At 36.8% G+C, this 1153433-nt stretch overlaps 4 protein-coding genes, 4 long non-coding RNA genes and 2 pseudogenes across 13 annotated transcripts; 7 read left to right on the top strand and 3 right to left on the bottom strand.

The window, feature by feature from the left end:
• Nucleotides 1-28461: 28461 nt before the first annotated feature.
• On the top strand, nucleotides 28462-39482 carry LOC149375522 (uncharacterized). Its single transcript, XR_016293701.1, has 4 exons — nucleotides 28462-28537; nucleotides 38228-38644; nucleotides 38732-38834; nucleotides 38925-39482. It is a non-coding gene; the product is annotated as an uncharacterized LOC149375522 (long non-coding RNA).
• An 83322-nt stretch (nucleotides 39483-122804) lies between these two features.
• Nucleotides 122805-124783, top strand: LOC106642607 (uncharacterized). The gene is made up of 6 exons (XM_089598710.1): nucleotides 122805-122824; nucleotides 123653-123795; nucleotides 124259-124402; nucleotides 124467-124544; nucleotides 124616-124662; nucleotides 124775-124783. Exons 1-6 carry the CDS (start codon nucleotides 122805-122807, stop codon nucleotides 124781-124783), a joined length of 441 nt encoding a protein of 146 aa, XP_089454836.1.
• A 31149-nt stretch (nucleotides 124784-155932) lies between these two features.
• Nucleotides 155933-156537, bottom strand: LOC149375521 (uncharacterized). Its single transcript, XR_016293717.1, has 3 exons — nucleotides 156370-156537; nucleotides 156058-156217; nucleotides 155933-155991 (listed from the first exon to the last, which is right to left on the bottom strand). It is a non-coding gene; the product is annotated as an uncharacterized LOC149375521 (long non-coding RNA).
• Nucleotides 156538-203380: 46843 nt separating this feature from the next.
• Nucleotides 203381-205164, top strand: LOC111643024 (uncharacterized; annotated as a pseudogene).
• Nucleotides 205165-221666: 16502 nt separating this feature from the next.
• LOC106644351 (roundabout homolog 2) lies at nucleotides 221667-756979 on the top strand. Its single transcript, XM_089598313.1, has 11 exons — nucleotides 221667-221913; nucleotides 592178-592480; nucleotides 639055-639208; nucleotides 675207-675337; nucleotides 675412-675678; nucleotides 675829-676109; nucleotides 692890-693402; nucleotides 710665-710895; nucleotides 717130-717471; nucleotides 754355-755987; nucleotides 756664-756979. Exons 1-11 carry the CDS (start codon nucleotides 221841-221843, stop codon nucleotides 756840-756842), a joined length of 4107 nt encoding a protein of 1368 aa, XP_089454439.1. The 5' UTR covers nucleotides 221667-221840; the 3' UTR covers nucleotides 756843-756979.
• On the top strand, nucleotides 499150-501173 carry LOC106642608 (uncharacterized; annotated as a pseudogene). Its single transcript, XR_016293687.1, has 3 exons — nucleotides 499150-499182; nucleotides 500224-500407; nucleotides 500486-501173. The product of XR_016293687.1 is annotated as an uncharacterized LOC106642608 (transcript).
• A 134193-nt stretch (nucleotides 756980-891172) lies between the features above and the next one.
• LOC149375520 (uncharacterized) lies at nucleotides 891173-892171 on the bottom strand. Its single transcript, XM_089598709.1, has one exon. The coding sequence runs from the start codon at nucleotides 892169-892171 to the stop codon at nucleotides 891173-891175; it is 999 nt and encodes a 332-aa protein (XP_089454835.1).
• A 103421-nt stretch (nucleotides 892172-995592) lies between these two features.
• LOC149375519 (uncharacterized) lies at nucleotides 995593-998277 on the top strand. 2 transcript variants are annotated; one of them, XR_016293686.1, is made up of 4 exons: nucleotides 995593-996017; nucleotides 996097-997207; nucleotides 997275-997673; nucleotides 997754-998277. It is a non-coding gene; the product is annotated as an uncharacterized LOC149375519 (long non-coding RNA). The 2 variants fall into 2 exon arrangements; XR_016293685.1 differs by having other exon boundaries at nucleotides 996094-997207.
• Nucleotides 998278-1006260: 7983 nt separating this feature from the next.
• LOC149375518 (uncharacterized) lies at nucleotides 1006261-1008811 on the bottom strand. Of its 2 annotated transcripts, none has more exons than XR_016293688.1 (4): nucleotides 1008521-1008811; nucleotides 1007331-1008444; nucleotides 1006865-1007263; nucleotides 1006261-1006784 (listed from the first exon to the last, which is right to left on the bottom strand). It is a non-coding gene; the product is annotated as an uncharacterized LOC149375518 (long non-coding RNA). The 2 variants fall into 2 exon arrangements; XR_016293689.1 differs by having other exon boundaries at nucleotides 1007331-1008441.
• A 9839-nt stretch (nucleotides 1008812-1018650) lies between these two features.
• Nucleotides 1018651-1152299, top strand: msk (importin-7 msk). 3 transcript variants are annotated; one of them, XM_089598333.1, is made up of 16 exons: nucleotides 1018651-1018712; nucleotides 1024243-1024520; nucleotides 1024702-1024783; nucleotides 1024961-1025111; nucleotides 1025212-1025370; nucleotides 1025750-1026097; nucleotides 1026216-1026389; nucleotides 1026490-1026635; nucleotides 1027302-1027465; nucleotides 1027543-1027662; nucleotides 1027968-1028481; nucleotides 1028620-1029163; nucleotides 1065588-1065793; nucleotides 1065871-1066128; nucleotides 1151453-1151596; nucleotides 1151679-1152299. In XM_089598333.1, exons 2-16 carry the CDS (start codon nucleotides 1024437-1024439, stop codon nucleotides 1151744-1151746), a joined length of 3162 nt encoding a protein of 1053 aa, XP_089454459.1. In that variant the 5' UTR covers nucleotides 1018651-1018712; nucleotides 1024243-1024436; the 3' UTR covers nucleotides 1151747-1152299. The 3 variants fall into 3 exon arrangements, with proteins under 3 accessions (XP_089454459.1, XP_089454458.1, XP_089454457.1); XM_089598332.1 differs by lacking the exon at nucleotides 1018651-1018712 and adding an exon at nucleotides 1024040-1024096; XM_089598331.1 differs by lacking the exon at nucleotides 1018651-1018712 and having other exon boundaries at nucleotides 1024079-1024520.
• Nucleotides 1152300-1153433: the final 1134 nt, after the last annotated feature.

Below are 1153433 nucleotides of genomic sequence, written 5' to 3'. Positions count from 1 at the left end.
TTTTCTCCCAATCAGTCTGGGTCTTTAACAGCAAGCCAGAGAAGATCACCCTGAGGTATCCAGGCAGTCACAATTGCTGTTAACTGAAGTCAAGAAAGAGTATACTTAAGTAGCTCACCGGTCTTTTTTAGGGCCATCGGACGTCGAACTACCTTGCCAACAAATATATTAGAACTTAACAAAGTTGACAGAAAACAGCCTTTAGGGGTCACAAAAATTTTAAGCATGCCAAAAGTCGCAAGAGGGTGAATTTTAAAAATCGACTACCAAAGAGTCCATTTTTTCGTAGCAGATAAGTCAAAAGCATTAAGGCTTTCAGGGATTCTATAATTGGAACATTTCCCTTAGTGAAAAATCTGGAAAAATCCATGTGCACTCCTAAAATGCTCAAATATAACATACATTTTTTTTAGCACGTTTCTCCATTTTGAACTTTTCTCCCAAGCCTCCTCAACATCCTGAACATAATTGATTTTCTTTAATATATTGCGTTGATGTTGTTTTTTACAACCAATTATTTTTTTGATATAGTTAGAAAGAAACTTTTTAATGAAGTCATCTGACTCTTGAGGACACATAAGACTGAACTCCACAATAATCTGTTTAATGACAATCGTCTGATTATTATCTTTAGTTTATTATAACCGATACTATTTAACTAGTTCTTATTTTTTCTACATTTACTATTTACTTATTGAACTAGATTTGCTTATGTTGATAAAAATTCTTATCGGTGAAACTTTGTGGGGTAACTCGCTCGTAAAATTTGCTCCAAGATCCCAGTGTTCAAATCAACAACGCCTCCACTTGGACTAGCTAGCCGAGATTCTTCAGACCATAACATATTAAGTATGCACCACTACAATTAAATTATACGATAAATACTTGTGAGATAAAAAAAAATGACAGAGAATAAGGTATTTTAGTTGAAAGCAAGTCCAGTGCTCGCAATATTGTACGAGAATTCTTCGGCTGCCATCACGTAGGCTTGCTTCATCGGTGATTCAGTTTAACACGAAATAATTCAAACGAGCCATATTATCGAATGCACAAAATTTTAGCTTCTGTATGGCCTGCAACACATCTGTAAATTAATGTGTTCAAGGGTGGGTAAAACTCTGCAACAAAGGCTGTGCAAACAAAAAATTAAAAATTCATGAGTAATTCAAACCATTTTTTTAAATGGTTGGATGAAATATTCGGGACTGATGTTGGTAAACATTTCAAACGGTCTTTGTTGCAGAATTAAACCACATATTTAAGCTGCTATTCTATTGAATGTAATAATTTTGCCAAACGAAATGAATTTCTTAATGAGTATACTTTTTTTTTTGCAAAAACTCAGTTTGTGGCAACTTGACTTACTGATGAGGCATATACCTTGATTTCCGACATTTATTGTCTCGATATAAATTTGTGAGATAAAAAAAAGGCAGAAAATAAGGTATTTTCGTTAAAAGCAAGTCTGGTGCTCGTATTATTATGCCTGAATTTTTCATCTGCTACTATAAAAGCCTCATCCGTAGTTTAAGCCAGCTTTATTTGCTTTTACCAAGAGTATATCCATATGACGCAAACATATTGTCGAAGGCAGTAATAGATTTAATTTCTTTTCTAAAAGATAATGTTTGAAAAAATCACTTGCTAACCACAGAAGTAAACCAGCTTAGGCTGTCCACTGCAAGTCATACGGAGGCACAAACCACAGCACAAGGAGTAACGAAAATTTCAAAAAGACCATAACTTAAAAGCAGCAACTTGCGAGGAAGAAAAACAAAATTTATTCACACAGAGTTATCAAATGTGGCTTTGCGCATTTATGTACCTTGACTGCGGTATACAAAATTAAAAAAAAAGATGTTCTAGTAATGTTAAGAGTTGCTGTGGAGTATTCCTACTCTATCGAATTTGCATTTAATCAACCAGATGGATTCTTAAGGCAACATTGAAGCAATAAAGCCAAGAAACCAGATACCAGACCATTTTAGTTACTATTTTTTGGAAAAAACATGGGTTAGCCTACCAGTTTTTATTGCGCCAATTTTCAAAAAATACATAGATTTAAGAGGGCATGAAACATCGTACAGCAATAGATATAGGAGTGGATTGGCAAATACGCTCGCTGACCAATAAAAAACAAACATGAAAACAAACTTGACAACACACATAAAACATCTCTTAGCACTCTTTTTAAAATTTTGTGATGATGAAGATTGCGGCAAGGATAAAATCAGCATCAAAAGTAGACTGAATAAGTTGATCATGGACAATTACTGTAGTCGTCGCAAGCTCACAGCCCTGATAAAACATAAAGATTTTGATTTTCAACTTTTTTGAGCAGCACTAAGTAGTAGGGCGTAGTCTGAAGATGATGTAAAATACTCTTAAAAAAAAAAAAAAATGAATTGGCATGGCGGAAATACCTAACCTTTTTTATATGACGTTAGAGTAGCTATATTAAAAAAAAATCTCCAAACAGACTTTCGGAATAATTCCCATTTGTAGCAATGGCTTAAAACGAGTAATGTAGACGGTAAAAGGTATTTCTACACTTGATAAGAAATTGGTTCCCGAGGAAACTGATTCGAAAATCAAGAAGGCAAAAGATCCACCCAAAAAAGTCATTATTCTTTGGCAGAGAATGTTTAAAGTTCCCAATGTACTTAAAAGTGGTACGAAATGAAATCCTCCTCCTAAAAACCAGTATAGAGGAGGTGCTTCCATTGTTGCAAGAAAAATTTCAGAAATCCTATCGCCGACACTAGTCGGTCTGGATGAGTCAACTTAACCTTTATTTCCAATTTATTAACCACGTTTCAACATCCCATTGTCAATAATCATTACTTTTACGATTCACAGATCCTGGAATTAAAGCTGCGTTGGGATTAACAGAGTCGAATGACATTGACTGCAACCCTCTGCGCATGCAACAAAAATTGTGGTCATTGCGGACACTGAGATATGACGCTTGCCAATTACAGAAATTTAGGTTGGACCGGAGTAAACAGTTAAAATTAAACACAAAAAATAGTAATTTACAGAATTCAAGAAAATTCGATTGTATTAATGTTAACGGTCTCCAAAATTGTGTGAGCTTGACAAAGTTTCGTCTAGAATTGTTTTCAAGTTGAATGGAAGAAAGTTCAAGTAGAACGTCTGCTTGCTGAAACTTCAACTACTACATAAAGCCGAATGAAGGGATTGCTGCTAAAGTGAATAAGATGGTTTTTGGAAGCTCACCTGTGGTATGGACCAAAACCACAAAACCAGCTATGAAAAACTTGAAGGTACGCGCAAAAAATGAAGAAGAACCGAAATAAAAGAAAAAAAGCACGAGACAGAAATGATCACATAAAACAGTGGCAAATAAATGAATATGAAAAGAAAATTGTTAAGATTCAGGAAAAAAAAGACCGTCAGAATTTGAAGTTAAAGGATATCAAGCGTTCCACATCGGTCTTTGTTGCTTTTGGCCAAACAAGAGTGGCACTGTTCATCGGAGGATACGTTTGCTTTTCTTTGAGAATATTTAAGCATAAATTATAAATTATATCAAGAAAATTAGAAAGTACAATGTTATACACATGTCATGAGCTGTATAATGTTATACATTGCCACCAACTGCAATTCGTTTCACCATTGCCTCGTCGTTTTGTTCAGTGTCTCAAGTGGAGCAAGACGACCCATAAATATAAAGATGCTAGCGGGAATATTCTAATAAAATCCAGAATAGAATTGGGATGAGAGTGTAAAGAAAATCATCCCAATTTTGACAAGTTTTGAGTTAAATCTATTTCAACTAGCAACAAAACTAACAAGGGGAAGGCAAAGGTATGCTATATGTTTCCTTTCAAGTATCGGATGAAAATTTCAAAAATTGGAGAAAAACTGTACTAGAGTAATACGAATTCCTTTTTCCGTGTTTTCAATGCTGGCATGTATACGAAGGAAAAAGGAATCTAGATTATTTTGGAATACGATGTTTTCTAATTTTTTTCCTTATAGGTACCAATTATTGCTACATAAACAATCTACCAACTATACATTTTATACTTTCAGTTATTTTTTCAAAATATTGCTAAACATTTTTATCTTTGACAGATCAAGTTATCTCTCATTGATTCGAAAAATAAGGGCTTTTCAAGCTCTGAAGTAATTTTCATTCTATATTTTATTGATTCTTCCAATTGTATTTAAACAGTTCATCTTTGTTTCTGACAATACAGTATCAACGTCGTTTAAACACTCGTAGCAATACGTATGTTCTAATGGTATCGCTGCAACTACTTTTTTATTAACTTTTTGGCTTCAAACACTTAGCAATTTGTACTAAAAGAAGTCAGCTTAAAAGTTTACAAAATTACTATACCTGTCTGAAGCACCAACTTGCAACCTGTTGCTACTATGACTGATTTAGGAACTGCTTCTCAAGTTAATCACAACCCTGTTGATCTTTCATTAGTTAAGATGGCTATTGCTCTGACATTGGTGGATTTACACAAAAATACTGAAAATCCGAATGACATGCCAACAAACAATGATGAAGGCAAGTTTAATAAATATTTAAAAGTTCTATTTTTTTTAACTTTATTTTTTTCATGTTGACAGTAAATAACAAACAAAGAGTTTTTTTAGAAGTTTTCTATGTCTACCGAGTACTAGCCTATAAAGAAAAAAACTGAAGTACAGGCAACGGTTATAAAATTCCCAGCTGTTGGAACTTCTGATAAGTAGTAAAAAATGAAATTTGAAATTTTTAAAACTGAGCATCCAATAGTTTTGTTTTATTTACCGGATGTGTACTTTAATTAATATTCTTGAAGTTTGTTTTTTTAAATAAAAGATCTAAGCAGTTGACGAATAACTCTGTTTTTTTTTTTTTTTTTTTTTTTGAGTTTTCCATTTCCAGACTCAGTCTCAGTGAAAAAAACAGGCATGTTTAGGTTCATAGGACTCATTCTTGAACTTAAGTCAGTTCTAATTATACCTGCAGCCAAAAAAAGTCTTTCTGTTGGAACTGACCTACACAAAATACTCATGTATTTCATAGCAAGAAAGTTAACCTTAGGAAAAATAGTCGTACTATTTTCTTTCAAAAATTGAAACGGATTTGGGTAGCTGGAAATCTTTTTTATTCTCATGGAACTTTTTAATTCTTGATAGTTTGTGTAAGTATTATCGCTTAAGTTAGTTTAACTTCTATTTCTTAGCTTTTATAGTGTTTTTTTAATGATTTTTTTCTTTATCACGTAACTTTTTTTTAACTAAATCTTCTGTATTGTCATTACTTCCATCCCTAAAATTTCAATTCTCTTTTAATTTAGTATTTAGGAGCCTGTAAGCATTTGATATAGCTAAAGAATAGGGAAAAGTTTGCTTTTAAATCTTCGATCGAATAAAGTCGCAACAGATGATAGCAGATCATACTCACAATTTATAAATCGTATAGTAATAAACAAAAGTATTTTGGTTTTTTTTTATTTTTTGATACAAACATTCGTGGAATTCAATTCGTCGATTCATTTCTTTAATCTGTTGATTACTAAAATAAGTCAACTACATTTAGAGTAGTTTTTCCCTCTTAGTTATGTGATAACCTTATTTATTGGTTCTGTAATAAGAAGAAATTTCTCAATTACTTAGACTTTATCTCTATTCAAAACGTCAATGTATGCGCAAAAGATTTTAACTCTAAATATCTTGATACCATTTTTACGGTACTCGTCAAGCTGGTTGCCACATATATAGCTCAAGTTTTAAGGTTCTACACCTTCAGCTTGGACATAATTTACTTGTAAATCTTTCAGTGTTTTGTCCGCAGGAGTAAATCTTCTGATAGTCGTAACTATTTTTCTGAGCTTATCTACAACATCAATAAGGCCAAAAGTCTCATTTATTTCACTTATGGCATCTTATTTTTAAAGCATCGGATAATACGTGAGATAACGAATGAACTGCAAATTGAATGTGCTTATTTTTGCCAAACATATTTTGGCAAGATTTTTTCATCAACTAATATTATACATGTAACTTTACAAGCATCAGTATCGAATTGATTTAGAGTATTATGAATTACAGATACTAAATAATTGAATGTATATCTGTGCTCAAGGGAGATGCATTCTAAAACTCTACTTTTCAAATCAAATTTCTTAGTAAGATAATGGACCGTTATTTCCATGTTACTATTCATTGAATTGTCTGTCCAACTATCACAACTCGTACAGTAAGCTAGAGCACTTGAGATATCTCTGACAAATAATTTTTCAGTACATCACATTTTAATTCAAGTTTGTTTATGAGCGTCATGGTGTGAGGAACTTTGTAAAGAGGAGAAATTTGATTCATTAAATGTATAAGTTCCTCTTTTCCACAATGGACAAAGGTAAGTTGTCAAGACAAATCATGAAAATAATAGAATTAGTCAAATCATTCAAAAGTTATCCACCTAAACCAAATAATTTTTGTTTGTTTGTAATAATGATGGAATAATAAATATGTACCTTACAAAAAAATTTTGAATAGATGTGATTTTGTAAAAAACATCGGTAATACTTAGTTGATTGTTTGACTCCATAAAATCTGTGGATTTCTAAAAAAATAAATTGCAAATAAATTTCATATAAGACATCGAATCTAATAACTAAATTGAACAGACATCTTCATTGTCAATAAGAAACTCAATTTATAATTTACTTACTGATTGACTTTTCCATTTTTTCGATTCTATTACTGGATTTCTTCTAATTAACATTTTTAGTAGAAACAAAAAAGTTGCTATTAGTTCATAATAAAATTTCTTAAAAATTTTGAGTAAGCCATTGGTAAACTAAAAAACATATTTTAATTTAAATATATAATTAGGTCGCATCTCGCATTCAGACGTATCGTCTTATCTGTAGACTGTAAACTTTGTATAGTCTGTTCTTTATATCAAAATGTAGTGTCAACCTTCTTGGGTTGGATCCTAAAAGATAAGAGTGGAGAATCAATAAGTGTCATTTCTGTATTCATACAAAAAAAAATGATCCCATGAATTCGTAATTTCTATTATTCCTACCACCATGATCTTTAACGACTTCTTCAAAATTGACGTCATTAAGCCCATTCCTTTAATTAATCTTTTAATCACAAATATAAATAGTACATTACGCACCTAGTGAGCGACGTTAAGAACGTCACAGGTTACACATGAATAAACGTTAATATGATATATAGGGCATTTCTTAACCTCCGATCGTGGTGCGTGTACGATTTTACGTCTCCTGGTGCTCGATAAGTAAAAAATCCCACCCAAAATAAAAAACTTATTTTTTCGTTTTATTATAATAACAGATCATAGTATACCCATATGTATATGGCAAATACAATGACCCTTTCTTTATATTGTATACATTAAATACTTCTACTTCTAACATAAAGGTGAGAAAATATTTGCAACAAAATTTTTGTACGAACGAAAATATAAGCTGATTGGGCACAACAGCACTTGACCAGCTGATCCTCAAGTGAGTAAGCCACTTTTTTGATGTCACTACGTCCAACCGTTAATTGGACAGGCTACAGCATGCGCATAGGCAACGTCAAGCTCTTTCGCTGAAAATGTTAATACATAAATTAGCCTTTTGTCAGTTTGTTTCGCACCGTGGTTTGCGCGTGAAAGTGACTATGGACGTCAGTGTTTAACATGCCCGTTTTCGTGACGTGTTTTAAACATCATACTCTATATTATTATCATTTACACGTTATTAATAACACTAGTTACGTCAGACGCACGTTGCACGATCTAAATCAGTGTGACTACTTTGATAGCTGTTTATAGATATTTTTAAATGTGTATATTCCGTAATCTAAAAGTGTATACGAATTTTCTACTTATCTCTTTCAAAAAGACAAACAAGTAAAATATGATAATTTAATATCGTTGACACAGTGAGAACTTATTTCATTTTATATGTCATTACCATTTAAACAGATTAATTTTTTTTTTGTTCCAGCCAAATAAACCACGTGATCAGACATAACCGATCACACAATGAATAAAAAGGTTACAGTTACGTGACAATCCATCTTTTGAGATAAAATAGTTACAATCTGTCAGAAAAAAATATACTTCGCTAATTGTATAATTTAAATTTCATGTCTAAGCTACGAAAAGAATTTTATTATTAATTCTTTGGTTTTAAAATCTGTTTTAGTCACTAACACTAAAAAAGGTTTGGATACAGATTTAAAACAAAATTACTTTTTAAGCTTGAAATAAAATAAAATAAGTGCCATAAATTGTTTTTAGACATGTATCAACGGTAAGTCATGAAAAAATTCGAAATACGAATATTGTCTTTCAGTCTCAAATTATTTCTGTTAAGAGCGTTTGAATCTTTAAGATATTTTAAGTTATGCTTACCGGACGAAATTTTTTACTAAGCTTTTGGGGCACCACGAATTTTCTCATATTTCTTTTAACAATTAGTACAATTAATTCACCATGTAGTATTTTCATGGTGATTAAATAGTCTATCACACGCTACCTAAATACGCTCAACTTGATGTGGTTGAAGTTTGTTTATATAAGTGCTATGAAAATAAATTCATTGCGATTTACTTTAATTCATGTTTCTTTAACATGACCAGTAAAATTATAAGAATCTAAAATCGATACTTTAAAAATAATTATGATTATAACTGAAAAAAACTATCACATCCAAACAACACAAAATGCAATTATTATTAATTCAAGTGTATTGCAACTGTTACGAAGCGCTTTGTAAACGCGTAATGGAAAAACGGTAGAGGTATAACGATGGGGCCTTAGAGAATATATTCTCTAAGCGATGGGGCTGTATCATACTATGTTAAAGTTACATGAAACGCAGTATAAAATCCTATCGACAAGTGGCACTGCGACATACTAAGGGTGTGGTTTATCCGTATACATTGACATCTACGTGTCGTGTCCTCGGGCCTGCACCTGCAAAGCAGAGGCACGTAAAATGGGCTCGTGCATGTCTGCGGTCAGATGTTGCTGCTTTTGCCGTGGTCCATTTCGTCATTACATGCTCGTGTGTGTATCGACAATCGTGCACTTATACATAACTATACACCCGTATGTATGTGCAAGCCCGGATGTCACACTCCCACTAATATTATGGACTCTGTATCGTACTACTCGATTTCACCCTATACGCACTGGAGTGCTGATGTATGTCTGGTAGAGTCCAGTTGATTGCGTCAAATTGGGTACGTAGGTTTACGTGCGGATTCTGGGAATCGTGTATGTACAAGCTTCGTGTACGTACATAACACAGGTCAGACTCTAGTTTAATATAGGGAGCAAGTAGAGAGAGCTGCCCGTTAACAACGACTAGCTTTTCTCACTGTACTGACTCGATCTCTCTCTCTCTCTCTCTCTCTCTCTCTCTCTCTCTCTCTTTACCAGACCACATTTATTTCAAAATTTTTTTAGTGCTTGACTTGTACTAAGCGGTTGGTACAGCTCTTCGTCAAGTGCCTGTTGAGGCTGCACTATAGTCCTAACAAGTACGATTGGACTTGTGCCCACTTGCTTTCAGATTTATTGACAGGCCACTCGAACTCTAGTCTCCCAGATTAAACTCTTGACCGTCTTTCTATCAACTAATTTTGTGGATTGTTATATTACGAGTAGATTTTTTTGGCTCTTTTTTATGTAGTTGGTGCGAAAATAAACTTTTTTATACGGTTATGAATTAATAAGAATCACCTATTTACAACTTTTTCATACACATACTACCAAAATTTTTTCAAGCTGTTATGTATAGAAATCAAAATATTTCACTTCTAATAGAATATAATAAATAAATAGTTGAATACTTTAAACGCTGTTAATCTATACTAAGCATGCAAAAAGGAGACTGTTTGTTAAGTTGAGCATTAAGTTTTTTTTTTTTTTTTCACAAATGTAGTTAAAATCAAAATTTTTGTTTCGACTGTGTTTTGTAACACTTTATTAAACATTTTTGTTGATTTTAAAAAACAAACTATCTGTTTGTATTTTTTTTCTTAATAATAGCAATCAAAAACGATCATCTACAGTCAAAGTGTGATCTGTATACTTCATAATTTAAAGTTTAATTCTGATTAAATCAGTTAATCTCTATACATTGTAGACCAGATTGTATACCAAATAAAATTGTATCCATAGACTAAATAATATAATAGATGTTACTTGATAGTACAACACACGTTAACCAACGTTGTAATGTGCTTTTATTAATATCATTCTAGCTTTTTTAAACCTTCTGTTTCACTATCTATAGATTAAATTTTCTCTTTTTTTGAAATTTTTACTAATTTAATACCCCTTATCCTAACAACTTTTCCCATCAATACATCGAGGTGGTAGAGATGGCCATACGATAAAATAAAGAAATACTGGCACGTTAAAAAAAAACATATATTTTTGTTTTTAGAAAAATTTTTTTTATTAAAACTGTGCTACGCAGTGAAGTTGAGAGATTTAAAGGCTATGTACGTCAAAAAGTAACCTGAAAATTGTCGGAACAAACTTATCTACTTTAATAGAAAAATCAATTCATTTGCACAACCCTTTTTTTCATAAGGACAGTTGTTTGTTTGATCTTAAGATTTCTTCGCAGAAACATCCTCTACGAAAGCTTTTACTTTTACTACTTTGAGTGCGTTAAAAAATAGGAGTAAATTACGATACAAATCAGGTAGTTGAAAAAAGTTTATACATGATTAATTTAACATATTTATTTTTTTAAATACTGATTTTCAAGAATACAAAAATTACTATTCATACAACTTCTAAGAAAATCACCTCAACCCGAATCACTGATTTCAAGAATCTTGCGAAATTCTTTAGCACATAAAAATAAGGAGATATTTATTCTATTTATCTACCAATATGCACTTTTAAAGGGTAAAAACGACTGAAAAAATTTTTTTTCTCTTTTCATATTTCTAGTTCCAGTACATATCTCGAAGTAAAATAAATGTGAAAATATATGTAGTTAAACAGATAAGCATAACTCATCTGTCCTGTACACAAAAATATTTTTTTAACAACAATTTTCACACTTTTGTTTAAATTTTTGCAATAAAAAATTACAAACAACAAAAGCATTTTATCTGTTTGGATGTAAGAGTTGAAACTAAAGATGAATATGGTAGATAAAACTGATTGTATTATAAGTAACAAATATTATGACGTATAATGTACAATATAATGTACTGAAACTTGAAAATTATGAAAAAAAATCGGAAGTCAGTGGGTGCTTGGGTACCTATGTAAAAAGTCTCTAATAATACATAAACGTAGATATACCTTTTATGAAACGTTATTTTAAATAACCTAAGCCTATTGTGATGTATCAAATATGGTTGAATTACCCGTAGAACCAAAATATGCCAATGATGCTGCCAATGATTTGAACATAAGAAAACTGTCTAAGTTAAATTTAATGTTTGGTTTTTATTATTCTCCGATCATGTAATGTTATAAGACTGATTTAATAATGACAAGTGTTTATAAATACTGTGTTCCCAACTGTATTAAAAAAAAAATCTCTAAGTAGGAATAGTCTTACATAAATTTCCAAAATCTGTTGATCGTTGAATAGAGTGGATACGAAGGTGTAATATAATGAAGCAGATTGGATCCAAGTCTACTGTAGACAGTGCAAACTTTCCGGCATCAAATTACTTACCAAGACGATTCGCTTTATATTTAAATAATTGGCGGCTGGACCCAACTCGAGTTCAGATAAAATATGCTAGAGGCGCTAGGAGTCGGTTTACACCTCGAATAAGGTACATGTGGAAAAGAATCATGGGCATTTTTACCGTAAAAGCATTGGTAATTCTGTAATTTTTTGTTGTAATGTGAATTTTTACCACAATAGTAAATGAATTTTTAACCTAGTTTATGGTAATTTTTATGCTCACTGTAAAATTTATCCCAAATTCAATATAATTTTTATAATACGGCAACGGTGAAATTTCTCCCTGAAAGAGTACACAGCTATATGTTGAACGTGGGCCAGAATAAAATGCCGACCACCTGACTAGTTGTCTGCTGCAGCACAGGCTAACCTACACATTACAATATCACACCCTATTATTTATTACCTATAGACATAGCAACGTGTCAATCATGAGCGGATATTTCCATTACCAGAATGTATACTCAAAGTATTGTTGGAAACATGATGCAGTTCTCTTTTAGGAGAAATTTTACCATACAGTAAAAATTATAGTAAATTTATAGTAAATTTACAGTTAGTATGAAAATTACCGTAAACTACGGTAAAAATTTATGTACCATTGTGGTAAAAATCTACGCAGTGATAGAATATCACAGGATTACCGTTGCTTTTACGGTGAAGATTCCGGTGATTCTTTTCCGCGTGTATGATTTTCAGTGAGTATTTTAATATTAAATGAATTGTTAAAAGAACATATCATGCAGGAAAGAAACGTACAGAGTACTGCCATGGCGAGCTAGTCAGCAAGTACGCTTTCGTCGAATAATTTATTTTACCGATTATTTCAAAACAACTTTCAACGCTGATTAAATATGTAATGTCATACTCTCACCTGTCACATACACTCACACATACTCATTCATAGTTGCGTTGCTTAACTAAAAAAATTACCGTTTTTGCAGGTGAAAAATTTTTGAAAGACTAAGTCACAATGAAAATCATGTAATTTATTCATAGAACCTCGTAGGGATGAATCTGTTATAGACATTTTAAGACTTTCAAGCTTTTGTGTTATGTAGCCAGCGTTTGCGATTGCATCTTCAATTATACGTGTATTTGCATGATCTTTTGCCGTTCAATAGCGTCACATGTTTATTTTTTTGTATATCTGTGGCTTTCTGGACAAACCGATTAGCTCTGTTTTTGTGATTTCCGAGAATAACAGCTTTAAATATTAAAAAGCTACTTTTTGACTGTGCGTTCCTTGTTGCGTCTAACCTTAGATATTAAGAGAAGACCTTATAATTTTACGTGGCTGATCAAAAACTGCCATGGACTTACTTGCTATGAGTCAATTTTGGAATTATTTCACTAAACTAGGAACATAGAACTTATTCGATTATTCAAAATAAATAATCAACAAAAGAACGTTTTTAACCACCATGATATACGCCACGCCTGCTTATCAATTAGCTGTTATCAAGTAGTAAATTTTTATTACTCAAACATAACATGACAGTACTTCACGCAGTTCTACCGACAAAACGATCATCCTAAAGTCACACAGTTCGTTTTTTCTTGGTTAAAATAACATTGAAAAATTTGAATTGGATTACTTGTCATCGAAAACAAGGCCTAGACTGCAATTGCAGGGATTTTAACTGATCTGGAGTGCCAATCGCCTAAATAAACTCAGGTTAGGAGATTAATTTTGGCCCCTGCGAGAGGAGTACATTTTTCTATGGCATGGTTCTGACATTAGTGCCCATTTATACGTCTATATTAAAATTTTATAAATATGTTGCTATTGCGCTATTGGAATCCAATAACGAATTATCCTTATATATTGCAGTGAAAATTTGAAGTCTTGCTACTAAAAGTTTCTCTTTCTTATGACAGCCCGTAAAAGTGTTGCGCAAGTCGCATATACCGTATATGCATAATATACGAGAACATTGAAAAATTATTTGTAAAAGCCACATATTTACATCGAATTTCTTCTAGAAGAGTGAAAATGGCTAAATACAATATCCTTCCATGATTTCTGCACCTTAAAGTCATCATTTTTGGTTCCAGCAACGATTTTTTCTATCACTTCTTCGGTTGGGCTGGGGAAATGACAGTTAATTGCTTCGGTATTGTGCCGATTACGGGAAAGTGGTCACTTGAATCATTTCAAAAGTTATTTTGGACGAAAGTACACCGCTAAAGGATATGTTTACCGGTTATAACTCAATTTTGAAAAAAGAGAGTTAGTCAGTTTGTCCGAGAAGCCACAGATATAGGTATTTTGAAAAATACCAAAGAAGGTTTTTACATAGCAACGAATTTGTTTACGCTACGATATACATAAAAGCTTCAGTTACGTATCTTTCACCGTCACACAAAATAGTGTTTTCTTCTTTAAAATTTTTCCTTTTATTAAACATTGGCTAAATTGTTTAAATAAATTATTAATCTAAAAATGCTTTGCTTCTAACAATTTTTTTATTTTTTTGTTAACAAAACCAACAATGAAAAAAAAAAAAAAAAAATAGTGTAAAACTTAGCTTGAAAATATATTGGAAAAAAATGGTAAAATTAAGTAAATATTCAAATTAAAAATAAGTTCCAAGTATAAACACAAATTCAGAAAAAGATAGATTACTATCAAATATCGCTTGTGGCTAAGTGAATACGGTGCTGGGCTCGTATGCATGACAGCGTGAGTTCAAATCTGATTAAGTGTTTTTACAGTCCTCAAACTTGATGTGAAAGTCAAAACTCACTTTCACCACATGTTTTTGGAGAGTGAAAATTTTTTAATCATTGATTTACTCCCGTGCATAACACGCCCATAGAAATATAACTTGTAAAAACAGAAAGGTCTTTGCTTTAGGTATATAGTTTTCAATCCTTAAAAAAGCATATCCGTACACTTTGAAAAATTGTGTTAAACATTGTACCGGTACATCAGATGGACTACTACAAACTTCCTAAATTTAAAATTATTGTAACAACAAAAATAGTCTTATAAAGTTATGTACCTTGGTAAGGAAGTCGGAAAAAATTTGTTGGTAAAACGTTGCATAGGGGTAAAGAGTACAGTTGTTGACCCCCCGATAGTGATTGACCACCACATGCATTTTTAAATGGAGCCTTTGTATATAGATATACAAATTATACAGGGGTCAATCACTACCTTAAGGTGTCAATAACTGTACCGTTTACCCCTATTCTATGCTTATAGCATTGTAATAATGTCATCCAATCTCGCTAGGGCGCGTCTATTTTGCATTAATAATTTGTTTCGATTTACACCCTTAAAGCATGACTTATTTTACTCGCAATATCATGTACTAATAAGGGAAAAATCTTGAACATGGGAGGTGGTGGTGACACCGTTTTTCCACAATTTCTATGCTATTGTAAACACACACACACACACGCATATATATATATATATATATATATATATATATATATATATATATATATATATATATATATATATATACTAGCAGCCCCTCGTCTCGGCTTCGCCCGAGACTTACTAAATAAAACACCGTAGTGTGTTGACATGTAATGTGAAACGTTTGCAGTTAGAAATTTTACACAAATTCCTGACACATCTTAGAACAAAAATCTTCTTATTAAAAACATATTTTTTCGGAATCTATATAGTTTATTTAGTCAAATTATAAGGTGTAAAAATTCAAAACAATAATTATGCTAAAAAGTACCGTGCGTTCTTTATGCCATTTGATAATTGGTGGCCATAAGGAGCCATTGATTTACAGTTTTGTCCGTGTAATTTACGAAAAGGGCTGGTTTTTAAAACTGTTAAGATTTTAAACTCCCAAAAAATTTACATTAAAAAAAATTTTTTTTTTCTCTTATCTCACAACTTTATTACCAGAGCAACACAGTCCAGGACCTTAAACCCTACATTTTTATTGCCACAAAAACACAAATACATTTTCTACTCATTAAAAAATCTGAAGTAGGATCTTTAAAGATTTCAGGGATTGCTGTGAGGGTACAATGAAAAGCTGATATCTCACGTAATGGACTCTTTAGTTGTCGATTTTGACGCTGCTGTTCCAATCTCGATAAATTTTCTGCGTCAGTTTCTTGACGCCTAAGTAAAATTGTATTTATTAAATACACTTGAAGTTTTTCTTCCAATTCACCCTCTTGCGACTTTTGGCATGCTTAAAATTTTTGTGACCCCTAAAAGCTGTTTTCTGTCAACTTTGTTAAGTTCTAATATATTTGTTGGCAAGGTAGTTCGACGTCCGATAGCCCTTAAAAAGACCGGTGAGCTTTTTAAGTTAACTCTTTCTTGACTGCAGTTAACAGCAATTGTGACTGCCTGGATACCTCAGGGTAATCTTCTCTGGCTTGCTGTTAAAGACCCAGACTGATTGGGAGAAAAATTATGAAGTCCGAAGCTTTGGGGCTAGTTGTAGTGCTCTTTCCCAACGTCTCCCGGTATAACGTCGAAGACGTTGGTTTTTAAAGCACCTTTTTTAGTTGCAGATTCAGTTGTTTTGGTGATCTTAGATAGGGAGATTGGTTAGTGATACTTGTCCAGTGGAGGCTATCCCGTTGGCTCAAGTTTTTTTTCCTACATAGCTGTTATAGGTTTTCCCAACGCAGACATTGGAGAGGATCAGTGATTCCTGGTTAAATGCTTAGAGTCGAGAGGGTAGTATAGGGTCGTTGGGCACCGGGTTTTCCAGCCTTGCAAAGAACAACTTTGCAGGTGACGTCTGCTAGTGAATGGCTGACTTTGTTTAATAGTGCCCGTCTTTAGTTAATATAGTCTTTTAGTCGACGAATCACTTCCGGAAATGGTAATAAAAATGTTTTTGTTGGCAAGGTAGTTTACACTTAGGTGGATCTTAAAAAGAACCGATGAAATTGATGGTTAAGTAGGGAACGTAAATACTTATAATGGCGCTAAAAAGCGCCAGTGGTGAAACTTCCAGGCTATTTTTATTCCTGATGATGAAGAGCTGGCTACGGTTGCTTGATTCTTACCCTGGGAGTCTCGATGTACGGAGACTGTGATGGAGGAAGGTACGCTGCTGACCAAAGAATACCCCGTCTCGGGTCGTTCCCCGGATAACCAACCGCTCATCGTTAGACGGGAACATGTGGGTAAGCGCATTGGGAACGCGACGACCAAGATGGTAGCCGTTGTGGCTGCCCATGCCCTTTAGGGCTCAGAGCTGTTTTCCCTTGCTTACATTTGTAGCCACAAATTCTCTAACTGCACCAGGTTCCCGGGATGGTGAGACTCCCTCACAACTCCGATGAGTTGAACCAGATTGTGGTCTGGTTACATAAGGGAGACCGGGGTAGTCTGGCCACCCTAACTTTATCACGTTATTATGAACGACCACTTGATTGTAGAATAATGTAAAAAACACAAATAAAAGGGGCCGGATGTGTAGAAATAGTATCCAATTTGTTGAGTTATTTATTTATAATAAATGTAGTTTAAATATGAAAAAGTGAATGCGTCTCAAACTGGCCATTTTACCCAGGGCCAGAGTAGAGGTGGCCATACCCCGGGGTACAGTGGCCATCGACTTAAAATGTTATTTTAAATGTTGCTACTAAACTTACGTCTAAAAATTGAAAATTTATGTAAATTAATAATTACTTACATAACAGATCGATACATAAATATGTATATCGACATAAATATTTTTCTGTCAGTATACACAAAGAATAAAGAGAAATGTATATTTTTCGGTATATCGTTGTAGAAATTGAATGAAAAATAATTACGATGTTTTTTAAACTTTCTTATTAATTTATTGCACCTTTGATATCGAATTGACTTAAGATAAGACTAATTACTTGAGTACTACATAACTTTCACATGACACAGTTTGTTTTGTTTTGGCTAAAAGTACGATTAAAAAGTTTAGGTAAGGATCCGCAGATTAGCAGACTGACTCAGTATTGACGTAAACAACAAACTCGATGGCCACTGTACCCCGGAGAGATGGCCACCACACCCCAAAATAGGACTTTTTTAAATTACTTATAATTATATTTCTAAATAATATTTGGTAAAATAAAAAAAAGCAGATTGTCGATTGAGGTTCGAACTTTCAATTTGTGTCAATTTTGAATCGATTTGATGTATTTTCCGCTTCAGGCAAGTTTAATAATGTAGCTGTTCCTCCAAATTTTTTAACTATCAAATTTAATTATTTAAAAATTTAACAAAAAGTCATTCTATGATTTTATTTTATTGACGGCATGTAAGTAGAGATATATTTCAATCAAAAAAAAAATATATTACATTTTTATCTCAATTAAATGGTTGAATATATCCAGTGGCCTGTTTACCCAGGTGGCCACGATTACCCCGGTCTCCCTTGTGTCTTCTGGAATTGTGGCAGAGATGGCATCGGTTGGAATTAGTTTTTTTTTTTTTTATCGTACTCATCGAGTTTCAGGGTACATGGACACCTAGGTCCCTTCCCCCTCAGAGAAGAGTGTCGTCCGTAACCGGGATACCCAGCTGCAAGACTATCATAAGCATTCTCTATGCAGCTCGTTGAGTAGCCGAAACTCGACTACATCACTATGGAGACGCTCCAGCCTATTATAACCACACTTATTTAATTATGTTGCAGGTAGCTTCGATTTTATATCGACGCCACCTAGCGGATTGTACCGAACTAAAGAGAAAAGCTGGCATATTTTTGCAAAACTTTGAGCTCATTTATTGCTATTGTTATTAAATTTTTTAAGATAAAAACTATGCTAAAACCATCTAGGAAGTATCATGAATCAGTGTGCAAAATTTCAACGAAATCGGTTCAGTAGTTTTCGTGGTTAGCGATTACAACGGTTTTAGCGCTTCTGCTTTATATATTAGTAAGATACTCGTATACTTGCTCAAATAGAGACTTGTTGATATCTTATGTTTTGTAGTGAAATTTCTATATTTCTGTGGCACAATCATTTCTCTGTTGTATACACCTCAGTATATACTTATAACTTGTAGAAAAAGTGGATTCTCTCTACAACATGATTAGAAACCATTAGTTCTACTTTTTACAGTTTCGAGAGAAGACAAATTGTTTCGAATTTTGCTTCTTTAATAATTATTGACTTGATTTGCATTAAATTCATTAAAAAAAAATAGTTTAAGTAAAGAAAGAGCTGCTGGCATCGATAAGTACATAAATAAAGCTACCAAAAATTCTGTTTCGTTTAAGAAGAGAAAATAACTCAACGTAAATTAAACATGTGAAAAATGTCACTCACCATAAAAATTAGTCTGCCCTGAATTTGAATAATGTAAAAAAAAGAGATTGCTTCCCGTGCAAGTGCACAACTGCCGCTACCCGATGTACACGCATGCGTACATGCGTACAAAAACCATGTAGTAATATTTCTACCAGTAATACTGCTGTACCTACAGCGTAGCTCTCAACTTTTTGCTACGTCTCCCAACACAGATTCTGCCGTTGACGTTCTAGCCTGGGGTCGCGACGACGAAGGGGTGGAGGGCCCACCCGTCGCTCACTTTTTAACCACGCTCATCTGGACCTGGCTCGACAAAACTGTACGGTACTCCTACACGCTACACATGCCCCTGCCAGCACTAGACGTTCGGACTCGGGACGAGCGAGCGTAGATGATCACACCAAAGAACCTGAGAAGCTTAACATGCGTACTGTCGTGTCTATATCTTGCTATCTCTATTCGCTTGTTATCTTCCTCGGTCTGTTCGCGATGGCCAACTGCTTATGACGTATACACATGCAATTCTTTTTTCTCATGCATACTTTGCTAAGTATCTTATGAACCAGAATGTTTTTTTTTTTTTTTCTTTTTTTTTGCGTATGTAAATACACGTGGCCAGAGCACTGTCTGTATTTTTGTTTTTAATTTTAATTGAGGAAAAAATTCAGTTAAGTCTAAAACCAAATTGTTAATTAATCAAAGCATGGAATTTTAATTTCTTAATAGAACACTTGTCGATGAAAAATACAGCTTGCATTCAAAATACCACCAATATTTATCTGTTCTTGAAGTTTAATTAAGGTTTTCTTTAAACAAAATTTTCGTAAATCCATTAAAAATTTCTTATAAATAAAATTTTCTTGAAAGTACAATTAAAAATGTTGGTTAGCCATGAAATTACTTTAGTATCAATTTTAAGATACACGAAGTCACTGTTTACCATATCAAAATTTGATGTGTAAGTTATATTTAAAGCTGTATATATGAACTGAAGTAAAATAACTCTTCCGAATAAAACTATTAGTTATTAGTTTTCATCGTTCTTACAGAAAATTTTACAGTGCATAGCCAGTAAGCTTATTTTGTTGCATAACATTTACTTAAAAAATAATTAAAAAGTAGCAAGTACATTTTATTATTGATCAAAGGGCAAAGTAAAAAAAGTTTTAGTCAAACAGTTAACATTTTAAAATGTTTAGAACTGCAGTTCTAATAAGGATACTTTTTAACGTTATTCTTGAGATTTTAAAGTGAAAGTGTTATTTCTTAAAATTTTGATTATATTTATGTATTTGGCTCTACAAATAGAGTACTGTAAATCTTGAGAAAATATTAGACATATCATTCAAAGTCTTATGCATATTTTATTTTACACTATTTATTTTGATGTACAGATCATATTTATGTGTATTACTTTTTTTGTTAACTGCAGTATCACCCATGTAGATATTAATTAGTTGTATATCAGTACTTGATTAATTTTAGGCATGCTCTTATTTAAACCAAGACTAAGCATTTTAATCGAAAAAAAATGCGTCAATCCCCTCTAATATATCACTTGTCGTTTTACCATTGATCCAAAAAGTAAGTAGTACGATGGGCTTTTGTGCCATGCAGAGTTTCCCTCCCCATCCCTAATTTCTAGAAGCCCCGCACGTCAATCGTCGGGACTCATCGGTCGTGGTTATCCTTACGACACTTATCCCAGCTATCCTTTCAATCAAGCCAAAAAGACCCTTGTGCAGAAAACAATATCAAGATAGGTACACGTGGGTGCTACCCTCGTACACATTCTGTGTATGGACAAAGCAGCGTGCTATACCCTACCGATACGGCTTGGCCCTTCCTTTTTCCTACATCCTACACCTATCGCTACATGTCGATTTGTACATGAACATCCAGCATACCCTCGTGAACACAGGGGTCTTAGACACGGAGAACCAGCCGTTTCGTGTTAAGGCTGGGCTTGCTAGTGGCAATAGCTCTAATTAAATCTCCAATTGCAGCGAGTGCGTACACATGCACACATATTCCATGTCTTCCTCTCTCGCCCAGCTTACCAGTGACAGCCACATGAGCTCAGCCCTACTAACGTTCTCCCTGAATAATGCTCGTGCCAGATCCTCAGATATCAAAGAATACACGAAAGCTGCAAGGCTTAAGCTGTTTGACACATGAACTCTGCCTCTGTCGACAGCCTTACCCAATCGAATTACATTAAAACGTATGATGTTTATGTTGCCCGCCACAGCTACTCTGACGCAAATATTTTTCACTTGCTAATAGCTTTGGTCCTTGTAAAGAGCTTCTTCACTGGAGAAGAGTAAGATCAAGTATTAGGTATATCATTCGAAACGGGTAGGGTGGCTAAAGTTATATGAATCATTCTGTATTATCATGTGACAAATATCTACTTTTTAGTACAAGCAAAACATTTTCCATGATAAATAAAACCAATAGGGGAAGATTTTTTCTTAACGATTCTTATACTTTATATAATAAGTGCTATACTAAACTTCTACGCAAATGGTAAAAATAACGTTCACGAGCAGTGAAAAACGAGTACTGCGTCCTCGTAACACGATCATGAATAGTGACCACTACAAACTATACTATTTCTATGGATATCGATTTATTATTATGGATACCTATGAGTTCATAGGTTATTATTAAATTATTTCTTGGAACTAGAGAGCGTAGACCGTATTCACTCATTCGTCATGGATAGACTGTGACTTGAGTAAATTAATTATAACGAAAAGTGCATACAGTGATTTCCGTCACTTCGATTAAACGTCCTAGATTAAATTGAATAAATTATTGATTTAAATTAAAGATACCGAAGGGAATAAGTTTTATAAGGTTAGTTCCAAAACATATCAATAACTTATTAGTCAGATAAAATTTAATATAACTAACAAGTGTCTTGAGTTATCTGGTGATAGGTGCTTATTTTAAAATTTCATTTCATTTTATTAATTCATAAAGTGGCCAGTAAGCGCCCCGGATCAGCTGGTGATAAGCGCTTTTGTTTTCAATCTATGGTTCATTAATCAATAAAATGTCTAGTAGTCACCTAGAGTTACCTGGTGATAGGCGCTTTTATTATTAGTCAATGGTTTATTAATTTATTAAGTGTCTAGTTAGTATCTTGAGTTACCTGGTGATAAGTGCTTCTATTATTATTTTTTTTTTTTTTTATTAATTCACAAAGTGGACAGTAAGCGCCACTGGTCACCTAGTGATAATCGCTTTTGTTATCAATCGATGATTTATTAAATTACAAAGTAGCCAGTAAGTGCCTGGAGTTACCTGGTGATTATGTGGATCAATCTACCCTTCCTCAGATAATAAATACATTTAAATAGAGCCACGCAAACTTTAATACGACTCATTAATTTCAACAGTGGTAACTGTAACTGATGTATTATTAAACATTTTCAGTGAAAATAACAAAAGTAAGTAAAAAGAAAAAAGTGATAGTAAGAAAGTGAATATTTCTTTACTTCAAAAATGCTTAAAAATAATGTATGTATACAATCGTATAATATAAAATTTACTAATAATTAGCAAGGGGCTTGCCATAATTATTGTTGGACTTTAAGTTCATTAAAGAGAAGTTCAATTTCATTCTGGTTTTCTATGGCTTCTGGCAACGGCTAGTAAGTTTATTATTATTTTATTATGATGTTAAATGTTGAAGATTACTTATGCGTAAAAATTCCCCAACTTAGGACAAGTCAGTCCAAGGCTACGATTGTCCCAAGCTATGCCAAACTTGGGCAATGAAACTGTGCCAAACTTTGCATTTCGTAAGTATGTGTTTGGCGCACCTTAGGCAAGCCTTGCCCAAGCTTGCAAGTTTGGAGAATTGAATTGGACCAAGCTTAGGATTTTTTGACATACTCTTGGCAAAGCCTTGCTGAAGCTTGCAAGCTCGTCAGATTAAATGGGCAAAGCATGGCAGTTTCGTATTGTTAAGCATACTCATAACTAAGTCTTGTTTAGTTTTGCAAGCTCTGCTGATTTTAACAACAAGCTTTAAGAGTGAAAACTAGTGAATTCACGTGACTTATCAATGAATAGGATGTTATAAATAAAAGAGTTAAAATTTTTTGAAATTTATTTTATCATTTTCATTGTCGTTAGAAGGAATACTTTTTTTTCTATGATAATGACATAATTTTTATCGTCAACAGTGACATTTTAACAAATATTTATAATATCAGTAGTTTCAATTAATAGTAGTTCATCTGTTTTATCACATAAATAGATATTTTTTAGAAAATTGTTTATGATATCACACTGAAAATCATCGCTTTTCATACATTTTGAGATATCTACATAGTTCTTACAGTTTTCATTACACTCTGTATATATTTGTAAACACTGACAAAATCATAGTCTTGGAATTCTATAAATAAAACCTATGTGCTCACAAATGTTATTTAAATATAAAATACATAAAGGAATAGTTTTTTTACTTTGCGCATACGTTACTGTTTCAAAGTATGTACTATTCTTCAAAAAATCATTTTAAAAATGGCACTTATTTTCATTAAAATTAATATTGTTAGAAATAAAAATATTATTAACATCGAACGGAAACATTGTAAGCTTTCTATCATTACCTACAATGGAACAATTTTGACTTATTCTTTTTAACTTTCACCCATGAGTACCAGATTTTTCTAAATTTTTACAAAATTCGTATTCTTCATGTTCTTCTCTTATAAGTTTCAATTTTATCTGCTCATAACACATAAATATTTTTATAGAAGATACAATTTGTAATTGGGGATGATTTGATCCATGTACATAAATCTTTAACCAGCAATTAAATTTTTCGAAAACTGCACACAACATTGCCCAAAGAGGTCCACATTTTTTTACTTCATTGGATAAAAGTGATAACAAGTGTATACTACAAGTCATAAGTTTTTTTTCCCCACATAACTACAAACTCTGTAATATATGCAGAGAGTAGACAACGAGATTTTTTTTACTATTTCGTTGCATTACACTATTTGAATTCAACAACGATATTCCACATACTAACAGCATATAATGTTGAAAATACCTTTAATTCATAATGTTTTCTAAAATTGGTAAGCTACAAACCAATAAAACGTCCTGTACTTCATGAGCTTTTCAGTAAGAATAATTATCTCCTTTTCTTGGTAAACGGTTGATGAATGATGGTGGACTTAAATTTTTTATTCTATTATTTATAAGATTTGTAAATTGAAATAGTGATGCTGGATGTGTTCTATAATCTCAGTCAAACCAAAAACCCGTTAGCTTTTTCATAATTCCGAGATAAATACAATGCATTGCATCATTAGCTGTTGATTCAACGGACTTGTAAGTAATAGCATCTAACGCAGATGGACCTTTAACACCAAAAACTGGGGATTTAGTTTCCATAGCTTGCGCTGGTTATATCTTTGTTTGCTTAGTAGTTTTTATATTAGCTTTCTGCTCTAGAGGATATACTTGAACCGTATCAATTCTTTGAGTCTTAATCTCACAGTTTGGACAACCATATTTGCCATTGTACTGCTGCAGATTTAAAAATAGTGCTCTAGCTGGAAGATCTAAAGTGCCCCAATGATTGCCCCTCTAACTTTTATAGGATTTTAACAACGAGGAATATTGAAACTTACTCCATTGTATAATTGTAATAAGTTATTTTCGATAGCAGTTAAAAATAAATTAATTTGTGGTTTTGTTTGACCGAACCATAGACCTGCGAGGATAACATTTTTTTTTACACGTTCAGTTGGAGATAATTCGTTAATTTTTAAGTACAAAGGCCAGACACTTATTTTCGACGACTTAAACAATGGTACTCTATCAAAGTTTGACGTAAATGTTTTATTATTTTCGTTATTTATAAACTATTCAGGTAAAGATTTATATATCGATCCATCATAAATATCTTCTTAATTCGACTCTTTTTATTTTTCTCTTGTTTAGCGATAATTTAATAGTTCTTGAAAGCCTTCTCGTTTGTACATTGACGACAATAATATATTTATTTAGGATTGGAATTTCTATACAGTAGTTTAATTTTTTACCTTGCTCACAACCAAAGCAGTAATCATTAACTTTCGAATAGCATAAAGTGCAATAATGATGTTTAATTAAAGGAGCTTCTATCTTTGAAAAGAATTTTTTTAATTTGTAAAGTGTCTTTACACAATTATTAGGACGGATACAATGCAATTCAATGAGCGATAAAATGCTTGACAAAAGCACACCTGTTATCGAAAATCGGTTGACCAACGTAAAAATAACTATAATACTTTCAGCTTTAGCAAGAAAAGCTCTTTCATACAGGGATTGATTTGTCTCGTCGTCATATACCTCATTATCAGTACTTGAATCGTCGCTAACACTCTCGTTGTCATCTGAAGTTTCTGAAAAGTCTGAATCCTCATTTGATGAATCCAAGTCAGTAGAAGAATCGCTTTGTATTAATCTATGTTGGCAATCTATTGTTTTTCAGAATTTATAAAGATAAATAAAAATAAATAAAAAAGGGCAAACGTATTGTACTGATGTGTAAACGATAGTATTATCAGAGTATAGAGGATTAAAAATCAAAAAAACTTAAAAAAAAAAAAATATACATTTACATATATATATATATATATATATATTATAGTGCTCTACGTCCGGCTCCTTTAATAAGGGCACTACTATTATATGGGCACTTAGCACTTGGGAAAGGGACAAGGAAAGGGATGGGAGGCCTCCCATTACTGGGAGGGGGGTAGGGGGAAATTAGGCAATTTTGCTGCGAGAAGGTCGCCTAAATCCTCCTCGAGGAGCATTGCGTGGTGAAAAAGCACATGTGAAAAATCAGAGGTACTTGCCCGAAAGTCGCACTGGCCGGGAATCGAACCACGGTCTCCCGCGTGCCAATCCACGACCTAGCCAACCGAGCCACCGCGCGCTCTATATATATATATATATATATATATATATATATATATATATATATAATCATATGTACACCCATTTGCAGGATTTTTACGTATCCCATATCTCTACTATCTACAGGACGCAGCGAAATACATTTTCACCTGCAAACTCAGTGATGATAAGCTACATAGTTACCAGTTGTATATCAGAGATACCAATAAACACCCGTAAACACCCATACATTGTAGGGTACATACTTTTTTTATTTTATTTATTTATTTATTTTTTTTTTTGATGAATGTATGGGCACGTATGGGAGTAAACTAGATGGATCTAAATACATTAAAATTATGAATGTAAAAAGTAAACTCATGTCTATTATATACAAAACAAGAAAGAAAGCAGTAGCTAAGAGCCAACTGACCATGCAGCTTTTTCGCCTCTTATATAATGATGAAAGGTGAAATGAACATTGGTAGGTTGCAGAGCCAAGTACACGAGAACTTTTTTCCTACGCTATACTGTTTACTAAGTAATGATTTTTTTTTACCTCCTCCAGGAACATTTATTGTTTTACACATTTTATAAAATAATTAATAGTTTTGATCTATTAGTTTACTTAAGCTATTATTTGCATCCAAATAAACTACAGATTAAAAATATACATCAGAGAATTTCTCTTATGTTGCTGGATTTTTTAATATTAAGCGGAACAATTTTTAATATTTTGTCTCTTTTTTTGGTATCGTTTATTTTTGTCGCAAAAATGATAACAGAAAAGTTTCATAGCAAATACAGATTAAATGTTGACAAAGTCAAAAACTAATTTTGTAACGATTCCTTGATGTTGACATGACTTAAGTTCTTAGATTATTCAGGAGCCCAATAACGATGGCGAAAATTTACTAAATACGTACAAAATATTACTATTTTATTATATACTACTTATACTAATATTTTATTTTATGCTACTTATACCAAGAGCACAACAATGTCTTAAACATATCAAACACTCTCGTCAATACGTATACAAATTTGATGAATGGTACTGTAATAACAGGTACGAAACGATGTTTAACATATTATTAAAGAATATTAAGTATTTAGAAATAAACAACTTTTAATTTGCAGTCTAGTCATGCTATTGTTTACTTTGCAAATTATATTATACAAGGAATATACTAAGTAAATGGAACTGATGTAGCTGGATTTCTCAAATTTTGAGAAATAAGAATTTTCAAAAAATTTGCATCAGTCTAGATATGGTTCATAATTATAGTAAAAATAAAATAAGTATTTTTTACAAAGCGTTAAGTTTAAATGTGATAAAAAATAAAAACTAATTCTGAAATGGTTCCATAATTTTTGAAAGACTCAAATTTTTGGATTGCTTCAAACCCCCTTATAATATGGCCACATTATACTTAACATGCACAAAACGTAACTAAGTAAGGTGATAGCACATAAGCTATACGCAGTAGCTTTGTTATTAGAAATCGCATAATAATGGTCACTTGATGACTTAGTCGTTATTGGCCAGGTGCATATCATGCAGCGCCACTCTTGGCGTCAAAATCATGCAACCGCGGGTACCCACATTATACGTCAACAGCATACACCGATGCACACTTTTAGTAATAATCAATTAATTAGCAAAAAATTTGTATATTTATTCATCTGATAATGGATGTTATCATAAAAACAGGCTTTAAGAATATCACACACTCGATTTGTTTTAACTCTGAAGCCTTAAAGGTAAATAGTAGGTTGAAAGTAGTCATGCGTGGGATGTTACAGAATTTCAAAGTGGTGGAGTTAGCAATTTGACAAGTGCCATCGTAATAAGGCAGACCTCGGTAACTTCAGCTCCGTACAAAGTTAATCTGCATGTACGTTTTATTCAGATTATTTTGAAAATGGTCTAAGTTGCAATGCACATGAAAATTACCTTTATTTACAGTTGGATAATCATCGAAATTTATGTAATTTTACTCCATCTGTCTTTGCGCTACTGTTACACTGAACAACACAGCACTTTCTTACACCCATATTTCATAAACGTTTAAATAATAGGAATCACAATCGATCATGTCTTATTTCGCGTGTTTATCTTTCTTTTAACCGTCTGCTTTTGACGGTATGCTCTGGATGGAAAACTAACGAGCTTCATTAATATATTGTTACATTCAAACATTTTACAACCGTTTTTGGCACCACATAGCTCATTTTTTTACATTTGTGTAACTGCAATTTAATAATATTGATACTATTTTTGCATACGTGATGATAACATCTGTAAATTTGACGAAATGCTGTAATTCTTTTCTTCATTAAGCAAAAATGACAGTAATTTGGTACTTCAGGTTTCCTGTTTTTGCCACTACGTACGCTGGTGTCGACTCATCTATCCCCTCCCATCACTTGCACCTTCAATAGCCCGCCTGGTCAATAGCTCTATCGTACGAACACTGTACGGCGCAGTTCTTTTTGTGGATCCGATCGTCATAGGTTGTGTCTTTTACAATAAACGCTCTTGATACACGTAATTTTAAAATATGAAATAAAAAAGATGGCCGAAATAAGTAATTGTTCCTACAGTGCATCTAAAAAAGTGGAAAATCTGGAGAGCTGTGACAAAGGTAAAATGATGTTTGTGACTCTTATATACAATAAGGATGATAATGATGTGGGGGTTTTGAAAGTTTTAATAATCATTGACAAATGTAAGTTAATTAAAAAGTAAGAGTTTCAATTTTTTTAGTACCGTCAAATCTTTCATTATTCTTATCCTGGTTTTTTAATACTAAATATTAAAATCGTCAAACCTTCCCTACTGATTTCTAATGAGTGTATCACTGTATGCGTGTATTTTAGGCTCCTACGTGTTACTCGCTGAACACGTGCAAGCAACAGCGTGGTTTCAATTCTTTACTGTAACTATACGTGTCAAGTATACTTGTGAGACAAAAAGCCACATCACAACTTTTTCACATGTATATACCTAATTTAGAATTGCTGTATGTATAAAAAGTTGCGCCAATAACGGTGATGATTTTGAAAATCTGTACATATATTAATATTGACAAAAAAGAAAATAACGGAATCTCACAATTGTTATATAGCGTAAGATTTTGTACTCCTTTTTCAGGCCTTTAAGGCATTTACTTGCTTAAATATAAAAGCTTATTCTCCAATTACTCTTCTGTTCGTGCTTTTTGAGTTTTAACGATGTATGGATGTTCATTTTTGAGTGTAGTAGTTAAAAAAGTAAAGTGCAACAAACAATAAGCATTTTTTAGTTTTCAAAAATAACTTATTCTTAGCAATGTTGAAAGAGGCTTACAACAGCTAGCATTATCACTTTTACCATGATAAGAAGAAAAATTTGGTTTACTTGCAACATATTTTTGTATGCTTAAGTATTTGAGACAGTTGGCGGTCGTCATTATAAAAAGTGATTACTATAAAATGTATGAGTTAAGCAATAACGGAACGAATGTGAAGCCTCGATGTCGTTTAACTCCAAAGCCGAGCTGAAGAGATAAGCAAATTAACTGAGCTTAGCTCTCGTCTCGTCCTCTTTGTTTGGTAAAAAAAAAAAAAAATTATTTCATATTCTGAAATTCCTTATTCATTCGAGCTTCCACATGTGCCTCTAAATAAGAAAAAAAAATACTTCTTGAGTTATTATTTGACTTAGTGGTGTCGCCATTTATGGGACCTCGAGCTAATGAAAGGGCTTTTTGAAGCTTTAACGGGTCAAGTGCGTTAAACGCGTGTAATGTATTACTCTGCAGGAATACTTAATCAGCGTAGGTACGTTCAACCCATAAAAAAAAACTTACCAAAATCTATCAAACATTAACATCAGTCCCTTAATATGTCTTTGGCTCCGTTTCTGCTCATCGAAAAAAAAATACTTACAGGCCCACTATCAGTACCTATACCTATACTTTCATAGATATTAATGATTTCATGCTGTAGGCGTACAGTTTAACTCTAGTGCCCGAACGTTACGGTTGTTGTACGCTTATTCTCGATTTCTAAAGGTTATTTTTAATGTCGAGGACACAAAAAAAGCAGCTTCAGCATTACATGTAAAGCCTGACGTAAGTTGTATCGTGTGTTTTTTGCCTTTGCCGTTTTTATCCGAAGGTGGATTAGTCATAGAAAAGCAATATGGTACATTACGTCACTAGGGCACCAAGTACAAACATGAGCGCCCGAAGGGGGCGCTTGTTGTAGATTGGTGCCCTAGTCGCGAATGTTTTTGTTACCGAGGGCACAAAGCGCAATTTTGCGCCCGTGGTCACACTTTGCGCCCAGTAAATCACTTTGAGCCCTAGGGCAGAATAGTACTTTGGGCCGGAGGGTTATTGGCAAAAACTTTTCTACTCATGGGCCCAAAGTAATTACAAGGGCGCAAAGTGTGACCCGAGGGCGCAAAGCGGCAATTGCACTTTGTGCCCATGGTAAGAAATGGTAGTTTTCCTACGAGTTTGAAAAGTCTCTGTTTGCGAACCAAGACGTTTGCGGCCCGAGCCGAAGGCGAGGGACGTAACGAGGGTTCGTAAAGGAGACTTTTCGAACGAGTTCCGAAAAACTGCTTTTTCGCCCGAGGAAGTACCAGCCTCCCAAAACCACCCGAGGGCGGAAATAGTAGTTTTCCTACCTCGGGCGTTTTTGAGAGGCTGGTGTGCCCTCGGTAGAAAAAATAGCATTCGTCACATAAGCTTTCTACTATTTCGTCGGATACGTATCGTCTTCTCCACGGCTATTTTGCGGCCCGAAGGACCTGCGAAGACGACACTTATCCGACGAAAACTACTGTTTCCCTTTTTTCTATACTTCTTTGTTTCTTGTCTCGTGTTGATTTTAGTCTTAACACATATTCCACTTATAAAATGCATAGTTTTACATCTATTTTACTTACTGACTTTCAAACTTTCGGTCTTCAATAGTGTCCATGATATAGTTTACAGAGTTTGATCATTAACATTCGATCCAGAAACGTTTGCTAAGTCGTGCGCTGTTTTTGGTAACATTTTTTTTTACAAAGTTATTTTTATTGAATATTTTTAAAACTTTATGAAACTACCGTACACTCGTAGAACAAGCTGGAAAAATTTCGTTATCTATTTATGCTTTAAAAGGAATGAGAGATAAGAGTTCTACTAAAAAAAATTTCGTAATTTTTTTAACGTATTTATCATTTATGCTTTATCTACATCAGTATAATGACTTTTCATGTACGAGGTTTTTTGTTTGCGTAGTTTCGTTCGATACTGCGTCTATGAATATTAAAAAAATTTTTTTCGTACAGCTTTGTGTTACTGACTTTATAACCAATTAAAAACAATAGAAAAAATAGTAGTTTTCCTACGAGTTCGAAAAGTCTTTGTTTGCGAACCGAGAGGTTTGCGACCCGAGCCAAAGGCGAGGTCCGTAACGAGGTTCGTAAAGGAGACTTTTCGAACGAGTATCGGAAAACTGCTTTTTTGCCCGAGGAAGTACCAGCCTTCTAAAACCACCCGAGGGCGGAAAAATTATTTTTTTTCTCTCTCTTCGCTTGCAACCAACAAATGTGAAAAACCCAAGATTTGTACAGGTACCGTCATCAAATGCTCTGCGTTGAACTGGCAGCTACTATTATTTGACAGACCCGGCTAACAGTCCTGGACCAATACCAATACAGTTAGAGAATTCGGTCCCATATGATCATTTCGACATTGGCGTGAGTATTGACCAACGCCTGGCATACAATTATTAGTTTGTCAATACTTCACCGTAATTCGGCTGTATTGTCGGTCTTGGCAATTCTTTCATGGGACATCCTCATCTTCAGATATTCTTAAGGGCACGATAATTAATAAAAAATTAAATTTTTTTTCTCTGTATATTTTAATACAGTTTTTTTCTCGATATAAGCATGGGCTTTTATTCACACACTCATCTTTGCCAAAATTTGTCTGATGCTAAGGCTTTTTTCCAACAGCCACTGTCGTTTCAAATATATTAAACTCCCGTTTATATTTTAAATTCTTAACTCTCCTAAAAATATGCTGATTAAAAAGTAGTTTGCAAGAAAAGTTGTTTCATTTTCTGGGTCTACTGATGCATTCGTAAGAGGCCCAGAATTTACAAGATGCTCTGTGTGAGTAAAAACCGTGAGTAAGAATTCATCGCATGAGACTTTTTCTTTTAATTATGAACGTAATGTTTTTTAGAGTGCTCAGATCATGAGGCACATCAGATGGATGATAAATCTAACGCATTTCCTTCTTGATATCAAATTTATGTAATTTGTCATTTTTTTGTCACCAATACTTTCATTTAACTTGGTATAAGTATCCTGAACGTTTGTGCTAATATCACTGTACATGAATTTGGGAAAGCCACGGTAACTGGACGTACGCTGCAAAACCATAATAGTTAAGATAGCAGATAAGCTATGTACTACTTCTAATAGGACTTTCCATGTCGTTAAACGTGTAAATAAAACACTCCAACCCTTTACTTGTTGTCACTTTTCTCTAATATATTATAATGGCTCAAAATAACCTGCCTGAAAGCAACACGTCTTTACAGAGTAGGAGCTATAACTAGAGCTTGAGGTTTAGCGTGTGAAAACTTACTAATAAGGCTCTTAGTAATTAAATTTTTTTAAGTATTTTGTTGTCTAGTTTAATAAAACTTGTGTTTACCTTTATTTATAAGTGTTTCGTTGCTTACATATGAATATCACCAATCATATTCAATAATTAAAAATTTGACCACTTCATAAGTTCCACACTAGATAATCAGCGTATTTTTCAAGCTTGTTTCTTCTGAATTTGTAACGCATTCATACGCTCTGAGTAAATCAATTTATTGTAGAAAAGGGCTTAACATTTACAATTTTTCTATAACTTTAAATTTTTATTCTGTCCTCGCAGGCTTTAATTTCGCCTTTAAAACATTCATTCTCTATGATTCAGATTGTGAAATTTTCAGCTTTCGATAAGTTAATTATCTCATGATTATTTCTTGTGATTCTTGTTAAATTTTTACATGTTTTAAAATTTTTTTTACTCCTTCGTTTTATTTTATTAAGCTAAATAATAAAAATATTTTGTCTTACGCGTAACGTGACTAGAATCCTCGCCATCCACAAGAACGAGCTGTTACTTTCACGCGTTCTTTTTGCAATTTTATTTTTATGTTATTTAATCAATACATCACTTGTTGAAACAAAAAATGCATCTTATATTTTAATCAATGGGCATAAACTATATTCAGGCAGACTTTGATAACTTTTTATCCAATGGTAATCTATAGCGTTTATGACTTTATAAGCATGATAATGCTTATTAAAACAATGTTTTGGGCCATTGGAATAACAATAGTTATTTACGTAACAAGTGCGGAGAAGACGATTTCCCGCACGAGTAGTGATTGACTCACACGAGTGGCCGGAGTTGACGGGAACGAGTACCAGTTGAGCACACGAGTGTGATCGCAAGGTACGAGTTACCGTCACCGGCCACGAGTGCGAGTCTATCACATGAGTGCGGGAAATCGTCCCGCACGAGTTGCGTACAAGTTTTTTCGCAATGTGTGAGGAAAAAAGGTACAAAATAGGTATGAATTTTGATTTCCAGTATGTAGCAAAATTTTTTCCGGTGTGTGGAAAAACCTTTGCCGCACACCTTTGTCGCACACTATGTCGGTAAATCGATTTTCCATACTAATACCAGTGCGGAAAACACCCATTTTCCGCACACTATTGCGAAATAGTAGTTTTCCTACGAGTTCGAAAAGTCTTTGTTTGCGAACCGAGAGGTTTGCGACCCGAGCCAAAGGCGAGGTCCGTAACGAGGTTCGTAAAGGAGACTTTTCGAACGAGTATCGGAAAACTGCTTTTTTGCCCGAGGAAGTACCAGCCTTCTAAAACCACCCGAGGGCGGAAAAATATATTTCTTTAGTTGTATGAAATATTTACAAATTCTACAAGAAAATGAAAAAATCTTTAAGTGACATTTTAACAAGAAAACTGAGGTTAATGTTACATTATGTGTTGTACATATTTGTATGAGTTATTCTAGGATCACAAGGCTTACTTACTTCACACTCAATTATATCTTGAGATCCACCTGTACTGGAGGCCACATCTTTAAAAATCTTACGTTTCGCCAAGTGTCTCATAGGCCAGAAATTGATTAGTGGCCCATTTTCTTTCAGTACTTGGGGATGATGCTCCACATTAAGGTTTTTTTATTTTAAGCTGCCATTATGTTTTATGGAAATTTTATGATGTTTAAAAATACTTTCCCTTAAAACATGATTAAGTCGTTTTGTTAAGTCATAGACTCGTACTTATATCCATATTAAATCGCAGTTTTAAATAAAGAGGCTAAAATCATTATTTTCAGGCACTAAATTACAAATCAAGAGGCCAAAACTTTTTTGCATAATAGGCATGTCAGTAGTATATTTTTTTTTTTTTTACTTAAAGACAAAATGAGTATTTTATTTATATTTAACAGATAACATATATGTTAAAAAGAATGGCTTGCATTTTTAGAATTTTTGGATTACAGCGTGGCATTAAGGGAAGAGAAAAAACATTAGTGCCTCCAATTTTATTAGTACCAATATAAATTTTTGAAGGATTTTTACATTTAAAGTCATAATGATAAAGAAATTATGGGGTAAGAAATTAACATAATTGTGTTTCTATTGAACCAAATGTATAGGTTGAATTCATTTTAAATCACGGTTTTTTCACTATTTAAATAATTAATAAGCTGACATAATTTTTCAAACACTCTAGGTAACTGAAAGAAAGTCTCAAAAGTCACACCCAACCCTCAAGCCCGAGATTGATAAAGATACTTATCCGAAAGTATCAACTGCATTGAAATAAATAAAAAATTTACAAGTAAACAATTAAAAATTTAAGAAAAAAAGCAGAAATCAGTGGGTGTTTAGAGACAATATATGAACAACGTGCATGGATATACCTTTTATAAAACAATATTTTCAAAAACCTACTGCAATATAAGACGTCTTATCAAAGACGGTGCAATTACCCTTGGAATTACGACATTCAGTGATTAGCCATGATTTCAATACGTATTTTTATAATTAATAAATAAACAATGAAAAGCATATACTATGTGGGTGAAAGTACAACATACAAGTATGTGGAGTATAGCTACAGCACGTCATGCTTACCAGGCTGTAGGAAAAAAAAAATTTGGTCGATCTAACCGAATTCGGGTTGTACAATGCACCACCAAATTTATTAGTTAACTTGACAAAAAAAATAGTTGCTATTACTAAATTATATTACCTGTAACTAACTTATGTCTAACGTATTTTATTAATTAAGTTATCAACACATAATATAAAATATACTTCTGTGTATATCTTATTTCTTTCAATCACCGAAAATCAAAGGGTATGACTGATTTTGTAGTTGATACTACTTGTAATTTGACTATCTCTTTTCTTGATAAGAAGTACAGACTTGATAAGTTTGCAAATTTAGAATAAACCAGTATTAAACTACAATTGTTTGTTTTGAGTTAAATAGAAGTCTAAATAAAAACTACCAAAATTTGTAGTAAAAATCCATTGGCGACTTCAGTTTCAATGGGTCTCTAAAGACCTTTGCATTTCGTTGATTTTACTGGTATGCTTCCTTATAAAAGAAGAAGTAAAAAAATGACTTACGAGACTTTTTGAAAATCTGAAAACATTTTTTCGTTTTAAATTCAGTTAATTTTCACGTACACACTGAATGTAACTGAAAGGAGGAACCTCACCTAAGCTTTAAAAATGTCACAAGAATAAAAGTACGCTAATCAGACGGAGCCAATCCTGCTAAAACTAAGTTAGTTTGCATCAGCTGACCTACCTTCAATTATAAGACTTTCATTATAAATTTTAAAAAATTTTTGACTTAACTCTGTTTTCTTCGTTTTTCGCAATGTCGAGCAATATTTCAGCAATTGCAGGCCAATTTTCAGAAAATTTATGTGATGTGACATCATATGTCCGATTGAAATATGATTTTTACTTTAAAATTTCAAATGGCCAAGATTATTGTTATAAGAAATATTTTTTATTTTTTTTATTTTTTGTTCATTACGAGAATACTAAATAAAAAGCTGTTTGTTTCTTTTGGCACGGAAATTGATCGTTGAACTCGTTGTAAGAACACAAATCAAGTAACGCACGTAAGCTAGACATGGATTTCCATTTCATAAACTCAACTTCTAGACTATCACCATTTTCTTCTAACCATAACAGTTCATCACAAGGATTCACAGGGGTGGTCTGACTTGTCTATTCTATAAAAAAAATTTATTTTTATGTAAATGTAATTTTATAGGAGCCCAGCCAAGTTTTTCGCTGAATACTTTGATTAACAATGCTCTAACATAATCCCATGATATTCTTTTACATTAGAAATGAAAACTCGTGAACTTCGTATAACACAGAGGCCCTCTTTCTAAGCTGAATGTCAAGTACCTTATGATTTATCAGTTTTTTTAAGGCATTCATAGCGAGAGTGAAGTGGTCCAGATATTAAGGTTTTCTTTTCTTCAGTAAGAACCGCGCAATAATACGATGGTGTCATTTCTCTAATCTTGCTAAAATATACCCTTACGTTACTATGTGATTACCTGCTCTAGTCCAGTAAATGGTAGTTAAACATTTATTAACTTACAATTTAAGGAACACAAAAGTTTTATTTTGGACAATTTTTTTTAACGGTATGGTATGAGTGACTTAAAAATTTATAATAAATAGAAAGTCATTTTTTTGTAATACATTTTAGTAATAAATTTTCTCACGTCATGCATGACTAATGAAATTCATTTTCACGAAACTTATCATTAGTTTTTAAATATGGTTTTACTGATGCAAAAAATAAGATTGAAATTAGAATACAGTAACAGAGCTTTTTTTGTCAACTTAATGTTTCTCCTAACGACTGATGAAATATTAAAGTTAATAAATTAAACTTATAAAATAAGCAGTGGAGTTAAACTACCGACATTTTACCTGATTATTATTTTAAAATTTTTATTTTTTCATAATACACTGAGCACGCATGTGTACTAGACCTTATCTGGCATTGAAAAGTTGAAAAAAGAGAGGAAATAAAGAAAAGGAATCTTCCTAACACATTGTATCAATCTTGCAGACACACAAAAGTATGCGTGTGAAGAGCAAGTTGTCAGTCATGTTGGTCTACGGCTAATATCACTACCGCACCGTACTAATGAGTTCAGCTATTAATTGATAACAAAATGAGTTTAAATTCTTTTTTATTTTCTCTCTTTTCCCTAATTTTCCAATACACAGACACGACAAAGTGTAATACACATGCGTGCACAATTTATTATAAAAATTAAAAAAATTTCAAATGACAATTAGGGAAAGTTTAGGTATAGTTTTACTCTACTGCTCATATTGTATTACTGATTATCATTAAAAAACGCTAAAATTAGTGTTTTCATTAATTCAACTTAGTTAATTAAGTAGATACAATTGTAATTATAGTTGTAATACATACTCAAAATTTTTTTGATCAAAGAAAAATTAATAACCAATTCGTGCTTGTATAGAGTCATTTAATAGAGACTTTTTTTATTTTATGACGAGATAAAACAACCATCTCTGAATAAGATAACTTTAAAAAAAATTTAAACCTATATCTGCGAAGTATGTGTATAAAATCATGAGAATATAAGATTTATCTGTGCAATGTAAATCACATAATATGTGGTTGTGGGAACAAATTTCTTTTTTGATCACGAAAAATTTAATAACAATGAAAACAAACTGTATGATAAAAAAGAATCAATTCACCATCATCGTAAAGAGACCCAAAAGACGCAAATTTATCGTTTGGAGGCTGAGGTACCTTAATCTTGCATCAATGATCTTGTACCTTAAGATTCGTGTGAAACCATCACTTTTACGGTCGGTGGAATATCTAAAATTACAGTCTGAGTTTAGTACATGAAAAATTACATGATTGAACTGTGTCATCTCATCAACCAAAGTCTAAAACCTAGTCCCAGTCTTTACAGACTCCAATAATTCATTTAGAGCACCAGAGTGCTTCTTATTCTAAACGTTAAACTACGCTTTCACTAAATTCCACCTAATCACTCTTGATTTTCAAAAAGGGTTTAAGCGGCTCATATGAAAAATTAAAATTATTCTCTCACATTGTTAGTCTTTTAGTCTTGATTATACAAAGAAAAAAAACTGATTTGTAGTGTACCAAAATCATCTTGATCTCATGTTTGTGCATTACCCTAAAACAGGCAGTCAACTGGTGGGACATTGGTGTTCTGACCTTCGAGTTAGCGACAGGTGCCTCACCATTCTCACCGGATCAGAGAGCAGAACATGACAGCATAGTAATATCACAGCGTATCCTTCATTCTGAGCTTCCATACCCCGTCACAGTGAACTGAAGCCTCCGTAGCTTTATTATTCAACTGCTTAAGAAAAATCCAAGCGTGCGACTGGGCCAGGGCTCCAGAGATGGTACGGTGCTGAAAAGGCACATATTTTTTAAGGAGGTTGACTTGGATTGGAAGAAGCTCGTGAGACATGAGGTTCAACCTTCTAAAGTGCTTTTTATTAGCCATGAGTTGGACACCAGAAATTTTTCTAGCGACTCTAGGAATGTAAGCGTCGTCGAGGATGACTGCGAGACTTACAGGAACACAGTGTGTGTGAGTTTCGTCACTTTATTTATTAGGCTGTAAATATTGAAGAGTGTTAAAGATATGAAATAAAAAATAATAAATAATTTTCTACAGGGCTACACATACATCTTATCACAGATGTGCCAAGACAAGACAAATGATTTAACAGAGGAAAAAAAATTCCACGATCACAGCTATAGTCAGGAGCAACACGACAGTAAGTATTTTGAGAAATTTTTTTTTTTTATGATTATTATTGCCAAATCAAGTGCGTGTATGATTTGCATACTATCATTTATCGTTGCAGCTAGAGAAGTAGAGCCAAGCAGAAAAAAAATGTAAACGCTTTGACTTGCCATCACCAAGACGCCGTAAAATTGCAGCCCAAGATAGAAGTGTTTGCAACAAACCTCGTTACAAACGGAAAAGATAAGACTGGGTTGAGTTTATAGAAATAATATCTCCTAGATCCTTAATCGTTCCTACAAATAAAAAAGTTAAATACTCTACCTCAAACTTTGTGGTAGAAAAGTCACCGATTGTACCCATAGTAGCCAAAAAGCAGGATGGTAAAAAAATAGGAAAAGGGTCAAACTCGGTCGAGTAAGCACAGAAAATAGTGTATAGTGACTTGTCCATGCCCAGCGATTCCTTAACTATAATTATCAATCCTGATGTCACCATGACAGTCAGGTCACCTATAATAAATAGGTGCGTGAAAAATCCTCGGTGGTACTAGAATGCAGAAAGATAAATACCAGATGCGGCAAAGTAAAGAAATATAACTTATTGACTATAAATTTTGAACTACATTGTAATACACATGGTTTAATTTTAACTGCACACTTTTCAGTAGAAAAAATATTCGATCATTCCTTGACAGAATTTTTCCGCAAATTAACAAATAAAAAAGTTATGATAAAACGAATGCAAAATTTAAAAAAGTTAAAAATTGTATAACCAAGAAAGTAGCATTATTGATTGTACAAAGTTTCGAGCTTGTACGTGATTAACTACTGTCAACTATGTACAGTAATAAGTAATCCTGTCTTCTAGTGCATGCGATTTTTGAGTATTTTAGTTTTGCATTTGTTGTTAAATAAACAATAAAATTATACATAGATATCGACAGTTAAAATCTTTCTCTTAATGCAACTAAAAGTGATGTTGTAGAATATTTTTTGAGACATCTACTATTTTTAATCCATCAATTATTATTCGTTGCTCATTATAGGGACTTATACTGTGACTTGATGTTTGATTAATTTATATTAATGGCTTTCTTATCTCTTTTTAACTATTCCAGATAAGTTGCTTGACAATAAGAAGACGTAAGACATCACTCAATTTCTTACTTTAATTTAAAAATTCCTTTATAAAATGATACATGTAGAGTTCAAACTATAAACTTTCAACTTTTTCTTGGTCTTACTATAATCTCAAAATCGTTTGAGGAATCTCTCAACACCTATTTATTAGAAAGCTTTGTAACTAAATCCATTATTTTATAGTTTCAAAATGTAACACAGCGATACGAACGGCACTATGTATTGTAATTGTTATTGAGTTAATTATTTATTTCGTTTGAATTTAATTTATGGACGGAAATCGATTCTTTAACACTTTTATTGAAAAATCCGTAGCCGATAGTTAGTGTTGTATGTAAATTATTTCGAGATCTAATATTGTGTTTAATTATGACATTGTGTGATATTGACAAAAATTGGTAGGTTGGCGTTTAATTACTCCTTCCTTATTTTCGATACAATATTATAGATTAGAAGAAGTAGATGGTTAGAGGTGGCTTAGGAGATACTTTTTTTCATAAACTCCTGAAGATTTATGTCGCTTTTAAATAGTTTACTCTAAAATATTCTAAAAGTAACAACTTTGTCGTCAAGTGTTATTTAATGGTAAAAATATGTGGAAACTTGATTTCATACGAAGTTTTCATAAGTTATAGGATGAACTGTAAGTCATGCTACAAAAATATTTAAAGTAAAAGTTGTAATTAACCATGAGCACACCCAGGACTTGATCCTATCCACTAATCTTAGATTTTATGATATTTTGCAGATTCAGAATTTTTTCCCAAAGTTTGGGTGTAAATTGTACGAAACCTTGGTAACTAGAAGTATTAGCTGGTGGAGTCGAAAGTAAGGGTCTCGAAGAAAGTGGTTCCACCCATGTTGGTAAGACCCTGTACTCTCCTCTAAAATTACTCCTCTCATAAGTTTCGCCGAGCATTGAATCTGGTGTGAACTCGTTACTTCTATTAATTAAAATAAGGTATTGTTGATAAATTTCAAAACTAATTTTTGTTTTGAAATCACTTTACTGCTAGATATTTTTTTTACTAAAGACCTGCCACGCTTTTTTCCGTATGTGAACATTTTTCTTGTACCGCTGAAGGGTTAACTTTGGCCATGGATGACGACCTAGTTATTCTTCTGTATACGGTGCTCATGCACACATTAGTGACATCTGCTTTTGATGAAGCTTGCTTCTTCGTAGGCTGTTTTTTTCTGTAGTTTTCTGTGGTTTTTGTTTATCATGAGATACAGATCCTCCTCTCTTTCGCCTTATTGTTTACTTTTTGGAGCTTGTTCTTCAGTCATTTCATCGTCCACTTTTTTTTAAGCAAGCTTTGCTGTAAGCGCCTTAATCCTGGCAGGTGCTTTCGTCGTACGCGTTGTTGTTATTACAGCTTTTTTTTAGGTTGATCTTGAGTTGACTAAACTGATTTGCTCCCCTGCTTTTCATTGTTATCACCCCCTGTTGGCTCAAAAATCGAGTTATTTAGAAATGATCGATCCTTTGTGCCATAATAACTTTCACTCTATGACGATAAAACGGGAATTAGGATCTCTGATTCTGGAAGGAAATTTAAAAAATCTTGAACATTATCTTGATCTTTTTGAACTACTTTATCTCCTGGTGTCAATTCTGCACATAACTGGGGCACATTATCTTCTCCATCTTTGGACTCATCATCAGTAACAATACACTCATCATCCAAAAAACCAACGATACCCTGAACTATTTTCATGAATGCTTATTTAGATAAATTATTACTGATGCTGTCGTCTCCTGTAACTGACATTAGATTATCAATAAAGTGATTTTCATCAGTCGAATCATGGCTTTCATGTTCTTCGGTTAAAGTATTTTTAAATGATACATCTATATTTTCTTGACTATCTTGCTTTTCTTCCACTAGCGGTGTACTGCACACCTCACTCACAATCAGATGGAGGCTCTGGAAATTACTGCTTTCAACTGACTTTGACTGATCCAAATCTACAAAAAAAATTGAACGAAATGATTTACAATTGTTGTAACAAAAAGGGTTAAACTATACGTCTGTAAGTTGAGTATGAAACCATTTAATTTTGTGGCTCTAGATTCATCGTTGAGTCTTCACTGCTTCTTGGTAATCTCATCGTCAATATTTCCCTTAGATCCAATCACCGTTCTCACAGTTCTCTTGCATATTAATCACTTCCGTTCCATAGGATCATCCGTGGTAATATCTCGGAGAACCTCCGACTGCACTCCTTGGAAGAGCCAAAATAATAAATTTCTTTCAGTTAACTCCACTCACTTCAGTTTCAGGGAGTTTAAAAAACATAACTTCTCTTGCAAGTGTAGAACTTTCTTAACGAACTCTCTCAATGTTCTGGGTTTGTACAAGCAAGATAGTATTTCTTCTCGCGAAGTTTTTTTTTTCGCGTTTTATAGCATACCAAGATGTTGTTTAGATTGCGACATTCAGCTATTGTACGCGACATCTGTTCGGTATACCAACTAATTAATTTTTAAATGATACATCTATATTTTCTTGACTATCTTGCTTTTCTTCCACTAGCGGTGTACTGCACACCTCACTCACAATCAGATGGAGGCTCTGGAAATTACTGCTTTCAACTGACTTTGACTGATCCAAATCTACAAAAAAAATTGAACGAAATGATTTACAATTGTTGTAACAAAAAGGGTTAAACTATACGTCTGTAAGTTGAGTATAAAACCATTTAATTTTGTGGCTCTAGATTCATCGTTGAGTCTTCACTGCTTCTTGGTAATCTCATCGTCAATATTTCCCTTAGATCCAATCACCGTTCTCACAGTTCTCTTGCCTATTAATCACTTCCGTTCCATAGGATCATCCGTGGTAATATCTCGGAGAACCTCCGACTGCACTCCTTGGAAGAGCCAAAATAATAAATTTCTTTCAGTTAACTCCACTCACTTCAGTTTCAGGGAGTTTAAAAAACATAACTTCTCTTGCAAGTGTAGAACTTTCTTAACGAACTCTCTCAATGTTCTGGGTTTGTACAAGCAAGATAGTATTTCTTCTCGCGAAGTTTTTTTTTTCGCGTTTTATAGCATACCAAGATGTTGTTTGGATTGCGACATTCAGCTATTGTACGCGACATCTGTTCGGTATACCAACTAATTAATTTTTAAATGATACATCTATATTTTCTTGACTATCTTGCTTTTCTTCCACTAGCGGTGTACTGCACACCTCACTCACAATTAGATGGAGGCTCTGGAAATTACTGCTTTCAACTGACTTTGACTGATCCAAATCTACAAAAAAAATTGAACGAAATGATTTACAATTGTTGTAACAAAAAGGGTTAAACTATACGTCTGTAAGTTGAGTATAAAACCATTTAATTTTGTGGCTCTAGATTCATCGTTGAGTCTTCACTGCTTCTTGGTAATCTCATCGTCAATATTTCCCTTAGATCCAATCACCGTTCTCACAGTTCTCTTGCCTATTAATCACTTCCGTTCCATAGGATCATCCGTGGTAATATCTCGGAGAACCTCCGACTGCACTCCTTGGGAGAGCCAAAATAGTAAATTTCTTTCAGTTAACTCCACTCACTTCAGTTTCAGGGAGTTTAAAAAACATAACTTCTCTTGCAAGTGTAGAACTTTCTTAACGAACTCTCTCAATGTTCTGGGTTTGTACAAGCAAGATAGTATTTCTTCTCGCGAAGTTTTTTTTTTCGCGTTTTATAGCATACCAAGATGTTGTTTGGATTGCGACATTCAGCTATTGTACGCGACATCTGTTCGGTATACCAACTAATTAATTTTTAAATGATACATCTATATTTTCTTGACTATCTTGCTTTTCTTCCACTAGCGGTGTACTGCACACCTCACTCACAATTAGATGGAGGCTCTGGAAATTACTGCTTTCAACTGACTTTGACTGATCCAAATCTACAAAAAAAATTGAACGAAATGATTTACAATTGTTGTAACATAAAGGGTTAAACTATACGTCTGTAAGTTGAGTATAAAACCATTTAATTTTGTGGCTCTAGATTCATCGTTGAGTCTTCACTGCTTCTTGGTAATCTCATCGTCAATATTTCCCTTAGATCCAATCACCGTTCTCACAGTTCTCTTGCCTATTAATCACTTTCGTTCCATAGGATCATCCGTGGTAATATCTCGGAGAACCTCCGACTGCACTCCTTGGGAGAGCCAAAATAGTAAATTTCTTTCAGTTAACTCCACTCACTTCAGTTTCAGGGAGTTTGGAAAACATACTTTCTCTTGCAAGTGTAGAACTGTCTTAACGAACTCTCGTAATGTTCTGGGTTTGTACAAGCACGATATTATTTCTTCTCGCGAAGTGTCTTTTTTTCGCGTTTTATATCATACCAAGATGCTGTTTGGATTGCGACATTCAGCTATTGTACGCGACATCTGTTCGGTATACCAACTAATCAAATAATAGTACACACTCTTGAGTACCGATTAAGAGCAGGCTGTCCTTCCCCCGGCGTGAATCTGCATCCGACGCGTCACGTGAATTATTTCGCTTGATCGTATTGAGACTGTGCACGTGTTCGTTCTATTTTATTTCAAGCTTAAACTTCAGAACTGGCTCTGACTCCAAGTTAAAATGTAAGCTCGAGTTTTCACTCGAATTATTAGTTGCCTTGTTTTTGAACACTAACATGCTTACGGTTATCCGAAAATTCGAAAAAAGCAGCGTGAGTAGCATACGCATTTTCGGGAAGAGTAGAGCTTACCCAGATAATACTACCGTCAAGCTACCAAATTGTGACTTAATCCAAACAACAAATTACGAGACAACCAATTTTTTCGGAACTTAGTAGAACTGTACAGGGACTTTTATCATACAGCGGAGTAGTCTCTAAGTATTGTTGGTCAAAATCTATGACCTGTCCAATTTCTGAAATCTACATCATTCAATTTCGTAAATCACTGATACGGTTGTTTGTAAAAAAAAAGTTTCAAACTTACCTTTACTTAATAAATCATGGACCAAATATATCAAATCTCCTTCGTTGCTCTTTGAGTGTTGCATTGCGGCCGAAGAAATTTTATCAACGAATTTTAAGGAGGCTGTAATAGTTATTGGAGTCGTACGTAGTTAACCCTTGTAGAGAAATTTTGTTACAAAGACAATTATTTGTTCGATTGGTTTTCTATACATTCATATATTTGTAATCATGCAATACTTGGACTTGAGCTAAATATATTTTAAGACAAATTATCACATTACAAATAATTATGAAAAAACACAACGACTTATGCTACAATATCGAAAGTTAGTGTTTAATGAGGGAATGGCATAATTAGACATGTATGGAGCACTGTACTTAGTATTTTTTTTTTTTTTTTTTAATAAACAAGTTGTTAATCGTTTAAAGAACAAACAATACTCACCTAAAATGTAAAAAAATATTTGAAGTGCAGCAATGCAAAATACACAAATGTCGGGTTTAATCTTCGATTCTTATGGCGTTGTTGGCAAGTCCAACAAGAAGTAAAGGTACACTTCCTTGCTCAGTAGCGAAGGCTGCCACGGTAATTATCTTGTCAGAAAAGGTCCCGGGTGGCACGCATTCACCCAATGTGACGTTCAATACACTCAAATTTTTTCCGAAGTTTAGCCACCTATAGCTGCAGGCATTCAAAAATCCGCCAAAGGTATGTTTGGAGCTTGGCACCTCAGAGGTACTGTCCTTCAGTTCCTGAAAGTTTATCAAAAAACTCAAAAACTTTACAAACAACTCAAAAGCCGCACTGAGTGCTCCTAAAGTATAACAAAAAACTCAACAATTACACAACAACACAAATATTTTCTCAAATTATATTAAAGATTGAAGGCGTATTTGAAAAAAAACAATCTAATCGTGATAGTTGCACGAATGTTAACTTAGATAGCTGACGTGTGCTATCCGTCAATAAAAACGGTAATTAATTTTTTCTTCAACTGTACACATAATTTATTAGTTTTTTATATGTGTTATGTGTGATTCGTGATACTTAATGACTTAACAACAAGTAATGTGACTACACACTTACGCGTAACAATGATATCGCTGTCTTGCTTGCATTTAAAGATAAATACTTAAAGGCACGTACTCGTCAGAGCCACCGATACTATCAACTCATCAGAGGATGCTCTCGATCTGTCACCTACCGTGTTATATTTCTTACCAATCATCGCAAAGAATGTTTTATTTAATTGTGGCTAGTGGTAACCGTAGATTACAATAAAAATAAACGGCTAAATTCATGCAAAAACACGTGCTGCATCTGAGGTACTACCATTTATGAGGTGCCAATGAAAAAAGTGATATTCAAATAAGAATGTTCAATTTTGATATAATTCAGTAGTCATATCCAACTGAGTTTTGATTTTATATTCTCACTTGGAATTTTAATGCAACCAACGTACATGCTACAAAACGCTTTTTCAACCCTTTTAAAACGTTTTTCGTTATCGACTATACCATACCAATACTATAGATGAAATTGTTCTATACAAGAAAATGTATTTTCAGAAGATCTACAATGTTTTTACACATTTTGTCTAAAAATGTAACTTGTGTAAATTCGATGATGTACAATAATGTTTTTCCATTTTTAAACGATTTTTGCTAATTGAATCGTTAAGACAGTAGTTTACAAAAAAGTTTGCTTTACAAAAAAATTTCATTTTAATGAGGTCTAGAAATTTTTTTCTTAATACTTTGTTCTAGAGTTTTTATTTATTTTTGTAACAGGCAAAAAATGTTTTTCGCTGTTGTCATACCCTTTCTGCATTCTAGATTATCTATTAACGATTATTACGATGTAAAGAAAAAAAATGATAACTTGTAAAATTGTAACTCTGCATTTAAATGTGGACTTAAAATGTACATGAAATAAGTTATTGCAAATAAATTGGCATTTGTAACTAACACTACAAACGATGTATTATTTTTTCCTTCAATGAAATTTATCCAAATTTGATCTATCAGCTTAAATATCCAACTGGTAGCTACTAACTAAATTACAATTAATTTAGATTACAATTACTTAAGTAAGTTGATAAACTTGATAACGTATATACGTACATCCATACATACATCATGTGGCCAACTCTGACTACCCTCATACTAGGTTAAAAATTTGTTTTATATTTTAAATAGCCGTTTTGAAAGTGGTAACACTTTTTACCGATAAAATTATAACGCACTTTTACGGATTGGTAGTGCCTAAAAAGTGTAATCAAATATTTGACTTTACAAAATAGATCTTTTCCTTTTCGGGGTGCCTGATTTTTGGAACACACTTATGTAGAATAAATCATTGAATTTTCTAGTCTTTTTTCAATGCAAGAATTTATAGTAGAAAGTGATGAACCTCTAGTTAACGTTAATGTCAATCAAATGAACTAAATTCATCGTTACTAGGCTAATAAGTGTACATTTATTGTAAGAGTCTGTACTTTTTTTTCAAATAAAATGTTAATCAAAAGTATAAAACTATTGTGATCATAAATAATTTAATAATGTTCGTAAGATTGCTCAAATAATATATCTGCGACTTATTATTAAAAACTATATATTAAAACTTCACTATAATTTGACACTACTTATCAATAAAAAATCATATTTCTTTCTCTTAAGTGATATGATTTAATTTTAGTTAGTCCACCTACAAGTAATTACTTACTAGCATGAATTTGGCTGGGCTACAACCGTGCTACGTCTGCCCTCCTGAGTGCTGTACCCTGCCCTGGAGTGAGGAACGCATGGCACTTTAAAGTTCATTACTTACGGTATTTTTTTTATTAATATTGTAATGTTATATGATACTTTTATTCCCTAGTTCAGTTTTTGTAAGGACACATCTATTTGTTGTCATTTTTTTACTGCTGTAACGTACTGCATTTAGATATAACGGCTAATTAAAGTTAGGGTGCCACACAAATCCCCCTTTACCTTATAATGTTTGTGAAAGTGTAGGGTAATAACAACAAAATTGCTGTGACAACAATAGTTAAGAACTGAAGAAGAAAATCCTGAGTTTACTAGTGACTGGTGCACTGAGCTGGCAAGTTTAACTGGATTTTTTTTATTGTTAGAAGTTTTAATATCAATTGTAACGCAACGTTCCTTTGCGATCACAATCGTCGATAGTTAATTTGCTTTAATGTTTTTTAACTTTTTCTAGAAGCTTGATGAATTTATTAATGCTGCACAAATGTTGATAGATCTTTATGTTGATAATTGGCAGTTCTGTAGTGTTATAGAGTTCGTTTTGGTTACTTGTGATTGGATATTTTATCCCAAGTGGAAATAATTTCATTTAATAATTTGATGATTATTTTTAAAAATTATTAGAAAATAATAAAAAAATAAGAACAGTTTTTAGTACCTAGATTTGGAACACGCAATAAGACTTATTATTAACAATAGTCTATCATAAGTTTTGTACTTAAACTTTTGAATTGTTATTGTTATTTTTTTTTTGCAAGATCAAAAGGAGGAACTAATAACGCAAGTTTAAAACGCGAGTACAACTGTGTCTATAAAGATTATTGTTTCTTATTGTTTATTATTTTTTTTCATCTGATAAAAAATATAAAACAATAAAAATGTTCTATTATCAACAATTATTAAAAACTATAAGTTTTTGATGAATCTGAAAAGTCAAGTACTAGAGAATGATAACTAACCTTAGAGTTTTTTCTAGTAACTACTTCTTTTTATGTTTCTATAATGACATTTATGATGAAAAAAAAGTAAAAAAAAAAAAAAAAAAACTAAAAAATAACACCTAATAAACTGTATAATAGTCTTAAATCTAGGCTTTTTATAAAATTATTATTAGTTTTTTTTTTTTTTCATTACTCAATCACAAAAAAAATTTCCGCTTGAGATGGATTAAGTAGTACCAGTTTTTCCAGAATGTAGAATGGGATAGATTTTACTATTCATGAGAGGTTGTCCGTTGATCTTAACGATTGATTTATTGGTTCTCTGAGTTTTTTGTTTTTGAATTTTCTTAATTAATGCCTAATAGGCAGGATAGAGTTTGTTACTAGCTCTGTGCTCACCTCTGCAATATATGCAATCGGATTTGATGTCCGATTGCTTAGTACAGTTGCTAGTGTGATATGCCTTGTTTCATTTAATACAACCATTTGAATTATTTTAACCCAGTGAGCCGTGCCCGAAGGACTGGCAGCAATGACATTGAGCCTCACCTTTGCCGAGTTTAGTCTCTATGTCGTTGAATGTAACCATGTATAAAGGGTTACTATATGGAGGATGCCCGCGTAAAAAAAATCAAGTTTAAAAAACTTTTAAAAAAGTTTTTTTGTTCATGTTCAGAAAAAGTTTTTTTTTAATTCTTTCTTGAGACAGAGCGAAACTTGGTCAGAACTTTAAACGCAAGTTTTAGAAAAGTTTCTCCAAACTTGGTAAAAAGTTTTTTTCTAAATTTAATAAATTAAATTAAAAAAAATAATAATAATAATTAAAATAAAATAAATTTAATTAATTCAATTAAAATAATCTAAAAAGAAAAATGCAGATAATGTTGGAAGGAATTAAAAAAAATAATAATTTCAAGCAACACGATGGGAAGAATTTAATAATTTGAGATGATAATCGTTTACGTTTTTGTTCTTTTCATGAGCTGCTTGTACGTAACGAATGTTTGTTGCTATTATTAGCATTAGGCACATAAGAATACGCGCTGTTAAATTCGTTGAATATATGCAATTTATAATTCTTAGAGTGAAAATTCACATTTTGCACAATAATTATTGTATACTGTATTAATGAAATATACCACATGCAATAAATATATTGTTTATTTCATAAGTTTGAGTATAAACTTTGAATAAACTTATAAATAAATTTTTTTTAACTTTTTTTTCAAGTAACGTTATAGTATGAGCTTTAATATGTTCCATTTAAACTTTTATAAAAAATTTGTTTAACTTTTTTTTAGATACATTTACTTATAATTTAGACAAAGTTAATTGACGAAAAGCCAAAAAGAATTTATTAAATTGAGTAAAAAACTTTTTAAAAAGTACAGAGAAACTTTTTTTAAACTTGCGTTTAAAGTTCTGACCAAGTTTTGCTCTGTCTCAAGAAAAAACTTTTAAAAAACTTTATCTGAACAAGAACAAAAAACTTTTTTTAAAGTTTTTTAAACTTAATTTTTTTTACGCGGGTGTCCTTTTCATCTAAGATGTACCACACTCGTTACTTTGAATCCCCGGTTAGCTAGATCTCATAGGATATTTTCGTCTGGTTGTCCTATAAGAACTAGATATTTGGGCTTTTTTGCGGAAATGGTGTACATGTAGTAGGACCAGTCTTTTGTTTTAAATAGGCGTATTGCTGCTTTACAGACTTATTTTTAATCGAAGAATAGGTTATATACATTTTTGATGTAGTGGATAGTATGTTTGGTGCGTATTTGTTAACTTCTGCAATAAGTTGTTTATATGGGCAGCCTGGATCTTTTATTAGCACTGTAGGTGAAATTTTGACCTTCTTGACACTGCTTGTATTTTTATCACTTATAGGTCTAGTGCTTTTAACGCTTTCCATTTCGTCGTCTTCAGAGTTATCTAAGGTGCGGTAGCTTTGATCCATGTCAGTTTCCTCATCGGTCAAAGCCTCAAATTTGTTGTGTGTAATCTCTTTGTTCTGTGTTTCATCTGCCTTGATTTTTTTTGGCAGATGATTCTTCAAGTTTCTTTCGCGCTGACCACTTATTCTTTAGTTTAGTTTTATAGGTTATTTTCGTGTTTGACTCATGAGTAGCAGTATTGTTGTGTCAGAAATTACTCATCTCGAGTAAATCATCGCAATTATACGGTTGTTTATGAATCTGCCTTTATAAGGGCTTTAGTACTTCAAAGGTAATCAAACGACTCGCTCTCAGTTTACACGACTCAGTTTACTCGAACGAACGATTTTCCCGCTCCACAATGTTATCTGTTCGATGAATGAAACCAGACTCCTTTATTGTGTGCTTTGAATTTGGGGGAGCCTATATAGTCAATGACGGCGGCAGGACTGCTAGTAAAGAGTAATCAAGTGGGCTTTTGTGTGCGTCCTTTTGCATTCGAAGTGACGAAAAATTTTTCATATCTCAGCCTCTGTTGGTCCTAGACTTTATATGATTCTGTTCTATATTTAAATTCTTCAGACCCTCTAACGGATATATGTTTAACGTAATTGTTTAGAAATCAACGAGTTACCCAAAATTAAAAAAAAAGAGTGTCAGAGTAGTCGATTTCGAGTTATCAAATGTTTTTGTCTTCCTTACATTTAAAGAGACGTGCACTAAAAATATGCTTTACAACTTCGGTTAGCTGCTGAGCTACTGCGAATAAGTATGTTCTTCATCACTTTCTGACGTCAGGAATATTTACAGATGATAAAAAACAAGTAACTGCCTAATAGGATTCAATTTAATCACATTTCATTGCAGCAACCTTATGGTTAGTTGTACGCAATATAACAAAGGATCATCTTAAATACAAATTCTTACGCTATGCTATGTTATAATTTCGCGTCTTCACTTAAATATATTAATTAACAGCTATTCGTATAAAAAAATCCTTATTCGCCCCTAATAGTCATACATATTTTTTTTTTTTTTTTTAGAAAAATTGTGGCAATATGATAAAATCAAAGTTATACTAAGATTCGTAAGATCAATAAGCAATATAATAGGTGATGTAGCTAAAAATGATTTTTAGTGAAAAATAGTTATTTATGTAGAAACATCGCAATCTCTATTATTAAATGTTGAAATGTATGGTTGCTAAACTATGTAAAGTTCAAGGATGGTAATGTACATATAATCGCTCAAGAAATTTGTACAACATATAAGAATTAGCCAATTTTTTTAGTTGCTAATCACATTTTTTAGTATTTTTCCGGTAAATTATATTTTTTTTTAACACGACTTTCAAAGGATTTATTCTACATTCTGATTGGTTTTGAGTATTACATTATAATCGCAATTTCCACTTTCTTAATTTGTTGACAATTTGAAACTTGATAGACAGAACGTAAGTTACATTTTTGATAATATTTACTATCCTAAGCTCAAACTTTTACTTAAATATTTTCCAGCATAGCAAGTACCACAAAGTTGTCACACAAGTCATGTTTAAGTGTCATTTTATCATACCATAAAATATAGGTTAACATTGTTGAAATGTTCTACATTATACTTTTTTATGATTTGTTATTAAACTTGTTATGATAGTGTATTTAGCTAATTAATATTAATGTAACCATTTATTAACTTCGAAGCTATGAATCCAATGAGTTTTTATGAGAACAAACTGTTTAGTATTATTCTGCATCTTAACAGCGATCTCCAAAAGTCCTAGTTCTTCTTAATTACTTTGTCAACTCATTTTTTTTAACCAAAAGTGAAGAGTTGCTTTGGTGTTAATAAAAAAACTTGCAACATGTTATCTAATTTTTTTTAAATACATTAAAGAAAAAGCAGGACCTTTTGCTGTAATCATGATCTCGGCCGCCTATGTCCTGCTAAAGAACTTAAACAATTATATTTTACATAATTATATTATTACATTGAACACTCACTTATTTTAGCTAAAAAACTAAGGACCATTTACATGTTATTATTGTGGTTGCTTGAGTTGTTACATGAAGACAATAGACACGTTCATTCATACCATTTAAGCAAAGAAAAATGTTTAACCAACGAATTTTAATAATAATGTTTATCATTTCTTAACACTTAGTTTTTTAATAGAACACTCTAGGGAATTATTTTTTAAAGAACGTAGTATTCCAAAGGCTTAAGTAGACAGAGATTTAAAAAGGGGTTTCGAAATTTTGTAATATTCTTCTTGTTTTATTAGTGACCTCAAAAGTATTTTAATACTAACATAATTAATAGCGTTACGGGCTCATTTTTAAAAAAAGGGCCTCACTGTCTCTTATGAAACTGCCGTATGCTTGAGATCGTAACTCACCAAATAAAAGTTTAACTGTACCCTCGCAGTTATATCACGTTCATTTTATCTATGTTTTTACCATCCGAGTCGACAACTAAACGCGTCGCGAAGTTATAATTCTATAATTCAAAACGTTAGGTGTTGCTCTGAAGGCATGGAAAATTCACGGTTTACCATAGCAAAAAGCACATTTTAGTGATAACATTTTAATAAAAAATTATTCTAGTAGTTTAGTATAATATCTACCTTCCCAAGTGTCAGTCACCGATTTTGATGAAACTTTGCATAGTGGTAGAGAATCAAAAAATAAATAACACATGTTTTTTTTATCGGTAGAGAACGGTTTCTAAGGGGTGAGATCTACCCTTAAGTTATTACCCTTAAAACACATATTCTGTAATATTTTCTTTTAAACTTAATATTTTTCAAAGAAATTATATGAAAATTGTTCCCATCCAAAAGTACTTATAATTCAAGAAAAATTTTACAGTCAGGGTTGTATCCCCTATATTTTAAGAGTTCAAACTATGTTTTTTATAGTAAGTTTTTTTTCTGAAAATTCTGAAATTCGTTGAAAATTAATCCAAAAAAATGTTTTTGCATGTTACATAACATGTGCAGTTAACCAATATTTGCATTTTTCTGAAAACAACCCCCTTTAGGGGTGAACAACCCCTATTCAAAATAAATTATTAGAGCCGTTGAAGACAACAAGTTAAGCATAAAAATTGATATAGGGGGGTTTTTCGGTCGCTGATTGCGTATTCATTGTCAGATTTTGGAAATTGAAAATGATAAATCCAATATGGCGGAACACAGATAAAAATTCAACACATCAAGAACAGCGAGGGATTAGAAATTAGAATTTTTAACTGATGATTTCAACTTTAACTAACGATAAGTAAGGGGTTGGAAAGAAAAAATGTACGTATTTTATAACAATAGAAAAATATCATTTCTTTGGTTACCAATCATGACTCTTTAGTATTCCTTATGCTGATTACAATAATAAGGTAGATTTTTATTCAATTCTACTGCAAAGAAGTATTGTATGCACAATGATACAGTACACCACGTGCATTTCATGATTACGATTTTGTCACACAACATACAGTTTGTACCAGTGTTTTTGAAACAAAAATCATCGGGTGTTTCAAAAGGACCAGGCTTATCTGAAATGTAATCACTCTTCCACCATGCATATTTAAACATGTTTATGAATCGAGAAGAAGAGAGCTGATTGTGGATAAGCGACTGAGATTTCAGAACATTGTTCCTCAAGTGCAAGTCAATATTGTGATCATACAAAAGGATGAGATCTGAAAAAAACTTTATAAAGTTTTTCCAGGGTCTGAAAGTGCTTACATCAAGTGGTTGTATAAGACCAATTGTTCCAGCCGGTATAGTAAGAACTTACATTTCTTTATCGTTTTTTTCAATGTTCATAAATATCTTCTCTTTTTGACCCGTCCAAGAGTCTAGACACAAAATCGATCTCCTCCTGGCTGTCGGTATGAATACATTTTTGAACTATTCAGTGACTAGATCAGAGGTTAATTTTCCTGACTTGAAGGGGACAACGACAATATTTTCAGATCGATGTATGTTTTTCTCGGCTATTGGTCCGAACTTACCATTTGTCTCTTGCAGAACAATGAGTAAAGGTGATTTCAACTCACCATCTGCATTTATTAAAGGTTGGATTGTATAACTGTGTGTTAAAGACGTTAACGATTCCGCAACACATTCAATCTTTAATGAACCCTTTACTGAAAGTGTACGACCTGCATGTATTCCTAAATTAAAATCTGATTGATCGGTGTTGCATGGTTACTTACCATTTTGACAGAAAACTGGTACTAATGTTAAAATAATTAGCATTTTACATGAAAAATTCTATTTTGTACGTCTTGTTGAATTAAAAAAAATTATTGACACGTATTTTTTCTTTTTTCTAAAAAATAAAAATATCAAAAATTATAGTACCTTAAAGTTTCTCTATTATTCATAGCTACAGATATACTCCCTGTATATGTGACGTTACAATTACACGATAACTTGAGTAAAAATAAAAATTTTTTTTTTAACTTTCAAGAATACTTGGATTTGATATGATGTTGATATAGTTCAATTTTGAACAAATTTTATTTAACCGTTTCCGTGTTATTTGAGGTTAGGTGAACGTTTGTTACTTTTTTTCAATCGCTGTATCTTGGAAAGTTTTAAATCCATTTTGATGTGACGTATCTTATTTTTTTCGTAATTGATCGTAAAAGATACATGTGTAATTTATGCTTTACAACGTCACATATATATGGCATTTTTTGTAACTATTAAAAAATCATAACATTAAGTTACTATATCTGTTAGCAGTATGGATGTGTGGGTATGTGATCGGGCAATAAATGTACAACACTGTAGTTTTTATTATAAAACACGGACACGTTTATTCTCACTATCTTCAGTGTATGCTATCTTTAGTCTTTACAATCAAGGATACATTCTTAAGCTGAACTGAAATAAAGCAAGATCAAATCAAAAGGAAAACACGAAAAGCAGGGAGTGCGTATTGACTGACTGACTGACCGCGCGAGAGTGAGTAAACTATAGGTATTAGACGCTGAAGTGCAGCGTCACGGCGTCTCGTCTTCTTGCTATTGCGCATGCGTTAGAATTTAGTTACGAGCGCCAAATATACATCTAACACTCCCTCCCGTTCGTATCTGAATTTAACAAAACAATATAAAATGAAAAAAGGAAAGACATATTGGAATATTAACACTGAGTAATCATATTTAAATGAATAAGTAATCAGCTGAAGATGTGGAACACGTCGGCTTCTTGATCACTCATTGGGGTTGGTTGTGACGAGCTAAAACATACACAGAGAGATACATTAATTGGCATGTCTACTATCATTATCTATCTATTATCAATTTATTAATTTTACTATTTCAAATTCAAGTTTAATTATCATGCAACTTACACTGATTAACATTCAAAATTTCTTTCATTAGTCTTTCATACAGTTCAAATGGCAGGGGTTTTGTAAAAATGTCTGCTAATTATTCCTTGAATAGAATCCATTTAACGATTATTTTTCCTCTGGATACACATTCCTTAACGTAGTGAGCCTTGATCTCGGTTATGTGTCTCAGTCTTTTGCCACCATCTATATTAGCACTTGCTCCGGTGGCTATGTTGTCACACCAAAGATCCGCAGGCAACAGAATGTATGACAGTATTAAGCTGATCGAGTGTTCCAATCCTATCAGCTCCTGCCTTGCATCACACATCGCCACGTATTCTGCCTCGCAGGTTAAGATTGCAACGTAACTCGGTTTTCTCGTCTTCCAAGCAACTGTATCGCAATAGAATCTTATGAGGTATCCACCTGTCGTAATTGAGCCTTTACAGTCTGCCAAACTCGCATCTGAAAAGACTTCCAGCTTATTTTTCCGGCCTCTGTAGATTAATCCCAGAGTTCTGGTGTGTAACAGATATCGAAGGACTCGTTTTACCATTCTCTAGTCATCAGTTGGGCAGATTTATTGTCTGCTTAATACATTCACAGAGTGCGAGATGTCTGGTCTGACTGTGTTAGCCAGATACAGCAGGCTTCCAACTGCTTTTCTGTGAGGTTCATTTTCTTCAGTTTTAGTTTTGTTCAGTTCTCCAGTTTCTTCCGATTCTTATCTGTCTTTTCTTTGCCGATTCAGGGCTTGATTTGTCACCATTGGTGTTCTTTGTGGTTTTGAGTCGGTAAATCCAAACCTTTCCAGAACTTTGTCAAAGTATGGTGTTTGCGCAAGTGAAATTGAATTATGTTTTCTATCTCTTGTTCCCATGATAACTACGAAAGTGCCAACCTCACCAAGATCTGATATCTCAAAGTCAGACTGCAGACCAATCTTAATTTCTTTTGGTTTACTTACCAATTTCTTGCTATCATGATATCATCTTCATATGGAATCAAGATTAAAAGGCTAACTTTTTCTTTCCATGCGTAAAAGCAAGTTTCACTGGTGTGCGTTTGTGATACTAGTTTCAGTGCAGCCACACGAAAACACTCGATCCATTTCTTCAAGCTGATCTTTAGTCTATGAAGGGCTTTTTCTAGATTACATACTTTATTTTTCTTAAGTTAATCTTCGTCAAGCAGACCTTCAAGAAACACTATATTTATTTCTTTCTTGATTGAAGCATTCATGAATACTGTCTTGACATCCAGCAGACAAGTTTCTAGATTAAATTTATTAAAAGTTGATATTACCGATCTCACAAGAGCCAACCTAGATACAGGGGCATAAGTCTCTTGCAAGTCGTACTTATTCCTATCTTTAAACCCACGAATCACCAACCTTACTTTAAATGTCGTGGTTCCCATCTTCGTCTATCTTCTTCTTTAGGACTCGTCTGGAATCTATGATGTTTGGCTTGCTTCTTTTAACATTCATAGTTGGTCTATCTACAATTTTCCATACTTGATTTTATGTATCGACTCCAATTCTTCGTAAATTGCTTTGAAGTTTTCTTGAACAAGCTCTTTATTCTTCCTCGGTTGTCCTCATTTTATCTTGACTCATTGTTCTCACTCCGTTTTTAATAATACTTCAAGACTATCTTTACCAAACTTAATGAACCATTCATCTTATTTAATGTCTGTCTTATGATTATTTCAGTTTGCTATTTTATCACTTCCCCAGACATTTCTAAATACAAGTCTTTCATGAAATCTTACATCCGGAACCTCATAAAATTTGCATCCTCTGGTCTTAGAAAAATGTAGCCGGTAGTAGTATAGCCAACCAGTACTACTTGTATACCTTGTGGGCTGTATTTGGTTCCAGTGTTCCTGTGTATCTTAATAAAGGCCACACGACCAAATCTTATTTGATTTATTTCTATCTTTAGATTGGGGGTAAAATTTCCTAAGGGAGCTGTTATTTTGTTGGACAGGTGTGGTGTGCGATTGATTCGTTCTGAAACGCCATTGTATTGAAGATTGTCTGGAGAAACCAGTTGAGACTCAGCTCCCAATCTCTGGAGAATTTCCACTGTTCGACCTCCTGCAAACTCTGTGCCTTGGTCAGTTCTGTAATAGCACATCTTACTTATTAAAATCTTTATTGTCCAAAAACTTTCTCTGCAATCCTTAAGATATTCCAACGATAAATGCCTGAATCTTGCGTTTTAGGGCATGGCTCTGCTATTTCTTTTAAGTATTTTATACCTTTATATAAAGGGACTTTAAGCCTCTGAAATCTCACCGATCATTAGTTCTTTACTATCATTAATTTTTCTATCTTTAATGGTTTTCTCAGACTCATTTTGTTGAGCGATATCTAAACAATCGTTTTCAGATCTATTGTTTGGGATTATAGGTAAGCTCTTACTATAATTGGTACTTACTTCCTAAATCTTCTCAGCCATTGCCGCAGAGGAACATTCTATCATTAAGCAATCTATAATTTCTTTACACTTCTTGTTGTTGCTTGTACTCTGATCATCTTGCACTAGTTTCACTATCCAATGGAGACTCTGTAGGCATCGGAAATTAACGTCTCGTTAGAGCGTGGGTCAAATATATCTATCTTAAGGTTATCTAAATAGATACATATGCACCTATTAACAAGCTGACGAAGCGACAGCAAGTTTCCAGCGAGCATATTGGCGCATATCACTATATCTAGGACTATTTTGTTTTTGTTATGACTACCCGAAACCCACCTTTCTCCCTCCGCTCTCAAGTTCACGGAGGAATTTTTTATTCATGCATTTAACCAATTTTCTTTCATAAATTTTTGGTTTCCTCCGTGCGCGTAGAGAGCAAAGTTTTGGGTCCAACAACAAACATACTACTCGATGCATTAGATCTAAGCAATTCTATATTACTTTTACCTTCTTTACACTTCACTTAAATATTTATAGGACAAGCCATTCTCGCTTTTAAACAGTCTATTAGAATCTGCAATTTTCACATCTAGTACTTTATTGACAATCTTATGGTACAAGTCATCTCTTTTCTCTGAGTTTTACTAACAAGTTTGAAATCTATCAAAATCCATTTAAAATCCATCTTAATCTATCGAGGAATTCGCAAAATTTAATATCACTTTGCTTTGCGGGATTAAATCTAACAGTGTGAATTTTGTTGTATATTTGATACGCCTTCATCTGTATATCACTTCTTTTCATATCATTAATTTTTGCACTATTACCGTAGGATAATTTAAAAAAATACTCTGTTTTAATAATCTAAGGATAATCTGTCTAGTGTTAAATTTAAAGTCTGCTCTCTATCTTCAGTCAACTTTTGAATCCCCTAAATATCTTTCTTGTGGGCTCCTGGCTCCTTTAGTCAATTCTATCTTAAGATCATTATTTCTGCCTGCCATTTCCTTGTGCAAATTATCTATCTGTTTCTTTAAATTATCTTTTATATAGTTCAGATCTTTCACATGCTATCTATAGTTTATGTATTAATCAAATCTTTTTATTTATTTTTTTTTTTATTTTTATTATTTTCTATCACTTATTCAGGCTTATTAATCAAAATTAAATCTATCTTTTTTTTTTCAAATATTTAATGTGCTATCTTGTTAGAATAGTCTTGTATTAATTAAATATATCTTTCTATTTTGTAAAGCTTTAATTTGCTTTCTTAATAAAATAATCTTGTGTCAATCAAGTCTATCTTTCTATTTTTCAAAGCTTTAATTTGCTTTCCTATTAAAATAATCTTGTATCAATCAAGTCTATCTTTCTATTTTCAAATCTTTGCTATTTTTAGTTGAGGTATCATCAAAACTATCTTTCCATTTTTATATCATTAATTTGCTATCTTGATAAGGTATGGATCAAATTTATTTTTCTATCTCTCAAATCTTCATTCTTGTCTTTAGATGAGGTAACAATCAAATTTATTTCTCTATCTCTCAAATCTTTATTCTTGTCTTTAGATGAAGCATCAATCAAATTTATTTTTCTATCTCTCAAATCTTTAGTTTGCTATCTTGTTAAAGGTTCCCTTTGCTTATGTCTATCTTAAATTTTGTTTGCACGTGACTTATTGTATTCAAATCTTATATCTTTAATCAATCTAAAGAACCTTTAACTGGAATGTGCTGCTTGTGTTAAGGAATAGTATAAATTATACCTCCACGTTTTTCCATTAAGTTAAACTGATCTCCTGTATCGTAATCGTCACTTATATCTCCTATAATAACTCAGATCAAGTTATATATATATTACTTTCCAGTGACCATTTTAAACCCATTTGTGTCACTGGGAAACATGAGCAAGCACGCACACACGAACTCAATGCATGCGCACTACTCATGGGACGAGATACATCAGATGACTTAAACATGCAAACGTAACATGTCTATAGTCATACACAATAGCAGCACAATTCCAATGCAATCGAGCACAATCGTATGCCTGTTATTACGATGTGCTGACGCGTATTACACCAAAATTGGAAATTTTAGATTTCTGCATTTTGGTTTGAGTCGGCATTTACCTCTAGTCTGAGCGTGAAAATCCACGGAGAGGATCGAGGCCGTACTGTACTCGACTGTACGGGACTTGAAAAAGTAAACAAGTCCATCTAAGATGGCCGCTCCGCGCGCGCCATCAGCTACCAAGCCTACTGAAAGAAACATATACGCCCGGTCTGACTGAACGCAAGTCATGGCCGAAACGAAAATCCCTCTCCCCGCTTTGAGGCGTCCCCCTCAGCGGTAGCAGCCAAATAAAAATCCTCGTACCCCAACGCAAGCCTGCCTCACGCGAGAAAAAACACGTGCCGACTCTTGACCCTTAAGAATTACAGAGTACTAGCTTTATAAAACGCTTCACAAATCCCATCCACTGTCATACCCATCATATCTATAACATATATTATTACCACTCTTATGCAATTTCGGTTTCGAACCATCGAAAAATAAAACACATTATGTCAACATAATGACTGACAAAAACATCATAAGCATCATTATCAGCTATTTACTTTCTTTCTTCCGTATATCCCTCACAATCCCTCTCACCCCGCCAGCTGTCACCTCCCCGATCTGCTGTGTCTCTCCAGTGGCTGATGTCAATCTCTACGCCGCCTCGTCGATGGCCTGTAAGAAAAGGGACGCAAAAAAACGCGGAGGGCAAAAAAAAAGCGAGTAAACGCGAGATGGGCTCGATCACAGAGAAAAAAATGGCGGCTAGCGGAGGTCTTGAATACACAACCACACTACACTTTTAAGGCCCATAACCTGTTAGCAGTATGGATGTGTGGGTAAGTGATCGGGCAATAAATGTACAACACTGTCGTTTTTATTATAAAACACGGACACGTTTATTCTCATTATCTTCAGTGTATGCTATCTTTAGTCTTTACAATCAAGGATACAATCGTTAGCTGAACTGAAATAAAGCAAGATCAAATCAAAAGGAAAATATAAAAAGCAGGGAGTGCGTATCGACAGATTGACTGACCATGCGAGAATGAGTAAACTATAGGTATTAGATGCTGAAGTGCAGCGTCACGGCGCGATATGGCTCAAATCGGTTTTTTTTTGTTTAAAACCTAATAACTTGAGAAGGAAAAAAGAGTAATCAAATTTTTTTTTTGGAGCTTCAAGCTATGATAATAGAGAATAGAGGAAAACTATAGAGAATGTCTCGTCGTTGAAACCTAACCTCAAAATTAATGAGAAAACTCGAAAAAACAGTATTTTTAGCCGAAAAATCACTCAAATCACTATATAACAATACTGTCACTCTTATTCTTTAAACAATTCTAACTTTCATTACTAGAGTTTTAGTTTTATACTTTCAACATAAACTTAAAATTCGAAATTCAGGTAACAGTGTCAGAAACCTGATATTATGTTAAGAATAAGGAATACTTTGAAAATTCTATTTAGAGCTTTTAAATAAAGTAATAGAGAATAGAGAAGGAGTATGAAAAAATATCATATTGTTAAACCCTAAACTCTTATTTGATTAAAATACAAGAAAAAAATATTCTGAGCCAAAAAATCGTAAAAATGACTTAATTTTTACTTCATAACATTATTACTTTTATAGATAGTAAATACTATTACTAGAATTATATTTTTGTACTCCTAACATAACCTCAAAAGTCGAGATTACAGTTTACAGTGTAAGAAACTTAATATTATAATAAGAATAAGGAATAATTCGAGAATCCTATTTAGAGCTTCAAACTAAATTAATAGAGAATAGAGGGATAGTATAAAAAATATCATACTGTTAAACCCTAACCACTGAATTGATTAGAAAACATAAATAGTATATTACGTACCTAGGCCAGAAAGTGGGGCTATTACTGACCGCGCTATATTATCGGCCGAGCCGAAGGCGAGGCCGGTAATGCGCGGTCAGATGTAGCCCCACTTTTTGGCCGTGGTACGTATACTTTTTTTCCTTACACCTCCGCCGAAAGTTCGTCACCACGGTTTTAGTTTTGTTAAAAATGATGGTTTAAAGATCCAGTCAAAGATTTAGTGCATTATGCATTATTATTGATCGATCGGTCGCTCGAACAATACCACTTAAATGCACGTAGATGAGTGTACATGTGTATAGGTATATCTATATATAATATACGCTCGCCGAGACTGTAGTATACTATATAGAATCAGATTGGGCCGAGGATTTGTGCAGGTTGGTCGTGCTGGCAAAACGAGAGGAAGAGAAATCCGTTTAAATTCGAATCATGGATCCTATAAAGATCATTTTATAAATCCTAATGTTTATATCCGTAAGTGCAAAATAAATCAGGTTATTATCAATAACTATTATAATTGTGATAAGCATAATTCGATTAAATAAAAAATTTCATAGTTTATTTTTGTAATATGACATGTATATACTACATTTATATACTAAATAAATCATTAAAGTGAAAGTAACTGATCAAAAAACATTAATTTGGTAGTTTTAATTTTGTGTTGTGTACTCTGTTCATGTGAAATTAATAAATTTATATATACATGTAAATTGTGCAAAAAAAATATATATATATACATCCAATAATTTATGTAAATAAATATCCAATGATTTTCTGTGTTGTATAAACTATAAAGGTTATAACTCCGTTAGCCGTATATATATATATGTATTGTATAACTACTGCTGCTTCTCGGTGCTGAATATATAACTATATATATCTGCGCACTTCGTTCTGCGCATATATGGCAGGACTGATATGAGGCTTTTTCTAGCTCAAAATCGGGTCAGATGGAAAGAACTTTCGGCGGAGGTGTAAGGAAAAAAAATTTTCTGAGCCAAAAAAACATTGAAATGACTTCATTTCCACTCTATAACATTTCTATTTCACGTGATCCTAACTACTATTACTAGAATTTAATTTTTGTACTTCTAACGTAACTTTAAAATTGGAGATTATAGGCGTGTAGTGTCAGAAATCTGATGTAATGGATTTGATGGTGCCTCTGGTTACGCTAACCCTCAACAAAAATTCGACAACGATGATAATAATGATCGAAGCCCACAACAATCACTCTTTGTATCTGGTGCCCTAATTATACAATTTTTGAGTCAGTCTAATCCTAGATATTTTTGGAATAATCCATTGCCTCAGAGTTATAGATATTTTAGACCTCTGAGGATTTCACATGAAAAAGAGGATGAAGAAGTTTCTCTTAGAGAATACAACCGCTTGAGTGCCGAGGTAAATCATCTCAAGTCGTTTAACTTCACCATACACAATGGAAATGAGGTCAGCGTCAAATTTTCAGTTGCAAAAACTCTTTTTGACGGAAAAAGTGTTAATGCTATTTTAGGCAACAGAGCAACCCAAAGGTGCCCTGTATGTTTAGTAACAGCCCTTAATTTCAACAACGAAAACTTAAGCTTCACTCCTATCGAAGGCTCGTTATCTCATGGATTGGGTCTCTTACACTGCGAGATAAAAACATTTGATCATTTACTACATATAGGTTACAAAATTGATGAAAGAAGATGGGATGTAACTAAAGATATAAAAGGTATCTTTCTATATTCATTACTTTTTTTCTCTTATTTCGTATATTTATTATATAATGAACATATTTGGCTACTAATAATTTGGACTGTTTGGCTACTGTTTGAAGGGTTAACTTATTCAGCTAGAAGGTTATTTAGTCCTTTGTTTACTGAGGTTTCAGGTTATGGAGGTATAAAACTATGTACCTTAAGTACTCATATCCGTATTACAAATTTCAGAATCGGTTGATTTACACACCAAGCACGTACAAAATCGAATATATGAAACGTTTAAAGTAAGACCAGATCAAGTTATTCAGGGAAAAGGAACATCTAATACTGGTAATCTTGCTTGAAAATGTCTTCGGGAACCTGAGAAGTTTGCGAGGGCCTTAGGAATTAATGAAAATTTAGTTATCAATCTCGCAACTATTTTGAAAGTTTACAGATCCGGATTACATCTTCAATTAGACTAACTTGAGCAGTTAAGTGAAAAAACGTACAAGCTCCATTATTAAAAGTACCCATGGGTACGTATGAATCCTTCAATGCACAAGCTTTTGAAGCACGGTCCTGCTATTGTACGACAATTCCCCCTTCCTATCGCTTACTATGCTGAAGACGCTCTAGAAAGCATGCACAAAATTCACAGAGAGACTGTTAGAGAGCATTCAAGGAGGAGCAGTCGTGAAAACACTATTCTAGATACTTTCAATAGTGCGGTCTATCTGTCAGATCCAGTACTGTCAACTGTTTATTTAGATAGAAGAATGGCGATGCACAAAAAAAGAGAAATTGCTCCAGAAATTAAACGCTTTTTAAAGTCCGGGTTAGAAAAGAGCATTAGTTTTTTTTAATTTATGTGTGATTCAACAATTAAAATTATTGTATATACTTTCAGAGAGTTAACAAAAACTGAAATTGGGGGTAGTGATAAAGAATAGTGGCAAAATAAATGTTCAGAAAAATTCAACCATTTTTCATTAATTCATCGAACAAGAGTCATCTGTGATTACGTTGGTGTACCTATAAAATGTTTATCCTGCTTTTCAAACATTTTCATTAAGTTTTAGTATTAAACACACTCACTATAAGTTATTTTAATAACGTAAATTCAGAGACATCAGTTACTTGTAATGAACATTATGTAAATGTAAATATATCTACATAAGCTCATAATTTATTGCACAACAAAGCCATAGGCAATCATGACGTAGTTTGCTAATTATTTATTTGTTGTTTAACAGAAGTAAAACAAGCGAAGTTGAACCATAGACTATTGATAAAGCTTATTTGTTTCATTCTTAGTTTTCAGTGAAATTTTATACGATTTATTTTTTTAAATATTATTTGTGTTCCTTATTATATCCCCCCCAGGTCAATACCTTGTTTAAATAATAATAACAATGTTTATTTATTAATTTTTGTCTTCTTTCAACCTTCTTCATCCAGTCTGAGAGTAACATTTCCAACTTGAATTTTCGACACAGTTTTCCTCTATTTTCCATCATCTTAGCTTAATACTTTTTACGTATTTTGGAATTATTTCTTTTCCTTCTAAAGATATTAGGTTTCTGAACCATCAAACCCAAAATCTTATAATGTAAGATAATGTTAGGGGAATTCAATTGAACATTCCGTGGAAATAGCTATTAATGTTTGAGAAACAAAAAAAAAGAGTTGATCAAGTCATTCTGAAAATTTTTTAGTACACGGAGAGAACTCTGACACTACGTTAGTATAGGACTCTGCGTACCGCGTTTGTATACAGCAGCGCATACTGTAGTAGGCTCATACTGTACTCATGTTGCATCTTGCCGTGCTATGTTTGCTCGGGAGTCATACCACATTGGTATGACTCCCGAGCAAACGCAGCACGGCAAGATACTATAGTAGTACAGTACGAGTCTACTACAGTGCGCGCTGCTGCATACTCACGTAGTACACAGAGTTCTATACTATCGTAGTGTCAGAGTTCTCTCCGTGTAAGAACGTTATTTAGATTTTTTTTTTAAGGTTAGTACTTAACGATCTGAGATTCTCAATATTTCTTCTCTATTCTTTATCGTCTCATCTCAGAGCTCAAAAAATAATTCTCCAATTATTCTTTTTCCTCCTCATAACGTCAGATTTCTGACACTACAAGCCTGTAATCTCCAATATTAAAGTTATATTAAAAGTACAAAAATTAAAATCTCATGATAGTAGTTACGATCATTCAAAATAATAATGTTATAAAGTTAAAATTAAGTCATTTTTAAGATTTATTGGCTCAGAATATTTTTTTCTTGTATTTTAATCAAATAAGAGGTTAGGGTTTAACAATATGATATTTTTTCATACTGCTTCTCTATTCTCTATTACTTTATTTAAAAGCTTTAAATAGAATTTTCGAAGTATTCCTTATTCTTAACATAATATCAGGTTTCTGACACTGTTGCCTGCAATCTCGAATTTTAAGGTTATGTTGGAAGTATAAAACTCAAACTCTAGTGATGAAAGTTAGAATTGTTTGAAGAATAAAAGTGACAGTATTGTTATAAAGTGATTTGAGTGATTTTTCGGCTAAAAATACTGTTTTTTCGAGTTTTCTCATTAATTTTAAGGTTAGGTTTCAACGACGAGACATTCTGTATAGTTTTCCTCTATTTTATATTATCTCAGCTTAAAGCTGAAAAAAAAATTTTTGATTAATCTTTTTTCCTTCTCAAGTTATTAGGTTTTAAACAAAAAAAAACCATTTGACCCATAGTGCGGCGTCTCGTCTTCTTGCTATTGCGCATGCGTTAGAATTCAGTTACGAGCGCCAAATATACATCTAACAGTATCTTTTACAATTTTTATTTTGTACAAAAAAGAAAAATTACGTGTTGGCTATTTTTTAAAACTCTACAAGACGGACCAAATAAAAAAAACTTTTTTTTTCATGCATAATCCCAATTGTCGAACCTTGTTATTAAACAATACGTCAACGATGACCCGCTAAATATATTTATTTTGAGACCAGTAAACTTCGAACCTACGGAGTTTTTACGTGCATAGAATGCGTATAATCTATACCTTTATATATAATGAACCTAAGCACCTGGGAATACACGTGTTAAATACATATAAAACCCCGTACGTTTGAGGCTTACTGGATACAAATCAGATACAAAAACTAGAAACTAAAAAGAACAAGGTTCAATGAATATTTTTAGCACTGGTTGGCTGTCATAACGTTAAATAATAATTGTTCAATATGCAGCAAGAATCTGCAAAAACGCATTTTTCAAAATTTTGTGAATTTTTACGGAGAACCTAGACGATTTATGTGTAGGGCTTCACAAGAGTCAAGAGTAATCTTGTTATTGTCTTGTATTGTCTTGAATTTCAAGACAATATTCAATACAAAATGCGAGTCAAATTTTCAAGACAACGTCAATATAACTCTCTCAAGAATATTGTCTTGACAAAAATTATTAACTTTTTATGCGTAAATTTGGATGAACAAAAAACAAAAAAAATAACAATATTTCAAACTTGATCTTTATTGTTACTTTATAATTTGACAACCATTAATTAAAAAAAACAAATGAATTCTTTGTATATGTATAACGTAAAAGTACTAATGCTGGGACGATTTTTTAGTGAAATTTCGTTTTCAAAACCTACTTATTAAATACATTTTTTGATGAATTTTATCTTAACGAGAAATAATTTTAATTTAATAAAAACTTACTATGTCATGTTGTACCTAAAGTGAAACACCATTGAGAATGCATGTCCCAATAGTGGTACGCGATGTCCTAATGGTGAAACGTACATGTTATTTCAATGGAATCTATGTGTTTCACTAATGGGACGTCAGAAATTTGAGGTTATGTTGAATTTTTTCAGATAAAGTTCTCAAACGTTTATTAGTTATTAACTATTCCGCCATTGAGGCAGAATTAAAAAGTATGTTCCTGCATTAGTACTTTTACCTTGAATTTACCGAATTCAAGGATTTCGTAATTTTACTCTTGATATTTTTGTAATTGTCATAATAGTGCTGATTCAGAAAATAAACGCTCTATGAAAATTAATAAAGCTAGTCTTACTGATATACAAAGCAAATTCGCTAAAACCGTTGTAATCGCTAACCGCGAAAACTACTGAACCGATTTTGCTGAAATTTTGCACACTGATTCATGATACTTCCTAGATGGTTTTAGTATAGTTTTTATCTTAAAAAATTAAATAACAATAGCAATAAATAAGCTCAAATTTTTGCAAAAATACGCCAGCTCTTCACTTTAGTTAAGTAAAATCCGCTAGGTGGCATCGACATAAAATCAGGGCTACCTGCAACAGAATTAAATAAGTGTGGTTAAAATAGGCTGGAGCTTCTCGGTAACTGATGCAGTCGTGCTTTAGCAGTTAAACGAGCTGTATAGACAATGGAGATTATAATCCTGCAGCTGGATATCCTGGTTACGGACGACACTCTTCTCTAAGGGGAAAGGGACCTACGTTTCCATTTACCCTGAATCTCGACGAGTGTGATCGAATAAAAAATCATTCCAACCGATGACATCTCCGGCCTAATACCAGGAGACGTATCTAGTCAGAGCACAATCTGCACCAACTTTTCAAAGTTGTGTGGCAGTCCCACCATCCCCCCTGGTACAGCCAGAGAATGTTTGGCTACAAATGTAAGCCAGGGAAAATAGCTCTGATGGGCACGGGAAGCCACAACGGCTACCTTCTTGGTAGTCGCGTCCCCAACGCGCTTACCCACATGTTCCCGTCTAAAGATGAGCAATTGAGCAGTTGGTTATCCGGGGAACGACCCGAGACGAGATATTCTTTGGTCAGCGGCGTACCTCCCTCCATCACAGTCTCCGTACATAGAGACTCCAAGGGTAAGAATCAAGCTACCCGTAGCCAGCTCTTCATTATCAGGAACAATAATAAAGAATAGCCTGGAAGTTTCACCACTGGCGCTTTTTAGGGCCATTATAAGTATTTACGTTCCCTACTTAACCATCAATTACATCGGTTCTTTTTAGGGGCCACCTAAGTGTAAACTACCTTGCCAACAAATACATTTTTACTACCATTTCCGGAAGCGATTCGTCGACTAAAAGACTATATTAACTAAAGACAGGCACTATTAAACCAAGTCAGCCATTCACTGGCAGACGTCACCTGCGGAGTTGTTCTTCGCAAGGCTGGAAAACCCGGTGACAGACTACTCTATATTACCCTCTCGACTCTAAGCATTCAACCAGAAATCACTGATACTCTCCAAGGTTTGCGCTGGGCAAACCTATAACAGCTATGAAGGAAAAAAAACTTGAGCCAACGGGACAGCCTCCACTGGACAAGTATCACTAACCAATCTCTCCATCTAAGATCACCAAAACAACTGAATCTGCAAAATAAAAAAGGTGCTTTAAAAACCAACGTCTTCGACGTTATACCGGGAGACGTTGGGAAAGAGCACTACAACTAGCCCCAAAGCTTCGGACTTCGTAATTTTTCTCCCAATCAGTCTGGGTCTTCAACAGCAAGCCAGAGAAGATCACCCTGAGGCATCCAGGCAGTCACAATTGCTGTTAACTGCAGTCAAGAAAGAGTTGACTTAAGAAGCTGACCGGTCTTTTTTAGGGCCATCGGACGTCGAACTAACTTGCCAACAAACATATGAGAACTTAACAAAGTTGACAGAAAATAGCCATATGGGGTCACAAAAGTCGCAAGAGGGTGGATTGGAAAAAAAACTTCAAATGTATCTACTAAATACAATTTTACTTAGGCGTCAAAAAACTGACGCAGAAAATTTATGTAGATTGGAACAGCAGCGTCAAAATCGACAAGTAAAGAATCCATTACGTGAGAGATCAGCTTTTCATTGTACCCTAACAGCAATCTCTGAAATCTTCAAAGATCCTACTGCAGATTTTTAAATGAGTAGAAAATGTATTTGTGTTTTTGTGGCAATAAAAAATGTAGGGTTTAAGGTCCAGGACTTTGTTGCTCTGGTAATAAAGTTGTGAGATAAGAGAAAAAAAAAAATTTTTTTAATGTAAATTTTTTGGGAGTTTAAAATCTTAACAGTTTTAAAAACCAGCCCTTTCCGTAAATTACACGGACAAAACTGTAAATCAACGGCTCCTTATGGCCACCAATTATCAAATGGCATAAAGAACGCACGGTACTTTTTAGCATAATTATTGTTTTGAATTTTTACACCTTATAATTTGACCAAATAAACTATATAGATTCCGAAAAAATATGTTTTTAATAAGAAGATTTTTGTTCTGAGATGTGTCAGGAATATGTGTAAAATTTCTTACTGCAAACGTTTCACATTACATGTCAACACACTACGGTGTTTTATTTAGTAAGTCTCGGGCGAAGCCGAGACGAGGGGCTGCTAGTAGTCTTAATACATCGTGAGCCGTTTTTGATAAATTGGGATGTACTCGTTGATGATTCTTCTACCAATGTAAAACATAAATATAAGATTTTGTCCTTGTAGTTTGATAGTAATCATGTGATTCTTTCTTCCAAGAGCAAAGTGCTTCATCTTCTCAACATAAATTGAATCGCAATAGGCAAAGTATTATTAGAAAAGGAAGTATCAGTATAATGAAAAACTGATAGTGTCTGTATTACATGAAACATTACATAAAAATTGCGAAATTTTCACGCTATAATTAAGATTGTGTAAATTCAATGTTCAGAATTTTATTATTATTTTCCCAATTTATGAGAGGTCATAACTACTTCAAAACTTTTGGAACCGTCTCTACAGTAATTTCAAGATTACGATAATCGTACTTGTGCGATTGCGGAGTCCTAAATCAAAATTTTTCAAGGAAATTTTGTTTACCACATCTGCTCCTCAGACCCCTTTGTACACTATATTCACGTCATCAATGATTTAAAATCTCTCCGAGATGAGGGGAGTTACAATAATAACCACTGATTTGACCGAAAAAAGTGTTCTGTCTCTGCAACGACACTACAAATAGATACCTTCATATTTGGATCTGAAAAAAAAATTGACAGTACTCTCGTTCTCTCTTAAATATAAAATGATGAATTGTAAGTATCTGAAAATTAGTCACTTTGCCAAATTAAATAAATTGTGGCACGTAATTCAAAAGTGTCAAAAGTAGGCTTAACTGATAAAACGTCCCGTATTTAAAAAAAAAAAAAAAAAAAAAAAACATTTTTTTTATTCTTAACTATCAGAAAAAGTGCTCTATATCTCAAAGTTTCAGATGGTTCAAAGTCAAAGAAAGAAAAAAAAAATCAACATCTAGGCACCAGAAACTCCAAAAATCAAAATTTTTTAATGCTTCGTATTACGATAATGACATTTTGGCCTGTTTTTTCAATCTTGCGACCTCGCAAAAAAATTATTGACTTGATCTTAAAAACGTAATTAGGGAAAATCGATTAATACCGTTTACAAGAAGTTCTGACTCAAAATAATTCAATTCATCGTTTTAAACAAAGGCTTAATATCGCAGTTCTTGTGAAATTACCTATATGCGAGAGTTTTTTTTAAATTTTATGTGTAAGTACAAAGGTGTTATAGAACGTAAAAAAACAAGCGTTTTATTTAAAATGTAAGAAGCAAATTTAAATACAGCAGTTGTATAAGCAAAAGTAATCTTAGTAAACGAATGCCCATCGTATTGCGAGATAAATATTATAACACAGTACCAAGACAATACAAAACCAATACAAGATACTTTGACTCAATAACAAGACAAGATTCATTTTTTAAATATTTTTCAAGAGCAATACAATATATTCTTTAATACTGGTTTGTCTTGCTCTTGTGAAGCCCTATTTATGTGCCAATGCTTTTCTCAGTGTACACTAGTATCGTCAATAAAATAATACATTAAAATTTTATATGTGGTTATTTTCAGTTAGGAGTAATTTTATAGGATATCAGTTCACACTTAAGTGACAGTATATAAATTTGAGTCGCTTCTGACAATGAATATCTCTTTTTCAAAACGAATTTTGGAAATTCTAGTTTGATTGACTCATTAAACATTTATGTAAAGTTATCCATTATATAGTTGTACAGCAAAAAAAGAGCTTCCGTACGTTTTAAAATAAAAGTAAAGTAAAAAAAATGTAAAAAAAAGAGTACGGAAGATATTTTGAAGAAAGATATAGTTTAGTAAACCACGAAGAAACAAATAAGATTTTTAATAAAAAACATTTCTTATGTATTTTGTATTTACCAAGAGAATTCATGAATAAATTATTGAAAAGTATAAAAATCAGTTGAAAATTTTAATTTCTAAGCTCTCGCTGTCCTTGATGTGTTAAATTCTTATCTGTGTTCCGCCATATTGGATTTATTATTTTTAATTTCCAAAATCTGACAACAAATACGCAATCAGCGACCTGAAAGACCCCCGTATATCAATTTTGATGCTTAACTTGTTATCTTCAACGGCTCTAGTAATTTATTTGGAATAGGGGTTGTTTACCCCTAAAGGGGGTTGTTTTAAGAAAAATACAAATACTGGTTAACTACACGTGTTATGTAACATGCAAAAACATTTTTTTGATTAATTTTTAACAAATTTCAGAATTTTCGGGAAAAAAACTTACTATAGAAAACATAGTTTCAACCCTTAAAATATAGGGGATTCAACCCTGACTGTAAAATATTTCCTTAGCTATAAGTACTTTTTGATGGGAACAATTTTCATATAATTTAAAAATATAAAAAAACACGTGTTATTTATTTTTTGATTCTCTACCACTATGCAAAGTTTCATCAAAATCGGTGACTGACGCTTGGGTAGGTTTAGTTGTAAGTTAGTTTTAAAGTTTTTTTAACTAAATTTTTTTTTAAATTACTTGCTTAAAGTGTCAAGACTACAATATTAACTGAATCGATTGATACAAAATAAGTGTATTTTTTAAGGATCTACAACTTTTGGGTTCAATTTTGTATTGCATCATACAAAAAAAAAAAAAAAAAAAAAACTTGAGTTGATCATTTTCGTATCAATACTATTTTTATATAACTCTTCGATGAGGTTACGCATTAAATTCAAAATTTTTTAACATTTACTATCTGAAAACGGTGTAGTGAAACGGTCTCAAACTTCATATGTAACTTTTTAACACTATAACAAATATCCTATTAAAATTTTAGGAAGACCCAAAACAGAAAAAGCTGTGTGTGTGTGTTTGTCAGAGTTTTTTCATAGCAAAGATTTCGTATTAGAAAATAAAAGATGTTTATAAGTTTAAAATTCTCAAACATAGTGATTTACAGTGTGATGAAATAAGGAGTGTAAACTTTGCATGTATTATTTTATTAAGAGTTTGTTTAAATGCAGTCAACTGTTCTGATTTCTAGCAACAGTCGTTGTTTACAATGGTTAAAATAAGACCAGAATTAACTGACGAATTAGGAAGTCGTGATGTAGTTAAGTACTATTAACGTGCAACCAACCATAAAAAATGGATTTAAAAAAATGTTTGTATTGAAGAATATTTCATAGCGAAAAATTTAGTTGTCTTTTTTAACATTTAAATAAGAAGCATCAGAACAAAGATACAAGAATGCAACTAAATTTAAAATTCATACTATTTTATAAATTGTAAAATAAAAAAATGAAGCTTACTTCTGGTTTAGTAAATAGTACATTACGCCACTAGAGCGCAAAGTGTCACTTTGCGCCCGCCGACTACTTTGCGCCGTAGAGCCCAAAGTAGTCGAAGGGCGCAAAGTTCGCCCAAGGGTGCAAAGGCTTGCGCTCGAGTAGCGTATATTATTTTTCTCCTTAAGAGTGAAAAGTGTGGTTATCAACTCTACATGTATAATAAAAAAATTAATTAAAGTTTATAAACCTCAAATTATAATTTAATTGATTTTTTTCCTTTTTAAAATATAAAAAAAGTAATTTTTTATAAAAATTTTATTTATTACAAAATGTTCGCTTCTTAGACATTGAATTAATTTTTTAATTAATTATTTACAATTTACAATTACATCAGGTACAAAATGTTTTTTTAATTTTTAAATTAGTTTTTAAATTAATTATTTACAATTAAATCAGGTAAATAACATCAAATATAATTTTTAAGTAGATCAACATTTGATAATTACTATTATAATAACAAATTTAAAAAAACATCAACCCCTTTAACAGTATTAACATTAAAATGTTATGTTTAAATGAAAAGGTTTAGAGGTAGCTGTATTTGAGCTAGAATTGGAGGAATTTATATTTATTGTTACGTTTTTGATGGCTGCTGCAGTAAAAGAGTCACAAGATGTCTCATCCATATTAACATTTTTAGGCGTGTCTTTTGATGACGTTTCAGATGAGTCAGTGATGTTGACTATTTGAGGAACTGTACTGGAATCACTTAGTTTCACTTGTTTTAATGATGTAGGCTGATTGTTGTCTTATATTTCAACAATATCGGATACAATTTTGTCACACAGTTTTCATTTGTTGTTTATAGAATCAGCTATGTAGCCTTCAGCTACTTTTGTTGATTTCCATCCTCCATGGCGTTTAATTTCTACCTCATTTGCTCCAGCATCCGCTAACAGAGTCGTTGAAGTTCTTCGAAGGCTATGAGAAGTGTACAATTCAGATTGAGGTAAATCTAACCATTTAGCAATTTTGACAGTAAAGTCACCGAGTCCATTTTTACCGACAACCTGTCTGGTGCATTTTCGTTTCAGATATTTTAAAAACAGATTGTCAGGAACAAACTTATCGTTTTATCTTCAGTCTCGACGGTAACAGAGTTACTAATATTCGATATCGAGTTGATATATGTGCATACCTTTTTTTTCAAATATAAGTGTGCTGACTTCAAAGATGGTAACATCGAATTGCTTTTAACTAAGGGGAATAAAGGTATGTTTCGTGAGACAGGTTGTGCGGGGTCAAGGGGCAGTAGCCCCTGGTGGGGGTCCAGGGGGCGAAGCCCCCGTTTGGGGGGGGGGGTACAGGAGGGCGAAGCCCTACAAAACATAAATTGTGCGTTCTTAAAAAAAAAAATCCATTTTCATTCTTCAAAAATTGTATATCAATAAGATTTCATCCAAATTTTACAATTTAATTTCGAAAACTTATAGAATTTCGCCCCCCGACTACAAAACATAAATTATTCGTTCTTAAAAAAAAAAAATCCATTTTCATTCTTCAAAAATTGTATATAAATATGATTTCATCCAAATTTTACAATTTAATTTCGAAAACTTATAGAACTTCGCCCCCCGACTACAAAACATAAATTGTTCGTTCTTAAAAAAAAAATCCATTTTTATTCTTCAAAAATTGTATATAAATATGATTTCATCCAAATTTTACAATTTAATTTCGAAAACTTATAGAATTTCGCCCCGTGACTACAAAACATAAATTGTTCGTTCTTAAAAAAAAAAAATCCATTTTTATTCTTCAAAAATTGTATATAAATGTGATTTCATTCAAATTTGATAATTTAATTTCAAAAACTTACTATAGAAATAAAATAATTCAAAATTATACTATTTCACATTGTTATACAACTTTGAAAAACTGATACTTATATGTTTTGCACACTATTTTCATGTACAGTGTAGGAAATTTGAGTTTTGGCACTTCAAATAATGTGAAAAAAGCCCATTTTATGAACACTAGTACTGAAAAAGTATGAATTATGGTGTGCAAAGAATTGTGATAACTTTGCGCCCAGCGGGCACAAAAGTACTTTGCGCCCTAGGGCAGAAAAGTTCCACTTTGGGCCCATGACGCATGCACGAAAAGTACTTTGGGCCCTCACTTTGCGCCCGATAGGGAGAAATGGTAGTTTTCCATAGATGGACAGAAAATCCTTCTGATTCAAGATCAAATATGACATAAACTTATTCTAGACTCTCGTCTATATCAATTACATGAACAGGTTCGCTTGAGTGAAAAAGCTCTACGTCAGACTGATAAGTTACGCCCTCGGAAACTTCATGTTTGTTTCTTAGCTCTATTTTTTTTTCTCTTTAAATACAGCGTCTTTTCTTAAAGCCTCGAGTTAACGATCTTTAGTACCTTTTTGAGAAGTATTGTTAGTAGTTTCATTGAATTTCTTCGTGTTATTGCCAGAAGATGGCTGTAATTTTTTCATGACACTGTCAATGTACTTTTCTCCAACGTTTTTTTTTGTTGATTGTGCGAGAAATTTGAATATCTGCTGCAGAAAAAGTACACCCGTATGATAAATCCCGTCACACGGGTATTATCGTGAGGCAAACTCATGAAATCGCGCAGCCAGCGTACGAAAGCGGAAGTACTCGCGGAGAAAAAGGTCATTATAAAAAAAGGGATAACGTTCAAAAAGAAAAGCGTAACGAATGAAACAAGTGAAGGCCGAAACTAACAGATGCCGAATACTCTACAATCAAAAAGAAGCAGGGAGCACTGAAGAGAACTCAACACGACAAAATCAGGGTGAGTAGTGACGAAAAAAAAAGAAACCAAATATCCAACAATTTTTGAATTCCACTTCCACCAGGAAAATGTGAAAGAGAAAGTTAGCATGGGAAGTAAAACTTAGAGGGGTTGAAGGGTAGGACGGCCAAAAATCCACAACACCACACGCGTCTTTCTGTCATAAACGATGCACAATGTTAAACGATACAACTAAGCGAAGGGGACACAACAATCTGCTTGCGTTAACTATAAATGGTAATATAAGCATACACTGCCTTCAAACACATTTTATACTAATGTTGTACCGTTCACATAAGGAAATGACAACTAGTTTAGTATTTTAAGTATTTACTACAACAAACTGTAGCTATTTAATACAAACTTTTTGTAATAATGTTGAATGTGAACAGATTTGTACGATTTAAATTAACGAGTACTTATTCGTGCTTTATTTTCAGCCGTACAATAACGTGACAAATATTTCATTATATACTTAGCATACAGTTTTTAAATAGTGCACTAGCACCGCGATATGTAAGGGTAGAGCTATACTCTCGACTTGACTTGCAATATACAACCCTTCTCGAGTAGTAAAGTTATTGCATCGGCTATTGTCATTGCCTGTATGTTTTTTTAGGCTTCAGAAGATTAATTAGGAGCCGCCCATGGGTCACGCTCACAGTTGAATTTTTTTCTCTCTCTCTCTCCCTCTCTAACAGAAGTAATTTGCAAAGAGGGGGGAACGTAAGAAAAGTATTCATTCTTTTTTGTTTTAGGGCAGAATCTGCACAGGAAAGAAACACATGGGGGAGGTAGAGTTAATCGAGAAAAATCCAGGGATAGTAGTAGAAACCCTGGGCCCAATTCAGTCAGCCAAATCAATGTGGAAAGTTATATGGTATGTAGATTGCAGTCAGCTAATCGAGGAGTCGAAATAGTTTTTACGGGCACAGAGGCAAGCCAGCTGGAAGTGTGCAGTAACAAAGAAAAGAAAAGAATGTATGGAGCAAATAAATCTGACCATGGACGAAGTTCTACAAACAAAAGAAAGGGTACAAGAGGCATGCAGAGTAGTAGTGAGCCAAATGATTCTTAGTCAAACTGCAGCCGTGCAAGTGACTCAAGGACAAATAATGGTAGCCGAAAAGGAGAAAATATAAGAATTGATGGTTTTAAAACCAACTACTACAATTGACACAAATGCGTATCTAATGGAACAAATAACTGTAACAATATTTGGGAATCTTAAAAAAAAACTACAAAATATGAAAAAATTTGAAGAATAAAGTATGAAAAACAATGGAAAAAGGATTAAAAATATTTGCGGACTTGATAACAGGAAAGGACAAGGTGTCAAATATGGTAGGAGAATTTGAACAAATAGCCAAAGAACTTGTGATAAAATTTAGGAAAACAATTCAAGGGGTGACACACCTACCAAAGGAAGCATAAATAGTCATGTTGGAAGCCAGAATCTTAGCAGGACAACTAAGATCGGATCTCATGTTCCAAGGGGAGGAAAGTGCAACAACAGAAAAAGAAAGCGAAAAAACTTCAGAGATAGCGACCGTAGCATTCAATGGTAAAATCATATACTGTATAGAGATACCCTTGGTTACACGAGAGGATTTCGATCTCCTTAGAATATAGAGCATTACCATTACTGGTGAAAGAAGGGTTTAATACAACAGACATTGTGGCATAGTTACAGCCAACATACGGATACGTGGCAGTCAGTACTAGTGCGAAGATTTTTGCACCAATATCGCAGAAAACGGTTAAAAAATGTTTAAAAAATGGGATAAAAGCACATTTGCACACCAATGGAACCGGCATGTAAGGTGATGACTATTCTTGTGAAATAAATTCATCCTGGGTTATACAATAAAAAATGCAGAGGAATGCCCGATAATATAAGCCAGCTTAAAAGGCACTTAGTGGACGCGCCTACATGCAAGGAACCAGCATGCTCTCAGCACCACGGGGGAGGAGAAAATTCACGTTCAATGCGAGCATACACAGCATAGAACATTATTTAAGTTATAGACACAGGAGTAATAAATTTATCAGAAGATTGCACGGCCCAAGCGTCAGAAACAAGATTGAGCCCTTTTGTGGTAAAAGAGAGGACTTGAAAGCGCTCAAAGTGCGCCAAAACGTGATCAGCTGCATGATTAACTATTGTTTACATGTGCGAACACACGGTCGGTTAGTTAAGCCAGGGTGGGAGTAGGTGCCAACCAAAAACTTAACTAACGTATCATTTCCGATCAGAGCCCCAGTGAGCCACAAATCGGGGCACTCAAGCGTGATCTGGGCAAGAGACCAAGTGATAACTAGGGGAGTACACGACGAGCGTTAAAAGGGAATACATGCTTAACTTTGCCTTATGAACATGGTATCTTGATTAAAGGTCTTTAACGTAATAAGTGTTGATCATTCTCGCGACGTGCCTCCTTACCAATCTCTTTTTCACGTAACACTACTAAACATACACTGAGCAACACAATTCTTTGAATCAAAAAAAATTTCTTTACCCTCATTCCGTTAAATATTTTCTTATAAGTAAAAAAATATGTGTTAATTGAAAATAAGATTTAATTAAATTAAAATTTTCTTTTTTTAATTACGAATTTCTCATTTAGTTGTATGAAATGTTTTTTTGGATCGACTAAATTTGTTTCAATTAAAAGAAAATATTTAACGGAATGAGGGTAAAGAAATTTTCTTTGATTCAAAGAATTGGATTGCTCAGTGATAAAATCGTTTCAAATACTTGCCACTCATTTTTTTTTTTTATTAAATATCTTATCACAATAACCACTTTTTTGATGTAGCATACATCTGGTATTCCATCCATAACAATGCTGTACTAATGAGCTTCTTTAATGTATTGCTTGATAAAATTCAACACTTTCTTCGCACAAACTTCTAAAAACTCATTTTTACTTTTTAACGTTGATTCTTCTCCTATGGTATGGTATTTCGATTTCTAGGACTCTTTTTGAGCTTTTGCCATATCATAGACCTTTTTTGCTCTCAATTTTTTTGCCCTAACTGCACGGTGTGCGAATCTTTCTTGCAGGCCCCTTGCAAAGTTTCCCTCAGATGCCTCGTTCATCCATCCTACTAGGTACTATTTATAGAGCACAGCGATTATCTCAAGCCCACCCCAGCTATTATCAAGTTTAATGAAAATATGTTTTTCAATAAATTATCCAAACTCGCTGTACTGACACCTTTTTTACGGCTGACAGTGACTATTACCCGATCAGCTGGCCAGGTGCTGGCTGTCCTTCGAAAAGGAATTCCCTCGAGGTCCAGAGATCTCGAGAAATATCGATTAGTAGTTTTTCGGTATCCTGGATACTTATTCCATGGAAAAAACCTGAGAAAAATGTCTCGATAATTTCCAACAAGATTCGAACCTATGACCTCTCGAGTATCTTCGGCTATAGGAGGCTAGCATGCTAACCATTTAGCTATCGAAGCTCTTGATTCTTCTCCTATTCAAGGCAATTTATTTTTAACTAATTATAGTATAATACTAACATAACAACATACATTTTTTGTCATTTCTCTTTTTCTCCACGGATTCGCAATTCAAGAGAATTTTCAATGCCAGCAGTGCTGATAATATTATTCTTACGATCATTCCATTGAACATAGTTGGTTGTATGGGCCGAATTATTTTCATGACTTTTAACTTTTTCATGTAACTTTCTGCAATTATCTTCTAATAATGTAAAACTTCCAGGTTATGTCGATTTATTTATATCACAAAAATTAATTTAAAAAAAAAATCGGAGTCAAAATTCTTCCCATTAACATTAAAGTTTTTAGTATCCTTAATAAAATCCATTTCTAAAATTAAATTTACCTATACTGTAAGTTTTTAGGCTGACAAATAAATTTTTAATTCAATAATCGTTTTACAACCTCATTTTCAATGTTAAACAAAAATCGTTGTGCGTGGTTAAAAATCTCCATAAAAAGTATTTAAAATTTTGGGGTCGAAAGAAATTTTTGTTAAAAAATGTAAAAGTCAATAATTTTGCATTATGCACAATTAAAAATGGCAATTTTCGCTTTTTTGCTCTACAACTTTGCGAAGTATAGGTTCCAGATAATCTTTCTAGCACTGATAAATAATCAAATTATAAAAATTACTTTAAACATTTTTTGCAATACGATGCCCCAAAAAACCTTATAAGCGAAATTCGAAGAAAAATTCCGTTCAGTTTTGACTACTTGTCTAAAATTTAAAAAAACGGCACAATTATGCCCCAAAACTATTTTTCCATGTATTCCAATTATACTACGGTGCAATTCTAAGAGTGTTCGTTGAAATCGCGAATAGCTTTTTGTCGACCATTTGCTAAGGCTTTATCTACCTACCTATTGATAAGACCATCAGATATTGACAAAAAAATTTTCCTGCACTGGACTTGGACATTCGAGCTTCTGCATTCAAATTTTGATATTCTATTATGAATTCAACGAAACTTTTTAATTAATGTGGAAAGATTTAATTTACAAAATAACTTGGATAAACAATACGAAATTTTTTCCATCCTTCAGTGTATTAAAACATCCTTAATTTTAAAGCCTCTTAATGACAAAATTTAACTTAAAATTTCAAAGAAAATATTTACTTACTCATTTCCAAATTATATTATGGCTTGGAAGTAGATAATTTGCAAAAGATATTTTATTTCTTTTTACCAAATACATATTAAGCGCTCACTGATCTGGTTAATTATACATTTTAGTGCAGACGCTTATTGGCTTATTTATCTGAGTAACCTTACAAACAAGGTGAATAATTTTTTTGATAAAAAGTATAATCACGCTACGAGAGAAAAACGAGTGTAATATACCAACGACCTTATTCTTATACTCGTGAATAACTTCTTGAATGCATTAATACAGTGTAAAAATGCACGTGAACGCAAGCATGATAAATACCTACCTGTCTCCATCCATCCCTTTTTACTCTGTATCTTGAAAAACCTCGAAGAGAAAAAGCTTGACGAACCGAGAGCTTACGGTAACGTCGCATACGTGTGCTTCTAAATTTAGGTTTTCCACAACGTCTACCAGGAGACGTCTGCTCATAGCTACCGATGTTATGTTGTAGCATGCTGTAGATCCAAGAGCCCCCCTGATGTACGGTATAGCAATTGAACGACACTGTGCTTTCGAGTAATGAAATACGAGGAGCAAAGATCCAAAGAGCCATGAGAAGAAGAGAGAGAGAGAGAAGAGCTTGTCCGCGTTTAAAAGCCCGTTGTAGTAGTCATCGTCATCTTGGCTATAGTGAGGAACGTTTTCTTTCTTCTCGACTTTCTTCTTGTCTCTTTCTTTTACTCTAAAACCTCGAATTTGTCCACGTTCCATTCAGAGAAAGAAAAAGCGGTACGTTGCTTTGAGGGACTTGCGAAGAAAGTGAGAAATAAGCTAACGCATGCCTATGATTCTCTTCCTTTTTTTTACCTCTGCCTTTTTACGTCCCTTACAATCTTTCATTTTGTTTTTAACTCACTCCCCGCCTGCTTCTGTACCACGCAAGCATGAAAAGCTTTTAGCGCCTCAAACTCACAAAGTTTGTTTCTTATATTTTTAATTCTATACGAAGAAGAGAGGAGTGGAGAGTCAGGGGTCTGCAGCTTTTTGAAGCACAATGTGCTTTACGACGGACATGACCGACAAGCCTGCTTTCAAGGACAACCTTTAATCTACCGCTTCCGTTTTACAAAGAGCTTTTATTTTGTTCATGCGCTTGTCAAGCTCAAGTAAATAAAGAAAATTTTCGAGCAGTCCAGTAAAATTGGTTTCATACGTAGCACCAAGAGAGTAAAGAGTACTCGAGTTATGCACTACAGAATTGTTAAAAAAAACTATTACTAATAATAACATTTATCCGAATTAACATAGAAAATAGTATTAATAAAATAAATAAGTAAACAAAAAATAATAATAGCGTTAAATCAAAAAAGTATTGCCATGTAATCGGCTAAATTTATGCAAAAACGCAGCAAGGCACGACTGATAAGAGGAAATATGTTACAGTTATTACCATACTTAGTCGAAAGTCGATACTTTTTGATGCAGGGTTGGCAAAATAATTTATACATCCCACGGGACGAAAAGAATCAATTCTCAGAACACAATGAATAACGCCCTTGGCTTTGCCTCAAGCGTCAATCGTATGAATTCTGAACAAGCTATTATTTTGTTATTTTTTGAGATTCATAGCGTTAATTTTATCTTACAGACAAAAGTTATGGGTATGAAAAAGTTATTTTTTTTAAGACCTATGAGTTTAACATTAACTTTGTGATCTAAAATGTAAAACGAGTAAGTTAAATAGGGGGAAATGATAACTTTTGGATTTTTCGGCATTTTTTAGAGCGCTAATTTGATATCATAACTCAAAGTGTTCGATACAAAAAACGTATATTTCGACGAGATCTGTAACTCTTGCGATTTATTTCTCATGTAAAATGCAAAACAAAAATGTTGGAAAGGTGGAAATGACTTTTTATTCATTTTACAAACACTTTTTGGTTTATAAAACGTGTGAGTTGCATCCTACATCAAAATGTTTTATACCAAAAAGTTATATTTCAATGAAATCTACAACTTTTATATTCAATTTTAAAATCTTAAGTATAAAAAAAATAAGTTAGATAGGGAAAAACTACATTTTTGCGATTTTTGAGCACTTTTAGACTCACAGAACGTTTGGAGTACATCCTGGACGATATTACAGATCTCAGCTAGCTTTGTTAGCAAATGTTAAGCACGAAAAAATTTTATTTTAATTATATCTACAACTTTGTATACAAAGATCTCCGACAGCAAACGTTAAAAATATCACGTAACAAAGTTGTAGCCGAAAAACTGAATTTTTTTATTTTTTTTCCAGTAAAAGCACTACCTTAAAATGACTGCCTTTTTTTTATAAATTAGGAAACCTTGCTAATTTCAAACCATCACATCAGACATAATAGACAAAGCTCTCTGTTAAATTTCAGCGGAATCCGACAAAAACTGCATGAGTTAGTCAAAAACACTTGACTACGCCCATACATACATATATACATGCATCCCTGACTCCGAGATCTGCGATCGCGATTTTTTTTAACAAAATTTTTTTACACAAAAACAATAAGTTTAAGTGGTACTCACACTTTTTACTCTTGCGAAACTATAAGGCACTCCTGAGTATTGGTTGTGCTAAAAAATTATACAAAAAAGAGATACCATAAAAAGTTAACAAAATTTTTGTCAGTTTATTGGCTTCTACCCTGTAAAAAATTTTTTAGAGCTCAAAATACATATTTCTGTTGCGAAAAAAGTCAAAAATGTTTGACAGAATAGCAACTGTTGAAATGTTTGAATTTATGTCTCATTGGAAAAAACCTTATCAAGATAAATGTTAGTAATAGACGTACCTATTTCGTGTATAGACCGGTTGCTTGTAATCTTTGAGCCATACGGCCTCTGCAGCTGATAGTTGACAAAAATTTTTGCATGTTTGACATAAAAAAGGATTGCAGAAAAAGATCGTAGTTCTCTTTCTAGCCTGCCAATCACAAGCAGCTGCATGGTACGAGGCCTTTGTTTACATGCAAGAATTTTTGTCAAACATCTGCTACAAACGGCGGAGCCTCTGCATCGGCTCGAAGCGAATAGACAAGCTAATATTTTTTACATATAAATTACGGAAAACGGTATTACTTCGACTGAAACTCATGTTAAGGATTTTTTCACATAGTAAATCATATTGCTATCAAAATCAACATCTTGAGGGTGTACACTAAAAAAAAAATTTTTATAAAAAAAATAGGGGACGATTTCAGAATACTTTTTATGGATTTACTAGTGTATAACTACTTGGTTATATACAGCACATAAATATAAATATATCGTCTGCTCATCGCAAGAAATAAATTTTTCGAAGCGGGTTGCACAAAAGTTGCTGTCAAGATTGAAGTGTTAAAATTAATAAAATTACTTTGCTTAACTTGGGTGTTATTTTTTAATTTTGGACATTTTCTGCAACCTCGGTAGAAAAAGTATAGTGCTTATTTGCTACTGAAGCTTTCCTTTCTACTTTTCTAGAGGTATCACAAAGGTCCCTTAGACGTTGTTTCACAACAGCTCTTGGGCCTAGTTGTCCTGAAATACATGCGAATCAATATAAAAATCTACTATTGTAGTATCTCATGTTAACAACTTCAATTAAAAACCAATACCTCAAAAAATTTTAAAATAAAGTCTAAGGATTGGTAAATTTCAGTGTAAAATGATCTGACACATAAAATATTAATAATAAAGCCATAAGGTAAATGAATAAAAGAAAAATTATTATGATTAATCTCAATTTCCCGTATACTTTTGAAAAATACAAAAAAGTTCTTGGAATGAACGAGTGATGCCTTAAACCCATGCTATGATTGCAACCAGTACAGTACATGCGACCGCTTACATATTGGATATACAAGATTTTAGCAGCGGGTGGTATGCAGGAACTTACGAGTTTGTAGACAGTTAAATAACGCATGGCTGCAATATACTCGTATTTTCTTGGATATCTGTTATGGGCGATGAAAATTATTATTCAATTAAGTCCTGCTGTAGGAATCTTCTTCACGCAAAGTGAATATATGCCTAAAATACGCTTCTACAAAAGGATATCAAATTTCAATTTTTCAATTTCAATAAAATTTTTTTTAATATACAGGATGGTAATAAATCACCGCGATCAAACCAATAAACTTATGTGTTTTATTCAAAATAAAATGTGATGATAATACTTAATGCTGAGTTTTAATTATTCTCCTGTCATACTTGTTTTAAATTAATAATAAAATAAGTAAAGTAATCACTAAAAAAAGTATTCCTGCCTTAAACTATCACTTTATTTAAGTTGATACAAAGGAAGCAACCTCACTGAATTGCTTTATTTTGCTAGCTTATTTTAAATATCAAATAACTATAGTTACTGATTAAAGGTCCTTCATATGCTACGTATCGACTTATGGATTACTTGGCTATGCTTATTAATAGTACATCTTTTACTATTCATTCGTTAAATCAAGTTAGTGAAATGCAAATAATTTTTCTAAGAGTTATTAGGTCTTCATACTAATTTCTGTTGTGAATATTTATCTTACCTATCCATGGCAAGTAATCATTGTAGGTCATTACATTTTACTTGTAAGATACAATTAACAGTGATGATTATTGATGAACATGACACAAAAACTTTCCAAGACATGAAATTTCACTTATAAAGTAAAATTTTTCAAATGCTTTTAATGACAATACTTACATGCATATAAAAAAGATACAAAATACGAAATACATATTGTTATTAAAAATTATATAATTACAGAAATAGTAACGAAAAACTTACAGTTAATAATGCGATAGCCATACACAAGCACTATGTAAATGATTAATATTGTATATCCCTAGATAGCGCAAAAAAATTAACAATTACATCAATTTGGAAACTCAGCGCATTTTGTAAAATACAAAAAAAATTTACTTGGAAAACGAAGTTAACAATAAGATTAAAAAATAGGTACTGGAATTCTAAAAGGTCACGTGACTCTCGCGATGTATATATTCACTTAGGGGGAAAATAACACAGGCCTTATGAGTGCAACTCTATTTTTTTTTTCCCAGTTCAACGATTATAGGAAAACAAGCAGGATTTTGGCAAGGTTAAGTGTGCGTTTTTGCACTTTTAAAGGAAAGTTTTAAGCTGCAAAAGACTAACTGAGTTGAGAAAAAATAGCTAAGATATCGTCATCTCCTCGAAAACATGTTATCGAAAAGTATTTATCTTTTTCTATAAAAGATTACTTTCAGGTAAACCTATTAAATTTTCAAATAGATCCACAAGTTTTTTTTTTTTTTCATAACACAAGAAAGGAGTCAACTATGCGTTAAAACGTGTATGTAAGTACATCCATATGAGAAAAATAATTGCCAGTGTTGCTGCATTCATTTTCACTCCTCTCACCTCTCTGAATTTTGAACTGAACTTTTCCCCCACTAACTATGTGATGAAGTCCTTCAGTCAAAAAAGCATCTAAGTCACAAATGTAAAAACTGTAAAAAAATAAAACGCAATAAAAATCAATTTTTTCAAACTATTGAAAATCTTACTTCTATAGTTGAACCATGCACAATTGTATCAGTTGGTCATAAAGTTCTTAGGTAAATCATTATAATATGTATTTATTCACTAGCTGTTTTATTACATTAGTTGTATTAAATATAGTTTTAATGCTGAAAAAATACAAAATCTTGCAATGGAATTGGGATTTTACGAAAGGTTTAAAAACCTCGTGTACGGAAACATATGAGCAGATACTTTAAGACTATTTAAAAAAAAATTTCCTCGAAAAATTCCCAAACAAAAGAATGAAGAATTTTCATACCCTCTAAAAAACTAAGTAACTGAATATTTGCCATAAGAAAATGTTCTATTACTTCATGATAATATTCAGGCCATTAAAATACTGAAAAAATTAGTTAAAACACTAGGTATATCCAATGAAGATTTTAAAAGTAAGTGTATCAAAGTATAAGAGAACTGGATACTGACAAAATGAAACAGTATTTTAGAAAATAATAAAGCATCTTTGAAGCTTAAAGAAAATATAATAAAACAAAGAAAAATAACAAAAATTACAATAGAAAGATTTAATCTACGAATTTTAATGGATACTTATAAAAAAAATCTCACTAAGGGTATGTATATTATTATCGGTCACAGTAAATAATAAAATATGAGTAAAATCTTCGAAGACTATAATAAATACCAACATTGAAGAAATAAAGAAAATATGTAATTAAAAAATGCCTTAAAATTAAAAACTAGATATCCATTCAAAGTATTTACTTTCCCACATTAATAATAAAATAATTCATAAAAAAGTTTCCAAATTTCGTTTGGCGTCGTCAATTCAAACGCATACAAATCAGGCAATGACTTTGCACGTACGCACAAATAATAAAATTATTTTATGGTGATTGCTGACTCTGTTTTCACTTGACACTATATATTATCTTATAACCATTAACCTGTTATTAGTCCGTTATAGATCAACGTTTTCCAATGTAGAAGGACGTTATGAAATGAATTAGATATATTTGTATTGTAACTGAATCCATCATGTATTATGAGCGATTTAGTTTGAGTGGTTTAGCTTTCATCGTCAGTTCAAAATGATAACTTTTGTTTTTAATAAAATGAAAAATAATTTTCATTAATAAATGAGTTTTTTTTTTTTGGATGGGATTTGAGCTTCAATAAACCTACCGATTTCCCTACCGTTTCACCTATACCGTTAATCAACCAACGTCTGGCTAAATACACTATATAGTGTCAAAATAGCCATGCCTGAGCCCCTTATGGCGACGATGAATTTACTTAAGAAAAAAAAAAAAAAAAAAAAAAAGGGAGATGTAAAACTACACAATAGAGGCCTTCTCCGAGCTAAAGCTTTGACCAAATACATTTATTGTGCAGTCCCATTAAGAATCAACAATACTGGGTAAAGTTAAAGTATCATCAATTAAAATGTCTCAACAAATATACATACATCGATAAAATATTGAGACATTTTCACTGCCTCAGCATTTAAAAATGTTATAAATGTAAATGCTACAACTTCTAGTTTAAACACATCCAACCCAAAGCCTTTTATTAGCATTTTAATTATCAATTTGTTATGTTAGTAATATTATTAGAAAATACAAACATATTTTGTCACAATAACGTATCAATTATGTAAAAACTGAAATAATTCACACATTATTTGCAGGGGAGCTGTGGGTGATGCGGAGAACCAAAAAGATAAGTTGGAGTTTTTTTTTACGGCTGCATATATGAAGATAAATATCTGATATATACTTTTTTATACCTATCTATGGACTTAAGCATGGACATTTTTATAATTGTTTTGCTAAAAATGCTAAAAAAATTTTAAATCGTAGATTAAGTCACTAGGGTACATAGTACAAATATGAGCGCCCAAAGGGCGCGGTTGTTGTATGTTTTTGTCCGAGTCGCTTAAATATTTTTTCTGACTGAGGTCACAAAGTGCAGTTTGGCGCCCGTGGGCACACGTTGCTCCCAGTAAATCATTTTCGGCCCAATAGGGCAGAAAGGTAACTTTCGTCGAGTAAGTGCCATCATCTCCGGGGCTATTTTGCGACCCGAGGGAACAGCGAAGCACACCGCACAGAGGGCACACCAGCCTCTTCATAACGCCCGAGGTAGAAAAATTACTGTTTATAATACAGAACTCAAAAAAATAGTTTTGTGCCAAATTAATACTAAAGGTGAAAATTTTTGAAAATAAAATAAATCAAGTTTTTAAAAAATTATTTAAATATTTTGTTCCAAATGCATTACGATCTACTTTAACATCTAAGATGTATTTCACTTATCTGCTAGAAAATACTTTTTTCTTACCTCAGGCGTTTTTGACGGTCAGGTGTGTCCTAACTAGGAAAAACAGGGTTCGCACCTGGTGCCCATCCAATCAGGGCAAGCTTACGGGGTCTCTCGGGCTTGGTACTTGCTTTGGAGACATGCACCACCAAGTACAAAAACTACCATCACAGAGTATTATATTAAAAATAGTAAAAAATAAAATTTTTTTTCAGAAAAAAGAATAATTTTTATTAAGAAAAATAATTTTATTTTAATGTATGTAAAAATTCTCAAAATAATTGAACTCCAGTTTTCCTGTATAAAATTTCATATGCTGTATTATTTAATACAATGGAAGTACACACAACATAAGTGCATAAGAAAATAATGTCAGTAGTATTCTTCTAAAGCTAACTGTTGTACTGAACTATCGAGTTGAGCAAGTGATTAAGATCAAAACGATGCTGAATCATTTTCTTGTTTTTTTTCATTGATCTTCTATACCTCTATATTACGTACTCTAAGTTTTCTAAGTTTCTATCATCAAGACATCCAGCAAATTTATTTCAACACACTATGCAAACTCATTTTGGTATAGAATTGCATGTATCTGTGTAAATGCTGTGTAAATGTAATGCAGATGAAGATGTAGTACAAATAACAAAATTTATTTTTTGGTCATGCATATTTCGCTTAAACTAAGGCGATTGTGAGAGAACGTCGTTGGTATATGAAGAGTCACTGAAAGTACGTACAGATAAATAAAAGTCAATAGACCCAAGTGAATGGAAAAAATTAGTTGTTAAACGATTATCTCGCAAAGAAACTTAGAAGTTTGAATTTGTAGGCTACTTAAAATAAAATAATGATATGATTAGTCACAATAAACATCGTCCACACATTTTTGAAAATTTTGTGAATTACAAATTATTGTGAACAACAAAAAACAGTGTTTTGATCGAAAAGGCTTATAACAGTTGGATTTCTTACCTGAAATTCCACTTTTCTATCAGTAATTAAGAAACTCTTATTTAATTTTCATGGTCTAAGACAGTCATCTTATTACTACAAGAATTAAAAGAGCGTTTAAAAATCTATAACGTATAATCTCACAGAAATTCATGATAGAATTTTTATTAATAGCTACACACCTTTCAAGGCCCAAAGCAACGAGATTGCTCAAGTGATCGTTTAAAGAATTCGCTTGGCGTATATACTTTATTGATGATGCACAGACGATACGAGCACTTGATCAGTTTGTGTTCGTCATTCCTTACTTGAAGTGCATAACTGCGCCGATGTACACGTAATATTAGAGATCAATTGTTAATATATTTAGTTGTAATGATTTAGTTGAAATTGTGATTTGTTATTACAAAAGTTATAATAAAGGTTATAAGAATCATTTATAGTATCACAGCTCAACTTTTACGTATCAAGAGGTTAGTATTTCGTATAAAAATAAGTTACCAAAACTTAATTCTCTTGTATTCATGCTTGCACTTTCTTACAAAGTACTGTTGATACTTATTGCACAGCGTACAAAATGAAAAAGTGACAAAATTAATTTAATATGCAATCTGTATTTTTTATCATTTGCTGAAAGATATGTAAATAAAGATAAAATTTTTTTAATTTAAAGTATTACTATTTATTATTATTCGTGAATCTTTTTTTTAATTTCATGGAATCGAGATCCAGCATGAAATTAAATGATCAATAAAAATATTTTATGAATTTACTACTTACTCCGTTTTTTTATCAGGTTTCCGATTATTTTTATAATTCACTCACACTTTGCTGTAGATCAAACAATTTTTTTTTAATTTAAAAATTTAAATTAAGTATTTATACTATCGTGTTCACATCATAAGTTTATATTTATCTCATAATTTTATAATCTTAGTACTTTAAAACATGATTAATATATGTCAATATTGACATTAGAGTGACTATGTGTCATTAAAATCTAAAAACAATCAGCTTGCTCAATAGTTACCGTGAAGTTAACATTCATGAAAGAGATAAGTCATACTGCTTTTTAAAAAAACACTTACACTAGGTTTTTCAGTTTTTTATTAACAAAAGATTTCGTGCTTTAGTTTTTTGAAATGATTAGAACTATTGTGATTATTACTCAACGCAAATTTAAAAAATGAATAAACAGTCTACTGTCGTTGAAGATCAATGATTCCACGTGTAGGTAGTACTTATTAGATATGATAAACTCGCAAATGTTCCTTGGTAAATTCTGAAATTTTTATGATGGTTTTTATACACGTAACTAACTCTATACGCAAGTACACTAATTCAAAATTGTTTATTTTGCTCCTACGGCGATGAAAAAAGAATCACATTACATCGCATGAGCATGCATGGCATCACTGTTTATTCTTACAATCTTTTGTGTAATTTTAACCACTGGCAGTTCTTCTGACTGTCCTGAAAAAATCTAGCACGAGATTTTTGGGTCACTTTAACATAACCAAATTCAAATTTTGTTTGCACTTTTAATTGTAAAGATAATACAATGCTATTAATAATAATAATGGACTCAGAATATTAAAATAAATTTTTCTTTAAAATTCCTCCTTACAGATACGAAATAAAATATCATAGAACAAGTAAAATTTAGTAAGTTGTTTATAATACATTCATACAACAAGTGCTTGAAGTTGGTGATTCTTGCATGACAAAAAAAAATTTCGTTCTAACAAAAAAACTTTCTTTGAATCGAATAAATTATTTTGAAGAATACAAACAAAAAAATATTTTTTTTGGAATTAATAAACAGATTTATCTAAATCATATAAATTTATATTTTGCCCTAATAAATATTTAATTGCAGAAACTATCACTCATTTTTGAAAGTACTAAATATTTAACTGATACCATAATGTATTATTTGCTTCAACTATATCTAATAATGATTTGAGCAAGAATGTATTAAAATTTAAGAAATATTTATTTTTTTTGAAAACACATCAAATATTGTTACATAAATATTTATTTAATACAAAAAAAAGAGTTATTCAATACTAATAAATATTTATTAATTCTGCATTAATATTTTTTAAATTAACATGTCAATTTACTTGGAATTAAAAAAAGATTTATTTTAATCAATAAACACATATTGAAGTCTAAAACGCTTGTACTTAAAATTAACAAATATTTGTTATCACGGAATAAATATTTCTTCAACTACAGTGAATATTTATTTGTTTCAAATAAACATACCATATAAGTAAATACATATTTATAAAGTGTGAAGAAATAGTTATGAAGCATTAATAACTATTTATCAACTTCGCGTGAGTATTTATTACATTGACAAGTGCATTTATTTTAATTGAAAAAAAAATTGTTTGTGACAAATGAGTAAATACTCAAATCTAAAAAATGTTTATTTGGTTATAACGATATTTTATTTGTATCGAATAAATAAGTAATTAAATTTAAAACTTTTATTTAAAAAAGCTTACAGCAGACTAAATATTTTTTTCTTTGTACTAAATATTAATCAGTGTGTAATACATATTTCTTAATGTTTAAAAAATATTTATTTGATCCAAACCCAACACATTATTATAGAAGAAAGTTTATTAAAAATAATAGAAAATTATACCTGGAAACATACATTATTTATTTGATATTATTCGATCATTCCTCATGTATATAGTATTCCATTTATTAGGGATTAGCATTTATATATTCGATTAGCGGTTTCATATTTGATATAGCCACTTAGATATATGTATGATATTATACAGGGCGTTCTGATTTTGAGCCCGGAAAACTATACCACGAGATAAAGCTCATCAAAAGCTCTCGAAAAGCTTTTTACAAAATTTGGATTCGATGGATAATTAACGAGATATTGTTGATTTAATAATCGATCAATTCCTCCAATCACAGAGCACTTAGCCTCAGGAGGCGGGGCCTAAGCATTGTGGAGGGGCGACTACGCACAGCTAAACTCTTTTACGGAGAAGGTGGTAATAGGTATGCCAGGAGACAAGGTTACCGACTGCAGAGATTTGATCAGTTACCGTACCAGCGCAAAATTCAAATAGCAAGGCCGAAGTATTTTAACCGGAGATCTGATTTTTGAGAAATGATTACGCACGTCCACTACGCTTATTCAGTGCATATTTTTTTCTCAGTAAATTTCACAGAGGAACAATTCAATTCAAATTTTTTTGAACATGCATCGCCTGATAAAAAAACCAGAATGTGAGAGGGTCTCATGCGTTGAGCTCGAATACTCAGTAAAACTCTTAATCTTTTAACGTTGAACTGCTTGGAGATAAAATTTTAATTTTTTGTATACTGTAGAAGAAGCTCATTTCACGCATTAACTTGGTCAAATTTTTCTATTTCATCAAACTTTTTAGTCTGATTTGCGAAAATAAAAAAAATAAAAAAATAATAAATGAAATTACGATTAAGCAAGACATGTGCGTTCATGGGGCACACCTCTCTAACGTGTAAGATGTTACTAAAAAAGGATCAGTATTTAATCCATACGAAGCTTTATCGTCTGAGAAATAACAGCTACATCTAGAAACTAGAGAAAATCTCACGCTTTCAGCGCAATGGCTCAGCGCGAATCAGAATGCTTATTTTTTCATCTACGTGTCGATAGGTCTTGAACCTTTTGGTCCCTGGAATACAACATGACTATTAGAAAAAAGGCAAGAAAATTCCGCACATCGAGCTAGTTCATTTATCAAAAATCTTCTAAATCTAGAGCTTACATTATCTAATTTCAAAACATAACTATTCTTATGCCCTCCAACATCATAAGCACTAAAAGTTCAAGTAGGCGGAAAGGTCCAACATGGTGAGAGTAATTGACTAGTAGAAGCCACAATTTTTATTTTTGTTTCCTTTTTTTTTTTTTTTTTGTCTATGGAAAAAAATTTACAAAATTTTGAAACTACTTTAAGATAAAAAAAGTGTAAAAAAAGAAGAAGCCCATTTCACACTTTTAGTTGGTCAAATTTTATGCATTTTGTCAAACTTTATCGTCTAAAAAAGGATTAGTATTTATTCCATACAAAGCTCTATCGATAAAATATCTCTTTCTGCCAGTAAGTATTGGCGACTAAAAATCCAACTGTTTATTAGTAGATTCATCAATAAAATAATCTTACAAGCAAGTAAGCATTGGCATTAAAAAATCAAATAGGTATTCAGTAGATTTATCAATAATATATGCCTTTAGGCAGATAAGCATCGACGATAAGAAAAAACCCAACAGATTTTGAATGATTTTTTTAATAAAATAATCTCTGTGACGAGTAACCATCGGCGATTAGAATCCTAACAGTTCTTGAGTACATTTATCAATAAAATAATGTCTTAGGCAAGTAAGCATCGGTAAATAGAAACTCAACAATTTACTAGTGAATTTATTATTTAAATAACTTTTTAAGCAAATAAGCATTGGTGAATAGAATACCAACTATTTTTTACTGGATTTATTAAAAAAATAATCTCTTGGGCGAGTAAGCACGTTTGATTATTGGAACCCAACAGGTTTTCAGTAGATTTGTCAGTAATATCTGCCTTCAGGCGAGTAAGCATCAGTGATGGAAACCCAACAGATTTTGGGTGATTTTATTGATAAAATAATCTCTTTGACGAGTAACCATCGGCGATTAGAATCCTCAGAGATTTTTAGTGGATTTATCAATAAAATAATGCCTTAGGCAAGTAAGCATCGGTAAATAGAAACTCAACAATTGATTAGTGAATTTATTATTACAATAATTTTTTAGCGAGTAAGCATCGGTGATACGAAACCCAACAGATTTTGAGTGATTATATTAATAAAATAATCTCTTTGGCGAGTGAGCATCGGCGATTAAAATCCTAGTAGTTTTTAGTGGATTTATCAATAAAATAATCTTTTAAGCAATTGAGCATCAGGGATAAGAAACTTAATGGGTTTCCAGTGGATTTATTAACAATATCTGCCTTTGGGCGAGTAAGCGGTAGTGATACGGAGCCCAACATATTTTTTATGAATTTATTAGTAAAATAAGCTTTTACGCTAGTGAGCATCGGTGAAAAGAAATCATACAGTTGTTTAGTATATTTATTCATAAATCTTCAAAGAGATTAATTATGTAAATAAATTTCCTAAAAACCAGTTAGGTTTCTAATCCCCAAAGCCTACTCACCTCAAAGATTATTTTTTAATTTAATTCCCAAATAAACAGTTGACGTTCTAATTGCTGATGCCTACTCGCCTGAAAGATTAAAAAAAAAAAAAATTACCAAATAAACAGTTGGGTTTCTAATCGCCGATGCTTACTCGGTTAAATAATTAATTTAATAATAAAACCTGCAGTGAAAAACAGTCAATGTTCTAATCGGCGATGCTAAACTCTTTTAAAAGATTATTTTATTAATAAATCCAGTGAAAAAAAGTTGGGTTTTTAATCGCCCATACTTACTCGGTTAAAAAATTATTTTATTAAAAAGTCCAGTGAAAAATATTTGGGTTTCTAATCACCAATTCCTACTCGCCTCAAGAATTATATTTTAATTTAATTCCCAAATAAACAGTTGACGTTCTAATCGCCAATGCCTACTCGCCTGAAAGATTAAAAAAAAAGTAAATTCCCAAATAAACAGTTGGGTTTCTAATCGCCGATGCTTACTCGTTTAAAAGATTATTTCATTAATAAATCCAGTGAAAAAAAGTTGGGTTTTTAATCGCCAATACTTACTTGGTTAAAAGATTATTTTATTAATAAATCCAGTGAAAAATGGTTGGGTTTCCAATCACCGATGCCTACTAGCCTCAAAAATTATTTTTTTATTTAATTCTCAAATAAACAGTTGGGCTTCTAATCGCGGATGCTTACTCACCTTAAAGATTATTTTAATATCTCATTTCCAAAAAAACAGTTGGGGTTGAATCACCGCTGCTTACTCACCAAGGCAGACATTGTTATTAAATATACTGATAAACTATTGGGTTTCTCATCGCCGATGCTTGATTGCTTAAAAAATTATTTAATTAAATTAATTTTTTTTTGTGATTTAAGATTTGAATCCTAATTTATTGAATCTAAATAATTAAATCCAAATGAAATTTTTCAATTAGTCATGTTGTACTCCAGGGACCAAAAGGTTCAAGACCTATCGACACGTAGATGAAAAAATAAGCATTCTGATTCGCGCTGAGCCATCGCGCTGAAAGCGTGAGATTTTCTCTAGTTTCTAGATGTAGCTGTTATTTCTCAGACGATAAAGCTTCGTATGGATTAAATACTGATCCTTTTTTAGTAACATCTTACACGTTAGAGAGGTGTGCCCCATGAACGCACATGTCTTGCTTAATCGTAATTTCATTTATTATTTTTTTATTTTTTTTATTTTCGCAAATCAGACTAAAAAGTTTGATGAAATAGAAAAATTTGACCAAGTTAATGCGTGAAATGAGCTTCTTCTACAGTATACAAAAAATTAAAATTTTATCTCCAAGCAGTTCAACGTTAAAAGATTAAGAGTTTTACTGAGTATTCGAGCTCAACGCATGAGACCCTCTCACATTCTGGTTTTTTTATCAGGCGATGCATGTTCAAAAAAATTTGCACTGAATAAGCGTAGTGGACGTGCGTAATCATTTCTCAAAAATCAGATCTCCGGTTAAAATACTTCGGCCTTGCTATTTGAATTTTGCGCTGGTACGGTAACTGATCAAATCTCTGCAGTCGGTAACCTTGTCTCCTGGCATACCTATTACCACCTTCTCCGTAAAAGAGTTTAGCTGTGCGTAGTCGCCCCTCCACAATGCTTAGGCCCCGCCTCCTGAGGCTAAGTGCTCTGTGATTGGAGGAATTGATCGATTATTAAATCAACAATATCTCGTTAATTATCCATCGAATCCAAATTTTGTAAAAAGCTTTTCGAGAGCTTTTGATGAGCTTTATCTCGTGGTATAGTTTTCCGGGCTCAAAATCAGAACGCCCTGTATATATTGTAAGTTGATGTATTATTATTATCATTATTATTATCATTATTATTATCATTATTATTATTATTATCATTATTGCTATTATTATTATTATTATTATTATTATTTACACTATAACATTATCTATTTATAAGTGGACAAAGATATTAAATTATTAAAGAGCTGAAATATTTGAGAAAAAATCCTAAGTTGACTGGGATCGAACCCGAATATTCCGCGTGGAACGCTGACACGTAGACCGCTGACCTAAAACCTGTTATACCTCTAGAAAAAAAAAAACTTATACAATAGCTTTAAGGTATTCGAGTTTGACACCAGGAAATATTTATGAAGAATGAAGCATTAGTTTATTCGAATGGAATAAATATTTATTTATACACAGTATCGCATATTTTTTTAATGCTTACAGAACATTTTTTTACTTCAACTAAGTGTGTTTTTAAACTGATAAAATGTTTATTTGTATAAATCGAAAAACAATTATTTTAAGGAATACAAACAAAGAAGTTATTTAGTTCGATCGTAAGAGTATCGATATTGAGACTTGCGACGCTCACTATTTTCTCCGACCATCTTTTGACCAGCGACCCATTGATCGTGTAGGTATGCTTTTTAGCTAGAATGATGGTGAGTTAATGGTCAGAAAGATGGCCATTCGTCATCATTTTCACCATAAACTGGTGTGTTTATGGTCGAAATTTCTATCGGTGTAAAATATTTAGTATTTATTGCACCTTTACCTTAAAAGTTTTAATACGCGGGTTATCACCACTGTATAATCAAACTTAATGTTCAACAAATACATTATTTTTATAATTTTAAAATCAGCTAAACTACTCACAAATACTTATTCATATGAAAACCAAGTTCACTAATATTTCGTCTAAGAAAATAAATATCTATTTGGACCAACTAAATATTCAAATCTTCTAAAGACCAGTACTAACTCAATCTAAATAAATCATTTTATATGAATAAATATTTCATCAGTTCAAATACACCCTTAGTTGACTAAATAAAGTGAATATTTAGGATAACAACAAACAGGGGTGATACTTACAAAAAAAATATTTAATCAAATCAAGTAATAAAATTTTTGGTGTTTAGTCGATGTAAATGAATATTTATTTTGACCAACTAAATATGGGGACCTTCTCAATACCAGTACTTATTTGATCGAACTAAAGAGTTTCTTTGTTTGTATTCTTAAAAATGATGTGTTTGAATCAAATAATTATTTATTTGGATCTATACAAATAAATATTTCATCAGTTTGAGTACACCATTAGTTGACCAAAAAAAGTGTATATTTAGGATAGCAACAAACAGAGATAATACTTACAAAAAAAATATTTAATCGAATCAAGTAATAAGTTTTTTGGTGTTTAGTCGATGTAAATAAATATTTATTTTGACCAACTAAATATGCGGATCTTCTCAATACCAGTACTTATTTGATCGAACTAAAGAGTTTCTTTGTTTGTATTCTTAAAAATGATGTGTTTTAATCAAATAATTATTTATTTGGATCTATACAAATAAATATTTCATCAGTTTAAGTACACCATTAGTTGACCAAAAAAAGTGTATATTGAGGATAGCACCAAACAGAGATAATACTTACAAAAAAAATATTTAATCGAATCAAGTAATAAGTTTTTTGGTGTTTAGTCGATGTAAATGAATATTTATTTTGACCAACTAAATATGCGGATCTTCTCAATACCAGTACTTATTTGATCGAACTAAAGAGTTTCTTTGTTTGTATTCTTAAAAATGATGTGTTTTAATCAAATAATTATTTATTTGGATCTATACAAATAAATATTTCATCAGTTTGAGTACACCATTAGTTGACCAAAAAAAGTGTATATTTAGGATAGCAACAAACAGAGATAATACTTACAAAAAAAATATTTAATCGAATCAAGTAATAAGTTTTTTGGTGTTTAGTCGATGTAAATGAATATTTATTTTGACCAACTAAATATGCGGATCTTCTCAATACCAGTACTTATTTGATCGAACTAAAGAGTTTCTTTGTTTGTATTCTTAAAAATGATGTGTTTTAATCAAATAATTATTTATTTGGATCTATACAAATAAATATTTCATCAGTTTGAGTACACCATTAGTTGACCAAAAAAAGTGTATATTTAGGATAGCAACAAACAGGGGTAATACTTACAAAAAAAATATTTAATCGAATCAAGTAATAAGTTTTTTGGTGTTTAGTCGATGTAAATGAATATTTATTTTGACCAACTAAGTATGCGGATCTTCTCAATACCAGTACTTATTTGATCGAACTAAAGAGTTTCTTTGTTTGTATTCTTAAAAATGATGTGTTTTAATCAAATAATTATTTATTTGGATCTATACAAATAAATATTTCATCAGTTTGAGTACACCATTAGTTGACCAAAAAAAGTGTATATTTAGGATAGCAACAAACAGGGGTAATACTTACAAAAAAAATATTTAATCGAATCAAGTAATAAGTTTTTTGGTGTTTAGTCGATGTAAATGAATATTTATTTTGACCAACTAAATATGCGGATCTTCTCAATACCAGTACTTATTTGATCGAACTAAAGAGTTTCTTTGTTTGTATTCTTAAAAATGATGTGTTTTAATCAAATAATTATTTATTTGGATCTATACAAATAAATATTTCATCAGTTTAAGTACACCATTAGTTGACCAAAAAAAGTGTATATTGAGGATAGCATTAAACAGAGATAATACTTACAAAAAAAATATTTAATCGAATCAAGTAATAAGTTTTTTGGTGTTTAGTCGATGTAAATGAATATTTATTTTGACCAACTAAATATGCGGATCTTCTCAATACCAGTACTTATTTGATCGAACTAAAGAGTTTCTTTGTTTGTATTCTTAAAAATGATGTGTTTTAATCAAATAATTATTTATTTGGATCTATACAAATAAATATTTCATCAGTTTGAGTACACCATTAGTTGACCAAAAAAAGTGTATATTTAGGATAGCAACAAACAGAGATAATACTTACAAAAAAAATATTTAATCGAATCAAGTAATAAGTTTTTTGGTGTTTAGTCGATGTAAATGAATATTTATTTTGACCAACTAAATATGCGGATCTTCTCAATACCAGTACTTATTTGATCGAACTAAAGAGTTTCTTTGTTTGTATTCTTAAAAATGATGTGTTTTAATCAAATAATTACTTATTTGGATCTATACAAATAAATATTTCATCAGTTTGAGTACACCATTAGTTGACCAAAAAAAGTGTATATTTAGGATAGCAACAAACAGGGGTAATACTTACAAAAAAAATATTTAATCGAATCAAGTAATAAGTTTTTTGGTGTTTAGTCGATGTAAATGAATATTTATTTTGACCAACTAAATATGCGGATCTTCTCAATACCAGTACTTATTTGATCGAACTAAAGAGTTTCTTTGTTTGTATTCTTAAAAATGATGTGTTTTAATCAAATAATTATTTATTTGGATCTATACAAATAAATATTTCATCAGTTTGAGTACACCATTAGTTGACCAAAAAAAGTGTATATTTAGGATAGCAACAAACAGAGATAATACTTACAAAAAAATTATTTAATCGAATCAAGTAATAAGTTTTTTGGTGTTTAGTCGATGTAAATGAATATTTATTTTGACCAACTAAATATGCGGATCTTCTCAATACCAGTACTTATTTGATCGAACTAAAGAGTTTCTTTGTTTGTATTCTTAAAAATGATGTGTTTTAATTAAATAATTATTTATTTGGATCTATACAAATAAATATTTCATCAGTTTGAGTACACCATTAGTTGACCAAAAAAAGTGTATATTTAGGATAGCAACAAACAGGGGTAATACTTACAAAAAAAATATTTAATCGAATCAAGTAATAAGTTTTTTGGTGTTTAGTCGATGTAAATGAATATTTATTTTGACCAACTAAATATGCGGATCTTCTCAATACCAGTACTTATTTGATCGAACTAAATAGTTTCTTTGTTTGTATTCTTAAAAATGATGTGTTTTAATCAAATAATTATTTATTTGGATCTATACAAATAAATATTTCATCAGTTTGAGTACACCATTAGTTGACCAAAAAAAGTGTATATTTAGGATAGCAACAAACAGAGATAATACTTACAAAAAAAATATTTAATCGAATCAAGTAATAAGTTTTTTGGTGTTTAGTCGATGTAAATGAATATTTATTTTGACCAACTAAATATGCGGATCTTCTCAATACCAGTACTTATTTGATCGAACTAAAGAGTTTCTTTGTTTGTATTCTTAAAAATGATGTGTTTTAATCAAATAATTATTTATTTGGATCTATACAAATAAATATTTCATCAGTTTGAGTACACCATTAGTTGACCAAAAAAAGTGTATATTTAGGATAGCAACAAACAGGGGTAATACTTACAAAAAAAATATTTAATCGAATCAAGTAATAAGTTTTTTGGTGTTTAGTCGATGTAAATGAATATTTATTTTGACCAACTAAATATGCGGATCTTCTCAATACCAGTACTTATTTGATCGAACTAAAGATTTTCTTCGTTTGTATTCTTAAAAATGATGTGTTTTAATCAAATAATTATTTATTTGGATCTATACAAATAAATATTTCATCAGTTTGAGTACACCATTAGTTGACCAAAAAAAGTGTATATTTAGGATAGCAACAAACAGGGGTAATACTTAAAAAAAAAATATTTAATCGAATCAAGTAATAAGTTTTTTGGTGTTTAGTCGATGTAAATGAATATTTATTTTGACCAACTAAATATGCGGATCTTCTCAATACCAGTACTTATTTGATCGAACTAAAGAGTTTCTTTGTTTGTATTCTTAAAAATGATGTGTTGTAATCAAATAATTATTTCTTTGGATTTATACAAATAAATATTTCGTCAGTTTGAATACACCATTAGTTGACTAAAAAAAGTGTATATTTAGGATAGCAACAAACAGGGATAATACTTACAAAAAAAATATTTAATTGAATCAAGTAATAAGTTTTTTAGTGTTTAGTCGAAGTAAGTAAATATTTATTTTGACCAACTTAATATGCGGATCTTCTCAATACCAGTACTTATTTGATCGAACTAATAAGTTTTTTTGTTTGTATTCTTCAAAATGATGTGTTTGAATCAAACAATTATTTATTTTGATCTATACAAATAAATATTTCATCAGTTCAAATACACCCTAGTTGACCAAAAAAAAGTGTATATTCAGGATAACAACAAACAGGGGTGATACTTACAAAAAAAATATTTAATCGAATCAAGTAATAAGTTTTTTAGTGTTTAGTCGAAGTTAATAAATATTCTCTTATCTTAAATATGAAATTATTTCACTTAAATATTTGACTATGTAGTAAATCGTATTGTCTCACCAATTATTTATTTAATCAATGCTAATAAATAAAATGTAATTCAAATAAACATTTATTCGGTTCAAATAACTTGAATTCAAATAAATACATTTATTTCAATTGACGAAATTTTTTTTTCAGTGCAGTTTATTTGGACAAAATACGTAACGCGACAACACGAGTGTCAAAATTACCAAGTGCAATCATTGTGTAACATAAAATATTGATTATAATCACTGAAAATAAATATTCTGTGTGCAAAGTAAGTACTTTTTAGACTCTTGTACGAAATACAATATGCCTTGTATTCACTCCTCATGCTGGTGCATGCAAAATTACTTTGCCCTCTAGTGTGGAGATCAAGCAGATCACATAATCGATGCAAGCACGAGAAAAATTGTATTTTGGTAACAGAGTATTAAAAAATTTAAATTTTACTCGCTTTGTTTAAGTCATTAAATCAACACCAGTGATAGAACCGCCAGCCTCGTTACGTAATATACTATTTTCTACCTTTTAATTTAAGAACTCAAAGTTTTTGTTTTCAAAATCCTTTGAATCTTTTTATTTCAAATAACGTAATCACTTATTTTGAAGATGAAATGAAAGCGCATACTTCACAATTAGTTTTTAAATCGTTGATACCATTTTCTCAGTACGGCAGTCTTTGTCTTTGTTTAGCTGTATTGGGTCTGATTACCAAAATATATTATATCAGAGATTATTGTACAGATTTATAGGTGGTGGCAAAGTTGTCAGGCACATCTGCACCAGTGCCATGTGGTTAACCTCGACCTCTAGTCTTATTCCCAACCTCTTCTCTCTAATCCATGTACACCGATGTACCTAACCCTCCTTGCACTGATCAGCAAGTGTTAGACCATGTTCGCACTAATACTCCTCATTTGAGCCAACGACGAAGCGAAGGTTCAGCTAGTCGTGCTGTACACGCGAGCACAAGAAAGCTCCTGATTATGCCAACGACGACGACGCTTCGTTACGCATCCGCGACTCCTATTTGCCGTAAAACCGCGACAAGCTACAGAAGATAATGCTGATGGCCGCACTGCATTTAGAGTTCTCGTACTCCTTCGTGTATCCCTATTACGCTGGAGACAAGGAGCGAAGGTTAAAGGTTGGCAGAGGCCATAATTTTGGAATTCATTTGGGTACTGTACTGGCTGATGAGATTTCAACCCCAAGTGGATCCATCTCGCAAACGACTACTACTTAGTACCTGCTTGATTATCAGACTGAAGTTGCACCCTTTCCGCTGTAACTTTTGGTCATGCTTAATAAATGTAAAGAATGTGACTTTGTCTACTTTTAACACAAGCTCCTTGATTTTCTTTAATCATACGGAAATAGTAAAAGTATTTCTCATAAGACTAAATTATCATTTATGTGATAAGTCGATTCAAAAACATATTATAAGAATACAGATCATACAATATGGTTGAACCCAAAACAGTTCGTAACAGACAGAATTATCAACTTTGATAACGTTTTCATGACACTTACGGTGATCTCGGTGAGCCTCTAGAAATAAAAGTGTCTGCAAGGCCTCTTAAATTATCGTGAGACCCTAATTCATAGAAAATACCCTCATCCAAATAAAAAAGATAAGGAGAAAAACGCGCGAGGGGAGTCGAATTTAAAATAGCGTGACAAGCTCCAGCAGAATCGGGTGATAACGAAAGTAGCCAGCGGAGAAAAAGCGGCATCGGGTAGACGTCGGGATGTGACGAGATTTATTCCAAAGCTTATCAGATCGCAGCTCGGAGCGTCGGGTTCGTTTAGTCGGTCGATTTCTCAAACCAGCTCCTTTGGCTTGAAACAAACACAGTAAGCTCCGGAACGGCAAGTCAGACATGAGCGCGTGCATATATCTCAAGCGCACACACGCGCGCACACACAAACCCACATGGTATATTTTTCCTCCCTCGCACATCTTTTACTTCCGTGCCTCCAGCACCTCATTCTTCGCTGGGCTAGCTAGCTCGCTCGTGCAATGGATCTCCGACCTGGCCCTTGGGCTACTGCTGTTGCTGGTGCTGCACACGTGCGCTCGTTTAACATCGGGATGAGCGCCGGGGCGGGACACGGAGCGAGAAATTGAGCCCCACTCCTTTTCCCCGTCTTGCTCTCTCGTTCCGCAGCTCTCTTGCCCTCCGATCTCCGATCGCTATATGTATGTATGCGTGCTCCTTCGGGGTAGATGGAACTAGAAAAGAGATAACCGATGATAAAGCGAGTCTTCGTAGGTGAAAATATGTATTATAACCGTATGCATGAACAAGTGCCGCGAAAAAGTTTTTCGTGAAAGGTCACGAGCGAGAAAGAGCCAAATACATTATCCATTCTTCCGTGCGGTGCCCAGTGAGCGTTTAATAAGGACATTTCTCTCTGCCTCTATTCATCACTTTTTTTCTTTCTCGCCATTCCTTCTTGAATATACGTTGCACTTGTGTGCCTTCTTCTTTTAAATTACGACCACTGAACCCATCAGCTCAATGTTAACTGCATACTATACGATTACACCTATTATATTAGAAATCTTTCATTTTTTGGCCTTTTCTAGCTACGTTTCCAAAAAATTATTTGTCATCACTAAGTTTATCATATCGATGATGTTTAAAAAAGAAGTGAATGTGTCGTTACACTGATACACAAGTACAACGTGCAAGTTTAAAAGATGAAAATGATATTGGTTTCGTACAATGAGACTAAGGAAACTTTAACTGCAAGCAGCATTAGTTTTTTATAGTCACAAAATGTCAATTCTTGCGAAACAAGTATTTTCCGAATAAATTTGCATGAAATCTTATTTACAGCAAAATATTACCTACAAGTAAAGCACTTGTCATTATCTTTAAATTCGATTGTTCAAAGACGTAAGTCCCTCCTCCCATCTAAGACAACATCTGGTCTAAAGCAAAGGTATACAAATAATCCCAGCCATATTGCGAGACTTCCACCACCCAAAAAATTCCGAGATTCCGCGAATGTGCACCAACTCTAAAATTAATCCCGACGCGTCAAGATCGAAGGGGCGCGATAGAGTGCGAAATATTCAAAAGACCACCTTGTTCCTTCACACACGCGTTAGCCAGATAGGGAGAAGTGCGATGACTTTTTGCCGTATGAATAGCGGCAGGCCTTTCTCGCCTCAGGTCCAGAGATCTCTAACAGTAACGGAAACGATCCCTTTTCTTGCAGATGAAATATGAAACTGGCGTTTCTAAACTGGGTGCAAATAACAGTACATAGGATTGTTTGTGCAACTAACAGAGACAGAGAGCTACCACCTACATTTCTTTTTTTTCAACTAAAAAAGTTTTGCTTTTTAAAATAATGAATTCCTCGTGCTGCCCAGAGTCTTCTAGCTTCATATATTCATATTCTGTCACTTATGCCCTTTTTTCACTACCAGGTCAAAATTTTTACTAACTTTAGTAAAATTTAATTAATTACAACAAACAATTGAACAATTGTCCATAATTTTTATTAGTACAGTTAGGTTGGTCATCACCTTACGAATCGATTGACATAAAAAAACGCATTTTCGACTAAAATATCACTTAAGCCCCTTTTTCCCTGGTACGACAGTAATGACCTCAGTTGAAAATCCTTCCCGAGCTCTATGAGTTACAAACATGTTTAGTAAGGCATAAGGATTTAAATCAATTGTAGGATCAAAGTGAGCCAATTATGTGGGGTTTCAGAGTCCACAACTTATGATCATTGCGAATATTTTCTGAGAAACTCACAAGAGCTCAGATTGTCAGTACAAATTACTTATTACTTGGAATATGTTTTTTTAAGGGAAAAGAAAACCTATTAGAGAGTTTTCTTTTAATATCATAAATGCCTCCATAACGCACCAACAATAAGTTTGAAGCAATTTTTATTAAGATTTCCTCCATAATTCGAAAAACAAATTATCGACGTCAATATTATCGTCCAACAACTCTGCTTTCTTTTGATAACAATACTTACTAAAGTGACGAGTGCTTCAGTGTTGAATCTTAGAGTGATGAAATTTAGCATTAAAAATCCTCTAGCAAAGTCACACATTGGGTGGGCCGAAATACGCACGTGCTTCCGTCTGTTCACTCAGCAGCGAAGGGAGGACTTGTTGACTTAGGCCTTGGATCATAGGATGGGCACACGGTGTCAGCTTTTTTTTTCTCGTGCTCCGTTTTTTCACTCGAGATGACGGCCAATTGTCAGTCACGGCTCACCCCTCTCCCCACGTCTACATTTACACCCAGCGTTAAAACCTGACCCAAGCCCTGCCACGCGCGGTGTTGACGTTGGAAACCGACACTTTCTGGTTTTAACCATGCTGCGAGCAGTCTTTAATTAACCTTATGTTTTAAAGCGCGTTCAAAAAAAGCCTGCTCTGTGCGTTTGTCGCTCGAAAAAGGATCAATGGTAACGAAAGAAAAGACGATAACATTTCAGCTCATACGTTTAGGTACTAACAGCAACAGCAGGCACATCAATTATTACTTAACTTTTACGCAAATGTTGATAAAATTCTTTAACAAACGATTTTGTCATTCTTAAATTCCAGGAAGAAGAATGAATATATAAGAAAATTGTAAAAAAAAAAAATATTTTTATAGACCAACTAGAAAATGGAGTAGCTGGAAAGTTTTTAAACTATTTCAGTATAAAAACATGCAGTGATTTCAAATTTCATCGGTCATTCATATAAAACATTGTATATTTAAATTGCTTAAAGAAATCATTAAATATCCTTTAAGGGGGTTAGAGCAAATTTTTGACGACAGTCTCCAAAAAATTATAATGTGTTTGCTTTCATGATGTTAAAATTTCAAGAATCATAGCATCACAGTTTTTGATAAAAAAATTGCAAACTTAGGATTTTGTACACATGCTCTTATGCAAACGTCGTCGGGAAACTTACATTTTCACCAATAACTTGGGAAATATTTTTACAAATCTTTCAAAAAACTAGTATGTTATTGTGAATAACAATTAGAATAACATACCCAAACTTCAAGAAGCAAGCCGTTACGGTTTAAAAAATACTTTAATTAAAAGTTTGAACAAAATGCTATTGGTACATCTATATATACAGCAGGCCAGAAATAAAATATTATGCATACATTTAACTTTAAAGTATCAATTTTTAATTAATCTTATACTGTACGATATCAAATGGCTCGTACGATTCATCAAGAATAATGTTAAAATTCACTAACTTTCAATCGAAACTAACTTTTCAGGTTGACTGTACCGCTCTAACCCCCTTAATCGCATACCTGTGCATTTATAGTACACACATACCCATTTGCACTCGATTTCTTTTCTTATTCCTAAAATTCTCGGGCCGATATTTGTTTGGGTCATTTTAGGTATCGGTTATTAAATTATACTGCCTAGTTGGGTCTCGCGAGCTAATATAGTACATTGTCTAGTTATATTCTGATTTTTTGACAGTTACCAAGACAAGAAAGTGCCAAGTACATTAAAGTAGCAATGTATTTGACAGATAAAGATTTCATGAAAACATCCTGAATAAATTGGGTATCGAACCCTATGAGGCTCTTTTACCGTCAAGCTTGAATCAGATGGCGCCAGGGCACGTCGCGGCTGTCATACGTACACACCGTCAAATTTACAGTTGTGTATTGTGTTCGTGAGCCTATCTGTGTAATGAGCAAAGCAGAAGACATAATTCCTTTGTAAATGATTGCTGTTGTTTGCAGACAATTTTTGTTTGCATTTACGTTTAAAGATAGTAGGAAAAATGAAGTGCAGTGTAATATCCTGCGATAAGAAAGTGAAATTTAAATTTCCTTCTGATAGTGTGATAAAAAAAAAGTGGCTCGAAGCAATTGGGAGACCAACATTTTTGCCGCTCCCAAGTCATGGCTTACCTGTCCACGAGTTTTGCTTTTCTTTCACTGACTCTTGCTCCTTTCTCTCTTAAAAGCTTTTTCAATTCTGAAACTTTGAAGCTTCCATAATATTCTTTCTTGTCTTCCTTATTCATTTCAAAATTTCAAATATTGCGCTTTACCACTACACTTTAATTTCCTGTATACATACAATACTGAAAAGTAATGTTGTGTGAGTGAGACGGCCATGACAGCCGCGACGTGCCCTGGCGCCATCTGATTCAAGCTTGACGGTAAAAGAGCCTCATACACTTAGCTCTTGAACCTGCGTAGCTATCATGTTAACCACTCGGCCATCGAACCTCTACTTGTCATATGTATACAGAGTTAAAAATTAACTATCCATCGACATAAGTTACAGCTACCTTGATTTATTTTATTTTTTTCTACAAGATAAAACTCTTACGTAATTTTAAAGACTATTAAGTATATTATTGATAGAACGAGATTAAATAAATCCTTTTGAAATTAATGATCTTTTCATCAACTGCAATTTACCAAAAAGACTGCAACAAAAACTTTTCCTTTTTTAACTTTTTTCAAACTTAATTATTTATATTTCTCAGAATTACAAAAATAAATTCATATAGTTTAAACTACTTCCGTAGAATTTCAATGGTTATTTTACACATGCTTATTACGATGTTGATTTGTAATTTAGTCCAAGTACTGACTATGATTCCGATATTAAAATTCTAACATGAATTATTTAGATATGAATTTAATGTTTTGATTCAAATTGAGTTGCAAAACAAATATATTAAAAAATAAGACAATTCTCAATTTCTAATTTTAGTAGGCAAATAATACTATTTAAGACATAAAACTTGGTATAATGGTAATCGGTTGAGATTTAAAATACTTATTTTCCTTTTTTCTTTACGTTATATTGTATGTATACCAAAAGTATTTATATACGAATATAAAATCCAATATTCATGTGAACAAAAATATGGCGGGGGGGGGGGGGCAACTAGCTCACTATGATATACTTTTAAACGGGAAAGTTGCCGTATTCATTCCTAAATTTTTTGCACGTGACAAAAATTATACCTTTCAACTCGGATACTCTAATTACACACTTTATATATAAACATACATTTATGTACCTGACGCAAATGTGTCGAATGCTCTACTAACAACTCATGTTATGCCAATTCATCATTTGAAGCATAAAATAAATATTTCGGTACCGAGAGTAAGTATTACCTCTTACCGTTTGGGTTCGAAATCGAACTTTGTGCCCTTGTCATACCTATTATTACATATCTATTTAACTGTAATGATATCAATAGACATTATGGCTTTTTCTGCAGACACTTATTTATGTAACAAATGTCATCTCAAACTAATTTATGTTTAGTTATAATGACATTCAAATTTTACTAACTGGACTATGTTTTGATATTTTTGCTAAAAACGTTATCTTTTTAAAATAGATCAAGATCAAATTGAATATACATTGTACATTTTTACATGCTTGTTTTAATCAAACCTAGATAATAATTTATTAAATTAAAATTTCCTTGCCAGCATAACCTCCCGTCTTGTAAGTATTAAAAATGTAAGGTCTCCATGTCGCGATAAAATTTTTCGGTTTGATGCTACTCACATCACAGTTGGCTAGCCTCGACCCGTGCTTGACTGTTTTTTCGTTGTTCACGAAAATTTCTACTCCTTGTCGACTTGGTTGGCTGATCCGAGATGCAGAGAGCTTTCCTCCCCAGATGACATAGCACTGCGACAGCCGCATGACACGAGATACAACTTACACGACTCTCTGGCGGGAGCGCGCCAACCGCACGCTCCCCAACGACATTCACACCTGCTTACTAATGCACGATATGTCCCGAGGACTCGTCTGACAAAGCTGGTTGATTCTGTTTGTACTGCCTAACTGAACTGTGTGGCGATATTTGTCATAAAAACGGACAATTTTATATACTCCACAAGATTCATTGTTGATTACTGCACCACTATTTTACAGAAAAAAATAAGAATTAAATTTATCGCTTTATTAAACTCAACTACAGTGTATTTAATGTTATTTGAAATACTATATTTACAAAGTGCAATAGCGTAATGATAAGTCAATATATTTTTATACTTCTCCTTATGTTTCTAACATAGTAAAAATTTCTCTCACGGAAAATTTCAAGATATCAGATGTGAAAAATCTCAACCAAAAGTTATGTTATAAAATTAGTTATGTTAGGTAGAAGCTAAGTGACTCATTTTTGTTACCTATGTAATAAAATTACCTATATAATATAATTATTTAATAGTATTACTTTTTATTATGAATGTACCAGTAAGGAATTTCAGTTTCAGGTTAAAACCTGACGTTTTTTCAACTGTTTAATCTCACAGAAAAAAGTATACTTTACAATTTGAAGGGTTAAAATCCAAAATATTTAGAAATAAAAATTATTTATTCGTTTTAATAGTATTTCATTTGGTCCATATAATTTTAGCGTGTTTTTCATTTACTAAAAAAATATTCCAAGTTTTATTTATTATTGTCATTTTATAAGTAACTATACAATACGTTTAAATATGCTTACAGCTTATAAATATTAAATTTATCAAATAAAATATTGAAGGTTTTTCTATTATATTGGAACTTAGGTGATTTGTTTCAGTGTTTATTGACAATCATTCAAAATCACTAGATGTATTTAAATAAACGTTGGCTTTTTATAACTAAACTAATTATATATCTCTTAATTTGAATCTTCAGCAACCAAAACTTACTCGTATAGCTACTAATGCTGTTTCAGAAAAAAGTTTTGTACCTGTACATCACATCAAATAAAATTTTTTTTAAAGTCTTTTTTTTTTTAAATAATTGTTCAGTTTTTTAAGTTTATTTACATTAATAGTATGAAAATTCTAAATTTATTGACAAGAAACTTATGATGAATGTCGTTCAAAACACACTTGCACTGGAGTTTTGTATTAAAGTTTTGGATCTTGTGACTCTTTGGAAGCAACAAATTTTCTTCAAAAGTTATTTAAAGCCGTCTAAAAAAATGTTAGCTTTCTTCCGAAAATCTTTGCAAGTCACATTTTATTTTAAATGATTAAAACCTTTCGTAAATCCTTAGAAGTCTTTGTAAATCTTTAAAATATTATTAAACTTCTTTGGCTTACGTTCTAAAAAACAAAATTGGCAATAACTGCTAAGTAGCTTATCTAATTATGATTATTAAACTCTTTCATTTCACTTTTATGCCAAGGTTTCTCTTCTACGAAGCCATTTAATACTTATTCTCAGAGGGTTAAGAAAACCAATATTATTAATTACGTGTGTGCAAAACTTCAGCACAATCGTTCAAGTGAAAATCGTCCAAAAAATTTTCCAATACTCTAACGATACCCTACCACAGAAAAATACATAGTTAAGAAGATGAAGTAAATTAAATAAACGCTTATGAAAATAAATGAAGGTTTTTTTATATTTTCCTAACCAATTCATACAAAACATTAAGGAACAAAAAAAACAGCATTTAACAAAAGTAAGGAAACTAAATTAGGGTAGGCACACACATTAACATCTGCACATAAACGATATCCGTGTACTGCGGTAGGTCGTGCAACGCAATATCCCCGCAGACAAATATTGTCTTTGCTTTATGGGCGAATTAACTAGCTTTCTAATTCGTACACGCATGTCACGTGGATCACGTATACACATAGTAAAGGTGGGTGTCAACATGAGGCTGGAAGGCCTCCAATTATGTGTGCATTTACGAGCCACATATACCTATGTTGATCGTTAAAGGAGTTTAGGTGCTGTACGGATGCTTTCATTTGTACGGGTCGATCAATACGATTTCACGCCTCGCAACTATATTATACATCAAAGTACTTACACCGTTTCCTATTGGCACTGCAATCACTTATACGTAGGGTATAAGATGAAATAAACAGGTCGGATGAATAAAAATTTGTTGATGAGACTTTTATTTTTCGGGCGCGTCGACCGGGATTTACTTTGCGACTGATAAGTCTGTCATTGAATTTCGAAGCACGTCCAAAGAAAACTGAGAGGCAGCTCACGTCACAGCTTGGAATCAACGGAGATTCGGCAGGCGAAGCTTACCCGAACTTCTCCGACCCCACTATCCCCAAACGAGTAAACCACACCTCGCGTGCGACAAAGTAGTTACGTCCACAGTCTGTATTATTATTGCGAGGACATACACTCTTTGTTTTTATTTTTAACGTGTTCTGATTGTAAAAAGGAACCCTTCACGATTTTGTCTGCTGAGTTGTTTTAAAATGTTAACTGAAAGAGAAAAACTACAGCCAATTGATTGGTACGTACATTACCTCCTTGCGATTTAATTAAATGCCATACATTTTTCAATTTTAGATGTAAACTATTTACAGAAAAATGTATGTTTCTATTTATTTTGAAACTAAACCACTATATTTACTATTATTAAATCCTTTTGAATGTTATTCATCGATTGCATTCCATAACTTAAAGTTTCATTACTTTCAATTGACTTTCAACTTTGTAACCTTATGGTTACTTTTTACGGTTATTTTAAGTAATAAATGATTTTGTTTACATTTTTTAATTGAAAATAAATCTACATTATGTCGAAGAAAACATGAGGGGCTGTGCACTCTAAGGTCTTGATAAGACTTCAAAAGACTTTACGAGACTTGCAATGAATTAAAAAGACTTCAAAAGACTTTAAAAAATTTAGACAAATTTCATATGACTTAGAAAAACTTCAAAGGACTTGAAAAGATTTCAGAGAGATTTTAAAAGTCCTTTAAAGACATTGAATAACTTCAGAAGTCATTTAATAAGTTTTTTGATAAAAAACAATTAAATAATTTTCATTAGCAAGTAACATTAACTGTAACTAAGCTTGCTATAATCATAAGCTTGCCATGATCTTATATGGCTACTGCACCAGCTACAGTACGATAATCTAACTACGACGCACTACACTGGCACTGGCACTCCCATTGTTGGGAAAGCCAGTTTTCCAAAAAGTAGAGCATAAGTGCCAGTATGTGAGAAGATGGTTACACTATCGATGACGGAGCGCACTTCGTCTGCTCTTCGGATGAGGAAAAGTGTACCTTAGACTTATATGGCTGCATACTTGAACTATGGGAGCTTGAACAATATCTTCCTATATTATATAGTTATTTTGGTGGGTCTGTCCATACATCCTCTCCACACCCCCATGGTCTCCCCACATCACCCTCACAAAATAAGGAAATATTCTCTATATTTCTCTGTGAATTTAACTCAAAGAATGAGTGAAATTCCTCCCACGTCCCCAACTACCCCCATAGCCTCCCTCGTGAATAGCCCTCCACTACATCCCACAGAAACTTAGAATATTTCCAGAAAATATGGTCCCCTCACCCCCACAAAATAAGGGGAAATTCTCTATTACGAACTCCCTTTCCTTGAGTGTAAATCCAGTTAGTTGGCTGTAGTAAAAAGAATGGCTAAAAATTATATCTGTACTAGGGAACTCTAAGATTAGAAACCAACACACATGCAGTTAATTCCTGTGGCTATATGTTGGAGGGTGTGTTCATTATCCAGTATAAAAGAGCAAAGCCGCTCGGGTAGCCAATTCTAGGAATAAAATATTTCAAAGTAGCTTTTATCAAAGTTTAATTTAACTTATTGAATAATTTATTAATCCCTGCAATATCTATAGCGAATATTTTGATGATTACTTTATTGATTTCTCCTTTTTTTTTGAAAAGTTAATTATATTAATTCCTTTATGTTTTTTTTTTTTTTTTATGATTTGTTTTGATTATTCTTTCTTATTCTAAACAAACTTATTTACGTCTCTTTGGGCAAAGATAAAATGCTTATGAATTAAAACTTAATTTTTTATATAAATCAATTACTAAGCTGATTGTAAACTAAAACTAGATCGAATCAGATGAAAATTTTAAAGTAAATGAAATTGTCAGGCTTAAAATAAATGACGACTTAATAAAATGTCTTATGAAGTAAGATTCTAACTTTTAAACAGATTTTAGGAATATTAGGACTCGCAATCAGCTGCGGAGGGATAGGTTTTAATAAATTAGTACATTTAATTCTTTTATTTTTGAAATTTATTCAATTTTATTTTAATAAAGAAATTGTGTTTTCAATCGCAGTGTACATTACTTATATTTATTTGGGTTCGTTGCTAAATTCTAACTAATACAATAATTTGATTTGATTGTATAAAAAAAATGTAACAGATGTTTTAAAATTCGCGCACAGACATAAACTATAGTTTTAATGTTGAATTAAATTTTCTTGCTCTTATTGTAAATGATTTTTGTGTATACAATAATTATAATTTCAAAATTTTTCCGCACTGCTTCTCTCCTACATACATTTGGTTAGACTAGGGCGAATTATTAGCTCAGCCACGAAGTATTAGTACTGGGCTCTCTATGCTGAAAAAGTCACGTAGGGTTAGGTCATCCTTGAGACCCTTGAATGTCTTTAACACGGCTCTAGTAATCGATCTAGGTACTTTGCCCAAGGAGCATCGTCACTATCCCTTGAGCCTCGACTACTTGGAGGTACGTCGCCACCTCGCTTTAAGCGGTGGGGCACCAAAATTCCTAGTAGACACCAGTTAGTATTAGTTATACTCACAAGTGACATTCACACTTACTTTCTGGTCCTGTGGAAAAAACGTGGGTTTTCCTTGGGTACGTGGACCCAACTACCCATTGTTGTACTCATGTTTGCTGGGATGGACCTAGGCCATTTTTCCAAATTTTTCTTTTTCTCTATCCATTCCAGCCGAGGCAAATGTATCCTTGTTGGTCTCATGGCCCATGATAAAGTGCCTGTAGTCTCTCTGTCCACTCTATATTTTGTTCTCTTTCTAATCTTCCTTTCTGCATTTGTTTCCCATCTATAAAGGTTTTCTTAATTATAAATTTGTACATTTGAGGGAAAAAATTTGTTTTAAACTACTGACGATATAGACTGTACGTTTTCCTTCACCTCATACTGCTTCTATTGTATTGTGAGGCGTTCGAGATTCTCAGTCTTGATATCGTTATCGATGTCGATATATAATAATCGTTGTTTGTTTCGACGCTCTTTACTCATGGGGAGGGGTCAGTTAGTTGGTTTGACGTATTAATTGGGTCTTGTATTGAGACAGGGTCCATTTGTGATTCATGTAGCTCTCGTAGTAACGCCTTTAAGCGTTGTTTAGTCCATTTTGTCTTTTGGTTGAGCCATTGTCGTTGCCTCCGTGACTTCATTTTGCGCAAAATAAGGACATAATTAATTACTGTGAAATATTCCCCTAACTTGATTTTTATCATTCACTCATACGAAGGTGGCATTATTTATAGTTTTAGTAATGACGTAAGGGCCTTCATACAATTCCAATAATTTTGCAGTGATCCCGCTTTCTGAGTGACACTGCACACTGGATTTATTTTTATCAGCACCATGTTCCCTTACTCATAGTTTGTGTATGTTTTATAAATATTATGTTTATCAGCCCTTTTTCTTCTTTTCATTCCACTCCAGTTGGATGCCAAAGTAATTTTATCAGTGTAAGAGGTTTGTACTTTATCAAAAGCCTCGATACACTTATGCTAGAATCGTGTGCGTAAGGTGTCTAACTGCAGTTCTGTAGGGATGTATTTTGTTGTGTTGTAATGGCTTTTATTTGTGCATTTTTTTAACAATTCTACCCAATTTTCTCAATTTTTGTGTTTGTTTATGACTAATACCTGAAAGAATCGTCCAAATTCTCTATTTACTTTTTTAATAATGTAACTTTGTGTTGGTTGCACAAAGGAAAAACAAATTTTAATTCCAGCTTCTTCAAGTGTTTTTCGCCACTTATTCGCGGTGAATTGAGTTCCATGGTCTAACGGTATTCGAATTGGTTTATCGTACGCTGAAATATAGTGGTTAAATAACTTTCTAATTGTCGTTGCCGTATTGGCTCGCTTAATCAGATACAATACCACAAATTTCGTAAAAACATCGATTACTGCCAAAATGGGTCATACCTCTTCCCGTAAAATGGGCAGTGGGCCATAGAAATCAATTGAGATCAAATTTCTAGGTTTTTTGGGTATTAAAGGTCGCATTCCAAAACGTGATCCAGTAGTGCATGTACTAAAAATTAACAAACAAAAAGAGGCGCATCAGTTACTAAAATCTGAGCTACATATATATTCAGTATACTGGATACCTTATTGTTATTGAAACATTCTTCTATCGTCTTGGCTAATTTTGCGATAAAAAATGTACTGGCAATTAATTTTTGTTCAAAGGTAACACAAACCCTACGATTTTATTAGTTACTAAATCATATTTAACTCTATTATTGAGTCTTGTCCAATCTTCACTAATGCATATCTTTGCTGGTGGATTACGATCTTTCAAAAATTTATGAAGTTCATTGACTCGACAACAACCCTCGATCACTTTTCCTTAATCAATGTATAAACTATCTAATGCAACTTATTGAAGGCACAAATAAATTATCTGATAAAGTTTTATATAATATTCGACCTTGCGTTATTAGAATGAATGTGGCTATAATTTTTAAGTGATCGAGTGGCAGAAAGCTTTTTTTTTTTTTTTTTCAAATTTTATTTAGCAGCTTGCAGCAGAATCACTTATACCTAATTACTGTGTGCCTAGCTGTGTACAAGAACTATGATATGGAGGTCCGTAGAAATAATTATGTAAAATTTGCACTTAACCTCAAAATACCAGTAGTTGATGCTTGCCTATGCTTTCACTATAGTTATCTATTAAAAAAAAAAAAGTTATCTATTAAATTTTCAGCTAGTTGTCAATAAAATTTATAAAAAAAAATCAATAAAAAAACTGACATGTTTTGCAGTCTATGACTCGCATGGTTGGAAAAAAAAAGACAGAAATTGGGGAAAAAAGGATGGGGTGATTGGTAGAGTTAGGGCTTACGTTACGCAAAAGTCCAGCAATCGGTATAAATGGAATCAAACACAAAAAATACGTAAATTACTTATAGAATATCTAAATATTTGTGTACCCAAAATTTTGAGCCCAGACTATCATAAATCAGCTTATGAAATCTCGAAAATATCGAGATACAAAAATACACACATATGCACGTAGATTGGATGTTTTGGAAAATCCGACAATTTGAACTTCAATACCATAAAAAAGATATATAAACCGAATTATTAAGAAACTTCTTTCGGTTAATACAATTTTGTTTTTTAAATTCTTAAAGTAAAAATCTGCACTTTTAGTTTTAATAATGAATAGTAACCAATCAAATATTTTTTCTTTAAGTTTTAATAGTGAATAGTAACTAATTGAATTTTTTTGTACAAACTTTATTTTATGCAATAAAACAAAAAAGAGTTTTTTTGCATTCTGTGCTTTTCACAAAAAATAGTCATATTCACATCGCATCAGCTGCATTGAATTATTTAAACTCTATGAGAGCTCCAAAAGCTTTTAAAAGTTGGGCTTCAAGAGTTACTTGAAAAAAAAAAATTTCAAGTAACAGAATTTCATAATTATAGTGATACCAAAATAAAATCAATGAAAGTATATGTATACAGTAAGCGATCGGCTTTCCTGCAGTGGTACGTAAAAAGTGCATGTTATCATTGTCACACGTGGAATCTTAACGAAATGACGCAATGATTTGCACGAGTTTGAGAAATCTCTTAGTGAAGCCTTCATCGAACGAGAGAGAATCTCTAATACGAGCATCAGTGGTATGAATTGCATATTTAATACGATAATCTTGCATGAAGCATATGGAAACCAACGTAATGCGATTCATTCGACTCTCTTGCGAAACTGCGGTAACGAATTTCATTATACGAGGGCGCGCGACAACTTCTTAATCGAATTCTGGTTGTGTTAACGAGATACATATACAAGTGCATGTATAATTTGTCTCTCACCTCTCCCGCACAATAACAGTAACAGACTGCAATGGGAGTCGTAAGTTCAACTAATTTCAAGGAGAGAGGGGGAGGAAGTTGGTGACAGAGAGGGTGGAAGGACAGAGACAGAACGGGGGCGAGGAAATGCCGGGCCGGGCGAATAAAATACAACGTCCTGAGTGAAAGAGACGCGAGGGCACGGGATGAGGACCAATGGACCGGGGCTGCATCAATTCGCCGTAATTTTGGCAGCAGATGCGCCGGACTCGTCGCCGTCGTCCAAGTTCTCGGCCCGCCGGTCTACAGTGGTGGTGGCAACGTGCCCCACCGACCCTATATATTTCGGTGCCTGACCACTCGAAGTTTCCGCAGCTTGGACCGTTGCCCGCTCACTCGTCCGGCGTCCGTCGTCTAAAAGCTTGCGTGCGTGCGCGCACGTCTGTCAGTGGCTTGGCGTGGCTCCCCTGTGCTGTACTGCCTATCATTTTTAAACCTGCCCTTTTTTTTCGACTTCCATGTGTGGCGATCTCTTGGCATCGTTAGCCCCTCGACTCATCCTCGTAATACATTCGCGAGCCAAAGCACTGCATCCAATCTTAAGTTTTTATGTATCCACGAATTGCGGTCGTTTTGAAACTCGCTTCAAATGTTATGTTAATTAAAATCACATGCGTTTTTTAATTTTTCGCTCACAATCTGAATGGCTAAGGCTCGAAGTGTATTTGTCTACTTTTTTTTGACTTTGAAAATTGTACGCATGAGATATTGATAAAATTATACGTCCAAACTTATAGAATTATCTAATAATTTAGTTTAAATAAAGGACAGATTTCATTTACAGTTTATAAACGAACACGGAAGATTTCTTTTTTTAACAGTTTTTTTCATTTTACCTACTTTCTGAGCATACATGGATATTTTAAAGTATTATATTAGAAGCTTTTTGGAAAGATTAAAAGCATTTCGACTAAGGATTTCATTTTTTGTATCTAATACGAAGCTTCCTGTTCAAGAAATACTGAAACTACAGTCTGAGTAGCTTTTTCAGATATATTTATGCAATGAATACTGAATTATTCGTTTCTCAAAGAAACCAAATGATTTAATGAAACAAGAAACATGATGAAGAACTAACATTATTTGGAACTAGTACCGAAACATACTTAAGTAATGAGTTATCTCTGATTTTTCGTGGTACAAAAGTTGCATTGTGATCCAAGCTTAAAATTTATGTGCAGTTCCAAGTAGAAGTACAGCATCGCATTCGCAGATATCGTACAGATTTATGTGTCCTTGATAAACGCCTAATGTGCGTATGGTATGTTATTACATTGGCAACAAAGCAACGGAAGGATGAGTTATTCGTACGATTTCTTCACGAATGCCTTGCCTAAGCTTTATACCTATGGAAACATGTGTATGCGCTTGTACGTGCAGTCGCAGAAAAGCAAACTAATAAGAAAGAAAGCTGGTTCACGTGCCAGCCTCTCCCACTCGCTTATCTAACGTCCTTACAGTGTGCACTATGCGTTACCCTTTCCACCCTGGTATTCCATTCTTCATCCTTCTATTTACTCCATGTTCCCTCTGCCTACGCACAATTGTCTCATCCCTTTCCTCAATCCTTTTGTCTCTGCGATCGCCGACTCTATATTGCCATGGCAATGACATCCCCCCCCACCACCACTTCACCAACCCAATTCTTTCCGTGTACTATCGCTCGACTTCATCCATCTTTTTTTATCGACTATCAAAACAAGGACTCTGAAAAAGAAATCTCTTCTTTTGAATTTCGCTGACACCGAGCTTGCAAGTTTGTCGTCGTGCTGGCGTCAACTATAGTTTCGAGTATTATTTTCTCTTTCCTCAATACAGTTCATTCAAACCCCATGTTTTTTGCTTATTTAAACCTATTTTTTACAGTTTATTGAATTTCTGACATTTGTTGACAAAGCACTTTGATACGTTGCTACTGTAACACCATGATTGACAATGTTGTTAAAAGCTAATATTTACTTATATCTTCATGAATTGATTATGGCAAATTTGTACTTAAGTATTTACTAGTAAATAAAAATTTTACAAGCTGGCTTCAGAAGGTACAATTAACATTGAAGTGTGGTGGTATACGTTTTATAATGTAAAAATAATCTGAAATAACACTACTCCATTTTTTTATCCTGTTACAAAAATAACTTGATAAATAATTTTATTTTATTACAGTTGATATGGAATTAAATTATACGTCGTACATAATCATATCTTTTAATTTTACAATGAACGCATACATGATGCATACGTATTTTTTTGAAGAAACTTTTTTTTTAGGGCTTGCACTGAAATTTTCAATTAATTTTTTTTAACTGAAAACTTGACTACATAGCAAAAATAATATCTCCTCAGCGTTATTGAAAACTTTTGTATCAGAAGTACTTCGTAAAACATCACTTTTGTAATATCGAACATCAACTTCTTACACTTTGTCACAAAAGATATAAGTAACTTGTAAGGTAATATACTTGATTTGCATATCAACAGCACTTTAATTTACTCAAATTCAAGGATCTGACAAATCGGAAGATGGCAAAGTTAATTATGTACACAACCAACTAGCGAACTCTATTGTAGTCTAAAACAAGTACAAAACAAGAGTGTTAACATAAGTGAATTAATAATTCAATACTTTTTCAAATGAGAATTGACAAAAACTGAGCTTTAATAACTTTAAAATTAATAAAATATGTCAGGGAACATTTCTCCTTTTTTTTTTACAGGACAACGTAGCAGCCTATTTAGCGAAAAAGAATCTTGGCACTACATGCGTATCTGCCCAAGGATTTGTTGGTATTCCTATACAAAAGGTAATTTACACATAATTTACTCACGATTTCTAGTGACTATCCAACATTTTTAAGAAATTATATTGTTAAGTCTACTTGATTTTGTGTGAGCGTATTATAACCGTATTAACAATTATACATGAATATTAGTGCAATTATAAAAATACATAGCAGTTGAGTATTTAAATTTGCCATGAGTTACAAGATAATTGAATTATAAAACACAATGCAATGATGTTTTTATTCAGAAATTAATGGTCAGAAAACTAATTGTCAATGTATAGTTGTTTATGTATGGATGAATAAGAATTGATGCACACACTAATACCAAAAGTACTTATAAATAAATATGTTAGTTTATAAACACTAAAGTAATGATCGTCTATAACAATTACATGAATATTAATTAAACTTTTGTAAATAGTTTGCTTTATAGTACAAAAATAACATCTTATGAGTATCCTTATAAATAAACTTTTTTTTAATGTATGAATATATAGTATGATAGAATTAGCAAAAGATGTCGACAATTTTTAGATAATTCTGATTTTAAAGAAAAAATTTGCCTTAAACAGGTAATTATGATACAATTAAAAAGAAACTAAAATCAAACACTTTCTGATCACAGCAAGTGATCCAAAATAAATAGCATTAATGGCCAAGACCAGTTTTTTACGTTGGAAATCGTGAATTTAGGTTAAAAAAAAAGTTTTAAACAAGCTTTTGCGCCATAATAAAGAAGAAAAAAGTGAGCTGTAGATGAACCTAATTAGTCCAGCGGTAATTGCAGTACCACCCACAAATTGCAAAAAACCATCGAAATTGATCTAAATTTCAAAAACTCATAACTTACGTATATTTAAAAATTAAGAGCTAAAATTTTTTATAAGATAAGGTTTTTGTGTGCACCAATTACTACGCGAAATTTCCGCAAGATCGCATGTGTACTTTTTTGCAAACTGCAAATAAGCAAAGTGAGGTGCGGTAATGTGCTATTCTTACAACTTATACCAAAGTTCTTTTACAATAACAGAAGATACCAAACTTTCACGTTAAAGAAAAGGTTAGAACTTTAGTAAGTTGTTCAGGAACTATTTAAGGAAATGATACCGTAAAACAATAGTGCGTTACCATACCACAATTTTTTTAGGGGAATTTTACACAGGTGCTTTTTGACATTAAGCTGCAGTTTGTAAAAAGTATACCTCTAATCTTGCTTCAATTTTGTGTGGTAGTTGGTGGTTACAAAAGCTATAACCTATTATCATTTCAGCTTTTAATCTTTAAAAGAACACGAGTTATGAATTTTTTAAGTTTCAAGCGAAATCGATAGTTTTTGGGGGGTCACCGCTGGACCAATCGAGTTGATCCACAGCTCATTTTTTTCTTTTTTTTTATGGCGTACAAGCTTATTCAAAGCTATTTTCATCTCAATCTGGCGATTTCTGGCAAGATAAACAGGTTTTGGACATTTCAAATATTTTTTATTATTATTTGCTAAGATCAAAAAGTATTCGATTTCATTTTTTTTCAATCTGAAAGATGAATATTTTATGCTTCCATGAAAACTAAACATGAATAATTTTGAAGAAAATTAAATTTGTTAGAAGCAAATTTTAAGCTTGAAAAATATAATTTACAATACATTTTATTAGTTGTTTAATATTTCTCTATTACATATTACACATTAAAACCATAAATAATTCATTATGTTAGAATTAATTCTATAATTATCAGTGCAAGGAGAGACATCAAGAGGTTTAGAATTAAGTATAATTTACTTTTCCATGGAAAAAAATGTAGTTAATTTCCATACTGATATTTTATCTATACTTAGTGATGCAGTTTTATGACAAGGCAATAATGACAGCTTTTCTTCTCCTGTAAGTATTTGTTTATCAATGTGATTAGTACATTAGTATACTACATTGTTTTTCATAAAATTCAAGATTTTATCACTTTCGAAGGTCGGAAATAATCATTTCTAACGTAACTACCTTATATGCGCATTATAAGGGTGCATCATCAATATATGCTTTTTTATCGTAGAGCCTTATTATTTATCATATTAATCTAACAGTAGTACTTCTACCGCATAAAAGTAAAACCTAAAACTCACTTACTGCAATCATAATGGACATTTCAATAAAAAGAAAAGAATAATATTAATTTTAGCTACATCTTGATACAAATAAAAAAATTACTATTACTTATAAGATATCAATTACAATACTTGAAAATAGGAACTGTAAGATCAAAAATAGCGAAAAACATAGGTATACTATTATAGTAAAAAAATTATGTATTGCCATGTCCTATTACAAAGAAGAGATAATGAATAAATATTCGATACACTGATTTCAGTCTGAAATATAAATATCACCTTTAGACGGTTGAACAAAAAGGTAAGACAATGTACAAATCCTTTCTTATAAGTCTCATGAGTAAAAACAAAAGTTTTGGAATCATTAGTTTATTCACCCATGTAGTTTATGTATTTCTAAATCATTAGTCGTAATCTCAGTACTATATTTAGTTATAAATATAACTAAATGAGCTGAATTTTTCATTGTCATTCACGAAAGCAATACTCTCATTAATGGATAAAATAAACCTTAAGCTTGAATAAGTTTTAGATTAATACATAAAAAATAATTTTCTTGATACAATCTCAAAAATTTATGGCAAAAGTCCTTTTTTCTCAGTTTCAGTTATTTCCTGATAAATATAGTTCCCCAGAATGTTATTCTTGTCAATGCCAATGATCTTACTGAAGTTAAAGCTGAGAACGACGCATTTAGTTGGAGTGATATCAATAATGCAACCAAAAAATTCGATGTTAATAAAATTAGCAGTAAGTTTATACGAGAAATCATATTCGTTGATCAAGCTATATTTTATTCTTAAAAGAGTGATAGGTTACGTCATAAAGTCTGTGTATTCGAGACTCAATTTGTCTAAACTGATCATGAGATTTGTTTATGGTGGAAAAATTGAAAATTATATGATAAAAAAAATTTGAATTGTTAGGTACAATAAAGATAAAAATAATATATTTTAACAAGTTATTTTATCACTCTGAAAAAATTCGTAAATGTAAACTTTTAATTAAATTAAATAATAATAGGGGTCAGTATGCATATCGTGCATAGGTTGGAACTCCAAACATACAAAAATGTGTTTTATAATTTAAAAAAAAATTTTTTTAAGTCTGTTATCAGTTTTTTTACATTCTTTTTCAATGTGCTCGGAAATACGTTTTCCGAATCTTGAAGGAAACTTAACAATCAAAAACTATCATTCATTTTTTTTTTCAGAAAAATTGGAAATTGAGAATAATGAAGCTTGCTCTGACTTTTACTGGTATTTTTGCAAAAAAAATCAATCAGAAGTAAGGAACAGCCACAATTTCAAACATTCTATTGAGCACTCCTACTCTAAGCTAATGGCAATGTTTACAAGTAATTGAACAAAATTTAATTGTGACTGCTAGAATTTTTTTGCTAAATATACATAACGATTCAGGTATCATCAATAATTCTCATCAAAAGTCTAAGTCAGCTTACGTTGAACAAGAGTTATACAAAAGTTGTATGAAACTTGGTGAGAATAATCTATTAAATGTATTAGAGAGTAATGCGTTCATTTTATAACAGCAAATTTTTACATTTAAGATGAGAATATTCACGATGATGACAGAAATGTGAATGACAAAGATCACGTAAATAATATACTGGATTTGTTTTCAGTAAAGAAATTTTTTAATGACATGTTAAAGAAATTAAGCGAAAGAATTTATGAAAATGATTGGAAAATACTTGATGGTAAATTAGCTTCACTAGGTTTTGGACATACTTTTTTCGATATCAGTGTTGTAAATGACTTTTCTGAGCCAAAAAAAAAAGTAATTCTGGTGAGTTTATAATTTCGAAATAATATGAATCAAATATTTAGAGAAAATAATATTTCTCTAGGTAAAAATATTATTTCATTGTAGTCGTATAATTTTTTTGTTTTAATTATTACAATTGATTTCAGCTAGAACCACCGTCACTAAAAAAATGGAATGCCAAAAAATTTCCTGACTTGTCAGCAAATATGCTTATCCAAATGCAAACAAAAACATTTGAGTATTGCAAGAACATATCAAAAGTATTGAACGAAAAAAGAAAAAGTCAGACAGAGGAAAAAATTGAAATACTACAGTATGAAAACAACTCAAAAAAAAAAAATAATACATGGTTCAACGAATTTAGTTATCACGGAAATATGGAAAAATTTGTATCGCTGTGTAAACCTTTTCAAAATGTAACGCTGCCATTGCGAAGTGTTGTAAAAGATGAAAACTTGTTGGATATATACAGTTTATTGGTAAAAGTAAGTAAATATGTAAAACTGTCTTTGGATTGAATTTTTTCACTTAAAATTCTTATAAACAAATATATTAAAAAAAATTTTTAAATAATATTTTTTAGTTTATTTTAGAAATTCAAAATTTTAAAATTACTGATCCAGAATATCAAGACTTCACCATTGAGTCATGGATCAACTTATATAATCACAATGTTAGAAATAATATCAGCAGGGTACACACAAATTTTATAACACTAACTCACTCCCATGCTATGAAAAGTATACTCAATCATATTTATTTCAGCTTGATTGGTTACAAATATTTAAAAATACATTCACCCCCTTCGGTATTACTATAAACAATAATACTATCATAACTGTAAGAAATAAAGTATACTTTTTCAAACTTGCTAAAATAGTACTGAACTATTATCCAAACGAATCAATCAGTAAGATCAAGTAATTTAAGAAAATTTTTTTGCCCTATACTTAATTTTTATTAAACTACTTTATAGTTCGTGCTATTCAACTGAAATTTGTATCTGACTACATCAGATATTACGATTGGAATTGGGCGCAGTCAATCGATTTTGTTGAAACGTTTGTATGCTTTGAATAATTAATAAGAACAATAAGTTTTTTGTAATAGTGTACGGAAAATTGATGTTTTCCACACAGGTATTAGTGTGGAAAATCGATTTTCCCACATAGTGTGCGACAAAGGTGTGCGGCAAAGGTTTTTCCGCACAGTGTGCGGAGAAGGTGTGTGGCAAAGGTTTTTGTCGCACATTGTGTGGAAAAAGTGTGCGGCAAAGGTTTTTGCCGCACAGTGTGCGGAAAAGGTGTGTGGAAAAGGTTTTGCCACACACCGGAAAAAAATTTGCTACACACTGAAAATCAAAATTCAAACCTATTTTGTACCTATTTTCCTTACACATTGCGAAAAAACTTGTACGCAACTCGTGCGGGACGATTTCCCGCACTCGTGTGATAGACTCGCACTCGTGGCCGGTGACGGTAACTCGTACCTTGCGATCACACTCGTGCTACGCACTTGTGTGCTCAACTGGTACAGCTCGTTCCCGTCAACTCCGGCACTCGTGTGAGTCAATCACTACTCGTGCGGGAAATCGTATTTTCCGCACTTGTTACGTAAATAACTATTAATATAAATATTATTTATAATGAATTGGAAAAATTGCAGATCAGTTTTTTGTTTTCAAGAAACAAAACTTTATGGAATTTCTAATATTGTCTTAGAATTGTTTCAAACAGAGTACATGGTAATCACTAATATCTAAAATTTGCTGATAAAAACTTTTGATTGTTGTATTTTTTAAATAAATTATTAATTACTCACGGATAACTGTAGGTATCAAATATAAAAAGGTTAAATACAGTTAAAATTAATGTTGTTAATGTTTTACACAATAAGATCCTCAAATCAAAAACATTGTCTCAAAAACAAAAGAATCATCTTGAATTGCAATTATTTAAAATTACTAAAAATATCGACAATGACTATTGGAATAAAACATTGACGTCGGAATTTTATGAAGGGGTACGTATATTCTTCTGAATACTTCAAACTAAGAATATAACGATTACTTTTTGTTTCTTATATTTTATAGCTTAACATAACTGGGAATTTTTTTAATGATATTATCAATTACCGGAGTCTATTGCGAAATAAGAATATCCTTCTTTTAGAAAATAAGTGAGTATCAAAATTAAATGGCCAGCTTATATGGTGTAGAGGGATTGACTTTAGGTGTAACAATATCGTACTTAAGGTAGTTTATCACTAACAGGCCTATTTTCAATGCATCATCTGTTAGTGAATTCAAAATACGTATAACGCTTAAATGTAGAAAAGGCTTATTATTACATTCTGCTGAGATATGGCAACAGTATCGATCAGGTTGTCATAGTCGCCATACGTTTGCTATACGCACATACTCGCATATGGCTGTATATATGCGGCTGCTCTGTTGCTAAATATTTGAAACATTCACGTATGCAACAGACAAGTTACATGACAATTGTTAAATGATTCACTACTTTTTATTTCTACTGGTGAACCAACAGTTATGAAATTGTAAAAAATAGTACGAATTGTAAATTTTTTAACGGTATATTTCTCAGAATTTTTTTAGTTACTTAAATAGCTCTTTTTGCGTGTATTCGAAAAGTCCCATTGTAACCTGTGTTAAAATTTTAAACTTTCAATTTTATTATCTCAAAAACCAATATGATAGAAATATTTTTTCACAGTTCATTCCGAGAAAGAAAAATTTAATCTATAACATACATTTTTTTCAAGGAAACCAAAATTAAAAAATAGTGGGTGAAAGACTACCTTAAGTTTTAGTCTTAATCTTATCAATATGTGTAAGAATGGATGATAAATATTTTAAACCTTTGTATACGTATATAAATTAATAGTCATTAGAACTAGCTTTGATAATTAGTAAAAAAGTAAAAAACAACTGCATTTTTTAGACAGCGTAAATTGTCAAGTACGGTATTTGTCTTTCTAGGCTTTCAGATGAATATTGGCCATTCAGTATTAATGAACTTGAAAAACCTAGAAATCGCTTTAGTAAGTATCAATGTCTCATAAACTATTCAAGTCAAGTAACTAAGTGTATCCTACATAGAGAATTTATGATTGACTATCCTTTATTCTAAATTCGAGAGTACACTTTTATTATAAAAACATATGCTACATTAAATGTAAGAAAAATATAATAAGTCTTGTTAGAGGACGTTATAAAGTCTAAAGAAATACTAATATCTTTAGATTCATTTGTAAAGTTTTCTTTGAACATCAGCAAGCTCAGGTAATTGTCTGAATATTAACTTTTTCAAAACCTGAAAAAACATTTTCTGATATCAAAGCCAAAGTTTTCTCTATCTTACTAACTATTGCTATAATATTATTACGAAAGAAATTTATTTGATTTATTACAATAAAAAAACGGTATGACAACATGGATCCTTCGAATTTTGTACACACATTTATTAAAGTATATTCCATCAAAGATTATTTATTCGTATGAAAAGAGTTTATTACATTATATTGTAAGTCTCTTTAATATTAGCATAAACATGTCTCAACCAGAGTCTTTTCCTGTTTTTTCCTATAATTAAATATTCAAACTTTAGACGGAATTGTTTTAAAAATGATATAATTGGACTTATTAAAATATATAAAAGCTTAATTAATAACAAAGTTTTCTACTCTGTTCTATTCAAGCAGTTATTTAAACATTTATAGTTTTTACAAAACGCATAAAAGATAACACATTATTTTTTCACCCATTCGTGATAGAAAATTTTTTATTATGAATTTAGGTGTACGATTTAAAAAAAATTGTCCTACATACTAAGTATACATGTCAAATAAATAACTTTGAAAGTTTATGTCTGGAAAACTAGACAAGCGATCATTCTAAGACCTTGACAGATTATTAACCATAATTCAACCAAGTCTCGGACCAAATTTGAAGAAAATTTTTTTTTTACAGTCTTACATACGATGTTCAACACTATTGCTACTCAACATATACTTTCACGGCCTTTAATACATGAGTAAGTCCATAAAATTTAAGCAATTCAAATACTCTTACTTAAAATTAACTTTTATTTAATCTACTTTTTATATATTTTGTGTTGTATGATGTATTAAATAATTATCAAGAGAGACCTATTATGCAACTTACGGAGTAAACATGGGAGCTTTTTTATACTCCTTATTAAGAGAAAACAAGTTCAAAAACGTTATAAATGGTAAATTTTTTTCCTTGTATTTAGTAAAAATAGTTTACCAACTATAATTGATGAATACAAGTTATTAATCACTAATAATTGAATAAAAAATTTTAGAACAATTATTTCATCGATTGGGAAGTGAATGGTTTATTCCATATGGAACTTATCCACCGTTAGCAATAAATTGTTTTATTCCCAAAAATGCTTTCAAATATGAGGTAACTATCTTTTCATTTATAACTTAAAATACAAGTATAATAAAATTCGACGAAACGTCTTAGTTTCTTGATTAGAATGTTTCAAACATCACATACCTTAATAGATGGTTTTTTTATCTGTTTTTGAATTACTTATACTTGTGACAAGTAATGTAATGTGTTTTCAAGATCACACAAATGAAAATTAAAATTTTTGTTTTGATTTACTGTAATTTGAAAGAAATTAATAGTAAAAAAATTCTTTTAAAATTCTTTCAAACAATTGAGAAATTTATTTTCTAGCCTAAACTAGCATTCGAGACCATAACAGAAATTTTTGGGGTACAAGTGGCTTATGAAGCTATGTTAGAAGACCTTGGAAATAATGTGACAAAACATTTTTTTAAAGCTTACACACAGGTACGTTCGTTATTATCTTAAGTAATAAATGAAATTTTGATATATTTTCTTTAGATGTTAAGTAATTATATTCCAGGCACAATGTACAGCACGTAAAAAAAAAATGATGAACAAAGTACTATCAAATTTTAAGGAGATCTACACCACGTTTCATTGCAGTGACACTGAAGATGAGCGCCAACAATGTAGCATCACACCTTTCGACGTTTAAGAACATTTCTAGTACCTTGTTATTAGCAATACAGAAATTAAATTAAAAAATATTTATAAAAATATTATTAATTTGCAGAGCCTAAAAATGCGCATGCTTGTATTTTCTTTGACATAAAATATATAAACATTTAATTTGTCTTTAATAGTATATTGTATTCGCATTTCTAACTAACATTTTCATTTAAAATCATTTGGCTGATTCATTTTCGATTATGAAGAATGAAAGATGTAATGTACGAGGATAAGAAGCGAAAAAATACAATTGGTTTGAAAAGGTCGGAAAGCAGTGCAACACAGAGTTCAAGCGCTGAATGATCTTTTTGGCATTATTAGACGTAACATATGGCGACCCGTCAAGACCTGCTGCTAGCTACATATTAAAGTATCCCCTACTCGAACTATCAAACTGCCAAACCTTGGAAACACATGACCTGCAATTCGACGAAAGGAAATGAAATATTCGACATTATTTGGCTTCTGTTATGCCACCCTCCTTACGCTTTTGAAATATGATGATCATCATGCATCTTTTTTTTTTTTTTCTGCAATTTTTATTTTAAGATTAAGTCTGGGTCTCATGAGCCATTCAAGTGAGCGAGTCTGATAATTCCCATATGTTATTATTAAAAAAGTTCGTTTTTAACTATGAAAGATAGACCTTAAAATTCCGTTAATTATTTCTTGTAAAAATTGCCTAGTTTGCGCACTTGTTACGTAATATATCTACTGTTTTATTATAAGCAATTCCAGCCCTTATTTGTATTGATCTCGGAGGACTCACATTTGTATCTACAATATGTAAATACATTGCCACTAAAACTTAAATACCTCAGGAATTTCTGAAAAAAGTCAAATAAACTAAATTAAAAAAAAACATTTACGCGAAAATGTAGTCAGTTCTTTACGATTATTAGTATAAATTAATCATTTACAAAGAAAATAAATTTTAGTTTCATTAGATGGATCAAGGGTATTTGTTACAAAATCATGAATTAATTCGTAGAAATATGCCGTTTTACATGTGAAATCTCTCAGTCTTTAGGAGCAAACGAAAATAACGCTTTAATCACCATACTGTTGAAAAACTGTTGATTTGTGAATGGTGCAGCACAAACAAAAACCAAATAGCCCGTAATCTAATAAGCCCAACAAAATGCCAGGAGCAATCAACTTTATTTCTATCCATCAGTCCACCATCGGATAAAGTAGTCGATGTTCGTGCAACATCAGGTGGCTCCATTTTTATTTAAGCGAGGGTTCGTAAAGTCTGTTGCGACGTTTGCCAGGGTGAGCACGTACGGATACGTGTCGAATTTAACGGCAGCGGCCTCCGAGAGTGACGTGGTATTGAAGCGCGCCTGGAGCCACATTCTCGCGCGGATGCTTAAAATTGACCGAATTTGCTAGGAAATCTTTTCTCCTAAAGGAGAAACATGCGCTCAATCGGCTTGTGTGTACATGTATGTTATGAGAAGAGGTGGGCTTTGATCGGTAGATAGCTGACGGATCACACAACTGACCTATATTTCCTGTAAGATTTTATATAAAAAAGTTTGACGCGGCAAAGGCTGCAGGAATCGTAAACCATCGAATTTACGATTACGAGCGCATAAAAAATTTTGTGTTACTAGGATACTTTGTCGGTAAAATTGAAGTCGGTAAATATCAAAAAAGTATGCCAAGTCTATGTAAGTCAGGTAAGTAAAGTTTAAAAAGTAGCGTTAAAGTTGTTCCATACCTAAAGTAAATAAGAAATGTAGTTATGCGTGCGCGTCATTTTGACTTTTTTTAAATGTTACATCAAATATCAGCTACTACTATAAACTGTACGGCTTCGATAATAAAAGTACATAACATATTTCTGATTTCTATTAGATTGGTCAGTTAAATCATCGAAAAACATAAGACACGTATTTTATAATTTTTTTACATAATCAATAATTGATGAAGATAGAATGCATTAAAGTTTAAAGTTACGTCACTTCGTAGAAAACAATTGTTTACAATTACAATGTATGCATTATATCCTATTGACGTTCCTTTATCAAATGAGAACTTTTGAAATACTCTACCTCTGTCAGTTTTTATTATTAAAAAAAAAAACGTACTTTACATTATTTCATAATCCACCTGACTGACTTTATATCTACCTGACGGACTATCATATTCTCTAATAAATCCCAGTAGAAAACGTGTTTTATGGATATAATACTTTTTTACTTTTCTAACATATATATATTTTCCTCTAGTTTTTCCATATTGTTCAAATTATTTTATTATAAGGTTTCAATGTTAATTTATTTCGTAATAAAGGGCTGAAACTCATCGTGAAAGTATAAACGGCATTAATGTTTTAGTTTTCCACTGTAATTTTCTTTCTACTTTATTACTTAAAACAGCCATGAATACTTATATCAAAGTATTATCTTTTTAGGAAATTCAAAGTTCAAATCATGTAGCTGACAAAATCAGCTTCACACAAAGAATTCTATCGTTGGGAAATTATCGAATTTGAAGGATATTTATTTCTGCCAAACAAAATGTGACTTATAGTCATTGAAATTAGTGGCAAAACTGAACGTTTCTAACTAAAATCAACAACATCTTTTTTACATGACAACGCTCGTCATTTTCATTCGAACACACATTTTTCTTACTTCATAATACATACATGACAGACAAACTTTCACATATTTCAAGTATTTTTTTTATCAGTGGATTCAAATTAATAAGTAAATTGCATGGAATGGAAAAAAAATTTTTTTCAAATGTTTGAAACCGCTACGATAAAAATAGATAAAACTTATGAAAAATAAAGAAACTGATGATGAAAAGTAAAGGATACGAAGGAACAGTCCAAGAATGGGGTCAATCGTCTAGTCGACTGGGGATCCAAACGTACAAAAGGATGATATCCGAAATGGAATTGGAAGAGTGGTATTATTTGGCTTCGTTCCTTCCACCGTTGTGCCGATAGATAAGTTCGATTCCTAGGTAAATGAAATCTTCCTGATGGAAGGAAACGTTGCAGTCGCATAATACGATGCGGAAATGGGAAATAAATGCGACTCAAAGGAAACGCGAATTAGGTCGGCGATCGAGAGTAAAAAAAAGAGGTTCAATCTTCTCCCATACCCCTTACTTATACGGTAAAGGAAACTCGAGAAAGCTATCTCTTATCCCCTTTTATCAGTCCTCGTGGATTTGATAGAAATTTTACGACTTGGTAAACGAGTTGAACGTTCCAACTTATACGTTTGAATCATTCAAGTTTGTGTTACAAAATGTTTACCTTCTTACCGCATAACAATTAAAGTATAATTAATGATAGTGGGATTTTTATTCCATACAAACTTTAAAGGTGATTTCATTAAAATAAATCTAACATTTACATGACGTTTTATAATGTACGACATTACACACCGACTTTTTTTCTTTAGTAACAGTTATTAATGCAACATAAGTCTCCTTTGGAAAAGTTTACGTGTAGTGACAAAGCATTTTAATACGTAAAAACCGAGTACACTGAAAGAAAAAGAAATAAAAATTATGGAGAAATTGCAGCTAAAATTTCCATTCTGTACAGTAAATACAATGCAAGCTGGAAAAAAAGAAAGAAGTTATTATTTTTAACAGTAAAAATCATTGTTTTAGCAGTTAAAATTTTGATGCGGATAAGTGAAATTTATTAACTAATCCTTTTAAGGTGTACTGTTCCAGCAAAGTAATTTTTTCTGTTTTAACTCTAATTTTTACTATTAAAACAATGACTTTAACTGTTAAAAATAATACTTTCTTCTTTTTTTGACAGCTTGAATCCGATTTATTGTGCAGGATGGTAATTTTTGCTCGAATTTCTCGGTAATTTTTATTACTTTTTTTTCTCAGTGCATGAACATTTTCCTCAAAAATTTTGTCCCAATACATCAATAACGTGCGCGTGAACGAGTACTCACTGAGATTTATACTTGGATTATTACGTATTTATAAGAGTCTTATTTAGCCTCCGTATTCAACAGCAATCCTTAAAAATATCGGACTCCCGAACAACCAATGGAATCGTCATTCTCGTAAAGCGCCGTAACGCATCATTTAGCTCAGTGGTACACAACAGTGCGTAACAATAAGATGAGTATCTATACCCACCAATATTTTCATCAGAATTCAAAGTCCGAAACGAGCGTGGGTGTGCGCTGAGCTACCTGTGCTTCCGGTCTGGGAGCGCCGCTCGGTCTCTTGTAATAATAAGCTTGTTATATTCGGAAAAGGGGGATGAGGCTGATACAGAGAAGAGAAATGGGGAAGAGGAAGGGGGAGGCAATAATCCGCGCCGGGTGCACTTAACTCTACCGCCGTGGAGTCGAGTGGTGTGTGTTGAATTTAAATATGAATGGCGGGTCTCTTCTATTTGGCTGCGTGCACCTTGGCTTCCCTGCGTCGTTCGTAGGGTACCTATACATCTCTCCGAGTACGAGCGCGGAGTTCGCGTCTATGGCTCATTCTTACGAACGCCATTAGTTCAGATTATCCAGTAAATAGCTACGAATTCATGCTCTCGACGCGCATAAACTCGGAGCTCACGTGCGCCCGCTGCACCGGTGGTGCACCTTACTTACCGAGTCGCTCTTCGTATAAGTGGTATAAATATGTGCATCTGATCCGGGAAGTTGCCCTGACCTTACTTCGCTGATGCAGCGGCATTGAGCTCGCCTTAATTTTCTTTTATCGTCACATTAAATCCGCTTATTCATGGTACCGCTGCGCAGGCCAAGGGTATGAAACTTATTATTTGGCGAGCGCGCGTGTGTGTATAGGAGGTGACAGCAATCATGATAAGTCCATCCAAATTTATACAGTTGATTTCAACACCATTTTCTTAATTGGCTGATAAACATGTTAAAGGTTACGTTGGTGGAATGAAAACAATTTTCACTAAATTTTACGATCATTTGAAAATAAACTTGCTTGCCAGAGAGTCAGTCAATCCAGTAGTATATAAACGTTGATATGATTTAATAAAATTTTTTTTAAAACACTAACTTTTCATGACTTTAAGCTATGCCCAAATATTACTTAGCTGTCGGCTTGTTCATTTTGAAACTATATAAAAAAACTATGAAAGAAAAAGTTTTATATTGTAATGGCACACTAACTTTAAGCAGTAAGTATGATGTATCATCCCATCGATGAATCGTTAAATGTTCAAATTTACAATACCACTGCTCAACGAATTCCCATGAATAAAAATATTATTTCAAGACAGACCTCCAGAACTTATAATAATTCTTATTTCATAATAACTTAAGATACTTTATAAGACTGAACAATTCATGTTAAAGCGATTTTTCCACATAATTTTCAAAATAATTTTATTTGGCACAACATTGAAGTTTTTTGAACAATTCAAAAAAAAGCACAAAAAAAGGAAATGAGAACATAAAATGTAATGCATCTTAACAGTATATTACACTGCAGCTTCCTGGCGTCAGTTGTTTTGAAAATAAATTATTAAATTAAGTAGATTTAATGAAATCATCATATAGAGATTAGTTCAACGTAAATTTGAATCACGTACTTTGGAAGTGTTATTTAAACATACCTAGAATTATGGTATATGATTTTTTCTGAATACCTAATACAATTGACTGTAAACAAATTAACAAGGTCCAGCCAAGATAAATTTTGTTTGATCATAGCAAATAAAATAATTTAAAAAAAATTGAATTTGAAACATGTCTTTTTAAAATTCGATCCAGTTGAAAATTCAAAGGTTGAATGCAATTTCAACAGTCTTATAAAATATAAACTTTATCAATAATTGATTAGTGTGGAATAAATGAACTCAGTAGTTCGGGTAATAGATAATAGTGTTGTGTACAATATTTTTCATGCATGTATAGATTTTATTTACCTATACAGCGTATAGGAAAAACTTTCCTAATATTTTTTCGCATAGTGTGGAAAATTAATTTTTCTACTCGTAAAAAAAAAGCAGAAAATGTCTGTTTTTCACACACTATTGCAAAAATTGAAAATACATTACGTATCCCCCAAATAGATTGTCAACTATCGTTATAAACGTTATAAATAAATATTTGAGTCTTCAGAGTTTCAGTATGCTCACACTAATCGAACTGCGTGTAACCTGTTTCTGTAAGCCGAAAAATTGCATTCCCCGAGGGCTTTGGGAACAAAACCTCTGCCGTATTATGGAAGGTAGTCCCGGGAGAGTTTTACAGAAAACTGTACGATTCAACAAATGAAAAATCTCTAACGCAAAGTTACGAGTAATTTTCCAGCTAAAACTTCTGTGAAGTAAAGTTATAGATACTCTTGAGAAGGGGGGGGGTATTTAATGACATTCGCGCCAACAACTTTCGTGTTCAAATTCCCCGGCCATTTTTCAGGTAACATCAGAGTGTAAGTTTATGTACATCTAGAGGGAGACTTTTCAGGCACTGTACCCGCAAAGCCGTTCGGTTAATAACAAGAGCACCTTGCGAAGACAGGGCTGGAAGAAACGATGCGAATTTTTCGAATCGAGCTCAAAACTTTTCCCTCATAATTTTCCGCACGACGGCTCAGATGAAGCGGGTGGCCGGCGCTCCGCACGGACTTTTCTGGCTCTAAAACATGCAGTAACAGGCACGGCGCCTGGCGGGCTTCCTCTGCCTCCTATGGCCTCGCAGGGGCGCGTCAGCGCAGTTTAATAATACGCGCCATAATTCACGATGCGTGACAGTGCCTGCTGCCCGACTCAGCGGGCACTGTGGGTCGCAACGCGGAACCAGAAAACGCCGCCACGAACATATCCAGCTGGAGTCCCTGCTCGTAGGTAGCCCTCTGTGTATGTAACACGTTTGCGTACGCATCAGGTGATCCCATGGCGCTTAAGCCAACTCAAGCTTTTCCCATTACTTCAGCGACACACTGCGCGGGGTTCTTAATTGTGGTAGAGAATCGCTCTCCGGGGACTTTTTTCTTCTTATCATGGTATAAGGTCGCTTTTTCTCTCTGGTTTTTTTTTTAGTCCTAAGATGCGATGATCGTAAGTCTCTGCTGCGTATTCACGTATTGGATTACACTTGCACCTGAGATGCTACGAGGAACTAGTCCTACTCGTCGAAGAAGGGGTCGAACATATATTATGATTATCGGTGCAGATGCTATTTCTCGATATCGATAGACCGTTCGTTGGGTTTACTTCTCAGAGAATTTTTATTTCAACAACTGAGTCTTCAACAAATTGTATTTCCAATATTATTACGTTGTAGAGCCAAACATTAACAGAAAATCTAGTACGGTCAATTATCAATGCCTTTAATTTTTATAATATCGCATAATTTTAAAAGTTTTTCTTTACAATTATCTGTGTGGAACATGGGTGCTCTGCTATAATATTTTAAACCAAAGTATAAGACCATTTAATTTCAATGACAGATTCATGATTATTTTCAACTCAGGAAAATACTTATGGTAGCAAATACTATTTAATGCTACATAGGCTCGAAGTATTCACCGAAGCGCCGGAGAGGCTTTTGACCTTGACGCGATTTGATGCAATTCAGTGGTAAACTATTTTTTTACTATAAGGAAGGTGCTCAAATCTTTGAAGTTGAAAAAAAATACGCCTCCCAAAAAAAAAAAATCCATGGAGATCGATTTGCACTTGTTCCAAAATGCCACATCCATGTAAAATTATATATATCTATGTATATCGTACATCTGTGTATGTGATTATACATAGATGTAGCGTTTTGGAACAATATTTATATTGTTTCATACGGTTATTTTTTAGTAAGCTAAGGGAGGAATGATAGTTCTCGTCTTATAAGCACAATCGCTGTTCGGATGTGCCTGGGCTTGAGGGACAGTTATCACTGAGGAGAGCACCTTAGTATGTTAACACGTAATGTAAGATATTTGCAGTTTATCAATACTTCAAAATTTTTCATCCATTCTTGCCTATTAAAGACTATCTTGTTTGATCCAGTTTGTTTCTCTTTTATAGCGTCGCTATGAGATTCGCCTAGCACAGATCATGGAGAGGATCGGTGATTCCTGATTAAATGGGACGTTTATCGGTGGCTGAAGTTCTCCGCCTTACGAACAGCTTCGCTCGTGACGTCTGCCAGTAAATTACTGACTTGGTTTAAAAATGTCCGGCTTAATACAATCTGTTGGTGGACCAATCATTGTTGGAACTATCTTAAGAAAAAAACTGTGCAAAAACCATCTAGGTAGTGACAAGAATCAGTGTGAAAAATCTTAGCAAAATCAATTGAGTACCTTGCCCTGCTAGTAGATACCAATTGAAGTAGATTCAAGTAGATTCAAAATGAATCGGCTTTTATTGGTTTAAATAGATCCAATGGCTTCGGCAATTTGGTTGATTGAAAATAATTTGACCTTAACTGTACTTTCAATTAATTAATTAATTATGTTTTTAATGAATTTGGATAGTAAAAAGTGACTTTGAAGCCTATCGACTCGAATATGAATTTTATTTTATGTTTAACCAATCAGCTTAAATAGTAGTGTTATTTGTATTAATTTTAATTGACTTCAATGCAACTTATGTCGTACTCTATTTTAATCGAGGTTAGCAGCCGTGGCGACTTTTTTAATACATGAAAATTTTTATTTTATGCATAAGTTGCGTTTTTTTTATCATCCCATCTCTGACAAGCGTATTTAAAAAGGATTTATATGTATATACAGTTACGTATACAATCTTGCGAGACCGACAAAAACTTTAACCAGTTTAATCATGTATATAACAATCAGTCATAGCCTGCTCCTCGCGTGGTCAAAATCGAGAGGTGAAGTGTAAGCTATTGTTATGACCCGGCTCACGGTCACAAACAATGAGGATGTAGATGGCACTCTCCGTCCTCTATTTTAGTTCTGGGCAGTGGGTCTGTCACCTGGTTAGGCTCTGAAATTCCAGGACGATTGGATACTTCGAGGTCAGTCCCTGGATGCATTGATCTTCGGTAATTTGATGAGACGGAACGTCCTGGAAAGTTTTCCTGGAAATGTTATCCAGGTATCTTGAACACACTCAGAAACGCGATTACTTACTTGAAACTACCCTAGTCGATCGCGAAACAACTACAGATTTGAATGCTCACCGTAGGTTCTTAGAGGGGGCGCCAAAATAGAGCGTTGCAAGCTCTGCCTACAACAGAATCTAAATTCCAACTGAACTACTCTGCGAAAATCCAGAGTCCTTTTATAGTTTGTGAGTTATGCCAAAAGTCACGTAGGATACTTGTTTGTTCTAATTTATCCTTGAATTTCCTTGAACAAAGCTGTTGTTTTAGAAGTCCCTTCAAAGGTGTGAGTGGCCAAACTTGTTTCGTTTGAAATGAGTAATGCCACAGGCCACTTGTTTACGTAAAAGGCCCGTTATTTTGAAGGTCAAGCTTATTTTCGTATGGGATGAGTCATGCTAGTAGTCACGCAAGTTACTTGTTTACGTTAAGAGCCTAGTATTTTGCAGGCCAAGCTTGCTGATGTCTGAAACAAAAGAAAATCGACTCCCGAACTCTCGGAAAGCTTTTGCATAGCTGGGAATAAAATCTTCCTTATTGTTGTCAATATTTTGATCTAAATTATTGCAAACTTTATCCCTTGGTTCGCGCTTTTTAAATTATCACACTTCAGTAGCTTAAGTCATTCTCCTTAATTTGCCGGGATTTAACGCCATCTATTATCGTAATAGTACGGACTAGAAAGTATTGGTTCATCTAGGTCTATGTTACCATAGATCCAGCATATATAGCGGACGACATTAGTGCGGTGTCTGAGGTGTGTTGCTAAACATTAATTACATATTTTCTTATTAAACCTGATTGTTAAAGCCATTTTTTGTCCCTTTAATAACATTTACAACTTATATTACGTATAAATTGTGAGAGAGGGGGGAGGGAGAATAATAATCCTGTACATGGTGTATACATGCAGCTTTTCCTAATAATGATAGTGTCAAAGCTTGGTGATAGCAATGGTAACGGAAATAATTATTTTTGTAAGAATGTGGGTAACGGTGATGATGTCGTTATGATGATGATGTTGATGCTGGTGGTGATAGTGCTGGTGATGCCTGCTACATTGCACAATTCTGTGTCAATGAGGCATTGGCGAGGGAATTGGATACCAGCATCATTGCTTGTACACTATGCCAGCGATGTATACGCACTTATACAATACATATTTTCTGATTAACCTACATACCCTATGTTTCTTCTCCCTTTCATAGGGTATTAAAAACCAACCCCTTCAGAATCAGTGCCCAGTTGCATAAGTATTAACAGGATCTCCAATGTTGAAATAACCTTTGTTCACCGTTTTCCTGAAAAAATTAATATAGAAGTCACCCATGTGCTGCCTATATTGACGCCAGTAGGACTCAATACGTTGACTTTGGGTACTCTTTTCTCGAATAAAGCTATTTACTTCAGCTAACTCATGACTGTGCACATAACGTAAAGCTTTTGGGAAGTCTTTTATAAAAATGGCTTCTGTACCATTATCTGTTCGAATCAAAGTTTGTAGAAATTTGTATTTTTTAATATATTCTAGAAAATAAAATCCGATGACTTCAGGCTCACTGTTAGTTATATCAACATTTAATCACATTATCTGAAAAGCAATCATATACTCTTAAAACTGCATGGATACATAAGTCTTATGTTTAATTTATGCACAGTTATATATTATATTTTTTTGGTTGTACATATTAACATGATTAAAGCTTATTAAATACAGTTTGGCACTTAACAAATATTTTTATATATAAAAAAGTATAGACAGGATGTCTCATTCTCATATACTAGCTTGCATATCTCCTCAAAAGAGCCTATACCATTATTTGGTTTGAAGGGGGACGACTGACTGTGGTTTGAAAAAGTAACTTTTACTCAAAAAATTTTTAGATCAGAGGCTTTCCTATGGAGATATTATAACCCCTCTGTGTATATCCAAGTGGGATTTGTAATTTACTAAAAATTGTGTGTACTATTTATTAAATGCAATTTTATCCGATTAAACAACAAGTAATTACCTTTCTTGAAAATCCATCGATGCACCTATAAATTGCAAACCCAAATTTTTTAAATTTATCATGGCCATCAGCGTTCCAAACGAAAATTCGGGCCCGGTACTTTGCTCACTCTTCTTTTTAAATGATACCTACCTGCATCTAGCGTTCACTCCTTCAGGATCTATTTCTCTTAAAATTTTTAACACTGTTTTTGAAGTTATACTTTTACAGGCGCGTTATGCGTGGGGGTACATCAACGATTCAGATTTTGACCTTGAGAAAAAGTGTGACGGAAGTGGATTTTGCTTGATTCTCCCCTTTCGACCCACTCCTCGTGACGTACTTCCGTTTTCCTCACTACTTAATGCCACACCACATCACCACGCCACACATTTTTAATTTGATGAATTTTATTTCTTTTTCTTTTAACCAATTCTAAAGAAAAAAAAAACAGTTTCCAAAATGATTCGAATTCCCGATCTCATACTTTCTGGCCGCTGCCCTTACCTACTCTACCATGAGCAGGCCCTACAGTAGAAAATCAGTTACTTAATCTTATCTTACAGTTTGTAACTTATTTTTCACAGATATTGTTATTTAATGTACATTAATTTATTTGGTTTGATTATAAATTAAATAAATAAACAATATACTTGGTAAAACATTTTTTTTTTAATAATATCAAAGGTGAAACTTCCAAACACTTGCTCCACAGTCAAAAATCAATAATAACACAGTAAAAAAAATTGGTTATTGGAGCATGACTTTATTTACACAATTAACATAAAAGCCAATATTTTGACGTCATGCTGACGTCATCCTCAGGGCAACAATGTAAGTGTTAAAATAACACGTGGCATTGCAAACGGAGCAAAAATTATTAGTACATAATGATCAATGTGAAGAAATTATATTTAATACAAAGATTTTTGCTTTCACGAGGAACATAGTCAGAAACATTAAAATGCATTTTATATTTAGTTTATGGCCTTGCATTTTAATGTGCACCCTTCCAATTCATTGATAAATATTTATTCGTACGTATTCAATTTGTTACTTTTACAATAAATAATTAATTTTTTATACGATTCTTTCATATATTTCAAAATTTTCAAAAATTGTAAACAATTTTTTTGTACTGTACAAACACAATAATTAATTTTTATTGTATTTTATTCTTTTAAAAATTTTTCATTCGTGATTCAAGTGGTTTTTTGATTTTAGGACGTTCTTCACATACTTTGTGGGGGAAAGCTCAGAGAAATGACAGGAACGCTAATGTGTAGAGTAAAGCTAGTAATTCTTTTTCTTATGTGGATGTACTCATATACATGCTTTCACGCAAACCTTATCCCCTCTTTCTAAATTTATTTAAAATTTAATTTGTGGGTCTATTTGAAAATTCGATAGGTTTTTCTAAAAGCAATCTTTTGTACCCAAAAATTAGGAGATTCCTACAAATCATATAAATGACATTTGATGCAATTTTTTCATATGTTTATATGTTAAATATACTTTTTTTCTAATGTATCACGTATAAAATAATGGTACAGTCAAACGAGCTGCAATGTTCGTGGGTATTTTTTATGCTATTTTAATATACGTTTGACGTTTGAATAATATCTGTTCAAAAAACCTATGTGTTATGAACGTCTTGAAGGGACATTCACTGGCGTGTAATGCTACCCTATCGAAGAATACTATATTACAGGATAATTTTTCTCAAAATAACCTCTATTGTAGTACTATACAATAGATACATGATATTACACATATAATTATTTAAGCCTGCCGATGCCCTGGCGCTGATGAAAGGCTTGTTTGGCCAGACCCTAGTCTTAGCTTTTTGATAAGGTATGGGAAGAGTGATAATCTCTTTCACAAAAAAAAATTTTTCAAATTTTTTTTTTTTTTTTTTTTTAAATAAAACATTAACAAATAAATTAAAATATCGAGACACACTTTCGTAAGTTAAACTGTAAAAGATAAAAGGAAAAACTTACAACACATTCCCCCGTTTTCCACGATGGCTTACATGATACCTTCGACCATTGTAAAATCTTTGAGAGGCACTTAATTTTTCATGGGTCTTTCTCCGATGATTTGGAGCCATGTTTAGTACATGGGATAATCAAATTTTTACTTTACACAACCACTTTTTTTCAGATGAGAAAGAATAACTTTATAGTGCACTACAGATTAATGCTCTGAAAATTTTCAGAGTCCTCTATCAACTTTTGACAGATGTACACTTACATGCACTGAAACTGACGTTTTAGTTTTTTATATCTCGCTTTTATTTTAAATCGTTCTATGAAACATATACATGTACATGTAGATATTTTCAAAATTTAAAATATAATAATTAATTTTATAAGAAAAAAATTTTTTAAATACCGGATTCAAGAATAAATTAATTTCTCGAGCCACTTTTGCTGTTATGATCCTTCAAAGTTGATCAGAACTTATTTAGCTATTGTCCAGTCACTCTAAGTAAATTTAAAAAAAAAGCAAGGGTCACTCACAAGAACGTACAATTAAATGTGTGTTTAAAGCGATGGATAAAATATTCACAGCTGGAGATAGTGAGACGAAGCAATCCTGCAGTGGCAATTCATTGTCAGGTATATGTTCAACTAGAATGAAAAAATTTCTTTAGATTACATAGAAGTAAAAACAACTACTCGTTGATTAGTGGGTGGATGAAGAAAAACAATAAAAAAAAAACTTGAGACAATGTGCACGTAGATTTGTTGAACAACGTTGCCCAGAAGACGAGCCCTGACGTTGCTGGGATTCCCGAGGTTCGCGAGCCCTTTAGCTCTTGTATACAATGGAATTAAATCACGGTATATGAATGTTGCCGACACAGGAAATTCGAAGGGTGTACATAAACACAAAACTGTCAAAGCGCAGAGCTGTCTTCCACCAACATAATAGATATTATGGTCGTACCAATAATTCTATCTTATCTTTTGTCTGAGATGAGTACTATAGATAATATCATCGTCAGGCTGCAGTCATATGGAGCGCAATAGAGCGTGCAGGCCCGTAAGCGACTGTGTTGCGTCAATTGCGCTGCGCAATAGGGCTATCCTGCAGCGCAATAGACTCAACACAGCCGCTTATGGGGACAATTCTATCCTGCACGCTCTATTGCGCTCCATGTGACTGCAGCCTCAGATAAACGTTAGATGATCGGTATGGAAAAGTCATTTCTTACCTTTATTAAATCCAAAAATTGCCGGAACTTTAATTTTGAAATAAATTATTGTAAAAAAAAATAACTGGGAAAAGTTGTGGCTTAGTTTTAATTTTTTTGTATTTTTTTGATCGATTTTTTGATATAAGATGCGTTTTAATCTTGCCGCAAATGGCATTTAGGGTCAACAACTTTTTATATTCTATCCATTGTACTAAGTTGCGGCTGGTTTTTAAAAAAGAATATATTGCACTTTTGAAATACCAACAAAACTGTTCACTAAAATGAAATATGACAACAACAAATCTCGATAATTTACAATGTTCCTTAATTCTGGTGAGAGTGGCAGCTGGTTTAGATTTTGACCACTCTCGAAAAGGTATTTTCACTTCTGACGTCATCATGCACAATAGCGAGGGCTGTGGGACAAAGTTTGAATTCACGCAATAAGTTTAATCGCGACTATAAAATTTATTGAGATATTCCAGTTACTCTATTTAAAAACATTTTTTTTTAAGTCTTTTAAAAGCATCTGATAACACCTATTTTGAAATAAAACTACAAATAATATTTAATTATTAATTATAAATTTTTACTAAATTACATAAAACTCAGCTAAACAGAATAGTGCGGATTGTTTGGTTAAAGTGCGAATTACTCCTATACCTATATATACAGTGAATCGCATCGGCTGCAGGGCTGATGGGTAGAGCTTTTCATGAAACTATCATGTCCTGGAAGTAACAATGATAAACGTAGGGCTGAAAGTACTCAAAAGCTAGGCAATACTTAGAATATTTAAGGACCAATAAAGACATTGTAAAAAATGAGAGTAATTTTTACGTTCTATGTAAATACTAAACAATGTTTATTTTGGCTGAGCAATGAGATGCTGAAAAAAAAGTACAAGTTGCATTTTATTTTGCTTTTTCTCTAGTGTTGCTAACACTTATTTTCAATTTAGCTCATGAAACTGCACAGTACAATTACACCAATCAATTGATAGATTCGTTAAGAGTCACTCGACGTGTTACAATATTTTAGCACGCAAATTTTCCAGTCTGTTTTTTTTTTTTTTTTCAATTACCGTCGAGTGAACAGTAAATAATGCCTGCGCAGTAGTTAGGTTATTAACACCTATACCTTGCCCTGTGCTCAACTGCTCACACCACCTGTGTCGCCCGCCTTGCCAGACGAGACAGATAAGCTGATAACATGCAGTGAATTATTCTAGAATTTTTTAATCAGCTATTCTTTACAAATAAATGGCTTTAAGCATTGAAAACATCGAATTTTCGGACCCTTTTAAATCAACTTCCAAAATCGTATACAAGCAACGGGAGAAAGATAAGTAAGGTATAATATTTCAAAGAAAAATAGCCATGAACTGTATGAAAAAAACTACTATTTCATAAAATGAATTATTTTATATACCTATCAGAAATGAATAAAATAAAATAATTTAAAAAAATGTATACATATACCTAGCAGCAATGAGTGCTTAAAAAATTAGCAAATAATGATTCATATAAATAGTGTGTGCAACCCTACGTTGTATGTTATCCATTTGAATAATTCGGAATGTTGACCTTTCGTATTTTTTAAATTCTTTATTATGATATGTTCTGAATCATCACTTTTTTTAATATTCTGAATTGTGAACCATTCTTTATAATTAATTTACTTAAAAGTAAGTTCGTGTAATTAAATTTTTATAACTTATAACTATAAGATTTAAAATTCCTTTTCTTTTTTCGAAAAAAAAACGGAATTTCTTTGATTGCACTTACCGTAAAAATTTTTTTCTTAAATATAAACCTTCTAAGAATAAGTATTGTGAATGAAAAATTTCAAAATTATAGCATTTCTATCAAAATAGTTGTTTAAATAATAATTTTTTTGACTTCAACAATTCATTAAATATATATTATGAGAATATGTTGTTTTAAATATTCATATAAAAATAAAGATTATCTTATGTAAAGTGTTCTGACACTTGACATTTCTATAAAATTTTCATCTTTATTAAACAATTCTAAAAAATTACCGGTTCGGAGTTATAACTTTTCGGAAAAAAGACACCCACCCGATTTATCGCTTCCATCATGCTACATGTTATATTTCTTCTTTCAAGTATCACCGCTGATTTTAATTGTTCTCCTTTAAGCTTAATGCTTCTTCCACGAGCCCTTTAAAATTATTTTGTAGTCAATAAACTTCTTTATTTTCCTACTATCATTTTTTTCTGATAGTGTAATCTATCGCTACTTTCGTGAATCTTTAGTGCTTTTAGTAGTGCTGATTTTATATTTAAGGGGCTCTCAGAATGCGTGAGGTGTATTTAAGAAAATGGGAGTTGCTACCGCAATTCTAACATTGTATAAGACTAGGTAAAGATGGCTGCGCGTGTTGCACAACATGTAAGACATCTTTAAAAAATCGCAAATCTGTACTACAGCAGCATGTTGATTCAAAAATACATAAGGAGGAAGAAGCAAAGAAAGTAGCCAAAAAATTACTATTTGTAGACATATATTTAATGTACCATATATTTATTATGATCTAGTTTTCTTGATTGCAGTGCATTATAAAGTGCGAAAATTTAAAACCTTTAATTTACAACACAACCACCTAATACCAGGTAACCCAGGGCACTTACTGGACAATTTAAAAATTATTACAAAATTAATAAATAACCCAAGCGCCTATTACCGGTTGAACCGGGGCGCTTACTGGCCACTTTATTGATTAATAGAAACTTGATTAATAACCCAAGCTTATCACCATTACCCTATCACCAGGTGACCCGGGGCGTTTAATGTGCACTTTAGTTACTAATAAGTATTTAAATAGTGTTGTAATAAACGGGTTTGATACACTTAAAATTTTCTTTTTCTTTTCTACGTAGAGCTACATACGTATTAGTTTAAAATTGAAATAATAAATATACGCTTTAGAATAATATTAACAATTTTGTATAAAGATGCATGTAAATAAATAATTTTAAAATAATAGTAGCAAAAGTAACTGGTTTCTTTAACTTCGTAATAAATACGCATTTTAAATTTAATCAAAAAACACCTAATCCCTACAAAAAATATCATAGATGCATATAAGTCAAGTATTACTTATTTTACAAGAGTATTAATAAAAAAATATTGTACTCTGTTAGTTGGGTAGTTTCGAACATCTATCAATCCTATTAATTAATAATTAACAACAAGGCGACCAGAACGGACTATCTTATATATATATATATATATATATATATATATATATATATATATATATATATATATAACTTACACACAAATACCTTATAGTATATATGTATTTGAATTTGTTGATTGAATGATTCAATTATAATGATTGTCAGAAATAGAAGACCTTTGGTTATATAGGCGCTTGTAATATTAATCAAAGGTCGGCACTTGTGTAATTACTTAATACTTTAATAATTAATAAGGCTGCCAGAATAGTAAACCTACTGTGGCAGCTAAGAAATGAGAATAAACTATCATCGCGTATTAAAAATTACACATCGATGCATTGTTGACACATGGAGTTTGCGGCAGAAGAAGACCCCATGAAAATTTTATCATAGATGGCGCTGCTGATAAGAGAAAAATGACTGAAGTCTTAGAGTCGATAGGCGTAATGTAGTCAGACACTACATAGAAACCAGGATACTTTTGTCATTGGATCTGAGCTAGGAATTGATTTGTAAAAGGCAAACAGATACAAGAGCTAGAGGGCGCTGAAGGTAAACATTCTCATCTAAAGTGCCGTGATATACTCGATTTAAATAATTATTACCAGTCACTTTATATACTTTTACAAAATAGGTGACGTAGTAGCTCAATCGTAGCATAACAAGGGACAGCACATCCACGGCACTCTGAGCCACTCTAGCATGGTTTAATGAGAAATAAAATATTTTAGATAAGTACTTTTCCTTTTTTTATTTGAAACTTCGTCGTTTGATTGTGATGTAGTGTTACTAAATTATCAAATGTTTGTTTCTTTAATATTTAATTTGTCACAATATATGCGTGTTTTATTAGTGGAATGAAATGGTGAAATGTCCATGTTATTTTAAATGAGTTTGTGTACACCACCACAATGGTACGAATTTAAGCCTATTTTCTCAGTGTACGCATAATGCAACAGCGATATTAAAAACACTTTTTTTACGGATCCACTCAACTAGACAGTAGTAATTATTTTCATTGTTACATAAATATACTACCTTATTCAGCTAAAATAACATTTTTCATGAAGAAAAACTAAAGAGTACATCAGTTATTTATGGCTCTACTAATGGGATGAAGGTCAAAAGTGTTTTCCGTCATAGATACTTTTACTTTAAGTAATATGACCGTTATATGATGTCGATATAAAATATCATGATTTAATGATGACTTGGGAACATCTTAATCATTCATAGTAAAGTCTGAAAATAACAATAGGTTTTAAGATACGTACTCTCAAAGTTGTGTAATTCGTTGAGTGCAAGATTTGAATTCTTTAGCTTTTTTACAAGATGTAACTGTTGTAGCCCAAAAATGAAGTGTTACTACTTTTCACATTAATTAATTGCTCAAAAAATTTAACGACCTCAAGTTTGCATGTATCTTTCAGCTGGTTCATTCATAGAATTATTTTCAAAATAATAGTGGTCTTCATGTTAATACTTAAATAAATTTTGATTTAAATTATTTTTTGCAGACAGTATTGTAGCAGCCTTATATTTTTCTGAACTATTATTCAGCTGAAAAAACTTTTCGGAATAATCTTGGAAACAAGATTGATTTTCTTAACTTAATTTTTCGGAAAAATTTGTCTTTGCAACAATTTGAGTCGTGAAAAGATTGTTTAGGATTATCTTATTTCTGTTTTCCACTTTTTCGGAAATTATTTTTCTACATTTTTTGCTTTCGTTGCCCATACATTCGCCATTGTAAACATTCTTTATGACTTTTGTCGCAATTTTTACTTTCGACATTATAACTTTCTTCACTCACTGTTTCTGAATTTATCATTTTCTTAACTTTGATCTACCCCCACAACATTCATAATAACGAGCTCGGGCAAAATCAACAGGAGCTTGCATTGAAAACTAGTTCCAACGTTGAAGTTGTAGGTATAACGACTAATATTAATTCTGAAACAAGACTACCACTTACTGTTGGAGATGTTGGAGTTTCTCGTGTAAATACATCAAATACTGAAATAACAAACGCAATTGCAATCATCACTGAAAGATCAGAGCTCTCTAGTACAATGAATGATTATGACGTTCATGGAAATACATCTTTCTGTAGATTAAAAATTTCCGAGAATCTCCGAACATTAAGTAATGGTAATGATACCATCAATTGCGAAAACATGATAGAAATACAAAATATCATAAATAGTAGAAGTGTCGGCCAAAAAAAATATAATTCACAATTCTTAGCACATTGGAAACTTTTGCCAGAATTCTGTGACTGGATTGAATCTGATGAAAATGATCCTAGCATCGCTATTTGCTCGTGCTGCACTGTCAGTCTTAGAGCAGAAAGAAATGTCTTGATGAAGCACAAAAACAGTATGACTCATATAAATAATTTTAATAATTTTCATAACACAGATTACCTTCGCACTCAGTTGAAAATTGCTGCGTTTTTTGTTGAACATAATTTGGCGTTCCATTTGTGCGATGAGTTGATTCCGTTTATGAAACAAATAGCTCCAGACCCTAAAGTGATTCAAAATGTTTACATAGATAGAAAAAAAATGCGTGACATTATTGTCCACATAATCGCACCAGCACAACAAACTCGATTATTTAAATTTCTAAAAAATCAGAACTTCAGTATTCTTATCGATGAGTCGACCGATATAAGTATGCATCACTCATTGTGCATATTGGTTCGATATTTTGATTTTGAAACCGGTGAGATCCGTAAATCTTTATGGGATTTGATAGAATTTTACGACGGTGATGAAGGAAGTACTGCTAACGCTGATAAAATAGTAGAATGTTTGAAATTGTCCTTTGACAAGCACAACGTACCTTTACATAATATTATAGCGTACTGTGCAGATAATTGCAACTTAATGCAGGGTACTGTTAATGCAGTGGCCGCACAGTTAAAAGAGTTAGTACCTGCGATTCACATCATAGAATGCAGTTGTCACATACAACACTCCTGTGCTAAATACGCATTGAAAGTAATACCATGTGATGATTTTGTAAGTATGCTGTACAACTACATGTCTGGAAGTGCCAAAAGATTACACATGTGGTCAGTGTGTGAAGACAAATTATGTATTGATTCATTAGCTATACTAAAGGCAATATATACTCGCTGGTTGTCTTACTATGAATGTATTCAGAGAATTTTACGAAGACTTCCAGCTTTGAGAATATTCTTCGAAAATGAAGTTCTACAAGGCTCCCGGAATAATGAAAGTGCTGAGAAAATATTAGAGTATTTAAATGATAGAATGATGATTTGTTATTTAACGTTTTTAGAAATGGTATTAGGTAAATTGACAAAAGCCAATAAAATATTACAAAATATCAAATCAATAGTACCGGAAAATGATGATATCAGGAGGGCGTTATACAAAGACATCTTAAACATGTACATGAAATCAGAATACATTGCCATCAGCGGTCTGGAAAGTGTAGATCCAACTGATGCTACTTTTTTCAAAGATTTAAGTGATATTTCTATTGGTTCTCAAACTGAAAAGCTATTAAATACTAACGAAGATGATAAAATCGATGATGAGGACAAAAAAGAATTTCTTTTGGTTTGTCAAAGATTCCTGAAGGAGATATGTGTCCAATTGAAAAGTCGGTTTGATTTAAAAAATCAAACTTTAATTCATTTGAGATGTTTTAATCCAAGTAATGCATTAAGTTTATCTTTTCATGAGGATCATCCTGATCTAAATGACACCATATCTTTCTTTCAAGTATTGGGAGTGGAGTCGGAAAGCATAAAAAATGCGATTAATGCAGAATGGAAACTTTTACAAGAGTATAATTTTTCCGATGATGAAAAAGCTATGAAAGATGCTGGCAAATTTTGGGCAATGCTTAAGGATAAACAGGACGATAATAAACTGCTTTTTAAAAATATTTCAACTTTTGCTCTTAGCGTATTGTGTATACCGAACTCTAATGTGACACCTGAAAGAGTTTGGAGTAAATATGGATTGGAAAAAACAAAACCTCGAAATCGCTTGAACTTTGAAAGTATGAAGGGTATATTGCTATCTGCACAATATGTCAAAGATGAAGGAGGTTGTTTGACATTCGAGCCTTCAGAAGAAATGATTAGTGATCTAAAAAAGTTAAATAAAATAAAAAAACAAATTATCAAGAGAAAAATAGAAAACGTTTCAGCCACTGACCCCGAGCAGTACGGTTCGATTTCTATATTACAACACTTGATACGTATGTGTCGGGAGCAAGACAAACAATTTCAAAGTAAATATAATTCCTGTGTAAATGATGAAGTTAACCATATGGAATCCAGTATTGATGACGAATATTATAGTCCACGAAAAAAATTGGCTACACGAGAAGATTCAGCTTGTTCTTTAAGTGTAAGCGATTTAGAAAATTTTACAAATACTAGCGTTTGCAGACCACCCAAAGCAAAAATTGTTAGTAATATTGAAACACAATCTTTAAAGAAAGTCGTTTCGATGCATACATCGATGGAAAATAATGCCGAATCAACAATTGAGTTTTTCTCTGAAATAGGTATGAATATAGCACCAAATATTGGAGAGATTCAAGATGATTCTAATGAATTACTTTGCGTAAAACATAATAGCAAAAAAATTGTTGAAAAAATCATCCCTACGCCTGAAATTGAAAAAATAGTCCAGGATGCTGTTCATGATGATGATATCGCTTTTGACCCGACACATTATTTACATCGTTCTTCAAAGACTGCAACTGTCAGAAGATATAGGGGTAAAAGACCCAACCCTATGTGGGATAAAAAATTTTAATAGTAGTACAAATTCCGATATATTATTATTTTCAAAAGAGTACCAGACATTATTTGGCCGTGAATACATCAATGGTGACGTCGTTGATGCCTGGGCGGAACTGCGGCGAGATAACTGGGAAAAAACAGTTTACATCCCGTCAAGACAATCAGGTATCATATTGAATTCGATAGAAAGTAATATTCCTCCACCTCTATGGAGCATGTTTCATATTAAAGAGAAAATTAACGATAATGTTATAATGCCATGGTGTCTCAACAATCACTGGACTCTCGTTATACTTGATGTACACTATAAAGTTTTTTATCATCTTAACCCTAATTTTATCGAGACGAATGAGAACAATATCGAAGAACGTTCAAAAAAAGCTTTCAAAAACTTTAATTTATACTTAAGTGAATTATCAACAATAAATATCAACTCACTGAATACTACAACGTGGAAACACATTCACTGTAGTAGATTACGACCTCAACAAAGTGATAGCTACGATTGCGGCGTTTTTGTTATGTATTATATGGATGTACTAGGACGCCAAAGTAATTATGATTTACAATTTAATCCTACAGAATATAGAGATTATGTTGCTAAAGAGTTGTTGAAAGTTAATATAAGAGATGAATGTTTACTTTGTTTTAGGAATAAAACGGATAGACGTTTTACTTGTGTTTTGTGCCAAAGATTTTGTCACGAAAGTTGTTTACAGCATGAGGATAAAACGATAATGGACGTACGTACATTGTGTTTTTTATGTCGTGAAAAATACATATCATAGTATAACTTATATATTTCATGCGTGCTACGCAGGTCGATGAAGTTTTAATTTGTTTATAAAACCTCGAACACCATTCTGGATTTTTGATAGATTTCAGTTACATGTGGAAATATCCTTAATTTTCAATCGTTTCCTTTGAAATTTTTTTCTACTCTGGAAATGTAATTTATAAATACCATTCTCCTCCGAATGTACATTTAATTTGAGTAGTCACATTTTATCAAAGCCGCGCGTCACTTTGTGCATTGTTCTGATCAAATTTCTTTAAAAATGTTGAGTATCTTATTATTCAGTCATATAATATTGTCAACCATAGTATCCTGTATATATAGTTTGAAAAATTATACGAACGTAATTCCAAAGTAAAAAATGAATAGTAACTTGGTATTTTAGTAGTATTAAATTACCGTTGAATTTGCGTCTTTCAATTACACATTGCATGAAACTTACCTTTAAATGCATTTTATTTTATTCTACAACTTGACGTGAGCTTTGTCTGAAGTATGTAAATACTTGAAAGGCGAGCTCTTCGTTCGTTGAAATGTTACCGGAGATAACTAATTCGTCTTGATTCCGGTCGGTTGATACTGGGAAGTGGGAAGCGGGAACAAATTTAAGGTGATGAGCACATTGTACGTCAATCAGTCCTAACTAAAAAATCGACAGAAGTCGATCCAATCCAAATCGAATGTAAGTAACAATATGTTGACTCAATTTAACGTTTAAAATTGAAGTATTCAAATAAGGAATATATATTTTACAAACGTCTTACGTACTACTAATTCATTTTTAATACGCTACTAAGTTCAATCATGAAAGTACAAACATTGCACGATATTGTTGAAAACAAAATAATTTATTCAAAAAACTGAGGTAATTGTAAACAATCATGTAAACATTTCATCAATTAATGAATAACACGAACTCATCTGAAAATATGTAGCACTACTTGTTTTATTACCTGTTTCCTCAGAAGTGTTTGAAAAATTTTAAAACTTTTTAAAATAGTTTTATAATATACGAAGCAACCATTTTTCTAAGCAATAATTTTATAATCAGTATTAGCGTCAAAAAAATTTTTTACTCCCATCTTATATACGTATTGCAACCATCACATGAAGAAAAAAAATAAAATAAAAAATACAACAAAATGCAATAACGTATGAATAAGGATGATTGAAGAGAAAAATGAAGACATACATGAAAAGAAATAGACAAATCTATAAGATTGAAAGCCTTAATTATTTTTTTCTATTCAGAACGGAAGTAATCTCCAATTATGTATACATTACATAGAATTGTATAAATTATAACGTATAACAGAAAAATAATATAAGGTTTTATAGAATTTAAATAACAATACTTTTAATTATTTGCAAAACTCATGAAAAAATTACATCAGTTTACAAGAGCAAAACTTGTGAAACAAAAAAATTTTTCTTGTAATAACATCTAAAAGCATGAAATGATGAAATTGAAAATCTTGCTAGTTATGAGAGAAGATGACGTAGTATACGAACAGCACAAATGTTCTTAAACTGCTTGGTGATATTCTCGCTGCCCATTTTCTTGAATGTTTTAATAACTTTTCTTGTCCAAGCAGCCAAATAATTTGTGCCATTTGTAGCCACGATGATTAATTTCAGCTCACCACCTCTGTAAACAACAATATATAGGATTTAGAATAATATGAAATATGCAGTCTTGTTACGTAACACCAAAAAGTTACATGGATGTATGCGTCCAATGTTGACTTATTAACAGCAGCTATTACACGATGGTAGTATGAACAAGAATTATTTTTAAAACATCCGAAAATTTCAATTTGGTCACGAAGAGAATAATTATTTTTCTCAAGAATTTCTGCCTTATTTAAGCCCTGGTATTAAAAAAATAAATAATCACCGTTACTCTTAAGTGCATTGAAATAAATTACAATTTACCTATAAATAAATACTTACGTCAGGTATTTTCTCCCAACCATGAGACAGATCTACTTTCAACCTTTTTAAAAAATGTATTACTTAATATGAAGATTAAAGATTTTCTTAAGTCCCTCAAATAAAATTATGACTTTGCAATTGTTTTTCATCTCCTGAATCGGTAAAATATTTCAAAATTAAATTTTCGACATATCAAGATAGAAATATGATTAAACTACCTGAATTCAGTTGTTCATACAAGCAAAAAATCTTTTGCCAAATTTAGTTTTACAAATATTGGTAACTGTATGTTGAATTAGAAATTTTACATCTGAAATCTAAAGTTCTGATACAATTTGATGGATGTTAATAACTACAAAATACAATCCAGAGAAATATCCATACCAAATTTCTTTGATTGCTATGAGTAATATTTTTAAATGTTTTTGTTTATTTTGGATGCTTAATGTTAACGTATCCTTTGATTTATCTTTAATTGTTATTATTTCCATGTCTTCGTGCACCAACATTGATTTTATACGGCGATGAAAGATAGTTATTGAATTTGATAGCTTCTTCGCTGTTAACGCAAAATACTATTGTCTCATTTAACGAGTAATTTATAAGAACATCTTGAAAGAAGGAGAAATATGTAGAACATTAAAAAAAAAATTTTAATTCAAATTAGTTCAATTCAATTACAGAAAATAACTTGCCTAAAAAGTTAATCATTTTGTCTTTAAAATAAAAAATTAGCATTCTCCTTGTAGCTATGCAGTATGTAGCTGCTTTCACAAATGAGCCAATACGTATATAGGGCTGTGGAATAAACACTTCTATGAATGATATTGGAGACATTGGAGTATTTTAGTCCAGCTGTCTGATACAGCAACAACTTGCATTTTTCCTTAATGAAGGAGATTTTGTCGACCCGAGCCGATGATATTAAGGCGTTTAATTATTTTCCAATGCCTAAAAAAAAAAAAATCATTTATGTTATATTAGTTACTTGTACAGCCGAGAAAAATTTTATGCTCACTTCTTGTCGTTACCTTTCTAGTATTAGATTAGCTAAATCCTCGATTAAGCGTGTACGTGAATCGAGTACATGTTTTATTGGTATAATTGCTGAAAATTATTTGTATTTCATAACCAGATAAAGTTAATTTGTACAGTTATAAATCAATGATATACCTTTTTACGATTTGTCACACAACTTAACATTAGAACCAAATATCCAAGTTTTTCCAGATTCGATTGTGTCAACAGCAGCAGTGTCAACATCTTTCCTGATAGCAGGCCACATTTATATTTGTATGTATGCGGGTGTATGAACACCATTCATAGTGAGAGCCTGTTAATATTAAAAAAAAAAAATTAAAGTTATTTAACATGTTACTGTTATCGTTATTACTTACTGCTGGTGATAATCAACTAAAAAGTTACTTAATACACGCTTAACCTCCTCTTGCCTATCGTATCACCTCAGTTCATGAATGATAGTACCTGAAGGCTGGGCAACATCTTTCATCATAGGGAAACAGGTAGTGCTACTCCAGCATGCTGAGACGAACAAGCTAATTGGACGTCGAACCCAGGCCAAAATCCTGGTCCAGTTGGTGTGGGCCCTACAGTTCCTTAGCAACGTTGAGAAACACGAAGGAGAATAGAGTCCTCAACTTTTATCTTCTTGAATCAAGTTTTCATGGAAAATGTAATTAACAACTAGATTTTGAGGACCCATTAAGTATGCAGGTAAATACAAAAAGTTATTGGAATAGCCAAGCAGTCATAGTAGTTGTAGAATACTAAATATTTAGCTTCAGGAAATGTCCGAAACTCTGTTGGTACTCCCATTCAATTGTTACAATTATATTTTAGCTATTAAAAATAAAACAAAGCATAAATAACGTATAAGGCATGTACCTGTACTTAAATACTATGGCAACTAAGCAAGGAATAAGTCAAATTTATAAAAATCTGCATGATTTTTATTACTTAATCACAACTGTAGAATATAAGGAATGAAATACAACTTGAATAGTTTAATGAATAATCACTTGAGGTTAATTGAAAATGTCAACTACTATCACATATTGTGTAAAATATGACGCATCAAGTGCAGTTACCTGAGTTTACAAATTTCTTCTTGCAATAGCGCAAAAACCATATCGTTTACTTGAAATTACTGTAATTTATGAAAATCACAACAGAATAAGGAAATTAACTTATACCTGCAACTGTACGGCAATCAGCTGTCAAATGCTAGATGGCTGTATTTGCTATATACAATGCATTAAGGAGAACGGAAACGAGAACCACTGGCCTTCCTCCGGTCCTCCCGCCCCCTACTCGTCTTTTGCATAATATTTATCACTAGGATCTGTAGCTATATATAGGTCCTAGTGACAAAAATGCAAAATCATTTCCGCCTAACCCAACGCTGTTTGCTCACACCCAATTCATAAATAATGTACGAAAGAGAGAAGTAAATGAGTGTGTGCGATGACGGGACTCTCACGTTATAGTAACAACTTATGCGCTTAATCACCTAGGTATAGCTCTAATTGTCATGTGTATCTATACTTGTGTGTATATGTATTAACAGTTAGCCCATTATTTTGTTAAAACCTAAAAAGTCGATTTTTAAGTGCAGGTGTAGCTGTCATTGAAAATTATTGCAAGTCTCGACTGCGAGTGAAGTGGAATAAGGTTGAATTGAAGTTTTTAATATAATGTAACGTCTCTTAGGTGTATGTTGAAAAATTACTTATTGTGTCCCATGTTCTAAGGTATACTTTATGGATTTAAAGTCCCTACTTATGATTCTTTGATAAAAGTGTGAAAAAAATTAAACATAGTACATTAGGATTTGTAGATTATAGGCATAGTTCAGCGTGTTTAAGGGTTATTCTTAAAAAAGAGAATAAAATTTATTGTTAATAAAATTATTGTGGAAAATTACTAAAAGTAAATTTCATAGGCTTGGAGGTGCAAGCATACTTACGTCAGGTATAAAGCTAGCAGAGCAAGGAAGAAAAACAGGATAGGAAAATTTCATTTATGGTCGTTAATTACGCGGAAAACACGTCCGCGCGATGCAAAGCAGAAATCGTCGAGCAAGTTGTTCGTGCAAACTACTGAAAAGTCCCAGCCAGAGAAGTGCAGGAGGACTCGGGGAGCACGCGCAGCCGGCAGCTTCTCATTCTCCCGTCCTCGTCTTTCTCGCGCTCCTGTGTTCTAGCATAATATACATAGGGTATAATTCACACGCTCCGTAATGTTATCTTCGGATTATTTATGGCACGAATATCCTGGTCTTGCGCGCACCACGTGCACTGACACATACATAATCCACACACATTCAAATTCTCTAGCTTTGCGCCCCCGGCTTTCTTCTCTCTTACTAGATACCTACGAGCATCTACTCTCTTCCCAAGAAAACACAAGTTGAAGAGTCAGAGCCCAAGAAAAGCAGAGAGACAGAGGGACGCTGGAGAATGGATATTACGCGCGAAATTTTATGTTCCGGTTTCTAGAACCACGCACGCGACAATCATCCACGTCTCCTGGCGATTGCGATAAGTGTGCCTTCTTCCGAAGCGGAAAAAAGACGCAATTACGAGATGAAGGTGGAAAATAAAATGACGTGGAGCCAGAAAGCCCGCTCGCATAACTGGTTTCGATTTACTTTTTTCCCTCTTCTCTCGTGAAATCCGTAACTTACACGCTCACGTGGTGTCACATTATGCATGCATTTGAGCTCATAAGGATATCTCGTGCGTACATAAAAATACAAATATTCGTTTTTCCCTTTTACGAAGAAAATGCAGTGTATTATGTAAATCATGGAGTTTGGATAAGCATGAGGCCTGGTTTAGTTCATTTTAAGGGTAGACTAATGTTTGACTAAATAATTGATGATCGACGTCACAACGTTCCACTTGTCTGCGAGCGCAACGCTCACTTGGAAATTCGTTTACGTGATAGCAGTATTTCACACTGTCGAGCTTACGAACTGCACGTACTAGCGTGCCTGTATGTACAGTACGTGCGGATGCTGTGATACAAGTATTATTTATGCTTATGCGATGCACGTTGTTGAATAATGCAATTTATTGCTCTACTATAATTTTCAATCACGCTTATCATCTTTGAGTACGTGCATTATTTTGAAATTTTGCCCACTATGAAATTAGTATACTATGAGCTTAGGCCAGAAAAGTGAAGAAAGTTTCAGACTTAGAATCGAATAACACTTTGGAGCTCGAAGGTCAATCATTGATTTTTAAAGTTATAAACGAAAATATAAACAAAAAAGTACTTGGCGGTGCGAGACCGTTGTACGAAAATGCTTCCAAACTTTTTTCTGTTTAATATTTCAACCTAAAATTTTGTACAGGTTTTTTCAATAGGTAGTGAAAGAATCTTCTTAGAAAAACATAAAACGTGAAACTTGTTTTACCACAATTTCCGTATTTAATGTCTTTATAATATCAAAAGTACAAAACGTTGTGCCCATGTTAAGAACTTTTTTTGCAGCTATTATTTGTATTCAGTTTTTGATGCCACTGGTTGATTAAGCACTTATTTTCATTTTACGTTATCGTAGCCAGCAAATTTTAAAGTTTTAATCTTCAGATTGAGTAATTCTTAGCTAAAATACTTTTTTTTAAAATCTATGTGTAAGATGACTAAATCGTCAGCACAAACTCCTTTGAACCAACAGTACAGCATATCAATGCAAACATTATTTATAATGTAAAAGTGATTACTATCATTTAAATATCGATTAAACATACATTTTTTGGTCAGTGTTAGATTTGGATTGAAGAATTATCTCCTTTTTTAAGTAGTGTCGAACTGGAGCCAGGCTATTATCGTATTTTTTAATGAGTGATGAATTGGAACCCGGGTCTATATATTTTTGTCAATGTTAGACTTTTTTACGTCACACTTCACCCAGGCTTCGGAATGGCAGTTTCATAAAATAACTGATGTGTTTTAATAGATCCGTTTTATTGTAAAACGTGTTCTTGTCATTCAGTATAATAGATCTTCGTCAGTGAATTGTATACTAAAAAATAGTAAAATATGTTTGTAAACTATTAATAAACAGGTAAAAATTTTTTTGAAAAATTTCGAATAAAATTAAATTGAGAGATCGTTCTTTGTTGATATTCCAGCATTTGTTCTCTTAAGAATTCTTCTTTTTCTTGCGTTTCTTTGGATTGTGTACCTCTACGGCGCATTTTAATACATACTTCTGTTTATACATTTTGAAGAACTCCTACGAAAGTAAATACACTTGGACTCGACAATTATAGTTTACTATTTATACATTATGCATTGTAAACAAGTGATTAAAAAATTTCAGGCAACTGTAAAAAGTTCCATCGACAAAAATTATTAGATATTTTTATAAGTACCATAGACTTGTGACGGTAATAAACAATATCGTTTTAGTTGCTTTATCGTTTGCCAAAACACATATTTCACTAGTATGCATCATAAATTAAAGTTGATCCAGAGCATCGTGAAATTCTGAAACCAGTTTTGGTAAATTTCGTTAAGTCTTACAACTATAGCAATACCAGCGTTTCGCCTCACTCTATCAATGTCTTGCTCTCTAAAAGTTAAGTTTTGATGCTTCAATATTGATTTCACTGCGTATCAATTTTGATGAACGAATCCAAATGTCTTCAACTACTTTTCGTTACTTAATTCAAGCTTATAGCAGTTGTGTGCCTCGATTACTCGTACGGACCTTTATTGCCACAACGTATGTTTGCTCTCGTTATTACTGAAGGACAAAAAAGTACTGTTGCTATTTAGGCAAGGTAATATGCAATAGGGCTTTCTTATTTTCGTTTTAATGAATATAATTCATAATTTTCTTGGGTCTTAAGTGAGATTTGTTATTCTTCTTTTAAACTTTGTATTTTTTCTGGATCAGCTTTACAAATTTGACAGCAGTGAGAAGTACCTATTAAACGATTAAACAAAATCAATCACAGAATTTAATCCATATTCATCACTGAGCACCAGTATGTTATAAAATACTGTGTTGTATGATGACTCTAAAATGATATTCTAATTTCCTAAACATTTTTTAAACAAGCTACGACTAGCAAAATCAAAGAGTTAAAAGTATAACCGTGAATAATTTGTTGTAAACTGAGTTCTATATTCGAATTCCACGAGCAAACCGTAGAAATCATTTCTCCTACCTTGGGGCATTATCGTGATGTCTGGACATTTACTGCATCCCCAGTAGGAACAATAGTATATAAGCATCATCTAACCAGAGCTACCTTTCTGTATAGCTTTGCAGGTTTTCCTACGAAATAATAGCCTCGGTTTCAATGGTTCTTCGCATATTCTATAATTAATATGTTAAATTTAGGCATCATCTGTATTTTGTAGTAATCCTAAGTGTAATATGCTTATTAGGAAAATTATATCTGTTTAATACTTATCGAGTCCTTTTGATAATTTTTAGTTAGGGTTTTGCCCCCTGCATCCTATATCCATATGCATATAATGTATGTAACCGACAAAGGCGTCAAATAATTAAATCGATTACTTCATAAATATTTGTACATATAGTTGTACAACTCATGAGAAGTTTAGAACATTAAATAACGTCAATTTACGTGACGTAGCGTAAGAGATAAGTTGGAGTCATTACATGTAATCAACGGACACTTGTTCCCAGCAACATCAGCCACTCAAGTGAGCATCATTTTGAATCGGTTTCAATCGAATTTAATCCGTATTTTATAGCAGGGCAGAAGTTACAAATGTCAGAATAGTGTCATAGCGATATCATGGGCTTGACCCTCTGCCTGGCCAATAAATCCCGTATGATTATAATAATAAACAGTTCCTTTTACATAAATCGATTCTTATTTAAAAATAAAAAATTTTACTAACAGAAATACTCATTATACATAAAATCAAATAATTATCTTTATTCGTTATAATATCACAAATATCTTTTAATTCAAAATTTCAGCCAACTTAACAAATAATTTCAATTATTTACTTTCAAATAAATGAACAAATTTGGTAACAATATTTTCGTTAGTATAAATGGAAAAATTAATTGAATCAAAACATATGTTGATTGACTTTAGCGAGCTTTGAAGGAGTGAGCAGACATACCGATAAATAATAGTTATTGTAGTCGATTTAATATATTTGATAAGAATATAAGCTTGATAGCATTATCTGCTCACCCTCTCGAAGTTCACAAATTGGAATCCATTTTCATACTCCTAAAACTATTCTCACTGATGAGGTTTCCGATTCGAAGTGAATCAGAGTCAACTGTGAAGTACTCTATATTGATATCTTCAGCAGTACATTCGATTTCTACATTATTAACTTTATTCATAAAAATATCATATCATGAACACTGAATCATTTTTCCCGTAGAGATATCAACCACTCCGCATGATGATTCTTTATCTTGGACATTTGCCATTAAATCCTGACTAATATTGTCTTTACGACTCTTGTTTGCAATATTATAGTGTAAGACTTGAAGCTTTCTATATAAAAATTGAAAGAAACCAACAGTATTTAGATTATTTTGAATAAAAATAACGAAATTTGTTATTAACTGATTTTTTTACCTTCTTTCTTTGCTCCCTTTTTGAATATTAAATTTTTGTCATCACGTAAGTATTTAACATGGTGATTTTGCTTAAAAAAACGGTCCTTTGATTTTACTACGAGAAGTATATTCAAACTGTGATTAGAGGCTGAAAATTTGTGGAAAAATATTTTATTCATAACAATGTTTTTAATATTACTAAAATTAACATGGTACATAAAAATTGTAATCTATAGATATACACTATACATAAAAGTTATGTAAATAAAATATATTTGATTTACCTTGAAGCGCTAGTATTTTTATACTATCTAGTTTTTTCATATCAGTAGTGTCAAAAATCAATCCACCTTTTTTGCTTTTACCCAGACTTTTATCGCTGACTTTACCTCTCATGATAGTTTTCATCAATGTCTCAGTTCCCAACAAACTGAGACTGTATTTTTTATGAAATTACAATGCTGTTGCATGTTGTTAAGGACAACCATTGATTCCTGCAAATCTGAAATCATAATTTTTTATGGTACATGTATTAAATAATTTATTTAAAAGTTTCAGAAAAAGAAATTACTTAAAAAATACGTACCGTATTGTAAGACTTTTGGATTTTACCGACTGGTAAGAAATTATTTTCTACGGGCAAACTTAAAAATGTACCTTGTGTAGTTTGTGCCTTGATTCCTGAAATAATTATTTTGTTATGTAATGAATGCATATAATTGGATTTAATTTTTTAACGTTTGATTACATTTTATCGTGGCTTATTGAAAAGCAAAACTGATTCATGTGGATTAACAGTACTGTCAATCAAAAAGAAAATGAATAATGACATCAATTATGAATGACTTAATTAAACTTTTAACAAGTTTCTTGTTTACGTATTATATAAATAAAGGAACTAATTTACTTAATTACGTAGTACTTAAAAAAAAAAACCTATTGAGAATGAAATTTGGAATTGAATTTTCCAAAATTTCTTTACGAATACTAGATAATTTTACTTAAGCATATCAATAAAGCAGGCATCAACAGCCATTTAGTAAGCTGCTGTGCGAGATGAGAATGCTGCATATATATATGGATACCCTCTACCCGTTAACGACTTAGAGAGAGAATAATAGATACATATATCTTTATCTCATTTATGGAATGAGATCCTCCAAGGAATAACCTTTATTCTTGCACCAATGGTCATCATACAGCATCCAAGGCATGATCTATTCTAAGGCTCTATTTCATGCTTCAATGAACTTTATAGTACTTTTCACGTAGACATAATTAATTAATATGAATAGTATTTTAATACATTACTTTCTTCTTCTTGGAACTTCTCATACAGTATTGTCTTCAATGTTTTATTACAAAACTCGTGTTCTTGATTTTTTTCCTCTTGCAGTTTATTTTTGTATTCCTTGTATTTTTTTTTCTATTTTTGTCAACTCCTGTTTAACTAATTAAAGCATTTGTCTTGCAAATATATGTAGTTATTTAAACTTCAGTTTGACCTGATTTGATACCTTTCTTGTTAATATGTATCAAGTATGACTTGTGAGATGCTAGATTGAGACCTCTTGTATTGAGATTTGAATTTAGGACATTATAAGAGTTTTCCACTAAATCTATACCATCATTAAGTGGGTCAGATTTAATAAAGATTGCGAAGTCGTCAGCAAATTGAGATATGTGGACATTTTTAAATAGTTCAGAAGTAATAGAGGAGGTGCCGAGGGCGTATAAAATCGAGCTGAGCACTAATCCTTCAGGGACATCTCTGTGTGAAAGATAAAACGTACTTGTGGATTGTCGAATGCGAATACGCTTGGCCTGTGAGATGTGACCTATAAATCTTAGAATTTAGGGTGAAAAACCCATGTCAGCTAATTCCTGCAGCAATATATCTATATTGGCCTGGTCAAAGGCTAACTGTATGTCTAAAAGGCTGCATACATATCTTTGTTTTTTACAGCTTCCTGAGCACTTAAAAAGAAATGTGCCAAATTTTCGATGCAAGAGCATTTTCTAAAACTATGTTGGTCTTTGAAGAAAAGGTTTGAGCTTTTGGCTCACCATTGCATGCGATTTTTTAGAAGAGTTTTCGAGAGCTTGATTAAGCAAATAGTGAAGAAAATAGGCCTCAGCCGAGCACTGTACGATTTTTTGATTAAATGGACGTAAACCTTCCAAGCATAAGGGTTATTGTCTGGATTCGAATATTTCGTTGAATTCATCAAGCAGGAAAAGCTTGTATTTAATTGGTCAACTCTTGACATTGTAGTCCATTCCATTCATTCAAGAAACCGAGTCAGTGTTTCTATCATTTAGTGCAAGATTTAATTCTTGAAAGGAAAAAGGAAAGTCTAAAAATTTGTCAAGAGAAGCCGCAAGGAACATTTTTGAGTTTGTTTTTACCCATTGGGTTATTGGGGGCATAGTTTGCTTATCGCTACGGAAGCGCCTTTGCACCACCTTCCGACAACCCTGCGCGAGTGCCGAGTAACTGGGCAGGAAAAGGGAACCCAGTTGCCTTTCCTCATGAAAATAATAGGTATAGGTGTAGACTATAATAGATACATACACATAGTGTTATTTATACGAAACTGGAAAGTATTAAAACTATAAAGTGCCCTAAATGGTCTCAAATGACTGAAGCCCATTCTTTTAAAAAGTTAGTAAATTTTTTTTAAACATACGTTTGATGCTCACTCTTTTTATTTTAAGGATAACTTTTTAATTTTGACCAATTGAATGTAATACTCGAGTATAATAAAAAAAACGTTAATGATTTTTTATGTCTAGATGAACGTTGAAACTTGGCAAATTAACACTTGAAAAAAAATATAAAAACTATTTTAAAAAGACTACAGTTTCAAAAGTATTCTACTTATTCTAAAAATAAGTAAAATGTAAATATATCATTCATGAAGCTGTCAAGGATATTAAGCAAGTATTGGTTAAGAACGTAGAATGTTTACAAAACGATTATAGAGAGATTATTTTTGCTATTCTACTGGAATTCGAGGAAAGTGGATACAAATTAGGATATGGTTCATGTAGAAACGATTGAAATTTGTTTATAATTTAACAGTTAAACAAACCAGTGGACAGTGGGTGCTTGGATACCCAAGTATGAAGTTATTCTTCTGACAAATTGTATGGCAAACAATGTAATTTTGAGTATAAAAATACCTTCTATGAAACAATATTGTGTACAAAAATGGTGTAATTATCATGAGAATGAGTATACCGACGTTGATTAAGTGTAATTTTAACTGATATGTAATAATTTAATGATTATAAACAATATATAACGGCACAGTACAATAAAAATAATATATAGGCTGGCCAGTCCAAGACTGTGCACTTTCGTCGAATCTTCCGGTGATTTCAGAACAACTTCCTACTGCCTACGCTGATTACATTTGTAACGTCACGCTCATATCTATCACACACGATCCCACACTTATTTTTCGTTTATATTTAATACCCAAAATACAATTGTTCATAGAAAATTGAGAAAAATCATCCTGTAATATAGTATTCTTCTAGGACCACGTTTTATTTGCGGATATTGAGAACAATGATAGAGTTCGTTGGGCTTGCCACTCACAGCATTAGGATTTTTCTGTTTTCTAATAGTATGCTCATTCCACTCTCTTTTAGTCAATCACATGTTTCTTTTTATGACATTACCAAAACAAAAGCGTAGGCTTTCAACATGTATAGGATTGGTGATGTCTAGCACTTGAGCATTGTCCATTAATTTGAACAATCTGATGTAAAAATCTGCCATTTGTTGTCTAAATAATCTCCAATACGATTCAATCCACTGATTATGTACACTCTTTCCTTTGATAAAACTAGCTTTTCCAGCATTATCATCTGTATGATGATACCGTAGAGCTACATGAATATTCTCCATTACCACAACTTCTGTTTCATGATCTGTCCTTATAATGAAAGGTAAGTATTTCAATTTTTCTATTAATTTGCAATAATAATATCCGATAATTTTAGGGTTGTTATCTCAAAACAAGATGTAGTTAGGCCCAGGCACTTTGTATGTCCGTCTTATCAATCAATATCTACGTCGATTTTCAACACCCTCTGGATCAATAATCTTTAATAATTTTAGAACTGTTTTCTGTTTTACATCTAAATTGTACATTTTTTTTAGTCTTTGACACATTGCTCTATACCCTAGGATACTTCTACTGCCTTTCAACTCAATAATTATTGCTGTTGCTATTTTTTCTACACTACTTTCTTCCACGTTCTTTCTTCTTAAATTGTTATTCTTAAGTATTCTTGACAAATTTCTAAGGGAAATAATAATCCCATGCTTTTCTTTTATCCGTTTCAAAATCTATTTGTAGGAATACTCTTTCAAATAATATTTCCTAATTTTAGACAAGTAATACTTGTTTAATGTCATCTAATAAAAAATAATTTAAAAACACGGATGAGAGTTAGATATTATTTATGAATTTAGCCAAAATAGGTATATTTACCTGCTTTGTGAAGCAATGTGCAGAAGGTGCTTTTAAAAAAGTCCTCCAGTCCACCAAGGCAATGTAAAATCGAACCCTACTTACTTAGTATTTATAAATAAAGCTTTAGTTACAAAGTTGCATCATTGAAATAGATACGCACTACTGTAGAAAGATTACCAAAGAAAAAACAAATTATTTTAACGTCAGATTTGTCAAGGCATTCGGACAAAATTTTGAGGAAATATTATTCACTCACTCACGGGTGGCTGGGAGATTTTTGTTTAGTAAGCCACCACCTCACGAGAGGTCGTGTGTGGCGCATAGGCGCTTCCGTAGTTGATGCGAACAGTGTCCCCTGCTTTTAACAGGTATGTTTCGTCGGCTGCGTGTACTAACTTTTGCGAGATTCTCTATAGTGAACCCTCGAGCTGTAGGGCTACTGGTGCTTCTCGTTTTCTCTTGCTTGATGCATCGGTCAGAAAAGTGAAACGAATATTTGCTGTTTTATACAAAGTTGTGATTTCGTCAATAAATCTGATGAAAAATAATGAAGAACTTAATAAACACATTTTTTTACAGCAAACTCTGTTAAACTTGCCTTGAAAAAAGTCTTTCCTTTCTAAGAAAACACTTAATATTAATGACTTCCAAGGTCTTCTGTAGTACTTGAGGTTTTTCTTAAAGAATACGAGTCTTTTGTAAAGTTTGCCATATCTATTTATTAACTTTTAAGAACAAGGTATAAATAAACTCTTTAATAACATATTTCATGATTCTTGATCAACGGAAATACAACTTACTCTACACATTATTAATTTTTGAAGTGTACATATTTCTTACAATAAAACTGCCCGCACGTGATCGTAGACACTAATATACTTCAGTTAGAAGAAAAGAAATGACGCAAAAATGAGCAGAATCGTCTCGTTTACAAATAAAGAGAGTCGAGTTTTGGAGGAATAGAGTAGCTAAAGTACTGCTAGTAAGATTAAGGTAACGCGTAGTTTGATTACGTGTGACAGTATATTAGTACATTTCAACTAGTTTCTCGAATATATCAAAGTTCACGTTGACATTTAAGTCTTATAGCACACACATTTTACAAGAATATTGGCAAGATAAAAATCACATATTGGTATGTATCCCAAATAAAATAAAAATCATTTAGTTTCTATAAAAAAAAATCTTTTTCAACGTTGCAAAGCATCTTGTTAAGGATAAATTATTCCGGTGGGTGGCAGTTACACTATTTTAATTATTGTAGCTGGTATACTTGTAGATGTCCAACTTTTATTTGCTGCTTCTGATGCTTCTGGGACTATTGCATTAGCTGTACTTGTAAATACAGTTATTGTTTGAGCTGTTGCAGATGCATTAGTTGCTCTTATTCAAGCACGTTTAATTTAAATCTGCAATTACTAAAATAGTGTACAGAATTTTTTTTAATGCTGCTATGTAAGAAATCTAATTAGATAATAAATAATAATTAACTGCTATAATCTTGGCAATTGCAAAAATTTATTATCAGAATAAACAGAACTTAGTTTGCCCATTTTGAAGTTGAATCAAATTTTTAACGTTAACCTTTGTTGTGTAATGAGCATAAAGATAATATAATAGAGGAAGCGAACAAGCCGTGACCACATACAGATGGTAGACAGAGAAAGAAGATTGTGTTGGTCTTGCATCTCTCTCTGCTCTTATCCTGATTGGCTATTTTAAATGCCCTTCTGCCTCTAATTACCTACTGTTCAACTACAACTACTACTATATACGCTGTCAAGCAGCAGCCAATCAATGCAGAGAGCAGAGAGAGATGCAAGACCTAAACAGTCGTCTTCCTCTATCTACTAACCGTACGCTTCCACTTACACAAGAATATACAGTTCACTTCCTCTATTATATTATCTCTATGGTAATGAGACCATAGCACTTCATAAAAGACTTTCTCCTGTAAATAACTTTTTCTGAAGTTATATACTTCTACTAGCAGCCCCCCGTCTCGGCTTCGCCCGAGAATTACTAAATAAAACACCGTAGTGTGTTAACATGTAATGTGAAACGTTTTCAGTTAGAAATTTTACACATATTCCTGACACATCTCAGAACAAAAATCATCTTATTAAAAACATATTTTTTCGGAATCCATATAGTTTATTTGGTCAAATAATAAGGTGTGAAAATTCAAAAAAAAAAAAATCATGCTTAAAAGTACCGTGCATTCTTTATGCCATAAAATAATCGGTGGCCATAAGAAGCCGTTGATTTACAGTTTCTCCCGTATAATTCACGAAAAGGGCCATTTTTTAAAGCTGTTAAGATTTTTAACCCCCAAAAATTTTATATTAAAAAAATTTTTTTTTCTCATATCTCACAACTTTATTACCAGAGCAACAAAATCCTGGACCTTAAACCCTACATTTTTATTGCCACAAAAACACAAATACATTTTCTACTCATTAAAAAATCTGAAGTAGGATCTTTAAAGATTTCAGAGATTGCTGTGAGGGTTAAAAAAAGCTTATCTCTCACGTAATAGACTCTTTATTTGTCGATTTTGACGCTGCTGTTTCAATCTCGATAAATTTTCTGCGTCAGTTTCTTGACGCCTAAGCAAAATTGTATTTATTAGATACACTGGAAGTTTTTCTAATTCACCCTCTTGCGACTTTTGGCATGCTTAAAGTTTTTGTGACCCCTAAAAGCTGTTTTCTGTCAACTTTGTTAAGTTCTAATATATTTGTTGGCAAGGTAGTTCGACGTCCGATGGCCCTAAAAAAGACCGGTGAGCTTATTAAGTAAACTCTTTCAGTCTTCAGTTAACAGCAATTGTGACTGCCTGGATACCTCAAGGTGATCTTCTCTGGCCTGATGTTGAAAACCCAGACTACTCGGGAGAAAAATAAAAAAGTCTGAAGCTTTGGGGCTAGTTGTAGTGCTCTTTCCCAACGTCTCCCGGTATAACGTCGAAAACGTTGGTGTCTAAAGCACCTTTTTTATTTTGCAGATTCAGTTTTTTGGTGATCTTAGATGGGGAGATTGGTTAGTGATACTTGTGCACCTTTTTTATTTTGCAGATTCAGTTGTTTTGGTGATCTTAGATGGAAAGATTGGTTAGAGATACTTGTCCAGTGGAGGCTGTCCCGTTGGCTCAAGTTTTTTTTTCCTTCATAGCTGTTATAGGTTTGCCCAGCGCAGACCTTGGAGAGGATCAGTAATTCCTGGTTGAATTCTTAGAGTCGAGAGGGTAATATAGGGTCGTCGGTTACCGGGTTTTCCAGCCTTGCAAAGAAAAACTCTGCAGGTGACGTCTGCTAGTGAATGGCTGACTTGGTTTAATAGTGCCCGTCTTTAGTTAATATAGTCTTTTAGTTGACGAATCGCTTCCGGAAATGGTAATAAAAATTTATTTGTTGGCAAGGTAGTTTACACTAAGGTGGCCCCTAAAAAGAACCGATGAAATTGATGGTTAAGTAGGGAACGTAAATACTTATAATGGCCCTAAAAAGCGCCAGTGGTGAAACTTTCAGGCTATTCTTTATTATTATTCCTGATGATGAAGAGCTGGCTACGGGTTGCTTGATTCTTACCCTGGGAGTCTCGATGTACAGAGACTGTGATAGAGGGAGATCCGCCGCTGACCAAAGAATATCTCGTCTCGGGTCGTTCCCCGGATAACCAACTGCTCAATTGCTCATCTTTAGACGGGAACATGTGGGTAAGCGCGTTGGGGACGCGACGACCAAGAAGAAAGCCGTTGTGGTTCCCGTGACCCTCAGAGCTGTTTTTCCTTGCTTACATTTGTAGCCACAAATTCTCTAACTACAACAGGTGGGATGGTGGGACTGCCACACAACTCTGGAGAGTTGGTGCAAATTGTGCTCTGGCTAAATATGTCTCCTGGTATTCTGGCAGAGACGGCATCGGTTGGAAGTAATTTATTATTCTTTGATCACACTCGTCGAGATTCAGGGTGAAGGAACACTCAGGTCCCTTCCCCCTTGGAGAAGAGTGTCGTCCGTAACCGGGATACCCAGCTGCAGGACTATCACCAGCATCCTCTGAACGGCTTGATGAGCTGCCGAAGCTCGACTTTACAGCTATCGATACGCTCCAGCCTATTATAACCACACTTATTTAATTATGTTGCAGGTAGCTTCGATTTTATGTCGACGCCACCTAGCGGATTTTACTGAACTAAAGTGAAAAGCTGGCGTATTTTTGCAAAACTTTGAGCTCATTTATTGCTATTGTTATTAAATTTTTTAAGATAAAAACTATACTAAAACCATCTAGGAAGTATCATGAATCAGTGTGCAAAATTTCAGCAAAATCGGTTCAGTAGTTTTCGCGGTTAGCGATTACAACGGTTTTAGCGACTTTGCTTTATATATTAGTAAGATAGTAAGATAAGATGGGCGCGTTCGGCCCTACAAAGAAAATCTACGATTTCAGATTGGTGACCTTGAAAAAAGTGTAACAAAAGTGGATTCTGCTTGATTCTCCCCCTTCATCCCACCCCTCTTGACGTACTTCCGGTCCTCCTACACCACCCAACATCATCCCACCACACCACACATTTTGAATTTTAATTATTTTTTTCTTTTAACCAATTTCTAAAAAAAAAAAAAAAAATAGTTCCCAGTGAAATTTGAACCTCCGCCCTGTGACAAGCTGGTCGAGCCCTTTACCCACTCTGCTGTGAGCAGGCTCATCAACGGAGCCCCGATTACTTCGTTGTATAATACAGCTCGTAACTTATTTTTAATATTAATTTTTATTTATTGTGTATTCATTTATTTGGTTTTATTTTACATTAAATAAATAAGTTATTTAATAAAATGTATTTTTTTGGTACAAGTTTTTTTCAAAAATTTGGAACATTCATTTACTTATCATTAATTTGATACTTTTAGAATAAATAAATTATTGTTTATTATGCAATTTTTTCACATGTTGTCAGAATTTTCATAAATAAATAAAAAAATTCCATACTGTAGAAACACAATAATTGATTTTTATAGCGTATCCTTCTTTAAAAATTTTTCCTTTGTGATTGAGAACAAAATTCAGAGGTGTGAAGAGTGCAAATATATGCTGCGACGATAGAAATTATTTTTCTTTTAAGGATGAACTTACATACAAGCTTTTACGCATACTTGACCCCTTTTTTTTGTGTTATTAAAAAAAAAAAAAAAAAAAATGTATAGATCTATTTAAAAATGAAACAGGTTTATCTAATAGTAATCTTTTATACAAACAAAAAATGGGAGTATTATGTAGATCTTATAAGTCTAATTTAAAGTGATTTTTCCATAAGGTTATATGTAAAATTGCAAATTGTTTAAATTAAACATGTAAAAAAGGGTACAGTTGAACGATCTGCTATTTCATATGAGTATTTCTTATTTTCTTAGAAAGTTTTTTTAAAACCATCGAAAGATTTGATGAAAGAGCACAGTCTTGTACTGGCCAGCCGCCGTATTGTTTATATTGTATTGTGCCATAAAATATTGTTTATAATTGTTCTGTTATTAGATATTAAAATATTTATTGAAACCACACCCAACTAACATAGGTATACTCATTCCAAAGATAATTGCACCACCTTTGTACATAATATCGTTTTATACAGGGTTTACTTATATTTATAATTGTATTATTTGCTATAAATATATATATATGTGTATATATATATATATATATATATATATATATATAGTATAACTTCTCACTTGGATATCCAAGCACCCACTGTCCACTGGTTTTTAATTTGCAAGAACTTTAGGTTGCATTCAATTTTTACATATCAGCACTCGTTTAACGTAAGTTAAGATCTCAAACTAAGTAATATTTAAAGTTAATTTGGTATAGGATATCTGTGTAAAATTAATTCAATTCTTTGTAGTACAGTAGTAAACTAAAGACAGAAGAGATTTTTCAAGCTGACATTTACTTTGATTTTTATTTTCATGTAATAGTTATCGACATTACTTTGTTGACACAGATAATTTAACATTCTTGTACTTTTAAAATAATTTTTAAATTTCTTATTCCAATTACACTTCTAACATAATTTCTAACAATAATATTTTAAGAGAACGTCCTAACATGTATGGAACGAAAATAATTGTACGACATTGAAGTTTTATTTCAATGCTAGTTGCTTTGTAAAAATTTGAATGATAAATGTCATATACAGAACGATTTAGGAATATTTGATGAACTCGATCACCAATGTTACCACCATTTTTATTGTGATTATATTAGGAATGACTTGTACTCTCTCTCTTTCTCTATATTGTGGAGACATAGATTTTTATAAGCAACAAGATGTTAACACAAAATCAGATTTTTATAAACTGAATGGCTAAGGAGGAGAGCTCACAAAGGATAAAGCCACTTAATATTTAAGACTTATGAATACTAAAATAAAGGGACTCGCGAAATATACAGAACAGATAGCGTAAAAACAAAAATAACGACATAAAGTTAATAGGAAATTAGCGTGATGAAAAAAATTACTGTTAAACTCTCTGTGATAATGGACAAATCATAGAATTAGGATAACCATATAAAATTTTCATGAAAATAGAAATCACGTGCATATTACCACCGATCCCTCAGGTATAAAAAATTTTGTATTCATCATCAGTTATAGTTCGCAGACCTGTATGAAAATACAAAAAGTTATGATCGAATTTCACAATACCCATATACACGATTAAAGCTTTGTTTTTTCTGTATGTATAATAACAGAGGCATTGATTTTTATCACTATGTACGCTCTCTCTCCCTGTGTATACTATCAACCAAGCCGTAAGATAATTCGCGTGACCAAGGCGAACAAACGTTGAAAATGCCGTGGAACTTATCAGCTGCTCGACATGGCATGGCAGCGTGTAGGGTGCAGGGGGTCGGAGAAAAGATGGAAAGTTTGTAAATTGCTGGCTGAGTATAAGCTCCAGTAGCTACTACCTGTAAGCCAGCGTGTTATCAGCTATACGTGTGGCACGCGATAATTGAAATAATACTAAATAACCCCTTAATTATAGGCTTCAAGAAGGTGGGTTCGTATACAGAAATAGTAGTTACAGAGAGCTGCTTGCGAGAAAAAAAAAACTTCGAAAACAGTAGCAAGTATCGTAAGTTCACTGTTTTTACTTTCACGGTTTTTTTTATCTTGTTTTGGAAAACTTATTTTTTTTCAGTATTTCCTGTCAAACATTTGCCAGAAATAGTTGTAAAATATGTATTTGTTGGCGAGATAATTTAACGTTAGATGTACCTAAAAAGGATCGATAAGATTGATGGTGGTTTGGTGAACGTGAAGATTGAAGGTGGCCCTAAAAGGGCCAGTGGTAATACTTCCAGTCAGAGGCTGATATTATTTTCAGCAGACGTGACTGCCCGAACTTCTTAAGGTTATTCTCCTCAGTTTGTAGTTGTTGCAAAAGGTGCTTTAGCGTCAGCCTTAAGTTGGTCGGAAGAAATGGCACAATGCCCTTGGCCACTGAAACTTGTTATGCTCCAGCCAGACGTCTCCTGGTGTTATGCCAGAAACGTTAGCGTTTACAACGACTTTCTTTTCATGGCACATGGTCATCTTCACGATCCAAGTTGGAAGTCAGCGTAGGTCGCCAGTCTATTGCTGCATGGCTGTCAGAGTGTCGTCTGTAGCCAGAATATCCAGCTGCAGGACTATAAGCTCTGGTCTTGATATATCTACTGCAGTGAGCAACTATGGTAATCGACATTGAACTTGAGCGCAAAGCTAAAGTTTTATTACAAAATTTTTAGCTTAGTTATTGCTATTTTTAATATCTCTAATTTCTTTATTCATTGTTAGCATAAGATAACGAGCCGTATTTTAAACAAAATGTACTCATTCATTGAATGAGAGTTTAAAAACTCATTTTTGAAAAGAGTTCCATTATCTAATGTTTTGCAAAATTACTTGTACTTACTGAATACCTTAAGCAAAAGGCACAATTAATTATGAATGCAGTAATATCTTATTATTCACCAAAAAAAATGTTTTTTTTATTTCATATCAACAAGCTATATTCACTTCACGTACTGTTTGAAGGTAGTTGCCGTGCTTGGACTTGTAAGTTATCTAGTGAAATCTTAAGATAATTTAATATTATATATGCTATCTTAAAAGAATAATTATCACGTAATAGAAGCCTTTTTATTCGTTTTAAGATTTTTTAAAACTAATCACATGGTTTGTGGGGTAGGGTTTTCAAAAAGTTAAATCCAGGAAATTGTTGCAATGTAATATCAAATAATATAGAGTGATAAAGTTTGACATAATGTTTTGTTTCAGATAGTTTGAAATTATTATTATTTATTTACATGAAAATTATTGAAAAAAAAAGAAATGTGTTATTGATGGCAAAATGAAAATTGTATAGGTAAGATGTATGACGGTCGTTTGCTAAGATGAAAAATAATGTAAGCGTTGTTTTGTACTTTTTTCATAAATGTACTACATGCAACTAACTAATTTAACTGTAAAATATCCGAATCTTTATATGTTATTACGAAAGAAGTGTCAATAATAAAGAACACGCCAAGCGCGCTTAAGATAACCAGTAACTTTAAATTATCGCTGAGCGTAAATTTTGATACTTAAAAGGCATAATAAGATCAAAGTTATTCTTATGTGTACATTTTTTTCATAAATTAATGATGTTTGATGATATGTATAGTTAACAATGTTACGTTTATATTTGTTGGACAAAAATATACTTATATAAAATTCCGTAAACATATACCAGTATACTAATCTTAATGTTGTTTACTTACGTTTTTTCATGTTTTCATGAGTAAATAATAGATATACTTTAAGTATTCATTTTATCACATACTATCTCTTTGCTGACATTTAATCATAAAATTCTATACTACGTACAAAAAGCAAGTAAAGTAATGAGATTGTGTACCACACAGAAAGTTATCCGATAAAATTTTTGTCGCATAACATGGGTGATTGATCATTGGAGTTTTTATTTGTAGAGTGAACAATAAAATTGTAACAAAAATAAAATAGTCCTTCACAACAAAAAAACGTAAGGAAAAGACGATTCCACAAAAAATAATTATGCTAATGGTGCTATACAACTATTAAGAAAAAAAAGTCCCTCCATTGCTGCTAAAAAATACCTGCCAAAGAAAAGATGAATGAAAGAAAAGAAAAATTCTCTTCAGTACGGAAGCGCCTATACGCCATCTGTATGCGATGTCGAAAGCACGCATCTTTTTACATAAAAGTTGCGTGGTTGCGAGCAAGCAAGCTAGCATGCATGCACTGCAAGGTACTGTACTGCATAAGCTGTAAAATCCAAAAACTGTAATTGTTAGTCATGGCAAGTTAAAAAATAATAAACTTAGACGTACTATAAACGTTAAATAATACTTAGTCTATTCTAATAATTTAATACGAATACAAACATTAATGAAGTAACTTTAAGGTTTGTAAAAGTCATCATAATTGACTAAGAGGTTATGTTTACAATCAAAATATCAGGTTTTTCTGCCTTTGCTGTCGTGTAATGAATAATTTAAAATTATTAAACTACAAAAAAAGACAAACTTTTTACTCTGGTAAAATATGTACAAATAATAAACTTGGCGTTAAAAAAATAGAAAACATTTGAGAACATAAAATTAGAAATACATATTAATGTCAAGTACTAAAATAAGTTTATACATAAAATGTTGCATTTGCTTTTTTCAATAGTCTTTACTTACTTTTCATTAAAAATTACGTATAAAGTCAGTATCACTACGTGTACTTACCTTACATTTACTTTGATAAAGTTCATATTGGTACTTAATTCAATACTTAACCCAGTATGCTTAATGTTTGTAGTAATACCAAGTACATTGTTTTCAAGTTTTATAGTACAACATGCATGCATGGCAAGGTACTGCACTGCACCAACTGTAAAATTTAAAAATATTTTTGTTTTGTTTTGTTTTTAATAATTTTAAATTATTCATTACACGACAGCAAAGGCAGAAAAACCTGATATTTTGATTGTAAATGTAACCTCTTAGTCAATTATGATGACTTTTACAAACCTTAAAGTTACTTCATTAATGTTTGTATTCGTATTAAATTATTAGAATAGACTAAGTATTATTTAACGCTTATAGTACGTCCAAGTTTATTATTTTTTAACTTGCCATGACTAACAATTACAGTTTTTGGATTTTACAGCTTATGCAGTGCAGTACCTTGCAGTGCATGCATGCTAGTTTGCTTGCTCGCAACCACGCAACTTTTATGTGAAAAGATGCGTGCTTTCGACATCGCATACAGATGGCGTATAGGCGCTTCCGTACTTCAGATATTAAGAGGCACTCGTACAGCTGTGAATAAGTAGATACCGATAAGAAAAGCATTTAGATGTCTACGACATACCAATATCAATCCTAACTTCTAAGATAAGTATAGCTAAAAAATTTTGAATACGAGAGTATTTCTAGCAACAGTTTTACATGGAGAAGAAGAAAACAAGATTGCAGAAACAGTTACTTTTAAAGCAAGAATGAGATACCCTCAGACCAAGTTAAATTTACTAGATTCCTATCAAAAAAACCATTAAAGGATTTTTTACATAACTATGAATAACTATTTTGTCTTACTTCTAAAAAAAAGATCTATTAGTTACCTAATAAAAGAAGAATTTATCAAGTATAGTATGTTCTTGCACTACACATTTAAGTAAGTTAAAATAACGCACTTATAGTGCATAAACACTATCCCAATTTTTATCCAATTTAACGAATTTTTCATCTTTAACCGTTTAACTATGAGAAGTCACGCATCGAAATTTCATACACTTATAAAATTTAACATAGTACACAAGCTTCAAATTTAAACTGTATACTTCTATACGCTTTAGATACGGAGAATTAAATAACTGTAATGTCATTCAATTGTTCAGTATAGACTATGACATGAAATTTTATGATTTTGGCATAATTTTCACATAGCGTAGTAAAATTGTGTGAAACCACATTAAAATTTTTTGCATGGTTAGTAAATTTATTTTCTCACGTTTGACTGCGTGATGCATATTATCTGTTATGAATATTTTACAGATACCAGCAATAAAAAAGATGAAAGAGACCTAATATAATCTTTGAGGGAGAAGAAAAATAAAGTCAAAGAGCAGATGAAAGCTGACAGAAAACTAAAGAAAGGGTTAGACAAAGAAAAATAGACAATGATATTTTTGAAATCAAAGTGAAAGAGGAATGGAGTGAAATAAAGAGGAAGGGAAAAATAAAAGAGCAGAGCAGAAAGATAAAAATAGTAAAACAGGAAGAAAAGAAGAAGAGCTATTGAGCCCGTCATAAGCGCAGTGCCGTAAAGCACAGTGTAATAATGAGATCACAAAACAAAGCTGCTTGAACACCCGCTGTGCGCCCTGCATTTAATTATGGGTGCGCTTTTAGCAAGCCCGCCCACCAAGGAAACTAAAAAAAGGATTAATTTTTTAATTAACTCCATCGTTGTTTTTTGCACCCGCAGAGAGCTCGTTCTCCCTCTTTTATGTTTCTTTTGTGCGTATTCATACTGCCATATTATACTGACCTTTTTAAAAATGATTTGTTGTAAGAGTGTAACTTATAATTTTACCTTTTGTTCTATAATCCTTATATGTCCTAATCAAAAGCTGTATTTAAATATATTTCGAAAAACCCCAGGCAAATATTTTGAAATAATACAGAGTTTCTAAGTGATTCCCTATTAAGTCTCTTATAAAAAATTATAAAGAAATAAACATTTATTTTAAATTTTTCTATACATTAATCATAGGAAGACTTTGACTAAGCAAATCAGAGTTATACTAATTTTTGATATTTCATTTTAAATCGTATAACCAAAAAAAAATTCTCTGGGACACATTTTGAAAATTGTTTCGAATAGAACGATAGTATTCTGCCATAAAAAAACTGAGTAAAATTTAGTGTTGATTTAAACAATTTTACGGCTAGATGAGCAGCAGTGATTATCTTAAATTAGTTAGATTAAGATTGGCACCACAATAAAGAAAATTAACTATATAAATTTGAAATTTCTCTGAACTTGTTTTATTTAACATTCTATCCCTAAAGATGATAGGTTTTATGAGTTTTAATTTTTGAATTTTAAAATAAAAGTATCCTTCACCATGAATTTAAAAAGTTCTTAATATTAAGCATTAAAATCATCTGAGCATATAAATATTCTAAAAAATGATTAAAAACAACAGAAAAAAAAATTTAAGGCACATAAAAAAATAACCTTCGTGTATCTCTTTCAAGTATTTTGAGAAGAAAATAAATAGTCAAACATATTTTTCTCATTTAGGCTGCTATTTTTATAGCCAGATTCACTGCGATTGAGCATTTTCTCAGGAAAACAATAATATTCCTTCAATGTTTACACAAAGAACCAGTAAAAATTTATATCTAAGTATATAGTGCAATATAACACTCGTTTGGTGAAGTAACGTCATGCTTAGAAGTTGACGGAAACTTAAACTCGTAAAGAATGTCCAATAAAACCAAAAACCATGTACAGAAAATAAAAACCGATGTAGTTGTTGGAAGCACAAAAAAAAGTTATAGAAACTTTTATGGTCAAAGCAATATTAACTTAGACCGAAATATTTTCCAAATGATTTTCAATTATCTTTGAGGTGATTTTTATGTTACATGAATACCTCACTTAATTATATTTTATACTAAGAAGTTTTGATGATTTTTGTGTGAGTAATGAGAAAGACGACTTCAAAAGATAATGTGTCGATAAAGGAGACTTAATGTTATTTAATTTAGGTTATTGATAATATACATATTTCTATCATCGAAAAATCTCACTCTTGAGATGCCTATGAAAATTAAAATCGATTATTTTTTTAGTCATTTATCTTCTTAAACATCTTCGTTATACTCCAACATGAAAATCCATACCATAAAACTCCAAACATTCTTTTTTAACTTTGTTTAGTTTTTTTACCACGTAAAATAATTTTTCTGGATTTTTTGAATATCAAACTTTGTTACATGTAGCTCGAACTTGATGCACATTTTTTTCAGCTCATATGGACTGTGTTCAAATTCAATTTAGGTCTCCAAAGCCTTTGAAGGAGACAAAATTAAAAAAAATCCAGAAAATCAAATTTTTTTCAACTTTATTGTTTCAAGCAGAAAAAAAGTGTTACAAGTTCGGATAGTATATAACAAATTTTTATAGCTTTACGATCCAGAAAAAATACTTTAAATGGTAAAAAAAATTAAACAAAGTTAAGAAACTCAAATCTCTTGCTATCTAAACAAGAAATTAATTTTGTTTGGGGGCACGTGTTAACTCAAGAATTTTTGAAATTTCATAGTACGGATTTTTAGTTTGGGATATAACGAAGAGATTCAAGGGGGTACATGACGAAAAAATAAAAATTTTTAATAACAGACACCGTACTGCATAAGTACACAACGAAATTATGTAGAACGTTATGCGCTTAGGACGGAAAAGTAAAAAATGTCCCAGAGCTTAAGTTTGATTGAAAAAAAAAGATTTTACAGATTGCGTGGTGTGAATACCATTTTTCGTATCCCAAATAATGATAATGGTACCTCTTGACCGCTATAAATAAAAAACTCAAAATCTTTAAATAATCTTCCATCAGATCCGTATAAAGCCACTTAATAGTCTTGATAACTCAATTTATATTTCTGCGTGCCATGAACGTATATTTGCTAAGCAGCAGTTTGAAAAGCAATAGACAACGTGGCAACTCAGCTAACCCAAACTAGTGACAATGCAAGCAGTACATAACTACTGTTACTGTTATAGCTGGGACCACTTGGGAAACCACTAACGATCGACTGTGTATAAGATCAAAGACGTAAGATACGATTAAAGTTCGGAACTCCAAACAAAACTCCACAGGTGTCGGGCAGAAGTTAAGTTTTCAAAAGGAAGAGTCAGAACACCGCTGCTGTTATTGTACCCTCTCAGTTCCATTGACCCTCGTTTTAAAGTCTTCGCTCAAGGGTTCCACTGGCTGTTGAGGCCGTTTCTATTCAATATTGATAATTAAAACTTTAAGACTTCATCCAGTAGTTTAAAACTAAAAGTGCTCGCTTATTTTTTTGCTGGCACACATCCAAACATGGTACTTCTTAGACTTTTGGAGATATTCATATGTAAAAATGTATGCAAAAATGTCGCTTATGAGCGAATTTACGGTGACTTCTTATCATTGAAGTTTACTTACTATGTCAGTTTATTTCATTCCAAGTATGTTATTAACTTAGAATCTAAAGGACTATTTATTTTTCAAGACAATCACTGTTTTTTTGTGGTCAACCATACGTTGAATCATTAAGATGTAAAAATCACGATCATACTTATGTCTAAAGTAAATTAAAAGACAATTCTGAAATCGACATCATTCAAAAGGAAGAGATTTTTGATAGTTTAAGAGTAACTTAAAACATCATTAAAAAATAGTCTATAAAAATGTATTATACATATAAGTCATCCTATCAAAAGCCGTTTATTTCATATCCTAGTCGATCACAACGAATAAGGAAACATCGATTTGAAAAATAATCTAAATAATCATGGGACATTTTATTCCGAAGGTACAACAGATTTCAGTCTTGTATTTAAGGCACAACTAATCCACGTTTTGCCAGAGCAGAAAGTGTGATTTTAACTATAGGATATTCGTAAAAGATCATTCTTATAACCTAATATCATATCCATGTGAATTTTGAGTTTTGTCGCTAAATATCAAGTAATCTTATCTTATCTTATCTTATCTTACTAATATATAAAGCAAAGTCGCTAAAACCGTTGTAATTGCTAACCGCAAAAACTACTCAACCGATCTTGCTGAAATTTTTCCTATTAATTCTTGACACTTCCTAGATGGTTTTAGTGTAGTTTTTATCTTGAAAAGGTTAATAATAATAGAAATAAATAAGCTTAAAGTTTTGCAAAAATACGCCAGCTTTTCATGTTAGTTCAGTAGGATCCGCTAGGTGGCGTCGACATAAAATCGAAGCTACCTGCAACAATTAAATAAGTGTGGTTGTAATATGCCGGAGCGTCACGGAAACCTTCACAGTCGACCACAGGCAGTACATCAAGCTGCATCAAGAAGGTTGATGTTAGTTGTACAGCTGGATATCCCGGTTACCGATAATACGCTTCTCTAATGGGCAAGTGGCATAAGTCTACTTCCATCCTGAACTTACAGGATTGGTGAGTGCCACTAATAAAAAAACATTCTAACCGATACCGTCCACGGTGAAATACCAGCAGACGTGTCTAGCCAGAGTACAACATGTTCCAACACTTCAGAATGATGTGACTGTTCCACCATCTGGCCTGGTACGTCAGAGAATTTCATACTACAAATGCAAGCCAGAAAAGGAGGGAAGACAGCCCTGAGGAGCACGGGTAGCCACAACGGCTTCCTTCCCAGTAGTCGTCCCAATGGCATACCCACAGAGAAGATATTCTCTAGGCCCACTTTCCCGACTAATGATGAGCGGTTGGTTATCCGGGAAACGATTTGAAGACGAGATATTCTTTGGTAAGCGGCGTTTTTCCCTCCATCACGGTCTCCGTACACAGAGACTTCGAGGGTAGGAGTCAAGCTACCTGCAGCCAGCTCTTCATCATCAAGATTAACAATAAGGAATAGCTGGAAGTTTCACCACTGGCCCTTTTCAGGGCCATTATAAGAACTTACATTCCCTACTTAACCATCAATCTCATTGATTTTTTTAAGGGCCACCTAAATGTAAATTACCTTGCCAACAAATACATTTTTACTACCATTTCCGGAAGCGATTCGTCGACTAAAAGACTATGTTAACTATGATCTTCCGATCAGTCTGAGGCTTCAACAGCAGACCAGAGAAGATCACCCTGAGGTATCCAGGCGATCACGTTTGCTGGAAACTTCAGTCAAAAAAGAGTTTACTTAAGAAACTTACCGGTCCTTTTTAGGGCCATCGGACGTCGAACTACCTTGCCAAAAAATATATTAGAACTTAACAAAGTTAACAAAAAACCGCCTTTAGAGCTCACAAAAGTCTGAACCATACCAAAAGTCGCAAGAGGGCGAATTAAAAGAAAAACGTTATGTGCACCTACTACATATAATTTTAGGACGAGCGGCGTTGGCTCAGTGGTAAGTGTGCTTGTAACTGATACAACGCAGTTCTAGGTGTCGTGGGTTCGATTTCCGGTAAATGCAGATTTTTTTCAAAAACTGTTTTCATCGGAAAAAGTTCCTATGTAACCCCGGCTGTTTCGGGGCGGGTTTTTCCGTGGAATTTTCCTTCAGAGTAATTCCAGGGTTTTTTCCTTGCCCCACAGGTTTCCGGGCCTGGGTGAATGCGAAACAGTGTTAGGGCTATAGGTAGGGATTAGCGGACCTGATGCCAGGCGTCGGGCAGGGATCGCCGGCCTTACCGGCGAGGAGTGGCCCCTGAAACACGGGGCTTCTCCGGGGATGCTAATTAGCTTGGATCCGATGCTTCGGCAGAGAGTGCCGGCTTAACCGGCGAGGAGTGGACATCCTGGAATAATGGAGTCTTTTCCAGGGAAAGGCTACACAGTGGTGAGTGGACCCGATGCACCCTCGGTGCAGAGAGTGTCAGCTGAACTGGCAAGGTTTTCCACCGGAGATACTCACACTGTGCCCATGGATTCAGGATTCAGGTAGGGGGCGAGGAAAAAAGGTTTAGAGATGAGTGTGGCAATACACCCCCACACATAGGTGGTGAGTGGGTGGCCCCCGCGACTAGGCCAAGTAGGCTGTCGTGGTAACCCGGTAAAAAAAAAAAAAAAACATACAATTTTAGGCGTCAAGTAACTGATGCAGAAAATTTAATCAGTACCCTCACAGTAATCTCTTAAATCTTCCAGATTTTTAAATAGGTAGAATATGTATTTGTGTTTTTGTGGTGATCAAAAATGTAGAGACGAAGCTCCAGGACTTTGTTGCTCTTATAATAAAGTTGTGAGATAAGAGAAAAAAAAATTTTTTTACATACATTCTTTTTGAGAGTTTTAAATCTTAAACAGCTTTCCAAAATAGCCCTTTTCGTAGATTATACGGGAAAAACTGCAAATCAACAATCCTTTAGGGCCAACGATTATTTCATGGCATAAGGAATGCACAGTACTTTTCAGCATAATTATATTTTCTTTATTTTATACAGCTTATTATTTGACCAAATAAACTGTATGGATTTCGAACAAATATGTTCTTAATAAGAAGATTTTTGTTCTGAGAAGTGTCAGGAATAGATGTAAAATTTCTAACTGAAAACGTTTTACATTACATGTTAACACACGACGGTGTTCCATTTAGCAAGTCTCGGGCGAAGTCGAGACGGGGGGCCGCTAGTTAAATAATATAGCATTTTACGAATCAATTTGTCAGCCATTTTAAATGCTTTTTATTGTATCTTATGTTAGAATGGCATGGAAAATAGAAAGTTCAAATATTAATGAGTCTATTTTAATAAGATCTATAAGTTTTGTATGAAAAATCGGTCTGCAAATGACAAGTAAAAAAGTTACATGCTATAAAACAATTTTTTGGGTACTTTAAAACGATTTCTTTGGTTGAAGTGTTCGAACAACAATAATGATAAAAATCATCAATACAAAAAGAAAATTTTTATAAACTCGACAACTTCTATGTTTGAAACTTTACCTACAAATGTAATATAGAAAAAGTAGATATTGTAAAACAGTTTTTAGCCGTTTCCAAACGTTTTTTAAGCTAGCACTGTGAAGAAAAACTTACTGCACAAAAAAGAATCATTTTAATAAGCTTTACAACTTTTGTGTTAACACTTTATTTTAAAATTCGAATTTCTTCTATTTCTTATACAAAAAAGCTTTTTCACTGTCTTCACATCTATTTTCGATTACAGAGCATCAGCATTACATGACAGAGTAAAATATGTGATACAAAAAATGTGTTATTGTGAACTTCAACTTTGTCATTGAACACAAACGTGTATAATTTATGGTTTAAAACTTGGAGCCGCACCTGTTTTTCATTCTTAGAGTGCTCTAGTAAAAATCCTGACAAAATCATATTCTCCGATGAAAGCTGTCCGAGTGCAATGCATAAGCTTTGACATCAAACTTGAAGTTACTTTTAAAATGTAAGCTCATTTAAATAACAATTACTTGAGTTAGTCAAAAAATTTGATTACGTACATACATACTTTTTGATGTTGCTGTTATGTAATTTATAAAACGTTGATTATATTTTAACTACTTATTTCTTTTTTTTTATAATTTACATTTCTCATGAACATTAAACAACTACAAAGATCATAAAAAATACATTAGTAACTTACACTGTTATTAAACCATTATTTAACTTGTTACTAATAATAAATTTAATTATTTAAATTTTATTTTAATACCGAAATAAGGTGCTTACGTTCATATCATACGTATATCAAGTTTTAGCTAAGATAACATGAATTTCATTGGAAATATTTAATTTTTATGCATATAAAAATTTTTCACCGAATAGATATCTATTTTAGCAACACTACGTTTTTGTGCATTTTTGTTTAATAGCTGTGGGTTACATACGAGGAAATCCAATCCAAATTTGCCTTTACGCGTCCCAAAAAAAATTAAATTTTTTTTCAAGGCACACCTTTAAAATAAATTTTTTCTTGTTCTATGTACCCTCAATAACAAGGGAAAAATCGTGTATATGAACTTTACGCTTTGTGACACGGTTTTTCATGGCACAGAAGATTATAATATTCGTTTTTTGAAAAATTCTGTGTGAGCAAGGACTTGTACTGCCTTATTAAACCAGCTTCTCGTTTTAATTCTGTACAACATCAAGTGTCTTTTTTGTAAGAAATCTGTCTTGATAATTAAACTAGACCTTATACCACAACAGAACCCAATTATTAAGAAAGTGATGCTAATAATATAGTTTTCAACTGAAAAATATGCAAATAACTTCCATTATATTCAAGTTAAAAAAAACATTACTATGAAATTTTATGTTGATAGTTTATTATCTTACATTAAATATTATACATAACATTAACAATACCATAATAAATAACTACAGATTATAAATAATTCATTAATCAGACATCACAGTCATTTCCTTGTAGTCCGGTAGTTAAAGCACGAACAAATGGTGAATAAGAAAATTTCTGCCACCTGGAAGGAAGTCGTTCTAATCGCTTACAAATACAGTCTAATTATTAGAAAAAAATATTTGTGTCCAACAAAAGCGCTGATTTCAATTGTTATTTAACAAATTGTGAAAATTAATCAAATTTTTTAAACATTTTGGCTTATAACTTCTTTTCTGTTGGTCTGATTGAAAAAAGTATTGAAGCAAAATTGTTCGTGATAAAATTTTATATCAATTATTTCAAAATTTATTTTTTGCAATGTCAAGTTGCAAAAAGCGTGAAATTTCCTGTTTTGAAAATTAATTTTTATAAATTTATAGTCTTTTTATTTATTGATAAAAATGATTGAAAATGTGGTGTTAAATACCTATTATAAGCATATTTAACCATGCACAAGCTTTTTGTTTATTTTAAAAAATGACATCACAATTAAATTGTTAATTCAAAAATCTATTAGCTCGTTCAAAGCGTAAAAATAAGTTAGACCCAAAATTCCTACGGCATTTTATCAAGAATATAAAGAACGTCAATGTTATAGAAAAAAAATTTTTTTTTTAATTATCACTCTTTTTTTTAACAATGATTTTTGCAAGTTAAATAAATGCTTACAACTTCGTTAATTTTAGGTGTAGTAAAACGCAATTAATTTCTTACAAAAATAAATAGTTTTTTACGTATTTAGAAAAAAAATTGATTTTGACACAATGCTCTTAGCAAATGTTATAAACAAATCAGCGTTTTTTACGACTGTTCAATAATTTTTGAATTCATCAATTGAAAAAAAATTCAATTTTTTTATGGGATGCGTAAAGGCAAATTTGGATTTGATTTCCTCATATACGATATTTTTTTTGCACAACTAATAATATTATTATACTACTTGCCTCTAGATACTGTCGCATTTAAAAGGCAATTTAAAAAACACTTTATATGTAGGCTGTGTACAAGCAGAAAAGAATCACAGGAATTTTTACCGTAAAAGCAACGGTAATCCTGTGATAATTTGTCATTACGTAGATTTTTACCACAGTGGTATATGAATTTTTACTGTAGTTTACGATAATTTTTATGGTTACTGTAAAATTCATCCAAAACTCACTATAATTTTTACTGAGCGGCAATGGTGAAATTTCCCCTGAACGAACATATAGCTATGAGCTGCAGGGTCACGTGGGCTGGAGGAAAGGGCCGACCAGTTGTCGACTGTAGTCGGCTATATAACCTTTATGAGAGAACGGGATGGACGTAACATCAGTATCACAGAAATCAACGTATACATGATCTAAGTAAGAGTATTTTTTATGAATGGCCTTAAGCGAAAGAGGACTGCAACATTCTTCCTACAATATGTTGAGTATGAATTCTATTAATACAAATACCCGCACAGGTTTAAAATTTGTAGGTTAGTCCACGCTGTTGCACATATCATATAAATTAGATATAGAAAAAGGCAAGCTCAAAAAGCTGAAGACAAAATCTTTTCTACACGCGAGCCAAGTACCCGATCCTGGTAGTAGAAGTAAACCCTATGCTTCTTGTTATACTGTGGTTCGTCTCTTACTTTTAATGTAAATTTTTATATACTGTTCGTTAATTAAATTAGTTTAATTATAAGTTATATTCATTACTAAATTATTCATTTATTTATATACATTTTTTTTTAACTTAACAAACATTTTTCTTAGTACCCAACAGTGATTTTATATATCAATAAATCTTTATTTTATATTTTAGAAGTAAACATTATTTAAATATATAACTGTTTATTAAACTTTTTCAAAAATTTTTCAAAGTTTTCATCTTTTTTTATTATTGGTTGGTTCGTACATAATTTTATGGATAAATTACTATATTTTCATTGCGTCTTCTTCTTTCAAAATTTTTTCATTTATAACAATATTGATTTTTAAGCTCTACTCTGGCATGTGGCTTAAAACGTAGAATACTATCCTTTTCAAGAGAAAGTGGTACAACAGGATGTTAATTATTCTAGGTCACGTTTAAAGATTTATATTTATTTGGTTAACAGAAGCTAATCGTGTCATTTTTACAATATAATTTAAATAAAGGTCATGACGAGGTTGAAAACCGTGCAGAATTAACGTTAATTGTTTTCATGTACCTTTATATTTCAATTTACAATTATTAATTATGTAAACATTATCATTATGTTTATAACATATCCTCTTGGCAAAACATTATTTATCTATTTTGTGTATTATAAAACAAAATAAACATTAATAATGGTTTTACAATATTTTCTAAGTCTTCTTATATATAACTATTTTGCTATTTTAGAGATGTATTCAAAATAGGTAGTTGTATTGAAGTAATGGGAAAATTCGATGAAAGCGAGTACTCTCATCCAAACCAGTCTGGTACCACGTCGTGACATGTCTATACTCTGTACCTTTCTTATGTACGTAACACATTCTTTATTATAGTTAATTTATTGAATATAAAAATATTCATTAATCCAAATTACCGTACATATACTCATTCCAACGATAATTGCACCACCTATGTATAAATATCATTTTATAGAAGATATATTTATACTCATAAGTTTTTTGCTACAAGACGTCTTAGAAGTATAACTCCATACTCGGATATCCTAGCCTTTAAAAGAATTTCGTCCTTATGCAGTCTGCCCCTACCTAGGTTTGCCTGCACAATTATAACCTTTTCTTCACTACTGGCCATTGCCTGTACTTATACAAATTCGGTCCGCCAGTGCCTTACCTATACGTTGGATAGTGCTTACCGGGCTCGGGTTCACATACTCTGCCCGCCCTTTCACAAGGGAGAATTTTTGCACTTCTTTATTAGCTTTGTACTCTGCTGCCTTATGCCTTTACTTTGCACATTTCAGGCACGTTTCTTTTTCCTACCTACAATATTTATGCCAGTATCCCTGGTACTTAAAGCACCATGTCAAGGCAATATAATCTGCAACTCTACAGCTCCTCGTGCCAATGTATAATTTTACTTTGACCCTTAAGTTATTCCTTACTTCTGGGCTTACCTACAATACCCTTTAATAGAGACACGTGAATGTAGTGCTCGCTTGATGGACTGTGGCAGCGGTTCCTACAAGTGTCCCCCCATACCCGCTATCGTGCGATTCGGTGAAAGCAGTACAAGATCAGAATGAGCTTGTCAAAATTCCCTGACGAGAAGAGATGTTGATGTTGAATTTCAATCGGAGTAGGCTCTCCCTGATGATAATAGGGAACTGACTACTTAGCCGCCTCGACATCACCCGACGGGCCGACGGGATGGCACCAAGTCGTTGCCTACGAGGAACCACGTGGAGGCGAGTAAGCGGCTGCAAGCAGCTCAAGCCTTATTAGTCTCTTACCTCTTCAGTCTTTACTCTCTACATCTAGTATATGTGGGACAGCACAATTTTATATCAGACAACACAATTACCACCCATAAATAAATTAACACTTATTACAACATAACTTACATTCTCATAGCACTGTTTTTTCTCTATTATCTAAGGCATATGGTACCACACGATTGTACATCGAACAACACAATTGACACCTATAAATAAATTAATACTTATTACAACACAACTTACACACTAATAATACTGCTTACTCTAAGATTTTCTTTTAATATTTAATGTATACTGAACAACACAATTGTATGGAGGACGACACAATTTCTACTTACAATAAATTAACGTTGTTGGTACAACACAGCTTATGCTTCCTGCTCCACATTTTGTCTTTATATTTCGGATGTTGCTGCAGAATTTCTCGAAACTTATAAAGAACTCGGCAGACTCAACACAGATCTCTTCGAATACCATGTCAATATTGGCTAAGCTTCTAACGTTCTGATATACTTCGTTATAGTGCTGGCAGTATCGTAGTAGGTGCGTGCTTGTTTCTTTACACCCAAATATACATTTTGGGTAATTTTCTCATCTGAGGTCATAGAGATTTTCTGCAAAGTCATCGTGGCCTGTTAGACACTGCGAGGTAGTGTTGTATGACCGCAGCTACTTCATTCTGGCTCTATCCTCAACGTCAGGGAAACAGATAATTGTAACCGGACCAACCGCTAATGTGGACCACCGTTCCTGCCATTCAAGCATGCTTTTTCTCTACAGCCTGCGCTGCACAGACCCTGGATATTCTTGGGCATTATATTTAAGGTCATTGGGGATAAAGGGGATCTTTTTTTCTGACCTTATACACGTAGTACAGCTCCCTTGCCTCAATGTCAAGAGGCTTGAATTCGGCTAGTACTTGTAGGGCTGCTGTCAAGACCGTTCTGTATGCCTTCGTGACAACCACCAATGCGTGTCTTTGTGCACTAGTCTATCCGCCAAGGCCCTGTTTTTGGCGAAGTCACCCGATGCTCCTACAGCATACAACATCATTGACACAAAGACCATCTTATACAACTTTACGAGGGTGGCGTTTTCGAGTTCCCAATTCTGCTTTGCTACTCTTCTTAGCTTTTCAAAGGTCCTTTTTACCCTATCTCCGACTACTGTTTTTCTCAGCCAGTAGCATGATGTCATCAGCATATTCCACCACCTTGGCACTAGCCCTTTTAAGGCGGGGCAGCAGTACATCTATGCATACGGTCTAGAAGGCAGGCCTAAGGATGGACCCTTAAGGACATCACCTGTATATTGCTCTCGCTACGGCTTTGTAGTTATCCATGAAAGTTACATGTCTTTCGGAGAGTAATTTATATAAATTCTTGGGGCATCTACGATCTCGAAATTGCTTAAGGACTTCTCTCCACTTCAGGATATCGAAGGCTCCCGTGATGTCAAACAAAAGCCCGAATACCGTTTTCTTCTGGCTTTCGTTGACTAATTGATGCAACTCGGTAATGGCATCTCGGCTTCTAATCCACCTTTGAAGCTAAACTGTCGTGTTGACGTATATAAGGAATACTATCTTCTTTGCTGTTGACTTTATTGCAGCCGAATACGTTTTCTGCGAAACTCTAGTATTTTTGCTTTTAACTCCTTTTATGACAGGTAGTACAGTTTTACACTCCTTGAGAGCTAAAAAGTGGCTATAGGCAATCCTCTCAACAAGTTGGGCCCTCAGGGCTGAATTTTTCATCGCCATGGCAATAGTTTTTTTCTTAATTTTAGTTAGTTGCGCCTACACAAATTCTTCAGCAGCAATTCCCGAAGTTGTTCCGTGTGCGCAAGTCTTTTCACTTTTTGTGTCGTGTTTATGTCGCACGTGGTAACGTCTATGTCTCTATTTTCTCTTATGTATATGCATGGCTCGTTTTTTTCATTAACTGTGGCTAAGTTAAATGCAATCAGGTGTTCTTTAATTTGCAAGCCTCTGTCATCTCGCACTAGTGTTCTCCCTAACCATACCGATGATATTCCATTTATGCCATCACAGATCATAATACTTTTGTGTCTCAACGCCTTGTCGATATTTTTCAACTGGTTCAAATATAGTTCAAGATCGTGTAAGTACTAGCAGTAAACCGAAACCAGATAAAAGCTCTCCGTAGGCCAATTGACCTGAGCACAAACACAGTGCAATGTACTGAACTGCCGCAGCTCCGTTAACGTATATTTACCATTCAGCAACACTATGCAAGCCCATGGCATTTTACTTTTATTATTTCCCTTTATTACGACGTTTCTGAGGACATTTATTCCAACTACTTTGCCCTTGTACGCATATGGCTTTTGAATAGCCAACACCGTGGCTCCAATTTGTCTAACTTTGACGAGTATCTCATCCGTGTGTTATCTACCTCTTTCTAGGTTTGCTTGCACAACTATAACCTTACCTTGACTATTGGCCTTAGTCTGTACTTATTCGTATTCGATCCGTTAGCGCCTTGTACGTTGAGCAGTGCTTGCCAGGTTCATGTTCGCATACCCTGTCCGCCCTCTTCACGGGGCACATTTTTGTATCTCCTCTTGAACTCTGCCAACTTGTGTCCATCCTTTGCACATTTCAGGCACGTTTCTTTTTCCTGCCTATATGACTTGGCTATATACCCATAACCCTGGCACTTGAAGCACCGTGTCAAGGCAATAAAGTCTGCTACTTTACAGCTTCTCGATCCAATACATAGTCTCTTTTTAACCCTTAGTCTATTTCTTACTTCCGGGCTGACCTCCAGTACTCAATTGCACTAACTCTGTCCTTTTCTCCCAGTCTTAAATGCTAATTTTGTTCGGCTCTTTAATCTTCAAAGCTAGCTTCACTGAATATCTCGGCGTTCTGCCCATAGGCCGCCCTCAAGCCCTCTTCCTTATTCATGTCTCTTGGCATATAATTACTCTTGGCCATCTCCTCTGCGGCTCTCGGATTGAAAGCTCTTTCGCTTCATCCTGGATACCTTTAATTACTTTATGAAGGTCTTCTTGCGTAGCAGTATCTATAAGTATTTCTCCACTACTTGTTTCTCTCATGTTATTTATTCTTACTCTATTCTCAACTGGTTTCACAGCTTTTACAATTATTTCTTTTGCTTTTTCAGGTGCCAATTCCATACAAGCTCTAACCAGGGCCATGTGCTTTTTGACCAGTACTGTCTTTTCTGCTGTTCCCACCTTGATCGGCAAGGTTTTTTTTTTGCACTTCCGTGACTTTTCTACTCTTTCACGATATTACTTAATGAGCAAGCCATGTTCTCCTTCATAGTGTTTTTCAATCTCTTATCTGCCCATTTAAAGCTGCATTTGACACCAAGATCTCATTAACGTTTCCCATTATTATTTTTTTCAAGGCCTTAAGTTGAACTGTGTCCCACTCATTACCTGTTCCCTTTGACTTGTCTCCTTTATTCTTAAAAAGAGTCGTAATTTTTTCCATTGCTTCAGAAATGTTCACATAGGAGTGCACTTCCTCGATTAGATTCTCCTGCTTTTCTTGCAACTCTGATTCCTCTCTTATGCACTTCGGATTTTTACCAAAAACTTCGCTTCCAGCGCTATCCCTGCCACCCTTCTTTATCTTGTTTTTACTTTTCTCCACTTCCATAGTCTCCACGCTACTTTTCTCTTCATTCTCCTTGCCCGAATCCTGGACAACATCCACATCTTCTTTATCCTTTTGTGCTTCTAGGTCTTTTCCTCTTTTTTTCTTTTTCTTTCTTTATTCGTTTCTTTGTCCTCTTTTTCTTTCTCGTGTTTGCTTCTTCAAAGCCTATGTCACTGGCCTCCTCTATTAACTCCTAAGGTTTATCCTAGAGGAAATCCTCTCTGCAATAAACTTTCTTTTCAGTTTTGTGCTTACTTTCATCATTCGAAGATGTTCAGTCGATTCGATAGAATCTTGTAATATTATTGTTTTGTAAAGGGGACTTCATCATTTTCTTACGTCTCCCAAGTATAAGAATACTTGTGGAAAACTATTATTCTAATTCACAGATCAACATATAAAACCTACAGACTAGGAACTCGTGTCCATAGCCTACTCACAAGCTATCCATCCTTTCACCGAATGTCAGAACACTAGGATTCGAGATGCATGTATACACGGAGAGAAAAATCATGGAGCAAACGCATAGTGGCTTCTAAAAAAATAGCCCTATTCTCATGAACCTATGCAATTGACTCATGACATTTATGCCTTGAACGCTAGAGATAAGTGTGTTCATTCCGTGACTAGTAACTCTGAAAATAGCGCATACAAAGTCATGCGACATCTGCATGCAGTCTGTGGCTTGAACGTAAGTACTTCAATAAAGTAAAGGTGTACCTGCTAGCCACGGAGCAAACGCATAAGGGCCACTGGCTTTTTCCATTGGACTACGAAAGCGCCTATGCACAACACACGAACTCTCGTGAGTTGGTGGCTTACTAAACAAAAATCTCCCAGCCACCAGTGAGTAAATAATATTTTCTCAAAATTTTGTCCGAACGCCTTGGCAAATCCCACGTTAAAATAACTTGTTTTTCCTTTGGTACTCTTCCTACAGTAGTGCGTATCTATTTCAATGATGCAACTTTATAACTAAAGCTTTATTTATAAAATACTAAGTAAGTAGGGTTAGATTTTATATTGCCTTGGTGGACTGGAGGACTTTTTAAAAGCACCTTCTGCACATTGCTTCACAAAACAGGTATATATATATTTTGGCTAAATTCATAAATAATATCAAACTCTCATCCGTGTTTTTAAATTATTTTTTATTAGATGACAATAAACGAGTATTACTTGTCTAAAATTAGGAAATGTTTTTCGTATAGAGCAATGTGTCAAAGACTAAAAAAAATGTACAATTTAGATGTAAAACAGAAAACAGTTCTAAAATTATTAAAGATTATTGATCCAGAGGGTGATGAAAATCGACGTAGATATTGATTGATAAGACGGACATATGAAGTGCCTGGGCCTAACTACATCTTATATTGTGATAACAACCCTAAAATTATCGTATATTATTATTGCAAATTAATAGAAAAATTGAAATACTTACCTTCCATTATAAGGACAGATCATGGAACAGAAGTTGTGGTAATAGAAAATATTCATGTAGCTCTACGGTATCATCATACAGATGATAATGCTGGAAAAGCTAGTTTCATCAAAGGAAAGAGTGTACATAATCAGCGGATTGAATCGTATTGGAGATTATTTAGACAACGTATGGCAGATTTTTACATCACATTGTTCAAATTAATGGACAATGCTCAAGTGCTAGACATCACCAATCCTATACATATTGAAAGCCTACGCTTTTGTTTTGGTAATGTCATAAAAAGAGACATGTTATTGACTAAAAGAGAGTGGAATGAGCATACTATAAGAAAACAGAACAATCCTAATGCTGTGAGTGGCAAGCCCAACGAACTCTATCTTTGTTCTCAACATCCGCAAATAAAAAACTGTAAGAAACCAGTGAATTTGAGGGATATAAAAATTTTGCAAGAAAAATATACGGAGGAACCACAACTATACTCACATGAGTTTTCAGACTATGTTACATCTGTATTAGGCAATGTACCCAAAGCAATAACTTGTGAACAAGCTTTTAATCTGTACATGGAGATTTTTAATTATATTAAAAATTAAATGTATACATTAAATAGTATAGATAAATAGCACTGTAGAGTTACACCAAAGGTACGTCTCAGCCCAACCACTGCTGCCACCCTCGGGCTTGTCCAGCGAAACTTCTGCTTGAGAGACTACCTGCAGAGTATCTTAAAGAGCAGCAAACGAAACAACCTCAGTCAACTCACTCCTGTCAAACCCGAGGCTATAAATATGTATCATAGTTGATAACTGTATCAGGTACTTATATTTTTTCCTTGTTTATATTTTTTCCCCTTATTAATTTTTTTTTTTTTAATTCAAGATCGTACTGCTGTTTCACAGGAATGAGCCTGGGTACTGAACAAAAAGATTTTCGTAAATTGATCAAGCAGAAGTGGAAGAAAATTTATTGCTGTACCTGAAGCTTTCGGTATCCTTGACCAATTCAAATGCCCCAGTTGATCCGCTCAGGCAGCTGTTGAACCCTTTGGGCAATCTTAATAAGATTCATCAGACAATTATTTTTGTATGGCATGTTGGTTTTTTTATCTTATCAAGCATCCCGTAGCTTACCTTGTCTGTGTTACGTATATAATCCAGCTCTAAATTAATGATTTTTTTACTTAAGAGGTATTAGCAGTGAATATGTATTTTGAAAAATAAGTATGAGTGTATTCTTTGATTTAAGCACTTTGTAAATAAACTACCAAGATTTACAAAGTTATGTTTCATATTATTTTCATAAATAGTATTGTAAAAAATATAAACTTTTTATCAGTTAACGTACATTATATCCTCGCAAAGACATTTTAATTCAAACATTACATCTATCATCACAACGAAATGTTCTTTATAGTAATACAAAAGTAAATTATAGTCTATAAAAATAGATCAATTAATACATTTTATGACATGCCATGATTGTTTATACAATTAATTACCCGTTTCCATGAACTCATACATCTCAGGTAAGTTAAAACTCCCTCAGGATACATATCTTTCAAGGTACTTTTAAAAATTCTGTTGTCCTTGACTTCAAGTGCAAGAGATTCACCTTTAGTAACTATTTTTATTTTTCTTTTGGATGACAATTTAACCTGCGGAATACTTTAAAAACTATAACATTAAATACTACTCTATTTATGAATTTAGCCAAAATAGGTATATTTACCTGCTTACCTGCTTTGTGAAGCAATGTGCAGAAGGTGCTTTTAAAAAAGTCCTCCAGTCCACCAAGGCAATATAAAATCTAACCCTACTTACTTAGTATTTTATAAATAAAGCTTTAGTTATAAAGTTGCATCATTGAAATAGATACGCACTACTAGGAAGATTACCAAAGGAAAAACAAATTATTTTAACGTCGGATTTGCCAAGGCACTTGGACAAAATTTTGAGGAAATATTATTCACTCACTCACGGGTGGCTGGGAGATTTTTGTTTAGTAAGCCACCAACTCACGAGAGGTCGTGTGTGGCGCACAGGCGCTTCCGTAATCGGACTCTTGCGTTTTCTAACGCAGCGTGAAGAGTTTGTGTCTAGGTACACATATATATATATACAGTATAGAGACAGACATCTGTGTGAGTATATACACTGTGTGATGGTGGTACATGGTTAATATATTTATGAATGTATGAGTGAGGAGATGAAGCCAAAGGAAAAGTCATGAGAAATTTAAAATAAATTATGTTAAGGATCAATTGTCATTAAATAAATAAATAATTTCCCAGGATTTACTTGTGTATGCAATAACTGGGAAACGTGACTGCATTGTTTAAGACAGTTATGGTAGGGTACAGAAAATAAATTCATACATTATTTATGTTGTTGTTTATTAAACTTATTTCGAATCTTACACATCATATCAAGTTGCCACGAACCTCGTACTATTTTTAAAAATACTGAGACATGGAGCAGTTTTTATAATTTGCGTAACATTAATCAGTAAATATGGTTCATTTCCATTCAAATTTACTCTATATGTATAATAATGATTATTAAAATACAACGTATGCAATTCTTTAGCTTAAAAATACACATCTTGCCCACAACGAAATATGTCATAAATTAAACCAAACCTTGGACTTTCTTCTGATATGGCGAATATAAATATACTTCTAACCGCAAAAAGTTTCCCAAGAACTATTGCGCGTTTTGAGAGATCTGGTAAAAGATATTGTAACATAAAAAAGGCATTCTCTTTATATACTGGTCCGGGTTCAACATCGACATTACAATTAGCGACGCAAAGGAACTGTATAACATTAAATGATGCCTAATAGCAATTGTGATCGATAAATTAACCTTAGTGGTCGTTCCAACAATAATTTGCTTCAACAATCTATTTTTCCTTTCGAATTTTTCTGCTAAAAAATGGATAGGCGGTCCGTTAGCCAACAATATTCGTTCGTAATGCAGAAGCAAATGCATCTTAGGCTTTAATTTGTTTGTAAATTGAAAATACATTTTATTGTGCTCCATGATATGTTCTTTCAAATTCGAAATTTGTTCTCTTGTCACAATAGGAGATGTCAGTACACCAATTATCTTTCTCAAATGCAGATATAATTTTCAATATTCATTACCAATTGGAACTTAATCTCCAATCATCAATCCCAAATAAGGACTCTGACACAACATTTCGGCTGCGGATTGCTTAATCTTCAATTTCTCCTCTCCTTTTATACTTTTAATAAAAGCAAGAGGTTGCGGATTATAATTTTTTTCAGCGTTGCTGTATTGAAAAGTATTTATACGATGTTTAATTTCTTTCAAGGTCGAGCCCTCTAATACTTTACTTATGGTATAACTCGCCACACCCTTACACACATTATGCATCAAATCTACTATAACGTTTTCTGTAATATTAAATTTCTTGATGCGATCGAAGACACAAACTTCTTTTATCCCGATACTTTCCAAATTGTTATCTTTAATAGCTTTTTCGTATAATTCTATGGTTCTTAAGTAATTTTCATTTTCTGTTATCATCGCTATACATTAATTATTTGGAGCAGTGCATATTCTACAATATTGGTTAGCTGAAAAACTCCCTGAAAACCCGCACAAGGTATTGAGGCCTAAATTGTCCCCCAAAATCAAGATACATTCAAAATAAATTTTAAATTCCTTCCCGTTCAATAATATGGTAATACCACATTTAGATAAATAATTGATTTCATCAATATTATGTTTGAAAGTAGCTTGATTGCCAAATTCTTTTAAATGCTTGGAATAAAATACATTTGCAGTAAATACATTATTCAAGTTGGCACTCAACTCAGGAGGTAAACAAGCGAGGGCTGCATACAACCCACATAATTTTTGATGGCCTGCTCGACTTCCTAAAGGATTTCTGCACTCAAATTCACCTTCGTACAAAAAAAAGGGTAAACTATTTTATCGATGCTACGATATTTTTTTATCCACAGATCTCCCTGAGTAATGTTCGATATTTCCACTTTTTCTTGTGATAGTTGGTTCATACACTCGTTAATGCGGTTAAACACGTGTGGCATCTGGAAAAATGATTTAAAGCTAAGACGCAATGGTACGTAAGCAGCAGAAACAGATTTTACTTCAATTTTTACTTCATCATCTATTGTAACGTGTACTAGCTCTTTTCCTATCTCTATCTGTATGGGAGGTATGTACAAATTTTTTTTTTCGTAAGTCATAAGTCTTAGATGTTCCATTGAATAATTATGAAACATATTTTTGCAGTTATCAAGCACAAATCTAATTTTATCGAATGAGTCCGATTTTATTAGTGACTTTACTTGATTTTGCATCTCTTGCTCAATAAATGGAATAAAAAATAAATTATGAAAATGATTTAAAAAACTCATTATTTTTTCGACAGCTTTTCTGGAAATGTACGGATCCTTATATAAATCTAAGGAAAAAGTTAATACTTCTTTTTGCAAAATATTATAGCTTAAGTTATTAAATGAATTTGTATCCATCGTAGTGACTTTTCTCTAGGTAAACTGGATGCAGTGAATTACTAAAACATAAAGTTATACGACATACCAATAATTACAGTTGACATTTTTATCACATTAAAAAAGATTCAGTAATCCTCGAAGATTTCATTTTACAGAATAAATCTAAAAATAATGGTTCCATTTATAGCTGAAAGTTATTTATAAAAGCTACCGTAATGAATGATTTATAGATTAAAAATTATAAATTAGTCGACTGGCATTTCATTATAACGCTGGTATTTAGTTTTTTAAAACATTAATGAATATTATACGAAAGTGTTTTATTCTTGCGAGTAGCTTATTTTATAATTTTAAGCATACCACTAATCATATTTTCTCGGTTTTTATTAGAAACAATATTATATAAATTTGTTATTAACACCAAATCGTATTATTTTTTATAAAAGGCAAAAATTGTACAGCTTATTAGAGCGGTTTCAGTTGTACTCAAAACTAACGTTTTTTAATTCGGGAAATCGTCGTGACAGCACTGAATAAACAGTGATAAAAAAATTTAATTAATTTTTTATTAAATTTTTGTGTAAATAGAATGCAATATAGTAAGTTTTTGATTGTTTATAATTTTAACTGATGGTACACAAACATTACTGTTATTTATCCATATACTATAATTTATACATTATAATACACTAATTTTCTTTTGCTTAAATAGTGTACATAAAAAAAATCACGTAAAAAAGTACAGGTATTTTTATACGTTTTTATATCTTGAAAGCTCTTCTCTTAGTTTTGTCACGGCGTTTCCCCCATTTACGCCAACACATTCGTACACTTCCGATTCAAGTAACGACCACAGGTGGTTGGTAATAAGTGGGAGTTTATTACGAAAATGTTTACTTATTTTATAAGTAACATCCACAGCTTCTAAACTGGATGGCAATTGATAAATATATTTTTTTAGTACAACAAACGAACTTGTTATTTTGTTTAAGTTTTCTCCATTAATAACAATATGTGGATAACTAAACAGCAAATAATGCTCAGTATGAGCACTTTCAATTTGCTGTCGAATCTCAACTAATTTTTCTTTTATTTTATCGGAGTCCTAAAAGAGAGAACAGAAAAGGGTTGAACAAAAAAATTAATATTTCTTTTAAAACTGTTAAACTGAAGTACTTTATCGTTCCAAATTATCAGCAAGATTTCAAATAACTAATCAAATACGAAATCGCGGTGCATTATGCCACGCGTCAATTGAACAGGTTAAATCAATGTGTGATACGAAGACTCGTAGTGGAATTCAAATTTTTTCACTTGGAATTATACGAGAAACTTAAACTGTACAAGCTTTCGTACCAGACGTTATTATATGTAAGGCACGACTTAAGAACCGTTGTTGAACGATATTTATTTAGTCTTATAATTACTTTTAATCTCTCAAATTACATTTAATAACACAAGGTAAAGAGTATCCTAATTTTAAAAATGAGAAGTATATTTACAAAAAATACTTAAGATGCCGTACCTGAAGATGATATACGAAAGCTTGAGATATCAATGATTTTTCTGGACCGCAATTTTTTCCAAATTTACTTCTTGTTGTTAGCTAGTTAATTTTTTTAAATAAAAATGGCAAAAGAAGGAGAGCAAGTACCACAGGATTTTCTATAAAAAAAAAAAAATCATTGTTATTTAAATAAAACGATAGGAACTTAAAACAGTACATTACCATAAACAGTATTTCCTAACTCTTTCTTTACGATCTCATTCTTTTCGTTTTTCAAAGAGTATTGAAATAAAATTTTTTTTATCACAGAATCCTTACGATTACACGCTGCTTGAATAATTAGATTACTAATTTTTGGCCAGTTTGTGGCAAATAGATCATCATTTTTATACTCTAATTTGTAATCATGTACTAGCTGAAAACAAAAATTCTCTATACTATCTTTAATGACTATTGCACGAGCTATTGCATATATTAGCAGCATTGCAAAACAATAATTACCAAGGAATATCTCAAAGGATGTTGTAAGGTGGAGAAAAATGCTAATATTTCATCAATTTCTCGGGCTGAAAAGAATTCCAACTTTTCTTTTCGTGCTGTAGATACCCAAACTTTTTTGTACTTTACATCAATGAGATCGACACTTTTCGTCAATTCCTTAAAAGTGTCTCCGGATGGTGCTAATAAAAGTAATATTGAATAAAAAATTATAATACATCAATAAAAAAAAAAATTTCTTGGAATGGACCAAAATTATTGGACATTATTTACCATCATCCGTATGAGACCTCTTGAGGTTTGTACATTCTATGTCTCCAATTAGTTTTAAGCGCTATCTGAGAGCACAGTGTTTATTTTGCAATGCCCCAGAAGCAGATTTATTTTTTGTGGCACGCGTATAAAAAGACTCTTTTAAGATTCGAGGGAATTCCAAATGGGCTTGTTCTGCTAACCAATCCAATCTATCAGGGCTAATACTGTTTTGAAAACATGAAATTCTTATAAATAAGACATGTAATGATAAAAAGAAGGGTCATTTTAACGCAGTTAGTATTACAAATAATTTCTACTTACTGAAATAATTCACTCTTAAATATTTCGTGATAGATGACATAAAATGCTATTTTCGGAGCCTTAGCACACTCTAACTTATTTTTTTGTTGCAATGTAAGCCAATAACAAAGATCATTTTCACGTTCGTAATTTTTTAATAAAAAAAGTCTTCCAATGCTTGAAGAAATTACTTCCCGAACATAATTGTATGGACTCGACTCTTAAAAATATAAAAAAAGTCCATAAGGTTAATAAAAAAAATGTAGTTCGCTGCATTTTCAAATATTATAAAAAAATTAAATTTTTTCAATCATACGTATCGCTAATGAGTCAGTAATGGAATATTTTATTATCATCACACTAAAGCTAATGTTTATTACAGCTGCATGTATTTACTATACCACCTGAGTTTTCACTGATCTTGTCAAAGTCATTTACATTAGATGTTACTTTAAGAGACGAGTTCAAAGAATCAATGACTATAACTTGTGGTGTATAATTCGATTTTCTTCAGTGTCATTTGATACTGGATATTTAAAGCTGGTGATTTCAAAAATATCTTTTCGAATTCCTTTAGCTTCTGCTTGAAATAAAAAAAACAAATATAATATTTATATACGTAAATTAACATACTCATACCCGTTATATTAGCTGCATTAAAAAAGTTTTGAAGCGTACTATCAATTATGAAAGTTGGTGAAATAGCTTCTGACTGTAGATTTTCTTGATCTCGATTTACAGGTTGAAGATTAATAGGTTGAAAATAAGTTGGGTTGACAGCAGTGCTCGAAGCGTGTACTGAAAAAAATGAGTAAACAAAGTACAATAGAGTAAAATTTTGTTGGAATGATATACGTTATTGAGCATGCTATTAATATCGGCGTGTATTATAAAAAAAAGTTCTAAGATGTACTTTCTTTGAAAAGAATCGTGAATAGCTAACCCCGTTGTGGATCAGATGAAATTTTCAAGGATCCGAAATTAACCGGATTTTTACCAAGTACTGGGTAATATTTGATTTTTGAGTTGGAACGATAAAAAGTAAAGCATTCAGGAACTTCTCTGTTACATCTTGTGAATAGCGTCTTATATCTTTACTGCAAATGTTTCAAAAGGCGTTCTCATGACGGATACGCGACAAAGTAATTATAGGTTAGATGTATTTTTTGAAGAAATCAGTTTAGTATAACGTTAGTAGAAAAGATATCGAATGTGTTTGTGCTAAAAGTACTATATAATAATAATTACCTGCTATGCATCACATGAACTAGTAGAATTTTAGTGCAATCATAATCATAAGCGACAAACTGATGGTCTGACATAAATTAGCTGTTGCACATATGTATACGGTAGCGGTTATGTCTATTACTTATGCAAGTGTAATGCATATACTCCTTTCTCCTTTGGCTCCGCCTCTTCGCTCATATATTCATAAATATATATATTAACCATGTACTGGGTCCCATTTCTGAAATCTGTGCTTCGATGATTTCCTAGTAAAGATCGAGCACGCTTGGGGCAAAGCCGTGGGATACGCTAACCATCTCGCGGTAATAATAGAAGGAGACTCCTGGAGGTAGATTGAAAGAGAAGGTCAGAGATGGACCAACTTTAAAAAGGAGTGGTGTGAAAAGCAGGGGTTGACACTGAGTGAAAAGAAGACAGAAATGATTGCACTCAAGGAAGCACTTGTTGGTAATTCATTTATTCATTTAACATATTAGTTGTTGGAATATACGTAAATTTAGTTCGAATACAAGTAGTTGATCATTGATACAATACTCAAATTGGTATATTTTGCAATATCAATAAAGATTAAACAAGATTACAAGTTCTCCTCTTATAATACCGAGAGACTCTACGAGAGGATGTTCTATCTTACCCATACGGAAGCCCGGTAACGACATCGTGCGTGCAGGCTTGAAAGCTAGCAAGTTGCACGTTTGCATGCATGAAAGGTGTCGAGTTGCAAGTTTGCATGCGTGAAAGGTAGCAAGTTTGTTGTCATACACGAGAATCTCTATGTATTGGTACATCTCCGGCCATCGGGCCATATATATGTATAACTATAGTTTTTGATTCTGTCAAAAATGCCCAGAGCTATGTGACAGGCCTAATAGTCGTTTTGATTGAAGAAAAATTTTGTGTTTAACATAAAACAAAACATGTGTGTATTACCTGTTTGTAATTGTAATTCGATTCCTGTGAGTTTGCAAATTTTTATTCTGTATTCAAAGCTTTTTTTACAGTTGTTATGGAATCCAGGGAAGACATCAAAAAAAAATATTTTGCTGAAAATTAAAAATATAAAGAAATTCAGAAAATTTTGGAGCAAAGTGGGTATGAAATTAGTATCCGTCAGTTACAAAGAGTAATTAAAGATTTAGGACTTATAAGAAGAAAGATAAGTGAAAATTTACCAGCCATCATTGCTGCTATCATGTTGGAATTACAAGGTAGCGGAAGTTGTCTGGGGTACAAAGCTATGTGGTTGAGACTAAAACTGCAGTATGGTTTGAATGTTTATCGACAGACAGTTTTAGATTTGTTGCGCTTACTGGAACCTAATAGTATCGAATTCCGAGCTCGATATAAATTACACAGACGTGTTTACAAAGTACCTGGTCCAAACTTCGCCTGGCATTTGGACGGGTATGATAAGTTAAAACCATTTGGCTTCGCTGTACATGGTTGTGTGGATGGTTACTCCAGAAAAGTATTATGGTTTGAAGTGGGCACAACAAACAACAAACCACAGGTAATTACTTACCACTACTTGAAGGCTGTACAAAAATTTGGCTGTGTTCCTTCTATAGTAAGGTCTGACCATGGAACTGAGAACTCTATCGTAGACAACTTGCAACAAGCTTTCAGATTGGAACATGATGATAAATTGGCTGGAGTACACTCATTCATCAAGGGAAAAAGTACTGCAAATCAAAGGACAGAAAGCACTTGGGGAAGAATGAGAAGACACTGAGTAGAATTTTGGATAAAATTTTTTAAAGACTTGAGGGATGAAAATTATTTCAAAAAATCAGATAAAATGCAAGTGGAAGCGCTTAGGTACTGCTTTGGTCCCTTAATAAGTTTGGATCTACAATTAACGAAAAAAGAATGGAACAGGCATAACATAAAAAGGCAGAACAATGAAGTTGTGCCTGGCAAGCCAAATTTTTTATTCTATGTTCCAGAGGCTTCAGGTGCTAGTGACTGTGGTCACAAAGTCAGCGAACAACACATTTTGAATGCTTTCGAAGCTTTTGCTACGAAGCCAACCTACTGCAATTAAGCTTTTAGTGATTTAATAAATAATTTATTCCCTGCAGTCGTACCTCCTACATCTATTAAAGAAGCGACATTGTTTTACATTCAAATCATTAATGAATTTAAAAAAATATCCAGAAAATTAAAATTGATCCTCTCTAGGAACATTTTCTTGTTTCTTTGACAAATGGACAATAAAATTTCCACGACGTGTACTAGCTTTTAAATTAATTTTTTTAATATTACTAATAAGTATTTTCTAATTTGAATAGATGAAATAAAGTAAAAATTTTCTGTGACACTGTTATTTTGACAATATTTGTTTGAAATTTCTCAACTACAAATGTACGGAGATGTACCAATACATAGAGATTCTCGTGTATGACAACAAACTTGCTACCTTTCACGCATGCAAACTTGCAACTCGACACCTTTCATGCATGCAAACGTGCAACTTGCTAGCTTTCAAGCCTGCACGCACGATGTCGTTACCGGGCTTTCGTATAATGGCGATCAAGTGATGCCATGATAAAAGAGAAAAGATTATTTGATGTTTCGTCCCGGGAGCACGCCAGGACTCATTAGTAAGGCTGATGACGTGCTCCCTGCCTTAGACACCTATATCGGTGGGGGTACCCTAGCTCAATCTTAAACGCCCTTATATATAAACCAACATAAAAATCCGGGCACTTGCGAGTAGGTTAACTTCAATGGTTGGACACCTAGTGGATGGTTGGAGAGAGACGGAGAGCAGTAGTGACCATGTGGTAGTGAGGGTCCCCACACGTATACCCAATTTCATCACTGTAAAAACTTAAAAGCGTGCGCGCGCGCACACACACACACACACACATATATACTAGCAGCCCCCCGTCACGGCTTCGCCCGAGACTTGCTAAATAAAACACTGTAGTGTGTTGACATGTAATGTGAAACATTTTCAGTTAGAAATTTTACATATATTCGTGATACATCTCAGAACAAAAATCTTCTTATAAAAACATAATTTTTGGGAATCCATATAGTTTATTTGGTCAAACAATAAGGTGTAAAAATTCAAAAAAATAATTATGCTGAAAAGTACCGTGCGTTCTTTATGCCATAAAATAATCGGTGGCCATAAGAAGCCGTTGATTTACAGTTTCTCCCGTGTAATTCACGAAAAGGGCTATTTTTTAAAGCTGTTAAGATTTTGAACCCCCAAAAAATATATATTAAAAAAATTTTTTTTTCTCATTTCTCACAACTTTATTACCAGAGCAACAAAGTCCTGGACCTTAAACCATACATTTTTATTGCCACAAAAACACAAATACATTTCCTACTCATTAAAAAATCTGAAGTAGGATCTTTGAAGATTTCAGAGATTGCTGTGAGGGTACAATGAAAAGCTGATCTCTCACGTAATGGACTCTTTAGTTGTCGATTTTGACGCTGCTGTTTTAATCTCGATAAAATTTCTGCGTCAGTTTCTTGACGCCTAAGTAAAATTGTACTTATTAGATACACTTGAAGTTTTTCTTTCAATTCACCCTCTTGCGACTTTTGGCATGCTTAAAATTTTTGTGACCCCTAAAAGCTGTTTTCTGTCAACTTTGTTAAGTTCTAATATATTTGTTGGCAAGGTAGTTCAACGTCCGATGGCCCTAAAAAAGACTGGTGAGCTTCTTAAGTTAACTCTTTCTTCGGGAGAAAAATTACAAAGTCCGAAGCTTTGGGGCTAGTTGTAGTGCTCTTTCCCAACGTCTCCCGGTATAACGTCGAAGACGTTGGTGTCTAAAGCACCTTTTTTATTTGCAGATTCAGTTGTTTTGGTGATCTTAGACGGGGAGATTGGTTAGTGATACTCGTCTAGTGGAGGCTGTCCCGTTGGCTCAAGTTTTTTTTCCTTGATAGCTGTTGTAGGTTTTCCCAGCGCAGACCTTGGAGAGGATCTGGATCGCTTGTGACGTCTGACAGTGAATGACTGACTTTGTTCAATAGTGCCCGTCTTTAGTTAATATGGTCTTTTAGTTGACGAATCACTTCCGGAAATGGTAGTAAAAATGTATTTGTTGGCAAGGTAGTTTACACTTAGGTGGATCCTAAAAAGAACCGATGAAATTGATGGTTAAGGAGGGAACGTAAATACTTATAATGGCCCTAAAAAGCGCCAGTGGTAAAACTTCCAGGCTATTCTTTATTATTATTTCTGATGATAAAGAGCTGGCTACGGGTTGCTTGATTCTTACCCAGGAGTCTCGATGTACGGAGACTGTGATAGAGGGAGGTACGCCGCTGACCAAAGAATATCTCGTCTTCGGGTCGTTCCCCGCATAACCAACCGCTCATCGTTAGACGGGAACATGTGGGTAAGCGCGTTGGGGACGCGACGACCAAGAAGGTAGCCGTTGTGGCTGCCCATGCCCCTTAGAGCTGTTTTTCCCTGGCTTACATTTGTAGTCAAAAATGCTCTTACTGCATCAGGTGGGATGGTGGGACTGCCACACAACTCTGAAGAGTTGGTGCTTGGTGCAGATCGTGCTCTGGCTAGTTAGGTCTCCTGGTATTATGCCAGAGACGTCGTCGGTTGGAATTAATTTTTTTTTTGATCGCCCTCGTCGAGATTCGGGGTGAATGGACACCCAGGTCCCTTCCCCCTTACAGAAGAGTGTCGTCCGTAACCGGGTTACCCAGCTGCAAGACTTTCATCAGCATGCCCTGTACAGTTTGTTGAACTGCCTGAGTACATCTGCATGGATATCGAGACGCTCCGGCTTATTATAACCACACTTTTTTAATTCTGTTGCAGGTAGCCTCGATTTTATGTCGACGCCACCTAGCGTATTTCACTGAACTAAAGTGAAAAGCTGGCGTATTTTTGCAAAACTTTGAGCTCATTTATTGCTATTGTTATTAAATTTTTTATGATAAAATGATATAAACCATCTAGGGAGTATCATGAATCAGTGTGAAAAATTTCAGCAAAATCGGTTCAGTAGTTTTCGCGGTTAGCGATTACAACGGTTTTAGCGACTTTGCTTTATATATTAGTAAGATAAGATAAGATATATATATATATATATATATATATATATATATATATAATATGTATCTTACGCATCTAATATAAAATTACTTACTCTCCAACTACTGATATGTTAAATGAATGAATGAATTACCAACAAGTATATAGCAAATCATTTAAATTTGCTCATAACATACTGAACATACTAGCTTTCTCACTCTTGAGGAAAAATTTATTTTCATAAAGTGATACTATTTGTAAAGAACATTTAAATTGTGAAAGCTTATGGTAATGTTATTTAATTAATTAAAAACTATAACACTACGACGTGGAAAGAAAAATTTTATTGTTAAATGGCATTATTATTACTTTGAATGTATTCTAAGTCCCTACCAACAGAAGCGTAAGAAACAGTGACAAGACGATATTCTTGAAAATTTTGTATTGGTGAAAGCCTAACCATTAATTACTTTCTTATTTTATACTAATTATTCTTTTGTATTACCAGTAGATTTAGTATTATTCCCAATAGAATATTTGACAAGCATAAGAGCTATTTCCTTATGGAAGCAGTTTTTAACATGTTTTTAATATTTGAAGTGTATTAAAAAAGTGAAAACTTTCTTAAAAGCCTTACAAACTAAATTTTCTTAAGAACTTAATGATATATTTTTAGTTTAAAATAATTGTAGTGAGACGATTAATTAGTAATTCGCAATGTGGATTACAGCTAGTTTCAAAAAAGGTAAAAACGGTATTTTCGTCACAAACGTGTCATCGACTCCGGGGCTGTTTTGCGGTCTGAGGATCCTGTGAAGTAGGCTTAAGGAACCGTAAGGTAGCCCCTAATGGATAGTACTTGTGTGTTGAATACTGTTTCGCTCACTTTGATGGCGCGTAATATAGCGTGAATCCTATTTATTCTACCAAGGGCACACCTGATCCTCAAAAACGCCCAAGGAAGGAAAAGCTTATTTATTTCTTATCAAAACCAAAATCATCTCATTTTCCACCGTTAAAGTTATTCAATTAATTATAATATTAGACAAACTAACAAAACTTTTTTTTAAATATTACTAACATACGGTGTATTAACAATTGAGCTGACAAAAATCAGTTCCATCTTATGGCTGGTCAACGGAATCTAAGTCCATTTCAAAATTTGAAATGGTTAAAAAATTTTTCAATGTTATTAAATAAATTATTTTTTCAAAAGAGGAAAAACGTCCAAAAAAAAAAATCCTAATCACGAGTTTTAATAGAGAATGTTTTAATTACAAGCTCAATTATACTCTTGTTGATGCAGAAAAATGAGGAGAAAAATCAGCTTGCGGTTTTGGTAGAACAAGAAAAAAAAGCTACTATAGCAATGGAAGAGAAAGAGAAGCTCTGAGCATAATGAAAATAAGAACCTTCGCTATCCTTCGAAAGGCTTGCGTCGTGGATCGGATTAAAGTTTCGTGAGCTGCGCGGGCGCGCGCGTGCGAGATTTCCAGCTGAAACTGGGCCGTTTTCTTCTCCATTGTGTGGCAAAGATTATGTTTCCAATTAAAGAGGACCACTTCTCTTCTCCCTTCTTCCCAGGCCTTGTTTCAAGTCAGCAATTTCCATAGCTCGCGCTACTCTTTGCTGCTTTTTACCGGCGCTACCACGGAAAAAGTTTCTAATTAAACGTTAACTTCGATGTATATAAGGGAAAGAGCAGATAAAACGTGCAATGGCCAAGTAACAAAGAAACAAAGCTTCGCTTTGGGTATACCCTTTCTATGTGGTTGAGTTTCCAGAAAGCAGTTCTTTGTCACTTAGTCCAAGGTAGCAGGTATATGACATGATAAATAAAAAAAAATTAGGCTAAGGGGGTACCTTGGAGGGTGGAATTTTTAATGCAAAAAAAAATAAATGACAAATGCTAGAAGGCTGTATTTATGATTTTCAAGTAGTTCCCCAATATCTCTCACTTATTTTTCATGTATTAGCAAAGTACTTTCTACATAAGACTTCGTACAAAACAATTTTATTGTTAAGGTCTAGCTACGATTTTTGGGTCTTCAGAGAAAGGTATAAGCAGCTCTATGGAAAAAAAGTATTTGTGCATCTGACAGGGCTCCGATAGTTTTCATTTTTGTCTCCATGTAGATTTATTTTTACTCTTTATAACATAAGACTCATCCATTGCTATTCAATAAAAGTGATTAGTAACTTCTTATCTTATATATTTTTTTGCCAAACCAATAATTAATGTTATTTACTTTACCTAATACTGGAAAACTAAACTTTTTTGAAATTTATTTAACATCAAAAAGCGTAACATCTTAGATATTATTTTAAGAAAAATAAATAACATAAAAAACAATAGATCAAACTTTTCTGCGACGGATTTATGTAGCAAAATTCTTGTGTTAGTCGAAGCTTCTACTACCTCCTGCGTGTTTTTTTAACAAACCCTAAATTGTGATCAAATTCATTTATCAACTTTTTTTGCACAGCCATGTGACAATCTTACATTGAACATTAGGTTAACATGCATGTATGCATACGTTATTTATTGCACACGTACCAAATTTATTGAATACAGTTACAGCCAGAGTTTACCAGGAAATTTATCTAAAACCCGGAAGAGTAATAGTAGATAGTGTTATAATAATAATTACTATTATTATTATTTGTACTATCATTTTTATTTTTGTTACAGTTATCATCTTTTTTTGTTATTATTGTTATTACTATTATTATTATTATTATCATTATTATTATTATTATTATTATTATTATTATTGTTATTATAGTAGTTGTTTTTTTTTCTTGTTTATGTTTTTTTTTTTGTTGTTGTAAAAAGTGCATTCATTATAATTAACGGTCAAATATTTCAAATGCTGTGTTACAAAACTTATGGTTTTAATCAACCTTACTTTTTCTAGTTTACCTATATTTCCAAAATTTTATGTACCAAAGATTTATATATGAGGAGCCACATGATGGCTCTGTCGGTAGCGTGTCTGCCTACAGATCTTGATGGCCGGGGTTCAAATCCCACTCTGGACAAAAATTTCATCAATGAATGAGGTTTTTTTCTGGATGGGATTTGAACTTCAATAAACCTACTGATCTATCTACCGTTTCCACCTACTGTTATTAAACCCAACGTATGGCTAAATACACTTTATGAGGCTCTTTTACCGTCAAGCTTGAATCAGATGGCGCCAGGGCACGTCGCGGCTGTCATGGCCGTCTCACTCACACAACATTACTTTTCAGTATTGTATGTACATAGGAAATTAAAGTGTAGTGGTAAAGCGCAATATTTGAAATTTTGAAATGAATAAGGAAGACAAGAAAGAATATTATGGGAGCTTAAAAGTTTCAGAATTGAAAAAGCTTTTAAAAGGGAAAGGAGCAAGAGTCAGTGAAAGAAAAGCAGAACTCGTGGACAGGTAAGCCATGACTTGGGAGCGACAAAAATGTTGGTCTCCCAATTGCTTCGAGCCACTTTTTTTTTATCACACTATCAGAAGGAAATTTAAATTTCACTTTCTTATCGCAGGATATTACACTGCACTTCATTTTTCCTACTATCTTTAAACATAAATGCAAACAAAAATTGTCTGCAAACAACAGCAATCATTTACAAAGGTTATGTCTTCTGCTTTGCTCATTCCACAGATAGGCTCACGAACGCAATACACAACTGTAAATTTGACGGTGTGTAAGTATGACAGCCGCGACGTGCCCTGGCGCCATCTGATTCAAGCTTGACGGTAAAAGAGCCTCATAGTATCAAAATAGCCATGTGTGAGCCCTTAAGGGGCGATGATAAATATAAAAAAAAAAAAATTTATATAGTATACTGATCAGCTACTAAACAGTAATATACTATGAAAATGAGCAAATGTCTTTTTACAAACTTTTCTTCATTAGTGGTGATCTAGTGTTTAAATTAATTGCTGAATCATTAGCTTTAATAGTATACTTAGGAAGATATACATTTAGTGAAGCTATTTATAATTTTTTTTTTAATTTTAGCTAAGTTTCTAATACGTATCAAGGAGCTTTACTATATAATTCGACGCTATATAATCTGACTTAGTCATTATTTAGATGCATAGTCTATGTATAGATATGTGCGATTATACTCTAGTTAAATAGACACTGTACTCATGAGTCATTAAAAAGTACAAACGATTGTTTTTGACTAGTATAAAACCGATTCAGCTTAATAGAGTATGTTAGCATATTAGTAATCGTACGTCAAGCATCGCGAAAATAATTTATCACTGTTTTTGTTATTTGTTCCATTGGTAATTGATATTAATATAATTCAAACTTGATGCTCGTCCAGTAATCAAAGCTAAAGTATGTCTAATTTTAAAATTTTTTTACAATATTGGCTACTTTACTTTAATAGTTATGACACCTATTGGATAAGACTGATATTTGTCTTTGTAGTAACTTGGCTTCAAATTGTATTTAAAATACTGACTTGGGCAAAACTAAATTTTTGTATGAATTCATGTTCATATATATGGGTCATTTTACAAAAACTGCGATACTTTATGGTTTTTATTTTGATCAATTTTATAAGAGCGTCTTGATACTTTTTTGGCGATTGTGAAGCCCCAAGTCCGAATTTTTCATCGCAATTTTGTTCATCACATCTGCACTCCAGACCCCTTCATGTCCTACAGTCATCTTATCATTACCTTAAGGTGGCTCCTCACTAAATCAAAACACTGGAGTATTAAATGATATTTTAAAGAATGATTCTTGAAGGTGCAAGGAGTCTTTTCCCAAAATTTTAGACCTCGTCACCACCAAAATTGTTGAAAAAAACTAACTGGAAAATAGACTCTATAACATAGCCTCTTATGGAGGGTCGTCAAATTGGTGGCGCAGGTTGTATGATATCTCAGCAAAGATACTGTAGTTCTTAATAGAAAACTATGTAGCAGATAGAAGAAATCAGAATCTTTCCAACGACATTCAGGTACTTGGACATTACCATGGGTTTTATAGGATATTTTGTGAAAATAGTAGATAACTGTGCAAGTCCTGGAACAGATGAAAAGTGTGGGGCGTCTGCTACACCGAAGAGCGGTAGCCCGCGTAGTTTGAATTGGTCAGAAAGTTGTACGTAAAATGAATAGAAGTTGTGGGGAATCGTAATTATAATAAAAATAAATGAGACGCTGAACTAAGAAAATTATTTAATGCGGGGCTGACTTATGTACTTTTTTGACTAATAGATAAAATTAATAGAATATATCACGATAAAGTTAGGACACGGTTGTATTTACTCGTCACTAATAAATAACTTGTAGATTTTTTCTAAAGTTTTTTTGTCTTTGGTCACCCGTGGCTTATTATAAGGTACTTATCGTCAGCTTATTATTATTTACATACAAGGGTTATGTTGTCAGATTTGTATATATACGTCTGCTCGAGTCACTGTATTGTACGATATAGGTCAACGGTGTAGATGTGACTAAACTTTTTTTGAAGGGACTATAGGTACCTATCCATTTTTAGTCAAGAACCTCCACAGCCAATGAAAAGCTGTGTTGCAGTATGCTTACTCTTCTTGTGGGATTTATAGTGAGGAGCCACCTTAAATTCCTCCAATGTTAGGGGCGTTACGTTAATGACCACTTCTTTTACCAGGACAAACGCTTTATATTCACGACAACACTGCAAATAGCCATCTTTAAATTGGGGGCTGAAAAAAATTGACAGAGTTTTTGTACACTTTGAAATATACAACAAATAATTTTCAGGGTCAAAAAATTAATTGCTTCGTTTAATAAAATCATTTATGGTGCTTAGTTCAAAAGCGTCAAAAGTAGGCTTCATAAATAAAACATCCCGTACTCTAAAAAAAAGCATTTTCGTATTGTTTTGACTATTAGAAAATATTCTCGACACCTCAAACTTTTAAATAGTACATAGTAGAAAAATTAAGAAATCAATGTTTGGGCGCCAGAAGCCGCAGAAAAAAAATTTTTTTAATGCTTTGCGCGAACGGTAATGACATTTAGGCCTGTTATTTTAACCTTACGGCCACGCAAAAAACTTTTTCGACTTGATCTCGAAAATATATTGAGGAAAAATTGGATTATATTAGTAAAAAAAATGTCAACTTGACACAATTCAATCTTTTGTTTTGTAACATAGGCATCGTGGAATATCGCCGTTTTTGGGAAATGACGCATGTATTATGTTGATACCTACATACATTACTAATTTCAACATAACGAATGCAGATAGTAAGTAAGTATGGTGAGCAATATAGAATCTGGTGATGCATATCTTTTTGGGCAAGCCCAAACGGCCCTTGGGCCCAATATACTTGCCCTCTGGTAGACATGTGCCATCATCAAGTATGAAATCTATTTTTTTATTGATTCATTATAATCTTACGATTTTCATCACGATTGATCGGTGTTACCATATCAAGCACCAAAGCGAATGAATCTTTTTTCAAACAGTTACATTTTTTTTAGTAGTAGAATTTTTAATATAATTTTTGTAAAAAAAAAAAAAATCAAAAGCTATAAGTTTTTATAATGAATACCAGTATAAATAATTACGAAAACTGAAATATATACTATAAATGTGTGTGGGGTGGTGTGCATGTGTTGTTACGTGGGGTTCTATGGCCTCGATGTGCTCACGAAATAACTACAAGAAGTTTGGATCAAGTAGTTGATTAATATGAACAACGAGAGAAGAGGCGCGTTGTGCTCAACCGCTCGAAGCCAAGGACCTGCTCCTTACTATCGACCGACTCTCTTGCTTGGTATTCTCCGACTGCCCCCAGCTCTTAGCTCCTATCTTCTTATCTTCCCTGCTCTTCTATCCTTTAGGGCCCAAAGAAGGAGGGGCATACGGACGCATAGCTATATGCTATCGTATGTAACAGTGTGTGCGTGGATATAAGAAAATCCATAAAAATATCCCGTTTTTGTCCCGCATTTAAATAAAATAAATTTTTTAGAGGCACACCCTTGAAACCGGGCTCATGTTACTCGTAATGTCAAATAGATACCACAAGGAAAAAAATTTGGAACACGGGTTTTAGTGAGGGTGACCCCTATTTTTTGTGATTTACATGCTGCTATTGTATCTATTTACACACACATATACATACATAATTTTAACATAGAAATCGCGAAAAAAAAGTGTCACCCTCACTGAAACCCGTGTTCCAAATTTTTTTCCTCGTAGTATCTACATGACATTACGAGTAAAATGAGCTTGGTTTCAAGGGTGTGCCTCTAAAAAATTTTTTTAATTTAAACGAGGGACAAAAACGACATATTTTTTGTGGATTTCTTCATACATACCTGTTTGTTGAAGTACCCCTCACAATAGGGTTCATTTCGCTCGTAGTATCATGTACTAGAAGAAAAAAAATTTCAAAACAGGTTTCAAGAGAAGTGATGCTTTATTTTCGGATTTTTTTTTTTTTTTAATTTATGTATGAATTTTGAAGAGAAAAATATGTCTCGACGTTTTACTTACAACTTTGTTTCTAAATAAGCTATTGGAATTCGTCAAGGCCCAAAGAGCTCAAAATAAGTTTTAATTTGAGGTTTATTGGATTAAAACCGGTTGTCTTCTTCAAAAGGCACTAGGGATTAAAGTGAGATCATAATTTTAAGCTTGAATTACCACTTTATAAGTCATTGATTTTCCCTACATAACTTTCTTTAACAAAATCGTAGAGAACTTATGGAAGCTCAAATTAAAGTGCTTGAGAAAATCTTGATTTTCAACTTTATTGCACTTGATTTAATATACTTCAACAGTTCTTACGAGAAATCGAAGAGTAGCATATAGTTTTACACGTGATTGATGTAAGAAGATTTTCGATATCAGATATTTTAAACAACTTTAAAAAATGTAAAAATATTTTTTTAAGAGAACATTAAATGTATTTCATGGTAAAAAATAACATAGACAGCTTCTTTTGTCGTTTACAAGTATTGTAAATGCTTTGAATACTCATAAGGGTCGTGTTGCATCATTCATTGAAAAATGGTAAAATTTGGAGGTTGAAAATCATTTTTCTTCAATTACTCGTAAGTCTTTTTGTTGAAAAGACCTACTTGAACGCATCAAAGCTAAAATTACAGATAATTTTTCATACTTTCATTTTAAACTTTACAGAACTTTTTTTTTTTTGTATGCCTTTTTAATTGAAACAGTTCCACCAACATTGTTTTCAAATATTTTGAGTTGATAAACACGATTTTTGATGGTGTATTTCCGTTAGATTCAGTCATAAATAGTTATTATCAATTTCTACAGTTAAATTAAACAATGATACCGTTTTGGTAAAAAAATCTTCCACATATTTACGCAAATTCTTAGCAAAAAGTATCTCTTCCAACTTTTCTCGAAATGCCACCTTTTTTTAGTAAAAAATTCGCAAAATTTTGAAAAATTGAAATTTTGACATTTTTCAACGTTAGTATATCAACTGTTAAAAAACTTTGTGCGACTTTTTAGAGCTTTAGTTTATGCTACCCAAATTCAACATACGTGTACAATACGATGTTAATCTTTGATTTGAGGAAAGTTTACTCAAATTTGCCTGAGGTATTTTCATTAGTTTTAGGAAATTATTAATAGTGGGTTTGGGTTGCTGCATGACTTTGCAGAGCAAGTTAATATATTTTTTAACAAGTGTAATGGATTTGTTTTTTTTTTTTTTTATTGAAAAACTTGAAAATTTTTTTTCAGTCATACCTATATACTCTTTCTTAGGCATTGAGAAGATAGGAAAAATGGCTGGCCACGATTATAGCTACAACGTGGTACGTGGCACAAGTGAGAAAACACTTATTAATAATTTCGTAAAACTTTTCAACAAAAGATCACCATTAAAATAATGTGATTGAAAAGGATACCAAAAATTTTCTACGGCAAATAGAAAAAAATTCTAAAGGTAAGCCTTTGCCGTTTGAGCGCAAAGATAACAAAAAGAACTTTCATGCGATTCATGATAAACAGTCGGTAGGAATATCATAACTGTAAAAGCTAATCCATTAGTACGTGCCCATTTTTCCGGGAGAACTTGCATGAGTGTTTCGAAAGTACAAAAGCCTCGGTACTTATACTTGTACTGAAAAAAGCTGCGATTCACGTAAAAAAAGGAATGAAAGGAAAAAAAAAAAAAAAAAAACTTGAAATCACATCCATCATTCATCGGATGGATCGACAAAAGGCTCCCCAGTGCGGTCAAGCTTCGTCTGCACAATGATAACCATTTCCACGTTGTCTGTTGAGCTACGCGCAATTTTTTTGGTCAGCCCACGAAAATACAACGGAAATAAAGGGAAAACCCGATCACCACAACCATGCCCACGTCGCTTTTTTTTATTTATGGACGCGAGCACCCACCAACGCATACTTATACTGCACATAGTGCAGATGCGGGAACGAGAAATAAGGACGAGAAGAGACAAAAATGTCCCCTTTTTCCCGGAGTGGGCACACAAGGATCACTCGGAGGAGAGAACGACAATGATACGAGAACTTGTTCGCTGCAGCTCGGAGCCGTTGCGTGGGCGGCCGACGCGCCAAACAAATTTATTCACCCCCTCGGTTAAACTATTAATAAACGAGCCGCTTTGCGAGCGAATCGCTGTACTTTGCTGATGCCCCCGCCATCGCTCCCTGGGTACATATACATATATACACACACGCCGGCACCATTATGCCGTGCCATTACCACTCATATGTATACACCTTCGATCCTGTCTCCTTTCGCGTTGTCTTCTCCTTTTCTCCCTCCTCGTTTTGGTACATCCAGCGATTGTTTGCGCGAGCGCGTGCGTGTAAAATACGAGTATACGCTGAATGCACGTATACATATACATCGACGCGCAGCCCGACGCCCAATGTCGTCAATTAATTTGAGTCAATGGACGGTGACCTCAACTCTCCTTTCAGGCGAGGCGTGTTCCTCGAGGAGATTATATACGATACGCCACCAGAGAAGAGAAGATGTGAGACTCGGGGACGGCGGACACGCGGCCACCGAAAGGGAGAGCAGGACGGGAACGAAAAGGGAGGAAACAACGATTCACGCGATAAAAGAAAAGTAAATGGATCGTAATGGGGCGTCATTATCGGGAGATGTTCTCGGCGATTGCCTTCGAAATTCTCAAAAATACGGATAATGACGAGTTATCGTAGCGGTGCAGTGATTTTCAAAAATTACATTCGTGCAGATAACGAAATTACGTGTTAAGCGAAAAAAATTATGAGAGTGAATTTTAATAAATCTGCGCACTATCTAACTCGGTTCATTAAAATAATGTGCTGCGTTGCCGATCCACGCAGCGCCTACACTCCAACGCGGACAGAGGGAGAGAGGGGTAAAAATAAACGATAGGCATAGCTGTGCCGAGTATAATATTATATTCGCTCTCGGCTTCGAAATTTTTCTTTCTCTGCGCGTATACGTGTATATATGTATATATCTCTGTCCGTATCGGCCATTAAAAGCAGATGGGCCCAGATTGCTGTCGCTCCAAGAGGGTGAGATGATTAATGGTCTGATAATTGATTCTATGATTAGCATAATTAAAGCTGTGAATAAACTTCTTTGGGCTCGGGAATCAAGAAGCATCACACCGATTTCACGGGCAATCTGTCAAATTAATAGAGACGTATTATGTGGAGGTTCGGCGGGCATTATTTTCAGACGCCCCGTAATTTTTTGCCCGAAACACGGACCTTTTTATTATTTCCATGTGTTTCGCAACCCTTGCGAGCCACGGTTGTGATGGAGAAACAAGCGTTTAGGCCGAATTTGTCAAAATATGAATTGCCCGACAAGTTTGTCCTCGCCACCAAAAAACAGTTAAATGGTAAAAAATTGCCCCTTAAAGAAGTATTTTTTGTCGTAAAACACCGTAGGCCTGCTCGGGGGATCGATTGAATTTCCAAGAACCAGGGGGGAGGGTATCGGTAATCGCCGCGCAAGTCTGTTTCGACACAAGGAGAAACTATTAGGTGTATAATGTGAGAAGGAGCGAGTGAAAAAGAGCTGCTTGCCAGAGAGTCCTTCGTGCAGTCACTGCATATTACAGGCTATTATTCGAGACGGAAATCAATATTGTATATGTACGTATGTATGTATGTATGTATGTATGTACGGATGATTTATCGACATTAATTACCGTCGAGGCTGGCATGCGTTGAAGATAATAGTTTTCCAGTGTTGGTAGAGATGAGATCGGAGGCGCGGCTGTGTTATTTCCTACACGGGCGAAGCGCGGCAGCGGGGATCGATGAAGCGTAGGTTGACCCCTTCCTCGTGTCGTGGCAAACGGGACTCGCTTTTTGTTCCACGTACATTTATACCCACCTACCTACCTACCTTGTCAAAAGTCCCTACGCCTGCAGGCTCGTGTTCGTCCCGTCTCTCCCTGAAATCGAGGATATTTTGCCGCACCCGTGTACCGCGTATAGGTATCAACTGACTTTGCAAGTACGTCCAATAAACGCCAACTCATTATTCATACAAATGAGACATTGTGGACATTATTACACGTATTTTGTCGACATACTCTGTTACAGAAGACTTCATTTGTTATTTGTGCAGAAATATATATACACTTTCCTACACTTACTCCTGGATGCATCAACAAGAAAACCATTTGTTTCCATGGCTAAATGATTTATCGGAGTTTTGAATTTTGCAGCCTATATTTACTCGAACCGAACCCTTTTGTTTCATCTTTATTTCATCATGATGTAGAAAAGTTTGAGGCTCTGTGATACACTTGATAAAAGGAAAGTCAACAGTGAAAGAGTGGCTGTAATACAACACTCATGAAGTCACCCATATCGCCTACTAAATGAGTCTCCTTTTGTGTACTTGTAGACACTGCACGGATCGGCACGGATAGTTTGCGTTATCAATCTACGTTCTCAAATTGGTTGACACGAATCATCAACGTGCAAGAATAGTCAGTTTTAGTTCATGCTCGGCACAATGAATGTACCTATATGTATACCCTCATTTAGTAACTATAATAGTCAGTGTAAATAAACGTCAAATGGGCGTAATTTCTCTATACTCGTTTTACTGCTGTTGAATCGCTAACGGTCCAATTCATTGCACGTACACAATAGAGCCGTGAACTGACTCTGCCAGTGCACGCACAACGATTTGACGTTCATTTACACTGACTAGGTATATATTCGCGTTTCCAAGATAACGATGTTTTAACATGCAAACTTTTTTCCGTGATGCTAGACAGCCCAGTTCAACGTATAAATGTAACCGTTACGAAGAGCTTTAGAAAATACAGTTTTTTTGGAACCACTTTTTTGTTTGACGCCTCTTTTGAAATCATCAACTGTTGCGTGTACGTATGAAATTGAAAAAAAAAAAAATTTACTACAAACATTTGTAAAAAAAACCTCAAAACAAATCTTGAATCGCTTTTTTTTTCCCCCGTCAATGTCGTTCGTCAACGCGTGGCTCAATGTTACGCGCGTATTAATTGTAAAAGCGGCTTTCGTCAGGTTTTAATGCCTCTGCTAAATTATTTGAAACGGAAGTGTATACGAGCGTCTCCCTTGCACCGCAACGAATGCGAGACAGGTACAAATATCCCCTGATACACCCCCCCCCCCGAAAATGCTGTGTCGAACACACCTGGGCATTTCTCTGCGCATGCCACCGAGGGCAGAGCACGTAACACATGAACACTAGCAGTTCCGCCAGTTCCGTGTGGGATTGAAAAAAGGGCAGCCAATCAAGCACACGTATAGGTGAGCCTTGCACACATTTACCTACAATGGGATGTACGCCGACTTTTGTATATCCATACAATACACGGGGGTGCTGTGTAACTGCCGCCGGCACGATTGTTTGGTCTATGGTGTGTGTACCCCTACAGGGCAGCGGAAGAGCGGTGCGCGCGCCGAGCTATCGCGGAGCAAACCGAGCCGAGCCGAACCGGCGCGTGGCGCTAGCACGAGAACGACAGTGTCCGCTCCGGCAGTCGCGAGTTGGCCGCCGCGTTGTATGTTTTCTAGGGGGTGTTGTGCGTTCCATAGCGGCTTTTTTTACTTGTTTTGCGCTCTAATCGGTTAAGTGTTGTGGATGATCGAGAAACCATATGAATCGTTCAAACGTGAGGTGACTCGAAAGTCGTTAAAAACAAACGTATGTACCTAGTGTCGATTTTTAAGTGCTGGAAATCACAGTGATAAAGTGAGTGCAACTTGCACATTGCGCTTGTGAATTTTTTAATCTGTGCTGTTAACTGCCCGATATTTAGGCGGCAGACGTGAAAACAGTGATATCCCATAACTCGAGTGAAAACTCACGCTGGGAGAGTGTCCAAGCATTGATATAGTCATTGTGGAATCGTTTATTTTTTTTTTTTATTTATTTTTTTTTTCACAATTGTTTTTCTCAGTAAAGTATTTGCGTGAAAGCAGTGCTCTTTTGGTACCTCGAAAGAGTAAAAAAAGAAGCGCGACTTTGATAATCCATTGGCGAGCGATCGCCGCCGGCATGGTAAAGCTGGACCACCACTGCGTGCTGTCACTCTGCGCCGGCCGATCAAAACAACAAGCGCTGATTGCACACTCGTTGCACTAGTGCACTTTCTAGACCCAGCCACGCGAGATTATTTACAAAAACATCATCAGAGTGTCGTACAAACGGAGAAAAAAAGCATGCACAACCCAAAAAGTGCTAAACCTCCGAGCCACGAATGATGATGATGATAATAATGTGTGTTGTGTGCCGTGACTAAAAGTGCGATAAATGTGTTTTTACTGGTAGTGATAAGAATACGTTCCTCTTCAGGGATAATCCAAGGATAATGTCTGCGAAAATGGCCTGGCGTCGTCAGTTCGTGATCCTCCTGTTGGCAGTTTTCGCGTCCATCGTTCAAGGTAAGCCTCTCTTACCTTAGTGTTGTTTGTACTTTTTTTTTTTTCTTGCGTGCAATGTGCCGTGCTTATTTGAATTACGTCTCCCCACATCGACTGCAACAGGTCAGGTCGGCGTTGAATCAGCCATTGGTAATACGATTTGAGCAGCTGCCAGTGAATGTGTTCGGCATGCACACAACATTACGTGTGAAAGTTGGCGCTTCGTGTTTACGTTCCCGACGATACTCCGCGCGTATTGGTTATCCGGTAGATAGGCACCGTCACCATCTAAATGCTTTTCACACATGGATAAGAACATTTTTTGTTTTTGACTGTCACTTTTGGTTTGGGAGTACTCCGAATCATCAAAAATGTGGGAGTAAAGTAAATGGCGCGTAAATTCCCAAACCATTTGAAAGGGGAAAAAAAATAACAATAAAAAACGAATATTCAGCACCATAATCGTCATAACACACTTCAACATCAATAAAACTTTGAAAGTGAAGCGAAATAACAAAAGTATATTGATCTCCATCTGTAGTAAATTGACCGATCAGTCAATGTCTCCCACGTCTCTCCCCATCTTCCGTTAGCGATTGAAAACAACTCCGACAGTTGAATGCACCGAGAAGTGAAACAATATAGTACGCCGCGAATGTCGAAGGTGCACGTGACGAGTCCAACGGACGGACAAAAGAGTCCAAAGCTCACGGACGAGTGCATGAGTAGGCACGTGTATATTAGGATAAGCTCGAAAAGAAGGGCGCTCGAGTATAGTATAATGTGCCCATAAGTACTTACGATCGCGCCAACGAGCGCGCGCTTGCATGTAGATTCCGCGAAATTTCATCGCGCGGCTGCACCACATCGAGATCGCAGTCACGACAACGCCGGGACGACAACGAGTCTCGAGGGCCCGTGTAATGCGCGCTCTATGATCCGGGCCCGCTCTGTGAGAAATTTCCGGGAAGAACCGAGGGAACGGACCGAGACAGCCCGCCTGCGGAAAGGTGTTCGCTGCCCGCAAAGAGTCCCCCCACCCCCTTGGGGGAGACTCCAACGGGACGGGACTGCAGCGGGTAAAGAGGCTAGGGAGGACGGGAGAATTGTTTTTCCGGGCTCGCCGAGCAGAGCGCATATATATATTATCTTGTACTCTCTGCTCCGTTCTTCTCCGACGGGCACTTTCTCTCCTCCGGTCGCTCCGGTGGTGGCTCCGTATAGGTGTATACGCCCGCGCGGCCGTCGGCGTCGGCTCTATACACAGACTCGCGGTCGTTGAAGGGAGCCCCGGAGAAAATGGGACCTCCGAGATGTTAATTTCACGTCGACGAGCTTATTCGATTAGTGCACTACTTACGGTGGAAGAAATGAGAGGCTTTCGGGGTATTCTCGACGTCGAACGTCTTTTGCCTGCTGCGAAATTCCGTAGACAAACGATTCCAACTTTCAAACTCATATTATTTTTGTCCCTTATTGTAACAAAAGGCTTTCAAGTTGTCGGTCTCGACTCGCATATATGGTATAAAGAGGTATTTACCGCGAGCGTAGTTATACTTCGACGGTATAATTATACAAGTGATTGCCGGCACATAGAGCGCGCTTGACTCGAGAATTGAAAGAAATCAGCTGTACTATATTGTACTTATAGGGTATGGCTGTATGTTTTTGCAGTGGAAAAAATATTAATCGATGGACTGATTTTTATTTCGTGTTGGCCCACCATCATTTGAAATAACTAAAATAAAGAACAAATTTCGATTAGTACCGTACTTTTTATAAAAATAGTTTGATTTGTAACGTGTGTCTTTAAAACTGCTGTTGCTGCACCTTATTACAGCCCATGTTGAAAGATATATATTTTAAAAATGGAATGTATAACATATATTATAGCAATAGAAGTTGTATTTGTCAGTGGCGATGGATTTTCTACCTTAACTCGCGTGCCCCTTACAGATGAGTAGCGAGAAGCAAATGAGTTTGCGAGAACGGCAAGAAATCAAAGTTTAAACGGGGACGTGAACGTAGACGGTTTTTTTTTCTATTTTCATTCACAGTTCGGCCCACAATATACCCTGCTATTGTAAGAAGAGTTTTGGCGAGTACAGCTACAGCTTCGCATGGTTTAATTACCCAGAAAGGATCACGTGCGACGCGTCAGTTTCCTCCTCCGCTTTTATACCGAGTTAATTTCTTTCGCTGCGGCGAACAGACGGAGGTGAAAGCCCTTGCTAAAAGAGGGACGGGGGGGGGGTGGAGAGGTCCGAGCTAGGAAAGGAGAATCCGAGCCGGACGCAAAGGGATTAAGAGATTGCTTTTCCGGCGGGTCGGTAGTCCCGGGCTCGGGTGCACGCGGCGCGGCCGGGAGATTCGGTGCACCGCCGATCGAGACGTCACGCTAGATTAGCGTCGTTTGGTATCGAACTCGTCTAAAATTTATACACTCACTCTCCCGAGAAGGCAGACCAGTGGACGGATCCTCGGTCGTGCCCCGGAAAAGAAGGCCGATGGTGCTTAACTTCGTAGCTACTCGCCCGTCGAACCAGCCTTCGCCTCCTAACTCACTCTGATCCAAAGCTCCGCTTACTTCCTTCTTTTTTCCTCCCGTACTTATCTCTCCTTTTTCTTCCGCGTTGTGCGGCAAAACGAAGAAATTTCTGCTTCCGCAAGACGCCGGCCGTGTCCGTTCTCGTTAGCCGCGTCCTGCTTTTAATTGCGATTGAAGAGCTCTTTTTTATCGGGTCACTTTGTGCAACCGCGATTCATCTATATTCGGCACTATAGTTTGAGTTTTTTTTTTCTTCTTATTTTAATGCCCAGTAAAACAAAATTCCGATTCGAGACCACAAATTGTTGCTGGCACATATTCCAAGATTGCAGTGATTGTTCTGTTCTGCGGTACGGCAACAATTAGCGTCGATTGCTACCAGCGCCTACAGTGTTTACGGTAACTAATCATTAAATCGCCACCATTTCCCCGGTAATGACAGCCTTTCGCTCGACAAAGAGGAAACTAGTGATTTCCAACGCAATGCCCATTTGTGTGCAAAGTACGTCTTGCGACACCTACATCTGCCGGAGAGAGCGCGCACACTTGCTCATACCTGGGCTATACTCGCTGCAAACGTGTAACGAGACGGATCTCCCTCGGCAACCCCGATCGATCGCGGATCCGTTCAATAGTGCAGCCGTGCACATTCCGGTCTATAGCCCCCATAGTTCCAACGCGATGGAGTTAAATTTAGCAGTCGGCGCGAGTAAAAATAAGTGCAGAGGCGGGCAGGCATATACACAACGAGGACGGATAGTCGCGATGAAACGTAGGTGCAGGAGAGTTCATTTCCGCCACGAGAATAGAGGGCCGATCGATGCGAGGTGCCAGTAATACTAATACCAGCAGGGCGCCAGGAGGGGTTGGTTGGTGTTACACGATAACGCGTGTAACCCCACTCAAGTACACGGTCATCGAGTTCGGAGTTTACTTTCTGTCTCGATGTCCGTGTTTATAACGCAATGAGCGTCGCGTTGGAACGAGAGCGCGTTTAGCGTATTACTGCGGCGCTCCGCGTCCACCGAGCCTGCATGTATTTCTATTGCGTATTGCGTACGCATTGTGTATTGTAGGTGTACGAGGGGGCGGAGATGGAAGAGCCGAGCAGCACCGGCGGCACAGGTCAGCGGTATACATATGCTTATTACTTACACTCGAGGAATTATTAATTGAAATCTATAGCGGGTGACCCGGGCACGACCGCCCGCGCGCCGTTTTCATTCACAGGTGTGGGTGTGCTCGTCCGAGCGCCAGTCCCGCTAAAGATAGACTCTTTTTCCCGTGGACGGCGTGCTCGCCGACGGCAAACCGGCGTCCAGTGTGCGCATACACAATAATTCATGGGTGTAGGTACGCGTTTGCCATCACGTATATATGCCCGACCGGTGCTCCGCGGCCACCCTCGGCTCTGCACAGCGGAGGGACAGCCGATCCACTTTGCGCGAAAAAAACGACTACGCCCCCACCTTACCTTGCCCCCCCCTCTCTCTCTCTTCCTCTGCATAATCGATGTATGATACATTTGTGTCTACACTGCTCGCACATTGCACGCACGCGAGTGCCACATTTCCCCGTCAAACTCCGCTTCGAACTTTATCTCTGTTGTATTTTCTCCTCCGATGACTGTACGCAGGTGAGCACACTACCTTTAGGAATATGCTTTTTTTTTTTTTAACTGATATTCAAGTGCTTACTCGCAGTACCCGTACGCCTACGTGGCACTGGTTAACAATTCAAACATTCCAAGTGGCACATTTAGTTTAAACTTTTTATGGCTCAGGAACAATGTTCAACACGGGCTAAATTAATTTCCACCGTAAAGCATCATTTGAAGTGTGCGAGGGCGTTGAATAAGATCTTTGATGTGGAAACGATTTTTAGGTTCGATCGATTGCACCCTCATGAAAGTTAATTGGTACGTCGTCGTGGCCAATGCAATGTCGGTAATTACGTCGATTGTGTTTTTTTCATTGTATCGAGCTGGCCCTCCAAATGAAATCTTTTCTTCCTCGTGTGCTTCCTCGAGTGCCCCACTCGTCGTGCTATGCGGTCGATGAATTCAATTCAACCCTTTGAGGGGTTCAAGGGAACGGAAAACTGCTTCTAAAAGTAACTTTTCGTTCGATAAATTTGTTTACAAATTAATGCACCGCCGAGAAACCCCGACATTTCGTTTGATTGTGGAGCTGTCCCGACTCGGTTGGACCGGCACACCGGCTGTTTCCAAATTAAACACCGGGAGGGGTTCGAGTGGAATTTTCATAAAATCGCCCGGCGCTCGATAAAACTTTGTCTAGGCTTAATTGACCTACACAAATGTTTAGTCAATTCAGTACCAACTTTTACTTTGCGATGAAAAAAAAAGAAAAAAAAGAACCTCCCGGAAGCAATTTTCTCCAAAGGAGGAGGGCGCCGCGCGCACAGTCGCGGTCTTCGTATTTGCCGCGGTTCAAAAACTTGGGGGAAATAAGCAAAACGCCGATCCTAGACGGGAGGGAGGATGCGAGGAAACTTTGGCCGCGAGAAAAAGTTTCACGGCAAATCATACGTCTCCACGCGCACGCCGAGCGGAAAAGAGAGAGCGCAACGCATAGCCGGGACCGAGTAATTCCAGGCTCTCTATCGGACTCACGGGCTCGAAGAAAGAGGAGGAGCAGGGCGTCCCACAAGCAACGGAGCCCCGATCGCCGGGGATTCCGCGAAAATCGCCGATATCTCGACACGATCGCGCAAATATTATTGCCCCCTGAGTAAACAAGCTCGTGCTCGCAACCACCGGTGCCCATAAAAAGCGGAAGCGCTCGCGCGCCCCGCACGAGAAGACGCAACTCTGCCGTTGCGGTAGCAGCTTCTTCTTCTTCCCGGCCACAGCAACGGCTCCGGCGCGATAACAGTATAATTGATAGGTGCCGAGCAGCGCTGTACTTTTATCGCACAGCTCTCCGGCTGATGTATACGCCCAGCCACTCCTACTCCCGCGCGCGAGAGCAAAGTGCCTCTCGATCGAATCGTTAATTATTATCGAGCCTATTTTTGCCGGGCAGCTCCGTGCAGCTCGATTGCCTCTGCCCTCGCTTTCCCGTGTTTTTTTTTTTTTTTTTTTTTCGCCTCGGCGTCAGCCTCTCCTTCACCCCCGACCTCGCCCCCGACCGCGCGTTTACGGGCTCGTTAAGACCGTATCTTAATGGCTGTATCGACAAGTGCGAGAAACGGGAAATTATTTTCGCGGTGATTGACGGCAATTGTTCATTGTTTGCCGCGTTTTGAATTATGTATGCCGCGCGCAGTCCATCCACACCAGCACGCACAGTTGAAACAATGACGGACGCGCTCATCGGCTACTGTCCGCGTGATTTTTCAACGCCGAGCTCGGATAAAGCGTGTTATTCAATTAGACAGCTCCCCGCGTTGCGTCAGCGTCGCTTTCGTCGCCGTCATTCGTCATTGCGATTTCAGAATTAACAGCCCCGTATCTCCCCGGGGAGGAAAGTAGCGCTCGTCTGAATTGTTTCGCACCGCGTGGCTCCGCGCTTTGCGTTTTTCTCCCCTCATCAAAAACAGGCCCGACGTATACCTCGCGCGGTCAACCAGCTGCGTTCCATCAATAAAGCCCACCTATCGTGGAGAACAGTTGTGGTATCTCCCACGATTTCCAGGCTTTTTTTTTTTTTTTCAAGTCTAGACTCTGCTCCTCTGTTTCCAAGAGGAATGAATTTCTTATTCCTCTCGGGTGTCCCTAAAACGATCCTCGTGTCGCTCTGACAAAATGTACATTGCCGCGCTATTAGCGCAAGCGCCCGATTCGGAAAGGAACGGCAGAGCTGGAGATTGATTGCTCTTCAGCCGGAGCTTTCCTCGGAGCGATTCGTGTACTCCGTGAACCTCCCCACCTCGTGTGCGTCGAGGCCCCGGTTCCGAGAAACAAGCGTCTCGTGTGCACAGTGTCGTTCTCGGCTGCTTCGCGCAAGTGCGCTGTATATAGGTAAGTGCGCCGACAGTTTTTGCGCAAAACAAACTCGGCCCCGACGAGGCCGTTTTCGGTAGGGCCATCATAGCGCACAGCTCGGCCTCCCACGATGGACCGGCAACTCATTCGCCCCCCTGTTTACCCCTCCCCCGTAAGCGTGAGAGCAGCCTCGATGACCCACGGGAAGGAGTCGACCTCCGATAAATAAACACCGGAAAGGGAGGGAGGGAGAGAAACTCGAAAAATCCAAAGCTCGGGGCTCCTCGCGTGCCTCTCCCTCTTGCACCGGCCAACAACTTCTTCAAAGTCTGACAGCGGCGAGGAGCTCTCGGGGTTGACTTTTACGCGCTGGGCGATTTCACGGCACACACGTCCGCGTACGTGGCCGCGCATTCCGGAGCAGTTGGAAACTACTACTCGGAGAAAGGATTTCGTCTTTGTCATCGTCGGCCACGCTGGTGTATACACGTATACGTCTCTGCTTCACGTCAATCCGCGAACGAGGGGAATCGACACTTCCAATTTAAATATGTAAAATACAGCCGTATAACCTGCAACTCGCGCCTACATATGCACGTTGCACCTTGGCAGCGGGCGTCACACGCTTCACTCGTCAATTTCGCCTAGAGACGAAGCGAGACGTAAAATCTTGGCGGGCCCTCTCGAGACACCGATTGACCCCACATATACACTCACGATGTAGTTGTATGTCTTTGAAACGAATGGAGATTAACAGCGTACACCCACCAATCAATTGATGCCCCGTGATTATATGCGCCCATCCTCAACAAGTCGGGTATCGCGTTACGTTCCTGTGAAACGCGTAAGTGGTTAATTTTTAGCTGCTCGAGGAACCAGCGAGGAATACCGTGATTGTGTATATATAGGTACGCCGCGTAGCCGGTACTAATTATAGGGTTCGAGGAAATGTTGCTTCTGGGTGGATCGTATATATATATATATATATGCTAAAATCACATTGTTAGTTACCAAATTCTACTTTGGGACCCGAACGATAAGGAGATGAGCAACCAAAGTTCAAGAAAGACAGAGGAGTTGTGAAATAACAATATCTTCGTGAGATGAAATTCCTCGGTTTTACACGTGCCTTGTACTCGCATTGCGACGCATTCGTTGTCCGCACCGAGCGCACTATCAATTTAACTTATTTGTCTCGTTTTCCGGCCGCTTCCGATGCCGTGTACACAAGTATTATTAAACATGTATACCTATCGCGCCAACCCGCCTATGCCAAACACTCGGGCGGCCGATCGATGGGTTTTCCATCAACCAGAACACCACTGTATTTATACGCGCTTGATTACTGGATATTGATAGCAAAAGCCCGGCTCGCTTCACGCGAGTCTGCCGAAAAGTCAATCGTCCCTGTCATTCTTTCGCTTTTTTTTAATTATTATTATTATTATTTTTTTTTTTTTCATTCAGTGTGCACTCATAAGCTTAATTAAAAACGCCAATGCATACAACGCGTGACCGGAAAGATCGGCCAAAAAGTTGCCCGAAAATAAACAGACACCATCACCGTCCGCTACGCGGAAACTGCACGCGTTGTACATACATGTAGGTACTTGCATTATACGAATCTCGACGGATGAATAAACATGAGCACAACGATCGTCTACCCGCCACCAACGCCCCACCCGGTGTTAATTAATCGCACGCGACCGAGCGCGAGAGGATAAATATCTAAGCTGCGAGTATTATTAATATATATATATATATATATATATATATATATATATATATATATATATATATATATAATAACGTCGGTGTACCCACACGCACGCGTGGATGCATCTACGAGTTAATTAGAGGAGAGAAGCGGAGCGCTGCCTGCGTGCGGGTCTCGGAAAAATGCGCATTAATCCAATTTAAGAGCCGAGTTTATAGTTTCCGATCGGAGCCCCCACCCCCTGCCTTCTCTCGACTGCGTTAAATGAACTGCAAGACCACAAACACGGCGGTACATATTACCTACCTACTTAACGAGCAATGTATACACGTAAGTGCCAGTTGGCTCGGCGCACTCGAGTGCAACTGTTAATAACGTGCTAGGTCGGGGATAACAAGATCTACGTGGTACAGAAAGAAAGTAACGACTCTATAAGCACGCGAGGAGATGCCAAGTACCTATGGTGCCGGCGTTCAGTTCAGCTGCCAGACGGCTCGTCCATAGTCGGTGACCGTCAGCACCCCGTACATCGCTCTCTTCCTCGTGCTCGACTGATCGCGTGGTTTTTAACTACGCCGCTAAACAAAGTTGGGGTTCGGGAGGTCATTGTCCAATACCCTTTTTCGATTGAGAAAAATTAATTTTTCAAGTTGAATGAAATAAAACTGCTGAAATGTCTCCTGTGATGCGGCACACGGGGTGCGTCGACCATGTACGTCCGTGTAGGTCTGCATAAGCATACGTGGCGTGCAAGTAGGTACTACAGGCGTATATATACACGTAATGGGTTTTACAAAGATCGACTCGCACGAGTTGGCATTAATTAGCGAACGGAGCAATTAAGTCTTTGTTGGAGGGACCCCACGCCATACCCCACGTGAGCCCTCCCCCTCGCATGCACATCATGCATCTCTCGCGAGGTAGGGGATGAACTTTTTCGCGAATCAGAGATGAAGGGGGTGGGATGAATTTTCTCTCTCTCTCTCTCTCTCTCTCTCCGGGCCGCACGAGTATCTACGAGTTGTAAGTGCACCGTCGTCGTTGTAGCACGCGACTTTATTTGGCCCGCTGTATAGGACTGTATACCTGTCAGAGGTGCGCTTGACTAATGGTAATGGCTTGTGCCATTGAGTATAAGTCGCTGGAACTTTGCAGCGAAGAGCAATTTCTATTTGCTGGCCGCCCGCTCGAATGATACTTGGATCTCGGACTCAGCAACACGTAGCTCTGTGGCACCGGCGAGAAACTTTCCCGTCAACTCTGATGAGCTTTCTTTCTTCCGCGCGGGGCAAAAATTGTATCACCACAACCAAGAATCCCGCAATTCGGTTTGCGAAGGAAATTCCGATCCCAAAATAAATGTGCTAAGGAGGATGTTCTTACAATTTTTTTTTTCTCTACACAACTCCTCGTCAATTTTTACTTTCAACCGATGGATGCACTTTTTTCATCAATAATTACTCGTTATCCTTTGAAACAAGCACCAAAAGACTCTCGTGTGATTCATAGATTAGGTTCTAGTACGTGACTGGAAAAAAAAAAAAAAAAAAAAAAAAAAAAAAAAAAAAAAAAAAGAAAAGAAACCCAACAGGGTGTCATTCTTATACATGCTTACAGCTCGAGCTCATTCGAAACGTGAAATGATCAAACATTGTGATTCAAATGAGGAGTCTCTGTTTATGCTCATAAACAGCCGAGGAAGAGCGAGTCCCGCCTCGCGAGCCTTATATAATTTTTATCGAAATGATCGCGGGGCGACGAAAAGCACTTGTTGTAAACGAGGTGTCGCGCTGAGCGCATCCACTCTCGGAGTGCACGTATCGCTTGGCGGGGTGCTTAGGAGGGTCGCGCGCACGTATATCCAACACCCCCAAACATATACATAGAACGCAGTGTGTGCGTGCATGGATTAGGTGGGTATCGTGTACGTATATACATATATATATATATAGTTGCCGCACAGCCACAGAAACATGCACCAGGACACACCACTGCAGCTGTACGTGTGCACGTACAGCGGAGCAGCTGTTGTGGGCTCGCGCGAGCCTCCGCGACGTCTGGATATTGTCGCTCCTCTCCTCCTATAGCATCGACGCGTTGACAGCCAGCCTCGTTACGAGATTCCGTGAATGCTATATATATGCCTCTCTCGCCTTGCTGTGTATATACGGGTATACAGCCATGTTTAAATGCCTGTGTGCATATACACAACATACCGAAGCTTGGCTCTCGATCTGCTCGCGTAGACTGCAGAGTCTGTAGTCTGCTCCCTTCGATTCCGTCGTTTTTTAGCGCCTCCTGTCTATCTCCTTGTCTCTTCCGAAGCTCGTCACTCGCGATTCGTCAAGGGCCCGGGCGCAATCTCGGAGATGTCGAGCAACTTTTTCTAGACGCAACGATGCACACAACGAATTTTGGGAAATACCTATACTGTACGTATCACCGAAGGATTTCGTTTGCCAATTTTTTCGTTGCCTTTCTTGTGCCAGAAGTAAAAAAAAAAGGAGGAAAAAAACGACTACCGCTCATTACGCTGCTATCCGTTATGTATATCTATCAGAGCGTAACTACGTGATATAGGTACGCGTGTGTATATATATGCGATATGTATGCTTCTCATTTCCAGACCAGTTGTATTTCACTCCTTCCAGCGTGATTTACTTCGTCCATTACTTTTCTCCTTCGGCTCGATGTATCCATCGACTAAGTAACAAATCACCCTGAAAAGTGGAAATGGATTACATCCACGCAATCATTACGTTTTTCCCTCGCAATGTATAATTCAAACAAAATTGAGCAATAAGACATTACGAGGCCAAGAAGTATAATTTAATATGTAGTATTCATTCGAGGAAAAGGTGTATATGTATATACATGTAATATTATAAAGATATCCACACGGTTATTGAGCAGCAGAGCCGCAACGCAGCAGTATGTATGACAATCGATAGTCCCCCTCCGTAGTGGGAAGAGAGTCATTTCTTTGAAAATTGATTTTGAAATTGTAAATATGCAAGTAGGCGCGAGTAGGCGCATATAGATGTATACACCTATACATGCTATACGAGCCAAGCGCCCCGCACTTATCGCCGCCCGTTTCATCATACTCGGCGCGAGGGCGCGTTTGTTACAACCAACCTCCTTTATATATATATCTACTCACACGTGTAGCAGCAGCGCCAATGAGTCAGAGCTACATGTGTACATATACAGGGGAAAAAGGGTACCTCCAAGAGGTTCGACGGGATATAAAATTTTTCGGCTCCCGATCGCAAAGGACGATTATAGTTACCCGTAGGAGGTGTACTACGCGATATTTGTACATGTTATACAGTATACAATTCGGTGCCTCGCTGCCCCCCGTGACCACGAACCTATACACGAACGCCGCGCGCCGACCTCTCGAGGGGCCGCACCGTGGAGATATCTCACTTTGATTTAGCCGGGCGACAAAATATTCCCCGAAACCAACAACGTGCCCACACGTAACGCGCGCATAAATCCACCGCACGCCGGACAAGTTGAAACTCAACCGATCGCTCCCCCCCGCTAGCCGTTTCTGCGCCGCATGTATAGATATCGCGCCTGGATAGCCGTAGAAAAATCAGGAAGTCGAAGGATGGAAAAAAAAAACCCCCTCAATCGCGGAGTGCTGCAGCGAAAATAGATGTATAATATAAGGTATACATATCGTACGTTTAGAACCGTCGATAGAGATCAGGGAAAATTGGGCCGCAGGGATGTGCTGCACGTGCAACAAAACGTATATACATACAAGTGCACATGATACATCGTAATACGACGCTCGAGCATGGTATAGAGCGCAGGTACCTGTACACAATACATACCGCCGTGGAATGCATAACCATATCGTATAACCATTATATACGAAAGGGACGCGTGGAGTCGCGTGCCGTTACGTAACGACGAATAGAATAACTGAGCGAGTGCACGGCGCCTCGAGGGCGTTCTCCTCCCTGCTTATCGTCGTCCCTCTCGGGGAAAAACATTTACCGCGGCGTCCCATATATACGTATCATGCCCAAGCCATCGCGTCGTCGTTTCCGCGTCCCCCTCGCAGGTAGGTGCCCACGGTAAGTGCCCATCATACAAGTACTGGATGTAATGTACCTACACGTGCGTGTATATAATATATGCAGTAGGTATATATAAGGGGACACGAAGAAGCAGTGCACGCCGTGGGGGAGGGGGTCGGCGATCGGGGCCAGAGGACGAGGCTGTACGTGCAGCATAGTGGTGAGAGAGCGCGGGGCACACAATGTAATGTACCTACACGTGGGGCCTCCTTGGAAAAGTGGATGTGTATTATATCGAGGGGAGGCCGCTGGTCACGAGTCGACGGCCGCGGTGGCGGTGCGCTGGACCCGCGGGATTTATCGTACCGATCGATCCATCGGGACCGCTTCGCTCGCCATTAACCCCGTAATCGTCGAAGCGCCGTCCTCCCTCCCGCGCTCTTTTTTGCATACGGTATACATATATAGGTGGGCATGCCCTCTTTCTCCCTTCCGTGTGTGGCTCTCGCGTCCCTCACGTGTGCTTCGCTCCAGTGGACAGCTCCAACGGCCTCTGTGGCTCTCCCATTCCCTGTTTTTTTTTTCTTTTTGTCCATCATATGCACTGCTCACACACGTACACACAGGGAAATTGCGCGAGCCGACTCTTTTGGGACCTCGAGCGCATGGCTCTTTTCCTCTCCCTCCCTCCCTCCCTGCCTCGAAATGAATATGTACGCCCGCGCGTGAGTGCGCCTCGAGTGCGCGGTCGAGCCGCACAGGCGGTGGTGGTGCACTCGAAAAGCGACCTCGTTATTGCGCCCCCCTCTCCCCCTGCTCCCCCTATTTGCATCTCCCACTCGGTCGCTCCATTCGCTTTTTTTTCCAGTTTTCAGTTTTCAATTTTTTTTTTCCCTCCTCCTTCTTCTCCCCTGCGAATCGATTGGCCACAATGGACTGCAACTATTGGGTTATTTATGCCTCGTCACGCAGCCCGATCCCTCGATCGCTCGATGCATTAAAGTCGCACGCAACCGCTCACTGTGCGGCTGCACGCAAAAAAGTTTGGCGATTATTAATCGATAAGTATACGTCGTATCGGTGGTGCCTGCTCTCTCGTAATACATACGCATATAGACACCAGCCATGGACGGGCAGACGGTGCGCGATAAATTTTCAAGTAGGTCTACAGGGTATACATTACGTACACGCCAGAATGAGCATCCCTAATATTCAATTCACTCCACATATAGCTTCTCCTCGTCGTCGTCGTCGTCGCCGTCATCTATTTTTACCGCTGAACTTTCCCAGCGCACGTATCTGTATAATACATAAGTACATCCACACACGCGGACGTTGCACCAACTTTGTGCATGACAGTTCCATAAATATAATAAATTGAATGCGTGACGAGGCCACGGAGCGTATTTTTGCGGCTGTGAAAAATTCATACCTGTGCATATACTTGGCAAACTCATGATTAATGATTCAACGTTTTCCCAATGCGACTGATCAGTTTTGCGGAAATCGCGTATAATTGGCACACGATTCATCACCGCACGGGCTCTTACTTTACGAGTGCGTATATAGTAAGAAAAAACGTCGGCTTGTATGAAATGTACGTGTGTGTCGTGGGTGAGCATAAAACGCAGATCCGACGCAGACCCGCACGGGAAGGAGCGAAAACAAGAGACGCCGCCAAGGGTCGACAAATCCGTCGAGCACCCATTAAACAAACATCATTAGGCGCGAGCAAGAGGGGAGAGGAGGAGGGGGGGTCGCAAAGTAACATCGGCAGCCGACCGGGGACCCTCTCTATTTGTGCCCCGGGATTGACCCCGTCTGCGTCGCCTCTTTTTGGCCCTCGATCGGCCCTTTGCTCCTCGTGGCGGTGTTTAGCTGCAGATGCCGCACTTTTTTTGCCCAAGCACATTCTCGCCTTGCCGAGGGTTGTATACAGCTTCTCTTCCTCCTCTCTCGCCTTCTTCTTCTTTTTCTTCTTCGTCTTTGTTCCCGTCATCGTCGTCGTCTCAATCTTTACGTCTTAGGCGCGAAAAGCCCTTGACTCATTGAGCTCACGACGCCTCATCCATACAGATATTTTAAGGCTGTGTATACACCCTTGCAGTTTTAAAAACTGACGCACGACGAGATTCCTCTCTTACAGCTACTGCCGCACAGTGCGGCCAATTCCGAAAAAGCTGGCAAAAAGTAGAAAAAAAAAAAAAAAGTATCTAGTTAGGAGTTTTTTTCTGTTGAGTTGGCTTTAGTATACCCGTAATGTTTACCCGTAAGGGTCGTGAAATACTCATAAATTCATCGATTTCTGTTTACCTGCGTTTAAAGTTGTATAGAAACTGTAATTTGAAAATAATTTTAATCTGATAAAATAGAATCAACTTCTGAATATCAGTAGAATAAGAAAAAAAATTTATCAAATAATATTTTTACAAGTGCAGTAAAATAGTGAAACGGCAATTATTATTAATTTTTATTATCTGAAATTGTTCGGTTACGACATATTACTATGAAAAAAATTTATTTCACCACGTTGTTCCACCATAAAACTTTTTTTTTAGTTGTACGTAAATGTGGAATACACATACATTTATACGAACACAAACACACATATTTTCTCAAGTACTGTTGTGTATAAATATATCGATAAAGATGGGAAGGTAGTTACTTAATTGTTAAATCTGTTGCTGATCAATTCTTATATATTGGTATGTCATCGTTACATGCATGGATTCGATTACAAAATTGATGTACAAAAATGGCAAGCTCGAAGTAGCGAAAAAAAACCCAATAAAAAAAAAAAAAGTATCCAAGACGATTTTAAAAGTGAATTAGGATTGATTGTTGACATGACTAAGCCTGAGTATGGCACGTTTAATGACTGTAACACTACTCGGCAATTTTTTGAAAAACGTAGTTGCTGCAATCACAACTTGACTTGACATAAATTTGATTCACCGATTTTATGTGACATTACGAGGTATATCATCAGGGTATAATATTAATACTAAAAACTTTCAGCAGTATAATTTATATATACTGCTAAAAAATTCGTAGAGCTATGCAAGTGATTCTGTATGCGCACGACAGGTCATAAGCTCTTAATACATGGAACTGATATAATTTTTCACTCGCTATTACCGATAAGACACATGTCTGAAGATGCCCAGGAATCGTGCAAGAATTATTTTAAAAAATTTAGAGAGGATTGTGCACGAAAATGTTCACGGACCAAAACAATGCAGAAAATTGTTTTATGATTTTTGGTTTCATCAGATTCAGATACATCAAGTTGTCGACAATTACCTGCTAAAAAGCTGAGATCGCTATCAAGCGAGGTTGAGGATTTGTAGTTACCCCGAGATGTGACAGTGAAAAATAATCTAATGGACTTACAGAGCGATATATTTCCAGTTCAGACTTTTCATCAGAAGACATTGATGCGTCATTGAATTTGTCGTCTGACGAGGAAACAAATTAACAGTTATTCACTTATACTCGTAATCAGCAACCCCAAAAATCCCCTGGTCATGATTTGGAATACATTACTTGAATTTTCGACATTTGAGCAGCTTTTTCGGAATCAGTCGCACCGAGTGTCGCGCGAGCTTGACTTTTGCGCGCGTGTGCGTATATGTGACCAGTAGTATACATAGATGTGGGAGTTTTGAAACTCGGGAGATGGTGTCGCAGGCAGCAGCTCCACAGCGAGACGTCAAAGGGATCGACAGACGGGTCAAGCCCGGAGAGACAAAGTTCCGCGAGAGAATACGATGAAACATTGGCGAGGACGGTTATAGTTGTTGTTGTTGTTGTCGTCGGTTCGTGCACCTCGGTCGTCGTCGCTGTATGTCCCCGCGCTCCCTGTGCTCCGATGCTACCGTTGCTCCCGATGATCACGGTGCCAAGATTTTACGAACAATCCCAGTGCTGCTGACAATCGCGGATCTCCGGCTGAGCTATACTTTTTTTGTTTCCTTTTCCCAGATGTTTTAAACTTCCCGTACCCCTCCGGGCTCGCTTGTTTTCTCGTTTTTTCACACAGAACTTCGATACTTTTTCCAGTCCGCGCTTGGGATATGAAAAATTTAATCAATCCCGATGTTGATATTTCAGGGATACCACTATAAATAGTGATTAATTCCCGGTGTGACTTTTGTAGGTGATTTTATTTTCGTCGTCACTTTACGATCGACTCGTACATCGATCGGTGTTACACTTACATGGCACATCGTCGGGAACGATAAATTTGGGTGATGACATGATCAATGGCGTTATCGTTCATAATAACATGACAGCAAACATTACATTACCATCAATTCCGAGCGGTGATTTTATCCGTGCAGTTGGGTATGGGTTTAATAATTCAATGAAAGGCTATACGTCCATTCATCAATTCGTGTGATCAATCATCGTTTTGCTTGCATTTTTCGAATCACGATATTGTCCGCTCTAGAATTTCCTCGACCAACGTCACCGGAGGAGTCCAAAAATACATGCCCACACGCGCCACATCAATTTTATTATAGCTGCGTCGGAATCGAAATAATTCATACTACGTTTCCAACATTTTTATACATCATTTTGTTGTTTGAAACCCTATGTATTTTTTTCGTTGCCATAAACTATTTCACTACAGAGTACCTCGTGATTTTACATTAATCGTCCTCTTTCGATAAATAAAACAAACTTTAAATCCAAAAACCTATACACTATGTGCATTTATGTACGTATGTATATACGTATGAATGTAGATGTGTTTTCATGCAATCCGCAGACTGGGTCAAGAAAGTGGTACCTCTGAAAATGAGCCCACATCCAATGGGTGTAAAGTCACTCTTACGCTTGCACTGCTTTATGGTTTTAAATCCAGCACGTTTGATCAAAGGAAAAAATTTTCAGAGCTATATTTACAGCCGGGAAAAGAATTTTAGATGTCATTAAAACGCAAGCTCATGCCATTCGTGGTCTAACTGGCAAAAAAACGAATTAGAAATAGTCAAAGGGACTTTTTGTAGTTTTTTATGTTGATTCGTACGTCTAAGACTACCATATGTTGTGTATCATCAAAAAATAGTTTTTTTTTTGCGAATTAATCGTTTGCCTCGTTAAATGGACACACCTCGAAATTCACGATACCCAATGTGGCAATAACCCTCTGCGAAGTCCAAACGGAGAAGCTCACAAGTGGCCAAGTCAAAACATCAGAAGCCTCGAACGGAGGAGGAGAGCACGTGAGCTTTACTGTCACACGTACCGACACAGGTATACCTGTAAGGTCTGCCGTCCACCCATGCAAGTATTATATGCTCCATCCATCCGTGTAGGCACAGAGAGACGGACACCAACCTGCGCTACCATGAACCTAAAAAATGGTCATAAAAATTATGATAGCCATAGTTTCTCGTGCGCTGAGAGCTTGCAAGTTGAAAATTGAAATCCAAATACAAGCTTGCACTCGCAGCAAACAGTCAAACAAACAGCCGGGGCAACGAGCGACTGCTTTGAGCAAAGACTACTCCACCTACGTAGCCGAGGTACGACTTTGGTACCTGCTCACCACCCTCCCCCCCCGGAGGGAGCGGAGAGAGAGAGAGGTACCAGGAGCACCTATGTAGATGGCTGCACGCTGGTTTGACGGCAAATATTTGCCAAAGACCGCGGACTGGTGGTCGGAGCGCGCCGATCCGCCCCGGAGACTCGGTTGCTGGCTTGCTCCTGCGTGCGCTCCCACATCGGCCGCACAGCAGCTCTCTATCTCTCTCTCTCTGTGCGCGCGTGTGTGTACTCTTTTCGTGACACACCGCGCTTCGGCATGCGTGGCCAGACGTCGTCGTCGTGGTCTTTTCTTTTTTCTCTCCTTTTTCTTCCTCCGCTCGCACCCTCCACTCCACTCGGCTTGGTTATACGTGTACCTCTTGGTACCGAATAATATCCCACCACTGCCCATACCCCGCTGTATATACCAACTACCTACTCTTCTTGCGCCCATCACCTATACCAGCGCCAGGCTGTTTGCTTTGATAATACACAAGATCCGCCTGGCCGGAATTATTAATGCGTCAGCGCGCCCGACCGCTCATGAGCCTCGTCGCCGTCTCCCTCCTCTCGAGTCTCATATTGTGTGTACACACTCTCTCTCTAGTCTAGCTGCGGCAGACGAGAGCATCACCAGCAGCTATATACCTCATATACCATACGCACCACCACTCACTTTTTCCTTCTTTTCTCTTTCGCCTCGTCCTCTCTTTCTGTACCCCCCTACCACCCCACCCCCCCCCAGTTTTGTGTTGGCGTTGGACTTAACTCTGAGCGCGTCGCGCGCAACAGCCACTCGCGTATATATATGTACGCACGGGAGGATGAGGCCCGCGAGCTGGCTTTTAACGCCACTGGAATATTTATTGGCTCGCGTCTGGAGAGAGCCCGCGGTGTAAAAATAGAAGAAAATCTTATTCTTCTTCTTGAATTTTATAAATTATCGTAGCTGCTTACTCGCGCGACGTCTCCACTGGGAAAAATCACTCAGCATCAGTGGCAGACTAAGAGGTAGCGGGGGGGATTTTTTTTTTTTTTTTTTTTTTTTTTCATCCCCGCGCTAACCATCTCCGTGAGGTGAATAAATCCTAGGTACTTGTGTGTATAGTACACCGTGCAAACTTGGAAATCAAATTTACGCGCATTTGGGCATCCAAATCAAGCGGTTGCGAGTAAATTAAGGTGTTATGTATGGACAAATCAAACGTGACGAAAGATAAATAAATGAAAACATTGATCTACGCATCGTGTGTACTTATACGATTGAATGTACATGTACAAGAGACACGTCGGAAATTGCACACGTTTGACGGAACGCGAGAAATTGCAAGGAAATTTCATTGGCGGATAAATCGTGCATAAAAGCTGCAAGTACAGCGGAGCGGGGTAGTGTGTGCTCGCCGGGGTTGGAGGGGGGACGGGGGGGGTGGCTCGAGTATACGCGAGCTCGAGTTCAAACATCGCTCGCTCGTGACTCGTTTTCTCCAAGTTTACAGCCAACGCTCGAGCCCTACCCCCCCCCCTTTGCTCTCCTGTACTCGCTTGCTCTCCACCCTTGCACCGATTCAAGCGGCAGTCGAATCGTCCGCGACTCCGATGGAGAGGCTCCTCTCCCAGCTTTGCAAACTCTCTTTTTCGGTTTTGCATCGAAGGCGAGTGAGCAAACAAGCGCTACTGCAGGTCTTTGCTCCCCACCTGTCGCGCTTGTGTGTGTGTTGGTGTGTGTGTGTGTGTGTGTGTGTACGTCGCAAAACTCGCGGGGAAACTGCGTGCGTGCATCAGCAGCAGCACGACAAACTTTTGCTCCGACGCCGCGCGTTTTCTGAGCCGATTATTGCTCCCTTGCTCGCTACGTACACCTACGGGGCACAAAACCGCGCTAACGTATATGCATGTATACCCTCCTCCACCGCCCACTCACTCGCGCTTTTTCGATTTTTTTCTGCTTCATTTTTTTTTTTTTTTTTTTTTTTTTTTTTTCTTTTTTTTTTTTTTTGTTGGAACTTTGTTAATTTACCCCTACGGTCGTTCCTCACCTAAAGGGAGCCACGGGATCCAACCTTCAAAGCAGTTCTCTCCTTTACTACCCACTTCCATTGCTAATGCTCCAGGTACGGCGGCAATTACTTTTACAGCTGCTGCTTTTCTTTTTCCACAAGCGCGCACGACTTATCTTACAAATTGATATTTAATTTCTTTGCTGCTGCACGCTCTGGTTTTCCAGATATGAACTATTTCGGAGGAAGAGAGAAAGATCACAGTGCACTGTAATTATTACGCCCACTGGTATTAAACGCACATTTGTATCGAGATACCCGCAACGTAATGTTACATCGGTATGCTTGGTCCTGGGGAAGGACAACGGTGTACACGCGAGAACTTCTTTTGAAAAGAGAGGCTTGCGTGCACCACGAGGAAACTTTTGTTCGGCGATGCGAATCACTTTTGCCTCAACGGACCGGGCTACAGGGGGTGCAATGAGTGCGATACTCGCACAAATGGGAAGAAGAACAAAAGTTCCGGAGAAAATGGGCTCTCGCTTCCACTCGTTTTTTTTTTTTATTTCCTCGGCGAAAAAGAGATCTCTCTTTTCCGCACGGCTTAGGAACGCCAGGAGTGAGGGGCGGGGGAAGTAGTGCATCAAGAGGGAGGCGAAGGCAAGGGAAAAAAATGGAAAGACGAAAGAAAGAGGTGCCTGCGAGCAGATAGCGCTCGCTGCATCGCGTGGCACGCGGTACTTACTCTCGCGCCGAGAGAGTTACTCTTAGTTGGCCTACTTTGGGGGCCCAGAGAGAGAGAGAAAAAGAAGAAGATAGCCCATTAAGTTACTTGGCAAGGCTGCACCAGGCGAGAAAAATCGCTACCGCGCACCTCGAAATTCTAATTTTCTACCTTCCTTTTGTACACCTCGATACAGATATAACGCTGGGGTGTATGTATAAACACCTAAGCTGGAGGCACTACCACCAGCAACTGCAAGGATTTGCACAAATTAAGCAAAAGTCAGATTTTCTCTTGTTTTCGTCTGATTCTCCTACCTCAAGAATTTTCACATTTGGACGTTCACTGCGTGGGAGAAAAATAGCGTCCGCCACCGATGCGCATCCAGCCAGGGCCATCACAAAGGTCCCTCGGGCTCTGTTGTTCCGCGAGCGCCCTGCTCGGGAGCGGTGATTGCCCCCGAGGAGATGCGCACCAGTGACGAAAAAAACCGTTTCGGCACAGTTGGCCTTTGCACAAGGTAATTCCAGTTGAACTTTGCCCAGAGCGTGCCGGCAAACACGAAAATTTGATCAAACAAAATTTACATGACGGGCCTTCGCTTCGGGAGGCAACGATTTGAAGGGTCCAAAAGGTATAGGTTGGTACACGTCTACACAACACGCACATGGCGTTGCGTAACGCAGACAGACAAATTTCTCATGTTTTCGAATAAACAAACACTATTAGGGAGATGGTGTATATACTTGCAGCGTCCAAGTGTTACTTTGATGTACAGCCGACGGAAAACAGAAAATCGTTTGAGCGCATCTTATTAAATTTCAGAAACAAAACAGTAAAAAAACACGTTTTGCCGACCGAAACGTCCCGGTACGGGCGAAAGGCGATGTAAGCATGCGGAGGGTATAATATAATAACAACGCGGACTGTTGCCATACATAATAATATGTATACACACACGCGTCAAACGGTCAAAGTATAAGCAGCAACGCCCGCAGCTGTGCAGCCTCTCCGCGTGAAATGGCTCGGAGCGCAGTTTTCGGCCTTTCGTAAGCAACAGATGGGTAATACCCATACGCACGGAGCTCGGGAAGAGGAAAACGAGGGGTCCCAACTTCGGAGGGTCCAGTGCTCAATTTGGCGCTATTATAAAGATACGCGCACGTCGTCATCGACGTTACCTATACATGTGTATGTGCACGCACTAGGTGTACGTTTCAAAGAGCCACGAGCCGGCCTCTCACCTCGGACGGCACGCGGCGGGGCCTGTGATTAGCAGCACCGCGAGGGCCCCGATAAACGCGCCTCGACTCTTTAATAACGCGATAATTACAAGGCCCGAGAGAGGGGGCCTCCGAGTTATTTATTCACGTTCATAGTACGAGCCGCTCGCGCTACACCCTGCCACCTCCCCCCCCCTCGCGCTTTTTAATGTAGCATTTCTCTCAACGTGTCCGTCCTCTGCGTATGTGCACGTAACATTTCGGTGCTTCCCTTCGCACACACTCTCGTTTCCCCCGCTGGGCTATATGGGCTCGTTGTTACGCTTTGGCCATCCGATAAGTAGCCGCGTGCATGCGCGCCGAAAGAATCTCTTCGTCCCGAGGTTGCGCACAAGGGGGGACTCGTCACGTATGGGTTCGCGAATTTCCACGTGTTAAAAGAATGAAGCGAATGGATTTTCGAGCACAGGTACGACGTTTCTTCGGCTCGAGTTGATCTCCCCTCCTATTGGTACGTGCGTTTTTTTGCGACTTTATTCAGATGCTGCTTGATTGTACAAAATTGAAACAAAACGTTGCGACTATTTTTAGTAGTGGGCGTGGGTAATACAATATACACCCACGCGTATAGGCGAACGTGATCCGTTGGATGCTGATACACTGCACGCAATGAGTATACACTTGATGACGAGGTGCTTGAAAGAGACAACAAAACGCTTGGGTTGAATCAATGGGACACGCGATACCCACGCAACTTGAAACTGAAGCTTAGAAAGTGGTAATGTAAGTGTATACACCATCGCTATAAGAATAATCAGAGCAGTAATGCTTTGGTGCATGTTATTATATAATGTATCAAGTTAAACTTACGACTTTGCTCGTGCAGGTTTGGATGATTTTGTCAAATGTCGATGTACGATGCTCGCACGTCATCGACAAAAAGTGTGTTTGCAACGAAGCATAGCACCAATAAATCGAGTGACATATTGTTTGTACGCGTAGTTGCTTTTCGGGACATCTATTAACAAAGAGAAATTCGCAAGTAAAAAGAAAATGCGTAGGTTCTTTCAAAAAGACTTGGGGGAAAAAAAAGAAAAACTCTTTGTCCGCATAGTCTCTCTGGTCTCTCTTTATGGCCATTGCTCGCAGCTGCCGGGGAAAAAGTGCTGCGTGAAAAAAAAAAAAAAAAAATTAGGCGGCTTGGAGTTCCTCGTAAAAGGAGGGGACCTTTTTCTCGTAGAGAATAATCGACGGAAAGTTGGAGCTCTCTCGACTTCAAAGGCCCAAAAACCAAATCTGCTGTCCTTCTTCCTCTTCCGAGGCGGGAGCAGTTGTAAGAGCGCGTATACGAGCTACTTTAGAAAGAAATATTAGTTAGGAGTCTCCCATAATTAAAAAAAAAAAAAAAAAAAAAAAACTTCCAAGGTAATTTTCGAGACAAAGATTTTTATCTCTCTTACACGGTTCCACGAACCTGGAAGAATTCGTAATGTAAACACGAATACATCGACAAACTTTAAAGGACAAACAAAGAGTATATCTGACACTTGACTGATTCACTACGAATTGTCCCATGTATACATATACGACAGTACTACACGCAGGGAGACGGAAGAAATATTAGTGTCCCGGATCAAGGATGTGCTGAAAAATTTTTTAAAATATTTAAGGACCCCTAACTAGAGCGTTTTTCTTAGAATGAGTCACACACGTGCTTGCGTCTGGGACAATAAGATCCCTCTGTGCCATACAGAGCAAAGTGATTCGGACAACTGGACCCTCCCGAGCAGCTCGCAACCCTATGGCCCTTTTCACTTGCGCGACCTCGGCCTGCCTGCTGGGTAGATACTTACATTATACATGCAGCGCAGATACCCCGTAAGATATAACGGCTCGAATCTCCTTGCCAGCTCTGCCCCCTCCCCCTCCCCCAACCATTAAAAACCATAACCTCCCATTCTCTATTCGGACTATCGTGTCGTCTCGTGCCATTTCTTCTCCTTCTTCCTCACTCGTCCCTCCCGTCACGTCCCATTTTCCATTTTAGAGGAGGTACTTGCACGTACGTACACCTGCGTGAATATTGCACTGGCTCGCGAGCGTGTACAGGTACGCGTGTACGAGTAGATAATATGCACACACAGAGACCCCTCAGGGGTAAAAGTGGAGGTAGGAAGGGATTACCCCCTCGTCGCTGGCTGTACGGACAGTACCATGGGGGTGATGGGCTCATTGCACGTACGGACATATACATATATGTATTATACACACAAAGGGTCACGGTATATAAATGGTATATACCTCGGAGCCGTAGCCGGACGTGCACACATCTATATACATTATATGCACGGCGCAGAGTGTACACATTATATACCCGGTACTTACACCCCCTCCCCCGCCTCGCGCGCACGGGCACTCCAGCTAAATAGTCTATTTACATAATGCCGGCGTAATTAAGACGAAAGCGAGACCCATTGCGCTATGGACAGTCCCCGACAACCCAGGTACATGTATAACACATTTAAATGTTATATGTATATGTATGGTACACACGGTCCAGCCGAGTCCTGGTATGTATATGTATATTATATAACGTTGAGTCTCGAGAGCCAGAAAGGGAGCCGATTCTCTGGCGCGGCCCGTGTCTGCCCTTCCGTTTCTCCGCGCAGCTTGCATCAGTGGGAAAATTACTCTAATTAGAAGCGCATCTTCATCCCATGGCGTCCCTGGCTATCAAGTTTGACGGGAACATGAGAGAGGGAGAGTCGTTTCTTTGCGACGGTCGCAGATAACTGTTGCTGCTCCCGCTGCTGCGTGCGACGGTACGGAATGAACTCGGGAAAGAGGGAAGGGAGCAGTCCTCGAAATGGCTAATGAAATACGTGGCGGCAGCCGAGCACGGCCGAGTCTTGAAATTAATTAGATATTTCAGTCCCGTCCTAGGCCATGCCCTGGATGGTATAGGTACTACAAGTATATAGGTATGCATATACATATAATGTGTGTATATATATATTATGTGCTGCACTTATTTTGTGCTCGCTGATGCTGCCTCGAGTTCATGCGTAGGTGTACATAGTGTACGTGCCGTACCTACCCGCGTCTGAATAATAATTTAAGGGCTCGTGTAAAAGTCTCCCTGTGTACGTAATAACTTGTACATGTGTACAAAAAGTGTTGTTTGAGCATCAATTTTTCGTGCAAGAGCGCGCGGAAGGGCAAAGCTGCAATATGTTAATTGCAACAAAAAACGGAAGATCTGGTACATCTAAGGATCCCCTCGTTACTTATTGGTGCAAAAATTACTATTCTAATTTGAAGACTATTGATTTTGGCTCGTTAATTTGATGGGTACTTACTGCCCGAGATACTCAGTTTTATAATCATGTCAACTATTTGTTATTTCACAGTTGTTAATAAAAACGTGCAAGTCGATTGAAAAGATGTGGATATATTTTTTACTTGCTTCATAATACAATATGATTCGTTTGCAAACGAGCCTTTGGAACAAAAAAAAATCACCATCATTAATCATCAGCAGCAGCAGCAACAGCAGCTACAATGGTCAGTCGTAAAAAATCACTTTTGCCTCACGGCCAGAGCTATAGGGGTGCGAAAAAACCATTTTTCAGGACGCTGCACGTAACTAACAAATGGAAGAACCGATGTATCACGGCCGTTCGCATAGGGTGCAATCGCGAATCCCGGCGAATCCTACACTTACAAGCATACTTTGCAAAGCCACGTGATGGCTCTGTCGGTAGCGTGCCTGCCTACAGATCTTGATTGCCGGTGTTCAAATCCCACTCTAGAAAAAAATTTTCATTAAAAAATGAGACTTTTTTTCTAGATGGGATTTGAACTTCAAAAACCTACTGATTTATACCCCCCCCCCCCCCCCCCCACGGTCCTACCGTTTCTCCTACTGTTATCTAACCAACGTATGGCTAAAGTTTAGCTTATGGTAAAAATGTGCCCTAAAATTTGTTGTTTTTCTAATTGCTATGCAAAATTGCTGGGATACTTAAATGACTGTTACTTATTCGAATTTTCTTGCTTATCTTTCATACATTACGTTACTTGGATTAAAACAATACTCCAGATACTGTGATACACAGATTCATTTGTACTTCAAAGGAGATTTATACTTTACAATCTATTCAAAGGTTGTCATTTGCAGGGACTAAATGTACTCTTATCTAAGTTCATATTACTTAAAACTAAGTCTTCTCGATCATTTACATAACAGTTTGTATACATATACCGTGCTCTGCGTAGCACAGTCAGTCCGAGCAAGCACCGCTCCTGAGCTGAGTCAGCAAATGTACATATAACAAGTGATTGTAAATAAATGTCGCTTTCAATCATCTCGTTTATCCTTTTGCAAAATCTGCTTTCGGGAAACGGCCCTTCCATGGACGTACACTATATGGTGTCAAAATACCCATGTCGGATGATGGATAGGGGACGATGATAAATACTAATATATACATACTTTGCACATTTCTGGAGTACATTATCACAAGTGAATCTGTATACAAAGGGTGCGTGTAGGTATTCCGATGATGTGCACACCGAGCAATCGAGAGCACATTGATGTCGATGAAGAAATCTTCTAGGTTGGAACGATGGTGGATTTTCTCTTAAAAGTATAGAAGTCATCTGAACTTATTTCCCTTCATTACGTGTTTCAGCTGAAAGTTCACACGGGCATCCCAATCGAAATAATAATCATCAATGGCCTTTGGTTATTGAACACAGTCGGTCGGTCTCGCTAAACCATAATTTCAATTTGCCAGAGGTGTGCTGGCAGTCGTCGAGGAACGGGCCATGCGACCCAAAAGGGGGGGGGGGAGGCAGGGGCCGAGAGATGGTCTCGTTAGGGCTTCGAAAGAGCCGGTGATTTACGACCGGGGCCCAGTCCTTCTCACCAGCCCGGAATCCCCCTCCCCAGATATTTGCCCCAACCGTGGCACATGCACGTGTGGTATACATACTTTTACGACAGCCCCGGAGCAGATATATAGCAGCGGCAAAGTCGCGATTTCGGGCTACGATGCGCTATACCTAGGCTATGCCATATAGCCCACTGCATCGGATATCTGCACGCGAGCTCGCAACATTTTCGGTCTCACGTACCTATACTTGGACTGTATATACATATACATACACCTACAACCGAGCACGGTACACCTTATACGAGTGCATATACACAGTACAATTATTATACCTACGAGCGTACACCTAGATACACACGAAGCGTGCGGAGCGAGAAAAGCGAGAAAAGCGTAGCGATTTCTGCATACGTACTCTGTGTAAGTACCGCGTGTAAGGGGATTGCGACTCGACAGCAGCGAGTATTATCCCACGCCCGTCGTCTTTTGCCCGCGGGCTGCAACTATGCCGTGCCCGTAAGGGCCTCCGTATACCCGCAACACGCAAGCCCCCGACACGCACGGCACATCGGTCCGCGAGCACACCGGGCGCTAGAGATATTATACTGGTAGAGTCGAGGGTGCACAATTGCCATCGTATAAGTGATGCACACAACACGCAGTGAGGGGTTGGAGGTGCACCGTAACCAAGCGTATACCGATCCTTCGTTAAGTTTTACTTCTAATCAAACTCAACGGAGCTTGGCCAACTGCTAACTACGTGCGCCGCAACTCGAATGCAGGGGATACATTCAGCCCCCGTTTGGTCTTCGAATCGTGGGATTTTGGTCCCAACGATCCGTCACAGAGATACCGATGCGTGCGCTATTTGACGTTTCACTTTTGTTAGCGAGTACTCATTTCCCGCGTGCGCCTACCGTGATGGATGTACATGCAAGTCCAATAATTTCCAGAATCTACGATTGGTGGTGGTTGCTTTTTGGCTCAACTTTGCAGACCCAGTGCGCCTGTATGGATTAAATCTATCTTTGCATAACGAATTGCCTCGGTATAATTAAATAGAGCACATACGCAAGAGATGCAAGGGGGGGGGGGGCTTCACGGAAAGGAGGAAGAGCGAGGGGCAGGAGATGTAGATAAAAGGTGGCAAGCGGGGGAGAAAGAGGCATGTGCGCGATATGAGCTTGCATGGCTTGGTTATTACATGTACATACAGCCCCGGCGTGGGAGTGTGGCGTGTGTCCGTGTTGGTCTGCTGTACACAGGTAGTGTCTCGCGGGTAGAGCGGCGAGGCATCTGAGAAGAAAAAGGGACGAAAGGATATTAATGGCGCGCGCCACTCTGGCTCGACCGCTTGCACCGGGCACGACATTTTAATCTCTGTCAGTCGCGAGGCGTAGGTATCTATATACATGTACCCCGTACTACCTGATGCAACGCAAGGCACAGGTATAACATTATGTGTGCGTACGCCTATCTGTGCAACTGCAAGCCCTGCTCCTGCTGTTGGCTACGCGCTGTTCTCGCCGTGGATAAGAGCGACCGACCGCACTCTGCTCCTCCCTCTGGCGCCCACAATCTGTTGGTTGACACGTGTTTTTTTTTTTGCTACTTTTTTTTTTTTTTTTTTTTTTATCGTCGCACGCTCCTACAAGCCATCACGAAAACGTGCCGCGGGTGCGAAATCAGTCGTGCGCGCGTACGGTATACATACATTATGAATATCGTTAGCGAGTATAATTAATTACAGTAGCCCCGCATATTGCGCCGCGGACTCTCGTCTCGTTATTGTTTGCACGGCCGGCCGCGGTGTTCCACGTTCACGTGTACCCGGGCACATATACATAATGTATAGCGCCGTGTACCGCTCGCGCACGCGATTATCGTTATTGGAAAGCGTAATTTGTGTGCGCGGGGTCAGGAGGAGCGCGTGCACGACGCTATGGCGTGCGCGATATCGCCATTTTCAATTTGTTCTTTGACCAGCGCGCGTCGACGCTCTCCGCGTATATACACGCACCTCGTACTGATATGCCTGCGAAATTCGCCCCCCCTCCCCGCTCTTTCGGGAAACGCGGCGGGCGTTTTCAATAAAATCTGAAAACTAAAATCTAAAAAGGGCCTTTGAAGGGTATGTACATAGCGCCCGTATGCGGCTGTTTTTGTTTTAACAGCGTGTGTACGATTCTTTTTTTTTTTTTTCCCCCTCTTTTTTGCACCCATATCGCGGAATTCATTTCAAAGGGTGCAATTTTACGTGGTGCGGATAAAGTAAACGTGGGCCCGGTTGGATTTCTGGATTTCGAAAAAACTCGCCGAGGCGCCCGTAGCTGTTTTTTCTCTGATGTGTAAATTTACTTGATTATTTCGAGGAAAAAAGCAATTTCGGGAAATTCATACATTTTTTTCTGAAGCTCTTTCTCCGGAATCAAAAGTATACCTTTTGAAGAAAAAAAAAGGAAAAACGCATTGAAAAATTGTGCTGTTTTTGCATTTTTCGGAATAATCCGTAATCGCGGGTCACTTGACGCGAGGAATGCCCCACCGAAAAAAAAGCCCTTCTTCCTCTTCTTGTTCTTCCGTCGAGCAGCCAAGAGCCAAACGCGTTCGCGCGCGCGTGTGTTCTCCCATTTGCCCCTCTTTGCGCTATTATACCGTGACAAAGACCCTCTCGCCATACCATAGAGTTAATTACAGCGGAGCGCGCACAAGTGATAATTGGGCGCATGCCGATGTCGTTCAAAAATAACACACGGGGCACACGAACTGGCTCTCTGTCCGCGCGCCCACCCTCTCTTTTTTCCTTTTCCTCTTTCAGCGCCTCTCTCTTTCTCTCTCGGGGCGCGCTGTGTGTATTTTTCTCTCTGCTCCCCTTCTTTGCCTCCGACTGTTTACCGCGTGTGTTTTGCACGGGCATAGCCGGCGCGTTGGTATTGCCAAACACGAGATGCAAAGTTGCAAATATACATATGCATGTGCGTATGCATATTGTACATCCATACAAGCAAAATCTCCACGCAAAAACGACTTGGCGATTACATAACTACTACACCTCGAGCTACACGCGTACGGTACATATTATACGCAATATCGCAAGAGTACGTGTAAACGCATGAATGCTTTATTTGCGGCCCGTAAATATTTATGCGCCAGCCTAAACGTATTAAACTCACGCGAAATTTCAGCTGCGCGATGAAAAACATATGATACACGCCACCTATGCGCACCCATGTGCTTGTGTAGAGATGGAATGGTTTCGTAACACTGATGGCCTGCTCTATTCGAGCGATCTACATATTTATTTTACCTAAAAGTGTGACCAAGCACGATCAGGGCAGATTGTAATCCGTACCCTCCTTTTTTTACACTACGTTATTGCAATGGATTCACTTCTTCACTCGTGATGAATCGTCGATTGATATTCCAAGTAATACTTACACATGTTTCTCAAGGAAGTTGAAGATTTCCTTACAAGCAGGAATGTTAATCGATGCAATTATGTTTTCTTCGTTGAGGAGTGACAGTAATGAGCTCATTTTTTCCAGTTTACCACGATATTATACATCTACTCATCGCCCCTTACTAACACCTCTACCATGTATATATGTTCGCTGCTACATGGAGGAAAAAACGCGATGCAATTTATGATCCTTGCGTGATGCACTTACATATTGCAAGGGGTAACGCTGGGCAATGTACATTAGCACGAGGATGAGCCGCTCCTCAGTCACGATGAGCTTTTAGGCTTTGTGTGTATCGTTAACAATATTAAGGTGTTGGAAAGTAAAACCACAGCCATAAATATTGTACATAATATGACTGTATCTCGTTGTAAGAGCGGCAAAGACACGTTGAAAAATGGGGTCCACCAATGTTATAATTTTGTCATAATCCACATTTAGCCATCACTCAAGTTTACATCGTCGTTGTCTATTGATCCACACAATCAGCAAACATAATCGATACATGCTCTGTTACCATGATTACTGTAAGGGTACAAAAGAAAAAAAAAAAAGGAATCGAAATCGGCTGTTTGAGCTTATAATTAGTAAATACATCTGCACCGTAAATGCAGTGCCCCTCGATGGATTCATCTATACTCGCTGCGTGGACAACACAATCACTCAAGCGGAAGTCAACGAAAAAAAAGGTGCAACAATACAGTAGTATGCGACACGCCCTCTCTTTCACTATAGCTATACTACTTTTACCGAGACTTTTGCCGCACAAAGGGACAAGTATGTACGGCCCATCGATTCGCTCTTCGATGCACTGCCAAGATACCCGCTGGAGCTGCTCTCTACAGGGTCATTGTGCACAGGTACTCTTGTACTCTGCAATTTTCAGCTTCTGTACACATAGACACGCGTGTGTACGTGTAACATAAGTATAACGTTATACGCGCTCAACTTGTTATCATCGCATCACTGTGCACGCACGCGCATCACAAGGTATAGCCAACCCTACGACCTTTTTCTCGCCTTCTCCTATATAGGAGCTCGAACTGCTACTGGTACAGTGTAGAGGTACAGCTCCCTCCGTGATACCGTCCGCGATTTCATCCCCCGTTATACCTACAGCTGTGTCACTCGTACAACTCTGCAATCCTTTTTTTTTGTTTCGCCCTCGTCCTTCTCCTCCTCTTTTGCTGCCGGGACCTTGCGACCCGACCATCCATCTCTCGTTAGTCACGGAGGCTGGCTCGCCTAGCTCGCTGAGTTTAATCGAGCTTAGCCAGCAATGCAGCAGCTGCCATGGGGCATCACATAGATATATACGAGTAATTATGGATACACGTATAAACGCTACGTGCCACGTTGTGCTGCGATACGCTGGTACACACGCACATTTTCACGGTACGGAAAGCCGCGCGATCGATCATACGGGTGTAACGAGTCGTAGAAAGTTTTTGACCAAAGTGAAAATTATACGCGCCGCTTGCGGTTTATTGCGCTGTCCGCCGAGCATGTGAGAGCCGAGTTGGCTCATGCATGTCGTATACCGTATAATACACACGTGGTATCAAAACAGGTACCGATCGCGAGATGTAAGTTTTGCGGTATCCCACATCCGTGTACGCGTATACCCACATCTACATATTTATAATGCACATTTAATCTCGTATTTAATTACTAATCGCTGACAGATCTCTGCCCTCGCGCAGGGATGTATCTATTACATTATTCTTGTTTATGGGTGTTGGCTCGAGTGTTGGCACGTTAGCAGTCGCTTCATTAGAGTGGCACGATGAAAAAATGTACTCGCTAGTGGCAGTGTCTGCACACCTGCTCGAGCTACACCCTGTATAAGAATTAATCAAGCAGAGCTCCCAAGCGACTCGCAATATATATATATATATATATATATATATATATATATATATATATATATATATATGTTTACGTGGGATAGCCTTTACTGCTCACATATAATTATTAAATAGTGTACTTTTCACTCACGCGATCGACTCGAGTGAGACGTTTCTAAATGATGATCATCCATTCAAGGTATGAAATAGTACTTTGTTACCCATACATATAGTACCACGACGTTGTAATTTTTACATTTGCAGCGAGCCTGAGAAACTTACTTAAAGCCTCCATGTATGTACCTTCACATATAACTTTAATACAGCCCATTCCCTTGCATCCAACCAAAAACAATATGACAGGTAAAACGTGTAATATATATCGGCTATCTATAATAAGTGTAGACTGATGTAGACGAGTCCAATCTTAACGTGTTATAAAGAAGTTTTTTTTATTTTTTCCTAATAAAATCGTTTTTTTACATGGGGGCTGCCTTGTATACTTCATGCCTATAGGTAGAAAAAATAATAATAACTCTAATCTCATGTTGATTGTTTTTCGAGGCTGCTTTATATGTGCTCCCATCGTGTGTATATAATATTTTTACCAACTCACTCCAGAAACACTACTTTTGGTCGGGGTTGAACAAAAATATTTCCTTTCCCGGGAACAGTCGTTGAACAGAAAGGGTCCTGATTATGGAAAACACCCTTCGACCCTCAATCCTCAACCCCTTAAGATTACTTTTAACCTGTACTAGCAGTCTAATCATACCAAGTTTCAGTATAAAACTTTACTTTGTATTTTTTCTCTCAGAATATAATTTCATGTAAACGGCAGATCAAGCCTGTATTTTTTTCTTTTCTACAATAAATGATACTAGTAAACAAAGTACTAGTCAAATATCCATATTGCAGCAGGGATATGAGAAAGCCATCTAGTAAGTACATGAAGGCATCTGCGAAGCCGCGTGAAAATTTCCATGTTTTGAAAATAAACATATTACCCAAGTACTTACCTCACATTAACTTTGATGCTCGCGCCTTTGCAACGTCAGTGGTGTATATCCGTACTCCGGCTGCCTACCTCATGCACTTTACAAAATGTAGATATAACCTACACGTCATCAGGAAAATAATTCGCTCGCACTTCCCGCAGCAGAACCATGTACCTTGTACCCACCTGTATGCGTGTGCAGTGTACGATCGATTCATTCGAGCGAGTAGCGTTGCCGAGGACCCGGGAAATTATTGCCCGTTCGCCGAGCTCTTCCATTGTTTCGTAATCCACGAATAGTGTACTTACCCTACGGCACTTTTGCGTGCGCACGGATTTATAAAGTGGCATGACTGTCTACATGTTGTTACTCATTTTGTTTGTTGGTGTATGTTTTATGTGGTACATTAGTACAAATGCACGGCGCAGTAGTGCTCAATCTGGTAGTGGAAGCAAGTAGTCAAATTATCCATGATTGTGGTGATCTTTGGATGTTTTTATGAAAATATACATTGGCTGTGAAGAAAAGCTATCCATAAGAGGGAAACATTCGAGTTTCATTGTACTGTTTGTCCCATGAACGCGAGCTATTCAAAAGAGTCTGGAAAAAATTACCTGCTGGTTGATGAAAACGTTTATTCTCAACTATACCTCCGAATGAATTTCCCGTACCGTGTATAATATGAAGGATACAAAGGTATGGTTGTAAAGAAAGATCCAGATGGATTTCGGAACAGTCGAGTTTCGTGTAATGTACCACATTCACGTAACAATGGAACCAACGGCCGCCCATGTGGTTTTCAACCAAGTATTCCATGTACTTAAAATATCACTGGGGCGACAATCATCCGTTATATTATTGTATTATACGATAAATCAACCAGTCGCCTTGGAGCGAGTCGTATTTTACGTGGTAAGATGACAGAAATTAGCACTGATAATCCTCCCTCCCCTCCTATGTCGGCCAAACCATAAGTCAGCCGCCACCACCACGGAATTGACGATACGTACACTCGTACTGGCTCGAAATGGTGTAGGTAAGTTTATTATAATACAGTCCCCCAAATCCAGTACTGGCAAATAAGATTTTTATTACGCGAAAACGATCCGCAGTGGGACGCTTGTGGAGGGGGGTGGGGGTCGAGCATGTGGCCCAATGTCGATGTATATACGAAAATCAGTTACATCCCTAACCGTGTCCCCGTATACATACATGCAAGAACTGGGGGTTGGGGGTGCCCGTATCCAAGCGCGTAAGTATGTATACCCAGTATAGCTTTGACGCTGCATCGAGAGTCCCCATGAATAAACGAGGCAGCAGCGGCACACTGCAAACGAAAACCCACGCCACCGACGATTTACGGGAAATCCGAGATTTCCAGGGCCCCTTTCCTCCGCCCCTCCACAGTCGTATACTGGCTGGACCACCACCGTGTACACGAGGGGGTGTCGCGTGCACGCGCCCAAGCGCGCGGGGGGAGAGAGACAATGCGACACAGCCGCCGTGTTCTCACAGAGATAGCGTTGGTGGCACAAGAGTCGATATAAATTAGCGGGGTCACACCCTACCCCCGGCCCATCCCTGATGGATGTGCGTGTGTGTATGTACGAAAAAGGGAGACACGGGCGCAAAGTATATAATACATGCGTCTCGTGCATAGCGACGGAGAGGAGGCAAGAGAAAGAGAGACCGGGGACGGATGAAAGCGCGGCGCCACCCCTAATTCAATCTTTGCAGGACCCCCGTCCGGGAGACAGTGCACGGAGCTCTCGGCGGTTCACTTTCCTTTTCTCCCGACGGGCTCGTCCCATACGCGGCGCATTATCGGCTCGGCTCAATTTGATCGGCACCCCCGTATATAATACCAATAACCTACCCACGGACTTTATTTCTCCTTCTTTTTTTTTTTTTTTTTTTCATTTATTTGCTTGCACCGAGACATCGTTATTCTTTCTTGGTGATGGTGCCGCTGAGTTTAAGCCGTTACTGTGCCGTTTTGCATTTCAATGTGCCCATCCTCAATATATTTATGTAGGGGGATGGTTTTTGAGATTTGCAATGCATACTTTCTTCCCTCGTTTGTGTAGTGACCCACGGACACGCACAGGTAAGGGCATCGATAACGCCGCCACAAGCGCGTGATGATCATTCCATCTCGGCTTATTCATCCATCCATGTATCTAGACATTTTGAACGATGGACCTCCAACTATACGATCGTAGGTGAAGTATAACGAGTAAACTGGCTAGCGCCTCGGCTTGTAAACACGTCCACGAGGAAAAGAGGCAACCAGAACAAATAGGAAACGGTGAGTGCGGTAGTGGTCCCTATCTCGCGCGCGTACAAGCTGGTGGGTGGGTTGAACACGAACGTTCAAAAGCTCCTGCACGCGTGCATGCGTCATCCGCGGTGAACCGGCCATACATCTCCACACGCGTTTGGCTCGTGGCCGTGCCGTTTGAATCGTATACGTAAAGGGGCTCTTTCTCTCCTCGTGATGGAGCCTCCATATGTCGGCGCAGCGGGGCCATATGCCGCGCTGACCACCCCCGTTGATGCCGGCGCGAACTCAACCTATACTCGTGTGTAATATATATACTTATGTATTTACGGGCACCGAGCATCGCGCTAATTGAATGGGTAGCCTGCCCGTCTGCCCAGGACGTGCTCTACTCCACAGGTACGCTTACATCGTGCACTAGCCTGTAATTAAAGTTTCGGATATCCTCGAACCGCTTCGTTACCGTTGGCTGTCCATTACATCGACGCTACCGCTGTTGCTATACGTTTCATCGAGACGTCATCGTCCGACGGAGATGTGTCCATCCCTACTTGCTTGCACTTTCGTAACCTTACTACGATGGTGTGGTAATTGATTGTACCTTATATATGTATATGTTTCCTTCTCTCATCGCATTGTGCTCTCATCACGGACATTTATATCACAATGCCGACTTGATAGCTTTCAATTTAACTCGATGAGTGGTAACTTTCGAGCGTGGCTGTAACATCAGCTGCCTCGGCTCTATAACTTTGCCACACTCTGTCTGTTTCCTTTTTTTTAATGCCCCTCACGCCCTCCGGAGATGTACCTAATGATTTGCTTTCACTCGTAACCTACACTTTTTACCAATGTATAATACATATATACGTATATGTTTCACCAAAAACAAACAAAAAATCAATCAACCCCACCCAATGTGTAGTTTGATTCGAAATACTTGGCACGTGTATATATGTGCCGTCCCGATATAGAATAAGCCTACATGACTCGGCTCAACATATAATATTATATGGTCGGACACGGCTCGTTGGGTACGCCGAAATAAATGCGCCCGGACAGGTAACTCGCCAACACGAGTAAAACCCGCGCCGCGGAACGATAAGTGCGCGTGACAGTTATAGAGTATCGCTTCATTCGGCGTTGATACCGCGAGTAACGAGGGACAGGCGCAGCTGATGGCTCAGATATAATATTATAATATATACATGTACCCAAAGGAAGAGAAGAAGCAAGAGTCCCTCCAACCACCAACTAACACTTAATGCACGTATCCAAGGAGATGATATATTATATGATTATCCAGTGACGCGGCTGTGCGATATCTGCAGCCTCTGCTCGAGTGTAAAAAGTACGCGAAATGCGCGTCGGAGCGGCCGATGAGCCCGATGTCGGTGTGTATACAGTATACAGCGGCGCGCGTCTGCACGCAGATGCACACTCGATACAGTGGAGTACGCGGTCTAAATATAACGCGGCTATCTCGCCTTCCACTCACCCCATTCGGAGTAAAAACGCGCTGTCGACGCGCCCAAAGATAGAATAAGCCCGGAGGGGCCGAAAAACACGCAAAGCAGAGGAACGGAGAGTGCATCGGGGAACACGGGGAAAAAAAAAAAAAAAAAAAAAAAAAAAAAGGAGCGCCAAAAGTTCGTGAATGAATCCGAGCTTGTAGAGCACGGAGAGAAAAATCGACGAGCTCTCCGGGTTACAGGGGACAGGAAGAGCAGGGGGAGGGCGAATAACACGGGCGAGGACAACAGGGCCTGTTATGTGCTGCACGGCTATACACGTGTGTGTGTATTCGAGGTGGCTCGCACACGCGAAACCGATCGACAAAAGATCTCCTCGCCGGGAGAGGAGTCATTTGTGCGTCTCCATGCGCCTGCAACGGTAGTACGAGGCGCGATACAGACTATACAATACTGCCTACGTCGTACGAGTCTGGTGCACCTATAGATGCACGACACATCACAAAGGAGACTACCATGTACGGCTCCTCGCTCTGTGATATCAAGGCGAGTCAAGGTCCCCGTCCGATACTTTGCCCCCCCCCCCTCAACCCCGCAGCAGCATCTTCTTGCTCCGGTCGTGCCTCGCTATACAGGGCTAAAGTACGTAAAAAGAAGCACTTGTATTTATCGTTGGTTTTAAGGAATCGAGCTTGCCATCGGCAGTTACATCCCAAAGCCCGAGTCTCTCTATGTGCCTGCACGCGTGAGATATCGCCTCGGCGACAACTTCATTATATACGCGGATGCTCTCCTTCAGCCTCGTGTGTGGTACCAGCACATGCATATACACGCATATACATACATACAATATACAATCTATGTTATAACAATAGGTATACGTACGCGCGCGTGTGCAAGAGGTTCGACGGAGAATGGAAGCTTTTAGGCTGCTGCTGCGTTGTACCATGTATACTTTGGGGCTCGGTGCGCCGGGATTTTTGTGTCATCCACTCGTGATTTTCCACGCGGGCACGGGGAAAATAAGATCCGCTTTAATCCCCCCTGCATGGGGGGTGAGGGGGGGGGGTGGTAGAGCAACCACCGCACGCTGATCCAGTATATACCTAGCCGGCTTTGCGCCAGTGTGTCCCATTAGTGCACGCAAATTGCCAGCTGCCTCTCTTCGAGCTCTCTCTCCCTCTCCCCCTGGCTTTGCGACACAATGGCGACCAGAGTTTTTTTACCCCCCCCCCCGTCTTCTCCTACACCGCCCCGAGAACAATTGTTCCCGAATTGAGCGAAGATGAGTATCGTTAGTCCCCGCGCCATGGTTTTTTCCGAGGTTTTTTCATCCTCCTCCTTTCTCTTCTTCCCATGCTCCCTTTGTTTCTCCCTCCATCTTTTTTTTTTTTTTTTTTCCTTTCTTTTCGGTGGCCTTCTCTTATACGATCAGGCGCCATCGGGACTCAAAGCCGCGCATGCATGGGTTAAAAGTGATTTAATTCTCGGGTTTATGTTTACCTCGAGCAGCCGGTCTGTCGCAACGGCCGGCCTCTGCACTATAGGCGGAACCGAAAAGATGTTGGCTATCTGGTTTAATATATACCCTCTCGGTATCACCACTATCGGCATAATTAATTTATGATACGCGCCTGATTGACTTTATCAATATCTTTTTTTAGCACTTTTTTTGCAACAAGAGTCCCCTGCTCTGATGCCCTCCATGAATACAGTCTCTTTTCGCAGCGCGTATCGTCAATTTTCCAAATTGGCCGATAATCCACTTAGGAGATTATTTCAGCGAGCATCGCTTAATCAGGGAGGAAAATAAAAAAATGATGCAGCGAGACGAGGGAAGGGAAAAAAGGTATTAAGAGTCCGGCGGGTGGGTAGGGGGCAGTTCGGAAAGCCGCTTCTTCTTCCCGAGTCTCGATAAGCGTCTTATCGGAGCCGGTATATTAAGGGAATTGCCTTGAAATTTAGCAAAGGGTCCACGTCCACGGCTCCACGAGAGAGAAACGAGGAGCGTCCCGACCCTTCCCGTGAACGAGCGCGGCCCTGTTTGTTCTTCCACCGAGAGGAGGAAAAAAGGAGGAGCGCGAAATAGGAGAAGGAGGGGGGGCCGAGGCGTTTGCCGCTTGCAAATTTATTGCCCCTTAAGATTATCCAAACGCGTAAATTCAATGAACATTCAATGAACGATTCGTTAATCTAAATGTATTTTCTTATCCCCCCCCCACTCGCCTCTCTCTCTCTCTCTCTGGTTCCCTGTACCACATATTATGGGTCGGTTTTTTTCTCTCTCCTTTATTTCGGAGTCACGGTTCGAGTTTTAAAAGCAATTGCATGTTTCACTCTCTCGTCGATACGCGTGAGTACACCTATACGTACATACGTATTCCCGATACATTTTTTACTCAAACGCGAGCCGAAGGAGGATCATTACTCAGGGCGGCCGTGAATTCTTTAAAAAGTCGCTACTTTGGAGTCCCTTGGCTTCTTGTATATATGTATATAATATATAATGCAAGTGCTCTTTCTCACTCTCAAAGTATAAGTAAAACGGTATTATGTGTCACTCTCTCGCACACGTCCACTTGCACTTACTCCACTTGGCTGTACATTTTAACGTTATTGTTACTTTACGTAAATGCTAATAAATACTTCAACCCGTACATCAAATGATAATTTTAGCGATCAATCCTCGCGTACTTGATTACATTGTATACGTATAACGTTGTTGTCGTGATTGTTATGTCGACCCTCATTCAATTTCTAGCTTCTCGAGCTAGCGTCGATCATCGTTATCGAGATCGTTATAATACAGCGATATACACATTACGGCTCATAGTGGCGTTGCTGTGCGGCCAGCAGTCAGCACCGATGCAACAGAGAAAAAGCTCGCAAAGTGTAACAGCTGCCACTGTCCGTATACGCGATAACGTTGACGTCTCCAGCTTATCTCTCTCTCTCTCGGTCTGTTTGGAAACGCTTCCTCGTAGAAGCTCGTATATAATAGCTCATCTCCTCGCTACTCCCATCGCCGACGTCGCAATGGGACAGTGGCGCGGTTGTTGTAGCCCCAACTAAATCACGACTATATATGTATATATATATATATATGTATACATCGTACATGCTTTTTTTTTCTCATCAACATACTTTCGGAAATTCCGGGCTTTCTATATATGTTATAAAAAAAGGTTGTGTATCTATATACTAGTACAGAACCACAAGGGTTATCGATCATTCCAACTTCCACATCGTCGGGAGAGTAATTATGAAAAAGGCAAATATTTACGCCTAATCTGTATTCGCATCGGAGCTATGAAAATTTATGGCTACGGCATCCTGTTGTGGGGTGTACAGGTATATATATGCATAGCTAGATATAGGCCTAATGACACCCGTAGGTGTGTGCGCGTTGAGAAAGAGAGGCTCGGGGATAGGTGGTATATATAGTATATATATATGTATATACTTGCAGTGCACCGCACGCGAAGCACACATAGTCCGCTCTCTCTCTTGTTATCGCGAGTACTCCTTCACCCGATCGACGTGTTCCGATAGAGCGCCAACCCGTATGCCCGCGCTCGGCAGTGCTATTAATTGCTCCGCGGCGACAAGTATACGCGTGTACACGCACGCGGACGAGATGTGTTGTGCGCGCATGTAAACGCACCACCGTCGTCGAGTCTTTCTCGGAGCGAGCGTGGCCTTTTATTTTCAACCATCATCGCCCATCTCGCGCCGCAAACACGAGCCCTCGCGCGCGCACTTATACACGCGTGCACGATAAGTACGCGCGCTTTCGAAAATAGATGTGTACCCGCGATGGCGTGAAAGTATCGCGCTCGCGGGTCCCCCCCCTCCCTCCCGTCCCGTATAATGTGCTCGCCGCCGCGAAATCTTTTCTCTACTCCTCCTCATACCCCTTCGCGCCGCGCACTGTTTTACTTATATATAAGCGTTACTCGGCGACGACCTCGAACCTTCGATTTATCGCTATGGATCCCACGTGATGCTGTGTTTGCTCGCGAAGCTCATTGAGCTGTTGAAAATATCTCAAACATTCTTGGGCTACAAATTTTTTTTTTTTTTTTTTTTTTTTCACTCCTTCCATTCTTTCGCATTACGAACGATGGGTACATTGTATCTATTTTTGTTCCCTCGCGCCCGTGCTCCGGAATTTCAATGATGCTCCTCCGATGTTGGGCCAAGCTCGAGACCTCATTAAAAATACTCGACGCCGAGAAAAATAGTTGCTGTTTTACCCGCCTTTTTTTTCTTTTTGGTTCTTACTCTCGCCATGTCGGACTCACGGGGTAATCCATACGCCCGGTGTATGAAAAACTATAGTCATACCTTCACGACTTTTTCCCCATTTTTCCGATTAAAAAGCCTCCTCTTACTGCACGCGAGCAGTGGCTTTTCATCTGGCTCGTCTCTATAACCACTCGTTTTGAGGTAGACTTGTATAGTGGATCTCTGAGAAACCCTGGACACCAAGCGATGGTTCCTTTAAATGCGTATACCGTAAACTTTGTTTGCCCCGTCATTGCAACTGCATACATTATATTCATTCGATCCCTTTGAACTACAGTCACGATTAAGTGGCCGTATGGATACAGGTATGCAAAACACGTCGTTCAATCACGATCAGCCAGAGCGACAGGTATAAAAAAAAACCAAAACAGGGGGGCAGGGGGGGGGAAAGGAGCGCAGAACGTACATCTTGCGATTTTCGCGGCACTTCTTAATTAAAGCGATAAATCGAGTCTTACGACGCGGGCGCGTTTTTTATACGCCTGTACATGTGTGTACTATATAATATATAAGATGCAGTTTTTTTTTGTTTTTTCGAACGAGCGTTTCAACTCGCTTTACATTAACTCACACTCTTGACGCTTTGGACGAGTACCCGTACGCATGCATATTGTAACGTGCACGGATGCATAGGGTTGTACGCACGACAGTATAAAATCGGAGGGATAAACGCCGCTCTCGATCGGCTCGTCGCGCAAGCGATTCTGGTAAGTATGCAAATATGCGCCGCAAGTCGATTCGAGTTGACGTCGGGCCGCCGAGGCTTCCGTTCTTGGGATCGACATCCCTTGCACTCATACATATTACAACTCTTGGCTTCGCTCTCCGACCGCGCTCGGTTTTTCTCTCCCTACCTCCCTCTGTTACCGCGTACACTCTAATTTACAACGCTTCTTTTTATGCTCCATTACAAGTTTCTTCTTTTACTTTTTATTTTCGTTGATTCCGTTTTTTTTATGGCGGCCTCGTATCTCGTCAAATGTACTGTAGGTGGTGTATACATTTCAGTAAAAATCGGTCGGCATCGGGTGTACACTGAAAAAAAATCTTTGCTGTAGTTGCATATGTAGCTGATACCCCTTTATCCGCGCTACTGTCTCCCAGGATGGTGTATCACGCGATACCATGAGACGAAAGGCTTCTGTATGGCAATACCTTACAAATCAGGTATTGTTACTATACAGGTCCGAATGAAGCTAAAACTAGCAGACAAATGCCAGCAGCGATACCGTCAAAGAAAAAATTCCACTTGGGGTAGGGGAGAGTCGGGTGATTGCGACCGAAGGCGTTTAGGTAGTGATAGAGACGTCGGAGCTTCCATCGCAGTTGCTCTCGCCAACACTCGACTCGCATACATTACCTGCTATTTCAATCTTGTTTATATACGCTACAGTTGTAAATTATGGGTACATAAAAAAAGGGCATTTAAAGGCTACGTTTGTAATTTCTGTAAAAGGTTTGAAAATTTCAATTTCAATTTGTATTTTTTGTAGTACACCAATTTATGTATCAAATAAAAATAAATAATAACAATCTTAACTTTAGTATTCCTTGAATCGTTTTATTTCTCACTAAGGTGTTTGTAAGTACCCCACTCTTCCCTACCCTTAAAACTAGACGAGGTAAGTATATACCTTCCTAACTTAGTAAAATAAAGGCTTACCTGAGTCGTAGGGATACTCGGCTCGATACTCGGGGTTCAATTTTTAATTTGACGGCCTGATTTGTCTGGTAGTGTCAACTTTGTCAGGTGCCATATATACTCCTTCTACTCCGCTGTTGAGCAGGTTCAGCAATCACACCAATACATCATAAGTATTATCCCCTATTTGTCGATGAGAAAGGGCTATTCGATCCGTGTATATACCTACGATTTCATCGTCAATTTGCTGATCTGCATGATGTTCAATTAATTTGACCGTTCTTGGTACGTATAATCATGTTTTTTTCATAGTCATTGATCCACCATTTACATTTTACTCGCTGCAGTATCCATATTATATATATTAATGGTTATCGATAGTACAGATTATTTTAACATACGTATGGGTAATTTTGAAAATCGTGTGAAAGCGCAACGGTCTTCCTCTCCAATAGAATGTCTGCTTAAAGCGTGTAATATATGTATCCGGAGATGGACGGAGGAGCCATCGCATCAGTGCCTATATTATGTTTATTATGATACCTCTGCTGGAACATCCAAGTGAGAAATATCTCCAAGTGGCTGCGGTCTTTTTATACAATACCGTGCAATACATGTATGCGTGATGTGCGAAAGAAGAAGAGAAAAAAAAGGGCAAAAAGAGAGAGAGAAAGATCCAGACCAGCGAGCGGTGTTGCAGACTCGTAAATGGCGTTGATGAGTCTGCGATTCCCTCGCCCCCCGACCAGACAGTAGTTTTACCAAGACTATGTTCCAAGGCCTCTCGCGTCGGCCTGATCCTATCTCTCTCTCTCTCTCTCTCTCTCTGTTTGGATCGCGTGATTTATGGGCTTTTGTATTTCTCTCGCTACCTTTATTATTTTTTCACGTGACATGCACCACACACACGTTCATCATATTATGTTGTGTGCGCTTAGGGGCTACTCCCACTCGTTACGAGCTGTTTTGAGATATTCTAATAGATGTTGTGAAATCTATCGTGGGGCTGAGTTCTTGGAAACAGAAAATTATTTCACATCACAAGTAGGCATACTTTTTCATAATCGAGGCCAAGTATTTCCCTGCACGGACGGCAATTTTCTGCTTACGATATACTTCCTATTTGTCAGTTTTTGAAAGGACGAGCCGACCAAAAAAAAAAAAAAAAAAAAAAAAAGATAACGTGGCTTGCATTTTAAAACGTGCCGTGTAAAAGCGATGGAGAAGGTATTGGCCCGAGGGAGGAGACGGGGGTACAAATTATATGCAGGATAATCCAAAAGAGGGGAAAAGAACGAGGGAAGGAGCAAACAAAACGCCAGTGACAACGCTTCCGGTGCTCGCGGCAGATGTAATCCCGATAAATGTCGAGACACAAGTATCTATATATGTGTGAATATATTTAATAAATGTCTTGAAAACGCATGCCATCATCAGGAGACACGAGCCGTTGTGGTATCACCCGGCACATCATATTTTGGTATCATGATACGCTACGTGTAGATAATTTGCCACGCTCAGCTCTCGCTTGAACCTACGTACACACTGTTGCATCGAGTGTACCTATTATGTCTACCACAAATAGATATACCTATACAATAATAACTGACAAGCGAGAGATGGACAGCCAGATAAAGACGTGGGCGGTTGAGGCTTCTACCCGTAATGTACTCCCAGCGACCCAAGCTCCTGATGGGCTCGGGAGCCACGCGTCTCTCGAGCTATATCGTATTTCTCGCTCTACAGCCGTTGGCCAAGACAGCGATATGCACAAAACTGGAAATGCGCACCGAGCGCGTGTAGAAAAGCTGCCCGCGCACAAGAACTCGTTACGCTCGCGTCTCGGATTGCTCCTGCGTTGGTGTAAGGTACGGATACTTACACTCAGGTGAGTAAGTATACCCTTCCTTTTAGCTTTCGCTTTCCATCTCTTTCTCGGCTTTTGGTCTCGTGTTCGCGCGCGCCCTCATCGATAGCGCTTATCGCTATGTCGTGATTTACGCGACGCGTCCCATTGCCCTCACCCCCCACTGCGCATTTATTGTTCTTTACTCATTTGATACTACTACTTACTATTATATGTGGGATTATGTAAGACCTACCTCGAGATAAGTCGAGACGGTCTGAGCTTACCCGTTGCTTTTTCTAGAAATTAAAAAAAAAAAAAAAATGTCGAAACTTTTTGCGTTACTGTGGTATCGAAAGGAACACTGTAGTCTTTCGAGACTCTTGTCACCACGAAAATCACGAAAAACTATGTGTACACTTAAATATCAATTAAACGACACTATCGACCAAACAGTATCGAATATATTGTTTTTGGTGTCGCCATGCATTATGGTTGTTACCTTATTGTCGTGGAGGTACAAGTGTTCTGCGTTGAAAAATTATTTAAAAACTTACCCGGAGTATCGAAACATTTGTAAGGTAAATCTTAAAATAATTGGAGCGTATGGAATCTGTGCTTAATGGTGACATGGACATCATCATTTTGGTAAAATGAAAAACATCTGCAATTCCGTGAGGCTTTATAGTGTGATTGTAATTGTTGCTGCGTGAAGTAAACCTGTCATTGTAAAACATAATATGCATAGGGGCCATTCTACCGAAGACGGCATATTTCATATCGCATCGATTACAACGTCGTTTAAGGAGATATCGGTCTGGGAACTTCTTTAAATATTTTAAAATTATTAACGAAAAAAATACTTTCACGTATTTTTGAGAGGCCAAAAAAAATTGTATCCAAGATTTGGACGCCATTAAAAATATATCCAGTCCTTGAAACATACTGATTTTCGTAGAATGACCCATTGTATGAAATCTAAAATAAAACTTGAGGCTTTACGCTATCAAGTTTTATACAAACAGTAAAAGATCTCGTGAAATTTTTCTGCAAATTAATACTCGAGCCACAATTCATGTTCATCCACTGTACATGACTTTTCCATAGAAAATTCAAATATCCCACCAAACTTTGGTGAATGAAATACTGGCAGTTTATCGGTTTATAAGGGCTCACTTTTCCGGTGACCAAGCACGCAATATACGCAGGGACGTCGCTCATTTAGCTCGTACACGTGGCAGCTCGAAAAATAGACAATCATCGGCAGCTCCTGTGATACGCGTCGTGATGGCCACCATAAACGAGCGTAAAGCACGACAAGTGGGTGATGTAGCCTTCGAAAAATGACCAACTACGCTCTGCCACCTGGCACTCGTATGTTATTTTCCCATCGAGTCGAGAGCCTCTTACGTATGTATACGTATATATATATATGCAGCTATGATGGATATTGTACATTAGGTGTGCCCGACGTGAGATTGACGAGCCAGTCGGGTAGTATAACATGGCATAAGGAGCAACAGGAGCGACGCGAGAGCGGTACTTCTATCTTCATTTGTCTCGAGCCTCGGGACCGTTGCTCGGCTCCAGCCGCACGTGCAGACGCCGTGGAAGCCTTTGCCGAGCTCGTACGCGCTGTACCTAGGTATGTACACGCCTATCTACATTTAGGGACCTATACCTACCTCCACTCGCTCCGAGCACTCGACATAGGTACTCCTGTCCATCCCCGGCTCCTCGTTACACGCACCTACTCCCCATCAGTTATAATTATTACACGCTCTACCCCATCCCCCTCCGGTGCAGCCTTTATTCCACTGAAGTCGCGTTGTAGCGCGGCGTCCTTATGTACACCTATACATACGCATATAATGGACGAGACGAGCGGGCGCGCGTGGTGATGCGGATTCCTCCTTCGCGACTTGCCAAACTCGCGCGAGCACATGCCTACGTGCAAGCTCCCCTCCTCCTCGTTGGTCTGGCTGTGCGCTGTACGCACACGTATGTATTATCTATACGCACACGTACACACGTAGGTAGGCAGAACTGCTGCTGCATTCCCTCTCGCTGCATGGCAGGCTCCGTCTCTTCGTCTTCGTTAGCCTCCATTAGGGGGAAAGCCGCGTGCCTAAATATTTCACGAGATGCGCCACGCGGGACCAGGAATGCCTGTTTTCACGGCCGCGCCCCCACCCCCCTCCCCACGATCCGTACAGGTACTCTTTGCTGCTACTTACACCACCTATCACCTATACCGGTATGGCGTACAATGCATGCAAGTAGGGGTGTGCATGTATACACGGTCTTTGGGATGCTTTGAATTTTTCACGCGCGAAACTCCTTCCTCGTGCAAGTGGTACAACGCGCTCAATTTCAACTCGAGCTGCAGCTGTTATGAGTTACTCCTCCGGAGATGCGGTGATCGGCATTGGTCGAGCAAACAAACTATACCGAGGAATCACGTACGCGAGTTTCATCCCGTCAGAACAAAGATGGAACGAAAGGCTACATAGGGATGGCATACGTTGGTTACGTTGTAACGATAAATAATAGACACGGTTCGAACGCCCATTTAGCCGTCACGCGTACGATAGCACGTAGGGCAAAAAGTGCGTGTTTGGGCAGACTTGGAGTGCGGGTTCGCACGGCGGGGTAGTTTTCATGAAAATTCGATAAATCTTGTTTATCGCGCGAAATTTCGGAGGGAGTATAGTGACTGTATGAATAAAGCACAGCCAGCCAACCACTCGGCCCCACTACTTTCTCATAACAAGTGCAACTTTGGGCGCTAACGGCATTATTGCTTACTTTTGTGCCCCCCCTGCCGTTATATATTCAGTGCCACCTCCTCCACTGTAGATGGGCCTACGTTACTGTCAACATTATAATAAACAGGTACACCCCGTACTTGGCTCAAGCGCACATTATTATTGTTGTCATTGTGGGAAAAACCATCGAAGGTATGCGATATTCGGGAGGCTTGCGTCTCGCGCCCGAAAGTTCACCTTCCGCCGGCGCATTTAATAATAAACGCGCGTTGCACGTGAAACCGTGAAGAAAGTTTGCCTGAAGGATCTACGTAGGTGTGGAGTGCGTATACCTACCCCTTCTTTTGTCTCACCTTTTTTTTCCCGGTGCCTCGCTGCCATTTCCAGACTAATTGGGCGCGAGACTTTAACGCGAGTGAGCACCACCCCGGCGCAAGTGAGTATTATAGTAAACCACGCACCCCTCGCTCGCACGGCGCAACTGCACAGACACAGACGGTAGATTACGCGTGTATCTAGTCCCGCAGATATCGTAAGGTGTGCGCGTGATAACATCGTCTCGGGCGGCGTAGAGCCAAGTTTGGGGAATATACCCTCGCAAGCCTCGAATTTAATCAACGCAATTTTCCAGCCTCGCCTTCCCTTCGATGACTGCGCGTACCTGGGCACAAGCCCCTCCTTTCCCTGTCGTGAGTCTCTTCATCCCCGAGAGAACACGAGCATCCGCGCTGTATACGTAGATATATGCCGAGGGTGAGAGGGTGGAAATGAGCCGACGATATCGCGAGCCGTTGCTCTTTCCTCGCGAAAGCTAATATACGCGGGGGGCCGGGAAAGTGTATGTGGGGGGCGAGGGGGGTGGCTAGCCTGAGCAGATTGAGGTAGATTAGAAGAGGGAAAGCCAGAGGGAGATGCGAAAAGTTGCGAAGGGGGGAGGCTGCCGGAGGAGTTGTAAAAATGAATTGAGAGTAATGGGCTGGATCTCTCTTTCTCGCCCCCCCGGACTCCCCTTAAAGTGGCGCACCGGCGATACTGACCCCCTCTTTCTCCTTTTTTTTTTTTATCGCTAGCAGATATTGCTGCTGATTTCCATCTCATTAACTGCGCACTGCGTTGTGATTAACTTTTTTATGCGACTTATTCTTTCTTGCATCTTTTCCTCGTTGCTCGTGAAATACAGGTACCCACTCGCTGGTAATGTTCTTCTTCCGTTGCATCGTACGACCCACCCCCCGTGTCCTGGGATTGAAACTTTCTCGATTTGTTTTTTCAATTCAAAACGCAGCAAACTCTACACCTACTTTGCATGACATACATATATACACGTGTAAGTTAAATAAATTCTGTCGCCAGTTTCACATGAATGGGAAAATACCCCGTTTATACTGAAAAGAAAAAAGAAAAAAACAACATCAAATTAAGCGAAACCTTCCGCGAAGCGAGATTTAATTTCGAGTTGCAAGAGATGAGAGAGGGAGAGAGAGAGAGAGAGAGAGGGAGAAGAAATAATTTGTAGCTAGCTGGTATTCAAAGCGCGACGCCGGGAGCTGCAGCGGCGGTGGCAGGATGAAATCCTCCCTGGCGCTGGATGCTCTTAAAACAAATTAATTATCCTCGTTTGCAAGCCTCGGGATGCTCCTGCGTCTTCATTGCCGAGCTTCCTTCCGAATCTTGTTTTCGGTATCTTTTGCACTCCTAATCACCTTGTTCTCCTCGCGCCGCTTGCTTTTTTTTTTTCTTCTTCCTCCTGCAACCTCGCCCTAATTAATTGAGCGTCTACCTGCACTTTACTTGCAAAATTATACCTTATTTGCCAACTTGTAGCGGTTTTCATCTCGGACAATACCACATTGTACCCACTCTGGATTTGCTGGGGCGAAAAGCCTTTTTTACGCTTACACGGTGCGTATGGGTATACTCAGTGAGTCATCACGACGTACGAATCTTTCGATCGAGAGATCGTCAGGCATTCTGGTGACAATGTACTTTGTCACAGATCTTGTACAGGTATAAGTATACATTAATGTGACCCGATGAAACATGTGTACACTATATAACGAGTCTTTTACTCGCTAAAAAAAGAGTCGCGCTGACTCGATGCGATTTGATTGACGATTCCTTGGACGTGCAATCAAAGTTTCTCCCAAAAACTTGTCCATTCCAATGAAAACAAAAGAAAGGAAAAAAAGACGAATTGATTTATGGTTTCCCGGTGCAACGATGAGATGAATTATTCATTTGGCGCGTCCCATCCACCTTCCCCAAGTATCAAACAAGTGTGACGATTTGGCGTTATACCTTTCGCCTTCGGTCTCTCTTTCTTTCTCTCGCCCACTCGAGTCACACTCGATTCGCATGCCCTCGATTCGAGTGGCCTCTTGGCACATTCGCACACCCCCTTTCTCCTCGTAGAGAGAGAAAAAAAAAACTAGAACTCGGCGTGCACTCTCTGGAAGTCACAAATACTCGGCTCAGGGGATAGAGAGAGACCGATGGATAAATAGAAGGAGAAAAACGGCTGGAAGCGCGTGGCTAGAACGACAACTACTACAAGCCAAGATCGTCGACGACCACGACGCCTGCAGGGACTGAAGAGGGAGAAGAAGAAGAGGCACGTCGCGCTGCTACATAGCGGTCCGTCCGTCTCTGTCGACTCACTTCCGGCTCTCTTCTTACGCGTCCTTTTTCACGGGCTCTCTAGCTGTTATTCCAAACACAAACACGCTCACCCGCAAACTCCCCTGTACGTATATATATATATATATATATATATATATATATATATATATATGTATGGTCGTTGGGTATAATATATATACTTACCTACGGAGTACCGGCGACGAGGTTTCGCGAGTATATTGCAGTCGCCCCCAACATGCACCTCGAGAGATCGATTTGCATAACGAGAGTCAGCGTTCGTCAAAAAAATCCCCTAGAACCCGACTTTGCAGCAACATTAGCACGCCACTACACGATGCTTATTTAGATTGCGTCCCGCCACGAAATTGGCCCGGTCTTTCGCTCCTCCCCCTGCCCGGGACCCCTGCTATATTGAGATGGATGGTCTTAGTCATCAAAATTATTGTCATAGAGTATGATTATATGTATTAAATGTATACGTGTACCATTGACGTTGGTGATTCAACAGTCATAGGAAACACTCTCTATAATCTACGCACCTGACCATACAAACGATTTTGTAGTGCAGAACCATTTACACGTAAAGTGCGCATTAAGTTGAAAGCTCAGTTACACGGTTATTGACTCTCCTCTTTTTTTGTATCGACGCAGTATATTTTCAACGCGCAACAAAGTCACGTGTAGGAAATTATTAGTCATTCCTCGTCACGACTCGAGCTGCCCTGTCAGCGAGCCCATCGGGAGCTTCGCCGTGTACGGCAGTACTTCTTCAAAAGATTCGAGCGAGCTTTTTTTTATTCTTTAATTTATAGTTTGAGCACAAGTCACGGGAAAAAGAAATGTAGTAGTATAGGGCGGGAGGGGGAGCAAGCGCCGGCTTATTTCATTTGCGTGCAATGTCACGTCGCGCCATCTCAGCCCTTGTTATTATTGTTAAATATCAAAGTCCTTTATTGCTCGCGCCCGGGTGATGCTTCATTGCATATATACTGTCGTGCCCGGGCGGTCCCCATTGTAAGCACCGCTGGCTTTCCTGCCCTCCCTTCTTATTATATTTTTTTCGTCTTTGAGCAAGACCCGGTTGTGCTCCGCAGTATCTATATGTATGCGGGCGCTCTCGTCGGGCCGAGCCCCGAAGATGAGACGCGATTTCACTTCGCTGAATATATTTTTCATTGTTGAAACGGCACGCAAGCCCTCACGAAGGTCCCGTAGTCATGTGCTCTGACGCGTACTATTATTCGTTGCCACTGTCGCCCGGCGAATCTTAATAACTTTCTCCTTCGACTACCCGGGGTACTGCAGTCGCGTATTTAATAAGAAAATTCTAATTCCGATGGATGGAATATTAAAGCTCTCCCTGGAGCGGATGTGAACAAACAATGCACGTATACTTGTAAAGTATACATATTATATTCTTGTTGCCGGTTTCAATCTTACAATTGTTGTTTTTCTTTTTTGTTCCAGGTAAGCCACTGCAATAACCTGCACGGAGACGTACATTGTTGCGTGAGTAAATAAATCAGCTTTTATATTGCACATATATTGCATATTAAAAAAAAGCTCGTGGATTTGTGTTTGCTTGTCGGTAAATAAGCCCGTTTCGTGCAAATGAAAGACAAATAAGCGAGGATGGAATTGAACATCAGCGCTTGGTGTTTTTGATTAATCCGCGCGAAGCGAGAACGAGGCAATCTCGATGATGAACCAGCAGCGGGAGATGCTTGCAAGCGGATGAGCTTTCGATCGACTGCAGCCGACGAAGGAAGCCGTCGCGACGAGCGTCTGCAGGCGCATACAGTACGACCGCGCGGTACCTTAATTCAAAGTAAATACATGTGTATATATATATACATATCCGTATGTATACACGGCACGCAGCGCAAGCACGAGCCGTAGACTGGTTCACAGCTCGGTCCAATAAATGCCGGCAAATTCTCCATCCCTAAGTAGTATTAAGGCGCGGGTAACGAGCCGACACTCTCTATGGGCCCTTGGATTTTGACGCAAGCGCCCCCCCTCCCCCCAAAGCCAAACAGCACCGGCAACTCGAAACACTTTGGCGTAGCTAACCCGGGCTCTCTGCTCTCTGTGGCTTAGCTGCCTCAAGATCCCGTCCCCCCTTTGATACGTATTACACGTACATTATACATGCAGCTGCTCAGATGAGCTGCAGCCTCTTTCTCTCTCTCTCTCGCCTATGTGTACCTACTCGCGATACATTTAACGCCGCGGTTAGCGCGCCAGCGAGCTGCGCTCGTTTGGATCCACCCGAGAGAGAGGACGCGCGGCTCCTGTGTATAGCCGATGTCGGCCGAGCGGTGAATGCTAATTGGATTTACTTTATTACCGCGTGTCGTCAGTTGAGTAAAAGAACGTCGTATCTCGAAAATGTTTTTCAAAAACGTCCTATCTCAAATTGTTATTGAAGAACGTCTTATCTCGAATTAATAGTGAGTAACGTCGTATCTCAAAAATGTTTTTGGAAAATGTCCTATCTCGAATATATTTTTTAAAAACGTCCTATCTCAAAATTATATTTAAGAACGTCCTATCTCGAAATTATATTGAAAAACGTCCTATCTCAAAATTACATTGAAAAACGTCCTATCTCAAAATTACATTGAAAAACGTCCTATCTCAAAATTACATTGAAAAACGTCCTATCTCAAAATTACATTGAAAAACGTCCTATCTCTAAATTATATTGATATAACGCCTCATCTGAAAATAATAAACTATCAAAAGAGTAGTTTCTCAAATTAGATTATAATACAAAACTTATCTCAATAAATTTCTATTTTTTTTTTTTTCAAACTGACTTTGTCTAGTTTAAAATAATATTTTCTCACTACTCTACATTGAGATAGTAAAGTTTAAATTATATGCTTTGGCATCATTAAATATTTAATTTACGTAATTAGAACTGTTTAAAATAATGTAAGTAATAGTGGACTCTTAAAACATTATTAAAAGGCGCCTGATATAATTTATACTTTTAATTATTAAAAGTATTAATCTTTAATTATATATAATTACATTTTATTTATTTTCAACAAAAATGGTAGTAAAGTAATTTTCCTACTATGTGCGTTTTTTTTTTACATTTGGACGTTAAGTGCGCCCTCAGTAGAAAAAATAGGGTTCGCACCTGGTGCGCATCCCACCAGGGCAAGCACAAGGAGTCCCTGGGGCCTGGTGCTCGCCCTGGCGACATGCGCCACCAGGTACGAAAACTACCATTACGTACTCTCATTTACAGTGTATAATTTTTTTATCCTTAGCGCGTATTAAAATATTACTATAAAAAATGCGTAATATTACAAAGGAATTCCCGCCAAGTCAGTCTAAGATAGCACTCTCTCAAATAGGAATACAAAAATATATTGTCTTGAAAGTGATTTTCTCAAAGTTAAGATAAGAAATAGCTTTTTAAAATTTTTTAACAAGGACAAAACTTTATTTAGTAAATGACAACAAATTAATGAAGTCTTTTTAAATTTCAGAGAAAGAAAGTCTTTACAAGCTAAAAGGCTAGAAATAAGCTCGTGGTAGCTTAGCTGACTAAATTGTGGGTCAGTATGTGGGAAATCGCGGTTTGATTCCCGACTAGTGAAACTTTGTGAATTGTCACGCGTGCTTTTTTACTGCACAATGCTCCTCGTAAAGGGGATGGGTGACCTTCTCGCAGCAAAATTTCCCAGCTAGTTTTTACCCCCTACTTTTTCTCCCTGTAATGGGAGGGAGCCTCCCCCATCCCCTCTTTCTTTTCTTCTCTCCCAAGTGCTTAGTGCTCAGACCGAGAGTAGTGCTGCAGTGCCCTTAGTAAGAGCCGGACGTAATATAAGCACTGTAAAAAAAAAAAAATTAAAAAAAAAAAAAAAAGACGAGAAAAATTATTTTTTATACTGGAGCTACTAAGGCCCATTTTGGACTTAATACAAAAAATGCCTCTACAAGAATTTTTTGTTCCTTTTTTTTAGTTGTTCATACGTACTATATTATTTCGGATGGTAAAAGTTTTTCTTGAAGTGTGAGTTGTTTTCTAATAAGCCATTGTATTTTTCATTATTTTACTTATTTCTTTCTTCCAAAATATACGCTTTGAAAAATAGTCTGCCATCAACTTGTCATGTTTCATGAAAACTTTTTACATAATCGTTATAAAAGCTGTTCCGGTTAAAAATAATAATCTAAAGCTTGACGTGTTATTACTAACAAGATTGACTATTTTGACGTTTTGATGATTGGATATGGAATTTGTATCGCGTATAACGAAGTGCTCGACCAAACCCTTCGGACTTGGCTGAACATGAAATTAATAGACTAATACACCCGATTTTCATACTATTCTAACATATGTAAGATTGATTTTTAAGAGTCATTTAATGTTTGAATTTGTTACATTCGATATGTACGAATGATTTCAATGCAATTAGACAATCTTTATTATTTCATCTTTTTTTATTCTAGCTACTAAAGAGAACTTTAATTTTGAGGTATTTTATTTTTTTTTTATTTAAAAATTTTCGATTTCAAAAGATTAATGACAAATGGATTCCAAGAAATTACTAATACTTATACACCTCTAAACATGCACATATAATTTTTTTTTATTGACTTGTTTTTTTACTAATTCTATCATTTTTTAAGCAACAAGCGATATCACTACAATATACAGGTAAGATGAAGCGTGGAAAAAATATGGGGAAGCTTGATACTAATAAATTGACATTTTTTTATTTTTCTCATGCGTTAAGCTTGTTTAATATTTGAATTCTTAGAGACACACGGTATTCTTACATACAAATATCACTATAAAAATTATGAAATTCTGAAGGAATCAAGTTTTTATTACATAGTGTTAACAGGTCTTTTTTCTTATTTGCATCTAATGAAATTTTTGATTTGTAACAACAAACTAAGTCACCGATTGGATAATTAACTTTACATTTCTTTATCTCCTCTTCATAGTCATATTTATATAATACTTCCCCAGTAGGATTCATTGTTATTTCAGATAACTGGGATATCTTAATTGTTTTCCAGAAAAAACTATCAGATAATTGTGCAAAATCAAAAAATTCATTCTGAATTATTTCGTTGACCTTATACGTTGGTTCTTTCTTTTTAGCACTTCTCATTATAGTACACCACTGTTCTTGCGTGTACACTGATTTATTTCTCGCCGCTCTTTCTATAACTGAGTGAATCGAATCGACTTCAGACTGTGTATGTCCTTTGACCAAGTACCTATAAATATTTTTATATCTTACATACTCGATGATTTGATATTATTTAATGTAAATTTTGTTTTAATATGAGGAAATATTATTAGTTAATTAACAAAACAATTTTTCTAAAATTTCACTATCTTTTCAATTTCAATTAGAGATAAATATACATTTTATAATAAAATTGGTGTGGCTTGTTATTTGTAATGTTTATATGAAAAAAGATTCGACATAATTTAATAAATTTAATGAACAATATGTTAAAACAAGAAAGTTTAGGAAAAATAAAAAAAAAAATTATATATTATATTTTACGACTCGGAAGAAAATAAGTCCAGTTGAGGTTCCAACAAAAATAAATCCAGTTCAGAGTCTTGGAAGAAAATAAGTCCAGTTCATCGAGCTCGGAAGAAAAAAAGTTCAGTTTGCCGAGATCGGACAAAAATAAGTACAGTTCACCGAGTTCAAAAGAAAGTTTTTCACAGAGCTTTGGGCTCTTATGTTGTTAAATAGAATAGTTTAATAGTATTTTTTAGGATTCTTGATAAATTAAAAATGCTCTTAGGCAAGTAAGCATCGACGATAAGAAACCTAACAGATTTTAGTATTACCAGTAAATAAAATGTGCCCTCAGGCAAGTAAGTATAGGCGACTAGAAAACCAACAGATTTTATTATTATTAATGAATAAAAGACGATCTTAGGCAAGTAAGCATCAACGATTAGAAACACAACAGATTTTGGTATTAATAATAAATAAAATAAGAACTTAGACGCGTAAGTATCAGCGATTAGAAACCCAACAGATATTAGTATTATCAGTAAATAAAATATGCTCTCAGGCCAGTAAGTATCGGCGATAAAAAACCCAACAGATTTTAGTATTGATAGTAAATAAAATAAGAACTTAGACACGTAATTATCAGCGTTAGAAACCCAACAGATTTTAGTATTATTAATGAATAAAAGGCGATCTTAGGCAAGTAAGCATCAGTGATTAGAAACCCAACAGATTTTATTACTATAAATGAATAAAAGACGATTTTAGGCAAGTATGCATCGGCGATTAGAAACCCAACAGATTTGAGTATTGATAATAAATAAAATGAGAACTTAGGCGCGTAAGTATCGGCGATTAGAAACCTAACAGATTTCAGTGTTATCAGTGAATAAAATATGCTCTTAGGTGAGTCAGCATTGGTAATTGGTAACCGAACAGATTTGAGTATTAATGATTAAAAAAATATGCTTTCAGGCAAGTAAGCATCAGTGATTAGAGACTCAATAGTTTTTCTTTTCGCCTAAGAGCTTATATTGTTTAACAGAAAATTTTTAAAAACTGTAGGGTTTCTAATCACCGATGCATGCTCGTCTAACAGTATTAGTATTATATTTATTATTAATGCTAAAAAACTGTTGGGTGTCTAATCGCCGATTCAAGCTCGCCTAGGAGCTTATATTGTTTAATAATAATATCAAAAAACTGTAGGGTTTCTAATCTCCTATGCTTGCTCGCCTAAAAGCGTATTAATAATAAAATCGACATTAATAGTAAAAGCGTATTTTATTTATCATGAATACTTAAAAACTGTGGGGTTTCTAATCGCCGATTCATGCTCGCCCTAAGACATATTTTATTTATTTATAATATCAAAAATCTAAATTGCCGACGCTAACTCGCCTAAGAGCGTATTTTATTTATCAAGAGTCCTAAAAAATACTATTGAACTATCCTATTTAATAACATAAAAATCCAAAGCTCTGTGAAAAGCTTTCTCCTAAACTCGGCGAACTGGACTTATTTCCTTCTGAGACAGTAAAGTGAACTTATTTTCTTCCGAGCTCGGCGCACTGGACTTATTTCATTCCGAGATAGTGAACTGGATTTATTTTCTTCCGAGGCGTTGATTATAATGTATTGAAAATAATTAAAAGATCTGATTTTTTCTGAAAAACCTTCAAGGGAAATAAAATAGATACTGTAAAAAACGTAAAGATATGCTTCTTTTCTTATTTGATAGATACCCCGTATGCATGTGTTTTGAAACATACGCTTACAAGGAAGAAAAAATTAAGCACTCACACTATACTTTCACAACGAATGCTTTTTTCACTTATGTACGATACTACAATACAGTTTCCGTAATACTCAGATCTTTACAACACATTTCTTTCATAAATTGAAAAATTTTTACTTCCTCGAGTATTAAAAATAAAACAAAAAATCTTCAAGTTTCAAAATTTAATTACTCAACATACATTTAATACAGCCAAAATCTTACTGTGTAATGAGATTGATATTTGATAACGTGTGCGAAGTTGACTTCTTGGGCCGGGGTAACTACTTAACTTACGCTTGAGACTTCACACCTGGTTGTGAAAATTAGTCTTGTGGCAATAAAGTTTTCAATCTTTGCCCAATAAGAATAAAATAATTTATATAACGCGCGTGTAATTTGTGTGCAATAGTGTAATCATTGCAATTTTATATGTTTTAAAATGCAATAATTACGTTCTTTGCACCTCTGTAGTATCATATACGATTTTACCGTGCTTTACACCTTTGCATTATAATATGTAATTTTGTTTTCATGATAAAAACATAAATATTACACTTAAATTTGCGATATTTCTCTTACCTATGAGTGATTGTGATGTTAAAATCAATAACAGCTTTAGAATACATCGTATAGAGAAATTGGTTTCGATTCTGTCCACCACAATTGTCGGAATAAAAAATAAAAGTGGTTATTCCAATTTTTACTTTTTCAGAAATATATTTCCAAATACAGCTACTAATTTCATTTGCACCTCTTTTAGCAATGGTTTCGTTCCAAACATTGCAAATGCCTTCTTTCTTTGCTAAATCATAAGTTGTAAGATTGTAAATGGATAGCTTTCTTTTATAATACATCGATGATGCTTCAGACCGTGGTGTAAGAAGTACTTTTTGCAAATCAAAACAAGTTGTACTAGTTGTAGGATTTCCCATTGAAAAAAATTTATCTTTTACCATCAGGTCTCTTGCTAAATTTTTATTCTTTAAATGTTTTTCTTGTTTCGTTTTTACTTCAAGCTTTTTTTCATCTGATAAGGAAGCGTAACTACAAAGGATATAAATATTTTAACAAAGTTAATTCAATAAAAATAATAATTAAGTATTGCTTTAAGCCATTTACAATTATATTCTAATTTAATAATCTTCTACTAGAAATTGTTTTATCTATACGCATAGCTAGTGTGTGTACAATAGATAATGTACTCATATTAGTTCACAAAGAAAAAAATTATACAACTGTAAAACTTGCCTCGTAAAAGAGTGACGTTTTAATACGTTGTGAAAAGAAATGATACCTTTCGAAGCTACAATTTAATTTTGTTTAACAAGAGCATGCAAATCTTTATAATAAATAGCTATCGACAGTATACGTACTGCATAGTAATTGTATCGTGCAATGTGTTTAAGATAATTTGTATGGATACATTTTTCCTACATCGGGCGTTTTTGAGAGGATAGTGTGCCCTCGGTAGGAAAAATGCTTGCTTAGCAGGTCTCTTGGGCCGCAAAATAGCCCCAGAGACGATAGCACTTATTCAACAAAAACTACCATTTCGCACTCTTACAACTGATTGGCAAACAAAATTTTTTATCCAGGTCACCTCAACGTTTTCCGATCTACCGATGAGTCCAAGTTGGCGATCGAATACAAAACAAATCGTATCCTTCCCTACGATTCTTCTCCGTTTTTTTTTGCTCCGAGCTTTGAAAGTGAAGCCCCTGAGTATGAAACTCAACAATGTTGAACTTGCTTGGTATGAAATAACGTGTATGCACGTGTGGGTGCAATTTAAAATTGCACATGCACACGCACACGCATGCCAATAAAAAATAATATTCACGTAGATCCAAACGCGTTGCGATGACTCGGATAGATAATTAAATAATGCGTGTACGAGTAACATATTGCTGAAGGAGTCGTTCATTTATTTAAATATAAAATTCCTTTTGTCGCTTACCCTGTACAGTCATCACATTGATCCTTCTTCGGTTTATGAAAACTGATGTTATACTTATAGTTAAAAACATCTCTGTAGTAAGATTCACTAGCTATTTTACTATTATTATTCTCTTTCATCCATGATTGATAAAGAGTGTACATTTTTTTCAGATTTAAGGTTTCTTCCAAATATTCTCGTGTCGTGTTGTTTCTGCAGTAGTGTGACTCTACGCGTGGAAACAAAGATATGTGTTTATGAACGCTATCTTTTACACTATCATCTAATTTCTTAGGCCTGTTTTGATGTTTTCCACGCATATCTTGTCCAATAAAATGACCTACAGCTGCCTCACGTTCTTTTTTAGCAATAGTCTTAATCCATGATTCAGATATACCTGTTTGAAGAAAAAAAAAAAATCAATTAATTTAATTTAGAAGTTCTATGTTCTTTTTAAAACAAAAGGACAAAAGCGACTGTCATGCACTGTTTTTTTTTTTTTTTTTTTACTGCAGGCGTTTCTATTAAACAGGTTTTTTTTTCTATGAGGTGTAAAAAAATACATAATTTATTTAATGTAGAGAAACTTTCACAATAAACGATAAAAATATCACCACACACAAGAAATTTATGTACCAAAGGTGTTCAAAAACATATCACGACAAACTAGTACATGCTGATCACGAACTATAAGATGATACAAGCGGGTTATTTTTCGTTTGATTTCTTCATCATTTTCATAATGGATAGTTCTTTCTGCAGGTTCTTTTGTTGTTATAAGCCGAGAAAGGTAATCCCATTGCCGGTTGTGATCACTTATTTTCCAATAATTATCAAATATCTCTTGCCTATCTTCGTGAGTGATGGATAATTGACAAGAATATCGGCAAAAGCATTCAGGTCCTAATATTCTTTCAGGGATCTTTTTTCCGGTCTCAGAAATGCCACCTACACCGGAATCCCGAGACTTTTTAGCGAGTGTCACTTTCCAATGCGTTGGATCTGATTTTCTTTTTCGGGTATTTTTTTTTTGATGAATATTCGTGTGGGCGCTAGTATTTGTTGGTACTGTGACCGATGTTTCAGAAGAATATTCATCAAAAGTGTTATTCAAGGCATGTGTACCTAAAAATTTCATTCATTTTATTTAAAGTTTTAAAATTTTTGTCAGTATCATCATTTCACAATACGATGTCAATTAAACATTTATTTATTTTAAAATTATTTTGTGTTTTTTTGCAGTTAGTTTACAGTCTAAATTAAAACAAAACACTAATAAATTACCCTGTACTGCACATGCTTTTAATAATAATAAGTCTGTATCTCACTTCATACAGTTTTGAAAAAATGTTTAATTGTCTGAAGGACGGCAGAGGAAAAATAAAAATTTTTTCAGAAATAAATTGCTTTAAAAAAGGAGAGCGTCTATCAAGCTGGTTTTTGACCAATTTTATTTTTCATATCATAAAGTTTTTTTTTAAATATTTAGTTACACTTAAAAGTCAATTTTGCAGTTAATAAAAAAGATTTATTTCAGATTTTTGGTGCGACTATCTTACCTTTTACATGCACAGTGCACGTATTAACAGTAAAATTGCCCCCCACAACTTTTCTTAGGGGAACTAAGGATATATGAGGTTAATCCATTTAAGGTAAAATTAATTTCTTCTTAGTATAATATACTGTAGGAATTTTTCAATCCAATTTTGGTCGTAAACCAGGTTCAACGTCCCTCCCCCTTTTTAACAAGTATTGTGTTAGTTTACATTAATTTGATGTATACAGTTTTTTCGGGATGTTCACATAAAAAAGAAACACAAATAAAGGAACAAAATATTAAGAAAGTTATTATATTTAGATTTAGAATGCTATTTACCACGATTTTTTTCGTTTCCATTTAAAATACTGTCATTAGTATGCGAGTGGGCTGAAATCTGCGAGTCTTCCTCAAGGAGTTCTGCATTAGATATTCTTAGACCTGTATCTTGGATTGAATGACTTGAAGCTTTGAAGTATAAAAAGTTAATTTTTTTAGTAGTAATTTTATATATATTCAAGTAGTTTTAAGTATCCCACTACAACCATACGGCTGACAGAGGATTTATCAAAATGTTAACGGATAAAATATTATACCTGCTGTACATTGATTCCATTGAGACATACCGTTTTGGCTGATATCAGTCTCATCATTGTAAAAAGAGTCATATCTCGGCAATTCTAGATAGCTAGTTTGTCCTTGAGAATAATAGTAATCTGCTATAATAATAATTACCATAGTATAAAATACTACTGGGAAATCGTTTTTTTATTTTTTTGCTCATAAAGGTGAATTAGACGCACCTAACGGTGAACTACTTAAAGAAATATCTACGCTACTTTCAAAGCTTATCTCAATAGGTAATTATATATACTCCTTGGGTTACAAAATAAAAAAAAAAAAACAATTATTAGCAGTCTTGTGATTTTTATAATAAATATGTATAAGTGTACTCCACCGAAAAGAAAGATACATGTACTTTGATAATTAAATAATCTAAGACCTGACACACTCTATCATTAATACATGAGACATAACCACCCAATTTTTTGCAATTTAAAGCAGACTCCTTAAATTTAACAAATTTCATATCTGAGAACATGAAATTATACGTTTTAAGTGTGTGAAATAAATATTTTGATGTATTTTAGATATTGAATAACCTACGACCAGTGTTCCCAAAAGTAGCTATGAACGAACGATATAATAATATCGAAAGTCAAATTCTGACCGGTCACAGTAACGACACTGAATTTGAATAGTGAGAAGACATTGTACAAAACCTTTACTGTCCAATAAGTGTAATTCAATAACCGCTTTTCTTTTAATCACAAATAATAATGATAAGAACAGTTGGGTTTTTAATCACTGATGCTTACTTGCCTATAAGCACATTTTGTTGATAAATTATCTAAAAATCAGTTTAGTTTAAATCGCCGAAGCTAACTCGCCTTCAGACATGTCATCATAATAAACAATCTAACACTAGTTGGATTTTTAATCGCCGATGCTGACTTACCTATGAGCACATATTATTATTAGGTAATTAAAAAAACAATCGTGTATCTAATCACTGCTACTTATTGGCCTACGGGACCCTTCTTTTAATAAATAATATATAAAACAGATGATTTTTTTATCGCCGATGTTTACTTATCAAAGTGAATATTTTATAATTAAATAATCAAAACAACAGTTGGATTTCCTAATCATTGAGGCTTACTTGCATATGAGCACATTTTATTATTAACTAATCTAAAAAACAGTCAATTTTCTAATTGCCGATGCTTGCTTTTCTGAGGGATAGTTGCTTATTAACCATATCGAAAAAACCAGTTAACATTATTGATATGAAATGTAATTTTAATGATTCTTTTATAATAATAACTATTATTATTATCATAAGTATCGTCATGATTATTAATAATACTATTTTTGTTATTATTTTTATTTCATTTTCTTTTTATTTTTATTATTATTGTTATTTATCTAATTGTATTTTATGGTACATTACGTCACTAGGGCACAAAGTACAACATGAGCGCCCGAGGGGCGCAGTTGTTATAATTATGTTGGTGCCCGAGTCGCGTATAATGTTTTTCTTACCGAGGGAAGTGCAACTTTGTGCCCATGGGTACACTTTGCGCCGGGTGAATCACTTTGGGCCCGGAGGGCACAAAGCGGCAGTTGCACTTTGGGCCCATGGTATGACAATTTTCTTTTACTACTATTACAATTATTATCATTTTTACCAGTATTTTTTTCATTATTGTTATTATTATTATCGTTTTTATTATTAATAATACTACTATTTTTATTATTATTAATAGTCATGAAAATGAGACTGGTTATTAAATTACACTAATTCAACAGTAAAGGTTTCGTATAATACCCTCTCACTATTCGAAGTCAGTGTCGGTACTGTAACAGAATAATTTAACTTTCCAAATATGTCGTTCGTTCATAGCCGCTTTCAGGAGTGCTAAGTGCTGCCTACAACCTGACACACTATTACTAATACATCAGAGATAAGTAAGTTATAATATTTTTTGGTACAATGTAAGCTGACGAGTGCGCTTACAGGCCGACCAATTGCTACCCAATTTTATTATGTTTATAAACACAAAGATTTGTAATTATTCTTGAGTCATTAAAGCAGAAACTAGCCTCACGCCAAGTAATCTTACCAGGGACGAATGATTTTGTGTTTACTTACTTTGCACATGGAATGATTTAACAACCACACCAAGTAGTATAAAACAGTTAATCTAAATCACCTTCCACTTACCGTTACTCAATTGCGTACATTCTGATAGATCACTATAATTAGGGCTCTCAGGTTGCCACAGAATGGACGTTTCATCGACTTTAGTTAGACGCAGATCATCATAAAGCTCATTACTGGATAATAAATGTAAATCTACGCTTAAAAAAAAAGACCTTTTTTAAAATCACGTTGCGAACCATAAAAATTATTTGTAATACATGACAGTAGTCTAAAGCTTATTGAGGAGGCTAAACACATGTATAATAGTACTTGATAAATAAATGCAATTGAATATAATGTTAAGCCTCCTTAATTTATTCATGAATTACTTGTTGTAATTGATACTAACACTCCATGGTGAAACGATGGTTACTTAAAATACAAGCCTAAATACATTAGACTTCACAAGAGTATAACGATGCAAATCTTACGCTTCTTCGAAAACAGTCTGTATAGGGTAGTTGAACGGCCCACTAGTTGCGAGTTTTACCTTATACTTGAAAAGTCCGTAATCAGGCGATCACTGCTGCATTGTACAATAAATTAATGGCGCCAGTTATAATATTACTATGAGAAGAACTGTTTCCTAGTTGTCACTCTGTTACTTTTCGCAATAAAGCCAAAGTTTTCTCCTCCTCGCTGTCAAGATACTCAAGACGGATGTAGGTTTTTTGAGGTTACTTTCCATATGAAGTTTTGAAGCAGGCCCTTAAGGTAGGTTTCCAAATAAAGCCGTGTGGATTCTGACAGCGCGTAATTCAAAAACTATAGAAGTGTACGCTTCAACTTTTCTGACCGTGTTGAATAAATAAAATAATGAAAAATACAATGGCTTATTAGAAAACAACTCACACTTGAAGAAAAACTTTTACCATCCGAAATAATATAGTACGTATGAACAACTAAAAAAAAGGAACAAAAATTCTTGTAGAGGCATTTTTTGTATTAAGTCCAAAATGGGCCTTAGTAGCTCCAGTATAAAAAATAATTTTTCTGGTCTTTTTTTTTTTTTTTAATTTTTTTTTTTTTACAGTGCTTATATTACGTCCGGCTCTTACTAAGGGCACTGCAGCACTACTCTCGGTCTGAGCACTAAGCACTTGGGAGAGAAGAAAAGAAAGAGGGGATGGGGGAGGCTCCCTCCCATTACAGGGAGAAAAAGTAGGGGGTAAAAACTAGCTGGGAAATTTTGCTGCGAGAAGGTCACCCATCCCCTTTACGAGGAGCATTGTGCAGTAAAAAAGCACGCGTGACAATTCACAAAGTTTCACTAGTCGGGAATCAAACCGCGATTTCCCACATACTGACCCACAATTTAGTCGGCTAAGCTACCACGAGCTTATTTCTAGCCTTTTAGCTTGTAAAGACTCTCTTTCTCTGAAATTTAAAAAGACTTCATTAATTTGTTGTCATTTACTAAATAAAGTTTTGTCCTTGTTAAAAAATTTTAAAAAGCTATTTCTTATCTTAACTTTGAGAAAATCACTTTCAAGACAATATATTTTTGTATTCCTATTTGAGAGAGTGCTATCTTAGACTGACTTCGCGGGAATTCCTTTGTAATATTACGCATTTTTTATAGTAATATTTTAATACGCGCTAAGGATGAAAAAATTATACACTGTAAATGAGAGTACGTAATGGTAGTTTTCGTACCTGGTGGCGCATGTCGCCAGGGCGAGCACCAGGCCCCAGGGACTCCTTGTGCTTGCCCTGGTGGGATGCGCACCAGGTGCGAACCCTATTTTTTCTACTGAGGGCGCACTTAACGTCCAAATGTAAAAAAAAAACGCACATAGTAGGAAAATTACTTTACTACCATTTTTGTTGAAAATAAATAAAATGTAATTATATATAATTAAAGATTAATACTTTTAATAATTAAAAGTATAAATTATATCAGGCGCCTTTTAATAATGTTTTAAGAGTCTACTATTACTTACATTATTTTAAACAGTTCTAATTACGTAAATTAAATATTTAATGATGCCAAAGCATATAATTTAAACTTTACTATCTCAATGTAGAGTAGTGAGAAAATATTATTTTAAACTAGACAAAGTCAGTTTGAAAAAAAAAAAAATAGAAATTTATTGAGATAAGTTTTGTATTATAATCTAATTTGAGAAACTACTCTTTTGATAGTTTATTATTTTCAGATGAGGCGTTATATCAATATAATTTTGAGATAGGACGTTTTTCAATGTAATTTTGAGATAGGACGTTTTTCAATGTAATTTTGAGATAGGACGTTTTTCAATGTAATTTTGAGATAGGACGTTTTTCAATGTAATTTTGAGATAGGACGTTTTTAAAAAATATATTCGAGATAGGACATTTTCCAAAAACATTTTTGAGATACGACGTTACTCACTATTAATTCGAGATAAGACGTTCTTCAATAACAATTTGAGATAGGACGTTTTTGAAAAACATTTTCGAGATACGACGTTCTTTTACTCAACTGACGGTGTATTAATTCGGGCTCGTCGGCCCGTGGATTTGTGCTAAAAGTGCACGCAGCCGTGTGCGCGTGGTATCAAGGGCTGTTGCTGCAAACTCCGTGTAACTTCATTTTTTGTGTTTTCCTGGGGACTGTATACTTGCGTTCCGGAGGACGGAATTTCGGATATGACGTTTCCTCGGCTCGCTGCGTCTCGCTCATCGATCCGTTTTTCTCCCTTTTTGAGCTGCAAATTCAATTCCGAGACGTCGCCGTCCTCCTCGGCGTTTCAAATTACGAAGACTCGCGTCTCTGCTGCCGCGATTTTAAAAAATTTTCCTTACGTCCCGTGGGCCTTTTTTCCTTCATCCAAACTTCCGGCAAACCCTTTACGTATAGCTCTCGCGCGAATTTTTAAGAGTATCTTGGAGTCGGAGTGACATATTACCTCGAAATTGCCGAAACAACGAGCCCCAGTTGGAATGGGAATAAAAATATTGAATTAAAAATTTTCCCATCGTACCGAAACACGGAATGTGGTTCGCTCGCACCACCGATTTGCTGCTAAAAGTGTTGCGTTGGTGTATATTATGTACACACGGCACGAGTGGGTGCCCATACGGAAAAGACGCGCACTCCCTCTCAAGTGATCACGGGGTAAAAGAAAAACCTACTAAATTAGTCGAGATTTATAATTACGCCAACTCAGCGAGCAGGCATCTATTCTGGGGCAAAGACTAATGGCTCGCTTCCACGTGTATTTATAGACCAAACTGGATGTGGAGGGATAGAGGAGACTGCGCGCAGGAGAGAGAGAGAGAGAGAGGGGGACAGGTGTCGGCTTCGTCATCCTCGTTTTTTTTTTTTTTTTTTTCTCCCAAATAAGCTCGAATGAGAGTCCGCGCAGGATGTTTACATAATTCAACGGAATTGATGCTCACTAGTCGCGAGTGACCCCAACCTTATTCATACCCGTGAATCCGGCCAACAGCTGACTTTTTCGTCCTCGTCATCTATTGGGTGTGTGATGGGTACCTATACTTGAAAAATTACGCCTATCCGAGCTCGCATCTCGAGCGCACGAGCAATCAGTCCCCGGAGAGCTTCAGCCGCTTTATCGCGTCGTCCCCTTTTTTCGAAGCTATACTTACACCGGCATCGTGTAGAGTGAGCCCACCGCGACGTGACTAATACGCGCGCCGCGGGATATAATATCATGTATACTTGCGTCCCTCCCGGCGTATTAGGTATATCCGTGCTTCGGGACAGCCGCTGCGCGATGATACTGCCGATGCACTTACGTTAATACGAGAACCGGAAGTGGGTACTCGGGTGGATCTTTTTTTCCTTTTTTTCCTTTTTTTTTTTTCTTTCACCCACTTTCTCGGCTCAAGCGCGCGCTCAACTACATGGAAATAGAGTGACTGCCGCGAGCACACATGTGTGTACATTACTCGGGGGCGAGGCATCAGAGCCGGCGACACTTCAAAGGGCGCTTTTTGGATCGACGCGCTCTTTGCGAACTGGTGCAGTTTAGCGACTCGCTTCTATGTACATGTAGGTGCACGGGACTTCTCACTCTCCGCTGGCGCGCGATTCGCTCTCACTTTTGCGCCCTTTTGCTTTCGTTGGCGTTTACCCCCCGACATCTTTATCTCTCTGGGCCTAATTGAGTACTCGCCGAGGAGGAATTTCCGCGCACCGATGGACACGGACATTTACTTGCAATGTGTATATATATGCATATGTGCACCACAGGTATTTAAAGCTATAAAAAGTTGCAATGCATTCACGCAAACGAGCTGATGTCTAGTAGTTTTTACAACGTGTCGCACCACATACTATTACAATGATCGCGTGCCACGAGGCTTTTTCACAAACAACTGGTAGCGAAATAGCAAAATACGGAATAAATGTCCCCCTAATGGCCGGGACGATCTGTTTCCAACTTCCTCCCTCACGGGCAAAAAGCAGTCGAGGAAGAGAATTTTTGGCACTGCCGCGGCTACGGAGTAGGAGGAGGAGGAGGTGGAGATGGAAAAAAGATTAAATCGTTGTGTATGCTCGGCAGCGAGCGTAGCTCATCTTTGTACATATGTGTTGTGTGGTGTACGCGAGGGAGAGGAAGAAAAAGGATACGTGCAGTTGGGGGCGCGGTGCACGGCTAAAGATGTACTGCCGCTGCTTGAGTAAACACGGGCTTGTTTGCTCAATGGACGCGCTCTTTTCCCTCTGTGCCTAATACTTATACACACGTTATACCTACTGTTTGCTCGCGAGCCAGCTACACTGGCTACCTACATAATAATATATATTACACGCACGCGTACATCTATATATTATGTGTACATATACACGTTTGCCTTTTGTTATCGGCTATTTTGATCTGGCTAAAGGGTTTTCGGCCCTGCGGGCTGCCGGTGCCTCTTCACTTCCGATCTGCCAGCTATTGTTGATCCGTCTCTGTCGGTCCCTGCGCTCGCAAAACCTCCATTTCGTCGTGCTACTCTCTGTGTGTGCGTGTACATGTACCCGTGTGTATACACAACCACCCCACGCGCGACCAGTTCATGGACCACCTACGAAATCGCAATATACGAAGCCATAATCTCGCGGGTAAACAAATATTCCCTGGTTTCCGGGTTATTAAGACCAAGAACTTGTCTTTTCCTCAACTCTATACACCTATATACCTCTAGCCCAGCTGTACGGCTCCAAATATGTTTATGTATGTATGCGTGGGGGGTACACCGCCCTGTATGTGCATCGTAAAGCATAAAAGTGTAATAATAGAGATGAAAATCGGGCGCACCGCAAAAGCTTTCCTGTCGCGATATCCTCTGTTGTACACTGCTGCGCTTATGTATTTATGTATGATGTACCTACATTCATAATATGTATGTGTACGCGCGCGTGGCGGCGGTAAGAAATTAAAATAAACGCCGCTGCTACTGCATAAAAGTAATTCTATTCAGCTGTTCTCGAAACGTATGGATCATCCGTGCGCGTACGCGGCACTTTTTTTTTTTTTTTTTTTTTTTTTTTTTTTCTATAAATAGCCACTCGCATCCCCGAGTTTCAAAGGCGTGTTTTCACATTGTCTTGCTTCCGAGAACCGTGTATTTCGGATGCACCAGTTTCGTGCGCAGTTGTTGCTGCCGATGCTATCGGTAGGCGCGCATTTGCATGGCAAGGGAAAAAAAAGGTAAAAAAGCATCCAATACCCGGCGGTGTCCAGCAGAGAGCTAATCGTTTGGGTATATGTGCAACCAACGCAATGCCGCCTAATAAATACATTGGAACAGCCCCAGATTTATTAGTCCAATTAGCCGCTCGCGGTCCATGCCCATGGGAGCGGATAATTTGGGAGAGGAAAAACGAAACAGCTGCCACTCGTCCCTCGCACAAGTACCCACATGTATACATCCATCCCACGGAAATACGTGAAAACTCAGTGGTATGTAATATGTATTGCATATAATATATATATACATAGGCGTATCCTAACGAGACGAAGCGGAACAGAGCTGCAGCGCGTAATGCGCGATTCGTTCGGGGCGGTGAGTTATGCCCTTTTTTTTCGTGCATACGCATACGTAGTACAATGGGAGATCCAGTCGACCAGTAGAGCCGTCGTGCGTGTACGTAATAACAGGGCGCGGGCGAGGTGGTCCCTACAAATGGAGCGTCTCGGAGGCACGGCGAGGGAAGGAAGGAGGGAAAAAAGAGAGACGAAAACGCGGAGAAATAGGAGATGGAGGAGGAGGCGCTGTACGAAAGAGAAATGGCCGGGACACACTCGAAAAGGCATTTCGGAAAGTGGCCGGTTCCCGGCTTATCCCGTGAAATATGACGGTCTGTCTCCTCCTGTAATGGTATGGCATCCCGCGTCACACGGACCATACGAGGGCTCGTGCGATCTCTCTGTCCTCTTATTTCATTTTTCTGTGTACATACGGCTACGTGTGCAGGTACGTGTACGTGTATAACTCGAGCACGTGTATCGGGATAGTCTCTTTTCTCCTCGACCTCTCGAAACTCGACACGCCGCCACGCGCTTGGATGCTGATGTACTCTCTGTCGCTCGTTCCTCCAGCTACACGAAATGTACGGGGAGTCGGTAGGGCGTATACCAACACCGGCGCTCCCGAGTGGCTCCGCAAAAACGTGTGGTCGTCCTTTTCTCGCGACCCTCTGCCTTTTTCTTCCTTTTTACTTCCCGCTCCGCGTCTTTTTCCTTCCCGGTTGTGCATATAAATATATACCAACAAGATGTCTCTCGCGTCATCGCGGCTTCGATCGATGCAGTCCCACTCCCATCGCTCGATTAACGTTGATTTACCCTTAAAATTTACTATGGGTAGCACTGGAAAGAACTAAAGGTTCAGTCACGCACCTTTGTCAAGATACGCTCGCGCTTACCTCGGAAAGTACAACCACCAGTCAGCAGCGTCGGGGGTGTATGGATACACACTCGTACTCTCTGCGAATATTCACATGTACTTTTTCACCACGCAATGCTTCCGGGGAGGGGATTAGCGTCCTACTCGCAGCAAAACTGCCTAATGGGAGGCCTCCCACATCCCTCTTTCCTTCCCTCTCCCGAGTGTGCTCAGTGCCCAGAGTAGTGCCCTTATTAGGAGTCGAGCGTATAGCACTATTCGCTTCGTGCGGCATTGAAACAACGCCACCTGCGGGGAAAAATATGGCGATGCTAACTAACAAGAATACCCAGCATCTGATAAAAAATGGTGGAATACAAGTGTTTATTTTAACAATAATAAATACTTAACAACTAAAATCAGTTTTTTCAGTCCCAAGTAGCATGTTTGTAGCAAATAATACTTTTTTCGTTAATTTCATGAAAAAAAGTAAATTTCTAGTATGAAATGAGTATAATATATGAGTGAGCACAAAAAATATTACTTTCTAATGTGCTGAGTTAAAAGTACTTCACGAAATAAATTGATGTCCGAGAAAAATCGTAATACTTACACTAACAAAATACAACCATGCAAGAAAAAAAAATTTGTTTTCATCGAGGTACTACAAAATATAGGTATTTTTCTACTTAAAAGTATACTCAACACCCAAAAAATTACGTTAGTTGTTAAATATACATTACTGTCGAAATAAACGCTTGTAACAGATCATTGCCCATAAAATTCTGTGTATTCTTGTTAGTTAGCATCGACAAATTTTCCCCTGCAGGTAGCGTTGTTTTAAATTGTTGCACGAAGCAAATAATATATTTAAAAAAATATACCCATGTATAAAGTACGACTGTATATATATGTTACATAACATGCGGCGCAGTCGACGGGGCGTATACGAAACCCGAGCGATATCGATCGATAACCCATTTCTCGATCACTCGGATACCGATAATTATCGTAATAATTTGCCTTTGCGCGGTACAGCCAGTTATAATATAGTTCCTACTCGGTACGCTCTCATCGTTGGCAAAGCATTGCCGCATTGGAGCGATTCGATTAATTACGACACCCGTACGCCGCGCTCTCTCCCTTCCTCCAGCGCGACGCCTCTGACGCATATTGTACATAGACTTGTCGAGATCGAGCGTTGGATTTACCTTATAATATGATACAGGTATGATAATAACAGTACATCTTTTGAAGTTGGAATCGCATGAAATCGCGTTTTGTGGGCACGTGATTGATTATTAACGATCGTTCTCTCATCCGTGATGGATATATTGTTGCGGAATCTGGGCGGACAAACAGACGAATCGGTAAATAATTGTTTATCCGACTGCGGGGGGAGGAAAAGTGTTTACCCCGGTGGCGCGGCGAAAGCGCAGACGGGGCCGATAAAATCTTGACGGATTAATTAAAAAACGCCTCGGTCGGATATGCGAAAGCGACAGCAGCACTTTTTTTTTCTTCTTTATACTTTTGCCAACCCATGTAGGCGTACACACACGAACGTGCATGTGCGAATAAAAGAGATGAAAGCAAAGGCGGCGCAAACTACACCCGATGAATAGCTCGGGATTTCTCCCTGTCTTTCTCCCCGCGCGTGTACTCTATCGTGCAGAGGCAATCTGCGATGGGCATATATATATAGGTACACGCATATGGGGAGCAACAGAGTCATATTTCAGGGACGCACCGTACAAATATATGTATATATGTATATACATGTATATACTCTGATCGTCCCATCACCGGCGCAGCGTTTTCTTTGTTTTGAAAGTCAACTTCCAAGAGCGCTTCTACTGTTCGACCGTGCAATACGTACACTTTTATATTCAAGGTACATCAGCCACGCGTACGCACCACAGGAAAAGGAAGGAGGAGGAAAAACAGGACAAAGAGAGCCAGTGCCTAATACGTACCCCATTGGATGCCCCACTACCGGTTTCTCACCCTCGGCGCACCCCCGATGTACTTACCCTCGTACATATACACGCACTTTTGACTTTTCAGCGAGCACTCTTATCCCAGCGTCCTAGTTCTTTCCAGCCGGGTGGATCCCGTATGGACGTAATAAGCGTACACGCTGACTCGCCCCACAGCTCGTTGCCGCTGCTCTGCTGTATATACATATACATGCATGCACGTGCACGCCACCGCACCTCGAGAGGTGAAAGCATCAACGTCGCGTTGGGTACAGCTGATGCAGTATACCCATACTCACGTATGAGAGTCTGGAATCGACGAGCGTAAATATATATATATATATGTGTATACGCTGCTGCAGCGAAAGGGGTGCATGCCCGACCGGCATCAACCACCGGCTTCCTGCTCGTAACATATACTCTCCTTTCTCAACCCACCGGCAACGTAAATACATACATACGTTCAATAGGTTGATGGTATAGGTGCAACGGTGTTGTATACCCATACCTGTGCATGTATGACCCACACGAGCGTTACTTTACTTCTTCAAACGTTCATGAGGCGCGAATGAAATATCGCTAGCTACCGCCAGACAACGAGGGGTGTGAGATTGATGCTGGAGCTCTACGGCGAGTACTGTAGGTAGGTAGTACCTATATATATGCCGTGCCTTTAACAGGGGGGTTGCAGCGGCCGATACGAGGTAGCGGCAACCGGTTGATTCTGCCCTTCCTCCCTCGCCCCTCTCTCCCAGTGACGTGTGCGTCGTTGGCCTTGACTCCCTCGGACGTTGTTTTTTAGCCGTCTGTGCGTCTAATGCCTCCCCTCTCCCTAACTGCGTGTACGATGTTCAAAGTTAAACAAAAAAAAAAAAAAAAAAAAAACTCATCTATTGGTCACTTGTTTACGCAGTTTTTGACCCACATGTGTAACTAAATAGTGTCATCGTTTATGGATTGTTCAATTGTTTGTATAGTATGGAAGGACTTTCAAATGGCTGTAAACGAGAAACAATGAGCACAATAGTCGCCTGTGGCATTTTTGTGGGGACATGCACACAAGATCATTCGATATACAATTCCAACGCACAATTATCGCGGCTTAAGAAAAAAAAAAAAAAGTAACGAAAAGGAATCGGCCAGAGAGAACTGCTACAAAAGGAAATCGACGTGCAGTAGGTATGAGTACACAGGTCTATGCCGTAGGGGAAGGCTGTAGCGAATGGCACGCGCGGGTCGGGTCCAAAAACATGACAATGGGACCTCTGCTCGCAGTGGATGGCGCATAGAATAAAATCTCCCGTATGGATGTATAGTTATAGATGTTGGTAACTACGTAGCGAATTGGCGGTCCTCGCCTATATATACCTATATACTACGGAAGGACAAGGTGGCACGAGCGGAAAGAGAAAGAGACAGCTTCCATTTGGCTATTGATTTTTCGAAGGTTGCCGCTAACGTGCTCGGCTCTCCTTTCATATGGGAAAAAAAAAAAAAAACAAAAAAAAATACATCGTGTCACGCACTTTATACATACACATACGTGTACACCAATATATTCACAGTAAGCACGCGCACGCAAGCGCGTCTCGTGTCAATGGTCTCGCTCGCGCATGCACAAGGTATAGGGTAGGTATACTCATACACGCGGGACGCGGGACAATGCCAGCGTAATTACGAGCGTCGCGTGCACGCAACCCCCTCTGCACTTTCTCTCTCTCTCGTACACTCAGCTGTCTCCTTCTCTCGCTCAGAGTACCTATATATACATGTATACCACGCACGCGCTAATCTTGAGAGAATTAAGCAGCCTCCGCCGCAGCACAAAGGACCCGACAATCGGTTTTACTTTTTATCATAAGCGAGAAATTGCTTGGTTCGCGTAGGCACGTATACTTGTACGCACACATACAAGCAGGCACTCTCGCATCGTGCGGGTAAAAAGCTCGCTGCCGCGTAGTTATAATGCATGAATACTCCGACGCGCCCGACATCGGTAAGTGGCTGTACGCAGCCCCCCCGGTCGGCGATCGATAAATTAGGCGCTTTAATTATAGAGACCGTGTAATGCCCTGTTGCGTGCGTGTGTCTGTATTATATGGCCCTCTCTTTCTCCCTCGCGCGCGCTCGGGCTCTCTATTACATTATGCTGCTCATGTTCCCTCCGAACAGTAGCTACTGCTGTTGTCGCTGGTTGGCTCGTTATTGCGCTATGTATGACGGCTCCTCGTGTCGTGAATACCGAACGCGGAAAAATTAAAGGTTTTACTGCTTCCTATACACCCCCTCGCAATGGTTGGCTTTCGTTAGTAACGTTTTTTCATGATCCTACACTTTTAGGAAAGGCAGGAGGGGAGGTCGATATTCGACAATCGTCGATACAGCTCTGAGCTAGTTAGGTGGTTATCGCACATTCAACAAATTGTCCGTCGATTATCGTAAAAAACCCGAGTGTGCGAAATAAAGAAAGGTTTTATCTGCATGTACACCTCCTCGCAACTCGCAAGTGTCAACGTGTCCACGGACGACGAGGAGATGTAAGTGCGTATACATGCATCGTGACGGGCGAGCGTTGATTTCCCGGGAGTGTATACTACGCCCGTGCCAGCCGAGTGAAAATAAAAATACGAGCCAAACGAGCTTTGGGGCGTGAGAGTTTACCACACAGGTGCGCTGGGTATACTGTCGTTAATATCTAAATACAGCGTTGTAAAAGGAAAAAGCCATTGGAACGAGTCGCGTGTCGCGCCGATAACTTTGATTACAAATTCCACGCGGCGAGCGCACGGCTGTGGCAGCGAAGGGATGCAAGCCGGCTTTTAACACCCGAGCTAATTTTTTATCGCGCAACGACTCTTGTCGCTTTAATTATTGATAGCATCACCATTATCATTATTATTACTACCCTGCGTGGCTTATTGGGTGTGCATGTGAACAACTTTTGATAGTGTAGCCTGCGCCTGTGTACACTCGTGCGGAGCTTAATGTGAGCGGCGCGCGGCGCGGTTGCCCGGCGTTTTTCGATAAAATGACTTAATAACGGCGATTAGGCGTGTCGCTTTGAAAGGCAAATGGCGGGAGCGCCTCGCAGCCGCGTAGGTGCGCTTTGCTCGCCCCGGCACGCCGTCAATACGAGGCGTCGCAGCCCGTGGGATAATCCGTCGCGACGAGCGCGGCGTTTTGCATATTATGCTAATCCCGCGCCTCCCGGTGTACCTACCACCGACTGTACGGGCGTTCTGTTGTCCTCGACCAGGTATACATACATATATGTAGGTAGACAGGCACACAACAGCCAAAGACCCGTGTTGGTTCATCTTTACGTTTGACGCCGGAGAGTTTTCTTACCCGCTCGGCCCGTTTCCACAACGGAGCTCGAGACGAACAACGGAAACCCTCGGGCGTTACCATAATTGCTTCATCCGCCGCCCGAGATAAAAAGCCTCCAAAAGCTTTGAGCCCCGGGAAACTTGAATTCACCCCTCCCCCTGAGCCCCACGTATAAACGTGCACAACGCGCATTCCAGTCCCACGAGTGTTGGTGATCGCAAATACCCGTACGGATAGGAGGCTTTTATCGCGCGTGATAACCCGATAAGGGCGGCCACTAACGGAGAAAGACGCGAAAATCAAATCGCTGGCGCGCGACCGTCGTTTATCGCCGCGCTTTTTTCCGACGCCAGCTGTAGACATTGCCGGCTCTCGGAGGACTGAGTTATTACGCCATCCGACGACCGACAGCAGCAATGGGATCGACGTGCGGGGGGGCTGGCGCTGGAATCCACTCGATGTAATTTAAATGTTTGCGCTACGTAGATAAAATACAAAGGCGCCCGTGCACGTGTGTACTCGGGCACCTATATGTCGACGCAGTTAATGAACGAGTGAGGGGAGCCTGATGACTCCATTATTTGGGCGTCCCGATTAGACGGACTTCTTCGGGTAGTTCGCTCCTCTGGCCGTAAATTTAGCCCTCACGAGATCATCAACGACCCGACTGTCGAATGAAATTGTGCGGTTTGAATTTGAACCGGTGGCTATGTGTACGCAGCATGGGGGTGATTTTTCGAGCTTTGCACATTTATGCTTGGTCTTAAACACGAAACAACCTATAGCCGCTGACGCGGAACCACGTGTACTTACATGGTGCGTACGCGCTCACGAGTAGCATATAGCCGCTAATGTTGTATTGGTAAAAGAAAAGCGGCCCTGTCGCCTGTCTCGGCTCGGTAGGCGCCCGACTATCCGCGGTTCGTTAACCAATGTCTTACCTATACACGTGTAACATATTTATACTGCGCAAATGATATGGCATCGACCTCGACTCGATCAGCGCTGCTTCCCACGAAACAGATAATTTCTGGCGCTGATGGCGCACGATGACAGCAACACCCGTAGCAGTTCCCTCGTCATTATTTATTAAATCGTTCATTGGGTCTGCACAGCTGTGGTAATGTTAAGCACGTACACTGAGAAAAAAATATAATATAAATTTTTAACAATAAGTTTTAGAACAGTAATTTTTGTTGTAAGTATAGTGATTTTTTCTGCTTGTACAATAGAAATTACTGTGCGGAATGGTAAAAATTAGGTTGACCAAAGCAAAAAGTCCCTAGACGGCAAAATGACACCAGATTACCTTTCCAGCACAGTAATTTTTATTATATTTTTCTCTCAGTGTAGCTTAGATTACGCGAAAGCAGTGCACACGGAAAAGATTTTTAAAAAGTACGTCTAGTACGCAGGTGACAACCCAAGATTGTTTCACTGGGCTGCTTGCGGTAAGAAAATTATTTGATTCATGCGCTGTCCAAGTTCTTGGATTTTTTTGTTCCCGTCAAAGTAGAATTCTTGTGTATTAGTATAAGTAATTCACCTATATCTCTAACATATCTAAACTATACAGCAGCTTGTCTTTTTCATAAATTGACTTTAAGCATTACAGCCTTATTACTCTCCGTAATTTGTTTAGGCTATGTACTGCGTTCTAACGTACTTAGAGAATTGTTATTCATCAGATGGTTTATATTATTGTCTATTTGCTCATCTATATACTTAGTGCACACTCAGTAAATCCAAGTGTGTCAAGGTTGAATGTGTGTAGTTGAAATTTTTTATAAATTGCATCGAGGTAGCATGGATAAAAATTTAAAGAACAACCAAATCTATGATGCACCAAGTAGTTAATCAGTTTCATTAAATTGGACACTTTTAAATGGGAAAACCAATGTAAGAAAACTGTGGAGTTAAAAAACTTGGCTATCAAAGACTTAACGCGTTTACAAGTGTGTGAAATCTGTGTCAAAACAGTTTTACTCTCTACAGCCTCTTATGTCAGTCGTTATAGATAAACAATTGTTTTGTTTAATAGAATAGGTGAAATAGTTTACGAAGAATCGATTTGGTTTTCCTTAAAGAGGCTCTCCAGATATTTGAAAGTGTAAACACGGTCAGGTTGAAATCCCTAATAAAATAAAGCTCCACGAAAACACAGATAAAATTTCAAAACAAGTTTGCGGACAGAAACGAAAGAAAAATTGAATAGAAAATCGGACTTTTAACAATGGCCTTACGGAGCTTTTCAATTTATTTACCGGAAATCACAGCTTTTTTCAGCCCTAAGTCGGGTCATGTGAAACAAACACTGAACAAAGTTTATGAAAGTAATACTTTTTCAAATGGTATTGCTAAAATAAATTAATTTGCCAAACAAAATCGAAGGATATTTGTCATTAAATTCAATCGTTTTACATGAATTCCTATCTTAAAAAAATTATGGGTCACGTGATGAAGCCTGTTTATTCGTTGTGTGATTGACTGAGACTGATCAAGCGCGGGTAAATTTGAAAATAAGATTTTAAAAATTTAGTGAAAAGTCATTTGTATATAGAAAATAAATGTGATTAAATTTCGGGGGTTGGCGCGCGGAGCGCACAGGGAGCGCAGCCCCCTAGTTAATTTTTAAATATCGCGTGCAGCTCCAATTTCAAACTGTGCACTTGATAAATACCGCCTAATACCCGCTAACTACTAGCAGTGCTCAATAGGTGGCAACTACTAGTTTCTGGTAAACATCGCAAGTAAGAAAGTAGCTTATAGTATATAAGAAGGGCCGCGCCGTTTGTCAACCACTGTCCACACCCCTTGGTGCTATTATAATAGGGTATACCTAACATCTGAGAGAAGCAGACAAATACACTGACAACGGACTCTTCACGACTGTCGCGAGTCACTGCTAAACCACCCACTAGCGGCACCAGCTCCAGCGGTGGCATCGGAATCTAGCTGACGTTCTGTCTCTTCATACCTAGAGGCTCTAGCACAGAGTGCCAATACAGTTGCTCAATGTTGTCAGTCGATCTGACCTTCTTGAAAACAAATCTTGCCAGACTCAACCCCCTTCGCTGTTCTCAGCCGCCCATCTCAAAAGGCTGGTTTTAACAGTTGGTAAGCCACAGGTTACATGATATGCGTCAATACTTCGCTGCGTCGTGTGTAAAGCCCTTGAGACACTTGGAAGCCAGGAAAAGATCTGTGTAAGACTAAATCTTCTGACTTTTCGCTCACTCTCATGATTTTATATGAACTATACGCAACTTAGTAACGTATTGACGCACAATGCAACACACGGCCTATATCAGCTTTGGCGAGCACATTTCACTCCCTCTCGCAGAGTGGTCACAAAAATTGTTAAAATACATGTAATGCGAACCGAAAAAAGCTTGAACCCATATAATTGTGTCGTGTGAGCTTTTTGGCAATCCACGTACACATGTATGTGACCGCAGTCCAAGTTTTTCGTTGATCAATAAAGAAATTCAAAAATCTCGAAAAATCTTCCTCGAGACCATCGAGACTCACAAAAGTATTGTAGGTCTCAAAGATTTTTTCGAGACTTCCGAGAGTCTCGGAATTTTTTTCGAGACTTGGAGACGAGACCGAGACGAGACTTTTAAAAAATTTCGAGATCGAGACTTTCGAGACCGAGACGAGACGAGAAGGCCTCTGGAGAAGGTCTCGTTGCATTTCTCGGTATCACACATGCCTACCTCGTAGTATTGTATAATGTTTTTTAATTGATGCCAATTAGTGTTCATATGAATCAGGACAAAAAATTTCATTTAATATGAAATCGTCAATGTATTCGAAGACCCATTACAAAATTTTGCATGACTGCGAACGAGTGAAGAAATCAATTAAATGCTTTGTCTGAACTGTTGAATTATACATTTATTATGATTCATCGAAAAATTTCTAATTTTTCTTTAAAACATTCGGAAATTCTTAAAGTTAGTTGTCAAATGTGCATGGGTTATACACGGTTGTATTACAATACTACGAGTTTATATTCGAATTCTTTGATAACGTAGCAAAATTTTGAAAGTAAAATAAAACAAAGTGTTCTAGTTACCACTTACAGTCATAGTGTACTGTTTGATTTAAGTTGTATATGTTTTTAACAAGGCTTAGATTTTTTAAATTCACAAAATAAGCAACAAACAGTACCCGATCAAACATAAATACAAGATTTTCTTGTGCACGTTTCGCCAGTGTAATTAAAAACTATACAGTACATCTCGGTACATCTGCTGGTTTAAAAAAAAATTGCACAGTTTCAGGAACAAGTAATTCATCTTGCTTGGGCAATTAGTACATGCGAAGCATTAGTCGAGAGAGAATAGAATAGAATAGAATAGAATAGAATAATCAATTTATTAAAACCGTGTGGTAGAACCACGTACAGATCTCACAAATGTACAATTAGATAAGTACTAGATTAGAATGTAAATACAATATACATAAACAATTTCTCATTATGGGGTGGGAGCAAGTGCATGTGTGTTTTGTTGCTGTTGATGTGGCATTTTTATACTTTTATCGTGGAAATTTTATTTGATGGAGATTTGAAGAAAATGATACGTTGTTTAACGACTTTGAACGTTGTAACGAACAAGAGTGGGAGTTCCCATGTATCCAAGATGAGCTTTAAAGTTTGATACCCTGTCTTAATAAAACGATTCTCCATGCATATACGCAGAAAATTTACCATTGATTTTATGCAAACGTGTAATGTATTATTAACAAATCGTTACATACAGGCTCAAAAGACCTTCTGCCACTTTTTTACATATACATTTATATTCATAGATGAATGTAGATATCAAATCCAGGTATCCCTAGATTACACACAAGATTGTCCTTCTTTTGTCCAACACACTGTTAGACATTTACATTTTACGAAATTTTTTTTTCCTTCTATACACGTGTGTCAGTAAAAAAAAAAAAACAACGTAGAAAACCTTTTGATGACCAAATGAAACAATTTTTTTTATTGCATATAAAAATGTACAATTGCCTGAGTTCTTGTGGAATAAAGTATTCACTTTTTCTGGAAGATAGGCTCACATAAAAGTTTTTATCGAATTTTAAACACATGATAGCCTTAGCACTCTGCATGGACAATTCCAAAATCAGAGTAACTTCGGGCCCATGCGTAACATCTCAAATATCATCACAATCTTCATAACTCAGCTTGCGAGTAACTCTTCTCCAATGATTCACCAGTCTGTCGTCATTCATGCAAAAGCTCAACTCAAAGGGAGACCCGTTGGTCGCACAGGTGCGCCATAATCTCGTACTGGCTCTCTTGAGATCCGAACTTTAACTGTCGTAGATTTGCTTGTAGAACAGATGGATCTGGTGATACAAATGCTCGTAAAGATAAACCGCGTTCTTAGTCCGCACGTAACACCAGCGATCGCAACTGGTATGTATGGGTTTTCCTAACAGCGCCCGTGTCCATAGCCATTGTCGATCGGTCCTTGTTGCGAGAACGTTGCTCTTTCGTCTTGTCCTGCTCGTCCCGATAGTAGGCGAACAATTGATCCATCTTCTTGCAAATATTGTCGGGATCAGTTTCGCAAGCGTCTTCGATTTGTGTCGCCGACACTTTTCTTTTCTGCCAAGATGCGCGCTGTGGTGAGACGGATTGAGATTGCTGGCTATGCGTGTCAAAGACTCTCTGTAACCAAATCACAAATGTACGCATGTTAGTGTCTAATACCACCCATAGTATAAATATAGCTTTTAAAAGTACTATGCATAATAAGAAATAAAGTTACAATATGTGTGCCAAAAGTATCATTGTAATAGAAAAATAAAACGTACCTTGAGAGACAAGTAAAAACGCTGACCTTGAAGCCCACGAGCGTTGTTAGGTCCTGCAGTAGGTATACTTCGAAGCGGATTGTTACCAAATAAACCGATATGTGTCAAATGATGTACAGGCCTTCCTACACTGCGATTTATACACAAACGGCTAATGTGTTGTTTCTTTGGCTTTAACGGGTAAAACGGGGGGATAGACGATGAGCAATCATGAACTAAAAAAATCGGCTTTCACCATTACCGTAGCCCGCACAGTTTAACTAGCTAGAAAGAATTGAGATAACAAGTGTATATTGTATTGTAGTTTTCTTCGATGAGATACGAAGTCACTTTTTCGAGTAACACCAATGAGGCTCGAAACACGTCTTTTCAAAAGAAAATATCTGGAAAAATTGTACTACTGTTATAACTTTTGCAACTGAACGAGTGAAAGTCATAGGCTGTTGCTGAATTCGAAAACGAAATTCATGACTCCTACAATCATATATGAGATCTTACTTTTTAAAACGTGAGGTTTTGCCGGGTTACTATGAAAATAAGGAGCCCCCCCCCCCCCCGGAAGCATCCATGGGGCTAGCAAGAGCCGTTAGGGCTTTCAGCAGATCGAAACTCCTGGCAAGATTACCAAGTGTATGTGATGCACCACCTGAAATTATTAGTTAAACATCGTTTTTCATTTTAACCTCATAAAAAAGTAAAACTAACGAACTTTTCCGTGTTTTTTGCTTTAAACTTTGTCATGTTGCCAGTGACGTGCCCTCGCCTCCTGTTTGTGAAACCAGTACGTTTAGACTTTTGGGAAGCTCGTTGTTTAAAAAGTTAGCCCTGCATGTATGCAGCATACAGTTCTTCTACCAACAATTTGTGTAATATACCTATTGAACATAACCTGCTGTAGCCCCGCTAGTTTGCAGGTGGTGACTTATAGGTGGATATCCATTGAGTGCAAATTCGATTACCGTCGCTTTCGATTACTGTTTCTCTATTCTTGGCTGCTTGCCTTCCTCCGCAATCGTCCGATGCCACCCCTAATAGCTTATTTTGTTATCGGAGGAGCGTTCGAGTTAGAGAAGCCTCGGTCGCCCCCACACGTGTCTGGGCTGATAATAGATAATATTACAAGTCGATAGCACAAAGGCATCATCGTAACAATATGTATCGTTTTGCTGTACATACTTATTCTTTTGTAGCTGCTGATTTGCTACCGACGATTTCATCGACCCCATTTAATGACCATGCCACGATGCCAGAGGCAAATAGACAACTACTACCCTACCCGCGCTCGGACTCTAATTACACAAAATAAGTCACGGAGTTGCAGGGGTGGAGGCGAAAGAAGGTCCGAGTCTGAATACGTTATCCCTTCTAATGGGTATCTCTCCCCCATGCGTGCAAGAAGCCATAACCACGCTTATCGTTTTGGCAAAAATCAGCGATTTTTCCGCGAAAACTTGAGAAACAAGGCAAGGAAGAAACAGCGCATCATCTGGCTCTAGAGTTTCGGATGACTGTTCCTGTATAGCGTGTTACCTGTACATCGAGGGAGGGTTCCCTCTCGCGTTTCGAGTTTCAGCCTCACGTTCGCGTAGATATGTGCGTGCTTGGTGCTCTTATAGGTATGCACAAATGATGTATACCATCAGGCAAAGATCGGAATTCAGCGGGATGTTGCGAGGCTTCAAGAAGGACGGGGGAAAATGGGAGGAACAACGCCGGTGGACGTGGGGGCAGCCGCAGATATGCGCGGCTGATTTATAATGATTAGCGCGTATTGTTCCTCGGGCTCTGCCGGTAAATAATGCATCATCATCATCATTATTATTATCATTATTATCATTATCATCAGCCTCTGTAACAACAGCAGGGCCGTAGTTGCAACTTCCGCATAGCAGTGCCTGTTCTCTATCTCTCTTATTTCCATCTGGCTTCGGGCGGAAAGTTCCGCGAGTTCGATCGCGCCCCACACGGTATAATGTAGGCAATTGCTGTGGCAGTTTCCACATCGGTGTACAGCATCCCGTATAGGCCTACACATCTGACAGCAGCAGCGCTCATATGCACTCTGAGACGAGCTTGCAAACTTGACAACTCCGCGAGCAGTCGGAGAAACTGTAAGCTCGCAGCAACGATTTGACAGATTGCCACCGCCAAGGAAAGACGGGGGGAGGGGGGGGGGGTGAGTCGAGACGGTGCACGGCGGCAGATGCGGCAAAACAAAATGAAATATAGGTACACAGTGCACCCATAAGTTTTGTGGAAAGAAAAGTGAGCAGCTATACCTCGAGCCACGCGGTGGCGGGTGCTGCTGCTGTTGCTCAAGTACAAACTCCGCGTGAGCTGCGAAAGCTCCGAGTGGAGGCTGCAGCACACCCGAGCGAGCTGAGGCGTACACGAGCCGATACCCGAGACTTGGCTCTACTCTTGCGTCAACAGCGGGAAACTTGATTGAATTTTGGTATATTACGTTGGAGATGTGCCCCCGAACATCTGTGGCTGCACACGCGCGTCGCTAGTGCAGCCGATCGATCCTCGAAGCAGAGCGCGCTGCCTCGTCGTGCAGGTGAATAGGTAATTGCCAAGACTGCTCGGAGATATATGTATCAGACATGTACACGTATCTACTGATCCCAGCCCTCGTTAATTTAGATAATTCCAGTCATTTCGTCATTAGCGGGGAGAGAGAGAGCTTATTTTTAGTGGGTACGCTCGATCAATTAGCGAACCCTCTGCTCTCGGATTATTCACGATAGGGGGCATTTAATGTCTACGTATATATCGTCTCTTTGCTTCTGTAACGTTATGTGTACACTATATACCTGTATACCTACCAGGCGTACGCAATTAATTAGCAGCCAATGGAACGAATCAACAACATTTTTCGTTTGTTCAATGATCCGGTAATTTGGTACCTTTGTGCATGTGCGTAACATTAGACAAGTCACGTGATGCGGGCATTCCGTGTGGCTGGGCTTTGTGCGTGTGTTATGTCATTATGACGTTACGGGCTTTGCCGAGAATTTCTACGAACTGAAATGACGAATTGGCAGCTGTGGAAAACGTCTGGGGCCATCGTAGGCGGAAGAAAGCAGCGCCGGTATAAAGGCAAAGGGATTCAATATTGTGTTATACGGCTAAGCCCCATACAGGTGTGCGTGGACTTAGCTTTGGCACAGCTTCCTCGACAGTCCACGACTTACACTTGCACAGACAGGGATACATCGTCGGTCGAATCTCCAGGAGCACGAGCGCATGTAGGCGACGTAATGGCCCTCGATGGGATCGTTGGATCTCGCGGAGCTTGGAGTATAAGATCGTCAGAGGACCGAGAATACACACCACGTCATGCACATAGGGCCTTGTAGGAAAGAAGGCGAGGGGGAAGGGGGGTCCATGTACATGTCCGCTCCTTGCAATACGGGCCCTGTTTCCCCGTAACTCGCAATGCGTTCAAGATAAGGCATCGTAGGGATCCAAGTACGTCTCCATTATGCTGCATGAGTCTTATGCAGCCAAGTTTTTCCTCACCTTGCTCCGAGAGAGGCGCACGCAAGTATTAACTTTGCCGGAGGTATCTTCATTCGCGGGCTGAAATCTCTCCCTCGGCGCGTCGAAAAAAGCGAGATGCGCGCGTGCTCGCCTGAGGAACGTTGCCGTTTTTCAAGGCCAATGATTTTTAATTTCGCCCCGAGAGTCGGACGCCGCGCGTATAATTGCCCCGGCAGAGTGTGAAGAAGGCCCAAGTAAGATGGACGGGTTTGGGGAGGGGGCGATGCTTTTTCAAATCGACCGCCACGTCGGAGGTTGAAACCGCGCCGCGAGAAATGGCACGATTAGGCGCGAGGCGTTTGTCATCGTTATGTTACACGCGCCGATTTCATGGGAGCTTGCGGGGCCCCGCGGCCAAAAGGTGCGCGCTTGGGCCGTAATTTTTTCTCGATCGATCTCCGCCACGCCAATTAATGCCGCGTCTGTTGCGAATGAGCTTTGGGTTGATATAATTTACGAGAGCGCACTGCTCTCTCGGGGGCCCGATTTTCAGCGAATTAGCTGCATGGGGGGGCGTCCGTGGCACTCCGGGCCTGAATTTTTCAATCACTGCAGGTGATCAAAAATACATTGCCGGCTATCAATTTCCAAAGAGATTGGACGAAAGTGGCGTCCACCCCGTCGCGATGGTGTCGGTGGCGGCTAGACTCAATAAAGATGCGATGCAGGTGTGAACCACCAAAAGGTGATAGGGCGGGGGGGAGGGGGAGGTGTCTCGACGGAGGCGAGAAAAAACTTGAGTTTTGCCTCAGGGTTTTGGCAGAACGCAGAACGTACCCATATCATGAGATCTGACAAAATAATGAATGAAGCCACATGGTAAGGCAGTTTTGTATATTACATGAAAAAAATTCACCCTCAATGAATATACATACTTATCCAATACTCGTTTGACAAAAGATTACCCATTTGCTCGGCTGTGGTGATAAAGTTTCAGTCTTTTCATGCCTCGTACGTGTATACATGTAGGTTTATATGTAACAGATACGCCCGAAAGGAATTGAAGCGGCTTGAGGAATTGAGGCCCTCCTCTCGTGCGGGTTGTCAAAAGGTCGACACGACACGAGCCAACCCGATGTAAAGTACAAAGGCTTCTTGGGGCGAGCGTTCCAAATGTCAGGAAGCACTCTAATGAAAACTTGTCGTGGCTCTAGTGATACCCATGCGCAACGGTACACATAGATGTGCAAGGAGGAGGAGGAGGGGGAGGGAGGGTGTCGTGCTCCCGTATATACTTAGGTCTCCCCGTTCGAAGGAGGCAAGGGCGGGGAGAAAAGGGACCGGCCGAGGAAATCGGGAAGAGTAAATCCCGCGCGAGGAGTTCGAAAGGCTGCGCAAGGAAGAAAATATTTACGCAGCAGCGCGAGAGTAGGTATGGAGCAAAGACCGTATAAGGGGGTGCAGACTGGCGTGGGCGAGCGGGGGGCACCGGAGAGCAAAGACGAGTAGACTCCGGGACGGAAGGAAAAAAAGAGGAAGAGGGAGAAGTAGGTCCCGCCAGAAAACACGTTCGACTATCTCTCGCGCACACGCGTAACGTGCACATGCACGGCTATAGGTCGTATTATGTATACATATACGTACCCTCTCTCCCATGCTTCCATTCCCCGTTTCTTTTATCTCGCAAACCGCAACGCCGAAAGGCTTTTAGGGGACCGACGTCCCGGTATGTCATTGATATACAGCCTCGGAGGCAGCAGCCGAGCGGTGGTACGGTTCTGTCGCCCCAGCGGGACCAAACGCTAAAAAGTACACCACGAGAGCGCTAACGAATCCTCGGGGAGCAAGGTCCGACTGTACGTATAGCTCGGTCTCCTTCCGCAGCAGTGATGGCTGCAGCAGCGAGAGAAGCCGGCAACAGGCGAGGGATAGTTTTTTTTTTTTTTTTTTTTTTTTTTTTTTCTCCATAATAGGAAAGGGCAGAAGGGAGCCCGTCTCGGTTTTGGTTTTCCAGCGCTTACGTAAATATACTTACGCGCAGCGCAATGCCGGCAGTGTGCGGTGTACCTATACACAAGAGCATGCAACATCGGAAATGGGAAGAAGGAGGCGGCGACGGGATCGAAAAAAAAAAAAAGAAAAGGGGGTCGATCGCCCCATGGCGTACCATATAATGCTAATGATCCGGCACCACGCGAGCCCCCGGCGAGGCGGTTGCCCTGATGATCCAGTGCTCGGATTTGAGCGGCTGTTGCTTCTTACGTAATATCACACGAGATGCGGCATGTCGATACACATTTGTCGCCCTGTATCAACTGTTCCGCGCGCCCCCTCTGTGATCTACTCTTATTGTATTCCATACGTACAAGTAAGTATGTATACTGTATCCACTAGATGAAATGTACTACAACTCTCGAGTCTCTGCATGAGTTTTCCCGCCCTACTCGCATGAGAGGCCCCCCACCCCCTCTTGATCGCACCGAGACCGAGGATCGGTGGAACTAATCCCCGTGTCGGACTTGATTAGGATGTTATTCTCACGGTGGGTATGCGACTGCTCCATGTATGATTCGTAATGTATACCTCCTCTATATACACCAATGTTCGGATGTACCTATGTACATGCGTGTATGTCAATGCGTATATATATTGTGCACGGGCTACTTTTTCATGCGTTGGGATCGACTTTGACGTTTGGGGTGTGAAAAGGTGCAGTTCAACATCAGCGCGTGGTGTGCGTGTGCACAAAGGATTGCCGAGATATGTTCCGTTATATACCGTACACCTATAGGGTGATGGCTAATGTTGGCGTGGCGCATCGAATGCTGCTGTGGCGCGAGAGATACCACCGAGGGTTGCGCGCGCGAGGATATATACCCGTACAAACATGACATGTATACATGAAGCTGCGCGCGTGTGTGGAACTAAACCGATTAGGCGTGCGTGTTTGCCGATTTTCAGTGTTTGGAAAAAACGCGTGTGGCCAGTGTAAACGCGCACACCTACGGGCTTTCCAGCGCGAGAGTCTCGTGCAATGTGGACTTTCACACGAGCCTTCCCCCCCTCTCCGTGGATCGAGTAATTCCGCGAGCCAGCCGTGTTTTATTTCTCCCCTGACCCCTCCGTTCGCGTGATTTTTCCAATTCAATTTTAATGCGGGGCGCGAGGGGGTCAAGAGTCAATATATGCAGAGTCAGCAACGGCCCGCGTCACTCGGCTGGAGAGTTTGAATGTCCTTTGATGTCCGCTCGATCGTTGTTTTTGCCCGCGTGCTTTCCCCCGATTCGATTCGGATGTTTTCGTGGCGTCGGGGTCTTTGGGCAGGAGGAGAGCTCTCTGGTATTATTAATAGCGTTTGCGCAACTAACTCATTCCGATGCGCGCAGTGCCCCCCCCCCCCCTCTCCCGTCCTACGTGGACGAAAGGTAACTACAATGTCATTATACCGGACAACAGAGGGTGATAAAGGTGCCATTTACTCCGAGAAGTCGCGATAATCAGAGCCCGATTACACGAAGATAAAGGGTTGTTGTTTTGCCTTTGGATGCGCTCGTTCTCGGCCGCGGCTGGCACCCGGTGAAGTCAATAAAAGGCGAAGCGTAAATTCCCAACTCTCCCGCGGAGCGCACGAGCAAACTCTCGGCGAAACGAGTCCACGGTTCCAGTTGGCGTCGTTAGGCTGCGCGCAGATAGGTATTAAAATTCATAAGTACCCAGCGGCGTTTCGTTTTCGACGGCTCAACTACACCTATACGCACGCGCGCGAGGCTAATTATACGATCTTTGACATCGATAAAGTTTAATGGCGCTGTTTGGGGCTCTCGCGCCAACTGCCCCGTAAAACTTGTCGAAAAAACAACCAAGCGAAACTTGAGTGGAGCCAATCGAAGGGCAATTAACCGAGTCCACCGATAGTCGTGCACGACGTGCTATAATATAATATGTATTCAACGTGGAATGTACGAAAGCTACGTTGCCGGGGCTCGTGGACGACCGGAAGAAAAGTAATTGATGGTTAGAGATGCGATCGATGGATGCGCTAATGTTTGTATGCCTATTATGTACATCTCCCTACACGTAAATTAAGACGATTACCGAGTAAATTCAATCACCATTAGGTTCCTCTCTCAATTTCGTCCCTATATACTCTGGGTTTGTGCTGCAAAAAGTTGCTTGTGCGCACACTTGCAAATGTATCCCTCTGTGTATATGTCATCCCATCAGGCCAAGCAGTGCACAGGTGAGATGAGGTGCATGTAGGTGTAAGGTGTACCGCGCGGCGCCACCATACCTCGCATCGAGATGCTATCCGACTCGCCCCAAGACGGCTACGACACGCTCGACTCTCTTTCGATTCGCGATCTCTTGTCTCGGTAGGTATTTCTCTGACTCTTGCCTTGTATCTATATACTCGTACTTTACTGCGTATACACCACTTGCCCCCGGATACGTGTACTTGTATCCTACACACATATTATACATGTATATAAATTACACGCTATCCCTCCGTATATCGTATATACATGTACATATAAGCTACTTGCCGGCGAGCAGCGCACTCGAATGATTTACGCGGGGAGCAGCGGTGCACTTGCAGAACCGGCAAAGTGTTGCCAAAGTCCCCGCGGGCATAATTGAGTCTGAACTCCTTGGTTCTCTCTTGCCCTTCCTCTGTGTGTATTATACATCTCAGACCGGTGCGCGAGTCTCTCTGTGCTCCTCCTTCCTTGAATCGCGCTCTGGTGGGTAGGTATACGTGTACGTATCTACATCGCAGGAGAAATCCCGTGCCCCCGTCAAGACGGGAATCGCTGTTTTACACAATGGCTTATCTCGAGCCCCCTGGTGCCCGGGATGTTTCGAAGCCGCCGCAACTTGCCGTGTTTGCTGCGCTGTTCCGCTACCGATGCTCCCTGCTGTTGTTTACTACTGCCGCTTCGACTTTGGCCCCGACTCTACTGCTACAACGCGTATACACATATATATATATACACCCATGTACCTTCTCTTTCCGGATACTTAGATACCGCTGACTTTGGCGAATTTTCAGCAGAGTTTGCGTGCATCTACCTCTCGGTTTATCCGGCTGCTCGAGTTCGAGAGAGCGATTTTTCCCCCCTCATCACGTTGCGCTTCGATGAGAGTTTGCACAGCCCAACTGGGAGGACAAATCCACTCGAGTATAGATAATCTACTTCGAGTGATATCACGAGTCAACAAGTTTTCTAAGACCGATAAAAAAAAAAAAAAAAATTATTCAAGTGATATTTCGGGAGAAACGGAAAATTTTTTTGTCACCAGCGGAGTCAATTAGGTTTTTGTACGAAAAATTCCATTTGATCCGTCTTGTATAATTTTGAAAAATAATCGACACGTATTCTTTTTTTTTTTGAAGTTATACTTCTATGCCCTACAGAGTAAATCAACGATTTCAGATTGGTGACGTTGAGAGAAAGTGTAACGAAAGTGAATTTTGCTTCATTCTCCCCCTTACACCACCTTAAATCATCCCACCACACTAGACAACATCATCCTACCACACCATACCACACAATATTATCGAATTTTGAATTTTAAGTACTTGTTTTTTCTTTCAACCAATTTCAAAAAAAAAAAACCAGTTACGTAAGAAAATTGAACCCCCGACTTTTAACACACTGATCGAGACCCTTACCCACTCTACTATGAGGGTACCTAATGCAAGAAATTTGATTGCTTCATTTTACCGTTCAGTTTGTTGCTTACTTTTAAGGTAAATTTTTATTTACTGTGTATTCATTCATTTGGTTTGATTATACATTAAAAAAATAGATAATTTATTTAACGAAATTTATTTTTTAGGTACATGTTTCGAAAATTTCTAAATTAGTATACATTAGCAGAGCAGCTTTCATATTATGTAATAATGAACATTTGTTTACTTATCATTAATTTGTTACTTTTGAAATAAATAGATAATTTTTTAAACAATGTTTTTAGATTTTTTTAAAATTTTCAAAAATAAAATAAAATGTTTTTGTGCTGTACAAATACAATAATCTTCATTGCGTTTTCTTCTTCCACAATTTTTCCTTTGTGATTAATTTGATTTTTTGACTTAAGGACGTTTATCACATAGTTAATGAGGGGAAAAGTTCAGCTCAAAATTCAGAGAGGTGGGAGGAGCGCAAATATATGTAGCAACGGTAGAAACTATTTTTTTGATATGGATGTTCTTTTCTTACATACACGCTTTTACGCGTACTTAACTCCTTCTTTTTTGTCTTATTGAGAAAAAAAAAATTATAGATGTATTTGAAAATGAAACAGGCTTATCTAATAGTAATATTTCATACAAACAAAAATTAGGAGGTTCATACAGATCTTATAAATGCCATTTTAAGTGATTTTTCCATAAGGTTATATGTAAAATTGCAAATTGTTTAAATTAAACATGTAAAAAAGGGTACAGTTAAACGATCTACTATTTTTTAAGGGTATTTCTTATTTTCTTAGGAAGTTTTTTTGAAACCATCGGAAGATTCGACGAAAGCTCACAGTCTTGTACTGGCCAGCCGCCGTATTGTTTATATTGTATTGTGCCATTATAAAACATTGTTTATAATTGTTCTGTTATAAGATATAAAAATATTTATTGAAACCACACCCAACTAACGTATGTGACGTGGTAGCTATCAGTGGTTGTCGCGCAGGTCTAATTTTCGCATAAGCAATGTTTAATAGTTGATTTGGAACCGCGCATCAAATGGGGCATCAAGAGCATTATTTGGCAACTGACGAGCAAACGTACGAACGAAGAAGCAAACCAATACATGACAAATAGGCGCAATCGCAACGATACAATACACGGAGGATCCTTTGAGATGTATATCGGCCGTGCAGGGGCACACGTGCGCTAGAGGAATCGGGAGGAGAGGACGGAAGGAAGAAAGGGAGAGAAGGGTTGGTGGTGCAACAAAGAGCCAGCCCGGTGCATGATAATGAGTTTCCTTTGGGTTCCCGGCAGTGCAAATATACGTCTCGAAGCCGGCATCGGCATTAGAAACCCGGAGGCGGATTCGCACGCTTTGCACACAAATAACAGACTACGACTACTACTACGAGGAGGAGAGTCGCGCGTGCGGAAGCTATATACAGGGGGTGCGAATCGCCTCTCGAATTGCAATTCAGTGATGCTGTCGCCGCGTCTCGTCTCCCTGCATTGATTCACCCACGGGCGGGCACGCGCGTGCGGTCACCTCTCGCTCGATCTGTAGGCCAACTATTTTTTTTTTTTTTTTTTTTTTTTTTTTTTCCTTTCGGGTCCACATAAGTGGGTTTCCTTGTGGTTTCACGCGACGAACCCTCCCCCCATTGCCCGCTCCATTTTTTTCGCCCTCGGAGCTGCAAGAGTCGACGATGATGAAAAGACGGAGCTGGAACTAATAGCCAGGCCAAAGGGAGACGGGCCGAGGTACCCGGGGGACCGGTCAGCTGGCGTGAGATTCGTGGGCAGGACAGTCTCCTTCGACTGCCACACGTTGCTGTGTGTATAGGCGTGTATAGGTGTACAGCTCGCCCGGCTGCTGCTTTCACGCCTCTGGGAGCCCGGGTGCGACGGTAATGGAATTTGGAAAGGCATTTCTTCGTCTTGGGTGCCACATCGATCAGTCGATGTACACCTCATCCTCCTCTCTTTTCCGAACGAGTTTTCCGACCCCCCTCCCCCGCTCCGTTTTTTCTCGCCTCCAAACCTGCCCGCACGATACACGAAATAATGCACTTTTCTCGTTTTGTTCATCGAGGCGCGCTCCCATACAAGCGAGCCGATCATTGCACTCTAGCGAGAAACGAAAGATCTCTCTCTCTCTCCCCTCCTCCCTGATGCCCAATCTACGTGGGGCCAATTGAGATGTGCGTGGCGCATCGGGGTACGTACAACTTCTATATACGTATATTGGTAGAAACACATGCATACACTCGCCCTCATGTAGGATTTTAATCCTCCACACTCTCGCGTATACGCCGAAACGGGTCGTGCAGCATCACCTTGTGCTTGGTGCGACGTGTGCGGCCCTCTCAAAGTGTTTATGTACTTACACCATGCGGACGGAGCGATGAAGGGATCGACATCAAAGTATCGCTTGCAGCGTGTGTGTACTCTGTACACATTATATATATACACGGAGCGAAGGGAGGGGGGGGGGAGGGAGAACGAACCACTGCGCGTCAATTAAAATGATCGAGGCTCGTTGGCTCAATGAGACGGAGGGATCTCGGACTCGGGCCGAGGAGGGCAGCTTCCTCGGAAGGCGGCCCGCTGTAATGAACTCATGCGCGCTGTTACGCGTATATATATAGGTGGCTACATTGATGTGGGCCATGAATGGCTTGGGGGCAGGCAAACTTCACTGGCGCGCTCGAGAGCCCGGAAACCGCTATTACGCTGTTTTAATGTCCCCGGCATTTAAGTAATTTCAAGAGGCCGCCGAGGGAAGGGGGTGGACGGGGGACAGACGAGGACCGGAGTAGGAGGGTCCGTCCCGCAGCCGGCTCGATGACGCTCGATGACGGCTACAGCCTCCTTCGTGACGGGATGTATGTATTTATATATAGGTCTTTGCTCGAGAACCGTGAAAGAAAGCGGGCGCATAGGTACGTGCAATTGTGCCGAACAAAGTGCGCTTGCACATAGGTACGGATCGCACGGCAGATGTGCGCGACCCTCCGTCGTCCGGGCCGCTATGCTTGTCGTTTAGCGTATATATATATATATATATATATATATATATATATATATATATATATATATATATGCAATACACGATATGTATATACGTACGGGAGCTGTAATTGCGACACTAGTCGGACGAGGAGCGAAATTACCCTCTTGCAATTTTGCGAGTCTGCAGCGGGCTCTCTTTCTGCTCTTGCTCGCAACAAGTGCTATTTGGGCTATTTGTGTACAGCCCATAGGTACGAACACCACGCGCACCGAGTTCTTTCTCTCTCTCTCTCGACTGCACGGTCTTGTTGTTTCTAATACAGTCCCTTTCTGGGAACAGGGTCCATTACAGCTTTGGCACAACGTACCCGCCAAGTCTTGTCCTTTCCGTAGTCAGATCCGTGCCATCGGATTTTACGGACTCATTGGAAGCGCGTTCACCTACGGCATGGTACCTACGTAAACGATAGTTGCCTACAAGTGTGATATACTTATGTCACTGGTGCTGCAGGGACACTCGGTTCTTTGATAAATTTTCATGAAATCGTATCTCTGCGACCCTCTGATCGTGCTTCACCTTCTTCTCCGCTCAGCCTCGATCGATGAAATTATGAATTGGCCTCGCGGGTGGAACCACGACATTAAAAGAGAGGGGTTGAGCGCGCAACCTGCCAAGCACCGCGGGGCCTTCTTGGAGGCCGTTCTCTTTTCTCGCATCATCTGTAGTTAAACCAATTCCCACAATCAGCAGCAACAACGAAACCATACGCACGAGCTGAGAGGCACAAAAGTTACAAAAATACCCGCTGACGCCGTATTGTAAAAGCATGCGTATAGGTATTATTATACCTATACATGTATTTATAGATGTGTATACTCCCCTACAGCTAAAGTTTCCCAATTAACGAGCGGAGGAGGGAGGGGTCTCATCTTGCAAGTCGATTTCCGATCCACCGTACGCTTATACACATAGATAATAAAATAAACGTGTTTTGGATACGTGGAGAGGTAATATGGAACAGAGTAGCGAGTACACGTGCAGTAAGTGTAGGTTGTATGTATATAAAATATGTATATGTACTCCCGAGTAGAGTACCTACGAGAGGTATATATATACATCTACAATATACGTGTATATATATATATATATCATACATATACACATTAGACGGAGGGAGCCGATCCCTCTGCCCTGTTAATCTAATTAACGTCCATCCTCCATTGGTCTCTCTCACTCTGGCCATAAGATACGGCTGCGCGGCCCTCTCCATTCCTCCTACCCTTGGATACGCCATTTAGCCCCTAGACGCAGTTGCCGTTAATTTCACTGCTACTACCGTTTGGGCCATGGGAGGAGGAATGGAACAGGGAGTGCAGGACCACCGTAGCTATTGTTTAAATTAGCGCCGGCAGCAGGAGCAGCGTAGGTATTACTACCCATGTAGCTAGATTGTCTCCTCTTCCTCCTCCGAATGATGCTTAGGTATATTTATACGGATACATATTTATATACTTGCACAAGCAGCATGTATATTATTGTTTAGTGTTCAGATATTTATATGTACGACGCACATCAAGCATCAATACCTATATAGTCAGAATATATATTGTATCATATAGGCATTATATTATGCATCGTGGCACGTGCATTGTGATCTTTAATCTTCGCAACATATTTTTGCTGCCCCGTAACATTGTTGTATAGGTACGCGCGAGACACGCGCCTTACATTGTTACACGACATGCTTACTTGCTTACCTCCGTGTATACATACACATATACCTCAATGTGCAACACTTGTCAGCGCCGTGCTGGTGGTGTAGGTATATCTTTTTATGAAAGTGCACAATGAACGACGTTACGTAAGTATGCAAGTGGCATAGGTACTTTCGTCGTCTTAGGTAATATGTATCTGCTTTCTATCTATAGAGCATACCAGATCTGGTCTTTTATACCGCAGAAAAGGTGGTTGCAAATAATGATGTACCTGCGCACATCCCACCGTTTACAGGTATGAGGTATATAAGTACACTTGCAAGGTATACATAGGTTTATACTTATATGTTTGCGCTTAGCAGCTGGCTGGCAACAACAAACGCACATAAGTCTATATACTGCCAACAACTTTGTACAACTCGTCAGTTGAGTAAAAGAACGTCGTATCTCGAAAATGTTTTTCAAAAACGTCCTATCTCAAATTGTTATTGAAGAACGTCTTATCTCGAATTAATAGTGAGTAACGTCGTATCTCAAAAATGTTTTTGGAAAATGTCCTATCTCGAATATATTTTTTAAAAACGTCCTATCTCAAAATTATATTTAAGAACGTCCTATCTCGAAATTATATTGAAAAACGTCCTATCTCAAAATTACATTGAAAAACGTCCTATCTCAAAATTACATTGAAAAACGTCCTATCTCAAAATTACATTGAAAAACGTCCTATCTCAAAATTACATTGAAAAACGTCCTATCTCTAAATTATATTGATATAACGCCTCATCTGAAAATAATAAACTATCAAAAGAGTAGTTTCTCAAATTAGATTATAATACAAAACTTATCTCAATAAATTTCTATTTTTTTTTTTTTCAAACTGACTTTGTCTAGTTTAAAATAATATTTTCTCACTACTCTACATTGAGATAGTAAAGTTTAAATTATATGCTTTGGCATCATTAAATATTTAATTTACGTAATTAGAACTGTTTAAAATAATGTAAGTAATAGTGGACTCTTAAAACATTATTAAAAGGCGCCTGATATAATTTATACTTTTAATTATTAAAAGTATTAATCTTTAATTATATATAATTACATTTTATTTATTTTCAACAAAAATGGTAGTAAAGTAATTTTCCTACTATGTGCGTTTTTTTTTTACATTTGGACGTTAAGTGCGCCCTCAGTAGAAAAAATAGGGTTCGCACCTGGTGCGCATCCCACCAGGGCAAGCACAAGGAGTCCCTGGGGCCTGGTGCTCGCCCTGGCGACATGCGCCACCAGGTACGAAAACTACCATTACGTACTCTCATTTACAGTGTATAATTTTTTTATCCTTAGCGCGTATTAAAATATTACTATAAAAAATGCGTAATATTACAAAGGAATTCCCGCCAAGTCAGTCTAAGATAGCACTCTCTCAAATAGGAATACAAAAATATATTGTCTTGAAAGTGATTTTCTCAAAGTTAAGATAAGAAATAGCTTTTTAAAATTTTTTAACAAGGACAAAACTTTATTTAGTAAATGACAACAAATTAATGAAGTCTTTTTAAATTTCAGAGAAAGAAAGTCTTTACAAGCTAAAAGGCTAGAAATAAGCTCGTGGTAGCTTAGCTGACTAAATTGTGGGTCAGTATGTGGGAAATCGCGGTTTGATTCCCGACTAGTGAAACTTTGTGAATTGTCACGCGTGCTTTTTTACTGCACAATGCTCCTCGTAAAGGGGATGGGTGACCTTCTCGCAGCAAAATTTCCCAGCTAGTTTTTACCCCCTACTTTTTCTCCCTGTAATGGGAGGGAGCCTCCCCCATCCCCTCTTTCTTTTCTTCTCTCCCAAGTGCTTAGTGCTCAGACCGAGAGTAGTGCTGCAGTGCCCTTAGTAAGAGCCGGACGTAATATAAGCACTGTAAAAAAAAAAAAATTAAAAAAAAAAAAAAAAGACGAGAAAAATTATTTTTTATACTGGAGCTACTAAGGCCCATTTTGGACTTAATACAAAAAATGCCTCTACAAGAATTTTTTGTTCCTTTTTTTTAGTTGTTCATACGTACTATATTATTTCGGATGGTAAAAGTTTTTCTTGAAGTGTGAGTTGTTTTCTAATAAGCCATTGTATTTTTCATTATTTTACTTATTTCTTTCTTCCAAAATATACGCTTTGAAAAATAGTCTGCCATCAACTTGTCATGTTTCATGAAAACTTTTTACATAATCGTTATAAAAGCTGTTCCGGTTAAAAATAATAATCTAAAGCTTGACGTGTTATTACTAACAAGATTGACTATTTTGACGTTTTGATGATTGGATATGGAATTTGTATCGCGTATAACGAAGTGCTCGACCAAACCCTTCGGACTTGGCTGAACATGAAATTAATAGACTAATACACCCGATTTTCATACTATTCTAACATATGTAAGATTGATTTTTAAGAGTCATTTAATGTTTGAATTTGTTACATTCGATATGTACGAATGATTTCAATGCAATTAGACAATCTTTATTATTTCATCTTTTTTTATTCTAGCTACTAAAGAGAACTTTAATTTTGAGGTATTTTATTTTTTTTTTATTTAAAAATTTTCGATTTCAAAAGATTAATGACAAATGGATTCCAAGAAATTACTAATACTTATACACCTCTAAACATGCACATATAATTTTTTTTTATTGACTTGTTTTTTTACTAATTCTATCATTTTTTAAGCAACAAGCGATATCACTACAATATACAGGTAAGATGAAGCGTGGAAAAAATATGGGGAAGCTTGATACTAATAAATTGACATTTTTTTATTTTTCTCATGCGTTAAGCTTGTTTAATATTTGAATTCTTAGAGACACACGGTATTCTTACATACAAATATCACTATAAAAATTATGAAATTCTGAAGGAATCAAGTTTTTATTACATAGTGTTAACAGGTCTTTTTTCTTATTTGCATCTAATGAAATTTTTGATTTGTAACAACAAACTAAGTCACCGATTGGATAATTAACTTTACATTTCTTTATCTCCTCTTCATAGTCATATTTATATAATACTTCCCCAGTAGGATTCATTGTTATTTCAGATAACTGGGATATCTTAATTGTTTTCCAGAAAAAACTATCAGATAATTGTGCAAAATCAAAAAATTCATTCTGAATTATTTCGTTGACCTTATACGTTGGTTCTTTCTTTTTAGCACTTCTCATTATAGTACACCACTGTTCTTGCGTGTACACTGATTTATTTCTCGCCGCTCTTTCTATAACTGAGTGAATCGAATCGACTTCAGACTGTGTATGTCCTTTGACCAAGTACCTATAAATATTTTTATATCTTACATACTCGATGATTTGATATTATTTAATGTAAATTTTGTTTTAATATGAGGAAATATTATTAGTTAATTAACAAAACAATTTTTCTAAAATTTCACTATCTTTTCAATTTCAATTAGAGATAAATATACATTTTATAATAAAATTGGTGTGGCTTGTTATTTGTAATGTTTATATGAAAAAAGATTCGACATAATTTAATAAATTTAATGAACAATATGTTAAAACAAGAAAGTTTAGGAAAAATAAAAAAAAAAATTATATATTATATTTTACGACTCGGAAGAAAATAAGTCCAGTTGAGGTTCCAACAAAAATAAATCCAGTTCAGAGTCTTGGAAGAAAATAAGTCCAGTTCATCGAGCTCGGAAGAAAAAAAGTTCAGTTTGCCGAGATCGGACAAAAATAAGTACAGTTCACCGAGTTCAAAAGAAAGTTTTTCACAGAGCTTTGGGCTCTTATGTTGTTAAATAGAATAGTTTAATAGTATTTTTTAGGATTCTTGATAAATTAAAAATGCTCTTAGGCAAGTAAGCATCGACGATAAGAAACCTAACAGATTTTAGTATTACCAGTAAATAAAATGTGCCCTCAGGCAAGTAAGTATAGGCGACTAGAAAACCAACAGATTTTATTATTATTAATGAATAAAAGACGATCTTAGGCAAGTAAGCATCAACGATTAGAAACACAACAGATTTTGGTATTAATAATAAATAAAATAAGAACTTAGACGCGTAAGTATCAGCGATTAGAAACCCAACAGATATTAGTATTATCAGTAAATAAAATATGCTCTCAGGCCAGTAAGTATCGGCGATAAAAAACCCAACAGATTTTAGTATTGATAGTAAATAAAATAAGAACTTAGACACGTAATTATCAGCGTTAGAAACCCAACAGATTTTAGTATTATTAATGAATAAAAGGCGATCTTAGGCAAGTAAGCATCAGTGATTAGAAACCCAACAGATTTTATTACTATAAATGAATAAAAGACGATTTTAGGCAAGTATGCATCGGCGATTAGAAACCCAACAGATTTGAGTATTGATAATAAATAAAATGAGAACTTAGGCGCGTAAGTATCGGCGATTAGAAACCTAACAGATTTCAGTGTTATCAGTGAATAAAATATGCTCTTAGGTGAGTCAGCATTGGTAATTGGTAACCGAACAGATTTGAGTATTAATGATTAAAAAAATATGCTTTCAGGCAAGTAAGCATCAGTGATTAGAGACTCAATAGTTTTTCTTTTCGCCTAAGAGCTTATATTGTTTAACAGAAAATTTTTAAAAACTGTAGGGTTTCTAATCACCGATGCATGCTCGTCTAACAGTATTAGTATTATATTTATTATTAATGCTAAAAAACTGTTGGGTGTCTAATCGCCGATTCAAGCTCGCCTAGGAGCTTATATTGTTTAATAATAATATCAAAAAACTGTAGGGTTTCTAATCTCCTATGCTTGCTCGCCTAAAAGCGTATTAATAATAAAATCGACATTAATAGTAAAAGCGTATTTTATTTATCATGAATACTTAAAAACTGTGGGGTTTCTAATCGCCGATTCATGCTCGCCCTAAGACATATTTTATTTATTTATAATATCAAAAATCTAAATTGCCGACGCTAACTCGCCTAAGAGCGTATTTTATTTATCAAGAGTCCTAAAAAATACTATTGAACTATCCTATTTAATAACATAAAAATCCAAAGCTCTGTGAAAAGCTTTCTCCTAAACTCGGCGAACTGGACTTATTTCCTTCTGAGACAGTAAAGTGAACTTATTTTCTTCCGAGCTCGGCGCACTGGACTTATTTCATTCCGAGATAGTGAACTGGATTTATTTTCTTCCGAGGCGTTGATTATAATGTATTGAAAATAATTAAAAGATCTGATTTTTTCTGAAAAACCTTCAAGGGAAATAAAATAGATACTGTAAAAAACGTAAAGATATGCTTCTTTTCTTATTTGATAGATACCCCGTATGCATGTGTTTTGAAACATACGCTTACAAGGAAGAAAAAATTAAGCACTCACACTATACTTTCACAACGAATGCTTTTTTCACTTATGTACGATACTACAATACAGTTTCCGTAATACTCAGATCTTTACAACACATTTCTTTCATAAATTGAAAAATTTTTACTTCCTCGAGTATTAAAAATAAAACAAAAAATCTTCAAGTTTCAAAATTTAATTACTCAACATACATTTAATACAGCCAAAATCTTACTGTGTAATGAGATTGATATTTGATAACGTGTGCGAAGTTGACTTCTTGGGCCGGGGTAACTACTTAACTTACGCTTGAGACTTCACACCTGGTTGTGAAAATTAGTCTTGTGGCAATAAAGTTTTCAATCTTTGCCCAATAAGAATAAAATAATTTATATAACGCGCGTGTAATTTGTGTGCAATAGTGTAATCATTGCAATTTTATATGTTTTAAAATGCAATAATTACGTTCTTTGCACCTCTGTAGTATCATATACGATTTTACCGTGCTTTACACCTTTGCATTATAATATGTAATTTTGTTTTCATGATAAAAACATAAATATTACACTTAAATTTGCGATATTTCTCTTACCTATGAGTGATTGTGATGTTAAAATCAATAACAGCTTTAGAATACATCGTATAGAGAAATTGGTTTCGATTCTGTCCACCACAATTGTCGGAATAAAAAATAAAAGTGGTTATTCCAATTTTTACTTTTTCAGAAATATATTTCCAAATACAGCTACTAATTTCATTTGCACCTCTTTTAGCAATGGTTTCGTTCCAAACATTGCAAATGCCTTCTTTCTTTGCTAAATCATAAGTTGTAAGATTGTAAATGGATAGCTTTCTTTTATAATACATCGATGATGCTTCAGACCGTGGTGTAAGAAGTACTTTTTGCAAATCAAAACAAGTTGTACTAGTTGTAGGATTTCCCATTGAAAAAAATTTATCTTTTACCATCAGGTCTCTTGCTAAATTTTTATTCTTTAAATGTTTTTCTTGTTTCGTTTTTACTTCAAGCTTTTTTTCATCTGATAAGGAAGCGTAACTACAAAGGATATAAATATTTTAACAAAGTTAATTCAATAAAAATAATAATTAAGTATTGCTTTAAGCCATTTACAATTATATTCTAATTTAATAATCTTCTACTAGAAATTGTTTTATCTATACGCATAGCTAGTGTGTGTACAATAGATAATGTACTCATATTAGTTCACAAAGAAAAAAATTATACAACTGTAAAACTTGCCTCGTAAAAGAGTGACGTTTTAATACGTTGTGAAAAGAAATGATACCTTTCGAAGCTACAATTTAATTTTGTTTAACAAGAGCATGCAAATCTTTATAATAAATAGCTATCGACAGTATACGTACTGCATAGTAATTGTATCGTGCAATGTGTTTAAGATAATTTGTATGGATACATTTTTCCTACATCGGGCGTTTTTGAGAGGATAGTGTGCCCTCGGTAGGAAAAATGCTTGCTTAGCAGGTCTCTTGGGCCGCAAAATAGCCCCAGAGACGATAGCACTTATTCAACAAAAACTACCATTTCGCACTCTTACAACTGATTGGCAAACAAAATTTTTTATCCAGGTCACCTCAACGTTTTCCGATCTACCGATGAGTCCAAGTTGGCGATCGAATACAAAACAAATCGTATCCTTCCCTACGATTCTTCTCCGTTTTTTTTTGCTCCGAGCTTTGAAAGTGAAGCCCCTGAGTATGAAACTCAACAATGTTGAACTTGCTTGGTATGAAATAACGTGTATGCACGTGTGGGTGCAATTTAAAATTGCACATGCACACGCACACGCATGCCAATAAAAAATAATATTCACGTAGATCCAAACGCGTTGCGATGACTCGGATAGATAATTAAATAATGCGTGTACGAGTAACATATTGCTGAAGGAGTCGTTCATTTATTTAAATATAAAATTCCTTTTGTCGCTTACCCTGTACAGTCATCACATTGATCCTTCTTCGGTTTATGAAAACTGATGTTATACTTATAGTTAAAAACATCTCTGTAGTAAGATTCACTAGCTATTTTACTATTATTATTCTCTTTCATCCATGATTGATAAAGAGTGTACATTTTTTTCAGATTTAAGGTTTCTTCCAAATATTCTCGTGTCGTGTTGTTTCTGCAGTAGTGTGACTCTACGCGTGGAAACAAAGATATGTGTTTATGAACGCTATCTTTTACACTATCATCTAATTTCTTAGGCCTGTTTTGATGTTTTCCACGCATATCTTGTCCAATAAAATGACCTACAGCTGCCTCACGTTCTTTTTTAGCAATAGTCTTAATCCATGATTCAGATATACCTGTTTGAAGAAAAAAAAAAAATCAATTAATTTAATTTAGAAGTTCTATGTTCTTTTTAAAACAAAAGGACAAAAGCGACTGTCATGCACTGTTTTTTTTTTTTTTTTTTTACTGCAGGCGTTTCTATTAAACAGGTTTTTTTTTCTATGAGGTGTAAAAAAATACATAATTTATTTAATGTAGAGAAACTTTCACAATAAACGATAAAAATATCACCACACACAAGAAATTTATGTACCAAAGGTGTTCAAAAACATATCACGACAAACTAGTACATGCTGATCACGAACTATAAGATGATACAAGCGGGTTATTTTTCGTTTGATTTCTTCATCATTTTCATAATGGATAGTTCTTTCTGCAGGTTCTTTTGTTGTTATAAGCCGAGAAAGGTAATCCCATTGCCGGTTGTGATCACTTATTTTCCAATAATTATCAAATATCTCTTGCCTATCTTCGTGAGTGATGGATAATTGACAAGAATATCGGCAAAAGCATTCAGGTCCTAATATTCTTTCAGGGATCTTTTTTCCGGTCTCAGAAATGCCACCTACACCGGAATCCCGAGACTTTTTAGCGAGTGTCACTTTCCAATGCGTTGGATCTGATTTTCTTTTTCGGGTATTTTTTTTTTGATGAATATTCGTGTGGGCGCTAGTATTTGTTGGTACTGTGACCGATGTTTCAGAAGAATATTCATCAAAAGTGTTATTCAAGGCATGTGTACCTAAAAATTTCATTCATTTTATTTAAAGTTTTAAAATTTTTGTCAGTATCATCATTTCACAATACGATGTCAATTAAACATTTATTTATTTTAAAATTATTTTGTGTTTTTTTGCAGTTAGTTTACAGTCTAAATTAAAACAAAACACTAATAAATTACCCTGTACTGCACATGCTTTTAATAATAATAAGTCTGTATCTCACTTCATACAGTTTTGAAAAAATGTTTAATTGTCTGAAGGACGGCAGAGGAAAAATAAAAATTTTTTCAGAAATAAATTGCTTTAAAAAAGGAGAGCGTCTATCAAGCTGGTTTTTGACCAATTTTATTTTTCATATCATAAAGTTTTTTTTTAAATATTTAGTTACACTTAAAAGTCAATTTTGCAGTTAATAAAAAAGATTTATTTCAGATTTTTGGTGCGACTATCTTACCTTTTACATGCACAGTGCACGTATTAACAGTAAAATTGCCCCCCACAACTTTTCTTAGGGGAACTAAGGATATATGAGGTTAATCCATTTAAGGTAAAATTAATTTCTTCTTAGTATAATATACTGTAGGAATTTTTCAATCCAATTTTGGTCGTAAACCAGGTTCAACGTCCCTCCCCCTTTTTAACAAGTATTGTGTTAGTTTACATTAATTTGATGTATACAGTTTTTTCGGGATGTTCACATAAAAAAGAAACACAAATAAAGGAACAAAATATTAAGAAAGTTATTATATTTAGATTTAGAATGCTATTTACCACGATTTTTTTCGTTTCCATTTAAAATACTGTCATTAGTATGCGAGTGGGCTGAAATCTGCGAGTCTTCCTCAAGGAGTTCTGCATTAGATATTCTTAGACCTGTATCTTGGATTGAATGACTTGAAGCTTTGAAGTATAAAAAGTTAATTTTTTTAGTAGTAATTTTATATATATTCAAGTAGTTTTAAGTATCCCACTACAACCATACGGCTGACAGAGGATTTATCAAAATGTTAACGGATAAAATATTATACCTGCTGTACATTGATTCCATTGAGACATACCGTTTTGGCTGATATCAGTCTCATCATTGTAAAAAGAGTCATATCTCGGCAATTCTAGATAGCTAGTTTGTCCTTGAGAATAATAGTAATCTGCTATAATAATAATTACCATAGTATAAAATACTACTGGGAAATCGTTTTTTTATTTTTTTGCTCATAAAGGTGAATTAGACGCACCTAACGGTGAACTACTTAAAGAAATATCTACGCTACTTTCAAAGCTTATCTCAATAGGTAATTATATATACTCCTTGGGTTACAAAATAAAAAAAAAAAAACAATTATTAGCAGTCTTGTGATTTTTATAATAAATATGTATAAGTGTACTCCACCGAAAAGAAAGATACATGTACTTTGATAATTAAATAATCTAAGACCTGACACACTCTATCATTAATACATGAGACATAACCACCCAATTTTTTGCAATTTAAAGCAGACTCCTTAAATTTAACAAATTTCATATCTGAGAACATGAAATTATACGTTTTAAGTGTGTGAAATAAATATTTTGATGTATTTTAGATATTGAATAACCTACGACCAGTGTTCCCAAAAGTAGCTATGAACGAACGATATAATAATATCGAAAGTCAAATTCTGACCGGTCACAGTAACGACACTGAATTTGAATAGTGAGAAGACATTGTACAAAACCTTTACTGTCCAATAAGTGTAATTCAATAACCGCTTTTCTTTTAATCACAAATAATAATGATAAGAACAGTTGGGTTTTTAATCACTGATGCTTACTTGCCTATAAGCACATTTTGTTGATAAATTATCTAAAAATCAGTTTAGTTTAAATCGCCGAAGCTAACTCGCCTTCAGACATGTCATCATAATAAACAATCTAACACTAGTTGGATTTTTAATCGCCGATGCTGACTTACCTATGAGCACATATTATTATTAGGTAATTAAAAAAACAATCGTGTATCTAATCACTGCTACTTATTGGCCTACGGGACCCTTCTTTTAATAAATAATATATAAAACAGATGATTTTTTTATCGCCGATGTTTACTTATCAAAGTGAATATTTTATAATTAAATAATCAAAACAACAGTTGGATTTCCTAATCATTGAGGCTTACTTGCATATGAGCACATTTTATTATTAACTAATCTAAAAAACAGTCAATTTTCTAATTGCCGATGCTTGCTTTTCTGAGGGATAGTTGCTTATTAACCATATCGAAAAAACCAGTTAACATTATTGATATGAAATGTAATTTTAATGATTCTTTTATAATAATAACTATTATTATTATCATAAGTATCGTCATGATTATTAATAATACTATTTTTGTTATTATTTTTATTTCATTTTCTTTTTATTTTTATTATTATTGTTATTTATCTAATTGTATTTTATGGTACATTACGTCACTAGGGCACAAAGTACAACATGAGCGCCCGAGGGGCGCAGTTGTTATAATTATGTTGGTGCCCGAGTCGCGTATAATGTTTTTCTTACCGAGGGAAGTGCAACTTTGTGCCCATGGGTACACTTTGCGCCGGGTGAATCACTTTGGGCCCGGAGGGCACAAAGCGGCAGTTGCACTTTGGGCCCATGGTATGACAATTTTCTTTTACTACTATTACAATTATTATCATTTTTACCAGTATTTTTTTCATTATTGTTATTATTATTATCGTTTTTATTATTAATAATACTACTATTTTTATTATTATTAATAGTCATGAAAATGAGACTGGTTATTAAATTACACTAATTCAACAGTAAAGGTTTCGTATAATACCCTCTCACTATTCGAAGTCAGTGTCGGTACTGTAACAGAATAATTTAACTTTCCAAATATGTCGTTCGTTCATAGCCGCTTTCAGGAGTGCTAAGTGCTGCCTACAACCTGACACACTATTACTAATACATCAGAGATAAGTAAGTTATAATATTTTTTGGTACAATGTAAGCTGACGAGTGCGCTTACAGGCCGACCAATTGCTACCCAATTTTATTATGTTTATAAACACAAAGATTTGTAATTATTCTTGAGTCATTAAAGCAGAAACTAGCCTCACGCCAAGTAATCTTACCAGGGACGAATGATTTTGTGTTTACTTACTTTGCACATGGAATGATTTAACAACCACACCAAGTAGTATAAAACAGTTAATCTAAATCACCTTCCACTTACCGTTACTCAATTGCGTACATTCTGATAGATCACTATAATTAGGGCTCTCAGGTTGCCACAGAATGGACGTTTCATCGACTTTAGTTAGACGCAGATCATCATAAAGCTCATTACTGGATAATAAATGTAAATCTACGCTTAAAAAAAAAGACCTTTTTTAAAATCACGTTGCGAACCATAAAAATTATTTGTAATACATGACAGTAGTCTAAAGCTTATTGAGGAGGCTAAACACATGTATAATAGTACTTGATAAATAAATGCAATTGAATATAATGTTAAGCCTCCTTAATTTATTCATGAATTACTTGTTGTAATTGATACTAACACTCCATGGTGAAACGATGGTTACTTAAAATACAAGCCTAAATACATTAGACTTCACAAGAGTATAACGATGCAAATCTTACGCTTCTTCGAAAACAGTCTGTATAGGGTAGTTGAACGGCCCACTAGTTGCGAGTTTTACCTTATACTTGAAAAGTCCGTAATCAGGCGATCACTGCTGCATTGTACAATAAATTAATGGCGCCAGTTATAATATTACTATGAGAAGAACTGTTTCCTAGTTGTCACTCTGTTACTTTTCGCAATAAAGCCAAAGTTTTCTCCTCCTCGCTGTCAAGATACTCAAGACGGATGTAGGTTTTTTGAGGTTACTTTCCATATGAAGTTTTGAAGCAGGCCCTTAAGGTAGGTTTCCAAATAAAGCCGTGTGGATTCTGACAGCGCGTAATTCAAAAACTATAGAAGTGTACGCTTCAACTTTTCTGACCGTGTTGAATAAATAAAATAATGAAAAATACAATGGCTTATTAGAAAACAACTCACACTTGAAGAAAAACTTTTACCATCCGAAATAATATAGTACGTATGAACAACTAAAAAAAAGGAACAAAAATTCTTGTAGAGGCATTTTTTGTATTAAGTCCAAAATGGGCCTTAGTAGCTCCAGTATAAAAAATAATTTTTCTGGTCTTTTTTTTTTTTTTTAATTTTTTTTTTTTTACAGTGCTTATATTACGTCCGGCTCTTACTAAGGGCACTGCAGCACTACTCTCGGTCTGAGCACTAAGCACTTGGGAGAGAAGAAAAGAAAGAGGGGATGGGGGAGGCTCCCTCCCATTACAGGGAGAAAAAGTAGGGGGTAAAAACTAGCTGGGAAATTTTGCTGCGAGAAGGTCACCCATCCCCTTTACGAGGAGCATTGTGCAGTAAAAAAGCACGCGTGACAATTCACAAAGTTTCACTAGTCGGGAATCAAACCGCGATTTCCCACATACTGACCCACAATTTAGTCGGCTAAGCTACCACGAGCTTATTTCTAGCCTTTTAGCTTGTAAAGACTCTCTTTCTCTGAAATTTAAAAAGACTTCATTAATTTGTTGTCATTTACTAAATAAAGTTTTGTCCTTGTTAAAAAATTTTAAAAAGCTATTTCTTATCTTAACTTTGAGAAAATCACTTTCAAGACAATATATTTTTGTATTCCTATTTGAGAGAGTGCTATCTTAGACTGACTTCGCGGGAATTCCTTTGTAATATTACGCATTTTTTATAGTAATATTTTAATACGCGCTAAGGATGAAAAAATTATACACTGTAAATGAGAGTACGTAATGGTAGTTTTCGTACCTGGTGGCGCATGTCGCCAGGGCGAGCACCAGGCCCCAGGGACTCCTTGTGCTTGCCCTGGTGGGATGCGCACCAGGTGCGAACCCTATTTTTTCTACTGAGGGCGCACTTAACGTCCAAATGTAAAAAAAAAACGCACATAGTAGGAAAATTACTTTACTACCATTTTTGTTGAAAATAAATAAAATGTAATTATATATAATTAAAGATTAATACTTTTAATAATTAAAAGTATAAATTATATCAGGCGCCTTTTAATAATGTTTTAAGAGTCTACTATTACTTACATTATTTTAAACAGTTCTAATTACGTAAATTAAATATTTAATGATGCCAAAGCATATAATTTAAACTTTACTATCTCAATGTAGAGTAGTGAGAAAATATTATTTTAAACTAGACAAAGTCAGTTTGAAAAAAAAAAAAATAGAAATTTATTGAGATAAGTTTTGTATTATAATCTAATTTGAGAAACTACTCTTTTGATAGTTTATTATTTTCAGATGAGGCGTTATATCAATATAATTTTGAGATAGGACGTTTTTCAATGTAATTTTGAGATAGGACGTTTTTCAATGTAATTTTGAGATAGGACGTTTTTCAATGTAATTTTGAGATAGGACGTTTTTCAATGTAATTTTGAGATAGGACGTTTTTAAAAAATATATTCGAGATAGGACATTTTCCAAAAACATTTTTGAGATACGACGTTACTCACTATTAATTCGAGATAAGACGTTCTTCAATAACAATTTGAGATAGGACGTTTTTGAAAAACATTTTCGAGATACGACGTTCTTTTACTCAACTGACGAACTATGCCCACACTTATCAATGTGAGCAAACACCACACGGTGGCTCGATTTGAGAAATGAGGCTCGTGTTACATAATGTACCTTATACGAGCCCATGGACTTTGCAGCTGTGTGAATATATGATGCATTGGCTTTACGATGGTATACGTATGGTGTGCAAAACGCTTTATAATAGTATAGTGCCCACTGTAGGTATACATACACGAGTCTTGTAATGCTCATCGGACGTTAGCCTCGACCTCCTTAAGCGTATTTATATAATATATATTTAGGTATTAGGTATAACCCGTCTCTCTTTCTCAGTCTAATGGGCACACGCAACTGCGATATCCAGTTGGTAGTTGGTAGGTAGGGATATACCACACGTACACGCACCAAAGACTCTTTTGTCCAGAGGCCAGAGAATATATAGGTATACCTACTCTGGAGGGGAGTGAGACTCGATGCTTGCAGCTTGCTATCTTCGCGTAAATGAGGAATATTAGAGGCAGCTACGTTGGTACACGAGTATTTACACGTACATCTGTGTATGCGTACGGGTATATATATATATTGTTGCCAAAGCTTGGCAGCAAACTGCCGGTGCTGGCTTGCGGTCCGCATAGATCCGAGTCGCATGAAAGCTCGCACGAGCCAGGCGGACGGACGGCTGACCGATGGCGAGGGCCGCGGGAGTCGCGGGGGACAGGTTGGGGGCAAAAGACCGGGAGAAATAAAGCCAGACAGACCCTGCTGCAGCGTTATCATATCATGCGTAGTGCCCCGATAGAGCGCGTGAGCGAGACGTAAAACGTACGTATCCATGTACATAAAACAGCGAATGGAAAGTAACGAAAGGGGAGCTTTGGGCTTACACGTATATCCCTATACCTGTATACCATAGCATACTGCGAGCTAGAAAGCCATGGAATATAATATAGGCATGACGTGAAAGGACCCCTCCTCCTTTTCTGGCTGCGTAAGTATAGGCGTGTGCGTGTACCTATACATGTAATCATGCACATATGTGTGTGTGTGTGTGTGCTTGTCGGTGCTGTGATGCTGTCTGTACAGTATAGTTCTTTTGATGATCACGTCGACCATGCACTCGCGCGAGAGCAAGTGTGCTATACTGCTATACGTGATGAATCTATACGTGCGTGCGCGACCAAGCTAATATGCACGGGAATACGGGCACGTATGTATATTATCATCGTACATGTTTACGCATACCTACCTCTTCCGTAGGTGTAATGTACACTAGTGACCACTCTCCTGAGGGTGCTGTGCAGAGGAGGCAGTACCCATTTATACTGTATAGGTGCGCGTTGGAAAGCTCACGCTTACGCGCGCAACGTAATATCTGATTCCGTTCATTCCGTCCGCGTCCCCTTTCATCCGTCCATCGATATATACGCACTTCTCGATATGCCACCGAAATTGAGCTAATCTCGGTGGTGCGGGCTTTGTTTGTATGCCGATACACCTAATATGCGATCTCTTTGTTAAAGGTTGGCTGTTGACTGAGTTGATGCAACATTATATCCTTATTATTCAAAGATGGCACAATTTCATACTAATTTGTTGTATAGTGTGCAATGTTTTCTTCAAATTTACATAAACATTTCATTTGATCTCACAATGCATACTTATGTACAAAGTTTTCCTACTGGAAGCTCTTTCTTAATTTACTCAATCCTCACTCTATTACGTCGCGAATCATGAGCCCCTGGTTTTCCTGGTGCAATAAAGACCCTGAATATCTGAATCTTGAATGCCCGTCGGCAGTCGCTGCAGAATATAGTTACGGTGTCCGATCGACGGTGCGTCTGTGTGAGGTCCCTCGGTTGTGGGGGCACAATGTGACGTCATCATTGCCAGTTGCAATCAAAATATTCGGACGGCTGGGGCCATATACCATGCTTCCCTTGCGCTATCACACTATACTCCACATGTGTCTTTGACGTTTCAAGTATTACTTTATTTCTATTTACCCTGAGGTATACATAAAATATCCGTGATTGCCTTAATTTTTTCCACCCCTAATTAATCGATTCGTCATTTTTTCTGTGACAAAGTGAGATGGCTCTAAAGTAAATTCACGCAGTCAGTCGTGGAGCTGTCCCACGGGCGAAAACAGTCTGGAAATCAGTTCGGTCGAAATGATCGAAAAGAGAAGAATAAAAGATATAATCGCTGGCTCCCGATATTCATTAACTGCACAGCTCGCTGCGGCCCAGAGAAAGTTCAAGCGAGCTATCATTCGGCCATTATTTGCGCTTGATGCGCGCAATCGATAGCTCACGCACGAGTCAATGATGCTGTGCGTATAGAGAACAGCCAGCGATATGCATGTCAAAGCCCGGCCGCGCACCCCGGACCCTCCATTGTGCGCTCAATTTTCTCATTAAGCCTCGCACCAGCGCCAAAAGCGTATTAATTTAATTTGCCGCAGTTGAAACTCATGCCCCTCCATTACCCATTATACATACACAATGTACGCGCTGTTGTTATGTAATTACCACCGTGTGCTATGCGCGATGTCACTAGTTTTCAACTTTCGGTGAAAAGAAGACTCGTTGGCCCCCGAGTTGTTTCGTTCCCTTTGACCCCTTGCATCCTCGACAACGAAGCCCGCAAACAGTTGAGCAGAACCGTTCGAGCTACCCTCGCGTGACAGCGACCTCGTTTATTTGCGCGTAGAGTTTATATAAGTAACGGAAGAAGAAAAAGACACCGGCATAGCGGAATAAAGCAAAATATCCGGCTACTCTTTGAAGAAGGAACGTGTCGAGGCTGGGCTCGCGTGCCCGGCGAAATTGAAATCAACAACGAAGGGCGTGCTAGTGGCAAAAAAATCGCCGGCGCCGGTGCCGTAATTGCTGCCCGTGGCCTCGACCGACGGCGGAGGGGCAAAATGAGAATTTTAATTCGATCCGATACTCGGCCGCTCCAGGGTGCAGGAGATTCGCGAGCACATTCGGCCAATGAGGAGAAAGAGAATTACCGAGATATGGCGTCCATTAGAGCCATCCCGCACACGCTCACGGCTGCAGCGATAGCGCTCGCCTAGCTGATGTATACACACAACGCGTAGCGGACCAGCGTATCCTCGTCGATAATTTATTTCCCGCTGATTTATCGCCGGCGATCGCTCGCTCGCTACCGTGGGCGCGGAGGGGGAGAAAACTCGCTCCCGATCGCTTGGCCGGCAGCCCAATTATTCATTCCCCGTTTTTTTTTTTTTTTTTTTTTTTCTTTTTCCCCACGGACAAACGCCTGCCTCTTTCGCGAAAATTCACCGCCCGGTGTTATTATACCGCGCTTAACGCTGAGTCCGCAGGTACCGAGCGCACCCCGTCTCGCGCTGTGGCTCCGACGCGACGCTCGGGGGAAAAAAATCGGCGAGCGTATACAGGTACACTTAAGAGCTGGCGAAGCAGCTCGATGGGGGCGATGATTCATCACTCGGCCGTGAGCTTCGGTGACACTTTGATTTGCGTATTAAAATGAACGGGGGCGGCCAATTTACGCCCGATCGACCGTAACTAATGCGCTTCCCCGACAACACCGAACAAACAAATTGCCAAGTTTTTTTCTCGACTTTGTATGTTTTTTTTTTTTTCTGTGACTCATTGATTACCATAAAAAAAAAGTTACGGCTAAACCTGACTTTAATGTCGTGTTGTTTTGTTTTTCTGTTCCAGGTAAGAACCGTCTTGGTGCCGAAAACAACGCCCATAGATATACATCGGAGAGGAAGCTAATTTCTGAAAGAGCACGCATGCTTCATAAATATATACACAAAAGAGGTAGGAGCGCCAGTATAGGTACATACATATATATATATATTTTACCAGGAGGGTGCGATCATTGGGAGAGCCATTATTTTTTCCTGCTCGCACAGGCGTTTTTCTTCTTTGTCCCCTCTTTGAACGTTTGATATCGTTGCTGTAGATTACAGCGGGCACGGGCAGCCCTCGCGAGCCAAGGTCGAAGCTTTCGAGGGCTTTCCCAATTACGCCTCCTCGGCTGGCCCCCCTCGGCACAACCGACTCCCTGATACCTATACTTGCATTACTTTCCTTTTTCCCTATACACGGAAAGACCGAGTTCATTGAAAATCCTCTACTATACTTAGTTATGAGTTTTTCATAGCTTGGTACGGTTTTTTCCCGTACCACGTCCGTCTAAAACCTACGCTCAAGTATGTTATGTAGAATCTCCTTCTACTGCGTTAGGTATAAGTTTATATGAACACTAAGTACGGTATTATCTCATGTAAATAAATAAGTAATTGAATAATTTTACTCTCATGAAAAAATATTAGTGAGACATTGTAATTTCCAACTCACTAAAATATTTTTAACAAAGTCATCCATGATCCACTTTGAGGTTACTTTTGATATTTATAGTAATAACATTAACAATTCATCACTGCACCAGTATCCTAATTAACTGTTACTTATCTTTTTAACGCTGGTACATACATTTATTATGATAAAAATAATATTACAATGAATATGGATAATTTTTAATGTACCTACAGGTATATTAAAAATGCATACCACAAGAAAAAAAAACTGCTCTGCGCACTATAGTACGTCGTAAACACCTACTGGATACATCTATTTTTCATAGCTACAGTTGGTAAGGGAAAAAACCGTACCACCGTCACTAAATACTTGTACTGATATCTTAAAACCTATGTACTTGGCACGAAATTTAAGACCACTTAAGGTGACACTAAAAATTCTTGTGTTAGTAAGCAACAAATATAACGTTGGTGTAGTATTTCTTACGATCAAATATTGTAGTAGGGGATTTTCAATGATCTCGGTCTTTCCGTGTACTCTGTTGGGCGCCGCAGCTGAACGAATATTGAGCGTACACGGTTAAATGTCCGTGTACAGCAGGCGCCACTCGGCTCATTTTGCTGCTTTCGTTGTACACAGCCGAGCGGGCGACGGCACCAGTAGCTCGAATTCCCCGCTCAATGGCTCGTGTAAATTAATCCGACTCGCTTATGCCGATACCGATTAAATTTATTAACTCCGCACTGACATGGTGAAGTGGCTTTTGCGCAACACGCGCGCGAGAAAAAAAGAATAAGGACGCGGCTAGTGCAATGGAGCTGATAAGGGGTGAGGGGGGGCCAAGTTTTTCCAATACCGGACGGTTGATGTTATTAAAGTGTCTTTTAATACATACCTACCCTGCGTCTAATGGTCTCAATCCTCAATTTTTAAATAATAATTGACTTATGAAAAAAACAAAATTTTCAACGAAAGAAAAAAAAAGCGCAGGAATATTGACGCGTGGTTTTATTTATAAACAGGAACGAGGATTGAAAAACTTTGATTTCACACGAGCACGCAATTAATTAATTTTAATTTTAAATTTATCGGCTCCATGAAAAATATGATATACTCGACGTCGACATTTGTACCTCTCGAAGCGTACATGTATACATCTGGGTTATATTTATTGGGTACCGATGAAAAGTGAGCTTATCGGAGCACACGCACGCACGTCACATTGATTGATCACGTTACATTCGTGACTTTAATACATTTTGATGTTTTATTTTCGGCGCCTGTTTTTCCTGAATTTAAAGCCAGAGTTATTTAATGAAAATGTTGCAAAAGGTGAAAAAAAGGCCAACGAGGCGGGTAATAAATTTCAATAAACTTGAAAAGCGCGCAACGAGGTCGCTGAAAAATCGCGCTCAAGAATTTTCCGGTCCACGTATGGTTGGCTCTGCGGCTAAAACAACGCCGGCACGACGGAGTTTCGCGACGACGATGATCGACGAGGGAGCCACACTGCCTAGCTGTCGCTGGATTCCGAAACTATAGGGCGCGTCGTCGCGTACGTGGATGCCGAGACGAGATTTTTCTAACCGATCGATCCCAACCGAGAGCGTACACGAGGTAAAGTTTAGTCTCTGGCGGGTACTCGGTGGAAAGTCAAATAAGCATATCCACAGAGTTGGGCGAGCTCTCCAAGAATTTCAATATGCCTATAAACCACGTAGGCATTTTACTCACAAAGTAAAGGAAAAAAACGAAACTTTTACAGGAAAAAAGCGAGGAAAAAAGCTTGATGGTTCAACGAAACGCTATTATCCCGACGCGCTCTCGTTTTTGGCCTTGACCGAACCATCTATACACGTATACATTAATTACATCCTCGTTTAGCAGGCAAGCGAGCGCGGGGGGCTCCTCAGTTGGGTGTTCATATAGATGATGCTAATTACGACTATCACGGCAGTATCATCAACGCGACGCGCAAACACGACCCGGCCCGGGCGCGAGAAACTTGGCACCTCGTGAAACGTCTAATTCTCTTTCGTTTGCCGCGAGCCAACGAGCCCGTGCCGCAGCGTTGCGTATACAACCAGCATAACAGTCTGCCCGACCCGTTTGCCGTTTCATTGGCCAATAACTTCTCGCAGATAGGTACACAGACTCATGACCAAACGGCGCGTCGTTTAAGAGCCGCGTGTACATGTGATATACACGCGAGGACATAATTAGTATACCTATATAGCCGCGTACGTGCTCAGGTGGTATGGGTGACCATACACTACCAAATAATATATGCCAAATAGTCTACTTGTCGTTTTGTTTTCGGTCATAAGTAGAATATAGGCGTAAATAAATAAGTACCGCCGGTGAGCTTTCGGCTCGGTATTTTCGTCGGTGTTTGCAGTGCACCATGTGGCACTTGGCTGTGCGCGCCCAGAGTCGCTCGACAGGAATTCGCGCTTGGGGTGGGAACACGCGAGTCGCCAACAAAAGGTTGGACGGGGGGGGGGGAGGGGGGAAGAAGCAAGAAGTTGAGCAGCACGCAAAGTTGGCGAGAAAATTCTGGAGAGCGAACAGCTCGCCGCACGGCGCGGTAGCGGCAGTTTCAAGAACGCATTAGTCGCGAGAGCGGAACTGAAGCCCGGAACGAGTTTTAGTTACATCTGTTGGAACTGCGAGTGGTGGGGTGAGGGCTCTACGGGAATTTTGACGCCGTGGGACGAAAACTTTGCAATTTGTTATCGGAATGAACGAAAATCGTCACTTTCGCTTCTGGAAAGATAACCCCCCTCTCCCACATACAGCCTGCACTCTGTCTGAGGGACAAAATTGCAGATTCACTTAGCCGAGCTCTCCGAGAGGCTTGTTTGTGCTGTGGTAATCCCTTTGCACACACGGCACATGTAGACGAGGTGGAGGAAGGGGGGCCATGGAGAAAAGTGAGTGCGACTACAAAAGAATGAGAAATAGGGCAAACGGAATCAAGTGGTGCAAGGGGAAGAAAGCAGGCGCTAGGAGTTAGTCAGCCAAAGAGTACGAAAACTCAGGGCGCTTGCCAAACGCCTCGGCGCCTCGCCGGGAAGGGAGCTGGTGGCAAACATAAATTTCGAGATTATAATGTACGCGTGGGCATGGACAAGTTAGAAGTAATGCCCGAGGGTTGGGGCTCTCTCGGCTATAATGAGCGTATTTATGAAGCTTTTCCGAGATGACACCGCCGCGGCCAAGAACCACTTACGGAGGAGCAAAACTTTGCGCTGCACTTAGCGCCCATCTGCACGCGTACGTAACCATACGTATTGTGTGTGTCACGTACATGCTTGCATTGCAATCGCGTTCCCAGGCACTTGAGATAAATCTCGAGCTTTGACTCATGCTCTCGCGAGGTTTGCTCGGAACTTTGCGCGGACTCTCTTTGTTTGCTCGTCCTCGATTTGGTTTGCTCTCCGAGCTTGCGTATGCGTACCTCTTGGCTACTCGAATACTTACAGGTATATACATACCTATAATTATATAACCGTACGTATAATATAAACCAAATGACATCGTGAAAAACATTTTATGACTTTGTTTAACCGATCCTCCGGCGTGTACCTCAACTTTCTCTATCTCTTTGTGCCGTGCAATGTATACACACAATCTGAGCCTGCACACCGAGTAGACGTTCCACGTTGCTATGCATCAGGTTTAAGCCAGAGATTTTACAGCTCCGTACGTAAATATCATACACACCGGGGGTATACGTCAATTTTATCTGTATTTAAATGACGGCGTCACTTTTATTTTACTTACGGCGCGAGAACTTTGCTCGCCTGCCCCAACGGTGGTAAAAATAAAACACCCATCCAAGCGCGCGCCCGCTGTCGGATAGCATTTCCATATACGCGAGACGAGGAGACAACTGGCTCGGCGCGGCGCCAGCCGAACGAGTACTCGTTTTTCCGAGCACCGGATTAGATCTGCCCAATTTGACTCTGCGGCTGGTTTTGCTAATTTTTAATTAATTACGAAACGTAGACCGATTTACAGTGTCTCACTTACCACACATCAGCAGCGGCAAATTAAATAAATTATCACGGGGAGTCATAAAACGTGCGTGCCGTTTTGCTCGGCTTGTATACGTGTGTACACACATGTTATGTAGAAAGCCAGTCAATCAGAGTGGTTTATTCCCTCGCTTCACCTCGACGGAAACTAATAGCAGCCGAACTGTTATACTTACTCTCGAATGCCGGAGATAAGGCGAAAGAAAACACACACAACAAGACTTGTACACATTCGAGTATTGGGCGGATAAGAGCGGGGTGGCGTGTATGTATAAATATACAGCAAAACACGTCCTCGTGTGTTTGTACGGATATGAGTAACTGCACCTCTGCAGGACAATGTGTATTGTGAGCGAGGCCCGTTTCTGTACCTGCACGTAGCTGAGGTAGGTATAGGAGGAACTACATTCTTGCGCAGAGACCGACCCGTGACGGGCAGGAATTCTACCCCATATATATATATATGTGTGTGTGCAGTACTTAATACCTATGTTTACTCCAGCCCGAACTCGAAGGATGGCCCGGGGCGCAGCTCGTTATAATTTTTATCCGAGCCGCTTATCGCGTGCTCCAAGTTTATATTTATGCCGTTCGGGCGCTACGTCGTGTTGTGTAGCATGCTGGGTATATACCTGTAGGCGCACGGCCCGTCGGGGGAAGATCGTGATCGGCGTGAAAATCGCGGACCAGTCCCCCGCTCTCTTTCTCTCCCTGCAAAATGCTCGCGGCGCTAAACTTCTTCCCTCCTCCTCCCGAGGAGCGGGAACTACGTGCAATCGCCGGGGCACAGTCGGCAGCGGAGCGCGCGATCTGAATCTTGAGAGGGTGTGAGTAATATGCTATAAGCTGTACCGAGCAGAGCACAAATGCAAAAACTATACAAGTGCGAAAGAATAATATTGCAACAGCCGTCACCGGAGAGCACAAGCTCACGTGCGTTTGCTGGCCGATATTAGTTGGTAATACGGATTGGAGAGAACGTCACATTTTGTTGCACGATATATTACTTACTGTATGACAAACCTACGATGTTTATCTCGGTATGCATCCGGCACGACGTCCGGACTCTCCAATAGCGCCCGTTACTTCTGCACTGCATCACATAACGTGGTACATGTACCTACGAATTGGCCAGGTGCATGTCATATGCAGCGCCACTCTTGGTGTCAAAATCATGCAACCGAGGGCGCGGATACCCACATTATACGTCAACAGCGTACACCGATGCACATTATTAGTAAAAAATTAGTATATTTATTCATCTGATAATGAATGTTATCACAAAAACAGGATTTAGAAATAACACGGCAGACCTCGGTAACTTCAGCTCCCTACAAAGTTAATCTGCATGTACGTTTTATTCAGATTATTTTGAAAATTGTCTAAGTTGCAATGCTCATGAAAATTACCTTTATTTACAGTTGGATAATCATCGAAATTTATGTAATTTTACTCTATTTGTCTTTGCCCTACTGTTACACTGAACAACATAGCTTTTTCTTACACCCATATTTCATAAACGTTTGAATAATAGAAATTACAATGATCATATCTTATTTCGCGTATTTATCTTTCTTTTTGCCGTCTGTTTCTGAGAGTCTGCTCTGGATCGAAAACTAACGAGGCTTTATTAATGTATTGTTTTATTCAAACATTTTACAACCGTTTTTGGCACCACATAGTTCATTTTTTTACATTTGTGTAACTGCAATTTAATAATATTGATACTATTTATACATACGTGATGATAACATCTATAAATTTAACGGAATACTGTTATATTAGCAAAAATGACAGTAATTTGTAACCCCAGGTTTCCTGTTTTCACCACTACGCACGCTGGCGTCGACTCATATATCCCCTCCCATCACTTGCACCTGACCAATAGGGCTTTACACTCTTCGTCGCCAGATTTATCCACCTATACCCATATTTGTACAAATATTATTGAAATACAAGTTTTACGTTATTACCCAATGATTTATACTTGAATATTTATTCTTCAAATATATTACTTTTCAAATTGCGTGGGCTTTGGTGTGGAAGAGGGAGGGGTAGTAAAAAATTTAACCCAAACTTTATTTGGTTACAATAAAGAAAAAATTAAACGAATTTTTACTGATTAGGGGGAAGGGGGCTAATTACCAGTCCCACCAAAATAACCATGTCATCTATTGCAAGCTCGTAAATGGCTAGATTTCATTCGTCTAAATTATTTTTGCTCCGTCCTCTGCAGTAATAAATAATGGAGGGCTTATAAGGTATATATACACTGTGCAATAGAGGCAACACCACGAGCGCAAATATATTTGTATAATAAAATATTTAGACTGTCCGTAGCACTGGCTAAAGTATATAATTATGTATACGGGTATATTGGCGATTGGCGCGGCGTGACTTGGAACGAACCTTTCGACGGAATATCGAGTTATAGTCCGGGAGCCAGGGTACTTTTCGTAGCCGATGGAGGTCCATGGTTGCACCAAAGTTTTTTTTATGTATTTTGATGCGCTGAATCCGATTTTCGAAGGTGCTTGGCTGTTAAGTTGGCCGATTAATTGTTATAAACATTTTTTATAAACAAATAAGAAATTTTCATTTTTTTGACATAAAAAAATTTTTTTTAGATTCTTTGGCCAATTTTAAGACAACTAGTATTCTTGTCATTTTTTCGTAAAACCCTTCGTTTACGAGTAAAAAATTCACGAAGTTTCGAAAAACAGGGTTTTTCACGAAATTCGACCATACGTTGCACATTCATTAATGCATATTTTTTAATCCAACACGGCTTAAATTTTCGTATAATATAGTACTACAATAATATGGAATGAGCAATGTATGATTTGAATTGGATTTTTATCTAGCAATACCTCATCGTTAGGTCTATTGCGCGCTTATGCGGTAAGTATGTACTGGAGACCACGCATGAGAGTTCATTATGTTTATTTATAAAGAGCTGCATTTAAACTTTCTTCCGATATTTTCACTCCTTATTTAAATGTCTAAGGATGCACATCATAAAAATTGTTAGGTAGCATATTGTTAAACAATTTGTTTAAACAAAATTTTTTTTTATTTTTGAAAAAAAATTTTTTTTATTTATCTATCATGTTTTTAGCAACAAGAATCTAATAAATTCATAAATAATTCCCAATAACCCAAATATCTGCGTTATCTACAATTTGTACATTTTACAACATGAAGCATTTAGGTGACATATTAACTTAAATTAACTGAATTCTTAGTCTCAGTTTATCATTTGCATTGCATAAACTTGTTTTACTACTTACCCTTTTTCCTTTTTACAGTAGAATATCGGAAGAAAGTTTAAATGCAGCTCTTTATAAATAAACATAATGAACTCTCATGCATGGTCTCCAGTACATACTTACCGCGTAAGCGCGCAATAGACCTAACGATGAGGCATTGCTAGATAAAAATCCAATTCAAATCATACATTGCTCATTCCATATTATTGTAGTACTATATTATACGAAAATTTAAGCCGTGTTGGATTAAAAAATATGCATTAATGAATGTGCAACGTATGGTCGAATTTCGTGAAAAACCCTGTTTTTCGAAACTTCGTGAATTTTTTACTCGTAAACGAAGGGTTTTACGAAAAAATGACAAGAATACTAGTTGTCTTAAAATTGGCCAAAGAATCTAAAAAAAATTTTTTTATGTCAAAAAAATGAAAATTTCTTATTTGTTTATAAAAAATGTTTATAACAATTAATCGGCCAACTTAACAGCCAAGCACCTTCGAAAATCGGATTCAGCGCATCAAAATACATAAAAAAAACTTTGGTGCAACCATGGACCTCCATCGGCTACGAAAAGTACCCTGGCTCCCGGACTATTACTGCGGCGATACCATCGATATTACGACCGTGACACTTGTACACCCATGCATGCAATGCAACATCTACGTGCGTTAACAAGTTCTGCTACCGTTTCGCGATGCGTGTAGTTAATCTGATCAGTTTTTATTGTCTCCCATAATAAATATTTAATTGATCTTCCTCGCGTTTTTTTATTTACAAATATCACCGATTATGATACAACGTTGACTCTACACTGAGCGCTAACATTTTCCCGCTGAATTATATGTATTACCCGAGTCGTAAGTTATCATCACGATTGTTACAACACTAGGGTGTCTCTCACTACTTGTTGTTTGCGCATACATCAATGAAATCGACTTTCATGATATAGTTTATATGTAAATATCGGTTTAGTCAATGCTAGTGTGCATAGTTCAATTACATGCATTTAAAGTATGAAATTCCAATGGCTGCTTTTGAGAAATCATCACACCAATGATAAGTAGTAAGCATATTTTAAAAACAAGAGTCTCACCAACTCTGCTGAATTGAAATATTTTTTTTTTTTTGTCAAACAATTGACCTGACGATCGACACAAGAAATTCGAATAGTATGTAAAAATCGAGTGTGTTACAGATTTAAGAGGCTTGCTAAGCGCATCAACGCTGCTGTAATGCATTTAGATGCAATTGAGTAAAAACTCTGACTTACGGGAAATGACATGACGTGGTCATGCACAAAATAAAACAAAAAGATGTATTAAAAAATCATTGCTTAGAATATATTATTATTTAAAAAAAAAGACATTGTCCCCAATATTGCCAGCCCGTTAAACATGCATAGCAGATTTCCAAACGATTCCATAAGTAGTACAAGTAGTAGGTCATTGCGTGTAGGGCAATGCAGGAGCTGCTAAACAAATCAGACAATGTTGTCACGCCATCAACACGCGCCGTCAAAACCAATTATGAGCATCCGAGGTTCGTAAACAGTTTGCTGTCGCATAAGTACATACCTGTAAATGCAGTGGTGCGAGTCAGCATGACACACACTGGCGTGTGTAGCGAGAGTGCGAGAGGAGGGCAGGAGGGCGCAGGTGGCGCAATTACGCACATTACACCGCCACCGAGAACATGGGCCCGTTGTTGTATACGTGACGTTTTTACGAGACTATACGTGCAATGGAAAAAGAAGGGAGATTAAGGGGGCGAGCGAGAAAAAGTCGAGAGAAAGAATCGCGTGTGGCGGTGTGTGTCAACGCTGTATTATGATAGATGCGTCGGGCGTAATTGATAATGGCTCCTCGTATGATTCATCGACCCCCGCGGTTTACGACTGCTGTGCCGCCGCGCGTCTCCCTCCCTCTGGTAGACAACTTCCAAGCGAGCGCAAACCCACACAAAAAAGTGCTCGCATTGCATTGCGCAAGTGATCGCGAAGCTGCTTATACCCCCTTTATACTTATATACACCTAATGAGAAGCGTGCAGGCAATATATATACACAGCGAAGGCAGCACCACGTGCATCGTCGCCGTTTCTGCTCCCTGTATGACCTCGTAAATTCCGCTCTAGCTTCCGCGGTACAATTGGCCTTTAGAACGGCGTAAATCTCGCGCTCGCCCCGGCTCGTCGTCTATAAGCGCGATGCATCCGAGGCCAGTTTGTGCTTCCTTCCCCTCGTTTCGCGTCGCACGTGTGAACCTCTACGGGGAAAGAACAGAGAAAGGGACACAGCCGTTCTCCGTGCATGTATGGCCGCGGGGGCGTTTAATGGAGCCACGAACGAGAAGTCGGGCCTCGACTTTTAAAGAAACTCGAGTGGCGCGTTGCTGGGTTTTTAGTGAGGCTCGTCTCGAGCTGCATTACGGTACCAACAACTCCGCCAGGAACGTCTACTCTGGTTGGCCAAAGTTTTCTTGTTTCCTCGCGAGCGCGGTGTTCCTACCCCGGGGCCGAATGGGCCCAACGAAATGCGGGAAATTCTCATCTTGGATGTTTCGAAACTCCCCCCCCCCCCTCCACTCACACTCTTGCGGTGTTGAATTTCAAGTTGGCCGCGTTTCGCGTTTGCCTTTTCAAACGGCAAGGATTTTTCGGTACAAGTATAGTTTTGACCGAGCTCGAGCAAAGTTGCTTGCAAAGCCCAGCGTTTCTATTTGTTTGCCACCCCCTCCCCTCCCTCTTATTTCAAGTGCACTGTATACTCGTACATTGACATGTACTTACACCACTTACCCGTCTGTGAAATTAAAAACACACAAAAGCATGGACTCCAGAGCCCGCAGAGGTAAAACTAATCAGAGTTTATAATATACAGGTACTGGGAGTTGGGTGGGGGCAGACCAGAAACAAAAATACAAGAGGGAGAGGCAAAGGAAAAGGTCCGCGTACAAAAAGGCCCAGTGGCATGAAAACCTAGAAAGCTAGAACAAACGTTTTGTTGAACTGAAGAGACGTGGCGTCGAGAAAAAACGTATTATCTGCTGGGCCGTACACTATGCCACCGGCTGTCGTTTTGCTTTCCCCGGGCTCTCTTTGTCCGCTAATTCAAGCGGCGCTTGCAAAGAGCTGCCTTTTTTTCTCTCTTTCTCTCGCTCCCCAACTTCCTAAGCGCTATACGTACAGTGCCGATTCAAAAAATATACAAAAGTCCCGTTGACGCTGTACACGCACGCAAAATGTAAAGTGGGAGGGAGGTGGTGGTCGTTACACGCACACCGAGTGCCGACCTCATTTGCACGGCCTCTGCATCTGGGCAAACTTCGTTACGGGGCCCGGGATTAAAGAGTCTCCGGCATCAGCCTTTGGCTTTGACTCTCGAGGCGCAAGTTGACGCAGTGGCAACAGCAGGGAGAAAAAAAATTTTTTTTAAACATCATGGATACTCAGCCATGCTATGGGCAGTGTACGAGCTAGCCGGCTGTACTTTCTTAAAAGGGACAAAAACGTCTATACTCACCTCCAAGGATGGAAAAATAAGCATGAAGGCGATCGTAAAAATTATTCTACTTTAGCGTTTCGTGGTTACCTCAGAAATCTTAGGAGGGTAAAATAAGCTGGTTAATTAATTTTTTTTTTCTCCACGTAATCGTGTTCGTGTCAACGATCATCCCGTTTTTTCCCCCAAAACCTTAAAAATCGTTTGGGCGCTCGAAAGCTGTCTTACCACTTTTTCCTCAAACGCATTGACCACAATAGCCTGAGTATACAGTGCCCAAGAGTGTGACTTTAATAAACGTCGCCAATGGGCCCTCGAAGCTCTATACCGAGTTTTACGATGCGGCACCAACTGTACTACAAGACGCGTTCCGGTCGCTCTCCCTCTTTCTCTCCTCCTCTTTCCAGTGACTGCTGTGGTAGAATTGCCGGTCATTCGTCGAATCAGAAAAGTTCGGTAATCAGAAAAGTTTCGGAATCCGCGTGGCCCACCCCTGCAGTGCCATCCGTACACACGTACCTATATAGACTTTGTACGGTAACAAAACGCGAGAGCGCGATCTATTTTTCGCTCACCCCCCCCCCCTCAGTCCGGTGCACTCGCAAGTAAGTAATGGCCCGATACACGCGGTAATGGCGCGAGCGCGAACCAACGCTCATCCGTATGCCCTCCCTGTCTTGTGTTTTTTCCCCTCCCCCAACTCCAACACTCACCCTTCGTGGTGTATAGACATAAAGACCCTCGGCCCTCGTTCTTTTTCTTTCTTTCCCTTCGCTCTTCCGACAATTGGACGAACGATCGACCAGCGCCGAATAATAACGAGCTACCACCCCTATTTTTCTCTATTTGTTTTTATGAAAAAAAAAAAATAATAAATAAAATAAAAAATAAAAAAAATAACTGCCGTGCTAATGAAAATTCTCGCCCGCTCTTCCAAAAATGAGTTTCGCTTTTTATTCATCCTCTTTGCTAGTCGTCAAATCAATTTGAATATAACCACACAATCTTTTCAGTTAAATCTTTTGTTTCATCATTGCATTTGACACTTTACCCAATTAACTATATCCAAGTAAAGCAATCAAAAGAAAAATTGTCGATGTGACTATGATTAATCGACGAACGCCATGCAAAACGCATCTCAAAGAAAACAGTGGCTGTCTTTAATGTCAGCCCCCCCCCCTAGCCCCCCAATGACCCCCTTCATCGCTCAAAGAATTCAATGAAATGAATCCACTGAAGGACCTTACTTTTTCAGCGATTCCTCGTCCACCGGCCACTATACGCTACACACTCCCATAAATCTGCCTACACACCGCTGATTCTGCGCGAGGCCGCGAATAAACGATTTTTCTTGGCTGGTGAAGGAACAGTCCGCCGAATAAAGAAAAAATGCGAGCTCTCGAGAGCACCAGAGCTCGAGGAATTTCCTGCGTAAACCCCCCCAACAGCAGCCCTTTCCGAGAAGTCTCTCCCTCCCTCCGTTCCCTCTTCTCTCTTTTTCTTCGGGTCTCTCTCCTCCCCCTCTCCCGAGGCTCTTTCACGCGCGGTTAAACCCGGCGACCCCTCCAGCGTCGTCTCTCTCTTTCTCTCTGCAAAAGTTAACTTTAATCAAATACCGCAAGCCCATGCGCTTCCCGAGTATAACCGGAGTCGACCGGAGTATAGGTACACTACGGCCAAAAACACAAGATGCTCCCATTACTCCGACCACCTTTTCTGCCGTTATTGCGCACGAAACCTATACGTATATATATATTGTATGTACGGGCCGGTGACGCAGTTTCGTTTCAAAGGTCACTGCTCCCGAGCAATTTTCCGGGAGCCCTCGCGTGTCTGGTACGCTTCCCTCCCTCGAAAGGAGCCGCGGGCGATCGACGCGGCATCTCTTCGTTTCCGCGGTCCCTGGCTTGCGGAGGAAAACCTTCGTCTTCCTGCTCCCCTTGCTCCCCAGGGAGCCGAGGAGAACCGAGAAGAAAATTTTTCCCGATAATTTTGGCCCCGCCTGGCTGGATGATAAACTGGTGCACGGCGGCTATCTCTGCTCCCTCGCCCGGGAGAGCTTGCGGGGGCTTCTCGGAAAAATCTTGACAGAGCTTTCCCGGGGCATGATTTTCGAGGGCTGATTCATCGGGGGCTTGGCAAAGCTTTTGACCGCACTCCTCATCCCCCGCACGACAAATCTCTTTCCAATCCAAATTTTCTCGAAAATACGAGCGAATCGTATACAACACGTGCATTTAAATTCGAGGAAAAAAAGGGTTATACTCGCAGTCGCGCGAGCCCCAAAGCGATACCGCAGAACGGAAAATAACACCATCAGCGGATCAGCCGCGGCAACTCGAACCCAAATGGGATTTCACTTTGCGCGTATGCGTCTCCCGGCCGAGAGAGCCGGGACGCTTGAGTTGTATATACCCTACCACCACAGTCGCCGATTCCCTCCGCTACGGTTGTTGTACTCTGCTACGGTGCGCGTACACGATGATTCGATTAATCCTCGTCTTCGTCGTCGTAATTGACAAGATTCTCTTGGCAGGATAAGCACCGCCGGTTGTACCGCACACTCGAACGGTTTGGCATTGGGGGGGGGGGGGGGCGACAGCTAGCGCGGTTGGCGCAGTGGGGTGGAAACGTCGCCGAGGGCACAACATCCTCCACTGCCCCCCCTCATTATGACCCGCGACTCGATTCCGGGCGACCGAGCTCGCACACCACCCTCTGCTCCGAGCCGAGATTCAATTCGTCCGCGTTTAGCCGAGTGACTTCCCCGCGATTTCTTTAGCCGCTCCTCGCGGGGACGGGGCACGACTCGGGCACAGAGATGAAAAGGAGAGCCAAACTCGATTAGGATCCCCGAGTCGATACTCCGTTCGCGAGCTTCTCCCTTACGCGCTCCCGTCCCCCGGCAACGTGGGGTTAGTGGATCAGAGCCATCCCGTCCTTGCCTGGCCGTCCTTTCGCTCGCGTTGTACACATGCCTACGCTCAAACGTGTGGCGACAGGAGCGTTTGATCCATCCTTGGGTACGGGCATGAGTGTATACATACATAGTAGGGGGTAGACGGGGGACCGGCATAATATGTAGGCCGATCCGAGATCCCGGTGCCGAGATTATCCCTCGTCGACGCAGACGTCCTCGTCTCGGGAAGGAGGAGACGAGGAGGGCCGAGCTGCTGCATTGTGCCCCCTCCGATCTCGCGTCGAGATATACTACCTCGAGTTTTGTCGGCGAGTTCCGCTCTGCGGGCTTTATTAACGGCGCTACCGAGCGCGGCCCGCTTTCTTTCTTCCCCGATTCAGCCTCTCCGCGGGAGCCGTCGGCTTGTATATTCGTACTGTGCTGGCCCGCGTGTGTGTGCATCGCCGCTGCTGGAAGGACGGAAACGGGGGACGCGACGGTGCGGGCCCGATCGCTCCGGCAAAGATAGATTTTCACGTTGATATCGCCGCGCAGTACAATGCTCGATTGGCGGTGTAGCTTATTCCTCCTGTCGCTCCCTTCCTGATGGATGGTCGGATTGAGATGCACCCGTACAATTTCTTCAACCCTTGCCACTCCTCCGTCCTCCCCTCTCTCTTTTCACTGTAGCCTATTTTGATTCACGTTCGCGCGTACAATATATAAATATCCCAAAGTATATAATTATTATACATAAGAAAGGCTTCCGTCGCATCTCGTGTGAGCTATAGGCATCAATGGACCATGGGCTAATGCATCCCATACGATGCGTGTCTTTGACGTGTTGTGAGTCCTAACGGTTAGATACGTCGTACTCGAGTACTTACCTATAGGTATATATACTATATATAGTACCAAAAAAGAGGGGATGAACATGTACTGATAAGGGTTTCTCGGGATGGCTTTGGAAATAGAACACATCCAAACTAGTAGGTACAGCTGGTAGTATGTCACAGGGTCTTTTGGCCCAAGTTGATAAATATTACGAAAGTGTGTAAAGTGATGTGAGGCTTAGCGTGTGAAGAAGCCCCGATATGTAACAACGAAACGACTGTACAAGTATAGGTGCAAGTTAGACTGGGCTGAACTCCAAAAATCAATACTCACCACAAGTACGGATGTGCGACCGTTAAAACTATGTACAGCTTGAGTGCAAAAAAAAGGGAAGTAGCAGTGATAAAAATAAACAAGTCCTGCCAAATAAAAATGAAATAAGAAACAATCGAAACGGTAGCGCGCAAATGGCAAAATGCTGCAACGAATTTCCAAGCCATGCTTTTACCTATGTGCTCACGTAGTTGAAGAACAAGAATAGGTCCACGCACGAAAAGACAAAGACACTTAGTTAGTGAGGTCGGAAATCTTTTTTTCTTTTTCTTCCTTTTTTTTTTAACGAGATCCTCCGAACCGAAAGTAAGCACTTATTTATGTGTAAAGGCTACACATGGCTAATTATAATCCAGGGTCTGGTGACAATTTGCGACGTTATTCTCCGCACCCGAAAAGATCAATAGAAACATCGAGGGGGAAAACAAATCGAGTAGGGGAGTCCGAACTAAAAGTATAAACAAGAAATGCAGGATATGTGGGTCAGGATAGAGGGGCGAGGGGGGGGGTCGAGGGAGAGGAAAGAAAAACGTGGATAAGTGAAACGGGGGAGCTCTTGTACATGTAATGTACAGAGGGGGGTACACGCAATTACGAGAAAGCAAAGAAGAAGGACGAGATGAGATATAAAAGTACACATATATATACGTTTGCTTACAGCGAGGAAAAGGTAAAAAAGATTCACCGGAGCGTTTTTATGTGTGTTTGCGGTGCATTAGCCGTCAGTGGGGATTATATCGTCTAACCGCTTGTTTTCGTCTTAGGCGTCGTTGTTGTGAACGTCCTCTGACCTCGGATAGGATGAAAGGCACTCGATATGAAAGAAGAAGGAAGAAAAGATTGCCCTGGAAAGGACATTGAAAAGAGCCATTTCCTCTGCAGTTGCGCTACACCCACAGACTCTTCCTCACAATACCTACCTGTCTCTCGAAACGAGGCGAGCTTACATTGAGCACAACTTTTTTGCCCACCGAATGTATTTGACAACCTGACGTTTTCTTCAATTTGCGAAAAACGCAAATGTTAAGGGGGAAAAAAAAAAATTGTTACTATGTGCTATATGAGAATACGTTAATAGAAGCTGTGCTTGAACTTCATTTTAAAATGATCTTCAATAAACAATACAAAAAAGGAGCATCGAGAAGGTGATGAAAATTGATATAGTCGTCATAAATATATTATTATAGACTAAAAAACTTAAAATTAGCCCCGTATGTAAACTTCCCACGAATCGTCACAGCAGGCATATAATATTATATAGTTGGAGGGATCGCGTAAATACAAAGTATGTGGTACGGTGGGAAGTATTTTTCTTCCGGTGTGGGGGCGTGAAAAAAGCGACAACTGCGCACACAATATTTCTTTCGTCTCTCTGTTTTCCTTTCTCTATTTTATCTCCCGAAAGAAAACACAATTTTTCTCCCGGTAGCTTTTTCATGTATGAACTCTCAGGAGTGGGTATATCTCTCCGGTGGTTTCATCCTTCCTCCGACTCGTTCACAAATGACTTTCCCTCCGCACCGGAGGGGCCTTACCCGCCCAACGAATACGGGCATCGCAGCGTTTGCTCTTTTTCCAGCTGGCGGTAGGTGTAAGACATTTGTACACATTTGTATACGTGTACAAACACGGGCACGGAGAACGAAAACGAACAGAGTCGGAATAATACACGAGGCGGTCGAAGGCATCGGATGCGCAGTCAATTAACCCGAGGTGCGGTTCGATACAATCGAGTAGCGAGTGGAGAAAAAGTACGAGTATCGCGATCAAGCCCGACCGAGTCGAATCTCTTAATAGGTGTAGCGCGTGGCCTCGATAACACGCTCGGCAAACGCGTAATTGGCTCTATTGAATCGTATAAATAGTGGCGTCGTAGCCCAAAGGACGAGGAGGCCGAAAGATGATGCAGCTATGGAGGAGGAGGAGGAGGAGGAGGAGGAAAAGACAATAGAGCGCCTCAGCGGCAACCTTCGTCTCATTACTCGATAAGTCATCGTTTTGACACTTTAATCATAGTTTTTCCGCGCGGCGGCCAGAGCCGGGGGCCTCGCGTCCATCAGTGACTGTACACAGCTATGGTGCCCCATCATCGGTATCGCTGTACCTCGGGACAACACTGGCTGCACGCCTCTCCTCGGGGCAGATGCTGGCAACGGGAAAGCCCTTTTTCCGTCTCGTTCTCTCACTCGTGTATATATATATATGGGTGCTGATGCCGGCTCGGCGGCGATGATAGCTATTGCAAGTGCCGGAGGAGCGCGGAGACGAGCTAGATCGTATTAACTCGCTCACTCTTGGCTTTCGCGCTCCGGCATCGCGATTCCGACGCGGTGGAGCCCTCGAGCGACTCCCGGCCCGGCTGGAGTTTTGTTTGTCCGCGTGTACCGAGGCGTGTACGTGTGTACGTATACCTAAACGCGCGTACATCTGCTGGGAGTTTGTGCGGCAAAGGGGGAGCTAATGTTGGTCCATTGAAATTGATTAACACCTCGTTCGCTGGCGTTTCTCGGCAAAACGTTATCATTATTATTTTTTCTCGCACTGCAGTGTGGCCACCCAAGTCTTGTATCACCGCATTCGGGCATTGTGAGGAGGAGAAGATTTATTTTTCTCTCCAAATTCGAGGCTACGGTGTCCGAGGGCTTATTTCAGCAGCAGCGTCCTGTCGGAGAGGAGAAGGCTAAATGGCATCGCTGCATACATTATTGTACCTTTACCGCGTTGTACAAATACACGCTACGCCGCGTATGTCTGACCCTTTCTTTGGAGTGACTTTCGAGTCGAATGGGTCTGAATGGGAGCCACTTTGGCCATGGAGCACACAACAACGTATGTATACATGTATGTATATGTATACAGCCCAGCGCTTCATCATAAGCGCGTAAATTATTCAAGCGCGCGCTACCGCCGGCCTATCGAGAGAAATATTTATGGAAGTGCGCGCCCGCGTATTGTGCGCCAGCGAGGAGCTCGTGAATCGCGACGCTTTGAAAAAAATTTCTCGGTCGCGACACACCCATCGGCAGTGGTCCTATTAATTTCAACCGTATATACACGTACATATAAAGGGATACACATATATTACATGGTACACGGACACGGAGAGCCAATGGTACGAGGGAGACAGCCATCGTCAGCCAAATATTCACTGCACCCGTGAAAGTTCACGGTATATAAAAAAATTGTAAAGCCTATACCCGTGGAAAGTCAGAGGGAGCGAGGGAAAACGAAAATCTCCCCTTTGGCTTGGGTGTGCCAGTTTTCTCCCTCCTGCTTCTGACTTTACTTCGCGTAACAGCGCGAACATTCCCTCGGATGTGCCCGTATACGTGTTACCGTGTTTCACTGTATCGTTTTCCTATACATACGGAGAAGGTGCAGTGGTGTATACCCACTTTGTTCAGGGGCACTGCATCATCAAAAGGTAGTACGTACGGTAGAAGGGATCGGTATAGGCAGGTATTGGTGCACCTATTGCTTATACATCGAAAGGCGACAGACAGGACGTCCATGTACAGTCACATCGGGGATTTTGGTCAGCGCAGCTGGAGCCAAGCTATACAGATTTGCGACCCTCGTCCTCATAGACGTAGAAATAAGCTCCTGAAAAACTTCTATTCACGCGACACCTTGTAATCCTATAGCCCCCCCCCCTATCTCCCTTTTTCTGTGCCTCATCCCCTTGAGAAACCGATCCATGGTACCGAATACATATACACGTACTTTTTGGGCAGCGTCTCCGAGCAAAGGAAGAAAAAGGCGAGGCGACGGTGCGCCATGCTCTCGGGGATACGACACAACGACACGCAGGACCGCCTGGCGCGCTGCACGGTATATGAGCACCTTTTTATACACGTGTACGTGCTATAGTGTGCACTACGTCTATGACGTGACGTATGGTTACATTTGCGCGTGTAGTGCCTATCTCGGCGTTTTCACGTGTACCTTCGGCCCGTCCTACTCTAAACAGATTTTTCCGGCTGGCGGGTACGCGCGACGATCGTTTCTGTACGTCCAGCCATGCGGGCATGCCCATTGTACGCGTAGCGCCGAATTATCTTTTCCCAACCCCTCCCGTTTGCTGTTGTTATGTGGCCCTCTTTTCTCTCCTTCCACTTTTTTTTCCGCATGAAAGATGGGCTCGCCCCTTCGCCGTTAACAGCAAAGGACGCGAATCAAGGGCGACGCGGCAGGGGACGAGACCGCGTGGAATCTTCCCCCGCCGCTTCGGGCCGTTTCAACGTCAACAAAAGATGGAAAAATAAATTATTCGCGAGCGCGGCCCGATGATTAAGATTTCCCGAGGCTGAGCTCTCTATCATCTCTCGACGGAGGTACACACAAAGCGATACCCGCGCAAAGGGGCAAGGTGAGAAGGGGGCGATCTGTCTCGCGGCGCAATCGTTATCAAGCGGAAGTCGTGGACTGCAAGCCCCTCCCCTCTACATCACAACCGCGCAGCCGAACAACAACGCCGGCAGCAGCACTCACTTTCGAAATACATCGAGGAAGTGCAATCAGCGCCCGGTGCACGAGGTTGTCGCCATCTATGTATCTATGTGTGTATATATGACAGCCAGCAGCTACAACAACAATAGCAAGAGCTAGCATCGGACGTAGAGAGAGAGAGAGAGGCGAGTGCGCCGAGCGAAAGAAAGGGAGCCTGCGGGCCCCTTGCGCATGCTACATATACATTATATTGTACACCACGCGGTGAACGAGAGAAAAAAAAAAAGTTGCGGCGGCATCGGGAAGGGATATACATAGGAGAGAGAGAAGGAGCTAGGGCACACGGAATTGGAGGCGCACTATAGCTCCTCGTCGCGTATATATATTTACGGCCTCTTAAAACGAACGCGTTTACCATCGCATGCGCGCGCGTGATTATTCCTCTCCCCCTTTCCTCTTCCGCGTATTGAAATCAATGGCGATATATTGTGTACCCACCTATACCTACACTCCCCTGCAGATGATAATGATGCTGCTGCTCTACTCTGGTGTACACGTATATTTATTGTTACTGTTGTTATTATCATACGTGACAACGTCGGCTCTTCACACTTTCTTCCTTCTTTCGCGCGTATATCTATAGTAACAATAAATCTCCCTGTTCAACCTTACTTGGATTCCGGATATCTTTAATTTTGCGCCCCTCTGAAGCTCCGTCGATTGAATCGCAACGATCATTGAATGAGTAATGACGACTGCAGCAATGAAAACCATAGTGATCGTAAGGAGTTTCTTTTTTTTTTTTTTCATACTATTTCGTCCGAGAGATGTCATTTTTGGGGAGGCGATTAAATAAAATCTTGTGACAAAATATTGGAGTTGGATTGTCGCACCTAATTTGGAATTTGACATAAATGATTTGAAAGCATCCCAAACTGCAACGGAAAAATTCTCTGCTCGATCTCTCGCACGATAATTGAAATCCACCCAGTTGGGGTACCGATGGATTAACCGAAAGGAAAACTCTCTGCGTCGTATGGTACAATAAAACATTGAATCGTCGTGGTGAAAAAATCATCCCCTTTCCACATATTCGTACAGGCATGTACCGCCTCCCCGGTGGCTCCCTCCATTCCGTTTTCCTCCCTTTGCCTCCTATACTACTCGTCCGTCCAGCTGCTGCTCTCCATCTCTTTAACATTCAACAATACTTGGCCAACTATACACAATGGCATTCGCCACGAAGCGAGTCCGGAGAATGCTCTTCATTACTTGGCAGAAAGGCTTGAAGCCTTCATTACGAGGATTAATAGTTCAAGGAGCCACCCGAGGCGCGCCTGGAACGCCACCGCGCGGCCCCTGCTAGCCCCCCAATACCTATAATATATGTATAGGGAAAACATGGGTACCTCCACCCGCATCGCGCCAATACAAGAGGGAGCGAGACCGGGCCCCGACCTATCGGTATGTGTACTCCCTCCGCGCTTTGATTCGGCCCCTGTTCTACTCGCGGCTATTTATCGAAACACGGCTGCCTATATGTTATATATACCTACGCTCGACGCAGCCGATCCGACAAATATCTCGCAGACTTATATAAAAATGCCCGTTTAACGAGAATGGCCGAGTAGTCGTGGCTGTTACTACTGGATGACGGGGGTGGGACTGAGGAGCAAAAAAATAAAATAAAAAAGAAACAAAACAAAAAAACAAGAATAGAAAGAGTTCGCTATGGTCGGAGATGGCGCGTTAACGAGCTCACGGCGCTGAGTGGCTCGAATTAATGAGCTCCGTAATTTCGTTATGGTACAGGCAGTAGTGAGGCGCGACCCGACGGCTACACGGCTTATTAAATATATATACATACATATACCTGGTCATATACATGTTTGTGTAGGTGGGAAGTGAAGTTGGCTCCTCTTCCGCGGGTAAACTTGTTCGGGTAATCACCGACTGTATACCCGGATAATTAGCATCCTATACTTGCTCGTTGCGTGTTTTACCGCGTTGCTTACATATAGGTATACGACACCTCGGACTACTCTTGATTTTGTTGTGACGCCGGCAGAAATCGGCCCCTCTCGTCGAACGGTACCTATATTGAGGCACGTTCCGCGCAATCGCATGAGCGTCCGTGTGGTTGGTCGTAAATTTGTCACTTTACAACCATCGGTGACCACGTCCGAGTATATGTAAGGACTTGGTTACGTAAGTAACGTCCGCTGTCACCATCAACCCTGCACTTTATAAAAGTGTATGCGCCAAACAGTCCCACCTGTTCGAGCTCGATGGGGAATCCGAAAAACAAGCCACGTACGTCCATGCAAGTGCGGTGAGTCGGAGGAGGCAGCTCAGCCCACAAAGAGCAGAATTTACTCAGGCAAGGGGTGGTGGACGGCGGGCAAAGGTATCGATCGGAGCGGAGCGTGCGGCGGTGTTGGAGGCCCATTAAAAATCGAAGGGCCCAATTAGGGGGAAGACGTAAGAAATGAGAGAGAGGGAGATCCGCGGCTTCGTTACGGTGGACGAGCACCGCCCGCCGAAGTAATGGCCGCCTTCCTCCTCCGGCTCCCTCTTCTTCGTCCATATTTACATACATTTATATTCATATCGGGGAAAGAGTGTGGGGGGGGGGGCGTTATGGCTAGTGCGCACGACTCGCACGGGTGCTGCAGGGTATCGTACGGCAGCGTGGAGCGGACGCGATAATGCCGAGCGGAGAGCCGGATACGGGGGGGATAACCAGCGAGGAGCCATCGGGGTAGGAATAAGAGATGCTTTTTTTCAATGTTTGGGGCGACGTTGCCGACACCTCGGGGCATCAGCGGACCACCCCCTCCTTCCTCTCGGAAACGACGCGTGCCGTGAGCATTAACTCGTAGACACCGCGGGAGCTTCTTGAATTAATGCGGACTGTGTCCTCGTCGTTTTCCAAAGTAGCGTAGCTCGACTCCGTCGTCGCGCACGACTCATTAGCAATTCTACGGCACATCGGCTCGAGTTTTTACGCTTTTACTCCGTTTTTTCACTTCCTCGCACTTTTTACGGATGCGCCCAAGGTTCGTTAGTGCAGGACAAAAAAAGTATCGACATCTCACGAGTCGACCAGTGATTACAGGGACAACGTAAAACAAGGTACACGTGATGGTGTCTCTGGGCTAGATGCTTGGCTTACAAGTTTTTTAATATACCTCGACTAGTACTTACTCGGGTATCGTACGGTATACTGTATAAATATACAGCCGCGCGGTGATTGTTAAAAGTTGCGCAGGTAAGTACGGGTAGGTACATTAGTCGAAAGAGCCTGAAATTTCGAGCTCTCTGCCGAGTGGTCCCGCGAAACTTTTAAGCAGCAGGGATTTTTCCTTCGTTTTTTCCTTCTTCCTACTTTGCTCCCATCCTCTTTTTCTTTGTGATATACCGGCTCATTTTTTCCCTTAAACATACTTCGATAACAAAGAAAAAGAGAGTCTCGCGGTAAAAGAAGAAGAACGAGTCGGATCTCGCGAGGAGACAGGCAAAGAAAAATAATGAAAACGTAACTTTGATGCTTGTCTTGCAGTCACTTTCCCCGTCGTCGTCGTCGTCGTGGTATATAATAGTATCTATAGCCTCGGTCCCTATATACGTATAGGTACGTACGGAGGTGTACGACACTCCGACTTTTGCCATCAGGTCTTACCTTCGGCGATGTGGTATAGTCTAGGTGGTTGTAGGTACACACATAAAGTTTGGGTGCGACCGCGCGGAGAGCTGCTGTTTGAGAGTCACTGATCGTCAACGGGAGTGGAACGGGAGGGTGGAAGTACAGTAGACCGTAGGGAGGAAAGCCTCGAGCCAGGAGAAATCGAAGGTAAAAGGAGCGACCCCACGCGCTTGCGGAGAAACCTTGTTAGGGAATTATTTGCCGAAATGCCATCGGGGGCTGATCCGTTTGCGAGTTAGCGCTCCCCCAGCAGCTGTATAATAGTTGGGTACCCCAACAACTCGGCTCATCCCTCTCCGTCCGAACACCCAAAGACGAATCGGGTCTCCCTCTTTTGCATTCAAATCGTGCGAAAACCCGACTTTTTTCTCTTTTTTTTTTTTTTTTCCTCTCCCACCCGCGCTTTACGCTTGTATATATGCATGGGCACACGTATCGAGGGCACATCATTAAAACACAAAGCCGCGACGGCCACTCTACGCTTTGGTGGTGTACCTATACCGTGTACGTAGGGTACGTGAAAGCCAATTTCCAACTAAACATTTTCCTCCGCACTTTGTTCGTATCGGTATGTATATATATATGTATATATTCATGCCTGTGCGTGCCAGGATCACATTACCACCGTACCCATACATGTACGTACCGTGATGGTATACAATACAGGTACACCTTTATATTCATCGCGCACCACTCGGTCTTTGTTGCAAACTATGCAAGGTATTTTTCAAAGGCAGCGCCACATCACTCCCGAACTAATTATTCCCAGCGACGCAGTGACCAACATTTTTGTTTTTTTTTACCTTTCCCCCCCCCCTTCCCCACCCTCCTTGCCTCATCGACAAAGTAAGTAATAAACCTCATTTTGAAAAATAAAGATGAAAAATAAAAATGGTTTCATAGACGTGGATTCAAACATTTTTGTCAGTCAAAGGCAAGTGGGAAGGAATGTTTGAAATTAAATTATGGCACAGTGAGCTTCGGCGTGAAAATTCGGTAAAAATACTCGACTGCGTCAACCGTACCTCAATGAGGCCAATGAAAAATTTGGCGATTTCTGGAACTTTTGAAGAAGAACCCGACAGTAGACGATGTGGTTTATACATTCACGTGAAGGTGTATACGATAAAATAACCATAGAAGGTGCCCCTCTCGGACTCTCAATTGAAAAAGCAAACACACTCGATGGTAGAATCGAGTTTCATAACGGGCGCCGATTTGGATTTCTCTGTGGAGTGTAAACACGCGGAGAGCAGAGAGGGACCCGGTGAATAGCCACTTGCTCATAGAAAGCTCCGTCGGCCAGTTTCTCGGCGCACGAGCTCATCTAGCCTTCGTGCACGTATAGGTACGCGTAAGTATAATATTATGGCGTCATCGACAGCACACACGATCTCTCCCCGTTATGCAACCCTGCGTGTCCATGGATCAACAAGCTGAGCCAGCCGATTCTTGTATGCGTGTACAATAATATCTACACATCACGAGCGACCATCAAATGAACGAGCTCGTTGTTTTGGAGCGGCGTGGGCTCCCTTGACTTTGGGAACCAACGCTCGCAAGAAAATGATCGGTCCGTGGCCTGCACTGCTCCTAATAGTTTTGTCGCACTATAATATAACTCTCCAGCAGTTTATTGCACGCGTCTACGATATGCCTTTGGTAATTTTTTTTTTTTTTTATCTTCTGTGACGTATGTTGGACCGACAAAACAGCGAAAACGTGAGCCGATCAAGCACCAATGGTTAAAGCGAGCACAATAATAATCATTTTTTCCTGGAAAAGAAGGGGATCTCGTTTGCCGAGTCTAAAGGTAATATATATTCTTCGCACCAGCCGAAAATAAGGAATTTTGTATTGTGGAGAGAGAGAGAGAGAGAGAGAGAGAGAGAGAGAGAGTACGAGTGTACGGGGTTGTTATAAAATACAGATGAGCTACGTACCTACTACCTGTACATATACGTACAAAGCTATACTCGACGAGTACCTACTCACGCGATGTGACGTCATCGATAAATTAAACGTCCCGTAAAAAGTCGGTAAAGAGGACGTCGGAGAGGCGTACGTGGCTTGTCACGCGGAAGAGGCCCGTGTTATTAATGATCTCGATTCCTCCGGGGAGACCACGGTAATGGAGACAGCGTCGCGAGCTGGAGAGAAAGTCAGAGCGGGAGAGCCGTATAAGAGTATGCATACGTATGCGGGATGTACGTATATACGTGTGCCTATACAAGGTATACACAAGAAGAAGAAAAGGAGTCGGGGTGGTGGCGTCAGCATCAGCCTCAACTCGGTGGCAGTGCCAGCGGATAGAGCAATATCCGATGCACCGCGGATCGACGACGGACGACGGACGACCATATCGCGGCCGCGATCCTCTGTATCACTGTCAGCGATCGTGACTCGTTTTACCGGGGCCATTTAACGACCCCTTCCTCGTCGTATACATTATCGTGCGGTACAATATATGTACATATATATACGTATACCATATAGATACTTGGCTACATGTACACCCACCACCTATATGTATCTGCGACATCTGCAGGCGCAGTCGATGCCGTATCACTACGGTTCGTATATACGTATACTCGGCACTATAGCGTCGCGATCGAGCCCATGTATACCTACCGAATCTGGCTAACGAATTCGTGCGACCGACCGAGCGCTTATTTACGAGCCGAATCGTCAATGTTGGCTTGTGCAGCCCCGGCCGTGTATCCGCACAGCCCACGGATTGTATTTATGCGGCTGGTGATCGTCCATCGATAGCAGCCGTTTGACGCTCATTGCTCGTCACGGACGCATAAATAAATATTCGTAGCCCACTGTACCTATACCCTCCTACATTCTACTTGTGTATATGGATCATTTAAAGAAAACCAGGATATTTCAGAGGCTGACGGGGACCAAGACCAAACAGGGGTTTGTTCAATTTTTCTTGCATACTGTGCGACCAAAACAAGTCAGGACTGTTTGGGTTCCGCTGGAAAAGACTTTTTTGAGTAGTGGTACGGGAGCTCAAAAGTGCGTCGTTAAATCGAGGTTATTGCGATGCAACAAATGAAAATTAAACTTTGCCACTGCACCAATATGATTCGTGTACACCTACATTGGATTCGTATATTTTCGACAGCCACTTTTACAGTATAAAACTCTTATAATTTTCATTTTTTCCTGATGTTCGTTAATCTGTGTAAAGGGTTGACTGAAACTAATAACTTTATGAATTTATGGTGAAAAACGGATTAAAAAACGCGAGGCCGTAACGTCAGTTGATCCCTCCTTTTCCGTTTAAAACAAAAAGCAATAGTTTTAAAAAAATCTCATTTCCTGTTTTAAGCTGAGCAGAAAATTACTCTTGACCATCGAGGAACATTTTTAAAACCAAATCTCTGTAAATGGCACTTTGATTCACCGGGAACGGGAATAACGTAACAACGAGAGACTTTTCTCTTTTTCGGCCCGGAGGTGCGCCATGCTCACCTATACGTACTATCATTTCTCAACTGTCAGTTTTGTGCTGTACGGTTGTAAGTACGTGGTACGGTGTTCTCCATAGAATAATTTAAAAAGCTTTCCCGTACGCGACACAGCTGTTTTCAACACAGGTATATAACTATGATCTATAGGTAAACAAGTATATAATTAAAACAAATGTAACGCGCTACGACAAGACTTACAAATTAACTATGGAGAAAGCCATCGAATGGCCATGGGTTTTGCTTGTCGGGGACAACGTTACGTTTATCATCAGACCTATAGGGTAGGAACGATATGCCTAAATACTGAAGGTGCGGCAACGTATTAGCGATGGTTCCGGGACTCAGGCCGAAGACGTGCCGAATAATTTAATTCCATTATAAAATCATCCCGCTGATACTTGCTCGAAAATGTTATCGCCTCGGCAAAGTTTGATCCACGTAAGATGTAGCTCTCCCAAACTGCGAGCGCAGAAAGTATAAGTACACAGAAGACACGTGCGTTATAGTGTCGCCGGCTAATCGGTTGCCGCACTTGCCGGGTGGAGAAACAGGCAAACTTGGCTCCCTGCGCTTCCATCGCTCGCTCATCCGGCATCAAAGATTCAGCGGCTCTCGTCGCGCATCTGTCCCCCAAGTGTACACAGGCATAATTATAGATACTTTGGTGCGAAAGAGGAGGCCCACCGCGGCGGGAATCCGACCCCCTACAGCTGCAGCTTTAGCGTGCATTATCAGACTTCAAAGTTATATCTGTCGCCGCTCCTCGGTGCAGCGGGCATATATGTATATTCATACAGCACACGATATGCATGTAACAGAGAATCATACATACAACGGATCCACGTGGTCTTCGCTGCCACACGCACTAGTATACATGTGTGCTTGTTCTGGTGCAGGTATTATCCATAAGGCTTGCACGTCATAAGTAATGCAGTCCATGATTCGGTATGCCTTAGCTGTTCACCAAGAGGCAGCCCTTCGCGCTCCTTCCTTTCCTTCAATCAAACAAGTCGCTCCTCCCCCGTTGCGCGCATAAGTATTATTGCTCGCCCGCCAATCCGCCCTCATTTGCTCGCGTGCCTCGAGCACAGATGCTTCTTTATTTTTTCTGCAGTACTTGCAACTACAGGTATATTCATATATTATATTGTAACGAGGCAAAATGGCCTCTATATTCCAAAACGCTCTCGCTGATGCAACGTGTATACAAAAAGCAGAAAGTCGAAGCTTCTCCGAATTTGTTTGTTTTTCGGGAGCTGTATACACGCTGAGAGGAGGGGACGAGGACGCCATCGGACAAACTGTTGAGATGCAGAGACACAGCAGTGCCAAGACAAGGACAAGGAAAGTGCGAACGCGACTACCGAGACACAGCAGCTGCAAAGTATGAGAGTGACTGCGAGAGGAGATACGTGGCAGCAGCCATTGCTTGAGCGAGAAATCGTGAGTCAGTCGGGAGTCGGGAGTAGAGCCTCGAGCTGCACGCTTAAGCGCGAGCAGCGAGAGCTTCGGACTTGACGGGTTTTCGTGGCGAGAGTTGAGAGAGAGAGTTGAGTTGAGTTGAGTTGAATTTATTTAGTCGACAATGGACTCAAGGTCCAGGACCTACAACGCCGAGGCATAGTGTATATATTATAAAAGACTTTAATGACTGAGCTAATACAATGGCATCAGCCTAACAAAATTCGCATTAATAAATCATAAAAAAAAGATATAACAAAAATAAAGAAATAAACTTAAAAGGAAGAAAATATACATACATACATATATATATATATGGCTTCACTCGTCCTGCATCACTCGTATAAGCGTTTGTTTTATACCGTATCTCATTATATGCATGATATACATATCGTAGATTATACTTGGTGGTAGCTAGTTTCTCCCCCCGGTTGCTGAATAAAATAGACTTGTAAATGCGGGGAAAGCGCGCGGTGTAGCTAATGGCTGCACAACATTGTACGATCGCGCTCTGCACAGATCGGTACAGGGTACCACGAAGGTGGCCCGGTTGTTCCTGTGCCTATACGTACTTACCTATACCATATGACCCGTCAAATCAACTCGCTCTCTCTTTGCTCACATAAACCATACCCACAAGTATTTACTTACACTGCCAATATGGCTACATTGGGCACAATATAGTATTATATATTGTATAGAAAAATGAAAGGTCGCGTGGGGGGAGCATGTGCATCGGACATTTATTGAATTTCAAGCGAGTACGCATAGGTGCAGGTATAATATATATTATAGTGTAGAATGGTAGCCGTGGGCTATAAATGATAGTTTTGCCTGAACCAGGAGAAAGCCATTACTCTTTTTCATATATAAAGACGCACCTATAGATTTATTACGCGATGCACAGTAACTTCTCTGCGCGGGAATGCGGGACGAGAGCGACGAGAGTCCTTCCTGCACGGGCCGCCAGGTAGGTATATATGGTATACTCGGGTGCGACCGTGTACGAGAGCGCGTGACGCGAGACAGCACCGAGCCAGCACCAGCGGATACTACGCGTATAACCCACTACACGGCCTCTGGCTCTCCACTCTCGACAATAATGCGCTGCTGTTGACCTTTTTCATTAGCGTCGTTTAGCAGCGGGACGGTATTCGGGCGCAGCTCTCCTCCTCCGTCTCTTTGTCTTCTCTCGCCTTCGTTGATGCTTTATCCTTCGCTACTCTCGCGCAAAGTGCTCGCCCGGCCTTAATGCCTCTATTTGCGAGGAAAATACACTTGTATTATGCACTGAGCAATCATTTCCTCTCCCTCTGCAAAAGTGACAGTTGCCCACTCGCTCCGGCAAACTATGCGATTATATTCGCGTGTTTGTTTGATCCGTGCATTGTTCGGACGAGTGAGAAATTACTACTGATTACGTTATTTCCTCGTGGCTTGAGTTATCATCACTACGTTGTACGCATATTATATACCCATATTTGTGTATATTATTTACTCGTATTTATATGTATACCTCGCATTCCAAAGCTCATTTCTCTGTGTGTTTATTTATGTACGCCACTTAAATTGCTGTCTCGTGCGTGTTGACGATACTTTGATAGAAAACCACAGATGAGGGAAGAGATTTTTCTTTGCCCTGTCTTTTGGAGTAGGGTGTTATAGATACCGAAACATTTACCACGAAGACGATGATGAGGATGATGATGATGGCAAGCCTTGCAATAATACACGCAGCGATATTGCCGCAGGCTACAGAAAAATATTACATACAATTCTCCGATCAAGAGGCATTTTCTCTCCAACTTTTTCATGCATACGTATACGCACGTATTCGCGCACGTACGCATGAATATGCGTACAGATGTAGAAACTCGTTGCACGAGGCAAAATAAGCGCGTTGCCTTTGCGTGATCTCCAGTTGCATGGGTGTATCGCATCGGACGCGTCCGCCGAGTTGTAGGTCCATTACCGTCGTCTAATGGGGATCATTCACGCGGCACACCGGCAATAATGAGTGCTAAATTGCAAATAAGTTCAGCTGTAAAAAGGCCCGTAATCTAATGGTGCCCCGGCGTGGCGCGGAAATCGAGGAAATTGCTTGGCCCATTGCGCCCGTGTGCCTCCTCGAGCCGTTACTCCTTTAGCCCGTGCGCCTCTACATGTATACCTACATACATGCACTCACAGAGCGATTAAACCGATGATTCTCTTGACGGCATGCAAATCGCTCTGTGCTACGGCCTCGCGGCGATCAAGTGCCGCTTGACTCGAGGACTGCAAGCGAGCCCACGGACCGCCGCGTCGTGAATCGCGAGTTCATCAAGTCGCTCGCGCGGCCCGAAACTTTACTCGTCACTGGAATACTGATGTCTTATATATATTATATACGTGTACGTGAGTGCATGCACCCGATGGTGTCTGTCTCTCTTTTATATTCCACCGCCGAGCTGTCGTCACGGTGTCCGGGTAGTGGCTCCGATACGTTCAAATTACCATTTCCAAATAACAAATTAAAGTGACACTTTGTTCAATTAAATCCATATTTTGTCAAAAGTTCAATCAGCTATAGCTCCATCGAGAGTGCAGACAAATGGTGAGAAGAAACAATCAAAATTGCAGAGAGGAGGCCTGCATCACCGGAACTTCAATCGATTGATATACTTATATGTTTTTTTGTTTTTAAGCTTTGATTTACCGCTAAACTCAACATTAGGTATATATAGGTAAAACGTCATATCGATATTGCCCCGCGCATAGATTCGCAATCGTCATTTCCCACGCTCATCGAGGCGGATATCTTTGTGCAGCTCGGAGCGCGCGTCGGTTCCCCCGCACGTCATAGAGATCTCCTTTTCATGTAATCCTCCGGGAAACATGTGTCTTGCTCGAGTTTGCGGAAATTTTCTCCTACGAAGGAACCACTCGAGCGTGCACAAGCACATACCCACGGGCATATACGCGTACTTACTCTCCCAAAAAAGCCCGATGGCTCGTGCACGGGGAGCGGGCCTCGAGCCGCGGGGGGGAGACCGAGGGAACAAGGTCCGCTGCCCCGAGCAAGTCGTGTGCGAAAAAGCCCGATAAATTATTCCCGTTCCATTAGGCGCGCCCGTCGTTCGATGGCCACCACCGCCGTCGACAGCAGAGTGTACCATACCATCGTGAGTATTGCGTCTCCTTGTCGCATATGCGAGTGTGTTTGTATATATATTATATACGCTGTCGTCTTCGTGCCCGGGTCCCATCGGCGACGATAAGCTCGACCGCGCGGCTGCGCCGAGAACAGGTTTGACGTCGCGGTCGGGCAGTGCGATGATGTTTCAGATCGCCGATGCTTTTTTTTTCTCTCTCCCTGCCTCCGCGTGTAGGACGCGATTCCTTTCCGCGCTACTATTCCGGTCGTCGTTTCCTCGACTCCCGCGAGGAGTGACTCGCCAAGAGTATACGCGGCAGCTGTGGCCGAATCGTGGGGAATGACAGTATCGATGCAGACTTGTAAGTACATAATACCCCCTTATACTCGTCCCCGGACAATCAATTACATCCTGCCATGATTTTCACCTAATGCGCTTGGCTGCATGCAGCGGCTCTGCAGATGTATAATTGAGATGTATATACAATATGCCTGTGATCGTGGGTCCCCTGATCTCGCTCCGATAGCCACCGATGCACACGTAGGTGTACGCCACTGTATGTTAATTGCGATGTAAATGAGGAGGTTTTCTTTATCAACTCTAACCAGCTGCCTACATGAGGTAGACGCCCCGTCATGAGATATCGCGATACAAATGGACCATGGCCATTGTCGTATTTAAGCTGCCACTGACACGGCTATTAAATTCTCTTGGATATTGCATCGTGCCTTTGGAGAGCACGGGATCACGAGGGCACTTTTCATTCACCCGTACACACGCCCAAAGGAGAGTGCCGTTGTTTGTTGTTGGTGCAACGGTATGGGCACACAGGTATTGGTATACAAACCATTTGAATATTGTACTGTACGGTGTGCAGGTATAGATTTCGTACGGTAATTGCTGGCAGAAGTGGAAGGAAGCTCGGCGCGGGGTTTGCTCCAAAAAGACGTCATCTTCGAGCCCCCGCATCGTTTATCGCTCACTCGCCCATCCATGGAGCCCATGCATGTTAGGTACAGCGCCAGCCTGCGACCCTCCTCCGTTTGAGCTCTCTGCGAACAACACCGCGCGCTGAATTTGCGCCCGCTCGACCCTCCGGCTCGCTTCCATGCCACGGTGGTGTACAAACACACGGATCTGTCGCATTAGCAAGTGTAAACAAAAGAGTCGAGGTAATTAAGATACGTTACGTTGCGACGCAGAGCAGCAGCAAAAAGGGGCCGAGGCGGATCACGAGGGGGCCCGCTCTCACTTCCTACGGGGCGACCTGCATCCATTTTGTACATATATTATACCCGACGATCGCGGCTGTGTGGAATTAATCCCGCTGCTGGCGATACTCTCTCTCTCTCTCTCTCCCTGTGTTGGGCTTAGTTCTCGCTCGCCCGTGGCGCGTGCGAGTTCTCGTCGTGTGAAAGGATCGGCCGTGCCCATAATTAGTGTAAACACGCGTGTACCCACACATCCGTCATCCACACAAAGAATATGAAAGAAGTACGTGCTCCGAGCATCCACTCTTATATACCTATACGTTTTCATGCGATCGTCTCATTTTTATGTCGCTCCGACACGCACGACACGAATCATCAGAGTCGCGCATGCAGCAACCACTTTTTCGTTGTTCCAAGCCCTGCATCCCCGGACAGCGCGGGCAAACAATTCACCGCTGATCGCCGTGCTATCCCCCACCTCCATCTGTACACGTGTTTTTCCAACGATTCGAGATCCGTTCGTCGGAATATTGGTCGTGGGTGCCGATGGCAGTGATTTTCGAAGTCTCGGGCGTCAGCGTGTTTTTATTCTCGGTGAAATGACCCAATTAATCGGTTCGCAGCGAACGGGCAGCCAGCCAACAGCGGCGCTCTTTGTATCGGTGCTCGCGAGGCGTCGCGGTTTCTGCATAAGCCCGTAAAAATTTGGTTCGAATGACTATCGGAGCGGCCGTGGGAGGTATACCCATGTTTCCAGAATCGAGTATATTTCACCGTGGCGCGTACGCGCTTCGGAGGAGAGGAAAAAAAGCGTCGTAAAAGAGAGCGAGAGGCCCATTGATGGGGAGGCAGATGGTGACAGGGGGAACGAGAGCGGGCGGGGGTGGGCCGGGTCGCGTGAAAGGGGCTGACGGCGAGACGTGGTGGGAAAACCGGGGCTTCGCCGACGCCGCTGCTTCTATACGCCACTCTCGAAACTCGTGCTGCACTATTATATACCCTCTCGCGCGTGTGCGTGTATACCTATGCGTACGAAGCGATCTATCCTCTTATCGCGCTTTAACTGCCGCGTCGCATGTATACGGCGTACACACACTGTGTGTATGCGACGAGCGACGGAAAAAAAGGGGGGAAAAAAAAAGAGGACTGCACCATAGTGCTGTTGTAGTATAATATACACTGGCGTCATAAAAGTCGGCTGGGGTTATGATATTTATACGAGGAGCAAAGTGCGCGTCGACGCGACGAAATTAAACGACTTTTTATACCGTATATCTGCGCTCTGGGTGTATATACGATGTACCACAGCTTTTCGCTTGCATCCTTCCTTCCTTCCTTCCTTCCCTCCCTTCCTCCTTTTTCTCGCTCAATGGCTATGCATCAGCTGCATATTTTCCCGCACCTTTTGAACGCGAGCTCATCTCTTTTATTGCACGATATACATATATACCTACATACAGGTACACGTTCTCAAAAGGAAGAAGTAGCGCTCTTACATAACATATATTTTCTACGGTCCAATTTACCATAGCGGTATCCTGCTGACTGCAAATACCATAACATGTACCAACACTGCCTTTCTTGACTTGCACCGAGCTGGATGCACACTGTATCCGGGGGACGCAAAGGATAGCCTGCGCGGCGAACATATACATATATATTATGTATAGTGCTCTACGTCCGGCTCCTTTAATAAGGGCACTACTAAGGGCACTTAACACTTGAGGAGCATTGCGTGATGAAAAGTCGCACTGGCCGAGAATCGAACCACGGTTTCCACGCGTGCCAATCCGCGACCTCACCAACTGAGCCACCGCGCGCTCGAATATATATATTATAATGTATAACGCGGCAATAAGTAGCACTGGTCCATACGTATACTTACTTATACATGATCCGTCGGGGCGCGTGGGTACGGTATGCGAGAGCGAAAAAGGGGGAGTTGGTCGGGCATCTACTCCGATGGACCGAGCGAGGCCGCATTATCTGGATTTTTGAGTCGAGCGAAACCTAGAGTCTCGACAGCTGGAATTTTCGCGCATGGGGACTGAAAAATGCGGGGCTGGGAGAGGTGATGCTCCCGCGCTGAAACGTGCACACAAAAATGTCTTTGACTGTTCAGTCGGCGGGCACGGGCAGTAATACAACATTTACGCGCTGGTGCTCATCAAAGAGGTTGCCCGTCGCTTGATAATATACTTTATACGGAGCGAACGAGCACCGGAGTAATTATCGTGTGCGATTCGCTGGCCCCGGAAAAATTCTTTTCGCCTACTTTACGCGCAACGTATAGGTACCCACAAAGTGTGAAATTTCCAGCAAAGAGTAGTGGCTGCGCGTGCACTATAATACCTTTATTAATATAATTCTCACCCAGCCTACGTACCAATAGTATACGCATATATTACCTACCAAGCTTCTCCACTCGTACCGGCAGGCAAACGCTTTTGCGTGACAGTTCGGCCATAATAGAATCAAGAGGACGCTTTTTTTTATCTACTTTGACCTCTTGATGGGTACAAAGTTTGTGCTGGTAAACCAATAAAACTTAATAGTAAACCACGTGAATAATTAACAACTAGTGTGCTCGCTAAAAGAAAAACCCTTCAAAGCTCACTCTAGACCAATTTAAAGCTGTACAGTTATTGATCATAGAGAACGATGCCTTTTAAATTTTATATTTATAAAAGATGATGGTAATAATGGCAACATATGGGACGTATGGGATTGTGGACGAGCTTTTCCCACGAGCGTTCTCGCGGATGCCACAAAGTCTGAAAATAGCTGGAAAAACAGGCATAGAGAAAAGAGACGTTATAGCGTAGCCACGTACGCGCGCAGCATCGCGTACAGTTATTCGGGGCGAAGAAGTCATTTCCCGAATCTCGACGCCTAATCCCGTAAAAACCTCCCATAAAACCAAACAATCAAGCCAAGTTGAACCAGCGGGGGGGGGATCGAGCTCCAGGCCCGGAAGGTTAATAAAAGAAAATCAGGAAAAAAAGCGAGACGACCGACCGAGCGAGCAAGGCAAAGCACTCCTTTGCAGGAATGAGACAGTGTCACATGTAGGTGTATATATATATATACCCATACACGAGCAACGGACTTGATGAAAACGCCTCGCCCGGATTCGAGTAGGTCCTTCGATGTGCCCATATATATAAGCATATATTTTATATATACTTACCCCAACATACATACACCTATACTTAGTGTAGCGTGGAGAGCGTGAGCTCTTTTTCTCGGCTAGCTCTACCACGCGTAGCTTCTTGTGACTCGATTCTCGCCTCGGATAAGTACGCACTCTTCACGCGAGCTCTAAACAAGAAGATACCCAAGCGCGATAGAGGCCCCCCGAGACCCGAGACGCACGCGCTCAAGGAGCCTATTAAGTCTTACGCCCTGTAGGTAGACAAGGACGAGTAGTGTACATATACACACACTTGTACACCTAAAAAAAAAGTATAGGAGGGCGTCGTCGCGATACGGAGCGGCGAAGAGTGGTGGGGAGGGGGGGGGGAAATCATGCGAGCCTCCACCATAACTTTTTCTCGAGTCGTGTCCTCCTCCTCCTCCTCCTTGCTCACGCACTTGGTGGATAAATTTGGAGGTTGTTGGTAAGGGGTACACATATACACATATAGATATATACCTGCGTATGGGTGTGCGTACACCTACCATATATACGGAGGAGCTCGCATCAGATATAGTACGTGAACAGCGCGACACGTGAAGCAAGGCAATGGCTGTGGGAGCAGCCAGCCCAACAATCCAAGTGGGCAATAAAAATGCAAAATATATGACGTTGACCCTACATCCTCGCCCCGCTGTTGTCGGCTGCGACAACTATACAAGCCACGAGCGAAAGCGCAAGCCCTCCACACGCACGACACGCGGAGAGTGACCCTTATTATACCGTATACACTACACTACTATAACAGCTATACACTCCATTCCTGCAGCATGTAAGTACACGGGGCGTGTATATCAACTCCTATTATATACCAACCTACACGCTTCTTGGCTCGTAAAGTTTCGGCTCTGCGATTCCAGCGTCTTAACGTGCATGCATACTCGTTTGCATGTACCTACCAACCTTGTGCGGCTCGTAGGTATTACGTGTTATACCTATTCCACCGCCCACCCTACTTGTACCTATATATAGGTTCGCTCGACCATTACATGGATCAGGTACATGGCCCGTGTCTCGCGTCGCTCCGAAACGCCCCGCTGTCTCATTTCGATTGATCCGTGTATGGCAGCGCGAGCACGAAACCGTCGTTATACCGTCGACCCCCGCGCTACGTTTCGCCGTTGGAATCGTACTTACTTCGCGCTACATATCTATACGTATACTAATGTAAAGAAAAAGAAGAAGCGTGCGTGTGCATGTATATACACTATCCCCTCCCCTCCCCCCTGTCAGGTATCATAACAGTAACAATACAGTGTGTGTGTGTATATATATTTGATGGGGCTGGACAAGTGGTGTACACGAGAGTCTGATTTAGGACGCCAATTTCGCCTGTGTTTATTTTTGGGTTCTAATACCCAATGATTTGTGTCGTCTCGTAAGCCGGCGTGGGGGCCAAATATTTTCGGAGACGATTACAAATCTTGTTTGTCCGAGGGGAGGGGGCCGCGATTTCGGAATGTTGTCACAATACCAACTGGCAGTACTTGCGTTCATTACGCACGGTTGCTGGCTATGATTGTGTATATATATACATACGTTGTAGAAAATGCTCCTCTCGCACGAATGACACCAGTTCATATACTTACCCATATCTTTGGGCCGTAGGTGCCGTAGGTCACAATAGTAAGGAGCATTAAATAATCCATACACTGTATCATGCACAAGCTTAGTGTGTACGCGCTCCCAAGTCGAGGGTGTTACAAGTGATTTCCAATAACGTGCATCTCGCTCGGCAGCGCCAACAGGTAGGTGAGCAGTGTACTTTTCCCTGTAATGACTGCTCACGTGCACTGCTTACATATATATATATATATATATTATGTATTATACAAGTAGTCGTCGTGCACTGCAGGATATAAGTGCACACCGAGACCGAGTATTACCTGTACAGCTCGTTGAAATTCTGGGCGCAAGCCCCACAGACGCGAGTAGGTAGGTATTACGCTGTGCAAAATTGATTGACGACCTTAAGTATTCGTGCCCCCCGATCACTGAACCAACACACTCCACGGATTCCACGTAAGGCTTACGCAACGCTCGCTCGCACGTGCGGGTAACAAATTAAGTACACGCAAGCCGTAAAAACCTAAGAAACATCTCGACCGCATCTGTCGATCCTAATCCCACTGGAGAATTTTTATCCTCGAAGGCGTCGCATCGTTATATAGTGGAACCAAGCGCATCTATCGAGGGCGAGGGTAAAATGAAATGCGCGCGCTAATCGCGAGTCGGAAAATATCGGGTAGGCATATACATAATACTTACGACGGGACTATCTCTCGCCCTTCTCGAGAGAGATGCTATCTCCTTGGATCGGTCGCTTCTGTTAGCGCGAAAATCAGCCCCTTCCGAGGCGGTGTACCACTCCCGCCCCGTGTTCCCACAGATAATACGCACTTACGGCCCTATCGTTGCTTCGCACGCGCCTGCCGGCCCTCCCCGGTTCGCGGCAGCTGCCTCGTTATCTCCGAGCGCTCTCTCCGCATCGATACATCGATACAAATCCCGCTCGTCTGCATCGCGCTTCTTTTCAAGCGATATCGCACTCCTGCCCCTGTCCTTTTTTACCCCTCTCGAGCGCGTTGTACCCTTCCCATGCGTGCGTGCGGCCGAGGGTGTATACACCCATGTGCGTATACGCGTGTATACGTGGGACGAAAGAGAAAGGAAAGAGAGTACGAGAGCCTCCCCGCCGGTCGATCGATGCGTGGAGGCCGCAGAGGGACGGGGGGCGCGAAAGGAAGAGTGCACGGGGGTGCCACTGCCATAGGTTCTATCGAACCAACAGTCGCGAATTTTGCCCCTGCTGCGAGACAGCTCGCGTCAGCACACGTATACGTGTTGTATCCATGGTCGTTTGATGCCGAATTACTTGTGTATCAACCTGTCCCGGTATATGTATATTGTGCCACGTACCCGCACATCGTGTGGAGCTGATTGGTCGATGACCTCTTCGCAACAGCGTGTAACACCGATCTCTCCGCTGCATGTACTGGCCCCACACCCTCCCTTGTGCATGCTCTCATTACGCTCCATTTCGACTCGAATTTCATCGCCGTACGTGTAGCGAGCGCGCGATACCTACAAGAGCTGCATGCAAGGAGCGAGCGGGCCCCCGTGTTCCTTCAACCGGGAGCTTGTCCGACTCCTGGTGTTACTCTATACCATGCGCCTATAATGGGGTACACGTGAGCAGTGTGTAGTCGTCCGTTTGGTTTGTCCACACGTGCAAAGTATATCGAGCAAGAGGTGTAGCAAAACTTTTCCCGACAATTTTGCGGTTTTACAAAGTCACATATATGATCATTAAACTATACGTGTTTACCACAATGCATCATCACGTTAATTTGTGGTTATTGAAAAGTTCTCCCCTTGTCTGATGATGTATTTATACTTACTCCCTCATTGTGTCTACATAACATATTTATACTAACGGCAACGTTGTTTATCTGTTTCAGGTAAGCCGAGGATCAAACATGTTTGCACGGGAAGCTGATGGTTTGTCATCCAATTCGGTACCACCAATTACGATGATTTTCAATTTTCGATGAGAGCAAATTATTTCGCAGCCACACGTTGATCTCGCGCACGGCTCTCAAAGTATGCGCAAACATTGGTAGCGAGTGACGTGTGTGCATTTACCCGCAGGTGGTGTATATACACATTATGTTACAGGGTACATGCAATATCGCAATATATCGTGTGATGTTCCCACGCGCGTACACATTTTGCTGCTGTGTGCACAGCCACCGTGATTATGATTATCAATCGTTTAGCCGCGATTGACTCTGCCGGGAGCTTATTTACCCGTTTGACCGACGAGCGGGCGAAAATATTTCGCGAAATTGTTCAACTGGACGGGAATTCGCAATAAACATGTGCGCGTAATCGTAATCCATCGGGGGGCGATCGATGCGCGAGCAAACATTTGGCGGGGGGCTGAGCTGCTGCTGACGCGGTGGACGCAGAGAGAGAGAGAGCACCTACTCAGTGACGGGGAAAACAACGGCATCAGGGGATCACTGCTGCAGTGCACCCGTACAGCAGCTATCTTGAGTCGAGGGCAAATACGAAAGAGCGCGCTCGCGATCGGCCGGCTTACTATCATTACGGCACTGCACAATATGTACACGTAGGCAGACACCCATGTTAATGACCTGCACTAATTTACAGTAGGTTCTACGGAATCCTTGGGGTTGAATACAAAGATATACATTCGATACTCATGGCCATACCATTGCTATATGGTGCAACTTTGTCCGGGACTTGCGTAACGGGCGACGGCGGAGAGAGCGAGGGGTTAAGGGGGTGGGGGGAAAAGACGGATTTGCCAAAAATGGCGATTATCTTGACCCGAGGCACGCCACGTAAAGAGAAGTGTGTACATTTATACGTAAAGGTGAGCTTGGAAAAAAGCTACATAGGTATACAGGCAACGCGCAGAGAGACCTGCTTTCGATTTCTGTACACGCGCGCGTGTACGGCAATAGATACCATGGTTGGGCATATACATTAAACATCGAGTTCCTTTACGGGAATCCGTAACGATTTCTGCATTTACAATTATTACACGCTTATGTCGAGAATACATCTGTCATTTACTTTTCAGCTGTTCTCGGTTTAGCTTTTTTTCCCACCATTCGTCTCATCTCCCTTCGCTTGCTCACCTGGCCATGACTCGTATCGATGTATAAATATCAGCTCGGGTGTCTGCGCCTCTGGCTTGCTGCCCTCTCGTGTTTGTGCAATTGAGCCGAAGATTGGAAGAAATTAGAAATAAAGGCGATGGAATGGACATACCTGTGGCCCGTAGACGAAATTTTTTTTGACAACGTCCAAGCAGTAACTAGTGGTAGAGCTATAGCTAATTTTATAAAATTTTATACTCATCCGTGACATAATATCTCCCTTCTTGAATGTACCTACGTGTTAATCGTGTTGCACTAATGTGATAAAATTGAAGGTATAATTTTAAGTGCTTGATTCGAGGAAGCCCCATTTCCATGAGTTACAGGTACCTACTTCATTTTTTTATGACTTCCGTCAGGATGTACTCAATTATAACATTAAATTTATGCTGATACGTGCCAACACATTACTTGCGCATAAACGCTTCCTCTGTAAAGAAGATGTTAAATTTGTATTGGATATTTATTTAGTTCATTTATAAAAAAATTAAATCGTGTAAAATTATCAAAGGTTGTAATGCATGCACATTTGATATATTTTCGTAATACGACTTTCCACAGCGACGTCGGACGCAACCTATACTTAAGAGATAATTGTCGACTCTCTCGTAGAGTTTATGGTACGAGAAAATTATTGAGCAGAGGCAATTTTCATTATGCTGTCGCGATATCGTACGATTTGTAATTTTCGTATCGTTATTGGACATGATTAGAAACAACTATCTGTCTTTATTATACATACGGTTAACCAAAAATGAGAAAAGGGAAAAAATTGGTACGGGCAAATCGGGCAATTTGTATAGAGTACGCTTTTTTAGCAGATGAAAGTTTCATAATGGCTTATAAAAACCACGTGCTCGTTAAATATTTTCAAATGGCCCACCGAATGTAAAAAGTTCCTTGTACAATAAATCCTCCGCTGTCGGTGAAATTTTTCTTTAGCGCAGTGAAACGCGTTTTAATCTTGAAACCCTTCAAGCTCTACGATACAGAAAATCGGTAACATTCGTCAACTTCACGACAAACCAAAAAAGAGCAAACCAAAAGCAAAATATCTTATGAAAAAAGCGCGATCATGTCACCAATAACGCTACAGTCGAGCCATTAACGCACGAGTGCGTAGCCCATATTCATGTACTTAAGCAGTTTTGAGATGATCGGCCGCACAGCGGTGCAGTGCGGTACGTGTATAATTATATGACCACTATTTACCGCATAGCAAATTTTGGGGCCAAATGAGCTGTACATCCCCGTTGGTGCTCACCGAGTCGAGTGTCGTTTTGTGCACATAATGTCACCACCATTATTATCATCATCATCATCATCATCATCATCATCATCATCATCATCATCAGTGTTGCTACTGTTGCGGCTCTCAGTTTCCCTCTTTTGATCTGTGTCCGTTGGTTCTCCCCGCAAGCAGCGTTACGATGACGTATCAGAGAGGAAAGGACCGTGAGCGTCGTGGCGAGGAATTAGTCGAGGATCGACGGAGTAAAAGACGACTAGGACCATCATCTATATACCGATCCCCGATCGCCGTGGCTCGAGAAGATTATGTACCGGCTTTACCTCCGAATCCTCTTCGAGTTGAAGTTTAACTGGATTCGAGAGCGCCGTTAACGTCTCTACTGCCGCGCTACTGGTGGTAGAGTGGATTAAACGTTCAATGGCTATGACGGTCGCGATCTCACTTTGACCCAGTACTGGAGAAAAAAGAGCTGAATCGCTTCGTAATCCCTACGGTCTGCGCTGGATTTTTCAATAACTTTTGGGGCAATTTTTTCATCCAAAGCAGGCACCGTTATTGGACGTGAATTCTATCTAAGTATTTTGCAACACTTATTTGAAATTAATTCAATGACTGCTCAATCAAGTTGGAGATCTTAAGATTATGAGTAAAATTGCTTCGCGGAAAAATTATTTGAAAATTTTGGGCAATCAAGAGCTTATTCATATACTGAGAAAATTGGTGTTAGAAAAAGTATAATTACTGTAATAAAAATTACTACATTTTTTTGAAAAGCTGAGAAACACTCGCTATAATATAAAAATTCCTGTGATGTATAGTAAAACAAGATAATATTCGAATTTTCTATTCAACATAGTAATTTTTACTTTGAAAATAATTTTTATATTCAAGACATAGAAAAATAGATATATGTTTTACATATCCGCAGGAAATATGTAACTTACATAATGTGAAGATAAAGTTTTTATTTGTATAGATATTTTTTTTCCATAAGATTACAGATACAGATACATTTTAAATATTTTTTATTTAAAAAAAATCTTCTCTGAACGGGAATTAAACCTTTGTCCTTCAGCTTCCGAATTCCGAATAAGGCTCCGTAACCACTTTACCACGGTATGCTATGTCCTTATTAGCATCGATAAAAGTCAAACTGTGTCCTGTAGACCACGGTGTTACCAACGGATAATTAGTCTATACTCCAGTACGTGGGACATTTTAAAATGATTCCAATAAAATTTACTATGCTGTATAGTAAAAATTATACTATCACGATTTTTACTATGTTAGACATAGTAATTTTTATTATACCGTTAAACCATTTTTGTAGAGCTGCTACATAACAATTACTACTTAAAATGTTATAAAAATTACTATAAACGTTACAGTTTGCGCCATCAGCTTTTCTAAAAAATATAGTAATTTTTATTATAGTTATAATACTTTTTTAACACCAGTTTTTTAAGTTTACATATTTGTCAGCTTACTTGTATTTGTATTTATCAATTACGTATGTAGGTATGATATCGTAGTAACGTGCAACTTGATCGAGCCATCAGAGTTTCTCTATAAATCCCAGGGTGTCTGGATTCTAGTATACATATATACGTACCTATGTACATACAGGTATATATACGATACAAGTGTACAATCGTCTAATTTGTAGATGCAATCGTCCTTTGATCGATCGAGGCCTCTCCACCTTCTTCATCCGTATCTATCCTCCGACCACCCACCGTGGCGCCCTGCTATGCATACTTAATTAAGACCAAATTAGCAAACGCGAAATTCGCTTAAAAAGTAAACTTCGGGACACTGGAGTCTGTACACACATACGGAGAAGGTACAGGCACAAGTAATGGAGCATCTGCCGAGGGGAGCTTGGCACCATCAGCCGACGGTACGAGCGCAAGTTAGTTCGCAGATTGAATCCCCGTATCCCCAAACGATTTTATTTGCCAAGTGAGTCAACCTGCGCAAACCAAACAACCGATGGGGTGGAGGGAGGCTTTGAAGTCGCGCTCTCTGGTTGCGCTCGTCCACGGGGGCCTTGGAATGGGGCTCCTCCATTCGACACTCTCGGGCGTCCGGGGCGCAAATTAAAGAGACACGTGTCGCACACGGTGCACCACCGCCAAGCCAAGTTGAGCCGCGCTGCTGCGCCAAACTACCTACACGGACGCGTGCCGCGGACAATGGCCCGTCACATCAGCCACTGACGACTCGCCGAGTAGAGTCCTGTGACCGCTCGAGCGTTAAACTACATGGTGCCCTACTACTGCAAGGATATTGGTTTCCTGCTTCCTCGTTAGGGTGGCCTGGGGAAACGCGGGGAGGGGGCTCCTTCTCCGGTGATGATCCGCATTGTGTATAGGTATAACGTCTACGATGCGTTATGCGAGGAATGAATGCTCGGCGCGTTTTTTAGGTAGGTATTTCGAAAAGAGTGCTTTAGCTACGAGTCGGATGACGGGCTGACAGCGGTGGCGACGACCCCCGCGCGCACGACGCTGCTCTCAAGGGGGTGCGTCTCAGGGCTTTGGCTCGCTCTCTATACTCTGCTCGGTGTGATTAAAAGATGCAAGAGACGTAACCCTACTGTGCCTTTATTAAAAGGGAGTCCTGGGAGATGAGCTATCGCGTTCGCCTCCTTCCACCTCCCTTTGATTCGGCTCGGGGGGTTCAGTGTGCTTTGAAGTATTCGAGCCACATGTCTTACGTATGTATTCCTCGTGCATGCATGCCCAAGGGCAAGGGTTTCCGTGTTTCACGTGATACAATTATGCGTTTATTAAAAATGATGGGACGCGTCGCGTTGGACTACAGGTACATAATTCAGTGAGTATCGTACAGATGGAATAATGCCAAAGGTATATGCATGCCGTTGACTTCGGTAAGCGTTACCTAGATCGTAAATGACCATACTCTCAAAAGAAACTAATTTTAACTAACAACGCATACAAGCTAAAGCTAAAATAAAAGTTAAACAGTAAAAATCGTTTAAATCGTAAAACTTTGCACCTCTACCAGGGGTGGGTTGGAAAAATCACCATTCTCACAACTGATGATCATTGCTCTGTTGATCTCATCCATAGTTAACGATCAATCACTATCAACAAGCGAATCAATATTTTTGTTCGTAATTATCAAATGGGTGGGCTTTTTAATATTAAGACTCGTGTCTGGCGATAAAAAAGACGCATAAAACAAGAAATTGACGGGTAAAACCACCTTAAAGAAATAACAAATATTTATTAAATAACATAAGTTATAAGAATACAACTGTAATTATAATGTTTTCGAATTACTTAATTATAAAGATATCAATAAGAAAAGAAACTGTTTGGTCAATATGTTGATCTTGGAACGTAAGTATACTTATAATATCTAATTGATATGAGTCTCAATTTGAAAACTTAAGGAAGAAATAAAACGACCTTAAGTATGTTGAATCTCCCGTGGCACGTTAAGTGGAGACCCGTGGTTTGAAGCTTCTTGTTAGAAAGATACTTTAAAAACTTAAGTCTAACAAGTACAAAGCCCTCACGTGGCTGTTCACGGCCCAACATAAGAAGTTTCACTTCAAAAACTCCTCAACAGTTTTATGGGCTGCTATTTCGAAATAACGTCTGGCTTAAATTCTTGTCCTAAGTTTTTTCAATTTGCGGTTTTTCAATAAAATAAGTGTTATGTAAATTCAGTCATTTTAATCAAACAGAATTGTGGACGAAAACCATGTAGTACAATTAAGAACTACGAAATTTATGCGAGGATGTACGTTGTATTTACATGTATTTGTTTTGTAGTCTGTTTAGAGCTTTTGTCAAAAAATAGACTATTTGTCGCTTTTGACATGCAACCCCCTGGTTCATGGCCGCATACTTTGCCCACCCGTTTACAGGGTGCGCATTTCTGAATCTTCGTTTTCGCCTTGCACTCGTTTGTCTTGTGCCCTTCCTTTGGCACACTTCGAGCACGTTATACTCCCTTCTTGCTTATACGCTTTCGCAATGTGTACTTACACAATCTTAGCACTTAAAATTTTTCTTCAATGCAATACAGTCCGCTACCTTACGCCTACTTCAATATGTAGCTGCTCCCTTACCCTTGAGGGGGCTCCTTCACGACAGTCCCCAAACAGAGATATATTTTTTCTTGTAAATAAAAGTCTACTGAATTTAATGGTGGTCTAAATTATATTTCGGATGGGTCAAAATTTTGAGAAATCTGAGCTCAAAGTTGTAACTATTAGCACGTGTTCCTATGGGGCAGCGTGAAAAACAATTTGTTTTCGTTTATAATAAACCTAAATTAAATGTCCCAGCAGACTGAATATATACGTTTTGTAGATGAAGTCTTCCTCTGTAATATGCTGTATTAAAAATTATTGATAAAGGACCATTTTAGCGAGATATTTGTGATGGAAATAAATAAATAGTGTCCGGAAGGTCAGGAGGTCACGTGGGTAGCAGACGTACTTGTTCACCTAATCGCACGAGTTTTCAGAAAGTTGAGATTCGTATAGCTTGAAGTTTGTATGTACCTAGCATTATTTTTATCGAATAAGGAGTATGGAATTAAATTAATATAAACTTTTTGTATATTTTAACGCTTCTAAATATTTTTAAATATTATTTTAACAATCTTGGAAAATATCTATTTGCAATGACTACCTGGTATAACCTCTTGAGTGCCTTTTTTTTCTCATTTTTTGTTACATACTTTTTTTTCATGAACTTGCCTTTCCTCCATCCTCTTGAGACTCTATGTGCGTGGTATTCTTTTTTTTATGTGGATTAGAAGGACCGTCATCCATTGTTTATCAATTAAATGATGTTAATGACTTACAGATACTAAACACTATAGAGGTAGAGTAATAGCAGAAAGGCATGCAAACACGACATATATATATATATATATATATATACCATATAGTTATATATAACATCGCTATACTACACCAACACAGGTGGTGTACCACTGTACCCTCGTATGCACTAGACTGGTCAAAACAATAATTAATTTTTCGTACAAAGTTAAACTACACACATAAATATCATTTTTCCCACTTCATACGTTATTAAAAATATCATAATGATTTTCAGACACATTTGTTTATTGAAAAACAAAACTTTATTTTTTGTTTGTCTTTGACCTCAGCAGTAGTCGTAGGAGCCCCCTTAAGGTGTTCCTCATTTCTGTGAGTAGATAGGTACAGCTGATAGTTTAACTTTTGAACCGATAAAAGCATTATTTCTCCGTTACAATAGAAGCAATGAGGTTAAGACGGTGGATGCTTACGCTGAAATATGAGATTCTCTGCTCATAGCAGCTACAGTAAGTAGTTGGTTTAAAGTGACGTAGCACTGAGGGATACTCGTGCCAAAACACGAGAGTAGAAATAAGACCGTGGGTACGTATACACTTGTTTTCCCCAACTTTTCGAACTGGATAATCTAGCTCCAAGCCAAGAGGACGTGGCGGAAGTTTTCACGCGCCGGAAGAACCAGACGGTTATTCGCCAGACAGCCCGTGGGTATACATAGCCATATATTTGTAGGTACTCAACTTGCCTGCACGGGTGGTACAATTTTATGTATTTTTACACACACATATATGTATACGTGTATAATAGTATGACGCACTAGAGGAGGCGAGCTTGTGTCAAGAGTACCTACACCCGTGTATACGCATGTATATAGTATAGAGAAAGCGAGCAACTCGACGTCACAGGCGTTGAATAAGTACTTGAATCTCTTCTGGACGCTTGAGTCTCGGGAGCACACTGGCGAGGCTGGAGCTACCCGAGCTACCACTGCAGCAACTGCTGTCGACGTGGAAGCAGGATAACAAGACGAGTGGTTGGACGGAGGGGGAAATTAGCATTTTTCGTGTTTCGCACCTTGTTGTTTCCGACAAGGCGAGCGTGCAACGCCATAAACCATCGGGCCCCCTGTGCGCAAGCTGTGATGCCGCGGTAGCCCTTGCTTTTGCCCCTCGCTCACCGGCACTTGCCACTCTCTTGCCTCGCGTTCGCGACGTTCGCCTGCTGATGCTCTGCTTTCTTCTTCCTCCTCTTTTCTTCTCCATTCGGCGCAGTAACGTGGATACGTTGTGCGTATGTGTATGTGTGTCTTGTACAGTAATTCCTCTTTAAAGTTTCTTGTTACGCAACAACCCCCAGTGCCAGGAGAGGTGTACCATGCTCATGTGCGCCTAATTGAGTTGTACGCGCTAATTTCGAGTACGTCCAATTTGCCCGCGTTCTCAAATTAAAAAGCTAATTGTTTCTTCACTCCCATTTGTCCGAGGCTGCTGCTGCTGTTACATATGTTTTTTCAATTACCTCAACAGCAGCAACATGCATAAATATTTTCATTTGTACATCGTGTGTATTTATATGCTCCCCCCTCGATCCGAGTTTCACTGCTTTATCCGCTGGCACATGGCTGCGTGCATTAATTTCGCAAAACTCGCTCTCTCGGCTAATAAAATATACCGTTACCTCTCATTTATTATTTTAATCGTCCATGTGCCCGGTGCACCGACGTGGCCTCCATCTCACGGTGTACCCGAGTGCATAAAAAATCGGTACGACAAATTGATTCGATTGGTTCGACGTGAGCGGGCGTTTGTGCTCTATCTTTAGTTATTTATGGTACTCCATACGTGTCATATTGAACATAACTCTTTTAACGTCGAGTCAACAGCAATAAAGTAATAATCAGATTCGGCGCGCCGACTGGGCAGCCTCGTTCGCTCGACTAGTTTGGTTAGTCTGTCTGTGCAAGTGTTGTATCGATGCACATCGAATCTTCGGTGATGCGAAAGGACTTTTTTGCTGCAGCGATGTTTATCGGTGCACTTTTCATACGTCCACATTAGTGTACTCATCTGCGATTCTCTGGATGATCTAACATCATTGTACCACTTTTGTTTCGTGTCTCCAGCTTCGTAGTCGTAGTTACTTTACCTGTTTTGCCTACAACCCAACGGGCTGTACGAAGAAAAAGCACTGTTTGCTTGCATATATAAATATGTGTTAATTGTGAACTTTAGTGACGATTCATTAATGTATTTTGTGCCTTTACTTGGTGCTACGGGCATGTACATGAGTATAACTGCGAAGCAGGTCCCGAGGATCCTTTACGATGGTCTTGGTTGGATGCGGCTGGATGCGCACCAGGTTGAGCAAAAAAAATATTTAAATGACTCATTTACCAATTAATACATCGTACGAGTAATCTGCAATATTGTAACAAATTTTTGTTTGATCACGGATGTTTTTTTTTTTTTTTTTTTTTTTTTTATATATATTTATAGGGCCCACCAAGAGCTACTGTGCTTTCCATACACGGGCCTTTAATGATTGTGTACTATACCTACTAGCTTGATTTAAAGTGACACTCTCGCTCCGCGTATCAATACACCCATAGGTTGTATCCCTCCTCGCTCGGGTGATGACTTTGAGTGTACATGATTGCAGGGCTGTTTGTATATATACACATACAAATACGAACTCGTCCACGAGCATCACGCGCACATCAGACGTTCAAATCGGTACACCTATTATAGATTTTACAGCCATCGTCTTTAAGGCTGTCGTAATGGAATGACGACTCGTCGCGTCCGTTTAACGGACCATCGTTCGAAACGCCTTATCTCGCTACGCGTCAGCGTGCTTGCCGCGCGTTCATACATCATGCGTATGTATATAGAGGCAATAAGACAGCAGTGACAGCACAGCCAGCACCTCTCTATTTGCCTCTGATTTTTTCGAGCTATTAGATATATATATCACATAACATACAATACATGTATATAATATATTTATGTACACGGGAATATCTTACGTGCACGCATATAATATATGTAAAGTATAGGTAGTTACCTACTTACGTATCGGCATGTGCGTGGGCCGTGCATAACACAAGCTGGCGCACGCCAGTTCCAATGTAACGTGTATAATGGGTATACGAGTACAAACAGACGTACCCCGTATATATATGTATACAGGTCTTAGGAGCTGCTCGGCAGGCCTGGAATAACTGCTGCAGCAGCACGGCGCCAGGAACATGCGCCTTCACGGAACAGAGTAGGTACATGTACGTACGTATACCTACCAACCTAATATGTAAATTAGGCAAGCTAATCCGCAGGAGAGCGAGAGCTGAATTAACGCCTACTTGCCCGTGCCGAGAGCCAAGACTCTCTCGGGTACGGGGAATCCAACTCGTGCCGATCATACGGGCTTTTCTCTTTCTCTCTTGTTCTGTTGCGTCGAGGACTACCCGTTAGCTGTATACTCGGATCTTCCGTTCCCACGCTACTGCTGCGACTGTAACGCCTGTACACCTACGGAGCCGATGTGTGCTCTCGTGTGTACTTTGGGTATTCGCGCTTTTCGAACCACCACGTACCTTTTCTTTCGAGAACTCCCCGGGGCCATCCACGCGCGTATCGCTTCATTTTTGTTTCTTCTTTCGGGATTGATAAGGGGCAAAACTGGGGCCGTGCGTGCAAGAAATTCGAAATCACCTCCTGGGATTTCAGTAGAGCCAATGTATATCTTATACGTGAGCGAGCGAAATGAAAATTCCGAGCGCAGGCGGTAAAATATAAGAAGCTGAAGTCAAAGCACCCGCAGGTACGTGCAGGGTGTATTCACACGTACTCGATAAGGTAAGGTCTTGCGTTTTGTTTCACGAGATCAGCTCTTGGGAGACCGCCGCGAGTTTCAGGCTCTCGTTTCATATTTTCCCCCAACCCCGGTGAATTATGCATTTATGCCGTTTGACCGCGCTCCGATCGTTAATGCAAATTACACCCGTCTGTCTGTCCCACTCGTGTACCGTCGTGACTGCGATATTTTTCTCGTGCGTTATTTTTTTCATCCTTCGAGCTCATTTTCTCACTCGGCCGTGGGTTCGTTATGTTGATTTATCTCTTTCGGATCGCACGGGCTCTCATGGAAAGTACTCCTGACTCCTGGAGAGCCATTATACTTTACACGCGCCCGAAGAAATATGACTTGCCTCGTTCAAAAAACTTTTTTTCGTATACACCCAAGTTCACAATGGGCAAACATTGTCGAGTTATCCATTGATTACACGAAACTCGGTAACAAATCAAACATTTTATATTTAATTAGAAAAGTACGCGCACACGTGTATTTTATACTTGGCTTATCTCAAAATCAATCAGAAGAGAAAAAGAAGAAAAAAATGTCCCGCGTAATAGAGACGACGTGCAAAAAATGTTTGACGGCCGGCTCGGGACTCGCAAACTCGGCTGCAATGAATAATGCGTGCCGTGCCAAAGGCGCGCGTGTACGTGTTGACCACCTACGCCTCGACAAAACGCATCGATCAGGAAGCCAAGGTAGAGGCTGTAGCCCGTACGGAAATAAATAAACGAGAAAAAAAAAAAAAAAAAAAAAAAAGGAAAAAACAAGCAAAAAAGAGAGAAAAGCGATTATTTCCAAGAATCGGAAGTTGGCCGATCGACACCAGCTGCGCGGCCCTGCAGCGCGTGCACGAGACAGCCTCCCCCTCTCCAAGGCCATTCTCTTCTGGAGCACGTGCGACGCGGCCGTAAATTTACGATTTACGGCTATCCGGGCATCTAACGCGGAATACCAAATGACGGAGCTCGTCCCGTCAAACTTTCATTTAACTTTGGCCGATCGTTTGCGGTTCCCCTTTTCTCTCTCTTCGTCCCTCCCCCTCCCAACCGGGCGATGCACGCGCTGTACCGTTGTCATGTATAGTGGGTGCACGTATTTATACTCGGTGGCTTTGTTTTGTTCGCGGAGCGTGCAAATAAGTAGTACGGAGTTGCAGCCGCTTACTCGCCCGCGGGCCAACGGAGCTACGCACGAGACACCCACAATGGACCAGCGGGTGGAGAAGAAAAGCACAAAGAGGCGGAGGAGGACTAAACCAAACGGAGATTAGGTTAGGAAAGTTGCCGCGGTGGAGCTAAGAAAGCCCGAGGAGTTCCGCTACGGCCAGCAATTAGATACGGACCCATGTACAGCACGTATGTGTATGGAAAAAGAGGGGGAATAAAAAAAAAAATCACCCACCCACCACACAAGCCGCACCGTCCGCAGGTGGGCTAAGCACCGAGCCCGACTCCGTAATGAACTTTCTTTTACCAACTTCTCGGGCTACCGTATTTTATTTACCTTTCTCTTCTCCGTTGTTTTCTCTCTCTCTGTTTTTTTTTTTTTTTTTTTTTTGTTTTCTCTCATTTTACATTCTCGCGTTTCACCCGCTCGAGTGTACAGAGCAAACACCCGAGGTTAATGCAAGTGTAGGAATACGGAAATAATAGTAACCAATTTGCCGTGGTAAGTACAAGAGTGTGTACCTATAGGAATTTCACCCCAAAAGCAGAGGAGGGACAGAGAAATAACTTCCGACGGTGGCTAAAAGCTCTCGCAGGTCCCTGAAATTCAAAGACGTGTATAAGTACGAAGGAGCCGGGCGATAAATTTGATGATTCCACTCGGCATCACGTCTCGGTAATTCATTCGCTTGGCGTATAACAAGGACAGCCTGGGGATACATTATTCGCAAAAAGTGCACCGAAGCTGGTTATAGGGGGGGGGGGGGAAGGAAATCCAGCAGTGCGATGGTAGTCTTGTAATGATATAACGGGTATGATGTTGTGGGGGGTACGCGTGATATCATCTTTGTACATGGGTATAGAAGATGTGGGTCGCCGGGCAAGGTGATGAGGGAACGCCGTCGCGATTGTGCAAACAATGTCCCATTATAATATCCGCTGTCGATGTCTCGGTGCGTTGCGCGCATCAACGCTACACACCATCGACATCACGACTACCCCGGCTACCGTGAGCATGGCTCCTGTATGGCTGTATTACGCAATACTCGGGCAAAAGGGGCCGGGAGACCGCTGGACGAGCACTTAAGAGCGTATCGTTTACATCTGCGCCGGCGAGAAAGACGTCCGGTCGGCTTGCACGTCTCCTCGACTTCCATCCTCGTACACCCGGGCGGCGAGTCGCTCTTGCTTTTCTTCCATCGGTCTCCTCTTCCCCATCGAGTGCGTGCCTCAGTGGTATAGGTATATCACGTTGAGACATGGGTAAGGTATATCATAGATCGCTCGGTGCATGATGGGTGCTCTCCACCAAGAGAGTCTCTCTTGGCTCGCGCGGATCGCTTTCACCCGCTGTAACCCAAGAAGCCAAAAGGCGGCCGAGAGGAGGGCGACACACTGACAGGGAGGAGGATATAGGGGGGAGCAAGCGATTAGTATAGAGAGAAGAGCCACTGTCGCAATATACCTATACCAATATACCACTGTGGAGGTATTATACCTATACTCTGTAACTGATGGTAATACCAATAGTACAACTATTGACCGGCCACCACAAAAAGAACGTGTGTGAGAGGAAAGGAGATCCCCAGGCAAATACACGTATGTATATATATATGTGTATACGTAGGTACAGATACATCGCAGCAGCCGTCCGTTTCAATGCATCAGTCTGGTTGGGTGCATGTTAAAGCCGAGCGGCCATTAGCCATCTATCTTGTCGTCACTTAAGCCTCCTCGGCTACAATTCAGTCAACTGTCGCAATTAGCCGGAGAGGCCAGCGTTGAAAGCTTAGATGACCCCGGCTACCCCCGTACACTCCGGCCAATGGCTGGTGTAAACATTAGCGCGGCTGTAGTGGTGTCTGTTTATCAGATTGGACGTTATCGCGGTGTACAGGCACCTGCACTGGGCATTACGAAATTTAAGGGGCAATTTTTAACCCAATAATAACCCCCAACCGCCCATTTCTTTTTTATTTATTTACATTTTTATTTTATCGATGCACACCGAGGTCAGGGTAAATTTTTCATGAAAAATGTCGCGCAAAGCTAGTTAAAGCTGAGGGGAAATCATTTACATTCCCACAGTATACATGAAGGAATGAAAAAAAGTCGCCGAACAATAGGTTTGGACACAACCACGTGCACACGGTATGAAACCCTCGAAGTTATTACTGTAGACAATACATTTCCAAGTATGTATATACATGTGTGTACGTACACCTGCGATCCGATTCAATTTTGCAAAACGCTCTCGAAATAATTGGACGACGACGACGCCGACTGGGATCGGAAAATTTAATCTCCTTAGACAATTTGGGTCTTTTCAATCTCGAGGCAGTCGTTCGTTCTATCCGCAGCCCCGGCGACTGTTCCTCGAGTCAAAAGTTGATAACCCCCTCCTCGCAGCTGCGACTGCCTAAGGGGGGGGGGGAGATAGGAGCGAGTCCAAAGCGTACCGAGTGTATATATATATATATATATATATATATATATACACGTAGGTACGAAGGGCACACAACTATACCATCATCGTTATCCCCATTTCATTAGGACACTCGGCGAGCATTTCCAATCGGGGATATTCGGCTTTTTGCCACCGAGGTATAGCGCTCGTATATACGTGCGGGATAAAGGAAAGCCCCCTCTTCCTCATCTGGCTCCAACTTGGTCTGCGCCGCCGTGGGTACAGCAGACTCGGAAATACGACGGCGAAAATGTAGGGGACCGATTAATCATAAAATGAAACTCACCCTCCTCCCCCGCTCTCCAGCCCCTTCTATTTTACTCGGCACCTACCCTCCCCGTCTTTTCTTCCTTATCTCTTCCACCCCTCCCCCCTCCTACCTTCCCGCCTCTCTCCTCCTTTTTCCTTTCATTATTGTATTACCTATTTTTCACCGTCACCCGTATTAAACGAGATAATTAATTTCGTTCTCTTACGGCTACTGCTCATTTTTCTCCGGCTCTAATGAAACAATTGCGAGCTCATACATTAAGCCGATGGTTTAACTTTTTTCATCAACCGAGTTTTTCAATTTTTCGAAAATCTTGGCCAGTCGTGGCTCCGTACCCGAGTGAAACGTACACACGTTGTACCGCGTTGTACCCACCCAAAATAACAATCTTATACCACGCATTTGCATGTATGTATACATATCGTATACCAATACACATGAAATACATCCACGCAAGCTCTGCATTGATTCTCCGGCAGCGAGAGGAGAACGACGAATAGGTGTGGGTATATCGCTTTCACCTTGAGAGTCGGAAAACATCAGCTGAACGACATCAACTTACATTGTCCCCCCAGCCCCGCGGCTCCTTTTTTTCCTTTCGTCTCGTTTCTTTCGCCTCGATTCCCATTGAATCAGCGTTGCGCGCCTTTCACCCTCGCCTTTTTTTTGTCCCTCTGTTTCTCCCCTTTTCTGTCTCTCCTTTAGAATAAAAGTAAAAGATTCGAGTCCTAATCAATTTATGGTTGACTTTTTTTTTACCGATTCGATGTAAGTATAGGGTAGCGTACAAACCCACGTACCTAAAAGCATCGGCCCCAAGTATTGTTGGGTAATTAGTTTAGCGACTCTTGGTAGGTACTGTTATTCAAACAAAAAAAGTCGTACGATGAGGAACTCCTGGGAAAGAAAAAGTTTTTACACTTCCTGTAAAATGAAAAGCCCAGGATAGACACTCTACACAGAGAGTTGGTTTCCTGTAAGTATACAGTGAACGAAATTCGTACACCTACAGATGGCGTGCTGTCCTCACGAAATAGAGTGAATGTCCAGCCAGCGATGGGATATAGTTCCGGCCAGATTTGGGAATTCTCTAGGACCCAACCTCTCTGACGTGGGAAATCACTAGATCAAAAAAAAAATAGTACCGAAGGTGACGCGCGAGATTCAAATAAGATCCAATAACACAAGCGCCTATCACCCAATAACCTGGGGCGCCTACTGTCCACTCTTTTAAATAAATAATTATTAACAACACAAGCGCCTATCACCCAATGACCCAGGGCACTTACTGGCCACTCTTTTAAATAAATAATTATTAACAACACAAGCGCCTATCACCCAATGACCCGGGGCGCCTACTGTCCACTCTTTTAAATAAATAATTATTAACAACACAAGCGCCTATCATCTGATGACCCGGGGCGCTTACTGGCCACTATTTTAAATAAATAATTATTAACAACACAAGCGCCTATCACCCAATGACCCAGGGCGCTTACTGGCCACTATTTTAAATAAATAATTATTAACAACACAAGCGCCTATCATCTGATGACCCGGGGCGCTTACTGGCCACTATTTTAAATAAATAATTATTAACAACACAAGCGCCTATCACCCAATGACCCAGGGCGCTTACTGGCCACTATTTTAAATAAATAATTATTAACAACACAAGCGCCTATCACCCAATGACCCGGGGCGCTTACTGGCCACTCTGTTAAATAAATAATTATTAATAACACAAGCGCCTATCACCCAATGACCCAGGGCGCTTACTGGCCACTCTTTTAAAAAATAATTATTAACAACACAAGCGCCTATCACCCAATGACCCGGGGCGCCTACTGTCCACTCTGTTAAATAAATAATTATTAACAACACAAGCGCCTATCACCCAATGACCCAGGGCGCTTACTGGCCACTATTTTAAATAAATAATTATTAACAACACAAGCGCCTATCACCCAATGACCCAGGGCGCTTACTGGCCACTCTTTTAAATAAATAATTATTAACAACACAAGCGCCTATCACCCAATGACCCAGGGCGCTTACTGGCCACTCTTTTAAATAAATAATTATTAACAACACAAGCGCCTATCACCCAATGATCCGGGGCGCTTACTGGCCACTCTTTTAAATAAATAATTATTAGTAAATAACACAAGCGCCTATCACCTGATGACCCAGGGCGCCTACTGGCCACTCTGTTAAATAAATAATTATTAATAACACAAGCGCCTATCACCTAATAACCCGGGGCGCTTACTGGCCGCGCTTTGAAATAAATAATTATTAATAAATAACACAATAATTATTCATAAATATGTCAAGCACCGTCTTCCTGATGATCCAGGACACTTATTTGCAACACTATTAAATGATAAAAAGTTGATCGATAACATATTAAACATATCACAATTTCGATTGCTTATCTAGTACGACGAAGATCTTTTTAATTGGCGCTCTTGTAATTACTTGATAATTTAGTATTCAATAGTAGCCAGTAAGTACCCCGGGTCATTAGGTGATAGGCGCTTGTGTTATTTTAATAATTATTTATTTAACAGAGTGGCTAGTAAGCGCCCCGGGTCATCAGATGATAGGCGCTTGTGTTATTTATTAATAATTATTCATTTAACAGAGTTGCCAGTAAGCGCCCCGGGTCATTGGGTGATAGGCGCTTGTGTTGTTAATAATTATTTATTTAAAAGAGTGGCCAGTAGGCACCCCGGGTCGTTGGGTGATAGGCGCTTGTGTTATTTTAATAATTATTTAATTAACAGAGTGGCCAGTAAGCGCCCCGGGTCATCAGATGATAGGCGCTTGTGTTGTTAATAATTATTTATTTAAAAGAGTGGCCAGTAAGCGCCCCGGGTCATCAGATGATAGGCGCTTGTGTTATTTATTAATAATTATTCATTTAACAGAGTGGCCAGTAAGCGTCCCGGGTCATCAGATGATAGGCGCTTGTGTTGTCAATAATTATTTATTTAAAAGAGTGGCCAGTAAGCGCCCTGGGTCATCAGGTGATGGATGCTTGTGTTATTGGACCTTATTTGAATCTCGCGCGTCACCTTCGGTACTATTTTTTTTTTTTGATCTAGTGATTTCCCACGTCAGAGAGGTTGGGTCCTAGAGAATTCCCAAATCTGGCCGGAACTATATCCCATCGCTGTGTCCAGCGTACACTGAGATTTCTCGTGCATGCGCCCTACTACTGCGCGCTCGTCTGTGTTCACTGAGATTCCTCATGCATGCACCCTACTACTGCGCGCTCGTCTATGTTCACTTGGATTTTTCGTGCCAACGACTGTGTTCACTGAGATTTCTCGTACACGCAATGACGTAGTTAGTGAAGTAGTGAGCCCGAATAGTTATTCATGAGTTTAGTCGATCATAAAACAGAAGGATTATATATGAATTTTTTTGTTCAAGTATGTGTTCAAGTTAACGTATAATTTTGTATTTTTAAATAAATTTTTGTGATTGAATTTTTATGAATTTTATTCGTAACAATAGCCCATAATTTTTTATATTTTATAGTGCAAACGAATGAAAATACGAGATACGTAAGATTCACAAAAAACGATGATACGTGCCAACAGTATTTCACAGCGTTTACGAGAAATCTCAGTGAACACAGTCGTTGGCACGAAAAATCCAAGTGAACATAGACGAGCGCGCAGTAGTAGGGTGCATGCATGAGGAATCTCAGTGAACACAGACGAGCGCGCAGTAGTAGGGCGCATGCACGTAAAATCTTAGTGTACGCTGGACATTCACTCTATTTCGTGAGGACGGCACGCCATCTGTAGGTGTACGAATTTCGTTCACTGTATACTTACAGGAAACCAACTCTCTGTGTACGTTGTTTGATATGGAAGATACCTTTTTAGCCTTAATCACGCCTAAAGTTAACTGTAGAAAGAGAAAAAAAATCCGTGTGTGCAACCAAGCTACGCGGGGGTAAAAGAACAAGGCAAGGGGACGAGGAAGCGAAAGCATCGGCTACAACAATGGCAGTAGTGCAATGAAAGAGGTGTGCATGGGGCTGTTGGTTACAATACGAGGATGTCGCGACGATTGCACGCGAGAAAAGCACGAGCCTCTCCCGCGTACCCTCGGCTTGAAATAGCTTTTTTTTTGCCTTTGCATATTCTTTTTCAAACTCCTGGCCTGAGCGACGGGGAAAGAGAATGGGCAGGGGTTGTAACTTTGGGTGGGCGAGAGGCAACAAGGAGCCGCGGGAGAATAGGAGGCGCGAGAAAGAGGAGGCGGGGGGAGGGGGAGGTTAGTTTAGCATAAACGAGGCAACTTTTCTGTTGGAGACGTCAAGAGCCCCGTCGGGATCCGAAAGCCATTCCACGAGCGCCTGCTACTTATTTCGGCTCCGCACATAATGCCCACCCATTTCTCCTTCACCTTTCCCGGTCCTATGTGTATACACGTAATGCTACCCGCCGTTGTTGCCCTTACATTTCTTCCCCCCCCCACCCTTCGCTCTTTTCGCGTATGCGCGATTTTTTTTCCTCTTTTGCTCCCACGCACGCGAGCTCGGCTAACAGCGCGTTGTTTACCTTCTCTTCTCCGTAAATATTTGCCCGTTCGAGTCAAAATTCGTGATACGTACACAGCACGGACGTGAATGCTTTTTTTTTTTTCTTTTTCAAGATTCAGATTTTCGTTTGAATACCCGGAATTTCATTACTCGGGTATGGAAAAAAAGGGGGGGAATAATCACAGCTCTTTGACGATGTAAAAACTTTTTTCATGCACAACATTTCTCGAAAACTTGAATCAACATCCCAACGCTTGCGTGGGCCCGAACGAAGATCTTTTTGGATTTTTTTTTTTCTCGGCATCTTGACACACCAGGCGATTTGTGTCCCGTAAATTTACATTTTAACTTTTTTACACGGGGTTTTTTCAGTTTTACATTATTCGTGTTAAAATCGGAAAAAACAATATATAGTCTCTCAATGTACCTGTATTTTATGATACTTGTATACATAGGTACGGGCAACATTTATAGTTTCACCTTCCACTCTCCACGCGTAGAGGGAAGATTATGATTGATGCCTCATGCAATCAGCAAAACTTCCGAGCCTCGCCATAATAACTCAAGAGCACGCCACACCGCATTCACATCGCCTTTTTCTTCTAATTGCACGTAACAATTAGTTGTTCATTGGTCCACACACCGAGTAAGTTGATGCACTTGTGGTCTCGCTTCGTACGATGGGGGCATTCGGTGGATGTTACCTCAAAGTAGCGACCATATTTCTATTCTACCGTACGGTCGACTCAATAACATTGCGCCTAGTCATGCACCCACAGCTTGATGTACCTGTAATCAACGCGATTCATACCGTTCGAAAAATGTACCTATCTCTAATGATCTATGTGTGCGAGTACAAACTCACCGGCAGTAACAGAAATGAGTAATCAGCATGATGTATAAATCAAGCCCCGATGGGCGAATAATTTCGTGGTTTTATTTTTACAACTTGGAGCGTGCCATAAATAAACACGTGTAGAGCTGCAATACAGTAAACAAGACACGGAAACTCGAAAATAAATCTCATCAACGAGAAGAAATTAGCTCGCAGTCAGTGTTGCTCGTAAACCCGTACAGTAAGTTGTCGAACACCCGTACACGCGCACAGATGGATTATCGAGGTGTAGCTAGGCGGTAGGTGGGTAGGTACGCGGTAATGAAACACGACTTGGCGTTGCTGGACTGAAAAACGCGGCGCGCAATAAACAAAGTTACCAATGCTCCGATTTTCGATTTATCTCTCCACCCCCCCTCTCTCTCTCTCTCTCTCTCTCTGATTTCTCAATTATCCCGACGTCACGGCCGACCGCGTGCACACACGCGCGCGGACCGAGCATTGGAAGTAGCAAATCTAATGGAATTGTAAAACAAGATAAACACGTCAGTGCAGTGCGCCGCTGGGCTGAGTCACGTCACGGGTAATAGTAACGGGGTGCGATCGAGTGCCCGTACGTATCGACGTCGTTTCTCAATGAAAACAGCCTCCCATTAGACTACTCCACTGGAGCGAAGCAGCCCAGAGCTGAGGGCTGGAAATCGAACGCGAGCAAAAAGCCGTAGAAGAGCCGCGAAGGGGATAGGGAGTTAGGAGGAAGGGGAAGAAGAAAAAAAAAAAAAAAAAGAATATAGACAGAAGTGGAAGAGGAAGAGAGTTGCCGGCAAGTAAAGTCCAAAGTCGACAGACTCATTAGGGCTCCGGTCTCGCACGTGGGCTGTGGCTTAAGTAAGGTGCGATTAGCCGAGTAAGAGAGAGGGAGTGTATATACCTACTACTTTGGCAAATAACAGAGTAGAGCGCGCGCCGGGATGCACGGGATGTAGGTGTATGTAAGTATATGTGTACAACAGACGGGAAGACGAGAGCGGCAAAAAATAAGACTACGACGGCCCAGGCTTAGCGCGCACACACGCGCTACTATACCTGTATAGCGACAGCGACGAGTGTGGTCGCGGGCGCCTTTAATTTGCGCTCACGCGTCCACGTCAAATGGACCGGAAAATCAGCGCCTCGCGATGGCTTATTAATATCATCCAACGTAAGGGTCCGTGGCGCTGTATAGCTGATACAGAGAGTGACGAGGGGATAAGACAACGAGCTGCCGTTGGCCTCTTCCCCTCCATCGGGACGCAACGTCAAGGAGGAGATCGGACGACACCGTGGAGAGCTCGATGTATCTGGGTTACCCCGAGATAATGGTACGTCGCCGGGAGCACCTCCTCAGGGCGCTCTCGACTCGGCTGGATGCAGCAGCCTCCGCTGGCGTCTTTCGTTTATCGGTAACACGAGCTCGCCGCGGGCGCGCGACGCTTAAACTTCCCGAGCACGAGCGACACTTTTCCGGCTTCCCTCCTCCATGACTCGGCTCTTCCGGTTTCTTCGCCCACAATAACGATACATCCATACCCTGCCACGATCGATCAATTAAGTGCTCTCTCGGGGGGGATCGATGACGCGCCCGTAGCCCCGCAAGTCAACGTTGCCGATGAGATAGCGGTACGGGCGGGAAACTTATTCCTTCGGCTCGAGAAGTTTCCTCCCCCCCTCCCGTCACCCGCCGATCCTGCCGATCGTGAGGACTGCTTCGCTGCCGCGGTGTGCCTATACACGTTTTCGTCCCGGCCAATTGGAGTGAATTGCTCGGCAGTTACACGCCAACTATAAAACACGTTATGATACAACGGTACATCGAGCCCCCCCCGCCCCTTCCTGCCCTAACGTAATCGGCGAATTTGCTTGTCGCAATGCCCAGCTCGAGCCATTGTTTTCGGGCTCTCGATCCTGCCTGTGCCCGTAATAACACTCGTTGTTTTTGAATAATGCCCTTCCCCCCCCCCCTTTTGGCTCGTGATACAATGGTATCTTTCGCTGCCCGCTCGTGACGCTTCGTTTTTTTCGAGGTTTTTTTCCCTTTCCCTCTATTTTCGCTCGCATCCGCCCGCAGATAGGCAAATTTATATTTAAATTACTCGAAACGCAAGCTGGACTACCGTATACAGATAGGCACAGGTATGCATGTATATAATATATACGCGCACGTGCACAATGTAGGTGCAGCCGAGCGGGAGTAGCGAATAATTTGACGTTTATTTTGAGAAAGAGTTCAATTTCATCTTCCGCGGGCAATTCCGTTAAACGTCGACAATAAATTCAACGTATCGGAGATTTATGATCGCGCACGTATATGTACACCTTTACACCTGCCCGCCCATACACGCGAGCCGCGGGTTTTGCCCGGTAGCAACAAAACCGAGGAGAGAGCGGCAGTAGGATATTATATGCGGGGAAAAGAAAAAAAAAAAAAAAAAAAAAAAAAAAAAAAAAAAAAAAAAGAGAGAGTAACCACACGAGAGAGAACGAGCCGGGCACACGGCGGTGGAATAATGCAAAAGGGAATCGTAAAAAAGCACACCAGCACGAACAGTGCACAGCGTAGAAGCTGCGTGGTGGAGTATAGTACACGGAGGACCCGAGATAAAAGAGTATGTATGTATACACGCACGCGGAACTGAAACAATAATTCTGCTTTGCATTCGTCGCGTAATAAAACGCTGAGTGGTCGTCCCTGGACGTGTGCTCCCTCGATGTATATACCTTTGGGCTTGCAGGGCGCGTGTGCGCGAGCTACGTATTATTATGATGTGTAGGTGGTATATACGCGTGCGTGCCAGCAGAGCCGTGGAAAATTAAACCTTCGACGAGTCCCCGGCAAGGCGACAGTGACAGTCCAATTTTCTCAAACGAGCCTCCTGACGCGGCGAGCCCTCTTCTCCCTCGTCCCGTCTTATTGGAGCCCCTTTTAAAGACTCTGTGGCCCCCCAGTCTTGTTCTATGCCTCATGTTACTCTGGTTCTTTTCTCCTTCTTTATCGTTCTTTATCTCCCGGTTTTAATTTGAGCCCCCGCCCGCCTGCACAACAAATGCCGATTGCGACTAATCGGATAGGTGTACCCCTCTCGAGGCTACGATTCGAGAATATAATAATATATTCCTCCGAGGGACTCGTGAAAATTCACCCGATTAAATCTGGCGCTGCTTTCTTTTCTGCCTTTTTCGTGCCGCCGCGTTCCTCGGCTCCCTGGGAATACGTACTTTCCTCGCGAGCAAAACAATGGGAGCACGGGGAAAGGAAGAACGACAAGCGCGCCATAAGCACGGAGCTAAATAAATTGAAAAGATCCAATTTGACGTAAACGGCATACGCCATGTATATCGTACGTATAAGTTTGGTGGTACAGCCATGGGGATGAAGGAGGGGGGATTGAATTAATTGCCCTAGGTTATAGTCTTCGTTGCAACGAGAGCCGGGCTCGATTTAGACGAAAGCAAGGGCAAACGTGCAGGTAGATTGCTGATCGTCTCTACTCTGCTGTTGCCGTGCGGAAAAAGGAGAATTAAAATTAAGATGATCCTAATTGCTCCCGGTTGTTGGCACGTTGTCGGTGGAGGCCGCCTGTTGCCCACTTGACAGCCGTGTTCTCGCCGGCGCACACACATAGCTCGGGGGTCTTAGCTACGCCAATACACCCAAGCGCCAACGTCGGGGCAGGACGCTAAGCTTTATTGCTGGCAAACGCTTCCCTCGTACCCAGAGCCCAGCCCCTCTCACCCGCGGCCTCGAGACTTTGCGCCAAGGAGGAGGATGAGGAGGAGAGCAGTGCTCGCGCGCCCGATTGTTAGCCTCGTAAGTCTTCCCGTGGGCTGCTTCTCTTCATCCGACGAGTTAACGCGCTAAGGAGCGGACTCCTCCCCCCGCGCCCAGCTCTCCCTCTTCTTGAGAACGACGCGATCTCCTACCGCTGGCTGTCTGCTCCTCCCTCCGGAATGCCTCGCAATGTGTCAATGGAGCCGCGTATTAATCCATCCCGATGGAAACATTTTCCGCGCGGAAAAGAGCTTAGGCTCGCGATTTATTACTCTGGTAATACCAGAGCAGCTGCCCCGTGCACTTGCTCGTATGTATTTATTTCTCTTTTTACAGTGTAACACGTAAGGGCGCGAGATGACTCAGCCACGGCCGTACAGATATTTTGGCAATTTGTTGGTGTGAATTTGGTAACACAACTGATGGACTTTGTGATTGTTCATTGGTTTACGTGCGTAAGAAATAAATTATAATCTCGCCAAAGAGTACGAAAGCAAAAGGCGTGGCATCTCTTGCGCTAATTTTTACACCCAATGTTCAGAGGACTTTCCAAAGGAGCCTCCTTTCCGAGAGTCGATTGCCCCCGGCTCGATTTCACCCGAGAAACGCAGCGAGCGAGCGTCAAGCGTCCAGGGTTCAATGTACACGAATAACTCGATCGACGCACCGTGGGTGTACATACGTATATATACACACGCACGCGAAACGTCGTCGGGGGCTACTCCCCCCCGTCGAGTAATGATTTTCAAGATTCTAATCTCGGCGGGCCGCTTCTATTCGCTTGAACCCCGGCACTTGAGCGTGGCGCGCCACGGCAACGCAACGGGAGCCACGGCACAACAACGAAGGCTCGAAGGGGAAGCCGTCGACCCTAGCGGAGGGTACGTCCCGGAGAGCTCCCCCTGGCTTCTTTCATTAGGGCACTAATGACCGAGCCAAAGCGGACCTGACCTGGAATCGGCCGAGTCGCGATAAGGAACGGGGGGGAATTTATCTGGCCTCCACCCTCCACTCTTTTCCTGGCAGCCCCCGTCCACCGCCTTCGCGCTCTGTCTTCCTTCCGTTTTCCTCCTTCGCTACGCCGCCTAGATTACGACTGTATTGGGCTTTGATCAAGGGGATGAAAAGATTCCGCGCCTGTTTTCTCGTTTTTCAAGCTCTTCCTCTTTCCCAAAGCTCGACTCTCTCTTTCTCTCTGCCCCCTCCCCCTACTTTACGTCTACCCTCGTCCACGGTTTTCCACACCCTCTGCCCAATTTACTTAAGTAATTAAAAGTAGGAGTTTTTTTTTCTTTTTTCTTTTTGTATACCCACAAGCATGAAGCCATTACCGTGAAACGTGAAGGGGAGCTTCCGAGGGCGCCATTCATTTCCGTATCGATTCGTGGGGAGTGTATTGACTGCGGTGCTTTCATTTTTTCCTCTCTTTCAGGTGAGTTCAAAGAAGTCAGTAGCGTTACATGCGACGTGCGTGCCACCAGCTGTCGTTGCTCGACTCATTCACTCGGCCGGGGTGCTTTTTGCGAGTACAGCACCCAATCGAACTGATTAGTCGTTTGGGCTCTTGTGGTGATTTCACATTTCTCTTTTTTCACTGACGAATCCCATCAACGTATACATTGCATCATTACAGTATCGAATATGTACCGCAATACCAGCGTTGGTAGGTTTTGCCGCGGTGCCCCATGAATTTTTCACGCAACTCGGGGAATCCCCGAAACTGACGGGGTACCGGCAGAGCATAGGCGAATTTCGGAAAGCTGCACGAACAGTATACGTATACGCAGGCACGACGGAGGTGGAGGGAGGGAGGGGGGGGGGTAAGGTGAAAGTCGTTAATATTGCAGGGATGCTCGGGGCGTTCGATTGGCTGCTGTCGTCAAAATCGCGGAAAGTTTGCTCGTAAAGCTCGCCGCGCCGGGTAGCGTACACCCACCGATAATTCATTCCCTACTCTCCGAGTAGTTCGACACTTTGCGCTTAATTAGTCGTCGCGCGGCAGTCTGCCGAGGCGTCGGCGAACCCACGAAGAAGATAATTTCCCGGGCCACGTGGCGCCTAATGAGACCCCGAGCTTATTCCGATCCTCTCGAGGCGAGAGCCCCTGCTCCCTCGCTTACAACCCATGGGGTATTATTTACGAACCGCACAACTTCTTTCGGCGCATTTTTTTTTCCTCCCTCGCACAAAGTCGCTCGAAAGATGAAGAAGAAGAAGAGAGAAGGCCGCCGGCCACGCATCGTTTGGTTTTGACAAATTGCCCTTCTTTCCCTCGCGCCGTCCATTTGTCACTCGGTGCTAAGCGAGGGCAGCCCCGTTGCCTATATTATATGCGCGAATCAAAAAGGCTCCTTCGATGACGTACGTCCACATACTTGTACTTTTGTGCCGTGACAACTCGTCCGCCTCGCCCTTTCGCGAACCGTCAAAGTTATAGTTTTCGACTCGTGACGCGCGGGGACTCGATTAATTTCGATCCCCGTAGCGTCAGGATCGTTCAGCCGTGACGAATAGGAGCTCCAAGAGCTGGCAGCTGTCCTTGATGCTTTTCTTTTGCAATTTTTGTTTCGTCGCCCAAACTGTTGCGCTTGTTTTTAAAGAGCCAGCCCCAACGGTGATGAATCGTCGTTTCGCCACTCGGGTAAAGCACGCCGTGGCATCCAACTCACGGAGACGACGGCGCTCGTGCACCGCCACACAATACTCGCTGTAACGCCGTTCCAATCGATGCTCGGTGTTTAATTTATTTACCTCGAAACTCGCAACCTCATCGCATAATCCAAACGGAGAAGCGACGGTGATAAATAAAGTTAACTCTCGTCGGGGAGAAGTTAGCTGGGGCGCAGCGCCAAGTGTTCAACTAGAGGACCGGGCGACTTGGGTAAGTTTTAGCATAAGCAAACATCGAGCTCCAAGTAGTGGCATTAGTAGCCTATATATACAAATGGTAGCACAGTACATTATACCTATGGGCGTGTATCCGGCAGTACCTAGTTGGGATTATTTTAGCTCGAACGGTAGTAATTTCGATTGGCCGTGCATGCAGGTGGGTGTGCTTATGTATGTACCGCGGAATCGGTCGGGAGGAGTTTGCGTGTGTATGCGGGAGCCGTGGGCGAAACCAATTGGTAGCAAACGTACACTCTTGGCTCGGAGCTACAACGCCGGCGATTCGTCACGTTCGAGTTCTCGAGTAGTAGGTATATGGTGCACTAGACTTTGGTAAAACGAAGTGGGAAACAGAGAGAGGGTGCGGGTTATGCCAGGCGGGGGGGGGGGGAAACGATGATCATAATTGCCAAAGTTTCCAATTGCCTTTTTTTCCCCACCCCCGGGGGGTCGGGAACGGCCACATTCCGCCAGGAGGGAAAAAGAAATACTCGCGCGTGGATTTGAATCGGTCCGCTTTTATTACAGGCTCCGTTGAACTTTCCTCCCTCATAGCGCGGAAACTCCATTGCCGGGCTAATCGTGCGAGCTGATTTTATTAACCTACTGGTACTTGTCGGGTCGCGATTGTCGAGGCGAGTTTCATCAATACTCAACAGTTGGGGTGAACCTAACTTAATGAATATACTATTTAGTGCCCCTACACTGTACACGCGTAATAGTCCTGGGGATTTACTCAGAATTAAATCAGCAATTTTTGTCAACCGCATCGTGGATACATAGGTGTAGGTGTCTGAGATGCTTTTTTTTTCTCTACAGCCGGTGGAGACCGAACTTTGGGAATTCCTCGGCACCAGATCGCGAGCTTACCGACATGGGGCTACAAATTCACCCGTCAAATACCATACTCGGGAAATCTCGTCTGGCCATCTGTGCCGCGCGCCTAGGCAAGCATCCACGTTTTTATTCGCGCCGTACAAAGTCCGCAGAGAAATCCCGGCTCGAGCGTGCCAAACATTCGAGCCCCGCGTCGATGGATAAGATCGTGAGCAGTAAAACACGCCTCCGCTCCGAGTCGCCGGCAAGCAGTCCGCGTGGTGTCCGACGGAAGAAATGGGATCGGTCTTCCATGGAACAGCGCTCCCGCGATTTGTCGGCAAAAAGACATCGGCTCCTTAGGAATCTCTGGAAAACAAAGTGCCGTGAGATGAAGTTTAATTAGTTGCCCGTCGATGCCCAAATCTGCGGGGCAAAAAGGGACGAAAAAGTCGCGGGGACACTGTGCGCTCACCTCACTCGGCGAAGCGAATACGTGTGTGTGCCTAACTTTGGCCAATCTCGGGCTCGCCGGGGCTTCTGCGAAACCGACAAGAATGGAATATTCATTATGAGCTCGAAGAATGGGCCTTTACAGTGGAGAGAGAAAAAAAAAAAAAAAAAAAAAAAAAAGTGTAAAAAAACCGCTGCAGCAGAATCGCGCGTGCGATGCGAGACCGAGTGGACGCGCCTCTCTCTTACTCTCTCTGGCCCCCCTTCGATGAATTATGCTAGAAACATTTCGGTGGCTGACGGCCCTGCACTTCTTTCCACCCGACATATAAATCCCCCACAATATACGTGTATATATACTCGACTCCTCCGCCTTTTCATTCGCCTCTTTTGCCTCGCGGAGTAGTAAAACTACTCCGCGTCTGCTTTGCCCGACTGTCTGTCTATCTGTCCGTCTCTCCCGCTCGCACTTTTTCCTCCTCCCCGTCTCGCTCCTCCTTTTCCGTCTCTTTTGCCTTTGTCTCTCCCTTTTGCTGCTTCCACTCCTTTTTTCGCATCCTCCAGTCGCTCGTCTCCCTCGAAGCACCGCGTACATTACATACAGCGCGTGCCCCGTTCGCCCCTCTCCATCGCCCAAACTTTGCTTTCTTTCGCTGCAACAAAGTTGGCTAGGTATATACCTATACGGCCTCGAGGTGACGCGGGCCACTCCTCGCTGCTCCGAGTCCTGCGTAAGCGGCTTTCTTGCCGACTATGAATTTTTCAACTCATCCGCTCGGGTCAACAGCTAAGTGGGCATACACATCCTCTGGATTTCCGTCGCCCTCGCTCAACCTTTAATTTCTCGTTCTCGGGAACCTTGCACCGTTTTTACCTCGGTTTTTACTGACCGTACTTGACAGCCCATATCTGCGATACAAAGCGTGCAAGCAATATCCCTGTCGCCTCGCCTCCTCCGCACGGTTTTTTATGCTTTGATCTGTGAATATATATTGTTGAGAACGATTGCGTTTTCGTCTCGGTTTTCGTACACTTTGTGGTGGAAATAGTTTTTCAGTGAAACCCATTCGGTGGCCATCCATCAAGGGAACAACACAAGGAAGCGTGTACTACTTACAGAGCCCCGCCAACAAAAACTAATGACTAGAGGGGGTGTGCGTGCGTGCACCTCCTCGCATCTATATCTACCGTTAAGGCCGAGCTGCGGCTCCCCTCGTCTCCGGGCAAATTCGGCACTTGGCGTGTGCGGCCATAGGTGGGATGAGTCATTAAAAACGCAATTACGAGCGACCGCGAGCAGCTATATACGACGAACGGCCGAGCGCGCTCCATCTCCTGGGGCTTTACGATGATTCGCGCGAGCTCGTATATTCTGGTGATGGCGTTGCTCGAGGAGCCGGCCGATCGGCGAAATTGCGAGCCACCCCGAAAACCCCGGCCCGCGGACACCTTCGCCCGGCGCTTACGTGCGCCCGTCTCGCGCCGTAATTCGTGGAAATTAAGGGCCCTAACTTTAACACCCGAAGCCACGTATCCCGTCCCGCAGGAGCTCAGGGGGAGACCAAGTAGTTATAACTACTGGGTACTGCAAACGGCCATCTCTCCCTCTCTCTCTTTCTCCGCCGCGCTTAACTTGTATACATATATACCTTGTGGGATTGGAGTTACTCGCGCGAGCAGTTATCACCGCTGCTTGCCGTTGCTTCACACGTGCCCTCTCTCGTTATTACTGTCGTTATCTTTTCCACAGCCGTGAACGTGACGATCCGTCAACTTCCGCTCGTTGTTACGTGCCTACAGCTCCCTCCCCCCTCCCCCGCTTACCCGTATCTCTGCTCGCTCATTCTCTACGCACACTATATAATCCAATATCTGGTGATTATCATTTTTCATTTTCCATTTCCAATGTGATTTAAAGGGGCATGTTATCACCCTGTCCGCATGCAACATCGCAAAACTTGGCTCCGAACTGTTATCGTCGTCAACTTTCGTCAATTCAACGTGCAGACAAAGTATATTTTTGTTCACCTTTAATGTTGCTCTGTAAATCTACAATAAATAAAAAACTTTTTTCATTTGATTTTCTTTTTTTCCTTAGCGTTGTCAACGTTAAGAAAATAATATTCTCCTACCTCGAGCAATTTCGAGGGTCAGGTGTAGGGAAAAATAGCGGTCGGTACACATGTGCCATCCATCCAAGGCTAATCCGCAAAACAGCCTCAAAGCCGATGGCACTTTTGTGACGAAAAGTACTATTACACGCGTTTTATGGTCATAATATGGGTGTATACACGACTGTAAAATAATTTTGAAAACAATGGCGGAAAGAGGCAAATGGGGTTTCAATTGGAACCACAAAAACAAAAAAATGCGCAAAAATTCAATTTGGCTGACGATGAAAGCGAGATGAAAGTCTCATGTAAGCTAGAATAAATTGTTACACGTTAAAATGACAACGTTTTCATCGAGCAATGAAACTGCAGCTTTTGTGGGTAATTTCTTATGCCATAAATGTAGGTGTAAAGTAAAGGTTCTAGGAATGTTGGTATTATCCTTACAGTATATTTCTACCTTGACCACAACTTTCTCCAAACTACTGGACGACTGGGTGTATAAAGCGAATGAATAAATGTGACAGCAATTCAAACGGCAAAGACCCTCCAATCGCGCGACGGGAACTCAACGAACGAGTGTGCGGATTTTAAAAATACTCCAAAGAAAAGCTCGTGAAACCAGCACTGCAGCATTAACGAGCAAATAGTCGTGATTAATCGTTATAGGTGCGTACTCAACGAACATATATGTATATGTATACCAGCACGCGTTCAACGACAAATAATTTTTAGCCAACTAAGATGGGTACAGGAGCCCTTAAAATCTAGGTAGCAGCGGAAAATTCGAAATTCCAGCGAGGGAGGCTCGAGCCAAGCCGAGGGCCCGATCCTTCAAAGCATTAGGCCATATAATAAATGAAAATCGCGTTGTACGGAAAGACACAGCGCGCGCGTTAATCCCGTAAAATGAGCGAGCTGCATTTTGCCCCTCCGCGTTCGGCACGGAGGACAGCTGATGAGAGTAGCAGACTAGCGGGGTGGGGGGTGTAAAAGCAGCAGAAAGGGTCTAATAGGCGGAAGAGGGAACAAGCGACAACGACACCTCGTTGTCGGGGTGGTTGTCGGAGGACGGCGGCGATGGCGCTCGAGTTCACGTTAATATTAGCGAAATTTCGTGAATTCCACGTAGACGGAGGACTCCCGCGCCACACCGTTTTGGGGGGCAGAGGGGGGTATATAAACCCGAAGGGGGACTGCGGGGCTCGGAAATAGCGATAGATACCGAGCTGACGCGCGTAAATTGTAAGACCGGCTCCGAAACTGCCTCTCGTGTATGCCAACTGTATAGGGTACACACAACTCGTATACCTATTCACGGCAGATTTATCGTGGAAAATATTTGTCGAAGAGAAATATTGCGAAATAAAACTTTAGTAGGTATTTGTAGCAACGTGTAAATTTTTCGAAAAATGTCAACTTCACTTTTTTGTGCAACTAGTTATTTATTCAGACAGATATACTCATATTTATGGCACGACATGTTGTATAAGCACCCAAATACTCAAGCACCTAAACTCGAAATATGAAAAAACCAAAAATATTAATATTCATCCATCGTAATGTTTAACTCTTCACTATTGAGAAAGAACGTCTTTATTTGAAGAGTTTTTAATATTGTACGTTTATTCCAAGGCTCATTTTCTTTTGTGCCCTTAAACAAACTTCCAATTTTTGGTACAATTGCACGAAATAAGATGCAAATACTTAATATGGTATCAAGTAAAATGCATTCCTTACATTATAAAGAACAAGATAAGTTGATCCTATATATGATCTTATGCTACGTGAATGTGGGGCATTAACAAGTTAGTAAAAAGCTCAAAATTTTAGGTAATACTATAAGGGGACTCTGTCCCTTGCACGCTTCGCGCGCCAACCCCCGAACTTTCATCAAATTCTAATGTTTTTTTTTATAATTTTTCAATAAATTTTGCCAGTAAGGCTTTACTTTAAGTTCGCGTAAAAATTCTTAAGTTTGGCCAAACTTGCGCAAAAGTTCATATGGCCAACGTTTGGCCAAACTTGGGCAAATCCCAAACTTGGACTTTCGTTGGAATATTTGACTCAAGTTTAGCAAATGTTCATTAAAACGTCTAAAAAATTAATTTGTTGCATCCGTATATTAGTTGGTCTGCATATACGACTTACGAAAAATATGGAGTCAAATCCAAGTTTGGGATTTTCTCATAGCCCAAGTTTGGCCGAACGTTGACCACATGAACTTTGACGAAAGTTTGGCCAAACGTAAAAAATTTTACGCGGGAGACCATCAGTCTTTGAAGACAGGACAGGATTCAAAGTGCTTCATCATCGTAAGTAAAAACACTTGCTTGAAAATTTTAAACTGAAAATTAAAGCACTCCACATGTAAACGTATTACATTCTGCAAAAGTGTTCAGCAGCCTTGAATTAGTAGATATTCCACCCAAAAATATATATGTTGTATAAAAATCCGTGCGTGGGCGTGAGACGAAGCACGGATTGAATTCATAAACAGTTTACCGACAAATGGGAAATCGCGAGTCATGAATATATTCGAGGGAGATCGGCTGAAATAGAGCAGTGACAAGATGGCTCGAGAATAAAATGTTTTAAAAATTTCAAGGGCTCGGGAGGCAAGGCACTCTAAAAACGGATGCACGCAAGCGAGCACCCTAGACAGACAAAACGTATAAAAGGGGTGATAAAAGTGTCTAAGAGCAGAAAAAGACGAGCGGAAAAGCAAGGATATTCGTGAAAAAGTCGCCCAGAGAGAGGAAGGAAAAAGAAAGAACGAGGAATGGGGGTGGTGGTACTGCGGGCTCCAAGTTTTATCGCCCAATAAACGCGTCGTCTACAGGCTGGCACACGCGCTCAGCGGGCGTGCGACGCGAATTAAAATGCACGAGCTCGATGTAAATCTAGAGCCCGTGTCGTCGTCGTCACTGTGCCCGCGAGCTCCTGCACGAGTAGACCTGGCTACGGATACGCGACGCTGGGCCTCCCTTGCCTCGCGTATCGGAACTACACGTAGCCCGAATTTCACGCTTCGATGCCGTGGAAAATTAAAACTCTCAATCTCTCACTCATAATAACGTCGTTTTCCAGCTATCCGCGGCCGTGTGGTCCTTTTTCTAGCCTCTCTAGTCCTTTCGTGTAACCTTTTTCTCTTGTCCTTTTGCCACTTTCCCTGTTCCTTCCGCGCTCTGTCTTCCGCTCCTGCTTTTCGGGCAATTTTTTTTCTACCCCCCCCCCTCCCCCACATTCCTAACCCCGGCAGGCTCAGCCAGCCGAAATACTTCATAAATTTTCCTGCGGCCTGACAGTCTCGCGGAATGAAAAAATATTTTCACTCGCGGCTGTTTCATACCACTCCGTGTACACTCACTGCCGGTTTTTCACACTTTCTTTTTTTTGTTTTGTTTGTGTTTTCGTTTCATTATTTATTACTCCACTCGGATTATTTATCGAGACAATCACGTACATGATACCCGAGAGGCACTATGCGTGAACAAAGGTTGCTTGAAAAATGCTCGCTCGTACCTAATAACTGTTGTCGCGTGACATTATAACCCTACACTCGTAAACACAAAAACAAAGCAATTGGTATTTTTTTCAAGTGGCTGAAAAACTTTACAATTTGCCACTTATACACACAATGACATTTGTATTGTTGATTTTCACAAGTTGTCCCAAGTTATTGGAGCGTCGCCTGTTGACCGAGGTATGCATAGTGGACGCACGGCTGGCAAAAAAAAGGTCACCCACGCGCGATTTCGGTCCACCTATAGGTACATCGTATACGTATAATATACGAACATGCAGCCGGGGGCACGGTCGGAGCTAATAAATTTCCGCGCGCGCGTTCTCTCTCCTCGGAAGTGCAGCAGCCGGGCTCCGTGCATGTGTAAAAAGCTTCGGCCTCGCAATATTACCCGTGCACCCCATGGACATGTCGTATTATACATGTACGAATGGGTTGGGTACGTCGCCCACGATTTTCGTGGGGCCAACTGTATACGCGTGGAGCCGTGCCACTCCGCGCGTCGTGGCCCCTGCCGGCAATAACATGTAAATTAAAATTGAGTCACAGTCTGTGCCGCGTCGGCGTGAAAGATAATAGATAATAATGAGCAAAAGAGGGCGTCCATACGTATGTACGAGAAACATGTGTAGGGAGTAGAGAGAGATACGTGGCGATGCGGAGCGAGCATCCATTAACAAGCGGTGACGGGGACAGCTACTCGCGTGACTTTTTCCATCATGAAAAATGCTCCCACAAAGTTGGTAGTGCACGTAACAACTCTCAAAGATGACCAGCTTAACGCTTGTATGGAAAGTCTCGAGTATACCAATATAATTGTGCTGATTTAAGCAGCCCTCCATACTTTTCGGTAAGGCCCTTTCATTTATACAAAAAAGGTGTTTTATAATTAGTTACTCGACCATCAGTTTTCCCGGTCAACCCCACCTTCATCGGAACCAAGTTAAAATCATTTCAGTGTAATTGTAATAATTTTTGTGCTCAACTGTACGACTTACACGAATGCTTGCATGGAACCACAACAATGACAATTAAATGGCAATTACCAGACCAAACCCTACACAAGTAGATATTTTCATTTGCACGTCAAAATATCTCAGTACCACAATCGGATGGGCCATTATGCATTAGACCTGTATTTATTGGTGGCGATCGAGACGCCCTACCGAGTTTCTTTTGATAAACAGCCAAGGCCATCGGAAACACTGCAGAAAACTGTAGATCGGCCGTGGGGAGTGGTAAAAAAAATGTTCCCATCGCGCAGATAGAGTCTGCCGGGCCGCGGTCAAGTGACCTTCTCCCTCCCTCGACTCGTCCGTAGATAGGTCTAGACCACCCGAGGACATAATATAATATACGATCCCGCATGTATCTCTGTGTATACTTTTCTCTCTCGATTCCGAACGACTTGGCTGCTGGTCAAGCTCTCTCGCAACAGCAGCTGCAAGTATAGTAAGTATGATTACTTGTTTACCGACAATGTGCCGCGCGCCGGCCCCCTCCTCCCAGTCCACTATAGCGCCGGCGCCGGAATCTGATTTACATCCTAATTATGCTCTGGCGCATCCAGCTCTTGGTTGCACGGTGCTGCCGCTTGACAGAGCTGCTGACAGCATCTCATGACGGTGCCGCACGAACCGAGCGCACAAAGTACTTGCGCGATAGAAATGGAGCGAGACCGAGACCACAGCAGCGGGCTCCCCGTCCCTCCCCCTCCCACAGGTCTAACCTGCATTTGGAGCACGTGCTCTACTCGAGGCAAAGATCTACCGGGCCTCTCTCTCTCTCTTTCTCTCTCACTTGGAGTCGAAACTTTTTCTGCTATCGGCAGCCCGGTAATCGCCTATAGGTAGAGCTACCGTAGCTACTATACTGCACAGCACCGGCTCGTCGTCCCCCCTCGTCGGCAGGGGAGTTTTCAGCCTCCCCCGCCGTCACTGGCGCGTGTTCTACGTGTACGTACAGTGTACCCGGCTACCACTACCACGTTGGCATGGGGGTTATACAGGAGTGGAAGGGAAGCTGCAGAAAGGCGGAAGAGTAGGCAGCCTCGAGGATCGATACGTGCCCGGACAGGCAAATAATTTCAGGATTACTCCCGAGATCTTGCCCGCGATGGGTATGGGTAATCCTTTTCTCCACCACCACCCCCCCCCTCCCCCCTTCTACTTCAGTCCTCTGCACGCATATTATATGTATGCGTGAGAGATGCCGATACTAAAACTAAAAGAGCGAGGGGCCGGGAGGACACGGGGGAGAAAAGTTGCGTGCGGAGAGCCGCAAAAACTTGCGAGTATCGGGAATAAGGAGGGTCGGGGGAGCTACAACTGCCTTGACTACACGATCGAGAAGCCGAAAGGGGGGGGGGGAACGAAGCTCTCGTTCTGTCTTCTGTAATTCGATTGCTGCCCCAGCAGCAGAGACGAGCCGCGGGAGGCGTCCGTGCAGTCGTGTGCTCTCAGCGCAGGGGGCCCTCGTAAACTTTCTCTCGGGCCTGATGCCATACTCAGGTTGTACAGGCACCGCGCTTGGGTAAAATATACCTACGGGCTTTGGGTTGTTTTTTTTTTTTTTTTTTTTTTTTTTTTTTTTTTTTTTTTTTTTGATCCCTTTCGGGAAGGCTGCAGTGCTCTGCCGTTTCCTTTATTAAGAGCTCAATTTTTCTCCCCGCCGACCAGCTCGTTTGCCGCTGTCTTGTGTGGGTTATGGGGCGCGTCTCGTTGACGAACTCGTTTGCGTTTTAAATTGCGATAAATCACGTGCTCCCTCGACTTCTTTCGACAAACTCGTCCAGTTTCCTGTGTCTGCGCTTCAACGGGTATACATGTGCATGTCTATACGTACACTCGTGGAATGCGTGTGGCGGGAATCAACGTCATTTAAAGAGTTTTTTTCTCAGCTTGCTTTTGTTCGAAGTACGTCATTTTAATACCTGGCAAACGATTGAGCTGTACCTTACGAACTGGTAGATAACTTGACTTGTTTAAAATAAAAATAACAGTATTTTGCTTACGTAGAAGTTTATTGCAATAAATCTCCATAGTGAGACCTAGACGTCAATCTCGACGTCAATACAGTCCTATTTGAACATGGCTGTAGTAGTCTGCTCGTATCCTCGATTTTTTTAGTCCGGTTGATGGGACTTACGAATGTCGTTGACTCCAAGAAAATGAGGAGTACGAGTGTACGAAGACAAAAGCTCCTTGCTATCTCCGGCATTTCGTTTCAGCAATATTACTTTTGATAACTCCCTTTCCTTCGTAAGAAAAATAGTTGTTGTATCGAAATTTTATCGCCCAAACGTCACGGACAAAACAGTACAACGTTTGATAGGGTACAGTGTTTGTGCCACCAGCCGAAAACCAGAGGCTTATTCGAGAGGGCTTGCGAAACAACTGTAGTCTACGTTACGTCGCACATTAGCATAAAAAAATAACGCCAAAGCAATCAAAGGGTACAAGCAAAGTGTAGCGGTGTACAGAACAGAATGGAGTGGAATAGAATGCAGAGAAGAAAGACAGAGATATACTACATGAATAGAGAGAGGGACTAAAAATGCATTTGCGGCGCCAAAAGGGGGTGAATTTTGAAAGGAAGTAAATATTTCTGTTTGTGCTGGTTTCCTCTCCCCTTGCCCCGTCGCCCCCTGGAGCCCCGAGTTGTCCTTTAATTATTCTCGACTCGGAGTCACGGAGCGCCCGCTGCACTCGCACCCCCCCCCCTCACTCCTTCCTTGCTCACTATTGTCTCTCGGAGGGTCGTGCTCTTTCCCTCCCAAGGCCCGTCTTATTTATTTGGCTGTGTGTCGGGGCTGCCCTGCTCTTTCTTCCCTCCCCTCTGCCAGTATTCCTTCCCCATCTCACGATTCGCGCCTTTCCTCTTTGGCTTCGTTTACTTACCTTTTCGCTTCTCGACTCATCGGGCGAGAACCGCGCTGCTGCTGCAAGTTTCTGCCGAGATAATGAGAAAATTCAGGAAACTCCGGAAGGCTGGGAGGCTCTCTGCCCTCGCGCCTTAATCGCCCCCCCCCCCCCTATCCTACCCCGGTCCCCGTTACAGCTGAGAGGCAGCTCGCTCGTGGAATCACGAAGGGATCTTATCCTCTGTTGGCTTAAAAAAAGAAAAAAAGAAAAAAAAAAAGAAAAAAAGAAAAAAAAAGAAAAAAAAAAAGATCCACCTCTCACGGCTGGCTAGGATCTAATGAATTAGCCGGCGTCTAGTCGAGTTTGGGACCCTTCGTTCACTTTTATCCATCTTTCTTTTGCTCCAACTAGTGGCTAGTTGGAAAAAAGGTTTGCCGAGCAACAATTACATATGTAATTGTTATCCTTCCCATTCAATGTCAGGGCACAAGCGTGTAAGGACGGAAATGTGTCAACTATCGTGATCGAGCGTAGTTTTTACACCCATATTTGTACAGTGTAGGGAATTCCAGCTGGGGTCGTTCCATCCGAATCTCGAATAACTTGATTTTGTCACGTATCGGAGCGATGCATCAAGATTTACAGTGTTTGGCATTAATTAAGCAGGCCGGCTTATCCAAAGTTCGACGGACATCCGCCCGGACACGTCATTGCGTGTACGACGAAGGGAGCGGGTGCTGCAGGGGCCCGGTAATGAATTCCGTAAATTATTGAAACTTTAAGAAGGATTCGCGGGGCTGATCCATCAAGAGGCTTCAGGCTGAATAATTAATGCCCACCCTCCTCCCTCCCTTCGTCTTAAGAGACGCCGATTTTTCCCGCTCGACTTGATCCGCTTCTTCCTCCGCTCCGTGTGTTGTTTGTATATATATCAACAAAAGTAGGGGGTGTCATGTATGTATGGGTACGGGAAAACACTCGCTGCAACTTTGATTTCTTGGGGAAGCACACACCAACAGCTGCTGCGGGGCACGGAGCTTGCGGGGGCGCTGCCATGAGAAATCGCTCGGCGTTTCGATACCCTCGCAAGTAGGACACGCTCAATGGACCGGATCATATTCATTTTTTTTTTCCTTCCCCTCCACCTCTTGGAAGCTCGCCGTGTATGGCAACAGCAGTAGCAATAGTTTCCCCAATTCCTTTTCGCGCGAGAGACCCCGACCCCGAGAAGCGGGAGGAAAAAGACACTACGCTCATGAAAGATGTAGCAGTGCTACAGGGCGAAAAAAAAAGAAACGACACAGGGGCCACCTGCCCTCCACACCCCTTGCTCACCCCTCTGGCCTGCTCGTTTCCTTGAGTTTCGATCGACCGAAAGCTCCGGCGACTGCTCCTTTCCACCGAGGTCCCAGCCCCCGGTAGAGTAACACCCCCCGCCAACCCTAAGCTCGCTTATCTAGCTCCAAGATTAAGAAGGAGACGACGAAGAAAAAGCCTTGCTCCTGCACACGTGGGAGGCGGGGGGGGGGGGGCGTGTGTCGAAGTCGCGCGCACGGGTTGGGGGGGGGGGGGAAGCCGATCGATAAGCTTTCGCCTCGTAAGACAATTTCGTTTCTCTCCGTACGTTTCTCGCTCGTCTCCAACTCTCGCAGGACTAACCTAGAGAGCGCCGTTTATTTTCTTTCTGGCTGTCCTCGTTAAATCGATGCCCGCGTGCTCCCCCGGCCTGTGTACACGCCACGACAGTGTGGCCTTCCTTCCCGTCCGAGCTTTCACTGTTTACCTATACCTACATCGCAAGGGCTCTCTCTCTCTTTCTCTCGTCGCTGAAAGTTCCCCTTCCGTACGCGCTCGATCGATCACTCGCGTTTGTGAATTTTTCGGCAGCTGCGGTCAAAGAACACCGCAATCTTGCAATCCAATTACGAAAGATGCTCGCGTGGTCAAAGCAACCCGTGCACCACGCAGTTACAAAGTATACACAAACACACGCCGGTACATGTTGATGCTTGGGATGATTTTCGGGAGGGCAGCTCCAGCGCGGATGGTAATGAAATTAAGGATCCGGAGAAGTCGCGCAGCAGCCAGCAGATGTAACAACACCGTGAAGTGGAGGAGTAGGATGGGGATGGTATAGGCGGTACGGGGGTCGTTGAATCGCATCGCTGGCGAAACTCGTGGACATCTGCCGGAAATTTCTGGCTCCTCCACCAGCGGCGTTTGCAACGAATTTCGGCTCCTCGCGTTTTCTCGAGGGAGCAGAGAGAGAGAGAGAGAGAGAGAGAGAGAGAGTGGCTGGGAGCTTTTCCGATTTTCTTTCCTTTATACCCACCCAGCGCTCAGACGGGACGCCGAGGGCTAGGCACCTTCTTCCTCCTCGGTAATGTGGCTTCTCCGGTGGGGTGCAAAGGACGCAGAGGACCCTTGGGGTCTCGAGCCGAGCTCCCTCCTGCCTGGCAGACGCCCTCGTCCGAGGAATATCCAGCGCGTAGCACACATATACGAGTGCGTGTAATGGGCGCGCACATCAGCAGTGCCTCCTTGGTTATACGCGGGAGAGATACGAGGAGATGCATGTGCCACGCGAGAAACAGACGAGGAGGAGGAGAAGGGGAAGGAAAAAAAAAAAAAAAAAAAAAAAACTAGTGTGAGGGATCGAAAGTAATGAAACTGTTTCTCGGGAGAGAGGAGCCCCGTGCGCTGACCCTCCTGATGCTGGCACCCCTATATTGCCTACGAGATCGGAATTCCTGAACTGCCGCGTCTCTTTTCTTTTATATCCCCCTCGTCGAGAGTCAGCAACAGCGGCGTGAGCATCGTTCTCCTCCAGCCCCTTCACGTCCTCCTCCAAAAGCCTTTGTCTTCCCCCCGGTATAAGCGGAGTTTGGCCAAGTTTTATCAAAACCTCCCCGAGGCTTAGGCTTGTAAATCGCTGAATCTCGCCATTAGGATTCTTCCAGCGAAATCCCGAGGATCCCGACGTCTTCTATTATCATCTCCAACTATCTAAGCGACGAGGCCACAAGGAGAGAGAGAGGAAAGAAGCAGCCGGGGGATGATATTAGGATCCTGCCACTGCTGCAAAGGGGAGTCGGGGAAGATTCGAGCCCGCGGCTTTAGTCGAGGATTTCGCGTCGAGCTACGCGCGCAGCTGTACCCCTCCCTCTCTCTCGATCAAATTTTCCCAAAACATCGTGCGTGCGAGCCGCAGTTATTTTTTAATTTAACGCCAGCCTACCCCTTCCTCGTTTCGCCCACCCTTTACCCGAGTTATTCTGCACCTTTGGTGCCCGCTCAGGGCTACGCGGTGCGGAAAGTTGGCTCAGGTGTCACCTACGCTCCAGGTTACACATATTATATAACTATACTGGTCCCGACGTAGGTACTTATACCAAGCAGCAAATAACTTTTGGACGACCCGACAAGTTAATTTTCTGCACATTGGAGGGGCAGCTACGACTCTTACCTACACTAGGTATACATATAATTTTTTTTTTTTTTGTATAGTTTCACAAGTAACCATACGTATTTCAAATAATTGACCCTGTAGCTGTGATATACAGCCGTCATGTGGATTTACCACTATCGGTGACCATGCACGGGAGGTTCGGGGTGTCCCGTGGGCGTGTGGTATTTTAGTTTTGGCGATGTAGAGAGTTTACTCTTTTTATTTTAATGAAAATCCTGTTACAATCGTCATCGAGCGAGGTGATGAAACAACTGCATACGCATCGATGGGGTCAGGAAAGAGGACAAAGCAGTGATAATAACTGGAATATATAATATTCGAGTAAAGTCTTCCTCAGTTAAGGGCCGATCAGATGCTGTGGTGGTTTGGACGGTGCGAGGAAGAAAGTTTGCTTTTTGGTTTTCCGAGTATCTCAGCACTTGGGAGCACACCAGCAAGTTTGAGCTTTCTCTCCCTTTCCCTGGATACATGCATGTATGTATACATAATACTTGAAATACTTGAAAAGTTGGGCTTGCAGGGCTGGGAGCCACGCTGCGTGTGTATAGTATAAGCAACATTCGCTTAGCCGTGCAGCCTGTACGTAGACTCGTAATGACCGTTTATGTTTCATTGGGTGTCCATAATACAGCAGAGGAGAGAAATTTTGACGATACGCCCTGCGGCCTTTACGAGCGGCTTTTACGTGTACACATATACAGGTATAACGAGCCACGGGGAATAAAGATTATGACGCGAAAGTCATGATGCGCCATACGCCGCGTCTTATACGACCCTCACCGCCTCGTCCCTGTTACGTCCTCTCCTTCCCTTTGAGAGTTTTCGTTCCCCCCTCCCCCCACGCTTTGCTCGCCCCTCCTCAGCATCACGTATACCCACCCTCGAGGATTTGAATAAGTCAGCAAGTTTTTGTTTCCTCCTACACCGTACATACTACTGTATCCGTCCAACCTCCTTCTTCTCGTTGTCCTCCTTTAAGCTCGCGCGTGTAAATATTTTGTTTGCTCATTACTCCTTTTTTTCTCTGTTTCAGGTACGTACAACATCGATGTGTCTGCCGACGATTGCTGGGAAGCAAAATACATGACTGAGAGGCCACGAGCTGTGCTACGGAGTTTGAGTTCATTGCTTAACGTATATCACAGCATTATATACATTACAAAGTACAAACAAAGATTTACCGAAGCTTTTTTTATTTTTACTTTTTTTTTTTTTTTTTTTTTTTTTTTTTTTTTTTTTTTCTCTCTTGTGCGCAAACGTAGCCCAGAAAAATCGCTAGAACGGAGCAGATTTCTAGAGTTACGTGAGAAAATTCAGTTGGACCTCGCCAATCGGTAAAGGAGAGAAATTCTTGGGAGCTCGCGGACGAGTGGAGTCCCTCAAAATTAAAAGGGCCATTAGGTATAGCCCAAAGTCCAAGTACACGCGCGGGGAAGAAAGATGCAAGAGACGAGGAAAACAGCGCTGGCCACCCACACCGTGAGCCAGAGGCCAGTTCTCGCCGGCGCCCGTCCGAACGTTTTAATTAGCACAAAGGATCCGGGCGCGAGATGATTAAGCTCCCGCTCCATGCGTGCACCGCTCGTTCCGGATGCCGTCATTTTTTCCACTCCCTCTCTTTTTCCGCCTGCTCTTTTTTCTGCATTTTTCTCCTCGCACAACACGGACCTTCTCTCCCGACTCCAGATGTACCATGGAGCGGAGCCTCGAGGCAGGCACGCCGCTCCGGACGAGCCGACGGACAAACGACCTAATCAAATGAAATTAGGCGTCCCGTGCGGTACACCCACTCTCCGACGACTCGCTGCGTCTTCGACCATTCGGCGAAAATTCTTCTGTGGAGGTGCAGGAAAGAAGTAACGAGTGTGTGTCCTGCACTTGAAAAACTTCTTTCCCTTGTTTCCCTCGCGGCGCGCCATGAATAATTCGAGTCCTACAGCAAGCGACGAGAGACCGCTGGTACGTACAGAGGATGACAAAAACTCCTCGGAGAAGCGCAAGACGGCGAACGTGCAATTAGCGCTGTGCCCCGTTTTGCGCGTCGGGACTGTTTTCCCGGGCACGGAGGTCTTCTCTCTACCCTCCTAGCGATGCGTGTGCTCAGCACAGAAGGTCGAATCGAACGGGATGGAACACAGTAAGCGCCGTCGCCGATCTTGTTTCGTTATTTTTGCTGCTCTCAACGACGATTCCTTGAACTTGCACCTGAAACTCGATTCTCGGGGGTACTCCTGTAGCTCCACATGCGTAAGGGAGAAAAAAAAAAAAAAAAAAAAAATGTCACTCGAAAAAACCATTAAACTCATCTCCCGACACTCGTGCCGTTATCCCTCACGCGCCTACGCATAAACGTCCGCAAGTGCTCGGCTGTGCCGTTGTGGGTGGCGGTACACACTCCGTCCTTAATCTCGTTTCATTTTCAATCCAGGAAAAAAAACTGTGTCCTGGTTGTTGTGCGCGGCCACCCTCCCCCTCCTTTGCCGCCCTTTTAAGCCCAACGTGCTCATTCTGCAGACCGTAAAAAGTACACGCGCTCTACGGTGGTGGCGGTGGTGGTGGTGGAACGGCCCAGGAAACGAGGGTGGCACGCGGTAGGTACACTCGAGTCCTTTTCATTTTGCCCCCAGATTAAAATGAGATTTAATAAAGCGACGTACGAGCATTTAATCGAGCCCGAGGCGAGTTGCTGGCTGTCGTCTTCCTCCTGCACCGGTACAATATCCGCCGGCTTCATTTACTTAATTGAGAGATATACGAGAAAAAGAGGGACGGACAGGGACTGAAAGGATGGGAGGGGAGAGGGTCGAGTTGGTGGATCTAAGAAGAAATGAGACGCGAACAGTTTCGGGCTCGTATTAAATTTCTGTTCGTCTGCTTGCACATAATATACATACACAAACGCCTCGTTGGGGGCTCCAATTTCCGTTCTCGGTGTCAGTGTCATTTCGATTCTTTTCCCATCGAGTGCTCCACCTCCATTTCACGCGAAACAATGTAGCTCAAAGTAATTGTCATTCTTCTTTTACAACTTTACGGCGATGCTTTACAGAATACATCCAAAACAGTAAAAAAAAAAATAATAAAATGAATAAATAAAATAAAATAAAATTGAAACGAGTGAGTACAGTATATACATCCATTGGCCTTCCAAACTTTGGATTAGCTCGATAACGCTGCACCAGCTCCATTCGTCGAAAGCACTGCGTTGAATGGCCCATAACCGTTTTGCGAAAAAAAATGTAGCATAAAAATGAGATAAAAAAAAAGGAAGACTCCGAAAGCATCGCTGGAATGGCATTCTCGTGTATACGTACACGCCCGTGCATATAGATCGGCGGTGTAATGTCGATGTAATCCCCCGATAAAAGATCGCCCAATAAACGTTCGTGAAGCGCGTCGCCGGAGCAGACCCGCGCGCCCGCGGTAATCCAGCCATTGTCTACGCTTGGGCTGCAACGATTTCTATGGGGGGGGGGGCGGGAGGAGGGGCCCGTAAAATGACAATGGAACGAGAAGGATCTCGGACCAAATCGCCCCGCGCGACCAACTCTGGGCCAATTCCGTGAAAACTTTTGGCACCGCTGGCACCATCGCTGCGCTATCCAAAATTACGCGTTATTTACCGTTTTCCTTTCGATTCCCGGGCAGAGGGACGGCACTTTTTACGGGCGCCCGTTTCCACATCTCGGAACGAGGGAAGGGACGAAAGGGCAATCGGAAACAATCAGGCTTGCCGAAAGAGAACCGCCGACCAAGTGGTTTGACGGTATCGCGATCCCTTCACGCGTCGTCGATCCGGCAGAGGCATCCGACCGAGAAAAGCGGGGCTGGGCTCGTCTCTCGGAGGCGGTGGGCGCGAACAAAATGTTTAATGAATCGTAAAATCCACGCCACGCGGCGAAGGAGTTCCTAGGTGGATCGCCGGGCGCGCGGGAACTCGCCGTAATGAAAAGTCCACACGGTCGGGCTTTAATTAACAGCTTCGAGTGTTATCTTTATTTCAACGCTTCCGTTTGCTGTATATGTACATCGGAAATCGATACGTCTCTTCGGCCCGCCCGAGCTCCCTTTTTTCCGCGGCGACTTACCCGCGGCAGTCACGCCCGATGTTTAATTCCCGTTGTTTGTGCCATCACCTCGGACTTTTTTCGTCCCCCCAAGGTTTCATTGTTTCGCCTCCCGCGAGGATATTATTATAACAATAGCCTCGGGTCTGTGAAGCGATGGCTCGGGTAGTCTTGCCCGTGGCAGGACAGTTAGTTTGCGCCTCGAGTTTCACGGGCGGTTCGCCTCCCCCGCGCCGCAGCGTCAGCTTACTTTTACTTTGGCCCGCGCGTATCTCTCTTCCTCCTCCGAGAGTCAATCAATTACTATCCTTTTCCGTGCTCCCAGGAAACTTTTAACGCGATTTTTTCCTCCCACTTTTTTCCACCGGCTACGCTTGGTCGTAATATTCTGCACTCTGCTGCAGTTCCATTGGTCTTTGGCTTTGTTTATCCCCAAAAGGGACTTTTTTTTCTTCTTCTTCCAATTCTACCGAGATGCCACGCTGATGATCCAATCGACGATTTGACCGCCAGTGTTTCAGCGTTTCGTCAAGTTTCACGGGTTCGAGGTAAAGAGGCAACGTGTTTTTTTTCGCTCCTTGGCAAGAAGGGCGCATTCACCAGAGGAGCGACGATTATTTGCTTGTAACGCTGTCTCGCGAAAAACGATAAAACACACACACCCGACGAGTGACTCGCTTCGACATTTTTCGGACTATCGAGTTCTCGGGAAAAAAACACTTGGCAAAAGCTGCTATTTGGCTTTCCTATTAGAGCGTAAAATCGCACTTGTGCTCGTGAAAGAGAAAAAGTAAGGAAACAAAAAAAGGTCCAGTGCCACGTATACGCCGCGTGAGCACTGGGCTCTTCTCGAAAAAATCCTGAGTAAATATGACATCCCGCCGCATCTGCGAGTGGAGCAAGAAAGACGGTGAAAAATAAGAAAGAGAAAAAAAAAGAAAGTCACGTACGGAATAATCTGGCACTTGGTCGGCGTGGCGCACGCCGCACACATGCAGCCAAAGAAAACGTAGTCGACGTCGACGTCGGAATAAAAAGGAGGAGGAAAACGAGAGAGGAGGTACGGGAAAGTCGATGGACTGCGGACTCATGCGTGTGTATGTCTTTACTGTGCCTGGAGCGGGTATACATAGATATACCGCACGTGTCTCTATCCTTTTCCTCCTGTCTCATCCCAGCACCCACGGGAGGGAGCGGAAATCAGTTGCTTGGACGTCGTCCATGGTATACGCCGAGCGTGCCAAACCTCTTTCCGATTTGTCCGCCCCCAGCTCCTCTTCGATCCTCACTCTCGCTTTTTACCCTTCGCTCCTCCCCCCTCCCCTCCAACCGAGCCGCGCGTTATCGCTCCCGACTTTACCGCTGCCGAAGGATTTATATCGCCGTACCGGCGTCGGTGCCAAATTTTTATGTGGACCGTTGACTTACTACCCGCAACGCTGAGCGACATTTGTAGCGGCAGCTGTATGCGTTGGGGCAAAATTCAGCGGTGTCGTCTCCGGGACCTCATCAAACTTTTATTTCCTCTCTCTTTCACTTTTACACTCTCGCTGTCTGTATATTCATTGCTCTTTTTTTTTTTTTTTTTTTTTTTTCTTTTCTTTTTTTTTCGTTCCGTGCGTAAATGTTAATTTCGGTGGGTAAACAAGAGCTCGAATTTTTATAGATGGGCTACACCTTTTTTCTTTCTCTCCTTTTTTTTTTATTATTTTCCCTCCGACTGATCTTCCGAGACGCCATCCGGCGGTACGTTTCGTTTGCATTTCATTAGCACAATCTTTTCGGGCCAGCCGCTCCATTTTAATGAAATCCTCTAGAGAGCCACTCATGATTTCCATTCGACTTGGATTATTAAAACCCTGGAATTATATAACCAACGTCAAACGCGTAATTTAATATACCTGAGTTTGTACATCGCGAGCAAACGATACGATATTCTGCCAATAAGGCAAAAAAAAAAAAAAAAAAAAAAAAAAAAAAATGAAAAAAGACCTACACGCGAGAGTATCTTCCAAATGAATACGTATGCCGCTCGGCCGCGTGCCCCTCCCCCGTCGGCGAGTATTTTGAATACTTGATCAATGCCAGCCGCCTCCGGCGCCCCTCCCTGATAGCTCGTATTCACACATGCACGCGCACGCACGTACGGCGTACGCTCGCGCGCGCGCACACACACACACACACACACATACACATACTGTATCCTAATCGCGTGCGCACCCCATTCGCCGAAGCAAACAACGTGCCCTGCTATACATATATATATTTTTTTTTTTTTTTTTTTTATATTATAGTGTGTTGACCTCTGATGAGGTATTCACACTTTACTTTATTGAATTTTTTCTTACAATATAATTATTACAAAAGATAAAATCTGATTTAATAGGCGCATTCTCTCACCCTATACACATACATTTTTTTTATATTATAGTGCTCTAAGTCCGGCTCCTTTAATAAGGGTACTACTATGGGCACTTAGCACTTGGGAAAAGGACAAGGAAAGGGATGGGAGGCCACCCATTACAGGAGGGGGAGGAGGGGGGAGAATTAGGCAATTTTTCCCGAGCAGAAATGAAATGAGGACATCCTTATTTCAAATCAGGGCCTGATCAGTCATCGTGATCAGGTCCTGGTCACGCTTGTAACGCTTATCTAATCAGGTACTGGTCAGCCAGCATGATTTCATCCTTAGAGCGTCTGGTATATATACATATATGTGTATGCATACTGACATATGTCTAGCAGAAAGCCAAGGTACTGCTCCAAAATAAGTCAAATTTTTATAAATATATGAGTAAAAGCAAACTAAGATAACTATTATATAAATAAAAAAAGGATTATTAAGTTGACTACAATTACTAAAAAATGGACAGCAAAAAAAGAAAGGCTTTGCTTACCAAATATAGAGTCCGTAAGTATAGGTTAACTCAAAAAGTTGGTTCTTGTAGTGATAGCAGTGACAGTGATAATTTTGAAAATAACATCAAAACAAACAAACCAGATAAAATTATGCTGACTGGTTGACTGGCCTACCTAAGACTTCAAAAACATTGCTGCAAACTGCTGGTGCTTCTCTTTATAATATTGAAAAATTTAATGAGGAAAATGAACGTGACAAATCTGAATTTGTATACTTCGGGATAGAAAACCAACTGAAAAAAATTATAAACGTAGACTTACATAAAGAGAAAGTTCTGATGCTGCAATTTAATGTCGATGGTCTTCCTTTGTACAAGTCTAGTTCAGTTGAGTTTTGGCCAATTTTATGCAGAGTTCAGTGTGAATCAAACATTTATAAACCTTTTAATATTGCAACTTATTGTGGGAAAGGGAAACCATTTTCAGTAGAAAAGTATTTAGATCAGTTTATAACAGAAATTAATTTTTTGCTAAAAACTTATACTTATAATTAAATTTTTTGCTACAAATAATTATATTTATAATAAAGATAAGAAAATAAAAATCATATATTCATATCAGATGGTTATAACTTAGATGACGAAGATTCATAGATCAAGCAATGCGCATGTGCGGTCAGAATAAGTAAGGATAAAATCATGCTGTCTGACCAGTACCTGGTCAGATAAGCGTTACAAGCGTGATCAGGACCTGATCACTAAAAAGGATAGCGTGATCAGGGACTGATCAGATCCCTAATTCATTTCCTGCTCGGGTTTGCTGCGAGAAGGTCGCCTAAACCCTCCTCGAGGAGCTTTGCATGGTGAAAAAGCACATGTGAAAAATCACAGAGGTACTTGCCCGAAAATGTCGCACTGGCCGGGAAACGAACCACAGTCTCCCGCATGCCAATCCACGACCTAGCCGACTGAGCCACCGCGCGCTTTTATACACACACATATTGCACCAGTCCCTCCTGACGATACGCGTTCCTCTCCGTATTGGCTACTTACGTATAGTGCATGCACAGAGCACAACTATGGTAATGCATCATTTTCATGTAGCGCGCGATGTAAAAAAGTGAGAATAAGCCGATAGCTGAAAGCTCCTATCTCGGACGTGATACATCTTGGATGCTTCGCGGACTAATGGGCTAATCGATACTATATGCGCGCGCGTTGATGCCAGCTGTAACTGTACCTTATACACGGGTATACGCGTATTAGCCCAGTAAATAAGTCGGAAAATCTGGAAAAGTGGTGGAACAGCTCCGATTTCAAAAATTATTTTTTTCCTTGATTCCTTAGACCCTAAGGAACATTCATCACCACTAACCTCGGCCGTACTCCGAAAATTGAACAAAGGGTGGTGGTTTTGGCCCTCTCAAAAGCACCCGCAATGAAATAGTAGAAAAAATTTTTTTTAAATAAGAATTTTGCCTTAAAAATCGTCAGTAACCGTCAGTATTTAATAGTAACCTACTGCAAAAAGTAAACAACGTTCTTAATACAGGACGTGCCAAGTAGCTTGCATGCGAGGTGAAGAATGGAGGTTAAAAGATATATAAAACCATGAGCTCGATGGGAGAGAGAAAACGTACAAGTAGAGATTATATGTATAAAACGCCCCCTTTCGTCACAAAAATGAAGGTTAGCAGATGTAGAGCGAAATTCAAAACATGAATATACATTTCGCACGTCAAAAACTCACACAAGATTCTTAAAAATTTCTGTTCCGCCTAAGGGTAATTTTAAGGGGTTGTAAATTGTAAATACTCTTACTTGAAATCAGACCTTGGATTCGGAATCAGCGACCTCGAAAACTCCCGAGAGACGATTTTTAAGGCAAAATTCTTATTTACAAAAAATTTTTTCCACTGTTTCGCTGAGGGTGCTTTTGAGAGGGCCAAAACCACCACCCTTTATTTAATTTTCGGAGTGAGGCCGAGGTTAGTGGTGATGAATGTTCCTTAGGGTCTAAGGAATCAAGGAAAAAAAGAATTTTTGAAATCGGAGCTGTTCCACCACTTTTCCAGATTTTATAGTATTTTCCGGCTTATTTACTGGGCTATATACACAGCTCACCCACCCAGAGGAGTCGAGGGGTAGGTGAAATGAAGAAAAAGCCTCGAGCCGTTTGCATTTCCATGCAGGGCAAAGTCCCCTGTTTTTCCCTCTTATATACCCTCTATTAGCTGGCTAACGAACGAAGCGGGGGGGGGGGGGAAAGCAATCGAACGAGAGAAAGAGTCGCTCTGGTTCCCTTGCCATTTCCATGCGCGCGCTCGGGAGTTTTTAAACGTTTCCCTCCCGATCGGCGATGGTGACTTTTCATTGTGCAACGGGCCGCTGACTGCCCCACACCCCCTACGACTTACCCCCAGTGCGGCGTAAGCGCCTTATGCGGCCACTCCGTCACCTCGAGTCTGCACCGAGCGATCGTATACTTGGGCACACTCGCTGATTCTTCTTTTTTTTACCCCCCCCCCCTCCTCATCCTTCTCCTTTTTCCTTCCTTGTTCCCGTCCTCTTCTCGAAACTAACTCGGTCGCTAATGGCTTCGGAAATGAGTTCGTTTGGCGGTGCGTGGCGCCCGACTTCTTTACAGCCGCCCGATAATCATCCGATATTGGATTTGGCTAAAGTAAGCTTTTAACGTATTTTTGCGATGGCCGGCTGTGCCGTTCATGCCCCTCCACTGCTCCTCCTGTGCAGTCCTGATACACTCAATTACGCCGGATTATCGTATGGACGCTTTCCGATTTCGATATAGTATTCTGGGTTTTTCAGGACTCTGTATGTGTAGTGTACCAGTCGATTGCATGCATGTTAATGCGTAAAACTTTTTTCACTCAATTTTTTCTTAACTCACGAATAATGTGCTAAAATATAACACGCGCGCGCACGAGAATCGCGGGAACTAAACTGATTCGGTATACAACACGATTTTCACAGAGTCATACATTTAATATTAATAATATCCAAGGGATGTAGGTGCACTGAGAGAAGGATTTGTTTACTATCAACTTACGAGTATAAATATGTCAACAAAAATATAGTTAACATGTTCTTTGTAACTTTTTAAATTTTAACTGCAAACAGACGGCATGTTAATAGTTAACTAACATATAAAGTTAATTACTAACAAATCCTTCTCTCGGTGTGTGCAAGTTGTTTGTCTTAACAGTTGTTGTTTCCGCATAAAGTTGATAATGAGATGCTCGAGCCAGAGTCTTCTGCACCCGTATACTCGTTGCTCAAAAAGTCACTTCGAGGAGCAGGAAACTGAGGAAACCTTTAAAGGTGAAGTATATGAAAAAGAAGAATTTCACTGCTATTGCACGATAGGCGTAAAAGTGAGGCTCAGCTACACGAATGATAAAAAGTGAGTTGCCAGCAATTGATCTTACCATTGGGTACTTACAAGTATTCCGATAACAACTATTCTCTTAGACGTGCCGTCAATTTGCCGTACAGCTGTAATAGTCGGCTCTTTTTACGCGCCAAAGTTGCTTGGTGTACCCGCACGCTACAAGAGCAACAATCCGAGCCCGCAGCTTGGCCATCTCGCTGACAGAGTGCTGACTCGTTGAGCTTGACACTTTTACGACGCATAGCCTCCACGGCCATCCATGCCGTAGGTATGGCCTCTTGCCGCAACCGAAAGTTCCACAAGTACTCGCATCCCTGCTCTCTGGCGTAGGGTATACGGGGGTATTATCGCGATTTTTTTTAGTAGTTAGCTTTAAACGATTGTCTAAGAAATTAAGTGCATCAAATCGTTGTGATTTTTTTTTATTAATGTTGGACTCAAAAACTATTGAATTCCACTTTTATAAATGTATAAACTCATGAATATCGATTTAAAAAGAGGTTTTAAAGTTCAGTTGTCAATGCTGGTATTATTGCGGGCCTGTATGTACCTATTATTGTGCACGTATTATTGTGGTCAATTTCAATGCTAAATCAACCGGGTATCCGCAATAATACCATCATAGTGAAAGAGGTTATGTGTGCACCAGTTATTGTGGACGTAATTTTTTGTTTTACAAATGTGAAGTTTTTAAGACTATTTAGGAACTGAAGTTCAATGAATTAGGTACTCTATAACTTGATTTAATGATTTCAAGTGTTTACTAGCCATAACTCATCAGTTCAATTAAAATATACGCATTATTCGAGAGTACCGCGATAATTGGAGTAACCGCAATAATACCCTCGTTTACCCTACGTATACACTTATCTTCAGTCCCGCGTGCGGGTCGGAATAGACGTGCACGAACAAGGTCTCCAACTCGGGATCGTTCCCACTGCTGCATAGGCACACGCTTATTACGGCCTTACCGCGAAGGCCCACGCCCCGCGCGTCCCCCGATTCCGCGAACCCTGTGCCTCTGTGTACAATCCACCACTCGGCGCGCGCTCATTAATGTACCTTTTGAGCGCCTCGGCTGCCGAACCGATCGCGCGGCCATTCCCTCTGGAGTGCGGGAAACAAAAACAAATCAACTCCAATGACTCCGTTCGTGGATCGGTCCAGCGATTGCTTTATTTATCTCCGCAGGATTTACGGCGAGCCCTCGAACGGCCTCCAGGCTAATAAAAACTTTTACCGCCGTCCGCCCCCCCCCCTTCCCTGTCGTTACTTCTCGTTACGCCCCAAAGTGTAAAAGCTCCCGAGCCCGAACCCTGCTAACTATACTTGCCCATTGTACGCCATAAGCATTATACCTGGGGTATTTAGCTCTCTCTCTCTCTCTCTCTCTCTCTCTCTCAAAGCGCTGGATCAACTCTTATTTAACTTTGTCCAATGTTTAACTTCATTCGGTGCTTTCGGTGGCTCAGTAACAGCAGGTGAGCCCCGAACCGTTGAACAACGAGTCGCTCGCGCAATTTCACATTTATCAATATTGAAAGATAACTTTGCGGATACCTACTCTTTCCCTTGCGTATATATAAATAATATTGTGTACTTAGTGGGTAGGTAGATTGGAGGTAGGTAGATGAATGAAGGGAGAGCAAATAATGTGTGTAGGTACAAGCCGAGTTCGTCGTCAGTGGTCTATTCCATTCAAAGGGTCGATTGCCTGACTCACCTTGGGGACGCTTATTGTGCAGTTCAGCACCTGCACCCCTGCAATTATGATCACGAAATCGCAAACCGCCACAGTTTGGAATATCTCTATACACGTATACCCGTGTACGAGGTATTCTACGAAAAATCTGCCATTTTCGGTGTCAAAAAAAGAGGTAAAATGGTTTAGGTTCAGGTTAGCACACCTCTGGAAATACGTTTTTTTTCCTGGTATTCCTCAGAACAAAAAAATACTTAGAACAAGCAATACAGATCTCGGCAAGTTTTTTTTTCTCACATTTTTCATTTTTTAACGGTAAATTTTAAATGAAATTTCACGATTTTTTTGACTTTTTCAACTACAGCTCTGTCCCAGAAGGTTGGAGAGAGTTTCTCGAAGCAGTAAAAAGTCTCATCAGTGCCCAACATTAATACCTCGTTATTGACACTCAAAGCTTGATAGGAGAAATATAATTTTACGAATTTTACTAAATTTTTCAATATTTAAGCATATTTTGTTTCTAATTTTTGACGCTGATCGTATTTCTCAATGAGTCAAAAAGGAAATATAATCGTGTCCATATGTATGAACTCGAGGGCTAACTTCAGTCACACCTATGATCACGTAGACAAAGCGTCGGAGAAATAGTTAATCGATCCACGAGAATCAACAGCACAGGCGAAACGGCGAGACTTGAGCGGTCACCCATCTAGGTACTAACCGCGCTAAATGCAGCCTAACCTCGGAGATCGACGGAACTGCAACTCTACCGTTGCGCCACCGCGACCACTCATATGTAATTATTACTACATAGCAGTCCATGATCTATACGCATTAGCTGCAGCCGTGGAGAAATCCTACGGAGGCATTGGTTTTTTTTCCCATTGCCTTCTTGCGTTTTGTCGCTGTCTTTTTCTTTCTCTCTTTCTCTCTTTCTCTCTTTCTCTCTCTCTCTCTCGTAAGTAGCGTGATGACTGATTCTGCTATACCTCTATAAAGCGATTACTGTTTCTGCTCTCCTGTGCCCTCGGGCGTTTTGATTCCAGGTTGGTTGCAAGCGCACTCACTGCAACTCCTAGAGGTACTGTTATCTCAGAGGAGTATCGCAGCTACCCTTTGCCCTGGACACAAATACTAGGCCTAACCTCAAAACAAGGTGAGAGTAGATTCAACGGTTTCAACTGATTCGACTCCGCTTCCTACAATTGGCATTATGCATCATGTATAAACTGACGAGTGAACTATGACTGCTGCTATCGACGTTGAAGCTCTCCATGCTAAAATAAATGAGCACCGTAATACATTAATGTCATGGCTAGCCAATGAAAAAGACACTACCCGCAAAAAAGAACTTCGAGCTGCTATTAATGGATTCAGTGACGCGTTTACCAAAGTAGCGTGTGCTTACAGTGCACAATTAGCTTCAGCTTCAGCTACAAGCGCATGCCTAACTGAAATCAAACTAGCTTGCCAGCAACTAAGTACGTGCTCATCTGCACCGTCTGCGGTCAATCAAAAAGCTAAAACCTACGCCAATGTGGTAGGCGGTGGAGCCGACAGCCGTATTCTCCTGAATCACGGCAAACCTATTCCTATAAAAAGAGCATCACGAGTTGTGGTCGGCCCAGTTGTTGACCGTCTGAGTGAATTTTCCACTGCGCAAGATACAAAAAACGCACTAAAAACTATCTGCGCTGCTGATCTTGGACTGCAAGTAGGGCGTGTTTTCCTAGCTGCTGAAAAATCTGTTATAATTGAGGGTGAGACGCTGCAGGGACTCGTAGATAGCCCAGCACTGAATGATCTGGGACTTGAGGTGAAACCTCAGAAAAAACTTCGGCCTCGTATCCTCATCAACGGCATACCAGTTGAATATACTCAAGACGAGATACTTAAATACCTGATTGCACAAAACTTAAGTGATTCCAAGCCTGACGACATTAAAATTGTCTACTTATATCCGGCGCACAATAAAAAGCATAGGTCTTGCGTCGTTGAGGTATCTCCTGAGTGTCGAAAGAAGTTATTTTCCAGGGAAAGAATAAACCTCGGCTGGGTGCAGTGTAGATTCAACGATCATATCTCTGTACTTCAGTGCTTTAAGTGTCACAAGCTTGGACACATCGCATCTAACTGTAACAGCACATCAATTTGTGGTTTCTGCGCTGGTCTGCACTCTTCTAAAGATTGCACAACAAAATCTGCTGTTTGCTGCGTCAACTGCAAAAACTCCAAAGCTCCTAATCACTCGCACTGTGCCTTCGATAAAGCCAAGTGTCCTGCACTTCGTGCCAGCATAGAGCGCAAATTAAGCTCGATTGATTACGATGAATAACATCGTACCTACAAACCCATACTGTCTCACTCTAGCACATGCTAATGTTCAGTCGCTACCTGGCCACTTTAACGATGTACAGTCACTCATAATTGAACGTAACGTTAACATCTTCGCAATCAGCCAGTCATTCCTAAAGCCTAGCATACCTAGTCAACTAGTGTCCATACCAGGATACAACTTACTGCGACATGATCGTATCAGTAAGGGCTGTGGAGGCGTAGCCTTATACGTCCATGAATCATTCAGGACCAGGACTGTAGGAATATCTGACACTCCACAAGTATACGTCAAGCGCCCCGAATACTTATTGGCTGAAATTAAAAGCAATGGATACACCATATTATGTGCAGCTGTCTATAGTCCTCCTAAAGCTGGCTTTTGGACTGATGTAGAGTCTGCCATCGTTAATTGTAACTGTGCCTACGATCAATTAGTACTCATGGGCGATTTCAACATAGAATGGAACTCCAACACAACCAACCTTAATATTCTCAAGCAATCTCTTTTGTCATTGGGCTTAGAAAGAATCCCGTTTGGCCCTACTCACCACTGCACTACTTTTGACTCCACGATTGACTACATCTGCCTGAGTGAGAAACATCTTGTCACGAGCCATGAATAATTTTTACCACCATGGACCACCAGCGGACATGACGTTACCATAGTCAACTTGAGGATCCCTCCTCCTCCAGTACTAACAAAAACTCTACGATGCCGTACGTATCGTGACCTCCACGCAGATGCCGTTACAGAAGATCTACGTACTATAGACTGGATGAATTTACACGATGCACCCAATGTAGATGATAAAGTACATATCCTCACACAAACTCTGACTCATGTACTCGATCGCCATGCGCCCTTCCGCACAATCAATATAAAAAGTAAAAAACCAGCTCCTTGGCTTACTCCTGAAATTCGAGGACTCATCAGAGAGAGAAATTTAGCGTGGCGCGACTTCAAACGCCACAGAACTGAGGTGCATCACACCACGTATAAACAGTTACGTAATAGAGTCAAAGTTGCCATCAAATACGCTACTCAGGATTACCACCGTCGCAAGTTTCTCGAGTGTAAATCCTCAGCCGAAACCTGGAGAACTGTCAGATCGTTGGGCATCGTTGGTAGGAATGACCATCCTTGTCAGCTTCCGGTCTCGCCAACTCAGCTTAACAAGCATTTTATCGAACCTGAGGACCCTACGCCCATCGCTCTGCCACTAATACCAAGGATCGCCCCTGATGATCGCTTTCACTTCAGACATGTTGAGCCTTCAGAAGTAGTGAAAGCCATTAATTCTGCACATTCAAATGCAAATGGCTCAGATGGTTTGAATTTAAATTTTTTGAAACTCTGCCTTCCAATGATCCTTCTCATTCTAGTTAATGTATTTGACTCATCATTTCAATCGGGGGTTTTTCCTAGCTTATGGAAACATGCCATTATTGTGCCCATTGCAAAAATGAAAAACGCCACTGCCGCACGCGACTTTCGGCCTATTAGCATACTATGCACTGCCGGTAAGATACTTGAGTCTGTGGCTCTCAACCAGATTATGCAGTACATAGAAAGTAAGAGCATCCTCGACCGCTTCCAATCAGGCTACAGGAAACTACACAGTTGTCATACTGCTATGATCCGGATCGTTGATGATATCAGAAAAGCTATGAACGAAAAGAAGGTAACACTCCTCGTGGCAATTGATCAAACCAGAGCCTTTGATCTCGTCAACATCGACTTACTCATAAGCAAACTCATTGCCATTGGCTTCTCTGACACGGCTGCTGCATGGATCAGATCTTACCTGACTAATAGATCGCAAACAGTACGTGCACCTGATGGTGAATTGTCCCAAACTCTTTTCAGGAACTCAGGCGTTCCGCAAGGCAGCTTACTTGGCCCCATACTCTTTTCATTGTTTATCAATGATCTTCCACAAGTATGTAGTGATTGCAACCATCACGTATACGCCGACGATTTTTGTTTCTACATTCACGGTAATGCCAGTGAAGCGAAGAATATTGTACTGCGCGCCAACAGCATTCTCAGCTGCATCTCTAACTGGGCCAAGCTCAATGGACTCATCGTCAACGAGCGCAAAACTCATGCAATCTGGTTTGGTACCAGAGGCATAAGCAATCGACTGCAAAAGGCTGGTACACTACCTGACTTGGTACTCAATGGTACGATCATCGAGCCTAGTGACACTGTGAAACTGCTCGGCGTCACTCTTGACAGCTCGCTTACGTGGCGATCTCACTGTGCATTAGTTGCTAGAAGCTGTTACTCAACGTTGGCTAGACTTAAGCGTTTAAGCTGTAGTCTACCCAATGACACTAAGCTACTTCTCGTTCGTTCGCTGATATTCCCACACTTGGATTTTTGTGCATCTGTACTATATGGGCTCTCTGCCGAGATGGAAACAAAAATGACCAGATGTATAAATGCAGCACTCCGTTTTGTGGACAACCTACGCAAGTCTGAACACATTACTTCTGTCTATAAAAAATATGGCATCGTCTCCTTCTCTAGCAGAAGGCTATACATTATGCTTGGCCTCCTTGAGAATGTACTCAAAACTGGGTCCCCTTCATATCTTGCCGAACTCTTCGAATTCAAGACTAGATCATCCGACGCCATTGCCCTTCGCAACACCGATTCACTGGAGCTGCAAGTGTCACCAGTCAATTTAGATATCTACAACTACTCTTTTACCATTGGAGCTGCTAGAGAATGGAACGCTCTGCCTCCTTCTCTACGCCGCCCACCGCTCACCTGGACCAAAAGCCGACTCTTAAAAGTCATTAAAGAACATGACAGCCGCTTGAATTCTTAACTGTCTTTCTTTTAGTTTTAATTTGTCCACATCAATTATTTATAAGCCTAGCTCAAATTTTAATATTTAGTATTAATTCAGCATCTACGACGTATAGTTTGCATTACATTTATCTTAATATTAAGTACTATTATTATTATTATTATTATTATTATTATTTATTGTCTAACTAACAATTTACTCATCTGTATGACATTACTTGCGTACACAATGTAATAGGACTCGCTCCTTATTAAACCTCTGTAAGCTGTCTGAAACAGCTATGTATACACTGCAAGGCTACTTTGGACCGCTGGTCCTTAGCCTAATAAACTCTACTCTACTCTACTCTACTCTCTTTCTCTCTCTCTCTCTCCCTCTCTGGTCTGAAGTCTGAAATTAATTTAATCATTTGTATTAATGCATTAAAATAGCTTATCAAGAAATATTAAATATTGTAATTGCAGTTATATTTTGTAAAAATTGCTTCTGCCATACAGGTGTTTATCTCCCTTGGCATAAAATAAATTGTGTTAAATTCAAAAATTCTCTCTTTCTCTCTCTCTCTTTATTTGTCGCAAAAGTTTAGAATTATGCTGGCCACAAGTCTCATTATCCCGCATTTCGATGACGCTTGCTTGGTTTACCAGGGTTTGTCTGGGTATCTGTCGATAAAGCTTGACCGCTTGTGCAACACGATGGTTCGATATATTTTCTGCCTGAGGCGTGACCAGTGGTGGGTGAATACAGTAAATGTGTATTTCTTACATAATATGTCATAAATGTCATTAATGTAGTAATTAGTAATGAATGTAATTAATGTAAGAACGTAGAGGACCGATGTCTGAAATGCATTAGATGCTCTAAGACAATTAAAGACAAACATTATGACACAAATAAATACTAAGGAGACATAAGTTTAAAAACGTAATTTTTAAACACTTATAAAGGAACAAATCAATAATTTTTTTTTTAATCGATAGGAAAAAATGTGCGCTAACGGTTGAAAACGATTTTACGTACTATTGTGATATAGTTTTTGAAAAACTGAGGATGTTAATTTCACACCGTCAAAAGTGTCCCGATACACCTCAATTTATTTTATGCCTTAGCCTTTTCGCTCCATGAAGCTGAAACTAACAGACAAATTCTGGCAGAGTAACCGTAAAATTAAAAATTCTACTTGGGTTACCCTTAAAATAAGACCAGGTACCCTTCTTATTTAGAAAATTGAAAGGGTACCTTGTCTTATTTTAAGGGTACACAAAGTGGAATTTTTAATTTTACGGTTACTCTGCCAGAATTTGTCTGCTAGTTGCAGCTTCATTTTCGCTCCAGGCAATGAGACTCTGGAACTAGGTAAGGTAAATGTCCCTATTCGTGGAACGTGTCCCTATTCATGGAACATAAAAATTCATGTATTTGTTATACAACTAACCTGATAAAAAAATTGTGGTAGTTGCATATTTTATGCATCTTTATGAATTCACAAGAAAAACTTCATTTTACATACAATAAATGACCAATTTTAAAGATAGTTCCGTAAATAGGGACAAAATCGTACATAATCTATCTTTTGAACTGTACGTATTATGGCACAAACTTCAACCAGGAATTTTTATATTTCTAGTAAACAAATAAACGATATAATTATTTTGGTTAAACAAAATAGTGTTATGCAAGTGAAAAAGCTTTATTTGTCTTGAAATCTTATAATCAATTTACGTTTTTTAAAATGTTTCATAAATAGGGACATAATATGAAACAATAGGTACAACGTTTCATAATTATGTACATTTTGGTCTTATAATCTTTTTATAAAATAAAGTATTTTAACAACTAAGAACCATATTTAAAAATTAGAATAATAATGATAAATTTATAGCGCACCAGCTAATATCAAAATTTCTACTGTTAAAGCTCACAGTTAAGAAAAAAAAATTAGAGATGTGAGTGTGATAAAATTTGTTATCATAATAGGGACATGTACCTTACCATTGGCTGTCAGGCAGATCGATTGCTTGGCGGCTTTTAAAGTGGCGCTTTACGATCATCTTCTGACGAAACAGGATGATGGTGATAGGTGATGCGGGGTGTACTCGTGCATGTGTATTATGATGTATTTAGATGTATGCGTTGTATATGCTTGTTAACATTTTTTTTTCTTGCTGTTTTAATTATTCATTACATCCCCCTCCATCCCCCACCCTTATCCTCAGTTACAACACCTCTTGGGAGTTTAAGGGTATGATTGCATTTTGTTTACATTGTATAACAGTATATAAGAAATATTTTTAAGAAGCCTTGAAATTGTATGACAGTAAAATTTTTTAGAATAATATCCTGTAATAATAAAAAAAGAATAAAGATTTAAATAACATCGAAAGTTTTTTTTAAAATACGAAACTGATAAACAAATTACGAGAAGTAAATGTAATTATTAAAGACGAAGCTTCAATGATCCCTAGAAAAGCTTCGAAAATAGTGGATAAAACTGTGAATGATTTATGTAACAATAATTTTCCATTCAGTGAAAAATAATTCATTTTAGAAGGCGATTTTAGACAAATATTTCCAGTAATAAAGTATGGGTGTAAAAGTTCTATAATTTTCTTATATAGTTATTATAATATTAGTGAAACTAGAAAGTATTCATTTCTATGGAAACACTTCAAAATTTACAACCGTAAAGTCTTTTGAAATTCCTCAGGGATGGAGAGCTGATAACATTTGTAACCACAGAGACTCTTCACTAATGGGGATGGATGGGGGTGCATGGGGGATGGAGGGGGATGTAATGAATCATTGAAACAGCAAGAAAACAAACTATTAACAAGCATATACAACGCATACATCTAAATACATCATAATACACATGCACGAGTACACCACCGCATCACCTATCACCATCATCCTGTTTCGTCAGAAGATGATCGTAAAGCGCCACTTTAAAAGCCGCCAAGCAATCGATCTGCCTGATAGCCAATGGTACCTAGTTCCAGAATCTCATTGCCTGGAGCGAAAATGAAGCTGCAACTAGCAGACAAATTCTGGCAGAGTGACCGTAAAATTAAACTCGCATTGCAGTCAGCAATCTCTCTACTGATCTCTGGTAACCAAATGTATGGGGTGGTAGAAGTAACTGATGAAAAAAAGTCATTTTGCCACCTCGTAACGAACGCTCGTAGATTTTAAATAATCAAATTTTGAGTTATAAAGGTAGTGATTGCACTGAAAGTAATATAAAAAATTTTTCCAAAATAAACTCTGAATTATATACATGAAGGATAACCCCTTCATGTTTTAAATAAAATAATATACGCTATCGTTATGTTGATAAAAAACTTGAGTATATTTAATGGTTTGTGCAATGGCACTAGACCACGTATAACAAAAATATTAAAATATAATTTAAAGGCAGAATTAATAACTTGTCAAAAATATGGTAAGAGAGATTTCAAACCCAGAATTACTTTAAATACCAGTAAAAACATTTTTACTCTTAATCATACACAGAAAACATTTTCTATTAGTTCTAGCTTTTTCCATGAAAATCAATAAATTACAACGTCAAAGTTTTGACAAATTAGGATTTTGCTACTAAAGACCTTTGTTTTCTCTTGGACCACTGTACATATTGGTATCAAGATGTGAAAATCCTAAAAATATATTCATACAAAATGATTCGGGGAATCAATCAAACATTGAAATTGTTGTGTGGCAAAACATTTTTGATCTTTAACGAAATGATTTTTTTTTGTCAAAGCTTATTTTTTATAATTTTTGTTTTTCTGAAAAAAATTTAATTTCTTATTAAATTCAAAGTCATTTTAAAAATGAGACTTTGAACAAGTAAAAACAAAGAAAAATTACATATTAAATACGACACTATATTTTTAAGTTCTTACTTAAAAAAAAATAGAAATACTCACAGTACAAAACTTTTTATGTATATTATAATTTTGACCTTTATCTTCAAAATCTTGGAGTTTATTTTAAAAATTAATCTTACAAAATTAAAGAATAGGACATCCTTTAATTTTGGATTCGAAATTTGACTATTAACAAAAATCGTCGTAAAGTTTAAACGCAAAATTTATAACAATAAAAACTTCATAATCTTATTTTCTGAGACAAATACAACATTGCTGCTATGAAATTGTTTCTATCTTTATATAAATAACTTTAGATTTGGTCAATTGTGTAGACCGTGTGATTTTCAATACATGAATATTGTGAATCTTATTTTGAATTAATTTTTGTAATCTCATTTACAAAAAAATTACTGTAATTATAATTTTTAATATTGATTAAAGAATATTTTGATTAATATTCTCATATACACATGTACATTCTACTATCACAAAAAAGTCTTCATAATAAAATTTCCATCTCCGAATACTTTAACTCTAAGTCTATGTTGTATTGACCATATGAAAAAATATAGTTATGCGAAACTATATGTTGTATGTGTATTTTAAATTAATTCAAAGATTGGCAACATCATCAAGAAAAGTAGAACGAACTAAGTAAAAGAATTTTACAGAGATAAAGAGATAACTTGTTAGTTGTACTCGATTATATAACAAGTCCATCATTTCGTAGATTAAGTTAATTTAATGCTTAGGGGGTTGGCGCGCAGAGCACGCAGGGGGTGGAGCCCCACTAATATGTATATATATATATACATACATATATATATATTGTGACGTGACGAGTCACCGTCACAGTCAGAATACCGGTTTTGTGATAGCAGACAGGAGGAGAGGCGGTACAGTGCGCACTACCCCTACCTTATCCCAAACCCATACATAGGTATCCATCCCTACTATGGGCAACACAACCGATTCCCGACTGTGGGTAACACCTGGTGTGTGTGTGTGTGTGTAACAACGCAACACACACCTGTGTAAGTGGCTGAGGTGCCAAGCAGCGCTCCCAAAAGTGGCTACCGAACTTGGGGGGAAATTCAAATTGGCTATATGGAGCAAGACGCAAAACCTCAGATAACTCGACAACATTCCATACACCATAACTTGATCAATTAATCCTAAGCTATTTAACCCAATAACCCAACGCGCCCATACGCAGTATCACGAGCATTAATAATTAATAAAATAAATTAAACAATAACGCAAGCGCCAATCCCCACACAACCCGGGGCGCTTACTGGTCACTTTAATTATTAAGAAAATTAATAAAGTAGAGTAAGCGCCAATCCCCACACAACCCGGGGCGCTAACTGGTCACTTTAATTATGAATAAAATAAGTTACATAACACAAGCGCCAATCCCCACACAACCTGAGGCGCTTACTAGTCACTTTAATTATTAACAAAATTATCAAAGTAGAGTAAGCGCCAATCCCCACACAACCCGGGGCGCTAACTGGTCACTTTAATTATGAATAAAATAAGTTACATAACACAAGCGCCAATCCCCACACAACCTGAGGCGCTTACTAGTCACTTTAATTATTAACAAAATTATCAAAGTAGAGTAAGCGCCAATCCCCACACAACCCGGGGCGCTAACTGGTCCCTTTAATTATGAATAAAATAAGTTACATAACACAAGCGCCAATCCCCACGCAACCCGGGGCGCTTACTGGTCACTTTAATTATTAACAAAATTAATAAAGTAGAGCAAGCGCCAATCCCCACACAACCTGGGGCGCTTTCTGGTCGCTTTAATCATTAATAAAATAAGTAAAATAACAATAGCGCCAATCCTCACACAACCCGGGGCGCTTTCTGATCACTTTGTTAATGAATATATCAAATAAAATATCATAAGTGCTAATCCCCACACAACCCGGGACGCCTACTGGTCGCTTTAATTATTAATAAAATAACACAAGCGCCAATCCTCACACAACCAGGGCGCTTTCTGATCATTTTGTTAATTAATATAATAAATAAAATAACACAAGCCCCGATCCACACACAACCCATGGCGCCTACTGGTCACTTTAATTATTAATAAAATAGCACAAGTACAAATCCCCACACAACCCAGGGCACTTTCTGGTCACTTTGTTAATTGATATAATTAATAAAATAACATAAGCGCCAATCCCCACACAACCCGGGGCGCTTACTGGTTGTGTGGGGATTGGCGCTTGCTCTACTTTATTAACTTTGTTAATAATTAAAGTGACCAGTAAGCGCCTCGGGTTGTTTGGTGATTGGCGCTTGTTTTATTTTTTTATTTATATTAATTAACAAAGTGATCAGAAAGCGCCCTGGGTTGTGTGGGGATTGGCGCTTGTGTTATTTTACTTATTTTATCGATAATTAAAGCGACCAGAAAGTGCCCTTGGTTGTGTGGGGATTGGCGCTTACTCTACTTTGATAATTTTGTTAATAATTAAAGTGACTAGTAAGCGCCTCAGGTTGTGTGGGGATTGGCGCTTGTGTTATGTAACTTATTTTATTCATAATTAAAGTGACCAGTTAGCGCCCCGGGTTGTGTGGGGATTGGCGCTTTCTCTACTTTGATAATTTTGTTAATAACTAAAGTGACTAGTAAGCGCCTCAGGTTGTGTGGGGATTGGCGCTTGTGTTATTTTATTAATAATTAAAGCGACCAGTAGGCGTCCCGGGTGGTGTGGGGATTGGCACTTGTGTTATTTTATTTAATATATTCATTAAAAAAGTGATCAGAAAGCGCCCCGGGTTGTGTGGGGATTGGCGCTTGCTCTACTTTATTAATTTTCTTAATAATTAAAGTGACCAGTAAGCGCCTCGGGTTGTTTGGTGATTGGCGCTTGTTTTATTTTTTTATTTATATTAATTAACAAAGTAACCAGAAAGCGCCCCGGGTTGTGTGGGGATTGGCGCTTGCTCTACTTTATTAATTTTCTTAATAATTAAAGTGACCAGAAAGTGCCCCGGGTTGTGTGGGGATTAAGGCTTGTGTTATGTTACTTATTTTATTCATAATTAAAGTGACCAGCAAGTGCCCCAGGTTGTGTGGGGATTGGCGCTTACTCTTCTTTGATAATTTTGTTAATAATTAAAGTGACTAGTAAGCGCCTCAGGTTGTGTGGGGATTGGCGCTTGTGTTATGTAACTTATTTTATTCATAATTAAAGTGACCAGTTAGCGCCCCGGGTTGTGTGGGGATTGGCGCTTACTCTACTTTGATAATTTTGTTAATAATTAAAGTGACTAGTAAGCGCCTCAGGTTGTGTGGGGATTGGCGCTTGTGTTATTTTATTAATAATTAAAGCGACCAGTAAGCGCCTCGGGTTGTTTGGTGATTGGCGCTTGTTTTATTTTTTTATTTATATTAATTAACAAAGTAACCAGAAAGCGCCCCGGGTTGTGTGGGGATTGGCGCTTGCTCTACTTTATTAATTTTCTTAATAATTAAAGTGACCAGAAAGTGCCCCGGGTTGTGTGGGGATTAAGGCTTGTGTTATGTTACTTCTTTTATTCATAATTAAAGTGACCAGCAAGTGCCCCAGGTTGTGTGGGGATTGGCGCTTACTCTTCTTTGATAATTTTGTTAATAATTAAAGTGACTAGTAAGCGCCTCAGGTTGTGTGGGGATTGGCGCTTGTGTTATGTAACTTATTTTATTCATAATTAAAGTGACCAGTTAGCGCCCCGGGTTGTGTGGGGATTGGCGCTTACTCTACTTTGATAATTTTGTTAATAATTAAAGTGACTAGTAAGCGCCTCAGGTTGTGTGGGGATTGGCGCTTGTGTTATTTTATTAATAATTAAAGCGACCAGTAGGCGTCCCGGGTGGTGTGGGGATTGGCACTTGTGTTATTTTATTTAATATATTTATTAAAAAAGTGACCAGTAAGCGCCCCGGGTTGCGTGGGGATTGGCGCTTGTGTTATTTTATTTATTACATCAATTAACAAAGTGACCAGAAAGTGCCCCGGGTTGTGTGGGGATTAAGGCTTGTGTTATGTTACTTATTTTATTCATAATTAAAGTGACCAGCAAGTGCCCCGGGTTGTGTGGGGATTGGCGCTTGCTCTACTTTATTAATTTTCTTAATAATTAAAGTGACCAGTAAGCGCCCCGGGTTGTGTGGGGATTGGCGCTTGCGTTATTGTTTTATTTATTTTATTAATTATTAATGCTCGTGATACTGCGTATGGGCGCGTTGGGTTATTGGGTTAAATAGCTTAGGATTAATTGATCAAGTTATGGTGTATGGAATGTTGTCGAGTTATCTGAGGTTTTGCGTCTTGCTCCATATAGCCAATTTGAATTTCCCCCCAAGTTCGGTAGCCACTTTTGGGAGCGCTGGTGCCAAGGCAGCACGGATCAGCGGGCCGGGAGGAGAGACACTCTCTCTCTTGTCTGCTCACCGTAAAGTCGTACTCTGATATACGTCGGTTGAGTTTTGCGTAAGCTAGTGAGGTGAGCTCGGTATCAGGTGACAACAGGAGACGCAGCCACGGCTACCTGTTGCTGACCCGACCGGTTGCAGGCGTATACACGCGGCTTCTGCTGGAACTCGTGCCATCCGAGTGCTGATACCTGCCAGACGGATCTCCCAGTGCCCGTGGTAAAGTTGCGGTGTACCTCGCCATAGGAGTGTTAACGGTAGGCCTGTGTCCCTTAATCCTGTCCCTACCGTGAGAGCACTGTGCCGAACAGCAACTGCCGGACCCACAGGGCCGAATTGTTAGTTGATAGGTCTTGTCGGATGGCTGGACGTAGACATTCTTTTGTATGTCATACATAGTCATTGCCATAATAAACGCATTATCTTTGTAGATAAATAGATGTGTTTTCCTTAATTGTAGGTGTTTGAATGCCAGCTATCCACCTATCCTACTGGCCCTTAAGGATAATTATTAATAAATATAAGATGAACAGCGTCTTGCTGCTGACTGCAAGGCGAGCAAGACGCGACACATCACATGGCGCTCGATTAGTTGTTTAGGCAATTGTCCGGCACGGTGCTCTCATACGGCCGTTTTGTGTGCACGCTGTGTATTGAATATTATTTTTATGCTAAATTTGTTTTTTTTGCACATTATAATGGTTATGTTGTAACTTAGTTGCCGGCGCATTATTTGTGCTGTTGGTGCGTGCTACTCCTTTAACGAAGTTTAAATTTTAACAGTACTTATTACTTGATAATAAGTTGTGTATATATCAAATTAAAAGTTGATCGTTCATTTTTCCCTACCGTTTACCTTTGCTAGCGTGTAGTGAAATAAAAACAAGGTGTTTTCTTTTATTTCTCAAGTGCGACCTTGTACAGGATTAACTACTGTGTAGTGTAGATTGTATATGATATACGAATCGAAAATTTAATAACAAGGGAAAGTTGAAGACGGTAGTGTTTACATTTAGTTAGCAGCGTACCAACACTAATATATTATGTTGTAAAGAATTTGTTCAGGATAATCCCTACAGTAGCTTAATAATTTCAAGCTACTTGTAAATACACAGTATAACATCAACCCATACAAGCGATATAATAAGACCTTATCGTGTATACTCGTCTATTTGGCTTTGTTTATTTCGTGACCCCTAGCGTTCTACACACAAAATATGACAGTCTCACTAGAGGATTTGGAATTCTCCTTCAGCGCAAGCGTAACAGGGGTGGACGAACTCCAAGCGCTGAGCCATGAGACAATAAATAAAGTAATCGAGGACACAATTAAACTATACACGGACGGGGAAATATTCCAGTATTTAATATTGCTAGGGTTAAAAAGTAATGGAACCACGCCGGAAGCTAGAGATAGATTACAACGTTTCTTGAGCAGAAAATATATAGGACCAACAGCTGCAACATGGACTAAGGAAATAGATGAAGTCACTCGAGTAGAGAAAATTAGTTCGACTATAGACTTTTCAGACATGGAGTATAGGCCGGGACGCCGTGAAACACAATTCAGATACGACGAATCGTCGGAGGCAGACGCAAGTGTCACACGAGAGGATCGAGCCACCACATCGTCACCTGCAAATCAACAATTCCGTGAAGTTGTAAGCGGGCAAGTACGTCGCGATCTTAATAATGTGAGGGAGCAAAGTGACCAATTAAATATGGAATCGGTAGTACGAGATAAACAAAACGTACCATCCAATACACACGGAGCAACACAACCCTACAGAGGGTCGTATGAGTGGTCCCTGCAAGAGATACTTCAGGAACCTACGAGTAGACCGTCACGAGTATTAGCAGCAGGTCCTGTACGTAACTTGGGGGCAAATAGAGCTGCCGGAGAAAACATAGGGACTGTAAACAAGGAACAAAGGACAGGTCTAACCATGGGCGAAAATACATCTATGGCACTCAGTGGTAATAACCGTCAAGCAGCTTTGGCATCGGGGGATAGAGAGGGTAGTGCTGCAAACGACCGTCGGGTAAAGTGGTCAGACGGACACCCTACCGACCATAACTATGAAGGCTTGGCATCTCAGGATCACAACACAAGCGCACAAATGGGGTACACGGAAGCAAGGCGTAAAACGAATAGCCACACACAACAACACGTACCCCACGATATGTCAAACGTGCCCCGAGCGCACTCAACGGTACACTCGCTGCCCCCGCAGACTCGAACACCCACAGCCCAAACGCAAAATGTACCTTTACATTCGTTCCTTAATTACGCGAGTATGCAGTTACCAACAACTGGCAGCATCAGTCATCCACGTGTAGAGATACAAAGTCATAGCCCAGATAATTTTCCTCACGAACATCGATTTACCACAGGGCCTCAAGATCACTGCAATTCGACCTCAGCTAACCAAGGTGGACAAAGCAGAGGCATTTATGGAGATATTCCCAGCACTAACGCAGGGTATAATCAACATAATTTAACTTTGGCAGGCGTGGGAATATCAGCACAACAGCGCGAATCACAAATTAGGTGCGAAAGGTACACGCTAGATTTGTTGACCCGCTGGAATGTTGAATTTCGCGGACGTGCTAAAGATGATCCTGAGGATTTTTTGACCCGACTATGGGAATGCGTGACGACGTACAACTTGTCACTAGAGGAATTATTAAGGGTGTTACCGGCAGTGTTTGACGCAGAAACAAACAACTGGTTCCGACGGGAAAAATACAACTGGCGTTCTATAGGCGAATTCATAACCGCTTTCCAACTACAATATGGGATATATGATTTACAGGGTAGGGTGAATAAAGAAGCTGAAAGACGCACACAGGCGCCGCATGAGGATATAGCAAGTTACCTATCCAATCTGCGAACCCTATTAGATAAAATTTACCCACCCCTGCCGCTCTACGAACAAATTAATCGGGCATACAGGAATCTTCATCCTTATTATCGTGGTAGAATTTCAAGGGCACAGATAAACAACTTTAACGATTTTTTGCTGTTGGGCAAAAATGTTGAATTAACCCAGCAACAGGATAGAGAATACCGCCCACCCCCGCTACCCGAGGATAGTTTGTTCCCGGCAACATCTTTCATTCCCCGAAAACAGAATACACCAAAGAAGATAGCGGCAGTATCAAGTACCCTCACCCCTAACGTCGAGGATATAAAAACGTCGACGCCAACAACCAACACCCCACTGAGCGGGGAGGATAAGACAGAGAAGCAGCATAAAACTGTGCAACAGCAGCTTGAAGAAATGCTAGCTCCGTTGAAAGGTATGATGCTAGAAAGACAAGAGGTAGCTGAACGGCGCCAGAATGCGCAGGCTTCAGCTTTTAAAGAGAAGAAGTCAACTGGCAATAACGCGAAAACCCCTGGTGAAAATACCACTACAGATAACAGGGACCGATCGTGCTTCATTTGCCGAAATGTGGGACACTGGCGTAATGATTGCCCCTACCGAGAATATTGTACCAAATGCGGCAAGATAGGGGACAAGCGCTACAAGTGCCCCAAATGTAACACGGAAAGGACGGGAAACGCCAGAGGAGGGGGGCAGTAGGAGTCGGAGCCGCCCCGCCGGAACAATACGCGACTCCAAATGAACCAGAAATAGTAGTAATTAAGGCAGCTAACCATACAGACCAACAGGAGACTCCGAAAATTTCTTCAGCAATAGGACTTGCGGTACTGACATTTATGACATGGCTAGTAGGGAAACTAGGCGATGTACAGAGGTGTAGTAATCGGCAGGTTTATCGACTGGGAGAATTTTTTCAAATGGCTCTGTTGGGTTTCATGAGTTACGGGGCCAAAGTTATAACAACGATAATATACTGGACAAACGAAGCGATGAATAGAATCAGTTCCATAGCCAACAGTATGTACAAATGGGGCCTAGGAAGTTGGGAGTTTAAAAACACCCATCTCCGAAGCAAAGGACAGAAGGAGCGGCAATGGCCGAGCTTCCTATCGTCGACCGTAGATAAGGTGTCCGCCACGAGTCGAGGACTTGGGTGGGGGACATATGGAACTGAAAGGGCAATAGAAGTTTTGGCACTTGCTGAGGACCCTCGTTACTATTTACCGCTTGATGTCACAGGTATTAAAATGCACGCCCTCGTGGATAGTGGCGCAGTGCACTGTTACCTGGGAAAAGGAATCACTAGGCGAGTGAGGAATTTTCAACCCTGTCGTGCAACAATTTCTGTTGCAAACGGCAAAGTACTAGCTGTTCAAGGCACTGTAAGCGTTCCGTTAACCATCGGGCGAACTACCGAGACGTTAACGTTGGGGTTAGTGGACGAATTAGAGTACGAAGCCATTTTTGGGATAGATTTCCTACGAACTTTCAAAGTTACCATCGATTATGGTAAGGATGTATGGCGTATCCCCACAAGTCCCTGGCAAGAATTTAAGGGTAAGGATGGTGATCAAATACGTTCAGCAGCGATTGCTGCTGCGGGGGGATTGATAACGATGACCTCTACTGAGGAGCACGAGCTAGAGAAAATCCTAGATGAATTGATAATCCCTCGACCAGACAAGCTTGGCATAACTACCGTAGCTAAACATAGTATTGACGTACAAGGTCACCCCCCAATTAAACAACGTCCCCGACGGTATGCGCCTAAAGTCCTGCAGATTGCGTACGATGAGATAGACCGTTTGTTGCATGAAAATATCATCGAGGAATCGGAAAGCGCGTGGTGCAGCTGTCCGCTTTTGGCGCCAAAAGCCAACGGAAAGTTTCGGTTTTGTATAGATTACCGGAAACTTAATGAAATTACGCGAAAAAACGCGTACCCCATGCGACTTATGGATGATATTCTGGACAAATTGCGCCGGGCGAGGTATATATCAAAAATCGACCTCAGTGAGGCTTATCATCAAATCCTCTTGGATGAGAACAGCAAGGAATACACAGCCTTTGCTGTACCCGGTAGAGGGTTATATCAATACGTGCGCATGCCCTATGGACTGACCAACGCCCCAGCTACATTCCAGACCATCATGGACCAAATTATTAAACCGGAGTGGGAACCATACGTATACACATACATGGACGACATTATCATCGTCACAGAAACGTTCAAAGAGCACGTCAAGTGGCTGAGAATTGTTTTAAAGGCATTAAGGGAGGCGAATCTCGTGATTAACCGAGAAAAATCAGAATTCGGGTGTGGAGAAGTTAAGTACCTTGGATACGTGGTGGACGGGAAGGGACTTAGGACAGATGTTGACAAAGTCCGGCCAATCTTAGAATATCCCGCACCTACCAACCTCAAACAACTTAAGAGATTTATAGGAATGATTGGATGGTATTCCAGGTTTATCCCCGATCTCGCCGAAAAGAAATCGCCCTTAACGAAGCTAATGTCCAAAGACATGAAATGGCAATGGGCTGAGGAGCAGCAGTCAGCATTTGAGAGCCTCAAACAAGCTCTAACCGAAGCCCCTGTCCTATCGAGGCCCGACTTTACGCAACCGTTCGTCCTACAAACTGACGCCAGTGACTATGCTGTAGCCGCAGTGTTAACCCAAACCCTTGAAGGTGAAGAACACCCGATATGTTATGTCAGCCGCACACTAAGCAAACCGGAACGTAATTACACCGTAACTGAGAAGGAATGTTTGGCTGTGCTGTGGGCTGTAGATCGATTAAGGGGATATTTGCAAGGGGAACGGGTAACAGTAATTACTGACCACAGCAGCCTGTTATGGCTCAATAGATTGAAGGACCCAGTAGGGAGATTGGCTCGATGGAACACTGCGTTGCAGGCATACGACTTGGAGTTTGTCCATAGAAAAGGTAAACTACATCAAGTTCCAGATGCCCTATCCCGTGCCCAAGAAAATTCAGTCGCAGTAATTACTCCCGATGCCGAGCAAGTACGCGATGAATGGTTCTTGAAGCGAGTCAAGGGGGTGCAGGCTGCTCCACAGAAATTTGCAAACTGGAAATATGAGAATAGAGCCCTATTCTTCCACAAACCAAACCCTATCGTTAGTTCAACGATGGAGGACCTCGACGAATGGAAAATTGTCCTACCAAAGGAACACCGCGTCCAGGCACTATACGATGCCCACGATGCCCCCCAGGCAGGTCACCTAGGAGTGGAGAAGACCTATGCTCGTCTCGCCAACTATTATTATTGGCCGGGTTATTTCCAAGATGTGGTTCAGTATGTCCGGGAATGTCAAGAGTGTCAACAGCAAAAAGTCCTACAGAAAGCTCCTGTCGGATTCATGGGGGAAAGAATCACTGAGCAACCATGGATGGCTATAGCTATGGATATTTCAGGACCAAAACCTCCATCGAAGAATGGGCACCGATATATCTTGATCATCCAGGACCTATTTACGAAATATGTAGAGTTAAAAGCACTCCGGAAGGCAGACGGAAAAGGCATCAGATAACGGCACCGAATTTGTCAACCGGGAACTGAAAGAAATGTGTAAAAATTATGGCATTGAACACTCAACCATCCCACCATACCACGCACAAGCCAACCCGGCAGAGCGTGTCATTCGCACCTTGAACCCGATGATAAACTCGTTTTTGGATAAGGATCACCGGCTGTGGGATATACACCTACAAGAGTTTGCATTTGCAATGAACACGATGGAGCAAGCGTCCACGAAACTCACCCCGGCGTTCCTGAACTTTGGCCGAAATCCTCCACCTGTAGCTCTTCCGAAACGCGACACACCAACTGCACCATTAGACCTAACAAATACCTCCTTATGGGCCGATAGGGTAAGCCACTTAGAAATGATTAGGGATTTGGTAGGGAAGCACCTTGAGTTAGCGCGAGAGAAGCAGGCGAAATATTATAATCGGGGGCGAAGGGCAGAATCATTTGCATTGGGGGATAGTGTGATGCGGAGAAATCACGTACTATCCTCAGGAACCCAGGGATTTGCCGCGAAACTCGCACCCAAATTTGTGGGTCCCTGTATAGTAACTCAATTGCTCTCGGACGTAGTAGTGGAAGTAAGGGACACCGCGACAGGAAAAGTAGTAAAAACTCATATTAATGACCTCAAGCGGTACACACCCCCACGCCATTCATTGGACAATGAATCTGAAGTGAGCTATATCCCTACAGACCCCAATCATGAGAGGACAACGAATCCGGCGCCAACCAACTGGACGCAAGGCATGGACAGACACATCGAGGCGAGGACGGGATCCGCGGCTCGACGACCTGTACCGCGAGCCAAGTGGAGAAAAGATGAGGCAACCAGGCAGAGTCATTCCCCAAACACGATTGGTCATCCAATCAGGGCCACCTACGGAGAGGAGACCACAGCCCAGGGCACCGATCCCGACCGACGGCCAGTTACCAGGTCCCAGAGCCGAGGGGCCACCCACACCAAGGGAGGTAGATGTGGTTCCTCCCCCCCCAGGGTATGACTTGCCACCACCGATCCCGACTCCGGCGCCCACCAGAATCACTGCACGCCAGATCCGCCCCGACCCGGAGCCGGTAGGCAGACTGAGCCCCAGGATGCTGGAGCAGCTCTTGGAGATTGCCGACACCCCGGCGGAGGGACCTCGGCCAGTAGAGGACATGGAGACGATCCAGTCGGTGCTCAGGCAGATCCACCTAGCACAACGAGGATACGTGCCCCTGACAGCATCGGCGCCGGCCTGCCCACCCCGACGAGCAGTACCACCATCCCTGCAGGTGATTCCGGAAACGGCAAGGATTCCACGACTCATGGACATGCGGGTAACTTGGCCAAGGGGAATGCCTGGACCCCCACCGTTCACCCCAGAAGCGGACCTCCTGGGAGAGGAGACGGTGCCGACTCCGGAGGCCATATCTGTTCCGAATCTGGGATGTTGGAATTGCGGGAATCTGGGGCATCGTTACGCACAGTGTACGACACGCGACCCAGCGAAAAAGTTTTGCCACAAATGTGGAAAAAAAGGGGTGAGCATCACAAACTGTCCACATTGTCGTGACCTCTGGGCAGCAGAAAGGCGAGCCTATTTGGCAAGGCAGGCAGGCACCAACATGCCACGCTGAGGAGCGTACATTGATTATCCCTACAGAGAATTTTTTTTTTTTCTCTTTCTTATTCTTTTTGTTTCGATTCCAATCCCAAATGGAGGATTTATTTTATGTTACTTCTACGAATTGCTATCATTTTTATTATTAGTATTATTCTGTATTTTTTCTTTAAATATAGTCCTTTAACCTGAAAATAAAGGCTTCACAATTTATTTATCCACACGGAAGTAAATGAACGAACAATAAAACTTTATTTTATGTAAATTTTAATATTATTTTTTAAGCGCACTGAGTAGCACGGTATCACGCAACGAATTTATGTCTAATTATTTTGATTGGAACAGACAGCGGCATACAACATTGGCTTCCTTACCTAGTATAGCAAGAAATCTTTCTGTTCCCTTACGTTTGCCTACCTGTTTCTTTACTTTCCTGCCACTGCCAGTTGAAAATTTTTTTGTTTTCCTCTCTTTCCCCGTTTTTTATGTTACCAGCCAAGGTATTGGCTGAGTTTGGGCACGGGGAGGTACCGAAGGGCAGGTAAGTGAAATTGTAAAGTGCGAATAGCACTAGAGCACTGACGGTGGAAGCAGGAAAGAGCCCTTACGGCTCTGTCCAATCAAAAAGGACGAAGTCATTTTTTTTTTGAGTTATGGATATAAAAAAAGTAAAGTTTTTATTAATTTAATTTTTGTGACACATCTACATGATGAGATGAACAGATAATCCTGCCCCACCGGATAGGCACGTATTTTTTTTTGTTGATTATAATATCGCGCAATTTTCACTGCATTCTTAATTTCCTGTTTCAAAAAAAAAAAAAAAAAAAAAGTTTTTTTTTGGTGTTGTTTGATTTATAATTTGATTGAGTTAAGGCACTGTTATCTATTGCTGCAGTCAGTTTCTTTTATTTGTTTTTATATCCGACACCCAGGAATATATCGATACTGGTTGTCGTAAACTACTTTTAAGTTCAATTGTAAGCACAGGCGAGTGCACCTGCACCCTGCCATCCGACAGTAGGGAATGCTAATAACTAGTGTTTACACTGACACCACACACAATACCGTGACAGTACACCGCTCGTCACACCAACAAGGCCGTTAATTAAGGCCGACCAGTATTTCCTGCTGAATCCTGAAGAAGTAGACGATCTGCTACACTATACGCAAACAAATACTCTACGTCATCCTACACATCCGTCCGGATAGGGCAATTAGCTAGATTCGAACGCACACCTTATAGGACATAAAAATCAGGGTGAAACCAGGGTTTGCGAAGGGGGATTTGTGACGTGACGAGTCACCGTCACAGTCAGAATACCGGTTTTGTGATAGCAGACAGGAGGAGAGGCGGTACAGTGCGCACTACCCCTACCTTATCCCAAACCCATACATAGGTATCCATCCCTACTATGGGCAACACAACCGATTCCCGACTGTGGGTAACACCTGGTGTGTGTGTGTGTGTGTAACAACGCAACACACACCTGTGTAAGTGGCTGAGGTGCCAAGGCAGCACGGATCAGCGGGCCGGGAGGAGAGACACTCTCTCTCTTGTCTGCTCACCGTAAAGTCGTACTCTGATATACGTCGGTTGAGTTTTGCGTAAGCTAGTGAGGTGAGCTCGGTATCAGGTGACAACAGGAGACGCAGCCACGGCTACCTGTTGCTGACCCGACCGGTTGCAGGCGTATACACGCGGCTTCTGCTGGAACTCGTGCCATCCGAGTGCTGATACCTGCCAGACGGATCTCCCAGTGCCCGTGGTAAAGTTGCGGTGTACCTCGCCATAGGAGTGTTAACGGTAGGCCTGTGTCCCTTAATCCTGTCCCTACCGTGAGAGCACTGTGCCGAACAGCAACTGCCGGACCCACAGGGCCGAATTGTTAGTTGATAGGTCTTGTCGGATGGCTGGACGTAGACATTCTTTTGTATGTCATACATAGTCATTGCCATAATAAACGCATTATCTTTGTAGATAAATAGATGTGTTTTCCTTAATTGTAGGTGTTTGAATGCCAGCTATCCACCTATCCTACTGGCCCTTAAGGATAATTATTAATAAATATAAGATGAACAGCGTCTTGCTGCTGACTGCAAGGCGAGCAAGACGCGACACATCACAATATATACATATGAAATAGTGTAATGACCTACCGTGAGTAAGTATGTATATTATTATGTATATTATTGAACATTTACATCGTCTTTCACATAGTAGCAGTATATACACATAAGTTTGTGTTATTGCACATACAAATTAAAACCAATTTTTACCATTATTATTTTGTAATGCTGTAAAAAATATATACATGCATTTAATAATAATTAATTTCTTTTTTCTATTCCTAAGCTAAGAGAGGCCAAATAACTTTGTATGCGTGTATTACAAGCATGCAATGGATTTTTAGCGTCTTCAATATCTAAAGTTTTTTCTTAGTACAATATACACTACTTACCTGCATGTAAAAAAATCAAAAAGCGACAGTAGATGCAAAGTCCATTTTCAACTCTTTTTTGCAAATTGTAGTACCTAGGTAACTTTGAACGTTGTTTTTTTATGATTGGAGCAGAAAGTGCGCAACTTTTTACATAAAAAATGACATTTAAATTTATACATTTCACCTCAGTACGTGAGTCAGGGCTGGGAACATTGTCTGAGAAATGTTAAGTTGCCACAAAATCAGTTATAATTTATTATTTATTTTGTTCAAATATACACTCTTCTAAAATTATTTTTTTTATCAATAGTAAATACAGCCCCAGGTCATCAGGTGGTTGGCGCTTGTGTCATACATTAATTTTTTATTATTTTATAATGTGGCTAGTAAGCACCCCGGGTCACCGGGTAATAAGCACTTGGGTTATTAATTAACAAGCTATTTATCAATAGAGTGGCCGGTAAGCGCCTAGGGTCATCAGGTGATAGGCGCTTGTGTTATTTATTAATAATAATCATTCAACAGAGTAGGCAGTAAGCTTGCCGGGTCATTAGGTAATAGGCGCTTGTGTTATTAATTAACAGTCTATTAATTAATATAGTAGCAGTAAGCAACCCTGGTCACCGGTCAATAGGCGCTTGTGTTATTTACTACAACTATGACATAAATAAGGAAATTTAAATGAAAAAACTTGGAATCTTGGAGCATGGCTATTTATATTATCAAATATGACATAAATAATTGAGTGGCCAGTAAGCGCCCCGGTCATTGGGTGATACGCTCTTGTGTTGTAAGTTAACATTTAATAATTTTATACTGTGGCTAGTAAGTGCCCCGGATCACCGGTTAATAGGTACTTGGGTTATTAATCACCAACCTATTTATTAATAGAGGGCCAGTAAGCACCCCGGGTCATCAGGTGATAGGCGTTTGTGTTAATAATTAACAATCTTATAATTAAGAGAGTGGCTCGTAAGTGCTTCTCGTCACCAGTCAAAAGGTGCATTTATTATTTTAACTAACCATCTCATAAATGATAGAGTGGCCATTAAGGGGGCTCCTACGACTACTGCTGAGGTCAAAGACAAACAAAAAATAAAGTTTTGTTTTTCAATAAACAAATGTGTCTGAAAATCATTATGATATTTTCAATAACGTATGAAGTGGGAAAAATGATATTTATGTGTGCAGTTTAACTTTGTACGAAAAATTAATTATTGTTTTGACCAGTCTAGTGCATACTAGGGTACACCACCAGACCAGACCACCTGTGTTGGTGTAGTATAGCAATGTAATATATAGGTATATGGTATATATATGTCGTGAACAAGTACGTCTGCTACCCACGTGACCTTCTGACCTCCCGGACACTATTTATTTATTTCCATCACAAATATCTCGCTAAAATGGTCCTTTATCCACAATTTTTAATACAGCATATTACAGAGGAAGACTTCATCTACAAAACGTATATATTCAGTCTGCTGGGACTTTTAATTTAGGTTTATTATAAACGAAAACAAATTGTTTTTCACGCTGCCCCATAGGAACACGTGCTAATAGTTACAACTTTGAGCTCGGATTTCTCAAAATTTTGACCCATTCGAAATATAATTTAGACCACCATTAAATTCAGTAGACTTTTATTTACAAGAAATAATGTATCTCTGTTTGGGGACTTTCGCGAAGGAGCCCCCTTAAGCGCCTTGGGTCAATACAATGGGTGATAGGCGCTTGCATTTATACATCATATGTATACAAATATTTATACATCAGCGATAGTTCACAGCTTGGCCGGTGGCGGTGCTGATAAAGAAGTGCGCTGAAGGTTGCGGTCGGAAGCAAACTTTTGACCATCGCGGGCAATACTGTGTACATGCGCCATGAGAAATATGCATGAGTTTTTCCTCCATGTACACTTAATTTCTCTTTTTTTAAAAACTCTGTACAACCTCCTTCTGATGAAAATTGTGAAAATACTTTTAACACAATATTTTCTGATTTTTTTATCGTTTTACTTAAAACTATGCCTAAGATAGTCGGGTAGATTAAAGCATGATAGAATGGCCAATAAGAAACTTTTTTTACTACGAAGAAAACTGTTGGAATCGCTTAGTAATATGACCGTATAGTATGGAAAAATAGTTTTGTCTAAAAAAGTTGAACGCTCTATTTGTTATTAAACAAATAGTAAAAATTGACTGATTTTTTTTCTTAGAATTTCGCTTATGACTTTGTTTGTTGTAGTTGAATTAAAAAAATAGCTGAAGATAGTTTGTTCCTTATTTAATTATCTATCGATGGGCATCGGTTAGATGATCTAAATTTTTTTGCAAAGTTATAGTGCAAAAAAGTGCAAAAATTATGATTTGAAATTTCAACTTGATACAATCATAACTTTTACAATTCTCAATGAAAATGCTTGAAAATGTAGGATTTTACAGCCCTTGGAACGATCTTCAACTACGCCCAAGGATTTTGTTGTAATACAAGAAATGACGTCACAAAACGACAAATCATTGTAAAATTCATTTGGCTGTTCTAATTGTAAATGTGCATGCAGACCAATAATTCTGGATGGATTGTGTTCAGGATAAATAAGACTTTTAAACTGTAAAAAAATTTTTTTTGCAGTTTTAACCCCTATTTTTTATAAAATTCGATTTTGCAATATAACCAAATCGTTATAACTTTGTTATTTTTGCATGTAGCGGAACGGGATCAAGTTTACGTGAGAGTGTAAATTTGTTTACAAATTAAAAAAAAAGGTTCTGATCCAATGGTTTTACCAATAGTTATAAACAAGTTAGTATTTTTTGCAATTGTTTAAATTTAAATTTATGTTTTTACTAGGAAAAATTTTTTAATGCTTTTACAACCTATCTTTCATTACATCACGTACCTTTGAGATTTTTTAACGCATAAATAAGAATTAAAAAATAAAATTATCTTATACACTTTAACATGCAATTCCGGTACCTAAACGTTGGGTTGTTTTTTAGATCATCCAACCGATGCCCATCGATAGATAATCAAATAAGTAACAAATTATCATCAGCTATTTTTTAAATTCAACCACCACAAAAAAAGTTATAAACGAAATTCGAAGAAAAAAGTCGGTCACTTTTTACTATTTGTTTAATAACAAATAGAGCGGTCAACTTTTTTAGACAAAACTATTTTCCCATATTATAGGATCATATTACGAAGCGATTCCAACAGTTTTTGTCATAGTAAAAAAAATTCCTTATTGGATGCTTCAACTACCCGTCTAAGAATGTCGTAGAGTTTTAAAAAAATGGAAAATGAAGCTTCTGACATAAGTTTTGATAGTTTTTCTGGGTTATTAAAAATTTAATGATCTACTACAGCTGTCAGCAATTGAAGTAAAAAATTAAAAAATTTCGTAAATTCATGAAATTTTGCGTATTTTTGATATTTTTTTTGTACTTTGTTTTTTATTATAACTGTGCTTCAGAAGGTTGTACGGAGTTTTTCAATGAAGGAAAATGAAGCTTTGAAGATAAGTTTTGACTTCCTTTTTTAATCATTAATAAATATTATCGGCGTCTAAAGTCAGAAACAGTATAAGCTCAAATATTGAAAAATTCAGTAAAATTTGTAAAATTGTTTTTCTCCGATCGAGCTTTGAGTGTCAATAATTATTGATATGGGGCACTGATTGAGACTTTTTTTACTGCTTCAAGCAACTCTCTCCGACCTTTTAGGACAGAAATACGGTTGAAAAAGTTTTTTAAAAAATCGTGAAATTTTATTTAAAATTTAGCATTAAAAATGAAAAGTGTGAAGAAAGAGAAATATTTGCCAAGACCTGGAACAAATAAAAAGTACTTGCAGAGGTGTGCTTACCTAAACAATTTTATCTCATTTTTTGACACCGAAAATGACAGATTTTTCGTAGAATTTCTCATACATACATACATAATAGTTATAGAAACATTATCGTGAGTATACCGTTTCAACTGTTCGTCGCTAGTGGAGGGTCACCGCATAATGGCTTCCGAAGGGCATTTCTCGCGACAATTAGCCTCCTCGCGCCCTGGCGCAGTGCCAGCGGGTAGATTCCCTCTCGCACCTTCATAATGCCACCTACCCGCTTACCAATCGGATGTAATAGTTCCCGAAACGTCCATTAAATAACTCCGCGTTCGCGCTTCGAGTTTCTTTTAAATACTCGTTTCGCCCTACTCTCGCACCACGATTCACTCTCTTTGGTACGGGACGCCAATAAAAGAGCCATTTTTAAACTACGTCCGAATCACTCGGTAAAGGTGCATTGTTTTACATGTATACGTACATATTCACCACACCTGTGTTATTTATATTATTACGCCTGTTTTCGACACATAGGTAATCGGGCTCTGCTCTGCGATTTCAATTATTTGCGGAAAAATAGTACCCTGTCGTGTATGTACGTATGCATACGCGAATAATTTGGAGGGTCTATTCCAGTGAATTTAAAGGTCCGGTAGGTATTCCAGGAGAACGCCAGCGCCCGCGTACATAAACTCGAAAACGTGTTGTAATCCAGTAAATAAAGAAAGGCAATGCGAATAGCGTACCCGAGTGTATACGGCAAAAGTGTGGTGGCGTCAAAACGAAGTCCGGGTCCGGAATGTAATTGGAATAACGAAAGACTCGCGTTGTATTGGACTACCGTCGGTACAACCCGTCCATGTGTCCTTGCATACACTGTTAGTTACTTACGTCCGGGCGCTGGCAAACAAAGACCGACCGTGAACGGGCACACACCCACACGCCGACCGACACCTTGTATCCATAATCTTTATGTGTGCGTGCAAGTCATTTCCGTCGTTGGCCGTGACTGTCGTAAAAAAATTAATCTGCGTCGCCGATGGTGTTACGCTTCGCCGTGTCATCGCTGATGCCGGTATCTCTTTCTCCCAATATTCAATCACGATCCTTTTCCTCGAGCAGTATGCCAATGTTTTCAGTACATTGCATCCGCATAACCGGGTCGATACACAGCCATTTCCGAATTTTCGTGTTAGGGACTCGCAGGCAAAAGTACGTACAGAAAGTTAAATAAACACGTTCTTTCCGCGCGATCAAGCGATAAGTCGACACAGAGTGTGCGTATGCACAATAGCGACAGCCACGTGCTCCGTGTCGCAGACTGCACGTAGGGAAATTAGGTGACGGGAATCGTGCCATAATACTCTTTTTCCCTCTCTGCTGTGTTTCATTTCAAGGTCGTCGTCGACAGTCGGTCGACGCGTAGGCAATTCCGCATATAGTGACCATTTTAAGTTTACCCCCCCTTAATATTATTTTCTTAAAGTCAAATCATGCTGAAAGGCCCTCCAAGTAGGTAAAATTCGACAAGGAATCTCATGGTGCAATTAAAATTGACATAAAATAAACCGTTTCCAAAATAAAAATTGAAATTCAATGGAATAATTTTGTTTGGATGGTATAAATAGAAAAATTGAGATCTCCACATTTTTTTACAAAGGTATTTCCTTTGTCGCATGAGTTTCGATCTCGTCTAATTCGTCTAATTGATATTAAAACACAAAATTATTTAATACGACTCTCCTGTATCGTGACTCGACGTTCCAAGTCACGTCTGCAACTTCGCTGCGTTTGGTACAATGCTCATGCATTTGAGGGTTAATGCATGTCGCTGATACATTCAGGTAAAATGCGATAGTCTTCTAAATTGCGCTTTTACTACAAATAACGTGATAAAAATTATAAATAATCAATGGGTTAGTCACTTGTAAGTGGGTTTTCTTCATTTTTATTTCGGTTTAGTTATCAAATTCTTTTACTTTAAGAATTGAAACACCCAAAAATATTAAATAGAAAATCCGCGATAAATGTATAAACGGAAGCGTATAATATTTTGTCTCAAGAAATCTGCGATAACTATGCAAATCAGAGATATTTCACATTTCACCTCAGGAAATCCGCGATACTTGAGCATATCCAAGGCGTATCGCACTTTACCTCAGGAAATGTGCGATAACTAAGCGTATTTAAGGCGTATTTATTCAGATGAAATGCAATACAAATTTAATTTGCACAGGTATCGCAGATTCTCTGAGGGAAAGCTCAATACGCCTTAGATACGCTTAGTTATCGCACATTTCCTGAGGTAAAGTGCGATACGCCTTGGATATGCTCAAGTATCGCGGATTTCCTGAGGTGAAATGTGAAATATCTCTGATTTGCATAGTTATCGCAGATTTCTTGAGACAAAATATTATACGCTTCCGTTTATACATTTATCGCGGATTTTCTATTTAATATTTTTGGGTGTTTCAATTCTTAAAGTAAAAGAATTTGATAACTAAACCGAAATAAAAATGAAGAAAACCCACTTACAAGTGACTAACCCATTGATTATTTATAATTTTTATCACGTTATTTGTAGTAAAAGCGCAATTTAGAAGACTATCGCATTTTACCTGAATGTATCAGCGACATGCATTAACCCTCAAATGCATGAGCATTGTACCAAACGCAGCGAAGTTGCAGACGTGACTTGGAACGTCGAGTCACGATACAGGAGAGTCGTATTAAATAATTTTGTGTTTTAATATCAATTAGACGAATTAGACGAGATCGAAACTCATGCGACAAAGGAAATACCTTTGTAAAAAAATGTGGAGATCTCAATTTTTCTATTTATACCATCCAAACAAAATTATTCCATTGAATTTTAATTTTTATTTTGGAAACGGTTTATTTTATGTCAATTGTAATTGCACCATGAGATTCCTTGTCGAATTTTACCTATTTGGAGGGCCTTTCAGCATGATTTGACTTTAAGAAAATAATATTAAGGGGGGGTAAACTTAAAATGGTCACTAATACACACGTTTATTATCTGCCACTCGTCTCTTTGTTTCTTCAATTTTTTCCGGTTATTGCGTGTATAACGTATGCATTGTGTAGTCACACATAAAAATAATAAGAGGACTTTATTTAGGTCAGGTGGTACAACCACGTATGACGGCAACAAATCAATACAAAGTTAGTTACAATAATGGAAAAAATACAAAAAGAAAATTACAATGTAAAAATTAATTTTATAGATTCAGAAATCAAAAATATAAGTGCAAGTATAAATAATGTAGAAAAATAAAAAACATCAAGTGACAATAATTAAGCCACTTATAAATAAAATAATAATAAAGAATAAATATAATCTAATGAAATTTTAGTGAAAATAAGTACTGCGAATGACGGAAATTATTGCGCCTTGTCTCGTCATGGCTGTACGGCTTATTGTCCCCTCCTCAATTAAAATTGACTCAGTTTGGCTGCTAACGCACCCGCACGTGCCGTTTGCCTCAATCCTTTTGAAAATTTCGAATAAACTAGGTACAATCATGGCATATTGAATTGGCCGTTTCGCTGAAAAATTTGGCATCAAAGCAATGATGAATCAACGCGCAAATTGAATGATTTTACCCGTGTGCTAAAGCTGTACAAAATTTCGCGAAACGAAGGAAATAAAGAAAGGAAAAAAAAAGTTAAATTTCGCCAACATCACGTAGACCTCGAATAAAAGCGAAACAGAGCAATGGTAATCGAATGAGATATTGGATTTAACGGACGAGGTAATTCAAAGAAATATTCAGCGCCACCAGCAGCTCGCTCTCGCCCTGTCCGACTCTGGCTCCTCTGACCATCGGTACAGTATTATATACATGTAGGAGAGGACCAAGCAATTCATCAGCGCGCTAGTTGTATATATCGATACTATACGGCCCGGCCAACCTACATGTATAATGATTCCAACGTGGTTTGCCAGCTGCACAAAGAGTCGGCGTCGAAAGCAGGAAATAAATAAGTCAGAGGCTAATTTACAAGAGAGCAGCCAGAGCGTGCGCCATGTACGTTAAATTATCCGCATTCCCGGTAAACGGAGCAGTGCAGAACCGGCAGTCGGATGGAGCGGAGCCGTAGGACCACAGAGCAGCCCCGCGTCCCAGCACACCTATATATATGTGTATATAGCCAAGGAAAACTTGGGGGGCTGTTTCGCTTTCGGCGATGCCTGGCTGGCTCGCTCTCTGGCTTTTCTCAAAGCCAAAAGGTATCTGCAGCAGCTTGCTCGCTAGCTTTTTCCTTTGGGGTGGAAAAAAAGCAATTTCTAGGACCGGGGGATGTAGGTGCGCGCGAGTGGAGAGCAAATGTGATTAAAGCCAGTCGACTGCACCCTCCACCTCACCAGCTGGGGCTTTCGCGCTCCCTCTTCTTCCTCCCTCGACCGGATGATTTCTCTCTCTCTCCCTCTCTCTAACTCCCCCGTGCGATAATTATGCTCTCTTATCGTCGATCATTCATCCTGGGCTCGAAATTACGCGGCCGTTGCTCGTATGATGGGTTCCGGAGAAGATATTATTCTCGGCCTCCCATGACCTGTACCGCGCCTACTCCCTGGTGGCTGTGGGCAACTGCGCGAGAAAATTACCACTAGAACCGACGACTGACACCCTCGGTCGTAAAATTTTTTTCTTTATCCGCTCATCGGAGCGCCGAGGTATAACTATACGCATCTTATTTTCGGCAGCTCCCTACGCTCACTTTTCTTGCAACGTTATGAGCCAGCCGCGTTTGGCGAGTAATGAGCCCACCAGAAATCGATAAAAAGACCCACCCTCGACATTGGCTAATTGGTAATATATACCGATGACGCAAATCACTCAACCCATGCTGCAGCTTTTTTTCACGTTGCTTCGTTTACAACAACGTATGACTATAATTACCAGCCGTACGAGTAACAACGGATTGGTAATAATATTACACCAACGCCCCGGGCGAAGACTATTCCCTGCTTCAAAGCCTGGACGAAGACTATGCCCTTTTCTGGAGTCTGGACGAAAACTATGCCCTTTTGTCTGTTCCAGACAAAAACTATGCCCTTTTAGGATCCCGGACGAAGACTATGCCCTTTTCTCGCGCTCGGACGAAAACTATGCCCTTTTGGAGTCCCGGACGAAGACTATGCCCTTTTCCGGAGTTCGGACGAAGACTATGCCCTTTTCTCGCGCTCGGACGAAAACTATGCCCTTTTTTCGAGTCCGGATGAAAACTATACCCGTTTTTTCTAGTCCGTGTGAAGACTATTACATTTTTTCCGAGTCTGGACGAAGATATTGACTTTTTCTGGAGCCGGGATGAAGTACAATTCATTTAAGCTTACCGTACATTTGTTTTTGTAATTAGATATATAGTCAAATATACTTATATAGTGGTTGTTGTTTACATTTACACAAATAATTGTAAATAATAATACAAACTCAGGAATCGTTTTATAAGCATGGTAATTTGCAATTAATGAATATGAAAGACTCTTTTATGTTTTATTTTCAAATTTAATTTCTTTTCTACATTTTTGTTGATTATAATAAGTAACTTATATAATTATTGTAACTTGAAGTTAAAAAATTAATAAAATTTGTACAATTCGTGATGTAATAAAATATAATATTCGTAAGAAAATTAAGAAAAAAGTAAACTTTTTTTTATTAATTAATGTTTGCAAGACATGAATATTTAGATCACAAAGTATTTTTTAACACAAAAATAAATTAGCAAGTTTAAATTAATTACAGTTATTGTTATGTACAATTCACGGAATCGTTTAAAAAAAGCTCAAAAACTCCTTTTTTCAAACACTTACCAAAACTCCAAATACTGAAGCCGTTAGACCTGCTAAGAATAATGATTACGTGTTGTTTTTTTACAAAGACGTCTGTAGATTCACGTGCATGTGAATCTCGATGTGAAAATAAAACTTATAACAAACGTTTTGACACAAGTATCGCGAAATCTTAAAATGTTTAATCGTTTTCAAAAGCTTCGTATTCGTGAGATTCTTCCAGCGTACTAGTAACTGTTACCCACCCACCAAAAGCATAAATCAGCAAATCTGGAGGGTTTTTTTTGTTTAGGAAAAGTAAAACACAAAAGGGGTTAGTAATTAACATTGGGGTATTTTTTAACTTAGTTTCCGTCTGAACTCGAAAAAAAGGGTATAGTCTTCGTCCGGGACCAAAAAAAGGGCATAGTTTTCGTCCGGGACCAAAAAAAGGGCATAGTTTTCGTCCGGGTTTGAGAAAAGTGCATAGTCTTCGCCCAGGCTCGAAAAAAAGGGTATAGTCTTCGTCCGGGACCAAAAAAAGGGCATAGTTTTTGTCCGGGACCAAAAAAAGGGCATAGTTTTCGTCCGGGTTTGAGAAAAGTGCATAGTCTTCGCCCAGGCTCGAAAAAAAGGGTATAGTCTTCGTCTGGGACCAAAAAAAGGGCATAGTTTTCATCCGGGACCAAAACAAGGGCATAGTTTTCGTCCGGGTTTGAGAAAAGTGCATAGTCTTCGCCCGGGCTCGAAAAAAAGAGTATAGTCTTCGTCCGGGACCAAAAAAAGGGCATAGTTTTCGTCCGGGACCAAAAAAAGGGCATAGTTTTCGTCCGGGTTTGAGAAAAGTGCATAGTCTTCGCCCGGGCTCGAAAAAAAGGGTATAGTTTTCGCCCGGGACCAAAAAAAGGGCATAGTTTTCGTCCGGGTTTGAGAAAAGTGCATAGTCTTCGCCCGGGCTCGAAAAAAAAGGTATAGTCTTCTTCCGGGACCAAAAAAAGGGCATAATTTTCGTCCGGACTAGAAAAAAGGGCATAGTCTTCGCCTGGGACGTCGAAAGGGTATAGTTTTCGTCCAGGACCAAAAAAAGGGCATAGTTTTCGTCCGGGTTTGAGAAAAGTGCATAGTCTTCGCCCGGGCTCGAAAAAAAAGGTATAGTCTTCTTCCGGGACCAAAAAAAGGGCATAATTTTCGTCCGGACTAGAAAAAAGGGCATAGTCTTCGCCTGGGACGTCGAAAGGGCATAGTTCTCGTCCAGGGCCAAAAAAAGGGCATAGTTTTCGTCCGGGTTTGAGAAAAGTGCATAGTCTTCGCCTGGGCTCGAAAAAAAAGGTATAGTCTTCTTCCGGGATCAAAAAAAGGGCATAATTTTCGTCCGGACTAGAAAAAAGGGCATAGTCTTCGCCTAGGACGTCGAAAGGGCATAGTTCTCGTCCAGGGCCAATTAGGGAATAGTCTTCGCCCGGGACGTCGACACGTATAAGCGCGAACTATATTGTTTACCTATACATTTTGACTTTGAAGTTACTATTGGTATTCGCGACTTTTCTCATCAAGAGTAAATTATCTTACAGGTGCGTCGAAAAGGATCACAAAAAAAGTAAAAAAGAAAAAAAAACCTAAAAAAGGTTCGCCGGATGCATGTATACTTCGCTGCAGTGAGATTCTGGAGCACTACTCGTAATGAGATTCCGCTCAGCGACACGGGGTGCGAGTAATGAGAATTTTTCGTATATACAGGCCAAAGGGTGCTCGTGGTCTTTTGCCGATTCATCGCCTACACCGTTTTGCTGCTGGCCACGTGCGCCGAGCAGCTCGTCTTTGTAACGAGTACAGTACGAGGACCGTCTCTCGGCTTCCAAAGAGAGCTTGAACTTTGGCTTTCACGCTCTTCACGTGGCCGTACTTACCGCTCTTGTCAATTTTGCTTTACGAGCACTTAAGTGATGAAGGATTAACGATCGAGTATGGCTAGAGGGTGCTGTAGCAGCCTGTATTCTGATTCCCAACAAATATCTGCTGGAAACGCTCAAGCTTCTGGTCCAAAGAAAGAACAACGAGGAGCTTTTTATCACGGGCTTTACCAATAGAGGTCCTTTAAGCAGATGAAAAAAAAAAAAAAAAATACTTAACTGAACTAATGGGAAAAGCGATGGTTTTATATGCACAAGGCATCGAAAATCATGTTTATCACCGGAGCAGAAAAAATTTTATCACTAAATCCAGAATATTTCACAGCACACATAAATTCTTCTAAAAGCTGAAAAAACTTTAGAATAGAAATATTTATGTTTCAAAGAGATTTGGAAAATTATGCTCATTTCTCCGGAATTCAATCGCCGAGGGGCAAGATATTGCTTCCTTTGTTAATTTTATTCATCAATTTTTAGCATAAGTAGGACACACGTAATATCAAGTTGAAATTCAATCAGATGATTATTAATTGAGTTGCTTGAAAACATGATTTGGTACACTGAGAAAAGTAGTGTTAAAAAAATTATTATAACTATACTAAAAATTACTATAGTTTTTAGGAAAGGTGAGACTTACTCACCTGATGACGCAAATTATTACGTTTATACTAATTTTTATTGTGTTTAATAAAATTATTATTATTATTATTATTATTATTATTATCATCATCATGTAGCAGCTCTACAAAAATTATTACACAGCATAATAAAAATTACTATGTCCAACATAGTAAAAATTATGATAGTATAATTTTTGCTATACAGCATAGTAAATTTTATTGTAATCGTTTTAAAACGTACCACATTCTAAAGTAGAATTTGCTATGTGACATAGTAAAATTTCTCATTTTACTGCATTGCTATTCAGTATAGTAAAAATTACTATGTTCAAAAGTAATTTTATACGGCATTTATAGGTATACATGCCTATTGGGTTTCAAATTTGAAGTTATACTAATATAAATTATATGAGAAACGTTTTTATTTATTTATAAGAGTTAAAAATGGACATGTGCAGACAATTAATCTCGAATCGCCCCATTATCCGTTGGTAACACCGTGGTCTTCAGATTTTTATCGATGCTAATGAGGATATGGCACACCGTGGTTTAGTACGCGATCGCAGCAATACCTCTGCTATTATGTAAAACTAAACGATACTGTTTGTCTTCTGCTAGCAGGCTGTTAAGCATTACTAACATAAGAAAGAAAATTGTGTTTTTATACACCTACAATATTTCTAAGGATTAAATTTTTATTAAAGTTATGAGTAAGTACACATTTTACTCATGCATTCAAATATCTTTATTAAAATGCAATGAAATATATCCTATACTGTGTATCTTTTAGAGCTATTAGCTGGGGTAACCTGCAAAGATGCAGAAGGTCTCACTCTGGAAACGAAAACAAACGTTTATGTAGCACGAATCGTGAATATTGTCTTCTGCCATACCAGGCCAATACCTAGTTCTGAGTGGCCGCGGTTGCGCAACGGTAGTGTTTAGTCGAAACGACTAAAATTCGTAGACCGCCTCGTGAGCGGTGGAGGATCAACCTCGCAGCACGCCGAAGGTGGCAGCACACCGAGTTCATACAAAATTCATCACATATTCACATATGCAAGCGCCGGTCAATTTCTCTCTTACCTTCATCCTTTTTCTCCTTTTGTTTCAGTCGGTACAATTAATCGCTCTCGCGCCAATTCTCAGTATGTCTCTCTCTCTATACTCGCATTAGCTAAACATTTTCTCTCCTTCTCTATCATGCGCCTACATCTCCATATCCTTTGCTCTTATTAAGTGTCCTCGGGTCATAGGTCTCTCCCCCCTCTCTTAATTGCTTACATCATTCTCTCTCTCTCCTTTCCTGGCTTTCCACATATAAGGTGTAAGGGATTGATGGGTCCTGACGACTGCAGCAGGTGGGAGAATTAAAAAGGGGAAGGGGGGTCTTGCGACTACTTTGGGTGGGCGCGCCGGGTCAGTTCCGATCTATCTGTCTATACAGAGCGGTCTACAGTTGTCAACTGCGATCTCGAGTATCTGGCATAGTTGGGTATTATATTCGTCCTACTGGTTTCTACATCCTTCCTCATCATCATCACGCACACGTGTATCTGGGGGTCACCTTTTTGGGGTTAATTTCTCTCACGCTTTCTTTTTTTATCATCATCGTCATCTGCATCATCTTCGAGAAGCTCGGCGTGCTGCGAGTAAAGCACGGCGAAAATCCGCTTCACGGACCGTGCGACGTTTATCGATTCGTGAGTTTTTCGAGACACGTGCGGACGCGCACGTATACGTTTTCTACACACAATACACAAGTACACACTCTTCATTGCAGGAAGTTTATCTTAAATTTATTGTTCAACCTCACTCGTTTGTATTTTCATTAATTTTTCTTCTCTTGGGTTTTTCTCTTCGGAGTTTTTCCCTTGAGCCACGAAATATATCTTCGTTCGTGGCTCATAATCAGTGCATTTTAAATTTATTTCACCTAGTTCATTCCCATCCTCCGTTCCGATAAAATTCAGCAAAATTGTCTTTTTTTAGGTGGATTTTAATTAATTATTTGTAAATTGAGTAGTATTTTTGTGCCGCGATCCCTCCTAAATTTTAAGTAACAAATTAGTTGACTTCGTCAAAATAGACGCAGCCAACAGGGCAGCAACACTCTTGCTACAATTCAGGTAGAATAATTGCAGTTCCGTCGATCACCAAGGTTAAGCTGCATTGGGCGCGGTTAGTACTTGGATGGGGTGACCGCTTGGTCACCATTCGGATCTCGCCGTTTCGCCTGTGCTCTTGATTGTCGAAGGTCGATTAACTGTTTCTCTGACGCTTCGTCTACGTGATCATAGGTGTGACTGAGTTGGTCCAGATGTTTATATATGTATATGTATATACACATCTGGTCATAACTCAGGTGCACCGGTGGCTAATTAACACTATGCTTGTGTAAAAGAATGCCATATCTGAGCCTACGGGTGATGATGAATAAAAAAAAAAATAAAAAAAATACCTAGTTCTCTTTTTTCTCATGGTGACGCTGCTTAAAAATTTTGCACGTAGCGAATAAGTAGTAGTATTATTCTGGAATAACAAACGATTACCAAAAGATAAGTCAAATAAGTACAGGAGTAAAGTGGAAGTATAAAGCAGAAGTAAGTACGAAAATTAATACGTAAATGCAAATGAATTATGTTAATATTGAAAATTGAAAATGCCGGCGGATATGTTGCAAGTATTTCATCTGTATAGCAACTGTGTCACCCGTATGAAGCAAAGGCTATCATTTCACTATTGAGTATATACACCTCCAAAGCAAGTTGAGTAAGTTTTTATAGAATCCGCTCGTGTATCGAAATTATAGCTCCTGATGATTATTATTCACAAAATAAGTTCTCGTTCACTGCATCAGTAATGGTCAAAAGTCAAAAGAAAAAAAAAAAAAAGAAGCTTTTAGCAGCCCCTTCACTCAAAGCTCGAGAGCTCGAGAGAAAACAAACTTAGGCCAAGGGTTCGCCCGAGTGGTGCGAAGAATCCTCGCTTAGAGGTAGGAAGAGTACGTCTGGCGTCGACAAATGATCTTCCGGTTGGGCAAAATTTCCCAAGGCTCGGGGGCTCATTACGAGGCCAGCCCTTGAACGTTGACTGAACCGGCTATCGCTAATACCGGGCGTGAATATACCTAACATACACGCATACACCCACACCGACGCGCAACGAAGACAAGATCCGAATTAAAGTCAGCACAGGACAGCGCCACATTTTCAGGCTGCAATAACCGCGAGCTACGAGTCCTCTGCTGCTGCAAATAGCTAATAAAGTCTAGGGACTCGAGTCTCAACCCTACCTTAAGCGTAGGGCTCGCACAACTGATCCTTCGTTATACGTCACTCATCCTTCATCTTGGCGCTGCCGTTGGCTCTTCACCCACCCCGTCTTTTCCTCATCTTTCTCTTCGGATCTAGTGGTTTACGTTATGCATGTGTGTGTATGTACACATATGTATAAATTTACTACGTACACTTTGCGTACACCTTCGAGTCCTCGTCCATAAGGCTGTGCTATCAGACCGGGTAATAAAATGCGCCAGAGAGGAAAGCGTATGCACGGGAACGAGTTTGCGCTTCAGCCCCGAGAGCTCGCGTTTGAGATTTAGCAGTCAAGTTTTAACTATACCGTTGTCATTTCGCATCCCAGCAAACTTTCGCCGAAAGGGTTAGGCCACGCGCACTGAATTTGGCTGGCTTTGGCCCTGCCACCCTGATCAAAAAATCATTTGCTGTAAAAGCTTGATGAGCCCCTAACATCGCTTTGCTTTCATTTCTTCGTGAGTCATGCCCAGCGTCACTCCCAAGGTTAATACTTGAAGGCAAACAATCTCTGACGAATCTTCAGGTGTTATACGACACTCACTTTCGCCCTTGGAAAATTTTTTGCCAACCTTTCCCTGCCCCGATTACAATGGACGTCAAATTTGTGAGTTTCGGACGAGCCGGGTGGTGCCAGATGTAAGGTAAAGGGCCCATCTATGAGACAATTTTAAAATCGGTACCTATGCATGAGACACCCAGTTTAATTTATATACGTAATACTTAAACATGAAAAGAAATTTTTTTTAATATCATTATAATATAATCTTTTGAATAAACAAATATTTTAAAGAACTTCAAACGTTATTAAATAATAAAGAATTTTATTGTAAGACCCTGTCTCATACATAGGTACAATGTGAAAACATAACCTCAAACATGTGTTGTCCCTATTAAGAGACACTCAAGACGCATTTAAATAACATGGGTGTCTCATAGTAACGGACGTGTGTCTCATACACAGGGCCCTACAGATTCAATGTGTCTCATTAATAGGTGCATTTCCATCCTGTTTATATTTGTTTATAAAATTATTTTTTAACGTTTTATTTGAATTTAAAAATTATAATATTATTCGTAATGATCTAATGCTTTCATTGATACCAAAACTTGATATATTTCCGCTCATAGAGAGTGTACATTAATTTAATAGCAAAAAAAGTGGTAAAAAACTGTCTCATAGATGGGCCCTTTACCTTACCTATGTACGTAAAAAGGAATCATATACTCGTAAGATCAAGTGATATTACGGCTCATGGAGAAAACAGCCCCTGGTCACACGTTCAAAACAATCGGACAGCTGAAGGAGACAAAATAAGTAGCTACAGGGATAAAAATAAGAATGGGAGCGAGAGTAATAACTTTTAACAACTCTCTGATTAGCAGCTTGTCTTTGAAGAAGATAATCTTTTGTGCGAGTAAACTCCTCATACTCATCTTGACGTGAATATTTTCCTGAGGTATCTGTACTATTTTATGGGGCACAATAGGCTGTTCACTGGTGTACATATGATAAAACACACGTACGTGATATACATAAACATCCACCTTAAGCATGTCGTACATAGACACGTGTGGAAAAAGAAATGCATCCATTTGTACATATAATCACTTGATCACGTGTACCAGTCGTTGCACCTACTTTGCTCGCCGTGGGAAGGTATATTGCCTTATCATTTATTCTTTGTTTGCGTTCCCGATGTACCTAAGTGCACCTATATCCATATATCCATACCTATGAGCAAGTTTCCTCCTCAAGTCCCGGATGCGCACTCCATCACGCTCTCGACGTAAGTTAATTTCCTTGCGGTCGTCCGTCTGTGTCTAATCCACTTGTTGTCGGAATTGTCTAGCCTGCTGTGGCTCTCTTCCCCCACTCAATCCTTACACCATTTGACGCTAGCTACATCGGTACTGCACGAGGCTTTTCCCTGAAGCTCCGTCGTCTCGTTTGACTCATTCACGGGTGATGGGGGGGGGGGTGCAGTAGGAAGTGCCTGAAGCTTTACGAAGAAACACCTTTATAAAGTTATCGTACCGCCATTGCAGAGATTGTGGATTTTTCACGGTTCGACGCGTTTAATGAATCGCTTGTACTTTTTTTTTCCTTTTTCTTACCTTTGTTTGGTATGTAGATAGATAATAGATATATTTGAGAGTTTTTGCTGTTAAGGATTCGATGAAAGAGCAAACAGCCCGAGTTACTGAGGAAAAAGAAGAATGCCAGGAATCACTGATCGTTTGTATATAAATTCAATTATGGGGAAAATCACGTGGAAGAGGGTCCGAGGAAGCTGTACCTGCAAAGGAGACTCGAGAACAGTTTTGCTCTTCCCAGCCATTGGAAAAGTCTCGGCGTCTAGGTTTATTCAGGTTCATCCCATGAGGAACCGTATGAGTAAAAGATTGGGGTCGGAGGGGGGGGGGGGTTAAATCATCGCAAAGAAATTATCATCCTCCACCGGGGCGACGACCCGCTCTCGAGGTTCTGAATAATGAAAGTACACCGTCTTCCCATTCAAAGAATAAATTAAGAATTAACTGTCTTTCCCAAACGAGCAAAAGTCTCGAGTTGGCTGGACAGGGTGCTTGAATAGCCGGCTGATGAGCGAAAAACTTTGCCCAGCGTGGCAAGTAAAAGCTCTTCGTTGACGTGCTCATTGCAGCCTATCCTCCTCCTCGGCCCCGTAATTTTTGCATGACGCTCCATCCTGATTTTTTATCTCCCTCCTTCACGTCCTTCTCCCTTTCTTCTTCGCTGTCCTCTATGTACCAGCACTGCCGCTCTTTACTCTTGAGATCCAGCTAAACTAGGAGGCTCTATCTAATTACTTTGATTAAAAAAGTAAGCTGCCGGGAAAGCTCCAGCACTCCGAGAAAACATCGAGTGTTTAATTCACCAGATACTTTCATCTGATTTCTCACTCGAGAAAAATCCAATGCGAACCACGAAGGCTAACTCTATGATATCCCCACACATTTATTTACGTTGTTTTCATGCTCTCTGTTTCAGATAGCTGTATCTACGCTTTCTGTAAAAAATCTCTATTACTTATACTTGTCTATTGTTTCTCGTTATCACTGGTGGCATTTACTTTTCATTCGACCAATTGTTTGGTTATCTATTTTAGTTAACGTGAGTTGGGCTCCAGCTATCGATTGGCCTTCATCAAATCACGTGGAGGTAGATGCACCATATGCTCATTTAAAATGGAAAGAAAGTAGCGATTTCAGATACACACAGTTAGCATTTTGTATTAAAACTATTTTGAGGATTCTCAGATAGAATAAATTACGGAAAAATTTGTTTTTTCATACAAATGGAAGTCGTTGAAGACATGGTACGCTAAATTCTACGAGTATAGGAGAGAGAAGGCTTACCAAGTCACAATACTTCAAGTGGGGGTATCGTGACCTTCTCCCTCCCTTTCTTACGTAATTTATCCTTCTTTATCATTGGCAGTCTTTCTTTATTCGAGGTGAGACGCGACTACTAGCACCGAAGAGCCTGTACAAAAACAAATGAAGTGGCCAAGTTCAAACTAAAACTTGTCCTAATTGACTTGTTCCAAAAAAAGAGCGCCAATTTAGTGCCATTTTATCATAGGAAAAGCATCATGCGGCAATTATGCATACTAAAACCAGTCCTACGAGTATCACCTCGAATAAGGAATAAAAAAAAAAAAAAAATTAGTTTGCAACATGCCTGGCTGGCCAGATCGAATGAGGATCGTGTTTTTACGAAACACGAAAATCGAAGATAGGTACGTCTGTGTAAGTCTGCATATCATCTTCATAGAGATGAGGCTACCATATATAGACCTAACTCTTTCTCTCTCCGCATTTTATTTTTCCCCAAAGGCCACGAAGCGCGGTGTGGAAATAAGTCAGGTTTGTATAATCCACAGCGTCGGAGCACAGCGCAATAACTTTTCAGGATTTAATTTACTCTTTGCGCCTTAAACTCAGCCTAGGGACATATATTTTATGGTAGCACGCAGCAGGGAATTTGAGTTGGACAGAGAGAGGGAGTAGATATGAGAACACTATACAGCAACGCCTTCGTGCAAGGAATATTTGGTTTATGTCGAGAAAACAACTTTAAACACGATTAATTACCGCCAGTTAAATGAAAGAAACTTTATCGTTAACTACTGTCAGTTTCTCCCGCAGGAGCCACTCGGAGAACCGATAAGACCTCCCCTAGACCGGGCTCAAACAGTGACGAACCGGGATCAATTATTCGCACCAAATTTTTTTGTTCTTTCTCGTTCAAAGTATAGTTATGTACCTGAAATTTCATCTTGCCACCCAAGAATGTGGTCAGGTATTGTTGAAACAACTTTTTTATAAACAATTTTGTCAAAGTTGTTTTTTCGACCTAAAAAAAATATTCTCAGATTCTTTGGCACATTTAGAACAAAAAACCAATTAAAATGTATATACCTAAACCCCACAGTTTTCGAGTAAAAAATTCCCTAAGTTTCGAAAAATGCATTTTTTTCGATTTTTAGGGTTCCATGAAAGTGCTAAATAAAAATATTTTCATATGTTACAACACACGATCATAAACTACAAACCTTCCTCTACAATCTCCAAAAAAAAAAAAATGTCGAAAAGTTAAGTGGCAAGATTGTTTTTTGCAATAAACGTTCAGGTCGTTTTATAGTACGCTCACATGCAGTGTATATCTGTATATGTTTACTACACGCTGAGCCACGAAACGTATACATATATATAGTTTTACACTCACATAATGTATATGAGCGCGCGCTGAAACGCCCTGAACGTTTATTGCAAAAAACAATCTTGCCACTCAACTTTTCGACATTTTCTTTTTTGGAGATTTTAGAGGAAGGTTTGTAGTTTATGATCGTGTGTTGTAACGTATGAAAATATTTTTATTTAGCACTTTCGTGGAGCCCTAAAAATCGGAAAAAATGCATTTTTCGAAACTTCGGAAATTTTTTACTCGAAAACTGTTAGGTTTAGGTGTATACATTCCGATTGGTTTTTTGTTCTAAATGTGCCAAAGAATCTGAGAAAATTTTTTTGTAGGTCGAAAAAACAACTTTGATGAAATTTTTTACAAAAAAATTGTTTAAACAATACCTGACCACATTATTGGGTGGCAAGATGAACTTTCAAGTACATAACTATATTTTGAATAAGAAAGCACAAAAAAATTGGGTGTGAGGTACAATCGTGCACACAGTATACATCCGAGTATATCTACACATAGATAAAAACTCAGAAAAGCGCCGACTGATTTTTTCGTAGCACCTGATATATATATACATATACATACATACATACATACATACATACACACACACACACACGTATATATACTCAACGCACGTGAAAATCCAGAATTTGTCTATTGGATTTCACGGTCGGTACCGTCAGTCGGGGTTCCTATTATTTATTCAGCTACGAGCGCTCGCTAGATGTCACGCTCGAGCAATCGCATTGTTGGCCAAGGAAAGAGAAGAGAGAGAGACGGGGCGGTGGAGAGATAGCTCAATTACGTGAATTGCTCTTTCCCCGTGAAAGTCGAGCAAAAGGCCTATACCTACCGGGGGCAGAGGGAGAAACACAGAACGCAGCACAGAGGGAATAAGAAGCAGAACACTCGTGCCTTCAGCTCCCGATTGCGTAATGTAATTCGCGTCGATTCCGCTCTTCTGGTTCCATATACATATTATAAATACATGCATACAAATACACACGTAGGTATATGTATACATGTGCAGTGGATTACAACTGAGCCAGGGAATGAGCTGCGCAAGGAAAATATGCTCCCTCCTGCTAAATCCACCACATCCGCCCATCTGCGGGAACCGGTGACGCTGACAGGAGGGTGAAGGCACGCGTCGTTCGCCGCAGAAACTTCTTCTCCTTTTTGCCTCCTCTTACTGGTAATTCCGCACTCTTACCTTTCACCCTGTTCGACGCCCACGTATTCTTTTTCTTACCACCCCTCCATGCTCCCGGATCCACAATGTATTCTTAGAATAGAGTGACTTCATCCTTGCTCCTACATCTCCGACTCCCTCGGCGCGTACGCAATAGCCCCGTCGTTTATTTACGGTGGAACCTGTTTATATTTTTATGTAATATCTTTTTCGTCGCCGCTCCTTCTCCTACACGATCGACCCTCCCCGTCTTAAACGAACCCTCACGTCCCGATTCTTTCGTTTCGTAATGTGAGTTTGAGAACGTCTTTTGGGCATAAAAAGTCATGCATAAACAGCCTTTGAGCGACCCATTAAAACTCTTTTAGTTATGTATACGATGTATAATTCATGTTTTCTCTCGGTGTAATATTATATGCCTTTAAAATTATTTGTTGTTGAAAGTCATCTAGGTAGGTCACAGTGTGACAACATGGAACAACTCACCCATCGCTTTGAGGGGGCTGGCTGTCAGCCCTCAATTTAAACTACGCCCGCGTGATCGCCTACTTTTCGTCCCTACGCAATGGCACATATTTAAAATTGGCTTTTTAGTTCTCCAGCTGCTTAGTATGTTGTGCACACCTACGTATGAAATTATATTTTTTTTTTCTTTTTTTTTTTTTTATAAGTATCATCGTTGTCACTACTGCCTTTATGCATTTTTTCTTTTATGAAAATTTTTTTCAATTTTATTTTTATTGCTGTATGTATATAGATTTTTTATTCATTATGCTCCCCTGTTAATAGTTTCAGTGTAGATACATTGGATGTAAGCTTTATAATGTGACCACGTAAAAAAAAAAAAAAATTTATAATAATAAATGAATAAACATAGTATACAAACATACTCCTATAGTGAGATGCGCGTAAGAGTTCGCTGCATAACCAAGGCGTACGCGTCATTACTAGGCTCGTTGGGCAGAAGAGGATTGTTTAACGTAGCTGCTGGGTTCTAATTGCGAATTTGCGACGGCGTTTTCTTTCCTCCATCCTGTGCCCGTATGAATCATCGAGATATTTGCTGTGAACAATATGTAACTGGTAGTCAGACTTGCGAGTTGGCAAGTACCGAGTCGTTGTGAAAGCGGCACGCAGCCAGCCCCTCTGCCCTCCCCCCCTTTCCTCTTATCTTCGACAATATAAGATGAATGGAGGAAATGGTGAATTAGAGCGGATGAGAGTGATAGGCTTGAGAGATGTCCAGGACAGCGACGCGCCAGGCATACAGTTCTCGGTAAGTCTAGAACCGCGCCAGCAGCGAAATCAATACGACGCGACCGCATACCTTATACCTATCCCTATCTCCATCTCCGTATCGCGCTCACGTCATTTTGGAGACAATTGAAAAGTCAGAAACAGGTTTCCAAGGGCTCGCGAGCTCATTTCATCGTTACACGGGATGAGAAATACCTACAATTTTCCACCTGATCTGTCCATATACGTACTAAGCATTTTTACGCTCCATACAGATCTCTGATTTTCACTGACAAATAACCATATGCACATATATACTATTGGCATTGGCACTGTACGATATGTTACGTAATTTGGGTAAAAGAGGAATAATGACAGGGACTTTGAACACCCAAATCGTGTAACAAATATTTATAGGAAATCTGAATGCGCATTACGGAGGTCCATAGGTAAACTACAGCGTTGAACCAGAATCCATTCAAGTGGAGTAAACATGCACGCGTTAGGGGTTTTGTTTTTCTCATGCTCTCGAAAGATGAAGGAGGGGAGTGAGGATATATCAGCAGAGAGCTCGGAAAAAGGGTAATTCCGTACTTGGCATTTTCGGCAAGTGATTAAGTGGAGCGAATTCAAGCCTCACCAAGCCCGACGCTTGGAAATCAGTTTGGAAGTTCATCGGCAGTGGGGTGAGTGGGGGAGGGAAATTCACGGACAAGAGGTGGGTGAGTTGGTGGGGGGGGGGTCGATTTCCGATGAAAAGCCAAAACTCGTCCCCGGCGACGCCTCGAACGGGCCGAGGTCGGAATAACTCCTCTCGGCTCCGAAACTTTCGATCTTTCTTCGACACTTTGAAAAAGACTTTATCCCAGGCACCCCGCGCTTTCTCGGCTCTCCGGCATGTGGAAAAGCGAAGATTTATCACGCGTAATCTCCACCGGCCCCCGACGTGCCGGGAGTCGAGAGCGCGAGAGGGCGCCCTCCCTGAAAAGAGTTGCCCCGGAATCTCGTCTCGTAGCCTATTATTTGCCTCCAACCGGAGCCCAGTGCTGGAAGATAGGGGGAGGGGGCCTTTACTCCAATTCAAGGCGAGACGGAGGCCCGGCGCATTGTTACCGATTGATATACGATTTTTCAGCAGACTCGGGCGGGGGCTCCTGCACCGTCGATCTTTTATCGCTCTGATTAAAGGTTGCAGTCTCCTGCGCCTCCGAGTCGTTTTCTTCTTCTTCTTCTTCTTCTTCTCTTAGACCGTTTAATTTCGGGCCGTGATATAGCTGAAACGCGCAGGTACGTACACTTTTGCAAATATGCCGTCCTTTCAACGGGCAAAGAAAAGGCCGGGCCGAGAATTTTGTGGTAAAACTTTGACGAAAGGACGGGACCTTGCTCTTTGTACTTGTAATAAGATAATGGATGGAGTGGCAGACGCCAGGAACCAATCAATGAGCTTGCGTGGGTAGGTAGGTGCTTTTCCGTCTCCTCGAGGGAGCAGGCTCCGTCAAACGCGTGAGGAGGGAGGAGGTTGAGCTAACGGTTTCTTTCGCAACCGGAGTGTCCCGTGTGACTCGTGACGCACGTTCTAGCTGGAGCTTCTGGATCCGGCGGAAAGAAATAAAGCCATTGGCCCCAACGAAGCTATGGCCTCGATTTGCGTACGATTTTCGCAAACACGATGAAATTTGTACTGGTCTTTGCACCGTACGCCTCGAGCCCTCGAGACGATGATCGACTGACTCCCCCAAGAACTCGAGTAAGAGCAGCAGACTCTTGTTTGGAAAATGAAAAGGTTGGCTAGTTCTTTCGGCCGGTGTGGAGCGAGGCCTTCTCTACGCTAGATCCGATAAAAAATTGTGATGGCTTGTAATTCCGCATAAATTATGCTTTGGGGAGCGCCGACTGCCGGTCACAAAAAAGAGATAGCAAGGGGGGAAGAAAAATTTAAGACCACGACGTTGATGGAGCCAAAAAATCGAGCTCCCCCCCCTCTTGCTCCACACCTGGCGGCAGAAGCAGGCACTCATGAATTCCAGTACCACTCGGTGTTTCGCATCTTTGATCTCTGCTGCTGCAGCTATCTGCAGAGCCCAATGCGCTGATGCGACGACGCTTGCACCTATCGCAATACCGATGAAGTATCAATAATTCATCGATTTTGCTCATAGAGAGCGGATGCACCCTTCGAATCTATCAGCCGGGTCGTTATCGGCCAGGCGTATACATATCGCTCGCGTCTCCGCGTGCGCTACTATGATACGTGTGCATTGAAAGCGTTGTCAGGTTGGACGAGTGAAAAACACGCCACGTGCCCGTCGAGACCAGCCATGGTAACCAACGTCCCACAATACATCTGCGCGTATTATGTATATATACCTACACGTGCACTGGAATTGTTTGGCCGAATCCATCGGTATTGTGTATATTACGGTGCTCAACGAACTGTCTGCGGATCCTTCTGGAATTGATTGATGTCCGGGCGCGATTTTCTCGAGCGGGTCGAGCTCGGCGTGTGTGGGGGGCGGCAGGGGGAGGTGGCGCATCATGGCGAGCGAGAGGGCTTTCGATGGTGCAGAGAGAATTTGGCAGGTCGCTGGCGGTAGCTCGCGGAGGGGATTAGCTTGCAATTGAAGATGATGGACGTCGAGTGACGAGAAGGAGTGCGCTCGCCTCGTTAAGCTCTGGGTGAAGGGTTGCACGGGCACCCACTGGCTTTCCAGGCTTTTTCCTTATTCACTCAAGTGGTCTCTCTCTCTCTCTCTCTCTCTCCCTCTCTCTCTTTTGTTCCCCCTTGGTACTGTATGCACTCAATTCGATGGATGGATAGACTCCTCTGTATCGCGGGCGCCGAGCTTTTATCGGGATCTTCATTTCGACGCTGCCTGATGGCGCCGCTTCGTCGAATTATTTCCGTACGTACGTACGCTGCAGTCCGCGTGTGTGTACACGTTGCGGTAGATGATGAGGAAATTTTGTTGCCAAGGGGGCTTTTGTGCTACGCTGGAGTGTTTGTTTGGGTGAAATTTTCAAAATCGCATTAGGACAAGGCAAGCACGTATATACATGTGTACTTAAGACAAATGTACGCGCCTATATTCGAAAAATTCATTCCGCTAAACAGAAAATAGGTACGGAGATTCTACGACGGTAAGCCTGAAAAATTGTGGTGTTGCATTATTCAATATGTATAGGTAGGCGTACGTATAGCTGCTCTCCGGCGGATTTCGAATTATTTTCGGGAAGAGCTTTTTCGACCCCGTATATTGATCTTACGCTCAAATTTTTCAGACTTACGATGTATGATATACAATATACAGTGCAATATAGTATATTCAGGGGGCACATTTTACGTCAAATCTCCATACGAGTGGGAGAAACTTACACCGTACGTATACACTCACGTGCACATTAGAGCGTCATGTACAAGAGTACATGTACGTCGATATGCATAAATATATGTAGATGTACATGCACGCAGAAATTTCGAGCAGCAGAGAAGCTCTATTAGAGCCAGTAAGGGAGCTTTTACGGCTATCCTTCTCTTCCCCTGAGCTCTACGTGTACGTATGTAAACCCAGTTGGTTCTCGTCTAGCCATGGCGCTCATTTCCGTGAAAAATTAGAAAGGAAGGTGCTGTTGATGTTGTCGGCTACGTACAGCAGAGGAGGAAGAAGGTGCGGGCGGTGACTCAAGTGCGAGGAAGGAGGGGTCATTGTGTTTCTTGCACATTGTAAAAGGAAAAAACGATAAAAGGATGGAGTGCTCAGAGAATCCCCGTCGATGTACGCGTGTGCTTGCTTATATGTTATATATGTGTGCTCCGAAAACTGGGAGGGCACAAACCCGTGGTAATGCTGAGAGCAATGGTTGGCCGGGGTGGAGGGGGGGGGGGGGGACTGGTGGTAAAAAGGATTTTTTTCGAAAGGAACAAAAAGCATAAGAAACGCCCGTTACGGCGAGAGGTATAGAAGGAAGAAATCGCATAAAGGTTGAGAGGTAACGATCACAGGAGGTGTAGATAAAAATTTATAAAGGAAGAGTAGCGGAAAGGGGCAGAGAGAAAAGGGGGGATAAAAAAAAAGCTGTGGGGCATGACACGGCACCAGGATGGCTTCGTGCTGGCAGAAATGCGCAAAGACCGCAATGAAATGAAACGCCGCAGGCTCGCAAAGCATGGGAGAGCTTGCAACTGCAGCGAGAGTGTGCCTGCTATCAGTGGAATATGAAAACTCTGGAGGCGGTTTTAATTTAGCCACAATGTCTATTGTTTCTCGGGAGAAAGGTAGGTATGGCTGCCAGACCTTGGGGAACAAAGGGAGGTCGATGCTCGTTGATCTCGCGTGGCCACCGTGAGGAGGGAAAAGCCGTGGAAAGAAAAGCGCGCGCGGGACAAAATGAGTGGCAGGGACGCAGGCGGTGGTAACAAAAGAAGCGTTTGCTCGAAATCAAAGGGAAAGGGTATGAAGATGGATTATATGGCGCGCAAAAACGACCGAGTTCTTCCAGTGAAACTTCTGCAGGTTCATCCGGGTGCTGAATTTGGCTGGAACATTGACGTCGTGGTTGATACCACCTGGTGACACGCGGTATGCACGGGCAATATCTGAGCTTTAACAATAGTTTTTATTAAAAAACTCCTTATTGTATTTTAGTACTACATTACAATGGTATACTTTTATTGAACATTCACCTACACGGTTTATGTGTACATTGTATGCATGAACCATGCCAAGTTGTGTATTATATGTACATTAATAGAAAAAAATTTCCAGAATAATGTGCACCATTACATACTAGGTCTGATTAGAGTTTTTTTAAGATCTTAAAGTTGAACAAAAGTGAAAAACAGAATTGCTATCCATCAAAAACTACTTTTAACTGTGATACCACGTTAACTTAATAGATATTTATGTACTGATTTATGATACGAAAATTTATTTTTTCAGCTAGCTTTTTACCAAGTGCACATTAATACACGAAAGATACATTATTATTATGACAAGAAAAAGCCTCTACAATTCACTCGCTGTTATTTTACATTTTCTGTAACCATTTTATCGGGTAATGTTACCAAATTCCATCAGTTAAGCTATACATTTATTAATATTTCACTACACTGTGGGCAAAATACATCTGACTGTGTATAGGTTTGTCATTTCACAGATGGAAACGTTTACAGAATCATTTACATATTTGGTTTCAATCTCAGTGACCAGTGTACAGCACTATGCCAGCAGCAATGATGCAATACATACATAGAGACAAATGTACCTAAATTCTGATGAATATTGCAAGCGAAGGGTTTGAGGGAGTTAAGTACTCAAATTATCACTGTACCCCAGAGTTAACGATGATAGTTTTCAATCGATATACATATGGGAGAAGTCAATCGGAAAAATAATTAAAAAACGTCCCCGTGCCCACTCACCTCATACGCCTATACATGATTTTTTGTTCGTAATATTGTCTGTCATCTAACTCTGATGGATAACACAACGTTTAGTATGCGTTGCGAGCTAGTGCTGACAGTTTATGTGTTTACCTATGCATGATCAGCATAACTATTCCCGTACTATTAAGATCTTCTCGTACATATAATACTACTAGGGTAAACGCACCATCTACCGTACACCCGTAAATTCACTTTATTTTGTTACCATGATTGTAAGACAGTTTGATACTAAATATTGACTCAGTAAATTTTAAATTGTTATTTACGATCTCAAGAGAGCACCGAAATTTTTTTGAGGTGTTAGAGCTTGTTAAAATGATTTTATAATAAAAATATGAAATAGAAGTCGTGTTCCTATTTCCGTACTGCCGTTCTCATTACCGGACCCCATCTACCGTACGCGTTCCTATTACCGGACCCCATTCACCGTTTGACGACAGATTTGACTATAACCTCACATTTTGGCTTACAACTGCATATCGATCTCAGTGCCTGCTACATAAATCACGATGAAAATGTCAAAAGCAGAGAAAGATGGAAAATTGAAAATCAAGGAAAAAACGCCAAGTCAATTATGCAATTCAAAAAGATAGCAGACAGAAAAATCAAAAAAGAAAAACAATTACAGAGAGTGAAACAAAGATTCGAAAAAAAAAATAAAAAATTACGAAAGCAAGAAGAGAAGTTAAAAGCCATTGTAAACAGAAAAAAGTCTGTTGAGGAAGATTTAATGGACGAGACAGAAGCTATTAATTTAGAAAAGCATATTGGAGAACTTCAAGAGAAACAATTAAAACTAAACCAAAAAAGAAACAAAGATTCATCATGAGTAATTTTTGTAGTGCAAGTTATTCTTGAATATTGATAACATCGTAAGTTGATTACTATTATAGTCTCAAGCTTTTTTACTGATTTTTGTTAGTCTAATTAAAATATTTAAAAGCAATAATATCTCATGATATGAAACAGAAATCTTTTTAATGAATAAATTTTTTTTTAATAAATGCAAATAAGTTATTTCATATAAACAAGCAGTAATTAAACTTAGATTAGTTTCAGCTTAACGACAATTAAATCTATTAATACTAAATAAAACATTACTTGGCAAAAACAATTCAAGAATAACTTGCATTACAAAAATTACTCATGATGGATCTTTGTTTCTTTTTTGGTTTAGTTTTAATTGTTTCTCTTGAAGTTCTCCAATCTGGATTTGTAAATCAATAGCTTCTGTCTCGTCCATTAAATCTTCCTCAACATACTTTTTTCTGTTTACAATGGCTTTCAACTTCTCTTCTTGCTTTCGTAATTTTTTATTTTTTTTTTTCTAATCTTTGTTTTGCTCTCTGTAATTGTTTTTCTTTTTTGATTTTTCTGTCTGCTATCTTTTTAAATTGCATAATTGACTTGGCGTTTTTTCCTTGATTTTCAATTTTCCATCTTTCTCTGCTTTTGACATTTTCATCGTGATTGATGTAGCAGGCACTGAGATCGATATGCAGTTGTAAACAAAAATGTGAGGTTATAGTCAAATCTGTCGTCAAACGGTGAATGGGGTCCGGTAATAGGAACGCGTACGGTAGATGGGGTCTGGTAATGAGAACGGCAGTACGGAAATAGGAACACGACTTCTATTTCATATTTTTATTATAAAATCATTTTAACAAGCTCTAACACCTCAAAAAAATTTCGGTGCTCTCTTGAGATCCTAAATAACAATATAAAATTTACTGAGTCAATAATTAGTATCAAACTGTCTTACAATCATGGTAACAAAATAAAGTGAATTTACGGGTGTACGGTAGATGGTGCGTTTACCCCTAGATAGTCTCTTGATCCTACGTGTACAGTCTTTAGATTTTCTCCCATCATAGAAATGGATGTGAAGCGGGCGATTATGCGAAGCAGTTTGAACTCTTGTGGGCTGAAAGATATTTCTTCTGTCGTGCTGAGTCAATAGCTGGGTCACTATCATTTTTGTTAAATGTCTCCTTGCATGATAACGTTTTTCCTAAGAGTTGGAGGTGGGCTGCTCTTTCAAAATTTAAGGTTCCTACTTTTATGTTGGACATTACCAATTGCAAAATTTCCTGAAATCTCGATGGTACTTGAGCGACTTGGTCATTCTCAGCTGTCAGACTACCTTGAGCGGTGCAGTCTCCTCGACAGGGATATCTCAAGGGAGCGTCTTGAGACCTTCCCTTTTTCTAATATTCATAAATGATTTATTGGCTCTTTTCAATAAATGTTATAAGACGCTTTATGCTGGCGATCTTCAGATATATGCTTTGTGTTACCCTAAAGACTTGGCTAATAGCGTCGAAAATGCATCTCGTAACGTAGGGGGGGTGGCACATTGGTCAAGCGAGAATCAACTCTGTCCTAGTTGCAACAAGACCAAAGTCATAATATTGGCTAGTTCTAATTGACTTCGCGCATTGAATCTCCGAGATGTCCTAAAGGTTACGGTCAATGGGGTTTAGCTACCTTAGCTTGAGTATGTATCTGGGGTCAAGTATTTAGATCTTTGGCTCAAACCTTCCCTAAATTGGGACCGACATGTTACGTTTATCTCTAGGAGTTTTCCGCTCGCTTTATTAGAACGAAGTTCTTTATGACGCGTACTCGGGGGGGGGGGGGGCTGGAATTTAAAAACCGACAGATTTTATAAAATGGAAGTGGCCTACCGGAAGTCACTTCCTCTCAAGTTTCACCCCTTACCCCGTCCCCCTCACCAACAGTTCACTGTACACTTCCCCTCACCCACAATTCATATTTAAACGAATTTTAATTTTATTTTCCCACAACAATTTTTATTTGACTTTGAATTTTTTTCTTTTACAATTTAAAAAAAAAACAAAAAACACTTACCAATAAAGAAATTCGAATCCTCGAACCTCATGCATGTGAGTCGGGTACCTTACCAACTCTGCTACGAGCGCTGCCGACTATAGATACTCAGTTTTTTGTACTTACCGTGTGGTTCGTAACTATAATATTTCATTTTCATATGCATTCACTGATAATACATTCAACTAATGATCAATTATTTATTTAATTATTTCTTATGTAGCGTGCTTGGGGGCTTATTTTAAAAATGACAGATTTCCATAAAACGGAAGTCGCTTACTAGAAGTCTTTTGATTCTGAAAAAAAAATTTTTTTTTTAGGTAATAAATTTAAAAAAAACAAAAAATTAAATTAGCATAAATATGATTATGTAGATTAAATCGAATAAGGCGCTTTATTACACATTAAATATTAGTATTTTATGCAATAAAATACCAACCGATTTTTTTCAAACCTGATGTTTTTTTTGCATTAAAATAGTGCTGATAATTACTGTTATAAATAAATTATATAATAAATAAATAAATTATGAAAATGTACATACACAATAGAGTTGATGAACGTGATTTTTAAGGGGCTTATTTCGAATTTGACTAACAAATTATGTTACAATGTCACATAATCATATGAATATAGTAGATTATTAAATCAATAATAAATAAATTATGTAAGATCATTATATATATTTCGAGTTACATATCATTTTTATGGTTTTTAAGGGCGCTTATTTTGAATTTGATAAACAAATAATGGCAAAATTTTATTAAGTAATTATATAAAAATAAAACAAAAATTGTATTGATTGGCTGTACAATTGCAAAAAATTAATGAGAAAAAAATTTTTTTTAAAAATTAATGAAACGAAATATGAATTTAAAATGAAATGAAATAAACAAAGACATGAATAAGTACAATAAAAGGAAATGCAAAAAAATGAAAAAAAAAAAAAGTTACAAAATGAAATATTAAAAAATAATGAAATGAAATATGAAAAACAATAAAACAAGAAATGAAAAAAAAAAAACAAACAAAAAAATTAAAAAAAATTTTTTAAATAAAATAAAACGTGATGAAATGAAATATGAAAAAAAAATTAAATGAAATATGAAAAAAAAAAACAAGAAATGAAAAAAAAAAAAATACAAAAAAGTAATGAAATTAAATATAAAAAAATAATGAAATGAAATATGAAAAAAAATAAAACGAGAAATTAAAAAAAAAAACAAATTAAAAGAAACAAACCAAGGGGTATAAATGGGTCATGGGGCCCATGGTAAGAACAAAGTTCTTTAAACATGACATGAGTATAAAGACACACAATTTCTCAGGTAACGAGGGGGTCGCCAGACCCATAGAAAGAACGAAGCTCTATAAAAATAAGTACTGCACTCATGTACTTCACTGAAACAAAAACTTGAAAAACGGATAAAAAAAATTAGAAAACGTAGTTCAGTACTCACGATAGTTAAACTTCGTGAGTATTGTATTTATGCATGACGTACTTGTATTTAAGTTTTTTTTTTTTTAATTTCTCGTCTTATTTTTTTTCATATTTCATTTCATTATTTTTTCATATTTCATTTCATTACTTTTTTTTTTTTTTTTTTATTAATTGATTATATATCCATGGCCTACTACCATTCTATCGACCCAGCGTCTAATCTTAAGATTGACAGAGTGTTAAATGCATGTCTTAGGTTCCTGGGAAACCAGGCATATTCCATTATTGGATATTCTTGCCCACAGTATTAACCATCTCAATACATATATACTATTAACCTCAATAATCTTCGGCGATCTGCTCGACAACCGGAATAAACTCTGGTGCGTCCAAGATTCCGTACCGAAACCTATAGGCACTCAATTCCTTATCTAATCCACATTTTTTTTTAAAAAGCTGCTTAATGTCGATTCTTAAGACTGCAATATTTATCAGGACGTCGCTGCACGACCTTGAAATCCTTTTAAAATCATTTTCCTTATCAATTATGCAATTATGTTACTTATACTTTAGCAGCACGCCCAATTTATTTATTCACTGTTAAGTTATATGATTATTGTTATTTATCAAGTTGTTTGATATCTTGTAAGTTTCAATATTGTTATCATTGTTATACATTTATCTCTTGTTATGTTAATAATATTACTTTGTGTTAATTATGATGTACTTCTCTGATTTATAAGTTATTTGTTACTTATCTAAAAACCTTACGTGGTTATACCACAAGGTTTAAATAAAAAAAGTATTCTAATCTTATCTACATTGTACTTCGTATGCGAGGTATGCGTGTATCTATATAGTATACACGGTCACGACATGTTAGTGGATGACATAAAGAATAGGCACGTAGCACAAGCATTAATAACTAAAAAAAAAACAAAAAGAGCACGAACAACGTACAAAACAACGTCTCGTTCCCCCAGAGCGTCTTCATCTGGTGCTCTCGGCAAAAGGCGGAAAACTCGGAAATATATTTCAAGGAGGCCACATAAAAAAAGGAGAGCAACCCGGCAGGAGGGAGGGTGAATGAAAGTGAAGCCCACCGGGAGGAGAGAAATATCACGAGGGGAGCAGTAGTACAGTCCAGGTAGGGTCGGGCAAGCAAAAGAGCGAGACCGTGTGCCCTCTACGTAGTGTCGTTTGCGAAGCTCTGAGGTTTTCATATATTGGCTGCTGCTGCGAGGATAAGGGAGACGAACAAAGAGAGATGGAGGACGAAACGACGAGGGTGTGCGAGAGAGGAGGAGGAGGCTGGTATATAACTCGTCTCTATGCTTCTCTCTTTTTCTCTCTCTCGCACGCGCAACTATCTGCATTTAAATCGACGTGATGTATGCCGATGAAGCTTTTAATATCAGCGCTACTGGTGCCGGTGGCGCGCACACTCTCGCGTGGCCCGGAGCCCTTACAGCCCTCGCAGGAATAATTTCGTTACCGTGAGTTCTGCTCTTTTCTCCAACTTTTTAAAATCCACCGACGCTATACTGTGCCCTCGTTCGCTCCTGTATACCTGTACACGCTCACTTTGTTTTCTGTTTTTTCACTCTAGCCACGCGCCTCCTCCCTTCCTCCGTCAGACAGACAATAGTGCGTTGAGGTCCAGTCGGATCATGAGAAAATTACACTCCTGAATGAAGGATAAATGCAAATAAAAAAGTTTCTACGCAGCTGCACCTGCTTAATATGCAAACGAAATGCGCAGCAGTAACGAAAAACTTTAATATAAAGAGACGGCTATGGGTGGAATGGTTCGAGTTATCCGATACACCTGTGCTCTGGTGCTTTGGCCGAGAAACAGGTGGAACGTGGTTTGAACGCATGGCTAACTTTGTGCGGATAAAAATTTGGTAATGGATCACAGTAATTGCAAAATAACCTTTCGAGCACCTAACTTTTTTTAATTCGAACAAACGTGCAGAGAAACTGTCGCAATCCTTCGTTAGGTAAAAAGCGATGAGCGATGAAAACGCGGCGGAAAAAGGCATGATGCATCATTTATGTATTATATTATACATACCCTGTTTTTAACAAATACCGTGGTAATTTGTTTTCGTGGAGCTCGATATTTAACTACACTAAGTGACCAATTTCTTTCAGTTGAAAAAAATTTATTTAAACTAAAGAAAATTCTTTTTTACCCAAATTCCATTGAATATTTTGTTCGTCTGAAAAAATTTTTTCTTACATTGAACTAAATATTACTTAAGTATGATTTAATAAATCCTTAAAGTAATAAAAACATCATTGACTGTTACATATAATTTCTTTGAAAAGCAAAATATATTAGTTTAAATGATCAATCAATTGTTTTTGACTAAGAAATATATATTTGAAGCAATAAAATTTTATTTAATTCAATAAAACGTTATTTATAAGCAAAATGACAACATTAATTTCAAAAACATAAAATTTTTATAAATTATTTAAAAGAACGAAAATTTTCTTCAAAACAATCAAGTTTGCTTTATGTGCAACTATGTGTTTGTTGCTATCAACTAAAATTTAATTGAAGTCAATAAATTTCACTTAAATTGAAAGAAACGTTTTTTTTCACGTCATGTAATTTTACGGAATGTAACGGAAAATTCAAAAAAAAAAAAATTTATTCATTTCTCTTAATAAATAAACATTTCAAGAGAAAAAAAAACATTTTTATTATGTTAATTAAACGTCATTTGATATAAACAATATTATTTACAATCAATAAAATATTTTCTTAAGACAAAAATTATTTGAAAAAATTGAAAAATTAATACTGTACGAAAAAAAGGATTTTGTTAAGTGTGTATTGGATTTTCGTAATCTAAAGAAAAAACTTTTCGGAAAAAAGTTATTTCGACATAAAAACGAATTTTCTTTCCTAAAACACACATTGTACGAAAAAATCCTTACTCAATTTAAAATAACTTTATTTTAGATTTAGTTAAATAAAACAGTCTTTTACATTTATTAAAAACATTCGTCATGTGAAGATTAAATTTTTTGTGCTTCAACCTTTTTTTTTATTATAAAAAATTGATTAAATAATTCCCTAAAATATTGGTACATGAAAATATATTTTTATTCAAGTAAAATAAATATTTTTTTGTATCAATGAATTATATCACTCATTACATCTTGAGATTTTTCAAATCAATACGGAGAAAAATAAAATTTTTCTATCAGCATAGTTATTTCCACAGCGTGAGACTGCTTATTTATTAGTTTGTGCTAGGATACAGGAAGTTACACAAAAGGAAAAACACACTATCAGTTATATTAATAAAATTAAACACAATTGATTATTATACAGCCTTGCTGTCTTTTACATAAAAACTTACCGTCGTTAACCGTCGTGTGTACAGGCTGGTGGCTTGTATTCAACTGACTGTAGACCGATGCGCAGCATCGGTCATGCACTTAAGTACTACAAAAATAACATAGATGGCACTCTGTGTAAACTTTACATCCAACACTCCCTTCAGTTTCACAGAACGACAATCTCAAATTGTCTATGACTGATTGTCTTATCATTTCCCTGCAAGTGAACTGACGGTCTTCCTCTTGCTGTCTTCTAGAGCTCCCTTACTGATTGTTACCTAAAACAGATTTAAACAATAATGGTTAGTTTTGAAAGATAGACCTGGATTTACTGTCGTATAGTGTTATCAGTCATTTAGCAGTTTTGCAGTCAATTTCTCATGCAGTTCAATTGGTAAAGCTTCGGTAAAAATGTCGGCAATCTGTTCTTTAGAGGCGATCCATTTGATTTCTATAAACCCGTATTTACCGCATTCTTTCACATAATGTTCTCGTACAGACGCTATACGTCTGAGTTTAGTTCCACCATAAGACTTAGTGCCTGCTTCGGCCGCTTTATTGTCGCACCATACAGTCATTAGATAAAATGTAGTGTTTAACACCGCTGTCAAAGTGTTTCTGAGAGCCATCAGTACTTGGCATGCCTCTCTCATTGCAATGTATTTAGCTTGGCAAGACGACAATGAGACATACGTTTGTTTGCGTGTTCTCCAAGACACTGAGTCGCCAAATAGTTGTATAACGTATCCGCTTGTCGTGTGTGAAGATTTGCAGTCCGCGAAGCTTGCGTCAGAATAAGCAGTCATGATTTCTGTGCTTCCTTTAACTGTCAGTCCTTTCTTTCTAGTGCCATTGAGGTAACGGAAAACCCTCTTAACCATTTGTCTGTCTTCTTCGGTAGGGTTAATCTGATGTCTACTTAATACATTCACTGCATAGAAGATATCAGGTTGAACAGTGTTTGCCAGATACAGCAAACTGCCAACTGCTTCCCGATATAGAAAATCTTCTAGTTAGTCCGTTTTTCGGTCTTCTTTGTTCCCAGATTCTTCTCTTTTTCTTCTGTGTAAGTTTACGACTTGTCTTGTCACCATAGGTGTTTTGCACTGTCATGTATTATCCAAGCCAAATCTCTGCAGTATTTTATTTGTGTAGGTTTCCTGTGTTGATCGAATAGTTCGATTCGCTCTGTCTCAGCCGATTTGTATTCTCAGGAAGTTATTCGCTTTCCCCACGTCGGTCATTTCGAATTTGGCTTTAAGCTTATCACATACTTCCGTAAGTTTTCTAACATCGTTGCTGACCATTAGCATATCGTCCACATACAGAATCAAAATCAAAAATTTGTCATCGCATTTCCATATGAATAGGCAAGGCTCACTTGGATGTTCCAGGAGTTCTATTTTCGTAGCTGTCTCTGAAAATCTCTCATACCAACTTTTGGGACTAATCTTAAGTCCGTACAGAGATCTTTCCAATTTGCAAACTTTGGACTTTCTTAACTTTTGGGCACGAGGAATACCATCTGGTATTTCCATATATATCTCGTAATTTAATGTACCATTCAGGAACGCAGTCTTTACATTAAGCTGTCGTGTTTTCAAATCACATTTGTTAATAACTGCCAACAAGTCTCGGATTACAGCCAGTCGAGAGACTGGGGCGTAGTTTTCTAATAAATCATACTGATTTCTGTCTTTAAATCCATGGATTACTAACCTGGCCTTGTATTTTATAGCCTTCCAACCCCATTTAGGGATAGTTTAGAACGTATTTTCAATCAGCTCCCATTTAAAAGCTATTCGCCCTAAAAATTAATTCCAACGGGGTTCGCGTCAGAAAAAATCGCTCTATACGCGGTTCTCGGGAAATGCCACCGTTACATATCATGCTGTATACACAAACACTTCCTATTTTCCCGGCGCACTACAATTTTACAAAAGACACATAAAAAAAATACAATCAATAATTAATATAATCGCTACGAATCGACAACCCATCTATTTTTCCACAAACCTACCGATTCACACTAAAAGGTACACATTTAGATATATCTGCGCACACAGTATTAACGTTAACATCACTTATAGTCCTTTAATTACACATTTCTTCTTATTATTCTCGTTTTTCCCGCGCGCGCTTCTCTTTTCTCGTCTCACTGGCTATATATCTCCATCGTCCTCTCCTCTTTCCTGGCATGAAACATGATGAAGTACAAACACACGTACACAAGGCATTACACAATCAAGCCTAAAACATCAAATTTTATATCGAGTCGAGTTTTAGTGTTTTTCGGGCTAATATCAAAAATGACCCCGTCATAATATCGATTTTATTATTATCAAGGTATATGGCCAGGCCTAAATCTACAAATTTTCTCAAAGAAAGTAAATTCTCTGACAAAGATTCGGAGAAAATCACATTATTCAGTGTTAAGTCATTATTATTGTTTCTGTGAACAACCGTACCTTCTCCCTCCATTTTCAAGGCTGCCTAAGGGTTACTATTTGCACATTTAACTTTGCCTGTTTTGTGCAATTTAAGCTCTTAAATACTAGTCTAGAGTTGACTAAGTGATCGGTTGCTCCTGAATCGGCAATGAATTTAATTAGGTTGTAATTATCAATCTTTGTGTCACTGACAGACCTTGAAAACAGGGAGGAAATAACGTTGCTTTGCCTAAATATAGTCTCACCATTCTTTTCGTTTGCGTTTCCACTTTGTCCTTTATTGGCTTTACTTTCATTCTCATTACCTTTGTCATTGTCTCTTTTCTGACTTTTATTTTGGGTATTTTGTTCACTGTCATGCTCTCTTTTTCCCTTTTTATGCGTAGAGTTCTTTGATCCACGACCGTCTTTGTTTTCTCGTCTTTTAAAATCCCAATTAACATTTTTCTTCTCATCTAATGAGGCACCCCTGGAGGTTCTTTTGTGCTCCATAAGGTTCCTTTGGAGCCTTCCGCAGGAGTAACACTTTCTCAATCCTGCGTCGACCGGGCAGTTGTAGGAGTGGTGCCCGGAGTCGTCACACCGATAACACCGGGTGTTGTCGTGCGTCGAATTCGGCTGGTGCACCCGCAGCGCCGTTGTAGAGGCAGTTCCTCCAGCTGCTCCGGCTCTCCGTCGTCTCGACTCAGTCTCTAAAAAGAAAGATTTTAAGCGGTCATAAGTCATTCTTTTTCCTTGCGCATCTTCGATCATGGTGTCAAGGGTTTCAATCTGTGATACGCTGTTAACGACGGCATTATAGAATGCGTTACGTATCTCTTCTTCGGACAAAGATTGTTTCCCTTGTGAATTTTCTTAGCTTCTGAGGAACTCTTCAAATTCATCAACGAAGTCCAACTCTGTCATTTTATTGGGAAAATACCGAAATGTATACAATTTCCGTCTGATCTCGTTTGATGCCAAGTTGGTCTCATTTCTTTTAATTTCTTTTAGTTTATTCAACAGTTTTTTGGGGTTGGAATAATGAGCAGTCTTTAAGTGATAGAAATCATCAATGTGATTAATTATTATATGTCGTACTCTTTCTTTGTGATCATCTTATTCTTTGGCAGACAGAAAGGTGGGAAATTCAATGGTGTCATCTAATACATGCAGCAGTCTGAATTTTTCACTCTGAAAATAATTTATCGAGAAACAATTCTATCTTTGTTTTAGGGGTTAATTTATAATCATAACGAGAAGATGGAGTTGAAACTAGCCCCGCGCCGCAGTAGCCTGACCAGGGACGAATCAGACCTGAGGTGCCCGGGGCTAAGAAATTTTTTTTTTGTCCTAATCCATTAGAAAAACGCTACTTATAGTTGCGATTCTCCCATTTACAATCCCTGCAACTTTTTAAAGCCGTAAAAAGTCGTCAGGCTGGGGAAATGAAGAGTTTTCCGTAGATACGTACATACGCGTATACGAAAAAAAATGAAATAAAAATTTCTAACTTATTTTCCGGCTCTTGTGCCACCTTGAAAATTGATAGAATATGTTTCTATCACTTCTATACACGATACCTACAAGTTTTCCAAGCCGTAACAGGCCGTCAGGCTTGGAAAACAGTGAGTTTTCCATCGATACGCAAATACGCGTATACGAAAAAAAAAAAAATTTATAACTTATTTTTCAGCTCTTGTGCCACCTTGGAAATTGATAGAATATGTTTCTATCACTCCTATACACGATCCCTACGAGTTTTCTGAGCCATGTAAGGCCGCCAGGCTTGGAAAACAGTGAGTTTTCCACCGATACGTATACACGAGTATACGAAAAAATTCAGAAAAAAATGTATAACCTTTTTTTTTAGCTCTTGTGCCACCTTGGAAGATTATAGGATATGTTTCTATTCCTTTTATGCACAATCCTAATTAGTTTGTCAAGCCTTGTAAGGCCGCCAGGCTTGGAAAACAGTAAGTTTTCTGCCGATACGCAAATACAAGTATACTATAAAATCAGAAAAAAATTTATAACTATTTTTTAGCTCTTGTGCCACCGTGGAAGATTACGGAATATGTTTTTATTACTTTTATGCACGATCCCAATTAGTTTGTCAAGCCTTGTAAGGCCGCCAGGCTTGGAAAACAGTGAGTTTTCCGCCGTTGAACAAATACGCGTACACGAAATAATCAGAAAAAAATTATAACTTTTTTTTTAGCTCTTGTGCCGTCTTGGAAATTTATAGAATATGTTTACTTTACTTCTATACACGATCCCTACGAGTTTTCCAAGCCGTGACAGGCTGCCAGGCTTGGAAAACAGTGAGTTTTCCAGTGATACGTATACACGAGTACACGAAAAAAAATAGAAAAAAATTTTTAACTTTTTTTTTAGCTCTTATGCCGTCTTGAAAATTGACAGAATTTGTTTTTATCACATCTATACACAATTCCTACAAGTTTTTGAAGCCGTGTAAGGCCGCCAGGCTTGGAAAACAGTGAGTTTTCCACCGATACGTATACACGAGTATACGAAAAAAATCAGAAAAAAATTTTTAACTTTTTTTTTAGCTCTTGTGCCGTCTTGGAAATTGACAGAATATGTTTTTATCACATCTATACACAATTTATACAAGTTTTTAAAGCCGTGTAAGGCTGCTAGGCTTGGAAAATGATGAGTTTTCCGCCGATACGCAAATACGCGTATATGAAAAAGGCTCCAGTGCTTATTACGGGATGGTGATTTTGATATATTAAATAAATATAAATAAATTCGATATAAAGTGTTCAAAATATTGTAGCGAGTAGCTCCGTCAAATAAGCAGAATTGGGGCTCGAACCCGATCAATTAAGGATTCACTAAACTTTACGCTGATCACTCAGCCACGACCATCGCCGAAAGCGGCTGTATTCATTGCACTCTTAGATGTACTATTGTGTTGTCAGTTGTACGCTAATGTGCCAACATACGGGCGCTACATTGACTGATCTAATCCACGTCCGTGACAATACTTACCTTTATACGTGCAGCTGTGATTTTAAGGAGGTTTGGTAGTGAAACAAGAAAATCGCAGAATTGCACTAAATTGTAATATGATATACTATTAACGAATCTAAGCCCACATGAATTTTTTCAAAATTTTTTACCGCTCCGTTTTCGAGTATTTGATCACCAAAATATGCAAGAATAACATAGCCTCTCATGGGAGCCATCTTTTTGTTAAAAAAAAATATAGATCGGAATCGCAGATAATTATGATACTGTTTCTAGTTTGAAATAAGTATTAGATTTATTAGATTTACTATTATCTGTAAGAAAAATTATACTTTACCGTTTATTTATTTGGAAAATAAACATAAATCTCATTACACGTGCTTCGATCTTATAGAGTTATAAGGTTGGTGTCTCTGTCTTTTTGAAGGCATTAGCGCGCGCGACTTGAATATTACTGAGCGTTTGATCACAATACATTTGAAGCTGTATGGTCGGGAATTCCTCAATCCGAGGTCATCCCACAGTTGGTATTTTTCTTTCTTTCAATATTGTTCACAGTCTCACAAAATTAAACGTTAGAGTCTTTTGGACACTCAAGATAATTGTTTATTTTGAAATACAATTCAATAAGGATACATAAATGTGCTTATAGCTAAGATTTACAAAAGTATGAAAATATGAACGCGTGTTCTATCGATTTTAAGTTATGGACACTTTATTGTATTTTATGGTAACTGTGTGAAACTAATTTTTTATGAAAATCGGTAAATTAATCGACGTCGGGGCCCCGTAAAAGAGATAACGTTCGTTCGTTACCAATGCGAAAAGAAACCTCTTGCTAATCTCATTCGTGAGCGAATACTCGTCAGCCAGGGCGCCACAATGGCTGCGTAAGTCGTTAACTACACTCGATCGAACAGAAAAGCTTCGAACTCACGGGCGTCAGCTAACGCACCGAACACGACGAATCGTGAGAGGTTTTTTAGAGCACCAAGTGCACCTTCTCGCTGCGCAGCAAGAACTGAATCAGAGAGCGCTTTCGGACAGGCTCGGCTTGGCGCTGCCGAAGGCTCCCGAAGTCAGACGCGTATACAGCTGATTCACACACAGGTATACGCCGGCCTCCTTTACTATGTATATAGATTCTTTTTTCCCCTACGTTGTGTCTCATTTTTTGCCATAAATACATGCCGTACAGAAGCCGTTTAATAAATTTTTTTATTAATAACAGTAAGTATTATTAATAACAGTAAGAGAAACGCCCGGGTATATATATATATAACACCGTGGCGTTACGATTATTCAGCAAATTGATAAAAGCGTGACGTGTAATGACGACAAATTTAACACCAGCCAGCGTCACGAGCACAGTAAGTCAGTATTCGTTGGGTGCAGGCGGTTGGAGGGGAGTTAGAGGATAAGCAAAACGATTAGAGCGCCCATAGTGAGCATTTAGTGTAACTTGAGTGCCGAAGCTTACAGACGACGCCATCAATGTGTGTATACATATATTTTTCAAGTAACCTCGAAACTGTTTTAACCAGCACGTTTTCCCTTTCAGCTGTCGTCTGATGTCTGCACATTTTGGCATCCGAGTTTCATTTTTGCGACACCGTACTGGAGGTGCTGCGTGCTATGCACCCAGCGAATACCTGTGCCTGCAGTAGGTACTATTACGTAGGTGGAAAAAGCCGAATGTCAACCAGCTGACAGCAGCAGCAGCTCACTAAAACTATTTTGCCTAAAGTTGAATTATTGATGACTACATGATTAAAAACGTGCGGAGCTCAGCCTATGAATCCCAACGCGCGCGTACACGCGTATGTAGGTATACGCAGGAAATCTGCAGAATCCGAGAAAATTCAAATAAGGCGGATATAGAGAGAGCGGGCGTAAAACGTCCGAGGCTGTACGAAAGCGGTATCTCGACGACGCGGGTGGCGGTATGAACGTATATATATACATACACAGGGTCTCGCGAGCACTAATGCCACCGTGAAGGGGCTTTCTCTGATTCTAAGCTCCCCTCTGCCGTTGTCTCCCGAGTCTATGTAACGCATACGGTCCTTCGAGCCAGCACGTATAAGTCTTTCTCTCCCCGCACCTAAGCCCTTCGATAGTAAATTACCACGCGCCTGGAAATTATTTCGGCTGGTCGCGCTACTGCTGATTCCCCCCTGATACTCCTCCTGCCGATGCTCGCAGCGAGGAGGATCCGCTCGAAGGCAGAGAGGAGGGCCAGGGATCGATAGCAAACAAATTCGCAAGGCTCAAGTCCTACCCCTCCTCAGGCTGTGCATGTAGTAGCCGAGGGTTGAATCGGGATTGCACGGTTGGAGCTCCGAGCGCGGCTCCGCACAATTGCTGATTGTGCTTGTTTATTTTCCGCGCCGGGGACAATCGAGCCCAAGACTCTGCTGTTTTATAGAGAACAAAGGGTATTATGATAATTTATTTTCTAATGCGCGCTCACGCTGATATTATTCTTAACAACTGTTGCAGTATTGTACAAGTTAGATAAAACATCACCTGTGTATTAAACATGTATAGCTATATACGGGCCGCGTGTACCAGCTATCATATTGTATGCCTACGTTATACGTCTATCTGCACGCAGGTGGGAACTTCGGACGTAGATAATTACGAGTGTGGGGTGAGCGCAGGTGATCGCAACAAAAGGAGAAAGTAAGCTAGCTAGGGGAGGATTAGGGAAGAAGGGCAGAAAAACTAACGATCTCGTAAGATTTTTGTAGCGCGGCGAGCAGGAGCAGTGAAGGGGCTCGACTGTTCCGGCCGGCCAAGGTGCGCCTATATACATATAGTGGTATATGAGGAAATCTCCTTTTATTTTTCACTTCTCGAGGGGCAAAAATCAGCCGAATTTTTTTATGAAGGCACAATTCAAAAACATTGCTTTTTATCTTCTAGAGACCATACAGAATAAGTATAAAATTGTGAACATGCGATTCAGATCTCGGCACACTGTTTTATTTGCATTTAAGATAAAAAAAATCTATTTTTGCTAAGATTTGACGTTAAGATTTTTTTCATTCGGACTAATTGACATGACAATATTCGTACAAACAATAAGTAAAGTATCTACTTCACCGTTTCCGAGGTCGCTCTTTCCATTGGTGCAATACAAATTTTTGTAACGTCTTATTTTTTACCATATTTGTGTGAATTAAAGTAAAAAAAAAAAAAAAAAAAAAAAAATTTATAATTTTTCTTAACATTGCATTTTCCAAAAACTTAACATTATTCACCGATATCATAATGCATAAATTAAGTTCTTGGTAGTATTTAAGGTAACTAATAACGTAACTAAGGAATTTTACATCATTACTAGTAAATCATGCAAAATATGACGAAAATTGGGAAGTCTGCGTAAATTGCTCATTAATCAACTTTTATACAAAAATGTATTGAATAATACTATTTCTGCGTGAGATTTTAGAAAAAACTTTATACTTCTACGTTCAACAAGATTACAAATTATATGTCATACAAATTTCAGCTACTGAAGTTACATTTTTTATATCCTGATCGTTCAGTACAAATATATTTATTTTACCATGTTCTGGCCATAAAACGGTTTCAAGTCCCATTTCAAACCATTTTTTGGCCAGAATGTGGTAACATTTCTACCAGGGTTTTCGATTTTTTTATACATACTGTAAGCATATATAGTCATAGGGTCTAGCCTCTCAGTACTAAAAAATTTTGTATACAGTAAGAATCGCACGGGTTAGAAATAGTCTATTTTAATAATCGAATGAAATGACAAGAATGTATTTGAAATGAACGATCAGGATATAAGAAATGTAACTTCATTGGCTGAAATTTGTATGACATATAATTTGTAATCTTGTTGAACATAGAAGTATAAAGTTTTTTCTAAAATCTCACGCAGAAATAGTATTTTTCAATACATTTTTGTATAAAAGTTGATTAATGAGCAATTTACGCAGACTTCCCAATTTTCGTCATATTTTGCATCATTTACTAATAATGATGTAAAATTCCTTAGTTACTTTATTAGCTACCTTAAATACTACCAAGAACTTAATTTGTGCATTATGATATCGGTGAATAATGTTAAGTTTTTGGAAAATGTTAAGAAAAATTATACATTTTTTTCTTTTTTTTTTTTTTTTTTTTTTTTTTTTTTTTTTTTTTTTTTTTTTTACTTTAATTCACACAAATATGGTAAAAAATAAGACGTTACAAAAATTTGTATTGCACCAATGGAAAGAGCGACCTCGGAAACGGTGAAGTAGATACTTTACTTATTGTTTGTACGAATATTGTCATGTCAATTAGTCCGAATGAAAAAAATCTTAACGTCAAATCTTAGCAAAAATAGATTTTTTTTATCTTAAATGCAAATAAAACAGTGTGCCGAGATCTGAATCGCATGTTCACAATTTTATACTTATTCTGTATGGTCTCTAGAAGATAAAAAGCAATGTTTTTGAATTGTGCCTTTATAAAAAAATTCGGCTGATTTTTGCCCCTCGAGAAGTGAAATATAAAAGGAGTTTTCATCATATAACAGCGGCAACGCCGAGTTAGGGCCGGTAATGACCCTTTTAAATTTATTTGCACGCATTTTTTTATTTTCTTTTTTTTTTTTCTCGAAATTCAATGCGCCGCCCCCTGCGGCCTTACTGCAATTATTAGTCTCCATTTTTTCCATGTTTCGGCATTTGGTCGTGCTTGGGGGGGGGGGGGATGCTTATAGGTACAGGCGGACTCTACCAACGCGGGGACATGTAATACACATATAACAGCTGCGTATTAGCGGAAGCCCTGGAGTTAGTCCGCTTAAGCGGAATTTATCGGCTACTATCATAAATGTCTTAAACACATAGAACAGTAGACTAGAAAAATAAATGGCAGCCATAAATATTAATTTATTTAAGCCGTGGGTGACAGAAAAAAAAAAAAAAAAAAAAAAAAAACAAAAATACCGCAAGAAATAATAAAAGTTGGTGTATAGTTGTTCTTTGCCGTTAAAGAAAGAGAAAGAAGTATAATTCAGGGGGTTATAATGACTCGAAAACTCGCTTGAATGCAATGAGAAAAGTGGAGTTGATAAAAGTGTTACAACTATAATAAAAATTACTTTATTTCATAGGGAAGCTTAGACATACTCGCCATACTATAAAAATAACTATGCTTCATAGTAAAATCAGATTATATTAAAATTTGATGTTCGACATAGTAATTTTTACTTTGCTCAGAAAGAATTTCTATATTATAGTAAGGAAAGAAAAATATACATACACATATATATATATAGCCCAGAGAATATATATATATTAGACAGATGATTAATACATGTTATATACATACAGAGCGCGCCGTGGCTCAGTCAGCTAGGTCGTGGGTCGGCAGTGTTGGCACGCTAGTGCTGGGCGATATTTTTCGATACACAAGAATATCGATACTTTTTATGTGAAATATCGATATTTTGTATCGATATTTTGACACCGTAAATATCTTGGTATCGATACTACATGGCGCAGTATCGCCAGTATCGCATGCCGATGTACAAAATTTAAACAATTAGAAAAATGGCTACAATTGTTATCTGTTTTTTACAGATACTTAGTAATTGCTAAGATTAAATAGAACAACAAATATATAAATATAGATATATATATTTAATCTATGTCTATAACTCCCTATATTGGATTTGTCATTCGTGCTTCTGTTCGTGATCGGCGCTCGACAGTCGGTATCAGATAATCAGATCGGCAATCGGCAGCAGCAGTAGTTCACGGTCTTTCTACCGCACCTAATCATTCCTTTGCTCCTCGTCTCGCGCCGCGCTTCAATTGATTGTACTTCGTTACTTGATAATTTTCTTTGACAAAAAAATTAAAGTAACTCGATATTACTTTTACTTATTTTAATAAAGAATGATTTTATAAACATATCTTTAAATTAGCTGTTTGACAGAGTTGCATGTGTGTTGTGTACTTTAAATAGTAAACGTTAATAAGAAGCAGAGTAAATAATCAAACAAGAAGTCCAGCTCAACTTTTTTTCTACAAGTACAACAAATTAAGGTAATTGTAATTTTTTATTACAATGTTAAAACCAACACAGCTTACAGTAGGCATACCTACTTTTTTTCAAGAATCTTTTTTCAGTTGTATTGATTAGATATTCGAGGATATGCTAGCTACGAATGTGATGATAACGTTTTTGTTTTGAAGATCAGCATCTATTCAATCCATTAGTAATAAAAATCTCTTACTTTAATTTTTTTTTAAATTTACATGTCGTTAAAACATTTCTCGCATATATGAAGTAGGTGTTGGGTAATTATAAAGCGGAATAAGCACGAATATTAGTATTGGAAGTATACCGTGAATCATAATGTGTTCGCGCCAAACACGAACTGTTAATATAATGTAAATTTTAATATGTATTCAATTTATATTTTTCGTCATTTCTATGAATTTGTACAAATCGTTTAAATTTTATATAGTCGAAAAACAAAAGTTTCTATGTAATTGTAAAGTAAATATACAGTAAAAGTAGTACATTTGAGAACTGATTATTTTGAATTACGAAGCAAATCTACCATAATAAAGTAATTCCTGGAAATACAAGTGTCAAATTTAACGTTTTGTACAAATATAAATGACGAAAAATATAAATTGAATATATACATTAAAAGTTAAAGTTTCTTTTTTTACCTTTATTCTCATATTATAACTCTCTACTTTGAATCATTTGTAAATATTAATTTTGTAAATACACACTCACACACGCACACACATGGTTATTAAATACATTGGAATCTATATAATATTTTAGTGCCGAAGCCCAGTGGCTTTTGAAATTATTTCGTACAAGGCGAAGAAAAAGCAAAGTGTAAGCTGTGTGGGGCAGAAGTAAAAACAAAAGGAAACACCATAAATTTAAACTTTCATTTAAAGAGAAATCATCCCGAAATGGCATCCAATCTACAATTAAAAACAAAAGCTATGGCAAACAGAAAATTGGATGATCTCGAGAGTCTTGAGACTGGGGCATTATTATTTTCTTTCTTTTTAAATATTAATGTTTATTATTCTTATTTTCAATAAATATGTTTTCAGTCCCAACAATCAAAACAAGATAGTAGTGTGAATAACGCCAAAAGTAGCATAGAACATGAGAAAACTGACCTGCAACCGCTTAAGAAATTTAAATACGAATCAACTACATCAAGTCCAAGCATGCTAAAAAACAGTAAACAACTGAATTTAGATGTTAGTTTTACATCTCAAAAATGATACCAAGGTATCTTAATTTGATTTTCAATTTACACCATTTCGCTAAGAAATTACAAGATTACTAATTTGTTTCGTTTTATTTCAGCCGGTGGGAGCAAATTCCAAGATATTACGAATGGAACACTAAATATCATCACAAAAAATAATTTACCATTAAGTATTGTTGATAGTGAAGGGTTTAAATTTTTAATGAAAAAATGTGTGCCTTTGTATAGATTACCATCTCGTAAAACCACAACATCATTACTGAAAGAAAAATACGAAGTTTTAAGCAGTATTGTGAAAAATGAACTATCACAAGTTGTAAATCTCTGCTTAACAACAGACATATGGACGGAAACGGAAAGTGTCACCAGCTTTATCGGACTTACAGCTCATTTTGTAGTTGATGATCATTTGTAAAGTGTAACGATCGGTGTAGAAGAATTAAATGAAAGTCATCATTCAGAGTATCTCACTAAAGTCTTATTAAAAATGACATCTGAGTGGAGAATAGACCACAAAAATATTGTTGCTGTGGTTTCGGATGGAGCGTCAAATATTGTGAAAGCTGTAGGTGATGCCTTTGGGTCAAATAAACATTTACATTGCTTAGCACATATGCTAAATTTCGTGCCAAGTAAAATTATTGGATCTGACCAAATCATTAAGCCTATTATACAACATGTGAAAGCTCGTGTGAAAGACATAGTTACCTTTTTTAAAAATCTGTTAAAGCATCAGACCAATTAAGACAATCAACCGAATTACGTTTAATTCAAAGTGTACCCACAAGGTGGAACAGTTGCTATTTAATGCTGAAAAGATTTATTGATCTCAGTGAGCCAGTGTCTCTGGTTTTATTGAAGTCTAATTCAGCGCCAGCAATGCTTACAGCTTTAGAACTAGAAATTATACGAGAGTTTATAACTCTTCTGAAACCTTTTTTTGATGCGACGATTATTTTGTCACAAGAAAAATTTTGTACAGCCAGTAAGGCTATTTCTGTGATGAAAACAATAAAAAACAAACTAGAGAGCTTTGACCCACGAACAGATTCTGCTATACGCTTAAAAAATGTGTTAATTATTGAATTTAAAAAAAGATTTGAATTTTTAGAGGACAATTCAATTTTTGCTCAAGCCAATATTCTCGATCCTAGATTTAAAAAAATACATTTTGATAATCATTTATATTATTCTAACGCACTGAAAAAAATTGTGAATTATGTAAGGGTATGCTCAAGGGATACAAACCACAAAGAGAGAAGTCCGCCATTAATGGAAAAAAATGATAATTTTTGGTCATTTCATGAGAATAAAGTGCAAACATTAAAAAATTCAAATGTCGTAGAGAACGAAAATGAATTACCTCAAGATCTACGGTACTATTTACATCAAGATGTTTTGGATATGACATCTAATCCTATTATGTTCTGGAACAATAACGAAAATACACCTTTATCTCAAGTGGCGAAAAAGTTTTTTTGCGTCTTAGCGACTTCCGTTTCCTGTGAGAGACTATTTTCTGACACAGGAAATATTCTAACAGATAAACGAACGTGTTTAAGTGGTAGTCATTTACAAATGTTACTATTTTTACATTCATTATCACTTGACGATTGGAAAATTTAATTTTTTTTTTTTAACTCGAACGAAATGACATAAATCTGTATAAAAGACGATGTTTTTTAACTAATTTTTTTACTATAAGATATTTATGTAAGATAAAAATAGAAAATACAATAAATTTTTTTAAATTTTTTATCAAATCCATTGGTATATAAAAGCTACCCTCTTTTCCCGGGTTATTGTTAATTGTAGTTTAAGAAAAACAAAATGCTTATGCTCAAAGTATCAATATTGTCAATATCGATACTTTAAGCTCGATATTTTATCGGTATCGATACTTTGCGCAATGATACGTATCGATACGAAGTATCGATACTTTTTAAAATATCGCCCAGCACTAGCACGCTGGAGACCGTGGTTCAATTCCTGGCCAGTTCGACTTTTTCAGGCAAGTATCTCTGTATATATTCACATGTGCTTTTTCACCACGCAATGCTCCTCGAGGAGAGATGTAGGTGACCTCTACGCAGCAATATTACCTAATTTCCCCCTACCCCCCTCCCAGTAATGGGAGGTCCCTCATCCTTTTTCCCTTCCTTTTCCCAAGTGCTAAGTGCCCAGAGTAGTGCCCTTTATATAGGAGCGGGAAGTAAAGCACTATAATATAAAAATATATATATAGAATTAAATGTATATAGATTTTTTTTCATGTGAAACATCTATTGGCGCGCTTGGGGGTTCGACCGATGCGAAGAAGCGACCCGTATGATGGCAAGATCTCCAGTTAAACTCGGCTCAGTTCGGCTCTCTGTCGCACTTACTGCCACCTCTCTCTTCTTTGTAAAGTATTCTACCCGAATTATTATAGCTGTATAGAAAAGTATATAATAATTAAATATCATATGTATTGTTAATATAGCATATACATACACGGAAGCATGTATATATTAAATGTTATATATTATATACTAGCGGCCCCCCCGTCTCGGCTTCGCCCGATATTCACTAAATGGAACACCGTATTGTGTTGACATGTAATATGAAACATTTTCAGTTAAAAATTTTACATATAGTTTGACACTTCTCAGAACAAAAATCTTCTTATTAAAAACATGTTTGTTCGGAATGCATACAATTTATTTGGTCAAGTAAAAAGCTGTAACAAGTGAAGAAAAAATAATTATGCTGAAAAATACCAAGCATTCCTTGTATCATAAAATAATCGTTGGCCTTAAAAGGGCGTCGATTTACAGTTTCTCCCGTATAATCTATGAACAGGGCTATTTTGGAAGCTGTAAAGATTCAAAGCTCAAAAAAAATATATCATCAAAAAATTTTTTCTCTTATCTCACAACTTTATTACCAGTGCAACAAAATCCTGGAGCTTAATCTCTACGTTATTTATCGCAACAAAAATACAATAACATATTCTACCTATTTAAAAGTTTATAAGATTCAAGATATTACTATGAAGGTTATAGTGAAAAGCTGATCTCTCATTTAATAAATTCTTTCTCGAATTCTTTCGTCATTTTCTTGACGCCTAAAATTTTATTTATAAGATGCATTTGAAGTTTTCCTTTTAATTCGACTTCTTGTAACTTTTGGCATAGTTAAGACTCTTGTGAGGCCTGAAGGCTATTTTTTTCAACTTTATTAGGTTGTAATATATTTGTTGGCAAGGTCGTTCGACGTCCGATGAATTTGAAAAGTACCGATGAGCTTCCTAAGTAAAGACTTTCTTGACTGAAGTTTCCAGCAAACGTGACTGCCTGGATACCTCAGGGTGATCTTCTCGGGCCTGTTATTGTAGCACTACATTGATCAAGAAGAAAACTACAACGTTTAAAGCTTTGGAGCTAGTTGTAGAGCTCTTCCCCAACGTCTCTTGATATAACGTCGAAGACGGTATCTAAAGCACCTTTTTTTTTTGCAGACTCAGTTGTTTTGGTGATCTAAGGTGGAAAGATTGGTTCGTGATGCTTGCCCGTTGGAAAGTGTCTCGTTGACTCACGTTTGTTATTTTTTCTTCATAGCTGTAAGGTTCTCCCAGTGCAGACCTTGGACAGGATCGGTGATTTCTGGTTGAATGCTTTGAGTCAATAGGGTAATATAGCGTCGTCAGTCACCAGGATTTCCAGCTGTGTGATGAACAACTCCGCTCGTGAAGTCTGCCAGTGAATGACTGATTTGGTTTAATAGTGGCCGGCTTTACATAGTCTTTTAGTTGACAAATCATTTCCGGAAATCGTTGTAAAAATGTAATTGTTGGCAAGGTAGCTTAAATTTAGGTGGTTCTTAAAAGGACCGATGAGGTTGATGGTTAAGTAGGGAACGTAAAGAATATCTCATCTTCAGGTCGTTCCTCGAATAACCAATCGTTTATCGGTAGTCAGGAAAGTGGGCCTGGAGAATACCTTTTCTGTAGATATTCCGTTGGGACGACCATTAAGAAGGAGGCCGTTGTGGCTGCGTGTACTCTTCAGGGCTATCTTCCCTGGCTTGCATTTGAAGTAGAAAATTCTCTGTCGACACCAGGTCAGATGGTTGAACGGCTACAAAGTTCTGAGGTGCTGGAGCAGGTTGTGCTCTGGCTAGAAACGTTTCCTGGTATTCTACAGAAGACGTTGACGTTTTGAACGCCTGTTTCTCTGTGGCACTCGTTTATTTTGGGGATCTGGGGTAAAAACTGATTTATTTCGCTTGACCATGAAAGAAGAGTTATCGGTAGCCGGGATGCCCAGCCGCACGACAGACTCCTCTGTTCTTGGTGTAGTGCCGATTATCGACTGCGATGATTGTCTACTTGATGGGGCTTCGTTTAACCACTCTTCACTATCTTTGGTTGCGGGTGACTTCAATTTTACCTCGACGCCACCTAGCAGATCCTACTGAACTAAAGTGCGAAGTTAGCTTATTTTAGCAAAACTTTGAGCTTATTTATCGCTATTGTTATTAAATTTTTCAAGAAAAAACCTATGTGAAAACTATCTTGGAATCATTAAGAATTAGTATGCACGATTTCAGCAAAATCGGTTCAGTAGTTTTCGCGGTTAGCGATTACAACGGTTTTAGCGACTTTGCTTTATATATTCGTAAGATGTGTAAATAAAATGTTCAAATTATTTCCTATGAGCCTATGTCAGGTGTCGCCGTCGAGTAAGAGAAATTTTCCCTCGCTAAGATCGCCAGAATGCATGGAGCCTTATAGGAAAGTTTTTAAAAAATTAAAAAAAAGTTTTTTAAGAGTGAATTCACCAAATGAATCAGTAATTTGTGTGTGTACTGTGTTAGTGTACAGTAATAAATTTTGTTTGGTGTTGTCATGTGCACTACAAGATTGGAAAAAATAAAAGCATGGATTGCGACTGTGATAACACAGCATATTTAAGTGCATTTACATGCTTATACTTGTGTACAACTTCAAATAATTTTTTTATAATTTCTTCTCTGTGAACAGGATTATTTTCAAATATCAATATTTTACCATAATGCAAAATTTTTCGGGTTCTTCCAATTGTGTTTAATCAAACTCCATCTGAACCCGTCTTTAGTAAAAAGCCAACCCAACAACATTCGCTCACCTCCACAACTACGCACAGTAAACAGTTATCTGAATCTGAAAAGAGACAGAGAGACAGAGAAAGTAATACACACGAACGTTTTTTAAACTAATGCATACATCTTTATGTAGGTAGGTAGAACCGATACTCTTTGCCGTCTATTATTGTTCTTTTTCGTTCTCGTTGTTTATATGTTAATAAACAAAAAAAACTTAAACATACTTTGCTTTTTCCTAATCTATAATATTCACTGATCAAGATACATATTATTAAATAAACTGTCTTTTTAATATAAAAATATAAATTGAAGATTATTTAGAATAAAAAAAAAGAAGTACTTTTCTTGACTCGTGCGTTTTTAGAAGCTGGTGTGCTCTCGGTAGAAAAAATGGGATTCGCCATATAAGCGCCATAGCTCCGTGGCTGCCTTGCGTCCCTTAGCCCTTGTTTCGCAGATCCCTCAGGCCGCAAAATAGCCCTGGAGACGATGGCACGCATCTGACAAAATTATACAATTTACATCACAGACAATGACAACCTCCATTCTCTGGTTCCTGAATCAGGCTCCGCAACCACTAGACCACGGGACATTATTGCATGTGGGAACGTGTACTATTTATCATACACACAATAAAGTTAAAAATTAAATGGTTTCCTGTAAACCATGGTGTTAACAACGGATAATTAGTCTATTCGAAATTAATTGTCGGCACATATCAAATTTTAACCCTGATAAATCAAATAATATGTTTCTCTTAATATTTACATTCGTATAACCACAAATTTGAAAGTCAATAGGCGTATATACCTATTGACATCGTACGAAATTACTTTTGAACATAGTAATTTTTACTATACTGAATAGCAATGCAGTGGAATGAGAAATTTTACTATATCACATAGAAAATTCTACTTCAGTCTGTGGTACATTTTAAAATGATTACAATAATATTTAGTATGTTGTGTAAAAAAACTTATACTATCCCAATTTTTACTATACTAGACGTAGTAATTTTTATTGTGCCGTGTAAAAATTTTTGTACGGCACTGCATAATAAAAATTATTTAAAATGTAATAAAATTTATTTTAAACGTTATAATTTTGCATCATTAGGTAAGTATGTCTAACCTTCTCTAAAAATATAGTAATTTTTAGTATAGTTATAATACTTTTTTTAACATTACTTTTCTCAGTGTAACACAAAAAAACAGCTGCAGTGCAGATAGGAGACGTGGAGAGGGAGACAGTGCGAAAGCAGTCAATGGTGATGGACGGCACCGTGGTGGCGCTGCTGTTTCAGGGAGGAGCCAAGTTTGATATCATATATATACACATACATATATCCTCTAATCCAGGCGCGCGCGAGCTTAGCAGCGTGTCGTTCGCGCGGCTGAGCCCGCAATGCTGCCAGTTTCTCCCTTCCAATACGCGCGAAATAAAATAGCCAGGAAAAGTGAAAATAAAACGCTGCTTTTGGACTACCGAAGGATTACTCGGTCTCACCGAGTAAAAAGCCTCTCGGGCTTATGCGCGTGATTGTGTGTGTGTACGTGCACTGCTTCTTCATTCCTTTCTCTAAGCCTTTTACCATTTTCAAGTGCACTTAGGCGCGCGTCCGCGGAAACAAAAGGATTGTACGCCAGTTTCAGGGGGGGGGGTGAAGGGTCGCTCTGCCGCAGGAGATGGCAACAGACGGACAGATATACTTATTATGTGTATGTATCTCATGTAGAGCAGTAGAAGAAAAAAGCATTGCGTGTATGATGTGAGTGAAAAATGGTTTCACGGAGATTCGAAAACTTTGAGCTCTTGAGGTTCCAAAGTCAAAATTTTTTCCATGTTTTCGCGCGTTGGAGGAGAAAAAAAACAAAAATCGAGCTTGCTACGTATACATGGTGCACGTGCAGCATACCTGGCGTGGAGAAAGCAAAAATGGCTGTTTTGATCATCTATTTCTTCGTGTCCGGCAATTGCCTTCTTCGAGCGATGCCCAAGTAGCTTTTGCTTCGCATTGTTTTGGTGCGGTTTTATGTATCTATTTGTGTCCCAACTGTAGGCGATGGATCGTTAAAGACTCGGAAAAGTAGTTATCGACAGAACGAAAAAAGAAACATAGAAAAATCTGCATCGAATGGTAAATTCGTTTTATATTTCAATATGCCTTTGTGTTGTATGGTTCTTCCTTTCATAGCTCCCTTTCTCTCTCTCTGTCTCTCTCTCCTCGATTTCCAATGAAAATAAGTTTTTTATTTGTTTTTGATCGAAACCAACAACGCGTACCGAGGTTACATTCATCCAGCCATCCACACACCCTTGAGTATTATTTATTATTATGTAGTTTGCTAAGTTGATTGAATATTCAAAAATGTACTATAAACTGGATACCTGTATGTTTACGTAGTCGGGTTTTTTTTTATTGATTTATTTTTTTGTAATGCTATTCCAAGATATCGTGTTGCTCAAAGTTTTGATAAAATACGTTTGTTACTTTTTGAATATCAAAAATGTGTTTGTTATTTAGTTGCTCGATAAACAAAAAATACTTTTCGATGAATCAAATATTTATTCACTTATAAGTAAAAAACAAACCAAATGTAACATCGGTGTATCCACATTAATTTTTTTCCTCTTGCTTCAAATCTTTCCGTGCCAATTTTAAAATACAAAACGCACGGGCCAATGTGCATCTGCAAAGAGGTGAATCACCTACAAGAATGCTCGTAGCTAAGGTACTACGACCATGCATGACTCACTTACATGCACGCTGGCCCACACTGACAGGAAATGCAACATAAAATATTTTTCTACAACCATAGATACAAAAGTTTAACTGGGAACAGTTAAACTGAAATATTAAATGCAGATATAATGTTAGATAAACATAAGGTTAAACATTAGGATAGCTTAGAATTAATGCATAGAAATAAGCGAAAATATTATTACAAGCCAGAATCGTCACAAACAACCAGTACGTACTACACCACTAGCAAACAACTACATAACATATTAACTATAACAAATTTGGTACACAACTTTAGTAACCTTCAAAGAACTATCCGATTTTTACCATTCAAGTTAGCAAACTCATAATGTACAGAGTAACCATTTTTTCATCGAATTAATAATTTCATAAACATACTGCAATAGTCTAATTTATAATCTAGTTGATTGCTAACACTTTTTCCCGAATATAAAGGAAAAACGGAATATAACCCTTCCCTTTTTTTTTAATCGAAGAGAGAGTCCGTATGCCTGCCTCCAATAGGGGTAACAGAGTTCTGATTCCCCAGGGTACCACGAGACGACTCCCTCTCCAACTACTAGCAGCAGAAAAACATGTTTACCAAAATTATACCAAAATTCCGCATTATTTTCGTAACATTATAAACATTCAAACTACCGGTAAAACAAATTATGTTAACTCACAACAAGCAAAGCACTAGTATTCTAACAACTGCTATTCTTATTATCATTATTATGATTGTTATTATTATTATTATTATTATTATTATTATTATTGTTATTACTATTATTATGAATACCACCGCTAATTATAAGTTAGTACGGCCGCAGCCACCGTTTTGGCGCTTAAGTAGTAGTATTAACTAACAACTCACCAATCGTTTGTTCACCCTAGCATCAACCGAATTGTTAAGCGATTTTCACCGCTCTTTTTGCAATGAACTTAGCTGAACGAACAACCAATGTGTAGCATTAGTAAATATTAACAATACCTGGTCGTAATGTTAAGATTAAAATATATTGAAATTCTGTCAACTTTTGATGTAAAAGAGAAAGGAAGGGCATGAGTAAGTGAATCACCTTCCCTTCTCTTGACGCACAGAGGAGAACAAGCCGGATGTGGGATGTGCCAATTTCTGAGTGGCTTAACTAGAGCAGTTCTAGCCAATTAGATTTTCGGCTATAGTCTTTTCTTCAAAATTTTCCCCCGGCAAGTTTTCCTGCGTTTTTTGAGCCAGCGCGTGACCGAGGTCCACTTCTCGCAATAAAAAGGCCCGTAGGCCCAGAGGAAAATCAGTTTGCAGTTCGTAGTTCAGAGTTTGACTCGACTCGACTCGGCTAGAAGATAGCCCTTCAAAGTGGACTGAGTAGTAAGAGTCCGCCTCAAACAAAACTAAACAACTGTAGGTGGCCATTCATATTTGTTGAAATGAAAAAAAATTGATCGTATCGGTACTCTATAATAGTTTTGATTGGCCCTTACAAGAAAAAACTAGCAGCCACAGCTAGTGCGTAAGAGTATACCTACGGGTAAAATTGTAAAACATCCAATAGCTAAACTTGTCTGGCAGTACCGTATCGGGTCTCAAAGTGAGATTCAGCGTTTTTCACAAGAAACAGAGTGCCAAAATTCGTACCGAAATAGCGCAACCAACGCTATTGTCCATCCCATTTTCTTGTCAGCCAGTACAATAGGTATGACTTGCACAGGCGCGCCTCTCGCGGATCGATAGCTTTTAGCGGACTTTCTGATCGCGGTGGCTCCAATTCTCAAGCACAAGCCGTGTCGGTGTAGTGGCAGTGCGGCAAAGAGCCAAAACAGCGAGAGTGCGGGATTTTCAGGTGCAATCCCCAATTGATTGCCGCTCGCCCCTCGTGGTGTATAAATTTTCGACGGTACCTGTCGCGCGATTTTGGCCGGATTGGCGCTCTGTTTGTAGGCACGTCGGGTGTCGATCTTTTTTTTTGTCTCCCCTCACGACTCACGACGGTCGTTAACACTTTTTTTCAATGTCACTCAATGGGTACACAAATAATTTCTAGAGCACTTGAGCATAAAAATGTATCCGAGTTACGTCTGTAAATTTTATCAATACCTGGCATTATCGTTCTCAACGACTCGACGATTGACCAGAAAATTGAAAGGTTATATTCTCAACACATCGAAGAAACGTCATTCAAATCTGTTATTTATATTAATCGAAAGAAGAAATACGAAAATTCCATATACCATTTCCTCTAATAGCTCTTTTTTGCACAGGAAATGAAAAATCTCAACTTGCCTGTCTGACTGTGCGCAACGCATTGTGAGCCCGCATCTCGACAATAATAGGTGCCTCAGAACTCATCAATAATCGTAAACATCGATGCGTTTGACGTATATTAGGTGGCACACATATTTTTACGTATACAGGTACTTATAACGAAAAGCTTCCAGTCACTGCCTCTCACTTGCTCTCTCTCTCTCTCGCTCTCTCTCTCTCTATCTCTCTATCTCTCTCTAAAAAATGGAACAAGCTTCCGGTTAGTGTAAGAAAATTGTACAACGGGCCTTGTTTCAAACAACACTTATACGAACATTTGTTTAATAGATTTAAGTGCGTGAAAGCGGAAAATTGTGGTACGCGTACCAAAGATTTATTTTATTTTATTTTATCTTATTTTACTTTATTTTATTTTATCTTATTTTATTCCTTACTCTTATTTTTTTATATCTCTCTCTGCGCATATCTCTCTGTGCTCGTGAGTACAGCTTAGCGTGTTCTGTTCTGCTCTGGTATTATCTCGCTTATCCTGTTAACTCACGCAGTATTCTTTCTCGAGTTTCACTTCCAGGCAATCCGGGAGGCTGCTGGCTCTCGCAACTTGAGCATAAACGGTGGGGCTCACCTTTTTGAGCTGGGCTTCTCCGGTTTCGTTTGTCAACCAAATTCTTGGAGGTTAGTGGTCATCGGCGCCATCAGATCAGTGATTTCTGGTATCCTCTTTCTCTTGGATTGGCACCATTGACAACTAGCCCACCTGGTCTGCGCATGCGATTCGGTCCAACCTTCAAGGCGCGAACTTCAAATACCTGTCTTCCAGCGGAGCCGTACTGTGGAGTGCCTTCTAACAGCTAAGTCAGCCCAGTTGCCTGCATACAGGCGCTTCCTTTTTTTAGTGCTACCAACTCTATTCGTGCCTTCGTATATTTTGACAGATGCCTGCGCTAAGGAATGAGTGAACGCGTATGCTCTGCATGCGATTCAATTATTGACCGTGGTTTTAAATCTTATCCAAAGTCTAAATTATGTGGCCTGACTTTTCACTCGTACTGTCTAAAGGGCAAGTGCAGTTGGAATTTTGTTCTTTACCAGTGCGCTTCCTGCTCCTCGTCTCTGTCCCCGCTACTCACTCAATCGACGCCTGGAAGCATCACCAGCCCATCCCACACTTCGGGCCACTCCTTTGTCCCGACTACTCCCACCTCATCGACCTCCACCACTTCACACACTCAAAAGAGCCCTGCTGCCCATCGATCTCCACCGTCCCCGTCGTCAGCATAGCCGTCTAAACTGAGTACAACAGTACCTTCTGATATCGGGCCTTTCGACAACATGAGTGCAAATCCTCCGCCCTGGTTCACTACATGGACCATGACTAGATTTGATCCTTTTGAAAATTCTATCAACAGCAAGCTCGAGGAACTCTCTGGTCGCATGGACAAGCTGGAGGCATCGAGCGCGGAGGCCCATGAGGTGGCGATGCAAACCCGGTCGGAGTTGAACGGCCTGATGGAGTGCGTGACACTCACAGATACCTGCGAGATTTGCATTTCGGGAATTCTGAAATGCTTTCCTGAGGATTGGGCCGGCACCGTCCGCACTGTTCTAGAGCTGACTGACAACCTACAAGCACTCAACCACGTCTCTTCCATCCACCCCGAGCTATCTGCGGCCGGTCCATCGACACAAGCTGGCACGTCCTCGAATGCCAATGATACTACGTTCGTCACGATCAAAGTGGTTTCACCGAGAGTCCGTAACGATATCATTAGTAAGTCACATCTGTTAAAGGACAAAAAGTCTCAAGATGTCTTTGGCTACGGAGATGATATCCGGGTCACGATGCGTCCTTTTTGGCCACGCCAAACCTACGAACTGCTAAAAAAAGCTATCATCAAATCAAAAGAGCTTAAATACTTACGCCCCGTAGTCAGAAATCTGATAGTCTGTATGCGCCCGGACAAGAACTCCAATCTAATCCCTATCAAATCACCTGACGACTTTCAACATCTCGTAGCACGTTCATCTAGTGCTTGAGAAATCGCAGCTCAGCTGGACTGCCCCGCGAATAGAGGTTGTTTTTCTATCTGTCACAGTAACATTTATCACTTATTTGCCCACTTTAATGATCTCGAGTACTTTTTAGCTAACAGTCGTGCATATGATGCCGTGGCTCTTTCAGAAACTTTTCTTGAACCTGGCATCCCGGATACACCGTTCAAACTTGATGGCTTTAGCCTACTACGTCAGGATCGTATCGGAAAAGCAGGCGGCGGTGTCGCTCTCTATATTAGGGACTGCTACAGTTAAAAAATTCTGGCCAGTTCGAATCATCAGTTTGACAACTGTCCCGAATACCTAGTGGTAGAGGCATCACAGGGGGGGGGGCACAAAGTTCTACTTGCTGTGGTCTACCGCAGACCACACGCTGCATACCCTGTAGAGTTGCTTAACATATTATCGACCTTTTTGCCCAACTACACCACCTTAATTATCACTGGCGACTTCAACTTTCCCATGCATAAAGTTCACCCTGACTCTACTTCTTTTTCTAATCTTTTGCTTTCGTACGATTTAAAACGTGTCCCTTCAGACCCAACCCATTATGTCCTTCGGAACGACAGAAATCATGTCGATTCGTGGCTCGATCTCTTTATCGTCTCATCACTCAATCTAGTCAGTGCTTTTTCAAAATCCGCCACACCTTTGGCAGGAGGGCATGATCTCATCTTACTCGACTACCGCTTCCTATCCACTGACTTGCCCCCAAAAATTATTTTTTCTCGCAATTTGAAAAACATCAACCTCATTCGCCTCCAAGAAGATATCACGGTTGCACTCAGCTCATCCTCTGCAGCTGGGCATGCCACAACTCAAACCGATTATTTATCGCCCAACTTGCACATTCATCCCTGCGATGTCTCTGTAAAAGTAAGAAATCTTACAAACTCACTATCTGATGTCTTTGATACCCATGCACCCTGCAGACAACGCGTAATTCGCCCCAGATCCAAGCAATGGCTATCCATGGATATTTGCGCACTCATGTCAGCCAAAACAGCAGCTTACCAAAGGGCCAGAGCGACAGGCTTACCGTCTGATTGTCTGTCGTTCACCGCCTTACGCTCACGGGTAAGAAACAGCATAGACATAGCGAAAAATCGTTATTACTCGACCTTGCTCAGCTCATCCTCAGACCCTAAGACAGTTTGGTGTCACCTCAGAAACATTGGCCTCTCAGCCCAATCTTCTGTCTCTCCACTAAAGTACTTTTCACTACAAACGCTCAACGATCATTATGCTACTGTTTCTCGTGCCTCTCCACCTCTACATTGCACCGATACCGCGGAAATTACTCTTTGCCCACTTCGTGGTGACCTGCCCAACATGTTCGAATTCGCACCTATAACCGGCGGAGATATCGATCGGGCACTCACCAAAATGTCCAAAAATTCGGCGGGCCCCGACCAAATTTCTACTGACATGCTCAAGTTCGCCTACCCCGCCATTCGCTACCATTTAATCGAAATCTTCAACAATTCAATTGAGCAGGCTCTTTTTCCGGACGTATTCTACCTATCTATCTATCTCTCTCTCTCTCTCTCTATCTCTCTATCTCTTCATAAAAAATGGAACAAGCTTCCGGTTAGTGTAAGAAAATTGTACAATACGCCTTGTTTCAAACAACACTTATACGAACATTTGTTTAATAGATTTAAGTGCGTGAAAGCGTAAAATTGTAGTACGCGTACCAAAGATTTATTCTATTTTATTTTATCTTATTTTACTTTATTTTATTTTATTCCTTACTTTTATTTTTTTTGTTTTACTTACTTTGTATCTGCGGTACTTCTGCTGTAAATACTACATTACTTATGTATCATCTTTTGTAATATTTTGTCTTTAGCTACGGCTAGACAGGAACTTTAGTCTATGACATCTGGATGCTTATCCGTCAATGAACTTTAACTCTAACTCTAACTCTAACTCTCTCTCTCTCTCTCTCTGAGAAAAAGAGTTCTCTCTCTCTCTCTCTCTTCTGGTTCTTGACTGTACACAGCGGTTGGTGTGTGTGTGTATACCCACATATGCAGATAGTTGGGACATGAGAGCAGCGCGAATCAGCGGGCCGGCAGAAGAGACATTCTCGCTTCTGTCTGCTTGTCGTCGAGACCCGCGTTTTCGTTGACTCTGTGTCCTGAACTTGGCGTCAGTCGTGTGCGTGAGTGTCCGGTGCTTTGTGAAATAACAAATCGGGCGACAGCGGGAGACACTGCCACGGCTGCCTGTTGCCGACTTGATCCATCATATCCGCCTTCACACGCACGTTTCCGAGGGCTGTGCTGTCCAAGAGCCGTCGCCTGCCAAACGGATCTCCCGGTGCCCACGCCTAGTATACCAACTGATGTTCGACCTCTATAACAAAGTGGTACGTCTATTCTTGTACATCCTATGCCTATCGCGTGGAGCGGGTTGCTGAGCGGCAACTGCCGAACCTGAACCCGCAGAGCTGAATTGGTGTTAGTTAGGTCATGTCGGATAGTTGGGCGCTATGATTTTTTTTGTGCATTAAATGCAGAGACCGATGCTAAATAAAACCAATACTTATATGTGAAAAATAAAGGTGTCTTCCATACATATGTGTTTACGTGCCAACTACCCATTTCAGCCATTTAGCCCTACATGAAGAAAACCATAACTATGTGCCGTATCTTGCTGCTGAATGCAAGGTGAGCAAGGCACGACACATTACATCTCTGGAGACAAGAGAGAACAAAAGAGCATGGGACAAGAGAGAATAAAAGAGAAATGAAGATATAGTCAATGTTGAACATTGGGCCGTCGAAAATGGCATGAGAATTCATCCTGGTAAAATCCTCCCAATGGTTATGGGAAGCCACACTTTTGTCTCACGGCTAAATCTACATGAACTCCCGCAAATCAAAGTCTTAGGCCACAATGTTGAATACAAAACAAAAATGAAAAATTTAGGGGTATGGCTAAGTCATGATCTTTCCTGGTCTGATCACGTTGACCATATTTCCGCACAGGTTTTTCGTTTTCTCCGTACGTTACGACATCACCGTTTCCTCTCTTTGATTATTCTACTGTAGTCTACCATGAATTGGATGATACACGTGAACTTAAATTGTGCAAGCTTCTAAACGCCTGTGTGCGTTTTATGGTTGGCAATATCCCTTATAATGTGCATGTTTCACCCCATCGTCTTAGGTTTCATTGGCTTACTCCGAAGCGTAGGTGCGAGTACATACTAATATCATTTGTCTACAATATTATTACTCATCAAAACTCGGAGACGCTTTCCCGTAACTTCAAACTTTGGTCAGAAATTGATTTGCGGCATTCTTCAAGACGCAGCGATGAAACTTTTTACATAGCCAACTACCATACGATAGCTATGTTCAATTGTTTTGCTGTCTCTTCTGCATACTTAATGAACGGTCTTCCAAGTCCAGATTATTCAAATGACGGTCTAGCAAATTACAAAAAGGCTGTATTATATCTTGGAGCTGCTGTCTAGAGATTTCCTTGATTGAGATAGGCGCCAAATTGCACAAGGTTGGAGCACATGACTTAATATTTGCGAATACCACATCGTTAATACTCACAATTCAAAATTTGTAGCATTTCTACACAAACTGTATTACTACTATATTTTCTCAAATGTGTATATATACTACATTTTCATTGATTTATAACTAAATGTACCTTAGCTTAAATTTATCTATATTAGAGAGCTAGTTTTAGTTTTAGTTTTAGTTTTATACTTAATTTTGTTACATTGGCTCAAATTTACACGCTCATGTAAAATTATTATTACATTATTTTTTCACCAGATTGCAAATTTGATACTGATAAGATAAGGTTTGACCCCATAGCCCAATAAACCATATCTAATATAATCTAATCTAATCTCTTTAACCACATTGTATGATAGTTGCAAACAAATGTTACTTTGCATTAGCACAGAAGAGGCGCTTTAAAGACAGTCTCTCGAGTAGCACTAGACTTCTCTTGGTACGTAACACTTAAATTTCCACACCTGGATTAATGCGCGTCTGTCTTATATGGCCTATCATCGGAAATGGAGCTTAAGATGACTCCTTGTATGAATGCTGCCCTTCCCCTTATTGATGAGATTCGACAATTTGAGAATACCACACCAGCTTATAAAAAGTATGGTATTATGTCATATTCTAACAGAAGAAAATATGTTATGCTGTGCCTTTTGCAAAGAATCCTTACACTGAGAAAAGTAGTGTTGAAAAAAGGATTATCATTGTACTACAAAGTACTATATTTTTAGGACAGCTGAGCTATACTCATCTGATGACGCAAAACTATTACGTTTAAAATAATTTTTATTACATTTTACATAATTTTTATAATGCAGTAGCCCTACAAAAATTATTTCATGGCATAATAAAAATTACTGTGTCTAACAGAGTGAAAATTGTGACAGTACAATTTTTGCTACACGACGTAGTAAATTTTATTGCAATTGTTTTAAAACGTACCACATTCTAAAGTAGAATTTGCTTTGTGACATAGTAAAATTTGAGGGGTTCATGTTTATCTGAAAGAACATTTTCCGACTTACAAAAGTAACAGAAAATTTTTTTGCCGAAATAAGTTTGCCGAAAACATTATAAGCCGAATGGTACTTAGTCCTACTGTAAATTGTTTTTGCCGAATTACTAGTGAAAATATTCGGCAAATTGTTTTTCGGAAAAATACATTCGACAAATGGATCTTTCGACATAAGAGTCATTTCTAAAATTGTATTCCAGTATATAACATTGTTTTCACGTGAATGAAGGAAGAGAAGTGCATCAAAAATTTCACTGCATTGCTATTCAGTATAGTAAAAATTACTATGTTCGAAAGTAATTCCGTACGATGTCTATATTATGTATATACGCCTATTGAGTTTGAAATTTGAGGTTATACAAATGTAAATATTAAGAGAAACGTATTATTTGATTTCTTAGGATTTAAAATTGACACGTGCTGACAATTAATTTTGAATCGACTAATTATCCGTTGTTAACACGTTGTTTTACAGGAAACCCTTTGATTTTTCAACTTTATTGTGTGTATGATAAACAGTAAACGTTTCCATATGTACTTTTTTCACACTCGCGCAGACATTATGTTCCGTGGTCTAATGGTTTCTGAGTCTGACTCGGAAGCTCAAGGATGAATGTTCAAATCTCCGTCACTGCAGATCTTTTTTAAAATAAAAATATTTTTAAAATACGTTAATATCTATGTACAATGCGATCAACATATCTATATACATGTAAATCTATATATATTAATCTTCTGATAAACACATATATTCACTGGGAAATATATATGTATGTATATACAATATATTATTCTTCTCTTACTTGAATATAAAAATTCTTTTGGAGTAAAGTAAAAATTACTACCTATGTCAAAATAGCCAATTTTAATATAATCTGGTTTTACTATGAAGCATAGTAATTTTCATAATATGGAAAGTATGTCTCAGCTTTCCTATAAAATATAGTAATTTTTATTATAGTTGTAACACTTTTTCTAACACCACTTTTCTCAGTGTACATTATAAAAGCCTACATATATTACTGAATTATTTACTTTCAAATTTGTCTCACCAAATGCAATCAACCTCAGAAATTCGAATACTACAGAGTTACTAGTGACGCGTGTTAATCTAGCTGCTTATAGACATTCGTTTACCATTGGAGCTGCTATTAAGGTGGCTCCTCACTATAAATCCCACAAGAAGAGTAAGCATACTGCAACACAGCTTTTCATTGGCTGTGGAGGTTCTTGACTAAAAATGGATAGGTACCTATAGTCCCTTCAAAAAAAGTTTAGTCACATCTACACCGTTGACCTATATCGTACAATACAGTGACCCGAGCAGACGTAGGTATACAAATCTGACAACATAACCCTTGTATGTAAATAATACTAAGCTGACGATAAGTACCTAATAATAAGCCACGGGTGACCAAAGACAAAAAAACTTTAGAAAAAATCTACAAGTTATTTATTAGTGACGAGTAAATACAACCGTGTCCTAACTTTATCGTGACATATTCTATTAATTTTATCTATTAGTCAAAAAAGTACATAAGTCAGCCCCGCATTAAATTATTTTCTTAGTTCAGCGTCTCATTTATTTTTATTATAATTACGATTCCCCACAACTCCTATTCATTTAACGTACAACTTTCTGACCAATTCAAACTACGCGGGCTACCGCTCTTCGGTGTAGCAGACGCCCCACACTTTTCATCTGTTCCATGACTTGCACAGTTATCTACTATTTTCACAAAATATCCTATAAAACCCATGGTAATGTCCAAGTACCTGAATGTCGTTGGAAAGATTCTGATTTCTTCTATCTGCTACATAGTTTTCTATTAAGAACTACAGTATCTTTGCTGAGATATCATACAACCTGCGCCACCAATTTGACGACCCTCCATAAGAGGCCATGTTACAGAGTCTATTTTCCAGTTAGTTTTTTTCAACAATTTTGGTGGTGACGAGGTCTAAAATTTTGGGAAAAGACTCCTTGCACCTTCAAGAATCATCCTTTAAAATATCATTTAATACTCCAGTGTTTTGATTTAGTGAGGAGCCACCTTAAATGGAATGCATTGTCTGCTAATCTACGACCTATCCAAACTCCAGCATTGTTTAGAAACATATTATTTAAATATATCACTAGTGAAGATTTTAGACTAAGTAATGAAATTATATATTATTTTATATGTTGTTACATGTGGAATTAAGCTTGCCTATATTTAAAAAATTTTAAGAACACTGTAACCATTAGTAGATTTTATTATATTTGATTTTTACTATTTAATTTATTTTAAATTATTGTAACTATTATATTACACTTTATCTCAGCTTACTTCATTGTAATTAATTTATCTATGATATATTTTGTATTATTGTGACCTAACCTTGTACAAACTGCTTTTAGTAGTCTTGTAAAAACTTCAGCCTAGGCTAATATGGACCGCAGGTCCTTAGCTCAAACAATTACACTCTACTCTACTCTAATCTCTCTCTCTCTCTCTCTCTCTCTCTCTCTCTATCTTACCCTCCTGGGATTGCACATGTTGCGCATTCATTGACGCCAGAAAGACCCTTAAAGGTGGAGAATTGATTTTTTTTTTTTTTTTGGCGCGCCCTAGCCAGCGCGTTGCACCAGTTCCCGTCCATAACATTTGCCCTTTGAGACGAGAATAACCAAAAATAAATAATGCATTTGTAATTTTTACCGACTCAGTCCTCGTTTTTCACACTTCTACGTGACTATTCGCGATGTGAACTCGCCTGTAACGCCGCCCTCGTGACAATCAATGAAACTGACGAGGCAGGTAAACAAACCGAAATAACATATCTGAGATAGGAGCCGTTGGAAAAAAGTTGAATCTCTAATAAAAAAAATTTCCGAGAACAGCCTACGCATTGGTGTAGTGTTTCCCAGAGTAAATTTTAAAAGGATCCTACGTACATTGATTTCCAAAGGATAAAAAACAATGCCAGAAGTGGATAGTTGCTTTTAAGATGGGCAAACGCATAACCTAGAATGTGATAGTGTGTGGCTGATCATGATAGTGTACGGCTGAGTCAGCCACACACTATTAAATTCGAGATCACGCGTTTACCCATCTTAAAAGCAACTATCCACTTCTGACATTGTTTTTTATTTTTTGGAAATCAATTTACGTAGGATCCTTTTAAAATTTACTCTGGGAAACACTACACCAACGCGTAGGCTGTTTTTTCATTAGAGATTCGACTTTTTTTCTTCAACGGCTCCTATCTCAGACGTGTTATTTCGGTTTGTTTCCCTGCATCTCGTCAGTTTCATTGATTGTCACGAGGGCGGCGCTACAGGTGGGTTCACATCGCAAATTGTGCCCGTTACTTTTTGCGCGCGCCAGCTTTCGAAGAGGGCGGTTGCGCTCGCTACTCGGAAAAAAAGTTCTCAAACTGAAAAATTCTTTGTTCGACAACTTTGCCGGACAGTATGAGTTAATGATGGTCTCTTCCTGTGAAATGTCTAATTGAATTACCCAGGGCAACTTTTCTGACGTGCCAATGGTTTCTCCAGAGCACTGGGCAAGAGTGGAACAAGCATCACGGAAAAGGGAGAAGGACTCAAAAAAAGTAATTTCAATTTGATTCGTATAATTCTTAGTCGACGCGCTCGCTCCCCTTCGCCCGGATTCAACATTTCAATACTTCAGCGCGATTTTTGAGTCAGCGATGAAAATTGTCGGAGCCTCTCCAAAAAGACCCTACGGTGTAGTGGCTGTAGTAGTAAAAGCGACAGTCTCCTTTCGGACGAGATGAATGAAAAGACTCTCAGGTACGTGCTATGAAATTTCTTTGGACTAGCATCAATTTTTTTCCTTCCCTTCTTTTTACCCTCGTCCCATAATACCTCACCAGCCTCCAGCTTCTCTGTAGGTACATAAGGAAAAAAGCTATTGGCATGACGTGGAGCGTAGCACTTTCAAAAAGCATAAAAGTCACGGGCTGCACAACTAAACGTCACACGTCCTCGCGTTGCCGATTTCCGTCGACTCTTCCTCCCTGTTTTTTTTTCTTTTTTTTCCCTCTCTCTTCTGCTTCGCTCCAGGGAGGGAACGGCTGACTCGGCGTGCCTCGAGTTCATTAGTTCGCGCAAATGAAGCGGAGCCGTCTCATTCAGAGAAACGAGACTTTTATCTCATAATTTTTACAAGCCCCTTCAACAGCCCTATTCTACCTTACTACCTCCCTCTCCCCTATTTTTTGCTCCTCCCTCCTCCCCAATGGCCGCACGATGTGACTTTTAACTTCACCTTCGGGCTCTTCTATTACGTTGGGATATTAAAATGTAGACTTGTGCCGAATCTATTTTATTTTTTATAAATGATGACGCTCCGCACCGAAAGCTTCTAAAGTTTCAATCTTCTTCTCTATTCTCTTTTTCTATCCCTCAGCCTGATAAAATTCAAACTGAACGAAACATTTTACAAAAAAATTGGTTTATTAAATAAATCATTTATAAACGTTATTTATTATCAAACCAAATTAGTAAATAAAAAATACACAGTAAATAAAAATTAACTTTGAAAATAAGTTTTGAACTACAAGATAACATGCAGTAATCGATCTTCATTAAATGGGATAGCTCATAGCAGAATGGATAAGAGCCTCGGCATGTATTCGAGGTGAGACTCGTAGGACAGGTTTTAGTATTAGCTATTGTCGCGCGACGCTTTTTCCTATTATGAAATGGCGCTAAATTGGTGCTTCTTTTTTTGAACATGTCAAATAGGACAAGTTTTAGTTTTTAACTGTAGCCACTTCATTTATTTTGTACAGTCTCTTTAGCGCTAGTAGCCGCGTCTCACCTCGAATACAAGAGGTTGGAGGTTCAAATCTCTTTGGAAACTATTTTTTTTCTTTTTATTTTTAGAATTGGTTAAAAGAAAAAGAAACACAATTTATAAAATTCAAAATGTATGGTGTGGTGGCGTTATGTGATGTAGAGGGGACCGGAAGTACGTCACAGGGGTGGGTCGGAGGAAGGAATTTACCCTCATGCATAACGCGCCTATAAAAGTTTAACTTCAAAAAGTCTTGCTGCTCTTGTAATGTAATCACAGTATAAATGACTATCACTGATTGAATCTTTGGTATTTCTCTACTTAAATTACCTGGGCACGTCACTTGATCTCTCCATATTAATCCATTTATTAAAATTATTCGTCGTAAAAACACTGTCCTTCGTTTTGCTATCGGTGCAAGAAAATTCAAACACAGCACTCTAATGTTATGTAACCTGTGTAATATATTGCCTTATCCCCAAGTGCCGTATATTTCTATGCTTAAGTTCTTTAGCCTCGGTTTTTTTCAAATGAACACAAAAGTATTACCTGTGTGAGAATCCCGGGTTCCTGACATGTTTCTAATCTATGTAGACTTATACAAGTTTTAATACATAAACTGGCCTCTGAAGTTAAGATTCTTCGAGATTGGAACTTCTGGCCTGTCAATCTTCGTGTACACTATACCGCGATTGATTGTTTAAGCACATTATGTTGGCGTCTACCTTTGAGCGGTAAAATAAGAGTGCTGAATTAGAGTCACGCTTTTGCGAAAATGTTTCAATTCAATTACTTTATACACTTCTAATGTATTGATTATTTTTGTATATCTGATTGTTAAACTCATTATTCTGTTTTATCAAAGGTTATATAAGTCATGCTTTTATGTTTTTTGACAAATAAGCGACGACTAAGTAAAAAGTATATTTGGCAACTAAGTTTTTGGCTGACAAATAAATATCACTCATTAACCTTTATCAGTGCATTAGCCGATGTAGTTCAAGCATCAAGCAGTTTCTTACGAAGTATAAAAATTCCCTGCGTCCCTCTAGACTTTGCAGATTCGCATACATCGATAAATCAATTGTAGTGGCCTACGTAAAAAAAAAGGAAGACACCATACTTGGACCAAAGTGATTTAAAGAAGTGTTGCTTACGTTAACTCAGGGCTAACGGCAACGAACAGATTAGAGCATCGATCAGTGGCGTCGGCACCCTTTCCTCTAATACCCCAAGCCATTCCAGTCTGTACTCACTTCGTCAGAATATTAAAGAACTGGGAAACCATACCTTTCGTGTGGGTGTATTCCAGCAAAACCATCGTCACCCTGTATGCGGTAGCGCGCTCCACCGGCGCTGACACGTATAGCACATATTATATAGGTCCACATATAGTACGGCATACTGGTGGGTTTCATTTCACGGCTATTTTTTATTTTTAGAGGGGAAGAGAGAAATTTCCAGCTTCTCGGGCGTGAGCCGCGAAATTTAAATAAATTTAATGTTCGCAGTGGCGGCTCTCGCGTGTATTTCCCAGTCGTGCGATTTCCACCAGTCAACCCACGGCAGAGATGCATGCCCCGCACGCTAGAATTATTCTGAGCCCCCGGTAAACCCCTTTCCTAGTCCTGTTTCAAAGTTATAGACTGCCTTTTTTCGTCTATCCGTCCGTTCTTTCTTCTTTCCTTCTTCAGTTGCTAGTCTTCACGTGCTGCTACTTTGCCCCTGATGTAGTGGGATTATTATGGCTTGCTTTGAGTCTGGTTAAGAGTATAGTCTCCCTTTCGCCGGCGCTGCGGGTTATTTCGGCCGAGAAGATTTTTATTGCAAAGTCACGTGAATCGCTCCCTAACATTGCTGGTCATTTTTGTTTTTTGCATCTTTGACTGGAATTGCCTCAAGCCATCAATCACAAAGATTAATTTTTAAGGGGTTCGTTTAGGCGGTTATAATATTAGGCCCTTGTTCATTGACACCGAGTAGCTGTTCATTGAACGCCATATGTTTTATGCGTGAAAAATTCCCAATGTGAGTAGGATATTAATACGAGTGTCAGACAAGGAGGCATAGTAAATAAAACTTCTTGAGGCTGAAAACTATTTTTTAGATTTATTACAATATCCGCCTCGTCATTGCATAATATATTGCTTCAATGATATTTGAATAGTTAAAGTAATAAAGGATCAAAAGTAATATTTTATGTACAGCAGTGCATTTTTATTAAATATTTCTGCGTGAAATTATGTACATGAATAGAACAGACGTAGTTATCACAATAATACACATAAGTCTTTTTCTCATGCCTCCGCCTTTGTTTTCTGTTTTAAGGAGGTACCTTAGCCACGACGTTACCGAATAGATTTCGTTAAAGTTCGTACAATTGATGCTTTAGAAATATATAATACACCGTTAAGTTTTTGTTGCCCTGGGTTAGTTAGTTAAAGAAAAAAATAAAACATGCACTTTTATGGAAAAAGTGGAGGTTTGAACATTTTTATAAATATCTTGAAAGTTACCTAACAGATCTAATTGAAAATTAGGGAGGATATAAATAAACATACGAGGAAAAGTATGGTAAAAAAATTAGGCAATGAGCTCACTTTTGAATTCAATGATCAATCAATTATTAATGACACTCGTGGGACTTGGTTACTTTTGATGCTATGTTGTGTTGGCGCTGTTGGCGGGAAATATGAACGTAACTCCAAAAAATTTGGCTTGGCCAAATATAAATTTTTTTTGTCATAAGCACATAATTAGTAACACACGAATAACTTAGTCATTGAATTGATTATAATTAATTTTGGTTACATCAAAAATAATTTTGAACAAAAAGTACAGACTATTGAAGATTTGAGTGTTAATACTACTTCCTTATCAATCTAGTATCCGGTCAAATAATTCTTTCATAAAAGTATTCACCCTGCTTATCTCATATTGTGATTTGGTTAGACGAATCAGTCCTTTGGAATCTTCTCATGACAAATCTTTAATACCTTTTAAATTATTATCAATATATCGATCTTTAATACCTGAGAATGATATATTAGCATTAAAAAATTTTTTTCCAATAAAAAATCATGTCATGTTTACATATGACACCTGCTCTTATATGATCGTACGTTACACGTCACGTACGTGTCTCATCGAAACATTTATATAGCGCTAATATTGGTAGAGAAGTATAGTTACATTTTTCTAGTGACGTTTTTCAGACATTTCTAGGCTGGTACCCTATGGTAGGTACCTCCTCAAGGGAACAAAGTGAAAAATTTCTCCCAGATCAGGAATTGCGTGTACTGCTGTGTATGTTGCACTTTTCTTGCTGAAGTCATGCAAAAACATCGTTTTTTCGACAAACAAAGAGAAAAAATCTCACAACTATTAATTTGCAAATTAAAACCCATTAAAACCTATCGTAATACATTTCTTGTATAAAAAATTGTATTGTTTTCATGAATTTCAATTAATGTAATTATACTAAAAATTCAGCTTTTCGCTGCACTGCATAGTGCCATGTAACATGACGTGGGCTCAACATAACTATAGCATGTTAACACGCCGTCTGTGTGCGGTTAAAATTTAAAAAGTTATAAGAAACACGTAAACTAATTTTCTGTTAACATACTTGTATGTTGGTGGTAAAGAAATCTTTCTCTCAGTGTGTATACTTACCTATATAATATATTATGTATTCAGGGCCAATACACGAGGCCAACCAAACGAGAGTGAGCAAAGTCGAGCGAAAAAACACATGTCAGTTTTGTAAGTGTGAGGAAAAATAATACACACTTAATATAACACGTCCATAAAGACAATATTTTCATTGTCAGCTGCTAACCACAGTAATTATCTTTTGTGTTGCAGGTAAGAGCCAGACAGATTGGTCAGCCTTTAGAGCGCACGGTGGCTCGGTCGGCTTGGTCGTGGATTGGCACGCGGGAGACTGTGGTTCAATTCCCGGCCAGTGCGACTTTACGGGCAAGTACCTCTGTGATTTTTCACATGTGCTTTTTCACCACGCAATGCTCCTTGATGAGGGTTTAGGCGACCTTCTCGCAGCAAAAATTGCCGAATTTCACCCTGCCCCCCTCTCAGTAATGGGAAGCCTCCCATCCCTTTCCTTGTCCTTCTCCCAAGTGCTAAGTGCCCATAGTAGTGCCCTTATTAAAGAAGCCGGACGTAGAGCACTATAATATAAAAAAAAAAAAAAAGATTAGTCAGCCCACCGTATAGGGCTGCACAATGGGAATGTTGCCCGTGAGTATACGTAATAGAAGTATAATGTACACTTAATTCACAACAGTACATCATCAGCAGACAACTGCAACCTATATAATATATATCCATATAATACTCATGTACAGATATGTTTTGTTTTATAAGGCCAATACTTATATGATATACGTACCTACAAGAAGCAGATTACGCTTACATTGTTTTTTGGGTTACGCTATTGCTTTTGAGCCATGCAGTGAAAAGCTACGCGAGCAAGGGGTGGATATAATGTTTCGGTGTATTAATCTCGGTATTAGTTCACTTATGACCGTGTATATACTCACTGTCCTCTGTGCATATAATGTTTATTGTACAGTTCTAGGCTACATCCGAACTAATCTATAGCCCACGAGGTGGTAGAAAAGCTCTGGGAGATGGATAATAATAATAATAATGATAATAATAATAATAATAATAATAATAATAGTAATAATAATAATAATAGTAATAATAATAATAACAATGGTAATAATGATAATAATAATAATAGTAATAATAATAATAACAATGGTAATAATGATAATAATAATAATAATAATAATAATAATAATAATGACAATAACAATGGTATGGAGTTTATGGCTCAATATTTCAAGCAAATTGGAAAAATGTGTGATATCTTTGTCAGTATACTTCAATCCTGCGAAAAATTAAACTCATATACCTGTACAACAGGTGCTCCACCCTCATTTTTCTTCCCATAGATCCAGCAACCTCCTGCCGTTTCGTTAATTATTTAACGAGCGTTTGTCAAACGAACCGCAAGCCGGGATTGTAAAGTTTCATGCGGCCGGGTGAATCAGTGCGCGTACAACTACACGCGTAGATTTAATACAACATGGGTATAGTCGAGAATAGAGAGTCCAAGGGTTGATCTGTGACATAGAGTCTTTTTATTGGGCGTTCCCTTTGGCCTTCTAGGGTGTGCGCCTAACGAGCGACCGACAGGTATGAGGACACGTGAGTCCTTCTGCGACGAATCACGTCCTTGAGTCTCAGTAGATGCCCGAAACTACACGTATAGGTGTACAGAGGTCTGATCGGAGCATTCGATATCTCGCTTAAGTAAGCAGTTTTTTCGATAATCCCTAAACTACGCATGCGCATTATCGTTATTTTTGATTTTTTTATAGGGATTATCGAAAAAACTGCTTACTTGAGCGAGATACCGAATGTCCCGGTCAGACCCCAGTACGGGGTAGAATCCTAGGGTGTGTCTGTATATGTGTATATGTAGAGCGCGCGGTGGCTTAGTCGGCTAGGTCGTGGATTGGCACGCGGGAGACCGTGGTTCGATTCCTGGCCAGTGCGACTTTTTCGGGTAAGTACCTTTGTGATTCTTCACATGTGCTTTTTCACCACGCAATGCTCCTCGAGGAGGGTTTAGGCGACCTTCTCGCAGCAAATTTGCCTAATTTTCCCCTACCCCCCTCCTTTAATGGGAGGCCTTCCACCGCTTTTCTTGTCCCTTTTCCAAGTGCTAAGTGCCCATAGTAGTGCCCTTATTAAAAGGAGCCAAACGTAGAGCACTATAACATGAAAAAAAAAAATGTATATATATGTATTATAGTGCTGTACATCTGGCTTCTTTTAAGGGATCTACTCTGGGCACTGAGCACTTGGGAGAGGGAAGAGAAGAGGGATGTGGGAGGCCTTCCATTACTGGGTGGGGGAAATTAATTTTTCTGCGAGAAGGTCACCCATGGGTCACCCATGCACCCCCTCCTCGAGGAACATTGCGAGGTAAAAAAAGACATGTTAATATTCACAGACGTACTTGCCTGAATAAGTTGCACTGGCCGGGAATCGAACTGTGGTTTCCCGCGTACACCTAGCCGACTGAGCCACCGCACGTTCCGTATATGTATACGGACGTGGAAGGGAAGAGCGAGGTTTTGTCATAGCGCTCTGTTTTCAATCGGTGTAAATCTCTCGTATACTCTTCTCCTAGTTCGGCTCTGTTGTACTGGTGACTGGGATTATGAATTCGAGTCTTGCGCTCACCACCCACTACAGCAAGCTAGCTTTGCAAGTATAGATTGTGCAGGCACTCACGCTACACGACGCACGTACGCACGTACTCACACACTGGGAGTTAGGTTTACTACGGGGATCATGAAGATGTACGTGTAAACCACGGGATGGAAAGACGAGTTGTTAAGGAGAGGAGCGCATTTTTTCCAGGATGACTAAGGCGGCCAACCGTCCCGCATTGGTGGCTCTTGTCCCGCATTATAATTCTTAACAAAATAGTCCCGCAAAATGTCTGATGCGTCCTGAATGTCCCGCATTACCACGAGTCTCGAGAGTTTTGAGTGCCGGGAGCGTTCTAGAGCCTAGGGAAGAAATTGGAGAGTCTGTTCGGGGAGCCAGGCCCTCCCATATGACATCGTGCGTCCGCGTTTTCATGCGTATAGCGTACATCACACATCGAGATATTCTATATTAGTCTATACTACAGTAAAATACTAGTATATTACCACAGTTTACCAGTTAATTACTAAAATATCGACTCAATATCAAATGTCTCAATGTGTGCCACGTACACGTCGCAAACGCAGACGCACGTATCCACAGTCCGCACGCTCTTATGTAGAAGCGGCCTTAGAGGTTCGGAGCGCTCTACGAATCTACGAACAAACCTGTGCTCACGCCTCGGCCGCGCAGCTGGTGCGGTAGTGATAAGAATGCCATACCGCCATACGTGATAGACTGACAAACAAAAGTATAAACAACAAAGGTACATGCAGTTGCAAGAAGTTCTAGAGAGATGAGAGAAAGTTTGAAAGATAAATTTAAAAGATTGATACAGTGATACTACTGATAAGCTCAAATATTATCCTAGTCATACTGTCGTCACGTATTAGTGTATTACTAGTCAAAGTAAACAAGCGTAAGTAGCTGTGGTTATAATATATTGTTTACATAGTACCAAGTTAATGCAGTCTCTCGTATTTAATAACCTATATTCTTTCGTTCCCTTGGATAAATATTTTTGTTTCGACAATGCCGCCAGTTACCAAAAAACGGTGTTGCACATTCACTGAGGAATTGCAAAAAGAATTTCCTTACTTCAAAAATTATACGTCTTCAGACGTGCGATGCAACAAATGTAATGGAACATTCTCTGTTGCTTCTGGTGGCAGATATACGCATTTCACATCAGACAAGCACAGCAAAATACTAGCCTCTGCAAGTACATCGTTGTCAATGACAACTTTCTTTTGTCAAGAAAAATATGGTGACAAAGAGGCAGAGCTGGCAAAAGCTAAAGCCTTATGGGCTTTTCTTACAGTGTTTCATAATCAGAGTTTACGATCGATGGACTGCACTTCAAAATTAATTCAAAAAGTTTTTGAAAAAAAATTTCACTGTGGGAAAACAAAGTGTGAAGCAATCGCAAAAAGTGTGATTGCACCTTACGCTTCACGTGTTCTAAAAACAGAGCTTGAAGATTTTACATCCGTATGTATATTTACAGATTCATACAACCATAAAGATTCCAAAATTTTCCCTATTTTAGCTAGGTACTTTCACCCTGCAACTGGTATCAACGTTAAATTACTTGATTTGGTGAGTTTGCCTGGTGAAACCGCAGCTATTATTTATGATGCCTTAATGAACATTTTCGAAAAACACAATCTGAAGGAGAAAGTTGTTGGGTTTTGCGCTGATAACATCAACACAAATTTTGGTAGTGTTAAACGCGCAGGTCCATGTAATGTTTATAAAAAACTTCAGGAGGGTTTAAAAAAAAAAAAATAGTTGGTGTAGGATGTGTAGCACACATAGCACATAATGCTATTCAAACGGCAGCAGATTTATTACCAGTGGACGTATATGGCGTCGAACCTACCGTGTGTGACGTCATCAGTAATGACGTCACTACCGACTCGTTGTAGGGAAAATACGTTAGCAGCATAGGGGCGGAGTAAGGTTTTATTTATTTTCTCGACAACAAAGGTAAGAATCAATGTGATTTTTATTGTGATTTGTAAAGTGATGAAAATCCCTTAACATAAAATTTTGAAAGTTTAATAATTATAGTGACAAGAGTAATATCTATGTAAAAGTCCCTCATAACCTCTCCCAATATTTGTTTGTATTTCCAGTAACGTGCAAAGTCCATCAATTATCAATGCATCTGCCTATGTCTGCAATTTGTCAATTTGGAAAGTGCACCATTTCCAGTCGGAATTATGTTGAAGGAGAAAAGTTGCTGAACGCTAATCATATTTTAAAGTGCGGGAAAATTTTAAAATTTATTTATTTCAATAACATCAATTACAGCTCTCACATGCTCAAATCCATGAAAGCACTCAGGAATATTTTTTAAAACTTCCTCTTTCGCAGGCCAGTGGATGGCAGATTTTAAACCTATACTGAGCAGGTGTATCATTTTAAAAAAAATTTGCCTACAAGTTTCTTCTGTGCACACTTGGAATAAAGTCGTGAGCACACAATAACTGACATTTTGTTTTAATTTTATGAACGTTAGAATAATCCTATCCTTAATGGACAACTTGGAAGTGTTTTTAAGGCTGAGTAAAGTAAAGTCTGACGTCACAACATTTACAAGGTCCACTAGGCTCTCCAGAATGCGGAAACTATAGGAATACCAGTCATCGTATTCAAATCTCTCTCCGATTTGATGAAAGTGGTGTGGGCTTCAAAATAAACTTGGCAAGCCTTATCTTCCTGCATGACAACAACTTGAACATGTTGATTCTTTCTTTCAACCTCCATTTGTACACTTACATCAACACTTCTCGGATGAGAGAATGAACTGATTTGGTCAGTGTCAATCATTGCACCTACAGTCGTATCCATACTTGTTTCCATGCTTGCATCTGTGCTTACACGTGCATCCGTAGACTCATTGACAAATCCCTCATCGATGGCTCTTCGCGCACGCTGACTGATATTCTCTTCGTGGTTCTTTCTCTTTTGAGCTCTTTCTCTTATTCTTCTACTTCTTAGCAAATCTCTTCCTTTCCTCTTTATTTCAGCTATCGTATGACTTTCCACTGGCATATTAAGGGAGGGCACTACATCGCTTCTTAAAATGTTATACTTGGTGTTGTTACCTGTTTGTAAAGAAACAAAAAATTATATAATTGGCCAAATTATTAAAGTAAAATAAATTTTTTATAATAACCTTTTTTTTGCAGATAATCCTCTTCTTTAAAATGACGAGAACACACTCTGACATTCAAACTTCGCGTTTTATCTAACCTTAAGATTTTCTTCCAAAGGCTTGACCTTTCTACTTTTTCTTCTTGACCAAACATATTTGTTACAGTTACGTAACTCGCATTTTCTTTTGGCATCACATGAAATGAAATTGTTGAGTCTTCCATTGTACTTTTACAACCAGAGACACAACAACAAACTTTACTTTTCACTTTCTTCGAAGAACTTTCCATATTTCAACATCTGCATTTAATTACAAGTATTTTTTTTTTATTATGAAGGGATTATAGTTTTACATACTAGCTTGTACAAAGTTCAAATACTTACATAATATCCAACAACAAACGGAAAATCACCTAAATTCTTGACTTCAACAAACAGTCGGGATAGGTTATAGGTAGTAAGCATTTCAGGCAGTAATGACACTTACAACAATTCTTGAGCTTTGAAAATTTTTTTTCAGTATAAATACAAATCAGTCTAAAAATTTTTATACTTTTTACCTCAATTTGGAGCTTTATTTTTAAAACAATAAATAAAACCTTACTCCGCCCCTATGCTGCTAACGTATTTTCCCTACAACGAGTCGATAGTGACGTCATTACTGATGACGTCACACACGGTAGGTTCGACGCCAATAGTTGTCAAAATTTATTCATTCTTTTACATTTACACTGTGCGATTAGAAAACTTGAAAACTTTTTGTGATGAAGCTGAGATGCAATACAAACGAATTTTAGGATATAGTAATTCAAGATGGCTGGTGCTTGCACCTGCAGTTGAAAGAATCCTTAAAATGTACTTGCCATTGAAATCATATTTTTTATCGCAAGACAAGTGCCCTGCTGCTCTACATACTTTTTTCTCTAATGAATCTTCAGAAATATGGCTCAAATTCATCCACGTGCAAACATAAGTATTTAACGATTCTATTAAAAAATGGAAGGGGATAAAGTTAGTTTTACAGAAGTTTCATATTTATTGGAAGATTTAAAAAACAAATACTCAAGCCGATTGAAAAATAATTATATTCCGCTAACAATAAGAAATGATCTATCTAAGCTTGAAGAGAGTGGTCAAATCAAGAGAGACTATTTTATTGAATATATTCGCAATTTTTATTACACTTGCATTCAATACTTAGAAAAGTACAGTCGTCAATATAATGATTTTAAAACGTGCACTTGGATCTAATTAAAATAAAAATCAGTCTGGAATGATGTGCAGCAGACGTATCAATACTTATTGGAGCAGATTCCGACAGCTGCTACATTTGTAAACGAAGATAGCTAATTTGACGAAGTAAGTTACGTTTCCAACTATGTAGATGATAATGTTTTACAACAATGGGACAAGAACAAAAGCAGTATAGAAGAACGATGGATGGAGGTATTCAAAAATTGTAAAAAACGTGAAACACCATTTAAAAATTGTCTGGCAATCGTCCAGTACCTTCTATGTTTACCAGGGACAAACGCATTCACAGAAAGAGTATTTTAATGGATTAATGCTTTTTGGACCTCAGAAAAATCATCTTTACAAGTTGAAACGTTACATGCATTGCTAGAAATTAAATTTAATATGGGCACTTGTGAGAACTTTTATAACATTTTGAATCAAAACTCTGAACTAGGCAAACAAGTTCACTCATGTGAAAAATATAATTTTAAAAAATAAATAAGGATTTCTGAAAATTACTATTTCTTTGTTTTCTGATTCGAATATAGTAACAACCTCTTGTGGAAAATATAAATAACTTTATAACAAGTGTTACAATCAATAATGATAACAATAGAAAATCCGAACACACATTTTTTTTGGCGAATTTATAAATGAGTCATATATATATGTGTGTGTGTGTGTGTTAGTGTGTGTGTTGCATTGACTTTTTACAAGGCCGCCTTAAGGATGACTTGATCGATCGCCCTAGGGGCCATTTCGTTTTTTTTTGCTCTATGTTTTAAATGTACCTTCTTGAAATTTCAAAAATGCATGTTTGATTTCTAACTGTTTTTGCTATGAGATTCGCTCTACCGCTCATGACTTTATTATAGTTTTTTGAGAGGGCACTCGTAGTAATTGTTTCCAAAATATTACAGCGATTCTTGGTTCTTGGTCACATGCTGTTAAAAACCACGTAGATTTTTTCTCAGTAAAATCAAAAGGTCAACAATTTAATTTTTTCCACGAAGGCTACCCAAAAATTAAGTGACGCCTTAACAGATTTCTGTAAAAGTAAACTTTTTCTCTATCTCCAATAAAAATTTTCCAGCATAAAAATTCTTTTTCTTGATGTCTGTTAACAGATTTTTCGGAATTAACGAAGAAAATTCCACTCTTGTGAAATCAAAAAGTTGCCACCCTTGCAGGTTCCGCTTTCGTATACCAACAGTTATGCTTCTTTATCTCTTCATTACGTATAGATGGATGAAGCAACGTTTGACCAAATATTTCATAATACTGGAAAACTCGTGTAGGTATAATTTATACCTTTACCCTACTCGTACTAACACAAGTTCATAAAGGTTAAAGATTGGTGAGGGTGTTATTATAAGACACATAAGTATAACGTTATAATATATTGTAAGGTATAGTAATACGAGCGTATCATATACAATGGAGGGCCGTCGATGAAACATGTTAATGCACCGCTGAGAGATAATTAAATATTCTTCTTGCTCTCGAAAGCCCGAAGCCGCAAGCGAAACAAAAACAGGCGTACAGCTACGATTTATCTCTTCTGAGGGGTGGCCCCCAGCCAACCCATCGGAACTACGCCGAAGGGCGAGAACGAGAGCGGCTCTCCTGCGCTCGCCCGATATAAAACAAGTTGCCTCATGTAGAGACACGGTCGAGGGATGGCTCCGTGTGTATAAGATTATACACCATTTCGTTCGTTACTGAAAGTCAGGAAGACTTGGAGGTGAAAGAAGGATGCATGCCCACACCCGTAGCGTGTGTTGTTTAATTTCCTATTCCATTTCCGATGGGAGCATTTAAATCGCAGTTACGCGACAACTACTAACTGGAAATCGGGGAAGGGGTGGATGAGGGGGGCCTCGGCATTTCGTCTTGGAGATTGCAAAAGGTACAGCACAGTTGGTGGAGGTCGAGCAAACGTGCCGTGTAGCTGGAGTTGCCGTACAATTAATTCATGGAAATTTGATCGATTGTTGATGGCGCATCTCGCGCTCGTGTGTTCCTCGCGACGACACCCATGCACGCATGTAGACCATCATCCGGTATTCAAACTGCTGCTGATGGTTTTTCATTCCTCCCCCTCCCCGTCTTCGTACTCTCAGTATTTACCAACCCCCTGGTTGTATAGCATGTTGCGTAGATAGTGGTTAATTGCAAATACTCCACCGTTAACTGATGATTGAGATCGTGTGGCCTTCATCACGTCATCAACATAGTTGTACCGCTACAAAACTTTTCATTAGTTAAAATAGTTATGTACTGTATGTACATCTTATTTGTTACAACAAGAAATCCATCCCGATCGCAGTACACGGACAAACCTATGTGTATCTTTTCAATGAATAAAGTTAAAATAGTGTGTGTATTTAAAATCCCCGTAAAAATACTTTTTAACAAAATAAAAAGGTTGGGTAAGTTTGATGTGTTGAGTTAATATTTTATAAGAAATTTCTGAAGCCTTTATACACTGGCAATGAATAGTATTCTTCCTACGTATGAATCTGTAGATTTAAAAAGTTTTAAAATCGAAATATAAAAACAGTAAAGTTTTTTTTTTTTGGGCAACATACATTTTGTATGTCACTCGTAGTATATTACTGTCTAGTACTCGTATTTTAACAAAATCAAACTAAGAAATATTGACTTTTGACTGGTACTTCATGCAAGTATATGAAAATGTTAGGGAAAAAGTTAATATTACTTAGTTTGATTTTGTTAAAGTACGAGTATTATACTACGAGTGTCATACACAAAACGGATGTAGCGCCAAAAACAAACTTTAACTTTTTTATACTTTTATTTCAAAACTTTTTAAGGCTATAGATTCATACATAGGAAAAATACTATTCATTGCCAGTGTACAAAGGCTTCAGAAATTTCTTACAAAATATTAACTCAACATATCAAACTTACCTAACATTTTTGTATTGTTAAAAGGTATCAGTGTTAAGGTAGAAAATTTAATTTTTTTTTGGATTAGACGTTGTTTATTATCTATAATTTATATTTATCATAAAAATCAAACTCTTTCTACAGCTAATGCGTGTTTACCAACTACGAATACCGTAGGAACGGTACGAGTAATAACTTTACACTTCTACTAAAAAATTGTTAAATTTATTGCTGATAATCAATTTAATTATTACAAATTTTGCGCCAGATCCTGAAATTAATGCTTTCACGTTTAAGGTGCATGAAATTCAGGGTTAGGATAATGATGTATTCGAGATATAAAAATTTTCATATATATTATTTAAGGAGATTCTCTGCACCCCTTAAACTCAATATTTTCCTTACATTGAACGTTTGCATTGCTTAAAATGCCTGTAAATTTTTCTCACCGAATAATTAAGCAATAATTAACTCATAGGTAAGTTTTTTTCAATACCTTTGCATTTTTCAAAAAGTTTTGTCCATTTAAGCGAGACAAAGAGGTTACTTTCCACAAGAGCCTATGTAAATCACATGATTTTCGTTTGTATAATTCTTTTAAAAATGACCTACAACAAATATTTAAAAAATTTATATAAGTTCTACGTATTCTAGACTATGAAGAGAACTCTATATTATTGTGATCTCTGCATTATTACTCCCGAACCTCCTCAAAATTTTCTGCCAAGTAAGTATCCTACCTTAGCAATGCCACGTCTTTGTCTGGTTTTGTTTAATGGCTGCATGTGGATACACGCATACATGCACACGACTTTGATTTACCACGTATATTTCATTATTTATATTACTGACTGTTTATGGGACTATTTCACTATGAAAGAGTCATTCACCTACCCCCTTCTTCCGAGGCATCTTCGTTCATTACTATTATCTGCATATCTGCATGCCACGGTAAAAAGCATTATTTATACCAGTTGCCTATTTATACGATATTCTAGTGATGAGGTCACATAAAAAATACTATAATGTTATCCGGGAGGAAAGTGATGGAGCGGAGTCTCGTACTCCAGCCCTCCAGGCGGGAAGCAAGCGCTCTACGTGTCCGTATGAGTGTACATACCATGTATAAACTATTCATTGGTTAACGATCAGTAAACTAATCATCGTATTCATCGACAGTGTTGACACACACGTATTCACAGTTCTATTCACAGATATACATTGCATCCATAAATCAGGACTGGTGGGTCCTGGCGCCCTCTGCATTGAGCTTTACATCATACATCTCCCATTACACACAGAAAAAATTTGGCTTTCTGCTAACTGAAAGATAAGACCTTTTTTCGTAAGAAAAATTTGGGAAATGGAGCATTTTGAGATACACTGGTTTCATTTTTGTTGTTCTGGCTTATATTTATCGGTAATGCTGTAAAATAGGAATAAAAAGACTAAATTAAACCAAAATACATCAGACATATCAAAAAAATACTTATTTTTCTGTATTTGAAAATTCGAGTATGCAAATCTGGCTGCGGCAATCTAGCATCGAGACTTTTATAATTGTTGGGGATTTCCCAGGCCAGCGCACGCATTATACGCATGTTCAGAATCCTCGAGAGCCAGAAAAAGTAATAGACAGTGTCCAGACGCTGTTTTTTGCTATACTCGTCAGAAAACAGTCCATCGTCCAATATTGTCATCATCCTCCACCTTTAGCTCCTCTTCTTCGCGTTCACATCGTTATCTTTGCTGATAATGGCCCCGAGAATAAGACAATTGAATTGAATTGAAAGAATAAAAGAGAGAGAGAGAGAGAGAGAAGGTGTGGATATATTCGAGGTGTCAGCTTGATTCGAGTGTGTATGTATACGGGAACCACCACACGTATATAACAGGCAGTAAGGCAGTCGAGTAGCTCGTTTCGAGAAACCTTGAAAACTTTAAGAGCAAACTTCGAGAGGGCTGAGACCGAGGCAAGGTCGAGACTCGAAGACGACAGTGGAAAATCTCTCCTCTCGCGAGCTCCCCTTATTATATACATACACACTTAATTGCTTGCTCTCCTGTAAGCCCCTGCACGTGTTTCGATTGTGCATTTCTCGCGCTGATGCTGTACACTTGTGTACTTTTGTGTACACGAAATTCTCCTTTTAAATCCACTTCGAGCTTGCACCGATAGGTAAATTGAAACGTTGAGACAACAATTTTCGCTTTGACATTTTTTCCCCCTATCTAGTCAAAACAACTTCTGAACGACAGTATCTTTACCAAGTATTACAGTTACTTATTTATTATTGTTGTTGTTGTTATTGTTATTATTAAATAATAATAATAATTATTATTATTAATATTATTATAATTATTATTATTATTATTATTATTATTAATATTATTATTATTATGAGAACGAAGTTCTTTATCGCAGGTTACGATAGAATATATACTTTCCGTGTATTTCCTGTGTATAAGGACTGTCGAAAACGGGGATCTGTCAGCCAGAAAGTGTAAGAAAAAAGCAGGTGTGGGTTTCAGGACCCACGACAGATGTAAAACATTTAAGAATATGTTATTGGTGCTATTAGTGTGAAAGTAGTAGTTTTCGTTACATGAGTGCCATCGTCTCCAGGGCTATTTTGCGGCCTGAGGGACCTGCGAAACAAGGCCTGAGGGACGTAAGGCAGCCACGAAGCAATGGCGCACAATGGGGTATTTTTTTTTTTTTTTTTTTTTTAAATCAAATATCTGAAGAACGGATTAAGATAGATGATGACAATTTCTGGTGGAGCATACTCGTAAGTTGATGTGAAATACGAGAAAAATATTTATAAAAGATTTTTTTTTTCTAACCTCCAAATTTCACAAAAAACACGATTTTTTCCAGAAAAACGTATAAAACTGTTTTAAATTGAACCAACTTCTCACTTCAGTCTGCATAAAGCTGTTTGATATGAGACCATAGGATGTAAGTGGCTATATTATCTAAATATGACTATCTTTAAATGTTCAACATAACCTCAAATCAGCAAAGAGCGATGTATTTCGGTTATTTTTTTTTAAAATCAAATATCTGAAGAACGGATTAAGATAGATGATGACAATTTCTGGTGGAGCATACTCGTAAGTTGATGTGAAATACGAGAAAAATATTCATAAAAGATTTTTTTTTCTAACCTCCAAATTTCACAAAAAACACGATTTTTTCCAGAAAAACGTATAAAACTGTTTTAAATTGAACCAACTTCTCACTTCAGTCTGCATAAAGCTGTTTGATATGAGACCATAGGATGTAAGTGGCTATAATATCTAAATATGACTACCTTTAAATGTTCAACATAACCTCAAAACAGCAATGAGCGATGTATTTTGATAAAAAATCCTATATCTTTCCCACCAATAAATGTTAAAAACGTGAATTTGGATTAAACATAACAATAACATATATAGGGTTTAGTTTTTTTTGTGTTCCATTTTATTACACTACAAATTTTTCGACCTGTTTTGAAAGAGGTTTCACATTTTGTTTATTTCTCCTTTTGTCAATATTTATCATTGAGATAAGAGGATCGGATAGATATATGGCCCTATTAAACATGTCTTTGATACGATGACTTCTGCTGTTTTGTCTGGCACAATTTGAGAAAAAATATTTAAAATAATTTTTAAATTAAATCTCATAATATTTGTCATCTGCATAAAATTACAGCTTAAAGTTTGGATACTTAAGTAATACATCACCTATAATATTTGCGCTATGATTCACATGCATCTTCTGAGAAGTAGACCATGGGCATTGGAAATTTTCTCGCTATTAGCGTGGTGTCAGTTTAGGTATATGGTTGAAAACTTTTTCTTACTTATATTTTTATACACACATTTTATTAAAGCACTAAATAAACGTAATATTATATAATATTAGTATTTTATGGACTTGAAAAAAAAAGTTTTTTAATTAAATAATTAGTAAATAATACCTATTCATCTGCAATAAGTTATTGTGTAAAATTTTAAATACGCTAGGTTTTTATTGCTCTGTCATAAAAAAAAATACTTTTTATAATCGTGGTTTTTTCGCAAAATTTGGAGGTTAGAAAAAAAAATCTTTTATAAACGTTTTCCTCGTATTCCACATCAACTTAAGAGTATGCTCCAACAAAAATTATCATTATCTATCTTAATCAGTTCTTCAGATATTTGATTTTGAAAAAAAAAAAACCGAAATACATCGCTCGTTGCTGTTTTGAGATTATGTTAAACATTTAAAGATAGTCATGTTTGGATAATATAGCCACTCACATCCTATGGTCTCATATTAAAGAGCTTTATGCAGACTTAAGTGAGAATTTGGTTAAATTTAAAACAGTTTTATACGTTTTTTTTGTAAAATTTGGAGGTTAGAAAAAAAAAAAAATCCTTTTATAAATGTTTTTCTCGTATTTCTCATCAACTTACGAGTATACTTCAACAAAAATTATCATTCTATCTCAATCCGTTCTTCAGATACTTAATTTTGGAAAAAAAACCGTAATACATCGCTCTTTGCTGTTTTAAGGTTATGTTAAACATTTAAAGATAGTCATATTTAGATAATATAGCCACTTACATCCTATGGTCTCATATCAAACAGCTTTATGCAGACTGAAGTGAGCAGTTGGTTAAATTTAAAACACTTTTATGCGTTTTTCTGAAAAAAATCGTGTTTTTTCGTAAAATTTGAAGGTTAGAAAAAAAAAATTATCTTATAAATGTTTTTCTCGTATTCCACATTAACTTGCGAGTATGCTCTAACAAAAATTATCATTCTATCTTAATCCGTTCTTCAGATATTTGATTTTGAAAAAAAAAAAAAATACCTCACTGTGTGGCGCTTACGTGGCGGATCCTATTTTTTCTACCGAGCGCACACTAGCTTCTAAAAACGCACGAGGTAGAAAAAGCATTTTTTTTTTAATTCTAAATAATCTTTCATTTATACTTTTACATTAATAGGACAGTTTATTTATAAATATGTATCTTGATTAGTGAACATTATAGATTAGGAAAAAACAAATCATGTTTACATTTTTTTTTGTTCATTAACATATAAACAACCAGAAAGAGAAAGAACAATAAGAGACGGCGAAGAGTATCTATACTACCTATTTACCCAAAGGTTTAAATACATCAGTTTAACAAACGTTCGTGTGTATTACTTTCTCTGTCTCTCTGTCTCTTTTCGGATTTGGATACCTATTTACTGTGCGTAGTTGGAAGAACCCGGAAAAATTTTGCATTATGGTCGAATATTGGTATTTTTAAGAAATCCTGTTTGAAATGTAGCAAGAGTGTAGCTGCCCTGTTGGCTGCGTCTATTTGACGAAGTCAATTAATTTTTTAATTTTAAATTTACGAGGGGTTGTGGCATAAAAAACTACTGAATTTACAAATAATAGCCCAAAACCCACAAAAAAAAAACTTTAAATTTATCTGAACGAAAAATGGGAATGAGAAAGGTAAAATAAATTAAACACTGCACTAATTATGAGCCACGAACGAAGATATATTTCGTGGCTCAAGGGAAAAACTCCTAAGAGAAAAACCTAAGAGATGGAAAAATAACGAAAGATACAAACGAGTAAAATGATGTAAAAGATACAAATGAGTGAAATGAAGAGTGTGTACGTGTGTATGGTGTGGAAAACGTATACGTGCACGTCCGCACGTGTCTCGAAAAACTCTCAAATCGACAAACAAACATGCCGAGCTTCTCGAAGATGATGTAGATTACGATGATGATTAAGTAAACGAAAGTGTGAGAGAAGTTAACCCCAAAACATTGACATCCAGATGCCCGTGTGCATGATGATAAAAAAAATGAAGAAGTCATAGGACGAATATAATACCTTACTATGCCAAATACTCAAGATCTTAATTGACAACTGTGCATCGCTCTGCATAGACAGATAGTTTGGAACTGACTCGGCGTGCCCACTCAAAGTAATAGCAAGACCTCCCTTCTCTCTTAATTTTTCCACCCGGTGCAGTCGTCAAGACCCGTCAATAGCAAAAAGCCATGAAAGAGAGAGAGAGAATGATATAAAGCAATTAAGAAAAGGGGAGGGACCTATGACCTGAGGACGCTTAAAGAGAATAAGAGAGATGGAGCTCTAGTATGCATGATGGATTGGTGGAGAACAATTAAAGAAAGAGAGAAATGTCTAGCTAATGAGAGAATAGAGAGAGAGAGAGAGACAGACAGAATGAGAGTTAGCGAGAGAGCGATTAAATGTACCAAGTTAAACAAAAAGAGAAAAAGGATGAAGGTAAGAAAGAAATTGACCGGTGCTTGCATGTGTAAATACGTGATAAATTTTCTGTGGACTCTGTATGCTGCCACTTTCAGCGTGCTGTGAGGTTGATCCTCCACGGAGCGCGGTGTTCATAAGGCGGCCTACGAATTTTAGTTGTTTTCGACTAAACACTGCTCACAGAGAAGAAATTTTTTTAAATGATCAAAAAATGATACTAATTCTAATATAAATTAATCGTATTCTACAAGCACAAAATATTTAAAATAGTAATAAAAAAACCTATCTGTATGAGTACAATAGAGAGAGAGAGAGAGAGAGAGAGAGATTTTGATTTTGATTTTGATTTGAAAACTGATTTATTATGCCAAGGGCATCTCACCCGAATGGCGATTTTGAAGTACATAGCGTTAAAAAATACAAAATAATACATATATAGCAGAGTATTATTACTCATAAAAGAAAATCTCATGAATTTTACTATATTTCTAAGCGCATATTACAGGCAGATATACGTCAGGCAAATAGTTGAGGTGTCGCATAACAACTCGTAGGTAAATCAACGAAGATATTAGATAGTAATGATAAGTAGATATGTTAAATAAATAAGTTGAATTAAATTAAACAGATCATTGGCACTCGCAGAGTGGTATGTATTACTTACAGAGATTAAAACGCATAAATAACGCATACATTATAATACGCACACACAAAAATCCACCGCATCACTGATCACCATCATTCTGTTTTGTAAGAAGATGATTATAAAGCGCTGCCTTAAAAACCGCCAACGAATCAGTGTGCCTGATAGCCAATGGTACTGAGTTCCAGAATCTCATTACTTGGTGTGAAAAGGCTGTGGCATAGGATGACAAAGAAGCATGAGGGCCATGAAAGGTCGGCACGTCGCAGTGGCGAGGACGCCGATGATTATCCGTGTACCACGGAAAATAGCCAGAAAGGTAAGCCGGTTCTCCCGTCGCCAAGAGCTTGTAAGTAAAGACGCCAAGAAAATACTCCCTCCTGAGACTAGGACGCAACCACCCCAGCTTCTTGTAATACTGTGCGAGTGAGGCGTCACACCTCAGACAGAAAATATACCGAACCACCGTGTTACACAAGCGATGAAGCTTCACCGATAAATACCCAGACAAACCCTAGTAGACTAGACAAGCATAGTCAAAATGCGGGATGATGAGGCTTGTGGCGAGCATAATCCGGAATTGGTGTGATAAAAATCCACCCCTATATCTCAGACGATAAAGGACCCCATGGACCCTCGAGCAAATAGATGCCACGTGGTTATTCCAAGCAAGATCGCCCGACAAATGCACCCCTTAATCCCTAACCGTACCAACAAAGGGAATAATTTGGCCGTCTGACATCAAATTTGGCAACGACTTCACATCAATTTGCATCAGATGCTGACACGTAGCAATCAGTAAGACGCTCATTTTTCCGTGATGGAACTGAAGGTCAAACTCACCCGCCCAAGCAACAACCCTCGCGATATCTGCGTTAAAGGATCCAATGGTCGCAGCAAGCTCAGAAGGTCTGCACTCAATGTAAGCCTGTAAGTCATCCGCGAATAGTGTTCCAGTACTATTGGACAAGATGGAAATAATTTAGTTGATGACGATCAGGAACAAGATAGGTCCCAGGGATGACCCCTGCGGCACGCCCGAGGTGCAGGGGAGAAAATCCGTCTGGCTACCGCCAAGCCCAATGACGGCCTGGGAGTGACCCGACAAATAGGAGTGAAACCCCCAAGTGAGTGCGGATTAAAATTCAGTCTGCCCATAGCTCTCAACAGTATCGAGTGGCTGATCGAGTCAAATGCCCGCCGAAAGTCAAACAAGACCAATATTGTCACCTTTCCACTCTCCATTCTCAGGCGAACATTCTCAGTCAGCTTAAAGAGCACCGACTGCTTACTATGGCCAGCGCGAAACCCGGACTGCATAGGTGACAGAAGCCCACGACCCTCTAGGTACCTCGTCACCTGACGTGCCACAAGCAGATCCTGGACCTTCGCAAAGTGCGCCATGTTAGCCACCGGACGCACATCAGAAGGTTCAATGGGCCGCATAACCTTAGACAGCGGAACAATAATAGACCGCTGCCAAAGAGACGGGTATGTGCCAGCGGCGAACGAATGATTAATTAGGCGCGTGAGAAAAGATACTATCACGGGAAATGAACCACGAAAGAGGGAAAGTAAAAGAGGGACAACCCGTCAAAACGAATGCACCTCACAGTGGGCCATCGCCTGACACATCTCCGCAGGCAATACCGGGGAGAACAAAAAACCCTCAGGATGGGCCAACGCACCTCTCAAGATATCCTCAAGCTCCCAAACAGTACATGACGGGTGCACGCAAGACATGGCAGAAAATTGCTGAGCCAATGTTGAAGGCGACATCGAATGCAACGACAAACGCGGCATAGCACCAACAATGCCAAATCTCCGAAGAATGTCCCAGCATCGGGACGGGTCATAAGTACCCTCGATGGCCCCTGACAAGTACGCATCACGCGCCATCCTTATGTCACGCTTCAAAACCGACCTCATCTCTCTATACCGCATGTAATAAGCCTGATCGCCACACGTCTTGCAGTTCCATACATTCGATCACGCGCCCTGCAGCGCTCTCGCAGTTCACTATTAAACCAAGGGGCAGGTCTACGACGCGGTTGACGCTCGACCAAGGGCACGTGAGCATCAAGAGCCGCAATCAGGATCCCACGGAAACGATCAATCAGTTCATTAAAATCCACCCCCGGGCCAACGTCAATGGCAGAGAGCTCCAACGAGACACCCGCGTGAAAATTCGCGGCCGAGAAGCGCCCAAAGTCACGGACCCACGGAAGGACCGGCACCAAGGGCACCGCAAGCGCATAGTCAATGCAGAGGAAGCCATGTCCATTAATGTAGGAAGTATCAGACTTAACCATTGACAGCACCTTTCCCTCAGAATTAACAATAATAACATCAATCCATGTGTCAGAAGAAGGACGGTGATGCGTCGCGCCAGTAGGCACAAGGTGTAACGAATTCTCAGATATCAGCTGTCGAAAGTGGCCCGCATAATAGTCGTAATTAAGCATATCGGAATTCAAATCACCCGCATTCACCAGATCCGAGAAGCGTCCAGAACTTGCCTGAATAACACCGAAAAAGTCAGAGAGGACATCACCCTTGGGACGGCTGTACACCGACGCGAAAAGCATACGCTGCCCTCCACCAAGACGAAGATCTAGTAACAAATATTCAGTCTCATTTAAGCGAGAAATTTGAGGCACTGCCTACAGCTTAAAAGAAAGATCGCACCGCACATAACAAGCAATGCCACCACCCTGCACATACGATTGCCTCCCGTCGGTCACCTTCAAACCCCTGTCATTCCGCACGAGCTTAAAACCCGGTATCTTGAATAGCGTTGAGCATTGACCCAGGGTTAATCACGACTCTGAGATTGAGAGGACGATGACTTTGAATTGCTGCAAAAGAACACGCACCTCAGGCAAATGCTTATGCAAGGAGCTAACATTTAGATGAGCGATACAGACAGACCCCTGAGGGCGCGCTTTGATCAGGCAATTACGAGGCAGAAGTCCTGTGAGAGACTGCAGTTCGGCCTCTGACGAGATGCAACGACGCGCCGACTGGTCATCACGCTACACATAAACATGTCTATCTCTTGCCCAAACATATTTATAATTGAGGCTCTTGGCTTTCACTCTCGTTTTTTGCAAAAGAGAGTAAATGGAACTCGGTAACATTGAGTGGATTTTAATTATGTTACTGCCCGTAAATTCAGGCTCAATGTCAGAGAACTTAATGTCGCCAACCGCTTTTTTTTTTCGCAAAATATAATTTCGTGCCGAAACTGATTTCAGCTAAACCGCAAATGCACTGAATGAGCTCCTATTATTCTCATCAGACCCCAACACACGCTTTGGAGCCAAGGATCGAGCCTCAATAATATCCGCTATAAAACTTTGTAAACTTAACGTTACCAAAATTCACCCCATAACTTCTGAAAGATTATATGTCTGCATGTCCAACACGCCTGGGCCAAGAAATACACGATGCTTTTACACCTCTAATACGGTCAATGTTGAGGGCCCGAGATGCAGCCAAGGGCTGCGTCAAGGCACGGGAAGGCACGGCTCTATCACGACGCGCTGAGCCCGAAAAGGAGCGAGCGCAATAGTTTTCGCCTCCTCTATTCAGCGAAATCCTAATTACACACGACTTATGATACGAGCGCGAACACACCTGACAAGTCTTACAGTGCTTGGTTATACCCCGCGAACACCCAGAATAAACAACGTGTTCATCAGGCATGTGTACGCTAGGCACGACAGGCATTCGAAAAAAGCGCTTACATTCACAAACCGGGCCGCAAAATGATAATAACGCTAAACAATAATCGCGTAATAAGGCACAGTGATACGGTAAAAACAAGTAGGTGATACAAGGATACAATATTACAACGGATAACGGTAAATTACACACGAAAATACAACAGTACAAGTAATGTGCCCGTATTTACATAACTACACATAAAGCAGCCGGTTGAGATTCCTGACAGTCTTTATATAAAATGTCACGTTTTGATGCTAGTACTTCTCTTAAAATTAGTAGAACCAGTATATTCGAAGGAGAGAAATAGAGAGAGAGAGAGCGAGAGAGAGAGAGAGAGAGATAATGATGAAGATGAAACGAATTTATTAATGCCAAGGTTTGATAAACCGCATGACAACTAAAAATACATAGTAATTACAATTTGATACATAATAATAATATATAAGTACATTCAATAAGCATTCGGTAAAAGGCACATGGTGACTGTACAAATAATTTTGTTCGCAATTAACTTACAGAATTAGTGAAATAAGATACTACAAAAGGCAACGTAGAATTTTGATAATTTTAGCATAGTGCATAATATAATATTAATAATTACAATATAAATAATAACAAATAATGGTAGAAAGCACAGTTCCGTTTAAAAATATGGGATATAGGTAATGTAAAGTAGATTTAGAGAGAGAGAGAGAGAGAGAGAGAGAGCGTGAGAGAGAGAGATTTTGATTTGATTTGAAAACTGATTTATTATGCCAAGGGCATTTCACCCGAATGTCACTTTCGAAGTACATGTCATAACAAAAATACAAAAGAGAGAGAGAGAAAGATTAGATTAGATTTTTATTAAATAGCTAAGGACTCAGGATCCTTAATAGCCAGAGCTAGGTACAAGCTGACATAGGTTAGAGCAGGTAGCGCTCTAATACATAAAATTGCTTATAACTTAGATATATATAATATAAAGAAAAAATACTTAAATTAAATTAAGTAATAGTAATGAATAATAGTAGTTATAAGATATAACAAATTTGTTAGAGAAAAATAAAGTAAAAAGAAAACATTACAAAAATATTACAAAAAATAAAAACTAATAGGTCATACGTAGACAATTGTAGTAGTAAAATACTAATAGCTGAGATCACTGGTCCTTGAAATCACAGGCACGCATAAAAAACACAGATGCACATCTAATCTAAAAAATTAGGTCGATCAAGAAGAAGCTCGTAGAGCTTGCTGCCAAAACAAGGTCTCGCAAAACACGCCTGGATGTCTGTCGGTAGCTTGTTCCAGAGCTTTAACGCACCCACTCTAAAAGCAGCTATGTAGAAGTCAATCCTTGCTAAGGGCACATTCAGATCCAAAGGAGACGTTCTTACACCTGTTCTTTCTGGGATCTTGAACTTTAGGTAATTCGCAAGATATGCCAGCTGTCTTGATTTTAGCATAGTGGATAGAAAGCGCAGAGTAAGATATTTGATTCGTACATCGTATGCCAATAACTTAAAGCGTGATAGGTAGGTGATATGTGGTCGGATTTCTTGATGCCTATCACGAATCGCAAAGCTGCATTCATACACCTACTTAGCTTAGTTCTTAATTCACTAGACAAACCAAGCTGCAAAGCAGGGCAGTACTCGAGAATAGAGAAGACTAACGACTTGACTAGCATAAGCTTAGTTTTCACTGGTAAGAAGTAGGCATTCCTTCGTAGTCTTGCAAGAGCAGAAAAACATCGTTTAGCCACCTCAATGGTATGAGGCCTAAACGTAAGGTTGGAATCCAGAGTTACACCCAGGAGTTTCATGGTATCACTAGGTACAATGACAGAGTTTTTAAGTTTGATGTCAGGAATAGCTAAATTGGAGAGCTTGGCTTGTGTTCCTCGTGTACCTAACCAAACTGCACGCGACTTCTCAGGATTTGTGTACAACCCATTGGTGTCAGACCAGACCCATATATTGTCCAGTATACGATTAGCCTTATCAACAACTTCGTGGGCTTGAGACAATGAGCCATGCACGTAGAAGCAGAAGTCATCAGCATATAGAAAGAGAGAGAGAGAGAGAGAGAGAGAGAGTGAGTGCGAGACCAGACGATCAATGGCTCTCTTTATCTCACCTACTTTTATAGGTACTGCTGAAATGCCTTTTTCATTTTTTTTCTCAACATTTTCCGCTTGTCGGAACAAAATTAGAAGTACTTATAGATATAAATTTTTCGCCCTATACGCTGGTATTTTTATTTTTTTTGTATAACCAACCGTTAAAAGATATAAGCAAAACTAACTTATGAACACAATTTAACTCAATTTTGACAATAATAGACACACCCTAAAAAAATCATTACTATTTCTTTTGAAATCAGTAGGCTCAATTACATGTAATATAAAAAATGCCCAATTATAGATCAATTTTCTAATTCAGAAGTTTCTCGGTTAGTGTCCATAAATAATAAAAACAAAGATTGGATTTACATGATCCACAGCACAATCGATAAGGTCTTCGACTACTAATCCTAAAAATGTAGTTTGGTTCTCGGAGTCAGTATAATTTGAAAATTTGATTAACACATATACTATTTAATATATAATATATATGCGTACGTGTGTGTATATACCATACATACAATAAATATATGATATTTAATTATTATATACTTTCGTATATAGCTATAGTAATACTTGCAGTACACTTTACTAACGAGAGAGGGCCTGCAGTAAGCTCGTGGAGAAAAAGACAGATAGCTGAGCCGAGTTTAACCAGAGACCATGCCATCGCATGGGTCGATTCATCAAATCGGTCGAACCCCCAAGCGCGCCAATAGATGTTTCACATAAAAAAAATCTATATACGTTTAATTCTACATATATATTTTTATATTATAGTGCTTTACTGCACTTTTAAAGGGGAGGGGGGATACAGAGCAGCAGTGGCGACACGCAGAGAGAGGAAGAGAGAGCCAGCCAGCCAGCGCAGAGACCTATCAGCCAGAAAGCGTAAGGAAAAAGTGTGCACTCCCATTTCCGCTGGCTAAAAAAAAAAGATAAAAAAAAAAAAAAAAAACCAAATTGAAGAGAATTTGATTACGCATTGAATGCAAAAAAAATTGTTGCAAACGACTGTTATTTAAATAAATGGGAGCACTTTTGTGGTTGACATGGATACACACAACTCTCATACCCATCTAAGCTCAGGCGCCACAATCACGTAACCAGTAGTAAGCTTCGAGGGAGTGAAGAGACAATGTCCGCCATTTGAGACTCATGGGGAAAGGTGTGAGCTTAAAAACGCAGCATTTAGCATATATATACGTCACAATGTGCATATATCTGTATGGATATATACATATATACAAGCTCGTATACAAGTATATGACTATAAAGTCCCCAGGAACCTCAAATGGCGGTAGACCAATCAGCAGCGGTCCTTTCGGTGTCCCCTCACTCCCTCGATGCTCACTAATAATCAGTAGTAAATTGGTGGAAAATTTGAATATTAAAATTAATAAAATAAGTAGACAAAGCAATCGTCTACGCGCATGCCAAGTGTAGTGTTAGGCATATTCCTATTGCCGTGTCGTAGTGTGCTACTGTGTGCAATGTCCTCGTATACAATGTATACATACACGTTTGTATGTCAGCATAACTTGTTCACAAAATTATGGATGCAACCATGGGAGTGTGCCTATATGATGAGTGTGTGTGTACTTTCTACTTTTACTTTGCAAGTGTGTACATGTTTACATGCGCGCATGTGTATGGAATATAGTAGTTAATATTCAAACTATATACACTAGTTAATATTATTATTTTAATAAAGTACATTAACAAATAATTTTTGCATGTATGGCAGATCGATGCAGATAGCCAGTATTAATTAAAGGGGTATTTATAATATGGCATAAACTCCATATATTACAAAATACGCCATATCTTAAAAAAGGAAACAAGATAGAGCAAAAATAACGAGTTTTACGAGATTTCTGAAGGAAATAAAAACATTGTGACGCACAAAAACGGAGGCGTTGAGTTATGAAATAACATGACCTCAATTTTTAATGTTTTCAATGTACCTTCGCGGAATAAAGAGGGAAAATAATGAGAAAAATTATAAGTATTACGTTTAGTATAGGATGATAATACTGCAGAAATGATTTTTCATGGTCATGCGTGGAAATAACCTTCAAATATTAAAAATATGCCATATCTTGAAAAGGAAGTAAGATATAAAAAAAATAACAAGTTTTACATGTTTCTTGTAGAAAAAAAAAAAAAAAAAAAAAACATCGTGCACACAAAAAGAGAGGTGTTGAGTTATGTGAAGATTCTAACCTCAAATATCAGTATTTTTAATATTTTTCTATAAAATCAAGGTGAAAAATTTATCGAAAAATAATAGCATATTTGCAAAATTATTAAAAATACGTAGGATATACTTCTCGTTTTTTGCCCAACCATAACCTTGAAAATTATTTTTAAAAATTCCGGATCCTTTCATACATGACAAATGTACAGGGGAGACATAAATATAACGCTGTAACTCGCGAAAAAAAATACATATTAAACTTACATGTATTTACGAATTTTTTTATTTGTATTTATTTAGATTATACATGTGATTTCTACATACATGGGAAAACTCCATTCTTACCAGGGGACTAACAGTCCCACACTCTGGTTTTTTCTATTTTTTAAATTTCTACTTCAAGTCGTATAAACATATCAAAAATTGTAGTAGACGTACAATAAAAGATGTCTCATCAAGGCTGGCTGGCGTATATAATTTCAATGTCACAATCCCCCCTTCATTTCTTATATGCCGTCGCGAATTCACAGCCGCAAACTCGCACCTTTGCATGTACCATCGTGATATATATACCCATAAACAGAGCGAGGGCGCGAAGGAGTATAATACAAAAGAGACGTATCTCTGGAGCGCAGAGGAGTATCATCATAAAGGGTAAATAGATAACAGGTGGCGGGTCACAACCGAGATTGCACACACACACACACACACACACACACATATATATATATATATATATATACGCCCACGCGATGACGTGACGGTGATGGGTATTTCGCGCAAACAATTGGCTCGGATCGCTTAAATACGCGCAACCGCAGCCTGGGTAAACTTTCTACCCTTGCCGCCGCTCTTTCATTATTCTCTTTATATCGTATACGATCTTTGCTGTCCCGATCCTCTGTCCTATATTCATAAAATTAGCCAGTCAGCCGTCTTTATTCAGCAAAACATTGATACGGCAGCCTTGACTGATATTCACTTCATTGATCTACAATACTCGGTCGCTGATGCGTTTGTTCTGCTCTTTATCAAATGATATCTGTTTATATGTGTCCTGTTTAAAAATTTTGCAAGTATTCTGGTTAATAATTTATGCAGGACACGCATATAAGTCCAACTCAGGATCACATGATTTATTTGTAAATCACACTAGTAAATAAATGCTTCCACTTCATTAATTATTCCACGCTTAAAAATTCTATGCTAACGAACTCTTTTTATATTGAATCAAAATAACGTTTAATGGTAATACTGTCAAATTTTGTATTTATTAAAAAACAAAACGACGTTTTGGCTGTTTGGACAATGTCCCGGCCCTCATCAGGTACCAAAATCTATGAGTAATAACAAAAAATTCTTAGCAATACAAATTTTAGTAAATACAATAAACGAAAATTAAATAAACTGTATAATATACCTCTGACTCTTACAGAGGAGGTGTAAAATCGTAATGTAGTCAGAGTTTGAAGTTTCGTTGCTTTTATAACCTGCACATACACAAATGAGACAGCAGCAGTTCCTTTTGAGACACACCTAAACAGATCATGTTTTCCTAATACCATAAATGAAAAGGGCCTTCAAATCATGTACATCAAGTTAGCCTCCTTTCTTAATTGATTTAACAAGAGACTTGTAACAATTTTTCAATTATTCTGTATCTTGTTGTCTATTAATATTATATATAAAGCAAAGTCGCTAAAACTGTTGTAATCGCTAACCGCGAAAACTACTGAACCGATTTTGCTGAAATTTTGCACACTGATTCATGATACTTCCTAGATGGTTTTAGTATAGCTTTTATCTAAAAAATTAATTAACAATAGCAATAAATGAGCTCAAAGTTTTGCAAAAATACGCCAGCTTTTCACTTTAGTTCAGTAAAATCCGCTAGGTGGCGTCGACATAAAATCGAAGCTACCTGCAACATAATTAAATAAGTGTGGTTATAATAGGCCGGAGCGTATCGATAGTGGTATGGTCGAGCTTTGGCAGCTCAACAAGCTGTATAGAGAATGCTGGTGATAGTCCTGCAGCTGGGCATCCCAGTTACGGACGACATTCTTCTCTAAAGGGGAAGTTACCCTAGGTGTCTCTTCACCCTAAATCTCGACGAATGCGATCAAAAAAAAAAAATTAATTCCAACCGATGCCGTCTCTGCCACAATACCAGGAGACATATCAAGCCAGAGCACAATCTGCACCAACTCTTCAGAGTTGTGTGGCAGTCCCACGGTCCCACCATCCCACCTGGAGTAGTTAGAGAATTTTTTACTACAAATGTAAGCCAGGGAAAAACAGCTCTAAGGGACACGGGCAAGCCACGATGGCTACCTTTTTCGTCGTCGCGTCCCCAACGTGCTTACCGCCAGCTCTTCATCATCAGGAATAATAATAAAGAATAGCCTGGAAGTTTCACCACTGGCGCTTTTTAGGGCCATTGTAAGTATTTACGTTCCCTACTTAACCATCAATTTCATCGGTTTTTTTAGGATCCATTTAAGTGTAAACTACCTTGCCAACAAATACATTTTTATTACCATTTGCGGAAGCGATTCGTCGACTAAAAGACTATATTAACTTAAGACGGGCACTATTCAACCAAGTCAGAAATTCACTAGCAGACGTCACCTGCGGAGTTGTTCTTCGCAAGGCTGGAAAACCGGTGACCGACGACCCTATACTACCCTCTTGACTCTAAGCATTCAACCAGGAATCACTGATCCTCTCCAAGGTCTGCGTTGGGCAAACCTATAATAGCTATGAAGGAAAAAAAACTTGAGCCAACGGGACAGCCTCCACTGGACAAGTATCACTAATCAATCTTCTCATCTAAGATCACCAAAACAACTGAATCTGCAAATAAAAAAGGGGCTTTGGACACCAACGTCTTCGACGTCATACCGGGAGACGTTGGGAAAGAGCACTACAATTAGCCCCAAAGCTTCGGACTTTGTAATTTTTCTTCCAATCAGTCTGGGTCTTCAACAGTAAGCCAGAGAAGATTACCCTGAGGTATCCAGGCAGTCACAATTGCTGTTAGCTGCAGTCAAGAAAGAGTTAACTTAAGAAGCTCACCGGTCTTTTTTAGAGCCATCGGACGTCGAACTACCTAGCCAACAAATGTATTAAAATTAACAAAGTTGACTGAAAATAGCCTTTAGGAGTCATAAAAGTCGTAAGTGTGCCAATAGTCGCAAAAGGGTATATTGGAAAGAAAACTTCAAATGTATCTAATGAATACAATTTGAGGCGTCAAGAAACTGACGCAGAAAATTTATCGAGATTGAAATAGCAGCGTCAAAATCGACAACTAAAGAGTCCATTACGTGAGAGATCAGCTTTTCATTGTACCCTCACAGCAATCTCTGAAATCTTTAAAGATCCTACTTCAGATTTTTAAATAAGTAGAAAATATATTTGTGTATTTGTGGCAATAAAAATGTAGGGTTTAAGGTCCAGGACTTTGTTGCTCTGGTAATAAAGTTGTGAGATATGAGAAAAAAATTTTTTTTCTAATATAAATTTTTTGGGGGTTTAAAATCTTAACAGCTTTAAAAAATAGCCGTTTCCGTGAATTACACGGGAGAAACTGTAAATCAACGGCTTCTTATAGCCACCGATTATTTTATGGCATAAAGAACGCACGGTACTTTTCATCATAATAATTTTTTTGAATTTTTACACCTCATTATTTAACCAAATAAACTATATAGATTCCAAAAAAATATGTTTTTAATAAGAAGATTTTTGTTCTGAGATGTATCAGAAATATGTGTAAAATTTCTAACTGAAAATGTTTCACATTACATGTCAATACACTACGGTGTTTTATTTAGTAAGTCTCGGGCGAAGCCGAGACGGGGGGCTGCTAGTCTATTAATATTATTACTGAAATAATGTATACTTAACATTTCGAAAAACAGGCGCTTTTTATAATTTTGTTCTGTCCCTGAAATTTATATTTTATTAAAATGGAAGTTGTGTGTAAATTAAATGCTATGTTGTGACGTATCCTTTTTTTTCTCTATGTCTTTTTTATGTTCAGCCATTCTTAATTTTACAGCTCTCGATGTTTGACCGACATAACAGCAGTTACAATTCCTACATGGTATGTGGTAAACGACATTATTTTTCTCGAGTGGCTTGGTTACATCTTTTCCAAGTGAAAAGATCGAATTCAATTTATTGTTAAAACTGTATACAAGACCAATGTGGAGCTTCTTACAAAAACATTTAACAGGACCGTGCAACTGTGGAGTATACGGTAATGATAAGATTAGTTTATAATTATTATTGTTTCTATTGAAAATGTCAATCATGATTATGTTTTTTAAGGTATTTCATATTTATTTTTTTTGTTTAAAAATTTATCAATAAATTTTTGAGGATAGTTGTTAGCTAGTAAAAATTTATTGATTAATTTTAAATGATCGTTATGAAATCGAGTGTCTGCTAATTTAATGGAAAAGTCTACTAATGTGTAAATGATACCTATTTTATGTTGTATTTGATGGTGAAAGAGAAAATTGAAGTATCGGCCTGAATTGTGAATTTTTGGTACCAATTAGTTAGCATTGTGTTATTTTATTGAATGATAATTTTGAAATCTAAGAAACTAATGTTGTTATTGTTGCATGTCTCAACAGTGAATTTTAATTCCGGACAATAGTTATTAAAAATGTTTTTAGTATAGTTAATATATTTAGGAGGCACACAATGAGAATATCATCTACATACCATACATACAGTGGAACATCAAAACATAACTTCTCTAAGCATGAAATTCCAAGCAAACACATAACAAGATCACACAGTACTGGACTACAGGGACTACCCTTTGGAGAGCTAAAAACTTGTTTATAAAATTTGTTGTTGAAAATAATGGAGAAAAGTTAAATTTACTTTCACTTGGAAAAGATGTAACCGAGCCACTTGAGAAAAATAATGTCGTTTACCACATACCATGTAGGAATTGCAACTGCTGTTATGTCGGTCAAACATCGAGAGCTGTAAAATTAAGAATGGCTGAACATAAAAAAGACATAGAGAAAAAAAAGGATACGTCACAACATAGCATTTAATTTACACACAACTTCCATTTTGATAAAATATAAATTTCAGGGACAGAACAAAATTATAAAAAGCGCCTGTTTTTCGAAATGTTAAATATACATTATTTCAGTAATAATATTAATAGACAACAAGATACAGAAAAATTGAAAAATTGTTACAAGTCCCTCGTTAAATCAATTAAGAAAGGAGGCTAACTTGATGTACATGATTTGAAGGCCCTTTTCATTTATGGTATTAGGAAAACATGATCGGTTTAGGTGCGTCTCACAAGGAACTGCTTCCGATTCTTATTTGATTGTATAATGTGCGTATACTGTCTCATTTGTGCATGTGCAGGTTATAAAAGCAACGAAACTTCAAACTCTAACTACATTACGATTTTACACCCCCTCTGTAAGAGTCAGAGGTATATTATACAGTTTATTTAATTTTTGTTCATTGTATTTACTAAAATTTGTATTGTAAAGAATTTTTTGTTAGTATTCATAGATTCTGGTACCTGATGAGGGCCGAGACATTGTCCAAACAGCCAAAACGTCGTTTTTTTTTTTAATAAATACAAAATTTGACAGTACCACCATTGGACGTTATTTTAATTAATAACCAACTGTCATTGGTCGTCTTATATTATCTTTTGAAATTTAACAACAACAAACGTTCTACTTTGTCACCCATAATAATTTATTAAAATAATTAAACTTGAGAAATACTTTGTGTTTAATACTTTATATAAGTCATTACTGCTCTACTTTATATTTATAGATCCGCTCTCGAATCTCTCAATGCGTACAAAGAAAAGCTAGGTAGACTATAACTTTCTTGTCCCCAGTTAGCGCCCACCCAGAGCCCCATTACAATCCTAGCTTGGTACTACCCAGGCAACTCACATAGGCTCCAGCTAACTAGCTTGGGAGCCCTGCTAACTTTCCTATCAGGTGGGACGTAGTGCGCTTCTTTACTATAAAATAACTCTTGTTACGCGTTATTCGGACTGGTCATCGAGAATATGCTGCCGAAGACTTTGGTCGAACATCGGGCGACCACATAATATTTGTAGTGCACTCAGTAACGCATTCCATATTACAGCACCTGCAATGTGAAAGCAACTCTTTTGCTGTATCTAATCTGAGTTCTAATTCGCAGCCTCTCACTCAAGTTTAATACTCGAAAAGACTCTCATGATAAGTTTGAGTGTTCGGTATTTAACTACGGCCTCATATGGCATGATGATACACTTTAAGTATTCGGGTGAAATGTGTTCCCACCTCTTCTTGCCTGTGATGAATCATATGGCCACGTTCATCAATGCACGCATTTTTGTTTTGAGCTCGCTCGACACCTCGACAGACCAATAAACAACAGTGCGCTGTAGTTAAAGTGTGGCAAGAATAGAGACTTGACCAGCATCACCCTCATATTAAAAGATAGCGTCAGACTGTTTAGGGCCGCAAACACCCATCCCGGTGTATTCACGCATTGTTCCCTGAAATCCGGGGTACTATTATATGTAACGCCTAAGAGGCTTAGGGAAGGCGTTTGTTATAATCATAACGCCATCGATCAACAGATCGAATAGTCTTTCCTTTCTTATACGAGAAATGTAAGCACGACTTTCCAACCATATCGCCCTCGTTTTTCCCGGGCGTATCGAAAATTTTCTATCTGTCGACCAGGCGCATAAACGGCTTAAATATTCGTTAGCCCTTCGTATGGTCGTCGGTATATCTTTGAATTCATACTGAATGTGTACGACCAGGTCATTGGCGTTCAAATGATACTGACAATGTGGAGGCATCTCGGAAGTCCCAATATATAGAGCGAGAAAAGAAGTGGGCTCAAAATCGGCCCTTGTGGTACTCCTGCGTGCCTGCATCTCGATCCGGAACGCTTCCCCTCGGCTTAACCATCTTCTGCTCGTGCACGCACAAAAACGCAAATAACCGTTTGCAGACCGACGTCGAACATCTCAATTCTCGTATGTCACCAATGAGGGTCGCTACATCGACACTACCGAAGGCATCTCTGAAGTTGACGAAACCATCAGCGTCAGCTTCCCCTCATCAATCCTTCCTCTGATATTGTGTAAAATTTTCAAAAGGGCAGTCTCAACGCTCCTACCCTTCATAAAACCCGATTGGTATGGATCAAAAATATTTATGTCTGTAAAGAACTCAGTTAGTTGATGCAATGCGATGAATTCGAGGAGTTTTGAGGACGCGTTGAAGACGAAAATCGGGTGCAAGTCATTCAGAGCTAGGGTATGTCTAACCTTTGGAATTGGTCGTATCAATGGCCACCTCCACGCGTCCGGGAAGACGCTGGACTGCAGTGACGTGTTAAAAACATTAATCATGACCGGCAATACCACGGGTAGACTCTCTTTTATAAATGAGATCGGTATTCCGTCTGGGTCAACCACATTGAATTGCAACCGGGAAATGGCCTGCATCAGCTCCTGCACTCCTACATTCGCAAAGTAAAAACAGTCATTTAGGTCCGATATCCTCTAGAGGTAAGAGATCGGGTGGTCCACTACTGGCGAGTCTCCCGCATAAATCTCATTGAGCTCTTCGGTGGTCACCAGAAGACTCTCCATCGGCCCAGCCCGCTTATGCGCCCCTAATCTGTATATTTCCCTCCATAGAGTACATGGATCACCCCTGCAGTCAGACAGTCGTTCCCGGTAATAGCGGAATCGAGCGTCTTTCAACACGTACTTTATCCTATTTCTTAATGTTCGATATTCTATTTTGTTAGACACGCGGCCTTGACGCTTCCATCGCCTATATACCAATATAACCAGCGTGCAGGCATCATATGCCCGCAGGATATAGCATTCAAACAAGTGTATCTTTTCGTGTTTATCCGGTGCCCCAGTAAACATCGGCCCAGTTGCAACGTTGTAGTTCCGCGTGCAGAGTATCCAGGTCAAAACCCCAGCGGTCGCGACGCCAGATAACACTTCAACCGGTGTCAGAGACCTCGAGAGCCAGAGTTGCTATAAGCATGTCATGATATGATATGCCCTGTACCAGCGTCTGCTGGCTGGCAAGCAGTCTCTCTCGGCAACTAACGCAGAGGTAATCGGCGGTCGTCTCCGAGTTACCAACACGATGAATTGGGTCAAACAGGACGACACTAAGCCTAAATAAAGTCAAAAAATCGCGCAGGATATTTCTAGGGGTAGACTCCACGGGCCAGTCAGTGTTCAAATTCCCCAGAAGTATTAACTTATCGTGTCCCGAGCCGGAGCGCAATAGGGCATCATCCACCTCCAACCAATAAACAGCTTTCGATGGATTATGCACCACTATGAATAAAAGCTTTTTGCTATATGCAATCACTTCAACCCCAATAATGGATTTATTTAATAATCTGGATTTTAAAATTGGGCACTGCTGACGATCGAACGTTGAGTGATTAATATTGCCACTTATCTTCGACGCTTTGCAGTTCGCGTAGCACAGGGGATAGTTCTTACAATTCGCGTGTGGCGTGCATTTCCGAGCACTTTTCACAATTTTGCGTTCCCATACACAGCTGAGCGATATGCCTAAATTTAAGGCAGTTGTAACACTGAATTACCGTAATGTGATATTTAAACCTACACGAAGATAATCCCATAAAAATTCTTCCTCTAGTTCCTGGGTACATGTAGACTATCTTTATTTTTGAGATGTCTTTGTTGGAGAGAGAGAGAGAGAGAGAGAGAGAGAGAGAGAGAATTTGAATTTGAATTTGAATTTAAATTTATTCTGGACTAAGGACTCCAACGGTCTTACATAGTCCTGCACAGTCGGCAGTTTACACAATTATAACAATATTAATTGTAAATTAATATTCACACAAAGTCTGTACAGTCAAATATAAAATACATACAAAAATAAAATTAATTAGAATAACGAAATATAAAATGAAATAAAAATAAAAACACAACAAAAAAAAAAAAATAAATAAATAAATAAATAAATTACGAATTTCATGAAATTTCACAAGCACAGTTAACTTGTCCGCTCACTACACTGGACCCGAAGGAGATGGTCCAAGAGTCGCTTACTTAATCCAGGCCGTCCACAAAAAGAACGAATATCCACCGGAAGACTATTCCAAAGCGTGACAGCTTTAATACGGAAAGAGCATTTAAAGAAATCCGTCCTAGCCCAGGGTATCTCCAGGTCCAGTGCCCAACGTCTCCTAGAGCCTCCAATGGTGCTTTTCCGATAGTGAAACTTATCAGCCAGATACTGTGGCTCCTCATGTTGTAGTACGGAGCACAGTAAGCAAATACCAACGTAATCCAAACGAAGACTGTACTTAAGAATGGCAAGTTCGATGTACATCGGACTTGTATGCTCGAACTTTTTAATGCCCGTGGCATATATGACTGCTGCATTTTTACTTCTCTAGGCCTTCATTTGCAGTTCTGCAGGAATCCCGAAAAACAGGCTCCCACAGTACTCATAATACGGGAAGATTAGTGACTTAATAAGCATTAAGCGCGTGCCTCGAGGTATCGAGTCACCACACTTTCGAAGTCGGGAAAGAGTCTTTTCAGAGGGAAAGAGCGCATGGCCCCACCGTCAACCACAACCTGACTTCTCTCCGTAAGATACGACCGAATCCATCCGCATGCTGAGTCGGAAAAGCCCTTCCTTTTGAGCTTCTTGACAGACAGGTCTATGTTAACCAGGTCAAAAGCCTGTGAGAAATCAACCACCGCAAGTAGGGTGATTTGTTCCTTATCAGCTGCCTCTCGTATATCGTCCACTATGTTGACAAGCGCCGTATGTGTACTGTGATTCTTTCTAAAGCCGGACTGATAAGGATTCATTAGTTGTCGCTGCCTTATATACTCGCCTATTTGGCGATACGCGACTGTCTCGAGCAGTTTTGCTGAAGCATTTAAAATACTGATAGGCCTCAGATGTGCAACCTCTGTTGGTTGTCGCTGCTTCAGTATCGGGCGGATAATAGCACTCTTCCATTTACTTGGAAATATGCTGGACTGTAGTGAGCAGTCGTATATGTGCAACAGCACTGGCAGTATCTCCGGCATACATCTCCTTAGATCGCCTACCGACAGATCGTCAGTACCCCTGGCATTTGATCTAGACGATCGGAGAGCATCATATTATTTCGTGCATAATATTTCGCACGTCACCACATGCGAAAAATGAAATCGGTCCTCTGGTGGTATGCAGACAGTCGGTGTGCGGTCACGCAGTGGGGCAGGCTGGCCCAAGCCCACGAAGTATTGATTGATATCATTACAACTAGCAGGCAGTAGAAACTCTTCTCTTGTTTTGGATGTTGCTCCTATCTCCCTGATGCACTTCCATAATTCAGTTGAACTAGCTGCGCTTGCCAATTTTACCGAGTTGTATGTAGAAACAGCGTTTCTTATAGTTATTTTCACTTGGTTTCTAAGGGACTTATAGACCTGATGATCTATCGGCCGCCCGTGCCGTCTATACACCGTCCAAGCTTTATTGCGAGAGCGAATCAAATTTTTTAAATTACTGCTGAGCCACGGGTGCACCTTCTGTTTAGGCTTAAATGATCTGTATGGAGCATGTCTATCGAGAAGTCCGTGAATGGCTGACTCACAGACGGCAACCTTTTCATCCAGATTCTGCGTCTGATGTAGCTCGCTCTAATCAAGACGCTGCACATCTCGGTAAAATTTCTCCTCATCAAAGCCAGCATAAGTGCGGTTGACAACGCTGCGTTGCTGCAGACCAGAAATTCCGAACTGAAGAGCAGCAGTCAGCAAGTCATGTTTAGATATAGCAGGAAAGAGCTCCTGCTTATATTCTATCACTCGCTCCAAATTACTTACGCAAATATAATCAATAGTCGAGGGCAATCCCCCAGCATGGTGTGTCGGGCCATAATCTAAAACCTGCAATCCACAGGTTGTGATCATTTCACTAAGAATACGGCATGGAGTGGATGGTTTTGCCCAGTCGATGTTAAAATCTCCTATAAGAATCTCCTATAAGAGGGCATTTTCTACGTCTGCCCAGTATCCTGCCTTGGGTGGGCTGTACACCACACCTATAATTTATTCATGCTTGTCAATTTGTAGTAAAATAAATAAATATTCTGGACGAATACTATTATCGTGTTGCTGGACAGATTTACAAAGAATTTTGACATTTAGATTTTTACGGACAAATATTGCCACCCCTTCTCCTCTTCTTTCGGGACGGTCATTACGCAGTAATATGTAGTCATCCAGCTCGTAACTCGAGGAGGGGCATATAGGTTTAAGCCATGATTCGGTGACTGCAAGAAAATGTAATTTTTGAGTTAATAGAATGTTATGTACGTCAAGGACATGCGGTTCTAGTGATTGTGCGTTGATATGGCCTATCCGAAGCTCGGATGTTGCTTTATTGTCCATAATCTATTAGAGACACAATACGCTCAATCCTCTTCCGCAATAGTGGGCACTTTCCTCTGTCCCTGGCCGAGTGTGAGGTGACAGGCAGCTTGCCAGCAAGGCAGTTCACACAGCATGCAGCCCCGCTGATCTTAGTGCAATCTTTGGCATAGTGCTGTCCAGCACAGTCTCCACAGCGAGGAGTGTTACTACAATTCTTTGCGATGTGACCGAACTGACAGCATTTGAAGCATTGCACGATAGAGACATGGTCCTCGAACTGACACGCCAGCCAGCCAATGCTGATCTTCGAGCAACGTCGCAGCAATGCCCTGATTCCCGGACTTACTTCAATTACGCACGATCTCGAGTTTTTACTTTCACGGACTGAATATCAGTAGACAACTTTAATATCCTTAGATGTAAATCCACACAGATTTTGATCAATAATTGTGTTAACGATTTCCTCCTTATCAAGGTCCTTTGGTATGTCGTGCACTATTATCCGGGGGTTTAATTTTTGATCAGGCTTGACCTCCAGTCTTGCTGCCGTAAGAGCCTCACAATTTGCAAGTTTTGAGGCGTCCATAGTTTCACTTTCTATGATAACAGAGCTTTGAGGACCAAAGTAGACTCACTGCACATCCATTTTCATGCTTCTAGGGTCAATGGCCTGAAAAATGGTCTCTCTGGTAGTCTTCAAAGACGGAAAATCTGAGCGAGGATCCTCAACGGGGCCAACCGTCAATCGCTTTGCTTGTTTAATAGCAAAAGCCTTTCCCGTGCCCAGCTGAATCCTAGTAGGGCCCAAATTGCGCGATGCAACTTCGGCAAAAGACGGGACATCCGCGCAGGGCTGAAAAGAACCTGCCAAAGTTCCAGCCGCTTTTTCTATACGTTGACAAGCATCCCTAACACTGTTACAAGTGTCAAGCAGTCGATCCTCGTTTAATTTACACATATAAGCACCTGCAATCCTCGTCAACGCGTCACTAAAAGAGCTTACAAGCGCACGGATAATTTTCTTCACGTTGGTTTCCTTTTAGTTACCCAGACGCTCTAGCAGAGTATCACGGTCTCTGCTGGCACGTTCAATCAGCCTGTTTACCTCACTAGCTGATAAAAGAGGAAACGGCTCGTCATCAGCTTATCACCGATTGATTCTTCAGTGTTCTCCATCATCGGTAATTTTGGAGTGCTCCAATCTCTCCTAGTGCCGCAACGGTAGAAACTATCCCTAAATTGAAACCAAGTGTCACCAACACAGCAAACAACAATATCAGAAAAGTTAGAAAAAAAAGGAAGCACTGTACTGTCTGTCACCAATTCACAAACCACAAGAAAGCCAATCAAAACTGCACTATTGGGCGCCAGAATGGTAAAAAGAAAGTAACAAGAAACAGCCTTAAATACTCAATAATACGGAGCTTAGAAAGACACGTGCTCACTCTTCGACGAGCCAGCATCCAGAGAGAGAGAGAGAGAGAGAGAGAGAGAGAGGGAGACACACTGTACAGCAAGGGTAGGCGACGAGAAGACCGCGGGGGTTTGGCTTGATTTATCGATCGCTGCCGAGCCAAAGGTGTGATATTTCCCGAGGCAAGAACCTGATTTCCAGGGATCGAGTCTTTGAACCTTCGAATGGTATAACAAACACGCGCGCACGCTAAGCACTTTAAAAAATGTCTGCGTAGCTTGCATAGACCGGACTCCGTAAGAAAGATAAGACACGGCCGTGTATTGTACAGGAGAGGGTCGACCGAAATATTATAAGAGCACTGGAAACAGCTATAAATAGGGCGTTGTTCAAATATTCAAAAGGAAGAGCCTGATAAACGACAGGTTTTTCGAACAAGTGAGACTGTCCGTTTGTTTTGCCTTTTGGCTGCACACATAAAATTTTTTTCCTCCACGCTCTCTTTCGGTGCTTTCGAGTCCTCATTGCATGTATAGTCCGCGACTACTGCGCGCACATCCTTAACCTCATTCCTGGAGCTCTCTCGTTTGATTGACTGTGACTTTGTATTTATCTCGCCATGCTCCTACGCTGAGCTAATCTTGATGTTTATCTCCTGCGCTGGGCTAATGCTATGCTCAGAGGGGAAACCCTAGCATCGGTTATCGAAACTTTTCGAAAGATTTGGCGCATGTGCGAAGAGGTGAAGGAGCGACCGTAGAGGAATGGGAAAGCGTTACAGACATGACACGTTGTAGGAGGGACCGTGTATTGCTGCATGTAGGAACTTGCAGTTGTGGGAAGAATTAGAACAATCAGCCAGGCAAATCATGGATATTTTTTATTGGGCAGGGAGAGAATCCGCTTCCTCGAGATTTATGAAAAAAATTTGTCAGCTTCGAACGAGTCCAAGTACGTCTATGTATGGTGTATGCGCACACACTCAAATGTAATTGAACGCACGCCGGTGTTTCCAGTGTGTATGTTTGCCAGTTTATATTTTTATAGCACGTTTATACAGAATACAACGTTGAAAAATAAAATTCACGGTGGCCGCAGCGTCAGTAAAATTGAGTGCGCTCACGTGTATTTATATAAGTGAATAGATTGTAAATATTCCACCTTTGAAGCACCAACCAATCCAACCTGTCTTTCGCGCCATTGAGCTATAATTCTTATGGCCTCTCGACTACACTTGCTGAAGTAAGCGAGTACTGGCACATACACCTTAATCAGTATTTCTCTCGTTTGATCCTATTGGGCTCTGCTTATACACCTACACTGATTTGTATATCTTATCTCATCTTACTAATATTCGCTAAAACCGTTGTAATCGCTAACCGCGAAAACTGCTGAACCGATTTTGCTGAAATGTTGCACACTGATTCATGATACACCCTAGATGGTTTGAGTAAAGTTTTTATCATAAAAAATTTAATAACAATAGCAATAAATGAGCTCAAAGTTTTGCAAAAATACGCTAGCTTTTCACTTTAGTTCAGTGAAATCCGCTAGGTGGCGTCGACATGAAATCGAGGCTACCTGCAACAGAATTAAAAAAGTGTGGTTATAATAGCTAAAGTTGTGTGATATGAGAAAAAAAAATTTTTTTAATATATATTTTTTGGGGGTTTAAAATCTTAACAGCTTTAAAAAACAGCCCTTTTCGTGAATTACACGGGAGAAACTGTAAATCAACGGCTTCTTATGGCCACCGATTATTTTATGGCATAAAGAACGCACGGTACTTTTCAGCGTAATTATTTTTTTAAATTATTACACCTTATTGTTTGACCAAATAAACTATATGGATTCCCAAAAATTATGTTTTTATAAGAAGATTTTTGTTCTGAGATGTATCAGGAATATATGTAAAATTTCTAACTGAAAATGTTTCACATTACATGTCAACACACTACAGTGTTTTATTTAGTAAGTCTCGGGCGAAGCCGAGACGGGGGGCTGCTAGTTAATATATAAAGCAAAGTCGCTAAAATCGTTGTAATCGCTAACCGTCAAAACTACTCAACCGATCTTGCTGAAATTTTGCATACGGATTTTTGACCCTTTCTAGGTGGTTTAAGTATAGTTTTTATCTTAAAAAAAATTAATAATAATAGCAATAAATAGGCTCAAAGTTTTGAAAAAATACACTAGCTTTTCCCTGTATAGTAGGATCCACTAGGTAGCGTAGAAGTAAAATCTAAACTACCTGCAATAGAATTATGTAACACTGGTTATATCCCTGAGCAAAGTACCAAATACCACAGTCGTTTACCAGCCATGCATGAAGCATAGATCTGAGAGTCGTGCAGCTGGGTATCTTGGCTACTGACAACTCTGTCCGCTAATGGACAAGCGACTTAAGTCGAACTCCACCTTGAACCACCATGATTCACGAGTGTCACCAATACAAAGACGTTCTGAACGCTATCGTCTCCTGCGAAATACCAGGAGACGTCTCGCCAGAGCACAATCTGCTTTAGAAATTTGGAGTTTCATGTCTATTTTTTTAACCAACCTGGTGCTACCAGAGCAGATATTGCTACAACAGCAAGCCAGGGAAAACCACTTTGAGTTCAAGCAGCCATAATAGCCTCCTCAGTGGTTCATCGCAACGGCATACCCACATATAAGGTACTCTCCAGGCCCACTTTCCCGACTACCGATAAGCGGTTAGTTATCCAGGGAATGACTTGAAGATGAGATATTCTTTGGCTCGCGACGTACCTTTCTCCAGCACAGTCTCTGTATGCAGAGTCTCCGAGAGTAAGAGTCAAGCCACCTGCAGCCAGCTTTTCATCATTAAGAATAATAAGAAATGGCTAGAAGTATCACCACCGGCCCTTTTCAGGGCCATCATAAGCATTTACGTTCTCTACTTAATCATTAATCTCATAGGTTCTTTTAAAGGCCACCTAAGATTAAACTGCGTTTTCCACAAATACATTTTTACTACCATTTGTGACAACGATTCATCTACTAAAAGATTATATAAAGCCAGCCACTATTAAACCAAGTCAGTCATTTACTGGCAGACGTCACGAGTGGATTTGTTTGTCGCAAGGCTGGGAACCCTAGTGACTAACGACCCTATATTACCCTCAACTCTAAGTATTCAACCAGTAATCGCCGATTCTCTCTGAGATCTGCGTTGGGCGAACCTAACAGCTACAAAGGAAAAATAAACTTTAGCAAATTCGACAGTCTCCTACAGGCAAGCATCATGAACCAATCTCCCCACCTTAGATCATCACCTAAACGACTGAGCTCTGCAAAAAAAGTAGGTGCTTGAGACACCAACGTCTCCAGCGTAATACCAGGAGACTTGACTTAAATTGAAACACGCTGATTATGCCAAGTACTTGTAGTCTGTATGGCAAGAGCAATTTTAATACATTGACAATTTATGGAACATAGTAAACAATCATATATAAATTATATTGAGAAAAAACGAAGTAAAGTACATACTTAATCTTAAATTTTAATATAGAGCCAATAAATTGCAATTGAATACGCAAAATACCTTGTGTTAAACTGTAATTTTACAGTTACAGAAACAATAAAATTTAATCAGTGCAATTATACAATCTCTCTCTAACTTTTCGACAACATTATTCGTTCGTAGTATTGATAGAAGTGTAATAGTTAGGCCCTACTCTAGCAGTTGTGAGGTCAGATATTTATATAGTGGATAGATGATAGATATTATAGAGTTAGAATAGCCCCCCAGAACCTCATTGCTGTTAGTCAAAACGAGGAGGTGTAAGACACAAGGGTAGCATGCGGGATTCACAGACCAGTCCATGCCCAGCGCGTTGGTCAGCAAGGTCGATCTAAAACCGGTGGAAATTAATCAAACAAGTATTTTGGCTTTTGTGTAGTTAGGAGCTTGTAACTCGATACTCTCAAACCAGTGGACAGTGGGTGCTTGGGTACCCAAGTATGAAGTTATACCTCTATAAAATTATATGGCAAACAATATAATTTTGAGTATAAAAATACCTTCTATGAAACAATATTGTGTACGAAGGTGGTGAAATTATCGTGGGAATGAGTATACCTACGTTGATTGCATGTGATTTTAATTAATATTTAAGGCTAAGGACTCGGGATCCATGATAGCCTCAAAATAATACAAAGCCTTAGGTTAAGGCATATATATATAAATATATATTTATATATATATATATATATATACTAGCAGCCCCCCGTCTCGGCTTCGCCCGAGACTTACTAAATAAAACACCGTAGTGTGTTGACACGTAATGTGAAACATTTTTAGTTATAAAATTTTACACATATTCCCGATACATCTAAGAACAAAAATCTTCTTATTAAAAACATATTTTTTCGGAATCCATATAGTTTATTTGGTCAAATAATAAGGTGTACAAATTCAAAAAAATAATTATGCTGAAAAGTACTGTGCGTTCTTTATGCCATAAAAAAAATCGATGGCTATAAGAAGTTGTTGATTTGGTTTCTTCTGTGTAATTCACGAAAAGGGCTATTTTTAAAGCTGTTAAGATTTAAAACCCCCAAAAAATCTATATTAAAAAAAAATTGTTTTTTCTCATATCTCACAATTTTATTACCAGAGCAACAAAGTCCTGGACCTTAAACCCAACATTTTTATTGCCCCAAAAACACAAATACATTTTCTACTCATTAAAAAATCTGAAGTAGGATCTTTAAAGATTTCAGAGATTGCTGTGAGGGTACAATGAAAAGCTGATCTCTCACGTAATGGACTCTTAAGTTGACGATTTTGACGCTGCTGTTTCAATCTCGATAAATTTTCTGCGTCAGTTTCTTGACGCCTTAAATTGTATTCATTAGATACATTTGAGATTTTCTTTCCAATAAACCCTTTTGCGACTATTGGTATGCTTACGACTTTTATGACCCCTAAAGGCTATTTTCAGTCAACTTTGTTAATTTTAATACATTTGTTGGCAAGGTAGTTCGACGTCCGATGGCCCTAAAAAAGACCGGTGAGCTTCTTAAGTTAACTCTTTTTTGACTGCAGTTAACAGCAATTGTGACTGCCTGGATACCTCAGGGTGATCTTCTCTGGCTTACTGTTGAAGACCCAGACTGATTGGGAGAAAAATTACAAAGTCCGAAGCTTTAGGGCTAGTTGTAGTGCTCTTTCCCAACGTCTCCCGGTATAACGTCAAAGACGTTGGTGTCTAAAGCACCTTTTTTATTTTGCAGATTTAGTTGTTTTGGTGATCTTAGATAGGGAGATCGGTTAGTGATACTGGTCCAGTGGAGGCTGTCCCGTTGGCTCAAGTTTTTTTTTCCTTTATAGCTGTTATAGGTTTGCCAAGCGCAGACCTTGGAGAGGATCAGTGATTCCTGGTTGAATGCTTAGAGTCGAGAGGGTAATATAGAGTCGTCGGTCACCGGGTTTCCCAGCCTTGCGAAGAATAACTCCGCAGGTGACGTCTGCCAGTGAATAGCTGACTTGGTTTAATAGTGCCCGTCTTTAGTTAATATAGTCTTTTAGTTGACGAATCGCTTCCGGAAATGGTAATAAAAATGTATTTGTTGGCAAGGTAGTTTACACTAAGGTGGCCCCTAAAAAGAACCGATGAAATTGATGGTTAAGTAGGGAACGTAAATACTTATAATGGCCCTAAAAAGCGCCAGTGGTGAAACTTTCAGGCTATTCTTTATTATTATTCCTGATGATGAAGAGCTGGCTACGGGTTGCTTGATTCTTACCCTGGGAGTCTCGATGTACATAGACTGTGATAGAGGGAGGTACGCCGCTGACCAAAGAATATCTCGTCTCGGGTCGTTCCCCGGATAACCAACTGCTCAATTGCTCATCTTTAGACGGGAACATGTGGGTAAGCGCGTTGGGGACGCGACTACCAAGAAGGTAGCCGTTTTGGCTTCCCGTGCCCATCAGAGCTGTTTTTCCTTGCTTACATTTGTAGCCACAAATTCTTTAACTACACCAGGTGGGATGGTGGGACTGCCACACAACTCTGAAGAGTTGGTGCAGATTGTGCTCTGGCTTGATATGTCTCCTGGTATTCTGGCAGAGACGGCATCGGTTGGAATTAATTTATTTTTCTTTGATCGCACTCGTCGAGATTCAGGGTGAAGGGACACTTGGGTTCCTTCCCCCTTAGAGAAGAGTGGCGTCCGTAACCGGGATACCCAGCTGCAGGACTATCACCAGCATTCTCTGAACAGCTTGATGAGCTGCCGAAGCTCGACTATACAGCTAACGATACGCTCCGGCCTTTTATAACCACACTTATTTAATTATGTTGCAGGTAGCTTCGATTTTATGTCGACGCCACCTAGCGGATTTTACTGAACTAAAGTGAAAAGCTGGCGTATTTTCGCAAAACTTTGAGCTCATTTATTGCTATTGTTATTAAATTTTTTAAGATAAAAACTATACTAAAACCATCTAGGAAGTATCATGAATCAGTGTGCAAAATTTCAGCAAAATCGGTTCAGTAGTTTTCGCGGTTAGCGATTACAACGGTTTTAGCGACTTTGCTTTATATATTAGTAAGATATATATATATGTGTATATGTATATTGTGTGCATGCAGGCACACTTACGAAGTGGTTCATAATAGAAACAGCAGCGTAATGTACGAGGTGTGATCATAAAGTAAGGTGACTTCATTTTTATAAAAAAATATTTATTTTTTCATCTAAAACTATGTTATCCCCTTCAAAATAATCCCCCTCAGATACAATGCACTTTTGCTAACGCTTTTTCCAGCCGTCAAAACACTTCTGAAATTCTATTTTGGGTATTGCTTTGAGCTCCTCCAGCGATGTAGCCTTAATCTCCTCAATTGTGGCAAACCCTCGTCCTTTCATGGACTTTTTCAATTTTGGGAAGAGGAAAAAGTCTGGTGAATATGGTGGCTGAGGCATGATGGAAGTACTGTTTTTGGTCAAAAAACTACTAACTATTAACGACTTGTGCGCAGGTGCGTTATCATGGTGTTCGCGGATACACGTCTCATACCCAAAAATCCGTCAAAATTGATTGGCATGAGCCAAACGATTTGTCAAGATCATCAGCTATTTCTCTCATCGTGATTCAACGATCTTTTAGTACCATTTCTTTCACTTTCTGAACATTTTCGTCGGTGTTCGACGTACTGGGTCGCCCAGAGCAAGGTTCATCATTAACATTTTCTCGGCCCTCTTGGAATAACTTATACCACTTATAAACATTTTTTTTGCTCATAGTTGACTCACCGTAGGCCACTGTCAACATTTTAAGAGTTTTTGAGCACTTAATACCGTTTTTTACACAAAAATTAATACAAACTCTTTGCTCCATTATTTTCAACAAAAAGAAATCGCTGAGCACGCAAACACGAGTCTAACCTTTAAGTCTCTCACATAAAAACAACACATGCTGTATAGTCAAAACTATGAACATATGATCGTGACTAGTGTACTAACATAATAATGAAAAAATTTTTAACTTAGAGTGTAAAGAGCGCGCGCAATTCAAAAAGTCACCTTACTTTTTGATCACACCTCGCATCTTACTTTGATGTAGATAGTTGTTGAATAAAAATAAAGTAATAACAAAATAAAATAAACTCAACAATAATAAAATAAAAAAAATAAAAAAACAAGCAAAAAAAAAACAATGAAATTATTTAAGACGCTGGTCAATGGACTCTAAGTATCGAATGAGGTTGTTCCTGAAGGTAAAGGACGACATGTCTGCATGGATTAGAGATGGATTTTGGTTCCACAGCTGTGCCGTGCCTACATTGAAGCTGTATCTGTAGATATCAATTTTAGCATAGGGAATCACTAAGTCGAGTGAACTAGTCCTAGTAGAGTATGCAGCACGAGTATGTTCATAACTGAGAGCAGTCCTAAGGTAGGCAGGTAAGTCCGTACGCAGAAAAGTAGCGAGTAGACAGATAATGCAGTAGGTAAGTCTGCCCTCAAAACTTAGAATTGAGTACTTTTTATAGATAGGTGTAACATTTTCCCAGGTGTATATGATAGGCGTAATGCTGCATTTTTGCACCTTTCAAGTTTGACCTTCATTTTCTTAAAAAGTCCCAAAAGAAGCAATGAGCAGTATTCAAGATGTGGGAATACCAGAGACTTAACAAGCATCAATCTTGTGTTTCTGGGCAGACTGTCACCGCATCTTCTCAGTTTGGATAAAACACCAAAACATCTTGCAGAGATCTTTACACAATGACTCTTAAAACTTAGCTCAGAATCAAGTATTACTCCTATCAGAGTAAGCTCATTTAAAAATTGAATCGGGGCCTGGTCCAGCAGAAGCACTGGTTGCTCAAGCATATCATGCAGTTCCCTAAAGAGAGCCCTTGATCCATACCAAGCAGCTGCAGTTTTCTTGCGGTTGTTAATCAGTCCATTGCTCGTGGCCCAAGTTGAATCCGCGTCAAGAGCCCTGCCAACTCGGTTTGCAACCCCGTGAACATCAGCAATCGGACCTGAACCATATATTACAAAGTCATCAGCGTACTGGTGCATAATAACATCCATGCAAACGTCCAGAAAATCGTGTGTCGCTAGTGTACACAATAACGGTCCAAGAATGCTACCCTGGAGTACCCCGCTTGTACGCGAAAGCGCCTGTAACACACGCCCATCGGCAGCGAGAACTACCTGAGTACGATCAGTCAAAAATGACGAAATCCATAAGCAAGCTGCATCAGAAAAATCAATCGCACAAAGCTTTTCAATGAAAAGCGAGATGTTAACGAGGTCAAAGGCTCAAGAGAAATCTACCGATACTAGAAGAGTAACACACTTATTATCAACAGCTAATTTGATATCATCAACGATTTTTGTAAGTGCTGTGCAGGTGCTGTGCAGCCTTCGGAATCCCGACTGACAATTATGCAGTATAGAATTATCTTCAATAAAGGCTTAAATCTGTCTACATGCAACCACCTCAAGAAGCTTACTGCTTGCACTGATGGGTCGAAAGGAATCCAAGGTGAATGCCATTTGCTTCTTCGCTATCGGTACAACGTTAGCCTGTTTCCAAGCTGTTGGAAAGATTCCGCTTTGTAGAGACGTGTTGAATATATGCAAGATAATCGGCAAAATAATTAGCAAACATTGCCTAATATATCGCAATGATATGCCATCAGGTCCAACTGCATTAGATCGAGAAAATATAACAGCATCGATAAGATCGCGGGACTCCAAAAGTCTAAAAAAGAACCTATTGTCAGGTGAAAATCTCCGATACGTATCTGATACGCGCGGTAGGAGGACAATCATGCAGCATAATGGGAACATCTGCGCCAACGAAATGTTTATTCAAGGTGGTAGGAGAGCAAGGAAGCTGAGGTGTGTCCTTCCTATTTCCAGCAAGTCCCAAATTGTTGATAATCTTCCAAGTCTCAAAGGTATTTTTGCTGTTAAGTATTTTATTACGATAGTAGCTGTGTTCAGCATTGCGCAAAGTAAGTTTTACCAAATTCCTCAGACGTTTGTATTCAATAGCACTTGATCGATCTCGTCTCTGGTAATGCAAAGCCCAAGTAGCATTATGCGCCCGAATAAGCTTGGCAATGTCAGCATTCATCAATGGTGATGGCCTACTACGCACTCTGATGCTACGAAATGGAGCATGCTTGTCCAAAACCGACAGCAAAATGCTCGAAAACAGGTCAATCTTAACATCCAAGGTAGGGGCCTCGAAGACAGCACTCCAGTCAAGCGAGACAAGATCATCAAGTACTAATTCCTCACAAAACTCCCTAAAACGTCGTCTCGTAATAGTGACCCCACCCCTAGGGGCTGTTGGAACCTCAAGCTTAATTATCAAGGTGTCATGTTTAGAGATCCAGGGATTACTGACCTGCTTGTAAGAAGTGACATCCTGCAGGCAGTTGACGCAAACATAGTCTATCATCGTCCTCGAACTACCCACTCGGTGAGTGAAACCAAATGGAATTCCATAAAGGCCAAGCGATTTAATAGACCGACAAAGAATTCTCTGATTCGTGGAAACCTTCGCCCAGTCTATATTTAAGTCTCCCATAAGCAAAAGGTAATCATATGCAGCGTTACAATTAAATATTGCCTTTTCTACGTCATCCCAGTATCCAGCTTTGGTAGGACTATATACAGTAGCACAAAAAATACGAGTGGATTTGATGCGTATCTCGTACTGTTGTGACGCACTAATAAGCCTGCATACAGCGGGCTGCTTGACGTATATGGCAACTCCTCCGCCACCCCTACCTGCCCGGTCATTCCTCAGCACAGTGCAGCCATCAACAGAAACCTGTGAGTCAAGAATATCATGCTTAAGAAAAGTCTCACTTATTCCAAATATATTTAATTTATTAATTAGTAAAATACTGCGTATGTCTTCGAAGTGTGCCCTTATAGATTACGCGTTAGTGTGCCCAATGATGAGCTTTTGCGCAAAAGTACCAATATCTTCATTTGCTATGATCTACATTACAGGATTTGCTATCATGAGGCCGAATCAAAGGCAGAATGAGAAGCGTTCTGAATTTTGCTTTTTAAACAATAAGTACATTGTAGCCGTTCTTTAGATTTATAGTTCTTAGACTTATGTGGTCCAGCACAGAATCCGCATATCGCATCAGCATCACAGTTGCCAGCTATATGTCCAAATTCCTGACACTTAAAACATTGTTGAACACTGATGTGATCAGCGAAACGATACCTGAGCCATCCTATGTAGACTCAGTTACTTTTAAAAAGCAGCGCTCGTGCATCAGGTTTAACTTGGATAGTACATGACCTGTATTTTTTTCGACTAGCAGGATACATATATATCATAGAGACATCGTTCAGACCACTTCCTGCAAGATTTTGCTTTACAATACCCTCGAGTATCTCTTTATCCGATAATACAACTTTTTGACATAAGTTAGATAGGTTTTTTTGACAGATATTATATAAACGTCAGACGTCAAACGTTTATTGAAATAGCATAAAAATACCCACAAAAATTGCAACTCGTTTGACTGTACCATTATTGTATACATGTTACATTTGAAAAAATGGATAGTTAACACGTAACCATAGGAAAAAATTATATCAAATGGCTTTTATATGATTTGTAGGAATCTCTTTATTTTTTGGGTCCAAAAGATTACTTTTAGAAAAACCTATTGAATTTTTAAATAGACTTACAAGTTAAATTTTGAATGAATTTAGAAAGAGGGGATGAGATGTGCGTAAAAGCATGTATATGAGTACATCCACATAAGAAAAAGAATTGCTAGCTTTACTGTATACACATTAGCCTTCCTCTCACTTCTCTGAGCTTTCCCCCACAAAGTATGTGAAGAACGTCCTAAAGTCAAAAAATCACTTCAATCACGAATGAACTAATTTTAAAAGAATAAAATACAATAAGAATTAATTATTGTACTTGTACAGTACAAAAAAATTTTTTTGCAGTTTTTGAAATTTTTGAAAAAATATGAAAGGATTGTATAAAAAATTATTTATTTACTGTTAAAGTAACAAATTAAATACGAAGGAATAAATATTTATTAATGAATTGGAAGGATGTTCTGCTAAAACATACTAATTGCCAAGTTTTTTGAAAACATTAAAAAAAATCGTTTTATTAAGTAAATTGTTTATTTATTTAATTTATAATCAAACCAAATAAATTAATGTACATGAAACAAAAATTTCTATAAAAAATAAGTTATAAACTGTAAGGAAACATGAAGTATTTGAATACCCCTGTCGGGCCTGCTTACAGCAGAGTACGTAAGGGCAAATAGTCAGAAAGTTAGAGGTCGGGAGTTCGAATCTCTTTGGAAACTGTTTTTTTTTTTTTTTTTAGAAATGTTTAAAAGAAAAGAAATACAATTTATAAAATTTATAATGTGTAGCATGGTGATGTAATGTGGCATCATGTGGTGTAGAGGAAACCGGAAATACGCCTTGGAAAGAATACTCTGTCGCTGCGATCGCTCATCCAGCTGTATAAAAATTTCGCAGCTTCGAGCCCATACGAATTTATAATTTAAAGTTTTAGCCATGGACTTTGCCTTCATGAGTAAAGAGTGCATGGATCTTGGAAGCAGCTCGTAAAGTTTAATATTATTATTGCCAGTACAGTCATTATAAATCTGTGAGAATTTTAACGTGTTTAAACGTTTGTATGCTTTGCTAGTATAATCACGTGACATGGTGACCTTAAGAGTTATCAAATAAGATCTGCCCTTACGGACAGTATCACGCAACCTATTCCCACCAGACGACATAGCGGCAGCTACACCCCTAACCGAAAATGCACATACATCTAAAACATCAGAGAGTAATCCCTGCAACTGTAAGATAAGTAAAAGATTTTAAACGAAGTCATACTGATCGATTGTACAACGTGCTGGCACTCTAACGACCTTCAGCTGACAAGGCGCTGGATCCCTCTGAGCCTCCTACGCGCTGAAGTGTAACCTTAAGCTGAGTGTTCTCACGACGCAGCTAAATCAATTCTTCAGAGTTTGCAGCCGCTTGGGTTTCCACATGTTGCAGCCGATTGTCAGTGTCAGCCTTCGTCTTTGCGATGGCTTTGTAGAGCGCAGCAAACTGATCAGACGGTCTAAAGGTGTCCTAATCCAAAGGCAACCCGTCTGGGCCTAAATCCCCACCATCTGGGGGGCCGGTAGTCGAGCCAGCAGAATTAGATGACTCTATGTTCAGCTCATCCCCAGTGTAGTTAATATCGGTAATCGTATTTTCCGCTAGTGGGCTCAATTCAGTCACAAGAGACACAACAAGATCCTGGTCCACCTGATCCGTATCAACCACGCCCACGCAACAAACGCTGTCAGTAAACCGCGCGCGCGTCCCCACCTAAGGCTGCGATGATCCACAAAGTGACAACTTTCCAGATCGTCTAACAGTATCACTAAGCCCGAGCGCAACAACTACTATGGCTACGGAAAGAGCTCTGCAACTAGCTCTAATGCTTCAGATGTTGTAGTTTTCCTCCCGATCAGTCTGGTGCTAGAGTAACAGGTCAGAGAAGATCATCTTAAGGTATAGAGGCAGTCACGTTTGCTGGAAACTTTAGCCCAAAAAAGTTTAGCTCACCGATCCTTTTTAGGACCACTGGATGTTGAACTACCTTGTCAGTAAATATATTAGAACTTAACAGCCTTAAGGACTCACAAAAGTCTTAATCATGCCAAAAGTTGCAAGAGCGCAATTTTGAAGGAACACTTCAAGTGCTTTAAATGTTTACAATTTAAGGCGTCAGGAAACTGACGCATAACATTTATCGAGATTGAAATAAGCAGCGTTAAGATCGACAAATAAAGAATCCATTACGTAAAAGATCAGCTTTTCATTAAAATCCTGATGACAGTCATCACATAAATTTTTATGACTTTTGAATAGATAGGATGATATGTATTATTATTCATTGTGGCGATAAAAAATAGAAAGAGTGAGCTGAACAACTTTGTTCCTTTGGTAAAAAAGTTGTGAGATTGAAAAAAACAATTTTTTAATTATATATTTCATGTCAGTTTGACATCCTTACAGTTTCAACAAATAGCCCTTTTTTTTTACTATAACGTGAGAAACTGCAAACCAACAGCCCTTTAGGGCTAACAATTATTTTATGACGCAAGGAACGTACACTACTATTCAGCATCATTATTATTTCATTTTACTTTTCACAGCTTATTGTATGATCCAATAAACTGTATGAACCTCGAACAAATATGTTTTTAATAAGATTTTTGTTCTGAATAGTGTCAAGAATAGATGTAAAATGTTTAACCAAAAATGTTTCACATTACATGTCAACACGCTACGGTGTTCCATTTAGTGAGTCTCGAGTGAAGCCGTGACGAGGGGGGGGCATGCTAGTCATTCATAGAAAGTCATTCCTTTACAAATTCACGTTATTTCTTTGGCTTTATAACTCGATAGTCGTACAGCTCTTTCGTATTTTCCGCATACTTATTTAGATATTTGTGTTCTCTAAAAAATCGTAAAGTATTTGCATCGATGAATCTATTTTATATCGTTGCTGTGACGCTGGACCAATTGCATGGATCATCCCATCTTCAATTCTATACTATATACTTCTGATGTGCCCTGTGGTACCAAAAACTTGAGAGCTTATTTTTTCACCTGTTCGTGTCTCGTTGGCTCTGTGCGAGCTTCTCTGGTAGTTCCACACTTTGACTCGAAAAGAAAGAGTTCTGCCTGGGAATTCCTGGATAGTGGGGGTTAGTACAACGAGTTTACAGCAAGCGAGAGCGAAACAGTGTTAGAGGAGGAGCTAGAGATGGAGGCTGGGAAAGAAATCAAGGGATAAACTGAAGAGAGAGAGAGAGAGAGAGAGAGAGAAACGGTTTTAAGGCATTACTATACGAATCAGTGTTAAATTAGTCGACTACCAGTAGAAGCAGCTCGTCCGGCTTTCCTACTTATCTTGGTCGTAAAACTCCTGACTTATCTCGTGCCTCCTCTGCCACCACCATTACCGCTGCCCACCTCAGAATGCACTATCGCTTGATAAATATCTACAGATTCGTTCGCCCGCACAGGGAGGCCGTACGCCTGACGACGTAACCTGATGTTCTGCTACGGTGTAAACTACACACCTCTTTTTCAGTGTGTGTGTGTGTGTGTGTGTGTGTGAGAGTGTGTGCGGGTGCGCGTGCGTGCTACATGTGGGTATGATGATGAATAATAAGCAAGCTTAACCGCCAGAGGGCAGCAGCAGGACAAGCTGCTACACAACATAGATATATTATTTAAATACTGTTTATTTGCATTGCTTCATGAAAAAATTCATAAAAATTATTTACATTGTTGCTTTTAGCAGTTTCTTAAGGTGGTTCTTCACGATGGTGCCGTATCAAAGCGACACGGGACCCTGTGATTTTCTAATTTTCGATTAGCGTATTATTTGCAACATAAAATATGTTGTACTGGCACTTGACCATAATATCATTGCATTTACATACAAATAAACAAGCTAATAAAGTCAGAGTAAGAGTTGTAAAAAAATTTTTTTTTGACGCAAGGTTCTGAAAATGGCATGTACGCTCCTACTCAAGCAGACGTTGCCGCAGTTTACACGGCAAACATTTCGTTTACGATTAAATATCGTATACTATTTCCCTGATTAGCCCAAACTTTTGTTATATTATTAGAAAGCTGAAAAGTTCTTCTTTCACTATAAACTTTTTCTATTACGATCTTAAGTCTACTTTACGAGATATTACATGATATCGTAGTATGGAAAAGTAACCTACATAAGAACACATGTTACAAGTGCATTTTTTGACTGACTTGTTTTCAAAAATTTGCCTGATAAAGGGACTTGAAATTTTAAAGAAAGATGCCTTATAACTTTAATAACAATCCCTCCAAATTTCCCTGTAAGTTTAAGTAAATGGGTTAGGTGAAGAACCACCTTAAATTGACTTATATTTAAACTACCATAATAGATTTTTTTGGAAATTTTCTCATTCATCCTTTATACTTAAAAGCTCCCGCTCTCTCACATACAAGTAACAATGAAAGTGAGGCACCATCATAGATAAACCGATAAACCATGTTTAAATAATATGTCTATATCTCTAGGTAGCAGCTTGTCCTGCTGCCCGCTGGTGATTGAGCTTGCTCACAAGTCATCCTCATACATACGTGAGCTGTAGTGCTGATCTGTTGATAACAATTTAGCGTGGCATAAAAATAACCGTAAGGTGCCTCGGCCACCTCTCCTGCTCCGTCGAACACACTGTTAGTGCTGTAGTTTCCTCAAATTAACTTTTTCTTCCCGCTGTTCCGCGTAACGATCATTCGGAGCCTCTCTCTTCCCTGTACCTCATCCGAACGAGCTTGGCTGTCAACTTCTTCTCTTCTGGGAGGGGGTCAGACGCTTCTCTCTTGGATCAATTCTTCCATTCTTGCTCCCTCGCTTCCCTATCGCCTTTTCATTGGAAGGAATGAGAAAAACTCGAGAATAAAATCCGAGGTGGTCTCCTGTGGGATGTGATGCGGAAAATTTCAGAGGACTTTTAGGAAACCTTTAGATTGGGAGTTTGTCTTCCCCTTTTATTCTTTCCTCTTCCCACCTACTCTTTATTTTTTTTCCATATGGTCCCCACTTCTTCCCCTTACTTTTCTTTTTTTTGCCGCGTCAATTGGTTTGAGCTCTGTATCCCCAAATGGAATTGAACTTCGTATACAAATCTTACTGACTCGAGCTTAGGTGTTGTATACAAGAAACCATGACATGGTATTGCGATTTGTAATCTGTAAGGATAAAATTTATTTCTTACTGCTGCAGGTCATCACCGATCACTGACAACTCTCAGTTCATTTGACAGATGTTGTGACAAAACAGTCCAAGAAATGTAAATTCAATAATTGATGCCCGAAACACCAACACGAGGGATAGTTCATTATAGAGGGCATATACCTACAAAACGGAAACTCTCGCTGTTCACTGAATTTTGCAAAGAAAGGCAGGCTATTAAAGAAATTCCATTGCTTAACGGGGATATCGGAGAAGAGAGAAGAAGGAATGGAAAATTTTGCGGTAAACCGCTTATATCAGCGTCATAAGAAGACGTAGAACCCTTTCAGGATGGCTTGACCAGTAACGGTGGCTTATCTCCCAGGCCACGCTGTCAAACCCTGTCTCGCTTTTACTCCAGAGAACTGAGCAATTGAAGCTTTGAATGGAGTAAAGAAGCGTCAGGACGCAGGCCCCACTTCATCCCTTACGCTTCTCTAATTTGACACAATGGTATAGCCTCGAATTTCAACCCTTCAGTTCCACACTACTCCAGATGAAAAGACTCGCACTTGCCTTGGAATTCTATACGTACGAGTACCTATCCGTGCTATGGCTAGGGTATTATAGTAAAGTTTGCCTTTCCCTATCTTCACTCTCATCTCTGTCGATAGCCCCGGCTGATATTACTCGAAGCTGGCAACGGGGTCCTCTGCTAGCTATAGCTCGCATATATATACGAGACTAAGCTCCAAGTGAGCTGCCCTAGCATACTTGGATAGGTGCAAGCTCATCGATGTGATATCCCAACTGAGACTATTGCACCTACGTTATTTTTTCGAGGCGTGAGTATTGTTTTTTCTCTCTTTTCTCGGAAGATTCGAAAGATACGTCTGACGGCCCTTGTCTTCGAGCTCTTTGGCTTGATAAGAAAAACATTGCCTGCATACTGTGTTATACCTATAGTATGAACCCATGATTGTGTGTCTTCTATACGACCATTGGATAAATGGTCGTATCTTATCTGATGCTGGTTTCAGAGGCAATATCAATGCCTTGCACCCAAGAGCATAAACTGGGATATCTCATCCTGTGCACCAATGTTGTGTAAGTTTTCCCTATTCAATATCTATTATACTTTTTACGATATCCAAATTGCTGTTGACGATGAAATGAAAAATCTCCCTCAATATAGGGCATAACGATTAGATCGCAATCAGCCCTTTGGATTTTTCCTCGGGGATTGTTGCCACCGATAAAAATGTCTATTATTATTACGAACCATTATTATCTTACACACCTTTACCTATACCTATTTACTAGTGTAGATGAGTTATGTGTGCTCATTATTCCTAGCCTCTCCGGAAAAGGTGGTATAGCTTACTCACAGCACCTAGTACGTTAATCGAGCACTTCTAAACTTTCGACAGTTAATTTCCAGGGCTCGTTGTTACAGTGAGTGAAAAAATACAAGAGTAAGGGAAAAACGCGTGGTCACCACAAAAATCAAGATCACCGTCAGAAGAGCTTCTACGGTCAGTCCTTTTAAATAGTTTTCGTGCCAATAAGCCTGTTTCACTCCCGAGGCGTGGTGATTGATCAGCCAATTAGCGACTTTCCTACAAGGAACACAGGATCACTTGATGTACGAAAATTACTCGAGGAAGTAAGGAGGGAAGTTTGGTCAGGGCGTAGGTGATAGATACATCTATACAGTGATGGTGAATACCCCCATAAAGTGAGAGAGAGTTTTTTAGTCACTCTTCCGCTCTGGCCGCTACTAATGCTCCTTACCTTTGCCCCAGCGTTGTCGTCCAAGGCGCGTTTGACTTGTAGTATTAGGAGAGGGGGGGGAGGCAGACTGTTTGCTTAGGACGGATGGCTTCTGCGCTCCTCGAACCTTTCATTACGTTCGAGTGAATAGGAGAAATACTTTATCGTGAATTACGCACGGGCAGGGGACTGCTTCTACTCTGCCGAAAACATAATGGACTCTTGGAGCGGATGGCACTGTTTTCGTTCTCTTCACTTGTCGACCGGCGTTTGAGAACACAGTGAGGCAGTGTTTGCCTACGGGATCGAAGAAGATATAGCTCATGCGTCACTTGGCCCTTGACACTCTGATTACCGGTTGCTCAGTGCGTGGTCGATGCGCCCAAATACACGCGCATATACACGTACTTGTGGGTTTCTCGATAGTCTGGGTATGGGTATACCAACATGGTAAAAAAATGCCTCCGACTGTTTATTGACGATCGAGACGAAAAGAAGGTTTCACGTTGACAAATCCGAAAAGAAGCCCACCTATAATTGCACTTGTCAGGCGGAGGAAGTAAAAAATCGGGGAAAGGGGGGGGGAAATGAAAGCTTATCCTTTGCGAAAAGATGTGAAAAAAAATTTAAAAACAAAAGTTCAAAGAGTTGATACCAGAGACCTGCAGACGAGCTGTGTGTACACCACCAAGGGTAAAATCTAAGCCCTTGAACGTTTACCTTGGTGCCGACAAATTCTATAATGGCTTCGTAACGCTGTCCTTATCCCACTGTGTCTCCTCCACTTTCTAGTCTCTCGATTTTTCCTTCCGAGGTAGAGAGCTCAGCAAAGATGCTAGAGAAAGGGAAATCAGGAAATAAGAAAAAAAGAAGAAATAGAGTAGCAAGCCAACGGAGCATCGTCATCGCCTGGAAAAGCGATCACGCATTCTTTCAGAAAAAATGTGTATGCATAGGTTCATCATGTGCCTGCATACTCGTGTTAGTGGCCCAAATTTTGAGCTGATGCGAGTGTACTTGAACATACATATCATCAGAGGTTGATGCATCAATTTCGTGAGCATCACCGTATCAGAATCCTATCATAGATGATAAATAATTCATGCTCGCGTCTGAGTAAAACACTCATCCCCGAACGCCTACTTTGCATCTATCTCTCCTCTTCACCTCCTTTTTTCTTATCAACTCCCTCCACAGTATTAGCATGCTCTTTCCCTTTTTTATCTGATCCTCGTTCTGCAGTTATGCGTACTTCTGAATCTCTGTTTCGATACTCATATGTTTCCCTCCTCCTGGCTGCTGTGACTCAAGTTTTTGATTGAGCTATACCTTTGTACACACATGTATTTGTGCCATTATCTTACTAATATATAAAGCAAAGTCGCTTAAACCGTTGTAATCGCTAACCACGAAAACTACAGAACCGATTTTGCTGAAATTTTGCTTACCGATTCTTAACACTTCCTAGATGGTTTTAGTATGATTTTTATCTTGAAAAATTTAATAACAGTAGCAATAAATAAGCTCATAGTTTTGCAAAAATACGCCAGCTTTTCACTTTAGTTCAGTAAAATCCGCTAGGTGGCGTCGACATAAAATCGAGGCTACCTGAAACATAATTAAATAAGTGTGGTTATAATACGCTGGAGCGTCGAAGTCTTTTCTTTAATCGTCGACTGGCAGTTCATCGACATTGTAGCTGGAGACGTGCAGCTTGGTATCCCGGTTACCGATGACGCTTTTCTCCGAAGGGGAAGTGATCTAGGTCTTCACTTTCACCTGGAACCTTCAGGATTGATGAGTGCCACTGATGAAAAATTTATTCTAACCGATAACGTGTCCGGCGGAATACCAGGTGACGTGTCAAAACAGATCAAATCCTGCTCCGACACTTCAGAGTTATGTGGCCGTACCACAATCTGGCCTGGTGCCGTCAGACAATTTTTACTACAAATATAAGCCAGGGAAGACAGCCCTAAAGAGTATGGGCAGCTACAACTGCCAACTTCTTAGTGGTCGTTCCAACGGCATACCTACAAAGAAGGTATTCTCCAGGCCCACTTTCCCGACTAACGACGAACGGTGGTTATCCGGGCAACGACCTGATGACGAGATATATTTTGATCAGAGGCGCATATCTCCCTCATTTACGGTCTCCGTACACAGAGACTCCGAGGGTAAGAGTCAAGCTACCCACAGAAGCATAATAATAAGGAAAAACTAGAAATTTCATCACTGGCCTTTTTCAGGGCCAATATAAGTATTTACGTTCATTACTTAACCTTCAATCTCATCGGTTGTTTTAAGGGCGCCCTAAGTTTAAACTACCATGCCAACAAATACATTCTTACTAGCATTTCCGGAAACATTATTTGTCGACTAAAAGACTACGTAAAGCCGGCCACTATTAAACCAAGTCAGTCATTCAATGGCAGACGTTACGAGCAGAGTTGTTCGTCACAAGGCTTGAAACCCCGGTGACCGACGATCCTATATTACCCCCTCGACTCTAAGCATGTAACCAGGAATCACCGATCCTCTCCATGGTCTGCGCTGGGCGTACCTAACAGCTTTGAAGGAAAAAAAAAACTTGAGCCAACGAGAGTCTCCAACGAGCAAGCATAACGAACCAATCTCTACTAATTTCTCCACCTTAGATCCCCAAAACAACTGAGTCTGCAAAAAACGAAGGTGCTTTAGACACCAACGTCTTTGACGTTATAGCATGAGACGTTGGAAAAGAGCTCTACAACTAGCTCCAAAGCTTTGAACTTTGTAGTTTTTCTCCCGATCAGTCTGGGTCTTCAACAGCAGGCTAGAGAAGATCACGCTGAGGTATCCAGGTAGTCACATTTGCTGTAAACTTTAGTCAAGAAAGAGTATACTTAAAAAACTCACCGGTCTTTTTTAGGGCAATCGGACGTTGAACTACCTTACCAACAAATATATTAGAACTTAACAAAATTGACAGAAAATAGCCTTTAGGGGTCACAAAAGTCACAAGAGGGTGAATTGGAAAGAAAACTTCAAATGTATCTAATGAATACAATTTTAGGTGTCAAGAAACTGACGCAGAAAATTTATCGAGATTGGAACAGCAGCGTTAAAATCGACACATAAAGAATCCATTACGTTGGAGATTAGCTTTTCATTTTACCCTCCCAGTTATCTCTTAAATCTTTAAAGATCTAAATTCAGGTTTTTACATAAGAAGAAAATATATTTGTATTTTTGTGGCAATAATAAATGTAGAGATTAAGCTCCAGGCTTTGTTGCTCTGGTAATAAAGTTGTGAGATAAGAGAAAAAAAATTTTTTTTAACATATATTTTTGAGAGTTTAAAATTTTAACATCTTTAAAAAATAGCTCTTGTCAAAAATTACACGGGAAAAACTGATAATCAACCGCTCCTTATGTCCAACGATTATTTTATGACATAAGGAATGCACGATACTTTTCAGCATAATTATATTTTTTTTAATTTTGACAGCTTATTATTTGACCAAATAAACTGTATGGATTGGGAACAAATAAGTTTTTAGTAAGAAGATTTTTGTTTTGAGAAGTGTCAGGAATAAATTTAAAATTTCTAACTAAAAACGTTTCACATTACATGTCAACACACTACGGTGTTCCATTTAGTAAGTCTCGGGCGAAGCCGAGACGGGGGGCTGCTTGTTTATGTATATCAAGAACTTACGCGCATTCTTCCTGATGCCAGGAAAAACGTTGACAGCGTAAATATCGTAAATATATCGAGTTGACCCATGGATTTGCAGGCACATAGTAATGTACATTGCATCGTCATTGTGTTGCTGGGAGAAAAGGAGAAAATATATTATTAAAAACAACAAGTGCTAAATACCAGCTCGCTAATTCTTAATTTCTGGCCTTATAGGAGCAACGAATCGCGTACCCAAGCGCCGAAGGCTCATAGCACAATTTCTTGTCTTTTTCCCTTTTCCATAAGATTTAAGTATACGAGGTGTGATCAAAAAGTAAGGTGTTTTTTTGAATTGCGCGCGCTCTTTACACTCTAAGTTAAAAATTTTTTTATTATTATGTTGGTACACTCGTCACGATCATATGTTCATAGTTTTGACTATATAGCATGTGTTGTTTTTATGTGAGAGACTTAAAGGTTAGACTCGTGTTTGCGTGCTCGGCGATTTCTTTTTGTTAAAAATAATGGAGCAAAGAGTTTGTATTAATTTTTGTGTAAAAAACGGTATTGAGTGCTCAAAAACTCTTGAAGTGTTGACAGTGGCCTACGGTGAGTCAACTATGAGCAAAAAATGAAATTAAACAAGAAATGATAACAAAAAATTAAATAAATGAATAAAATATGGAGGAAATTAAAACAACAAACCAGGGGGGAGAAATGGGTCATGGGATCCACGGTAAGAACGAAGTTCTTTAAACATGATATGAGTATAAAAACACAATTTCTCAGGTAACAAGGGGGTCGCCAGACCCGTAGGAAAAATGAAGCTCTATAAACGTTAGTACTGCATTCATGTGGTTCACTAAACAAAAACTTGAAAAACGATTAAAAAAAAAAAAAAAAAAAAAATTGTTCAGTACTCACGATGGTTGAACTTCGTGAGTACTATATTTATGCACGCCGTTCTCACGAAGTTCAACCATCGTGAGTACTGAACTATTTTTTTTTTTCTTACTTTTTTTCAGTACTTATTTTCATAGAGCATCGTTATTTCTATGGGTCTGGCGACCTCTTTGTTACCTGAGAAATTGTGTTTTTATACCCATGTCATATTTCAAGAACTTCGTTCTTACCGTGGGTCCCATGACCCATTTCTCCCACCTGGTTTGTTATTTTAATTCCCTTTATATTTTATTCATTTATTTAATTTTTTGTTTTCATTTCTTGTTTAATTTTATTTCATTCAATTTCCTTTTTTTCATTTCTTTTTTTTCCTACTTTATTTCTTTTTTTTTCATATTTCATTTCTTTTTTTTTTCATATTTCATTTTTTTTTTTCTCATATTTTATTTTATTACTTTTTTTTCATTCTTTTGTATTTCTTTTATTTCATTTTTTTTTTTTTTTATCAAATGCCAAATAAGCGCCCTTAACAACCATTAAAATGATATGTAACGCGAAATATACATATCTAATAATCTTACATAATTTATTTATTATTGATGTAATAAATTACTATATTTATATAATTATGTGACATTGTAACATAATTAGTTAGTCGAATTCAAAATCTTAAAAACCATTGATACGTTGTGCAACTTTATCGAACATATTTATTTTAATAATTTATTTATTTATAAAATAATTTATCTATAACAGTAATTATTAGCATTACTGTCATGCCAAAAAAACCTAAGGTTTAATAAAAATCGGTCGGTATTTTATGCATCAAATGCATAAAATACAAATATTTAATGAGTAAAAACGCGCCTTATTATATTTAATCTACGTAACCATATTTATGCTAATTTAATTTTTTTTTTTTTTTTTTTTTTTTTTAAGAATTGTAAAAGAAAAACGTTCAAAGTCAAATAAAAACTGTTGTGGGAAAATAAAATTAAAATTCGTTTAAATATGAATTGCGGGTGAGGGGAAGTGTATAATGAACTGTTGGTGAGGGGGACGAGGTGAGGGGGGGAACTTGAGAGGAAGTGACTTCCGGTAGGCCACTTCCGTTTTATAAAATCTGTCGGTTTTAAAATTCCAGCCCCCCGAGTACGCAACATAAAGTACTTCGTTCTAAAAAAATGTTTAAAAGTGGTATAAGTTATTCCAAGAGGGCCGAGAAAATGTTAATGATGAACCTCGCTCTGGGTGACCCAGGACGTCAAACACCGACGAAAATGTTCAGAAAGTGAAAGAAATGGTACTAAAAAATCGTTGAATTATGATTAGAGAAATAGCTGATGATCTTGACAAATCGTTTGGCTCATGCCAATCAATTTTGACGGATTTTTGGGTATAAGACGTGTATCCACGAACACCATGATAATGCACCTGCGCACAAGTCGTTATTAGTTAGTAGTCTTTTGGCCAAAAACAGTACTTCCATCATGCCTCAGCCACCATATTCACCAGATTTTGCCCCCAGCGACTTTTTCCTCTTCCCAAAATTGGAAAAGCCCATGAAAAGACGAAGATTTGCCATGATTGAGGAGATTAAGGCTACATCGCTGAAGGAGCTCATAGCAATACCCAAAATAGCATTTCAGAAGTGTTTTGACGACTGGAAAAAGCGTTGGCACAAGTGCATTGTATCTGAGGGAGATTATTTTGAAGGGGATAACATCGTTTTAGATGAATAAGTAAAAATTTTTTTATAAAAATGAAAAGTCACCTTACTTTTTGATCACACCTCGTAAACTATAATCAATGATCGATTGTTAGCCTCGTATACGCACTCAATGGCCTACATTTGCCACTAGCTGACGCTACTGCTGTTGCTGTCGTGGATTTCGTTATAAGTTATTAAGATGCGTGCAGTCAGTAAGATGAAGATGGGCTTTATGAATAAGTCATTCTCAGGCTCGTTCATGTAGATCTATTTTTCCTTCATTCTGCGATTTTTTGGGAGCGTTGATCGATCTTTGGAGCTCAATCTCATGCTCTATTTCTTTCTTAATTATTGCTGGCTGATAAACCATATCTAGAAAAATATTTATCTTTCATGCTCAAATCATTTTGATTTAATTAAACTTTGTCTTGAATACACATTCAAGAGTGGAATGTTTGCGTAGTAAGCGTAGTAAATGAAAAACAAATAATTTCGATAGCTGTTAAATCGCACTACACGTATGTGCGTAAATTTCGACTTGTCGGTAAAAATAGAAAAATTTGAAGAACAGATCGCAGTTTTTGTACGAAATGTCAAACAACCCCAAAACTCTTCAGCCTTTTTTCTTTTACGCCTTAATTTCATTTCAACATGGAGTTTTTTGACCACTGTGAGTAATCAGACATAGTGATAACGATAACTACCATAAAAGTAAGCTTAACAGTTTTTTTATTAAAATTAGTACATTACGCCACTGCAAAGTTCGCACAAGGGTGTAAAGGCTTTTGCTCGAGTGGCGTATGTTGTTTTTATTCATAGGGTACACAGTAAGGTTTAATTACAGCATGTGAAACTTAAAGTATAATATACGATACTCATACGTACAATTTTCTTTTTGTACTATAATTTAAAAAAAAACAGAAAGTTGTGATTGGCGCGTATTAGTGGTCAAACTTGACAGGAATGAGTGTCAGTCGATCACATTATTGTGTGACATGAATTTGATTACACGGTACGAGTTACTGGCACTGACATCGAATGCGAGTCAATCACATGACACAAAAATGTCCGCACGAGTTACGTACAAAATGTGTCGTTACATGTGCGACGAAAATTGGTATAAATATTGAAGTAAATAATTTAAAAAACGCGTTGAAGGCTTAGGCACTTTGTATTATCAAATACTAGCCTCCCTCCCCCCATCTCGGCTTCACCTGAGACTGAACACTGTAGTATGTTGACATGTAATAAGAAACGTTATTAGTGAAAAATTTAACATCTATTTCTGATACCAGCTGACACTTCTTAGAACAAAAAACTTCTTGTTAAAAAAATTTCTGTTTGGAATCCATACAGTGTATATTGTCATATAATAAAGCTGTAAGAAGTGAAAAAATATAATTATGCTAAAAAGTACCGTGCGTTCCTTACGTCATAAAATAATTAATGGTCCCTTAAGAGCCCTTAATTAGCAGTTTCTTCCGTATAATCTACGAAAAAGGATATTTTTACGAGCTAAAAAGATTTAAAACTCACAAAAAATATATCGTTAAAAATTTTTTTTTCCTATCTTACAACTTAATTACCAAAGCCGAAGAGTCTTGGAGCTTCATCTCGACATTATTTGTCGCCACAAAAATATAAATACATATTTTACCTATTTCAAAATCTAAACGATGTTAGAGATTGCTGTAAGGGTTATAATAAAAAGCAGATCTCTCACTTAAAAAATTCTTTATTTCTCGATTTTGATAATGCTGTTTCAATCTCGATTAATGTTCTGCGTCAGTTTCTTCACGCCTAAAAATGTACATGTTAGATGTATTTGAAGTTTTCCTTCCAATTCGCCCTCTTGCGACTTTTGGCGTGGTTAAGACTTTTGTGAGCCTTAAGGGCTGTTTTTGTCAACTATGTTAAGTTCCAATATATTGGTTGGAAAGGTAGTTCAACGTCCGATTGCCCTAAAAAAATACCGGTGAGATTCTTAAGTGAACTCTTTCTTGACTAAAGTTTACACCAATTGTGACTGCCGGGATATCTCAGGGTTATCTTCTCTGGCCTGCTGTTGAAGACCCAGACTGATCGGGAGAAAAATTACAAAGTCCAAAGCTTTGGAGCTAGTTGTAGAGCTCTTTTCTAACGTCTCCTGCTATAACGTCGAAGACGTTGGTGTCTAAAGCACCTTCGTTTTTTGCAGACTCAGTTGTTTTGGTGATCTAAGGTGGAGAAATTAGTAGAGATTGGTTCGTAATGCTTGCCCGTTAGAGAATCCCGTTAGCTCAAATTTTTTTTTCCTTCATAGCTGTTAGGTTCGCCCAGTGCAGACCTTGGAGAAGATGGGTGATTCCTGGTTGAATGCTCAGAGTCGAGGGTAATAGAGGGTCGTTGGTCACTGGGGTTCCCAGCCTTGTGACGAACAACTTCACTCGTTACATCTGCCAGTGAATGACTGACTTGGTTTAATAGTGGCCAGCTTCATATAGTTTTTTAGTCAATGAATCGTTGTCGCAAATGGTAGTAAAAATGTATTTGTTGACAAGGTAGTTTAACCTTAGGTGGCTCTTAAAAAAACCGATGAGATTAATGATTAAGTTGGGAACATAAATACTTAGAATGGACCTGAAAAGGGTCAATGGTAAAACTTCCAGCTATTTCTTATAATCATTCTTGCTAATGGAGAGCTGGATACGGGTGGCTTGACTCTTACTCTCGGAGTTTCTGAGTACGGAGACCGTGCTAGGGGGAGGTACGCCGCTGACCAAAGAATATCTCGTCTTCGGGTCGTTTCCCGGATAACCAACCGCTCATCGATAGTCGTGTAAGTGGGCCTGGAGAATACCTTCTCTGAGGGTATACCGTTAGGACAAACCACTTAGGAGGAGGCTGTTGTTACTGACCGAACTCTTCAGGGTTGTTTCCCTGCCTTGATGTAGCAAAATCTGCTCTGGTAGCACTAGGTCAGTTGGAAGAGTTGCTAGAGCAGATTGTGCTCTGGCAATATGTCTTCCGATGATTCGTCGGAGACGTTAGCATTTAGAACCACGTTTGGTTGGTAGCACTCATCAATCTTAAAGGTTCGGGATGGAGTTTGATTTAAGCCGCTTGTCCATTAGAGAACAGTGCCGGTACTTTGACCGGGCATAAATAACCAGACTCACTTAATTAGATAATTTTGAATAAAACGAATTTTCGCCCTGCGTAATTGGACAAAAGTACCTTTTTTCGAGGAAGTAAGGTAAAAATTTTTGTTTCGTTCTGCATAACATAACTAACAATTCTTACATTTATCAATACGTATATCATAGCAAACATGGAAGTACGTAGAATGCGCAAATCACGTGTAACATAAGTAGTACATTTGAGTACATGTATTCTATCCACGTGCGTGTTCAAATACGTAATAATAATAAAATTTTTACAATTTTAATATCTGATTCTTAAGAACCTATTAAAATTAGGTATTCTCTAATTTTCTCAGTTTCTGTTATACCGAGTTTAATAACATTTGCGTCGAAAGTTTCACTTCTGCCGGGGGTCCCGAGGTCAACTTCTGATTTTTTGAATTTGTCCACCTGCGGGGTAAAATTAAGGACCGCCACTCAGGTTCAATGTGTTTCGTCCCAGAGCTGTTGGATAATCCTCCCACTTGCAGATAAGAACAAGAGAGAGGTGACACGCCTAGTAGACAAATAGCGAAGTATCATCTAGTAATACCAGAGTCCCCCACATACTTTTCCCGCAGTAACGACAACTGCGAAGAGTCGGAAAGTGACTATACAGATGAGATAGAAAGTAGAGTGATGGCAAAGTAGGAACTCGGAAACCGTATATTAAGGACCGATAATAAGAGTCGCGAATAATCATGGGGATACAAAGCACTATATCAAGGCACAGGGAATTTTGAGAGTAACCAGACTCATTCTAAAAGGCCGTAGTATCACATGATGATATTTGGAAGAGACGTTAATGTTTACGTCGGGATCACCATTGTGGGGTAAAATATTGGACCGCCACTCAGGTCTAACGTGTTTCGTCCCGGAGCTGTTGGTGGACTCGTCAGTAAGGTATATCCAACAGCTCCTTCCTTAGATACCTACTTGGGGTGCTCACACTAAACTGGAACTTCCTTACATACTAACTGATAGATAATCCTGCCACTTGTGGATAAGCACAAGGGAGAGGTGACATGCCTAGCGGACAGTTAGCAAAGTATCATCTAGCCCCCATCTAGTCCCCACATACCTATTAAGGGTTGGTATTTATTTTTTATAACTAGCTTAAAACTAGTTTATGGATGTTACAACAATGTATTTTTACATAAAAATCTTTTAGACATTTAAATTTTTTATGTACTTATCTATTTAAAAGTATTTTGACATAAAAAACTTTCAGGTATTAACATTATTTATGTACCTATCTATTTAAAACTTAACTAGCGAAAAACTAACTGTTGCCGTTTAATGCTTTCAGGACAAAATCGAGCACCGCGGATCACGGAGCACCCATCGGATATAACTGTAGCGAAGCACGAGCCAGTCACGTTGAATTGTAAGGCAGAAGGTGAGCCCAGGCCGGAGATCCAGTGGTACAAGGATGGCGAGCTCGTGCAGAAGTCACAAGCTGACTCACACCGTGTTCTCTTACCTACGGGCTCCCTTTTTTTCCTACGGGTTATTCACGGTAAGAAAGAACAGGATGGTGGTGTCTACTGGTGTGTTGCCAAGAACAAGGCTGGAAGCGCGACGAGTCGCAATGCCACTCTCACTGTAGCAGGTAGTTATAATAATTTTAATGCATGCGTAAGATGTTCACAAGTTTTTAGATCGAAGTTCTTTATGTCGCGTACTGGGTGGGCTGGAATTTTAAAAACGACAGATTGTATGAAACGGAAGTGGCTTACCAGAAGTCTCTTCCTCCTAAGTTTCCCCCCTTACCCCGTTGCCGTCACTGTCAGTCCCCTACACACTTTCCCTCACCCAACCACGCCCTGTATCTTCCAACCATGTTGCCCTACTCTCCCCCACACCACGGCCCACCGTTCCCTTCACACTCCCAAGCAATTAATTTTTAAACGAATTTTGTTTTCCTACAATAATTTTTATGTAACTTTGAATTTTTTTCTTCTGCAATTCTAAAAAAAAAAACACTTTCTAATAAAAAGATTTGAACCCTCGACCACCTGAATACGAGTCGTGTACCTTACGCTCTCTGCTACGAGCGCTGCCAACTATATGAAATCGGTTTCTTGTACTTATCCTGTGGTTCGTAACTTATTTTTCATTTTTATATGCATTCACTGATAATACATTTAACTAATGATAAATTATTTGTTTAATTATTTTTTAAAACGAAGTTCTTTATGTCGCGTGCTTTTAAAAACGACAGATTTCCATAAAACGGAAGTCGCTTACTAGAAGTCTCTTGATTCTAAAAGAAAACTTTTTTTCTAAATAATAAATTAAAAAAAAACAACAAAAAACTCAATTAGTATAAATATGATAATGTAGATTAAATCGAATAAGGCGCGTTATTACGCATTAAATATTAGTATTTTATGCATTTGAAGCATAAAATACCAACCGCTTTTTTTGAAATCTGATGTTTTTTTGGCATTAAAATAATGCTAATAATGACTCTCATTAATAAATTATTTAATAACTAAACAAATTATTAAAATAAACATATACAATATAGTTGAAGAACGTATCAATGGTTTTTAAGGGTGCTTGTTTCGAATTCATTAAACAAATAATGTTACAATGTCATATAATTATATAAATATAGTAAATTATTAAATTAATAGTAAATAAATTATGTAAGATGATTATATACATGTATATTTCGAGTTACATATCATTTTAATGGTTTTTAAGGGCACTTATTTTGAATTTGATAAACAAATAATGGTAAAATGTCATTAAGTAATAATAAAAAAATAAAATAAAAATTGTATTGATTGACTATACAATTGTAAAAAAATAAGTGAGAAAAAAAATTAAAGAAAAAAAATTAATGAAATGAAATATAAAAATAAAATGACATGAAATCAAAAAAGACATGAATAAATACAATGGAATGAAAAAAAAAGAACGAAATAAAAAAGGGACTGAAAAAAAAAGATTAAATAGGAAAATAAATCAAGAAATAAAATAAAGGAAATACAAAAAAATGAAGAAAAAAAGTAATAAAATGAAACATAAAAAAATTATGAAACGAAATTTGAAAAACAACAAAACAAGGAATGAAATAAAAAATAAAACAAGAAATAAAAAAAGAAAAACAAAAAAATAAAAAAAAAGTAATAAAATGAAATATGAAAAAATAATGAAATGAAATATGAAAAAAAATAAAACAAGAAATGAAAAAAAAATACATTAAAAGAAACAAACCAGGTGGTATAAATGGGTCATGGGACCCACGGTAAGAACGAAATTCCTTAAACATTACATGAGTATATAGACACACAATTTCTCAGGTAACAAAGAGGTCGCCAGACCCATAGAAATACCGAAGCTCTATGAAAATAAGTACTGTATTCATGTAGTTCACTGAAACAAAAACTTGAAAAACGAAAAAAAAATAAGAAAATTTAGTTCAGTACTCACGATATATTCACTTCACGATATGAAAATTTGATTTTATATATCTGTCATTAAAAGAAAATTAAATTGACCAGATGCTATTATTGGTGTAAATATGCAGAAGTATTATTGTATGATATCCATGAGTTCATAAAAATTATTTGTTAAAAAACCATATAATCTATTTTGCATATATTTGGGTATATAAACTATATATATATCTTTAGATTCTTAAAGGTTGTGTTAATAAAATGTACAAACCTATGATCTGTCAGAAACTTTGCATCGGATCTCGAAAAAACCTTCAAACAATTTAAATATTCTGCCTTACTCCTCTTGTCCGTAGGTATTTCTTTATAACCTTTCCAATACTTATGCTTTCTGCGACCCATTTTGAAGCTATAAAATATGAGATCCATACATAATACTAATACATTATAATAATTTATTAAATATTTAACATGAACACCAAATAAACGAAATAAAAAAATTAAAAAAAAAAATCAATTAAAACGTTTAAATTTATAAATGGTCACCAATAAGTTAGACGTATTTACGTGTAAATTAGAATAACTGAAGAATCTTTAAAAACATGTATTAAAAAGTGCAAGTCACACATATAAGACAAAATATGATTTTTTTAGTGTTGATTACATTTTTCTATACGAATATTAATAAAAATTTTATATTAGCCGAATAGTGTGTATGGCAAGAATGATATTAGAATATTTTATAGCTACATGATAATATAAAAAGATTTCTGAAAACGATAACTCCAATATATATATACATAAACATCAAAAAGTAAAAACTTACCAATTCATTAAACCAAAGTTATACTCTAGAAAGATTGATTCGGATTTCCTTATACTTACCATGTTTACATTATCTATATACACAACGAACAGCTGACAAATCCAATTCCACAATTCCACATTTTTCCCACATATTTGATGCGTGGAGTAAATGTGGGGTATCTTATGATGAGTGGAATTCCAACCCTGATCTACAACTGAACACTCATCAAATATAAGCCGATTATTTATTAAATAAGGATTGCACACCAAAAGCGAGGTAATAAGTACATTTTTAAAACTTATATCTAATAATTTGAAAAGTTCTGTTTTAATAAAATAATATTCTATACGAACAATCTTACGTAGAATATCATTGCTTGACACTCGATCGCTTAACGTTGGCTTGCTTAAGCCGTCTGCTAAGAATCACTGATAACTTGTTAAGGCTTTTTTAAACATTCTATGATATTTGCATATAAATAAATTATACTGGGAGTATCCTGGAATAGTATGAAATTATATAAGAAATTTTAAATTTTGATGTTATTAGCTTTTTCATCACTAATGTAGGTGTTTACATATAGGTACACAGATAGTTAAGAATGCACCCGTAGTTGAACGCCGGCGTTCAGTTATAGGCACATGTGGGTTTGACCTAAAAGTGAACGTGTTGATCAAACATAAATAACTGAATGTTGATAAAAGAAAACTATTATTTTATTTAATCTTTATTTTTTAAATGTGAGTCAAATCTGTAACTATTATTCAGCTACTTGGTGTTGTGATATATGAAAAAAATTGCTTATTTTTAATTATAGTGCTCTCCTAACCTAATACTACAGTAAACAATGGGAAAAATTGTAAAGCTATGAAAGCAGTTATATATTTTTAATATATTCAAAAACACATGTACGATTATGCATATTAAATATAAATTATCTATAAATTAAGTTTATTTGATAATTTTTCATTCCTAAATCATAAATCTTTTTCCCATGACAAGCACGTTCAACTTTAGGTACATAAAATTTGAACACAGGGACACCTTTTTTCTTACATATTCAGATATAGGTACAAGGAGCTAAAAAAACTCAACGGGTAGCTACGGGCAGCTAATTTTTTTTTCTGGTACACAATAATATTATTAACAACTTTCAATAACTAAGAGAGCAGGATCTATCAAGATAAAAAAGTTTTCACTCGACTATGTAGATAACAAAAAAAATAATAATAATAAAACACAGTCTGGGCATATCTCTTTTTAACAATTTACTATTTAGTATTTTATAAGCAGAAGTTTTTTTTAAGTACTGTACTTTCCTTCAGATGTAGAATCCATTTTTTTATTTAAGGTAGGACCTCCGCCTAAATCTGGGGTACAAGACTTATGTAATTAAATAGATGAAGACCCGCTGAATCCAATGGTACCTTCAGTTATGTCCGATGACGGACAAAATCTCGAGATATTAAAGCTTAAAGTTCGAATGTTTTATACAGGCGCATACAAAAAAACAAGAAAAAAGTGACGTAATCACATATCACGAATAAAAAACAAAAATCTGAGTAAAGTGAGTATATGGAACTTGTAGAGAAAATCCTCTTCTTTCGGCTCGTGTTGAGCACAATATGGGTTGATGGACAATTTCTCGAGATATTTAACAAAAACGAACGTAAATACTGGTTTTGTGATTACTAGAGAAAGTCAGGGAAGCCGCCATATTGGTATATGTTAGCGCGCGGTTTTTTAAAAGCGAGTAGTAACGAAAATGCTTGTGGTGTCAATTTTTTTTTGTTTTTTGTGCGTGAAACATAAAATATCGGTTAATGAATAATAAATATGAATGAATATTAGTACATAATTGATAATAAATAATGAATATCAGTAATAAATTAGTACTATAATTAAACTTTATTTAATAAAATTTTTTTTGTACAATCTCATGAACACAGCTTTTAATCACATTAATGTTTGTTAAATTATAATGAATGAGTAAATGTTACAAACTAGTAATTACATTTTTTTATTGTATTATTTATGATATTAACAACGCCAAGGGAAGACGTTACTCGTACTTTACGATTAATGCTCGTTGATAGTAAAATTTTGATTCCACATTGTATATCCTTATTATAGGCATCGATGAGAATTTGACGTAACGAGTGCCTGGATAGTTTGTTTGCAGAATCTTATTGATGTTCATTCATTATTTCAAAAATACTTTACTGACAAAAATAACTAACAGTAAAATTATTACTAAAAAATAACTACTCTCTCACATTAGCAGACGTACGTGTTTACGCACTGATGCGGGTACACGCGTCGTCTGCATTATCGACACTGCTGCCGAAGTCAAACTTGAACTCGCGCAGTAACTTGACTAGTACGGTACTCGGAGGTCCTACTTTAAGGTTTACTTGGCAGTAAAAACGTTCACACGTGTTCAATGCAAGCGTTTATTAATCGATTTTCCCTACTCGTGGCTACACATGCTGTAACGGACACATTCAGACTAAGATTATGGAAGGGATTCGAGGAAAGGGACCTCACTTCGAACATTTTTCGTCTCTTAGAAGACTCCTTTAGCCAACTTGATGAAAAAAATACCCTAACTAAAAACTTTTATTTAGGAGTTTTGGCCACAGAAAGCAGCCTTCGGCCGCACTGTGCGATGGTCAGGTGGAGACAGAGAATGGAGCAGCGACAACAACAGTTCTGCTCGTTATATGGAGCGCACATTCCGTGAAAAAAAAAAAAAAAAAAAAAAATAAGAAATAGTTAAAAAGCTGGGCTGCACAGAATTTCAGCTAAGGTAGAAAAAGAATGTTAAGAACAATGGGTGGCTAGAAGGTGGGTAAGGACAAACTGATCTTGGGTGAATGCCGTTGCAGTGATGAGACTTTTTTGAAAGACAATAGGGTAGACCATGAAGCTTAGGGCCAATGGTGGATGGTGTAGGTATAGCTGTTGCTGTTGTTCTGCTACTCTACATACTAGACCAAGAGCTGAGGCCGAAGGGTGGTCAAAATTTTAACCAGCCGCCACTCTCACCCAAATTGAGGAACCTTATGATTCGAAGAGATACGAAATATTTCTGTCATATTTCATAGCGATGAAGAGTTATGTAGTAATTATAGTAGTGCCGAACAGTCTTTTTGATTAACTAGCCGCAACTCACACCAATGGATAGAAAATTAAAAGTTGTTGTATGAAGTGCCATTTGCAGCAAGATTAGAATGCATCTTGTACCTGAAAATGGACCTCCAAAAATATAGATATTGTATTCTTATCTATATTGTTATCTAGAATGCCGCATCTATTATCTTAGATGAGTATTAAAGGTAAGACAGGGTAGGAAGTCTATATTTTTGAAGGTCGATTTTCGGGTACAAAACGCATTTTAATCTTACCGCAAATGGCACTTCCAATAAATACTTTTTATTTTCTATCCATTGGTGTAAGTTGCAGCTAGTTAATAAAAAAGACCATACGGCACTACTATAATTACCACATAACTCTTCACCACTATGAAATATGACCGAAACATTTTGGATCTCCACGAATCATAAGGTTCCTCAATTCTGGTGAAAGTGTCAGCTGGTTAAAATTTTGACCACCCTCTAGTCACAGCTCTTGGTCTATATGCCCCTATTAAAGCAGTAAGCTATATGCGTGCTCTTGCGTACTAAAACTGTATTTTGTATATACATGTAAGTAGGTATGGCCAGTTGGCCACAACAGTGAGTATAACATTGCATTTCTCTCTCTCACACATATGCTTATTTTCTTTCTGATTAAAGCCAGCTATATTATAATATGTGAAGTATTATATAATACAGTTGTAGTGAAAGGTAGATACCTAGTTAACCTAGTATACAAACAAGAGAATACACAATCCTATCGTAAAGTATCTATAGAAACCAATAGAAAAAAACTTTTATTGTAATGATGTCGGCATTTGCACTCAGTTTATTTAATACAGCACAATAAAATGTTCAATGTATAAGTAATTCCACATAAAATTCTTACTGGTATTTATATAATTATGCCAATTAAGAATCGTATGTCATCGACTGATTTTAAATACTTTGTTACGGGGTGCACGATGGCACTCCCTGTAAAATATTTTGCGGGTCTCGTTCGCCGAGACACCGCTGCGGAATCAGGTATCGCGGCGACCTTGAACGTCGTCGCCTCTCGCGACGACTTTAATACGACACACGGGAATCGGGCACACACAAAAGAAGTAGCACTCGCGTGTAAATTTAAAATAAGAAGTATATTCAATTAAATAATATAAACTGAAATACAAAATATTGCTCGCGGGTGTGTTTGTAATTCTTGCACGTCGAGCGCGCTTGCTCGACGTGCTCGCGGCGCGAAAACGCGGACCGGGCAGACAACGCGGGCTAATCTAGGGCCACTGCCCTTTACAATAAACTGCCTGTTGGCAGGTACTTACGGCGAAGCGGGGTCGCTCCCTGACGATGCCTCTCGCAGGCCAAGCCTACACGGGAGCAGTGGAGCGGTTACGCTGAGGTCAGTAGGCGTCCCTACTGGCAGCGTTCGAAGGCCGAGATCGACGGTATCAGCCTCGGTGACCCTGAGTCCGGCGTCGCCTGCTATCCCAGCAGGACCCGGACACTCAGCACCAAGCACTGTACCGGGGACAGCTCAAGCACAGCCGCCACGACAACAATCGCAGAATGGAAACACTCCAGAGGACGCGTCTCACGTCCTCCAAAACAGAATTCGCTTCTCGCGGGGGAAATCGCCTTGAGGAAATTGCTTCTCGCAACCCCCAACAAAAACTCGCTTCACGCGCGTTCGCTGGCCCAAGCTAATCTGATCCCTTTCCATCCTTTCCTAACTGTCCTCTCCGTTTTTCCCTTTTCCTTCTTTCCCTATCGGTCCTAGCCTACCGATGATGGCTCGACGGTATCTCACCGTCATAACTTGTTGTTTTATATGAGAAAAGACCATGTAAAAATTGGATGAATAAAATTCTATTGTATTCTATAAAGTCAAATGAAAGTATGTGTTTGTGACATATTGGTGTCTACACTGTATTCAGAACGAAAATTTCTTATTCGGATTTATAAGATTTTCTTTGAATAATTTGTAATATGGTTTTGTAGGTATTTACTATCCTTTGCAAGTGCTTATTTACTTTTCAATTAATTACAGTATATTGTATAAACTAACAATTTTACTCACCTTTATAAGAATTACCGTATCAACCCATTCCTTGATGGTGTTTAGTAGATTTACCGGATAGAATATGTTAAATAATGTATTCTATTTTATATAAATTGTGTTTTAAAATCATGATTTTATTATTGGAGTCTACTTAATTTACTACATAAGATTGGAAACGTTTCAAATTTAGTATACTACAATAATTCATATCCAAGTTTATAGGATTTTTCTAACAAAAATGATGAGCTGTTTTTATGATTTTGTAATACTTTTTTCAAGTTCTAAATTACAACACATATCGTTAAGACTGAAAATTTTATTTGCTTTTATTCGAATATCTCCAACAAAATACTACCACGTTTATTTGTATTTATTGTTTTAATAAAATTTATGTTGTGTTAAGTGAATATATTAAAGCTAATTATTGGTTTTATAAATAAATTAATCTATGATATAATGAAAAAATGTATAAAAAAACTTTGTTAATTTCTTTTTATTATTTTTATTTTATTTAAAAATTTTTTTATCATCTCTTTTACATTTTTATACCTTGAAATCGTAACCATTCTTATTTAAAAAGTCAAATAGGAATGATTTAAAATTAATTCCTGATAAACGCAGATTTTTAATAACCAAATAGAGCACAAAAAGAATGTATAAGTATTTTGCAAAATGTGGTTAACCTTATAAATACCAATCAAAGTTTGTAATACATCTTCCCCTGAAGTTTCTCTCCAGCAAAACCTGATAAGTACTAGTAAAATTTTTCTGTGCAATTCCCAATTACACATAGTAAAATTAAACTTCTATTGTATTGTAGTCGAAAAGCGGGTTAAAATAGTGATGACTAAAAAATATTAATTTTTTTTTTGTTTTTGTCCGACTGCAATGCTAGGGGTATAATATTTAGTGAAATTCTCAAACTAAATCACATAAACCATTACTTATTTATTTGGCTCAAATGATAAGAATTAATAGAATGCTCGATTATGTTCGATGTTACCTTTTCTGTTCGATTAACTACTGTATTTAAGATAGCAAAGTGTTAAGATAGTTAAACCTTAAGATAGTGTAAATAAACGTGTCCAAGTTTAATTCTATATTTCGAGTGTATTTTATTCGCCAAGTCACCTGCCTAATCCCATACTGCTAACATATTGACTGTACCTAAACCGCTTAATGCGATACAATAAAGAATATAGTTTAAGATATTTTATACGGCTATTTCACTCGGTTTATTAAATAAAATCGTGTAAGAATAGAATGACATTTATTTTTTCATCAATATAACTTTTCATATAGAAGTGTCGTACAATATTGTTTAGATATATTGTTTAGCATCATAGAACACGATTAAATTACATTTTGGTCTAACATAATAGATTAGTATAGGTTTTAAATTCGGTTTGCTAGATGTGAACACATAGTTGATGTTCTTATAAGATCTTATGGATACATCATATAAAATCGCATACTCATTTTATAAAATATTTTGTATAGAATTTTTTTTGTATTTCTTACCATTTTTTTGCAAGCATTGCTGTAATAAAACAGATAAAAATAGGAAACTACGTAAATTTTATACAAAAATCAATAAAATTTTCTGTTGGACAAATTTAAATCCAATAGGAATTCAAACAAAGCTATTGGTTTCTATAGACACCTTGCGATAGGGCGTAGTCATATTTGGTTATGATGAAATACACTATAATCAGCCTCTTGTGCATATAAGTTGTACAGTATAACTACGGTAGATGATAAATATATAATAGCAGTTTTTTCCTCGCCCTTAATCTTCGTTAAATAACCCCTTCTACTCTTGATCTATTTTATGCATCCTAATATCTTAATATCCTTATTATTCTCCTAAGTATTTGGCACATTTATTAAGTAACAACTAGTGCTCCATGGTGGTCGAAAATGAAACTTGAACCTCCTGTTTTTTAGCTTTCAAACGGGTGTACGCAGATTAGATTAGATTAAAGTAAACTTTATTAGGGCCTTGTGGCTGTTCTATATATGTCTCTCCAATGAAAACATACGTGGTTATATAAACAAAAAATTATAAAAGTACACATTTAAACCAAGTGTTACAAATGATATATAAAGTTAGTTAATTAAATCAAAATTATGAAATAATAAAGTGTACAATTTAAATGATAATAAGGAATGTAAAAGGTTTAAAGTTTACATCAATAACAATAAAAATTTATGATATAAATGTGCACATAGAGGACGTCCATTAATGATGTGGTATTTTTTCGGAGCTATGGACCCTCTTCTTCTGGTTAAGATTTGATGAGATTTGACATGATTCTCCCCCTCCACTAAATGAGATTTAGAAGGAACTAGTCTGTTTAGTATAAAATTGTTACAAAATTGATTTAATTATAAGACAAGAAAGGTGAAGGGAAAATTTTTGTATAGACTTAAGTACATATACTTAAACTATTATTGCATTTAATTAGAATCAAACAGTTTTAGTATGATAACAAATGAAGATATAATTAACAATGTATAAAAATTTTTTACTTAGACTGTGTTATAAATTTGAAGCTTTTAAAAAATTCAAGGATGACTACATATAACAATGGGTAATCAACAACAAATTTTTATCTGTTGGAATAGTACATAAATAATTTTTTTGAATGAATAAGTTGAAGTGACATTTTTCTGAGCCCCTTCCTCGTTTTCTTGCTCACGTCGTCAATAAACGTTTTTATGGGTAAATAAATTTTATATGAATGTATGTGGTGTTAGTAGTATTATTAAGGTTTGTCATGAATTAAGCTTGAGTAACGAAGGAAGTAAATATAATATAAGTAGTTAATAATAAAGTTATAACATAATTAAAGTCAAGTTATAGTTAAGTACATACCGGTCCATAGTAAATGGTGTAATGTCAGCTATTTTAGTGCAGGTAAGCTGATTTAGTGCTGCTGTGTCCCCCATTTGTTGTAAATGCAGTATTGCTACTACTGAGTCATCTGCTGCCATATATACAAAGTTATTTATGAGTTCCTAGGCATTTTTATAAAGATAGGTTTAACGAGAGTGACTTAGTTAAACGAAGACAAGATGGCACAACTAAAGTCTTAAAGTGATTGTTCAAAGTTTTTCTTTGTTAAATAAAAATTAAATTTAAAATGTTGTGCAGTATTCTAGATTGTGAATCTGGATGCCTGGCATAACCAAAGCAAAAGCCGTTGATTTAGGCTTTAACATTAGCTTCAGTTTTTTACGCGCTTTTGCAGCTGTGTACCATAATCGAAAAACTTCAGGAGGAAAAAAAGGGCTTAAATAAACCTTCTGCCCTTCACCGCACTCAAAAATGTTATCAGATTTACCTTTAACCAGTTTGAAGTAGTGCTCAAGTATTTGATTTCTTATTTCTATGTAGATAGCGAAAGCAAGTATTCCACGTTATTGGGCAAAAGAAGATATTGGGTTTGATGATTTATTATTTTTAAGGGCCCAAGTGCGCATGTCAGTCGAAAAAAGAAATTAAGTGGGGGTTGCCAATAAAATCTATTACTTTATTGGTTATTTTGGCTTCAAAAGTTTGATTGACACCAGGTATGTTGATAATTTAAAATTGGTCAGTTTTTATTCAAGCTATCTTCAATGTTAAAATTTTGACCCTATCATTTTTTTCGTTTCTGTACAACACGATGGTCTTCATCCATGTCCTTGTTGTGTTTTTCTCTGAATTTTTAAATAAAGTTGAAAATGTCACTCATAGTCATGACTTCAAGCAAGTTATATGAATAGGTAATTCACTCTGTAGAATCTTAAATGTAGGTTTAAAATCAAGGTCAGAGAGCGAGAGAGAACGATTAGAGTGCCTGTACATGGGATACCTGCAGTCTGGAGAATGCCAGTCAAAGCTCGTTGGCGAAAAATCTGAACTGTCATAATCTCGCCTGGTCTCATTCGGTATACAGTGCGTGTACATACCTGATCATTAAATATCTATTTGTCTTGGTAAAATTCTACAACTGTGTAAAAAATGAATGAAATTACCAACAAAATGGCTAGTGGTAGTACTCAAGTGAGCATTTTGAACATATAGTAATAAAAAATGAAAATCAAAACATAAACTATTTCTTAATTAAATTTTAAAGTAAGAAGACTGAAATTTTATTTGCTTTCATTTCTTAGTTTTTCACGTGTCGAGACTGTAAGGAAAAACTTTCTGGACACGAAAATCTTTGGTCCAACTAAGGACAAAAGCTCATCAAACAATTCTGGTGTCATCCGAAAGAAGTTTAAAAATCCTTTTCGATCATACAGTCTTAAGCTCACAATAAGATTATTACTTGCCCGGGGGCTCATCTATTAGCCTCTGTGAAAATTTCTGACACCCAAACTCACTTAATCTTCATTTGATTTGTCTCACTATTCAACAATGCCCTATAAATTATGTATAATCGTTTTATTTTACTATCTATTAATGTTTTCTGGTTGGCACTATTTCATCTTTTCTTAAGTAAAAATAAAATCATTTTTTTGAGGTTAGATGTTTTCATGGGCATGTTTTTTCACTTGACTACTTTTATTTGCAATAACCAGATTTATTTGGATAAATTATTATTTGATTTTCAGCTAGGTAAGGAGATAGTGCACAGGTTTTATGTTTGAATTATACCACCAATGAGCTTTGACTGGCATTCTCCAGACTGCAGGTATCCCATGTACAGGCACCCTTATTAGATGTAGTAGGAAACACTGCTTTAGACAGTATCAGTACGTTCGTATGGTTTTCGTAAAGAGTTTTCTTGCAAAAAATGTTCAGCTATGGAAAAATGTGCGGTAATATGTATAAGAGTATAACAAAGTAACAGCAAAATTTAAGTAGATCATTAATAAACCACGTAAAATAAACGCACTTAAGATGGTAAGGATTTAAATAGGTAACAGTTTCTATAATTAGTGGGCGTAAATCTGTTATAAAAGTTATAGCATTTACAGATCAAACAAAATTTGTCCATAATATGTATAAGTAGATATGAACATTCAGTGGTACCATAAAAGTGTTCAATCTATGTGGGACTATAATCAGTTCTTAAGGACGTTCGGTAGTGTTAGCGGGGGGAAACATTTGCGCGGTGAGGGGAAACCAGCGATGAATGAAGATTTGGCAACGTCGTACGGGTCTTAAATGTGTGAGTGTTCATGTACACGCATCAGGTGTCTCTGCACACTCTACACTGTCTGCTCGTCTGCTGCGTGCTGCGTCGGTTACGACAGCGTTCGTGTATCAATGTTTTTGTGATAAAGCTGTAAGTATTTGTTACTGATTTATTATAAAAGTGTAGTGAAAATGAATAAATGAGTAATTAGAAAGACTTGTAACAATTGTATTTCTATTTGTAGATTTCATTCGTTTCTAATAAATGGGCAAAGCCCTTTAATCAAAAGAGCTACCAGTGTAAATAAAATACTTGAATTTTTAAATGACTTGACAAGTCTCATACAGCATGGGATGTCAGATAAGTAGGATGATTTCTAAGATGAGTGATTCAAACTATGAGCATGTGATTTTGTAATGTGCAAAAAATTGTATCTTAAGAAGAAATAATAAATTTGAAATTAAAAAAAAAAATAAATAGCGTGTTATTAACATTTATTGTTTTTTATGGGAAGGGGTGGGCGTTCTGTACATACACTCACGCACACACGTAAGCTTGTATTTTATGCGTGAATGCATAAATATCTACAATAATATTGAGATATTTACTGATCAACATCCTGGAACATTTTGAATTTCCCGCCACTTGCGACGTTGCCGTTGCGTTTCGGTCGAGCTTTTATTTAATTTTTTATTTATAAACGAATCAGACGATCGTTGCAAAACTTGGTATACATCAAATTAGTAACATTATCTGTAACATATAAAAAAATTGGCCAAATTCACTGGCCCAATTTGCTTAAAACTGTGATTTAGTCAGTTCTCCCATAAGCGACAGTGTTAAAATGACTTAACTTTGAAATTCAATATCTCGAAAACGAAACAGAGGAACCTCTTTAAATTTTGACTGGTTTATTGTAACAACAATAAAAACGTCTGGTCAAAATTTCAGAAAAATTCGTTGGAAAATTCAATCACTACCGAACGTCCTTAATACGAATTAACAGTAATAATAGATTTGAGTCAACGCTATGCAAACTATACGATAAACGTTAAATAAAAAAGGATGACGTTATACAATGCGTAAATAAAAAAGTAAATGTGTGTAGAACTGAGCACAATATTCGAATTAGTTGTACATTTGATTTGTATTAAAGTAGGTAGGTTTACATGAGAGATTAGTATACTTTGTTACCAGTACATGGTAAAAGTGATGTTTATATACGCAGTTTACCCGCAGAGAGCTACAAAGAAAAACACTTATTCAGTAAATTTAGTTTTTAAGAAGCGTACTAAAACAGTCAAAAATTTAAAAAATGACTAATGCAATTTTTGTATTTCTAACGAAAACCAGGTGTGGGTCTTGAAACCCCCGACAGAAGTAAAACTTCTAACTTAGATATTATTTAACTCGGTATAACGGAAACTGAGAAAATTACAGTAAACACAATTTCAATAGGTCTTAAAAAATTCGATATTAAAATAGTGCAAATTTTAATATTATTACGTATTCGAGCATACGAACAAAAATTCCTTCTATTTAAAGTTACTATTCATGCATTTGATATGATGTCATGTACGTTCAATCAATTCTTGTTGGAATGTTTGTATCAGGCAAATAAAAATTTTTTTTAAATTTTGGCTACCATAAAAGTAAAATAATCCACTCTATCTAATTGGGATTAAGAAAAACGATAGATATATATTTTTCATTGTACAGTTGAAATTTTTCATTCAATTTATTTTCTATGATTATTTATAATTTTATATTAATATTTACCCGTGCTTGGAACTAATTCCTACTAATCTCAAAATTAATAATAAGAAAATAGGTGTTGGTCACGTGACAGTTATTCTTATAACACATGATAGAGAATAGAAAATAAATCAATTTTTAGGTAGGATATGTAGGATGTAGCTTTGCCTTTGAGATCTAACTTTTATTATTTTTAAAAGCATTACGATTATTTGTATGAATCCATGTAACAAATATGTTTGCACCTCAATAATTATCTCCTATACGCGGAAATATTTTTGGCCTATCTGGCTTTCCTTTCGAGATACGACTGTTTGTCTAATTTTGAAAGGTTATGTTGTAACAAAAATTTTTCGAAGATTTTGTAAACGTCGGTATTGATTTTCGAAATATGCCATACTAAATAACGATACATTATGTCACTAGGGCACAAAGTAAAAATATGAGCGCCCGAAGGGCGCGATTATTGTATGTTCGTGCCCGAGTCGCGTATAATGTTTTTCTTACCAAGGGCGCAAAGTGCAATTTTGCGCTCGTGGGCACACTTAACGTCCTGTAAATCACTTTGGACCCTAGGGCAGAAAAGTATTTTGGGCCTGGAGGGCGAAAAAAACTTTTCTGCCCGTGGGCCCAAAGTGATTATAAGGGCGCCGAGTGTGACCCGAGGGTGCAAAGCGGCAGTTGCACTTTGGGCCCATGGTAGCCCCAGAGACGATGGCACTTATCCAACGAAAACTACTATTTTCACTCGTTTTTTTTAAGATACAGTCAAAAAAAGAAATAATTAAGGTTATGTTTGTGCGCAGTTCAACCCCTCTATATTTTTGTACTTTGATCTTGTAGCTCTTCTTTAGGAGGTTTATAAAAATTCTTATTTTTAGCCAATTTGGCTTTCCTTTCGAGATACAACGTTTTTTCTTGTCTCCAAAGGTTATGTTATCGTATTATACATATTTTATACTTCATGCACGTTTTTTACACACATATATACATATGAAAGGATAAATACGATAGAAGAACGATTTTTACCATGCTTTTTGTGGACTTGGAAGAGATCAAGCGACATATATCGTGTCAGACAAATATGTATTCAGTTTTGCAGCTTTGATAAGAAGGGAAATAGAACAATAAAGAAATGGTATATAAGATATTTAAGGACAAATTTTTTATGTTGCGCAAAACACATTTAATTCTGATCCTAATAAAAAACCAAAAAATAGTCAACTATATATATGTGCATATGGTGATAATGTAATTGCTATTGATCTAAGGTTGAAATCTATGAATAATAGTAAGATTCTTAAAAAACATATCGAATCTTTGACAAAAATTATGAAGAAAAATCCAATGTAGAAAAACTACGAAATTATAAAATGATTTTTTAAAGAAAAACTGGCCAGCAAAAACATACGTACGATACGTACGATACGATGTACGATACATACGATAAACCATTGTAAGGGGGCACTTCTATTTATAATATACGCCTTATATTTACATTTATTATATTTATCCTTGAAATAGAAAATTCAAGAGTACACATTTTCTTTATACGTATATTTCATTCATATTTGAAACATAAAAATTCAAATTTTAACGCCGCTTGCGGGGAATGTGCATATAGTACGTCAAGAAAACGCTAGAGTGCGTTTAACTAAAGAAGGGAAAACCTGCTACTCAAAAGGAAACAACATAAGCATAAAAGGCACCAGCGCGCAGTGTACAGTCAGTCCTTCTCCAGTGAGCTTGGGACGCGGAAAATCCGCTGCTCACCCAGACCTGAAATTTTTCCGTGCACCGGTACATTACCGCGACGAGCACAAGGGGAGAGAAAGAGACCAAGTACGAAGGCCGAGAGCTTAAAAGTAAGTTTGTATAACACCTACAGGTAACACTTCCACTAACTGGTTCCTACTTGGACTTTCGGTGCTCGACCGCTTTAAACGTGGAGACGACGCATCCCCAAGTAGTCAAGATACTAGGGTTAGCGACCACGTTCTTAGGTGAAGTTCCTGGGTTGACGACTTGAGCAGTGCTCAAGACACCCATGGGCCCTGAGAACGACCTAACCCTACGTAACTTGGCAGGCTAGGTAGTTACCTAACATTAACCTTCCATGGTTGTACTAAAAATTCGTGCTAGTCTAACCCAACGTGTCTAAGCGGAGGTATTAAGGAGGGAAAATTCAAATTGTCATTTAAGTAAAATTTTCTATGAAACAAAGGCGGATAAATTTTAAGTAAATTCTAAATTATCGAGTAGATTATATATTTCCTTTTCTCATTATTAACGTAAATAATTGCGATTACTTAAATATAATTAATACATGTAGAAATTGAAGATACAATTTCCTTAGAATCATATGATTTAATAAATATTAGATACTTAAAAATAAATTGATTGTACATATTTAAGCAAACCTTCCCCTCCACATACGATTGCGAGTTCCTTTTTTTTAGTTTAAGATAAAAACTAGAATCATAATTGTTAAGATATTTATGAAATTGTTTATATGAACTGAGAATATTGTCTGTACCCAAAAAAGGGCAGGAATAAATTAAAAAAGATATTAGATTTAGAAAGATATTGAATAAGTTAAAAAATACATTAAATCAATTAACTGAAGGGAATATTCAGGAAACGATGAGAATTCAATAAAGTAATAATCAAAAAATAATTGCTGTATATTGTGCAGGAATTAATTGATTATTTAACAGATAAATTTTGAAGCTTGATATTAATTATTTTAAATATTTTATATAATCGGCAATCTGAGCAACTTCGCTCTTTTACACAGGGCAACGAACCCGCCCTCCGACATATAAACACTAACATTGTTTGTGTGTTGGTTCCTTATCTTAGAGTTTCCTTGGTACAGATAATATTCTTAGCCGATTGTTACCACCATCAATTAACGGGGGTTATACTCAAAGAAAGGGAAGTCGTACCATTGACCGCAGAATGTGGTGCTATTCGTTTCAAACTCTAGACTTCCAGAAAGCTTCGATCTTTGTATATACCCAAAAGAATTACCCGATAATCATCCTAAAGAAACATTTTTAAATAAACTGTATCATTTTATTGATCCCACAGTGTTTCTATTATTGTTTTCTTTAGGAGATTTAGGATGGAGTACTGGTTATTTTAAAAATTACTTAAATAAGAGTAAAAAAACTAATGATTATATTATTCCTACAGACTGTCTTACAGACCAAACGAAATAAGTTTTAATCCATTATTGTCTGGAAAACGGCTAATACAACAATTTTTTATGCATTCTTACATCGTGATTGAATTGAAGCGTTTAAATTATATAAGATATAACAAAAAAAATTAAGAATTGGATATTCTCAAGGCTTATTAGATGCAATTAAACATTAAATACTGGAACCTCATCATTATTACCTTTTGTCTTATTTAGGAAACAGTTTCCCTTTGTATTAGCATGTTTTATGTTTATCAACAAATTAGAAAAACAGTGTTTTAATTCCTTAGGATTGTATATTAAAAAACCTTTATTCTCTTACGGACAATTATACGTTGCTTTATTAAGATGTAAGAATCCAAAAAAAATTTTCATTCAAATTGAATCCGAGAATAAATCAGAAACTAAAAATATTGTTTAGCAAGAAATTTTGCAGTAATTCAAAAATATGTAACTTTAAAGATCGTCACATTTAAACAGACGTATGTTGATTCACGAAAACCATGAAAAACAAATATGTGAAAAATGTGGAAAGGGTTTTAAAAGAACAGATGGGTTAAAACGGCACATGAAATGTCACAATATTAAGTTTACAGAATGAATTGTTGTTTCAAAAGCTTGATTGTGTTTGTCTATTTAATTATACCTGCACCTGAATTCTGTCTTTTTGTAAATAAAGCCCTCAGATAATGAAGAATTTTATATTTGGGTAAAGTACACATGGACCAGTAAGAGATTCCAAATGTAAAAGTTTAATCAAGTTAAACAAATATTGGTCCTTCAGAGACATAAAGTGAGTAAGGTGGAGCGAATAGACAGAGGGAGACCTATGATCAGTGACTTAAAAAATCTTAAAAACGAGATATGACTTGGGTACTAAATTACGTCTATTTTTTAACATTTATGATGGTAAAACATTCTATAAAAAAGTATTTTTTGGGAGGGCGGTGGAGGGGGAGCGGGGGGGGTCTGAGACTCACTTTCGTCAATACAACTATATAATATAGGGATATATATATGTATGGGTGTGTGTGTGTGTGTGTCTGCGCGTGTGTTTATGAATAGTGACTTATGCGAACAATCACGTGTATGTAAGGGTTATTATGAGAACAAAAGTGGAATTATGTGGACGTCCACATAATTCTACCATGTTATTAATATATATGTTAAAAGCACATAAAGTCTGCATAAGGCACTATTAATAAACATACATACACACACACAAACATATATATATATATATATATATATATATATATATATATATATACATTTGGTTATTTATCTCTGTTCATTGCTTAGGAACATAAAACCTGTGTGATTTATTCACGTTAGGTAAGGAAAAATGGGGTATAGTAGGACACCGCAAAAATTCCAGGGTATAGTGGGACAGGAAGAGAAAATCATAACTGGTAAATCCATTTGTCAAAAAATGCCTTAAGAAGAAAATTTCCTAACATTCCTTTATCTCTTAGCTAGATAAAACTCCAAAAATTTACTGTGGTAAACATTCAAGAGAAAATAAAAAAAATATTTTATCAATCTGTCTAAGCACTCGTTTGACGCATATGTCTTAAATGAGGCATTTTGCCCATTTTAGGTGTGACACTAAAGTTGACTATGAAGATGATATATCGAAAATAAAATTTTTTTGGTACGTTTAAACTATTTATCCGCAGTAATATGACACTAAAGAACAACTTTTATTAATTAGATCTTAAAAATAATTATATTGTCATAAAATATAGTCTGTCCTAGCATACCCTTATATTCCGCAAACACCATGTAGAAGTGGGACGAGGCTTATCATTGCTGTTCCACTACTGCATCCACTTTTTTAAAAACTAAGTAGTAGTGGGACAAGTACTTGACAAGATCAAATTCTGTTTTTAACGGCTGTGATTTCATGCTTTTTACAATAGTAATCGTACAAATGTCATCAGTCTGATCTATAATATTAAAATTAAACTCAAATACTTATACTTGTAGGATTAGTAGTTAAGTGAATGAAAGCATTGTTACCAGGTAAATAACCTCAATAAAATCTGTCTTAATGTATCCAACCCAATGTAAAAAGATCAACTTTGCAGAAAATGATATATATTTTCAATAATTGATTTTCATCACACTAATATAAAATAAAAATAAAAAAATAAATAAATAAAAAAAAAATAAAAACTGTGAAAAAAATCAATACCTCTGAAAATTGGCAACAGAAAAATACAGATATTTGTTTACTCACATAATATTTCTATTTGGTATTTCAGCCTTTAAAATTTTCTTCTTATCTCCGCAAAAGATTCAAATACTTTTCCTTTAAAAAATATATTTTCTGTACCCAATCTTAATTTTGAAATAAAGAAGGAAGCAGCTAAGGAAAACCGACCCGTGGCGGTTGTTAATAATTTGATACATTACTTAGAAAAAAAAAGAGAGATCACGGAAAAAGCAGTAGGTAATAATTAATAATTAAGAAAAAAAAGAGAAAAAAATGCTACAGAGTACGAAATAAATTTAAACAAGAAGTTTTAAGAAAGTAAAAAAAACTGTTAGAAACAAAAAAAGAAATTAACTCGAAAATTAAAAATTTTAAAAAAATTTTTAAATAAGAAATTCGGAATAAGAATTATGACTCAACAGTGTAGGAAATAGAAAAATGTTCATCTTTATTAAAAGACAATGAAAAAGCATTAACTGCTTGTAAAGTTCAATCATTGCAGAGTAAAATAAAAATAAAAAAAATAAAAATTTAAAAACCTTTAAAACTAAGGTTTGTTTTAAACTTGTGCTCACTATTATTATTTCCATAGTTTGTATTATTAATAATTATACCATTTAGTTTTTTATATTAGACAATGTTTTTTCTTTATTATTAATGGACATAGTAACTAGGAATTTATCTTTTTTAAATAAAAATTGTGTTCTTACATATGCAAATGAGATTGTCATATACCGTCCCACTACTACCACATACAGTGTGCTACTACGGCCGTAATCCTTAAAGACTATGTCCCACTACTGCAGATTTCATGACTCATTTGAAAAATTATTTAATAAAACGGATAATGATAAATACAGTCAATAACTATGGTTTCCTACAGTCAAGACCTATATTTCCAATTAAAAAAAAAGTTTTGGTGAATTAGTATTAGTGGAACTTCAAAAATAAGAAATGAAAATTTTTTACTTAAAAAAGTGTCCCACCATACCCTGTTTTACCTTAACATCGAACCATCATGGAAATGTCCTGACAGATCGAAAAACACATGCTTTGTTTGGATAAAAAGAAAACTGTGCTCTGTCATGTTACCATTTTAATTACAAAAATTACTTGATACTTTATATCAGAAAATGTGCAAGGAAATACGATTTAAAATAAATTAAAGAAACATTTTGTTAAAGATTTTTTTCATAGCAGAGATGATAAAGCCTTATTACATCTTAACGAAATATGTAAGTCGATGATTTGTCACGTAAAAATTTTGGATTACCAGAAACTAAAAATTTTAAATTACGATTTCCTGACAATAATAAAGGAAATGAATTTATTAAAAAATATTTTAATATATTTTTTTCAATTAAACGAAGATCAGAGATATGTTTTTTAGGAAATTGTAACTTCAGATGAAAAATTTTTTCTGTTGATGGTCCCGGAGGATCTAGTAAAATATTTTTATACAAACATCAATGTATTATTTTCTTTCAAAAGGTTAAAATATGTTGTCGATGACGTGGAAAGTTTTATTCTATTTCCTAAAGGAATGACTAGCCATAGAATCAAATTACCTTTGAATTCAAGTATTGTTGTTTGTTTACAATTTTCGGTGACGTTAATATTTCTTCTATTAATACAGTTATATTTATATCTCATAATAAATTTATGTATTAATTAAAAACTAAAATACTGAGCTCAATGGCAGGAGAAACTTCAACATATTATGGATTACATTATGTTACTTATAAAGGAATGGATAAAAGTTATGACAATACACACGTGAATTTTCCAATGGAATATTTAAATTAAATTTGAGAAGGTTTTGCATCTCATGAGTTAAATTAAGAAATAAATGCTATTGTTACGTTAACAAACAAATTTGTGTATTTCAAATGGATTATGCAACGGTATAAGACTTAAAATAATTAAATTGTATAAGTATAATACTAAAACTGAAATTACCACTGGTAAGAAAATTGGAAATAAAGTATTTATACCAAGTATAACTTTAAATATGAGCACCTCATCTTCTTTGCCTTTGATTATACATAGAAAACAATTTTCTACATAACTTGCTTTTTCTAGGATAATAAATAAATCACAAGGTCAAAGGTTTGATGGATTAGGGTTGTATTAAAAAAAAATATATATATTCTTACAGTTAATTGTACGAAGCTTATTCCCACGTTTTTATATACTCACTTTTCTTGTTTTGTTTGTTTGTTTGTTTGTTTGTCGTTCCGGTTGGATTTTTGCAACTCAATTTTGAGGCACTTCCCGATAAGCTAGCAGGCTGAAATTTTCAGGGTAGCTTCAAACCCGATGAAAAGAGGAATAAGCATATATACGAATGATATGTGGCTCAACTATATATGTATATAGTGACATCTATAGCTTACTGTACAAAAGTAAATGGTACCCGTACGGGGCTGAGAGTGGGGCCACTCAAAAGTGAAGGCGTATGTTATTTGAGGGATTATTGTATATATACGTGTATAGTGAGCCGTACCATTTTCTGATTTGAACGTCATTACGTACGCAATAAGGTTGAATCATATTTTGGTTATTAATATGATCTATAAAAAGATTGTAAGTGAATAAATTTTTATATAAATGACGTTTCTTTATGTATTTCATTTGATGTGTTCAGTCAAGTCAAAAAAAACCTTTTGCACGTTTTTGCTCAAACTATCGACAAACAGACGGACAACAAAGATAAAAATAATAAAATAATTAAAAGATTTACAAAATCTAAAAACCCACGTTTTTAAATGTCCTAAAAATAACAGAATAATCCTATGGGGCTGAGAGAGGGGCCATAGACAGATAGAATTAGCCAAAAAATCTTGAAAAGTACAGAAAATTCCTATTGGACGGGAAAAATTTTTTTTGTATAGATTGAAGTGACAGGAATTAGTAGCAATAAAATTTATAAGTGAATATTGGGCGCTAAGGTACCAAAAAATGGTAAAAATGGTAAAAACCAGTTTTTCGCTTCTAGAATAAAAACTAAAGCTTGGACAAAAAAAAATTAAATATAACAAATGTTCGCAATAAAAAAACAAAGAGAATGAGCCCTGGTTGAGCAAAATTGGTCCAGTGGATTGCTCGCAAATCGCAAAAAAACACGTTTTTCTTGCAAATATTGAAAATTCAATAACTGGCCTTCTGGTAGTGATGGAGAGCTGAAATTTGAATACGATATCAGTTTTATGGTCCTCTAACTACAGTTAAATTTTCAGATGAAAATATTGCAAACTTCTTGCAAACCGTCGACTTTTGAAAAAAGTGACCTTTTTTTAAATCGACTGGTAGGGTATTAAAATTTTCGAAAAACGTTATAATTTCGGTTCCTATGCATTAAGGAGGAGTTGAACTACAAATTTATAAATTTACAGATCGTTTGATAAAGGATAAAGTTGTTTAAATAATGTATGAAGTTCAGGTACTTTTTGCGCGCGCGAGTGGATAGGGCAGCCGCTGTAGCCCAGTTAACCAAGCTCTGAAATCGAAAATTTTTTGGAAAAATTATATTTGATGTCATACTAGATGTTTTTGAGGTCGCTGATTACGGGAAAAATAGTGAAAAAATTGAAAACCGTACTTTACATTTTCAAAACGGTATTTAAAAATGTTTTTCAGCTCGTATCTCGCAAATGGTTAACCATACGAAAAAAAAAATTAAAACCTTGTGGGACGAAGCATCTACCGATTTCGTATGTCGATTGTAGTGCAACTAGATGAAAGTTTCGTGAGAGGAGTTGAGAATGAGCAAGAGAACGAAGAAGACATGAATGAAGAAGAAGTGGAAGAAGAAATAGAAGAGGAAGAAGTGTCACAGGACGTAGTTGACAGTATCTCAACTGAATATGTTGTAACATCTAAGAGACACAAATCATGTCATGATATGCCATAATACAAAATTTATAATAATTCATCACGATAATGTTGTTGTATTTGTTGCTTTTATTTATTGATTCCACACTGCGTATATCCTACAGATCCTACAACTTTCACGTGTATTATTGCTGATATTGTCAATAAAAAATAATGTACTACCTCATATTTTAAAACGAAGAAAAATGATTTTTTTATGTTCCGGTCCGGGGATGTTAATTAAATTAAATTTTTTTCTCAAAATCTTGCACGCGAGAAGGGACAACCAACATACGAAATCGGTAGATGCTTCGTCCCACAAGGTTTTAATTTTTTTTTCTGTATAGTTAACCATTTGCGAGATACGAGCTAAAAAACATTTTTAAATACCGTTTTGAAAATGAAAAGTACGATTTTAAATTTTTTCACTATTTTTTCCGTAATCAGCGACCTCATAAACATCTAGTATGACATCAAATATAATTTTTCCAAAAAATTTTCGATTTCAGAGCTTGGTTGACTGGGCTACAGCCGCTGCCCTATCCACTCGCGCGCGCAAAAAGTACCTGAACTTTATACATTATTTAAACAACTTTATCCTTTATCAAACGATCTGTAAATTTGTAAATTTGTAGTTCAACTCCTCCTTAATGCATAGGAACCGAAATTATAACGTTTTTCGAAAATTTTAATACCCTACCAGTCGATTTAAAAAAAGGTCACTTTTTTCAAAAGTCGACGGTTTGCAAGAAGTTTGCAATATTTTCATCTGAAAATTTAACTGTAGTTAGAGGACCATAAAACTGATATCGTATTCAAATTTCAGCTCTCCATCACTACCAGAAGGCCAGTTATTGAATTTTCAATATTTGCAAGAAAAACGTGTTTTTTTGCGATTTGCGAGCAATCCACTGGACCAATTTTGCTCAACCAGGGCTCATTCTCTTTGTTTTTTTATTGCGAACATTTGTTATATTTAATTTTTTTTTGTCCAAGCTTTAGTTTTTATTCTAGAAGCGAAAAACTGGTTTTTACCATTTTTACCATTTTTTGGTACCTTAGCGCCCAATATTCACTTATAAATTTTATTGCTACTAATTCCTGTCACTTCAATCTATACAAAAAAAATTTTTCCCGTCCAATAGGAATTTTCTGTACTTTTCAAGATTTTTTGGCTAATTCTATCTGTCTATGGCCCCTCTCTCAGCCCCATAGGATTATTCTGTTATTTTTAGGACATTTAAAAACGTGGGTTTTTAGATTTTGTAAATCTTTTAATTACCACTCAAAACGTTGGGGCGTATCCTTGCAAGTTACACCCACGATCCATACACATCATGTATATTATCCCATTAATAATCGCTTCAATAATATACGCCCCCACGTTTTGAGTGGCCCCTCTCTCAGCCTCATGGGGTTCTTTTGTTACTTTTACAACATTTAAAAACCTGGGTATTTAGATTTTTTAAATTTACGTTTTTGATACGTTTAAAATTTTGAATGTATAAGTTTACTTTCTGTTCACAAAAGTTACAAGAATAAAAAAGTTAGTGAAAAGGTTATAGACATAATATGTCTATGTGTATTGAAAAAATTATATAATTAATTACATTAAAAAAATCGATATGCGAGGACCATGGTATAAAATGTGCATTGGCTGGGGCGGGGGAGACTTTTTGATAAAGTGAACAACAAGCGAAATTTACGCTGTTTGGTTAAGGGTTAAGGCAGGTATACAGAGCTTGAGGGAAACAATATGGTAATACAAGCAGATTTAAGAAATATATGGTGGTCGTGGGGATATTGGGTGCTGTGGAGAGGGGACTCTTAAAGTCTCTTAAAGTGTGGTGAGCTGTGGGAGCTGTGGGGCAAAAAGTTTTTTAATAAAATGTAAAACAACAGAAAATTACGTTATATTGTAAGAGGCAGGGAGAACTATAGGAGGGCTGTGTAGAACCGAAAAACGTGTGGGGGTTGTACTAGGATGAACGGGAATCGATCTAATGTAAAAACTAACAAAAACATCATATTTTTACCTCGTTTTACAAGGGTTTCTAGGTAGTTTTGAACAGTAATGTAGGAGGTGCAGGGGCTATTACTCCCACTCCACAAGAATTAACTATATTACACAAGAAGACAGCGTCACGTACCATAGGTCTATACAGAATTGCGTGACGTTGGACTGGAGATCCAATCGCTGTAAGCGCAACTTGTCATCTCACAAGAAATCCCATTAGAAGTGATAGGACTGTATTTCGCCATTTTTATAAAAAAAATTTTATTATGTATTCGTTCGCCACCTCTCCCCTTGTATCCCTTCCCCTTCACAGCCCACTCATTATTTTCTAGCCTTCCAATCTAAAGTAAAATAAGTTCAGTTTGTTCATTATTTAATTTGATTAAATTTTTTAAATAACCCCTCCACAGCTTCTCTAATTTTTTTAATATTCCTTGCCCCCTTATCTTCGCTCACTTTAATAATACCCCATGCATTCTCAAGCCCTCCTTAATATTAGGTGAAACTATTTTAGTTTGTCCATTATAAGGTGCAGATATTAGAGTTCGTTTGTTATTTAATTTGGTTAAATTTTATAATTAATTATCATAGCCCTAGTACTTGTTTTTAACTTCTACTTTAAGGACGTTCATCACAGTTAGAGGAGAAATGTAGAGAGTGCAGTGAGGAGGGAGCGAGCATGCAGCAGCGCCGGCAACTGTTTTGAATGCATTGGTATACCTATATATAGGCGTCTGACATTGTTTTTTTTATTTAACTGCAAAAGTAGCTTGTCAATCTCTCTGAATATTGAGGATAAGACCAGTAATATGGTATTGCGTAATGTAATTAAAAAATTGGAAAAATTCTACCTACCATTTTCTCATAAATTCCATTTTTATGTGACTCCTCCATAAAGTTACGTGTTAAATTGAAGTTTTCCCAACATTCAGTATTTAAAAAACGGTGTTGTGGAACGATCTAAAATTTTATATGTAACTTTCTCACATCATTGCGAGCATCCTGTCGAAATTTCAGGAAGATCGTATAGAAAACGCTATGTGTGATGAACGTCCTTAACTTCACTTTGTTTTGTGTGTTTAATTTTTTGTTCAATACCGGTTAAGCTTCTTGAAATATCAAAGCAAATTAATTTGTTTTCCCCCTTGCACTACTTAAAGAACGGTGTACTTTTTTTGATTAACTTGATGTAAAGTTAAAATTCATTACAATTATGTTTTCTGTATAATTTGTTAATTTCTAAATCGCTATTGATGTATTGATATGGCACGCCGATTTTTTTTTTTTTAATTCTTTACAAGTTTGTTTATAGATTGTGTTATTAAACTTGTATAAGAATGACATGATTATATCTTACTTTGTCAAAAAACAAGAGAGAAGCCCATGAAATGTCGAAATAATAGACCACCTTGCTGGTATCACTACTTTTTTTTTTTTTTTATAAATAAATAAATACTTACTTACATAGTGTATTTATTTGAAGGCTTTATTGTAAACGAGTACATATAGCCTTGGTACAGTAAGGCACATTTAACATTAGTATTTGTTACTTATTACAGTATTGGTTACATGTTACATTATTGATTACACAGTTTACATTATTATAGATATAGTAATTTCAATTCGTTGGTACGGTGATGATGTTAATTAGACCACCTCAAGAGCGAAGGACTTAAGTGGTAGGCCGTTTTGCTGTAAGAAGATTACCCATCCCTTCACGAGGAGCATTGTGTGGTGAAAAAGCACATGTGAAAATTCACAGACGTACTTGCTTGGGAGAGTTGCACTGGCTGGGAAACACACCCGCAGTCTCCCGCGTGCCGTCCAACAAATCAGCCGATCGAGCCACCGTGCGCTCGGTATCACTACTTACCACGATAAAACAAAAATCTCCTTTCTCACTATATTAAAATACGTAGGTTTTTTCAATGAAGATCAACCATTTGTCTTCAATCTGGATCATACGCAATGTACACTGGAAAAAAGATTTGGATTCAGTAAAAATTTCACATGATTAAAAAACTTTGATCTAGATAGTATTTTAATACATCTGTTATAAAATTCTTCGATGGATGATATATCACAAATAACGTTTCCGATTACATGACATAATCTTCAGACGAAAATGTCCAAAAAAATAATATCCAAGAATGATTAACTCTCAAAGCATATACTCAACAGATTCTTGTTATTTCGGCAGCTGCTTTAAAAAATTGTAGGGGCTTCGATAACTCTAGCCAACCAACAATTAAAGGTGATTATTTCACCCTTCCAAAGAGTTTTTAGTACGTGCTGTAAAATGTAGCAAGAGTGTTGCTGCCATGTTGGCTGCGTCTATTTGACGAAGTCAACTAACTTTCTAATTATAAAGGGTATCCTCGGTTTTCGGAGGTAAAATGCCCTCAATTTTTTTTTTTTTTTTTTAGCATAAAAGTATGTCTTCGAGCTTCAAATTAAGGGTCTACCAGGTTGTAGGTCCCGAAAAAATTTTTGGGTCTTGATAGGGCTCAAAAACAACTTTTTCACGTTTTAATTTTTTTCTCGCGTTCTAATCATAAAATAAATCTGGAAAAATTCATGAGTATACAATTTTACATAACTTTTAAATGGAATTTTTTTTTAATTATTCGAGTTGAACATAGCCTCAAAAAAATACTTTTATCTTTAAGCTGCTAATTTGGCCATGTTCTATTATACCAGCACAAAATTTAATTTTTCTATCCTGCAGAGCGTCAAAAATTAGGTCGAAAATGTATATTTAAAGATTCTTTTCAGTGGTGCGCTATGTTATTTTTAACATTACTTTTAAATAGAATTTTTTTTTTAGTTATTGGAGTTGAACATAACCTCGAAAAAAATTATTTTAACTTTAAAACGCTAATTTAAAGTTTTCAGCACGATCTTCACAGAGTTTTTATACTTCCGTATAGTTTTTTACTGTTATTTCTAGCAAAACCTTAAGTTATTTATTTTTGTATGGAATAGATATGTTTGTATTATTAAAGATGGGATGTAGTTTGAAAAAAATCAAAGTTAACTAAATAATGGTTTTTTCATTGTTAAACATGACGCACTACCGAAAAAAATCAAAGTTAAGTAAACAACGGTTTTTTGCATTCTTGAACATGGCACACTACTGAAAAAAAATCTCGAAAAACCCATCGTCGACTTATTTTTCAACGCTCTACAAGAAGGAAGAATAAAATTTCTTGCAGGTGTAACATAACCTCGCCAAAATAGCGATTTAAAGTTGAAATGATTTTTTTTAAGGTTATATTCAACTCGAACACCATAAAAAAAAAAAAATTTTGAATGTTAAATTGTATACTCACGAATTTTTTCAGATTTTTTTGATTTTTAGAAAGCGAGAAAAAAATAAGACGTGCGAAAGTGCTATGTTTTAAGTCTATTGGAGTCAAAATAACGGTTTTTTTGCATTTTTGAACATGGTGCACCACTGAATAAAATCTCAAAAAGTACGTTTTCGCCTTAATATTTGATGTTCTTTAAGATAAGAGAATAAAATTTTGTGCAGGTATAATAGAACCTGTGCAAAAATAGCGTTTTAAAGTAAAAATAATTTTTTTAAGGGTTACGTTCAACACCAATAATTTAAAAAAAAATTCTATTAAAAAATAATGTAAAACTGCATATTCACAAATTTTTTTAGATTTATTTTATGATTAGAACGCGAGAAAAAAAATAAGACGTGAGAAAGTGTTATGTTTAAGGTCCCTTGGAGTTAAAATAACAGTTTTTTGCCTTTTTTAACATGGCGCACCACTGAAAATAGAACCTGGCCAAATTAGCATTTTAAAGATAAAATTATTTTTTTCGAGGTTATGTTCAACTTGAATAATTTAAAAAAAATTCTATTTAAAACTTATGTAAAATTGTACCCTCATTAATTTTTTCAGACTTATTTTATAGTTAGAACGCGAGAAAAAAAATTAAAACTTGAAAAAAGATGTTTTTGGGCCGTATCAGGATCCAAATATTTTTTTGGGACTTAAAACGTTAACTTAAAACTTAACTTTAAACTTGGGATTTTCGCAGCACGCCGAGCTCCTCGAATGATGCAGATGATGATGACGATTAAGTGAAGGAAAGCGTGAGAGAAATTAACCCCAAAAAGGTGACACCCAGATGCCCGTGTGCGTTATGATGATAGGAAAAAATTAAGAAGCCAATAGGACAAATATAATATCCAACTATGCCAAATACTTGAGATCGCAGTTGATAACTGTAAACCGCTTTATATAGAAATATATAGATAGTTCGGAACTGACCCGGCGCGCCCACCCAAAGTAGTAGCAAGACCCCCCTTCCCTTTTAATTCTCACACCTGCTGCAGTCGTCAGGACCCGTTAATCCCTTACACCATACGCGAAAAGCCATGAAAGCGAGAGAGAGAATGATGTAAGTAATTAGGAGAGGGGGAGAGACCTATGACCCGAGGACACTTAATGAGAGCAAAAGAGATGGAGATATAGTTGCATGATAGAGAAGGAGAGAAATGTCTAGCTAATGAGAGAATAGAGAGAGAGAGAGAGAGAGAGAGAGAGAGAGAGGCAAAATGAGGCTGACTGAAACAAAAGGAGAAAAAGGATGAAGGTAAGAAAGAAATTGACCGGCGCTTGCATGGGTGAATATGTAATGATCGAATTTTCCGTGAACTCGGTGTGTTGCCACTTTCGGCGTGCTGGGAGGTTAATTCTCTACCACTCACGAGGTAGCCTATGAATTTTAGTCGTTTTCGACTAAACATGCTGTATTGTTAAGAACCGAGTTATATAGAAAGCCAATTCGCAAATAGTATGAGCAGCGTCCTAAAGGCCTCAGATTGTATTTTTCGGTAAACGCTTTGGTGAATAATGTCTCCCATCAAGTTTTGTTTTACAACATTGACGATTGTGAATTCGAAGTTAGTCATGATGGTCTTGGGGTGACATATTGGAATCCCATTGTACTAGCAGATACGAGGAAAACTTCTAACACTGTGGCGTATGCTTGTACTTATTAAAATACAAATGTACTATCTAAGAATTAACTTTCAAATTCAAAATGCCGATTTAAGTTTTTACGCGTTAATAACAAACACTAATATTTATCTGGAGTCAGAATCTAGAATGGTATATGAATCGCAAACGAAAAAATTTTCACCAACATTAGTTTTTTTAAGCTCCCAGGTAATTCTTACAAAAAAATTACAAATTTCAATTTTTAAAGTTCAAATTACTTATTTATTTTTAGTTTTCTCAAAATCAAAAATTTTCTTCCAAACAATATATTATATTTCTCCATTATCATCATGTTGTATTTAAAGATTCATTTTATTTTCACTTTTGCATCTTAATAGCGTGACAAAACAGTGGTTTTTCGAAAATATTCAAACTTTATCAAAATTTCGAATTTTTGATTTGTTAATAGTCATGGAAAAAAGTAAGACTCAAGAAAATTGTTCTTTTTTTTTTTTTAAACAAAAGATAATGAATATACATTTTTTGAGTTCAAAGTAATTTATGGTATAAAATCTTCTAATGTTCAATACATTGAATATTCAAATACTTTGGCATTTAATAATACGAATCCTTATCTTTCAAATGTGAATCATGTCAAAACTACTTTCATTAAGAAATTTTTTTAGTGAATGTTCCTCATCCCTTCTTAGTCCTCTAAAAGATTACGTGCAATCAAATTAAAAATGTTTAAAAGTATTTAAAAATATCTAAAATACATAGGGTTACCAAATGATCTGGGTGAATAAAGCAGACATGTTTTAACCATCCCACCCCACCCCTCTAAAATCCTGAAAAAGAGAAATCACAACATTTTCGAAAATAAAAAACAATTTTTATGGATTAATTTGAAAAAAAGATTAGGGATATTACTCATACCAGGTGACTTGTTAGTGATTATCTTTTTTCAAGGTTGTAAAAATATTTTGTTTATTTGAAAAAAATTATAACTAAGAAATCACAAAACTTCTAGCTTTAATGAAAAAAAGTGTGTGGGAAAATTTCGAAAATCGTATTTTTCTACTTTCTGTTGATAACTGTGTCATTTATGAAATATATTAACTTCTTCTATCTATGAATGAATGATTTAAACAACCACAATATTTTTTTGGAGCTACGTTTGCTCGTTTTGTGTGCTAGCTTTACTTCCCTACGAGCTTTAGAACGAAACAGACGTGCTCTTAATTTTTAAACTCTATTTTTTCTTATAACGATCTTTGACATTAAGTCTAGAAAAATAATTTGGCCAACAGACTAATCTGAGCGCCTGCTCGTAATAACCAACTTTTTCCTTGAAACTACGCACGATTTTTATTGACCTTCAGGTATATATAGAGATCTGGTGTGAAACAAAAATCGGTGGAGGACAGCACTATCTGTTGGAATAAATTCAACGTCTCTATAAAAGCACATGTAAAAAGGCAGTGCTCTCAATTGTGGTTATTCATTAGCGGAGATGTTATTTCGAGGAAAATTAATTACAATTGGAAATATTATTCGTAAAATAGTACACAGACTTGGCGTGAAAATATCCTTAAGTTCTCATTAAATTTTATCCATATTACAATATATCTGTATATTATAGAGCTGTAGATATACTCACGTGTTAAAATTTCCAACAAAAGTAGCGCTGGTCTTCAACATGCCAGGTACCTATAACGTTTTCTTACATGTACACACATGTATTCATTCAATTATGCGTTGCAATTCTCTATACATTTTTTAACTGATAAAACAGATTTTTTGCCACAAGGTTTTTCTCTGTACTTAAGTGTTTTATTTAGTTTTGTATTTTTAACAACATGTACTTGATAATAACCTAATGTTATTTTTAAACTGAAAATCGATGCCTAATCTCTGGGATCTTAATTTATTTCTGACATATAAATATTTATTTTCAAATAGTCATTCATACTATAACTTTTCGAATAGATATACCGATGACCTATGATTCAAAGTACTTATCTGTTTAGTCGTTAAGAAACCTTAAATGTATCACTTGATCATTGCTCTATCTAATTGGATTCTATGGTAAACTCTTAATAAATGCTAAAAACTTAGTTGTCACCATTAAAAATTTTACGAAATATGTAAACTGCAATTGTTTTTTGTGAACACATAATTTTAAACCTGCAGCCACTTGGAATACCTTACATATTTTATTGTGAAATCTGGGCTATTTTTATTTCTCAGAGTTTTTTTCGTTTCACTTGCACGATGCCATAGTTTAGGAAACGAAGAATGTAAATCATTTTTTCACCTAGGCAAAAAATAAAGTACTGAAATTTTTACCGTAAAATCAACGGTAATCCAGCGAAATTTTAATAATGTGGGAATAAATGTACTAAAGTGGCATGTGAATTTTAACCATGGAATAATTTTTTTAAAGCTTTAATATTAACTTAGATTTTTACTCCTTTACTTAAAAAACTAAAGTAAAACTTCACCCTGAAAAAGGATATACTTCCATAAGAAATTACGTAGGATACAGGAGAGGGCGGACAACATGCTTAACTTCACCATCAAGATAGTTGACACAAAACTAATGAGCATAAATTGTTGTGAGTAGAAGCAAAAAATAACGTCGTTATTCCTTCTTCAACAACCCACGTAGGAGACCGTCTATACAGAACCAGCTACCCACCGCGCCCAGCACGTTTTAAAGTAGAATGCGCTCAACTCAACTTACTCACAAGTGATAGAAAATATCTAGAAAAAAGCATAAAGAGATGAACTCATAAATTTCGAGCTAATTTTTTGACAGTAAATTTTTATTTTGTCAAAAATAACTTTTTTAATGTAAAATTGATGTTTTAAGTTCAGATCACTTATCGAAGATAGCAAACTAAAAAAACATTTTTATCTACTTTTTTTGATAGTTTAACTGTTTTTCACCACAAACTCTTTGTTTATGAACTAAAGTAAGTTACATTAACAGAATACAATTCCTAAATATAATTCTTCTTAGCTTTATTTACAATATTAAATTTTAAAAAATAATTCAAAATAATAAGTTGGATGAAAGCTCAAAATTTTTTTGTTTCTTTAATTTGTAAAATTTTCCACTTTTTTTACTAGGAGCAGATTTTTTTAAAATTTTTAAAAAACATGAAACAGTTCTGCAGCATTAAAATTAATGCAATAACAATTCTTGCTCAAGAGTATCGTCAGTGGAGGTTAAAGATACAGTAATAGTGCATTGTTGTGAAGTATATCGATCCAAACCAATCAACTGCGATACAGTCAGATAGTTGTTCATCAAGTCAAGCTTTTCGGAATGCTATGCCAATCCATCTTCATGCGAAAATGCGTCAGGTAGTTAAATTTGTTCTCGAGAAGATTCTAAGAATACAGATAGTTCTTTGAAGAAGAGAAAAGTAATTCAATGAATCGAGTAATGATAAGAATTATAATTTATGTTAAGCAGGTCCAGTGAAATTTATTAAATGTGAACATCTTACTATTAATTTCAATAATTCGTGTTATAAAAACTGTAACGATTATGCTTAATATTTTAAATAACTTCATCAACTAATTCAATACTTATTTTTTATTAAGAATTTTGTTTTATACTACTACGTTAAATAATATGTGAAAGATTCAGTAAAGTATTTTTGTAAAACTCTGAGTAATGAAATTATGCGAATTATTTAATCAAACACATTCGCACCAAGACACAAGTAAATGGGTATGGGTTTATTCTTTATCATTGGTAGCGTTTGCGAAATGCAGCTTTTATAGAGTACTTATTATATACCTATTTTATAATGCACAATTGCTTAGTGCACATCCTTGAGCAGGTAAAACACATAGGGGACCATAAACAAAAATTGTATGCGAGCGAAAGCGTAGTTATACATGCAATGTAATTTTTTTTGTTTTATATATTTTATTTTGACATTTTTTTCAATATTGAGTGTAATAGTATATTTAAAAATGATGTATATGACCGCTGTCTGCTTGATTAAAACAAAACTTTTTTTTTTAATTATCTGTGATTAAATTAATATTGATTTTTAGTGATTTTTTCAGTGTGTAATTTTACTCATACGGAAGTCTGCAGAAAGTTTAATCTTTTTACCATGAGAGCAAAGTGTGTTCTTGAAAAAAAAAAAAAAACGTGATTTGCACTTCAGGCACAAATATACAAAAATCCCTCCCTTTAGGCGAATTTTTTTTTTACTTTGCACCCATGGTACGAAACTACTATTTTCTAACTTATCGATTAGGTCAATTTGATTTTTTTAATTTATAACGTTATTTCTAAAGTATTAGCTATTTTATAAAAAAAAGTAAAGTCGACGCAGATTCTTGGCATACCTCAGAATAATTCAAGCCCAAACTTGTTGAGATTGTTTGAGAATTTAATGAGAAAAAAGAGAAATTTAATGTCTAATGAACGACGTATGATGTAATTTTTCATCTTTTGTTTTCAAATTATAAATAGTTTTCCTAAAATCAGGATTTATATATTCTTTAAAGAATCAAGAATGCATAAAGATTTATTTTTTATTATTAAATTATGTTAAAAAAAAGTTGTTATAAAAATAACTTCACTTCATGTAAATGTCAACAATTAGTTCACTTTAGATATACTTGTATCGTAGTATACCGACCTTACGCTAATTTTTTTATTTACAATAATTAACAGAAAAAAAGATGAAAACTTACATTATGCATTATTCGTTAGATATCTCACTTTTCATCTTATTCCTCAATTCTCAATTAATTTCATTGAGTCTGGGCTTCAATTGTTTTTAAAAATGTGAAGAATATGCGTCAACTGCATCTTGTTATGGAATAAGTAGCTATTGAATAACTTATTTTGCAAAGTTATAAAATTAAATTGACCTCATTAGTAAATAAGAAGAATCTAATTTTCTTCGGACTGCCCTGTAAGCCAGATTATATAAAATGTAATAACCATTAAAAATTAATTTTGACCATTTGCTTTTTCCAAGTCTAGGAAGAAGATTTGATATCCCTGTTTAATTGCTCACTCATTCCGAAGTTGTTTTTAAGACCTAGATGGTTTTTAGGTTGGCTTCTGCTTTAGACGTAAAGTTGTTGAAGTCCTTATTGCGATGCTCGGTGTCCTGCTTCTTTATTTATTTTTTTTTTAATAGGAGCTTCGAAGGGTTTTCAGTTCAAAGGTCCTGAATTGTTGCAAGTGTTTGTGATTAATTGCTTTTACCTAACTAGACGTTTTATATTATAGGGAAAATCAGTCTAAATTTTTGGTACTGTTGTTGTCACAGTAGCTTTGGATGTACAGGTAACTACGTTCTTCGTTAGTTCGTTTATTGTTATGTCTAAGTTAGTTTTGGTGTTGATAGGGTGACACTTAAAAAGGGAGGACTGTAGATTGTATTGTACTCAGAGCTAGTCTATGCGTTGAGTAGTAATATAAATGTAGTAAGGAGCCTTGAGAATTTTTGAGTAGACCAAATCGCGATGTAAGAGGAGGTCTGCTGAAGGTCAGGCTTCTTTTGAAAAAGCAATGCAACTGGTTAAGAAGATGTGTAGGATACAAGGATCTTGGTCTTTGCAAATGGGGTAATACTATGTACTATGGGATACTAAGTTGTCGTAGGAGGAGCTTCAATGTTTATTTAAAGATCATGCAGATTTTTTATTAGAGAATTTTTTTTTGGTGTTGTGGCTTTGCAATTCTATGTAGAGTATTTAGGGTTTCAGTCGCCAGCCGTTGTTGTGAGGATGATGGAGTTAAATAGAGGAGCTAGATACGATAGTTTATCGTCTATGTTAGATTGGCAGAACAAAAGATGATTCTAGTAGGTGACTAGGAAAAGGTAAACCGCAATCCCTTCTGCCTCATAGTTAGCTGTGTCATTGTTAATGGCATGTTGGCTGACTCTCTTGGTACGGTACGGAAGCTTGTAGGTGACACTTTTCTCGCACGCTGCTTGAGCACGAATTTTGAGAACAACTAGCATGCCAGCATGTTAGCACGCTGACATGGTAGCAGGCTGACTGTCATCTTCTTGCTAGTATTCTGACTAAATTAAGTATGTCTTTATTAAAAACACAAACAGAAAATAAAAAAATCGCTATAGCTTAGATTTTTTGGGTGCATAAGTCACTGAATCTCGAAGTCATGGAACAAGTTGACGTAATGTGATTCAAATTCTTTTTTTTTGCTGTAAAAGTAATACTGCCTAATATTATTACAAGTTGTAAAGTGGATTTATATCAAATATAAATAAGTATAACGCCAGCAATGTTATAATATACAGACATACAGCCCTGTAAAGATTTTTTTTTTTTTATTAACAATCAACCAGATTTCAACATACAATTTTATATTTCTAATATAATAACAAAAAATAAGTAAAAGTAAAAAATGTGTAAAAATATGTTGTATTCCTGATGGAAAATAGCGATTGTATGCAAGGCGTTGTGAGTTTGCATTATTGTTGGGAAGGGCGCATATAAATTAATAAAAGTTTCAGCGTAGCAAGGATATTGCTGCTGCGTAGGCGTTGCGAGCACCATAATCTGAGAGAAGGAGGTGATTGTCCGGGGCCGCTTGGAATGACAGTACGTCACGATACGGGGCGATGACACTGAAGTTCGGAACGTTCCGGGAACGAAATTTGAGAATTTAATTAATCACTTTAAAACGTAGCAAAAATGCTTAAAAATAACTGAAAGTAGCATTAGAGACTACTAATCATATGTATTAGTCGTAAAAAGGATAAGTGTCCATTATTTTGACCGCACCAAAAAATTATTATGTAGGTGCCTATATGCTAGCTTTACTATACTCCTTCAAACCTCTGGCTTTCCTAACTATAAAACCAAATCGAAGACCCCGCTAGAAACGATACGAGTTGTTTATTATTATGTAAACAAAAAAATAAAATCAAAATATCCAAAAAAATCGACAGGGCGGGTGATTTTCACTCGATTTTCCACTACACGCGTAGTGCAAAATCAACCAAGTTCGCTCTTCTGGCCCTCATAACTAAAAATCTAGATCAAAGGCCCCGTTAAAAACGATAAAGGTTGTTTATTATAATATGAACAATGAAATAAAATCAAAATATCTAAAAAAAATCGACAGGGCGGGTGATTTTCACTCGATTTTCCACTACACGCGTAGTGCAAAATCAACCAAGTTCGCTCTTCTGGCCCTCATAACTAAAAATCTAGATCGAAGGCACCGTTAAAAACGATAAAGGTTGCTTATTATAATATAAACAATGAAATAAATTTAAAATATCGAAAAAAAATCGACAGGGCGGGTGATTTTCACTCGATTTTCCACTACACGCGTGGTGCAAAATCAACCAAGTTCGCTCTTCTGGCCCTCATAACTAAATATCTAGATCAAAGGCCCCGCTAAAAATGATACAAGTTGTTAATTGTTACATAAATAACAAAAAAAAAATTCAAAATATGCAAAAAAAATCGACAGGGCGGGTGATTTTCACTCTATTTTCCTCTACAGTCGTAGTGCAAAATCAACCAAGTTCGCTCTTCTGGCCTCATAACTAAAAATCTACATCGAAGGCCCCGCTAAAAAAGATACAAGTTGTTTATTATTATATAAACAATGAAACAAAATCAAAAAATCAAGTAGTAGTGGAACATCATGTAAAAATCACCCGCCCAGTCGATTTTTTTTGGACATTTTGATTATATTTTATTGTTTATATAATGATAAATAACCCGTATCGTTTTTAGCGGGGCCTTTGATCTAGATTTTTAGTTATGAGGGCCAGAAGAGCGAACTTGGTTGATTTTGCACTACGACTGTAGTGGAAGATCGAGTGAAAATCACCCGCCCTATCGATTTTTTCTGGATATTTTAAAATAATTTTGTTATTTGTATAACAATTAACAACTTGTATCATTTTTAGCGGGGCCTTCGATCTAGATTTTTAGTTATGAGGGCCAGAAGAGCGAACTTGGTTGATTTTGCACTACGCGTGTAGTAGAAAATCTAGTGAAAATCACCCGCCCTGTCGATTTTTTTTGGAGATTTTGATTTTATTTTGTTATTTATATAATAATTAACAACTTGTATCATTTTTAGCGGGGCCTTCGATCTAGATATTTAGTTATGAGGGCCAGAAGAGCGAACTTGGTTGATTTTGCACTACGCGTGTAGTGGAAAATCGAGTGAAAATCACCCGCCCTGTTGATTTTTTCTGGATATTTTAATTTGATTTCATTGTTTATATAATAATAAACAACCCGTATCGTTTCTATCGAGGCCTTCGATCTAGATTTTTAGTTATGAGGGCCAGAAGAGCGAACTTGGTTGATTTTGCACTACGCGTGTAGTAGAAAATCTAGTGAAAATTACCCGCCCTGTTGATTTTTTCTAGATATTTTTATTTCATTATGTTATTTATATAATAATTAACATTTTGTATCATTTTTAATGGGGCCTTCGATCTATATTTTTAGTTATGAGGGCCAGAAGAGCGAACTTGGTTGATTTTGCACCACGCGTGTAGTGGAAAGTCGAGTAAAAATCACCCGCGCTTTCGATTTTTTTTGGATATTTTGATCTTATTTTATTTTTTATATTACAATAAACAACCTGTATCGTTTTTAGTGGGGCCTTCGATCTAGATTCTTAGTTATGAGGGCCAGAAGAGCGAACTTGGTTGATTTTGCACTACGCGTGTTGTGGAAAATCGAGTGAAAATCACCTGCCCTGTCGATTTTTTTTGGATATTTTGAATTTATTTTGTTGTTTACATTATAATAAACAACTTGTTTCGTTTCTAGCGGGGTCTTCGATTTGGTTTTATAGTTAGGAAAGCCAGAGTTTTGAAGGAGTAGTAAAGCTAGCATGTAGGCACCTACATGATAATTTTTTGGTGCGGGTAAAATAATGGACAATTATCCTTTTTACGACTAATACATATGATTAGTAGTCTCTAATGCTACTTTCAGTTATTTTTAAGCATTTTTGCTACGTTTTAAAGTGATTAATTAAATTCTCAAATTTCGTTCCTGGAACGTTCTGAACTTCAGTGTCATACGGGGCGAGAGGTCTTCTGGCGGACGGTTGCGCCGAAAAACAAATGACGTGGATCTCCTTGGCAACGAGAAAAATGTTGCGCTTTTCTTTTCAACAGCGATGTAAGTCTACGTCACTTTTTCGCGAGTCACAGTAGTGTCAAGACGTAAAAGGTTGTCTCAAAAAGTAAAATAAAGATTAGTAAAAAAAGTTTGAACTGTCTTTTCCTAAAAACTCTTGAACGCTAACTTATACATGTTGAAACATAAACATCGTGATCTACATTTTTATTTTAGATGATTTTCCCATCTGTCTCTTATGTAGTTTATAAAAATCAAAATTTAATTTTTAAAACAAGAAATGGAGTTATATATTTACTTCAAGTAAAGATATACTTTAATGAGGCTGTGAGTTTATTTTACAAAGAAGGTGCTGGCATCAAAAAAGTTTGTGTTACCAATGATTGAAGTGTACGATTACTGCCTGGAGTATATTTGTATGGAGTATTGACACAATATGGTAAAGTATTGCACAAAATAAAAGCATACTTTATTAGTATCTATTAAACAAAGCAGTCAATAAATAACACTAATAAAATTTTACAGATGTCAACAATGTAAACAATGAATTAGAAGAAAAAATACAAAAGTATTTTCAGTATCAATATCAATACAAACACATTTATTTGCTGCTGAAGACAAAATATAGATACAATGTCTCTGTCAGAACTTTAAAATAAATTTTAAAGAGGATGAATTTGAAAAGAAAAAATGTTGAAGAAAGTTTAGACATAGAGATTTGTGCCGCAATGTTTTTGGAGTTGGCAAACAGTGGATTTAACTCAGATTACGCCGAAAGTACAAGCTTGTAGTCAAACAATCAACTGTGTTGTAATTTTTAAGAGTAATGGATAAAGATGTCATTGAGAGAAGAAAGAGGAATAAGTTACATAGAAGATTTGACAAGGTTAACGGCACTAATTTCTGGTGGCACATCGATAGGTATGGTAAGCTGAAACGATTTGTATTTGCTGTTCATGGGTGCATTGACAGATTTTCCAAAAAAATATTATGACTTGAGGTTGTCACGATCAATAATGATCCAGAAGTTATAGCTTATTATTACTTAAAAACAGTGGAAAAGTTTAACTGTGCTCCAACTCTGGTTCGGCCTGACAAGGGTACTGAAAATTTTATGGTTGAGTGCATGCAGCAATGCTTACCGTATTGATAGGTTTTCTGGAAAAAATAGTTACATCAAAGACAAAAGTACGACAAACCAAAGAATCGAGGCAACGTGGTGTCAATTGTGATAACAACTAGCTGTGTTTTATCTGGAACTATTTAAAAAGCTACAACAACAGTTTTTACTAGATACCAGTGATTGGTTACATACACAAGCTTTACAATATTGTTTCGGCCCTCTTATTAAGTGAATGATCTCAACAATTATAGAAAGGAATGGAACTCCCATAGAGTAAAAAAACAAAATAACCGAAATCTTTGTGGTGGCCAACCCAATATTATGTTTCATACCCTAAAACATTTTAATGGTATGGACTGTAAGAAATCAGTAAGCCAAAATCACATACTGATACTAACCTAAAAATATGCCAAAAAACCTACACTAGTAGACACAAATTTTGCTAAAGTTGTTTGAAACCTATGTCCTTCCATACGAACTTGCACCGAAGACGCTTATAATTTGTATATACAAATCATTAATAGAGTAAATGCTTTTTATATGAAGGTATGTATTGAAGATCTTGTATTGACTGGAGTGTGCAGAAAGTTATGAAAAGAAAAATTTTCAGAAGCTACTCGGCCAATCCTCGTTGATTAAAAAAGCCATCTAAGCGTCTTCTACACTGTCCTGAAAAGGTAGGTATTGTAGCTCCCAACATGCACATCAAATTTCAGAAAGATCGGCGGTAAACTTTTGCTAAACTGCTAAGGAAAGTAAAAAAAGGTTGCTAAAATGCCGTTTTATGAAACCTCCAGTAAGTATTAAAAAAATTAGTTTTAAAAAACAGTATTTTTCAGCTGGTTAAGTAGTTGGGTGAGCCGCCGCGCCGCACAGTGGGAAAAAAAGCACTTTTTTTGTTCAAAAATCTGCTGACACCACAATTTTCGACGTAATTCTCCCATTTTTTTTTTTTATAAGCTCCTTAGATATCAAGCTTTAGTGTGTCACTGCCACTTTTTCTCAAGAGTCCAAACCCTAACCTCAAATAATCGGGAAATACAGGAAAAACAGATTAAAGAAATTAATTTCCGTGAAAATTAGTTTTCACGGATTTTTAAGGTCTCTGATCATAAATTTGTTGTTTTTTTATATAATTTTAAAATGGTGGATACAAAATGGTGGCTAAAAACTGAAAATTCTTATTTATTTTACGTTTTTTCGTATAAATTACTACAAACCATCTTTTTCGTCTCTAATTACGAACTTATTACTTTTATTATGAAATTTAAAAACGGTCGATACAAAATAGTGATTGAAATCTTAATTTTTTATTTAATAATTACTGTATGGACAATTTTTACTTCGAGTTTTGTGATACACATTTTACGTTGTTTCCTAAAAATTAAAATGTCAGATGCAATACAAAGTGATACACACGCAGATTCCCTTTGGTTTAAATTACAAAGGTATCTTTTGTACTTTCAGAACTTAAAATAGCAGATACAAATACTCAGAAATCTACAAGTGTCTACATACAAATTTATATATGGGACGTTCTTTGTCAAACGGAACAAAGATCTGTCCAAAATTCTATAGATCGTAAACAATGTTTTGTGGGCGCAAACTGTAGCTTAGTTAATAGGCTTTCTTTTGCTGTCTGGCGTTTTTCCACAGTTCAAAATGGCGGACCAATACGGTGGCTGCAGTTAGTCAAAATCCCTCTGAGATAGCAGTTTTACCTCATTTAAAATAGTTTTGGACCTTCAAAAATTCAAATTAAAGCCAAGTAATATGTATTTTTTATCGCTGATCACAAATCTATGCTTATTTTTGATCGAGCACATTATGAATCCTTTCTAACCTCAAAAAATTTCGAAAAAATGTGAAAAATTCGAAAAATTTATTTTTGTTAACAATTATTTAAAAAAATTCATTTTACCTTTATTATCTCATTTTTTCGAATTATCGTATTGTTTTTTTTTTTTTTAGCTAAAATAACAGTATATCATTAAACTGCTCAATTTTAAAAATGTCTAAAATAGAATTTCTGTGATGCCTACAAAATTAAGGACTAACACATGTAAAAAAAAGTAAGACATCTTTTTCATTAATTTCGTAATATTTTTAAAAACAGTAAGGTTTGTTATGAAAAAGCGCATAAAAAGTATTTACTACAATATAGTATGTTTGGAAAAAAAAAATCATGTACAGCAAGAAAACCTAGGTCGTATAAGGTATTTTAAGTCAAGTAAAGCACAAAAAAATTATATTACTGTTTACTGTCTTCATAAGTAGTTTATATATGGAATATTTTATTTTTAAAGTGTGAAAACTTTAATCACATTCAGTTCATCTTAAAAATGGATAGGTAAAAATAAATTAGACAGTTTAAAACAAAGTGAGTTCTATTATTTTCAAAGAAAAAAAATTTTTCATTTTGAAGAGGAAAATGTTTGTACATTTTCTGTAGTTCGTTGGATGATGACAGAAAAAAAAACAAAGAATGACACATTTATAAAGCTATTTTTTTCAAGCTTAGAATAGTTTTTCTCAAAATTTTTGTACACACAACATGATAAGGCATCTTTGATTGAGATGCAGTATTTTTCGGATTGAAAAAATTGTGTGCTAATTTGTATAGAGCAAAGCAAAACAAAGCAAAGTTTTTAATTTTTGGGCCCATGTTGTCTCTGCCAATTTCAAATTAAATATATACAAACAAACAATTCTTGATCAGAGACCTGAAAAGCCCCTAGAAACTCATTTTCGCAATAACATTTTAGGTTTGATCTGTTTCTTCTTTGTTTGCCGATTTTTTAAAGTTATGGTTTGGACTATTGAGGAAAAATGCCAGTAACACACTAAAGTTTGTTACATAATAAAAGAAATAAGTTCGTAATCAGCGACAAAAAGGTCCTTTGTAGTAATTTATACGAAAAAACGCAAAATAAATCAGAATTTCTACTTTTCGGCCGCCATTTTGTATCCGCCATTATAAACTTGTATAAACAAACAATAAATTCATGTTCAGAGACCTTAAAAATCCGTGAAAACTAATTTTCACAGAAATTTTTTTTTTAATCTGTTTTTTCTGTATTTCCCGATTTTTTGAGGTTAGGGTTTGGACTCTTGAGAAAAAGTGGCAGTGACACACTAACGCTTGACATCTAAGGAGTTTATAAAAAAAAAAGTGGCAGAATTACGTCAAGAATTGTGGTGTCAGCAGATTTTTGAACAAAAATAGCGCTTTTTTTCCCACTGTACGCTACCGCAGAGCGCCGCTGGAGGTCACGCCCGTTTTTTTTCAAGCTTACAGAGTAGTAAAAATGGGTTTCAAATGTTTTAGTTTTATATCGTCACATTAATAAATAACTTTTCTCGTTAGTAATAACTACAATAAAAATAATAACACTAACAATAGTAATAACACAACTACGACATTATTTTTCATTTTTTACCTGTATCAGCTGTCAAGTTCATATTCATTACTTTAGTAGTGTTTTTCTAGATAATATAGCATCGGCTTAAAGGTGTTATAAATTAGGGATCTAATAAATATCATTATTTTCTCTCGTAGTTTATTATAAAAATGCATCGTTGAAGGACACACTGGTTGACACTCATTGGATTACAAAAATTGTGTCACAAATCAAATGGCTTCGTCGCTAAGACGCAGTCATTAGGGTGGCATAAGATGCCTGAGCCATAATTTAATTATTAACTGACTTAATATAAAATGATTGGTGTTTCGATGAAATTTTCACATGCTTGACAATAAGCTGAAATCAAGTTAATAATGATAAGTGCATGCTGATTAATTTTAGCAAATAATAAATTGTATAGTGCTGCACTAGCTATATTACATACCTGAACCTCAGAATCTATCCTCTCACCTAATTTCTGTGCAGATAAGGCTGCACTTATATACCTTTTGAATTTTCAGATGTTTCTCCACTTGCTGTAAATAAATCATTTCATATACAAATTTGTGTTTGATTTTAACTGTAAACTTGAAAATACATTCAATGGGGAGGTTAGGTTACTGTTAGCAGTTTGGATGTATGGGTATGTGATCGGGCAATAAAATGTTTAACACTATCGCTCTTATTACAAAATATGAACACGTTTATTCTCACTATTTTGAGTACATGCTATCTTCAGTTTTTACAATAAAAAATACAATCGCAAGCTGAACTGAAATAAAACAAGATCCAGTCAAATAAGAAAATCGAAATCAGGGAGTGCGTATCGACTGACTGACTGACCGCAGAAATGAATCAAACTATATGTTTTCGATGCTGCAGTGCAGCGTCCCAGCGTCTCAATTCTTCGCTATTACGCATGCGCTGAAATTCAGTTACGAGCGCCAAATATATATCTTACAATTACCTTTGCAGCAAAAAAAAAAAAATATTCAACGAGACTCAGCGACTTATGCACCCAAAAAACCTAAGCTATAACGCTTTTTTCATTTTCTGTTTGTGTTTTTAAAGACATACTAATTGTAGTCCGAATATTCACAAGTAAATGACAGTCGGCCTACTACCATGTCAGCGTGCTAACACTATTCTACAATACTATAAAGTAATTTAGGTCTCATAAAACATTTTTCGCCATATTATGCGGAAAATGGGTGTTTTCCGCACTGGTATTAGTGTGGAAAATCGATTTTCCCACATAGTGTGCGACAAAAGTGTGCGGCAAAAGTTCTTCCACACAGTGTGCGGAAAAGGTGTAAGGAAATGGTTTTGCAACACACCGGAAAAAATTTTGCTACACACTGGTAATCAAAATTCATATCTATTTTGTACCTATTTTCCTCACACATTGCGAAAAAACTTGTACGCAACTCGTGCGGGACGATTTCCCGCACTCGTGTGATAGACTAGCACTCGTGGCCGGTGACGGTAACTCGTACCTTGCGATCACACTCGTGCTACGCGCTCGTGTGCTCAACTGATATTCGTTCCCGTCAACTCCGGCCACTCGTGCGAGTCAATCACGACTCGTGCGGGAAATCGTCTTTTCCGCACTTATTACGTAAATAACTATTTTTTTTGAAAATTATAATATGGCAACACTAGATAACTTTTAAATTAAAAAAAGGAAACATATGTTTAGTTTTACTTTTCCATAACTTAAATTCATTTTGCTAGTACCTTGATTATGCTGGAAGTAATACTGTTTTCAGAACTTTTAATTCAACTGTAGTTTTTCCGTACAAAAAGCTTGTAACTATTTGTGATGATACTGATAGCTTGTGCTCAGGATAAAAACTAATAGTAATCTTAAAAATGTGTATAAACAATAGAATTTTCTTATAGAGCTTTACTTACTATTTAAGTCTAACCTTACACAATTGTTGCAGTTTTACGGGACGAGTTTCGCGTGGAGCCACAAAACACGCGAGTGGCTGCGGGTGGAACGGCACTTCTAGAGTGCGGTTCACCTCGAGGACATCCAGAACCCACACTTCAATGGAAGAAAAATGGCCATATTATAGACTTTGAAAGTAATAAGAGGTAAGCCTTTGTGACATAATAATTTCACGCGTATAATATGTAGTATCTCACTTATGTATAAAGCAGGGTCCCAAAAATAACTGTAATCAACTAACCACGAAAACTACTCAATTGCATTTGATAAAATTTTGCATACTGATTCTTGACAATTCTTAGATGGTTTCACATAATTAAAAAAAAAAAGTTAATAATAATAGAAATAAATAAGCTCAAATTTTTGCCATAAGAATGCCAGCTTTGCGCTTTAGTTCAGCAGAATCCAGTAGATGACGTAGAAGTATAATTAAAGCAATCTGCAAGCAAAATCAGTGAGTATAATTATAATAATCCTGATCATAATGTCACATTCCATCGTCGTTCACTGTCAGTACGTCAAAAATAAAGTTTTAATCCGTGCACCTGGGTACTCAGGCTATCAACGATACCCTGATTAATTACGATGGGCCGGCGATCCTCACTGATTTTCAACCTGGATCGTGAAGATGACCGAGTACCATGAAAACACAGGCGTTGTAAATGCTAACATCCCTGGCATAATATCAAGAGATGGCTAGCTAGAGCATAACTAGCTCTAATGCTTAGGTCGTCATGGTCATTCTTCCAACCAACCTGGTGCTGCTGAAGCACCAGTTTGGTCATTGTGACAACGATTTGCCCACTCATAGACTGTATACTTAAAGTCGACCATTTTCAAACCAAGTCAATCATTCAGTTGGAGGCATTATGAATGGAGTTTTTTACCGCAACGCTGCACGAAAAAAAATTTTGTGTCGAAAGAGTACATGTTACTCGGGGTAGGAACTTCCAAGTAGGTACCGAACTTATACAGCTCAACTAACCGGGCGCCATCTAGCTCAAAACGTTGTACTCGTACAGCTCAAGGCAGTGTTGAACTCTATGATTCCGTGGAGGAGGTACTGTACGAGCCCAACGGGTTCGACTATTTGAGTGCAACCTCTAGAGCTCCTGGCTTCAGCCATATGTGTATGTATACACATATGGCTGTTTATACATATCAACGTCTCGACTCTGTGTTGCGATAATCAAAGTATAACTATAAGGTATTTTCACTTGTGACGTCATTCCAACATGGCGCGATCACTGCGCGATTCATGTTTTTGCCACACACTGCTTCAATTTTGACAGCTTGTCAGAGGTTATGGCACTTTGTTATGATCGCGGAGGTGAGAAAGCTTGCAACTATTTATTTATGTATAGTAGACGGGTACAATCCGCCTGATTGCAGTACTTTTTTTTCTGTATTGATTTTCATTAAAACTACACTTTTGGCAAACAAACAAAAAATTTCCTCTAATGCATCAGGAATCGCTTTTGACTATATTTCAAATTCATTATAACTGGATCATGGTAAGCACAAAAAATAAAATGTTTTTCTAATCAACCTTATGCCCGCGATAATTTCATTCATTTTTTTGCATTGCTTACCAAGTAAAGATGTAAAAAATTTAGTGTTCATTCGATAGCTTATTAAAACCTGAAGTTTTTAAACGCATTATCATTAGTTGGGACGTCCTCGTGAATTTCACAGCTGGTTTTGCACATTTGGTGTAAATTTTGAAGAAAAAACCCAGTGATCGCGCCATCTTGGAATGACGTCACAAGTGAAAATACCTTTACGTAGCCTAGTGTATCTTTAACGTTACTCATACAAACGTATGCATATATGTAAGGCATCATACAAGTATATGTATACATGTAGATACGGTGTAGATAGGTATGGTGGTAGTGTCATGTGGTGTAAGGGGAAGAATCAAGCAAAATCCACTTCCATCACACGTTTTCTTAAGGCCAAAATCTGATATCGTTGATTTACCCTCACGCATAACACGCCTCTCGGAGTATAATTTTAAAAACCAAAAATTTGTTGTGTCACAAGTAGTAAAATAAGATAAAAAAATAGTAGTTCAGGGGAAAAAATGTATCAACAAACACAACAGATACAAATGAAAATACTATACACAAAAAATAAAAACTTACCAAAACAAGCTATTCTGGCAAAATGATTGTTGAATGCGAATTTTGTTCAGCAAAATTTCAGCAATGTTTAAGACAAAAATTGAATGGTTGTAAACGTGGAAGAATATTTTTACCTGCTTTAAGTCTGTATGATAATAAATTAATGCAATTATTGCTAAACGGTGATGATTTTATATATTTTATTCGATACTGCAATATTTTTTCTTTTGCATCGTTTAGTGAAAATCTCGTGAGTGAAAAAAAAGCTAATAATAACTTAAAATATCAAGGTCAAGTTTGTCACATGACACCTAAATCTGTTGTATACAATTCTGGTAACTATTCTTACAGTCAATTATATATATGATGATGACTTCACTTCTGCTGGAAAACATTTAAAACCAACCCCAATCCAACTAACGTATTAAACTACTATTAGAATATGAAAATATTAACACAAATAATGAAACAAAGTCTATATGCGAAAAAATACAAATATTTAAATCAAATTGCAAATATACGTCTTCAGAAGTATAAAAGTAATTTTTAAGAAAACATAACAATGGAAAACATCAGTACAGTAAACTTGTAAGTGAAAAATGTGGAGCTATAATCGTTTTAAAATCAGAAAATATTGGAGATTATGACTTAAAGTGTAACAAAATGATTTACGAAATATTGTACTAAATCACACATATTTAAATAAATTATTGCAGGATGTCAATACAATGGTTTTTCCTTTACTTTTCTCATCAGGAGATGTAGAATGGAGCACTAGCTACAGGCAAAAAATTATGTAATAGCACAAAATCTCACGTTGTTCCAATAATATTTGTATAGAACTTCTTATTGACTAAGCAGTAAGATTTTCAGTCCTATATTTGCATATATTATGATAGAAAGCAAAAGGATAAACTTTTCTCATAATGACAAAAAAAAATTAAGGATTAAATGTTACCAAGGTCTAATAGATCGTATAATGCGTAGTGCATTGAATAATATAGGAATTCGGAAAATAATAAAGTTCGAAACATTTTTATTGTGCGCCAATGATCTGTCTAATTTATCTAATTTATTTAATTTATCTAATTTATTCTATTTATTTTATTTATTGTTTTTATTTAATATTTAATAATTTATTGAACTGTTTGTAAAAACGATGAGTTGCTACGAAGTTGATTTACTTATGGGTTACTATACGACATCTTATTTATTTACTTGATTCATTTATTTATTTGCTTATTAATATGTGCTCAGAAACATTGTGAAATTTACAAGATTTTCTTTTTATGAATAATATATATATATATATATATATATGTTACTATTATACAAATGTTAATGCTCTGTACTTTGAAATTTCCATTCGGGTGAGATGCCCTTGGCATAATAAATCAGTTTTCATATCAAATCAAATCCCTCACGCTTTAGTCGCTCCTGGGGCCGTACTGCACGGCTTCCGGGAAACACACGCTTGCAACACCACGCAAGATTACACAAACACTTTCCGCGACGACTTTTCAATATTACTGTACCTCTGGGAAGGCCATCACTGCTGGGCTCGGTCCCCGGGTGGTCTCGGTATCGCGTCGGCTCAGTTGCGGTTGTCTTTGAGGAGATCTCTACGCAACGGGTCTGGCCCGAGTTGTTTAGAAGGTTGCCTCGGGTACGGCAGTAAGACGAGGATAGAGCTGGTGGACTGGAAAAATCACTGGCAGTCTTCCTCTCAATCTCTCATTAACTCTCTGCTTCTCGCTTTTCTTCGTCTCAACCTCGTTCGCTTCAAGAAAACGCTAAACGCTTCTCTGATCTGTATCGCACGTGGGGTCAAACTCAAATGAATGCATGAGGCCCACCAATTAGTGCAGCCTTGCGCATCATGGCACTTCATCAACCCGATCAGAAACTTATTGAGGATACCTACACCGAACGGGAGGTCCTGATGAGGTATGCCTACTGAGGACCTACAGAGGCGAAATAATGGGGTGTTGTGGAGTCCCTCTGTAGGTATCCTTAATAGCCCATCTTAACCTCTCAGGGTTTAATATATGTAGATGTACAACACGTATAAATGCACAAGCAAAGTATCTTTTCATCACATTTTCATAGTAAAAAAAACTACAGTGAGTAAATTTTGGGGGCTAAAATCGATGAGGAGATATGTGATTCCTTCAACTACGAAGAGTGCGAACATCAAGTCGAGGGCTTCAGTACTGTGTGTAATGTAATTCTAGAAAACACTTGATGATTTAAACCTAGAAATAGAAGCGAATATTGAGTATGATGTGCAGCATGACAATGATAATTGTTATTCACATGACTCCAATGCACCTATAACAGAAAACCTTAGCATAGCTGAAGAATTGAGGCTGTAGTGTAGAGTGTAAAATTTAACACCCTTAATAGATATGCTATTTAAGCGCTTTACAAAGTTTTATCTTAAAATTCCAACAGCAGTAAAGACTTTGTTAAAAATTAATTATAATTTTTACCAAAATCTCAATTATCTCTCGCTTTTGGCTGCTCATTATACTACTTTTGTAGCAGCAATATTGATTATATGTATGCATGATATATATATATACTTGTGGGGCTCACGCCCCCCTGCGCGCAGTGCGCGCCAACCCCCCAACTTTTGAATATTTTATGAGAAATACATTTTTACAATTTTTGTGTATTTATTCTTATTTATTCTTAACTTTTTTATTTTTTAAATTTAAAAAACTTATTTCAAATAAATTACATGGGGCTACATCGTTTGAAGACGTTAAAAAACATAATGGAATAACATAAAAATTTCAGGGAGACTGCAATTGCAATGGGTTGAATAGAACATGATTCTGAAATCGACAATATTTTTGAAGAAGCCATAACAATTATGTTTCCATACCAGTTAAGACAATTTTTTGCTTGGTTTTTGATTTCAGAAAACATTCAAGGAGATAAAATATGGAATGAATGTAAAAAACATTTTACGGAAGACTTCGATAATAATAATAATAATTGTGCTCTTCTACATATTAATCAAATTTTGGTATCGGAAGGTAAATCATGTGAGTCTTTTAGTTTACCGACACCAACCATTAGCAACCATATAAATAATTGCAATATTGAGGAAATATCTTTCAGTAAAAAAATGTTCGATATAATGTACACAAATTTAAATGAAGATCAAAGAAAAATTTTTAAAACTATTCGTGAACAAGATGAGATGAAAAAATGTGTAAGGGGTCGGTGGGGGGGGGCTGTGGGGGGTCGGTGAGGGGCTGTAAGGGTTTTGAGAAAAACCATGAAATGTCAAAATAAGCAAGAAAATAACGGATTTTTACCTTATTTTGTGGGGGGGCGGTGGGGGGAAAATGGGGGGCGGTGGGGGGTTTGTGTGGAATACCCCACTGAGTTAACTATATAATATAGGAAGATATATATATAGGCATTCGCACTCGACAGCAAGCTTGTGCGGCCTCCGGTGAAGAAATAGGTAAGCCACTCATCTATGGTGCGAACAGCTCATCCATTTATAATTCAACGGTGGCTAAACATTTATGCAAAATACCTATAATTAAGGCTATGTTGTGTCCAAAAAAAGTAATAGGATAGATTAATTAGAGTCTCAACCAAATATTTATCATCAATTGGATGATTGGATATGAAAAGTAAGGTGAATTTTGGCCTAAAGAAAATGTGTTGTCGTTCAATGTGGTGTGGTTAGTATATATATATATATATATATATATATTACTCAAGGTAAATATAACGTGTATAGATATGTACGAATACGCGCAAATAAGTACACAACCGTTCTCGAAAAGGCTTTCATGTAACTACAAACTAGCAAACGAAGCGCAAAGATGGAGAAAACAAATTTTGTCTAGGGTAACTGTGGGTTTTACTGGCACTTTTTTGACTTAGGCTACTTTAATCTATGGTATAGAAAAGAAAAATGTATTAATCTAATACATTTTTTTTTTATTATTAACTTTATTTAATAAAAAACAATAAATGATTTTTTAAATGGACATAAATAAGATCATATTATTAATAATAAATATTTTTGTGAACAATCAACATGCTCCTATTACTGACACCATGCACGTATTACTGGCCCCCCAATACTGTCTAAATTTGAATTACTGGCCGTGTAATACTGGCAAATATAATTTTTAACCCTTATCATGTAAAATCACAATAAAATATGTCTAACCTAATAAATCTATCTAATCTAATAAAATCTATGACAATTGAAAAAAAATAATAAGATTTAGCTATCAATGTGTTTTAATTTTGTTTGCAATTTGCTTATTTGATTCTACAAATCTTTTTGTAATTTTATCTTCTCTAAAATTTATTCTTGGGATTTATTTTTTTGTTTAATTTCATTAATTTCTTTTTGGTGTGCAACAAGTTTGGCCTTTTCTTTTTCGATTCTAGTTTAATGTTTTATAAAATTTTTTTGTTACTTGATTAATTTGTCATTTTCTCTTTTTATTTGTAACATTTTTGTTTTCTCTGATCTTATTTTTTTTCTGCTGCTGTTTCCAATTTAACTTTTTTTTTTTTTTTTTTACTGATTTTTTGCCCCAGAGGATCTGATATAACTAATGAAGTTTTTGTTATACTCTTCTTTTTGTAGACTAATTGAAAAATATCTTCAGAGAACCAAGACAAATACTGAGCAAGAGGCTTTAGTGGTTGATGACTTTGTTAGGTCAGATTGCTGTACCTTACCGAATCACTGACAGTAATTCAACAGTAGCGACAAATATTGTACCAAATACTGTCATCAATATTTAAAAAAGAAAAACATTCAAAATTAATTTCCATTGTATTTATCGAAAAATTAAGGTTTTTTTTTAATTCAATAAATTGTTTATTGTGTGAGTTTGCCATGTTTATTAATAAAAATACCATTGAATGCAAGTCACTTTTTGCTATAAAATTCAATTTTTTGGAAGAGAATCACACACCTGTTTATGTTATCATTGATAAAATAATTTAAATTTATGTTTCGTACTAATGTGCGATTGAATAATATTTGTGCAGTTATCTACTTTACGAAAAAAATTTTGTTGTATATTCATCATTATAAAATAATGTTGCATGTATTTATTTCTATTGACTGCCAGTAATTGGAGCAGTGCCAGTAATACCCACAGTTATCCTACTGTTTCTGCGTACATCATTTTATCCGCTTATAATATATTTTTATACATGTACGTTATACCGGGAATAGAAGAATGTAAACAAACCCAGGACACTAGGTGAAATAATAAAAAAAATAGAAAGTATAGTCAATTTTTTTCGAGAACGGTCGTTTACTTATTTTTTCGTATTCGTATGTACCTATACACGTTGTATTTACCTTGAGTTATATATACATATATATATCTTCCTATATTATATAGTCGTAACAGTTAGAGCGAGGTTTTGCTCCCCTCTGCTACCCCCCACCTCCCCCCCAGCTCCCCCCAAATAAGGTAGTTATTCTTTCATTTTCTTGCATTTTTCGAGTAATCCTACTTTTTTGCTAGCTCCCCCCCCGCTCACCTCCAGCCCTTCCATACTCCCCCCAGTTCCCCCCCAGCTCCCCCATATATAATGTGAATAAATTTGTAAAACCTTACATATTTACTGTTACAAGTGGTCTAATTTTCACATATAATTTTATTTGACCATAACAAAAAATTTTGTTACAGTTATCTAACTTACGATGTTTATTTTGATTACATACTCTAAAATGTCTTTTTAGGTGCTCTGCTCTTACATAACCTTTTCCACAATTTTGACAAATATTTTTTTCAACGTTTTTTTCATGACTTTTCAAATGTCTCTGTAAGTGATGATTTCTTTTTAAACTTTTTTCGCATTTAACACTCTTAAAATTTTTTTCAATGTTTTGGCATTCCTTTGTGTGACGCAAATAGTTTTTCTTATTTAATACTATAATGCTACACAGATCACATACAAAAAATTTTTTTTTGTGAATTTTTTCGTGCGATGATAGACACTCTTGATTTGAAAATTTTGAGTTACATTTGTCACACTGATAAAATTTTGCATCTATGATGGTGTATCTGAAAACATATTACAAAAAACGGATTGTTTATGATTACATAAATCTGGGTTCTAGACGGTACTGAAATTTGCTTTTTTGATAAAAGATAAAATTTGCAAGAGAGTATAAAAATAGTAATGAACTATAGAATAGTTTTTTTTGTTACTCTAAAATTTCATTCCAAACAATATTTTTAATTTCAAATTTGTTTACTGATTCAATTGGGATAAAAATTTTTTTTTGGTTTTAACATCTAGACAGTGCAACATATCATTGCCCATTAGAAAATAATGGTTTTCTAAAGTATAACCCTAAGGCATCAAAACTTTGACCTTAAGATTTATTGATAGCCATAGGAAGAGTTAAGATAAATGGAAATCGTTTTCTGTACAATATAAATGGTAGTGAAGAAAAATTGTTTGTATTGAGTGTTATACTTAGACTAAAGACTTTATATCTTTTTTTTTTACCTGAGATTTTTCCAGCTTCGATGTTGTATTTAAATAATTTTGTAATTCATAATCTTGTACCATTGCAAAGTCCTTCAGATATGTTTAAGTTTCGTATTAACATAACAATAGCGATGATTTTTAAATCTAATTCGTGTGAAAAAAGACCTTCTTTACTACTATTTAAATATTCTGTAAATAAATTGGTATAAATATTATTGTCTAATTTATCTACTCCTTTGTGAGTTGCTTCATCAATACTATAGTACGTTACTAATATTCCTACCATATTATTTTAAATTTTTTTGTTCAAAAAGTGAGTGTATTCATTGTGAGATGTTAATATAGCTTTACTTATAAAAAAATCATTATCATTATTAAAAATTTAAGAACATATATCATTTGTTTTCTATGTCTGAGGAATTATAAAAGTTTTAATTTTGCCTTCTCCTATATCCAGTAGCAATGAAGACAATTTTTTATCAATTGAACGTATGTTATTTTTTAAATAAAAAATGTAAAATAAAGGTTAAAAATTTGAAAATTTTATGGTTTCTTGAACAAAAGTAATTTTGCTTCCGTTTTTTACTACTGGAAGAATTTGACGAAAGTCTTCAGCTAAAATTATTATTTTATTTCCAAAAGGTTTATTACTACTAGATAAATTTTTTAAAGTCCTATCAACGATTTCTAACGCTTTTTTCGGTACCATAGAAGCTTCATCCCAAATAATTACTTTTACATTACGTAATTTTTGTTTATCTGGCTCAAACTGGAAGAATGCACTTTCTATAGTGCTTAATTCTAAAGGAGGTCTGAAAGTTCTGTAAGTGGTCATTCCCTTTGGAAGCAGAATAGAAGCAAAACCTGTCCAAGCCATTGTCAGAATTCTTTTTCAATTGATATGAAATAATAAATTAATCTTTTGTATAGAAAAGTTTTTCCAGATCCACCAGGACCATCAATGAAAAAATTTTTTTTTTTTAATTTTATTATTTCTTGAAAAATTCGACGTTGATCATGATTGAGTTGTGAAAACATTTCATGGAATTTATGTTCACAAAATACTCTTTCATCATTGTCAGTATCAATATTTTTTTTCATCGTTTCTGTTGGTTCTGGTAAACTGAAATCTTTACAAGACATATTTTCAGAATTAAAAATTTCGTTTCAATGTAAAAGAGCTTAATTTTGATCATCTTTACAGTTTTCAATAAAAAATTTCTTGTATTTGTTCTAAATAATATTACCAAAAAATTTTCAGACATAATAAACCATGCGAAAAATTTTCGTAGTTAAAAAGGCAGCATAACGTTACATGCTTCTTTAAAAATTATATCGTTTTGAAAATCGTGTTTTACTAATCCCATAGAAATAGCTGTTATTAGTCAGGGAAAATGAAAAGTGATTGTTAAAAATTCATGTTATTAATTGTGATCAGTATACATTTGTTACATATATAAAAATAAAAATAACAATTACAAAGTAAAAATTAATATAATTTGGGTTTTTTTCTATACTTTGTAAATCTAATTTGCAACTACGGGGGTGAGTGCGCAGAGCGCGCAGGGGGCATATATAGTTATAAGAGCTTAGAAATATCTATTGACACATACAGGATTGACAGCTCATTTAAAAAAGGGAGCCACTAGAAGAAATAATAAAGCTCACCAACAAAAAGTCAAGGGCACATCTCTCTGTCTATATAAACTTTACCACTTTTATTTGAAATTAGCAGCTTGTTCTTCATATTTGCTTAAAAGCAGACCAGTAATCATTCCCCAGCATAGAAAATTTATTCCCGAGTATTTACGAAAAATGCCATAGTCTTCCGAATTTTGTTAAATATACTTCAGCATATTATTTTCATACTAACCATTAATTTTATCATTTTTGAAGGCTTTAAAAAATATTAATACAAACCTTATTCCGAAAAAATTACACTTATAACTCAATAAAAGGGGGGGTTGGCGTGCGGAGCGCGCAGGGGGGCGGAGCCCCACTAGTATATATATATATATATATATATATATGTGTGTGTGTGTGTGTGTGTGTGTGTAGCTATACTAACCACAGCCCATTGAACGACAACACACTTTCTTCAGGCCAAAATTCACCTTACTTTTCATATCCAATCATCCAATTAATGACAAATATTTGGTTGAGACCCTCATTAATCTATCCTATTACTTTTTTGGACACAACACAGCCTTAATTATAGGTATTTTGCATAAATGTTTAGCCACCGTTGAATTATAAATGGATCAGCTGTTCGCACCACCGATGAGTGGCTTACCTATTTCCTCACCGGAGGCCGCACAAGCTTGCTGTCAAGCGCGAATACGGCTATAGAGGAGACCTTCACGTAAAAAAAATCCAAGCAATTGTAGTATGAGCACTGTTAACACTGTTACAGTGTGAGAAACGTTATGCATAATACGCGTGAATGCATGCAATTACACTTTATATTTCACAAGTCTAATGCATCAGATGTGAGTATACTAATATAGTATGGTCTGCGAGCTTGGACAGCATGACACGCACAGGCGTAGCGCGTGGAGTCCATGCGTAAAGTGTATCATGTCATCGTATCTCATCATAATATCTCTCTACAATTTGAATTTATTATAAAAAATACCGAAATTAACTCCTAAATTTTTTTTCTATTTTTTCTTGAAATAATAATGGAATTTCATATTTATAATAATTGATATGTAATATAATTCAATATTTTTTAATAATAATGTTTGGAATTGAAAACCCAATGATTGTGGGCTGTATGATTTGATTTGCCGGTTGCGAGGGAAAAGAGTGGGAGCCAATTGCTTGGGTTTATTGAAAGATTAACACTCACACCTTTTTATATAAAACAAATATTAAAGTATATTAACAGCAGAAATTACAACACTTGATGAGAAAAAATTGAAAAACTGAGGTAAATAACAAAATTACGTTTTATGTGCGCTAGTTTAAGGATATTGAACGAAGTTGAAGAACAGTTATTTTACTAATATAATTAAACTGAAAATGATCTTGTTTGAGTCACGCGAGTAAATTACATTTATTTAAAATGATTTACTCGAGAAAATGTCTACTTGGTTGGTGTACACAGTGACTACACTGTGGTTCACTAGACGAGCGATCGGTACGGACTGACTAAATGCTCACAGTCGAGCAGTCGTGAGCAGCCAAAGTAACTTAAACGTGGAGCGCTACGATTGGTGGTCACGCAGGACCATCGTACGCACGATATTGGTTACAAAAAACTAAAGTTAATTGCTAGCGCGTGAATATATAAATTCTATATAGCTAATGTTTTGTAATACTAATTTGATGTTGAACAAATATACCTAAGCAAGTTGCTGAGAATGTCTGTTGGCCATGGGAAAATAATCCAATTCTTAGTTTGTTTCAATTATTCAAAAAGTATACATTACCAAAAAATGGAAAAAGTATCTTGCCAAAATGTATAAAAATAGATGAGTTCGTAAGCTAATTTAAAATAATTAACGCTATTAGTCCAGATCAAGCTATATTAATTATACACAAAATAGTACACCGTCAACAATAACTATATCCTATACAATACTCTACATCGACGTTAAGGCCATTCAGTATATCATTGAGAGTAACTTCCTTACCGACTCTCATATTTATTGTATTTTTATTTGTTGTAAATTTTATACCAATTTAACTAATAAATAATGACTAGACGCACAAAGCTCATTAGTTTAGGAATGAATCAAGCCTAATTTTATAAAATTCTTTTTCAATTCACAACAGACTTTAATGAAATTAGGCTTGATTTATTTCTAAGCTCATGAACTGTGTGCGTCTTGTCATTATTTGTTAGTGAAATTTGTATAAAATTAACATTGAATGAAAATACAATACATACGGATGTCGGTATAGAAGGAACTTTCAATTACTGAATACAGCCTTAAACGCTGCGATTAGAGGATAGGGGCCCCTGATTCCTGTCAGTTATGCCTATTCATCTGTATACTATATATATATATATATTGCACTGCTGCGCGTAAACGGCACAACCCATGAGGGCGTTTATCCATTATACGTACGGCCCTCACTCTAAATCAGCATCAGTGGACACTAACGGAAGTGGACTTTGCTTGATTCTCCCTCTTCGTCCCACCCCTCTTGACGTACTTCTAGTATTCCTACCCCATCGACAGTAACCCAATGAAACTTGAACCTCCGTCCTGTTGCACAATGGGCAAGCCCCTTACCCACTCTGCTATGAGCGGGCCCGACAATGGAGCATCGATTACTAATAATACATCTATATCTCTAGGTAGCATCTTGTCCTGTGACCCAAGAGATTTTTCCATAAGGTTACATGTTCAATAGCAAACTTTTTAAACTAAACCTGTGAAAAAGGGTACAGTTGAACGATCTGCTATTTTTCAAAGGTATTTATTATTTTCTTAGAAAGTTGTTTGAAATCATCGGAAGATTCGATAAAAGTGCACAATCTTGTACTAGCCAGCTGTCATATTGTTTATATTGTATTGTGCTATAAAGTATTGTTCATAATCGTTCTGTTTTTAGATATTAAAATATTTATTGAAATCACACCCAACTAACGTAGGTATACTCATTCCAACAATAATTGCACCACCTTTGTACATAATATTGTTTCATACGAGGTATACTTATATGTATAATTATATTGTTTGTCATATAATTTTATAGAATTATAACTTCTTACTTGGGTACCCGAGCACCCACTGTCCACTGGTTTGTTTTTTATTAGAAATTGTAATGATTATTTGTACATTACATTACAAGGGACGAAACTTGATGATCCACTCCTGGTAGTAAAATTGCAAACGAGGCAAACTGCTGAAGCTGATTGTTAAGTCACATTCCGTATATTGTATACTATTTTTCTTACTGCTTCGGCCGAAAATTCATAGTTCATTAGTCATCAAAAAACAATTGGCTTCAGTGGTATGTAAGGTAATAGGTTATGTTTATGGCAAAAGTAAAAGGCCTGTATCATCCACTAACATTTACTACCCAAGTGAAGTGAGGGTTGTTGGTTAGCAGATGTTAACAGGCCCGACAAGCAAAAGAAGTTGATCAGAACAACTTAATTTTATTAAAAATCTTTTAAATTTTATTAGGTATTAAATCACATCCTACAAATATTATTATTTGATAAAAATTTTTGCATATTTACAGCATTGAAAGATTTATACGCTAATATAATTATTTGTTAGACTCCTGGGCATCGGATGCTGCAAAAGTCACATGTTCAATTTTTATAAGATTTTCCAACAATCATTTGATCATTATTTCTACATTCAGATTTGAATAAGAAATTTACTACGTTGCATATTACTGAAAAAGATTAGATGCATTACACGACAAATTTATAGTCATACCCGAGTTGGGCGCGTGATGTAGATGTTTTCTTACAGCTCGAAAAAAATAAATAAACGCAGTGTAGGTAAGTACTTAATACTTATGCACTTTTGCACTGCTGCTCTTTCTCTATCTTGTAGCGTAGTACTGTGCAGCGTTGGTTTACGGACTTTCAGCCGAGATGACGACCAAATTAGGTCGATGCAAAAATGCCGCTCTCCGCTTTGTCGAAAACATGCGCAAATCGGAACACATCACACCAGCATACCGCAAACATCACATCCTGTCTTCCAGCAGCAGGATCCTCTACTGCATGCTTAGTCTGTTGGCCTGTGTCCTCAAGACTGGAATTCTTACCTACCTCGCAGATAGGTTTGCCTTCAAAATTACGTTGACAGATACAGTCTGTTCCAGAAGATCAAACACCAAAGAACTCTTCGTACCCAAAGCCGCTCTGGACATATTCAAAACTTCATTCACCGTCGCAGTGGCCAGAGAATAGAATAGGTTATCTGTCAGCCTCCGTATGAGTTTCTCTAGACTCGGCTTCAAGCACAGACTATTGGATTTAATTCGATCACAACACAACCGGCTACACGACCCTCAGTCTATAGTGGATTAATGCTTATACTCATTACCAGTGTCTAATTTCTTTTACTTATTTTTAAATTCATTCAATTATTCTTTTAATTTTAATTTTACTTTACTTTACTTTATACTTGTTTTCTGCGCCATTGTTTATGCTGACACATATTTTTGCTGCTATGCAGCTCTAATGTATCAATCTCTTTGTCTAATATGTACTAACCTTGTCAAGGCTATTCTGGAACTATGGCCCTTAGCCTAATAAATCTAAATCTAATCTAATCTTATCTCTCTCTCATGCATAGAGAAGTAGGGAGCACTTCAGCACTGCTGCTCGCTCTCTCTAGCTTTCTCTCAAGCAAGGAGAAGTAGGGAGTAGGAAGCCCTCTGCTCCTCGCTTTCTCTATCTTTATCTTAATCAAGGAGAAATAGGGAGCAGAGAATTTTTTCTCACGACCCCTCTACGTGATATAGATGTCGCGTCGATAGGGAAGAAAGATTGGCATTTGTCGCTGTACACTGCCGCCGAAACTCGAATTTTCGAGTGAGATAGTAAGAAAATTATCTTATAACTTTTTTGTTACAAAATTATAGTAATTTTTTTTCATAATTTTTTTCAGTTTTTCCCTAATTCTGACATTGTTGTGTTGTAATAAGGCATAATGCCCGCTGTCATTATTACCAGGAAGAAGTGTAAAATTTAAATTACTCGAATCATTTCCAATTCCATGATTGATTTTTAAATTTTCCCATTGAATTGTTAAACAAATATCATAAATTTTAACAAAACTTTTAATTTAACTTCTGTTTAGAAAAATCTATTTTAATTCATAAAACTATTTTCATGTAATATACGCTACTTTTTGAAGTACAAAGTCACGTAACTCATAATTTAAGACTAAATATGATGTATTTATATTAAATCACATAATTCTTACTTTGAGACACAGTATTAGGAGGTTGGTGCGTGAAAAGCCAAGGGGGTTAATCCCAACTAATACACACACATGCATACACACATACAAACATATATTTATTTATATATTCTTTGACTAGGAAGTATGGATCTATACATGTTGTAAAAATACAAGGTGTGGCGTAACGTATTCATTCTGATTGAACAATCAGGAATGCTCCCGTCGCATTGCCATGTTTGTCTGCGTATTTTAAAAGCTTATGAAATATACAGCCCAACATTATCAGGAAACTTGTAAAACAACATAAATGTACATTTTTTAAATTTGTATTTTAGTCGTAACAAACATCAAATGCATATTTTGACATTAACACAGAAAAAATATAACGAATAGGTAATTAATGATCATCTGTTATATATAATGTGTGTGTGCGTATGCGTGTGTGTATGAGTATGTCAATTTAAGAAGAAAAAAAACGAATTTTTCATATGTTGAAATATTTTCTTCAATTTTAAGAGCATAAAAGTCTTTAAAAAAAAAAAAAAAAAAATGTAACGTTTGAATTTTTTAAAATCGACAACTTTTAAACAAAAAGAAAGTTATCAGCAATATCTAAGGGACAGTTCAAATTATTCTTTAAATAAATAATCGTTTTGTGTAATATTGAACAACATTTGATGGATACTTAAAGATATCCCTTAAAGATTGCTGATAACTTTATTTTTATACATTTCAATAAAAGGACACGTGACTAGATTTCAACTTATTATCTACGACTTTTGTATTCATGACTTCATATTATGATGTCCGTTCTATTCTATTACAGACAAATCCTTTTTTTTTATTGTTTTAAAATGTTAAAAATTGTTGTTAAAAGTACTTGTTTAAAATTTTTATAGTCTTTTAGACCATCAAAATTCAAATTCGGATGGACATATGCAGTACAAAAAAGTCGTATTTCAATGAGATACACAATTTTTTTCAACTACGTAACCTCTTTTAATCAAAACCATATAAAAAATAGCAGAAGAACTGATTTTTTTTGTGTTCACAATGTTTTATTTAATTTTTTTATTTATGGAGATGGTTCTGGAAAAATAAATAAAAGTATAGAAAAAATATTCACTTAAAAATTACATGCAAAAAACTGATTGTAACTTACAGTTATGGATTACAGTTGTGGATTACAGAATCTCAGGGCCAGTAAAATTTTTTACTTAGATGAAATTTTCTAGATGTAACACTGTCAGGTTGTGATATAAAAATTAGGCTACGAACTAAAATTAAGCTCAATCTGATGTAAAGTTTCGAAGATAGTCGATTCACATATCTTTGTAAATTGTGATTACACTTTTGGTTTGGGAAACGGTATGAAAAAGAGAAAATTTTTTTGGTTTTCTCCTTTATTTTTATGGAGTTGATGTTTTTTTGAATCCTGCTAATCACCCTGCCAAATTTTAAGATCCTTTGCACCCTTCACATCAATTATTTTCCGTCACCCTCAAAAATTTTCTCATTTAAACTAAACCATTAACATATTCCTTCAGCTCTTTGTTTTTTCTATTATGTTGTGTTTAGGAAAGCTATATATAATAATTGTAAGACTCAGAATAATTGTATTCTGTTTTTAAATGTATGGTTATTAATTTTTTCTACTACATAAAGAAGTTGCATAATAATATAAACTTTAATTATTTTTCCACGCAGCCCTGGAGGCAAATAGATGTACTACACACTGATGAATTTAGAACAAATTAACACACTATAATGTTCTTCTATAACTTTTTTCTATAATATTGATAAGTATGAAGTTTAGGCGCCTTAGCTTTTTTTAGTAATGTTTTATTTTAATGCAAAATTATTAGTTAAATAAATGTGATCACATAGCATGTATTATAACACTTCAAAACTTGAACTTAACATTACAACAAAATAATAAAAACCATAGTAGTCATCGCCAATAGCTCCACGCATCTACTAATAGACGAATCTTTTCTATACCCTACTTAAAAATGAAACAATAATTAGTATCATATAAATATTATTATTCTTTTCCAAAGTACTTGTTCGCCTCTCACCTACACGTATTGAAAGAAAATTATTTTAAATATGTATACATATTTAATAAATATTATGTATTTGTTTAAATTTTTATGGCTTACAAATATATGGAGAGATAAATTAAATACATTTTCTTATTTTGACATTGCAACATCTAATTGTCCATGTCAAATTGAAGATTTTTCATGTATAAACCTATTGTAACGTACGACATGCAAGGCATATCATACTGACTCTCCCTGGTAACAGTGAGGCTAGTTTAGCAAGAAGGCATCGACAGGAGGGGAAAAAGGTAATACAAGGCCCAGCGAGCCTCAAATCGCGACAGTCGGGCATTCGCGCATTTGGGGATTCATTCGCGCTTTCGGCATTCGGAGTCGAGCGCTATCAAGAGGATCGGGTCGGGCGTTACCAAGGGACTCGAGCGTTACCAAATCAAGACGCCGAGCGATTACTACGGAAAGACACGACGAGCCTAGAACGGGAGCTCACGCGCGACTTTGCCTATCATTACGGTATCTTGAATAAAAGTCTTCGAAATAACAAATGTTAGTCATTCTCACGACGCACCTGTCGAAATTTCAATTGTTAGAATTATTAAATGCTAAAGGAAATTGCTTTATGTACAAAATGAATGATGATAAAGGTATGTTAAATGAATACATAAATTAAATGTTAATTTTGGTATACAAACCCGACTGCCAATTTTATTTCTATTTATTATTTCTGCTTCAATATTTTACTCTAATAGTTTAGCTATTTTTAACCTTGTAACGTTACATAAATCATCAGATAGGCTTAAATTTCTAACCAACAAAACTACTGTTCTGAATTTCAAACATAGTTTATGGCTCGGTTCATGGGGTGTTAGCCCTTCTCAAATACCATTAAATATTTCAGTTCAAAACTTAATATAAATGTTACTATACGATTCTTTATTATGCTGAAAAATAAATTTTTGTACATCTTTTTGTTTGATTTATAATTTCATTATTCAAAAAATGAATACATTCGTTGCAAAACGTCAGTATTACACTGTTTACCAAACAATCATTACTTCCAATGAAAAGTTAAAAAAAAATTTTTTTGTTTTTTAGTTGGCAGGGACAGAAAATGTCTTAATTTTTCCTTCTCCAATTTTTAATAATATTGTTAAGAATTTCTCAACACTTGATTAAATGTTAACACTTCATTTCAATATACTAAAATAAGACTGAAGTAACAATTATTTTTTAGTTTTCGTAATAATCGTATTTCTGTTACTATTTTGTATGACTAGTAGAATTTGACAAAAATCTCCTCCTAAAATCATCATTATGTTTTCAAAATTGATTTTCGTGTTTCATAGATCTCTTGAAGCTTTATGTATTATTTCTAAACCTTTTCTTTGGAATCATGAAAATCTCATCTCAAGTATGTAATCAAATCAACTTTTCTCAATCTTCTTTTTTCTGATTCTGATTCTAAATTAATGCTTTCAACAATGCTTAAATCAAAATCTAAATGAAAAGTTTCATGACTAGCCATTCTTTTTGGAAGTAAAATGGAGGCAATACTAGTCCAAGCGATTGATAACATTGTTATTCTGAGCAATGGAACAATATATTAATGTGTTACAAAAAAAGATTTTTCTTGATCCTCCAGGACCATCTATAAAAAAAAGTTTTCCGCCTTCTAACCTCAAAATAGCACCTTCACCGCTTGATTTTGGATTCTGAGGCGGAAAAATAGTATACGAAACGGCTTCTTTACGAATCTCGTTACGGCCTCGCCTTTGGCTCGTACCGTAAACCTCTTGGTTCGTAAATCGAAGCCTTTGCAAACTCGTACGTAGTATACTATTTCATCATACTCCGACGGGAAGTTCGCATTCTCGTCTTAATTTCAGGCTGGGAAGTTATGCGTTTTTGACCAGGACAGGAATCTTTTTGTGGCGCACCAACGTATTGTGCATCATTCCCTACTTATTTTTTCATGTCAGTCGTCAACTACTCATGTGTATATAGCTATAGTCGACAATGTACTATAATCAGATGATGAAAACCAAAACACTCAGGTCATAACCTCAATACTTATGCAGTGAGAATATGCAGGTTGCAGAGTGCAACACTAATGATTTCAGCCAGTAAACGACCGTCATAGGAGCATAACATACTAATATAATTTCCGTAGTGCCAGTATAATAGGTTTGAACGGAAATTTTGTGTGTAATTGAATTATATGTGATTGAACAACTTCTACGAGCGTGGCTGCTGCATCCAGTATCGGAGTCGCTATACATTGTTATTTTCTATCTTGCTTGCTCTTTATTTCCTTAGAGTCCCTGGCTAGATCAACAATTCATGAGCGTTTACAATGAACGATGGAATGACTGCATGTTGATTTTATACAAAATTAGGAATCAAATAACTTTTTTGGGTCGTGAACTTCCCGGTGGGTATAAAGAAAAATTGTATACGCCACTCGACAGGAAAATAGCACATCGCCTCGGGTGGCAATATACACGTGAACGAGAATATACTACTTCCCTGCCTCGTGACATAATATACTATTATCTTTCCGTTCACAAAAAATTTATAAAATATTTGTCTGGTCATTATTCAACTGAATACATGCTGTAACCATCGGTTTTACTATAATGTTACTACATAAAAAATTGACATACTATTTTCTTTTTTTGGAAAAGCTCCCGAAAATTGAAAAAAGGTAGAGATCTCTCTGTCTATGCTTTTCCAAGCAAAATTTACACTCCAAGTTCAGCACTTACAACTACCATCAGGGCCTGCACTGATACACGGTGGGCAAAAACGGATTTTTTCGTTCCAAAACCATAGAACTTGCGAACGGAAATAGATGGACTGATAATTCTCTTTGAATATTGAAATTGACTTGATGCAAAGTATAAAAAAACTGTAGGGAAGTACAACATACATTGTTTCAACCCCAAAAAGTTCAATTCTCGGTTATTTTCTAGAAAAATTAAAAAACTGATTAAAAAAAAAAACCATTTAAAAAACATTTAAAAGTTAATACATTGATGCCATGATTTCCGGATATCAATTTGATATTCATTTTATTTCTTGTAACAATCATTGTAAATCTTCTCAACAAAAATGGGATATGAATTATTTTTTCAGATGCCAACATAAATTTTAATACGAACCGCTGTAGAATGAAAATTAATATTTTTTGACTGTTTTATGACCTAAAAGATTACTGAAACTTTTGTAAAAAAAAAAAAAAAAAAAAAAAAAGCCAATGTAAATACGCATATTTACCTCGTTATATAATCTCATTAGATGCAAAAATTAGATATCAGCTAATTCTTTAAATATTAAACTTAGGTCTTTATTACCAAGACAAATGAATTAAATGTTTACTTAATAGATACTACAAAACTAAGTTTCAAATACAAATAGTTATATGTTAAGTACAAATAAGTATATGGTAGCGTGTCTTACACATGCCGTACCTAAAAAAGTCGTTTGAAACTAGATGTTACTGAAAAAATATTTTTCGATCATAGTTTTCAAAAAAAATATTCATTGACAAGATATTATAACGTTAAATGGACCTAAAAAGAACCAATGAGGTTGATGGTGGTTTAGTAAACGTAAAGATTTGTGATGGCACTAAACAGGGCCAGTGGTGATACTTACAGTCAGAGGCTAATAATATTTCTTGCAGATGTGACTACTGTCACCCCTTAAAGTTGTTCTCTTTAACTTGCTGTTGTTGTAAAAGGTGCTTTAGCAGCCCTAGGTTGGTCTAAATAATGGCCATGACGCCCTTAAGAATTGGGGCTAGTTATGCTCCAACCAGACGTCTCCTGGTATTAAGCCGGAGACGTTGACATTTAGAACGCCTTTATTTGTGGCACTATGTCATCTCATCTTGGCGATTCAGGATGGAAATGAGCATAAGTCGCATGCCCATTGTAGATTTTCAGAGTGTCATCGGTGGCCAGGATAGCCATACTGCACGACTAAAAACTCTGTTCTTGATGCACTGCTGATGAACGACTATGGTATTCGGTAAATTGCCCGTGGATGTTAAAGCCAGACCCACTTGCTTCTATTGCAGGTAGCTTCTACTTTATTTGTGCGCTACCTAGCACTGAACTAAAGTGAAAAACTAGCGTATTTTTTCAAAACTTTGCGATTATTTAGACCAACCTGATGCATGGAGCGAATTAAGTAAACAGTTAATCCATCTATCTTGGTAATAATAACGTTAGTTTCATATTCAAAGAATTGGCTGACGTTTAATTTTTGCATCTAATAAGGTTACATTACGAGGTAAATATGCATATATTGCATATTTACATCAGCCATTTTCCTTTTATTTTTTTAAGCATAAGTTATAATAATCTTTGAGGTTATAAGACAATCAAAAAATATAAATTTCGATTCTACAGTAGTTTGTACTAAAATTTATGTTTGTATCTGAAAAAATAATTCCTATTCTATTTTTGTTTACATGATTCACTATGATTATTTTAACAAAATATCATATTCTCATTTTGTGCGTGTACTGAAGTTACGTTAAGTCAGTCTAAAAAATAAAATTAATATTTAATTGATATTCAGGTATCATGGCATCAATATATTTACTTTTACATATTTTTTAAATGTTACTTTTTTTAGTCTATTTTTTGATTTTTCTTGAAAATATTCAAGAATTAGACTTTTTTTGAGGTTAGAACAATGTATGCCATACTCTCTATCATTTTTTCTATATTTTGCATTGAGCTAACTACAGTATTCACAAAAAAATTATCAGCCTATTTATTTCTGTTCACGAGTTCTACGATTTGGGAACGAAAAAACCTGTTTTTGCCCACTGTGCGTCGCCTGCACCTCCAATAGCACGGTTTGAAGTAGCCACCAATGGGTTATTTTCACTCACTACTTCTCTTTATCTCTCTCTCTCTCTCTCTCTCTCTCTTTCTTTCTTGAGATGTGGGGACAGAATTGCCGCTCGGTTGGAAAGACTTTGATGAAAATAGTCGTTTTCTCGCGTTGATGACATCTATTAACGGCATCAACGCATATAGTAGAGATCGTTTTAATGCAATTGATAAGCACTTAAATTCTATAACCAACCGGGCATCCGAACAGGACAAGCGTATCAATGAGTTCGCGTCCTAGAATGCCGTACTGAGGACACAGATCGGCGAGCTTGTATCCCGGGGGGATGAGATAAGGGAGGAGGCAAATGCGCGCAGGGCCATGGAGAGGGCTAAACCCACGGTCGAGCTTAGGGTGATGGGTGTGCCTTGCGAGTCCGGCCGTTCTTTTGCTGACGTTATGAGCTCCATATTAATTTTAATCGTCTTACAGCATTTACAAAGCGATATACTAAGGATAAATATTATAAAATCTAAGGGCTCTAAGAGTTCGGTAGAGGCGGCGGGACAATTTGCGGCAGCTAAGTTTAAGTCCTTCGTGGTATCATTCAAATCGACCTCCACACGAAATTTTGTTTTGTCCAAGAAAAAGAATTTTGGTGAAGTTAAATACACTTCCTTATTTTCTGAACTAAATACCGACGTTGTCATCAAGCTATATGAAATGCTGTCACATCCCGTGCTTAAGCTTTATATGCGGTCCAAAGATGTTACTAGCAAACGGAAATATAAATATGTTTGGACGCATGGTGGAGAAATTTTTGTGCGTAAAATCGACGGATTTGATCTCATTGTTATTGCCACCGAATCTGATATAAACCTTAGAGCATATACATATGGAGAAAGCATGTAATGGAATAACGTGTAGGCAACTGAAGAGAGAGAAAGCAATAGGTTTGGGGTACCCCACTTTTTAACCCTTTTCTCCTTGTTCGCTCGCGATTGGCTATCCGTTGACTCTATCCGTTCACTCTGAGTAAGTGCCGTCTGCTCATAATATTTACATCAGTCGAGTCAAAATTTTAATTATTGTAAGTATCACAGTGAACAGCTAATATAAGCGTGATTTTGCAAAAGTTTTGGTTAAAAAAAAAACATGAAAACGTGTTGCGTGCCAACGTGTAGACTTCAAAGTTACGACTTAACAGCTAAAAATATAACTTTACACAGGTAAATACTTATGTACACTTTCTTCAGAAGTTTTAGTATCATACTTTATAGAAAAATAGAGTTGCATATGAAATATATGTTATTCTTTGTATAATATTTTAGTGCTGGCAACGATGAAAAGAGAAGAGAGCAGTGGGCAAATAGTCTAGCTGTTCATTGTCAAATAAAAATGACGAGCAACTCTTTCATTTGCAGTCGTCATTTGGAACCTAAACACTTTTATACTTGTGGGCTTCGCAAAAATGTTAGACTAACACATGATGCTGTGCCTACTGTATTTACTACAGATAACATGACGCAGTCAGTATACGTTTAATGAACGAATATATATTGCTAACTCAATTGCATTAAATGTGACAAATGCATCTTTTAGGCAAAAAGTACAAGATGATTCATTGAAGTCAGCTGGTGATGCATCTTGTTGAATGGGTGACAACGAAAAACTTGAGGAGCCAGGGCTACAACCAGGTGCTTTATTGGTGTAAGATGAATTGGAATATCTTATTTAAAGTATTGTATTTAATTTTGAAAGCGTATTTATTCTATTTTTTATAGTGATACCAATGATGTCTTAAAAGAATCTCTAGCTCCTTCACTTGTGATGCAATCACTTTGTGATAAGGCAACTTTACAAGTCCCTAGTTGTCCACCAGAGAGGCAAGTTCCTGATGTTCCCAGTGACAATATGTTATGTAGAGATGATTGTAGTAATAACAGGAATTTTGAAAATACTGCATGTCTATACAATCATTAATCGTCTTTCACGATTATTGTGTCATTTTTACATACATGTGTTCTAGCAAAACCATTAATGCCCAATCAAGATCTGGTAATGTCTCTATATTAAGTGTGAACATCTCAAGCTTAGATGTACCAACTCCTATGAAAGAAATTTTGTATAAGGCAAGGGAAGAAGTACAAAATCTTCGTCGTAAAAATAAAATATTACTAATGAGATTATATCGCTGGAAAAAAAGCATAACAAATGCTGACTTATTACTAAATCATTAGAAAAGAAATAGCAACATAGGGAAGAGTGTTCATAATATTCTGAAAGTAAGTAATCTGGATGAATTGTAACGAGTTTTGCAAGCAACTGTTCGGTTCAACCTTATTTTTTTAATGTATATACATATTTTACTACAGCGAAAAAGTCATTGTACTTCAATTCGCGGCATCGGTGTGATGTTACGTTTTCGTAAATTGTAATTATGTTCAACGATTTATACAGGATTTTTTTTTTTTTTATTACTACATGTGTATATTTTAATACAGTGTGAGTCATGACATTTTAATTCGCCATATCAATGAAATTTTTACGTTCTAGTCAATTGTGATCTTTTTCATTTTTTTATGTTTAACATGTACCTATTAACGTTACAATTTTTTTTTTTTTACTACGCTTTAAAGAAATCGTGTAAGGCAATTGAACATGCAATCACACAATTAAATGAATTTTACAATTCTTGTTATGTTAACTATTTGTTTTAGTATTATTAATTATATTAAGACTGCTCTTTAACTATACTACACGTTTTTTCCATGTATGTTTTGAATTTAATAAAAATCTCGATAGGTCACTGATATTAAAAAAAATGTATACATGTCATTTCCCATTACAGAAATCAATACCTCCAATGGGCTACCTGATATTTGCAAGACTCCTCAAACGAAACTCTAATGTCCAGTTTCCACCGACACTAAAAAAATTTGCAGCCACCTTACATTTTTATTCCCCCAAAGGGTATACATATGTGAGGGAAACTTTTCTGAAATGCTTGCCTCATCCACACCAAATAAGCAAGTGGTACACAAAAATTCATTGTCCTGCTGATATAAACTTAAATACGATTCAGGCTGTTAAAAATAAAGTTGACAGTATAAAACGAGAAAATCCAGACGTTCCTGTATTGGTGAATGTGGTCTTTGATGAGATGAAAATAATGAAAAAAGTGAAGTTATGTAGTGTGTTGACTACGGATACATCGATAAAGGTACTGGTGCACATAATCATCCTCATCCCGAAGCTGAAAACGTCTTGGTAGTTATGGTTGCCTGTGTCAATGGAAATTGGAAGATACTATTATCATACTACTTTGTTGATAGTCTCACTGGTGAGGAAAAGGCAGAGATAATAACGAGCAACCTGGAACAATTAGAAACAACAGGTGTCATTGTTACTTCCGTAACGTTTGATGGCTTGTCATCAAATTTCAAAATGTGCAAAGAGTTAGGTGCATCAATATCTGTACAAGATCCATCGAAAGCATTCTTTTCTCACCCTACGTCTGGAAACCCCATTTTTGTTATGCCAGATGGTTGTCATGACTTAAAATTAATTAGAAACTCGTTAGCAAACCATGACATGATTGATAAAGATGGCAACGTTATTTCTTGGAAATTTTTAGAACTATTAGTCGGTGAACAGGATAAGAACGGTCTTCATTTAGCGACAAAAATTAGACGACAACACATCAATTGGACGGATAATAAAATGAACGTTCACCTATCCGTACAAACTTTACGTGAAAGCGTCCATGTTGCACTTATGTATGCAAAATATGATCTTCGGTAACAACATTTTCAGAATGTTGATGGTACTGCACAATTTTGCTCAACTATTAACGAAGCATTTGATATACTCAATACCAGAAATCGATTTAATTCTAACAAGAAAAAAAATGCTTTAGATAAAAATAATTTTTATGATATTTCCAAAAGAGTCGAGTCAATTATTGAATACATAAGATTGTTGAAAAATTTGGACGGTAAATTTATTATTGAGACTGACAGGAAAACTGGGTTTGTCGGCTTAATTGAAGCGCTTTTTAATTGCCTGAAAGTGTATAAAACGTATTTTGAAAGCTGGAATGGGTACCTACTCACGTATAAATTACCGCAGGATTTTTTGGAAAACTTTTTCAGTGCAGTCCAAAGCAAAGGCGGACACAATAACAATCCTACTTCATATCAGTTTATGCATATTTTCAAAAAATTACTTGTCCATGCCGATACAAAAGAGCCCCCATCTGCCAATTGTAAGTCTTTAGACGATACGTGTTTATTACAAATTTCGAGTGATAATTCACAAAATTGAAGATATTCAACACATATTTCGGACTAGCAGCCCCCCGTCTCGGCTTCGCCCGAGACTTACTAAATGAAACACCGTAGTGTGTTGACATGTAATGTGAAACATTTTTAGTTAGAAAATTTTACATATACTCCTAACACTTCTCAGAAAAACAAAACTTACCATCAAAAATATTTATGTTTGGAACCCATAAAGTTTATTTGATCAAATAATAAGCTGTAAAAAATAAAAAAAAAATAACTATGCTGAAAACTTATACCGTGCGTTCCTTACACCATAAAATGGTTATTGGCCCTTAAGGGTCGTTAATTTGCACTTTTTCACGTTAAAGGGTTACCTCTTGCGACTTTTGGCATGGTAATAACTTTTGTGATCCCTAAAGGCTAGTTTTTGTCAACTTTGTTAAGTTCTAATATATTTGTTGGCAAGGTAGTTCGACGTCCAATAACCCTGAAAAGGACCGGTGAGCTTCTTAAGTAAACTCTTTTTTGACTGAAGTTTCCAGTAAACGCAATTGTCTCCACACCTCAGGGTGATCTTTTCTGGCCTGCTGTTGAAGCCCCAGACTGATTGGGAGAAAAATGACTAAGTCCGAAGCTTTGGGGCTAGTTGTAGTGCTCTTTCCCAACGTCTCCCGATATAACGTCGAAGACGTTGGTGTCTAAAGCACCTTTTTTATTTGCAGATTCAGTTGTTTTGGTGATCTTAGATGGGGAGATTGGTTAGTGATACTTGTCCAGTGGAGGCTGTCCCGTTGGCTCAAGTTTTTTTTCTTTTATGGCTGTTATAGGTTTGCCCAGCGCAGACCTTGGAGAGGATCAGTGATTCCTGGTTAAATGCTTAGAGTCGAGAGGGTAATATAGAGTCGTCGGTCACCGGGTTTTCCAGCCTTGCGAAGAACAACTTCGCAGGTGACGTCTGCCAGTGAATAGCTGACTTGGTTTAATAGTGCCCGTCTTTAGTTAATATAGTCTTTTAGTCGATGAATCGCTTCCGGAAATGGTAATAAAAATGTATTTGTTGGCAAGGTAGTTTACACTTAGGTGTCCCCTAAAAAGAACCGATGAAATTGATGGTTAAGTAGGGAACGTAAATACTTATAATGGCCCTAAAAAGCGCCAGTGGAGAAACTTCCAGGCTATTCTTTATTATTATTCCTGATGATGAAGAGCTGGCTACGGGTTGCTTGATTCTTACCCTGGGAGTCTCGATGTACGGAGACTGTGATAGAGGGAGGTACGCCGCTGACCAAAGGATATCTCGTCTCGGGTCGTTCCCCGGATAACCAACTGCTCATCTTTAGACGGGAACATGTGGGTGAGCGCGTTGGGGACGCGACGACTAAGAAGGTAGCCGTTGTGGCTGCCCGTGCCCCTCAGAGCTGTTTTCCCTTGCTTACACTTGTATTAGCCACAACTTCTCTAACTGCACCAGGTGGGATGGTGGGACTGCCACACAACTCTGAAGAGTTGGTGCAGATTGTGCTCTGGCTAGATATGTCTCCTGGTATTCTGGCAGAGACAGCATCGGTTGGAATTAATTTTTTTTTTTTCTATCGCACTCGTCGAGATTCAGGGTGAAGGGACACCTAGGTCCCTTTCCCTTTAGAGAAGAGTGTCGTCCGTAACCGGGATACCCAGTTGCAGGACTATTACCAGAATTCTCTGTACAGCTTGTTGAGCTGCCGAAGCTCGACTATACCTCTATCGATACGCTCTGGCCTATTATAACCACACTTATTTAATCATGTTGCAGGTAGCTTCGATTTTATGTCGACGCCACCTAGCGGATTTTACTGAACTAAAGTGAAAAGCTGGCGTATTTTTGCAAAACTTTGAGCTCATTAATTGCTATTGTTATTAAACTATTTAAGATAAAAACTATACTAAAACCATCTAGGAAGTATCATGAATCAGTGTGCAAAATTTCAGCAAAATCGGTTCAGTAGTTTTCGCGGTTAGCGATTACAACGGTTTTAGCGACTTTGCTTTATATATTAGTAAGATAATAATACTTTTGATGAATCTTTCAACGAGAAAAATAGTAGCTATGGAAAAAATGTCAATGAAAAATATAATAATGACGTAATTATATACATTTCCGGCTTTGTTTTACGATTTTTATTTAAAAAAACCAATTGTTATCAGTGTTCTATGCTTTTACCTTCAGACAATACTTTTTCAACATTATTAGAGCGAAAAGATCGGGGTAGACTCATTAAACCGTGCATAGATATAATAGAAATATGTAAAATAGTGGAGAAAAGTTGTAGACAGTATTACATTTCTACTAAAGAAATTTTCTCAACGCTTATGTCAAATATTTTAAAAGTTATCCCTAACACTTTGTTACAATTAAATCATACGAATGATCCTATGAAACATAGATCACATACACTGCAGAGAATCGTTTATAAATTTTTACAAATAAGAATTACTCATCATGAAACTGATTTTATTTAGAAATGAATAGAAATATACACGTGCATAATTTTTTTTCAAATGGTGCACTATAATATTTGCGAGTTTGTTAAAATATTTTCTTTGTATTATGTATAATAAATATAAAAAATGCAGCTCTCAAATCATAATTTTTCTTACATGTCACATAACCCCTTCGAAAATGTACACGTTAACTACATAATGATAAATTATAATTTTCTAGGTCCTTTTAATGCCATGAAACGTTTTTTTTCCACAATAACACTATTTGTAATCTGCGCATTCTGCCTTACCCATCTCTACTTCCTCAACTTTCCTGCGATTTTGCAGCTGTATGTCTATATTTACTGCAGCCAATCGGAATACGGTTTCAGACAGGTGATGGTTGAGGAGTGGGGTACCCCAAACCTATTACTTTCTCTCTCTTCAGTTGCCTACACGTTATCCCATTACGTGCTTCCTCCATCTAAGATCTAAACCTGCTGGACTGACTACTTGTAAGTTCCTCGTCAAAAATTTCAAATAATTATAGTAGCTTTTTACGTATAGCACACATTAACGCGAATTATATGAGAGCGCATATGGACGAGATCAAGTACATATTAACTAAATTAAATCTTGATGTTCAAGCAACTACCGAATCATGGCTCACTTCGGTACGTTATTCTTCGCTATACTTCGTTCAATCGTACAGGTTACTGCAAAATGACCGTGCTCTTAAGTCTGGTACCGGTAAAATAGAATATGTCCAGGGAGTTAAAACAAGTTTATGTTTCTTGAGTTATCCCCACAAACTTTACCGAGGTTCTTATTGGGGGTGGCATGTAGGCGTCCCAAGGGTGCGGTACTCACTAAACTTTTTGAAGCCTTCAGTAGGTTCTTCACGCGTTACTCAGACGGTATTATTACAGGAGATTTAAGTAATGTCGATATGCTGAATATGAATTACTACTCAAATCACTAAACATTGCATTTGGTAGAGTTCTCAGCTACACACCACCGGCGGGCAGACACTTGGATCGATCATTTTATAGTCGATTCACTAGATAAAATAGTCACATCTGGTCAATCTCCATCGCCATTTGTAGATGAACACGATTATATATATAGACTATAGTATTGAGATTTTGCGTGGAGCCCAATAGCCCAAGAGGTTGCGTGATTTCAAACACTATTTCGCGGAGAGGTTTGCAGCAGGACTTTCTGCAGCCATGAGTCAAATATCAAGCATATCGTCCTGCAGTGATATTAATACCGCTCTGGATGAGTTCCGGCAAATGGTGATGGGTGTTTTAGATGTCAAGGCTCTTTCCCCTGAGCGTAACTACCGTAGGTCCCCGGCCCCTTAGTTCACTGACGAACTGCGACGCCAATGTAGGATTCGCGATCGCATGTATCGAGATGCAAAGCGTCGACGGGATGGGGCCGTGCTGCGGGAATATAGATCTTTCTGTCGGACTATTAAGGCGGATATAAGACGCACTCGAGACGATTTTCTTCGGCAGACATTGTCACCATCCCCATTTCCGCAATCCTCATAGAATATTCTGAGACGCTTCAGCCTTGTGGCCGGTAAGTCTAGCTCGCAGGTCGATAGTTTCCCCTCTGATGTCCTGGGCAGGTTCTACTCCTCGGTCGCTTGCGCTCACCCTCCGTGCAGTATCGAGGATCTAAATGAGATCGTGGGTGGTGCCACCTGTAATAGTTTTTAGAACGAAGTTCTTTATGTCGCGTACTCGGGGGGCTGTAATTTGAAAACCGACAGATTTTTTGAAACGGAAGTGGTTTACCCGAAGTCTCCTCCTCTCAAGTTTCCCCCCTTACCCCGTCCCCCTCACCTCATATTCTCTACACACTTCCCCTCCCCCTACTATATATGAATATCTGCCAACCGTGCCGTGTTACTCTTCTGCACACTTTTGCCCACCATTCCCCCTCACACTCCCAAGAAGAACGAAGAGAAGAACGAAGCTCTATAAACGTTAGTACTGCATTCATGTAGTTCACTAAACAAAAACTTGAAAAACGAATAAAAAAAAAAATAATAAAAAAAAATAGTTTTGTTCTCACGATGGTTGAACTTCGTGAGTACTGTATTTATGCACGACGTTCTCACGAAGTTTAACCATCGTGAGTACTGAACTATTTTTTTTTTAATTTTTTATTCGTTTTTCAAGTTTTTGTTTAGTGAACCACATGAATGCAGTACTAACGTTTATAGAGCTTCGTTCTTCCTACGGGTCTGGCGACCCCCTTGTTACCTGAGAAATTGTGTTTTTATACTCATATCATGTTTAAAGAACTTCGTTCTTACCGTGGGTCCCATGACCCATTTATCCCCCCTGGTTTGTTGTTTTAATTCCCTTTATATTTTATTTATTTATTTAATTTTTTGTTTTCATTTCTTGTTTCATTTTATTTCATTTAATTTCCTTTTTTTCATTTTTTTTTTTTTTTTTCATATTTCATTCCTTTTTTTTCATATTTAATTTCATTACTCATTTTTTGTTTCACCCGGTCACGGGGGTAAAGGTACATCGGGCAACGCAGCACTGTGCCTGTAAAGCGAGAAGCATGAGCAATGGTCGTCTTTCGTCGCAGTACTTTAAAGATGTATTCGCGATTATCGCTCCCTTTCTTGTCCATACATTTAACACATTATTGGCCAATCATACGTATCCCGATATGTGGAAGCACTCTAGCATAGTACCACTATCAAAGGTTAAAAGCCCTTCGTGCCCCTCACATTCGCGGACAATAGCAAACTTGCCGCACTTCTAGCGGGTCTTTGATTACCTTGTAGCGGATCAATTGTATAATTATCTAGAAAGCGCCGGACTCTTGTTGCCCTTTTAATCCGGCTTTCAGCGCGGCTTTAGCACCCAGACTGCTCTCTTGCGGGTGACCGATGACATTCGCTAGGGTATCGATAGGGGTATGATTACATTATCAGTCCATTTTCTAGTTCTAATCATCTCTAGTTGTTTTCCCTTTATATTCACTTCACATGTAAGTACTTAGAACCAGGAAATTTCTTATATTACACATAAGTATTATTTACGTATTAATCAATTTTCACAAGGCCTTTAACTCTTTGGACCATTGGAGACTACTACTATCGCTCAAGCAAATGAATTTTTCGGGTGATGCAATTTTTTTTCTGCATTCTTTTTTGACCAATCGCTCCTTTTCGGTGGTGCATAAAAAAGACGGCTTGTATGGGCGTTATCATACCACTTTCGTTATTCCCCAGGGATCTTGGTCCGGTCCTGTACTCTTCCTCGCTTTTATAAATTCGATTGTGCTATGGTACAGTGAGGCCATGCTCTTTGCTGATGACTTCCAGATGTATATAAAAAGCCTGCCCGGAGACATTGTGAATACAGTTGCGAAGTTGAACGACGATATTAGTGCCACTGACACCTGGATACTCGATTGCGGATTGCCGTTTAACTTCTCCAAGATTAAAGTGCAGTTGCAAGCGTCAGCTCAGTTGCTTAAGACGATGAATCGCTCATGTGTGCCGCCGATCATAGTTCACGGTGATGTGGTGCCCTTCGTCTCATAAGTCAAAAATCTAGACGTCGTCTTCGATGATGATCTTTCCTGAAACGCCTATGTCTCTCGTGTTTCTTCTATCGTCCACGGAATCTTGCATAGACTCTGGTATGGGGCGGGTTCGTTGTCTTGGTCGATCAGGAAGCAGCTAGTGGACTTGCTTGTGCTGCCCCACTTTGACTTTGCAGCACTGGTGTATCTGGACTTCTTGAAATATCTCCAAGTCAAGTTACATCGACTGTTCAATACCGTCGTGAGGTTTATTTTTGGGGTTGGTTGCGATGCCGAGATGAGGCCTTTTTACAGGCGACTAGGTTGGCTCACCGTTAGTGCTCGTCGAAGGTATTTTTTTTGAATGTATGACTTGTCAGCTGCTTGCCTCGGGGTGACCTAGTTATTTGGCAGAGCTTTTTCTGCAGACCGATGGCCTGAGGAGATCCGCTAGGCACGAATCCGCCGGTTTTTTGATCCCTTTCTTGCGCACAGTTACGTACGAGCGCTCTTTTGTCCTGAGTGCGTTAAGACTATAAGAAGAGATTCCCGCAGGGGTGAGATCAGTGAGCACTATCCAATCTTTTAAAAGAGCGCTTTTTAATTACTTGTTGGAAGCTAAATAACGCCACTGTATTATTGTGCCTTGTATTGAGCCCCGCGGTTTGGGTAGTCGTACTGTGTTCTCACCTAGGTGTTTTCTACATCTACTTTACATTACCTATTTTCCATATTTTTAAATGAAACTCTGCTTTCTACGATTATTGTTATTATTTATATTGTAATTATTAATATTATGTTACGCACTCTGCTAAAATTATCAAAATTATACTTTGCGTTTTGTAGTTTAGTAGTATTTTAACTCACTAATTCTGTTAGTAAATTGCGAACTAAATTATTTGTACAGTTACCACGTGCCGTTTACCGAATGTTTTTTGAATGTACTTATATATTATTATGTATCAAATTGTAATTACTATGTATTTTTAGTTGCCATACGGTTTATCAAACCTTGGCATTATTAAATTCGTTTTATCATCATCATCATCTCTCTCTCTCTCTCTCTCTCTCTCTCTCTCTATCACATCAATTTTTTGAATAAGGACAGCGAAGAATCGTAGGCTACCCTAAAACTGAAGTCTTCTGCTGTAGCTACACGCAGAACTCAGCTCTCCAATTTGGGTTTCCTTGCTTGGAAGGTTAAGAGGCCTCTCTTTTTAATCAAATCTCTGTTTATAGTCTATTCGTTGCATATATTGCAGCACTTCATGCAAATGCGTTATTCAATTTGAGCATTGCTTACTGTTATCAGTAAGTATCAATTAATCTTCGTAAACAATCAAAGCTCATTGTGGTAACTATGTCACAATTAGGCTGGATTACTCCATCACCTTTCTGGATTGACTAGATCTGTTAAGACGAGATAACAGTGATCAACTCCCTTAATCATTTCTAGTTGTTTTCCCTTTATATTCACTTCACATGTAAGTACTTAGAACCAGAAAATTTCTTATACTACACATAAGTATTATTTACGTATTAATCAATTTTCTCGATATCATTTTACTGTAGATGTATTTTTTCTAGTGTAAGCACATTAAATAAATCACAGTATTCATCTTCTAATTCTAGAGCTTGACTAACATGTGATAGTGGATGCTTTTCATTATCATCAGTAAAATCTTGTGAGAAAAATTTCCTATCTTTATTCTAAATTTTATCGCCTTGAATATTTTCAGAAATTGAAATCCATAAGAAAAAATTTCCTAATTAGCTATTGCAATTTCTTTTAATTTTTTGTATTCACATTTTGTTACGCTAAACACTTTTAAATTGTTAAATGTGGTTGCACCCTTTCTTTTGTTTTGTATGAATTAAAAAAATAATCGTTCATGATCTTTTAGATGATCTTTTGTACATGATACATAGTATTTACAACAAAACTATTCGATGGATTCATACAAATATTATTAATGTTGACATATTAACAGACTAATTATTTTTATAGGCGTCAAATAATATAATGTAAATAAGTTCTATGAGTTGGAACAAGTCATTTAGCTTACTTAGAATGCAAAACTTGGAGGAAGGCTTGCTATGCATCTGATGTGTGATGGTAAGGTAGTTGTATCGAGAATCAACGTATCTTTTGTTAAGAACAAAACTTGAAAGAAGAGTAGTATATTTCATTAAAGCAGTTAGAGAATCATTGAAATACCCAATCATTATATTAAATCTTATACTCTGTATGATTCTGTCATAAATTTAAATAAATTTAGTAACATATGTCACAATTTATTTTTATTAATTAAACATTTTATCTTAAACTATATTTTCTATTTCTAACAAATTTTTTAATTTATTTCTAATATAAATTAAAGATTTCTACATCTAGATGAAGCAACATATAATTTTCCATGAGAAAAAAAAGATTTTTTCAAATTTAAACCTAATATATCAAATCTTTGAATTTGTGACTTAAAGACAGTCAAAGAAAAAGCTAACTATAAAAAAATATTGTTTTCTGTATAGTATAAAATATAAAAATGATGAAAATCGTGTATTTAACATCATTCTGAAAATAAAAACTTAATTTACAATTTTCTTATCAATTATTATTTCATCTTTATTATTATACTAAAATAAGTTTGTTATTTTAAGTTTTTGTGGTATAACATAATCCTTCTGAAATACATAAGTTTTTAATTAATATAGCAACGAAATTAACTTCCAAATTTATTCTATGATAAGTCTTGCTTACTCAGGTTACTAATGTTAAAACTTTATTGTTTAAAAAAAGTGTGAACTTCTAATGAGATGTTAATATAACATTATTTATTGAAAATGTCGAAAGAAACATGGTTTTTTATCAATTTTTTTTTAATTGGAATAATTTTATTCTATTTTTGCCAAATTTTTACACAACTGATGAAAAATCTTTGTTAATCGATCATTTATTGGTTTCTGTTATATCTGTATGCATACATCCAAATAATTCAAAAAATGTAAAATATTTAATAATGTTTAACATAGCAAGTAGTTATGGGCTCAGTTATAATTATGCACAATGTATTTGCTTTATATACTCGAGAACATAACTGAGGGTCTTCGCGAAGTATTGAATTTCTACTGCTTCGCCATTGGGGATCTTAGGTGGAAAAATTAAAAAGTTTATTACAACTAGAAGATATTTACAATGACTTAAGACTTACATATATGCTAACATTTGGAATTTTAAGTTCGTACGAATCAAGTATGTAATCAATACTGTAGTCTAGTAAACTTTGCGTACTATTCTTTTATTTACTACTTTTATGCGTTCAATCAAAAAATTTTGTTGAACATTCAACTACAAAATTCATTACTTATCATAGCAATTACTTAATGCTGATGTTAATTACAGAATGTCGCTAGTTGATGGTGGTAATTTGATGATAAGCGATGTCAAGCAATCTGACCAAGGCAAATATCAGTGCGTCGCCACGAATATCGTAGGAATCCGAGAGTCAGCTATTGCAATTCTTACAGTAAATGGTAATAAACAGTCTGAAAAAGTTTGAAATAACTGGATGATAAAATGAAAATATAAAATAACAACTTATTTTTAGTGAAACCATATTTTTTGAAAGCGCCATCAAATCAAACGATCCTAATGGATCAGACAGCTGAATTTGCCTGCCGAGTTGGAGGTGATCCACCTCCTGATATACTGTGGCGTAGGCATGATGGTAAAATGCCAATTGGCCGTGGCCATATACTTGATGACAAGAGCCTCAAAATAGAGCGGGTTACAACTTCAGACCAGGGAACTTACATTTGTGAGGCGGAGAATGGCGTTGGAACAATTTCTGCTAGCGCTACGCTCACCGTTTACTGTAAGTCATATGCTTTTGATTATTCAATAGCCAAGCACTCATTAAAGAAACGTGCATTTTTGTCCTCTGTCCATTTAATCATACTTTCATTTGTCATTCACTCATACCCTTTGTTTATTTACGAGGTTCTTTTCTCTATTTTATCGGCAGCGCGGCCTGTCTTTACCAACTTCCCTAAAGACGAATCAGTAAGCCCTAACTCAGAAGTAACGTTTGCCTGCTCAGCGCGGGGTATGCCACAGCCCTCAATATTTTGGACACGTGAAGGCTCGCAAGAGTTAATGTTTCCTGGCCATGTGTACCAGGATCGCTATACTGTTGCTGATAATGGTAGTTTACACATCAAGCTGGTTACACGTAAAGATGAAGGTCATTACGTTTGCAGCGCCATTAGTCAAGTTGGTGCTACCACAGCCACAGTCTTCCTTTCGGTAACGTTATGTTTCACAATATGTATGATTATGTACTAGTCACATTATTGCGGTTATTATTGTTGTTATTACTAAGTTAAGTTTTAAGTGCAAAAAAAGGTCTGTCTACATCACTTAAACACTTTATAGGCTTAGAAAATTCTTTTTTGAATAAAAACAAAACACGCAGTACTACAGCTTTGTAGATCTACATAAATCTATAAAAATGATCAAGCCTTAATAATGTGGAAAATGTATAAAAATAAAATAGTCATAATTATTAAATTTATGCAGTAACGAATTCTGATTGTCATAAAATTTTTGCATTAACGCTCATTTTACTTTCGACTTTCAGCTTTGCTTTTCCACGATACCTTACTACACACTTATTTATTACTACATTGTAAGGTTTAACTCCTCTCCAGCAACAGATGGAATAATTTAATTATTGTCTCTATTTTTTATTCCAACATAATTTTGGATCAAACCTCCTCTTGCAGCAACTAATACTGTTATAGGAGTCGAAGGTATCTGCATAAATATTATCGACAAAAAAAGAGCTTTCTTATATTCATTATTCTCTGAAAAATATATGAAGCCTAATTTTGATGAGATGAATTTTTATTCGGAATTAAAGTACGACAAATCAGATCATGCGTCGTTCATTTAATATCTATTTTCTCGTTTTTCTTCTTTAATTCTTAATTAATCTCATCAAATCTTGTCTTACATAACTCTTAGGAATGTCACAAACATGCGCAAACTCTTTTTGTTTTTATTAAATAGTTAGTTATTAATTGAATAATGTTATGAAGCTATAAAATAAAATCTACTTCATCGATAAGGTAGTAAACTTTATTTATCTCCGGGCTGCCCTCACAAGTATTTAATATATCTCCGAGATTCTCTGCTTTACTGACTACTCAGCTTCATTGATTTATCATCAGTAAATTTCCTAATAGCTTATTTTACGTGAAATAACTAGAAAACCTTCTAAGTTAGTATAATAAGAAATTTTTAACCCAAATCGTATTGTATTTCATTGCAAAATAAAAGAGAAAATTTCTCTCCAAATTATAAAAGAGTACTAAGGAGATTATCAAAACAAATGAGACTTTTCTTAAAAAGTAATCCGTTGAATGTTGTTAAATTTGTAAGGGATCTGTCGTCGTATATGTTTTTTGGAGGTCAAGGACTAGAGCGTTCCTATAATGTAGCATAGAAATTGTACGTTACGTCACTAGGGTATAAAGTACCAACATTAGCGCCTGAAGTGCAATTTTTCAGCTATTCTTTGCTGTTAGGTAGCGTATACACGCTGCGAAAATTTATGCGACGGTACTCTGGCGTCGGTACATCAAAGCAAATCTCTTACCAACGATTATTTTCCGCTCTGCAACAAATTTTCCGATACCTGTGGAGTCATGTCTGTTACAAAATTTTTCACTCACATAACCTATAAATACTGAACTTGTTGGATGTTAATATTTAATGGTTTATAACTATCACACGACCAGTACGACTTGACTCTATTCAACAAAATTTCTCAGATTGTATGCATCGAAGAGTCTACGAAAATATGTGAGTGCATTAATCTCTTGTACATTTTGATTTGTTTTACCGAAGCGGAAATGATATTTTCTAAAAACTCTCATAAACTTTTATAAAAAGACTGATTTGAGACTCCATAAAAAGTTTGTAAAAGTTTTTAACTTATATAAACTTTTAATTGCTTTTTTCATGTTCGTCAAAAGTAGCTATGTGAGACTTCAAAACTTTTATAAACTTTTACTAACTTTTATAAGTTTTTAAAATCTTTTATTTACTTTAACAAGCTTTTATACGCATTTATAAACTTGTTTAAAGTTTTTTAATGTTTGTCAAAAGTTTCTATGACATTACGTTAAAACTTTTATAAGCTTTTACTAACTTTTATGAACTTTTATAACCTTTCATTAACTTCTTATAGCGTTTTGTATGTTGTAAAAAGGCAGATTTCATAAACTTGATATATCTCACTAATATATAAAGCAAAGTCGCTAAAACCGTTGTAATCGCTAACCGCGAAAACTACTAAACCGATTTTGCTGAAATTATGCACACTGATTCATGATACTTTCTAGATGGTTTTAATATAGTTTTTATCTTAAAAAATTTATTAACAATAGCAATAAATAAGCTCAAAGTTTTGCAAAAATACGCCAGCTTTTCACTTTAGTTTAGTAAAATCCGCTAGGTGACGTCGACATAAAATCGAGGCTACCTGCAACAGAATTACATAAGTGTGGTTATAGTACGCCGGAGCGTCTCGATGACTAATGCAGTCGTGCTTCGGCAGTTCAACGAGCTGCATAGAAAATGTAGATGATAGTCTTGCAGCTGGATATCCTGGTTATGGACGACACTCTTTTCTAAGGGGAAAGGGACCTAGGTTTCCATTCACCCTGAATCTCGACAAGTGCAATAAAAAAAAAGTCATTCTAACTGATGACGTCTCTGGCATAATACCAGAGATATATCTAGCCAGAGGACAATCTGCACCAACTCTGCAGAGTTGTGTGGCAGTCCCGCCATCCCACCTGGTGCAGTCAGAGAATTTTTGGCTACAAACGTAAGCCAGGAAAGACAGCCCTGAGGGGCACGGGCAGCCACAACGGCTTCCTTATCAGTGGTCGTGTCCCCGATATATCCACACTTTCCCAACTAACGATAAGCGATTGGTTATCCAGGGAACCACCCGAAGGCAATGTATTCTTTGGTCAGCGGTGTACCTCCCTCCATCACAGTCTTCGTACATAGAGACTCCCAGGGTAAAAATCAATCTACCCGTAGCCAGCTCTTCATCTTTAGGAATAATAATGAAGAATAGCTGGAAGTCTCACCACTGGCGCTTTTTAGGGCCATTATAAGTATTTACGTTCCCTATTTAACCATCAATCACATCAGTTCTTTTTAGGGGCCACCTAAGTATAAACTACCTTGCCAACAAATACATTTTTACTACCATTTCCGGAAGCAATTCGTTGACTAAAAGACTATAAGACTAAATATATACTAAATATAAAAATAATAACTAAAGACAGGCACTATTAAACCAAGTCAGCCATTCACTGGCAGACGTCACCTGCGGAGTTGTTCTTCGCAAGACTGGAAAACCCGGTGATCGACGACCCTAGATGTATTACCCTCTCGACTCTAAGCATTCAACCAGGAATCACTGATCCTCCCCAAGATCTGCGCTGGGCAAACCTATAACAGCTATGAAGGAAAAAAAAAATTTGAGCCAACGGGATGTATAGCCTCCACTGGACAAGTATCACTAACCAATCACCCCATCTAAGATCACCAAAACAACTGTATCTGCAAATAAAAAAGGTGCTTTAGACGCTAACGTCTTCGACGTTATACCGGGAGACGTTGGGAAAGAGCACTACAACTAGCTCCAAAGCTTCGGACTTAGTAATTTTTCTCCCAATCAGTCTGGGGCTTCAACAGCAGGCCAGAAAAGATCACCCTGAGGTGTGGAGACAATTGCGTTTACTGGAAACTTCAGTCAAAAAAGAGTTTACTTAAGAAGCTCACCGGTCTTTTTTAGGGCGATTGAACGTCGAACTACCTTGCCAACAAATATATTAGAACTTAACAAAGTTGACAGAAAACAGCCTTTAGGGGTCACAAAAATTTTAAGCACGCCAAAAGTCGCAAGAGGGTGAATTGGAAGAAAAACTTTAAATGTATCTAATAAATACAATTCTACTTAGGCGTCAAGAAACTGACGCTGAAAATTTATCGCGATTGGAGCAGCAGCGTCAAAATCGACAAATAAAGAATCGATTACGTAAGAGATCAGCTTTTCATTGTACCCTTACAGCAATCTCTGAAATCTTTAAAGATCCTACTTCAGATTTTTAAATAAGTAGAAAATGTATTTGTGTCTTTGTGGCAATAAAAATGTAGGGTTTAAGGTCCAGGACTTTGTTGCTCTGGTAATAAAGTTGTGAGATAAAAGAAAAAAAAATTTATTTTAATATAAATTTTTTGGGCGTTTAAAATCTTAACAGCTTTAAAAAATAGCCCTTTTCATTAATTACACGGGAGAAACTGCAAATGAACGGTTCCTTATGGCCACCAATTATTTTATGGCATAAAGAACGCACGGTACTTTTAAGCATAATTATTTTTTTGAATTTTTACACATTATTTGACTAAACAAACTGTATGGATTCCGAAAAAACATGTTCGTAATAAGAAGATTTTTGTTCTGAGATGTGTCAGGAATATGTGTAAAGTTTTTAACTGAAAAAGTTTCACATTATATGTCAACAAACTACGGTGTTTTATTTAGTAAGTCTTGGCCGAAGCCGAGACGGGGGGCTGCTAGTCTTACTAATAAATAGAGCAAAGATTCCAAGACCGCTGTAATCGCTAACCGCAAAAACTACTGAACCGATTGTGCTGAAATTTTGCATACCGATTCTTGACACTTCCTAGATTTTTTTAGTGTAATTCTTATCTTGAAAAATTCAATAACAATAGCAATAAATAAGCTCAAAGTTTTGCAAAAATATGACAGCTTTTCACTTTAGTTCAGTAGGATCCGCTCGGTAGCGTTGACATAATATCGAATCTACCTACGACAGAATTAAATAAATGTAGTTATAATAAGCCAGAGTGTCTCGGAAATTCCTGCAGTCGTCTACCGGCAGTTCATCAAGCTGCATCAAGAATGAAGATACTAGTCATGCAGCTAGGTAACCCAGTTACTGATGACGCTCTTCTCTAATGGGCAAGTGACCTCGATCTACTTTCACCCTGATCCTCCAGGATTGACGAGTGCCACCAATAAAAAATTATTATAACCGATTACGTCTCTGGTGAAATACCAGGAGACGTATCTAGCCAGAGCACAACCTACTCCAGAACTTCACAGTTATGTGGCCGTTCCACCATTCCGTCTGGTGCCGTCAGAGAAAGTTTGGCTACAAATGTAAGCTAGGAAAGACAGCCCTGAGAAGCATGGGTAGCTTCAACGGCTACCTTCTTAAAGGCCGTGTCCCCAACGCGCATACCCACATGTTCCCGTCTGACGATGAGCGGTTGGTTATCCGGGGAACGACCCGAAGATGAGATATTCTTTGGTCAGCGGCGTATCTTCCTCATGTACGGTCTCCGTACACAGAGACTCCGAGGATAAGAGTCAAGCAACCCACAGCTGGCTCTCCATCATCAAGAATAATAATAAGGAATAACTGGAAATTTCACCACTGGCCTTTTTCAGGGCCATTATAAGTATTTACGTTCCCTACTTAACCATCAATCTCATCGGTTATTTTTAGGGGCCACCTAAGTGTAAGCTACCTTGCCAGCAAATACATTTTTACTACCATTTCTGGAAGCAGTTTGTCGACTAAAAGATTATATTAACTAAAGACGGCCACTATTAAACTAATTCAGCCATTCACTGGCAGTCGTCACGACCGGAGCTGTTCTTCGCAAGGCTGGGAAACCCAGTTACCGACAACCCTATGTAACCCTCTCGACTCTAAGCACTCAACCAGGAATCACCGATCGTCTCCAATGTCTGTGCTGGGCAAACCTAACAGCTATGAATGGAATAAAAAACTTGAGCCAATGGGACAATTTTCAACGAGCAAACATCACGAATCAATTTCTACCAATCTTACCACCATCGATCATCAAATCAACTGAGTCTACAAAAAAAAGGTGCTTTAGATACCAACGTCTTCGACGTTATACCAGGAGACGTTGGGAAAGATCTTTACAACTAGCTCCAAAGCTTTGGACTTCGTAATTTTTTTCCTGATCAGTCGAGGTCTTCAACAGCAGGCCAGAAAAGATCACCCTGAGGTATCCAGGCAGTCACAATTGCTGTAAACTTTATTTAAGAAAGAGTTTACTTAAGAAGCTCACCGGTCTTTTTTAGGGCCATTGGACGTCAAACTACCTTGCCAACAAATATATTAGAATTTAACAAAGTTGACAGATAACAGCCTTTAAGGGTCACAAAAGTCTTAAGTATGCCAAAAGGCGCAAGAGGGTGAATTGGAAGAAAAACTTTAAATATATCTCATGAATACAATTTTAGGTGTCAAGAAACTGACGCAGAAAATTTATCAAGATTGGAACAGCAGCGTTAAAATCGACACATAAAGAATCCATTACGTTGGAGATTAGCTTTTCATTTTACCCTCCCAGTAATCTCTTAAATCTTTAAAGATTCAAAATCAGATTTTTAAATACGTAAAAAATATATTTGTATTTTTGTGGCAATAAAAAATGTAGAGATTAAGCTCCAGGAATTTTTTGCTCTGGACATAAAGTTGTGAGATAAGAGAAAAAAAATTTTTTTTTATATATATTTTTTGGGAGTTCAAAATGTTAACAGATTAAAAAAATGGCCCTTTTCGTAAATTATACGGGAGAAACTGCAAATCAACGGCCCCTTATGGTCAAATATTATTTGATGGCATAAGGAACGCACAGTTCTTTTCAGCGCAATAATATTTTTTTTCAATTTTTACAGCTTATTATTTGACCACTCAACTGTATGGATTGCGAACAAATAATTTGTGTTCTAAGAAGTGTCAGGAATAAATGTAAAATTTCTATCTGAAAACGTTTCACATTACATGTCAACACACTACGGTGTTCCATTTAGTAAGTCTCGGGCGAAGCCGAGTCGGGGGGCTGCTAGTGATATAATAGTCAGAGAATGTAACATAGGTACCAACATGGAGTCTCATTTGGTGATTAGACTATTTATTAATCTTTTTATAATGAATACTTGCGATAGTACTGGGCGTAAAGATTTTTTTATGATTCAAATACCTATAATACTTAATACAAAACCGCTTTTAAAAAGTGGTGTAATACAATTACTGTTACAAAAGAAAACACATTAGTTTGGATATCACAAATAATTGTTCAACTAAAAATATTTATAAGTATTGAAATAATTTAACTGAAATCATACAGCTTCACTTCTTTAATTTCTTTTTGGTAAGGTAATACTTTTTATGACGATTAATAATTTTGTATGATATTTCACACAAAAACAAAATTGAATGTGACAACTGTAATTTTGTGTAGTTATTGCTTATAAAATAATTGACTTATACGATAATAATTATCCCACAACCTAAGTCAGTCATTACGAATCCTTCGTTTGTGCGAAGTTGGTTTTGCTATATCATGCACAATTATATTGAATGGACAATTGTAGTTGAATTTTTAAGAAGTAGGAAAAAGACAGAAATAAGCGTTGATAAGGGATTTGCTCTGATGCACCGATGTCAGAGTTTCGTTGCGTAAATTTCCGCAGCGTGTATAAGTACACAGCTTTAAGAGCAGTGCGGAGAAAACTATAGCTCCCTAGCATATTGAAGATATTAATTTGGTTGTATGGCTGTATAAAAACAATAATGATTTTTTGTTTTCTCTCTCAAATCTCGATTAATCTCACTAAAATTAGGCTTTTTGTATTTTACAGAGAATCAAGAATGTGCAACCAATTTTCTTTTAGCAATAATATCTAGTTTAAAAAGTTTATTACAAAAATAATATCACTTTCCATCGATATATCTTTTTTTTTTTTTTTTTTTTTTTTCTATTCATCATCGCCCATAGGTTCAGACAAGGCATTCTTTTACACTAGCTTAGTGTTAATTAGCCATCGGTGCATCTGAGTTATGACCAGACGTTTATATACATATATATACATCTGGACCAACTTAGTCTCACCTATAATCACGTAGACGAAGCGTCAGAGAAACAGTTAATCTTAAAGGTAAAGCGAAAGGGCGAGACCTGAATGGTGACCAGACGATCACCCATCCAAGTACTAACCACGCCAAATGTAGCTTAACCTTGGAGAAGGACGGAACTGCAACTCTACCGTTGCGCCACTGCGACCACTATCGATACATCTAATTAGTTAATATCGGATATGTATTAGTTTCCTACCATACTGACCTCTAGTTAATTAATTTAACTTACTATAATTAATTTATTCTGAATATTTTCACGCAAATAGAGGGGTTGAGGCACACTCTTCTTACATAATTGAACAGTTTGAAATTAATTTTACTAAAGTACATAACGGTTTGAGGAAAAAAAAAAGAAATAAGATCATGCGTTGTTCGTTTGACATGATTTTTTGTCTTTTCCTTTCAACTAATAACTCATAACTCATAACTAATCTCTCCAAGTTTAGGCGTAAGTTTTTCTTTGCAAGTCAAAAATTTTCGTCAACTTCTTTTTTTCTGATAAAGAAGCTATTTATTCAATAAATAATGTTATAAAGTTGAAAACGACATCATCGATAAGGTAAGCAACTTTAATTTTCTCTGGACTGTACCTACATACAAACGGTAATTAAAAAATTTATTGCTCAGCTCTGAGTGAGCAGATCAATCTAAAATTCGGTTGAATCCTACACGGAGAAAAAAATCACTCACGGAGTAAACGCATAGCGGCGATGGCAGTGCCCCTCCTTTTTTGAACCTATGTGATTGCCTCATGACGTGTGTGCTTTCTACGCATGTAAGCTATAGCCCACAAGCATAAGCGCTAAGCAGTAAGCACGGAGCAAACGCATGAAGGCACTGGCTTTTTTTCCATCGTGCCTATGCGTTTTCGGGAAAGAGGGGATACCGTCCTATAGTCAGCTATATAGTGCGTAGCAGACAAGAAGTGTATACGTATACGTACCTATACTGACTGCTATAGGACGGTATCCCCTCTCTCCCGAAAACGTATAGGCACGATGGAAAAAAAGCCAGTGCCTTCATGCGTTTTCTCCGTGCTTAGCGCTTATGCTGGTGGGCCATAGCTTACATGCGTTGAAAGCACACACGTCATGAGCCAATCACATAGGTTCAAAAAAGGGGGGGCACTTCCATCGCCGCTATGCGTTTGCTCCATGATTTTTCCCTCCGTGTAGATAACTGCATCAAGATTATTTTAAAAAGTTTTATCAATTTCTTATTACTTTGTTACGACGATAGAATAACTTTTTTTTAGTTATACTCTCTGCTTTTATGTTACACTCAGAAAATTTCGTTACTTTTAATTGTGTGCCGTTACAGGAACTATGTGCTATGCTTTACAGTTATTATGAATATAATTTCAGTTATCGAATTCAGTCAATGAGTTAATGAATGTTGATTAATATTTCAATTGAAAAATTAACGTTAATATCGTCATCGAATTTAATTAAACACTTTTGTAAGTCTCATCATTCATAGGAGAGCTAGGGGCTTGTTGTAACAATTTTCACGAAAAACAGTTATACTAAGTATATTTTTCATATTTTTACATCCAAAAATGCCAATCGATAACTGAACTACTCTAGTATTTTATGAAAAAGGAATAAAATTTTTATTTTTAAAAAGCTTATAGCACAAGATATTTTCCTTAAAAAAATCGGTTGGTACAACTTTCCCCTTCATTTGGGGCTAGTTGTAACAGCTCTGAGGCAAGTAGTAACAATTGAATTTAAGTCACTTTCGATGTCAATTAAAGCTTTATCAGTTATTTTTTTTTTAAACTTACAGCATTTAAAAACTTGATAGAATAATAATGACTATATTCAGTCTTCAGCAGAGTAATAATAATAATATCAATTTATTCATAGATATGATACATCACCTGCAATACATTTAACATATGCCCACTTTTAACATGAAATACTGTGAAGTCAATAATGTGATTAGTGGTAACATGTTACAATTTGCCCCAAGATTTTATTACAACATGCCCCAAAGCATGATTTCTTACATTAAGTATACAATTTTTAAAACAATAATACTACACTCAAATTTTTGGACGGAATATTAAAATCGAATACACACCGTGTATCGAAAATGAGTGAGGAAAACTATACTACGCGATAAAGCTCGTCAAGACTGATAGAAAAGCTCTTTACAAAATTTTGATTTGATGTGCATTCTCCGAGGTATTGACAAATTAACATTAATAATTTTGGCCAATCACAGAGCGCTTAGCGTCGGGGGGTGGGCTCTCAGTGCCGGTAGTGTAATCGACTCTTGATGGAGGGTGCGGTGGTGGGGAGATGCCTAGGGGAAAAGAAGGTTGGTACGCAGAGTGTAGCTTTATCGACTGCAGAGAATCAATGAGTCGTCGAACCGGGGGGTAATGCAAACACTGCTGAAACGAATGAGGATGTAGCAATAATAAAAGGGATACTAAAAGAATGCTCTTGGTAGTAATAATCTGAATAACCAATTCCCTTTTCTCCAAATTTTTAGCACATCTCTGAAAATAAACTCTACAGAAAGAAAAAGGAGTCATAAAAGGACGCTGGCTAAGCGGTATAAACACTTTACTGAAGTTGCCAGTTCTTGAGTATGAAGAGCCAAAATAATAATTTCTCACCTTCGAGCACACTCACTGGTGACAGCTCAGTAAACTCCAAAAATTAAGACTAACTGAGACCAAAAATTATTACTCAACTGAGACCAACTGACCAGTTAATCCACTACACAACTAAAAACAAAGATAATTAGAGTACACACTAGGGCAAATACGAAAACTTTGAGTGTTACTGTAACTTTTAGTACTAATCCACTGGAAGGCTGTTCAAACACTTACTGTTGATTACTCCGTATACTAGCACAACTGAAACCTTCTTGCCAGTCAGTTCAGTGCATAACTAAAAAAAGAAAATCTGATTACAAGCTAGGGCATGAACAAAAATGACAAGGGTTGCAGGATGCTTTTGGTATCAGCAGAAGTGTACTTGGCACAGGTGCTCTGCATTGTCAAACTAGAATACCTCTTCATTTGCAGAACATCTCTTAAAATGAACGCTTCAGGTTAGCCACAAATACACGAAACTGTAGACCAGGTATTGTTTAGGTAAAAATAATGTATTGCATGTGCAGCATTATCTGAAATGAAGAAAACCACAAAGAACCACGCATTTAAAAAAATCAATGTAAATGTATGGGTACATGTTGTATACGTATCTGACGTAGCAAGATTTACATAAATGTTGTTTGGTACCATAACACATAACTTTTGATGATTGGCCCACATCGTTACCTGCAGGCGCAAGCTGCTGTGACGGCGCGGCCGGTGTCCGGGTAGGTATCAGGCTTTTCCGGAGTCTCATCTTTGTTTACACGTCAAGCGCGTCTCTCATGACGGTAAAGGAGCAGACGACAAAGAACTGACGATGTACCTTTACTTATTCAAATTTTTTGAGATGCAAGGGAACATTACTTTTGAAAAAAAAAATTTTAGGCAGTTACAGCAGATACTTGTAGCTCCTTTTGTTTATACATACAGTTGATGCATAGTACTGAAGTGCAATAGAACCTTAGCATTTTTTTTTTCCCTGAAAAGGGCTGATGGTTTAAGATTATGATTACAGGAGTTGCTCAATGTGTCCTCTGTTTACTCTAAGAACGAGGTTGGCACGACGAATGATGTTGTTTACGGCTCGTTGCACCATACCCCGTTCTCGCATAATGTTGAAGGCGTTGATGATTCTCTCATGACAGTCTTCTTCCCCGAGAGTTTTAGTTTTGTACACGATCTCCTTCTCGCAGCCCCACAAGAAGTAGTCAAGTGGGGTCAGATCTGGCGATCGTGCTGGCCATTGAATTGGACCACCTCGTTCAATCCATTGGTCGGGATAGCGCTCATTCAAGAGCCTCCTAACGTTGGCGGAAAAGTGCGCTGGAGCTCCATCATGCTGGTAGAGCATAGCTAAACGAATGTTCAGCGGGATATCTTCTGGATAGGGCGGTAGTGTATCCCTCAGAAAATGCAAATAAGCTGCTGCGTTCAGTCTGGGTGGAAAGAATACTGATCCAATCTGTGTTCAAATTGAACAAGTATAAATTGGTTATGCTAAATACTAGGATTTTTAATTATTGATGTGTGGACTATACTTTAAGGCTCGATATGTTTAAATAATAATTATAAACTTACAACTCGATCACCGATGATTCCAGCCCAAGCATTAATATTCAAACGGTATTGGAATATTGTAGGTCATGTAAGCCGCGGATTTTCTTCAGCCCAATGATGGGATTATGCTGGTTCATCATAACATTTCTTGAAAACGGGCACTCGTCACTCCACAAAATGTAGTTCACAAATTCAGCATTGACGCGCACTTAAGCTAACAAACCCGTACAAAAGTTGACTCACAGTTGCCAATCACGCTCTTGCAGTTCCTGCACACGATGGTAATGATAAGGATGCTTACCGCTATCAGCCATTACCGCTTGGACTCGTCCTTGGGAAACTCCCATATGACGAGCAACTACACGTATCGATGTCATTGGGTCATCATCGAAAGCATCCAGGATCGCCTCTTCCATATCAGGATTAGGAATCTCACGGGAGCGACCTCGACCAGTATCGTCACGAACAGGTAAAACACTTACTGTTTCAAGGAATCTGCGATGAACAGCCCCAATGGTTCGAGGATCCGGATGCCGACGATTTCGCCAACGACCTCAATATAAACGTGCAGCTTCATCTAGGTTTCCCTGCGCCAGGTAATAGAAGTGCACCATTTGCGTGTAGTCCTTAATAGTATAATTTGCGCGATTACCGCGAGGCTCCATAGTCAAAATAACGGTTATTAAAAAACTGACCCAAAAGCTGTAGCACAATACTTTATAGAGAGTGATCGCAAACAAGTCAAATAGTTAACAGACAAAATTACAAAAAAAACAAGTAAAAAAAAAAAACTACTTCTACTGTAATTACCTGAAGTAAAATGTGTATTAGCGGATTTGTGGCTCTATTTTTTTTTTTTTTTTTTCCAAATAAATGTTCCCTTGCATCTCAAAAAATTTGAATAAGTAAAGGTACATCGTCAGTTCTTTGTCGTCTGCTCCTTTACCGTCATGAGAGACGCGCTTGACGTGTAAACAAAGATGAGACTCCGGAAAAGCCTGATACCTACCCGGACACCGGCCGCGCCGTCACAGCAGCTTGCGCCTGCAGGTAACGATGTGGGCCAATCATCAAAAGTTATGTGTTATGGTACCAAACATCATTTATGTAAATCTTGCTACGTCAGATACGTATAAAACATGTACCCATACATTTACATTGATTTTTTTAAATGCGTGGTTCTTTGTGGTTTTCTTCATTTCAGATAATGCTGCACATGCAATACATTAATTTTACCTAAACAATACCTGGTCTACAGTTTCGTGTATTTGTGGCTAACCTAAAGCGTTCATTTTGAGAGATATTCTGCAAATGAAGAGGTATTCTAGTTTGACAATGCAGAGCACATGTGCCAAGTACACTTCTGCTGATACCAAAAGCATCCTGCAACCCTTGTCATTTTTGTTCATGCCCTAGCTTGTAATCAGATTTTCTTTTTTTAGTTATGCACTGAACTGACTGGCAAGAAGGTTTCAGTTGTGCTAGTATACGGAGTAATCAACAGTAAGTGTTCGAACAGCCTTCCAGTGGATTAGTACTAAAAGTTACAGTAACACTCAAAGTTTTCGTATTTGCCCTAGTGTGTACTCTAATTATCTTTGTTTTTAGTTGTGTAGTGGATTAACTGGTCAGTTGGTCTCAGTTGAGTAATAATTTTTGGTCTCAGTTAGTCTTAATTTTTGGAGTTTACTGAGCTGTCACCAGTGAGTGTGCTCGAAGGTGAGAAATTATTATTTTGGCTCTTCATACTCAAGGACTGGCAACTTCAGTAAAGTGTTTATACCGCTTTGCCAGCGTCCTTTTATGACTCCTTTTTCTTTCTGTAGAGTTTATTTTCAGAGATGTGCTAAAAATTTGGAGAAAAGGGAATTGGTTATTCAGATTATTACTACCAAGAGCATTCTTTTAGTATCCCTTTTATTATTGCTACATCCTCATTCGTTTCAGCAGTGTTTGCATTACCCCCCGGTTCGACGACTCATTGATTCTCTGCAGTCGATAAAGCTACACTCTGCGTACCAACCTTCTTTTCCCCTAGGCATCTCCCCACCACCGCACCCTCCATCAAGAGTCGATTACACTACCGGCACTGAGAGCCCACCCCCCGACGCTAAGCGCTCTGTGATTGGCCAAAATTATTAATCTTAATTTGTCAATACCTCGGAGAATGCACATCAAATCAAAATTTTGTAAAGAGCTTTTCTATCAGTCTTGACGAGCTTTATCGCGTAGTATAGTTTTCCTCACTCATTTTCGATACACGGTGTTTTGAATCTATGTGCACATTTACTTCTGCAAATCAATAAAATAGAGCAGTGAAACACAAAATTAATTGCAGTTAAAATATAACGTTACCTTACCAAATTGAAACTCGTGCACACATCTACTCACTGCGTTGTATAGTAGAACACTGACCGTGATAGGGTTATTCTACATGATTTAAAAATAAAATTAATACAAAAAAATGAGACATAAAGTTTATATATCAAGCAAAAATAGCGTGTTACTACTTATCCCTGTTACAGCAAGCCCCGATCTCCTCTAGTGCAATAATTTGAAGTCCCTCCCTTCATTTGATTACAATTTTTACCTCAGACATGCATGTGTTTCAAAAAAGTTTGTCATTGTAACTTTAAAAAAAAATTCACTTTTTTTTCAAAGACATGTCAAGATATGTCAAAAAACAATTTTTACGGGTTTCCTTGAGGAGTAAGCATCGTAAAATTATACAAGTATGAAAGTTATTCAATGTTAACCTGAATTATCTTATTTTTTTTAAATAAAAAGATAGAATATTTCGAAAAATCGTAGCATTTTAAAAATCAATAGAAATGCCCGATTTTATACATATGTTTTTAGAACATTAAAACAATTTTATTTAATCACTAACATTTTTTTTTTATCTATTAAATCTTTTGAAAGACTGATTTTTAGAATGATTAGTATTTAATCAATGGAACTCAATATTTCTGATATAATGGTAGTTTTCAACAGATAAGCGCCATCGCTACCAAAGCTATTTTGAGGCTTGAGGGACATGCAAAATAGGGCCCAAGGGACGTAAGACAGCCCCGGGTTGACGGCGCTTTTGAGGCGAAAACTATTTTTTCAACTTTGGGCGTTTTTTGAAATCTTTGGAAACTTACTGCGCCCTCAATAGAAAAAATATAATTTACATCTGCTGCTCATCTATGGTAGTTGGCGCCACCGAGGGAGACAAAACTGTTTATCGCTGGAATTGCTAGAATGCACGGTGCTTTGTGCGGAAATTTTTTAATATAAAAAAAAAAAAAAAAAAATTGTTGAGAGCTAATCGATCAAATGAATCAGTGACTTTATAGCGTGTAGTATGTTGATGTACAGCAATAACTTTTGTTTTATGTTGTCGCATATCCTACGAAATTGAAAAAATAAAAAATATGAATTGTAACTGTGTCAACACAATATATAAGTGCATATACATGCTTGCAATTGTGTCAAGCTTGGTAAACATAAGTACAGCTAGTATTTATCTATTTGTCATAACACTGAAAAATACCTGGTGAGTCGTGATTTTTTTGTTGAGCATCTTTCTTTCGTACTAAGGTATCCATAAAATGTTTTTCTTTTTTTTTTAATCTAACACATTTATAATGTACCTTAATTTTTAATTAAAAGGCAACCTAACTTTGTCCTCTCATAAGAGACCGTGTTAAACTGTAAATATTTAATAATTTTTTCAAGAAAACTTCCCTTGTTAAAAATCTGAAAAAATTAATGTGCACTCCTGATATGCTCAAATATAGTATGCATTTTTTTGGCACAATTCTACATTTTAAACTTTTCTTCCAAACCTTCGTAATGATTCCTTTTTCAATTGATTACAAAATTTTGGCAGAAGGCACCATGCATTCTGATGATCTCAGCGAGGGACAATTTCTCTTACTTGCCATCTTCACCTAAAATAGGCGCAAAGCGAGTACTATACAAATTCATAATACCTCTATGACCAGATAACTAAAAGTTGAATCGCAATGGCAAAAAACTTAGCAGAGAACACCTCGTACTTATCGGACTACTGTGCGTACGTAGTGCGCTGCACTGCAGGCTGCAGATGCAGAACAAACGTAGTTCACGGAAAGTTTATTACTATTATGATTAATAATTTACAGCAAAATGAGTTAGTACTGTATCTGTTCAGTGTTTAAAAATCATAAAAGACGACCAATACGCGTTCAAAAGTGAAAGTCTTATTTTTTTAGCTTCTATTGGTCTTATTACAAAAATTTTTCTTTTTAGTTTATTTAAAAGTAGATGATGTCATATTATGCACTACATGGTCACGGGTATTTTTTAGATCACTTTTTTGGTTGTTTATTGAAAAAATTTTATTATAGCATATTCAAAAATATTGTATGTACCTAATGGTTCCAGCAAAACTGGTTTAAATAAGCTGTCTAAAACATACTGTATAATGTACCGAAATTTCAACGTGACAATCTTGCAATTTTGCGATCGAATTAGTTTTTACTTATTTTAATGATACGCATATTCATTTTTCATTAAATGGCGACAACTTTATTTTTTATTTAAACTTATTTGTAAAAATCAAACAATTTTCAGATATTTGAAGAATTCTTATTCCTCGTAAAAAATTATCACCTGAAAAATATTTGCAAAGAACATTTGTTTCAAGAAATAATATAATTTCAATTGCATAAATGGTATCTCGTTCAAATTAACCATTTTATTCAACATCATTGGTGCCTTGACTACGGATCAAATTCTCATAGTATAACTTTATATCTAATGAAGTCTTAATAAAGTTGAACTTAATTATAATTAATTTTTTAACTCAATGTAGGTTGCGTCGACTGAAGAAGTACCGCCACCAATAATTGAGCTGGGCCCAGCCAACCAGACTCTGCTGTTAAAAAGTAGTGCCTCACTACCCTGCCGAGCCGTAGGTACGCCAACACCCAAGATTAACTGGCACAAAAATGGTCAGCTTGTTCATCTGGGTAGTCGAATAACGATGGCCAGTAATGGCAGCCTTTTTATTGAAGATCTACAGAACGGTGACTCAGGAATGTACACATGTATTGCCTCTTCTGAGTCTGGCAACACTTCCTGGTCAGCAGCCCTAAGTGTTAGCTCCTCGACGACTCTTCATCGCACTCCTGATATAAACGAGCGCCCGCAGAATCCCAGTAAACCACGCATTGTCAATACAACCAGCAACTCAGTCACTATCACTTGGAGTCCTGGTCATGAAGGTGTTAGTAAGATCAATGGCTACCACATTGAGTACTTCAGTAGTAATCTTAATACTGGGTGGGTTATCGCTGCCAGTGGCATCACTGAAGATACTTTTACGGTTAGTTTACAATGACTCATAGTTTAAGCCCTTAATGTGTTATCTTTCTTACTATTATTGATTTTGTTGCTGATTTTATTTATAGTTCCCTGGTAGAAACGTTACTACATAAACTGGCTAGAAACTCGTGAACATGTTGTAAGCCCATTTAAGTATGTACATTGACGAGTTTCTAGCCAGTTTATGTAGTAATTTTCTACCAGGGTTTCCATCCCGATTGGTGCGATCTCATGGATTCCGATAAGATATTTTCAAACAGCCTGATAAATTTTATTGTAAATAAAATGCGTATATTTGTACCTGAAAGCCATATAAACTTATAACTTAATTTTAAAAAATATAAATTTTTAATAATTTAATAATAATTTAATAATAATTATAAATCAAAATAAGATAAAAATTTGGTACTATTGTTTCTTCACTTTCCATTAAATACTTACATTATTAAATTTTCATATTATTAGATGTATCAATATCACACATATTTCATTTTGACATTTTTTTTAACCAATCCTTTTTCTTTTTAAGCAATACTTGCTTTACATGGATAGAACTTATTTATTTAAACATTTGGTGTATGCATCCACAAAAAAAAAGTAAAAAAAAAATTAAAGTAAAACAAATCATTTGATTCTATTAAACTTAAAGTAGTTCTGTCAGCACGTTTGTTGTTATCCTCATGTAATCACAATTTCACAAACCAATAAGTTTTGTCATGAAAAAATAATTTAGTTAAAATTTAGTAAAAAAAATTAAAAAGCAAACATTTCTCGAGTTATCGTTTCCAATACTAACCTATAAAATATACTTTGGAATACCTTGTGTTGGTTTACATCTGTGAAAAAATAATACCTAATATTATTTTTTATCAAAGAACCTGTGCATGGTTGAATATTAGGAAATGTACAATTTTCTGTAGTTTAACAGCTATACCTTATCAATACTAGCTTTTGTTAGTAATAAAGTAACTGTGAAACTGCAAAAAAATTAATTATTATTTATAATTTAGTTATTATCAATGTATTGGTTGGAAATATTTCATAAACGTTCAAATAAAAACTCGACTAACGCTATATTTATTTGTAAACTTTTAAAAATATATATTATTATATGAGCTCAACACTTTCTAATGTATAGAGCTTTACAATTTTTTTCTTTTTTAATGATTAGAATTTTCACTAAAATTATTGTATGAAACTATACGAATATAAATAAAACTGTTTTATAATAAACAGTCTCCTTGGCTTAGTTTTTTTAGTTTAATTTTTTGAAAGTACGAATAAAAATTATTATTTGAGATTCCTTATAAAATGAAGTAAAATAGAAGTCTTTATTGTATTGTATCCAGAACAATGGGTGTTAATGCTGATTGATAAACAATGCAAATAATACACTCTTTTTATTGGATTTTATTGGACAGCAATACTAAGGTTTCAAGGTAGTCTATCACTCCCACGTTTTAACTTTGGCTTCCTTGAAAAAAATTTATGTTATAGATTAAATTTTTCTCTTTTGGAATGAATTATAGAAAAATATTCCTACCACATTGGTTTTTAAGATAATAAAGTTGCAAGTTTAAAATTTTAACACAGGTTACAATGGGACTTTTCGAATACAGGCAAAAAGAGCTACATAAGTAACCAAGAAAATTCTGAGAAATGTCAAAAATTTTACAATTCGTATTATTTTATACGATTTTAAAACTCTGACGTCACCAGTATGAATACAAAGTAGAGAATCATTAAAAAATTGTCATGTAACTTGTCTGCTGCGTACGTAAATGTCTTAAATATTTTGTTACAGAGCTGCCGCATATGTATAGCCAGAGAATATGGAAACACGTCCCGTATGTTTCTATATTCTCTGGTATAACCAAATGCGAGTGTGTGTGTGTATACCAAATGCATGACGAGATGATCACCACTGTTGCCATATCTCCGCAGAACGTAATAATTAGCCTTTTCTACATTTAAGCGTTATACGTACATAACAGATGATGCATTGTAGATAGGCCTGTGGATGATAAACTACCTTAATAAGGCTTGAACTTAGACTTTCTTATGTCACAGGTATCTACGTTATTTTCAAGTCATTGGACTGTTCTGGTAAGATCGAGTCTATTTTCCTATATTTTTTTATTATAATATAAACGGTGGTTTAGTTTAATCTACGTTTAATCATGAAAATATAACGTAGAGTTTTTTAGAAACTCATAAAAACAAAAGTACCCTTAACTTTTTTTTTCTGAGGTACATACAATTTTTTTACATTAAAACTTGCTGGTGTGTGAAATTCCAATCAAATCCAAACATTAATCAGATACCAACAATACTTCTATGAAATTGAGTCATTTTCTGTTGTAGATATGCAAGTCGCTGAAATAATTAAATTCTATTAATGTGCGATAAATATTTATCGAAAAAAGAAAAACGTAAGTGTAAGTTAACTTTTAAATAAGCTGATCTTCTGTTGGTGCATAGTTAAATAAAAATTTAACAACATCAAATAGAAATATGGAAGGGTCAACTGTACCAAATATTTATTTAGGTAGTTATACCAAGTTTCTTTCAAATACACGAAAAAAAAAAATAAACTAGTGTGAATTGATAAAACATTGACCTTGTAAGTTTTTACGATGGCTTTCAAGTACATGATATACGCACGTTACGACAAAAAACTTATCGGAAATAAATCGCTGCAATTAGGATGATTTTTATGGATTTTGCTCCTCTTAGGGATCAATTACTTGTTTAATTTTATTCAGTATTAGAATACATGATAATTAACTTTTTGACTTTTACTTGATGAATTAATTCTGGAAGAAGTAATCGTACAATTCAACTTGGTACTTTACAGTAGACTTAGGGCACGTTCTAATTAATCATTCGTCCTATTATTAATGCAGCTGGAACTAAATATGGAACAAAGCAGCACTGTAATGAGATAAATGATAAAACCCTTATGTTTCTATAAATAAACTGCATTTAACCTCAATGAGAATGCAAAAAGTTGACTATAATTATTTGCTATCATTTACGCATTCATTACAAGACAAACATTGATACATTAATTTTTATTTAATTATATAAAAAAAGTATACAATATACGAGCAGTTCAATAACTATTTCAAAAAAGGTAATACGGCTAGTTTATATAATAAAACTTATTTTCATATTTATTTATGTGTTCAATTATTCTACATGTTAGTTGTTCATAGAATAAGAGCTGAGCTTTAGGTGTGTAAAAATTACCGCCACAACTCTCACAAAAATTAAAAAACGCCAGTATTCGAGGAGATCTGAAGTATTTTCGTGATATCTACTCTTGTTCATGAGTTATACTATAAAAAAAAAAATTCCCACATAGTTCAAATGATATAGCTGCCACAATCAAGTCTAGTAGATAGAGAATTAAAAGTTGTCACAGAGAAATGCCATTTACGTCAGGACTAGAACTTCTCTGGCACCTGAAAACTGCCCAGCCAAAAAAAAGTACCCCTCCTACTAAGAAAATTAATGCCATAATTTTTCCAAGCGTTTTTTTAATGATAATTTGTGAGTGAAACCAAAGTTGCGGCAATTTTCGGAGTCTCAGAAGGTGAAAATTAAACTTTTTTTCGTTGCAAATTGAAATCTGCAATGCTTATCTAATGCTTATCTTCTCTGAAAATACTTATGTAAGATTATATCCACAAAACTCATAGATGATCTTAGATGAGTATTTAAATAACTTACAAGTGTCCTCATTTGACCCATCACGTAATACAGGGTTAACACGATGAGTCAGGGGGGTTGGAATTGTGAGCCATAGCAAATCCAAGGCTTAAACTTTTATGTCTCAGTTTTTATTATTTCTTCATTGAAGGAGGTATAATTAGGATTTATAAAAAAATTATTAAAGAGTAATTATTAATACAATTATTCCTTATTATGAATACTTAAATCATATATCGTACACTTTAGAATATGTGAAATATATAATAAACTTTGTAAAAAGAAAACATTCTTTGAAAGATAGTCGAACGTTAATCATTTATCGCATCACAAAAATGTTTTAAACATAATACAAATATAGGTAAATCTATATAAACGAAAAATTGTATCATCCAAACATTTTTATATTATTACGCTTACTTACAACTTAATTACTCTAGTTGCAATCTACAAAATAAAGACCAACTACCTACTTAGGCTGTTTATATTAACGTCTTACTGCACGTAAGTCACGACGCCACGAATCTGTTCAGTCAGTCAGGTATGACTTATGGAGCCAAACTTGACTGACTTATCACACCGGAATTCGCATTTTTTTCAATCTATGTAAAAATTATTTTATTTAGAGCCATCAAAAAAAATCTCACTAACATATATAGCGAAGTTCCAAAAATCTTCGCAAACGCTGACCACGAAAACTACTCAACCAATTTTGATTAAATTTTTCATACTTATTCTTGACACTTCCTAGATGGTTTTCTTCTGGAAACAAATTAATAAAAACAGCAATAATAAGGCTAAATTTATTGCAATAAAAAGCTAGCTTTGCGCTTTAGTTCAATAGGATCTGCTAGGTGGCGTCAAAGAAAAATTTAAGCTACCTGTAATCAAAGTCAGTGAGTCTGGTTACAATAATTCCGTATAGGATGTCGAATACCATTGGCGTTCACTGGCAGAACCTACATCTAAAACAGAGCTATTAGTCCTGCATAGATATGCGATATGACGCGTCATTACATCATGACACGGCATATGACGGCCATATGACGGCCATGACACCAATGATTTTAGGACGAATTTTTTCTTTGACCAATTCATAAATTTGTTATGACATGACCAGAAAATCTTATGACGGTCATGACTGCGTCTATATAGACGGAGACAATATTTTTGTTTGGAGTCTGTCAATTTTATCCCATAGTTTAGCTAAAGAACTTCAAAAATTGGTGGGCCTGCTGATAAACTAACCAATAGGCCCTAAAGCAACTTATTTGACTATAGTATATCAACGCCTCGGACGAAAAAAACTTCAGTTTAGATTTTCCAATGTTATTTTAAATGGGAAAATCTGAACTGGGCTTGTTTTCGTCCGAGGCTTCGAAATGTTGTAGGCTATGACCCTCACATGTGCATATTTGATACACAGTAACGCAGTTAATACAGTTATATTTAGTCTTTCTGGGAACAAAAAGCCAACTTTTTTTGTCTCGGTAAGCCGGCTTGCTGCATCATTGCGAGATTTATGTAATTTTTATTGATTTCTTGTGATATTTGCAGCTTCAATCCTTGATGATGAACTGTTTTGCTTACGAGAAGTATGGTATTGTATAAACTAGTGTTAAAGCATTTTGTTCCATTATCATCGACAAGTGATGCAAAATCAAAGCAGTGTAAATGTGCATACTGCTCTCAAAAGTATGCTTAGCATTCAATAAGGATGGCAACGCATTTATGCTCAGACTGAAATAATTGCCCTAGTCACGTTAAACTTTTGATTATGCAATGCATTACTAATGATTCGAAGTGTGCAAAAAAAAAAAAGAAAAACGCACGAACAAGAGAAAATAAAAGTAAAAAAAATGCTTCAGATGCTGATTCGGCACCAGCTGAAGAAAAAAGAAAAAAATTGATGCTCAAAAGCATGCTCATTAATCCAACAAAATTATTACAAAAATAAATTTTGGCACATTATTTCATGAAGCTTACAGCGCAGTATTAAAAAAGCTTTCAATTTTACCCAACAGCTTTAAAAAGCCAGGAATTTATCCTTTTAACGCTGACAAAGTAGATTATTCTAAGTGTATAACATATCGGAGAAAAGCCATAAAAAATTCTTGTCAGAGTTCAAGTGACATACAATGTCAAGACATTTCTGCAACTGCAAATGCCAATGTTGATATTGAGTCTTTAACACCTGCTGAGATTGTGAAAGATTTTTAAGATCACATTCTTTTAGGCACAGAGCCCGTGGAGGAGAAAGTTTTATTTTCAATCTAAAAAGGGCAAAGGTACCAATTAAAAACTCAAGTATTCTGAACATGTTAGTTGATGATTCACTTAGCGATGATAAATTAGAATCAACCAAAGCTGAAAATGCAATACAAAATATGTCAGTCATTAATTTAGAAAATTCAAGCATGGAGATGTTTGATAACTGTTTATTAGCCAATAATGTTAGTATAGAAATCATACGCTGTGATAACATTGAACTTGAAAGTATTAAAGAAGATGAAGAAATATATGTTAGTACAGATTCCAAAGATAGCAGTGTTAGTTTATTATGTGTAGAAAATGTACAAAAAGACGTGCAAGAAAATTCAAAAATAATTACCTCGACGAATACAGAAGAAAAAGATGATAGATTAATTTTTAATACTGCTACTGAGATACAAATCAGCTCTTCGCAAACCACATTAGCCTCTTTAAAAACTGACAGTACCTATTTATATGATGATGTGGACAAAAACTTTGATGATAGTTGTAACAGACGAAAATAGGCGTTTAAGGGTTGTGAGTTAAAGGGGCAACGTTACTGTGTACATCAGAGATAAAACACATGTAAATTTGGCTAACGTATGATGCAATGATTGAACGCGGTCGTGTGGGGAGGAGCAAACAGTAAATGTACGACGTGGATGTCGATTTGCCTTCTTTGTGAAGTCATCAAGGCGACTTGTTTTAGGCGCGAGAAACTCGCGGCCGTCAAGCCACCATTTGTTATCATAGACTTCGATAGGAGCGAGAAGTTCCGGTTGTACTGAAGGTCGAAACTAGTGTGCACAGATGCAGGTCTGGAGCCGTTCAAGCTGAAAAGTAGTCTCGATGACACGAAGAATTAAGCTGTGATGTTTCATTTCATATCAATTGGTAAAGTTTTTGAATTTGGCGGTTTGCTCCTTCACTATCGACATACAGTGCCCCAACATCGAAGCTCACGAGAAACAGGCGAAATGCGGGGTATGGAACTGTCTTAGAAAGGAGGGGAAGAACGAGCGCAGCGGCGCAAGCGGCGCGACGCTCGCTCGCTGGAGCGAGCGGCAGATGTTCACGGGCTGCGAGCGAATAAGGTGCGTATGGCGCCTGGAAGGCTTTGTACTAAATTAGTGAATACATTTCTTTTTATAAAATAAATTGTGTGTTTTAATTGTCTTTCCTGGTGATTCCTGCTGTCGGCTCGCTTCATTGTTAACAATTTGTTCGAACGCGTCGCGCGGTGATTAAAAGCCCTTCCCAGCCTAACACTGATTGTGAAGGTTGACTGACGATCCAGGAGGCCGAAATCACCATGAACACGAGGAAGCGAGTCAATGAGCTTGATGCAGCAAAGGGCGACAAAAGCAAACGGGGACGACCGACTGAGGTCAGAGACGCGACGAACCAGCTGGGGCCACGCAACACTCTGCGAGCGGTCTCCGAACCTCGTGAAAGCAGGAGCGGGATGGACGACGACCTGTTTCCCTTTCATGGTTTTGCGGCTTTCAGAGGTACGTCGACTCTGGCAGGCAACAACCGGGGCGATCCTGCAGGTAACGTCAGAAACGACGACTCGTTTGCCCGCCTGGCTGGTTTGTTGGAAACAACTTTGCGTGCGACTCAAAACTCGTTGCAACGAGAAAATGACTCCCGATTATTGTCACGTTTAACCACCGCGAAAGCGTTGCCTGCGTTTACCGGGAATCCACTTGAGTGGCGCCATTTTCATCAATTGTATGAGAGTACGAGCAGCAACGGAGCGTATAGCGACCAAGAAAATGTCGCACGTTTGTTCACAGCCATACAGGGCGATGCACGCCGCGTGGTGAATACCTTGCTCGCAACCGGCTGCGATGCCAAGGGTATTATTAGTACTCTCGAGCTACATTACGGGAATAAGAAAATTCTCGCGGTAAAATTGATGCGTGAGCTCGAAGACATTTCGTCGTTGTGCACCGGCCAAAACACGCTTCCGCATTTCGCGTCTTCTTTAAAAAACTTAATCGCCACCTTCCGCAGTCTCGATTTGCGGGGCTATCTGTATAATCCCGACGTGATTCAAAGAATAGGCAGAAAATTGCTAGCCGCGTTGAAATACGCTTTCATCAAGCATGCCGCTGAAAATCTTAGCGATCACACAGAGATAGAACAGTTGTCCGATTTCTTGTACAGAGAGGCAGAAATGGCGGCTGCAAGTAGTTTGTTCGATTTCGATGTGTGTGTGGAAGACACGCGTGGAAATGCTAAGAAAAACCCGAAACAAATAGGGGGGCCGCGTGTGCTTACAACAACGATGTGTGAAATTGGAAGTTCAGCAACGATGCATGTTGCAACAGCTCGAAAGGACTCGTGTCCAGTATGTATGACGCGCGACAACCATCATGTAACAAATTGCTTCGTTTTGGCTCATGAGTCCGTTGCTTGGCATTGGCATTTGATTAAGAAGCTTCGTCTGTGCTTCAAGTGTCTTGAAAGCGGCCATTTGCAAACCGCATGCAAAGCACCAAATTGCTCCACATGTGCAGGGCTGCATCACGTGTTGCTGCACAACGAGTCGCGAGCAAAAACGAACCATGCCAATCGCGCAAGGCAAGATACAACAAACTCTTCTCCTGGCGTCCCGCATGATTTCTCCCCGATGCAGGATGCAAATTGCAACGCATGACTATTGGAATCTTTCGCTCTGCTAAAAATAATCCCGGTGTGCGTGTGCGGGCCCAAAGCAACGGTGGAAACTTTCGCGTTGCTCGATGATGGTTCCACCATCACGGTTGTTGATGCTAAGTTGTCGAAAAGGTTAGGACTGAACGGTAAAATGTGATCGTCAACATAAACGGGATTCGAGACAGTAGTGCGACCAATGATTTATGTAAAGTAGTGCGTTTTGAGATAGGCGGCGTCAATGCAGAACATATGTACAAAATTGACAACGCACTCGCAGTCACCAATTTGTCTTTCCTGACGCAATCATTACCAGGCGAATTGATACGCGAAATCGCTAAATAGCATAGCCTTTTTATTCAACCGTATAAGACGGCCCAACCAGAGATAATCGTTGGGCAGGATAATTGGCGTCTGTTGGCTAGCAGTGAAACAAGAGTTTTAGTTGGAACGGATGTTGCAATTATAGCCACACCGCTAGGTTGGGTGGCTCATGGAGTTGCCTCAACCAAGAGACAACACGGCGTGTTCATGATGCGTCAAAACAGGGAAGTTCTTCAGGACGAGAATTGCACAGAGTGTTGCGCTATGACCGCGACATTGGACTTGCTTATCCGAGAATTTTTCAAGGTAGAAAGTTCGGGAGTGAAAGAGTTGACGCGTCCCAACCCCGCCCACGAGCGCGCATTAAAAATATTGACGGAGACGAGTCGTTCGTTGGGAAAAGTGTGGGAGACAGGATTGCTGTGGAACAACGTCGCCCCACCACGAGTAGATAGTCGCGCGATGGCGGCTAATAGACTATGTTCACTAGAAAGAAAATTGGATAAAAATCCAAAGTTTGCCGCGCTTTATTACAAAGAAATGGACCGTCTGATCAAAAACGGATACGCAATCCGAGTCGACGATGACAGACCCCGACCCCGCATATGGTATCTCCCGCATTTCGGCGTAACGAACGACTCTAAACCAGATCGTGTGAGACTCGTATTCGACGCTGCAGCTAAAGCCTCGGGTATCAGTCTAAACGATCAGCTCGATGCCGGTCCCGATCTATTGCAAGCCTTGCCCGGCGTACTTAGTCGATTCCGTTTACACGCCGTCGCATGCAAGGCGGACATTCGCGACATGTACCTTCGAGTGCGGGTCGTAGATAACGACCGAGGGGCGCTTAGATTTTTGTGGCGCGGTGCAAACAGAAAAGGCTATCCTGAAACGTATGGGATGACGTGCCTAGTGTTTGGGGCTAAATCGTCGCCGTGCAGTGCGCATTACGTCAAAGACGCGAATGCGGAACGTTTCCGCACAGATAAGCCAGCCGCCGCAGCCAGCATAGTGAAAAATTCATACGTTGATTTTTTAGTGAGCTGCGACTCCGCGACTGAGCTACAAAAATTGATTCGCGACGTCATCGACATATATTCTCATGCAAATTTCGAGATGCATGGATGGGCGAGCAACGAGGCCGAGGCGGTCGCGGTACTATGTGAAGGCGCGAAAGAAACACGTCGGGTGGAGAACGCTAAGACATTCCTCTTCGAAGTGGGAGATCAGCGCGTTTTGGGTCTCTACTGGGACACCGCGTCCGATCAATTAGGTTTCAATGTTGGCCTTAGGCGTATACCGACCGAACTACTTAATCAGTCGCGCAAGCCCACCAAGCGTGAGTACCTTAAGACAATGATGTCTGTTTATGACCCCCTGGGTTTCCTGGTGCCGTTCATGCTGTCGTCTAAATTGATTCTTCAAGACGTGTGGCGCAGCGGTATTGGGTGGGACGAGCAGTTGCGGGACGAGGAGAATGACGGATGGGTGGCTTGGTTAAAATGCGTGCGAGATTTGGCCAGCTTGAAAATACCGCGATGCTTGACTCCCAAAGGGAGACGTGTTACAGCGACGAGTCTACACGCTTTCGGCGACGCAAGTTTAAAGGCAGTAGCCGCAGGCGTGTACATTCGAAGCGAACTTGACGACGGAACGGCGCACGTAGCACTCGTGATGGCAAAGTCGCGGGTAGCCGCCAATGCTGATCTGTCCGTCCCGCGACTAGAATTACAGGCAGCTTTGGTTGCCTCGAGACTGATCGCGAACGTAGCCGACGAATTGAAAATTGAAGGCGACAAGTGGCATTTGTGGTCCGACTCGCGCACTGTTTTGCATTGGCTTGTCGAAGAACCTCGGCGCCGCAGCATATACGTAGCGCACAGGCTCGGGGAAATTAATGAGCTAACGGGAAAGGCGAAATGGCGGTGGGTTCCGTCCGGACTAAATCCGGTTGATTGTGCGACGCGAGGAGTGATCGAAGAGGGAGGCGAATCGTCAATGTGGTTCAATGGTCCTGCTTATTTAAAGCTGCCGGAGACTTGTTGGCCGGTCCCCCCTTCGATCACTCAAACGGAAAAGGGAAAATTCGACGAGGAGGAGGCTAGGAAAGAGCATCGGGTTCTCGCGATGACGGCGACCACCCGAGGGTTGTCGCTCGCGGTGAGAGTGTTAGGCTGGGAAGGACTTTTAATCACCGCGCGACGCGTTCGAAAATATTTCAATAGATGGGCGCATCGTGCGTCGGTCACGTCCGAGTACGAAGAGAGACGATTGGCCGAGGAATACTGGTACAGGGTAATACAGGTGAAAAGTTTTTCATACGAATTACGCGCACTGCAAATGAAATCGGCCGGAAAGAAGTCAAGCAGATTGGCAAAATTTACTCCGTTGCTCGACGATACAAACGTGATGCGGGTGGTCGGACGTGTTACGAAAGTGCTGGACGTCGGTTTCGTCGTCAATCCCATTATCCTCGATGGCCATCACCCCGCAACGTGGTTGTTAATTGTGAATTACTATCGACGTTTCTACCATGCAAATCATGAAACGGTAATAAATGAAATAAAACAAAAATATCATGTGCTCGGTTTAAGAACCGCCTTGAAATCTATTATCAGCCAATGCCTCGTTTGTAAGATCCGGCTCGCGAAGCAAAACATTCCGTTTATGGCACCACTTCCTGACGCGAGACTTTCGTATCGCCAGCGTCCCTTCAGCCATTGTGGCATAGACTATTTCGGGCCGTTATTTGTGAAGGTAAAGCGAAGTAGGGAAAAGCGCTGGGGTATTCTATGCACGTGTTTGACGACTAGGGCCGTGTATTTGGACGTAGCGCACAGCCTGACGACAGGTTCGGCTATTATGGCCCTCCAGCGTCTCGCGGCTGAAAGGGGAACACCAGCAATAGTCTACAGCGACAACGGTACTAACTTCCGGGGCGCTTGCGCTGAATTAAGAGAAGAAGTGAACAAACTCAGTCAAGAAAAATTACACGCGTTTGCGCTACGCAACGGAATCGAGTGGCGATTCAATCCCCCCGATGCGCCGCATTTGGGCGGGGCATGGGAGCGTCTCGTGCGATCGGTAAAGGTAGCACTGGAAGCCAGCCTTGCAAACGAGGTCGTGACGGACGAAACTCTTTTAACAGCGTTAAAGGAAATCGCGCACTCAGTCAACTCTCACCCTTTGACACACGTGTCTGTTGATCCAGGAGACTGCGAAGCGCTCACCCCAAATCACTTCCTGATCGGCAGCTCGTCAGGAGAGTTCAAGTTAGGAAGTTATGACAAGCAACAATTGTGTTCACGCGGGCAATGGCGTATGGCCCAAGCGCTAGCGGATGCTTTCTGAAATCGGTGGTTGCAGGAGTATGTTCCGACATTGCAAGCGCGGCAGAAATGGCATGCACAAACCGAATCCGTAAAAATAAACGATGTGGTGTTAGTCGTGGATATACAGGCGACGCGAAACCTGTGGAGAAAGGGCAAAATTAAAAAGCTATATCCGGGAGCGGATGGGGTTGTGCGTGCAGTAATGGTTCGAGCGAATGAAAAAGAGTTTGTGCGACCGGACCATAAAATTATCAAGTTAATGAGCACTGAAGAAATACAAAATTGATTCAAATTTTGTACGGGGGTGAGGATTGTAACAGACGAAAATAGGCGTTTAATGGTTGCGAGTTAAAGGGGCAACGTTACTGTGTACATCAGAGATAAAATATATGTAAATTTAGCTAACGTATGATGCAATGATTGAACGCGGTCGTGTGGGGAGGAGCAAACAGTAAATATACGACGTGGATGTCGATTTGCCTTCTTTGTGAAGTCATCGAGGCGACTTGTTTTAGGCGCGAGAAGCTCGCAGCCGTCAAGCCACCATTTGTTATCATAGACTTCGATAGGAGCGAGAAGTTCCGGTTGTACTGAAGATCGAAACTAGTGTGCACAGATGCAGGTCTGGAGCCGTTCAAGCTGAAAAGTAGTCTCGATGACACGAAGAATTAAGCTGTGATGTTTCATTTCATATCAATTGGTAAAGTTTTTGAATTTGGCGGTTTGCTCCTTCACTATCGACATACAGTGCCCCAACATCGAAGCTCACGAGAAACAGGCGAAATACGGGGTATGGAACTGTCTTAGAAAGGAGGGGAAGAACGAGCGCAGCGGCGCAAGCGGCGCGACGCTCGCTCGCTGGAGCGAGCGGCAGATGTTCACGGGCTGCGAGCGAATAAGGTGCGTATGGCGCCTGGAAGGCTTTGTACTAAATTAGTGAATACATTTCTTTTTATAAAATAAATTGTGTGTTTTAATTGTCTTTCCTGGTGATTCCTGCTGTCGGCTCGCTTCATTGTTAACAATTTGTTCGAACGCGTCGCGCGGTGATTAAAAGCCCTTCCCAGCCTAACACTCTCACCGCGAGTGACAACCCTCGGGTGGTCGCCGTCATCGCGAGAACCCGATGCTCTTTCCTAGCCTCCTCCTCGTCGAATTTTCCCTTTTCCGTTTGAGTGATCGAAGGGGGGACCGGCCAACAAGTCTCCGGCAGCTTTAAATAAGCAGGACCATTGAACCACATTGACGATTCGCCTCCCTCTTCGATCACTCCTCGCGTCGCACAATCAACCGGATTTAGTCCGGACGGAACCCACCGCCATTTCGCCTTTCCCGTTAGCTCATTAATTTCCCCGAGCCTGTGCGCTACGTATATGCTGCGGCGCCGAGGTTCTTCGACAAGCCAATGCAAAACAGTGCGCGAGTCGGACCACAAATGCCACTTGTCGCCTTCAATTTTCAATTCGTCGGCTACGTTCGCGATCAGTCTCGAGGCAACCAAAGCTGCCTGTAATTCTAGTCGCGGGACGGACAGATCAGCATTGGCGGCTACCCGCGACTTTGCCATCACGAGTGCTACGTGCGCCGTTCCGTCGTCAAGTTCGCTTCGAATGTACACGCCTGCGGCTACTGCCTTTAAACTTGCGTCGCCGAAAGCGTGTAGACTCGTCGCTGTAACACATCTCCCTTTGGGAGTCAAGCATCGCGGTATTTTCAAGCTGGCCAAATCTCGCACGCATTTTAACCAAGCCACCCATCCGTCATTCTCCTCGTCCCGCAACTGCTCGTCCCACCCAATACCGCTGCGCCACACGTCTTGAAGAATCAATTTAGACGACAGCATGAACGGCACCAGGAGACCCAGGGGGTCATAAACAGACATCATTGTCTTAAGGTACTCACGCTTGGTGGGCTTGCGCGACTGATTAAGTAGTTTGGTCGGTATACGCCTAAGGCCAACATTGAAACCTAATTGATCGGATGCGGTGTCCCAGTGGAGACCCAAAACGCGCTGATCTCCCACTTCGAAGAGGAATGTCTTAGCGTTCTCCACTCGACGTGTTTCTTTCGCGCCTTCACATAGTCCCGCGACCGCCTCGGCCTCGTTGCTCGCCCATCCATGCATCTCGAAATTTGCATGAGAATATATGTCGATGACGTCGCGAATCAATTTTTGTAGCTCAGTCGCGGAGTCGCAGCTCACTAAAAAATCAACGTATGAATTTTTCACTATGCTGGCTGCGGCGGCTGGCTTATCTGTGCGGAAACGTTCCGCATTCGCGTCTTTGACGTAATGCGCACTGCACGGCGACGATTTAGCCCCAAACACTAGGCACGTCATCCCATACGTTTCAGGATAGCCTTTTCTGTTTGCACCGCGCCACAAAAATCTAAGCGCCCCTTGGTCGTTATCTACGACCCGCACTCGAAGGTACATGTCGCGAATGTCCGCCTTGCATGCGACGGCGTGTAAACGGAATCGACTAAGTACGCCGGGCAAGGCTTGCAATAGATCGGGACCGGCATCGAGCTGATCGTTTAGACTGATACCCGAGGCTTTAGCTGCAGCGTCGAATACGAGTCTCACACGATCTGGTTTAGAGTCGTTCGTTACGCCAAAATGCGGGAGATACCATACGCGGGGTCGGGGTCTGTCATCGTCGACTCGGATTGCGTATCCGTTTTTGATCAGACGGTCCATTTCTTTGTAATAAAGCGTGGCAAACTTTGGATTTTTATCCAATTGTCTTTCTAGTGAACATAGTCTATTAGCCGCCATCGCGCGACTATCTACTCGTGGTGGGGCGACGTTGTTCCACAGCAATCCTGTCTCCCACACTTTTCCCAACGAACGACTCGTCTCCGTCAATATTTTTAATGCGCGCTCGTGGGTGGGGTTAGGACGCGTCAACTCTTTTAATAGTAGAGTACTGGTTGAGAAATTGAATAATGCCTACTAGAAAGCTGGAACGAAGGAAGGTAATCAGAAGGCACTAGATTCATCGAACAGCATTTAAATGGCAATTTCATTAGTACCGCACCTTTAACCGTCAATATCACCCCTAATTTAAGTGTCTCCAACGTCTGAAAAATCAAGTCTTTTCTCAAATGTTATCAAAGAACCATCATTTACTACCAATTCACCTGCAATTGGTGAGTATTATAATAAAAAAAAAAAACTGTTTTTCTAAACTTCTTACAGTATTGTTCTTAAACATTACTTTTTTGCACAGATTTTTCCAAGATAGTGGAAAATGATTATAGAGTGAAAGAAGAACTTCTGGAGAGATGTCTGCCTTCTTCTGAGTATGTGAATCAAATATGGAAAGAAAATATACATTTTTCACGTATAGAAACTTCAAAAATGAAATAAAAAAAGATTGCACATGCTCCTATTTATGCTTTAACATCAGAGAAGTGGAAAATGGAATTGAAGAAAAAAAACAGAGGATAAAGAAAAGTTCCAACAAGAAAAAGAAATAAAAAAAAAAAAGAAAGGGAAAATATTCTAAAGAAAAAAATTAAGCAAGAGGAAAAAAAAATCAGAAAAAAATAAGAGAAGAGGAAAACATTCGTAGGCGCAGAATTCAATTAGAGAAAATAGAATCAAGAAAGAGAGCAAAAAAAGAGGAACGATTTAATAAAATAATGCAAAACCAGAAACAAGAAGAGGAAAGACAAAAAGTTAAAAAATATGAGCTACAAAAATTAATTTAAAAAAAACTATTAGAACATAATTTTTCATTTGCTTTTCCACAAGAATGAAAGTATTTAAAAATATGCCTTATTAGTTTTATACTAAAGAGTTTTAAATAATAAAAAATTTAACTATAAAAATGTTTATTATAACAATAATAGAAACAGTTCATTAACCTATTAATCAAACATTTAAAACTGCATTCATTCATTGGGTCGTAAGTATTCATGAACTGGGTGACTACCATTCATTCATTGGTCAACCTTGCATTACATTATGATTTTATTTTTACAAAGTAACAAATAAATTTTTGAGCCTAAATTATTCTTATATTTATTAAATAAGTCTAAAAGAGGCATATACCACTAGTCAATAGTCAATTAAGATAATGGGTAAGTAACTTAAATCATTTAAAACCGCTCTTTGTCAAAACCATTCATTTACTGGTGCATTTACCCCTATAGTATATGTCCAAACGTACAAAAAAATGCTCAAAGTAGAAAAAATTATTGTTCTTACCTAGGGTGAAAAGCAAAACTACATAACGGATGGAAAAAAGTTTTTTTTAACATGAGCACAAAGTTCAACTACAGCTTTGCACCCTCGGGCCACTTTTTGTGCCTTTGTTATCACTTTAGGATCATGGGCATATAAGTGATTTGTCGGGTGCAAAGTTTTTGCACCATAATGCTGCGTTTTCACAGGGTATAAAGTGTGCCCACAGCTCAAAGTACGACTTTGCGCCCTTGGAAAGAGAAAAGTATCGGTGGCACCTTGGCTAAAATCATATGCAAATCCTATCCTTCGGACGAAGTTTTTGTACTTTGCACCTATGGTACGAAAACTACTATACTTTCAAAAAGTGATAGATCGTCATTTTCGTCCCATAGATGCAAAATAAAAAAAATCTTGTCTAGTACGCGAGTCTTTTATATAATTTTACCTAAGGGGCGAACAGCATTTTTCTTTCCGAAAGGACAAAGCCGTACTTTATGCCTGCTAATTACTTTGCGCTGTAGGGAAAAAAAGGACTTTGTGCCTTTCTGTGGTTGCAAAATAAGACCCAAGGGCGCAAAGATTTTACACCCATGGTAAGAACACTTGTTTAAATAGTAAATAAAATAAAAATTATTAATATCTGTTTTTTATAACTTAATGATCTAGTATTTATCAAAAAGTCTTAAAAATAAATATATTAAATCAAAGTTAAGGGACCAGTGTGCTCGGTTGCATTGCAAAAAATGACGGTTACAATTATCCTAATAATTAACTTTTACCATAGGTTACGAATCTGAAGCCTGACACAAACTACGTGTTTTTGGTGCGAGCGGAAAACAGTCATGGTATGTCGTTGCCTGGGCCAATATCCGACATTGCTCATACGATAAGCACTGATCAACACGTGGTTCCTGAGACCGAGCTGATTCGCGCTCGAGATCGCTTGAATAGCGACATTTTGCAGCTGCGGGACGTCATATCTCTAAGCAGCACAAGTGTCAAAATTGTCTGGGATGTAAGTATTACAACAATAAACTTCAAAAATTTATATACTAGCTTTTGCTGCCGAAAGATTTATAAAAAAATATTGACTTAAAAAAAAACTTTTTTTTTAAATAAATAAATAAATATGCATAAGGTAAATGTCCCTATTAGGACCATAAATTTTATCACACTTACTTCTTTAATTTTTTTTTCTTAACTGTAAGCTTTAACAGTAGAAATTTTGGTATTAACTGGTGCGCTATAAATTTACCATTATTATTGTAATTTTTAAATATGGTTCTCAATTGTTAAAATACTTTATTTTGTAAAAAAATTATAAGACCAAAGTGTACATAATTATGAAACGTTGTACTTATTGTTTCATGTTATGTTCCTTTTTATGAAACTTTTTAAAAAACGTAAATTTAGTATAATATTTTGAGACAATTAAAGCTATTTTACTTGCATAACACTATTTTATTTAACAAAAATAATTGAATCGTTTATTTGTTTCCTAGAAGTATATAAGTTCTTCTGTATTGAAGTTTGGTGCCATAATACGTACAGTTCAAAAGATTATGTACGACTTTGTCCCTATTTATGAAATTATGTTTACAATTGGTCATTTATTGTATGTAAAATGAAATTTTTCTTGTGAATTCATAAAGATACGTAAAATATACAACCACCACAATTTTTTAATGAAGTTAGTTATATAACAAATGCATGAATTTTCATATTCCATGAAAAGGGACACATTCCACGAATAGGGACATTTACCTTAGCACTGAATAGAGTCTATCTAATTGGTTCAATAAAAACATTGTACAAACATTTAAATATCACGTATTTGACATCTCTTTTTGCTGAGGTAACACACCTCTGCTCAAAAGTAGGGTTGATAGTAGTATATTATGTCACAAGGGACCATAATACGAAAATCTTTCCTGTGTGTAATTGCCTACTGAGCCAAAAGTAAGGAGAGACAAACACTCGGTAGTCGATGTCGTACTTTCGTCCCATGTAGCGAATATGACTTTTCCCTTCCTTCTATAAAAATATGACGTTTTTCCACGATTTCAAGGTTAAGAGTGCAATTTAACTTCCCAAATGTGATCCATATAGCCATGATTTTTAAACGGTCATTTAGCTTTCAAGCTGATTTACTGGTGTACTCTATAATAGTGTACAACTTACTTTGGCCAGAAACAGGGGCTATTACTGACCACGCTATATTATCATGTAAGGCAATAGGTAATGTGCGGTCAATAGTAACTCCACTTTTTGGCCAGGGTAAGTATACTTTTTTCCTAACGCCTCCACCGCAAGTTCAACACAAAAATTTATAAGATTTGTACTCATGTTCATGTGCATGTCTGTCTGTTAGCCTGTCTTTCACTCGTTATACTTTTTTTACCAATAACCGAATAACCTAATAACCCAGTAACGTATCTAAATAATATGCATCATATCACAATATCACAGTACTAAAGTATTTCATTTCTTAAGCGTCATTTTTCACACTTGTATTAATTCTTGACCTTGAGCTTTAACAGCACAAAATTATCAATAATAACCCTAATAACCCTTTTATAATAGTTTAAATTTTCCATTAATTCATAGAATCATTGGTAATCGTGTATGGTTGAAAGAGCAAAAGTAGGATATCAGAGAGAAAAATTGTAATGAATTTCGTAGTAAAATATTTTTGTAATTTATATTCTTGCTAGTCTGAATATATTTAGTACATTGCTGTGAGGCTAAGCAAGTACGGTGATAGTAAGGTAGAGGTCTGGTGAAAATTAAAAAAAGAGTTATACCTCGGCGAAAATCTGTGCTCATAATTCTTTTCATATAGTACATGACATTGTAAGCAAAATAAGCCTCGTATCAAGGGTGTTATTAAAAAAAAATGTTTATTAGAAAACGGAGGAAAAAAACAGAATATTTTTTGTGTTGTTATTTGTGTATATAAATGCAAATGTTGTAAATATATAAAAAATAAGAAAAGAGTTGTCGCGGTGAGAATAAATCGTTAATTTTTTCTTGCTAGCTGAGAACAAAAAATAAAATGAATTATGAATCTATATAGAGTGGTTGCCTTTGCAACTTCGCTGAGCAGGGGCCGCCCAGGTGGGGGGGGGGCAGGGAGGGCTTGAGCCCCCCCAACTTTCAAACTGGGGGGGCGCAGCCCCCCCCCAGTTTCCGACATAAATGTCAAAAAAATATTTGATTGATCGCGAGCAAAATGACAAAAAAAGACAGATAGTCATGATCAAATCTTGCTTTAGTTTATAACTTTATGCATAAAATAAAAAAAAAAGGCGAATCAAAGGGTGCGTTAAATTTGCATCGTACAAATAAATCCCAAGCGCTCAATGCTGTGTAACCTAACTGGTGGAGTGCCTGCACTGTTCAACAATTGATAAATAAATAAATCCCAAGAGCTCAATTATTTGTAACCCAACTAATCAAGTACCTGCACTTTAAAATAATTTATTATTAAATAGATAAATCCCAAGTGCTCAATGCTTTGTTACCCAACTGATCGAGTACCTGCGCTATAAAATAATTTATTATTAAATAGATAAATCCCAAGCGCTCAATGCTTTAAAACTAGACGGATCGAGTGCCTGAACTATCGAATAATAATGAATTAAATTAAGCCCTGGCTCTCAAAGCTTTGATCCATCGGGTTACAAAGCATTAAGCGCTTGAGATGCATTTATGTAAGAGTAAATTATTTAATAGTGCAGGGACTTAATTCGTCGGGTTACAAAGCATTGAGCACTTGGGATTTATCAATTTAATAATAAATTATTTTATAGTGCAGGTCCTCGATCAGTTGGGTTACAAATCATTGAGCTCTTGGGATTTATTTATTTAATAATTATTTATCAGTGCAGGTACTCGATCAGTTGGGTTATGAAGCATTGAACGTTTAGGATTTATTCATTTAATAATTATTTATCAGTGCAGGCACTTGATCAGTTGGGTTACAAAGCATTGAGCACTTGGTATTTATTTATTTAATAATTATTTATCATTGTAGGTACTCGATCTGTTGAGTTATGAATCATTGAGCGCTTAGAATTTATTCATTTAATAATTATTAATCAGTGCAGGCACTCGATCAGTTGGGTTACAAAGCATTGAGCGCTTCGGGTAAATAATCGTTTGACTTATCTAGTTCTATTATGTACACAAATCAAGAGCACGAAACATAGATCTAAATCCATTACTGAGAGAATTTATATTAAAAAATGCTGAAAGACAAGTAACATATGAATTGCCACAAAAAATGTTAAATTATTTTAATTATCTATTTGTATTTGAGATAAATATCATAAAATATGTTTTTAATAATTTATAATTATGATAAGTTCATTTTATCTTCACATAGCTGCTAATTGATTCAATTAAAATACGTGAAAAACTATCGACAATTAAGGTCATTATATGTATGTTGTTGCATAGTTAATATGTATATACATATACTAAGTAGGTTTATAATAATTAATAATACATATTGTAATTTTTACTCATTTTAAATTGATTACATATTTTTTTTAAAATACGAATAACTCAATAAGATAAATGTATATATAGTGAGCCCCCCCCCATATCTCTATGACTTGGGTGACCTCTGTCGCTGAGAGTAAGAATCGGGGTTTTAAAAAATTAAAAACAAGTGCAGTTATTTCTCTACTTACTTGCGTGTTTGCTAACAAATAATCTTTTGTGAACAAAATCATTCTATTTCTTGGATGTCAACTTACAAAGCAGTAAACTATAGTCTTACAGGATGATTTTTTATTGCTGTATACATGCATGGTTCAAGTAGTGAGTTTTGTAAAAATTTATTATACAGAGTATGTAAAGAGGTTTAGGAGTATAATTCATAGGGAAGAGAAAGAAAAGTTCCCGCGGCCCGTCCCCCTCTGGCAATTCGCAAACTGAATTTTTTGCTTACGTTTAACGTTGGTATTGTCTAAAATATACTATAATATAACTGAAACTGTGACTTACTGAATCTTAACACAATAATTCATTTATAGGGAAGTTTTTTTTAGTATTTTAGCATTTTTCAAAAATGTTGTCAATGTACTCGATAAAATTGAGTTAACGTCTCATAAGAGCCTATGTTAATCTTATTATTTTTATTTTTATAATTTTTTTAAAGTGACCTTTAAGAAACATTTAAAAATTCATGCCTGTATAATATAATTTTGATCATCAAAAAATTGAGATCACAGCGATTTCTGCATCTTATTATTATATCTGAACCTTTTAAAACAATCAAGATTTAAAATTATTTATCAGAAGTTCAGATTTTGAAAAGTTGGGTAACTTTTTATAATTATGTTTAATTCGGAAAAGGTACTAAAAAATTGGAGTTCACTAATTTAAACAAGACACATTAAAGAAAAAAATATGAATGTATCTATAGTAAAAGGTATACTGTTACAAATAAGGGAGAAGAATGCAATGAATGGGGAAGCAAAATTTTGTGGGTCATGGTATGCCTATAGAAAATTTCTCTTTCTCTCTCTTTTCCAATCTCTTTCTTTCTCTATCTCTTTCTGTCAACTATACATATAATCAGGGCGCTAGAGCATTAGAGGGTGGTGGTCCTTTATAGCAATACGATATTTAGTTGAAAATTTTAAGAAAAATACGTAGAGTAACGCCCTATATCGTCGGCTTCGATAGAGATACGTGGTGTTGTTTTTTATTGCAAAATAGTTTGAAAAATGGCTTTTTTTCAGTTCTTATTAAATTAATTTAATTGCAAAAAATTAAAATGCATGAAAATACATATTGTAGTGTTCAAAATTCAATGAAAATTGAAAATTTTATAGACATCAGTATGGTTTTTATTGTACGCCAAGTCCGGCCTTGTATTTTTAGTTTTTTGTTGATAACTTTTTTGTTTGTTTATTTAAAAAATTGAATGTTTGCGGTGGTAAAGATAATGTTATTCCTCACTGATTTCAAAAAATTAGATATCGATGGCATGCTCGTAACACACTTTATAAACAATCGAAATTTTTAATTAACAAGTTTACAATAGGCCGCCGTTTTGAAATTTTGTGACCAAACTTGACGTACAATAAAAACCATACTAATGTCTATAAAATGCTCGATTTTTATTCAATTTTGAATATTGCAACATGTATTTTCATGCATTTTAATTTTTTTGCGTTTTTTGGCTTTCTCATTTGTTTAAACAATAGAAAAAATTTTCTAATCTTTTTTAACACTTGATCCTTATGTAAAATCGTTAGATAAATAACTCTTGTATTTAAAATTTTACTCCAAAACTAAGATTTTCCGAGATATTTAATAAAAACTGCGCTTGACCACTCCCTGATTTTGATTTCCAATCGGGAATTTATTATAAATCGAGTGACGTTACTGAACGGGTAAGAAAATTTGAAAGTAAAATAAGGCTCAAAAAACTCTAAAATTAAATTGGTCAAGTAGTAATTTTCAAGACAAACGGCGTGAAAATTTGAAGTTTAAAAATTCACGTGCTCTAAATATAATAAGTGCTAATGTGAATGAGAGTGCAACAGGAGAAATTTGTCAACGTGAATGCCTTGTGTAAAGAGACAGAGAGATAATTATTGTAGCTATTTATATATCATCTAATACTTCTATTCACAAAATAATTACATTTATTCAAGAACAACTACTAATGTATACAGACGAGAGTTCTGCAATACTTCAAAAAGATTATAAGATTTCTATAGTAGTAAGCAGAGATTTTTATGTTAACTCTTCTTCCGAAGCTGCTGTAGCATTAATTCAATTTTTAGAAGAAAAATTTAACTTAAATATGATTAATGACCCATTGCAACCGACCACTAAATATGGAACAATCATCGATGTCGTCTTTGTTCCTTATTTAGATAAAATTGCAACACTGATGTATATTTTATATTTTTTGGACCACAAGCCCATAGTTACAGCTGTTAAAGGCCGAAATGAGATTTCAGGGTCAATTACAGAATTTAATTATAAATGAGCATTAACAAATGTTGTATTGTTTAAGTAAAATAATGTTAATAACCAATTGCTTACAAATTATATAATTTAAAGAACGAGTTTCTTTATAAAAAATCTCAATTAAGCTTCGCTACTTCCATGGGTCCCGTGACTCATAGATTTTTTAAAATTATGTGTCTTATTGCAAGAAACATGATAAATTATAAATCTCTGACAATTGAGCTAATATAAATTTGTTATTGGTGGTTTTTAGATTCTCGGCGCTCCAGATCTTGTTGACGGACTATACATTCGCTACCGCGAAATGTCAGATCAGCCGCCTGAATATCAAATGGTTACTGTTATGAACGCTGGGGCCACTAGCTACGTACTGACAGGCTTAAAAAAGTATACGCGTTATGAATTTTTTCTGGTGCCATTTTATAAAACCATCGAAGGAAGGCCAAGTAATGTAAGACTCGCAATGACGCTTGAAGACATACCATCGAGCCCACCACAGGACGTTCACGTTGGCATGATAAATTCAACGTCAGCATTCGTTAGATGGTCCCCACCTCCAAAAAATAACCACAATGGACAGCTGGTTGGATATAAGGTAATCAAAATTATGAGTCATGTTATATGCAAATTTCAGTATGTGAGACTGCATACATGTGATTTAGTATTAAGGTACGCAAAGAGAAAAATCATGGGTTTGGCCAATAACGGCTATGGAAAGCCCCTCTCCCTTCTTTCCACTCAGAAACAGTACGTTCGAATCATAAGGTCAATGCTTTTTACAGTTTAAATAAAAAACATTTTTTACTTGTTATTTGGCTCGCTTTAAAAGAAAAAGGTATTTTTAATTTTTTTTGTCGAGGGCTTAAGTTTTGCTTATAAAAATAATAATAATTCATAATTATGATTCATTCGTCCCCGATGGCACTTATCTGACTTCGCATGCTTCGCAGATCCCTTGAACCGCAAAATAGCCTTGGTGCGATAGCGCTTATGTGGTGAATCCTATTTTTCCTAGCGAAGGCATACCAGTCTTTCATAAACGCCCAAGGTAGGAAAAAAAATGTTTTTGTAAGACCCATGAGTGCAAAGTGCGGCAAGCCCTTCGTGACCTCAAATCTATCTTCGTAGAAACTACTATTATGTCATTACGACAATTGGTTTTTTAAGGTAAAAGACTTATGCAATTCATCTGTTAAACGGTATGGTTTGTCAATAAAAAATTTAAAAGAACCGATTAATAAAATGATTTTTTTTTAACTTTCGAACATTTTTCGTAGTAACTGCTATTCTGTGTATTAATAAATGTTTTTAAAAGTCTTTTCATAGTTGGGGATTTTTTGAGCACATAACTGTTTATTTCATTTTTTTTAACTTTTCAAACTTTTTATCTTTTTTCAATATTGGTTTATTTACTAACAGATACATTATGACGTTTCCATTGCATTTTATTATTTCAAATATTTTCATTCGTACACTCAGAAAAGTAGTGTTGTAAAAATTATTATAGCTACACTGAAAATTACTATATTTTTAGGAAAGCTAAGCTACACTCATCTGATGACGCAAAGTTATAACGTTAAGAATAATTTTTATTATATTTTAAGCAATTTTTACTATGCAGTAGCCCTACAAAAATTATTTCATGGCACAACAAAAATTACTATGTCTAACATAGCAAAAATTCTGATAGTACAGTTTTTACTACTCAACAGAGTAAATTTTACTGTGATCGTTTTAAAACGTACCAAATTCTTAAGTCAAATTTGCTATGTGACATAGTAAAATTTCTCATTTCACTGCATTGCTATTCAGTATAGTAAAAATTACTATATTCAAAAGTAATTTTATACGGCGTTTATAGTTATACATGCCTATTGGGTTTCAAATTTGAAGTTATACTAATATAAATTAAATGAGAAACATATAAAGAATTGATACATGCTGACAACTAGATTTGAATCGACTAATTATCCGTTGTTAACACGTTATTTTACAGAAAACCCATTGATTTTTCAACTTTATTGTGTGTATGATAAACAGTAAACGTTCCCACATGTACTTTATTCACACTCGCGCAGACATTATGTTCCGTGGTCTAGTGGTTTCCAAATCTGACTCGGAAGCTCAAGGATAAACATTCAAATCCCAGTCACTGCAGATCTTTTTTAAAATAAAAATATTTTTAATATACATCAATATCTATGTACAATGGGAAAAACATATCTATATACATTTAAATCTATGTATTTTAATCTTCTAATAAACATATATATGCACTAGACAATATATATATATATATATATATATATATATATATATATATATATATTTCTTCTCCTACTTTAATATAAAAATTCTTTCTCAGTACGGTAAAAATTACTATATCGAAATAGCAAATTTTAATATAATCTGGATTTACCATGTCGTCGGGTTAGCAAAAACGAAGAGTCTTTTCAAACGTAAAGGCAAAAGAGAGCCTTTTCAAAATTAAGAGCAAAAAAGAGCCTTTCCAAATTTCTAAGCAACCGAGAGCTTTTTTAAAATCAAAGGCAAGAAAGAGCCTTTTCAAATTTCTGAGCGAAAAAGAGCCTTTTCAAACTCTAATGCAAGAAAGAGTTTTTTCAAATAAACTTTTTTTTTCTTTGATTTTAAGTTGAAAATATACATGATATATAGGTATATATCCGTATGTTATTTTACAACAGTACGCAACCGTGCGAACAGTACAGATTGCAGTAACTATCCTTCGTATAATTTGGATTATTAAGAGAGAAATGTTACTTAGCAAATATATACAAAGGAGTAAACAAATAAGAGTAAGCAATTTTATGTAGTAGTTATATTTTCAGTCTCAAGAATAAGCTCTTTTTATTTTTTCCATGTCAGAAGCGATGCATTTAATACTGTTGCCACTTTGTTAATTATAGAAAAATCACAAGCACCAATCACCAGACAACCCGGAGCGCTTATTGGTCACCTTGTGAATTGATAAAATAACACAAGCGCCAATCACCACACAACCCGGGACGCTTACTAGTCACTTTGTTAATTAATGAAAAATCACAAGAGCCAATCACCAAACAACCTAAAGCGCTTACTGATCTACTTGTTAATTGATAAAATAATACAAGCGCCAATCACCACACAACCTGGGGCGCCACCTAGTCACTTTATTAAAAAATAAAATAACACAAGCGCCAATCACCACACAAACTGGGGCGTTAACTGGTCACCTTGTTACTTATTAAAATAACAAAAGCGCCAATCACCACACAACCTGGGGCGTTTACTGGTCACCTTGTTAATTAATAAAATAAAACAAGCGCCAATCACCACACAACCGGGGGCGCTTACTGGTCACCTTGTTAATTATTAAAATAACACAACCGCCAATCACCACAAAACCTGGGGCGCTCACTGACCACTTTGTTAATTAATAGAGAATCACAAGCGCCAACCACCACACAACCTGGGGCGCAAACTGGCCACCTTGTTAATTAATAAAATAATACAACCGCCAATAACCACACAACCCGAGGCGCTTAATGGTTACTTTGTTATTTATAAAATAACACAAGAACCAATCACCACATAACCTGGGGTGCTAACTGGTCACCTTGTTTATTGATAAATTAGCACGGACGCCAATTACCACACAACCTAAGGTGCTAACTAGTCCCTTTGTTAATTAATAAAATAGTACAAGCGCCAATCACCACACAACTTCAGTCGCTTACTGGTCACTTTGTTAATTAATGAAAAATCGCAAGCGCCAATCACCACACAACCTGGGGCGCTAACTGGCCACTTTGTTAAATGATTTAATAACGCAAGCGCCAATCACCACACAACCTGGGGCGTTTACTAGTCACTTTGTTAGTTAATAAAATACTACAAGCGCCAATCACCACACGACCCAGGGCGCTAACTAGTAACTTTGTTAATTAATGAAAAATCACAAGCGCCAATTATCACACAACCCGGGGCTTTTAGTGGTCACTTAGTTAAATGATAAAATAACACAAGCGCTAATCACCACTGAACCCGGGGCGCTTACTCTTCACCTTGTTAATTGATTAAATAACACAATCACCATTTACCACACAACCTGGGGTGCTAACTGGTCACTTTGTTAATAATAAAAAATCACAAGAGCCAATCACCACACAATATGAGGTGCTTACTGGTCACCTTATCAATTAATGAAAACTCACAAGCGCCAATCACCACGCAACATGGGGCGCTTACTGGCCACTTTGTTAAATGATTAAATAACACAAGCGCCAATCACCACACAACCTGGGGCGTTTACTGGTTACCTTGTTAATTAATAAAATAACACAAGCGCCAATCATCACTCAACCTGGGTTGCTTACTGGTCACTGTGTTAATTAATGATAATTACAAGCACTAATCACCACACAACCTGGGGCGCTAACTGGTCACTTTGTTAATTAATAAAAAATCACAAACACCAATCATTGCACAACCTGAGGCGCTCACTAGTTACTTTCTTAATTAATAATATAACACAAGCACCAATTACCACACAACCTGGGGCGCTTACTGGTTATCTTGTTAATTAATGAAAAATCCCAAGCACCAATCACCACACAACCTGGGGCGCTTACTGGTTACTTCGTTAATTAATAAAATAACACAAGCACCAATCACTGCACATACTGGGGCGCTGACTGGTTATCTTGTTAATTAATGAAAAATCACAAGCACCAATCACTATACTACCTGAGGCGCTTACTGGGCACTTTGTTAATTAATAAAAAATTACAGTAGTGCTTTTTAGGATTTGAGTAAGAGTGCCTATTTTAATTATTTATTCCCAAAAAGCATCAAATAATTACTGAAGAGCCAATGAAGCGCATTCCACGGAAAGTTGTAAGTGCCCTGGATGTTACCTTTTGGTGATAACCATTGTAAGTGTCGTATATGCGACTAATTGTCAGAATGAGTGTGTCAGCTCTTGTGATAGATGCGAACGTGATGGTAGAGATATGTAAATAGGTTATTTTTATAAATTATCTGAAGACTCGGTGAAAGTGGATACTCTTATACTAGCCAGCCCTGGCGCACGCCGTGCCATCTTTATACTCTGTACTTTTTTTAACTACGTAATACAGTTTTATTTTTGTTTATTTATTGAAAATACAAATATTTATCAAAACATCACCGAATTAACGAACATATTAATACTTGTTTCAACGATAATTGCACTACCTTCGTGCATAATATCGTTTTATAGAAGGTATATTTCTATTTATTGTCTGTCACAGAATGTCATAGAAATATAACTTCACATTTGGGTACCGAAGCACCCACTGTTGACTGGTTTTATGGTGGCTTACCAAAAACAATGGGCGTGGTTTAACTAAAAATGCCTATCACTAGATTATTGCAGAAGAAAAACTGCTAGCCCACCACTAAGATCTCTTGCAGTCTTTTAAAACGGATTTGCATACAAAAATATTTATTTGATGAACAGTGCACATCAAAGAACGTTACCTGTAAAGTGTTACCTAAATTTACAAGCCAAAGATAATATTATAGTTTTGATTTGGCTGCGTTTATAGCTTCTTTTAGCAGTATTAGAAGTGTTAATCATTTGTGTAAAGTTTTAAATAATACTAAAGAACCCTAGCAAAAAGACTTATAATTGTATAGAACGAAGTGTTCAAGTTTACTAACTTAAGTGATTTTGTCGAATTTTTTAAAAGATTTTATTTTTGATGTCGGCTCTTATCCATATTCTTTAATGGTGGATAAATCAACAGATGTCTCGGTTGCAAAATGTCTACGTCCATGTGTCAAATATTTTAGTCAGAGCAAGCTGACATTCATAATTGATTTTCTTAGATTTCTTAAAATTGACAAGGCTGATATACCTTGAATGATGCTATTATGTATTTTTTCAAGGATACATGACTTAATATAAAAAATCTAATAAGTCTTGGCACTGATTAAGGTTCTCACCTTTGTGGAAACAAACCGTTTACTGTATGCTTTGCTAAAAGCAAATGTCCGTCTTTGCAGCTAATTCGTTGCGTAAGCAATTCATTACATAATGCAGCTTCAGATACTGTTAAAGTTATTAGAATCAACTTAGTAATACTTAAGCTACTTTAAAAGTTATTAGAATCAATTATGAGGATTGAGGTGCACTTAAATGCCTATAAAAAAATGTTGTAGTCATTTTTAGATCAGTGAAGAAACGTTTCGTGATTCTAATTTAACAATTATGTTTGGAGTCAATAATAATTTTAGAAAAGTAATACTTGTATTGAGAGTGAAGAGACTGAAATAACCGATATTTTAAAAAATTTTTATAACATTACTTGTACAAGTTTAACAGAGTAGTTTGTAATATCATAATTAGTAGTGCTATTAGCGTAGGCAATACTATAACGTCACGCTCACACCTATCACATACGCTCACACACGTATTCCTAGTCCATATTTAATACGCAAAACATAATTATATCTGAAAAATTAAGGAAAACCTTCCTGTAGTACTCCATTCTTCAGTAGGGTAGTATTACATGCCAGTCAATGTCAAAAATAAAACTCAATCAAATTCAAAGTCTGTGTGGTGGTGTGGTGTCATATGGAGGAGACCGGTTCAGGGCGGTATAGCAAAAGAGGCGAACGAAGGGGGAGTAACATGCAAAATCCACTTTCGATTTACTCTCACGTATAACGCGCCTATATAGAAGTTCTAACTTGAACCATGTTGATAGACGACATAGTTACGTAAGGAACAAGCCACTTAATCAGTTAATGTAAGCTTATACTTTTTGAAAATTTTATAAGAAGATACTTGCACGGCGCTAACATCATCTCTTAATTTTGGGACGACTATTTTATGTTTGGTATTCACTACAACTTTGCGGTAGTCTTCAGCTAAACCAAATAACATACTTAAAGGTATTTATACTTCAAAATAAAATGATAATTAATAAATTACTTTTTCTTTTTGATGTCTATTCAACGATCATTAAAGTCTGACTGGAATAAAAAGATATCCATCCTTTTATTAACGTTGTTAATCCAACGTTCTTACACTTGTCAATTTCTATACTATTCAGTTCATATGGTTTGTTTGAAGCAGATGGCAGATAGCGTTATTAACTAGTTGTGTTCTTGCAAGAGAACCATCATCTTCAGTTATACGTTCCTAAATACGTAAGGGACTTTGAAAGGGTTGCAAACATGAATCTTGATGTTGAACTAATATGCCAATTTCATCACTACTACTAAATGCTGATGTAGTTTGGGGGAGGAGGTATCGATTTCGACGAATTTTATAGTGCGCAATCAACTTATTGAGTACATTACCTGACTAAATTCCAGAAAAATTCCAAAAAAAGCTAATATTATGTACCATTAGAAGCTCTTAATTTTAGGCCTAGATTTTTTAAGAATTGTACGTTTTTACGTATTAACGCTTTGGGCGTTCGTCAACGTAACACTGACTAAGTATACTCAACTCTTAACGTGTAAACCTTGATAATAGTAAAAAATATCTCTACACTGTGAACAGTAGTACTCCGAGTTCGAGCTTTAACTACCGATGTACAGTGTTTGATCAAACAAACTTACTTGTAAGTGATGTTCGATCGTAATTATGTTAAAAAGACTCGTTTGAAGATGTACCAAATGCATTTTCATTTCTTCCTTGCTAGATATCACGGTGTTTAGAGTAAGTACTGAATTTTTCCGCTAAAGGCTCTAGTGATGTACGCTGGTCGGTCGCTCTTGTGGAATCGTCTTTTTTTTTTTTTTTTTTTTTTTTTTTTTTTTTAATTTACCTTTATTTCCAGGTTGCGAACAATGATGTTCCGTTATTGTTATGGGTGGGATTGGTATGTCTTTGAACGAGTCTCTTTAATATAATTACGACCAAACATCGCTTACAAGTAAGTGTGTTTGATAGAACAATTATATTTCCTTCGACTCGTTCGAAGACATACCAAATGCAGATGTTTAGAGGACAGGCAAATTTCAACAACAATGAGAAATATGCATATGTATTGAACAAAGAACTGCTTTATTCATTACATTTAATAAATATAATTTTTTTTTTTATATATATTATTGTTCAGTTTTGTACCTGAATATTTGCCGATAAACCTTTTCTAAATTTAAATTGCGTCACGTTCGTTATCCTTATATTAAAGTTAAAGTAATTTTCCGATCATACGCCTTTATCATCGCGTACATTTGCAATGCCCAAGAGACCGTTTTACCTTTACTCTTGTACCTTTATTTATCAATGTACTAGAAGTTTCTACTTTACCTTTTGTCTCTATAAATATTGCTCTGCGAGCATAGTAAGTTAGTTAGCGCGCCGCGGCGGCAGAGAAAGCTTCTCTCCACTTGCCTTCACTTGAGCACATTTTCCTAATTTAAGCACTGTAAATATATTGTATAAATTTTTATTGCACATTTGCGTTACAATTATTTTCCGCCGTCAACCACTTCCACCTCTACACGACTGAACTGGATTGGGAGCAGCATAAAACCCCTTCCCTCGTGAACAATTATAGTGCTCTACGTTCGGCTCCTTTAATAAGGGCACTACTATGGGCACTTAGCACTTGGAAATGGGACAAGGAAAGGGATGGGAGGCCTCCCATTACAGGAGAGGGATAAGGGGGAATTAGGCAATTTTATAGTCGTTCCTCAACGGGCCTGATATCTTTATATATTCTTAGATTGTTGTGTAGGCACATACATTCAGATTATCCCTGAATTCAGGATAATCTCAATTCCCCCCTCTCTAGATACAATATTCTCTAAATTAATACTCGTGAAGGTCTGCAACCTATGAGCTGTGCTCAGAGCCAGGAGTGTAATGGATTTTTCAGAAAGTTCTTGTAAAGTTAATCTATGTAGGGGGTACATCGTCTTAAGGTAATTAATTACCACTGTAACGTCCCAGGTTGTATCGTACTTCGGGCAAAGAGGTTTTAGCTTGAATACTCCTTTTAAAAAACGCTTGACCATCTGGTCCTCACCGATCCCATTGTTTGATATCAGTGCTATTGCGCTGCTGATGCTATTTAGTATGCTATAAGAGGCTCCCTTATTGAGATTCTGCGATAAAAACTTTAGGAAGTTTTCTCTTGTTGGGGTATAGAATTTATCTGGATTTCCTTTGCAGAAGATCCACCAGGTTTTGAGAGCTGAGGTGTACGGTTTTGCAGTGTTCCTGGCCAGTGATGCTTGGATGACGCTCAATGCCTCGTTTGGTACTTCCTTTCTTTTGAAGGCTTTCTGCCTCCAAGCCCCGCCATTAAAGACAGGTATTACGTCTGCGGGTGAATTTTGTTCCTACAATCAGATAATAGTAGCTTGTCACGAGGATCAAAAATTAAAGGTTTTGTTTTCAGAAGTTCTAAAAAGAGAGGATACCATGGTTGTCCTGTCGATTTCGGGACCACTAATATGCCTTTTGCCTGTTCTCTTTTTATCTTGTTCAGACATTTTAAAATTAGACTGAATGGTGGGAAACTTTATAAAACTTTATGTTTGTCCACTTAATGTTAAACGAGTCTACCTGAACAGCCCCGAGATCTTGTTTCCATGAGAGGTATTTTTCGCATTTCTTATTCTGGCTATTCGCAAACAAGTCTACCTTTGGTTTCCCAAAGGTGTTACAAATTTCTTGAAAGCAGATGGGGTTCAATTGCCATTCTGCATCGTCGTTGTTGAGACGGGATAAGTAATCTGCTTTTACGTTTTCTTTGGATGGGATATAAGAAGCGACAATGAAAACTCCTCTCATTTCAGCCCAATGCCAAATCTGTTTTGCTAAGTTGTGATGTGACATGTATCTCACTCCCCCCATCCTATTGATGTAGGCTATAGCGGTAGTATTATCTACTCTTAGTAGAATTTCGCAATTTTTAAGTGATTCGCGAGCGATTCTAACGCGTATTTAACTGCCAGTAGCTCTTTGTAGTTAATGTGTAAAAGTTTCTGTTCTTCATTCTAAGATCCGAATATCTCGTTAATCCCGTCTGTCGCGCCCTATCCGGTATTCGAAGCATCAGCATAATATATATCTCTACAACAAAATTGTTGATTTTTAAATTTCTGCGTATCTGGTAGGGCCCTAAGCCACCAGTTCACATCCGAGACTATTAAATTTGGGATAATCATTTCAGCATCCCAATTACTCCTGTTCAATGCCAAGATTTTTTCTCTTTCGAGGGATCTAGTGTGAATAAGCCCATATTCTACAGCTGAACAGGCTGTTATAAATTTTCTAATCAGTCCCGCGAAATGTCTAATCTGAATAGCGCTTTTGTTCATAAGTGTCCTTAGACTTTTCAGAAGACTCTGTCTTTTCTCTTTCGTTAACTCTATAGTATACCAAGCGTGTCTATAATCATGCCGAGAAACTTGCAGCGTGTACTTGGAGATAGTACGCTCTTCCTCTCACTTACAATAAAGCCTAGCTCCTGAAGTAGTGTTACTGTTGTGTCTATATTTATTAGGCATTTATCATAGTTGTCTGCGATAATGAGAATGTCACCAATGAAGATTACTGATCTGAGACCCTTAGACCTTAAAATATTCATCACAACTTTAAAGAGCTTGGTATATATACATGAGCTAACATTCAGTTCAAACGGCAGACAAGTAAATTCAAAGTACAGAATTCAAAACGCAGATACCTCCTACTCTCCCTATGGATCGGGATGAGAAAATACGCATCTTCAAGATCTATTGCGGCCATGTATGAACCTGGGAATACTAATTTTTCAGTTGATCTGAGGTCTTCAATCTTGAAATGTTGGGTATCAGTAAATTTATTCAATTTTTTCAAGTCCAGAATAAATCTAAAGGATCTATCAAGCTTTTGAGTTAAAAAATAATTTGAAATAAACTGACCGCTCATAGGCTTACATGGTACTACTGCCCCTTTTTGTAGTAATGTTAAAATTGTTTGTCTAGTACTCTCCATCTCATGGTGACAACTGAACTTCTTTACCGGGGTTTAGTCCTGCGTGACTCGGTTATTAAAGTAAATTTTATATCCTGTCATACAGTTTACCGCAAACCGATTGTTTGTAATATTCTCCCACTGTTCAGCGTATTGTGCTAGCCTCCCTGCGATCTTACATACCGTTAATGCTGCTCGTACTGTTCCCTCTGGTTCGGTGGACAGGTGTAAGACTGGTTTTGGGTCGCTTGTCCTCGTTTCTCTCCTCTGGTCCGTATTCCTCCCTTGTATGGGTTGGTTGGAAAAGTGCGGTCCAGGTTGAAGCCTGTTTGGCGTGTAGGTTGCCTGGTATTTCTGCGAGGGCCTGAGGAGCTTAATGCCTGTCTTGAATTCCTTGATCCGGAGGTGTTCTTAACCAGGTACGTTGAATAGATTGCTGCAACTTTTAGACTCTTTCACTTTCTCCACCAAGTTGTCGCCAAACAAGTATTTTCCTGGCTTTTGACCCTTTAATACCTCCTTAGTGTGTTTGGATATATTGGTTAGGAGAAAGCCCACTCTCGATCGATTTTGCGAGTGCATCAAGTCAGCAGTGAGAGTACCCGCGTCCACTATCAATTTAAACAGTGCTTTGCTATCGAGATTTTACTTTTTCTTTATGACCATGTCTGTGGCCAAGCCTATTGCTGAGAGAGCTATGCTGGCCAGCTGTTGTCTGTGCTTCATGTAAGCATCTCTTGTTTTAGCCTTCTTTGATACTGTTGCTAAGAACTCGGAGTTAACGAGCGGTGCTTGCATGTGTGTTAGAGCACCATACTTCTCCAGTAACTCCACTCGATCTGCTCGTTTAAAGCCGACATCGTACCAATGCTTCCAGCGTTTATGTACTAATGAATGTAGGTTAGTTTCCCGGTTTCTCGCAGCAGCAATTGCCTAATTTCCCCCTACCCCCCTCTGGTAATGGGAGGCCTCCCATCCCTTTCCTTGTCCCTTTTCCAAGTGCTAAGTGCCCATAGTAGTGCCCTTATTAAAGGAGCCGGACGTAGAGCACTATAATTAAAAAAAAAAAAGTTATAGCTCGAGCTCGGAGGTTGGAACGTATACGTTCCAAGCGCTGGCTCAGACAGCCCTCTCCCTAGACCTCTACAGTACAGCGTTGCTTTGAACTGTACGAGTCCAAAGTTGGGATAGCTGCGAGCAGAAAGCTGCACCGTATGCGTTTAATACGTGTTTGTACTCTCTTAAGCTGGACCCCTGTACTATCATGTTACAAATTTTTTTTTCGTGTATCCAACAAATATGCACACTTATAAATATATATATAATATTCGTTTATGCAGATTTATCATAAAAATAATAAGTAACTGAAAATGAATAAATTGGTAAACGATTTTTTAATTTTATTAAGGAAAAATAATCGAATTGTAAGTTTACATTTGTAATGCAAACAGAAAATAACATTATTGTACATTATATACAATAATATTTGTCTTCTTCGTTAGAATTCACAGTCATCGAAGGAACTGCTGTAGATAACAAACGTCTTATAACTGTATATTTCTCTGTCTGTTAAAATGAGGTCTCAGCAAAGTGGCCACTGCAAACTGTTGCTGTTTTGGGCACAACAGTAATTCCTATAGCACTCATCCACCGCTCTCTTAGACTCCCATCATTAGGGAACCTGCACAATACAATATAATATGATATTGAGTAAAGTAACAACAATTATGATTGTGCAATGACTTAATGACACAACTACTTCAATAATAAATAAAAATACAATAATTTTTTAATTTTGCACAGGGTTATGTTGTGTTCTACTACAAAGAAAATATGCCGCAGCAGACAAACTATTTTTTTCGCCTGCCCTCCTCTCTTTAGCCAACAGGCACGATTGCATGGGTTTAAAACAGCCAATCAATGCAGAGGGAAGAGAGAAATGCAAGACCCGTGCTATCTTTTCTCTCTCTCTCTCTGACGCTGTTATGATTCCACTAACGAGACAACACACGGCTAGCTGCCTCTATGTACATTATCTTTATGGTTGTCATACGTCGACTAGAAATGACTCCATACCTTAAATTTCATAGCTGCCGATTGGAAAAGCTACCATTTGATCAACTACGTAAAATTTATCGTTACCTTCGTCGATATTTGGAATTGAATTGAAAGTTAGGAGTTCTAGTAGTCCAAAGACGCAGTTGTGAGTTATCCCGCTTGAAAATTAAGTTTGGCCAAACTTTCGCTAAAGTTCATGTTTGGACAAACGTTGGCTAAATATGGGCAATGAGAAAATCCCAAACTTGGAATTCAGCTAGAATATTTGACTCAAGTTTAACCAATGAATTTCTAAAAAATTAATTTAATACTTTATGATATAAGTAATTCTGCATATACAACATATCAAAACAGTCATACAGGAGATGGTCTTGAATCTTGACCGCCGAGATTCCGCGTGTAACACAAGCACGCTTAACCACTCGGCTATGACGAGATCTTACGTACGGAGATATGAATCGTACACATATCGTACTAACTATCATTTTTTTAAGTCATGTTATAAAATTGAGATTACAATATAAAAAAAAAAAAAAATTTATGTGAATTTATTCAGTCACAATTAATTGTATGTGAAAAAATATTTTTTAAGTGTATTTTCAAGCATATTATCGACAATAAACATTTTAATCATGGCAAATCTGCCAATGTTAGGTATACTTTCATTGTTTCACATACAATTAATTGTAACTAAATTCATACACATAAACATTTTTTTAGAAAAATTGTAAGGTAAATTTTATAACATGACTTTAAAAAAAATTATAGTATTGGTACGATATGTAGATGGTTTTTATTATAGCTTGTACCATCTTGTCATAGCGAAGTGGTTAAGTGTGCTTGTGTCACATGTGGAATCTCGGTGGCCAAGGTTTGAGACCATCTCCTACACGACTTGTCGTATACGCAGACATACGCAGACATATGTCGTATACGCAGACCACTTGTATGTAGAAGTATTGAACTAATTTTTTAGGAGTTTGGATGAATATTGGCTAAACTTGAGTTAAATATTTCAGCAAAAATCTAAGTTTGGAATTTTTTCATTGCTCATGTGTAGCCAACGTTTGACCAGACATGAAATTTAGCGAAAATTAGTCCAAACGTAAAAACTTCTACTTGGGATAGTGACAACTTCAAGAGTAGAAAATATTGCGGTTCGAAAGCATGTGATGTTCCTAATTAACTTAATGTGAATGATTTTTACCTGACTGTTTGTCAATGACTAATGTTACTTGAGTATTGAGATACATTGAAATAGGCCGACGATAGACTTTTTTTTAGACAGAAAGCTTAGGCAAAGATGGCTACAGTTGTATGTACCAACATCTTGGTACCTTTTATAATTATGTTTAACATAATTAATACTAAGATATAGCATTAAATCAATTAGATGCTGTAGGTCACCAAAACTGTCAAAATACGTCACGTTATTGCCTAAATTTCTATAGGTAACCCAGTGAGTACCAGGACCATCTTTATCATCGAGATTGACTGTTGCTGATTAAGAAAAACGTGGGCCATCAGCTGGCAAAGTATTCCTTATGATAACTCCACGGTAATGTGGTATTTCCAAAGTTTTGCATACTTGATGAGGTCATAGTCTGTGAGGGCCCGGTAAGGTAGTTTTGCACAGAAAACTTTTTTTTCCGTCTTTTAAGCCTTTTTCAAGCCTTAAACATAGACCCAAGACGCTGTTATAGGGTTTTTAAAGTAGCCCCTTCTCAAGTAAGTGTGCTTCGATTTTTTTATTGTGCTTCTTACTCTCCTCCAGCTGCTTTCTAGCAATTTTAGCATCATTGATTGCCTTGAAAACTTCAGATACAAGATTAATGATCGTGTCTATAACACTTATCCAACGAATGTAGAATTAGAATGAAGTATGGTAAAAACCCTTTAGTTTTCTGCGATGTTCACTTCGTGCAGCAATTTGAAACAACGCCACCTGTAGGAGAAAAGTTGTCGATGCTAACCAACAAGAATACACAGAATATTATGGACAATCGTTTATTACAACAGTAATGTATATGTCAAAGTTTACATAATTTTTTTGGTTGTTGAGTATACTTTCAAGCCGAAAAATATCTATTTAATAGTACCTTAATAAAAAAAAATCTTTTTCACCGTTCATAGTTATAATTTGTTAGTTATTATTGCGATTTTTCTCGAATATCAATTCATTTGGTGAAGTACTTTCAAGATAGTACATTAAAAAAAAATATTTATTATGCTCACTCATATATTATACCCATTTCATACTAGAAATTTACTTTTTTTTCATGAAATTGAAAAAAAGTATTATTTGCTATAAACATGCTACTTGGGACTGAAAAAACTTATATTAGTTGTTAAATATTTATTATTGTTAAAATAAATACTTATAATCTACCATTGTTTATCAGATGCTGTGTATTCTTGTTAGTTATCATCGACATCTTTTCCCCTGCAGGTGGCGTTGTTTAAAATTGATGCACGAAGTGAATAAGCTATACTCGAGGCATCACAATATTATTTATGTAGTTAGCTTTTTTTTATAGCCATCTGCGCCCCTTTTTTACGCTGAACTTATAATTTTTCGAGCACTAATTTTCTCACCTTACTAGAATTTGTACTAGATAACGATCCTCTGCCAAGTTTGGAGGACAATTTTATGGCATAGGTACTAGTAAAAGCAGCATCGTTTTCCCCTTAACTAGCGTCTTTAGCTTTGAATCTTCGACACACATTTTCTTGAAAATTTTGTCAGCAGTGTTTTTTGTTGCAATGTTTTCTTGATCCTGAGGATAGGCTATGTCGTACTGTTTGCAAGCCTAACTGATAAAGGACTGATACCCATATTTCCACAGGCTGATTTCTTAATAGATTTATGTGTGCATGAAGTAATTTATTCCAGTGATACCGGAAGCAAGGGTTGCCGTATTATGTTCTCATATCGTTTTTCGAAATCTTCTGTAATTTTTTACAGTTATACTTCTATAGCGCATTCTACGCTAGAATGAATCAACAATTTTCAAACTGTAATCTTGAAAAAATATGTGACGCTTGTGAATTTTTATTTAGAAAGCTTAGAAAGTAAAAATTAATTTTTTTAATTTTTAGTCTTTTACCAACTCTTCTAAGAAAAAAAAAAAAAAATAATAAATAAATAAAAAAAAAAAAAAAACATTTTCCACAAGAATCTAATAAAACTAGTGAGTTTCTGCACACTAACCAAGTATCGTATTAACTCTACCATGAGATATCTCCATGTATCTACACGGAAAAAAATCCAAGCAATTATATATTATCCAAGCAAATATAGTACGAGCACTGCTTACACTGTAACAGTGGAGAAACGTTATGCATAATACGTGTGAATGCATGCAACAACACTGTAGATTTTACAAGTATAATGCATCAGATGTGAGTATACTAATACAGTATGGTCTGCGAGCTTGGACAGCATGACACGCACAGGCATAGCGTCTGGAGCCCACGCGCAAAGTGTATCGTGTCATCGTGTCTCATTACAATCTCTATCTACAATTCGAATTTATTATAAAAAATGACAAAACTGAATCCTAAAATTTTTTTCTATTTTTTTCTGAAGTAATAACGGAATTTCGTATTTATTGTTAGTAGTATGGATGTGTGGGTATGTCGAGTTCAAGTTTAATTATCATGCAATTTACACTGATTAACATTCAAAATTTTTTTTCATTAGTCTTTCATACAGTTCAAACGGCAGGGGTTTTTTAAAAATGTCTGCTAGTTGTTCCTTGAATAGAATCCATTTAACGATTATTTTTCCTCTGGATACACATTTCTTAACGTAGTGAGCCTTGATCTCGGTCATGTGTCTCAGTCTTTTGCCACCATCTATATTAGCACTTGCTCCGGCAGCTTTGTTGTCACACCAAAGGTCCGCAGGCAACAGAATGTATGACAGTATTAAGCTGAGTGAGTGTTCTAATCCTATCAGCTCCTGCCTTGCATCACACATCGCCACGTATTCTGCCTCGCAGGTTGAGATTGCAACGTAACTCGGTTTTCTCGCCTTCCAAGCAACTGTATCGCAATACAATCTTATGAGGTATCCACCTGTCGTAATTGAGCCTTTACAGTCTGCCAAACTCGCATCTGAAAAGACTTCCAGCTTATTTTTCCGGCCTCTGTAGATTAATCCCAGAGTTCTGGTGTGTAACAGATATCAAAGGACTCGTTTTACCATTCTCTAGTCATCAGTTGGGCAGATTTATTGTCTGCTTAATACATTCACAGAGTGCGAGATGTCTGGTCTGACTGTGTTAGCCAGATACAGCAGGCTTCCAACTGCTTTTCTGTGAGGTTCATTTTCTTCAGTTTTAATTTTGTTCAGTTCTCCAGTTTCTTCCGATTCTAATCTGTCTTTTCTTTGCCGATTCAGGGCTTGATTTGTCACCATTGGTGTTCTTTGTGGTTTTGAGTCGGTAAATCCAAACCTTTCCAGAACTTTGTCAAAGTATGGTGTTTGCGCAAGTGAAATTGAATTATGTTTTCTATCTCTTGTTCCCGTGATAACTACGAAAGTGCCAACCTCACCAAGATCTGATATCTCAAAGTCAGACTGCAGACCAATCTTAATTTCTTTTGGTTTACTTACCAATTTCTTGCTATCATGATATCATCTTCATATGGAATCAAGATTAAAAGGCTAACTTTTTCTTTCCATGCGTAAAGGCAAGCTTCACTGGTGTGCGTTTGTGATACTAGTTTCAGTGCAGCCACACGAAAACACTCGATCCATTTCTTCAAGCTGATCTTTAGTCTATGAAGGGCTTTTTCTAGATTACATACTTTATTTTTCTTAAGTTAATCTTCGTCAAGCAGACCTTCAAGAAACACTATATTTATTTATTTCTTGATTGAAGCATTCATGAATGCTGTCTTGACATCCAGCAGACAAGTTTCTAGATTAAATTTATGAAAAGTTGATATTACCGATCTCACAAGAGCCAACCTAGATACAGGGGCATAAGTCTCTTGCAAGTCGTACTTATTCCTATCTTTAAACCCACGAATCACCAACCTTACTTTAAATGTCGTGGTTCCCATCTTCGTCTATCTTCTTCTTTAGGACTCGTCTGGAATCTATGATGTTTGGCTTGCTTCTTTTAACATTCATAGTTGGTCTATCTACAATTTTCCATACTTGATTTTATGTATCGACTCCAATTCTTCGTAAATTGCTTTGAAGTTTTCTTGAACAAGCTCTTTATTCTTCCTCGGTTGTCCTCATTTTATCTTGACTCACTGTTCTCCCTTCATTTCTAATAATACTTCAAGACTATCTTTACCAAACTTAATGAATCATTAATCTTATTTAGTGTCTGTCTTATGATTATTTCAGTTTGTTATTTTATCACCTCCCCAGACATTTCTAAATACAAGTCTTTCATAAAATCTTACACCCGGAACCTCATAAAATTTGCATCCTCTGGTCTTAGAAAAATGTAGCCGGTAGTAGTATAGCCAACCAGTACTACTCGTATACCTTGTGGGCTGTATTTTGTTCCAGTGTTCCTGTGTATCTTAATAAAGGCCACATGACCAAATCTTATTTGATTTATTTCTATCTTTAGATTGGGGGTAAAATTTCCTAAGGGAGCTGTTATTTTATTGGACAGGTGTGGTGTGCGATTGATTCGTTCTGAAACGCCATTGTATTGAAGATTGTCTGGAGAAACCAGTTAAGACTCAGCTCCCAATCTCTGGAGAATTTCCACTGTTCGACCTCCTGCAAACTCTGTGCCTTGGTCAGTTCTGTAATAGCACATCTTTGCATTAAAGTCCAGTAGATTTCGTGCACTGGTCGCAAATTTGTCCATACAATTTCTTGCCTTACTTTTCACTTTCACAGGGTATGCCATCGTCAATATTCAGTAGTCGTCTGTGTACACTATCATAAATTTGTATCTTTTAGGATGAGTTGTTTCGATGCCCTCTCTCTTCTAGTGTTCAAAGGCATTCTTTAAATTTTAGCAATATGACACACCTTGCATAATGCAATGAAGTGATCGAACACAGACTTATTCAAATCTTTGTTGTCCAAAAACTTTCTCTGCAATCCTTAAGATATTCCAACGATAAATTCCTGAATCTTGCGTTTTAGAGCATGGCTCTGCTATTTCTTTTAAGTATTTTATACCTTTATATAAAGGGACTTTAAGCCTCTGAAATCTCACCGATCATTAGTTCTTTACTATCATTAATTTTTCTATCTTTAATGGTTTTCTCAGACTCATTTTGTTGAGCGGTATCTAAACAATCGTTTTCAGATTCATTGTTTGGGATTATAGGTCAGCTCTTACTAGAATTGGTACTGACTTCCTGAATCTTTTCAGCCATTGCCACAGAGGCACATTCTATCATTGAGTAATCTATAATTTCTTTACACTTCTTGCTGTTGCTTGTACTCTGACCATCTTGCACTAGTTTCACTATCCAATGAAGACTCTGTAGGCATGGGAAATTAACGTCTCGTTAGAGCGTGGGTCAAATATATATATCTTAAGGTTATCTAAATAGATACATATGCACCTATTAACAAGCTGACGAAGCCACAGCAAGTTTCCAGCGAGCATATTGGCACATATTACTCTATCTAGGACCATTTTGTTTTTGTTATTACTACCCGAAACCCACCTTTCTCCCTCCGCTCTCAAGTTCACGGAGAAATTTTTATTCGCGCATTTAACCAATTTTCTTTCATAAATTTTGGTTTCCTCCGTGCGCGTAGAGAGCAAAGTTTTGGGTCTAACAACAAACATACTACTCGATGCATTAGATCTAAGCAATTCTATATTACTTTAACCTTCTTTACACTTCACTTAAATATTTATAGGACAAGCCATTCTCGCTTTTAAACAGTCTATTAGAATCTGCAATTTTCACATCTGGTACTTTATTGACAATCTTATGGTAAAAGTCATCTCTTTTCTCATCTTCAAGAAAACTCTGAGTTTTACTAACAAGTTTGAAATCTATCAAAATCCATTCAAAGTCCATCTTAATCTATCGAGGAATTCGCCAAATTTAATATCACTTTGCTTTGCGGGATCAAATCTAACAGTGTGAATTTTGTTGTATATTTGATACGCCTTCATCTATATATCACTTTTTTTCATATCATTAATTTTTGCACACTATAACCGTAGGATAATTTAAAAAAATACTCTGTTTTAATAATCTAAGGATAATCTATCTAGTATTAAATTTAAAGTCTGCTCTCTATCTTCAGTCAACTTTTGAATCCCCTAAATATCTTTCTTGTGGGCTCCTGGCTCCTTTAGCCAATCTATCTTAAGATCATTATTTCTGCCTGCCATTTTTTGTGCAAATTATCTATCTGTTTCTTTAAATTATCTCTTCTATCGTTCAGATCTTTAACATGCTATCTATAGTTTATGTCTTAATCAAATCTTTTTTTTTTTTTTTTTTTTTTTTTTTTTTTTTTTTTTTTTTTTTTTTTTTTTTGTATCACTTATTAAGGCTTATTATTCTAAATCAAATCTATCTTTCTTTTTTTTTTTTTTCAAGTATTTAATGTGCTATCTTGTTAGAATAATCTTGTATTAATTAAATCTATCTTTCTATTTTGCAAAGCTTTAATTTGCTTTCCTGTTAAAATAATCTTGTATCATTAAAGTCTATCTTTCTATTTTCAAATCTTTGCTATTTTTAGTTGAGGTATCATCAAAACTATCTTTATATTTTTATATCATTAATTTGCTATCTTGATAAGGTATGGATCAAATTTATTTTTCTATCTCTCAAATCTTCATTCTTGTCTTTAGATGAGGTATTAATCAAATTTTTTTTTAATCTCTCAAATCTTTATTCTTATCTTTACATGAGGTATTAATCAAATTTATTCTTTTATCTCTCAAATCTTCATTCTTATCTTTAGATGAGGTATCAATCAAATTTATTTTTCTATCTCTCAAATCTTTAATTTGCTATTTTGTTAAAGGTTCCCTTTGTTTATGTCTATCTTAAATTTTGTTTGCACGTGACTTATTGTATTCAAATCTTCTATCTTCAATATATCTAAAGAATTTTTAACTGAAATGTGCTGCTTGTGTTAAGGAATAGTGTAAATTATACCTCCACGTTTTTCCATTAAGTTAAACTGATCTCCTGTATCGTAATCGTCACTTATATCTCCTATAATAACTCAGATCAAGTTATATATATATTACTTCCCAGTGACCATTTTAACCTCATTTGTGTCACCGGGAAACATGAGCAAGCACGCACACACGAACTTAATGCATGCGCACTACTCATGGGACGAGATACATCAGATGACTTAAACATGCAAACGTAACATGTCTATAGTCATACACAATAGCAGCACAATTCCAATGCAATCGAGCACAATCGTATGCCTGTTATTACGATGTGCTGACGCGTATTACACCAAAATTAAAAATTTTTAATTTCTGCATTTTGGTTTTAGTCAGCATTTACCACTAGTCTGAGCGTGAAAATCCACGGAGAGGATCGAGGCCGTACTGTACGGGGACTTGGAAAGGTAAACAAGTCTATCTAAGATTGCTGCTCTGTGCGCGCCATCAGCTACCAAGCCTACTGAAAGGAATACATACACCCGGTCTGACCGATCGCAAGTCATGGCCGAAACGAAAGTCCCCCTCCCCGCTTTGAGGCGGCTTCCTCAGCGGTAGCTATAGCTGTAGCAGCTAAATGAAAATTCTCGTACCCCAATGCAAGCCTGCCTCACGCGAGGAAAAACACGTGCCGACTCTTGACCTTTGAGAATTACTGAGTACTAGCTTTATAAAACGCTTCACAAATCCTATCTACTGTCATATTTATGATATCTATAACATATATTATTACCACTCTTATACAATTTCGGTTTCAAACCATCGAAAAATAAAACACATTATGTCAATATAACGACCGATAAAGACATCATAAGTATCATTATCAGTTACTTACATTCTTTCTTCTATAAATTTTTCACAATCTTTCTCACACCGCCAGCTGTCACCTCCCCGATCTGCTCGGTCTCACTAGTGGCTGATGTCAATCTCTACGCCGCCTCGTAGATGGCCTGTAAAAAAAGGGAAGCAAGAAAACGCGGAGAGCAAAAAGAATGCGAATAAACGCGAGATAGGCTCGATCACAGAGAAAAAAATGCGCGCTACCGGAGGTCTTGAATACACAACCACACTACACTTCTTAAGGCCCATAACCTGTTAGTAGTATGGATGTGTGGGTATGTGATCGGGCAATGAAATGTACAACACTGTCGATTTTATCATAAAACACGGACACGTTTATTCTCATTATCTTCAGTGTATGCTATCTTTAGTCTTTACAATCAAGGATACAATCGTAAGCTGAACTGAAATAAAGCAAGATCCAATCAAAAGGAAAATACGAAAATCAGGGAGTGCGTATCGACAGACTGACTGACCGCGCGAGAGTGAGTAAACTATAGGTATTAGACGCTAAAGTGCAGCGTCACGGCGTCTCGTCTTCTTGCTATTGCGCATGCGTTAGAATTCAGTTACGAGCGCCAAATATACATCTAACATTTATAATAATAGATATGTAATATAATTCAATATTTTTTTAGTAATATATCTAAGCAAGTTGCTGCAAAGAATGTTTGTCGACCATGAGAAAATAATCCAATTCTAAGTTTATTTTAATTATTAAAAAAGTATACATTACAAAAAAATGGGAAGAGTGTCTCGCCAAAACGTATAAAAATAAATAAGTTCATAAGCTAATTTAAAATAGTTAACGCAATTAGTCCAGATCAAGCTATATTAATTATATACAAATTAGTACAACGTCAACATTAACTACATCCTATACAATACTCTACATCAACGTTAAGGGCATTCAGTATATAATTGGGAGTTCCTTCCTTACCGACTCCCATATTTATTGTATTTTTATTTGTTGTAAATTTTATACTAATTCAACTAATAAATAATGACAAGAGGCACAAAGCTCATGAGTTTAAACTCATGAACTTTGTGGGTCTTGTCATTATTTGTTAGTAAAATTAGTATAAAATTAACAATGAATGAAAATACAATTAATACGGAAATCGGTATGAAAGGAACTTTCAATGATATACTGAATACAACCTTTAACGCTGCGCTTAGAGGATAGGGGCTCCTGATCCCTGTCAGTTATGCCTATACATCTGTAAACTATACATATATATTGCACTGCTGCGCGTAAAAGGCACGACACATGACGGCGTAGATAGATTATACGTATGGCCCCTTACTCTAAATCAGCATGAGAGTACACCGTACAGTTTGCGCGTGAGCTTCACGTGCTACGCCTATGTAAGGCATAGTATGTTAGCTAGCGGACCATACAATATTTGTATTGTCACATTTGATGTAGTATATACATGAAGTCCGAGCATTTTATGTATGACTTAAGAGTCATACTAACGCGGTATAGGTTCTCATACTATAATTGCTTGGATTTTTTTTCCATGTAGATACTAGCAGCCCCTTTCCCCTTAATTAATCTTGCCTGGCTTCGCCCGAGATTCACTAAATGGAGCATCTTAGTGTGTTAACAGGTAATGTTAAACGTTTTCAATTAAAAATTTTGCATCTATTCTTGACATGTTTTCAAATAAAAATTTTAAAATAAAAAACCGGCTACATATATTCCTGACACTTATCAAAACAAAAATCTTCTTATTAAAAACATATTTGTTTGGAATCCATACTGTTTATTTGATCAAATAATAAGTTGTATAAAAAAAAAAAAATGTAATCACACCGAAAAGTACCAAGCGTTTTTTAAGCCATAAAATAATCATTGGCCATAAGGAGCAGTTGATTTGCAGTTTCTCCCGTATAATTCGCGAAAAGGGCTATTTTTTAAAGCTGTTAAGATTTTAAACTCCCAAAAATTTAAATTAAAAAAAATTTTTTTTCTCTTATCTCACAACTTTATTACCAGAGCAACAAAGTTCTGGACCTTAAACCCTACATTTTTTATTGCCACAAAAACACAAATAAATTTTCTACTTATTTAAAAATCTGAATTTAGATCTTTAAAGATTTGAGAGATTACTGTGAGGGTACAATAAAAAGCTGATCTCCCACGTAATAGGTTTTTCATTTGTCGATTTTAATGCTGCTTTTTCAATCTTGATAAATTTTCTGCGTCACTTACTTGACGCCTAAGATTGTATACATTAGATGCATTTAAAGTTTTCTTTTTAATTTGCCCTTTTGCGACTTTTAGCATGGTTAAGACTTTTGTGAGCCCTAAAGGCTGTTTTTTATCAACTTTGTTAAGTTCTAATATATTTTTTAGCAAGGTAGTTCGACGTCCAATGGCCTTAAAAAGGACCGGTGAGCTTATTAAGTAAACTCTTTCTAGGCTGAAGTTTCCAGCCAACGTGACTACCTCTATACCTCAGGGTAATTTTTTCTGGCCTGTTGTTGTAGCACCAAACTGATCAGAAGGAAAACTATGTTTGAAGCGTTAGAGCTAGTGTTACGCCGAAAGCGTTGGTGTCTAAAGCACTTTCTTTTTTTGCAGATTCAGTAGTTTTTGTGATCTAACGTGGAGAGATTGGTCATCATACTTGCCCGTTGGAGACTGTCCCGTTAGCTTAAGTTTATTTTTTCTTCATAGCTGATAGGCTCGCCCAGCACATACCTCAGAGAGGATCGGTGATTCCTGGTTGAGTGCTTAGAGTCAAAAGGGTGATATAGAGTCGTCCATCGCTGAGGCTCCCAGCCTTGCAACGAACAACTCCGCTCGTGACGTCTGCCAGTGAGACTGACTTGGTTTAATAGTAGCCAGCTTTATATAGTTTATTAATTGACGAATCGATACCGGAAATGGTAGTAAAAATGTATTTGTTGGCAAGGTATTTTAGCCTTAAGTGGCCCTTAAAAGAACTGATGAAGTTGATGGTATCTGTGTACGGAGACCAAGCTGAAAGCAGGTGCGCCGCTGACCAAAGAATATCTCGTCTTTGGATCATTCCCCAGATAACCAACCACTCATCATTAGTGGGGAAAGTGGACCTGGTAAATATTTTCTCTGTGGGTATGCCGTTGAGACGACCTCTGAGGAGGAGGCCGTTGTGACTGCCAGGACTCCTTAGGATTGTTTTTCCTGGCATGCTGTTGTAACAATGTCTGCTCTGATAGCTCCAGGACAGTTGAAAGAATGGCCATGAAACTCCAAAACGCTAAAGCAGAATGTGCTCTGGCTAGGCACGTCTCCTGGTATTTCGCCAGAGACGTAACCATTTAGAACAGTTTTTTATTGGCGGCACTCGTCAATGATGGTGGTTCGGGATGGAGTTTGACGTTAGTCACTTGCCCATTCAAGAATGGTGTTGTTGGTAGCTGTGATATCCAGCTGCACGACTCCCAGCTCTATAATATGGTAGAATTAGCTTTTCGGCACAGAAAGGTCTGACTAGCAGGAAACAAAAATTTCATCTTAATCGGTTTTAAACTTTTCGCAAACCGCAGCAAAAACTAAAAACAGGTTCTCTTAAAAAATGTCCATAAGAAAGTTGTTAGCCAACATAGGTACATTTTTCATACGTATTTCACTTCGTCTATATTTACTCTACAGTTATCTAAAACGTCATTCAGTTTTACCAATTAGAAGTATCTTAAAACTGATTGCAAAAAAAAAGCACATTTCGTTTTGAACGCGAGTGAGGATAACATGCATGCGGAAAGTGCGCGAGGCCTCCAGCGGCGGCTACTCATCGAGCCGCCGATTCCACTGACCGTAAAGCAAAAATCCGTTTTTTGCAATCAATTTTTAAGATACTTCTAATTTGTAAAATTAAATGGCATTTTAGATAATTATAAAGTAAATATAGATGAAGCGAAATACGTATGAAAAACGTACCTACGTTGGCTAACAACGTTTTTATGGCCATTTTTCAAGAGGACATTTTTTTAGTTTTTGCTGCAGTTCATGAAAAGTTTAATACCGATTAAGCTGAAATTTTGTGTGTATAATAACGACTATAATATCTGACTTGTGATAAAGTTTGAGCTCTAAATATTGTATAGAATGCGAGTTATTGAATTTCGAAAAAATGGCTGAAAATGGCAGTTTTTTACGATTTGCGAGAAAACAGCTTAACCGATCTGAACCCAACGCAGCTCATTTATTCGTCTTAAAGTTGCACATCTTTTTTACACAATACTTTTTGTTATGTACGATCCTTCGGTTTACTTCTAGACGCGAAAAACATGTTTTGGCCATTTTCTTGAGGCTCTTGCTGACATTTCTACTTGTTAAACTCCATTTCAATTTGTATGTGTTATAATACATTGACTACTACCCTTCTTTTTCGACCTAGTCAGAATTTCAAGAATATCGTTATAATTTTTAGCCAATTGTACCATACTACTATGCTTCATACACTGCCGATGATCAACTGCGGTAAGCGGCACGTTACTTGAGAATACAATAACCAGAGTAACTTAATTCTATTGCAGCTAGCTTCGGTTTTACTAATACACCACTTAGCGGATTCAACTGAACTGAAGTGGAAAGGTAGCGTATTTCTACAAAACTTTGAGCGTATATAAATACTTATTGCTGTTGTTATTAATTTTTTCAAGATAAATACTATACTAGAACCATCTAGGAAGTATCAAGAATCAGTATGCAAAAGTATTCAGCAAGATCGTTTGAGTAGTTTTCGCGGTTAGCGATTACAACGATTTTAGCAAAGATGAGTAGAAAAATTGCTAACACCAACGCTACGGCGTGAGACAACTTTTTTCCACTGATCAGGGCAACCCACCGCAGCCAGCCGTCGAACCAAGGCGCACATTTTTCGAGAGTGCGAGACTCGTATCGAAGAGCGTGCGCCTACAAGAAGAGAAGTGGATTCGTGTGGAAATGAGCATATAGGTGCACATTTTGGCGACACGTAGAATTAAGGGGTATACCAAATATGTGTCCACGAGAAGAAGAGCGGAAATGTCAACTATAGCTATATAGCTGAGAGCGCATAGCCAAAGAAAGCGACGACACGAGTTTTTCTCTTTTCACTGCAACCGAGTAAGTATATGCTATATATATCTAATTGACTTTTGCTCCCTCGCTCTTGTTTGAATGTTATCTATCAATCTTACATTCAATTAAATCGTGGAACTAAATGCTCATAATTATAGGCTTAGAATTTGATATCAAAACATTTTTTTTTTTTTTCGTACGTTAACACTTATTTTGAAATCCAGTATTATTTTGAAAAAATGTTCAGCTTTTTTTTTAAGGATGGCACTTCAGCTATAACCACTGGTTTATTATTTTTTCTCGTCATAATTGTTATGAACTGTAGGACAAGCCCCGCAGTTTATCGATGAACATATGTGACTTTTAGATCTCTGTCTTCCAAAGTTGTGAGCTAAGATCGTTAAGGATTATGCCACTGTTCGTTTTGTTTTGCCATCCTAGGATCGATTCCAAATGTCGGCAGATTTTTTTTTAACGTGATTCATTATTCTAGTTTATTTTCTTTTTGTTAATATTTTATATACATTTATAATTAATTATTACAAACAATTTTTTCCCTACACATCGAAATATATTTTTAATACAAATTATATTAAATAATTTCATAAGCTGATACTTATCGTTAGCTAGGCCATTTCGTAATTTCATAATAATAAAATAATTTTTTAGGATATCAGTATAATTCTTACTTAATTTTTTTTTTTTTTATGTTTTATGTAAATTTATAAATAGTCTTACAATTACTTTTTTCCTGTACATTAAAATAAAAATATTTTTAAAACTTATTCTATTACATAACTTGGCAAGTTGATACCTCTCGTTGGTAAGGCCATTTCGTAATTTTATAATAATAAAGTAATTTCCTAGGATGAATGTAATTCTTACATTTTAATACTCCCAAGAAATTTTTAACATGCAACGTAAAAGAGAAAAAATTTGAAGGCACGAGGCACAATTTACTCAAAATTCCCTCAAATTTTATTTTCCGTCTTTTATTATAAAAATTTTTAGGTATAGCAGCTATCCTTGTTGTATTGATCAAATATATAATTTTAATTTTGATTATAAAATGTGGATTTTGACCAATGATTTCATTAGCGTATGTAGATTTAAAAACTTAATACCTTCGAAAATTTTGTAACAAGAATCTGAACAGTAATAAAAAACAGATCTTACAGATTGAGATTGATTCTTTGATTAGCAGTTGAAGCTTTTTGTCTTGCGTACCATTATAAATAAGAGCTACTCAGCTAAACTTCATTATTGGTCTAAATTATCAAGGCAAATCATTAGCATCCGTCTGCTGCGAATTACTGCATGTTTAAAATTTTGGTCAGTAAAAACATTCAATAAACGCAGTAGAAAGCATTTTTGTAAAATTTTGAAATTATTTTAAAACCTCAATCAATCACATAACTTAGTTCTAATTTTCATTTATTTATGTTTTATTTAAATTTATAAATAATGTTACGTCGAAATAAATATCTTTTTGATACTAATCTTATTAAATAATTTGGTAAGTTAATACTTCTCGTTGACAAGGCCATTTCGTCATTTCATAATAAATAATTGCTTAGGATATGAGTATAATTCTTAGATTTTACACGAATTTTTGTCTGCATACATATATTATATTTTCTGGATTGTATTTACATTCATTACAATTTTTACCTGGTGGTTACAACCACTTGTCACTTACAGTATGAATTTTAAAAAAGTAAAAGTTTAAAGTTTAAATATAATTTTCGATGATTTATAGTGCATGTGATTTTTGGTTTTTATGAAATAATACAACTATTCTAATCAATATTTTTATTAATCTATATGATAATCGTAATTTCCGGATTATAAACTTACCCTTGTATTATCCATTAAAATCGTTTATAACACATATTAACAAAAAACACCGTTATTAACTAAAATCTTTATTATACTGCATCACCCTGGTAAGTTATAGATTCCTTTTTTTGTTATTAATAAATAAATAAGATATTTTGAAAAAATCCTTATGCCTTAGAAACTTGCCAATTGATTTTATTTAATTATTGATCTAAATGCTGTTTTATTATTCTTTTTGCAGTCTGAAATTAGAACTAAGTTATGTAATTGATTGGGGTTTTAAAATAATTTTAAAATTTTACAAAAATGTTTTCTACTGCGTTTATTAAATGTTTTTACTAATAAAAATTTTAAACATGCAGTAATTCGCAGCAGACGAATGCTGATGATTTGCCTTGATTATTTAGACCAATAATGAAGTTTAGCTGAGTAGCTCTTATTTAGAATGGTACGCCAGACAAAAAGCTTCAACTGCTGATCGAAAAATTAATCTCGATCTATAAGATCTGTTTTTCATTACTGTTCAGATTTTTGTTGCATAATTTTCAAAGGTATTAAGTTTTGATATTTACATACGCCAATTAAAAGTTTGGTTTAGAACCAATGTAACTGATATAAAAATTCTCTATTTAATCAATACACAATCAATACAATAAGTAAAGCTGTTTTACTTAAAATTTTTTTACAAACAAAAGACGGAAAATAAATGTTTAGGGAGTTTTGTGTAAGTTGTCTTGTGCTTTTGAAGATTATAATTATTGTATGGATGGATAAAAATATTGATCAGAACAGCTTAATCATTTCTTAGAAAAAAAAAAAAAAAAAAAAATTAAAATTAATGAAAATTATGTATAAGGATTTTTTTCTTTCTTACGTTCGATGTTCATAATTTCTTGGGAGTTTTAAAATGTAAGAATTACATTCATCCTAAAGAATTATTTTATTATTATGAAATTACGAAATGGCCTTACCAACGAGAGGTATCAACTTGCCAAGTTATCTTACTAATATATAAAGCAAAGTCGCCAAAACCGTTGTAATCGCTAACCGCGAAAACCACTAAACCGATTTTGCTAAAATTTTGCACACTAATTCATAACAATCCTAGATGGTTTTAGTACAGTTTTTATCTTAAAAAATCGAATAACACTAGCAATAAATAAGTTTAAAGTTTTGCAAAAATACGCGAGCTTTTCACTTTAGTTCAGTAGGATCCGCTAGGTGGCATCGACATAAAATTGAGGCTACATGCAACAGAATTAAATAAATGTGGTTATAATACGCCCGAGCGTCTCTGAAAATTGATGCAGTCGTCCTCCGGCAGTTCATCGAGCTGCATAGAGAATGTAGATGATAGTCGTGCAACTGGATATTCCGGTTACGGACTACAGTCTTCTCTAAGGGCGAAGAAACCTAGGTCTACATTCACCCTGAATCTCGACGAGTGCCACCAACAAAAAATTACTTCAGCCAATGACGTCTCCGGCGTGTAATACCAGGAGACATGTGTCTAGCCAGAGCACTACCTGCTCCAACTCTTCACAGTTATGTGGCCGTTCCACCATTCCACCTGGTGCCGTCAGAGAAAGTTTGGCTACAAATGTAAGCTAGGGAAGACAGCCCTGAGAAGCATGGGTAGCTTCAACGGCTACCTTCTTAATGGCCGTGTCCCCAACGCCCATACCCACATGTTCCCGTCTGACGATGAGCGGTTGGTTATCCGGGGAACGACTCGAAGATGAGATATTCTTTGGTCAGTGGCGTACCTCTCCCTCCATCACAGTCTTCATACATAGAGACTTCGAGAGTAAGAGTCAAGCTACCCGTAGCGAGCTCTTTATCATCAGAAATAGTAAGCAATAGCTGGAAGTCTCACCACTGGCGCTTTTTAGGGCCATTATAAGTATTTACGTTCCCTACTTAACCATCAATCTCATCTGTTATTTTTAGGGGCCACCTAAGTGTAAGCTACCTTGCCAGCAAATACATTTTTACTACCATTTCTGGAAGCGGTTCGTCGACTAAAAGACTATATTAACTAAAGACGGCCACTATTAAACCAATTCAGCCATTTACTGGCAGCCGTCGCGACCGGAGCTGTTCTTCGCAAGGCTGGGAAACCCGGTTACCGATGACCCTATATAACCCTCTCGACTCTAAGCACTCAACCAGGAATCACCAATCCTCTCCAATGTCTGTGCTGGGCAAACCTAACAGCTATGAAGAGAATGAAAAACTTGAGCCAACGGGATAGTCTCCAACGGGCAAGCATCACGAACCAGTCTCCCCATCTTAGATCACCCAAAACAACTGAGTCTGCAAAAAAAAGGTGCTTTAGACACCCACGTCTTCGACGTTATACCGGGAAACGTTAGGAAAGATCTTTACAACTAGCTCCAAAGCTTCGGACTTGGTAATTTTTCTCCCTATCAGTCTGGGACCTCAACAGGAGGCCAGAGAAGATCATCCTGAGGTATCCAGGCAGTCACGTTTGCTTTTAACTGAAGTCAAGAAAGAGTTTACTTCATAAGCTTACCTGTCTTTTTCAGGTTCATTGGACCTCGAACTACCTTGCCAACAAATATATTAGAACTTTACAAAGTTGACAGAAAACAGCCTTTAGGGGTCGCAAAAATTTTAAGCATGCCAAAAGTCGCAAGAGGGTGAATTGGAAAAAAAAAACTTCAAATGTATCTAACAAATACAATTTTAGGCGTCAAGAAACTGACGCAGAAAATTTATCGAGATTGGAGCAGCAGCGTCAAAATCGACAAATAAAGAATCCATTACATAAGAGATCAGCTTTTCATTGTACCCTCACAGTAATCTCTGAAATCTTTAAAGATCCTTATTCAGATTTTATTACTCAGTAAAAAATGTATTTGTGTTTTTGTGGCAATAAAAAATGTAGGGTTTAAGGTCCAGAACTTTGTTGCTCTGGTAATAATGTTGTGAGATAAGAGAAAAAAAATTTTTTTTTAATATAAATTTTTGGGAGTTTAAAATCTTAGCAGCTTTAAAAAATAGCCCTTTTCGCGAATTATACGGAAGAAACTGCAAATCAACTGCTTCTTATGGCCAACGATTATTTTATGGCATAAAGAACGCACGGTACTTTTCAGCATAATTATATTTTTTTTAACTTTTACAGCTTATTATTTGACCAAATAAACTAAATGGATTCCACAAAATATGTTTTTAATAAGAAGATTTTTGTTCTGAAATGTGTCAGGAATGTGTGTAAAATATCTAACTGAAAACGTTTCACATTACATGTCAACACACTACGGTGTTTTATTTAGTAAGTCTCGGGCAAAGCCGAGACGGAGGGCCGCTAGTGTAATAGAATAAGTTTTAAAAATATATTTATTTTAATGTACAGAAAAAAAAGTAATTGTAAGATCATTTATAAATTTGAATAAAACTTAAAAAAAAAAAAAATTAAGTAAGAACGATACTGATATCCTAAAAAATTATTTTATTATTATGAAATTACGAAATGGCCTTACCAACGAGAGGTATCAACTTGCTAAGTTATGTAATAGAATAAGTTTTAAAAATATATTTATTTTAATGTACAGGAAAAAAAGTAATTGTAAGATTATTTATAAATTTAAATAAAACATAAAAAAAAAAAAAATTAAGTAACAATTATACTGATATCCTAAAAAATTATTTTATTATTATGAAATTACAAAATGGCCTAGCTAACGATAAGTATCAGCTTATGAAATTATTTAATATAATTTGTATTTAAAATATATTTCGATGTGTTGGGAAAAAATTGTTTGTAATAATTAATTATAAATGTATATAAAATATTAACAAAAAGAAAATAAACTAGAATAATGAATCACGTTAAAAAAAAATCTGCCAACATTTGGAATCGATCCTATGATGGCAAAACAAAACGAACAGTGGCATAAGCCTTAACGATCTTAGCTTACAACTTCGGAAGACAGAGATCTGAAAGTCACATATGTTCATCGATAAGCTGCGGGGCTTGTCCTACAGTTCATAACAATTATGATGAGGAAAAATAATAAACCAGTGGTTATAGCTGAAGTACCATCCTTAAAAAAAAAGCTGAACATTTTTTCAAAATAATACTGGATTTCAAAATAAGTATTAACGTACGAAAAAAAAAAAAAAAATGTTTTGATATTAAATTCTAAGCCTATAATTATGAGCATTTAGTTTCACGATTTAATTGAATGTAAGATTGATAGATAACATTCAAACAAGAGCGAGGGAGGAAGAGTCAATTAGATATATATAGCATATACTTACTCGGTTGCAGTGAAAAGAGAAAAACTCGTGTCGTTGCTTTCTTTGGCTATGCGCTCTCAGCTATATAGCTATTCGCTCCGAGCCGATACAGAGGTTGCGCCCCCTCTAGCCAAAATCAGGCAAAATTTCTTGCATGTAAACAAACGGTTTAGAACATATATACATGCGTATAGCTGCTTGTAATTGGCTGACAGCAGGAGAGGATCGTCGTTCTCTCTCTAGCCTGCCAAGTGCCAATCACAAGCAGCTGTACGCATGTATATATGATCTAAGCCGTCTGTTTACATGCAAGAAATTTAGCCTGATTTTGGCTAGAGGCGGCGCAACCTCTGCATCGGCTCGGAGCGAATAGTCGACATTTCCGCTCCTCTCCTCGTAGACACACATTTGGTATACCTCTTAATTCTACGTGTCACCAAAATGTGCACCTATATGCCCATTTCCACGTGAATCCACTTCTCTTCTTGTATGTGCACGATCTTCGATACGAGTCTCACACTCTCGAAAAATGTGCGCCTTGGTTCGATGGCTGGCAGTGGTGGGTCGCCCCGATCAGTGGAAAAAAGTTGTCTCACGCCGTAGCGTTGGCGTTAGCAATTTCTCTACTTATCTTTGGTTTTAGCGATTTTTCTTTATATACTAGTAAGATTATAAGTTGAGACTTTAAGTTAAGGGCTTTGTTTATAGACAGTTGTCTACGGTTAATTATTTTTAAACTTGGTATTTATACCGTTATAATATGCTAAGTCAAATTTTAAGCCGTTTGTCTGTTTTATTTCCGTAATATTAAATTTTTAAATATAGTACTTTTAACACGTACGCTTACGGAAAAATAGCTAAATATGCAGTTTAAACGAAATTGGCCCAACGATTTTTGTTAATTCCTTTTGCGTCAGAAATACATTATTGACAAAGTTCACATTAAATTTGGTAAAGATCCACTGTTTTCATCTTTGGAAAAATCGGTGGTTGGAAGCTGCTTGAATACCCAAGTATGTAGTTATACTTCTATGGCAGACAATGTGTAAACGCAAATAGACCTTCTATAAAACGATATTTTAAATAACCCACTGTAATTTGTCAAAGATAGTGCTATTACCATTCAAATTAAGGTATTCAGTAAATGGGTGTAATTAAAAAAAATGTTTTTATATTCAATAAATTAACAATTATAATTAATACATCATGTATATAAGTACAAAAGTTTAAAGTAAAGCAATGGCACGACGTGCTGATAGCCGGGTCAATACAAGACTGCGCTTTCATCGAATCTTCTGATTATTTCAAAACAACTTTCTACCGTCTACGCTAATAAGATCTCTAATACGACGCTCGCATCACTCCCATACGATCACATACTCATTCTCAGTCGCGTATATAATACCCACAGTATATATTTATCTTATATTTATTTAAAAGGCTAAGAAAAAACATTGTGTGTTACTGCTTTATCTTGAATAGGGTGGTATTGCATGCCAATAAGTGTGGCTTAACTCACAAAATTACATTACTCACGAATGAAAACATTTTTAAGAATAGGATGCATCAAAGATGTCATAATTTATCCGTATAACCTTGTATGAATAAGTCAATAATAAAAAGGAGAACTCTGAAAAATTAATTTTTTAAATTAAACAAACAATTAATAAACAAAATTAATAAAATAAATTACACGTAATATACTTGTGACATAGATCATGACTTTATTAAGATGTTTGGATTTGATATAAAGAAACAATTACTTGTTTAGGAATTAAAATTAAATAAACATTCATTAAAGCACATAATAGTTGCTACTAATAAAACGTTTGTAAAATTTCAAAAAAGTTATTCAACCAAATGAATAATTAGTGAATGGATATAATTTGTAATCGAACGAAAATAATTAATCAACAGTATATGAATATTAAGGTGGCTTGGGCAGTTGGTACTGTATCTAGGGTAGGGTGCCATAAGGGCCCCTAAAAAATCAACGCTTTTCAACGGTAAATTTTTCAACGTATATAGTTATTTAGATAAAACCAAAGTACAAGATCAAGAAATTGCCAGAAAAGTACCGTGAAATTATAATTGTGATATTTGGGAGATGTTGCGAGGCAAGCCAGATTAATATTTCATACTTTCCTTCTGATTTTCTCTTAAGTTAAGTTGTTAACCCTATATTTTTAAAAATTTAATAGATTCTTTATAAAAAAATACACAAGATCTTTTTAAAATTTTTGAGATTAATCAAAGATTTCCGAAGGTATAGTCGATTTTGTGACCTCTGTCTATAAGAGTAGGTGTTAAATTGCTGAATTTTTAGTAGTGATTTGCGAAAAAATTAAGTCGTTGACCCTAGTATTATCTTACTAATAGTATTGCCCTTTTTTAAAGATCTTGTTTCAGTTATTAAGAATATTTTTCGTGGGAACAAAAGGGTTATTATTTTTAAAGGTATTGACGAATTCTCAAAATTCATTAAATTAGAAAAAAAACCTTTGAATGATAAAGACAAAAATAATATAGTTTACAAAATAAGTTCCAACGATAACAAAGATTGTTACATAGGAGTTTTTAGGAGTCTAAAAACGAGAACTTATAAACACAAAGGCGATATCAATCATTAAAGTTAATCTCTTAAGATGAATCAGCATTAGTGCAATAAATGAAAAATACATCACCCTTACAAACTTCACAAACCCTCACAAAATTTTGGTCGTTGAGAATACCAAGTTCAGAAGACTGTTCTCAGAAATGCTTGATATACGTTTTACTCATGATAACGTAAATAGAATACTTGATATGAACAACTTTTTATTAATTTTTTATTGACAACTCCAAATTGTTAATACGCCCCATTGACTCATACTTTTGGATAGTCGCGTGTGTTACTCATTGTAGTGCACACTTACGCACTAATACTATATATAGTATTCGATACCATAAAAGCGCGATTCAAAAACGTTATATTCATAGTCGCTGATGGAATGTCTTAGGCGGTGCTCACATCGCCTGTTGTGCGACCAATTGTGAGTAAAAAGTGTCTCTAGTGCTATTGTTTTTTGTAAAAAAATTTTTTGTTTTTAAATATTGTATTGTAATTATTTGGATTAAATCTGATGAGGACCTTGAACTTCTTCTGTATGGATCGAAACGTTTTTTAACAAATAAAAAGTTTGACAGTATAATCATCTGCATCAACAACTATTTTATTGTTATCATCTGCTGTCATTTGAGCCATTCTTCACATAGTAAATGAATATTTAAATTAAAAATAAGTTACCAACCATACTATAACAAGAAGCAAGAGGTTTCCCTATATATTTATATTATACATATTTTACAGACATTTCTGCCCAATAGAGTCTGAAATGCTGTGTCACTGTGCATGTATTATATGCTATCGTTATTGACACAGTGAAGAACCGCCTCAGATTTAATTGAGACATCAATCACACAGCAAAGGGAACCTTGTTTTACATGATGGCTTCCGAACTATCGGACCACGGTTAAAACACGCACATGAGAAACTAGATTCTCAGAGGTGCGAGCCAAGTGAGTAAAGGCTGAGTCTTGAACTCGTGAGCGTGCGTTACCAAGCCCTCCGGGGCTATATACATGTGTACATGCGTGTGTTGGGGGGGGGGGGGATATCTTGCGGCAAAGTGAATATGATACATGGTTAGCGTAAATTAGGAGCTCGCCAGTTCAATTCGATTCTTGTAGGAAGTTTTTTTTTAAGAGAATCAGTTAAAGAACAAGAATTTAAAAAATCAAAATTGACTTTCTTGATATACATAACTTGGTGGTGTGACGCATAGAGGGAGGCGTGGCTTGCCAGATAGAAGAGGAGGGGGCAAGGGGTAAAATGAAAAATTCACTTCTGTCACATGTTTTCTCGTGGTCATAATTCTGGAATCGTTGATTGACTTCCGCACAGAATGTGCCTATGGAAGTATACCTTCTAAAAATTATAAAAAATTTTTAAAAACATTATAAGAACCATATTACACAGCAACCTGTGAGTGTGATTTAGCTTGGGATTACAGTGAAATAGTGAGGTTTTAGAAAATTTGAAACTTAAATATGACTAAAGTATATACAAGAGTTAACTGTTGAAACTATTACGAAACATTAACTATTTTAGCTATCAGGCTGAAAATTATAAAAATATTAACATATCTTTTTACTGTATTGTACTTAACGAATCTATTTTTTTTTTACAATTGGTTTTAAAAAAAATGTTTATAAATTCAATAATTTCATGAAGCTAACATCATTCTTACACCAAACTTTGTAGATACAGATAAAAAGTAACAACAGCAACAAAATACTGGGTCAGATGTCTTTAAACACTTCAACAACATCAGTGATAATAAACAGCTTGGTCAGTGGGGGCCTGTATACAGCTCGAGTGGCCGGATTGACCAGCATCGGGCCAGGACCATTCTCAAACCCCACTGTTTTGAACATGGATCCTGGACAGATGAGCCAACAACAACCACCACGGTTGGATCCGAGCCATAGAAGATCGCTTTTTCGGGAAACCTGGTTCGTCGTGCTTCTGGTCTTAATGCTGTTCAGCGTGTTTGCAGCTCTACTTGGAGCGTATTACGTGAGGCGGCGCCAGTTCTTAAGTAAGCAACTCGGACATTTAAGCGTGCCTGTCGGAACAGCAAATGATGTATGCCAGTTGAACAAAGATAGCCTGTGGCTTGAGAGAGGGTGGAGGCCCACTAATACTCTACAGGCTGGTGGAAGTGGAAGTGGAAGTGGTGACGGTACTGACAAGGAATGTGAGACAAAACTTCTCAACAACCACGTGCTAGGAGCTGGTATCATCGGTATGTCTGGCTCTGAGTATGCTGAAGTGAACTTGACAACTTTTTACAATACACGTAAGCCTTCAGCACCACCCGAGCCGTACGCTACAACAACTCTCTGCGTGGCCAACCGCAGTCCTGACTCGATGGAGACGAGCGGCCAAAAATCAAGCTCAAGCGACTCTTGTCTCAAACCTGACTACTCGAGTCTCGAATCAGCGCAAGAACATAACAAGTCAACACTCTCACCAAGTAGTGACAACGCCAGCAGTGTCTACAACGACGAAATTGCAGATAATGTACGCCGTCAACAGTCCCAGCAAACTCAGCTACCTAATTGGTGTGACATGCTACCTCCACCTCCAGAGCATCCACCACCCATGGCTGCAGTTACAGGTTCGCTCTCAAGTCGCTTACATCAACAACAGCATCAACAACAAAACACAACCTTTAGCCCACATCTAGGCAAGCGCACTACTAGTAGCCAGAATGGTTTGGACTGCAATTTTCAAAGTCCACCGACGCCACCTCTACGGACTGATGGAAATATTAATGGCTTTAGTAGCTCTCCAACGCCTTGGGGATACTCCGAGACAATTAGTCAGCAACAGCCACGCTACACCAGCCTACCACCTCAGACAATCCCACCTCCAGTACCATCGTTTCCTCAGAACTTTGGCCACTATGATGCCTATCGTATGCAAGAGAATGAATATGAGAGTGGCTCACTAATCTATGGTCACCACCAAAATGGACTTAACGGTCTTTATCAGTCTGTCAATGACGACTGGGATCGTAAGTCTTGCGATTCTAACAGCCACTCTGACATGTGCTGCTCTTGCTCTGAGTCAAGCTGCCTTTATGCCGAAACGATGGATTATACATCAGCCCAAAAACATCAACAACAGTTTATTCACTCACCAGAGCAGCTCAACCCTACAGTTCACCAATCGAGCAGCACATGCTCGCGCACTAGTCGGAGCCCCCGTCGGCGGAATCGCTCAAGCTCTCCAAGCTACAGTACCGACAGCAACTACTCGTGTATGATCCAACGAAATGCCCCAAAGATCATCAATTCACAGGATAGACTGAGGCATAGCCGAGGAAAAGGTAAGTCATGTGAATGACATTTGATACTAAAGTTCAAGTTAGTAATATATAACAAAGTAAGATTTCTACTGAATACGCAATCGCTCTAAAAGTTTCACCTTTCAAACGTACAAAGTCAAACGTTAATCCATTTAGAAAGATAAATGGAGTTTTGGATTGGAAGTGCCAAGAAAAAGTACAAATAGAGAAATACGAGGAATTTTGAAATGGGAATTTCAATTCAAACTAAAACTATAAATTATTTAAACTTTGGTGAATCTCAATATGGGATTCTTTGTGAATCTTAATTTAAATTTCATAGTGATTTCTACAATATACGATTAATATAGAACACCAAATTGAATTCCATATAGAATCACACATGAAAATATCAATGGCACTGAATATTTATTAAAGTGACTTATTTAACTTTATTAGTAAGCTAATTTGTTAAATATTGCTCGTACTGAAATGCACTAAAAGAAATTAGATTAAGATCTCATTATTAAACGTTTTGATGAATTGCTGATATCAGTAGATCCGTTTTCAATGCATCCATATCAAAAAGTAGTACCATAATCTTCATTATCAGTGAAAGACAAGTAACGTTACAAAGTTACTTATATTGACAAATAATACTTACTATGCTTAAGTCCCTACTCATCACTATTAAGAGTGTCTTATACCTTTTTTGCAGATAAAGTTCCAAGCTTTACGAGGTCTGGCATCCACCTGCATCACAGCTCCTCCACCACAAACTCGCTAGGCAACTCCACTAGCCAACGATACAACAAACTCGGTGGTCTCTTTATAAACAGTGGATCTGGCTGTAACCCTTCCGAGGCAAACCAGCTCAGCAAAAATCATGATAGTTAAGCTGGTTAGTCAGCTGTCTAGTTACCAACTCACCCTCTTTTTTATTCTTCCTAAAATCACACTGCATGTTATTGGGATGTGACATGTAGACATTACTTAGTTACAAATATGTTATCTGCATGCCTGGCATTACTATTTATTTCGACACATATATTTGTGATTCTACAAACTTGAATGTTTAATAAAAAAATTTTGACGTGAAGAAAGAGCAATAGTAGTTAGATCCTTCACGCTAATAAAATTTTGATCTGGAATAAGAAATAAGATATCAAAAAATTCTTGTGCATATTATATATATCTATATTGTCAGTATACTCAGATGTTACGACTGTGTCGGTCGATCATGTAAACTTACAGTAAAAAGTTAAAAATTAAAATTTATCTTGTCACAGGATCTTTTTTCGCAAATTTTTACTGTGCAGTAGAGTTTTTACTTGTTACACAAAAAAAAGTCGCACAATAATATTTCTGAAAAGTAACTTACATGCTTTGATAGTTATGCTCGCGTATTTGAATTACAGGCATGCTGAGAGTTTCATGATTTAAGAATTGAGAGAGCCCATGTATATGTCAGATTGTATGTCACATCCTGATATGAAGCTAACGATTACGTGGCAGTAGCTAGATTAGCAACTTAAACTGGGCTAAATGGTTAGCAAGTTATTGACCGGAAAATAATAACGGATTACCATGATACTTTTTGTAAATAAATATCATAGCTCTAAATGAAATATAACGTATTTTTAAGACTATCAAGCGTTGCTCCATTAACTGTCAGATAAAAAAAGTTAAACGCTCTTGTATCCGTCACGTCTATATCGAGCTTTTAGTTAAACGAGTATTGCGCAAGTTAACGAATTATTATTCGAATATATCTGTAATATCTTTGAACATAAAATCATTACGTATTTTTTAAATTCAACTTATGTAAATATAGTTTTGTACAAAATTTTAACAATTCTCTGAGTTCATAAAACTCTTTATATCGTAAAAGCAGCCTTTTCTGGATAAAACTAAGAATAAATATTTTTTAATGCTTAAAAAGGACATGTGAGTGTTCGTGTAAAATATAAGTATCAACGCTGTCAAAGTTAGCTTGGATGTATGGGGTATCCCCCTTGATAAGTGTAAAAAAAGAGAACTTTCTGGTAGCCAGTTAAACAAGCTTAATGTAGGTAAACAAAAAAACCTTGTCAGTACTAGAACAAGTTTACAAATTATTTATTTTACTTATGTTCCGCATGATTTCACAGCTTCTATTCGCATGGTAGGTAAAGCTGAACTATTCTATAACGTAGATAAATTTTCGTTATGTTTTCACACAAGTGTGAGAGGGAGAGAGATGACGATGTATCAAACCATAGAGTGTGCTACGTTACTATAACTGGAATAGAACTACTTTAGAAGACAATGTTGTAAAATCATAGGCATTTAAGTCTTTATTAAAAACGTTTTTTGTATGAAAGTGCCTTACGTCTTTTCTTTTATGGCACTCAGCACTTGGAAATAGGAAAAGAAAAAGGATGAGAAGAGATCGGGGGAAACCGGTGTATTTTACCTGAGTCCTGACTGGGTATCTATGTATAAGCACCAAAATTAACTCCAGCACATCTTTTGTTTATGACAGATGAGAAACAGCTAATTGATCAGGAAAATCAGGAGCAAAGGCAAGCGGTGAGACTGGTATAGTCACTCATCCAAGTACTAACTAATCTGGCTAAAAGAAGTTTAACTTTGCTGATCGGCCAAGCTGCAACTCTATTCTGTAACACCATAACGGTTCGATATATCTATACTCAAATATGGTGGTAGTTAAAGGGCGTCATTCGAAACTTAGTCTGAGGCCAGGTAGGGTCTTGTTACCTATTTAATTAAAATGGACCCACCAAAGTTTTTTAATTATATTTTAGCCAACTGAACCCAATTTTTAATGGTAGGTTGCTATCCAAGTAATCAATTTTTTATCATCAACAAATTTTGTTAACAAATTAAAGTTATTCGTTTTTTGACAAACAAAGAAGTTGTCCTGATTGTTTGCCTCATTTTAAACAAAAAGTTTTGTATGAAGTATATTCGTAAAACTTATGCTTTTCGTGAAAATACATGTAAAAATACTTACGGTTATGCTCGCGTATATAAATTACAGGCATGCTGAGAGTTTCAGGGTTTACGAGTTGAGAGAGCCCATGTATATCTCACATCGTGTGTCATATGATGATATGAAGCTTATGATTAATGCTCATAAAAAATTGTCCATGATTCTTTGCCTCATTTTAAACAAAAAGTTTTGTATTAAGTACATTCGTCAAATTTATGCTTTTCACGAAAACACATGTAAAAATACTTACGATAGCAAAAACTGACAAAACAAAAATAAAAAGGGTACCACAATATTCAATTATCTCATTTAAACAAATTTATTAATTTCATGTAAATAAAATATATATAACTTACTCGGCATTTCAGGCGGAAACGTTGAAGCAATCTTGGAGGATCTGATCAAGTAAATAAACTTTTATGCAAAAAGGTACTATATTGTATTGCGTACAGCCCATAAGATGTACTCATCATTTCTTTTATTAGATAAATTTGCAATTATTTGCGAAAAAAATATAAATTTTACGAATATACCTTACGTATAACTTTATGCTCATAATAAGCCACAGAATAAAGAAAAATTTTTGTTGATTGAAAAAAAAACAATATTTTTTATTTATTGACCCCCACACTTTAAGATATGATTCTTTCGTTTTCTCCGATAATTTGACCATGACTAATCATTCATTCACCCACTGCTCCCCTTCACGATTTTTGCCTCCCCTCACTCACACGCCCGACTGGCCTCCCTCAAAATAAAGTGAAATTCATTATACATCTTCGTTATTTCAATTGGCTTAAAATTTTTAATCGACCCCACAACGTTCTCCCAGTTTTTAGAAATGCCCCAACAGCCCCTCCTACATGATAAGATGAGCAAATTTCCACACCATCTACGAGGTATTGCTAACGGTGCGTTAGTTTTTTTTTTTAAATTATATTTTCATTAAGTTTATTAATCATATTGTTGAGGAAGCAGAATTTAATGACATGATAAAAATATACTAATGCAATATACAATTAATAAATCAGTCGAATATCTATAACGTGGTTCTCGCCCTATTTTTCATGAAAATATAATCTAAATAATTCAGTAAAGTTAACTTTATTTTTTACAAGGAGTTCATGTACTGGCATAAAATACTTTTTTTTTTTTTTTTTTTTTTTTTTTTTACTGGGTTACCACGACAGCCTACTAGCCTAGTCACTGGGTCCACCCACTCACCGCCTATGTGTGGGCGGTGTATATTGCCGCATTTATTTCTAACCCTTTTTACTGATACCATACCTGAATCCATGGGCAAAGTGTATCTCCGGTGGAGCACCTTGCCAGTTAAGCTGACACTCTCTACACCAACGATGCATCGGGTCTACTCGCCACTGTGTAGCCTTTCCCGGAGTGGACTCCAAAATATTCCAGGACGTCCACTCCTCGCCGGTTAAGCCGGCGCTCTATGCCGAAGCATCGGATCCTGGCTAATTAACATCCCCGGAGAAGCCCCATGTTCCAGGGACCATTCCTCGCCAGTAAGTCCGGCGATCCCTGCCCGACGCCTGGCATCGAATCCGCTGATCCCTATCTATATCCCTAACACTGTTTCGCATTCACCCAGGCCTGAAAATCTGTGAGGCAAGGAAAAAACGCTGAAATTACTCTGAAAGAAAATTCCTTGGAAAAACCCGCCCCGAAACAGCCGGGGTTACATAGGAACTTTTCTCGATGAAAACAGTTTTTGAAAAAAATCTGCATTCACCGGCAATCGAATCCACGACCCCTAGAATAGCGTCGTATCAGTAAAAAGCACGCTTACCACTGAGCCAACACCGCTCTTCATAAAATACTTAATTATGAGTATGAAATTTTTAGTTTAAAAAGGAATTTTTTGTTTTACATATTAATATTGATAATATTGTTAGTTGAACTTAAAGATAAAATAAATCAGTAAAATTTTTTTATTAAATACAATTAAATGAAATGAAAAAAATTTTCTCCCAAACTATATTTTCTATTTTTTATTTATCATCACGATCAATTTAAATAGATAATCCATTTTTACTTTTGTATCTTGATAAAGCAACATACATTTGACCATACAAGAATACATTTTTTTTAAATATTACCCAACTTTGTTGAAATTTTGGCAAGGAAACATCTTTCTGTACAGAATGAAGGGTAATGAAGATGTATTTGCAGTATTAAAAGTTATCTTTAGAACAAAAACTTGTTTAAATTGAACTCATGAGGTGTCAAACCTTCACGAATATTATTGAAAACATTAACTGGAAAATTTATGTAAATATCGTCGTCAGACTTATCAACCCCTTTATAAGTTGCATGATCTATGCTATAGTAAGATTACAATTCTCTTGGCAAATAATATAGAATTTTGTTTAAATATTGTATATATTCATTATGGAAAGTGAGAATAACATTATGTATGGAACAATTTTTCTTTTTAAAGAAAATTTTCGAGCATACATCTTCAGTTTTCCATGTTTCATGAATTTTGAATGATTTTATGTTCCTTTTCCATTTTCCAACAATAATTTAAAAAATTCTGAGTTATTATAGCGAATATTGTTACTCAATTTCATTATATGAAAATATAACCAAAGAAACGATGATTTAATACTTTCAGATACAATCATACTTCTATTACTGTTTTTCAAAATCAGCAGAATTTTACACAGATTTTGGGAATCTCCACCTAAAATTATTAATTTGTTTCAAAAATTTATTTCTGCATTACATAAATCACGCAAAAATCTCTCTATTTCTAATGCTTTTTTCGGGATCATTAAAGTCTCATCCAAAATTATTAAATCTACTTTTTTACATTTTTTTCTTACATTAATAAAGATAATTCTATTTTTTCCTTCACATATCGTTTCGGAAATTTTCATTTGATCTGCATTTTATTTACCGCACATACATTTAAAATTAATTAATCTTATATCTTAAAAATTTAGTCAAAAATTAAATTCATTGGTCTTTTGGTGAGTTGGCGCACAGAGCGCGCAGGAGGACAAAGCCGTACTAGTGTATATATTTATGTATGAGAGGAGAAGTGATAAATCATATATACACATTCATTTGTGACAATTATATACACATGTGTACGCACACACGACATATATATGCATTCAAACGCACACACACATTTATACACGTACTCACATACATATATATATACATATATTGTTACTTTCATTTATCAACATATGTATTAAGTGTACATATCTTAAGGTCAATATACTATAGTAAAAAAATGTACGTATGGATGTGTAAACATATACGAAAATACAGGTATTTATATACTTGCATGCACGTGTAGATACTGATATTTATATGCGTGGATATTGTACGTGTTAATTACTTATTGCTACAGTAATGTATATTCGTATGTATAATCTATATTATAATTTTATAGTGTATTTATACTTATGTATATATACACATGGATACAGATATTTATATATTAATACATACGTGTAAATATGTCCATTTCTATACGTATATACAATGTATATGTATTAGAGTGACCGTTACTTGTGAAATATTAATTTTAAGTCATATGCACCCGTGAATCTCTTTGTTCCTAAGTGGACATTTTTTTGTGATTAAGTAACAAAAAACAATAAAGTTAAAAAAATTCTCGACTTTTATTTCCAATTTCGTCTCCTTCTAAGGCTTCAAGAACCTAATTATATTTTTTTAACTCAGTCTTTTTGGGCTGAAAAAAAGTGTTTCAAGTTTGAATACTATAAAACAAAGTTTAATAGTTAAAAAATCCAGAAAAAATATTGTAACTGGTAAAAAAAATTAAACAACGTTAAAAAATTTCAATCCTATGCTAGTTTAATGAGAATTCATTTAATGTTTGGTGGCACGTGTTAACTCGAGAATGTTTGTAGTTTCATGGTACGGATTTTTATTTTGAGATATAACGAAGAGATAAAAGGGGGTACATAACTAAAAAATAGTATACAGTATATATCGGACATCCTACTAAATATACACGTGGCCGTATACATGTATAGTAACTATTTCTATTTCTATATATATATATACATTATATTTGGTATGTACAGAGATTGATACGTGTAGATATATTATATGTCAATCGTTGTACATGCCATATATAATGTACATTATTACACGTATGATTACATACATGCATATTATAATATCAATATCTATATGTATACATATGTATATATGCAGGTGTGGATGCATGTGTATGCGTATTCGCATACGTATATAAATAGATAAAGTTACTATTACACATATACATTAACGTATACATTTTTATGTTAACATATACGTTTATGCTTACAAATATGAATACGTATATTTATAAATTTACATATGCATGTAGATTAATATACACACGCAAACACTTGAGGACCCGCTGTTAGACATATATACACACGTACTCGCGCATACGTGCATAATCGACAGCTCTCTCTCTCTCTCTCTCTCTCTCTCTTTGTTTCTCTCACTCATAATACATGTGAAGTGGAGGATCTTACGGTTTTTCGTAACGTCAGTTTTTCCATGTTAGGTCCACCCACCCAGGTCTAGCGTAAGAAGCATAGCTTCAAATGATTTCTCTCCATTACAGAATACTTTAGTTCATGTTTTGCAAATCAAAGCAGTAAAACAATGTAGAACATAAGTAAAAATATATAATTTATGAATTTTTCTTACCTCAGTCAATGTTTTAGGAGTTTGTCTACCCACATTCAGCTAGTTTCATCTGCCGCTGGAAAAGGTTCTACTTGTACCTTGACGGATATATACACTGAATTTACTTTAAATACAACGGAGCAAAGCGATTAAATTATAAAGCAGTATATTTTGATGATAAGTAATCTGTTACTATGAGTCATATATTGTAATTAATTTTTTTATCGTAGTTTTACATGGCAGTACATGCCAAAAGATGACACGGTCATGTTACAAAAAGACACCACTAAAGCTGGCTTGTCTTCGGTACATTAACTGTAGATTTAGGATGAAATTGTAGAAAATTTACTTGTAAGCACATGTTATTTATTATGTATGTAAAAGAAAAGGATGTATGACTTATAGGTGTATATGTTAGTATGCACACTACTTAATTGTAAAATAAAAAAGAAATGTGCTTACATACATTCCGATCGGTGCAGACCAATCATCTCAATGTTTAAAGAAGATGTGAACGCTGTCGTTACAAATAACAGAGATCTGATTAAATCTAGTGGTCTTAAAAGAAGTGATCAGAAAAAACAGAGCCATGTTGTTTCCATATATTGATTGTTCAGGGTACGACAATATACACATAAGTACTTTTTCGTGTTCTTAATGTTTACCTTTTCTCCTGTGCTCTCAACCAGTATTGGAATAGGTTGGAAACAAAACAGCCCTAGCCAATTAAAAATTGTCGGTGATACTTCTTATTACTTACATAAGATCACTAAGTCAGTCCTTCGACATACTAACCTACGACATTCACTTGGATCTGATCGTAGGACTGAAACAGCGGAAAAAAATTTGGTGCGTAAAAAAATAAAAAATTGGGTAACGCAGTGAGTATAGCGTTCTTTTTTTACCACAGTACACTTTACAGACATTAAATCAAGACCTTATTCGTTGGGTATGTATAAAACTTGAGGGAACGACCAAAACGTTTGAAGGACCCGTGGCAAGCAAAATATTTGATATCGTAACACTGCCATGAACACATTTCATAATTTTTGTATACTTTGTACCAATGTGCATGAACTGATGTTTTAAAGTGATTGAAAATCTAAAAACAAACCTTAGTTCTCTCGTACTAATACAATTCTTTGAGATATCTTAGTGGATAAAAATGCTTATGATGAATTTTTTTTTTATTTGACATCGAGGGAATAAAAAATTAGTTATTAAAAAAAAGGGCTTCATCAAATATTGAGATAGAAAAATCAATGTTTTATAGGCTTATAGAGGTTCAATCGTAGCTGTTTTAGATTTTTACTGGAAACGATTAGAGGTTAATTAATCAATTAGAGGGTTTTTTCTTTAAGCTTGTGACGATAAAAAATGAGTTCATAGTTACTCAGTATTTTGGTGCCATACAGAACGGTTAAAGTAATTCATCTTTGACCCTTAAGTCAAAAGATAACTGACGAAAGAAGTTTTTGTACCTGGTGGCGCATTTCACCAGAAAAAGCCACAGATCCGAGGAACCTGTTGTACTTCCCCTGGCTGCATGCACACTAGGTACAAGCTCTTATATTTTTACTAAGAGTACAGTGAGCGTCAAAATACTTAAAAAACAATTTAAAGACAATTTTTAAATACAGTACAATTTTTCCTACTTTGAGCTTTTTTTTGTGCAATACATAAATCGTCAACATACGTACATGACTTATAAATGGGTGAAGAATGTGAATTGACTTGAGGTAGCTTTTATGTTTTTACCTTTGATGAGGAAAAAATTGGTAAAATTGTTATTTAATTATTTTAGATGCAACAAACCAAAAAAAAATCATGGTTCACGTAAAGTTAAACACTGAGTCTTTATAAGTCAAAGACGTACTTATTAATTTTTTTTCTGTTTTCTTTGTGATCATAAAAATAATATGTTAACGACTTAGATTTTATGAAAATTGATAAAAAAGTAATTTATTTTCTTCTCCACAGACATAGATGGCAATATGAAACTTTTTTATTCCTTGTGATAAATAGTTAACAGTTTTTTGAGTAATTCTACTTTTTTTAATTCAAGATGTGGTTAAGTAATCTAATTACCATACAAAATCTGAACAACTGGTTTCAATATGCATACACTCCGCTAGAAACCCTCACTCGGTACGGTACTAAATGGCATAGTCACCTGAAGATAGTACTCTCAATTTCTGATGGTCCGTAGTTTAATAAAATTTGGCTTACCCTTGGATATTACTGTAAAATAGACATAGCTTAAGGAGGCTTGGGCGTCTGGTGTCATATCTTTCGAGGGGCCCTTGTGGGGTAGTTATCATGCAAATGATTATTTGTATTTTTTTTCACAATTATATTTATTATATAAGTGTGTCAACGAAATATCAATAATACGTGGAAAAGTCATTGGGGAAGTCGATGTTAAAAAATATATTAGTTTTTCCGAGGTACCTTGTGTAAAGATGACGGCCCTGCCACGATAAAACAGACAACACCGTACTTTCTTGCTCTCATTTGCTACTATATACCTATACTTGGGTTGGACTTAAATCTTTATGCTTGTATGTTTATGTATGTAGAGCGCATGCGCACTTACAATACCCGAATAAAATAATTTTCACGTTCGACATTTTCCTCATTGTTTTTTCAAAACTTAACGTGTTGACCCTATCTTTTTTTTAAAGTTATAGATTCTTTACAATTAAAAGTATATATGCCAATTCAACTTCTGGGCCCACAGCTTTTTATTGCAGTACAATAGTCAATTTGATTGCGGGTTCCATAAGGTTAAGTGTTAAAATGACGAGTTTTCACAAGCGATTTTCTCGAAATAAATGTGTTGACCTACCTATTTCTTTTTCATAGAAATACCTGGCATACTTCGTTTACATAATTTCTGAATTTCAGAGCTAGCCATTATTTAATTAAAAATCGCCTAAGCCTCCTTAAGCATGAAAAAAAAATCATAAGGTAGCTCCCGTGCGAAGATTTACGTAATGACGTATGTTTAAATCCGTATCCGTCACGCTGACGTCAGGAAATCATGAATACTACATTTGTGTCAATGTGACGCCATTTTTCTCTTAGCTACAGTACGCCATCTATGCTGAATTTGCGGACCGTAGGGACCTCATAGGTATGTATGCTCAACTGCAACTGAACTTTGGCTGCCTCGGCTACACTTACATGGCTATATTTGAGTTTCGGTAATGTGACTAAAACTTTTTAATATATGTGGTCAAGAGAGCTACCTTAAATGATTTAATTTGATCTGTTTATCATTGTCAGTTATAAAATATCAAAGTAAAATTTGATTATCAGAGAAACTAGTATTTAGTTTTCAAGAAAAATTTGTAGAGCAGTAACTAAAGGGGCACGGTGTACACTTTGTTTGCTTTAATATTTTGACTTAAAGCACGTACAAAAAGATTAAGAAATGCATATTTATCAAAAATGATGCTTTTTCCATGCAAGTGTAATAAACGTGAGGCCAACGAGCAGTTTGAGCTTGAGCTCCTTTTGCTCTGATTTCTCTACTCTACCACACATTCAAAATTTGAAATTTTAAACATCAAAGACGTCAATATATACCTGTACATACTGCAAGCAGACGACAATAGGTGGCACACAGCTGTTTATCCATGCCCTTTCTGTCTCACTCACTCTAATGGTAAAGCGGACAAAATACCTTTATTAATTTATTCCTCCCCAAGCAGAAATAATATTGTCTAAAAACTTTTATAAACTTTTTGAAACTTTTAGAAAAAGACTGATTTGAGACTCCATAAGAAGTTTATAAAAATTTATGAAAGTTAAAAACTTTTAGAAACTTTTATAAACTTTTTATAGCTTCTTTTATGTTCGTCAAAAGTAACTATGTAAGACTTCAAAACTTTTATTAACTTTTACTAACTTTTATAAATTTTTATACTATTTTATTTACTTTTATGAACTTTTATAAGCATTTAAAATCTTGTTATAGGTTTTTTAATGTTAGTCAAAAGTATCTATGTCATCCATTAAAACTTTTATAAACTTTCATTAACTCTTTTTATAGCGTTTTGTATGTTGTGAAAAGGCAGATTTGATATATTTGAGATATGATATAATAATTAGGGAATATTTCATAGGTACCAACTTGGAATCCTATGTGGTGATTAGACTATTTATTAGTCTTTGGATAATGAATACTTGCAATAACACTAGGATTACAGATTTCTTTATTATTCAAATACCTATAATACTTAATACAAAACTGCTTTTAAAAAGTGGTGTAGCACAATTACTATTACAAAAGAAAACATATTAGTTTGGTTACAACAAACAATTGTTTGATTAAAAATATCTACAGAATAATGTTTTTGATATTTTTTTAGAGAAGAGTTAATAAGTAAAGTTAATATTAACATAAAGTGCATAAGCATAATAGCATAAGCAACAATGCAAACCCACCTGAAAAAAAATGTCGGAATTCTATGTAGAATTACTTCTGTAATACTTTTAGGAAAGCCATATGGCATTACACATGGTTTTACATATGGCATAACATAAAGGGTTTTAGCTTGGTGATGCCATATGTAATTCCATATGGAAAAACACATGGAATTACTAATTGCAAAAAGAAAAATTTCTATCATCTAGAAATAACTGCAAAATACCATAATGAGTTATTTGCGTTAACAATTTGTCTTCCATCGGGATGATAACTCCAAAACAAGGGGGTTCAGCTGATTTTACTTCTATATGAAAAAATTTAATTTTTCAATTTTCTTTTTTTATTCCCGAAATATAACTTGAATCTCTTTGTTTTGCAGTTATCATCCTAACGGTAACACTAATTGTTCACAGTAAATGACGCATTACAGTATCCTGCAGTTATTTCTAGATGACAAAATTTTTTTTCTTCTTCCAATTTTTAATTCTATGTGTTTTCTCAAATGAAATTACATATGGCATTACCAAGCTAAAACCCCTTATGTAATGCCATACGTTAAACCATATGTAATGCCACATGGCTTTCCTGAAGGTATTACAGAAGTAATCACACATGGAATTCCGTCTTTATTTTTTAGGTGGGAAATGAATATGCTAGAACAAGTTTACAATGAGTAACATGATTGGATATTTTTTTAAGGAGTCTCTAAGTACCTTATAACTCGATTCGTAAAATTTAGGCAACTTTAATACATATCAACAACATCAATCTAAATTATATTGCATCTGTTAATATGTTCCTGATAATAATACATTTAAGAGATATCAACACTTAAAATTATCATAAACCTGATAATACCATGGTAACGTTTAAACAACACGCTTAACACGAATAACACTTATTTTCTTTGAACAAAGTGTTTCTATTTAAACTAACAATTTTTTTGGCATTAACCGATTAATGCGAATATGGTAATGTAATTAGTTCTTCTGCAATTAGAACATTTTTTATCGAAATAGATATTATTGACCAATTGACTAAATTATTTTCGAATCCAATTATATACAATAGTTTAGATGAAAGGTTCAATCGAGAAAAAAAGAAGCCAGGCAACTTGGAGGACAATTCTGGTGGCGCACACTACAGGTGTCATTAATCGTTGTATTAACTAAAAAAAAGCTGTTGCTAGAAAATCGTATGTTTTATCGTTAACTTTTCATCTCTTTTACAGTTTGCTAATAAAAAAAATGTATCAATTTTCTAAAAATATTAAAATTATTTTTCAAATAACTGCAACTTATTTAAAAAATGTAATATTAAGTTGATGCATAATACCCATGTATATTTATTTTTAAGCAAACAAATAAAAATTAACAGATATGTATGTATATATAATTGAAACATTTATTTACCATGTAAACAAATAAATAGAAGTTCACAAAAATTAGTGAAATTTTATATAAGTTGATAAAATTTCCAATCAGAAGCCTACATTTTACATATGAAAATTAAAAAAAAGTTACTCAACCTTCATAAAAGCTATAAAAACTTAGTAAAAGTTTATAAAAGTTTTTAAAAATAAGTAAAAGTTTTTAAAAGTTTTGAAGTATTATATATCTACTTTTGACCAACATAAAATAAAGCTATAAAGAGTTTATAAGAGTTTATGAAAATTGAAAACTTTTAATATTTTTTATAAACTTTCAGTAACTTTCATTTGTGTCAAAAAATTTCCGCTTGGGTCAAATTGTTGTTGTCAAGACGGTTCAAAAGTTCTGAATTGATAGGAAATTTTTTTGCTCTACACACTTAATATTATGTTTTTTTCCGATCTTGTACGATTTACGAGATATTTGCAAAATAACATTTAAAACGCTACTTTAGAGGTAATCAACAGAGCTTTGACAATTTTGACTATTTTCGTCGTAATCTACGAGTTCGATTACGTATAATATCAAAAATGTCCCTTTGGAAAATAATCTTGAGGTTAAACGGATCTACTATCGATCTATTAAGTTAAGAATGAACTGAAGAATGACTGGCCAAAATTACCGAAAATTAAAAAATTGAAGAACTAAATACAAATCCAAGCTAGTTAGAACAGCTTAATCAAATATAATAAAAATTTATAATAAATAACAATTTTTTTTTTATTGATTCTTATGAAATCCTTTACATTTAATAAATAGCCCATTGTTCTAATGGTTCTTAAGAATTTTGAATAGGATATTACCTTTCAAATTATAAATGTAACAATCCATACCTTTTTATAATTGAAAAAAAATCATTTTGATAACACTGTTTTTCATGTAGTTTCAGAAATTTTTGTGCACAATAATAATGATTATAATGTAACGGTCATTAAATCAATTTACGGAACATTGATAATTTTCTTACTTGGTGGCGCATATCCCTCTTAAGATTGCCCTGGCGACGTGCGCTACCAGGTGTGAACCCTACTTTTTTCACTCAAGGCGTGGTAAACGTCAAAATATTAAAAAAAAAAAAAAAAAAATGCCTAAAGTAGGACAAATAATTTTACACTCTTAGTTTTTAAAGTACAAAAATCTTAGATATTTCAACCTCATAATCTGATAATAACCGATATTTTTCAAACCCATTGTCTATGAGTATTCTGATCTGATATAAAATTGTTAAAAAAAGTATCGTGTACACGTTAATTGGTTGACAAATCTTTTTTTACCTATGCAAAATCTTTCAGTTAAAGTAGCTTTCCCAAATAATAATGTTAAATATTATTTTTAAAACTCTGTGCTCTTATCATTGACTTAAACAACTATTTAAAGCTGTTAACGAGTGACAATAATAAAAATTTCCTTGTCATAAACTATATCAATAAATGATTATTTTAAGCAGTTGAACTCTAAAGTCCAAAATAGTACATTAGAATCCAAGCTATTTGAATCTTTAATTCATTTAACCTACGCTTTCAGATCTCCATGTCATTTCACATACGGATAATAATATAATAAACAAGAAATTGTAAAAAGAAAATGTTTATAAGCATTATTTTATTCAGAAAGAGTGATTTGCGCATTACTTATATGATCCTAACATTTGTAAAGTAATCTATAATAGTACCCGGTAAGATTATGTTAATGTATAATCCTGTACAACTTTTACATCTGTGATTATTTTTAACATCTGCAATTATTAAATTAAAACAAAACTTATAACTTTTTTGTACTCAAAAATTTGACTGCTTTAAATTATCATAATAATTCATAAAAATAACTTAATTACGTTTATGTTTTTTATTTATTCATTTGTTTTTTTTTTTTTTTTTTTCATAACAAACAGCCTGTTGTAAGTTGCCAATTATAATAACCTGATGAACAAGCGCTTCCTCGTGAGTGAGGCCCGCAATCCCTGTTAAAGTATCAAATTACCTAATTTTTTCTGGAAGAAATTTCTAGGGAAAAATTCACCACAAAGAAGCCGTGATCAAGGTTGTTTTTTCCTTTAAAAATGACTCAAGAACATATCCAAGTGCATTCACCAGAAGTATAACCGTTGATCCTTAGAACAGCATATGTTATGTTTGAGGTTGCTCTTCAACTTTTTGAAAGTCAAGCTATTGCACCCAAATTGACATCCATGGTAAAATATTATTTAACGGATACACATTTACAATTTCAGAGCATTTTGCTTACCAACGATGATGAGCTACCTTATGAGATTTTTTCGAGTGGGAATTTAGCTTCTTCAAAATCCAACCTTTCTAAGATACCTTATATCGCGACGTATTATTACAAAGGTAAATATACTGTGTAGTATGAAAGTTGCTATGTCTGAGACTTAGGGCTATTATATATCATGTATAAGCATGAGTTATATAATTTTCATGGTTAACTGAACAACTTTAGTGTTAAAATTCTAGTTGTGACGCTTTAAAATGATAGAACTTATTGTAAGTTACCATTAGAAATATCAAAAGATTTTGCAGTAAATAATTCACGAATCATCCACTATTTAATATTAAGAAAAAAAATTCTTTCAAATAATAGGTGTAGATTATAGGCTTATAGGATTTTTAAAGTTTTCATTACATAAATGATTGTTTTAAGTAGCAAGCTCGGTTAAAAATCATTAGCTACTATTTCAATTATAAATTACAGCTGTATTTACAGCTGTTATCAATTATAATAATAGCTATAATTGACTACAAAGTAGCTATAATTATGTACTATTAATAATTATAAAAAGTAGTTGTTTAGAGCTACGAATTTCGCACAAACTCTAGAAAATAAAGTTTACTTAGTTATTTTTTTTGTACGGTATATCAGCCATAAGACATGTCATTATCCGTATAATAATATTAAAATTAGGGGGTTCAAGTATTCTTGAACAATAAGCCAAAATGATTTAAACAGTAAGACTTTTGATTTTTTCGTTTATTGTTCATACGTTCTTGAACCCCCCAGTTTTGGTGTTATTGTACGGATAATAGCATCTACTGTGGCTGATATACCTTACAAAAAAAATTATTAAATAAATTATGTTGTTTAAAATTCGTGCTAAATGTATGGCTATAAACAGCTACTTTTAATAGTTCTTATTTGTACATAATTACAGATACTTTGTAGTCAGTTATAGCTATTATTGTAGCTGATTATAACTATAAATACAGCTATAATTTATAGAAAAAATAATAGCTAATAATCTTTGACTGAGAGGGTTTCATAAAGTTGGATTTTCATATTCCAACTTATAAGTTTTCGCATGGTTAAATACTACTTGATTTCATACATATCTAACGAAGTTCATTCTTAACCTGTCTATAGAGTATGCCTTTATTTTTGAAGACACATTTATACTAATAACAGCCGTAACACTTGTGTAAGTGGTATGTATGTGTAGTTAAGCCACGTGTCCAAGGGGCTGCCAGCAAATGAAATTTTATTAATTTTGTATCTAACATGGCTAGTGTTAGGTTCATAGTGCAGTTCACCGTACAGATACGGATCGACCTATAATTTTGTTTCTATTTTTTCTACCAAGGCTGCAAGTGAAAATATCGTATCTGCTCTGGGTCAATTAGGTGATGCCCTCATTTTTAAGAATTTTTTGTGTTAAATCTTACGTGGTCAAATAAGTTTTACTTAGCAACTATTGTTAGTGTGATTTAACGATTTTTTTTATTTGAGTAAAGGTCAGAAAGACAATCAACGCAAGTCCTTCCCTCCAACAATTTGTGGAGGGGTTTCATTGTGACTTAACTACAGGTGTTTTACTTTAATGTCTGTCAAGTGTATTTATATGGTATTTAATTGAGGTAAATTTTAGTAGTGCTTCAATTTTGTCGGCTGTATAATTATAAAACATTAATTATCGCAAAAAAATCTGTTTAACGATTTTATTGACAAAAAAAATTCTCATTAATTTTAATGCAAATGTTCCTAAAAACTTTTTTATGTAACGATACAAGTACGTTAGTTCAGTGTATGCCTCTTTTATAATGGGACGCTATCTACTTTAATTACTTACACATTGCGAACTGATGTCGTAAGTAAGTAAAGCGTAACAGGTGTTTAATCATATCAAGCGATATTTGTAAAAAATGTACAGTAACAAAATAATGGTTATAGTCATTCGTTATTAATATACTTTACCAATTTATATGTTATAAATAAAAACACACGCGCACGCGCGTACTCACACATACACACATCTTTTGTTTGAATAAAAAAATGTTAATGCAATGAAATACACTTTTATCATGAATCCCAAAATTATTTCTTGATAAGACTAACTGCAAGCAAAAAAATGTAGTAAATATTCTTTTTTTTCAAATAGTAAGCAGTCAATTAAATTTTTATATCTACTTGTACTTTACTTTTTATAAAATAATATGTACTTATACTGTAGCACCAATAAGCCATTTGTGAAACAATAAATTGAAATGGAAATGATACGATAACAAAAGCTTTGGAAGTAAAACTCATTTTTTTCATTTATGTTTTTTAAGTATTTAGTAAGAATACAAAAACAAAATATGGATTATAATAATGCCCATACATCAATCTGAACTGATTGAAAATCAGTTGAAAGGCTTATTATTATCATTTCAGCATAATTTTGTCACCTATTAACCGTTAGTTTTTATTATCCATGACATTAACGAGTACATGGCAATACTCGAATGTATACTCTCTGTCTTTGCTATCATTTTTTGTTTTCCCAGATATCATGCAGTACACTGATGTTAATCTCAACAAGGACGCCCAGGTAAGTTACGAAGTAGTTAAACACCTTTTTAGAAGTAAAAATAATTGCAGTTTTTTAAAATACTATTGCGAAAAAAATATAATTAAGATCACTGCTTTTTATATTAAAAAATGTTATGTATCGATTAAAATAAACTATTATGTACTGCCCTGATTAAATTTTAATGAATATTAATTTTTTTATTTATGTGATTGTACACCAGTTGTTAAATAGTCTCATTATACAAGAACGTACTTTTAAACAATTGGTACTTACACACCCTACTGCAAGTAAAATTAAAAAACATCTAATTATGGAAAACATAAGGTATAAGTATCTAATCAACTGAGCGAAAAAAAATGATCTACTTTGTCTATAAATTATTTACACTATGACTTTTATGTTTATGAATAATTATACTGAAGTTTAGTGACCTTTCATTTTTTTTTTTTTTTTCTTAATTAATCAAAAAAATACAAACATTCCTTTTTCTTTATTAAAAACGGACTTAACTTCGAAAAAAAGAAGTAAAAGTTTGTAGCTACTTAGATTTTGCCCCAACGCTTCGGAAGTAAATTACCAACTGTAGTCACGTACTAGTAAAGAACTAGAAAAAAAGTATTTTTTACACCGCTAGTATAAAGTTTATCTATTTCAAATAAACAATAAAGAGACCGTCCAAAATTCACTACTTACGGCGTTTTTTTAAGCTAGGATTTTTATTGTACCCTCTGTTTAATCCGATGACCTTGCCTTAAGTGGCTCGGCCGCCGTATAAAAGAAGGAAGTTACTTTATTGTGAAGCACTGAATTCAATTGCATGCATATAATTATATTTAACACTACACTGGATATTAGGCTATAAATAATAACACAAGAATTTGAAGGGAAAAAGGACACGAAGCCAGAAAAAACCCTTTTTTATTTAATAACTACAAACTGAATGAATATGACGAAACATACGAATAAGCACGCACGCACGAGAATCACAATAATTTAAACAAACGCATGATTAACGTAAACTAAACGCATTGGAAATAACAAATCAAAATATTTCACCGAGTGCACTCGCGAATGATTAAATCTAGGCGGTAAATCCACTAAGGAGAGATAATCGCCGGTCAGGGCAAGCGAATTTACCAGAGAAATAGTTTAAGAGGTTTAACCTTTGAGGTACTTTAGAGTTAGATTTGCTACAGAGCTCCGCACGCAATGACTACAACAAAGCGAGTGTCCTGCGAATCAGCAATGCCTAGCACCACTAGTCGAGACTCGAGATTCAACATGGCAACGGTCTGCGCCGTGCGCGCGTTTCTTGTCCAAAGACTGATGCAACATATATCTACATGTAGGTGTGTGCAGTGCATGAGCACGCGCTTGGCCCTGCGAGTAGCGCGTATGCCGTAGCTCCACACTACTAGAGAGACACGCCTGGTCATGCCTACACACACTATCAGGCGACCGAGGCAGTACGGATCTCCTGACGATACGTCGCCCGCCTTTAAATCTAGTACGATTGTACACCCTCGATAAAAAATGAGCGTTCATTACCAGTGCACATTTGTCTAGTCTGATCACAGAGCGATCAACAAGTGATTGTCCTGAAAGAGATGCGCAACGGAGTCTACTATTTTTACTGTTTTCTTACTTTTTATTATTACAAATATTGCGGTCCAAGTATTATAGCTTTAATGTCATCTGTTTTAAGCAGTGGATACTTCATTTCATACTAAAAATTTATTTTAATGGGATACAATTAAAATACACTCAATTTGTAGGTGACATTTATTCAAACAAATTGCAAAAAAAATTTAGAGAGTAATTTAAGAACGTTTAATTAAAAAAATTGTCAAATCTAAAACCTGAGCTCCTGTAAATAAATAATTAATTAGTTACTGCTGAAAGTATGGTCGTCCTACATATATGTATGATATGCCTTTTACCATGTATTTCTCTCTATACTTATTATGTGCCAGATGCGCCGTCTGGTGCATTTACTGATTAGAGCGGCCATTTTTGTCTTCAAATCATCGCTAGGTTCACAAAATAGTTACAGACGGACGTCTGTGCACACGTGTATAATAAGTATTTCACAAAGTCTACCAAAAGTGCTTTTATACGATACCTTTATTTATTTTCAAGCACACCAGAACTCTGTTCAGCTTATTTAACAAAACCAGTAGACAGTGGGTGCTTGAGTACCCAAGTAAGAAGTTATACTTCTATAAAATTATATGGCACATAATATAATTATAAATATAAGTATACCTCGTATAAAACGATATTATGTACAAAGGTGGTGCAGTTATCGTTGGAATGAGTATACCTACGTTATTTGGGTGTGGTATCAGTAAATATTATAATATCTAATAACAGAACAATTATAAACAATATTTAATGGCACAATACAATATAAACAATATGGTAGCTGGCCAGAAATTAAGAAATACCCTTATAAAATAGCAGATCGTTCAACTGTATCCTTTTTCAGATGTTTAATTTAAGAAATTTTCAATTTAATATGTAACCTTATGGAAAAATCACTTTGAATTGGATTCATAAGATCTATGTAAAGCTCTTATTTTTTGTTTGTACAAAAGATTACTGTAAAATAAACTTGTTTCATTTTCAAACAGATCTTTATTTTTTTTTTTTAATAACACAAAAAACAGCGGCCAAATACGCGTAAAAGCGTGTATGTATGTTCATCCTCATGAGAAAAATCATTTCCAGTGTTGCAGCATGTATTTGCACTCCTCCCACCTCCGTCAATTTTGTTCTTAGTTTCGAAGGAAAAATTGTGAAAGAAGAAAATGCAATGAAATTCAATTATGGTATTTATACAGTACGGAAACTTATTTTTTTTTTTATGAAAATTCTGAAAAAATGTGAAAAATTTTACAAGCAATAATTTATTTATTTTTAAGATAGCAAATTAATGATAAATAAATGAATGTTCCAAATTTTTGAAAAAAACATGTACCAAAAAAATACATTTTTTTAAATAACTTATTCATTGAATGTAAAATGAAACCAAATGAATATATACACAATAAATAAAAATTTACATTGAAAATAAATTACGAACTGTGAGATAAAACGAAGTAATTGGTGCTCTATTGTCGGGCCTGCACATAGCAGAGTGGGCACGGGGTTTGCCCAGTGTGCAACAGGATGAAGGTTCAAGCTTCATTGGGAACTGTCTTTTTTTTTTTTTTTTTTTCTTTTTTTTTTAGAAATTGGTTAAAAGAAAAAAATAAGAATAAGTAAAATTCAAAATGTGAGGTGTGGTGGGATTATGTGTGGTGTGGTATGGTGCGATGATGTTGGGTGGAGTAGGGAGACCGGAAGTACGTCACGAGGAACGGGGTGAAGGGGAAGAATTAAGCAAAATCCACTTCCGTTACATTTTTTCTCAAGGTCTCCAATCTGAAATCGTTGATATACTCTGTAGGGCAGAGCGTGGCTATAAAAGTATAACTTTAAAAATAGTTATACATGCTTGACTATTCTTAAAAAACATATTTTAATACAGCGAAGTCAGAGTAATTAAGGTATAAAAAAAAGATACTGCCTATACGAACGACCGACAGTTTGTTAGATGAATTTGGTTCAGTTAATATATATTTAAAAATTTGAATAATGAATTCTTTCGTAACTTCGGTAAACTACAATTAATAATAATTTGTTTTTCCCACTCATTCCTTAGGAATTTCTTGTGTTGTTTTGAAAGTATTTTGAGCAAGGATCAAAGTGCATCTGGAAAGAGGTAAATCACCTGCAAGTTAACTTGTATAGCTGCAGCACAATGACCAACTATGATTCATGCACATGCACGCTGGCCTATGCTGACCGGAAATGAAAAGTATACGAAATACTATTCGATGCATAGAAATGAAATAACTGTAAAAACCAATAGATACAAAAGTTTAACTGGGAACAGCTACACTGAGATGTAACAGTAAATGCTAGAATAACTTTAATATATATAGTGTAATGTTGGTAAACTAAAATTTACCAACAATTTTTCCCCACTCATTCTTTAAGAATATCCCATGTAGATTTGAAAGCAATTTGAGCAAGGATCTACGTCCATCCGAAAAGAGGTGAATCACTTGCAAGTTACTTATAGCTGCAGCACAATGATCAACTATGATTCATTCACGGATTTATGCTGACTGGAAACGATACGCAAAAGAAAAATGAAATAATTATAATAACCAATTGATGCAAAAGTTTAACTGGGAACAGCTGCGCGAGGTGTAGTATTAAATACTAGTATATATAGATTAAGTTTAAAAGACATAATGTTAAAGATAAGAATTACTTAGAGTTAAGACATATAGACCAAGCGAGAATAATAGCAAATGCTGGAATTACAACATATAGCTAGAAACAACCTGTACTTGCCGCACCGTTAGCTAACAACAACATTACATAAACCTAGGAGAGCAACCTTATCGACTTTCAAAGAACTATCCGATTTTCACCATTCATGTTCGCAGGCTCATCATTTACAGTACAACCCTTTGTACTGCATTAATAATTTCATAAACATACTGCAATAGTCTAATTTATAAACTAGTTAAATTATATCACCTTTTTAAATTTAAAGGACATTGGGAAAGTCAGCCCTTCCCCTTTTCCGGATTCAGAGATGTCGAGTAAGAGAGTCTGTACTTCTACCTCAAACACAGGTAACGGAATTTTCGGTTCCCCAGGGCACCACGAGCCAATTCCTTCTCCAATGACTAGCAGCAAAAAACATGTTGGCTAAATTCTACTAAAATTTCGTATTATTTTTGCAACATTATAAACAGTCAAAACTACCTGTAAATCTAAATATGTTAACTCGTGACAGGCGAAGTACTATTATTTTCATCATTATTGTTACTACTACTATTATTATTATTATTATCATTATTATTATTATTATTATTATTATTATTATTATTATTATTATTATAACTACTACCACTAATATTATAATAATAAGTTATTATGGCGACGGCCACTGTAACTGCTGTTTAAGTATTAGTATTAATTGATTCATCGTAACACACACATCGTTTATTCACCCGAGCATCAATTGAATTGTTAAGCGATTTTCACCGCTTTTTTTGCCACGACTTTAGTTGAGTAAACGAACAGTATTTAGCATTAGTAAATATTAATAATATTCTAGCTTAATGTTAATATTGAGTCACAATGAAATTATGCAAAATTTGGATGTAAAAGAGAAAGGAAGGGCAGGAGTAAATAAATCACCTTTCCTTCTCTTGACGCATGTAGGAAAGCAAGCCGGATGTGAGAAGTACAAATTTCTAAGTGGCTAAACTAGAGCAGCTGTACCTAAATAGCTCGGAGGCCCCGAAAACGCGCTCACTTAATTTTCACTTCTTGAACGGTCGAGTGAATAGCTAGAGTCCGCCTCTGCTACTATACAGTCCTTCCACTAGCGCGGTTTTAATTTCGATTTCGGATATCTCACGCTGGTTCGCCGCGAGTATGAGTGTTTTTTTTTCAAATAAACGTAAGTGTTAAAATTGTCTGAATTTCTTACGTTTCTTTTTCTTCTTTTCCTTCCGGCGTGGGCATAGAATCTACACGCACACCATTACTCGCAACAGTATTGGTACCTTTGGAACCCTGGGAAATAAATAATTGATTGAACCACACGTAAAAATCTAGAACGAATACCATTACTCGTGGCGATATTGGTGGATTCTAGACCGGTCACGAATTAAACTACAATCGGCCCTCTTTACGTAACCTCTAGAACGACACCTTTACTAGTGACAGTACTGGTAGTTTCTGTAGATCGCGAGCGGGAAATCTTCAATACGCCACTCCGGGTAACATTGACAAATCTTAGGTGCTCTGCGAGTGAGTGCATCAAGATACAGCACAACAACTGTTTCAAGTCATGTCAACTTGATTCCCTCCACTTGAAAATTTTTGTACCTACTTTGCAAATACCCTATCACGTAATTTAACTATCCTTTAGCCCCGCATCCCACTTACGCGCACAGTGTGAGTCCCGAGTTATTATGCAAAAGTTTAGGCTCAAATAATTCATGGTACTGATGTAACACTGTCTTCAAATACTCATAATTTTTATATACCTTATCCGAAAAAATTTTTTTAGCAAGCATAATAATACTCTGACATATCAAAGTTTTTAAAACTAATGTCAAATGATGCACTTTTTAATTTCAAGTTCTATTTGCTTATTCTTAAAATTAAAATGCCTTTGGTGCCGTATTAAAAGGACTCTGCTAATTATTTTAATTATATACTCCAAATGGTAAGTTACGGAAGCTCCAGCGAGCACTGGTACCAACAATAATTGGGTCACTTGGTATCACTACTAAAAGTCTAATATGCTAGTACCACCATGAATGTATATTACGGTGACCATTATTGACTAATTTAGATTTTTTCACCATATACCCTATGGAATTTCTTCGTTGTAGCCCGAAATATAAATCCACTACCGGCCCCCCTGTCTCACTGAATGAAACATCGTAATTTGTTGATACGTAATGTAAAATGTTTTCAGTTAAAAATTAAAATCTTTCATTAGGGTGAATGGGAGTATTATTGCGGTTGCTCCAATTATTGTGGTACTCTCGAATAATGCGTATATTTTAATTGAACTGATGAGTTACGGCTAGTAAACACTTGAAATCATTAAATCAAGTTATAGAGTACCTAATTCATTGAACTTCAGTTCCTAAATAGTCTTAAAAACTTTACATTTGTATAACAAAAAATAACGTCCGCAATAACTGGCGCAAACATAACCTCTTTCACTATGATGGTATTATTGCGGATATCCGGTTGATTTAGCATTGAAACTGATCACAATAATACGTGCACAATAATACATACAGGCGGAGTTCCGTTGTGGATGCGAGAGAGAGAGGATGTGTCGAGTGAGCGCTCCGGAGAATAGAACATGAAGAAGGTATTAAAACAAAAATAAAAGAAAATAAAAGTACAAATAAGTGTAGAAAGTAAAAAAATAGCAGAGGAGAAAGAATAAAGTGAACAAATATAAGAAATTGAAAGGATGAAGTGAGATTAGTGAGGTCGTGTCAGTGGAAAGGGAACGGTACACGTGAAATATAAAGAGTAACGAGTAAAGAAGAAGGCAGATCATAAAAGAAGGTGATAGTGAACGGAAAAATAAGTGACAAGAAGACAAAAAAACAGTGTTAAAGTAGTGGTGGTGAGATGAGAAAAAGTATAAAAGTGCAGTGAAGTGGGAGAGAAAAGTGAGGTTAGTAAGGTATAGGAAAGAGGAAGCGGCAACTTGAGAAAGAGGTCGATAAAAAGGGGCAAGTTAAGAGGTAGATAAGGAAGGTCCCTGGCCAAATAAAATAACTGTAAATAAAGAAGAAGAGAGGTTCACAAAATTAGGGGTTGATAAGAAAGATTTCTGGAAGACTGATGCTAAATAAAATGACATGTTACCAAAGAGATTGATAAGGAAGATTCCCAAATCATCGATTAAGGTCGTTAAATAGGATTTCTGATGGATCGACGTAGAAAAGTCGGTACAGAAGAAACCTGTGGTATCAACAAGAACCTGAAAACGACCAGGAAAGTGACGGGTGTTAACGTAAACACAAGAAGTAATGCAAATGTAAAACCAAAGGAGCAGTCTTTATTAAAGTTCACAAAAGAAAGTCAAGAGAATAAAGATTTAAACGATAAATTGAGTAGATTGAAACATAAGTTTGACAGTATGATTAGTATTCTAAAAAGGAGAGAAGAAGATTGGAAAGAGAAAAAACAGATGTGGATAAAAGAGAGACAACAGTGGACAGAAGAAAAAAAGGCACTAGAAAAAAGAATAAGCAAGTTGGAATGGAAAAAAGAAAAAGATAAGAGAGAAAAAAAAAGACCGAACATTGTGATCACAGGAGCAAATATTAAAAGAGAGAATCTGGAGAAGAATGTGGAAGAATTTATTGAACAAATGATCAAAGTGAAAGTAAAGGTAGAGAAAGCTCAAGAAATAAGTGTGAACGCTGGGCAAAATGTGAGGAAGAAAGTTGTAGTAAGGTTGCTAAACAAAGAAATGAAAGAAGAAGTAACGAAGAATAAAAAATATATGGAGAGAGGAGTTTACATAGATAGCAATTTAACAGAGAAAGAAAGAGAGATTCAAAGAACTATTTTATACAAGTCAAAAGAGCAGAGGAGTAAAGGAAAGGATACAAAAATTGGGTATATGAAGATGATGGTCAACGGTAAGTGGCTTAGGTATGACGAACGGAAAGAAAAGTTCACTGAAGAAAGAAGCAGGAGGCAAGAATGAAGAGAACAAGAAGATAGAGAGGAGGAGGGAGTGAGAAGAAGGAATGTCAGTATTTGTACGTGGAACGTTGCGGGAGTGTTAAATAAGGACAGTGAAGTGTGGAAGTACTTAAGTGGTTTTGATATAATAGTGTTAGTAGAAACGAAGTTAGAGCAGGACAAGTGGACTAGTGTAGAAAGTGAGTTGTCAAAAAAGTTTTGAGTGGAAGTGTATAGCAGCAACAAGAAAGCATAAAAAAGGAAGAGCGACAAGATGAATAATATTAGAAATAAGTAAAAAGATGGGAAGCAGAAAATACGCAGTATGGAGCGATGATATAATAATGCAGAAGACAAAATATGGAAATCAGGAGTCGAAAATCATAGGAGTGTATAGTCATAACATAAAAGGGACGATGGAAATTATAAAAGAGAAAGTAAAAACGAAAGAAAGAGGAAGTGTACTACTACTGGGAGATTGGAATGCCAGAACTGGGAGAAATGGAGGATGGATTAATGAAATGGATGGTGACAAGGAAATAAAGGTAAGAAAGTCAAAAGACGAGAAGATAAATGAGGAAGGGAGAAGACTAATAAATGAAATAACAGAAGAAGGATGGTGTATAATAAATGGGCAAAAAGGAGAAGGTGAATTCACATTCGTTGGCAGCAGAGGGGTATCTGTAATAGATTATGCAATTGGGAATCAAGAAGCCTTAGATCAGGTGAAAGAAATGATGATAGGACAAAGAACAGAATCGGATCATATGCCGTTGGAGGTGTGTTTAGACAAGGAAGTAGAAGTAGGAATTATAAAAAAAGAAAAGAGGATAACAGCAAGGAGGGATTGGACTCAAGAATTGATCGATCAGTGTGGAGAAGGATGTAAGGACTGAAAGTGGAAAGAAGAAGAGGTGAAAGGAAGATGGAAGGAATTGAAAGAAAGAATAGAGAGTGTGGTACCTAAGTTAGAAAAACAGTTTAAAGTGTGGAAATTGGGAGATAGAAAATGGTACGATAAAGAATGGAAAGAGAAAAAGAGAGATTTAAGAAGAATAATGAAGATGTGGAGAAAGAAGAAAATAGAAAAGAGTTATTGTACAGATAAAAAAAGAGAGTACAGAAACTGGTGCGAAGTAAAAAAGATAAGGTTTGAAAGATTAGAAAAAGAAAAGATAAAAAACACAACATTGGAAGGTAAAGTGTGGAAGTACATAAATAAGTTCAGAAAAGAACGAAGGAATGAAATAGATAAAAAGATTACAGTTGAAGAGTCGAGAAGGTATTTTATGGAAAAGTTAAATGGGAAGGATGAAGAAGAAATCGGGAGAGAAGATACAAGAAAAGAAGAAGAAAGGAAAGATACAGAGGATCAGGAAGAGTTGAGCAAGGAAGAATTTGAGAGACAGATTGCAAGGTTAAAAATAGGAAAAGCACCGGGAGAAGATAAGCTAGAAAACAAAGTATGGAAGTACATGCCTATCAAAGTAAACGTAGCCCTTTGGGAACTGGTTAAGAAAATATGGGAAGAAGGAGAATTACCAGAGCAGTGGAAACGAGGAGTGATATGCCTGATTCACAAAAAAGGCGACAAAGATAAGTTAGAAAATTATAGAGGAGTTACATTAACGTGCACAGCATACAAAATTTATGCAAGTTTGTTGAATGAGATGTTGAAGAAGGAAATTGAAGGAAAATTAGCAGAAAGTCAGTTTGGATTTAGAAAAAAGAGAGGAGTAATAGAAGCAATATACACACTGAAACACCTTGTGGATGAAAAATTAAGCAAACCAAGAGGAAAAATATTTGCCTGTTTCATAGACTTAAAGAAAGCATTTGATAGAGTGGATAGACAGGTTTTAAATGAAAGAATAATAGAGATGAAAGTGAGCAAAAAGCTAAGAAATAGGATTATGGATATCTATAAAGAAACTAGGAATGTAGTTAAAGTAGGTGAGGAGGAATCAAAGGAATTCTGGACAGAAAAAGGTGTGAGGCAAGGATGTCCACTGAGCCCAACGCTGTTTAATATATATCTAGCGGACTTGGAGGAGGAATTAAAAAGAGGGCAAGTGGGAGGATGCAGAGTTGATAATGAAAAAATATGGAGTGTGTCTTATGCGGATGATATAGTATTAATAGCAGATAGAGAAAAAGAATTAAAAGAGATTCTAAAAGGATTCAAAAGGTATTCCTGTAAAAAGAAAATGATTTTGAGTGAGCGAAAAACAAAAATTTTAGTATTTGAAAAAAGAAAGGGAAAAAATATAAGATGGAAGTGGGGAAGTGAGGAATTGGTAGAAGTAGATGAAATGAGGTATTTAGTATATATACTACAGAAAAATGGGAGGAATGATAGACATATAGAAGAAAGGAAGAGGAAAGCAGTGATCGCAATGAAAAATGCATGGAGCGTAGGTGAAAAAATATTCAAGAATAGCTACTGTAGAAGAAGGAAATTATTTACAGCACTAGTGGAAAGTATAGCGTTGTTTGGTGCGGAAGTATGGGGTTGGGAAAAAGAAGAAAGCCTGGAAAGTGTACAAAGAAGATGTATGAAATGGATATTAGGACTAGATAGCAATACGCCAAATTATATTGTGAAGGAGGAGTGTAGATTAGAAAAGATGAGTACAAAGGCACTGAGGAGAGCGTTAAAATTTGAAGAGAAAATTAGTAATTCAGACATAAAATTAGTTAAGGAATGTATAAGAAAAAAGGATAAGGACAAAGAAAGATGAGAAGTAGGAAAAAATCAAAAAAAAAGAGCGGAAATGCTACGTGAAGAAAATATAAAAGAAACAAGATTTATGGAAGGGGTGGAATTTAAAGAAGAAGTAAGGGAAAAAATAATAAAGAACAAGGAAAGAAAAGAAAAAAAGAAAAGAACGAAAAAGTTAAAGAATTCTCGGTACAACAAGGCATATAAAGAAATAAGAACAGAGAAAGAACCAAGATACTTGAAAAAGGATATGCCATTGAAGGATAGGAAACTAGTAGCAAGATTTAGGTGCGGAAATGAATGTAGAGGTAGAGAGTATTAGAAAGGATAGGAGGATAAGAAGTGCAGATAATGCAAAGAAGAAGAAAAAGATTATAGACACATATTGAAGAATTGTAGAGATGGAAATGAGGAAGAAATAAATAAATTACTAAGCCATGATGCAAAAGAGATGGAGTCACTAAGACGCGTTATCCAAAAAAGAAAAGAAGCAGAAAACAAACAAAAGACAAGAAGAATGAAGAAAGTTTACAATAAAAAAGATAAAGAGATGAATTGCAGGACAAGGAAGAAGAGAAGAAAAAGAAAGTACAGTGAAGAAAGAAGAATGAAAGAAATGAAAAGGACAAATTAAAGAAAGTAGATAATTATTTAAATTTTTAAATTTTTCTTTTTTTTTCATTTTTTTTTTTTTCATTTTTGTTTTTTTTTAATTTTTAAAGGTTATTAATTAATCTTGTTGTTTTTATGAATGATAATATAGTATAAAGGTAAAGTAAAATTTAAAATATGTGCAAATAGAAATGAAGATAATATAAGATAGTACAAAAATTATTAAATTATCATGTAAAAAGAATGTTAAATGTGTAACGGAACTCCTCTAAACCCGAAAGGGGCGGAGTATGAAATAAATAAATAAAAATAGTACATACAGCCCCGTTATAATACCAGCATTTGCAACTGAACTTTAAAACCTCTTTTTAAATCGATATTCATAAGTTTATACATTTATAAAAGTGGAATTCAATAGTTTTTATGTCCAACATTAATAAAATAATTAAATCACAACGATTTGAAGCACTTAATTTCTAAGACAATCGTTTAAAGCTAACCAATAAAAAAATCGCGATAATACCCCGGTTTACCTCTGACGGGTAGTTTGATTTCCAGTCCTGATATCAGGCTGGGAAGTTATGCACTCCTGAGGGAGTCTTTTTGTTGCGCAACATCGTACTGCGCAGCTTTTTCCTAGTTATTTTCTCATGCCAGTTGTCAGCTACTCACGTATGTATAGCTACAGTCGACAATATACTATACTTAGCTGACGGAAACCGATACTCTCAGACCATAACCTCAATACTTATGCAGTGCGAATATACAGGTTGCAGAGTGTAACACGAATGATTTTAACCAGTGAGTAATGATGTACTCAATAAATAAAAATAATCAAGTACTTAATCTCTATACATCTAAGTACTGAAAGTTATTCTGTGCGTATATGAATGAATCTTATATATTTAGTGGCATACTTATAATATGTCTGTTTTGTTTCCAAGTATATTTTTTACGTAAGTAAACGACCGTCACGGAAGCATAACATACTAATATAATTGCCGTAATGCCGGGATAATAGATTTCAAAATAAATTTTGCGTGTAATTAAATGAATTCTACGAGCGTGGTTGCTGGATACAGTACCTGAACCGCGATGTATTGTTGTTTTCTATCTCGCTTGCTCTTTATTTTCCTAGATTCCCTAGATCAACAAACATATGAGCGTCCACAATGAATGATGGAATGACTGCGTATTGATTTTATACGAAATTAAACAACAAATAACTTTTTTTGGGTTGCAAACTTCCCGCCAGGTATGAAAAAAAATCGTATAGGCCACTTGGCAAAGAAATAGCACATCACTGTCCACGTGTTTGCCACCTTCGGATTTGCCTCGGGTGGTAATATAAACGTAGACAAAAATGTACTACCTCCCTGCCTCGTAACGCAATGTTTTATTACATCTATTCTTGACAATTCTTGAAACAGAAAACTTCTTATTAAAAACATTTTCGTTAGGTGGCCCTAAAAAGAACCGATGAAATTAATGGTTAATTGGGAAACCTACATATTTATGGTGGCCCTGAAAATGGCCTCTGGTGATACTTCCAGTCATTCCTTATCTTACTAATATATAGAGCAAAGCTGCTAAAACCGTTGTAATCGCTAACCACTTCCTATATGGTTTTAGTATGGTTTTTATCTTGAAAAATTTAACAACAGCAAAAAATAAGCTCAAGGTTTTGTAAAAATACGCCAGCTTATCACTTTAGTTCAGTAGAATCGGCTAGGTGGCGTTGACATGAAATCGAAGCTACCTGCAACAAAATTAAATTAGTGTGGTTATAACAGGCTGGAGCGTCTCAAAATATCTGCACTCGTCTACCGGCAGTAAAAAATGTACGCAATATTCGTGCAGCTGGGTATTCCGGTTACCGACGACACACTTCTCCAACTAACAAGTGACCTACGTCTACTTCCACCCTAATCCTCTAGGATTGACGAGTACCACCAATGAAAAATTAATCATACCGATAACGTCTCCGGTAGAATACCAGGAGACATGTCTAGCCAGAGCACAACTTGCTCTGACACTTCAGAGTTATGTGGCCATTCTACCTTCCCACTTGGTGCCATCAGAGAATTTTTAATACAAATGTAAGCTAGGGAAGACAGCCCTGAGGAGCACGGGCAGCCACAACGGCTTCCTTTTCAGTAGTCGTCCCAACGGCATTCCCACAGAGAGGGAATTCTCTAGACCCTCTCTCCCGACTAACAATGAGCGATTGGTTATCCGGAGAATGAACCGAAAACGAGATACTCTTTGGTCAGTGGTGTACCTCCCTTTATCATAGTCTCTGTACACACAGACTTCGAGGGCAAGAGTGAAGCTACCCACAACCAACTCTTCATCATCAAGAATAATAATAAGGAATAGCTGGAAGTTTCACCACTGGCCCGTTTCAGGGCCATTATGAGTATTTGCGCTTCCTACTTAACCATCAGTCTCATCGGTTCTTTTAAGGGCCACCTGAGTTTAAACTACCTTACCAACAAACACGTTTTTACTACCACTTTCGGAAGCAATTCGTCGACTAAAAGACTATGAGACTAAATATATACTAAATATAAAAATAATAACTAAAGACGGGCACTATTAAACCAAGTCAGCCATTCACTGGCAGACGTCACCTGCGGAGTTGTTCTTCGCAAGACTGGAAAACCTGGTGATCGACGATCCTAGATGTATTACCCTCTTGACTCTAAGCATTCAACCAGGAATCACTGATCCTCACCAAGGTCTGCGCTGGGCAAACCTATAACAGCTATGAAGGAAAAAAAAATTTGAGCCAACGGGATATATAGCCTCCACTGGACAAGTATCACTAACCAATCTCCCCATCTAAGGTCACCAAAACAACTGAATCTGCAAATAAAAAAGGTGCTTTAGACGCCAACGTCTTTGACGTTATACCGGGAGACGTTGGGAAAGAGCACTACAACTAGCCCCAAAGCTTCGGACTTTGTAATTTTTCTTCCGATCAGTCTGGGTCTGCCACAGCAGGCCAGAAAAGATCACCCTGAGGTATCCAGGCAGTCACAATTGCTGTAAACTTCAGTCAAAAAAAGAGTATACTCAATAAGCTCACCGGTCTTTTTTAGGGCCATCGGACGTCGAACTGCCTTGCCAAAAAATATATTAGAACTTTACAAAGTTGACAGGAAACAATCTTTAGGGGTCACAAAAGTTGTAACCGCGCATATAGTCACAAGAGGGAAAACTTCAAATGCTTTAAATGTATACAATTTCAGGCATCAATAATCTGACGCAGAACATTTATCAAGATTGAAACAGCAGCGTTAGACTTACAAATAAAGAATCCATTATGTGAGAGATCAGCTTTTCATTGTACCCTTATAGCAATCTCTTAAATCTTTCAGATTTTTAAATGAATAAAAAATGTATTTGTGTTTTTGTGGCGATAAAAAACGTAGAGATTCAGCTCCAGGACTTTTTTGCTCTGGTAATTAAGTTGTGAGTTAAGAGAAAAAAATTTTTATTCAATATATATAATTTTTGGGAGTTTCAAATCTTAAAAGCTTTAAAAAATAGCTCTTTTTGTAAATCATACGGCAGAAACTGCAAATCAACGGCCTCTTATGGCCAACTATTATTTTACGGCATAAGGAACGCACGGTACTTTTCAGCATAATTATTTTTTTTTTAATATGTACAGCTTATTAGTTGATTAGTAAACTGTATGGATTCCGAAAAAATATGTTTTTAATAAGAAGATTTTTATTCTAAGAAGTGGCAGGAATATATGTAAAATTTATATCTGAAAACGTTTCACATTACATGTCAACACACTACAGTGTTCCATTTAGTAAGTCTCGGGCGAAGCCGAGACGGGGGCTCGCTAGTTATTAATATTTTTGATAATGGACAGCTGGCTGTGGGTAACTTGCCTCCTACCCTTGGAAGGTACGCTGCTGGCTGAAGAATATCTCGCCTTCGGATCGTTTCCCAGAAAACTGACCGTTCACCGTTGGTCGGGAGAATGGGACTGGAGAATACCTCCTCTGTGGGTTTGCTGTGGGGACGAATCACTCAGGAGGAGGCTGGTATAATTTTTAGCTGATGGTTCTTTTCCTTGGTTTGCTATTGTTGCAAAATCTGCTCTAGTAGACATAGGTCGGTTGGAAAAATGACCATTAGACCCCTCATTATTATAGCAGATTGTGCTCTGGCTAAACGTCTTATGGTATTTGTTAATCTTGATATGGTGGGATGGAATTTGACGTAATTTACTTATCTTTTGGAGCAAAGTGTCTTCGGTAGCTGGGATACCTAGCTGCACGACTCACAACTATGCTTTTAATGTACTGTGGGTAGACGACTATGGAGTTCGTAAATTTTCTCGGGGACATTACAACCTGTTACTATCCGGGGCATTATTTTATTAATTATCGTGTATTAAAATAATTATTTTTCTTAAATTAGATCGTTTCTACATAAATTTGAATTTTGAAATTTCGCGCGCAGCACTGACTTCCAACTAGTACTTGATAGTACCACCTATCACTCGCCAGGTGGTGACCAAAATCGCAAGTAAGAAAGCGACGTAAAGTATATAAGAAGGACTGTGTTACGACTGATTGGGATCGATCCGAGTTATGCAAATATGTGTAATGCATACCTCTTAAGCCACTCAATTGCTTAAAGTACATATTCAATAAACATCACTGTACCAATATAAAACACTTGTCTACACCCTTTTTTTTCCTCTCAAAAAAAAAAAAATAACCACAACAAACACCCACCGGTCAACCTGGCGACCAACCCATCGAGGCCTCTACGCATCACTGCTCAAACGCCACATCTCTCCGGTGAGTTGGATTCCGAGAAATGAAACGAAACCACTACACCAACAACATCGGACATAGTACCACCATCGTTGTTTAACCTAAAGGGAAGGCTTGTGACACTTGAGAGTAACTCCAATCTCTTCCAACTATACCCCCCTTGTTCAAAGTCGCCCACCCCCAAAGGCCACTTTTAACAAACCAGACCCACTTACTTCTATTGCAAGTAGCTTTAAGGTGGCTTATCACACGTGTACTATCTGATATCGTGATTCAGACCATCAGACCTACAAATATCCAGTCATGACGCTGCCACAGCACAAGTAATCTGTGTCTTTTCATACATAATCACCTTTTTGATAACTTATACCAAAATATTACCTGGCCCATCCAAATTTTTTTGACATCATTGAGAAGCCTACGACTTCTACTTTTGGTTCCTAATTTTATACAAAAAGTCAAGGTATATTTTGGAAAATATCGTAATATTTTTAATCAATACTGTATGGCCTTAGCACGCACATAATAAGCTGTTCAATAAATTACAAAGAGTGAGCTCTACGTCAATAGTTACTTTTGCAAAATAAACTGAAAAACGGCACTTTTTTCAATTATTTCACAGTAACTCGAAAACTAAGCATTTTAGAGAAAAAAATTTTATATAAAAGTTGATCAGTTAATGATTTTATAGAGCAATTTTGTTTTTATAAAATGGAAAAATTTCTATCAAGCAAAAAACTGCAAAGTTGAAAAAAGGAAAAAATTAAAAGTATTGATGAATACGTGTAAACATTTTTACAGTTATACTTCTATAGGCGCATGCTGCCCTACAAAGTAAATCAACGATTTCAGATTGGTGACCTTGAGAAGAAGTGTAACGGAAGTGGATTTTGCTTTGATTCTCCCCCTTCACCCCGCCCCTCTTGACATAATTCCGGTCTCCAGTACTACACCACACAACATCATCCCACCACACCTCACATTTTAAATTTTACTTATTTTTTTCTTTTAACCAATTTCTAAAAAAAAAAAGAAAAAAAAAAGATAGTTCCCAATGAAGCTTGAACCTTCGTCCTGTTGCACACTGGGTGAACCCCGTGCCCACTCTGCTATGAGCGGGCCCGACAATAGAGCACCAATTACTTCGTTTTATCTTACAGTTCGTAATTTATTTTCAATGTAAATTTTTATTTATTGTGTGTGTATTCATTTGGTCTCATTTTACATTAAATAAATAAGTTATTTAAAAAAATGTATTTTTTTGGTACATGTTTTCTTCAAAAATTTGAAACATTCATTTATTTATCATTAATTTGCTATTTTAAAAATAAATAAATTATTGCTTGTGAAATTTTTCACATTTTTTCAGAATTTTCATAAAAAAAAAAAAAAAAAGTTTTCGTACTGTATAAATACCATAATTGATTTTCATTGCATTTTCTTCTTTCACAATTTTTCCTTCGTAACTGAGAACAAAATTCACAGAGGTGGGAGGAGTGCAAATTATGCTGCAACGCTGGAAATTATTTTTCTCATGAGGATGAATATACATGCACGCTTTTACGCGTACTTGGCCCCTTTTTCTTGTGTTATTAAAAAAAAAAAAAAAAAATTAAAGATCTGTTTGAAAATGAAACAAGTTTATCTTACAGTAATCTTTTGTACAAAAAAAAAAAAAGAGCTTTACATAGATCTTATAATTCCAATTGAAAGTGAATTTTCTCTAAGGTTACATATTAAATTGAAAATTCTTTAAATTAAACATCTGAAAAAGGATACAGTTGAACAATCTGCTATTTTATAAGGGTATTTCTTAATTTCTTAGGAAGATTTTTTGCAACCATCGGAAGATTTGATGAAAAAGCAGTCTTGTACTGGCCAGCTACCATATTGTTTACATTGTATTGTGCCATTAAGTATTTTTTATAATTGTTTTGTTATAAGATATTAAAATATTTACTGATACCACACCCAAATAACGTAGGTATACTCATTCTAACGATAACTGCACCACCTTTGTACATAATATCGTTTCATACGAGGTATGCTTACATTTATAATGATATTATTTGCCATATAATTTTATAGAAGTATAACTTCTTACTTGGGTACCCAACATGGATATCAGTACTGTTAATAAAATACACCCAGTGGTTGCCCAAAAACGAAATGGCAACCTATTGCAAAATTGTTAATATAGAACTTTTGAGCACTGCAGTTCTCATCACTGCAAAAATATCTTGATGCAACCAAAAGGAATCGGTAGGTATGAGCCGTATCTTATATGTACTCATTTTTAGATTTTTTCATTAACAAATAAATTTGTTGTTAACAAAAAACACGTTTTAACATCTCATAACTTCACTAATTTGTAAATTAGAGATTTGAAATAAAGTGCATTTGACTCCCCTGTCTTTTTTTTTTATCCCATGTATAAAAATGCATTGTTTCGTGCATATAATCGATGTTACCTCTATTGAATCGAAATCTCGAATCATCGATGTATCTAATACTTTTTTTTTTTGTGGTTACAAAAATTCGTGAAGTCGAGTGAAGTTGTCCAAAAAAATTAAATAATCTTAGGTCAGCTTAAAAAAATGTACGTACATACATGTATGTACGATGCATGTACACTGGATATACGGATAATTACAATAGTTGTGTTCGCGAAAAGCATGGTTTTAATTGGTTGGTCAGTTGAGGTCACGTGATTATTTACTATGAGTGCGAGGGAGAAAACTGCTGCCGTCTTCCTCGCACTCATGGTAAATGATCACGTGACGTGAAAGTGAAAGCATCAAAGTAATTGATGAAGAAAAAGTAAATTTTTTTGTTTTGTTGAGTTTTCAAAAACATGTCAAATAATATTTAAAAAATTTATTTGTACTGCTATTTTTAACAATAATTTTTAAATATAGTATTATTGTTGAAATTCAATTAAAAAGTATTGTTGTAAAAAAATACAATTTATATATTTTTTATGCATTTTTATTTGTTAAATTACTCATACATTTATTAAGGTAGTAGTTCAGTAAAACGACTAGACTACAAATTTTTCTAAAATTTTGCATGTGGCTTAAGTTTGCTATCGTTCATCATGAATCTAAATTTGGAGATGCCTAGCCGTGTAGTTTCGGAGATATGAAAGTTTTACTGTTGATCGATTAACACGTGAGAGATAGGAGAGTGCCTGGTTTGGGGTAGGATTCTAAACGAAATCATTCATAACTTCTTAACAAAACGATCAATTCTTTTTGAAAAAAGATATGTTATAATTGATATTATAAATAAACTAAATACCAAGTCTCAAGAAGCCTAGTCGTACAATTTTTGTATTTCAGCTTTCCAAAGTTAAAAACTATCGTGTAGTTGCATGAGAGGAACAATGACATCAGTTTACATTAAAGACTGCATAACCTATTTATACTCTATAGTACAGTATGCCACACAATACACCTAACTGAACTACTACCTTAAAATGTTGTTCATTGATTTTTTATGTTCTGTTTATTTTTTATTTAATTTGAGAAAAATTGTTATATGTCTTTTTACCAAACCACTACTATTTAAAGATACCTTTAAAATGTTAACGAGTATGTAGGAATCAAAGGAACAAAAGTTTGTTATTAGTTGATATATTTGGTACGTCAACATAACGTTGTAATCAATTTTTAAATTGTAAAAGTATTTACATTTATAAGCAAAATTAAGTAAACTATTAAGTCATGTAGTAATTTACATTAGTGCAAGAGAAATGCATGATTTCTAGAGTGCACTCACATCGGGTCTTAAACTTCTAGAGCCAGCCCGTTTGCCCCTGTAGGTGTGACAAAGAGAGAGTAGATAAACTATGGCGGTTGTAGCACATCCCCTCTCCGCTGCCATGGTGGCCTGATCATTTGGGGGTACTAGCGTCTATCGCTCATAGCGCTGTGAGCGCGCTAAAATTAAATTTTCTGATGTGGAATAGTATGTCTAAATATAAGAGCAAACAATAATGAAATAAATATTGAAATAAATATTGAAAGTTCCAATTGCAAAAGCTTATTGAATGTTGCAGGTGTAAAATTATAAGTTTAAATTTAAGTGCAAATAATAATATAATGAATAAGTATTTAAAGTTTTAACTACAAAATTTAATAAAAAAATTTTAGCACTGGTTTTTTCGCGCACTACTTGAATGTGCGAAATCTTGCGCAGCTTGTGCACGTGATGGATATATACAATTTTTTCTTCATGCGAGTGTGTTACATGATAATGTGGGATGTGAAGCGGTGGGAAAAGAAATTGTTAAACATTTTTGTTTTATTTTGTTCAGTCATTATATTAAAACGAAAAATGTGCAAAATGATTTTGTGAAACATCTTATTTTTGAAATACATTTTCACAGTTTTTTATTATAATCGTCGTCGTCGTCATCAACATCAACCAATTCCATATTTAAGTAAAACTTTTTCATGGATTTGTAGGCTCCATTGTGATGAGCACAAGTAGTAACTAATCTTGGAAGTTCAAACGGTGGATTGTCTGTCATATCAGTGACTTTAAAGCCAAATTTTTCAAGCCACTTTTGTTTCGGATCTCCAACAACAAATATCTTAGTAGCGTTTTCAAGAGTCTCCCGTAAAATATCTCCATGTACTCAATTTTTCCCGAGTCTCAGGTTAATCCATTATAGTAAAGTTCAAGGTATAAATCTTCATGTTTATACTTTTGTGGTAATTTTTGTCAGGTAAATGGTGCTTTAAAAAGAAATACTTGTGTTTCTGCATCATTAGCACTGAGCGGAAGGATAGCCAATTTATTACACGAAATACCTTTTTCTTTAGCATATAAAATTCAATCATTTAATAGTATAAAATTATTATCGTGCGGAGCGTGCGGCTCCCATTCTAGTGGTTAAAAAAATTGGTCAAGTCAAGTGAAGTTATCCAAAAAAATTAAATAATCTTAGGTCAAGTTAGGTAAGAGATGTATGTATGCATTTTATCTTTTCTTTTTCATTTTTCATTTCTATACTTTTTTTCTTTAGTTTTTTATTAAATTTATTTTCATTTTCAAAAAAGTTCCTTTTTTTCATTTTTTAAAAATTTTATTTCCTTTATTTTTCTTTTGTTTATCCAAAGACTTTTTAAACGTAGAAAAAATCGCCACTACAGTAATACCGCTAACAAAATTCTATTAAAATACAAATAATTGTTGAATATAAAAGTTTTTTTAAGAGTACAAATAAAAAAAGTGATGATTTACCGGTGAAACGGTTTTTAAAATATTTTCATGTGCTGCAGATGACGATTTTAAATTTTTTTTCCACCAAAGCCTATCGCAAACTGCGCAAGAATGACCAAAAGTATTATTTAGGAAATTGTTAAAAAAATTTAAATGTGCTCGTGCGTGTTGATCATAGTTCGTACATTTCGCCACAACTTCATTATTATCTATTTCCGAGTTAACGTCAGTTTCCGAAACATTATCTGAAGGCTCACGAATGTTTTCAATATTAATTCTGTTTTGTAAAATAATGTTTGAAACTGGAATAAATGGTGTGAAATGCAAGTTTGTTAAATACAAATGGATTAAATTCAGAGAATTTTTTACTTTAAAATGAGCAAAGATTTGTCTTTCCATATTACTATTTACATTAAAAAAGTGATAATGTATGCATATATTTGTATCATATAATCTTGCAAATATCTGTATTCAGTCCATATCTCCGTACTCGTGGTCACTAGAGAGTATCTCATTTGCACTTTTGGGATTTAAACATAAACACAAAACAGATGATTGTTGTAGTAGCCGTCTTAGTTATAAAGGTGTAAATGTAAGATTAAAAAGTTTTAAAAAACAATAGAACAAACAATTTCCAGCTGGCTCAGATGAAATATCTCTGTCATGATTTAAAATAAGATCTGGTTGAGCACATGTAACACTATACTTATACAGGGTATTATTAAATTATATTGGTATATAGACAGAGTCCTGTATCGAGCATGGATTACCATGTAACGAGGCATTCGTGTGTAAATGTGTGCATATGTTTTGTCTTGGCTCTTGATTAAGGTAAAATGCCCAATATTTGGGACAGATTTTTCAAAACTAATTTTAACGCTTATATTTCGAAGTTAATGTGCAATACTTCCATATTTTTTTAATATTAACTTGTAATCAGGATGCCATAGGGTTATATAACACACATAAAATGTTTTAAAACAGCTCTTATATAATATTTATCGTATATTTTAAAACATGTCAACTTATCGGAGTAGTTGGACAATCATTCTTGACTGTCGTAGTAGTTGGACAACCTTGAAAACCAAAAGTTGGACAATGCTGCAATACTTGGACAAGTTGGAAAGCAGTACTTGGACAATACTAACTTAAACGATTTTACAGTTGCATAAATCATGATAAGGCACAAGTACTTATTAAAACTAAAGTATATATTTAAATAAATACCTTATAACGAAAAAAGGTTACCGAAGGTGATAAATAATAACAAATTTATAACTGAAAATTCGTAAATAAAATTTTTAATCTTTTTTCCAAAAATAATTTAATAAATACAAGATAAATCCTTCAGGGTGCATTTTGATTTTTAACATTTTTAATTGTGTGGAATCACACTTCTTCTTCTTAATTAGAATTTTTTTTTGCAGGAACTGCATCTCTTTAATTGTAAACAAATTATCAAACTCAATGAAGTTCTCACCTCGGTTCTCACTCAGTTTTTTCAATTGTTTTATCAGTGAAATAGTATGTAACCAATTTTACTGATTTTTTTAGTTTAGTTATTTCAGATTTATTTTGAATAAGGTCATAATTTTTCTTACTCCTCTTTTTTGTTTTTGTTGTATGACCTCAATTTTTGTTCTTTTTTATTCTTTTACTCTTTTTTAAAAAGATTTTTCCTCTTTTCAGAACCCATACTTCATCTGTATTTACAGCAAATTGGAGGTTAACTTTTCGAAATGTTAAAAAAACCATTTCCTTAAAGTTTTACACCTCTTAACAACAAAACTGATTAGAACAGTGTTATTTTCTACAAAGTACTGCACTTTTTGAACGAAGTTCTTTATGTCGCGTTACTCGGGGGGCTGGAATTTTAAAACCGACAGATTTTTTTTTTTGAAACGAAAGTGGTTTACCTCGAGTCTCTTCCTCTCAAGTTTCCCCCCTTACCACGTCCCCCTCACCGACTGTTCTCTATACACTTTCCCTCTCCCCACTATATATGTATATCTGCCAACCGTGCCGTGTTACTCTTCTGCACACCTTTACCCACCATTCCCCCTCACACTCCCAAGTAATTAATTTTTAAACAAATTTTTATTTTATTTTCCCACAGTAATTTTTATTTGACTTTGAATTTTTTTCTTTTAAAATTCTAAAAAAGAAAAAAAAAAAAAAAACATTTTCCAGTAAAGAGATATAAACCCTCGACCTTCTGCATATTAGTCCAGTACCTTACCCACTCTGCTACGAGCGCTGCCGACGATAGAAACTCGGTTTCTTGTACTTATGGTGTGGTTCGTAACTATAACATTCCATTTTTAAATGTATTCACTGATAATACATTCAATTATGTATTTGTTTTCTAAATAATACATCTGAAAAAAGAAAAAAAAAAAAAAAAAAAAAAAAAAATAAACATGTAGAATAGAGTTGAAGAACGTATCAATTGAAGAACGTATCAATGGTTTTTAAAGGCGCTTATTTTGAATTCAACAAACAAGTTATGTTACATTATCACATAATTACATAAATAAAGTAATTCATTAAATCAATTATAAATGAAGTATGTAAGATCATTATATAAATATATTTCGGGTTTCATATCATTTTAATGGTTTTTATGGGCACTTATTTATAATTTGATAACTAAATAATGGCACAATGTCATTGAGTATTTATACAAAAATAAAACAAAAATTGTATTAATAGGCTATAAAATCGCAAAAAAATAAGTGAAAAAAAAATTTTTTTACATTGATGAAATGAAATATAAATATAACATAAAATAAAAATACAAAAGACATGAATAAATACAATGGAATGAAAAAAAAATGAAACAAAAAAGGAAATGAAAAAAAAAAGATTCAATATGAAAATAAAAAAAGAAATTAAATAAAGGAAGCACAAAAAAATGAAAAAAATGTGATAAAATAAAATATGAAAAAAAATTAAACAAGAAATGAAAAAAAAAGAATACAACAAGAAATTAAGAAAAAAATAAAACAAGAAATTAAAAGAAAAAAAACAAATGAAAAAATTATAAAGGAAATTAAAACAACAAACCAGGGGGTATTCATGGGTCATGGGACCCACGGTAAGAACGAAGTTCTTTAAATATGAGATGGGTATAAACACAATTTCTCAGGTAACAAGGGGGTCGCCAGACCCACAGAAAGAACGAAGCTCTGTAAACGTTAGTACTGCATTCATGTTGTTTACCAAAACAAAAACTTGAAAAACGAATGAAAAAAAAAAAAACAATAAGTAGTTTAGTACTCACGATGGTTGAACTTCGTGAGTACTGTATTTATGCACGACGTTTTTATACACTTTTGTTTAAAAAATTCGAGTAAAAGATTAACTACGTTATAAGGTAAACAACTTTAATTGTATGTCCATATACTGGCTACGACATTTTTGTGCCTATGACCTGAAGTTGGACAAGAGCTCCACGTTTGTCCAACTACTACGAAATCGTGAGGTGTACTTGGACAGCTAATTTTAAGTTATAAAAATTTTTTTTGTCTACGATTACATTAGAAATATTGTTAATTAATGTAAAAATTGTAAAATGATACCATACAGTATGCATACAAATGCATTGGATTAATTTTAACGAGCATTACCTATTATCAAAATCATGGAAAACGGAGAAAAATTATTGCACTCTTATGGCATCTAAGGTGAAATTTAGAATCATTCGCTTGTATTAAATTTAGCTAAAATTTATTAAAAAATTTAGGTATATCATCAATAATGATCATAGCACTACTAATCTATTACGGTTTTTTAAAATATCTCTTTTTTATTTACGACAATGATTGATTTTTCACTGTCCAAGTATCGGTCTGAATTTTAGTTTTGTCCAAGTATTAGGCACTTTACCTTATTTGTTCTTTTTGCTCTAAAAAAAAAAAAAATAAATAAATAAAAAATCAATTAAAAGTTAATGGTACAATGTAAGTTTAAAAATAAAAATTAATACAAATTGAAATTTTATTATGTTGAACAATTAATTTAAAATTCGTAGCAAATACGAAAGATTTATTTTTTGTTAACTTTAAGTGAAAAATATAATAACGTGTAATACCTTTGAAGATCATAATTCTGTGAAGATAGTACAGCGTCAAGTTGAGACATTTGTTTTTGTAGTTTAAGTTTTTTTTATATCTTTGACAATATTGAGCATTCATAATTTTACCAAAAAAAGTAAAAGTACATTGTTAAAAAGTACTTTAAGAGTTTATGTACAGAATTAAAACTTACTGGTCAGATTTCTCATCAGAATATCGTTTTCGTAAATTTGACTATTGTAATGTAGGCGTACATAATTGTGATATCAGTATGTCTGTATGTGTTTCCTCCAATTCATTTAAAGAAGGATGTATACTTTGTTTTCCTGTGAAATATTTGCTTCTTGTTTTATCCTCATTATCACAAGATTCCTATAATTTTTACTTGAAACATACGTTGTTCTCTGAATTCCCTTACTCTTTCTGTTGAATGACATAATAGTGAAATATAATTGTTTCATATTACTGTTCTTTGTTGCTCATTTCGCTGTTGATTTTGTTGCTGATTTTGCTGTTGATTTTGCTGCCGATTTTTGTTTTCTTGAAATTATCCTGTATGTCTTTGATGTAGCCTCAACAATTTATACGAAGAGTCAGATTTTGAATTATTTTGAATTACTGTTTTAGAGTCAAAAAGTGGACTCATGTCTCCTCTTAGGCTTGGATTAATTTGAGGAACACTAAAGTTCTTGTTTGGGGTGGCAAAATATGGACTTGTTTGTGATGTGGCATACTTATGTACTTCAAGAGAATTAAAACTTTGTTTTACATTATGAGGAGATTTAGTCAATTTTTTTTTCGTCAATTCCTTTGACTTTTTCGATTTTGATTATGAAGGACTTGAACCCATTTCAACTGGATTTAAAGAACAAACAAATTCCTAAACTATTGATGTAGTTATTTCTTACACGTGAAAACTGAACTTTAAAATGCACTTTGCACCTACAGAAAATTACCATCACAAAATATTAACAATTAAGTCATTGACACGTTGCAACGCGAGGAAAATTAACCTAAAAATGAAACACACGTGCTCTCTACGTAGCACTCAAAATCACTTTTCCTTACGAAGACAACTGCCAGATAGGGGAGGAATGTCTTAAGAAGCTTGTTGTGGCCGTAGTTCATAATTGATGACAGCCGGCACCACCACGTGAGAGCCAAAAAAAACTTTAAGCGGGTATTCGAAAACTATTTGAAATACAATTCACATCGAATTATATATATATATATATAAAGAAACTATTTATATAACTATTTATTGACATTTTGCCCTAAATTGCTTATCAAATTTAAAGCAAGCACCCTCAAATACCTTTAAAATCATATGTTACTTGACATATATATATATATTGATCCTTTGTAATGTATTGATTAATTTGATATATTAACTATACAAGTAATTAACATTTTGACATAATTTGTTTATCGAACTCGAAAGAAGTGGCATTTAAAAATCATTAAAATGATGTGTAACTCGAAATATACATACATAATGATTCTACACAATTTATTTATGAATTAATTAATGATTAGTATAATTATTTAACACTTAAACACAATTTGCTTATCGAATTCGAAATAAGCACCCTCCAAAAACCATTAACATCATATGTAACTCGACATATACACATGTATAGATCCTTCATAATTAAGGCGACCAACTTTGTAAAAAGTCAATGCGACACACACACACACACACATATATATGTAAGTTTGTTGTATTTAACACTTACAAACTTAGCCGCTGGTGCGACTCATGATTCTCATGAGTTATTATGAAAGCACACAGCTCAACCATCATCACCACCCTCGCCTCTCGTTGTCCACGTACTCTAGTCAGTTAGCTACAAGCGCTCAATGTGTTCGCACCAAATATAAAACTGTATTGTATAATTGTTGTGTAATGTAAAGTTGTTAATGTAAGCTTGTAACACCAAAAGCGACATAATTGTTGATTCAGGTAATCAACATTGTAACATTGTTTTAATTTTAATATTGTGTATTGTTATTTAAAATTATTATTGTTATTAAAATTCCAGTTATATTTCTTTCTGCATCAACTTGTGTCTGATTTTGTGCCATTCAACACCACTCCTAACCGTCCGAAGTTTCACGTTTAAAGCAACTTGAAACTTACAAATCAACAATTATGGAAGGCAAAATCAAGGCAACATTTCTCCTATCTGCGGAAGCTCAGGATAGTAAAACCACGATTGTAAAAGTAAAGACTATCCAAATCCTGGGACAAGAAGAGAAATTTTTTTTCCCGCCCGAATTTGAGCCCATCTCTCAACATACAGAATTGATAAAATTGTCAACGATCCAGGGAGCTGTAAAGAGTCTGAATGCGAGAGGAAAATTCAGGAAAATTGGCATCACGTTAACAGAAAAATTAAAAGAAGCTTACACGGATGAGGAAGGTAATGTGGTGTTTGGCGGTTACTATTTAGAGGTAGTTGATAATTTCCCCCCACCCACGGACAGCACATTGCCCACTTCTGTTAATGATAATCCGATGAAATTTGTCGCAAGCAACATGATTCTGCAAAAATTTTCGAGTAAGGATCAAAACGCAAAGTCGTGGTTAGATTTATTCATTCTTGAGTGCAAAAGATTGAATATCGCCGAATCCCAGTTTCCAGAGGTTTTAAAAACTTGTTTGGAGGGACCTGCTTTAGATTGGTTTTCGGTTCTATTTAAGTCTGGTGCTTTGATAAAGCCTTGGAATTATTGGGCACAGTCTTTTCTGGATACATTCGGGGAGATTTCTTGGTGTGAGATTGAAAAAGCTTATTCTTTCCGTTGGTTGGGTGGACCTTTCTTGGATTTTGCATTAAAAAAGAGAAATCTTTTAATAAACGTTGATCCTGATCTTAGTATAAATTCTCAAATCAATTTTATTGTGCTGGCTTTACCAAAATCCGTTAGAACACATTTAAATAAGAAAAACATAATAACAATTGAAAACTTAATGTCGGTACTGCGCACACTTGAGCAAACTGTAAACACACACACAAATACGAGGAGATCCGAGGTGGATACATATAAACAGAAACAAAAGTACTTACCTTGTCGTATTTGCGAGAAAATTGGATACCCGAACAGATTCCACCCAGAAAATTTATGTAGAAACAAAACAAATTCGATTATAAAATCAGCAGAAACAAAAAACTAAATTCGATCCCGCTTATAAAATTAAGGATATTTGTTAATGATACTGAGGCCAGTGGGCTATATGATACTGGAGCCAATGTGTCACTGATGAACTACAATTTTTATAAGACACTACCATTAACAAGTGGAATAAGCGGGATCACATCGATAAAAACATTAAATGGTTCAATACAAGCTTATGGAACAGTAACGGTAGATTTAAAAATTTTTAATTTAACAAGAAAATTTTCTTTTACAATTGTTAAAAATGATTTATTCGAGGATCACTTATTGATAGGTTTGGATTGTATCAAGGAGTTTTCTCTGTGTCAGAATGAAAATTTAAAAATTTTTCAAGGTTCGAATTCTATTTCTAAAAATATAAATGCCAAAGAATGCCAAAATTTGATGCTTGAAGATAAAAATGATTATAATGATTTAAACAATCTCTTGAAAAAACATAAGGCAATATTTGCTAAGGGTAAATTCGATATTGGTACAGTAAAAAATTTCGAGGCAACGGTCAAGTTAACTGAATGTAAATATATTTCAAAAAAACCATATAAATGCTTAATTCCGGATAAAACAGAAATAGAAACGCAAATAAACAATTTGTTAAAAGTGGGACTCGTGGAAGAGTCGTACAGTCCATATGCCGCGCCAGTCACTTTGACTTATAAAAAAGATGAAGGGAAAAAATCGCGATTGTGTATTGACTATCGTGAATTAAATAAATTAATTATTCCTGAAGGCCAGCCGTTTCCTAGAATTGATGATCTAGTGGTACGTGTAGGAAAGTGTATTTACTTTTCAAAACTAGATATCAATTCGGCCTTCTGGTCTATTCCCTTGCGAGCTAAGGATAAATACAAAACAGCCTTCGTGACTCATCATGGTCATTGGCAATGGAGATGCTTACCTTTTGGGTTGAAGTCAGCTCCGGCTATATTTCAGCGGATTCTTTCTAGTATACTAAGAAATAACGATTTGGATTCCTTTGCTATAAATTATATAGATGACATTCTGATTTTTTCTAAAAACTATTCTGATCATCTTAAACATATTCAAAGAACGTTGCAAGTTTTAGAAGAACACGGTTTTAAATTACATGAAAATAAATGCAGTTTTGCACAGAAAGAAGTAACATACTTAGGAAACATAATATCAAACAATAACATAAGGCCAATTAACGATAATGTAATAGCGATAAAAAATTTTCCCACTCCGAAAACCAGAAAATGTATCAGACAATTTCTGGGCAAAGTAAATTTTTATTTAAAATATATCCCCAAATCAGCAATTGTACTGGAGCCTTTACACAATCTTCTGAGGAAAAATGTAAATTTTGTGTGGTCAAACAAATGTGAGGAAAATTTTACAAAAATAAAAAATTATCTGTGTACTTCACCGATATTAGCAATATTTGATCCTAATAAACCTATATACATTTACACAGATGCTAGTTTAGAAGGAGTTGGTGCAATTTTGAAACAACCCCAGGAAGACGGATCTATTAAACCAGTATTTTATTTTTCACGAAACCTCAACTCATCTCAAAAGACAAAAAGGGCAATTTATATCGAATGTTTAGCGATAAAAGAAGCCATTTTATATTGGCAGTATTATTTAATAGGCCTACATTTTAAAGTATTCACTGATCACAAGCCTTTACAAAATTTTAATATAAAAAATTGTAAAGATACAGAACTCTTACATATTTTAAATTATATATCGCAATTCGAATTTGATATTCAGTACAATCCAGGAAAAGACAATTCGGAGGCTAATTGTCTTTCAAGAAATCCCGTTTTGTCTGATGACAACAATGTTGAGGAATCAAAAATAAAGATAGTAAATTTTTTAACATTGGAAAATATCTTGAATGATCAAAAAGAGTTAGTTCGTGATAAATATTGTAAAATAAAAGATAATATTATATATAAAAACCTAAATAGGACAGAAAAAATATATTTAACAGAAAAATTTGGTTTAACGGTTCTTGAGAAACTGCACGATTCACAAGGACATATTGGTGTCAAACAAATGTTATTAACAATTACACCAGTCATATATTTTAAGAATATGCATAAACACATTAAACTTGTTTGCAGAAGTTGTGAAATATGTATAAAAAATAAAACGAGATTTTAAAGCTCCGTTGTCGCAATTAGGTCCAGCGTCAAAACCGTTAGAAATACTATCATTAGATACAATTAGAGGTTTCAGTGGAAACAGATCCCCAAAAAAATACTTACACTTGATGGTGGACCAATTAACTCGATACGCATTTATTTTGACATCAAAAACACAAATAGCACGGGATTTCATTTATTTAGTAAAAACGGTTGAAAACAAAGGAAATATTGGGATGATTTTAACAGATCAATATCCGGGAATAAATTCCACAGAATTTAAAAATTACTTAAATCAGAAAAATATTCAATTAATTTTCACAGCAGTAGATTGTGCATTTTCAAACAGACAGAATGAGAGGGATAATCAAAATTTGATAAACAGAATTCGTTGTAGAATATACGAAAATAAACATAAACCATGGTCTGTTATTGCAGAACAATGTATTCGCAAATATAATAATACGATACATAGCTCGACGGGGTTTTCACCCAATTACTTATTAACAGGAGAGGATAACTCAATAATTCCAAGAGAACTAAACACAAATATAAATAATAATTTAGACTTTAACAGATCTCTAGCACAAAAAAATGCCAACAGATCACATATTGTAAACGAACAGTATTATGATAAACATAATAAAAAAATAGAATATCAAAAAAATTATTTAGTTTATATTCAGAGTGGTAATAAGATGAATAAAAAGAAGTTAGATCCAGTCCGGATAGGTCCATTTATAATAACAAAAAAATTATCCAAATTCATTTACGAAATAGATACCGGTCAGAGAAAAAAAAAAAGCTTAAATATTTTTCATAAGAGTAAAATGATCCCTTACGATCCTGTTCCTGCCAAATCCTCTCGGGGACGGGGGATGTAAGTTTGTTGTATTAAACACTTACAAACTTAGCCGCTAGTGCGACTCATGATTCTCTTGAGTCATTATTAAAGCACACAGCTCAACCGTCATCACCACCCTCGCCTCTCGTTGTCCACGTACTCTAGTCAGTTAGCTACAAGCGCTCGATGTGTTCGCACCAAATATAAAACTGTATTGTATAATTGTTGTGTAATGTAAAGTTGTTAATGTAAGCTTGTAACACCAAAAGCGACATAATTGTTGATTCAGGTAATCAACATTGTAACATTGTTTTAATTTTAATATTGTGAATTGTTATTTAAAATTATTATTGTTATTAAAATTCCAGTTATATTTCTTTCTGCATCAACTTGTGTCTGATTTTGTGCCATTCAACACCACTCCTAACCGTCCGAAGTTTCACGTTTAAAGCAACTTAAAACTTACATATATATATATTCACTAGCAGCCCCCCGTCACGGCTTCGCCCGAGACTTACTAAATGAAACACCGTAGTGTGTTGACATGTAATGTAAAACGTTTTCAGTTGGAAATTTGACACATATTTCCGACACATCTCGGAACAAAAATCTTCTAATTAAAAACTTATTTTTTCGGAATCCATATAGTTTATTTGGTCAAATAAAAATGTATAAAAATTCAAAAAATATAATTATGCTAAAAAGAACCGTGCGTTCTTTATGCCATAAAATAATCGGTGGCCATAAGGAGCCGTTGATTTGCAGTTTCACCCGTGTAATTCACAAAAAAGGCTATTTTTTAAAGCTGTTAAGATTATAAACTCCCAAAAAAGTCATATTATAAAAAAATTTTTTTCTCTTATCTCACAACTTTATTACCAGAGCAACAAAGTCCTGGACCTTAAACCCTACATTTCTTTTGCCACAAAAACACAAATACATTTTCTACTTATTTAAAAATCTGAAGTAGGATCTTTAAAGATTTCAAAGATTGCTGTGAGGGTACAATGAAAAGCTGATCTCTCACGTAATGGATTCTTTATTAGTCGATTTTGACGCTGCTGTTCCAATCTCGATAAATTTTCTGCTTCAGTTTCTTGATGCCTTAGTAAAATTGTATTTATAAGATACATTTAAAGTTTTTCTTCCAATTCACCCTCATGCGACTTTTGGCTTGCTTAAAATTTTCTGTCAACTTTGTTAAGTTCTAATATATTTGTTGGCAAGGTAGTTCAACGTCCGATGGCCCTAAAAAAGACAGGTGAGCTTATTAAGTAAACTCTTTTTTGACTTTAGTTAACAGCAATTGTGACTGCCTAGATACCTCAGGGTGATCTTATCTGGCTTGCTGTTGAAGACCCAGACTAATCGGGAAAAAAATTACAAAGTCCGATGCTTTGGGGCTAGTTAAAATGCTCTTTCCCAACGTCTCCCGGTATAACGTCGAAGAAGTTGGTGTCTAAAGCACCTTTTTTATTTGTAGATTCAGTTGTTTTGGTGATCTTAGATGGGGAGCTTGGTTAGTGATACTTGTCCGGTGAAGGCTATATATCCCGTTGGCTCAAGTTTTTTTTTCCTTCATAGCTGTTATAGGTTTGCCCAGCGCAGACCTTGGAGAGGATCAGTGATTCCTTTTTTAATGCTTAGAGTCAAAAGGGTAATACATCTTGGGTCGTCGATCACTGGGTTTTCCAGCCTTGCGAAGAACAACTCCGCAGGTGACGTCTGCCAGTGAATGGCTGACTTGGTTTAATAGTGCCCATCTTTAGTTATTATTTTTATATTTAGTATATATTTAGTCTTATAGTCTTTTAGCCGAGGAATTGCTTCCAAAAATGGTAGTAAAAATGTATTTGTTGGCAAGGTAGTTTACACTTAGGTGGCCCCTTCAAAGAACCGATGAGATTGATGGTTAAGTAGAAAACGCCAATACTTATAATGGCCCTAAAAAACGCCAGTAGTGAAACTTCCAGCTATTCGTTATTCCTGATGATGAAGAGCTGGCTACGGGTAGCTTGATTCTTACCCTGGGAGTCTCTATGTACGTAGACTGTTATGAAGGGAGGTACACCGCTGACCAAAAAATATCTTGTCTTCGGGTCGTTCCCCGGGTAACCAACCGCTCATCGTTAGATGGGGACATGTGGGTAAGCGCGTTGGGGACGCGATGACTAAGAAGGTAGCCGTTGTGGCTGCCCGTGCCCCTCAGAGCTGTTTTCCCTGGATTATATTTGTAGCCAAAAATCCTCTGACTGCACCAGGAGGGATGGTGGGGCTGCCACACAACTCTGAAGAGTTGGAATAGATTGTGCCGTGGCTAGATATGTCTTCTGGTATTGTGCCAGAAGCGTCATCGGTTAGAATGACTTTTTTCTTATCGCACTCGTCAAAATTCAGGGTGATTAGAGACCTAGGTCCCTTCCCCCTTAGAGAAGAGTGTCGTCCGTAACCAGATTATCCAGCTGCAAGACTATCATCTACATTCTCTATGCAGATCGTTCAACCTCCGAAGTACGACTACATCAGATTTCTAGACGCTCTGGCGTATTATAATCCCACTTATTTAATTCTATTGCAGGTAGCCTCGATTTTATGTCGACGCCATCTAGTGGATTTTACTGAACTAAAGTGAGAAGCTGGCGTATTTTTTCAAAACTTTGAGCTCATTTATTGCTATTGTTATGACATTTTTTAAGATAAAAACTATACTAAAACCATCTAGGAAGTGTTATGAATTAGTGTGCAAAATGTTAGCAAAATCGGTTTAGTGGTTTTCGCGGTTAGCGATTACAACAGTTTTAGCGACTTTGCTTTATATATTAGTAAGATATGTGTATGACTTATTCATAAATTCGCTAAAAAAAATGTGTATTCGGATTTTGTGAAGGAAAACGGAAAGCAACCCTTCCCTTGTTCTTGACTCGGAGAGAGAGTCCGTACGCCTGCCTCCAATAGGGGTAACAGAGTTTCTGATTCCCTAGGGTACCACGAGATGACTTCCTCTCCAACTACTAGCAGCAAAAAAAGATGTTTACTAAAATTCTACCAAAATTCCGTATTATTTTTGTAACATTATAAACATTCAAACTACCGGTAAAACAAATTATGTTAACTCGCAACCAGCAAAGCACTATTATTCTAACAACTGCTATTCTTATTATCATTATTAAAATTATTATTACTTTTATTATTATAAATACCACCACTAATTATAAGTTAGTACGGCCACAGCCACCCTTTTGGCGCTTAAGTAGTAGTATTAATTAACAACTCACCGATCGTTTGTTCACCCTAGCATCAATCAAATTGTTAAGCGATTTTCACCTCTCCTTTTGCAATGAGCTTAGCTGAACAAATGACCGATGTTTAGCATTAGTAAATATTAATAATATTCTGTCGTAATGTTAAGGTTAAAATATATTGAAGTTCTGTCAACTTCGTTGTAAAAGTGAAAGGAAGGGCATGAGCAAGTAAATCTCCTTTCCTTCCTAAACCGGATGTAGGAAGTGCCAATTTTTGAGTGGCTATTCTAGGGCAGTTCTAGCCAATGGGATTTTCGGCTATTGTCATTTTTGCAAGATTTTCCCCCGGCTAGCTCTCCTGCGTTGTTATCGAATCAGCGCGTCACCGAGGTCCGCTACTCCTTATAAAAAGGCCCAGAGACTCTCTTAATTTGGACCCCTCGAACGGTAGACTGAGTAGTAAGAGTCCGCCTCTGCTACCTCCCAGTCTACTACGAGGTAACGACCCAGTTAATTTTTGTTTTTCACCCTCGAACGGTTGACTAAATAGTTAGAGTCCACCTCTGCTATCACTCAGTCCTTCACGAGCGCGTAGCAAAAACCTCTTTACTTACTCCAGCTCGTACTGGTTCGCCGTGTACTCCAGTTATATTCAAATAAAAGTAGGTGTGAAAGTTGTAATTTCCTAGTATTCTTTCTTTTCGTCTTAACCCCTTTTCGGCCGGAATCTTGAAAATTATTTAAAGTTGTTTACGCGCGCACCAATATCCGCTACGATATTGGTACCCAAGGATCTTTGAAAATTATTTAAAGTTGTTTACGCGTGCACCAATATCTGCCACGACATAGGTACCCATGGACCCTTGAAAATTGATAAGTTATTTTTCGTGCCCGCCACTATCCGCCACGGTAGTGGTTCTATTGGGGCAAGAACCAACAGAATTAAAGCAAAAGTCGATACTCGCGACAGTATTAATACATCAGAGTCCGGTCGCGAGAAACAAACCTCTTTTTCAGTAACGGTGCTGTCGTCGTCTAGATTGCGAACGAGATACCCTTTAGTATATCGCTCTGGATAAAACCCACTAACTTTAGGCGCACTGCGCGCAAAATAAGTGTATCGGGACATTCTTTGCGTACTGCAGATTGCTTCAAGTTGTGTTTCAACAGTCGTAGCTCCTTTGCAAATATCGCGTCGTTAGATAGAACTGTCCCTTTCGCTCCGCGCCCCACTAACGTGCCCAGCGTGTGTCCCAAGTTATTAAGCGAAAGCTTAAACTCAAATAGTACGTCTCGCCGACGTAACACACTCATTAACAGCGTGCCTCAGGTTTGTCACCGTTACCCAGAGCGGCGTACCGAAGGGTGTCCCGTTCGCGATCTAGAAACTACCCGTACCGTTAAGAGTAGCGGTGTCGTTTCAAGAAATTACGTAAAGGGAGCCGGCTGTATTTACGTTCACGACTCGTCTAGAATCTAGCAATACTGTCACGAGTATTGGTGTTCGTTTTAGATTTTGACGGTGATTCAATCGGTTATTTAATTCCCGTAAGTCCTGGGGTACTACTACCGTTGCGAGTAATGGTGTACACGTCAATTCAAGTATTCTTCGGTATTCCAATGTTACCACTACCGTAGCGAGTAATAGTGTGCGCGTTAAAGTTTATGCTCGCGCCGGAATGAAAAGGGGAAAAAGAAATTCAAAATGTGATAAACTTTGAACACTTAATTTTATTCAAAACAAAAAACTTATGCACGCTGTGAACCAGCGCGAGATGTCCGTATCCGAAATTAAAACCGCGCTCAAGTAGTAGAGGCGGACTCTAACAACCCAGCCGACCGTTCGAGGGTAAAACAAAAACTGTGTCCGCACCTCGTCGTAGACTAGAAGGTAGCAGAGGCGGACTCTTACTACTCAGTCTACCATTCGAAAGGTAAAAATTAAAAGAGTCGGCAGTTTCGGAGCCTCTGGGCCTTTTTATAAGGAGTAGCGGACCTCGGTGACGCGCTGGTTCGAGAACGACGCAGAAAAACTTGCCAGGGGAAAATCTTGAAGAAATTACAATAGCCGAAAATCTAATTGGGTAGAACTGCTCCAGTTCAACCAATCAGAAATTGGCACTTTCCACATCCGACTTGCTCTCCTACATGCGTCAGGAGAAGAGAAAGTGATTCACTTACTCTTGCCCTTCCTTTTTCTTTTACATCCAAATTTTACAGAATTTCACTATAACTTAATATTAACATTAAGATAGAATATTATTAATACTTACTAATGCTAAACACCGTTCGTTTACTCAACTGAACTGGTTGCAAAAAGAGCGGTGTAAATCGCTTAACAATTCGATTGATGCTAGGGTGAACAAACGATCGGTGAGTTGTTAATTAATACTACTACTTAAGCGCCAAAAGGGTGGCTGTGGCCGTACTAACTTATAATTAGTGGTGGTATTTATAATAATAATAGTAATAATAATAATAAACGCCAATAGTAATAATAATAATTGTAATAAAGATAATAAGAATAGCAGTTGTTAGAATAATAGTGCTTTGCCGGTCGCGAGTTAACATAATTTGTTTTACCGGTAGTTTGAATGTTTATAATGTTACAAAAATAATACGGAATTTTGGTAGAATTTTAGTAAACATGTTTTTCTGCTGCTAGTAGTTGGAGAGGAAGTCGTCTCGTGGTACCCTAGGGAATCAGAAACTCTGTTACCCCTATTGGAAGCAGGCGTACGGACTCTCTCTCCGAGTCAAGAAAAAGGGAAGGGTTACTTTCCGTTTTTCTTCACATTCGGGAAAAAGTGTTAGCAATCAACTAGATTACAAATTAGACTATTACAGTATGTTTATAAAATTATTAATGCGATGCAAAAAGGGTTACTCTGTAAATCATGAGCTTGCGAACTTGAATGGTAAAAATTGGATAATTCCTTGAAGGTTACTAATATTGTGTACCAGGTTTGTCATAGTTAATACGTAATGTAGTTGTTTGCTAGTGGTGTAGTATGTACTGGTTGTTTGTGACTATTCTGGCTTGTAATAATATTTTCGCTTATTTCTATAAATTAATTCTAAGCTATCCTAATGTTTAACTTTATGATAATCTAAAATTATATCTGTATTTAATATTTCAGTTTAACTGTTCCCAGTTAAACTTTTGTATCTACGGTTGTAGAAAAATATTTTATTCTGCATTTCCGGTCAGCATAGGCCAGCGTGCATGTACAGAAATCATCATTGTACTGCAGGTCTCAGTAACTTGTAGGTGATTCACCTCTTTTCAGATGCACGTTGGTCTTTGCACAAATGCTTTCAAAACAACATTCCTATTTTATTTATTTAATTAATAAACAAATCGGCCAGTAAGCGCACCGGGTTGTGTGGGGATTGGCGCTTGTGTTATTTTATTTATTTGATTAATAAACAAAGCGGCCAGTAAGCGCCCCGGGTCGTGTGGTGATTGCCGCTTTTGTTATTTTATTTATGTAATTAATAAACAAAGCGGCCAGTAAGCGCCCGGTTGTGTAAGGTGATTGGAGCTTTTGTTATTTTATTTATGTAATTAATAAACAAAGCGGCCAGTAAGCGCCCCGGGTTGTGTGGTGATTGGCGCTTGTGTTATTTTATTTATTTGATTAATAAACAAAGCGGCCAGTAAGCGCCCCGGGTCGTGTGGTGATTGCCGCTTTTGTTATTTTATTTATGTAATTAATAAACAAAGCGGCCAATAAGCGCCCCGGGTTGTGTGGTGATCGGTGCGTGTGTTGTTTTATTTATTTAATCAATAAACAAATCGGCCAGTAAGCGCCCCGGGTTGTGTGGTGATAGGCGCTTCTGTTATTTTATTTATTCAATTAATAAACAAAACGGCCAGTAAGCGCCCCGGGTCGTGTGGTGATTGGCGCTTGTGTTATTTTATTTATTATATCAATTAACAAAGCCACCAGTAAGCACCCCGCGTTATGTGGTGATTGGCGCTTTTGTTATTATACAAAGCATCAAATTTAAAAGTGGCCAGTAGGCGTTCCGTGTTACTGGGTTTATTAGCATTGGGTTTTTGGGTTTAATAGCTTAGGGTTTATTTATTTATTATGTTAGATAATTCTGTTGAGTTATGTGGGTTTTTGCGTTTTGCTCCATATAGCCAATTTGAATTTCGCGCTACTTTGGGTGCCACTTTCGGGAGCACTGAACGGTAGTATAGTTCACGCACTACAGTTGCACGGAGGCCTGTATACTACGGTAGCAGAAGCCATATACTTTCGTTGTGGCGCGCAGGCGCTACAGTCGTATACGACGCACTATACTACTGTTGCACGCGGCTATACATACTACCGTAGTACCAGAGATCTTTCTGTGCACCAACTAATGGTGGTTTTTCAACAAATATGAGGCTTTTTAGAAAAAAACTAATTATTTTTGTGACAAAGAAAAACCCCCAAGTCTTATAAATAGAGTCAATTTTGTAAACCTTATATTTTTTTTTGGAAAATTAAAATAAAACTTTTTGTTTAAAGGCAAACATAGTATTTTATGGTGAGCTCTTTTCGTTGTATTGATTACCTCATAAGTATAATGTCTCCAATTATAGGAAAAGTATAAATCAGTTTACTGTTAAGGAACTTCTGCAAACTGTTTCTAATACTCCTTGGTTTGATCTGTTATTTAAGAAAGCAGTTAAAAATAAGGTCCCTAATTGTTCGAATCCAAATCATATTGAAAAAGCAGTTGCTTATTATTAGAAACTTGGACAAATATTTACGAAGCGAGAGTGACAGAGTTCAGGTTCGTCACATACACATTGTATATTACAAAGTCGTTAAAATTGTAGTAATTTAATTAAAAGTACTATTTTGGAATTCTTGAGGAGGTTCCAGCGAGTAGGGATACCAACCTGCATCTTGGAGCTCTGACTTGCTTAAAAATCTTCAATAGTTGGCACTACTGCTGCAAGAAAAACATAGGCTAACCTACGGAAATACGATGCCTCGATCCATTATAAATAGAGTATCTCAAAATTTTTCCGGTTATCTATATTTTTTACAGTGGCATTTGAAAAATGAAGTTATAACCTACAATACGTATGTATTGATAATGTCCGACACTTTCGATTGGAGTTGCAAATCATTAGTCTTAGTCTGTCTACCACAAGCGCTCTACACTGAGTGAAAAAAACCATAATTTTTACAGTGATTGTCCTTACAAAAATTACCGTGAAAACGGTTATCGTGAGACAAAACGATATCTCGGCACCTTTTGACCTAACCAAGTCAATTTTTACCGTGCTGAACAGTAAAAATCGTTGGGTGCCCAACAAAATTTCCCCCTAATGCTCTTATGGATATATATTGTGACCATCGGTCATGTAACTACATAAAAATGGATACATTTTTTGTTTGTTTGTTACGATGTCAGTTTAAAATTAGGCGCTCATAAATATCAAGCGTACTCGCGAATCAAGTAGGTGATTTTCTGGGAGCTTGCTATAGCACATCCCGTACCGTCGCTCGCGCCGCAGTCGCCGAGCCTAACGCTAGCACTACATGGGAGAATCACAATATGTGACTTGAAGCGACTACCTGACTCTTTCTCTGGCACATCGGTATCATAAACAAGAACAGCGAAGATTCATATGCCGCCCTAAAACCGAGGTTTCATGTTGCAGCTAGAAGAGAGACCTGGCACTCTAACTTTGACTCCCTTGCTTGGAAGGCTACGAGGCTTCTCTTTCCAATCGAGTTTTTGTTAGCAGTCATTTGTTGCGCGCCTTACAACGCTTTGTATGAATCTCTTTATTCCTTTTAATTCATGCGTTGATCAATATCATTATTAACTATTTCATAATCTTTGGAAATACTTGAAACGCAAATGTTTCATAAATAAATTGTTTGTCACAATTATAATCTATTAGTGTCCTTATCGGTAAAACGGAGTAATTTTGTATAACCAACGTTCAATTTGGATCACTGTTATGGTATTTAGAAAACGAGTTTGATGATAATATATAAATTAAACGTATAACTCAATGGTCTTTTTCTATTCCCTATTTTGATTTATAATCATTTGGGTTATTCCTTCACCCTTCCGGGTTCGCTTGATCTGTTAAATCGAGTTACTAGTGACCAGCGACCTTTACCATTCCTCGGTGTTGTCCTTTCATACCCCTTCTTGTTTAATAATTCCAGTGTGTGCGTTCAAAGGTAAGATATCGAACGTTACAATATATATATATATATATATATATTATTACAATGTAGCATTATTTGTTCAACTCGTCCGTACTCGGAGATAAAATTATGAAATGATTTGAAAAAAATTACACACGTTCCTCTTAGTATCTATATGTAACAACAGTATCCATCCGACAATGAAAAAAATTATCGTTAATGCACGATAATGCACGAATAATTTAGTTGGGGAGCTATTTAGTAAAATATACTGACTCTTCTGTTTACGTCTTAAGCAAAATAGCTCCTTAAGTGTTTTTCGTTTAATATGATGAGATGAAAATTTGTACACCTATTCCTGAGATCCGTTTGAACAACATTGTACGAAGAAAAATGTAAATTTCGAAAATTTATAACAGACTTTTATTGACAGAATATGCATGTTTCATGTTTTAAGGTTGAAATTATTTGCGTATTAATAATAATGTTTTTGATTATCGGATGGATACTATTGTTACATAGATACTAAGAGGAACGTGTGTAATTTTTTTCAAATCATTTCATAATTTTATCTCCGAGTACGGACGAGTTGAACAAATAATGCTACATTGTAATAATATATATATATATATATTGTAACGTTCGATATCTTACCTTTGAACGCACACACTGGAATTATTAAACAAGAAGGGGTATGAAAGGACAACACCGAGGAATGGTAAAGGTCGCTGGTCACTAGTAACTCGATTTAACAGATCAAGCGAACCCGGAAGGGTGAAGGAATAACCCAAATGATTATAAATCAAAATAGGGAATAGAAAAAGACCATTGAGTTATACGTTTAATTTATATATTATCATCAAACTCGTTTTCTAAATACCATAACAGTGATCCAAATTGAACGTTGGTTATACAAAATTACTCCGTTTTACCGATAAGGACACTAATAGATTATAATTGTGACAAACAATTTATTTATGAAACATTTGCGTTTCAAGTATTTCCAAAGATTATGAAATAGTTAATAATGATATTGATCAACGCATGAATTAAAAGGAATAAAGAGATTCATACAAAGCGTTGTAAGGCGCGCAACAAATGACTGCTAACAAAAACTCGATTGGAAAGAGAAGCCTCGTAGCCTTCCAAGCAAGGGAGTCAAAGTTAGAGTGCCAGGTCTCTCTTCTAGCTGCAACATGAAACCTCGGTTTTAGGGCGGCATATGAATCTTCGCTGTTCTTGTTTATGATACCGATGTGCCAGAGAAAGAGTCAGGTAGTCGCTTCAAGTCACATATTGTGATTCTCCCATGTAGTGCTAGCGTTAGGCTCGGCGACTGCGGCGCGAGCGACGGTACGGGATGTGCTATAGCAAGCTCCCAGAAAATCACCTACTTGATTCGCGAGTACGCTTGATATTTATGAGCGCCTAATTTTAAACTGACATCGTAACAAACAAACAAAAAATGTATCCATTTTTATGTAGTTACATGACCGATGGTCACAATATATATCCATAAGAGCATTAGGGGGAAATTTTGTTGGGCACCCAACGATTTTTACTGTTCAGCACGGTAAAAATTGACTTGGTTAGGTCAAAAGGTGCCGAGATATCGTTTTGTCTCACGATAACCGTTTTCACGGTAATTTTTGTAAGGACAATCACTGTAAAAATTATGGTTTTTTTCACTCAGTGTAGAGCGCTTGTGGTAGACAGACTAAGACTAATGATTTGCAACTCCAATCGAAAGTGTCGGACATTATCAATACATACGTATTGTAGGTTATAACTTCATTTTTCAAATGCCACTGTAAAAAATATAGATAACCGGAAAAATTTTGAGATACTCTATTTATAATGGATCGAGGCATCGTATTTCCGTAGGTTAGCCTATGTTTTTCTTGCAGCAGTAGTGCCAACTATTGAAGATTTTTAAGCAAGTCAGAGCTCCAAGATGCAGGTTGGTATCCCTACTCGCTGGAACCTCCTCAAGAATTCCAAAATAGTACTTTTAATTAAATTACTACAATTTTAACGACTTTGTAATATACAATGTGTATGTGACGAACCTGAACTCTGTCACTCTCGCTTCGTAAATATTTGTCCAAGTTTCTAATAATAAGCAACTGCTTTTTCAATATGATTTGGATTCGAACAATTAGGGACCTTATTTTTAACTGCTTTCTTAAATAACAGATCAAACCAAGGAGTATTAGAAACAGTTTGCAGAAGTTCCTTAACAGTAAACTGATTTATACTTTTCCTATAATTGGAGACATTATACTTATGAGGTAATCAATACAACGAAAAGAGCTCACCATAAAATACTATGTTTGCCTTTAAACAAAAAGTTTTATTTTAATTTTCCAAAAAAAAATATAAGGTTTACAAAATTGACTCTATTTATAAGACTTGGGGGTTTTTCTTTGTCACAAAAATAATTAGTTTTTTTCTAAAAAGCCTCATATTTGTTGAAAAACCACCATTAGTTGGTGCACAGAAAGATCTCTGGTACTACGGTAGTATGTATAGCCGCGTGCAACAGTAGTATAGTGCGTCGTATACGACTGTAGCGCCTGCGCGCCACAACGAAAGTATATGGCTTCTGCTACCGTAGTATACAGGCCTCCGTGCAACTGTAGTGCGTGAACTATACTACCGTTCAGTGCTCCCGAAAGTGGCACCCAAAGTAGCGCGAAATTCAAATTGGCTATATGGAGCAAAACGCAAAAACCCACATAACTCAACAGAATTATCTAACATAATAAATAAATAAACCCTAAGCTATTAAACCCAAAAACCCAATGCTAATAAACCCAGTAACACGGAACGCCTACTGGCCACTTTTAAATTTGATGCTTTGTATAATAACAAAAGCGCCAATCACCACATAACGCGGGGTGCTTACTGGTGGCTTTGTTAATTGATATAATAAATAAAATAACACAAGCGCCAATCACCACACGACCCGGGGCGCTTACTGGCCGTTTTGTTTATTAATTGAATAAATAAAATAACAGAAGCGCCTATCACCACACAACCCGGGGCGCTTACTGGCCGATTTGTTTATTGATTAAATAAATAAAACAACACACGCACCGATCACCACACAACCCGGGGCGCTTATTGGCCGCTTTGTTTATTAATTACATAAATAAAATAACAAAAGCGGCAATCACCACACGACCCGGGGCGCTTACTGGCCGCTTTGTTTATTAATCAAATAAATAAAATAACACAAGCGCCAATCACCACACAACCCGGGGCGCTTACTGGCCGCTTTGTTTATTAATTACATAAATAAAATAACAAAAGCTCCAATCACCTTACACAACCGGGCGCTTACTGGCCGCTTTGTTTATTAATTACATAAATAAAATAACAAAAGCGGCAATCACCACACGACCCGGGGCGCTTACTGGCCGCTTTGTTTATTAATCAAATAAATAAAATAACACAAGCGCCAATCACCACACAACCCGGGGCGCTTACTGGCCGCTTTGTTTATTAATTACATACATAAAATAACAAAAGCTCCAATCACCTTACACAACCGGGCGCTTACTGGCCGCTTTGTTTATTAATTACATAAATATAATAACAAAAGCGGCAATCACCACACGACCCGGGGCGCTTACTGGCCGCTTTGTTTATTAATCAAATAAATAAAATAACACAAGCGCCAATCCCCACACAACCCGGTGCGCTTACTGGCCGATTTGTTTATTAATTAAATAAATAAAATAGGAATGTTGTTTTGAAAGCATTTGTGCAAAGACCAACGTGCATCTGAAAAGAGGTGAATCACCTACAAGTTACTGAGACCTGCAGTACAATGATGATTTCTGTACATGCACGCTGGCCTATGCTGACCGGAAATGCAGAATAAAATATTTTTCTACAACCGTAGATACAAAAGTTTAACTGGGAACAGTTAAACTGAAATATTAAATACAGATATAATTTTAGATTATCATAAAGTTAAACATTAGGATAGCTTAGAATTAATTTATAGAAATAAGCGAAAATATTATTACAAGCCAGAATAGTCACAAACAACCAGTACATACTACACCACTAGCAAACAACTACATTACGTATTAACTATGACAAACCTGGTACACAATATTAGTAACCTTCAAGGAATTATCCAATTTTTACCATTCAAGTTCGCAAGCTCATGATTTACAGAGTAACCCTTTTTGCATCGCATTAATAATTTTATAAACATACTGTAATAGTCTAATTTGTAATCTAGTTGATTGCTAACACTTTTTCCCGAATGTGAAGAAAAACGGAAAGTAACCCTTCCCTTTTTCTTGACTCGGAGAGAGAGTCCGTACGCCTGCTTCCAATAGGGGTAACAGAGTTTCTGATTCCCTAGGGTACCACGAGACGACTTCCTCTCCAACTACTAGCAGCAGAAAAACATGTTTACTAAAATTCTACCAAAATTCCGTATTATTTTTGTAACATTATAAACATTCAAACTACCGGTAAAACAAATTATGTTAACTCGCGACCGGCAAAGCACTATTATTCTAACAACTGCTATTCTTATTATCTTTATTACAATTATTATTATTACTATTGGCGTTTATTATTATTATTACTATTATTTTTATAAATACCACCACTAATTATAAGTTAGTACGGCCACAGCCACCCTTTTGGCGCTTAAGTAGTAGTATTAATTAACAACTCACCGATCGTTTGTTCACCCTAGCATCAATCGAATTGTTAAGCGATTTACACCGCTCTTTTTGCAACCAGTTCAGTTGAGTAAACGAACGGTGTTTAGCATTAGTAAGTATTAATAATATTCTATCTTAATGTTAATATTAAGTTATAGTGAAATTCTGTAAAATTTGGATGTAAAAGAAAAAGGAAGGGCAAGAGTAAGTGAATCACTTTCTCTTCTCCTGACGCATGTAGGAGAGCAAGTCGGATGTGGAAAGTGCCAATTTCTGATTGGTTGAACTGGAGCAGTTCTACCCAATTAGATTTTCGGCTATTGTAATTTCTTCAAGATTTTCCCCTGGCAAGTTTTTCTGCGTCGTTCTCGAACCAGCGCGTCACCGAGGTCCGCTACTCCTTATAAAAAGGCCCAGAGGCTCCGAAACTGCCGACTCTTTTAATTTTTACCTTTCGAATGGTAGACTGAGTAGTAAGAGTCCGCCTCTGCTACCTTCTAGTCTACGACGAGGTGCGGACACAGTTTTTGTTTTACCCTCGAACGGTCGGCTGGGTTGTTAGAGTCCGCCTCTACTACTTGAGCGCGGTTTTAATTTCGGATACGGACATCTCGCGCTGGTTCACAGCGTGCATAAGTTTTTTGTTTTGAATAAAATTAAGTGTTCAAAGTTTATCACATTTTGAATTTCTTTTTCCCCTTTTCATTCCGGCGCGAGCATAAACTTTAACGCGCACACTATTACTCGCTACGGTAGTGGTAACATTGGAATACCGAAGAATACTTGAATTGACGTGTACACCATTACTCGCAACGGTAGTAGTACCCCAGGACTTACGGGAATTAAATAACCGATTGAATCACCGTCAAAATCTAAAACGAACACCAATACTCGTGACAGTATTGCTAGATTCTAGACGAGTCGTGAACGTAAATACAGCCGGCTCCCTTTACGTAATTTCTTGAAACGACACCGCTACTCTTAACGGTACGGGTAGTTTCTAGATCGCGAACGGGACACCCTTCGGTACGCCGCTCTGGGTAACGGTGACAAACCTGAGGCACGCTGTTAATGAGTGTGTTACGTCGGCGAGACGTACTATTTGAGTTTAAGCTTTCGCTTAATAACTTGGGACACACGCTGGGCACGTTAGTGGGGCGCGGAGCGAAAGGGACAGTTCTATCTAACGACGCGATATTTGCAAAGGAGCTACGACTGTTGAAACACAACTTGAAGCAATCTGCAGTACGCAAAGAATGTCCCGATACACTTATTTTGCGCGCAGTGCGCCTAAAGTTAGTGGGTTTTATCCAGAGCGATATACTAAAGGGTATCTCGTTCGCAATCTAGACGACGACAGCACCGTTACTGAAAAAGAGGTTTGTTTCTCGCGACCGGACTCTGATGTATTAATACTGTCGCGAGTATCGACTTTTGCTTTAATTCTGTTGGTTCTTGCCCCAATAGAACCACTACCGTGGCGGATAGTGGCGGGCACGAAAAATAACTTATCAATTTTCAAGGGTCCATGGGTACCTATGTCGTGGCAGATATTGGTGCACGCGTAAACAACTTTAAATAATTTTCAAAGATCCTTGGGTACCAATATCGTAGCGGATATTGGTGCGCGCGTAAACAACTTTAAATAATTTTCAAGATTCCGGCCGAAAAGGGGTTAAGACGAAAAGAAAGAATACTAGGAAATTACAACTTTCACACCTACTTTTATTTGAATATAACTGGAGTACACGGCGAACCAGTACGAGCTGGAGTAAGTAAAGAGGTTTTTGCTACGCGCTCGTGAAGGACTGAGTGATAGCAGAGAAGGACTCTAACTATTTAGTCAACCGTTCGAGGGTGAAAAACAAAAATTAACTGGGTCGTTACCTCGTAGTAGACTGGGAGGTAGCAGAGGCAGACTCTTACTACTCAGTCTACCGTTCGAGGGGTCCAAATTAAGAGAGTCTCTGGGCCTTTTTATAAGGAGTAGCGGACCTTGGTGACGCGCTGATTCGATAACAACGCAGGAGAGCTAGCCGGGGGAAAATCTTGCAAAAATGACAATAGCCGAAAATCCCATTGGCTAGAACTGCCCTAGAATAGCCACTCAAAAATTGGCACTTCCTACATCCGGTTTAAGAAGGAAAGGAGATTTACTTGCTCATGCCCTTCCTTTCACTTTTACAACGAAGTTGACAGAACTTCAATATATTTTAACCTTAACATTACGACAGAATATTATTAATATTTACTAATGCTAAACATCGGTCATTTGTTCAGCTAAGCTCATTGCAAAAAGAGAGGTGAACATCGCTTAACAATTCGATTGATGCTAGGCTGAACAAACGATCGGTGAGTTGTTAATTAATACTACTACTTAAGCGCCAAAAGGGTGGCTGCGGCCGTACTAACTTATAATTAGTGGTGGTATTTATAATGATAATAGTAATAATAATAATAAATGCCAATAGTAATAATAATAATTTTAATAATGACAATAAGAATAGCAGTTGTTAGAATAATAGTGCTTTGCCGGTCGCGAGTTAACATAATTTGTTTTACCGGTAGTTTGAATGTTTATAATGTTACAAAAATAATACGGAATTTTGGTAGAATTTTAGTAAACATGTTTTTCTGCTGCTAGTAGTTGGAGAGGAAGTCATCTCGTGGTACCCTAGGGAATCAGAAACTCTGTTACCCCTATTGGAGGCAGGCGTACGGACTCTCTCTCCGAGGCAAGAAAAAGGGAAGGGTTTCTTTCCGTTTTCCTTCACATTTGGGAAACAGTGTTAGCAATCAACTAGATTACAAATAAGACTATTACAGTATGTTTATGAAATTATTATTGCGATGCAAAAAGGGTTACTCTGTAAATCATGAGCTTGCGAACTTGAATGGTAAAAATTGGATAATTCCTTGAAGGTTACTTATATTGTGTACCAGGTTTGTTATAGTTAATACAATATGTAGTTGTTTGCTAGTGGTGTAGTATGTACTGGTTGTTTGTGACTATTCTGGCTTGTAATAATATTTTTGCTTATTTCTATAAATTAATTCTAAGCTATCCTAATGTTTAACTTCATGATAATCTAAAATTATATCTGTATTTAATATTTCAGTTTAACTGTTTCCAGTTAAACTTTTGTATCTACGGTTGTACAAAAATATTTTATTTTGCATTTCCGGTCAGCATAGGCTAGCGTGCATGTACATCAATCATCATTGTACTGCAGGTCTCAGTAACTTGTAGGTGATTCACCTCTTTTCAGATCCACGTTGGTCTTTGCACGAATGCCTTCAAAAAAACATTTCTAGGGAATGAGGGAATGTGCAGGGGAAAAGAATTTGTTGTAATGTTAGTCTACCGATATTACAGCTGCAAAGAAAACTATGTCAATTACTGAAACATAGTATGTGTATCGTAACTTTTTCGTGACATCTACTATAATTTTACTTATTCAAGTAGATTACTATTGATTTTTAAGTGAACCTTACTTATTTATAGATATGTGTTATTTATTAGAAACAAAATCAGTAACTCCTGGTACGTTTAGTTAATAATATTTTTTTTGTTGCAGAGTTCTCTATACAGTACGTTGGTTATGTTCGTCGGCTTATTGTTACAGATTTGTTATCACAGCTATTTAAAATTTATGGGATGATTAGCTGTCATTATATAAAATATACTTAAAAACATTTAAAAAAATTAATTAATTAATGATACAAAAAATTCAACATATCATTCGTAGCAGTATTCTAGTTATTAATTATCTATTATTCTTATTCTAATACATTTCATTGAAAAAATAAGCATTTTTTACTACAGGCTCACTTAATAACAAATGCTCTATAATTATGATTATATAGATGAAAAAATAGGATAAAAACATTTTTCTCTTTTTTTAGAAAAGCATTACATTTATGCTTTAACGTACCGTATTGGTTAGAAGCATGGAGAGTCTAGTTGTATTTCACTACGTACATACGAGTATCAGTATTTAAAATAAATGTTTTCAAAGAAGGTTTTCAATGATACAAGGTTATTATTAGATGTCAAACAAATTTCATCTTTGAAAATACTGAGTTAGTGTATTACTTAGAAACTATGTTAAACTATAATAAGTACAATTAGTAATAATTGCTTGTTCACGTATATTAATACATATGTTTTCATAAATATTATCTAGAATTTTAATAACCTTACATTAATAGAATTTAAAAATAAAAATTTTCTCTTCTCTAATACTCAATTAAACATTTATTATTTATTTAGAATTTTTTTTCGTAGTCTTGTTTTTTCTAACTGAATTTTTGAGTTACTGAATCTAAAGGTAGTAAAGATGTTTCCGTTGAATCTAGAGATCCTACCACTCAAACAATGAAGTTGTTGGTTGCAGTTCCAAAAATATTATGTACAAGTTGAAGTCTCGTTATCATTCTTTGGTGGTTTTTGAGGTAATTTACTTCGTTTGTTACTCAAAGTAATCATTTAATTCTTATTAAGAACTAATGTTGATTTTTTTTCCTTTATTTTTGTGGACGTGCATTTTTTGTTTTCTACTTTTTTTGGAGTTTTTGAGCTTCCTTAATTTTTTTTATGATTAACTAGATGCCGTCTAAAGTTGAATAGATCCCATCTTTTTTTTTTACTGCATTTTAAATTCTTACTGCAAATTAAACATTTAATTTTTGCCATAACAGTGTTATATTGACTATGATTCTTAATTTCAATAGTGATTTCAGTGGTTAGCCAACTGATTAATAGACTTTTTTCATTGATTTTATTAATTTTTCAGCAGTCCCATTACTTTTTTACTCTCTTTTCGGACGTCCACTTCTATACACTGTACGCCACCTTGCAAGTTATTTTCATCACTAAAATCTGTGGATTCTGAGCAGTGTTTATTGGTAGATAAACAACAAGGTGTTTTGAAAAATTTCACATATTTTTCAATTATAAAATTTTAAATATTTTATTATTTAATAGAGTGGCCAGTAAACACCCGGGGTAATCGGGTGATAGGCGCTTGTGTTAATAATTAATACTTTATTATTTTATAGAGAGGCCAGTTAGCGCCCCGAGTCATTGGGTTATTGGCACTTACTTTCAATAAACATTGGTCCCCAATAGTAAAATTGAACTCTTCCACAAACTTATCGTAGATTCCGTAATACTCGGATATTAATGCAACCTCAGGGATACTTCTCTTATAAACTTCTGATTTTACATTACTTTTTAATTCATCTATAACTTTATCATCAATTACTGTAAGGGTCGTTGGATTGTCTAAATTGTTCATTTTTAATACATTTTTTAAATACGGTGGAATGATAATTTGCAAATTATTTTCAATCTTCCTCCAAAAAGTGTCTGTATACAGGTTGAAGTCTGTGCTTTGATTCATTATTTACTCTAAATATTATTCATATGAATATCAATGGGGTTGACACAAAAAATTAAAACAACTATCTTGAGAAATAAGTTTTCACGTTGTATGTCAATATAAAACTACCAGTGGAGTAGAATTCTATCTTATGAATTAAATCTTGTGTTACGTCGGCGCAACGTATTATTTGAGCCTAAGCTTTCGCTCAATAGCTCGGGATTCACACTGGGCGCGTAGGTGGGACGCGGGGTTAAAAGGGTAATTCAGCTTAAAGACGCGTTACTCAAAAGGGGTACAATTACTTTCACGCGACTAAGACTGACTGCTGTGTAATATTCCGATGCACTTGCTCGCGGCTTTCTTTTGTCAAGAGCGGTGTATACCTCGTTCACGATCTAAAAACAGTTAACACCGTCACGAGTAAGGATATCGTACGTAATTTGACCTTGACACACTAATATCACGGTAGGCATTTGCCTTAACTCGATCGTTCGTTGTTATTCTAATAGTATTATTACCACGGAGGGCGACGGATTGTCCATGGCTAATTTGCTATTACCGGTGACCGAAGGATGCCAATACTGTGGCGAGTAATGGCGTTCGCGAAAAACACTTTAAACTGGAGATTAATTTGCTATTACCGGTGACCGAAGGGTGCCAATACTGTGGCGAGTACTGGCATTCGCGGAAACACTTTATACTTCCCCGTGATCCGCGGGTATTAATATGGCATTCGCGCAAACAAAACACTTTATACTTCCCGGTGATCCACGGGTGCCAATACTATAGCGAATAATGGCGTTCGCGCAAACAAAAACACTTTATACTTCCCGGTGATCCACGGGTATTAATATGGCGTTCGCGCAAACGAAAACACTTTACACTTCCCGGTGATCAACGGGTACCAATACTAGGGCGAGTAATGGTATTCGCGCAAAAGGAAACACTTGGTCAAAAGAAAGAATATGATATGTGGTCACTTACTTTTATTTAAACGTGAAAGTTGCTATACAGACGTTGAACCAGCGTGCATGTAAGTCGCTCTCGAAGAAGATCAAGTGGCAGTAGAGACGGACTCTGGCAACCAGTTGATCGTTCGAGGGTGGTAGCGAAATTCGACTGTGTCCTCGCTTCGCAGAAGACTGGGTTGTAGCAGAGTCGGGCTCTCACTACTCAGTCTACTTCGAAGGTTATCGTCGAATTTCGCGTGCTGAACTGAATTGAATTACCTCGCTTCGCAGTAGACTGGGTTGTAGCAGAGGCGGACTCTTACTACTCAGTCCACTTTGAAGGGCTATCTTCTAGCCGAGTCGAGTCGAGTCAAACTCTGAACCACGAACTGCAAACTGATTTTCCTCTGGGCCTACGGGCCTTTTTATAAGGAATAGCGGACCTCGGTTACGCGCTGGCTCGAAAAACGCAGGAAAACTTGCCGGGGGAAAATTTTGAAGAAAAGACAATAGCCGAAAATTTAATTGGCTAGAACTGTTCTAGTTTAACCACTCAGAAATTGGCACATCCCACATCCGGCTTGTTCTCCTCTGTGCGTCAAGAGAAGGGAAGGTGATTCACTTACTCATGCCCTTCCTTTCTCTTTTACATCAAAAGTTGACAGAATTTCAATATATTTTAATCTTAACATGACGACCAGGTATTGTTAATATTTACTAATACTACACATTGGTTGTTCGTTCAGCTAAGTTCATTGCAAAAAGAGCGGTGAAAATCGCTTAACAATTCGGTTGATGCTAGGGTGAACAAACGATCGGTGAGTTGTTAGTTAATACTACTACTTAAGCGCCAAAACAGTGGCTGCGGCCGTACTAACTTATAATTAGCGGTGGTATTTACAATAATAGTAATAACAATATGAATAATAATAATAATAATAATAGTAATAATAATAATCATAATATGATAATAAGAATAGCAGTTGTTAGAATACTAGTGCTTTGCTTGTTGTGAGTTAACATAATTTGTTTTACCGGTAGTTTGAATGTTTATAATGTTACGAAAATAATGCGGAATTTTGGTATAATTTTGGTAAACACGTTTTTCTGCTGCTAGTAGTTGGAGAGGGAGTCGTCTCGTGGTACCCTGGGGAATCAGGACTCTGTTACCCCTATTGGAGGCAGGCATACGGACTCTATCTCCGAGTCAAGAAAAAGGGAAGGGTTATTTTCCGTTTTTCCTTTACACTCGGGAAAAAGTGTTAGCAATCAACTAGATTACAAATTAGACTGTTGCAGTATGTTTATGAAATTATTAATTCGATGAAAAAAATGGTTACTCTGTAAATTATGAGTTTGCTAACTTGAATGGTAAAAATCGGATAGTTCTTTGAAGGTTACTAAAGTTGTGTACCAAATTTGTTATAGTTAATATGTAATGTAGTTGTTTGCTAGTGGTGTAGTACGTACTGGTTGTTTGTGATGATTCTGGCTTGTAATAATATTTTTGCTCATTTCTATGCATTAATTCTAAGCTATCCTAATGTTCAACCTTATTTTTATCTAACATTATATCTGAATTTAATATTTCAGTTGAACTGTTCCCAGTTAAACTTTTGTATCTATAGTTGTAGAAAAATATTTTATTTTGCATTTCCGGTCTGCGTGGGCCAGCGTGCATGTAAGTGAGTCATGCATGGTCGCAGTACCTTAGCTACGAGCATTCTTGTAGGTGATTCACCTCTTTGCAGATGCACATTGGCCCCTGCGTTTTGTATTTTAAAGTCGGCACGGAAAGATTTGAAGCAAGAGGAAAAAAAATTAATGTGGATACACCGATGTTACACTTGACTATCTACTGGAAACAAATCCAGAGAAATTTTAATTTGAATTGGGGAAAATTGTCAATAGTGATAATGAGAAGCCATTCGAAAATATTTCTAGGTTTTCTAAAAGAGTTTTAATATAACCTTATTCAAACGAACCACCCAAACATACTTGAAGCATGAATATTGGGAATAAAACTCCAAAAAGATCTCGCTTACACTTCAAAAATGTTAGATCCATTTTACTAACTGCACATTGTGTAAAATATGTTGGTGGGATTACGGAACTCGAATCCACACAATAAATGTTTACTCGTATGCTTAGAAACCGTAACGAACAAATCGACGCCTCGTACGAATACCAGCACAGTTTAGTTTTTCCTGTTTAAAATAAGATTGAAAAATATGAACTGTGCTAGTTTTCGTACGAGGCGTCTAAATAAAGGAAAAAAGAACAATCAATGATGGTACCTCATACGTGTAGACAGTAATAACTAAAAAACACGTAGTGAATTGCTTTGATGAATCTCTTACATGCGAGTGGATTAATAAAGAAGTAAAACATTATTACAAACACAAGGAAGGCACTGATAAAAAGTTTTTTTAAATAATGAAAATGAAAACGGGAAGCCTAGCTGATTCAACAAATCAAATTGTTTGTAATATAGAACAAAACGATGTAAAAGATGAAATTTCATGTACAAATAATGACGTACAATTGTCAAACATACAAATTGTTTGATAGTGGCTTAATTGATAATCATGTGTATTACTTTTAAAAATTAATCCATGCTGATAAGAATAATAAAAACCAAGAAGCATTTTTCACTGTAGAACATTATTTGAGAGAAAAATTATTTAACAACAGACATTTGCTATTTTCCTCCTAATTTAGAACAATACAAGGTACAGCCTATGAAACAGACAATGTGATATATAAAAAACATTGGAAAAATACTATCTTTGTTCCAACACAGCAAACAAACTTACTTTTTAATCAAGAATTAACTGTGGATTCGGTAAGCCTTGATTGGATAATGCTTACTATAGATTTTCCTAGAAGTGAAAAAATTGTAATGCCACTTCTTCAAAGATTACATTAGAAAATTTTCAAAGCCAATCTTGACAAAAAACCGTAATATTTATAGATCCTATTATAGTCCATGGCCCGAAGGATTATTTAATCTTATGTTTTCTAGTAGAGAAAAAACTGGTCATTCCCCTTCAGAATTTTTCCAGGAATACGGAAAAATAGCTTTGTCCAAATTAACCGCCGGCTTCATTTATTTATTTAACAATTTATGAAAAAACGCCAGTTTTTTACTTAGTTTTTTGTTTATATATCACAAATCTCTTTATCTTCAAACTTCCTATGAAATAGATACTTTTGCAAATGCATTATTTATTAGAAATTAATACGACCAATAGTACACAAGCAAATATTGGTACATCTAAATCATTGTATCAAGAGGTGCATATGCATAGATGGCGGCACATTCAATACAATACGAGGGGTTCATATTTAACTGAAATAAAATTTATCGAATGGTTAAATTAACGAAAAAATTTATTGCTGTAATAGATTAACAGAAAACACAATTAGCCGAAGGTGATTTTTTCCAAAAAATTTTTTTGCCTAATTACAAACGAAATTTGTCGGCAAATTGTTTTTTGGTGAAAAGCATTCGGCAAATCGTTTTTTGATTAGCTTGATTTAAATGCATAACGTTATTTTTTACGTATGCACTACTTGTAAATAAGTTATTTACACATAGAGAAGAAAGCGTAATTCAGTAAAAGACGGATAAAAAAACCTCGGATACGTATTTCCCGTCGCAATAACACAATACGCTTCCTTTGCCATACTTTCGTTCTTTGTGACGCAATATAACATTTATTAATTCCGAGGATAACAGGCCCAGATCCATTTGAACATTCGATTAGAGGGAGCGGTCTAGGGTTATCTAAGAATAAAAACAAAAGTTGACAATAATTAGTTTATTGATAGTTTTCTAGGAGTAAGGGAAAGAGGGGCGATCCGTTATGCAGTAACAGTCACATTTGTATTAATAGTGTTCTATATGAAATAACATACCTACATTCCACATATTTGCTGAGAAAAAGTATTTTTATTATTATTATTTTTTTGTAGATATTTAACGTGCAGTACTAAAAATTGTAATGCTACTGCTTGTCAAATGTGGAAAAAAGGCCGTTGGAAAACAAAACGAGGTCGTAATAAACATTCAGATCTTTGTGATGGATCTAAGTTTACAATGGTCAAAGCACAATTTGAAAAAACTTTAAAAGATTCACTTTCAAAAAATTATTATGACTTGAAAGAATTATACGATTCTATGTTGAAAGTGTGAGTATTCGATTACTCAGTATTATTATTTTTTTTTTAATTTAATGTAGTTTTGAAGTTCAAAAACTATCACGTGAATTTGTAAATTTTATCACAAAGTAGAAAATTTACTTAAAAACAAATTTTTTAAGTATATACTGTAACGTTTTTTTACGACTATATAACAAGCGTGAAATTGATCAAATGTGAATATGGGACATTGCTTGAACGACGGAGGACGAGATTAATCCTTTTGATGGCAAAAACACGAAAAATATCGGTTGCGAGCACTCCTCTAGTTATTCCCCGGGTCAATCGGGACCGGGTAAGGAAGGGAGAACGGAATGGGCACTCGTCACTACGGCTAAGCAGTAGATCGAGGAGACACGGAATTGAAAAGATCCCCTTAGTATTTACGACCTTGACCTTGCTAATGTTGTGAAACAATGGATGAAATTTCAAGCCCGGTCCGACGTGGCTCGCAGTCTTGGATGGTTGTTGAAACCTAAGGAAAATGCATGCAAATATACCAAGGCTCACAAGAAATAACAAACCATGCGTAATTCTGTTAGTATGAATGATTTATACAAGAACTTCTCATTACAACACAATAAAAAAAAAAAACATTACAATTGAATTGTTCGAACAAAACCAAAATTTATATGTCATAATGTTGTAATCAAAACACTACAAAATAAGATGTAAAACAAGACAGAATTATGTTCTTGCAGTACAATAATGAGTAATTACAAATGAAAAGAAAATTGATATTAAACTGTAAGCCATAAAGGAAACACTTAGCAATAAAACAAAGATCTAATCAATAACAAAATAAACACTATACGCATTTAAGCAGTGCCGAAATAACGCATTTAAGCTGATATCATGTGCATTTAAGCAATTTTAAAGAATAGCATTTAAGTAATATCGAGCAGTGCATCAAAGCGAGCTTGTGAGCTTGGCGGAGTCTCTCCTAGCACCAAAAAGACCAAGTGTCTCAGCCGAGCCAGTGCCAGTCAGAGAATGCCTTGCCTCACGAGTCTCTCCAACTGACGAGGCCAGGGAGCTCCTTGCGGTAGGCGCTGGCAAAGGTTGCCGGTGAGAAAGTAATGAAGTGAAAGAACGCCTTACTCCTCTCTCTCACCGTCCGATATAAATGGCTTAGAGAAATGTCGTCTACTTGCCTTTGGCCTCCCGAGTATCTGTTCAATGCAAAAAATAATATTAAAAAAAAAAAATAAGACAATATCATGTCCTTTTCCCACGCGAAAGGTTGATCTGTTACATCGCCCCCTTAAAGAAAATTAATTTTTAACTAACCAAATTTTTTTTTTTTTTTTTTTTTTTTTTTTTTTTTTTTTTTTTTACTCTTAGAGGGAAGCCATACTGGCTCATCTCACGATGTATGCGTTGCACATAATAATAAAAATTGGAAACCATAACCCATCAACCTTTATTCCCCAATAACAACGTTATTATTGGGGTTGCTACATGTTAAAGTGTATAGCCCCTTGTATGCCCAGACCAATTGCATCGAATATCACGTACTAAATGTTTGCAAGGCTTGAAGCCACTGATGGAAATCGTCGATTTCGAGATCGTAGATGTCATCGCGATTTGATTGAATGCCCGATGAGGTGTAATTGGCCAACAAGCTGAATGGATCGTCTCCTTGGTCGTCACCCTTTCCTTCTCCTCGAATAACCCGCTCCAATGAAGCGAGCTCCACCTCGAATGATTCTGTAATCGATTGATTTACAACCTTCTTTTTTATCTTCATTCCTGGAGGTAAATGTTGATAACGTTCCGCAGCAGAACGTGCATCTCGTTCCGTAGACGAAGCGACAGGGGGTTCTTCGGTCCTCAGGTCGTTACCCACTGCTGAACTCGTGGGCTGCTCGACGATTTTGCTTCTCGGACCACGGCTCGGTGTATTAGTGGTGGCATTCTTAAGCAATTTTACTAGCTTTAATCGTCGTTTGCCGTTCGCCGAGACCACTGGCACGTATTTATCCCTCTGCAAGGGAGCGCGCCGCATTAGAAACGGATCACCAAAATAAAAACCTGGGGCCTCTACTGATATCATTTAGGGATTCACCCATAGCTGCGCATCGCGACATTCAACTGTACACCTCGGATCGAACGACTCTTACATCATGGCCGGAAAAATGTTTCATCCGCGGTTTCACGGCACACTAATCTGAAGCACACTACTCGTGGGGTACTCGATCGGGACATACAAGGTTTACAACTCAAATATCATGCGTAATACGGTCTTAGTTGCAACAAATGAAACTTTCTACGAATTTTATTTCCTTTTTCATCGTATAGTTTGTACGTATCACCATAAATATCAATGACTTTGTATGGCCCTTCGTACACCGCCAGGAATTTCACTATTTGTTTATGTTGACTATTGGATACGTTCAACGCTTTGACCAATACGCGATCATGCAAATTAAACGCGAAATGTTTAAGACCCGCGTTCCTCCTCTTTGCTCTGTTTCGTAACAATGTATGCATATGATCACGAGCCAACGCCAGTTTTCGACTAAGCGGCACTTCCGATGAGGATGGGGTTTTCAAAGATTTTTTCCAAAGCCGTTCCGGTTTTTTATTTAAGAACAACTCCATAGGCGTAAATAGCGTGGACTCGTGTATGACTTCATTCATTAACGAATTTATCAATTCGAGATAATTGTACCATGTAGCATGGTTTTCACCCAACAAAGAACGAAAAAAACGGGCAAGCTCGCGGTGAATGCGCTCCACAGGATTCGATTGCGGGTGACGTATTGATGAAAAAACGACAGATATGTTGGCCTCTTTTAGTTTTTGCAACCATTTCTTGGAACTAAACTGTGTACCATGGTCGTGCAAGATTTTGATCGGTTTACCATATTTTGGAATATACTGATTAAAAAGACATTTAATCACCGCATCTGTGGTTGCCTTTCGCAAGGGGTACAAAACGACAAACTTCGAAAACACATCGATCGTTGACAAGATATATGCATAACCATACCTCGCGAACGGTAGAGGACCGTATAAATCGATGGACAACAGCTCAAGCGGCTCCCTGACCAAAATCGGTTGATACTCTTCACGAAATTTTTTAGTGATCACTTTGTTGATCTGACAGTGAGGGCAACACCTAACAACGCTGTATACGGATTTTTTTAGCTTCGGAGAAAAGAAACTTTCTCGTAATAATCTGTATGTTTTAAATGAACCTATATGCGCGTACAACGAATGAACTTCTTTTATCAATAAGTCTAACTTCGTCGTTGGTATAACAAATTTTAACGTGTTCCCCTCCTTTTTATACAAAACCCCTTCCTCATATACAAAACGCTTCAAACTACGACCATCTTTTTTTATCACTGAGTCTATCACGCTACTTATATATCCGTCTTCTTTTTGTATGCAATTCCTTCTCGGTAGTGAAATAATTTAACTCGCTCATGCGTAACGTTCGACTCACGAAGGTTATGATCTCCTCCTGTCTTTCCTCATTTTCCTGCGATAACACTGCCGCTATCGCATAATCACTCGCATCCGTCGTCAAGATGTATGGTTTTTTAACAACAGAAAATCTCAAAATAATATCTTCATCAAACAGATTTTTGATCCGTTCGAAAGCCTTTTGTTGTTCTTCGCCCCACACGAATACTTCCCCCTTACGTAACAATTTGTTTAGGGGCAGTGTATGCATAGAATAGTTTCTCACGAATTTCGTATAAAAATTAACGAAGCCCAGAAACGACTGGAGCATTGGTACGCTCGTTGGGACCGGAAAGTCCTTTATTGTGGCGATTTTTTTGGCTTGTGGTTTTATCCCTTCGGCGGATAGTCTATGTCCCAAAAATTTTATCTCCCGTCGCATAAACGCGGATTTCGAGAAATTAATTCTTAAATTATGTCGAAAAGCACGCTCAAAAACCATTTGCAGATGATGTAGATGTTGATCGTAACTTGGCAAGAAAATGGCTAAATCATCCATGAATTGCAAAACAAAAGCTTCGCATCCAAAGAGTACCTCGTTAAGCGCTCTTATTAAAGCCGCTCCCGAGGTCTTGATGCCAAAAGCGACCACATTAAACTCGTAAACATGATGGTCGAGCTTGAAGGCCGTATACTGCTTAGACTTCTCGGAAAGGGGAATTTTCCAATATGAACTCGTTAGATCCAGGCTCGAGATGTAATTCGCACCTCGACAGCGTGAAAATAATTCTTCCAATCCCGGCGGTGAACGAAGGGCCATACAAAGTCATTGATATTTATGGTGATACGTACAAACTATACGATGAAAAAGGAAATAAAATTCGCGGAAAGTTTCATTTGTCGCAACTAAGAACGTATTACGCATGATATTTGAGTTGTAAACCTTGTGTGTCCCGATCGAGTGCCCCACGTCGAGCGCCATAATTTTTTGTATGTAACGTTTTTTTACGACTATATAACAAGCGTGAAATTGATTAAATGTGAATATGGGACATTGCTTGAACGACGGAGGACGAGATGAATCCTTTTGATGGCAAAAACACGAAAAATATCGGTTGCGAGCACTCCTCTAGTTATTCCCCGGGTCAATCGGGACCGGGTAAGGAAGGGAGAACGGAATGGGCACTCGTCACTACGGCTAAGCAGTAGATCGAGGAGACACGGAATTGAAAAGATCCCCTTAGTATTTACGACCTTGACCTTGCTAATTTTGTGAAACAATGGATGAAATTTCAAGCCCGGTCCGACGTGGCTCGCAGTCTTGGATGGTTGTTGAAACCTAAGGAAAATGCATGCAAATATACCAAGGCTCACAAGAAATAACAAACCATGCGTAATTCTGTTAGTATGAATGATTTATACAAGAACTTCTCATTACAACACAATAAAATAAAAAAACATTACAATTGAATTGTTCGAACAAAACCAAAATTTATATGTCATAATGTTGTAATCAAAACACTACAAAATGAGATGTAAAACAAGACAGAATTATGTTCTTGCATTACAATAATGAGTAATAACAAACGAAAAGAAAATTGATATTAAACTGTAAGCCATAAAGGAAACACTTAGCAATAAAACAAAGATCTAATCAATAACAAAATAAACCCTATACGCATTTAAGCAGTGCCGAAATAACGCATTTAAGCTGATATCATGTGCATTTAAGCAATTTTAAAGAATAGCATTTAAGTAATATCGAGCAGTGCATCGAAGCGAGCTCGTGAGACCTATTGATTCGTAGTAATAACATTATTAAAGCGTTTCATAGTCGCTTGGCACATAAATTGAAAAAACATCCAAAAGTCTTATCTTTTTTAAGTAAGTAGTAAAAAAGATGTGTCAAATTAGTATCAAAGTAATTGTATCTTTACAAATTGCAAGCTGTACAGATAAGTCGAAGGATAAATTTTCACGTAACAGAAGCCTTTTTATTCATTGCGTAATTGGTTTAGACAATCACATTGATTGTTTTTCCAGGTCTTAGAAAATTAAATACCAAGTGTTTTAACATAACATTGAAAATTAATGAATTTGAAATGTAACGATTGGGAATAATAGTATTTCATTTATTTACCTTTTTACAAATCAAGTGCCAGACGACATTTAAATTTCACGATCTAATAACGACACATAACGTACTGCGTAATTGCATTTTGACATAGTGTGTCTCTTATTTGTTATACATATTGTTATACGCAAAAATTGTAATTTGATATTATTTAATTATTTATTTACATTCTAGTATTGAATGAAAACGTCATTTTGGAATAAATTTTCAAGACTCGTGGATTTAATTCGTACGTTTACAAATATAAAAAAATTTTCTTCATAATATTAAATTATCATTATTAACTAACGTGATTCACTTATCAAACAATAAAACATTAAGATCGTAGTAACTTAAACTTAAAATGGTAATGTACATGTGTATGAAGCGTGTTTAGAACAGAGTATTCATTGAGATTCATTCGTTTCTTGTTAAATTAACTTTTTTTCTAATACAAGGAAGGGTAGTACCTAAACATCCCAGCCCTAGCCCCTCTTGCATTATCTCTTCAATTCACAACAAACAATTTTTTCCATTATTTTAAACATAACATTGTTTTACATATGAAAAATAATGTGACTGCAAATATGAGTTCATAACATTTATATCATATACTTTATAGGCATGCATGATAAATAGTGTATAAATTTATGTACAACGAATTGTTGAATATTTTGAAAATTTTATATTTATTTTACTCTTGTTAGAAAGATTAGTAAAATTAACAGATGACGTTATAAGTGATATACAACTCTTGAAAAAAAACCGCTTAATACGTAAAAATGCAAGATATGAATCAAAATACAAACAAAAAGGAATTATGAATGGTAATCATTATTATTTATAACGAATAGTTATTACACTTGCAACTTAGAAATAAGACATTATAAAAATGTGTGCTAAATTGTACTCATTTTTTTTGGTTAACCAATTTCCGTCTGTTTTACATTTTTGTAATTGGTTGGCAAATAATCAACCCTTCGATGAGTTGATATTGTATGATCGATATTGCATGTGCTACAGACTTTTCTTTATAATTCGAATTCATTATCTCAGCAATGTTTAATTCTAAGTTAAAAGTAGTGCCACATATAAAAAAAAAGAATATTATACTTGAAAATTGACACATATTTCATTCAAGTATGGACACAGCTCGTTCAAAAAGAAATAACAGCGTCTGAAGCTCTTACTATTATGGTTAATTACAAACGCAAAATTTGTCGATAAATTCTAAAAGCACACAGATTCAAAGATTCATTTCAAGCTCATGAAGCCAATGAAATAACAACAGAAGAAAAATTGCACGGCCATAGCAAACATGAACGACGCGAAGGACCTAGTATTTTATCAGGTATATGTATATATATTTTTAAACAGTTAAGTATTCATTTTACATTGTAGTTTAAAAAGTAATAACTTATCGACTTGGATAGTAATGGGTAAAAATATAACTGGTACGTATATAATATGAAAGCAAGTACGAAGTTCCATTTTCATGTTATACGTTACAATGTTTATCTCACGACGATTAACTGAGAGACCATGACACTCTTTTACCTGTTAAGAGCACAAAATGCTACCAGTCACAATATTATTACTAAATTTTTTGTAGAGCAAAAATATTTTAACTTGTTTTGGCCACAATAAAACATTTTTTTTTATAATTTACAGTTTTTTTGTAGATTTCAGCCTTTGATCTAAGCCGCTTTTCGGAAAGTAACCTGTATACATATTTGCGCATGTCTACTTTTGACAACTCGGGCAATATTACAAAATATTACAGCAATCTGTATTTTCCTCTAAACTACAATATACCACTGCATTGTACATTCATTTTATGCATAACTGTGCTTCTATATATACTGTAGAGCATGAAACTCTCTTCAAAAAGTTATAGACTTTAAAAACTGTAATTTAGCAGCATTATTATGATTTGATAAATTAATTTATGCAATGAGTGTATCCACTGAGTTTTACTTATCTCATAAAACTTTAACAAGTGTAAAATTTTCGAAATGATACCAACCACAAATTTAGACGAAACAAATAATATATTTACAGATCCTGAGTTTGATGAACGTTTAAAAACGTTATTAAATCAAGTACGGGTTATGAATGGCGAACCCTCTAAAGAAGGGGAAACGTCTGAGAAACATGATGATTCACACGAAAATGTTCCTGCAACAAATCAACAAACTAATCCAGTAGAGCTTGAACATTTAAATACATCAAAAACGCCTTTTAATCAACAAACTCCTATTAATCCACGGGTAATTACCGAAACACAAACGTCAATGGATTTGCCTACACCCGAGTATGAAACAACACCTATTGGTGCAGTGAACGTCGATGCTAACTTACTCAAAAACTTTGAACCATGTTCATCTACTCCACTTAGTCATATCCAGATGCCTATCAATCCGCAAATGTGCGTGCAAACTAAGACATCGATAGACTTGCCAATACCCGATGATAACACAACATTAATAAATGCAGAATATAATAATGTCAACGGACTACAAAACATTCAAAATCAATCGCCTATATTTCCTAGTAATGTCAAGACGCCTATCAATCCCCAGATGTATACGCATACTCAGACATCAATGGACTTGCCAATACCTAATGATGAAACATCACTAATTAATGTTGAAACCATTGATGCCAACTTACTACAAAACATACAAAGCCAATTACCTAGTAATGTTCATACGCCTATTAATTCACGGGCTGACACAGTTTTGAGGTTCAATGATCAACAAGGAGTAAGGGATGAAAATTTAACTAAAAACAAAGAAACCTGTGAAGGACAAGGTAAGATAAAAAAATAATAATTTAAATAAGTGTTATCACTAATCATCATGCTAAAAAAGTGCTCAGAAGATATTGTTAAAAGGAAGTTATAACTTACTGTAATACTTTGTAACACTAAAAAGATGTTACAGTTATTACTTAAAGGCAGCTTATATTTAATTAAAGTTTCCTGTACTAATGGTGAAGTAAACTTAATTTACTGCTTTATAGCCTACTAGCAGCCCCCCGTCTCGGCTTCGCCCGAGAATTACTACATAAAACACCGTAGTGTGTTGACATGTAATGTGAAACATTTTTAGTTAGAAAATTTTACATCTACTCCTAACACTTCTCAGAACAAAAAAACTTACCATCAAAAATATGTCTGTTTGGAACCCATAAAGTTTATTTGATCAAATGATAAGCTGTAAAGAATAAAAAAAATATAACTATGCTGAAAACTTATACCGTGCGTTCCTTACACCATAAAATAGTTATTGGCCCTAAAGGATCGTTAGTTTGCACTTTTTCACGTTAAAGGGTTACCTCTTCTGACTTTTGGCATGGTTATAACTTTTTTGATCCCTAAAGGCTAGTTTTTGTCAACTTTGTTAAGTTCTAATATATTTGTTGGCAAGGTAGTTCGACGTCCAATGACCCTGAAAAGGACCGGTGAGCTTCTTAAGTAAACTCTTTTTTGACTTGAGTTAACAGCAATTGTGACTGCCTGGATACCTCAGGGTGATCTTATCTGGCCTGCTGTTGAAGACCCAGACTGATTGGGAGAAAAATTACTAAGTCCGAAGCTTTGGGGCTAGTTGTAGTGCTCTTTCCCAACGTCTCCCGGTATAACGTCGAAGACGTTGGTGTCTAAAGCACCTTTTTTATTTGCAGATTCAGTTGTTTTGGTGATCTTAGATGGGGAGATTGGTTAGTGATACTTGTCCAGTGGAGGCTGTCCCGTTGGCTCAAGTTTTTTTTTCCTACATAGCTTTTATAGGTTTGCTCAACGCAGACCTTGAAGAGAATCAGTGATTCCTGGTTGAATGCTTAGAGTCGAGAGGGTAGTATAGGGTCGTCGGTCACCGGGTTTTCCAGCCTTGCGAAGAACAACTTCGCAGGTGATGTCTGCTAGTGAATGGCTGACTTGGTTTAATAGTGCCCGTCTTTAGTTAGTATAGTCTTTTAGTCAACGAATCGCTTCCAGAAATGGTAATAAAAATGTATTTGTTGGCAAGGTAGTTTACACTTAGGTGGATCCTAAAAAGAACCGATGAAATTGATGGTTAATTAGGAAACGTAAATACTTATAATGGCCCTAAAAAGCGCCAGTGGTGAAACTTCCAGGCTATTCTTTATTATTATTCTTGATGATGAAGAGCTGGCTACGGGTTGCTTGATTCTTACCCTGGGAGTCTCGATGTACGGAGACTGTGATGGAGGGAGGTACGCCGCTGAGCAAAGGATATCTCGTCTCGGGTCGTTCCCTGGATAACCAACTGCTTATCTTTAGACGGGAACATGTGGGTAAGCGCGTTGGGGACGCGACGACCAAGAAGGTAGCCGTTGTGGCTGCCCGTGCCCCTCAGAGCTGTTTTTCCTGGCTTACATTTGTAGCCACAAATTCTCTAACTGCACCAGGTGGGATGGTGAAACTACCACACAACTCTGATGAGTTGGAGCAGATTGTGCTCTGGCTAGATATGTCTCCTGGTATTGTGGCAGAGACGGCATCGGTTGTAATTAATTATTTTTTTAATTGATCACACTCGTCGAGATTCAGGGTGAATGGACACCTAGGTCTAGGTCCCTTTCCCCTTGGATAAGAGTTTCGTCCGTAACCGGGATACCCAGCTGCAAGACTGTCATCAGCATTCTCCATACAGCTCGTTCAACTGCCGAAGCTCGACTACATCACTACCGAGACGCTCCGGCCTATTATAACTACACTTATTTAATTCTGTTGCAGGTAGCCTCGATTTTATGTCGACGCCACCTAGCGGATTTTACTGAGCTAAAGTGAAAATCTGGCGTATTTTTGCAAAACTTTGAGCTCATTTATTGCTATTGTTATCAAATTTTTTACGATAAAAACTATACTAAAACCATCTAGGAAGTATCATGAATCTGTGTGCAAAATTTCAACAAAATCGGTTCAGTAGTTTTCGCGGTAAGCGATTACAACGGTTTTAGCGTTCTTGCTTTATATATTAGTAAGATTTGGATCTTAATAAAATTAATTTTTAATAATAAGTTATTTTCTAGGAAAAAGAATAGTTGACACATATTCTTTTTATTCTAAGTCAATAGTTATTTATCGACATTCATATGGAATTAAAAGCGAAGTACAAAAAAACAAAGGTACGAATTTTTCGCGGACAAATTCGCAGAAAATATTAATTTTTCGAGTTTAATTAATTAGTTAAAGAGGAATACGGTAGACAACTAATGCATTTAACATTAAACTTCAAAACTTCTTTATAAACGGATAGTTGTCAAACATTTTTGATTCTCTATAGAATGTTACGTGGGATTCTCGGTGCGAGAATAAATAGAAGCGTGACTTGTTGTTACTTATGCTTTATTAGAATTACTTATGTTTGAGGGAAGTTGTGCGTGTCTTCTCGTCTCGCGGACTTCGTCCTTACCTCCTCGCGTCTCTAGCTGATCTCCTTGTCCCTACACTCTACCTTTCCTATCACCTCTCTTCTCTATTCCCCTACCTTTCAGGCCCAAGCCAGCAGAGGCGCACGCACGCATAGCTGTATGCTATCGTACGTAACAAGAATAAATAAAACCTAAGCTCAGTGAATTTTATCGTAAGCTTGAAACAAAAGACTACAAATTAAATTATGCAATCATTATATATGTCATTTTGTGTCTCTAACTTTTAATTCCAATAAAATCAGACGAAATTGAGATTGACTCATTCCTTAGAATATCGAGAATGTGGTACAATTTTTTTATTTTTTATTTTTTATTTTTTTTAATAATTGTCTATTTAATAATAATAGAAAACTTTAATTGTTATAACTATAGAAAGGTTCTTAATGCTGTCTATAAATTAAACTCATTTTTTATTATAAAAAGTCGAATTTTTGGAAGTTTTTGAGTTTTACTCATTGTAATAAGTACAATTTACCAAAACTCACCTTTACTAATTCCCTAGGTGTGTATAATTCCTTAAAGAAAATGTTTTTGAATAGCTGACTCTTAACTCAAATTCTATTCACCTATATCACATTAGGTCAAAAATTATTTAAAGATTTCAATTAAAAAAAATGATTGAAAAATGCTGAAAATAAATATTTGATATCTTGTGGACTTTACATTGGAATTTCATGACTGTTGTGCCATATAACACACATTATATAACGTCACATTTTTTTTACAATTTAAAAATTTACACAATGTGTTACGTTTGGATGTAACAGTTGAGAAGGGTCCGACTTAATATTGTTGCTAGATATCAACAAAAAAGTTTTATTTTTTTTCTTAGAAAAAAACATTGTCAAACAGCGGGCTCAGTCACTCCTTCTATTTAGATGGAATACACTTCATTTTAATTTTAAAGTAATTTTGTTTTGTATATCACATCCCACTTAAAACTCTTATAAAAAATATAATAAATTTTTGAAGATGAAGTTGAATATACTTTCAACTGAAAGTATATGTGTATGCCATACATTTTTACTTACAAAAAGTGTGTATTATAAGCACGAAATTCAGCGTTAAGTTCTAAACTTTTACGAAAATCTATTAAAATTGATTTTGCGGTAATGCACCTTATTTTAGTATACGTAAAATTACTTTTGACAACAAATTATTAAAAGTAGAACTTTACTTTGTGAACTATTCAAAAAATTCATTAGTATATCTTTTACTAACCATTTGTATTTTTGCACTTAGTCCCCACCACTGTTATTTTTATAAATTTTTAAAATAAATATAATATTATTAAATAGTATGTAACGTACACTTAACCAATACTTGCATTTTAGTCAATCAAAATGATAATGAAGACTCCGAAGACATGTTTAAATTTTCACAACCAGAGGTAAACTTGGAAAATTATGAAATGGAGCATTCACTATTAATTCGTGGTATACGTGAAAAACAAGCACTTAGAAGATGTCAATTTGTACTTAATGAAGAAAAATCTGTTATCACCGGTGCGTATGACCTATGATGAAGTTTTCTATGATTTATTCCCCAAAAAGACATGTTTAAAATTTTTTGCCAAAAGATCTGTGTTTTATCAACAGCCTTTCCTCAATACATTTATTAAGAAGACATTCTATGAGTACTTTTACGCAAAATAATAGGAAGATAAATGATCGTCATAGTCTTTGGAGAACTGCCTTATTTATCAATGGATTATTACTAAAATAACTAATTAATAAATGTGGATTGAGGAACAGCTGTCGGTAAGGTCAAAACTCCCGCTGATATCCTGAATGCTCTCAACTTTAAAAACCGCTGCGATTTATTGCCATGAAGCTCCCTCATAAGTTTATCTTGAGATTACTTTTTGCATACTATTGCAACTGTAGATGTACTAAATACTTTATGTCTATATATATATATATACATAAGAACTGCAAAATGTTTGCAAACTGCATGTTCACACACGTTCATAAATAAAAACAGAAAAATTATTTCCAAGATTACATTTTTTGTAAATAAATACAATACTTAGTCTCTACTTCAATATAGAAATATAAATAAGTCCCACCCTTTTAACATTAAATTCAGATAGACATTCCGGATAAGCCACCTTATTGTTTTACTGACATGGAATGAGTTAATTATTTATATCACAACAGTAAAAAAGTTTTTAACAGGGCAGTGCCAACGTCTAGTCCACAAGTGGGATATCGAATAATGTTTTTTGTTATGAATTTGAACTATTATAAAATGAAAACATCTGATGTTATTTTGATGTATATTGTGGTATGTTCAGAAAAATTTATTGTAGGTAGCCACTTTAGTGAGATGCATACTGAAACTTAAGAACTTCTGTTTCTTAAATTCGTCTTTGAAATTGAATAAATTTTAATATTTGTAGGGAATCGTGACATTTTTTTTGCAATCGCTCAAGAAAAATACAAGCTACATTTTTAAACTTTTATTCATCCATTATAACTCATTAGTTCGTTTTAAATTGAAAAATTTGTTTATTTTATGGTAATTCTAACCCGCTATTAAAGATTACCTTATTACTGAGGAACTTATTCAAAATAATTAGGTCATGAAAGTGGAAACGTTATATTGCAAATGTAAACTCCAAAAAGATTCTTAGACTAATACCCATCTCAAACCATGTTTCCCTTATCTATCCAAAATATATGTGACCCTTAATGGCAAAAGTAGTTGAAATTAAAGAAACTTTGTTTATTAACGAGATTTTTTAATTTGTATTTTCAGTTGAGCACATACCCCAACCTACTTTTGAAACAAAATTATTTTACTGTTCTCTACTAAATGCAGGTAAATAAAATATAATTTTGATTTGATTACTTTAAATTAATAAGTCTTCAAAATCATATATCCAAGCAGCTACGAAAGCTTACATTTCACCTCAAGTAATTATCTAAATAACAATGTTCAAAGTAATTTAATCGCAGAAATAACAATTTTGATAGTTGCGATTACTTGTAGTAGTGAATAAATATTAAAAAACCAAGCACCTACTAGTACTGTATAACAAAATAGATATTATTGCGTTAATTAAGACATTGTTATCAAATTGATTTCTTTCTATTTTCAGATAGTATGGATGAAGAAAAGCTACGCAGAGTACAGTTGTGGTTAGGTACGTCAAAATCTTACTGAAATAAATTATATAATTACGTTTGTACAATATATATGACTAATAGAAATAATAATTGGTTTTTTAATAATAGATGAAGATTCTGAAGACGAATACTGTATAAATAATACAAATCAAGTGGCCAGGAATGTTGTTATTCTTGAGTCTGATGAAGAACTGTCTGATTCTAAAGGTACGGAAAAATCGAACAACTTTTTAAAAAACGTAATATTCGCTCCATGCACAATCGGTAAATATTCGAACTTTGATACCCAAATCTCATTTAAAATATATGTATTCACCGACACGAGCGCCAAAGTAATGAATTTGGCGCTAGTGTTGGTGATTAAATCTATTTTAAATGGGATTCGGGTATCAAAGTTCTAATTTTTGCCGTTTGTGCACGGAGTGAATAGATGATGTATATGTCTTTATGTATAACACTATATTTAACAGTTTTTTGTTGTTTTATTTGTAGAAAACAGGAAACGAAAAAAAAGATAAAAGAATAGAAAAGGTAACAAGAAAAGACGTAAAGTGTGGGAAAAACAACAGACCCAAAACCAATAGCAACCATAATACGTCAAGTAGGAACAAGGTAAGTTCGCTCTTGATTTTGAGTGGCAGCATGTTAGGTAATCTCATATTAATAGTGCAATAAATACTAGTAAAATATGAAAATATACACTTACATACATTCATAACGTCGTACAACTGTAATGTATAGAGTATCAATACACTTTTGCATATGTAGATAAAATAATACATTTCACACCATGTTCGTGTACAAGCTGTGAACAACGTTTTCCTTATCACAGGCATAAAGTCATTTTGTGCCTATTGATAAACTTTTGGTCCTCTTATCACATCACGTTTATGAGCGCAAAGTGATTTAAGTGCAAAAAATGTTTTTCGAGGGCGCAAAGGCCTTGTCGCACATTAACCACTGTAGATTAACGAGCGGAAAAAGTACCTTTAAGCGAGTTAGTGACCAAACGTATATGTATACTTGTTTAAATTAACGATTATTTCATAATTTGTTACGTAAACTATCGATAATAAACCTAAATTACTCCCAACACAGCTTAAAAAAACTCATTAATTTAAATCACTAAAAGTCCAACACTGATAAAATCCTGATAAAATCCAAAAAAATTAGAAAAATTATAGCACTATGCAGATATACTAAAAGAATTTTCACTGTATCAAAATTGGAATATTTACAAAATAGTACCGGCAATCAGTCTATAATAAATATATGTGGTGACTAAAGACATATTACCTAACATTAGTTTTTTTAAGTTATACTTCTATAGGAAAGTTATGCACGGGAGCAATGAGGAGGAAATCCACGATTTCAAAAATTTCTCGCAAAAAATATGTGATGGAAGTAAATTTTAACGTTTTTTTCAGCAAACTCTGGAAATAATAATAATAATAATAATAATAATAATAATAAAAGAAAATAAAAAAAGCGATACCAGTGAATTTTCAATTCATTCCTCAATTTAATTTCTAAATAAACAAAAAAAACCACTGTCTACTAGGTACGAACCAGCAACCTTATGCACATTAGCCAAAGATCGAATCCACTCGACCATTAGGTAAACGTGAGAGAACTTTACCCATTACTAGTCTTGTAGTGCAGTTTACACCTTGTTTTTAATTTAAATATTTATTAACTATTATTAACTAATTTGTTTTTTAATGTTATATTTATTACTAGCAGCCCCCCGTCTCGGCTTCGCCCGAGACTTACTAAATAAAACACCGTAGTGTGTTGACATGTAATGTGAAACATTTTCAGTTAGAAATTTTACACATATTCCTGATACATCGAAGAACAAAAATCTTCTTATTAGAAACATATTTTTTCGGAATCCATATAGTTTATTTGGTTAAATAATGAGGTATAAAAATTCAAAAAAATTATTATGCTAAAAAGTACCGTGCGTTCTTTATGCCATAAAATAATCGGTGGCCATAAGAAGCCGTTGATTTACAGTTTCTCCCGTGTAATTCACGAAAACGGCTATTTTTTTAAGCTGTTAAGATTTTAAATCCCCAAAAAATTTATATTATAAAAAAATTTTTTTTCTCATATCTCACAACTTTATTACCAGAGCAACAAAGTCCTGGACCTTAAACCCTACAGTTTTATTGCCACAAAAACACAAAAACATTTTCTACTTATTTAAAAATCTGAAGTAGGATCTTTAAAGATTTCAGAGATTGCTGTGAGGGTACAATGAAAAGCTGATCTTTCACGTAATGGACTCTTTAGTTGTTAGTTTCGACGCTGCTGTTTCAATCTCGATAAGTTTTCTGCATCAGTTTCTTGACGCCTAAGTAAAATTGTATTTATTAGATACACTTGAAGTTTTTCTTCTGATTCACCCTCTTGCGACTTTTGGCATGCTTAAAATTTGTGTGACCCCTAAAGGCTGTTTTCTGTCAACTTTAATAAGTTCTAATATATTTGTTGGCAAGGTAGTTCAACGTCCAATGGCCCAAAAAAGACCGGTGAGCTTCTTAAGTTAACTCTTTCTTGACTGCAGTTAACAGCAATTGTGACTGCCTGGATACCTTAGGGTGATCTTCTCTGGCCTGTTGTTGAAAACCCAGACTGATCGGGAGAAAAATTACAAAGTCCGATGCTTTGGGGCTAGTTGTAGTGCTCTTTCCCAACGTCTCCCAGTATAATGTCGAAGACGTTGGTGTCTAAAGCACCTTTTTTATTTGCAGATTCAGTTGTTTTGGTGATCTTAGATGGGGAGATTGGTTAGTAATACTTGTCTAGTGGAGGCTGTCCCGTTGGCTCAATTTTTTTTTCCTTTATAGCTGTTATAGGTTTGCCCAACGCAGACTTTGGAGAGGATCAGTGATTCCTGGTTGAATTCTTAGAGTCGAGAGGGTAATATAGGGTTGTCGGTCACCGGGTTTTCGAGCCTTGCAAAGAACAACTCCGCACGTGACGTCTGCTAGTGAATAGCTGACTTGGTTTAATAGTGCCCGTCTTTAGTTGATATAGTCTTTTAGTCGACGAATCGCTTCCAGAAATGGTAATAAAAATGTATTTGTTGGCAAGGTAGTTTACACTTAGGTGGATGCTAAAAAGAACCGATGAAATTGATGGTTAAGTAGGAAACGTAAATACTTGCAATGGCCCTAAAAAGCGCCAGTGGTGAAACTTCCAGGCTATTCTTATTCCTGATGATGAAGAGCTGGCTACGGTTGCTTGATTCTTACCCTAGGAGTCTCGATATACGGAGACTGTGATAAAGGGAGATACGCTGCTGACCAAAGAATATCTCGTCTCGGGTCGTTCCCCGGATAACCAACTGCTCATCGTTAGACGGGAACATGTGGGTAAGCGCATTGGGGACGCGACGACCAAGAAGGTAGCCGTTGTGGCTGCCCATGCCTCTCAGAGCTCAGAGCTGTTTTCTTCCCTTGCTTACATTTGTAGCCACAAATTCTCTAACTGCACCAAGTGGGATGGTGGAACTCCCTCACATCTGATGAGTTGGAGCAGATTGTGCTCTGGCTAGATATATCACCTGGTATTGTGGCAGAGACGGCATCGGTTGGAATTAATTTTTTTTTTCTGATCGCACTCGTCGAGATTCAGGGTGAATGGACACTTAGGTCCCTTCCCCCTTAGAGAAGAGTGTCGTCCGTAACCGGGATACCCAGCTGCAAGACTATTATCAGCATTCTTAATACAGTTAGTTGAGTTGTCGAAGCTCGACTTCAACACTATGGAGACGCTCCAGCGTATTATAACCACACTCATTTAATTATGTTGCAGGTAGCTTCAATTTTATGTCAACGCCACCTAGCAGATTTTACTGAACTAAAGTGAAAAGCTGGCATATTTTTGCAAAACTTTGAGCTCATTTTTTGCTAATGTTATTAAATTTGTTAAGATAAAAACTATACTAAAACCATCTAGGAAGTATCATGAATCAGTGTGCAAAATTTCAACAAAATCGGTTCAGTAGTTTTCGCGGTTAGCGATTACAACGGTTTTAGCGCTTCTGCTTTATATATTAGTAAGATATACATCATTAAACCATGTATTCAGTTACAAATTTTTCTTTAATGTATTTTGTAGCAAGAGGTTTATTATATTTTAATAAATTATTTAAATTTTATTCATTTGTTAATTTAAAATTTTTTTAAAACTGTTTATTTTATTTTATGATTTTTTTCGAACTATATTCAAGCACAGTTCTACATCGTTTTTAATCTTTTTTCGACAGTTGGTTCATTCATACACGGTTCTATGAATAAATTATTTGATTTTCATTGCGTCTTATCCTTTCAACATTTTTTAATTTCTTAATACGGTGATTTTTTGACTTAAAAAACAGTCACCGGCATGTAGGACTACCCCATTTTAAATAAAGCGATATTACAGGATGTTTTTTCTAAGCCTTCTTTTAGATACATATTATGGTTGTATAAATGAATGAGTATGAGTATGTATGTCTGAATGAATATGTGTACAGTACGTCGTGCGATAGCTGTACACTGTACTTCTCTTACCGACATAATATATTCTTTTGAATATTCATTTAATATTTCAATACTTATTTAAACCACATCTAATTAAATATCTTAATAAACCGCCGTAGGATTATGTTATTTAAAAAATCGCTTCATAAAAGGTATTTTTATATTTATATATTGTCTGCTATAGAAGTATAACTTGATACTTGAGTACCCAAACACACACTGTCTCCTGTTTTACGTATTTCTAATACGTAATTTTTCTACAATTACTAAAAGTATGAGATTTTTTACTCCTATGCCTGACACGCGTGTTAAAAGAATTAAGCTTCAACGCTTATAACTCAAAAACTACAATGGTAATCGCTCTACAATTTTAACACAAAATAGTTAGTGATAAGATGAGTCTTTACCTCGAATTTTGACTCAATGACATAAACGATTGTAGCACCACGTACTATAATCCTAGGGCAAAAGTTTAAATAGCGAACTCGAAGTGTGTCCACGGGCGAATAATAGAACTTTCCGCCTTTCGGGTGTATTAGTCGTACTTTTACGCATAAATACGAAATGGAATCTTCGTTTCTCTTTGAAAACTAATCATATGTTTTAGCATTCGCAAGATGTTCTTTATATTTGATTTGAGTTATTTATATCGCAAAAACGCAGTAAACTTACTTTTGCAGTCGTCATACGATAGAATAACAGGATTGCATTGATTTATTTTAGAATTTGTTCTTTTATTTTAAATATCGGCTAGAAGATACTTAAATGATGATATTGTAATCAGTAAATTTCTATTAACTTTTAGAGCTGAAATAATTGTATAAAGTAAATAGAAACCGTTAGTACTACGCATGGAAAGGTTGTGTAAATGCATCCTGCTCAGTTTTTTTTTTAATTTTTAAGTTTTTTTGTAATTATATTGTTTGTTAGAGATTCCAATAGTAATTATTATCGATCTGAACGTAAGAGACCAAAAATCTATGAAGACACTGTATAATTCATATAAATTGTAGTCACGAAGCACATTCAACACATGTTTCTTTTTATAACATTAATTTTGAATACATCTTGTTAAAAACTTTCGTTTTGTTCGTCATTATCAGCTGTAAAATGTTGAGGAAAAATCCACACGTAAGCTCAGAAAAATGTATTTTCGTGGACACATTTCAAACGAATTAAATGCAAGCTTAAGGACGTTTATCACAGTTGGTAGGGGGAGGAAAGGGGGCTAGAGAGTGGTGAGGGAAGAGCGAACATGTGGCAGCATCGGCAACTGTTTTGCATGAACGAGTATACCTATATACGTGCACCTGAACCTTTTTTTTATTTCATTGCAAAAATAACTGGTTGATACCTTTAAAAATTTAATATAATATTTGTTTTTTCAACATTTCAAGTGTACAAAACGGTGACTTGAATCGGTCTTAAATTTTACGTGTTACTTTGTAACATCAGTACAAACATACTTTTAAAATTTTAGGAATATCCTAAGGAAAACGCTACGTGTGATAAACGTCCTTAAGAAAGTTTAATAACTCAGTATCATTCTCTTTAGATGTCTTATGTAGTACTCTACTTTTTAAGTTGAGCATATAACAAAAATAATTTTAAGTCTTTTATCATAATTAAAAAAAAACTCAAATATTTGTTAAATATTTCTCGTTTGTTTTGCAACGTTTCCTTCAGCATTTCTTGTTTTTATTCGAACTCACATCACACTTACCAAGGAGTCTCTGAAATTGGTGAAATCGGCAGATCACACCTTTCTTTAGCAGGTAATATAACACAAGCTTCAGTTGTACTTTGCACCTATGGAATGAAATGTACTATTTCACAATTACTGTAGAGTCGCGATATATTAAATTATTCTTAAAAAATTTTTAGTTTCTTATAAAATTCTTATATAGCAAAATGTTGTAATAATTGGGAATGTATTAAAGAACCTAAAGTCTACTAACCTTAAGTAACCTAAATCAGTTGAAAAATTTGATTACGTAGGAGCTCCTACGAATTCCTTGTGTCATTTCATATAATGAAGCACTAATAAGCACTAAGTACGTTGTGTGGAGTAGTTCAAATGAAGGAAATATTTATTCTTATAAAAAGTGATAATAATTGTTACGTTCGTCAAGACGATACTAGGATTAAAATCATTAGCGAATACATGAGATTCTACAAAGACATGCTGTTACTCTTCGAGAGTTCTTACTAGTAAACATCTATATACTATCGTTAAGACATTTTTGAATTTGTTATTAATATGGACACTAGAGGCAATAGCAGTTCGGGTTTATACATATACTTGTAAATGAAGTGTTTGGTAGTAATAAATATATTTGTATCTCCATATTTTTTAAGTAGCTAAAAACATCTTGTTTGAGCATAAAATATTCAAGGATTATCCATTTTTATACAGTATTTATAAGAAACTTAATGTAATAATTTGTACGTTGTTTCGTAGGTCGTCAAGTTAGGATTCTTTATTAAACCACGTAGTATACCTGAGGGTGAGAAAGTCTAAGAAAAAACTACGTTAAAACACTCAGGAAAGGGTGGGAGTTCAAGTCATAGTTATGTAACTGCGTGCAAATACACTAATTTAAAAAAATTATGAAATACCGTACGTACGGTAAACATCACATAACCATTCGAAGGCAGATATTAATAAGATGTTGTCAAAACAAGATGGTTTTAAACCGACTACTAAAATTTAAATTTTTGATTCGAAAGAAATTTTCTCGTATTTTCAAGTTACAAAAAATAATACAAGAAACTTCCTTATAAAATATCTTATGTTATATACTGGTGAGAACTTCATTCATTGGCAACCCCCGTCACCCCCTTTAACATTTTGAATAATACCCTTACCCCCTCTCAAAATAAGGGAGAAATCTCAATATTTCTTGGTTAAATTAACCCAACAAAAAATATCCTACAATAAAATCGCCCCTTCTCACCCTCCTCGCCCTCTCTTATATTTTTAAGGGGACCCCTCTGGTCTCCCCTCAGCCCCCCTCATAATTGTAGTTAGCAGATCATTAATCAATTATAATGTCTAAGATTATGTGATTAAAATACAAAACAACACAGAGAAATATTATTTTAGTGATCACCTTTATTAACATAGTACTTTTTTGTCAATTTTAGAAATTAACATTTATGCCAGTTTTAGAAAAATTTACGCAGCCGATTAGTAGAAATGTATTTTTTTACTATTTTTGCAAATGATAATGTATGTTATATATGAAAGTAAGATCTTGAACAGACAAACTCAGGGTAAGGAGGACTTTGAAGGAAATAATACGAAAAGACAAGATAAAAGGAAATGTTCAATATTATCTTGTGTAGAAAGAAATTCTATTATTATCAGATTTTTCTGTGACTATTAACGAAAAAAAAAAAAAAAAAAAAAAATTGTTACTCAACTGTAAAAAATGTTTTTCCGTACTATATTTGCTATATTTTATTTATTTCAATTTATTTTCGGAATCATTTTGTAAGAATCCACTATCGGGATTTTTCCATTTTTAAAGGAATCTGTCAAGTTGACCGTGAGAAAACAAAGGCCTTTTAAAGTAAAATCCTAATTTATTGAAGCTTTGAACCTGTTCTTTAATACTTGTCGTAAAAAAACTAGAAAAAAGGGAATGTGGATTCGTAAAGAACAAGTTAAATTTAAGTTGTTATACGAAAAATGTATATGCTGTATACATTACTTTTTGATGTATTAAATCATACGACCATTATTTTGAGGTGGAGTAATGGGGGCTGGCGCACGAAGCGCGCCGGAGAATAAGCCCCACTACTGTATACATACATAACAGAGTCCATATCATAAAGAGTTTTTCTGGGCATTAAACCAAACTTCTTTACAGTAATGGACGCCCAGTATATAGGTATAATCTAGCACGCAGAAACATTTTGAACAATAATAAAACGATGACTTTTCTTTAAAAAACAAAGGGATGTCTTCCTGGGACGTTTGTATATACATATAAAATTGTATCTTATAATTTTTTACATACATATAAACTAATATGTATGTATAGTATACAAGCGATAAAAATGGCCGATTTTGCGTGTGTTCTATAATTTTATCTTCGTAAAGTATCATGTACGGAGATTTATGTAGTAGACAATCATTTGTTTCTTTTGAACAACATAGTTCGCAAAAAATTTGTGTGAAACGAAAACTTTTAATTTTAATAATTGCTTTAAAAAAAATCATTTTGTATAATACTTGGCCATATTTTTAACTGGCAGTATATACTTTTATATTTAGTTGAACATTTTAATTAAAATGGCATAAAAAGTGCCCTCCGAATAAATTTTTCCTGGAAAGTGTCTAACCAGTCCGTCTCTGAACTCTGAGTATATATTATCTTTACTTCAGTTTTGTTGTCAGTTCTTGTAGTAAGTAAAATATTTCTTACAACAAAATATCTCTGAACTTGGTCTACGTGATAGTTTTGTACATGCCAATGTTCCGAAACTTATACAAAGTATGGATATGCATTTAGTTTTATGCGCAACAAATAATGTATGAAATAATCTTATTGAATAAAATTGTATTATTGGGGCCTCTTCACTTTAGTTAATACGTCATTCCATCATGCGCCTATTTTCCAAAAAGTGTGAAATATGTAGGTATGCGTTTTTTACTGCCTGGAAAATACTGTCAAAGTTATCTAAGGGTCTATTCTCTATTCTCTGATGTTCAGCTAGTTGTATTGCTGAAATAATTAACATAATTATACTATGGTATGTAGGGAAAATTCCATCATAGTTTTCAAATCAGTATCACTATTATTATGAAAGTTGATATGTAGTCTAGTTATCTAGTATCAAGTAAGTAGGTATCCTACGATGCTTCAGATCTTGTGTTTTTCACTAATAATACTAGTTTACACTTTTCAACATGTCGTGAAGTACATTACAAACTTTTTGTTTTTGATAAGTAATTCCATTAGTAATTTTGCGAACGCCTTTAACCACATAACTAAAGGGGCCCTATACCAAAACAGTTATAATTTCAACTTAGTTTTAACTTAATCAATAATAAAAATGCATATTTAAATGTTGGAGTTACGAATTACAGTATTGTAAATATATTCTTTCTTGTACTGATAAAATATTGTATACATAACAGAGGATACTACCTTGCTGTATGTAGATATCAAGAACATAGCAATGTCGTAACCATAGAAAAATGATCAGTTAATTAAAAATTTTGAAAAAAGTTGAGCTAAGGTTTCAAGAGATAAAACAATAAATTATTACGATTCGTGAGGAAAGCTTCGCAAATCTTGTCAATAAAACTTTTAATACACCATTACCCTCGATTAGATGTGCATTGGCAAACCGTTAATATTAGAAAGTGATGTATGTGATGCTACTGTTTCTGTGATAACTATTCCAATGTAAAAAGTTATTCAATTAAAATTATAGTCGTTGCTCGAAAAATTCTTTGATAATTTTTTAAAATGATTGTATAGTTTTGTTTACTACCACAATTTTAGATTTGTTTCAGGTACTCTTGTCCCTAGGATACTGATATTAAAGAAGTCATTATTTTAGTATTTTTCAGCCAAATAAGACTTTAGTCTTAATAACGTATATATACGTATACAACGTATATATACGTTATTTGTGCGTTAATTTTTATTTGAAATATTTAAAGATATTTTTGAAAAAGATAATATATTTCGTAATTTGTTTGTTAAAAAAAATTTATAAACTCTAAAATTATAAAATAATTTAAATATTGTTTGTCTTGTTTGTAACTAGTTTTTGATAGTAGTTGCAGCAAATTTAGTAATATCATTATGTATAAGTGTAGTTACCTTACACATACAATAAACATTGCATTGTAAAAGCTATTTTTATTAAAATTTTATATTATCCTAAACGCTATTATACATATTAAATCTTTATGCTTATGCATGAATTTTTAAGTGTATGTGTATGTAAAGACGTATTCACCTATATTCTAATTGGGCACTTAATACTAAGCCTTCCGCTCCACCCCGAAACAACTTCCTCAGTTATTTCTTATGGGTTCAACATACCCCCCCCCCCTAACGCTCCGACTTGAGATGTATCAAATGTTAAACAAACCACAGCCTCACAAAAATTTTATGACTCTCAATAACATAATGTGTGTCTGTGTGTGAGTGCGTGCGCACGCACGTGTGTATGTGTGTGTGTTTTTACATATGTACATATAAATTACAGTCCTGCTTAAGGTTGGAAATAATTATGGCTATTTATGAAGTTCATTTCCAATGTTATCGCTTTTTATATCACTGGTGGCTGCCAAAATGATGCATTATTATCTTTTGTAACTATACTCAAAGTGACTTTGAGAAGGTATTGTAAATTCTAAAATTAATAACCAACAGATACTTAGTAAAATTTTTGCGAGTATAGAATTCTCAAGTCTCAAAACATAAATAATTAAATTTTTCTTATCGTTTTATACCTAAAAATAATGATGAAATTTTTGACGACAAAAGTATACAGTGATCTTATTCAAATTTACAAAAGACCTTCAGGATATCTGTTACATAAGAAATAAATAAATGAGCGTAGAAAAAACTGCTAATGGTTACGTCATCGCACAGGTGTAAGAGGGACGATCGACATTACAAACTATAGAGAGCATTGCATTGCTATAGTACTATAGGAATACAACCAATAGCTACCTTAAATGGTTTTCATCGAACAGAGTTTAAAAGAATCTAGCTCTTGTTTGCTTCTTTTTTTCGAACGACTTTGGCCTTGCGCAAGAGTTACAAGTTTTGTCTGTTATTCAGCATTTGTTATAGCTACGCGTTGATTTATATACATATTTATAGTATTTTAGCGTTTTACTTTAGATGAAATAAAAATCTGTATCCAGGAATAACAAAATTTTTTGATATAGCGCTTTACTATTAATTCGAGCAGTACATAATATCAGTACAGTTACGTTAACGCACAGCAAACCGATACAAGATTTTGTAATTTTTCTCTAATTTTTCTTCGGTTTAATTTATATTCTGCAAGATCAAATTCGATAAACTATTTAATCGACATTTTTGTAATTGTAGAAACTTTTCTTCGTCAAAATCATACGTCGATGAAAAAAATTCTGTTTTTTAACTCCCCCCCCAATTGTTATGAACAAAGTATCACATTTTTGATAGAATAGTTGACTCGTTGTTAGGCAACAACAATCTTGGGCTTTTATTCTTTATTTTTGTATCATTATAATAATTTATACTTTAAACCCTAGTTATACACCACATTAGGAATGTAATTGCAATATTTTGGTTTTTCAAAAGAGGTTTTATATTATTTTCAATCAAAAGTGAAAATTTTTTCAACAAATATTTTTACTTCGTAGGGAACAATGAGAACTTCAGAACATATTTTATACCTCATTAAAGTTACAGCGACTTTCAAAGTTGAATAGTGCTTTTTTGAATATTTTACAATGACAAAATATTATTCTACTTTCGTATCTCACCTAATTATTCTTTGTTGATTTAATAAATAACATTCGTATCATATCTAAATAAATTTATTAAATTTTTCGTTGCGAAAAAGTACTGTCAGTGTTAAATAACGTTTAATGTCATTTAAGTTTGTTTTCAGCTTCAAATCAAAAACTTAAAACTGTGGACTACAGTCTCACGCTCCTTCACAGGCTGCGGGACAGCAGATAGTCCAACTATTTGTTTGTTTAAGAAAAATTAAAGGGAAGGAAGAAGTAGAGTGTTGAATATAATATCCAGATTAACTTACCTTTCTTTCCGCTAATTATTGATTCTGATGGCCTGCACTTCCTCTTTCCGTCGATTTATAATTATTTTTTTTTTTTATTTATTTATTTGTTATTTATTATTTTATAATAATTTAAATTTCTTTATCAATTAGTTTTATATCACTTTATTTTATATTACTAGTATACATATAAAATAAAACAGAAAAGGAAAAAATAGATGGAATGTATGGTTGATCTTATAAAATTAATTATTACGTCTGCACTTGATGAGCGGCAGCGGGCTACTAACTAAAACGCCGTGCAAAGAAATGCACCTTGCACGAAGTTTTAGTTAAACTTCTTTGTCTTACTTGCTATGGGGCCGGTACTTGCTGACTTCATGTGTTTAGGCTTCATGGCTCGCTTCGGTTGTCACTTGACACTTCCAAGAGCCACGAAGTTCACAGTCAGCTTTGTTAGGCGACGACTCTCGTTGAGTATGACTCTGTAAAGAGTCTTAAAATTTTATCATTGGGAATGAAATATAACAGGATAAAATAGAATAAAAATAAAAATTTATTAATTTACGCAAGTCGTCACCTAACAGCCTCCCCTTCTTAAAACTATCACCGTCCTCGGTGAATATATTATATTATATTATTTTATTGGTTTTTTTTTTTTTTTTTTTTTTCTTTTTTTTTTCATCTTATAAGTAAACATTTATGAGTTACATAACATAAACATTTTACAATAATCCTTATAGTAATGTAATAAAGTATTAATTTACAGAATTATTACATTTGTTTATTCGGGACTGAGAGAAAGGGAAGGAATGGATTCGTGAATATTACGTCTTCTTCTTCTCCTTGGCCCCTGATTTTGTGTTGTTAATTACTAGTCTATTAAGTGCATCAAGATTTGCTGACACTCCCATCTCAAGGCATAGTTTATAGTGCCAGTCGTATTTTACCAAGTTGATATTTTCCTGGCATGATGGGCAGATCTTTTTTAATTTCATTTGTGTTTTGCACAGAAGACTGTGCACCTCAAGATGGCATTTGGATATTACATTTCCACACGATGAATGTGTTATTATTTCACGGTTTTTTGGCGAGTCTTTTTGGGAGTAATTCGCCCCATACATTTTGAGTCCTTTGAGGGCCCTTTCCGTCGATTCTTCGTTACAGTATGTAGCGAAGCTTAGGTATAACTGTCTTCCATCGTCGCGTTTGACATCTAATGGGTAGTAGTTTAAATGGCTCAAAGGGCCAAAGGTCATTAACAACCGGGTGTATTCATCCGGATTCATAATGGCCGGTACCTTAGATACTACTTTTCGTGGAAGTGAGTCATTGTCTTTTGGATCGTTATTTATTTTGATCGTGTTTTCTGTTTTTGGGTTTTTTGTGAATACATTTTTTGGCTGCTGAGTTATGCAATACACTACTATCTGGCGCATGTTTTCTGCCCACTCAGTGGATCCATACGTTATATGAACGGGAACAATATCTTCCCGTGTTTGTTTTTTGGTTGAAAAATGAATATCTTCTGTTGGATATTTGTTTTCGAAAAATTCAATAATATAATTTGTGTTAATAGGTTTTTTTAAAATGACGCTTATTTTAGTCCCAGTACGATTACTCTTACAAATCGTAATATTAGACTAAGCTCTTCTTCATTAATTTTTTTAAAGGTTTTGGCTTCCGTCGTTGATTCTACATTCTTAGCTGGTGCTTCGATGTTTCGTGAAGATGATTTGTCTTCTATTTCTATGGTCGTTGTATCATTTAAGGTTGCAGCAGCAACTGCTGCATCACATAGTTGGTAATATTCGACCTCGTAGCTGGTGTATGGGGCCGAACATGGCTGTTCTTCTAATGATAACATCGGACCAAATTTGTTAAGCGATGTTTCCAATTGGCGCTTGTCAATTGGTTCTTCGGTCATTATGTTTAACCAACGTCCATTTTCCGATATATTGTGGACCTTGACTTGTCTTTTATTTGGCAAGGGGACAGGTGCCGTTGACTTTGCCCAATTCCTCTCGTCCGATACATTCGACAATGAGTCGAATAGCTCCTGTAGCGTTGGCGCTGCATTTAGGTTATCAGCCGATAACGCTGCCTCCCGTGGTGAAAGGAATGTCACTTCGTAACTTGAGTACCCCATAGCACAGGGTTCTCGTTCGATGGACCTCACTATCCCGAAGTTTTCCAGAATTTTTTTTTAGCATTAGCCTACTACAATCCCCCTGCAGCAGTATGCTAAGCTGGGATCCATCAGCCATTGCTTCTATGATATTAGCGTTTTGTTTGTCCATTGTTTGTGTAATTCTGCAAGCGTAAATATGATGGATGTTGTGAGGATCCTCACTTGATACTGTACATGATGAGTGTTCTTGTAGTGTACTTCGTGTTGTTATTGTTCGTAAGTGATGTATGGAATGCAGATATGAGAATAAAATTAGGTTTATGAAACTATTGGGTAATGGGTAGGGAATACATGGATAGATACAATTATTACTTATCATGCTATGCCGAAATATTTGCGTATTTTTAATACAATTGAATAAGTAGTTTTAATACATGCTAAAGCTTAATATCACAAAAGAGGAGAAAAAAAATTTTGACAATAGAGTAACATGCAGCTAAAATAGAATACAATATGCGCTTTTAAATTTAAAGCCTAATTATGATTATTTTTATAATCATAATATTTATTTATTTATGTTTGTATATATATATGTGTATATATTTTTTTTTTTTCAGTTTTACTAATAATAAACGTACTTTATATAAATCCTACAGATAAAATTAAAAAAATTAAGTGAAGTTAAGAAGAAGGAATACGTTAAAGAAAAAAAACTGATTTTACAAAGCTTAAAGTTAAAATCTTAGAACTAAGTGATGTGTGTTCGACGTAGAAGGTGGCTAGTTGAATGGTAGGGTTCAAGTATTAGGTTCATTTTCTGCTACTTGTGATCTTTTCTCGTAGATCAACGGTTTTGGTAAGGATTGACTTCGTTTCTGTAGTTTGTGTACAGCGTTGTCTTTTGCATGTAATCACATGTCTGTGGTAGGTCATTAACTCAACTTGTTGTTGACATAATTGGTGAGTCAATTTTCGGTTCATTTTGTATTTTGTACTCCTTTTAATTAGTTCAGCATATTTCGTGCGATATTCGGGTTCATCGTTCTGCAATGCTAAAATAGCGCTTTTAGGATCCATGTATTTAACATATCCTTGGGATAATCTTCCCCGCCGATCTCTAACGGCATAACAATATTCTAGGGTGCCAAATTGAGAGAAATGATTAAAGAAATCTCTTTCCCTTTTCTTTTCTTCTATATCCCATGGCAGAAGACACATAAGTTGTTTATAATGTCCGTTTGAAGGGAAGAAGGAAAGGATTGTTCAGAGCGTACAGGTCGAATGAGTTAAGCATAATTATTTACATTAAATTCATAACATTTATTTTACTGATAATTTATCGTAAAATGAGATGATCGCACGCTTACCGGATTAATAATGACAACAGTTATATTAGCGCCGACGTAAAACACTATATAGCGAGCACACAAAATTAGGCACAATTAAATTGAAAAAGTAACGCAGAGCATTCGAACGCAACATACCAGCTGCACACAAAACGAAATCAATCAAATAGTAAAATAATCACCAGTCATAAAGCACACCCGCGGAGCGCAAGGCGAAATACAACAATAAATTGAAGGTGCAATATATGCATATATATATATAGTCTGTACCACGCAAACGCTTGGGACGTAGCTATCGCTGCGCGTATCTTGTACGTTGGCAAAATGGCGGCGAATCACGCGAGACAAGGGAGCGCATACCTGGGCACGCGCTGTGGCGATGCGGCGGGAAATATGGCGTCGGCCTGTACCTTGTATACGAAGGTCTTGTGCGTGGATGATGATGACGACCACTGCTCGGGTTGGCTTGAGAGCTCTGCTTGGCCAAGAGACAGATGGACGTTGCTCGTCAATTCACTTGGGCTCGAGAGTGTGGTAATATGGTGGATGGCCACCGCGTGGCCTGGAAAGCTTTAGACACAAGAAAAACAGCGTCTCAGGCGTCGTCTATGCAACACATGTAGTGTCACACGGAAGGGCAGCTCCCGTGTTCTGCGAGGAGGGACAGCCTCCGTAAGCAGCTCTTTGGGAGGACAGCTCCCGATCAACGGTAAAGAGTTCAGCTCTTTGTTTTCGAGGGCACAAAATGGCAGGAAAGTTCGATCGCGCGTGAAAACGTTTCGTTCGCGTCGATCTCGAGGTGCTCTGTTACACGGCAACAGCTCCTGCTTGCTCGAACTTCGAGTCGCTACTGCCCGTCCCTCACGCATTCTCCCTTCTTTCTCTCTCTCTCTTCTCCCTCTCTCTTTTCAGTCCAACCTAGCCCCTCCTACCTATTCGCTTTGTTGCCTGCTCTTCCTTCTCTAACCCGAACATAAGTCTTTTTGGATCAATGTTTGGTGTATCATTGTCGTTTCTTGATGGTGTAGGTGAAGAAATCTTTTCTGCTTGACAAATAGTGGATTTCATCTCAAAAGGAGAAAGTGGTTAAACTTCTTCTCCTGTATTTAGTGTTTCATACTTTAGTAAATGAATTACTATTGTATTTGGCGGTTATAGTTCGATGTTCATAACTATGTAAATTCGTAAGTATGTGCATTTCCTTAATATTTCCTTTATTTTCTAATTGTTCGATAACTTCATGTAAAGGTTGGTTTATGTTGACTCTAGTCTTTATTGTTATTTCATATTTGGGGTTCATTGTTCTACCTGGAAGGAAAATAGTATCAAATTACTATTAATTTATGAGTCCATTTCCAGTTTTTGGGGTGTATGGCGTGGGAGTATCAAACTCCGTGTCTTCATTATAGGTCTAGCTTTAGATGATTTAGGTATTTTTTGTTTTTCTTCAATTTCAACATACAGTTCAGTTGGTTCATGTTCATTTGGTTCTTGTTTTATGGTTACTCAGGGTTCTGCGTTCAGTGGGTTGATGGTACGTTTTATAAATTTTTCCGAGACACTACGTTTCATAATCTTCTTGAAACAGCCTCTTGCTTTGCTGATGAGTATTGCTATTATAATCATAATAATAATAGCTTCAATGACATTTCGTATTAAAGAAAAAAGAGAAGTTTGTTTTTCCTCCAACTTTTGGGTCCGTATTTTCTCCATTTGATTTATTATATTTTGTACATTTAATTCTTCATCTGTCCATGCTTGTTCATTAAAGTTTGATTCTCGAATCGATTTTATAGCGTCATGGAAGTCATCAGTGTCTTTTAAGGGTTCATGTAGTACTGTTAAGTTTAAGTTCACTTCTACCTGATAGATATATTGTATTTGATTGATAATCTTATGTTCACTGGTTAAGGTTAATCTGTGAGTTTTTCCCGTACATCAATCATTCATTCGTAGAAGACCTATACCTTTTACTCTTTTTTGTCGATCCATTTTATTAGGACAGATAATGTTCAATTGTTCTTCATTGGGTGTTGAGAATAACCGTGAACTATCAGCTGGTAAATAAATCCATTGGCTTTCAGTTTTCGGCGTAAACATAATTTCACAGTATTTAAATACTTCTGGTCCAGGTCGTAATAACATAAGAATTTCACATTCGTTCATAGAGTAGGGTTCCTTCAGCGGTTCCATAGCCGAGCATATATAACCATATACCGTCTTATCGCATTGGTTAAATGTAACTTCGTTTAGTCGTAAATACGAATTATGGTCTGCTGCTACTGCTAGGTACGGGTACGACGGTTTTATGTAGGCAGATCCATTTTGTCCAGATTGGGGTATCATGACTGGATGTAGTCTATAAAGATTGTAAGGGGTTCGATCTACGAGTGGCAAATGTAATATTACTATGGTTCTATTTTCTTGATGTACAACATCTAATTTGCTTAGGGTACTTATTTCGCCAGCACAAAGGTTTTCTATTGGTGTTACAAATTCTAGATTTCCCGCAAGGTTCTTTACATCCCGGGCTACTGTTCTAAATATATTTGGAGAAAATAGCTTTGGATGTGCTTGACCTCTTTGTAAATCATGCAAGATGTCAATCAGATCTTCATGGGAACGAATAATGTGATTTAGGGTAGCCTCAGTTCTTCTAAGGTATGCTGACAAATGAATCAGATATCTGTCAAGAGTAAAATCCTATCCTGAAGTCAATATATCAGCAACTTGTTTTAAAATATGCTTATGGCGTTTCGTGGTATTGTATAGTTCTTTGAATGCGGCTGCAAAAATGTGGCTATTTTGTTCGTACAATTTAATATATTCTTTTTGATTGGTATCCAAATTGTTGATGTTAGTGTTTATAACGTTAATATCATCTTCTGTGACTAAGCCGTAAAGTCCTTTAGCAATGCTCCCAATAATTCCAAAAGGTGTCAGTCTTTTTGCTCGTATGCTGGGGGGTGGAATAATGTTATCTCCTCCATGGATTCCCACAGTATTTATTATGTTCAATAGTGTTGCTTTGAGGTTTGTCTATCGCTTTATTTTTAAATTCAAGAGGTCCATTTCCATATAGCGAGTGCAATTAGAATACCCAAACTGTACAATACAATATCGAAAAGTTTCGTTTAGTCCTTAAGTAGGTGTTTGTTCCAATATGAATTTATTAACATCCAGCCATATCACAATCTTCCAATCGGCTCTCTTAATTTTTGTTGTACCGATTCGTTCGTAGTATATTCCAGGGTTTGTTTCAAGTGGTTCTATGCTATAGTTGCCATGATAAGCATAGTTTAAATCTGCGCGGCCTTCGAACGCTATTGTCATTAAGATGGCCAATATAATCTGCATCGTTGTATTTTTTTTCTCTAGAAGACATATAGAATATGTTTCTTACAAGATATTATTATCGGGGAACTAGTTTTAATTTATCTGTATGTTTGCGTATGGTTTCACCATTGGTTTTTTCAAGTAACACATTATTTCCCTCTAAAACTGTTCTAACCTTTAGGGGTTCATTATAAAAGCGATCAAATTTATGGGAACGCACTCCTTTCTTTACCCAAACGTAATCTCCTGGTTTAACATTTAGAGGCTTTAATTTTTTATCATATCCTGTTTTTGCTTGTACTTTCATCTTTATTTGTTGATTTCCTGCCGCAATTTGCATTTCTTAAAGTCGCCTTATAAGATCTTGTAAATATAGTGGGTATGTTCGTAATCTTTCATCTTTAGGTATATTTAAGGGCAACCTCGCTACTCTCCAAAATACTAGTTCATAAGGCGTAAAATTTGTTGCTGCATGTACACTCGTGTTATACGTGAAAGCTGCAAATTTTGCTAAGTTGTCCCAGTCATCATATGTTTCAGAATAAGTTCGTATAAAGTCAGCTAGGGCAGCATGACTTCGCTCTAGTGATCCGTTTGTTTGAGGGTGGTATGCTGATGTAGTTAGATGATTGGTTTTGAGGGTTCTCATGAGTTGTTCCATTAAATTAGACATAAATGTAGCATGTCTATCTGATAGAATTGCTATAGGCGCACCATAAACTAATATTAGATTTTGTACGAGTACATCGGCAAGAGTGCTTGATCTTAGGTCTGGTACAGGGACTAATATGATATATTTAGTCAAATTACACTGTATGGTCAGCAAATGGCAATTACCATTTGGTGTTATTCTTAATTTACCAACGGTATCGATGGAAACCTTATCGAAAGCTTCAATAGGTGTATCTGTAAGTACCAAGGGTTCTCTTGTTTTTAGTCGTTCAATTTTTTGTCTCTTGACACTTGCTGCATTTACGTACATAATTGAGAAAATCATTTTTCATTCCGGGCCAATAAAACCGTTCTCTTATTTTCCGGTAAGTTTGGTTTATTCCCTTATGTCCTTCAACAGGGCTGTCATGTAATGTTTGTATTATTTCATTACGTTCTTGGATTTTCGGAAAATCAACCTTACCGTAACAGACAGTAATTTGTATGGGTGTTTTATCAAAAATTGTTAATAACATTTCTGTTATCAATCCAGGTTCTAATTTGTCTGTAAGATCTCCCCTTCTTGAAATTCGGAAGGTTTTAAGATTTCGTCTTAATAATATTTTTTTAAGCGATTTAAAAGCTTTTGTAAGACTTTCTGAAGATACTAAATCAGTCGACGTTTCATTAATAACGATTGACAGTATATTATGTCCTCCATAAGGTGTTATTAAAATTTGGCCAACTCTTGGTTTCTTCGATTTCAAATAGCTAAAGTCCAGTGCACCTATCGATCTCAACAGCCTTGAGACAGATGTGACTGGTTGACAATCCTTGCTAATAAAATGAACTATATTGTCTCTTTTGTATGTAAGGCAATACCTGGTGGTAATGACATTGTTTACTAGCTTAACTCTATTTTCGTTCTTATAATTATTAGTACTACTGCTACTATCACTAAGACTTACATACACTTTTCCGTGCTGTTTTTTGTATCAATTGATGGGTTGAAAAGAGTATAAGTCCGATAGTAACATGAAATCAGGTGCAATAGTTCGATTCATTGATTTATTTTCATTGCAGTTTATTTGTTTGTTGTTTTCGTTTAAGTTATCCGAGGTTTCTTCTGTTATTTGTTGCAAGTCCAGCGCTTTAGATCGTCTGTTTTTTGTAGTAGCAAAAGTACTTGTTTGCGTCGGTGTGCTAGAACTTAAGGGTGTATTTTCCTGAATACGTGGGGTAACTGATAATTTTCCACTTGTCCTATATTTTCTTAAAATTTCTTCTTCATCGAATAGGGGTTCAAGACCTGTTGTACGTCTTGATATATCCGCAATTCTTTCATCTAATACAGAATCATCAAAATTATCAGGATCGTAGGTGTCCATTTCGGTTACTATGTCTTGAATTTCGGGGTCCAGTTTATCTCCATCAGAAAATCTAGTTACTGATAAAAAATCGGCCTGTTCGGGCTCATCATCGTTGATAGACTTGTCCAAATATTCTTGAAGGCTTTGGTTAAATCTTTTTGTTAACTCTTCTATTTCTTTATAAGTAACTTCATCAGTATTATTTGTCGTAGTTTTAGGTTGGTCTTCAAAAACGTCATCATTTGAACTTTCGCTAAGTGAAATTGGTGTAACGGAAGTTTCAGTATTTGTCATGTCTGAGTCTGAATCAGTATCCGTATTTGAGTCTATTTCTGTTTCAGTCAGTTCTTGCCGTAATCCACTTCGTCTAGGGTCATATACTGGTATTTGAGTATCTTCTTTTGACGATTCTTCAGTATCGCTTGGGTCATTTTCGGAGAACATACTTGTTCTTGACGATGCACCAAGGTTAATTATATCTCTTACTGGTAATTGTGTCATTTCCTCATTTTTGGAACTATTATGTTTTATTTCTGTAGTTTCTAAATTCGTATCGCTAGCGTGTGATGTTGAGGCTACTGATTCTGAAAAATTCACTTTTAATGAGCTAGAATCTTTTGATGTATTTTTAGTGACATTTCTTAATATATTCGGTTGAGATGTAGATGATTTCTGTGGCTGTGGAAATATTTTTGTTTGGGTTCTTTGAGCAATCACACTATGATCTAATTTCGGCCGTTCTTTGTTTGTTTTTGAACCAAGGGGTCGTCCAGGGCCCTTGATCAACTTAGGTACATCTGGTTCTGATTTGGTCATGCTTCTTGGTTTTGTTACTCCTATTATTTCCTTCGAAGTTGTTGGCAATGCTTTAGGTTTGATCGTCGTTAATTTGGGTGCTCTTACTATTCCTTTCCTCTGACTTTGTAATTCTATTTTCTTCTTTTCCTCTATTTTCTTTCGACCCATCATCATAACTCTTAGTAATGGTAATGCATTGTTTATATTATTTTCTGCATAAAGAAATGGTCCTACTGGGTTTCTAGATAATGCATCAGCGTTGGTATTAAGTCTTCCTGGTTTGTATTTAAAAGTGTATTCATAGTCGGTGAATTTAAACATCCAGCGCATCAAACGCTGACCTGGGTCTTTTCTTGTATGCATCCAATTCAATGGCTCATGATCGGCTACGAGAACGAATTTATTTCCTAATAAATACGAACGAAAGTGATGCATTGCATATAGTGTGGCTAGACATTCCTTTTCAGTCGTGGAATAATTTATTTTGGCTTTATTTAAAGTTCTTGAAAGGTAAGCGACAGGATGGTCAAACCCATCTTTTTCTTGACTCAATACCGCTCCAATTGCATAGTCAGATGCATCTGTTGTTAACTTGAATGATTTACTAAAGTCGGGGAATTGTAAAATAGGCTCTTGGCATAGGTGATCCTTTAGTATTTGAAAACTCTTTTCCTGCACTTCAGTCCATTCAAATTTTTCTCTCTTTTTTAATAAATCTGATAATGGTTTAGCTATTTTTGAAAAATCTTTGATAAAGCGTCTATAGTATCCTGCTAGTCCTAAAAATTGTCTAATATTTTTCATAGTTTTTGGTTGGGGAAATTCTCTAACGGCTTGTATCTTTTTAGGGTCTGGTTCAATCCCTCGTTAACTCACTATATGCCCAAGAAATATTACTTCTTTCCGCAAAAATTCAACTTTATCTGGTTGGAGTACCATGTTCGCTGATCTTAACCGATCGAAAAGTAACCTAACTTTACGCTCGTGATCTACTAGATCTTTTGCGTAAATAATAATATCATCTAAATACACTAGCATTTCAACATTCAATAAGCCTCTCAATATGAGATCCATTAGTCGTTGGAACGTGGCAGGTGCGTTTTTCAGGCCTTCGGGCATTCGTCTATATTGGTAATGTCCATGGAGTGTCGTAAATGCTGTTTTATACTTATCATGTTCATCCATGGGAATTTGTTGGAATCCACTTGCCAAATCAAAAACTGAAAAATATACGGCTCCTCCCAATTGGGCCATAATATGTGCGATATTAGGCAATGGATATGCATCACCAATGATCTTTTTATTAAGTTCTCGGAAATCGATTACTACCCTCCATCTTGGGTTTCCCTGGCTATCAGGTTTTTTAGGGACAATCCAAAGAGGTGAATTATACGGTGATGACGAAGGTTCAATTATTCCATCGTTAAGTTTCTTTGCTACGTGTTCCTCTAAAACTTTTCTATGTACTGGTGGGTGACGATATTGTTTAGTGTTGATAGGGATGTTATTTTCCATCGGGATTTTGTGTGCGACGAGGTTAGTACACGGTAAAATGTCTCCTGGTAACAAGAAGATTTCTGAGAATTCAGAAATCAATTGATATATTTGGTCTCGTTCTTCCAAGTTTAAATGACCGGTCCGCACGAGTCCTTTTAGATCGTTTATTCTATCTCGTTTATTTTTAACAATTGGTCTTTCATGTTCGCTGCTAGTATCGGGATCAAATTCAGGTGCAATGTATTCGAAAGGTAGGATTTCTCTTGGATCTATTTCAATCGTAATATCATCCTTATTAGTATTTATTGCCATAATATTACATTGACCGTTCTCATTTTTTACTATTCCTTCTCCTAAATATATGTTATCACACCCTACATCTATTCGTGGTAAGTATCCTTCAGTTAAATTAGTATTAATTAAATTAATTCTTACTATTTGACGTGTTCGAGCCTTAATCGTATATTTAGTTGCTTTACTGGTGTTTTTTTGTTCCTCATTAGGGCAATGTTCTACACTAGGAGTATTTTTCTTCTGTTCAATGGCATGGGGTTGGTCGACTAATTCATTATTTTCACTGTATATCCCACTTTTATCAGTTTTATTATCAGTGGCCTTCATAAGATTTTCACCTCTTTCTGATAAGATTAATTTATCAAACTCATCTCGAAAATGAAAGTCAGCTTTTATGTCTCCAAATTTTTCGTACTTAGGTATATTTGACCTTTCGGGTGGGCCTACGATGTATTCGTCATAAAATTTCTGTTGGTTAATTTTATCCTTAAGGCATTCCGTCTCTTTGTTAGTATCAAGGGTTGTAGCTAAAATGTGATTTTCCTGTGCTTGTTTTTTGAGTTTTATGGTTTTTTGTTCTTTTTCATCTCTTTTCAATTGCTCTATTTCCTCAAGAGTTTTTAAAAAAGGGATGGGGTTCATTACGTCATCATCTAGTACTATAGCATTATGATAATATGATAATGTGGCTCGTCGTTCCTTACAAAAGTTTCGACCCAATAAACCGCCATCTTTGATCGGAAAATCGTTAGGGATCACATGAAAAATTGTAGGTTTTCCTTGTATGGTCATATACGTTGTTCCTTTAGTTAAAACTGGGTGAGGTGTGATTCCAGTAAGGTTAATAATTTCACTAGTCTCTACTCGTGAATATGGGTGCAACTGATCTAATTTAATCAGATTTGTGGCAGCGTCATTATCGAGCATGAGTGTTATAAAGTGATTTTTCCCTTCTGGGATTGATAACCTTATACTTGTAGGCTCGTCGTCTACGCCAAGTTCCTGGCAGGTACCAATGTGGATGGTTTCAATTCTGTTGCTATTTTCATTACCTGCGCTGAAACATTCGGTGTACGAGTTGAATTCTGTCTTTGGGGGCTCACCTCCGAACGACGATTGGGGTGAGCCGCCTGAGAGTTTAAATGATGCGGCAAACGGTCGCCTCCTGGTTGGTATTGATTTTGAAAGTTCTGATTCTGATAGTTAGGATTAAAACTTTGTTGATTATAACTATTACAATTATTATTTCGGAAATACCTATTGTAATTCTGACCTCTGCCTCGGTATCCTTGATTATTACCAGGATTAAAATTAGCATTCCTTTGAGTGTAATAATCATTAGGATTTTCGTTATTATATCGTCCGAAATTATTCTGATAATAATTAGAGTTTCTCGATTGATTTTGAAAATTCCAATTTCTTTCCTCATTCTGATAATTTTTACAGTAATTCTGTCCATTATTTTGTTGTTGATATTGTCTATTATAATTTTGATAATTATTATACTGCCTATCAGCGTGATTATTCTCATTGTCGATCTGTTGTTCATTAACTTGTGCCACTTGATGTGATGAGAATGGCTGATCGGGATACCTATTCTGCTGTTGATATAAGTTATTTAAATTATTTCTAAAGTCACTACAAGGTAGTCCTTGATATCGCGTATCCGGAATTATACCCGCTCTCATTCGGCTCTCCAATCTCAACGCGTAATCGAAGGCGTCGGCTAGAGAAGTAGGTTCTTTCGCATCTACCTGCTGGCTTATCATAGGTGCTAGTCCTTTTATGAACATGTCTAACGCCATGTCTTTTATAGGGGTCATCATATGTGCGTTGTATGTATTGCCTTTATCTTCCATCAAGGCTTTTTCAGCACCGCTTAGCAGTAGGTTTACATAATCATAATATTCACCAACCGATTGGCCTTGTCGTTGGCGCCCTTTCTGTAGCTGAGTTTGATAGTAAGCAACGATTTTTCCTGTTGCATATCTTTTTTTTAAATGGGTTATAAATGCTTCAAGGTTTTCGAAATCTTGGCCACTTACGCTTATGCGTGCGGCACCTCATAGATTTTGCAATACTGCTCTCTTATATAAATCTTTTTGATCATCTCTGACCCAGCTTTCTCCATTTCTAACATCTTGTATATAATCCTTCAGTGGAATATTTTTCCCATCGAATATAGGGATGGATTTAATCGCATGCTGAAATGAGAAGTTGGCATTGAGAGACTCCATCAGCGCTTCGGCTACTGTGATATCGGCATCATCGTTTCCATTGACCATTTTTTTAGTTGTATAATACCTTACGTGCGGTTTTTTTTTCTTCTCCTTTTTTTTTATTTATTTTTTTTTTAAACCTTTTTTTATCTTAATTTTTTTTTTATTCTTTATGTGTGTAATACTAACAAAAAAAAATTATACTACTATTTTGTTTTGTTTCTTTGTTTTGGAAAAATATTCCATTAAATCCTTGACATTTATCGCAAAAGACATAAGTAATAAAGAAATAATTGTATGTATATCTACATATATATATATCTGTGTATTTATTCGTGTGTGGATGTGTATGTGTTTAATGTGAGCGTTTGCTTAACGCATGCAAGTGCAATAAGTTTGCTTTAATTTTTATAGGTATACGATAAGTGTACTATGTGTATGCCCAAAAACTAAAGTGGGAGAGTGTAATCGAGCACGCTTATATGATATCATCTGCTTTAAGCAAGGGAGTATACGGCGCAGGGATTTCTAATGTGGCATGTGTAGCTATACATACAAATTGCTACGCGAGCATCAGCTAGTGCGCGGTGTAATATTGAAGGGCTCTTTCTGTACGAGAGTATCCGACTTAACTTAACACTTTTTCCTCTTTAAGCAAGAATAGGCTCGACGGTCACGGTTTAAATACCGTATTAATAATTTTTTTATATATTCGTATGTATATGAGTAATCTCCTGCCTATGCGTTTATATGTTCTTGAGTGCCTTTAAGAAACTCTTTTTTCGCGAAAGCAATTAATTCATCAAATTGTGTATTTAATCGAATTTTAAAATTATCGCATTTCCGCTGAACATTAATTTCTGAATTATAAAAATTATTTTTCTGAAACGTACTTACTACTTGTTTTTCGATTTTTTTGTTTTTTGATAAATTACTGTTTAATGTATCACAGCTATAGTAATTTTGTAACTGATTATTAATAAAATCTAATTTTTTTTCTAGAACGTTTTTCTCTCTTATAAGCTCCTGCATAAACAATTTTCTACCACTTCTCTTACCTTTTTTATTACTCGCAAAATTATTCGTTGGTGGTTTCATGAAATATTATTTTATAAACAATCGTGGGTATATAAGTGAAATCATTAATTATATTAAATCTTTACTCCGTTTTTTTAAGAATTCTTCTTCTACTAACACTATTACGTGCAAATATGTCTGTGTGAATGTATTTGTTATTTTGATAGACCGCTTTAAGTAGCAGATCTAGGGTAAAGAGTGTCCGCTATTTCAGCAGGACTAATGGGGATGAACCGCTCTAGTTAGCAGATTCAGGGTAGGAAGAGAAAGACCGCTCTGGTTAGCAGATCTTGGGTATAGAATGTCCTCTATTTCAGCAGGACAAGAGGGATGAACCGCTCTGGTTAGCAGATTCAGGGTAGGAACAGTGTATTTGTTCTGTCTTGTAAGCGTGTAGTATAAGAGGTCACTATTTTTTTATTTTTCTGTTATCATTTAAAACACATTATTATACTATAACTTATTTATTTTTTCGTTATTTTAACGACAGTTAACTCTTATTTATTTTTCCGTTTATTTATTAATGTAGTATTATATTTATTATTTTCTCTTTTTTTTTTACTTTATTTATTTATTTTTTATTTTTTTTTTTTAGTTATAACGAAATATCGAACATACCATTGTTCGGGCGTTTTGTGACCCGCGCGCTCTGCGTCTTAATTTTACCGAAGCAATTAGTGCGCTATCCTTCTCTTTCCCTTGACGCGCCGCCACCTTTTTGAGAGCTGAGTTTTCGCCGCGCCACCTGTTTTTCTCTCTGGCGCAACAGGCCGCGCGGGCCTTGGTCATTAGCGTCTTAACTGGGGGAGAGGCATTTTCGGCGTCCCGCGTGTTTTACTGTAAACGAGCGTGCGACGAATTAATCGGATAACCAACAAATGTATGCGAGTGCCCAGGTGCTGAGATAGAATAGTAGTGTGAGTGAATTGTGTGTGTGTTTGGCGTTACTCGGTGAGAGAAGGTGTCCACGGGTAATCGTGATCATCTACGGCGAGCGCAACGCGGCAACAGAGTGTTGCCCGTCGTCCAAGCGTTTGGCAGCTTGAGACGTCGGGACGCGCTTGGACAGCTAGGTCTCGAATCTCCTGTGCGCTCCCGAGCCCCCTGCGGCACTTCCTCGACACCCATCCTCTGCGGTGCGGTGTTGGAGTATTTATTGTACGGACGGCGCAACTGAGGTAAGAGAGCTCTCTTTAGGTACTAAAGGATTCTCGCGAATCGTGTAGCGCGTTATCTTGTCACGTTGCGAGCGAAGCGTGTAAGGCGTAGCATTAAGGATACTTATTTCTTACAATTATAATTGTTCTGTACCTTTTTATTGATTAATTATATAAAAATATTACGCTTACCTTGGCTTTCTCTCAACCCGCGAGAGTTTTATGCCTAGGTAAGTAGTGTCATTCCGCGAATAATTGTTGTTTTTATTTATAAAAGAACCCGCTCTCACTCATCCATCCTACCTTTTATCACCCAGAATACTATAAATCGGCTGCATATGTTCGCGTTGTCTCAAAGGAGAGTTGACCTTGTTCAACCATGCTATCCGCAAAAGCACAGCATATACGCGTCCGCGCACAGTGTACTATATGGGGTATTACGCGTCATTCATTAACATGCTTCATTAAATGGTGTTTGGTGTTTCTTAAGAGAAAGATAGTAATAAGAGAAAATATAATAAACAAATAAATAGCTAGAGACCATAAACCACGCTCTGCTACCAATTTTGTTAAATAACGTTTAATGTCACTTAAGTTTGTTTTCAGCTTCAAATCAAAAACTAAAAACTGTGGACTACAGTCTCACGCTCCTTCACAGGCTGCAGGACAGCAGATAGTCCAACTATTTGTTTGTTTAAGAAAAATTAAAAGGAAGGAAGAAGTAGAGTGTTGAATATAATATCCAGATTAACTTACCTTTCTTTCCGCTAATTATTGATTCTGATGGCCTGCACTTCCTCTTTCCGTCGATTTATAATTATTTATTTTTTTAATTTATTTATTTGTTATTTATTATTTTATAATAATTTAAATTCCCTTATCAATTAAGTTTATATCACTTTATTTTATATTACTAGTATATATATAAAATAAAACAGAAAAGGAAAAAATAGACGGAATGTCTGGTTAATCTTATAAAATTAATTATTACGTCTGCACTTGATGAGCGGCAGCGGGCTACTAACTAAAACGCCGCGCAAAGAAATGCACCTTGCACGAAGTTTTAGTTAAACTTCTTTGTCTTACTTGCTATGGGGCCGGTACTTGCTGACTTCATGTGTTGAGGCTTCATGGCTCGCTTCGGTTGTCACTTGACACTTCCAAGAGCCACGAAGTTCACAGTCAGCTTTGTTAGGCGACGACTCTCGTTGAGTATGACTCTGTAGAGAGTCTTAAAATTTTATCATTGGGAATGAAATATAACAGGATAAAATAAAATAAAAATAAAAATTTATTAATTTACGCAAGTCGTCACCTAACAGTCAGTATTGTTATTATTATTATTATTATTATTATTATCACAATTATTATTGTAATAAATATTTGTATTATTTCTTTACTTATTTTTTCATTATTTCATTATAAAGTTACTGATACAAAATTAATGCAGTATGAACAATTTTGATAATTTGGATATATGTATGAGGAATCTCTGTAGCAACACATTGGCAATAGTTTCTTCATTTGCACGTGTTAAAATTTTGTAAAATTTTGCTAACTACAATTCGTTAAGTTAACAATTTTGTTGCGTAATAATAAACATTTTTTTTTCTAATGATACATACTGAAAGAAGAGTTTTATTTACTTAAGGTACTACTACATAATGTTTACTATTATGTTATAAAAATTATTTTAATCCATCACTTTTGCCCGGTAACGTATGATTCATTAACTTTGTTAACATACAATGAGGGCAATCTTAATCAGATAAATAGATCTGTAATATCACGTTTTTTACATAACCTCGAAAAATCGTTTTTTCGTTGTTTACATTTTTAAGTTGAAAAATTTTTCATCCAGGATATTTCATTATATAGACAATAGGATTTTGGGCAAACTTATAACAGAGTCTATTCAATTGAATCAAGACATACATACAACAAAACAATAAAAAAATATTACTTTGTGTCTTAAGGTATAAACTACATGTACAATTACAACTCTTATTACTTTTCAATATAAAGGTAAAATATTAGATTTTTGGAGGTTATGGACTTAATGAAGTTGAATAGACTCTACAAACCTATTTAAGTGACCCCTAAACAGTCCTATTAATGTAAATACGTATTCTGCATAAAACAACGTTTTACCTTGAAATGTCAGGGCCCAGTATCATGATTATTAATAATTCAGGTTATGTCAAAAATGGAGACGGGGATACAACGACACCAAATTTAATTTCTGCAACCGCAAAATCATTTAATACGAGTAGTTTCATGCTGACCTCTGAGACATTTTTTTTAGTGCCTTTGTTGGTATATAAACAAAGGATTTTAAGAATAATTTCGGGTGATATCTAATTTAGATTTAGGAAGCATACATTTTGATATTTAATTAAAAAATATACTAGAGTACTGTATTTACCAAATTACAATTTTTATATGCATAAATTATAAAATAGTCTCTTGAAACTTTGTACTAATTTCCGAACGTGGTGCATGTACGATTATACGTCTCCTGGTGTTTGGTAAGTAGAAATTCCTGCCCACATAGTGAACGGTAATTTTTACGTACAAAGCACCAGTGACGTAAAAGTAAATTTTTCCATACCCCCTAAAAAAGTACGACGTTGATCCCTGTTTTCGGGTAACAAAGTGCCACATTGTTTCGAGAGAAAGATCGCATTCACTACTCATATCAGAGTTTTTTAAGTATCCTCTGTGTGGTTGCCACCCTCATCTCTGGTGTGGAAGGTAACTTGCATGGAGAGGATGCCATTAATACTTTCCTAATATGCAGTGAATGCGTTTTTTACCTGATAGGTTATGTAGTACCTCACACCATACAATCAGGCAAAAAACATCGTATTTTCGGTGGAAGAAGGACAAAAATCGTAAACGTTCCTCGGAAATAAAATCTGAGCTTCACTTCCATAGTGTTTGTCACCCTTACGTTCGGCTCTAGGGGAAACTCACACCCGGGAGAGAATATCGTTCTTTCTTTCATTGGTGTGTATAAAATAATAAAAACAAAAATTTTGGCACAATGCTTTCTCATATAATTTATATCGACGCCCCAGACGAAGACTATGCCTTAATTGGCCCTGGACGAAAACTATGCCCTTTCGACATCCTGGGAGAAGACTATGCCCTTTTCTCAAGCCCAGACAAAAACTATGCCTTTTTTTCTAGTCCGGACGAAAACTATGCCATTTTTTCTGAGTCTGGGCTAAAAATATATGTCTTTTTCTCGCGTCCAGATGAAAACTAAATTAAAAAACACCCCAATATTATTTACTAACCCCTCTACTAGCTGCTAGTACGCTGGAAGAAGCTCACGAACACGAAGCTTCTGAAAACGATTTAACATTTTCAGATTTTTCGATATTTGTGTATATATTTATATCGATATAAGTTTTATCTTTACATCGAGATTCACATGTACGTGAATCTACAGACGCCTTTGTAAAAAAACAACATGTAATCATTATTCTTAGCACGTCTAACGGCTTAAGTATTTGGAGTTTTGGTAAGTGTTTGAAAAAAAGGGGTTTTTGAGCTTTTTTTAAAAAGATTCCGTAAATTGTATATAACAATAACTGTAATTAATTTAAACTTGCTAATTTATTCATGTGTTAAAAAATACTTTGAAATCCAAATATGCATGTCATACAAACATTAATTAATAAAAAAAAGTTTACTTTTTTCTCAATTTTCTTACGAATATTATGTTTTATTACATCACAAATTGCACAAATTTTATTAATTTTTTAACTTCAAGTTACAATAATTATATTAGTTACTTATTATAATTAACAAAAATGTAGAAAAATAATAAATTCAGAAATAAAACATAAAAGAGTCTTTTATATTCATTAATGGCAAATTACCATGCTTATAAAAACATTCCTGAGTTTGTATTATTATTTTATAATGGTGTATTATTATTTACAGTTATTTATATAAATATAAACAATAACCACTATATTAGTATACTTGACTATATATCTAATTACAAACACAAATGTAAGGTGAGCTTAAATGAATTGTACTTCATCCGGACTCCAGAAAAGTCAATATCTTCGTCCAGACTCGGAAAAAATGTAATAGTCTTCACACGGACTAGAAAAAAAGGGCATATTTTTCGTCCAGACTCGAGAAAAGGGCATAGTCTTCGTCCAAACTCCGGAAAAGGGCATAGTATTCGTTCGGAACTCCAAAAGGGCATGTTTTTCGTCTAGAACATACAAAAGGGCATAATTTTCGTCCAGACTCCAGAAAAGGGCATAGTCTTCGTCCAGGATCCTAAAAGGGCATAGTTCTCGTCTGGAACAGACAAAAGGGCATAGTTTTCGTCCGGACTGCGGAAAAAGGCATAGTCTTCATCTAGGCTTCGAAGCAGGGCATAGTTTTCGCCCGGGGCGTATATATATATATAAATAAATAATCTGTCTTTTTTACACTTCATTAAACTTTCATTAATAAATTTCCAATTTGACAAGTAAATAGTAATAATAATATTTGTTTTGACAATAATTTCCAAAAACTATGAATCCAAGTTTTTCTCAGTCCTGATACGAATATTATTAAATAAATTAAGAGTAATTCGGTGATTTGGAAATTAAAAATAGAAGTTTGTCACCCCTCATAATAGCAAAAGAAAGTCATTACGACCTTGGTAAGGTTTATAACTTAAAATCTATTTTTAATTTACAATAACGCCAAGAAACAGGCTTATGAAGCCCCTGATGTTTGTAACCTTTCAATAGGAATCTGCTCTGTGGCTTACTTTCCAACAAAATCTTAATATTTTTCACATATACATAAAATAAATAAAATACATCACTATAATTTAAAATTTAACATAAAGCTCAATTAATGCTCAGTAAGATACGTCCCCTTATTCCTTAGACTGGATTAGAATTATTTTAACCGAAAAATGTCAAGCAACTATTTTTTCACAAATGAAAAAAATCAATATTAAAACCGTTGTAAGGTATAGAACTTGATCTCTCTCTCGCCCACTCATCTTAACTACCGTAATCAGTGTGGTACCTCCTTAAAATCCTGGCTCTGTTCAAATTGGTTTAGAGAATCGAGATACGTTATTGCTTATATTTATACATGAATGAATATATATACTATCTGGTTTGTTAACACACAATCTCACACGTAGGCTTTTTTCATGTAACTTACTTTAATAAAAATATGCTACTTTGGTGGGTCGTGCTTTGACAACTTGTTAACAATTACCGCTTATGATGTCCACATGTTTATAAACTATGATGATAATGATCATATGATAAGTAGTAAGTCGTGTAATAAATAAGTTTCATTCATGTCAAAAATGTTATATAATACATTATCAAGAATAAATTAGTTCTGTTATTAAATTAGGAGACGATTGTTTTATAATGAATACCGTGACATAAGGGTAGTGAACCATTAACCTTGATTATTATTTTTTAAATGACCTGTATGTCCTTTGTCTTAAAAATTCAAAATTTTCAAATGTAGTAGGATACAATAGATGATAAATATATATTTGTAGAAAAACAACTCAATTTACTATAGGAGGCAGATAGTACTATGTCACGTTCAAAACATTTTTTTTATGTTATTTTTTAGGTTGCTCCAATAGGTGTTGACTTCGTACATTAAGGAAATAGTTTTTATTATTTATGTCGTTTGTTATTCGTATCAATGGATAAATATAATATTTTATGGGAACAAGAACCCCGTTTTTCACCATGGTTGTGTAGAAATCCATTTGTGTACGATGATTCCTGGTGTACAGTTTGTGGCATTCAGCTTGAAAGTAATATATTTAAACTAGAAAGACATATGAACTGTGATAAGCACGTAAATAAGTGCAAGTTTGAAAATAAAGACGTCTCAATAATCGAAAAAGGATTTGAGGAATTGCCAAATATTGTAAAACAAGGCTGTAACCGAGACATTTCTGCTGTGGATCTGTCACAGACCTTGAATGCAGTACCAGAGAGAAATAATCAAGAATCAAAGCCAACTCACGATAGTTTCAATGATTCATTAAATTTTGATTCTTCGTTCACAAGTATAGATTCCAACAATTCACCAAATATTGCGCAAAAACGATTGAACCGAAAAAAATTTAAGAAATCTTGGCTAAGTGAAGAAAAATACTCTGGATTTTTTCGCGAACATATTGATGATCCAAAGCTTAAATGTACATCATGCAATAGTAAGTACTTAGACAACAGACAGGTTCTGAACAACCATCTGCTAACCGAGAAACACCTGATGAACAGTGTACAAAACGATGTTAAAGTATCAGTAGCCATCGCGGAAATCAAAATTTGTGGAATGTGTGTATTTTTTGAAAAATCATTTCTTTTTACGGAAAATCTTGTTCAGTTTCTGAAAAATTTAATATCTGACTCCAATATTATGAAAAATTTATCCCTGCCAAGAAAAAAGATTCAAAACATTATTATGAATGTGATAGCACCAGCTCATACACAGAAGATAGTTAAATTATTAAAAAGTAGAAAATTTTCAATTCTAATCCATAAATCTACAGATCATACCACAGACTCGTGTTTGTGCATCAACATTAGGTACGTAGACGAAGATAAAGAGGAGATAATCAGTTCTTTATTCGATATAATTTGCGTATACGAAGAGGATGATAATTCTTCAGCTGAGGCAGATACGTTGTATACAAAAATTAAGAGATGCTTTACTGACGTAGATATTGACGTTCACAATATTATGTCAATTTGTACAGATAATTCCAGTATACTTATTGGACAGTACAATTCGGTGGGTGCTAGATTGATGGAGGAAGTTCCAAATGTTTTAAGAATAAAATGTGCTTGTCACCTACAGCACCTATGTGCTCAGGACGCTGTCAGAGCATTGCCAAAACAATGCATAGATTTAATCAATTTGATATGTAACTATATGGCACACAGCTCAAAGAGAAAAAGAGATTTTAGGAAAGTACAAAAAATGTAACGATTGGATCCTTTGATTATTTTAAGACTCTGTGGAACAAGTTGGCTTTCATGTCACGAGTGCATTTCACGCATACTTAGAAGATGGACGGCATTACAGATTTTTTTTTTAAATGAATGCAAAAAGAGTAAACCGTTGCAACAAACATTTACAGAAAAAAGCCCAGAGTATATTTTAGATGTATTAACAGATCCTATCATACACGCGTACTTTACATTTATGAAGTCTTCGTACTCAAGAATGGCTGCATTGAATGAGCAACTGCAGGCCGAAGATTTAATTGTGCCGAAAAACTTGGATCCTGTTTCTGAAACATACGTTGCATATTTGAAAACGTTTATGAATAACGAATACGTTAATAATTGCATCGAACGCTCTGAATTATCTTTTATAGATCCTGAGGATGAAACGTGGCACAAAAAGATTGAAGATGTTAACATTGGATTGCATACGCAAGATGTTATAGATGAAAGCATAGTAGAGAATGACGATATACAAAATTTCCGTATAAATTGTAAATCTTTCTTAATTGAACTATGCAAAGATTTTAGAAAAAGGTTTGATTTTGATGATTACAAGAAACATTTAAGATGCTTTCATCCAGACAATGCTGTAAATAAATCTTTTTTGCAACAGTACCCAGATTTAAATGAAGTGTTTCCTTTATTTAAGTGCATTCTTTCCAATACAAATAACAATCTCGTAAACAAGATTAACGAAGAGTGGGTGGCATTGAAAAATTACTCTTTCCCAGATGATTTCAAAAACAGTTACCAAAGCACAAAAAAATTTTGGTTTAAGATCAGAAAATTAAGAGATGAAACAAGAAGCGAGTATTTGTTCAAACATATTTCTGATTTTGCACTGCAAATATTATGCTTACCAAATTCTAATGCAGCTCCTGAACGAACGTGGAGTAAACTGAATTTAGAAAAAAGTAAAACAAGAGGTCGATTGTCTTTTGAGACTACATGGTCAATAATGTTGGCTTCTCAGTATATCAAAGATGAAGGAGGGATACTCAAATTTGAACCCAAGGAATGGATGTTGGAACAAATGACTACCTGTTTACGTGGAAATAAGAAAAAAGATTCTGCGGCAACAATTGAAGAGGATGCTGCAGAACTCGAATATTATGGAATCACGGAGTTGCTGGCTAATCACGCAATTGATGATGAATTACTATACAGAAATAAATACCGCATTTCTTGGAACGAAACGTGTAGTAAAAGCCGTACTTTATGTAATAAAGACAAAAATGATGTGATGCATAAAGAGTTTGACACCGATAGTGTTTTAAATAATTCAAATTTTTTTGATGATACCTTTTTCGGGTTCGAGGAAGTTGTTGGAAGTAGAGCTCCCTGTTCATATTTTGAAGAAATACGTGATAATGTTAATTTTATTAATGATACACTCAACGATAGACGAAATTCAGATGTAAATGAGGAAACAGAAACTTATTCTGGACTAAATACGGATACGAGTGCTGTTGAACAGCAACGAATTGCTTGCAGTGACAACTCACCAGAAATCTCAAAAGTTACAAGTTATAAGTGCAAAGAGAAAGCGGTCAAAAATTGTGCCACAAAAAAACGTAAAACAGATGATAGCACGGAAAAAGAAAAAAAAAAAAAAAAAAAAAACATCGAAGAAGACCTTGAGCTATTTAAATTACAGATGGCAGAGTTTGACTATGAATATTTGAAAGCTGTCAAAGATAAAGTTTTTGGTAATAATACTGGTATAGATGAATGTACTCTACCAATAAACAATATTCTTACAAACGGTGTACAAAGTGATTGCGAGTATTACAAGGAAACAAAACACCCATGTACGGTGGGATTATACAAAAGCATAGAGAAACATCCATTTCGTGATTACAGATCCGTGCTTGCTGATGGTCACAGACCAACAATGTATACGCCAAGGTGGAAGTTTGGATTATCATCAACAGACTATGACTGTTTACTGAAAACAGGTAACCCTGGGTTTATAACTGGTGATGTCATTGACGCTTTCTGCACCGTAAATGAAAAATATTAGAATAACACAGTATTTGTCACAACTCAATTAACTAACGCATTACTGGTGCGGTTTCAAAATATAAAGCCCGTCACTGATTTTTTCTTATATCACTTACAATGTGATTTCGACGGAACCGTGCTTATGCCATATGAGTACAATCAACATTGGCTTCTGTACATCATTGATATGAAAACAAAAATCCTACATGTTGATCCCTATAAAATGGATTTCAAAAATATTGATACAAATTTGACCATATGCTATAATAATTTTATGGAATTTATGCAACATTCAAGAAGTATTAAGGCAAAAATATTATTTAATATTGTACCGTGCAGTTCTTAGATATGGGGAGTGTTGACACAAAGACGGCCTCTTCAAAAAAATGGATTCAATTGTGGTGCTTTCGTAATGTATATTTTGAACTGTATAGGCCGCGATGAGCCAATGCTCAAATGTTTTGATCCAATGATGTATAGAATTTACGCAGTACAGTTACTTTTATAAGAATCTGAAAATATGAGTAACGTTTGCATATTCTATTTTTCATCGCCAAGTCTTGCACATGAAAGGTGTCAACAGTGTCAAAGAATTCAGCATCTGCACTGTATGAATGACTATAAATTACTTAGCAGCTCTCCTACGTGTGTCTTTTGTGCACATTATATAGAAGAGAGAGCCTTACATTTGTAAATATTCTCGTATCATCAATCTTTGTAATCCCTGCTGGTTGTTTATTTAAGGGCCTCGTTAACAGTGGTGCATTCTTCAACTCTTACCGAAACAGTTTTTTTAAACGTTATCACTGATTTGTTTGTCATGGAAGTTTTCGATTCAAATACCTACATTATTTATGTCAATGACATGCTTTTACCTAAAATACGAGATATTACAATGTTCAATAATGAGGTGCCCGTTTCTGGATTTTTATTTTATTATATGTAACAAAAATCTCATAAAAAATACATGTTATAAAATAAGTTCATCAGAAACAAGATACACTATATGATGAAACGAAGCCCCGATGTTTTATTTTCATGGCATGATCGTACTCCAATATTGTGACAGAGAAAATAAGACACCGGAGAATCAAGGCCGCTTGCTTTCATCGCAATCTGACGTCGAAGCTGAGGTAGAGGCACCAAACGCATACTATTCAACTTAATATCCCGGCTTCGACACTGTCAGATTAATTCCTTTTTCCTTATCAAATATATCCTGCCGTAGGCCTAAAGTAATGGTACCTATACTTATATACTTTATGTATTATAGTAAGCCGACACAATGTGTATGAGTATTGTACGGGAATGATAGTTCAAGCTATGAGTTATTCGATGTACGTAAAAAAGGGTTTGAAACGAAATTGCCCATAGTGACAAAACTCAACATTAAATGAGTAATTAAATTGCACGAGGCGTTTTCATAACGATTCGTGTATAAACACCATTACTGTAGGCCAGATCCCTTGTCAGATCACACGAAAAGTAGTTAAAATGAATGTATAATTGAGATTACACTTAAAGGCATTTTATTACTACTTATCAATAATGATAATATTAACATCAATTACTCTTAGAAATAATATACTTAAGGACGTTCATTATAGTTAGAGGAGTAATCGTTGATGTCAGTGAGGGGGAAGCGACCATGCGATAGTGCATAAAAGTTTACCTATACATATGCGTCTAACACTGATTATTTTATTTAATTAATTATTGTATTTTTCTGAATATTAAATATGTTAAATTTATGGGATTGCGTCAGGCAAAAAAATGGGGTACATTATACAACTTATTTTAATTATTCTTATTTAATTTCAATTTTCAACAAAATCTATCAGACAAACATTACTCGTCATGAACGTCCTTAATTATATTGACAATACAAAGTACAGAGTCATGCAGAAGTTACATCGGGATTAATACACACAAAAATGCTGTAGACAAAATGTTTTTCATTTTTTGAATAATCGTTTAACTCGAAGATGAATAGCGTATACTATGTTTGATATTTCAATACATGTATTATTCAGACTAATAAGGCCTAAGATACGAAATGTAAAAACTTCAGTTCATTGTAGGTTAATTGTATTTAACACTAATAATGTATTCTTACATTGACTACTTTTTACGTAAAGGCTCAGGCGTAATATTCTTGGCAATTGCGTTTGCGACTAGTAAACGGAGGTCTTCATTATTAATGTGCCACAGCGAAAATAATTTTAGTAAATAAGTGATAAGAGCTGATAATAATTAAAAATAATGTCCCATGTTATTGACTAATAATAAATTGGAATAGATGATATTATTAACTATTAGTTACTATTATTTTTTTCTCTCTTACATCGTTTATGATAAAAATAATAAAAAAGATAATAACTATACACTTTCAAGAATCGTTTGCAATACTCATGATTAGTTATATGTAGTACTTATGAAAGTTACAAGAAGTTGTAATTTTTCTGGTTTGAAACTGCTTTTGGATAATAAAGAATGATCGTTGTTTTACGACAAAATTTTACCATATTTTCCAAAAAATCCGCTATATAAGGTCTTTTCTCATTTTTTCTATCAATAATTATCAAGAAATGGAGAAATGAAATTATTTTTGCTTGGGTGAATCTAACATTACACAAAAACGTTTCACCATTGTAATGTAACGTATCGCCATGCAACCATAAATTTGCATAGGAGTGGTACGTCCTGCATACCATTTCAATATTAATGTTTACTGTTAGAAGTAAATTGTCATGCCAGTGAAATCGTTCACGATTAAAATAAAATTGTTAACGTATTGTAGACTGAGTAGAAACATATTGCGTGCATAGAAAACATTTTTATAGTTTGTAGAGTGCTGTAAATAAGAAAATAATAGTCGTCCATGGATTAACTTGTACTATTAAATAAATTGGCAACCAATGACATGATCAAATGTATGAATTCTAGGACAGGCGTCACCAAAGATAAGCGTTTGTCGCAAATATGATGAAGTATGTTTTGATATCGTAGGACGTATTTTGAATAACACATTTCAAAAATAATGTAATAGTCGGTTTTTTGTTTAATGATAAACATATTTACAACATGTTTGTTTCTGTACATGAAAAACAGTAATTTATATTTGTTCACAAAAATGTATCCATGTATAGATCTTCGGAAGCATGTATCATTTGTAATCTTAAGTTGTTGTTTATGAAGTAGTGGTAAGTCAGTATCAATAGTTGAAGTAGGCACGTTCATCTTTCAATGTTACATTTAAAATTTCTTTTGTACATTGTTTGAGCAAATAAGGAACTCTAATTAAAGGATGTTATACAAAAGTCGTTTTAAAAAAGTCTATCCATCACCTCATTTTCCCATAAAAAGACGTAGATTACGCAAGTAAATATTTAACACCGATAACACATACTCGTCGTGTGGGGCACAAACGTTTGTCAACCCCAATGAACATGGATGTATCGACAACTCAGGTTCATCGCAACTCTCGTATAAATGATGGGTAATAATTCACTGTTTATGTCTGTTTATACGTATGGTACATAAGTGAACATACAAAATGCAGGTTAGCCATTTATAAAAATTATTTCAATATATATTATAGGTGCTGTTCGTGTGTAATATACGAATCTTGGAGTTTTAAGTTTGTAGTATCAGTTATGCCGGGATAAGGGGGTTGGTTTTCGTATGACCATTATGTATGTTTCGTTACGAAACGTGGATGTGTATTACATATTTGGCATGTTGGCATGGATTCAAAAAACTATTATAAATATAAAAAACATCAATGCATTCTGCCACATTGTAAAGCAAAATTAAAAAATTGAAATTTGGAATAAATAGTATTTTTTACAGTTTGTTTACTGATCAATTGCAATAGAGACCCTGTGAAAAGTGCTTTAGTAAATTCAACGCGCTGAGCATGGGTTATTTTTGTCACTAAGCTCAGAAATTTAATATTCATATCAGATAGCGAAAATCATGAACTGATCATGACACCACCATGTTGAGATATATAAAAATTATACAACCACACATTAAAATTACTATACTCAATGTAGTAAAAGTAATTGCTATTCGTACATCACTTTTCACAGTGTATAAATCTGAGATGTCATCTGACATCTATTTGAATTGATAGTAAACTTTGAAAATCGGCAATTTACAACTCTCTTGTGTGCCATTCATACTGTAGCATCCACATGACACATCGAAACACCCAGTTATCACAGCTCTACATTGTAAATTCGTATTAATTATAATGTTTACAATAAAACGTCAGATGTACCAGCCTAACATATCAGCTGATACATAGTCTGACATTTCGTCTAGAACTATTTGTTTAAAATACTGAAATATACAAATAAGACCATATCCATCTGCGGTTAGACCACTGTTCATGAGTCATGCGTATGGTTCAACCTAAATTGAAGAGTAGGTAGTTGTAGATTGCAGCTCAGAAAAGTGTATTACAAATTGTAATATGTTTTGTAGGGTGCCCATTATTTATTGATTTGGACTTTCTGATTATTTACGCTCTGAAATCTCTTCATTGTAAACAAAAATAAAAATCCACACTCTTTACACACGAAAATTTTGGAGCATTTTTTTTGCTATTTAAATAACATGGGATTTTTATTTTTCAACTTAGTTTATATTTTTTCACTATTTTGAATATTCTTTTGGATTTTTAAACTAATAGTCTTTGTTACGCATTACTTTAACTTGGTTCACATTTTTTTCAGCTCAAAGGGTGCAAGTTGAAAAAATTCAAATTTGGCTTCTGAATCCTTCGAAAAAAAATGCAAAAAATACAATTTTTGTAAATTTGCATCTTTTGAGCTAATTAACATTGTAGACCAAGTTTAAGTAATATGTAACTGATTGCAATGGCTTACGTATCCCGAAACAATATTGAAGGAGACAAATAAAAGTAAACAATTTTAACAAATAAAAATCCCATGTTACTTATGGAGCCTTGGGGGTTTGAAGCCGTAACAAGTAAGAGGACCCATAAATATTTTTTGAAAAGTAAGGTTTATTTTTAAAAAAAGTGTTATCTAAATTATATATTCATTCATAAGTATTTCAATCACCTAAATAGGTTAATTATTACCATAAAGTAATAATGTTAAAGTAATGCTCTTCTTTACTGTCATCTTTGCATGCACAGAAGATGACAGTTTACTTTTCATCCAATTTACTCTTTATAAAAAAATAAATCAATATCATTTTTTATTCATGTGAGGATTATCATTCTTTTACAAGCATATGGTCAAATTTGAGACGATTCTCATCAGCTCAAGCAAAAATAATATCATTTATTTAGTATTTAATAATTATTAACAAAAAAAATTACGAATAAGAACCGATAATAACTAATAATAACAAATAAGAAAGTCCACATTTCAGACCACAGCAACATTTACCACGCATTCTTATTTGTTACATGCAATCAGAAAACATTTGAAATGGTTAGTATGCGTTATTATTTTTTAGTGTTTTTTTTTAATACGGCTCCGTTTCGTAGTCAAGTCACGGAAATTATTCTGTATTTACAATCAGGCATAACTTACGAAATTTACAATTTTTAATTACTTTCGCAATTAGATGTGTATCAATAACCAATAATAAACCTTAAAAACAGATCTATAAAATGTATAAAAGTTATTGTTAGCTATTTATTTTTCATTTTCATTATTATTGATGTAAAAAAATGAAATGAGCAGTAATAACTCATAAAAAAGCCAATTAAAATTTACTGTAAGACTCAAATCTGGACTTTGTTATTTCTTATTATCAGTTATTATCGTTTATTCACTAAAATTATTTTAGCTTAGAAGACTACGAGTTAAAGCGACAACTTGTCTGAAGCGTTTTTCTTGAAAATAAAGTGGTTAACCGAAGTATTTCTTCATCGCAACTGAATTCAACATTCCTTATTTGTATAATATCTACATTTTCGAGATTTTCATCATTTTAGTGAAAATTGCCCAAACCTCATACTTAAATGGGAAAACAACATACATCTGCTGGCACGTGGTCACTCAAAAATTGTCGGATTATCATGGTATCGACTTTAATTTTCGGATACAAGGAAGAGATTTCGGAGCATAAATAATCAAAAAGTCTAAGTCAGTAAATAACGAGCAGCGAACAGCCTAAGATGTAGTCAAGTGAAGTATGATATTTTCTCATGACATATCGGCTGCTATCTCAGATGACATTTCAGATGAGATATAATTTGGTTTTTATCGGGAAGGTGTGCATAATAGTGAAGGTGGCACAGGTCTGATTAGCAACAATTTGAACAAAAAACTTGGCTGGTTTTACCAGCATTCAACGATACGATTGATCCTTATCCTTGCTTACTCAGTAGCAGTATTTAGAAAATTCTTTTAAATCGCGTATGATACTGTATAAAACTTTAAAAATAATTACTTGTTGTAGGTATGGACGATAAGTTGCAACTTGAAAGTTTGCTGCAACAGCAGCAAGTTATGGCTGATACGATAGCCCGCTTGCAAGCCCGTATAGAACAGAGAGAGATTGAAGAAGGTAGGAGCAGCTATTTTTAACTTTAATAACACAGGACCACAAAAAAAGAGTAAGTGGAAGGGTCCCTTTCAGCAACAATGCATTTCTTATGTATTTTGAGGCGCTGACTTCATTCCCATTGTCTAAATTGCTCTATCACATCACAATTTTTTACACTTGTTAACTTCGAGACTGCTTTAATTACTGAAATAAAAGCATTGCCGCTTATGGACACGTTTTTTGTTAATAAAAAAGAATTGTGATGTGATAGAGCAATTTAGACAATGGGAATGAAGTCAGCGCCTCAAAATACATAAGAAATGCATTGTTGCTGAAAGGGACCCTTCCACTTATTTTTTTTTGTGGTCCTGTGTAATTGTCTGATTGACTCATACTTGTTAAGGGCGCCGGTAAGTTTCGCCTGCCATGCATAAACATGTATTGGACACACATGTGTGTGATAAATTCCCAAGACGTATGTAGATTATTTTATGTAGTCAGCAAGAATTCTAGAAGAATTTTTTTTTCCAAAAAGTAATTAAAAAGAATATTTATTTGAATCTTCAAGTAAACGTGAATGTCCGCTTTATTTGAAATCTTAAAGAATTATTTTTTCCACAGTAAAAGCATTATTATATTTAATCAAGAATAGCAAAATAAGAATACTGTTTGAGAAGTACTGAAATTCAGTGTGAATAAAAAAAATGATTTTAAATATATTGTCATTACCTAAAATCATAAAAAAGTACAATAATAACAAAATAAAAAGAAAAAAAATTGCTGACTACAGAACGCGAATTTTATCCGTTGGATTGGAAACCATGTATCTCCTTGAAATTTTTTTTTGTTTTTTTAAAGAATGTTTATTAAGCAATTGTTTATTATTACAAGGATGGTAAACATTATACATAAAAACATCCATATTAATCTAGTACACAAATTGATGAATGACTCAGTGGGTGTTCGCTGTTATACGCTATTTTACAACTTTTCTTTTTGTTATTATATATTTATTTAATTTCTATTCATCTTCTTAATTTGACCAAAGTGGATAATATTGTTGGGGTAAAATTTATATCAATACAAGGTACAAGTATTACGTACCCATATTTATGTTACTTCCACTGTAGCAAATTTATTTATGTAACTCTAACTTTATCAAATTTACTTATGTTACTTCAACTGTATCAAAAAACAATTCTTGTATTTGTTGATTAACCAACTACGTATGAACATTTACATCTTGTATTTGTTGATTAAGTAACTAAGTATAAACATTTACGTTTTTTTAAAAAAAATTTTCTTATGTACGTTTTACTCTTAAAATTATAATTTTTTTTTTTTTTTTTTAAATGAAGTTTGATATTATTACATGTTTTGAAATACTAGTTTGTTAGCAAATCATTAATTAAATACATACAATTAATGTAACTATTTATAACACGACACTTGTACCGTGCCTGGAGTTTACGTCAATTTAATTCTACAGTAATAAATAGGAATACTGGAAGAATACTTAAAAATACTTTATTTAACGTTGGTAAGGATCCTCTCAGACTTCTTTTAACAGTATAAGACTCTTTGGAGAATTCTTTTTATCCAGACATTCGCATTTCTAAAAGAATTTTTTTTACCCCGAAAATCTGCTTTTCGGGATATCACTCGGTCTTCCTGCAATCAACGACCCTTACGCGTCCCCCACGTACAGCATTACAAATTATTATTAAAAAACTGGTATGTGTTCCTAACATCGTGGTGTCACGCAACACAATAAAAAACTAAAATTGTCCTCAGGAGTTGTTGTAAAATGACCAGAAATCATGGGGTCTAATGACAACCCTACGATATCTTGCAAATCTTTTTAGCAGACTTGCAACAATTTTTTCAGTCAAGTTCAAAATTTTGATACTCCTCAAAAAATTTGTTATAATTATTTATAATATGCATAAAACATTAAAAAAAATTTTTTTTCATGCACAAATAATTTTTCTTATTAAAAATATCATGTAAACTTTTAATATTATACAGGAATTCTAAAAGTATTTTTTAAATTACAAGCTTGCAATTACTTTAAGATTACAGTATTGCAACAAATTACTTGAAGTATGCTAAAATAATACTTCAAATAATGCTTTTTAGAATTCTTTTCAATTTCTTTTAGAGCAGTAGAAGCATCTTGTAAGAATTATTTTGAAGTGGACATTCAAGTGTTAAATAAGAATACTTTCTTTCAAAAAATTTGCTCCTTGGGTTGGCATCCGTTCTCAGCAATTCCTATCACTTGTGCGAGTCCATAACGAATATTATCCAAGAATTTAATGTTTCTGATCAATAAACTGTGAAGAGCTGTTTATATCTGTACTTCATTAATTTATTTGTTAAAAGGTGAGATACCCGATGCAGCAAAATCGTCTGACACCGGAAAAAAGACTCGGAACGCAGGAGCGACTGCGCAAGTGGCTAAGAAAACTGGTAAGTTCTTCTTCAACTTATACTTCTCTTATCTGTTTATATATGTCAGAATTTACTTCTAAAATTAAACTAATGGTATTTTTATCTTTGTTTTTGTACATGTGTAGAACTTTACCTTTAGTTTCATGCTGACTGAAATTTCTTGTGTTAATGTCCTCTTCAAAACAATCTTTATCCATGTTTGTCGAATTATCTATACCTGTTAGTTTTACTTTAGGATTATTTAATTGTTCTGTTGTAACCTCGTTGTCTTTTAGTTCATGTTTTAAGAGTTTTTCTACTTCTTGTGCACTATCACAATTCAAACAATCGATAATCATTTTTTTATTTTTTATATAAACAGATTTTGTTTGTATGGCTTTTGCTTTCGTTAGTAATTGCTTAACATTATTTTTTATGTTAGAGTTTTGAACATCTTCATTATTGGTAGTTTTCACTATTATTTTAGGAACTCGTTTTTGTTGTGTTATTGTTTTATTTATGGCCTCAGAGTACAACTTTTTGCCAAAATTATTTTCACTTTGATTGTGTTTATCTTTCAATCGTACTTCGTTGTTTTTAAATTTTTCTAACAGTTCTTTTAGAATTTCGTTTTTTTCTGTCATCTCTTTATTAAGTTGCTTAAGTAATTGATTCTCTGTTTTTATTATTTCAAACTCAGCATCTACATCTATTATTGTAGTATTATGCAATTCTTGTGATTTGTTGGCTAGTTCAGTTAGAATTTCTTCTCTCACTTCGTTAGTTTGTTTTGATTTCATCTGAGCAATGATCATTCTTGAAGTTATATTAAGTTCGTGGTCAGAAGTGATTGAGGTTAAGTTGAGATCATCGTGCTCTGGGCAAATAACAAGAACTTCACCCAAATATATTCCACTATTATATTTGTTAAAGTCACTTTGGTGGTAGACATTTTCACAAATCACACACGTTACAGTTGCACATTTAGTTTTAGGGTGACAGGTATAAAACTTTTCTTTGCTCTTATCAGGAGGCTTATTTACTTCCGGCGCCATGTTGCGTAGTTACAAATAAACAATAATTTGTTAACTCAAACTACATCTTCGTGTAATTAAATATTTTCCAATTGAAAATGCGTGCTGGTGCACTCAGAACTTACAAGATGTTTCATGTTATATCCAAAAATACACGGCTTACTCTTCAAATTCTTTATCAATTATTAATACAATTTAATCAACGTGCATGATGCTTAAAAAAACCTGTACAACCTGTTTTAATTTACTATATTTAGTATACTATATGATATAAATGCAAATCGTATACCTGCTAAGCAACCCGCTTTGTCCGAGCACACGTTTTTTATTGGAGTAATGATGACCTCACGAAGTTTCAAAAAAAGGCCAACATTTTTGGCTTAATTTAAACTTTAATGGGCTCAAATTGATCGAAAACAACAACAATACTATAAGTGTATTTGTTTTTTTACTGATCACAAACTACATACCTCTAATAATTTATCAAATAATTGATTTTTAAAAAATGCATGTAATTATTACACTATACCACGGTCTTAGGGCTCGTTTGGAACTGAGCGAAAGTCGGAGATACTCGGGTATAACCTCGACATATTAACACTTAGCCCTTTGCGTTTCGTGCGCCAGCACACAAGCGCCTATCCGCTTTAGGCCACCTATAGCCCTATACTTGACAACGGGTGTTGCATTCTACTTTTGTATTACAGCAATTCATGTAAACATTATTGTTTTAAGACATGTGGTTCAATATAAGTGAAGCTTTGGTTTGGATGAAATAGCAAATCTCCTACTAAATTTTTATAAATGTTATTTTTGAACTTTAGAATTACTAGTTAACGTGCACTAGCTTCGCGTGATTTCCTTTCTATTTATCAGTTGTATGTTATACTGCCTTCAAAATATATTTGTGTTTTACAATTGTCATTTTCTTTTACGACAGAAAGCTTTACAAATGAGGAAGCAAAAATAAATATTGTTACACGCCTATGGTCAGATATTATACGACAGTCATATTCATCCTCGTGGACACACCGAAGTGATCCGTGCCACACGCGATCAGTGGCCCAGCCACCCACGACACCGTCGCTCTCGCATCAGCGCGAACGACCAGGCGCCGACCACCAGGTTAGCGACGCGCCGTCAACGAGCAGCTCTGAGTTGCATTCACACACACACACACACATACACACACGTTGGCTCACATCTTTGTATTGTATTTTTATTCTTAGTTTATATTCTTAATTTATAACTAACAGGCTTTCAAATTATACATTAAAAAAACCGATTATATAATTAAAACACTCCTTTTAAATTATTTTGCTGAATGAAAGCTGAAAAAAATTTTCACTCTACAATTGCGTTTTGATCGGCAATACATAAAAAACTGTTTGACATTTTAGTCACCGACGGTTAAGTAGGTGATATAGGGACTAACCTATTATCGAAAGTCTTTTGGCACGATGTTTAAAATGACCTGTCTTTCAGCAGTAACCGTGTACTTTATGGCTGTCATTGTGAATTGATCCATAGGAATGTATTTTTTAAAATATTTTTTGTGATTCAATAGTTATGAAGAGTATTAACCTCAATATTTAGACGCGCTAAATTATTGCACCTCATTTTAAGAACGAAGTTCTTTATGTCGCGTTACTGGGGGGGTGTACGCTCGAAACCTTGTCGGTTTGACTAGGCTTCGTAGTTATGTTTTATAGGGAGAAAATAAAGCAAGAAAAAATACTGCACTTAGGGAAAAAAGCCGGGAGGCATAAAAAAAACCCAATTTATTAATAAAATAAAAACAAATACAATCTGGATTAAATGCAACTTAATTAAACTGAATATTACAAACGTTAAACGATACACTGAATAAACTAAGAATAAAAATACAATACAAAGATGTGAGCCAACGTGTGTGTATGTGTGTGTGTGTGTGAATGCAACTCAGAGCTGCTCGTTGACGGCGCGTCGCTAACCTGGTGGTCGGCGCCTGGTCGTTCGCGCTGATGCGAGAGCGACGGTGTCGTGGGTGGCTGGGCCACTGATCGCGTGTGGCACGGATCACTTCGGTGTGTCCACGAGGATGAATATGACTGTCGTATAATATCTGACCATAGGCGTGTAACAATATTTATTTTTGCTTCCTCATTTGTAAAGCTTTCTGTCGTAAAAGAAAATGACAATTGTAAAACACAAATATATTTTGAAGGCAGTATAACATACAACTGATAAATAGAAAGGAAATCACGCGAAGCTAGTGCACGTTAACTAGTAATTCTAAAGTTCAAAAATAACATTTATAAAAATTTAGTAGGAGATTTGCTATTTCATCCAAACCAAAGCTTCACTTATATTGAACCACATGTCTTAAAACAATAATGTTTACATGAATTGCTGTAATACAAAAGTAGAATGCAACACCCGTTGTCAAGTATAGGGCTATAGGTGGCCTAAAGCGGATAGGCGCTTGTGTGCTGGCGCACGAAACGCAAAGGGCTAAGTGTTAATATGTCGAGGTTATACCCGAGTATCTCCGACTTTCGCTCAGTTCCAAACGAGCCCTAAGACCGTGGTATAGTGTAATAATTACATGCATTTTTTAAAAATCAATTATTTGATAAATTATTAGAGGTATGTAGTTTGTGATCAGTAAAAAAACAAATACACTTATAGTATTGTTGTTGTTTTCGATCAATTTGAGCCCATTAAAGTTTAAATTAAGCCAAAAATGTTGGCCTTTTTTTGAAACTTCGTGAGGTCATCATTACTCCAATAAAAAACGTGTGCTCGGACAAAGCGGGTTGCTTAGCAGGTATACGATTTGCATTTATATCATATAGTATACTAAATATAGTAAATTAAAACAGGTTGTACAGGTTTTTTTAAGCATCATGCACGTTGATTAAATTGTATTAATAATTGATAAAGAATTTGAAGAGTAAGCCGTGTATTTTTGGATATAACATGAAACATCTTGTAAGTTCTGAGTGCACCAGCACGCATTTTCAATTGGAAAATATTTAATTACACGAAGATGTAGTTTGAGTTAACAAATTATTGTTTATTTGTAACTACGCAACATGGCGCCGGAAGTAAATAAGCCTCCTGATAAGAGCAAAGAAAAGTTTTATACCTGTCACCCTAAAACTAAATGTGCAACTGTAACGTGTGTGATTTGTGAAAATGTCTACCACCAAAGTGACTTTAACAAATATAATAGTGGAATATATTTGGGTGAAGTTCTTGTTATTTGCCCAGAGCACGATGATCTCAACTTAACCTCAATCACTTCTGACCACGAACTTAATATAACTTCAAGAATGATCATTGCTCAGATGAAATCAAAACAAACTAACGAAGTGAGAGAAGAAATTCTAACTGAACTAGCCAACAAATCACAAGAATTGCATAATACTACAATAATAGATGTAGATGCTGAGTTTGAAATAATAAAAACAGAGAATCAATTACTTAAGCAACTTAATAAAGAGATGACAGAAAAAAACGAAATTCTAAAAGAACTGTTAGAAAAATTTAAAAACAACGAAGTACGATTGAAAGATAAACACAATCAAAGTGAAAATAATTTTGGCAAAAAGTTGTACTCTGAGGCCATAAATAAAACAATAACACAACAAAAACGAGTTCCTAAAATAATAGTGAAAACTACCAATAATGAAGATGTTCAAAACTCTAACATAAAAAATAATGTTAAGCAATTACTAACGAAAGCAAAAGCCATACAAACAAAATCTGTTTATATAAAAAATAAAAAAATGATTATCGATTGTTTGAATTGTGATAGTGCACAAGAAGTAGAAAAACTCTTAAAACATGAACTAAAAGACAACGAGGTTACAACAGAACAATTAAATAATCCTAAAGTAAAACTAACAGGTATAGATAATTCGACAAACATGGATAAAGATTGTTTTGAAGAGGACATTAACACAAGAAATTTCAGTCAGCATGAAACTAAAGGTAAAGTTCTACACATGTACAAAAACAAAGATAAAAATACCATTAGTTTAATTTTGGAAGTAAACTCTGACATATATAAACAGATAAGAGAAAATAACAATAAAATCTTTGTTGGATATCAAATCTGTAAAGTTTTTGATGTTATTAATGTAAAACCATGTTTCAAATGTGGTAGATTTGGGCACAACGGTTTTAAATGTGACAATGACACATTTTGCCTAAAATGCTCCAAAAATCATAAAACAAGTGAATGCAAAGAAAAAACTTTGACTTGCATAAATTGCAATTAATGTAACAAAAAATATAATACAAATTACAATACTGTTTATCAAACTGATGGCTCTACTAAATGTGAAATACTAAAAAACAAAATAAAAAAATATATCAACACAACAGATTACCCATGTCAACCTGTAATACCTACGTGGAATAATTCAGAAACAAAACTACTCAGTAGGGTAAGAGATCAACAAACACTACCTTTTACAAACACGCTATTTATCAACACATCGTAATGGGGCAGATGGTAAATAACAACAACACTGAAGATATGCAGAAAGAGATAGTCAAAGTAGAAGGCTGCTACCATGATCTTGAAACTCTTAATAACAATATAAGTAATAAAGATTTCATACTGTACTTAAACATTAGAAGTTTAAATGCTAATTATGAAACGTTAGAGGTATTAATCGAGAGATTAAAGCGAAAACCTACAGTTATAGTTTGTGCTGAGACATGGAGACTTGATAATTATAAACACTTTGTCCTCCACGGATATAAATCATATTACAATGGCAGTAACATTAATAAAGCTGATGGTGTAGTTGTTTATATTAAAAACAATTTGAATGAAAATACTGAAATTATCGAGATAGGAAAATTAAAAATGTTACGTACAAAAATATCATTAAATGACTACAGTAGTTTACATACTACAGCATTATATATATGCCATGATTTACCTTCCATTGATTTTAACTGGATTATCAAAAAATTTTTAGAACAAAAGAAAAACATTTAAAATCATCTAATAATTGGAGATTTTAATATAGACATAAAAAGTAACACAACTATAAGTGATGAATTTTTAAATTGTTTATTAGAAAAGGGATATTATCCTGGTTTTATTGAAACAACTAGACCATCGGATATAACTGGAAATGGTACATGTATTGATAACATTTTTATTAAAAATACTACTTTTGAACCAAAAACTTTTAAACTAGCTATCCCTACACCTGGTTACTACCCATTATTTATTGAAATAGACAGATCTAAAAATATTAATGACAAAGACTCGAAATTTAAATTTAAATATAACTACAAAAAATTGTACTCAATAGCTGAAGCCTTTAATTGGAACAAGGTGAAATCAATACATGAACCAAATGAAGCTATCAATATAATTGTAAAATCAATACAATGCTGTTTAGAAAAAGTTAAATATAAAATAAATACAAATGGCAAAAAATTTCGAAGTTTGCCTAGAAAAAGTTGGATTACTAAGGCCATTATAGTTTCTTGTAAAAGAAAGGAAATACTATATAAAAATATAAAAAAAGATAAAGAAAATAATCAGTTACAGACTGAATATAAAAATTATTGTAAAGTTTTAAATAAAGTAATAAGAACAGCGAAAATAAATCATGAAAAAAGAATTATTGAAATAAATTTGTAATGATACTAGACAACTGTGGAAAATAATTAATTCTAAAATAAGCAAAAAAGATAAAAAACCAACAGTATAGGTAATATACTAAATGAAGATAAAAAGATACTAAATGATGATATAGATAAAGCAAATTGCTTTAATAATTATTTCTGCAAAGTAGGAGAAACATTAAAAAAAAATTTTAATAAACCCATAAACCAAACTAGAAAACTACCACCAATAAACAAAAATTCAATTTTCTTATCACCGACAAGTACTAGTGAAATACAAACTATAATAAAAGAACTAAAAAATAAAAATGGTGGGATTGATGGAATCAGTGCTACAGTACTCAAAATAATGTAATTGTACATAAGTGATACACTTGAATATATATTTAATTTATGTATTGAAAAATCACTATGGCCTGATGCCTTAAAAGCTGCAGAAGTCATACCGGTATTCAAAATCGGTACTAGACAACTAGTGTCAAACTATAGACCAATATCTTTAATATCAAATCTATCAAAAATATTTGAAAAAATAATATACAACAGGATATCTACTTTTATATCAAAAAATAAAATAATAGCTGAAAATCAATTTGGTTTCATTAAGAACAAAGGCACAAAAGATGCATTAAGCTTGATAACTAAGACTATATACGAAAATTTAGACCAAAGTATTCCTATAGCTATTACTTTTATAGATCTTGCAAAAGCTTTTGATACAGTAAACCACACTATGTTATTAGAAAAACTATATAATTATGGTATCAGAGGTAATTTGTATGAACTTATCAGAAGCTACCTTGACAATAGAACGCAGACAGTTAGAATAGGACAAGTAATGAGTAATATAAGCACAATAAATATTGGAGTTCCTCAAGGAACTATTTTAGGTCCACTGCTATTCATATTATATGTAAACGATTTATTACTAACTATGCCTAAAGACTCCATTATGTCTTATGCTGAGGACACTGCGATTATTGCTAAGGATATTTCATGGAAAAATGTTGAAATAAGAATGAATAGATACCTAGATCAAGCAACCGACTGGCTTGCTTTAAATGCATTATCTCTTAACATAGACAAAACAGTCTTTATTATTTTTGGAAATTACTGTGATAGTGTGCCAACGAATTTAAATGTTAATATTAAAGATAAGAAAATAAAAAGAGTTGAAAGTTGTAAGTATTTGGAATTAATTTTTGATTATAACCTAAAATGGGATTCACATATTAATCACATTAGAAATAAAACAAAATATCTAATTTTTATATTTTATAAAATTTCGAAATACATGCAAAATGAGACGCTAATGAAAATATACTATGCCTTTTTTCACAGCATAATGAATTATGGAATAACTGCTTGGAGCGGAGCTTATAACAACAGTTTAAATATTCTACAAACAACTCAAAATAGACTCTTAAAAATTATTAACAAGAATAAATTTCAAACACGTAAACCTCTCTCTATTAAACAATCATTCGCATATGAATCTCTATGTTTATACTTCAATGAATTTCGTAAACAGTATCTAACCTCTAACAGCGTTACACGAAAAAAACTGATACAATTACCAAAAATCTTTAAAACTGTTAGTACTAAAAACAGCTACATATGTGCAATAAAAATTTTTAATGAACTACCTACAAATTTAAAAGGTTTAGACATAACTAAAAAAAAAACTAGAAATAAGATTAAAAAATGGATTTGTTCAAAAATTCTATTATGATATATACATTGTTATTTGATTTCAAAATTTATTTCATAAAAATATAAATTTCATTATCTTAATCAAATAGTTAAAATTATTAAAATGATTAGATAAATGATTGTACGCAAGTCTATAGATTTAATTATATTGTATTGCGTTAGGTATAAATCTAGTATGTAAGAATTTTGTAGTAATAATTATTATATTTTTTTTTTCTTTTGTAAAAATTATGTACCAGCCTGCGAACAGGTAATTGATTTACCTCTGTAGGATGTGAATGCAGTTTATGCTTTGCAATGTATTACTTTTTTGTATACTCTGGTAATAAACAAATTAAAAAAATACAATAAAAAGTAAAATTTACTTTATAAATTTTTAAAATATTGTTAACTACTTTCAAGTTGTCAAGTTACCGATTTAATAGTCATTCAGAATTAAGTATAGCTATATTTTATAAGGGAGTATATTAAGCTATTGGAAGGTGATTAAAGTAGACTAAAATTACCATGTTAATAATTAATCAAAGTACATTTCCCTTCATTGTAGTGCTTTTTCGCTTTGCCAGAACAGATGCCCCCCCCCCCCTCCAGTGGTTATGTCAAAGGTCTCTTTATTTTGAGTAGTGGATCAAACATTAATGGTTAATGACCCAATATTACTTATCGATTTTAGTTATATGTGCCGTCTAAAAAAATAGAATTATTCCTTATCATTGTACAAATACTAAATTTTCTGGGTCTGAAATGTTAACTAACCCGCTTGAAGCCTCCTTCCCCTATATATCGTAATAAATGAACTGTATGGATTTTCAGGAAGAAGAAATGGTCATCGAGCAGGGAGGCAAGTAAGGTACCGTAGGGAGATGGCGATGAAGCGCGAACGATTGGAGGATTGGAAGGAGTTTTTTAGTATCCTGCAGGTCTCAAGAACCTGCAATACGAGAATCGGTAAGATGTAACAATTACTTACATTAGTACAAATATGAAAAGTACATCGTGAATGTACCAACAACGCTCAGTATGATAAAACTGATTTTTTTGTGCAACAATAAAATTGCGCCAGCTGTGATGATCCAATTTTAATAACTTTTTATGCAGCTTGAAGGTAAGAGCATACATAATGAAGGAGAAATGGTCCGTAACAAAAAAAAAATTGTAAGGGTTGGAAAAACTATCGTTAAGATGAAAAAATATGTAATCTGACACGGAAGTATATTTTTTTTTTAATGGGAATGAGAAATATTATTTCATGTCAGAATCAAACAATAACGGTAAGGTTGTTACAAAAAAAATTACAGAGGGCCATATTCTAATACCCAGGGTTTGAAACGTCAAAAAATTTACATATTTTTCATCTCAAGGGTAGTGTTTCCCACCCCTAAAATATTTTTTTTATTGCGGACCATTTTTCACTTATTATGTATGCTCTCACTTACAAGCTGCACAAAAATGATAAAAATTGGATCATCACAGCCGGCGCAATTATATTCTTGCTAAAAAAAGTAAGTGATCGGATGTGATTTGTTGACTTTACGGTCATTGAATAGTTATACAAGAATAATTACACAACTAAATCCAAAGTATTGAAATCCATTTTTGCCAGGGCATTGCCAGGGAATAAAGTAGAAATCGATGTTGTAATGTTGTAGGATCATCTAATCATATGAGAGGACGTGTCGAACGAAGAAGTTACGACCAAAGAAGTGGTCAACGTGGTGGGAGTAATCAACGGTATAACGGAGGTGGCCGTGGTGAAGCACGGAATCGTCGGAATGGATGGCGGAACAAACAAAACGATACTAAAATAAACTAAATGTATTTAGATTACAAAAAAAAAAAAAAATAAATTTACAAATGGACGAACAAAATTATCTCAAAAGCTTAAATTTTTTACTTATTCTTAAATATTAAACATCTATTTGACGTAACATTACTTTTACAATGATAGCAGGTATCTTTTAAAAAATAGTATTACCGATAAATCAGCATTATGTTGTTTTTAATATTTTCCAGTTTCCCTAGCAAAAATAATCTGACTATCTAAGTACGTAAGGTTTACTCAAAGCCCAGGCTTGAGATAGACAGCGTATCGCCAAATTAATGTGCCGGCAGCTCTTTTTGTTGGCAAAGATGGGTTGGCAAGTACCGAAAGCGAGGCTGATGACAGTAAACATTACTAGACGTATGATTATAAAAATGAGTGTTCTTTTGAAAACACTATGTGGTAAGGGACTTGATATTTAAAACTGAGTACCAAAACACTTGCAAGAAAATTTTTATTGCGAGTAGTAAGTATTAAACTAAGTGAATAAAATTAAACAAAAAAAAAAAAAAAAACAAAACAAAAAAAACCAATACTTTGTTGAAAGTAAATAGGAGTTCGTTAGAGTTAATTTTTTAAAATTCATGGTTAATGGCGATCTCGCTTTTTGTAAGCATCCGTTTATCAATTTCCGAAATTTCAAATTACCTGTTGGAAGTGTTAAAATGCTGTGGTCAGTGGTCACTACTTCCAAAATCAATTGTATGATAATACAAATTGTTTAGATGAACAATTTTAATTGTATCGAAAATGTATGCAATGTTATCTTAAGAAAGACTTTTTAGAAGATGTTTAAATATGAAGGTCGTTAAAGAATTTTGTCAAGGACAAAAGTGTAAAATGAAAAGAAACGGTTTAACGTCATAAATCGATTTGATCTGTGAAGGTATTTTTAAAAGTGATGTCTTTTGATGGAAGTAGTACAAAATTAATTTGATGTGTAAAGATTTGGTAGAAAGAAAAAAAAGGAAAGGGGTCGAATTGTTGTTGACGTAATTTACTGTTTTAATAAAGTATGTATTTATAAACATATTTGAATAATGAAAATCGAGTAGAATAATACTATTTTACATACAAATCTTTTTTTTACTAATTCCATGAAAAAAAAAAAAAAAAATGATAACAAATACGATTTGCATGTTTGCCAAGAAGGATAATGAAGGCTCACGTGGCTAAAAAATTAAAATACTACGCTGTAAACTGGTTGTAATAATATTTTTATTACAATTAAAATCTGATCAGTCATCGTTTTACGAACGATATTCGTGTACAGTAATTTCATTGATAGCTATTGTGAAGAATGCGCATATTTATAATTATAACATTTTTTCAACTATTTTTAAAACAAACAGTCTTTCATGTTGATATTAATTCATTATATTAAGAACCACCATCTTTATCATCAAAAAGCCACTTCTCTAAGTATGGACGTCTCATTTTGTAACTAATGATCATGTATAATTTAATGACTCATACTCCTGTATTGCTTTTTGTGAATCCTGGTAAATAATTTTTACTAAAACACTAAGGTCAATTTTTATCTAATGTAATATAACCACCTTGGACAACACGGATCGTTCTTATTATTTTTGTTTTCTGTCAATGCGACAAAAAATAGTCTCAATGAAAGATGCTTTGTTCATTACAATAAACGACGCAGGTAAAGCCAAATCCTACAAAATACAAAAACGAGCAAACGAATTTTTCTAAATGAAGAACTTTAACGTTACATGATCAAAACAAAATGTGCGCCGTCTAATATTTCGATGGTAAATTCATAGTGATGTGTCGAGCCAAAAATTCCCAGCTCAAGGATTTTGCAAGGTCGACGAGCTCATCATCTATGTCCCTCACTGGTTTGTCTTTGTAATACAGAATCAACAAGTAATGTTTATTGACGCGAGCGTGCCATAACGAGAGAATAATCACCTGCGATTAAAAATTAAAAATATGTATTTTTGCAAAGTGCAATCAATAAACACTATCATCACTACATCAACTACGTATGCACTCTCACCTTACTGTCCGTCGGTTTAGCGAACTTGAGGACGTTCCTCCACGTGTTGTCGACGTTGTCGAAGAGGGCTTTGGACTCACCTATGTCGTTCTGTTTGGTGCTGTGGACGTAGAGAAGGGCCTTTTTTTGATGAGAGTCTCGATCAAGCACTGCTTTTGATTGTCCATGGCTAACTTGATTTTGGCGGCATCGGATCTCTGATCGTTTTTGGCACCGTAGTAGGTGAGCAGTTTGTCCTGGCCAATGGACTTGATGATCACCTCGTCGGCGAAGTTGACCATCTGGCCGGAGAGGTTGATCACATTTTCAGCTGGAGCTTTTTAAAATGATCTTTATAATTTTCTTTATTTATGTTTCCAATAGTAATTGTTAAAAAGTAATTTGCTATGATAATAAAGATTTTTAAAAATGACCAACTTGCTTTATAAAGTTTGTAGCTAAGCACAAGCCAAAAGTTCACGAGTTCTTAGATATTGTTTGTGTTGAATTAAATAAAAATCAGAGTGTTAATTTAATGAAATAGTAGTTTTCCTACCTGGTGGCACATATCACCTGAAAAAGCACTCCTTGTGCCCTGGTTAATTTTTCTACTGAGGGCGTAATCGACGTCCAAAGGTAAAAAAAAAAAAAAAAAAAAAAAAAAAAAAACGCCTAAAGTAATAAGAAGGGTTTTTGTGCATACATTAAAACGGTAAGATAACTTTTGAAAATGGAAAGTACCTATTTTTGGGGTAACTCATGGTTTCAGTTCATTCTATTAATGATGAGAATATTATAAAAATTATTTTCAACACTTAAGGAAATGTATGTAAAAAAAAAGGAGGCCTGAAATAACTTGCTCAAAGGTGGAACTATAGATGATTTATAATCCAGAAAACAAAAAAAAGATATAACATAAGTTGAAATACTATCTATTTGGATGTGGAAATCGTACTCACCAAGCTTAGCAAGCCAATTGCACTTCATATTTTGTAGAGCTTCATTGTACTCATCCCAGTTTGTGATTTTCTCTTTATCATTTTTGTTTGTCTGATTCGTCATTGACTTTTTAGCTGTTTCTGAAGAACCGATTTTTGAGTCTACTGGCCTGTTGAGGAATTTTACAGTAAATATTATACTGATGAAAGAACGAAAAAATTGAGAAAAACTGTGAAATAAGAAGTATAGTGGACCACTGGGTTTCTTATGATCTTGAAAAAGCACCTTAAAACCTTAACTCAGTGCTTGAGAGTAACGTTAGGCACGATTTCTTTGATTCTCAAGAAACTGCAAAATTCTCATCGATGGATGCCAGCTCCGGATTGCATAGCAAGGCCACCATTTATCAAGCGAATACCGTGAAATTCTATGGAATAATCGACGAGAACGTCGCCAATGTCTGCCCAATATTTGGCAATCGCATCCTTCAGTATTACAACCGCCATGTACTGCAAAACCTAGGACGGTTTCCGATTGTGATGAAATGTTGATCATTTTATTGACTTCCAGCATTTGCGTGGATAAACGAGGTTTCACTTACATTGTGTCAATGATAAATCAACCCTTCTTGTTTTTTTCGGCACTTTTCTGTCTCAATAATAAAAAAAAAAAAAAAAAAAAAAAAAAACGTTCATTGACGCATCAATAGTATTTTAATAACAAAATGGTTCTTAATTTACCTTCCCATCTTGAAGCATCAGGGACAACAATAAAGTGTCGCTGGGTAGTATTTGGTTTGAATTAGGCATTTTTAAAGATGAGATCTAGAAGGGATAAATTGTTAGGAACTGTTGCTGGCTGTACTGCAGTGATAAGTATGCAATAAACAGATCCCTTATCTAAATTTGTTTTGTCGCAAGCTCGAATACTGTAAATGAAAGAAGATAATCGATTTCCAACAATTGCTTCAACTTAAATTGTTTATACAATATCGACGTTCTTACCTTGTGTAATGAACACCTTTTGGCAGTGAACCAACATCCATTCTAATGCCTAGGGCACTTTTGACATGTGCATCAAATCAATGTGAGTTGGAAAATTAACCCAAGTTGCATTGCTTACCAGAGTAAATGCATTATTCAAATTGATTTTTAAGAGGGCTCCTTCACGAAAGTCCCCAAACAGAGATATATTATTTCTTGTAAATAAAAGTCTACTGAATTTAATGGTGGTCTAAATTATATTTCGAATGGGTCAAAATTTTGAGAAATCTGAGCTCAAAGTTGTAACTATTAGCACGTGTTCCTATGGGGCAGCGTGAAAAATAATTTGTTTTCGTTTATAATAAACCTAAATTAAATGTCCCAGCAGACTGAATATATACGTTTTGTAGATGAAGTCTTCCTCTGTAATATGCTGTATTAAAAATTGTGGATAAAGGACCATTTTAGCGAGATATTTGTGATGGAAATAAATAAATAGTGTCCGGGAGGTCAGTAGCAGACGTACTTGTTCATGACATATATATACCATATACCTATATATTACATCGCTATACTACACCAACACAGGTGGTCTGGTCTGGTGGTGTACCCTCGTATGCACTAGACTGGTCAAAACAATAATTAATTTTTCGTACAAAGTTAAACTACACACATAAATATCATTTTTCCCACTTCATACGTTATTAAAAATATCATAATGATTTTCAGACACATTTGTTAATTGAAAAACAAAACTTTATTTTTTGTTTGTCTTTGACCTCAGCAGTAGTCGTAGGAGCCCCCTTAAGGAGGCATCTGCAACGTGAAGCAACAATTAGTATTGTAATTTAATAAAGCTTGTCTAAATATTTGGATGTAATATTGCAAGTGTCTTTAAATCACTAAGCTAAATTACTTTAAAATAGAAACATACTCAAAATACGCACCTGATGTATGTGTTTTCAGTAAAAAATAACACCTGATTAAATCTCTGTTGTTTATATTCTAAGGGTGCGTCCAGACGAAACGTCAATAGCAATCTGCAATCCATTTGAATGCACTCGTCTGCTAAAACGCTAGGGACTTTTCCGCAACCTCGGGTTTGGGCATGTCTTTAGCGATTGTTATCGCCTACTTGAGAGAGAAAAAGGTGTTTCGTCCCGAGAGCACGCCAGGAGCCGTACCATTTAACTTTTTTTAGCTTCGCGGGCCTATGCTATAGCATAGGCCGATGTACAGAAAAATAGTTATATGGTACGGCCCCTGGACTCATCAGTAAGGCTGATGACGTACTCCCTGCCTTAGACACAGGCAGAGCTGCATAGAAAATTATTCCCGATGTCCCAATCGAACTGAATTGGCGCTATCGATAGTAAGCAGCATGGTTCAGTACGGTCGGGACATAAAGCAGTGCTCTCTCGAAAGTGGCATCCAAAGAAGCGTGAAATTCAAATTGGCTATATGGAGCAAAACGCAAAAACCCACATAACTCAACAGAATTATCTAACATAATAAATAAATAAACCCCAAGCTATTAAACCCAAAAACCCAATGCTAATTAACCCAGTAACATGGAACGCCTACTGGCTACTTTTGAATTTAATGCTTTAAATAATAACAAAAGCGCCAATCACCACACAACCCGGCGCGCTTACTGGCCACTTTGTTTATTAATATGTAAAATAAAATAAAGCAAGCGCTAATCACCACACAACCCGGGGCACTTACTGGCCGCTCTGTTTATTAATTATATAAATAAAATAACGCAAGCGCTAATCACCACACAACCCGGGGCACTTACTGGCTGCTTTGTTTGTTAATTAAATAAATAAAATAACACAAGCGTCAATCACCACACAATAACTTCGAATTCATTATATTATTTAACAAAGTGGCCAGTAAGCGCATTGGGTTGTGTGGAGATTGGCGCTTGCGTTATTTTATTTATTATATTAATTAACAAAGCGGCCAGTAAGTGCTCTGGGTTGTGTCGTAATAGGTGCTTTTGTCATTTTATTTATTTAATTAATAAACGGAGTGGCCAGTAAGCGCCCCGGGTTGTGTGGTGATTGGCGCTTGTGTTATTTTATTTATTACATTAATTATTAAAGCGACCAGTAAGCGCCCTGGGTTGTGTGGTGATTGGCGCTTGTGTTATTTTATTTATTTAATTAATAAACAGAGTGGTCAGTAAGCACCCCGGGTTGTGTGGTGATTGGCGCTTTTATTATTTTATTTATTATATTAATTAACAAAGCGGCCAGTAAGTGCTCTAGGTTGTGTGGTAATAGGCGCTTTTGTGATTTTATTTATTATATTAATTAACAAAGCGGCCAGTAAGTGCTCTAGGTTGTGTGGTAATAGGCGCTTTTGTGATTTTATTTATTATATTAATTAACAAAGCGGCCAGTAAGTGCTCCGGGTTGTGTGGTGATTGGCGCTTTTGTTATTTTATTTATTTAATTAATAAACAAAGCGGCCAGTAAGTGCCCCGGGTTGTGTGGTGATTGGCGCTTTTGTTATTATTTAAAGCATTAAATTTAAAAGTAGCCAGTAGGCGTTCCATGTTACTGGGTTAATTAGCATTGGGTTTTTGGGTTTCATAACTTGGGGTTTATTTTTTTATTATGTTAGATAATTCTGTTGAGTTATGTGGGTTTTGGCTTTTTGCTTCATATAGCCAATTTGAATTTCACGCTTCTTTGGATGCCACTTTCGAGATAACTGCTTGTACGTCCCGACCGTACTGAACTTTGCTGCTTACTGTCGATAGCGCCAATTCAGTTCGATTGGGACATCGGGAATAATTTGCTATGCAGCTCTGGACACAGGAGAGATGTGGGCTCATCTCACCGTTTGATGGGAGAGAATTATTAGGGGCTTGGCCACCTGGCGAGTAGAGCCTGAAGCGCGAGAGATGTGAGATTGTGAGACGCCAGTACGCCACATGTCTGACTAAACTAGACTTGTGAAGTTGGCGCCCATAAATATTAAATATTAATAATTTGCACTCATTCAGGGCTTCAATGATTTCTCCTCACTTGCGGATTTATCCTCCACTTGAATTTTTATTTGTGGATCAATAGTTTGCGAGATATTTGCAAAATAAAAAGTTGAAATTGGGCGCGGCGCTTTTGACATTTTATTTTGCAAATATCTCGCAAACTATTGATCCGCAAATAAAAATTCAAGTGGAGGATAAATCCGCAAGTAAGGAGGAATCGTTCAAGCTCTGAATGGGTGCAAAATATTAATATTGAATATTTACGGGCGCCAACTTCACAAGTCTGACTAAACTAGGCCTTACTCCACTGAAAAAACTAGGCACGCATGATGATGAGTCTGATTGATTACTTCTAGTTGGCCCCAGGGGTGGCGCTAGCAAGCGCTCGGGGCCAAAATCTAAGAACTGAAGACCAACGCTGCCTACTCGTGCGATTTACGGAATTACGATTTCTTCTCCATGTAAATAACTTATTTGCTAGTAGTGCATACGTAAAAAATAACGTTATGCATTTAAATCAAGCTAATCGAAAAACGATTTGCCGAATGCTTTTCACCGAACAACAATTTGCCGAAAAATTTCGTTTGTAATTCGGCAAAAAAATTTTTTGGAAAAAATCACCTTCGGCTAATTGTGTTATCTGTTAATCTATTGCGGCAATAAATTTTTTCGGTAATTTAACCATTCGATAAATTTGATTTCGGTTAAATATGAACCCCTCCTCTATACATGCCCTTTTCTCAATATCCAATATACTTAACTCATAATACTAAAACATAATATTAATTTCTAATTTACCGACAAGCATTAGAGTCACATAACTACTATATCGAGCTTAGGTGAAAGACAGCTCTAAAAATTATATAAGAATGAGAAACTTATCTAAACTTACGGTGTGAGTGAATGTACAGCTCCTCGTCAGATCAAGTGGTAGAGCAACTATCTAGTAAACAGGAGGTTGTGTGTTCGATCCGCACCCAGGGAGGACATTTTTGTCATTCTTATTTATTTCTTAAGAAATTTTCTTAAAAAAGTAACTATGTGGTTTTGTATTATGAGTCTTAAGAATATTGGATATTGAGAAAATGGCATGTATAGAGAATATAGATTTGATTTAATTCATTTATTGGCGTCGTATTGGATATACATATGCCAGTACACTACTGGTTACATTTAATGATATTTACATATATTTATACATACAATATATTGGTTTGACTATAAGTAAATTATTGAAACATTCGTGCGCTTAGAATACTAATATTGCGCTTAACAATTCATAAAAATACAAAGTAAGGCTGGTCCTAAGAGTACGTAATTAATTGTTACATTTTTTCTATTAGTACGTATTTAAATAGTAATTTTAGTTCCATAAATGAAGCTCTTAAGAGCATTAATCACAGCCAAGTTGTTTTCTTGAATTAATTCGTATATATTATATGGTCCGAATAACTTTAATCTATAGAGTTCCCCGATTAGTTCTGTTCGGTGCTTTTCGTAAAGAGGACACGCAAAAAATACATGGTTTGCACTTTCGCATTCTAGACCACATTTACATATGTCAGAGTGTACAGCTTTAATTTTGACTAGCGATTGTTTTAGTGAATTGTGGTTACAACGGAGCCTGTTTAAGCAGGTGATAATTTTTCTAGGTAATTCAAAATTGTGAAACCAGAGCTTGTTGTTATTATCCGAATAGAAATTTTCAAAATAAAAGGCACCTTTGTTAGTTCTAGCATAATTCTCTCTGATTTCACTAAAGTTTAATTCTTTGTACATTTTTTTCCTCTCGGCTACCAAGTCTGTATAGGGGACTTCATAGACGAGTTGGGAGCAAAAGCTCGCAGCCTCTTTGGAAGATTTGTCAGCCTTTTCATTGCCGTGAATTCCAACGTGCGAAGGAATCCAGAGGATCTCTATGGAAACGCCCAATTTATTGAGCCTGTATAAATCGTGTCTGATTTTAATCATTAGTGGTGACTCTGCCGCGAGTCCATTGCAGTGGAGGAGAGCTCTGGGGATGCTTTGAGAATCTGTAAATAGGCGAAATTTAGTTTTAACATCGATCACGCCATTCGTGACGCCGTCCAAGATTAATTCAGTGGCTAACATGACAGCATTGCACTCCGCCGAGAAGATCGACGCCTGTCCGGGCAAACCTCTTGAACTTTTAAAGTGATCATTAAGTGACCACAATGCACATCCAACTCCGGAGGAGCTCCCGCTACTCACTTTTGATCCATCAGTATACAAGTCAACACATCCTTCGTCTTTGTCATATTCGGAAAGAGCCCCGATGAGGTCCTGATTAGGAGTAAATGAGTTTTGTATTTTGGGTCCAAGCTTAAGATTAATTCAAGGTCTATAAAATGTTGAGTCAAGAGGATAGCTAGCGGCATTAATGGTAGTAACGGGAGCAGTTCTCTGGACCGAGTCCAATGTTTGGCCCCGAAGATGAACCTTCTGGTGTCCCTTGTTCTTGACCACTTCATTATATTTTTTGGTGCAGTTATTGAGCAGAATATTTTTTGTTGCTTCTTTTAGCCTAGGAAAGTTGGCTCTATTTAACCTAGGTGCTTCTCTTCTTTGTTCACCGAATACTTCCAGTTTGGCCTCGGACGGAGATTTATCGTCGTATGCCATGATCACGTTGACTTTGTAGTGCTTCTGCCATACTGGACAGCTGGAGTCTATACTTTTGTGTTCTCCCTCGCAGTTTGCGCATTTGGGAGCATCGTGACATCGGGAGCCTTCATGTTTAGCTTTGCCGCACATTATGCACAGCGATTTTTTGGCTGCAATTTCTGGGTTCGGGTCGCACTTTGACGCGACATGGCCGAACTTAAAATAATTGAAACATTGAAGTGGCTTATTGACATAGGGTTCCACCATAACATATGCACCATTGTAAACAACTTCAATGGGTATCTTGGATCCTTCAAATGTCAAGAGGACGGTTTCACTAGGAATCCACTTTTCCTCTAGGGCGGCATTGGGGTTCCTGTTCCTCTTATTCAATCTTTTGATATCTGTAATTTTAATGTCTGATACTACCTCTTCAGCTATTTGTTGCTCCGTGTACTCAACTGGGATAAATTTTATCATGCCTTTTCTTGTTTGCTTGAATTTTGGTATGAATACTTGCAGGTTAAATTGTGAGATTGTGGAGTTGCATTGCATAATCAAGTTCGCCTCTGCAAGGGATCTGCAGACGACCTCAACGTTCTTAAATCCTCTTTGCTCAATGACTTTGAATTTGAGGTTATTTTGTATCAGAATACCTCCTACTCGGATTTTGTTGATTTTTTGACCGTCGTCCTTGATTTTCGTGATCCAGACTGTTTGACTCCCTTGCTGGGTGAGTGGTATTTTATTAGCTGAAAGCAACTGTGCAGCGCTGATCGGCTTGAGCACGTGTTCTTGTTTTGATTTCGAATCTTCTGGAAGTTTTCCTAGGGATTCTTGAGGTGTGGCCTCTTCTCGGGCCTCGCGATTAGATTTATCTGCGGCAGCGATTTCTATCTGCCTTTTCTTGGCTTTTTTCTGCGCCTTTTTAGAGAGTCCTAGGCCTGGGGGTAGGCCTTGCTCTCCTTCGTCCTTCAGGAATTCGCACTTTCTCTTATTGTTCATTTCGATGCCTTCCATCGAAAAGCCATAGCCATTACCATCGCTGGCACCAGCCATTGAGGGTGATCAAGGCCACCCGCGTGCGGGCGCCCAATGATTTGTCAAAAGAACACTCTCCTTTCCAATATTGCACGCACTCACCTCTGTTAATAAACAAGCTGTAATTTTCTGTATCGGGCAAAAGGTGTTTATTTAATTAATTAGTGGCTCGATCTTGACCGCTCAACTGCAACTAGAGTTATTTTTTCGATTTTTAGTAGAGGATATAGAGTGCTTGTATTGAAAGTGCCGCCATCTATGCATATGAACCTCTTGATACAATGATTTCGATGTATCAACATTCGCTTGTATACTATTGGTCGTATAAATTTCTAACTTACCGACAAGCATTAGAGTCACATAACTACTGCATTATTTATTGTTAATAACACGTTAAGGCTGGGAAAGTGCGAAACAACATTTTTTCCACCAAAAAAATTTTGATCGACGTAGGAAAAAAAACTATCTTGTTAATTTGAATATTACCATAAGAAAATATAGATATTAAGTTGTACAATAAAAAACTACTTGTAAAATTGCAAAATAATTATTAGTTATTTGTTAATTAATTTTCTCAAGTGAAACTTTAAAGTGTTATTACAAACTTCACTGATGGCTTATCGACATTTTGCTTTGGTAAAATCATTGTATTTGATATAATTATTTATAACAAAAAAAATGTTTTTGTCAATTTTGACGTTTTTTCGCAAAAAATTGTATTTTGCAACTTAAACAATTGCAAGTATCTTAATCAATTTTGCATGATTTTGTTTGAAATAAGCGGCATTGTATTTGTTATAAAAAATACAAATTTAAAAATAAAAGAATGCTCTAGTTTACTCTGAAGCTGAGATGTAAGAAATTGATATTTTTTGCAATAACGGATTAACAATTAAGTTTTTCTACTGCGAAAAAATTTGTGTTTCATCTTTATGTATATCTAAATCATACTGCCAGAGCACTTTTCAATTTTAATGAAAGGAAAGCTAAAAAAATTTTAAGAATGTCGCATTGTAACAACTGACGTTAGCTCAGCGCTCCCATCTGCATCCCTCTCTTGCAACTAGGAATTCCGCTTTGGCCTTCTATACTTAAAGAGGATATATTCTATATTCTCTGGTAATGTATAAGTTCTTTTTCATCAGACTACAGAGCTTAGGTTACATATATCTGCTCTGTTCCCCCACGACCGCCACTCGTGGATACGACTATACCTATATATACGGAAGGGGGCCAACCAATCAGAGGCATGTAAGAGAGAGACAGTTTGTACTGCTATTTGTCTTTTGTCTCTCTCATCTCGTCTCGCGGTCGGAGCATACAATGCTTCCTCCATGTATATATTCTCTAAGTAGGTGACCGACCGACCGACGATCGACGACCGTTTGCAGTGCGCATGTGGCAAAAGACGGGCTGTGGCAGGCGTTTGAACTTAAATAAGTTGTTTTACATAATTATACAGTTTAAAACATAGTATTATACATGAAACATGCTTAATCAACAAATTTAATACAAAAACACATTGTAAAAAAATACATATACAAATTTTCATATACATTAAATTTAAGATTTTTTTTTCATACATTGAAATTTAGCTTTTTTTGATGATTCATTTCCGCAATAACTATTATCTATCTCACTATCTGTTGCACCACCTATCATTGCATACATACAGTCGTCATCGACCAAAAACTCCTACGTTGGATCCGAATAAGTTTCTTCGCCTATTCTGTCTGGTACTTCGTCCACGGTTAAAGGTATTTTCGGATGCATTGCTGCATACGTTTTCTTCCACAATCGTAACTTCAACAACCAATTAGTTAAATACAATGAACTATGTTTTTAACTGTATAATTACTTACAACAACTTATTTAAATTTAAACGCCAGCCACAGCCGGTGTTTTGCCTCATGCACACTGCAACCGGTAGATCACATAGTCGCAAGAGAGGGGTACAGATGGGAGAGTTGAACTGACGCCAGTTGTTACAATGCGACTTTCTTAGTTTTTTTAGCTTTCCTTTCATTAAAATTGATAAAGTGCTCTGACAGTATAATGCAGATATACATGAAAATGATACACACATTTTTTCTCAATGAAAAACTTAATTGTTAGTCCGTTATTGCAAAAAGCGTCAACTTCTTATACCTCAGCATCAGAGTAAGCTAGAGTATTTGTTTTTTTCATGAACTTTCTTATGACCAGTACACTGCCTTTTGTTTCAAACAAAATTATACAAAATTGACCGAGATATGTGCAATTTTTTAAATTGCAAAGTACAATTTCTTGCGAAAAAATGTCAAAATTGACAAAAATCAATTTTTTTTTTTGTTACTAATAGTTGATGTATCAAATACAATGTTTTTACCAATGCCAAATGTCGATAAACCATCAGTGAAGTTTTTGATAACACTTCAAAGTTGCACTTCAAAAAATTAATTAACAAAAAACTAATAATTATATTGCAATTTCACAAATAGCTTTTTGTTGTGCAACTTGATGTCTTTATTTTCTCATAGTAACATTCAAATTGACAAGATAATTTTTTTCTACATCGATCGAAATTTTTACGGAATAAAAAATTTTTTTTCGCCCTTTCCCGCCCTTAACTAGTTATTAACAATAAATAATGCATTTGCAAAAGTATCCGTTTTATAGGAAATTTTATGACAAAAAGTTGGTGGTCGAAAAATTTCCCTAAGAGCAATTGAAACATTGATTCAAGCACGGATGGGATTACACTCAGCAACTGCATAATAAGAAAAATATTATGCGCATAATTGAACAATATGATGGCATAATTGCGTAATATAATATACACAGTGTTACATCAAGTTAAATGCGTAATTGGACTTAATATTGCTAAAAAGTTAGGTACAGCCACAGACTTTTGTGTAAAGCCATTGCTTGTTGTTCAACAGTTGCTATTTTTATTAACATCGTAAAAGAGGTCAGCCTACAGTCACAATGTGTTATTTATCCTGCAGCTGTGTCTACGTGTTAGAGCAAGTGCATATTCTCTTTTGACATTTCTTAAATCGATGACAAAGCATTATTAATATTAAGAAAAAGATGTCAGTGTTGTAGGCCAAAGGATGCTCTCACATGGTACGCTGTCACGTTGCATTTTCGGCCCCGAATCGACTTTTCACGTCGACCCGAAGCCGTCCCGATGCAACGCACTAAAACACATCACATCACGTACGATACCTAAAACAACACAATCCTGCGACCCAATACTCTCTCGAACGCCTTGGCTTGGCTCAGCTCTGCTCTCTCGATGTAGACTCCTTACCCAGAGGAGGCCCCGCCGCGGACTATCCGTCGGGAGGCGGACAGTTCCCGAGGGAAATGATCAGGATGTGATTATTTCACACTCGTACAAATAAACACACTAACACGAATTTTACTTTTAGACTACTCTTTATTTCATTTACAAGAGATGAACACTTCTAGAGAATCGACGCTACCTCCGGCGCTAACTCGCAATTCGCAGTACACACACACACACACACTCTTGCTCTTAAACCCCGCACTCGAACACCCACCTACACATAGACGCACACGCATACCCATGGTTCCCGCACTCGACCTCGAGAATGGCTCGCTTTGAGGTTACGACTACACGGTTCGATCACGAGAGCACTTGGCTACAACGACACGCCTTCGATCACGAGCTACCCCACGCATCAACCCGATGACGAGAACATACACCACGCATCCTCTCTTGGTCTACAGGGTGTCCTACCGGCGGCTTCACCAGCTGGTTTACCGAGTCTCAGACAACGCTGTAAACACTCACACACACAAACAAACTCTACGACGTCCTACCGCAACGGTCAGCCGGCCCCTCGCCGACTGCCGAGACTCGGACAACACTTCACTTCGAATACACACACGCATTACATCCTACCGCAGCGGACAGTCGACCTCTCGCCGACTCCCGAGACTCGGACAACGCTTCGCTTCGAATACACACGCGTATTACGCCCTACCGCAACGGTCAGCCGGCCCCTCGCCGACTCCCGAGACTCAGACAACGCTTCGCTTTACACACGCGTATTACGCCCTACCGCAGCGGACAGTCGACCTCTCGCCGACTCCCGAGACTCGGACAACGCTTCGCTTTCGATACACACACACACTCTCACACGCAGTGTTACAGTTTCCCGTCATCTCGAATGCCCTGGCTTACCCACTATTCAAGCGATCACGCCCACCAAGCTCTCTTCCGCGACCCGAACGTCTTCCTCTCGAACCAACGCAACAAACTCTCGCTCTTTCGCTCTGTTAGCAACCTCGACCCCTCATTTACACTTTTTACTCTACTTCACAACCTCAACAAAATCTCCAGTACCTTCAACCACACACACTCATCCACTCGCCCGCTTTTTACCCTTACCCTCGAAACATTCTACACTCACACGACGTCACCTCGGCGCCACATACTATGTCCCTCTCCCTCACTTTCCCACTAGTCCCTAACCTCACCACGCACTACGCGAAATACCTCTAGGCCCCCATCTCCGGGGAGTTATCGGCGTCGTGTCCTCGCGATGTCGCCTACTGCCATCCTGCTCTTCGTGATTGCGTAGTCTTAGCCAGGTTGCAGATGATGCCTCCCATAGATCGCCAAGAGCTGGTGACGGACGTAGGTTGAACGACGTCTCTCTCTCTTCCACTTAACTACACGTATATACACAAACTCCCTATATTCCCGGCGCATTACAATTCTACAAAAGACACATACTAAACACAACCAACAATTACAATAATCGCTACAGTTCAACAACCCATCCATTTTCCCACCAACCTACCGATTCACACTAAAATGTACACATATATATATATATATCTCTCTGCGCATACAGTACTAACGTCAACATCACTTATAGTCCCTTAATCGCACATTTCTTCTTATTATTTCCGCTTTTTCCGCTCGCGCTTCTCTTTGCTCTTCTCACTGGCTACATGTCTCCGTCGTCCTCTCCTTTTTCCTCGCATGAAACATAATGAAACACAAACATACGTGCACAGGGCATTGAAACAAGCCTAAAACCTCAAATTTTACATCGAGTCGAGTTTTGGTGTTTTTCGGGCTAATATGAAAAATGACCCCGTCATAACGCAGTAGAGCTCCGTAATAAAAATAGTCAATCAGAGCTACTGTGAACTTGACTAATCATCTCTCAATGTGATTTGATGTACGATCATGAAGATTTGCACCTTTGACAAAACTATACTAAAAAAGATTGATTATGACAAGATCGCCTATCGGTAAATTTCAAAGAGATTTCGATTAATGTCCAATAAGTATAATTTACATGTACAGCTTTGCAAATTATTAAACATCTAAGTATATATGAACCCAACTGTTATGTAAATACATTTTTTTAGCATAAATTATTTTGATTGTAGTCCAATCCATCTCCAAAAAAATTAAAAAATATTAATCAGAAAACAAAAAAACGAGCCCAATTTTTCAAGTTGCACAAAAGCATGGGATTGATGGGATAGCAGCTTGCAGTCAAGTTTGGTTAGTCTTTAAATTTTGTAGGTTATAGCATCTATATGGTTGTCAATTTGACACAGCTGATTGTTGATAAAAATTTTTTTTCAAGAACTTTTTGTTTTTCAGTTTTGTTTTGTAGGTTCTATAGACTGACCAAACTTGACAAGCCGTTATATCGTACTCGTGTAACGTCAAAAATTGGGTGCCCAGTTCGCATGTTTAATCTTGTGCTCTTAAAAAAATATAGATATGAGAAACACTAATTTTTTAACGTTAATGTGATTTATGTGGTTTTTTAAGTGTAAAAATGACTTGAAATCGACAAAAACATAGGTTATCAGTTTCTATTGGATACCCCTATTGTTGCGGTTCAATAAAAACCAATAAAAAATTCATTGATTTTACCATAGGATTTTTCTATTGGTTTGTTATCAGTATTTGCACCCGTAAATCCCAATAAAATCCGAAATGGTCAAAAATAGATTTTCTATATCATTTATTATAACTAGGACATGATTGAACAAAAATAAATTGACAAATTTATGTCATACCATCTGGATGGTAACACCAAAACGGGGGGACTAAAGTATTTTTTACAAAATTCTAATAAAAATTAATAACTAACTTTTCTTTCAATTTACATATAAAATACTCTAATCCCCCTGTTTTGATGTTACCATCCGGATGGTATGACATAAATTTGTCAATTTATTTTTGTTCAATCATGTCCTAGTTATAATAAATGATATAGAAAATCTATTTTTAACCATTTCGGATTTTATTTGGATTTACGGATGCAAATACCGATAAGAAACTAATAGAAAAATCCCAATGTAAAATTTTATTGGTTTTTATTGGACCGCAACAACAGGGACTAACAATGGGGCCGATAACAGTGCTTGGCCAAGTTAAGTATGGTAAATACAACTTTTATTATTTAGTTTTTTAATTTTCTATATTAATGTTGTCACGTTCGATGGAAATACTTACGGGTTGGCCAAAAAAGGCAATACATGTTTCCACACGTTTATTCATAAATTTTGTACATAGATATTAAAAACTGAAGTATAAATATTATAAGTGGTTAATGCTCATTTTTTTTGCTAGTTGCTCGTAATTATTATTAAGTTCAGCAATACATTGGTTTTGTTATCTACAGTACATTCTAACGAACAATAATCCTAATCTGGTCCTTAAAAATTTGCAATAATGGCCTTATTAATCAATAAAGCAGAAATTACTGAGCTATTTATTTCTGCGTTTTATACGGGACTGCTTAAGTGTTACTTTTTTTACTACTTTAAAATTTGTGCACTGCGTGTCCGTGCAGTGAGCACAGGTACATCAGCCGACCAGCGTTGTTTTACCAAGTGTATCACGCACATAGTCTATGACTGAAGAACTGAAACGAAGTGCAATGACAGCATCAATATGTACACAATTAATATGCAAATAAGTAGTAAACAAAAATTATTTTTATTTATTATTACGTGAACATAAATATTAAGCAATTTTTATCATAAATTCCTTATAACGTTATTATTACAGTAGTAACTTATGAAGTTTTCACGCTAACACTAACGCTGCCATTGTGCGGTGCTTCAGTTCTTCAGTCATAGACCGTGTGCGTGATACACTTGGTATATATTCTTGGTAAAACAACGCTGTTGTACACTTTAGACCATGCTTAAAGCAACTACAAACTTTTGTTTTGCAAGCACTCTTGACCACCACACAATTATTTTTAATATTCCATCGGGCACTAGGGTAGCTGAGAGGGACACATCATTCTTCCAAACCTCCGACTCCATTTCGGATTCGCAACCGTATAGAAGCGTCCGCATTAGAGCAACCAGCCGTATTCTATGCAGTCTCAGCGTGGCGTGCAAAAACACTATATTTTATCAGGATTATATCCTGAATTTTCCGCAAACGATTGTAAATATTTGGTTCAATGAAAATCAAGTATTTATTACTAACGTGTACAAGTTTCAGAGCTTCACGATTTTTACTTTCATATAGGGAATTTTTATAAAAAATAAAATCTAACTTCGCTCCCGATGGTCCCAACAAAAAAATAGTAGATTACGACACTAGACCGGAAAGTTGGAGTTCATGGTTGCGAGCCTCAGCCGTCATAAGTCGCATTCCATCGACTCAAACTGTCCAACCGAATATCGTATAGTACTTTTCTCCCTCCCCTATGCGAAAGTACGTTTTTAATTAATAATACTTACCTGTACATACAGCATACGCTGATATGTATAGGTATTAAGGATGTATGCGCAACCAGTATGAGCTTACGAGCTGACAGCTCGTTGCTCGTTGCTCGATTATGCTTGCTGCTGTGCTGCCGTGCATGTGTGTGTTGATGCCCGCCGACCCTGCAACGGCCGAGCCGAAGGCGAGGCCTTGCAGGTCGGGGGCGGGCGTCAAAAAGCACATGCACAAGTTAACAAAATGAAAAATGAAGTCATAGAAATAGACAAAAAATCACAAAGAAGCGATATCCTCAACTATCTCGTAATTCGTAAACATACAACTCTATAAAATACTGCTGCGACACTAAACTTTCGTTAATTGGTCTCGGCTCGAAACGAAAAAAGTCGTGTCTCGACTGTAAACAATAGAGATTCTTTCTTGCCAAGCAGATCGTCCAGGAGATACTTACTTTCGATTAGGAGAGGGAGAAAATTTTTTTTAATAAAATTCGTTGAAAAGGGGCCATCCATAAACTACGTAACGCCATTTAAGGGGGGTAGGGGTATGACAAATTGCAACATTAAGTTATGTGGGGGGAGGGGGGGGTTTAATTAAAAGTAACGCAACTTCACTTTATGCCACGAAAATTTAAAAAAATTAAATGCACTATTATATTTTTTCAAATAGAGCGCGTAAAATTTTAGCGAAAAGAGAAACAGAATTACTTTGTTAACTTTATTCTCTTGAGCCAATAATAGAGTGGCTCGAAGAAGAAGACGTAGAAATTAAATATTCTGATCTCACAAATAATGATTTTACAGATGATATAGCTTCCTTTCCTGAAAATCAGTGATATACACGAGTGGCTAGTAGCACCTTTTGAAAGTGCATGTGATGTAGTGTTAAAATAAAAGTTTTAATTAATAATAAATTTAATTAATAACTCAATTTTTATTTTTATTTAAAAAAAAAAAAATTTTTAGTAAAAAAAGTTACGTAACGTTTACTGGGAGAGGGGGGGGGGTCAGTCAAAACGTTACGGTAAGTTACTTGGGGGAGGGAGGAGGGGGTAAAAAAAAGGCCAAAAACAGCGTTACGTGGTTTATGGATGGACCCAAAGTCCATACAAAAAATTGCAGTTGGTTTAGTATGTAAGCTTTTTAAAATACATTAAAGAAACGGAAAAAACTCATCTTAAAAAAATGCACTTATTTCAAGGCCCAATTTCGACCTTAAAAATTAAAAAGTTTTATTTGCTGCTAAAACAACATGATATTTGTTTGAAATTTGAAATATTTTTTGCTGAAAAAACTGAAGGTTTGTGAACCTATTTTTTATAGTTTCACTAAATATCAACTTTAAAAACGAAAAAGAAGAAACAATATTTTAAAATTAAAAAACGACTATTTTCGCTAATTTTTCCAATACGGCATCGGATAATCTGGTTGTTTTCCGCACCAAAGTGTCCGCATTATGGGTTAGGTAGTTCGTCTTACAATAAGATTTATCCATGAAATTACATCCTTATTACTATGTTATGCATTAATACATTATAACTTGTATTTTTTTTTTGCTTACTCGACATGCTTGCTCTAATACTTAAGAAAAAAAAAAAAAAAAAAAAATTAATCTTTTTCTGTCGTCTAAACAGCTCCGGCGTCTGTTCGTTTACACATACGAAATTATTCTAATTCTCTGCTTTAGAAGGCACTACATCTGCACTAGATTAAAGTGAACAACAACGCATTTTTTGTTTCCTGGTAACAATTTTGTCAAATATAGCATTGATTGGACTATTGCATTTATAACTTTTATTGAGTTAATATGTATAATAATCTTGCAAGAGTGAACAAATCCAATCCACATGTACCATTATATTCAACTAGCAGCCCCCCGTCTCGGCTTCGCCCGAGACTTACTAAATGGACAACTTATGGGGTGGAAATCCTGATGGAGTTAGGAAGCTTAAAAACTCCTGAGGATAATTAACAACATCTTCAGATGCGATGACTGAATCAATAGAGAGATACTCTCGAGAATCAGCTACAAACTTTTGAAGAATAATGTTGTTAATTTCCTCTGCTGTAGAATTTCTCGGTGAAATTATGGCTCTCTCACATAACCATTGGTATGATTTGTTTGATAAATTTTCAATGTCTGGGTAAACTTCAGAAATAAGATTATCGACAGTTGTAACCAGTTTTCCAATGGATTGATCTAGGATGATAAAACCGTTTTCATTTTCCATCGTGCCATCGACAATTTTTAATATAGCTGTGTTGGATATTCCATGTTTCTTCCGCAGAGATGTGCTTTCATATTAGTACGTAAATGAAGAGACTTTACGTAATGCCAGAGAAATGATGATTTTAAACAGGCATGAATAATATCAGCTCTAGTTCCTCTCGGAATTACTGGTAACGTCTGCCTAAAATCACCAGCAAAAATAAATGTACTGCCACCCATTAAATTCTGGTTTGATCTTAAATCTTGCAATGTTCTATTAATTGCTTCAATGTTAGCACTGTGACTCATTGTGCACTCATCCCATACAATAAATGTTGTATCTTGAAGAATTTTTGCAAGTGGGCCATTTTTGCGTATCGGGCACGTGTAATCTTCTCCGGAAAAAACACATAATGGAAGTTTAAAAGTGGAGTGAGCTGTTCTACCTCCACTCAAGAGAGTAGCAGCAATGCCAGAAGATGCGACAGCAAGGGACAGTTTTCCAGCTGATCTTGCTTGGGCCAACATAAGATTAATTAGGAATGTTTTTCCAGTGCCTCCAGGAGCATCCAGGAAAAAGACTTTTCCACTACTATTTAAGACACTATCAATTATACGATCAAAAGCTTGTCGTTGGTCTGGAACCAACTTAGGAAGATTTTGCTCAACGTAGTTATATAAATAGTTATGATCATAACCATGTCTGATGGAATGTTCCAAAGCATCATTAGTACAGAGTTCATCTCGAACCGGCGAGTTTAGCCCAAATGCAGTCAAATTTTTTTCTGAAAGAGAGATGATCTTGTCTTCTACTTCAATTAAACCTCTGTTGAACACTTCTTCAGAAAATTCAACTTCAAAATCGTTGAGTTGAATTCGTCGAGAGTGAAGAATATCTTCGCATAATTGTTGTTTAAACATATCCCACAAAATTTGAGGTTGCGATGGCTCACAAAAAACTAAAATAATAGCAAATAAGTCACGTAATATAGATGGATTATCAGACAAAGCAGCATCTGCGAGTGTGTTTTTCCAGTGATCATCATTTTCCAATAAACCAAGTGCGTAACAGGCAGCTTTGAAAGTTGCGTAAGTAACACCATCAACGGTTTTTAAGTACTCAAATGAAGTTAGGCCTCGAACATATTGAAGTAACATTCGAAGATGGAAGCATTCTGACTGGGTGGGATGAATCGTATAAACTCTACCTATAGCTGAATCTTTTTTTACTCCTGGCCAGCCTGGAACATCTTTACCCCATTTTCTTTTCACAAACTTATTACTGTCCCATCGGTAATAGGCGGCAACTTCGGAATACAAAAGAGTTTTAGCAAAATCATCTATTACGCAAAGTTCAAAAAACGCCATCAACGTTGTTTTTCTTGGATTTCCGAGAATCTGTTTAATATTTTGCTGATTTATGTAAACTTTTTGATAATTTTCAAGGTGAACATCTAAATGTAAGACTGGAGGATACCGTGCGTGAATCTCAAAGTCAAAAAAACGCCAAAATCCCTCAGAGGAACAAATATAGCGTCCATTGGCATAGTTTGCAATTTCGTCAATGTTTCCAACTGAAAAAGTGGCACGGTCCGATCCTTTGTTGATATATTTGCAAATATATTTAATTGCTTGCACTGAATGACAAAATTCAACGTTAATGTGTGCATTGAAACATCGTGATAAGACGGATGAGTACGGTACAACCCAACGGTTATCAATCTGTACTTCTTTGCCACGAATTGTAAGTACATAACTATGACCTCCATCTGCAGGGGCTCTTCTACGATAGGTTGGGTAGCCATCATCTGCAGTTAGGGTTTCTTTAACAAAATTTTGAGGAATTTTTTTTGTACATTTTCCATTATCCATACATGGTGAAGCCATGTTGAATTCGCTGCAAGGTCCATGAATCATACTTTTTGAAATGATACTGAATAGCAAGGGATCTTGTTAAGGATCTGGTAATTCAGCTGAAATGATATTGTCTATTTCATCTGGCTGAATTTTTGTTTTAAGCCATAAAAGTATGTGCACATGAGGTAGCCCTCGTTTTTGCCATTCGACACTATAGATCCAAGCATCAACTTCGCCGTATATTGCTTTCTTAGTGAGGACATCTATAAGTTTCCTTAATTTCAAGTGAAAAACCCTTGAAACAATGTCATGCCTGTCTGAAGGTTTTTGATTTTTGTGATTCGACCACTCAAGGTTACACATAAAAGTGATAAATAAACATGGACGCCCAAACCCACGTACGTAAGCCATTGCATCTTGAGTTTTTTTATGCATATATCGTGGTGAGCCAGTGAATGAGGATGGTAAAATTACAGGCTGTCCGATACTGGAGGGTTCAATGTTACGATCATTATTTATTGCATCTCGTTGATGAATGTAACTTTCAGCACCCAGTTGTTTTTGATGTGTTCGCAAGTAAAGTCAACGCTCTGTGATCATTTTTGCCATCATATCAACAACAAATTGATTGAGTAAGTTCTTATAATAAAGTAGGTAATTTTATATGATCACTTTTTAACATAAACCTATAAGAGTAGAACTGCATGCAAGAAACAGTTTTGTTTGGAACACCGTAAAGTGGTACATCAATAGAATATCCATTTTCTCCAAAAACAAACATAAGAGGATATTGCAAGGAGTCATAGAATCGGTGGAGCTCAGAAACTCGCTCCAACCGCCCATGTCAACCATGTAAAATAATGTCTCTAGGACCTTTTTCCTCGTTAACTATTAGTGCAGCAACTTCATTCACTCTAGGCGCATTGTATCGTCCTCAATGCTCCCCAACAGGAGTTCGATCGGCATGAATAATCAATTTTAAGTTTTCAAGTTCATCTACTGTTCGAGAGTCATAATTGGATTTAAAAGTTCTTATAAGAGAATTGCAATCATGCATCACCTTTTGTAATAATTCAATCAAAGTTTTTTTTTGGGCATTATCTGACCGAATAGAAATTTGTTCAGCTTCAGATATAAAATAGATTTGTAAGCACTGCAGACTCTTGTTCTGTTCAGGAAGTAAGCTACCTATTAAGTGGTATACTTGACCTTGGATTTTGAAAGTTGGCATAAAGTTTCCTTCTCTAATTTCTTTTCCTCCAAATGACGTCATTTGGAATTGCGTATTGTGACGTCTGACGTTATAAAGGAAATGTTTTGATAGGGGGTGTTCGTCCATTAACAGACATCTTACCAATTTAAGAGGATTTTCCAGTGGATCAAGGGAAACTTTACCACCAGAACAACACAGCCCTGGAGCTTCATCTCTCCATTTTTTAGCGCCACAATGAGTGCAAATAGAAACCATTCCGCCAATTTGAATTGATGGAAGATTTAAGTAATCAATGTCAGGATTGTAACAGAAAGCGGATCTGTCACTTAAATGGTTGATAAATCGTCGATTTTGCCGTTGCTGTTCTACTCTCGATGAATTTTCTGCATCAGTTTCTCGACTCCTAAAGTTGTAAACATTCAAAGCATTAGAAGTTCTCCTCCCGATTCGCCCTCTTACGATTCGAGGCATTGTTAAAAATTTTTGCGCGCACTAAAAAGTGCTGTGTTGGTTATATTTTGTCAATTACAATATATACTTTGGCAGGTGTTCAACGTTTAATGGCCCTGAAAAGGGCCAATGAGATTGACCAAGTTAACTGAACGCTAATCTTGGAGGAAAAGTAATTTCTGGCCTATGTAATTCGAGTGTAGAAAGTCGTCAGTGGCCGGGGCTCCCAGACTCACGACAAACAGCTCTGCTCTCGATGTCTGCCAGCAAAGGGCAAATCCTTGATTAGCTTTATGTTCCTGTAAGACATTACTCCGAAACAGCAGCCTTAATAAATATACATATATATATTTTTGGAAAAGTAGTTTAACGTTGAATGGCTCTTAAGAAGACCGATGAGATTGAAAGTTACTTTACGGTAAAATTTGTTGATGGCCCTGAAAAGGGCCGATTTTTATCTTCATTTTTTTTTCCTAACGATGGAGAGCTGGTGAGGGTCGATTATTTGACATGCTTTATCAGGCGTTCGATAAACGGCAAATATTTGCCGCTTAACTCTGCTCAGTTGACGGGGATCGCGGAGCTCGGGTATCTGGACCCGAGGTTGCTTTGTCCTTGCCCTTGGAGTCTCTGCAAAAGGTGAACGCGCTAGAGGAAGGTATGTAGCTGGCCGAACAAAATCTCGTTTCCGGGTCGTTCCCTGGATCACGATCTGCTGACTGTTAGTCAGGGTAGTGGGCCTGAAGAATATCTTCTTCGTGGAGTTCCTCTCGCGATCAACTTTTGAGGAGGAGGCTGGTAAACCTTCCAGCCGATATGTCTGCTCACGCTTCTCATGGTTGTTCTGCTTGGCTTGCTTTTCTAGGACCAGGTTGGATGGAAGAAGGGCTTCCAAACCTTGTAGTGTTGGTGAAGCAAGTTGAGCTCTGGCCGGACGTCACCTGGTATTTCACCTGAGACGTTGACGTTTCGAACGCCTATTTTTCTGTGGCACTCGGTTATTTTGTCGATTCGGGGTAACAGCCGATGTATTTCGCTTGTCCATGAACGAAACGTGTCAGCGGTAGCCGGAATGCCCAGCTTCACGACAAACACCTTTGTTCTTAGTGGACTGCCGAAAAACGACTACGGAAATCGTCGTCTCGGCGGGCCAACTTATAACCACTCTTCACTATCATTGATTGCGGGTCTCTTCAATTTTACCTCGACGCCACCTAGCGGATCCTACTGAACTAAAGTGAAAAGCAGGCGTATTTTTGCAAAACTTTGAGCTTGTTCATTGCTATTGTTATTAAATTTTTTAAGATAAAAACCATACTAAAACCATCTAGGAAGTGTCAAGAATCAGTATGCAAAATTTCAGCAAAATCGGTTCAGTAGTTTTCGCGGTTAGCGATTACAACGGTTTTAGCGATTTTGCTTTATATATTAGTAAGATTACGTTACTGAAAAAATTTCATGCAAGTTAAGTGTACATAAAAAGCTCGTTTTTCATAAATAAAACGCTAATTTTCCGACAATTTAAAAGTAAATTTCATTACTTTCGAAATATTGTTTTATTATAAGTATGTTAAATAGTGTAAAAATAATATATGTATATATTGAAGGAAATAATCTTCTACTTTCATCATCTTGAAAAAAAATATATGGTTTTTTTTAATGTTTAGGTGGACAGAGATTTCTAAATTTCTTTATGATTTTTGTATAGTACTTTTGAGATAACACAGTCAGTTAAAAATATTATGGGTAACACTTTAAGAGGACTGTTTGCATACAAATTTGTAAGTTAAACATTTATATAGTTAGAAAAGACTTTAAGAAGCTTTTTTTTAAATTTTCATTTATTACATTTTGAAAATAAAACTCATAATTATTTTAATTATTTTCTTCAACCGAAAAAAGTAACTCATTAAATATTTAATTTTGAAAAATGAGAGTCACGATGCCGTAATTGTTTATTTGTTTTTGTACTCAGACACTGTTATAGTAAAAAAGTTCCTTGAAATTTAGGACACGATTAAGACAAAAAATGCGTTTAAGCAGAGTTTATACGTTTGTATGGTCTTTAAAATTATGAGTCAATGCTCTAATTAGGTATACACAAGTATTTATTACTATTTTTTGTTACTTTCATACTTTTTCAAAAAAATTTAAAGGTGTTTAAGACCTAAATAAGCTTTAGATTTAGATTCAATGCATCAATAGTACATTATTTACCTAGGTAGGAAAAATTACTTGTGACCTGGAACATTATTCATTTCTCTCCCTAGGTGAATAATATACCATTAAATAGGTTGGTTTGGCCGAAGAAGAATTAGTTTTTGTTGTGTCTCAATGTAGTCTGATGTAGTGATTGAAGATGTTTATCACAAAATGCAATGAAAAATATAATAATTTTAATAACCTTTTAATAACATTGTAATGCTGACGCCTTTGACTTAAGTACGAGTAAGTTGCTCGATACGTCGAAACTCTCTTCAGTGTTAACGTAAGGCTATTATTTTTTGACTTCGTATAATATTAAAGCATTAATCATAATTTTTGTTATTTTATTTATTTTTTAAATCAAGCCTGAAGAGGTCGATGCACCTGGCGACGAAACGTTGCAAAAAACAAAACAAGTTTGTTTTTTCAAGTAAACCACTCCCCTAAAGATCAAGTAAACAAAAAAAATACTAATTTTAATAACCTTTAATGGTTGGAAGATGTTTATTTTTATTGCTTAAATAGGTAAATAATTAAACGTTATACACTTGCTTTTGAATTTTTAACAAACATTAACAATCTTGGTACTATTTTATAATTCTTAGATCTAAAAATTGAATGGTTCGCAGTGTCATTAAATTCCATCCAACTAGTGTTACCTCTTTGGTAAGAAAAAGCCGTATAGTGCCCATAACTTCCATGTAAATTATTATTTATAAATCTTAACATCCTACCACTCGTACTACGATATGCAACTGCACAAACTAGTAATAGGTTTTCTTGCTCAATCAATGGATTTTTCAAAATTTTAGTGAACTCTGATAATTTTAATTTATAATTGTCTTCATCATTATTAAACACATCAAAAATGATTAAATCACCTGTAAAAATGCAAATAAAATTGTTAGAATATAATTCGTTGTATTTCAGATAGTTTGAAAATTATTGATTATAATTTATCAGTGAAGATTATTTGAGCTATCCTAATAATCAAATTAATTCTGGTTTAAGACCACACATTCTCATATTAAACTTATGTGACAAAATATCTAATATATTATAAACAACCTTTCTCTCTCGTAAAATGATACGACATTTTGTATAGCAAGCATGCTTTAAAATAGTAGTGATTGCCCTGGATGAGATACGCACCAGTAACGAAAACTACTGTTTTGTACCGTAAGTTCAAAGTAGCTACGATTAACACGTGTCCGAAGGGGGAGGTTATATGTTCGTGCTCGACTTGCAAACAAAATTTTTCCTACCAAGGGTGCAAAGTGCTGTTATGCACCTGGGGGTACACTTCAAGTCCACTAATCACTTGGTGCCCTGGGTCGGAAAGTACTTTGAGCGGGTAGGATAAAAAAGTATGCAAAGTGTAGCCCTAGGTGGTAGAGACCTTGAAACACTTGACGCATATGGTAAAAAATAGTAGTTTTTGTCACAGAAGCGCCATTGCCACCGGGGCTATTTTGCGGCCCGAGAGACCTGCGAAGCAAAGCCCGAGGTTTTATAGCTCGAGTAGAAAAAGTCTTCAGCTAGCCAAAAGGTACCTTACGGGACCGTATGCTGTAAGCAGACAGCGGCCCGTACACGGTATGAGTACAGGCGCGCCTTCGGGCCACCTTCGGCATTCGAAGGGACGGTATAGTATATAATAGTAGCCGATGACGGCCCGTATGTAGTATATATTTGTAAAGTGTTATTTTAATTGGCTAGTTTCAATAAATACAAAAAAGTTTATCTATAATTTATGTTCATTTGCTTAGGAATTTTATTTTTTATGTTGAAAACTTTACATATTTATAAAAAATTAAATACACGTTCATAAAAAAATGTATACAAAAAATTTCAGTGGAATGCGTTTTTTTCTGTCATCATCCATTTTAATTAAAATAGGTACTAATAAAACAATTGGGTAAATGAACAAATTCATAACCAAACAAACCAGTATTACATGTATATCCATATCATTGCAATAATATATATATATATATATATATGTATGTATATATATATATATATATATATATATATATATATATATATATATATATATATATATATATATATATATATATACTAGAGGTATACGGGCTATTTACGGGCAGTCTTCGGCTACTGAACGGCCGGATCATTCGGGCCGTCTTCGGGTAGGCTTCAAATAGTTTTTGGATACTATGTACTATACTGACACTTCGGAGGTGGCCCAAAGGCGCGCTTGAGCTCACGCCACCTTCGGCCCAAATACGTTGCCGAAGACAAATTTCTATTCGGGAGGGTAACTACCGTGTTGTATGGCACTGATGTACCGAATACTATTTTTCCTACCAAGAGCGCAGTCAACGTCCAAATGCCATGAAATATGCCTCGAAGCATTTCTTACTTCGGGGTTTTTTTCATCAGATTGGACGTTTACAGCGCTCAAGTAGGAAAAATAATGTTTGGCACTTTAGCACCATCTAACCGGGGCTATCCTATGGCCCTTCGAGCTCTGCTTCGCAATTCCCTTGAGCCGTAAAATAGCTCAAAATTTCTGATTTTAGTACACATATAAACGAAGTACATTTTTTAAAGTGAAAATTAAACTTACCTATTTTGGTTAAATAATTTTCCACACAATCTTTAGATTCACATGCAGTGCAATTGCTTCTGTCAGCTTTACAAAATGAGTCTATTAAATCATCTCCATGTGATGTCTTTAGTGCCACATCGTCAATCGAAATACACACTAATTGTTTAATATTGATGCAACTGCACTCTAAATTGCTACATTTGGCTGTCTCTTCAAAACTAGGAAATGGTTTGTATAATTCTTTTGCAAGCCATGCAAAATTAATCTCTCAATTAATGTGATGAATGTAAGGGAGCCTGTACATGGGTGTCTGTATGTCTTAAGACTGTAAGCCAAACCTATGGCGGGTGATTCAATTCGAACTGACGTTAACTGAATATTGATATAAATTTTTTTAAACAAGATAATAGGCGTCCTGTTCGTAACAAAACTACGTTACGTGATTGAATTATAATATTGGAAAGATATTTAGCCACCAAAACTAAAAAAAATTTTGCTAACGCTGAGTCGTTAAATAGAGAGGTTATGTTGACAAAATAATTGTATTAACATGAATTGTAGAAATTTTTCATTGGATGCCTTAAAGACGTTCTAACCTTATAATGTAATCACGTTACATAGTTTTATCATGAATAAAGTGTCTATTTCCTTGTTTAAATCATTTTATATCGGTATTCAGTTAACATCAGTTTGAATTAAATCAACCGCCATAGGTGTGGCTTACAGGCTTAAGACTGTAAGACGCCCATGTACAGGCACCCTAACTTTCATCGGAGAAAGAATTTTTAATCGGAAATATGTCTGCTAAGACTTTAGCTCTTGAAACATAAATATCGGTGTTCAGACCTTTTTTTATCAAATTTGTGACCATTTTAAAAAATGCACTATTTTTCTGAAAAAGTAAAAATTATATGCATGTTTAAAAATTATTTTTGATAGAAAAATAAAATTATATCTAAGATAATGAAAGAAGGTTACGTATGCCAAATAATTTGAACTCAATATCGACAGTTTCGGAGGAAACTGAATATTTTGTTTAAAAATCGCTTACAATTAATTTGTTTAAAAGTTTTATAGAAGAGAAAGGGCTTTGAAAAAAATTAAGTTACGTGATTAAATTTGATAACATGTTTTTTACGGGAGGTGGAGGAGGAAACATTTCATAGGCACCTTACATAATAACAGCAGTGCCATATTTTTACTGACTAAAACTATCCACTAACTTAGAGAATTGATCCTAGGCTAATACACCCCCAAAGAAAAAAAAGATACTTATAAAAAATGATGATAGAAAACTACTGGAGCTTCAAAGGTTTGAAGCTAACTGAAAACCAAGGGTAAAAAAACTTATTTTATTGAATTTACTATAGCAGATAAGCTATTACATGGTAAATTATAAAAAAGCTCACTCACTCAGATTTTTTAATTTTTTGCTGGATTGAAGTTTGACAAAACTTATTGTATTGTATTTCTCCGAAGATGGTTCTCAGTTTAACCGATGAAATTTTTTGAAACAGCAAAGTGTTAAAAGCTAAATTTAATTGTTCAAAGGGTTAAAGCTAGGTTCAATTATACGTTTTTAATTTGTTTTAGGAGCAATGAAAAATTGTATTTAAAAAAGTTATAACAATCGTTCAAGGAAGAAAATAAGCTACAAAAAATTTGAATCTGGCAAAAAACTAAACCGTCCTTATTTAAAGTGAACTTTTGGGTAATTAATAATACAAATAGATGAATAATTATTTTCGAACATATTAAGTACTATTAATTTGTATTATTTAGTCAGATATTATTAGGTGGAATTATGATTCCGAAGTAAGGCCTTTCCCAGTATATGACAATACTTTGAAAAAATAGGAAAGCTAAGATTATTTTCTGTTTTTTAAAGAAAAATAGTAGTTTTAGTCATACAAGCGCCATCGCTAAATGAACCTGAAACTGGCAGCTGGATTTAGCAGCTGGCCAGAAGCAAATAGGTGTCAAGAGGCCCCATAATTTTACAAAACAAAATTTGATTGTTAGATACAGCCACAAAAAAAAACCATTATTTGAAGTATATACTAAATATGTAAATTAAATATCTATAAATGGTGAAAAAGAAAGTTATAAACAAACGAAACAGGTGAAAATCGTTTTTCCATAAAAAAAAAACGTTTATAATTCTAGCCAGCATAATTCCAAAGACCCAAAATTTTGCATACGTATTTTTGAAGTCGTTAATTATAAGTACATATTGTTGAAAACACCATCAAATTCTGGGTCTCTGTGATCTTGCTGGCCTACGCTATAAACGTTTTTTTACGGAAAATCGATTTTTCTACCTGTTTAATTTATTTATAACTTCTTTATTTCTTACCATCATTTAAAAGGTAATCAAACATCTCCAGCCTATTGAAAATTTAAAATCGTTTTTCAAGCAAAAATTAAAACAATTTTTTAGAGTAATAATTATAATTTTTTCAAGTATTATTTTAAATACATACCGATTCCTGTGAAAATGGAAAATCTTCCAAAGCCATGGGTTGATTTTTATCCCACAAAATTAAATCCTTTAACATCACTTTTTCGTTGTCCCAAATATTTTGCTATTCTGCGACTACTGCTTTTTGATTGTGTTTTTTCACTGACTTTTTTTTTTTTTTTTGGCGGCTCCACTTCTAAAAACAAAAAAAAAAAAAAAAAAAATTCACGAAACCTTATTTACTTAAAATAAACTGAATAAACGTAATAAATTTTTTATAAAAAATTTTCGTGTTAAATCTTTACGATACTTGATGATAAACATTTTTAAACACGTTTTGGGAGGAACGTTCACGAAATTTGTGTTCAGGGGACACGAACATAAAACATTAGTTAAATTTTGAAAGCCTCAAGATCAGTCTTAGCTTGTTTAAGACTGGTATAATGAAAGAGAAGTTTATGCTGTGCACCTCTTTCTTGGTCTCATGGATTTGAATAGGTGCTGCAGCAGTCACTGCTGCTAACGTCATACTACTTTATTGAATTGCAAACATCAATGAAAATAAATTAAAAAATTATGGAGAAGTTGTCTGATGAACAACAGCTGTCTAGCCTTGTCAATATTATACGTTTCTACTTTTTTAAAATTGACCGCAAAAACAATTTTTACTAAAAAAAATTATGCAGATCTATAAATTCACATTACCTGTCAATTTTTCTGATTTTCCGTTCAACGAAAGATTTTGATTTTTATAATTAAATCCACATTTTAATCTCGAGTTTTCCCAAATCATTGCATTAAAAAGAGGTTGATATGTTCCTGGGATGAATTTTAAGTACTTTCTTTTCTTTGTTTCCGCTTCTCTTGTATCTCTGTTGTACTCCACGATGCGAGTTATTTCTTTAAACTTTTCTGACTTAATGCATGCTGAAAATTGTATTTCTTTCTCGTTGTACACATCAGATTTATCGAGTGTTGTTTCACTTTCAACCACACTAATTTTGCTATTAATGCTGTCAACGCTTGTAGATAAAATTTGTAATTTTTCTTTTATTTTATCCAAAACATTGGAATAATTATTTATAACCAAGCTGCACACAGATTTAGCTTTGTACTTGTTATCTAGTAGATTTGAAATCTCTTCCCAAATTTCATCGCTTTTTGATACAACTGTTGAATTTCTAAAAATCTGGTCGCTAAATGGCAATATGATGCTGTGAAAATGATTTTTAGATACACTTGCAGGGCGGCCTCTACCCATTTTGGCACTTTTACATTTACAAACTTACTACTTTATTTACAGCGTCTACACTTAATTACTAAATAATCACATGAGTCCAGTTCACAAAAAAAAAAGCACAATCACAGAAACTGAGATAAAAAGGGGATGACTGACAAGTGCACGAGCAACATGTGATGAGGCCTGCTTAGATCTTGTAGGAACTTGTAATTTATACCTATACACACTCAACATACACCAAAAGCCCGCTAGATGGACAACGGCTAATGGCATACAAACTCACTATCAACTTGATTAAACAACTAATTTATGTTGAATCAACAAGATTACGCTCATTAATTGGGCATTACGCGCGTAATTTAAAACCTACGTGCGTAAAATATTAATCTCGTTATTTTTTATACTATTCAAAGAAGTGAGGCCTCAATGGCAATAACTCTTAAAACTATGAATTTTATTTCGAAAATTTTTTTGCAGTATTAGAAATAAAATTAAATTTTGTGAAATTAACAAAATTAAATTTTTAGTTTTTGATTAGAGTTTATTAGCTCGCTCAGTATGTTTCGACGACTTGTACGAAAACCAGCCCAATTCAGATTTTTCAGTGTTGTTTAAAATTGGAAAATCTGAACTGGGATGATTTTCGTCCGGGGCGTTGGTTTGTTGTATATATGAAGAGTATTTCATTGACGTATCATGAAAGTCAGATGAAAGTGATATTATTAAATCTTGCGTGGACGAGGTTTTCAACTCAACTTGAAAAAAAACTAAAAAGTTTTGATTAGCTGAATTATATTGTACATTGTATTATTTATCAATCAAGTAGTGGATTACCACAGAATTAAATTGAGAATACTGTATGGTCGGGAATTCCTCAACCCGAGGTCATCCCACAGTTGGTATTTTTCTTTCTTTCAATATTGTTCACAGTCTCACAAAATTAAACGTTAGAGTCTTTTGGACACTCAAGATAATTGTTTATTTTGAGATACAATTCAATAAGGATACATAAATGTGCTTATAGCTAAGATTTACAAAAGTATGAAAATATGAACGCGTGTTCTATCGATTTTAAGTTATGGACACTTTATTGTATTTTATGGTAACGGTGTGAAACTAATTTTTTATGAAAATTGGTAAATTAATCGACGTCGGGGCCCCGTAAAAGAGATAACGTTCGTTCGTTACCAATGCGAAAAGAAACCTCTTGCTAATCTCATTCGTGAGCGAATACTCGTCAGCCAGGGCGCCACAATGGCTGCGTAAGTCGTTAACTACACTCGATCGAACAGAAAAGCTTCGAACTCACGGGCGTCAGCTAACGCACCGAACACGACGAATCGTGAGAGGTTTTTTAGAGCACCAAGAGTACCTTCTCGCTGCGCAGCAAGAACTGAATCAGAGAGCGCTTTCGGACAGGCTCGGCTTGGCGCTGCCGAAGGCTCCCGAAGTCAGACGCGTATACAGCTGATTCACACTCAGGTATACGCCGGCCTCCTTTACTATGTATATAGATTCTTTTTTCCCCTACGTTGTGTCTCATTTTTTGCCATAAATACATGCCGTACATTCTCCCCCCATTGGGAGAGGACACGACCAATTACCACTAATTATTTTCGTATTGTTTACATTTGTTTCTCATTACAATAAAGATAATTTTAATGGTGATCATTACTTTCACTCGAGATTTCAAAGTCCTTTTTAGTGTCAAATAAAGGACATAGTGTCTTTGTATTTCGTAAATATACGCCTTTCTCTGTCTTCACTGAAACCACTCTCACCACTCCGTCGTCTCCTGGATGAACTTCCACTACTCGTCCCATCCGCCACTGCATACAAGGCTCGTTTTTATCGATTACAAGGACTACTGTGTCCTTTTCAATATTCATATCTGGCTTAAACCATTTTTGTCGCTTCTGCAATTCGGTCAAGTATTCGATCTGCCACCTGCGCCAAAAATCTTGTTTGGATTTAGTTATCATTTCCCAGCAAGACAAACGATTATCTGGAACAGAAAATACATCATTCTCCGGCAGCATCGTGAAAGCTCGCCCTATTAGAAAATGAGCTGGAGTTAAGGGTATAGGATCATTTGCGTCCGTCGAGATCGGGCATAGCGGTCGCGAGTTAAGAATAGCCGCGATTTCGTACATGAAAGTCGAGAGAATTTCGTACGTGTACAAACGATCGCCGACGACTCGTCTTAGATGATGTTTGCATGACTTTACCGCCGCCTCCCACAGACCCCCAAAATGGGGAGACAGCGGTGGGTTGAAGTGCCATTCGATTTTTTGAGCAAGAGCAAAATCTGATACTTGAGACTTAAATCTTTCTGAATCTAAGAGAGCATGTAGCTCGCGAAGTCTACTGCTTGCTCCGACGAAATTAGTCCCATTATCGGAATAGACATGGGCCGGCGAACCACGGCAGCTGATGAATCGCTTAAAGGCTGCCAAGAATGCGTCAGTACTAAGGTCACTCACCAGTTCGATATGGACTGCTTTCACTGTCATATATACATATAAAAATGCACCCATATACTTTAATTTTTCCCTTGTTTCGATGCCTTTTTTCTTTTATGAACATTGGACCGAAGAAATCTACACCCGTGTGATAGAATGGATAAGCGCTACTGACTCGTGATTTTGGCAGATCAGCCATTTTGTAATTGACTGATTTCGCATTGAATCTTTTGCATTTAACACATTTGAGTACCATATACCGAACCTGATTTTTACCGTCTATGATCCAATATTGCTGTCTGAGGTTGTATAATGTAGACTGAACGCCCGTATGAAAGAATTTTTCGTGATAATGTCTTATCAATAGATCAGTCAAATAATTTCGCGAAGGGAGGAGAATAGGATGTTTTTGGTCGTAATTAGCGTCTGATTTAATTATTCGACCTCCAACTCTAATGATTCCGTTTTTATCAAGGAACGGACTCAAAGCTCCGATTTTTGGGCTTTTGGACCGGTTATCAGCGATAAGGCGATCGAGCTCGTCTTTAAAATAAAATTTTTGAACGAGCTTAACGATACATCTTTCAGCTCTAACGATATCGAAAATTGTCAGGCCGGAGTTTTTAGGGCCGATGTTGTTGCATAGTTTCATTTTATCGATAAACCGTAAGCAGTAGGCAATAATATTCTTTAATCGCGTATATGACGAAACTCTTGTTGCTACAGGTTTTAAAAAATCGTCCGGCTTTATTTGAGTTGCAAGGCACGATACCCTTTTAAGACCGGATAACTCGCCTTGAAAAAGGTCGACTGATTTTGGCCAATCCGACATCTGCCGTCGCAGCCATGAAGGTCCTTGAAACCAACTTTCGTTTTTTATAAATTCTCGGGGTAACTGTCCCCTTGAAAGCGCGTCAGCGGGATTATACTCTGTGCGCACATGACGCCAGTCCGCATCTTTTGAAATCTCTTGGATTTCTTGGACGTGGTTGGCTTCGAAGACCTTTAAAACGCTTGGGTGCTTTTTTAGCCATTGCAGCACGATGGTCGAATCGGTCCAAAAAAAAGTTTTGCTAGGATTGAAAGTTAAAATAGAGCGAACATCTTGGTATAACCTCGCAAGAGTTAAGGCTCCGCACAATTCAAGCTGCGGAATTGAACGTTCTTTCAAAGGAGCGATTCGACCTCTCGAACAAAACAGCTCCACCCGAGCGATTCCAAACTGATCAATTGAGCGCAGGTAGATGCAAGCGCCGTATCCTACTTTACTGGCATCCGAAAACCCGTGAATCTGAATGTCAATATAGTTATCAATGAGCAAAAAACGAGCAATTCTTAGGTTATCAATTAACCCGAGTTGTTCAGAGAAAACGCGCCACGCATTATGCAGCACTTGCGACACCGACTCTTTCCACGAAAGTTTATCTAACCAGCATTTTTGCATTATGGTTTTCGCTACAAGAACAACTGGCGCTAATAGTCCGAGAGGATCGAATATTCTTGCTATCTCCGACAAAATGAATTTTTTAGTGATCTTCTCTTCTACTTCAATGGGTTTTACTGTGAATAAAAGTTCGTCGCGAGAGGCATTCCATAAAATTCCCAGCGTTTTGTGGATCAAATCTTTATCTGTTAAAAATTCTAAATCACCCGTTTTTTCTTGAATATTTTTCAACGCTTCTTTCGAATTAGAAGCCCACTTCCGAATTTCAAAATTACCTCTTTTTAAAATTCCGATAACTTCGTCTCGTAATTTAAGGAGTTCATTAAAATCGTTAGCTCCTCCTAGAAAATCGTCAACATAAAAGTTGTTGATCAGAGCTTCGGCTCCAAGAGGGAATTTTAATTTTTCGTCATTTGCTAGCTGATTTAGAGTTCTAATGGCGAGGAATGGCGCGGACGATACTCCGAACGTCACCGTGTTCAATTGATATGTTCTAATTTCGCCTCCATCCAACCAAAACACCCTTTGATACCGGCGATCATCCGGGTGAAGCCATACCTGCCTGTACATCTGAGCGATGTCAGCGGTTACCGCGTACTTACACAAACGAAAACGTGCCAGGTGTACAAATAGTTTAGGTTGGATAGTGGGGCCCGTTAGCAATACGTCATTTAAAGAAATGCCAGTACTCGTTTTTGCTGACGCGTCAAAGACAACACGCGTTTTTGTGGTCGTACTCGTCGGCTTTATTACTGCTCGATGTGGTAAATAATAATGATTGCCTCCCTGCGGCGATTCATCATTAACCAATGTCATATGACCTAATCTTATATACTCGTTCATTACTTGGTGATATTCGAGCTTAAGCTCTTCGGCATTATTTAACCTTTTTAATAGGCTGACAAATCGCCGCAAGGCAGGGGTTCTTGATTCCCCTAAATCAAAGTTTTCCGACTTGAAAGGTAGTCTTACTACGTAACGTCCGGACGGCTCACGTGTCACGCCTTTAATGTAATGAGCTTCGCATTTATCATCTTCTGAGATTTCACTTATTTTTGATTCTGCACTATCAATCAGCCAAAATTTTTCAATCATATTTTTCAATTGAGTTAAATGACAGGAAGCCCATGAATAGCTTTCTCGCGCTTTCGTACCACCGGCTGCCGCCCAACCCAACTTTATTTTTTGTAGAATAAGATCAATCCCATCTTCCGATAAATCGATTTGTCCCGACGAGAATAGCGAAAGCGTTGCTCCTGATCCCACAATTATATCCGCCCTCTGAGGTACATGGAACGAAGGGTCAGCTAGCTTTATATTTTTAGGAATGTTAATAGATTCCCGAGGGAATACTTCGTTCGGTACGTAATCCGCGATCTTTGGAATCACAAGGAACGCAAGAGTTTTTTTGAAATTAGTGTGTATAGAATATATCGTTATTTCCAATACCCCACTCGTATTAGTTGTCAAGTTATCCACCGCCCCGATCGCTAGCGCGCATGGTTTTGCCTTCAACTTTAAAATTCTAACAAAACTTTCCGAAACAAAGTGTCCGGTCGCACACGTATCCATTAAAGCTCGGCAGACCAAAAATTTACCATCAGAATTTTTGACCCGTACCTGTGCGGTTAGCATTAATTCTGATTGTAAGGCACGTGATGTAAGATCGTTGGTGGAATCTTCCGGTCATGCACTTTTCATAGTTTTCGTGTGGTTTACTTCATTGGAATTCGAACCCTTCCCAAAACTAGTAGAGTCGCGATGTCATTTTGTATTATGGAATTTCGAACATTTTTTACATTTAGGGAAAGCACAAGACTCACTATGTTTGGTCAAGCAGTTTTTGCACACTCCCGTTTTGTTGGCAATTTGCCATCGCTCATCTATGTTAGCTTCAAAAAATGCGCGACATTGATAAAGCGGGTGTCTCCCCTTTTTACATACAGAACAATTAGCTGACGTATCGGTCATTAAAGCGCGAGTCCCCTTTTCAAACTTTCCCCTTTTTGTCGGAACTTGTAGTTTTCCGGAGGGCCCTCTTTTATTGTTATTTTCGGTTTGGGACCGAGAAGCATTTTGCTCGATTGAAAAAAGCCTAAAAGCAGCTTCGGAAACAAATTTACTAATTTCCATAAGCGTCGGAACTTGATCTAACGCGAGAGATTTTTCCTACTCTACTTGTATACTTTCGGGTAGAGCACGTTCAATAATTCGCACCAATAAATAATCGTCGAGTTTTATATCAAGAGTCGCGAGCATATCAACGTGCTGACGGACATGATTTATCAACTTAGATAATTTACTATGAGACGCTTCGGATAATACTTCAGTTCCGAGTAATTCGTCAAGATGTTTAGTCATTATAATTCTCTTCCTATCGTAAGCTTCCAAAAGCATGCGCCACGCTGATTTATAATTCTGTTCGCTAGCACCATAGACCGAGATTTTCGTAAGTGCGTCACCAAGGAGACATGTTCGTAGAAGCACAAACTTTTGCAAATCGGAAATCTCAGCTGAATCTACCATAGCGACAAATATGTTTTTGAACGACAACCATTTAGTTACGTCCCCATCGAATTTCGGTAATTCTGCTATCGGGAGCTTGAGACGGTGCGTGTTGTTGCCAGACACTATTGAAGTTGCGTTGAGCGCGGGATCTGGGGTGGGATTGCTTGAGGGGTATAAGGACTCGACTTTTGCCACAACAGAATAATACCTGTTTTGAACCTCGTCAAAATCCTTAAGATTATCGTCGTCAGGAGGAAGTAGAAGTGCGAGTTCGTCATGGAGATCCTCATATGTTAGGAATAATTCTTTCAAACGTTTTAAACGATTTTTCGCAACAGCGGGATCCGTGGGAATGGCGGGTTCCGCTTGTTCGTCAGATACAATTTTTTCTAAAGTCGTTATTTGCCCCTTTAGAGAAGATCTCTTTTGGTTGATCACTTTAACTCGGGTACTCATTTTCTATATTTTCTATTTATTCGAATTCAGGAAAAAATCAAATCGCTCAAAAACTGAGGTGTTCTTTAACAGTATAAAAGAATTCTAAGTAATATCTCGATGCAAGTAAAACAAAACAGTCTCGACGTGTTTTCGCCTCTCCCCGCTCGATACGGAGAAAGAGATTTCTTCGAAAAGCGTTAGGCCGACACGTGATGATATGCGTCCTGTTCGAACCACGAACTCGCGACTATATCTCCCCCAACGAGCTCGCTCCCGCGCGACACCCAACAGCACACAAATGACCACTCGTATATTTTCAATTCGTAAATGTATTGTAATAAGCCCGTTAGCAAGAACAAACTTCACCAAATACCAGATTACAGAAACAACAAAACGTAAACCAATAGAAAAGTCTTAAACAAGTACACTCAACTTTTGATTTTTCCGTTGATCGTCGACTGCATGCAGGGCGGCGTGGGGCGAAGTGGTAATGGCGATGAGGTGTGAGAAGAGAGTGACGACTTGGCGACGATGTTGAACTGGACACTCGTGTTATCGTCTCTCTGTGAGTCGAGATCCTGGTCACGGCACCAAAATGTATGGTCGGGAATTCCTCAACCCGAGGTCATCCCACAGTTGGTATTTTTCTTTCTTTCAATATTGTTCACAGTCTCACAAAATTAAACGTGAGAGTCTTTTGGACACTCAAGATAATTGTTTATTTTGAGATACAATTCAATAAGGACACATAAATGTGCTTATAGATAAGATTTGCAAAAGTATGAAAATATGAACGTGTGTTCTATCGATTTTAAGTTATGGACACTTTATTGTATTTTATGGTAACGGTGTGAAACTAATTTTTTATGAAAATTGGTAAATTAATCGACGTCGGGGCCCCGTAAAAGAGATAACGTTCGTTCGTTACCAATGCGAAAAGAAACCTCTTGCTAATCTCATTCGTGAGCGAATACTCGTCAGCCAGGGCGCCACAATGGCTGCGTAAGTCGTTAACTACACTCGATCGAACAGAAAAGCTTCGAACTCACGGGCGTCAGCTAACGCACCGAACACGACGAATCGTGAGAGGTTTTTTAGAGCACCAAGAGTACCTTCTCGCTGCGCAGCAAGAACTGAATCAGAGAGCGCTTTCGGACAGGCTCGGCTTGGCGCTGCCGAAGGCTCCCGAAGTCAGACGCGTATACAGCTGATTCACACTCAGGTATACGCCGGCCTCCTTTACTATGTATATAGATTCTTTTTTCCCCTACGTTGTGTCTCATTTTTTGCCATAAATACATGCCGTACAAATACAGTCAGAATTTTCACTACCTACTGATTTTACAAGTATGAGCAAAAAAGATGACATAATCAGTATTTTTATCAGAAATGAATAGTTATTAAATAATTAAGACACTACACTTACTCAATCGGTAACATGGGCTCTTCTGAGCAGTCATAGTATCGTACATAAACTAAAAGTAATACTTATAGATTTAGCAAAAAAACAAGACAAAGCTTGCTTTGATGAGTGTAACAAATCCAAAAAAATTTGAGTTGGCCACGCTAGTTGAAGTGTTTACTTATGGGGATCACATTAGTGCCTTATGAATGGTTAAGGCAAATAATTAAATTCTCAGTCAAAATATTTTTTACTAAATAAAAAACATTTAGTAAAAAAAGCCACCAAGGCCTAAGTGGATAACTGTAACACATCTGGAGATATAGTGGATACTTCGCTTGTGTTTCAAGTTAGCTGGACCATTTTATCTCGGCAATGGTAATGGCAAAAAAATAAATCTTTAGTAAAAGTCCCGTTTCAATAGGTGTAAGAGATCCGGAGACATCGCGTTGGCTACGCTGACTTGAGCCTCCTATAAGCAGGACCATTGTTTCTTGTAAAGTATTGCGCTAAAAACATTATTTCAAAAGCCAAAAAATGGCAAATAATTAGCAAAAAAATATCCTTCAAATCCCGTTTGAATGTATGCTTCAGCTCTAGAAATACAGCGTTGGCTACGCTGGCTTCAGCCTCGAGTCAGCAGGACCATCGTTACTCGATGATGGTAGCAGTAAAAAAATTTATTCTTTGCTAGAAAAGTAGCAACTAATTAGCAACAAATTATGCCTTAAAGCCCGTTTTGATAAACGTAAGAGATCCGGAGACATCGCCTTGGCTACGCTGACTTGAGTCTCCAGTCAGCAGGACCACTGTTACTCGATGATAGTAGCAGCAATAAAATTTATTCTTTGCTAAAAAAGTAGCAAATAATTAGCAAAAAATTATGCCCTAAAGCCCGTTTTGATAAGAGTAAGAGATCTAAAAATATTACTTTGGTTACGCTGACTCGAGTCTCGAGTCAGCAGGACCATTATTTTTCGGAAACGGCTATGGCAAAAAAATCAATTCTTTGGCAAAAAAATAGCAAATAATTAGCAAGTAATTATGCCCTAAAGCCCGTTTTGATAAGTGTAAGAGATCCGAAGATATCGCCTTGGCTACGCTGACTTGAGTCTCCAGTCAGCAGGACCACTGTTACTCGATGATGGTAGCAGCAAAAAAATTTATTCTTTGCTAGAAAAGTAGCAAATAATAAGCAAAAAATTATGCCCTAAAGCCCGTTTTGATAAGAGTAAGAGATCCGAAGATATCGCCTTGGCTGCGCTGACTTGAGCCTCCTATCAGCAGGACCATTGTTTCTTGTTAAGTGTTGCGGTAAAAAAATTATTTCAAAAGCTTAAAAATGGCAAATAATTAGCAAAAAAATATCCTTTAAATCCCGTTTGAATTGATGCTTCAGATCTAGAAGTACAGAGTTGGCTAAGCTGGCTTCTACCTCGAGTCAGTAGGACCACCGTTACTCGATGATGGTAGCAGCAATAAAATTTATTCTTTGCTAGAAAAGTAGCAAATAATTAGCAAAAAATTATGCCCTTAAGCTCGTTTTGATAAGTGTAAGAGTTCTAAAAATATTACGTTGGCTACGCTGACTTGAGTCTCAAGTCAGCAGGACCATTGTTTTTTGGAAACGGCTATGGCAAAAAAATCAATTCTTTGCAAACAATAAGCAAAAAATATGGTGTAAGTTTTATTATGGCCCTATGACTTGGCGACACTAGCTTTATAGACACGTTGAAGACGTTGGTGTCTAAAGCACCTTTTTTTTACAGACTCAGTTGTTTTGGTTATCTAAGATGGGGAGATTGGTTCGTGATGCTTGCCAGTTGGCTCAAGTTTTTTTTCCGTTTTCCCTTCATAGCTGTTAGGTTCGCCCAGCGCAGACCTTGGAGAGGATAGGCGATTCCTGGTTAAATGCTTAGAGTCGAGAGGGTAATATAGAGTGGTCGGTCACTGGGGTTCCCAGGCTTACGACGAACAACTCCACTCGTGACGACTGCCAGTGAATGACTGACTTGGTTTAATAGTGGCCGTGTTTATTTAATATAATCTTTTAGTCAACGAATCGTTTCCAGAAATAGTAGTAAAAATGTATTTGTTGGCAAGGTAGTTCAAACTTACGTGGCCTGTAAAAGAACCGATGAGATCGATGGTCAAGTAGGGAACGTAAGTTGTTATAATGGCCCTGAAAAGGGCTAGTGGTGAAACTTCCAGCAATTCATTATTATTCTTAATGATGTAGAGCTTGCTGCAAGCAGCTTGACTCTTACCCTTGAAGTCTCTGTGTTCGAAGACCGTGATAGAGGGAAGTATACCGCTGACCAAAGAATATCTTGTCTTCGGGTCGTTCCCCGGATACCCAACTGCTCATGGTTATTCAGTAAAGTGGGCCTAGAGAATACCTTCTCTGTGGGTATGCTGTTGGGACGACCATTGAGAAGGAGGCCGTTGTGACTGTCCGTATTCCTCAGGGTTGTCTTCCTTAGCTTGTAAAGTGAAAAATTCTCTGACGCCATCAGGTTGGATGGTGGGACATCCGCACAATTCTGAAGTGTTGGAGCAGGAGGTGCTCTGGATCGACAAGTCTCCTGGTATTTCACTGAAGAGGTTATCGATTAGATTATTGTGTTAATGGTGACACTCGTCCAACCTGGAGGTTCAGGGATTAATGTAGATGTAGGTTACTTGTCCATAGGAGGAGAGCGTCGTCAGTAACCGGGATACCCAGCTGCACAACTAATTCCTCCATTCTCGATGCGGTTCGATATACTGCTCGAAGGCAACTGCAATAGTTGGTGGGAGTGTCTAGAATCGGTATGCAAAATTTCAGCAAGATCAGTTGAGTAGTTTTCGCGGTTAGCGATTACAACTATTTAAGTGACTTTGCTTTATATATTAGTAAGATAACATAGTTTACTGAACTAAGTAAAACATCATTTTATGAATCATAATTGTGTAATTTAATTCTTAATTTATTTTTATTTTTTTTTTTTATTTTTTTTTTTTCTATCGGGTTACCGCGACAGCCTATTGGCCCAGTCACCGGGGCCACCCACTCACCACCTATGTGTGGGGGTGTATTGCCACACCCATTAAATCCTCACTTTTTTAATTGATACCATACAACTCATACCATGGGCACAGTGGAAGTATCTCCGGTGTAACACACCTTGTCAGTTAAGCTGACACTCTCTGCACCGGGGGGAAGTGCATCGGGTCAACTCACCACTGTGTAGCCTGGGTCCGAAGCATCGGATCCAGGCTAATTAGCATCCCCGGAGAAGCCCCATGTTTCAGGGGCCACTCCTCGCCGGTAAGGCCGGCGATCCCTGCCTGGCATCGGGCCGGCTAATCCCTACCTATTAGGCCCTAACACTGTTTCGCATTCACCCAGGCCCGAAGACCTGTGGAGCAAGGAAAAAACCCTGGAATTACTCTGAAGGAAAATTCCACGGAAAAACCCGCCCCGAAACAGCCGGGGTTACATAGGAACTTTTTCCGGTGAAAACAGTTTTTGAAAAAAATCTGCACTCACCGGGAATCGAACCCACGACCCCTAGAACAGCGTTGTATCAGTAGCAAGCACGCTTACCACTGAGCCAACGCCGCTCTCTTAATTTATTTTTATTATATATATATATATATATATATCTTCCTATATTATATGGTCGTAAGAGTTAGAGCAAGGTTTTGCTCCTCCCCGCTCCCCCCCAAATAAGGTAGTTAATCTTTCATTTTCTTGCATTTTTCGAGTAATCCTACTTTTTTGATAGCTCCCCCCCGCTCCCCCCCCCCGCCTCCCCCACAGCTCCCACCAGCTCCCCCCCCATTTTCCACATATATAATGTAAATATATTAGAAAAGCCTTGTATATTAACTGTTACAAGTGGTCTAATTTTCACATATAATTTTATTTGACCATAACAACAAATTTTGTTACAATTATCTTACTTACGATGTTTACTTTGATTACATACTTTTAAATGTCTTTTTAGGTGCTCTGCTTTTAGGGGTAAACGCACCATCTACCGTACACCCGTAAATTCACTTTATTTTGTTACCATGATTGTAAGACAGTTTGATACTAAATATTGACTCAGTAAATTTTAAATTGTTATTTAAGATTTCAAGAGAGCACCGAAATTTTTTTGAGGTGTTAGAGCGTGTTAAAATAATTTTATAATGAAAATAAAAAATTAAGTTAACCCTACATAACCTTTTCCACAATTTTGACAAATATTTTTCTGAACGTTTTTTTCATGACTTTTCAAATGTCTCTGTAGGTGATGATTTCTTTTTAAACTTTTTTCGCATTTAATACTCTTAAAAATTTTTTCAATGTTTTGGCATTCCTTTGTGTGACGCAAATAGTTTTTCTTGTTTAATATTATAATGCTACACAGATCACATACAAAAAATTTTTTTTTGTGAATTTTTTCGTGCGATGATAGATACTCTTGATTTGAAAATTTTGAGTTACATTTATCACACTGATAAAATTTTGCATCCATGATGGTGTATCTGAAGACATGTAACAAAAAACGGATTGTTTATGATTGCATAAATCCAAGTACTAGACGATACTGAAATTTGCTTTTTTGATGAAAGATAAAATTTGCAAGAGAGTATAAAAATAGTAATGAACTATAGAATAGTTTTTTTGTTACTCTAAAATTTCATTCCAAACAATATTTTTAATTTCAAATTTGTTTTCTGATTCAATTGGGATAAAATTTTTTTTTTGGTTTCAACATCTAGACAGTGCAACATATAATTGCCCATTAGAAAATAATGGTTTTCTAAAGTACAACCCTAAGGCATCAAAACTTTGACCTCAAGATTTATTGATAGCCATAGGAAGAGTTAAGATAAATGGAAATCGTTTTCTGTACAATATAAATGGTAGTGGAGAAGAATTGTCTGTATTGAGTGTTATACTTAGACCAAAGACTTTATTTCCTTTATTTTTTTTTTTTTATCTGAGATTATTCCAGCTTCGATGTTGTATTTAAATAATTTTGTAATTCATAATCTTGTACCATTGCAAAGTACTTCAGATATGTTTAAGTTTGGTATTAACATAACAATAGCGTTGATTTTTAAATCTAATTCGTGTGAAAAAAGACTTTCTTTACTACTATTTAAATGTTCTGTAGAGATATTAGTATAAATATTATCGTCTAATTTATCTACTCCTTTGTGAGTTGCTTCATCAATACTATAGTACGTTACTAATATTCCTACCATATTATTTAAAATTTTTTTGTTCAAAAAGTGAGTGTATTCATTGTGAGATATTAATATAGCTTTACTTATAAAAGAATCATCATCATTATTAAAAATTTAAAAACATATATCATTTGTTTTCAATGTCTAAGGAATAATAAAAGTTTTAATTTTGCCTTCTCCCATATCCAGTAGCAATGAAGACAATTTTTTATCAATTGAACGTATATTATTTTTTAAATAGAAAATATTAAATAAAGGCCAAAAATTGGAAAATTTTATGGTTTCTTGAACAATAGTAATTTTGCTTCCGTTTTTTACTACTGGGAGAATTTGACGAAAGGCTCCACCTAAAATTATTATTTTATTTCCAAAAGCTTTATTCCCACTAGATAAATCTTTTAAAGTCCTATCAACGATTTCTAACGCTTTTTTCGGTACCATAGAAGCTTCATCCCAAATAATTACTTTTACATTACGTAATTTTTGTTTATCTGGCTCAAACTGGAAGAATGCACTTTCTATAGTGCTTAATTCCAAAGGAAGTCTGAAAGTTCTGTAAGTGGTCATTCCCTTTGAGAGCAGAATAGAAGCAATACCTGTCCAAGCCATTGTAAGAATTTTTTTTTCAATTGATATGAAATAATAAATTAATCTTTCGTATAGAAAAGTTTTTCCAGATCCACCAGGACCATCGATGAATAAAATTTTTTTTTTTTTTTTTTTTTTAATTTTATTATTTCTTGTAAAATTCGACAATGATCATGATTGAGTTGTAAAAACATTTCATGAAATTTATGTTTACAAAATATTCTTTCATCATTGTCAGTATCAATATTTTTTTTCATCGTTTCTGTTGGTTCTGGTAAACTAAAATTTTTATAAGACATATTTTCAGAATTAAAAATTTCGTTTGAATGTAAAAGAGCTTAATTTTGATTATCTTTACAGTTTTCAATGAAAAATTTCTTGTATTTGTTCTAAATAATATTACCAAAAAATTTTTAGACATAATAAACCATGCGAAAAATTTTCGTAGTTGAAAAGGCAGCAGAACGTTACATGCTTCTTCAAAAATTATATTGTTTTGAAAATCGTGTTCCACTAATTCCATAGAAATAGCTGTCATTAGTGAGGGAAAATAAAAAGTAATTGTAAAAAATTCATGTAATTAATTATGATCAATATACATTTATTACATATATAAATTTTAAGTAACAATTAGTATAATTCGGATTTTTTTCTATACTTTGTAAATATAATTTGCAACTATGGGGGTTGGTGCGCAGAGCGCGCAGTGGGCATACATAGTTTTAAGAGCTTAGAAATATCTATTGACACATACAGGATAGACAGCTCATTTAAAAAAGGGAGCCACTAGAAGAAATAATAAAACTCACCAACAAAAATTCAAGGGCACATCTCTCTGTCAATATAAACTTAACCACTTTTATTTGAAATTAGCAGCTTGTTCTTCATATTTCTTTAAAAACAGACCAGTAATCATACCCCAGCGTAGAAAATTTATTCCCGAGTATTTTCGGAAAATGCCATAGTCTTCCGAATTCTGTAAAATATACTTCAACATATTATTTTCATACTAACAATTAATTTAATCATTTTTTAAGGCCTTAAAAAATATTAATACAAACCTTATTTTGAAAAAATTACACAATAAAATTATTATAACACAATTATTATAACACAATAAAAGGGGGGGCTGGCGCGCGGATTGCGCAGGGGGGCGGAGCCCCACTATTGTATGTATGTATATATATATATATATATATATATATATATATATATATATATATATATATATATATATATATATCATAGAATGGTTCGACAAACGAGAATAAATTAGATTGGTTTCGTCAAATTGCGCAATGAAGTATCTAATAACATTGAAGCAGCTAAGTGTGTAAAATGCAAGAAAATCTTTCACACGATCTCTAAAAGCAGACTAGATCTTCACAGGTGGTACTAATTTTTGAAACATCAGTTTTGTAGAACTATGGTATATTACAATGGCTACAAAAATATTAGCAGATAGCCAAGCAAAACTTATTTTATATGTCTGATTTATAACTAAAATGTTGGTCAACAGTTTACAAAAGAACTAATAATAACTTATATATAGATAAGTTTCAAGAATAATAATAATATTAATAATAATAATAATAATGATAATAGTAATAATAATAACAACAATAAGCGACAATTACTATCCATTATACGGTATATGGGATTAGTAAGACGCATTAGAATACTTATTATCTAAGACTTCTTTTCCAATTGTGTGATCGATTACAGTAAAAACGTTAGTAACAACTATTTTTATTATTATTAAAACATCTACTACTATTTATTATTAGCAATCCATTGTAATTCTACATATCCATCGGTTATTAACATTTTCAAAGCTTAAATATCGTTAATATGAAAATATAAATAAAACATTAATTTCAAAAAAAAACTCCTTATTGACGGCACTTTTCAGATAGTTCAATATTATTAGTTATATAGTGGCATTATTATAAATATTTTGTCTTACAGATAACAGTTACGATAGAAATAGAATGACTCACTAATATTAGCAGACATTACATTTTATATCCATTCCTTAATGCGGACTATCAATTTTTATCATAATTTATTATCACTTATTCATTAGTCATTTACTAAAATTACTTTTGTTTGGCTTTAATTACCCACATTTGAATATTATTTGGACATATATGATGACACTAATTGAAATTAATAATAGACTTTGGAGTTTGATCGAGGTAGCACGTATAAAAAACAATATATTTCAAATAAATTGTAATCAATTCTTATTCTTGCAGGAGCAGGTGTGACAATGATACATCTTAGCAAAATAATGTTTCAGAAAATTATGATGATTCTATCAATATGGAAGAGGTAAGATTATTTTCCCAATTATTCGCTGTTATACTTTGCTTGAAATAAGCTTCATAACAGAAAAAATGATTTGATCACTACTATTTTAATTAATAATGTTTTTTCAAAATTTTGTGATGCAAGTTCTTTGCTCTTATTCATAAATCATTATGTTAAAAATACGAATGATACTAGTTTTTCTTGTGCAACTGTCTTTCTAAAAACGATCAATGGGTACGAGGGTTCTTGTGACGTAACACCAAAGAAACCGTTGTGATCATCCTGGTAGGATGAATACTTTATTGTACTATCGAGGGAGCAGGAAGCTCTTCAAAACGCTTGAGTTAGAATATAAAAGAAAAATTTATACAATGGGCGTTTTAGGTACTTGCTGCGCTGTAGGTAGGAAAAAATATAACCCTCTACCAACGTGTAGCAGCCAAATTTTTCCTAAAAGTTTTCCTACCCACATAACTATTTGTGCTGGTCACTGCGGGACGAACGCTAGAGGATTAGGAATAGGATTAAGTGTTGCTACTCCCTAACCACTCTCATCCTTCTCTCTCTCTTACAAGTGCACCGTATGTTTTATAAGTGCTTGTAGTATAAAGCTGTGCTTATATATTAATATCAAATATTGATTTTTAGATGTAAATAATACAAGAAGTGTTTCTCCGTAAGTAACAAAGATCTTTATTATTTTAATTTACCCACTATAAATCACTTAATCTAGTTGTCAATCCTACCTGTAAATAACGAAGTTACAACATTCAATCTTATTAATCACGGTGTATCTCTTTTAATTACTTTAACAAATAAATTATACTTAATTTGTTGTGTTCAGAATAGCTTGATCATTCATACTGCTTGATACATTTTTGCCATGTAAGTTAGGTTTTAATTGTCTCAATGTGAACGGTTAACTGAGGGATCTAGCTTACCGATCTAATGACGCGCATAGCTCAACAAACTAAGGGTATTTTCCTTTTATGTGTGTGTGTGTTTGTTTGTTTGTATGTAAATATGTACGTAAATGTGTCTGTGTATGTAAGAGAGAGTTAGTACATATATCGGCAATAAATGCATGAATGCTAGTGGGGCTTCGCCTTCCTGTGCCCTCCGCGCGCTAACCCCCCATAACCATATTGTAAGTAACATAGAGACGCGAAATATTACAGGATAAAAAAATACGTAGTCAATTTTTCATTCCAATATTAAAATGAAATATCGGATAAGCTACAATAATTTTTATTTTACATTGAAAATAATTTCCATTAGCTGCAGCACTTGCTATAACTATAAACAAGTTGAATTGTAGCGAGAGTGTTGCTGCCCTGTTGACTGCGTCTATTTTTGACAAAGTCAACTAATTTGTTACTTAACAATTGAGGAGGGATCGTGGTACGAAAAAAACTACTCAATTGACAAATGATTAATTAAAATCCACCTAAAAAAACAATTTTGCTGAATTTATCGGAACGGAGGATGGGAATAAACTAAGTGAAATAAATTTGAAATGCACAATATTTTTCTAAATAACAAATTTAAAAAAACAAAAAATTTAATCAGCATAAATAGGGTTATGTAGATTAAATCGAATAAGGCGCGTTATTACACTTCAAATATTAGTATTTTATGCATTTGATGCATAAAATACCGACTGATTTTTTTTAAACCTGATGTTTTTTGGCATTAAAGTATTGCTAATAATTACTGTTATAAATAAATTATTTGATAAATAAATGAATTATTAAAATAAACATATACAATAGAGTTGCAAAACGTATCAATAGTGTTTAAGGGCGCTTATTTCGAATTTGACAAACAAATTATGTTACAACGTCACATAATTATTTAATCAATAATAAATAAATTATGTAAGATCATTATATATGTGAATTTCGAATTACATATCATTTTAATGGTTTTTAAGGGAGCTTATTTTGAATTTTAACAAAATGCAATGATAGACAGTTAAAAATAAAAATAAAAAGAAAGGTATAAAATCAAAATAAAAAAATTCAATTATAAAAAAATAAAATACATAAATATGAAATGATAAGAAAAATGAAATGGAAAATAATATGAAAAATAATTAAAAAATAAAATCAAAAAAAGGGAATGAAATCAGAAAAGACGTTAAAACATGAAATGAAATGAAAAAAAAAATGGAAAAGGAAATAAAATAAAAATACAGGAAATAAAGTTTTAAAAAATGAAAAAAATGGAATGCATCAAAAAAAAATTAAAGACAAAAAAGTAATGAAATAAAATATAAAAAAAAATTTAAATGAAATCAAAAAAGACATGAAAAAATACAATGGAATAAAAAATAAAAAAATCATACAATAAAAAAAGAAATGAGTAAAAGAAGATAAAATAGAAAAAAATAATTTTTTTTAATTAAATGAAGGAAATTAAGAAAAAAAATTAAAGAAAAAAAGTAATGAAATGAAATATGAGAAAAAAATGAAATTAAATCAAAAAAGACATGAAAAAATACAATGGAATAAAAAGAAAAAAAAAAGGAATGAAAAAAAGTAGATTAAATAGAAAAATAAAAAATAAAAATAAAATGAAATAAAGAAAATTTAAAAAAAAGAAACAAACCAGGGGGTATAAATGGGTCATGGGACCCGCGGTAAGAATGAAGTTCTTTAAACATGAGATGAGTATAAAGACACACAATTTCTCAGGTAACAAGGGGGTCACCAGACCCATAGGAAGAATAAAGCTCTAAAAAAATGAGTACTGCATTCATGTAGTTTACTAAATAAAAACTTGAAAACAAATTAAAAAAAAAAAAAAAAATAGTTAAGTACTCACCATGGTTGAACTTCGTGAGTACTGTATTCATGCAAGACGTACTGTATTAATGCATGACGTACTCGTGAAGTTAAACTATCGTGAGTACTGAACTAAATTTTCTTATTTTTTTTTATTCGTTTTTCAAGTTTTTGTTTTAGTGAACTACATAAATGCAGTACTCATTTTTTTAAGAGCTTCATTTTTCCTATGGGTCTGGCGACCCCCTTGTTACCTGAGAAATTGTGTGTCTTTATACTCATCTCATGTTTAAAGAACTTCATTCTCACTGCGGGTCCCATGACCCATTTATACCCCCTGGTTTGTTTCTTTTTTTAAATTTATCTTTCATTTCAGGATGACAGTAGTAAACAAGGGACTGATGATCATGAGAAAATAATGGCTCTGCATATCCTTCTGGCGAAATTCTTTTATACAGGAAACGTCCCTTTTAAGCAAGTAGAAAATGAATTTTTTTCTCAGTTTATACGGGAGCTACAGCAATGCAATGTCAAATATCAACCTCCAAATAGGAATTATTTATCTACAGGGGTGCTTCGGAAAGTGCATGAAACAATTGTAGAAAAAGAAAAAAGGTGTTAAAAAGTACGGAAAGTGTTTTACTTGCTGATGAGTGGCACAACTTCCGTATAATAAAACTTTAATTTGTCTTGTCATGCGTACAGCCATTTTCATTATCACATTTAGTGTATACTCAAGGTTTAGTGAGATAACAAACAAGGAAAAGTCAAAGGTATCATAGCAATAATTAAATTCTTATCGTCGTAATACCTATTTTTCTTTGTTACGTATTAAATCATAAAAGTGTTGTATTACAAAAAAATAAAAGACACATAATATGCGTATTAAGCAGCAAGCATTTGAAATCTCTAAATTGATATTTTTAGCTTATTTCTATGATTCGAAATTGGATGTTTTTACAATTTACTCATTTTGTCTTATGTTTAGTTTAGCATTTTTTAATAATTTTAAATATTTTTGTGTCTGGGTGCACATATTCACTCCATGTAACACATTGAAACAGCGCTACCAACGGGAAAAATTTTCAATACTATAACTCACTATACAAGTATATATCTTATAAAAAAATTTTTTTTCTGTATATGAAGAATGAAAATATGACTGTTGGCTTGACGCTTGTTTACAACACTAAAAATCTCGACTTGGTTATAAGAGATCCATTAATGCCTCAAAAAAATGTATGATATGGGAGATGGCCTATCAGAAGCAATGTTATTCTTGTGAGTTAGTACCACCGTTTTTATCCATGCAGACGTTGCTGTTTCAGATTGACGCACAGAACGAATAGATCTTATTATTCCTAAGTCTTTAATTTTTTATTTGTCTGAAGCCCTTAGTCAACGCTCGCGTTTGGAAGTTTCTATATTTACACTAACTTTTCTGTGCATTTTTTTATAAAAATCACAGCACATATCTAGCTGTCAGATCTAAAATCTCAATATCTATGTGGTTAATTCCAACTCAACGTCTTTAAACATACCTCCTCTGTCTTTATGGCTAATCATTTGACTTTTAATAAAATAAATTTATCTATACTTGCTGTCATATATACAAGTGTTCACGTCTGACTGTCGTAATATGTATTATAATGTAGACTATGTGTATCTCTACAAATAATTTCCACGTTTATGGTATTGCACTATTTATAATTTCAATGATTTCTTTTAATGATACATTAGATGTTCTGCTTTACATAAGCATTTGTTTAAGTTGTACTTGCCACCTTTCTCTCATTTTATCTGTGTGTACGTCGGTAGCGGTTTGGGCAGAATTATCAGATCGTAGTTTAACCAACTTATCCAAAAGCTATAATTTTTGTTTCTTACAGAAATACTTGGTTTCGATGATAATACAATATAGTGTTAACACATTCAAGGTACAATCTTTTTCCATCGGATGATTGCACAAATTAAAAATCTACAGAATTCAATTACAGAGTAAGTAATATAGAGTACTTCAATATCCATACGTTAATTGATAAAATTCTCCATTTTCACTATTTCAACCTTTAATGATTTTATTCTACCTTTATTTCAGCTCTCACAGTTTGAATCTAGTGTTACAGAATTCAATAAAAAATAAGATTTGTATACCCATATTAATCATATTTCTGTGTACTTCAGTAAAAGTTGGCACAATGGGATAATTTAAACCAAGACAGCGGTAAATTCAAATTGTATTGTTAAAAGATCGCTAAAAAATCGTGCCCTTCAAGATGGTCGTCTCAGTATGATTCTGTGCATACTCTAAAATGTATCTTTTTATTTTTAATAACTAGTGTACCTATAATAATTCAGAATTGTAAAAATACAGTATTGATGCATGTTTTTCAAAGTAAAATACTGAATTGGATTAATTTGTATTCAAAAACTCTCTAAAGTCCTAATATAACTTTTGAGAAACTTTATACAGAACAGAAAATATGAGTTGTAATATTTCAGCTTTACGCGATGATTTTTCTTCTTTTGTGGCAGAAGGTGTAGTAAAATCCATCAGATAGAAATTCAATTGTACTAAAATTGAAAAATTTTATGGTGAATGATTAGATAATTGTCAATTTCTAGACTGTAATGAATGGAGTGAGAACACTTTGATGAAGCAACAAACTTGACTTATTTTTGTTATTCTCATTACTTTTGAAATCTTTCATTTCGTTGAATACTTTTGAATAAGTAACATTAGAAATACTCAAAATCTTTAAAGAGGCACTTGATAATATCATAGCTTCTGCTATTAACATGACTACTACAAAACATACCAGGGTACTAGGTTATTATTTTTGTAGTCTAGGTTTTTTTATAATACATACCAAAATACATAAAACTCGCCCAACCTTTCACTTAAAAATAAAGTTAGATTTTTTATGGATATATGTTGTGACACGCTAGCCGGGGATTACGACTAGCGTGTGTGTGTATTTTTACCTTAATCTTTTTAGTTATTTATAGTAACACTAAGTACAATATTGTATTTAAATTCTACTAGGGAAAGGGACCGGGATTCAGCTGGCAGTGTACAGCGCTGATTGCAGCAGCACGTAGTGCAATATAGCAAGTATCATGGACTAGCTTTTTATGACCTACGTAACGGAACTAGTCTGCTGCCACTACAATCAGCACTGCGCACTACCAATTAAAATAACACTTTGCGTATAGTTGTGAACTGAGTGTTTATCAAGATCTACGTAATTACTGAAATAAGATTCTAGTGGCACACCACAAGGACGCTCCCTATGATGTGGCTTACTAATTCGTTTGTTGCTATACTCTAATAGCTGTATACGCGATATCCTTTCGTAGGGGTGCTTCGGGTTGACTCTATTTATATATTTAGGGATAGGTAGTTATGGGAGGACTACTTTCACTCACTGCATGCACAGTACTAAGATAACTTGGCGTCATCTACCAGTACAATATTTCGGCCGGACTAATCGTCTTGTTCCCGGCGATGCTGCGTGCGTCACGGGCAGCGGAGAGCTTGGGCGACCTGGTTAACGTCGTCGAGTGTACGAGGTTGTGTGTTTATTCACGGTGATAAGGGCTCTGTGACGTGCTTATACACACCTTTGATTCGCCACGTCACAAATTCCCCCTCACAAACCCTACATCCACCTTGTGCAGTTCCAGTTAATCTGCAGGTGTAGGTCCTATCGTAGAAACTATCAAAAACTTGACGAAAGTGTGCATTTGTGTGAGTGTGTAAGGCGTAGTTGTTTGTGTAGTGTCATGTACCGTCTTCTTCTTCCGGATCTTTTCAGGATATACTGGTCGGCATTATATTGCCTTGTTCTATGTATTTGTAGTTATGTCGCGCTGTTGTTATGTCATTTGCTCAGTGTATCATTATTGCTATTGTCCCTACTAGTTTGTGGTGTGCCAATAAATTTACAAAAAATATCATTACAAAAAATAATTTAAAGAAATCGTTACAAAAGAAACAAAGATAAAAAAAATTGACAGTTGTACATTATTCGTTTCTGAGAAATGTACAGGCGTTTACAGAATTATTTTTACTGAATGGTTAGAACTATAAAGTATATATTAGTAATAATGGAAGTTATATAAAAATAATTATATTAGTGAGGTGGAAGTAAAGGGTTACGTTATTCGTTTACTATTGAAAATTCATTTGAAATAAAAAAATTTATTCCATAAATCTTGTGACCACTTTGCTTTCTTCCTCAGGTACTAGTGCCATAGTGTATTACATGTGTATTGCTTACCTGATCGCCCAGCCTCCCCGTGCTCAAATTTCGCCAATACCTTGGCGTGTAATTGTACACGAATTTCGTCGTATTTTGTACGACCTGGTTACCAGTGCTATACATGCTGGCCATTGTAGTATAGTTTATTTTTATGTATGTGATTTTACTAGTTGTTAAATTAATTGTTTCAATTAGATAAAAAAAAAAAAATATCCATTTATTTGCTCTATAATCACTGTGTCCCTTCAGGGAAATTTACAAAAGTTAAAAAAAAGGAACAAAAATTTACTAACAAAAAATAAAGTTATTTAAGCAATTTATTTTAAATTGGGCAAAGAAAAGAAAGAGAAAAGTAAAGGAAAGAGAATAAAAAAAAATACAAAATGTGAAAAGAAAACAACAAAAATATTAGGGGGCGGTAGGGGGTCAGTAGGGGTGGCAATTTGCCAAGTATTGTCGCCTTTCTTCCAGCCAGCCCGGCACTACGGACACTGTGCTACGGTTACGTTCCTGAGTCCACACCGGTAACAAAATTTCCACGTTCGGGTGTAGCGACATCGTACGAACCGGTGCCCAGCTCGTCCGCAACCCCAGCAAACAGTTTCCGGAGCTGGTTCCGGAGGTAATACCTCCTCTTCTGGGAGTGAGGGTGGGTTCTGTGTGCTGCCCGGGCTTGGATGCGCGGTGTCGCTCGGCCATGTAACTTTTAAGGCCATTAGTGCCGGAATCGGGGCTGGATGGATAGGCTCTTCGGCCAGTCTGTCCGTCACGTCTTCGGTGTCCATTAACTCCGGGGCTGCCTCCTCCACTCCTCCCACTTGTATCTGTTCTGGCTCTGCCTGCTCCTCGATGGTGTTGAGGGGAGTACGGGGCGCTTGATCAGGCTGGGTTGGATTCACGGCCCATTCTCCGGGATCATAATCGTCGATTCCAATCGGCCGGGTTAGCGATATTGGGTTGGATGGTGCTGAGTGTCGCCGCTTCTCCCACCTCAGCCGCTGCCTGTCTCGGACTTCGTCCAGGTCGGGGAGCGGTGTTGTCTCCCAGGGCTCTGGAACCCAGCCTCTGCTGGGCGCGAAGGGATGGGGCTCGGCCTTCTCGTCGTCTCCTGGCTCTTCGTATAGGGTTTGGACCCTGGGATCTCGGCGCTGATGGGTCAGCCACGACCATTCTAACCTTGTGTTCCTCGGGTGCATTCTCTGTAATTGTAGAGTTTGGACCCTGGGATCCCAGCGCTGGTGGGCCAGCCAGGACCATTCCAACCTTGTGCTCCTCGGATGCATTCTCTGTAGGGGTTAAGGTAGTCGTTAGGGGTGGGGTATACTTTTTTAGATCTGACACGTGCGCTTTGACTGTTTTCCCGGTGTTTATGTCTCTAACCTCCATCACCACTTCTGACAATGCCTTAACGATCGCGCATGGACCTATAAATTTGGGGGCTAATTTCGCTGAAAATTTTTGGCCTGCCGCAGACAGAACATGATTTCTTCGTAATACCAATTCTCCTATCTGGAATTGTGCGGGCCTATGGTGTTTATTGTAATATTTTTCTTGGCGAACCTTAGCCTCATCGACATTCTTGCTTCTTAGTTAAATCTCTTATAAGAGTTTTTATTGAATTATATAGAATTCATCATATAGAATTCATTAAGCCTATAGAATTTTTTATTGGCAATGAATTTCTACCAAAATTCGAAAAGGCTGGAGTCATTTTTATGGACGCGTTTTCCATGGTATTCATAGCAAAAGCAAACTCTTGTAGGTGAACGTCCCACAGCTGGTGGTCTTCTTCTAAGAATGGACTGATCATTGGGTTTAACGTTCGCATCACTCTCTCGGCGGGGTTAGCTTGCGCGTAATATGGTGGAATTGTTGTATGTTCAATATTTGCGTCAGTGCACATTTCTTTAATATCTTTTTTAATAAATTCCGTCCCGTTATCTGTAAGTATGTATTTGGGAGTTCCCCACCGATTCAAGATCAGTTCCTCAAACGCTTTCCTTACATTCTTTCCATCTGCTTTGCGAAGAGGTCGCAATTCCACGTATTTTGTGAAGAGGTCCTGGAACACTATGACGTATCGGTTCCCAGTCTTAGATGGTGGTTTTGGCCCTAATATATCCGTGGCCACCACCATACACGGATGTTCGATATTCCGTTCTCCCATCAGTCCTGGCGGGGCTTGCTGCAAGACCTTATTTTTCTGACATTCCTGACACGCCCTAACATATTCCGTGACATTATGGTAGCATCCTGGCCAGTAATGGTACATAATTAACCGTGCGTAGGTATTATTAACCCTCAAATGTGCAGCTTGAGACTCTGCATGGACTTTCTGTAGGACTTTACATCTTACTTCTTTCGGGAGAACTATCTTCCATACATTGAGGTTTGGCATTACCGGGTCTATAAGAGCATTCGGTTTATGGTACCATAGTTTACCCTCGGAGATCTTCCAATTGGGGAATTTATGGGGAGTTCGCTTTACAAATTTTATCCGCCTTTTATACCAGTCATCATCTGTAGGGATCACTGAGGTTATCTCTTCTATTGCAGCTACCTGGCCTTCATATGCTCGCGACAACGCGTCTGGAACTTGATGTAACTTTCCTTTCCTGTGCATGAATTTCACGTCATATGCCTGCAGTGCAGTATTCTACCGAGCTAACCTACCTACTGGATCCTTGAGCTTGTTTAACCATAATAGGCTACTGTGGTCCGTGATTACCGTAAAACTTTCTCCTTGCAGATACCCTCTAAGACGATCTACCGACCAAAGTACTGCTAGACATTCTTTCTCCGTCACCGTATTATTCCGCTCGGCTTTACTCAAAGTCCTGCTTACATAGCACATAGGATGCTCCTCTCCATCGACTTCCTGAGTCAATACACCAGCAATGGCGTAGTCGCTGGCGTCTGTTTGTAACACAAACGGCTTAGAGAAGTCCGGTCTAGCCAGTACTGGCGCTTCGGTTAGTGCTTTCTTTAGGTTTTCGAATGCTTTCTCTTGTTCGCTGGACCACTCCCATTTAATATCCTTATCCATTAGCTTCGTTAGGGGTGTTTTAAGATCAGGAAGACCTTTAATAAAACGCGAGTACCAACCAACCATACCAATAAACCGCTTCAGTTTTTTTAAGTTTACTGGCGCTGGGGATTCAACAATTGGTTTGAGTTTGTCTGGGTCCATCCTCAGTCCATATTTATCAACTTTGTATCCCAAGTATTTAACTTCGGCACAGCCAAATTCCGATTTTTCACGATTTATTATTAAGTTGGCATCTTTTAAAGCGTTCAAGACAATTTTTAGCCATTTCTTATGATCCTGGAAGTTTTCCGTCACGATTATGATATCGTCCATGTATGTATAAATGTAGGGCTCCCATTCTGGCTTGATGATTTTGTCCATAATTGCTTGAAAAGTGGCAGGTGCATTCGTGAGGCCATAAGGCATCCGTACCTACTGGTAGAGACCTCGACCCAGTACTGCAAAGGCTGTTAGCTCTTTTCTGCCCTCTTCTAATAATATTTGATGGTACGCTTCGCTAAGGTCTATTTTTGAGATAAATCTTGCTTTGCGGAGCTTATCTAGAATGTCGTCTATCAGCCGCATCGGGTATGCATTCTTTTTTGTGACCTCATTTAGCTTCCTGTAGTCGATGCAAAATCGGAATTTCCCGTTAGCTTTGGAGGCTAATAGTGGACAGCTGCACCAAGCACTTTCAGACTCCTCTATTATGTTCTCTTGTTTGAGTCTTTCGATCTCGTCATATGCTATTTGCAATACTTTAGGTGCATATCTCCGTGGTCGTTGTTTGATTGGTGCTTGTCCTTGTACATCTATCCGATGTTTTGCAACGGTCGCAACGCCTAGTTTTTCGGGACGTGGTGATATCAGTTCATCCAAAATTTGGGTCAACTCATCTAATTCTGTAGGGGACAAGGAATGTAATCCTTCAACCTTTGCTGTGGCTGAACAACAAGTAGAATCCTGTGCTATTGGATAAAACCTTTCCCATGTCAATTTATCCTGACTCCATGAGTCAGTATTGTAATCTATCAGAAATTTAAATTGGCGTAGGAAGTCAATACCTAGAATTGCTTCGTAATTCAGTCCGTCTGCCAGTCCAAACTCGATTGATTCCTTTATACGACCTATTTCAAGGTCTACCTTAATCGTACCTTGTAACAAGATGGGCATACCATTTGCTACTGTTATTGTGGACTGACATGGATTAAATTTCTCCAATTTTTTTGAAAAATTGTTACCCAAGTAACAATGGGCCGCCCCACTATCAATTAACGCGGATACCCGTGTCCCGTTAATATATACAGTGAGAAAATGCCTTGGTTCGCTGTTTAATGACAATACTTCTAATATCCCATTAGCACCTGTAAGTGTCCATGGACTTATTTTCTTACCGTTTAACCTACCCGTATCCTTTGGCGTTGTGCTGCTATTACCTAATATCTGCCGCCCCAAACGCCTGCTTCGCAATATGGGGGATATTCCGCCACCATATATTCCTAAGCCTGCCGAGTGCATCCTTTTTATCTGTGTGCTAATACTTTTACCTAAATTAACAAGACTCACGCAGGTTTTGTCAATTTCCATTATTCGTTTGGGGACGACACTATATGCTCTCCCTACGAATCCTTTTATCGTTAAGTTGCCTAACGTATACCCCCAGAGGATTTGTATGATGAACCACCATAACTTTCCAATTATGGGCGTATATCCAGCGCATACTAAAGAAAACTTATCAACTAAACTATTTACATTATACTTAACATCGATTGGTAACTTAGCCTTATATAGTATTTGAGCCTTTTGTCGGTTCGGAAAGGTAGCACCGACTCCTAACGCGTCCCCTCCTACAGGTTTTCCGGCCTAGAAGCATCACAATTCCTACATTTGACTCTCTTGCTGCCAATCTTACCACACTTCCAGCAGTATATGGCTTCCGGGCAATCCCTGCGCCAGTGTCCACCTTGCTTGCAAATAAAGCATGCGCTTGACTTCGTGCTCTTTTGCCCTTCTCTGCTGGAGGTGTTTCCGTTGAGACCCTGCTCTGCCGTAGGGTTTGTTCATGTCCATGCCTGATTTGATTGATCGTTAGTGCTAATTTTGGTCATTGATTCTACATTTTGATAGCACTTAGTGCATTATTATTACTTATTATGGAATCCACCGCTGCGACTTTCCTGGTTGTTACTTGGCGGCGGGGCTGGTATGCAGTAACGGGAAAGAGAGATTCTTCGGGTCCGGGAGGGGGTCTATAGTCTTTATCTTGGCTTTTGATCAACTCTACTTCTTTACCTAAAATTAAGAAATCTTTGAAATTTCTAATATGGGCCCTGTTGATTCTGCCTCGATAGCTAGGATGTAGATTCCGATACGCTCTATTTACTTGCTGCTCTAGGGTAAGGGGGGGGGTTGACTTGATCCAAGAGAGTTCGAATTTTTGACAGGTAGGCTGCTACTTTTTCGTTTAGCCCTTGTGTGCGCCTATCGATCTCTCTCAATAGTCTCTCCTGTAACTCCCCAACCCCGAATTGTAATCGAAAGGCATCCGCCAGTTCCCAAATCGACCGCCACAAAAATTTCTCTCTATGGAACCAGTGGTTTGCCTCAGCATCCAATACTGCAGGTAAAGCACGTACTACGTCCTCTAATGTTAGCCTATAGGTTAGCGTACATTCGCATAATTTTGCTATAAGCCCCTCTGGATCGTCCCTACTAATATTACGAAATTCTATTCCCCATTTATGAAATATATCTACTGTTTGTAATTCACGTCTGAAATCTGTATTGCACCGTTGCCTACTTACTTCATTATGCAAGTTATCTACTTGGTACAGACTTGGCTGTCTGTACATTTGCTGATTTTGTCCGTGATCTGTTGTGTAATTCCTGGACGTTTCTAACTCATGCGCGGGAGGACGTTGTCGTATTCTATCTGAAGTGTAGTCTATATTCACGTACTGCCTAGATTCATCGGTATTCTCGAGGTTTATTTATGGTAATAACAGACTTGGATTCCGTCCGTACACTCTTCTAGAAGCCTCGTGTAACTCTTGTTGGTGTGTATCTGGGCAAAGCGACTGTTGTTGTGTCCTTCTTAGTTGGTGTATCGTCGATTGGACTTGTGGGTCCAACTCGCTTCTCAATCGATTCCCTCTTTCTATATCTTCCATATACACATACTCTCTACGTCCTTCTAAGTCGTCATTTCCCTCCATACCTGCATCTCCTCTAATGGCAGTTTGTCTTCTTCTCCCCTCTTCCAACAACTGACTTAATCCTACCTAATTACGTCGTTCCACGTGTGCTCTTCTAGTCTGGATGTCATCGGTAAGCAAATCCTGTTGGTTTCTGTTGTACAAACTATTAGAATTATTCATTCCATTTGACGCTCCTTGCTCATCTTGTGGGTCCTCAGACAATCTTATTAGTGACATCCAGTTCTGTAAATTTCTTTCAACTTGTTGTCTGACTACATCTCCAAAAGTATTCCTGTCCCTATTTAAAGTGTTTATCTCTTCACGTTCATTATTCGTATTTAATTGGACTATTGCTCTTCTTCTATTTCTGCTAGTTACTTGTGGTAGGGGTGGGCGAGGTAATTCGAGCCTACCTGTAGGGTACAGTTGATCCTCTAAGTGAGACCATCTAGTCGTCGGACTGTTGTAATAACGTTTCTCGAAATATCGTACAAGTCTATCTCTTATGGTACAATTAATCTGTTTTCAAATGAATATTTCAATTATTTAAAAAATAAAATTGTTATTGTTACGTGAAATTAAACGTGTATATTTATAAATTAAATATTTATTGTATACTGTGTGTATGTAAAAATGTGTGAATGAAAACACACGTGCTACAGTAGCAGTGTTTTGTACCATCAATGGCCGTCTACGTGCAGTGAAAGTAGTCAACATTGTGCTCATTTGTCCTTTACTTTCAATTCTCGATAAAAGACTATGATTCTATATTAAGCTTTTTAGTCAAAAAACAAGCAAGCTTATGATATCACGGGTTTGGCAATTAATGTCTATTTTCTGGTGGTTCAGTAAAAAAAATTTTAAATAATGTTGTCTTGGTATGACAATTGTTTCCTACCTTTTGTGCATTACATACTTAACTGTGGCTTGCAGGAAAAAGGAGTTACGTCCACTTTCAGACTTTCAGTCATTTTGAGTAAATCGCTTTTTAATGTTTTAATATTTGATCGCATCTGTAATATTGGGCGATCTAATGGGAATCCCATACTGAGATGACAAGTAAAGTAAAGTAGAAGGAACATGTTTGTACTATTTACGTGAATAAAAATTTTTCGCGACCGTTAAAAGCCGGAAAATGCTTTAATTATCCCCTTGTTCCGGGAACTTGTACTTTTTACTTTTTTATCCGTAAATTTTACGATGAAAATTTTACTGTCGTTTACTATAGCCACTGATGCCTTAATGCAATGTCGTCACATTTTTACTTGCAGCTTTAAAATCGTACAATTGAAAAAACTTTGTTTTATGATCGATTTACTATACAATATACGAGCGTGATTAAATTTATGTAAAAAAAAAAAATGCATGTTTACACGTTCACATTTTCACTAAGATTCGCTTATGTACCTTTCTGACATCGTTAAACTAAGGGAAATTTAAAATTTAGTGGACTTAACCCCTTTTTCTGAGAATAACTTCCTCCCCAAGGGACTTTCAACCTTTAATATCTCACGAAAAAGGTCGAATTAGCTTATGCGACTTTGTTGACATGCAATTGACTACTACGATGCGAAATTCACTGCTAACTAAATGTAAAAAAATGGACTTACCCTTTTTTCTGAAAGCCACGGATAAATATAGGTGCTGATTACTAGGTACGTAACAGAAATTCATTTTCATATTTAGTTGATAGTTTTATTAACATAATTACGTATAGTTCTCAAATTATATCGAATGTGTGGTTGTATTTAAATGGAATTCGCTCTCAATATCCACAGTCAGGAATCTGTTGAACGAGCAATATGTACAGGTAAACAAATACTGTATTAATAATTATTCTGTAAGAAAAATAGTTTCATTTAAATTTTTTTGAAACGAGGAAGTATTACCGTAATAAATAATTTCTATTGATTATGTACAAACATTTTTTTTATCGTGTACGGTTTACTTCAATGCAATATTACCAGTCATGACAGGAAAATCGAAAAAACAACTGTCATTTAATTATTTGTACATTATCAATATACATTTCGAAAGAACTTTTATTTTAAAGTGATGCATTAATAAGTAAATAATCTGATTTTATACTATTTATAAAAAAAAGTTGAGCATGACTCTTGATAAAAGAAAGTATGGAAAACTTATTAGAATTAATTTAAAACAAGATTAAAACTTTCTGTAACAAATACAATCACAGAGTGTTTCACAAACGGGATGACAAAAGAAAATATTCAATTTGTTAAAGAATTTTTGAATTATTGTATTTATTACAATGCATCTACAACATTAATATTCTTACATTACAATGTTTCTATAATTACTTAAATATACTTTTATGAGAATAAAAAAGTTCCTAGTTTTTTAAATGAACGAATGAAAAAATGAATGATTTAAATTAACAAATCTGATCAGTTAACTCTGAACATCTTTCAAAAAATAGTGTCATTTTCATCGTAGGCATGTAGCTGGGAGTGTTTAGGAGAGTTAGGCCAAAAATACTTATATCCTTATTATAAGGTTTCATTACATTCCAAAACCGATTATAATCTAAATCGATGGCATCTGCATATAACGAAGCAAAAAAAATTACTTTTTATCATGTAGAACCCTAAAACATCAAAAATTGGCACGGGGCCAGCTTTTCGTAAATAGCTGTGTAACTTCTCAGCAAGTGCTGGGTATTCGCGGAATACTGCACCTCGAAGGCGAGGATGAAAATAGTTACTAGCTAAATGGATTCCTTGTATACTCGATTGCAAGGACTGACAAAAGTTATTTGCATATCTCAAGTCTTTCAAAATACTGTGGCTTTCTAACAGTAAAAAAAGACTCTGAACGGCATCACATTGGGATAACTTGTGCTTCTCTATAAGCTGTCTTTCAGATTATTTAGCGCCTTACTATAGTTCTGAATTAAATTTACGTGATCCATGGATACATTGAAACTCATTTTTTTCAACGACTCAACAACACTTACTATTCTAGAAAAAAAAGTACAAATGAAAGTAATCGTTTCTTTTTTAATCGTAAATGATGCCTTGTAAGTCAAAGGTAAGTCAAAATAATAATCGTGCATAATGAAATGAACGGTCACTTTCAAAAAATTAGTATGCTCTTTTAACTGAATGCGTACAAAAATTTGTAATCGTTTTCTGCACTGTATCCTCTGTATCGTGTTTTATCAATGTACAATCATTTAAATACGTTGGTTCCTCTCTTGCATCACTATTTTATAACGTACTAACGCAACGCACATCATTTTCAGTTTCTTGTAAGTACATATAATATCATGAGACCATAACAATTACTATTTGTGATTTCTTTAACATGTTAAGCTACTGCTTCTTTTAAAATAGTACTCTTAAAATTTTCGATTGAGGGTATATTGTTATTTTCATTGAGAGAACGTACTAAATTCAAAAAGCAAGAATGTTGTATAAGCTCAATATTAATACCATAGGGCAGATGGAGCTTCAACATACTGCAATATATTTTCATCTGTGTTGCTGTACCTAGTGTATCTTCTTTCTAAAAATGTACAATACTGAATTATAATTTGTAAATATTATTTTAATAATAAGATTATTTGCTACAAACATAATATTAATGTCAATTAACCCCTAAATAAAACTAATTTGTGGTACAACACAATGTTGTAATGACATTGTATGTTCTGTATCAAGGACGTTGCCTAGTTTTGAATTATAATAGCTACAAAATCAGTATAAAAGATTATTAAATTGAATCGTTCAGTTATCACAGATCACTAAATTTAGAAAAACAAAACGAATAGATGTGGCGGATCAAGCCACCAAGCAGCAAGCCGACCCGAATAGACGAAAGCAGCGGATAATCCCGTGCGTCGTCTTCGACTTGCGCCAGACGGCGCCACGTCCCGGCGAAGCAACAGCGACACGTACGCCAGCTTAACTGGCAACTCTGTACTGAGCGTCAGTTACGCCTCAGCACGCACGTTAGCAACACAATTGCCTTATTGTATTTTATTTTAATAAAAGTCTTTTTATACGGACGTTTCACCGCCTCGTCTCCGTCATTTCCTGGCGCCGGCTCCTTCTCCACGAGCAGGCGTGATACCGCAGCATCGATTCCCAAATTGGTGACCCCGACGTGATCTGTTTTATTTGCAAAGGGGGATCTCAGGACAATATCGAGGTGAATTCCATGAAACAGTGCGTGCCGCAAGAGAAGAGCTGAACGACGCTACGCACGTTCACGTCTTCCTTTACGCGTTGTGCAACCTTTTCCTCGAGGCAACAACGTGCGCACGGTGGCTTTCCTCTCGCACCGAGCGTACAGGAGCAAGTTTCCTCCGTTGTGATTTTCCTCTTGGAGGAAAGCAAAAAGCCTTTTCTCGTCGCGAGCCCGCGTAAAATTTTTGGCCGACATCTTGGTCACGGTTAGCGAGTGCGCGCGAGTGACAAAGACAGTGACATAAAAACAAGACACAAGTGCTTTTTGCCGTACATCATCGCCGGCGTACCGTTTTTTCTTTTTTTTCGCCCTGGCTCTCAGCGACGAAGAGTACGAGGAGGCGCAGGGTAACCCTGTCACTGAGCAACAGAGCGGCTGGTCCGTCCGCGCACATAGGCAAGACGAGCTGCGGGAGCAACAGCGCCTGCAACAGGAACTGGAACGAGCCCAACAACTGTCTCCAGAAGAGGCACATAACCTCACCGGCCCAGCGAACGACGCCGGGCCAGCGAACATGGTTGACCAAGCACAGCAGCAATTAAGAAGGGCACACTACACCCTGCCTCGTTTCTGGGTAAGCAACCCTGCAGCATGGTTCGTGACGGTGAAGACCGGACTCGAAGCACATGGTGTCACAGATGACAAGGCCAAGTACAGCCTCCTGCTCTCCGCCTTGGAGCCGTCCACAGTCGCAGACCTGATAGACGTGTTGTCTGATCCACCGGACGTAGATCGGTTTAAAAGCCTTAAGCAAGTGATGATTGCTCGCTTAACCGACTCTCAAGAGAAGCAGCTTGACCAACTATTTTACAGGCTGAAGCTCGGAGACAAACGTCCTTCGCAGCTGACACGGTCGATGAAGACCTTGGCAGGCAACAAAATCACAGAGGACGCTTTGAAAGTTAAGTGGCTACACCTACTTCCTCCCCAGGTCTCCCGCACTCTCAAAGTGCTCAAAGCAGCTACGTTGGACGAGCTGAGTCAGTCAGCAGACGACCTGATGGAGACCGCTCCAGGGATTTTCTCCCTCAGTTCTTCAACGACACCTACGTCGTCTTCTCCCAGCCTCGTCGGCTCGGCTTGCTCGTCGGTTTCTACCACCGACAACAGGCTGTCACAACAAGTGGCTGCGCTCACCGCACAAGTGAGCCAGTTGGCAGCCCTGATGGGCAGCAAGCTCAACAACAGCACCAACAGTGACAACAACAAGGGCAACAAGAGGCGAGGGCGCTCCAGGTCCAGAGGGAGACTAATAGACAACTCAGAGTCCTCGAACAACACCAACAACGACGCCGTGGGCATCTGCTGGTACCATCACAGGTTTGGGGCGAAGGCCAAACGCTGCATTTCACCTTGTAGCTACACACCGCCCCAGGGAAACTAGGCGCTCCTCCTCTGAAGCAGACATCAGAGGTAGGACATCCCGGCAACCAGTCCAAACGTTTGCACATACTCGACGAAGCCTCCAAGATAGAATTCCTAATTGATTCTGGCTCCGAAGTCTCCATACTGCCCAAGTCAAACTTCAAGCTGCCCAGGCAGCTGCAGAAGCTGACATTACATGCCGCAAACCACTCATCGATAGCCACCTACGGCCTGCACACTCAGATAGTGGAGCTAGGTCTCAGGAGAAGTTTCAAGTGGCCTTTCATCGTTGCCGACATCTCCTCTGCTATCATCGGTGCTGATTTTTTGGCACACTCCAGACTCTTGGTCGACATCAAGGGACAAAGGCTCATCGACCCACTCACGAACCTGGCCAAGGCTGGCTCTCTACGCACACCAGGTGTGCACAGCATCTCGGCAGTCTTAAGCCTGGCTGCGCCTGGACCTTTCTGCAAGGCCTACGATACCCTGCTCTCCAGCTTCAAGGACATAACCTCACAGCAGTTAACAGTGGCCTCTCTTCCCAGCCTACCAGTGCAGCACTGCATCCAAACCACCGGACCTCCGGTGCATGAACGTCCACGCAGGCTAGTGGGCCCACGTCTGGAGGCTGCCAAAAAGGAAATTGGGCTCCTTCTGGAACAAGGTATTGTGCGACCCTCCGCCAGCCAGTGGGCCAGTCCCATTCACCTGGTGCCCAAGCCAAACGGAAGCTGGCGCGTCACCGGCGACTACCGCCGCCTCAACGCTGCTACGATTCCAGATCGTTATCCTCTTCCTATAATAGAGGACCTTCTCCAGGAGGCACGCGGCAAAGTCTTCTCAGTGGTAGACCTGCACAAGGCCTTCTACCAAATCGCCATTACAGAGGAGGACATCCCGAAGACAGCTATCACTACACCCTTCGGGTTGTTCGAGTTTACAAGGACGTCACTGGATCAACGCAACTCCGCCCAATCACTCCAACGTACTGTAGACCACCAGAGATAAGTAGGGAGATTGCCGGTGCCTATGTTAAAGAGTGTGCCGATGTTTCGGCGCTGACTTGAGCGCCAATCCATCGTGGCCAGCAGAGGAACCGTGCACATGTTTTCTATTGGCTGGCGGCTTGTAGGCTCGGCTCGCGGGGAGAGGTAAGGGGAGATCAGTGAGGGAGACCTGGGAGACATGAGAATCCAAATGTGTGCATCGGTGATGGAGATGGAGATGGAGGAGAAGCTAAACCTATATGTATACAACGGGCTATATATCTATAGCTGTAGTTGTACACTGCTAATACGGAAAAGAGCTGCGCGTATTACTTTTCTCGCTTTTCCTCCCTGAAAAAAAGATAAGCTTTTTAAATGCAGTTGATCATTCGTTCAACTATAATAAACAAAAACATAATTGTCAGGTTATTAGCAATTTTTTTTTTCATTTTTTAAAAAATGACAAGCTCAACGCAATTAACATATTATTATGCTTTATTAATAAACGAACGCCTTTATCCAAATAATGTGGTGCGCTCAATTGTTCTTCACTTTTACGATAAGTGAAATTATTGAATAATAAATGAAGACATTCACCACAACGACACTGTACGCTCAAATATTTTTTGTGCTCAGTAATATTATTTACTAATATACTGAACGCATTCATCCAAACGCCCCATTGCGCTATCTTTATTATTTAATTAATTTTTTCTTTTTCACCATTAATACATAATAGCTTAACGGCAGTAATGCGATAAAGCTTAAATTAAATCTTAAGCTTCGAAACTTTACGATAAACATATGTAACTTTTAGTCTCTTCTGACCGTGAGCTTCGATAGCTCAGGTGGCTAGAGCTGCGTGAGCGTACAATTTCGTTTTGCGGCAGCGGGTTCTAATCTCACTCGGAGCAAATTTTTTTTTTTTACTATTACAACATTACTAAAAAGGTTTAACACTTCTTTTTCATGATTACTTACGTATTTTGTTTGACCAGTGACCAAAAACATTTTTTTATTTTTTTTAATATAAGTATACGATCCAAGAAAATTTTTTTCCATTCACGGCTAAAAAAATTATTTGACGCATTGAGTACAAGATTTTCAAGTGCAGTTGATCATTCATTGAATTATAAAAAGAAAAACACAATTGTCCAGTTATTAAAATTAATAATATTTAATATTATATTGCACTATTCAACACTTTTTTAATTCTGTATATAATTTAAGTTTCTAGAAAATAAATTAGCATTATCAGTTATTTCTTGCTAATTTCAAAAAAGCATATGACATTTCATATCTGCTCGGTGCGCGCAACGCGCTGTGTTGCGCGCATGATCAAACAGTACACCCATCCACATAGACATATATATATATATAACTGTATTAGCGCGTTACTACCCGCAGCGCTGTTGTTTTGTTCTCAACCGCGTCTGTTTTGTTTTTATCATACTGATTGACGGTGCTGTCGATCGCGCAAATCAGTCTTGCTTAGAGAGTTTTCTTGCATTAATCATATGTTACCGTGACACTAATTTTTAGTAATTAGTATACAGTGTTGTGCAGTTTTTGGCAACGATCACTTCAAGATATTTATACTTCGTCATAGGAGATTTATCTTAGCAGGGAGAGTATTAATTACGTTTCTTTTCTGACATTCATTTTTTTTTTTTTTCCACAATGTATGCGTTCAGTGTACCTGCTATTTTTTTGCTGTGTTTTACGATTATGTAGCATTTTTCTGCCGTTGTATATACTTGTTGTTATAGTTGAAGCGAGTACAACAGAAAAATGGAAAAAAACAGCGTTTATGCAAGGTGCCAAAATTGTCACTGCCACAACGGCCCTCACAATGGACATACGTTGCGTCGATTCCCTGCAGACAAGAAGCGACAATCTGTTTGGATTACGAACTCAGGTATTTTTTAGTTATAGATATAAATTAGTTTGGTGATAAGGCAAATACATATGTGTGTTTTCGTGTGTATTTCTGTACGTTATTAGTTTTTATGTGCACTCGCCATGGCTTCATTCTTTTACCGCAGAATTGGAATTTGCAGCTTGTTTAACTGTGTCCTTTTTTTTATGTTTTTTTTTTTTTATATCTCAATATGACATGTAACCTTATTGAAAAATAATTTAGAATTGCATTTATAATTATGATCTGTAGAAATCTCCAAATTTTTTTCGTATGATTACTTTTAGATAAACCTATTTAATTTTGAAATAGATTTACAAGTTGTTATTTTTTTAATAACGCAAGAAAGAAAGGGTCAAGTATGCGTTAAAGCGTGTGTGTTAGTTTATGTTAGTCCATCCATATGAAAAAAATAACCGCCAGTGTTGCTGCATATATTTGCGCTCTTCTCATCTTTCAGAACTTTTCTCCCGCTAACTATGTGATGTACGTCCTTAAGTCACAAAATTACCTTAATCTTATAGTAAAAATTGTGAAAGAATAAAACGCAATAAAAATCAATTATTGTATTTACAGTATACAAACATTTTTTTTTTAATTCTTAAAAGTGTTAAAAAAAAATGTAAAATTCGTATAAACAATTATATATGTATTGTTAACGTCATAAATTAATAATAATTAATAATGAAACTATTTGCTGAGGTGTTGTATGGTGCGAATGGAACCGGAAGTACGACAAAGGGGGGGGGTGAAGGGGGAGTAACATGCAAAATCCACTTCCGTTACACATTTTCTCAAGGTCGTCAATCTGAAATCGTTGATTTACTCTCACGCATAACGCGCCTATAGAAGTATAACTTCAAAAACGAATTTCTTAAAACTAATTAATATCTTTCCCAGAATGTTAGTTGAGTGTAACAATCCTCATAGTACATCATAAGTTGTTAAAAGCAGACTTATGCTTAAGAACGGCATGGATGGGGTAGATATATAATCCACAATAATTTCAAGTGTAGGATTTTTCCGTTTATAATAAAAAATACTTGAAATATTCAGATAATATTTTTACATTTTTGGCGATCATTTAAGTAAATTTAAGTAAGTAAAAGTAGACGCCATCCAATCAATCAAGAATAATTTTTAATATCGAAACTGATTGTACCAGCCAGAAATATTTTTTCTAACAGGTAACACTGCAATGAAATTCTGGGCACCGTCTTCCAAGCGATCTGCGGGAATTTGTGACGGACATTTTAATGATGCTGATTTAGTGAAAGACAATACCGGCAAAATAAAGGGTTTAAAACGGAACAGTACTCCTATTCATTGGCAGGCTCCTGAAGCAAAAGTTGTTTATGACAATTATATGCAAAAATATCACGTAGCACACACACAGCAGCGATCTAAAGTAAAAAATATGGTACTTACAGAAACAACGACTTTAGTTGACAATGCGTCTTCAGCATCATTTAGTAATGCTGATGTCTCGTCAGATAATGCTGATGGGGCATCAGAATCGCTAAGCGAATGTCAAGGCGTTCAAATTAATCCCATCGAAGTATCAGTTGATTTCCATATCGAACAAAGTTTTGCTGTAAATAGTGAACAAACTTTCGGCGTGAATGACGTAGAAGAAATTCCGATTCTCAGAAAAAGACCAAGCGATGTAACGTATCCATCCGGTAAAAGATTATTTTTTGATTTTGAAGATGTTGAGAGTAATGAAAAATACTTAAGTTATGAGAGGGACAGTCAAGAGAATAAGACTGAAAAATTTGATAGTCGCATTAACAATGTTTCTAACGTTTGTAATGTTCCAACGACCGATCTTAAAGTGTCTGATACAGCTAATTCTTCTTCAAATATAACTGATACAACTTCTTCAAAGATCAAATCAAAATCTACTTTACTCAAAGCTCGGCAGATGATTCTTAGACTCCGAAAAAGAGTTGCAGATTTAGAAGACGACAAAGCCAAGTACCAAAGATTAATTAAAAATTTAAAACAACAAGTTAAACGTAAGGAACACTCCATCGAAAATTTAATGAACACAGAAATTCGTACCATCGACGACATCTTAGAAGGCAAAGGTCTTTCTAAAGCTGCAACTACTTTAATTAAAATGCAATTAAAACGAGACAAAACCGAGTATAATGAAGAAGAAAGAAACCTTTGTAAAATTATTTATTATCATTCAGCAGCGTGTTACAGTCGGTTGCGGGACCTTAAAGTGCGGTTGGCCGGAGAATCAACGGTTAGAGGGTGGGTCGCTGAATACGATGTTTTACCGGGATTAAACAATGAAGTATTGCAAATGCTTGATAAAATGCTTACGTCGTTACCTCCTGAAGAACGCGTGTGCGCTTTGAAATTCGATGAAATGTCTATAAAATCCGGTGAAGAGTATTCTAAAGCTCAAGATTTAATTGAAGGGTTTGTTGATATGGGTGAAAATCGAAGGGGATCGAAATTAGCAAATCACGCGTTATTATTCTGTTTGGATAGTATAAATGCAAAAAATCCTTGGCGCCAATTATTGTCTTATGGATTTAATGAACATGGTGCATCGTGCGAAGAATTATACGATATTTTGTTGGAAACGTTAAGGGCTTTATTTAAGATAGGAGCGAATGTTAAGGCCATTGTTTGCGATCAGGGTTCTAATAATCAAAAACTTGCTTGGAAATTGCTAAATTCATCCGTTAAAGAACCTTTTTTTCATCTTGATGATCGTAAAATTTATGTAATTTTTGATTGGCCTCACCTTATTAAAAGATTGCTTGTTCAATTGAGATCTCATAGGTATATATATGTAAATGATGAAATTGTCATGAACTTCAGAGATATACTTGAGACGTGGAAGCTTAACTCAAATAACTGTACATCAAACGTATTAGGATATTTAAATCAAAGCCATTTCACACCAAACAATTTTGAAGTTATGAATGTTAAATCAGCTATGCAACTGTTGAGTCGTCGCATGGCTGCTGCTGTTCATACTGCTTCTCAGGATCCTCATGGGTTAGCATCAGATACTGCGGCAAAATCTGTACAATTTATCGAGACATTAGATGCAGTAACAGATGCTTGCAATAGTTATTCTTTGCGCACAGTTGACAAACAGAAACGCCCTTTATCCAATGACAATCCAGAGATCCTGGAACGCTTAAATTCATTTATTGATTGGTCTGAAAAATGGTATACTGTGGTTGTAACTAAAAGCTCTACGGGTAAAACTTGTATTAGACGCTCGAGACCACCTTGTTTTACTGGTTTACCACAAACAGTAAGAGCTTTAACTTTACTTTATCAAGATTTAAATTCAGATTTTTCTAACTTTGCGCTCGCGACAGGTCTTTGCAACCAAGATAGCGTTGAACATTCTCATTCCAAATTTCGAGGAAGATGCGGTTTTAATTTTAATCCTACCTGCAGAATGTATCGTTTAAGTTTTAGACACGTCTTATCAACTGATGATATTGGTACCAGTAAGCGAGGTAATGTTATTTTAAATGAAACTCACTCATCGGTTTCACTGAGTGCAAAACCTGTAAATACTAATGAAACAACATCGTTGGGTACAACTGAAAACAGTGAACAATCAAATTTTGATCTAAATTTTAATCCACATGTAGAAGAAAGTGTTATGTTACCTGAATATAACTCTGCTGAAGTTGACGAAATTAATGAACTTTTAAATGTTGCTGAAATAATGCAATCATTTGTACCCATCGATTCTAGTACAGCGCCAGATTTCGAAGAAAAACATTTGTTCGAACAAAATTCGATTACATTTCTCAGTGGCTATGTATGTAAAGCGTTGCTAATAAAAAATAAGTGTTCTGATTGTGAAAAAATTATGTGTAAGCCTTTGACAGAGCAATTAAGTGACAGCGAAATATATTTAGAAAAAAAGGGAATATCCTCATTCAGATCCGAATTTGCCCAGCATCGCTTATTTAACTAGAGCGAGTGATTACTTTGTTAAAATAATAAGTTGCCAGTTGCATGCTTTTAACGATCACCACTTAAGTGTTTGGTATCAAAGAAAATTGCTTTTAAATTTGAAAGAAATTGTCGAAAAATACACGAATGAGAAATTTCCTGAATGGTTTGATAAAACCAATAAATGTTACAACCACAGATTGTTTGCGTTAGAAAAGCTGTTATTAGTCAAAATTTATCGGAAGACAAGTGATCATAATCACAGTAACAGGCATGATTTAGATAATGAGTTTGTCACTAAAAATAAGAAATTGCGAATCGTAAAACATCGATAACATGTTGCGTATATATATGTAAATATTTATTTTGTAGTCTTAAGGTAATTAAGTGTTATAGAAATATGGAAATGTTTCATCATTCTGGCATCTTATTTTTCAAATAATTTGTGACAAAATATTTGAGGTTTAATGTCGGTTTTAAGATTAAAAACATTGATAATTTGATTTTTTGTAATTCAATGCTCAAGGTAACCTTTGGGTGACGTTTTTAGTAGATATAGTTATAATGTTAAATAATTTTGTTAAATTACATATGTTAAATTCTATTACTAGTGCTAAATAAAGTAAACGTACTGTATTTTATTGTAGAAGAATCGTACAGCAAAATTTCATATTTTAGTTTGCATTACAATTAATGACGTTAATGAATTCTTGAATTGCTCGAAAGTATTCCAAAAAGTAGTTTTAAACTTTTTTTAAAAATTATGAACACAATACTTTTTTTTTCATCTATTGTACATTAAAAATGATTGATTAGTATATCTTAGAAAGTCATGTAGAAAGAATTTCTTGTTGTAGTGCCAAAGAATGTAGATTGTTTTTGTGTTGTACATAACATTTAGTAGAAATTATTATTTTTTTTTTTCTTTTACTATTATTATTATTAATATTAGCTGTAATAAATGTAAATAATTTCTCGCTTTAAATAGGATACAAACGAGATAGGATGCGCTGCTGTGTGTGATAGGAGTCACGAATTTAAATTTCTGTAAAAATTTTGTTCACTACACGATATTTATTATTTTTATAATTATGTACATAATGAATGCGTCACTAAGAATTGTATTATATCTTTAAATTCGAGTCGTAAGATAATCGCTTGATGAAATAATTATAGTGCTTTCGGAAAACAATTCAACTTACAAATCAGTACTTCAAATTATAAGAGTTACAAAAATTCGCAGTTTTTATTAATTCGTTCTATTACTTGATCAGTAGTTTTCATTGTTTAATTTGTCTTAGAATAGTATTTTCAATAAATTTGTCGAGCACTCAACAAATTATAAAAAATAAATTAAAAAAAACGCGCGCGTAATGTGGCCACATTTAGTGTGCCAGTCTCAAGCCCGGAAAAACTACAGAGAGAGCGTACATTTTTTTATAATAAATCATTACAGGTATTACCACAAACAAAGCTATAATAACTTTATTTTTTTATAATTACTTTTTCATGAAAAGTAATTTAAAAAAATGTTTTTGGTCACTGGTCAAACAAAATACGTAAGTAATCATGAAAAAGAAGTGTTAAACCTTTTTAGTAATGTTGTAATAATAAAAAAAAAAAATTTGCTCCGAGTGAGATTAGAACCCGCTGCCGCAAAACGAAATTGTACGCTCACGCAGCTCTAGCCACCTGAGCTATCGAAGCTCACGGTCAGAAGAGACTAAAAGTTACATATGTTTATCGTAAAGTTTCGAAGCTTAAGATTTAATTTAAGCTTTATCGCATTACTGCCGTTAAGCTATTATGTATTAATGGTGAAAAAGAAAAAATTAATTAAATAATAAAGATAGCGCAATGGGGCGTTTGGATGAATGCGTTCAGTATATTAGTAAATAATATTACTGAGCACAAAAAATATTTGAGCGTACAGTGTCGTTGTGGTGAATGCCTTCATTTATTATTCAATAATTTCACTTATCGTAAAAGTGAAGAACAATTGAGCGCACCACATTATTTGGATAAAGGCGTTCGTTTATTAATAAATCTTAATAATATGTTAATTGCGTTGAGCTCGTCATTTTTTAAAAAATGAAAAAAAAAAAATTGCTAATAACCTGACAATTATGTTTTTGTTTATTATAGTTGAACGAATGATCAACTGCATTTAAAAAGCTTATCTTTCTTTCAGGGAGGAAAAGCGAGAAAAGTAATACGCGCAGCTCTTTTCCGTATTAGCAGTGTACAACTACAGCTATAGATATATAGCCCGTTGTATACATATAGGTTTAGCTTCTCCTCCATCTCCATCTCCATCACCGATGCACACATTTGGATTCTCATGTCTCCCAGGTCTCCCTCACTGATCTCCCCTTACCTCTCCCCGCGAGCCGAGCCTACAAGCCGCCAGCCAATAGAAAACATGTGCACGGTTCCTCTGCTGGCCACGATGGATTGGCGCTCAAGTCAGCGCCGAAACATCGGCACACTCTTTAAGGTGGCTCATCACATTTTTGAAAGTCGAGCCATTGCAGTATTGCACTCAAATTGAAATTTATGTTAAAATATGACTAAACGGATGTACAGTTAAAATTTTAGGGCATGTTGCCGGCCAAAATCGAAAAATAATCATATTGAAAGTTTGAAATTTTAGCATTGGTCTTATGGAGCAGTCTGATTTTTTCACCGAAAGTGTTAGATTTCGTAGGCTAAAAGTCGGGCCACAGTCTCCAGAAACTGAGAGCAAGTAGTTTAAATAATCCTCTTTCTAACAAAATCGCGAAAGTCCAAGATAACCGGTAAAAACAAAAAGATATAAAGTCTTGAAAGTTCTAACCGCAGGATAACCTCAATTTTGATTCTTGGCGCTAGCCCGGGAGATTCAAATGTCATATATAAGAATGTGGGCAAAAAAATTGTAAAAATATTGTTTACATCTAAAACTGGAATGTCATGCTCGGTTTTGAACGCATATTATTGCAAAAACTTTGTGTAAAAATATTAAATAACAATAATTTAAATAAAAAGGTTGAATAAAAAATAGTTGAATATAAAACTTTTATATTAATTGTTCATTTGATGACAACATAGCAATAACGCCATAAATAATATAAATTCCAATCAAATAAAATATCCTTTACTTTTCATTACAAACAAATATTTGGCTTATTTTGTCTAATACTTTTGTGTTAGTAGTCACCCGTGGCTTTTTCCAACATTCTCGCTTAGAAAAAGCCTTAGTCCTTTTTCTCCACTTTTCGTGAATACTTCATTTAAAATAGATTTATTTACTTGCGCCTTAGCCATTTTCAGCATCATCCCATTCGAAATATTATTTTTGTACTCTAGTAAAGACGCTTTATTCAAAGAAACAGCTGCTTCTTCGTTTTTCTGTTTCAAAATATAAGAAATACTTTGAGACTTTTCCCTTATAATATCATCACTTATTCCTAATTTAACTATCAAATTTCTGAGAACTCGCACATCTTCCACAGCGTTATGAAGTGATTCTGTGTTTTCTGTTTGTAAAAAATCACTAACTAATGCTTCCATTGAAAATTTTTTTTTTTCTTTCACTCTTTGAGGCAGCGCTTCTCGTAAAATAGACAAGAAATCAGCACAACCTTTGACAATGGTAATGAAATCTTGAAATAATTCGCATTGAACAATAAGTTTTATTAGCCTAGGAACGTCGAATCTACAATACGAGGTGAAAATTATATTCTCAACACATAAGAGCACTTATGTATGTTAAGAATAAATGATTATGTCAAACCTGAATCCGTTGTGCGCCAGTAAAATAATATTACCACATTGACGTAAAAAATTAAACAGTAATATAAGGCCCTCTTTTCCTGAAACAGCATTCACTTTTTTTTCATGTAAAAATAAATCTCCGTCCACCATATGTAGACGTATCGTTTTATCGTGGCAATTGCATTGTTTTCTCGACCATCAGCGACGATTTTCTTCACCAACTGACCTCGCTTTTTTCCTCTCGTTCGCCTGATATTGTAATTAGCATTCATTTTTTACAAGCATTAATTTAATATTTACTGGTAAAAAAATACACACAAAACAAGTATAAGAAAGTTGACAGGTGCTGGAGCTGAGGCACACGCGCGAGTTCGTCTGCTTGGATAGAGACGTACGCAGCTTTTTCGATACCCTATCAATAGTAACTTTTTTCAATTACGGAATTTTTTCGCATTTTTTTGCTCATAAATCATGAATAAGACATGGCACAAACCACTAACTGTCTTTTTATTGGTTTATATTCAGTAAATTTATAATTTATAGAAAAGCCCCCCCGGTGCCCCTGCTTGATACGGCACCATCGTGATGAGCCACTTTAACATAGGCACTGGCAATCTCCCTACTTATCTCTGAGACCACCTGCTGCGTGATCTACCATTTGTACGAGCCTACCTCGACGACTTCCTCGTGTTCTCGCCTGACCATGTCACACATCTTCAACACCTGCAGAAGCTGTTCGAGGTTTTGCGAAAAGCCAACCTCCACGTCAACCCAGAGAAGTGCACCCTAGGCCAAGACCAGGTCACATTTCTGGGCTACTCAATCAGCGCAGCCGGTTTCACTCCTCCTCCTGCCAAGGTGAAAGCAGTGCAGGACTTTCCCAAGCCGGAGTTCCCTCCCCAGCTGCGTCGCTACCTAGGGATGGTGAACTATTATCGAAGGTGCATACCCAGGGCAGCTTCTGTCCTGGCTCCACTCAACGACCTGCTCCAGAACCTACCAGTGAATGCTAAGAAGGTCCAGCTTAAATGGACTCCGGAAGCAGACACAGCCTTCACCCAGTCCAAGGCAGCCATAGCAGCAGCAGCCACATCAACGTTCCTGCGTCCGGAAGCAGCTCTGGCTCTAAGAGCCGACGCATCCGGTACGGCCATCGGAGCATCTCTGGAGCAACGTCTGCCAGCAGGAGAGTGGATGCCTCTTGGGTTTTTCTCTAGGAAGCTGTCCCCGACGGAGCAGCGCTACAGCACTTACGATCTGGAGCTGCTGGCCGTCTACTGTGCAATCAAGCACTTCCAAAGGTTTCTCGAGGGAAGGTCATTCACCACCTACACCGACCAGCGCCCTCTCACCTTCGCAGCTTTGCAGCCATCGGACAAGGCCTCTCCCAGACAGGCTCGCCAGTTGGATTTCATCCTTCAGCACTGCACTCATCTCCAACACATCAAAGGTGAGGAGAACGTTGTGGCTGACGCTCTCTCCAGGGTAGATACCATCACGATGCCTACTCGTCTGGATGCGAGTGTGATCTCCGCAGCACAAGCAGGGGACGAGGAACTACAGAACCTGCTCTCCAATCCGCACTTCACCTTGCAACAAATCACCATCGATGGTCATCAGCTCTACGTGGACGCCTCCCTGGAACACATCAGGCCCTACGTGCCAGTATCTCTCCGTCGTACGGCCTTCGAGGTCATCCATAACCTCTCTCACCCAAGTGTCAGAGCCACGATGAAGGCAGCTGCCTACAAGTTCTACTGGCCCAGCATGAGAAAGGAGGTCTCCCAGTGGGCACAGCAATGCACAGCTTGTCAAAAAGCTAAAGGCACTTACATAATAGAGCAGCCCTGGACTCCTTCGACGCACCCACAGCCCGCTTCGACCATGTCCACCTGGACCTTGTCAAGCTACCAAGCTCACAAGGGTTCCAGTACTGCCTGACCCTCATCGACAGATTCACTAGATGGCCCGTGGCCATCCCTATCGTCGATCAGCAAGCATCTACAGTGGCCAGAGCTTTCATCGAAGGCTGGATCGCGCATTATGGCACTCCCCTGACCATCACCACCAATCAGGGGGCCCAGTTTGAGTCAGCGCTTTTTGCTGCTCTCTCGAAGTATCTCGGGACACACCGGACAAGGACAGCTCCATACCATCCTCAGTCTAACGGCCTCATCGAGCGCTTCCACAGAGCTCTAAAGGCAGCACTCATGTGCTCGCCTGAAACACCTTGGCCGACGATGCTACCTCTGGTACTCCTAGGCCTACGTACAGCATTCAAAGAAGACCTCCAGGCCTCCCCAGCAGAAATGCTTTATGGGACGACACTCAGGATTCCTGGAGAGTTTTTCGTCACCACCAGCCACCCAGGAGCATGCCCGACGACTTTCAACGAGCAGCTCCGAAGCCACACACAGGCCATAAAACCCGTGCCAACTGCTCGACACACAGCTGAGCTGAAGCCTTTCTTCCATAAGGACCTCAGAACCAGCTCTCACGTATTCAGGCGCATCGACACTGTCAGACGCACCCTGGACCTACCGTACTCAGGCCCGTACCAAGTCATCAAACGCCTGGACGACAAGAATTATGTCATAGACATAAATGGCAAACCGACCACAGTTTCGACAGACGCTCTCAAGCCTGCACACCTGGAATCGGTACCGTCGTCAACAACTCAACAGCAGCAGCAGCAGCAAAAGACCATCCCTGCAAAAACATCTTCACCGCCGCATCAGGGAGCATTACCCTCCACCAACCCTCCAGCGACAGCTCGCCAGCCCAGCTCATCAAAGGATCCATCGTTCCACTTGCCTGGGACAAGTGGCACTAGAGGGGGGGTGAATGTGGCGGATCAAGCCACCAAGCAGCAAGCCGACCCGAATAGACGAAAGCAGCGGATAATCCCGCGCGTCGTCTTCGACTTGCGCCAGACGGCGCCACGTCCCGGCGAAGCAACAGCGACACGTACGCCAGCTTAACTGGCAACTCTGTACTGAGCGTCAGTTACGCCAGTGTGCCGAGATCGTGCTGAGAACTCGCGCACACTTGTGCGCAGCCAGCCTCCGATTGGCCGAGCGACTGCGCGTCGTTTGAACGTCCAAAACTCAAAGACACAGCGCTCAAAGCCCGAACACTTAAAACCCAAATGCCTAATCCCAAACGACCCAGTGCGCTTACTTGGCCGCATTTTATTTTATTTATTAATTACCAAAATCCTAAGCGGCTAATCCCCAACGACCCAGTGCGCTTACTTGGCCGCACTTTTATTTTATTTATTAATTACCAAAATCCCAAGCGGCTAATCCCCAACGACCCAGTGCGCTTACTTGGCCGCATTTTATTTTATTTATTAATTACCAAAATCCTAAGCGGCTAATCCCCAACGACCCAGTGCGCTTACTTGGCCGCACTTTTATTTTATTTATTAATTACCAAAATCCCAAGCGGCTAATCCCCAACGACCCAGTGCGCTTACTTGGCCGCACTTTTATTTTATTTATTAATTACCAAAATCCCAAGCGGCTAATCCCCAACGACCCAGTGCGCTTACTTGGCTGCACTTTTATTTTATTTATTAATTACCAAAATCCCAAGCGGCTAATCCCCAACGACCCAGTGCGCTTACTTGGCCACACTTTTATTTTATTTATTGGTAAGAAAAATCCCAAGCGGCTAATCCCCAACAACCCAGTGCGCTTACTTGGCCGCACTTTTATTTTATTTATTAATTACCAAAATCCCAAGCGGCTAATCCCCAACGACCCAGTGCGCTTACTTGGCCGCACTTTTATTTTATTTATTGGTAAGAAAAATCCCCAGCGGCTAATCCCCAACAACCCAGTGCGCTTACTTGGCCGCACTTTTATTTTATTTATTAATTACCAAAATCCCAAGCGGCTAATCCCCAACGATCCAGTGCGCTTACTTGGCCGCACTTAAACAAAATAAAAGTGCGGCCAAGTAAGCGCACTGGGTTGTTGGGGATTAGCCGCTTGGGATTTTTCTTACCAATAAATAAAATAAAAGTGTGGCCAAGTAAGTGCACTGGGTCGTTGGGGATTAGCCGCTTGGGATTTTTCTTATTAATAAATAAAATAAAAGTGCGGCCAAGTAAGCGCACTGGGTCGTTGGGGATTAGCCGCTTGGGATTTTGGTAATTAATAAATAAAATAAAAGTGCGGCCAAGTAAGCGCACTGGGTCGTTGGGGATTAGCCGCTTGGGATTTTGGTAATTAATAAATAAAATAAAAGTGCGGCCAAGTAAGCGCACTGGGTCGTTGGGGATTAGCCGCTTGGGATTTTGGTAATTAATAAATAAAATAAAAGTGCGGCCAAGTAAGCGCACTGGGTCGTTGGGGATTAGCCGCTTAGGATTTTGGTAATTAATAAATAAAATAAAATGCGGCCAAGTAAGCGCACTGGGTCGTTGGGGATTAGCCGCTTGGGATTTTGGTAATTAATAAATAAAATAAAAGTGCGGCCAAGTAAGCGCACTGGGTCGTTGGGGATTAGCCGCTTAGGATTTTGGTAATTAATAAATAAAATAAAATGCGGCCAAGTAAGCGCACTGGGTCGTTTGGGATTAGGCATTTGGGTTTTAAGTGTTCGGGCTTTGAGCGCTGTGTCTTTGAGTTTTGGACGTTCAAACGACGCGCAGTCGCTCGGCCAATCGGAGGCCGGCTGCGCACAAGTGTGCGCGAGTTCTCAGCACGATCTCGGCACACGTTACGCCTCAGCACGCACGTTAGCAACACAATTACCTTATTGTATTTTATTTTAATAAAAGTCTTTTTATACGGACGTTTCACCGCCTCGTCTCCGTCATTTCCTGGCGCCGGCTCCTTCTCCACGAGCAGGCGTGATACCGCAGCGTCGATTCCCAAATAGATACTGTAGTCAAAGCTTATAAGGAGATTAATATTGCGAAGTTTTTCATAATGAGTTAAATTTTTAACATTTTATCATGCACGCGCTACAAATTAAAACAAATTTTTCTGCATACCCCGCCGAAAGTGCTCCATATCTGCCCTATTCCAAAACAGATAATCAGTTTTTTTGACGAAGGTATGCAGAAAAATAGTACATGCACCACGTTCGGAGGTTAACAAATGTCCTCGATTTCACCTTATTCGCCCTGGCGTCACCTTCGGGGTTTATTCACGTGAAATCTGTGACATTCTTAACCTCGCTTACTAGGTACATAATATTCTATTACAGTACTGTTTGTAGTAAACTTCATAACATTAATTAATGTTGTGGAGAATTGAAAATAAATAGTGTCTGTGATTTGAAATTATTTCCATTTACTTTACAGTCAGAGCAAACTAAATAGAAATTAATTTTGTAATGACAATTAAAACATATTAATCAACTAATTTACCAAACACTTTATGAAACTCACCATGATTTGTGAGCCAGAATCTTGACCAAAAAAATCAATGTGCTCATCCTCATAGGTACTGTTTGTAGTGACCACGTATAGTATACGTCTTCTGAGGAATCTTCCGATCGTGCATGCTCTGCAGAGCTCTGCAGATCCTCAACTGGACAATCATCTGCTCGATTGCCAGCATTCTCTTGTTGATGTGCAATAGTGGAGTCGTTCTCTGAACTCTGAAGATCATTGCATTTTCTCTACATAAATAATTTAAATAGAAAATATCACTTAGCAGAATACGTGATACATGTCATTAAAAAAGTATTATTTACAAAAAAAAATTTACGACAGTCCACTCGCAAACCGAGTTTACGTTAATTGGTAAATGGTAGTGACTTTATTCAAAGATAAATGTACATGTGCAAAACATGCAATTTTGGTTGGATTTGAGAAACGACGATGAAGTACGACGGGAAGAAGGAAGTCACGTTTGCTGAAATCTTAAGCCAAAAAAGAGTTTAGCTCACTGGTCCTTTTTAGGGCCACCCTACGTCGAACTACCTTGCCAGTAAATATATTAGAACTTAACAAAGTTGACAAAAAACAGCCTTTAGGGCTCACAAAAGTTTTAACCATGCCTATAATCACAAGAGAGCGAATTGAAAGGAAAACTTCAAATGTTTCAAATGTTTAAGATTTTTGGCGTCAAGAAACTGATGCAGAACATTTATCGAGATTGAAACAGCAGCATCAAATTCGACAAATAAAGAATCCATTACGTGAGAGATCAGATTTCTATTATTACCCTAACAGTAATCATTTAAATCTTCTAGATTTTCAAATAGGTAGAATAATGTGTTTGTATTGATTGTAGCATTAAAAAATGGAGGGATTAAACTCTAGGACTTTGTTGCTCTGGTTGTATCAAAGTTGTAAGATTGAAAAAAAAATTTTTCAATTATATATTTTTTATCAGTTTTAAATGTTTATAACGTGAGAAAATGCAAATCAACGGCCCTATTTTTATGGCGTAAGAAACGCACGCTACTTCTCAGCATAGTCATATTTTTTTCACTTTTTACAGCTTATTATTTGACAAAATAAGCTGCATGGATTCCGAATACATATGTTTTCAATAAAAAGACTCTTAGAACGAAGTTCTTTATGTCACGTGCTTGGGGGGGGGCTGGAACTTTGTTTTGCAAAGTGTCAAAAATAGACTAGATTTAAAATTTTTAACTAAACTCGTTTTACATTATGTGTCAACACATTTCGATGTTCTATTCAGTGAATATCGGGCGAAGCCGAGACGGGGGGGCCACTAGTTTGAATATATGTGAAAGTATGTATATCGATTAGTTTGCTACAAAATGGTAATAATTTATTTCATCGTTTCATTAGCTGATAATGGATGTAATCCTTCTGCTACTGTGCTTACGCTGATTAGAGACGCACTACCCAGAACGCCAGAGTACAGATACACAACAAGCGTTTGCTGCATCCGTTGTGTAGTTGAGCAATTAATTGGAGTATGGAAAGAACTCCTGAGTTGTTTGTATAGCGAAAGATCGCTTCATTATCATCCAGATTTTGCTGCAGAAATTGTTGTGGCTTGTGCTATCATATATAATTTTCTTCGCTGGAGAGGGTAAGATATAACAGAATTAAATATGTACAGGCTCAATAATGGTATAATATAAATTTCATTTTATACTTACGTTACAGAATGCCTATGCTAGTTGCTCCCGGCGTTAAGGACAATCCTGGGAGAAGTGTACAACATGCAATAAACGATGAATACATCGCAGGATTAAGACAAAGAAGCAATGTTATTTTGAACCACTTTAATAAAAAATGTCTATGTTTAATTAAATATTAAGGGCTGTAATGCCTTAGAGGCCATTATGGAAAATAACAACGCCATTAAAATTATCGCTGAAGAATTGCGAAAGTTCAACGAACGAGAGGAAAAAAAATGATATTTTTGAGTGAGCGAATGAACAAAAAAATAGTAGGGGAAGGTGGGGTACTAGCCATCAGGCGGGAGACTTCGTCATCCTGTTTTTTTTATCGATAAGACATATTTCAACGTCAATTCTGTTGGAAATTCATTTCTACGACGTTTACTTAACATGTCTTCAGAAATTAAACGAAAAATCTTCATTAACTTTTTAAAACAGATGATTAAAATTTTGAGTCAGAAATAATCGTTTGACATGAGTTTTTCTGTACCAGCCAAGTAATGGATTTTACTCCTGTATCGATTATATCATATAGGATTAAAAGTTCTATAGCTTAAGGAGGCTTGGGCGATTTTCAATTAAATGCTGGCTAGGTCTGAAATTCAGAGATTATATTGATAAAGTTTGCTAGATTTTTTTAGGAAACCAAAATAAGTAGGTCAACATATTTATTTTTAAGAAAATCGCTTGTGAAAATTCGTCATTTTAACACGCAACGTTACCCTATTGTTGCGGTCCAATAAAAACCAATAAAAAATTCATTGATTTTACCATAGGATTTTTCTATTGGTTTGTTATCAGTATTTGCACCCGTAAATCCAAATAAAATCCGAAATGGTCAAAAATAGATTTTCTATATCATTTATTATAACTAGGACATGATTGAACAAAAATAAATTGACAAATTTATGTCATACCATCCGGATGGTAACACCAAAACGGGGGGACTAAAGTATTTTTTACAAAATTCTAATAAAAATTAATAACTAACTTTTCTTTCAATTTACATATAAAATACTCTAATCCCCCCGTTTTGATGTTACCATCCGGATGGTATGACATAAATTTGTCAATTTATTTTTGTTCAATCATGTCCTAGTTATAATAAATGATATAGAAAATCATAATTTTAAACATTTCGGATTTTATTTGGATTTACGGGTGCAAATACCGATAAGAAACTAATAGAAAAATCCCATTGTAAAATTTTATTGGTTTTTATTGGACCGCAACAACAGGGTACGGAACCCAAAATTCAATAGACTACCGTAACGCAATAAAAAGCTGTGGGCCCACACATTAAATTGGTACATGTACTTGAAAGTATAAAGAATCTATTATTTAAAAAAAAGAATAGGATCAACACGTTAAATTTTGAGAAAATAGAGAGGAAAACATCGAACATGAGAATTGTTTTGTTCAGGTACTAAAAGTGCGCATGCGCTACACATTCATATACATACAAGTATGAAAATTTAAGTCTAACACAAGTATAGGTATATAAAAGCAGATGAGAGCAAGATAGTACAGTGTTGTCAGCTTTATCGTGGCAGGGCCGTCATCTTTACACAAAATACCTCGGGAAAACTAATAAATTTTTTAATATCGATTTTCCCAATGCCTTTTCCGCGTATTATTGCTATTTTGTTCACACATGTGTATAATCAAAATGATTATAAAAAAAATATCACAAAGAATCATTTGTATGACAAGTACCCCACAGGGGCCCCTTAATAGATACGACACCAAACGCCCAAGCCTCCTTAATATCGGAATTTTTTCCCTAGATCGTATATATAGCTACACGATCTAGAGAGAATGTTCGGCCGAGCTGCAGGCAGCAGTAAAGGGGCACTGCCAAAGACGGTACCCACAACGAGCGAAAATTACAAATTGTGAAATTAATAACACAAAAGCCTCTCATCCAACGACCCGGAGCGCTCACTGGCCACTCTATTAAATAAAAAATTATTAATTATTAACACAAGCACCTGTCACCTGATGACCATTGTACTATTAATTAATAATATATATCGTTTAATAAAGACACCAGTAAGCTCCCCGAGTCATTGGGTGATAGGCACTTGTGTTATTAATATTACAATTTTGAATCCCGCGTGTCTTTGGCAATGCCCCTTCACTGCTGTGCTGTCTGCTCGACGGAACATTCTCCCTGGATCGTATAGCTATATATACGATCTAGGGAAAAAGTTCCGATATTGAATCCGCCTAACCCAACGCTGCCATCACGCGGCCATGTCTGCCTTCAAATTTCAAAAGCTTTTAAAATATTAAGCATATCATTATCAAAAAACTCGTAAAGCGATGTACAATGTATCTCATTTCAATTTTTTTATCTAGTTGCTTCTGTGACCAAACGTACAATTCGTGAATATTAACACAGAAAAAACTGACTAAATGGGTAATTATTCATCAATTGACGCACATGTTTATTCATACGTATGTCACACAGAGCTGGCAGTAGGAATCATAGACATAAAAGAAATAAAGACTGCTCGTTCTTATGTACGGCGCTGAAGCACACGTAGAAAGAGACACAACATTGAACGTGTATATCCGTCCCTCTCGCACGTTGCCAACGGTGGGGAGGTTGCATCAGTTGGCCTTAGTTAACTGACCCCGAACGTTGGCATTATGCAAGATAGACAGATATACACGTTGGATGATGTTTCTCTTTCTATTTGTGCTTCAGCGCCATACATAAGAATGATAGTCTATTTCTTATGTCTATGGTGGTGTGCTTCAAGTTTTCACAAATATAGATGTACCAACAGAGAAGGGTTTTCTACAAAATTTTCAGTATTCTACTGTAGATGTGTAGATTTGTAAGAAAATGTCAAAAACGTAGAAAACTGTAGAAAACTTAAGAAAACTGTAGAAAACATGTACATGCTTATAAGTTTATTTACTGTACATTATTGTGATACAGAGAAAAATAAATCGAGAAAGGTAAACTAAATACAGATAAGGACATTACTAAAAAAAATACTTGTACTTAAAGCACCTAAGATTTTAATTCAATAACTAATACGTACCTTACACTCACTTAGTAGACTGAATTTATGTGCATTTACTTGAAATTAAGGTTATGACAGTGTCGAAAAGTTCATGTAGAATACTGTGTAGAAAAGCCTTAAAATTTTCTACAGTATTTTTCATGTTTTCCACGCATAGAAAACTTACCTTTTCTACAACGATTTTTCTACCTGGCCATCCCTATGTACCAACCAATGTTATTTTTGTGCACTGTGGCCATAGAGAAATTATACTTAATAGAGCGAGCAAGCCAGCTGTGAACACGTCCAGTTGATTGAGAGAGTATGAAAACCGCAGTGGTCCTTTATCCTCTCTCCAACTTCTTCAGTGCTTGGTTACAGAAATGATACACGAGCAGACAGAAGAGGAAGAGTTCCCCCTACTACTAACTATTACATCAACCTTATCTACTATATATATCTTAAGTACAGTTAATAAGGTACTGATACGACACATTGACAATAGCTGAATCAATCAATCGGTTCAATTACTTATTGTGCCTTCGATTCCAATTATTGTATTTTTTTTTTTTTTTTTTTTGGTAATCTTAATGTATTACATATACAACAAATGCCCTTAAATTTCATTATAAGTTTGATGCCAAAAAATAGTAATTTTTTAAAAATCATAAGAATGAATTCTACTTCAAAACTTATTAAAAATTTAGTAAAAATATTTAGCCCTCTAAGTAACCTTACAAATTAAAAAACTTTAATAATATCTGTGAATAGTAGATAATCACCAGTAAAATTGTCGATATAAATGAGCACCTTATACTGAAAATTTAAAAATGATCTGATTTCAATAAAGTATTTATAAACGAGTTATTTAAATATTTTACTTAAAAAAACTGTTCTTGTATTCTTAAGTAAAAAACATCTTAAAATTAAAAATTGTGTCTTAAGAGTAGTTATCAAGTATATGCTTTTTATTCATTTTCTTACAAAAAAGTTTTTTGCTGTGTAATGAAAAATTTTGTTTTATAAGTTGCATTGATTTCCTTAATACATGTATTGCAAAGTAAATAAAAAATATTTTCTCATCGTACATTAAGTGTTAATTTCTAAATTTAAATTTACACTTCAGTAAAAACAGAAGTGTAAAAAAAAATGTAGGTTAACCGTAACATGTCAAAAAATTACAGTTGCTTTTGCTTGGCTTTCCCGGCCTTTCCCACTCCATTCCTCTTTCTCTTCTTCTCTCTAGAGTCTTGGTGTTTCACTCTCTCTACACCAGCATTAGTAACCAAACCAGGATAAAGAGAAGAGAGAGATGCAAGACACAGTCTCACTCGAGCGCTCGTACCGAACGCACGCTTTCTGCGCACGCCCGGGACGTATCGCTCTTACTCAGTCTTGAATTCCTTTTAAACGGCCCTTTTCAGGGCTACCTCTATTTCTCTTTCCGTAATCGCGACTTAGTCGCGCCGCGTGACTGTGCTTCCACTAAATTTTACACCCACGTACATGCCGCCCTCAGGGGTGGCCCAATTGGCTAGCCCTTTACTAGGGCTTAGCCAAACCATGAACACTGGATAATCCACAATTTCAAGTCAGTGTGACTAACTCTTTCGACGCGCTGTTGGAAGAAACAGACTCCTCATCTTCCGAGATGTTCGTGCTAAATAGTGCAAGTGACAGTGCCAGTGCAGGTGACAATGGTGCACAGTTCCCCGCAGTGTCTAATATAACAGGCAGCTGGCCAATGGACCAGCAATCCCTCGAGCTGAAGAGCCGAGACCTCCGCGTCAACCAACGCAACCTTCAGCGGGAGCGCAGCTCGCTCGCTCGGGCCTCAACACTACTGCCCGAAATCGTCAAGGAACTCGAGAGCCAAAAACAACGGATCGAGTACCTAGAAAAAATAACGAGTGAGCGGTACTCAGTTCAGCTGGAAAATTCCATCCAGCTGATAAACTCTTTAAAAATCTCCAACGAGGAGAAAGATGCGACCATCGCAGCACTCCTTGCGAAATCCCACCTTACAGCTAAAATCCCACTCATAAAAGGCCCGGGCCTTATAAATCCGTTCCCAGGAAACAGTGACCCCCTGAATCTCAAAAATTCTTCCACTGAGGAAGTTGAGCAATTCCCCGCGCTACCAAAAACGGTAAACACCCCAGCGAATTCCACAAGTGTAAAGCCACCCCAGAAAAAACGGCGCACGCGCGATCTCGACGCGGAAAATTCCGCAGCTAAATTCTTCGGCATGGAGGATGAAAAACCCCCAACGCATGTGTCACCATTCAGCTCTTCCCTGACAGGGAATAACGCTTTCGATGATCATCTTGAGGACCAAACTTAACGTGACGTGGAGGTAGTGAGCAGCGCGCCCAAAAAGAAGGCACCCCCACCGATCACAATCTTGGACCAAAAATTATGGCCCAAGATTAATAAAGCCTTCATCGCAGAGAATATCCCTGTTCGCCGCGTCATTACGACCTCCGAAGGTACACGCGGGTACCCCAACAACGTTGACGGCTTTCGACGTATCGTCCATGACCTTGACGAGAAAAAGGTCGAATTCACCACCCATCAGCTTCACGAGGACCGTGAAATGATTGTTGTCATCCGTTGAGTCAATATTGGCTACACGGAAGCTGAAATCCTGGACATGATCCAGGAAAAAGTACCTTCTGCCTGTCGTGTCTATCGCATGACCAAAAGTGACCGAACTTGGTCATCAGATGTCAAATCCTACGACATCTACAACATCAGGTCTCTCGGGGGCACTTCTGTCAAAGTAGAATAGAAGCGCAAGTCAAACGACATTCCCCAGTGCCATCGCTGCCAAAAATTCAACCACACGGCGGCCTACTGCCGTGCTGCCTTTGTTTGTGGTTTTTGTAGCTTAAACCACGCCACCGCAACCTGCCCGAAAAAGGACAAGGACCAAGTCACCTCTTGCTGTGCAAATTGCAATGGTGAGCACCGCACCTTCTACCGAGGGTGTCGAAAAGCACTGCCCCTCCTCCCCGTCTCCTTTTGGGAAAGCCACCCCTCGGACAACAACCCAAGGCTCAAACACTATTCGCCCGGGGATGTCATGTGGGAATGTAGGGATGTGGCATCCTCTCAATAACACTGAACATGAGCTCAACCCCTGACTCCTCTGCTTAACACACCCCCCTCCACCAAGACAATCCTCCACTCCATGATAACCCTGCTGACTCGCCTCGACCAAAGGGTGTCCGGCCTCGAGGGCAACAGAATAGCAGCACGCTAGACAGAGACTTCACTCTATTTAACTAGAACGCGAACAGCATCACACACAAAACGATTGAACTCACACGCATACTCCAGACAAAAGACATCGACATTGCATGCATGACAGAAACACACCTAGACAATACAAAAACACTCTACATACCAAATTATACGGTACACAGACGTGACAGACGCGAAAAATCCCATGGCGGAGTGGCTATCCTTGTACGCAAAGGCATCCGCCATCGAGTTATAAGTACGGACGCTGCCAGCTGCGAAGCAGTCGGCATCGAAGTACACACCACCTTATCTGCCTCCATCAGAATCATCTCCCTCTATTCGCCTCCAACGGATGATCCACCTTGCATATAACCTCGAATCTTCCCCATTTAAATGTCGTCCCATCAGGTCCCAAACGGAATTCGACATAGCAATGGACGAACTTACAGACGAACTCAACAGGTACACACAAGACGCCACCACAACAACCACAGCTCCCCAACACACACTCAAACTCCCCCGCGACCTCCTGCGTCTCATCAAGGAGAAGAAAAGAGTCCAGAAACTCTGGCAAAAACGGAGAACCCCCGAACTAAAAACTCACCTTAACTCTCTCAAAAGGAAAGTCCAATCCCAAGTCTTCGAATTCCGAAACAAGGAATTTAATAAATTCATAGTCGATGCAGAGTCCCACCTAAGAAATGCTTGGAAGGTCGTTAAAAAACTCCGTAACAAACGGCCTTCCCTCCCCCTCTCCCCCCTTCAACAAGGGAACAAACTCTACTCACTAGATTCGGACAAAGCAGAGATCTTTGCAGATTCGCTGCAAAATCAATGCTCTGCCAACCTTAGTGCTGAAGAACTAGCGCAGGAACACGTGAGGATCACCCACACGGTGCAACAACAGGTACTTGACAATCCAGATTTCGAACACTGCACACCCTTCGAAATCAGAGGCATCATCCACTCCCTAAAAACTCGAAAAGCCCCTGGCAGTGACGGTATCTCCAATAGCGTCCTGAAAATCCTCCCTCAAAAATTCATCACGGCGATTTGCAACATCACCAACGCCGTGATGCGCCTTCGTTATTTCCCAATTGCGAGGAAGGTGGCTACGGTCATCTGCCTCCCGAAGCCGGGAAACCCCCTCAGCAACCCTGCGAGCCACAGACCCATTAGCCTACTCTCATCGCCCAGTAAAATCACTGAAAGCGTCATTCTTACCCGCCTAAATAAGCACGCCACGGAAAATAACATCCTTCCAGACGTGCAGTACGGTTTTAGAGCCAGACATTCGGCCGTACACCAGCTTCTGAGAGTTACCGAAGACTTATCCGATAGCCTCATCCACAAAAACTTCACCGCGATAGCTTTCCTAGATGTACAGCAGGCCTTCGACAGAGTTTGGCACGAGGGCCTCCTGTACAAGCTTATTCAGTTAGGTTTTCCGTATTACCTCATCGGCACCATCAAATCCTACCCATCAGACAGATTCATCCGCGTTAAAGTAGGCGACTCTCTTTCCGACCCCCGCCCAATAACCTCCGGAGTCCTCCAAGGCTCCAAACTCTCACCCACCCTTTTTAACATTTTTTGCCACGACCTGCCACAGCACGAAAACATCAACACGTATGTGTACGCAGACAACGTCGCGGTCAGCTGCACGTCAAAGCAACACTCTCGGTGCACAACCTTTCTAAACGAGCACATTGTCACTCTCCGTAACTGGTATAGTCTTTGAAAACTGGTCGTAAATGAGGCAAAGACTATAACCATGCTCGTCTCCTGGAAAAATCCAAGGAAAAAACTGCAGAAGATAAAGGTCAATGAAGTAGAAATCGACTGGAGCTACTCCGCCAAGTACCTCGGCGTAACGCTAGACCGTCGACTCACGTACGTTCGGCACATCAACAGCACCCGCGGCAAGGCATACGGAGCCTTCGTGCAACTGAAGCCCTTCTTCAACAACAAAGCAGTCTCCTAGAAGACCAAGCTGCGCACCTTCAACGCCATCATCAAGAGCATTAGCAACTACGCGATACCAACGTGGGGCGCTGCAAAGGGAAACCGACTACAGGGCATCCAGGGCCCTTTCATGAAGATACTGAGGTTGGTCCTGGGTATTCCATGGTACATCAGGAATACCCAAATTATTAAGGACTTTAACATCGTCCCTCCAATACAAGCAGCCCCCGTCCATTACGGAAAACCCAAACCCACCATCCCTGCACTCGCGAACCTTCAACCCGGTCGCTTCGACCTTATAAGACGTCCCTGCACTCTATAGCACAAAACCCCGAGGACCCTCAATATACTCTAGGTCTTCAATATCCCCTGCTTCCATCGGATGCATCATCTCCATCTCCATGATCCCGCCCAAACGAACGCGACTTCAATATGTACGCTCCCTTCAGGAGCACCCTTCTATCCGCCGTCAGTGTTGGCTTCAAGATGGCGAAAAGTGGTCCCCCCACCACTCTCCCGTCTAAGAAGAGTGGTAGGGGGACTGCTTTTTGGTCGCGGCTGCGCGACAGCCAAAAGCGTCGTCTGTTACGACAGCGGTTCTCAAATACTAGTCACTAGTCATGTATGATGTAGCTATATATATACATGTGTGTATATAATGTATATACCAGCTGATTGTTGCGCTATATAGTGGTTAAGTGCTCTGTGTTGTCTGTTCTGTCATTCCTGTCTCCTGTACCGGTGCTGATAACTGAGATACCAAGAGCCAAGCCAACGTTAATGCTGGTACTTATAAGTACTGACCAATGGCTTGACCTTGACTTCTCTTCAACCAACTGTGGCCTTTTTCACCAAGTCAAACAATGAGGTGAGCAAAGATACTACTGTTAGTGCTAGCAGTTTGACAAGTAGCTGCTAAGCAGATCCGACAAGTAAACTGCATATTTCAGTTATAAGCCCAACAGTGTTTGGTGAGTTGCAGTGCTTGTTTTTTTATTCTCTTTTTGTATATTTTTTTGTCTTTCTTAAATTTGTATGTAAATCAAGCAGGACTTTGACGTGGGATTGTTGACAAATGAGTAATTCCCACAAGTTTCCAATCATAAAGTTGTGATTTACTTTTCCTGCAATCAAATCAACCAAAACAAAAAAAAAACTTATCAAGAAGCAAGAGGTTAAAATTTGGTTTTATCCAGCACAATTTTGGAGGATAATGAGAAAAATCAAGGGCTGATGAAGTTTGACAATAAAATGTACCTGAATCTCTGAAATCATCGAATGGCTGTAAATTCCAGTTGCTCCAGAGGCTGTAGTGAAGAGTTTTTTAATAATTATTGTTCACAAAAGAGGTACAGAGAAAAGTCACTCAACGCTCTCATGAAAACTTGGTGCCATGTGATGCTAATCACACAGTTAATAATAAAAATGAAGTTCAGACTTGCTCAAAGTTAACAAGTGCGCAGCTCATCATATTTCAAACATATAGTACAGTTGTGGCAGATGGTCTTTACAATTATTCAAATGAAGTAAATTATGAAGGTTGAGAAATTTCATAAAGCTGTAGATGTGACCTGGTCACCTCCAGTCCAGCAGCCCACCAACTTTCCAATTTTGCTGGCTGCAGTAACAGTTGCTCAGTAGTTGGATATCAGTTTAAGTATCGTAATGCCAGTTTGGATTTGTATTCTCTCAACCTGGAGCAGCCAGGCTGTATGATACGTACATCAAGATCAGTGTGCCAAGTGATCAAAGGTTTTGTTCTTTTTCTTATTCATGTGTACCTAAAATATTCGTAGTGTTGAGAAATTTAGTATGATAATTATAACTACCATCAAGATTTTACAAAATAATTTGGGGAGCTGACGGAACGAATCCAGCTGGCATTATTGTGAGTTGCTATGATTGTGAAAAAATAATAATTCACTTTGCTGACAAGATGTTTGAGAACGACAGAAACTGTTTGATTAGCAGTCCCGACAAACACAAAGGTCCTGTGAGAGCACTGGACTTTAATCCAATTCAGTCTCATTTTCTAGCTACTGGTGCGACAGATAGTGACACTTATACTTTGTATATTAATTGGACAAATGAGTCTATGTCTCCTAGTTCCAAAAAAATTTACCACCTGAGGATGTACTAGATAAATCATGGAATACACGAGGTACGTTACTTGGCAACATTTTTTTTACACATTCATAATTGACCTTAGAAAATTTTGTTGTTTACAGTGCAACACATTCTTGCTTCAACATTTTCACAGCGTTGTGTCATTTGAAGAAGAATTAAGCCATGGTAATACTCACCGATGCCAATTCAAGAGCCTCTATAAGCATTGTCATCAGGAATTGTAACATAATAATTCTTCATCATTATTGAAATATAAGTGAGATGGAAATCAGTACACTGACATCCTTATATATAGTCACACAGCTGTCTCTTGCTTCAGAAGAGGATTAAAATCCAATTATTGAACTGTGGGATTTGAGATTTGCAACCACACCGTAAAAACATTCCAAAACCATCGAAGGAAAGTAATATCAATTGCCTGGAATCCTTATTATTCTGATCTTCTCAGTTATGCAAAAGACAATAGAATTCTCTCTTGGAATCCTAATTTCGATATTCCAGTACGTAGCAGTTAAATTTTTCTCGCAACTCTGTTTTTTTATTGTGTGATGCTTATTTTTTATTACAAATCTTATTTTAGGGTGGTGATATTGTTGGCTAATTGGCTCAAACAAATCATGGAAACTTAAATGTATCTTAGTGTCCTAGATGAGCTTGCTTGGTTGTGAGTACTACTTCATATGGCCAGGCAATAGTACACTCTCTGTAAGGTGGAGCTGACCATTGATCTGCTGAAACGTTGAATAAAATGTTGATTTATTTCCTGGCATGGACCCATTCCCACAAATCTCACCGATGATGCAAACAGAAGTATATTATGAAAATAATGCTGTAGAGTCCCCAGTCTCTGGTTTAATGGTAGCTAACTATGCGAATAATACCATAGTTGAAGTTATACCTTTTATTCAACTAACAATGAGAGTTGGAAACAAAAATAAATTAGTACCCGAACCAAATAATATACCAATTAAGTCAGACTATACACCTGAAATTCATGATCAAACTGATAAATTCCAACTACTCCAATAATTGTAATTAAAAACGCTTCCAACTACTGTTCTCGTAATTTATGTAGCTCTACTAGAAAAAAGTAAGCATTTGCAATTGACCAAATTGTTTTAAGAGATACTACTTTCAAAAATTTAAGTATTAGTTGCATTTCAACATTTTTACAAATTAAACTCTAATTTTTTTTTAGAAATAACAAACATTTTATTACACCTGGATCTGTCCTTACTCTTATTTTCCATTATCCTTTTTTCACGATATTCTCTATTGGATTAAATTTTTCTTTGAGCTCATTAATAGAGAAAACATTAATCATACACAACGTTAAATATCAAAAGAAAATTGCAAAATCTACACCTATAGAAATGATGTAAAGTCAAAGACAAGATTATTTAAAGAGTAAATAAAAAATAGAGAGGTAAATGTAGAGATGAATAAGAGGTTTAGTCGAGTTATTAAATTGTATATTCGTTAATTTACCATAAATCAGTTATTAATCAATTTTTTTTTTTTTTTTTTTTTTTTTTTTTTTTTTTTTTTTTTTTTCTATTTAATGATTTTAATTTAGGAAACAATTTTTTTTTTTCGTCACATTTTTCACAGTAAATCTTTCTCTATTAAAATTGCACCTGGTAATGAATATGCAAAAGTTGGACTCAACAATAGCTTAATAAAAAATCAGGTAACTGTTAAATGAATATTATGTATACACCGGGTAAGATTTGCTCAAGATTTACATAAATATATTAATGTATAATTACAAGAACATTCTAAATAATAATTAAATTATTTACTGGGAAAGAAAGCGCTAGTTAAAAAAGCCTTGCTGTTTCGGAGATTTTAACAGTAAGTAGAATAATTCTTATGTAAGCAAGTGGTGGTGATAACTAACCCAGTCATTTATTAATTCATTTAATGAATAAATTATTCCTTCGGCGAGCAAGTGACGGCGATAAGTAGCTTTACCATTTATTAATTTACTTAATAAATATATTATTTCATTGGCAAGCAAGCGGTACCAACAATAAGTTTGGCGATTTATTAGCTTATTTGATAGATAAACTTTTTTTTTGACAAGCAAGCGACAACAACAAGTAGCTCAGCTTTTTGATGGATTATTTAGTTAATAAATTTATTCCTTGGTGAGCAAGTAGTGGCAATAAGTAAATTAGCTGTTAATTAGTTTATTTAATAAATTTATAACTTCTTTGGCGAGCAAGCGATGGCAGTTCATAGCTTAGCTATTCATTAGTTCAGTTAAGAAATAAATTATTCAGTTGGGGAGCAAGAAATGCCAATAACAAGCCCAGCTATTTCTAAGTTTAATGAATAAATTATTTTTTTGCTGAGCAAGCGAAAGCGAAGAGTAGCTCAGCTATTTATTAATTTGTTTAATAAATATATAATTTCTTTAGCAAGCAAGTGATGGCAATAAGAAGCTCAGCTGTTTATTAGTTTAATAAACTAATTAACTTTTTAGTGAGCAAGCGACATCAACGAGTAGCTCAGCTATTTATTACTTTTTTAAATGAATTAATTCTTTCTTCGGCGAGTAAGCAACGGCGATGAGTAGCTCTACTATTAATTAATTTACTTGATGAATATATTATTTCTTTGGCAAGCAAACTACGGCAGTAAGAAATTCAGCGATTTATTAGTTGATATGATAGATAAACTATTCCTTTGGCGAGCAAGCAGTGGCAATAAATAGCTCAGCTATTTATTAGTTTATGCAATAACTCAGATGATTGTTTGGCAGGCAAGCGATGGCAAGAAAAAGCTTAGCATTTTGAAAGTTCATTAAATAGATAAAATATTTATTTGATCAGCAAGAGACGGCAAAAAGTAGCTTAGCTACTTATTAATTTATTAAATAGATAAAACAAAATCTAAAAATAAATATATCTCTATAGCGGGAATGCGACGTTAATGAGAAGCTCAGCTATTCATTAATTTATTTATTAAATAAATCATTTTTCTAGCAAGCAAGCAGCTGCAAACAAAAAGCTGAGCTTATCATTATTTTATTTGGAAACTACATTTTTTCTTCGGTGAGCGAGTGACGGCAACTACTTGATTAGCTATTTATGAATTCATTTATTAAATAAAGCATTTTTTTTGTAAGAAAGCGACGGCAATGAGTAACTCTGATTTTCAATAGATTATTTAATAAATACAGTATTTCTTTGGCGAGCAAGCAGTAGCAATAAATAGCTCAGCTTTTCATGAATCCCTTTTATTGTTAAACTTATTCTTTGGCGAGAAATCGTCGGTGGTAAATAGCCCAGCTTTTTATTAATTCACGCAATAAACAAATTATTTCTTAGGCGAGTAAAAGTAGTGGCAATAAGTAAATTAGCTATATATTAGTTCATTCGTCAAATGAATTATTTTTATGGCAAGCAAGTGTCGGTAATGAGAAATTCAGCAATTTATTTGTTAGGAAAAATCGGGTTTCACCTGGTGCGTATTCGACCAGGGAATCACGAGTCAGCCAATAACGCTACGCTTATGATGCTTTTTTACTGCTAGCCTATAGATAAACTTTTTTTTTTTGACAAGCAAGCAACGACAACGAGTAGCTCAGCTTTTTGATAGATTATTGAGTTAATAAAATTATTACTTGGTGAGTAAGTACTGGTAATAAGTAAATTAGCTGTTAATTATAGCTTATTTTATAAATTTATAACTTCTTAGGCGAGCAAGCGATGGCAGTTTCTAGTTTAGCTATTTATTAGCTCAGTTAAGAAATAAATTATTTATGTTGGGAGCGAGTGACACCAATAAAAAGCCCAGCTTTTGATGAGTTCATTTGATAAATAATTTTTATTTTTGGCAAAAAAGTGATGGCAATGAGTAACTTATCCATTTATTAGTTTATTTCATAATCAAATTAATTTTTTGGTGAGCAATTAACGGCAACGAGTAGCTCAGCTTTTTATTAGATTATTCAGTAAATAAATTCATTCCTCGGCGAGAAAGTGGTAGCAGTAAGTAGCTCAGATTTTTATTACATTATTTGATAAATGGATTATTTATTTGATGAGCAACTATCAGCAATTAGTAGCTCACCTTAGTTTTTGTTTGTTGAATGGATAAATTATTTTTTTTGTGAGCAAGTGGCGACAATGAGCAGCTCGGCTATTTATTTGTTTGTTCGATTAATAAGATATTTTCTTGGCGAGAAACTGACAGCAAGGAACAGTTTTGCTTTTTTTCAGTTCATTCAATACCTAAATTATTTCATTTGCGAGCAAGTGCCTACGTTACTATTTTTTCTATAAATGATATATCAAAACTGTAATGTTGTTTAGCAGCAATGTTTGATTGCCTACTGGCACTTTGTTTTTTAAATACTGAGAATCGATTAGATTCTGCTTGCTGATACTTGCTTTGCCAGAGATATAATTAATTTTTCTTTCTTTTATGTTTTACCTGGTTAAGTACCGCGACAGTCTAAGCATCGAATCCAGGCTAATCTCTACCTGTATCACTAATACTGTTTCGCATTCACCCAGGCTCGAAGACCTGTTCAACAAGGAAAAAACTCAACAAGACAATTATTTTGACATAAAATTTTACGGAAAAACCTTCCCTAAAACAGACCGTAATTCATAGAAACTTTTTCTAGTCAAAAAAGTTACTCCAAAAATCTGTACTCATAGGAAATTGAACCCAAGACCCCTAGAACAGCATTAAATCCATAACGAGCACGATTACCACCGAGCCAAGGAATAACAGTCAAATTTTTTTAAATAGAATGAAAAGTGGGTGATTGACTTAATGCCAACGCATGCTCAAAAACAAATAACTTATTTAATTATTGAACTAATAAAAAAGTAAGGTAATCTTTGCTGTCACCTAATCATCATAAAAACAAGTTCTTTATTAAATAAACTGATAAATAGCATAGATTGTCCATGATGGGAACTGAAAAACAGCTATGCAACTTTTTGCCGTTACTCTCTCAGCAAAGTAAAAATTGATTTGTTGTATGAACTAATAAATAGCTGAGCTACTTATTGCCGTTCCTTGTTAGCTATTGAGATAATTAATTTATTAAATGAATGAATAAAAAGCTGATTAACTTATTGCCGTTACCAGATTGCCAAATGAATTATTCAATTATCGAATATACAAATAAATAGCTGAGCTACTTATTGCCACTGCTTGCTCACTAAAAAAATGATTCATTTCTTAAATGAATTTATACATAGCTAGGCTATTCATTGCCATCACTCGGTCGCCTAAAGAAGAATTTACTTAATAAACAAATAATTAAATAGCTAAGTTACTCCTTGCCAATGCTTGCTTGCCAACCAAAAAAAATTATTAATTAATAAACAAATAATCAGCTTAGCATATTATTGGCACCTTTTGCGCCCTAAATAAATAATTAATTTATTTATTAATTGAACTGATTAATAGATAAGCTACATTTTGATGCCACTTGCTCACCAGAAAATCATATTTACTTATTAAACTAATAAATAGCTAATTTACTTATTGCCACCGCTTTTGCTTGCCAAAAAAATAATTTATTTAACTAATAAAATAACAAATAGCTAAGCAACGCGTTGCCACCACTTGCTCGCAGAAGAAATAATTTAAGTATTGAATGAACTGAAAAAAAGCGAAACTGGTCCTTGCTGTCAGTTTCTTGCCAAGAAAATATCTTATTAATCGAACAAACTAATAAAGAGCTAAAATACTTATTTCTGTCGGCTAATTACCAAAAAATATTTCGTTGATAAAAAATGTATTAGAAAGCTGAGTTACTTCTTGCCGTATCTTGCTGATCAAATCAATGTTTTAACCATTAAATAAAGTTATAAATTGCTGAGCTCATTCTTGCTATCACTAACCTGCCAAAGAATCATCTTAGTTAATATATAAACTAATAAATAACTGATCTATTTGTTGCCACTGCTTGCTCGCCAAAGGAATAGTTTATTTATAAAACAAATTTATATACAGCTAAGTTACTAATTGCTAAGCTTAAATTATGTATTTATCAATTTAAATAATAAAAAAGCTGAGCTACGTAGTTTTACCGCTTGCTCGTTGATCAGGAAATTTATCCATTCAACAAACGAAAACTAAGGTGAGCTACTAATTGCTGATAGTTGCTCATCAAATAAATAATCCATTTATCAAATAATGTAATAAAAATCTGAGCTACTTACTGCTACCACTTTCTCGCCGAGGAATGAATTTATTTACTGAATAATCTAATAAAAAGCTGAGCTACTCGTTGCCGTTAATTGCTCACCAAAAAATTAATTTGATTATGAAATAAACTAATAAATGGATAAGTTACTCATTGCCATCACTTTTTTGCCAAAAATAAAAATTATTTATCAAATGAACTCATCAAAAGCTGGGCTTTTTATTGGTGTCACTCGCTCCCAACATAAATAATTTATTTCTTAACTGAGCTAATAAATAGCTAAACTAGAAACTGCCATCGCTTGCTCGCCTAAGAAGTTATAAATTTATAAAATAAGCTATAATTAACAGCTAATTTACTTATTACCAGTACTTACTCACCAAGTAATAATTTTATTAACTCAATAATCTATCAAAAAGCTGAGCTACTCGTTGTCGTTGCTTGCTTGTCAAAAAAAAAAAGTTTATCTATAGGCTAGCAGTAAAAAAGCATCATAAGCGTAGCGTTATTGGCTGACTCGTGATTCCCTGGTCGAATACGCACCAGGTGAAACCCGATTTTTCCTAACAAATAAATTGCTGAATTTCTCATTACCGACACTTGCTTGCCATAAAAATAATTCATTTGACGAATGAACTAATATATAGCTAATTTACTTATTGCCACTACTTTTACTCGCCTAAGAAATAATTTGTTTATTGCGTGAATTAATAAAAAGCTGGGCTATTTACCACCGACGATTTCTCGCCAAAGAATAAGTTTAACAATAAAAGGGATTCATGAAAAGCTGAGCTATTTATTGCTACTGCTTGCTCGCCAAAGAAATACTGTATTTATTAAATAATCTATTGAAAATCAGAGTTACTCATTGCCGTCGCTTTCTTACAAAAAAAATGCTTTATTTAATAAATGAATTCATAAATAGCTAATCAAGTAGTTGCCGTCACTCGCTCACCGAAGAAAAAATGTAGTTTCCAAATAAAATAATGATAAGCTCAGCTTTTTGTTTGCAGCTGCTTGCTTGCTAGAAAAATGATTTATTTAATAAATAAATTAATGAATAGCTGAGCTTCTCATTAACGTCGCATTCCCGCTATAGAGATATATTTATTTTTAGATTTTGTTTTATCTATTTAATAAATTAATAAGTAGCTAAGCTACTTTTTGCCGTCTCTTGCTGATCAAATAAATATTTTATCTATTTAATGAACTTTCAAAATGCTAAGCTTTTTCTTGCCATCGCTTGCCTGCCAAACAATCATCTGAGTTATTGCATAAACTAATAAATAGCTGAGCTATTTATTGCCACTGCTTGCTCGCCAAAGGAATAGTTTATCTATCATATCAACTAATAAATCGCTGAATTTCTTACTGCCGTAGTTTGCTTGCCAAAGAAATAATATATTCATCAAGTAAATTAATTAATAGTAGAGCTACTCATCGCCGTTGCTTACTCGCCGAAGAAAGAATTAATTCATTTAAAAAAGTAATAAATAGCTGAGCTACTCGTTGATGTCGCTTGCTCACTAAAAAGTTAATTAGTTTATTAAACTAATAAACAGCTGAGCTTCTTATTGCCATCACTTGCTTGCTAAAGAAATTATATATTTATTAAACAAATTAATAAATAGCTGAGCTACTCTTCGCTTTCGCTTGCTCAGCAAAAAAATAATTTATTCATTAAACTTAGAAATAGCTGGGCTTGTTATTGGCATTTCTTGCTCCCCAACTGAATAATTTATTTCTTAACTGAACTAATGAATAGCTAAGCTATGAACTGCCATCGCTTGCTCGCCAAAGAAGTTATAAATTTATTAAATAAACTAATTAACAGCTAATTTACTTATTGCCACTACTTGCTCACCAAGGAATAAATTTATTAACTAAATAATCCATCAAAAAGCTGAGCTACTTGTTGTTGTCGCTTGCTTGTCAAAAAAAAAGTTTATCTATCAAATAAGCTAATAAATCGCCAAACTTATTGTTGGTACCGCTTGCTTGCCAATGAAATAATATATTTATTAAGTAAATTAATAAATGGTAAAGCTACTTATCGCCGTCACTTGCTCGCCGAAGGAATAATTTATTCATTAAATGAATTAATAAATGACTGGGTTAGTTATCACCACCACTTGCTTACATAAGAATTATTCTACTTACTGTTAAAATCTCCGAAACAGCAAGGCTTTTTTAACTAGCGCTTTCTTTCCCAGTAAATAATTTAATTATTATTTAGAATGTTCTTGTAATTATACATTAATATATTTATGTAAATCTTGAGCAAATCTTACCCGGTGTATACATAATATTCATTTAACAGTTACCTGATTTTTTATTAAGCTATTGTTGAGTCCAACTTTTGCATATTCATTACCAGGTGCAATTTTAATAGAGAAAGATTTACTGTGAAAAATGTGACGAAAAAAAAAAATTGTTTCCTAAATTAAAATCATTAAATAGAAAAAAAAAAAAAAAAAAAAAAAAAAAAAAAAAAAAAAAAAAAATTGATTAATAACTGATTTATGGTAAATTAACGAATATACAATTTAATAACTCGACTAAACCTCTTATTCATCTCTACATTTACCTCTCTATTTTTTATTTACTCTTTAAATAATCTTGTCTTTGACTTTACATCATTTCTATAGGTGTAGATTTTGCAATTTTCTTTTGATATTTAACGTTGTGTATGATTAATGTTTTCTCTATTAATGAGCTCAAAGAAAAATTTAATCCAATAGAGAATATCGTGAAAAAAGGATAATGGAAAATAAGAGTAAGGACAGATCCAGGTGTAATAAAATGTTTGTTATTTCTAAAAAAAAATTAGAGTTTAATTTGTAAAAATGTTGAAATGCAACTAATACTTAAATTTTTGAAAGTAGTATCTCTTAAAACAATTTGGTCAATTGCAAATGCTTACTTTTTTCTAGTAGAGCTACATAAATTACGAGAACAGTAGTTGGAAGCGTTTTTAATTACAATTATTGGAGTAGTTGGAATTTATCAGTTTGATCATGAATTTCAGGTGTATAGTCTGACTTAATTGGTATATTATTTGGTTCGGGTACTAATTTATTTTTGTTTCCAACTCTCATTGTTAGTTGAATAAAAGGTATAACTTCAACTATGGTATTATTCGCATAGTTAGCTACCATTAAACCAGAGACTGGGGACTCTACAGCATTATTTTCATAATATACTTCTGTTTGCATCATCGGTGAGATTTGTGGGAATGGGTCCATGCCAGGAAATAAATCAACATTTTATTCAACGTTTCAGCAGATCAATGGTCAGCTCCACCTTACAGAGAGTGTACTATTGCCTGGCCATATGAAGTAGTACTCACAACCAAGCAAGCTCATCTAGGACACTAAGATACATTTAAGTTTCCATGATTTGTTTGAGCCAATTAGCCAACAATATCACCACCCTAAAATAAGATTTGTAATAAAAAATAAGCATCACACAATAAAAAAACAGAGTTGCGAGAAAAATTTAACTGCTACGTACTGGAATATCGAAATTAGGATTCCAAGAGAGAATTCTATTGTCTTTTGCATAACTGAGAAGATCAGAATAATAAGGATTCCAGGCAATTGATATTACTTTCCTTCGATGGTTTTGGAATGTTTTTACGGTGTGGTTGCAAATCTCAAATCCCACAGTTCAATAATTGGATTTTAATCCTCTTCTGAAGCAAGAGACAGCTGTGTGACTATATATAAGGATGTCAGTGTACTGATTTCCATCTCACTTATATTTCAATAATGATGAAGAATTATTATGTTACAATTCCTGATGACAATGCTTATAGAGGCTCTTGAATTGGCATCGGTGAGTATTACCATGGCTTAATTCTTCTTCAAATGACACAACGCTGTGAAAATGTTGAAGCAAGAATGTGTTGCACTGTAAACAACAAAATTTTCTAAGGTCAATTATGAATGTGTAAAAAAAATGTTGCCAAGTAACGTACCTCGTGTATTCCATGATTTATCTAGTACATCCTCAGGTGGTAAATTTTTTTGGAACTAGGAGACATAGACTCATTTGTCCAATTAATATACAAAGTATAAGTGTCACTATCTGTCGCACCAGTAGCTAGAAAATGAGACTGAATTGGATTAAAGTCCAGTGCTCTCACAGGACCTTTGTGTTTGTCGGGACTGCTAATCAAACAGTTTCTGTCGTTCTCAAACATCTTGTCAGCAAAGTGAATTATTATTTTTTCACAATCATAGCAACTCACAATAATGCCAGCTGGATTCGTTCCGTCAGCTCCCCAAATTATTTTGTAAAATCTTGATGGTAGTTATAATTATCATACTAAATTTCTCAACACTACGAATATTTTAGGTACACATGAATAAGAAAAAGAACAAAACCTTTGATCACTTGGCACACTGATCTTGATGTACGTATCATACAGCCTGGCTGCTCCAGGTTGAGAGAATACAAATCCAAACTGGCATTACGATACTTAAACTGATATCCAACTACTGAGCAACTGTTACTGCAGCCAGCAAAATTGGAAAGTTGGTGGGCTGCTGGACTGGAGGTGACCAGGTCACATCTACAGCTTTATGAAATTTCTCAACCTTCATAATTTACTTCATTTGAATAATTGTAAAGACCATCTGCCACAACTGTACTATATGTTTGAAATATGATGAGCTGCGCACTTGTTAACTTTGAGCAAGTCTGAACTTCATTTTTATTATTAACTGTGTGATTAGCATCACATGGCACCAAGTTTTCATGAGAGCGTTGAGTGACTTTTCTCTGTACCTCTTTTGTGAACAATAATTATTAAAAAACTCTTCACTACAGCCTCTGGAGCAACTGGAATTTACAGCCATTCGATGATTTCAGAGATTCAGGTACATTTTATTGTCAAACTTCATCAGCCCTTGATTTTTCTCATTATCCTCCAAAATTGTGCTGGATAAAACCAAATTTTAACCTCTTGCTTCTTGATAAGTTTTTTTTTTGTTTTGGTTGATTTGATTGCAGGAAAAGTAAATCACAACTTTATGATTGGAAACTTGTGGGAATTACTCATTTGTCAACAATCCCACGTCAAAGTCCTGCTTGATTTACATACAAATTTAAGAAAGACAAAAAAATATACAAAAAGAGAATAAAAAAACAAGCACTGCAACTCACCAAACACTGTTGGGCTTATAACTGAAATATGCAGTTTACTTGTCGGATCTGCTTAGCAGCTACTTGTCAAACTGCTAGCACTAACAGTAGTATCTTTGCTCACCTCATTGTTTGACTTGGTGAAAAAGGCCACAGTTGGTTGAAGAGAAGTCAAGGTCAAGCCATTGGTCAGTACTTATAAGTACCAGCATTAACGTTGGCTTGGCTCTTGGTATCTCAGTTATCAGCACCGGTACAGGAGACAGGAATGACAGAACAGACAACACAGAGCACTTAACCACTATATAGCGCAACAATCAGCTGGTATATACATTATATACACACATGTATATATATAGCTACATCATACATGACTAGTGACTAGTATTTGAGAACCGCTGTCGTAACAGACGACGCTTTTGGCTGTCGCGCAGCCGCGACCAAAAAGCAGTCCCCCTACCACTCTTCTTAGACGGGAGAGTGGTGTGGGGACCACTTTTCGCCATCTTGAACAGCGCTCGGAGACAGAATATTTTAGACTTGTGAAGTTAGCGCCCGCAAATATTAAACATTGACATTGCGTAATTGTTCAAGGCTTGAACGATTCCTCCTTATTTGCCGAAATTCTCTCCACTTGTATTTTTATTTGCGGATGACTAGTTCTCGAGATATTTGCAAAAGAAAACTGTGAAAATTGGCGCGGCGCTGGAATAAAAAAACCTTTTTTTCAGGTGCTAGATTTTGTTAAAAGAAAATTTTGCCTACAGAATTCGATTCCTCCTCTTTTACGGATTGCATATATGAAGTGGTTGATCGATGTGAATGCAATAAAATTAGCAAATAATAAATTTAATATTATGGCCGTGAGTGGGGAAAATATCTAGTAACTTTCCCTAGTGACTTTTTGGTCCTATTCCGTTCCTGCAATTCAGGCGCAGAAATAAATCCTTCACATTGATAGAAATCATTTAAAATCAAAAGTAATCAATACAGTACAGTAATCAATCGTTTTCTCCTCAAATGCGGATTCCAAACAATATTCGATATCAGAGGTAAGCAATCAAAATAAAGTAGTAACGGGTGTTTTTCACGTTTTTCAACGAATCTCGTCCAGACGAGCTCGGATGTACTCTCATATATCTATATCTACATGCATCATGACAGGTACGAAGAAGCAGTCAGCGATCAGCTGATTGACCTGCGCGGCAACTTTTATTCTTGACCACCCCGACCCTAGCCCACAAAATGTTAAAATTTGCAATAAAAAAAATATCAGTACACGTATTTTGAACTGCACATTTCGCCTGTACAAATTATTTTAATTGCACACGTCTGAAATGGGCAAAAAAAATTAATAAACATCAGCACTTTTAGGGGGACACTAAACGGTCCATATCTTCGTAATGAAGGCTTGTATTGAACTGCACACACCTCAAAAAAACTGCACATTACACGATCTTAACTGCACACTCAAATTTTGTAATTGCACACCATTATTTAGTTAATAAATCGATAAAAACTAAATGTCGTAGCTCTACTGTAAATTGTTGTGCATTACTGCGCATGCGCGTGACTATTGGCCAATCATGTGCGTTACAGTGTGCTTGCAGTACTTGCACGTTGGCGGGTATTTACAAAATATTATTTACGTAAATGTAATCGTCCTTTTGTATGTAAACATAGAAATGTCTATGTATGTGTGTATAACTACATGTTTACAACGAAAGCAGCAAATCTGGATAATATTGAGGCAGAAATTAAATAATCTTTATAGAAATAAATATAACAAGAAAAATATTATTGATCATGGGTCATGTTATCCATGGATACAACATGTATGTATGTGTGTATATACACTCCATTGCTAATGCAGAGTGCACCGACATTACCGATGGTGTAAATAGTATTACGGTTGAATTCCAACAACCCAATAACTAATGTATTTATTTTTTTTTATATATATACAGGAAGATTAAAAAAAACTTTTATCCATCTAGAAGTTACAAATATGTTTTGAAACTAAACATGATTCCTTGAAAAATATGTAAAGATTTAATTAAAAAATTTTATTTAGGACTAGATGTATCGTGCAAATATACTTTTGACATGAATAATCACTTTTTTGGCTTTAAAAATTATGCTTTGATCAATTGAATTTACAAATTTACCCCGGAATTATTTGTATTTACACATGAAAAAAAGCACAAAGCTTTCACCCAGCTAAATTAATAATGATTGAAAATAGATAGTATGTAGAATCAGGTATCACATTGACTGTCTTAGTAATAGTGCAAAAAAATTTAATCATCAGGGAATTCTGCACGAAGTCATCAAGTATCGTCAATACAATGCGGAAAAATTTTCATTCCCAAAGACGACCACTTTGACCAAATACTTACCTTGGACGGCGTCTCCCGGAAACTACGGCTTAAAAACTTGTCTCAACTCAATGGTACAATGATGAAAAAATAATTCACTACGAAAATTCACAAAATGACGCATAAATACTTACATAGAAAAATACGTTTTTAGCAAAACTTTACTTTGAAACATGGCGTGCATAACACAAGCGACATGGATATGAAAAATGAATTGTTCGAGCAGCTAGTCGGTTTGATTGATCTTGTTGCTCATCCAGAAAACGTGCTGATTCATATTTTGCTTAAATACGGTTACGATATTGAAAAACTTTAGGTTCTCAGTCCTGTCGAGCTTATAATTGTAAATATAGTAACTTCTAAAAAAAAAAAGTTTTTTTTGTATTATTTACTTCAATTAAACTGATGTCTCTATTTTTTCAGCTCTACACGTGTATTGATAATCAAACGTCGCACGAGTATGATTTTAAAAAAGCCTCGATTTATTAGATTACATAGATAAAAAAAAAGAAGAGATATCTTACAAAAACAAGATTTGGTCTCGGGCAACATTAAATAAACAAATCAACTGTTTTTATTTCTTTTACAGCATTATTGAACACAACACGAAAATAAACACTTAGTTGTGCAGTTAATCAGTCTCAAAAATTCTAATAGTAGATATACAGCACTTTTTACCGGATTTTTGCGGATGCAAAATTGGAAACTCATCGAAAATTTTTCTCGGCTTCAATCGCCACACCCCTAGTCTATACTTGTACCTAGAAATTATTTGACCTGGAAACATAAACAGCTTTTATGTTAAGGGAAAGTTGCCTGATTGGTTGATGATATTCAGATTGTTGTAAAATTTTATTTTTCACTTTCTTATGTAAATATAGTGTTGTCAGAGTATTATTTATTAAAATATTGAACAAAGTGAAAGTTAAACTCTACAAATGTGTTTAAAACGTAGTGTTTATGCAGCATAAAAATTATTATGTATGTATTACGTAGAAAATAAATATTTTAAAAAATGTATACAGGAGTTCTAAAAATTAATTGACCTTAAATTGGATACAAAGGGTTTGTTGCTGATTTTGCAATTCAACCAATCAACATGCACATTATGATGGTCTAGATATTTTGTCGAAAAATAAAGAAAGCTAGACGTTAATTGAGATGGTTAAGTTTCTAAAGTATAGAACAATGCATACCTAATTAAAAAAATTTTAATTGAATTTTTGTGCTTTTTTTCATGTGTAAATACAAATAATTCCGGGGTAAATTTGTAAATTCAATTGATCAAAGCATAATTTTTAAAGCCAAAAAAGTGATTATTCATGTCAAAAGTATATTTGCACGATACATCTAGTCCTAAATAAAATTTTTTAATTAAATCTTTACATATTTTTCAAGGAATCATGTTTAGTTTCAAAACATATTTGTAACTTCTAGATGGATAAAAGTTTTTTTTAATCTTCCTGTATATATATAAAAAAAAATAAATACATTAGTTATTGGGTTGTTGGAATTCAACCGTAATACTATTTACACCATCGGTAATGTCGGTGCACTCTGCATTAGCAATGGAGTGTATATACACACATACATACATGTTGTATCCATGGATAACATGACCCATGATCAATAATATTTTTCTTGTTATATTTATTTCTATAAAGATTATTTAATTTCTGCCTCAATATTATCCAGATTTGCTGCTTTCGTTGTAAACATGTAGTTATACACACATACATAGACATTTCTATGTTTACATACAAAAGGACGATTACATTTACGTAAATAATATTTTGTAAATACCCGCCAACGTGCAAGTACTGCAAGCACACTGTAACGCACATGATTGGCCAATAGTCACGCGCATGCGCAGTAATGCACAACAATTTACAGTAGAGCTACGACATTTAGTTTTTATCGATTTATTAACTAAATAATGGTGTGCAATTACAAAATTTGAGTGTGCAGTTAAGATCGTGTAATGTGCAGTTTTTTTGAGGTGTGTGCAGTTCAATACAAGCCTTCATTACGAAGATATGGACCGTTTAGTGTCCCCCTAAAAGTGCTGATGTTTATTAATTTTTTTTGCCCATTTCAGACGTGTGCAATTAAAATAATTTGTACAGGCGAAATGTGCAGTTCAAAATACGTGTACTGATATTTTTTTTATTGCAAATTTTAACATTTTGTGGGCTAGGGTCGGGGTGGTCAAGAATAAAAGTTGCCGCGCAGGTCAATCAGCTGATCGCTGACTGCTTCTTCGTACCTGTCATGATGCATGTAGATATAGATATATGAGAGTACATCCGAGCTCGTCTGGACGAGATTCGTTGAAAAACGTGAAAAACACCCGTTACTACTTTATTTTGATTGCTTACCTCTGATATCGAATATTGTTTGGAATCCGCATTTGAGGAGAAAACGATTGATTACTGTACTGTATTGATTACTTTTGATTTTAAATGATTTCTATCAATGTGAAGGATTTATTTCTGCGCCTGAATTGCAGGAACGGAATAGGACCAAAAAGTCACTAGGGAAAGTTACTAGATATTTTCCCCACTCACGGCCATAATATTAAATTTATTATTTGCTAATTTTATTGCATTCACATCAATCAACCACTTCATATATGCAATCCGTAAAAGAGGAGGAATCGAATTCTGTAGGCAAAATTTTCTTTTAACAAAATCTAGCACCTGAACAAAAGGTTTTTTTATTCCAGCGCCGCGCCAATTTTCACAGTTTTCTTTTGCAAATATCTCGAGAACTAGTCATCCGCAAATAAAAATACAAGTGGAGAGAATTTCGGCAAATAAGGAGGAATCGTTCAAGCCTTAAACAATTACGCAATGTCAATGTTTAATATTTGCGGGTGCTAACTTCACAAGTCTGAATATTTTTTCCGAGGATGCAAGGTTTAAGTTGGAAGCACCTTGCATCCAGCACTCTCAAAAGTAACTGCCAAACTTGCGGGAAATTCAAATTGGCTATATGAAGCAAAACGCAAAACCCCAGATAACTCGACAACATTTCATACACCATAACTCGATAAATTAATCCTAAGCTATTTAACCCAATAACCCAACGCGCCTAAAAGCAGTACCACAAGCTTTAATGATTAAAAAAATACAATAAACAATAACGCAAGCGCCAATCCCCACACAACCCGGGGCGCTTACTGGCCGCTTTGTTTATTAATTAAAAAAAATAAAATAACACAAGCACCAATCACCACACAACCCGGAGTGCTTACTGGTTGCTTTGTTAATTAAAATAATAAATAAAATAACACAAGCGCCAATCCCCACACAACCCGGGGCGCTTACTGGCCGCTTTGTTTTTTAATGTAATAAATAAAATAACACAAGCGCCAATCACCACACAACCTGGGGCACTTACTGGCTGCTTTGTTTATTAATTAAATAAATAAAATAACACAAGCACCGATCACCACACAACCCGGGGCACTTACTGTCCGCTTTGTTTATTAATTAAAAAAAATAAAATAACACAAGCACCGATCATCACACAACCCGAAGCGCTTACTGGTTGCTTTGTTAATTAAAATAATAAATAAAATAACACAAGCGCCAATCCCCACACAATCCGGGGCGCTTACTGGCCGCTTTGTTTTTTAATGTAATAAATAAAATAACACAAGCGCCAATCACCACACAACCCGGGGCACTTACTGGTTGCTTTGTGTTTTAATTAAAAAAATAAAATAACATTCCGGAATGTTATTCCTTATTTTATTTATTTAATTAAAAAACAAAGCAGCCAGTAAGTGCCCCGGGTTGTGTGGTGATTGGCGCTTGTGTTATTTTATTTTTTTTAATTAATAAACAAAGCAGCCAGTAAGTGCCCCGGGTTGTGTGGTGATTGGCGCTTGTGTTATTTTATTTATTACATTAAAAAACAAAGCGGCCAGTAAGCACCCCGGGTTGTGTGGGGATTGGCGCTTGTGTTATTTTATTTATTATTTTAATTAACAAAGTGGCCAGTAAGCGCCCCGGGTTGTGTGGTGATTGGCGCTTGTGTTATTTTATTTATTACTTTAAAAAACAAAGCGTCCAGTACGCGCCCCGGGTTGTGTGGGGATTGACGCTTGTGTTACTTTATTTATTACATTAAAAAACAAAGCGGTCAGTAAGCGCCCCGGGTTGTGTGGGGATTGGCGCTTGTGTTATTTTATTTATTATTTTAATTAACAAAGCAACTAGTAAGCGCTCCAGGTTGTGTGGTGATCGGTGCTTGTGTTATTTTATTTTTTTTAATATATAAACAAAGCGGCCAGTAAGTGCCCCGGGTTGTATGGGGATTGGCGCTTGTGTTATTTTATTTATTATTTTAATTAACAAAGTGGCCAGTAAGCGCCCCGGGTTGTGTGGGGATTGACGCTTGTGTTATTTTATTTATTACATTAAAAAACAAAGCGTCCAGTAAGCGCCCCGGGTTGTGTGGGGATTGACGCTTGTGTTATTTTATTTATTATTTTAATTAACAAAGCAACCAGTAAGCGCTCCGGGTTGTGTGATGATCGGTGCTTGTGTTATTTTATTTTTTTTAATTAATAAACAAAGCAGCCAGTAAGTGCCCCGGGTTGTGTGGTGATTGGCGCTTGTGTTATTTTATTTATTACATTAAAAAACAAAACGGCCAGTAAGCACCCCGGGTTGTGTGGGGATTGGCGCTTGTGTTATTTTATTTATTATTTTAATTAACAAAGCAACTAGTAAGCGCTCCAGGTTGTGTGGTGATCGGTGCTTGTGTTATTTTATTTTTTTTAATATATAAACAAAGCGGCCAGTAAGTGCCCCGGGTTGTATGGGGATTGGCGCTTGTGTTATTTTATTTATTATTTTAATTAACAAAGTGGCCAGTAAGCGCCCCGGGTTGTGTGGGGATTGACGCTTGTGTTATTTTATTTATTACATTAAAAAACAAAGCGTCCAGTAAGCGCCCCGGGTTGTGTGGGGATTGACGCTTGTGTTATTTTATTTATTATTTTAATTAACAAAGCAACCAGTAAGCGCTCCGGGTTGTGTGATGATCGGTGCTTGTGTTATTTTATTTTTTTTAATTAATATACAAAGCAGCCAGTAAGTGCCCCGGGTTGTGTGGTGATTGGCGCTTGTGTTATTTTATTTATTACATTAAAAAACAAAGCGGCCAGTAAGCGCCCCGGGTTGTATGGGGATTGGCGCTTGTGTTATTTTATTTATTATTTTAATTAACAAAGTGGCCAGTAAGCGCCCCGGGTTGTGTGGGGATTGACGCTTGTGTTATTTTATTTATTACATTAAAAAACAAAGCGTCCAGTAAGCGCCCCGGGTTGTGTGGGGATTGACGCTTGTGTTATTTTATTTATTATTTTAATTAACAAAGCAACCAGTAAGCGCTCCGGGTTGTGTGATGATCGGTGCTTGTGTTATTTTATTTTTTTTAATTAATATACAAAGCAGCCAGTAAGTGCCCCGGGTTGTGTGGTGATTGGCGCTTGTGTTATTTTATTTATTACATTAAAAAACAAAGCGGCCAGTAAGCGCCCCGGGTTGTGTGGGGATTGGCGCTTGTGTTATTTTATTTATTATTTTAATTAACAAAGTGGCCAGTAAGCGCCCCGGGTTGTGTGGTGATTGGCGCTTGTGTTATTTTATTTATTACATTAAAAAACAAAGCGGCCAGTAAGCGCCCCGGGTTGTGTGGGGATTGGCGCTTGTGTTATTTTATTTATTATTTTAATTAACAAAGCAACCAGTAAGCGCTCCGGGTTGTGTGGTGATTGGTGCTTGTGTTATTTTATTTTTTTTAATTAATAAACAAAGCGGCCAGTAAGCGCCCCGGGTTGTGTGGGGATTGGCGCTTGCGTTATTGTTTATTGTATTTTTTTAATCATTAAAGCTTGTGGTACTGCTTTTAGGCGCGTTGGGTTATTGGGTTAAATAGCTTAGGATTAATTTATCGAGTTATGGTGTATGAAATGTTGTCGAATTATCTGGGGTTTTGCGTTTTGCTTCATATAGCCAATTTGAATTTCCCGCAAGTTTGGCAGTTACTTTTGAGAGTGCTGGATGCAAGGTGCTACCAACTTAAACCTTGCATCCTCGGAAAAAATATTCTGTCTCCGAGCGCTGATCTTGAAGCCAACACTGTCCGCCGTATCTTTTACGGTCCTAATTAACTCTATACAAAACTTACACTTATCACAAGTACGCTTCCAAATACACAATACCCAGCGGACTCACACATCTACACACACACATAAAATAACACAAACTTTAAGCTTCTCTAACTGTATTCCGGCACAAGCCAAGATTCGAGCTTCACCCAGATGCGTAAGTGCCCCCTCCTCTCATCTCTTCAAGAGCGAGTTGGTCTCCGAAATTCTCCCTTATTTTCCTTCTGCTTTCTTCTCCTATGCCCTTTTGTCTTCTAGGGGAGTGGTCCTCACGGACCTGTCCCATGCGGGAAGGTTAGTTTTTAGTTGGTAGGCATACCGGTTGAATCCAACACTACCACCGGATTAGCTGGGGTGTCTATGAAGATTTTCCCCTCCCCGCTCCATTAAACAAAAAAAAAAAAATAAATAAAAAAGAGATGCAAGACTACTCTCATGTTCTTTCTTTTTCTAAGAGAGGGACATTTTCACTTAGCTTATGTTCACATGGAGCGCAATAGAGCGAGCTGCAGGATCCCGATCGAAAAGCTTAAGAACGTTTGGTAGAGGTAGAACCTTGTCATGAATCTTTAAAAAATTTTAACCAGACGTTCTTATTGTTGTTACAATATAGCTGTTAAAATTTTAAGAGGTTCATCTGTTTTGTTTTTGAGATATTGAATTTCAAAGTTCAGTCATTTTAACACGGTCGCTTATGGGGAAACTTTTAAAAACTCAGTTTAAAAAAAATTGGCGTGATGAATGTCTCCAATTTTTTCATATGTCACAGATAATGTTATTAACTATATGTACACACAAAGTTTCACGACGATTGTCTGATTAGTTTATGAATAAAAAAATTAAATAATAGTTCGAAAAAAACGCAACGGCAACGTCGCAAGAAGCGGGAAATTCGAAATGTTCCAGGACGTAAATTAGTAAATATATTAATATTATGGTAGATATTTATGTATTTCTGTATAAAACATAAGCTTATATATGTGTGTAAGTGTAGTACATAGGTTCCACCCGTACCCATAACAAAACAATGTATTATAATAACACATAATTATTTTTCTTAATAAAATTTTTGATTTGTAATTTTTATACAATACAATTTTTTTAAACAAAATCCCATGCTTGTAGTAATCGCAGAGACTAGAGTCTGTCCTAATTATTTAACATATCACTTTCAATGAGACTTTACAAGTCACATAAAAATTCAAGAATTTTATTTACATTAGCTACAAATATAATTCTATGTACACATATCTGGCAGAAGTATTTTTAATTATTTACTTATTTTTATTACATTGTGATAACGAATAAAAATTAAATACTTACATCTTGAGCACAAATACATTACAAATATACATATACGCTGCCGTAACCGACGCAGCAGACAGTACAGATACAGACACTGCGGAGTGCACACCACCTGATGTGTGTATATATGTGTGTACATGAACACTCACACATTAGAGACCCGTGTGGCGATGCCAAGTCTCCACTGACTCCACTCATCGCTGCTTCCCCCTTGCCCCGCAAGTGGGTAGGTCCAACCAGGGCAAAGACATAGAGGTAGATAGCGCAGTGTAATGGGGCATTATGTGGAGCCAATGTTGGCATCCCAATTAACCTATAAAGGACAGGGTTAGAAAAATAAAGAGAGGTATGAAAATAAAATTTAGTAATTAGTGTAGGTGATGCATATAAGTCTAATTCGTAATGACATTCATTAACATAATTTATTTGCAAATTACTCTCATTGTTGAATACTCCCACTTCATTGATCATTCCACGCTTCAAAGTTTTATTTACTCACGAACTCTTTTTAAATTTAACAACAATTAACGCTATTCTTTCTCACCCGTAGTAGTTTACTAAATTATTGAAACTTGAGTAAATCTTCGTATTTAACACTTAATATGAGTAATTACAGCTTTACTTTTTAATATACACAGTTATACAGCTGTCCCCTAATATATATATGTATGTATTTACCTCTCTGCTCTCGAATCTCTTGATGCGTGCAAGGAAAAGCTAGGTAGACGATAACTTACTTGTCCCCAGTTAACGCACACCCAGAGCCCCATTACAATTCTAGCTTGGTACCACCTAGGCAACACACATAGACCCCAGCTTACTAGCGTGGGAGCCCTGCTAACTTTCCGATCGGAATAGGAATTTCTCCATAAGCGGCTGTGTTAAGTCTATTGCGCTGCAGGATAGCCCTACTAAGTGGCGCAATAGACTTAACACAGCCGCTTATGGAAAAATTCCTATCCTGCTCGCTCTATTGTGCTCCATGCTTCATCACTCCATGTGACTGCGGCCTTAGGGCTCGGGCACATCGAACTGCGTAAAGCATGAAGCGTATCGCGTATCGCGTGAAATTATAGAATCAGGGAAAGTTATTCAAGGTACGCTTTACGCGAAAAAATTTGTCATCGCACACATGGGAGTAAAAAATACGCAAGTAAGTGTTTTTAACCCAATCACAGCGAGTATTTCGTTGGCTTTGCACATGCTGTCTCGCTCGCACTCATGGCAAAAATGAAGTTACGCCCGTATTTTTGTGCCTGTGTGCGCGATGACAAATTTTTTCGCGTAAAGCGTAAATACAGTCAGCAGCTAATGTCAACAGCAATTACAGTATCAATTGTATAATTAATCGAATTTCTGACATGGATGAAAAATAAATCGTAAGAACTTTGGGCAAATTGTGGAAAGTCTATACGACCTATGCAATGACCCAATATCACAAAGAAAAAGTAAAAAGTGTGAATGATTAAGCTGTATGAAATGTATTAACGGCTCTCAAATAAAAAGAAAACAGAAGTATATACTAGAAAATATTTTTTTGACATGTACAGGTTAGAATTCACTTGCGTTGAGAACTTCGAAAGCTTTTTTTGTTGACAAGACAGCAGATTGGTCAACTCCCCTCTACTTCAAACTTACGCGATACGCGAGGCTTTAACGCCTTTTCTATATGACCACAAAGTGGCGTATGTCTAACCTTCCTTACTTTTACGCGATACGCGATACGCTTCATGCTTTACGCGGTTCCATGTGCTCAAGCCTTTAGACATATTGTTCTTGGGTGTAATCCGCAATTGCCGCCAGCAGTTACAAAGTTACATATGTAAGACGTGACAACGTTGCGTGGTTGGGGGCGCTACTGCCGATGTACTAGTGATGTGATCCGCAATCCCGCCAGCAGTAAAGCAGACGACGTCAGTCTACTTGCTCTTTTTCGTGACATTTTCTGATTCTAAACAAAGCATATTGTGCTAGACGTAAACAAACACGCAGACCAAAAAAAAAAGTTTTAAGTGCCAAAAAGAAAAATGGAAATAACAGATTTACTGCTGGCGGGATTGCGCAAGATCACAGCAAAAATGTCACGAAAAAGAGCAAGTAGACCGACGTTGTCTGCTTTACTGCTGGCGGGATTGCGGATCACATCACCAGTAAATCGACAGTAGCGCCCCCAACCACGCAACGTTGTCACGTCTTACATATGTTACTGCTGGCGGCGATTGCGGATTACACCCCTTATGTATGCCATATGAACGATAAGAACGAGCAGTCTTTTTTTTTATATGTTTTTTTCCCTGCGTTGACCTTTACGCCGCAGTGACATGGCTGCGGAAGTAGCTAGCCAACGGAACGTCACTGCATCAGAAAAAAAGGTTCTCTTAACAGCGGTTTAGCAAGTGACGCTTTCGTTACCGTTAGACAAAAAGTACAGTGGAAGCCGTTTAGTTCGTTGAGCGGGAAATTCAAATATTTAATTCTCATTGGCTGACTTGATCACATAACCTATTTCATTGGTTAATTTTATACTTCCCGCTCAACGAATTAACTCAGTTAAAAATTTATAGCTACAATTATACCTATAAGTTATAGCTATAATTATAGCTATAACTAACTATAAGACAGCTACAATAATGTATAAAATTCAGCTATAAATATAGCTATAAATTACAGCTGTAATCTTTTCACAAATTTTGAATAAAAATTAGTTTAAAATCAAATTTTTTCAACATATATCGATCCAAATAGACGGTATCATCTGTGTGATAACAGTAAAACTGAGGGCCTAAAGTATTTTTAAACAATTTATAAAAAACCTGAAATTGCACATGATTTTTTGTTTTTTTTCTACTTATTCAAAAATACTTCAGGCCCCCAGTTTTACTGATATCATACGGATGATACCACCTGTACTAAACGATATATAATGAAAAAATCTGATTTTTAACTAATTTTTATTTATTATTTGTGAAAAATTTACAGCTGTAGTTTAAAGCTATATTTATAGCTGAATTTTAAACATTATTATAGCTGTTTTATACGTAGTTATAGCTATAACTATATCTACAAATTATAGGCATATTAATAGCTATAAATTTTTGACTGAGAAACGGCCTCCACTGTACATCGTGCACATGGATGCACAACTTGACGTAACGTCTCAACGAAAGTCAACGAAATATTAATTTAACATAATAATTAGCTTGATTTTTTAATGCTTTCACGTGTGATTGTACTTATAGCAGTGTTAGCTGTCAGTAAATGCCGAAAAAGGACAGTCATCCGATAATAATTTCTATTAAATACAGAATATCAAACTATTCCCGCTTAAACTCATGACAATTGGCAGCTATACTCTGACGCAACGTACTGTTCCGCGTCCATGTGCATAATGCACTTTTTGTCTGACGGAAACGGAAGCGTCACTTGCTAAGCCGATGGTGGAGGAACCTTTTTTTTTGAGGCTGCAGTCACATCGTCACATGGAGTTTTATGTTCTGAAGACCTACGCAAAATTTCAACTCTGTTTGAGTTTAAATATTATCAACTCAATCCATTATCCAAAAAATGTTATAAGCTTGCAACAGAAATATTATAATTACTGTTACTTAAGTAAAAATAGATAAATAAAACCAGGGTTTCGTTGTTAAATATTGTTATACCTATTTGGTTATCTGAGCGACCCTATTTACCAACCGTTCGATGTTAACATGATAATCATACAATATTATTCAACGTCTTATATCATGAATAAACTTTATTTTAACCATGGTATTTCATAAAAACTATTAAAAAAAAAATTTTTTATTGCTTAAGAGGACTCTTTTTGAAAGTTAGGATTCAAACATTATTCAAATTTTGCCGGGGGGTCTTATACGTTCTTAAGTACGTAAGGGCTAAGGGCTCGGGTACATGGAACGATGGAACTGCGTGAAGCGTAAAGCGTATCGCGTAAAATTATGGGATCAGGGGCCGTACCATATAACTTTTTTTGCTTTGCAGGCCTATGTTATAACATAGGTCGATGTACTGAAAAATAGTTACATGGTACGACCCCAGGGAAAGATAGGTAAGGTACGCTTTACGCAAAAAAATTCGTCATCGTGCACACGGGAGTAAAAAATACGCGCGTAAGTGTTTTTAAGCCCATCACAGCAATTATTTCGTTGGCTTTTCACATGCTGTCTCGCTTGCACTCATGACAAAAATAAAATTACGCCCATATTTTTATACCCATGTGCACGATGACAAATTTTTTCAGGTAAAGCGTAAATAAAGTACGCAACCTGTAAGTACAGTCAGCAGCTAATGTCAACAACAACAGTTAAAGTATTAATTGTATAATTAATCGAATTTCTGACGTAGATGAGAAACAAATCGTAAGAACTTTGGTCAAATTGTGGAAAGTCTATACGACCTATGCAATAACCCAATATCACAAAGAAAAAGTAAGAAGTGTGAATGATTAAGCTGTGTGAAATGTATTAACGGCTCTCAAATAAAAAAAAAACAGAAGTATATACTAGAAAACTTTTTTTTGATATATACAGGTTAGAATTCACTTGCGTTAAGAACTTCGAAAGCTTTTTTTGTTGACAAGACAGCAGATTGGTCAACTCCCCTCTACTTCAAATTTACGTGATACGCGAGGCTTTTACGCCTTTTCTATATAACCACAAAGTGGCGTATATCTAACCTTCCTTACTTTTACGCGATACGCGACATGCTTTACGCATTACGCGGTTCCATGTTCCCGAGCCCTTTATGGAGACAATTCTATCCTGCTCTATTGCGCTCCATGTGACTGCAGCCTTATAAGTAGTGGGAAAAACCATCATGCGGCAATAACCAGCGTTGGGTTAGGCGGATTCAATATCGGAACTTTTTCCCTAGATCGTATATATAGCTATACCGCATCTAGAGAGAGTTCCGCTGAGCAGACAGCAGTGAAGGGGCACTGCAGCCAAAGACGGTACCCACAACGCGCGAAAATTAAAAAATTGTAATATTAATAACACAAGTGCTTATTACCCAACGATCCGGGACGCTTACTGGCCACTCTGTCATATAATAAAATATTAATTACTAACACAAGCGCCTATCACCTAATGACCCAGGGCGCTTTCTGGCCATCTATTATATAAAAAAATTTTAATTATTAACACAAGCGCCTATCACCCGGTGACCCGGGGCACTTACTAATCGCTTCATTAAACAATATATTATTAATTAATAGCTCAAGCGCCTATCATCCGATGACCCGGGGCGCTTACTGGCCACACTATTTAATAATAAAATGTTAATTAAACACAAGCAGCACCCTGGGTTATCAGGCGATCGGCGCTTGCGATATTATTTAACTTTTTGTCATTTAATTATTTGTAATTTTATTATTAAATAGTGTGGCCAGTAAGCGCCCCGGGACCCGGGACATTGGATGATACGCGCTTGTGCTATTAATTAATAATATATTGTTCAATAAAGTGACCAGTAGGCTCCCCGAGTCATTGGGTGATAGGCACTTGTGTTATTAATATTACAATTTTTAATCCCGCGTGTCTTTGGCAATGCCCCTTCACTGCTGTGCTGTCTGCTCGACGGAACATTCTCCCTAGATCGTATAGCTATATATACGATCTAGGGAAAAAGTTCTGATATTGGATCCGCCTAACCCAACGCTGGCAATAACTCATTTACTCAAACCAGAGATCTCAAACCTGTCCTACGCTACGAGTAGGTATCACACTATCACCTCGAATTTCTTGCTCTTACCGCTTTTGCGTGCAAACTTTGCTCGCAAAGGCCTAAGGCTAAGGCCCGCGTAATCACCAGTCCAGTCCCTGCCATCACTACCTCTAGCGTACAAAGCGGCAATTCAGATTTCAGATGAATATGAATGCGGACGTTTGGTTTCCTCAATGAGTAGCGCCAATATTCAAGTTCTGAGTTCTGTTTTTTGGCATTCGGGAAGTTTGGATTCAGAGGAGGCGAACATAAGTTCTTAATATAAGCCCGGCAAAAGGTAACAGCGACAATAACGTCAGCTATAGGTAGAAAAAAGCGATTTTGCGTTATGGATCCGCGTAAGTTAACGGAGCTGCTGAGGGGGACCATTGACCATGCACAGCAGAAGCAGGCCGAAGAGCAGCTAAACCAGGTGAGCATGCACCCATTTAATTTGTCTGAGCGATTTTTTTCTTCGCAGACGCCACTGCCAGCTAGTAGGTAGCCACACGTGCTTGATACCTAACCGCACATTCAATGCGGCTGCAACGATCATGTCTGCACCCTCTTAGATGTTAAGCCTGACTACAGGCACCATGCTGTTTTAATTCTAGGTTCACAAAATTATCGGCTTCGCCCCAGGTCTCCTTCAGGTCATTATGTCCAATGACATCGATATGCCTGTGAGGCAGGCTGGTGAGTTGATTCGTCCCAAATTTTCTTTTTCATACCCTGTAAGGCTCTGTTTTAAGTTCATATTGATGAAAACCTCCCAAAAATGGAAAACGATGAATGTTGTAGTTTTATTTCTTTATGTTTGTGAGCGCTTGTCTATCTAAAATTGCTCATACCAAGGTTTCTGCTGTATTGTAGGTGTTATCTACTTGAAGAATTTTGTCATCACAAACTGGGCTGATCGGGAAGTTGAGAACAATGCTGTGCCTTTTAGTATCCATGAACAAGACAGGGCAATGATTCGTGATTCCATTGTTGATGCCACTGTACACGCTCCTGAACTCATTAGGTTTTTTTTTTTTTTTTTTTCTTTATAACCACCCTCTAGTCTTACCCTTTTTTGTACGTAGTTATTTTATTTTACTTTGTACATGTGCTTTTTCTTACAGGCTCCAGTTGGCTGTATGTATCAGTAATATTGTCAAGCACGACTTTCCTGGCAGGTGGACGCAGATCGTTGATAAAATAACTATATATCTTCAAAATCCAGATGCTACTTGCTGGCCTGGAGCTCTTTTGGCTCTTTATCAGTTTGTTAAAAATTATGAGTAAGCTGCATCTATGTTTTATATGCAATGTTATGTTATATCTGATGTGTTCAGAGACGAAGTTTTGTTGACTGGGACTCACATTAGTGGTAAATTCTAACATCTATTAATAAGTGTAGTTTAATCAGCTGTTAGCTCTTGTTTTCTTTTTGTTTAAACTAGTAAAGTAATTTGAAAAAGTAAATTTAAAATTGCTGATACAGTGAAGTAATGTGAATAAACTACCTTGGCTTTCAAAATGAAAAAAAATCATAACAGCTTGCTGAACCACAGCTTATGGGAGTTACCCAATATTACAACTATGACACCCGTGTCAGCCTGACTTCTGTTTCTTAACATACTGTTTTTTACTGCTTTTGCTAAATCCTTGGCTATACAGGTACAAAAAAGCAGAAGATCGAGGTCCACTACATGAAGCTATGAATCTTTTACTGCCTATGATTTACCAACTGATTTTGAGACTACTACCTGATGATTCTGAACAATCTGTCCTTCTGCAGAAACAGATACTCAAAATATTTTTCGCGCTTACTCAATATACACTCCCTCTTGATCTTATTTCAAAATCAACTTTCTCTGAATGGATGAATATTGTACGTCAAGTTGCTGATAGAGGTGTACCGGCAGAGACAAACAATATTAATTTAGATGATGATGAACGAGCTGATTTACCATGGTGGAAATGTAAAAAATGGGCACTGCACATACTTCAAAGAATTTTTGAACGGTTTGATAAAAAAATTTTTATTTCTAATTTGTAAACTTTCGTATATTTTGTGGCATTCAAACCCTGGCAAAGTGTTTTATGCAGTATGGAATTATTTTATCCGTTTACTGAATTTTAGATATGGAAGTCCAGGTTCTGTGAACAAAGATTATAAAGAATTTTCAGAATGGTACTTGCAAACATTTAGTGCTGGTATACTCGAAGTATTGCTGAAAATTTTAGACCAATATCGAAGAAAAATTTATGTTTCACCTAGAGTTTTGCAACTCTCTATTAATTACATTGATCAAGGGTAACTTGAAAAAAAAAATTTTTTTTATAGCATAAAGGCTTATACTTTGACATGCATTTAGTTTTATAACTATATTATACTTATCTTTTTTCCCTCGAAGAGTTATCCATGCATTTTCGTGGAAGTTTTTGAAACCTCATATGTTCGAAATTATTCGCGATGTTATATTTCCTCTCATGTCTTACTCAGCAGCTGATGAAGAGTTATGGAATACAGATCCATACGAATACATTCGTGTTAAACTAGGTTATTTTTGTTCTTATTAGTTATGAGTGCTGCCAGGTACAAGATAATTTATTATTTAAATAGCTCAGGATTTTTAATTACATCAAACATTTTTTTTTTTACCATTTATAAAAATTTATCTGAAGTTTTTAACCATTTGACTTTTTTATATATTGCTGGAACATGATCCTTGAGTCCTTTTCAGCTTGAATGGAGCGAGAGTAAAAAAATTAGATGTTTTGGATTTTTTTTTTTTCAAAGGCTTCCTTTAATAATTTCTTACCTTGGAGCTTTTACGCAAAGTAAGCCCAAAGAAGCAAAGTAGCACTCAGCCCCTTCAGCAAATAAACGTCGTTCGCAAATCGGATGTAAACGTACATCAACTACACATTTGCGCGTTAAAAGTGTACTTGTTGTGCATGGTACAAAAACTACGCTTCACATGCTTCACACTTCTTTTGAGCTGAAAAAAATGATCTATCATGTCCAAGTAGTAGGTACCAAAGTCTAATGGTTCAAGACTTCACATAGATTTTTATAATGGTTAAAAAAAACTTAACCAGGTAAAAAAATTGAAAACCCATGCTGTTAAAATGGTAAATCATCTTTTGTCTAGCGTCACATGTTTAAGCCCCTATATATGTGTACCCTTAGACTTGTAGACTTGTTTAAATGACATTCTTACAGATATATTCGAAGACTATATATCTCCTGTAGCTGCAGCTCAGGCCTTGTTAAACTCTGCTTGTAAAAAACGTAAAGACATGTTGGAGAAATCAATGCAATTGAGTATGGAAGTTTTGACCAGCGCAAATACTGATGCAAGACAAAAAGATGGAGCTTTACATATGGTATATTAAAAGTAAACTTGAAAATTGTATAAATCGAGATTACAAATGTACCTATGACCAATTTTATTAACGATCAGGTTGGAGCGCTTGCCGATATTTTATTGAAGAGAAACATTTATAAAGAACAGATGGATGAATTACTTCTTCAGTATGTGTTTCCTGAATTTAATAGCTCACATGGTCACATGAGAACAAGGGTACTATCCCAATTTAATAACGTTATTTTTGATATTTATAATCTTTATTATTAGTATTTTATAAACTTATGATAAAAAATAACTTCTACTTTGGGCACTTTTACCATATTTTAACGTTTAGTTGCTTTTAGTAAGAACAATTCTTTTTTTATCTGGTGCGCATCCAATCAAAGCAAGTACGAGTCCCTCGGACCCAGTGCTTGCCCTAGTAACATGCACCACCAGGTAAAAAAAAATCGTTGTAATGTATATATATATATATATATATATACATATAAAAATTTGTGTATGTATGTCTATTTTAGGCCTGTTGGGTATTGCATAACTTTGCTGAAATTAAATTTAAACAAGAAAATATATTGATACAGGCTGTCAGATTAACTACTAATGCTTTATTAACTGATCAAGATCTTCCTGTTAAAGTAGAAGCAGCAATAGCACTTCAAAGCTTGCTGAACATGCAAGAGAAGGCACAGAAATACATTGAACCATATATCAAACAAATTACAATGGAACTTTTAAGTATTATTAGATTGACTGAAAATGACGATTTAACAACTGTCATGCAAAAAATAGTTTGCACATATCCTGATCCACTGATGCCTATTGCAGTCGAAATATGTCAGCATTTAGCAACTACTTTCAGCCAAGTATTGGAAACGGATGAAGGTAGTGATGAAAAAGCTATTACTGCAATGGGGCTACTAAACACAATCGATACTTTAGTGTCTGTGATGGCAAATGAGCCCATAATAATGAGCCAACTACAACCAATAGTTTTGCAAGTTATTGCACACATCTTTAATCACAGTGTGATAGGTAATTGTACTTGAATTTTGTGAGGTATTTCCAAGTTTCATAATAGTTATAAACAATAACTAAATTAACTAACAGAACAAAGTTTTTCGAGTAATGCTTTTTGTCTGTATTTTTTCATCCTTGAAAACTTTTTTGTAGAGTTTTACGAAGAGGCATTGTCCCTTGTATACGACCTAACAGCGAAGTCGATATCTGATGACATGTGGAAAGTGCTTGAACTAATGTACGAGCTTTTTCAGAAGGATGGCTTTGACTACTTTACGGATATGATGCCAGCCCTGCATAATTATGTTACAATTGACACACCTGCCTTCCTATCAAATGATAATCACATTCTGGCCATATTTAATATGTGCAAGGTTGTGCTGACAGGTGATGCAGGAGAAGATCCTGAGTGTCATGCAGCAAAACTTCTTGAGGTCATAATCCTACAGTGCAAGGGCCACATTGACAATTGCATACCGCCACTAATACAGCTCGTGCTTGATCGTCTGACGCGTGAGGTCAAAACGTCCGAATTAAGAACTATGTGTTTGCAAGTAGTAATTGCTGCTTTATACTACAATCCAACTTTATGCCTTGAAACGATGAACAGACTGCAGGAAAGCTTAGGTCAGTCAACTGAACCGATTGCCTCACACTTCATTAAACAGTGGATCCACGACACGGACTGCTTTCTTGGGTAAGCTCTGCTTAATCAAGTTACAAGACAATGATTAATAGTACATCTATTACGTATCTAGTGAGCAAGATAAAGAATTTCTTAGATTTCACGTAAATAATCGTGGTTAACTTGCATACCCTCGTCAAAAGAGCTCATTATCTATTTTGGAACAGAGTAGATATGAAGCACTTTTAACGGGGGTATGCAGAAATGAAATATTATACGGTACTGGTGCTCCGTAAGTCAAAATCTTTTACTTACCTAGCACCAGGAAACGTAAAATCGTATAACGCACTACCTTCGAAGGTTAAGAAATGCTAGATTTTATATCAAAGTTCATTCATGTGAAATCTGGGATGTTATTAACGTCGTTCACTAGGTGCGTAATGTACCATAGAAAATTTTTTCATTTCCTTTTCCTTTTTTTCGTTTTAATCTTTTTTATGCGAATTATTTACAGTTAACTTTGTCTAGTTGCAGTAGCGTCTTTTTTATCAGAAGTAGAATGAAGCAATTGGTATTAATATCCAGTTTCGCTACATAGTTTAGCTCAATAAGTCGATTTATTGAGACATGCCAATTAATCAATCAGATCTACTTACTTTAAAACCCTAGTCAAGGTTTCTCATTAAACTAACACTTTAGAAAGTACTGACTTACTACCATTTCTGATTCCTGTGCTTATTTCCCTGTAAGTAATGTAATAATTTTTACGTTAAAGGACACCGTTAGAAAGAGCACGTAAAAGATATTTTAGCAATACAATTATAAATAATATTATTTTAAGAAAAATGAAATTTTTTTAAGTATTAAATGGTTGTTGAAATTGCAAATACTGCTTCCCTTCAAAGAATGATATGCAGTGAATTTAAGGTGGCTCCTCACTAAATCAAAACACTGGAGTATTAAATGATATTTTAAAGGATGATTCTTGAAGGTGCAAGGAGTCTTTTCCCAAAATTTTAGACCTCGTCACCACCAAAATTGTTAAACAAAACTAACTGGAAAATAGACTCTGTAACATAGCCTCTTATGGAGGGTCGTCAAACTGGTGGCGCAGGTTGTATGATATCTCAGCAAAGATACTGTAGTTCTTAATAGAAAACTGTGTAGCAGATATAAGAAATCAGAATCTTTCCAACGACATTCAGGTACTTGGACATTACCATGGGTTTTATAGGATATTTTGTGAAAATAGTAGATAACTGTGCAAGTCACGGAACAGATGAAAAGTGTGGGGCGTCTGCTACACCGAAGAGCGGTAGCCCGCGTAGTTTGAATTGGTCAGAAAGTTGTACGTATAATGAATAGCAGTTGTGGGGAATCGTAATTATAATGAAAATAAATGAGACGCTGAACTAAGAAAATAATTTAATGCGGGGCTGACTTATGTACTTTTTGTATACATACGTCTGCTCGGGTCACTGTATTGTACGATATAGGTCAACCGTGTAGATGTGACTAAACTTTTTTTGAAGGGACTATAGGTACCTATCCATTTTTAGTCAAGAACCTCCACAGCCAATGAAAAGCTGTGTTGCAGTATGCTTACTCTTCTTGTAGGATTTATAGTGAGGAGCCACCTTAAAACAGATTTTGCCACTCTGACTTATAAGTAGAGTAGGTATAGAGGAGTGTGAATGAAGACGCCATTTTTGGGACCGCATGGGTAAGAGAAGTGGTGGAGAGAATAACACAGATTCACGGATCTAATCAGTAACTTTCTGACACTTCAGCCTCACTCCCTTATTGGGATTGGCCCCATAGCACTAGCGCCACTGCCCTAGGTTAATTTCCATAAAGTGGTGAGTTTCAAAAACGGTGAGAGAAGGCTCATGACTGTCAGCGCCACTAGCTTCTCTATGCTTACGCGTTGTGGCGTGATTCCAAAGTTTCGAGAGAAGGCTCTGAATGGCCGATCCCAATTCGCGATGTGAACCCGTCTGTAGCGCTGCCCTCGTGACAATCAATAAAACTGACGAGAGGCAGGTAAACAAATCGAAATAACATGTCTGAGATAGGAGCCGTTGAAGAAAAAGTTGAATCTCTAATGAATAAACAGCCGAGAACAGCCTAAGCATTGATGCAGTGTTTCCCAGTGCAAATTTAAAAAAAGATCCTGCGTACATCGATTTCCAAAGGATAAAAAACAATGCCAGAAGTGGATAATTGCTTGTAAAATGAACAAACGCATAACCTTGAGTATGATAGTGTGTGGCTGAGTCAGCTGACAATTATTACGTGCATTTAAGTGGTATTGCTCGAGCGACCGATCGATCAACAATAATGCATAATGCACTAAATCTTTGACTGGATCTTTAAACCTTCATTTTTAACAAAACTAAAACCATGGTGACGAACTTTCGGCGGAGGTGTAAGGAAAAAAAGTATACGTACCACGGCCAAAAAGTGGGGCTACATCTGACCGCGCATTACCGGCCTCGCCTTCGGCTCGGCCGATAATATAGCGTGGCCAGTAATAGCCCCACTTTCTGGCCTAGGTACGTAATATACTATTTCTTATTATTTTAAAATTTTTTACGAAACCTCTTTTCTCTTTTTTTTTTTTTTTTCTCTGACAATCCACACTTCCGCACTTTTCTCTGACAATGGATTTTTTAATACCATCATTACCATCCTTGTACTCCAACCAATGACGCACCCCACAAATTTAGGAGAGCGAGCTGCGTTCACCAAGATTTTCACTTGATAATTTTCTAGAAACATTCGCTCCAAAAATAATATTGTAGGGAAGAACGACGCTGATTGTCACTTTTACATGTAATCTTATGGAGCGTCCCCCGTGGTACTGATAATGGCCGTTTAACCTATCTTTTGCGTTAAGAGCGAAGGCAGCACCAGTTTCGATACAATAACAGTATCTTATCAAACATTCAAACTGCACATGTTTAGAAATGAGCAAATAGCGTTACAGGCATTAAAATTGGACTCAGAAACTGGCATGTCTACATTGGCAGGAAGCTGTATGTGGAGAGCATGAAGATCATTAATGAGTTGGGTCCTTTGGTTTTCATATAGATTACAATTAAAGAGTACGTGATTAAGGTGGTGCCTATGGCTAGAGAGAGAAAGAGTGATTCGTGCAAGTGAGACAGAACACGCAACGGAAACGTGACAACGTCGCGCTTAGCCAGCAGAGGCAATTGCTAGGATAACCTCCAAGCTAGGTCAGCTGATTGACGCATGCTAACTGCGCTTGAGAGTTAAGACATTGTCACATTTACCGAATGTGAATGCAGAACATAACTATGTGTTAATAAAAGTTGTTTTACATAACAACCATTCGGTGAATATTCAATTTTTTCTTCTTCTGTATTCGTTACAACTTTCTCTACACACATGACAAGTCTCGTATGAATGGTGAATCACGTTTAAAAGTTATTTAGTAATAAATATTAAATTTTACGGTATTTACATAAGAGCCTACGTTATCATCTCTAAGTTTCAACTATTAAGTATATTTACAAAACTGGACGGTCGAAACATTTAAAAAAATTCAGTTTTACTCGGGGCATCATGAAGAATCAGTCATTTGATTTTTATAACAATCATAAATCATTTTCTTAGCCATAGGAACCACCTTAATGTCTTCATATTCAGCTCCACATTGACATTTAGATTTTTCAACTATGTTGACTTTAGCTAGCGAGTAAGCCAAGCTGTAGTGATCACTTCTGATTCTGTTAATTGTAACTATAGTTTTTCTGTCCAAGTTTTTTTTTTATAAAACCAGGGATGGAATCTGTGCACTGTCATTTAGCCTATAAGATTTGCTAAATTTAAGACTAGGGCATATGCAAGCACATCCTACTCCTATCTCAAGTTTGCTTCCATAGGTGAAAATTTTGATGGCACCATGATTGTCAAAAAATTGATTGAATTTGAGATAGGGAAAATCTGATTGTCCTACTTCAATATTGAAATCGATAGAGATAAACTGGATACTATAATCATAGTCAAATAAAAGAGCAAAACCCGAAGAAACTATGCTGTGATCTTGCACAACTAGATTAAAAATGGCAACATGAAAGGGCTTAAATGGAAGAGTATTATTCTTCTTAAGTATGTTTGAAGAGCACTTCATGGAGTTTAATGTGTGTGAGCTGCTAATCGAAATAGCTTTTGTAACGAAATTTTTATCCAATATCAAAGCTCGATCTGTAATAAAATTCAAAAATGATTCAGCTATAAAGATTTTTTTAGGAGTAGTTCTTCATAACCCAAGGCCAATCTTACTGCTTGAAATTATATTTTCTCCGCTTTATCGCGAACACTTTTAGTTTTGTTGAAATTCAAAGTAAAAAAAAAAAAACAAAAAAAAAAATTAACTACGAACATAACGTTGGTCTAGTCTATTTTGTTAAAAAATAAAAGAATAATTTTTTACGCTTTTTAATTCTTTTGCAGTTATTTTAATGGTATTATAGAAGTTTTTAGCCGTTAAACGTTATGGGCGTGCGCTCGATACTTTACTCGTCCATAGTCAAATCTGGATCTAACAAGACTTTTTTAAAATAACAAGGAGAGTTTCAGGGTGTGAGCCCCACCATGTTCAACACAAGAATCTCATGACGTTTAAAGATTTGCAGCACTTGTAATAGATTTCATCAGCATGTTTAAAAAAGCTGAGTCTATAATCCAAGTATGAACCTAAAAATCGAGTTGATGCGCTGGAGTAAATGATGACATCATTCACTTTAATATGAGTTTTTGCAAGGACGATATTTTTTCGGTTGAAATGAATCAAAGCTGGTTTTGGTGGTGCTATATCAAGCTAAGAACCCCGCTCTGAGAAGTACCTTTGAATGCGAGACGAGGAGCATCCAAATTAACCTTTGAAAAAATGAGACGTATGCTGGTGAGGAAGCTAGCAAAGGTATGCCCAGGGCAGCCCAGCTCTGCTAGGTTGTCACAAATAGCACTTCTGCTGATATTATCAATAGCTCGTTTGATGTCAATAAAGTCAGCCAAAATCTGTTTTTTTTTTTTTTTAACCTTAACTTCATCAACCTTAAGAGTAAGCTGAGCTAAATTATCCAAGCAAGACTTACCTTTGCGAAATCCGTTTAGTGAGGAGGGTAGTAAGCCATTGTGCTCAAGCCGCCAGTGTAGTCGATTTTTAACCATCGTCTCAAAAAGCTTGCATAGGCATGATGTAAGAGCAATGGGCCTTAATCTGACCCTGTCTGACTAAGGAATGAAGTCTATATAGGATTACAACCAAGAGTCAGGAAATAAGCCGGAGAAAACATTTCATTAAAATAATCTAAGAGAAGAAGTTAAATTTTAATCAGTAATTTCTTTACGTCGTAGAAGGTAATCCCATCCAAACCTGGTGCTGAATTGTCTTTTTTGTATTCTAAGGCGATATTAAGTTCAGAGGAATCAAATAGTTGAGAAAGAAAAAGATTATTTTGGCAAACAGGTAAAGGAAAAAGTGTAATAGAAACAGGAGTTAAAAGAGCGAGTTTATCTAGAACCTTTTCAATCTTAGATTGGCAGTCAGAGTTAGTCTCAGAACAGCTTGGCTTGATTTTAGCCCATTTCTTCTTAAAAATTTTACACTTGTTCCAAACGTATGAGCTACTTATTTTAAAGTCAATAGTTTCTGCAAATTTGCAAAAATCGACTCTTTTTTTTTGATTGAATAGTTTTTTTAGCAATCGCGCGTTTCATTTTGTAGTTGATTAAGTCATATAAATCTTGGAAAATTTTTCACTTAATCTCGGATAACTTAGTTGCAGTCATGGTTCCACCCTGAGACAGGATTATATTAAAAGCGATTCTGGAAACCGTGGATCGTATTGACTTTATTTCTCGGAGCATTATAGCCTTTTTGATTCTATAATATAAAAAGTCTGTAACCGAAAAGGAGTCATATTCTGACGATGAAAATTCCCAAGATGATTGGTCCAAAATCTCTGTATATCTTACCCAGTTAGTCTTTTTTGAGCCAAGTTTAAATGTCTTTTTCGAGTAGAGATTTTTCTGCGCGTCAAGTTGGATCCATAAATCTGATTAATCAGGACTGGCGTGTCCTGGCGCCCTCTGGATTAAGCTTTACACCATGCATCCCTTATTAGATTTTCTATATAAAATTGATTTCCAAATAAATGTATGTGTATTAGAGGACATTACTTGCTTGTAACATATATACTACTAATACTGGAAGCATGCGGACATCGTATAAGTGAAAATAACTTAAAAATCGTATTTAGATAAATATGCATTTAGAAAAATACATCTTTATATTTATAAACCAATCGTATAATTTTAGTCCAAAGTTCATTTATTTTATAAAATAGATTAAAGGTTTCCAGATAAAAATATAATTTGATGTATCTCTTTTATATTGTACTGTATACATGTATATTTGAAAAAAAGTTTCAACTAATAAAAACAAATTTCTATTTTCACGAGGCTTACACAAAGTTGCCGTATTAATTAGAGCACTGTTTAGGATTTTTATCAAGCTGAGATTTATGATTCATATAAGTATAAATATTCAGTGGGAGCACACAATAAGGAAAATAATAAAAAATTCGTTTTTTTCCGCTATTTCGACTAAAATTTTTTTTTTTTCACTAGACACCTGACTGACCTTTACTGACCTCGAATTTACTTGAATACTTATGTTTAAATTCTTATTTTTTATCTATTTTTTTACACTGCCTAGGAGACAAATAGATAGAATTTATACAAACTAATAATTAATAGTTATTGCATTTGCATTACTAAGAGTCAGATCATAAATCAATTTATGTCAATTTTATTCCAACTTTTATGTAAGTATAAAGTTCTTGGTGCGCCTAGCTTTTTTTTGTATTAATATTAATGATAAATTATAAATAAAATTTAAATTTCTTATGTGTCTTCGTATGGCATGATACTAGTATTCATGAATTCAAATTACACTTAGTTATGCAATAATACAAATCGTGAAAACATCGCCCAAATTAGGCTTATCGTTATGAGGTAACTTACAGAGCCAGTCAAGTTATTTAATAAATATTTATTGTGCCTGTGATTTCCCACGTTACATGTTCTTGAACATTATAAGTTTTAATTTAAGTCAGAAATTTTAATCTTTTACCTCATTCTGTCTTTAATCTTGCTCCAACTGTTTTATTATCACGCCACAGAATTGCAAGCAAAACTGACCAAGATAGCATCAGACCAATTAAATGCTTAAGTCATATTAATTCTTAAATGGCATCGCACATTGTTACATATTCTGTTTCACAGGTAGCCTTTTCTACACAATTTTTCTGTCTGGTAGTCTACGCAACCGTATCTCCATGTAATTTTATGAGATGTACACCCCTTGTAATCCTTACAATTAACTAGACTAGCATCAGTATAAGACTCTTCTACATCTTCAACATCTCTGCATGGATTTCTAGGCCCAGATTTCTTATGTGTTGCAAATAACGAAACACTTTTTTCCCATTTTCTAATCATCTTCTGTTAGACAAATCTAATGTCGCCCAATACATTCATGGAATATGAAATATCCGGTCTAATTGTGTTTTTCAACTACAGGAAGCTTCTGACTGTAAACTTCTCTTCTTTATGTCACATTTTTTCTTGTTCTTGTTCTATCTAAGATCTTCAGATGTTTCTCTATCTTTTTTTCTTTTTTTTTTTTTTTTGTCAATTTAACATTTAATTAGTTACCTTGTGTGTCCTCTAAAATTTTAAGTCCTAAAATCCAAATCTTTCCATTAATAATCAGAAACATACCATTATTAACAAAATCTGAAATTTATCATTAACTCTGTAGACCTACTTTACTTCATAATACAGCTGCTGACAATCATGTCATTTACGTACAAGATCAAAATCAGAAATTTTTCTTCTATTCTCCATAAGTAGAGACAAGGTTCACTAATGTGTTTTTGCAATCGTAGTTTTAGAGTAGCTTCACTAAACTACTCGTTCCATATTTTTGTACTGATTTTAGTCCATAGAGAGCTTTTTTCAGCTTACAAGCTTTATCCTTCGTCAATCTATTTTTGTCAAGCAGGCCTTGCAAAATTTCTGTGTCATTTTTTTTCAACCTCTGAAATTACGTTTTTAATATTATCTTCTTGTTGAATCAGTTCATCAAATTAAGTTTTGTCAACAATAACTGTAAGGTTTGTGTTGTTGATAACAGTAGGTTCCTTTACATTTTCTTAAGGCCACTATCCTTCTTTGGTTGTCCTCGCTTTTTTTCACTATTTTTTTGTTCTCCTCCTGTTTCCAATATTTTTTTGAAACTATCTTTGCCCAACTGAATGAACCATTTATCTCATTCTATATCTATCTTGTAGTTATCCTAGTTTGCTATCTTATCTTTTCTATTAATGTCTTTAAAAACCAATCTTTCATGACCTCGGACATGTCGGCTTTCATACAATCTTCTATCTCCTAGTCTAAGAAAGATGTACTCAGTAGGTGTCCAACTAATCAATACAATTTAAATACCTTATGAGCTGAGTTTGGATCCAGTATTCCTTTAGATTTTTACAAACGCTACCCAACCAAATATCTTGATTTGAGTTACCCAGCAAATGTTTTATTTGAAGATTTCTTATAGATATCTTCTAGGCGGCAGATATCCATCTGAAAAACGTTTTTTGGACCTACTACATTAAATATGTTTTTCAAGTCAACGTTCGCCACCTAGATAACATTTATAAGAAATCTTCAGACAAAATGTTTGCTGGATATGTCTGTTTTAATGTTCAAGGCAAACTTGTCAAAGGGAGATATCCTACGATTAATTTGCCCTGCCACACTATTGCGCTGAAGTGTGTCAAAGTAGATCAGTTCGAACTTAGCTCCAAAATTCTACTACTTTACCTCCGGTAAACTCTGTGCCCTGATTTGTGTGTAAACAACATACTGTGGCGTCAAAGCCTAAGAAGTTTTGCATACTCTTAACAAAATTGTCCAGGCTATGTCTTGTTTTACTTTTAGATTTCACAGCCTATGTCATCGTCAATCTCAAGGAGTTTTTTGTATGTATGAACACCAGCTTATATCCTTTCAAATGAGTGACTGGGTTTATTGGGCTACTTTGTTCGCATGCACTATCTGTTTGGTGGAGTTTTCTCTCCTTGTAATAAAAGGTAATCTTTGAATTTCGACAATCTGACGAACCCCGCAATTGATAGTGTAACTATCAAAAATAGCCTTGTTCGAGTCTTTAGTATCATCTGAATATTTCTTTTGCTGTGCCTTGAAGTATTCCGCTTAGCGTAGCTCGATTGTTCTTCTCAAACGTCTTATATTTCTCTAAGAAGGGGCTTTGGGCTTTCGGAATGTCATCAGGTAACAAATCTTTGTCATCGTTTATTTTTCTATTATTTAGAGTATTTTTAAACACATTTTGCTCTGTAGTTTCTAAGCAATCATCTTTGGGCACGTTGCTCGAGACTACATAATTGCCTTTTCCGCCTTCTAATCTCAAAATAGCACCTTTGCCGCTTGATTTGGGTTCTTAGGCGGAAAAATAGCATACGAAACTCGTTCGAAAAAGCTTCTTTACAAACCTCGTTACGGCCTTCGCCTTCGGCTCGTGCTTTTGCAAACTCGTACGTAATATACTATTTCTATCATTAGTGCTAGATTGCTGACTCTTCTCTATCCTTGCTGCAGCTCGCCTATTTATAAATCTAGGCTCTTTAGAAGTGCTATCAATTAGTAAAATTTTTTATAATCATTTTCACTATCTATTTTCTAGCCATATTGTACAACTTTAACTGTCCAATAAAGAATTTTATATAAGGTAAATGTCCCTACCACGGAACGAATTTTGGTGCCGATTTACATTTATTACAGATAAAAAATTTTTTTTAATGTGTGATCATAAAATTTCGATTATTAATGGTGGTACAGTTTGAACCGTAGTATCTAATTTCCGGACAGCAGCCAAACACAAAAAACCTCGATTTGCAAGAAAAAACATTTTTTTTAATGAATTATCAAATTAATTCGACGTATGTTGTAACTATCCTAAATCAATTCGATACTGTAGATTACAAATAAATTTTTTTCATTCAGAAATTGTAAAAAAATCATTTAATTATCGCTGCTGTCCGGATATAGGTCCGAACAACACTTTTGTCCAAATACAGGGTACTTTACCTTAATTATTATTATTCCGTAACAGCTACTACACGACTTTTAAGGTGATTTACTAACGATGTGTAGTAAATTCAACTACACGCTATAGTTAGAAGCACGCAATGCCGAAATAAGACACAAACATATGTATACGAGCCAAGGAAAAGCTACTGCATGAGCTCTGTCGATAACCACACAAAAAAATTCATAATTTGCTAACTGCATTAATTTTCTTTAACTACATCTCAATAGCCATTTTTTCTAAATTCATACAGAGTCATCAATGCAACGTTTGGTACAAAAAACAGGTACTTATGAGGTTATAAATTTTTTCAACTTGTTTTCGCTTTTTCCGGTATAAAGTGTAAAGAAATTTTGTTTACATTTTGGTCCCAACAAAAGATCGACTTTATATTTTTCATTTCATGTATATAATTGATACCATTAATTGGTTTTTAACTAAAAGCTCACTACTCTACACTTCGTAGTAGAAACTACTACACAGAGTTAGCCAACGTAACTCCAACCCCCTTACTATAGTTACGTAGTAGCAACAATCAAACATTAACGTAGACTTTACTACATTTTTCTCAGTGTAGATGTAGTACTTTCAAAGGCTCTGGTACCTCCTTGGCAATCCCTTGAAGTGCGACTTCTATTGTTGCGCTTATACCACAGCGTACTAGCAGTGTCTGTGTTGGCAGCAATTGTGGCACCGATCACTGGTCTTAGAAGTGATCCCTTTGCCTATTAAATCCATCAAACCTGATTGAATCAAGTGTATTGCATATTTGATAAGCGTTTGCTCAATAACACTTGTAACAGAAAGTCCTGATCAGACATAAAGCTTCCAGATCTTTCTTTGTACATTCTAAAAACTATAATGCATATTATCTAAATCTTTTGCCTGTTTCGCGTTAAAGGTTTACTTTGTTTATTTCTATCTTTGAATCTTAATTTGCACGTGTCTTGTCGCGCGGCACATTATTTTGCACATCTTTTGTCTTTTTAAACTTTTAAATCTTTTAATTTACTACCTTTCTTAATTTTATCTATTTCTATAATGCTATTTATTGCTATCTAAAGAAACGTTAACTAAAATGTGTTTGGAGATGACACAAATCATACTACCTCATTTTTCTATCAATTTAAAAAAATCTTCTCTATTATGATCGTCACTTGTAGCTCCTTCTATTATAACCTACACCAAGTTATTATTTCCAGGCAACCAGCTGAACACAAGCTGTGTCACCAGGAAAAATGAGGAGACATGTGCACACAGACACAATGCATGTGAACCTCTTATTGGGTGAGATGTGGCAGATGACTTGAGCATGTAAATGCAATATTGTTCAAGGTCATCTACAATAGCAGCACAATTCTGACACAACTGGACACATTAATATAAATAACAGGCGCGTCAACAATACTTGAATCCGTCTATGCAATCTTCTAATTTTTGAAACGCTTCTGACAACATATTCACAGCATTGCTACCTAAAACATATCTTGCCTGTTATTACGATGTGCCCATGCGCATTATACCAAAATTAGAAGCTTTAAACTTTTGAATTTTTGTTTCATGCACATTCCAATAACCCATTAACACTGAGTGTACAGCAAGCTACTCCATTGGTTTAATACTCACGCTCTTTGTTCGATACTTGTTTCTCTACGCTAGAACGTGCTTTGGGCGTAAAAAGGATACGAGGGGAGTGTGACTAAAGTGTCCAAAAGTCATCGATTTGACTAACTGAAAAAATTGTGTCGATTAAAAGCTATACGCGTAATGATATGAATAATGGTCACTTTTAAGTTGAAATGAACCATCTAAGGAATCAAATCATACTAACTATGTTGCCCCCACCCTAATACTAAATGGACTGCAAATCTAAACAGCGGCTAAAGAAGCCCTTTTGGCTTTTTTACTGGTTCTTTTAACCGTAATGAAGTCTTAGTTTATAAGAGATGTATTTTTCTCTAACTCCTTCAATTTAATTTGAATTTATTTATTCCTTCAGTGTCAGTTTTAGTTTAAAGTTTATTTTTTTTATAGTAGTCGTCTTTATCTTTTAGAAATTTTTTTTCTAGTTCTTCTTTTGATATTAACTTTGTTTATATTAAACTGAAAATTACATAAAACAAAAAGGAGCCAAGATTTGAGCTAACTTGTAATACGTATTGTACATCTTTATTATCTTTAATGACTTCGTTCAATATTTGTTTCATTTCCTGCTGCATTAAATTTTTTTTCGGCAAACAAAATGTACCTTCAACTTGTTCTATGTTTTGTTCTGATTTTAAAATTTAATCAATTCTCTGATTTTAATATTAAATCATCTAAATAGACTAAAACACCTGTTAATATTGTGTTGCGACGTTTATTTACCCGTACATGTAATAATTCAGATAATGTTCACGCCAATCGTGAACTTTTAATTCTCACTTCATTTTCTAATTTTCTTTAGCACAATACGTTAAATGCAATAGTTATATTTCCTGGAATTGTAATAGCTTAATCTTTGCTTTATCATCTAAAAGTAACACTTATCAATTTTATAACTTTCACTTTACATGTATACATACTTTAATTTCAGAACTTACATTTTCTTATCTTATCTCTCTTTTTCTACTCTGACTCATATAATGACTACAGTGTATATATTTGTATGGTTAACTTTAGTTATTCTCTCCGCTATTATTGTAATAAATCAGATACGTCTCAACAAGCAAAGAGCCAACATCAATTGCGCTCTGAGCTCCGCTAACCGCTATTGTAAATACATACGCTATTAAATAAACGCTATTTAAACTACTACCACTCAACAGTTTATTGATCCTCAGTAATTCCCGAACAATCGATATTAAGATCCCCGCATTCGTCAAACATTTTTTGCTTGAACGTAACAGATAATTTAAAGAAAGTGGCGTTGGCTCGATGGTAAGCGTGTTTGTTACTGATACAACGCTGTTCTAGGAGTTGTGAGTTCGATTCCCGGTGAATGCAGATTTTTTCAAAAACTGTTTTCATCGGGAAAAGTTCTTATGTATCCTCGGTTGTTTCGAGGCGGGTTTTTCCGTAGAATTTTCCTGCAGAGGAATTCCAGGGTTTTTTCCTTGCCCCACAGATCTTCGGGCTTGGGTGAATGCGAAACAGTGTTAGGGCTGTAGGTAAGGATTAGCGGATGCGATGAGCCAGGCAGGGATCGCTGGTCTTACCGGCGAGGAGTGATCCCTGAAATATGGGGCTTCTCCGCGGATGTTAAATAGCCTGGATCCAATGCTTTGGCAGAGAGTGCCGGCTTAACCGGTGAGGAGTGGACGTCCTGAAATATGGATACCCTCCAGGGAAAGGCTACACAGTAGTGAGTAGACCCGATGCACCAGTGGTGCAGAAAGTGTCAGCTTAACTGGCAAAGTATTTCACCAAAAATACTCTCACTGTGCCCATGGATTAGGTATGATATCAGTAAAAAGGGTTGGAAATGGGTGCGGTAATACACCCCCACACATAGGTGGTGAGTGGGTGGCCCCGGCGACTAGGCCTAAGAGCTGTCGCGGTAACCCAGAAAGAACAAAAACAAAAAAATAATCAGATAATTTATCGCCCAAGATATTGTTTTGCCCCTTCATTTTTTTGAAAGATACACTTTAATTATGTTTCAACAGTAAAAAGGGTCGTATTTCTTCTGCGTAGTTACTCAACAGAAAATTAAAATGGTCACTAACAAGTAATAAAAATTTTTTCTGTTGACCACTCTTGATTAGTATATTTCATATCATGTTGCGTATTAATCGGATATTAATTCATGCAAACTTTAAGGTAATAAAATGATTTACTTATAGAACATTTTTCTCTCCCACGGATACTTGTTAAGATATAAAGAAAAAAATAAAATAAAATAAAATAAGCAAAAAAGCCCAAAAAAATAATAACTTTGTACTAAAAAGTAACAACTTTTCCGACCTTGCTTTATGTCATGAGTTCGGGATATTGTTATTTATATTTTTTTTATAATTGTAAACCTGATTTCGTAATTATGATACCTTGACACTCGAAATGTCTGACACTCAGATTATAAAAAAATTTTGGTATAATTAACTAATTAGCACTTAAATTAAAAGGTTAGTGAGTATGATAAATACGTCTTTGTAAATTTTTTTGATTATATCTATGAGTCTGTTAATCTAACTTTTAGAAATTTATATTATACCTATTGCTTCCTAATACAAGAAATGTCATACCGAAAAAACATGCCTAAGAACATTTTCTAAAGTATAGAATCTAAATATACTATACTCCGGTAAAAATTTTCGTCTGTATGTGTTTTAAGAGGGTGTCCGAGTGTCTGTGGAAATGTGTGTGAACAATCAGTTGTACTTACAGATTCCCCCAATAAATTTTTATCAAACAGGCTTTTTTCTCCGAAAAAAAGTCCGAGACTATTGTCTGATTTTTTGAAGTGAAACTTCCTTAAGCGCCCCTTATATGTAGGGAGTTAACCCGTGAAACGAGCGAACGCTGGCTGTGCACATAAGGATCTATATATATTAAGCACGCGGTGGCTCAGTTGGCTAGGTCGTAGATTGGCACGCGGGAGACCGTGGTTCGATTCCCGGCCAGTGCGACTTTACGGGCAAGTACCTCTGCAATTTTTCACATGTGCTTTTTCACCACGCAATGCTCCTCGAGGAGGGTTTAAGGCGACCTTCTCGCAGCAAAAATTACCTAATTTCCCCCTACCCCCCTCTTAGTAATAGGAGGCCTCTCATCCCTTTTCCCTTCCTTCTCTAAAGTGCTAAGTACCCTGTGTAGTGCCCTTTATAAGAGCTGGATGTAAAGCACTTTAGTATAAAATAAAAAAAAATCTATATATATATTACCTGTTCGCACACCAGCGCTGACTGCGCCGCAGGCAAGAGTTCTGTTTGTCTGTCTCTCTTCCTCTCGTACGCCATGTGGGGTCATGTACGCCGAGCATCGCATCAGGCCATGACAACTTACTACAAGGATAGATTGGTTAAATCGAGAAATGCGACTGAAATGTGGAGATACGTGGGTGAGATGGGCGCCTCTTCGGGGTGCAGAGAGAGAATTGCGCTCCCCGCTAGCTGTGATGAAATAAATAAATATTTTATTGGTTGCTTTCACCCTTCGTCTCCCGATAGTCTATGGCCAAATGTGCAGGTCTCTCCTGATGACCGCTTTTACTTCTCCTATGTGACGCCGGACAGCCTATTGAGGGCGATCGCCAAGGCTAAGTCTAATGCTGTTGGCCCGGATGGTATACCTGTAAGGAGCCTCAAGAACTGTCTTCCAACAATTCTCCCAGTCTTGTTGCATATATTCGACTGCTCACTACAGTCGGGAGTATTTCCTGTTGCGTAGAAAATGTCATTTATACGTCCGATTCCTAAATGTCGACAGCCAACTGACCTTGGCCATCTTCGACCTATTGCTCTTTTGTCGGCCACCTCTAAGATTCTGGAAGCTGTGGCTGCCGAGCAGATTACTGCATACATCCAGCGCCATGACCTTATTGATCACTTGCAGTCCGGCTTCAGAAAGCATCATAGCACACATACTGCACTCATAAAGATGGTCGATGACATAAGGGAGGCTGCAGACGATCAGCTGATCACGCTGCTTGTTGCTGTCGATTTTTCAAAGGCATTCGACTGTTTTGATGCCAGCTTGCTTTAGGTGAAGCTTGGGAGGCTTGGATTCTCCGACTCAGCGTGCGCATGGATTGGATCCTACTTTTCCGGTCGACAGCAGGTGGTGTTGGACGATGATGGCGGAAGATCGGCTCCACTGTACCGGAGGGCGGGTGTCCCTCAGGGGAGTGTGTTGGGCCCTCTTCTGTTCTCGCTGTACATTAACGATGTGCCTTCTGTGCTGAGACACTGCAAACATCACATATATGCAGATGATCTCACTCCGTACATAAAGGGACGTTATAACGAAGTGCCTCGTTTAGTTAGTGATATGAATGAGGACCTTGATGCGCTCGATCCGTGGGGCATTATCTGTGCCCTGGAAATTCATTCGGGGAAGACGCAGGTTGCGTGGTATGGCTCCCGTGGCTTTGTCAGCCGTATTCGTAACTCTAATCCACCGAAGGTTCGAGTAGGTGGTAATTTCATTGAGTACAGCGATGTAATTAGAGTCCTGGGAGTTATCCTTGATGGGCCTCTGACTATGGTGCAGCAGATTACGGAGACCAGTAGAAAGTGCTACTACGCTGCTCTTTCTCGATTGCGTAAGTGTGGTGACTCTCTCGTGCCTGAAATGCGTTTGCTGCTTGTAAGATCGCTTGTCCTCCCATACTACGATTATGCTGCCTGCCTGTTTCTTGGCTTGTCATCGGAGCTGTTGGTAAAAATGCAGCGTTCTATGAATGCGGCAGTCAGATTTTTTGCGGGGCTCAAGAAAAATGAGCACATCACACCCGCGTACATTCGCCATAATCTCATGCCCTACAGTGTTCGTCGGGACTATATGTGTGTTGGCTTGCTTTGTAGCATTTTGAAATCTGGTGAGCCGCGGTATATTTCTGAGAGGACGGTTTTCCGCTCGTCTGATGCTGCAGGCTCTAAGAGAGCAAATGCCCTGGATCTGGTTATCCCGTGGACGAGGACTGAGTTCTACATTGACTCGTTTAGAGTTAACGCTGCTCGACTCTGGAATCGCTTACCAATTGTCATTCGTGTGCAGTTTGACCGACCCTGTTTCAAGAGGAAACTGGCTGAATTTTTGCGGCAGGACCACTTCCGTTGTTTTTAAGGGACGTGTCTGTAAATTTTGTGTGTGTGTTACCAGTGTGTACTTATTTATTGTTTTTAAAGACCAGTCGTCTGCCTATTTGGCTTATTTTAATTAATTTATTTATATGGTTAATTATAATTATTCATTTTATTGTTGTTTTCATACTTGTTTTATATACAGTCTCTTGGTTGTTGGTGCCTATGACACCAGTGTTAATTAGCAATTAACTTGACAATTGTATTAAATTGTATGTAACGAGCCGAGCTACGAAGAGCGCTCTGCTCTTAGCTCTTTAATAATAAATTCAATTCAATTCAATTCAATTCCTCTCTCTCCCTCCCTCTCGCATGCGTACAATAGTGCGCCGCAGTTACTCTATCTATACATATGATATGGCTTCTCTCTATCTCTATACATAGCGCCCGAACAGGCCGCTCGCGCAGGAAGCAACAGCTAGCCCCGATAACCATCTTCTGCGTTGGCGCAAGCTAGCTCTCTCTCTCACTCGCGCCTACAGCTGAAGCGCCTATACTACTACTACTTTTGTAGTGCTAAACATTACATCGGCTACAAGCCTTGTTCTTGTACTATAATACAGTTAGTTCCTTTTGTATAGTCTTCAGCTGTGACACGTGCCTACAGCCCTTTGAGCCGTGTCTCCTTTGTAATTAATCTGTTCTGCAATAAAGGCATTTCTATGCAATCTGTATTTGCTTTGAGTTTCTTCACTCAAGCCCGAAATCCTATAGACTATACCCCAAAGTGGTGACCCCGAGTGCAAGTTTTCAGTGTACGCACCAAGATTCCGCTTACACGAGCACGAAGCCGCGGCCGAAGCCCGGGCGCGGAGAGCGAGGCCAAACATGGCGAGCATTCGCAGCAACAGTGATAGGCCTTTTCCTTCAACATAAGCCCAGGAGCAGCAGCACAGCAACCGGCATCGGCGCCTATCCAGGCGACCCAAGACTCCGCTTCGTTATTCCAGCTGCCTCTGCCGTATCCTTTTTCGGCCGATGCAAGCGGAGAGCTACATGGTTTTTTTTCGCCCGCCATCTTGAACACCCAAGCCACTCCGGCAACCATTGTACCTCAGCCTTGTTTCGCACCCAGCTCAGCCGCAGCCTTCGAGCGCACAACTACCTCGTACACGTCTCTGCTCCTCGAGAATTCTCCTCATCGCCCTTAGTAGGACGCGCTACAGCGCAGTCATGTGAGCCAGGAGCTTTTTAGCGTGAGCCATAACCTCACTTTCGAACATGCGTTCGACCACGTGCTCGCACCAAGACACTTGCTGAAGCCTGCTTGTACAAGTAACCATACGACCACCCGCACCAACGTCGAGCGTCAAGCCACCCCAAAAAGCTCCGGCGCACCCTACGCTACCGACGAGGCGATCGAGGACATAACCTCTCGTTTTAAACACCTGTCGCCTCTGGCTTCAACACGCTGAGTGTCGTTTTGCCTCGCACAATGTCGTCAACGATGCAGCGAAATACAACCTCATCGTCAGCGCACTTGACAGCGACGCCATCGATCAGCTTGCGGACATCATCAGCGACCCTTCCGAGACCGACAAATACACGGTGATCATAGAAGCCATTCTCTCGAGGACGTCCGATTTGCCCAAGAAGCAGCCTACAAAAAGTGCTCTCAGGCCTACAGCTTGGCGACATGAAACCATCTCAACTATGGTGCAACCTCAAAAGCCACGCCAGCGCCAACTTCACAGACGAAACCCTCAAGGTCAGGTGGCTAGATCTTCTTCCGCCCAACGCGGCCATGCTGCTTCGAATGCTGGACCACGCTGACATGTCCAAGCTCGCTGAGGCCGCTGACAAACTGCTGGAAACCGAAACCTCCGCAATGGCTGTGAGTCCCGGACCACGTTCCATGAGTTTTCGTGCAGATCAAGCCGGACATCCAGACCTCACACAGGAAATTTCCGCCCTTAGGCTGGAAGTAGCGCACCTCACCGCGCTCACACGCCAGCAACTCGAACAGCCCACGGCCAACAACAACAACAACAACCGTCGTGGTCGGATTTCCCGCTCCCGCAGCCGAGGCCGTTCTCGGTCACCCGCAGCCACGCCGATCTCGCCTTCCTGGTGCTGGTAACACAACAAGCATGGAGCAGCAGCCATACAGGACAGAAAAACGCTTAATGCCACCTCTGGATCAGATGGCAGAGGTGAGCACACGCTTTACTGAAAACCGCCTACACATGTGCGACAAGCGCACCAACCTACGCTTTCTTGTGGACACTGGCTAGGTCCTATCGCTCTTGCCAAGGTCAGCTGTCCGAGAAGTTACTACAGCAGCCACTCACGCTATACGCCGCCAACCAGTCGACTATCCAGACCTTCGGCACACACGAGCTCTCACTCAACCTAGGTTTCCGAAGAGATTTCGACTGCACGTTCACCATCGCCAATGTGCCACACGGTATTATTGGAGTGGATTTCCTGACGAAGTACGGGCTCTTACCCGATCTCAAAGCCGCCAGATTCATAGATCCCCTCACCGGCACCGCCTCGCAAGGAATCCTTGACAGGACGCCTCTTCACTCGATTTCAACAGTCACTCATTTCTGCGACAACAACAGCATCTTCGCACAGAAGTATGCCGAGCTGTGCAAGGAATTTACAGATCTGTTCGAACCAAGCAGCAGTCCTGTCCAGCCTCCAGGACTACCAGTGAAGCACTCAATCAGCACCACAGGACCCCCAACCTTCGAGTGCCCTCGACGCCTATCTGCAGAACGACTGGATGCTGCCAAAAAGGTTTTCGCGGATCTCCTTAAAAAAGGTATTATCAGACCCTCTAACAGCCAGTAGGCCAGCCCTCTTTACCTAGTGCCCAAAAAGGACGGATCATGGCGCGTCATGGGGGACTACCGCCGCCCTTACGCGTGCACGATATCCGACAGGTACCCCCTGCCCATAATCGAAGACCTTCTTCAAGAGAGTCAAGGCTCCATCTTCTCCACGGTTGACCTACAAAAGGCCTTTTATCAGATCCCTATCGCCGCAGAAGACGTTGAGAAAACTGCCGTAACCACTCCGTTCAGTCTTTTCGAATTCCTCGGCACCTCGCTAGGACTTCGGAACGCAGCACAATCCATGCAGCGCACTATAGACCACATCTTCCGGAAGATGCCTTTCGCCAAAGCATACATTGATGATATCTTTATAGCCTCATCTTCACGCGAGCAACACCTAGACCACCTTCGTCAATTGTTCGTCACACTCCGGGAGGCCAAGCTGAAAATCAACCCGCAAAAGTGCTCCATCAACAAACCTCAAGCCCTCTACCCAGGCTTCCAGGTCTCAAAGGACGAATTCCAACTTCCTCCAGCCAAGACAGAGGCAATCAAGGCTTTCACTAAGCTAACCAATGCAACGGAGCTTCGCAGATTCCTCGGTGCCCTCAACTATTACAGGCGCTATATTCCGTACGCCGCCGAGCTGCAAGCACTACTTCACGAGTTGCTCAAAGTCCTAGCAAAGAAGGCCACCCTTAACTGGACACCAGAAGCAGAACAAGCCTTCGAACATTGCAAACAGTGCATCACTGAAGCCGTTTGCACAACGTTCCTTGACCCAAAAGCGCCCTTGTCACTCAGGACCGCTATCGGCGCAGTCCTAGAGCAGCAGCAGGCTGACGGTTCCTGGCGACCCCTAGGGTTCTACTCACACAAACTGGACAACACGCAAAAACGCTACAGCACATATGATCGCGAATTTCTAGCCGTCTATGAAGCCGTCAAACACTTCAACAGAATCCCGGAGGGCAAAAATTTCGTCATTTACACGGACCATGAGCCGCTGATCTACGCAGCCTCTCAACGCTCGAACAAAGCTTCGCCAGGACAGGCACGTCATCTAGAGCACATCCTGCGGCACAACACCGTGTTTATCCACACATGAGGCGAAGACAACATCGTCGCAGACACCCTGTCTCAACCCAACGACGCCCCGACAACACCAACCGTCAGCCCGTTTGTTTCAGCTATCCAGAGCAACCCTGCAGCCTCTGCCCATCGTACCCCGCCTCTAGTCAACGCTCTCAACCCGGCCACAGAGACCATCTCCATGCCGAGCCTGCTCGACGCGGCAACCATCGCAAAAGCACAGGCCGCAGATTATACACTGACAAGCCTCGACAGCTCCTGTCTCAGGCTCCAAGCTCTCAACATCGACGGACACTTAATCTACTGCGAGGTAAACAACGATACTGTCAGGCCCTACTTGCCGGCTCCCCTGCCCCGCAAAGCTTTTGACGTTGTTCACGGACTGCCACACCCAGCTGGCAGGACAACTGCCCGCCTGCTAGCCGAAAAATTTGTCTGGCCAGGTATCCGTCGAGACGCACGCTTCTGGTGCCAACACTGTGAGGCCTGCCAAAAGTCCAAAGTCGCCAGACACAACAGAGCAGCCCTCGGTTCCTTCTCCGAGCCTGACAACAGATTTCAACACATCCACGTGGACCTCATCAAAATGCCGTCGGCCCAAGGCATGCAATACTGCCTCACGATCATCGATCGCTTCACAAGGTGGCTGACCGCAATCCCGCTACCTAACATTACAGCCTCAACCATCGCCAAGGCCCTCTACACCCATTCGATAGTAAACTTCGACACGCCGCTGTTCATCACCTCTGACCGTAGCGCACAGTTCGAATCGGCGCTCTTCAACGAACTCGCCTGTACTCTAGGTACTCAACTCGTCCACACCACGTCATACCACCCGCAGTCCAATGGGATGATCAAAAGGTTACATCGCACCCTTGAAGTCGCTTTAAGGTGCTGCACACAGTCCTGGCTAGATGCCCTGCCAATGGTGCTGCTAGGTTTGCGCACCAGCATCAAGGAGGACCTGCAAGCTTCACCCGCAAAGATGCTGTTCGGCACCACGCTTCGCATCCCCGGAGAGTTCTTCACAACTGCCACTGCACAAGCAAACTCATCAGCCTTTTTCAATAGCCTCCACCAGCTGTTCCAGAGCATCAGGCCTGTACCATCTTCTCGGCACGCCACCCAGCACCCATTCTGGTACAAAGACCTCCGCACGTGCACACACGTTTTTAGACGTGTAGACTGAATCAAAACACCCCTAGAGCCGCCCTACACGGGCCCCCACCGGATAATACCCCGCAACGACGACCGCACCTATGTAATCAACGTCGACGGAGAGGAGAAGACAGTCTCAACAGACCAGCTAAAACTAGCCTACTTGGAAGCTTCGGACATTAAACAGGCCCCGCAACCTCCTTCACAAGCTGCACCTGCCCAGCCCGACGTTTCTCCACCCCCGCCAGCTACCATCCCTGCAGAAGTCGACACCCACACCGCCCCCCAGGTCAACATCCAAGCAAGACATGTCTCGTTCCGAGCGCTATCTGCGTTGGTCTCTAGGGGGCCCAACCCCAAACAGGCCGCTCGCGCAGGAAGCAACAGCAAGCCCCAAAAACCATCTTCTGCGTCAGCGGAAGCTAGCTCTCTCTCTCACTCGCGCCTACAGCTGGAGCGCCTATACAACTACTACTACTTTTGCAGTGCTAAACATTACATCGGCTACAAGCCTTGTTCTTGTACTATAACACAGTTAGTTCCTTTTGTATAGTCTTAAGCTGCGACATGTGACTACAGCTCTTTGAGCTGTGTCACCTTTGTAATTAATCTGTTCTACAATAAAGGCATTTCTATGCAATCTGTATTTGCTTTGAGTTTCTTCACTCAAGCCTGGAATCCTATGGACTATACCCCAAAAATACACCTGTTTGTATACATAAATATATGTTAATGAAGAGGTGGCTTATGCAGACAATCACATGTATGTAAGGGTAATTATGAGAACAAAAGTAAAATTATGCGAATGTCCGCATAATTCTACCATGTTATTGATATATATGTTAAAAGCACGTGAAGTCCGCATAAGTCAGTCTATAATTATATATATGTATGTATTGTGTATATTATTCCTATATTATATAGTCGTAAGAGTTAGGGCGAGGTTTTGCTCCCCCCCCGCACCTCCCCCCAAATAAGGTAGTTATTCTTTCGTTTTCTTGCATTTTTCGAGTAATCCTACTTTTTTGCTAGCTCCCCCCCAGCTCCCCTCCCGACTCCCCCCAGCCCCCCCCCTCAGCTTCCCCATGTATAATGTAAATATATTCGTAAAACCTTATATATTAACTGTTAGAAGTGGTCTAATTTTCACATATAATTTTATTTGACCATAACAAAAAATTTTGTTACAATTATCTTATTTACAATGTTTATTTTGATAACATACTCTAAAATGTCTTTTTAGGTGCTCTGCTCTTACATAACCTTTTCCACAATTTTGACAAATATTTTTTTGAACTTTTTTTCATGACTTTTCAAATGTCTCTGTAAGTAATAATTTCTTTTTAAACTTTTTTGAATACACTTAAAATTTTTTTCAATGTTTTGGAATCCCTTAGTGTAACGCAAATAGTTTTTCTTGTCCAATATTATAATGCTTCACAGATCACATACAGAAAATTTTTTTTTGTGAATTTTTTCGTGCGATGATAGACACTCTTGATTTGAAAATTTTGAGTTACATTTGTCACACTGATAAAATTTTGCATCCATGATGGTGTATCTGAAAACATATTACAAAAAATGGATTGTTTACGATTACATAAATCTGGGTACTAGGCCGTACTGAAATTTGCTTTTTTGATGAAAGATAAAATTTGCTTTCTGAACAATATAAATGGTAGCAAAGATGAATTGTTTGTTTTTAGTATTTTTCTTGAAACAAAGACTTTATTTCCTGTTTTTTTCACCTGTAATTATTTCAGCTTTGATGTTGTATTTGAATAATTTTGTAATTCGAAATCTTGTACCATTGCAAAGTCCTTCAGATATATTTAAGTTTCGTATTAACATATCAATAGCGTTAATTTTCAAAATCAATTCATCCGAAGGAATACCTTCCTTAAATACCATTTAAATATTCTGTAGAAAAATTAATATAAATTTTATCGTCTTAATATCTACTCCTTTGTAAGTTGCTTTATCAATACTATAATACATTACTAATGTTTCTACCATATTATTTAAAATTTTTTTGTTCAAAAAAATGTGTGTATTCATTGTGAAAAGTTAATATAACTTTAATTACAAAAAAATCATCATCATTATTGAAAATTTTAGAACAAATATCATTTGTTTTCCATGTCTGAGGAATTCTAAAAGTTTTAATTTTGCCTTCTCCTATATCCAGTAGCAATGAAGAAAATTTTTTATCAATCAAATGTATATTATTTTACAAATAAAAAATATTAAACACATGCCAAAAGTTGGAAAATTTTATGATTTCTTGAACAATAGTAATTTTGCTTCCGTTTTTTTACTACTGGGAGAATTTGACGAAAGTCTCCACCTAAAATAATTATTTTATTTCCAAAAGGTTTATCACTACTAGATAAATCTTTGAAAGTCCTATCAACGATTTCTAACGCTTTTTTCGGTACCATAGAAGCTTCATCCCAAATAATTACTTGTACATTACATAATTTTTGTTTATCTGGCTCAAACTGGAAGAATGCACTTTCTATAGTGCTTAAGTCTAAAGGAAGTCTGAAAGTTCTGTAAGTGGTCATTCCCTTTGGAAGCAGAATAAAAGCAATACTTGTCCAAGCCATCGTAAGAATTTTTTTTCAATTGATGTAAAATAATAAATTAATCTTTTATATAGAAAAGTTTCTCCAGATCCACCAGGACTATCGATGAAAAAAATTTTTTTTTTTTAATTTTATTATTTCTTGGCAACTTCGACGTTGATCATGACTGAGTTGTAAAAAAATTTCATGGAACTTATGTTCACAAAATATTCTTTCATTATTGTCAGTATCAATATTTTTTTTCATCGTTTCTGTTGGTTCTGATAAACTGGAATCTTTACAAGATGTATTTTCAGAATTTAAAATTTCGTTTCAATGTAAAAGAGCTTTATTTTGATCATCTTGACAATTTTTAATGAAAAATTTTTTGTATTTGTTTCAAATAATATTACAAAAAAGTTTTCAGACATAATAAACCACGCGAAAAATTTTCGTAGTTGAAAAGGCAGCATAACGTTACATGCTTCTTCAAAAATTACATCGTTTTGAAAATCGTGTTCTACTTATCCCATAGAAATAGCTGTTATTAGTCAGGGAAAATATATACATTTTTTACATATATAAATTTTAAGTAACAATTCGTATAATTCTTATTTTTTTCTATACTTTGTAAATCTAATTTGCAACAACGGGGGTTGGTGCGCAGAGCGCGCAGAGGGCATATATAGTTTAGAGAGGGCATAAAAGCTTAGAAATATCTATTGACACACACAGGATAGACAGCTCATTTAAAAAAGGGAGCCACTAGAAGAAATAATAAAGCTCACCAACAAAAAGTCAAGGGCACATCTCTCTGTCTATATAAACTTTACCACTTTTATTTGAAATTAACAGCTTGTTCTCCATATTTCCTTAAAAGCAGACCAGTAATCATTCTCCAGCGTAGAAAATTTATTCCGAGTATTTTCGAAAAATGCCATAGTCTTCCGAATTCTGTAAAATATACTTTAACATATTATTTTTATACTAACAAGTAATTTTATAATTTTTTAAGGCCTTAAAAAATATTGATACAAACCTTACTTTGAAAAAATTACACTTATAACTCAATAAAAGGGGGGTTGGCGCGTGGAGCGCGCAGGGAGGCGGAGCCCCACTAATATATATATATATATATATATATATACAAATATATATTACAGTGATCTACGTCCTTCTCTGGGTACTCGGCACTTTAGGGACTAGGGATGGATGTGGATGGGAAGGATGTAAGGGGAATCTGTTCCGCATTCGCCAGGATAACCACTCCTGTGGGTGGGAAAACAACTCGTGAAAAACCCATCCCGGAATGGCCGGTGTATTACCCAAGTTCCGAACAAGTGTCTATATTAATCTAGGCCTGAACTTCTGCACACCTCCCGCTCATGTTGTCGTAACGATAAAGAGACAGTCAATTGATCCGAAAAATCATCAGCGTGAATAATAAGTCGAGCGGTCATCCAACCGACTACCAACCGCGGCCGACTCTGCTTAACCTTCCAGGTTGATGAGACTGCGACTTTACCGCTGCGCCATCGTGTCGGTAGTAGGTGTATCTACTGCTGCAAGGTGGAAATCGTAACATAGCTGTAATACGGGTTGAACTGGCCATCTGTTACAGCTAAGGTACTGTCAGGTAAATAATGTCTGACACAAAACATGGCTTAATTACTTTAAAGTCTTCGCAAAACATCATAAAAATAGTTTTTTTTCTAATTTATCATTTCTTATGTATAGATGTATGTACAAAAACTTACGTAAAATATTAAATATGAATAATACAACTTAACTTTTAAAAACAAGAAAAAACGCTGTATCTCGAAAGAGAAGTAAAATTGGCTAAAAATAACAATTTCTACGGGTTTTTCTTCTGTGTACCGCGTATAAAAAATTAATATGGACATTTACAAAATCTTCGAAAAAATTTTGTCACAATATAACCTCTCAAAATTCGAAAACCAGTCAAATCTCAAAAAGGAAGCCAGATGGACCCAGGATAACTATTTTCACGGGTTCTCTAAAGAAATACTACATGATCGACACGCACAAATCAAGAAGGGTTAGACTATGCCCGCACATGAACTCAGTTTTTTAGTTTTTGGACTGTATCTTGGAAAAAACAAGTCAAAAAATTTTTTTTATTTAGTATAGCATGATTGGAAAATTATTACGGACGTTGACAAAATCTTTAAAAAATTTTGTTATAACATAACCTCCCAAAATTAGAAAAACCGTCGTATCTCGAAAAGGAAGCCAGATAAGGCAAGAATAATTCCTTTTATAGAAAATAATCATTGAGGTGCAAAAATATGTTACACGGATTCATACAAGTAATAGTGATGATTCTGAAAATAATGTCACATCTCGAAAGCAAAGCTAAAACCTTCATATCCTACCCATGAATTGATTTCTCATTTGTTCTCTATAATGTATTAGAAAAATTTTCACGCGACCAAAACCTATATTCTTTTTATTCATTTTAAGATCAGTAGAAATTATTTAGGCACAGGCGAATTTTAATATTAAACTATAAATTATTACACTGAGAAAAGTAGTGTTAAAAAATAGTATTATAACTGTACTAAAAATTACTATATTTTTGGGCAAGCTCAGCTCCACTCACTTAATGACTCAAAATTATTACGTTTAAAATAATTTTAATGATATTTTAAATAATTTTTATCATGCAGTAGCCCTATAAAAATCATTTTACGTCATAGTAAAAATTACTATGTCTAACACAGTAAAAATGGTTAAAGTACAATTTTTGCTACACTACATAGTAAATTTTAATAGTAATCGTTTTAGAATGTACCACATTTTAAAGTAGAATTTTGCAATGTGACAAAGTGAAATAACTCATTTCACTGCATTGCTAATCAGTATAGTAAAAATTACTATGTTCAAAAGTAATTTCGTAGGATATCTACAGGTATATACGCCTATTGAGTTTCAAATTTGAGGTTATACGAATGTACATATTCAGAGAAACATATTACTTGATTTATCAGGGTTAAAAATTGATACGTGCCGATAATTACCTTTAAATCGACCAATCCTCCGTTGTTAACACCTTGTTATACAGGAAACCCTTTGATTTTTTAACTTTATTGTGTGTATGATAAACAGTACACGTTCCCACATATACTTTATTCATACTCGCGTCGACACCATGTCCCGTGGTTTACTGGTTGCGAAGCTTGACTCGGAAGCTCAAGGATGAAGATTCAAATCCCAGTCGCTGCAGATCTTTTTTAAAATAAATATATGTTTCAAATTCATCAGTATCTGTATACTATATACTTTAAAAAAAAAAATCTACAGTCATTTTAATGATCTTCTATTTAATATGCATGTATAAATGTATATATATTCTCTGGAAAAAATGTATGTGAATATATATATATATATATATATATATATATATATATATATATATATATATATATATATACACATATATATACTCTCTGGGAGTATATCTGTAATGTGTGTGTGAACGTGTATATATATATTATATTACTTACATAAAAAATTTTTCTGAGCAAAGTAAAAATTACTTTGTCGAGTAGCAAATTTTATTATAATCTGGTTTTATTATGTAGTATAAGAATTCTTATAATATGGCAAATATGTCTCAGCTATCCTATAAAATATAGTAATTTTTATTATAGTTGTAACACTTTTTCTAACACAACTTTTCTCAGTGTATAGAAAACGAATGGAATTAAAAATTACAATTTTACAATAGAAAATAGCTACATATCTATTGTTTTTCTCAATCTCTGTAAGATATAGTGAATTATTTTACTTTTATGGTAGCCAAAATTATAAAACAATTTTATTTGTCGGATAAAAAAATTTTAACAAGAATTTATTAGTAGTATATTAATGTATTATAGTAGTATATTAATGTATATATATTCTATGCACGCGCATGCTCGAATGCGTAATAATATTAAAATTTTCACTATTGTATTATGGGATGCTTAAAGATCTATTGAAATTAGGTGTACTTTAATTTTATCAGTTTTTATTATACCGAGTTTAATAACATTTGAGTTGGAAGTTTCACTTCTGCCGGGGGTCCGGAGACCAACGCCTGGTTTTTTTTATCTCTATTTTGTCAATTTTTCGTAACTTATCTCGTAGACATCATTTTTTTGCTATTTATCACTGTTCAAGCATAAATTCAGTTACAAAATGCACAAATTATGTACCTCATGAAGTTTATTGATGAAAACGAAAAAAATTTTGTGTAAATGTGTGTAAGTGTAATGTGTGCGTGTATGTATGTGTAATCATGATTTTTGCGATCGGTTTTGATCAAATGAAACTTTTGTTTTTGTTATAAAATTTTTATTACCGCCAAAAAAATTAATTTACTCTGTTAATTTTTTTTTATACTTCTATTTTATTGATGCTTGACAGCCGATTATCTTAAAAAAGAAAGTTTATTCAATAGTTACACTTATTTTACCATATTTTAAGTTAAAAAGTCTAAAGACCGGTAAATTTTTTATAGAGTAACGTATGCAGTTAAAAGAATTTGTATGGGTGTGTGTGGATGTATGTTGGTGAGTTTATGTAAACAGTCATGACTCCTGATAATTCTCTCGATCGATTTTGATCCAAAATGAAATTTTCTTTAGGATTACACAGCTAAAAAAAAAATTGTGTGGAGACCAAGACTAGTCTAGCTATACGATTTTGGAGTCGCTGAATTCAAATCCAAGGTTAGTTTTGCTTTATTACGCCAGGATTTTTTATAACCTCAAAATTAAAGCTCAAAACCCCCACAATACGAAAAATCATGAATTCTCAGAAATGTTATCATTCAAAACCCCATAATTTCTCAACCCCACGACCTCAAAACCTCGTAAGCACTAAAATCTTGACCACATGACTCCATGACCGCCGTGCTTGATAAAGTTTATAAGTCTTTCTGATCATTTGATGGGTAAAAGGGGGGGGGAACTAATGATACGCTATACCTACATTCAGCCGAACCCAGAAACAACGTTGACGTAGTAGGATTTTGTTTCTTGGGATGCTTGATTTCCATGAGGTCTCCTCACCTCTCAAGTTATGGGGTACTTGATTTTCGTGAGATCCCCTCGCCTTTAATGGTACTAACATCAAAAGATATGAGACTGTAATAAATCTTAATTCTGTCTTGTTTCGTTTGTCATGAAAGGAGGAAATCTTCTTCCGCTATGGCTTTACTGGGGTTTAAAAGTCTCTCTGATCAAACAAGTGTTGATCTCAAGACCCATAAAGTTACCGGTGAGTGAAGCACAGCCCATTTTCTGCTATTTTCTGACAGTAGACGTGCGCATCTGTACTGCTGAATGAGTTCTGTGGTTACGTAGTCATAGGACAATGAGGTTCTAGTGCTTAGTGCTTACGAGGTTTTGAGGTCTTTAGGGTTGAGAAATTATGGGGTTTTCAGTAATCACATTTCTGGAAATTCATGATCTCGTAATGGAATTTTTTAGCTTTATTATTGAGGTTACGAAAAATCTTGACGTGACAGAGCAATGTAAATCTCGGGATCGGATTCAGCTATCCCAAAAACGTATTGTAAGACTGGTCTAGGTTGTTGCACAAATGTTTTTTTTTTTTTTTTTCGAGCTGCGTCATATCATTCTTGAGGAAAAAAAATTCCGTTTTTCCGTCTTATCTCAAGCATAGTGATAAAAATTGGTACTCCTCTGAGTTCTCCTGATAAGCGTGCGAATTTTATAAGAAGAATTTTAATGTTAGTATTAACTTGGGTATATTTACCCGGGTTTGAATTCGATTTGTTGCAATGGATAAAAATAATATACCGACAAAAATTGGTCCTCTCATCGCTATAATTCCGAAGGCACTCCCTAATCAAATCTCTTGAAGAATAGTGGGATCAAAATAGCTGAAATGTCGGTGTTTTTTCATTAAATTCAGACTAGCTTGAAAAAAATATGTTATAGAGAATTAAACAATGCCAATCGATTGTGATAAAATCGAACAAGAAATATTTTCAGCTAAGGCTTCAAAAAAAATGGAAGAAATGGTAAAACACGTTTTTTAGCGTCAGAAACGAACATCAAACCTTAAAATTAAAAAAAAAAATAAAAAAAATATAGAAGTATGCGTGGCAAAAGGACAAACAAAATAAGCTACGGTCGATCCAAAATGGTCCAGTGGTTTCCTCGCAAAATGCAAAAAATCTCGTTCTTAAAAATTAATATTCAAAAATTAATAACTCTCTTTGGCATAAACATTATGAGCTAGAATTTAGTAGAGTTGTAGCTTAAGTAGTCTTCAATAACCACACCAAATTTTAGCAAGATTGGATCGACAGTTTTTTTAAACCGCAGCTAAGTGCAGAAAAAGGTACTTGGGCCAAACGCCCAAAAAAAGTTGTTTACAACGTTAGATGCAATTTTTGCGAAATTGTATTGTTTAATACTTAATCTACAGTTTACCAAAGTATCAAATTTTTTTACAGTGTGAAAGTTGGTTATATCGTTTCCAAGATATTGTTAATTTTAAGAGCACTTGCAGCTTAACCGTACTCGGTCGATAACACCGGAGTTGAGCTTGAGAAAGTGGACGTGGTTTATGCATCGGCGGCTTTGGCGGCTCATTGCCCCTCAGGCACCGTACCGCCGTGCGCAAAAAATACCCATTAAGTCTATTATTTTTTAAGTACATTCTACATGGATAAACAATCTGATACTTGATTTAGATTAAGTATTGATTGTAGATTAAGTACTAAACAATATAATCCCGAAAAAAATTGCATCTAACGTTGTAAACAACTTTTTCTTACCCTTTTGCCAAAGTACCTTTTTTTACATTTAGCTGCGGTTTTGCAAAAACTATCGATCCGATTTTGCTAAAATTTGGTGTGGTTGTTCAAGACTACTAAAGCTACAACTCTGTCAAATTTCAGCTCTTAATGTTTATGCGAAAGAGAGTTATTAATTTTTCAATATTGGCTCAAAAAACGAGGTTTTTTGCATTTTGCGGGGAAACCACTAGACCAATTGGGATCGACCGGAGCTCATTTTGTTAAACTTTTTGCCACGTATGCTTCTATATTTTTTTTTTTTTTTAAGGCTCATTGTTCGTTTCCGACGCTTAAAACTATGGTTTACCATTTTTTTAAGCTTTAGCGGAAAATATTTTATGTTCGATTTTATTACAAACGATTGGCATTGTTTAATTCTTTACAACATATTTTTTTCGAGCTAGTCTGAATTTCCATTACCTAAAACTTAATTTGATCCCACTAGAATAACTGGTTGAAAGCCTGATTTTTTCCGATTTGGATGATGCTTACACTGTGTACTGCATCCTGGATGATTCCAAAAACTACAAGCTTTAAAGAACTCTGAATGCTTGTATTCGCTCCGTCTTTGAAAATAATACCCCCAGAACGGCTCACGTTATGCCTTACCAGCTTTGTTTACAATGGCTATTAGTGTATACAGAAGATGTTTGTAACACCTGTTTTTATCGCTCTCGACCTACTTACATCATAGTGAAGCATGCATCAGTCTGCTCCTACAAAGTAATGATTTAATTACTTAATGGTGAGACCCAACCAACTCTGGCTTACATATTGTTTGAATTTGGTAATGGGTTGTTGGTACAACGATCATTGCTAGTCAACTTGTAACGAATCATGCATAGTAACACAGCAAAGTTAATATGCGGGGTAAGGGGCTAGTGCTGAGAGGGGCGCTTAATTGAACGAAAATTGAAGCTACCCGAAGATAGTGAAGAGTGGTTATAAGAAGCCCCATAGAGTAGAGAATCATCACAGTCAATTATCGGCACTAAACCAAGAACAGAGGAGTCCTTCGTGCAGCTGGGCATCGCGGCTACTGAAGACATTCTTTTTCATGGGCAAGCGAAATAAATTGATTTTTACCCCCGATCCCCAAAATAAACAAGTGCCACGACGAAACAGGTGTTTGGATTGTCAATGTCTCCGGTGGAATACCAAGAAACGTTTCTAGCCAGAGCACAACCTGCTCCAGCACTTCAGAGCTTTGTGGCTGTTCAACCATCCGACCTAGTGCTGTCAGACAATTTTCTACTTCAAATGCGAGCCAGGGAAGATAGCCCTGAAGAGTACAGGAAGCCTGGCCTCCTTAGTGGTCGTTCTAACGGTATATCTACAAAGTAGGTATTCTCCAGGCTCACTTTTCTGACTACCGATGAATGGTTGGTTATCTGGGGAACGACCTGAAGACGAGATATTCTTTGTCAGCGGCGTACTTCCCTTCCTGTACGGTCTCCGTACACAGAGACTCAAAGGATAAGCGCCAAGCTACCTGCAGCTAGCTCTTCATCATCAAGTATAATAATAAGGAATAGCTACAAGTTTCACCACCGCTCCTTTTCAGGGCCATTAGAAGTATTTACGTTCCCTACTTAACCATCAATCTCATCGATTCTTTTAAGGGTCACCTAAATTTAAATTACCATGCCATACATTTTTACTACGATTTCCGGAGACGATTCGTCAATTCAAAGACTATGTAAAGCCGGCCACTATTAAACCAAGTCAGTCATTCACTGGCAGGCGTCACGAGCAGAGTTGTTCGTAGCAAGGCAGGGAACCCTGGTGACCGACGACCCTATATTACCCTCTCAACTTTAAGCATTCAACCAGGAATCACCGATCCTCTCCAAGGTCTGCGCTGGGCAAACCTATAACAGCTATAAGAAAAAATAATAAACGTGACCCAACGGAACAGTTACCAACGGGCAAGTATTACGATCCAACCTTTCCACCTTAGATCACGAAAACTGAGTCTGAAAAAAAAGGTGCTTTAGACACCGTCTTTGACGTTACACCAGGAGACGTTGGGAAAGAGCTCTACAACTAGCTCCAAAGTTTCAAACCCTGAGGTATCCAGGCAGTTACGTTTTCTGGAAACTTCAGTCAAGAAAGACTTTACTTGAGGAGCTCACCGGTCCTTTTCAGGTTCATCCAACGTCAAACTACCTTGCCAACAAATATATTACAACCTAATAAAGTTGAAAAAACAGGCTTTAGGGCTTACAAGAGTCTCAACCATGCCAAAAGTCACAAGAATTCGAATTAGAAGGAAAACTTCAAATGCATTTTATGAATACAATTTTAGGCGTCAAGAATTTATTAAGTGAGAGATCAACTTTTCACTATAACCTTCATAGTAATCTCTTGAATCTTTCAGATTTTTAAATAGGTAGAATATGTATTTGTATTTTTGTTGCGATAAATAACGTGGAGATTAAGCTCCAGGACTTTGTTGCTCTGGTAATGAAGTTGTGAGATAAGAGAAAAAAAATTTTTAATGATGAATTTTTTGTAAACTTTGAATCCTTTACAACTTTAAAAAATAGCCCTTTTCGTAAATTATACGGGAAAAACTGCAAATCAACGGCCCCTTATGCCCAATGATTATTTTATGTCATAAGGAATGCACAGTTCTTTTCAGCATAATTATACTATTTTTTTAATTTTTACAGCCTATTTTTTGGCCAAATAAACTGTATGGATTCCGAACCAACACACTTTTGATAAGAAGATTTTTGTCGTGAGAAGTGTCAGAACTAGATAAATAATTTTTCACTGAAAACGTTTCACATTACATGTTAACGCACTACGGTGTTTCATTTAGTGAGTGTTGGGCGAAGCCAAGATGGAGGGGGGGGGGGTCCGCCAGTATATAATAAAAATACGAGAAAACGGTTTATAGATTTAAATTGACACGAGAGCGCACGCTCCCAAGCGAGCATAAAATAGATCGACGGTTGATACACTTCGCTTTTAGGCATAGGGTGCGTTCCGTGAAAGCATCGCTGGCGGTATTGATACTGATAGAATTTTAGGCCCCTCATATTATTATTAAGTTAGGTTGTAAGATAGTCCTTTTTATGTTATTTTATTTCGAAGTCGTGACACTTTCACGAAACTGTAGGGCTTGATTAGCCCGTTCTTTCATTTAAAAATTATTGTTTGGTTATTGAGTCTCTGTACATCGCCGAGAGTGGCTGACGCCCGAAAAACTCTGTATAAAATTTCAGCGAATAACGCAATTTTAAACTGTATGTAGTCCATGAGATTCAATTATTTTCTAAAATTGTAAAGGGTATCTAATAAAGTATATGTAATTTTGTGACAACATTAAATCATCGTAATTGGAACTATCTTTTAACCGTCCTGAAGGATTACAATCCTCACAAACTACAGTAAACTTATCATGGATTAGATCCTGGTTTACTTATCGTATTTGTTAATTATGCGTAGAGTAAATGTGCAGAACATGCGATATGTCTGTTATACGGTTACCACTTTGTACATTGCATAATTTAATGTATGACCAGTGATCATTGTTGTACCATATATTTTGTAGATGCCGTGATGCCGTCTCTCGCAGTATGTTAGACGGTCTGAGCACATCAGCCTTCTGTACAGGATACTCAGTGCTTTGTCCTTCAACATTGCTATTCCACGACTACGCAATGACCTCCCGCATGACTTGCGCTAACGCTTTGATCAGGCATGCTTTAAAGTGCGCCTGTATAGGTATCTAATTTAGAAAACCCTTTGTCCTGCATAACTCTTGTATTTATCTGCTCATGACATGCTGCTTTGTTTTTATTTTTTTTATTTATACACACACACTCACTCGTACGCACACACACAAAATGTTTTTTGATTACTCTTGTGTTACTTTGTTTTTTTTCATGTGGTACATTAATTTTCATACTTCTGTATACTACTTACTTTTTCAATGTAATGCCTATGTGATGGCCAAATAATCTGTAGCCTGCCTGTGATATGCCTCGGTGTGTAGGATCTTGAGTTCATTATCGAATTAAACAAACTCAACTTAACTCAACTTCCTCTAATATAGGTGTTATGTGGACATAAATAATTATAATTAAGGTTCCACTTGACCAATTGTTACTACACATAATTTTTTTTTATCACATATGCACGTAATACGCTACATTTCACCACTCTTTTCCGTGTGTTTATGAAAAGAGCAATCAAATTTGTATTTCATTCGTTTGGTATAGTTTCTCACGCTACTTAGATGCCTACGCAATTACAAGAATAATAACTAAAGTCTGAAATCACTTTCAAATTTCATTGTATTCGCTATGAAAATGTAGTTAAAGGAGGTAATAAAATCAACCAAAGCGCTAATGGTAGACTATAGGTACGTTTTGGGAGGTTAAACAAATCTTTTGTTTACCTTAAAATGTTATCTATTGGGTCAAATGCTATGAGGATAATTCTATGGATAGACAGCGACAGTGTGTCCATGTAAAAAAGTGCGCTAAAATCCAAAAGTTCCAAACATTTATTATTAAAATTACGTGTTGGAAGGTACAAAAATAATTTAATAATTTTCTTATAAACTTTTACGAAAAAAAAAAAAAAAAAAAAAAAGGTTAACTATAAAAATTTTATCTTTTTTTATGGATAAAGATTCATTTTAATGAAGGAAATAGTTTGTTCATACACATCGATATACGTATACATTTTTGAAGAGGATGTACTAATATACATTTACATACGATGTTAATGATATTAATGTGTGTAGAAAATATTTTTATACATTATTTTTATTTTCTTACAATGGATTTGTAAAACAATTGTTAATTTATATTTAGGTGTGTAATTTCAGCGGAAATTTATAAAAGCCTTTAAATTTTTGTGCACTTTCTTAGATGGGCATACTACCGCAGCCTGGCGGTGGAATTACCCTCATTGTCACTTAAAATCTAAATTTTAAATTTAATCAGGGTAGAAATAACTGAGACAATTTAATTATTTATTGCAATCGTACTTCTTGAACGAGGTCGCAAACAATTATCAAACATGATTGTTTTTCTTTTTTTTTACAGCTTACACGATCGAAAACTTTGTGTCCTTGGTTTGTGCACTGTTATAAGCATGGGCCCATGTAGACCTACAGCAGTCAATGAGTGTGTACTACAAATTATTCCATCCTTACTTCTACTCTTTGATGGCCTCAAACGAGCATATGCAGCTAAAGTTGCGGAGAGCGATGATGAGGATAATGACGATGATGAAAGCGATTATGAAGAGGGTGCTTACAGACAACTCTACAAAAATTGGTTTTGGATGTTTTTCATCACAATTAATAGACACATTTTTCTCTTACAGTCTTATCATCTGATGAAGATGAAATCGATGACGCTAGTCAAGATTACTTAGAAAAACTTGAAGAAAAAGTGACGAAAGTTCGAGGTCAGCAAATGTTTGGCATTTCAACGTCGATAAAACCTACCGCTTCGGATGATGAGGATGATGATTCTGAATATAAAGCAAACGAAGAAACTGCACTTGAAAGCTACACCACGCCTCTTGACTCTGAAGATACAAATCAAGACGAATACATTGTATTTAAAGAAGTTATCCAAAGTAGGCCAAAATTTTCTTCTACATCTTATTTTATTCACATAACTATTATTGTTACTTAGTATCATTATTATTTATTGATTTTTAAGTGATACGTATCATTCTAATCAACTTTTTTACCCTAGCTATTAGATATCACCCGTAAAATCATACATTTTTTTGCATGCTGTAGAAAGTTCGTGTTTTCTATTCGCTGGGTCCTGGTGGTTGGGTAAAACGATCTAAGCGTCCATGGTGAGCATTTAGTGCAACTCGGGTGCCGAAGCTTGCCGAAGATGCCATCAATGTGTGTATGTACATAAACTTGGCACGTAACCTCAAAACTGTCCTGCCCTGCAAAGTTTTTTAAGTTTTCCCTCTCAGCTGTCGTCTGTCGTCTGCACATATTGGCACCCGCGTGACACTATTTCGAGGCTGTACTAGAGGCACTGCGTGCTATCCACCCAGAGAGTAGGTATAAGGGAGTGTAGCTGAAGTGTCTAAAGGTCACTAATAGATTCCGCTATTTTGAGGACTAATTGGGAAAACAAGCCAAGCGGAGATACGTATATATATGCGTTTAAATCTGTGTTTTCCTCTCCACTGATTCTCTCACTATGCGGTCCACAAAATGGCGTCCTCAGCCACGCTCCCTTATATCCACTCTATGCACCCAGCGAATACTTATACAACAACTTTACAGTTATGATTTCAGTCATAAAATAACTGATAAAAATGATAACTTCAAATTACTAAGTGATGTATTTATTATAATCGAACGTTTTATGTTAACAACAAACGTATATTCGTTGATAGTTAAGTCGCTGTCAGTCGTACTTGAAGGCGTTTAATTTATGCGAGAGTATCTACCTTACCGACTTCCTTACTTTAAATACTTTTTAATTATAATTATTAGTTTTATGCTTTTTTTAACGAAAAACAAAAAAAACCCACAAAGGTAAGGCTTTGATAGTCCAGGGGCCTAAGGGTTTTTGAATCTTTTGTTTTTCAGTAAGAAAAATTTGGTCATTCTCCTACAAAATTTTCTCACAAATACAGGAACAAATAGTTTTATCCAAATCAAGAGTTGCCTTCATTTATTTATTTAACAATTTATAAACAAACGCCAGTTTGTTATTTAGATTTTTGCTTATGTCTTTTTGCCGCCAATCTCTTCGTCATCAAATTTATTTTAAAATAAACATTTTTGCAGATACATTATTAATTGTTAATAACACATTAATTGCGAGAAAGTGCGGGAAAAATTTTTTTATACCGATAAACTTTCGATCGACGTAAAAAAAAGACTATCATGTTGAATTGAATGTAACCGTGTAAAAATATAGATATTCAATCGAATAACAACTAGGTATTTGTAAAATTGCAAAATAGTTGTTAGTTTCTTGTTGATTAATTTTTAAGAGTGAAATTTTGAAGTGTTATTAAAAACTTCACAGTCAATTTATCAACATTTCGCTTTGATTAGAACATTGTGTTTAATTTTAGTAATAACAAATAGAAAAAAAATGGGTGCGTCGCAGGACGTACCGCAAAAATGAGAACTTCGAAAATAATCAAATTACATATGAATCAACAGAGAGAGCAAGAGTTTGTAATTAAAATAGTGAGGGGTTGGAAATTATTCAGAATTGGCACGATTATAAAAAAACGAATCTGAACACAAAATAAAATAATCTTTTTATAATCATATTCATTAATGTGAGTTTCACAACGTATATAGTACTTGAACTGTTATCATAATGGTCCAGTATTGTGATAAGTACATTGGCATAATGCTCATAGACAATAAAATTGCTTATTGAAATTGCACATACTTGTGCACACATGTAATAAGTTATATTTGGTCAATCATTTTTCAGTTAGCGGTGTTGCGTTTTTTCAATCATTTTCATAGTCGATTCCAGCCAAAAAACGGAAAATATATTCTACGTATGTGTAATAATTTAACAAATATACTATAATTTTTCTTAAAATTTTGCACCTTTATATTATAAAAAAGTATCAAAAACACTGAAATTTAGAGTTATTTCATCTCACAACTCAACACCTCTCTATTTGTGTGCCACGATATCTTTTTTTTCGCTTTAGGATGCCTGTAAAAATCGTTATTTTTTGTGTATTTTGCTTTCTTTTAAAGATATGGTATATTTTCCAATATTTGGAAGTTATGTGCATGCATGAACATGGAAAATAATTTCTACATCATCGTAATTTTGTACTAAAAGTAATATAATTTTTCCTATGGTTTTCCCCTTTACTAATGTTATGATTCGAGAATTTTAAGTAATACGTGTACGAATTGTTGGTCATGTAATGCAGAATGAAACAAAAATTCTCACTATACTGCGCCGAAAGAAGGTATTTTTGTCCCATTACACAGGACATAAATTCCTTTTATTTAAAATTAATATTCGTGCATTTGATATAACATCATATGTGTACAACAAATTCTTGTTTGAATCGTTGTATCAGACAAATGAAAATTTTTTATAATTTAGGCTACCATAAAAGTAAAATAATCCACTATATCTTATTGAGATTAAATAATACAATAGGCATTTAGCTATTTTCTATTGTAAAATTGTAATTTTTCATTTCATTCGTTTCTATAATAATTTATAATTTAATATTGAAATTCACCCGTGCTTAACTAATTTCTACTAATTTTAGAATTAATGAAAAGATTATAGGTTTTGATCACGTGACAATTTTTCTAATAATACATTATAGAGAACAGAAAATAAATCAATTCATAGGTAGGATATGAAGGTTGTAGCTTTGCTTTTGAGATGTAGCATTATTTTCAGATTTATTAAGATTATTTGTATGAATCCGTGTAACGTATTTTTGCACCTCAATGATTATTTTCTATAAGTGGAATTATTTTTGTCCTATCTGGCTTCCTTTTCGAGATACGACTGTTTTTCTAGTTTTGGGAGGTTGTGTTGTAACAAAAATTTTTCAAAGATTTTGTCACTTATGGAGTATGAGGATCAATTAATGGATCATGATTATTTTCGTCAGGACGGTAATGCACGGACGGAAACTGCATATCTTGATGCTCGTTCGTTGTTGGCAGCAAAAATTCGTGCACTTAATAATGCGAAGTCAATGCCTCCGGGTCATTTGGGCCTTAATATTGAGCCTAGTCTATAGTAACGACGTCCGTTTCAACCTTGCCTTCGCTTTCGCTTCCCATGTTCTCTGGTTGACAGGAGGACTGGGAGAGTTTTAAACAACTTTTCGAAGCCGTAATGTGTCGCAAAAGTGTTCTAACGGTTTATCGCTTTGTCTTCTACATTTCGGACCAAACTTGCAGGTGGAGATAGCGGTGTTGATTACTCGTTGGCGTTTTTTTAGGTTTGTTTTTACCGCAAACATAGTAAAAATGTTTCGTCAAATTCTCGTACATCCTGAGGATCGGAGATGGCAGAATATCCTTTGGCGTTCCAACAGGTCCGAATCCATACAAGAGTATCAATTGTCAACGGTGACTTATGGTACTGCTCCTGCTCCATTTTTAGCGATTCGTACCTTGTTGCAGTTGGCTGAGAAGGGTAAATCAATGCATCCTAAGGCGGCTGCTATTCTTCAGTCACAGGTGTATGTGGATGATATATTTGTGGGTGCTGATACTTTGGGGGAGGCAACTCTTCGGCGTGATCAGTTGGTTTCGTTGTTGGCTGGTGCTGGTATGCAGCTCGGTAAATGAGCATCGAATACAGTTGAACTATTGGAAGGAATTAAGGGCTTGTCAGAGGAAGAGGTTTCTGTAGATATCGATTATCGATAAGATTGTTTCAGCTTTAGGATTGAAGTGGAGTCCAAATGAAGATGAATTTCGTTTTAAGATTGATCCTACTACTCTTTCTGTTAAGATCACGAAAATTCTTGTTTTATCGGAGACTGCACGTTTATTCGATCCTCTTGGTTTCTTAGCTCCTGTAATTGCCGTGCCAAAAATATTAATGCAAGATATGTGGATTGAAAAATTAGATTGGGATGTAGCTCTTCCATCTGACTTAGAGAAGCGTTGGTTAGAATTTCGTGATTCATTGAATCAGTTAAGTGATTGGAGCGACTCCCAGGTTGTATTGGACTGGTTGAAAAGTCATCCGTCGCGTTGGCCTGTTTTTGTTGCCAATCGTGTTAGTGAGGTATTAACTCGTTTTCCTCGTGTCACATGGAGTCACGTGAGGTCTGCCGACAATCCTGCGGATATTGCTACTCGAGGAGTTACACTATCGCGCCTAGCTCTCAGTGAATTATGGTGGCATGGCCCTGCGTGGCTGGGTGATGATATTCCTCCATCTCTGTCGGTGGCATCCATAGAGGGTTCCCAGGTCGTGGCATCTCTTGTGGCTAACGAAGTAGAAGAGAGTTCGGGTGAAGTAGAATCTGAAACACTTACGAAGTTGAGGCAAATATCAAAGTATTCAAAGATTTTGGAGTGCTAGTGGTAATGTTTCGGTGGCGACTTGGGCTGCGAGTATCGAGTGCAAATGTGAGTACCGTTGCTTCGCGAACCTGGGCTTGGCGTGTGGCACGTGTCTCCTTTTATGGACTTATACAGAGCCATCATTTTGCTCGTGAGATTGACCATTTGCAGAGAAAGCGCTCGTTACCAATGATCTCGCGTTTGTTACGCTTGGCGCCATTTCTTGATAAAGACGGAGTGCTGAAGGTTGGTGGAAGGCTTCAAAACTCTGTATTGACTTTTGAAGAGAAGCATCCTGTTATATTGCCGGCTGATGAGCCGTTGGTTCGACGCTTAGTTGAGAATTCTCATTTGATTACCATGCACGGTGGGGTTGCGCTCATGCGAAGTTATCTAGGTCGTTTTTGTTGGATTGTCCATGGTAAAAAGCTTATCAGGAGTGTTTATAGGAAGTGTGTGATTAGTACGCGTCATGCTGGTAAGGTAGTTGAACAAAAAATGGGTATTTTCCCTTCTTATCGATTAAATGGAACTCGAGCATTTGCCATTACAGGAGTTGATTTTGCTGGACCTTTTCCCATACTCTTTTCTAAGGGTCGCGGGGCCAAAACGGTCAAGGGATACGTAGCGATCTTTGTATGCATGACTGTGAGAGCTGTCACATCGAGGTAGTGTCGGATCTTTCTTCTGAGGCATGTCTTGCAGCGTTTCATCGGTTTACTGCTCGTAGAGGTGTTTGTATTAGGGTTTTCTCTCATAATGGTACCATGTTTCGAGGCGCTTCACGAGAAATTGAGAGCCGTTTTAACGGAGCGTTCAAGGAAATGAATGATGTTGTGGCTCGACTGGAGGAACAAGGGATTGTGTGTGTTGTAAAATTTGTGGCAGTTGCTCCGCGTATGATAGTCAATAATTCGATTGACTTTAAGCGTCAACACTTTTTCTTTTCAAGATACAGTCTGAAAACCAAAAAATTGAGGTCATGTTCGTGCATAGTCTAACTCCTCTTTATTTGTGCACATCTATCATGTAGTACCCCTTTAGAAAACGCGTAAAAATAGTTATTTTGGGTCTATATAGCTTCCTTTTCGACATATGACTGGTTTTCGAATTTTGAAAGGTTATATTGTGACAAAAATTTTTCGAAGATTTTGTAAATGTCCATATTAATTTTTCATACACGGTGTACAAAAAAAACTTTTTTTTCTTCGTTTTTTTTCAAGATACTGTCAGAAAAAAAAGTGGAAACATAAGCAAAAAACTAAATAAAAAATTGGCGTTTGCTTATAAATTGTTAAATAAATAAACGAAGCCTACTTTTGACTTGGATTAAACTATTTATTCACGTATTTGTGAGGAAATGTAGGTGAATGACCAATTTTTACTCTACTGGAAAACATAAGATTAAATCGTATTTTTTGTAAGTTATTAAAAAAGTTGTAGAAAAATACCTATTACACTTGACACAGCGATGAGAATGTTTTGAAAAACTCATATGTTATTTATGACAACTTCATTGATACGTGTGCAAAGTTTTAACAAAATCGCATCTGCAGTTATGGAGATATTTGCACAAACGTAAACAAATTTGTTTCCAGCTCGTATACTACATTTATGCGTGAGACAAGGACGCACTGAGTACACTGTTTGCTTTCAGGTTGACTTTATACGTGGCATAATATATTTTCACAAAATCACTTCTAGAAGCCGTTCTACTCAAAATTATGATCCAAAACTTGGTATAGGCCTTAATGAGACTTTGGTTTTTAATGCTATACCATTACAATTTCTAATTTTGAAAATTTATAGCACATTTTTATCAAAAGAAAATCAGACTAACTATACCGTTTACTCCTTATTTTTTATCTTCCATAGAGAAAGTATTTAGGCTATTTGATTAATATCATAAGAAACTAGATACCTTGAAGAATATTCTGTAATTTTTTTGAAGCATATTATTTAAACATTATCGAGTACTGGCGAGTCGAACACAAATGCATTTTCCGTATTCGCAAGGGCGGATGTTTTTAGGCTATGTTAGTACAGCAGACTTTATCACGGCGCTTTATGCACATACACGTGCTCCCCTTCACCTCCCCGCGGGAGCGACCCAACTCCCTTAAATATAAAAATAAAAATGAAAATTATAAGTAGTAATTCTAAGCGAGTGCTGACTTGATGCAGTAGAAGGTGAATAGAAGGCTGGGTGATTGTGAGGGCTAGAGAAGGCTAATGTGGCAGGTGAAAAGTTTGTAGAGAAGGCAAAAACAAGATGAGAGCGGTGAGTAGATGATTATGGATGAGAATGATCCGTGACAAAGTTGATGAATTGAATGGTAGAGATCTGATGACGATTTAGTTGGATGCATGATGTTGTCGAAGAGAGAAGAGAGAACGAAAGGAGAGGGTGAGTGAGGGAGGATGCGGAGAGGATGAAGTTGGCTGAGTCGAAAGCAAAGGGTAAAAAACAGGAATAGGACTATGAAAGAGAATAAGAATAGAAATAGAAGTGGAGGCGATACTGGCCTGAGTGGACCAGGGGTTGTGACAAACCATAACAATGATGTTTGAGTAGGTGGAAAGATGGTAGGAGAGTTTGTCAAAGAAATAGTGAGGGAGGGCAGTAGAGGAGTGACGGTATACAATAGCTATTGTATACCGTCACCCCCCGTTTTGTGAGATGCTATGGCTATTCTTAGAATGAGAAATTTTGGCGTGTTGTAGTCTGGGTCTGAATATGCAAGGATGGTGGTCTTGAAAGACTCGCGAGTATAGGTACCAATACCACCCCCTCCTTCCCCAACCTGTTGATGCGGAATAACAAATATCCCTGCGGGCCGAAAAACGCATCCAAGGTGTTAAGCGTGAGGAAGATTTCGGTGATAGCGATGATGTCGGGGAATCCGTCGGCGACTAAAAGCTCAAGTTGGGCGTGATGGGGGTGATTTAAATGATTCATGTTGGCATGAATGATACTGATGGACTCTATAGTTTGTTGATTGGGAGTGAGCAGATGGGGAAAAATGTATTATTGGCGGAGTTAAGGGAGTCGAAGAGATAGGTGGGGAAGGTCCTCTTTCAATGATATGGGTATGGGGATGGTGGAGCGATTTGGTCGTATGAAAACTTGCAGTTTTGAACTATCGGGGGCACGTAGTTGAAGCAGCGTTGAGCCTCTCGAGCCTTGAGCAAGAGGTTGTAGAGAGGGACCGGCCTGAGGAGGTGACAGAAGATAGAGGCATTGCCTCTCACCTCGAATAGGTCCTTTAAACAGTAGGACTGGGATACTACTAGATCTTGAATCCGAGCAGTGGCGGACCCGACCAACGAAAGAGACTGGGTGTTAATTGTTGCTATGGTGGTGGTCGAAGCAGCAGCAGGGGGGGGCTGTACCAATCAACGGCTGGATTTGGACAATAAGATTGACACATCCAGGTAGACTATTGGCATCAAAAACTTTGACCACAAAAGGTCTGTATTATTCAGGGAAAGAAAAAGTTCAATCAAGCGGATCTTCATTGGATCCGATGTCACCATCTTAGATTCAAAGGCGTCAAGGTGGAACTCGTGATTGCCCATCATATTCATTAGTTTGCGATTGTTGGAGGCATATCCCGTACCAGTACAGCCAATGGCTCCAACTTAGGGATTATAGTTGAGCAAGTCGGAACAAGAGTTAATCGAAGCAAATACATGCTTCTGTCTTGTGAAGCTAGCTCGCCTCACAAAACCAGCTCATGCCGGATGCTGATTTGGCTTAACACTTGCTTTTACCAGACAAGCCTATGCATCGAATATACGAGAAATTGCAACGTACATCTAGAATAAAACGTTAGTTTTAGCTATCTGAAATTTCGACTTTATTCGGCACAAAATATTGTAAAAAATTTGAAAAATATTAGGTTTCGTAAAAAAAGCATTTTAAAAAACTGCTTGTGTACGCTTACCTATTTCATACATCATTCATCAAAATTATATTTATTCATTAAAAGTATAACGGTGCTTGATTATCCAATAGCATGGTTGCGACACATGTCAGTTTTAGTAGCAGACAGCCTGAGCACATCGTACCCTTATACGCCTAATTTTGACTATCGTAATTCACAATTAAAAGAAAAAAAAAAAAAATACAATTACGGACAAACTGAACCAACTTTACTTTACATTCAGGTTGGCTGAGGAAGGGACCTATAACTGATGAGGTATCTCTGAGAAAGGGTTGAAAAGAAGAAATCATATATTTAACCCAATTAAAATAATGGAGAAATTAAAAGAATTGTACCTTATTTTGAGAGGGGCTGAGTACGGGAGAAGGGTCAAGAGGTATTAGTGGAATGATCCTCCAAAATCACTATGCAAAATAGGTGTGTGTGTGTGTGTGTGTGTGTGTGTGTGTGTTACTTTTTTGACTCTGATTCATCTGGTGGAGAGCTTAGTAATGCAATAAAATTGCGACAGACTACATAGTGCATGGAGATCACATTCGGACCGTCTATTTATTGCAAATCGAGTGCAGGGAGAAAGAAAAGTTAATTTTGTGTTTCGTCCTGAAAGCACGTTTACACTAAGGAAGATTTGGTGCTGCAGTTGTCCCTCCCCCTATAGTAGCTATACCAAATCACGATCAGTCTGCTGTCTCTGACTACTGGGATAGCAGGTATCCCAGTCGGAACAGCGTTAGTACGAGCCCAAGTATAGTAGCGTTACCTGTAGTGTGGTTCGACGTATGTACCATAGGTTAGCTGCACCGCATATATAGGTCTTGTGCAGCTCTCGTCTCAACTAGTATCGCTGACGCACTAAACTTCCGAACTAGCACTGTACTACCGGTGGTACTCTGACGGCGCCAAATCTTTCTCAGTGTAGACTTGCAGGAAAGCTAAAATAAGCGGTTAGTCACCTAGCAGATAGTTAGTGAGGAACGGAGCAGTAGTATGCATGTATATATGAGAGTCCCAACATGTTTTATCTTACACCGCCCTCCCAATCTAATAACTTAGACTCCTAAATGAGCTGCTAGTTGATATAGTCAAACTGTGTACAGAGTAAGAAAGACTCATTAAGGTTAAAGTTGACTACGAATTAAGATATCGACGTGTGTTTGCGAAATCGATATATTGTTGATGTCAGAGTCTTCTTCTGACAAAGTAGCGAGATCCAAAAAACAATCCTTTCCTTAACTTAAATTTTCTTGATAAAATATTATTTTTAACCAGCTGCAACAATAATTTGATTTCGTAAAAAATTTTAAGATCCTCTTTACGTTTATGTATTTTAATTTTTAAATTTTCAATATTTTAGGCCAAAAAAATCGAATTTGTAAATAGCTGAAACTAAAATTTTTATTCAGTAACAAGTTCCTAGGTTTCTTCAACGGGAAGTTATCAGTATATGAACAAACGTAATTTATAACGGTTTTTCGGATGTTTCCTCATGTACAAGGAACCAATCAATATTGCATAGCACATAAATCAATAGAGAACTTTTACACCTCACATCATCTCATTGAAGGTAGCTGATCACACAATCAAAATACATTAAGTATGAACGAAACTTGCAAGATTATACTTGAATATTAACTAAACTATCTTACAAAATTTCAAACCATATTGCCAGGCATTTTTTTCAAGACGCATCACTTAAAAATTTATGTTTAATTTTGGCTTTTATAGGAGACAATTCAATCTTGATTCCAGTTGATACAATATCTTTCGAATCATAATTCAACACTTATTATAAAACGAGGTATTCAGAAAATAAAGAAGAAGTATCAGTAGCTATAGTCAAAAAGCATTATTTATTGAGGAGAGCAAGATACAAAAAAATTTGAAAGAAAAAAAAAAATGAAGATAACAAGATTTTTACAAAGAGAAACTGGGTAGGGTAGCTTTAACGTTTGCGGCGCTCCTCTTCGATGCGCCGAGACTCCTCTTCCAACCGTTTGGGTGACGTCTCTGACCTGAAGGTAGGTCGCAAAGCTTTTGCAGCCGATAACAGCCGCCTTCTTAGCCTCAATCATATCGGCTGTAGAGCCATGTTTACAGACGAACTCTTATATCTCCGTGAACACGGTGGTTGCCTCTTGGCGACTCGCTATTACCCGATCATAGGCCTTGATCGTAGGCCTCTTACAGATGGTGGGGAGTCTTAATAGTCAACCGCGGTTTTGGCTCTGCCTGTGGGTTGAGGCCCTGTTGACCGGCCTGTGGTCTCACGTTCATCTCGTGCGTACCCGAGGCACCTTATGAGGACGTCTAGAATGATGGGTGCCGACTCTATCTAGAACAATTCTGCCCCGAGAAAACAAGGGAGAGAAAGGGAGTGGCGTTGGCTCAGTGGTAAGCCTGCTTGTTACTGGTACAACGCTGTTCTAGGGGTCGTAGGTTCGATTCCCGGTGAATGCAGATTTTTTCAAAAACTGTTTTCATCGGGAAAAGTTCCTATGTAACCCCGGCTATTTCAGAGCAGGTTTTTCCGTGGAATTTTTCTTTAGAGTAATTCCAGGGTTTTTTTCTTGCTTCTCAGGTCTTCGGGCCTGGGTGAATGCGAAACAGTGTTAAGAGGTAGGGATTAGCGGATCCGATGCGCAAGGCAGGGATTGCCGCTCTTACCGGTGAGGAGTGGTCCCTGAAACATGGGGCTTCTCCAGAGATTCTAATTAACCTGGATCCGATGCTTCGACAGAGAGCGCTGGCTTAATCGGCGAGGAGTGGACATCCTGAAATATGGATACCCTCCGGGAAAGGCTGCACAGTGGCGAGTAGACCCGATGCACCATTGGTGCAGAGAAAGTCAGCTAGACTGGCAAGGTGTTTCACCGGGTATACTCACACTGCGCCCATGGATTCAGATATGATATCAGTAAAAAGGGTTGGAAATGGGTGCGGCAATACACCCCCACCCATAGTGGGTGGCCAGTAGGCTGTCACAGTAACTCGGTAAAAAGAAAACCAAAGATCAAAATTAGATGTAAGGCACTGATCGAGAGCACTTATGGTGGCTCCTCACTATAAATCCCACAAGAAAAGTAAGCATACTGCAACACAGCTTTTCCATGGCTGTGGAGGTTCTAGACTAAAAATGGATAGGTACCTATAGTCCCTTCAAAAAAAGTTTAGTCACATCTACACCGTTGACCTATATCGTACAATACAGTGACCCGAGCAGACGTATGTATACAAATCTGACAACGTAACCCTTGTATGTAAATAATAATAAGCTGACGATAAGTACCTAACAAAAAAGACAATGCCCCCGACAAATCGTCCTGCTCGTCGTACAAATAAACGTACAGAATAAAGGTACTTTATTATAGTACAAAGACAACTTGTCTTCTAGAATAATAAACAAAATGGCAGAAACTGGTATTACTAATACAAGCATTCAGCACAAACGGTAAAGAGGGTCTCCGCATTTTACTCTCTAAAAATGTTAATAATAAGCCACGGGTGACCATAGACAAAAAAACTTGAGAAAAAATCTACAAGTTATTTATTAGTGACGAGTAAATACAACCGTGTCCTAACTTTATCGTGATACATTCTATTAATTTTATCTATTAGTCAAAAAAGTTTCTTTAAATTATTTTCTTAGTTCAGCGTCTCATTTATTTTTATTATAATTACGATTCTCCACAACTCTTATTCATTTTACGTACAACTTTCTGACCAATTAAAACTACGCGGGCTACCGCTCTTCGGTGTAGCAAACGCCCCACACTTTTCATCTGTTCCGTGACTTGCACAGTTATCTACTATTTTCACAAAATATCCTATAAAACCCATGGTAATGTCCAAGTACCTGAATGTCGTTGGAAAAATTCTGATTTCTTCTATCTGCTACACAGTTTTCTATTAAGAACTACAGTATCTTTGCTGAGATATCATACAACCTGCGCCACCAATTTGACGACCCTCCATAAGAGGCTATGTTACAGAGTCTATTTTCCAGTTAGTTTTGTTCAACAATTTTGGTGGTGACGAGGTCTAAAATTTTGGGAAAAGACTCCTTGCACCTTCAAGAATCATCCTTTAAAATATCATTTAATACTCCAGTGTTTTGATTTAGTGAGGAGCCACCTTATAGTACGAAGGTTTTGCCAAATTTCACGGTTGAAAACGTTGTGCATTGCTCGCTTTGGCCTGGCTAGCCTGGCAGCCTTGCCTTACATCAATGAGGCTCGCATTAAGTAGATCGCACTTCGCCTGTTCGCCGCTTTCTAACGTTGAAAACCGCCGATCACTTTTGCTTTGGACCCTGAGTCATTGGAAGAGAGGGTGTGTTTTTCCACCATCGCTAAGGCTCTACTTACGTAGGGTTTTAGCCGCCTCACGTGTATAGAGCCCGTGCACGTGCTTTCTTCGGATTCTAACTCGTACGTGTTGGAACATAACATCCTCGTGACGGTGAAACGGCTGATATACCGTAGAGTCAATTTCGCCACCACACCTTGCGTTGCCGAGGATAAGATGTAGTTCTCCCGCTATACTTAGTCAGCGGGAGCGTCGACCACGTCATACCCATACTAGCTTTATTTGTTATACCATTGCGTTTCCGCTGTGAAAAGTGTGCATTGTGCACATGGAGCGAAACAAAAAAGCTGTGTCACAACAGCATCAAATGAAGGCATAGCTTTCTAGTGGCAATCGTTTGATGTTATGCATTTGACGTAAACCATTAATGCTGAACTACAATACATTACCATAAAAACATTACTATCACAGTTGTGATCATGCTCATACATTTAAAAATTTCAATAACAATGAAAAAAAAAGTTGGATTAATATTTAGTCGGCTTCCGCCGTTACGCTTTACTTTGTTACGCTCCATGTGCACGATGCACTCTGACGCAGTGACGTTCCGCTGGCTATTTCTACCGCGTATAACCGCAGTGGTGTAAGAATGCGTTGACGTCCTTATTCGGAAATTCAGTCCTATTATCTGTCAGTCAGTAGCACTTCCGGGGTTCTATGGTGGTATGCAACACATTCTCTCAGCGCACTTACCACAGCCTTTCTATTGGCTCGCCGTAATGGCATAACTTCGGCCTACCTTGTAAACAAATCCTCGATCAGGAGGATGTATTCGTGCCCATGCATCGTCTTCAGTAGGGGGCCCATCATGTCAACTGCCACCACTTATCACAGAGCGGTGATGACTCTGCCCCATGACTCCTGGGGTCAGGCTCTGGTCCACCTTGGTTTGCTGACAAATAAAGCAACTCTGCACGTATCAGGCAACATGCTGATAATATTCTGGCCAGTAGTACAGCCGGAACACATGCGCAAACGTCTTCTCGCACCCGAGACGGCTAGCAGAGTGTGTGTCATTACACTCCTGGAATACCTGACCGTGCTGGCTTTTAGATACTACCTCCCAGCCCTTTGTATCACCCAGAGTCTCATTAACTGTAGAGTTATGACGATACGTGTAGAAGATATCTCCCGACGATTTTCCAACTCAAGTGTCCCCGTCAATCGTCCAGTACATTTTGTACCGCCTCTTTGTACCAAGGATTACCAAGAAGGGGTTTATATGCTAGTGTTCCTTTTCCGTTATACCTGAAGCCGTGCAGCACTTCGTAATGCGCGTAAAGAAAGTGTAAAAGTTCTCATGGTTTTCCTTCGTGAATTTATCATTCTAGCCCTGGACTATGTGTCCAAGGTTACGTTATCCGAAGTCGACGTACAACCTGCTTACCCCCCAAGAGTTTTCCTGCAGTAGGCGGGATCCCATACGACGAGGCTGGACGTGTGAAGTATAATTGTTTTTATTTGGGTATTCTTAAGTATTATGATGATTGCTGTTTTGAAGACATTCTGTGTGAAAGTGATTCTGCTACTCACTATATCCTAAGCAACAACTTGAACCAAGATTGATGGTATTTACGTAATTGACAACGACGAGTGCAATGCACTATTAACATTGTTTTTATGTATGATACTGTACGGTAATAAAATATTTATATTAATAAAAAGTGAGAGATTTTACGTCGATAAGATGGAATATGAAGATAAGAGTTAAAGTGGTGTAAAAAATTGAAGAAAAGCATACAAAAAACTGAAGAAAGGAAGAAAAGAAGAAAAATGGAAACGGAAAGGATTTGAGAAGGTAGAAGGCGAAGGTAGAGGGGTATCAAATATTGACCAGTATTGATGTCTTGTCGGATTTGTTCAATAGAATCTACTTGCACACTAGTGAACCTGCGACTTTTGAAGGAGGAAGTTTGTTTTTGTTTTGAACTGAAAGCCGAGGCTCTCTCGTGTTGGTTCTACTAGCCGTTTTGCTAATGTCCCAAAGAATATCACAATGTTGAGTTTGGTGGGAATGTAAGGTAGGGCAATTTATTTTGCTCTGAAGTATTTGACGGAGCCTACCTGAAGTCATTGGGTATATTAGGTCTATAAACAAAGAGTTTGGAGGCTGCAGAACGTTGAGGTAATTATACAGTTATTCAAAAGTTAAAAGGACGTCGCGCAACGAAAAAATGTACACCAGAATATGCCGTATCGTAGAGCAACGAGCGCATAACCTATAGTGACACAGACTACACGGAGTAGAACAAACTATATTATAAGGAGCCTGCTAGATTAGAAACCGGCAAAGTACAACAGCTTAGCCGGGATAGCCAACAACTTGAAAAAAAAAGACCGGTCATATTACTTGCACTTAGCTGATTAGTGCATGTGACCACGAGGATCTGGTCAACGTGTGTGATGGTAGCGTTGAAATTTGCATGGACGTTAACAGTTTATCTACGTCTCTTCGGCCACTCTTCGGTAACGTTGATTGCCATGTGGCTGGATTCACAAACGCTCCTTCGCCGAAGTTTGTTTCGCGCTAGTTCGCTGGGGCAACGCTGCTCGAGCTTCCTGTACTTTCCCGTGTGTCAGTACATCAGCAGATGATTGTTGTTGACCTCTTCAAATGTAAATATTTAATATTATTTTTTTTTAAATCTTATTTCATTTACGAATATTGAATTTTTTAAGGATGCTTACTTTTTGATCGTATCCTACTGATGTGACTCCTGAAAACTTCGTTCCTAGAGATGCATTTAGCACGTTCTGGGAAAATTATTTTTTTTCAATGAGTTGTAATTTTTTTATGTCTGTTCAAATGTGTTTGTCTCTTGAATTTCAATCTACAAATTACGCAATGTTTTATCTTTTTATTTACATGCTCCTTCTTATGACGAACAGTGTTAATGGTTTTTTTATTATGACTTGACAAAGTTCACATTTAGAATATTTCTTTGTATGTTTTGTTTTTCATGGATATTTAAAACTTTTTTATCTCCAAACGTATAGTACAAAATTCACATTTAAATAAAATTATGAAACTGAAAAACAAATTTTATTCATAAATTTTCTTGACTATTTTTAATTTTTAATTTAATTTTATAGTTAACAGCTCTTGACTTTATTTAAATAATATAGGTTTAATGGGAAATCTCAAAAAGACTCATATTATTATAGTTAATGATAAAAAAATTATATTAACTTAGATGAATTTCCGCACACAAAGTTTTCTTATGAAAATTAAGGTTCAGGATATTAAGTTCATAATATGTCACGATACGTCATATTTTGACATCCCTGTATTAACCTATAAATCAAAAAGTCGTTTGCCCATATATTTTAAAAAAATCCGCATTAATGGTACGTAATAAATGTACACCAATACTTTACTCACATTGGTACTTATATATTATAGGAAAAAATTTACTTAATTTTTATTGAATCAACGAAATCAAGCGTTTTTAGCAGAATGAACATGTTCATAAAGTTTCGTATACTTTTTCCATTTTACTTTTCTAAGGATGAAAATTGTCTACTGACACTTTTAATTTGAATACATGTTATTAATTTAATTATTATAATCAAGAAAAAAAAACTAAATTGTTTATAACATACAAAATCTTAAAGAGAAATTATAAAATGACCAAGAGAATCATCAATTACCTACAGAACAAAATGAATCAGTATATATGGGCCGTCCTACCTAAAACAATCTTTTTCGTGCCCTAGTGAATTACAACGTCTTGTAAGAAGATATCGATTTGAAAACTTTTTTAAATCATCAAGGAAAGTTTCCTGCTGAAAACACAACAGAATTCAAATTATAAAAAAAGTGTTGCTTGAGTTTAAGCTACAAAAAAATGGCTTAATTAGCTTAACGGATTTTTTAATTTCTTTTCGGTATGAGATATTAAATCATTAACATAAGCATCATTTTTACTCATTTTAGAGAATTAAAAAAAGATTATATCCAAGATTCGAGTAGTATTTAAGTTGCGGGACCGAAATCTAACAAATTTAACATTTTAATGATCAACGTACTCACAAATTCACGCAATTGAATTTTAGCGTTTGAATTCAGATGCTTTGTATTCTATGGAGACTATCTAACAGGAATTTTTACCGATTTGTCCATCCAAATAAGCCAGTGCTGCAACCTTTTACATTTTTTAGTTTAATCACCCTAAAATAAAAAACTAAGAACCCGCAACGCTAAAGAATATCATGTATCTTCTCGAGGTGTTGGATTATCGATTCAGAAAATAATGGGTTGAGATATTGCTGTTTTTTATATGATATAAATGCATGGGCGAAGTTTAATTGTATTTGGTGCATCACAATATGGTTTTTCAACGAACTTGTGAGAGCCTGTTAGGATATTTTTTTTTCTAAGAGCCCGTAACGCTTTTTATCTTCGTATAATGTTGGATTATCGACTCAAATAGTGACTTTCGTGAATGTTAATAGTAGGTACATGATATAAATGTGAGAATGAAGTCAAATTTTCATGAAGAGCGCTTTCATTTTAATTATGTGATTTTATAATAGTCTGTTCAGTTTCTATTTTTCTTCAATAAAATAAGAAAGTAGAAAAAAAATTTTGTTGTTCAGATCTAGCAGAGCCCAAAAAATTTTAGCTTGTAATCATAGATAATACAATTACAATACAACACAAGATAATACAATAGATAATACAATAAAAAATATTTGAACAACTCCACTTACATTCAAAATGCCAATCAGACATTCATCAGGGAAAAATTTTTCGAACGAAATTTTTGAGACCATTTCGTATAAAAAATGTGCCACTGTGCCTCATAGGGCATGTTGCCAGACCAAAATGTGGTCAGATATTGTTTGAACAAATTTTTTTGAAACTTAGTAAAAGTTACTTTTTTAGTCTGAACACTACAAATTCTTTTTGGAAACGTGACTTACGTTGATACTACCTCCATTACAATATTTATGTAATTAATTAACTAAAAAATTGAGTAACAAAAAAAAAAATTTTCAAATATTTACAATGTAAAAGTTAATAAGCATGTAATCAAATAACAACATATGTACAATATATAAAAATACGCAGTTACGTTTGACTTTTTAGGCCAATAATCTATAAATTGCAGCATATTGTTTATTTAAAAAGAAAAATAAATAATTTGACAAAATTTTTTCCAGATCTATTGACCTTTTAGAATGTTCATACTACATCACGACTTACAAAGATAAGTTAATATTCGTTAAAAATTTACAAAGGAATACACTGTAGTAAATATTTTTAATGCAATAAATATCAGAAAATTTATATGTATAAAAGACATTACGTTTTTAACCAAAGCAGAACAAAAAAACATGTACATTAAGGAGTGCATCATTTGCCGATTATCTTATACATAATTATTTTTAAAAAATTATTATTAAGAAAAATTAATTTAAAAAATTAACGTTTTCCAAGAACATTAATCAATTTTTCTTTTTAAATACTTACCGACGTTTAACAACACTTGAAGAACTTGCAAGTCTCGTTTTTATAACGAGAAAGTGGCGGAGTCGACGCTAACAATCGGGACTTACCATTTGCTGTCGCGAGACAGATGGCTTCCAAAATAGACAAAATTAATTTAATTTAATACTTACTGGGATTATTTCCTTGAGACTAAATTCTCGGAATCACAAATATCGCAGTCTGTGTCACCTCGAAATTGCTCCGCAAGAGACTATATAAATATGAACTTATAACTAAAATTGAACTACACTTAACAAAATCACTTATCTTAATATGCAACGGTCAAAATAACCCAATTCAAATGAACAATCAGGATTCCGGAAAAAAAACATGGAGGCGAAACGCAAAGACAAACAACGCATAAATACTTTCAGATGTACAAGGGGCCCAGATTTAGGAGATAAAGTTTACATTACAATTTTATCGAACATTTTGAAAAAGGAGAATCTCCGTCCGTACTACTCAGCTGGCTCTGAGTCCACCACGCAGTTGGTATATTAAACAACTGGGGTTTTCCTACCCGCTTGCCTTAATTAACTCGAAAACGAGTTAAACAGCTTCGTGGCTCAGCCGGGATCGCTAGTCACACTTCAACACAGGTAATGAAATGCGACTATGAGTCCGAGGCTTAAGGTGGTTCTTTCATGACTCCCGAGTCAAAGGTGCGACTGTCAAGTTGATATTAATAAATGCTGCTTAAATTTTAAACTATTATTTGTTAGTTTTGTTTATTGAGGCAAATTAAATACTGATTTAAAATTTAAGATCATAATATACAATATAAAAGTTCGTAGGAATGATTATCTAAAATTCGCGTTTAACCTCAAAATACCAGCAGTGGATGCTTACCTATGCTTTCAACACAAGAAACGAAAATGTATGCCTGTGTTTCTTTCGATATCTTTTGATTAAGTCCGTGAACACATATATTTCGAGATAGCAGTATGTTTGGGATTGCATAAGCTTTATTGTGTCAGTTTTTTACTTAATTACCTTCAGTAAATAAAGAACTAAGCTACAACTTTCAGTGAAAAAATGCGTAGTGTGCATAAGAGCACACGTTTGAAATTTAATTTTCATTTATCATTTTCTTGCGTTTATATTCGTCAGTCTACTCTGAAATTTTGAGGGGTAGTGTATTGTAACTCAATAAATTATTCCTCAAGATTTTATGCCATTCTGCTCATAATCATTTCATGAAAGAACCACCTTAAGTTACTCCAAGAACCTTTCCGTTCCCTCTCGTGATTTCAGACTGCCTTTTTCGTTTACTTAATTCGACTCATCACCTTGGTACCCCAATACTCGCATTTTGCTACTACTTTATCCCCCAGAATATATTTCGCAAACCTTGCGCCGAGCTGCGAAGTTGAATTCCCCCCGAAAAATCGCCTTTTCATGCATAAACGAAAGAAAAGTACTACAATATGTAGACTCGCAAACGAGACCTCGCAAACTCAAAATAATTTGAGAAATTGGTATATTCATTATAAGTCGTAAGTATAGCACTATTGTTAGTTTATAAAGAATCATTTTAAAATATTCTTGAGCAAGTATCGCTAGTTGTCCATTTTTCTAGAACATTAAATGTTCTTGTTTTTCTGTTTTTAGTTTAAAACAATCATGTTCAAATTTTTTGGTTTTTGAAGCAAATATCAACATTTAATTCTATAACCCAAAACTACAGCTAACGGGATAGATATTTAATAGTTTTTTTTAATTTTCAATTTTAATTACTTGTTCTTAAAATGAAAAGTGTTCAGACAAAAATCACTATCTTAAACTATAAATTCGTTTCAAAAAAAAGTTTTCGCATGAATAGTAAGGTCTTTACAAAAGGTCTTATTTCTTACAGTTTTTTTGTGAAATCGTAGCAGCCTCATTCCAAATAATTAAATCCACTTATTATTTTTATTATTATTGTTATTAATATTATTATTATTATTATTATTATTATTATTATTTTATTTTGATCCGTGAAAAAAGAAATTTCACTATTTGTTAAATCTAAAAGTAAACAAACAAAAAGTTTTATTGCTGGTCACACTTTTTGGAATGGATGCAATACTAGTCTAAGACATAGATGAAATCTTTTTTCTTTGAGAATTAAAAAATACAAAAGAATGAAAATAAATTGAAAAATAAAAAAAAATGAAATAAAGGAAATGTTTGAGAAACTCTTTATTTGTTGAGTACAAGGGAAGCAGACCCGGCGACAATGAATAGCGTGCTTTCTGCGTACTATGCTCTGCTGATATTATTGGTGAACTAGCTGTCTCGAGCGGCTTGCTCGCTGCTGCTGGTGTAGCTTGGCTGGCAGAGGCGTGTAGATGGCCAGCTGATGCGTGAACCTGTGTATCAGGAGACGAACTGAACTGGTCCCGGCACAGGCCGTCGATGCCAGCGGCAGCGGCGTAACGAAGCGCCGAGACGATCAGGAGGGGGGCCCGACCGACAGTATATCGTCGAACGAAACATCCCGCCCGCCTCGTTCCAGGAACGAAACTTCAAGTCCCGCCCGCCGTATCCAGAGCGGTTTCGCCTCCGGGTGATGCAGGCTGAGAGGCGGTCCGGGTATTCACCAGAAGCAGCGTGACTTTCGTGATTGGTCTGGTGTCTTCTCCCGTCGCCGTTCGGACGGTCACAGCGCGTACGAGGCCGTCCGGGCCAGGGTAAACGTCAGTAATGCGGTCGAGAGGCCAGCGGCCGTCGGTCGAGAGCAGAGATGAGTCAAGGACGGCGACGATATCACCCAAGGTCAGGTTCCGATGAGGGGTGATCCACTTCAATCGCTGTTAAAGAGTATTAAGATACTCCCGACTCCATTGGGCCCATAATTGTGCTCTGATGCCCCGGACAAGCTCCCAGTGAGCCAGATGGTCGAGATCCTGATCGGGTGGCGCGGCCTCAATGATTGAATTGAGGGGTGCTCCGATGAAGAAGTGACCGGGGGTCAGCACGCCCAAGTCGTCCGTGTCGCCCGACAGTGGAGTGAGGGGTCGGTTGTTGAGGACAGCTTCGATCCCGACCAAGACGGTTGAGAACTCCTCGTACGTCAGGTGCCGCGAGCCCATGACTCGTCGAAGATGACCTTTGACGGACTTGACCGCGGCCTCCCAGAGACCTCCAAAGTGAGGGGCCCTGGGTGGGGTAAAATGCCACTCGATACCTTGATCCGCTAGGGCACCCGCGACGAGGTCCCACCGGTGCTTAGCAAGACGGAGTGCGTCGCGCAACTCGGTGTCAGCTCGATGGAAGCACGTCGCGTTGTTGCTTCAGAATTCAGACGGTTTTCCCCGGCGACCAGAGAAGCAGGTAAGAGCCGCAAGAAAGGAGACGGTTGATAGATCGCCTACGAGCTCCAGATGTAGTGCCTTCGTGGTGAGACAGACAAATATGGCGATGTAACCCTTCGTGGTGCGAACGCCTCGGCCCTTAGCTGCAAGGACGTAGAACGGCCCGGCGTAGTCGATCCCAGTGCGACCGAAGGCGCGGAAGGGAGTAACTCGTGACCGCGGGAGAAGAGCCATCAACTGGACAGCTGATCGGGCTTGGAGGCGAGCACAAGTAACGCAACTGCGTAGGAAAGCCTTGACTTTCCGGGAGCCACCGATGATCCAAGCACGCTTTACGGTGTACGCGCTGGTGGTGCGAAAGCCCCCGTGGAGAACAGTCGGAGAAGGTCGAACTCGACGCGATGACGTCGCCAAGCCGTTGCTGGGTGGCGAACAGGGCTGACGCCTGTCCAGTTTCCCTGAAAATCATGAATATAATGAGTTCGATGTTGAATCATCAACGGAACTCGAAGCGGACGCTTCTTGATCAGTTATAAGTCGCTCTGCTGAGCCAACTGTTTCGTAAGCGAGGCGACACGGCGCCAGGCGCTCGGAAAGGATGACTACTCTGCGAGCGAGGCAGCAAGGTGCCGGACGCTCAGTTGGCTGCATAAAATCCACGACACGGGCCTCACGGCGACCGTGGTGGTCTCGAGTTCGCGTGCACTTGTGAGCAGCAGTCATGCGATGCGGGCAACATGGCGGCCGCGGGGGCTAACGCTTGCACGGTGAGCAGCCAAACCTCAAATCCGCGACACGGGCATCATGGCGGCCGTGGCGGTCCAGAGCGCGCGAGCTTCAGTCGGCGACGCCTGCAATATGGCGGCGGCGGTGGCTAACGCTCGCACAGCGAGCAGCCAATATGGCGGTCCCAAGCGCGCGTGCACTCGTGAGCGCCAGTCGGCGACACCTGCGATATGGCGGCCGCGGTGGCTGACGAACGAGAACCACGGCCGCCACGCAATCCGTATCATGGGCAGCGTGGCGGCCATGACCTCCGGCTACATTAATTAACGCGCGTGGACGTGCAAGACACGCGCATTAACACAAGACGCAGGACTTAATGCGTACTTACATCGTGCCAGCTTTCCTCTCCTTGTTACTGAATCCGGCTCGAAGGACCAATGTTTGAGAAACTCTTTATTTGTTGAGTACAAGGGAAGCGGACCCGGTGACAATGAATAGCGTGCTTTCTGCGTACTATGCTCTGCTGATATTATTGGTGGACTAGCTGTCTTGAGCGGCTTGCTGGCTGCTGCTGGTGTAGCTTGGCTGGCAGAGGCGTGTAGATGGCCAGCTGATGCGTGAACCTGTGTATCAGGAGACGAACTGAACTGGTCCCGGCACAGGCCGTCGATGCCAGCGGCAGTGGCGTAACGAAGCGCTGAGACAATCAGGAGGGGGGCCCGACCGACAGTATATCGTCGAACGAAACAGGAAATACACAAGAACGAAAAAAAAAAGTATAGAAATAAAATTAAACAAGAAATGAAAACAAAAATTAAATAAATGAACAAAATATAAAGGGAATTAAAACAACAAACCAGGGGGGATAAATGGGTCATGGGACCCACGGTAAGAACGAAGTTCTTTAAACATGAGTATAAAAACACAATTTCTCAGGTAACAAGGGGGTCGCCAGACCCGTAGGAAGAACAAAGCTCTATAAACGTTAGTACTGCATTCATGTAGTTCACTAAACAAAAACTTTAAAAACGAATAAAAAAGTAAAAACACAATTTCTCAGGTAACAAGGGGGTCGCCAGACCCGTAGGAAGAACAAAGCTCTATAAACGTCAGTACTGCATTCATGTAGTTTACTAAACAAAAACTTTAAGAACGAATAAAAAAGTAAATAAATAAAAAAAAAAAATAGTTCAGTACTCACGATGGTTAAACTTCGTGAGTACTGTATTTATGCACGACGTTCTCACGAAGTTCAACCATCGTTCAACCATCGAGGAAGGAAAAGTGTGTAGAGAACAGTAGGTGAGGGGGACGGGGTAAGGGGGGAAATTTGAGAGGAAGAAACTTTGGGTAAACCACTTCCGTTTCAAAAAATCTGTCGGTTTAAAAATTCCAGCCCCCCGAGTACGCGACATAAAGAACTTAGTTCTAATAACTTGAATTAATATTTTTCCTCGTTATCCAGGACTGTCTATCATTGAAGTGTCCTTATTCTATTCACATATAATTTTGAAAATATTGCTTTAGTATTGATATGTTGAATAAGCGACATAATTTATCTTTTAATTCAAGGATTTCATTTATACGAAATATTTTATAATTTTCGTTATTTACATCAAAATCTTTTGTGAAACAATTTTTATAATTTTTCCAACCTAAACAGTTGAGCCAAAAATTGTCTTACTGTAAAAAAAAAATTATGGCACTAGCCTCTTCAAATTTAACCATTATCTGGTGTGGTGGATTGGTGGAGGAAGTGCGCAGAGGGACAGAGTCTTACTAGTATACAACGCACACACAAAAATTCTTGCATTGTCATTTGCCACTGCCCACAGAGTTTACTTATCACCCTAACCTCATGTGTTCTTTCTCTCTTTCTTTCGGTCTTTCACCATACCCACCTTGCTATTCTGCGGGAAATTTCTTCTTGATTTTGCACCTTCCCTACGCTACCAGTTGCTCTTTTGCACGGAAAAGCACCAACTTCGAGTTACGTACCGATCATAATTTTTTTTTTAGTTTACTACTTAACAAAACGCGTCATAGTGACCTTTGTTTTACGATATTGACGTAATTAAGTGTCGCACCGTTATTGCTACAAAATAGTATAAAAATTCTGATTATGATGCCAAATATGTAAAGGGATTTTCGTCCATGGATAACTTAAGGGCAGTTCGGAGAAAGTTGAAGCCTCCTACCTTATCGATGAGGTCAATTTGATTTTTCAGCCGTATAACATTACTTATTAAATAACTTTTTATTTCAATAAAAAAAAAAAATTGACGTATATTCTTAACATTTTTTAAAATAATTAAAGCCCAGACTCTACTAGATTGATTTAAAATTAGATGAGAAAATCAGATGTGGAAAGAACAACGCATGATCTCATTTTTCGTCTTTCTTCCCTAAACTACAACGGATTGAACTAAAATTAATCTTGAATTCTATGATATGGCAAAAATTTGTGTTAACTCTTCATAAATTAGTAGAATAAATTAATTACAGTGAGTAAAATTCATTAGCTTTAGATCGGTGGGATAAGAAATTAATATATCTAATGTAAACTAATAAGAAGTATCCTCAGGAAGTGGTGCTACTTTAACGAACTTTTTTCAATGCAATCATTGACAAAAGAAAAGTTGTCGCAAATTCTTTACTTTCAAACGAATATATGGTATAATCAGATCATGAGTTGTTCGTATGACATAAAATTTTAGGTGTTTTATCCAATTTTCAATAAATCTAGTGGAGTATGGGCATAAATTATTCTTGTAATTGTGAAGAATGTGTGTCAACTCCTTTTTTCTCGTGAAATAGCTAGTTAATAAATAATGTTAATAAATAATGTTTTAAGGCTAAAAAATCACATTGACCTAATTTCCAAGGTAGGAAACTTCAATTTCTTTTTCCGGACTGCCCGCAAACGATAAATACAGTTAAGTAAAGTAACCTCACATTTGGTTTGTGTGGGGATTGGCGCTTGCGTGATTATTTAATTTATTTTCAGTAAAGAAAAGGGACCAGTAAACGCCCCGGGTTGTGCGGGGATTGGCGCTTGTGTTATTATTTAATGTTTTTTTATTGATTATTAAGGCATGTGAGACTGCTGATAGGCGCGTTGGGTGATTGGGTTAAATAGCTTGAGATTAATTTATTATGTATTGAATGCTATTGAGTTATTTGGGTTGTACGTCATGCTCCATAAAGCCTATTTGAATTCGCGCTAGATCATCTGCCACTTTTGAGAGCACTGGTTGTCGCCTGCGCTGCGCTGCCACGTGGCGACGCACTGTTACTAACGAGTTTGTTGTATATTGCCGCCTCGCTACCGTGCGATTTGCTTATGCCAACGTCTTCATTTGCTTGTAATTCACACATTTTTTGCTCTTCCACTTTATAAATTCGTGGAGCTACTGTTTTAGCATTGCTCTTTCGATTTCTGCAAATTTTATTTTATTGAACCATGGTGAATTTCAGAGAAGCGTTTTGAACTTCTGACTTATTTTTCTGCACAAAAAAAGGTTCTAAGAAAAAAAAAAAACTTTAAAAAAAATCAAAATCTACCGATTTTTATTTGTTAATTAGTTTTTTAGCTATCTCCCAGCTATTATAAGCGAGTTAAACGCAACGTATTCAGGCAAAAAAAGTCCCGCACGCGCAAGGTGGCCCGTTCTCAGTGGAAGAGCCCATACATTTTTACAACTGTTTTGGACAATGATTCGTCCACTAAAATACTGTATAAAGCTGGCTACTATAAAATTAAGTCAGTTATTCACTAGCAGACGTCACGAGCGGAGTTATTCGTTACAAGCCTGAGAACCCCAGTTATGGACGACTCTGAATTGCCCCCACGACTCTAAGCATTCAACCAGGAATTACCGATCCTCTCCAAGGTTTGCACTAGGCAAATCTAACAGTGAAGCTGTAAAGGAGAAATAAATTGAAGCCAACGGGACAGTCTCTAACAGGCAAGCATTTGGAACTTTAGTCATACTAACGTAGTACAGATTCTCATGCTAGAACTGCTTAAATTTTTTTTCGTATATGTGCTTGACCCTTACGACAGCATGCAAAGATTAATTTTCTTCACTTTGTTAAGTTATGCCCATAAGAATGACACGCGCACAAAAATAACTTCGCATATTTTTCATAACAAAGCATAATGTTCTGGGTTATAGTGTAATGATAATAGAGTGACACGATACCACTTTAATAAACTATAATTAATATTTTACTTCAGTTTTAAATTGTGTGTGTCGAGGAATACTATGCTAACGTTGTAAATAGACATCACTGGAGTATGAGTTATTTTCATGCATACGACGAGTACACACTTTGGGCATAAAGTGAACTGTATGAGGTCTCTACCATCGAAAAATTTAGCACAGATAGGGTACTGAAGCCAGATGAAAAATAGCATTGCCCTGATACACACAAGACACACCGAAAAAATAATCATCCTGAGATGTCTCTATCTCATCTTAAATGAGGTATCCTTTCTCTGTTTAATGTAATCAACTGTCACTGTCATGTATGTAGAATTTATTTGTGTGCCTTGAACGGCCATCCTTGCCACCTCCACCAACAGTCTTCCCACAAAATAAGGGAAAATTCAATGTATTTTCTCGTTATTTTAACTCAATAAAAATATGGTTAAATGTTTCTTCTCACGATTCACTCTTCAATGGATCTTGTCCATTCACAGTTCTCCCACAAAAATTTAATTTATTTGGTCGTTAGGTAATTATTCTGTCACTAAGTTTAACAGTTTTTTCGCTAAGTTTTTTATGAACATTCTCTAGTACTTACAATAATAGTCGTAGCTTATCAAAGTAGTCGCCTCCCTTTACAGTAACTTAGGTTATTTCGTTACTTGTAAGGTACTTATTGTGTTATTGGTGGAAAGGTGGTTATGTTTATTACTAGATTTCCCAAGTACCTGCTAAGAAGAGTCGAAGTGTTCCAAATATGGTTAAAGCAACTCCTTCCTTCAAAATTAAAGGTGAATTTTTTTTTTTTTTTTTTTTGAACATCCTAAATGTTTATTAGCTTTGTTATTTAAGACGTATATATCAGTAACTATACACTTATGTTTTTATCACTTTGATTTATTTAACACCGAAAAGTTGCTGTTAAGAGATGATTGTTATTTTTTAGGCGGGTTAAAGATGTACATGCTAAAAATGTGTTTCTGATATTGCAACTTTTAGTAAATAACTATTTTGATCTGCATTACTAGGGATACAATGAAATGAAAATCTGTTCTTCTCTTTCGAAAATAAAGAATTTTCATGTATTCATAAGTGCATCTTATCCCCCCCTAAGAAAAAGAATCATTTGTTTCCACAAAATTTATTTTATAATTTATAACATTTACATGTAATTTTTGTGTATAATTCAATGTATTTGTATGCTAATCATGATATTCATACTGATGGAAAATGCAAAAAGTTGAAAATGCAAATTGCAGTGATAACTTCTAATAAGATTGGTTAAATGAGATGATTCGACAGAAAAAAACTTTTATTAGAATCGTCTAGCAATAAGTGTTCATGTTTCAATTTTGTTGATTTTAAGCCTTCTAATACGAGCGGCGTTGGCTCAGTGGTAAGCGTGCTTGCTACTGATACAACGCTGTTCTAGGGGTCGTGGGTTCGATTCCCGGTGAGTGCAGATTTTTTCAAAAAACTGTTTTCACCGGAAAAAGTTCCTATGTAACCCCGGCTGTTTCGGGGCGGGTTTTTCCGAGGAATTTTCCTTCAGAGTAATTCCAGGGTTTTTTCCTTGCTCCACAGGTCTTCGGGCCTGGGCGAATGCGAAACAGTGTTAGGGCCTAATAGGTAGGGATTAGCCGGCCCGATGCCAGGCAGGGATCGCCGGCCTTACCGGCGAGGAGTGGCCCCTGAAACATGGGGCTTCTCCGGGGATGCTAATTAGCCTGGATCCGATGCTTCGGACCCAGGCTACACAGTGGCGAGTTGACCCGATGCACTTCCCCCCGGTGCAGAGAATGTCAGCTTAACTGACAAGGTGTGTTACACCGGAGATACTTCCACTGTGCCCATGGTATGATTTGTATGGTATAAATTAAAAAGAGAGGATTTAATGGGTGTGGCAATACACCCCCACACATAGGTGGTGAGTGGGTGGCCCCGGCGACTGGGCCAATAGGCTGTCGCGGTAACCCGATATAAAAAAATAAAATAAAAAAAATAAGAAAAAAATAAAAAAAGCCTTCTAATATTTGATAACAATGAGAACTAATTCAATTAATAAAAGTAATCTTCTACTGTATTATTTCAAGTCATGAATATACCAGAAACTCCTGTTAACCATGCAGGATCAGAATAGAAAGAAAATATTGAAACAAGAAAAAACTTAAATGCTATCTCGATAAAAAAATTGCATCTAACGTTGTAAACAATTATTTTTATGCCGCTCTGCTAAAGGACCTTTTTTGTATTCAGCTGTGGTTGGCAAAAAATATCCATCGCTGTTAAAGATCAATGAAGCTACAACTCTGCTAAATTTCAGCCCTTGATATCTATGCATATAAAAATAATTAACTTTTGAAAAATTACTCAAAAAACATGATTTTTTGTATTTGGCGGGGAAACCACAGAACCAATTGAGATAAATCGAAATATATTATATTCGTCTTTTTGCCACGTACACATTTATATACATTAATTTTTGTAAAGCTTACTGTTCGTTTTCGACGCTAAAAACCGTGTTTAACCTCTTATTTTTCAATTTTTTTGTCATGCCTTAGCAAAAAACATTTTTTGCTTGATTTTATTACAATCTAGTCTAGCTAGCTAGAATTTTACGGAATATTACCGATACTACTTTAATGTATACAGTTCATGAAATATTTACCTTCCAATATATTATATAAAGTAGTGTTCTTAAGGGGGCTCCAGCGAGCACTGGTACCAACCCGAAAACTATTCGGTTAGTTGGTATCACTTCTGTGAGTATATATCTATATATACGTGTATATATAAGCGAGCACCATCATCTATATATATGATGTGTCCGTACCTATGGTAAACAAACAGCAGCTTCTGTCACGTACAGAGCGTTTCATTTAGAATTAGTTTTTTTGTGTTATAAAAAATGAAAGAAATCACACATCACTGTAAGAGTCATCAAGACTTTCAGGATGCTGAAATGATTTTGCAACAGCAAAAAAGAAATAAAAAAGTAATTGATGATAACAAACAAAAATTAATTGTATTAAAATGTATTATTAATGATAAGATAATTTATAAAATGGCCAAAGAATCGGTATCAATAGAAGTATTAGTAGATGCATATAAAAAAGATCCTACAAATGGCATCACCTCATTATTATCTATGAGTGTAAATAATAAAGTAAGAGTTATTTCAAATAAAAAAATTATTGACGCAATTTTTGATAAAATAAAAAATAATTGCAGTCAAAATTTTTCAATGTTCTATTTTATTAAAAAAAAAAAAATATGTGTAAGTAATCCATAGGAGAACACGATTAAAAAAAGAATTACAAATGACATGAAACTTATGTAAGTACTTGCAGTGTAATTCTGAAATATTCAAAAGCGCGCGCCTTACAAACAACAAGATGGTATCCCGTCATGACCCTGCTAATTCAATGACTTGATCAATACTTTACAAAATATCTCAAATATTTCCAGGGTTACCTATATTTTTGAAGGTACCATCTGAAAGCTGAGATGTTTTTCTATAAAACAGTTACAGTCCTGACATGTAACTCCTCAATTATTGTTAGAAAATACCGATGTTTTCACGTTGCTCTATGAGAGGCTATGTATAATGTACGAACTTTGAGAGCAAATATCTCAAAATTTTCCAGGGTTAGAGGGGTAAATCAGGACACCGTTGGAATCAGCGTGTTTTTATCTATCAATTAAGCTACCTGTGTATCCTAATCTAAAATATCTGTCTTCCAGGCTTTGATCTTTGCACATACAGTACGGAAAACTTTTTTTATTTTTTTTAATTACGAAAATTATGAAAAATTGTTAAAAATTGTATACACAGTTATTTTAAAAGTGACTTTTAAATTTTTAAAGTAACTAGCAATGATAAGTAAATAAATGTTTATTAATACATATGAAAGCTGCTCTGCTGATATATACTAATTTCCAAATTTATAAAAAAACATGTATCTAAAAAAATATATTTCATTAAATAAATTGATTTGTTAGTATATATCAGTGCCCTCCGGTGAATTTGGAAATTCAAAGTGATCAGTGATCCGTTGGGGGCGAAATGTAAGAAAATAAATAAATACAAGTAAAGTGTATTTAAATTTTCCTGCGTTGATTTATTGATGCGCAACATTTCGCTGACAATATGCGTCAGCCTCATCAGGCTACAAAATTAAAATTAAAAACACACAATGAGTGATCTGGAAGGCTCAAACACAAAAATACAATAAATCTTTTGTAAATTGTTACCGCAGGTACGCGAAAATTCGTAAGTTTGGTTGACTTACTCGTCACCTGTCGTGCTGTCGACTGACAATAAATTACAACCACAAGCCAGCGCTTATATAGGTGGAGCCGCAAAGGTAGACGGTAAAGGGCGATGAACTCGATCGGGACATTTAAACTTTCGTAGTAAAGGAAGGTATGCTCTATTAAAGGAAAGCACATCCTCCTTTCTATTGATGTTGTGTTTGTCGAGTTTTATATAAAGCATTTCGGAAATAATTCTTTTTTTATAATTGGATTCTTTCTCAAGGATTTTAAAGTTATCCCAATCGAATTCATGGTCAAAATTGATTTGGTGTGCACAAACAACGGAATCGGAGTTTTTACTTTTCATATGTTCACTGATGCGGACCTCCGCCGCTCGCTTTGTTTCACCCACATATGACGCAGGACAATTTTTACAATAAAACTTATATACTACATTTGTCTGTTTATGTTTATTCGTTGGATCTTTTCCTAAGCGGACGATATGCTGCAGTTTATTGTTAATAAGAGGGTAAGTGTGAATATTGTAGGGTTTTAACATGGTTAAATTGTTTATTTATTTAATGTATAATTAAAACAAATGAATTAATACACGGTAAATAAATATTTACATTCAAAATAAGGTACAACATGTAAGTTAAAATCAAGTAATTGGTTATCTAATATTAGGCCTGCTCATAGCAGAGTGGGTAATGGCCTGGGCTAGTGTACAAGAGGTTTTTTTTTTTTTTTTTTTTTTTTCAGAAATTGGTTAAAATAAAAAACAAGTAAAATTCAAAATGTGTGCTGTAGTGAGTGTAGTGTGGTAGCTTTGTCTTATTCACAGGGGATCGAAAGTACGTCATGAGGGGTGGGGCAAAGAGGGGAGAATCAAGCAAAATTCACTTCCATTACACTTACACTTTGTCTTAAGGTCACCAATCTAAAATCGTTGATATACTCTGTAGGGCAGAACGCGCCAATAGAAGTATAACTTCAAAGAACTTTCTTACTAGGTTTAAACCAGCAACCTCCTGCACCCAAACCGACTTCTTTATTATCCTAAGAATGGTCCCGATATAGATTAGTTCTTGTACTGGTATGGTTTGTAACTTATTTTTAGCGTAAATATTCATGTACTGTTTATTTAATTAATTTGATTTGATTATAAATTGCATTAAAAAAGATTGTTCATTTCATAAACTAGCTTTTTTCGTTGAATGATTTGTTTTTTAAGCCTAGAAATAAGTGTATTTTAGCAGAACAGCTTTTCTACGTACTAATAAATATTTGTTTATTTATCATTTATTTGTTACTCAAACAATAAATAAATAATTGTTAATAAATTTTTTATCTTTTTTCAAAATTTTTTAAACATTCTTTTGTATTCTATAAATACATCAAAAAAAAATTTCGTATTTTATTCTTCCAAAATTTTTTCATTTGTGTCTAAAGTGATTTCTTGGCTTCGTTCATTACAGTTAGCAGAGAAAAAGTACAGAGAGTTAAAAGGAGCGCAAATATATGCAACAACGCTGGAACTTGTTTTTGTCATATCAATATACTTACATACACTATTTTACTCGTACCTGACCCCTTCTTTGTTGTGTTATTAAAACAGAACTTGTGGATCTATTTAACAATTTCATAAGTTAATCTAAAAGTAATTGTTCAAACCGAAAAAATTAGATGATTTCTATAAATCGTATGAATAGAATTTAACTTAATTCTTTAATAATGTTACATGTTGAATTGCGATTTGTTAAATTTGAACTTATAAAAAAGGGTTCAGTTAAATGATCTGCAATTTTATTTTTTAATTTTTTATGCTATTTCGAATATAGGTAAGATGTTTAAATAACATCTGTCAAAAAAACCTATACTAGTTTTTTGAAGAAAGCGGTACTACAGAATGGTTTTTCTTAACCTTTTAGATACAAATATATTTTGAGTATTAAATATGGATAAGGAAAACGTGTGAAGTAGGAATTAAGCGTACGTGACAGATGTGACGAACGTAATTATAATAAATATTGTATGTAATGTTTATTCGGCGTAATCACGAAGGAGAGAGAGAGAACATAACTCCGAAAAGAGAAGAAGCAGTAAGATAATGCAGAGAAAGGCGGGTGTCTCTTTCTTGTCACAAGGTCGCTTAAAAGCTCGTGGACGTGAGCTGAGGGGAAGTTTTTGACCTCGTGGGCGCAAACTCGGTATAATGTAGGTCCAGCGTGGGTAGTTATAAGACTACGCCCGTTATTATCAACCAAAGAGACACCAAATCCTGCTAAGCTGCATACCTTCTTCTCTTACGGAGACTCTCTCAGTAAGAACGCGGTGTACGATTTTGAATGATTGTGTGTGGTAAGCTTGCGATTCGCAACTGTTAGAGTGCCGGCTTTTGGACTGAAGTTGGGCTCTGGTTGCGAGCGCGAGAGTCAGTCGATGTTCTTGTGCGTAAGAAAAAAGTAAGCTATGGCTTTTCCCCAATCTGTTTTGTTAAAAAAATTTTATAAATAAAATCCGTTGATTAATCCTTTGTTTTTCTCTTGATTACTTTTCTCTTTCACAACAGATGTGAGCGTGACGTTAGAGATGTAGGCCAGCCTACATATTGTTTATATTGTATTGTGCCGTAATATATTGTTTGTAAACGTTCAGTTATTGAACATTGAAATATTAATTGAAACTACACCCAATTCAAGTAGGATACTCATTCTAATGATAATTGCACTACCTTCGTACACAATGTCGTTTCGTAGAAGGTAAGAAGGTATATTTAAAATTATAATTATATTGTTTGCCATACAATTTCAAAGCAGTATAACTTCATATGTGGGTACCCAAGTACACTGGTTTTTTACTAAAAAAATTTTACGCTAATACATAAGTTAACAGCAACTAAATGCAGCGCAATTATAGTATCAAAATTTGAAACAACTGAAAATTTTTGGCATCTGTAATTCATCAAAAAATGAGCCAAACAATATTCCAAACCACAATACTTCAGTAAACTATCATGATTTTTAGATTAAATGGTATATTTTTTAGTCTTTCCCTTAAGATACTTACGTTAGACCACAAACACTTGAAAAATGCATGAGTAAAATGAACATATTTTGATTTATGCTAATTGTAACCAATGTGTTGACTGTTAAAAACTAAACGAAATTTGTACTATTTTCATCGGCTTATAAAGCATAGAGGAATGCAAAGATTAAAATGTTACATAGTTTTATTATTTTGTAATTAAATTGAAAGACCCTTATTGTTAGTTATCCTATGGGGTTGGCGTGGAGCATGCACGGGGTTCAGCCTACCTGCGTAAAAGCAACTTATGCCGTTTTAATGTGCTTTCGAAACATTTAATAGTATTATAGTAAAATGACTCGAAAGTCCGTATAACACCTAATTTGTCTTCATAACCACCCTCCCACACGGATAATTGTCCGCACAAGTCTCTTTTCATCAACATGAATCTATCTACCTATATATTATAGTGATTTTTGTAGGGCAGATGACAAACCACACCTTCACTACCCTTTTAACATTAGTTTACAAAGCCCCCCCTCCACAAAATAAGGAAAAATGCGTTTGTTTTCTATCATATTTACACAAATCTGCAGCTCCACCAATGCCCTAACACCCCTCCACCACCTCCATTAATTTTGAGCTCCCCACCCCACTGTCTTACCACCAGTTATGTCTCTCTTATTCATTTTTATGAGTAAAGAATATTTTCCAATTTTTTCAATATATTTTTGGAGTAAAACCTAATAACTGAATTATTTTATTCAACATCCTTATAATACTGTAATAGAACAACTGAAAAGTTGTACGTTTTATGGTACTGAATCTGTTTTTAATATAAAATACTGTCGTTATTAAGGGTATTCAGTATATCGGCCGGAGTTTCTACTTTACCAACTTCTCTATTGTGAAAAATTATGGTTTGTAACTAGTTATCTAGCAGTTAAAACCCAAAATAAGGAGAAGAGCCCCTACGCTGGCACTTTAGGTAATCAATCGAGCCCAAATTCAATGCAATTCTTTGCGAATTAAGAGAGAAAAGTAACATTTCCTGAGCATGAAAGACTGTGTCAGTGTGCATAACCGGAAATGTAACTTTTTTCAATAGATAATGTATTGAATTATCTGAAATTTAAATTGAGCCTCCAAAATAAAAAGGTAAATGCGGCTCTTCTCATAGTTTTGCAATTATTGGGTTTTAAAAATTAATTTTTATCGTAAAAGGCATTACATAACCTATGAATATTCATGTGTTGAGTATTTTATCGTAAGTTCATATTATGAACGGTATATTTTCAAAAACCACGAGAGAACCGGTGTTTGTCTTTTTATTTTAGAGGCCCTGTCAAAATGTTAGATAATTCAATGTAATACTTATTTAAAAAAAGTTACATTCCAGATTATGCATACTGACATCACAGTCTTTCATGCTCAAGAAATGTAACTTTTCTAAGGTAAAAGTACGTATTATGGATACAAATTTCGATTGTTACGTTTCATCGACCAATATTAAATAAAAAAATAGTCATATGTCCATAATTTTTGGTTTTAATAGAAGCGCTATGCTCTTCTGAACAAATTGACATTTTTGAAATGAAATTTAGACGTAAAAAAATAATTTTATTAGCAAATATTGACACGATCGAAACGTCCATAACTATGGAATAGCTAAAAAGTTGTGTCCATATTTATGAGACACAAGTCCCAATTATGAAATTTACATGTTAATTAAATGGGCTCCTCGTGCGTTTCATAAATAGGAACATCACATATTGCAGGTTATGTTTCAAACTGTCCGTATTATGAAAACCGGATTCGTAATAATATATTTTTCAATATAATAATGTTTGAAATTGTTTACTATTTTTGTTAATTTGATACGGTAATATTATAGAGATTCTTCAGTATATTTTATTTTTATTATTAGAATTTTTATGATTATTTAATCTTGAGTTTTCATAATATGGGCACGTTTCATATTACGTACTTTACCTTATCTCAATTTGCTACGGATTGCATTGAGTTTAAGCTTGATTGATTCCTCAAAGTACCAGCTTGGGGGCTCTTCTCCTTATTTCGGGTTTAAACAGCTAGATAATTAGTTATTAACCATAATTTCTCACCTAATAGAAGTTGGTAAAGTAGAAACTCCGGCCGATATACTGAATGCCCCTAACATTCAGTTAAATTTTTCAATATTATGTGTAGGTAAAGAGTACAGTTGTTGACCCCCCGATAGTGATTGACCGCCACATGCATTTTTAAATGAAGCCTTTATATATATATATGTATATATAAATTATACAGGGGTCAATCACTACCTTAAGGTGTCAATAACTGTACCGTTTACCCCATATTATCACACAACCTATCAAGTAAATAGATTAGGCCTGTTAATCATTTTTTTTTTAATTTTATTATTTTAATTCAAATATAAATAATTACGTGACATGACATTGTAATAAGTTTTTTTTTTAATTTTTTTTTTTTTTTATATCGGGTTACTGCGACAGCCTATTGACCCAGTCGCCAGGGCCACCCACTCACCACCCATATGTGCGGGTGTATTGCCACACCCATTTACCCCAAATCTTCTCTTTAATTAATACCATACAAATCATACCATGGGCACAGTTGAAGTATCTCCGGTGTAACACACCTTGTCAGTTAAGCTGACACTCTCTGCACCGGAGGGAAGTGCATCGGGTCAACTCGCCACTGTGTAGCCTGGGTCCGAAGCATCGGATCCAGGCTAATTAGCATCCCCGGAGAAGCCCCATGTTTCAGGGGCCACTCCTCGCCGGTAAAGCCGGCGATCCCTGCCTGGCATCGGGCCCGCTAATCCCTACCTATTAGGCCCTAACACTGTTTCGCATTCACCCAGGCCCGAAGACCTGTGGAGCAAGGAAAAAACCCTGGAATTACTCTGAAGGAAAATTCCACGGAAAAACCCGCCTCGAAACAGCCGGGGTTACATAGGAACTTTTTCCGGTGAAAACAGTTTTTGAAAAAAATCTGCACTCACCGGGAATCAAACCCACGACCCCTAGAACAGCGTTGTATCAGTAGCAAGCATGCTTACCACTGAGCCAACGCCACTGAAGACATTGTAATAAGTATTCATTAAATTTTTTTTGTCTTGGAATATAAATAGTAAAAGCCGTGCTTGTCATCGCAAGGAGCCCTACATATTTACGGTAACATATTTGTGTGTAGGTGTGTGTGTGTATTTGCGAAACTTATGTAATTTTAAATTTAATATAACTTATATATTTTAAACAATTATAAAATGATCACGAATGAATTTTAGTATATTACAAAAAACACATTCTATTGCCTTTGCACAAATCTAAGATTTATATCGAAAATCATGTACGCATCAAAATATCAGTTCCGCAACCAGTGCTAAGCAAATATTCCGTTATCAAAATTTTTCAGTCGATAATTTTAAATAAGTGTTATAATTTATTGTAACTTTCTTGTTTTGTAAAGTTACAAGTACTTGTTGCCTTTGATGGAATGATGCATTGCAGGCTTCTGTAAGGTAAAAGTACGTATTATGGATACAAATTTCGATTGTTAAGTTTCATCGACCAATATTAAATAAAAAAATAGTCATATGTCCATAATTTTTGGTTTTAATAGAAGCGCTATGCTCTTCTGAACAAATTAACATTTTTGAAATGAAATTTAGATGTAAAAAAATTATTTTATAAGCAAATATTGACACGATCAAAATGTCCATAACTATAGAATAGCTAAAAAGTTGTGTCCATATTTATGAGACACTAGTCCCAATTATGAAATTTACATGTTAATTAAATGGGCTCGTGCGTTTCATAAATAGGAACATCACATATTGCAGGTTATGTTTCAAACTGTCCGTATTATGAAAACCGGATTCGTAATAATATATTTTTCAATATAATAATGTTTGAAATTGTTTACTATTTTTGTTAATTTGATACGGTAGTATTATAGAGATTCTTCAGTATATTTTATTTTTATTATTAGAATTTTCATGACTATTTAATCTTGAGTTTTCATAATATGGGCACGTTTCATATTGCGTACTTTTACCTTAACGTCTCCTATCAAATATTTTTTTCGGTCTGAATCCGTAAGAGATAAAAGATTGACTACACTTTCATTTGGTATTAAAATATTTTATATTTTGAATTAGGTCCGTAATTGGGTTGAGATTTACTTATTTGGCTACAACAGAACTTAAGATAAAGATTGTGGCTTAACATAACTAATAGAGGCTGTACACGTAGGCTTACTTTTGTAATTCAAGTGTTGTAAATAACATTTTAAACATTTAACCCAAAATTCTAAATATCTGTGTTGCAATAATAACTAATGTGCTTTAATTACTTACAATATTTGAATTAACAGAAGGATAAGAACAAATCAATTGATAAAATTTAACTTTTGAAAAAGTAGGTCTGAACATTTAGCCTATTTAATAGTTATTTAAATTCATAATCTTAATCTCCAGTTTTCTTGCAGCGAAGTAACTGAAACTTGAAACAGTTACTATATTTAATGAAGAAAAATAAACCACATAATTTGGGTTCTTTGTAGAAGCTGAGACGTAAATGGAGAACAAGAATGACAAAAATGACCCTATCGGTGATTTTTACCCATGCTCCATATCTCAGCTTCTGTATAAGTTAGAGTGACCAAATTTAGTAGCTTGTTTTGTTATAAAAAAATTAGTAACCATACAAAGTTTCAGTTATTTAGCTATAGTAGGACTTAAGTTATAAATCATGGGTTAAAATAACTAATGGAGGCATCATGCATACACTCACTTTTTCAAAAGTTATATTTTATTAATGGATTTTTGCTGTTGTATTTTTATTGAAAGTGTTGTAAGTCATAAAAGTACATTACTTTTAATAAAATGCAGATAAAAATAATTATTTTGGGCTAAATTTGTAAAATGTCATTCACAAAAATTGAATTGAAGTTCAAGAATGGTTATCAAAAAAAATAATTCAAAATAGTTATTAAAGTTAAGTGTACTTTACCTGCAGTAGTCGTAGTTGTTGAAGGGTTTGGTAAATTTATCCCCTTCTTAAAATCCCAGCGTCAGCCAAATCATTTATGTACAGTTCTTAATAATTTATCAGACAGCTAGCTGCAGATACTGCGTCACCAAAAGCATTGTTTGTCTGTAGTCGGTACCAATCGAACTTATTAGTTGTGGGAAAAGGCTCGTGGATCAGTTCTGTTATTTGAAGAAATCGCTCTGCAGTTATTCTGTAAAATTGTAAAATGTTCAAAAATTAATTCATCACTTAATTTTAACACATATATCATCTTTTACAAATACTATTAACCATCTTAAAAAAAAAGAATGAGAAACGATAAAAAAAGAAACCTTAAACAGAGGTGGTATAAATAAACAAAGTTGATACTGGTTCTGCTGAACTATACATAAATGTTGATATGTTAGAAAAAGTAGGAAGCACAGTCGTTATATGAGTGATAGAAATGTACAAATTGGCCAGGTGCAAGTGATAAAAGAGGATAGATGAGTCGACGCGTGCGTAGTGGCGAAAACAGGAAACCTGGGGTACCAAATTACTGTCATTTTTGCTTAATTAAGGAAAGAATAACAGTTTTTCGTCAAATTTACAGATGTTATCATCACATATGCATAAATAGTATCAATATTATGAAATTGCAGTTACACAAATGTAAAAAAATAAACTATGTGGTGCCAAGAACGGTTGTAAAATGTTTGAATGTAACAACATACTTAATAATGAAACCTCGTTAGTTTTCGATCCAGAGCACACTCTCAGAAGCAGACGGCAAAAAGAAAGATAAATACGCGAAATAAGACATGATCATTGTGATTCCTATTAATTAAACGTTTATGAAATGTGGGTGTAAGAAAGTGCTGTGTTGTTCAGTGTAACAGTAGCGCAAAGACAAATGGAGTAAAATTACATAAATTTCAATGATTATCCAACTGTAAATAAAAGTAATTTTTATGTTCATTGCAACTTAGACAATTTTCAAAATAATCTCAATAAAACGTACATGCAGGTTAACTTTGTAGGGAGCTGAAGTTACCGATCGAGGTCTGCCTTATTACGACGGCACTTGTCAAATTGCTAACTTCATCACTATGAAATTCTGTAACATTAAACACATGACTACTTTCAACCAACTGTTTACCTTTTTTAAGGCTTCAGAGTTAAAACAAATCGAGTGTGTGATATTCCTAAAGCCTGTTTTTATGATAACATTCATTATCAGATAAATAAATACACTAATTTTTTGCTAGTTAATTAATTAATACCAAAAGTAAGCATCGGTGTATGCTGTTGACGTGTAATGTGGGTACCCGCGGTTGCATGATTTTGACACCAAGGGTGGTGCTGCATGACATGCACCTGGCCAATAGATGAAAATTATTTGAGTACAAAAAAAAATTTTAAGTAGTGTTGTGTCAGTCAAAATATTGCCTTTTTTAAATCAAACTTACTTGTACGTTATAGGATTTTCATTAATAACTTTTGTTATGATAAAAATTTTAAGCCGCTTTTCTAAAAGAATTCTCTTATTCTTGAAGATCCCTAAAATTATTCTGCCCTCCACTTCCTCTTTTAATAGACTATACAAATCATTTTCAATAAAAGTAAAGCCATTTGCAGTTGAGAAAATTAACAAAATTTTAAAACTTACAATGTAAAAATTATGTAATGCAATCCAGTTTTAGTAATTGTAATTGTAAAACAATAAAAACCTTGTAAATTTTCATCTATTGCGTTTTCAACCTCTTCATGAATAACACTTTCATTGCCAACAAACACATCATCCCGAGATACTTTCATTTGCTCATCTTGAATATTAGCATCAACATTGTTAGCAGAGTAATTATTATCTTCTATTATTATGTTTTGTTCTATCTCCCTACTAACAAAGTTCAGAGTACTTCAAATCGAGTTTTGCTGTTGAGCATAGTTCTTTTTTTCTTCATTATATATAGATGAAAACACGGTGAGAGTATTCATATTACCTTGACAGATTTTGCGAATTCTTTCAACAGCTAGGTTATGAAATTCATCATCACTGACGTTTTGTACAAAAAAAGTTTAAAATATGAAGAAAGAAAACATACTTGGATTACGTTCAAGAAAAGTTAAATGCTGAATAATAAGAGTATGACTGCTACGTAATTCTGGTTATTAATATTTTCCACTAGAAAAAATCATCACTCAACGAACAAATCAAGCATGCATGCATTTTATTAGTTTTGCACATGTATTAAAATAAACGTTATAGAGGTTGTAATAAGAAAAACTTAGCATCTTTCAACAATTCTTTAATTCCACTTGGAAATATGGCATCATATTTTACAAAGTACGCCTCCATAGTCTAATTCAATCATAAAACTAACACTGAACTAAAGTAACAAGTTCACGTGTTCTTGATGGATACCGAATGAAAAGAGTAACGGCTACTCGGCTGTAAACACCTTCGACTAACCTGATTGACTGTTGTGGTTGGTACACTTAGTCAGAGCGTATATTACGTCGATCGGAGTATTCGGAGTAGCTGGTACTCCGATGAAAAGTATAGGTGCTGCCATGGCAAATATAAGTAGCCTCTAAACTTGAAGAGTAGGGGGGGGCGCTGAATTTTTTTCAGTGCACGAAAAGGTTGAGAATGCGTTAAATGAGTCTGTTTATTATTACCAATTTTAAAAACGTGATCCATTACCAGGTTTAAAATGAAGGATGAAAACTTGACTAGTAAATGAAAAAAATGGGGTTTTTTTGAATTACAAAAAATGCAAAGAAATTTATCCTCTGAAATTGATAGTTCTGCATTAGCCAGAGCATACAGGTTAATAAAAGTACATCAAAGAAATTTTCCTGCTAGAATCATTGTTTCTAGCATTGGTTCCCCTCTTTATATTTTTGATAAAGGTTCATCTAAATTGTTAATAACTAATATTCTAAAATCTAGCCATATTTTAAAAAATAGTTATGAATTTAAGAGTTTACTAAAAGGTATCGTGGTTCCATATGAATGTAAATTAATTTTACTCGATGTTGTATCATTGTATACCAATCTACCACATAATTTAATAATTCAGGGAGTTTCAAAAAAATTGGAACATTTAAGAGGTTTCTTGTACGTGTCAAAGGAGGAGTTCCTTAATAGTTTCAGGTTTCTTCTTGACTCCACATACATTGTATGTAATAACTAAAAATACCGCAATAGGCTGTCTTATGGGTGGTTGTTGTAGTTCAACATTGGCAGAAATAGCATTCAGTCTCCTAGAAAATGGGTTTTGTCAGAATTATCGGACGTAATATTGGTTTATAGAAGATATGTGGATGACTGCTTCTTAATTGTTGACAAAGTTGATATTTATAATCTACTTAGAAAATTCCATGCGTTAATAAATATATGAAGTTTACGGTGAAAATCTAAGAAGACAATTATTTACCAGTTTTAGATATAAAATAAATTAAATTAGAGAATAATTTCTGTTTAATTGACTGGAATAGCCAAGAGCTCCTTTTCACGCATAATTTCAAAATACTTTTCACATCATAATATCCATATTGAAAAAGCAACAATAATAGGTTTAATTGACAATTGTTCTTATTTAGAACCAAAAGTGTAATTATTGTTAGAGAGGTTAAAATAAAGGTTACCTGAGTTCTTTCTCTTGCCAAGTAATGAAAAATTTGAGTTGGATATTTAAATAGGATTCACAAATCTGACAGTCTGTCTAAAAAGAAAGTAACAATTGAAGAACCCAAAATTAATATTCCATGTAATAAAACTACAGGTAATTCGTAAAAAAAACTTATGTATAATCTAGGCTTTTCCATAATTTTTACTAACTATAATAAATTAAACATCATAAAACTTGGCAAAGTTTCAATTAAAACCAATAAAAAAAAATCTGTAGTATATGTTGTTTTTTGCAAAGGTTGTAAGGCCTGCTATGTTGTACAAACTTCTTGACAGTTATTAATTAGAAAAAAAGAACACATGAAAAATATTTTTGATAATGATTGATCAGTTTTGGCAAGACATTGTAGAAAAGACGGATATTTGTTTGATTTTGAGAGAATAATAGTCTTGGATACGAAAGAATCCGGTTTTAAGGGGTTTTCGGAATTATTACACATTTTTTGCCACCTAATAAGTATCAATAAAAAATCTGACTCGAGAAACTTATCTGATTTGTACAAAGCTTTTATAGACTTGATGTTAAAAACAACACAGTAAAGTCTTGAATTACACGTCTACACAGTAAACTTGCTGGCTGAATCAGATGTGTAATACACCTTCATTCGTGGGTGTATATAGGATGTTTTATTGTAAGTACTGCAGAAGTGCTACTGACCAGGGAGATGGGTGGATGACCGTTTCGTAGACTTACAAAGTTGACTGTATGTATTGTAACGGGCGACTAACACCGTAACGCCGTTTATGCTCACCTAGACTGTGTGAGGAAGAAAGGCCGGAGAGAGAAAGGGGGTGTCATGATGTGTGCGAGAGAGAGAGAGAGAGAGAGGAAGGAGAGACAAGCGTCTTGCAATGCGTATTAGCGCGGGACGCTCTTGGCCATTAGGTCAGAAGAGGTTAGGTATAGGTAGGGTAAACACGTGCGTCTCTCGCTCGAAAAGCACACCGCGCTACCAAGGGACAGCCTCGCCATCGCCTTGTCAGCGCCTGTCACCTCACGTCCACGTACGAGCGGCTTATCTGCAAGACATTAGGCCGAGGGGTTCTGCTGAGGGATCATCTACTTGGCGAACGAGCGTAAATAAGAGGCTACAAAAAGCCAGGTAAGCGCAGTGCGTGCGTGAAAGCCGTGGTAGCCGCGTAATCTCTCTCCGCGCCCGATCGAATTATTGCGTGCCGTCGGCTCCGAAAGGAAAGCCTTTCCTTGGCCGGGCGTGCCTTGTAATTAGCGCGATCGAACGATACACACACACATACACACCCAGATGCTTATGTACAAGTTCAATTAATATAGTCTCCATTCGACACCAAATTATTTAGTGGAAGAAGAATGTAAATTGGAAAGCATGAAAATGAAGGCGCTAAGAAGAGCAATAAAATTTGAAGAAAAGATTAGGGACTCAAAAATTAAATTAGCAAAAGAAGGCATAAGAGAAAAAGATAAAGATAAAGAAAGAGAAAACATAGGAAGAGTAGCAAAAAAGAGAATGGAAATATTAAAGGAAGAAGAAGTAACAGAAACAAAATACATGAGAGGGACAGAATTCAAAGAGCAAGTAAGATTTAAGATAATAGAGAGTATAAGAAGAAAGGAAAAAGAAAAAAGATTAGAAAAGATAAAAAACTCAAGATATAATAAGATATACAAGGACATAATAACAGAGGATGAACCAGAATATCTGAAGATGGAAATACCAATAAAAGATATAAAATTAATGGCAAGATTTAGATGTGGTAATGAATGTAAAAGCAGAGAACATTGGAAGGAAGAAGAAGAAAGGAAATGTAGATTATGCAAGGAAGAGGAGGAAAATCATACACACATACTGAAGAGATGCGAAAAAACAAGGAGCGAAAAAGTAATAGAAGATATACTTGATAAGAGCGCAAAGGAAATAGAAATATTGAGAAGAGTAGTTAGGAAAAGAAAAGAAGGGGAGAGTTCCTGAGAGTGCCAAGAGAAATAGGATGAAGAAATCAAGAAGGAAGAAGGGAAGGATATGAGAAGAGAGAAGAGCGAAGAGAAAGGATCAAGAAAAACAGTGTTAAGTGTAAAGTGAAGTGTAAATATACTTTCAAAAAGACTGTAGTATTTAAGATTTAATTTATTTAATTGCAGTGGCTATATGGACAGTATGTTTTTTTTTTGTTTTTTTAAAGTTTCTAATTTTATATGAAAGAAAAAGTGACTAATTGTTTCAGTATTATTAATAAATTTCATTTTATTTCATTTCTAGTTAAATTTAAACATAAATATTAATATGAATTTTAAATTAGTAGCAAATTATCTTTGAAAAGTATTAGGTTCATAATATTATCTAAAAGTAAAAGTGACTAATTATTTCAGTATTATTAATAGATTTCATTTTATTTCATTTGTAGTTAAATTTGAATATAAATATTAATATGAATTTCAAATTAGATTCAAATTATCTTTGAAAAGTTTTTTTTTAAATTTATTATACGTTTTTGTTTACTTACTAATAAGAATAGGTTATGTAACTTGAAAATCATGAATGAAAATGTAAAACATATGTAAAAGGAATGTGCAAAGATAACGATAAGAAATGTAACGGAAGCCCTCCAAACCCGAAAGGGACGGAGTATGAAATAAATAAAAAAAAAAAAAAAAAAATAGTCTCCATTCGTATGATTACTAAATGTTTGTGTCTTGCTTTGCGTGAACCCCTCCTTGCATGGAGCCCTTCCGGCTACTCCTCATTTACAAACTTTATTTAGAGATCGCGACCTCCAAAAGGGAGTTGTAAGCCGAGTACCGGCCTTATCCAGCCGCCTCCGCGGGCTCACGCGTAAACATCGACGCGTGAGTATCCTGAGTTAATCCAGGGCTGAGCTGGCCCCTCAGCAAGCAGACAAGAACAAGGAAAAGCGGACTTACTGTCCGCGTTGTAACGTGAGTGTGTCTCCGTGGGTACCTGGGGAGCACAGTCCCGATCAGAGTACTCCTTGCATAAATTCGTGGCTATCAGAGCCGTAAGCGGATACTGGCACCCCGTTACAGTATTAATAAATTAGAAGCATTGATAATGTGTTAGTGGTCTATATAGGAGTAGTCTATGGTGGTGACTTTTGGTCGATCCGGTAGTTTAGCCCTCCTGGTCTTTAGCAGTTCTATGGTATGGTCATGAAATTGGTGTGGATTTTCATGACAGCAGTTTTTCCCGTATAATCTACAAAAAAGGCTATTTTTTAAAGCTGTAAATATGTAAAATTCACAAAAAATGTAATTAAAAAATTTTTTTCTCCTTACTCACAATTTTATTATCAGAGCAACAGTCCTGGAAATAAATCCTTAAATTTTTTATCGCCACAAAAATATGAATACATTTTCTACCTATTTAAAAATCCAGAAGATTTAAGAGATCACTGTGAGAGTTATAATGGAAAACTGATCTTTCACTTAATAAATACTTTATTTGTCGACTTTGATGCTTCTGCATCAATATTGATAAATGTTCTGCGTCAGTTTCTTGACGCCAAAAATTGTATACATTACATACATTTAAAGTTTTCCTTCCAATTCGCCCTCTAGCGACTTTTGGCATGGTTAAGACTTTTGTAAGCCCTGAAAGCTGTTTTTTGTCAACTTTGTTAAGTTCTAGTATATTTGTTGGCAAGGTAGCTCGACCTCCGATGGCCCTTTAAAAAGGCCTGGTGAGCTTCTTAAGTAAATTTTTTCTTTCAGACGTTGCTGTCTAAAGCACCTTTTTTTTGTAGACTCAGTTGTTGTGGTGATCTAAGGTGGGGAGATTGATTCGCGATGCTTGTCGATTGGAGACTATTGCTTTTGCTCAAGTTTATTTTTCCTTCATAGTATCACTGATTCCTGGTTGAATGCTTAGAGTCAAAAGGGTGATATATAAAGCCGTCGGTCACTATGGTTCCCAGCCTTGTGACGAACAACTCCGCTCGTGACGTCTCACAGTGGGGCCAAATCCCAAAAAGCTGGCCAAAAGTCGAAAAATCAAGTAATTGATCTGAAATTTCTTACTCGCGGATTTTTGAGGTCGCTGATTACGAATTTAATGTCAGACTTACTAAATTTCACCCCCTTCACCCCTAATTCACCACCCCCTTGCACGAAATTCCCCATATTTCACATCGTACCTGAGTCACGCATCATTCTCAAAGTTATTGGGGTCGCTGATTACGAATTTAATGTCAGACTTACTAAATTTCACCCCCTTCACCCCTAATTCACCACCCCCTTGCACGAAATTCCCCATATTTCACATCGTACCTGAGTCACGCATTATTTTCAAGGTTATTGGGGTCGCTGATTACGAATTTAATGTTAGACTTATGAAATTTCACCCCCTTCACCCGTAATTCACCACCCCCTTGCACGAAATTCTCCATATTTCACATCGTACCTGAGTCACGCATCATTTTCAAGGTTATTGGGGTCGCTGATTACGAATTTAATGTCAGACTTACGAAATTTCACTCCCTTTACCCCCAATTCACCACCCCTTTATGTGAAATATCATTCGCATCATGAAATGATTATGATTAATATCATTTTTATAGTTTTTTAGGTGTATAATAATAAATTCCATTTCAAGTTTCGAACTAGATTACCGCTTTATCCCTTAATAACCACCCTTCAGTAATATCGATAAGAAATACAAAAAAATCTTGTTTTATTTATATGTGAATAATTATTATAATTTTACAAAATACAGTTATATTAAAATAAAAAATTATCATCTTCATCACCAGATTCTGTAGCATCTGTGCTTAGCTCAGAAGCGCTACTACTCTCAATTTCTTCATCTTTATTTCTTAATTCTTTTGGAAATGATAATAATGAGAGAACTTTTGGAGATAACGATTTCAGTGGTTTAGCGGGCAGTTTTCGGCAACTAGAAACATACGGGTCAGATGCAATAAAAAATCTGAGGAATACGTCTTCCATTGTTTTCTTTCGAAAATTTTGTCTTGAAAAATCTCTTCTATAAATTTTTATGAACTTATTACACGACTCTTGCGCATCTTCCGACATTTGACTAATAGGAAGTAAAGAACTATCTATTATTTCTGGGCCATGGATCAAAAGTTTGTGAATCAACGTGGGCATGTTGTACCAGGGATACTTGCAAAAAATTTGTTTTGCTAATTGTAATGCATACTGTCGAAAACTTTGTGTACAAATAGCATAACCACATGATATTGTTTGCAGTATGTTATAAAAATGATGTATTATATCTGCATCGACTCCAGTTATAGCAGAAGACTTCTGATATCCCTCAAAAAAACGTCGAGCGGTGTTCCCGTCATTTGTGGTTCCACTTCCGGCTTTCGGTTTATCCACGTTTAACCCCAATGATTTTTTAAATCCAATTTGAATGTGCTCTTTTCTTCCATTGACAGATTTTTTTTCCTCTTCTGTACGAGCCTGCCATTTACAAATACCCAATTTATACGATAAGTGTAACAAAAATTCAAAGCACCGAATCCAACAGTGCAAAGTAGGTAGACCGAATTTCAAATGATCTTCAATAATCGGCTGCTTCAAAATTTTGTCTATGTCGTTGAAATCTTTTGATGTGCTGCGACATAGGTAACAACGCATTGCAGATGTTGTCTCTGTCAATGCATTGCATACCTTGTTGTCCATTATTGTTAAACATAGTTTGTAGCTAACAACACATCGCTTTCCATCTACAACATCTTCAAATGGGGTTAATTTATTTATTTGTTCTTGAACATTATCCACAACTTTTTTTGTTAAACCAACAGACTCTTTTTCATATCGAAGATCTATGGGCCTGCAAAATCGTGGTGAGGAAGGCCTTGGATTTTTCCAAACTACTATAGTGTTATTAGTTACTATATCTACGTAGACAACCTGCACGAAGGATGTAAAAAAATACTAGCATCACTAAAGGCCTCATTTTTAAATTTTTGTTTGTATTCGCTGTGCCCTGAACTACCATCGCAGCCCCACTTACCGATCAAAGTTAGATTGCTTAATATTTCTGTGGATAAGGATTTTAACACTTCAATCTGATAAAGCACAATACGAGATACAGTATGGTCTAGCAGAGCTTGTAACTTAACTTGTGCTTCGTTTTCTTCTATGAATATACCTTCAGCTGGATGACATTTTTTTTTCTTTCCTCACCTCTTTGTATGATGGAATAAGCTTCGATTTTTTTTGCAAACAAGCGTTCCGTAATTGCTGATATTTATTCCGGGATAAACCCATTTCAACATATAATGACAAAGCTTCATCAGCTGAAAAGACTGAGCTTGTATTTATTGAATCCAAAGATTTTCGATATTGTGAGGCTTTTTTAGGACTCCCTTCTGTTATGTCTTGGATTATCTTAGCAGCATCTGTCTTTCCTTCAGATCGAAATTTCATTTTTGTTGCATAAGCAAGAACATCAGAAGATTCCTCCTCACGTAATACCTGAGTTCTTCTCCTCTTAGTCCTTTCAGAAGAATCTGAGAAATATAATGATGGTCTACCAGTCTTTTTCGTAGTTAATTTTGCATGTTCATGCTGTTTCTGTAATTCCACATATTTCTCCAGCCAATTTTTATTTTTCGCTAAAAATCTTTCTTCAACCCTGCTACTCTCCTCCCACTTTTCCCTTATTTTATAAACTAGTTTTGATAAACTTTGTCTGTCATCAGTGGATAAGGAATATTGTGAATTTTTTATACTTGATATGAATTCCTCAGTTTTCAATAGTATTTCCGCAATGTCAGCTCTTAAAAAGGTTTTTAAAAACTGGAAATACTGCAGTCTTGTGAAACTATCCTCCAGCTGAGCAGTGGAATCTAAAAAAAAGTTTTATTTTTATATTTATATTACTAGGTATTAATATTACTAAAATAAATTTTGGGAATGATTAAAATTTTAATACTTGAAGTGATAAACTAAATATTTTAAATAATAAAAAACTTTAAAAAAAAAATAATAATAAAAAAATATAAGAATTTGCACACTTTCAAAGTTATTAGTTAATGTGAACAAGAATTTAGTAAATTTTTTCAGAAATGTGCTTACTTGTAGAGGTAGATTCCATTTTCTTTTATTTCTATCTGTTTCTTATTAATGATTCCACGTGACTGGAAATAAATGGTTTCTAAGGTAAAAACGTCAATAAACGTGTAGTGACTGAAAAAATAAATAAATAAGAGAACAAGAAAATACAACATTTTTGAGAAATCTCATTCATAACAACGACTTAGCATTGAAAAATTTCAAACTTTACATTTCCTTCGCACGCATTTGTAAACGCACCTGTATCTCTTTCTCCCCTGCTCTCGTACTCTCACACAATCCTATTTTCTATATTTACACTGTTTACTATTGTCTTTCTGATTATTTTTCTCCAGCTGATTCTTTTTTTTCTACCTGTTTCGTACTTGAATCAAAAATCATTAGCAACCTAAATCATACGAAGTTTCCGCTCAAATACACAAAAAAAAACCATTAAAACGAAAAAATACATAAATCATCAAGTAGCAGCTTGTAGCAGATAAATTAGGAGTCATTTGATAGCTGATACATTTATCTACAACTTCTTATTTGTTAGATTGCAGGAATCGATGGGAAAAGGTAACATGTCTCTTAAATACTTTTTTTTTTTTTTTTTTGTACGATGTAATAAAATAGAGGTAGAAGTGCTTATATAACAATTTTTAAATATCAACAATCAGTAATCTAGAATTTTTATACTAATCGACTTACCCTTACAAGTTGATTCCACTTTATTTCATCTCCATTTTTTTTTCTTAATGGTTACACGTGGTTTGTAAGACAAGCATGTGATTTCTAAACACGTTACTGTAGCATACTACGTGGACAAAGATCACGTTCTAACTGAGATTTCGAACGAGATTAGGGGAAAAGGATGCAACTATACATGGTTTCGGCCTCTGTTGGTATCACTTGAGCCAACCTCACAGAAAAAAAAGCCCAACTAGAAAATTTTTTTTTTGACTTTTGGCCAGCTTTTTGGGATTTGGCCCCACTGTGCGTCTGTCAGTGAATGACTGACTTGATTTCACAGTGGCCGGCTTTATATAATTTTTTAGTGGACGGTTTGTTGCCAGAAATGGTAGTAAAAATGCATTTGTTGGCAAGATAGTTAAACCTTAAGTGGCCCTTAAAAAAACCGATAAGATTAATGGTTAAGTAGGGAACGTAAATATAAGAATTCATTTATAGCCATTTTAAGTAATCGCCCTGAAACGGGCCAGTGGTAAAACTTCCAACTATTCTTAATAATGAAAAGATAGCTGCGAGTAGCTTGACTCTCACCTCGGAGTCTCTGCATACGGAAACCATGTTCCGTTCCCCGGATAACCAACCGCTCATCGTTAGTCGGGAAAGTGAGCCTGGAGAATACCCTTTCTGTGAGTATTCGCTTTGAGCGCAATTCCGAAATCGCGTCCTCACTAGAGACTTTAAGAACGATTGGTCGTCATTAGAAAGGTAATTATTATGAAATCGAACTTCCGGCTCCATTCACCAGGTGGCCAAACCTTAAATGTCGCTTTTCTACAAGCGTGTGGAAATCAATTCATAGTACTGTCCTTTTTTAATCACGACCAATCGTTCTCAAAGTGCCCAGTGGGGGCGCGACTTCGGAATTGCATTCAAAGCAAATACCGTTGGAACGACCACTGAAAAGGATGCCGTTGTGGCTGCCCTAACTACTCATGGTTGTGTTTTCTGACTTGCTGTTGTAAGCAAAATCTGCTTTGATAGCCCCAGGATGGTTGGAAGAAAGCCCATTAAACTCCAAAATGCTGGAGCATATTTTGCTCTGGTTAGACACGTTTCCTGGTATTTTGCCGGAGGTGTTAGCATTTAGAACACTTTTTTATTGTGTATAAACTGCCGCGTAAGGCTAAATGTGTTACGAAAAAATGCAGCCACCCACCCTGTGGCCTAAGCCCTCTCTTCAATCTCCTCTCTTATACACTTCCGCCCGCTTCTTCTCTCTCATTCGCAGCGTGCGCCACACTACTGTCTACCGTTCCATCTTTCTTTCTCTCGCATGTACGACACTTGCTCCCTTCCACTCAGGATGCTACTATACCTATACATATCTTACTAATATATAAAGCAAAGTCGCTAAAACCGTTGTAATCGCTAACCGCGAAAACTACTGAACCGATTTTGCTGAAATTTTGCACACTGATTCATGATACTTCCTAGATGGTTTTAGTATAGTTTTTATCTTAAAAAATTTAATAAAAATAGCAATAAATGAGCTCAAAGTTTTGCAAAAATACGCCAGCTTTTCACTTTAGTTCAGTAAAATCCACTAGGTGGCGTCGACATGAAATCGAAGCTACCTGCAACATAATTAAATAAGTGTGGTTATAATAGGCCGGAGCGTATCGATAGTGGTATAGTCGAGCTTCGGCAGCTCAACAAGCTGTTCAGAGAACGCTGGTGATACTCTTGCAGCTGGATATCCCGGTTACGCACGACACTCTTCTCTAAGGGGGCAGGGACCTAAGTGTCCCTTCACCCTGAATCTCGACGAGTGCAATCAAAGAAAAATAAATTACTTCCAACCGATGCCGTCTCTGCCAGAATTACCACGAGACATATCTAGCCAGAGCACAATCTGCACCAACTCTTCAGAGTTGTGTGGCAGTCCCACCTTCCCACCTGGTGTAGTTAAAGAATTTGTGGCTACAAATGTAAGCAAGGGAAAACAGCTCTGAGGGGCACGGGAAGCCACAACGGCTACCTTTTTGGTCGTCGCGTTCCCCAACGCGCTTACCCACATGTTTCCGTCTAAAGATGAGCAATTGAGCAGTTGGTTATGCGGGGAACGACCTGAGACGAGATATTCTTTGGTCAGCGGCGTACCTCCCTCCATCACAGTCTCCGTACATCGAGACTCCCAGGGTAAGAATCAAGCAACCCGTAGCCAGCTCTTCATCATCAGGAATAATAATAAAGAATAGCCCGGAAGTTTCACCACTGGCGCTTTTTATTAGGGCCATTATAAGTATTTACGTTCCCTACTTAACCATCAATTTCATCGGTTCTTTTTAGGGGCCACCTAAGTGTAAACTACCTTGCCAACAAATACATTTTTATTACCATTTCCGGAAGCGATTCGTCGACTAAAAGACTATATTAACTGAAGACGGGCACTATTAAACCAAGTCAGCTATTCACTGGCAGACGTCACCTGCGGAGTTGTTCTTCGCAAGGCTGGAAAACCCGGTGACCGACGACTCTATATTAACCTCTTGACTCTAAGCATTTAACCAGGAATCACTGATCCTCTCCAAGGTCTGTGCTGGACAAACCTATAACAGCTATAAAGGAAAAAAAAACTTGAGCCAACGGGACAGCCTCCAATGGACAAGTATCACTAACCAATTTCCCCATCTAAGATCACCAAAACAACTGAATCTGCAATTAAAAAAGGTGCTTTAGACACCAACGTCTTCGACGTTATACCGGGAGACGTTGGGAAAGAGCACTACAACTAGCCCCAAAGCTTCGGACTTTGTAATTTTTCTCCCAATCAGTCTGGGTCTTCAACAGTAAGCCAGAGAAGATCACCCTGAGGTATCCAGGCAGTCACAATTGCTGTTAACTGCAGTCAAGAAAGAGTTAACTTAAGAAGCTCACCGGTCTTTTTTAGGGTCATCAAACGTGGAACTACCTTGCCAACAAATGTATTAAAATTAACAAAGTTGACTGAAAATAGCCTTTAGGGGTCATAAAAGTCGTAAGCATGCCAATAGTCGCAAAAGGGTATATAGGAAAGAAAACTTCAAATGTATCTAATGAATACAATTTGAGGCGTCAAAAAACTGACGTAGAAAATTTATCGAGATTGAAACAGCAGCGTCAAAATCGACAACTTAAGAGTCCATTACGTGAGAGATCAGCTTTTCATTGTACCCTCACAGCAATCTCTGAAATCTTTAAAGATCCTACTTCAGATTTTTAAATAAGTAGAAAATGTATTTCTGTTTTTGTGGCAATAAAAATGTTGGGTTTAAGGTCCAGGACTTTGTTGCTCTGGTAATAAAATTGTGAGATATGAGAAAAAAAAATTTTTTTTTAATATAAATTTTTTGGGGGTTTAAAATCTTAACAGCTTTGAAAAATAGCCCTTTTCGTGAATTACACAGAAGAAACTAAATCGACAACTTCTTATAGCCATCGATTATTTTATGGCATAAATTTTCAGTATAATAATTTTTTTGAAACTTTACACCTTATTATTTGACCAAATAAACTTTATGGATTCCGAAAAAATATGTTTTTAATAAGAAGATTTTTGTTCTGAGATGTATCGGGAATATGTGTAAAATTTTCTAACTAAAAATGTTTCACATTACATGTCAACACACTACGGTGTTTTATTTAGTAAGTCTCGGGCGAAGCCGAGACGGGGGGCTGCTAGTATACATATATTATAGGTATCATAGTATGTATACATTTATGTTTCTACGCTACGACTAAACGCTAAACCGATACGCTTACGTGTGTATATATATACATATACGTGTGTTGGGGGAGGTTTAGGGGGGTGCATGTGTGTGTGTGCGTGCATGTAGAAATGAGAAAAGAAGAGAAAAACAACAGCTGTACCTATACTAAAGGCAAAGTATATACGTATATATGTATTTTTTTTAAAAACAAGAAAAAATGCTGTATCTTGAAAGGTAAGCAAAATTTTTACGGGTTTCGTGTAGGGGTACCACATGATCGAGGTGCACAAATATAGAGGAGTTGGACTATGCACAAACATAACCTCAATTATTTCCTTTATCTAATATATCTTGACAAGAACGGGTAAAGGAAAATTTGCTTTTGTAAGCCGTGTTTGAAAAATTAATATGGACATTTACAAAATCTTCAAAACATTTTTGTTACAACATAACCTCTCAAAATTCGAAAAATAATCATATCTCGAAGGAAAAGCCAGATAGGCCAAAAATAATACCACGTATAGAGAATAATTATTGAGGAGTAATAATACATGTTACACGGATTCATTTAAACCATAGTAATAATTCAAAAAAAATAATAAGTCATATCTTAGAGGCAAAGCTACATCCTACATACCCTAGCTATAAATTGATTCATTTTCTATTCTCTACCATGTATTATAAGAATAATTGTCACGTTACTAAAACCTACATTCTTATTATTAATTTTGTGATATGTAGAAATTAGTTATAAGCACGGGTAAACTTTAACATTAGATTATAAATAATTATAGAAAACGACTACAACTTCACAATAAAAAATGTATGTCTATCGTTTTCCTTAATCTCAATCAGATATAGTGGATTATTTTACTTTTATGGTAGCCAAAATTGAAAAAAAATTGTCGGATACAATGATTCTAACAAGAATTGATTGTGCAAATATATCGTATCAAATGCACGAATAAAAAATTTTAAATAAAAGGAATTTTTCTCCTGCGTAATTGGACAAAAGTACGTTTTTTCGGGCACTATGGTGAAAATAAACATGGAAGTACTTAAAATGCGTGAATCACATATAACATAAGTATATGTATTTTATGCTCACCCGTGCTCGAATACGTAGTAATAATATAATATTTACTATTTTAATATCGGATTCTCAAAGACCTATTGAAATTATGTGTAATCTAATTTTCTCAGTTTCTGTTGTATTAAGTTTAATAACATTTAAGTTGGAAGTTTCACTTCTGCTGGGGGTCCCGAGACCCACACCTGATTTTTTTTTTATTTGTGCGATATCTGAGTAGGCTAGAAAATTGCACAAGTAGCTGTACTTTCTATGCTGACATTGCTGATCGTGCGTACACATATATGTACTAATAGAATAGTACGTATGCTAAAGCAAAGAGAGAGAAAAGATCGTGATAAATGTACACCTCTCTCTGCCCTTTTCGCTGATTGGTTCTTACGCGTTAGAAATCTACCGCACTATAATTTTTAACTTAAGCTTTAGCGAAGAGCAGAGAGGGATGAACAGGTACTGCAGTCTTCTCTCTCTCTTTCTCTCTCCCTCTCTTTCTGCTTCAACAATCACAAGTAATTCAAGTTGACCTACTATATTTATAACATATCTATTTGCGTTCATCGTAGGGATCCCACATACACCACAGCACGCTTGTATTTTCCGGCCTTATCTTTAATGCAAACAATGACTAGGTCAGTGATCCTAGTACTAGCAACTCATAATCAATTGGACGAAACAGTATTCCACCTTAGTGACTAGTAAAGTGGCGCGTTTCGTAGTTTTTTTTTTTTTTTTTTTTTTTTTTTTTTTTCTTCCGGGTTACGATAACAGCCATTTAGTCTAGTCACCAAGGCAACCCACTCACTACCTATGTATGGGGTTGTATTGCCACACCCATTTACCAATCCCTTAATTGATATCCTACCTATGTCATACATACCATGGGCACAGTGGTAATTTCTCAAGTAAAATACCGTGCCAGTTAAGCTGATACTCACTGCAACAATGATGCATCAGGTCCACTTGCCACTGTATAGCCTTTTCCCGGAGAAGACTCCGTATTTCAGGACATCCACTCCTCGCTGGTTAAGCCGGCAATACCTGTAGCTCTAATACTGTTTCGCATTCACCCTGTCCCAAAGACCTATGTAGCAAGGAAAAAACCCTGGAATTACACTGAAGGAGAATTCCACGAAAATCCAGCCCCGAAACAGCCGGGGCTGCATAGGAACTTTTTTCAGTGATAAAAGTTTTTGAAAAAAATCTGCACTCATCGGGAGTCTAACCCACGACCCCTAGAACAACGTTGTATCAGTAACAAACACGCTTACCACTGAGCCAACGCCGCTCCTGGTGAGTTTTACAAAAAAAAAAAAAAAAAAAAAAAAAAAGGTGCCTCGGCCGTTAGCGCAACCAGTTTGCCTATTTTTAAATGGTACTTTTTACAGAACTAAATGTCATACAGAATTTTATTAACCTAATGAAAAGCAAAAAATTTAGTGAGGTGATTGAACTGCTCGTTGTCCTGTGGTATCTAAAAAATGTGAAATTGCAATTGTGCACCATGTTTTTACTGTATTATACAGTGATTAAGGTAAGGCTTTCCTTAATCTTCCCTCCCCAGCTCCCTAAATATCTCTCTCATGGTCGATATTCCCCCCCCCTCCTCTAAAATATGGTTCGGTTCTAAGTTGGCCCATCCCACAGGCCCTTAATAACCATGCTACGGTCGCCCAACCTTATTTTTGGTAATCTATCACATCCCCAGCCAAGATAATATCTATTGTTTTCACACTGTCCATGAAGCAAATAATTAACTTGATGAATATAAATAATGATATAAAGCTTATTTCCAAATAATTATGCTGAGTTAATCAACTATGTAAATTGTTGTAAAACTAGTATTAACGCTATTTTTAATTATAAAGTTGTGAGTGTGTTGACTTTTTTTGGTAATTATATGATTATGTAAAAATTTTTACATACATTTTTTATAAAACATCTTATAACTATATGTAATGTTAAACTTTTCACATTTGGATATAATAATAATAAACGTGGTAATCGTCGCCAATAGCCCTACTTAACCATAAAGAAGTTATACTCCTCTGTACCAACTTTAAATGGATGAATAAGAATTAATACATTAATTGTTGTTTTTCATAATATACGTATATCTAACGTTTTTTGAAAAAAATACTAATTGATAATGAATATTTTTCACTTATGTTTTAACAAAACAGATCTTTTCACATAACGTTTCCTTTTTTTCAGTTATCATCACTTTTAATTTGTATAAATATACCGTTTTTAGTTTTGCACCGTGATAATGCTACATATAATTGTGCGTGGAAAAATTAAGATTTCCTCAAATTTAAATCTACACTGTCAAATTTTTGTCTTTGCAATTTATTAATTGTTATGACAAGTACTAAAACCAAAGCAAATTACCTTATGCGCAGCTTAAAAGGTAACACTGTATTTAAAGTTATTTTTGGTATGAAAAGATTATTTTTCAGTTTTCCTAATGTTATAATTTCCGCTTCAATATTATTCTTACATTATTTTGTAACTTATAGTCGTATACCTTTACACAACCCGTAACCTACACTTGAAATATTAACATTATTACTACAACTATTGCCCCAACTATAAAATTAAGTTCATGGGATGAAAAAGCTTCATGAATACTATTTAATGCTTAAATTGAAAAATTTAAATGAAGGTTACTGCTTAACTTACCAATACTTTTGTTGCATGATCTGTGCTATAGTTAATTAAAATATTCCCGTTTAGTTGATCCAAAGTTTTTTAAGTTACACTTCTATAGACGCGTTATGCACAAAAGTAAATCAACAACTTCAAAATTTCTCTCTCTAAAAATATGCAAAAGAAGTGAATTTTTACTCTTACTTCCGGTCTCGGAAATAAAAAGAAAAAAAAGATTCACAAATGCAGTAAATTTTTTATTTTTTATTTTTTAAATTCAATTTTTGGACAAAAAAAGAAAATTTAACTTTTCTTATAATGCAAAGTGAACTTATTTTGAATTAAAATATTTATTTACTGTTTATTATACTAACAATATGTTAATCATTCATTCTTTATAATTGAACTGACACTTATTAATCAAAATATTTTTTCATTAATTTCTAATTAATTTCACTGCGTATAAATTCTAAGAGTTATATTCGCTATGTGCCTATGTCAGGTGGCGCCGTCGAGTGAGAAAAATTGTCCCTCACTAAGATCGCCAGAACGCATGGAGCCTTACAAGAAAATTTTTTGATAAATTTAAAAAAAGGTTATTAAGAGTGAACTGACCAAATAAATCAGTGATTTGAGTGTGTATTATATTAGTGTACAGTAATAAATTTTGTTTGGTGTCGTCATGTATACTACAAGATTGGAAAAAATAAAAACATGGATTGCGACTGTGATAACACAGCATATTTGAGTGCATTTACATGCTTACACTTGTGTACAGCTTAAAGGACACAAGTAATCCACGGAAACGTAATATAAATGTGTAAAGGTTAACCTAACCTGTCATTAGTATTTACTTTTATTGAACACTGCGTTGTGAGAAATAGATTAATGTAAGCAGTACTTGTGTTTATCGAGATCCACACAAGTACAAGCATGTATATGCATTCATATATACTGTGCCATCACAGTCGCAATTCGTGTTTTTATTGTTTCCAATCTTGTAGTACACATGACGACACCAAACGAAATTTATTACTGTACACTGACATAATACACACTCAAATCACTGATTCATTTGGACAATCCAGTCTTAATAACCTTTTTTAAATTTATTTAAAAAATTTCCTGTAAGGCTCCATGCATTCTGGCGATCTTAGCAAGGGATAATTTCTTTCACTAGACGGCGCCACCTGACATAGGCGCATAGCGAATTCGCTACCAAGAATGAGTATGTGAGCGTATATGTCAGGTAAAAGCGTGACATTAGAAATGTTGTCAGCCTAGATAGTTCTATCAAACATTGATATAATTATTAAAACCACACCGTATCATCGTATATCCTAATTCCAAGGATAATTGCAACACCTTTGATACATTGTAGTGAGTTATTAAGTATATCGTTTGTAAAAGGTATATCTGCATTCATATATTATCTGCCTAAGAAATATAGCTTTATACTTGGGACCCAAGTATCCACTGACCAGTGGTTTGTTTAGACAATGAGTGTACTCATTATGACAAGTCAGTATGACTCTATTAACTTTGCACTTGTGACATTCACCAAATATTTTTAATGATGTATCATTGGTTTTTCAATTTCCGGAATTTAAAAATATTTTAATTTTGGTATCTCCAACACAACTAACTATATTATATAGGACGATAAATGTGGGACGATTCACGTCAACTAGACACTCCCTCCTGTCCATAAGTTGTTAATAGCCTATGATAAGCTAACAATTATCTGTATATGAGTGATTCTGCCGTAACTTGCTCAGATCGTGTCCGGTACTCGTACTCGCATGCCATAATGAAATCCAAAACTTTAAAAACGTTAAATTGTGTTAAATGTTGTCAACTTTACTTGACATATTGTCCTCTACCGATATATTGATCCCTTCATTGAGATAATTGATCATTTAGAGTCCATATTTTCCATTCTTACCCATGTCCGCAACTATATTTCACTCATAAAAACTTTCACTGGTAAAAAATAAGGCTTATCTGCCACTTGCGTGTGTAAGCATTATATACTTTAGCTAGGGTAAAGTACCTAGTTACCGCGGGCTAAAACGTGAATCTGGCCTCAAGCGTGAATTTAAATTTTTTTTAAATAAATCATCCCTTTTAATCAATAGTAGGTACCTTCAGGTACTTAAAAAAAATTTTTTTTAATGTTTTAAATACAACAGTAATTTTGTAAAACAAATTTAGAATATGAGAGTCAGATGCATCAGTTACCGTGGGGTTTGATCTAGTTACCGCGACTTCGTGACCCAATTACCGCGGCTAAAATACTTAGATAAAATAAAAAAATAGTATGACTGTAAAATGGGAATGTAAGTAATGTAAAAGTATTTCCAAGTAAACAAACAAATGAAACGTTGAAAAATTCATAGGTAGGTAATCAAATAATTATTATGCATATATTACATTTCTTTCCCTATATTATCTTGGTCTTGCTCAAGTTCGTTTATTTTTTTAGCCAATTTTCCCTTTTTCACTTCACTTTTTTCTTTATTTTTTACTTCCACCATTCTTTTATACTTTTCAGTTACTTTTGCAGAACTTTGGCGTGATACGTATTTATGACTGTTTTTGGGGTTAGATGACTGTTAAGATGGGTCCGCTTTTCAATGTAAACAATGAACTGGTAATACGCTATCAAAATTTTTTGATTTTTCTTAAAAAATAATCATTTATTTTTATAATTATTTTATTTAGATATATTACTAACGCCCCGTGGTAACAGGGCAGACTGCGGTAACTAGATACTTTACTCTATTGGGTATAGGATTTGTACCTTAGCCCCACCAAAAATTGACAAAGACGAGTGAGTTTTCACTGCATACATTTTGTTCGCATATTTGCACTATAATAACGGTTTTAACAAAAACCAGTTCAAACTAGTAACTTTTTGGATTGAAAATGTTAACCAATGGTAATTTTTCAAAGTATAGGACTAAAAGTAACAAATCCTCACGACAGTAGTACCAAAAGTTGTTACGTCTCGAATAGCCAAGCTCTTCTATTTGCGTATTTCGTGCGTACAAATATTTCATTCCATTCCGACCCCCCATGGAACAACTACTCGGTGTACGTGTGCAGGTACGCAAACTACAGTTTTTTATTGCATTTGAGGCTAGTAAATTAAGTATGGGTGGACAAGTCATTGTAATACGTCTATGAGTCATACGAGCACTATAAACTTTAAAAATTCCATTCCAAAATTTTCCATTCTGACCCTACCTCACCTCAAAGTGCTGAGTGCAAGAGTTTTTTTCGTTTTAGAGCAATTAATCCCAGCCAAATTTTTTTTATCACTGTTAGGCTAAAAGACGAGACACGTGTCTCGGGGTTTCGTCCAATTGATCTCTTTTCGCTACATGAATGCAAAAACAGTGGTGCTACTTCCAACGTTGGTAGCCAAGTGGTGCACTCCTTAGGTAGCTTTATCTGGAATTAAATGAAAGCAAAAACATAGTCGTAATGATTAAAACACAAATCTTTGAATTTTATGCCCTGAATAAAAAGTTATAGTGATTTTACGAAAAATACTGAATTTTAGACAAAATCACATTATTAGCGATATTTACGCTCTAATTGAAACAGTTGTAACTTTTAAATGGAGGCACAAAATCGATCATTTTTGTGCAAATTTTTTTTTTAATCAATAGGTCTTGATCCCAGGTTTCATTTAAGGACGTTGCCCTGGATCTTTTCGTCTTGACCAGTTACCTGTATTATCGACGTAGAATCGAAACTTGGCAACACTGCCGGCTGTTGTTAAGTATATTTATATATGGGGTAAAAGACTATATACTAGATACAGCTGATCGCTGTTTATTATTAGGTATTAGTAACTTGCTGTAGATTCAGTATCGCACATGAGGTACATTTGAATGTGCCGCCAATGTCCCGCTCTCTCCTTCGTTTTCTCTAAGATACGGTGTTGCCACGTTAACCTTCAAACATCTTTTTTCGTTACTATTTTCATTGATTTCTTAATAAAAAGGATTACAACATGGCTCCAAACTTTGAAAGTGGAATCATAAAATATTTTTTTAATTATTAACAAAATATTTCTCACTTGTGTTATTTCTAACAGATTTTATAAGGTTATTTCAATCGCTGTCCCATAAGAACAGTGTTGAACTGCTTATCATAGATCGCATATTTCTCTTTTTTTAGTATTATAAGGTATGCCCAAAAAACGTGTGCGAGTTCAGAATGGTTTAATCTATCATACTTTCAAGTATCGTCAAGTTCTGTAATCACTTTCATAAACAGGGCAACGTCCTTAAGCCCAGTAAGAACACTCGAACTGTTAAAGGAGTTTATCTACACGTGTTGAAAAGAGATACAATTTTTCAAAAATCGATGAAAACTGACTTATAAAATTTCGTATAACTTTTGACTAGTTAATCTTGTAGTTGCATCGCTTTAGATATTAGTTACTAATGTTGTGTACAGTAGAAATACTATGAAAGGAAATTTTTTTAACCAACTTCTTTTTAAACAAATTTTTAAGTCGAACTGAGCAAGTTACGACGGAAATACCCATATACAAATGTATGATCACAAGCAAATTTGTACGCGGTGGGGAAAGAAAGCAAATATAGACTAAAATTCATACCCTATAGTTTCCTCCACGGTAACTAAGTTAAGATTTTAAACACAATTTACGTATTACATTCATGTCAAAGTTCCAATGGGGGATTAAAATCAGGGGCAGATTATGTCCACGGTAACCTGTCAATAACCCAGTATTTAGTGGGATCGAATAAGGTTTTCGGCAATGAAAATTCAGACTAGCTGGAAAAAAATGTTGTAGAGAATTAAACAGTGTCAATCGGTTGTAATAAAATCGAACAAAAAATATTTTTCGCTAAGGCTTAAAAAAATGGCAAAAATGGTAAAACACGGTTTTTAGCGTCAGAAACGAACATCAAACCTTAAAATTAAAAAAATATAGAAGTATGCGTGGCAAAAAGACGAACAAATAAGCTCTGGTCGATCCCAATTGGTCCAGTGGTTTCTCCGCGATAGGCAAAAAACCTCGTTTTTTGAGCCAATATTGAAAAATTAATAACTCTCTTTGGCATAAACATTAAGAACTGAAATTTGATAGAGTTGTAGCTTTAGTAGTCTTTAATAACCGCACCAAATTTCATCAAGATCGGATCTATAGTTTTTGCAAACCGCAGCTAAATGCAAAAAAAGGTACGCTGGCAAAATGGGCTAAAAAAAGTTGTTTACAACGTTAGATACAATTTTATTGTAAGATCACATTTTTTAATACTTACTCTAAAACTTAACAAAGCATCAAATTTTTTTGCTATGTGTACGTTGCGTAAAAAATGATAAACCTAATGGATATTTTTTGCGCATGGCGGTACCGTAAGGGGCAATGAGCCGCCGTAGCCGCCGATGTATAACCTACGTCCACTCTCTGAAGCTCGACTCCGGTGTTATCAACCAAGTACGTTCAAACTACAAGCTCTCTTAAAAATAACTATATCTCGGGAACGAATAACCAACTTCCACACTATAAATAAAATTTGATACTTTGGTAAGTTGTAGAGTACGTATGAAAGAATATGATTCTGCAAAAAATTGTATCTAACGTTGTAAACAACTTTTTTTAGGCCTATTTGCCACAGTATCTTTTTTTGCATTTTGCTGCGGTTTGCTAAAACTGTCGATCTGATCTTGCTGAAATTTGGTATGGTTATTGAAGACTACTAAAGCTACAACTCTGCCAAATTTCAGCTCTCAATGATCATACCAAAGAGAGTTATTAATTTTTGAAATCGAGATTTTTTGCATTTAGCGGGGAAACCACTGCATCACTTGGGATCGACCAGAGCTTATTTTGTTCGTCTTTTCGCCACGCAAACTTCTATTTTTTTTTTTTTTTTTTTTTTTTTTTAAGGCTTATTGTTCGTTTCCGACGGTTAAAACTATGTTTTACCATTTTTTTAAGCCTTTGCGGAAAATATTTTTTGTTCAATTTTATTACAATTGATTGGTATTGTTTGATTCTCTACAACATATATTTTTCGCGCTAGTTTAAAATTTCATGAAAAATTACAGACATTTTAGCTAATTCGATCCCACTAAAGCTTGGTAGTAAAATAACACCCTGTTCAAGGTGTAACTAGCCTGACTTAGCTTGACTACTCCCAAGCCACTACTAGAATTTCTCTGTACCCACACTCAACCTCTCAAATTATTTTATTTGAGAAGGAATAAGAAATAGAACTTGACAATAATTTTATTAACTGTGGGTTAATAAGTCCTTGGTTTTACAGCAGTTATATAATGGCTTTTTGTTGAGTGAAAAATTCATAAATCTTAATGTTTTTACTTAACTTTATCATCTAACAATATCAAACATAATCTATAATATTTAATTGCATAGAGTTAAGGATAATCTGACATACTTAAAGTTCATAAATTTTTAGCTTGAGTAATGGTGATTTTCAAACTTCATTTGTTACTTCTTAGATACATAATTCGAAAGAAATTAGTAGAAAAGTAAGTAAACATGCAAATCATCATGATTTCATTTCAAAGTGTTTATTCAAGTAAAATGTCAGATACAATTATGAAATTTACGTTGAATAACTTGAGGCGAGAATCCAATTTTAGAAAAAAACAATAACCATTACGAGAGATTTAAGCCCTCAAAGATGTTTTAGATGTTAAATTGACCGACAAGATTTATGAAATAGATTAAAGTTTGAGTTACAATAATGCATCATAATTTAATTCTTTATTCGCTATGTACAGTAATCTAAAACAGCTCCACCTAAACGGCAAGAAAAGGCGATGCTGAATAACACGAATACAAAGCCTCTCATGCGCTGCAAACTTTGTCAAGTGTTTTTTGTAGTTTTAATGCATTTTTGATACTTAAAGTATGGATTTTCAGCATTAAAAATTCGTATTATTTGTTCTAAGCAAAAAACAATTTTTGTTACATTATTCATTTATTTATTTTGTTGAACTACAAAATAATAGTTATCCATTTAAAACGAATTCTTGACACGTTTTAGCTAGGTTGTAGAATTTGTGTAATTTTTTGTACCCTTAATCGCTAGACACTATCCTGTTTATTGTACTTATTTTTATCTCTGTGTAAGATTCCTAACCTTAAAAAAGTTGTTAAACCACCCGTTTTTTGTGGCTTATAACTATTTGAATTATAGGATAATGTAACAATGATATAAGATATCTGTATTTTTTATGTGAAAATATCAATCTATGCTTCATCAAATAATACAACCAATGGCTATTGCTGTTGTATATAATTTTTTATTATATCCCCTGACGACGTTTCTCTCCTCTTTGGGTAGGAGCCTTTTCAAGTCCTAATTTTATAAAATATACACGAAATAAATTAACTTAAGGTAACAATACATCCACGTTATCACATTTAATAACATTTTAAAAACTAGAACAATTATAAACAATTTTAACTTCAGTTACAAATTAGAGACTTACAAAAATATTATTTTGTTCGAAGATTCAAAGAACGTCAGTACCCAACGAGGGCATATAGTCGACTGACCTTACATATTCAAATTATCAAATACAAATTTTACATACATATATAGACGAAACCAACATGTATTACATATATATTCGATCTATACAGTGAAAACGCGCGATAAATTCAAATTACAATAAACAAAAAATATAATCAAATACAAATAACAAAAAATAGTGACAACGAAATCAACATTATGGATATAGAACAGAATTATTATAAGAGATTATTGTCTGGGATGATTTTTATTGAACAGAAAAACAATTTCAATAGAATTTTAGACTGTGATAATTTAAATAAAGTTTTTAAACGGTATATACACTTGTTACTTGAGTAAATTAATATTTGTGTTTTTATATCCTTTATTGTAATTTGAATTTATCGCGCGTTTTCACTGTATAGATCGAATATATCGACGGCTCGTACGAAAAGAATCACACTGCAGATATATACGAAAACTACAACATCTAAGAGCTTCTCACGAAGTCTATGACGGTTTACGAAGTCTGGCGAAGACCAATTTACACACTCGCGCTCCACCGAAGACAATCACGCATAGCAACACTCTTACGAAAGAAAGCATGGTATGCGTAGTCGGACGAAAAATATCACAGCTAAGTGCAATATGACGAAAACAATCACGGCTTACCATACTCCGACGAAGAAAATCACACCTCCTAAAGTCTAACGAAAAATATCAAGACTTACTACGCTCTAACGAAAACTATTACGGATAGCAATACTCTTACGAAATATATCACAGTTCGTAGAGTTAAACAAAAAATATCACTACTAACTGCTATCCAACGAAGACCATCACGGTATCTTTTAGCCAACCGAAAAGCTATACAACTCGTCTAGTTGAACAAAAAGTAGAGCACGTCTTACTACGCTTCAAGGAAGAAAGACATATTAATATTGAAGATATTCTTTGTCATTATTATAAATGTTATGTTAAAAGGGTACAATTAAATGTTGAACATGCCAGTTATTCAATGGGGAATCTACGAATCAACTCGCTAAACAGCACACCCCACAGGTAATCTATTTTTATACAGAAAACGTTATTTTTACCTAACATCTAGAGGTATACTTACATAACTTTTAAAATATATACAAATATAAGCAACTAAATTAATTTATCGATGAGTAAGTATTAATGCGAGTAATTTAAAATTGAAATACAAGGTGACATTTTTTTAATTGCTGCGCATGACAATTTTTTGACAAACTAGTCGTTTTAACTAAAAAAATAAAATAAAATAAAGTTGCCTGTGCATATTTGTCTTTTATAGAAATTTTGCTAAATTAAATAACTCACATTAGAACAAAAAATTAATTTTAAAATAATTTTGAGAACCTAGTACAATCAAAATATTTTTTTTACAGAATTACTCTTTCACACTTTCTTCGTTTTACTCTTTCTTCGTTTTTTTTGGGACATTTTGTTTTTTTGGACAAAGTTTCTTAATCTTTTAAGCTTATTATAAACTATAACTAACTATATAACCAACATATATTATATGTAATACATGTTGGTTTCGTCTATATATGTATGTAAAATTTGTATTTGATAATTTGAATATGTAAGGTCAGTCGACTATATGCCCTCGTTGGGTACTGACGTTCTTTGAATCTTCGAACAAAATAATATTTTTGTAAGTCTCTAATTTGTAACTGAAGTTAAAATTGTTTATAATTGTTCTAGTTTTTAAAATGTTATTAAATGTGATAACGTGGATGTATTGTTACCTCAAGTTAATTTATTTCGTGTATATTTTATAAAATTAGGACTTGAAAAGGCTCCTACCCAAAGAGGAGAGAAACGTCGTCAGGGGATATAATAAAAAATTATATACAACAGCAATAGCCATTGGTTTTATTATTTGATGAATTTCGTCTTGCTTGCTGTTGTTGGAGTCATAAACATCATAATCAATCTATGCTTTCAATTGAATGAACTAAAAAATGAAGCATTTAACGTCAAAAAGCAGGAGTGCATGGTTTGTGACTGCAAATATTTTCCAGTATTGCAATAAATTTTCATATTGAATGTATTTAAAATTAAAAAATGTACATGTATGCTGTTTATCAACTTATTATGTAATTTGGCATCCCTAGCCCTAAAAAAGATGTATTGAAATAGTTTTTCGTGTTTCGAAATCATTCATTTTTTTCATTCAGTGTAAAAAAGCTAATTTTTTTGCTATCAAGGTCGCCAACTTTACTTCTAGAATACTTCTTAACTTCAACTACAATAAGTCGCCCTTTATCTTAAGAAAGCTCAGTATCTTGTATTATTATGTTCTTCAATGATGCACGAAAAAAACTGATTAAATGACTCTGGGATCGCTCAAATTATGAGTAAACTATCTTTTAACTTGATTATTAATTGGTCGTACGTTACCTTCATGAAAGTGGGATTTTGGTTCTCTACAATTTTTTATTTCTGTGGAAAACTTTGTATATGTTTGATATTAATTATTATCGATTGACTTACGTTGAACTAAATCATAGACTCATACTGCAGTATATCTGATACATACTTTTGGTATTTTAATACAATAGTTGCCCAAGCATTTTTGTTCTAAAAAAATCATAAACCACGATTTTTAATTATAAATCACTGTATATTTTGTCATATAATTTAAGATATTACACGTAAACATAATATCGATTTTTTATCGCTCAACATAATCATAAAAAATTAATGAACTTTTTTATCAGTTAATATCAATAAAAAATTTTTCAACAAAGTCTCTAAAAACGTATTATATGAATTCTTTTTTTACAAATTAAAAAAATAATTTCGCTTTTTAATTAATTATTTATCTTCAACTACTACGATTTATAAGTATATAACAAAGTACAGCCATCATGAGAGTACATATTTACAATTTTTAATTCTAATTGTATTCTTTATATTATTAAAAAACGTATTGAAGAATAAAGCAACTAGTTATATCGGTATAAAGCCTACAATCTGCAATTTATCTATGAATAATTTTTAAAATTTTAGCTTATGATGCGTAGTTAAACATCAGTTACTTTCGGAATTGAATATTGTACTGAACTAATTACACTTACAAATTATCGTTCTATTAAAAAACAAGTTTCTATTACCATTTTAGAACATTACTTTAGTTTCAAATATGGAATGAAAATGATTGAAAAATTTAATAATGAGACAAGAAAGATAACCGAATATCTTTTATTATAAACGTTATTAATTCATGCAAATGCATACAATAAATATATTTCAAATCCAACTATGTTTGAACATAAATTGAATCAAGATTAACCCATTTTTTAAGAGCTTCTTTTTTTTAGAAAGTAAAAAATTGGCAGGGTATTTTATTGTGTTTCACCGATCAGGATCATGAGAGTGCCAGAATAGATACAAATTTTCTAATGTATTAACTCGCATGAAACTAATTATGAACTAAGAGTTTCATATTCATTTAACAATTATTTTACTTACAATTAGAAGTAGTGTTAGTTAGAGGGTGGTGAAATATAGAGTTGGTTTATCCTAGGTATAGTATTAATGACAGTTAGAATATTTGGTTGGTTTGGGAAAGAGTACAATGGGTGAGTTGGTTTAGAAAAAGTGCATATATAGGATAAAAAGATTGTTTCTTTAAATCGGATCTATAAGATAGTTTGGTTGATTTCCATAAAAGTAGGGCAGTTAAGATAAAAAGTATTTATATAGATTAATTAAGTGGTGTGAGTATATTATACATATATATGCACACACACACGCACGCACGCACACACACACACACACACACACACAAGAGGACTCGTGAAAATCAAGCACCCCAAAAAGAACAAACCTCTATGTCTTTGCCGTTGTTCCTGGATAACGCTAAATGTAGGTTAAAAAAATAATTGTGTACATAGGTAACCCTATTTGTTTATTGGTAGGGGTAGTTTTTGAAGCTCAAAAAACTTGTAGAAATGAAAATGATTATGGAAATAAAGATGTTCAAATTCACAGTATACCCGCTGGAACGACTGGTAAGATTCAACCGTTAGACGTCTATGGTTTTAGACCAGGAAAAATTTCGTCAAATGCTTTTCTGATATGGTCACGTTGAACAATATAAAAATAATTGTACATTTACAAAAACATATTTTAAGGTGGTTCTTCACCTAACCCATTTACTTAAACTTACAGGGAAACTTGGATGGATTGTTATTAAAGTTATAAGGCATCTTCTCTTAAAATTTCAAGTCCCTCTATCAGGCAAATTTTTGAAAACAAGTCATTAAAAAAATGCACTTTTAACATGTATTCTTATGTAGATTACTTTTCCATACTACGATATCATGTAATATCCCGTAAAGTAGACTTAAGATCGTAATAGAAAAAGTTTGTAGTGAAAGAAGAATTTTTTAGCTTTCTAATAATATAACAAAAGTTTGGGCTAATCAGAGAAATAGTATACGATATTTAATCGTAAACGTAATCAGTTATTGATCAGCGAGAGCGAAATGTCTGCCGTGTAAACGAGCAGACGCTCGGATCGCGCGCGCAAATTTAAAATGACTCACTTACTAATATGGTAATAAGACAATCAGTAACATTATTTTATGATTAATATTTGTTGAAAATGAAAATTAGAGTTTATTTTTGTGTTAAAAACGTACATAAGGTAATCATAACAAGAAGCATATCAATATTTCGGATACATCGGATAATAAAAACAAAAGTGAAGGGGTTACGTTTGTGCGGCAGATGACGCTCGACGATTGTATAAAATTATATATATAGGTACATGCAGAAATCGGTGGCAACGTCTGCTTGAGTAGGAGCGTACATGCCATTTTCAGAACCTTGCGTCAAAAAAGAAATTTTCTATAACTCTTACTATGACTTTATTAGCTTTATTTGTATGTAAATGCAATGATATTATGGTCAAGTGCCAGTACAACATATTTTATGTTGCAAATAATACGCTAATCGAAAATTAGAAAACCACCAGGGTCCCGTGTCGCTTTGATACGGCACCATCGTGAAGAACCACCTTAACATTACAATTATTGACCCCTCACCTTCTCACCGTTTTCTACTTCACCCACACCATTTTTGTGGAATATAACTGAAATCTTACTAACCATTATGGACTTTGACACCTACCCACACAGTCATCGTAGTTTATTAATGAAACAAATTTTTAAATAAAATATTATATGTACATACATGTGTATACCTATAAATTTAGTGAAAGTATACTGACGTCGTCTTATTTATTTTGACTTTGAATAAAAAATGTTTTACTGTAGCATGACTTGCACACTATAATACAATAAAATGTAAGAACTCCTACCGGATGTTTTCATAGAATATTCACCGAGTTAACTAAACTGCAGAAAGTCCACATTTCTTACAGTATTACTATGGATGTTTTAGCCACTGTTTGCTTTTGAATCATCCTATATTCCTATCATCCGAAGTACTAAACCTTTGATGCATGTGAGTGTTATACGCGCTAGTGCGCACGTGTGTTAGTCTACATGTGTGCGTGTGCCTAGATCGTAGATTAATGGTATGCACAAATGTACATACAAACATAATGTACGCATATACGTATACACATACCTGCGAGTATTTGTGTGAATATTATGTACATTGTATATCTTCCTAAATTACATAGTGATTTTGAAGGGTTAGTCCAGACAACCCTACCACCCCCTATCTAAATAAGGCAAAATTCGATTGGTTTTTACCTTATTTTTATTGAATTAAATTTTTGTTATGCCCCTCAATTTTAAAAAGCTCCCGCCTCCCCCCTAATGAGGTAACATTCTACCGGATTTTACCTCATTTTAATTAGGTTACATTTTTGTTCAGTGCCCCCCTCTAAATCGTTACTGTCATATAACCCTATAGCCGGATAACCCAATAAGCTTCTCTCACTATTTTAAAGAATTCCCTGCACACACGGAAGATTGTTGTTACCAGAAAAACAGGTACTATATGTTAGTACAAGTATTTTCGATACTCTGTACAAGAAAAATGTGTACTGGTACAGGTATATTTGGTACGGTAGTATACTTTAAAGTACCTTAGTGAGTATAGATAAACCTTATACTTAGTACGTCAAAATCCGATACGTGATACGGGTTTTTCCTGTACCAGTACAGAAAGTTAGTCGGCCAGTGGGAGCATTCAGAATGTCAGTATATATATATATATATATATATATATATATATATATATATATATATATATATGTAAAGAAAATATATCTCCTTTAATTGGAATTCAGGCCGCGCTACTACCGCCTTTATGGTAGCAAACGCAATGTCGCCCGCATTTATTTTATCTGTGGCTGTAAGATGGCCGTGTTAGCGTGTTAGAACAATTGTGAAAACTATTACTTGTCAGTTGAAAAATAGAAATTGATATTGTAATTATAAGCATTAAATGTCGTTTCTTTTACTACAGGTAAGGTTTGTAAAGTTAATTTAATGTTATATTTTGGAATTGGTGTTGAACAAACATGTAAATATCAAATATAAACTTTTATTACAGAGAAACTCAATTGTGTTTTGATTGACGTTATCATTTCACCTAACTGCCGAACAAATAACATTATATATATATATATATACAGCTGTAAAAGTTCAAGAGGCTAGGATTTCAGTATATCCACCACAACACAATATAAAGTTCAATACATTGATACGAATCTAACAAGATGTAATGATAAGTGCACTTGTAGTCACTTTCCTGTTGCGTATAATAATTGGTTTTCACTCGCAAAGAACAATTTACATATTGAGCCAAAATAACAATGACAATCCCATACATGTATGCAAGTATGCACACATATATATACATACATCTCTCCACTGTATATTATAAGCACACGTACTATGCGCGGTAGACGGTACAGTAGAAAGCCATGCGCAGTATACAAATTTAATAGACTATCCATGGTACAGAAAAATCCTGTACCAAAGCTATTGAAAAACTTGTACTAGTATAGTTATAAAACCGACTAGTCACAGGTTTTTCGGTGATCCAGATAAGTATGTCAAAATGTGGGACTGGTTGCAGAAATCTCAAGACCTGTACATTATTTTTCTATGCTCATCACTTTTGGTATAGCTTATTCTGGTAACAACAATCTTCCGTGCAGCCAACCTTCGGCTGAATCTCTAAATGAGGTAAAATGACTACTTTTTACAATTTCTAAACAAATTGTGTGAGTGACACTGTGGTCTTGAATAGAATATCGAATCAAAAATAACTGCTGAAGAACGATCTTTTGCTACTAATCTGGCAGATCTTATATAGACATCTTCTGACTGCTCACTACTTATCGAGACTTATGAAACTTTATCCTACAATAAAGAAAGCATAACGGCTGAAGCAGTAGAAGTGGATGATGATTCGCAAATAGATAAAGAATCTTATGATCCTTATGAAAATTATACAAATCTGCTATTAGAAAATAGATTTGGATTATAAAATGGAAGCTATCACTTATTGGCGTTCAGGTAAAAAAAAGAAGCCTTGAATCTGTGCCAAGTAAGTTTGCAAAAGTCAAACATCAAAGGATGCTGTATAGATAGGAACAAAAAACTGAAACAAAAAGATCAAAATCAGAAAAACTAATAAAAGTTTCAAAGTACGTTTTAGATAAATTTAATAGTGCTTTGAATATATGTTTACCCATTCACGATGCAAATTTGAAAAAATGGGACCTCAAAGCTAGAGAAATTGTACAGGTACTTCCTAAATGGTTTAAGGCTTCATTAAAATGGATACATAACTTAAAGTAAAGCATGGAATAGTCTCTAGAAAAATCAATATGTTTGTCAGTGCTACGCAATTGTCACAGTCAGCTTCGAAATTTGTAGAAAAGATTAGCAAAGATTTAAAATCAAAAAGTGCAGAATATGTTTATCATTCCGATCAATCGGAAATTAATTTTAAAGCTCATGCTGGCCAAACGTTGTCAATTAAGGGAACATTAAAAGTAGAATGTCTCGCTCAATTAATCAACTCATTAACCCATAGTTATACAATACAACCAATTGTTTCAGCTGATGGTAAACTACATTCTCCCTTACTAACAGTCCTGCGAGAAACTGATGGTTAATTTAGATCTATTGTTAAAAAATATGAATAGAGCAAATAATATTTTTTTACCCTTCTAATTCTGGCAAATTAACATATCAAATTGGCGCTAAATGATTCGTAAAAGTGTTTTTATCTACTGCTGGCAGGAACTCTTCTGTTATTGAATTCTTAGTCAGAGCAAACCAAAAAATTATTTGAAACGACTGATAACTTCCATCTTCTTTTAAATCAAGAAAAAGATTTTAAAATTTCAGCTAAATGGCATTTTTACGCTACCACTCATGGAAAGAGAGCGTGTGATGGGATAGGAGCGAATATAAAACGTGGCGTTAGAAGGACGAGTTTGCAACTCTCTGCAGGCAATCACATTTTAGCTGAGCGGCGGAAGATCGTTTTAATAGAATCACTGTCAAGAAACGAAAGTTTTTTTTAGTAGCAAGTGTGAATATTAAGAAACTGCCGTAAAATGGAAAGAACACATTTCTAGTGCAAGAATGATTCCGGGTCCACTGAAGTATCATAAGTTTATCCCCATTAAGGATGATAAATTGATGCTAAAAAAAATGTCTTTGAGTAATGAACATGAAATCTTCGCGAAGTTAAAACGACGTAAAACGAGTGTAACTAATAAGAAGCCAAAAACTAAGTGAAATGTCGGTGTCTTTATATACTGTATACATTTAAAATACGTATATCAAATATTTCATAGAAATTCATTGTTAATTTATTATTATAGAATTCTAGTATGTATAAATGAATTTTATCAAAAAATTTATTACTTATCCATTGCAAACCCTCATTAAATAACTATTGTTTACATCGCCAATACATGAAGCTGAAAAGACCGTAGCAAACGGCACGTGGTGGACCTGCTACCAGCGCGGCTGCAGTGGCTCGCGCCGTCTCGTTTGTTTTTTAAATACTACGTAAAAACGATAAACTTATAGATAAAAAAAATTATCTAATTTAAAGAATATTTATTGCTGCCAAACAAAATGTGACGCTCAGTAATTGAAGGTGGTGGTGGTGGCAAAACTGAACGTCTTTTAAACTAAAATCAACAACATCTTTTTAACATGACAACGCTCGTCATTTACATTCAAACATATTTTTCTTATTTTACTACACATACGTGACAGAAAAACTTTTACATTTTACTTTAAAATATAAGCTCAATTGATCCGGAACATCTTTCCCCCATGCAAACATTAGGTTTGTACTATATAATAAAAATGAATAATGTGGTAGGGGTGAGAGTAGCTTCATAGAGTCGAACAATTCAAACTTAAAATCATGATAAATTAAATAGTCTACATCTGATGAGTAGCTTCATTTAATTCGTAGAAAACAAATTGACTTTAAAAGATGAAGCCTTTCATTCGACAACTTAAAATATGCAAAGACAATCGCCTCACAGCTAACGGTCCGCAACAAACTTCTACGCTTGTTACCTCGTGCCCCTAGGATCTACAGGGGATGTGCCATAACACTACAGCTTACACAAACAACGCCTTTCACTCGTGAGTGTTTAAACAACCGTCTTTGTAAACTCTTTTCAATTTTTTAAATAAAATCAAAATTTCCAATTTTCAATTCGGATGTCAACAGCCATAAATTATTTTAAATAATATGTGTTTCAAACTACAATCCATCGTAAATCAGAGATTCCTTGGTGAGTATCACTGCCAATCAAGCCACAGATTGATCTCACTTTCGATCTCTCTGTCCAAGTGCCAACCCCATCGAAACAAAAAAAAAACTTCTCTTCAAATAACTATTCGCATTGAGATGGTTCTAGAAGATTATGATAACAGAAGTTTTGGAAGATTCTGACTTATTCGTCAAAGCTACAAAAAAATTAATGTATTCTTTTGTCACTACCAAATGTGTCACAACCGTATCACATCCATACTACAAAAACATGCATTCAAACCTCATGTCCATCCAAAATATGTTTATCTAATGTCCTAAACAATCTCCACCTTACAACAATAGTTTTTCCTAACTATACTGAATTAACAATGTTGAATAATCAAATAACAGGAAAAATTGAAGTTTTATAAAATATTAATAACTGCTTTGCTAAACCTAGAAGAGAAGGCTGCTCGCATAAGGTCAACTAAATACGGCTTCTCACCCAGAAAATCTCAGCCTCCCTCACTGAATGCTTCGTCTCGCCAGCACTCTTAGACCTTCACTGCTCGAAAAGTGCATCTCTGCCGTCGCGATCTGGGTCGATTTCAGAGCAAACTTCCGGGTCCTTCACTGCTCGGGGTGTGCTCCCCTGCCGTCGCGAACCCGATATCATGTATCACGTGACCACCGACTGGCCCGGCATTTCCGCCATGCGTTCTTCAACCATGCTCACGGTGGATCACCAGTCAGTGTAACGGCTGACGAGACTGTCATATTTAAAGGCAAATCTAATTCAGGCTCAATGCTCATAGGCCGATAACTTTTAATTTACATTTCAGTTGTATCTTGACTAGTAAAACTTGTTTGAATAAAATAAAAATTGAATGTTTCCACTCAAGCTGACAAAACATACGTTCACGGGAATAACAAAATTTTACGCGAAATCGCATGAGTAACGAGTAATTATGCTTTCGCTACGTGACTTAAAGACGTAGGAGATGCAATACAATATATTGCACCTTTACATAGTCAAGATAAAAATGTTATTCGCGCGCTTGTCCCGCTACTCAACTTCTGCGGAATAAAGACAAATATTAACGTAGTGTGCACGACCTGAATGCAGTCACATATGTATGACTTGCGGAAAAAGAAAAACGCAAGACGGCATACGGGTATGCACTGCTGCTAAGTACGACCAGGACGACGAGGTAACAGCGTGCGCGAACGCACTGCCACTAAGCAGGACCAGGACGACAACGAGACGGCGTGCGCGAACGCACTGCTGGTTAACAGGACCAGGACGACAAAGAGACGGCGTGCATGAACGCACTGCCGCTTAAGGATCAAAACAACGAGATTACGGCGTGCGCAAACGCACTGCCGTGTAGCAGGGTTAGGGCGACTAGAATGGCGCACGATATTGTGTAGGAGTTGGCGGCAGTGACTCGTCCCCTGCGCCAACGATGCTGCTACTTCCACTGTCACGGTCACTGCTGCAGTCGCTGCTGTCGTTGTTGCTGTGCTATATTGTTGAAGTGTTCTCTGGAGCCGTTTTCTTTCTTTTTCCCAAGTTCTCTCCTGCTTGAATTCCTGATATAACTACAATTCCCGGGTTTTGGCACTAAAATGTTGCTGACAAAATCAGCTTCGCGCAAATAAAGAAACATCTTTGGAAAATTATCGAATTTGAAGAATAATTATTGCTACCAAACAAAATGTGACTCTCAGTCATTGAAGTTGGTGGCAAAACTAAACGTCATTTTAACCAAAATCAACAATATCTTTTTAACATGACAACGCTCGCCATTTACATTTGAACATATTTTTCTTATTTTACTACACATACCTGACAGAAAAACTTTCAGATATTTCACTTTAAAATATAAGCTCAATTGATCCCGAACATCCTCTCATTCATGTCAATATCTACGTTAAAAAGTCTAATCTTCCAATCTAGATAGACCGAAAGATGCCAAAAGTTCAAGATCACGAAGATACAACGTGTATTTTGAACTTTAACATTTTTTGAGGTTATGGAGGCAAAATTTGTGATAACGGATGCCACCACTAAAAAGCTGAAAAAAAATACGTAAGAATATGTGTTTAGATAATTTTTTTATTAACGTCTTGAGATTGAAACCATGAGTTGAAAACGTCGTGTTTTACTCGCGCGGGCCGTCTACAGCAGCGCTGGGGTAGTTAAGGTGATTATCCCCATATTTAGGCGTTAGTTAGGATGATTTTTCAGAGTTAAATAGCTTGGGAAGATGAAAATGATAATGGTAAAGGTGCGTTAAACTATTTAAAATCAACAAATTTATTTTTTCGACTAGAAGTTGATTAAACTCGCTCTACCCAGAGTTAGATGTTAGCCTGCTGAAAGGTTATTAATGGTGTTTACGAGGGTTGTAACGGCTTATGCAGATAGGGTGTATCAGAGTTAGCTTATCTGTGGTTAGTATCTTAATTTTCTGATTGAAAAACAGTTGATTAAATATGCTCTACCCAGAGTTACGTGGGTTACCCTCCTCAAGGGTTGAAAGGGGTGATTCATGAGGATTGTAACGGTTTGTGAGATGAGATATATCAAGGTTTATGTGAGTTAGCTTATCTGTTGTTGGAATCTCAATTTTTTGATAGAAAAGCAGTTGATTAAAAATGCTCTACCCAGAATTATGTAGGTTAGCCTGCTTAAGGGTTGAAAGGGGTGGTTTGTTAGGGTCGTAACGATTTTTGGAATGAGATAAATTAGGGTTGAGATAAGTTTGCAGGGGTCAATAGGAGAACCGTGAGGTAGAAGAATTTTTCCTTGTTTTGCGGGGGAGCAACTAGAGACGCGTGAATAAACGTGAAGTAGCGTAGAAAGGCTTTTAGATATACAAGGTTTCTTCACGCATTTTTTTGTTGCTTTTAAAAAATCACTAAGTAGGGGAAAAGGTATAAAAGCAGAATAATTTTAGTGGTGTTCAAGTAGTAAGCTGCCCAACTTACACAATAAAATTATATAATATAAAAAAAATTTCACACATTTTTTTAAGCTTTTTCAATAGCACTAAGTGAAAGAGACAGTAACATGAAATACATGCAGAGAAATAAATATTAAAAATTCAAAGATACTGCAATCTCCATGAAAATTAGAAAGTCAATGATGTACCTTTAATAATATTTATTAAAAATAACAAATCTTCCTGAATAGTGTAATTATGACTTGTCATAACGAGTACACCTTTTTTAAATAATCAAATTTTGAATCTCATAAAAGGAAATTTATAAGAATATAATGTGACTAATTATGATAGAATAGGTCATACCATATACATAGGTATCAATAAATCAGATTTATATAAGTTGTCCGATTCAAATGTTAATCAATATTCATGAAAGTTTGCAACTCCATAAAGTAGATTTAAAAGTCGGAGCAATAGTTTTGTTAATACGGAATTTAAGTATAACTGACGGTTTGTGCAACGGCACATGACTAAATATTATTAAATTATTCAAGTATAATATTGAAGCCAAAATTATTACTGAACAAAAACTTGAAAATGAATTCCTTACGCCGAAAATCACTTTTAAATCACACCTCGTCATGACCTTTCATACTCTACAAAAAGTAATATCCTTAAGTTTTAGAATTTGCTCTGACAAGTAACAATTCCGAAGGACAAAGTTTGAAAAAAGTAAGTATATGCTTAAAAAGCTTTTATTTTGTCATGGACACTTTCCTGTCAAGATGCAAAACTGAAAGTGGAACATTTATGCACGTTGAATGTGAAAATAATTTAGAAGTGAAAAATGTTCAAGAAGAAATTGTTTTTAAAATTATGCACGTTTTGAAAAGACAAAAAATAACTAATTAATAGTAGTTACATCATTCTAACGCTATTATTTGATATTAGTATAAGACATATGTCAATCTTCTGTTATGATACAGTTTTGATAAAATCATGATGCTGCATAACTATTGAAACTGTTTATTTAAATAAAATCATTTTAACAATTTTTTTTTGTGCCACCTTTGTAAACTTTTATAATTACTTTATATGGGTATCAAAAAACAATAATTAAAACGTAGCGATTATCAAGATTTTGTTTTGTAAATCTTATCTGTTGAAAATTATAGTTGTATTTAAATATCACCATTATGTATTAAATAGTAGTTTTTTTTAGTACGTATACATAAAAAGTAACAGGTTGGAGTCACACGGGTTAAAAAAAACTAAGCAAATATGTAGAAATTTAAATGAACCATACAACTCAAGAAAAATTGTAGTGATTTCAACTGTCAAATTGCCGTGTTACAGGCTGTCCTGATATGTAAGGTCAGTATCAAGGATCTCTTAGTTAACGGAAATATGTCTCCTCGATGTGGCTCGCTTGATACGGTGTTGGTAAAAAGAACGCGCCTGCGCGACAAGTATGCGCAGCTCTTCTGCACGTCCTATTGCCTCCCTTTGCCCCTACCGGAGTCACAGCCACTCACACGGATGCATACAGGACACCAATAAGACACGCGCGTAGGCGTATGGCACAAACAAACATACATAGCGGCAATGGCCGCCATCTGCTGTGAAAGCAAAGGCTGTCTCTGTCCTGCTCAGTAGTCGACGGTAAGGCCCTTGCCAACGAGACGCCGTGGTGATAGACCCTTGCCACGCCCGCAGCTGACAAGAGCAACGAACAAGCTGAACGCACAGCCGACTTTTTCAAGAGCTTCCTGATAATGGCATTGTCGTGTATGTAAGCCCGCACCTTCCTCGTGCCTTAACCCATCAAGACATCGAGTATAATCGAGAGAGCAGTAGTCTGGTAGGTGCAGTGTGCATACCGTAGTAGAATAGTGATCGACGAGCAGTTGAGCCATACCCATTCGCATAACGTTAACTGAGAATCACGTAAGAATTCGATATAAAGAAACATTAAATTTTCTGCCATAGAGCAGGCTGTGTTGAAGAGATACTCGTAGCCCACGTAGTGTATGCGATCAAGCAATTCTATAGTACGTGCTATTAACGATTAAATACTTATACTTCAGTAAATTTGGTAGATTTTAATATAATAATAACACGACAGTAAGGAACGTGAAAAGTGCGGACTTAGTACTTGGGACAGGAACAAGGAAAGGGATGGGAGGCCTCCCATTACAGAAGGGGGATAGATGGAAATTAGGCAACTTTTGATTCGAGAAGGTCGCCTAAACCCTCCTCGAGGAACATTGCGTGGTGAAAAATCATAGAGGTACTTGCCCGAAAAGTCGCACTGGCCGGGAATCGAACCACGGTCTCCCGCGTACCAATTCACGACCTAGCCGACAGAGCCACCGCGCGCTCTGTATACATAGCTATATAGAAGAGTATATAATAACTAAATATCATATGTATCGTACATATAAATACTTACGTACACTCATATACTATATGTTATATATGTGTAAAAAAAATTTTTAATTTTACGCACTTCGAGAATCGAACCCAAATTGCGTGGATTGGTAGTCAAGGACCTTATTGATTGTGCTACGCAGCATGCCGATCTGATCTCTGTTCTTATTACTTATGGATACCAACCAAGAACTTCTGAATTAGAAAATTGATCTATAATCGGGTGTTTTCATATTATATATAATTAAGCCTGCCGATTTCAAAAGAAATAGTAATGATTATTTTTGAGTGGTCTAATAATATCAAAATTGTGTGAAATTATGTTTTAAAATTCGTTTTGCTTTTATCTTTTAACGGTTAGATATACAGAAAAAATAAAAATACCAACGTATAGAACGAAAAATTTTCTGTCAATAAGCACTTTTATTTTTGTTTCGACTAGCGCAAAATATTGAGAAAAAAATGAAAAAGGCATTTTGGCAGTACCTGTAAAAGTAAGTGAGATAGAGAGAGCCATTGATCGTCTGCTGTCACGCTTGCTCTCTCTCTCTTTCTCTCTCTATTGTACTTATACAGGTAGGCCTTTTTCACGGCTTTTTCAAATATTTTGCACATGTAGAAAATGATGAATTAATTTTAGGATTAGTATCATTTTTTCATTATTTAAAAAAAATCTCTTCTCTGTAAACAGAATTACTTTGAAATATCAATATTTTACCATAATGCAGGGTTTTTCCGCGGACTTCCCATTGTGTTTATTCAAACTCCATTTTAACCCGTGTTTAATAAAGAGCCAATGAAATTCGCGCACGTGTGCAACTACGCACAGTAAACAGGTAGCCAAAAAGAGAAAGAGAGACAGAGAAAGCAATACACCTGATCGCTTGTTAAACTAATGTATGTACCTATGTGTAGGTAGGTGGTATAGGTATACTGTTTGCCATATATTTTTGTTCTTTCTTGTTCTCGTTGTTTATATGTTAATGAACAACAAAAAATATAAACATAATTTGCTTTTTCCTAATCTATAATATTCACTGATAAAAATACATATTTATAAATAAACTGTCTTTTTAATATAACAATATGGAATGAAGATTATTTAGAGTCAAAAAAATAGTAGTTTTTGTCGGATAAGTGCCATCGTCTCCGGGGCTATTTTGCTACTATTTCCTACCTCGGGCGTTTTTGAGAGGCTAGTGTGCCCTTGGTAGGAAAAATAGCATTCGCCGCGTAAGCACCATCGCTCCGTGGCTACCTTATGTCTGTACCTTGGGCCGCCAAACAGCTCTGAAGACAACGGCACTTATCTAACGAGAACTACTATTTTTATCTTAGACAATCAAACACTACCGAGTTCAATAACATATTATTCTTTAATGTTTTACATCTGTCGTGGGTCCTGAGACCCACACCTATTTATTAGTTTTATTCATTTTATTAAAGTTTTACTATATTTTTTTTTCATTAGTATACAAGATTAATGTTCTCTTTAGCTGCACAGCATTAGTGTAATAATTTAGAAGGTGCATATTTCACTCAATCTTGCTGCAGTCGACGTATCTTGCCCTTCTCTAACGTACGCATTTATTGTAATTATAGTTATATCCCCAATCCTCCTCCACTGCTTCTGTAGTGCCCGGCTTAATAAAGTAAACAGATTACTGTATTAATTGGTTGTTGGTTTTAATCTTTAAACTCGGGCATCGGAGTGTTTTGGTTTTTCGTGATTTTCTAGGGCTCCGGACAATGACTACCACAGGTTTTATTATTTGTTGCTACTTAAGTTTTACTAAATATGTATGATCATATGATATCATAGGATTACACGTAACCATTTTAACCTTAACGCATGAAAGAAATAATAAAAACAAAAAAAGTCAACGCACCTTAGATTTTATATATTACAACCTAATAAAGTTGAAAAGAATAAATTTTTAAATAAATTTTTTGTGAGTTTTAAATCTCTACAGCTTTAAAAAATATCCCTGTTCATAGATTATACGGGAGAAACTGCAAATCAATGACCTTTTATGGCCAAGGGTTATTTTATGGCATAAGGAATGCACGGTACTTTTCAGCATAATTCTATTTTTTTATTTTTTAGAGCTTTTTACTTGATCAAATAAACTGTATGGATTCCGAACAAATATGTTTTGAATAAAAAGATTTTTGTTCTGAGAAGTGTCAGAAATAGATGTAAAATTTTTACTGAAAACGTTTCACATAACATGTCAACATACTGCAGTGTTTTATTTAGTGAGTCTCGGGTGAAGCCGAGACCTAGTATCATATAAGCGACTTAAAATGAGCGTATTATATACGCGACTAAAAATGACAGAAGCGAGCCGAACAAATGAGATGTTATCAGTATAAAAAATGTTTTGAAATGTTCGGAAGATTCGATGAAAACGCACATCAATGTATGTGTTATCAGAAATTTTAAGCTCTCTTAATATGTTGTTAAGAAAACTGGTACACTCTCATGTACGTAAACTGCATGATTTTGTGCAAAGAAAAATGCGAACCCTTAAATTAAGAATTTTCACGCACTGATTTTAAGGTTTTGGATCTGCATCACCTTCATATGTATTTATCTGTCAAATCAAATTTCTCACCCTAGACCATCAATACAAACGCTAGCACAACGAGATACAATTAATGGCAAGTCAAAACTTACAAGCTTGACAGCACTAGGGAACAGTATTAAAAGAAAGGATCAGAATATGTTTTGCCATGTAGATCTGAAAAATGAAGCGCACGCGCGTGTGTGTATAAGAGAGAGAAAGAGAGAGAGAGAGTGTGTGTGTGTGTGTTGAGGTACCTCATGGGGGCAGTTATATTTGTCGGATAGTAATTATAAGGACAAATTAAAGTCTGCATAAGTCACTTTCACTAAACACACGCGTACGTGTGTGTGTGTGTATTCGTCATCCCCGACAGTAAAGTTTGTTGATCACGTCCGCTTAGTAAGACGTAAAGCGACAAATGTACGGCCGCTGGATTTCTTTACGTCCTGTAAGCAAGGCGCTTTGACGAGGTCCGTACTCTCAAATGCACACTGAATATCTATCTATATATATGAGTTTTATAACGAATATTTGCGTGTGTGTGTGTGTGTGGCCAAGTGTTGTATTTTTTGACGGCCTGACACGTGCATGTGTGCTCATTATCTTTTCACCTTTTCAGTGCCTTCTGCTATCCACTTTTGTCATTGCGTCGAATCGGTTCGCGCCTACAGCGTTGCCCGGTTTTTTACCTTCTCTTACTTATCGTTTTCCGTATGATCTGTTTCTCGTCTCTTGTGTCCGTATACTCAAAATTAACACTACGTGCTTTTTTTTACAAACTTAATTTCAAGTTCAAAGTTACTTGTAGATAATAGTGATCAAATTTTAATGGCTGTTGGAATGGCTATTTTCTTTTAGCATTCACTATTGAATTATGCGTAAGTTTTTTTGGTGGCCGATCGGTCGGTCCAATTCCTCAAGAAAGTGTATCTATATTGAGTATGTACATTAATATACATGCTGAAAGAATCGGAACGACTGTAAGACCGATCACGAAAAAAACGTACCCATTATTGGGCACGTTCGATTATCCATCGTTTGTTCGTTCGCACTCCGTTAGGACCTCGGTGTTTAGGACTAGTGCTTATAAGTAACGCACGGTTTACCGAGCGATTTATTTTTCCCTACGCCAACCAAATCAAGCTATTGAACAAACTTTTCTATACGGGATGACGAAAAATCGTATACGTCACTTGGCTGTAAAGCGTCACTTTACGACCTCGTGACGTAATATACGTATATATATGACAAACTATTCCGCCGCCCCTCCACTGACCCCCACCATCAGTTTACAAGGCTTCCCCTTGAAATAAAATAAAGTACGTTTGTTTTTTACTGTATTTATATAAGTATGCAACCCACCAATTTTTTTAAGCACTTTCATTGTCACACCACCAATTATATCTCTCTTAATTTTTTTTTTTTTTAGTGATATTTTTCAATTTTTTCAACATATTCTTTGAAATATAACCTAATCACTGAATTATTTTATGCAATATCGTTATGATACTTAATAGACCAACTTAAAAGTTTTACTTTCTATTGTACTGAGTCTGTTTTTAATAACTAATAGGCTCTTCATTAATATTTAGTTTAATTTTTTAATGTAACGTATCCATTTCTCCACACAACTCATGAAGTAAATGGATTAGGCCCGTCTATTTTCTTATTATTTTAATTCAAATACAATAATTACCAAACAAATACAAACCAATATGTGACATAATATAATAAGTATTCATCAAGTTTTTTTTGCATTAGAATATAAATAGTAAAGACGTGGTAATCATCGCCAGGAGTCCTACATGTCATTGGTTATATATGTACATACATACATAGATAGGTATATACAGTATACATGTATGTATTCACAAAACTTATGTTATTTTGAAATTTAGATAATTTATGTATTTGAAACAATAATATTTTGATTACGTATGAATTTGAGTGTAATATAACAAATACAACTTTAATTTAAATATTATTGTAAATTGTCTTGAAAAAATAATTAGTCTCAAATAATAAATTATTTTTTGCTTTGATACCTTTTTCTAATTAACAATAATGTAAAAATTCGATCTATAATTATAAATTTGTATAGCTTTATAAGACATACAGTAATACATACAATTTGAATGTTACATACGTCACTTTTTAATACATTAAATTAAAAATAAGTTAAAGTAGCGGTGAGGGGGGTTCGTGCGTATAGCGCGCAAGAGACAGATTTCCACTAATATATTTATACAGTAAACCGCCAACCCTAAGTCCCCATACCTAACACCATCAATGTATGTGTTGAGTTACACGTATATACTGTTTTCTCTTGGCCCCTTTCTACTAGTTTACTTTTTGACCCAGGTTTATTATTTATGTATACTGTACATAATTTTTACAGGCATCCAGAAAACAGATGCACAGTGGTACAATGCTTTAACTGGTCATCTTACCCAAGAACAACAGAAGTCCATGGCAGCAGTTATGTTATTAGCTGATCAACGGATAGCAGCATTAGAAAGTAAACGAATTGAGCAAAGTGGAGGTATGTAAATTCTTTTCGTACTTATTGTAATATGTTGCAGTCATAATATTATATTATTAATTAAAAATACTGTTTTTGATAGGATATAACTTCACATCACAAATTGTACCCACTTCATTTAATTTTGGTGGAACACCTCTGGGACAATAAATGGTAAAACGATAATAAAGAAAAAGTTTCAGTAATTTATAATCACCAAAAAAATTGAATATGAATTAACAAATTGAAGTTACAACTATTTTTATGCAAATTTGATGTACATTAGTAACGTAATGCAACTGGAAAAATTCGTGTACACAATACAAAATTCCCATTATTAACTAAATACGTTTCTGCACTGTTGATCAATCATCTCTTGACCTGTACAAAATATGATTATCAATAAAAAAAAAGCTACTGTTACTGTACAACTGGTAATAAATACTGTACAACTGGTTATAAATACTTCAAGCAAGTACTTTGGCGTATATTAGAATTGATCTGGACGATGAAGCTACTATAAAATAACTTTGTACTATATCAAATTTTTGTGAATCCCTAAACTGTATTGCAAATGTAGTATAAGTTCTGTTAACTGCCTAACGAAAGAAACTAAACTACTGGTACAACTCTGTCGATTCTGCATGTTTTCTCTTGTAATGTCTCTCACAGAAGAGGGACATAAAAAAACTTTCAAATTTCTGTTAAAAAAAAAAAAAAAAAAAAAAATTCATGTGAATTGTGTAAGATATGTTCAAACTTAATTAAAAAAAAAATTAACAAAAAACAAAACAAGATTTTCTTTTTCTCGTATAGTTCCTCTACATTATTGCTTTTAGCACTATCAAGTCGTGAGGGAGCGTGACAAGGCAAGTTTGAGAAAGCAGACAAAGACCTGGCAACCGCGCTACTATTTACCGCAGATTCGTATAGTCGAATTTACAAGTAGCAAAAATAAGGATTTTTGTGCAAATGAGATATGTATATCTCAAACTGCTCTAAACAAGATTTTATCAGGTTCAGTGTATAAGAAATGGTCTTACACAGCGTTGCTTAAGTAGATGCCTGCTCGGCGGCAAATTTAAATACGTAAAAAAATTATGTGTCTCTAATACAATTTATATATTTTTATAACTCTACACTTCTTTAAGAACCGTGGAAATCACTAGTACCATTTATGTAGTCTTCGTAGAAGATAAACAAGAATTATTTGTGGAAAATGCTCGAATTTTCAGTTAATAAAAATTATTAATAATTAATTATGGGCAATCTAAAGATAATTCAAGTTTTCTACACTAACAAATAACATCCTAGCTATTTTATTAGAAAAAAAGTACAGTCGTTTAATTTTACCATTTCCAATAATTGATCAAGCCCACATTTGGCAACATAGTTTGGAGCTTCCGAAGAAAACTAAAAATTGAGATGTTAGACGATTAAAACGTAACATTATTTTCCATTTTTTAAATCTTAAGTTATGAGAAAGGGAAGCAATCATTAAATTTAGTGATTAACATAGAGTAAACGGGGGTATTATCGCGGTTTTTTTTTAGTGGTTAGCTTCAAATGATTGTCTAAGAAATTAAGTGTGTCAAATCGTTGTGATTTTTTTTTTTATTGACGTTGGACTCAAAAACTATTGAATTCCACTTTTATAAATGTATAAACTCATGAATATCGATTTAAAAAGAGGTTTTAAAGTTCAGTTGTCAATGCTGGTATTATTGCGGGCCTGTATGTATTATTGTGCATGTATTATTGTGGTCGATTTCAATGCTAAATCAACCGATTATCTGCAATAATACCATCATAGTGAAAGAGGTTACGGGTGTACCAGTTATTGCGGATGTGATTTTTT

The sequence above is a fragment of the Copidosoma floridanum genome, unplaced genomic scaffold (assembly GCF_036245765.1).
Source record: "Copidosoma floridanum isolate Cflo_tuat_1 unplaced genomic scaffold, Cflo_Japanese_pri ptg000006l, whole genome shotgun sequence".
In the NCBI taxonomy this organism is placed as follows: domain Eukaryota; kingdom Metazoa; phylum Arthropoda; class Insecta; order Hymenoptera; family Encyrtidae; genus Copidosoma; species Copidosoma floridanum.
Note: the sequence above shows the minus strand (reverse complement) of the source record. Positions and strands in the feature narration are given on the sequence as shown.

Excerpts from the sequence above, each read along its gene's own strand:
- LOC106642607 (XM_089598710.1), top strand. The coding sequence starts at position 122,805 with ATGACAGCTTTTCTTCTCCT. Across the intron at positions 123,796-124,258 it reads CGATGTTAATAAAATTAGCA|AAAAATTGGAAATTGAGAAT; the intron begins GTAAGTTTATAC and ends TTTTTTTTTCAG. Across the intron at positions 124,545-124,615 it reads CAAAAGTTGTATGAAACTTG|ATGAGAATATTCACGATGAT; the intron begins GTGAGAATAATC and ends TTTACATTTAAG.
- LOC106644351 (XM_089598313.1), top strand. The coding sequence starts at position 221,841 with ATGTCTGCGAAAATGGCCTGGCGTCGTCAGTTCGTGATCCTCCTGTTG. Across the intron at positions 675,338-675,411 it reads TGCAATTCTTACAGTAAATG|TGAAACCATATTTTTTGAAA; the intron begins GTAATAAACAGT and ends ACTTATTTTTAG. Across the intron at positions 755,988-756,663 it reads GAGGCATAGCCGAGGAAAAG|ATAAAGTTCCAAGCTTTACG; the intron begins GTAAGTCATGTG and ends CCTTTTTTGCAG.
- LOC149375520 (XM_089598709.1), bottom strand. The coding sequence starts at position 892,171 with ATGGCGCCGGAAGTAAATAAGCCTCCTGATAAGAGCAAAGAAAAGTTT.
- msk (XM_089598333.1), top strand. The coding sequence starts at position 1,024,437 with ATGGATCCGCGTAAGTTAACGGAGCTGCTGAGGGGGACCATTGACCAT. Across the intron at positions 1,024,784-1,024,960 it reads TATGCCTGTGAGGCAGGCTG|GTGTTATCTACTTGAAGAAT; the intron begins GTGAGTTGATTC and ends GCTGTATTGTAG. Across the intron at positions 1,027,466-1,027,542 it reads AAGATGGAGCTTTACATATG|GTTGGAGCGCTTGCCGATAT; the intron begins GTATATTAAAAG and ends ATTAACGATCAG.